This window comes from Hesperophylax consimilis, chromosome 21 (genome assembly GCF_061612785.1).
Source record: "Hesperophylax consimilis isolate HC1 chromosome 21, BYU_Hcon_1.0, whole genome shotgun sequence".
Taxonomy (NCBI): Eukaryota; Metazoa; Arthropoda; class Insecta; order Trichoptera; family Limnephilidae; genus Hesperophylax; species Hesperophylax consimilis.
In genome coordinates this window covers 29,246,424-30,394,909 of record NC_142856.1, presented here as the reverse complement: position 1 = coordinate 30,394,909, position 1,148,486 = coordinate 29,246,424, and the positions used below count along the sequence as shown (strand labels likewise).

At 34.1% G+C, this 1,148,486-nt stretch overlaps 7 protein-coding genes and 2 long non-coding RNA genes across 12 annotated transcripts; 6 read left to right on the top strand and 3 right to left on the bottom strand.

Annotated features, from left to right (window-relative positions):
* Positions 1-127,283: 127,283 nt before the first annotated feature.
* Positions 127,284-154,045, top strand: LOC149413837 (T-complex protein 11-like protein 1). The gene is made up of 9 exons (XM_089644815.1): positions 127,284-127,775; positions 129,522-129,707; positions 133,681-133,801; positions 144,515-144,721; positions 146,649-146,799; positions 147,172-147,335; positions 149,187-149,371; positions 150,743-150,909; positions 151,643-154,045. The coding sequence occupies exons 1-9, from the start codon at positions 127,627-127,629 to the stop codon at positions 151,837-151,839; spliced, it is 1,527 nt and encodes a 508-aa protein (XP_089500941.1). The 5' UTR covers positions 127,284-127,626; the 3' UTR covers positions 151,840-154,045.
* Positions 154,046-156,178: 2,133 nt separating this feature from the next.
* Tmem131 (Transmembrane protein 131) lies at positions 156,179-238,308 on the top strand. Its single transcript, XM_089644474.1, has 30 exons — positions 156,179-156,376; positions 187,457-187,503; positions 187,840-188,049; positions 188,759-188,872; positions 189,981-190,103; positions 194,275-194,435; positions 195,801-195,933; positions 200,832-201,012; positions 202,783-202,918; positions 207,402-207,522; positions 207,607-207,777; positions 220,850-221,059; positions 226,677-226,868; positions 227,117-227,345; positions 227,489-227,637; positions 228,573-228,775; positions 228,844-228,984; positions 229,053-229,193; positions 229,262-229,402; positions 229,471-229,611; positions 229,680-229,820; positions 229,889-230,029; positions 230,098-230,238; positions 230,307-230,447; positions 230,492-230,656; positions 231,241-231,612; positions 231,700-234,494; positions 235,355-235,522; positions 237,407-237,576; positions 237,708-238,308. The coding sequence occupies exons 1-30, from the start codon at positions 156,235-156,237 to the stop codon at positions 237,951-237,953; spliced, it is 7,566 nt and encodes a 2,521-aa protein (XP_089500600.1). The 5' UTR covers positions 156,179-156,234; the 3' UTR covers positions 237,954-238,308.
* A 9,209-nt stretch (positions 238,309-247,517) lies between these two features.
* On the top strand, positions 247,518-250,534 carry Dim1 (thioredoxin-like protein Dim1). Its single transcript, XM_089644823.1, has 3 exons — positions 247,518-247,669; positions 247,843-247,979; positions 249,062-250,534. The coding sequence occupies exons 1-3, from the start codon at positions 247,592-247,594 to the stop codon at positions 249,273-249,275; spliced, it is 429 nt and encodes a 142-aa protein (XP_089500949.1). The 5' UTR covers positions 247,518-247,591; the 3' UTR covers positions 249,276-250,534.
* A 6,156-nt stretch (positions 250,535-256,690) lies between these two features.
* Positions 256,691-341,994, top strand: LOC149413834 (uncharacterized). Its single transcript, XM_089644816.1, has 3 exons — positions 256,691-257,123; positions 338,683-338,799; positions 341,429-341,994. Exons 2-3 carry the CDS (start codon positions 338,683-338,685, stop codon positions 341,708-341,710), a joined length of 399 nt encoding a protein of 132 aa, XP_089500942.1. The 5' UTR covers positions 256,691-257,123; the 3' UTR covers positions 341,711-341,994.
* An 8,146-nt stretch (positions 341,995-350,140) lies between these two features.
* rk (G-protein coupled receptor rickets) lies at positions 350,141-915,053 on the bottom strand. Its single transcript, XM_089644727.1, has 18 exons — positions 914,679-915,053; positions 913,991-914,077; positions 801,582-802,400; positions 459,738-459,809; positions 423,341-423,484; positions 388,675-388,746; positions 383,477-383,548; positions 374,736-374,804; positions 373,305-373,448; positions 370,809-370,949; positions 366,672-366,737; positions 364,379-364,522; positions 362,122-362,193; positions 360,573-360,699; positions 359,394-359,574; positions 354,250-354,426; positions 352,715-352,909; positions 350,141-352,127 (listed from the first exon to the last, which is right to left on the bottom strand). Exons 3-18 carry the CDS (start codon positions 802,109-802,111, stop codon positions 350,476-350,478), a joined length of 3,858 nt encoding a protein of 1,285 aa, XP_089500853.1. The 5' UTR covers positions 802,112-802,400; positions 913,991-914,077; positions 914,679-915,053; the 3' UTR covers positions 350,141-350,475.
* On the top strand, positions 684,826-686,664 carry LOC149413833 (uncharacterized). Its single transcript, XR_016304198.1, has 3 exons — positions 684,826-684,957; positions 686,119-686,265; positions 686,450-686,664. It is a non-coding gene; the product is annotated as an uncharacterized LOC149413833 (long non-coding RNA).
* Positions 915,054-937,185: 22,132 nt separating the features above from the next.
* On the bottom strand, positions 937,186-960,325 carry LOC149413831 (uncharacterized). The gene is made up of 8 exons (XM_089644616.1): positions 960,221-960,325; positions 956,667-956,894; positions 955,044-955,192; positions 945,195-945,360; positions 944,070-944,200; positions 939,871-940,008; positions 939,088-939,265; positions 937,186-938,569 (listed from the first exon to the last, which is right to left on the bottom strand). The coding sequence occupies exons 2-8, from the start codon at positions 956,760-956,762 to the stop codon at positions 938,429-938,431; spliced, it is 999 nt and encodes a 332-aa protein (XP_089500742.1). The 5' UTR covers positions 956,763-956,894; positions 960,221-960,325; the 3' UTR covers positions 937,186-938,428.
* An 11,145-nt stretch (positions 960,326-971,470) lies between these two features.
* On the top strand, positions 971,471-975,400 carry LOC149413830 (uncharacterized). 4 transcript variants are annotated; one of them, XR_016304194.1, is made up of 6 exons: positions 971,471-971,728; positions 971,805-971,903; positions 972,544-972,701; positions 972,939-973,132; positions 973,785-973,883; positions 974,867-975,400. It is a non-coding gene; the product is annotated as an uncharacterized LOC149413830 (long non-coding RNA). The 4 variants fall into 4 exon arrangements; XR_016304193.1 differs by having other exon boundaries at positions 971,476-971,728; XR_016304196.1 differs by lacking the exons at positions 973,785-973,883; positions 974,867-975,400 and adding an exon at positions 973,623-973,663 and having other exon boundaries at positions 971,479-971,728.
* Positions 975,401-1,016,089: 40,689 nt separating this feature from the next.
* Positions 1,016,090-1,021,793, bottom strand: LOC149413829 (uncharacterized). Its single transcript, XM_089644588.1, has 2 exons — positions 1,021,585-1,021,793; positions 1,016,090-1,019,522 (listed from the first exon to the last, which is right to left on the bottom strand). Exon 2 carries the CDS (start codon positions 1,019,483-1,019,485, stop codon positions 1,016,720-1,016,722), a length of 2,766 nt encoding a protein of 921 aa, XP_089500714.1. The 5' UTR covers positions 1,019,486-1,019,522; positions 1,021,585-1,021,793; the 3' UTR covers positions 1,016,090-1,016,719.
* Positions 1,021,794-1,148,486: the final 126,693 nt, after the last annotated feature.

The window sequence follows — 1,148,486 nt, the reverse complement described above, 5'->3', positions numbered from 1 at the left end:
AACTATACAAGAAAATAACTGATATAAATCATTGCCATATACTACAGTCAAATATTAGTAAGTTTAGAGATTGGTGCGTTCAAAATAATTTATTTTTAAATGTAGTAAAGTGCAAAACCTTGACTTTCTTCAGAAACAAAAATCCTGTTTTATTCGAATATTCCATCAATAACATAGCTTTAGAAAGAGTCACGGAAATGAGAGATCTTGGAATTATTTTGGATGAAAAACTAAGTTTCACCAATCATATCCATCAAATTGTGAACAAAGGTATGAAAACACTAGGCTTCGTATTAAGAACAACTAAAAACTTTAATTCTTTGCAAGCCATTAAACTATTATACGTATCTCTAGTAAGAAGTCTAATTGAATATAACTCAGTAGTTTGGTCTCCATCTTATAAAATTCACATTAACAACATTGAGCGAATACAAAAAAAAATTTCTACGTTTTATAAATTTTAAATTAAATATCCCTGTCGAAGACTTAAAATACAATTTCTTACTAAATACTCTAAAAATACATACATTAGAAGATAGACGTAAAATAAACGATTTAACGTTCTTATTCAAAATACTTAACTCTAAATTCGACTGTTGTGAACTCCTGCAACTTATAAACATACATACACCTACAGTAACAACACGACAAAATACAATATTCTACAGCAGCACACATAAGCGTAACTACATTGCCCACTCTCCGATACAACGACTTCACACCATGGGAAATCATTACTTGGGTGATGTTGACATATTCAATACCAACTTGGCAAGTTTTGTGGATCATTTAAAACATTTATTTCAACAATACTCCTAAACACATCATGTAAACCAACAAATAGCTGTAATTTTCTGTTTTTGTTTCTTGTGTTTGTATGACTTGTTGCATAGCTTTTATCAAATGTAATTTTATTCTTATTTTTTATGTTTGAAAGTATTTGTCAAATTAAAATTATACTACCAACCATGTAAAAGCCCTCTGGGCGTTAAATAAATAAATTTTTAAATTTTTAAAGTTAGTTGCAGCTTTAGATAGATGTCAATTAAGCATAAGGGATTCTGTCTATATTCTTCATGCTGTAGTAGAAGCGCTAGACCTTAGCTGTGATGATTTTCCGATAAACAAATAGTCCATTCAACGCATTCGCACACAGAGTAGAAAAGATAGAGCGGAATCTATAAAATCAGATTTTCAGGATAATATGCCTGAAATGGTGACCGTTCACTGGGATGGGAAATTATTACCTGGACTGGACGTGAGAAGTTCTAAAGAAGAACGCCTGCCAATTCTTATTTCATTTGGAGAAAAGGAACAACTGCTGGCTGTACCCAAACTGGAGAGCTCTTCCGGCCAGGATCAAGCTAAAGCGCACTTCATGACTGGAACATCGATGACAAAGTTCAAATAATGTGTTGTGACACAACTGCGTCTAATACAGGGCGATTGAAAGGAGTCTGTGTACTTTTGGAACAAAGACTAGACAGGGAATTACTACTCTTTGCTTGCCGCCATCACGTTTACGAACTGGTTTTGAAATGTGTGTTTGAAACAAAAATCCAACAAGTTACTAGTAGCCCTGATATTCCAATGTTCAAAAAGTTTAGAGACAACTGAAAAACTATTAATCCTGCTGCTATTGAAACATACACCGATATCGTCACACAACATTTTTGTAATACAACAATAGAAGAACTGTTGACATTTTATAATCAAGAACTGCAAAAAACCATTGTACGTGACGATTATCGTGAGCTGATTGAACTATCTATTATTTTCTTAGGAGGAGATAATGAGAAAAAAATTAATATCAGACCTCCTGGAGCGATGCATCAAGCAAGGTGGATGGCTAGAGCTATTTACTCTTTAAAGATATGTTTGTTGCAATCCCAGTTCAAAATTAGCGTCAAGGATAAACGAGCACTTCAAGACGTTTGTTTATTCATTGCGGTTATATATGTGAAACCATGGCTTGGATGTAGTCTGGCGGTAAAGGCACCAAATCAAGATTTGTGCTTTTTAAAGAGGCTTAAGGAATATGAAACTGTTGACAAATTGATCTCCAAAGCAGCCCTGAGCAAGTTTAGTCAACATCTTTGGTACTTGTCAGAAGAAATTGCCGTTTTGTCACTCTTTGATGATGAAGTTAATACACAAACCAAGGAAAACATTGTAGTGAACTTACAAAGAGAGAGTTTGTATGATTCTGGGAAGAGATACATTCCATCGAAAGAAGATATGTCTGATTTTTTGTATGGTAAGTAGGAATACATAGTTTTATTTTTTATACTGTTTTCACTAAACTGATAATAAAACTTATTTATTATTGCAGGAAAATTATTAAGTGATTTTGTGTCTGTCAAAAGCACAAATTTATTTTCTCGATTAAAAATTGATGAGAACTTCCTCCAGAGACCCGTTTCTACGTGGGACGAAGATGTTGCCTATATAGAGGCAAAACGAAAAGTTTTTTCTTCAAGGGCAGTTAATGATACAGCTGAAAGAGCTGTAAAACTTATGCAAGATTTCCATGGTTTGATCACTGCAAATGAAGAACAAAAGCAATGCAACTACGCTGGCTGTGTGCAAGAGAATAGAAATCTGTATCCAGATTGTAAAAAAGAGACCCTCAAAGGAAAATATCCTGCCTGATCTGTAATTTTATCTTCTTTTAATAAATATTCTTTTAAATACAAATATTTAAACTGCTTACTCTGTACTGTTCATGATTTATTCCTTCTGTGTACTCCCTGTGTGTAATAAAAGTTTATTATTATTATCATTATTTCAATTGATTTCAATACATAACGGAAAGGGTTAAAAACAGCAATTTTCTAAATCTTCAGAGCTCTGTCGGCACGGGTTAATGTTGACGTAGGAAGATAAAATTTTGTATTTAAGTAAGTCTGGGTAGTTCAAAAAGAAATAGTGGGTATGCATTTTTATATCAAAAAAATTTTTTTTTTCAACCATTTAAGGGACGCCCTAATATATATATATATATATATATATATATATATATATATATATATATATATATATTTAAGTTTCTTTATTTAATGAAATTATTAGTTACATGTATTGAGGAATTTTTCGACCACCATGCTAGGCACATGCCCGTATTACATATGTATTAATGAACCACATTGTAAACTGTTAATTTCCCTAAAGTAAAATAGATACATAAAAAAGAATATAAAAAGTATGTTGTTATAAAATATATAAAATTAAACATAGTACTATAGAGTAAGCAAATAAGAAAGGATTATTTTTATTATGGAAATCTATATGTGCTTGATTAAACTGGTAGGTACATTATTTTGCAGCAATTTTGTACAAATAAATCAAAGTTAGAATTCATGTTTCAAGTCCGGCGAATCACACTGAACACTGGAGTCAATTTTTTATTGTTACGGTGGTTTACTCAGCTGGTAGCTAAGGTGGCACAGTAGGTACATGGAACTTGTATGCCGAACAGTGGTGCCAAACAGTTTTAAGTATTTTATGTAAAAAGTTTTTAAACTTTCGGCTATTAATATTATAGTAATTTTAAACAGTTCTTTACAAACAAAAACTTTTGTTGGTGGTATAACCTACGTTCTTTAAAGAAATTCTTTAAAGAAATGTCGACCCCTTCCGGATATCCATTTTTGGACACCGGTTGCAAAGTGAGTAAGTGTACTGGATCTTTTGATGTCGTTATCTAGTGCATTGTATATTTTTGGTGCGATGTATGTGTATTGTCTTTGTGAGAAAGTGGTTTTTGTTATGGGGATTGTGCATTTTCCATGCGTTGAGTAGCGTGTATGTATATCTTTTTGAGTAGTATTTCAAACCATTTTTCCAGATATGGATGAGAACTATCTTAATATATAGTTGGCGAATGTCCAAGACTGCTTGTTTCTTGAAGAGTGGCTCTGATGGGTAAGAACGGGAAAATTTGAAGATGATCCTTAACAAAAGTTTTGGAACAGTCACTAGAGGGTAGAGAATGGATGCAGCACAACCTCCCCATCATATAATGCCGTACGTAGCTATAGATTGGAATAGAGCAAAATAAACACTTTTGAGTGTTTTTATATCAAGGATCGATCGAAGAGAATAAAAAATATAGCATAACTTACGGAGTCTTTTTGTTATGGAGTTGATTTGGGCCTCCCAGCGTAAATGGTTATCTATAATGACACCTAGGTATTTTATTTCAGTTGACGGTTTAATAATTGGGCATGAACAGCTTGTAGTAAGAGATAGTGGGGGAGTGTCTAGATTTATTTATTGATGTCCCGCTTTAGTTCGCTATGCGGGAACATGAGAAATCTACACGTCCGCGGTTGTATTTTGATTTAGACCATCGATACCTACGACCGCATAGCTGTGTGTGTGGTAGCCACCAGCCACTCGGTCGCGGACCGTCGTTAGATGTGGACCAGCATCTGCCTATGGTTTTTTCTAGCTCCTAATATAGTCACGGCTCCCTAAAGGCTTCAACTTTCTATTATTCTATTATTTTATCATTTTATTCTATTTTATTCTCAATTTATTCTGTTTTCTTTTCTTTGGTTTTCTGTTCTATCTTTTTGTTTTTGATTATATATTTTATTGTATCTCTATATGGAATGTGTGGGACTGCACTAACCTCCCCACATACCGGAATAAACACTTTATTATTATTATTATTATTATTATTTTCATGTCTTCAGCAATTAAATTACAATTATTAGGTATCACATTTGATAGAAAATATAATAAACATAAGCAATTAGCTATGAATATTCATACTTTTCGATATTAAATCGCTTATTTTGAGATGTGTATTGACTACACAGCACCGGAACGCGTGGATTTTTTTAGCACAGTAAGGGAAAGGTTAAAATTAAGTATTTTCCTGCAAAACATGTTAAAATAAAATACTTTACACAAGATTGAACCTCAAAATCAGAAAATGTTAAATAGATTATGAACAATCGTCTTTGCAAAATTTTCACTCCTCAACCCTATCCAACTAAAGTGACGAACTACACTGCGTTTCGTAAAAAAATATCAGTCACAAACAAAATGGCAATTGCAAAAGTTTCAAAGGGATGTTAGAACCTCGTAAAATAAATGGAAGCTTTACCAAACTTGATGTTAGAACTACGTCCTACATGTATTTATAGAAATACAATACCGATGGCTCTAAAAGTTAATTTGGTTATAGAAATGAGAAAAGAAATAGTTTTGCATTCAAAGGTCATTGTAGAAAAACAATTTAATTAGACCCTTGTCCAACTGAGGTGACGATTTGGAGTTAATTTGAGCTTTCGATTTTTAGTAAATTGGGTCCCAAGTTGGAATTATTTAGTTCAAATTTGAAGAAATCGTTCGATAAAAGCTGCTTAGCTTGTCTTAGATGAGAGATATAACCTCTTTTATGTAATATTCCCAATGAATAAATAGGAATGTATTGCAACCAATCATTTTTATCCTTTTTTTCTATACCGAGGTACATATTTTTTCGTATTTAACAAATAAAGAACACCGAAAGCAAAACATTATATTACGTAAATAAAAACAATAAATGTGCTGGTGTCAATACCACCATTCAGAATTGAAACGTTACTTGAAATGACCAGACTCACCTTCCCCTTTCCCATCTCCTTACTCCCCCACAACCTTTAGGATGCAGAATTTTCACTGGCTCCAGACAGTCGGGAATCTTGTGCGGTGTTCAGATAAAAGACAAGGAAGAGATAAGGAAGAGAAAATTGGGGAAGTACTTACCTGGCTATTAAAATCTGGTCACCAAACACGGCTAAAGCCATATCGAGCAATATGTTGATTATAAATGCGGTATTTCACCAGAGCGATACTGAGAGTATCTACCACGCAATGACGTTGCGAAATAAAAATAGTAAAATCATGAACTCTAGACAGAAAAAACTACTTAAAATTTCAAAGCTCACCGTTCGAGTGTTTCTGCTGATTTACTGTTTGATAGGGCATTTACGATGGGTAATTGGGACCGGTCACTAGCTGAGTTGGCATCACGCTTCGGTCCAAACCAAGGCGTCGTGCGTTCAATTCCGCGGCTGGCTTAGTCCTTCATCACGACGCAAGCAATGTTTTCTGCTTTCTGTGGTGGTAGTGGGATATTTTCAAATATTTTCGGGATTTTCGTAACCCTTTTGTCTTTCTTTAAAAAAAATACATAGGCTGTGACTTGTGTTACATATTTAATTTGCTAATTTTCGAAAGGCAATTAATTTTAATACTATTCGATAATAATAATTAACTTCAATATTTTTCTTCTTGTTCTTATCAAAAAAATCTTGGCCTTTATAATATTACATACCTTACGACACACATGTTCTAAGTTTTTTTTATATTATTATCATTTGCATTTACGTATAAACACACTTTCTTTTGAAAGTTATACTTTGTTTTATTAATTAAAATCAATTTATAATTTGTATTAGTTTTATTATATTTAATTAAGTGATGCTACGCTATGTGAAATAAATCTAAATTAATCCTTTTATATGTGTTATACTTTCACCCTGTAACTAAATAAATGTAAAATTTCTTTTAACAGGGCGTTTATAAATAAATAAATAAATTAGGATTACTCAATAATACAAATCGCTAATGTAAGTACAAATGTCTCAATTATTTACAATTCCACTGTATGGTATCAATCCAAATAACATGCATTCATAGTAACAGTTATATCCGATAACTTTATACTAACATAGGCATAATTTATAATGATCCAGACAAAGGTTTCCATTTCGTATCGAAACGTTACATTGAAGCTATCCTCTGCGTTGCAAGAGTATTAGATTATACTGTAAATGTCGAGAAATGCTAAAATTGATGAAATTGCTACATTCCTTGTATTGAATTCTTTAATATCTTGCAGTCATGATATATCATTGAAGAGAGAATAATAAACTAACTAACCATCACGCCGTTTCCGCGCAGGGGTAGGCAGAGAGGACGGACCGCCAAACAACTCGGTCCTGGCACACACTTCTGGCCTCATTCACATTCATACATCATCTCATACATACTCTTCTATTATTCTGACTCTTGACATGGCCTGACTCGAGTATCTGATTCACTTGATCGTGCCATGTCTTCCTCGGGCGTCCCCAACTTCTGCTACCATTCGCATTTGCATCATATATCCTCCTTACACTCTTTTTTTCGCTCACTCTCTCTACAAACGATCTAAGCGTCCCTTTCTTAATCTTACTCACTAAACTTACATCAGCCTTGCACGCTTTGTGGATTACCACATTTCTCACACGATCATATATGTTTTTACCACACATTCGCCTCAGGGATCTCATCTGAGAGAGAGAAAAAACTTATTAGCATCGTATAATTGCACGTTTATCTTGAAATCGCCCATCGCTTGTTAGAGAGACCAGAATAGTTTTAACGCCTATGTTATTTTGTTTAAACAACATTCTAATATTTCTATCATTTGTCCAGGATTACGTGTGACGCCATTGTTGATAGTCCATTTTTTTTAACTGTCAGTCGGCTAATTATAAAATATTAGCTTTAAAACAATATTAAGTTTATTAAATAAACATTCAAGATGCCGTGTAAGTGTTCAGCTAGTGAGTATAAAAGTTTTTCGAATAAAAATAACGGCAGGAATATCATTTCACAGATGAGAGAGGAAACAATTCCCGTCAAACATTTTTAAATTTTATTTAACCACTCTGACATTTTTGGCGTGCGATATTTAAGTATGTTGTTAGTTAGGGTTGTATTCACCGAGGAGTGAATTCTTTATAACAATTTGGGGATTTGACAAGGGGACGAATGAAAGAGATTGTGAAAGTGGAGTAGCGAGAGATGATGACTCCGGACCGATGCTGACGCAGTTGGTGGTTGTTGTCGACAGTAAATTCCCCGGGCCGAAGATCGACACCGCTTCGGTGGATGTTGTCATCGGCGATCCTCCATTTCAATGATCGACACCAGATGTAAGCGGAGATGTTGGCGGTAGAGTGGTCGAGGCGGTTGCTGGAGAACAGACTTAACGATGTGTTTGGCACTGAGGATGGCGTTGACTCTTCCTGGTTCTTCAGTGTGAAGTAAGATAGCCGAAGGTATAATTGTCCTGGTCGGCAGATGCGCGGGAAATTCAGGCCGGCGAAGATATCGCAGGGCCAAGGCGCAAACCAGAGCCGGGCACGTGACGGTCGCCTTATTCAGTTTATGGCAGGCGCTCGCGGCGGGTACTCACTTTTTTTTTTTTTTTCCATTATTTCTGGCTTTCACCCTTCAAGGGTGTTCTTGGCCATCATTTAAAATTATTGAGAAATGTGTATTGAAAGGTGAATTTAAATATTAATTTTATTTAAATAGGCAAATTTCAAAATTATAATGAAAATTGGAGTCGAGTTCAGACTTAAAAGAGATGAAATGTTGAATGGAGGGGAGGCAATTTTAGTTAAGGCTTGATAGAAGAGAGGATATTTGTTTAGAGAGGGACAACCAAAAAATATGTGATCTAAAGTTCCCACTTCTAGACCACAGAATGTACAATCTGGGGAGTCAAGGACGTGAATTTTAAAAAGATGGGAAGGAACGGAACAATGACCGATCCTCATTCGAATGAGTGAAGAAATTTCTTTTTTGGAAAAATGAGGGAATTGCTGAAACCACGGTTTTGATGGTATAGTCCTTTGTATTGAGGCATAGCAGGCTCCCTTGGATTGACTAGCAATGTGCCAATACTCTGACCAAACATTGCGGGATCTTTCTTTGATGATGGAAAAAATGTCAGATAAGGGAATGTGGTTTACGAGGGTAACAACAGGGTTGGACGCTCCTTGTTTTGCCAAGGCATCCGCAATATCATTACCCATGATACCAACATGTCCAGGAATCCAAATCAGAGTTACAGATTTACCAGAGCTTTGAATGGATGCTATCATCTCTCGAATAAGGCATACAAAATGATCATCAGGATGAAGAAGAGGACTGGATTTAAGTTTTTGGAGGGAACTGAGAGAGTCAGAGAGAACGAGGGAATGTTCAAAATTATTTTTGATTATATATTTGAGAGATTCTATTATTGCAATGCACTCAGCTGAAAATATTGAAAATTGATTTGAAATTGAATGAAATATTCTATCATTAGAATTATTGTGGTAAACGTTAATATCTATACCACAGTTAGGAGAGTCGGGAGATTTGGATCCATCAGTAAATAAAAGAGAAAAGTTGGGCCATTTAGATAAAATAGTGTCATTGAACATATTATTGACAGTTCGGGCCGGGAGATTGGAATGACTTTTAAAGATTCCGATCCCTTCTAATATTGTTGGGGATAGGGTGACGTGACTATATTTTAGTTTGTATAAGGGAAGTAGATCATTTTGGATGATGTGGAGCTCTGAGAGAGACTTAAAATTTTTACAGATGTCAGGAATAGGTTTAGTTGAAGCTCTGATTGTATATGAATGGTTTGAGTCAATGAACAACGAGACGCTGGGGATAACCTGATGACATTTAGAATTTAAACATTTAAGAACAAATTTGTCAGCAAATAGTTGACGCCTTAAATAAAGAGGAGGATCAGAACATTCTACTTGAAGGGAATTGATGGGTGACGATTGCATCGCTCCAGTTATTATTCGCAAAGATTTAGATTGAATTTTGTCTAATTTATTAAGTACATTTTTTGAGGCAGTACTAAAAAGTGGGCAGGCATAGTCGAGATGGCTTCGAATAAGTGCATTGTAAAGCAACTTAATGCAAGTAGGGTGAGCTCCCCACCAAACGCCAGATAATGATCTGATGATATTTAAATTTTTTTCGCATTTAGTAACTAAATTATTAATATGGGAAGACCATTTAAGTTTCCTATCAAATGTTACTCCCAAAAATTTTACTTCAGAAGCGTTGGAGATTGGAGAATTTTTAAATAAAATTTGAACGGGGGGGTTTTTATGGCGGTTTGAGAAGGTGACACACTGAGTCTTTTGGATTGAAAGTTCAAGACCATGTAACGTGAGCCATGTGCAAAGGGCATTCATGGTTTCGTTAAGATATTTGACGGCAAGAGGGATGATTTTGGATGATAAGAAGAAAGCTATGTCATCTGCGAACTCGATAATTTTTATTTGTGGGGGAATAGTGACATGCATATCATATGTGTATATATTATACAGTAAGGGGGACAATACATCGCCTTGTGATAAACCCTTCCAAATAGACCTACTTTGAGGAGAAATATCTGGAAGTTCAATGAAAATTTTTCTATCTAGAAATAGATTAATAATTGATTGGACAAACATGGGGGGAAGGCCAAGGCCTAGAAGTTTTTTTTTCAGGATTGGGATGGAAACATTGTCAAAGGCGCCTTCTATATCTATAAAGACGGCAAGACAAACTTCCTGTTTAGAAATCGATAAATTAATATCAGTGCTGATGATGGCAAGGTTATCCTGAGTGGATTTTTTTTTCCTAAATCCAAATTGAGATGGAGAGAGAAGCTGTTTACTCTCGACAAAAAATTCTAATCGGTTTTTAATTAATTTTTCATTAAGTTTACTGAGGGTGGATGAAAGAGCGATTGGCCTGTAGTTGGATCCAAAATTTGGAGATTTGTTTGTTTTTAAAATAGGGATGATTATTTGAGAACTCCAGTCATCAGGCATTATACCAGTCTGGAAGATTTTATTTAAGATGCTTAAGAAGTGGTTTAGAACATTATCATTACTATTTTTGATTATGCTGTAAGGTATACCATCTCTGCCTGGAGATGAGTCCTTGACTGTTGATAAACAATTTTTTAGCTCAATTAAGGTGAATGGAGAGTCTAGCCAATGATTAGACATGGGAGTATTATAGATGGGCGTTATTTCATCTAAGTTAGGAACAGAAGGGGGGGCAATTTTGTCCAAGAATTCATCTATCCATTTAGAATGGGACGCTCGAGGAGATGGTGAACTGAAGGAGGATCGAAATCTTCGGATCATAGACCAAACTTCCGAAATTGGAGTGTTCGGAGATACTGAACTGCAAAAGTTGTACCACCCGGATCTTTTTTTTGACCTCAATACCCTTTTGGCATTGGATTCAGCGTTTTTGTATATAAGATAGTTCTCCATAGTCATATTGTAACGATAGGAAAGAGATTTAGCTTTCCGAATTCTTACTACTTTGGAACATTCCTCATCCCACCAGGGAGTTGGAGGGAGTTTTTTGAGAGATTTAGTTTTAGGGGGAGGATTTGATTTATTTATTGCAGTTATGAGCATTGATTTGAAGTTATTATAATCATCTTTGACGGAAAATATATCGGTGGCGGGTGAATTTAGTAGGAACTTGTCCATATGAGAGTTAAATTCATCCCATTTGGTGTGTTTCGTTTTAATCTTTGTCGAAATATGAGACTTGTCCGATTGGAAAGAAGTTTGATAAGTAATGATGATCGGGAAATGATCACTGGAGCAAGGGTCGGGGGACACCACCCACGAGGAGAGAGAAGCCAGACTAGTAGAACATATCGATAGATCCACTGCACTGGGGTTTGTGCTGGGGCGTGAGATCCTAGTAGGAGATCCGTCATTCAAAAGGAAAAGGTTGGATTGATCTAGGAAATCCATCACACTTCGACCATCTCGGTCGGAGAAAGCAGAACCCCAGACGGGGGAATGGGCATTAAAATCGCCTAATATAAAGAAAGGAGGGCTTAGTTGACTTACAATTTGCAACCAAGTTTGTTTATTGAAGTGGGCTGTTGGGGGAAGATAGACTGAAATAAAGGATGTGTCCTTTATTTTAGCTGCAACCATTTGGAAGTCAGCATTGGGGGGTTTGATATTATTTATTGGGGAAAATGATATGGATTTTTTAATAAAAAGGGCAGCACCGCCGCCCGAACCTTCCGGGCGATCGTCGCGGAGACAGGAATACCCTCCCACATTAAAGTGGGTGGATGGAGTAAACCAAGTCTCCGAGATAGCAGCCAAAGAAATAAAGTTGGAATTTAATAGGTTAAGGAGATCAGATTTGTTAGAAATAGCACTTCGGCTATTCCACTGAAGTATTCTGACATCCTGAAGAGCCATTTTGAATAAATGATTTTAATGTGGAAATAATAGTAGCAGCGTTGGACGGTAGATTAGTTTGAGAAGAAATAAGGTCAATTAGAAGCATAATAAGAGTTTGGATAAATGAAGAATTGTCTTGGGAGAGTTTTTCAGAAAGTTTAAGAGAGTTCATTGAGGACGGATTATAATTATTTGCACACCCATTTGTGGCATTTGAAAGAGTTGAACCATTGGGATTTAAGAGCAGTGAGTTGTGTTGTTGCTGATCGTATCCAGGAGCCGGTTTAGAGATAGCGTTTTTGTATGAGAATTTAGTTGAACGAGAAGAAGTTGTTGTAGTGGAGGGAAGAGGGTTGGATGAGGAGTTACTGGATAAAGCCTCAGCAAATGATTTTTCGATAGGCGGGAATAATTTAGAAGCCTGCAGAAAAGACAAGTTCTGAGAGGCCATTGAAATTTTAATATTTTTTTGGCGAGATTGTTCTGGGCAAGATGTGTTGATAGCTGTATGTGAGCCTGAGCAGTTAAAACATTTAGGTGAGGAGGAAGAAGGACATTGGTCAGCTGCGTGGTTTTCTCCACATTTAAAACATCTGGGTTGAGATCTGCATGCAGCTTTGGTATGACCAAAACGGCAGCAATTGAAACATTGAGTGGTGGGATATGTATACATTTCAACTGGTAATGAGTTGAAGAATAAATATATATGGGAGGGAAGAGATTGACCTTCAAAGGTGATAACAACAGATTGGGAGGGCTTCCAGGTAATTATACCCTCAGAGGAGTCCTTGTAATTTAGCCTCCTGGCTTTTATGGGATTGCCAATGTGTTGGGGGGTTGAAAGTGAAGACAGAATTTCTTCGATGGACAGATCGGTCGAGATACCTCTGACCAGGCCCATGCGAGTGACATTGAAAGTAGGGATATATGCCTTGAACTTTGAATTAGATGAAATGAAGATATTTTTGATGAAACTGTTGGCAGCTGGCCCTGAGAGGAATTCGACGGAGATTCGGAAGCGACCCTCGGCTTTTACACCTCCAGGTTTGATTGAAAGATTCTTGCTATTTGATAGGAATTTGCCAAATTCAAGAGGGTGGATGGTTTTTCCTTGCTCAGTTTTTTGGGCGTATGCTATGAATGGGCCACGGGAATGAGGAGAATAAAAGTTTGTTGGAGGAAGTTGAGAAAGTGCTGGTGGGGACAGTGAAGTCGAAGGCGAGTCAAGTTTTATTGGGGAAGAAGGAGTAAATTTCCTTTTTTTGGTAGAAGTCAAGATGACAGAATCACTGTCAGAAATTTCTACATTTTCCCCGTCTGGGGGGTCTGGAGAGGGATCTGGGGGCTTTGTAGGGGGTCCAGGAGGGAAATCTTCCTCCATTATTCACAACAGTAAACAACTACAATAATAGTATGAAAAATGACAGAAGTAAAAAAGTTTATAAATATCTGGAAATCAGCAGCGAAAAGTGACTCCTGGAAGATCAGGAGGGAGAAGAAACCTCAAGGCACAACACACTACACTTTTTTTTTGGCCAGAAAACAAAAAAGAATGGTAAAAAATTAATTTTAGATAGAGCAAAACAAAACAACTGATGACAGCCAAATGTTATTGTTGCCCGGGTACTCACTTGTAACTGCTAATTATTGACTCACTGAAGTGCTTTACCGTGGCCGGTTTTATATTATATCAATGATAATATTTATTATGACAATATGATATTTTCGGGAGGCGGGTATGGGTACCGCCGCCCCTGGAACCATGTATTGTATAACAAACACCTATGCTGTAAGTCACCCTAAGTGGTCGAGCGCCCGGGTTTGCCCAGGTCTTGGCGACAGACGCATCTGGCCGCAAGCGGGCCGGATCGTGAGAGACTTAAACATGTACAGTAAATTAACATGTACACATTAATTTTATCACTTATAAACTAAAACGAGTCTTGCACCTAATAAAATCCATCAATAACATTTTTCCACTAACAATACTCAGATCAATATATTTTGAACTGTGTCAATCCATTGCCACTTATGGAATATTAGCTTGGGGAAGTGCTACAAACACAAAAATTTACCCAATTCAAAAAGTTCAAAAGGCAATAATAAAACTCATACTGCAAGTACCATTCTACACAGACTCAAACAAAATCTTCAAAACACTAGACGTCATGTCAATAAGACAACTTTACGCCAAAACTGCTCTCCTACATCTCATCCATAATAATCTTCATATTACAAATCAACCAAAAGCCATAGTAAAAAACCAGGTCATCAACAGATAAAACACTGAACATTCCGATAACACACACCACACACGGACAAAGACACTTTCAATACTACGCAACCAAACTTTTTAACAGTATGCCCATTACTTTGAAACAACTAATGACTACAAATACATCTACAAACTTTCTCAAAAAACTTATCGTAGCCCGGATAAAAAATCAAGATATTCACTTTATTCAAAAGATTTTAATTCCAAACCAAACATAACCAAAATATGATAAGTAAAATTAAATATTATACACGTTCTCCAAGAATTATCCAAAAATACATACACGCACATATAAATGTGTGTTTTCATGTATCAATATATGTCTGTGAAAAAAAAAATTACTTTCTACTACAACACATAAATACCTGTCACACTTAATCACAAACACGTTAACACCTCAGCACAGGTTCTCCTAGTGAGGTGTTCACGTAACATACAATATCACCGACACACAGTTTTACCTAAATCAACCTATGTTCTTTATTTTTTATACCTTTTTTCTGTACTTTTTTCTCTGTACTACAATATAAACCACTGTAATAATTTGTAAAATGTGTATTCAAGAATAGACATATATAAATAATGAAAATTTACATAAAATTTTGATACAAATGTTTTTATAAAAAATGTGATTTAAGTTTAAAATTGTTCGAAGTCACTGCATTTTACAATATACAATAAAACTTAATATATAATCGCCTTGATAAAAAAACTACCACTAGGAGTATCAGACCGTAAATTATGTAATTAACTCAACACGTAAAAAATCTCTATACGTGTGGATTATTTTGATTTCAAATGAGACTGATTTGACGTAAGAGATTTTGACTCCTACGCCCCAGAGACCAACGAAATTGATCTGCTCAAGGAAGGACATATTTCAATATTTAAAGTTCAATATTTATATAGCGCCGTTTTCGTGAAAAAATCACCTTAAGGGCGTTTAACAACTTAATGTATGCATTTAATCTAATCTTATCTCTTAGACTTATAACTATGTTTGACAGCTAGTGAGTGATAAATAGTGACTTATATCCCATTTTTAACTGGATTACCAATAATTCGTCTCAGTATTTTTTTGTGTACGTACCTCATTAACTATATTTTTGTGTACGTAAAGTTATTAACATGTTTTTGTGTACGTAACCTAATTAACAATGTTTTGTACACGTAACCTAATTAACTATGTTTTTGTGCACGTAACCTAATTAACTATGTTTTTGTGTACGTAACCTAATTAACTATGTTTTTGTGCACTTAACCTAATTAACCATGTTTTTGTTTCATCGCTTTTCTTAACTATAAAGATATAAATCACCTTTTAGAGGTGCATTGAATTGTCATTATGTTGAGTTTTTTGGTAACCAATATATTTTTACAAAGAAGAGTGTCTTTGGGGGGCGGCCGGCTAGGATATGATTTTATGCAAAGACTTTGTGGTATTTTTTTTCACATTTAATTTATTTATTTATTTATTTACGCCCTAATGGGCTTTTACAAAAGAAGTTAACAAGTAATACAGTTGTGTTACATAGTTTACAATATATTATGATTTTTGATTAAATTAAGATAAATTCAAATTAATAGTGTGGATTACGGAAAGCTAAATATGTATTAAGGAACATATACATATAAAAACAAAAGTGTATTCACTACGGAGTTGTGAATTCATACATCTCACTAAAATGATTAAACAGATTTCGTTTTATAACTAATACGGAATCTTTAAGCATGTCTACAATATTCCCAAATTTATTGCCAAAATGATTTAGTCTATTTATAGGTGTATGAGCTTCATAGTTGGTTTTAAAATTGTCACAGAAAAATGTAGCACTTTGCCTCGTATTTCTAATCGGTATCTAAAATTTTATTTTGGCGAGAATTTCAGGGTTGTCAATGGAATTATTAATAATTTTATTTAAAAGTACAAGGTCAGAGATGATCCGCCTATCTGATAGCGTCATTAAGTTTAGTTATTTCATCAAAAGAAAATAATTAATATTTTGAATTGGAATATTCAGTTTAAAGTTAATAAATCTTATAAATTTGTGCTGTACCCTTTCAATATTGTCAGAATGCGTTTTATACAATGGGGACCAAATAGGCGAATTATACTCTACCTGGCTTCTCACTAAAGAAGTGTACAATGTTTTCAAACATTCAAGTGACTTGAAATCACTCGCCGTTCTGCATATGAAATCAAGCATTTTTATAGCTCTCTTTGTTATATCATTTACATGCAATGTTAGATAGATATACCTATTAACTTGCGTTCGAACCATTCTTTCAACCTATTCCGTTTCTCTATTACGAATTTTATGTTAGAAATTAAACTTTTATAAATAATATTTTCAATGTTGGTGAAACGGTGTAACTTGTAACTTATCCTCGGGGCATTTATTTCATCATCGAATATCTAGAAGACGTAGAAAGAGAAAGAGATGAAAGAGTTCTTTATTTCTGTTGATCGTAAATGGACCGCACCGAGCTTCAGGTTCAGCGGCGCTCAGTGCGCTCAGTTCGCTCAGTTCTCCACCAAAGCCAGTGTTTTACAAACATCTTCGTTTCAGCAATTCTCGCCGGTGTTGTCAATCACAGAAACGCGGACCGGTAATTGCACCTTACTTACAAAATAAAATAATTGAGAATTCTTTATCTAGCAGATACGAGGACGCACCATCAAACAACCCGGTCTTGACACACACTCCTTACCATTCATAAATAGTGTCATTGATAACCATGTGTTTCTGTGTAACCATGTATTCTGACTCTTGACAAGACCCCACTCAAGTATCTGTCTTCCTCGGGCGTCCCTGACTACTTCAACCAATCGCATTCACCTCCGTCGTCGAGGAGTAAGGCTTTCGATTAGCAATCCGAAGGTTGCGGCCTTAATTCCCGGTGTGCGCAAGTAAAATTCTATTTTATGAATTTGTGTAATTATACAGTTTTCTTTCAGAATTTTGTCTAATTACATACTTCCTCTGCCAGTTCCATGCCTTACTGCTATACATCAGGGTAGCCACCAGCACTCCATTGTGAACTGCTTGCTTCGCTTCGATTGTAATAACTTAACACGTACTTACTCTACATCCGCTTTTTCCAATTAAATTCTGAGAATTCATTATGAAAAGGTTTTCTCAAACGGATAAAAGGAACGCATAAAATATCTTAAAAAACAATAAGAGTAATTTTCTGAACACAACGTGAATGTAAAGTAAGAAGTTGATTTACATAGCGTTGGAGTGAGACGACAATAGATGAAAGTTAATATACAGTATCTCGATCAGGTTCTTTCTAGTATACCACCCATCATCCAAGTTAGAATGATACGACAATAGGTTAGAGTTCATATACAGTATTTCGATCAGCCTCTTTCTATTACACCAGCTATCATCCAAATTAGACTTTAGTGTGCCGTACTATAACTTACCTTAAGGCGATGCACTACGTAGTAATGCAAAATCATGTGTTTTTATTTTGAAAATTTGGTCGCCTAGAAATGTTTCAGATGCTTTAATTAAATACTGCGAGTAGAATACATCTTGGCCTTTGAAATAATCGAGCATTTTTTAGATATTTTTTTTTATAAGCCCAGAAAAAAATCATGTATAAAGCCTATGAAAACTGCTTTAATGTTCAAAATCTCCTACTTACGAACCCATTTTCGGTTATAATTTTATTGTATAATGTGGCAAATTAAGTAATTTATAAAATTATCGGAAAAAAATTAAATATTTATCCCTGAACATCCACAAAATATAATAAAAGGCACTTTTTGGCCATGTTTTTTTCTTGCATAAATCAAAACAGGCGGGAATTTAAACCTTATCGCCATCTACGTAAGGGGTGTTATTGATAGCGGCTCTATTTAAAATATTACACGACGTAGTGCATCGCCTTAAATCGCTATTATTTATTTATTAAAATCCTTTTAAATTTAACTAACGTTTTCATTCGCTGCAGTGAATTATTTTAGCAATCTGTCAGTTTTAATTCCACGTTTTAGAAAAAACGCAAAAATATCTATACTTTCTTATAATTTTTTTTAATATTACACTTTTTTTCTATTTTGAGGGAGCTAATCCCACTGGTTTCGCGACGCTTGGGGTTTGTATGATCATATCTGAAAGGCTGTTATTTATGAATACCTAACTAAAATTCAACGGCAGGAATCAAAAAAATTTCCACTAAATAATTAGCCCCTTTCCACTGTATGTGATTGAATACCCGTTAATCAATTTATTATTTTATTATTTAAAAGCTTGACTACGCCATGCTCTACGGCTTGGCGTAGACTTTCAGATCTCCGTAATAGTCGAGAAATTGGCCTCGTTACAGAATTCCGTAGCCGTTCTAACGGATTGTATCGGCCGTTAGACGGCACAGTTGCACACTACAGGGAACAGTGCCTGTCTACGCCGTAGCTGTAGCCGTAACTAACTACGCCGAAAGAATATGTATTTCTATTCGCAACAATAATTATCATAAATACATTACAGCACAAAATATATTAACTAGGTTCTCAAATTAAACAGTAATTACCCACCCCATACTTAATTGATTTAAGGAGTTTATTTTATTTTAAAAAAAGGAAACATTGCCAGACTACGAATAACCTGATACCTAACCTGCCACCGGTCAGTAGGTGAGTTGTCAATATTTATTGCGTAGTGTTTGTCTGACAATAAATACATGTTGTTTCACAAAATTTGAACAATTCATCAAAATTCAAATTCTGTGAAAGTTCTATAAGTTCTGTTATTTTTTCATCATGGGTCGGTTGCTTCACAGTACATGGAAAATAATAAAACATGAATAGAAAATTAACAAAAATTGAATTTTAACATTGAAATTTGACAAATTGTTCAAATTCTTCGAAACAAGTGTCTGACAATCATGTCCAACAGTCGGTTTGACATTGCCTTTGAAAATCGAAACAGCTATCACACAAAGCAACAACTAAAAATAGTTATTTTTTATAATGATAAAATAATGTTTATAAGACAAAGTTTTATGCATAGCATGAAGGATAACAAATAATTTTAAGTAATAATTAGTCGCCTGAAATATCAAAATAATTCACCAAAAAATGTAGATAAAATATCTCTCGACGCCATCTAGTGGGAAATTTAGCACTAACAAAGCCTTTCCTACAAAAACAAAGTAGATTTTTTTACATGGGAGATATTTTCAATTTGTATTGATATTTCAGGCGACTATAATTAGTGTTTTTTTTTTTATAATTATTTGTTTAACTAATAATAGTTTATAACACTTAAAAATATTAATTAATTTAGATTTTTTTAAATACTTTTTCAAATAAATTCTTGTATCGTTCCAAAACCATGGATTCCCTCTCAAATTTGAGTGCATACTTTTAAACACCTTAAGTTACCACTATTTGTATCTATCGCTTTAACTGTATCAAGTACCCACATCTGTACCACAAGTTATTTGGGTCATTCGGACACCAGTCAGTCGAACTTTTCAAAATAGTTTCATGATGCTGTATTAGTCTGCATACCCTTGCAGTAACTAATACGTAGGATATGAGGTTATTAGAAGATGGATAGATTAAGATGTAATATAGTGTTGGTTTAAATTATTGAAGTAGGTAGCGATCGTATCCGAGAATATTATCGCCGTATCGTAAAGTGGTCGTAACAAGGAGGACGCCGGTAATATAGTTTTGAGACGTTGAGAATAGGGTTTTAGTGCTCCGAAATTGTGCCGAGGTGTTTCAGAGAAAATAAATATAATCATTATTGAATAGCTTTGTGAATTGTGGACTATTTTCAAAGGAAGAATCTCAAAGAAATGTTCGATTTCATGTTATTTCGATAGTGTTGGAATTTTCTGAAATTAAATTACACGAGTGGAATGTTTAAACAATACTTAAAAAACATCTACAAGGAAATTTAAATGACTGAACGTAGCACGTCTATCTGTAAATTTGTTTGTACATTCCGTTTCCGGTTCAAGATAGTGATCATTTTAATGGCTCAGTTTAAATTATTTTTCAAATAAAAAAATCGTCATGTTTCTTGGACTTTCTTATTGAATTTAAAAAATATATTTTGGTACCTACTTACCTGAAGAAACTTTGAAAAAAGAATTGAGAAATTGACGTTTAAACAAATTGTATAATTCCTTACTTTAAAAAATTTAAAGAAGGAAGGTATTTAAGTACTTTTTTACATTATCTCCATACAGGAGGCCCTATGGATAATAATTTCACTCAGTGGCAAAAGAGGAGAAAATTTAAATATTTAAGACAAAATTTTATAACAATACTATCAGCACGTTATAAACAGCGCGCCATATTCTGCCGGTTGAAGTGCAACCCAATGTTCTTATTTTTTGGTGCGTTATTGAATCAGCGCAAAATACTTAATAAATAACTAAAAAAATCAAAACAACACAATCACAGCCCTGACGCGGCGGTGTTATCGCAAATCTGAGGCAAATTAAGACTAGCCTTGTGCGCCGCGAATCGACCTCGGTTTTTGCACAATATGGATGCAATATTATGTTACGGATATTTAACTCACTAATTTAGTTGAAGTAAATTTTCTTGTTTCTGCATTTCTCCAACATTTGCTTAAATGTTGGAGAAATGCAGAAACAAGAATGAAATTGAATTGAATCTACTAGTAAAATGAACAGATTTCAATGTATCTATGTTTGTCGTATTTAAAATTCAATTCTTCTCTAGATAAGAAGCTATATTTCTCAGTTACTTTTAAGTAAGTTTCGGAAAATGCCGTATTATTTAAGTCGCTAGCAATATATTGTGTTAAGCTTTCTACAGTATTGTTTAGGATTTGAAATGAAAGCAGTTGCGTTTATTGTTATAACTGTGTGCGTTTGTTGTCATAACTGTATTCACAATGACGAAATATCGTGTTGTGTATATAAAAAAATATTTTTATTTGAAACCGCACAAGAGTTCCAACTGCTCCAAACCGTCTGGAGACAGTGATAATATGGCATCTCCAATTGGGGTATTTTGTGAAGCTGAAGGTAGAAAGGGGAAGGAGATGGGTGATACTGAGAGTATCTTCCACTCTGGAACGTGCCGCAAATTTATAATACATTAGTTTTAATTAATAATTTGTGAAATAACACAAATTAATCAACTAAATTTTAATTTCGCACGCCGGGACTCGAACCTCCGAACTTTAGCTTGCTAATCGAGAGCCATACCCCTCGAGTACGGTAGCTTGTCTTATGTTTATAAAAGTATTAAAAAAAATTGTTTTCTTTGATCATCATGGAATAATCACCACCTTAAGTTTTGCGGTATGAGCGAACAGTATATATGACATTAATTCATAGACAAAAAATCAAAATATTAAATTTTTCCAATCACTTCCGATCTTTTATTAATCGGACCGTTTTCCGTAAGTTTTTTTCACTTTCGTTATACAGAAGTGCAGACTTATCTTGGATAATTATTATTTTGCTTTCTTTCGTCGCCTCTTGCTGCCTTGCTTGCTTTTTGCTTTCCTTGGTATCCATTCTCCAATACAGACCACTCGCAATCGCCATCGAAAGTACATATATTGGTCGACATTCTTATTCTTGAGTCTCGTCGAAGGTAACACTTTCATACGTCAAAAGTCATTTCACTCGAACAACGAGTGGGTTGAACCACTTGTTCGAGTGGAACGACTTCGTCGAGAATCGAGGCCATGGACTCCTAGCTACCTGGTTACTTAGCTACTTGGCTACCTGACTTTTGCGTGTCAGGGTCGGACTGTTCGATGGAATACCGAATTTTTCGATAAGTCGACTAACAAGAATCAAACGTTTATAGTGTTTAATGTAATAATTCTTCATTATTATTATTTTTGAATTAGTTTTTATGGCAAATTTTGTACATGATGTGAGTATAAACCATAATATAAGTATAAATTCAAAGTTTTCAGTCATTCTTTCTTGGGTTTCCTGGTCATGGGGTCTTGCACAGTGAAATCGATAAAGTTCAATATCGGATCGATAGGCGTAACTACCGATGATTTTATACCGATTTCCGGAGTGCTTTTATTTTTATTAGTTATGTGACACATCACAAGAGTGCCCCTGTCTGCACAGTGTAAAGGCAGGGGAGCTATGTCGCCACCCGGTTGGGCAGCTTTGTGAGGCGGGTGAAGGTAGGGGCTGTATAAAATGATTCAATAATACGGGTCTTGAAGTGGCCCGGATTATATGAAGGATAAAAAACAGATACCGGTAACTCGTTCCACATACGAGCCGTCTTACACAAAAACGAGTCGAAGAAGCGGCCCGTTCTCACGAGGTCAATATCAACTGTGAACGGGTTACATACTCTTTGAATTTTCATTCCTTAACGTTAGACGGCTAGGTATAAGTTAAAAATACTAATAAATTGGCAATTTCGAATTGAAATCTTTACTGTAAGTAACTTTTGTCTACCGACTGTTGGAATCACATTCTATATCGCATCTGACCGTAGATGATGGATTTCGCGTGAAACCGCACAAGAGTCCCAACTGCTCCCAACGATCTGGAGCCAGTAAGACTATGGCATCCCCAATTGTTAGTAGTCAATTAGCTGTATATTATTTTAAATAGGGAAATTGTGATTGGTGAAAAGGAACCCACCCCTGCACTAAATAATATTAGAAAGATGTTCCGTTTTAGGTGAGGAACAAGGTTTCTATTTAAAAAACCACGCGGTATCAAAAAAATCACGATTCAATTAAAAACCATTTTGCCCCTGCTTTGTAGGCTGGCTACCTTTGTGTGTTCACTGCGAGGCTAGGAATATAATGCTTTGTTATTGAAGGCCTGAGAAAACAGTGCAACGGTGTTTGTTGCAAGCGTTGGAGAGCATTTCGAGTACAAATAACACAAAGAGTGTGCACAAAGTGTAATATGTTTCCTGCAGGACGATTGGACTATGGTTTATGTAGGCAGCTTTACTTCAAGAAATAACAACTCATAAAACTGTTGTTTTTTAAAACCTTTTCAAATCGTGCGAATATTACTACAAATCATTTGTGAATTTAATTTATACCGAGTGTTGAGTTGAATGCAAACCTTACAGAGGCTGCTTTCATTTTCCGACTTCTTGCCAACTCCCTTTGTCCTTCTTTTATGCATGAGTTTTTTCACTGTTATGAATGCGTTAAGTTGCTAATAAGGTCCATTTCATTTTCAGTCAACTCCAGTCTATTTTTTTATCAATGACCTACTAACTATTTTTTTATCTGATAGTATTAATACTTCAGCGTCTGGACGGTGTAGGCCCTCTCATTGGTCAAATTTAAATTGTCTGTTTCGGTTAAATTCCGCCAACTTGAAAATGACACGATTTCATACTAAAATAGGATCGCCTCATAATAATACGAGATTTCTTCAAAAGCATCGTTTCTCCTCATATAATTTTTGGATAATATCAAAGAAAATATATTTTAGAAAGTTCATAATCCATTGGATTAATTACATTACAGTGAAAATTATCCACAGTTACGTAATTATGTTTGACGTTTATAAAAAAATCACGCGATCCTTCAATGGCCGATACGCACGGCTTTAGATTAGATCGCCGACAGAGCGCACCTCTGGCGGTCTAAAAACGAACCAAATGAATGGCGCGAATATTTAAATATGCAGCTCACAATATTTGAGTACTTACGATTAACAAGCAGATTTCTTCTGGAAGTTTATCACTTTGTAATGGCATTTTTCATTATTATTTATATTTTTTTTGTTTATTAATTATATCTGATTTTATATTGACATGTTTTCTAATTTCAAAATTATTTATTTGCGATGCTTTATATCCTGAGTGAAGTATTTTAAGACCTGAATTTTTTATCGAAAGTGTGATCATTATTCAAAAGATGATTTGCAAACTCAGATTCACTATTTCCATTTAGAGCCGTGCGATATTCTTTAGTTCTGACTTCAAAATTTCTATTGGTTCTACCTTTGTAAAAGAAATTACAATCATCCCAGTTGAGTTTTTAAACTCCTGATTTTTTTGTTCAACTGTCATTCTTATTAAGAATATATTTCTTCATTGTTATTAGTGTAAAACGCCAATTGAATAGTATCAGGATTGTTTTTATATATAATTTTAGAAGTATCGTTATCCACAAACAGAATTCTACGCCATTGTTTATTTCTATCTTTAGAAATACCGTTTGAAGAGAATATGTTTAATTTTTTTATTTAGTATTTCAACTATCAATTTATTAGAATAACCGTTATTAAATGCTATTTGTCTTATGGATATATTGTTTTAAGGTTGTATGCTATTTGTTTTTTTCAGGTCTTAAAATACTTCACTATAAATAATATATAAATTTTGGAAACGAGGAAACATGTTAATATAAAAGCAGATATAATTAACAAGAATTTTTTTATAAACTCTCTTTTAAATATTTTCCCACTCAACTGGTCTTTCCCGTCTAACGATATTGTAATTCCTAATTATTATAAACCCAGCCTACTCTTACCCCTCCCCCCTCCCTCCTTCCACTTCTTCTTTCCCAATTGCAATCTATATTTAATTTTTGACTTCGGTGTATACACAATAAAATGTAAACATTATATTTATTTATTTATTGGACAATTTGCATAGCGCCGCTTTTGTGAGATATCACCTCAGGGGCGCTATATTGTAATAATCTACCTTTATATATAGATTTTTACTCTCCTGATGATGTTGTATATATAATCTAACTTTAAACTTTATTAGATACAGTAACAGTTGTAGGTAAAGAATTACCACCAGTTGTAGTAAAATTAACACCTTTTAATTAAACCGACTTCTAATCTCATCGCACAATTACCCTCCTTTTATTCATAAACACGGGTACAATTAATCAATATGTAATAATCTATTATTTAAGTCAACTTTGTTATAACTATCTTTAATTGTGACAAACTAAACGATATTGATTCAACTTATAGACATTGACGGTTGTAACACATATTTAAGCACTGCAAGTCTCCTATGAGCTAATTATATTAGGTACCTAAGATAACAGTTAATATCAGTTGTAGACATGTAGTCAATAATAGTGTTTCATTTGAAATAATCCATCACAAATACGTAAAATTTAATTTATTCAAACAACTGTCATTCTTATTATGCGTAAATTTAGCATGTTATTATTAATTAACTCCTTTCTGTTCCGTGTTTTAACAATATGTATACTCACCCTCTCTCTGTGAACGTCCTAATATCTATCTATTAAATGTAACTGTTGTTAATATCACTTAAAATGGGCGAAGCCCAACGAAGAGCCGCCCGCAGGGCCTAGCAGAAAAAAACCCGCGGAGCGGGTTTTTAACTGCTAGTTATTATTTATTCTTAAATAAATTAGTATTACAAAGGTTTATTACATTGTCCTCCACGCTAGGAGTTCACCTGTGTTTTGGAGGACTTTTTCAATTGTATAATTATATAATAGTAAACAATACAGTGGAAATTAGTTACACAGAGAAACAATAAAAATTAAAATATAATATCGATTTTTACATAGTTTTAACACAAACAAATGCGAAATATAACAAAATTAAATATTTAAAATGATTGTAGCCAGTTCCATATGTTTTTTTTGTATTCTGTAAGATTAGATGTTTTATATTGTGTTGGAAGTGAATTGTATAGTTTTATAGCCTGGAATCTGTAGTGTTTTTGTCCAAAGAATGTATTGGTTTTTGGTTTTAGTAGTTGGTGTGCATATCTTGTTCTAGTATTGCTAGAAAGTTTTAAATGTGTTTAGGTTCTTGTAAAGGAAAGTAAGTATTGGTTTTGAATATAATTTTTGAATCTTCATCACTGGGAATTTTTTGAATATGGTTGATGTGGGTGTTAGTGTAGGTACTTTGAGTATTACTTTTATAATAAAAGTTTTCTGAGCTTAATACAGAGTGTCTATGTATTTTTTACTGGCATAGCCCCAGGCAATAATGCCGTATTCCATTGTGTAGTTTGTTAAAATTAGTTTTAATAGTTAAAATAATTTTCAAAGTTTTCATTTTCCGGGTTTCCCAAAGTCCCACCCAATCTATACCATTTACCAGTCTCAAAAAAGTTACGTTTTTTTTAAAGCGGTGCTTTATTTTGCATGGGGGTCCAGATGTTTTTTATTCAAGACTATCCGCTTTTAAGAAAAGAACGTTCCTGCATTGCTTCTGTGCATTAGAGATGGCGGTCGGTCTGTTAACGATGGATTGTCAATCAAACGAACTGTTCTCCTTTGCACAGAATCAAATAGGTTTATCAACTATGATAAACATATTAGTGATAATCTGGCTTATAAGCCACACAGACCATCAAGGAATAATTAATTCCCTATGAAAAAAATGGGTTGATTACAAAATTCACTCTGCAGGAGACGTACCAAATCATCCAGTCACCAACTACATAAAAACAGAGAACTCACCGAATATATCACTTGCATTGAGATTGCAAGGATTCCTTAATCTCCAAATCCGGCAGCGGACAGCAATCAGCACAATAACACTTGTATTCGCACCATGAAATTATGATCTGTCTCGACCAGCTCTCAAGAGAGTAGAATTTAGAATAATTTAAATTACCACATTGTAATTCTAAAGTACTATCACTATTCTTGTGACAAAAATATTTTAAATCAGAAGATGACAATCAAGACTAGTGGTGCCCTCTCATGTCAAACAATATCTCTTGTCAAATAATCTAGATCTACAGAAAGCGTTTGACTCAATTTCACAAAAAATTCTATTAAGGAAATTAGAAATGATGGGTGTGCGAGGCATCCCACTCGCATGGTTTGATGACTACCTCTCGGAAAGAACTCAATTGGTAAAGAACGATGGAAAATTAAGCAACACGGAAAAAAAATAATTCGGAGTACCCCAGGGCAGTACCCTTGGACCAATACTTTTTCTTGCGTATATAAACGAACTATGCAAAATAGACCTAGAAAATGGGAAAATAATATCATTTGCCGATGATACAGTTTTACTTTTCAAAGGAGAGACATGGGAGGAGATAAAATCAAAATCTGAAACAGGTCTAGTAAAAGTATCAAAATGGCTAGAATGCAACCTTTTGACATTAAATGTCGAAATAACAAATTCAATGTTTTTTTCTATGAACAAAAGAGGCAAACCTAACAGTGACATAAATATAAAAGTACATTTAAATGACACCTGTGTACCCCAGGAACACAAATATCTCACCCATGCGCATGTCAAGACCTTGAAAAGGTGCAATTAGTCAAATATCTGAGTATTTTAATAGATGACTCTTTGACCTGGAGAGCGCATATTAAAAATACGGACAAACGAATAAGAAAATTAATTTTCTTCTTGAAAGATATACGCAACATTGTTGATAAGAAAACCATTAAAATTGTGTACAATGCTTTGTGCCATTCAATTATCAGGTATGGCATACTAAGCTGGGGCGGAGCAGCCAAGACTATACTAGATCCGTTAGCCAAGGAACAAAAAGCTGTAATAAGAGTGATGGATAAAAAACCTTTTATGTATCCATCGACACCCTTATTTAAGGAAACAAAATTATTAGATGTAAGACAGATTTATATACATGCACTCATAATGTACTATACAAACAATCCCAAGCTTCATAGTCTTGTTGATCACAGCTACACAACAAGACTAAGATCAGAACAAAGGATGATAGTACCAAAAATGAACACATCGTTTGGACAACGTTTCCATGTATTTCTGGCTCCTAAGGTGTATGATGGGTTCAAGCAGCAATGCAGTAAGATTAAAACAGGCCCTCTTCAAAAGAAAATAACCGTATGGCTCATAGAATGTGGCAGAATGAAATCAGAAAGCTTCCTGAATGAAAGTATTGTCTGACTGAAGAAAGACCATTAAGTGAATTCATTCCGACTTTATCCATATTATCGCATATATATTTATTATTTTTGTTTTTGTTTTACCATTTGTATAACGATATATGGACAACATTGTATAATTGTGTTTATATTTTATTTTATATGTTTTTTATATTTTCTTATGATTTCTTTTTTTATATTTTCTTATTTATTACCACCATAATACGGGCATTTGCCTAGTTTGGGGTATTAATAAAAAAAATTAAAAAAAAAAAAATATATATATAATTCGGATGAATCCAGTTGCTTAATGCATAGATGCGTGTTATTCATTATCACTTACCTGCAGAACAAAATCTATACAAAACTGACCAGAGATGTCTATTCTGTCCACTATTTTTAATTTTAATTTTCAAATTTGATTTCAAACTAACTTTAAGTGTACTGCTTCTCCACATATATAAGTATGATTCTGTGATTCATCAAGTAGGTTTACTTACAAGTAGGTTACTTGATAAACCTACTTGATTCTGTGTCTCCCAAAGGTGGATTACAAATTCAATTGTTGGGCGTAATTGAGATTCAGGTATGGTTAGAATCTGTTTATATATATTCATTCAATTTTACATCGATATTTTATTCTCACCGTGTTTTATTTTAATATAAATCAAGCTAATATAGTTTTTCAAATAACGTATGATTTTTTGTTGTGAGCAGCAACGTTTTAGGACATGCAAATCCCCAGTGAAAAAAATTGCCACAAATTTTGTTCTTTTGCGAGTACATTAAAAATTTAAAAGTTTGCTTGTAAATTTTCACGTGAAAAATATTCTGTACTTGTACGGTCTTTACGTTTCCTCTATTTTCTTCTGCAAGCGTTCGCTAACTGCTCCGGAGGCGAGCAGAGTTTGAAAAGATTACATCAATACGCGGTGAATGTGGGAAAAATCTACGTGAATGCTGCGACGGAAAATCTGAAAATGTGGTCAAACTTGCCGCAGTTTCATTCACAGGAAATTTTATTTACTTTTTGGTAGTTAATCTCGGTTATGTTGTGGGTTATGGGGTTCATTTCAAAAATAAAAATAATGTACAATTTATATTCCAATTGGTAGAGTAATTTGTTATTATTATTTTTTTATTATATTGAGTATTTGTGAATCTGCTAGAGAGGTTTGTGGAATAAGTACGCAAGGTAGGAAGAAAGGTGATGCAAGGTGGGATGATGAGATTAAAGCACTGGTCTCAGAGAAGAATAAAGCATGGTTATGTCTGATTGCGGCTGGCAGTGCTTCCAGCGAAGAGAAAGATCGAGCAAAAGAAGTGTGGAGGAAACTTTACTTCGTGTGGTGTCGAAGATACTTACGAATCTTTCAGGAAGGATCATGTGTTCAGAGATGAAATCAAAAGTTCCTCGCACATTTAATAATTTATTGAATTTTACATACGAAATGTACAGGTTACATTTAGGTGAGATCGCGGTAGGTAAAAACTTGGGAATGCGAAATAGCTTAATTTTACGCCACGTGTTCTCGGCTCGAAAGTCACAACTGGAATGAAGTCCGTCAGGTTTCTCCGAACGGGGTTCACTCTAGTCGGAAATGGTGACATCACCAATGTTGCCAATGTGGACAAACGAATCAGTTAATTTATTAATTATTTTATAGTCAAGTGCTTAATCGCATTTCCATAGAAGTATATAAGGAATGTAAGAAAAAAGTAAGAGTTAGAGTGAAAGAACGAAAGAAACGCCTGGAAGAGGAAGAAGGAATGAAAATGACAAACCATTTCCAAGAAAACATTAAGTTGTTTTGGAAGGAAGTCAAAAGGTCCTGGTGTAGCCCAGAAACCGGAAGCATGAAAGTGATAAAATCTAAAGATGGAAAAATGTTGACGAATGAGGAAAAAATAAAAGAGAGATGGATGAAGTATTTCGAGGAAGTCTTTGAAAGCGAAGTGAGTGACAGTGATTCCAGCGGCGATTCAGATATGAATGACGATGGACTGAATGTTACCGAAATTAGCATGGATGAGATAGAAAGATCAATTAAGTGTATTAAGAATGATAAGGCTATCGGTTTTGACAATATTGCTGCAGAATATTTTAAAGGAGGTAGCCGTATAATTCTCACATGGTTGTGCAATCTTTTTAACCAATGTTTAAAGGAAGGTTACACGCCTTTAGATTGGAGAAAGGCAGTGATCATGCCATTATACAAAGTTAAAGGGTCACGTATGGAATGTGGGAATCATAGGGCTATTAGCTTAATAAGTTCAATTGGCAAGCTGTATGGTAGAATTTTGATTGAAAGGGTAAGAAAGGAAACAAAGGATAAAATATGGGATAAGGTGCTTTTATGAGTAGAAGGGGGTGCATGGACCAGATCTTGTAAGTAAGTCTAAAGTAATGGTGTTTGAAAGAGAGAGTACGAAAACAGTGTGCGATATAGCTGTGAATGAGGAATACTTGGAGCAGGTGGATGAATTTGTGTATTTAGGAAGCATGCTTACGAGAGATGGGAAGGCTGACAGAGATATTGAAAGAAGAGTAAATGCAGGTAACTCCATTAATGGAGGACTGAACGCAGTTGGCGCTAACAAAAAATTGTCCAAAGAAGCGAAGTTAGCAGTCTACAATGGAGTGCTGGTACCTACCCTGATGTATGGAAGTGAGGCATGGAACTGGCAAAGAAAGGATGAAAGTAGATTGAATGCTGTTGAAATGAGATCCCTGAGGCGTATGTGTGATAAAACCATGTGATCGTGTGAGGAATGTGGATATCCGCAAAGAGTGCAAGGCTGATGTAAGCGTAATGAGTAAGATCAAGAAAGGGACGCTTAGAAGGTTTGGACATGTAGAGCGAATGAGCGAAGAAAGGAGTGTAAGGAGAATATACGATGCAAATGTGAATGGTAGCAGAAGTCGGGGACGCCCGAGGAAGACATGGCACGACCAAGTGAATCAGATACTTGAGTCGGGCCATGTCACGAGTCAGAACAATAGAAGAGTATGTATGAGACGATGTATGAATGTGAATGAGGCAAGGAGTGTGTGCCAAGACCGAGTTGTTTCCGTTGTCCGTCCTCTCTGCCTACCCCTGCGGGGAAACGGCGTGATGGTAAGTTAGTTAGTTAGTTAGTCTTATTATAATTCTTGCACAGACATGTTTAACTAATGATCATATCTTGATAAACGAATTGCAATCTTCAAAGCACAGGCGCAGTCAAGTATGTACTTGTTCTACCGGTATTACAATGGAAGACGCTCCGAAGAACTAGCGTCATTGATCCCTTCAGCATCGGTGCATAGTTGCAAAATACATATGTACACGGCTGACATTTGTCACATGAGAAAAATAAGTATTGCTGATTTATTAAAATCCTGTTAAAAACGGGCAGCAGGCCGTTTTCTAATAAATTTTTAGTATATCGGAAAACGTGTTCATGCACCTGCATTTACCCTGTTAATATATAATGACGAAATATCAGAGTATAATGACTTTTATGAACACGTGTTCCGACATCGCGATAAAACATTTATTTTTTACAAAAGCTTAACATGAAGCCATATCAATTCATTCGTTAAGGGCTTTCAGTCTCATTTTTGACAAGATTACGAATAATTTAAGAAATTCTTCATAATTTTGCAATATTTTATATCAGTAGTGTTACATGAGTGGCCATATTCATATTCAACCAAGAATCTGGAAGATTTAACATAATTACATTGCGAACTCCCCAATACAACGGTTTCACACTATGGGAAACCAATACTTAGGTGATGTCGATATATTTAATGTTAACTTTGCGAATTCTGTGGATTACGTAAAAGACTTATTTAAACACTATTCTTAAATGGAAGTTATATTTTTGTAAGCCAGTCAAATCGCTGTATTTTTTTAATTTATGTTCTTGTTATTTTTAATATTTCTTTCTCATGTTTCAAAACTGTCATTAAAATTGTACCACTTACATGTAAAAGCCCTCTGGGCGTTAAATAAATGAATAAATAAATAAATAAATTATAAATAGTTTCTTTAACCAAAATATGTTTTAGAATGTACCGCCACGAAGCTTTGTGTTGGGCCAATTCCAGTGGCACGGATTTTTTGTGTTCTTTCTACAAATTTGATGCTGTTAAAAAGAACTAAAAAGTATTTGAGTGATGGAAAATGATGATAACTGTTTTATACTCATAAAAAATTACATCACGTATAAAGTAGGTGGGATGATTAATTCTTAAAGTACATAACTTTAAGAATCAATTTGTGAGCAACATTAATTAGTTGCTCTACATTGGACTCGGACAATGAAGATGTAAGTAGTAAATAATATTATAGTAGTCCTAGAAAATAATATATTAGGTATAAGATGTAAAATTTTATAACTAAATAAAATATACAAAAAAAAAGACGTGATCCCCGACGTACTGATTAGACACTAGGCAGTCGAGATTAGACTAAGACAAAATAGACAGTTTTAAATTAATGTTTTCAGTTTGTAATTCTTGCAACAATTTGACAACAGGGAATTATTGTCTTATCACAACAGCATATCGCCTTCATGGTCTCTAATAAAAAAAAATTATAGAAAATTGAATATACTTTCGAAAATTTGTGCTACAAGAAAAAATATCTGAAACTTTCATGGTATCAAAATAGCCATTGTATGATTGTACTCCCTTGGCTACAATATCTTAGCATTCGAGACATTTCAATTATAATAAAGAGCATAGGAAAACAGTTGTGGGTTTCTATGGCCAAGTAGACGGACGCATTAGGTGAATTGGACATGATTTATTCATCGGGCGCAACACTGGAGGGCAGTATTATAGAAGGTGCTGGGGTAGATTGGGGTAGATTGGAGTAGGGGGAGTATCAGTGGGTAGGGGGACGGAAAATGGGAAGGACTAGGATCGACAGAGAGCAGTTAATGGACAGAGAAAGGATTAAACCAAGGACTGTTCACAAAACTTGGGGTCGCTCTTATTTATTGGATTTAAAAAGAAACTGGTTTTATTTGGTACCTACCCTATTTTGCCTGTGATGATTTTTTTCAAACAAACTTACTGTCATATTCTTGATATGAATATAAGAACTCACCCATAGATGGCACTCATGGCAGTATTTTGTCCTACTCATAAATGACGTAAGCTGTCGAGAATAGTAACAGTAGAATGGAAAGATGAGGCCACCTCCGTGAACTCTTCCCTTGTGGGGACTTCATGGAACCAAAGGGCAATGGAAAGGAGAGTTGAGGCTCTCTTCCCTTGTGGGGCCTTCGGGGAGCCAAAAGGGATTGGAGAGGAGAGATGAGACTTGGGAAGACACGTTGTGGAACCAGAAAATATAGCCACATGTCCAAAGATATTAGAAGAACGAGATATGCTATGTTGGCCGCCGGACCGTAGCCGGAGTACTACCTAATTAGGGTACTTTGAACGGTATCGGGACGTGTACGCACAGAAATCTGTTCTATGTATTAGTGCGGATACTTTAGCGATGCCTTAGCGTAAGCGAAGGTGTGCAGTAGTATTGGTGAACAAAACCGGCGACACTCGGCAAAACAATTCCACTCAGTACGAACTGCGCATAGCACATCTCGTTCTTCTAATATCTTTGCACATGTCCAATGACACCCCTAGTGAACTTTATAAAAGGAACCGGGTGACTGTGAACCCTTACAGCCCCAGTGTTAATTCAAATTAACATGAACTTTGTCAATTTTTTTACCGTAACAGTAGCAATTTAGAAAATCCTTGTTTTTACTTTCTTATAGCTTAAAGTCTTTTCTGTGGCGTCTATTTTTTCCGATCGGTTGAAATTCTTAATCCCGCCACAACAACGATAAATATATTGACATTTGCTGATTGTGAAATTCATCGAATTTTTGCTGTCATTGATTACTAAATTTAAGGTGAGATATCAATATTTTCTTATCGAATTACAAATATTTTAACGCATTAAGATGTGTTCTATAATAATAACATCAGTTCAATTCAATGTTCACAGTCATTTGCCAGAATATTGTAAATGAATTTCAATGTTTCAAATTAACAATGGTAGTGACGGAGATGTTTTCTACTAGTATAGCGAATTTTTAAAGATTTATTATCCTAGATTATTTCTTTATTTCTGAATGAATTTTAGTTAAAATGTTATTTGTTTGTACCTTAGAGATTATCACTACATTGTAAATTAGCATTTTTGACATGAAACAGTTATTTGTATTACTTTTGTGTTAGGTTTATTTTACCTACTATTTAAAAAATACCCTCTGACATCCAATGTTAATCCAAATTAACATAGAATAATTTCTAAAAAAAAAAAAATTATTTGTCAAAAATTTTCAAATAATTTTCTGAGGTTATTAAGCATTACATATTTTATATATGTGGAAACAATAATGCGGGTGTGAAAGGGTTAAGGGAATGAGGTAAAATGAGATAGAACAATGGGCCTATGGTCTGAGTGCTCACGGAAACTACGTGAAAACCGTCTCCGCTCTGTAAATAAATAAATAAACAATAGTAGTAGTAGTATAACAGTAGTATAATAGTAGTAATAGTAATAGTAGAATAGTAAGATGGCAACCTCAAGGTCGGGGTCCAGGTTATTCCAACTGCCTGCTAATAAACATATCAGATCCATTGTCAATCTATTACCATAAAAGTCCATGTGTTTTTTGAAGCCGGTGTTTTATTTATTCAGAGAGTTTGTGAGAAATCCTCAAAGATCCAAAACTAATGTTTTAATGCATTATCACATTTAAAATAAATTGAGTAAAACATTTTAAATAAATTAAATCTATTGTACTATCACATTTAAATTGAGATAATTCAAATTCAGTAAGCATCAAATAATAAAAAAGTTAAATCCAATTCAGCTATAAAATAGTTGAAGTCCAAAGAAGTATCTCAATAAAAAATACTTCAAACCCAGTGCAGTATCACTTTTCAAATAAGTTTAATCAAATGTAGTACCTCATTTTAAATAAGTTAAATTCCTTCTAGTGATACTACAGTTAAATCAGTTAAATCCAATGCAGTGATAGTAGAATAAGTTAAATTCAATACAGTTTTTCAATTTAAATAAAATAAAATTTATTATATTTCAAAATCCCATTATGTCAAATTTCAAATAAATTAATAGACCCTACACACGATACGACTGGCAGGACCTGACATGCTAAACCGCTAACCGAATTATTATTAATTGAATTAGAAAAAACAAAAGGGAAAAATAACAGTTTTGCCGGCACACTGCCTGACTTTCAGAAACCCAAAAAATTGGATTCTGCAAGTCTGATGGAGGGCCTATAAATCCAATGCAGTATCTCAAGAATACGAATTAGTTAAATCCAATGCAATATCGCATAAAATAAATCACAAGTTAAATCCAATAAAGTATCACATCATAATAAGAAATTCACTGCATCATCATTTTTGTTTATTTTTGGATCATTTCTCTAAAAATCAGTCTTTAAAAAAATGTTTTATTCACATAATTATTTACAAATCTATTGTATAATTAATGTGTATATTATATATATGGGATTGCACGAACCTCCCACATCCTGAAATAAAAAAAAAATTATAAATATAATTATTATGAAAATAAGTTAGATTCAGTGCAGTAACACATTTAATATTTTAAAACCATTGCTGTATCGCATTATTTATAATAAGTTATCTAGCTATCTATTGCAGCATCATATTATGTTAATTCCAATGCAGTATCACAATTAAATTAGGTTAAATCCGGTACACCCAATGTTGAGAAGCACCAGTAAATAATTGCTCTTTGTACTCGTACATCCCGGTCTAGTCGTGTAAAGTGTTTGTATTCTGATACTAATCTGATTACACTCATTAATGGAATTCAAACCCAGATTCCCGGATTTGTTTTAAATGCTCATTGCTAGCAAATTACCATGTACAAACATGTATGTACATATAAGATTGACCAACTAACAACAAACTCACTAAAATCTTCGTAACTTGTTTATTTCAGAAAGAAAATATTAGAAATCGATGAATATTTATATATTCTTGAAGAAGAAAATAACACTAATAAATCTAATCGAAACTTAAAACAGAACAAGACACGGAGAAATAAAAAGATAACGGTCACAACTAGGAATTGAAGCACAAACAAACACTTGACTTATTATTTATAGTCATATTTTTCGATATCATATTTCAAATTCAGAATTAACAATATCATTTCAAAACTAATTTTTCCCATATTTTTGGCTACCTTTTTAAATGGAAACAAAGTTTCTAGTGACATTGGTTTGTAATTTAGATAGTGTCTTGGATAAGCATATCCGATTTTTATTTATGTTTTGCTTAGATTAAATAAGTTAAAAACAAAAAGTTTTTCTTGAATTAATATATTCAGCTAGTATAATAATAAAATGCAACAATACTTGCTGACGTGCACTCGGCGTAACTCAGGGTCATGAACGGTTTGGAATAAAGCTTCTATTGTGTATACTTGCTGATGCGCACTCGGCGTAACTCGGGGTCATGAACGGTTTGGAATAAAGCTTCTATTATGTTTACTTGCTGACGTGCACTCGGCGTAATCCGGAGTCATGATCGGTTTAGAATAAAGCTTCAATTATGTATACTTGTTGATGCGCACTCGGCGTATCTCGGGTCATGAACGATTTGGAATAAAGCTTCTATTATGTATACTTGCTGATGCGCACTCGGCGTATCTCGAGGTCATGATCGGTTTGGAATAAAGCTTCTATTATGTAAACTTGCTGACGTGCACTCGGCGTAACTCGGGTTCATGAACAAAGCTTCTATTATGTAAACTTGCTGACGTGCACTCGGCGTAACTCGGGATCATGAACAGTTTAGAATAAAGCTTCTATTATGTATACTTGCTGACGTGCACTCGGCATAACTCGGGATCATGAACAGTTTAGAATAAAGCTTCTATTAGGTATACTTGCTGACGTGCACTCGGCGTAACTCGGGATCATGAACAGTTTAGAATAAAGCTTCTATTATGTATATTTGCTGACGTGCACTCGGCGTAACTCGGGTTCATGAACAGTTTAGAATAAAAATTCTATTATGTATACTTGCTGACGTGCACTTGGCGTAATTCGGGTCATGAACGGTTTAGAATAAAGCTTCAATTATGTATACTTGCTGACGTGCACTCGGCATATCTCGGGGTCATGAACGGTTTGGAATAAAGCTTCTATTATGTATACTTGCTTATGCGCACTCGGCGTATCTCGAGGTCATGAACGGTTTGGAATAAAGCTTCTATTATGTTAACTTACTGACGTGCACTCGGCGTAACTCAGGATCATGAACAGTTTAGAATAAAACTTCTATTATGTATACTTGCTGACGTGCACTCGGCGTAACTCGGGGTCATGAACAGTTTAGAATAAAGCTTCTATTATGTATACTTGCTGACGTGCACTCAGCGTAACTCGGGTTCATGAACAGTTTAGAATAAAACTTCTATTATGTATACTTGCTGACGTGCACTCGGCGTAACTCGGGGTCATGAACAGTTTAGAATAAAGCTTCTATTATGTATACTTGCTGACGTGCACTCGGCGTAACTCGGGATCATGAACAGTTTAGAATAAAGCTTCTATTATGTATACTTGCTGACGTGCACTCGGCGTAACTCGGGTTCATGAACAGTTTAGAATAAAACTTCTATTATGTATACTTGCTGACGTGCACTCGGCGTAACTCGGGGTCATGAACGGTTTAGAATAAAGCTTCTATTATACTTGCGATTTCTTATGTACCTGAAAACTGAGTGCATTTTTAATGTTTAAATAATATTGTTTTATAGAGTTGAAAAATTGAATTTTTTTGTAGTATTAGTATCCTCGACTTTTTAACCATTTACTTTCACCTCATACATTCTCCTTACAAACCCTTTCTTCATTCTTCACGTACGCCATATTTAACCACACATATAAGTATTTGATTCATTTGATCGTGTAACATTTTCTTCGGGCGCCCCCAACTTCTTGTACCTTTCTCTTCCACATCATAAATTCTTCTTATAACCCTTTCTTCGTTCATCACGTATGTCACATTTTAACACACATAATAATTTATTTCCCTTGATCGTGTCACGTCTTCCTCGAGAGTCACTTAATTCATCTTCCTTACACTTCTTTATTTCTTAATCACGTTCTCCTCATTTTATCACACAAGTGTTTGTTTCATTTGATCGTGCCATGTCTTCCTCGTGGGTCTCCGACTGTCTCTAGCATTCACTACTGTATACTACATTGTTACAATTAAAAAAGGTAAAACTCTGTTTTGGAGTAAATACGATATTGTAGATGATGATGATGATGACTGTTAAGAGTTTAATAAAAATATTATTTTTTTTTATGATTTACTAATATTTATAAGACAAGGTTTTTTTTATGCATATCACAAAGGAAAACCAATTATTATAAGCAATATAATAATTTGACACCTTCTGATGTCCAGTCAGGTGTTCTGGACCACTGAGCTACGTCGGCAACAAGTTAAACCCTTCTTATAAACGTCAGTTTATCATTAAAATAATAATAATATTTGACAAGTCAATTGATTGATTTGAAAAGTCAGCGGCATTTATTTTTACTCGGGAGATATTTTCAATTTGTACGGATATTTCAGGCAATAATAATTGCTTACAATAATTTGTTAAAAATATATCTATTTCATAGAATTTTAGCTATGATTAGATATTTGTTATTACGATGAGTTGTTTCAGAGAATTTGATAATTCTTCAAATTTCAAAGTTTTCAAGTTTTGTGGAAGTACTTTTTAAGTTCTGTTTTTATTTCAGTTCTTTCATGTAACTGGCCTATAGTGATATAATAACAGAACATGAAAAGGAAATTCACAGAACTCGCAAATTAACGTTGAAATTTGATGAATTGTTCAAATTCTACGAAACAACCTATCCAAAGAGTTAATGTTTTATTATATATATATAGTAATATAGTTAATTGTACATTTTAGCATAAATACAATTAATATGCTTTTGGGCTAATCTGGTTTTGCAATAGGGTAATGTACATATACACAAGTGCCATGACTTTGGCCAGAACGCTTTTTATGTCTTACATCATTACCTCGTGGTCTTACATCAGGGCGATATTATATTATCTTCCCTTAATAGATATTATTATAAATGAATAAATTTAGAAATAACACAATTTAGTCAAATAAAATTTACTTGCGCCCGCCGGGATTTCAACCCGGAACCTTCGACTTGCTAGTCACAAAGGTCGTTACAATGGACTTCAATAAATACCTCTACTAGGTCTTTCATCATTGTACATCAACATTTTTCGATTAGCATAATAACACAAATTCTCTAAATAAAATTTACTTGCAAACTTTTAATTTTAAAATATTTTAATATAACGATAACTTTAATCCCACATTTAAAAAAATTTCAACTCGTTAGCAAAGATTTCTTATTTATTTCTTTGCATTTGTGAGGAAATTACCACGTAAATAATGCATATTATAAATTCTTTCGACAAAGATTTGTTTTCTCGATTTATTTGCCGCTAAGCTACCAAATTACTACGCAAATGTTCTTACCCCCCTGTACTTAGCAACAGGGTGTGTCAAGATAATTTGCGCTGTATTTTTCATATAAATCTGTTTAACGTGCTGTGTAACAAACTGTAAAAATTTGAAACGGGAAAAATAAATTACTGTACGCTTTTTGTATTATTTTCTGCTGGCCTCCGTGGTTGAGTGGTCACGATCCTTGGCTACGAATCCAAAGGTTGCGGGCTTAAATCCCGGCGTGCACAATTAAATCATATTTGATTAATTTGTGTTAACAATTTATTATTTAAAAATTATAACAGAAATCTCTAATAAGGGCTTAAAAATGTTGCTTAGTTGGCATTTATAACTAGGCTAACCAGAAATTTAAACAATATACTCGTAAAGTGTATTAAATTGTTATATTATGCCTATTTAAATTTTAAAATGGGTATTCTTGCAATTATGTTGAACTGCAACACAATTGAATATGCCCAAATTGTCAGACAGTAGAATTTAAACTGACTTGGTATTTCTATATAAAATTCTAAATGATTTAGTTGACAGTCTGGTATTGCTAGAATTGATAAGCTTCCGGATTCCAAAACGTAATACTAGAAGACAGGATTTATTTCAGTGCCGAAATTATGGGATTAACTACCATGTGTATTCCTCTTGCCCAGAATACTGATGGGGGAAACAACTTTACCAAGTCAGTGGACATCTTCAATTTATCTTTCAACAAATATAAAATTTTGTTAATGAAGCAATTCAGTTATGAACAATGGCGTTAATTAATAAATAATAATATTATATACTGTAGTTTTAATTATTATTTGGTTGTAGTTTCGATACCGCCCATCAGATGTCGGTAGGGTGTGTAGCTCAAAATTTAAAAGGTTTTCTGTTGATAGCGGAACTTACACCATTCGACAGAGATACCGTGTCGGTCGTACCCGAATGCTCACGAGTACAGCCGATGCTAGCCGATCCCTAGGTAAGGGGCTCACTTCCAGTTACTTTCCTAGTTGGAATAACGCATAGTCTCTGACAGAACGGACGTATGTCCTGAAAGACATTAATTGCTATTATTTATACGCGTAATCTTTGATGGACCAAAGCATTTATTGAGTACACCCAATCACACGTGTATTCCATACCAAGAAGATAATTATACGCTTTACCAGTACATTACAATATACTATATTTGCGGCACGTTCCAGGAGGTAGATACTTAGAATACGTAGAATGGAAACATTGCTTAAAGTGGTTCTAGTTATGTTGGGTGACTAGATTTGAGACGATTGGGGATGCCATAATCTTATAAAAAACTAACAACAAAACTATTAATCTGGAATCTAAAAAACTGCTCGCTTAGTGGCTGTGTTGACAAATGTTTCGGGTACCCACCTAGGCGTAGCGTCAATAAATTCCTCTACTAGGTAAGTCCTTCATCACTTCACAAGCAATATTTTACGATTGTCATCATGTAGTGGGAAATTTTCAAATTATTTCAGGATATTCATAAACCAATAATATTTGATTTTTTAATGTAAGGATACATCTACAAAGAAGTAAAAAAAACTTTACAATGAATAGATTTAAATGATGGGGGTGGTACGAGAATTTATAATAATTATTATTTATTCAATACGGTAATGTGGGGAGGTTTGTGCAACCTCACACACCCCATAAGATATATAGATAAAGAGAACGTAGAAATAAAACAACAAAACTATAAAATAGGTATGTGGCATAAAAAAAACATTAATTGTCTGTAGTTTGATGGGGTCAACAATTTTCTCCACTGTTCTTCGATGCTGAAATCTGAACAATCTTGTATATCCTATCCCTTAATCCTGCCATCCGGGTTTTTTTATGAGAGCTGCGAAACCAGGAACTCGTCTCTCCGTCAGCATGTTGGAAGCACTGCAGTATATGGGAAGGCCGAACATTATGCGGTAAGAGTTGTTATACTGCACGCGAGTCTTTCCATGCTGCTCGTCTTAAAGTTGGTCCAAAACGAATAAAAGAATGTACAGAACGTAAGTAATAATCTGATATTTACTAAAGCTGCAAAGTCGAAGCCTGTAAAAATAATAATAATTATAAAAACTTAAAATAAAATCTAGTTGGCCAAAAAACATCCTCATACTTATAATTTGTTTAATCATTAAAAAAAACTCTTTCGGCTTTCATAAATAATGTCAAATCGTACATAAAGTTGAAAATTAAAAATAGCTTTGCGAAAACCCATCTACCATGTATAGGGTGTTTGCCTAGTCATTTTTTTTTTAAATAATCTGATTCCATTTTCAAGCAGCCTATTGTAGCTTGATATGTCAGACAACCATGGATAATAGAAACAAAAGAGATAGGCCATGAACCCTCATTAGTGTGGATTTTACAAAAAATATATCTAATTGGACAAAAATAATTTACTATTCAGAACATTTTGAAATAATTTATTATTGATAATATTTAAAAATATATCTTTTATTATTTTTATTTCTTGCAGGAGCAATACCAATGTTTTATAAAATTCATTGTAGACGGGTGGAACTTACAATACATCATGGGTGGGAGTTAATAGGCACAATTTCACATTGGTATTTTGACAACAAAATTATAAGTTTCGCATAAAAAACAGTAGAAAAGTAGAAAAAGGTAGTTAAATAGAACAAACAAGAAAAAACGAAAAGAAAATAAGCAGGGATATACACATAAACACAAAGCCAGGTAGGAATTTACAAAAAGGTAATTATCCACTAATACTAGTTAGGTAAAAATAGATTTGCACGATTACAAATACAGGGGATGGAAAAGGAGAGAAAAAGAAACAAGACAAGACATTTTAGTTCCTTTGATGTTTTGTCTCATTAATGTTGTGCGTTGTCTCACTCTTTATTATTTTTTATTCCAAGAATTTATCTCCGTCACTGTTTCTATACCTTCTTTATACTAGTCTCCCTCTTTGCCTATAATATAAGGGAACCACTCTCTTATATGTATTTTTATTATTTTTAATATAACTGTAATATGTATAACTATTGAATAAAGACGAAAACAAGATGTGCCTTCCATCAAAAAATGAATGGAAACAAATTCCATTTAGCCAACTAGACTAGCAATCTGTCTCACTTCTGCAGGCTTGACATCGTGGATCTCCATCCCATTTCAATTCGATTTGATAAACCTCGATACGGCAAATTTTTGGATCACAAAACATGTCCATAAGGCACTTCTTGGGTCGCATCATTATCAATTTATAATGACAGTCTTCCAGGGGTGTTCATTGATCTACGACCTACACTAGAATTAGACTGGGTGTAGTTTTCAAGTTCGGGTGTGAATTACTGTGCATTGAATTGTTGAAAATAGCAATTACAATATTTACATCTAATAAAAAGGGTAAATTTTTCATATTGAAATCAGTTATTAATGTAGAACAATTGTGAAATTATACTATATTTATACGAACATATATTTTATTTTGGAAACATATATATGATGACATATATATGGACATATACATGGAAACATATATTTTATTTTCTGAAAGGGTTTGGTTTTCTTAGGTTTTTCAGCCTTTATCAAATGCACACCACTGTCATTTCCAGAGCGTTTTTCTTGCTTTTCTTTAAATTCTCAGGCCTCTGGCATATTGACCGTTATATTTCCTAAAGATGCTGTCAGAAAGTCAGAGAATTTGTGTGTATTTCCGCATCGTAATAAAATCCAAATAAATGTATATGAAAACTTTTTTAAAAAGGTGATAAAATACGCTTTAAAATTTTATTATTTTAAAGAAACTTATCAGTTTTGAAATAATAAATTTTTTAAATCAAATATTAAAATTTAAAAAATTGCTCACTTTAAATTTTCTCGCCTGAACACTAAACTAAAATTACTAACAACGAACAAAATGCATTTTTTACTAGACATATGTTTTATAAACATTATTGAATTTTCACTTCTTTATGGTTACAAATTGTTACAAATGTTACAAATGTATCAAGATGGCTAAAAATAAATAAGCTTAAATTAAATACAAAAAAAACAAAATGTATGGTAATTGGTTATAAGAAGACATCCAGTGAAAGCAAAATCAAAATTGATGGTGAAATTATTGAAAATGTTATCAATATAAAATACTTGGGAGTTATAATAGATTCCAAACTGAACTTTAACAAACATGCGGAATATACCCAAAAGAAAATTGGTAAAAAAATATCTTTTTTGGGAAGAATTCGCCAAAAACTGTCCGAAAAAACTGCAATCATCATTTATAACTCCATTATTGCTCCACATTTTAATTACTGCTCAACTATCCTTTTCCTATGTAACGACCGAGAGCAAAATAAATTTCAAATTCTCCAAAATAGAGCAATGAGAACAATACTCAGACGAAATAGGTATTCAAAAGTAAATAAAATGTTAAACGAACTAAATTGGCTAACGGTGAAACAGATGTTGACCTTGAACACGATGATATTTTTACACAAAATTGTAAACAACCTGCTACCCAAATATTTTTCGAATAAAATTGTATACAACAAGGACATACACAAACATAAAACTAGGACGTACAATCAAATTAGGCTACCAAAGAAGGACAAAGCGAATACCCAGAATAGTATATTATATAAAGGGATGAAATACTATAACGCACTGCCGGAAAACCTTAAGTCTGCCCCAATTGAAAAGTTCAAGATGTTGTGTAGGAGCCACATCAAGCAAGAAAAAAAAACATAGTATATTTGTATGTAATAATTAATTAGTCATTTGTAAACTTAAATGTACAAATTACTAAAATAAAAACAATAAATAAAATAAAAAAAATTGTGTTCATACAAATAGGTCTCTAACTTGTCGTGGAAGGAGTTAATAATTAAAAGATTTTTTTAGATTAATCAGGGATTTACTTAATACTCCGCGTAATATAATGGTGACTCAGTAGTCGACCTAACTAGTAGCTGGCTATTTGGAATCTGAAACAGTGAGTTTCTCTGGGAGCCTTCCCACTGGCCCTGGCGATTACTGGCCACTGGCTCCATCTTGCGGACTTCCACGCAAGCTCTATGCACTGCCATCTGTGCATGCATCTATAAAGCTCTTACTTCCCAACACATATAAAAATAATTAATACAATATTCAAAAAGTTTCCTTTATTTTTCTCAATTTGCGGTCGAAACCTTTGGTTTCGTAGATGTGTAAATTTTAATTCTTCTGTAGTTAAATTCTTGATATTAGTTTAAAGCGCGTTGTTTTCTCTTTCTTATTTGATATTTTCCACCAAGACAGTAAAGCAGATATGATTTGTTCCGATAAGCGAATTGAATCCACGGGTAATATCTCTATATTTGCGAAATCGAACATAGTCTGAGGTGTTAACATTTTTTTTAAACACGTCAAAACATAATCACTTATTAGTGAAAATGGTTCTTTTTTTAGTATGTAGGCATTTCACCCTGTATATTATTTCAACAGTGCATTAAAAAGCCATTACCGCCCTCGGTATGATATAAATACAAGGTACAAGGGTAGAATCTAGTGCCTGTTTACGGAGGGCGGCTTACATGGGGTATTTAATACAAGGCGGCGGTATAGTAATGGGAAAATAGAAAATTAGCTTTGGCAAACAAGAGGTAGGTGGCGACACCGTCGCTGTGACGTCATAATAGCTTCTGTGTGATGTTGACTCGAGGAACGGGGAAAACTGTTTGATTTGAGAAGATTGATTTGTAAATCATAAGATCAATTTTGTTAGCAAATTATTATAAGCAATAATTAGTCGCTTGAAATAACCATACAAATTGGAAATATCTAAGCGTAATTTTTCTTAACTATCTGTATAAAACAATATTTAATTTTTAAAAATTTCAATAAATTATTCGTAAATGTATATGAATATAGACAGTATGCCTTTTCTCAGTTTTTTGTATTAAATAATTTTCTTATGTATTTTTCCCCTTTTAATTTAAGTTCAAAAATATTTGTTAAAATAATTTATTTTTTTTACTTTTGAAGGTTATTTCCGTCAATGTAATACGTCATTGAAGAAGATGATAATATTAACAAATCTAAAAGAAAGATGAAATAGAACAAGACACAGAAAATAAAAAAGATAACGGTCCCGACTAGGAATTTGAAATATGAGTTCGAGGTTAATAATTAGGTCCTAATGGTCGAGTCGTTTAAGTCGCTGTCCCGGTAAGACAGAAATCCTGGGTTATTTTCCTTCTTGGGACCGTTACCTTTTTATTTTCTGTGTCTTGTCTTATTTCGTGTTTCATTGCGATGTATTAGTAATTTTGTCTTCTTCAGTGATAAATTTAATTTTAACTTTATATGTTTGTTTATTATTAAAAATACAAAAGGAATATAAACATACTTACCAATTTACCATTCAAATTAATATTATGTTATGTTTAGTTTTCTTTAAAGCTATAATGCAATTTTACAATTTAGCAATAAAGAGATGTAAAAAAATGTAGTGTATACGCACAGTAATATGAATAATGTAGTACATACACGCAGTAATAAAGAGAGAGAGAATAATATGGTATATAAGCTTAGTAATATAGATATAGAATAATAAATATACACACAGTAATAAAGAGGTAGAATAATGTAGTATATACGAACAGTAATAAAGAGATAGAATTATAAAGAATATGGGCACATCAAAATTAATAATGTTGTATCTACACACAGTAATAAAGACATATACTAATTTAGTATATAAGCACAGTAATAAATAAATATACTAATTTAGTATATACGCACAGTAATAAAGAGATAAAATAATGTAGGATATACGTACAGTAATAAAGAGAAAGAATAATGTAGTAGGTATATACGTACAGTAATAAAGAGATAGAATAAAGTACTGTATTTATATTGGACAGAACCCAACTCACTAGGTGAACCTGTATGGAGGCGGAATTGTTAGCAAAATTAATTAATCTGTGTGAAATAGATGAGCAGGCAAATTCTCCAGTTCATGTTTTGTACTGTCTTATTAATTGAATCATGTATCCCAGTTTTCTCCTTAAATATTTTATTTTTTGTTTAAAATATTGCGGATCTCGGAGGTAAAATGTACGGAAAATAAATCGTTAATGAAAGCTTTACATGAGATAATATAAATATTATTAAACTTCGGATTATGTGTTTTTGGATTATTTTATTCTTCCCATATCAAACCAACATCGAGGTAAAATCAACTGTATTATTGCGACAACTCCAACACGGAATCACAATAGTATAATCCCGTTCGCTCCATACTGAATTTGGGTAGTGATTATTTTTCCTGTTGTCGTGCTCATTAAAATGTCAATAAGAGTTTAAAATCCCAGTTGTGCGTGAAAAATCGCACTAAATTACATAAATAATCTGCATAATAAAAGAAACCCCTCCCCCTCCTGGAGTTATTCCGGATGCAATTTTCAAAGCTCACATTTTTTAATTTTTTAGAAGGATTCAAAAACCTTCCAACCCTTACTGTGAACATTTTTCTGATCGGCCATAAGCAATTAATTTATTTCATTAATAAATATTTTATTATTTCTTAATCTCAACAACCTACTTATATTCATTTATTTTTTAAAGCTCGATCTGTAAACCAGTATAGAAATCAGGTTATAAATAAATTTACGTCGAAATTTCCGGTTAATATTCCACTTGCGAACGATCGAATCGAGGTTTGCTGACTGTACGCTATTCGCCAGCTGTACTCTTTTGGAATATTGAAAAACATACACGGGAGTGAAGCGGAGTAGTATAAGTCGGGGATTACAACTTGCAACGACTACAAATAATATGGGCGAGGGTTCGAAGCTCCAACTCGCTCAGCGAACAACGTTCATATTTTGTATAGTACTTTTACTAGATTGGTCTCTTTAAAATTTCTGATACATACTTTGAACTTGCTGAATAACTGTTTGGTTGAAGTGATATATTTTATGTAAATAGATACCGAACTAAAAGAAGTCAACACCCATTGGTATAACGTCATCCCCAATTAGGGTATTTTTTAAAGTTGAAATAGGAGTGAAGAAGAATAGAATATATGATTAAAACTTTGCTTTGGAACCTGGCTCTTCAGAAATTCTCATCGAACAGGGATAAAGATGGTCTCCTTGGTCGTAGGCTCGTGGAAAGTCTCCCGAAAAGCAAGCAAGAGGTCACTGGTTCAACTCTTTCACTTGATTAATTTGTTTTATTTCACAAATTACTAATTAAAATTTAGGTAAGTTCCAGTGTGGAAGATACTCTCCATATCGTCTATGTGTAAGACCACCATTCAGAATTATACGATGTTTGAAATGACTTTGGCCGTATTTGGTGACCACATCTGAATAGCCAGGTACATCCCCACTTTCCTCTTTCCTACCTCATTCCCCTCCCCAAAGCCTCACAACATACCCCAATTGGGGATGCCATAGTCTCACTAGCTCCAAATGCTGTTTCACATTAATAAAAAATTAAAAAAATAGCATCAAGAAAAAAGACATTTCAGGTAGCTTTTCGATTCTTCACCAAGGCGATACTCAGAGTATCTGTAAGGCAAAACTGTACTGCTTTGTATTCAATACCTTACTAAAAAAAATCACATCGTTCTGAAAGAAAATACTGTATATCTGTTAAATAAGTTTATAATTAATAGATGTCATTATTTTATTTGTTATGTTGGGAAGTAAGAGCTTCATAGATCCAGTCACAGATGGCAGTGCATAGAACTTGCGTGGAAGTCCGCAAGATGGAGCCAGTGGCCAGTAGTCGCCAGGGCCAGTTGTAAAGCTCTCAGAGAAACTTACTGTTTCAAATTCCAATTAGCCAGCTACTAGTTAGGTCGACTGTCAAGTTACCTTTATAATACGCGGGAGTATTAATAAACCCCTAATTAGTCTAAAAGAACCATTTAATTATCAACTCCTTCCAAGACGAGTTGGAGACCTGTTTGCACGAACACAACAGTAACCAAGAAAAACTTGAGATGGATTCTTTTGTAAAACTAAATTCCATCGATTGTTCAAAAAGGGTTTATCTAATGAAATTCGTATCAATTGGCAAATTTTTTTCGGTACGTCGATAATCCCTTTGCATGAAATATTGAAAAAAATTGAAAACGTCCAAACTACATAGTTTTTTCACGTAGATTAAAGATACGACAGTTTTTCAATATTTCATCGGAAACATTTGGAGCTCTCAGGGAGTCACACAAATAGTTTTAATACACAGAAATTGTTTTTACTGTCAGTGGATTTTCAAAGCTGATTTTGATTAAATATTTTTAAATATGAAACAATATGGCGTCTTGCTATATTCGTTAATTTTTTCAATCCTCCTGAATTGAATTGATGTCGCGTACTGAACTAATTGTGTTCACCTATGAATTCAAAGCTAAAAGCGCGACGTTTCCCATCAAAATGTAACTGGATTCAAAAACAATTCTTAGGTAAACTGGATAATGCATACATTTTTTTGTTTCCAAAAGATATGATTTTATTTAGAATTACTTATAACAAACATTTTAACTGACTAAAAGCTATTGTGATCAACCCTTTACCTTCTTGCTGAACATGAGCTTATAGAGTTTAACATCATCATCACTTTTGGCTCTACAACCCCTGGTGGGTCTTGGCCTCCTCAAGAGTCTTCCTCCACTCATCTCGGTCCCGCGCCAGCTCTCTCCAGTTTCGAAGCTCCAAGGCAGACAAATCTTTGAGGACGTTGTCGCTCCATCTTAACCTTGGCCTTCCCAGGCTCCTTCTCCCTATCGGTCTTGAGCTCAGCAGGGACTTTGGTTCTTGATGCTCGGTCATTCTCTCCACATGACCTAGCCACCGAAGTCTTCCCAGTTTTATGAACTTTGTGACGTTTAGCTCCTTAAACAGAGTATAGAGCTCATTGTTATAACATTGTTATAGAGTTTATACACATCATCTTAATAATCTTTTTAGTATTGTGTGGGTCGCATGGCAGGTAAGGGCACCGCGCTCTGAGATCCATTCATTAGACAACCAATATATCTGCAGTAGGTCACCTTAAGTTTGATGGTTTTACCTGTTTGGGTGCCCGGGTTCGTAAGGTGAGTGTTGTCCAGGTCTTGGTGTGAATGCGTCACCTCTTCAGGAGGACTCTCAAGATATACATACGACACACTGACCTTCAGATTCCTTCACACCCCTCGTACATTTTCCTTTCAAGATCTTCTTCTACTTCCTTTCCTTATAACAATCTACAAACAGTATCTCCAAAGTTGACATAGGCCGGGAGCAGCGGCTTTTGGTGGTCTTTTTAACTGGTGATTCAAAAATTCATGAGAAGTTATATTTGATCAAAATGTACTATTATTGTTCTTTCAATGAATATTGTCAATCCAATGAAGGACAATAACAGTACATTTGATATTCAATATTCGACGATGCAATCATCAATTTAAGTTATTATTTTGTTAATGTAATAAGAAGATTTTTTAAAGAAAGACAAACATTCCCAGGTTACGAATATCCTGACATTATTTGAAAATCTCCTACTACCACCACAGTAAACGGAAAATGTAGCTTGTGTTGTGATGAAGGACTTAGTCAGCCGAGGATTTGAACACACGATGCCTGGATAGGACCCAAATCCGATGCCCACTCAGCCACTGACCCGTCTAAAGAACAAAAAGAATATTTTCCAATCAAAAAATATCTTAAAAAAATTAAAAATACATACATTTTTCTTTTTCTTAGATTATCGTAAACACCCCTTAAGATTTCACGGTATAAGCGTAAATTATTGTTAAATAAAAACATTCAATTCGAATAAACGTAGGCAAGCATCTAGTTACCAACTGGTAAATATAGAACACTTCATGTCAGTTGACAGACGCGAGCTTACCCGACAGCACTTAGCGCTACATTTCTCCCTCCATACATTTTTCACAAAACATATTTCCATGTAAAATGCCAAAAAAATCGCATTCAAACGAAAGCGTCTCGTGCCTTTCTCTGTTGGCATTGGTATTCATATTGGGTGTAAATAAACATCATTACTCTGGGCGTGAAAATCTCCAATAAGGGAGACCGTGTGAACGAAAAAGGGTAAGTTTAGGCAAGAGGTGAACTGGTAACAAAATAAGCCCAATGCCATATCTGAGTTTTTCACAGGAAGAAAGTAAATTATTAATGCAATCGACTTTTTGACGAAGTATTCTCAACCCAACTGAGCGATGGTCCAAACAGCGTCTAGCTGTCGCAATGTGTGTATCATACCTTTGTACATCCCTGATTTGGAAACATTAACCCTATTTTCACTTCTCAGCCTGGAAAATATGACATCTAGTGATAGCACTAGATTATTCTATCACGCTACCCATATATGGCGTTAGCTGACGAGAATAAAACGTAAGGTGAATGAAAACCCACTTGAGGTCGGGATTCATAATTTAGGAACTGTGCGTAAATAATGTTAAGTCTGATAAAGTCAATTTTTTTGGGGAAGCTATAAGTAACTTTTTCAATATACATTTCCAATCCTCCTTTGAATTCCCCACCCCGTGCACCTCGTCTACCACTCGAGTATATAATCCAAACACCTCAGTACTCAATCTTAGTAATGTTAATATGGACGCTGAATTAGTTTGTAAATATCTTAAATCATTAGACCCTACCAAAGGCAGTGGGCCTGATGGTATACACCCAGTGTTTTTAAAGAATTGCGCTAGTGTTTTATGTTATCCGCTAAGTCAAATATTTAAAACCTCACTGTCTTCTGGCAATTTTCCGCAGCAATCGAAAAGCTCATATGTTGTACCTATATTAAAAAAGGAGACAAACACAATATTGAAAATTACAGACCGATCTCTAAACTAAATGTAATGGGTAAGCTTTTTGAAAAAATTGTTTATGATAATATTTTTCCTTGTATACGGCCACACATTATTCCGAATCAACACGGCTTCATGACCAAAAAATCAACAGAAACTAACCTTTGTGAGTTTGTTGACACAGTCCTTGTTGCTATGGATAACGGATATCAAATAGATGTAGTCTACACAGACTATTCCAAAGCCTTTGATAAAATCCCACACAGCATTTTAATTGAGAAAGTCGAAGCAATGGGGATACACGGTGACCTCCTTCGTTGGTAGCCTCTTACCTCTACAATCGTACACAAGTTGTAACTGTTCAAGGGTTTTGCTCTAGTTTCGTGCCCGTAACCTCAGGAGTACCCCAGGGATCTCACCTTGGCCCCCTTTTATTTAATATTTTTATGAATGACGTTAGCAAAATTATCCGTAATTCTCAGCTTTACTTATATGCTGATGACAAAAAGATATTCAAAATCATAAAGTCTGAGATGGATTGCATAGAACTCCAGCATGACCTTGACTCTCTGGTGAATGAATATTGTTTAAAAAATCACCTTCTTTTGAATGCAGACAAATGCAGCGTCATATCTTACTCTCGAAAGAAACACACAATATTATATCCCTACAAAATTAAAAACAAACTCTTAAACAGGGTAAATTTGATTAGAGATCTTGGAGTCCTAATGGACAGTAAGCTTCTTTTTCAATCTCATATCGAACATATTACGTCGAAGGCTTTGAAAATGCTGGGATTTATACTTAGAGTATGTTCAGTTTTCAAAAATCCACAAACATTTAAGATTCTCTACATATCTTACGTCCGAAGCCACCTAGAGTATGCATCAACCGTGTGGAACCCTCATAGTTCTACATATAAATCAAACATAGAAAGAGTTCAGAAAAAGTTTTTGAAATATGTCTCTTATCGCATGCGAAATGATGAAAACAATGTGTCCATGAACCTTAAAACTCTTGATCAACGCCGAGATATCAGAGACCTAGTAATGCTGTATAAGATAATCCACTATTTTATTGATATCCCATACCTTTTACAAAATATTCATTTCAGATGTCCATTAAGGGGGGGCTAGGGTTTTAAAATTGTATTTTTTCCATTTTTTTATTTTTTTTAATAAATGCTTAATATGTTAAGAATATTGTGTTCAAATTTCAAGTTGATTGGAGCAAAATTGACGAAGTTACGAGTATTTTTATACCTGTCGGATTTTAACCCCTACCCGACCATACGTATAAGCCGAGCAGAGCAGGAAGCTGAGAGACAAACTAAAGAAGGCAGGATTCGTCGTAGACAGGAACATAAAGGTGCTTTAGACATCATGGATGATAGCAACATCCTTTATGGACCTGGCATTGATGATTCAGTGTGAGGTAAGCCGATAAAATTTGCTTATAAACGTTTAATACAAGATTTTTTAGTGTTCAAAACTTTAAAGCGTTTTTCCCACAACTCACGTTTTCAAAGTCGGTGCCCGTCATAACTTCAAAAGTACTGCACCGATCCTTTTGAAATTTTGTAAACTATTTCTGTACATAATTTACAAGGTAACGCTGGAGAGTTTTTTTCAAATTTATTAATAATTATTATTTTACAATAACAAATTAGCCGATTTTTTTCACTAAAAATAGCGTTTTTTCCTTCAAAGTGTTCCAAAAAAGTGAAAAATTAAAATTTCGAAAAACCCTCCCAGCGTTACCTGGGAAAAACTATTATCTAACGAATAAACTTTATTTTTTTGATTTCAGATGACTCAGCACCGAGTTATGAGGGGCACCGCCATTCTACTTTTTTTTGAGACACGTCCGAATAATTGCTGCCATTGCCGTATTTTTTAATATTTCTCCGTGAAAAATTTATACAACATTTTTAAAATGTCATACTTTACTGTTCTATTAGATTTAATAAAGAGATTTTAACTGTGTTGTCACAAAAAAATCACAAAAAATGCCTTTTTTCGTACGAATTAACCCTAGCCCCCCCTTAAGAGTAACTCGATCTCCGGACACATTTTATATTCCCAAGAGCAATACTAATTATCTTGAAAATGTATTTATAAGAAGAAGCTGTAGCACCTTTAATAGATTATGCACAAATAGCGATGTGTTCAATACGAGCCTCGGAGGATTCATAGCATTCCTAAGAGAGTAGCGTTCGATCGTTGCGGGAAACTTAGTAGTGTTAATGTGTGTATTGTTTTTGTATGGGTTGAATCTGTAGTTTTTTTATTTTAACTTTTTTGGAGATTTTTCTTTTCTACTAGTTAGTATTTATATTGTATTGTATTATTTATATTCATATGTTTTTCTACCTATATATAAAATGAATTTTCTGTGGAAACTTTACTGGTTTATGCAACTTGGTAAAAATGATTTGTATTAAAATATATTTGTATAACTGTTTGTTTCCCAAATAAAATAAAATAAAATAAAAAACACCAAAACGATTCCAGAAGCTATTGCGGCGGATTTTGGAAACTCAATCCCATTTGAGTATCAGCCCGCTGTAAACGAGTACACCCGTCCCATATCCGTGTGTTTAAAAAAAGGTTATGTATTGAATGATAGTCCATACTTCATTGATGTTTTTAACACCTGCGTTGAGGCAAGGCGCAGTATTCCACGTATTGAATGATAGTCCATACTTCATTGATGTTCACAATCCGCGACCCCTTTTACACCTGCGTTGAGGAAAGGCGCAGTATTCCATGTATTGAATGATAGTCCATACTTCATTGATGTTTTTAACACCTGCGTTGAGGCAAGGCGCAGTATTCCATGTATTGAATGATAGTCCATACTTCATCGATGTTTTTAACACCTGCGTTGAGGCAAGGCGCAGTATTCCATATATTGAATGATAGTCCATACTTCATTGATGTTTTTAACACCTGCGTTGAGGCAAGGCGCAGTATTCCATATATTGAATGATAGTCCATACTTCATTGATCTTCACAATCCGTGACCCTTTTTGCACCTCCGTTTAGGCAGGGCGTAGTATTAATAAAATATAATAAATAATGTTAAAATATTATTCCAACCACCTGCAAATGAAGACATTGTAGCCATTGTCAATCACAATAAAAGCCAACGTGTTTTTTTTGAAAGCGGAGATTTATTGATTATGACAGATAGTGGAAAACCCCGGAATAAACAATGATTCTCGCGATCTTTAAAATTATGTTTTTAGCAGCCTTTTTTTTATTTTCACTGAAAATAAGATTGGGCTTATCAAAATGTTGATTGCCAATACGACCCTGTCTTCTATGTAAACAAGAAGGGGTGGATATGGATGAAGAAAGCGCCTTTAAAGAACGCAGAAGGGTGGGAGAAGCGCTGAAGAGAGGGTAGTAAGACTTTTTTGACATGTTATTGGAATTTTTATCACGATGATGAGCACTATTTGAAGCCAAATCCCGAGGTTTAAAACGTTTCATCTTTCTTAACGCACGCGGTTAACATTTCCTTTATACGAGGTACATACTGGATTGAGAAATTAAAAGTTAATTATAAGTTTTAAACTTATATTTTTTTCTCAAATATAAATGGTTGAAATAGTTTAAAATCGTATGTAAACACGGAAAAAAAATCTTCTTCTTTTTGTGTCCTTTCCTATTGGAGGTTTACTTTCATTAGGACAGTTTTAAACTAAGCGGAACTTGCCCACCCACCAGGCAAGTTTGGTTTGAAGCCACCGGCAGAGTGACGTCTTTTTTTTACATACATTGTTTTCAACCATTAGTCATTTGGATCATCAGTTCAATTTCCGCCCATTATTTGATCAAACTGTTGAGATTTTTTTTTAAATACGTAGTTTATTTTTGCAAAGAATCATAATATAAAGAATATCTTTCTTAGGATAATCCATTACAATCATTCACCAATATTTTCATAGTTGAACATAAATGTACATGCTTCTACTCTGCTACTTTAAATAGAGACCATTTTTTCAAGTGAGAGGTAGTTTTTTAAATAATGACCACATTTTATTTTATATCCTCCACCGTGCACTTGTTTGATTGCCTTTAACGCCGCCTGACTATCGCCTCAGCAGACGCGCACAGTGGCACATCTCCTCCGAAAATGCGAACATTTTAATCCACCAGCTTCTCAAAGGGGTAAATGGAACGTAGCAATGAAGGAGCAAATATGACCGAATCGCTTATGCTCTACGACTCGCCGGCATTGGCAAAACGCTCTGAATATTTTATTTTATTTTATTTTATTTTATTTACATTTCTCGAGAGTCTTCAGATAGATAGCATAGAGGAAAGGGAGTCATAGAATGGTGGAAGTCATAGAAATCACCACTTCATATGAGTATGATTAAAAACGTGATGGCAAGTCATTTCCTAGTAAAATATTATTACATTCAGAATATATCGGAACACGTGTTTGTGCAACTGCACTATTCCTGATAAATATGATGACTAAATGCAAAAATATTTGAATTTTAATGAACACGTTTTCCGTCATCCTCATCCATTCGTGTTTTACTGATACTTTGCTAGGAAACCTATCTTTAAAGGCCTGCAGTCACGTTTTAATAGGAATACGAATAATATCACCAGATTTTTAATAAATTAGCAATATTTCACTACGTTTTCGTACGTTTGATTTACATGGACAAACAAGATTTAATGAATTAAGGCGAAGCTATCAGTGAAATCACTCTTTTGAATAATCTTTACTAAGGATGGGTTTACATTAAAAATTCTATAAATTATGCTTTAGTTAAATTGAAACTTTTCCTACTATTTCGATTAAATAAAATATAATAACATTGTTTACTACGTTATAGAAAATTATTTTTTTATTTGTTTTAATTCTAAAATTAAAAAAACAGCATAAACTAAAATCTATTCAATGGTTAAGATTATTAATGACAGTTCCATGGCTTATCTTTTTTTAATTATTTTATAATTGTACAAAAAATAAATAAAAACCACTTTTGCCCTTACGTTAAATATCGCTTGCCCGAGTGATTTTTAAGCTTTTTATCCATATTCGTTGTGATATAAGACAAATTAAAAGAATAAACACATTTTATTCATAGATACATTCCTTCCTTTAAGAGTGTTTTAGTATCAGCTGTATTTCTCGGTAATATCTTCGATTTGATCGTATAGACTTATATAAAAGTTCAAGCTATTCAAAGGCACCAGCAGTAAAAAGCAGGGGATTGTAAATTAAGCCATCGACACATCTAAACACATTATTTATTTATTTAAAATCGAATTTGTTTTTGTATATTTTACATATTATATTCATTTCCTGAACACACACACATACACCGTATAATTGTTTGTTTCGAGATGCTCATGCTAAAAAGTTTAATATATTTAGTCATGAAATGACAAAAATATTTTTACATTTATTTATATATTTTATATAAATTATACATATTTGTATAAATAAATATACATATACACATTTCTATAATTTATGTAAATAAATATACAATTTATAAATAAAGATTTTTATATGAATTGACCGTAGATTAATATACAGTTGACTTATCTTCAAAACATCTTACATAGGATTGTCGATCAAAACGTTTACTGTCACAATTAGTGGGAAGAAATAATTTTAAATAACATTTAATTATTATTATTTTATTTAACCGGAAAATATTTGAAAATCTCCTACTACCACCACAGTAAGCGGAAAATGTTGCTTGTGTTGTGATAGAGGACTTAGCCAATCTTAGAATTAGAACACACTACTACGCCTGGGTGTGACCCAAACGCGATGCCAACTCAGCCAACGACCGGTCGAAATGAAAGCCAAATAAAAATTGCAAAGTGTTAGACGTAGTACTAGTTATTCAGGTCCCGTTGCAAAATCGATTATCAAATACTGAATCGATACCGAATACTATTTCTACTATATATTTGATCTACGCTTCGTTCTGATGCGTAGGTTGTATTTTCAAAAAGTTTAGTTATCTAAAACATCTAGATTTTTCAGTGTTCTGTGGCAAAGGCACATTCTGTTTACATTATTATGAAGGGATGAGTACTGTCATAAAGGAGGGAATTCACATGAACGTCAAATGGTTCAGTTGAAGGTAAACTTCAAAATCGCTTCAGCCTGATCAGAAAATATCCCATATTTGAAAATATTAAATTTAATATCTACGCGTTTGCAAGTGTAGATTATTTTTGAAGTACCTAACTTCAATATTATAATATATTTGAAGAAATGATTTTCGGCAGTTATAAGAAACATTTCAGGAACACTTGAAGGAATGCAATAAACTTTTTTACACTTCAATAATCAGTTGGCTCCAACTTTTATTTATTATTTTTCGTTCGCTTTCCAATGATGTATATTTTTTATCCTAAATTCTTCAATACTGAGAGTTCCAGTTTATTTTTATTACGTAAAGTACGTATTAAATTTTAGAGTTTTTTTTTACTTTAACAATAATTTGATAAACGAGCAACCTAGATAATATTATCATAATTTATTACTTCTTATAATTAAGGCTTTATTTCGCTTTCTACCTACACAATTATTAAATCTGCGTGACTATGCAGATTTCAGTGTTGGGAACACTTATTAAAAGTAAAAATTTCTTCTTATAATTTTGTTTATTTACGTTACAGTTAATAGGACTGGATTTAGCTACACTGTTCATTACCCGAGGGTTGGTAATTCTCTCGTTCGAGAAGCTTGTTCCCTTTCAGTATCATCTCACAAGTACTTGTTACACTCTAGCGACATCTGACGGACTCTGGAGTAAGCTTTATGACTAGCGCCATCTATCGCTTAAATACTCAACCTTATTACCATACATCACAATAATTCAATTATATTATCATAAATTAAAAAAGGGTGTCCGTAGGTAAAGTGCGCTAACTTGCGGGAGGTGATTCTTCATGATGGTAGAAATAAAAAACAAAACGTTTTTTGAAATTCCAAATAATTATAAATGTTTTCCACACAAATAATATTTTTTCATAAATGAACATTTATTTTCCCATTCAAGTAATTAAACTTTTTCCCTCAAAATACTTAAAAACTTTGGGATTTCGAAAAAAGTATTTTTTACTTCTACTATCATTTAGAATCACCCCTCTGAAATTAATGACCCTCGGACACTCTGAATAAAATTATTCTTCTCTCAGTTATATTAGGTACTAATAATATTCCAAATTTCGGTACATTATAATTTTTTTAACTTATCTCAAGACTGAACAGTGTCTCTTTAAATTTGTTAATTCTGTTCTCCGTTTCGAGGCATCGATAAGCAGGTTGCAAATGTGTACACCCTTATGGTCTATACTTTTTTTACCACTTTCAGTCTTTATTGTATTAGTGTATAATTTATTATGATGTCTTGTTTAGTGCTCGCGTATTTTTTATAAATATTGTTTTCGTGTGTCCATTTGTCCATTTTTCATTTTCTAGACTAAGAGGCGAATGATATTTTCGCATATTCTTTTAATTTTCAATAATTTCATTTCTTGATATAGTTTTTCGTGTGGGTAACGAATATCTTGATGATTTTTGTCGGTCGAGAGTAGTTTTCTTTATTTATATAACTGTTACTATTGTTTACCATTATTTTGTTACTTTTCCTACTAAATATAAGGGGTTTTTTCCAAAATTTATTTAAAAATTAACTGTATCTTTCAAAAAATCTTGTTACGAATTGACGCCCAATGTAGGGCTGTTACAAAAACTTTTATGATTTTTCTTTAGTTTAGTGACTATTCGGAATATCCAGGCTCTCTCGATCTTCGATAAACCTTATTCTTTCCCTCCTTTCAATGTATCAACAATTAAAACAAATTAACTGTACATTTTATTCGTTCAAACCACCTAGAAACAACGTTTTAGTTTTGTCAACCGGACTTTAACGTGTAAAATACCTTGTATATTTGTGTTGGTTTTCAACGAATGAGTTCTACTTGAGTAGGAAAGAAACCATCAGTTTTTTATAAATATTAAATCAAATCTATTTACCAACAAAAATGAAGTACGTAGGTGGTGGAAAGAAGGTATTTTCTTTTGTTGAAACCTTTATTACGATTTTCCCGCAAAAATGCCTTCAAACTTTTTCATTTACGTACCGGAAATCGTGCGCTACCGATACCGGCGCGCGCCGTCGGTTGGCAGAACTTCCGGCGACGTTTTTGGCGCCAAAAGCCATTTTGGCGGGAGCGGCCATCTTGCGAGATCCATCGATAGAGCCTAATGGCGTGCGGAACTTTCAAAACATGTTTCTGCCTCTCATCGCGTCATTAAAGCTTAGAAAAAATCCTCCAAAATCGTATTTTCTATCTATGTTTAAACATTAAGCAAAAAATATACCTCATATAGATTTTTTACAGGATTGAGTCAATACTTGGGTAGCTGTATTATAAAACAGTGCGTAACTGAATGCAACATAACATGAAAAGTAAAAGGTTAGTTAAGATTTGATAACGGTATGTTAGGTAGGTTTGTTTATATATTTAAATATTACATCAAAATTATATTTCTTAGCTAAATACGAGAAACAGAAAATATAAATAAAATAAATGAGTAAAATAGCTAATCTGCAAATATCCACCAAATATACTTGAACATGAATAAAAATTAAGCCGTGTATAAAAAGTTCTTTTAATATTTTATTTATTTTTAAATGTCTTTTAAAATATAAAAAAGAGTGGTTTTACTCAAGATTGAACCTTCCTTCCCAGAAAATGGAGTCCACAACTCTAACAACCTGGGTAGGACCAACATTTATTTCGTATGTCAACTGCTGTAATGTCGTCCGATTTCAGAGAAATGCTTATATGTCTGCTTGTGTGTATGCGATTGCCATTAAAATTTGATAGAATACATTGTCACCGTCAACGAGTCTATCTGCTGAGTTTCAGCTTGATCGGATGTCGCGAGGTGAGTTAATTTCCACTTCCAAGATTTAATTTAATTCATTCCTGAAAAGAAAAAAAGAAATTCAACTACATGCATTTAAAAATATAAAAATGAACGAAAAATTTGTAGAAACAATTTATAAACTAGCTAGAAGTGATGTTTGATTTTTACTTTTCTAAACTTTTTGCATTGTTCTGTTTTGTCATGGAACCGATTAAAACACACTTATTTTAATATTTTAGATCGAAAAGTGAATAATTTGTTACAATTTTATTTTATATTATAGAAACAAACAGTACATGATTTACAGGGATGAAACAATATACAGGAATAATATACTTCATGATATGGTACCTATGATATGTTTCCTTATCATTTCGGCTAAGTGGTATGTTTATTCCGTAATTACCAGGTGACTTGTGTAGTTCTTAGGTGTGTAATGTATGTGTGAGTGTTTGTGTGTGTCTGTCTGTATGTATGCGCATTGAATAGTTTAAATTATTGACATGATGCCTCGTTTGAATTTGGGCAGTGAATCCGAAAAAATTTCAATGTTAGAGTTTAGACAAATATTATTTATATTTTGTGGAATATCATTGTATGTCGTGTGCGTCTCAAAGGTATGTTAAAGTTACGTGACAGAAGTTCAGTACAGTCAATTTCATTGTTTAAAATTCTGTGTAAAAATATTGAGTCAGCTACTGCTCGTCTTAGCAGCAAAGTTTCAAATGTACACTCAAAGTTATACTATCTATGTAAAGTTTATATTGTGGATTTCAAATAGGAGATGCATATTCCAATGTACGAGGCATATCCAGAAAGTAAGTGTACTGAGGCTTTCACGACCGAATGAATTATATTTTCGATATGTTGGCTACACTTACGTGTAGCCTGACTCTTCCCCTCCGCAATGAGACCTGTTTAAGGTCATTACGTTAAGAAGTGTCAACCCGACAACACGTTTCGTGAAATGTCAATCCAATCTCCCGCCAAATGCGAAATACGCGGCTCATCCGTTATCTCGTTTGGAAGGAAAAACCTCCGTTTGAGGTTTATAATGAGGTTAAAACTGCATATGTTGATAAAACTATGAATTGTACGAGTGTGTACAAGTGGTATCGCGAGTTTAAAAACGGTTCTCACCTCTTCACCCTCCACCGAAAAGTTCAAAACCACAATTTCAGCCAAGAAAATCGTGGCATCCGTGTTTTGGGACTGTCAAGGCATAATTTTGATTGAATATCTGCCTCAAGTGGAAACCATCAACTCTGCAAGATACTGTGAGACCCTAAAAAAATTGCGGAAGGCGATTCATAACAAGAGGAGAGGCATGCTGACAAAGGGAGTCAGCCTGCTGCACGACAATGCCAGACCACACACGGCCAACGCCACGAAGGAACTGCTTGCTTCGTTTAAATGGGATATGCTGAACCACCCCGCGCATTCCCTTAACCTAGCACCTTCAGATTATTATCTCTTTACCTCCCTGAAGCTGTACATGGATGGAAAAAGGTTTTTAACTGACGAGGAGCTAAAGGAGGAGGTGGAAAAGTGGACGAAGGTGTTGGCGGGAAACTACTTCGAGGAAGGCATCAAAAAGTTGATCCCCCGCTTCACCACCTGCATTGAGAGGAATGGCGACTATGTCGAAAAATAGCTTACATATGTACTACGGTAACCATGTAATTTTTTTATTCATTAAAAAGATTTGTAACCTACAAAAATTCAGTACACTTACTTTCTGGATACGCCTCGTACTTCTGACTAATGCGAAATATAACATTACAATTGTACGCGGATTACTGAATACTTTACTTATACGAAGCACGAAACCAAGCATTTTATACGACCTATTAACGATTGAGTCAATGTGCTTATTAAATATAAGTTTGGTGTTATAAGGTAAACGCCGAGGTCTTTATATTCCGTTTAAGAGATGACAGGTTCATTTTTGAGTGAATAGAAGTACTTATTTACCTGTTTATTTATGGTGAAATAGGTACAATTTTAGGTTGTTTCAATTCTCCCTACTATAACTACTATTTTCGAATCGTAGAATTTATCCCAAGCATCTCTCAACTTTAAAAATAATGCAACTCAGTGTGATGCATTTGTGCATCCTTTGACTTGGCCAAACACTCATTGACTTGCTGATGCAATCCGTTTGATGGTAAATCTACTCCTCGTTTTTCTTTTGTAGGTTGACTTCGCTACACAAATTTACATATAAGCACAGTTTGATAACGTGTTCGGTAACGGGCTTTAGTATCAGAATGCTTAAGTAATTGATAGTTGTAAAATAACCTATGCACGACGCCGTGTAACATTTGGAATCGGGCCGTTAACAATAACACTCCTTAATGAAGAGGCGATAGAGTTTACATTGCCGCTTAACACCAGCCGCCTGCTTTGATTTGTGCAAGAAAAAACATCGCCAAAAACTATGTGTTTTATTTTAATTTGCGAATTTCCGGAACAAATATTTAAATATTTTACAATCATTTTTTAAATAACTTAATTTTCCACATAAGTAGGAAATTTAGAACTTTAAAGAAGTTTTTGTAAGCCTGATTCTTTATTTTTTCTGGGCTTGTAAAAACACTTCATAAAAATATATATATGCTAGATTATTTTAAAGACTAAAATGTCTTTTTTTGCACTACACAGGAGGCCACGAAGAAAATTATTTCCCTCAGGGCCTATGCCATCTTTTGGCATGCTGTGTGGAGGGTCTTTTTAGGGAAAGAAAGGAGAGAAAGTTCTGGGAGTAAAAAATGTATTAGGGGTGGGTAGGAATCTATGGAATCTCTCAGTTTGTCCAGGAGTGACGGACTTATGAATCCATCCCTTCCACTGAAGCGCAAGGCGAAGGACAAGTTGGAGAGGTCAAAGGGTCTCCCCAAATTAGCCTCTCCCGATCTTTCGATAAACACACCTCGCACGATTAACCTGAGCACCCCTACTAAATTATCAAAAATTTTCGCTACTTGGGGTGACCTATGGCAGAAGTGTTGATTATCCAATAAAAGGTTACCGGGGCGGCGGTAAACAAAACCGCCTCCTAAATTTAATTGTTCTACTAGCAGTACTTAATTAAAGCATCTTATATATTTCTATGCTATCAAATTTCCAAACACGTGTTTTTGCATTACTACGTTTTGACCACGTACATTACTAGTAAACTCAATGCAAGATAATAAAACTTTTGGCGTAATTACATACTTTTAGTGTAATACTTACAATAATGAAAAAAAAAATTTAAAAACATTATGAAATCTATTTTTCAATGCCTTAAGCCGATCCACCTCGACGTGTCACATTCAGAATTGGGTGAAATCATGCAGAATTCACAGATGGCGATAAAGTTCAAATTCCTGCATCACATCGGCCGGCTGTTTTGATTAATTAAAAAAAACATCGCATCATTTTTCTTATTTAATTCGCTGAAGTTCAGGCATAAATATCAAATATATTTACGAAAAATAAAAAGTATGAGATTTTGCACTTCAATAGGCCTAAACCTATTTTTTTCTAGGCTTATAAAAAGACTTACCAAAAGTGTTGGACCATGGCAAAGGCCAAGATGTGTTCTAATCGAAGAATTTATTTAAAGAACATGCTAAACGGGTTCCAAACATCTGTACAGTATACATGATTGACATTTAAGACGAGACAATACCCTAGAATAAAGCCAGAATCTTAACGACGTAAGTGAAGCAGTCGTGCACAAAAATATGCGATGCGCTGCCCTGGTGTATTAGACAGACCTGCGGTTGAATTTGCCCTATCAAATCTCTAAAATAATGTTGAATAATAACGACATAAGTGATGAAGTCGAGTAAAAACAATATTCGGCGCGGCCCGGCGTAATGTACAGACTAACGGTCGACTTTTCCCCGGCAGGCCTAGAAAATCGATATTTCCGTTGGGTTTATTTTAACGTATTGATAAATTCTTAATTTTTTTCTAGAGGGATCCCTCGGAAAGTTACTAATTCATCGTCTATAAAATTAAATTTGGTTTTTATTGCTAATTTTAAAGCTGAAAACCGTTTTATAAAATTTTCAAACCGTTTTACATAAAATATTTCAATGGTAAGGTCCTGTTTTTATTAATCTTAAATATAAATAACTTATATCCGCAGATATCCCTCTAGAAAAAATTGAGATTTTAGTAATATATTTATCAGAAATAATTAAAATGTGAGCGTCGAGCAAACCCCCGTTATTAGAGTCTTATGTCACCTTAACACGTTTTCTCGACTTGTGCTAACAAACTAAATTATAGTCGAGCAGTTCTCGACCTCGATTACGAAACCCAATATCCCGAATCGAAGACAGGCGTGCGCAACGAAATGTTACTAATTAAAATATATTTATTCAGATATAAATAATATAAAATAACATAAAATAGGAGGTATACTTATGAAATGTTCCAGAAGGATAAGTCGATTAAAGGGATAGGTCGATTCAGGCAGTTGCTGACGGTTTCACCTCATCCTCACACTATAATACTTTGATGTAATATTAATTTTCTTATAATTAAATTAAACATAATATGTAAATGAAATCCTCAGTACGGGAGATCCCAGTGAGGATATCATTATATCTATTTGTTACACAAAAAAAAAAGATAATAAAACACTTATTATTATTATTATATAAATGCTGGCGTCCCTCAGGGATCGGTTCTGTCTCCGACTTTGTTTTTGTTGCACATCAATGACCTTTTGACATGTGCACCGATTCATTGCTACGCGGATGACAGTACAGTTCATGATAGCTTTTTGTTTGACAAGCCCCCAAAGGGCACACAAACTCCAACGGCTCGGAGGGCTTTGAAGCAGAGAATGGACGGTTATCTCGAGAGTATTTCCTCGTGGGGTAAAAATAATCTCGTCGAATTTAATGTTTCAAAGACCCAATCCTGTCTGATTACGTCTAAAAGGGATCTAAATGATAATCTAGTCTCCTTCAACGGAAGCAATCTTCCGAACAGGCCTTCCATTGATATGCTTGGTGGAACTATAAGTGACCAGCTCAGGTATGGGGGCTCCATCGAAGCCAGAGTAAAGCTGGCCTCTCAGAAGCTGGGCGCGCTGTACAGGGCCCGCAGATACTTTAATAGTACACAACTGCTGACCCTGTACAAATCGCAAGTGCGCCCTACTGTCGAATTTGGCAGCCATCTCTGGTCCGGAGCCCCTAAATACCTGAAAAAAACCCTTGCTGCAAAAATGGGCAGTCCGTTTGATAGATTCCCCAATCTTAACAAACGGATTGCAATCTTTAGAGCACAGGCGTCAGGTAGGTATGCTGTCCTTGTTCTATCGGTATTACAATGGAAGATGCTCTGAGGAACTAGCGTCATTGATCCCTTCGGCACCGGTGCGTAGTCGGGATACACGCCAAACGCGCGCCCAACATTTGTACACGGTTGACATTTGTCACATGAGAACGGGTCGCTTCTACGATTCGTTCTTAAGTTCAACAGCTCGGCTGTGGAACGAACTGCCGGCCTCTGTGTTTCCTCCCTCCTACAACATGGGACTCTTCAAGACCCATGTTCACTCCTTCCTCTTCACAAAAATACCCTCCACACAGCATCCCCAAAGATGACATAGGCCCTGAGGGAAATTATTTTCTTCAGGGCCTCCTGTGTGGAGTTAATATAAAAAAAAATTAAAAAAGAGTAGTAGTAGAATCAAAACGTTGACTGCTTTGGTGACCAGAACTGAAGAGCCGGGAACTCCTCTCCCCACTATTTCACCTCACAACATACCCCTATAATTGGTGATGCAAGAAAAATTATTATTTTAAAATGGCAGCTATTTCTCTTTTCCCTCACCAACTACATTAAAGAATAATTTTTGAATGAACACTGAAATCTGCCGGCAAAAGGGGGCGAATATTTCACAGTAAGAATTGCAGTCGGTAGAACAAAAGCGTGTTTAAAAAGGTTCCAAGAAAATTATTTCTTCCTTGAAAATAAAAAGCAAAAAATTATCACCGGTCCCTGTTACAAGAGCTCTGTCTTTGTTCAGTAAATATGTATATTATTTCAAAGGTTTATTTTTCTTACTCGGTGCATTTTCAAGCTGTGTTTCTCAAACAGCCTTTTTAATATAGTTTAATAAATAATATAGGTGCTAACTAAAAAAAAAAGTTGAATATTTCTTTAAGGGTAATTGTAATGTTCGTTACAATCTATGCATCTTGCTTTAAAATTGTAAGCCGTTTATTTGTTTGCATACATTACATACCCGATTTGAATATGAATAAATAGTTTAGTCTTTATAAAATCTCAATTATTTCAAGAAACGCATACGAATACAATATTGTATCTGTGATTCAATCCAATATTGTATCCATATTCCTTTCTTGAAAGATTTCAGTTTTTATACGAACTATAACTAAAACTATATATTCATATTGCGTATATGCAGGCGTAAACAAATGATTCGTCTTAATATTTTAAATAAAAACTTGCTAAAATAATTATATATTCCTCCCGCTGCGGCTAAATGTGATGGGTCAAGACGTCAATAGAGACCAGTTATAGAGGTTAAAGGATCTTCCCAGACCAGCCTCTCCCGATCCGGAACGCCACACTGGTGGGCAGGCAAATCTTGAACACATCTCACCCAATATACCTGGGCACCCCTGCTAAATCCCCAAACGTAGTCAACCAAAAGCTGAAACTGACTAAAAATCTGCGTTCAACGGTACATTTTAAATATCTAAAATTGTGGCACAAATCGTCTATTTGATAGTCATCAAACGTGGTGAGGGTTTGAAACAACCCAATCTTCGTCTCTCAATACCATAGCGGAGTAGAAAATGATTGAAATAAACTTTAACAACAGTTTTACAGGGGATGTTATTTAAGCCCCTGCATTACCAATTTCTTCCGATTTACAACATATCTCTCTTTAACACTTGGATGTTTTTAAGTTCCTAAAAAAATATGTGTATATTTATAAATTTAAAATTTCTAAACGGTAATTATACGAAATTCCCTCGATAGAATTTTTTTTTTATCATATGCTAAAAAAAATATTAAAAACACGTTTTGTTTTGTTATTCAAAATGTTATAGGTATTTAAAAAATCACTGTGGATCTTCAAATGCAACTTAAGCATTTATATATAGATTTTGTTTTATTTCAAACGAGTCGTGTTTTATTAAATAATTTTAACATTTTCGCCTAATTTTTATCTTTTTTTAATATTAGCAAGCATTCGTATTTACATATCTCCCTTTCAAACCATCTTTGAACGCTTACTACGAAGCTTTAAGAAAAATAAATAAAGCTCTGATAAATAAGCAACCTTCGATAAATAAGAACACTAAGAAAAGAAAAAAAAAAGATGCTCGTCAGAACTGGAAAAGGCTTTCACCAGAATCTTGACTGTTTCAACCAACTTTACCTTACCTAAAAGGCGGATTAATGAATTATTCAAGTTAATTGAAGGTTTGATGACATTTATTTATCGGATAGATTATTTACCTGATTTAATAACATTGCATTACGCTGATTGATTACACGCATAAACCACTGCGTAATAATGGATTATTTCTGTCAAACTGAGCAATAAATTTTCATATCTTGACATTGAATTAAGTGATATAATTTATAATGGAACATCAATATAAGTACACATATTAACTCATTTCAGATGATTTTCACATATAAGTCCAACAAAATACTATTTTTTTAAATAAAGTCGAACATTCCCGCATTGCAAAAATCCTGACCATAGTTTTATTCCTCCTATCATTATAAACGGAAGATGTTGCTCGTTCAATAATGAAGGACTTAGCTAGGTGGGTTGAATTAACTAAATGCTGTGAATGTTCACTCCCTGACATTTTTGTGACAATTATTTTGACTCCTTTCTTTTATCCGGAATGAAAAGAATTAAGCAAAAGTTTCAAATTTAGAGTCCTTCAAAATAAGAATGCTTTAAGGGTAGGACATATAGCAAGATGGCCATAACGGGAATGGGATGGGAATAATAGATTTCTCTTTTGATCGAAAGATTGACGCATAAGGATGCCTAAGGAAGCACGGGAAATTAAAGGAATACAGGTGACAAGAGAAAGGAGACAAGAGACGAAAAACGAGACAAGAGACAAGAGACAAGAGACAAGAGACAAGAGACAAGAGACAAGAGACAAGAGACAAGAGACAAGAGACAGGAGACAGGAGACAGGAGACAGGAGACAGGAGACATGAGACAGGAGACAGGAGACAGGAGACAGGAGACAGGAGACAGGAGACAGGAGACAGGAGACAGGAGACAGGAGACAGGAGACAGGAGACAGGAGACAGGAGACGAGACACTAGAGACGAGAGACGAGAGACGAGAGACGAGAGACGAGAGACGAGAGACGAGAGACGAGAGACGAGAGACGAGAGACGAGAGACGAGAGACGAGAGACGAGAGACGAGAGACGAGAGACCTACAAGAGTGGAGACATGTCGATAAAGATTTTAACGCTGTTACTAAATCATTATTTTTGCAATGAACTTTTTCGTCTCGGATTTTCAAGTCCATACAATTACTTTCTTTTTTAATGTTTTTTACAAAACTCGATTCTGTGTAATCTTTGGGATTCTGTGTGGCGAGGTGATTTTATCGAACAAAAGGAGAGTAGACTAAAAAAATCCAACGAAATTTAATACGTATTACCTCGCGTAAAAAAGCGTTTTCTTCCTTCTATGTGGCCACGGAGAGCAATAAGTTTTGCTAATTTATTAAAAATATCATCAATCGGTAATCGGTAATCTGGTTAAAAACAGGATTGCAGGCAGTTGCCTGATAAACTTTTTGTAAATTCTTAAAATATCGGGACATGTGGTCATGCACCTGCATTTGAATTTAAAATATACAATGACGACATATTATAATTTCATGGATGTATTAACATTCGAATTTTATCAACAGTTTAGAAAACCTATCAATTCATTAGTTATTGTCTTGCAATCCCGTTTTTAACCAGATTACGAATAATTCGAAGAGATTCTTAATAAATTAGCATTATAATATTTTTTAAATATTGAAGACAATATAAGTGATTTCTAAACGAAAATCTGAAACAGAAAAATCAGAAAAGGAAACGGTCACATCTTGGACTCGAACCCAGGACCCTTGTCTTTCCGGGACAGTGCTCTACCAAAGAGCTGTACCACTGTCCAGGAATAGGGTCCCATTAGCGCAGTTGGTAGAGCACTGTCCCGGAAAGACAAGGGTCCTGGGTTCGAGTCCCAGATGTGACCGTTTCCTTTTCTGATTTTTTTGTTTCAGATTTTCGTTTAGAAATCACTTATATTGTCTTCAATATTTAAATATTATAATTTGAGGTTTTACTCAATATAAAGTTATTCCGAAAAATAAATATTATAATATTTATTTATTATACGATTAGAAAGTTCATAAAATATTTTGGTCAGTGGAGGTAAAATATTCTATAAATTGGACATTATTATTCACGAGTAGGTGCCTAAAAATAATAATTATTCTTAATTAAAAGTTTAAGATCCGCGACCATTTCCAGGTTCCGCATTATTTTTATTATTTCACAACTTTATTCTGAGAAACGAATTCAGAAAAACATGTTGCCATCTTTGAAGCCGGTTATTATGTTTATTTGCCGTTCTTTATTTTTGTCAAGTTTAAAGGGGAGAAGTTATTAAGAGAACTAACTGAAAGTCAGGGGTGCACCCACCCTCCCTCATAAGCCACCCCGTAGAAGTCTGTCAGGGGTAATCAAGAGTGGTTTGGGACACAACTGAACCGGTATTACAGTCTAACTTTTTAAACAATAATAAGAAAAAAAATGAGTACTGCTAATTTATTAAGAATCTCTTCAAATTATTTTGGTAATCCGGTTAAAAACGGAATTGCAGGCTGTTAACTCGTATTTTTTTAGCTAACCTGCATTTTCTAATAATTAACGAAATTTGGTAATATTGTGATTTTTATGAACACGTGTTCCGACATCGTAATAAAACGTTCGTATTTTACTAAAAAAAATATTAGGAAACCTAGCAATTTCTTCATATTATTGAATAGTTCCGCGGTTTTCTTTATACAAAACTTAAATTTTGATTTGGGGCCAAAATACTTGTGACCAAACTGAATAATATTTTTTTAATCAAAAGTTATAGCAAATATCTAGTACGGATATACGTTTTTTATTTGTGTTTTAAATTATAAATAATAGGTCATTAAGGAATTCAATATTTCTCGAGTTTAGAAGCATTTTTTTGCTACTTAATAATAATTATTTAAAAAATATTCTCTCATTATACTCTGTAAATAGAAAAAAAATACGTTTTTTTAGCAGAAAACTTCTGCTTAATTTGTTCCCTCCCCCGCCCTCTCTCCCCCATTCATTATCCTACTATATATTTAATTCTATATTTGTAATTTTAATTTAAGTAAATTTAAGTAAACATTTCAGTTGCATTTAAATAATAAAAATGTTTAAAACTAAGTGATAATTGTTTTAAGTTTAATATTAATTGATAGTTATAATTGGAGCTTGCTATGTATAAGTAACACGCTATATTCGTAAGTAAGGTAAAGTGTTAGTTAGCTGGAAGGTATACATTGAATTAATTAGTGGCTAATTTTAGGTTAGGCATATGTTGGTGTACACCTTGTTTAGGAATTGAATTGGAAAATACAAAATATTTTACAAAAATGTTATCGACACCTGATTCCAGTCTTAAGGTATACTTTTAGTTAAGCCAAGGTATTCGGAAAAAAACCAGGTCCCGCCAAGAAAATCTATGAAGACGGAAAATTATTTCCATTTCGCGATGAGTTTTTGTATTTACAGTTGTAACTAGATTTTACTAAAGTTTGTGTATTAATACACAGGAGAATGGGCAGAATATAGTGATGACGGTATAAACATATAATAAGTATGAAAGAGATGGCTCATTCCGGGTGTACTCTTCTGTCTAAGATTGACTATCATCGGGGCAATTATCCCAGGTACAACTCAGGAAGGATATGCGCATTGCTACACATTTCTTCAGACTGATTCGTGGATGGTTTTAAAACGCGGTCATTATGGAGAGCATTCATTTCTATGTTCCCGATGGTTATCTCCGTCACCGACAACATAGACTATTCTATCTCCTGGCCTGCAGGACTAACTTGCCAATGGTCATGCCATTGGGGAGAGCAATCTTGCTATTGAACAGAATCAATTCGGATATCGATATTTTTAGCATCAATGAAGCTGTCTTTAAAAGGCAAGCTCTATTTTACTGGAATAGTGTTGATATACCCACTGTTTATATTACTGTTGGAATTTTGCTGTTTTTAAAATGAATAAACTGAATTGAATTCAAGTCAGTCAAGTAAAAATGTTGGGTGGAATAAAAGAAACCTAAAGATAGTTGCCAATAAAAATGTTGGGTGGAAAAAATGAAGACAATGTTGGTAGTTCTTATTCGAAGTATGATACAGTTAAATGACCGAGGGGGATAGGGTCCCATTAGCTCAGTGGTAGAGCGGTGTTCCGGCAAGACAAGGTTCCTGGGTTCGAGTCCTAGATGTGACCGTATCGTTTTCTGATTTTTCTGTTTCAGATTTTCGTTTAGAAATCGCTAATATTGTCTTCAATAATTAATTGAATTGAAACTCAGCAGAGCTACATGGGTACAAAGTAGGTGACGAAACTATCAGAGCCAGCGTTTTCCTTTTTACGTCTTCCCGTGAAGTATCAGTTGGGTAGTCATATATCGCTCCTTGTTTGATCGTGATTCGAGTACGTGAAATTTCGCATTTCGGAGAACTTTTGAATTACATCAAACCATCTACGAGTATGTATGTCGTACGAGTATGAGTATGAGTGTGTCGTTTATTAAGAGAATGCGCCGATGTAACTAAATTTCAAATGCTTTTATCTTTCATGAATGTAAAAAGGGCAGGAAATTGAATTACACGACGTCTTTCCGATCCTTCCATTGCGGTTCGTCTCATATTGTCGCTAACCTCCGTGTATGCATCAATATTTTCTCCCAAGTTAATAAAACTGAAGTAACAAGAAAACAGATGACCGAAGAGGTTCCTTTTTAACAAATACAAAAAAAATGAGAATGCACGGTCACACGCAGATACAGGATAATTGTAGTGTTTATAGCTGAAATAGAGGTTACGGCAAGGCTTCTATATTATATTATATTCTACTCTCAAACGATGAACAGGTGCTCCGTGATATCTGCAATCTGCATCTCCTTACTGAAACGCTGCGCAACGGTAGAATGTCCTCGAAGAAACGTTAGGTCCTAGAATGTTCCGCTTGCAGCTTACTGCTAGTGAAATAATATTATGAAAAGTCATTAATTTTAAAGTTTCCCGCCTTCTTTCGCCCGACCTTCTTGAAATGGTAAAGCAACGAAGCACAGAACGGTAAAAAACCTAGAAGAGGATTGAAAACCTCGATGATAAGAAATTAATATGATACTTACGCAATCGTGATTGAAGCATTAACACTTGTTGTTTGGAACCTTCTAAAAAAATTATACCCGTAAGAAATAGCACTGAATAAATATCTAACATGCTTAACACCATGTCGATTTAGCAACTCATCTAAAATAATGATACCTGTGTGGGACTACTTTAACTCATCCCACATATGACAACATTAAAATAATTACTCCGCCACCTGAAGCCCCGAGAGAGCTAGGTACGGACGGGAACGCAACTCTCTGGCATTCCACTTTCAACTTTCGACCAGACCACCCACCACTACCACCGTCTCTGCGTTCGCATAACGTGTAAATTCATTCTCGCAAATAAATTCAACAAAGATCGCAGACCTTTATTTTTCATATCATCCGAATTCCTTGAACACTAATTTACGATACCGGCAGCCATCGTAAATTACACACCACACTGCCATACTGGTGACCCCTGTTCACGCTGCCAAACTGGTGACCCTCGACATTTCTGGTGATAATAATATTTAGTGGACACGGTAGGTCGATCGTTGAAGCTGGAATCCTGGACAATCAAGTAAGGAAACCACTTCAAAACCCCTACGAAGGACCTTTCGAAGTCAAAGAACGTGACGATAAAACTTATGTTATCATGGTCAACGGTAAACCAAAAAGAGTCTCAATAGATCGACTGAAACCTGCATTCTTTCAAAGCACAGAAGAAATCCCATCAAGAGGAACCGTCACACAGCCTCTAATAACAAAAATGACAACTCGATCCGGAAGACATGTTCACTTCCCGGACAGATATCAAGCGCAGTAATAATTTGGCAATATCATAAGGCACAGTAATTAGCAAAAAAAACTAACCAGAAACCTTAGATTGACGTATCCATAAATTTCATAAATTAATTGTAACTATCATATCGCAAATGTCAGACAATCTAATAAATTACTGTTACTAAAACAAACAAAAAAACAATAAAATTTACTATCAATAATACGCATATATAAGCATCCTACAATAAAATCTTTATCATGTAAATATTCACAATACTATGTACTACGTCAAAAGTGCATTAATAAAAACAACAATAGAACTGTCATAACAAGCTATTTTAAATCATCGTAAACAATCATAGTATACACAGGTAGCTCACTACTACGCTAAGTACATTGCGACTAGCGCTCGCCGTTTATCAACAATTATGTTTACCTGTATATCATTTATGTACCTATTTACTACGGCGAATAAAAATTTGTACGGCCACAGTTACTATGCAACGGCGGCATGGAGCCACTATTATTATTACTTTCCTGTCGCTAACCGAGCGCAATATTATCACAACATTATGTACCTTAGATTATAAATGGACTTGTGTTTTTGTAAATTATTATTGACATTGTAAAATATTCATTGTTGTTATTATGTACTATATGTTACTATTGTATCGCGTAGAGACGCTGGGGGGGAGGTATGTGGGACTACTTTAACTCATCCCACATATGACAACATTAAAATAATTACTCCGCCACCTGAAGCCCCGAGAGAGCTAGGTACGGACGGGAACGCAACTCTCTGGCATTCCACTTTCAACTTTCGACCAGACCACCCACCACTACCACCGTCTCTGCGTTCGCATAACGTGTAAATTCATTCTCGCAAATAAATTCAACAAAGATCGCAGACCTTTATTTTTCATATCATCCGAATTCCTTGAACACTAATTTACGATACCGGCAGCCATCGTAAATTACACACCACACTGCCATACTGGTGACCCCTGTTCACGCTGCCAAACCTGTAAGAACTAGCACTGAGGAAATCTATCATAAGCCTAAAACCTAGTCAATTAAACAATTCTATTTTAAAACAATTATACCTATAAGAACTAGCACTGACGAAATCATTAACAAGCTTAACACCATGTCCATTAAAAAACTCTATTTTAAAACAATAGTCCTTATTTTTCAAAAGTACAACAGACAAGAAATAATAATTCACATGTATATTAGAAACAATAGATCTCTGGATCAAAACATGTCCATTGTCCAACGAGTAATCAAAACATGTCCAACCATGAATACAACATTATTTATACTATAGTACTAAACTCAATCCCACTCTCATTCAAAAATCACAATTGTACTATAACACATAAATCTCATAGAAAAAGCTGGATACAAAACACAGGGAGATCAGAAATAGAAAATATACTGACACCAAATACAGACTGAAACCGAAACCACCCAACTGCATTAAAAAAACACCATTATGTAATATATTCATAGTACAACATTTTAATAATATGAAAATGAAAACCTAACACGCTAGATTGGTTACAAAATAAGGAAGATAATAAAAAAATATTATTGTTGTGTTTTGCAGTAGCAAAACCTCTAACAGATGTAATACAGAGGAGAATATTGTAGTAGTACTAATGAGGCTTGTACAACTAGTTTTAGCTCGCTACATCGTTTATTTTATGAGCTGAGGAGATCTATTGTATCTTTGAAAACATTAGACAAAATCATTTAATCTCAATTTATTGCTCAGTAAAATAAAGATATCTAATAAAAAGTGCTTGAACCAATAAGAGATAATCATTTTAGTTAATAGGAGTTAATAATTTAAATTAATGGAGTTGAGACCGGTGGCCGTGATAGATGCATTTTAGATCTATGGTCATCGGGAAAGCAGCAAATGAAAGAGGGTCAGGTGATGAAACTGCAATAAAACCAAAGGCGACAGATATATTTTATTACTTCTTCTGAAAGTTCTACCAATTCCCCCTCTTTGAAACCAAATTAGAAAGGTATCTATCTAATACTTTTTTTTCGAATTCGATAAGGTTGTACGTCGATGCATTTTTAGCGTTAAATAGAATCTTTTATTGGAAAACGTTTTACCTCCACTTAAAGCAAATGTTATTCCATTTTGAAAACTTCAATAAATGATTTTTTTTAAATAACTTAGCAAGGTTAGCATGGTACATTTTTTACAGTTTGTGTAGTCGAATATAGGTAGTAAAAAAATTTAGTTTTGATTTGATCAAAAATATTTGATCGGTACCTGAATTGGGGATAACATGTAAAAAATTTCGCCTACGGCGCTTTTCCGTGTCTTTGTGAAAGTTATAACAAATTTTCACCTCCTTTCGCTCTCGTCACTTCTCTACTCTAGTAGGGAATGCTTTAGTTGCACATGTTCCTAGATTATTGAGGAATGAAACTAATGTACGGTATTCGCAATTAAAAATAAACAACATTTTTGAATTTTTCTTCCCTTTCCAAATGTTAAATATAATGTTATACCACAATTCCAAATAATAATAACACTATTTTTAAATTTGAACTTTTAAAACCCTTCAATAAAATTAAATAGACATTTTAGGGCTTTCAAAATGTGCCCCTAAATTTAGTGTGCTCGTAAGTATTTTGTCCTCAAATCCTAAATTAAGTTTTATATGAAAAAAGCCCCCTTCCCCACTAAGGGCACATTGGTTACGTTTGCTGATTGCCTTTTGAGTCTTACATCTGCCCCTGGTCATGAGTTGGCCAATTAGCCATCCAGAGGATAACGCTGACTTTTGGGATGACAGCGATGGTAGCGATGCTACGAGGTTTATCTAGAACACTCCAGACGCAATGCGAAACGTTCCTGCGTTCCTACCTACGGCCTACGAGTACTTGCCGCTGAAAGAACTACCTACGTCAACACGTTGCGAGTTTGACCAGGCATATTTCGCGCATTCGCTAGAAGGATCTATACCAGTGGTTCTTAACCTGGGTTCGATCGAACCCTAGGGGTTCAGTGAGTCAGTCTCGCGGGTTCGGCGGATGTCAAGACATACCCCCGACTCATATGATATCTTAGCAGCTCTCAATCATCTCAATAAACAGATGCAGTGCTGTGGAGTTGACATTATCGAATCAGAAGAAAGCCTGAAGGCTTTTCAAAAAGCTACCGTTATGAAAACGACGAACAGAGAACGATAACTTCGCAAACTTTCCCCTGCTAGACGACTGTGTAAGTAAGATCAAATATGTATTTTGAATCGGAGACATATCAGTACCCGCGGAACTGAAGCAAGCATTGCCACGTACTTAGACGAGCTTGCAAAACCTCTCGATGGATACTTCCCAACAAGAGAGTTATATCCAGCATGAGTGAGACAGCCGTTCACTTTTAGTGCCGAGACAACAGATGTCAATGATGAATACCTCGATGAAATCATTAAAATTCAGCAGAGCCAGGTTCAATAGCAATTCTTCAGAACAACAATGTTCTCAACGTTTTAGTGTCAACAAATGGTAACGTACCCTGTTATTTCTAAGAAATCTCTGGAGATTTTCATACCGTTTGTTACAACATATTTTTGCGAGCAATCCTTTTCGAGGATGTTGGACATAAAAACGAAGAAATGGAACAAATTTTTTTGCGAAACAACATGAGAGTTGCACTTGCCAAGGTAAAGCCGAGCATTTCTGAACTGGTCTCTGAAAGACAACAGCAGAAGTCACACTAAATAAATATTCATTATTATGTTTATGTTTTTGTGTGAAAATCATGTTTTAATGGTTTTGTTCATTTTGTGCACCTATATATTTTCCAATTAAGAAGGGTTCGGTGAATGCGCATATGAAACGGGTGGGGTTCAGTACCTCCAACAAGGTTAAGAACCACTGGTGTAGACAATCACCTAGGCATAATTCCAGCCTATATAAATAGGCCCGACGCAGCAAGCAGTCAGTTAGTCATCAGTCGTTCAACAATTTGCAAGTCTCGCGAGTGACAACCTGCGCACCTCCGCTGCGCACAGGACGATCCACCCGGCTTTGCACGATTCATCCATGAACTCCAACGGGATGATTACTGCGCCCTGGTTTCAGCACACCTGACCAGCGCAACATCCACGCACCTAGACCCCGCGGCATTCTCGCTGGTCTATGCATCTCCCGCACAACCGCCGACCAGGTCCACCGCACCTTCGGCTACCCTGTTCAGCACTGCAGCACCCGGAAGACCCATGGTCTTCACCAGTACCTGACACCTCCACGAGTCCGGTCACCAGCAGCGGCGTCGACTCAAAGGCCCGCACATTGACCAACACCTCACCGTCTGCATCAGGAGTCTTCATCATCGGTCCTGAAGTCAACTCATATACGACAACCTGACTCAATAAAAACACTGTGACCTTCTCAACCTCTTTTATTGCGTGTCTTCTCATCAGATCCCCAAACGCTGTATATAATAATAAGTATATAGTATGAACATCACTTGTTTTAAGTGTATATAACTGGCTACCCAAAGTAATCCAGAGCAGACTATCAGGGAAAATAGGATAGGAATAAGTTAAGATTGCTGGTCACCTAACTTGTAAGATTCCAAGAACCACCATGAATTATGTTATAAAAATGTAAAGAGGATTTTTTCACTATCATTCACCTGATGTCATCGTAATGTTCCATAATTCATGAAATTTTGAACACATTTAAAAGAATTTACTGAGAAGTTTCACTCGCAGATTCTCCATTTCGAATGGGTCCTCGAAAACCAATGTTACATAGGGCAGTAAATCTAATACAATTGTTTTATTAATATTTTTACTGTACTGTTTTGCATATTGTCTAACTGTAAATTTGTTTGTGCGTTCCATTTCGGTTAATTAATGGTATGGTAAAGATTATTTTTTTAAATATGAAATTTTCGCGTTTATTTTGACTTTATTATTCGCATTTTTTCAATATTATGGTACGTCCCTTGGTTACATAAAATATGTGGTTTCTAGTATAAAGTATTTAAGTACGTTTTCAAAAATCTTTTGATATCAAAGGATATTTTGGTTTTGATTAATGAGAGATAATAATAACTAGAAACATATTGATGCATATTACAATAAGGTGATTTTAGGAACACCAAAATTTTGTCTCAAATATTTTTAAGAAAAAATCTCCAGTAAGATTTAGAACAGTAAAACTTACATAATGATTTGTCATTAAAGTCGTTCAACATATTTTCCAATACCTTTATTTCTTTAACAGTAACATCCATGGTCATGTTAGATTTGGTTATGTTCCTTGGTTCAGGGAATAGTAGGATCAATTTGAGCCACATTGTAAATGCATTATTCCATTTTTTTTTTTTTAAATAAATTGCTATAAATATGTCTTTTTAGATTTGGGAGGCGGGTTTACGTATCGCCACCCCGAGAACCGTTTATTGGATAACCAACACCTCTGCCATAGTTCACCCCTATGCCATAGGTGCCTGGGTTTATCGGTGAGGTGTGCTCACGATGCGCCTGCCCACCAGCTATGTGGCATGAAGATCGAGAGAGGTTAGTTTGGGGAAACCTTGCATCGCAGTGAGAGGGATATATTCAGATATCCGTCAATCCTGGACACACTGATCCTACCCAACCCTCATACCTTTTACCTTCACAAAAGTTCCTCTCTTTCCTCGCCTTAAGAAGGTCCTTCCACACAGCATCCCCAAAGATGACATAGGTCTTAACAGAAATTATTTTCCTCAGAGTCCCCTGTAAGGAGTTTAAATATGTAGTTGAATCATAAATGTCCGAGTAAATTATGTACACGGAGAAAAATGAGTATTGCTGATCAATCATAATTATTGTAATCGGGTTTCTTGATAAATTTTCAGTTATTTCGTAATGATATCGGAATATGTGTTAATGCACCTGCGTTTGTCCTGATTCGAAAATGTACGTTTTGTATGTTTTTTTATGAACACGTGTACCGACACCATGACAATACATTGGTAGTTTACTTTATTGGTAAGTTTATCAGGAAACCTATTAATTCATTCGTTAAGGGCTGCAATCCCGTTTTTCACACAATTTGAAGAGATTCTTAATAAATTAGCAATATTTTTTATCAGTAAGTTTTCTCCGTGTACTTTCATTAATTATTTAAAAAATTCGAAGGATACAACTTCAACATAACAGAAAAAGTCTAATTATGCCAAAAATTTTACAATATTTTTCTCGAATAAAATTTGTAACCAGATTATTATGTTGCTATTGTATTCATTGGCTGTTGAGATTTTTTATTTCTCTATATAATAATACCAAAATATAATATTACCAAAATATAATATTACCAAAATATAATATTACCAAAATATAATATTACAAAAATATAATATTACCAAAATATAATATTACCAATATAATATTACCAATTTAATATTACCAAAATATAATATTTCTTAAATATAATATTACCAAAATATAATATTACCAAAATATAATATTACTTAAATATAATATTACCAATTTAATATTACCAAAATATATTATTACTAAAATATAATATTACTTAAATATAATATTTCCAATATAATATTACCAAAATATTATGTAACTATAATATAATATAGGCTTTATTATTTTAAAATGAACGCATAGGTTGGCCCGTAAATTTAAGACGCTTCATAACTCCCACTGAAAGGTGTATAAAAAGACGCTGAAAACTGAAAGTTTCTCGGAATAAAGTATTTAACTGGAGTTTCAAGGCGCCCTCTGAAAAGGTAATAATTACACAACTTGAGATATTTAAAAGTTTTCATTTCGCCCTAATGAAAATACTGCCGAATTACAGGCGGCTACAGAAATACAACTCTGATTGGATAAGGTGTAAGGTATTTTATATGGAGACTTTTATTACGTTAACCCTATCGAGTGAATAAGAGTTTAAAAAAGTTACATCAGTCATTTCACTAGGTCTGTATCAAGATGAGAAGTTGAGTATACGCACGAATTTATTTTATTTTATAATAAACTGAAATAATATTTTCACATAAAAAATTGTAAAAATATATTTTAAACATCGAATTTATTATATTAAAAATGTCGATATCATAAAAAATGTAGGCGAGGAACTGGCAAGTTTGCTACTTAATTTTTTTTTTGTGAACGGTTACATTAAAATAGGAATAAGAGATACTTTGGGGACAAAATTTAAAGTGAACCACGGTTGGTATATACGATAGCTTCCCATTTGGAAGCTAGGTGGCACTGGAACCCGCTATCACCGTATGAATCTGCACGAATATTTTAAGCTAAATCAATAATATAATAATATTGCAGCATATTTTTGGGAGATCATTGACCAAATGAACCCCCACAGAAGAGCCGCCACTGAGGTCGAGTAATGTCAATTACAACTTTTCTATGAATCTATCTTCCCGTAGTGGCAAATCTGCATTTCATTAATGTGTTTATTGTTTTCAAGTTTACTTTGTAGTTTCGACTTTATTTTTATTTTTAATTAAAATTTGATTTTTACTTTTGTTTTAGAATCTTAGAATATTAGCCCACTTCCGACATCTGATTGAGCTGGAACTCGGCAAACAGACTCGTTGTTGATAACAACTTTTTGTTTTTTCATTCAACTTTTGGTGGCATTTCTGCATACACACGTGGACATACGTATTTTTTTTTAAATTGTAAATTTCAGTCCTACCCTATCGGCAATTGGCGAGTATGTTAGACTGGTTGACTCTAGTCCCTGGGAAGGAAGCTACAATTCTCAGTCAAACCAAAAAACAGCTGTCACGAGTGTCATAATTACACAGCAGAACTTATAGATACATAATGAAACTTTTTGTAAATTTAATTTTGACATTATTCAATAGATAAAAAATAAATTTAAATCAAAATGTATCGCTATTTTAGATAACATCCATTGCCAGCTAAAACAACGTACTTAAAAGTCAATTTTCTATAAGTTAGCTTACCCAGTCACCTCGAGATGGTTTATCTATCGTTTCTTAACATTAGCACTAGCACCATACTATTTCAAAGAGCTGTAAATTGCACGTTTATTTAAAAGTGCATTTCTCAGTTGTACTTAATATTTCCTGCACAAATTCGGGGGTGAGATCCACCCAAACCCCACCGCGAGGGTTTTAACACGTAATATGAAGTTTCGTTCCCAGAAAGTTGTTGCTCCGTGCCTAGATTTTAATCAGTGATTAAGCCAGGTTTCATTTCCTTTGCCTTTGTGGTTTTTCAAAGTTCCAGACCTGATAATAAATTATATCGGACTCTTATACAGGGACAACTGGCGCCATCTGCCGGCGGGGTGCGAAACCGATAAGATTTATCGTATTCCTGTTGGCAAAGTTAACCTATAATACTGCCAACCACCGCGAGAAGATCCTTATGTTTCAATATGCTGGAATAACTAAATAATAACGTGTTTAATTTATTTTCTATCAATATGTATTGGCCACACATCCCAGTGGAATTGCCTGTAGATTCCGGCTTCATCTTGATGGTACTGTGACAGTTCCGAATTGTTGCATTATATTTCCTGTGCTAGTATCACCACGTCAGCACACCCGCTGTCTGCAGACCTGGCTTCTTTGCATATGTTTCCAGTCGCCGCCCGGGCGCGTATTTCCTTTTCCATGTTCAATGGGAGGCTGTGTTTCTGATATCAATTTATAACCACCTAAGCCACCTTTAGTGACAATTCCTAAATAGCCAATGTATTTGTTTTTATTTTTTAATCAAATAAAACACTTTGTTTATTAACCACGACTTTTTTATTATTACATCTACCGGTTTCGCTACAGTCGAGCTTCATCAGGATGTGAAATATAACTAAAAACTAAGACAGAGGTCATGCATATTTATAAGAAAGTAGAGGGAGACAGAATATAACACATTATAAAAGTGGAAGGAGTCAAATATTACATAGGCATATTGAATTAAAGATATATAATAACAAAGTACAAAAAAGCAATTTTACATGAATTATACATATAATATTACATTTTAAAGACATAAGAAAAAACATAAACATATTATTAAGGAGTGGAATGGATTGTGGGAAACAAGTTTAATATAGGACTATAGAATGTGTTTTTTTGATTAGATAAATTAATTTGTGTATTTAATAAATGGTCTGACAAGTTACTGTTTATAAATTTCCTGATTTCTAGTGATTCTAAATTGTCTAACCTAATGCCTATACTATTTTTATGTAAGAGGCTAGTACCTGTTATTTTATTAAATCTATGGTCTGCTGATATTAAATGGTTGGCGAGTTCCGAAAAACCTTTACCATTTAAGCACCGTACATGTTCCTTCACTCTGGTGTTTACATTGCGCGATGTTTTACCTATGTAAAAGGCGGGACAATCACTACAGTTGAGTTTATAAATACCCGAATGGCTTAGTATGTCATCATTTTCCTAAGTATTAATCAAAAATTTTCCTAGGGTATTGTTTGTATAAAAGGCAGGTTTAATATCTAAAGGAAGGTTCCTAACGCTTTGATTTGAAAAATCATTTATAAATAAAATCCTACGCCAATGGTAAATAGGGGTGTTGATATTAATTGACGGAATACTGCTATATAGAAATTTGTTTGTGGAAATATGTTTTTGTTTTTTATTAAGAATTTTATCAATTAAGGCCGAATCATAGCCATTATTTGATGCTATTTGTTTTATTATTGATAATTCATTTGTGAAATTATTGGTAGATAAAGGGACGGAAATTAACCTATGTATCATTGAATGGAACGCTGCATGTTTTTGGGAGATGGGATGATTGAAAGTATTGTGGATAGTTATGTCTGTGTAGGTCGGTTTTCGGTATATGTTAAATTCAATTCTATTATTTATCAGAGTGAGCGTGAGGTCTAGAAAATTTAGAGAATCATTGACACCTACTTCTAGGGTAAACTGAATTTGGGTATGGAAAGAATTTAAAAGCTGAAGGAAGATATTTAACTGTCGATCCGTACCTGACCAAATACAAAATATGTCATCAACATATCTTTTCCAAATTAGCACATTTTTTAGGAGAGGAGATTTACAAGAAAAATTTTTATTTTCTAAATTATCCATAAATATATCAGCGATCAAGGGTGAAGTTGGAGAACCCATCGCCAATCCGGTAGTCTGATTATAGATGATGTTATTAAATTAAAAATAATTTTGGTTTAAGCAGACATTAAACAAACGAGAGAGGTCATTACTAAAGTCACATGGCAATTTAGAATTATTCAGTAATTTACTAATTAAAGATTTACATTCTGTTGTTGGGATATTAGGGAACAAGTTCACTACATCAAAAGAAATGAGTTTACTGTTACTAGGAATAATTAGGTCTTTTAAGTCGTTAATTAGATTGCAACAATAACATTTGGCTGTCATCAGTTGTTTTGTTTTGCTCTATCTAAAATTAATTTTTTACCATTCTTTTTTGTTTTCTGGCAAAAAAAAAGTGTAGTGTGTTGTGCCTTGAGGTTTCTTCTCCCTCCTGATCTTCCAGGAGTCATTTTTCGCTGTTGATTTCCAGATATTTATAAACTTTTTTACTTCTGTCATTTTTCATACTATTATTGTAGTTGTTTACTGTTGTGAATAATGGAGGAAGATTTCCCTCCTGGACCCCCTACAAAGCCCCCAGATCCCTCTCCAGACCCCCCAGACGGGGAAAATGTAGAAATTTCTGACAGTGATTCTGTCATCTTGACTTCTACCAAAAAAAGGAAATTTACTCCTTCTTCCCCAATAAAACTTGACTCGCCTTCGACTTCACTGTCCCCACCAGCACTTTCTCAACTTCCTCCAACAAACTTTTATTCTCCTCATTCCCGTGGCCCATTCATGGCATACGCCCAAAAAACTGAGCAAGGAAAAACCATCCACCCTCTTGAATTTGGCAAATTCCTATCAAATAGCAAGAATCTTTCAATCAAACCTGGAGGTGTAAAAGCCGAGGGTCGCTTCCGAATCTCCGTCGAATTCCTCTCAGGGCCAGCTGCCAACAGTTTCATCAAAAATATCTTCATTTCATCTAATTCAAAGTTCAAGGCATATATCCCTACTTTCAATGTCACTCGCATGGGCCTGGTCAGAGGTATCTCGACCGATCTGTCCATCGAAGAAATTCTGTCTTCACTTTCAACCCCCCAACACATTGGCAATCCCATAAAAGCCAGGAGGCTAAATTACAAGGACTCCTCTGAGGGTATAATTACCTGGAAGCCCTCCCAATCTGTTGTTATCACCTTTGAAGGTCAATCTCTTCCCTCCCATATATATTTATTCTTCAACTCATTACCAGTTGAAATTTATACATATCCCACCACTCAATGTTTCAATTGCTGCCGTTTTGGTCATACCAAAGCTGCATGCAGATCTCAACCCAGATGTTTTAAATGTGGAGAAAACCACGCAGCTGACCAATGTCCTTCTTCCTCCTCACCTAAATGTTTTAACTGCTCAGGCTCACATACAGCTATCAACACATCTTGCCCAGAACAATCTCGCCAAAAGAATATTAAAATTTCTATGGCCTCTCAGAACTTGTCTTTTCTGCAGGCTTCTAAATTATTCCCGCCTGTCAAAAAATCATTTGCTGAGGCTTTATCCAGCAACTCCTCATCCAACCCTCTTCCCTCCACTACAACAACTTCTTCTCGTTCAACTAAATTCACATACAAAAACGCTATCTCTAAACCGGCTCCTGGATACGATCAGCAACAACACAACTCACTGCTCTTAAATCCCAATGGTTCACCTCTTTCAAATGCCACAAATGGGTGTGCAAATAATTATAATCCGTCCTCAATGAACTCTCTTAAACTTTCTGAAAAACTCTCCCAAGACAATTCTTCATTTATCCAAACTCTTATTATTCTTCTAATTGACCTTATTTCTTCTCAAACTAATCTACCGTCCAACGCTGCTACTATTATTTCCACATTAAAATCATTCATTCAAAATGGCTCTTCAGGATGTCAGAATACTTCAGTGGAATAGCCGAAGTGCTATTTCTAACAAATCTGATCTCCTTAACCTATTAAATTCCAACTTTATTTCTTTGGCTGCTATCTCGGAGACTTGGTTTACTCCATCCACCCACTTTAATGTGGGAGGGTATTCCTGTCTCCGCGACGATCGCCCGGAAGGTTCGGGCGGCGGTGCTGCCCTTTTTATTAAAAAATCCATATCATTTTCCCCAATAAATAATATCAAACCCCCCAATGCTGACTTCCAAATGGTTGCAGCTAAAATAAAGGACACATCCTTTATTTCAGTCTATCTTCCCCCAACAGCCCACTTCAATAAACAAACTTGGTTGCAAATTGTAAGTCAACTAAGCCCTCCTTTCTTTATATTAGGTGATTTTAATGCCCATTCCCCCGTCTGGGGTTCTGCTTTCTCCGACCGAGATGGTCGAAGTGTGATGGATTTCCTAGATCAATCCAACCTTTTCCTTTTGAATGACGGATCTCCTACTAGGATCTCACGCCCCAGCACAAACCCCAGTGCAGTGGATCTCTCGATATGTTCTACTAGTCTGGCTTCTCTCTCCTCGTGGGTGGTGTCCCCCGACCCTTGCTCCAGTGATCATTTCCCGATCATCATTACTTATCAAACTTCTTTCCAATCGGACAAGTCTCATATTTCGACAAAGATTAAAACGAAACACACCAAATGGGATGAATTTAACTCTCATATGGACAAGTTCCTACTAAATTCACCCGCCACCGATATATTTTCCGTCAAAGATGATTATAATAACTTCAAATCAATGCTCATAACTGCAATAAATAAATCAAATCCTCCCCCTAAAACTAAATCTCTCAAAAAACTCCCTCCAACTCCCTGGTGGGATGAGGAATGTTCCAAAGTAGTAAGAATTCGGAAAGCTAAATCTCTTTCCTATCGTTACAATATGACTATGGAGAACTATCTTATATACAAAAACGCTGAATCCAATGCCAAAAGGGTATTGAGGTCAAAAAAAAGATCCGGGTGGTACAACTTTTGCAGTTCAGTATCTCCGAACACTCCAATTTCGGAAGTTTGGTCTATGATCCGAAGATTTCGATCCTCCTTCAGTTCACCATCTCCTCGAGCGTCCCATTCTAAATGGATAGATGAATTCTTGGACAAAATTGCCCCCCCTTCTGTTCCTAACTTAGATGAAATAACGCCCATCTATAATACTCCCATGTCTAATCATTGGCTAGACTCTCCGTTCACCTTAATTGAGCTAAAAAATGGTTTATCAACAGTCAAGGACTCATCTCCAGGCAGAGATGGTATACCTTACAGCATAATCAAAAATAGTAATGATAATGTTCTAAACCACTTCTTAAGCATCTTAAATAAAATCTTCCAGACTGGTATAATGCCTGATGACTGGAGTTCTCAAATAATCATCCCTATTTTAAAAACAAACAAATCTCCAAATTTTGGATCCAACTACAGGCCAATCGCTCTTTCATCCACCCTCAGTAAACTTTATGAAAAATTAATTAAAAACCGATTAGAATTTTTTGTCGAGAGTAAACAGCTTCTCTCTCCATCTCAATTTGGATTTAGGAAAAAAAAATCCACTCAGGATAACCTTGCCATCATCAGCACTGATATTAATTTATCAATTTCTAAACAGGAAGTTTGTCTTGCCGTCTTTATAGATATAGAAGGCGCCTTTGACAATGTTTCCATCCCAATCCTGAAAAAAAAACTTCTAGGCCTTGGCCTTCCCCCCATGTTTGTCCAATCAATTATTAATCTATTTCTAGATAGAAAAATTTTCATTGAACTTCCAGATATTTCTCCTCAAAGTAGGTCTATTTGGAAGGGTTTACCACAAGGCGATGTATTGTCCCCCTTACTGTATAATATATACACATATGATATGCATGTCACTATTCCCCCACAAATAAAAATTATCGAGTTCGCAGATGACATAGCTTTCTTCTTATCATCCAAAATCATCCCTCTTGCCGTCAAATATCTTAACGAAGCCATGAATGCCCTTTGCACATGGCTCACGTTACATGGTCTTGAACTTTCAATCCAAAAGACTCAGTGTGTCACCTTCTCAAACCGCCATAAAAACCCCCCCGTTCAAATTTTATTTAAAAATTCTCCAATCTCCAACGCTTCTGAAGTAAAATTTTTGGGAGTAACATTTGATAGGAAACTTAAATGGTCTTCCCATATTAATAATTTAGTTACTAAATGCGAAAAAAATTTAAATATCATCAGATCATTATCTGGCGTTTGGTGGGGAGCTCACCCTACTTGCATTAAGTTGCTTTACAATGCACTTATTCGAAGCCATCTCGACTATGCCTGCCCACTTTTTAGTACTGCCTCAAAAAATGTACTTAATAAATTAGACAAAATTCAATCTAAATCTTTGCGAATAATAACTGGAGCGATGCAATCGTCACCCATCAATTCCCTTCAAGTAGAATGTTCTGATCCTCCTCTTTATTTAAGGCGTCAACTATTTGCTGACAAATTTGTTCTTAAATGTTTAAATTCTAAATGTCATCAGGTTATCCCCAGCGTCTCGTTGTTCATTGACTCAAACCATTCATCTACAATCAGAGCTTCAACTAAACCTATTCCTGACATCTGTAAAAAATTTAAGTCTCTCTCAGAGCTCCACATCATCCAAAATGATCTACTTCCCTTATACAAACTAAAATATAGTCACGTCACCCTATCCCCAACAATATTAGAAGGGATCGGAATCTTTAAAAGTCATTCCAATCTCCCGGCCCGAACTGTCAATAATATGTTCAATGACATTATTTTATCTAAATGGCCCAACTTTTCTCTTTTATTTACTGATGGATCCAAATCTCCCGACTCTCCTAACTGTGGTATAGGTATTAACGTTTACCACAATAATTCTAATGATAGAATATTTCATTCAATTTCAAATCAATTTTCAATATTTTCAGCTGAGTGCATTGCAATAATAGAATCTCTCAAATATATAATCAAAAATAATTTTGAACATTCCCTCGTTCTCTCTGACTCTCTCAGTTCCCTCCAAAAACTTAAATCCAGTCCTCTTCTTCATCCTGATGATCATTTTGTATGCCTTATTCGAGTGATGATAGCATCCATTCAAAGCTCTGGTAAATCTGTAACTCTGATTTGGATTCCTGGACATGTTGGTATCATGGGTAATGATATTGCGGATGCCTTGGCAAAACAAGGAGCGTCCAACCCTGTTGTTACCCTCGTAAACCACATTCCCTTATCTGACATTTTTTCCATCATCAAAGAAAGATCCCGCAATGTTTGGTCAGAGTATTGGCACATTGCTAGTCAATCCAAGGGAGCCTGCTATGCCTCAATACAAAGGACTATACCATCAAAACCGTGGTTTCAGCAATTCCCTCATTTTTCCAAAAAAGAAATTTCTTCACTCATTCGAATGAGGATCGGTCATTGTTCCGTTCCTTCCCATCTTTTTAAAATTCACGTCCTTGACTCCCCAGATTGTACATTCTGTGGTCTAGAAGTGGGAACTTTAGATCACATATTTTTTGGTTGTCCCTCTCTAAACAAATATCCTCTCTTCTATCAAGCCTTAACTAAAATTGCCTCCCCTCCATTCAACATTTCATCTCTTTTAAGTCTGAACTCGACTCCAATTTTCATTATAATTTTGAAATTTGCCTATTTAAATAAAATTAATATTTAAATTCACCTTTCAATACACCTTTCTCAATAATTTTAAATGATGGCCAAGAACACCCTTGAAGGGTGAAAGCCAGAAATAATGGAAAAAAAAAAAAAAAAAAGTCGTTAATTAGTTCTAGTGAATTTTTAATAGTATGTTTTGGGGAAAACACTTTGGAATTATTGAATACATTAGTGATAAATGATGCTAATTTAAAATTTGGTGACTCACAGGAAGAAACCACAGGTCTAATAGGGGTGTTAGCTTTATGTTTTTATTTTGTCAACTATTTGAGTTATTTCCACTGTGTGACTATAAACTGGTAATCGACTATAACTAACATTTTGGCAGAGAACGTATTGACCGGTGACATTTTTGAAGGAAACATTTTAACAGGGAACATTATTACCGGCTGCGGTTTATAACCATCCAACATAACCATGAAAATATACACATGAATATAACACAAAATACCACTATTCGACTTAGGTTTTTCATTGCTTCTGTTAGAACACAAAATCACAGAACACGTTTTTTCACTCGGTAGAACAAAATACAGAAGACAATTTAAGCACCCTATCGTGAACACAAATTGCAAGCGAATGTTTGTTGTGCAAATTTTTAGTGTGCAATGTTTTATGTTTTGGTTGTGCAAGTTTTTACCCTCAAAATTTCTAAAGTTCGGATTTTTGACCCTGGTATGGTCTAAATTGGACTTAAAGCTATACATACGACATACACACTTCCATGAATATATTCCATATAAAATGAACTCCTTATTTATAGTGTTGTCTTCAAAAGCATTTTTTCCATCTAGCTCTGGACTAATGTCTAAATGTCATCAATTTTATGATTCTCAACAAGGAACTGAAAACATCTGCCACTCTTTGACAAGCTGCAACAACTCTGCATTATTTGTCTTGAATTATGACACGGAGTTTATCGGGTATTGCATACATACTTCAAACCAGATTTTTGGCTTTGTTAAAACCCATAAAAACGATTTCACATCTATAGTGAGGAATGTTAAATTAATTAGGTAACTATTTGCAATCAAAATTATCTCTAGGATAGAATATGTTGGCACCCATGATAAGGCAGGTAGGAGTAGTTAATGAATGTCCCCAAGAGTAAAATTTGAAAAGTTTAAATGACGCCCCTAGAAAGCGTAAGGGTGGTTTCAAGAATAGGGTAATCGAAATGCTGAAATATATGTTAAGGTTGTGTTACATTTAATACAAGGAAAACTACTTTGCCAAACCACATATATGATAAAAGGTCAACGTGAGATCGCTAAAACACACAATAAATGCCTTGGGACAAAGATATAATAATAATATGTTTAATTTAAATATTGAAGACAATATTAGTGATTTCTAAATGAAAATCTGAAACAGAAAAATCAGAAAACGATACGGTCACATCTAGGACTCGAACCCAGGACCCTTGTCTTTCCGGGACACTGCTCTACCAACTGAGCTAATGGGACCCTATCCCCCTCGGTCACTTTTAACTGTATCATACCCGTATCCGTATCCCCCCCCCCCCCCGACATTTGGCCCCCTGGCAGTTGTTCCCCGGGTCAGTTGACCTCTCAGACAGTTGGTCCCTCTGCCGATTGATTAATTGTGGTGCACGTCATCATTGGTAAAATAAGTATACAAATAGGATATATCCGGCCAATCCGTTCTTTAAATGGAAATGTATATTCTCTCTGTTATACTTACTTTACCAAAGATGATTACTCAAGTGTGCGAGGGATCAACTGTCTGGGAGATCAACTGTCCGGCGGGTATACTGTCCAGGGGAACAACTGTCGGGAATCAACTTTCGGGGGTCCAACTGTCGTCGGGTCACCATTAAAACGTGCAATTAAAGATGCGAACCAATACATAATTGAAATTAAATTATTCACATCACAAAGTATCTGCTCACACGATCAAAAATAAATGATTAGGGTACTACATCTGCATCCCTGATTTAAAGAGTATGAGAGTCGGGGTAGGAGTTCCGAAGGCTGTTCTGAAAGTGCCAGGAGGCTTTGATGCATTCCATGCAAGGCGCAGGTTTGCAGGTGCTTTTAATGCAATTATACGACTGGTTAACTTTCCGACGGAAGTAATTAAAGTTTATGAATTATTATTCAGGCTGCGTGGAGCCAATCCCCAAAGGAAAAAATACTTCCCCTCCTATTTGTAATTATTGCGTGTGATTGTGATTTGCATTTTTATGTCGTTTTCTTTACAATAATTTATACTTTGTTTGATTGCACAATGAATTAATTCTATCATTAAGGCATTGAAAAATTATCATATTTTTTATTTAATATTTAATATTAAAAATAATCTGTGCATACGCGTTTAATGTGAATACCGTACAAGAGTCCTAATCCCAATTGGGGGCATGTTGTGTGGCTGAAGGTAGCGGGGAGGGAAAGGAAATGGGAAGGGGAGGTTAGAAAGGTCCTAGCTATTCAGATCTGATCATAAAACGTTTCGATTCTGAATGGTTGTCTTTTACCAGGGCGATAATAATTCGTATATATAATGAGATACCACTCTGAAAACTGCTGTAAGTTTGCTTTCGATAATGTCGTTCATCATCGTGTGATAAATTAACAGACCTTAAGGCGATGCACTACGTCGTGTAATATTTTAAATTGAGCCGCTATCAATAACAACCCTTACGTAGATGGCGATAAGGTTTAAATTCCCGCTTAACACCATCTGCCTGTTTTGATTTATGCAAGAAAAAAACACGGCCAAAAAGTGCCTTTTATTTTATTTTACCTTGTTCAGGCATAATTTTTTTTTTCCTTTTATTTTATAAATAACTTAATTTGCCACATTATACAATAAAATCATAACCGAAAATGGGTTCGTAAGTAGGAAATTTTGAACTTTAAAGCAGTTTTCATAGGCCTACACATTATTTTTTTCTGGGCTTATAAAAATACTTATATAAAAAATACTCGGTTATTTCAAAGGTCTAGGCTATGTATTCTACTCGCAGTATTTAATTAAAGCATCTGAAACATTTCTAGGCTACCAAATTTTCAAACCAAAAACACACGATTTTGCATTACTACTTATGGCATCGCCTTAATAATAAAATATTATTTTAAGAATGTTTTTTTATAGACTTTAGAAAGAAAAAACGTCATGACAACATTATGTACGCACAACATTTGATTACTTTTTTGATTATGTGAATATCAGACAAGACTCCCAGCTTCTCCCAACCGAAGCTAAAGGTATCGGGGAGGGGAAGGAGATAGGGAATAGGAAGGTGGGGAAGTATCTGGCTTTTCAGATCTGGTCACCAAACACGGCCAGAGCCATTTCAAGCAACGTCTCAATTCTGAATGTTAGTCTTACACCGGGGCGATACTGATAGTATCTTCCACTCTGGAATGTGCAGCAAATGTTTTATATATTATTTAAATGATTCATTTGTGAAATAATACAGACATTTGAACCCGCCACCTCCAGCTTGCTAGTCAAGAGCCTTACTCCTCGACTACGGAGGTCTGATTCTGCGTCTTGCAAGGACTGATAATGTAATGCGGTTAATCCCGTTTTGAACCGGAATTACCAATAATTTGAAGAGAATTCTTATATTACCAATACATTTTTCTCTCTGTACACTAGCCAACTCCAAAATTTTGTTAGACCTATGCATAAAAAATAGGACATCGCATTTTGATTCAGGTAGTATGTTATATTCCTGATAAATAAAATTGGTAGTAAGCGGGTAAATATTAATTATTTTCAATCTGATCTGCTGCCGAATTGATCGCGTCATGCATTATGCCCAAGTAACTACTTAGTGCATTATTTCCTTCGCCCCATCCTTCCACCCCACTTTACCTAGCCCACCTTTGTTTGTCTACTTCGAGAACTTAATTAAAAGTTCCGCAGAAGTTGTGAGCACCTCGGCGGGATATGCTCATGCGAAACCAACTAACCATCATTCTGTTTGTCCCACTTTCTCTCCTGGATCTCTCGACAGATCTGCCCATCTACTTTATAGTTTCAATGCAAATGTACGTCTTAACTTGGAAACTATTTAAGTAGGTTCTTCTGGGAATTCAAACTTTCATTAAGTAGTGTTATTATAATATTTATAGATTTTAAATCAAAAAGTTCTTTATTGTTTTCGTGAAAGATTCATTCTTGTGTTCCGTTGTAGTTTTCAAATTTTAAATTCAGAATGCTTTCAGAATGTTTTCAGAGAAGAATCAACAATATTTTACTTTGTGTAATTTAATGTAATGGATTTACATATGCAGTAAAAAAGAATTTCGATAGTTTAAGATGTTTAACTAAGAAATTCGGTGGACAGTCAGCGGACCTCGCGTCCAAAAAGTATGTTTCTAATAACATCTTATTTAATAAGTCAAAACCAACATTTTCTCTGAAATCATAAGATTTGTAGTTGTGCAGGTACTTAAATAGCCGCCTACTTCATTATAAATATATAAACCATAGAGTTTTTAATGTCAAATAAGGTTTTTTCCATTTTTTCCAAAGAAACGTCACTATACAATTAATTTGAACTTTCTTTAAGAAAGTATCTTATCAAATATTTAAAAAAAAAACGCAAATTAGAAAGTTCAAATAAACACGACGATTTCATATGTCAAAAAAGAATCATTACAACGGCCACCATCTTGAAACGGAAACGGAACGTACAAATCTTCCTAAACACAAGTAATTCTCAACTAGGAGGTATTAATTAACATCAAGAAACATATATTATATATTTACCCTTATTTAAAAAAACCAATCATTGTACTATTATGTAAAAATATGTTAACAATTAAATAAATTATGTATATTTTTTTTGAAACACAAAAATAAAAATAAACAAATAAACTCACAGACGAAATGCAAAACGGTCGAGTTATAACAGGACTTCGCTGCGCTCGGTAAATTAATTTATTTTCCCTGATGTAAGATAAGAATAGACTTACTTAAGAATAGATTAACTTCTCAGAAATTTTATCAGGAAACGGCCTTCAATCCCGTTTTTAACCGGAATACTCATTTTTGGAGTCAGTGGGACCTATGGCATCCCCGATTGGAGAATTTTGTAATGCTGAAAGTAGTGGGAAGGGGAATGAAATGGAATGAAGGAAGGTGAGAAACTATCTTTCTAGAGTGGAAAATACTCTCAGTATCGCCATGGTGAAAGACCACAATTCAGATGGATGAAAGAATGATTTTAGCTATGTTTGGTGACCAGATTTGAATAGCCAGGTACTTCCCCACCTTCCTCTACCTTCCACACTACCTTCAGCCTCACAATATATACCAATTTGATTACCCCAAAGTATCACTATAATGCGAATGTTTTACGAGTACGGTGAAATACGTTTTCATAAAAATACGGAATAAATTCGGTTTAGGGAAGTCACTCGAATAACCGAAATTGAACTTGATTTAGACTAATTTAGGGCTGGGGAATCCGAATCTGTAAAAATATGTATATATCTGTTCACCAAACACGGCTAAAGCCATTTCAAGCAACAACGTTTCAATTCTGAATTGCAGTCATTTACCTGGACGATACTGAGAGTATGTCTATGATTGTCACTGAAAGCAATTTTCCACTGTCATATTTTTCTTCATCTGACAGCTCCGTGTCAAACGTATTCTGATAAAATCAGTATTGCCAGTAAGCCACGGCTTTACTATAATAATCACATAGCCAGGTACCTGCGCACCGCATTAACAAGTCAAGTGCTTACCCGTTTCTTGTCTAATCTAGAACTTAAATGGCCTAATATATGGGACAATCAACACGCCATTAATGGCACAAAAAGAGTGATAGAAAATGAAAATTTCACAACTGGAAATTTGATATAAAACTTTTTCAATGAATAGTTAGATTTATCGAAGATTTTCTTCTCCTGTTAATTATTTTCTTCTTCATTGCTCATACTTTAAAACCTTTTTAAATAAATGATGTTTTTTGTACATTTTATTATTTTCGCATTTTATACTTGTTCCTTTATACTTTTCATTGAGTCGTTGTACTTTTACATTTTATACTTTTCTTTGAGTTGTTGTACATTTACATTTTATACTTTTCTTCTAGTTGTTGTACTATTACATTTTATACTTTTCTTTCAGTTGTTGTACTTTTACACTTTATACTTTTCTTTGAGGTTTTTTACTTTTACATTTTATAGTTTTACTTTTATTTGAGTTGTTGTAATTTTCCATTTTATACTTGTTACTTTAGATATACCTTTCTTTGAGTTGTTGAACTTTTACATTTTTTACTTGTTACTTTATACTTTTCTTTGAGTTGTTGTACTTTTACATTTCATACTTTTACTTTTATTTGAGTTGTTGTACTTTTCCATTTTATACTTGTTACTTTGTACCTTTTTTTGAGTTGTTGTCCTTTTACATTTTATAGTTTAACTTTTATTTGAGTTGTTGTACTTTTACATTTTATACTTGTTACTTTATACCTTTCTTTGAGTTGTTGAACTTTTGCATTTTATGCTTATTACTGAATACTTTTGTTTGAGTTTTTGTACTTTCACTATTCTTACCTTTGTTGATGGTAAAGTCATGCCGTATATATGAAAAAATAAAATAAAATAAAATCTGATGGGGACGAAATTGCCTTTAAAATTCACCTGCATTATTTCACAATAGAATATTATTAAATCGTGGCGACTTTCGGCTAATTAACGGTTTGAAACGTTGGCAATAAATAATTTTTAATTGCAGGCAATTTATTAAGATTTTCGCACCCTTAATGGCCGAATTAATAAGGGTTGTCATTTAGCTAAGACCTTCCTACAATACTAATTACCCCCTAAAGGAAAAGAGGCCGAGTTCTGTGAAATTATCTTATGTAAGTTTTAAAGTAAGTCGAAAAAATATATTTTTTAAATTTATTTACGTTGTACTGATAAGTGAGATTCGATAAGAATGCAAGTTTTTTATTTTTATTTTATTTATTTACATTTAAACCCGCTAAACTACTTATGTAGTTTGTCAGCAGGGACATAGAGACAACATTTATACATTCATAAGATACAATTTGAACGGTACATAATTACATAAATTGGTTACATTGCAGAAAAGTTTAAATATCAGCATAAAAGCTTATATAATAAGCAAGTAAAAATAAATGTATGAACAAATTAGTATTATCAACATAAAACATAAAAGCCTTATAAAATAAGCAAGTAAAAATAAATGTATGAACAAATTAGTATTATCAACAAGTACATCAATAGTTTCATAAATAGAGGTAGGTAGTCAGGTATTACAAAATAATTGTTTTTCCATTTTCTAAGAATATGAATTCCATTTCAGGGGCATCAGTATAGATCATTATTATCCAATAACCATTTCCTTAGATTATATTTAACATTAGCAGTATACATGTTATTATTTTTAATTGTCATTGGTAATAAGTTAAACATTTTGGGTACTATATAGTTTAAAGTTCTTTCACCATATTTATTAGTACATTTCGGAACTACCAGTCCTTCATTTTGAGTGAATCTTGTGTTATGTTTATGGCAAACTCTTTCCCTATACAATGAATCAGACAATATAATATGTTGACTTACAATATTATAAAACAATAATCCTCTGACAGGTAAAATATTCAGAGACTTGTATATTAATTTAATGTTACTTCTGTGTTGATTGTCATATTTATGGATTAACAATTTTATAATGGAGTTTTGTAATGTTTGTATATAGCTTATATTAGTTTTACAAGAATGTCCCCAAGAAGTAATTCCATAACGTATAGTGGATTCAGCCAGAGATAAGTAGATTAACTTTAAAGTACTTATAGGCACGAAATATTTTATTTTATAAATCCTACCCACAATAGATCGGAGACGTTTACAAACATTAGCAATTTGTACATCCCATTTCATGTAGCAATCAATAGTAACACCCAAATATACATAACTTTTGACAAAATCAATGGTTTCACATGAACAGGGCTGTGCAAAATTTTTATGTATGCAGTCAAATGTGTGTGTATATAATGAAGGAATTACATTACATCTGGCGTGTGGAGATCTGATGTGCATAATTTTAGTTTTTTTGGCGTTTATAAAGAGGCCTGCATCATGCGACCATTTCAGTAGGGCAATAAAATCATGTTGCATAAGGTTCATTGCAGTAACCAGATCTTCGTGCGATATTACGAGCGCCGTATCGTCTGCATATACAAAATGTTTAGCAAATGAAAACAATTTTCTCATAATTGAGACATAAATAATATAAAGGGTTGGCCCTAGAATTGACCCCTGTGCAACACCTGTTGAGATATATTTTCTTTTGCTAATTTTTTTAAGAATTTTTACTCTTATTTGTCGATCAGTTAGTAATTTTTTTAATAAAACTAGCAGCTTTCCTCTAATTCCTATTGCCTCCAGTGTTTCTAATAGTTTATTTGTATCAATGGTATCAAATGCCTTAGAGTTATCTATGAATAAAACCAAAACTTGTTTTTTTAGATTTAATTCATAATTTATGTGATTTGAAAATTCCTGAAGCAGCATTTCCGTACTTTTTTTCTTTTGAAATCCATATCAACACAGGCTTGTCCTAGTGAGGTTAAAAATTATAACTTAAAAAAAAAGATACAATGTAAAGAAACGATAAATAAATAAATAAATAAATATTGGTTGGGATCCAACAAAGAGAAAGATTCTAGATATTTATTAAGTTTTATGGAAATGTATTTTTCAAGTATTTTTTCTAGGGCTGGCAATATGCTTATTGGCCTATAATTTTGAATATCTGAATGTTTGCCCCCTTTGTAAATTGGCCTAGTGATGCTACTTTTTAGTTCATCTGGTATTACTGCTTGCGATAAAATTAAATTGATAAAGTGTGTTATAACAGGCCCTAAAATATTAATATGTGTCTTAATGTCAAACATTCGAATGTTGTCAATCCCTGGTGACTTTGAATTGTTTAATTTGCTAACAATAATATTGATTTCTTGGCAGGTAGCTCTGGGTAGGTACATACTATGTTGCACTTCATTCGGCCTGACGGTCGATGCTAAATAATCACATTTATGTATCATAGAGCTAACACTATTTGTAAAATATTCAACAAACTTATCTGCTACGGTTTCTTCATTATTCGTATTTAACATATATTTCGAGATTATTTCGTCACAACTACTTTTGGACTTGCGTCCTAATAATTTATTTATTTCATCCCAAGTTTTTTTTGTATTTCCAAAATAATTTTTGAATTTATTGTTAAAAAAGGTAGACTTACATTTAATAATTTCTTTTGTCACCTTATTTCTGAAAGTTTTATATTCCAATTCAAAGAATTGATTGCTAGGAAAATTCTTCCACCTTCTGTACAATGAATCTTTTTTTTTAATGTTTTCTAAGATATTAGAAGTTATCCAAGGTTTTATTGACAGAGGTCTTTTTTGGGGTTTATAATTCATAACGATTTTACTCTGTTCATACAAATTCTTAAAGTTGTTTTTAATTTTACTATATAGTATATTGCAATCTTGTTCCTCAAGCAAGGAGTGCCACTTAAAATTATGAATGTTTTTGTCGATTTTGTTTTGCGATAAAAACGAAATTCTTTCCCCGTGTTCTGGGGCTTCTTTCCTTGCACTATATTTAATATTAACTGCAGTTAAAAAGTGATCCGCTATAGTAATATTATTACATACACATGAGGAAAGAGAATCGCTTTGTTTACATCCACTGTTAAATCGGACAAATATGTGGTCTAAACAAGTACGAGTAACTTTTCCTGCTAAAACTGCTTCTCTAGTTACGTCACAAATACATTTGATTAAATAATTATCCGACATTATATTTTCATATGCCATAATAATAGGGTTTTGACAATTTAACAAGTCTAGATTAATATCTCCTATAAGTAAAACATTTTCTTTGGGGCTTATAGTATGCAGAATGGCAGATATTTCATTAAGAAATTGTGGTTGGCTAGAGTTGGGGGGGCGGTATATTGCTATGATGTTTAAAATACTCTTGTTTGGAAGTGTCATAGAGCCAAGCACACATTCAAAATGATTTGTTTCTATTGTTTTCTGTTGAAATGTGAATTCATTTCGAACATATAGCAATATACCTCCTCCAGATTTTTTAGTTCGGCAATAGTTGTAACAATTAAATCCAGGAATATTATACAGACAGACAAGATTCGGTGTTATAGCCGTTTCACATAACATTAACACATGAATATGCTTCCAACAAGTATTTAAGTAGACATTCAAAGTATCCCAGTATTTATAAATCGATCTAACATTCAACTGAACAGTATTAATATTTTCCATATTGTAGTTGCTATGAAACTTTAGCCAATCACAGAAATTATGAGTATTTTCGTAATCTACCTCGTCATCTTCTTCAATGTAATTAGACGCCATAATCAATGGTTGCAAAGTCCTTGGCAAGGGCAGCCTTGTAGGCCGGGCAGGAGTCCTTGTCTCCAGTCGGATGTGCAGCGGGCTTCCCAAATCTTGTACAGGTGGCGCAGACAGGCTCGGCGGCGGCTTTTGGGCAGTTTATCCGGGCGTGACCTTCGCCTGCGCAGTGTCCACATCTTTGCTGGTCCTTGCAAAACTTGAAGGAATGTCCGATCATTTGGCACTTGGAGCACACTGTAAGTCCAATGAAGTCACGAACACGGCACACATTCCAGTCCACAAAGACTTTCCCCTGCTCCACCAGCACGTGACGAATGTGGGCAGGAACCTCTAAGACCCGGTGGCAAGTTGATCCAGTTCGAGCGCCAGCAAGGTGACTTAGCTTGCAACTTTTTACTGCGAAATCTAGGCCTGCTTTGTCCTGGGCTCCTGCTAAGGCATTTTTTAGGAAGCACTCGTCCGTTAGGTCACGAGGAACGTTGAAGAAAATCACCCTTGGAAGCCGTTTTGTTGGTAATCGAGCGCTTAGAGTGTCCGAGTTTGCTAGACATGGGGTTTTCAGTATTTTATCCTGATCTTCTTGTGTTGCAGTATGGATTACAACGCCTTTGTTTCGGATACTCCTAATGCCCGTCACACGGATTCCAAGTTCTGATGGTCGTAATGTATCTTTTAGTAGCTGTTTCGTATCGTCGCTATCTTTTGTAGAATCCAGCTTTGGGAAGATGCATACAGCAGGTTTGGGAGTCCCAACGTTAAGTCCTGAGCGGTTGATTGATGGTATCATCTTCTGTGAGCCATTTTTCACAATATCGGCAAACGATAGGCTTGCTTCCGTGGCATCGGCTACTCTACGCATCACTGGTCCTAGATCTGACTCCAACTGCAATATTTTTTCTAACCTGTGTTGGTTTTCTGCTTTTTCAATCGCGATCTCTCCCTTTGCCACTATTAATTTGGCATTGACTGTTGCCAGATCAGCTTTGAAGCCCTCTCGTTCCAATAACAGCTGTGAAACTGATCTGAATACAGCGGATACATATGCGCTTATCCGCAGTTGTTGATCCTTTGAGACTCTTGACTGCTTTTCAGCAAGGACATCTTGGAGTGCTCTTAGACTTGCTTCAGTGTCGTTCAGTATCTGGACTGAGGACACTGGGATTTCACTCTCATTTTCAGACACGTCGGAATAGTCCGATGCTCCGTCAGATTCCTCATCTTCAACCACTGGAGAAATCATTTCCGAGGCCTTTTTTGTGATGGGGACGTCATCTTATCCAGCATTCTTTTTTTACGCCGATGGCAGCATTCATCAGGCATCGGTGGGATGGACATTTCAATGAGAACAAACACACAATCTTAGGTTGTTTTAAAACTTTCGATAAAAATGTTTAGAATCCGCTAGAATAGTATTATTTTATTACTGTTTTATCAAATAAACTTTTTTGGCACTTAAATTTTCCATATAAATACTGTTTGCACACGAATTCGGAGGTTTTTTTTAGTTTTTTTGCAAGAACAAAGTGTAAACACGAACTGCTGTCACTGCGATTATTGTTACAATGATTGATATTGTTACAAGGTTAGTAATAATAAGCGCAATGGATTAGATTAAGAAAGGGACACGTAGGTGGTTGGGGCATATATAGAACGGATGTGCAAGAAAGTAATAAATCACCACAGTACACGGAGAAAATAAGAATTGTTAATTAATTAAGAATATCTTCAGTTTATGGCCTTATGAATGAATTAACAGGTTTCCTGGTAAACCTTTAGTAAACTGCGAATATATTAGAACAATGTCGGAATACGTGTTCGCGAAAGTCCGAATATTTTCACATTTCATGATGTAATATCAAGCCAAATGCACGTGTTCCGCTATCAGAAAATAGATTCTTTCCCTTTCATAGTTTTATATTGGGAATTTCAGAAGTTTTAAACTACTAAACTAAATTTTTATCGAAGTTTAAAACTACTATTTCATCTAAAACGCTTAAATTGTCTGTCGGAAGGATTGGCACTGACTTGGTGTTTCTATATAATATTCTAAGTGATGCATTAAATTGTCGGTCGGGAGAATTGGTACTGACTTGGTGTTTCTATATAATATTCTAAGTGATGCATTAAATTGTCGGTCGGGAGAATTGGTACTGACTTGGTGTTTCTATATAATATTCTAAGTGATGCATTAAATTGTCGATCGGGAGAATTGGTACTGACTTGGTGTTTCTATATAATATTCTAAGTGATGCATTAAATTGTCGGTCGGGAGAATTGGTACTGACTTGGTGTTTCTATATAATATTCTAAGTGATGCATTAAGTTGTCGGTCGGGAGGCTTGGCACTGACTTGGTGTTTCTATATAATATTCTAAGTGATGCATTAAATTGTCGGTCGGGAGAATTGGTACTGACTTGGTGTTTCTATACAATATTCTAAGTGATGCATTAAATTGTCGGTCGGGAGAATTGGTACTGACTTGGTGTTTCTATATAATATTCTAAGTGATGCATTAAATTGTCGGTCGGGAGAATTGGTACTGACTTGGTGTTTCTATATAATATTCTAAGTGATGCATTAAATTGTCGATCGGGAGAATTGGTACTGACTTGGTGTTTCTATATAATATTCTAAGTGATGCATTAAATTGTCGGTCGGGAGAATTGGTACTGACTTGGTGTTTCTATATAATATTCTAAGTGATGCATTAAGTTGTCGGTCGGGAGGCTTGGCACTGACTTGGTGTTTCTATATAATATTCTAAGTGATGCATTAAATTGTCGGTCGGGAGAATTGGTACTGACTTGGTGTTTCTATATAATATTCTAAGTGATGCATTAAATTGTCGGTCGGGAGAATTGGTACTGACTTGGTGTTTCTATATAATATTCTAAGTGATGCATTAAGTTGTCGGTCGGGAGGCTTGGCACTGACTTGGTGTTTCTATATAATATTCTAAGTGATGCATTAAATTGTCGGTCGGGAGAATTGGTACTGACTTGGTGTTTCTATATAATAGTCTAAGTGATGCATTAAATTGTCGGTCGGGAGAATTGGTACTGACTTGGTGTTTCTATATAATATTCTAAGTGATGCATTAAATTGTCGGTCGGGAGAATTGGTACTGACTTGGTGTTTCTATACAATATTCTAAGTGATGCATTAAATTGTCGGTCGGGAGGATTGGCGCTATCACTTAACAAATACAAAAGATTGTTACTGAAGCGGTTTAGTTATGTATAATAAATACTGTATAATTTTTACAATTCGTATTTAAAAACCCCTAAAATGGTCGTTGATAAATAAATAAATTATTATCAAATACAAATATTACCAATTAGTAGAGGATTTCGTGGGTATTAGGGCCGAGACATAAATTACTTACAAACGGTTAAACTACTAAATAAAAACACTGAATAAGTACGCTGAGAAAATGAGTATTGCTAATTTATTAAGAATCTGAAAAACGGGATTTCAGGCCGATTCCTGATAAACTTTAAGTAAATTCTAAACGTATCGAAAACACGTGTTCATGCACCTTCATTTGCCATGATAATATACAATGACGAAATGCGGAAACATTATGATTTTTGACACTTGTTTCGACATCGTGATAATACGCATTTTACAAAAAGTTTATTAGAAACCCAATCAATTTAATCGAGACGAATCGGATTACGAATAATTTGAAGGGATTCTTAATAAATTAGCGATATTCAATATAAGTAAGTTAACTTTCAAATTTCTTTCAGATTTTTTTCAAATCGGTGTAGATCAGACTTCTATTGATTTTTAGGGCCCTTAGGCGATGGATATTGTGAGCTGTTTTGTGAAAATGTTTTCGAAATAGCAATAAAAAATTATATTCCTCGTACTAGGTAATCATTATTTAATCCTCTGTATTCAAGAGTTTCAAAATTCTCCTTGTTCGCCAGGGGCGTAGCAGGGAAACATGGCCCCTTAAAAGCCATTGTTAAGGAAGAACATGGGCAAGTGGCTGGTTTCTAGGAAAACCATCCTCTCTCTTCTATTTAGCTCACATTTCAGTAAAAATCATTACCAGGCTTGATGAAACCTGGAGTTAACTATCTACAAACAAGATACTAATTATTAATTTCATACGTAGCAAAATACGCATTGTTTTAACCGACAATTAATCCATTGATATCGCCGCCCAGGGAACCATTTATTGGATATCCAACACCTTTGCCATAGGTCACCCCAAGTGGTTCGCTAACTTTGGTGACTAAGCAGGGGTGCCAGGTGAGGTGTGTTCAGGACGCGCCTGCCCGCCAGCTGCGTGGCGTGCCAGATCGGGAGAGGCTGGTTTGGTAGCTCCAACTGGTATTTCGATCCATTGTGCCGCATTGGGAGGGATATTTTTTCCTTAAATAAATATCATAAATAATATAGAAAAATAAAAAAGATGACATAGACGCTGAGGGATATAATTTTCCTCGGGCCTCCTGGTGAGGTTAATGTTAAAAAAAAAATTTAAAAAAAAAGTATATATATGAGGAAGGGGGAGGGGTAAAAGTAGGGAACGTTTGTTAGAATTGGGAATTTTTATAATTATTAACAATCTTTCTAGTATTTCCACCGACATAAAAGTAAATACAATCATTACAATTATTGAGTTTATGTAGATTGTTTACGTACAGGGAGAGTTGAGAGCGAACATATGCTAACTTACGGATAAATAACAAAGGTTTAGTAAGTTAATATAATTATTTTATTAATACTTCATTTCCTATGAACTTTAGCATAAGAAACTTCTGTGGCTTGACTTCAGTTCACTTGTATATTTATTATTGTATATTATTAAAAGCTGTTTGTTTCTTACAAATAAATAAATAAATTTTATATATTTGGCCTCTAGACCTTAAATTCCCAACACAATTGACAAACTCAAATAATATGTACTTCAAACACGTCTAAAATCAGTTAAAATAATATTTCTTGCACATATATAATTACACATCAATGGAAAAAATGAGAAAAATGAAGATGCTTACCTAACTTATCTCTTATATTGTACACATATAAGTAATTTCCACAATGTTATGAATTTAACGTTGTATAAAAATTAATCTCTCCAATGATATGAATTAATTGTTATATATTTGTGTTGAGGTGCGTGTATATTTGCGAACCAAAACGCGAACCGTTCCACGAATTACGGGAAAGGAACGCGCCATTTGCGGTTGCTTTGTTTCTTTCCCCTAAGTTGAGGTTCAGTTCGGCAGTTCGGCTCGCTGATGTATACGTAGCATTACATGACCTATTCCATATGAACTAAACCTATCAATTTGATTCTCATGAAACGAGATTGTCCTTCCCAGTTGGATAGTCAAAGATTCATTATTCTCTAATTGTATTTTGTAGTATTTTTTGTAGTAGTTGTAACAAATTTTCAAACGATTTAAAATGTGCCCTTTTCGATTTGCCGCCTAAACGAAATGACTGTTTTTAACCAGCCAACGTTGGCGCCAACTTTGGCCCAATGCATTGGGTGTACAGTTGGCAGAAACTAAGTTATTTGTCTTTGAATTAAAAAAATGTAGTAACCAGGTTTAATAATCAATAGTTAATAGCGTTAATTAATTCCTCTTTTTGTTAGTCTACAGCTTGACATACTGTACTTTTTATTCGGTGGTTCAGAGTGAAAAAATGTGTCAGGTTCCCATTTAGGCGTCACGGTTTCAATCCCCTGCTCATTAAAATTTTAAAAAAATCAGCATCAATAATACAGATGTAAAACTTTTAAGAAAGAAAAAGAAAAAGGACAAATCAAAGAAAGACTAAAATACATTATTAGAAGAGGCCAATTCGACATCCCGACAGTAAAAGGCTTCGTTATATAGAAGCTACGAATTCATACACACCACCGAGCGATATATTATTTTCTTACGCCATTCGATTCGTTATGAATTCAGCGAAATATTTGAGGAAGAGCGCATCAAAAAATATTCATGGCGGAAATACAACAGGAAATTTCTATGGACTCGCACAAAAGAATAATATTTATTAAGCGGCCGCGGGATTTCAATGGCGGAAGGTAAAAATACCAAACTGAAAACAATGCGGTGCATCTGTTTTTGATTTTATTGTTTTTATTTTCCATTATGTGGCTGACATAGCCAACCGTAACGGGCCAGCTCTTTATTCAAACACATTATTTAGGTATCTACTCATCTGCTTTCTGTGCTTGAACCCCTTTATCTCTTTTTTCTTGAATCGCTTTTTTTTACATTCGTCTATCTATGACTTATCTATGACGTTTCTGAACTATTTATAGCTTGATACACCCGACTTTGAATTTGGAAAAAGAAGGAAAAATGAACAAAAAGCAATTCTTAGATTTAGAAACCTACCTGTGACGGTCTGTGACTTTTTATAAAGGGGTGTTGAAGTAGGTACCCACCTACTATCAAATATACAAATCTATTCCACGAACAAGACGCAATTACTGACATAAAACGTTTATCATATTAGCTCTATACATTACTTTACAACTTTAAATCCAGATTCAAAATTAAATTAATTAAATAAGTAATCAAACGATATTCAATGCTTCAAACACATCAGTTATTCAACCCAAACTTTTAAAAATGGTCCGACAAAAGAATTTTTAACCATATTAAGCAAATCCATTCGCTTTGGAAATAAGGGTTCTGTGAAACATCTAAATAAATAAACAATCTATCCATATAAATAAAAATGTAAATGTTCTTTCGTTCATAATCTTAAATCTTCGAAAGTTTTTTACCGATTGCTTTGACACAACGTTGAATTCGAATATTTGTGTGTGTTTTTATATACCTATTTCGTATATATGTGACAGCGCCATCTGTTGGACGTAAAACAAGCACACTCTATTGTTTCTCAATCTGCACAGATAGACTGAGCCACAGCAATGTTTGATGGGATACAGCTAGTTCTGAATAAATAAATAACTATGCCTATAAACATTAAGTGGTTTTTGTGCTTAGGATGCTCTTGATAAATACGTATTCGGCCGAGGCAGAACTAAGCAGGCGGGACTGAATACGCATACGTCAATATCAAACTCGTCGTGGATCCGGACCTAAACAGAGATTTCACTCCGCACTGTTGCTGGTGTCTGTGTGTTTACGTTATGAATTCGACATTCGAGCATTGAGAATGTATTACATTGTGTATTTCAACCATGCTATTTTCTTATGTACAGCCTAAAAATTATAACTTTATAATTGGCTTTTACAAATGGTCTGTATGTGCGTCTATATGGCTTAAGCTGGGCTCTCAGATGATGTACTCTATGATCATCTATTTCATAGAACGAACCTGCTACATTTCTATTATATGTCAATGAGCTTGGATACTGCCTTTTTATTTGAATAACCACAGATATTACTGTACCGTGCTGCCTTCGCTTAAGCCGGAATCACACATTGTATGATGTATTTCATAGAATAATCAGTGAGATTATTCTTTTCCGTGGAATTCAAACCCAGAGTTGAATGGATTTCAACTTTCATTCTAAAAATTGATCATATTATATTCTTACAGAATAGATCAGGTCTGAATGCAGCATTTGCAATTGCCGTTCATACGGTTCAATTATATGGTCGATTATATATAGAATAGGACTGATATTAAAATTTATTCAATATTAGGTTTCTATTTCAATAAAATTTCATGAAGTTATGAAAAGACTGTTCTCACTGATTCATTCGATATATTCCATATACATTCTATGAAAAAGATAGTGGATAGATGAGGTGGGAGCGCACAAACTTACTACGAACGAATGGCAATTTTAAATCGTTTTTTCATCTCGATAAATCAAGTTACATCGCATGATTTTTCACACGTAAGTAACAAGTAGTTTTGAGATAATTTGTATCATTATTTAATGTCGTGCTCGAAACGGCGTCAACTCCCGAGCGTAGTGGATGTTTCGTGTCTCCGTTTGACACGAAGAATAATTAATTCATTACGTTCATCCGTCATTAGTTATTAATTTGCTGAAATGGCCATTCAAAGTAATTTGCCGGCAATTGTCACCAATAATTATTACTGTCAGTCGGCCATGTTTAATTGTGAAAATGACAGCGCGGGAAAACGCATTCAGCGATTGGCAGAGCCGCCGTCCGCCTCGGAAAACAAAAACCGCGGGAACAATGGACCAGTAATCGGTTACAATGACGCTGCGTATTCAATAAAGTGACTCTGGTAAACGATGGCATAAATTGTTGCCATTTTATATTTTAAAAACAGTGCGAAAATTTTAAAACATTAACCGACCGCTTGGTGAGTGGAAAAATGTGTGCTGCAATAAGTGAACCTACAACATAAAATGAATCAATAGACTTCCACCAAAACCTGCATTGACCGCATAGTGGCAAAAACAAAAAAAAATCTACAATCACACATCAATCCACCATAACTGATCATTACACTTTAATCCTTAACATTCATTCAAAGAACAAGTGTCCATCAACTCAAAATCAATCAAATAAAGAAAAAATATTTGAGTTATATATATCGACTGGTTTCGGTTGCACTCGACTTTCTTCAGAACAAATAAAATATAAAGTAAATTAAATACAGAGGACAATTACAATGTAAAAAGAAGGGAAAAAAAAGCATTTGTGATAGGGAGAGAGGATCACAGACAGGCAGGTAGAGGGTTAGGTAGAGGTAATCATTTATTTAAACTATCTCTGTCCTAGAGTATGCTGACTGCTATCGTACAACGGGGGTCTGAGATTTTCGGAAATCCTCTCTTCAATTTTAATGGTACATGTTATAAAGGCCTTCCATCCTAGCGACCAAATCCAGTTTTGGTCAATATACGATTCAATAGTAGATTTGTACGTTACAAATCGCAAAAATATAGAAAATATTACTTTTTACATCAACACAAATACATAATTCTATCGAATTCCATGTTCCGATGTCTAATTTATATTGGCAAAATAAATACATTACCAACTAGACACCTTAAAAATTCGTATTTACCATAGCGATTTTTTTGGCGGAATTTGTAATTTTCATCAAAACAATACGAAATTCGCCATTTTCTTTAGAATAATGCGGATTTTCGTATTGTTTGCGCGATTTTCTGGTAGGTACGAGGCGTATCCAGAAAGTAAGTGTACTGAATTTTTGTAGGTTACAAATCTTTTTATTGAAACAAAAAAATTACATGGTTACCGTAGTACATATGTAAGCTATTTTTCGACATAGTCGCCATTCCTCTCAATGCAGGTGGTGAAGCGGGGGATCAACTTTTTGATGCCTTCCTCGAAGTAGTTTCCCGCCAACACCTTCGTCCACTTTTCCACCTCCTCCTTTACCTCCTCGTCGGTTAAAAACCTTTTTCTACCCATGTACAGCTTCAGGGAGGTAAAGAGATAATAATCTGAAGGTGCTAGGTTAAGGGAATGCGCGGGGTGGTTCAGGATATCCCATTTAAACGAAGCAAGCAGTTCCTTCGTGGCGTTGGCCGTGTGTGGTCTGGCATTGTCGTGCAGCAGGCTGACTCCCTTTGTCAGCATGCCTCTCCTCTTGTTATGAATCGCCTTCCGCAATTTTTTTAGGGTCTCACAGTATCTTGCAGAGTTGATGGTCTCCACTTGAGGCAGATATTCAATCAAAATTATGCCTTGACAGCCCCAAAACACGGATGCCACGATTTTCTTGGCTGAAATTGTGGTTTTGAACTTTTTGGTGGAGGGTGAAGAGGTGAGAACCGTTTTTAAACTCGCGATACCACTTGTACAATTCATAGCTTTATCACCATATGCAGTTTTAACCTCATTATAAACCTCAAACGGAGGTTTTTCCTTCCAAACGAGATAACGGATGACGCCGCGTATTTCGCATTTGGCGGGAGATTGGATTGACATTTTTCACGAAACGTGTTGTCGCGTTGACACTTCTCATTGTACTGACCTTGAACAGGTCTCGTTGCGGAGGGGAAGAGTCAGGCTACACGTAAATGTAGCCAACATATCGAAAATAAAATTCATTCGGTCGTGAGAACCTCAGTACACTTACTTTCTGGATATGACTCGAACATATTTTAAATAAATAAGAAAGTGATATGTACCTACGTATTCTATATATTTCCTGTTTAATGGTTTTGTCATGTTTAACTGGTCAGAAGAAATATTTTTTAGAGACCTTGGTTGTGTAGTTGTGTACTGGGTGGATCAAAAAAATATTGTTTAGGAAGCTCAAGAATGAAAAAATAACATAAAAACAAAAAAGGAATTGACAAACTACGAACTTTGGGCAAGTGTTGTTCAAATTAGTTATCACTCTTACACTAACACTATCGGTGTGCACAAATGTAATCGTTAATAATTCTTGATTTTAAGAGATTAGTTTTTTTTCTTAAGTTAGTTTTGAAAAGTTCATGAACTTCTTACTATTGAGATGAAAATTGATTTATGAGAAATTATGTAGGTACCGTGTGTGTTGAGTTTGAAGAAATGTAATGTAACATTCGACTGTGTAAGTATTTCCCCCATTTTTTTCTTCTTTCTTTCTATATTTTTATTCGATACCCAAGCGCCCTCTTTCCAGCTATAATGTGTGTATTTATTAATGGCGAGCTGTCCACTGGCCAGTACATTCGTCTATTCCGGGAATATCCCGTATTATGCAGCCATTGTGGCTAAATGGTGATGCAATCAGTGAAGTTAGCTTTTGTTATAATTTGTAACAAAACACGGCCAACATTATCTAAAACCTGCCAACAAAAGGTCCATCTAGACGTGTTAATTATTCCCGTTGAATAGAAACCTTTTGAATTTGTTATCTGTTAATATTATTGGAAGGTAGGTCCTATTTATTATTTTATTGATCCCTTTCAACCGTTGACGACCACTGTGATACAAACATGAAATATTATTTGCCCTTACCGGGTTACGAATGCCTACCGTAAAAATAAGCGTAAAATATTGCTTGTATTGAGGAATTATCTATCAGATAAATATAACCCAACACGCGACGCCTCAGTATTGTGGGAATCAGACGCATTTATCGACTCCACTACTAATCGGTCAATAATATTCTAAATATATACACTAGGCATCACAAAAATCGCACAACTTCGAAAATAAGTTTCAAGCGTAAGTTTCCCCCAACCCCGAAACAAGAGGTACATCTAACCTAGAGGTTCCCAAACTTTTTTGCCCCGTACACCACTTGCCAAATATTTTTTTTCCGTGCCTGCCGAATATTGAATTTTCCTAAAACCATTAACGTCCTATGTGATAATCATTTATTGTTTTCGTAAAAAGATTCCCTTCCCTTGCCTGCCCTACAACCGGGTGGCGATATAGTTCCTCTGTTTTTGCATTGTGCAGACAGGGGTGCCCTTGTGAGGTATTACACCAAATGAAATTGGACCAGGATAAGCAACGGGAATTTTTATCTGTAGCTGGCCCTACAGAACTGCCCCTTAAGTTCTTTGTTAGCGCTTATTCCGATCAGTCCTTCTTATCATATGATATCCGATTCTTTAACATTCCATTTCCACAGTCAAAATGTCCTCAAACTTAGTTTTGAAGTCTGTCTGAAGTACATCTAAATGTTGAACGTCATTATTACCCTGGACGTTTTTCAAAATCAAGATGGGGAACTAGGAAAATTCGCGGCTTCCAATGTGCTGCAATATTTTGGTTCAATATATTAATTCTGACAAGAAAAGGAACGTAGACTCTGTTTATATACCTCAATAAACAACTTTACGATATATAAATATACAAATATCAAGTAAGTAATTTCTCAGTCGATTATTAGTATTACGTAAACTGTGTTATTTGTGTTAGGTGTATTGTGTCATTTACGGAACTTCTAAATATTTAGTTGAGGTAAATGGGAGTCCGCTTGTATGTACCCCCATTTTTTTGTTTTTTTATTTTTATTTATTAATATTTAATAAATGTTTTCATGTTACATTTTTCGAAATTTTTTTAACTACCATACTAGGCTAATGCCCGTGTTGTGGTAGTTATAAATCTGGTGAATCCCCAATAGAGACCCCCAGCAAGCCGATATCGACCCTTGGGGGTCCATATAGACCACTTTGGGAACCTCTGATCTAACCCAAACAATATTGATATCAATTAGTACATTTAACCACCTCTTACCAAACTAAAGTTTCATTTCATAAACGATGTTACATAAAGGATTCGTAACAAGGCGTATGGCTCTTTCTAATCGATTAATATCTGTGGTTTCGATGTGTTTCACCTCCACTACTAAATATCTACCGTAATTCTTAAAAATACATCGAAATTTAAAAAAAAACGAATTCATAAACAATTTTTTTTTCCGAAATTCACATTGTGGGGAATTATTTCTTCCCGAAATTCTCTATCCATTCCCCCCCCCCCCCCATGGTCTGGAAAATATTGTGGGAAATTTTTCCTTACCGAAATTCCCTAGCTACCTCCCCCATGGATTTGAAAAGATGTGGGGAATTATTCTCGTCTGAAATTCGCTAACCACCCATCCGGTGTATTTAAAAATATTTGTGGATAGTTATTCGTCTCTCCTGATATCTCCCCCCCACCCATCATGGATTTGAAAATTTTGGGATTATCATCGCTGATCGTGCACCTGTTAATATTTTGACTTATATTAACAGGTGCACGATCAGCGATGATATTCCCAAAAAAATTTAAATCGCCTATAATCTACCGATTTTCTTCACCCAAACTGCCGATTTTCATTTTCGCTGTATGGCGTCACTAAAGCCGAGAGCATTGGTTCACCTCTGGACTGACGGACGACGAATACCTGAGACTGGTGACTGGACTGGAACCATGATTAACTTCTCACTCTGGAAGTCACTCCATTTTTTGGAAATTCAGGCGAATAGCATTGCTGCCAGCCATGCTGTTCATCAACTAAGCAAGCCCTTTGGCCAGACAGTTTAATCTTAGGATGCCTTTATTTATTTTTCTAATCATAACATTATTTCTGGTGTAAAAAACGCAATCCGTTTTCAGAACAGTAGTGAATATTTTAATAGTTGACAAACTAATACCGTGGTAACGATACTAATTTCTTACAATTACAATTGAACAATCCCTTTAAATGGAAACCATTACAATATATGTATTTGTATTTCAGAGATCGAGTTCCTTTAGCGTCTTTTTTATTTCATATATTTTTTAACGAAATATAAACAACAATTCTCTGTGTAGGCGATGTCAGATCTCTAGAGTCACTGAACAGAATATACACAGAAGTGTGATTTATACCGATTTTAAAGAAAATTGATGTTGCAAATTTACATAAAGCCTTTTGACTCTTATATACCTGACAGGCCAATGCAATTTAGTATCCGTTCAATAAATAATTTCTAGTAGTACTAGAGTAATTTAATTATATGACAATGAAATTCTTTGTATATACATACCACTTTTAATTAATAATAATCTACACATTTCAAAGCCACTATTTGAAACATGTAGATTATTAATTTAATTAAATTATTTCAATTTTAATTATCATGACCATTGGCTTTGAAACATGTAGATTATTATTGTTATTAATGTAATTTGAATGATTACAAATCATGAATAAAAATCTGGCTGGAAGAGATTAATGAAAAAAACATTAAAAACGATATATAAAACCAATAAAACAGAAATGAATAACTTTAGTCCGCCTCGGCACAAGTCACCCTAGTGAGGAGGACTATGAAATATAATTTACTATACATATGTATTGTTCCGTAACGCCAATTGCTTTTGACAGGCCGTGTACTAACCAATCGTATCGTCAGAATTTGAACTGTGTACTACTGTGTAGTTTAAGTTCGCACAAGTCAGCTAAAACGACGGAAAGCCGTGAGCCGAGCCAGTTGCACAAAAACGGTTCGTCCTGTCAAATATCGATCCCCGGTTGTGTTATCGGAATAATCATAATACATATTTATTATCGCAATTTAATCTAAAATAACGAGTGATAATGAACGACAATCCCGTTCCAGTGTTGACAGATGAGGCTTATGCAGATTTCACCATCATTTCACCGGTAAGTTGATTGTGAAGTAACGTTACGCATTGTGTTTCCGCATTCGCCTGTCAAAGCCATATAATTAATTTATACTTTATCTGTGTGGAATAGCCCTGTAAAAGGCGGCTATTCCAACCCCTGTTCGTTCTTCGAACATTTTTGGTGCCGAAACTAGGGAACTTTAAGATTATAATCTATCTATGCCAAAACGGATAGTGCTGTGGAATGTTTCTTAAATTTTGAATAATAATCAATTCGAACAGTAATTAGGTAGGTACCTAGCTCTTGAGTATTTACGACCTACCGCGCATATAATTATAATAGATTATATTATTATTATTTATTTTCGTTTCGTTTTGGGTACGTTTCTAATCGTGTTTATTCAACATGGCCCCAGCAATTCAAATATTGCGCCGGAAACGGACATTAGCGAATAATAGATTACTCAAGACACATGAAATAGCAAAAAGCGCTTTGCACGATGCAACTAAGTGCAACTTACTGTTAGCGCATTATACTACTCTGGAAAAGATAGTTCTTGAATTTGAAACGTCTCACGCGGAAATATTAGCTTTAGATGACACAAACGAAATTGATGAGGATAAAATTCGCAAAACCTTTGACGAGATGTATTATCAAATTGTCGAAATTTACCAGGAGTTAAGAGGGTAGCAGAGATAACGATTTTGTCGAAATTTACTAAAATAGTTAAAAAATTGGTCGACTGTGTCGCCTTCGTCGTATTTTGTAGACAATTCCGCCAAAAGCTACTGAACAAGTGGTTAGATCGTACTATCCCGGCATAAACACCCGAGGTCTCCCGATCGACAACAACGAACATTCCCGATGACAAATTAAAAATAGCGTGTTTTATCTTGGCTGTTTATGTAGTAGCTGGCTTTCAATTTTTCCCTACAATGTGGGAATTTTCCCTTGAGATTCCCTAATGTGTTGATAAACATTATATGAACGGCTTTTTAAAAACTGGCGGATATCCACGATTAAAATAACTTGATTTTATAAGTAAACTATGAGCTTTTTACTGGGTTTAACCACTATTATTTATGCTTATTTTAGTTTCCAAATACATAAATGTCGAAAGAGATCTCCAAGTTTTATGTAAATCTGCATCTTCTCCATATGAAATAATTATTAGAGAGGTATTGATTTAATTAACATGTAAACTAAAATTCCCTATAAAATTGTAAGAATTTAGGAAAAAATATTTTTTCCCCAAATATTGGATATATTTCATTTCGATGAAAACACTCGCCAGCGGCCGACTTGCGACTGCTGCTAGGGCTGTTACAACATTGAAATATAAAACACCGTTGAGAATACTTTTATTTATTTAAAAGTTTAGGTTTTTACAGTGAGTAGGCTGTCACAACATTGAAATATAAAACAAAGTTGAGAATACATTTATTTAATTAAAAGTTTTGGTTTTTACAGTGAGAAGGCATATAAAAAAACAGTGTTGTTTGCTTTATCTGGTGTTTCTGATGTGGGAGATTAATTTAAAGGATATGTACAGATTGGAATATTCCAAATAATAGAACTTTTGTGCTATTCTTTTTTTGCCTAGATCGTAATAGTGAAAAAGTCTGTCAGTAAAATGATTTACGAATTTTTGACAATATTTATGTATTTTTATATATGTATTTTTATAACGTCCCGAGAAAACCAATTTTTGGCAGATTGACTAACGGGTCCTTTTTTAAAAAATTCTGATATTAATATTCCATAGATTGTACTACATAAATATATAAAATAAAACATAAAAACAACAATAAAACATTACATAAAGTAGTATTTCAGAACTTAAACCAATACAAACAATTTCTTTCAGCTAGCATGTCTCCAACAATTATGTTGATTCCGTTTATAATTTCAGTAGGTAAAATATTTAAAGAACTAGAAATCTTGTAATTGAATGTTCTTTATTCACATTTATGTGTATGCTGAATTGCTAAGGTACAAGTGATTTGAGCTCTTTCGTGTATTGAATTAATTCGTGTTATTTCACAAATAGATACACGCATTTTTCATATGAACATAAAACTCAGTTCAGTAGTACATTTACCGTACTTTCCACAGTGAAATGTACTTTCCACCAAAAAAAACGATACTTAAAATTGCTTTAGCCATGTTTGATGAACTGATGTAAATAGCTAAGTAATTCCCCACTTTACTCAATAAAATAATACTATACGATAAGATGCATGAATGTAAGTGAAGCTCTCAAGATATGAAATAAACTGTGTACAGTTATTGTAGGGTTTTCCAATTTCAATAGAAACAACAGTTTTTTTCATAAGGAACATAATACAACATAATTTACAGAATGATGATATACCCCATGATGCATACGGTTGTAACTGGTGGCGACAAGTTGAAGAATTTTGTTTTTTTATTTGAAAACATGTCAGCGGGTGGCAAAATGAAAACTACATTTTTAACGTAAAATAATCTCAAGAATTTCTGGGTAAAGTCTTAGGTCTTGATATGGTATTTATTAATAACAGTAGTCTTAATATATTTAAAGTAGTTATATTATAAAGATATTAAAAAAATCATACTTTTTCTTCTTTCTGTTGAGCTGACGGAAAGTTTTGGAATGCCATTTGTTTCCCATATTTATACACTGAAAAAAAAAATAGTAAGCTAATTTTCATTTCTTCAAAAATGGCAAATTCTAAATTAAATTAACAAATATATTCAAAGAATAACTAGGGTTAGATATAATTTAACAATATTTTTCACCTCTAATTAATTTTTCAAGAGAACTTAATTTAACTAAGCAAATCATAAATAATAATAATGGTTATAGACAAAAAATTATTGTCAACACTTAAAACAGTCATATATTTACCCTTTACAAAAAAATATATACATATATTATATTATATAATTATATTTTATTTTCATTTGTTCAATTCACGAAGAGCCAAATTAAATAATCAAATTATTATTATAATTAAACATATATTTGCACAGCCCTATAACACTAGTCACATGAAATACGATACGTCTGTTCTTCTATACTGATGGAAGCAATTATAATACTGCTGTCTCGTTCGTACATATCCACAGCGGGCGCTGGCAAAGATGAGATGAGTTACAATAACTAAGACCTGCTACATATTGTTCAGCTGGAAGGTAGTATATGATAAGGTACAATCATCTCAACAACGTTCGCCTCCACGCTATTCACATTCCTGTTCACCTTTGACACGCTCCCTTCCAATTACATGGACAAATTCTACGTTTTGATTTTATGTCTTCAATATATACGTATATCGAAAATTAACTAATACACTTACGTTTTTTAATACTACTTCACAGAAAACAGCGTCGCGAGACAACCTCTTGTGGCGAACGATGTTCGCGTTATGATTGAATATGTAAAATGCCATCGTTTATATGTGTTTGGGTTTAAATGAATATAGAATATTACCAATTAAATCCTTAAATTAATTTATCAATTAAGATAGTATAAATACTGCTTAATTATACGGTATTTTTTTTTTGTTCAAATTGCTGTTTTTTAATACATAAAATTGACTTCAAAGTAAGTTGATTTACATAGTTTTTCCAAATAATATCACACAGTTATTTAGCTATTATATAAAAATATAAAAATTGGGTCCTATGGGTTGAGATATGTTCTATTACAAAATATTTTTTATATATTTTTGTCATGTTGTATGTAGTAGCAGATGAAAGTAATCTTGAGGTCGATTGGCGATTTATTGAAAACTACTATTTTATAAACTGCTGTAAAGTAAGAAAAATATTTTTTTAGATTATTTATTTTTGACGGGTTGTATATAACATACATGTATCTAAAAAACATACACGATAAATATTTTTTTGAATATGCTGTTACGGACACAAGTGACTTCGAAAATACGAAAAAAACCGCAAAAATAGAAAAAGCCCTCTTGGACTGTTAACCAGTCAGCCTCTCGATTGTAAGACCGCGAATGCGTGCACAAACGTTAAATTACCAAAAATAAACATTCCAATATTTTCTGGAAATGTCAAGCAATGGCCCGAATTTTACGACATGTTTAACGCTCTGATTCATGAAAACAAATCTTTATCCAACATCGAACGCATGCAGTATTTGTTCTCATGTTTATCTGGAGAAGCTTTAGGGTTAATTCGGACATTTCCAGTACAAGGAGCTCACTACGTTGAAGCATATCAAAGATTAATCGCGCGCTATCGTAACGCGCGTGAACTCGCATTTACGTGTTGGCGGGAAATGCTAAATTTAAATTTTCCGCTCAACGATCCTTTTGAATTCCGTCGCGTGTTCGATGTATTTAATGAGGATTTAACAATTTTAAAAGAATTGGATCTCCCAACAGATAATTGGGACTTCGTGCTTTGTTATTTAATTCTGTCGAAATTAGATTCACCTACAAGATGCGCATTCGAACAACTTCAGTCTCCTACCAAGCTGCCTTCATATTTGAAACTCAAAGAGTTTCTTTATAACAAATGCGAAGCTCTTGTACGAGACTTACATTTTTCGACTCGCGATAGCAGTACTATTGACAAACCTCTTGAACGGAACTTTAATCAGGCTGCCAAAAAACTCACCTCAACGCTTCTTTGCGATCTTAAGAAAGGACAGCCTAAAACAAATAGGTCCTCGAACTCCACCACTTATCTGAAATGCTCCTGTTGCGGGGAAGACCACTCCATTTCCAAGTGCAAGGTATTTGCACTCAAGTCAGTTCAAGATCGCCTACAGTTTGTTCAATCACACCGTTGGTGTTTCAATTGTCTTCATTCTTCTCATTATCTTAAAGATTGTAAATCTTTGTTTACATGTCAAAAATGTCAGCAAAAACATCATACTTTGCTCCATCGAGACGAAAACGCTTCTTTGGAAGATCAGTATCAACACTCCACGACGTCTACGGACCAGGAGCCTTCTTCCGACTCTAAAATTCAGGTCCTCACCAACTTAGGAGATAAGTCCATAGTACTATTGTCAACCGCCAATGTTGGCATTCGCGATTCATCCGGCCGTTTCCAAACCTTTCGCGCATTGATCGATTCGGGCAGTCAAGCTCACTTCATCACCGATCGTGCTGCGGAGCTCGTAGGCATCCCTCGTCAAGCCAGTTCTCAGAGAGTTAGCGGCTTAGGCCAATCTTCCGCAACCACGTCAGGAGTCATTCAATTAGAGAACGGTGTTAAGGGACGGGTTCTCTTCAACATCAAGGCACTTACGCTGCCTAGTATCTGTGGCAACATGCCAACTGTTCGTCTAGATAAGTCATCGTGGAATCAGTTGAGAGACTTGCCTCTTGCCGATCCTGACTGTCACAAACCGGGACCGATTGATCTTTTTCTGGGTGCTGAGGTTTTCTCTTCTCTTCTGAGACCTGGTAATGTGAATGGTGGTCCACGTCAGCCATCAGCTTTCAATTCTGCATTCGGTTGGCTTCTTCTAGGTTCAGTTGGTTCGGACACTGCTCACGAAACGAAATCTTTCATCGTTACTAACGAGGACCGGCTCCACGAAGAGGTCCAGCGACTGTGGGATTTAGACACCATTCCCCAGTCTTCACACCTCACTCCTGAGGAACAACTTTGTGAACAAATGTACTGCACTGACCACTCACGGGACGGATCTTCGGGAAGATACATCGTATCCTTGCCTTTCCGAGAAAGGGGAAGGGATATCTCTTTCCCAGGGTCGCATGAGATCGTTTTACGTAGATTCCATTCCCTCGAGCGCGAACTCATAGCAAATCCAACCTTACGTGAACAATATTCTGCTTTCATGACTGATTATTTACACATTGGTCCCATGACTCGTGTCCCTGGAAAAGATTTGCACAAGGGAAAGTATCACATACCTCATCATTGCACTCTTCGTCCAAGCAGCGCTAGCACTAAGTTAAGAGTGGTTTTCGACGCCTCAGCGACGGATGTGGACGGATCCTCGTTAAATGATACCTTGCTTATCGGTCCAAAGCTTCAAAAGAACCTGCTGGAGCATTTGCTAAAATTCCGTATACCATCGGTAGTGTTTACTGCTGATGTACGACGAATGTATCGCCAAATATTGGTTCAAGAACCAGATCGTGCTTTCCAAAGAATATTTTGGCGTTTTCATTCGTCGGAACCCATCCAAGAGTACCAACTAAACACTGTAACCTATGGTGTCTCCTCCGCTCCATTTTTAGCCTGTCGTACTTTCAAACAGTTGACCAAATATGAAGGTTATGATTTACTGCTAGCGCGTCGTGTGCTAACTTCGGATATTTACATAGATGACATCGTCACCGGTTGTAACAGCTTGGAACAAGCTCAACAAACGAAAACCGAAGTTATCGAGATGTTCAAACGAGGTCAATTCGAATTGCGGAAGTGGGCTAGTAACAAACCAGAATTACTCGCCGATCTGCCTCCGGAATACTGCCTCAATTACTTGGTGTCCATGGATGTTGACAACTCTCACATTCTCAAGGTATTGGGATTAAAGTGGGAGGCACGACATGATACATTTTCATTCGAAGTCCTGTGCCTCGATCGCGAGTGCACTAAACGCACTATCCTCAGTGAAGTCGCTCGGGTTTTTGACCCTCTCGTTTTTCTATGCCCTTTGACATTTTTCGCTAAATCCCTAGTACCAAAGTTGTGGGTTCTAAAGGTTGGGTGGGATGACACCCCTCCTGTTAAAATTGTTCGTCAATGGGATCGTTATACTAAACAATTACCGCTCTTGAAGTCGTTCGAAATCCCTCGATGGGTGTCATTCCCTCACATGGAGTCGTGTCAACTTCATGGCTTCTCAGATAGTTCGGAACTTGGATATGGCGCGGTAGTTTACTTGCGAATCATGGATGTTAACGATAAAGTCCAAATATATTTGGTTTGCGCCAAGTCTCGAGTCGCCCCCACAAAAAAGATTTCATTGCCTCGCCTTGAACTGTGTGCGGCAGTTCTTCTAGCAGATCTATTAAAATTCGTCAAAGATTTATACGTACCATTGCTTCCGATCTCCAATACCTTTGCGTGGTCGGATTCAACCATCGTGCTCGCCTGGTTACGTTCTCTTTCGTGTCGCTGGAAGACTTTCGTGGCTAACCGTGTCAGTCACATTCAAGATGCCCTCGAAGGGACTTCCTGGCATCACGTGTCATCTGGAGATAATCCAGCGGATGTCGCTTCTCGTGGTCAATCTCCAGCCGATCTGATCGATAACACGTTATGGTGGGCGGGGCCTTCGTGGCTGATCCAGTCATCCGATTCTTGGCCGTTGTTCGATGGCAATTTCGACGAAATTGAACTTCACTCTGAGGAACGAGTTCGATCTTTATTTGTCCAACAGGACGAAAATCTGGTGGACCTATTACTAGTTAAATTTTCTTCGATTCGGAAGATCCAACGCATTCTCGGTTACTGTCTTAGATTCATATACAACCTACAGAATAAAGAATCTCGTCGTTTGTATCTTCCATTAAACCGTGCCGAAATTCACACTTCACTTTTGACAGTAGTTAAACGCACTCGATGATATCACACGCTTGAAAGAGGGCAACCTTATGTCCAAACAAATGCGGAAGCTTAATCCCTTCATTGACGACCACGGTGTGCTCAGGGTGGGTGGCAGGTTATCTCAATCTGGGCTCGAATTCGAGTATAAACATCCTGCCCTATTTCCTCGCGAATCTAAGCTTACTTCTCTTGTGATAGACGCTCTACATCGAGAACATTGTCATCCAGGCCCCGACGGCGTTGTTCGTATCGCTACGGTTCGTACATCGAATGGTTCTCTTCTCACGAGACCATTAACCAAATTATGTCCATTGCCTAGTCAATGTGACTAATCATCTTCGCTTCCGCGGCGCATTCTTTCTTATCATTTTCATTATTATTATTAATATTTTTTTTTTCTTCTCTCTTTTCACTGTTTCTTCGTTCACGCAACGTTCCACAGCATTGCCCGTTTTGTTTCTAAATTTTCTTTAAAATACACGTTGTTGTATTTTGGTGGGCGGAATGTTCCGTAACGCCAATTGCTTTTGACAGGCCGTGTACTAACCAATCGTATCGTCAGAATTTGAACTGTGTAGTTTAAGTTCGCACAAGTCAGCTAAAACGACGGAAAGCCGTGAGCCGAGCCAGTTGCACAAAAACGGTTCGTCCTGTCAAATATCGATCCCCGGTTGTGTTATCGGAATAATCATAATACGTATTTATTATCGCAATTTAATCTTAAATAACGAGTGATAATGAACGACAATCCCGTTCCAGTGTTGACAGATGAGGCTTATGCAGATTTCACCATCATTTCACCGGTAAGTTGATTGTGAAGTAACGTTACGCATTGTGTTTCCGCATTCGCCTGTCAAAGCCATATAATTAATTTATACTTTATCTGTGTGGAATAGCCCTGTAAAGGGCGGCTATTCCAACCCCTGTTCGTTCTTCGAACATGTATTTAATATCATATTTTGTATGTACCATGTTTAAATACAAGGTTTTCCAATAAGAGGTGTTATTTTGATATTCAATCGTAAAAGATCAATGATTTTGTTGCTTGTGTGGCACGTAGCGCCGTCTTGTTGAAATTAAACGTTGTCTAGATCAATATTATCCAATTTCGGCCATAAGAAATTATTAATCATCTCTAGATAGCGCAATCCATTCACCGTAACTGTTGCTCCAGCCTCATTTTCAAAAAAGTAAGGTCCAATGACTCCGTCGGACAATAAACCGCACCAAACAGTCCACGTTGAGGATAAAGAGGCTTTTTAACAATAACTCTTGGATTTTCCGAGCCCCAGATGCGACAATTTTGCTTGTTGACGAAGCCAACGAGGTGGAAATGGGCCTTATCACTCAAGATGATTTGCATTTGATTCACTCAAGTGAATTTTAATAATTTGAATGCGTTGTTGAAGCATGTATCGTTCCATTTGTATTAATGACATAGTTTCTACTTGTCATATGTCAAAAAATGACAGCTTCAAAAGTAACATATACCGAAATAGTGGGCTATTCAAAATAACACCTCTTATTGGAAAACCCTGTAGTTATAATAATAAAAATAAATAATGAATTTTCTTCTTTGTCTGTACTACAGAAGAGTCCCAACTGCTCCCAATCGTCTGGAGCCAGTGAGACTATGGCATCACCAGTTGAGGTATGTGTCAGATGTATTTTCGGTATAATCAGAGCTGGTGACCAAATAGTATTTTGTTTATTAATTTTAAAGTATACAATACATAGCAATATGCATTGAAAACCCAACTCATTGTAAGACAGCAGTGCAGTACGTCTAAGAACATTTCGATTAATGTTTCCATTCTGAATAGCTATCTTTCACCAGGGCAAAACTAAAAGTATCTAAAACTCTTTTTATTTAAAATTAATAAATAACACAAATTAATAAAAATACAATTTACCTACTTGTGCACGCCTGGATTTGAAACTGCGACCTCCGAGTTCGTAGCCAATGATCGTAACCACTCAACCACGAGGGTTGTCAGTGAGGAAGTGAAAACAAAATTACATTATTTCCGGCACACAAACACGCCCACAATCCGTTCTTTATCTTCAGTTTATCTGTTCGGTGTTACACGAGCATAATTGGGAAGGTAGGTACCTACCTATTATCGCTTCGGGCAGATAAATATTTAAGAAAATTTTAGGAGTAGAGATAGATCTACATTGGACCATAAATCAGTGACCTAAAGATATGGATTTCTGAAAATTTCTTATCGTTGAGATCTATTTTTACCTGAAGCTTTAATGGGTTTTGTACATTGGGGGAATCGGATGATAAAAAGCATTTTAAATTTTACACAACTGATAGAAAGCAATTGATTATTTGTTTATTCACTCATTGAAGGCACATGTATGGTTTGTTATATTATGTAAGTTGTTCAAGAGTACAATAATAAGTGTATAAAACATTATATAATATACTGAGTCTGAACGATATACAGGTACAACACAAGTTATCATAGAGAGTTCTGTTGTACAAAGGAGTTCAATAATTGTATTGGCTAACAAGAGAACAAAATAATATATGTACTATGAAAGTAGTTACAGAGTAATGTGTAGTAGCTTTGAAAGTACGTTCAATATATTATTCTAAAAGTACGAATTCACACTCTCTCCATGAGGTGTGTTTAAGACCTTGCGTAAATCGAAACTAGCACATAATCGAGTTTTTTTTCCTAAAAGAGCCAAAAGTGATTTTTTACATTCAACTTTGTCAGCTAAAGGGTGTTTATAAACTTTAAATATAATTTATCATTTATATATTTATAATTTTCACATAAGAAACACTTGTCATTTTTTGGAAAATTAAATTTGTTTGTATTTTGTTTACGAAAAACACGTGGACTAGAGATATTCTCAGTCTTTTCCTCTTCAGGCAAAAATGTTTTGTCCTGAAACTCGTAAATCTACATCACATAGAGAATAAAAAAACTTTTTTTTAATGAACGCCTTGAAGCATTTTAAAGGACATTAAAAATTTGATATTAACCCCCAGCGACCTTTCAAATTTAACATAAAGAAATTCCAACTTCGGACTCAATTTTCTCGAAAACTAAACTTCAAATAAATTAAAATATTCAACGGTGTATTCAAGGTGTTCGGATACTGCGAGTATCCGAACACCTTGTTTTTATCTCTAAACAGTATAAAATAAAATCGCTATCCGCGTATGTCTGTCTGTGCGCTTAGTTCTTCTTAACCACGCAAAGGATTTTGATAGGATAATTCATTATAATTTAGAGAATTTCTTCCGGAAGGTTTACATATACGTGGTACCTCGACGTACGAGTTTAATTCGTTTCGCAACCTTGCTTGTATTTTGAATTACTCGTATATCGATGCAGATTTCCCCATACAAAACAATTAGACTACCATTAATCCGTTCCAACCCCCAAAATGTCACCCCAGTTATTTTTGTTACGTGGTTTTGAATAATAAAAACGTATTTATAAATGACAAATATTTATTGTACAAAAACAAAAAGGAGAATGTAAATAAATAAATTAGATATCCTTACTGGTCTTTGCAATAAAATAAAATAAAATTTGCTGTCTTGTCAATAAAAAAACGAATATCGTCAAATTGCCACTTACGATCTTCTGCAAGAAAAGGCTCGCATATGCGTCACATGCTAACTAACTAACTATATAAACATCACGCCGTTTCCCTGCAGGGGTCGGCAGAGAGGACGGACTGCCAAATAACTCCTTGTCTCATTCACACTCATACATCGTCTCAAACATACTCTTCTATTATTCTGACTCTTGACATGGCCCGACTCAAGTATCTGATTCACTTGGTCGTGCCATGTCTTCCTCGGGCGTCGTGACGCACCTAATTATTGTTATAGTATTTGTTTTACTGGAGTCAGTGCAAAAATCATTAAACTTATGACTAACTACCTAACCGTTGAAAACACACTGTTTTCACAAACAGACTGTTTTATCAATTATTAATCTCATCGAAATTCCTCATCGCTCCATGAATCATCAAAGTTCGTACTGATAAAATTAGGAAATGGTAAATTTCGGCGAGACATTTTAATTATCTTTTATTATTGAAATGTGACATGGTATCGCTACTAGCGCTGCAGCGTCTAAAGGGGAACTATACTCGTCGTCACGAAAATCGCACATCTTCGAAAATGAGTTTCAAGCGTGAGTTTCCCCGAGCCAATCATAAAGATGAGCCAACACATACACTTAACCCAAACAATATTGATATCAATTGAAAGTACATTTAACGACCTCTTTTCAGGCATTATTTTCATTTCATAAACCATACAAAATTTCCGAGTACGGGGCGTAAAAAAAATGTTGGGCATATACTTTTTACAGGTGTCACAACTTGTGTCATCTTCCTGGTCTATGAAAGGAGCAGTTAAGTCAAATGTAGATCATTCACCAACCGAACCTTGAAGAGGACACACGTGAATAATTGGCGGTAGAAAACAACCCCTCAAAATGGATACCACTTCCGACGAAGGCGCTCAAGTGGTGGCACTACTGCAATCAGGGATGCGACAGTGTGATGTTACTCGGCAACTAGACTGCAAGTCGTTTGGCCGTTCGACGGGTTTTCCAAAGGTTTCAAAAGACTGGTGGCTTCATCCGTAAGCGTTGATCAGGGTGACGATGCTGCACATCCGAAAGACGCGATCGCTTTCAAATCACTATTTTCGATTGATCTTATACAACGCATTGGTTTACATTATAAATATCAAAAATATGCTTTCGTGACGATATAAGATATACCAAGAATATAGACATTTTTAGCTTGTAGCTTCCTCTTAAACGGCCGAACTAGCCCGCTTAAATTTTAGTGAAGATTCACTTACTCAGCGAGTATAGGCCCGGTAGGTTTTTAAGACTCGTTCTTTAGTTCAACAGCTCGGCTATAGAACGATTTGCTGGTCTCTGTGTTTCCTCTGTCCTACACTATGGGTTTCTCTGTTCACACTTTCAAAAGGGAGTGTATGTTCTTACTTTATCCCATTTCTATTTTCAAACTGAGTCTGATTTCGTAATTAGTTATAAGTGTGCAAAATTAATGGCACCGCCCCTTTTAGGGGCGTTTTAACATGAGAACAATTTATAATATTGTAAATAATAACATTACTATTGGACAGTTTTATTAAAATATTGTTTGTATATAACTGAACTGCCCCAGCTACGATCTTATGTATTCATGATGTGACGAATTGATTGCCCTCCATTAGTACTCGGGAAAAAAAGATAAATAAATAAATTATAATTATTATTACAGTTAGTCCCAGAATGTCTGCACTGCATAAAATTCCTACTTCTAGTAATGTATTGGTGGAAACTTAATAAAGCGTAAAAGCAACAGAATGGAAATAATAAAAAAATGTATCCACTTTGGCGAAAATGCCCACCTACCAATTTGAAGTTAGTCATCGCGTCATCGTGTCATCGTTGGTAACCGTCGGTCACCGTCGAACCATCGTCAAACGAAGGTTCTGGTCATGAATAATAATATTACTAGTGGTTCTGGTAGGCTGTAGGTTCCAGAAGATTCTATTAGAGCGGAATCTAGCGTCAGAGCTGAGAACTAAAATCATTGCCACAAAAGAGGAGATGAAAAATGAAGCTATCAAATTTCCCAAAAACATAAATCTGTGAATACTATTACTAACGCCATCTATTGTATTGAATGATTATATATGAACATTTACTCCAAAAATGAATTAAATATACTTATAATAACGTAGTTCTCAACCAAACCGCAAAATATAGCTATTGAATTGAATTGTTTATTATTGAGCATAGCTTCTCATATTATTTAACCCCTCCATTTATTTAGGCATAGTAATGAACAGCTGATTTTAGAATCTGACATTTGTCCTGCCTTGCATTTGTTTTAATACGTTAAATTCTAGTTCAGAAGAAACCGCATTTCCAGTGTACTCCGACAAAACTGTTACTCGCGTTATAATTCATATAATATTAAAATAAAGTTCACGTTAGAAGGCTTTTTTTACATTTACGTGCTGTGTTTTATGGTGGTTAGGTTATGTGTTATGTTTATTGTGTATTTCAAAGCGGACGACCCTAAACAAAGGATTCGCTTCGAATAACCTTCAAATATTACCAAATAAGGGTTAGCTAATGGTCGGGGTCATATACAAGTCGATACTGCTTTGTTGTCTGGTTTTCTATCGTTTAAAATGAGTGAACAAAGCCAAAATAGTTCTAACGAAGAGAATGGAAAACCCGTTGAGAACATGGAAACTGATCAAAATACTCCACAATCTTCCGGTTCTAGTTCAGCAGGACCATTCATGACGGCTTCAATACCTTTGCCAATTACCAGCAGGTAAATATTTTCTTTGTTTATCACATAATAGGAGGCTATTATATTATGGATACCTTCTAATTTATACATGAGTAAAAGTGTGTAGGATTGTGCAAGCCTTTGTTATTTGCGAATCTGCGTCATGCGAGAGATTATGAAGTTTATTGTTTTCATAATATTGGCTTAACAAATTATGGCCAATTTATATTAATTATGTACACCAAATGAGTAGGCATTTCCAGCCTATTTTTATTTATGTGGTAAAAAAATACTCAATAATTGTTATCTACATAGGTAGATACCCACCTTTTCCCCCAGGAAGACAGCAGGGTACATGCATGGGTAGAGAGTTTTCTTCGGTAAAATTTCTGTACTATTTAATATGCGCAAAATAGGTTATTAAGATCTTAGTTTCGGTTATCTAAATAATTTCTGTTTATTTACGTTGAAGGGGAATCTTTCGGCAAAGGTCACATTCATCATACTAACAAGATTGAACATGGCGTCGAAACAAAGGAAAAATTGCGTAGATGTATTAATTTGAACTATTTAAATTGGAACCAAACATCTTTTTCAAACTTTATTGTTAGTATTTATTTATTTATATATTATATGCCCAAATAGGCCTTTACAAACATGCACATGATAACTCAGTGGAAGAGTAATCAAAATTTAAATAATATAGAACCTATGCAGAAGAAAAGTATTATGGTAACCTTAATTGTAATTATTACTGAGATGTGCTATTATAGCCTTCTTGTAAGTATATTCCGTGCAGTTGCATACATCTGCAATTAATTATCCACTGACGTCAGAAGAGGTAGACTTACCCTAAGACAAACCACGTTACCATATTTTTGACACCGTAATGGTTTGAAAATGCTCTGAATAATCTACTACGTCAGTTGTACATTGTACGCCGAAGAGCACACATTAAAATAACAAGACCCTGCGCAGAAAAGTATAGTTTGCTAAAGTAAGACACCTGTTTGCAGGGCAGTCCATTGTAGGACTTTTCTACACAGGATCTGAATGTTTGTTCTTAACCCTTGAGACGTTGTTGATTTGCACGGATCGAACCTTCTACAAGCTTCCATTTTTTCAAAGACAAGCACTATTTCGTGACATAAAAGAAATAATTAATTTTTAGATGAGAGGAAGAGAGATATATGCATTTTAATAATGTGCGGTCGTTCTGGGACAAATATGGTCTTAGGAGAGTATAATGCGCGCACGGCATTTGGGACTGTTTGGGTCTTAGAAGGTCCCAAGGGTTAAATGAATCGTATTGACTAAAATTGAGACGGCGGGTAAAATATAACCTTTTTAAAAGTGTCCATCTAAATGTTATAACAAAATATTAAACTTTGGAAACAAGCCCGAACTTTTGTTTTCACGATTTGGGATAATGCAGTAAGGTTTTTTACATAGCCAGCAATTTGCGCACCATTGTAAAAAGAACTAAGCAGATTTAATTTTCGCACACTAAATGGTGATATTACAATGCGAGGTGCCTGTATACTGTCAGATTCCTTTATTAAAAGTCACTGACGCACGCCCACACCACTCCTCCTGCTCCCTGCCGCTTGGTTTGTTCCCCCTCGCCTTTATGGGCAGCTCTGTCTAATCCTTACTCTATGGTATTATGAAGTGTAATTTACTTCATACGTGTCACTACTTTGCAGTTTGAAATATAGAGTTACGTAATTAAGTCTATGGAATAACCCTGTATAATAACATTGACAATTTTGTTTTTATTATTTCCAGGGGCCGGCCCGAAAACATCCAGTTCCGAGTGCGGGGTTCGGACATAACGGCCGCCTCCCCGCCCAAGTTTATCTCGCTGGCAGAGATCATGAAGGCGGCGCACGGAGTCCAGGACATGGCGCTGGCTCACGAGATCGCCATCGATCAGGAGTTCAGGCTTCAGCCTTTTGAGCCACCAGATAACAGGTAATATACAGTGAAACTATCTTATAAGGTTTTCCAAGGAACCATATAAAAAAAAAAAATTTGAAGCATGCAAACTTCTTATGAGTGAACTTTATAATCGGGTTTCACTAGACAAGGAAAAAGTTAATATGAATGGTAGAAGTCGGGGACGGCCGCGAAAGATTGACATGACCATTCGAGGATCCCACCACTTACCCGCCCCGGTATAGGTAACTTATGGTTACCCCTTCAGGGCACTAGCATGGACTCTAATTTTTTTTTCATGAACGACTCTACATTTAAAGAACGAAGCTAAACCTCGAATGTCCCCGCATACGTTGTTAGCAAGCAGTATGCAAGTGCTTGGTTATGTACAGGTTAGTATAGTGTTAGTAAATGCTTACCTTTTGATTAGTGGATATAGGGATGAATAATATTGACGTGACCAAGTGAATTGTATACTAGAGAGATATACTGCTTGGCGATGGATCGGGAGAGTCCAGCTGGAGAGATCAAAAGGTGTCCTTCGACAGGCCTCTCCCGATACGTGCTGGTGGGCACCGAGCTGGTGGGCAGACGCACCCGCCGTCAAGGCCTGGACAAACCTTACGCCATAATACTAACTCCGGGATTCCCCAGGGATTGAATCTAGGACCCCTCCTCTTTCTTTTATTCATTAATGATATAGGCAAGACCATTAACCGCTCAAAATATCTCCTCTTTGCTGACGTATCAAACTTTTCATAGCTATCAAAAGTTGTATCGATTCCATTCTTCTGCAGAATGATTATTGATTCTCTTGTCAAATGGTCGGAATTAAATAAATTACCCTTCAGCATCCAGAAATGCAGTGTAGTTACATTTACAAGATCCAAAGATACATTTCTATTCCCATATCACATTAATAAAAATATATTAACACGCAAAAACGAGATTCGTGACCTTGGGGTGATCTTCGAAGCAAATCTCTCTTTCAAATCCCACATATATGACATTGTCTCCCGCGCCAACAAAATGCTTGGATTTGTTCTTCGTAATGCGAGATCATTTACTAATGGAATTGCAATACGGAGAACATATGAAGCACTTGTCCGCAGCATCCTGGAATACAGCTCCATTATTTGGGCCCCTTCTGAACAAAACCATATCTTAGAAATAGAAAAAGTACAAAAAAGGTTTATGCGTTACCTGTATATGAGGGAATATACATACTATCCATTCCTGTATCCATCCTTGTTCTTAACAGGAATGCTCGATTTCAATACATTAGAAGCCCGCAGAAAAATCTTTTTATGCAAACACTTTTTTATGTTAATCTCTGGTACAATACACAATCCGCCTATGTTGAAAGAGGTTAACTTTTATGTCCCTAACAAATATACTCGAGGGAGATCCCATGCACTCTTATATGCTCCGAAAGCGAGGACTTCTGCCTATTAGAACGCACCAATAAACAGAGCGACTCAACTGCTTAACGATTCTGCATTAGCCATAGACATTTTCAATGTCACCTACAGACAATTCAGTAACTATCTTTTAATACATGTCACAAAATAGTAAAACTGCCTCTGTAAACTTTTTAATTTGTAATCTTCTCCATGATATATTGGTGTATAACCGTTATATGGAGAAAATATGATTTAAGATTTTCACGGCCAAAAGTATTTTTGTTATTTGTTTTTGGGGTGTTATGCCGTGTTGCGCTAACTCCTTCTTTAGCCAACGTTTCGGACAGCATTGCAGTGTCCATCATCAGGGCAGATGTGTTATTAATAACAGCATTGCAGTGTCCATCATCAGGGCAGATGTGTTATTAATAACAGCATTGCAGTGTCCATCATCAGGGCAGATGTGTTATTAATAACAGCATTGCAGTGTCCATCATCAGGGCAGATGTGTTATTAATAACACATCTGCCCTGATGATGGACACTGCAATGCTGTCCGAAACGTTGGCTAAAGAAGGAGTTAGCGCAACACGGCATAACACCCCAAAAACAAATAACAAAAAAAAGTTATATGGAGAACATGAAAAAATAAACCCGGCTACCCACGGGACAAAACTTAGTTGCCACTTGGGGTGACCTATGGCAGATGTTGTCTAATGATTGGTAGTACCTATACAACACACGCCTCCCGTATGAAAGTATGTGTATGTGTGAGACGATTCATGAATGTGAATGGAGTAAGAAATTTGTTTTGAAATGAAGACAGGATTGTGTGACGGTCAATCCTCTCAATGCCTACCCATTCACAGAAACGGACGGCAGTTAAGTGACGGCCTCTATGGTCGAGAGGTAAGGCTCTCTAACCTAAATGTTATTTAATTATTCCACAATTTACTAATTAAAAATAATATACAGGTTGTATCGGCACTAACCCGACAAACTTTAACCAGCTATTCCTTAGCACATTTGGAGTAAAAAATGTTATGGGCACTTTGCTGTCCGATAGCATTTTTTTTTTCAATTAAAAACAAAAAAATTTAAAATTTCCACACTACATCACTGTCATTGGCATTGCTTTTCGTGTTCAACAGCTGTTATAAGCAAGTATGTCGAAAAGCGTCTTCGCTCTTTCGCACACACTAAATAATAATAGTTAAAAATGAGACGAATGGTGCCGTGCCATTTCGTTGTGATTGTAAAAGTGCGCCAATATAGGTACACACGTACATTATTCAACGGAATTCGAATAAAATATTGCCAGATGGGTTTTCAAACTTTGACAAAGGATAAAACAGTGGTGAAAATATGAATAGTAAATTTTTTATTAAAAAAAAAACGTTACCGGACAGCAAAGTGCACATAAGATTTTTTACTCCGAATATGCTAAGGAATAGCTGGTTAAAGTTTGTCGGGTACGCGCCGATACACCCTGTATAGTATATTTGCGACACGTTCCAGCGTCGAAGATACTCCCAGTATCGCCCTGGTGTAAGACCACCATTCAGAATTGAATTGTTGCTTGAAATGGCTTTGGCCGTGTTTGGTGACCAATAGCTAATAGACCGAATAGCTAGATTCTTTCCCACCTTCCTCTTCCCCATCTCCTTCCCTTCCCCACTACCTTCAGCCTCACAATATACCCCAATCGGGGATGCCATAGTCTCACTGGCTCCAGACTGCTGGAAAGGAGCAGTTGGGACTCTTGTGCAGTTTTAGACAAGCTGTTAGTAAACCTTTTAGCTTCATTAACTTGCTTAGTTTTTTTTAATACCCCAACGCGTAGTATTATCTATTCTGAGTTCTTGCTGTACCAAATGTTGATACTATGACCGGTAAAAGTTTAACAATAAAAATATTAAAATCTGAGGGAGCAATATCAGGATAATAAGGCAAATTTAAGATATTCTCCCACTGAACTCTTGATAAGTCGCTTTCATATTGTTAACAGTCCAACGCCAGAACCGTTTAACTTAATACAGGGTTTTCCAATAAGAGGTGTTATTTTGAATAGCCTGCTATTTCGGTAGATGTTACTTTTGAAGCTGTCATTTTTTGACATTTGACAAGTAGAAACTACGCCATTAATAAAAATGGAACGATACACGCTTCAACAACGCATTGAAATTATTAAAATTCACTTGAGTGAATCAAATGCAAATCATCTTGAGTGATGAGGCCCATTTCCACCTTGGTGGCTTCGTCAACAAGCAAAATTGTCGCATCTGGGGCTCGGAAAACCCAAGAGTTATTGTTGAAAAGCCTCTCTATCCTCAATGTGTGACTGTTTGGTGCGGTTTATGGTCCGGCGGAGTCATTGGACCTTACTTTTTCGAAAATGAGGCTGGAGCAACAGTTACGGTGAATGGATTGATTAATGATTTTTTATTGCTGGAATTGGATGGTATTGATCTGGACAACGTTTACTTTCAACAAGACGGCGCTACGTGCCACACAAGCAACGAAACCATTGATCTTTTACGATTGAATATCAAAATAACACCTCTTATTGGAAAACCCTGTACAATACCATTTTGTTTATGTTTTCAGCTACCAAAAGCTAGTGAAAGACACAATGACGAGAGCTTTCTTCGACATGCTCCGGGCTGAACTCAACTCGGATCCTCCCGTCTACAGACAGGCACTAGTTCTGCTAGAAGACGTTAAAGAGGTATGTTTAAACTAGCTGACTTGTATATGTAAACCTTCCGGAAGAAATTCTCTAAATGCTAGTGAAAACCCTATCAAACTCCGTTGCATAGTTCAGAAGAACTAGGCTCACAAATAGACAGACGCGGATAGTGTCTTTGTTTTATACTATTTAGAGATATACCGTGTCTGGAAATTCATAATACAAGAGAGAATCTGGTGAAGTTACATCACAATATATAGAACCCAAAAAAACATATTTTTTCAATCTGAGTAAAAAATAATTATTTTTATATTTACTGTGAAAAACAGTGAATCCAATTACATTTCTCAAAATTCTCATTACATAATAACGCACATACGTTAATTAATCTTTAATCTTAATATATAAAAATTCAGCTTACGTATGTTTGCGCTTGCTTGATACCTTTTACCTTACCTTTATCGCTGAAATTTTTTTTGAATAGTTTGTTCTTATTAGTGCCAGGAGTGTTTAGAGACGAGTTTGAATGGTAGAATAATAAACGCCCTAGGAATACTTAACGCAATATCTATGCACTGGAGTGAGATATGGAGTCGAATTAAAGTAATGTAATGTAGTTTTTTTAATAGTAACACTGCTTGGTATACAGTAGTGAATACAGTATTGTACAGTATTACAGAGTCCACTAGTTACATATATTAATAACATCAGTTGAAACGCAGCCTTGTGTTCAAAAAAGTATTTATTGCATTTTGAAGTCGCTGAAGCTTAACTCTTTGCACGCGGCCGTATCAACTGTTGTTACGGCAAAAAGTCTATACTCACACGCGGCTGTATCAAGAGTTGACACAGAAACTTTGACGGTCGATATTCCAGCGCTCTTTCGTCATAAATGTATTTCTTGCTCACTTGGACATTCGTAGAACTATCACGATGCTGACATCTACAAGCTGACATCCACATCCACATATTGTGTTCGCGCTTAGAAGCTGCAGACACGCATCTATGTAAGCTCCCAGATTTAAATTCTCCTGAAAGGGCAGTTCTTATACTAGTGTTCTTAAAGTGTGTCCTTATAAGTGAAATATGCCAAATTATGTGTTTTTTATGTTAAAATAATTGTATAGTGTAAATTCTGATAGATATGACATTTTCAAATATTGAATGTAAAAGTTTTATTCAAAAACTTTTTAGCAGACATAGTTTGTTGAATGGTGCAGTGCGAGTTCACAGATGCATGCCACATGTTTTCTGCTGGGACGGTGCGATGACCGATATAAGGGTACGTTGTATTTTTTGTGTGAACTTTCGAAATGGGTCGTAAGGGTCATAAATCATGATAAGATATACTTTGGACGAATTGTGTGCTTTACGACCCTTGCCAGTTAAAAACAATATTAATAGTGATAATGGCAGTGATAATGACAAAAACCATAGTAATAATGATAATAACAATAGTGTACTATTTTCCCGACGTAAGGGAAGAAAACGAGGGTGTAGAGCCGGGAGGAAAGTTAAGCTAGTTAAAATCTTGCGTTTAGCACAAACCAGGAATGCTCGTCCGCCTAAGTTTTTAACCGTTGCCGCCTGGAATGCGCGATCCATTGGAAACAAACACGATGATATTGTGGATCTGATACGTGACAAAGGTATTCACATTTTGGCGCTATCGGAGACTTGGCACGAAAATGCAGACTCACTTTCAATCAAAAACCTTCGATCAAACGGGTTCTCGGTTTATGAAGCTGCAAGGCCCATTAAAGATGATACAACGAACATTAATTTTACAAATCATGGGGGAGTTGCAATTGTAGCGCAAAGTGGTATTCGTTTAGACAGTATAGGGATACGTCAGATTTATACTACTTTCGAGTTCGTCAGTTGCAAGGCTTCTGCCAATGGTGCATCCCTCGTCATAATCTCCATCTACCGTCCCGGGTCGTGCGCACCGACTGCAAATTTTTTTAATGAATTCAGGTCTCTCCTAGAATGCACCTCCAACTACAACTGTGATGTTATCATTTTAGGAGATGTAAATATTCACCTAGAAAAGAAAACTGATCTCATGTCCAAAAAATTCACCAAAATCCTGTGTGACTTCGGCTGCGAGCAGTGGGTAAACTCAGCTACTCATGATGCAGGAGGTACACTTGATGTAATCATTTCCCGAGTTGGGTCTCCCCCGAATAGAACTCACGTGACTGACATTGGACTATCGGATCATCGTCTCGTCACATCCGTGTTTGCCTTCGATCCTCCAAAATTGGAGTTTAAATCCGTTATCTCTAGAAATTGGAGAGAATTCGACTTCGAGGCATTTTGCAATGAACTGAAAATCTCACCGCTCTGTGATAAGGAAAAGTTTTGTAAATACCAGGTAGAAGAGTTAGTAATTCTTTATAATTCTACTCTACTAGCATTACTTGACAAAAATGCGCCTTTCACAGAGAAGGTCTGCCGCATTCGAAATGGCTGCAAATGGTTCGATGCTGAATGTCTCAAGAAGAAAAGGGAAATGCGAAAATTCGAGAGGTTGTACAGACGAAACCCGACTTTCAGCAATCGGCAACTTTGGATTGCGAAACAAAATGCTTACAAGGAAGAAGTAACGCAGAAAAAATCCAACTTTTGGTGTGAACAAATTGAGGCAGAAAAGGACCCTCGAAAACTGTGGCAAAATATAAAAACTTTATGTGGAGAGAGCAACATCAAGATTGATTCCTCTCTTGAAGCGGATAGTCTTGCGACATATTTTAGGAGTAAAGTCGAAAAAATTCGGGCTCTCGGTGGGGTAGGATTGCCTTCTGTCGCAGCAACAACTCCGCTCACTGGTAACTTCACTACTTTTGCAGCAGTAACTGAAGAAGATGTCGTACGTGCTGTGAAGTCTTGCCCAAACAAGCAATGCGCTCAAGACCCCATACCGACCTGGCTCTTAAAGAAATGTCTCCCGGATATAGCACCTGTAATTACCGAAATTATCCGGAAGTCTCTTGTAAATTCACTTGTACCGGGATCACTTAAAAAATCAATTATAACTCCAATACTAAAAAAACAAAATCTTAATACTGATAATACAGATAATTACAGGCCAATATCCAACCTACCATTCCTATCAAAACTGCTTGAGAAAATCGTTGCCAAACAATTAGTGGGGTACTTGAACTCCGCTGGTCTGTTTGCCAAAAATCAATCCGCTTATCGACGGTTTCATTCAACGGAAACTGTTCTTTTGCGGGTTGTTTCAGACTTGATCATCGGGATGGAAGCAGGTAAGTTGGGTTTGATATCTGTTCTTGACATGAGTGCGGCATTTGACACAGTAGATCATAGTATTTTACTAAATGTGCTTGAAACCGAATTTGGCGTTCGAGGTGATGCACTCCAATGGATGACATCGTACCTGTCTGGACGAGTAGCCTCAGTCACTTTCAATAAATGTACATCACCTGAAACTCCCATAGAATTTGGAGTTCCCCAGGGTTCTGTCCTAGGCCCCATTCTCTTCATTCTCTATACGAATCGTCTTGAACGACTAATTCACTCAGCTGGCTTTGAATCACAAGGCTACGCAGATGATCGTTTGATTTTCAAGTTTTGTTCTCCGGACGAAAAAGACGTCCTTAAAAACCAGGTGGTTAGCCTCATTAACACAATCTCAAGTTGGATGTCTGTCAATAAACTTAAACTAAATCCCACAAAGACAGAATTTATGTGGATAGCTTCCCCTGGAAGGCAAGCTCTCCTTGACTTCAGTCCAATCCGTATTCAGGATACGGATATAATCCCTTCTGCAGAAATAAAATTTCTAGGTTTCACTATGGACAATATTCTTTCTCTTGAATCGCAAATTTCAAAAGCTGTGAGTTCTGGTTTTTTCCATTTAAGGCAGATAAAATCAATCAGGAGATGCCTTCCCTCTGATGGAGCAAAGTCACTCATAAATTCGTTCGTCGTCTCACGTATGGACTATTGCAATAGTGCATATGCCGGCCTACCTCAGAAACAAATCAGTAGAATCCAGTCAGTTTTTAATGCTGCGGCAAGAATGATTTTTGGTGAATCTAAGTATTGCCGTATAACCCCACTTCTAAGGGATCGCCTTCACTGGCTTCGATGCCCTGAAAGAATAGAGTTTAAGATCTGCTTAATGACCTTCAAAGCATTGCAAGGAATGGCGCCAGCATATATATCGGAACTATGTATCCGACAAAACTTAAGCAATAGACAGCTTACTCTAAGGTCAGCAGATCTAGATATTAGTAATCGTCTAATCGAACTTTCTAGGTCAAATCGAGCTGTTTACTATGATCGTTCTTTTAGTGTAACAGGCCCTCTCATCTGGAATAGACTTCCCTCAGCTCTTACTAATCTCCAGAATTTGGCTGAATTTAAACGAGCTTTAAAAACAAAATTATTTGAAAAATCTTACCATTTATAAATTTTAACTTCTTTTCAATATTTATAATAAGCCATATTCTAAAACTTCCGGTAATTGTTTGGTTTCGGTTGTCTCCTTATTGTACCTTTTTAGTGTCTGCTCAGAAAATTCTCATTTCTGAGCAAAAACTGCCTCCTGTTTTATGTTATGTTTTAGTTTTAATATTCGTGTTTTGTCCTGTCCTACTGTTATTGTTATTCTAAGTTTTGTCATCACTTTGTATAAACAGTGTATTTAGTGTTATAATATTAGATCTGTATTGGGTAAGGCACACTGTAGGAATAATTTTAAGAACTATTAACACTGAATTACCATTTTTTTAAAGTTTGTTATACGAGTAGTTAAGCGCACTTGAAGTGAAATGACACTAAACTGCGCTATATAAATTCCATTATTATTATTATTATTACAAGAATTTCTCAAAAATAAAATTGTATTTCATAAAAAAAGATCGATAATCAAGTTTAGTCCTTTAGTTTACATTTTTGTCAACGGATGGCGTTAGTACTAGTATGTCATTCACAACTTTTCATAACTAAAAATGATAAGTGATCATGGTGTCCCACTTGTGTCTATCACCTAAGTACACACACGCCGAGTGAATGGCCACATGTGACCACATTCAAAAGATACGGTACGTCTTTGTATGAAATTTTATGTTTTTGTTTTTATAAACATCTAAGAGTGTTGACACACAAGGATTTGTTTTCATATTGTGGAGAATAATCTGTTCTGTCTATATAGTCCAATAAATCATGCCAGAATGCTATAATTTGACATTTAATTGCGTGCATAGGTATTTGAAAATATGTACCGCGTACGGGTATAGATAAAACGGAGCAAATTAACGCGTTCAAAAGGTTAACTGAAAAATGTCTATCTCAGTAGAAAGACAGTCTAAGAGCGTAGTCATTCTTCCCAATGGCATGATCATTGGTAGGTTGGTCCTGCCTTTTGGAAAAATAGATGTTATCAGGGACATAAAGCATAACACGTTCCGGAACATCAGGATTGCAAATGTGCCCATTGAGCAGCTTATGTGCTACTAAACACCATAGCGATTTTTCTCCAGATTTAGTCCTAGCATTTCAGCGAGAAAGTCCGAGGAATACAACAGAGGGTTGTACCCAAACTTTCGTATATAAAGGTAACACTTTCACTTTTTTGCACCTTTTCTACATCATTTGAGTACAGGATATCTTCGGGTCCCCATATTACCGATCCACTCTCGAGAATGCTGCGAACCAGAGTTAAGTAAAACATTTTATTGCCGTATTAGAAAAAGATTTTGCATTGCAGATTACAAAGCATGGCAGAGTTGCACTCCAAATCGATATGAGAATAAAAAGTCAAGCGCGTAAAAGCAGACCTAATTACGGCTCAGTGGATTGTTTTTAATATGTGTTTGTGTGTCAGTTTGTCTGAATTATTGGAACAATGAATATCTTTCGATTAGCTCTTTAATTGATTTCATTTTGGATCCGTAATATTGATATTGCAGAGTGTAAAGAATTTATAGAGTTAATTTAAAATACATAATATTTTTGTCAGTAATTGCATCTTTTTCGTGGGCTAGTGTATAGATTTGTATATTTATAATTTGGTATAATATACATATATTAATACTCAGTTTCTTTGTTTTTTTTTTCGTGGGGCCAATTAGGCGAAAAGCGACCGCTCTCCCCCTCAATTCGATACGACTCGAGGTTCGTTTTGGCGTGCCAGAAAAAAAGTCCCATTCAATTGTTTTTTTGTCGATTTCCTGGCGAGCGAAAAGCGACCGCCGCTCTCACGGAGCCGCTTCGACTCGAGGTTCATTATGGCGGGACACGTTTTGGGCGAAATTCAGTAAGAGTTTGTATGAAAATGTTTACTAATATATTCGTTCGGGATAAAATGTCGACACAAATTTGAGTAGCATCTGGCGGCGGAAACTGGAAGCGCTCGCGGCGCGCCATATGAAAGTGCGCAGTACTCTTTCCGGCCGCCAGGATTGTCTAACACTAAAGTTGATTTGCGGCAGTTTAATTGGCACAGCTTCAAATCGACGATTCCCCGCGAGTGTTGCCTAACGCAGTGTTCCGCAAAAAAAAGTGCTAACTCTGTTTCAGAAAATTTTAATTTTAGTGTCCGATCAGTTTTAAGCTCCATGAATTCTTCCTGCTCGTTTATTGGTAAATGTCCAAGGGAAATGCTTTCCGAAAATGGATTTCTTACCCAGTCCATAGGTTGCAGGTCACACTTAGGAAAATATGAGTTCATTTTTTCTGCTAACGGCTCCAAGTGTTTCACTATCAAAGCCTGCACTTTTTTTCTGAATCGGCAGCCATGACATTTGGAAACATTTCGTTACTACCATTGGTAGCGTGGCTGATCCATAGCACCAACTTAGCGCGAAAGCTTTCAATCTTGTCTGAAGACGTTAAAATGTTACAATTTCTTCCTTGCATTTTTTTGTTCAGCTCATTTAATTGAGCGAATATGTCCGCCAGATATGCAAGTTTTGCTACCCATTCTTCTTTTTTAAATAGAGAAGCAAAGTCTGAACCCTGGGTTTCTATAAATGTCTGGGTCTCATTTTTCAGCTCGTAAATCCGAGAAAGCACTTTTCCGCGAGAAAGCCATCGTACTTCTGTATGAAACAGAAGTGACTGATGATTTGCTCCCATTTCCTGACACAATGCATTAAACAGACGAGAGTTCAGCGGTCGCGACTTGATTTAATTGACAATTTTGACGACTTCTTGTAAGACAGAAAACAATTCATCAGGCAGAGACTTCATCATCAGTGCCTCTATGTGTAAAAAGCAATGTAAATTTTTGATATTAGGATTTTTTTCAGAAGCCCTGGTTATAAATCCCCTAATTTTTCCTGTCATAGCTGCTGCTCTGTCTGTGCAAATGCTTAAGCAGTTGCGCCATTCCAAATTATGTTCACTGAAGTACTGATTTGTTACTCTGAATATTTCTTCTCCGGTGGTATAACCAGGTAGTGGCAGACAAAATAAAAACTCCTCTTTTATTTCATATCCATCCGTGTACCTCACATTTGTGATGAGATGCGCGTGACCACTGATATCAGTAGACTCGTCGACTTGTAGCGCGAAAACTCCACTTATTTTTCAATTATCGTTGATTGAATGTCGGTGGATATTTCATTAATGCGACGTGAGATCGTATCTGCTGACGCAGGTATTTTTTCGATTTCCTTAGCGGCTTCTTGGCTAATCATAATTTTGACAATTTCTTTGCAGACAGGTAAAATTAAAGTTTCAGCGAGAGAATGAGGTTTCTTCGATTTAACCAGCATATTAGCGATCACGTAGCTTGCTTTTTGCGCTTTGCTTGATGTATTGAAAGACGAAGTCATGAGAGTTACCTGTTTCTTAGACTGGTCTTTCATACGTTGAAAGAAGGCTTTATCTTTGTGAGCCACCGATGGGTGTTTAGTTGTTAAATGTCGTGAAAGTTTACTGGGCACGATTCGTCACCGCAATATATAAAGCCATAACGCACATAGCTCTCATCGTATTTCCGATCAAAAAGCTTAGGTTTTTTCTTTGTTGACTCTGCTTCTTCTTGGGAATCATTAGTTTCACTTGACAAACTTGCGTTACGTTTAACGAATTTATCCATTATATACACGTAATATGGGATATTTTTTTGCAATTAAAAAAGTCAATTAAATTCGCGACGACACAACCAAACACTAGCATTAACGAATGACTACTAAACAAGCGGGCGCAACGTCGCCGTCGTAATTCGTAATGTTATGTTGTCACGCGCATGCACCCCGATAGCTCGTGCGCAATCACGTGATAATGTAGCAATAGCACCCCACTTATGTAGTGTAGCACACGTGATAATGTAGCGTAGCGGCGTAGCACACGGCCACTTCGCAGCGATCGAGTCCCACCCACGCTACCTCCGGCCGCCGCGCCGGACAGAAAAGTAAAGACCGATTTACAGAGCACTTTGTGAGAAGTGACGCGGGACTCGCGGCACACTTACAAATGGCCACGGCACACCAGTGTGCCGCGGAGCACACTTTGCGGAACACTGGCCTAACGCACGGTTTCGAAACGGCCAAATTTTGGTGCATTTTCTCAATGTTTCGTTTTCATCGATCACCATCGATCTGTAAAACTTTTTTTCCTTCACCGTTTATATTTTTATTCAATTTCGAACGCACCCCGAACGCAAAATGATTGACAATTTTTTTTTCGTGCGCCTCTGTCGCTCGAAAATTTTGTGTTTTTCGCATTACTCTAACGTAAATTAAAAACACGATTGATTTTGATCGAGGGTCATGTCTGATTTAATCAGGTATCGTTGATTTTTTTTTTAAATTTCACGAAAAAAAAAATTTAATTTCACGATAAATATTACGAATTTCCTCATTTATCGGGAAAGATTTTTAATTTAAGTGGAAATGTTTTTCTTTGCATAATGGTATCATTGGAAAAAAATTAGTCACGTGGTCACCACGAAACCACGTGGTACGATTTTTTTATAAAATCTACACGGTCAACCTAATGATAGAATTCCGTCAAAAAGGCGCAGTCTACGGTTAAAATTATCGAAAAAATTCATCCTCCGAAGGTTTAGGAACGTTAATCGGCCGTCCTACATATGGCGCTCGGTTCAAAATGTCTCACAATAACCGGCTAAAGTTTTGACATTTGAGATTTGAACCGAAAAATGCCATTTTTAATCAGTCGGGCTTTTGGCCAATTAGAAATAATAGCAATCATAGACAAGCACCGAAGTGATGTGCTTTTATTTTAGGGATGTGAATTCAAAGAAACGATAAAATCTGTGTAGGTACTTACTTTGGTGGCTTATCTTTTGAAAATCGATAATGCTTTTGAACGAAATATTTTTTTTTAATTATTAATGAAATAAAGTTGGGGAAAAATAATATGGCACGGGTACCGTCGCCCCGTAGTGAAAAACTACATCAATAGCGCCATGCAAATTTATAATTTGTACCAGGAGCGCAGAAATTATATAGGGTGAAGCGGTGTTAATTGTTTTGTAAAATAAACATTTTTTAATCAAAAATTTTTCCAGTTTGAGTGTTTGTAATAAATTTGAGAGGCGGGCATGGGTACCGTCGCCCCGGGAGCCATTCATATTTTAAGTTTTTATCTCTTTATTTTTTAACGAGTAGGTACCTAATTGCGTTATGAATATATTTTTTTGGTAATTTTTTTTTTTAAATATATTAATTTTGAAGATTTTTTTTTTATATAATTTTTTCCAATAAAAGTTTTTACATTTTACATGTTTGTAGAGCGATGTTTTTTCCAAAATAAAACTCGCTGGGACTTTTGAAGAATGTCGGTGACAAAAACCGTACATCGGATATGGGTATCAAATTACGCATCTCGACTTACAGAATCCGAACGGCTCGGTGAAAAAATGATCAGTAAGCTCCTTGGCTCTTTTTTTTCTCAAAATATTAATTTCTTTCTAAACAAACATATATTTTAATACATTAGTGGTCACACATTCATTACTTCATTCACATGCAAACATACATATTACATTATTAAAAGATTTAAATTTTGCGTGTTAATTGAGCGATTCTTTTTCCAAAATAACAACTTTTGAAGAATGTCGGTGACAAAAAACCGTACATACGATATGGGTATCAAATTACGCGTCTCGAACTACACAACCCGAACGGCTCGGTGAAAAAATGATCAGTAAGCTCCTTGGCTCTTTTTTTTCTCAAAATATTCATTTCTTTCTAAACAAAAATATATTTTAATACATTTGTGGTCACACATTCATTGCTTCATTCACATGCAAACATACATATTACATTTTTAAAAGTTTTTAAATGTTGCGTGTTAATTGAGCAATTCTTTTTCCAAAATGACAACTTTTGAAGAATGTCGGTGACAAAAACCGTACACACGATATGGGTATCAGATTACGCGACTCGACCTACACACTCCGAACGGCTCGGTGAAAAAATGATCAGTAAGCTCCTTGGCACCTTTTTTTTTCCAAATACACATTTCTTTTTTTAAATTTTGTAGTCCCACACCCTCGCCTCATCGACATTCAAATACTACACCACGCAACATATTTTTACCCATTAGTTGCCTGCAACGGGCAAAAAGCTAGTACTTACTTATTGTCCAGCATCCCTTCTACAAATAGCCACCGACCGTCCCTGGTCGCCGGTGATGCTACAGGTTATTGAGTAATCTTGACTCTGGCCAAGTGTGGTTACAAGTCACCCAGTTCTTTATTTCAGTTCAGTTTTCAATATATATAATTTTTATTTTATATTGCAGGGTCTATTCTCCATCTTGATGCCCCGCCACGTCAAGATTCGTGAGATGATCGAAGAGGTGCTGGACCAGTCCTTCATCCGTCAGCAGGCTGAGAGCGGCTCCATCGACTTCAATAAGTATGCCGCTTTTGTCATTGACATGATGGCCAAATTGGCCGCACCCATCAGGGATGAGATGATTCAGGATATCACCAAGTTGGAAGATACTGTAAGCAAATACATTCATTTTAATTTCTTATGTTACAGCAGTTTTGTTTAAGCTACATCTAGTTATCTGACTGCTGAGGTTAAACTCAACTCCCTTTTCGACGTCCTCCATGGGAGTATTTCACATTTATTTCCTGTCAGTGGCTGAGTTGGCATCGCGTCTGGGTCCCACCCAGCCTTAGTGAGTTCAATTCCTCAGCAGCACCTCCTAACGTAGTCTCTGGAGTTGTTTCTCTCAAATTTGCCTGGGGCATCCAGGGCGTCAATCATATACATGTTTACTGTAGTTCGATCAAAAGACCGTTCCCTAGCTTCGTCCAGAATGAAGCACGGTGCTGGAGGTAGATGCGGCGTGGCAAGCCCTTTCCACGCAAGATACTGGCGTCCGTGCAACTTCTTTTGCTTGCGATCTAGCTATCCTTATCAGAAGTACATTAACCCCTAGGGATATTTTGGGAGATATTTCTTCCAGATGTCAAACACCTGTAGTTGTTTGGGAAATATTTCTCCCGGATGTGAAACGCCTGTAGAGTCTTTTTGAGAGACATTTCTCCCATCATGACACAGTCTCATAAAAGTCATGCTATCTCATTTTGTATTACCTTGCGATATATGATTTAAAGTGTTTTTTTTTAAAGTTTTATTTCAGATAAAAATAAATTACATTTTCACTTGTTTAACTATGATAATATAATCATAATAAATATCTTTATTTAAGAAAGTTTGCACATTACAACTAAAAATGCATATTAAGATGTATATTGTACATTGATTTATAACATTTTCAGCTTACTGTGGTGGTAGTAGGAGATTTTCAAATATTGTCAGGTTATTCGTAACCCGGGAATATTTGTCATTCTTTTAAAAAAATAATTTAATTTAATAACATTTTTTTATTTAGGTTATAAAATTAACAGAAAAATACAAAAATAATATGATGAAGGTAAAAAAGAAAATAAAAGTGTTTCTCAAATACCGCCTCACTAGGCTAGCCTGTGTTGAGGCAGAATTTTTCAAGTTACTTCGTATTACCTTTAAACATATCTATACTTGTACATATTAAGATGTATTCGCTCAATACTGTGGTTATTTCAATAACTGCGAATTTGGGTGAATGCACCGGTAATGGCTCTATTTTTATTTATGATCCAAGTTTTTACATTGTCTTTGAAAGTTTTTTGTGAATCACATTGTTTTATATTGTCTAGAAGAATGTTGTAGAGTCTTGTCACAAAGTATTTAAAGTTTCGTTGACCAAAAGTAGTATGCATTATCGGTATTTGTATGTAGTAAGTTTTTGTTGTTGCTTCGAGTACATCGTGGAACTTTTTTCGTAGTAATTATATATACTTCTGTACAGATGAGTTAGGATAGTTTTTGTTTAGATGTGTGAGGGGCTCGTGTATATCAGTTCCATCATTGTTGACATAAAACAATACGGAGATCCTTTCTTTCGATCCTTTTCCACCGTGACAGGACTCACCCTTTAACATCAATTTGACTTTCTAGTTTTCAAAGATTTTCCACACGGTAAAAAGATTGCATGCGCACTGTCGTATATGACGCCGCAACGACATAACGATAACTATAATGTAAACAATTTTGATCGTTCCACTCCTTGTTTATGAGCACCGTTCATTAAATAATAGAAGAACAATCGATACAATCTATTTTTGCGAGTTTTGTATGAAATTAATTTCTGGACTGGAAGAAATAAACGATTATTCAGGGAACGATCGATCGAGAATTCACTAATCATTCCGATATTTTTGTAATGCGTAAATATTTCATACGCACACTGCATTTTGATAGTTTAGATAGATAGAGAAATACATTGTTAAATATAGAGACTCTAGGCTTGACAATTGCAAAAATGATGTGAAAAAAAATGCAAATAACAGAAGATAATCGTAAGGTTTATGTGGCAGGTGGACATCTTCCGATCCATCCTGGAGGCCCTGGAGGTGCTGAAGCTGGACTTGGCCAACACGCTGATCACCATGTATCGGCCGCACGTCCAGGCGCAGAGCGTGCAGTATGAGCAGGACAAGTTCAAGGAGTTCCTGGGGGTTCTGGAGGGTACGTTATTTCGTACATTTAAATGGCAGGTTGACAGAGAGACTTTACTTTAGAGATCCCGGATTCTCGTAATACTGTACAACGCATTGGTTAGGAGCAGGCTTGAGAGTGGGTCAGTCGTACCGAGGAACAAAGGTTTCAACAAACTCGCCTGAAATATCCATACAAATTGATAATATCTCCTGATTAAAAATTAATGCCGCCGACGGGAATTGAACCCGCACCTTCTGATGTCCGTCCGGGGGTGCTCGGGACCACTAAGCTAAGTCGGCTTATTCCCAACACGCCAAATAATTCAATATGCACTAGTGCAGAGCTATCCAAAATCCCGCTATTCCGTATAATATTTACAAATAATGTTTTTTTGTACAGATGGCTTAGAGCATACGCGCACTTGGTTAGTTGGGCACATTGACAAATCCTTGCCCAAACCTGAGGAGTCTGATGGCCTCTTCCTGAGGAATACAACATCGCAGTGCTTGGCCAAAGCTTACATGGAACTCTTAGACTGGGACCTCAACAGGACTTATCCAGAGGTGAGACTTTTTATGTAATGTACTAAGGGGCGATTTCACTGACTCTCAATAATACTGTTGAACAACCACTTGTTCAATAACTTTAAACTGGCAATCGTTTCACTACCGGATTATTTACAGGAAATGTAAATTGTATCGAATGATTTTCACTCTTAACCTCTGGAACGCCGAGCTTCCTTAGTTTAATACGTCTGTGGTGCGCCAACCCAATCGCCGAGCGCCAGTTGGTACTGTTTTACCAATAACTTACTTGCATAATGATGTTTTTGTATATTGTACTGTCTTACCAGATAATGTGTTTATATATTTATAAAAATAGTATTTAATCTACCATGAGTAGTTTCCCCAGAATAGCTACTTACAATCAGAGATATGTTTTTTTTCTTTCGCTTGTTTTGAAAAATATTTAGTAAAGAAATACGAAAATATTCTTAAGTTTTTATATATTTTTTATAAAGCTAAATAAGTTTTTTCTTAATAAAAAATAAAGAAAACACAACAAACTCCACGAAATGCGCGTTAGGTGGGCACTTTGAAGAATGACGCAGTAATATTTTTTATTATTTTTATATGGCTGTTCTTTATGAAGCAAAAAGCAATACATTTTATCTCAAGATTTGTTTTGATAGCCTTCGTGGCCGAGTGGTAAGGCTCTCGACTAGCAATCCGAAGGTCGCAATTTCAAATCCTGGCACGCGCAAGTAAATTCTACTGGATGAATTTGTGTTATTTCTCAATTTATTAATTTAAATCATATATAGTAAACTTGCAGCACGTTCCAGAGTGGTAGATACTGTTAGTATCGCCCTGGTGAAGACCACCATTTAGAATTGAAACATTGCTAGAAACGACTTGAGCCGTGTTTGGTGACCAGAACTGAATAGCCAGGCGCACCCCCACCTTCCTCTTCCCTCCCCAATACCTTCAGCTTTATATCATGCCCCAATTGGGGATGCCATAGTCTTACTGGGTCCAGACAGTTGGGAGCAGTTGGAACTCTTGTGCAGTATGCACATTAAAAATTTAAAGAACGTTTTAACATTTTTTATGATACAAAAACTGATGAAAAGAAAGGATGTTTTGAACGATCCAAGGATTTGTCAACTTTCAACAGGAACAAGAGGTGTTATTTTGAATAGCCCGCTATTTCGGTAGATGTTACTTTTGAAGCTGTCATTTTTTGGCATTTGACAAGTAGAAACTACGCCATTAATAAAAATGGAACGATACACGCTTCAACAACGCATTGAAATTATTAAAATTCACTTGAGTGAATCAAATGCAAATCATCTTGAGTGATGAGGCCCATTTCCACCTCGGTGGCTTCGTCAACAAGCAAAATTGTCGCATCTGGGGCTCGGAAAACCCATGAGTTGCTGTTGAAAAGCCTCTCTATCCTCAACGTGTGACTGTTTGGTTGCGGTTTATGGTCCGGCGGAGTCATTGGACCTTACTTTTTCGAAAATGAGGCTGGAGCAACAGTTATGGTGAATGGATTGCGCTATCGAGAGATGATTAATGATTTTTTATGGCCGGATTTGGATGGTATTGATCTGGACAACGTTTACTTTCAACAAGATGGCGCTACGTGCCACACAAGCAACGAAACCATTGATCTTTTACGATTGAATATCAAAATAACACCTCTTATTGGAAAACCCTGTATATGCTGGAAAACAAACTGTTAAGGAGTTCTGTTTTTTCCCTTGAAGATCGAAATTTAAAAATTGCCCAATTCATCCCACATGAAAAGTTTTTTTTTCTTGGCCTTTAGAAAACCTTATAAGAGAGTTTCACTGTATTCACATCAATTCCATAAAAACACTTAACAACTTGTATTGTATCTTTCAGACTATAATGATGGATGTATCCCGCTTTGCTGATCTAGGACATTCCATGTACCGCCTTATAGCATCTGCCTGCGTACTGTTGCTGAGTCCTTCATGCAGTGCCGCCAATGATGCGGCGGCACTTCAGTTCAAGGTGGACTTGAAGAATAAGATTGTGATACTGCTGAAGGACGTTAAAAATGATGTGTAAGTTAAATATAAAAAGGTTTGCAGTAAAACTATCTTTCACTGTTTTAACCATAGAATAAAGATGAAAAGTAGATGTGCTTTCCAAACAAATTTGAATGGAAACAAATGTTCCATTTAACCCAATATCCCAGCGCTCTGTCTAACTCACACCCGCCTGACATTGTAGATCTCCATCCCATTTGAATTTTGTAAACACAGTTTTGTATAATAGAAATTTAAGCCACGGTTGTGATCAGGAAACACGCCCTCAAGGTATTTCTTGTGTTATTTTATGGTTTTAAATTTTTTAATTTTACAATGCTGGCCTTTTCAACGCAATCTCTCCCATCACGTGGCACATTTTGACACAATGTATGTATGTGTTTTAGTGCCATTTCATGTATCACGTGGAGCCAGAAATTTTGCATTCTTTTTTGTTCAAATTCGCTTTATTATTTATGAAATTTGCGTTATTTTTGAAAAAGTAGTTTACATTATGCAACAAAAGTGATGTAAAAAAGTGGTGTAAATAAAAAAAATTTAAATCGAAAAAGAATGACAGATCGCGGCGTTTTGGACGTGAAGTTAGCTACGTTTCGTTTTACTGGTATTCAAGCATATCAAAACCATAGATAATGTGTGACACGTTTAATATTGCTTTCTTTTCACATACCAGAATAAATTTTCTTTATTTCACCCGATAATCGGGAATTTCGCTTCATTTGCATGAAAATGTTAAAATTTTAATTTTTCACTAAACAAAGATAAATTTTGCATTATCGCAAATATGAGAATTTCAAGTGGACTAGGTTTATAAATGTTGATTTATTTTTGGATGATTAATGGTAATAAGTGGAGTATTTAAGCGATAGATGGCGCTAGTCATAAAGCTTACTCCAGAGTCTGTCAGATGTCGTTAGAGTGTAACAGATGCTTGTGAGGTTATAGTGACAGGGAACAAGCTTCTCGAACCAGAGAATTACCAACCCTCGGGTAATGAACGGTGTAGCTAAATCCAGACCTATTATATGTAACGTAAATAAACACAATTATAAGTAGAACCTTTTACTTTTAACAAAGAGTTCCCAACACTTAAATCTGCAAAGTAAGACAGATATAACAGGTATTTTGCCGTATTGCTCTACCTCCTTCTTTAACCATATTAGGGCATATGTGTAATGGATGATGGACACTGTAATGCTGTCCGAAACGTTGGCTAAAGAAGGGGGTAGCGCAACACGACATAATACGCCAAAAATATATAACTATAATACTTTTGGCGGTGAAAATCTTAAATCATTCCCAGGTTTATGAAGTTTGGAAGTCACGATTATTCAAAATAAGGCTTACTGTTGATGGAACTAACAATTTTGATGTTTTTATTTTCAGTGATTTGGAGAAGGTCCTGCCTTCGCTGGCCGACCAAGTGATTTCAGATACGGAAAAGCTGCTGTCGGAATTGAAACAGGACCCCCTCACCGATCAAGTCAAGGAAGTAATCACGGGGCAGATCGTGGCACTCAAAGATCCTGACCACAAAGTTAGAGTGTTAGTCCGTGAGTATACATTTTTATTTAAATACAGTTTCTTTGAAAGTAATACTTCTATATTACTCCATTTCCAACACCAACTATAAAAGTATTACCTGAAATTCAGGCGTGTTTTGTAAAAACGTACTATTTTATTATGTCACTTGGTGTCTGAATTCTTGATTCTTTACAAATCACATCCAATTTTAATAATAAACTGCTATGGGTAGGTACTTTATCACTTGTCAGAATTCTTCACACAAGCGATTCCCATTTTTTTTTAAATGACACTTAAATTCAAAGCAAATTTCAGTAGTGCCTTTCCTGTCATCAACCCGAACATGGCTCAACAAATCATTTACTAATCATGTATTTTTAATTTATTATTGTGTTTTTGAAATTCCTGGATTAAGATTATTAACCTGTGAAAAAAGTGCTGGTCGATGATCACACACATGTGACATCCACAACACAGTCATATACGTGTGCGTCAGTCGTGGTTAAAATATTAAGGTAGGACCGCTGTAAAAGGTTGACCAACAAAGTGTTGTACTAGTCGCAACAAGAGATTGTATATGACACCATCGTTCTTGTATGTTCTGTCCTTTTCGTTTTCAAACAAGACGCGATAGAAGAGGATGAACATTGATGACATCCTCGTTGGGATTAGTTTAATCATGAAATCTTACAAGTGGGTTTCACTGTACATATACAGTTTACGATAAATACAACTGTTAACTTGTTCTTTATTATTTCTCAGGTCAGCGAGTGACAGAGTTCCTAAAAGAGATCCTGGTCTGCGGTGGAGGCTCTAAGCAGATACCCGTCGGAATGTCGGCCTTCAGCAAGGAGCTGTCAAACCTCGCAGGCACTCTTCTGCGACTAGTCATGCACAACAAGGCCGTCTTCAGCCAGTACTACGCCGAGATTGTCGCTGCCGAACTCGACAAGAAATAATAATAAAATATACTCAATTTATTGAACAGTTCTTTTTAATATAGACAGACTTGTATTAATAATGTGTAACAATTATTAATCTTCCATTTTTATATACATACACACCATCACAATGAATGGGTTATATAGCAGCTTAAAATAACGGCAAAATCTCAAACAAATACATACTCCTATTTATATTTTGACACCGAGAATCCGTTCCACCGAATACCAATACCGTGTAAAAAAACCTGGATAAAAAAATACTGTATAGAAATATGGAACGACCTTTGAATCGGAGGGTGACTTTGATCATCGTGGATATCTGCATGATTTTTATTACCACACTTGCTTATTTTTTGGATTAGTTGGTTTCTAGTTATATTCAAATATATTTTGACAGAATAAATTCCTCGACAATTACAATAGTCTCGTGTCGTTTACATTGTAAAATATATCAATGCCTATCGATATATATATAGCTTCTTGAATTTTCGTATTTTCTTTTATAAGTTTTTTTGGGATTGGCGTATAATTTAAATAAGTTTAAAAATTGTATATCAAAGTAGCCCCACACCAAAAGGTGACTTTGATTTTCTTTTTTACTCCCCAAACATTTATACTGTGATAGTACAATAAATATAACATGTGCAATAAATATAATATAAAATTTTCAGACACTAATATTTTTATGAAAGGGTTATTTAGTTTCAAAGTTAAAAATTGATAAAGTCACCCCTATTTTACGGTATTACGGAAATGGGAGATATTATGTTCCATTGTATGAAAATCTCACCAGGATGTAAATCAATAAAACACATTAATGTTTATTCCTAGAAACATATGGTGTTACTTTAAAATCCTGTATAAAAATCTGTAATAACAGAATTTACCGTAGAGTGCAGCCCTCTTAAAAGGTTTTTCAGGGATATAAATTTAGGGATAACTAAAAAAAGAACACTAACTTGCATGACAATTTCTTATGTGGTAACCTTATAAGAGGGTTTTACTGTACTTAAAACAAGTTTATGATTTGGGGTTTTGCCTAAAAATATTGTTCATTGTGCTGCCTCTAATTATTTTAGAAAAGTTTTCTGCATTATTGCATAATATGTATTAATTTGCAAATATATATATCGCTTAATCTGAAGGCATAAAATACATCATCACAATGTTCTAATTAATGTTATGAAATTGTATTGATTTGAAATTAATATTGACCAATTTAACATTACCTCCCTTTATTTTAGATTTATTTATTTATTAACCTTAGTGCTTGGATATAAGTATTAACTATTTACTTATTTGGTCGAGGAAACTTCATGTACAGTAAAACCCTCTTATAAGGTTATACAACCTTGTAAGGAGTTTCTACTGTAAAGGCAAAAAACTTTAAAATGGACTTCTTATATACTTTTCATCAGTTCACAAATCTTTTTCTTAATATTTTATTATTAAAATGAATTCCATATTTTAGTACAAACTCTACATAAAGTATCAGTATTATTTACTGACATTTTCATGCATAAAATTTGACCAAATTTTCATTATTGACTACTTACACAGTATCATTGTACATGTTTTAAATTTGAGATACATAATTTATGTACTGAAAGTGTGATGCGTATTATATGTAGCAATGTTCCTTGTAAAATTCCCATCATATACCACAAATAATGTATTATGCTATTCTACTTGGTTTTAAAAAAAAACGTTGTAGAACACACTTTTATAATTCCAGTTTGAAATAAATAAACCATACAAATTATTATTATCATTGATCTGTGATGCATGGATGTGCAATTTATACTTTTAAAAATCATTTCAAACTTTAGTGACATCTTTTGATATTCAATAGAAACTTAATCAAGCTAGCAACTAAAAAAAGTTATGCTCAAAAAAAATTAATTTTAATTCATAAAAAGTTTGTATCTACAACTACCCAAAATTGGGGTAGCTGTCTATCAAGGGCATTAGTGGTATTATCCAAATTTAGATAGCTATCGCTCGAGTGGCGATATCGATACTAAACACCGTTGTTTCTGTCAAAAATTTTATTCTTTAGCTAAATCTTTTTTTATACTATTATTTCTAGCGACAACAATCTAACAACTAAACTTGTTTTGTTATTAACTAACTATGACATTTTTTGTGCCTTTTTATGTACAAAATAATTTGAGTTTTTTGTATGACGATTAACATAAACAAAGTGTTTTTATGTGATGCATTTTGAGTATTTTTATTTCTACTTATAAACAGAAAAATAAATAATGGCAGTCTGAATACATTTAAACTATCTTATAAGGTTTACTGAGTGACCGAAAAAACAAAACTTCAGCACGGGTCTCAGTATTATTTTTTTTTATTTATAGTTTTCCGACTTTATGTCCTGGTTAAATCTTCCCCATAGGAAAAACTAAACCCTTCCACACACTTTTCCACAAATGATCATCTAGTGATCTAGTCAATCAACATTATGCAAGTGCATTATATAAGTAAAATAAATACAAAACAATACAAGAACAACAACACGTCAACTCACCAGAGATCAAATGGGAAAATAATTCACCAACTCCAGATATTTTCATATCAGAGGGTTCGGCTCGGTAGAACTTCTAACAGGGCCTATAAATCCTACTGATCCCTCAACATAAATATTAAAAATATCTTTCGTTATCCTACATGTATTTAAAATGACCGACTTTTGCATCTTTATATATAAATTTTTTGATAGATCTAATACGCCTAAATTTTTAATGAGAGAGCTAGGTATAATGCCAGTAGCCGAAATAACGAATGGTAATATTTTTATAGTCTGAGAATGCCAAATTCTTTTTATTTCATTTCCTAAATCTGTGTATTTTCTTATTTTTTCATTAACAGATTTTTGGATTTTTGAATATTACAGGAATTTGGAATAGCGACATCAATGATATAAGTTATTATTTATGACACATTATTATTCTAGTACCAACCCTGATGTTAAGGAGGATCAAGGAGGTTATAGAGGAGAATAATGAGATCTGTGAGGCTTGTTAGTGGAAAAATACCGAGAATGAGGTGATAAAAAGAATATAGAAAGTTATATAAAAATGAAACACTTTGTATACACCACTTTTAAATACTTCTAGTGAAGAAATGTAGATAGTGGTCGTCCTGTTAGCCCGTTACGGGTGCATTGCATTATGGGGCGCAAATCAACGCACAGAAAAAGGACAAGTTTTGAAAATCTTGGTCCCAAGGGTTAATCATAATCTTGTGTTGGATCATGTCAAGTAACGGTACCGTAGAGTTGTACAAATGTGTAAAGCAGAGTGTGTACTAAGACATCAATGGTATGGCATTTCATCCGCTCTGCCTACCCTTTCAGGGAAATTGCCTGAAAGGTAATGGGAGTGAAAGGTAAAATGTCATGTTTAATTGAGATATACACATATCTACAGTTTTATTCACAAAATGAAATTTTGCATGCCTTACCTTCAAAATAAGAGAGAGGTCACTGTCTACATTTCGGGGACTTCAGCTAGTATTGTTATAAAATAAAGGAGTCTTCTATACGCAAAAAGGTAAAGACAAAATTCTCACCATCAAAAGTAAATAATTGCCCTATTCACAAATGCAAAGTTTCAAGTATTTTGCCTTTGCATTCACTTTAAATTTCCAGATAAAAGAAAATCCTAAATTATTCTCCAAAAAATTTAAATCTAGACCAAGGTGAACCCATCGGCATACCTGCCGCCATAATTGGGGGGCTGCACTTTTTTCGCATCGGCATATTGCCCGCCCCACATACTTAGATAGTTCACAATAAAATTATAATCTATTTAAAAGCATAAAAAGTGTTTAATTTGGGGAAATATGGGGTGCAATACTGCACAGTAATAATCCATCTCAAGTATGCACAAATGTCATAAATAAAAATTAGTATGCTAGTATATTATTAGTATGTTAGCTAGTATATTATTAAAAAATCCACCTTTCGTGAAATGTCTTCGGAACAAAAATATTGTGCTAGTAATATTTTCACCAGGAAGAAAGTAATTAGATAATATTTATTACAATTAAAAAAATGTTTATTTTACGATAATATATTTTTTTTAGTTTATTGAGGTTTTAATTCGCTATTTTTCTTTTATTGAACTACGTAACCATTCACGATTTTAAGAAATTTTAAACATGAAAAAAATTGTCATGAAAATAGTCCGAAAACCCCACAAAAATGGCGGTAAAAGTAGTTACCCAGAGAATCGATATTTCGATTTTTTTGCGATCGCCACAGCGCGTCCGACCGCACGGCCCATTTTCGTTCCGTGAGGTTTGCGCCATTGTTAATGTCATTTGTTTTTTTCGCAAAGCAATGTGAGCAAGATTTGTGAACGGAAGGTTTGTGAAGTGTTATGTTTAAAAATGAGATAAATGCCGATATATTTTAGTGAAATGTTAACAGTGAAGTGTCACAAAATCAACATGAATCGGCAAATAGTGTGGTGCTATCTGTTTATGTTGACGTTGATGGAAGTCGTAAAAACCAAAGTGACAGAGCAAGGAAATAGTCATGGTAAGAAATCGATTTTATTTTGGTTTCTCGACTCCTAAAATAAATGCATATCTTTGATATTTCTTTTTTTAATTGTATTGCGTTACGTAGAAATGTTTTTAACTCGAATGGAAGACCTATTTCACCTGTTGTTTTATTTCTGGTTTTCATAAAAATAATATTATTAAGATTGTGGAACATGTATACATGGATTGTCGTAATGTGAAAATATTTTCAGTTTTATGTAATAATAGTGTAATTAACCAACGTATTGATCAATAAATAAACGATTCAAATTATTTTTACGATTTGTTCCCCTCGCATTTACGCATATTTAAAAAAAAATAATATGAACACTTTTAGGTCAAATAAAATGTCCATATGATCTTTGAAATCAATCTCAAGGGCTTTTTAAGTATGAATTGATTGTTTTAAAAAATGAAGAAAAACGTGTTACCACCTGAACTATTCATTGCCAATAATCAAACAATAAATAATAATTTGATTATATTATAATATAATTCCTACCTGTAAAACAACCATCGATAACCATAAAGGTGTATGCCATTGTTTATTTTTAGTTTGATGTTATCATAATATTGACTTAATAATTGAGTATAAATTCAATATTGATTTTTTTGCTTGTGTCAATCATATCAAATTCTTAGTCATGAAACCATTCCTACCTACAAGGGTAGGACAAAATTAAATATGTAACCAATGCCGCATGCGTCAATATGTCCTATGTTAAATTGGGAGCATGTATGTTTCACCCCTGTTAAAAATATTCTACTGGGTTTGGGTATAATGGCCCTCCTGCTCAGCTTCCCTTGACAAAACAAACTACGTCGTGCCAATAACAATCGTTCCATAAAAACTTAAAAATAATCTTTTTCGTAGTCCACACAGACATTACAAAATATCTAGACCCGTCACTGCCCCACAAAATTAAAACAAAAAACGTGGCAAGTAACAAATACACTGACGTTTCCAGTAAATTATTAATTCGGTAAATTTGTTGAATTCCGCTGCACGCGGAATTGATTTCAACATAAATATCTAATGGAGACAATTATTTCAGTCGGAGGTTTAAGAAAACTTGCACAAAATAGGCTTTTAGGTTGTTAGCTTGGGTTATTTCAATAATTTATGCGTAATTCTCAACTTTCAAACTTAACTTTGATGAAAAAATGGAACTTTAATGCATGTTTTACCATCTCCCACGACCTAAATAGGTATTTCTAATGGTAATTGTTGAAATTAAGTGTTATTCATAATTTTTTTGCATGTTAAGCGTGCACCGGAATTCAACAAGTTTATCCGTAATTCAACCGTTGTTCATGTACGACAAAGATATTAAAAAAATATGGTGTGTGTGAACGAAATAGATTTAGGCGTTTTGATGTTTAAGGGTTGCGTCGCAGAGTACATCCTACATCACGGGTGTGAATGAGATGACCCTGCACATACTCGCTTATACTAAGACAAATTGACTTAATTTACGCTCATTTACTTAATTTAATTAATTTGACGTGTGACATTTTATTAGTATATCGACATGATCGAAAGTACGACAATTAGCGTACCTTTCGCTTGACACTTTTGAGATCTCTACAACATGCCTATCTATAGTTTGTAATGGCATTGAGTAGTTGCCCAGAAACAGTCACACGGAGATAGGAATAAGACTGAGGGCAATTAGTCCGACGGCTGGGATGAAGCAGGACGGCAAACAAGCCGAATACTTCTTCGGACAGCTGTTTAAAGTGACGTACCCCACAAGGGAGGAATGGGACACGGTCCCAGGTCCAAACTCCAAACAGGAACTAATCTGGTTCACAGACGGGTCCAAGATGGAGGAAGGAACAGGGGCCGGGGTCTGTCTACAGGGATCTAAGAGGGAACTCAGTATACCTCTAGGAATGCACTGCACTGTGTTTCAAGCTGAGATGAAAGCCATCTTAGTCTGCGCACAGGAGAATATGAGTATCGGGTACAGAAATAAGAACATAAACATATGTTCTGATAGCCAGGCGGCCTTAATGGCACTGGAAAGTAACCGATGCGACTCCAGACTGGTGATGGAATGCAGGACTATCCTAATAGAACTGGCGACCATCAATAAAGTAACCCTGCTCTGGGTACCAGGACATAAAGGTATTGAGGGCAACGAGCGGGCTGACGAACTAGCAAGGAAAGGGGCGAAAGCACCACTTGTGGGATCTGAGCCGGCCGTAGGAGTAGCAGCTTGCCACACCAAACTACATATCAAGAGGTGGGTCAAATCCCAACACTGGAAGGAATGGAAGAAGGCACCCGGAATGAGGCAATCTAAAGTACTCATAAACGGACCGGACCCTAACCGAACCAGGCAACTACTCGATATGGACAGAAACCCACTGAGGGAACTGGTAGGACTATTAACGGGACACTGCCATCTCAGGAGACACATGCAACTGTTGGGAGTGGAAAACACCAACATCTGTAGGAAATGTGAAGAGGAGGAAGAGACTCCAATTCACCTATGGTGCCAATGCCCCGCTCTGCTGGGAATAAGGCTCAGATACCTGGGAAGACACAGTGTGGAACCAGAAGACATCGCCACATATCCAATGACAGCCCTGGTGAACTTCATAAAAGGGACCGGGTTACTGGCAAGGGAATGAGGTAAAATGGGAGATAGTACAATGGGCCTATGGCCTAAGTGCTCGCGGGGAACGTAAGTAAACCGCCTCCGACTATAAAAAAAAAAAAAAAAAAAAAATGGCATTGAGTGCACATAAGTTTTTGGTGATCCTGTTTCATGGCATGGAGTGAAATATACAATAACTCAAGTTGTTTTAAGATCTGCATACAGACAATGTTAACCCTCTGTGATGACGGTATCAGTCAACGGAAGTCATCTACACCTAATGACCTTTTTTTACTTAGGCAAATGAATAGTGTAAGGGCATTAGGTGTACCTGGTTTTATCTGATACCATAACAGCGCATTCTGATATTATGTTTACGTAGATCCTTACTCTATAATTCGGTATAACGCCTCGTTAGTTTAGTGGTATGCATACTTCACTTGGAGCCAAACAAGTTGGAGGTTCAATATTAGTCGCAATCTCCTACGACAAAGTAGTCTTTGGCCTACGCTGACGAATTATTAAAAGCCGTTTAACACGCAATGAACACTACTAACTAACGGGTTAATGTTACATAATGCTTTCATTGTAGCCCGGATGTTGCGGAATTTATTTTGAATATAATTTATATTTTCTATAAAATAGCTTAATAGTGTGATAAAATTATACATTTAGTATTATTTTTTAAAATGCCCAGTTAACATCTACACAATACTCGTAAGTAGGTAGTTTACCATATTTGTTACTTTGTTACAAAAATACAATTCCTTGTTTATTTATTAAACTAAGTTCATCTGTTCTGATAAAATAAATGTTTCACATTGACAGACAATATGTTTACTAACTGTAATCTAATTTATTATTATTATTGAATTTGTCAGTTAAATATTATCAATGATTAAAGAATTATTGGAAATGTTACATATATACCATTCTAAGACATTTTTTGCTAGGTTCTTGTAATTTTACACTGCAAAAATATACTATAATATTATGTTAAAATATGTTAGGAGATTTATTATAAATAAGCGGTAGGTATATGATCACAGTGAATAAATTTATAATAATCCGTTTCTTTATTTTTATATTCTGCATTGTACAAACGGATTCAGTTAATTTCCCGAAAATAAATAAGGATTGATTTCATACCAAAAAACACCTTTTATATTTTGAACAAAAGCTTAGAGCCATTTGGTCTATGGCACCCCCATAATAAGAAAAATGCTTGAGAGAGAAGAAAAAAGAATAAAATATTTATGGAGTCATTTGGATGGCGGGAATGGATACCTCCGCCCTGGGTACCATTTATTGGATAATCAACACCTCTGTCATAGGTCACCCCAAATTGTTATCTATGTTTGGTGACTTAGCAGGGTTGTCCAAGTTCATGGGGTGAGGTTGTCAGGATCGGGCAGGAATGGATTATTACGTCCGTCACTCCTGGACCCACTGACCCACAGATTCCTACCCACCCCCCATACCCTTTTCCTTTCCAGAATTTCGTCTCCTTACTTTTCTTAAAACCCTCCACACAGCATCCCCAAAGATGACATAGGCCCTGAGGCTAATTATTTTCTTCAGGACCCCCTGTGTGGAACTAATGTAACTTTTTTTTTAAATAACTTGGCCTTTCAGATCTAGTTACTAAACACTTATTTCATGCAACGCTTCAATCTTGAATGTTGGGCACTCATCAGAACTTAGAGAAACGAATTTTTTCTCTGTGAACAGATTTATAATGAAAAAAACACATAAAAATCTGTTTAATATACAATCATGCATGAATGCAAATGAAGAAAAGAATTCATGAAATGAAATAAGTGCGTCATTCTCTGTTTTACCCTGCGGAGAAACTACATTACGTTTATCTATTCAGACAAATTTTTAATTTGATTCGCACTCACCATGAAGTAATAATTTTGGTTATCTACATAATTTCATAGTTGTATTGCAATTCTTCAAAGTTATATAATCTAGCTATCTAGTGAGATATCATAAATAATTATTTCAGAGTTAACTGTTATCTCTATCTTTTGCCAAGTATTATCTTATCATGTGCTAAAAGTTGTCTTGAATCAAATTCCAATAAGTAAATGATGTACAAATAAAAAAAATCTATATATGTACTCTCATTGATTTTTTTTTTTGATTGCGAAGGTCGCCACTTAATATTTTAATTTTATATTCGATATTGTATTACTAGACTTACAGTCTATTACTCTAAACCATGTTGCTGACTGTCTTCGGGATCGTTGGTTCATGACTCATTACTTCGATCAGGCGTTACCGGTTTTTGCTTATGCCTCGGTCCATTGCAGCCCCAATCTCTCCTTGCATAGCTTCCTGTTTATATTTTCTTCAGCTTTATCTCGAGAGACTAACTAAACTTCTTACATTTGAATTTAATCTTTTTATGCTGTAGATCCCATTGAGTTGTATATAAATAGAGTCTACATTTTTTGCAATATCAGTATGAAATATTGTTTCCGTGCGGGAAGTAGGTAGGGGGGTGTGGCGGCTGTCAATGTCGCTCGAATCCTTACAGTCAATTTACACGACTACTGATTATGGTAAAACCCTACTTACCGAAAGGTTATACCATTGTTTTCTTGAATGACATTTTGAAGTTATCGCCAGAGACCTGTGCCCAGCGAGTGCTTGTAACCGACTGCTGCCCGTGATATCTCACTTCGGACAATGATCCAATATGCGTGGCCCATACTTCGAACGCCATACCTGGCTCTATCTATATATCTCAATGGTAGCTCCAAGTATAATGCAGTCTTCCCGATGGCATTCTTCCTTCTGGTCTTCAGTTTATCAGGGTGGTGCCCCAAATGTCTTTTTTGTTCTTGCAGCATGGCCTGCCCATTCTTGTTGTTTATCAATTATTGTCATGGGAACGATCTCTCATCTTTGTCACTATGTAGGTACATCCCAGGTGGGATCTTCAGAATTGAAACGTTGCTTGAAATGGCCAGTGAGTCGGGTTTGGTGATCAGAACTGAATAGATAGGTACACCCCACCTTCCTCTTCTCCATGTTCTTCCCCTACCTACTACCTTCAGCCTCACAACATACCACAATTGGGGATGCCGTAGTCTCACTGGCTCCAGATGGTTGGGAGCAGTAGCAGCAGGACCATTGTGCGGTCAGTGTTGCTAAGATGCACTTACTATCAGAGTCCTTGATGACGTCCTTGTCTGCTTATAAAACGATTCTCTTTTGAGTAATGTTCGTATTATATCCTGCAAGATTGTGTATACCAGTTGGTTTTACTACAATATTATTGCAATGTATATCTACTTGTCGCTAAAGTGTATATTATTTAGTTTCAAGATTGATGTATTTCCATTACCATGGAAAGGTCTGCGTAATACATAACAGAACATAAAATGGTATGCAAACTACATTATTATAACAATAAACACCTTGTTTGGTATGCATAACAGGGACAGTGATGCAACATTTCTTTCTTTTACGTGTATTGGATAAAAAACATCACTATCATTCCTGATAAAATGCTTTCAAATGTCAATTTTCTTACATTTTAGGCATTATTAATTACCTACCTAGAAACTTGCTTAACCCTTTCAATCCATGCATATATTTGAAAATACGTAGAATTAAATTTGTTTTCCTTACGATGAAAATTGACAGTTTTCATTTTCCAATTTCGTCTAAATATTTTCATAATTGCAAAAAAATTATAAAATTTTATATTTTACGCATAGAGTATATGATTTTTATTGAAATTTATTATTATTTTATGTGAAACACATTCTCTGAGACCTAAACTATTGAAAGAAAAACAGTACCACAAATAACTCACAATTGTTATCAAGCATCATATATGTTCTACCACTGCCAGTTTTAATTCAGGTCTGAAAGGGTTCAATGTGTTCATTAAATCAGTGTACATAGCTAAGTATATTATATAGATTAAAGAAAAACCAATACAGCATTGGTAGCAGTTGGTATTGGAAAATGGTATTCCCCCTGTCCTGGGAAATGATTATTCCCCTGTTTCTTTCATGAATATGGAATTTTATTATCAATGATGAAATCGATACAAAACCACACAACCCAACCATAACAATACAAGTTATCATAGAACTCGCTATGATAACTTGTATTGTTACCTGCTTATATCGTTCATACTCAGTTTAGTATGTAATGTACTATACACTTATTCAGAGATGTGCTTTATTTCAAATAAATCCATTTCAAATGGAAATGCAAAATGCAAAATAGGTATTTTCCATTTTGCATTTTAAATGCTTTTCTAAAAACCATTTTGCATTTTGCATTTTAAATGCTTTTCTCAATGCATTTTCCATTTTAAATGCTTTTTTGCAACATTCTTCCTACTATCTCCACTCATATTTTTTTCAAAAGCCCCAAATATCAGTCGTTCCTCAGCCTCGCTATGAGAGATAATTTACATTTGTCAAGTTGCTCCCTGGTAGGAGCCCTGGCAATTGAGTGATACCATTACAAAAAATACTAATTATTATTTTTTTAGTAAACTAATGTTTAAGACAAGATTTTTTATGCATAGCACAGAGGGTAACAATTATTTTATAAGCAATAATTATTAGCCTGAAACACTCATCCACATTGAAAAATCTACTGATAAAAGATACATGACGCCAACTATAATAAAGCCAAACCAAAATAAAGTTAATAAAATAAAATACTTTTTTGTTTTAAAACCACGATATTTATTAATTTAAGAACCGACCGGTTTCGCTTTACTTAAGCATCATCAGGGTACAAATTAATACTAAACAAGAAGTACATAATGTGTGTATATATATAACAAAATATAGAGGGAGACAACATGATACAAATATAAGCAACACAAAGACGGTCATAAAATACATTAACATAAGTGCACAAGTAATGGAAAAACCGCTAGATAATTATGTAGACTAATGGGTTATATCAATGGGTTATAGTATTAATTTGTACCCTGATGATGCTTAAGTAAAGCGAAACCGGTCGGTTCTTAAATTAATAAATATCGTGGTTTTAAAACAAAAAAGTATTTTATTTTATTAAATATGTCAAACCACAAAGTGATTGCTTTCTACAATAATACAAAATAAAGTTGGTTGATTAATTTTTTTTTTTTTTTTTTAATAAATTTAAAATAAATCAAATTTAATAATTTTATAATAATTATTAAGTTCTGCAAGTATTTCTGTTATTTTTACAGTTTTTAATGTGACAGCTGTTTCGGCTTTTTGATACAGTTTGATAATGGCCTCAAAAGCCGAAACAGCTGTCACATTAAAAACTGTAAAAATAACAGAAATACTTGCAGAACTTAATAATTATTATAACATTATTAAATTTGATTTATTTTAAATTTATTTAAAAAATTAAATGGAGTTCTACGAATTAAACACCAAAACAATAAATAAAATTGGTTGTTTCAGGTGAAAAAATGTAACAAGCAGTAATTGTTGAATGAAACACTAGTATATATTGAATTATTTCGCGGACAAGAGATAAGCCGCCATAGCTCAGTGGTCAGAGCTGTCGACCGGAAATCGAAAGGACACGGGTTCAAGTCCCGTTGGCGTCATGTATCTTTTATCAGGAGATTTTTCAATGTGGATGAGTGTTTCAGGCTAATAAATATTGCTTATAAAATAATTGTTATAAAAAATACTGATTCAAATACTGAACATGGGGCCATGACGCTGTAATATTAAATGTTAGATGGCAGTTTCTATGTTTTTACGTTGCCAACATTAGTCCCGCGCAAATTTTTTGTGGTTTCATAATCCGTAGTCGTGGTGTTTTTGGATTTACCATCATGTAATATGTTTGTTCTACATTGATGTCCATTATTAAATGACGAAATTGTTTAAAAATTCTATAATTAATTTGATTGTTTGACCTGAGAAACCATTTTGCATTTTCAATGCATTTTGAAAATAGGTATTTTGCATTTTGCATTTTAAATGCTTTTCTAAAAACCATTTTGCATTTTGCATTTTCAATTGGAAAAGTTTTGACCCATTTCCATTTTGCATTTCAAATGGTTTTGGGTACCCATTTTGCACATCTCTGCACTTATTGTTATTGAACTCCTGAACATCTTACTTATAACAATTTATACATGTAAAAGCCTTCAAGGCATGAATAAATAAATAAATAATATTAACACATCTGAATAGCCAGGTACTTCCCCACCTTGCTCTACCCCCATCTGCTCCTCCTCCTTACTCCATTCAGCATCTCAACATACCCCAATTGGGATTATTGTGCATTATTTATAGACAGTGTGTAGGTGAACATTTCATCTTTGGGCGCAAGGAACTGGAGGAAAACAGCACGAAGACTGGTAGGACTCTTAGAGGGTTGTAGAATTGATGATGTTGAAATAAAACTCATTAAAAGACTTTATTACGTATGCATTCTGAAAATATAATTTGGTCTTTGATAATTGTACAGATTGTCGACATTTAAGGTGACCTAAGATTTGCGTAAATTGCCGTTGCAATGCATTGAAATTATAATCTTTGTATCACCAGTGTAATAAGTATTATTAATTTATATTTGCACCGTGGGCGTGAAACTATAATAAATCATTTATAAATATGGATTCACGCAATATGTCTTTGGACACAGTTTTATTACTGATAACGGAATTAGAAAGGTTTATATTATTGCAAAATGTAGGAGTAATTTACTTTATAACTGTTTTGTTAGATTGTGTTTGTTCTTGAGGCCATATAATTTTTTTTTTTTTTTTTTTTTTTATATTTACTCCACACAGGAGGCCCTGAAGAAAATAATTTCCCTCAGGGCCTATGTCATCTTTGGGGATGCTGTGTGGAGGGTCTTTTTGTGGAGAGGAAGGAGTGAACATGGGTCTTGAAGAGTCCCATGTTGTAGGAGGGAGGAAACACAGAGGCCGGCAGTTCGTTCCACAGCCGAGCTGTTGAACTTAAGAACGAATCGTAGAAGCGACCCGTTCTCATGTGACAAGTGTCAACTGTGTACAAATGTTGGGCGCGCGTTTGGCGTGTATCCCGACTACGCACCGGTGCCGAAGGGATCAATGACGCTAGTTCTTCAGAGCATCTTCCATTGTAATACCGATAGAACAAGGACAGCATACCTACCTGACGCCTGTGCTCTAAAGATTGCAGTCCGTTTGTTAAGATTGGGGAATCTATCAAACGGACCGCCCGTTTCTGCACAGAGTCAAGGGTTTTTTTCAGGTATTTTGGGGCTCCAGACCAGAGATGGCTGCCAAATTCGACAGTAGGGCGCACTTGCGATTTGTACAAGGTGAGCAGTTGTGTACTACTAAAGTATCTGCGGGCCCTGTACAGTACGCCCAGCTTCTGAGAGGCCAACTTTACTCTAGCTTCGATGGAGCCCCCGTACCTGAGCTGGTCACTTATAGTTACACCAAGCATATCAATGGAAGGCCTGTTCGGAAGATTGCTTCCGTTGAAGGAGACTAGATTATCATTTGGATCCCTTTTAGACGTAATCAGACAGGATTGGGTCTTTGAAACATTAAATTCGACGAGATTATTTTTACCCCAGGAGGAAATACTCTCGAGATAACCGTCCATTCTCTGCTTCAAAGCCCTCCGAGCCGTTGGAGTTTGTGTGCCCTTTGGGGGCTTGTCAAACAAAAAGCTATCATGAACTGTACTGTCATCCGCGTAACAATGAATCGGTGCACATGTCAAAAGGTCATTGATGTGCAACAAAAACAAAGTTGGAGACAGAACCGATCCCTGTGGGACGCCAGCATTTATGGAGTGCGAGGAAGAGGTGAAACCGTCAGCAACCGCCTGAATCGACCTATCCCTTAAAAAGTCAGCAATCCACGTACACAGGGATGCGGGAAGTCCGTAAGAATGCAATTTGTTGACAAGTCCTCGGTGCCAGACCCGGTCAAAGGCCTTGGATATGTCTAGTGCGACCGTTTGGGTCTCACCGTGACGTTCCAGGCACCGCCCCCAAACATGCGTCACATACGCGAGAAGATCACCGCACGAGCGGTTCCGCCGGAATCCGTATTGACGGTCGTTGATAATTTTGTTCTTCTCGAGGTATGTGAGCAGTTTGTCGTTGATCACACGTTCCATCACTTTGGACAGAACTGATGTGATCGCTATGGGGCGGTAGTTGGCCGGGTTGGAGCGGTCACCTTTCTTGGGAATAGGGTGAATTACCGCTTTTTTCCAACCAGAGGGCACAGTGCCACACTTCAGGGACATTTTGAAGAGCTTTGTCAAAACTGGAACTATTTCCGCAGCACACCTCTGCAATACCAGGGCAGGTATTCCATCAGGTCCACTAGCTTTGTTAACATCGAGCCCCCGTATGACGTGGAGTACATCCCGATGCCGGATCCTCAGCTTTTTCATATAGAAGCCGCAGTGAGGAACCGACGGCGGAACAGCACCCCCGTCGTCGAGGGTCGAGTTTTCCGCAAACATTTTCCCTAAAAGGTTTGCCTTTTCGGTGGCGGTGTTTGCTAGTGAGCCGTCAGGTCTGGTAAGAGGTGGCAAACTGGGTTTGCAAAAATTTCGACCTATTGAGCCCGCAAGCGACCAGAATGCTCTGCTGCCATGCGGGCAGGCAGCCAGCTTTTTGCTGATCTGCAGGTCGTGTTCGAATTTTGACCTATTGATGATTCTCTTGCATTCCTTTGCCGATTTGTTGTATGCTGATCTGCTTTCGGGCGTTCGAGATGTGTTGTAGGCTCGGTAAGCCGCGTTTTTTCGTCGAACTGCTTCGGAGCATTGTCGACTGAACCACGGCTTTGAGCCCACACCAGTTTCTTTAGTAGTCGATTGTATGAAGCCATCCATCGCCGAATTGATGACTTCACCAATCTCCTGGGCACATCTTGAAGGGTCCGAAGTCCGAAAACAAACAGCTGACCACGGAAAAGCATTGAAATGGGCCCGCATACCGAACCAATCTGTTGACCTATAGTGCCACACTTTTCTCCTCAGCCTCTCATTGGTTGGTCTGAGGCTAACGGGGATTGATGTCGTCACTAGGCAGTGGTCAGATGATCCCAGAGGCGCTGTGACGTCAATCTTATAACCGTGTGGCACAGTAGTTAAGAATAGGTCTAACAGATTGGAGCGGTGAGTCTGGACATCAGGAACCCTTGTAGGCTCCTGAACCAATTGCTCTAATCCGTAGCAAATGGCAAAGGATTCCGCCTGTCGGCCAGCCGAGTCCGTTGGGCCTGAGAACTTCAACCATGGTTCGTTATGAACGTTGAAGTCCCCCAGAACAACAAACTCGGCCGAAGGGTAGCGGGGCAAGAGATCATCAATAGTATCGCTCAAATGTTTGAAGAGCTCGGAAGTGTCTGATTCGCTATGGTTCGGTGAGCGGTATAGACATGCGTAGAATCTTGCCGTACTGGCAAGATTGACGCGCACCCACATTACGTCGAATCTGGAGTTTTCCAGACTCAATAGTCGCACACAGTTGACGTCAGCTCGACTATAGAGGCAGACTCCTCCTTTCAGTCGGAATTTGCTTGCGAGGGTAAAGCCCGGGCAGTCCAGATAAGAGGAGTCTGGCGGCTCGGCTATCTGAGTTTCGGATAGGAAAAGAAGGTTGGGACGTTGGGACAAAAGATGGTGATGGATGGAATTTAAATTTGTGTGCAGGCCGCGAATGTTGGCAAAATTTACCAACAGTTTTGGCCCGCACCGGGGACGCCTGCTACTCGCCGCTGTAAAGATGTTAAGTTTGTTTTTATGTATATTCATGATTTTAATTTTTTCTTTTTTTTTTTTTTTTTTTTTTTTTTTTAAGGGTATGAAGTGAAAGGAAGGTCTGGAATGGAAAGGTATGAGGGGTGGGTAGGAATATGGGGTTCAGGCTGTCCAGGAGTGATGAGCGTTTGGTTCCAGCCCACCCACTGCGGTGCTAGGCGATAGGCTGGGAGAGTCCGGCTGGAGAGGGCATCCAATGTGCCCCAAACGCTGCTGCGTTTAATTGATTTAAATGATGGTAGGATGAATTTCAAACTAATTAGCATATAGATAATAAAGTTCTTAATGTTTGATGTATGGATGAATTGTGAACAAAGATAGCTAAAGGGTAGGTAAAGGAAGATGATGAAACTGCACAATCGTTGATTATCCAAACCACGATTAACCAAACCCCAATATGCGGTTTGTACAAGACAAATAATTTTCATCAAGAAAAATAGCAGATTGAAAACAGATACTTTATTTTATTTTTATTTTATTTTTTATTTAAGTACATAAAACAGGCATGGTGCCCAAAAAATTACATACATTGATGTTTAAATACACTTCAAAAGAGACGAGAAGCGTACAGCAATTTTTATACCAAATTTTCTTTTTTAAGCAATTTGGTCAATTTGAACACCGAAGAAGTTCAAAATAGTGCTAGTATGTTAGTAACAATATATTCTAGTGATTTAGAAAAGTGCTTTGTTGATGAATGTATCCATCTACGTTCTTATTTAAAAACGATAGCTCGAGATGGAGATCTGCCCCGAACAACCAAAGCGATTTTACAGGTTCTAAGAAAAAAGAACTTGAAACAATTTATCCAAACATTGACATAGCCTTAAGAATGTGCGTATCGACGGCAGTCAGCAATTGCAGTGGCGAGCGGAGTTTTTCCTGTCTAAAGAGAGTGAAAAATTATCTTCGCTCAACCATGACAGACAGGAGATTAAATTCGTTAGCCATACTTAACATTGAATCCAAATTACTGCTCTCTTTAAACTATGACGATGTTATTGACAACTTCGCAAAACAAAAATGTAGACGCAGAGATGTTTAATTTTTTTTGTGATTAGTATATACCAATTTTTAAATTTAATTCCCGTAATTAACCTGCTTGAAATTTAAATGCAAATGCATATTTAACTTGTGACCAACCTTTGTTTCCGTATGTTTCACAAAAAAATGTTTTCCATATTGCTCATCGTGCGTTTAATGTACATTTTATTAACATACGAGTGTACCAATCTAGTACATATGTTGGGCGCGCGTTTGGTGTGTTTCCAGACTATGCACCGGTGCCGAGGGGATCAATGATGCTAGTTCCTTGGAGCATCTTCCATTGAAATACCGGTTAATAAATATTTTCCGTGTTTGATGTTTTTTCTTTAGAGAATTCTGAATTTTAGTAAAAACGTCCGTAGTTGTTATGGCGGTGTGTTTTCTTGCAAGTTTCAAATCATCAGGAATATCAAATAAATGTTCATCGGGTGACTCGATTGAAGTTATGCAGTTCACACCGGTTTTTCCACCCAATGCTGCTAACACTGTAAATGTGAATCGTAACTTTTCCATTTTTCTTCACTAAAAATATCGTTTTATAAGACAAATAAAACAATGCGTTGCTCTGAAGTACAAAGAAACGACATTTAAAGTTTATTTGTCGTCCTTTTTTATATTAAAAAATTACATTATTTTTATTAGTCACTCAGTCAGCCACATAACGAGTACACAATGCTGTTCATAAATAAATGCTGTTTAAGTGTAACCAAGACAACACATAAGTGACATTTGAAAAGTGCATAAAATAAAATTCGTAATTTAAACACAAAGGGATCCTAGGCATTTCTAGGTAGGTACTTATTAGTGAGTACTTATTCCTTTACATAAATAATTGATCATTTAAATTTTTTATGTTTTATTAATTATCCCTATTAATATTATAACTGCGAAAGTGTATATGTGTGTGTTTGTATAGGTATATGTTACTTCTTCATGCAAAAAAACTACTGAACCGATTGTGATGAAACTTGGTATGTAAAAAAAAGATAGCTGGCAGTGTTGCCAACGAGGGCGATATATCGCCATTTAGGCTACTCAGAACGAGAATCGGCGCTGAAAAAATCTAAAAGGCGACTGGTCGGGCTACTTCAGAGTCAAGTTAAAAACATAATTTTCACGTAAAAACATCAATTTTAAACAATTCTCTAGCCACCCCCCCCCCCATGAATTTTTTTTTTCGGGACAAATTTTATTTTCTTGAAATTCTCTAGCCACCCCCCCCCCCCCCCCTCCCTCGAAATTTTTATTTTCACGTAAAACCCACCTAACTACAAATTCGGCTACTTTAGGTACTTGTTAAAATTTATAATATGTGGTCGCTAGAGGGGCGCCGATGAGGTGCTTGCCTAGGGCGCTCTCAACAGTTAATCCGCCTCTGCAGATAAGCCATATTTTGTTTAAAGTTTTTGTTTTTATTTTCTGTTTTTGTTTATGTATTTTGTTACAGATGACACCCATAAACTTCACTTTGACTTTGGTTCAAGATTTTGCTTATGATAGCCTGCGATAAGCGAGCCCTAAGGGTCTGAGACAGAGGTGTGAAATCGTCGGATCACGACAATAGAAAGAATTTTTTTTTTTTTTTTTTTTTGCTGGATTTTATTTAGGTATTGGAGCCAGGAAGGAGTCTGAAAGGGTCGAGAGGATGCACTAGGTGGCATGAAAGGCTGGGAGGTGACTGGAGAGACTAAGGTAGACTAGGATGAGGTGATTTTGCACAGCGGTGCTGCCAAGGTCTGTTATCTATGTGAGGATGTTGTGTCGGCGCTCTTTATTGGCAGCAGACACATGTCAGCGCTATATTAGCGGCGGACACATGCCTGAACGGATGACGAGCCTCATGCTGGCACAGTTGGTGGACGGGGTAGTCTCTCTCCCTGCAGCAGCTGGTACAGTTCCTTCGCTACCTAGGACTCTTGCAGCAGAGTCTCCATCTTCTGTCTTCGTCGAGCGTCACAGCGGTGCTGCCAAGGTTTGTTGTCTATGTGAGGATGTTGTGTCGGCGCTCTTTATTGGCAGCAGACACATGTCAGCGCTATATTGGCGGCAGACACATGCCTGAACGGATGACGAACCTCGTGCTGGCACAGTTGGTCTAAATAACAAATGTAAATCCTATGAAATAAATTGTACAGCGCCCTTGAGGTGATTTTTCACAAAAACGGCGCTCTACAAATTATCCAATTATTATTATTATTATTATTATAATAATAACAAAATGATAATAACAAAAATAGTAACAAAATGAAAATGTAAGGTATAGTCAAAATAACTTCTTTGAAACATAATCAGGTAGAAATGCTAAGAACTTTTTTCCATAGGAAAGCTCATAGCTCAGAAATGCACAAAATAATTTGCAAGGCAGATAGAAATATTACACCTTTAAATTTATACGATGAGAATGCCAACATTTTTATAAATCCCAACCAGGAATTATTAGATTCCTGGTCAAATAAAATTTTACACGCAAAACACTTCAATTATCTCAACCAAACGTATGTTGACAAAATTAAGTCAAACAAATGGTTGAGTATTGGAGAGTTGAGCGCAGAAATAGAAGGATTTATGCTTGCAATTCAGGATAGAGTCATTAATACTAAAAATTATAGAAAGCATATAATCAAAGATACAAATCAAATTGATGATTTGTGTAGAAAATGTTTGGCTTTTCCGGAAACTATAGAACATATTATATCGGGATGTTCTATATTAGCACCGTCCGAGTATACATTTAGGCACAATCAAGTTTTAAAAATAATTCACCAAAATTTGGTAATTAAACATAACTTGATTGACTGCCGTAATGTAGTACCATATTATGAATACGAACCAAATTCATTTTTAGAAAACGAATTTTATAAAATATATTATGATAAAACTATACTAACAGACCGAGCGATTAGTCATAATAGACCCGATATAGTTTTACATGACAAAATTAAAAAAATAACTTATATCATTGATGTTGCTATTCCAAATTCCTGTAATATTCAAAAATCTGTTAGTGAAAAAATAAGAAAATACACAGATTTAGGAAATGAAATAAAAAGAATTTGGCATTCTCAGACTATAAAAATATTACCATTCGTTATTTCGGCTACTGGCATTATACCTAGCTCTCTAATTAAAAATTTAGGCGTATTAGATCTATCAAAAAATTTATATATAAAGATGCAAAAGTCGGTCATTTTGAATACATGTAGGATAACAAAAGATTTTTTAAATATTTATGTTGAGGGATCAGTAGGATTTATAGGCCCTGTTAGAAGTTCTACCGAGCCGAACCCTCTGATATGAAAATATCTGGAGACGGTGAATTTTTTTTTCCCATTTGATATCTGGTGATTTGACGTGTTGTTGTTCTTGTATTGTTTTGTATTTATTTTACTTATATAATGCACTTACATAGTGTTGATTGACTAGCTGATCATTTGTGGAAAAGTGAGTGGAAGGGTTAAGTTTTTCCTTTGGGGAAGACTTAACCCGGACAACTAAATCGGAAGTTTAAAAAATAAATTATGTAAGTAATATTAATATTAATATTAATCTATTATAATAATATGTAAGCTAAATATGCAAGTAAATAACAAATGAGAATGGGTAAAAGGTAAATACAAATATGTTCATAAACGATTTGTTATTGTCACACCTTTACTGGTGAGACACTGATTAGGTAGGTACAATGCTGCTTCTCTTTAAATAAAGGGATACATATTGAACATAATTAATTAATCTGACGATAAGGAAATGGGTAGACCACTATGTTATGTAGGCTAAGAGTGAAGAGGCGGTGGCACTAGCAAGCGCCGCAGCCCATCTCCAATATACACAACTTCTCCCAATCTCTTGTGTGAATCTGTCGACTACGTAACATCTACTGTAGTGGCAAGATTCTGGACATATTTAGCGACAGCCCTCAGAATTTCTTGAATCTCTTGTTATAACTTGAATGAACTTTTTGTCTCTTGTTTTGTTTACTTTTTTATTGTTGTTTACACACTTATTGCTTTATGTACGCACAGTGTTATACACTGTTATTGAAAGGTTGGTATTCATTCTTTGTTATTTCTTCATAATTGTTTTTATTGCTAACCCTCTATCTGTTGTGTATATTGATAAAATAAAATATAATGACAATACCGCTGTGATAGCTATACAATGCAAAAAAAAACAGACCAATATCTAAAATGAGAGACAAGCGTGCAGAAAAAAAAGGCTTTTAATATTTTAATTGACTTGGCATTGGCTGAGTTGGCATCGTTCAATTCCTCGGCTGGCTAAGTCCTCCATCACGACACAAGCAACTTTTCCCATTTACTGTGATGGTAGTAGGAGATTTTCGAATATTGTCAGGTTATTCGTAATCCGGAAATGTTTGCATTACAACTCTTACCAGTAAAGGATTACAAATGCTTGGATTTATTTTCAGAATCGCTAAAGACTTTAATAACCTAAAAACCATAAAATTATTATACACATCTCTGGTTAAAAGCCAAGTAGAATATAATTAATTTATTTGGTCTCCTCTTTTTAACTCTCATTGCTCACAAATCGAAAAAATAATTTAAAATAATTTTTTACACTTAATTAATGTTAAAATTGATATTCCTATTAATGGAATTAATTATGTAAATTTACGAAAAAACTAAATTTATCTAAATTATCAGAAAGGCGAAAAATATTTGATATCCTTTTTTTGTATAAAATTATTAATTCAATGTTTGACAGCCCTGACATTATAAGTTTATTGTCACTACATGAACCTCCCAAACATACTATATGGAATATTTTATTTCACAACAATAACTTTGTATTCAATTCTGTTATGAAGAGGGTACATAGGCTGGGCAATGAGTTTATGGATGTTGCTGATATTTTTGTTCTAAATCTAGACCCGTACGAATCCAAATTAGTTCAGCAATTTTTAGATCATGTAAATAACGAATAGGTTATCATAATTAGCATAATATGCTTAATTAACTATTCACAATATCTTTTATAATTTATTTTTATTTTTTATTACACATATATAAATTTAGTTTTTAGAGTTTTTTTTAAAGTAAGTGTGATAATAAATTGACAAGTTTACTGTATTTTATGCTTTGCATGGTCGAGGGGTAAGGCTCTCGACTATCAAGCTGGAGGTTGCAGGTTCAAGTCCCCGCAGGCGCATATCAATTTTATTTGAATAATTTGTGTTATTTCAAAATTTTTCTCAATTAAAATAATATATAGTTTGCGGAAGATTCCAGAGTGGAAGATACTCTCAGTATCGCCTTGGTGTAAGATTACCACCATTCAGAATTGAAATGTTGCTTGAAATGGCTTTGGACGTATTTGGTGAACAGATCTGAATAACCAGGTACTTCCCCACCTTTCTCTTACCCATCTCCTTCTCTTAGGCTTCAGCCTCACTTCATACCCCGATTGAGGATGCCATTGTCTCACCGACTCCAGACGGTTGGCAGCAGTCTTGTGCTACGTATAGAATGTCTCCTATAATAATATTTGACTAATTTATATAGCGCCGTTTTTGTGAGAAATCACCTCAAGGACGCTGTACAAATATATTTCTTAAATAATTAACACTAGAACTACTGACTTAAAACTAGTGACTTACGTCTGAGACTTATATCTAGAGACTTACGACTAAGGCCTATAACTACTATCTTAAATGACACATATGAATGTTAATATAGATCCGTAAGATTTTTAGGAAATCGGTGCGGCCAAACTGAAATTTCGTGATAATCCTTACAAAAAATTGAATTTTCAAAAAAAAAATACCATTTGGTCTAAAGAACATCAATAATGTAGAATTTTTCAAACCTTGCACTATTTCACGCTCAAAATTCGCAAGCTGCCACTGATCCTTACAAAAAGGTTTAACAGCTGGTTATTATTATTTTTTTAATAAATGACCCAGGCCAATGTCCAGGGATTGAATTATCAACATTCCAGGAGCTCAGCAAATGAAGTAGGTGTTCAATAATGATAAATTTCATATCAGTTTTTTCATATTCTGCTACTAGATTTGTTTATCTCTGTTTATTCGGTTAATTGTGGTAAACCTCAGTGTTTTCGTTTTATTAATTATATGTTATTGTTTGTTGTTTATTTGTTCGTGATGTAATAAAAACCACTTAGAAAAATACTTGCTGAATGAAAAATTTTAGTAACTGCAATTTGTGATTCTTCTAAAATCAATGTTTATTTAACGAGGTATGTAGCAAAAAAAAATCACAAAAATTCAATTAACCCTTACTTACCATGAATTGCTTTGAATATTTCGATTAGTAGGGTTATTGCTTTAAAATGCGATATTTGGAGTCAGTGAAATTTAAAGTTCATATGGAGGCTAGGTAGGTACAACTAGATATACTCCCTTACGACTATATATGACTTACTCCCTTTTAAATGTGATCCATCAGAAGCAGCTAAATTTTCACAGCTCGTGGCTAAATTTTCCAGCAGTGTATTTAACCTTTAAAACATAGTATTTTGTACAGCTGTAACACATTATTTAATGGGATTATGTAATGCAATTCATTAACTTCGGTAAGTTCTGTAAAACAATTGAATAAATAATACTGCTCCGTTAGCGTTGGCAAATTCATCTCAAGAGTAATTAATGGATACGCAATTCATCCCTGAAAATCTTGCAAAACCTTTTAAACTCACTGCGCACCGTGTGTAGAAGTTGTAGCGCTAACATTGTAAGTTAGTATTCCTAAACTAAATTAGTGCAAAATACACTTGTCTCCAAGGCGCTTCGCGCATGCGTCGATGGTACACGTGACGAGTTATACATCTGGACTGCTCTAACATGTGTTTGCCGTTATCAGCGTAATCTGTCTCGCCTCTGTCACTATTTCGGCAGACCAAGCAGTCTCGATACTGCCTGATGCTTTCTCCGTAGTATGGCAAAATGAAGTTTTATGCACATTGGAATATGCACGACTCGTTTACGCTTGAGCGGGAGGTCTTGTACTAGATTACTAGAATATAGCTCAAATACCCGCCAAGTCATTGGCGGGTATTTCGATAATTTCGTAAATCGATGACTGGGGCACAGATGTCGTTGTAATTTATGTGAAGACTGGAACTGCCGCTGTAGATGGGATGGTTTTGATTTTACCCGTGAAAAACTTTGATGATTGTTATAATAATTTTGTTAAAGGAACAAAATTAACAAAAAAACAGGAAGTATATTGAGATTTCTAAAAGTGTCTCGATTCGAAATATTCCTTTGTTCAACTTATGGAGCTTCTATTCCCAATTAAAAATACACATTGTTTTAAATCAGTTTGTATTATAAAAAAAAATCATTCATTGTCTTGATCATCGATTGAGGGTGGAAGGCACATATATATATATAAGGACATAGAGAATTTATTAATCAATTTCTGCTACGGCGATACCATTCTGTACGACCATAATACCATAATTTAATCATGTTATTATTTTATCTTCTTCGTGAGGCATTCAGCTTTTTCATTTAAGAAAAAACATTCCTAGTTTACAAATAACATGACAATATTTGAAAAAACTCATACTACCATCATTATAAGCGTTTGTACATAGGCCTTCGTTAAATGCTTTCAGTTTTCAGTAGATTCTTGGTGGTTACCATCCATTCGAAGCCGGCAGTTGTCTTTGGGTCGTCAGCTCATCTCACCCGTAAATAACCTCTGTTTTATCCTAATAAAGTACGCCATCGGATTATAATTATTACAGTCATTTATTAGTTTTGCTAAACGCCCGGCACAGTCACGCTTGAGTGGAGATTTGTGATGGTAATATCTGCAACCTCTGTCTTGCTGCTAATACTCTCATTTGTCTTTCTATCTTACAAAGAATTACCTTTCCCAGTGTAGTGGGGAGGGGGAGAGATTGGAAGAGGAAGGTGGGGAAGCACCAGTGGAGTATTCAGATCTGGTCACCAAACACAACTAAAGCCCTTTCAAGCGAAGTTTCACTCCTGAATTGTGGTCTTTCACCAGAGTATCTTTCACTGGAACGTGCCACAAATATAATACATTTTTTTTACAGTTAATAAATTTAGAAATAACACAATTAAATTGCAAAATAACACAAATTAATCAAATAAAATTTACTTGTGCGCTGGGATTCGAACCCTCAACCTCCTGTGGATCATAACCACGGAAACTGTTAATTTTTTGGTTAAATTTTTAAAAATATTTCACATACTAAACACTGGTCTGAGGCAGTCAACTCTAAGATCAGCAACATCAGCAGCTGTAGGCAGACTGATGGAACCTAAGCGCAAGCCTAATACCAAGTTTGGTGATCGCGCTTTCGAAGTATTTGGGCCGAAAGCTTGCAATAAACTCCCTCCGAAACTAAGATCCATAACAAGTCCAACAGAATTCAGGTCTAAACTAAAAACTCACATTTTTAAGCTGTCATACCCTTAAATTAAATATACAATTCCTGAGATAAAGTCCAGTTATATCCAATTTTCCAATTACTTCCTAAATCCCGTATCTAAATTTCGCTAATAAACAATTGGTTAGTGTTAATGAAGTTTTAATCTCAAGTGACCTACCAGGTAAGTATTGTACTGTATATTATCTCCATATATAGTTAGTAATAACATAGATCATTGTAGAAATGTATTATATATCTGTACAGCGCCCTTGAGGTATTTTGCACAAAAACGGCGCTATACAAATCATCCAAATGTTATTATTATTATACCCTCGAATATGAGATACTTGATGGATGACGGATTGAATGTATTTAAACCTTCTTTAAATACGTCAATTCTTTTTAAAAGATGGTGTTTCATTTTGCAACACAAGATAACGGAGATAGGTCATACGATGTTAGGTATAACCCAATCATGGCCATCACTGATGATGGCAATAGATTATTCAATCAATATGCATGTAATTATTATTATAATTTGTATTTTTATTCACTATAATTCCACCAAATGGAACACTAGGGTGATATAAAAAAATGTTTAATGCAATATATATAATTTACAGCTTTCAATGCCGTTTTTAATATGAGCTAAGTTAAAATTCCCTTTGATAACAACGATTAGACATTTTCATGTATTACAAATTTAATCAACGATTTATTTTCTATACATGACTGAGCGTAGTGAAGTCCTATTTTAACTCAACCATTTGGTATGTCATCTGTCTGTAAATTTCTTTGTTACATTCCGGTTCCGGTTCAAGATGGTGGACAAGTTAGATTCTACGTTTTTATCTTGCCAGAGTTGACATGATCGTGGTTCCTACTATAACCTACCGGCCTGAAGAAAAATTGAAAAAAGAATTGTCATGGCGTTGGTGAAAAATTGTTACGTAAAATATTATATGGTTTATAATTAAGCAGGTTGGTATTTAAGTACCAACTTAAAAATTTACACTTTGAATTATTAAATAAGATAAAAGTAAAAACATAGATATTTGGACCAGAGGTCTACTGTTTACAGAACTACTGGTTTACAATAGAAGGATATTGCAGGTAGGTACTTAATTATATAAATTACTTTCTAAAAAAAGAGTGAAAGAGTCAACTTACTTATTTCTTTTGCACAAAGTGAAACTTTCACATCAGCAACGAATGACCTAGAAAAACCAAATGTTACTTTTGGCTGCTTTTTTGAAATTGAAACATATGTTTCGGGGAATATGAGAATTTATTTGAAATTAATAAAAAATATTTTTATCGAAGGAAGCAAACACTTTGTGATGTGACATTATATATTAAACGAAAAAAATACATTTTGTAAAACAGTGATAAAAGTGGTGTTTTACAAAGTGTATTTTTTTCATTTAATAACTAAAAATTAATATTTTTTTTTTTACATTAACTCCACACAGAGGCCCCGAGGAAAATAATTTCCCTTGGTCCCTCTGTCGTACTACTGTACAGTCATAGTGTTGTACAATACAGGCTAACTTGATTCTGGCTTCGATGAAGCCACCATGCCTGAACTGGTCCCTCACAGTTGAGTAACACCAAGCACATCAATGGAAGGCATCTTGGAAAGAATGCTTCCGTTGAAGGAGACAGGATTATCATATAATCGGACATGATTGTGTCTTTGACACATTCAATTTGACTAGGTTATTCTTACTCCAAGAGGAAACCTTCTGGAGGTAACCGTCCATTCTCTGCTTCAAAGCCCTTAGGGCTGTTGGAGTTTGTGTAGGGGGCTTGTTAAACAAAAAGCCGCCATGTACTGTATTGTCAGAATCGAATGGTTGCTTGAAGTGGTTTCATTCGTGTTTGGTGACCAGATCGGAGTAGCCTGGCACTTTCCCTTCTTTCTCCTCTCCATCTCCTTCCCATCCCCGCTACCTCCAGCCTCACAACATACTCCAATTGGAGATGCTATAGTCTCACCAGATGGTTAGGAGCAGTTGGGACTCTTGTATTCACATAGTAGAAAGGATAATAAATCCTGAAACTTGTGCCACTGGAGGTGCGGAACATTATTTTTACTACTAAATTCAGCAGAAGAAATTTCATGTTCGTATTTTTAGAATGTGCTTAATTTTAATTGACTAATCTATTTGATGTTTTTAGAATCTAATCATTTGAAAAATTTTAGTGTTGCATAATTTCGATAAAAATTAATATCGCTTTGAAGGCTATTAATAAGGTAATAAGTGTGCATTGCATATTGATGTCAAAATGAATTATGTACTTTTGCATTTGGGTACTAACCAGGTTCAAGTTGCATTGACAATTAGCACATTATCCATTACTTTAAGTTGTGATAAGAACGCATTTTATGTATGATGTCGCATCGATATCCTAGATTCCACAGAGGGTATAACAATATGCGACAATACATACTTCTGTACCCTTTACAAAAGTGAAATTGGCACAAGACTTTTGTATGGATGCAAAATACATTAAAAAATAACTATTTATTCTGTGAATAGTAGACCTCTCCTCCAAAAAAGTATGTTTTTATTTTCTCTTATTTAATTAATTTATTTATTATTAAGAGAAAATAATATTATTATTATTATTACACGCCCTAATGGGCTTTTACACACTACAAAGTTTAATAGTAGAGTATCACAGTTATTATAAATTCTACAAAATTAAAACAATAAAGGAAACATAATACAACGAAAAAAGAAAAATTATTAAATGTTACAACAAAAGCATATAATAAAATAAGATACATTAGTAAAAATGATAAGAAGTCTCACATAAATAGATATTCAAAATAAAAATAAAAATATATATATTGCGGTAATTATAGATATCTATTTGTGTCTCGATATATAAAAGAATTGAAATAAACAATATTTATATTGATTGTTTTTAAGATGAAATATATCTCCCAGATCAGAGTATTTATTTCCGAGACTGTGAAGTCTTGGAATCGAGGAATTTTGATAAGAATTAATTAATTAATCAATTAATTAATCAAAACCAAAATTTCCTCTGAAATCATAAGACTTGTAATTAGGTAAATACTTACCTACTTAATATTGTAAATCATTATTTTATGTAGCAATTTTTTAATTTCAAATAAAGAATTTTACAATTTGTCTAAAGAAATCTCAACTCTCAATGACAATTCTTTTTTCAAACATTCTTCAGGTACATAGGTACCAATAGTATTGAAAAAAATGTGAATGAGGAAGTCCAAATAAACTTGACGATTTCACATTTGAAAAAAGAATTTTTACTGAATTATTAAAATGGCCACCACCTTGAACCGGAAATGGAACAAACAAACAAATTCACAAACAGACGAAATGCAAAATGGTCTAGTTAAACCAGCTACGCTCAGTCAAAAAAGCTCCTCTTAACCTAACCCAACCCAACAGCACAGCTCTTTTTTTTACTGCCCTGTTTTGGCTGATCCCCACATTTTTAATGTGTCGGGTTAGGTTAGATCAGTTTTCAAGTTTTTCATTTTTATGTGAATACCCCAAAATACTACCTAATAGTAGGTCTCAACTCCCTGGAGCCAGTGGGACTAAGCCATCTCCAATTGGATAATTTGTGAAGCCTAAAGGAGCAGGGAAGGAGATGGAGAAGAGGAAGGTGGGGAAGTAAAGCCATTTCAAGCAACATTTCGATTCTGAGTGTTGGTCTTTCACCAGTGATGGCTCATGATTTTTGAGTGCGATAGAGTGAGTGCTAAATATGAAAATTTCGACATTATTGAAATTGTGTCCAAAATGTTTTGTTTTTTCGAAAATTAGGTTTATTGTTAGAGATTTTCAGGAAATTTTAGTCCGATAACGAATTTTCGAATAAAAAAACTAATGTTTTCGGCTACAACAACATCAATAATGCCATTTTTTTAAAAATATTAGCACTCCAGCACACCCAAAAGTCACGAGCCGCCACTGGTATCCACCACTATACCAAGTAAATCATTTGAATTTAATAAGTGTACTAAAAATTTAGTAGAAGTTGTTAACCTATTCGACAAAAAGATTGTTTACTTAAACACGTATACGCACTATGCTAAATTATCACGAAAGTGTAAAAGAAAACCTCAAATAATTTGTTAATTTTTCAATTTGGTAACTTTTCAATTTCTAATGTCAGAATATCCCAAGAAATGCAATACATAATCAATGTAATTTTTTTAATAGTCTCTTGCCAGTTTTGAAGCAATGACCTTGCAACATCAACCTCCGACGCAATGCTCTGACTAGCTAATCAATAATCCTAAAGCTGAATTAAATTAACATGTTTATAAGTGCCTACTTATGTACATAGTTGTTTCATTCCTAAGATCATCAAGATGTAGAAGCAGAATTCTTTGTTTAAAAACCACTTTATTTGATTTATACATGCCGACCGGTTTCGGTTGATCTCAACCTTATCAGGACAATAAACACATAAACTAATTTTCAGTACAGAGGAAGACTATAAGGTAAACAAAATATGAAGAGAAAGCATATAAGAGAAGGAGAGAGCATCAAAGACAGGCTGGTAGAGGGGTAGAGGAAGGGTAGGGGTTACATAAGGAGAAAGGGAACAACTTTAAGATAAATTAGTTGACAAGTTTTTTCAGTATTATGCCGTGTTGTGCTTCCTCCTTGTTTATCCAGAGTTTCAGACAGCTCTGCAGTGTCCATCATCAGGGCAGGTGCACAGTGATGATGGACACTGCGAGGCTGATTTGAATAATGCCTCAAAAGTCAATCAAGATAATACTTTTGGCTGTGAGAATTTCAAATGAATTATTGCCAAGTTTAACATTGTCCTTGCACCGGTAATATCTGTTTAATGACACTTAATTGTTCAAGAGTTCAGTTTATCTTGCAAATAACAGATATTAATTGTATCAACTCATAATGTAATATACTTACTTTGAATTTCCTTTTGTCGTCAATTCAGATTGTTTCTATCACATTACAGAAATTATTACCAAACGAATTTATCAACCTTTTTTCCCGCCAGAAACAGTGTTCATTTGATAGGAGTGTGTAGTACTCAGTTAATGGAGAACTGAAGGCGAAGCAAGGCTAGCAGTCCACATTGAAATTTTGATACCAACCCTAATTGGAACTGGCAGAGGGAGCACAAAAGTTTACTTCAAAATGAGAACCTGAAGGGTACATGGTTAAAACCGTATATTGTCAATTAAGAGCGATTAGTTGCCAACTAACATTTTAGCCAAATTGTGTTTGTAATAATGAAGCGTTCTTTACTAAGTCCTTAATCATTGAAAAAAAAATGGATTTGTGATAATGGACATTGTAAAGAACGCCACTCGGGCCCACTTCTCTTCATTGTATTTATAAATGATTTATGTTTGTCTATCGATAATGTCAAATTCGTTCTATTTGCAGATGAAAGAAGAGAAAGGGGTGACTTGATCGAGACTTTCAAAATTTTATCTAGACATACTTCTGGCATTAAAGAAATTTCACCACATATAACACCTTTTTCATCCAATCCTAGGAAACACTTCCTTGCAAATAGAGTAGTGGATGCATGGAACACACTTCCACAACATGCCATCGATTCTACTAATATATGTATAGCTCAATTGGATTTTTATTTGGCGAGAAGAAAGGATTAACTTATTTTAAATTTTAAAAACTCAATTACTGTTAAACTTGTTGAGAAATCAGACAAGAGTGCATCAGCAGAATGCTGCTTGATCATTAAATAATATTAATAAGGATGAAGGAGTGTGACTAGAAAGAGTTGTGTGGCATTATATTGTCCCCGGCCTACTCTTGTGAAGAAATACAGTTTTTTTTTTAAGAATGTCGGCCAGAGAAATTTGTTGAATTTGTGACAAAACCTCTCTATTTTTCCAATCATTGTGAAATTCTGATGATAAATCTGTTTAACTATAAGGATGAAGGACACATCACTTGTTTCCTGTGTAGATTAGACACATTATAAATAATATAAAACTACCAAATTTACACTATGTGAATTCTATCACTGTTTACTTATTTGTAAAAGTGTCCGTGTTTTAGAACTAGGGTTCCAAATTCATCCCATCTTTCATTGCAATCGACTTCTAATGAGTTTCTTATAATTAATTTTGTTGATTTTTTTAATGAATGATCGCTGTCAAATGATACCAATAAAAAGTGTCCCTTATTTTGATTATCAAACTGCTTCATTAACCACTCAGAACATTAGAACGTCAAAAGACGTAAATATGATAATAGCGGTCAAGACATTAGAACGTCTTTTCACGTGAACGCGCAAGATTTTACAAAAATCGATTTATTTCCATCACTAGTATACGGATTGCCATGATTTAAAAAACAGAGTATCGATAATGAATAACGCTACGCGTCTGTATTCAAGAATATATATGGAATGTAGAGGTGCATTATCTAAGCCGATTGGATCTGTCATCTTGTTCGTTCATAATTTATTGCGTTTCTAAATAATTTATTAAAAATATTTTAGTTTGGACGGTTAATATTTTGAGGTGACTAATAGTTTTTAATTATATTTCTTCAATATATAAAATGTTATTTCTTTATGATACTCAGAAAAAAGTACATTTTTCTCGGCTTTGAAATAATGGTAAGCGATTTTTACATATTTTTGATGTTTTCATAAAATGTATATTTAGAAACGCAAATATTTACGTATAACAACACAATGCGATAGTGGATTTCATAATCTTTCCAAAACATTTTTTAGAATGAGGCTACGTTTCCCAAAACGTGAGTTATGAAGCTTTTAGCAAAACTCGTAAATAACACAAAAATTATCACGTTTTGACAGTTCGCAAAGGAACACATAGTAAATAAAAGTCTTTGTCTGAGAGGTTAACAGTTAAACATGAATCTAACAAACCCAATAGAGTACCTACTGTCACACTAATCCACCACCTCAAAAACTGGACAAGTGTCCAATCGCGAAAGGGGCAGATTGTATTATATACAAATATGTTAAAAATTAAAACAGGATTTGTAAAAACAAACAAACACCGCTCTCCATCTTTCATAAAACTCCATCCATTTTTTTGTCTATATTTAACTCTACAGGCGTCTGCCACATTGACGGTTATATTTCTTAAAGACGCAGTCAGAAGGTCGGAGAATTTGAGTGTATTTCCTCTTTGCAATAAAATCCAAATAACTGGAATATTTCTGATTGTATCCGAAAACTTCCAACTTGAGGTTGGAACCCTTGGTTTCATAGAGGTGCACGTTTTAATTATTCTTTGATTTAAATATAAAGCATAGTGTTTTCTTTGTTTAGATCATATTTATCACTATGGCAGTAAGGGACACAACGATTTTTATGAAACCATTTGAGTTCTCAAAAGCGAACAAATTGACTCCACGGGTGATATCTGTTTGTTCGGAAAACTGAACAAATTAGCCTGAGGAGAGGTGTCATGCTTATGCTTGCGAGAAGACTCCATTTTGTAAACTTCTTCAAACAAAAAACGCATGCAGCGGACGTTAGTTGGCGGAACTAGTTGTCGGAGAGTACTGTATGTCCTATGACCAGGATATTATTTTGTGCTTTCAAGTAGTAAACATAACGGCGGATTATACTAGTTGTCGGAGAGTACTGTATGTCCTGTGACCAGGATATTATTTTGTGCTTTCAAGTAGTAAACATAACGGCGGATTATACTAGTTGTCGGAGAGTACTGTATGTCCTGTGACCAGGACATTATTTTGTGCTTTCAAGTAGTAAAGATAACGGCGGATTATACTAGTTGTCGGAGAGTACTGTATGTCCTATGACCAGGATATTATTTTTGTTCGTAATTAAAATTTGAAATCATTATAATTTTCTAATTTAACAATTGTAATTCGGATTAATCCATTGCTTCGCGATTGACCAGTCGATTGCGAACCCTTGTTTTAGAATGTGTGTGGACTCAAATAACTTTCTCAATAATTATTTATTTATCTTGGAGAAATGGAAAGTTTAAATCTTAGATTATTCTGATGTAATTGAAGGTGTCATTGGAGACAAATTCTTAAATCTCCTAAAGTTCTTCACTGATTGCCTTGAAATTTTGGCACAAAGTTACTTAATACGAATACGCAAGTGTTTTTATATACCTATATTATATAGATGTATCCTGTGACACTTAAAAACATGTTTTTTTCTCTGTTCCCCAGCTGGGACAAACATGCTTTTTTTTTTTTAAAGTTCCATATGTTGGACATAAAAGCAACAGGCGCTATTGTTTCTATATCTGCAAGGACAGACTGAGCCACAGCAATGCTTGGCAGGGTACAGCTAGTATTTTAATCAATATAAGACGAGATATAACATATAGTTTACTAGTGGATCTTTCGCAATGCTTTGCCATTGCTAAGGTCTTTCTCAGGCGTCTCCGACATCTTCCACCATTCACTACTGTATACCAAAATGTTACTGTTAAAAATTACATTACATCGACTTTTAATTCGACTCCGTACCTCATTACGATGCAGAGATATTGCGTTAAGTATTCCTCGAGCGTCAAGAAGAAACTAGTTAGAATTTGACTCAACCATTTGGAATGCATTTTATAATATAAGACGTTGTCTTACCACAGACCGCCTTCTATGTAGGGAAGTCAAAATTTGTGGTTATATGTATTTTTGGATGAGAAATTAAAAAACAAAAAAAAATTACCTGAAAATTGATTTTTTTTAGGGTCTATAGGGTCCAAAACTATCCTATATTTTAAGTTGGAACCAACCATATACATTCACAAAATTTCATCGAAATCGGTTGTGCGGTTTTGGAGATTAGCGTGTACGAACATTGGCAATTCATAAGAATTATGTTCAATTCAAAATTATTAAAAATTAAAACAAAAACTCGCTCATAATGATAATAATTCAGAAAGACATTTTTCTTTTATCAATGTGGCATATCTATAGTCACCGTTGTCATTTATTGGTAACCATAAGAAGATAGGATGCACACAAACCAAATTTAATTCATAACAGAATTATAAATATAAACAACAGTAAAGTTAACATACTCGTGAAGTATAAGAGAAATACTCTTATGTTGTTGTAATTATTACATAGTCTCTAAAAAAAGAATTTTGTTTTTATGTAGTTTGTTTTGCATTGATTTTCTTTGAACAGGAAAGAAGGGCGTGTGGAGCACACCCAGGTACATTAAACTAATGTATAATATTTAAAAAAATATAACTTGTTGCAGGTGGAATCCAAGATTCACTTTTGGATGGAGTGTCAGTTACTTATCAGGTAAATTATCCCTTTTCTACTGTTTTGGTAAGATTCTTCTAGAAATCCCTATTTTACACCGATTTTGTGATTCATTATCAGCTTCAGATCTTAGGATCATCGTCTTATCAGTGGTTAAGATAGATAACCTTTGAGAATACATTAACGTGCAGTTACATTGCAATTGTTTTCCCTCATTTTAAACTCTGTACATTATTACAATTTTCTTATGAACTTACATTCTTCCCTTGTTGTTAGTGCAAATAAAAGCACCGGACACTGGCTGTGAGAACCTAATTAAAATGAATTATTTAAATATCGATTTGTTGACCTAACTTTAATGAATTTAATTTCCAGGAGTTTGCCACGGCCCCCGATCTGGGTTCGGAGGCGCCGGGTGAGGGGGCGTTGGCGTTTTCCCCGCCACGCCTGCAGTTTGGCCACCGGCAGCTGGGCGTACCGCACGGCGAGCGCGTCACGGTCACCAACCGCGCCAACCGCACCCTGCGTCTCACTTCCATCTCGGGCAACACCATGCATTTCCACAGCTCCTTCTTCGAGGACAAGGTCAGATTATAATCTATTACCTGTAATCCAAGCCCATGGGATGATTGAGAACCAGTTATAATTTTTTTCTTTCATTTTAGGCGATGCACCGCTCCGTATGGAACATTCGGGATTGGAGGAAATTAACACAGTCCTTATAAAGATTCCCACTTAACCCACAAAGCCGCCTATTAAAAAATGTCTCACAGAAAAGCATGTTTTGTTTTATTTTATTTTGTGAAGTTCAGGCACACATATTAAAATGTTATTTTCTTAAAAACTTAATTTGCCACATCATACATTAAAACTATATTCGAAAAGGGGATCGTAAGTAGGTGATTTTGCACCTTAAAACAGGTTTTTATAGGCGTGATTAAAATAATTTCTGGACTTAAAAAAGACTTATCAAGAAAATGAATGATTATTTCAGAGGCCAAGATTTATTCTGCTCGCAGTATTTCATTGAAGCATCTATAATATTTCTAAGATCAAGGTTTCAAAACAAGAGCACTTGTTTTGCATTATTTAGTAGTGCTTCGCCTTAAGTCAGCTTTTTTGGTTCATTAAACTAAACCAGAGATTCTTAAACTAATTAACTTAGTTTCCAGTTTACGTAGCCCTGAAATGTTTTTCTTTTAAATCATTTACTTTAATTGCTGGGCTGTGCGTGCTGTGTAATTAATTCAATATGTATTACAATTGGTTGTAACTTTCTTTTGTTTGTGTTTAGGTGATCCCTCCGAATGGCAACACATCTTTCAATGTGGTGTTTCTAGGGAGAGAGAGAGGGCACGTTGAAGCCAATCTCTTCATACACACATCGGATGGAGTGCACAAGTATATGGTAAGTTACAAAAAAAGTATATTGAAATTCAGGCAAGATTTTTGTGACTACTTGATGACCAAACGCTCCCAGGAGCACATAGATCAGTCGGTTCGCAGGGATCAGTACGTAAGAATCGTTGACTTGTATGATGCCTGTGTATTCTTCTCCGAGCGTTTGCAAGTCTCGCAGTGTTGTTTTGCACAAGTATATGGTATGTTACAAAAACAGTATATTGAAATTCAGTCAAAGCTGGGTATTGACTCCTATGTAGTAACCTTCACATTTTTAACGGATGAGATTTATACAGTTACGGATATTTTTCGTTATTACATAGTTTTAGTACCTATTACGCATGTCCATAAAATATCATTATGTAATTTCGCCTGAGATTGTTCTGAAAACTAATAATTTAAGTTAAAATCAATGAGTTTAAGTTAACATTTATGTATGAGTAGGTAATAGTTATAAAAGGAAGAAAGTGTATGTATATCTGAACTTCAAAAGCAGTTAGCTTTAATCATGTTTTAAAGAAAGCCCATTTTATGGCATTAAATATCGAAACCAATTTTTTATTCCTATGTTCTTGTAATTAACCAACAGGATATTTTGAGATTTTGTCATGAAGTCACTTTAAATGACCTGTGAGATTCAAGATTTATTTTGAAATATTCCCAGTTGACATTCGTTTTCAAATAGATTTGCTGTTTAACGCATCCCAATACGAAATTCTGTTTTTGAAAGCAGATGAAAAACTTTTTCAGATACAAATGGACATATGCAATTAAAAATATTAAAATAATGATTTTAAAAATAGATTAATATTTTTAATACTTTTTGTAAAATATATTAAGGTTATTTGAAAGTGTCTATGGCAAACTTTAAATGAAAATACCAAGCATGATATTGCTTCTTTCTAACACTGCTTAAATATATATCTCGCAAAGGAGTAAGTAATAAAAACAACTTTTATGGGTCCCTTTCAGTATGTGCCGTAAAGGGCACAAAAAACTACTGCTATCGAAGTACTCTGTACTAAAAGGCGTAAAGATACCCGAGGAGTTAAAAGTATCAGGATAAATTTTCAGAGTTTAGATTGTAAATATGCATTAATTTGTTGTGTTTTCAGATGTCTGGAACCAGTACGCCTAGTCTATACCGATTACAGCCCTTTGTGGGAATTCGGTTACCGCAGAACGCGTCTTTTTCTCCACTCATTTACATACACAACCCTCATGATTATCTATTACAGGTATGATTTTCAATCTTTCTTACCACTAATAAAGTTTAATAATATGAGAAGTGTGGTTATATAATAATGGGTTGGTGCATACACTCATAGCATTTTTGACTTGAAAGGCAACTTTGAACTGAAAAGTTTTTTTTCTCGTCATAATTATGTCAATGTCATTTTAATTCCATAGTATTATTTGATGTAATTATAACCAAGTGGGTGTCCCAGCAGAAGCGACCCAGAGATGATCCAAGAAAGAGATGGATGAACTGGGTGGAAGGGGATTGGAGTAGGACGGGAAGGAAGGAATGGTGAAGGACCGGCAGCCAGTAGATAGCATTTGTAGCACCATGATGATGTGATTTGAGATTTTCACGGCCAAAAGTATTATCATGATGAATTTTTCGGTTATTATTCTTTGTTGCTCTTCCTCCTTTTAATGTCATTTGAGCGATAAAGATTTCCCGGTATTTGTTTTTGGATTTGACTGCGAACTTTCCAAAAATCATACCTTTGAATGTTAATATGGAAACATAAACTGCTTTTTGTGGTTTAAAGCCAATGATTCCTCCTTTATTTCACCGTTTATCCCATAGCCAATGAATCCTCCTTTATTTCACCGCTTATCCCATAGCCAATGAATCCTTCTTTATTTCACTGCTTATCCCATAGCCAATGAATCCTCCCTTATTTCACCGTTTATCCCATAGCCAATGAATCCTCATTTATTTCACCATTTATCCCATATTTTTAGGTTGTATAAAAAATTATTTAATTCTGTATTTTAAGTTACCGAAATTGTTCCAACTTGTGCTTATTTGGTGCAATATTGTATATTATAACACTTTGATCGGGTTATTTTTTCGCCGGCTGACCGCTGAAAACGGGCGAAAATAAAGGTCCCGCACGAATTTCTTTAATTTGTTTTAAATCGCTATATCTTCGAAAATAATGGAAATATTTCAATAAAATTTTCTACATACTAATTCAGCATACCCAAGCTATAAAATTTCTAGCCGAAAACCAAGTATTATTTCTAATGCAACATAATAAATCGAAAACAAAGTCATTGTTGAGTAATTAGGGCTCAATTTTTTAAGTATAAACTAGGTTTCAATTTTATAAAATTACAAATTATTATATTTTCACCAAGCCCAAATCATTATAAAAACAAAAATAATTGCCACTTCTCTAGTATCGTCAGAGTAACACATTATTACCCATTGAAATACCACGTGTGCAATTGCTCCTCGCACGGTACAGCGGACCAAAACCATCGGAACGTGCTAATAATATTGGTTATTTTTTCAAATGAAATTTAAAATAATCACTTACGGTAGAATGCTTCTCGTATTGCTCACGTAATATTGTTTATTGTTTTTCACCATACACTATTAGGTTTTAGTTTCTAACCACTTTTATGTAATCAGTTTCAGTTCACGTCTAAAAATTGTTCATCTAATATTTGGATACAGTGTGATACTTAGTGAAACATTCCCCCCTATGAAGAGGGACGTCGCAAAATTGACACATATAACTCGTCAGACCTTTCGTTTTGTGCGCAGAACACACGCGACATTGTCTCTGGGGATATTTCTTTTTACCGCCGGTGACAATTTTTATCGCTTTATGTTTTTTTGTGTCCATTGATAATCTCCCTGGAGGATCTTTTTTCAAGACTTTCCTTTGTAATTGTGATGTGGATGGTCTCGGTTCCTCAAAATTTGCATCAGTTCCAGAAATCTCGGTCATTATCCAATATTTGGCAACATTGAGTAAAAATTGTTTATAAGTCAGTCTTTTGGTTGCATTCAAGGCCTTGTAAACTTTGTAGGAATTAAACAGAGCACAATTCAATAAATACATCACAGCTCTTAGTCCATTTTTTGGTTCTTCTTATTATTGAGTAATACGAAAGATACTGATCTGCACGATCAACTCCTTTCATATATTTGTTATACTCAATAATACTCTGTGGTTTCCAGATTCGTAGTTTCGTCTTCCAATCGATATTGCCGCTTTCAAGTATGATCGAAGAATGTATAGTTGAAATCATCCTCTCATCCGTCCCTCTTAGATTTCCAAATTTGCAATAACACATCATTTTTTCGACGGAAAATACTTTGGCCTGGATTGAGCTTTACGTTTTTAAGGCATTCGGGAAAACCTCGATTAATTCGCATTGTTCCGCACGTTCTTATTTTATGTTTCAACAACACTTCACTAGTTTTAACGCTATTATAGTAATTGTCCATATATACATGATGCCACAAATTTAGGTATGGATTAAGCAATGTTTCAACTGTATCTATTAGTCGCTTTCCTTGCCCACAGTATATTTCCAAATTGCAAATGTATCCCGTAGGGGCTTCACTAACCATTCGCACGAGAATACCATATCTAATTATTTTTGACGCATTGTATACTTTAAATGCTAGCCTTCCCCGCCACGGTATGATGCTTTCATCTAGAGAAAGCTCCCTTTGAGGCTTGTAAACAGAATTAAATTTTGGGATGAGATATGTCAAAACGGGTCGAATTTTTTCAAGGCGGTCGCTGGAATCGGTAATGTTTTGGTTATTTGAAAAGTGCCAAGATCTCCAAATTTGATTGAAACGATCACGGCTCATTGTTTTTGAAAATATGGGCGTCTCGATACATTGGTCTGAAGACCAATAATCTTGTCTCGTAGTTTTTTGCACTTGACCCATAAGCAGAATCAATCCAAACATTTTTTTCATATCTGGAATATTTATAGGCTTCCACTTGATGGATTTGTTCGTTTGTTTGAATCTTGATTCATTTTGAGCATGGTAACGATTGCTTTCTTCTACCATCATTTCAAACAAATCATTTCCAATAAATAGTTCAACTACTTGCATAATACTTTTGGAATCAGCTGGTGTTACGCAAACACCAGGATGACCTAAAAATGATTCGATATTTGGCGGATTATCTATTCGAGACCACTCTTCTCCTTCTTCCTCCATATCACTTTCTTCAGAATCACTGAACTGTAATGGCATCACTGACATTCTTCTCCTACAAGAAATTTCTTCACTTTCACTAGATTCTTCACTTTCACTATCGAATTCAGGCAAATAATTACTAGAACAGGCAGATAAATTATCTGCAACGATTTCGTCATCACTTTCGTAATTTTCAGAATCCATTTTGAAAGGTTTGAAAAAGCTAATATAAATATTATCTCCTCAGAACACAACCGTACGACAATTTGCGTTTTAAAAACTGCCATGCACTTGTAAATATTTATTATGGTCCGCCTAACTGTGTTTGCCGATGCCTGCTTTTGTTAGACGCGTCAGACACTCTGCGCTCGCTCGCACCTAGGAGTTGAGTGGGTGCGGAACAGAGATAGAGGGATTTGTTTCGGGTTTCATGGTCATAAAAACCCTCATTCCAAGAATTGAATTATTAGAATAACAGAATATGTTATCTAAATTACTTATTTCGTTGATCTTCAAAGCAATACCTATCAAGTGTCAGGTTTTCATAAAATATAGGTCATTTTAGTTGAAATATCGATGTACACAAAAGACTCCAAGATAAATACTAAATAAAGACTTGCATTACAATTTGATAATTATGTACGTATAGTTGGGACCTTTACAAAGAGATTGGTATATAATATTCATATAAAAACATCGGATAATTTCTTCTTTTCTGCCATTGAAATGAGGCGGGCGCAGAAGGTAGAACTACCCTTCCCGACGTTAAGCATCAATCGACCGAACGGGTAGAACTACTCTTCCCGATTAAAGTGTGTTAATATTTCAGTATGTTGTCTATGGTCTACTGGAAACGTCTGCAGTCACAGACATTAAAAAATGCCATGTTTAACATGAAAAACAGAAAACAATTTTAAAAAGCACGTACACGCAGACCACACATACACAACGTTATCTGGAATATTCCATGAAAGGAATATTAGTGACGTCTTTTGAACCTATTGAAACATGTTAGCTGATTGCTAGAAGTTCAAAATAAATCAATTTTGAATCATAAAAATCACTTACCGACAGCTACCCAAACATGGGTAGATATCGCTCAAAAGCATTAGCGATGTTACCCAAATTTAGGTAGCTATCCCTCGAGTGTTTAAAATGAAAATTTATTTAGGTTGTCCTTTATTGAATTATGAGTTGACGTTGAGTTTGGGGTATTACAGATCACAGAGGTGTACTCTTCGGGTGGCGGGGTGGAGCTGGAGCTGCCAGACGGGTGGAGCGAGGCGCCAGGCTCACTGTGGATGTTGCCCCCGCACTCCACTCGGCCCGTCGTGGCGGTGAGGTACCGGCCGCATCCCTCTCAGCACATGGCCTATGTCAGGTGAGCTGGATCAATGATCACATCACATCTTAACCTAACCTAACTCATATAAGCCAACAGCATTCCTGTACCTTTTTAAAATTCATTTTCCTATTTCACTTGACAGGCACGCACACGCAAAAGATTTGGAAAGTCAAGTCCACTGAGTGGCTGTCATGTACGTCTGATTGACCGCACACGATTCAAATCAAAACTTCGCAGAATGCGTTGGTCAATCAATTCTCCATCCAGAAATGTGAAAAAACATAAAATGTTTTTGTACTATTTTACTCTATTTCAATTCAATTCATTTTAAAAATATTACAAAATTGTTAATTTTAATGCGTTTTTAAAATACATTTGGTAATAAAAATTCTTAAATTAATAGAAACAGTGAGTATAACAACTATACTAGTAATAATAGATCTTGCCTTTTAAAGACAGCTTCATTGATGCTAAAAATGTCGATATCCGAATTGATTCTGTTCAACAGCAAGATTGCTCTCCCCACCGGTATGACCATTGGCAAGTTAGTTCTGCAGGCCGGGAGATAAAATAGTCTATGTTGTCGGTGGCAGAGATAACCATCGGGAACATAGAAATGAATGCTCTCCATGATGAGCGAGTTTTCAATGTTCAAGTTGTTGAGGCGCACATCCCTCCTGACCCGTAGATAGTTCATTACGAGCATACCCAAAAGAAATTCAGTGGGATAGAGCCACGGGTAGTAGCCATACTCCCTCATGTAGAGAAATTCTACTAAACTCTCTCCAACATGAGAGAATACTTTACCTGGTGTGGACTCCAAATTATTGACCCACTTTCAAGTCTACTCCTTAATAAGGAATTAAATAAAACTATAAGCACCCGGTTATCTCTAAAATTCCTTGCAGTGCGTAGAAATTTGCAAAGCCCAGCATTCTCAGTGAAGTGCTACATGACGTCTCAATAAGAGGATGAAATTTCAGTCTACTATCAAACATGATATATCATTAGCGGCGGTCACTTCTGCTATTAGTTGTTAGTTGTTCAAACACAGCGGTGTGCGAGACCTTAATGATTAAAAGTTGTCAAGCAAGTTGCAAAAATTTCCACTGAAAAATGCTTTGATGTATTTATTATTCATGAGTTAGGGATCGTAGCATTATTATTTAAACAAATATAGATATGAATGTAGCTTTTTTCTATATTTCCGCATCCATTGTTTTCCCGCTTTCTTAGTTTATTTCAATAGGACACTTGAAAAACGATAGATAGAGGTTCCACTTTAATCCGTAAAATTTCAAAATCGACCACCTCAGGTTAGATTTTTGACCTGATTTGTTGAGCAGTGTACGGGTTAATTTAATCAAAATTAATAGATTTTAATTTACTTTTTATTTCCAGAATAAAAGTGGATGGCATACAAACAGTGCTGGTGGTTGCAGTAGAGGTCATGCTTTCATCGGAGACGGGTCCTTACGCCATACCCCACGTGATGGACTTTGGTTACGGGGGTACTAAGGATCCCCCTAAGCAGGTAAAAGCATTATCATCTGCCACATTCGTATGTCTTTATAAAATTCACTATACGGGATGGTGGAATAATAGTAGCGGGTCTGAAGTATGTCGGCTTAAAAATGAAAAATGGACATACAGGTGACATGTGGGTTTCAAAATTTAAATGCTTATCCCTCTAGAGATAATAAAGCATTCATTTCGTAGTTTTGGCAATAATACGTGGGTTTAGTTTGTCCCTGATAATTACAAATTAAGTTTTGTTAGCGATCGGCTTCAAAGTGATTCTTTCAAAATGTCAAGTGGTTCTGGCATCGTTAATCTTGCTAGATAATTAAAATTTTCGTTATACGTATATTAAATATGTAAATAAAAATTATGCCAATAATATTGACCAACTTAGTTGTTAACATAGTAAAAAAAAAAATAATAAATTTTTTTGTATCCACATTTACTCAAATTATTATAATTTTTTAAATCCACATTTACTCAAATTATTATAGTTTTTTAAATCCACATTTACTCAATTTATAATATTTTTTTAAATCCACATTTACTCAAATTATTATAATTTTTTAAATCCACATTTTCTCAAATTATTATATTTTTTTTTTTAGACTCAATATATTTTTTACATAAGTTATCCAGTATAGAAGTAAATTTAAATAAATCATAACCTTTAAACATTGGGTTTCAAAGTTATATTAAATTTAGTACACCACTGCGGATTTCAAAATTTTGGTACAAAATTAATTCAGAGGTGAGGACCAATTTTTTAGCTCGACAATTCGGATGCTAATGAGTTAAAGCTGGTTTCCGTACACTGTATAACATGTGGAGTGCCAAATATAACATAAATCCAACGGCAGATGGCTTTCGACTCGCAAGGGATAAGCAAAAACTCCCGGTGTCACTCAGCACACTTTACATTTAAACGAAAAGAAAGTGCTCATTTTGAAAACACCAAAATATCACGATGGTACGCGGACAATCAATCTTAACAACAAGGATTGCCCAAAAATTAAAAAGCAAGTCAATCACTCTGATTATCTGACATAATCTAATCCTTTTCGTTTCCCTCACACAGCGAGAATTCCTTAAGTGACGTTACCGGTGGGGACGGTGCCAAAATTCACCAAAAAATGTTGGCAGTCAAATTCAAGCTTGTGAATCAATTCCTTCACTGGCCAGGTAGAATTCAGGAAAATAATTATTTTCGACAATAGGAATTATTTTCGTGACAACGGCTCTACCCAAATTATTTCGAACATCATTTTTTCAAGTGGAGCTGTGAAATTAATAAATGTCAGGTTGATTCCAGCGACAAAGACAGTAATATTGTTCTTCTTTAAATTTACAATCACAAAAAAACAATCGAAAAGGAGATTTTGGGTTCACCCGTAAAATGAAATATATGTTTTGTTATATGTAAAGATATGTTTTATTTATCTATAAAATTTTATGTCTAGTGTATATCTATCCTAAAACTACTACATTAATATTCTATTACATACATACTAATATTTGGACTTTAAGGGGAGTTTATTGAACATTTTAAAACTTTTATAGTGATTTATTTTTGGGGTATTATGGCGTGTTGTGCTATCCTCTTCTATAGCCAACATTTCGGACAGCATTACAATGTCAGCACTATAATAGATAGTATTATTAGCAGCGTACAGCTGACTTCAAACCCCTAGTCCATAGTGTACGAACACTAGCAAAATAGTAGGGCGGATACTCACGAGCGGCGTATATATATACTCGTCGCTTGTAAGTATCTCCCTGTATGAATGGTCTAACAGGTGATGAGGAAGAGACATTGGACATCCGTTCTCACTGTTTTGTAGTCCTTCTCACTCTCTCACGCAGTCTCTTTCGTACCTCTCAAAATTTAAGACAATCACTGTAGACATTAGAGGTGGGTCCTATTAGTACTTTTTGTTACTGAGTACAATTAGTACAGGTACAAAGAAATACCTGGTAAAAATACCGGTGCCAAAATACTCAAAAGTATTTGATACCGACCTGAGGATTGATTCAGAAGTCCAGAATTCTGCCCACATATTCCCCACAAATTTTTCTACGTTGATTCACCCATTACTTATTCGAAATCCATGGGGGGGGGTTGTTACAGAACTTCAGTGAAACAATTTCCTCGCAAACAAAAATTCATATGTGATTCCCCACAATCATTGTTCCAAAATGGGGGGGAGGGGGTAGCTACGAAATTTCCTGTCGGAAAATTCCCCACATTTTTCCGATCACAAAAAACCATGATAAAAATACCCACCAAAAATACCTCGTAAAAGTACCTATTAAAAATATTTAGTCCCGGTATAAAATACTTGTGGGTATTTTGGAGATTTGTCACAAGTGCAAAGTATCGCATGAAAATACCCGGTACTTTTACTGGGTACGTAGCTCTAGTAGGCATTATAATATTGTCTTGTTTTATTTTTTTTTTACTAATCACTGCTCTTTCCTGTCAGGCTTAATTTTTTTCTGTTACATTTGACTCGACATGTCATGTTAATATTCAACTTGTCAAGTGATAATGATTGTATGAAGCAAATAGTTTTTTTACACAATGACATCCTTATTACATGAATGTAAACATGTGTAATAATTGAGCTTGTTGTGCTATTTCTGGCAAACCTAGAATTAAAATTGTCACTCGTATCCATACATTTATTTAATTTAATGACCCTGTACAAATCACAAGTGCGCCCTACTGTCGAATTTGGCAGCCATCTCTGGTCCGGAGCCCCTAAATACCTGAAAAAAACCCTTGACTCTGTGCAAAAACGGGCGGTCCGTTTGATAGATTCCCCAATCTTAACAAACGGACTGCAATCTTTAGAGCACAGGCGTCAGGTAGGTATGCTGTCCTTGTTCTATCGGTATTACAATGGAAGATGCTCTGAGGAACTAGCGTCATTGATCCCTACGGCACCGGTGCATAGTCGGGATACACGCCAAACGCGCGCCCAACATTTGTACACGGTTGACATTTGTCACATGAGAACGGGTCGCTTCTACGATTCGTTCTTAAGTTCAACAGCTCGGCTGTGGAACGAACTGCCGGCCTCTGTGTTTCCTCCCTCCTACAACATGGGACTCTTCAGGACCCATGTTCACTCCTTCCTCTCCACAAAAAGACCCTCCACACAGCATCCCCAAAGATGACATTGGCCCTGAGGGAAATTATTTTCTTCAGGGCCAAAGTGTGGAGTTAATATTAAAAAAAAAGTAATGACTGCTGTGCAGAAAAGGTCATAGATTGAAGTACGTTTTGTAGATTCCCGTATCTTAACAAACTAATTGCAAACTTTAGAGCAGTCATACTCAACCTGCGGCCCGCCGAGCTATTTTGTGCGGCCCTCCATACATTTACTATCAGGAACATGATTTACAAAATCTGGCATTCTATATCACGTTAATTTGAGATTAATTGCGACTTACAAAAATTTGACAGACAAACATGCGCGCAAATAATTTTGTCCGTGGCAACACATAAAATTTTGACAGTTCTAAAGTTAAATGGTTACCAGTGTTACTACTAACGAAGGCTATAATATAATATGATATAACATTTTTCGCGGCCGGAAATTTTCGAAAATGGAATTCCGTAGCTACCCCCCCCCCCCCCCATGGATTTCAAACATTGTGGGGAGCACTCATTTTGAATTTTTGTGTGGGGAATTATTATGTTTTACAGAAATTCTCTAACAACCCCCCCCCCCCCATGGATTTCGAATAATAAAAGGGGGAATCAAGCTCACACCGTTGGCAACACTGACCAGTATAGTGTTGCGGCCCGCGTAGCTTTACAAACATATGAATGTAGCCCGCAGAAGAAAAAGGTTGAGTATCACTGCTTTAGAGCAAAGACGACACGTAGGAATGCTGTCCTTATACCGTTATACCAGTATTTTGATGGAAAATGCTACGAGGAACCAGCGTCATTGATCCCTTCGGCACGGTGTCACAGGAGAATAGGCCGCTTCGCGTGGAATGATTGGTTGTCCTCTGTGTTTCCTCCCTCCTATAAAAGGTTCACTCCTTCCTTTTCTCACAAAAAGTCCCCCACACAGTATCCTCAAAGATAACACTGGAAAATTATTTTCTTCAAGGCATCCTTTGTAGAATTACTGATGATGAATGTATCTTAGAAAATGCTGTAGGGAAACAGTTGATAGCCTATTTCGAAAGCCTAGCTCTTCAGAATGGACAGATTAGCAGTGTGTCTAACTCCTTGAAATCTCATATTGTTGTATTAGGTTCTTAACCTGTTGAAAGCCGTAGCAGAAAATCCTCAGAATACACTTGAGCTGCGTGAAAATTACCTTGAGTAGTTTTAATCAAATAGCGGAATAAAAATTACAACTTTTTGCTTCTGCTTACCTCATAATATATTTTTTTTATTTTCATGTTTATATCGTAAGACTTTCCCCAGAATTGTAATCTTAAACTAAAAAAATCTCTTACCTGGGATATTATGTAAACTGGTTTTATTTTGTATATACCAGAATAAATACCCGTCACGAAAAAAATAGTGAAAAAGGTGTTTTCATAGAAATATTGACCTTGATAAATCCTTTGAAAATTCAAATTGGGATGCCATTGAGTAAAAAATACTTTTGACATACACAGATAAAACGTTTTCTAAACAGTCAGACAGGCATGAAATATAAAATAGGATCTTCAGTATTATTAGAGCAAGCGATTCTGATTTTTCCCTCTGTACAGTTTTCTAAGCATAGAGGTTAATATCTGGATCACGGATATGTATTAGAATAGTCTGCATTGACCTATCAGCAATTTCAATTGTATGTAAAAAAATTCTCCGGAGCGCGATCAGCTTTCGATTCGTAATTTTTTGTTTTTGTTTGTAATTTGTGGTTGTTTCACTTACAGTTGCACATCTACATGGGCAACACGTCGCCACGGCCGGTGCGTATCACTTCGGTGTCAGTGCGGCCGGACGGCGGGGCGGCCACAGCGAGTGCCGTCCGGGCCACCGCAGCTGGGGCCTGGCCGGTCACGCTGCCGCCGTCCTCGCTGCCGCACACGCACGTCGCTACGCTGGCCATGCACTGTGAGTTGTCGTTTCTTTCAACTGTGCCTTTCTTGGCCCTAATACCCACGAAATCCCTGACTAATTGGTAATATTTGCATTTGATAATAATTGGATTTTTATTAACGCCTTCAGGGGTTTTTCAATACGAATAATAAAAATTGTACAGTATTTATTATACATAACTAAACTGCTTCAGTAACAATCTTTTGTATTTGTTAAGTTATAAATCCACTGACTCTGTATAATTATTTCCCTCAATAAGTATACTGGGTAATGAGGAATACTTATGGTAGTTAGTCCTAGAATTTTGCACTGAAATAAATCCTGACTTCTAGTATTACATAGTGAAATCTGAAAGCTTATCAATGCAAGCACTTCTGGATTATCAAATGCATCATTTAGAATTTTATATTGAAATACCAAGTCTGTGAAAATCCTTATTGTATGTACAGTAGAACCTCGTTAATTCGAAATCCACGGGACATCAAAAATCAAATTTCGAATTAACAAATTCCCACCTAATTCGAAATTTTATGAATAAAAAAATACGCCGAAAATCGAGTTTCTCGGTCGCCCCTTCAAATCCTGGTAGTATCTTAGGAGTAAATTCGTATTAATACGAATTATTCCTTTATTTTCGCGGCCGATTACCGTCGCGGCCGGCCCTTTATTTCGAATATCTGAATTTAAATTTGTAAAAATACGATATATTTCCGCGTAAATCGAAAATTCGCGACCGGCTCTTTAAACTCAGATATTCTAAATAAATTCGTAAAAATACCATAGATTTCCGCGTAAATCGAGATTTCGAGGCTGATTTCCGTCGCGGCGGGCCATTTGAAATTCAAATATTTACCCTTTATTCAGATATTTGGTGTAAATTCGTAAAACTACGACATATTTCCGCGTAAAACGTATTTTCTCGGCCCTTCAAATTCAGATATTCGAAATAAATTGGAAAATATACGACAACCCAGTGTAAATCGATTCAGATTACAAAATAATAATACTAATTAGGACGATGTATAGCAACGTAAATATACATTTTTCGGCGTTTTACCGTCTCGGCTGTTTTTTAGATTCAGATTTACGAAATTTTATGATTTATTTTCACAAAAATCGATTTTTTTCGAATTACACAATAAATTACAAAATAAATTTCGAATTACGAATTAACGAATTTCGAATTAAAAAACCATTTTGTGCGAAAATTTCGAATTACGCATTTTTACGAATTATCTGGGTTCGAATTGACGGGGTTCTTCTGTACTTACGCTCAGTTGCGGCTCATGACTTTTGAGTGACCTGAAGTGGTAAGAATTCAAAATTTGACTTTATACGCTTTGTAGCTTGTAGCTGAAATTGATTTTTGTATTATCAAAAAAAAAAAAAAATTGTATAAAGATTTTCAGAATTATTTCCTTTAATTTCGAAAAACAAAAGTATTTTCGGCTATAACAATATCAATAATGTTGTATTTTTCAATCTTACTACTCCAGATCACTGAAAAGTCACGGGTCGCCAACGCTTACGATTGCATTTATCAATATTCATGTTAATCTGCTCTTTGGTAAGTGATTAATAATGACTTTAATTAAAAGTGTTAGCATTTGTTTAATTTGATAATTTACATTTCCACTGTTTAGATCTGAAAACCAGTGTTTCTTAACCTCATTATTATTTTATACACGGCAATATTGCCTTTTTTCTATTATCTATGGGTTTTAAAAAAGTGGTTTCTCTGTCTGATGGCACACGGTTAATGTTTTATTTTGTATCAATTTTCAGGGCAAGAGGCGTTTGAGTCGGGCCAGTGCTGTGGCAAGATCATCATACGAACAAAGCAGGGCCAGCACAAGATAGTGCTGCCGTATATCTCCCATGTGCTGAGCGGGGGATTGACATTTAATGAGGATAGTACAAGGTAATTGATAACAAGTTATTAACGTTATAATTCATGACAAATAATTTAGTTAGCACTATAATTATTGATAAGAAGTTATTAACGTTATAATTCATGACAAATAATTTAGTTAGCACTATAATTATTGATAAGAAGTTATAAAATGTTCATTATAATTAAAGAAAAGTAATTAACATTTCAATATAATTGATAAAAAGTAATTAACTGTTCATTATAATTGATAACTAGTAATTAACTGTTCAATATAATTGATAACAAGCCACTAACTGTTCATTGTATGTGGTTAATACCAAGTTATTAAGTTTTTTTATAATTGATAACAAGTAATAAACTGTTTCTTATAACTAACGACAATTAAAAACCTTTACCAGCTTGATATCATTGAGTAATTATTGTTGAACGTTTATTTATTTAAAGTCTCCTAGCTCAGACGGATTGATAATGTCTCTAACTTGTTAGCGTTCCCGAGCACAACTGCAGCCAACAAACAAACGACTACAGTAGAACCTCGTTAATTCGAAATCCACGGGACATCAAATTTCGAATTAACGAATTCCCACGTAATTCGAAACGATTTTCTCGGCCGCCTCTTCAAATCCGGGTTGTATTTTAGGAGTAAATTCGTATTAATACCAATTATTTCTTTATTTTCGCGGCCGATTACCGTAGCGGTCGGCCCTTTAAATTCAGATATTCGCAATAAATTCGTAAAAATGCTATATATTTACGCGTAAATGAAAATTTCGTGGCCGAGTTTCGTCACGGCCGACCCTTTAAATTCAGATATTTGGTGTTAATTGGTAAAACTACGACATATATCCGTGTAAAACGTATTTTCTCGGCCCTTCAAACTCGGAATAATATTCGAAATGAATTTGAAATATACGACATTGCAGTGTAAATCGATTGAGATTTACAAAATAATAATACTAACTGGACGATAAATAACCGCGTAAAAATACATTTTTCGGCGTTTTACCGCCACGGCTAACTTTTAGATTCAGATTTACGAAATATTATGATTTATTTTCGCAAAAATTGAATTTTTTCGAATTATACGAACAAATTTTCGTGCGCAGACAAGAATAAATTTCGAATTACGAATTAACGAATTTCGAATTAAAAAACCATTTTGTATGAAAAAAATTTTGGGCGGAAATTTTTTTGGCGAAAATTTCTAATTACGCGTTTTTTTTAGAATTATCGGGGTTCGAATTAACGGGGTTCTACTGTATTCACTTCAACTAAATTAAGCTTATTTTTAGACAATGTGGACTGTTTATTCGTCGTGATTTGTTTTTGGGGTATTATGCTGTATACATTTCATACAGTTGTGGATGTGTAGATGGATATAGATGTGTGGCAGGGCAGACACATCTGTCCTGATGATGGACACTGCAATGCTGTCCGAAACGTTGGCTAAAGAAGGAGGTAGCACAACACGGCATAATACCCCAAAAACAAATCACTATAATACTTTTGGCCATGAAAATCTCAAATCATACCTGTTTGTTCATCGGCCATCTTTATTTTCTTCTTTTACATTAACCACTCAGAACATTAGAACGTCAAAAGACGTAAATATGATAATAGCGGTCAAGACATTAGAACGTCTTTTCACGTAAACGCGCAAGATTTTACAAAAATCGATTTATTTCCATCACTAGTATACGGATTGCCATGATTTAAAAAACAGAGTATAGATAATGAATAACGCTACGCGTCTGTATTCAACAATATCTATGGAACGTAGAAGTGCATTATCTAAGCCGATTGAATCTGTCATCTTGTTCGTTCATAATTTATTGCGTTTCTAAATAATTTATTAAAAATATTTTAGTTTGGACAGTTAATATTTTGAGGTGACTAATAGTTTTTAATTATATTTCTTCAATATATAAAGTGTTATTTCTTTGATACTCAGAAAAAAGTACATTTTTCACGGCTTTGAAATAATGGTAAGCGATTTTTACATATTTTTGACGTTTTCATAAAATGTATATTTAGAAACGCAAATATTTACGTATAACAACACAATGCGATAGTGGATTTAATAATCTTTCCAAAACATTTTTTAGAATGAGGCTACGTTTCCCAAAACGTGAGTTATGATGCTTTTAGCAAAACTCGTAAATAACACAAAAATTATCACGTTTTGACAGTTCTCAAAGGAACACATAGTATATAAATGTCTTTGTTTGAGAGGTTAACTCTAAAAAATTCATGGGGCCTATGTCATCTTTAGGGATGTTATGTGGAAGTTCTGCAGTCATAATCGGGAAATATAACAAGTTATCAACATTATTGATCAAATTTTTTTCGATGTGTATGGCACAATCAAGTGAAATTGATTTTCTTTCATCTTATTGTATTATAATATTTCCATGACCGAGACCGTAGACCGCATTTTATATAGACCTCATTTTATGTAGACCGCCTTTTATCTGGTGGGTCCGTTGAAGGATATGTTATGCATTTGACATACATAGAATACATGCGCAAGTCACATGCATCGTAGATGTTGTTCTGATGTTTCATTTGATATTGATTATTGTTCACTGAGAAAATAAGTAAAAATGCTACCGGCACTGTTCTATACTCTTTAAACTGCCTTGAAGTATATATCTTTGACAGTGTGATAGATTGCCTTTGAATTCAATACGATCCATAGAAAACAATTATTTTTTCTCCACTGTACATTTTTTATTTAATTTTTTTTTCATCTCATATTAAAGTGTAATAAATGAAATGAAAATATTGATAATGGATAAAAATTAAATGTTATAATTAAGGTAAATGTATGTTGATTCTTAAGTCAAAACAATATTGTTGTTTTAAACCCACAAGTAAGCAAGCGTATATTTGGCCATGGGGGAAACATGGAGTCCAGGCCACAAATGGACATTATCTGCCCTTGTGATTTGTTGATTGTCATTGTGAATGCCAAACGAATCTGAAATTTAATTCGTTTGAATAGGATTGTAGTCTCCGACGTTATCATTGGGAAACGTTGCAACAGAACGATTTCTCCCGTAAACTTTCTGTTCAAAATGTTTGCTTCAATAACATTTCCGGTGATCCGTTTGATGATCAAACGTGTGCATTTGCTTAATCTGGGTGTGTTTAAATTACGAAGCAGAATTATCGGCAAACCAATCTTCAATCGAAGATTGTGTGGACAGTTTGATAATTTACTGCTTCTCTTTCATAAACGACAGTGTCGATTGATTTGAAAGACATCAGTTCGCCTGTATGTTTCTGAAAGTTTATTTCGTCAACATCAATATTTTTCGCTGCCATAATAGCATGTTCACTGAGCCAATTATTTAGTATAGCTGGGAAGACACTTTCAATTAATTCATGTTTTGAATTAACAAGTTTGTCTGGCAATTTGATGCATTGTGTGTTTGGATGCAGTTCTATTTTACTGCTGCCCATATCCAGCAATTGTTCAGAAAATATTTGTGCTGACGGATCATTTTGCAATTGCACTCGCATGTTGATGGCCATCTCATCGGCATAAGTAGACCGTGGAATGTCTGGCAATATCTGTCAGAAATCAACGGATAGTAATAGGAGACCACCACCGAGAAGTTCTATGCAATGCTTCGAGTGAATGTTTATGAGCCCATAGTACATTCATCCCAGATAATGATCAAACTCCTTTGTAACACTGCAGCCATTCTGCTTTTTTTTAATGCTACACATTGCGTTCGGTTTGTTATTAATATCCAATGGCAGCTTGAGTGCTGAATGTGCAAACGTTTAAATCATCACTGAAAATGAAACAATGTGGTTTTTTCTCTATATGCATAATATAGATGACAATAGATTTGTTCACACCGCCATCTATTGAAAGCTTACACTCTTAAAAATGAATTGCGACCCTTTTTTCCCATAAAAAAATCCTTATAATCGCATTAAAAATATTGAGGGGGGGGATTACATTTTTGGTTGTACATATTTATTTTTTGAAGAGATATATGAAGAAAATTTTTTTTCGACAAGAGTTTAAAAAAAATAATTTTTAAATTTTTTTTAGACCACCTATCGGGTCCAAAACCATCTTATCTTTTAAGTTGGAACCAATTTTGAAGTTCAAGTGTGCAAAATTTCATCAAGCTATAATAAAAAATTTAAATGTTCATAATCAAACCTTCGAAAGTTCTTCACCAATATTTTTGACATAACTTTGCATTCAAATACGCATTTTTTTTTATATACCTAGGTCACCTGTGACAGGTAAAAACCGAACCATCTGTTAGATGTAAAAGCAACACGCGCTATTGTTTCTCTATCTGCACAGACAGACTGAGCCACAGCAACGCGTGGCGGGGTACAGGGCTTGGAATAAAACTGTAGATTTGTATAAAAATTAAATCCACACCGCCCGCCTGATGTCCGCCCACCCGCACAGACAATCCTTTGTATAAATAAATTATACTTGTTTAATAAGTTTAAAATGTATATATTTTTATTTTAGGTACCTAACCTGTGAGGGGGGCCTTACTGCAGTCAGAAATGTGATGGTAAAAAATGAATACAAAGTACCTGTGTTCCTAACCGATATTGTTATTGGGGAGGGTATCGACAAATATTTTGAGGTTTGGAAACTTTTTATATTACACATTAGTTTTGTCTTGAATTACTTTATCTTTTTAAAAATAATAATTATTTCTGTCTTCCAGATTAAAGATTTCTGGGCGCAAAACTTAAACCCTGACGAGTCAACGGAAGTGTTCAAGATAAGACTGAAGAGTTGGACGGAATCCTTGAAGTTTGAGTCGAGGATTACCCTCAACACCAACATCTCCACACTGGAGATACCGGTGTTTATCTATAACGGGAAACTGGACATTGTAAGTCATTGTTGTTGAATACAACCCGTTCGGATTATGGTCCGTCAAGAAAACTTAGGAAAAAATGGAGGACGCCGTGATAGTTTAAAAATTTTTTTTAACCACTCAATACATTAGAACGTCAAAAGACGTAAATATTATAATAGCGGTCAAGACATTAGAACGTCTTTTCACGTAAATGCGCGAGATTTTACAAAAATCGATTTATTTCCATCACTAGTATACGGATTGTCATGATTTAAAAAACAGAGTATCGATAATGAATAACGCTACGCGTCTGTATTCAAGAATATCTATGGAACGTAGAGGTGCATTATCTAAGCCGATTGAATCTGTCATCTTGTTCGTTCATAATTTATTGAGTTTCTAAATAATTTATTAAAAATATTTTAGTTTGGACGGTTAATATTTTGAGGTGACTAATAGTTTTTAATTATATTTCTTCAATATATAAAGTGTTATTTCTTTATGATACTCAGAAAAAAGTACATTTTTCACGGCTTTGAAATAATGGTAAGCGATTCTTACATATTTTTGACGTTTTCATAAAATGTATATTTAGAAATGCAAATATTTACGTATAACAACACAATGCGATAGTGGATTTCATAATCTTTCCAAAACATTTTTTTAGAATGAGGCTACGTTTCCCAAAACGTGAGTTATGAAGCTTTTAGCAAAACTCGTAAATAACACAAAAATTATCACGTTTCGACAGTTCTCAAAGGAACACATAGTAAATAAAAGTCTTTGTCTGAGAGTTTAATGTCAACACCAAGATCAATGGGAAAAAAATGTAATTTTAAAAAATCACAAGCGTCTCGTCACTTCAATATTATTCAGAAATTAGTGTTATTACAAGATATAAATGTTAAATATATATATATATTGTTATTTTTTCTGTTTAATATCTTGTTGTGTGTGGAAGATCAGGTAGTTTTCAATAAGTACTCGGAGATAGAGATTATTACATTTATTAGACCGAGTACAGGATTGCGCAAACAAAACAGCGGTATATAGTTGCCTCCCGATTCGATCCGGAAACAACTACCGATGAAATAATGGGTTATTGATATCCCACAAAATACACTGTAAAATAGATAAATTTCTGGCAAAATCAGGCGAGTTTGCCACTTTTAAAATTGGAATAAACAGCGTGAATTTCTCAGAAATTATCAAGGACGAAATTTGGCCACCAGGTATTACAGTCCGAAACTTTATTTAAAAAAAACGATCTCCACGCTGAACAGAGAACATATCACTTCTAAAAAAGGATCCACATGAAAATAAAAAATTTCTACGATTTGTATCTCAGAACTGTATGTCTATTCGGCGGACAAAGCATTTTATATAAGATTTATGCGAAACTAATGACATAATACTGCTACAGGAAACATGTGGGTTCTACCAACAGAAATAAACATATTTTCAAAAATTCATCCTCAATTTTCAGGATATAGAACTTCAGCCGTAAATCTAGCTGATAGCCCTCTAATTGGACGACCTTATGGTCGCAATCCTGTGGCGAGATACTATTTCTGTCGACATGCTCTGAGCTAAGACTGGCGGCAATACAAGTAAACTGTAAACAGTGGCAAAATATTAAGTTTTTTAATTTATGTGCCGACAAATAAACCCGAAAATCTTGAGGAATTTGCAAACTGCATGAACAAAGTAAACGCAACAATCAGTGAAAGGAATTCGTCGAGTGCAATTATTTTAGGCGATTTCAATGCAGATACCAAAAGTCTGTGTGGCCGAGAACTAGAAAATTTTTGCAAAGAGTTTTGCTACATTTGTGCCAATATCAAGTTGATGAACTGTGATACTTTTACATATGTGAGTGATGCGAATAGTACCACAAGCCGGCTGTGATCTAGCTATAGCTAGCGTAGATGTCCAATATGATGCAGTGTGGTCTGAACACTTGCCAGTGATAATAAATCTCAACCTTCAATTTCCACCAGCCTTTGTGGAATCGTGTATTAATAATATGATTGATCCTTCTAGATGGAATCCAAAATCTAATGTTGTAATAGTAAAATATACTGACTAGATGGACAAAATCTAATGTTGTAATAATAAAATATACTGAAACTATTAACAGCAAACTTCTAAACATAATTCAATATTTCGACCGATCAGAACTTGATATAAAATCAGCGGCAAAATCACATGAAAATCATACATATACCCTGTATAAAAATGTTTTAGTCGCAATGCGAAGTGCTGCCTCTACCAAATTTATTAACACAAAATGAAAAAATAGAAACATTCCAGGATAGATTCAGCTGGTTGCAGCCAAATATGCAGAATGGAGACGCGCCTTTCTTTCATGGCTCGAGGCCGGAAAACCACTCTAAAGGCCGGCTGCCGAAGACAGGAAGAAGTACCAAACGGTTTTCAAAGTAACAGATGCCAACAAAGAGAAATTCAACAGCAAATGGACGGTATTGCCACCTCACTAATAAATGAAGATTTCTATAAATTTTGGCAAAAACCCTCTCCAGAATTGAAAACTAGTATTAAAACTCCTTTCTGTGTGATTGGAGTAAGAGGAAGAGAAAGTATCGCCAATGAATTTCATAACTTCCTTTCCATGGCGGGCGAAAAAGTAGCAGAAAAATCTCTGAATGTAAATTTTAGTTTCAAAACCGAAGGTAATATTACCACTAACAGCATTACTCCACATATGGTAGAAAGAGTTGTAAGAGAAATGGCAACAGGAAAAGCCACTGGACATGACTCAATAGCTCTTGAGCACATCAAGTATGCTGGGCCAGCGATTCATATTATCCTAGCAAAACTATTTTCAAATATTATGCGCTTTAGGTACATCCCGAATGAAATGACGAAGACGGTAATTATTCCCATAATTAAACCAACAAAGCTTGATCTATCTGCGATCAATAACTACCGACCAATTTCACTCTAGACCGCCCTGGCAAGATTATTTTTAAAAAAAATTGTCGACGGTCGTAATAGACCATCTAAAGACAGAGGATAAACAGTTCGGATTTAAATCTGTACTGTCAACATCCATGGCAATATATATATACAGTGAAACTCTCTTAAGAAGTTTTCCAAGGGACCGGGGAAAAAAAACTTCTTAAGTGGGAAAACTTCTTAAGAGTGGGTTATAGGGCAGAATGGTGATTTGCTGGAAAACGGCTCTCTAAAACGGCTTAATACTACCTTTCGTATGTCATTCTCAGACTTCATATTCTTTGTTACCAATTAATGGACTATTATTTTTCAGTCTGCCTATTTTTTTTTGTAGTTGTTGTAGGCATTCGACCATAAAAAATAAAAACATTGATACACCATACAACCCACTTTTAAAACTTGGATGTATGATTATCGCGTTAATAACGGCTTTACACTATATTTTTAATTTAAAATATGTATATAATACACACATCTGTAGAAGTACGGCCTCTAATTATCGTTATGCTATCTGTGGATATTAACAATTAAATAAATACTTCATCTTGCACCAAATTTTCAACGCATTTCACAGTTTTTTACTTATTCCGGGATGGAAGCCCCCGGTGATGGCGGTGAAGCTATAGGCTCCCTGTTTTACGGCGTATATATTTCGAAAATGCCATCAAGATGTTTCATTAATGGGTCTAAAAGTAGAATACCGACTCACTTAAAGAATTGCAATAATCTTATGAAGCTACAAAAACAGTAAATACTCACAAATTCTCTTTTTTCATGTAAATTTGACGTATTGTATTTTTTCAAGTGTCATATTTTTTAAAAGTTGTAAAATTCAACATTTAACATGCGTTCCTTTTCCTAACGGTTAGCACTAACGTCATGTTGTTTACTGGCGGCATCTTTATGCAAGTGTGTGTGAGAGAATTCATTGTCTTTACGCGCTCTGACTAAGTGGGAGAGTGATCGTTTTTTCATAGGGCACGTTTGGTAATTGAACCAAAAATTACCAATATTATTTTTCTCTTTGTAGATCAATATTATGATTTATCCATGGCAGCCGGAAAAAATACTCCAAACAAGGTATGCTTCAAGTAACGAATAAATGAAAAAAGATTATTGTTTAGTTGTACTAAATGACACAGAATAATTTAACAAATATATAAATAAAAAAATAAAATTTCTTTAATTTCTCGAGGTCAATTTATTAATGATGTTATTAATATGTATAGATATTCTATCAAATATAAAATTAAGAAATTTACCAAATAAATCCACCTTCGATTTTCTCGAAAACGAAAGCTCAAATAAAAAAGTCATAACCCAAAATTGACAATAAATGAATAACTGCTTTGATAATTTTATAGAGAAACTGACCAGGACGCGATTTTCGTAAATTTACTCAACATGTGAGAACTTTGGGCGGTTGGTTCGATTCAAGACCTCTGTGCGTTACCTCAGAATGATTACAACCCAAGGGCTTATAACTTGTAAACATAAAGAAATATAAACCATAATGTTGCAGGTTTCAAAACTATCCGTTTTTAGCTTATGACCTATAAAGGGTTTTACCGTTTATACCACGAGTTTCCGAACACCGTGTAAAACAAACTATATGTATCGGAAATGTTCCTCAACACTAATGACAACAGCAAGTGAATGATGAAACATTTATAAAAAATGTCAAATTAAATGCTTTACCAAAATAGTAGGTTCTGCAAATAAGTCATACTTTTTTACTAAGTTGTTTGTTTTACTTAATATTTCACATTCATATTATACGTTCATTGCTTTGCGACAAACGCACATGTGATGTTATATTTTAACAAGTTCATTAATGTACAACTACCGCCCTCTAGTGACATAAAAATGAAGACATTTTGACAGTTTGCGAAATTTCGCTATCATATAACAAGCGCTTAAGTGGGATTCAATTTTAGCCATTTAATAACTCGAGTCCGGGGCATACGTCATTCCTATGTCTACCTACGTTAAATTGTCGTGAAAACAAGCTCATATGATCCAAGCGGTCAAACAAAAAAAAAAATATATATATACAGTCAAACTTGGTTATAACGAGCACGAGGGGACCGACTAAATTTGCTCCTTATAGCCATTACTCGTTATATCCAAAATAGGTTTATAAGAATTTATATACATAAACCTACATAGTATAAAGCTCTCACAAAACATACACATGCATTATAAATCAAACGCGTTAATTTTTTTTAAATATATGTAATATAGGTACTTACCCTAATATACAACGATTAAACTTACAACTACACTAATTATTATATGTAATAAATTGTACAAACACTTAACATTAAACAAAAGTTTTTATTTTACTCTAAATCGTATTAAAAAAATTCACTATCGAGGATTGTTTTAATGTTTTCACTTTAATGTTTCTTATTTTCCCCCTCAAAACACTTAACGCATTAAAAGTTTCATCATCTGGTTCACTGCTACCGAAAAAACTCACTAATTTATCCATCATATCACTAGCTTCCCCTATTGTAATTTGTTCCGGTTCTGTACTCATATTATCATCGTCGCTGCTTTCATCACCTTCATTGTCTTTATGCAACACAGACTCTACGATATCACTATCCGTTGGAAGTCCACATGTCGATAAACCCTCATCAACACGCACAAAGTCTGCGATATTGTCATTATTAAAATCATTAATATTATTCGTTCTTAGCCACTCTGATAATGGCATGTTGTCTTCTTCGTCGTATTCTTCATGCACATCATCAATTCTAGTTTTCAATGAAGATTTTATAAAGCAATTGGCAACTGTACTCAGTGATACATTAGTCCACGCATCATTTAAAAGAATGATCGCATCCAATATTGTTAAATTCTCATTCAACTTTTTCTCCCTCTGGCCAATAAGATGAAGTACCGCAAACCTCTGATAAAATTTTTTCAGACTGTTTATTACACCCATGTCCATTGGCTGTAATATGGATGTTGTATTCGGCGGCAGAAAAACAAGTTTTATATTGGATAAATTTTCTATTTTTGGATGCGCAGGACAGTTATCCACTACAAGAAGAATGCTTCTCTTCTTCTTAAAAAGCTCCCTGTTCCAGTCGGAAATATATTTGCGGAAAATCTCAGAAGTCATCCATGCTTTGTTATTAGCTGTGTACTCAACAGGCAATTTTTTGTTCTTAAAACATCGCGGTTTTAGTGATTTCCCAATAACAAACAGTTTTCGTTTATCCGTTCCGGTCATATTGGCGCACACAAGCACTGTCAAACGAACTTTTGACTTTTTCCCGCCAATGCATTTATCACCTTTAAATTTAAAGGTGTTAGTGGGTGTTAAGTTATAAAAAAATCCTGTCTCATCCGCATTATAAATGTCCTGGTCACGGAAATCCTTTCTCAACTCTGGCCAAACACTCTGAACCCACGCACTTGATATTACAGGATCCACAGATGCAGCTTCACCGTTAATTTTTGAATAAACAATGTTATGCCGATTTTTAAAACGATCAAGCCAACCGTTATTACATTTAAAATTGTCATTTCCGAATTGGTTCGCGAATTTTTCCGCTTGCGCCTTCAAAATCGGCCCATCAATAGCAAATCCAGCACTTCTTTGCACACTAAACCACTTTAGTAACGCTTCGTCAACGTCAGGAACCACGCACTTTCTAAATTTTTTAGTTTCTGTGATGTTATTCTCCAACGCAGATAAATAAACATCCTTATTTTTCCACAATGTTGAAACCGTTGAAGATGACAAAGAAAATTTTTTACACACTTCGACATTTTTTGCGCCGCGTTCCAATTCCCGAATAATATGGACTTTATCGCGAATTGAGAGACATTTCCTCTTGTTAGACATGGTTGTAATCGAAGGGTTTACTTCTGACTGACTAATCACTAAAGATATGATTTTAATAAACTGTGTACGTAGGTACCTACTCATCCTACATAACATTAAATTTATTGATTTTCGAACGAAATTGGGAAAACCGGACACAAATTTAAAATGAGTAGCAAAACGAAAGAAGTTGTAAAAAGGGAACCAAATTGGAAGCCCCAATATTCGTATGACTTAGGTTTTATATGACCCTTTTTACATAGTTGGCGATAGTACCTACCGAATAGAAATGTTTCGTAGAGCGGCAACTCAGGCTAAATGTCATAAAAGCTTGGGATAATCCGTCCCTAATGGTATTTTAAGGGAAGTCCGAGATCATCCTTTTGTCTTGTTTATGACTGGTTTCGAGAATCGGGTTTTTTTTTCAAACTCAATTATGTATTTACCTATTTAGAAATCGTGTTGACAAAAATATTTGGACGTTACATCAATTATGAAACCTCGTTATAACAGCATACGATTGTATGAAAACAAGCACGAATTAAAATATCATTTTATAATTGCTCATTATAACCATGACCTCGCTATTTCCGTGATCGTTATAACCAAGTTTGACTGTATATGTATATACATCTTCTAGTTATCATGCGTTTCAATCTACATTTTAAATTTATGCATATGTATTTCCTAACCTTCAAACTTAATTTACGACAAATGTCAGATGAAACATGATGCACGGCAATTTTTGATGTTTGAATGAAAAAAACGTAATTATAATGCATATTTTACCATCTCCCCCGCCATATAATCATGTTGTTATGTATTTAAAGGTGAAATATTCCGTATTAACCGTGATCCGATAGATTATCAAAAGTTTTTCGTGTTTTACAAATTCGATGGAATAAAAATTTTATACAATAATATTACGAAACTATGTTCATTATCAAAGGGAAGATTATTGAAGGAGGCGTCAAATGTATGCAAATGTAGATCTAGCCCACGTTGTCATTAAGGTTGAGTTTAATATAATCTTTCATGTTATTTCGGCCTTAAAGACGCTTGCATATTTGTTACATAATTCCGCATTGTTTATTCGTTCCATTGCTATTTTACCTAGTTAGGGGATTAGGAGACGGGGTATTTGGTTTATTTATTGGTTACGACAGGTTACGGCTTACGGCCCGGCGGCCGACAAAGGGTTTTATGGTCTCAGGTACTAGGTGTGGGTTTCAGTCAACGTCTTTCAATTTATGACTTGGAAAAAGGTTCATTTTAGATATTTTGCGACACAATATTTCGTTTGTGTTGATTTTACCGCCGGATTTCTAAAACCTCTTAAGCGGGAAGCAGTCTTAGCTCTAAAACTTCTTATGTGGGAAAAAATCGTGTTTTTTGTATGGAATTTTCAAGGGACCAAAAATCAAAACTTCTTAAGCGTGAAAACTTCTTAAGTGGGAACTTCTTAAGCGAGTTTTACTGTATATATATATATATATATTTTTTTTTTAAATTATTTTAATATACATCATATGGGTTACATTAATACATACATATTTTGCAAAATATAATATTAAGGTTCATAATTGGTCATGTATACCTTATCAGAAAAGAGGAGCTCTTGTGCCTGATAAGGGAGCCACGATTCTTACTATTCTATATTCCTTAAAAGAAACCATCAGCTATTATAAACTAAGGAAAACGCCAATCTATACCTGCTTTCTAAATCTTAGCCAAGGGTGGCCCGCGCATATGCACACATTTTTTTCTTTTAGTATAAATAAAACCACCAAAAAAACTATCAGTATTGCGCGTCTTGCGAGTATTCCGCGTTTTGCGAGTATTGCAAGTCTTGGACGCTGAGATGAGCGTTCCTCTAACCGAAATACGAATTATCCGCAAAGCAAATGCACCAGAGAACATAAAAAAATGTGGGGAATTTTTCGACAGGGAACTCTCTAGCTACCCCCCATGGATTTTTCAAAAATCATTGGGGGGAATCATACATCGGAAATGCATTCAGAAATTTTTGTGGGGAATTACATTTATTAGAAATTCTCTTGTATTGGAAAAATTATTGTGGGGAATCCAGCACCGAGTGAGCAATACCCATACTATTATTTGTAAAAGTGCGAAATACTAGGGAACGGGTATTTATTCATATTTGTACCAGTTGTTCCAAGTATCAAGACGAGCTAGTACGACTCGCCTCTAGTACGGCCCGGTAGGAAATCTCATTTCTAAAATATGGCCCGGCTGCTGAAAAGATTGGCACCCATGATCCAAGCAAAGCGTTTGATCGTGTTTTTCACAATAAACTGTCGGAAAAACTTAATAAAAGAGCAGTTTCGGAAGATATAATAGCGATTCTTTCAATTTGGCACACGCAGCTAGAAAATGTGGTGAAATGGTCTGGCGAGTTTTCCCACCCATTTTATTTGAAAAGTGGCGTAAGGCAAGGAGGAAGCTCGCCTCCAGCACTCTTCAATATATACACTGATGAACTAATTCAAAAACTTAACACAAAAGTAGGTTGCCATGTTCAAGGAGTATGTGTAAATAATATTAATTACGCAGATGATATGGTTCATCTAGCATCGTCGCTTAGCGCACTAATGAAATTACTCAATATATGTGAAGATTTTGCCAAAAATCATAACCTTGTATATAATACGTCCAAATCAATTGTTATGATTTTCAAATGTAAAACCTTCAGTATGGCTAGACTGAAGGAAAATGGATGTTAGTCGTAGCCTCAAATACCTGACCTGAAAGACATCGAGGATATGGAAAGACAAAGAAAAGCGATATCCTTTAGAGGAGGTATGCTGTCTATTTGTATGCAGTATATTTACTTTGGCAGTACAAATGTCATATGGATACTATTCAACGCATTCTGAACTTCACTGTACACGTCAGAACTGTGGGTAGATAGCACTGCATCCCAATGGCATAAGCTAAAAGTCCCTTAAAGTAATGCTTATCGCCAACTATTCTGCCTACCGAGATACTGCAGCGCTACGGAAATGTTCCTTGAGGGACGAGTGCATTCTTTCAGAGGACTTTATTGAAATGTCAATATTATCAAAGAAGGCATTGAAGGAAAAAACGGACACTTTTAGTATTAAAAAAAACTATCATCGGAAATTGAGTTAAATATCGTACTGTAAACCTCACATTTGAATTTACTGCAATTTGTTCTAGAAGCGATGTTTCTAGGTGTTGCCATAGTAATTTTTTTTTTTTTTTTTTTTTTTTTTTTAATTGTACAACAGAACATTCGTTCCAGTTACAGTACAATTTTACAAACAGTATAATTTTACATCATATCAGCATTTGGGTAAGTGACTCTTCAATAATTGTTTTAGGTCGTTTAAAGAACAGTCATTTACATCCAAATTCTTTGCTAGTTCGTTCAACAGCACCACTCCCCTCGTCATGCTATGCTTTGCCAGGACGTCGGTTTTGCCTTTTGGTACTCTAAATAAGTCATGGTATCGACTTCGGCTGTAGTGGTCTGGTACATATAAATCATAGCATCCCAAGAGGAATGGGCTATCAATAAAATTGTTCCAAATTTTGAAAGATATAGTGGCTAGGCTTGCTTTCCGCCTAGTTTCCAGACTCACAGAATTGGTTTCCTCAAGTAAGTCGATATGGTGCATGAATCTGGGATAGGTTCCATGCGTCCGCATATAGACATACCTGAGGAATTTCTTCTGGATTTGCTCTATCATTTCAATGTACTTCTGGTGATACGGTGCCCAAACATCGCTCGCATACTCCAGCTTGCTTCTCAGTATGCCATCGAACAATGCTAACATAGCATCTTGGTTATTGAACTGCTTGCATGTCCTAATGACGAACCCAAGAAGTTTGTAGCAAGACTGAGTGAGCTGCGATATATGGCCAGAGAATTTCAGTTCGGGATCAAAGACGACACCGAGATCCTTTACGGAATTTACACGTGATAGTGTTTCGCCCTTTATCTTATAATCGTAAAGTATAGTGTTCAAAGAGCGAGTGTAAGACATAGTGACACATTTTTTTGTATTGAAATCTAATTTGTTTATCAACGACCATTCAGATAGTGCATCCAGATCAGCTTGCATTTTAAGACAGTCTTGTTGGGAGCTTATTTCCATTAGAATTTTAAGGTCATCTGCAAACAGTAGACATTTACTATTCTTAACATAGTTTTGGATGTCATTTATTAGTATTAGAAACAACAGCGGTCCGAGGTTAGACCCTTGAGGAATTCCAGATTTCGCTGAGAATTTTTTTGAATTATGTCCATTTACCGAAACAAATTGTTTTCTGGATTTTAAATATGATGAGAAAAAGTTTAGTGTTGGTAGGTCGAAGCCTAGTTTAAACATTTTCCTCAGTAAGATATCATGGTTAACACGGTCAAATGCTTTGGCAAAGTCGGTGTAAACTACATCTGTTTGGTGCCTTGAGTCTAAACCGGTGGCTACCAATCTCGAGAAAGTAAGCAGATTTGTTGATTTCTTTGGAAGGAAACCGTGTTGATTTTCTCCAATGAATGGCATAATCTGGAGACTTAATTTGTCACAAATCATTTTTTCAAATAGTTTTGGTAGCACTGATAATACGGCTACCGGTCTGTAGTTTTTGACGTCTGTCTTGTCACCAGCCTTGAAAATGGGACTGACTCGGGTCAGTTTCCATATCTGGGGGAAAGTAGAAGTCAAAATACTGGTATTAAATATATGACAAAGAGCTTCACTTATCATTGGCGCTATGCTAATGATAGTACTGGAAGGTATTCCATCCGGCCCTGTAGCCTTGTCAGTCTTCAGTTTACGGATATAAGCTTCTACCTCTGTCGGGCTCGTTAATCTTAGGGAAATGTTACCTACGTTCCATGGGACCTCTGTTCGCGTAAAATCTGTACTAAGATTAGGGGTTTCACTATCATACACAGATTGAAAGTAGTCTGCAAATTTCTGACAGATAAATTCTGAGTCCGTTATAAATTTGTCTCCACTATTCAGGCCGTTATGTGACCTGGAGTTAGCTTTCTGTGATTTTATAAAATCCCAGAAGCATTTGACATTGTCTTTAATCCCGTCCTGAATTCTGTTTAAATATTGTCGTTTAGTTATGACAATATCTTTTTTGAGCTCGGATCGCATCGCAGAAAACAATAAGTAGTCTGATTGCTTTTTGTGTACTCTATATTTTCTGCTATGCGCTTCCTTGATTTTTATTTTGTCAATAATTGATTTTGTGAACCATACCGGGTAGGTTGCACTCACATTTATTGACTTCTTAATTGGAACACATAAATCAAAAACACTTGTTAAAACATTATAAAAATACTCTACCGCAACATCAACAGAATGTATACTTTTAAGAAATTTCCAGTCAAAATGTGACAGAATGTTTTGACACAGTTCTATATTAGCACGTTTAAAGTTATATTGCGAGTAGCAGTTGATATTGTGTGTAGACGAGGCGGGGCGGGCGCGGGCGCGGTGATGTTTGTGGCCGTTGCTATGTGATGGTGCGGCTCGCGTTAGACGCGCCGCGACGGCCAGTGTTGGATGATGATGGTCTTCCTTGACTAGCGGCTCTTCGCTTCTAGTCACTTCACACAGGGACAAGTTACTTAGGACGAGGTCCAGGATATTGTCATAACGGTTTAATACTTCACTGTGCTGAGTTAATCCATTTGAACCACAAAAATATTTTAAGTCGTTTAACACGTCCTCAGGTTTATTATGTAGGTTAAAATCACCCAGTGTAATAATATTTTTATTCAATATTAAATTGGATTTAGTATCTAGATGCTCATAGAAGTTGCGTCTAATTTCAGTATCGTCTGAGCAATAAAAATACGTAACACATATGACTACGGTAAAGTTAGATTTAACTACCTTTACGCATAGATGCTCGCCGTCTGTTTCTAGTTCCTTTAAGCGCATCGATGCAAGTGGTTTGCGGACAGCAAGAAGTACCCCTCCCCCTCGCTGCCCGTCTCGATCCCGCCGATGTACTGTATACTGATCGGTAAACAGTTCCTTGTCAAAAACAGAGGTTTGCAACCATGTTTCTGTCAAAGCAATTACTTCTGAATTTTGTGAGATAACGTTTCTTGAAAATTCATCTATTTTCGTGTTTAGGCCACGAACATTTTGATATTTTATGTAATGAAAAATGTTAGTTCCATTTTATTCAATTTGTTGATGGACTGTAATCAATTGGTCCACCATATTTTATTTGTGTCATCCAATGTCTATTTATAACCATCTTTCTTTCCAGGAGCTCTCCATAAAACCCCACGCGACCAGCCCCACCACGCTCAATCTGGGTCTGGTGGGCGCGTCCAGCACCAGTGGCGCCACGGTGTCGCTGCGGAACCCCAATCCGGCAGCGGTGTGCTTGCGGCGGAGCGGCGTGGATATGGCGGGCGCTGTAGTGCGCCTGATGGGCTGCGAGCACCATCATGCAAACCAGAACCTGACTGCCTGCGTGAGTAGAATACTCGCGTCTGACAATGTGTTGGTGTTGCAAAAACACAGTTCGAATTCTTATTATTCTCTTCAATCGACTTATCATGAGCCCCGAACCTTGAAGCTTGATTTCTTAAACCACGATCCACGATACTTGATCCACAATAATTGATCCTTGATCCCTGACCCTTGATCCTTGATCCTTCATACTCGGTCCTTGATCCTTGATACTTGATGTTTGTTATTGAACCTTGGTCATTGATCCTTCATACTTGATCTTTGATTCTTAATTTTCTTGATCCACAATAGTTGATCCTTTTCCATGATCCTTGATCCCTGACCCTTGATCCTTCATACTCGGTCCTTGGTACTTGATGTTTGTTATTGATCCATGATCATTGATCCTTCATACTTATTCTTTGATTCTAGATTTTTGTAATTCCCTACCAAAATTTCACATGGTTGCCGGAGCAGTATTGGAGATAAAATCAGATTATCAACATTTTATTTCCCCTTTGGAATCGAGGAGGTCGACATCCGTATTTATGGAACTTTGCATGTGAAACTCGCTAAATGTATTTGCCTTACCAAAAAGCGAAATAAAATGAACTACATTTAATAATTTACTGTACTCAAGTGAGTCACGGGGAGAATTTAGCGACTATCTGCAGAAAAGCATCCCAGTCCCCTTTATTTCCTGTTCTAATGAAGATTCTAGACTTTGCAGATCAACGACAACCATATTCCTAATTTATTATTATTATTGAGCAGACAGCATTCTGTTGATACGCTCAAATTTGAGCGCATGTGGCTCAGTCTATCTGTGAAAATAGACAAACAATAGCATGTGTTGCTTTTAAGCCCAACAGATGGCTTTTGATGTTTTCAAAAAAAGCATGTTTGTCCTACAGATGGCGCTGTTTTTTAAAAAAAAGGCATGTTTTTTTTTTTTTTTTTTTTTTTTTTTTTTTTTTTTTTTTTTTTTTTTTTTTTTTTTTTTTTTTTTTTTTTTTTTTTTTTTTTTTTTTTTTTTTTACAATATGCAGACTTATAAATAATTTGTTCATTATTATTCTATTTCTCCATAAGTTGAGCTCCAGGAGCTCGTGTTTATGGGAGGAGTCTTTACATTTAGTTCTAATGATATAACATAGGTACACAAATTAGAAAATTGTTTTTTTAAAGATAATTAAAATAATTCATCTTTTTACAGATTAAGTAAGCGTGAGGAAATTAAGGGTACAATATATCAAGAAAAATTTAGAAAAGTAGTTTTTTTTAAAGACAATCAAATTAATATATATTTTTTACAGATTGAGTAAGTGTAAGAAAATTAGGGGTACAATATATCATTATCCAATTTTAGGGACTTAATTAACTTTTTGAATTGTTCATAATTCACAGTTTCGGTTACACTAATTTTATTTTTGGACAATAATATATTGTACCATCTCACACCTAAATACGAATAGTGGTGCTGAGCCGTGGTCGTTCTAAGCATAGGAATGGCTATTAAGCCATTTGTTTTGAATCTATTGCTTATGCTATCTGAGGGGTGAATTTTATAAATAAAATATTCTTTATAAATTTGATATAAGGCGATTCTCTTATACAATTCTGTTATAGATGGTACATTAAATTCCTGAAATATCTCTAAAGTAGGGGAGTCATATGGTTTTCTAAGGATGATTTTTATAATTATTCTTTGAATTGTAATTATGGGCTGTAAAGAAGCCTTAAAAGCCCCTCCCCACCCAATAATCCCGTACTGCAATAAGGACTGAATTAATGCATAATAGACAATTTTGATAGTTTTCTTATTTAAAATATTTCCTATATTATAGAAAATATAGATAAGTTTTCTTATTCTTTCAACAGTGAGATTAATATGGTCTTTCCATTTAACATTTTTATCTATTAAGATACCAAGATATTTTATATTGGATTTATGATTTAGTTTCGCGCAGTCCGTATTACATGTACCGTCATTTACACAGTTTTTAGAATGAATTGTTATGTTAATTAGGTTATTTGGCACATCTTCTTGTAGAGTGAAAGGAATACAATATGTTTTTTCTGTGTTAAGTGATAATAAATTGCCATCGAACCAATTTTTTATAACCTTCATATCTTGATTCGCTGCATTGGTAATTTCGTTCCATGTCTTTTTTTCGATAATTATTGCAGTGTCGTCAGCAAAGGATATAAGTTTACCATTAAGTGATAATTTAAACATATGGTTAACGTAAATTATAAATAAAATTGGTCCAATAACAGTCCCTTGGGGAATTCCAAATTCTAAAGTTTCATCTACGCTAAGTGAGTTATTAAGTTTTACTTTTTGGTTTCTTTGAGTTAGATAGCTTTGCAGCCAATACCTTACCTTACCAATAATCCCGATATCATTTAATTTATTAATTAGTTTTGTATGGGAGATACTATCAAAAGCCTTACGTAAATCAATGAAAATGCCAAGGCATTTATTTTTTTTATCTAATGCACGGTATATAGTTGAAGTTAGTTCTGCAATGGCATCATGAGTGCCTAGTTTCTCTCTAAATCCAAATTGGCTAGGACTAATTATTTTATTATTTTCAATATAGTATAAAAGTTGCTTTTTTACGATCTTTTCGAAAATTTTTGCAATGTTTGAGACAACAGATATGGGTCGATAGTTTGATATTTCTTCAGGGCTGCCAGATTTAAAAACGGGTGTTACAATAGATTTTTTATAAACGGAGGGGAATATTCCACTATTTAAACTAATATTTATAATGTGTGTAATTGGAATTAATAATTCATTATAATTTTTCAACATTTCTACTGTGACTCCATCAAACCCTGGTGCAGATGCACCTTTTAATTCACTTATAATATTTTTTATGTCATCTGTTGTTACCGGTTTGAAAACTGACAGATTATTTTGTTTGTGAGAGTCCTTTTCGAAATTATCTATTTTATAATTTTCATCAATCCGTGTAGCTAAATTTTGTCCGACGTTAGCGAAATATTTATTGAAGGCATTAGCACATTTTGTCGGTTCCATTAGGGCATTAATAGAATTTTTTCCGATATTAATTTTTTTAATTTGAGTTTTTTTGTTTTTTCTACTATTTATTTCATTTATTGTTTTCCATATATGTTTTACATTTTGTTTAGCCACATCAATTTCATTTTTGTAAAAGTTTTCTTTAGTTGTTTTTAGTAAACAGGTTAATTTGTTCCTAAATTTTTTATAATCTGTGTATATTTTTTTATCTAAGGGAAATTTCTTTGTCAAGCGATATAACTCTTCTTTTTTTCTAATAGACACGATTAAGCCATGTGAAATCCATGGTTTTATTTTTTTGAATTTTGATTTAATTTTTATGGTTTTAATATCTGTTGATGCTGTAATATAATTGCATAGTATATTATCAAAAATATTTGCGCATGTTTCAGCACATGTTGATTCTAATACGGAACGCCATGTTTCTGTTTTTATTTTTAGGCTTAATTTATGATGGTTTAGTGAAGTTTTTGTAAAAGTATTGCATTTTGAATCAATATAATTATTAATATTAAGTTTTTGTATATAGATGCAAGTGTGATGATCAGTAATATTATTTTTTAATATTATCGTGTGTAATTTGTCGGTATCTTTAGTGTTACTCCATATGTGGTCGATACAAGATGGACGTTGACCCGTAATTTCTCTAGTATATTTATTTATACACAATATGAAATTCATTTCCGTCATATAATTGATAAATTCAGTTTTTATTCTGTTACTATTTTCGTTTGAAACATCTATGTTGAAATCGCCGATTATTGTTATGTTCTGTTTATTTTTTTTTGATAAGATAATGCTTCTCAATTCATCCATAAATGTGTACTCGTTTGATCCGTGTGTTCGGTAAATTGCAATAATATTAAAACACATTTTATTTACATTTAGATTAATATCTAAGCAATTAACTCGCTGCATAGGTACTTCTTCCACTGCGATGTTTGAATAGCAAGATTTAACAAATACAACAATACCACTATTTCTATTAATAGCACAAGATGTTGCGAAGTAGGTATATTCTGGTATGCAAAATTTATTGTATACGTTGGTGAATGCTTCCGTTAAAACTATAACGTCCGGTTTATGATTTAGTAAATTAATTGAGAGTAAAAATTCATTGAAATTTTGTTTCATTGATCTGATATTTAAATGGAGTACAGAGAATGAATTTGTTATTTTATCCACGATTTTATTACAATCTTTTAAAGTATGACAAATATATTCTGAAATATTAAGCGTTTTATCTAATTCCTCAGTGAAGAAATTATTCATTTTAAAAGAAATAAGGAAATAATATTGTTATAACTTATTGTCAAAAATGAATTTGATTTTGATGACAAACTATAAATTAGCAGCATATGTTCACGGATAATATCAAGGTTGACTTGAAATAGTTTTGGTGACAATATTGAACAACTTAGCATTATATTACTAGTGATGATATTATGAAGATGATACATACTATGTAGTATATTAATTTTGTTTTGTATAAATAATATTTTACAAACATTAACACTTTGAGAGTAGGCTAATATTTTAATGTTGTGTTTTTGTCTTAAAATTTTACAGAAATAGTTAATTAAATATTTTTTGGATATTACTGATAAATCGTTATCTATATATAATATAGGTATAGAAAAACACACGTATTCAAATGCAAAGTTGTGTCAAAATTTCAAAGCAATTGATGAAGAACTTTCGGAGATTTAAGATTTTGAACAAACGAACATCTACATTTTTATTTAAATACATAGATAGATAGTGAGAAGATAAGTAAATCCTTTTTTCTCTCCAAATAAGAATCCAATCGAGCTAATTGGTTCATATTAGCCTAATATGTTGTGGGTTTTTTCCATGCATCCACTACTCTATATGCAAGGAAGTGTTTTCTAGGGTTGGATGAAAAAGGTGTTTTATTTATTTTTTGAGTGTATATTTATTTATTTTTCGGTGGTGACGATTTTGGAAAATATGGACTCCATCTTCGGAAGGCATGTTCCAGGAGAGGTCATATGTTTTATATATTTTTAACATCAAGTCCGGTGTTAGATCAAGGGAGGCTTTCCTGATTAAATATGTTATGGAATTTGCTCTTTTGACAATCCCAGTGATATGCGGTTCTCACTTGTAGAGGTGTTCTGTTAAGTTTGTACGCAAGCTTAGGGTTAGTTTTGCCAATGTGTAGGACAGTGTATCTTTTAACATTGAGCCTTTGTCCATTGATATACTTCATTTTAGTCGTTTTGCAGGTGGTCGGGTTGACAAAAAATTTTGTATCATCTGTGAAACAGTTGGAATCTGATTTTATTATTTAATACAGATCTGTAATGTACAAAATAAAAGAACTGGACCCAGAACTGATGCTTGAGGGACACCATTGGTCACATTTCCTTCAGTTGTCAGCTGGTTGCCAATTTGTACTTTTAATTTTCTCTCAGTGAGGAAGGATTTGATCCATTCGAGAAGTCATCTTCTTACGCCTAGAAATTTAAGTTTAGCCAACAGTCTATTGGTTGGAACAGTATTGAAGGCTTGGAATTTGGTTTTTATTGAAGGCTGAGAATTTGGTTTATAAATCTCTTTCCAGACGTGCATCCCGCCTGATTGGCGTGCCGTCTACTCCGTATCTGTGGTGGCGCCCGCTCGAGAAGTCCTGCTCAAGGGGGAGCTGTGGATCCAGACGGCGCACGAGCGCATCGCGGTGCCCATGGAGCTCACGGCAGCTAATGGGGGACGCTTGCAGCAGGCAGAACCCACGCACATGCCGGACTGCTTTCCCGTGAGTAGTGAATGTTATTGCAGTGGCAAAGTGAACCATGGGAGAAACAGAGGGGATCTTATAATGGTTTCGTATTACAACAACATAACTCACAACACACCCCAATTGGGAATGCTGGAATTGAGAGGGCTCGCTGGCTCTATACTGTCGGGAGCAACTGGTACTCTTGTGAGGTATTCATTAGCGGTTATTTATTTTTATAATAAATGTCACATTTATATAATATGTGACTATCTTAACCTTTCCAGGGCACTGAGTGCTCCCTGCCGCTGAGGATCCGCTCATCCTTCCCCGTGGAGATGGCCGTCACCTCTGTGGAGGCGGCCCCCGCCCTGCGCAGCCTACGTCACGACTGGGCGGAGGGGGGCACACCCGTGCTGGCGGCGCGCGCCCTGAGCCGTGCGGGCACGCTCCGTCTGCTACCCCACAAGGCCTGCCAGCAGGACTGCTATGCCGGCCTGCACCTGAACACTACAGGTCTGTCATTGTACTACAGGATTAACCCTGGCTAAAATGATGAACCCCCCCTCTTAAATCTCCTTGTTCTAATTCACACTTACCTGTTTAAAATATTTCTCAGCAAGTTCCTTTTATAAATGATGTTATTTGTCTGTTTGCAGTTGGCCAGCAATGGCTATCGCGCATGTCCTTGCCATCAGACACTCTGGAGCTGGATACAAATCTAGTCAATTCCCGATATAGTCTCTACCTGAATCTCACGTCCAAGACGCCCTATACCAATTTGTCCATTAGACTGGACACTACCCAGGTAAGGCACATTGATCTTTATTATGCACCACTTTTCCGTAAATTATTAAAGCGTCTATTTAAGTTACATACATGAATGACCATCCGAATTTAGGAGGTAGGTTTCAATTTGGGAGGCAGGTTTGGGTAACACCGCCCCGGGAACCATTTATTGGATAACCAACACCTCTGCCGTAGGATGGATATATTCATATTGTCCGTCACTCCTGGACACACTGATCCCCAGATTCCTACCCAACCCTCATACCTTTCACCTTCCCAGAACTTCCTCACCTTCCTTTCCTTAAAAAAGACCCTCTATACAGCATCCGAAAAGATGACGAAAAAAGACTCCTGTGTGGGGGGTCAATGTAAAAAAAAAGGATTGTTTGCAAATTACCAAACTCATAATTTGGACTGATATTTTGAGAGAATTTCAGAGAAACAAAACCCCAGCAACACTAACATGGTCAGCTTGATTGGGTTCATTTTAAAAATGAACTTATGACTTAAAGCAGATGACTTCAATTTAGAACCATTAGTCGGTTCATTTTCTGTGAAGATCGGTAAATTTTTTGCTGAATTCCATAGATTTTCAAAAATGTTTAAATTAGATTTATAGATTTCCGAAATTTCGGTAGATTTTCTATGAATATCGTTAGATTTTAGCTAGAGTATCTACTGAAATTTTGGTAGGGATAGCATCACTGCGTACAAGGAATGGCGCGAGCTTCCCAAGATTTCGACTGCTATGCTCGGTGGCGAGTTCGCAGGTTTGACAACCACTGCAACCTAAAATAATCCAGTTTTGGCAATATGGTCATCACAATGGTAATTTTTCAATGATAGGAGAACCACACACCGAAGACATAGATAAAAATACATCTAAAAGATCCACACACTATGTTACTAAACCCTCTATGTAACAAACATTTGACATCTTTCTTTTGATTTAAGGTGCGTAACCACATGCTGTCGATGCGCGTGTCGTATTCCTGGCCGCGCCTCGCCACCGCCAGCCTCCTGGAGGCCCCTCTGGCGCAGGTGGGCAGGGCCACCCGGCTGCTGCTGCGCCTCACCAACCCGTCCACGCTGCGGCCCGTGCTCGCCCAGCTGGTAGTGGACTGGATGGTGCAGGGAGACACCCAGCTGGACAGCAGGTCAGTTTCCGGCCATTCTCTCCATTTAGGATGTAAACGTATTCCTGGCCGCGCCTCGCCACCGCCAGCCTCCTGGAGGCCCCTCTGGCGCAGGTGGGCAGGGCCACCCGGCTGCTGCTGCGCCTCACCAACCCGTCCACGCTGCGGCCCGTGCTCGCCCAGCTGGTAGTGGACTGGATGGTGCAGGGAGACACCCAGCTGGACAGCAGGTCAGTTTCCGGCCATTCTCTCCATTTAGGATGTAAACGTATTCCTGGCCGCGCCTCGCCACCGCCAGCCTCCTGGAGGCCCCTCTGGCGCAGGTGGGCAGGGCCACCCGGCTGCTGCTGCGCCTCACCAACCCGTCCACGCTGCGGCCCGTGCTCGCCCAGCTGGTAGTGGACTGGATGGTGCAGGGAGACACCCAGCTGGACAGCAGGTCAGTTTCCGGCCATTCTCTCCATTTAGGATGTAAACGTATTCCTGGCCGCGCCTCGCCACCGCCAGCCTCCTGGAGGCCCCTCTGGCGCAGGTGGGCAGGGCCACCCGGCTGCTGCTGCGCCTCACCAACCCGTCCACGCTGCGGCCCGTGCTCGCCCAGCTGGTAGTGGACTGGATGGTGCAGGGAGACACCCAGCTGGACAGCAGGTCAGTTTCCGGCCATTCTCTCCATTTAGGATGTAAACGTATTCCTGGCCGCGCCTCGCCACCGCCAGCCTCCTGGAGGCCCCTCTGGCGCAGGTGGGCAGGGCCACCCGGCTGCTGCTGCGCCTCACCAACCCGTCCACGCTGCGGCCCGTGCTCGCCCAGCTGGTAGTGGACTGGATGGTGCAGGGAGACACCCAGCTGGACAGCAGGTCAGTTTCCGGCCATTCTCTCCATTTAGGATGTAAACGTATTCCTGGCCGCGCCTCGCCACCGCCAGCCTCCTGGAGGCCCCTCTGGCGCAGGTGGGCAGGGCCACCCGGCTGCTGCTGCGCCTCACCAACCCGTCCACGCTGCGGCCCGTGCTCGCCCAGCTGGTAGTGGACTGGATGGTGCAGGGAGACACCCAGCTGGACAGCAGGTCAGTTTCCGGCCATTCTCTCCATTTAGGATGTAAACGTATTCCTGGCCGCGCCTCGCCACCGCCAGCCTCCTGGAGGCCCCTCTGGCGCAGGTGGGCAGGGCCACCCGGCTGCTGCTGCGCCTCACCAACCCGTCCACGCTGCGGCCCGTGCTCGCCCAGCTGGTAGTGGACTGGATGGTGCAGGGAGACACCCAGCTGGACAGCAGGTCAGTTTCCGGCCATTCTCTCCATTTAGGATGTAAACGTATTCCTGGCCGCGCCTCGCCACCGCCAGCCTCCTGGAGGCCCCTCTGGCGCAGGTGGGCAGGGCCACCCGGCTGCTGCTGCGCCTCACCAACCCGTCCACGCTGCGGCCCGTGCTCGCCCAGCTGGTAGTGGACTGGATGGTGCAGGGAGACACCCAGCTGGACAGCAGGTCAGTTTCCGGCCATTCTCTCCATTTAGGATGTAAACGTATTCCTGGCCGCGCCTCGCCACCGCCAGCCTCCTGGAGGCCCCTCTGGCGCAGGTGGGCAGGGCCACCCGGCTGCTGCTGCGCCTCACCAACCCGTCCACGCTGCGGCCCGTGCTCGCCCAGCTGGTAGTGGACTGGATGGTGCAGGGAGACACCCAGCTGGACAGCAGGTCAGTTTCCGGCCATTCTCTCCATTTAGGATGTAAACGTATTCCTGGCCGCGCCTCGCCACCGCCAGCCTCCTGGAGGCCCCTCTGGCGCAGGTGGGCAGGGCCACCCGGCTGCTGCTGCGCCTCACCAACCCGTCCACGCTGCGGCCCGTGCTCGCCCAGCTGGTAGTGGACTGGATGGTGCAGGGAGACACCCAGCTGGACAGCAGGTCAGTTTCCGGCCATTCTCTCCATTTCGGATGTAAACGTAGCTTAAAATCTGCCTGGTGATTTCCATAAGCACTTTGCCTTTTGTCTAGTGACACTTTACATTAAGGTTTTACTGCAATATTGGGATGGTGGAATAATAGTCAATTGACTGCAACACAGTGGATTATATCGGAAGATACGTGATAATGAAGAGAGACCAGATACATATTCTCTATATACCTTCCTACGGCTGTCTCGTTGTCATGTAGTCTCTCTCATACAAGACTTCAGTCGCACAATCATTGCACTTTCTAACCTTCCCTTTCCCATTTCCTTTCTCTCCTCACATCACTTTATTTGACCAAATTTGACTACATTGGGCATATTTTACTATTGGTGATCATTCCTGAAATGGGGATGCCGTTAAAACCCAAATGTTACTGTCACGACTTGGAGAGACTCTAGGACCCTCCGCTAACCGTGCAACTTCTTAGCCCTTTCTTCCACGTTTTAATTTTTCCAAGGTCTTATCGAAATATTTCATCATTTTGACCTGTTGTTTATTCCAGTAAATGTATTGCTAACTTATCAATTCACTTTCCAGGCTACTACCAGAAGACTGTCCTCTGCATAAACCCTGTGCACGCGTGCTAGACCGCGTGTTCCACTTTCCGCACGATGCGAACCCGTGCCGCATCTGCAGCCACTGCCTCACTTCAGACTGCTCCGCTACCAGCGACACTGTCTGCCTCAGTAACAATAACGCCAATGCCAGCCCTAGCAGCGACGAGGAGGGCTGCGATAATGATGTTAATGGTCACGTGGACAGTAGTTGGGGGGGAGCTTGGCTGCCTGTTCACACAGCAGTTCATCCGGAGACGTGTGCATTCTTGTTGCCGCCCGGCGGAGAGAGGAATGTGACGATTGAATTCTACGCAAACTATTCGGCCAGAGTGTCGAGTTTGCTTTATATAAGGTAATTTTTATTTTCATAATTTCTTAAATATCCCACTTTGGAATTATATTTTTAATATGAATTTAATTTGCATATTCTTCTTTCCAGAAATAACCTCACAATTTTGGAAGTACTAAGATTGACAGGACAGGGCGTTGTTCCCAGCCTGAAATTCGGCAACAGAAAGCCCGGATCGACAACCCCGCTACTGTTTGATCTGACGGAGAAACATTTGAAGGATTGTGATAAAGAAAAGGTTAAGAAAACCTCGGCGCCCCCAAACCTGACGGTCAAAAGGACATTTGTTGCGAGAAACACGGGAGAGATACCCATCACTTTTAATAAGTTCTTTATTAACAGTATTGAGTGCGAAGGGTACGGTTTCAAAGTGTTAAATTGTGAACCTTTTAGATTATTCCCCAACGGAACTTATAAAGTGGATATCGCATTCACACCTGATTTCACTCTGACTAAGGTAGAGAGAATGCTCATTATTGAGACTTCTCTCAATACTGCCGTAAACTATTCATTGATCTCTTCAATACCTGCAACTCTGGCTGGGAGGTGCGCCACAGTCTTGAGAAGACCCCCGTGGGAACCCTCGCTGAGGAGCGCCGCCCTCTCACTATTAACTTGCATCGGAGTCTGTGTTCTCATAGCGGGTTTCTATGACTCTGATAGAATTCTCAAGGTCGCTACAATGGCTTTGTCCAGAGAATCGAGAGCTGTGGTTCTTCCACCATTTAATCTTAACGAAATCGCAATGGATGTCAATAAAAAGGTAGAAGCCTGGGATTGTAGTCCTAGCCCTACTTCTGAAAAGAAACAAAGAGAACCACCCAGCTTCAAAGTCTCCAGTTGGAACTTCGAAGAACGGAACGACTTCCTCATGGAAGACTCAAAAGCTAATATAAGCCAGAGTCAAAAGTATGAAGAGTTCACTCAAGGCTTCAGTAAAGGTCGGAAAAAATTAGGAAAACGAAATTCAAATCCTTCCGATGGTACTGGCCTAGATTTGGCTGCAGATACAGAGTTATCACAAGCCAAAGACAGAAAAGCCGGTTCGATCAAAGAACAACAGACAAATAACCACGCGGCGTGGAAAAATGTCTTTGGTCGAAACAGCATCATCGGAATCAAAAGTCCGGTCAAACAAGCATCGCCGGGTAATTCAAGCGATTCAAGTGATACCGTAAAGCTCGTTCCAAGCACCCAAGAAGTGCCACATGACAAAAGAAATAAACTGCTAGAAGTACCAAAAAAATTGACCAGTATGTATAACGGCTCTACAACCGATAATCAAACACATACCAATAATGCACAAACACATCACGTTGGCAACAATAAGAAACATGCTAAGACCAAGTGTTTAACTCACGTGCATCAGTCACATAACAGTTGTGAAGAGGATACTTCTTCAACAACCACCGAAAGTTCAAACAATGATGAAGCCGATAAGGAGAATGATAATTCTACATCTTCTTCTATTAAATCAGTTAGCGGAGCATGCAACAGCAAGAAGGTTCCTCCTCCTGTAGTTGCAAAGAAAACTAAAATCGCTGTACAGTACAAGGATAGTTACGAAGGAGACGGGGAAGATGAGGAATATGATCACAAATCACACGTGCCGAGCACAACACAGATTGAACCCAATCAGCGGTGGACCAAAAATAGAGAAAATGTGAATACTTCGCCACAAGTCAAAGCTGCAACAGAAAAAACTACAGACATAGCTGAGAAACAGAAGCTTATCGATATCACTAAAAACAGTGTCAATATCGTTAGCACACATGAAATTGTATTGCCCCCGAAACAAAATAAAAAAGAAAGCCACAAGGTGAATAATAAGAAGGAAAAACAAATTCTTTCAAAGAAAAGATCTCTGGATAAGAGTTTCATATTCGGCACAAAGAGTAATAATGATCACAGTACTGGCGCTGCGGGAGTTCACGCTTTGGCCGGATTTAACATGGCCAGGAGTTCTCCCAGCACCCCGCCAGCTATTCCCACGGTTTGGGAGAACAAGGCTTCATTCAGTGACGTTGTGGCCAGAACGGACAACTCTCTCTTTGCCCACGGATTTACCGGACATGTCAAGGAACCAGAAATGAAAAAACCAGAACAAAAATTACAGAGTATCTCCCAAGGATCCAGCGGTGGCATAACACAAACACACTCTGCGATATTGTATCCACCGCCAGAGAAAAAGAAACAAGACATTAAAACAAGCACAGATTTGGGACCTATTGGATCTAACTTCTACGCTAAGAAATCCCCAACTAACTGGATGGAATCCATGGTAGATAAAGCTCCCAGAAAATATGCACTGAATAATACAGCGCCGATTCCTCAACCGATTAAAAAACCACAACCGCAGAAGTTATCCGATGATATGGCCTTGATAAATAATAACAACAGTTTCTTCTTACCTCATTCTTACTTCAGTGGAACTCTTCCCGATATGGTTCCAAACAACAGTCATATTGCAATGCCCGACATAAATACTAATAATTATAGCAGCGTTGCGGCAAGCACCAAAAACAATGGCTTAAATCCCATTGGTTCATCACTCGGAATTCAGAACAAGCCCATTCTTCAGAACACCTTGTTGAACAAACGCATTGATGGCTTCAATTCAATGCAAAATGTTAATTCTTTGGAGGCTGGAAACTACAGTTCTTTGGGTGCGTCCGGTTTATCGGGGAATCTTTTGGACTTGGCTTCGAATCAGGGCCTCCTGGACTTGAATGCGGCTGTTACGGGGATCGAGGAGTTGACGGGAATGGAAGCGTTCGATTCTCCAATGCCTTGGGATGGGCCAGCCGAAGGGAATATCGGATTGATGGGAAATGGTACGGAAAGCATGTTTGATATGCCATATGGAACACGGGACTTTTATCCAGGTTTGTTTTTTTTTTAATTCTATTATTTTCTGTAGAATTTGTGCTAATAAATTCCCTATTCAACAACTGCTAAATCCAAACAAAAAAAAACTGAATTCTTTGGACAATATTAGTTAGTACGCACTCGCTCTCACAGAGTGACCTGTGTGGGTTACAATGTCTTCAAAATAGATTTGCTACAATTTATGTACTTCATAGACATACAAATTGATAGACTCGCCTATCAGGAAAGGGGAACAAACCAAGTTCACGGAGCGTGGAGGGGGCGTGACCGTCTCCCTTTCTGTAATTTGTCAATAAATGAATCTGACAGTATACGGGCAACTCGCATTGTGATATCTCTTATTTATTCCGTGAAAATAAAATCTGCTTATGATTTACTAGTGCTTTTTACAATGGTGCCCAAATCGCTCGCTGCATAAAAAACTTTACTACAAATCCCAAATCGGATAAACAAAAGTTCAGGCTTGTTTCCAAAATTGAATATTTAGTTACAATATTTTATTTGACAAATGTGTTGTAATTTACCCACCCACCTCACTCATTTTTAGTGTTGCTACGCAAAGCCGTTCAGTTAAAAACTAAGATTCAGATCCTGCACAGAAAAGTCCCACAATGGTCAGTCCGGCAAACATTAGCCTTACTTTAGCAAACTTTACTTTTCTGTGCAGGGTCTGATGTCGTAGTTTATTCAAAGCATTCTCAAACCCTCCTGGTTTGCCTCCAGCTCATTGTAATAATACCAAGATTTAGTGTTAGGACAAGCCTATTAATTTGGATGTCTATGATGTACTTGTATTTATCAAAACCTTTTCATAACAGTTAGAGCCAACAGGCTAACTTTTGAACATTTTTGTCAGACCCCAAGGCCTCCGCCTCCGCCTCTGCCTCAGCCTGGAGTGGTACGAGCCTATGGGATCAGTCAGGAAGGTCGTCAGGACTACAGGCCTCCAATAACTTGAACCCGCACGATGTCCTAATGCGAAGTAACACTTCTCCACTTCTGGCCAGTAGCAGTGGTAGTCTAAGTGAGTTGCTTAGTATGTTATAATACAGTAGAACCTTGTTAATTCCAAATCCACCGGACATCAAAAATCAAATTTAGAATTAACGAATTCCCACTTAATTTGAAATTTTATGAAAAGAAAAAAAAAAATACGCTAAAATCGAATTCCTCGGCCGCCCATTCATATTCAGGTAGCATCTAGTAAATTCGTAATAATACGAATTATTCTCGTGTAAATCGAATTTTCGCAGCCGATTACTGGATGTAATGAAACAACGGATGTAAACATTCTATATAAATACATTCTGTAGTAATTGGCAGTTTTGTCTGATTCAAGATAAAACTTTAATATTTACAGCTAATTTAATTAAATAAGGTCGCTAAATCGGAAAGCTGTACAAAAAAAAATGTATTTTTACAAATTGTTGCTAAACAAACTTTTTGGAACTCGATTCAAAGTCAATGTCAAAGCGGCAAAAAATGGATTGGATCAAAGATATATAATATCTTTGAATCAGATAGTACATGTCTCTAAATCGCTCAGACAATTATGTCGCCACATTACTACAGTGCACCCGTGCGAATCCGGGCGCGTCGCTAGTTCGAAATAAATTCGTAAAAATATGATTTATTTACGTAAGTTTTTAACACCCCAAAAACAAACAACAAAAATGATTTATTTACGCGTAAATCGTAAATTCGCGGCAGACCCTTTAAATTAAGATTTTTGATGTAAATTCGTAAAAATTCAACATATTTCCGTGTAAAATGAATTTTCTCGGCCGTTCAAACTCTGATCTTTTAAATAAATTCTACAAAATACAACATTCCAGTGTAAATCGATTCAGATTTACAAAATAATAATACTAATTAGGACGATGTATAACCACGTAAAATACATTTTTCGACGTTTTATTGCCACGGCTGTCTTTTAGATTCAGATTTACAAAATTTTATGATTTATTTTCATAATCATCTAATTTTTTCGATTTGCACCAACAAATTTTCGTGCATGGATAAAAATAAATTTCGAATTACGAATTAACGAATTTCTAATTAAAAAACCATCTTGTATGAAATTTTATCTGGGGATATTTTTTTGGTGAAAATTTTGAATTATTCATTTTTTCGAATTATCAGGGTTTGAATTAACATTCTTCTGTATGTATGAGTTGTTAAGTTTGATATACCTGCCAACCAGTCAATCCTCTAAAAGTTTTGTGCTATTCAAGTTCTACTCCATAAATTGAAAATGCGGTTCTGCCACCCTAACATCTATCAATTTCCATATTTTATGAACCTAAAATGAACATCTTTACTGACTGAAGTAGGAAAATATTAACCGTGGAATACGCAATTCTTTTACAAGAATTTGGTTAACTAGTGCTAATACGGAAGGTCGTTAGATTTTAAATTTTTATCTTTATTATATATCACACACTTTACAAATATAAGGCAAAAAAGTCCCGATAAACTGCTTTTTTGCAGTTTGTCTAACGGGTTCTTTACATTATAAATCTTATTATAGTGAGTTTACAGTTACATTTTTACAATTATATGTATAAAACAAAAAATTAAAATTTTACAGAAATATAGCAAAAGAAAATTATGAAAAACATAGTTAACAATTTTAAAAGTCTTTAGAATAATATATCATTCTTAGCTAATATACAAATGAATTCTTTCAGTAAGTTCACCAATTGTTTGTTTTGGGCACAGTTTTTAATTTCAGCGGGTAACATTAAAACAACTGGGAATCATATAGTTTTACGTTCTTTGTCCATATTTATTTGTATGCTTAGGTACAATAAGTTCTTCATTAAAGTTAAAACGACTATTATGATTATATAAACTATTGATGAAAATTACAACTCTTCACCAATATTTAACAAATTCTTGTTTCCAGCAGGTACGGACCGCAGCCAGGCCGAGTGGCTGTGGGGCTACCCTGGCGAGGGGGGCTCCAGCGCCCGGGGGCTCGGGGCCATCGGGAGCGTCCCGTCGCGCCCTCCACCCGGACTTCCTCCCCCGCGTCTGCACCAACAGCCACAGTACCAGCAGGCCCAGCAACCTCAGGTTGGTCAACTTGCCGCAATGTATGCCCCGAGTCTATCAAATTGTTATTTTTGCTGGTACACAACCTAGAGGAAACAGATTATCATGTAGTTAAGTTTGAATATTGCGTTAATTAATATCAACTATTTCAGGTGGCACGTCCTTTCGATCCTTTTCACTCTCTATCGTCAATCTGGTCTCCTGGCTCGCCTCTAGATCGCTGGGCCACCAACCAGCAGCAGAGCAACCAGAACAACCAGAACATCCATAGCAATCAGAACATTCAGAGCAACCAGAACATCACCGGTAACCATAACATCGGCGGTGTCAATTCTCAGGATTCTGCTCAGGGCGGAAGCGAGAATGGTATTCGACATCCAGGGCCGCAATACCATTAAACCAATCAATTTGACTGTTTAACCAACCGAATCGAATGTTATACCGAGTGATTGATTGTTAAACTGACCGAATCGATCAATCTTATCAACTGTTAAAACTACTGATTCATTGTTAAACCAATCAAATTGACTGTTAATCCAACCAATTCAATTATTGAACCGACTGATTTGACAGTTAAACAAACCGAATTGACTATTTAACCAACCGATTCAAATGCTTAACCAACCGAATCGAATGTTAAACCAACTGATGTGACTGTTAAACCAATTGATATGACTAAGCAGTGAATGTCTTAGAATATTGTTGTACTGATTAAATTTTAATTTTAACCTCGTCCATTGCAACTACCATGAAGTGTAAAGTTATGGTTTTTTTTTTTTTTGTCGTATTTTTCACTGGAGTACCTTATTAATGCTTTATCTTAGGTGTCTTTACACAATTTCTTTATAAATTATGAGTTTTCATACAAAAGCTGATTAGGTAGCAATTGTAATTTCATATCCAATCAGATAACATCAATTTCTTCTAAGGGTTTTACTGTTTTGATTCAAAACTCGCTTTTACTACCAAATAAGCCATGAATGTAACCAGTCATTTAAACTTTTTACTCACAGTAAAGTTTAATAGTTAAAGTGTAATAATAACTTTGTTCAAATTCAGAGGGTTGTTTGATATTTTTAATTTGAAACTAATGAAAAGAGCAATACCAAAACCTGTTATGATCAATAAAATAAAATATAAGTTATGGGTATGTAATAAATTCAATGGAAGGAATCAAAATGATTGGTGAGTAGACTGCCTAAGTTAAAAAGTGTGTGTGGAATGAAATATAAATAGTGTAAATGGTTTTATGTTAGAAAAGCTCAATTTAGTCAGGGCGGGTTAAATGATCAAATTTTGACTTGTATTTTTTATAACAAAACGGGTCAATAGTGATATTATGAAGATGATGAATGTTTTCTGATGAAAAAAAGACATAAGTGGTTGGAATTTGTATAGTTTTATTTTTCAGGTCTGTTTTGCGAATATCTCTTTAAACGCGTTACGTTTCGATGCCAGGTGTCCCCTGTATGCGGCACTTTTTCATTCACGTGTTCGCAAGTCAACTGTTGTGACGTAAATGGGGCACCGGTGCTGGAAACCCTACTTTTGTGTGGTCCAAGTAAAATGGGCTTAATAAATTATTTATTTTAATATCAACGGTATAAAATATACCATTATACAGTAAATTATAAACAGTGACATCAGAAAATATACAATTAACAGAAACTCTAGATGGATATAAAAAGTTAGAGATACAATTATGCTGTGGTTTTGCTTGACTTGTGAAAAATAAAGAAATGTATAATGTGTTGAGAACAGAATTGATTGCAATTTGAATAGATTAAATAGGATGAAAATATAAGAATGGCACTAGAAAAGAATTTAGAGATTTTGACAGCTTTCCCTCTTTTTTTGTTTTTTAGATGTACATACTAATGTTAATAATAAAACTGGTACATAAAATATGTAACCAATAATAATTCACGCCGTGGGATTTGAACTCGAATTGGCGATTCTATGAAAATTTGAAACCAAAAAAATCAGAAAAAGATACAGTCTACAACTGTTTTGCCATTTAGCTTGTCTAACTTTTTTTTTTTTCATGGTTTATTTTGTTGTATAGGTGACTTTTGAAACTATATCCTACGTATGGTATCCTCAACAACTTAGTAGTGTTTAAAACTTCTACATATCCTCGAAATTGAAAATAAGTCTTAACTCACCGAGTTAATGAACAAAACAAAGCAAGTGCCAAAATATATTCTGGTTTTATTTATTAAAATATTCTCTCAAATTTCATCACTTTACCTTTCCAACTTATCTTCCTGAATCTCAAAACCAAAAAATAATCATCATTATTTATTTATTTCTTTTATAACATTTTTTAGATCATTTTTTCAACATTTGTTTTTTTTTTATCAACTTATTTTTATTCAATTATAAATGATCTCAGATTTCACAATTTATAACTTATTTATTTAATTAATTGAGACAACGAATATTGTTAACTTTTTTAAAAAATGTTTTCTTTCCCCCTGTCCAAGTTATATCTTGTTCTGTGGGGGAAATAAATTGGTACCTGCTGTGAGATTTGAACCCAACCTGCGAAAATGCTAGCCTAGTACTCTATCCACTGGGCTAACACACCCCTTCAAATGAATTTAATTAATAAACTAAGACCTAATATTTTTAAATGAAATTATTTAAATTGTTTAAATTCAATGTAGTAATTGAAAAACACTCGAGGTTTTGACTTTAATACATTTGTAGTGAATTGATTAATATTACTTTTTAATCTTGAGACAGAATTATATGATTAATACATACATCACGTTAAAACCATATACGATTCGTAATCAACACAAGTTTTTAAGGCGCTTAGCAATTTGGTAGTTATTTCTCCTTTCTATTTAAATTTAATTTTTATCCAAAAAAAAAATTCAGTTTACGTCTTGGTTTGTAGCATTGCTACTTATTACGAAGAAACATTTAAACACATGTACATACGAATCTGTAAATTTGAATTGTGTTAATGTTGATATTGTGGATACAAAAATCTATCGATTGATAAATTTGTTTTCCTCTTTTGGTCGCCTGCTCAGAGAAGTGTCCATGCACACTTTGTTTTCAGACTAATTATTATAAATAATCATTGTTTTTATGCAAACTTGTCAGAAAAAATAACTTACCCTATTGTACATACAGTGAAACTCTCTTATAAGGTTCCCTCATAAGAAGTTTTCATGCTTAAAAAGTTTTTTTTCCGGTCCCTTTGAAAAACCTTATAAGTGAATTTCACTGTAGCTCTACAATTTGATTTTGCGTATGGATTGTAATTTTGAGGCAAGTACCTAATTGATGCACTATTGTCATTCCAATGAATGCATCAGAGAACTGCGAGAGTTGTCAGAGATGAAATAAAGTAGTATTTTATCTCGTAAACCACGGATATGACCTTTGGCTACTACACGTGAACCTATTTAAGGGTTTTTGAGCTATGTTAGATGTTGATGTGTTGACCTGTGAGTCACATACGACATGACCTACATAGTTACGACCACATAAAAACAGTGTCTGTAGCTTTTGTATATAAAACTTAACTTTGTTTATTTATTGTGTATTTATTACAAGAGAGCCGACTGAAATGGCCCCTTGTAATTACCATTCTGAAGGTTTTTATTACTCTGGGGAAGGACCACTCAAATATTTTTTGTTTTGTATTGTGTCTTTTTATATTATTTTAACTGTCTTTTGAGTTTGTGTTAGGAGTTGGCCCCATAATTGGGCGGTTGTTTAATTTATTTTTCATACCAGTAGTTTTAAATTTTTCAGATTCCTAGACATCACACAAAAGAGTTATTTGCCTCACAAAACTATTATTTGCCAAATACATACATAGTCAGTAATCTTACTGTAACATTTTATTTTAAAAAATTTCATAAGTTTGCATCCTAAAGTAACAAACAATTAAAAGTTCCTACTAATAATTAACACCTATCCTTTTTTTATTAACACTTTTCAAAAAAATATTTTTTTAAAATACAGTATACTCTCAGTGATCTGCCGCTTGATTATCAGACAACTCCTATAATCCGCCGTTATTTGTATTAGCCGAAAGCACAAAATCAAGCACCATTTTGTATGTCAAATTCAATAGTCTGTCGCGTGCCTTGACTCGAGCACCAAGCTTTGTACACCAACAAGTTGGGTTATCTTATTTACACACTTACCATCTTACCAATTAGATTCTTACACGCCCATTCTACGTTGGTGTGGTAAAGCCGGCCTCGAGCCTGATTTATGACCGTTTTAACCAAACAAACGGCTGGTAACAAGTCAAATTTTTCACTGTTCTGACCTTACACGCCGCATAATATTTATTTACACCGCGTCTTTTGGTAAAACTGTTGGTTACTACACTTACCGCCGTCTAGCTTGCTGTAGCTGACCATTTTACCAACCACTAGGTTTAATTATTGTCATTTTAGGACATTTCGAATAGTCCTCTTTGATTTTTAGCATCTTTCGCATGCATTTCTGTTCTTTTCGTTTTGTAATGTTTTTTGTTTGAACAAGTTTACAAAATGGTGCCTTCTCGCGAGCTTAAACTTGACACCTTTACCTTAAACAAAGAAAAGTTAACTATACAAAAGATCGATAACAGTTTTTGTTTAGCATATTTTGTATTTATGCACTATCATCTGCCGTTTTCACTAATTAGACACTTGCCCGGTCTTTGGGGTGGCAGAATAGCGAGAGAGTACTGTATTTAAAATTAAAAAAACGGTTGTTTAAAATATATTGTCCATTAGTGCTCTAACTCTTTGAAATTCATTGCAGAATTAATAATTTATTTTATTTGCGAATCTGCTTTTTAAAAAGGCTAAAAACCAATCTATAATTCGATTTTTTTTCTACTATCTAAATCTCGGTTCTCGTGGTTGAAGATGGTGGTCTGCGGACAATCCCCCAAATAGTGTTTCTAGACATTCATAGGGCTTCTGCTAATGGGGATACCTGTAATATCTATAGTGTCCCTTCGCAAAACCTCTATACTCATTCACATTATATTATTTAGTTCTTTTGGATAATTGGGAACATAATTTGTGTAGATAATATATATGATATATTGTCCCTTTAAAATATCAGTTACATAATATGTAATTATTTGTAACTGATCTTCCTCTTATAAAATATCATCACATTACCAAAATTAAAACTGAATTAGATTTAAGATATTTTTTTTCAGGTGACAACACAATGTCATCTATGATTTTTTTTAAATATTAACTCTTTGTAGTTTCTTTATATTTGTTTGAGTGCGACTTCCACAGAGATATTTGGAGAGTAATAATTTATATTTGACTTTTAAGGTTGTGTGTTCATTAAGAAGTAATCATATTGATTTTCAAATGTGGACTTATAATATTCATGATCACAATTTGACTTCGCTCGATTTATATGGACATGATTTTCTAATTTAATGTGTATCCTTATCCAAAAGGCATTTGTCGGAGAGGATTTATTTGAATGTCAAAGTACTTCTTACAGTGACATGGATACTATTTATCCAGTCATATCTGGTTGTAGAAAAAAATAAGAATGATGAATCGAACAAACTAATTGTTTCATTTCCCTTGTGTCCCTTTTCGTTTTCAGGATTGCTGCAGATCAATAAAACTAAGAATTCATTAAACTGCGAATTATCAGGATATTAAGTTATATGGGAAATTTTATGATAGTTTCCAATCCATTTTGCCATTTCTTATACTATATATATATACTGCAAAATCAAGCACAAAAATGGAAACCCATTTTTAAAGTTGCTTAAACAGAATCTAAAGCCGGGTACTAATTACCAAGTTGTAACTGTAACATCACAGACACAGTAATAAGGTTCAAGTGTGTAAGAGATGGTAATGACCGTGGTAACTGTATCGGGGAGCCGGTATACCCGCAGTCGTCGTTCCATTAGAGTCATTAATACTAAAAATTATAGGAAGCATATAATCAAAGATACAAATCAAATGTTTGGCTTTTCCGGAAACTATAAAACATATTATATCGGGGTGTTCTATATTAGCGCCGTCCGAGTATACATTTAGGCATAATTAAGTTTTAAAAATAATTCACCAAAGTTTGGTAATTAAACATAACTTAAGTGACTGCCGTAATGTAGTACCATATTATGAATACGAACCAAATTCATCTTTAGAAAATGAATTTTACAAAATATATTATGAGACTGTTATACGTGGTGGAATTATATAGTATTAAAATAGAAAATAAAACATTTTTTAACTTAATTCCACTTGTTTATTTTACCAGTACCGGTTTCGTCCTATTATGGACATCTTCCCAGCCTGAAGATGTCCATAATAGGACGAAACCGGTACTGGTAAAATAAACAAGTGGAATTAAGTTAAAAAATGTTTTATTTTCTATTTTAAAATATATTATGATAAAACTATACTAACAGACTGAACGATTAGTCGATATAGTTTAATATGACAAAATTAGAAAAAATAACTTACATCATTGATGTCGCTATTCCAAATTCCTGTAATATTCAAAAATCTGTTTATGAAAAAATAAGAAAATACACAGATTTAGGAAATGAGATTAAAAGAATTTGGCATTCTCAGACTACAAGAGTATTACCATTCGTTATTTCGGCTACTGGCATAATACCTAGCTCTCACATTCAAAATTTAGGCGTATTAGATCTGTCAAAAGAATTTATATGCAAAAATCAGTTATTTTAAATACATGTAGGATTACAAAAGATTTTTAAAAAATTTATATTGAGGGATAAGCAGGATTTATAGGTCCAGTTAAGAGTTTTACCGAGCCGAACCCTCTGATTGACTAGATCAGAGGCTCCCAAACTTTTTTGCCCCGTAGACCACTTGCCAAAAATTTTTTTTTTCCGTAGACCCCCTGCCTGCCGAATATTGAATTTTTTTAAAACTATTAACGTCCCATGTGATAATCGTTTATTTTTTCGTAAAAAGATTCCCTTCCCTTGCCTGTCCAACAACTGGGTGGCGGTATAGTTCCTCTGTATTTGCATTGTGCAGACAGGGGCGCCCTTGTGAAGTATTACACCAAATAAAAATGAAGCAGGATGAACAACGGGAATTTTTTTCTGAAGCTAGCACTACAGAACTGCCCCTTAAATTCTTTGTCAGTGCTTATTCCGGTCATTTCTTGTCACATGATTTCCGATTCTTCGACGTTCCATTTCCATAGTCAAAATGTCCTCAAACTTAGTTTTGAAGTCTGTGTGAAGTACATTTAAATGTTGATAAACGTTACCCTGGACGTTTTTCAAAAACAAGTTGGGATCTAGGAAAATTCGCGGCTTCCGATGTGCAATGTTTTGCTTCAATATATTAATTCTGAGGAGAATAGGAACATATAACTCAATAAACAACTTTACGAAATATAAAATTACAAATATCAAATAAGTAATTTCTCTGTCTATTATTAGTATCACGTAAACTGTGTTATTTGTGTTAGGTGTATTGTGTCGTTTACGGAACTCCTAAATGTTGACTTGAGGTAAATGGGGGTGGGCTTGTATGTACCCCCATTTGAATCTTGTGAACCCCTAAATTTTTTTCTCGCTGACATAGACTCCCAACAAGCCGATATCGACTCCTGGGGGTCCATATAGACCACTTTGGGAACCTCTGGACTAGATGATCATTTGTAGAAGGGCTTAGTTTTTCCTGTGGGGAAGATTTAACCTGGACATAAAGTCGGAGAAAATCACATACAAGTCGCAACTGCACGGAGCCCGAGTGGGTCTATCGCAGTAATTGAGGTCATAAATAAACAGAGATGTGCTTTATTTCAAATAAATCCATTTCAAATGGAAATGCAAAATGGGTATTTTGCATTTTGCATTTTAAATGCTTTTCTAAAAACCATTTTGCATTTTGCATTTTAAATGCTTTTCTCAATGCATTTTCCATTTTAAATGCTTTTTTGCAACATTCTTCCTGTTATCTCCACTCATCTTTTTATCATAGGCCCCGTATATCAGTCGGTCCTCAACCTCGCTATGAGAGATAATTTACGTCTGTCAAGTTGCTACTTGGTAGGAGCCCTGGCAATTAAGTGATACCATTAAAAAAAATACAGATTCAAATAGTGAACACGGGGCCATGATGCTGTAATATAAAATTTTAGATAACAGTTTCTATTTTTTACGTTGCCAATATTAGTCCCGAGCAAATTTTTTACTCTACTGTTAGGCACATGTTCATCAAATGCAATACTTGTCTTCCGAGTTCAGCACCAGTTGAATTTCTCTTTTCAAAAGGAGGTATAATCATGAGACCTCATAGAAGAAAGATGAGTGATGATGTTTTTGAGAAGCTCGTTCTTCTAAAATCTAATAATGGCTAAGGCTACATAATACCTACATAATATAGACTATATATTGGTTTTCTCAAAGTTGTATTATTTTATCTGTGGGTTTTCTAGTGCGCCTGCTTGGAGTTTTTTGTGACAATCTATGGTCAAATAATGGGTGCGCACTAGAAAACAACATTTTATATTGTCTGATTGTCTCACTGTCCTGTATTTCTTTATTGTTCACTGGTGGATGTCCCCTCACTAGAGAGTTACTACACAAATGATGATGGCCTTAAGAAAAAATCATTAAAAATGACAATATTTAGTTAATAATAGATTCTATTATATTCCACTCAAATACAATTGTTTTTTACACAGGACATATCAGTATGTATGATTTGTTATTCCACAAGTTGTTCTACATTGATGTCCATTATTAAATGACAAAGTTGTTTAAAAATTCAATAATTATTTTGAACCTGAGAAACCATTTTGCATTTTCAATGCATTTTGAAAATAGGTATTTTGCATTTTGCATTTGAAATGCTTTTCTAAAAACCATTTTGCATTTTGCATTTTCAAATGGAAAAGTTATGACCCATTTCCATTTTGCATTTCAAATGGTTTTGGGTACCCATTTTGCACATCTCTGTAAATAAACCACCCGCATTGGAGAATTGGGGTCATCTGGGAATGTTATTTACTGAGGAGATAGATAACTTAAGAAGTAGATGACTAATCAAATCTGGTCAAAAAGCTTTATAATTTTATCTTAACCTTTCCTTATCTGTGGTGTGTATTTACTACACATTGCTTCTAATAACTTTAATAACTCTATAAATATAATAAATTCTGGGTTCAGATTTTAGGTATTCCTCCGTTATACATATTTATGCACTGAATTAAAAAATAATATATTAAGTACATAGTTTTCAAATTCAATTAAAAATCACAGATTTTAGTTAAAAATCGGAAACAAATACACCAACACAATCAATCGTGTGTCACCGCTACGCGAAGAGTGTGCAAGGAAATGACACGCTATTGATGTCCCGCTTTAGTTCGCTATGCGGGAACATGAGAAATCCGCACGTCCACAGTTGTATTTTGATTTAGACCATCGATACCTACAACCACATAGCTGTGTGTGTGTGCCAGCCGCCAGACAGTCGGTCGCGGACCGTCGTTATATGTGGACCCCTCGCACGTTTTTTTTTTATCATTTTCCGATTGTTTTTTCATGTTTTCAGCAATTATTTTACAATTATTATCACTTTTGATATAAAATATAATAAACATAAGCGATTAGCTATGAATATTCATATTTTTCTGATATTAAATCGCTTATTTTGAGATGTGTATTGACTACACAGCACCGGAACGCGTTGATTTTTTTAGCACAGTAAGGGAAAGGTTAACATAGAAGAACTTGAGGGAAATTAAAGTCTCGCCATAACTTTCTCATCCGATTACCATGTTATATTAAATCTTAAGAAAATAAATATTTAATTCCGCCCTAGTTACAAATAAATATTAAAAACAACACGCCCCAGTTCTGGCTAGTGGAAATCTGGAAACTTGGCAACATTGGGTAGTCGAGATTGAGGTTTTGCTCAAAACATAAAAATGGTAAATGGTTTATCTATGCATAAAAACTTTGACGTCTGTCACGAAACGTTTGTTGTCGTTTAGAAAGTTATCTCAAAGTGAATATAAATAAACATTCAAAATGTCGTATATGCTTGGGCACTTACACAATGGCTGGCAGGTTGACCAAGCAATCCTTTCGGAAGAAGACAGAGTTGTGGTAAGGGGAAATATAATACAGAATATTATTGTAGGTTAAATATTTACAACATTTTGATATCAGTGATAAGTGTTACAAAATTTGGTTTTGAATGCCAAAGACCATTATTTTTGGAAGTTTTAAAATTTTAATAATAAAGAAATGCATTTTGAATGTTATTATAATAATTTCAGGTAATACGATTTGGACACGATTGGGACCCGACTTGTATGAAAATGGATGAAGTGCTTTATAGCATTGCAGAGAAAGTGAAGAATTTTGCTGTTATTTATTTAGTAGACATCACAGAAGTACCCGATTTCAACAAAATGTAGGCATAAATTCAATGTTCTGTAATATTATTATATATTTACTGGTTAATTTTTAATATTATGAAACAACAAAAATTAGTAGGTACTAACCCAACTATGGCGAGAATGATTCTCAGAATGCCTATTTTATTCACATATTACTGTGAATTTAACATCTATTTATATTTTAACTCAACTTAGGGGGTATTTCACTATCTCTGATTATGTTCTGACTAAGCACTAATCCGCGGATTAGTCATTTTTTCGTTTTCACTATATCTGAATAACGCTAACGCTCGGGTTAAAGTTCGATTTGACTAATCAGTGCTCGAACCTCACGTTAGGCGCTATTCCTCGAATCAAAGATGGCGTCAAAACATTCCGAGTTTGACAGCGGAGAAGTGAGTCGAATTTTGTTGCGAATTATTATGGATACCGAGGTTTTTGATTTACAGAAGCAGGTGAAAGGGCGGCGATGCGAAGGCCGCGAGTTTTAAGAGCTCGAATGAATTTGAATGCTTGTATGATCCATCCTGAATTATTTAATTGTGTTCAAAATAAGAAACAATGTATTAATTCGACACGAATCTATCTAAAATGACCTGATAATCAACATAACATAACCAAAAAAATGCATACTTTGCGGTGTGCGGACTGTGGCGGGAAACTTGTCAATTGGCGTTGACGCTAGCATTCCATAGACATTGCGGCAAAACATGACAGGCGTTGTAGTAGATTGGGTAACTGCAAACATTTTGCGATGTTGCCAGACTATTTCGAGTGTTATCTATCCGGAAGCTCGGCAACAATGGTGAAACGGTCGCCGTTGAATAACGAAGTTATTCTGATCTTTAAAGCCAGCCAACGGCTAGCTAGTCAGATATTTAGCCCGACATAGTGAAATACCCCCTTAATATTTTTATGAAAGCAGTGTCAGTAGTAATAATAATTACTCAATGTCTTTTTTTCCTATTTGCCGCCATCTTTGTATAATCCATTCTAATAATTATTTCAAATCCATTTCTAAGCATTTTCCTATAAACAATGTTGACAACAGTTAAAAAATGTTTCCATTCATATAATGTTTTTTATTTCTCCTTAGGTACGAATTGTACGACCCCTGCACCGTAATGTTTTTCTTCCGGAACAAACACATCATGATTGATTTGGGAACTGGCAACAATAACAAAATAAACTGGACACTGGAAGACAAGCAGGAGATGATTGATATTGTTGAGACAGTTTACCGGGGCGCCAGGAAAGGCAGAGGTCTTGTTGTTTCACCCAAAGACTACTCCACGAAATACAGATATTAATTTTACACAATAATGATAGTGCAAACATTACTTGTGTGATTTGACAAACATTGGGTTTTAAATTGAACATTGAAGTTGGATTGAACATTGACTCAGTTTATTAATAAGTATGAAATGTGATGTACCTATGACCCAGTATATCAGTTGATTTTCTCGGCTTGGTTGAAATGTCGAGCTTAGTGTATTTTGGAACATGATCCGTATGTACATCGCAAGCCTAGACATCACCAATATTATATGTATTATCTATGATTTTAATAGTGGCACGTGTTTATTTCTTCTATGTAAAAAAAACTACTGTCTACGTGAGTTGTATATCTATGCTTTATACTGTCATTGCGAGCTTTCAAAATATCAACAACAGCAGTTTATTTGATGTTGAGTTGATTTTTGATAAAGATGCCCACTTCAATCAGCAAGAAACTATATGCGTGGATACTAATTTTAAATAGTCCTTGTTTTGCTGGAGTCTTGAAATTATGACTGACTAACCGCTGAAAACAAACTGTCCTGATGTTGAAACATCTAAATTATGACTAACTAACCGCTGAAAACAAACTGTCCTGATGTTAAAACATCTAAATTATGACTAACTAACCGCTGAAAACAAATTGTCCTGATGTTAAAACATCTAAATTATGACTAACTAACCGCTGAAAACAAACTGTCCTGATGTTAAAACATCTAAATTATGACTAACTAACCGCTGAAAACAAACTGTCCTGATGTTGAAACTTCTAAAATCCCTTAGTAAACTATTAAAGATTGAATATCAATTAATAACATTGACATTCCTCATCACTCGATGAATATAATAGTCCATACTGATAAAATTAGGCAATTTATGTAAATTTCAGTGAGTTTGACATGTGACTGCCATCGCCTCAGCGTCTAAAAAAATAACTATTTAGCCCGCTTAAATTAGAGAGGTGGTTATGATGGAAACAAATAATAAATTGCCTTATTTTATCAGTATGGAATATTATATTCATCAAGTGATGAGGAATGTCAAAGTTCTTAATTGATAATCAATCTAAAATAGTCTGGTATATCATTCTTTAGACTCTTTGCAGCACTTTATAAGTGGAAATCAAAGAAACGGTGGCCACAGAATGACTAATTTTCAAAATAATACTGTATTACCTTGATAGGTCACACATCAAAAGCATACTATAAAATCATTTGGTCATCTGTTTAATGTAATATGTAGTTGATGTAATCCTGCAACAATTGTATGATACGGTTATAATAAATTAAAATAATTTGTGTATTATTGTTTTTTTATTTATTTTATAAGTGATACGGGCATTTTCGTCAAAGTTTGTACGTAAAGTATGTCGCACGATTTTGATTGGATTTTTCATAGTTATGTATTGGAGAATATTGGAAACTTATATATTTTTAACATGCAAATATATTAATTTACTTTATTTTGAACCCAGGGCTAGCGGCAAATGGAGCAGTCTGATACGGGTGCTGAATTGCCAAGGCATTGATAACACCTAACAGACCTAACATATCACCCTTGAGATTATTTTCCATAAAAACGGTGCTACACAAAAATACAAATCATCCGAATATTATCACCTACCTAGACGTCTACTGATTTTGACAAGGGGCGCTTAAATTTTACTTGCGCCAGGCGCCTTTTGGCTCAGGGCCGGTCCTGGTCGAACCTGCATATATTTTTTAATTAGTTATGTAGATTAAAAGGTAGTGTGTGTTTACCATGTTCCATCTCTACTTTCAATGAAACAATGACTGACTTTCAGATGCATAAGATTAATTTTGTGGTGTCTTAAATAGCTTGCATAATATACCTATTTTATTGGAAAATATACAGTACATTTGGGTCAACATTGAAAAAAAACACATTTAACATTTCTGGTATAGAATCCATTAGTTCCATTCCGTGACTACATATATATCATTGAAGAAGGAGATAAAACTAATAAATCTAAACAAAACATGAAACAGACCAAGATACGGAAAAATAAAAAGATAACGGTCACAACTAGGAATTGAACCCAGGATCTCTTGTTTTACCGGGACAGGTGTCTTAAACCACTCGACCATCGGGAACTATTTATTAAGCGTCATATTTGCCAATATCATAAATTCAGAATTAACAATACTATAAGTGTCATGTAAAAGCCGAAAACATATCATCTTGCAACTAACTTTTTCATATTTTTGACATCTACCTTTTTTAAATGGAAACAAAGTTTCTAATGAAATTGGTTTGTAACCTAGATAGTGTCTGGGATAAAATAAAAATATATTTATAAATACTTTTGACGCCGTTTTCTTAGGCTTTTGCGCAGGAATAGTTGATAAAATTATTCAAAAATATATTTCTTGTAAAATTATTTACTTTTAAATTATATTTTTGCACATAAATGAATTGCCTGAGAAACAATCTGTTGTATTTTTAAGTGATAAATTAAAGATGTCTACTGAAGAATCTTAGTATTCTGGGCAGTGAGGACTACATTAAATTAAGGTAGTGAGTATCAGAATTGACAAAATATCCCAAAAAATTCTGCACTGACTTATCCCGACGTCTAGTAATTATTTATTGGTGAAAACTTAAAAATAAAACGTAAAAGTAATAGAATAGAAAGCATCAAAATTATAATGCATACTAACTTTGGCAAAAATGACCATTTTACTTATATGTACCAACAAACCTTACCAGCTGAAGGGACTTGACACCAAGTAGAACCAGCATAATATAACTAAGGTATTAAAGTCATAGGATTCAGGATTCAAAGATTATATGGAAGTACATACCTATTTCCATTGGTATAAATTCAAAGAACTTTTTTTGATAATAACAAATACATATTTCAGCATTGTCTAACTTTTTTCATTCGTCCTTCAATACTCTTGGTCTTCCACATTATAATTTTATTTCCAATTTTTTTTAAAGAAATACAATCATTCCCGGGTTACGAATAACCTGACAATATTTGAAAATCTTTTACCACCACCACAGTAACCAGAAACTGTTGCTTGTGTCGTTATGGAGGAATTAGTCAGTCCTAAGTCCAGGGTGGCACCCAGACTCGATGCCAACTCAGCTACTGACCGAGTAATTAAAATGTTCAATTAGATAATTTCTTTAATCACCTCTTCCTTAAATATCTTTAAAAAATGTGAACACTGCGCAAAACTGCGCAAACTGCGCCCAACTGTCCAGGGCCAGTGGGGCTATTGGAAGTATCTTGTATGGCTGAAATGGGAGTGGGAAAAGTTATGAGATAGGGAAAAGGAAAGTTGTGAAGTAGGTTAGTAGAGGTTTCATGCATGTACCAACGACATTGCGATAAAATGAAGAAAACAAGAAATTATGTTTTCATATCCAGTCAAAATTCAATTCAAAATTCAAATTCAAAAAAATATTTATTGCACAAAAAGAGTACAAAGGGTATAACTTATAGGTTACATCCTATTTCTTCCAGCTAACCCAACAAATACACATTATATCACATAACTCAACAATTACATGTTAATAAATAAATAAAAATAAATAACAGTAAATAAAAAAACGGAGGTATTTAATTCATGTAAGTTATTCATTCAAGGTGTAGTGACATTTGTTTAAAAGAAATGTTTTTAGGGTTAATAAATTGTGTGTCAGTTATTTGTTTGATGCTACGTGGAAGGTTGTTATATATTTTAATGGCCATGTAGTGTGGTCCTTTTTGAAAAATAGTTTTGTTTGCTTTTGGGCAGGTAATATTATTGGCATGCAATTATAATAATATTTTCGAAATAATATATAAACGACTAGTATGCGTACATAAGGTAGGTAGGTATTTTAGTTAATAATGTAGCAAAGAGGTTTAAAACTTTGCTATCCCTGGTTTCAAACCTTCGTAGTCACAGACCGAGTACCTGCAATATATTTTTTATTTTCATTAAATATACTGTATTAGTGGAATACTGTACGTGTGGACAATCACGGGATATTTTAATAATTGTGGAATTTGTGAAGCTGAAAGTATTCATAAAATATTTGCTTCAACATTCAAGCCTTTCAAAAACAAATATTGCCAGACCCTCGAAATGCCACGAAATCTGACCAGACAGAGTAATGAACTTGTCATAATGAACCCTAAGAAATTTAAATAAAAATAATACACATTTCAAATGCAGAATAGAAAATAAAATAATTTTCTCGTGAAAAATACTTCATTTTTTAAGATTGAATTCTTGATACATTCAGTTACAACTTTCGAAAATAAATTTTTAAATCAAATTTTAGTTCTTTGAACAAGATTTCACCCGGGACTAACACATAAACATCCGAAATTAGTATTTTTGATGAATATATATGATATTTATTTAGGACTAGACAATTTACATAATATTCTTTTTTAGAAAGGATTTTCCTCAAAAATTTTAAATGATAATCGTCTATTTTTTTTAAACTTTCTGAATGCAGATCAATTACTCGTATCGCAAAAGCAAGGGTTCGCCTAAAGACACATAACATTAAACGAAAATTTTAAATTAGTATATCTACCATAATATTTGACCTAAATAATTAGGGCGAGTTGTTTCACAGAATTTAAAAAATTCATCAAATTTAATTTCATAGATAAATTAATACAGATATAAATCGTGCATACGAAGAAGTATAAAGGATATAATGATATATGGAAAATTGCACCATGGAGTTTGATAATTGTACGTTATTTAAAAAACCAAGTTAAAATAAGTTTGTTAACGTAATTATAAAAATAATTATCTTCCAAGTTTTGTGGAAAAACCGGATTATGATGAAATAATAACAAAACTTGAATTTTACTTTGAAATTTTGATGAATTGTTCAAAATTTTAAGTTACAACTCTTAAATAACACAACAGCTCAGCTAAAAGGTCTGCACTGTATTTTCTAGGTGGGCATGTAAAGTAGCTTTAAAAAACAATAACATAAAGGCTGAGTACAGGTTGTTTCGCATAATTTGAACAATTCATCAAATTAAAAGTTGTTTTTAAAGTTCTGTGGAGGTTCTATTCAAGTACTGTTATTATTGCAGTTTTGTCAAGCAACTGGCCAATAATGATATAATAATAGAACTTCCACAGAATTTGTAAATCAACTTTTAAATTTGTGATTTGTTCAAATTCTGTGAAACAACGTGTTTCTCAATTACGAATTCTCTAACTAACTAACTTCTTACGAACTATAAAATATATTTAAGGCGATGCACTACGTCGTGTAATATTTTAAATTGAGCCGCTATCAATAACAACCCTTACGTAGATGGCGATAAGGTTTAAATTCCCGCTTAACACCATCCGCCTGTTTTGATTTATGCAAGAAAAAAACATGGCCAAAAAGTGCCTTATATTTTTTTTGTGGATGTCCAGGCATAAATATTGAATTTTTTTCATAATTTTATAAATGATTTTATTATAATTTTGACGGCCGGCGTGGTCTAGTGGTATACGCTTTTGACTACAGATCCGAAGGTCGCGGGTTCGAACCCGGCGTGCGCAAATAAATTTTATTTGATTAATTTGTGTTATTTCACAATTAATTAATTTAAAAATAATATATAGTATATTTGCGGCACGTTCCAGAGTGGAAGATACTCTCAGTATCGCCCTGGTGTAAGACCACCATTCAGAATTGAAACGTTGCTTGAAATGGCTTTAGCCGTGTTTGGTGACCAGATCTGAATAGCCAGGTACTTCCCCACCTTCCTCTTCCCCATCTCCCTCCCCTCCCCAATACCCTCAGCCTCACATCATACCCCAATTGGGGATGCCATAGTCTCACTGGCTCCAGACGGGAGCAGTTGGGACTCTTGTGCGGTAATACTGTAAAAAAAAAAAAAAAAATAACTTATAAAATAAATTTAATAATAATAATAACTTATACAATACATTTTATAAATAACTTTCACATTATACAATAAAATTATAACCGAAAATGGGTTCGTAAGTAGGAGATATTGAACTTTAAAGCAGTTTTCAAAAAAAAAAAAAATTTTTTTTTATAAACAAAACTATTAAAATTAAGAAAATTATATGAATATAATACATGTCTTCTTATTTACAAAATAAATAATAAACTCATACATACAAATACAGAACTCATTAAAACGTCCCAAGTACACACACACTTTACACGGCAACACGATAAAATACATTTAAACACCATACATTACTCATTATGGCAAGCAATCCATTGGTTACGAGGGAAGCAACATATACAATTGCCTCCCAGACGAAATTAAAAATGAAAAAAGTATAGGTACATTTAAAAAAAAATTGCTCAGTTTTATGCTCAATCAACAAAACAATGAAAGTGAATAATATCAGTGTATAATATATTTATGTGTAATATATATGTTATTTATAGTTAAATAAGTGAAAAATGTAATTTTCTTTTATCTAGAATAAAAAAAATAAAAAATAAAAAAAAAATTATCTAAAAAATACTCGATTATTTCAAAGGCCAAGATGTATTCTACTCGCAGTATTTAATTAAAGCATCTGAAACATTTCTAGGCGACAAAATTTTCAAACCAAAAGCACATGATTTTGCATTACAACCTATGGCATCGCCTTAAAAGCATTCTCCTTCGGCGTGGAGACCCTGCTTTTGTGATACGGATCCGAATCTCTACAAACTATATTGTTTCAACTACTCTTTAAATTAACTACCGATCTAGTAAATGAACCCTGTACTGGACACCTACGCCAGTGACATTGACTGTAAATGCCGGTTTCCTCTGGGGGTACCTTGGGTAAGGATTTTAAAAGAAACACAACTTGCGAAAGTCGTCGGACAACTGACTGGTTGAGCCAGTTGTTGGCGTATTTATTGGGTTCAAATTCAATAATTTCTACACGTGTTAATGTGGAGCAATTATTTTTAAATCTAAACATATACTAAGGTCCCACGGTTTGTCGTGCGACTAATTCATCCTTGAACTGGCGATATGACACGTGTGCAGTGATTAAAAATCTTATCATCGTACGAGACAAGCCTCAAAGGAGTCGGCATCGTAAAATGTGTGACATGAGACAAACATTTATTTTCTTGGTTATTCAATAATTATTTAGGTATATCCATCTGCTGTCTGGTACAAACCCTAAAAAATAAATAAATATGATAAATAATAAATGTCATAATAGCTATAGATAAAAAAAGTTGCCGATTTTAAAACGCCGGAACTTATTGTCCTTGATTTCTGATGCTAAATCTATAAGTTGCAAAAGTACGATGAAAATCCCAAGAAATAACAATTATGTTTCACAATGTCTCATGCTATAAAGCAGAACTTTCATCAACGAAAGTACATTAGAATATTTTTAAGTCTAGTTCCGAATTTCCCCGCTGGGTTTTTAGCGATCACCAACGTTATTCAGCTGATCAGTTTTTGAACGTCAGTTCCGAAGAACGGTTGTCTCCACGCGGCCGCTCTCAAATTTTCTTCTCAAAACTAGTTATAAATCTCTGATTAAATAAAAATAATCTAGTCTCCAGAAACTTGTACAACTTTTAAATATTATTTTGGTGTTTTTTACGACATTTTTGCCGTGTTTCGAGGCGTCGAGAGCAGCTGGAAAATTGCACCGTAACTGTTTTTCATGCGATTTTCAATTTAGTTTTATTTTTCTTGTGTTTTTGTCCGAAATAGACGCTGTGCACCTAAAACGGTGACTCAGTTATACGAGGAACGCTTGAATGGATTGTAATTGGTTCCCATTTAGTTTTTCAACGTAGAAAGTGAATGTTTGAAGGTTTACCTTCGCCCAGTCTAGTGTTGAGTTCGAAGTAATTTAATTTCGAAAGAGAAGCAGAGAGAAAAGTTCTAACAAACCGTGAGTCTATGTTTTAACTTTCACAATTTCAACGAGTGTTTTGTTCTGTCTATTTTGGTAATAATGCATTTCAGACATAATCGAATCGACAAGATATCGAATTGTTTCGATCAACATTTGTGATAGACAAATATTTATCATGCTTGAAAGAATAATTAGTGAAAATATTTAATAAAGCGTTTGAAAATAGAAGAAATTAAAACTGTACTTAATTTATTAGACCGTGGAATGTATATTGTTAATCTATTTTACCGGCAAAATTGTAAAAATGCTTACGTGATTCGTTTTTGTATCTATATAATATTGAACACTTATAGGAGGTTCAAATGAGGCTAATGCATAAATGAGATTCCTTAGGAGAACGTGTGGTAAAATTTAATATTTAAGGATGTTTTACGAATGTGGAGAATCGAAAATATTGTGTAATATAATTTTAATAAAATTATTATATTTTAATATAATTTTACTATCCCGAACATGAATTAAAAAAAATATATTGACAGTCTTCAATCTTATCTTATTTTTTCACAGACTTTTCTAACCAAGTTCTCAATCATCCCAAAAGCAAAAAAATACGCTTACATGATGGTAGAATAAGGAATTCAAATACAGGGTTTTCCAATAAGAGGTGTTATTTCGATATTCATTGAAACTTTTCCCTTAAAATATCAATGGTTTCGTTGCTTGTGTGGCACGTAGCGCCGTCTCGTTGAAAGTAAACGTTGTCCAGATCAATACTATCCAATTCCGGCCATAAAAAATCATCAATCATCTCTCGATAGCGCAAACCATTCACCGTAACTGTTGCTCCAGCCTCATTTTTGAAAAAGTAAGGTCCAATGACTCCGCCGGACCATAAACCGCACCAAACAGTCACACGTTGAGGATAGAGAGGCTTTTCAACAATAACTCATGGGTTTTCCGAGCCCAAGATGCGACAATTTGCTTGTTGACGAAGCCACCGAGGTGGAAATGGGCCTCATCACTCAAGATGATTTTTCGATGGAATTCTAATAATTAATAATAGTGAATTTTAATAATTTCAATGCGTTGTTGAAGCTTGTATCGTTCCATTTTTATTAATGGCGTAGTTTTTACTTGTCAAATGTCGTAAAATTACAGCTTTAAAAGTAACATCTACCGAAATAGTGGGCTGTTTAAAATAACACCTCTTATTGGAAATCCCTATATTTTTAGGTTATTCATATTACATGAATGTTTGCCTTTTTTAAAAGCAAGATAAGTCTCCGCCGCCCCGGGAACCATTTATTGGATAACCAACACATCTGCTATAGGTCACCCCAAGTGGTTTACTACGTTTGGTGACTTAGCAGGGGTTCCCGGGTTCATGGGGGTGAGGTTTGTCTATGTCTTGGCGGCGGATGTATTTACCAAGCTACTGCGTGGCGGGCCGGATCGGGAGAGACTGGTTGAGGGAGAACTTTTAACCTCTCCAGCGAGACTCTTTCGACCCATCGCCTTGCAGTGAGAGGGATGGATTCATACGTCTGTCACTTCTGAATACATTGTCCCCATATTCCAACCCACCTTATATACTTTTTTTTTCCTTCCCAGAACTTCCGCTTTTCTTTTTCCCTAAAAAAAACCTCCCAAACAGCTTCCCAAAATATAACACAGGCCCTGAGAAAAATGACAGAAAATGCTACGCATATTATATAGAGCTCAACATTCAAAAGTATTTTTTTGATTATGATAAACAGAATTCATGCATCATAAGATTTTCATTTTTTAATCTAATAAACTGTCAGTCTGTTCTTTCAAACTTATACGTTGGTCTAATTCACACAAAGGAGCGTTGTTATTCATTTTTCAATAACAGGAACGACGTTCCGGTTGAATTATAGCTGTATATTCTCTTATTTGTATTCTATGGAGCATCATGTTCAATCATACAAGGTCCTTTTTTTCTTATTTCTGCATTGCATACAAAAACAATGCGATGTGGGCGTGTTTTGTGATTCAAAAGTCTCTCAAATCAGGCATTCAATTTCAAATAAAGAACTGATTATCATCATAAATATTATAAAATTTTCATTTCGATCAAATAAGATTACTATATACGTTGTCGGGTAAGTGTAAAAGAGACGTAGTGTGTGTCAAATGGATTAGAACAAAAGGGAAAGTCAGTGGCGACGTTAATTTTCGTTCAAATCTACACGGAAGGCATTTCTAGTTTGTATCATCTGTTCGGTGACATGCTGGTATTCTTTATATTCATTTCAATTATTATATTATTGATAATCGCGTAAAATACTTCTTTACGGAAGTTTCTCAAAGAATTTTCATCAAAGTTTTTCCATAGAAGGCTATAGTGGTATCTTCTTCTGCAAATACTTAAAACTTCAATGAATAAAAAACAATACTAACAAATATAAACGAATCATGAAATAGAACACGACACAGAAAAATAAAAACGCACAATTAGAAAAATAGTTGCAACCGTTATCTTTTTTATTTTTCTGTGTCTTGTTCTGTTTCATGTTTCTTTTAGATTTATTTGTATTATCTTTTTCTTCAATGATTTATTACAACCTTCAAAATAATTTAAAAAGAAAAAGTTATTACTTAGAACCTCGTTAATGTAATGCAATAATTAAGCGTTGCGATTTTTTTAAACTCTTCATTAAATTCTCTCAGGGCTTATGTCATATTTGGGGATGTTGGGTAGTGTCTGTAGTGGATTTTTATCAAATTATATAAAATTTTGAAGAGCCGAGACGTTCAGCATGAGAATTAGTAGTAAAAACGACCCGTTCTCATGGGAAACATTTTTACTGTGTTCACATTTTGGGCACGCTTTTGATATCCCCCAAATCGTGCACTGATACGGAAGGGATATTGATCATTAGATTGATCACTTGTTCTTCGGAGCACCTTCCATTGAAATACCGGTAGAACCGGCACAGCACTCCCAAACATAAGATTCAGATATCTTACATATAGGGGCTTTAGAACAGAGGTGGTGTAACCTTGAGTCTTATTGCCTCGAAGATTTCTCGGAAAAGCTTACTTAAGACGATTCTAGATTTTTTTTAGAAGTTTCATATTTGCTGGAAATTTATGAAAGCAATATTTCAAGTAAGAAGATTGCGAGTCATTTTCCAATTTAATGCTCCTACGCATAATTGAGAAAAATGGCCACGAGAACGACTGGAAAATTCTACGAAATTTCGCTTTCATTGTAACTAGTATCTACGTATTTGGTGTTCGGTGTGGAGAGACCGAAATACAACGGGACTGAAAAATGAAAATGATATAGCATTTGATACATGTTCGATAGCCCGGTAGACACTCGGCTAGCAGCCGGGCGAACCGAGTTCGATAATCACGGCTGGTAACCGATTTAATCCCATTTCAACACAATTTACTTTTAGTGATAATTTATTTACGTAATTCTTTGACTTGTTGAAATGTCAATTCAACACACATTTAAAAAGTAATTTAATGACTTTATATCAATTTTTAAAGGAGTGTTGAATTGTCATTCCGTCGAGTTATCATGTGTGTTGAATTGTCATTACGTCGAGTTATCATGTGTGTTGAATTGTCATTACGCCGAGTTATCACGTGTGTTGAATTGTCATTACGTCGAGTTATCATGTGTGTTGAATTTTAATTACGTTGAGTTATCAAAAAAAAAATCGTAAAAAAGGGAAAATAAGTTTTTTAAGTTTTCTATGTGATGGAGAATCCATAGAGACATTCTGCACTAGAAAGGTCTTTTTATTCTTGTAATAAATATAGACTGCATAATTACGTACTACTTTCCTTTCCCCTATTCTTCGGATTCCTTTAAGATCTGGGGTCGCGAATCATTTCCAAAGATGACATAGGCCGTAAGGGAAGTCCCGGGGCTTCTAAAGTGAAGTTGATATAAAAAAACCGTTTAAAACACGAAATAAAGTAGAAATAATTTGATTATTAGCTCTTCATGGATGGTCTAAAAGTTGCCTTTAGTGAGAGGTAATGGTAAATGATAAAGGTAAGGTAAGGCAATGACCCCTTTCCTCGTGTAATTTTGTAATTCGCGTAATCAAAATTGTTTAAATACCAATATTTAAATAGCAGCATGTTGCGATATGCGTGATGGCTTGTCTCACAGATTTGGTCCATTTTTTAAATCATCATTTTTTAATGTTATTTTTATATCCTAAATCGGCCAAATATTGTAAAACATAAAAATGTCAAACAAATCATTATTTTCTCGTAAAAATTCGCGAAATTTGGCAGAAGAGTCATTACTGACGATTTCTATTCTCTAAATAGGATACAAATAATGAAATCATTGGAATAAATTCGTGCCGCCGATAAATGAATTGTAAAGTCGCCCCCTTCTTCTAGAATCGAATAGAACGAGATGTTAAAGGGAACGCTGCGCGACCCTTTTCGTATAAAAATTGAATTTGGCTTTAAGGCCAAAATGCTTAACCAAACTGAATAGTTATTTTTTAAATCAAAAGATTTAGCAAATATCTACGAGGCGTATCCAGAAAGTAAGTGTATTGAATTTTTGTAGGTTACAAATCTTTTTTATTGAATCAAAAAAATTACATGATTACCGTAGTACATATGTAAGCTATTTTTAGATATAGTCGCCATTCCTCTCAATGCAGGTGGTGAAGCGGGGTATCAATTTTTGATGCCTTCCTCGAAGAAGTTTCCCGCCAACCCCTTCGTCCACTTCTCCACCTCCTCCTTTACCTCCTCGTCGGTTGAAAACCTTTTTCCACCCATGTACAGCTTCAGGGAGGTAAAGAGATAATAATCTGAAGGTGCTAGGTTAAGGGAATGCGCGGGGTGGTTCAGGATATCCCATTTAAACGAAGCAAGCAGTTCCTTCGTGGCGTTGGCCGTGTGTGGTCTGGCATTGTCGTGCAGCAGGCTGACTCCCTTTGTCAGCATGCCTCTCCTCTTGTTATGAATCGCCTTCCGCAATTTTTTTAGGGTCTCACAGTATCTTGCAGAGTTGATGGTCTCCACTTGAGGCAGATATTTAATCAAAATTATGCCTTGACAGTCCCAAAACACGGATGCCACGATTTTCTCGGCTGAAATTGTGGTTTTGAACTTTTTGGTGGAGGGTGAAGAGGTGAGAACCGTTTTTAAACTCGCGATACCACTTGTACACACTCGTACAATTCATAGCTTTATCACCATATGCAGTTTTAACCTCATTATAAACCTCAAACGGAGGTTTTTCCTTCCAAACGAGATAATGGATGACGCCGCGTATTTCGCATTTGGCGGGAGATTAGATTGACATTTTTCACGAAACGTGTTGTCGCGTTGACACTTCTCAACGTACTGACCTTGAACAGGTCTCGTTGCGGAGGGGAAGAGTCAGGCTACACGTAAGTGTAGCCAACATATCGAAAATAAAATTCATTCGGTCGTGAGAGCCTCAGTACACTTACTTTCTGGATATGCCGGATATATAGTACGGATAAGATCTACTTTATTTATTTATTTTTTAAATTATAAAACATAGGACATTAAAGAAATCAATTTTTCTTTTGGCATTTTGACCGATTTACATTGGAACACAAATTTGTCGTATGTAAGTTAATTTTTCATTATGCTGACACAGTAGATAAAGCAAGATTATTTTTTTATTACTCACAATTAAATCACAAAAAATTCCAATGCTGCCTCTAAAATCATGCAAAATTGATTTATTTAATGGCCTCCCCATCATAATTTAAAATTCAAATAATTAGTTTTAGTTTTTAATGAAAAAGGCTGCGCAGGCGTTCTCTTTAATAAGAAAAACTTGGTAGCAAGACGTTGAAAGTGAAAGACGTTGACAATAAAAGATGTTGACAGTGGAAGGATGTTGACAGTGAAGTTAGTTGACAGTGAAGGACGTTGTCAGTAAAGGACTTGGAAAATAAAGGACTTTGTTAGTGAAGGACATTGAAAGTGAAGGAAGTTGACAGTGAAGAATGTTGACAGTGTAGGAAGTTGAGACTGAGGGATGTTGACAGTGAAAAATGTTGACGGAGATGGATATTGGCATGGTAAAGATTGTACCGATGATAGCTAACCTCCGATATGAGAGGGGACCCAGAGAAGAAGAAATCAAAGACAATCGTAGATACCAATTTATAATTAATTTAATGAAAATTAATAACAGTTGATCTCACTGTCCAATCTTTTTGTTAGTATTTGAAACATTAGATCAAATATATATATATATATATATATATATATATATATATATATATATATATATATATATATATATATATTTTTTTTTTAAAAGAAAGACAAACATTCCCGGGTTACGAATAACCTGACAATATTTGAAAATCTCCTACTACCACCACAGTAAGCTGAATATGTTGCTTGTGTTGTGATGGAGGACTTAGCCGGCCGAGGAATTGAACACACTACGCCTGAGTGGGACCCAAGCGCGATGTCAACTCGGCCACCGACCGGTCAAAGTAGTTTGTAAAGTCATTTCCATCATGTCCAGAGTCTAAATACTATCAATGTTGAATTAAATACCTTTTGTTTCATGTTATTTAAAATATCTAAAAACATATATTTTAAAAAGTCTGATAGTAATCCCTAAAATTATTCCACTAAAGCACTCTTACTATTATACACGGACCAGATATTTCATTATTGAAAAATCCTTGCATTTTATTTTTGCCTCGATTTTTGCCCCCTTTGGGTTAGCGCCCGGGGCACTGCCCTCGCGGCCCCACCCTGCTCCGGTCCTGCCCCCGTCTAGACTGTCATAGGCAAGGTTCATGAGTCTGTGGCATCTTGAAAGTACCAAGACGTCGTTTCTGAACTAGTCCCCAGAGGAAGTTTGCTACTTTGAGAAATAATATTAGCTGTGTAAGTGATAAAAGTATTTTTATTATTTCAATCTTGTAATAATAAGTACGCCTTTAATGCTGTAACTTTGTTTTAACAGCACTATCTTTGTGTAATAGAGTATGGTAGATACTCTCGGTATTTAGAGACTATATCTGAATAGCCAGGAACGTCCTGTGCCCACCTCCTTCCCTTTCCAACTTCGTTCAGTCTAAAGTAGTTGGTACTATTCTGTGGTATTCACATAAACAATTGAATTGTTTGATCTGCGCAAGAAAGAATGTTTAATAAATTTTAACAGAAGTGAGGAATAATATAGCTTACTTCTGGCAAACATATATTCCCACAAAACACGTATCTAGGCTTTCTTCTCCAGTACGTAGGATAAAACTTATAACACTGTTTAAACATACAATTTATATAAACACTTATAACAGTGTTTAAACATACAATTTATATAAACACTTATAACAGTGTTTAAACATACAATTTATATAAAATGTTATAACAGTGTTTAAACATACAATTTATATAAACACTTATAACAGTGTTTAAACATACAATTTATATAAAATCTTATAACAGTGTTTAAACATACAATTTATATAAAATCTTATAACAGTGTTTAAACATACAATTTATATTAAAAAAATGCCTTCTATTGGATAACCACTGCGAGGGTTATTTAAGGAAATGAAGGAGAGGAGGTTCATTGAAGGAAAGATGTATGTAGGGTCAATGTGTCCAATCCATCCCTCCCACTGCGATAGCGATGGTTCTAGAGAGACCGGCTGGAGAGATCAAAGGGTCCCCTTCAACCGGCCTCTCCCTACCTGGCCCGCCACGCAGTTGGTGGGAAGACGTAAAACAAAACATGAACACCCTTTTTTATATTAACTCCACACAGGAGGCCCTGAAGAAAATTATTTCCCTCAGGGCCTATGTCATCTTTGGGGATGCTGTGTATAGGGTCTTTTTGTGGAGAGGAAGGAGTGAACATGGGTCTTGAAGAGTCCCATGTTGTAGGAGGGAGGAAACACAGAGGCCGGCAGTTCGTTCCACAGCCGAGCTGTTGAACTTAAGAACGAATCGTAGAAGCGACCCGTTCTCATGTGACAAATGTCAACCGTGTATAAATGTTGGGCGCGCGTTTGGCGTGTATCCCGACTATGCACCGGTGCCGAAGGGATCAATGACGCTAGTTCCTCAGAGCATCTTCCATTGTAATACCGATAGAACAAGGGCAGCATACCTACCTGACGCCTGTGCTCTAAAGATTGCAAGATTGCCCTTGCTAAGTCGCCAAACGTAGTTAACCACATGTAGTGATGGCAGAGGTGTTGGTTATCCAATTAACGGTTTCGGGGGCGGCGGTAAACATCCGTAATTTATCAATTGGGATCGCAGAATTTTGTCAAAGTTTACAGTCAATTGTAACAGTAATAGGCGTTTTAATTGAATTTTGGGCCTCTTTCTAGTATTATTATCTCTTTCTAACAACGTTTAGGTCATATTTCTCACTATGGCAGCAAGGGAGGCACAACGATTTCTATGAGACCATATGAACTGTTCTGAAAAGCCAACAAATTGACTCTAAGGGTAATAGCTATTTGTTCGCAATACCGAACAAATTACCTTGACGGGTTAACATAGAGTTTTGGCCCGCGACGTGTTTTTTGGCCCGACCGCTCAACAGTTATATCGTGTTGTGGTAATATAATTTACCACTTAAAGCGCACTACCAACAATCATAATCACTCTTGGGCAAAAACCAGATTATCACTTCCTTTGCTTGTTTTTCATACAGCTCTTCGTAGTACCATTGGGGTAAATATTGTTGTTTTATAGACAACAAACACTGTTCGTGTCCACTGAAGACATAAATCGACAAAATTGTCTATGGCTCAGGAGACGGTTTCGGTGCATGCGTGATGTGAAACACTCCTATGTATTCATGCGTAACGCGTAAAATTATTCGATATTCAAAGTAAGTATGCAAATTATTTTACTAATTAATAATTGTTTATTTGAAATGTGTATTTGTTTTATTTAAATATCAAAAAGATGCGTTGAAAATCTGGAAATCAGAAAAGTTCCATATCAAACTGCGCTGCTGACAGTTCCCTTCCTATAACGAACTTAATTTTCTGCGCAGGGCCTTGCAGCATTCAGTTTATGTCGATTGCTTACTGACTTGTGGGCGACGGGCTTAATTAGGTTAGGTTGGGTAGAGACGACATTATTTATCAATATGATAAATAAATAAGTGTATTATTTTTAACCCCGCTCGTCCATTTCCGGTTAAAACCGTAAGTTTATTCGTTTGCACGTTCTCCGACCGCATTGCCCGTCGATAGATCGATCCCCCACCCTCAGGCCGCAGACCATAGACCAGCAAATTGATCTATTCCGTGGTGAGCATAACTAAACCATAAATGTATCCACTACATTGTCTGTGGAGTTAAGAGTCGACGGGAACTCATCGATGGAACGATTATTAGCCGTCTCACTGTGAGTGGTTTATTTATGGTGTCACTGCAGGCGGGACTAGGCTTTATGGCGTCTAGGGGGAATATTATTAATTTTAAAAAATGACTTCAATAGATATATTTATTCCTGAAGAATGCGGGTACAAAAATGACAACGCTTTAATTAAAATGTAATCATAAGGCTAATTTATTTTTCAACTCTTTTTGAATAAGATACGAAATGGAGATATTGTTTATTAATTAATTAAGGCGATGCCATACGTAGTACCTAATGCAAAATCATGTGTTTTTGGTTTGAAAATTTGGTCGCTCAAAGATGTTTCAGATGCTTTAATTAAATACTGCGAGTAAAATACATCTCGGCCTTTGAAATAAGTATTTTTATAAGCCCAGAAAAAAATATGTAAAGACCCATGAAAAGTGCTTTAAAGTTCAAAATGTCCTACTTATGAACTCATTTTCGGTTATGATTTTACTGTATAATGTGGCAAATTAAGTTATTTATAAAATGAACGAAAAAAACTGAACATCCACAAAATAAAATAAAAGGCACTTTTTGGCCATGTTTTTTTCTTGCATAAATCAAAACAGGCGGATGGTGTTAAGAGGGGATTTTAAACCTTATCGCCATCTACGTAAGGGCTGTTATTGATAGCGGCTCCATTTAAAATATTACACGACGTAGTGCATCGCCTTAAAGCAATAACTACTCTCCAATAAGTTTGTTTGTGTTTGGTATTGAGTCGAAATTATTTTTTTAAATGTGAATGCCGCACAAAAGTCCCAACTGCTCCCGTCTGGAGCCAGTGGGTCTGTGGCGTCCCCAATACTCGGGATATGTTTGTGGCTGTATGTAGGGGAAGGAAATGCGGGAGAGGAAGGTGGGGATTTACCTGGTTATTCAAATCTGGTCACCAAACACGGCTAAAGCCATTTCAAGCACCGCTTCAATTCTGAATGGTGGTACCAGGGTGATACCGAGAATATATATTCCAATCTGGAACAAGCCGCTGAAATACTACATAATATGTATTATTTTTAATGGATTAATAATTATTGTAAAACAACACATATTAATTATTAACCCGCGACCTACTGATTCATAGTCGAGAGCTTTACCTCTTGAACACGGAGGCCGTCTTTGAAATATAACGATGCTATGTTAGACACGTAGATAATGGAGACAAGGAAAGTGGGCTAAGAACTGTGATAAGTATGAAAATCCAAACGGTACAGGCCTTATTATGGCACAAAATATTGATTCAGCATATATCTGAACCCTGGAATACAACGTGCCCAAAATATTCAACATGTTACCAAGCAATATAAAAAAATGCGAATTACCTCAGAGATTCAGATATATGCTGAAAACATGGCTACTAAGCAGAGATACTCTGTATTAATAATACTTTTGATTATGGCAGTGGTTGGTGATAAATATGATGTATAAGTTGTATTGTAATAAGTAATAATATTATGAAAATATGTTATATTGTAATTGAACATGAACATCCTGTTGACAAACTGCTTTTGATGGGATTGTACTTTGAAGATCAATAAAATAACAACAGTGTAAGTCGCCAACATGGTTCACCCATATATACTGCAAATCGCGTCGACCTACAGATATAATAAAGAATAATTTTGCCTAATCGAGGCTTAAATTTCTAGATGATCTAAAAAGATCCACGATGTCTTGCGAGTGTAATTGAGACGGAGCGCTGGGCTATTGGACTAGAGGGAACATTTATTTCCGTTCAATTTTTATAGAATGCACTTCTAGTGTTATTCTTTATTCTTCTAGTGTTATATTATCTATGCTAGGTACGAGTGCTATTCCAGATTATCCAGGCTGTAGTCTGCAGGATACATATTGCTCTGATGATATTCAACCTTCAACAAGAGAGGGCACTAGAAGAAGAAAAATAAAGATTCATTCATAGAATTACTGATTTCTAAAAAATCTTATGTTTTGGGATTCACTAATTAGCTACTATCAAAACCAGTCGAGACCTGTAAATTCCGTAAAAACTTTTTGCATAAATCATTAGTCTACGGTAGTTCGCTCAAAGCGTAATTTTATCAACTTAATTGAACCATCGCAGTTTTTAACTTTATATACAAAGTTGTGTTATTTTCGTTGTTTTTAACGATTACTTTGTTATATGTTCGATTAACCAAATTTTTTATGCCAACCTTTAGTTGAAGACGAAACAACGGTATTTTAAATATGAAATTTTAGCATTATAAACACGGAGAAAACTTATTGATATGAAATACTGTTAATTTATTAAAAAATTGGTCATATTATTCGTTTTCCTGTTAAAAAATGGAACTGCAGGCCTATAACGAATAAATCGAAAGAGCTCCTAACATAATATCAGTCAAAAGCGAATGTTTTATGAGGACGGTGGAAAGGTGTTCATACAAATACAAATATTGATATTGATATACTCATATTGTGGCATTCCGTCATGATATATATTAGGAAAATAACACGTCTTCTCGATATATTCTAGACAGCTAATATTTTACCAGGAAGTTGGCATGCTGTCACTTTTTAACAGGATCATTTTTCTCCGTGTAGCTCTGTCAGTTTGATCATAGCGTAATTTTTATAAATTATCATAATCTACACAATTTTCTATCGATTAATTCGTGAGAAAATCTCAACGGCTTCTGAACAATGAAATCGTTAAATCGTTCGGCTAACCAATTGTTTATGACAACCGCTAGCAAACTAGACGAAACTGTGTTGCGTTAATATGGTCTAGGAATCATTGCGATTCGGTTCTTCCAGTCATTCATTGGAATCTAGGAATCTCGGATCCTCTGCCATCGGTGCCAACTAATGTTGGAAACGGTATGCGATTATAAATTGCGCTAGACTGAACGAAATTTTCTCAGAATTTGAAGTCGGAAATATGAATTACAATTATAATGCGAGGTGGGGAAAAAGTACTGTCATAATGTGAATGTGCTATAATTTTTGTAAATGGCGTCGAATGTCACTGTGTTTGACATTTATGTTGTAGACAGATAGAGAATTAGTTGACAACAAGCACTTGAACGATACACACCTGAAGAATGCAGAATTATTGTTACTGCTTATTTGACCAATTTCCGGGCTATTGTTTTAACGCAACGTGAATTTTGTCGTTGTTTTCCTCGTCGTCCTGCACCATGCGCACGAAAAATTAAGTACTTGATTGAGCGTCTCGTGCAAATAAACTTACCGCGAAAACAGAGCCCATTTTTTTAATTTCTAACAAAATGGCAATCAATTCACATTATGACATTACTTTTCCCCACCTGCGTTAAAACAACAGACCGGAAATTGGTCAAATGAGCAGTAAAATAATTCTGCCTTCTTCAGGCGTGTATCGCTTCATTGCTTATTGTCAACTTATTCTGTCTACGACATACATTTCAAACTTCAATGACATTTGACGCCATTAGAAAAAATTATGGCACATTCACATTATGACATTACTATTGGCCCAGTTTGTATGTGATGACTGAGAGAAATTTTTTGGAGGGCTTTTGCTGGATAACGTAAATCGTATAATTAACATTTTACGCGATACGCCTGACAACATAAGTCTTTGCCTTTTGTTTAAGCCCCAGCATACCCAAATTCTACCGATTTATAACACTTTTCACGTTAACTCTTTAAGTTAAGTTCCAGAAAAAAATATATGTTATATTTGAAGACACAAAAACATCTCTAAATTTGTTATGCCGAAATGTTAATTATATGAAATTCCCTCGATAGAAAAAAATCGCATAAGCTCCGAAAATTATTTAAAACACGCTTTGTTCTGTTATTTAATATGTTACAGGCATGAAAAAATTCACAGTGTATCATTAAATGCAACTAAAGAATTTGTCGAGAGAATTCTGGTGTAATTTAAGCGAGTCGTGTTTTATTAAATATTTTCACCATTTCCGCTTAATTATTTTCGTTATTTTAATATTAGCACCCTCCCTATAACATATTTACGTATCTCCCTTTCAGACCATCTTTGAACGCTTACTACGGGGCCTTAATGGCGTTTTGAATTTAAGATTTTTCTGCGACATTGGTATGGCGAAATAAAAGTTAATGAACTATACTTAACTTAATATGTTTTCTCGGAAGACAGATGATAATGAAGAGACACTGGACAACCTTTCATCTTATGTATCTATATTGTTGTCTCGCTTTCATGCTGTCTCTCTCATACAGAACGTCAGTAGTATATTGTTACAATGATTTCTACTGGAAAAATATTGTAACAGTGTTGACCAAAGATGGAATTAATTAAAAAAAATATTGTGAGTTCTAAACCTCTATTATTGGGAAAAATGATGATGTGCAAGTAATATAAATAGATACATAACAACATTTGTAGATATACACTAGTTGCTTCATCCACATTCAAACATCAATATCTCTTGCTACTTTTGGCAATTTATTTATTAAAAAAATAGTTTTTAACGTAAAAAAACATAATCTGCACATCTCACTAGGGCATTCCTGTATCAAGATTTGCAGTTAATTACATGCAACGGACGAAAAGCTAGTACATAATTTTTCACTCAAGACCACGCCCTACATAATCATTCTTAATTGCTTATTTTTTGATTTTATTGTATCTCTTAAAGTTCATTGTATCACGTAATTATTTTTAATTTTTATATTCTCTTGTATGTTTAAACTTTGCTTTGTTCACATAATTACTGTTTAATTTATTTAATTTTCAGAATTACTTGTATTTCTTAATAAAAAACTCATTATATTTATTAATTCTCTTATATGGGACGTGTGGGATTGCTCTTACCTCCCCACATCCTTATACAATCAATATGTATATCTATATGGGACGTGTGGGATTACACTAACCTCCCCACATCTTTATTCAATCAATAGGGATATCTAAATGGGACGTGTGGGATTAAACTAACCTCCTCACATCCTTATACAATCAAAATGTATATCTATATGGGACGTGTGGGATTACACTAACCTCCCCACATCTTTATACAATCAATAGGGATATCTATATGGGACGTGTGGGATTACACTAACCTCCTCACATCCTTATACAATCAAAATGTATATCTATATGGGACGTGTGGGATTACACTAACCTCCCCACATCTTTATACAATCAATAGGGATATCTATATGGGACGTGTGGGATTACACTAACCTCCTCACATCCTTATACAATCAAAATGTATATCTATATGGGACGTGTGGGATTACACTAACCTCCCCACATCTTTATACAATCAATAGGGATATCTATATGGGACGTGTGGGATTACACTAACCTCCTCACATCCTTATACAATCAAAATGTATATCTATATGGGACGTGTGGGATTACACTAACCTCCCCACATCTTTATACAATCAATAGGGATATCTAAATGGGACGTGTGGGATTACACTAACCTCCTCACATCCTTATACAATCAATATGTATATCTATATGGGACGTGTGGGATTACACTAACCTCCCCACATCTTTATACAATCAATAGGGATATCTATATGGGACGTGTGGGATTACACTAACCTCCTCACATCCTTATACAATCAAAATGTATATCTATATGGGACGTGTGGGATTACACTAACCTCCCCACATCTTTATACAATCAATAGGGATATCTAAATGGGACGTGTGGGATTACACTAACCTCCTCACATCCTTATACAATCAATATGTATATCTATATGGGACGTGTGGGATTACACTAACCTCCCCACATCTTTATACAATCAATAGGGATATCTATATGGGACGTGTGGGATTACACTAACCTCCTCACATCCTTATACAATCAAAATGTATATCTATATGGGACGTGTGGGATTACACTAACCTCCCCACATCTTTATACAATCAATAGGGATATCTATATGGGACGTGTGGGATTACACTAACCTCCTCACATCCTTATACAATCAAAATGTATATCTATATGGGACGTGTGGGATTACACTAACCTCCCCACATCTTTATACAATCAATAGGGATATCTAAATGGGACGTGTGGGATTACACTAACCTCCTCACATCCTTATACAATCAAAATATATATCTATATGGGACGTGTGGGATTACACTAACCTCCTCACATCCTTATACAATCAAAATGTATATCTATATGGGACGTGTGGAATTACACTAACCTCCCCACATCTTTATACAATCAATAGGGATATCTATATGGGACGTGTGGGATTACACTAACCTCCTCACATCCTTATACAATCAAAATGTATATCTATATGGGACGTGTGGGATTACACTAACCTCCCCACATCTTTATACAATCAATAGGGATATCTATATGGGACGCGTGGGATTACACTAACCTCCTCACATCCTTATACAATCAAAATGTATATCTATATGGGACGTGTGGGATTACACTAACCTCCCCACATCTTTATACAATCAATAGGGATATCTATATGGGACGTGTGGGATTACACTAACCTCCTCACATCCTTATACAATCAAAATGTATATCTATATGGGACGTGTGGGATTACACTAACCTCCCCACATCTTTATACAATCAATAGGGATATCTATATGGGACGCGTGGGATTACACTAACCTCCTCACATCCTTATACAATCAAAATGTATATCTATATGGGACGTGTGGGATTACACTAACCTCCCCACATCTTTATACAATCAATAGGGATATCTATATGGGACGTGTGGGATTACACTAACCTCCTCACATCCTTATACAATCAAAATGTATATCTATATGGGACGTGTGGGATTACACTAACCTCCCCACATCTTTATACAATCAATAGGGATATCTATATGGGACGTGTGGGATTACAATAACGTCCTCACATCCTTATACAATCAGAATGTATATCTATATGGGACGTGTGGGATTACACTAACCTCCCCACATCTTTATACAATCAATAGGGATATCTATATGGGACGTGTGGGATTACACTAACCTCCCCACATCTTTATACAATCAAAATGTATATCTATATGGGACGTGTGGGATTACACTAACCTCCTCACATCCTTATACAATCAAAATGTATATCTATATGGGACGTGTGGGATTACACTAACCTCCTCACATCCTTATACAATCAAAATGTATATCTATATGGGACGTGTGGGATTACACTAACCTCCTCACATCCTTATACAATCAAAATGTATATCTATATGGGACGTGTGGGATTACACTAACCTCCCCACATCTTTATACAATCAATAGGGATATCTAAATGGGACGTGTGGGTTTGCACTAACCCACATTATTATTATTATCTGATAAATTATTGGTTTAATTTCAAATAAAGAAAGTGTGCGATATTTCGTATTCAATCCCAATTATATTTTCCTCGATCACTTTACGTCATTTCTCACAAACGGGTTTGAAACGTAAACAGAATGCGAGTAGAATTTCTCAAATCTTTCCCCAAATCTGTTTGGTACAAAGCATTGTTTTGCAGCGTGTAAACATTGCGCTCCGTTCGCTGGAGTTAATGTTTAAATAACTCCGTTTGAAGAAGCGTGTCTATATTTGTCATTTGATGCAGAATACCCTAGATTAGCTCTCTGGTATTGGGTGTGAAACTTATATTAAGTCATTATGAGTGAATTTTGATGAAATTTCTCCAACTTTACTGCTTATGCCCTAATTCCTGTTGCAGTTTGAAGATAGTCAAGGAGCAAAAACGAACAAATTAGCAAATACTGACCTTAAAAACTCCCCTTGCTACTGGAGTTATCTGACATACATCCCGAACACAGAGCCACCAACCATATTAAAATAGAAAATTTCCACAGTTGAGCAAGCCATAAAAACATTTTGTTGAACCTGCTTCTTCTCTTCATAGAATGGATGCAGATGAGGTGGTGAACTAGACAAAATATTAAATAAGAGATTTTCTCAAATCTTGAGAAAAGATTAAATAATGGCTGCAGTTCCAGAAGCAAGACGCCTGTATATTAGCTAATATCTCCAAAAAGGTAGTTTTGAGAGAAATGTAGTCACGTACATCAAAAATTAGCTTTGTGGAGATACAGAATGTTGATACATCACGCGACGCGCACACGTGTCATGTATAGCTTCTGGTACGTAAGGCCAATACGCTGTAACTCGATCCTGTCTACTGCATGGGAACGGCGTTGTCCTGGCAAAATACTATATTTTATGTTGCAATGTTCAGCCTTTACAGAATTGTTTTTTTTGCAGTAACAGAATTCTTCCATTGTCAATTCCTTGGGAAGTAACCACAATAAACAAATTAAAATGATGTAACTCGACAAATAAAATTGATTGAGCACTGTAAAGTATTTTATAAAACGGGCGATGACGTCCAGTGGGCCTTTAAATTAAATGGGCCTTAAATTTGGGTGAAGAAAGCCCAAAATTCCAGAATCTCCCAGAACCCCAGAATCTCCCAGAACCCCAGATGCTGTGTGAGGAGAGGCTGGACCTGCAAAGCACGGAGGCCCCCAAACTAGCGCAGAGTATAGACGCCTGGAGGCACCATGTCTAAGCGACAGGTCCCCGAATCGAACAGGACAAGGGAAAGAATATAAAATGAATTGAGAAATTACTATCCATTGTGCTAAAACATGTGGTTGTCTGGCTTCCAAACATGACAAATAGATTAATGGCAATTTTTGTATTCGCTGAAGCCAATGTTGTGAAAAATACATGTAAATTAATGAAACAATGCACTAATTTACCTCCTTGCAATTTGAAAGGTTTCTCAATACCATTATAGTTTTCCGTAGTGGCCAATAGTCTTGGCAGCTATATAATGGTTATTTAGAAATACTCGCAACTATGCTAGTGACGGCTTGGTTATTAAATTATGACGGTTGTGGTGGTTATTGGTGGTTATGGGTATTTCATTGGATAATCGAACTAAACAACTTCATCGCTGCTACTCGCAACTCACATCATGCGAACCTTCAAAACCGTTCGGATCACGACAAAAGGGCTCCACGGGATGCATGTATATATCTTTCTTTTTTTTCATTATTGAGGCGGAACGAGATAGACCTATGTTGTAGCAAAATCAACCCGATACCCGATACCGACACCCACTCCCACTGACAAAACCATAACTTGCGATAACCGCATAACCATAATAACTACTGATAACTAATAACTAGAGAAATAGCTAGTACCAACTATAGCCGAAGCGCGAAGGTATCATATTTATAACGAAATAAATAAAAAAATAACCACGTTTTTTAACCAGTTATTTAGATGATCAAAACCAGTTGGTTAAGTTATTGAAATTCTGGCCAGTTACCCAAGGTGGTCAAAAGCAGAAACGACTACTACTGATGTTCCAACTGCACCGATAAGTTTTGGGTTTATTAAGCTGCAAATCCACTCATCTGCCAATTGTAACTGTAATCGCCGCAGACACAGGCTCTATTATGTAAGCGATGTCCACACCACTGTAACCGTAATGGCGAGCGGGAGTGCCTTTGATTCGCGGTAAAAACCGACAATGTGCCACTAGAAATTTATTTGTGCATTCTAAACACAAGACTGGTTTTAACGCACCATAAGGCCTCGCACATTCCCACATTTCCCCACCCCTGTTCTAAAATAATATAGTCATAATTCGTAATAACGTCTGTTAGGCGCCCATTTGATAAAATCACCCTGATATTATCAAAACTGTATTCATATTAAATCGATAAAAAACGAAATGTGATATTATAGTCTAGTCAGTCTAGTGTGTATGCTCGCAAGACTTTATCATGTCGGTATCATCTTGGTCCGCCAATCCTTGATATACTGTGTCGATGGTATTCTGTATAGATGAGCCAGTATGAAGTTGGCAGAGTGCCGGGGAGTGCCGGCGCAATGTAAACAAACAAATTAACATTTTCCACCCAAAGCAGGGGTTGTCAAACTGTACAGAACTGCGACTTAAGTTTAGAGTTATGGAGATAATTTTTACGACCCGTCTAGCTATCTAAATAAAACTAAATGTCTGTAAAAATTGCCTGCTTGAGAAATCTGTACATAAATAAATGATATGCTGTGAAAATATGAAAAAATCAATATTTTACGTTAACAGCTTTACTAAAAAAACGCGGTGTAACTATTATTTAACGTGTTTTACATGAAAATATCTTCACCGATAAAACCGTCGCTTCTCAGCATAGTATTTTGCATGAAAATTTCTTGACGAATAAGCTGTCGATTCCCAGCATGGTATTGTGCATGAAAATGCCTTGACGAATAAGCAATCGCTTTCCAGCATGGTGTTTTACATGAAAATGTCTTGACGAATAACTGTTGGTCTCCAGCGTGGTGTTTTACATGAAATTGTCTTGACGAATAAGCTGTCGCTTCCCAGCATTGTGTTTTACATGAAAATGTCGTGACGAATAAGTTGTCTCTTCCCAGCGGTGTTTTGTATGAAAAATAGTATATATTGATAGAATTTGTTACTATTATATGTATTTAAAATAGTCACAATTTATAATATGTTTAAAAAGCAACGTTGTCCAAAGCCATGGTTTATTTTCCTGAATAAAGTCCTAGCATTGCATATTATATAGATTGCATCAGGACAAAATACCAGATAAACTTTAACTAGTGATTCCTGGGTTTATTTGGAGAAAAAATGTAGATGGCATTTTCATGTTTCCAACTTTTTAAATATATCTATTCGAATTTAGATTTTGTTTTCGTGAATAAATGAATGCAAATCTTCGAAGTGGAAACTAACTCACTTTCCGACAACCGTTCGAGTTGAAACTCATCAGGCGACAATAAATTCTATTGACTTTTGGTGGAAAGCATATCTCGGAAATTGGATAACATTACAGCAGTTAATTTACGAAATAAATGTCAGTCATACCCAATCGGGATTTGGCTTAGTTGCTAGGGCGGTTAACTCCAGTCCTTGGGGAGAAAGGTTCAATTTTAGTTTTAAAAGACATTTTAAAAGTTCACATCATTAAAGATTCAGTCTCTGGGGAAGAAGGTTTAATCCCCAGGAAAAAATGTGTTAAAAAGTATTGAATTAATAATAATTGATTTGTTATAGTTAAAAAAATCCTGTTTTTAACGGTTGATTTTTTTCGTTATTTTTTTTTGTTTTTACCTAAACAATAAGAAATCTGTAGGCATCAATAGTATCGGCGGTTAATTGGCTGAGAAATCTTCTACTAAAACAAATGGATAGTAAAATATCATACTATGTGAAAGAATTAAAATTATGGCTTAATGATTTTGATGTTGAAACACTGTTCATAGAAATTCTTAGCAAACCTTAACGTTTCACCATTCACTTCAGCATTACCATAACTCCAAAATTAACACTATTTATATGCATACTTCTTATTGTATTAAAAAAATTATAAATAAATACTAAAATTTAAACCATGAAAATTTATATTTCACTTTTTCACAAAAATATTAAATTACCATACCGTAACACTAAAATTTACCCAACAACTTGCCTGATGTTGAGTTTTATTATTTTATTTTGTTTAATATATTTTTTAATTCTTATTTTTTTTTATATTACCCACGCACAGGCAGTGCCTTTAACGGTTCCCCTTACATTTAAAAAAAAATACTTTTGTAATTTTTTATTCTAAAAATGTGTAAAAATAACCAACAAGTGAAAGATATTTTGTTGTTGTTTGTATTGGAAAACAAATACAATCTGCATTTATACTCCAAATAGGATTTGGAAACATTGGTTAAAGTTTTTCGGGTATGTCTTGACACACCCTGTATACTGCAGTGCACTGTGATGCATGGCAAATAATAATAATAAACTGTATTAGTGCATTTTTTTAATCTCATTTCTTGAATTACTACTTATATTCCCGACCCACCACTTTGAGAACCCCTGACAATAGAATTCGTGTAGCTTTTAGTAATGCGAATATACCTTCCAGACTCGTGACTGAGAGTGTGATATGCCCACCAGCTTTAAATATTATATACATACATTAACTAGCTTACATACCCGTGATCACAATTACGAAAATCTTTTAAATAGTCGGTGAAAAAAATGATTGTTCTTGTGGATAAAATACAAAAAACAATCTTTTTAAAATGGCTATTGGAAAAAATCTGAGGGGATGCTGTGTTGAATTTTTAAGGGAGAGGAATGAGTAGTCCTGCGTGTTGAATCATACATCTTGTAGGTTTTAGGAGTGAAGAAATACAATACTAAAGTTAATGGAAGACCCAAAACACATCGTGCACGCATGCTTACGGAGGCAATTGAAATCCATACACAACTCCATTAATATCAACTAAGCTATATATTTCGTGGTATACCGTACTTTTTTAATGTGAATACAGCACATTAGTCCCAACTGTTCCCAATCGACTGGAGCAAGGTGGGGGAGTATCTAGCTATTCAGATCTGGACACCAAACACGGCTAAAGCCATTTCAAGCAATGAGCCTTGACGCAGCGAGTACTTGACGGCTTCACCAAAACTAAACGCTGAAAACCACACGAATATAACTAATTATTACACTGAAATACTTTTCCCAAGAGGGTTAACGCTTGCGACATGGTATAACTTCTGCATACATACACACACAAACACACACAAACACAGATGCACAGTCTAAGCTTCTGCCCTGATAATGGACACTGTGACGCAGTGAAGTGTACTAAACGTTGGCTAAAGAATTAGTAATTGTCCTTATTTAAAATAAATGTTTTTAACACATAGCTATTATTGATTCACATTCAATTTTATTAGTCTTACGCATCTTCCCCTACGATGGACACTGTAATGCTGTCCGAGACGTTGGCTAAAGAAGGAGGAAATGGAGCACGCCATAGTAACCCAAAATTTTATCGCAATACAAAAGTTGTTTAGCAGTCGAACGAAGCGTTGTCGGTTAATGTCAACCGCATAAAAAAGCTGGGCAAGCGTTTGAATGTAATTCTGTCTGTGCAACATTTGTCGAAAGGTTCAAAAGTTAGTTCTCAGAAGCCACAACATTCCCAGCTGCTGTCACGGCGTCGTCTGCATTTCAAAAAATGTAATACATCCATCAAGATTAAGAAAAATATTAGACTGTTTGCGAGCTACGCGTCTGCGATACGATATTGCCCATTTTGACTGTATCACTAGTTGATGTTGGTGGGAAGAGAAGTTCAATTCCGTTATCTTGGTGGCAATTCAAACAACAAGGACATTACGGCTGTGAACTTACAATTAAATCTTTTATGTGCTACGTACATACGTTTTATGTAATATATTACGCTGTTTTCCGAAAATGGCTTTATTAACTATACTGGGTATTTAATAGATATTTTTAGCTTAACCCTTGTAATATAAATCTGTTCTCGTCAGAAGTATTTTCATCGGACAACACGTAAACAATTCTATATTAGTAGCCTCCTTCGTTTCGACGAATTTACAGGTAGCTAATATTTTAAAATTACGCTTTAGGTATCTTTTAACAAATTTAATTTTCTACCTTCTATGGAAAGATCAGTGGTTGAATGATAATCGGATCCTTGTGAATCAATCGAATGAATGAATCGATTCAGTATCGCCCTAACAAAATACCTCTATTCAAAATTGATACATCGCTCTAAATGGCTTTTGGTGACCAGGTCTGAATAGGTAAGTACTTCCCCACTTTCCTCTTTCCCATCCCCACTACTTTAAGCCTTATAACATATCTCATAATCTCACTAGCTGGAGCCATCTGGAGACGGTTCTGAGCAGTTGGGACACTTTAGCCGAACTTACATAAAAACATGTAAATGATAACTATTCGTCGTAATTGGTGTTAGTCATTATGTCTGCCATACTATAATCTTCTATTTAGTTTTGCACTACGTATTTAAGTATTGTTCCTGTGACTACGAGTATATTACATTGACCAGTACAAAACCATTTACAAAATTACTAATTGAGATACCATCCACAACAAAACTTATATAAAGATGTATAAAGTTGTATAAATATGTATAAAGTTGTATACATATGTATAAAGTAGTATCAAGAAGGTTAAATCAGTCCGGACTACGCACGAATGAGCCATATGACTGAAATTGGTTTATGTTCACAAAAATAAGCCTTTGTTGCGTAAACCCATCGGCGTTTTAAAATATTCCTATTACGTCATACTTCCCAGTACTTAGACACTCAATTTTTCTGAGTTTTCTGCCTATTTATAAAATATGTTAAACATTTTTCATTAAATGGAATTTGGAATCAAGGAGTAATCAATAGCTACTCCACAGAGAGAACTAAATATGGTGCAAATTGTATCGATTGTAAAATAAAGATCAACACAAGAAATGCCATGTTGGCGTGTTCGTAATTCAAAAGTCTGAATTGTGTTCCACCATTTTAAAATTCAAATGGAATGGCGATATACGGACAAATATAAGAGAGACAGAGTCAGAGAGACTAATTAAGCGACACCCTAAAATAAAGTCGTAATCTTAACGACGTAAGTGAAGAAGGCGTGCACAAAAATATTCGACGAACGACTTAGGCGTATTGGACGGATCTTCGTTCTAATTTGCACTGTATGTCAGGCCTAAAAAATAGAATTTTCCGCGGGGTATTTTTTAATTAATTCTAACTAAACTAACTAACTAACCATTACGCCGTTTCCTGCAGGGGTGCAGGGGTAGGTAGAGAGGACGGACCGTCAAACAATTCGGTCTTGGCACACACTCCTTGCCTCATTCACATTCATACATCGTCTCATACATACCCTTCTATTATTCTGACTCTTGACATGGCCCGACTCAAGTATCTGATTCACTTGGTCGCGCCATGTCTTCCTCTGGCTTCCCCGACTTCTGCTAGCAATCACATATACATCGTATATTCTCCTTACACTCCTTTCTTCGCTCATTCGCTCTACATTTCCAAATCATCAAAGCGTCCCTTTCTTATTCATTACTCACACGATCATACATGGTTTTACCACACATACGCCTCAAGGATCTCATTGCTACAGCATTCAGTCTACTTAATTAATTCTGATAAACGTATTACTAAAATTTCATAGAATCCCTCGCGAAGTTACAAATTCATCGTCTAGAAAAATAAAATTTTGTGCTTACCACTAAATTTATAGTTTAAAAAATTTTGTACAATTTTCTAACCATGTACCTTTAAATATTTTAAATATAAATAACTTACATCCGTGTGTATCGGTCTAAATAAAAGATATTTTAGTTACAAATTCATCTGAATTGATTGAAACGTGAGCATCGATCAAGCCCTCGTTGAAAAAAAATCCGAAATCTATCTATTTTCAAATATATTAAATCGATTCTATATTATCGCTTGTTCTTGGATGGTAATGAATATAATTACACACTTACATTTGAGTTATAAAATTACTTTATTGCCCTTTATATACCTTAATAACAAATTGTTAAAACAAAAAAAATCTTCATATTTATACGCACGTTTTACCGTTGCTTGTCAAATTAATACCATGCTACCGTTTGGATAAATTTAAATATTAATTCTGGTACTTAAAAAATAAATTGCTGACTCACAAGTTAGGTTCGTATAAAAATATAATTAGTCAGTAATAATACCTACCTTGAAGGTTTCTAAGAATTGTGATAATGATTGAGACAACATGTTCATTAAAATGTTTTTCTAATTTGTAAGTTGCTACCGGGTAAGTATTTTTCAACTACTTCAACAAATATTCTTCCCCACCGAATCATGTCCCTAACCGTTCCTCTTCATTTATCGTAACCGCTTCATTCTACTTAATTTGCAATTTTTAACTCACCAAATGCTTGTTTACATTTAAACGCTTGATGAAATCATATACAAATTCATACGAAATCGAAGTATCCGCTTTTTCCATCAGCCCTAAGAAATAGAATTTTCCGGAAAATCCATAAACTTTTAATTTACAAGTTTTAACCTATCATTTTTTTAATGTACCTAAAATTTCATAAGGGCGCTCCTGTCTGCACTGTGTTAAGAAAGGGGAACTATATATCGCCATCCGGTTGGCAACGTTGTGAGGATTTATTAACGCCGGTCTCAAAGCGGCCCTGATTACAAGAGGGAGGAAAAAGAGATGCTGGTAGCTCGTTCCATTCTCCAGCCGCCGACTTATGAAACGACTTGGTCTCATGAAGCCTGTGAACGGGTATTCCGCTCGTGTCGTGCACCAGTGCATAGCACCAGATCAAAGCTGCTAGCTCCGTTGAGCAGGCTCCATTGACATTCCCGTATCGCAGACTCAGCTTGTCTGAATTGCGTCTGTGCATTAGATGTGGTAATCGGTCTGTTAATCATGGATTGGATCAAGGTTCAAAAGGTTAATTAGGTATTTTGTGGTTCCAGCCCAGAGCTGGCTCCCAAATTCGATAGTTTATTAATTTGAATTCTTTTTAACTGTATTGTTTGGTCCTGTAATGTATATTTTACGCGAGTGCTATTTAAAACAAATTAAGTCGCTAGGTACTGCGTCAAGTTTTCGGCTGAATAAATATATCTATTGATCAATAGTGTCTTTGAAATATAATAAAAGTGTTGTTCGCAAACTTTTTATATTTAATGGGAAGAGTGCCAATAAAGCATCGTATCGACGCAAAAACGTATTTTATACCTATAGTAAATGTAAAGGCGTATTTATTTGTTGTTTTTCTTGTAATCCGCGCAAGTCCTATCTGCTCTCAAATGTCTGAAGTTGTGGGACTCTGGTATTCCCAGTATTTATGTTGTGAGTCTGATGGGAGTTGAGAAAGGAATAAGGTAAGGTATCGCAATATGACCGTGAAATAAATTTTTATATATTAATTATTTATTTGTATAAAATCTTCAACGCTACTTCTACGAGAAATTCTAACAGATTGAATCCTGGAAATGATTTAATATTTCCTCAAGTCACTAAATCACAGACGCACGCACCCTCTCACGTATACAACTTATTTTCCCTTCGAGAATTCTTTCCAAATTTGAGATGTTCCGGAAAATTGTATCCACTCATCTAATATGTATTTTCATTTTGATAATATGGAGTACATTTCTTGTTTCGTGAGATGTATCAATCCATATTTTGCATTACGACAGGTTTGATACGATTGAAGCGCATTATATTTCTTGTTTCGTGAGATGTATCAATCTATCCTTTGCATTACCACAGGTTTGATATGATTGTAGCGCATTATATTTCTTGTTTCGTGAGATGTATCAATCCATCCTTTCCATTAAGACAGATTTGATATGATCGTAGCGCATTATATTTCTTGTTTCGTGAGATGTATCAATCCATCCTTTCCATTAAGACAGATTTGATATGATCGTAGCGCATTATATTTCTTGTTTCGTGAGATGTATCAATCCATCCTTTGCATTAAGACAGATTTGATATGATCGTAGCGCATTATATTTATTGTTTCTTGAGATGTATCAATCCATCCTTTGCATTACGACAGGTTTGATATGATTGTAGTTTGATCTTTTATTATAAAAATAATTTGACGAGGTTGGTAGAGTTGTCAACTCCAGTTCCTGGGTAGGTTCAATCCCTAGACAAACCGATTCAAAGACATTTCAAAATAGATGTATTATAGTAAAATAGTTTTATTATAGTAAAATAGATGTATTGTAGTAAAGTAGATGTATTATAGTAAAATAGATGTTTTATAGTAAAATATGTGTATTATAGTAAAATAGATGTATTATACTAAAATAGATATATTATAGTAAAATAGATGTGTTGTAAAGTGAGGTTCTTTTTTACGGGTTGATTCATTGTTTGATTATATATTTAAAAAAAATAAGTTGTCATTACATCTTTTTTGTTGTGTTTTGAATTCTTAACACTATATAATCAATAAATCTTATCTATTCTGATAACGTTATTTTTTTATTAAATATGCAAACACATAACAAAAATTTACCAATATGAATTTTGCCAAGAATTGCGAAAAAAAAATTTTTTTTTAACGAAACCGCCCAACTCAATTAAGAAATTATTTCTCGTGTTTGAATTGGGGAATGGCGTCATTATGGTTTATAAGGTTTAAAATTTCATTAATTGAGGTAAGTACAAAATAATTAACACATAGTTATAAACCTAGATGATAAATAAATATAACATAATATGTTGTTGAATATGTACAAAAACACGATAGAAATATAATAAACTTCAGTGGATGACATATTAGTGGCAAAAAGAGATAATTACAAAATATAAATTTAAAAAAACTTAAATAAATAACTTAATACGAATATCACTAGAAGAAAGATAATTACAAAATTAAAAATTTAAAAAATATGTATAACTTAAAAAATAATATTAATTGTTATTAAACTTAGAAAAAAAAACATTCAAATACAAATAAAAATAAATGTAGGTACTTATTAGGTAGGTAACAAAAAAGGTAGGTACATAGCTGGTTGTAAATTGATTAAAAAAAAATAATCCTATTACTAACATCATGTCAATATCTATATAATTGAAAGAAATGAAAACTTTTTTTTATTTTGTATTGGCAAAGCATTTTTTCAGATAAAGATTACCAAAGAGAATTATTTAAGTAATCAGTTAAATCCAGAACCTAGGTAAAACTGAGCCTATTAAAAGAAACTGTTAAGATGGTTTGTTTCATAGAATTTGAACAATTCATCAAATTTTAACGTTAATTTGCGAGTTCTGTGAATATCCTTTCACAGAACCTGAAAATTAACATTGACATTTGAAAAATTGTTCAAATTCTCTGAAACAAACCGTCCTTAAATAGTGGTGCCTCTGAAACCGATCAACGGTTTAAAAATATATTTACTAAAAATAACATCGTGCTGTTGAAGTGGTCTGGGAAAGGAAACTATGAAGGGAATTAGGCAAGAGTTGGTTAAATAAAATAGATAATCAGACGTCATTTACAATTAACGTTTGAAATTACAGAAGATTTTCCCTACAATTAAATGCGCGTAGCCTGCGGGGTTCCCTTAAGAAAGTTTCCACAAAGTTATCTAAAATATCTGTCTGATATTTTGACTTTCAGCGAAATGTTTTTGAAAGGATGGGAGGAATGAACTTGAGACATTAAGAGATCCAAGATGAAATTTGATGAAGGAAACACAGGAGCGGATTTTCTTATTTCAACTATTGTTTGGAAGTTGTACGGTTTATCGTTTGTTGTAATGCGCTGTTTCTCAAAAGTTGGTTTTCAATTTTTTAATTTTTTAATTATTGAATAAAAGAAATAAAGGTTCCTGGATTACAAATTGACTTACCCGACAAGTTATGAATTTACCGTACACAAAACACATTGAATGGAGGACGTAGCTCTCAAAGGATTGTCTGGGTGCAAACCTGACGCTTTAGACCACTCGGCTAGTGGTTGAACTTATTTCTTGTTACGTAATTGCTTTAGTAGGTACGAGTCAAACAAATAGATCCGCACTAAGTTTAATCCGGTCTAAGACCTAGGCAAGTTGATTGTTCTGTACTGACAAAATTTATGTGATTGCTAAACGCTTTTTAAAGAAGCCTTATTATGCTTTTTATTTTTACTGTCAAATTTCCATTATAAGCTATGGAACTATGAAATATAAATTTAATTATAAAAAAATAACACATGACGCCATAATGTTTGTTCCAATTTTTAATGTTTAATTAGAGTGCACCTGTAAAATCAACGTCTCTAAAGGGGCGGGCACAAGTTGTGTTTCTTGTTCTTCTTCTTCAGCTTGTCGTTCTAACTGTTCTTATTGTTGTTCTTGTTCTTCTTCATCTTGTTGTTCTTCCTGTTTTTCTTAATCTTTTCGTTCTTCTTGTTTTTTTTTTTGTTTTTGTTCTTTTTAATCTAATCGTTCTTCTTGTTCTTCTTATTGTTCTTGCACTTTTTCATCATGTCGTTCCTTTTGTTCTTGTTGTTGTTCCTGTTCTTCTTCATACTGTCGTTTTTCTTGTTCTTTTTGTGGTTCCTGTTCTTCTTTTCTGTGGTATCATCTCTTATCGGGAAATGGCTGTTATTAAGGAAATTTTCACGTCGTCTGCTGCTAGTTCGGAACAACTCAACAGAACTGCACTCGTATCTACTTAGTCAACCTCCTCACATCCTTATACAATCAAAATGTATATCTATATGGGACGTGTGGGATTACACTAACCTCCCCACATCTTTATACAATCAATAGGGATATCTATATGGGACGCGTGGGATTACACTAACCTCCTCACATCCTTATACAATCAAAATGTATATCTATATGGGACGTGTGGGATTACACTAACCTCCCCACATCTTTATACAATCAATAGGGATATCTATATGGGACGTGTGGGATTACACTAACCTCCTCACATCCTTATACAATCAAAATGTATATCTATATGGGACGTGTGGGATTACACTAACCTCCCCACATCTTTATACAATCAATAGGGATATCTATATGGGACGCGTGGGATTACACTAACCTCCTCACATCCTTATACAATCAAAATGTATATCTATATGGGACGTGTGGGATTACACTAACCTCCCCACATCTTTATACAATCAATAGGGATATCTATATGGGACGTGTGGGATTACACTAACCTCCTCACATCCTTATACAATCAAAATGTATATCTATATGGGACGTGTGGGATTACACTAACCTCCCCACATCTTTATACAATCAATAGGGATATCTATATGGGACGTGTGGGATTACAATAACGTCCTCACATCCTTATACAATCAGAATGTATATCTATATGGGACGTGTGGGATTACACTAACCTCCCCACATCTTTATACAATCAATAGGGATATCTATATGGGACGTGTGGGATTACACTAACCTCCCCACATCTTTATACAATCAAAATGTATATCTATATGGGACGTGTGGGATTACACTAACCTCCTCACATCCTTATACAATCAAAATGTATATCTATATGGGACGTGTGGGATTACACTAACCTCCTCACATCCTTATACAATCAAAATGTATATCTATATGGGACGTGTGGGATTACACTAACCTCCTCACATCCTTATACAATCAAAATGTATATCTATATGGGACGTGTGGGATTACACTAACCTCCCCACATCTTTATACAATCAATAGGGATATCTAAATGGGACGTGTGGGTTTGCACTAACCCACATTATTATTATTATCTGATAAATTATTGGTTTAATTTCAAATAAAGAAAGTGTGCGATATTTCGTATTCAATCCCAATTATATTTTCCTCGATCACTTTACGTCATTTCTCACAAACGGGTTTGAAACGTAAACAGAATGCGAGTAGAATTTCTCAAATCTTTCCCCAAATCTGTTTGGTACAAAGCATTGTTTTGCAGCGTGTAAACATTGCGCTCCGTTCGCTGGAGTTAATGTTTAAATAACTCCGTTTGAAGAAGCGTGTCTATATTTGTCATTTGATGCAGAATACCCTAGATTAGCTCTCTGGTATTGGGTGTGAAACTTATATTAAGTCATTATGAGTGAATTTTGATGAAATTTCTCCAACTTTACTGCTTATGCCCTAATTCCTGTTGCAGTTTGAAGATAGTCAAGGAGCAAAAACGAACAAATTAGCAAATACTGACCTTAAAAACTCCCCTTGCTACTGGAGTTATCTGACATACATCCCGAACACAGAGCCACCAACCATATTAAAATAGAAAATTTCCACAGTTGAGCAAGCCATAAAAACATTTTGTTGAACCTGCTTCTTCTCTTCATAGAATGGATGCAGATGAGGTGGTGAACTAGACAAAATATTAAATAAGAGATTTTCTCAAATCTTGAGAAAAGATTAAATAATGGCTGCAGTTCCAGAAGCAAGACGCCTGTATATTAGCTAATATCTCCAAAAAGGTAGTTTTGAGAGAAATGTAGTCACGTACATCAAAAATTAGCTTTGTGGAGATACAGAATGTTGATACATCACGCGACGCGCACACGTGTCATGTATAGCTTCTGGTACGTAAGGCCAATACGCTGTAACTCGATCCTGTCTACTGCATGGGAACGGCGTTGTCCTGGCAAAATACTATATTTTATGTTGCAATGTTCAGCCTTTACAGAATTGTTTTTTTTGCAGTAACAGAATTCTTCCATTGTCAATTCCTTGGGAAGTAACCACAATAAACAAATTAAAATGATGTAACTCGACAAATAAAATTGATTGAGCACTGTAAAGTATTTTATAAAACGGGCGATGACGTCCAGTGGGCCTTTAAATTAAATGGGCCTTAAATTTGGGTGAAGAAAGCCCAAAATTCCAGAATCTCCCAGAACCCCAGAATCTCCCAGAACCCCAGATGCTGTGTGAGGAGAGGCTGGACCTGCAAAGCACGGAGGCCCCCAAACTAGCGCAGAGTATAGACGCCTGGAGGCACCATGTCTAAGCGACAGGTCCCCGAATCGAACAGGACAAGGGAAAGAATATAAAATGAATTGAGAAATTACTATCCATTGTGCTAAAACATGTGGTTGTCTGGCTTCCAAACATGACAAATAGATTAATGGCAATTTTTGTATTCGCTGAAGCCAATGTTGTGAAAAATACATGTAAATTAATGAAACAATGCACTAATTTACCTCCTTGCAATTTGAAAGGTTTCTCAATACCATTATAGTTTTCCGTAGTGGCCAATAGTCTTGGCAGCTATATAATGGTTATTTAGAAATACTCGCAACTATGCTAGTGACGGCTTGGTTATTAAATTATGACGGTTGTGGTGGTTATTGGTGGTTATGGGTATTTCATTGGATAATCGAACTAAACAACTTCATCGCTGCTACTCGCAACTCACATCATGCGAACCTTCAAAACCGTTCGGATCACGACAAAAGGGCTCCACGGGATGCATGTATATATCTTTCTTTTTTTTCATTATTGAGGCGGAACGAGATAGACCTATGTTGTAGCAAAATCAACCCGATACCCGATACCGACACCCACTCCCACTGACAAAACCATAACTTGCGATAACCGCATAACCATAATAACTACTGATAACTAATAACTAGAGAAATAGCTAGTACCAACTATAGCCGAAGCGCGAAGGTATCATATTTATAACGAAATAAATAAAAAAATAACCACGTTTTTTAACCAGTTATTTAGATGATCAAAACCAGTTGGTTAAGTTATTGAAATTCTGGCCAGTTACCCAAGGTGGTCAAAAGCAGAAACGACTACTACTGATGTTCCAACTGCACCGATAAGTTTTGGGTTTATTAAGCTGCAAATCCACTCATCTGCCAATTGTAACTGTAATCGCCGCAGACACAGGCTCTATTATGTAAGCGATGTCCACACCACTGTAACCGTAATGGCGAGCGGGAGTGCCTTTGATTCGCGGTAAAAACCGACAATGTGCCACTAGAAATTTATTTGTGCATTCTAAACACAAGACTGGTTTTAACGCACCATAAGGCCTCGCACATTCCCACATTTCCCCACCCCTGTTCTAAAATAATATAGTCATAATTCGTAATAACGTCTGTTAGGCGCCCATTTGATAAAATCACCCTGATATTATCAAAACTGTATTCATATTAAATCGATAAAAAACGAAATGTGATATTATAGTCTAGTCAGTCTAGTGTGTATGCTCGCAAGACTTTATCATGTCGGTATCATCTTGGTCCGCCAATCCTTGATATACTGTGTCGATGGTATTCTGTATAGATGAGCCAGTATGAAGTTGGCAGAGTGCCGGGGAGTGCCGGCGCAATGTAAACAAACAAATTAACATTTTCCACCCAAAGCAGGGGTTGTCAAACTGTACAGAACTGCGACTTAAGTTTAGAGTTATGGAGATAATTTTTACGACCCGTCTAGCTATCTAAATAAAACTAAATGTCTGTAAAAATTGCCTGCTTGAGAAATCTGTACATAAATAAATGATATGCTGTGAAAATATGAAAAAATCAATATTTTACGTTAACAGCTTTACTAAAAAAACGCGGTGTAACTATTATTTAACGTGTTTTACATGAAAATATCTTCACCGATAAAACCGTCGCTTCTCAGCATAGTATTTTGCATGAAAATTTCTTGACGAATAAGCTGTCGATTCCCAGCATGGTATTGTGCATGAAAATGCCTTGACGAATAAGCAATCGCTTTCCAGCATGGTGTTTTACATGAAAATGTCTTGACGAATAACTGTTGGTCTCCAGCGTGGTGTTTTACATGAAATTGTCTTGACGAATAAGCTGTCGCTTCCCAGCATTGTGTTTTACATGAAAATGTCGTGACGAATAAGTTGTCTCTTCCCAGCGGTGTTTTGTATGAAAAATAGTATATATTGATAGAATTTGTTACTATTATATGTATTTAAAATAGTCACAATTTATAATATGTTTAAAAAGCAACGTTGTCCAAAGCCATGGTTTATTTTCCTGAATAAAGTCCTAGCATTGCATATTATATAGATTGCATCAGGACAAAATACCAGATAAACTTTAACTAGTGATTCCTGGGTTTATTTGGAGAAAAAATGTAGATGGCATTTTCATGTTTCCAACTTTTTAAATATATCTATTCGAATTTAGATTTTGTTTTCGTGAATAAATGAATGCAAATCTTCGAAGTGGAAACTAACTCACTTTCCGACAACCGTTCGAGTTGAAACTCATCAGGCGACAATAAATTCTATTGACTTTTGGTGGAAAGCATATCTCGGAAATTGGATAACATTACAGCAGTTAATTTACGAAATAAATGTCAGTCATACCCAATCGGGATTTGGCTTAGTTGCTAGGGCGGTTAACTCCAGTCCTTGGGGAGAAAGGTTCAATTTTAGTTTTAAAAGACATTTTAAAAGTTCACATCATTAAAGATTCAGTCTCTGGGGAAGAAGGTTTAATCCCCAGGAAAAAATGTGTTAAAAAGTATTGAATTAATAATAATTGATTTGTTATAGTTAAAAAAATCCTGTTTTTAACGGTTGATTTTTTTCGTTATTTTTTTTTGTTTTTACCTAAACAATAAGAAATCTGTAGGCATCAATAGTATCGGCGGTTAATTGGCTGAGAAATCTTCTACTAAAACAAATGGATAGTAAAATATCATACTATGTGAAAGAATTAAAATTATGGCTTAATGATTTTGATGTTGAAACACTGTTCATAGAAATTCTTAGCAAACCTTAACGTTTCACCATTCACTTCAGCATTACCATAACTCCAAAATTAACACTATTTATATGCATACTTCTTATTGTATTAAAAAAATTATAAATAAATACTAAAATTTAAACCATGAAAATTTATATTTCACTTTTTCACAAAAATATTAAATTACCATACCGTAACACTAAAATTTACCCAACAACTTGCCTGATGTTGAGTTTTATTATTTTATTTTGTTTAATATATTTTTTAATTCTTATTTTTTTTTATATTACCCACGCACAGGCAGTGCCTTTAACGGTTCCCCTTACATTTAAAAAAAAATACTTTTGTAATTTTTTATTCTAAAAATGTGTAAAAATAACCAACAAGTGAAAGATATTTTGTTGTTGTTTGTATTGGAAAACAAATACAATCTGCATTTATACTCCAAATAGGATTTGGAAACATTGGTTAAAGTTTTTCGGGTATGTCTTGACACACCCTGTATACTGCAGTGCACTGTGATGCATGGCAAATAATAATAATAAACTGTATTAGTGCATTTTTTTAATCTCATTTCTTGAATTACTACTTATATTCCCGACCCACCACTTTGAGAACCCCTGACAATAGAATTCGTGTAGCTTTTAGTAATGCGAATATACCTTCCAGACTCGTGACTGAGAGTGTGATATGCCCACCAGCTTTAAATATTATATACATACATTAACTAGCTTACATACCCGTGATCACAATTACGAAAATCTTTTAAATAGTCGGTGAAAAAAATGATTGTTCTTGTGGATAAAATACAAAAAACAATCTTTTTAAAATGGCTATTGGAAAAAATCTGAGGGGATGCTGTGTTGAATTTTTAAGGGAGAGGAATGAGTAGTCCTGCGTGTTGAATCATACATCTTGTAGGTTTTAGGAGTGAAGAAATACAATACTAAAGTTAATGGAAGACCCAAAACACATCGTGCACGCATGCTTACGGAGGCAATTGAAATCCATACACAACTCCATTAATATCAACTAAGCTATATATTTCGTGGTATACCGTACTTTTTTAATGTGAATACAGCACATTAGTCCCAACTGTTCCCAATCGACTGGAGCAAGGTGGGGGAGTATCTAGCTATTCAGATCTGGACACCAAACACGGCTAAAGCCATTTCAAGCAATGAGCCTTGACGCAGCGAGTACTTGACGGCTTCACCAAAACTAAACGCTGAAAACCACACGAATATAACTAATTATTACACTGAAATACTTTTCCCAAGAGGGTTAACGCTTGCGACATGGTATAACTTCTGCATACATACACACACAAACACACACAAACACAGATGCACAGTCTAAGCTTCTGCCCTGATAATGGACACTGTGACGCAGTGAAGTGTACTAAACGTTGGCTAAAGAATTAGTAATTGTCCTTATTTAAAATAAATGTTTTTAACACATAGCTATTATTGATTCACATTCAATTTTATTAGTCTTACGCATCTTCCCCTACGATGGACACTGTAATGCTGTCCGAGACGTTGGCTAAAGAAGGAGGAAATGGAGCACGCCATAGTAACCCAAAATTTTATCGCAATACAAAAGTTGTTTAGCAGTCGAACGAAGCGTTGTCGGTTAATGTCAACCGCATAAAAAAGCTGGGCAAGCGTTTGAATGTAATTCTGTCTGTGCAACATTTGTCGAAAGGTTCAAAAGTTAGTTCTCAGAAGCCACAACATTCCCAGCTGCTGTCACGGCGTCGTCTGCATTTCAAAAAATGTAATACATCCATCAAGATTAAGAAAAATATTAGACTGTTTGCGAGCTACGCGTCTGCGATACGATATTGCCCATTTTGACTGTATCACTAGTTGATGTTGGTGGGAAGAGAAGTTCAATTCCGTTATCTTGGTGGCAATTCAAACAACAAGGACATTACGGCTGTGAACTTACAATTAAATCTTTTATGTGCTACGTACATACGTTTTATGTAATATATTACGCTGTTTTCCGAAAATGGCTTTATTAACTATACTGGGTATTTAATAGATATTTTTAGCTTAACCCTTGTAATATAAATCTGTTCTCGTCAGAAGTATTTTCATCGGACAACACGTAAACAATTCTATATTAGTAGCCTCCTTCGTTTCGACGAATTTACAGGTAGCTAATATTTTAAAATTACGCTTTAGGTATCTTTTAACAAATTTAATTTTCTACCTTCTATGGAAAGATCAGTGGTTGAATGATAATCGGATCCTTGTGAATCAATCGAATGAATGAATCGATTCAGTATCGCCCTAACAAAATACCTCTATTCAAAATTGATACATCGCTCTAAATGGCTTTTGGTGACCAGGTCTGAATAGGTAAGTACTTCCCCACTTTCCTCTTTCCCATCCCCACTACTTTAAGCCTTATAACATATCTCATAATCTCACTAGCTGGAGCCATCTGGAGACGGTTCTGAGCAGTTGGGACACTTTAGCCGAACTTACATAAAAACATGTAAATGATAACTATTCGTCGTAATTGGTGTTAGTCATTATGTCTGCCATACTATAATCTTCTATTTAGTTTTGCACTACGTATTTAAGTATTGTTCCTGTGACTACGAGTATATTACATTGACCAGTACAAAACCATTTACAAAATTACTAATTGAGATACCATCCACAACAAAACTTATATAAAGATGTATAAAGTTGTATAAATATGTATAAAGTTGTATACATATGTATAAAGTAGTATCAAGAAGGTTAAATCAGTCCGGACTACGCACGAATGAGCCATATGACTGAAATTGGTTTATGTTCACAAAAATAAGCCTTTGTTGCGTAAACCCATCGGCGTTTTAAAATATTCCTATTACGTCATACTTCCCAGTACTTAGACACTCAATTTTTCTGAGTTTTCTGCCTATTTATAAAATATGTTAAACATTTTTCATTAAATGGAATTTGGAATCAAGGAGTAATCAATAGCTACTCCACAGAGAGAACTAAATATGGTGCAAATTGTATCGATTGTAAAATAAAGATCAACACAAGAAATGCCATGTTGGCGTGTTCGTAATTCAAAAGTCTGAATTGTGTTCCACCATTTTAAAATTCAAATGGAATGGCGATATACGGACAAATATAAGAGAGACAGAGTCAGAGAGACTAATTAAGCGACACCCTAAAATAAAGTCGTAATCTTAACGACGTAAGTGAAGAAGGCGTGCACAAAAATATTCGACGAACGACTTAGGCGTATTGGACGGATCTTCGTTCTAATTTGCACTGTATGTCAGGCCTAAAAAATAGAATTTTCCGCGGGGTATTTTTTAATTAATTCTAACTAAACTAACTAACTAACCATTACGCCGTTTCCTGCAGGGGTGCAGGGGTAGGTAGAGAGGACGGACCGTCAAACAATTCGGTCTTGGCACACACTCCTTGCCTCATTCACATTCATACATCGTCTCATACATACCCTTCTATTATTCTGACTCTTGACATGGCCCGACTCAAGTATCTGATTCACTTGGTCGCGCCATGTCTTCCTCTGGCTTCCCCGACTTCTGCTAGCAATCACATATACATCGTATATTCTCCTTACACTCCTTTCTTCGCTCATTCGCTCTACATTTCCAAATCATCAAAGCGTCCCTTTCTTATTCATTACTCACACGATCATACATGGTTTTACCACACATACGCCTCAAGGATCTCATTGCTACAGCATTCAGTCTACTTAATTAATTCTGATAAACGTATTACTAAAATTTCATAGAATCCCTCGCGAAGTTACAAATTCATCGTCTAGAAAAATAAAATTTTGTGCTTACCACTAAATTTATAGTTTAAAAAATTTTGTACAATTTTCTAACCATGTACCTTTAAATATTTTAAATATAAATAACTTACATCCGTGTGTATCGGTCTAAATAAAAGATATTTTAGTTACAAATTCATCTGAATTGATTGAAACGTGAGCATCGATCAAGCCCTCGTTGAAAAAAAATCCGAAATCTATCTATTTTCAAATATATTAAATCGATTCTATATTATCGCTTGTTCTTGGATGGTAATGAATATAATTACACACTTACATTTGAGTTATAAAATTACTTTATTGCCCTTTATATACCTTAATAACAAATTGTTAAAACAAAAAAAATCTTCATATTTATACGCACGTTTTACCGTTGCTTGTCAAATTAATACCATGCTACCGTTTGGATAAATTTAAATATTAATTCTGGTACTTAAAAAATAAATTGCTGACTCACAAGTTAGGTTCGTATAAAAATATAATTAGTCAGTAATAATACCTACCTTGAAGGTTTCTAAGAATTGTGATAATGATTGAGACAACATGTTCATTAAAATGTTTTTCTAATTTGTAAGTTGCTACCGGGTAAGTATTTTTCAACTACTTCAACAAATATTCTTCCCCACCGAATCATGTCCCTAACCGTTCCTCTTCATTTATCGTAACCGCTTCATTCTACTTAATTTGCAATTTTTAACTCACCAAATGCTTGTTTACATTTAAACGCTTGATGAAATCATATACAAATTCATACGAAATCGAAGTATCCGCTTTTTCCATCAGCCCTAAGAAATAGAATTTTCCGGAAAATCCATAAACTTTTAATTTACAAGTTTTAACCTATCATTTTTTTAATGTACCTAAAATTTCATAAGGGCGCTCCTGTCTGCACTGTGTTAAGAAAGGGGAACTATATATCGCCATCCGGTTGGCAACGTTGTGAGGATTTATTAACGCCGGTCTCAAAGCGGCCCTGATTACAAGAGGGAGGAAAAAGAGATGCTGGTAGCTCGTTCCATTCTCCAGCCGCCGACTTATGAAACGACTTGGTCTCATGAAGCCTGTGAACGGGTATTCCGCTCGTGTCGTGCACCAGTGCATAGCACCAGATCAAAGCTGCTAGCTCCGTTGAGCAGGCTCCATTGACATTCCCGTATCGCAGACTCAGCTTGTCTGAATTGCGTCTGTGCATTAGATGTGGTAATCGGTCTGTTAATCATGGATTGGATCAAGGTTCAAAAGGTTAATTAGGTATTTTGTGGTTCCAGCCCAGAGCTGGCTCCCAAATTCGATAGTTTATTAATTTGAATTCTTTTTAACTGTATTGTTTGGTCCTGTAATGTATATTTTACGCGAGTGCTATTTAAAACAAATTAAGTCGCTAGGTACTGCGTCAAGTTTTCGGCTGAATAAATATATCTATTGATCAATAGTGTCTTTGAAATATAATAAAAGTGTTGTTCGCAAACTTTTTATATTTAATGGGAAGAGTGCCAATAAAGCATCGTATCGACGCAAAAACGTATTTTATACCTATAGTAAATGTAAAGGCGTATTTATTTGTTGTTTTTCTTGTAATCCGCGCAAGTCCTATCTGCTCTCAAATGTCTGAAGTTGTGGGACTCTGGTATTCCCAGTATTTATGTTGTGAGTCTGATGGGAGTTGAGAAAGGAATAAGGTAAGGTATCGCAATATGACCGTGAAATAAATTTTTATATATTAATTATTTATTTGTATAAAATCTTCAACGCTACTTCTACGAGAAATTCTAACAGATTGAATCCTGGAAATGATTTAATATTTCCTCAAGTCACTAAATCACAGACGCACGCACCCTCTCACGTATACAACTTATTTTCCCTTCGAGAATTCTTTCCAAATTTGAGATGTTCCGGAAAATTGTATCCACTCATCTAATATGTATTTTCATTTTGATAATATGGAGTACATTTCTTGTTTCGTGAGATGTATCAATCCATATTTTGCATTACGACAGGTTTGATACGATTGAAGCGCATTATATTTCTTGTTTCGTGAGATGTATCAATCTATCCTTTGCATTACCACAGGTTTGATATGATTGTAGCGCATTATATTTCTTGTTTCGTGAGATGTATCAATCCATCCTTTCCATTAAGACAGATTTGATATGATCGTAGCGCATTATATTTCTTGTTTCGTGAGATGTATCAATCCATCCTTTCCATTAAGACAGATTTGATATGATCGTAGCGCATTATATTTCTTGTTTCGTGAGATGTATCAATCCATCCTTTGCATTAAGACAGATTTGATATGATCGTAGCGCATTATATTTATTGTTTCTTGAGATGTATCAATCCATCCTTTGCATTACGACAGGTTTGATATGATTGTAGTTTGATCTTTTATTATAAAAATAATTTGACGAGGTTGGTAGAGTTGTCAACTCCAGTTCCTGGGTAGGTTCAATCCCTAGACAAACCGATTCAAAGACATTTCAAAATAGATGTATTATAGTAAAATAGTTTTATTATAGTAAAATAGATGTATTGTAGTAAAGTAGATGTATTATAGTAAAATAGATGTTTTATAGTAAAATATGTGTATTATAGTAAAATAGATGTATTATACTAAAATAGATATATTATAGTAAAATAGATGTGTTGTAAAGTGAGGTTCTTTTTTACGGGTTGATTCATTGTTTGATTATATATTTAAAAAAAATAAGTTGTCATTACATCTTTTTTGTTGTGTTTTGAATTCTTAACACTATATAATCAATAAATCTTATCTATTCTGATAACGTTATTTTTTTATTAAATATGCAAACACATAACAAAAATTTACCAATATGAATTTTGCCAAGAATTGCGAAAAAAAAATTTTTTTTTAACGAAACCGCCCAACTCAATTAAGAAATTATTTCTCGTGTTTGAATTGGGGAATGGCGTCATTATGGTTTATAAGGTTTAAAATTTCATTAATTGAGGTAAGTACAAAATAATTAACACATAGTTATAAACCTAGATGATAAATAAATATAACATAATATGTTGTTGAATATGTACAAAAACACGATAGAAATATAATAAACTTCAGTGGATGACATATTAGTGGCAAAAAGAGATAATTACAAAATATAAATTTAAAAAAACTTAAATAAATAACTTAATACGAATATCACTAGAAGAAAGATAATTACAAAATTAAAAATTTAAAAAATATGTATAACTTAAAAAATAATATTAATTGTTATTAAACTTAGAAAAAAAAACATTCAAATACAAATAAAAATAAATGTAGGTACTTATTAGGTAGGTAACAAAAAAGGTAGGTACATAGCTGGTTGTAAATTGATTAAAAAAAAATAATCCTATTACTAACATCATGTCAATATCTATATAATTGAAAGAAATGAAAACTTTTTTTTATTTTGTATTGGCAAAGCATTTTTTCAGATAAAGATTACCAAAGAGAATTATTTAAGTAATCAGTTAAATCCAGAACCTAGGTAAAACTGAGCCTATTAAAAGAAACTGTTAAGATGGTTTGTTTCATAGAATTTGAACAATTCATCAAATTTTAACGTTAATTTGCGAGTTCTGTGAATATCCTTTCACAGAACCTGAAAATTAACATTGACATTTGAAAAATTGTTCAAATTCTCTGAAACAAACCGTCCTTAAATAGTGGTGCCTCTGAAACCGATCAACGGTTTAAAAATATATTTACTAAAAATAACATCGTGCTGTTGAAGTGGTCTGGGAAAGGAAACTATGAAGGGAATTAGGCAAGAGTTGGTTAAATAAAATAGATAATCAGACGTCATTTACAATTAACGTTTGAAATTACAGAAGATTTTCCCTACAATTAAATGCGCGTAGCCTGCGGGGTTCCCTTAAGAAAGTTTCCACAAAGTTATCTAAAATATCTGTCTGATATTTTGACTTTCAGCGAAATGTTTTTGAAAGGATGGGAGGAATGAACTTGAGACATTAAGAGATCCAAGATGAAATTTGATGAAGGAAACACAGGAGCGGATTTTCTTATTTCAACTATTGTTTGGAAGTTGTACGGTTTATCGTTTGTTGTAATGCGCTGTTTCTCAAAAGTTGGTTTTCAATTTTTTAATTTTTTAATTATTGAATAAAAGAAATAAAGGTTCCTGGATTACAAATTGACTTACCCGACAAGTTATGAATTTACCGTACACAAAACACATTGAATGGAGGACGTAGCTCTCAAAGGATTGTCTGGGTGCAAACCTGACGCTTTAGACCACTCGGCTAGTGGTTGAACTTATTTCTTGTTACGTAATTGCTTTAGTAGGTACGAGTCAAACAAATAGATCCGCACTAAGTTTAATCCGGTCTAAGACCTAGGCAAGTTGATTGTTCTGTACTGACAAAATTTATGTGATTGCTAAACGCTTTTTAAAGAAGCCTTATTATGCTTTTTATTTTTACTGTCAAATTTCCATTATAAGCTATGGAACTATGAAATATAAATTTAATTATAAAAAAATAACACATGACGCCATAATGTTTGTTCCAATTTTTAATGTTTAATTAGAGTGCACCTGTAAAATCAACGTCTCTAAAGGGGCGGGCACAAGTTGTGTTTCTTGTTCTTCTTCTTCAGCTTGTCGTTCTAACTGTTCTTATTGTTGTTCTTGTTCTTCTTCATCTTGTTGTTCTTCCTGTTTTTCTTAATCTTTTCGTTCTTCTTGTTTTTTTTTTTGTTTTTGTTCTTTTTAATCTAATCGTTCTTCTTGTTCTTCTTATTGTTCTTGCACTTTTTCATCATGTCGTTCCTTTTGTTCTTGTTGTTGTTCCTGTTCTTCTTCATACTGTCGTTTTTCTTGTTCTTTTTGTGGTTCCTGTTCTTCTTTTCTGTGGTATCATCTCTTATCGGGAAATGGCTGTTATTAAGGAAATTTTCACGTCGTCTGCTGCTAGTTCGGAACAACTCAACAGAACTGCACTCGTATCTACTTAGTCAGGCAGATTTTGAGACCATGCTGCGTTGTACGTTTAGGAAACACTGGCTCAAATAAAAGAGGTTACATCACAGACTCGTCGTACTTTAGCAATGTCGCATGGTGGGTTAGAAAATAGGGTGGTGGCACTGTGGAGAATGGTATTTTTACCTCCAGGACGCAAACCCTCGAATTCAGTGTACATCCGCCCTTTCTGTAACTTTGAGACGTCCCTCAGAGGTCGCCTTTCAATTCATTACCCCTTGAGGTCGTGAAAACCTATTTTAGGGGTGAAATCCACAAATCCACGAGGGGGTAGATGCGTTAGTGTCCCGGGGAAGAAGAGAGGATTTCAGATGTTTCAGAAGGACTACTGAAGATTTTTCACCTTTAGAAAACTGTTCCAAGTAGTTAGGTACCAACCTAAAAATAATATATTTAGTAAGCGGTTAAGATATTGTATTTTGTTGAGTACGATAAATAAAGATGGAATACAATACACACAGAACAAATGCATTTTTGGAACTCGGATTTGTTTTGAATTTAAATGTAATTTTAAAAATTGGAACTGATGTGCCAAGAATTCAGACTATCCCGTGTTTTTTGGGTCTGCGCTAGTACTAAGAACTAAGCCCACGAACAGACAGACGCGGATAGTGACATTGTTGTATACTATTTAGAGACACCAATGTATTGTCACTATTATGAATTAACTAAAAAATTATCAGGAAAGGGCCTGTAATCCCGTTTTTAGTTCAATATAATCTAGGATTTTCCGGGATGTTCCCAAACGTTCCAAACTATTCCCGAACATTCCACAACATTCTAGAATTGTCCAGAATGTTGTGGAATGCTCTCGAATACTCTCAAATATTCTGGACTGTTCTATAAATTTCTAGAGGGTGAAACTTCCAGTCCTTATATCTTCAAAAGCACGCTTTTCTGGTAAAAACGGGAACCGTCTTCGTGGATGGGGGATAGAGGGCTACCACACCATAAAACTACCTCGATCGTACCAGGACTCGTTTCTGAGTTTTAGCGGCACGCACATTGTGCACTTACATTTTTAATATTTAATTATTATTTTAAGTTAATTACTTTATTTTGTCTAAATATTTCATTTAAATTTGATCCAATTTAATACAGGGTTTTCCAATAAGAGGTGTAATTTTGAATAGCCCGCTATTTCGGTAGATGTTACTTTTGAAGCTGTCATTTTTTGACATTTGACAAGTAGAAACTACGTCATTAATAAAAATGGAAGGATACACGCTTCAACAACGCATTGAAATCATTAAAATTCACTTGAGTGAATCAAATGCAAATCATCTTGAGTGATGAGGCCCATTTCCACCTCGGTGGCTTCGACAACAAGCAAAATTGTCGCATCTGGGGCTCGGAAAACCCAAGAGTTATTGTTAAAAAGCCTCTTTATCCTCAACGTGTGACTGTTTGGTGCGGTTTATGGTCCGGCGGAGTCAATAGAACTTACTTTTTCGAAAATAAAGCTGGAGCAACAGTTACGGTGAATAGATTGCGCTATCGAGAGATGATTAATGATTTTTTATGACTGGAATTGGATGGTATTGATTTGGACAACGTTTACTTTCAACAAGACGGCGCTACGTGCCACACAAGCAACGAAACCATTGATCTTTTACGATTGAATATCAAAATAACACCTCTTATTGGAAAACCCTGTATAATATCATTTTATGTACATTCAATTTGTCACATACAATTTTAAAATGGAGGCCTCAGCACGGTAAAGAACCCAGTGAGGCTCACATTACCAAATAATATTTTATAAAAAAAAATACTTCTAGTGTATCAATAAAAAATCATTCTTAAACATTTTACAGAATTCCTATCAATATAAACTATTTTATCAACCTGCGGAGTTATTGATTTGATTAAAATAGACCAAAGATCAAAAATGATGTCTTGAAAACTTCAATTATTATTTAATGACTACACAAAGAAGTGAAATTTAATTGGTTTGTTTAAATATGTAATGTCTTTTATTATTTTAGTCCAGCAGCATATCACAAAGTACGGCCACATGTTCAAATATTTAACGTGGCTGACTTTGTTTAAAATAGAAATGCTTTACGTTCAACACACAATGTTATAAAAGTGGGAGAATTCAAAACATTGGTAAACGTATGAAAGAAATTGGAATACAGCTGAAAATACCACGAGAAAGATGGCCCGAAAAGAAAAAAATTAAATTATTTAAATATTGATGTAGCATATTAATTTTATTGTCGATGCATGTAATTATAATTGTGTCCCCGCGTAACACATACAATTATTCAAGTTCAATGACTTTTAATTTAAAAAACTGGGACTGATATTTATAAATCATGTTATACAAGCGATAGCGTAGATGGCAAAATTATTTAATTAATTACTAATTCTTTATTTGAAATGAGTTTTTCTTTTGTTTATTTCAATTGACAGATGTCGTAATTTTTCAAGTTTACTAACATCCGAAACGCAATTTTTTTTTGAAAGGCAGTGATCCTGAGGCCAACAAATATTTTTATTTTTTTAATCCTTTCCAGTTTTACAAATCCCTAACTATAATATTCTGTTATTTACGAAAACAATTTACTTTTGACAAACTCAGTGGGTCAGTTTGTTATTAAAAATATAAAATATATTATTTGACATTTTCTTATTTTAATGAAAAATGCATTATTGTATTATGATCTAAGATCCTGAAATTGCAATATTATTTAGAAAAGGTAAGGTCAAAGGTCGTAGAAGCTTTTTCTAGATAATTTATGGTTATATTAATATTCAGTTTCGTGTGAACAATTATTCTGAAAATCTACAATTATTTTATTTATATTAATAATCTCCTTACACAGATATTCACAATTGTCCAAAGAGGGTAAAACGAAATATTAATTCAAGACGAATAATCAAAGAACATAAATTAGAGTATATAAATATATTAGCATAAAAGTATAACGTTTGGGGCTGTACGAGTATATCTTATTGTTATGATGTATTGTTTGATTAGTAAAATTTATGCTTTCAGCAAACCTTCATTTCTTCAAACCCAATCTCCATATTCCCTTACAGTTATCCAGTTCTTCTACAAACTAACTAAAAACCAGGCCGTTTCCCGCAGGGATAAGCAGAAAGAATGGACCGCCAAAAAACTCGGTATTGGCAAACATTGCTTGCCTCATTCACATTCATATAGATTCTCATACACACTCTTCTATTATTTTGGCTCTTGACATGGCCCGACTCAAGTATCTGTTTCACTTGATCGTGCCATGTCCATCCCTTTTTCTACCATTCACATTTGCATAATTTATTAACCTTACACTCCTTTCTTCGTTCATTCGCTCTACATGCTGAAAACATCTGAGCGTCCCTTTTTTAATCTTACTTATTACGCTTACATCAGCTTTGCATTTTTTTTATCTCCACATTTCTCACACATGGTTTATGATACACGGTTTTACCACAATTACTCCTCAGAGACCTCCTAAAGATTTGACCTAGTGTACCAAGATCAAAGGTGGTTTTTAAACTACGAGCTAATCAAGAACAAAAATAAAATTAAAAAACTAAAAAAGGCAACCCTGTTAATCAAAAATATTCATCAATGATTTTCCTTGTAAAAATGTAATCAAACTTTGGCCTATGTTTGCAAGCGCCAACGTGAAACATCGGTTGACCAAATTATACGCTTCTCATTTCCTCTCCCTTATCCTCTTCTCTTCTTCTACCCTCCCTAATATCATTACCTCCAGCATCTACTATCGCTTCTCCACGAAGCATGGGATACTCCGTATTACTTTCGCGAGACGAGATGGTTTCTTACGAACGATGCCTTTATGAAATCAAATTACTTTGTAAAATACTAAGTGGACTGTAGTGATGTGCGATACATATTTCAAAAATATAAAAAAAATAATCCAAATATATCGATTATGAAGATAAATATTTTTATCGTTTCATCTAAATATTTCTAAAGATGTTTTGTTTTTGGAAAATCTAACCTAAAATATTTTCCCATCTATAACATATCCAGGAGGAAGAATGAAAACAGTTGTTAAAGAATTGGCTGAGTTGGCATCGCTTTTGGCACCTAGGTGTGTTGTGTTCCTAAGCAGGCTAAGCCTTCCATCACAACGTAAGCAACATTTTCCGCTTACTGTGATGGAGATTTTAAAATATTGTCAGCTTTTTCGTAACAAGTGAGTGTTTGTCTTTCTTAAAAAAAATCACACTAAGAACTTCGCAAAACTAGAATATGAACTTTGAAATTTGATGAATTATTCAAATTCTATGAAACAACTTGTCCTTAGAGTTAAAAGCATCTATGTTTTGGTTATTGTTAAAAATACAACATATATTTTTTAACTAATTATTTAAAGAATATCCGTTCGTACGGAGATATAACGTAAGTCTTTAGTCGGTATCTTTGTACAATGGATCGAAACGTCGTTCGATTATTAATGTTTCAGGTCCGTCACTAGAAGATTGTATATTGCACGAAAAACGTGATGAGATTCAATTATTGGTTCAAAGCCTATTTATCAATCTTGTTGATATAAAGTCGCTAAATATTTTCATTCAATCTATACATCAACGACTTTTGAATGAAATAAAATGACAGTTTTATTTAATTTATTTTCTTCGTGTGTGCTATGAATTTTTCTTAGAAATTCAATTGAAGAATGGCCATTAATTATTTTGTAGATAAAAAATAAAGTTTTTAAGTACATAGTTCATTCAAATGACAACATATTTCTTATATCTATTTTCTTCAGTATAATTATCACAACTCTATTTTGTGTGAATAGTCATTTACTCCATTAATCCAGTATAGTAAAATGAATGCGTTGTATTAATATTTATTGGAGACTATTTAGGAATCTCCCTATTCGTCCCAACAGTGATTTTGTTAAGAATTTTTCTATATAGTTTTATATATATAGTTTTTTTTTGTTTTGAGATTATTATTTGAGTTATTTTGGAGTTCAGTATTAGTCCCAAATATGTCATTTCAAATACTTCTTTCTCATAGCTTCACCGTCTATCAATACTTCTCTTTTGGTTGGTGTTAATCATTTTTAAATGTTCATAAATATTGTTTTATTTTCAATACTAATATTCGGATAATTTGTATAGCGCCGTTTTCATGAAAAATTACCCCAAGGTCTTTCAGTTTATTTTTCTTCAGTCATATTGATCTTCATTTATTAGATTCATTATGAGTTCATAATATTCTCCTGTTATGTATATCAACGCATCGTTTGCCAATAAACTTATGTTAGAATATTTCAATTCTTTTACCATATCATTAATGCATATTATAAAATGAATAGGTCCGAGAACAGATCCTTGTGGTACTCCCAAAGTAAAATTCACTGGTTCGGAGACTATCTCACCCACTTTTGTGGTTTGGTATCTATTATTTAATAAATATTTGAACCACTTCAATGCTATTTCTTTTGTTCCATTTTTTAATAACTATATCTCCGTCTATAGTTTCGAAAGCTCTTTTAAAGTCCAGGAAAACCGCAGTCACATATTATTTTTTATTGCAATCTTCTTGCCAGTCCCCCAAAACTAGATTGAGAGCCATTAAACATGATTGGTTATTTCTCAATCCACATTGTTCTTTATATAATACGTCCCACCTTTATATGAAATCATAAAGCTTTTTTTATTACTTGCTCAAGTATCTGTTCATACTTAGAGAGCTTGTTTTCTGGTCTATATTCGTCACATATTTTTTCATTTTCAATTTTAAGTATTGTGATGACTTTCAATATTTTCCATGACTAGGGAAACTTTCCTGACATGATTGATTAATTTATAATAATTAATGAGTAAAACTCGATAATTATTGAATTGCTAATTCCCGATAGGGTCTTGATAACATTTGATTTAGAATTACTTTTAATTCCTCTTTGTTATTTTTTAAATTTCAATTTTGTACTACTTTCTTCCTTTTCTTCGTAAATATTATGGAAAATTTTAGGAATAATCTTGGTAATATCTTCAATGCTTTTCGTAAAATAATTGTTGAATTTATTAGCTATATTTGAGTAATCTGTTCCAGGGCGGAATATTATTTTTTCATATAGTATACTGTTTGTTTTGCTTTTCAGTGTGGATTTTATTGTTTTCCAAATCTCCCCCTTTTTCATCTGTTTTAGTTAAGTAGTAATATTTTTTCGGTTTTTTAATTGAATGGTGTATCTGTTCCTATAAAATTTGAAGTTTAATGTATTCAGCATTGGGACTGGCATTGATCTACCGGCTCCGAGCAATTGAATATGCGGCATCACTAAAATCAACCAAAACAATATTTACATGTCTATAAAAGCACGTAGTTGATATTTATAATATAAACAGATTATGTGAAAGATAGGATTACCCAAAAACATATATTTTTTAAACTTTTGAATATAGCTATAAGCTTTGTTGTTATCATTATAAAGAAATAGAATAATGTTATATTGTTTGAACTACTATATTTTACTTCATACACGCCGATCGGTTTCGGAACAACCGTTCCTTCCCCTGGACACAATAAAGTAATATTGCTTTATTTATTCATATTATTTTTAATTATTTCTCCGTAGTGAGCTTTCAAAAAATTCGATATATGTGTAAATGCGAATGTCAGAGGGAGCGCGCTAATATAAAATATGAAATAAAAATAAAACGATTATAGTCAATACATGTAAGCGAAAAAACTAAATAAAGCATATTATTTAAAACAACAAAAATCTCTCGACTAGTGTCTTGTAGTATAGAAACACGGTGAATTTTTTCTTATCAATAACAAGCCAAATAATGGAGCCAAGTGTGTATTTTATAGTATTCGGAGAGTACTTTGCGATTTTTTTCTATCGTGGGATTTCATATGATTACTTTTTCAACTCGGCAAATGTACAGAAATTATCTTAAAAAATAACATATATTTTATAAAATCTAAGTATTCAAGGTAAGTATGTTATAAATCGGTGGAAATTCGGAATGCGGGGTCTTAAATATTCCAAAAAAAAATATATGTAATTGTACGACGTATAAAGGTTTCAATCTAGAATATGATTAGTTAAAACAATGTGATTAGTCCAAGTTTAAGTTAAACGTCACATCAGTTGTACACCCGGAGTTTGTAATATTCATCCACATTTTTTTATTCTCAATGCTACCATTGCGACCCTACAATAAATTGATTTCATTCGTATTTTCCCGTACGCCGTAAACCAAGTAAATCGGCCAATAAACGAGTCGGATCGCTTTCGCAAACAACACCGTTGTTTGTTATTTGTTTTTACACTCGGAAACATAACTTCGCATCAAGAAGTCGCAGTCGAGGGCACATTACGTGAGCTTTTCTTGCTGGGTCCGGTTAGGCTGTTCGGTCGGGCGCCGTTAGTGACGTCACAGCAGCGTCGCGACGTCTCTGAGGAGCGTCGGGTAACTGGCGCTCTTATTTTGATACTGTAGATATGTGAAGTGGAATCTATAAACAGTATCTAAATGATTAAATGGCTACATTTTAAGATACGAGTACAACCGAAATAACAATAACGAATATTACGATTGCAAAACTTTCTATGAAGGTTAGGTAAAGTCTCAAAACTCCTAGGCCCCAGACAAGTCAACAAAAATATGATTATTTTATATTAAGCACGTTTTGGGTTCAAAATAATTTTTCACAGAACGAAAAATAAACTTTAGGTAAGAGACTACATATTTAATAAGATGAAATGATATTTCTTCAGTTATTTTTAAGGGCAGATTCCTTGGAGACAATTCCTTCAGGATAAAAAGCTGTAAGTAAGAAATCAATCAATCAGTGAGATGACAGGGCGTCTTTTCTTCAATTTTTTTTTAAATTCAGATAGCAGTTCAGTAGACTGGAGGTTAAACCCCACAGTATCAGTTAAGTTTTATACTTTTTGAAAAGGGATAAAAACATTTTTTTAACAATCGATATTCAAAAGTAATTTGTCCATCTATTTATGTAAAGAAGAATGTCTGTGGCGGCCAGAAACAAAAGAAAGATAATTAGACATTTAATATTATAATAATTGATAAGTAATTAAGCAATAAAAAGGTAATATAACGGGTATGGAATCAATTGTACTAATGGCCTTCCCATTTATTGGGGATTGGGGGCGGTTTAGGCTTAGGAGAAGCAACTAATCGATATTTGAAAAAAAATAATTCTAATTTAATTACTGTTTTAAAGCAGAGTCGGGGACTCATTGATATAAGAAGATATCTATATATTTATCAACAAAATAAAATAAAATACTTTTTGTTTTAAAACCACGAGTTTTTAATATTTTTTAGAACTGACCGGTTTCGCTTTACTCAAGCATCTTCAGGGTACAAATTATTACTAGTTTATTTTTATTATATTATTAAATATGTCAAACCACAAAGTGATTGCTTTCTACAATAATATATATTTATCCCCAAAGAAATAATATTTCGATGTAAACGATTTTTTTCTATCTTTTGTTGGTAAGTAGGAGATTTCCAAAAATATTAATACATGGCTCCCGTGGACACAAACAAAATCAATTTCAATCAACCTCGACCAAGAAATCCTCAAATTTTCCATATTCCTTTCCAAAGAACCAACTTTACCTTCTCTATGAATCTTCTCCCGAGCGAATGTGTCGACTATATAACATTCACTGTAGTGGCAATATTCCGGACATTTTTAGCGATAGCTCCAAAACTTTACTAAACTTCTCTAATTTTGAATGTACTTGACCCAAACATTGTTGTCTCATTGTTTTGTTATTGTTTTACAAAAGTACTCAATGTTTTATTCCAATATTTTGTTGTACACCCTTATTGGACGGTTGGTTTTTATTATTTGTATTTATTTGTGTTAACCACTGTCTGTTGTGTACATTATTAATATAAAAAAAATAATAATATACTATACTGACTCTTGACTTGAGTCGGGCTATGTCAAGAGTCAGAAAACTAGAAGACTGAACCGTGAGACGATGTATGAATATGAATGAAGCACCAATGTGGCTTTGCTACAAAAATCACAAACCATTGTTAGGTATAAAGAGTTTAAATATCAGATATTCAAGTGAAGTAGGGCGTCTTTTGTAAGCAAATTTTCAAGTAAAGTAAGGCGTCTTTTGTAAGCAAACGTCCAGGTAAAGTAAGGCGTCTTTTGTAAGCAAATATTCAGGTGAAGTAGAGCATCTTTTGAAATTAAATGTTTAGGTGAAGTAGAGCATGTTTTATAGGCAAATGTTCAGATGAAGTAGAGCGTCTTTTGAAGGCAAATGTTTAGGTGAAGTAGAATGTGTTTCGTAGGCAGGCGAAAGAGCGCTTTTTTAGAGCTTTTGTAAGCAAATTCGAATATGATACTTAAAACATTGAAATGAAGTCTAAATTTCATTTGAAACAAGAAATTAATTGATACACCAACCTTCAGTACTAATAACGTCTTAGGATAGGCTTACCCCTAATTTATAAAAAGATTTACTGGGAAAATGATTTACGTAATATATCCAATTTCATCTGGAATCAGTGGAGTGCCGTACTTTTTTTGGTGTTTATGATTTTGCGAAAGAAAGGGATTCTGATTGTATTTGGACACTAAATCTTAGATGCTCATTAGCTACTCAACATTATCTTCCTGTCGATGTAATTAGAACACACTTTGCATAATTTATTTGTATTTTTTTGACAGTTACATGGATGTTTAAAAAATCCGAATCTCTCCAAAAAAGTTTTGCATTTTTCGTAACGCCAAAGGTAATTTTCGACAGTTTTTGCGGCTTTACACTTACCCCTTTAGGTTTCAAAAACATTTCTAAATACTTTGATGAATAAATTGTGTGTAATCGAAGAAGCCTTGATTATGAAAGTTTGTATATGAATGAACACTGCATGAAGAGGAAGCTAGAAACCAAAAATGTGTATATTCTTGGCATACCTTATATCGTAGGTAATAGGCATTAAAATCGCTTGACAAACGGAGTCTAGAAACATTCGATTTCAAGCAAAAAACTGATTTTTATTTATTTTGTAAATAATTTTATAAAAAAGCAAAAAAGTTAATCAAGTGAAACTGTCACAGATAATCTTAGCTATAATACTGTATTTTTTAAAAGTTGTTTCCTTTATAACATTTCTATTGAAAAAAAAAAATTTTAACCAAGGTTAAAGAAGGAGTTAGCGCAACACGGCATAACATCCCAAAAACAAACAACAAAAATGCTTTTGGCCGTGAGAATCTAAAAACTTACAAATTTACAAACATTTCGTGAAGAATGATCAAAAAGGTGGCTGTAACGTACAAGCAACATGCATGTTTTGATCTTTTTGATTTTTTTGACAACAAAAATTTTGACAACAAACATGCTTGTTTTGATCTTTTTGACAACAAAAATTCCCATGGCTTGTTAACGTATGTACATTGCTTTTAACACTGTACATAATTTGCACACCTATAAACAGTATCCACCGTTTATTATAGCACACTTCTCGTCCTTCTCGTGTTACAAAGCTAACACCGATTCCATGTTTTATTTTAAACCATTTAATTTATTTGAAATATTCCGCTACTAGTTTGCAGCCACCGAAGGGATGTGTGTTGTAGTTGTGTTTGAGTACCCGAAGTAAGGTCAATTTATTATTCAATTTTATTTTTATTTGAGTTAAATTTTCCAACCATTTACAAGTACCAAAATTCTTAGTTGAACAAGTAATCACTTCCTTTGGCTTGTCTGAATCCTATTACAGCAGTATAACTAGCACACGTTCAGTATAACCACCATATATCACTTATTTACCTGTAAATTGTATGTACGATTATAGAAACAAATAGTGATTATTTTTACAGCGCCTTTGAGGTTATTTTTCACAAAAAACGGGGCATTAGGCATTATCCAAATATAATTATAACACAGTCGAAAGGTTTCAAGTACATTTTAAATAAACTATTTTCCATCACATCAGTATACTCGCTTAAGTGGTAGATGGTACCTGGTAAAAAGCCACCATTGTTTGGAGGCCACATCTGAATAGTCAGGCACTTCCCAATCTTCCTCTTATCCCCCCATCTCACTTCAGCCTCATAACCCCATGTAATCGCATTATGTGAATCAAGAGTGGACTGTAAAATATTAATTGTAAACTTTGAAGTTGACACAACTATGATTGGAGATGGTAAACATGGAGTAGGGAAGGAATTCGACTTACCCCTTTGATGTTCTTCAAAGATGATGATGGTATGATTTCACTCACAGGAGATTGATTTCACCCATAATATCCAGGTTGGATACGAAACACACTGAGGGAACCGAATATGTTCACTACACAGGCCTTCTACCCTGAGTTGATATTAATAACAGCACTGATAACAATAGATGTTCATCAAACAAGCTCCATCAATAAAACTGGTTTGACAGTCACTTTTATTGTTGTAAAATGTCACACACACGCGTGGGTATAGTCAGATAATGATAGGTACTTGTAGGTAAAAATAGGATGGGAAAAATGCAAGGACAATGTTAAAGGAAGATTAATAGTTGCGTCAACACCCGATTTGGGGATGCCGTAGTCTCACTGGCTCCGGACAGTCAGGGGCAGTTTAAATAAAAAATACTGGCTGCATATTGATTTAATTATAATATTAAATAATATTCGTAAATATTTTTATATCCCTGATATATTAATGTTGATGAACTTTCATGTTCCTGTCGTTAGATCAAGGTTCCATAGTTTGTATTATTGTAACAATCACAATACGACTTCAGGCTACAATATTGTTACAAATAGATTCCACACCATTGGTAACTCTTATGCTATGTTAGCTGATGTTTTGAATATGCCTCTAGTATAAAGCTAATATTTAAATATTTACGCACGGCATATATTAGCGAGATCACTGCTTAACAGGTTTTATGTATTTGTATCGTCTTCATTTCTTTTACTAACTTTGTGCCAATTTATATCCTTTTTTTCTTGTGCACTTTTATAAATTTAATCTTATAAATTTTCATTTATTTCTTGTTTCTATATTGTACTATGATGTTTAATAACTATCATGTATAATTGGTACTTGTACCGTGAATTCTAAATAAATAATTACACTTCTATTTATATTCCGTTCAGTGCTTGTACCCTTATTTGACATATTATTCAGTTGAAATTCCCGCGGCGGGGGTGATTCATATTTATTTTTACGATGTAACCAACTGAGGGTAGGGGAGTTTCGGTCAATTAATTAAACGCTTTAACTCTCCTCGAAATCGATATTTTATGACAAATTGCCCAATCGTTAAATGGGTATCTTTTTCTCATAAAATGAAACCTATTAATTATTTTACAGAGCGGTAAGTTCACTGAGTCCCAAACCAAAGGTTACGAGTTCTAAACCCGGCATGCGCAAATAAAAAATAATTTTATTTAAATGAGTTTTTCACAAATTTAGGGTGTTAAGAAACATACCAGACTTAATTTATCTAGTGAATAATGAAATTTTATTCTACGGTGACATTTTTTAATGTTTATTTTTTTCAAAACAAACAAAAAAAAACCTTTCACCTGCTCACTCCTCCGAGTAACCGCCCAAATCCCCTCCCCTACCCTAACAACTGTCCAATACTGATGATGTCAGTGAGAGATCACCATTTGGAATCAAAACAAGGCTGAATTCAATAATGCTAAGTCACTAGATCTGAATAATCAGGTACTTTCCATAGCTTCCATTCTTCAATTTTTAGAAATGCCATAGTTCCTACTGGCTCCGGCAGATAGATGTATTTTATGTAGAGGACGAATAATATTAATTTGAAAAATTTTTCGGGTGAATTATGTCGATTAAATTATAAACATGATAAAATTAATGAGAGATTTCTGAAAATTTAGACAAACTATTCCAAGGTATCTATCATTAGAAATGTGCCATATTAGATTTGCCGCCAAAACCACATGTTCGTTTTTATTTGTGAAATCGGCGGTGTTGACATCATTCCGGGCGACGTTGGTGACAGCTGTCTTACCAGTCATTGTCGTTTTCCATGTCATAATGACGTTGTAGCCAGTTGGAACCATTGCGGAATGTAGTGTTTTAAATCGTTTTTGAATTCAATATCTATGAATGATTATAAAATACGAAAATCATAATCAGAAAAATAAACTTGATATCTTTCACACACTTTTAAAGGTTTTCATAGTTTGTGAAAATACCCCATCAAATTTTTTACGGTTTCGGTAGATATTCTAAGATGGATTCTAGTCAGAGTAAATTAAAATCTTTAAAGATACAGGGTTTTCCAATAAGAGGTGTTATTTTGATATTCAATCGTAAAAGATCAATGGTTTCGTTGCTTGTGTGGCACGTAGCGCCGTCTTGTTGAGTAAACGTTGTCCAGATCAATACCATCCAATTCCGGCCATAAAAATTCATGAATCATCTCTCGAAAACGCAATCCATTCATCGTAACTGTTGCTCCAGCCTCATTTTCGAAAAAGTAAGGCCCAATTACTCCGCCGGACCATAAACCGCACCAAACAGTCACACGTTGAGGATAGAGAGGCTTTTCAACAATAACTCTTGGTTTTTCCGAGCCCCAGAATCGACAATTTTGCTTGTTGACGAAGTCACCGCGGTGAAAATGGGCCTCATCACTCAAGATGATTTGCATTTGATTCACTCAAGTGAATTTTAATAATTTCAATGCGTTGTTGAAACGTGTATCGTTCCATTTTTATTAATGGCGTAGTTTCTACTTGTCAAATGTCAAAAAATAATAGCTTCAAAAGTAACATAAACCTAAATAGCGGGCTATTCAAAATAACACCTCTTATTGGAAAACCCTGTATTTTTTTAATAAATGATAACAAGAACACATTATGTTTTAGGCTCATTACACGATAATTAGGAAATAAATATTTATTCTATAATTTTATTGACATCAAATGTCTGTTTCGCTGAAAAAAATATTGTAAATCTTAGACGAATCGGTGTTTACGAAATTATTATTCATCAATATTTAAAAAAAAATTACACAGATTATTTATCATTATTTGTGATTGCCACCGGAGCTTAATTGCAAAAATATTGGCGATTCAATTCATTTGCAGTTACGATACAAATCAAACGAAAGCAAATAATAAATAAGATAAAGCAATACCCAATTATTATTTATCTGTTCGTTGATAAGTTCAATTAATTTTGATTAATTACTCTCTGAATAAATTTAGTGATGGTCATAAATTATTATGAATATCTTTTTCATTGTGGTTAAATGTTCTTAACGATAATTTTCGAATCTAGATATAATCGATTACGACTCTTTTAACGTTCATTTTCGGGTTATTTGAATGTCCTATTCAAGTTCTGTTATTATATCATTATGGGTCAGTTACTTGACAGAACTGAAATAATAACAGAACTTGAAGAGAACTTTCACAGAACTTTGTAATTTGAAGAATTGTTCAAATTCTCTGAAACAAGCCGTCCTGAATATGCATTTTGTATTTATTTGAATAAATAATCGATTCCTAAACTAATTACTCGAAATGACCGATTATTCACCGGAGTAAATCAGAATTTAAAGTAATCGGGTCATAATTTGATCATTTAAACTTGCTTTTGTTACTTGTATATGTTTTGATACAAATATGATGTCAGGCAGTGTAAGAGAGACAGAGAAAACAAGTTTTTATTTAAAATCCCAACTGTTCCCAACCGTCTGGAGTCAGTGAGACTATGGTGCATTGTGAGGCAGGAGGTAGTGGGGAGGAAAAGGAGATGGGGAAGAGGAAAATGGGAAAGTACCTGGCTATTCAGATCTGGTCATCAAACAAGGCTAAATAAAGCCATTTCAAGCAACGTTTGATTTCAGTTTTAATAGTTGATTCGTTTTTATGGTCAAAAGGCAGGTGAGTGGTGATATTGTTTTCCATTCAAATCTACATTTTTTTTTATAGTGAATACCTCACAAGAGTCCCAACTGCTCCCGTCTGGAGCCAGTGAGACTATGGCATCCCCAATTGGGGGATGTTGTGAGGCTGAAGGTAAGGGGGAAGGTAAAGAGGAAGGTGGGGAAGTACCTGGCTATTCAGATCTAGTCACTAAACACGGCTAAAGCCATTTGGAGCAACGTTTCAATTCTGAATGGTGGTCTTACACCAGGGCGATACTGGTAGTATCTTCCACTCTGGAACGTGCCGCAAATATACTATATATTATTTTAATTAATTAATTGTGAAATAACACAAATTAATCAAATAAAATTTATTTGCGCACGCCGGGTTCGAACCCGCGACCTTCGGAATGGCAGTCCAATGCGTTACCACTGGACTATGCCGGCCGTCATAGTCCAGTGGAGGTACATGAAGGTTATTTCTATTTAGAGGTGTGTATATATAATCTATTTAGTGGTTTTCATTTTATTTTCTATTTAAGGCGGGGCAATCGAGAATGCATATTCTGTTCAATTCGTACATATAATATTCAGGGTTTTTTTTATTATTTATTTATTAACGCCCTTTTTAGGGACTTTTATCATAAAAATATATAGTAATTATACACAGTTAAAAGTTATACGAAGTTATTATACATAACTGAACTGCCCCAGTAATTACATTTTGTATTTATTTAGTGATATATAATTATTTCCCCTTATTAGTATTTCTGGCAGACGAGAATACATATGCCAGCGAGTCTCAGAATTTCACAACAGAAATAAATCCCAATTTATAACGTAGTAGAATCCGAAAGCTTATCAATGCAAACAATTATCGGCCATCAAGTACATGACTTAGAATTTTATTTAAAAATACCAAGCCGGTGAAAATCCTTCTGTCTAACAATTTTAAGCATTTTCATATCATTCAAAAGATTGTTGTGGTTTAACAAATTTGTTGGAATATCATTTCATATCATTCAAAAGATTGTTGTGGTTCAGAAAATTTGTTGGAATATCCATTTTAATACCTAGAAATCGTAAGACTTTATTTCCTATTCGTTCAATAGCTTGTACATGAATTTTATAACGTGTAATAATAAGAATATAACACAGAGATAAGCAAAGAGGTAAGTGTTTTACTAACTTTTTTGTCTGTGCCAATGCTCTATTTTAACTCATTGACTATTTATTGTCCATCAGCAACAAGTCATTCTTTAGTTTATAATGTAGTTTTTGGGATTTGTCTTATATGTAGTATTTTTCTAGTTTCTATATTATTTTGTGCTACTGTTACACGTCTACTCTTTCATATCCAGTTCGTCAGTTTACTCTTATATAATAATTTAAAATTTTGTTGTATTATCTTGTTAGCTCACTAGGTATATTCTGTTTTTAAAATCCATGTGAAAGCTCGGCTTGGCGTTTGTTCTTATTAGTAACATGATAGAAGAAGTCAGGGACTCCCGAGGAAGACTTAACGCATTATTTCTACCCTGGAATGAGGTATTGAGTCGAGTTAAAGTCAGTTTTTAACAGTAAAAAATTAGATTTCATGATTCTACACGACGTGAAGGGTATAAAAATTCGCGGACGCCCTAGGAAAACGTGAATCACATAATTTTTTGTAGTAAAATGAGACACAAGTGATGAATGAAGGAAGACGTGTAAGGAGACTGTATGACTTGGAAGTGAATGGTTGAAGAAGTAGAGAACGCTTATGGAACACATGATCAAGTAAAACAAATACTTATTAATATAGACACCCATTATTAGCCTTAATTTTTAAGAAATGTAGCATTAATTACTGAAAAAATAGCTTTTATAGCTTTAATTTTGCGTTTTAATAGCGTTTATAGCTAAATAGGATAACGTCAAGGAATGGGAGTCGGCAAGAGGGGAAAAACAATTAAATTAGCAAAATCACTTGAAACATGTTTATTTTATTATCGATTGAAACTCAACATGGCACATGTTTCTACAGTAGAGTGTGTCATGTTCGTTCTACGATCTTTCAATACAAGATTATAGCGACTAAAAAATCTTTTTTAATATCGCTAAAAACACCATTTATCGCTTTAATTCGCGGAAATATGGTTAATGCTATGAATGGGTGTTTCTACTTATTACTTTACAATAATATTATTTTTAATTTTAAAATGTACACAGTTAACCCCAGACCATTCATAAGTCCCTGAGGAACGCCGGATACACGTCAGATAGTAAAATATAAACATAATGTGTCTAGTGAAAACACCTCTTCATAAAACGAAGAGAATTCAATCTAACCATAGATCTATAGCATCTATATTTGCCTTTCTCAGCATTGCGGCACTTTTTATCTGTCAAATACTAAAAAACATGGAAAGAGTTGAATATGAACTTAAAATTGATATTTTATGACTGAATCTGAGGTCGCAATATCGAAATGAAAACTCGTACTTTAACTTTGCATTCGACAATCTTGCGATATTTAGTTTGCCGTTTAACTTTTAATTTTTTTGCACGCTAATTTTGCAAAAGTTCGTGACATTTAAAGTGCTCAAAGAAGTATTTAATTTGAAAGAATAAATGTCATAGTATTTTAATTTATTTTTAGACTCTTTATTTTAAATTAAGAGATATTTGTTTGTTGACAAGTGGAAACAATGAAATATTTCCGATATTTCCAAGAGTTTGGTGAAGTTTGAACCGATAATTTAAGTGTGGCAGATACATTCAATATCACCCTGGTAAACGACAACCATTCAGTAACGAAACGTTGCTTGAAGTGGCTTTAGCTGCTTTTGGTGATCACATATGAATAATCGAGTACTTTTCAACGTTGCTCGTCTTTTTTTTTTTTTATTGGCAATGTTTTGATACATACAGGTACATATATAATTATACAAAACATAAGAGAGTAACAAAAAAATCCCACAAAGGCAAAGCCTGTGCGTGGGCATTAAAAGTTATGTATTCAAAACAGTGGTGGTTAAATAAAGAAAAAAAATGGTTCTTATAGTTAGATTAATTTGATTTTACTGGAGTTTTTGCGTATTTCATAAAAAAAAGAGTTAAAGTTGAAGTTAAATCTGTCTGTATCGCCTTCTGATCTCCACTACCTTCAACCTTATAACATACCCCTATTCGGAACGCCATAATCCCGTGCAGTCGTTCTGCCTTAACAGTAGCAAATAGTTAGGACTCATGTACGATTTTTACAATTTTTTATGTTATGCCTTATATGCTCCCAACCATCTGGAGCCAGTAAGACTACGACCTCCCCATTTGGGATATATTGTGAGGCTGAAGGTAATGAAGAGGAGAAGAAGATGGGGAAGAGGAAAGTGGGGAGTACCCGGCTATTCAGATCTGGTCACCAAATACGGCTAAATCTATTTCAAACATCGTTTCAATTCTGAATGGTGGTCTTATACCAGGGCGATACTGAAAGTATCACCTAATCTGGAATGTGCCGCAAGTTTATTATATATTGTTTTATGATATAAACATAAAAAAAAGTTGCAGTTCGATATAACCATTTTGTTGTGTCGTTAAGGGATTTCTAACATTACAAAAGCGGCTATTTAAGAGCTCAGTTGGAAAGTATTTCCACATCTGCCCATGCTCCTGATCTAACTCCTAGAGATTATCATATTTTCCTTTCTCCGTTCATAATTTTATAATGATTATTAAATGCGTTTGTAGATGAAAAGTACAGAGAATTATAGACTCCGAAACGATAAGTATATACCTATATAATATTTAAATGTCAACTGGTAACAGTAAAAATGGAAGATAGTGAAGTAAAAAATAGAACTGGCTTGTTATGCCATACGTTCGTGTCGTACATTCATCAGAGACTTACGTTCACTAATATTCCTGTTTCTACTCTCGTGGCACCAGAACAGCCAATGGTGGGCCGGAATCAATTTATTTTTATATAAATCCCGTAGCTGAAATATCTGTGAACTCCAAAACCACTGAGTCAAACTAAAGATCTAACTTCCTTAGTCTGTAAGTACTTCTATGCCTATTTGCTCTATTATACTCCCCTGTGCTCTTCCAAGATCACAGACTCAGATAAAGGTTCAATTTTCCCATAATCTATAGGTATTCCACTACCTATCACTTCTCACCGAATACTCTCATATTAAAGATGTAACTTCCCTTGATCTATAGGTATTCAACTACCTATCACTTCTCCCAGACTACTCTCAGCTTAAGAGTCAAATTTCCCTTGGTCTATAGGTATTCAACTACCTACCATTTCTCTCAGACTACACTCAGATTAAGGGTCTAATTTCCCTTGATCTACGGGTATTCAACTACTCTCAACTTCTCACAGATTACACTCAGATCGGGGGTCTAATTTCCCTTAATCTACAGGTATTCAACTACCTACTACTTCTCCCAGACTACATTCAGATTAAAGGTCCAATTACCCTTGATCTATAGGTATTACACTATCTACCACTTCTCCCAGATTACTCTAGATACTAGGGATTTCTGAACTTTCAAACTAAAAAATACAAAATACAAAAAATGATATAAAAATTAACAAAGTTGACCTTCGGAGGACCATTTTCTCCCACGCTTTGCCTGGCGCGTAAAACTTAATAATATAAAATAAAAATAAATAAACTAAAAGGACATGACATAAGAATATATTTACATTGTATCCTAGGAATTCATTAGAATTTTTTTTTTTAAATTACGGGTTTCCTTGGTCAAAACCATCCTTGCAATTATTACACCCCCAATGGGCCATAAAGCCGGACACTTGTTTTACAGCTGAATGCTATAAATTTTTGAAAGATTTTAAAAATGGACAAATAATCACCAAGGGCTTCGGAAATTAGTTAAGAGGATTGGTCAATTCAAATGAACCAAAACATAAACATACATTTTACAATGAGAAATAATTTTTATTCCTAGAATTGGTGACATCGTTGGGGGAATTGTGTTTATAAAATAGATAAAAGGCTGTAGGATAAATTACTCTTAAGAATTGAACCTTGTTTGCAGGTGTGAAGGAAAAATATGTTAAAAATAGAAATGTTGGGAAAATAAATCTTTTGTCTAAATTATTTGCAATGGGTATTGTCGCATTCATTCTGGAATGAACAATTCCATAGTCTCCTACGTTCATTAAATAAATAAAAACGCTATCCGCCAAATTTCTTGTGGCGTCAAAGTGAAAAATTGCTCAAAAGTTGAAGGCAACGGGAACAACACTGGTTCATTGATTAGTATTTGTATTTTATTTGTCCAGACAGTGAAGGTGGGACAGATAGGTCTCATTTTCCTGCAAAAGAAGGAATTTCCTTCCAGATCCTGTAAGGTTTCTTCAGCAGGATGAGGAAACCTGGTAAGTTCACTAGAATAATTTTGAAGATATCGCTTTCCTTTTGGGCTTAAAAAAATAAGTTGTATTGCTTAATTAGTTAATTTCTGATGAAATATTAGTTACTAGTAAATGAAAATCATCGTAAATAAACGCAATACTTTATCAAATTTTATAACTACCGAGTTTTGACATAGTAATTTCTTCTTCAGGGCATTATAACGACTAAATGAAACGAATAGATAATATTCTATTAAATTTCACTAAAAGTATTTTGCTTTGCACAATTGTTTTTCATAAATATTTACCACCGTTTTCCGTATATATATTTCAGCAATCATTCATTTGGTAAACTGTTTACTATAAAATTTTGTCCATTTGAACAAGATTTTTCAATGTGGACAATTTTCGAACATTTAGACTATATTTTTAATAATTTATTCCATTATATTTTAACCATAAACGTTTCAAGCGCAATGAGTAAGATTAAGAAAGGGACGCTTAGATGGTTTGGGCATGTAGAGCGAATAAGCGAAGAAAGGAGTGTAAGGAGGATATTTATTTATTTTTTATTTATTTATTTATTTATTTATATATAATTTGTACATTTATTTATAACAATTACAGGTAATAAAGCCTAAGACGTTATAATTGTACCATTTATGCAGTGTATATGCAATGCCAAAAATCTCGCAAATGCGCTATAGGACACAAAAAATAAATCTAATTTCTTATCTACCGCATTCAAAAAGCACGTAGCTCTCCCCACAGGTGAGTTCATTAATAAATTAGTGCGGCTTGCTCTACTATATAGAAGATTGTGATGACGTCCTCGAGAGTGAGACTCTGGTACAAAAAAATTTAATTGGGCCAGTATCTCATTATTAGATAAGTGACCGTTTATTAGTTGGAAAAAATATTTAAGCAAAGCAATACCTCTACGTGTCTCTAGGGAGTGGTAATTGGTCATGCCTAATATATAAATCGATGGGTAAAGCCAAGGGTAACGTCCATAGAGCCGCGAGAATAAAAACCTTAAAAATTTTTTATGGACTCTTTCAATGCGTAAAGTGTATGTTAATTCATGTGGAGCCCAGATGATCGAGTTTGATTCAAGTACACTTAGGACTAGTGTGTTATATAATAACGTCAGTGTTTTTGTGTTACGAAACGGATATGAGTTTCTAATTACGAAGCCGAGAAGCCTGTATCCTCTGCTTATTAAATCATCGATGTGTTGGTGAAAGGATAGTTTGCTGTCGTAAATAACTCCTAGATCTTTGATTTGATTTAGGTGTTGGAGAATAATTTCATTGATTGTATATTCAAATACATGCGGTTTCTTTGATCTTGTATACGAGACGATATTGCACTTGGGTGTACTGAAGTTCAAGCCATTTATTTTGGCCCAGTTTGAGACGCAGTCAATGTCACGTTGAAGGAGAATACAGTCAAGATGGTTTTTTATTGAACGATATAGTTTCAAGTCATCTGCAAATAGTAAATACAGCGAATGTGTGATGACTGAACCAATATCGTTGATAAAAATCAGAAACAGAAGTGGTCCAAGGATAGACCCCTGAGGAACTCCAGAAAAAACTGTGAATTCCAAAGAACTGGAACCCTTATAATAAACAAACTGTCTACGATTTCGAAAATATGAAGCAAAAAAACAGAGTAGTCTTTTGGAAAAACCAAATGAAGCTAACTTATTTAGAAGAGATATATGATGCAAATGCAAATGGTAGCAGAAGTCTGGGACACCCGAGGAAGTCCGACGATCAAGTGAATCAGATACGCGAGTCGTTCCATGTCAAGAGTCTGAATAATAGGAGAGTATGTATGAATGTGAATGATGCAAGAAGTGTGTGCCAATACCAAAAGTTTGGCGGTCCGTCCTCTCTGCCTACCCCTGCGAGGAACAGCGTGATGGTTAGTTAGTTAGTTATATTTCAACCGTGATCTACCATTACTTTCCAGTAGAACAAATAAGTCTTTGTTGTTTTAGAATTTTTGAAAATAATATTAATGAAGTTTATCAAATTACACTGCGCCTCAATCTTCTGAAATAAATAATAATAATAATTTTATTATTGTAGAAAGCAATCACTTTGTGGTTTGACATATTTAAAATGAAATAAAATAATTTTTGTTTTAAAACCACGAGTTTTTAATAATTTTTTGAACCGACCGGTTGAGCTTTACTCAAACATCTTTAGGGTAAAAATTATTACAAATTATCCTTGTAATAATTTGTATCCTGAAGATGCTTGAGTAAAGCGAAACCGGTCGATTCAAAAAATTATTAAATACTCGTGGTTTTAAAACAAAAAGTATTTTATTTCATTTTAAATAATAATTTTATTATTCTTACTGATATGCAATAATCAAATATGCTCACAGGTCCGCCTAAACGGTCTCGCGGACCGAAGGTTTCCTGCTCCTGCTTTGGACAAGAAACTTTTGTCGAACAACGTCCTATTCATTTCTCTTCCATGTTGTTTGTTGTCTTGATTCATCTTTCAAAAATAAAGTTGTCTCGGTCTTCACAATTCCCCAGAACAAACAATAAGCCCTAATCATAATAATAAATTCCAGGAAAAACCTCATTGTAAATGCTCTACCGCTCGCAATTTTTTTGATTAAATGTCATAACTTACAATCTACTTCAGTACGGTATTATGAAATTTGTCTTATTTTAGTTTCACAAATCAAGAACGTCAACAGAAAAAAATTACAAGTCTTATATTTCCATCTAATAGTAAAAATCAGTAATAATTGATTTCTCGTCTCGCAAACATTTGCTAATGAAAGAAACCTTCACAATATCGTTGGAGGTTTTTATTTTTCTAATTGAATTCGGCTTTCACCCTTTAATGGTATTCTTTTCCATCCGTTCAAATTTCGAAGGCGATTTTTCTTTTTTGTTTTGATAATGATTTTTTGGTATTTAGTAGGTAAATTAAAGAAGAAAATGCGCATTGAAGGTACAATAAACACAACATCTGAATTAATTTATTTTATTTTGATAATGAAAGCAAATGCGATGAATAGAAAATAACTGCTGACCGTGTATAATCGCAAGTGCACCCAACGGTAGATTTTGGCAGCCACCTCTGTTCTGGAGCCCCAATATACCCATCGTGCGAAAACGGGCGGTCCGTTTGATAGATTCACATCTCTTAACAAACCGATTGCAATCCTTAGAACACAGACGTCAGGTAGGTATGCCATCCTTGTTCTTCCGGTATTACAATGGATGATGCTCCGAGGAAGTAGCGCCATTGATACTGGTGTATACGCGGTTGACATTTGTCACATAAGAACGGGTCGCTTCTACGATTCGTTCTTGAGTTCGGCCTCTATGTTTCCTCCCACCTACACTACACTGCCTCGTTTCTCTCCTCAGAAAGGCGCTCCACACAGCATCCCCAAAAAAGACATAGGCATTGAGGGAAATTATTTTCCTCAGGGCCTGCTGTGTGAAGTTAGTGTAAAAAAGAGATGGCGATTGTGAAAATGTACGCAATATTTTCCCAGATAAATTCAAATGTCAGTACCTTGGGTTTGAAATTTCATTTTTTATGGGCTAGATTTTGATGTAACATTTAACTTGTTGTTTTAGACTTCCTTTGGAATACTAAAAAGAACAGTCTAATATAGAACAACATAATTTACCCTCTACATTTATCATCTGATAGTTTACTGGTAGAGATAGAAGTAGGCATTCTAATATTTTTTTCATTAATTTTCTTGTATAAATTTGACTTTAAGTCAGCATATTTGGTTCCTGAAAACAAAGGTTAAATTTATATTCCAAATGAACAAGGAATAAATCAATTAAGTAGCGTCAAGAATTAAGATCGTCAAAATTGCTCTTAGAATTACAATTTCTTGGCATTATTCTGAATAATTTCGGCTTACGTTCGCTTCATAATAATTTTGCCTTCATTGTCGATTATTCAAAAGGCATTATTTTCCTAGTAAACCAATATTGAAGGTATTATAATAGATTTTCTTAGAAAGCATTCAGTAATCTGACTGAGTTGATAAACAGTCTTATTTGATACATTATTAATCCCACACTTTATTCTTCTCCCCTAATTCTAGTAATTATTTAACCACAATTTTTGACCTGCGACCGCAATTAATTGACCCAAAATTTTGGACCATCATTCTTTGACCGAAATTCATGATCCTCGATTTTTCGACCACAATTATTCACCATAAGTAATTGATCACAATTATTAGCACTCAATTCATCGCTCACAATTCTCATAATTTTTTTCTCACGTTTCTTTTAACACAATTCATCGCTCACAATTCTCGTAATTCTTTTCTCACGTTTCTTTGAACACAAAATAAGCATTCAATTCATCACTCATAATTCTCACAATTCTTTTCTCACGCTTTTTTGAACTCAATTATTAGCACTAAATTCATCGCTCACAATTCTCAATTCTTTTCTCACGATTTTTTTAATACAATTATAAGCACTAAATTCATCGCTTACAACTCTCATAATTCTTTTCTCGCGCTTTTTTGATCACAATTATTTGTCGACTCATCTTGTCGAATTCTTCAACCACAATTCGTCTTCCATAATTCAACAATCACAACTCTGAGCACAATTTTTTGCCCCTAATTCTTCGACAACAATTGTCATACTCAATTCTTTGCAGTACAATACTAACCACAAACGTTTCTTCATCATTTATTATTCTGACCACCATATATGATTAAGATTCCCTGATTACAGTTCTTCGATTACAGCTTCTCATCCCTAATTCTTCGAACACAATATCTACGTGACCACAATTCAACAGCAACAATTTAACATTCAATTACAACAGTAAATATAGTTCGTTACTTAGAGAATAGTTGTAAACGAAAATATATCAGTAAATGATTGTATTCCAAAAATATTGGGTGGATATGACTGAAATATAGGCAGTGCTTCAACAACAAAAAATACTAAAAGCGTCCTTGAACGTGTTTTATTATACATACAAGCACACAAAGTATATTGAATTACTGGTAATCATTTTACAATGGGAAATATTTCCTTTGTAATATATTAGATAATAATAAATCTATTAAAAATCACCGTTTCAAAACTTAGGTGAGGTTGCTAACAAATTGAGTTAATCTTGAGAGCTTCTTTCACGTTTAATATACCTAAAGGAAAAGCCTTTCAACTCAGTTTACTGTATTTTCAAGGATAATAACATTAGTAATAATGTAACCCATAAAAACCATGGTTTCTGCTTTCTCAGCTCATTTTACGGAAAATTTATACGGATGTGGAAGGATAAAGAAGTCATGACAGATCACGTAGAACCTTTCAGAAAGAGTAAACAGGTTAGCTTCTTTGTTAGATAAATGAAATAAAGACGATGTGATGGATGAGTGCTTATAAAAGCAGATTTTATGTTTTAACTGTAGCAGACTTGTGAAAAATCACGCGATACGAAATAAAATAAAAATACTACCGGATTTCAATTGTCATAACAGCAAAGTATTTTTTTTTCTTCATTGCCATTAGTTATTATCGTGGGTACGTAAAAAACAGTCCATTAAACTAGAGATAAAAATTAATAAATAATTAAAACAATTCCTCCAGGACTAAAAATTCCTTTAGCCATAAAACCTTGTTTTTTTAACTTTAGCTCCACAAAATCTTATGCCATCTTTAGGGACGCTGTGCGGAGATTTAATTTAGGGAAAGGAAGGATATGAAGTTCTGGTAAGGAAAAAGTGTGCAATGGAGGTATGAATCAATCTCTCCCATTGCAGTGCAAGGCGATGTGTCGAAAGAGAGTCCGGCTGGAGAGGTCAAACGGTCTCACTAAACCTGTCTCTACGATCCGATCCGCCACGCGATAGGTGTTTGCCCACCTATCTACATCCACAGTCAAGACCTAGACAAACCTCACCCCAACCTGCTAACCTGGAACACCCCTGCTAAGTCACCAAACGTAGCGAACCACTTAGAATGACCTATGGCAGGGGTGTAGGTTATCCAATAAATGTTTCCCTTGGCGGCGGTACCCATATACGTCTCCCAAATTGAAAAATATAGTAGCATTTAAATCGATTAAAAGTTCGTAGAAAATGCAATTCGTTGGATTTAGAGAGAAACATCAAAGAAATAATATAGAGTTATTATTATGAACTATTTATTGCCATTAAATCTAGCAGCTTTTTGCATTACAAGTTCTGTGTCACGTCGGTAACTCAAACTAGTTTACTCGTTTATTTATGTCAGCAGTCATTAACAGAAATAGACCATTCTTTTGGTTTTATAAGCTTTGTCTAAAATGAACTTATACATTTGAATTGAACTCACTAAAAGCTCATGCCATAGCTAAAAATATTTATTTATGTATACGCCTAAAAGGATTTTACATAAAAGTTATACATAATGCAGTGGAGATAGGAGAATATCTGTATTATATAGGAAATAATAACAGTATGTATACTTAATCTATTATAAAGTAGGTAAAAAATAGATTTATTTAACTAACTAACTAATTAACCATCACGCTGTTTCTCCGCAGGGGTAGGCAGAGAGGACGGGCCGCTAAACAACTCGGTCTTGGCACACACTTCTTGCCTCATTCACATTCATACCTCGTCTCATACATACTCTTCTATTATCCTGACTCTTGACATGGCCCGACTGATTGGTATCTGATTCACTTGATCGTGCCATATCTTCCTCGGGCGTCCCCGACTTCTGCTACCATTCGCATTTGCATCATATATCCTCCTTACACTCCTATCTTCGCTCATTTGCTCTACATGCCCAAACCATCTAAGCGTCCCTTTCTTGGTCTTACTCATTACGCTTACATCAGCCTTGCACTCTTTGCGGATCTCCACATTCCTCATACGATCAAAGATGGTTTTACCACACATACACCTCAGGGATCTCATTTCAACAGCATTCAATCTACTTTCATACTTTCTTTGCCAGTTCCATGCCTCACTTCCATACATCAGGGTAGGTACCAGCACTCCGTTGTGGACTGCTAACTTCGCTTCTTTGGACAATTTTTTGTTAGCGCCAACTGCGCCCAGTACTTTATTAACGGAATTACCTGCATTTACCCTTCTTTCAATATCTCTGTCAGCCTTCCCATCTCTCGTAAACATACTTTCTAAATATAGAAACTCATCCACCTGCTCCAAGTATTCCTCAAAATATAAAATAAGTAAAATGAGAATACTTAAAAAAAAAGTATAATTTGCACTTGAGTGAATCAAATGCAAATCATCTTGAGTGATGAGGCCCATTTCCACCTCTGTGGCTTCGTCAACAAGCAAAATTGTCGCATCTGGGGCTCGAAAAACCCAAGAGTTATTGTTGAATAGCCTCTCTATCCTCAACGTGTGACTGTTTGGTGCGGTTTATGGTCCGGCGGAGTCATTGGACCTTACTTTATCGAAAATGACGCTGGAGCAACAGTGACGGTGAATCGATTGTGCCGTCGTGAGAAGATTAATGCTTTTTTATGGCCGGGATTAGATGGTATTGATCTGGACAACGTTTACTTTCAAACAAAACGGCGCTACGTGCCACACGAGCAACCAAACCATTGATATTTTACGATTGAATATCAAAATAACACCTCTTATTGGAAAACCCTGTATATAATACCAATCGCTCGAGAGGATTCTTCAACATATTTCATTAATCTTGCATCTTAAATTAATATTTATTTTGGTTAACCTTAGGTCGAAAAAAACGTGATTTGAAATTTGTAGTGTCTCGATAAATTATTCTTTAAGGTTGGTGAGACTATGGCATCACCAATAATCGAGATAGATTTGTTTGAAGCTGAAGATAGTAGGCAGGGAAAGGAAATGGGGAAGTCTTAACCCTTAAAATGAAAATCTTTTTCTGAAGGAGCAAAAATAATGAAACGATGAGCCCTGGCGTCCTGAAATTCGCACAGCTGTATTGTTTGCAATTTATTGTTTAGTGCCACTTTTCTTCATCATTACTATTAATTTAATTGTATAAAAAAAAAACAATTTTTCTATTAGAAATAGATGTAAAAAACTAGGATATTACGTTAGCTGGTATAAAACAAGCATTCTAGGTTAGACGGTGGAGCTGTCAAAGCGTCAAGTTCACACCCATATATTGTGGGTTCAAGCCTCTGCCTAGCCAAGTCCTCCATCATATGAGTTCAATTCACTTTCACGTTTCTACCAAACGATCATACAACGGTTTCAGACTAAAATTCTGTTTTAAATAGATTACAAACAACTGGTAACTCTTATGCTATGTTAGCTGATGTTTTTGCTGTGCGTCTATTGAAATATAAGACTGTATTAATTAAACATTTTAACGATGTCACTGATTAACTATTTTTTTTGTTTCTTCTACATTTATTTCATTAACTTTGTACTAATGTATATTATTTTTTCTTTTGTCTTGTTTGCATAATCTTTTAATTTTTTTCTTCTTTCTATATTGTTCTACAACTGTCACTTACTATGCATGAAAATGACACTTGTGCCGTTAATTATTAATACATAAATAGCGAAGCCAATATTTTACGCTTCTGATAATGATATTAAAAGTTGATTTCAGGTTATTCAAGATAGTCTTAAAAAATCTATTTAATTAAGCCATTTTCAATCAAATCATATTTCTCTGGCAAGATTTTTAAAGATTCGCCGGTAAAATGGTGATTTAATTAAATTGAGAAACAATTATTTAACCAAATTTATTTTTTTTCGTAATATGTTAACTCAGGAGAAAATAATTTTGCAATAGTGTTATCTTAAGTTTGGTAACGGATATAACATTGTCGTAAACACAATAACACAACTCCAATATTGATCGTGTAACATAAAACTTTTACCAATCATAATATCTACATCACAACGAGCTTTAAGGCGATATTCTTTCACGTAAGTGATGGAAATACAAAAGTTGGTAAAAGAAACGACGAGTTATTGATGAGGGGAAGTATGGATGCTTCCCTTGTAGCGTTGTTCAAATGCTAAAAATAAATAGTTATCTTAAGGGATAAACTTCCTCGTTTATACACCTTTGTTATTCCGACTCTCGAGAAGTAATCGATTAATTTGATCGTGCGTTTTTGTCTCTGAAGCATTCCTAACTAATTCTTTAAGTCGTCGACTTGCAAAACCCGCTCTGAAAATATCTGTTGGTGTTGATACATTCATAATAAGTGCTTAGAGTAAACTGAAAATAAATAAATTATTAATATTTTTCATCCACCATACATTAACGGTTGTTTAACAGTTGTGTAAAATTTAAAACACTTATAAATGTAAGGCCCTAAAAGACTAATGTTTAATTATGTTGATATTTAGCATCAATTGTATATTCAAAGTGTTCTAAACAGTTTTTCGTGACATCTACAGATTTATGAAAAATTTCAGAGGGGTTTTTGAAAGTCGACGACTCCTTTCATTGATTTGAACATTTTTGTGTTGTTTTTAAGCTTCTTTATTTCTAGTAGGTACCGATCTAGTCAAATTAATGATGAAAATTTAATATCCTCTCGATCTATATTATTTTTTTCATTCCATTCGTCGTGCTGTTAATTGGGCAAATGCTCTTAATTGGGCAAATTTTGCACCGTTTGTCGCTTTGTAGTATTCCGTTCGTTTTATTGTAGTTCAATGACATTGTTTTGCTTTTTGGCGTCAATACGGTATTTGATTGAGAAAAACGCATTCAAAGAATGATCCAAATTTGAAATATTATTTTAGAAAAGTCTTAGGTTTCTTATACTTTCAAGTAACTTTGTAATACGGAAGTTTACCCAAGAAAAACAAACATATGTCCCAAAATCATTTTCTAGGTAGATGTACTTGTGTCACATTTGCATTAAATATTCTAAATAATCTTTTTGAAAAGAAAGACAAACACTCCCAGATTCAAAATTAATTTAAATTTCATCTTCCATCTTTAATTCTTCTGTCCCGACGATGGACACCGTAACGCCTTCTGAAACATTGGCGAAAGGAGGAAGATAATAATTATTAATTATAATAAGATAATAATTGTAATTTAAATAACAATTCGAATATGATTTTAAGTCCCTATAAATGCTGATTAATTTCAATCCATTTATTTTTCTAAGTAAGTAAAAAAAGAAAAAAAAAACTGTTCTCCATAATGGTATTCTGTATTATTTGTAAAACATTTATGTACTACAGATATAATAACTATTTTATTTATATTTATTTATATATGTACGTAAACTTTTCAATGTCACATAGTTAATGTAATAACACTAATAACAATGTATGTAAAAGCCCAATGGGCGTTTAAATAAATAAATAAATAAATAAATTAATGACCACACTTACTTACTTTTGAAATGGCTATGGAAATCTCAAATCATATGTAATCTTAAATAGGTTTAAATGGGCATTCAAGTTTGGTTATTGGCACGTAAGATATATATGATTTTCGTGTTCTAGGTCCAGGATTGTCGTGTATTGCCTATTCACGTTGGCGGATTGCTGGTCGTTCGTTGTCTTGACGGCGAGTTTGCTCGGCTACCGATATTAGGGCAATATTGCCGGCACAAATCTAATTCCCTTTCGCTCAGTTAAATATTGTGCGCATCTATGCTTGCCACATACCCACTACCAAAACTATCACATTATTTCGTACCACACATAATGCGATTATTAAACAATTGCGCATTTTTTTTTCAAGTTTATGTAAGTTAGGTGGAGTTAAGAGAAATGGTATTTTACATACAAAATTTAAATTTGGATTTGAAGCCAAAATACTTGACCAAACTAAATACTTATTTTTTAATCAAAAGGTACAGTAAATATCTAGTATTGCTAGTATGTGCTACTTTATTAAAGATTTTGCAGTAGCAGGCCCAACAGCTTGGAACAAACTCCCTTCATATTTGCGAAAGATCGACAACTCATCTGAGTTCAGAGCAATATTAAAGACTCACCTTTTCAACTTGTCGTATCCAGAATGATGACCTTTTTTTATTTATTTTTCGGAATAACTTTATTGAGTAAAACCTCAAATTGTAATATTTAAATATTGAAGACAATATTAGTGATTTCTAAACGAAAATCTGAAACAGAAAAATCAGAAAAGGAAACGGTCACATCTGGGACTCGAACCCAGGACCCTTGTCTTTCCGGGACAGTGCTCTACCAACTGAGCTAATGGGACCCTATTCCCCTCGGTCATTTTTAACTGTATCATACTTCGAATAAGAACTACTAACATTGTCTTCATTTTTTCACCGCACATTTTTACTGGCAACTATCTTTATGTATGATCGCAAGATTCAACCGGAACTAAATGCAATCCAGACAGCGTCTTTTTAGATAAACCTTATTTTTTATTTTTCCACGGAATAATATTATTTTCTGAATACAAACAATTTAAAATTTTGTTCCTGAAAACTACCTTAAAACGTTGAAATTTCGAAAAGAGTAATTTTGCCTTTTTACTTGAACAATCATGTGAAATCACCTCCCGAAGTTTGTGCACCTTATCCCACCCTGTATAATATGTGAACAGCAATCTTGACGAGACACGGTAATATTGACGTGCAGCACCCTTGCCCTGCAGCACTATTGACGGCCAAGGCCAACAAGAGTCAAATTATCTTTCTCGTTTACCTGCACCTAAACTTTATTTCTACTTTCACAAATATCCTGTAAAAAAGTTCCGCACAGAAGGCCCTGAGCTATTTTCCTCAGGGTCTATGTCATCTTAGGGGAAGCCGTGTCGTGGTTTTATTCAAAGAAATAAAGAGGAGAAAGTTTCAGGAAGGAAAACGGTACTAGGCGTGGGTAGGAACTGGGTGTAAATGTGTCCAGGAGTGAAAGATATATAAATCCATTACTCCAACTGCGGTTCAAGGCGATGGGTCGAGAGAGTCCGACTGGAGAAGTAAAAAGACCATCCGCAACCAATCTCTCGATCTCCGCCATGCAGTAGTTGGGCAGATGTATCCGCCGCCAAGACCCTGACAAATCTTACCTCATGAACACAGGCACAACTGCTAAGTCACCAGACATAGCGAACTACTTGGGGTACCCATACCCGCCTCCCATATTGAACATGCATTATAGGTAAGTCCCTATAATAGCTTGTCTAATCTTGAAAAGATTCTCTTTTAAATTTGATTATTTAATAAAGACATCCATCAGTTCCAATTGAAAATAAATTCTTGTTTAATTTGAAGACTAATGTTGCCATCCCAAGGTGTTTAATGGAAAACCTTCCACCGGCATTTAGTAAGACGTATGACGTCAAGCTCGCACTAAAATACACTCTAGCGATGAAGCAACACTTATGATCGGGATTATTTATTATTTTTCTCAGACGCTATTCCTGTTCGAATTTTTTAAATCCCAGAGTGGAAGGAAAATTTATTTGAATGTCGAGCCTCTATTGTTTTTTACCAGCATGTGAATTTTGAATTAACGGGTGTTCGAATACAAGTTTTCCTTATAGCTCGACTTAATAGTTCCATTTGGAGGCGGCCAAAAGCGAATCTGAAAAAGTCACGTTATTTGCAGTTTTTTGATCAAGATATGACATTAGTTTTGTTCAACGGTCACAGCTAGGAATTGAATCCGAAATTTGGGTTAAAAAATAACCTTAAATAAGAAACGGTTGTTCTTGAATATTCATTCAGCCTTTTGTTGTGTTTAAGATTAAACAAACATATGAAAATTGGTGCTTGAAACATTATTTTCAATGTTTTGGCATGATGGAACTAAATGGAGTTCTCTCAACTACGAATCCGGAGGTCGCGGGTACAAATCAGAGTAATTACGGTTTCAGAGTAACAGATATTCTCAAAATAGGCCTGGGGAAAGACCACCATTAAAAAATGAATTATTTCTTTAAATGGATTTAGTCGTGTTTGGTGACCAGATCTGGATAGCCAGGTACCTTCCTCTTCCCCATCTCTTTCCCCTCCCCACTAATTTCAGCATCACAACATACTTCAATTGTGGATGCTATAGTCTCACTGTCTCAAGACGGTTGGGAGCAATTGGAACTCTTGTGCGATATTCACATAAAAAAAAAACAATATTTAAAAGGTACCGCCCATTTAAGTTGTGTTGTCAACTAGGCAGGAAAAGTCCTGTGAAAATAGTTAATTTAGTTTAAAGGATTAATGTATGTTATTTATTTTTACATTTATGCTGTAACCATTAATTGGATAACCAACACCTCAGGATGTGCCTCCCCAAAAGCTGCGTGGTATACCAGATCGGGAGAGGCGGGTTTTGAAACTTTTGACTTCTCTAACTGGTCTCCCGATCCATCGTTTTGCTCCGCAGCGGGAGGGATATATTTATACGACACTCCTGTATACACTAATTCCTAGATTCCTACCCACCCCTCATTCCTTTTTCCTTCCCAGAATTTCCTCTCCTTTCTCCCCTTAACCCTCCACTCATCATCTTCAAAGATGACATAGGTCCTGAGGGAAATTTTTTTCTTCTGGGTCTACTGTGTGGGATTAATGTAAAGAAATCAGATAAAAACGCGCAAATTCCCGTTCTTAATAATTAATAATTTCTTCCAGAAAAATGGGAAAAAATTGTTCGGATAATTTGTCTGAAAATTGATCCGGAAATTGAGTAATATTACTTGAAACACACAAATTCCGAGTTTAGTAAATTTTCTTCACTTACATAATTAACATTTTCTCATTGGGGATGCTGTTTAAAAACTTCAACTGTTCTTTTAAAAAATAATAAATTCCATTTGCAATAACATTAAACTGAACAGTTATTAAGATAATAATACAGATATCAGATTATTATTTTGATGACTTCATTTAAATAGGATTATTTGGATAGTAACGATTTGTTACAAAGGGGGCTTATTCATCTGACAAGTTGTACGCCTATTAGAGAGATAAACGTATTCCATGCGCTTACGAAGAGGCAGATATATTTTCTTTGATTTCCTTGAAAATTCTATTCAATCATTGTAGGTTAAAAACCATCTGTTTCACTTCTAGTCCATCAGAAAACAATTGATACGCCCTCGTTATGTCCTTCAAATCTAAGATAATACGCTGCCAATAATTCTGCTTTCTTCCGTCAATTTATCAAATCATTAATCTTTAGTTGGAACTGAAATGTGGCATGGATCTTTATACATCTATGATATTAAATTTTCCCCAAATTTATGGCGTAAATCAGGACTATTTGTATCCCTATTACACGGAGAAAAATAAGTTTCGATAATTAGTACTCCCTAGAAATGGGATTGCAGGCCATTAACGAAAAAATTGAGAGGTTTACTGATAAACTAATGCAATAATGTATTCAAAATGTACAGAAAGGTAATCAGGAAACCTGTCAATACATTTGTTAAGGGCCTGCAATGCCGTTTTTAAAGTGATTACCAATAACACCACTAGCTAAACAATTACAAAATATACGTATTTGAATACTTATTCCTACATCGTGATGTATTCGAAATGTACTAGAGTATCTGGAAACCTGTTAATTAATTCGTTAAAGGTCTGCAGTCTCGATTTTAACCGAATTACCAATAATTTGAAGAGATTCTTAATAAAATTTAAAATGTGCCATATTCGATTTACCGCCAAAATGACACGTTCGTTTTTATTTATGAAAATGTTTGACGTTGACCAGAAAGTGGCGCTTTCTACGTCATAATGACGTTGTATTAAGTTGAAACCGTTTCGGAATGAGCGGTTTTAGATCGTTTTTGAAATCAATAACCATAAATGAATATCTATTTTTAATAGATAATCATGATCACAAGAATAAACTTTAAATTTCCCACAGAGTTTTAACGGTATTCATAGTTTGTGAAAATATCCGATTGTAATTTCACCAAGGTTTATAATATAATCAAACGTTTTCATAAACTGAAATTTGATGGATGTCATAAACGTTGCTTCACGTCTGTCTAGAAGGACATGAATAAATAAAGCTGTCGAACAGATTAGGAGGTTTATTTATGTGATTTGGAAGATGTACCAAGCGTGTTCAATATTAAATTGCGTATGTAATCCAATTTCCATGTATATTTTTGTATCCGATAATTACATAAACAATTAAATTGATTGATTTACGTACTGGCCTCCTTAAGAATTATGTTACTCTGGTAGAATCCTATTTATAACACGGTGAGATCTGATATTAAACACAACATTACTAATATTCTCATTATAATGTTACCTTCTTTTAGTAATTCTTCTTTGTGAAATTAAAATGTTGTGAAATTAATTGAAAGTTAACATCGATACAAAGTGATTTATGACATTATCTAAAATGTATTTTATGCCATAGACTTCCAAATTAATAGAAGAGCCTCTCAGGGAAAGATGAACAAACCAAGCGGGGAACTGGAGGCGGCGTGACAGTCCCACTTTCGGCTATTTGTTAATTATGTGTCTGACAGTAAACAGGCAACTCGCATTGTAATATGACTATTTGGTTCTAATCTAAATAAAACCTGCTTACGAATTTCTAGTCCTTTTTACAATGGCGCGCAAATTGCAAACTACATAATCCCAAATCGGTTAAACAAAAGTTCGGACTTGTTTCCAAAATTTCATAATTTTTACACTATTTAGTTAGAACTTTTACAAATATGTTAAAATTAAGCCACCTCAATCAATTTAAATTCGTTCAAGAACGAACATTCAGATCCTGCGTAGAAAAGTCCCACAATTAACAACGCTGGAAGCCTTTGCATTACTTTAACGAACTTTACTTTTCTGCGCATGATCTGGTTATTTCAATGTGCGCTCTTCAATGGTAAATGTACTTACTTAATATACAATGACTGATGTCATATTTTGTTCAAAGCATTCTTGAAACCTCCTGTTGTCAAAAATATGGTCACGTGGTTTGTCTCCAGCTCGTCATTATAACCAGATTTCACATTAGAGCAAGCCTATTAATTTGGAGGTCTATGATTTTATGCAGTGGATTTTTATTCACTACTCTTGTTGGATGATATAGAAAAAAATGGTTTAGTTATATAAATTTAATAAAAATAATAATGTTTGTAAAATTTAATATCATCATAATTAAAAAATATATATAAATTCACCTATGACTAAGTATTCTTAGGACGAGTTGTTCTGTTATTATTTCAGTTTTGTGAAAAAACTGAACATAATAGAACATGAATAGAACCTTCACAGAACTTGAAAATCAACTTTTGAATTTGATGAATTGATCAAATTCTGAAAAAACCTGTCCTTAATGCTTGAAAAAAGATTGATAATGTACCTCTTCAGATCTTGATATATGTTTTAGTAGTGGAATGAAAGTGGGAGTAGAAAGAGATAGTAATTAAAGATTTATGGTATTCTGACTATTCTCTAAGTAGATAAACGCACTAAATATATAGGTACCAAACGTACATTTCGTATACTTACTGCATTCAGTAAGTATACAAAATGTACTAAATATGCTAAATATACCAAACACATTAAATGCACTAAAAGTACGAAATGTATTTAATGTACTAAATTTACTAAATGTACTAAATATGCATGATCGTGTGAGAAATGTGGAGATTCGAAAAGAATGCAAAGCTGATGTAAGCGTAATGAGTAAGATTAAGAATGTTTGGGCATGTAGAGCGGATGAACGAAGAAGGGAGTGTAATGGTAGAAGAAATCGGGGACTCCCGAGGAAGACATGGCAGGATCAAGTGAACCAAATACTTGAGTCGGGGAATGTCAAGAGTCGGAATAACAGAGGAGTATGTATTCTATGATGTATGAATGTGAATGAGGCAGGGTGTGTCTGCCAAGACCGAGTTCTCTCCGTCCTCTCTGCCCCACCCCTTGATAGTAAGTTAGTAGTTAGTTACTGACGATTAATGTTAATAAACTATTCACCTTTAATCAATGTTTTCATTCGCCGCAATAATAATTATTTAATGTTATTAAATATATATTTTTGAGAGCATATATCACTAAGCCTATCCGAGCGCCAATTTTCTGAATGCTGCTTTATCTTTATGATCTCTTTGGCAGGTCTTAATGAAATCATTCAGAATATACCGCTGTACCGAAAATGTTAAGAATGTATCATTAAATTGCATGTTTCTAAAAAAATTGTACATATAATACGTTTACATGATTTGACGACCTCGGTGGTCGAGGGGTAATGCTCTCGACTAGCAAGCTGGAGGTCGCGGGTTCAAATCCCAGCGTGTGCCAGTAAATTTTATTTGATCATTTTGTGTTATTTCACAAATTACTAATTTAAAAATATGTAGTTTATTTGCGGCACGTTCCAGAGTGCAAGATATCGTCTTGATGTAAGACAACCATTCAGAATTGAAACGATGCTTGAAATGGATTTGGCCGTGTTTGATGACCAGATCTGAAAATATAGGTACTTCCTCACTTTCTTCTTTCCCATGTCCTTCCCCTCCCCACTACCCTTAGCCGCTGTCTCTGTCATCAACATACTCTGTCTCTGTCTCAACAGATGGTTGGTAACAGTTGGGAATCTTTTTTTGTTTCACATAATTTTTTTTTTACAATCGTATTTTGAAAATAAACCCAACAGTATACTAACTGAATATCTTATTTTTTTAAATGTTTTTTTTTATGACCCGATGAGTGAAAACAATGATGATATTTAATTAATTGTGTTATCTGCATTTTTTTTCATTTTTATAAATATTTTTGTGCCCTTTACTTCTTCAATCGTAGTATTTTTTTCATCATAACTATTTTTTATTATTTTTATTATTAATACCCGCTTAAATGCCAAAGCAGTTTGTCAGTTTGTAAATCAATTCAAATTTGAATGCTGTTATTTAGCGAACAGCACGAAAAGCTTGCTGATAATCTAATTTTCAGTTAAATTGCTAAAACTTCTAAAATTTTCAATGTTCCTCACATGAGAAATGCAGATGTGAGTTTCCAGTTCGATATAACGTTGAAGAACTAGGCCAAATATTACAAAAATACAATTCAGTGACCAAAATAGATCCACATAATAATAATTTCATATTGGTGTTCAACAGATGGACACTGTTTATCCTGAGCCAACTTCTCTGCTTTACCGACGGCCCGTGAGGAAGAAGCTTCGGGGAAATTCCGCCAGGCATCGCACGCAGCCCGTCACTTTCGCAGAAATCCAGGTTTGGTGGTGAACTTTGATAAAATATTTTTGTTGAAAATTGGGAAAGTTCGCAGTGAGCTTTTCAATTTTAGTTTACTATTTTGTTCATAGAGTGAAATTGCAACCTATCTTTGAAGAAAATCTATCTTTGAAAAAGGTGTAATTTATATTTTCATTTATTATTTGTTTCATATCCACCATTCATAACAATACTGGTGTAAGATTTTTTCGTCGATTTCTCTGCAAAAAATGATTTTTTCAAGGTGAAAATCAAAAACATTAATGGTAAAAATAAATCTTTCGACTTTTTAGTATTTTTGAAGGCTTCTATCGTCGCCAAATTTTAATAATGCCAAATATCAATAAATAAAGTCAACCGAAAACAAAAAGTATACAGTTAGGTTTATTATTTTCATTTGAAAAAAGTCCCAGATTGCATGAAAACTTGCAATTTAAAGTGTATGTTAAGATAGTAAAAATGCAAAATCATGTTGTGAAAAATGCATAATATGACAAGTAAATATGTGTTGCCATTATTTATTTATTTAGGTGTAAAGTAAATTTTACGAGATAAGATTTTAAGCAAAGCACAAAGGATAACAAATTATTATAAGCAATAATTATTAGCCTGAAACACAAATATAAATTGAAAAAAAACTTCCAAGAAAAAACATCAAAAAACAATAATTATTAATTGAAATACTAGTATTTATTGAATTATTTGGCGGTTAAACATATGCCGATGTAACACAGTGGTTCCGTGCACCTGAAGGTGTGAGTTCAATTCCCGTCGGCGGTATTTATGTTTTTTCGGAAGATTTTTTCAATTTATATTTTTTGTTTCAGGCAAATATTTATTACCTTTAATAATATTTATTTATAATTAACGGCAAAAGTGCCATTTACGTAAATGATAGACATTGACGTCCATCATACAATATAGAAAGAAGAAAAAAATAAACAAAACAAAAGATAAAAAATATAAACTAATAAAAAAATATAAACTAACCATAGACATATGAATATTAGTAGACCTGCCCTAAGTGATTAAAAGCGTATTATCCCCACTCCCCATACCGGTTCCATTGGAACCGGCTGGGCTGGCGTATGGCCTCAAGTGAAATTTGAAAACGTGACGTCATCATTCTTGTGCGAACTATGGTCGAGGCATCATCGGTTCATTTTACGAAATAACACGGCAAAATGTTGACTTGTACTATGAAAACTTGTAAAAATAGATGTGAAAAAGAGAATAAACCCAATTGTCGTATTACATTCCATATATAAGCATTATTTTACTTTATTTTAAGCATATTCACATCGTATAATATAGATCAGTTTTAGAAACACATCATATCGAGAAACGTCTGGACGCGAAACACAAAGCTGGTTGGTTGCTGGGAAGTAAATTATGAACATTTATAAAAGTGTCTTAACTAAATACTTAAACAAAATATTCGACTCTGAAAATACAACCGAATTTTTTTGCCGAATTTGGACTTCGCAAATTTGTTCATAACGTGGCGAGTAATTTGCGCTCCCATGTAAAAATGTCTATTCATTCCAAAGCAGATTTTACTTTTAAGAAGTAAATGGTGATATTATAATGCGAGATGCCTATTTACTGTCAGATTGATTTATTGACGAATCACAGTCAGCCTTACGCCCTTCGTTCTTCAACAGTTGATTTTACCCCTCGCCATTATCTTCTCGTCTATTAATTCCTATGTCTGTGAAACTAACAAAGTTAATAAAGGAAATGAATAAGATACAAAAACAAACAGTACAGCTTTTTACTACAATAAAGGCATTAAAAAATATCAGCTAACATGGCATAAGAATTACCAATGATGTGTAATCTATTTATACAGAAGTATAGCCTGAAACCATAGTGTAATTATCACATAAATACACAATAGGGAACATTGATCTAATGTTATCAGAGCTATTATATTAATTTATTATCAATTAAAATGTTGATTGCATCTGGTAGTAAGAACCATCGGCATTATTCAGCAGTGTCGCTGACTGAAATGGTTTTATTTTGAATTTTACCATTTCTGTTGGAAGATAATACCCAAATAACCATTAATATGTAAAGCTAAAAATATTTTTTTGTGATATCAAGCTTGACTCGCGAGTAATCTTTTTTCATTTAGGAGGCGGGTATGGGAAACCCTTTATTGGATAACCAACACCACTGCCGTAGGTCTCCCTAAGTGGTTCGCTGCGTTTGGCGACTTAGAAGGGGTGCCCGGGTTCATGGGTGAGGTTTTTCTAGATCTTGGTGGCGGATGCGTCTGACCATATACTGCGTGAGGGGCCGGATTGTCCAGGGCTATCGGTTGGACAATGGTTGAGAGAGACTATTTTACCTCTCCAGCAAGATTTTCTGGACCCAATCGTTTTGTACCGCAGTGGAAAGGATGGATATGTCCGTCACTCCTCGACCCACTGACTCCCAAATTCCTACCCACCTATCATACATTTTTCTTCCCTGAACTTCATCTCCTTTCTTTTTTTTGAAAAGACTCTCCACATAACATCCTAAAATATGGCATAGGCCCCGAGGGAAGCTACTTTAAATAAATTCTATCGCTAGACTTGAGTTCTAATCAAAATTGATTGAAACCTTTTAATTTTTCCAGGAGGTGGACGAAGAAAATCTAGATGACATCCCCGAAGGAACTAAGATCAACTCCTGCAGAAACAAGTCTGACGCCGATCTGAACCGCAAATTCGACGAGTTCAGGCAGCTGCGGGACAAGAAGTTCAGCAAGTCCGCCGAAGGGGAGTGTCCTAGCGATGAGACCACCCCTACTCTAGACCCCATCCCTAGTGGCTGTCATCCCCTGGACGCTGTCACCAATAGTAGTAGTAATAAAAGCCTCGTCGCACCGCCAAAACTAATTCAGAGACCATCAATTTAGCATAATGTTGATGACTCTTCAATGTTGAGTTGATTGTATTAGTGGCATCTAACAATGTGATTCCTCATTGATGTAGAAATGATTTCGCAATCACAAAGAATGTTAAAACTTAAATAGTTTATTCATCTTATTGGAATAACCTTTTAAAGATTAATCCATCAACACACCAATGCAATTTAATAATTTTGGGAAGAATATAATAACATTAATGTTATGTCTCTGCTTTACTTGCAGATTTCTGTGTTGGGAACTCTTTGATAAAGTATAAAGTTCTTTTACTATAATTGTGTTTATTTACGTAACAATTAATAAGTCTGGATTTAGCTACACTGTTCATTACCCGAGGGTTGGTGATTCTCTGATTCTAGAAGCTTGTTGTCTTTCAATGATATCCCACAGGAAATTGCTACACTCTAGCTACATCTGTCGGACTCTGGAGTAAGCTTTATGACTAGTGCCATCTATCGCTTGAATACCCAACTTATTACTATTCTTCACAATTGATAAATCTAACTAGTGTATAAATTTGTAATGAGATCGACAAAAACGACAGAAAATAATCACTTATCAATGGATAAGCGGTAAGAGCGTTGTCCTGGTACGAAAGAGGATCTGAGTTCGATCCTTACTTGCAGATATATTAAATATATTATATATCCCTACTTACTGTGTACATGTTCTTATTGGCGACAATATTAGCGATTTTTAAACGAAAATTTGAAACAGAAAAATCAGAATTAGGTTATTCCAAAAATAAATATACGCTCTAGACTTGTAGAAAAGTCAATAGATGTCGCACACTAAAATAAAAATGGGACATGTTTATCTAAGACACCATCTACAATGCATTTAGCTCGAGATGAATCTCGCCATCGTTCATAAAGATAGCAGCCAATAAAAAATGTGCGGTGAGAAAATGAAGATGATGTTGGTAGTTCTTATTCGAAGAATGATACAGTTAAACATTACCGAAGGAGATAGGGCACCATTAGCTCAGTTGTTAGATCAGTGTCCCGGTAAGGCGAAGGTCCTGGGTTCTAGTAATAGATGCTACGGTATTTTTTTTCTATTCAAATTTTCGTTTGAAAATGGTTAATAATTTCTTCAATAATTAAATATTATAATTTGATGTTTTACTTATTAAGTTATTCCAAAATTATTTTCTTTCTGTATCTTGGTCTGTTTCACGTTTTGTTTAGATTTAATAATGTTATATTCTTCTCAAATAAAACTATTTTAATTTAATTCCTGTAATTAACAACTAACGAACTCTTTAAACGTGTAAGGTATCCTTGCCAAAAAAAAACAAAATAGTTTAAAACAAAATTACCGTAGAATGGGACACTTGTCACTGTTAGAGAAATAGATTTGTAAGATTTTTAGAATCCTGTTACATTTGTAATTAACAATAAATTGAGATGACTGTTACATTACATTCAGTTTATTTACAATAAACTGAGATGACTGTTACATTACATCCAGTTGTGTTTACAATAATTCGAGACGATTGTTACGTTACATCCAGTTGTGTTTACAATAAATTGAGACGACTGTTACATTACATCCAGTTTTGTTTACAATACATTGAGATCGCTGTTACATTACGACCATTTGTGTTTACAATAAATTGAAATGACTTTACTAGCGAAAAATTGTAAGTCTTCTGCCGACGGATGAAAACCTGCGTATTTATTTTGTCACCTGTAAGGATACCTTGATTCATGTTAAATGATTTACTACTGTCAGATGCTATTCGGATATATAGGGTGTCTGTGGGTTAAGTGGACAAACTTCGGGAGGTGAATCTACATAATGGTAGAAGTAAAAAATATCAATAACTTTTTTAGAAATTCTGTTTCAATTCTATTGTCTTTTTTCCCATACAAAAAATTTTTTTAAGGAAGATTATTTTTTTTTACATGCAAACAATTCAACCTTTGTAGCTGAAAACTACCCTAGTACTTGAAATTTCAAAATAATTCGTTTTTATCTTTTTTACTTGTACTGTAATGTAGAATCACCTATCGAAATTGTGCACGTTTTTCTCGGACAACCTGTATTATATCTATTAATAAGTCCTCTTACACGTGACGTTACCGTGGGTACGTATTACGGTCATTTTATAACCAGATACTTCTTTTCAATCGTCACGCGCCACGAGTAAAATCACTCTCAAATTTATGTAAACTTTACACGAATTAAATTTACTTTCAGCATTTAGCACTTTAGTATTTCTACATCAATGAGTTAAATTGATCAATTCAAATGCAAACATTAAAATATTGGAAAAAAAAAATTGGGGCAAAGCATTTTTATTTTTATTGCGAAATTTTGGGAATTCCAAATGAGAATACCGTCGCTCTATTTAAATGATATTTATCGTAGAAATGCTTCATTCCTCTAATATTAAAAAAATATGTTTTGTACTTAAATATATCATGGAATACGTACACCCTTTCACTACATTCTCGTGATGATGAAATATATCATGAATTACCTACACCCTTTCACTTCATTCTCCTGATGATGAAATATATCATGGGATACCTACACCCTTTCACTCCATTCTCCTGATGATGAAATATATCACGAAATACCTACACCCTTCACTCCATTCTCCTGATGATGAAATATATCATGGAATACCTACACCCTTTCACTCCATTCTCCTGATGATGAAAAATGATTTCGAACATTTGTAATACCTATTTTTATAGAATACAACAGTAATAACAAATCTTGTATCAGTACGTACAGGTAAAACACATATATATTTTATATTTTTCTTGACAAAATTCCAAAGTGTGTTTAAAACAGTATTTTCTCAACAACAAAAACCACAAACTTGTGCCAATAAATAAATAAAAATTTATAAGTAAGAAATATCCAAAGATCTTTGTATTTAGAAAAGTTAAATTTTTCAACATTTTTAGAAAAACGTTATGTTCTTACCAACTGGTTTATTTTGTTTCTGTGCAAAATATTCATTTTGAGCATTTTATTGTTTGTGCATTTATTGTATTTTTCAGCATAGCGTGTCATACGAAAATAGTTCTGGTAATGCCATGTAACTTTTGACAGATAACTTAAAAACACGTAAAAAAGTGTAGATTTTTTTTATATGTTATATAATTTCCTATGTAAAATACTCATAAAGCTTTCATGCAAATACCTACGTAGTCTAATGATTTTGAATTCTGTTACTTTTAATATAACACCTACAGTAATGAAAAATAAATAATCATATTTTATAAATACGTAATGATTTGTTTTACTTCCCTGTTTTGTATTAACAGCTTCCACGTTGCTAGAAAATAGATTTTTTAACATTAATTCCACACAGGAGGCCCTGAGGAAAATAATTTCCCTCGGGGCCTGTGTCATCTCTGGGAATGCTTTTTGAGGTGAGGAAGGAGTGAACATGGTTTTTGAAGATACCTATGTTGCAGGAGGGATGAAACACATGATGAACAATAAATCGTTCTACAGCCGAACTGTTGAACTTTATACGAGTCGTAGAAGCGACCCGATCTCACATGACAAATAACAACCGTGTACATATGTTGGGCGCGCGTTTGGCGTGTTTCCCGATTATGCACCGGTGCCGGAGGGAGCAATTTCTATTGTAATACCGATAGAAGGACATACTTACCTTACGCCTGTGCTCTAAATATTGCAATCTGCATGTTAAGACAGGGTAATCTATCAAACGGACAGCCTGTTTCCGCATAGAGTAAAGATTTTTTCAGGTATTTTGGTGCTCCAGACCAGAGGTGGCTGCCAAATTCAACAATTGGGCGCATTTGAGTACTATTAAATTACCTGCGGCCCGTGTACAGTACATCCAGCTACTGAGAGACTAATTTAACTGGATTCGATTTAGCCTCCGTGCTTATACTAGGTGTTTAAATAAAAAAGTCAACATCACAACGATTTTCAATTTATTTTAATTACATCCATCAACAGCAAATAATGTTCTTGCAGTTACGAATTAAAAAAATAAAAATCCGTCTGCAATGTGAACAGTAAAGTATTTAATTAATTAGTTCATTGTTAAAAGGTAAATTTAAATACTATTTATCACACTTCATAATTGCTTAGCCTAATATTAAACAGTAGTTAATTATTTTGAGTATTATTATTGTACGAACTATATTTAATATTTACAGACAACATATATAAATAAAAATGCAGTAAAAAATATTAACTATTTAGTTTTTAGTTAAAGTTGCAAACATACTTCATTTTACATTGAAAATGGTTTTAAAATACTGCAACAATTCGATAACATTATTATTCATTTTTTTATATGCCTATAACCAAATAATGAAGATTTTTCAATTTTTTTAAAACCATCTACTAAATGAAAAGTTTAGATTTACTAAACGTTATTTTTCTTAAAGAAGATATCTTTATTTTCAGCATAAATTTATTATTAAACTGATGTTCTGGATGTTTTAGCTAACATCAGAATCGTGGTAAGTAATTATTATTTGTTAATTACGTGTAATAATTAATTATTATTGGATAATTAGGTAAAATCTCATCCTGAATCACAATGGTGATGGTTATTGTAAGTATATTATCAATTGATGGCGAAAAATAGTCAAGAGACTGAAATAACAGGTGATGAAGAAGAGATATTGGACAACCGTTCATACTGTTTTATAGTCCTTTCTTGTCGCTCTCTCGTGTTGTCACTTTCATACTAAACGTCAGCCACACTGAAGTTGTAAAATTCATTTGAAAAATTTCAAATTAAAAATATCTAACTTCTGAGATGCAGCTTTCAGAGAAAAGATTGTACTGATGATAGTCAACTTCCATGAAGAGGAAACAACAGTTTGTTGAAGACGATTAGTTTTATACAACAACATTTTTACATGTACTATCAACAAGTATTAAGTTAATTTAAAATTCCATATTAACAGATATTCATTTTGAAAATATCAAACATTTCGTTAAATTATTGTCATGCCATTTTTAAGATTATTCCTAAAATCATTCTTCCTTTTTATTTTACAAATCACTCCATTTTATTTTAAATTACGAGTTATGATTTTAATCGATAGTCTTACGTAACCTTCGATTAATGTTTGTAGGTTTGATGTTCAGCAACAAATGCTATTTTTAATCGACCAGACACACAACAGGGATGCTTTATCGAAGCTATTAGCCCCCTAATTAATTAATAATGTAAAAGATACAGAATAATTAAATAATTTAATGCTCTGTAGCTCATAATGGAAATGATGTTGTGAGCTAGAAAAAATGGCATTGGCCTAGAAAATCTCTGATAATTTCTCGATGCCTAATGAATATTAGACATCGATTAACGACTACCTACATGAAGATAAGATAGGCGATCAAATTAATTGAAATGTAAAGCGTATATATATATATATATATATATATTTTTTTTTTTTAATTGTGTTTTAAATTTAAATTAAATATTTTAGTTTTAACTATCCACAATCAATTTATCATACAATCTTTCATTCAAATTTAATTATTTATATTATTTAAAAAATATTTACAATAATTATATAAATATCATAGAACAGTGGGAATACAATTAATTTTAGTACGAAACTAGGTACAGTATAAAATTTGGCTTTGTATTATTTTATTATAAAATGTACGAAAATTATAAAACTATTCTTAAGACACATTTTTAAGTTTATAAAATCTTCGAAGACTAAATCTGTAAGTAAAATATATACTTTGTTTTAAAAAATTATCGTTGAAAACTATGTTTGTCTACAAATCTACAAATTAATATTCTTTTAAATATTTTAAATTTACAAAATGGTATGAAAAAGAATATTATTATTTTTTTAAATCAAAGGTAACATCAAGTTGTTGACATGTCAGAAACCCGTAATTATATATTTTTTTTCATTTTTTTATTTACATAAATTCAAAGTCGCAAAATTGTGGAAAATAATGTTGAAAATATTTTTTTATGTCAAATTAATATTCATTATAACCAACAGTTGTACAAATTGTACCTTCTTGCAGCAGGTTTTTGTCCCTATGTCCTGGGTCCTGTAGGAGGCTTCTATTTTCGTCTGACAGAAGTGATGTGACAGTTGATATTGACAAAATTTAACAAAATACACAGTTTTAAGGCGACATAAGACTAATAACGGGGGTTTACTTGACGCTCACATTGTAATTATTTCTGATGAACGTATTACTAAAACCTCAAATGTTTGTAGAAGGATCCCTACGGATGTAAGATATTCATATTTAAGATTAATAAAAATAGGACTATAACATCAAACTATTTTATGTAAAACTGTTTGAAAATTTTATACAACGTTTTTTAACTATAAAATTAGCGGTAAGTACCATATTTTATTTTTCTAGACGATGAATTTGTAATTTACCAAGAGATCCCTCTAGAAAAAAATGAGATTTTAGTAATATGTTCATCAGAAATAATTAAAATAAACCCCACGGAAAGATCGATTTGCTAGGACTGCCAGGGCATATTTGACTGTATGTCCGTCCATTGAGCCGGGCCGCGCGCCGAATTTTATTTTTACGCAACTGCATCACTTATGTTGTGAGGATTCTCACTTTATGAGATTTGATGTGTCAAATTCAACCGTAAGTCTGTCCAACATACCAGGGCCGCGCGTTGCATATTTTTGTGCACGGCTTCTTTACTTACGTCTTTAAGATTCTGTCCCAATTTTAGGGTATTTTTCTCGTCTTAAGTGAGAACTTTACATATCATAGCGTTTCTCCACGCCATCTATCTATTTAAAAGGGACTTATTTTTTAAAAATATTAATTTCAGAACCGGGTCACTATTTTGAAGTCGTATAACCTCCGTGCGTTTTCCGTAAAAAATGTTTACTTAGCACTGTTCCATAGATAGATAGATATTTATTTTCCTTGGCTCGAAACAAATTATCAATTTTTTAGCTGTCCATCTTACACACTCTGTCATCTATATAAAAAAATAATTTATAATGAAAAAAGAAATAAGTTATATTAAATCTCAAATTTGACTTTTGTCGTAAAAAGTGCAGAAGATTTTTTTAAATTAATTTATTTAGTTAACCTACTACAAGTGTATGTACGGACCAAATATATTTTTTTGCAATTCACCAATCATGGCACCTTTCGAACACGGAGAAGCAATAATTTTTGGAAATTTTGGTTGTTTTATTGATTATTGGCATATCATAAAGATTTAGTTGGTAAATATACTGGAATATTATGATAATACAGGATTTTCCAATTAAAGGTGTTATTTTGATATTCAATCGTAAAATTTCAATGGTTTCGTTGCTTGTGTGGCACGTAGCGCCATCTTGTTGAAAGTAAACGCTGTCCAGATCAATACCATCCAATTCCGGCCATAAAAAATCATTAATCATCTCTCGATAGCGCAATCCATTCACCGTAATTTTTGCACCGTTGCTCCAGCCTCATTTTCGAAAAATTAAGGTCCAATGACTTCGCCGGACCATAAACAGCACCAAACAGTCACACTTTGAGGATAGAGAGGCTTTTCAACAATAATTATTGGGTTTTTCGAGCCCCAGATGCGACAATTTTGCTTGTTGACGAAGCCACCAAGGTGGAAATGGGCCTCATCACCAAGATGATTTGCATTTAATTCACTCAAGTGAATTTTAATAATTTCAATGCGTTGTTGAAGCATGTATCGTTCCATTTTTATTAATGGCGTAGTTTCTACTTGTCAAATGTTAAAAAATGACAACTTAAAAAGTAACATCTACCAAAATAGCGGGCTATTTAAAATAACACCTCTTATTGGAAAACCCTATACAAACGTACATAAATACAAACATGCTTATAAATTTTATTGAAATTGATTAGAAACATAATACGTATTAAATTAGAATTTTATTTTTCTTTATCAACTTAAGATAAGTTTATGCAACTTTGTATAATAAATATAAAGCTTTAAGGAACTTTAGGTTTTAACAAATGAGATAGGCATGTTAATTGACTGTATATTAAATAAAACTCCAGAGTTTAAAATGGATAAAGCATGAATTGTATAAAATTAATAAAATTCTTGTAGCAAATTAATTCTACTTAAAATTAAACTGATTATAATTTATTGTCATAGATGGACGGAAAATGAGACACCTTAATAAACGAAGAATCAAATGACATCTAGCGATACTTTACAGAAATAAGCTAAAAAATCAGGCCTTAAAAATAAACTTATTAATTTGCTTTTGGCAGACCAGCTGCATTGTTTAATTTTAGTACCTACCTAATCTTTAAAGTACATAAAAATACTTAGTTGTTTTCATATTGTTCTTAACAAATATTATAAATTATTAATACATAGGTACGGATATTTATTATTATTAAAATTACAAGGTACACAAATATTTAAAATTATTTAAAGAACTTGTTAAAAAAATACGGCAGTGAGAGCATTCAAATATGTGCGTACAATAATCAACATAAATATTAGAATATAAACAAATAATTAAACTTTCATGATTTACTCGTACATAATATAGCGCGAGTAAAAAAACAAAAACAAAAAAATTCACTTTACTGTTGTTACGATACATTGAGCAAGTTGTCTAGAAAAACTATTTTATTGGATTGTTCATTGAAATGACAAAAATATTGTGAATTTTTGTAATTTTTCGTATAAATTACTATGTAGTAATTAATCAGTAAATGTCCTTATAGAATACAATTTGACGTATTTGAATAAGCATCATTTTATAAAATGAACACTATCTCTTTATTAAATCTCAGGTGGGGTCAGGATCCAAACCCAAAGTCTTCTCAGCGTCTAAGGGTAGTTCTCTTGCAGGGTGAAGGGTTGTTAGGGGTGATCCGGAATTAGCATGTGAAACTGCGTACAAAGGTTCTGGGGTCTTCATTTCATAGGTCTCGTCTGGTTTAATAGGTGGTTGAGAATCTGTTTGAGGTTCAACCGTTTCTCCCTGAGGTCGGGAGGGACTTGGAGGCTCTTCATCCATTTGCATGGAGGTTTCTGCTGCTGATGGAATCGTTGTAAGGAATCTCACTGTCAATCTTCCCGGTGAGCCAGGCGGTTCTCCCAATTCATCTCTAATCGCGTGTTGTCTGGTTAAGCGGGGCTTTGTTCGCGCGCGGGAAGGTTCGCTCGATCCACTGGATCTGGACATGCGCCAAGTACTTGTGCTTGCTGTTGTGGCAGATCCTGATGAATCATTCCTGGAGCTGGAAAGGTTGGAATCTTGTGATGTTTTCCTGGTGACCAGCCAAGATGACGTGCGACGTTTCGGATCCAACAGACGCAATGGGATCCCACAGTGATGGTTGTGCCTCCATGAATCTGACCTAGAAGAACTAAAGTTCTCGCTTGAGGAAACTGAGCTCGCACGCTTATGTTGCTTTTGTTGTATCTCTGCAATTTGATAGGCATACTGATCAGATCGCGTACGATGACGATTATCTGGATTTCGGTGCAGACAGTTGAAGAAGTTCCTCGCTTGACCAATGAACCAGTTTTTGGTTGGAGTGCTTCTTGCGTTTCTGTTATTGGCACCGGGAACGGCGCCTCCGCTTTCACTGAGAAGCTTAGCACTGCAACTGCACGCTGTAGGATGATGAGGTTGGTTTTCTCTGGAAGACCTATCCACCAAGCTGTTGGTATTAGCTGGAGTCTGCCTGTTGCTGAAGTTAGAACTATGCCTGCACCTTCCGATCCCACGAGTTACTCTAGACTCTTCAATTGCCTTACAAATAAGCACGCAGTCCTTCTTGAATTGTTTTGTTAAAATTGCGTAGAGGAACGGATTACAGCAAGAATTCAGCGGAAGAACAAACACAGTGAAAACTTTGGCTTGTTCAAGCGAAATCAATTGCAAACCAAAAGCGGCGGTCAGTGAGAAGAACGCAATCGGCGACCAGCAAATAAAATCAGTGAAAACCAAAAGAGCCATTCTTTTAGCAATTCTTGAATCATTTGAATTCCAAGCTTGCGATCCCCTGATTGCGCAATACATTTTCAAATAACATCCCATTAAAATCAAGAATGCGACTCCATTTATAAGCATTAGGAAGACTACATACGCAAGACTTCCTGGTCCTTTGGTTGTTTCAAAAGGCAGGCATACTGCAAATTTTCGATAATCTGAGATGCCAAATAGGGGCAAAACAGCCATAGAGATGGAGAAGGTCCAACCAATAAGCATGATGTAACCAGCGTGCTTGAGAGAGAGTCTCTTGTTGAGATGCATAGCGTGTGTGATGGCGTAGTTTCTCTCCAGGGTGATAACGGCGAGAGTGAATACTGACAGCTCAGAGCTGAGGACCCCGAGGAAGCCAGCTAGTTGGCAGCCTGCAGACATCTGCCAGGGGATGGCGTACATCCGGAATTCTCCGAGGGTTGAGGCATCAACCACAGCTAGAAATCCTGAAAAAGAAATAGTTTTCATAATACTATCGAACTGAAAAATAGAAAGAAACAGTTCATAAGAAGGACTACAGAGCATGGTAGAGTGATAATTTAAATAGATGTCAGGCTAAATATGTATAAGCACGAATTTCTATATTTATTAGCATGCACGATAATGTGAGCTAACTCAAGAATAAAAGAATAAAAGCTAAATAATAAAATACATCTCGGGAGGCCCCGCTCCAAAATAGGAAAATTTTGAAAGGACCGGAAGAAGGAGGTTTATGAATAATAATAACTTGAGGAATCAATTTAAAAAAGTTTTTTGCTAGTGTTCACTAGCGAAAATTCTACATTGAAATTGCGATGGATCAGCGAGTTTAAACGGCAAGCTTTGTTGCTGCTCTTCTTTCCTTATGTATCTTTAAAAACGAATTGAAATTGTATTTTTTAATATTTTTAAATTAATAAAATGCTTGAATTGAAATGAATTCTTAACATTAGTTTACTGTTAGAAAAAATACATTTTTAAATTTGAATTTATCTGAGGTATTGAGGAAACTTGTTACGTTTTAAGGAACTTGCTACGTTTAGTATGTAATTACCAAGATAAACGCCCATGAAGAAGTCGGCAGCCGCCAGGTTACAGACCAGAAAGCGCGGCACGTCCATTTTACTCCTGCTGAAGATGAGCACAAAAACCACGGTGCCGTTACCCAGCATGGCCAACAGGAACACCACCCACACCCCGCAGCGTAGGGTCCACCAGTCGAACAGGTCCTCGCAAGGGAGGAAGGGCCCTGGAATAGAAACAAACAAATTATTAAGTATGAATTATATACTTTTGTGGTTTAAGATTTAATGAAAAAATTCCATCTTGCGTTACTTTTCTTTTATTTCATAAAATATAATAAGCTTTTGATGAATGCGGTACGCCTCCATCTGTCCTGTGAAAATAAATACAAACATGAAGCGTTTATGAAAGCATTTCTTAAAATATTCAATTAATTAAATTTTACAGAAATCCTAAATCGAAACGGAATTGTTGTAACTCTGTATTTTTTTTTTAAACTTTTAAAAATTAAATTAAATTTGATATTATTTATAATTTATGAATAAAACGTATTTTTTTGCAAAGCGCTACAAAACGGTAAAACATAATTAAATTAGTCCCAAGCAAAGCTTGAAGTAGTGTTCAAAATTTATATTTAATAATACCTACATGGAGTCCAAAAACTGGTGGGAAATGTGGTGAAACTTTTTTTTTGATTTAAGCTTCTATTTGGAGTAAATTGAGTCCGAAGTTTGAAATTTGTAGGTTAAATTTGAAAAAAATGGACGGTAGGGGATTAACATCAGCTTTTAATTTTTATTTTATTGTTTTGGTGTTTAATTCGTAGAACTCCATATAATTTTTTTAAATAAATTTAAAATAAATCAAATTTAATAATGTAATAATAATTATTAAGTTCTGCAAGTATTTATGTTATTTTTACAGTTTTTAATGTGACAGCTGTTTCGGCTTTTGAGGCCATTATCAAACTGTGGATATGTCCACACGGCGACGACTTATTTATATGATTTTATTTATCCCCACCCATTTAAATTTCTATAATGTTCAAAAATAGAAATATAATAAAACAGAAATACTTGCAGAACTTAATAATTATTATAACATTATTAAATTTGATTTATTTTAAATTTATTTAAAAAAAACAGCTTTTAAAATGAGTTGAAGCGTAGAACCGGTTGCAAAGGTTTTTTTTAAACTCTTAATTTGCCAAAAGAGGAAAAAAAATGTAAACAATCGTAATCCTCAGATCAAAAAAACTCTTGTACTACGAGTTTCCGTACACCGTGTATATGTAGTACATGATCATGGTGATTCTGGATATTGCTGCAAAAGCTCAGTAGTTACTTCAAAATATTCAGGCGTTAAAAATACGTTTGTGGTAATATTAATCCCTTTTCCAGGAATACTAAATTACAGGAATACAATTTTATGATTAAAAAACATAGTTCACTAGAATGAGATTTTTATGAGGCATGCACTACAACTAATATGTATTCCTTCAACAAAAAAATCTCTGAATGGCAACTGGGAAAAGATCAAAAGTCAATAAATTGAAAGTCTTGTCACCTGGTAAGGGAAGACACTTGGCTCTCCTCTGCTGGTCGCCCATCTGCTGTTTGAAGAGGCTGTCCTCCTCGAAGTACTCGTCAGCGTAGGTGGGCAGGTTCCCAGGGTACGTGAAGTCGGAGCCGAAGTTCTCCCACAACTCCTTCATCTGGGATCCGAACTTCTTACTTAGGTTTTCTGGAAACAGCACAAGTAGAACATTTTATAAAAGTGGTAGCAATTCCAGAGGAGAGACTCGAGTTGTCCATTCTCCACAGATGTATCTATAGACGAAAGTTTTCCACAATATTCTCGAGGTGGCTTGGAGTTGTATTCAGAATGCCAGAAGATGAAAGACTGGACCTGCAATTGCTGAACTAGTCCCATACAAAAATGCAAAATGTCCCACCACCTCATAAAATATATTTGTCCCACCACTTTTTATTTGTATTATTACTACAAATGTTTTGATGGGTTGAGGTATATATGTATTGGCACTACATTACTATTTTTCAAGTTTGCGATATATTCGAGCCGTACAGCATGGGTCCTTACAATATATGAGACATTTGTAGTGCATCTTGAATGAGAGACTCAACACTACCTCAAACACCTCATCCAAACGTTATTGTACTCCTAAACAATACCAATCTACAGTGGCGTAGCTAAACCAAGCACATTGGGGGTTTATTTGATGGGGGGAGGGAATGAAGGGGGATGTTATGACCAAACCCATTCTGAAATCGTATCCTTAACTAACACTACGCTGAAGTGGCACAGCCCGACGAGATAATCTGATTGTGCGCTAATTTATTTATTTTTATTTATTTATTCATTAAGACATACACAGTACAATAAGATACAGTTAAGGATATTTTTCGTTGTTACATAGTTGTAGTACCTATTACGTATGTCCAAAAAATATCATTACTTAATTTCACCTGAGATTGTTATAAAAGGAAGGAAGAGTGTGGATAGATAATAAATGAATTGAAATCAAGAATTATAATATGCTCACGAATTGTCTAATAAAAGGGAATAAAATTGGTTTTATTGTAATTCATTAAAACAATAGAATTCCACAATGTAATTATTAACAGTTGAAATATAGACATTATTTAAAAAAAAACTTTTATTTTTTGGCGGCTTTTAGAGCGCAACAGAGCATGTAACATGTAATTTACCTCATATGAGAATTTCTATACTGTGACATGGAAACTTGTAATATTCACAATATTCAAAGTTCAAAACACCACGTCCCTATTTGATAGTTTTCACACCTCATTAGGGGCAAGTTGTTAAGCCGGCCTACCCTACTTCAGGGAAGCTACTCGCCTGCTTGCCACAGTACGAGAAATATCTAGAAGTGTGATCTATACCGAACGGAAAGAAAACGGTTGTCTTAAATTAACACAAGACCTTTCGACTGCTGGGCTTCACTATTTCACTGCTTATGAAATTTAGTGCGCAAGAAAGAATTTCGGTCTTGTTTCGAACGATTTCATCAGAAGTTATTTAAAATTGAGTATACTTTAGGCACACAGATACACCCACATACACATCCACACATTTTATACTACATGCGAACAAATATATATTAAATTGTGTAATGATTATATGTTATACCATATAATACATTAAATAGGTGAAAAGATTACAAACTTTGGAGGTGATTCTATATGATAGTACAAATAAAAAAGACAGTATATATTTTTTTCAAAATTTTAACTTTTTACGATAGTTTTCAGGTAAAAAAATTGCATTTTTGTATGGAGAACAAATAATATTCTTCGATGGAAAAATATTATGGAAAAAAACGGAATTTTCTGAAAGTTCTACAATTTTTTTGCTTGTGCACTTCACCCTAGGACACCCTGTATATATATATATATATATATTTCCCTCTCTATTTCTATAATTTGATCTTAATTATATTATAGTGATTTGTTTTTGGGGTATTATGCCGTGTTGCGCTACCTCTTTCTTTAGCCAATGTTTTGTACAGCATTGCAGTGTACATCATCAGGGCAGATGTGTAATCGTCATCACATCATCATCACATCATCATTGCATCAACACGGCATAATACCCCAAAAACAAATCACTATAATACTTTTGGCCGTGAAAATCTCAAAACATACCCGATCTTAATAAATAATATCTGTGTAATTAATATGAACATTTGAATTTTGCATACAACTTTAGAAGATAATTTAATCGTTTGGTAAGAAAGTAATTTGTTTGGAATCTAGCTAACGCAGTTCATTTTTTTTACATCGAATTTGTCTTTAATTGCTTTTACTAGGCATTTATCGTTTTGACTAAATTGTTCTGATGTTTTCCGGCAGGCTGTTGAATTATTTTTCCCTAGATATGTGCATTGTGGTTCCATGATAACTCAACACAGTGAAAATTCAACACACCTTTAAAAAGTGATATAAAGTCATTAGAAACGACAATTTTTTTTAAACCTAACCAAATCCAACTTAACCTAACCTACTTAACCCAGTTAATAAAGTTTTTGTTTCATCACTTTTTAAGACTTTATAAAAAGTGATGAAACAATTTATATAAATTCATAAAAAGTGATGAAACAAAAACTTTATTAACTGGGTTGAGTAGGTTAGGTTAGGTTGGATTAGGTTCCCTTTTTATGACTTTATATAACTTTTTAAAGATGTGATGAATTATCATTGTGATGATTTATCCGGTCACCGTGCATTGTATACATATACTATCTGAATCCCCGGCGTTGTTCGGGCTTTATGTTTTGTTAAATCTAATGGAGACAGTTACTGATTTCTTGATTTGAAGGTCGAGTGTGCGAAATTTCATCAAAATCTGTAGATTTGTATAAAAATGACGCGGCAGCTACAGATTTTAGTTTTTCGCGGGCAATCGCACTATCGTAACTTCGTTTTATGAAAATAAAATGAATGAATACGAAATGCGTGTTACTGTAACGCTTTTTGAATCGTTGGCTAAAGAAGGAGGAACCTCGAAACGGCATAATAACCAAAAAATAAATAACTTTAACAATTCTATCGGTTTATCTCTTCAGTGTTACTTTCCCATATTGTGGACAAAGAAGTGGGACAAATACGTTGGCAAAACTAAAGTACTGAAGCATTTAACTTTGTCGCAATTCAAGTTGGTTTTATTAACAATAATAATAATTGGTCGTGGTTTCGAGTTCAAATCTCGCGTGACTTACATTCATTGAATTAATAATCCTTATTTTAATATTACGTACTCGTAGCTGTAGTAATTGTTATGGCCGCAGTTAAATTTTTTTCATTTTTATACAACGTAAATAAACATATTACGTTGAAAAGCTTATACATTTTTTAAATGGTATGACAACTGACAAGTATACTGTATCGTAATTTTTATTCGAAATTTAGACGTAGAAGACTGTAAGGTCAAATCACAATAACGAAAAATATTCCACGTCATAAAACCACATTTGGACAAAGAAATTATATTTATTTTTCGACGAAACTACACAACAGCGAATAGAAAATTTTAATGATTACAAATCAAGAATAAAAATCTGGGTGAAAGAGATTAATAAAAAAAATATGTTAAAAACATTAAAAACAGCATAGAAAACTAATAAAACAGAAATGAATAACTTTAGTTCTTTCCTAGTGAGGAAGACTAAGAAATACAATTTACTGTACATATATTTATTATCATATTTTGTACGAACAATGTTTAAATATTCGCTTTAATAAAAAAAAAAAATATTTTTTTTAATACATAAATATGGCTGTGTGAACTTTTTCACATAAAAATTTAATTTCGATTTGAGGGCAAAATACCCCACAAACAAATAATAAAATATAGGCAGCTAAAAAATTGATTTCCCGTGATTTAAGAGGTAAGTTGTGAGTTAATCGCAATTATTTAAAAAATAACGGCGCTCTATTTATAATTCAAATTAAATGAAATATAAAATAAAAATGATAAAAAAAGGATTTTAATTAAATTTTACTTTAAATTACAAATGACCGATTTACGTTGGAACACAAATTTGTCGGAGATTTCTACCCAAATAAAAGCTTTTCTACGATGTTTATATTTTTATCATTATAAAGTAGGTAATTAGTAATTACAGTTAGCTCAAAAAAATAAATTAGTTTGTAAATTGAGATTACTGTGAATTGTATTGTGTATTATATCACGCACCTGAGTTTGTCTTTAAAATATAAAATGACGAAATGCGAAAATGTTAGGATTTTTATGAACACGTGTTACGACATCATCACAAGGTATGTTGTGGTAACATTGGTATTTTACTATTTTTTTCCAGGAAACCTATCAATTCATTTGTTAAGGGCTTGCAATCCCGTTTTTAACCGGGATTAATTTGAAAATTTCTTAATAAATTAATAACGTTTACTTGAAAGCTCAATATCGTGTATTATAAACTGTATATTATTATACTGATTTCGACCGGTCGGTGGCCGAGTTGACATCGCGTTTGGGTCCCACTCTGGCGTAGAGTGTTCAATTCCTCGGCTGGCTAAGTCCTCCATCACAACACAAGCAACATTTTCAGCTTTCCGTGGTGGTAGTAGGAGATTTTCAAATATTGTCAGGTTATTCGTAACCCAGGAATGTTTGTCTTTCTTTTTTTTTAAAAAAAAGAAAAAGATATTATGTATTACTTGCATCTCTATTTGTTTCTCTTGTTTCTCTATTTGTGTCTCTTGTTTCTCTATTTGCATCTCTTACTTTTGTTGAACTATTTGTCATTCGAGTGAGCTTTCACATAATTTTATAATTTTGTATTTTTGTTTTTATTTGATATAGATGTATAAAAAATAATGTTTGCGTCCGAGTAGATTTTTTAAATAGTTCTCACGTAAGAGATTTCTTCTGTAAAAACCCAGTATAAATACATGGGGGCACACATGAGGTAAAATAACACTGCATCAGAGTCTGTAACATAAAACCAATATGACATAATATGTCCTATTGGTTATATACTAACACGACAGTGAAATAGTGATTCACATAAATTGAGTCTCTTCTCTGGGGGCTGTGCCTCACGGAGTTGCCTCGAGGGTAGCAGGTGAGTCTTGAAAGCAGTTATGGGGTGCGAGTGCTACAAGAAGGCGGCTGTAAAAACATACAAGAAAGATTCTTTATTTACTTACCATACTGAGGCCATATATCAGTCCTATTGTCGTTCCACAGGCTGGTGTCAAAGTCAGTGCCTGAAGGGAAGATGACCTCCTCCTGCGGGGGAATAAAGTTGTCATCGGTAGCATCATGACCCGTACCCTCCACTAGGGGAAGGAAAGCACAGCAATGGTAGGCGTAGGAAAGGACCAACGTCTGTAAAACAAAACAAAACAAAACAAATCACATTTTAGATGGTAGACACACAAGCAGCCCTGATTTAATTAGTGTAATTATCTACCAACTAGAACTACCCGATCCAAAATTATTTTTCATTGTAATAATAATAAATATCAGGAGTCATTTAGACACTCGCTTGTACCTCGGATACATGCAGTGGGCAATACTTTCACAAAAATGTAATATGTGTACAACTGCACGTAATGTAGTTACAAGAAGGCTATAATAGCATTCCTCTAAGATATTATTCTTTTATAGTATTGGTATCACAAATTGTATTAGATAAATTTACTCCACAATTTAATTACAACATGAATTTAAATAAAATATCGTAAGAATGTAAAAGCCATTACGGGCATATAATAATGAATACATATATTGACTTCACTGAACCTTTTAGATAAGGTATATCAAATTCCTGAAACTTTGAAACACAAGAATAAGCAAGTATCCGATACTCATGTAGTGTACTCATGTCGCAAATAAATTGTCGCGCGCAGCCCGTGTACGCCTGTTACTGAAATTACGATACCCGCATCGCCACTTTAATCTTTGTTGAATTCTCGAAACGTCAAATCCAGAATGATTTTATAACCTTACTTTTAACCAAACAGTTGATGCAGCCGTCAATTTATATAGTCATTCATTGTTTTTGTTTCTAACATTTTTACAATTTTCTGACACATGTGACGCCATGTTGGTCTAGACGATGTCAGCGGCGACAACCTCGCCCGGCTGGTTGCCGGAGACTGGAGTCGCCGACGAGTTTACAAAATAACGGCAACTTGTGTCTCTGTCCGAACCTCCGAACTGACGCAATGGCGGTAGTCGCCAAGATACCTGAATTGTCGAGTATCGGATACTAGCATATCCTTGTGGTAAAAAGGTCTATAATTGCCAACTCGACAACTTGAGCTATTTTACTGTCCTAATAATATTTAGGCCAGTGTAAATAAAAACATAACTCTCCATACCTGTACTCTGGGAAACGTTTCAGGCTGATGAAATTCCTTTAGAAAGGGATTGTTGAAAGTCTTCAGATGAAGAAGATGCTGTAAGCCACTCGGTGGAAGGTGAGGGAAGATATTGTTTCCCAGGTTCCTGAGAGATAAAAATAATGCTTACCATTAATATTGTACGAACCTAAGCTTGTGCCAGATGGCAAGTTCATTCAAACGTTCAATTTAATTTTATTTGAGATAATTCACTAGTATTTCATCATTCTCTTGATATCGTTGATTTCAGTTTACTAAATGCATATTGGAGAAAGTTAAATTAAATTGTTAATTACGTTCCCTCTCCCCCTGTTGTGTGTAAGATATCTCAGTTATTTTCATTAGGTTGTTTTTTATGGTTTTCTCTTAAATTATGTTTTTTATATTAATTTTATGTAGAAACTTCACAGGATAATTGCAACATGTAAAATGTAACTATTTATATAGTATTGTAAAATTGTTTGTTTCCCCAATACATTAACATAAAATAAAAAGCTTGTCAAACAAATACAGCTATCTAATTGGCCGTGATCTTCATACCTTCAATAATATTTGTCTAAATTCTAACATCGATATTCTTCGGATTCACTGCCAATATTTAAAAGGAGCACCATGTCATTGATATAAACTGTTCAATGCCCACACATATACATACACATACTCACACTTACACACATATACACGTTATGCGGTAATTACTAAATATACATACCACATTAAGACGTTACAAGGAAACGTATCATACCTTGAAATATTTTATATCTATAAATTGTTTCATCGCTGTAACCAATGTATTATTTGTTTCTATAAAATAAAATAAATGAATATGTCCTGTGGATAAGTCATCAAGAGAATGGAAAAATACACCCTTAATAATTTTCACTTACACTTAAAAGACACCATTCAAATTGTGATTCGGTAAATTAATCAGCATAACTAATTCGTTTGTCTGTTCTGTGCGTTAGTCTTTGTTGAATGAACACAATTTTGATTTTTCTAAATTGAAACTGATTTGTTAAGAATTCAGACTATCACGGTGATAATTTATCTTGACATTATGGTTTAAAAATTAGATATAAGATTACCAGTTACTTGCTTCTTATGAACGCATACAAAATAGATATATGTTAGTATCGAAAGATTAGAAACGTGAGATGATTTACTGATAGACCCTTCAAATTTTTGCAACAAGCAAAGAAATGAAACTGAAGATTTTGCAGATATTATAAGGGTGGTCTAATATTATCATGAAAATATTCAGTGCCCAACGGAACGTAGCGAAGAAAATCATTTTACGTTACCATATTAAAAAAGTCGATTAAGATGCATAAACACGCCATCCGCATACGGACAACATCCGGAAGATTCAGGACTTCCGGCGTCTAGATTTCGTAAGATGAAAAAACATCTTCTCGGTGTTGAAGCGAAGCCCTTTTCGGAGAATATCGTTGCTGTTTTTATGAAGTTACCTAATATTTTTGGCATTTTACAAACTGAAATGTAGATATTATGAATTTCTTTTACTTACAGGTCTTCAATTTTGGAAATGGGTAGAAAAGCATCCGGATGAATTATGGCAATTTGATTGTCTTCCATGTCTCTGAAAAATCAAAGAACAACAAATTTTCAGTAAATTTAAGCAGATTTACAAATATAAACTAACATATTTTTGCACAGTTGTAAAAAACAGTTACTTTGTAGCTTGCCAAAAATATCTTAATTTAAACAAGGACGTGAAAATAGTTAATTATAACACAAAAATATCAATTAAAATATGAAACAAAAAATAAGTCCGTCACTCCTGGACACACTGATCCCCAGATTCCTATCCAGCCCTCATACCCTTTTACTTACCAGATCTTCCTCTTTTTTTTTGTCTTAAAAAAAAACACCACACAGCATCCTCAAAGATGACAAAGGCCGCGAGGAAAATTATTTTCTTCAGGGCCTCCTGTTCCGTCACGCCGTTTGCTTTGACAGCTTTGACGTGTGCTAACCAATCGTATGGTCAGAATTTGAACTGTGTAGTTTAAATTCACACATGTCAGCTTTAACCACGGAGGGCCGTGAGCCGAACATTCGCACAAAACCGTTCATCCTGTCAAAACACCATCGCCGGTTATTTATCTGAATAATCACTTAATACGTATTTTATCGCAATTTAATTTAAAATAACGAGTGCTAACGAACCACGATCACCGTCCCAGTGCTGACAGATGAGTCTCACCATGCAGATTTCATTCGCCACCCGGTAAGTTGATTGTGAATTAACCTTACGAATTGTGTTTTCGCATTCGCCTGTCACAAGCCATACACTTCATTTATGCTTTATCTCTGTAGCCCTTTAAAGTACGGCTATCCCAACCCTTGTTCGTTCCTCGAACACCTCCATATTAAAAAAAATTGCACCGTCGCTACTGGGACTTGATCACAGAACTCTAGTGTCTCCTGGACTGACGTTTGATTTTACAATTACTCATCTCTATCATTTTTATTTTTTAATAGAAGTATTGTATTCGTCTTAATATTTGAAAGCATAACTTTCAACAAGTGTATTTTCATAAAATAATTAAATTAAGGCCATCTTTCAATAGATTATAACGTACGTTACGTTTATCATCAATGGAAAAACATGTAAACTCAAATGTATATATGACACCATAAAGTGAATTTGAAATTATCGAAGAAGTAAAAATATATCAACATTAAGATTTGTGATGTTATTATCTTCTAGAAAGTAAATGAATATCTTTGTTATTTAATTCAAATAGTATTGTACAGCTAACATGAAGTAGGTAATATAAATCATTTCCCCTAAGTTCAGGCCTCCATACATCACTTCCGCTAAAGTGCTGTACACACAATATGGCTGTCCTTTCTTCGGTCATTGACTTCCGGTCCAATATCCGGCGATCCGTTACCAGCCTAGTGCCAGTACAGCCTGCCGGATATCCGATATGCCGATTAATGGGATCCAAAGTATATTTCACTAAATTTATTTTGTTTGGTTATTTTGGATTGTTTGAAAGATCTCTGAATGTAAGATTCAATACGAAAAATAATATTTAATGGTTATTTTACTTGACATTTTTTCTACAAAATAACTTATATCTTCGAGCATTTTAAATATGTTAAAAATATATCTTTTCGAATTCGGTTTTACTTCTTGATTGAATGAATGAATGAAGTGGAATTTTCGAAGTGGAAATCAATCCTCTTCTCGGCTTCCGATCGAGCTGAAATTCGGCAGAAAGACTCGTTGTCGATGACAATGCATTCTATCAACTACAATAAAGACACATTTTTCAGAAATTCAATGACATTATATTTTAAAATCTACAGCGAGTAATATACTAAATAAACGTCGGTAAAGTACCGATTATTTGAATAGCCAATTGGGATTTGGTTTAATCCTCAGTAAAAAAAAATATATACATATATTTTAATTTAATTTTTACATTCTTACGCAACGAAAATTTTTATACCAAATGTAAATGCAAATGTATGGTGAATTATATACCTAGAACTTGATAAGTACTAATACTTCAATAAATTGGTGTTCAACGGCTTTTAACTCAGACCCGTCGACTTCTAGATTCCAAAAGGCAAAACGAACGAAAGAACGAAATTAATTATCTGAAGATTTTCGATTTCAATTTTAGACGAAGATAAAATTTACCCGACTTCGAGCATGTTGACACGCACTTCTATAGTTATATATCTTCAGTTATTTAACTAGACTAGTAATTTTGTATTTCTTCTATAATTATAATGCAAATACTCACAAAACTTGTAGTTTGTGTAAACCCTGAAAAGCCTCCCTGGTAATCATTTGTATGGCGTTGTGAGGCAGCAGGAGGTCATGTAGGTGGTTAAGGGTCTTGAAAGGACTGTCGTCAATTGAGGTAATTCTGTTGGAAGTCAGGTCCCTGAAAAAACAACACATTGTAAGTTTCAGCCGATTTTAAAGCATTTTTCGGATTCGATTCCGTTGATCTAGGACGATTATTATATATTCATCAGATGTCTTAATTATTTTAGTAGTTATTATTAAAAAAAATGCTTTTTATCATTAACGAAATTTATATTATGATTATAAACTAAAGCAAAGTAGAAGAAATAAAAATGTTCACATATTTTGTAAAATATTTAAATTTATAGATTTTGAAAATAAATTAAATTAAATTTAATTTCAATTTTACACATTACATTCAAATTTATAGATTTTAAAAATAAATTAAAATTAATTTTAATTTAACATATGACATTCAAATTTAAAGATTTTGAAAATAAATTAAGCTCTTTTCCTTGTTTTTAGTACATACTTTAGACCATTCTTATTCAAAAGGGTTGCCAATCAACAGAGCAACTCAACCACTCGGTGCTGCATAAGCATAATAAATACAAATAGACCATATATTCAATAATATTGTTGTTGTGTTTTTATAAAAATTATTATCAAACTCTTTCAGTGCCTGCCTTTAGAAAGAAATGCTTTCAGAGGGCGAAACAGCTGTCACGCGTAATAATAATTACACAGCAGAATTTGTTTAAAAATAAACTGATTTTATAAACCCAATAACAATATTATTGAATATATAAAAAAATAAAATTAAAATGGAGTTCTACAAATTAAACTTAATAACAATAAACAAATAGACCATTTACATATTCGACAATTTAGCAACTATCTTTTGACACATGTCACAAAATAGTAAAACTGGCCTATTACCATTTTATACTTATTCCTAGCTCTACGTCATCTCTTGCATGTATATTTGACATTGTTTTCTTCAGTATTTTTAAATCTTCAATAAAATAATATATTTTTTTTAATAAAGACAAACATTCCCGGGTTACGAATACCCTGACAATATATGAAAATCTACAAATACCATCACAGTCAGTGGAAAATGTTGCTTGTGTCGATATGGATTAGGACTAAACACATGTTATCTATTACTTTTTCAATTTTTTTTTCATCTTTTTAAACCATATATCATTTACAGTACCTTAATGTGTTCAAAATTAGTAATATTGTTTTTTATTTGTTTTTGGGGTGTTATGCCGTGTTGCGCTAACTCCTTCTTTAGCCAAAGTTTCGGACAACGTTACAGTGTCCAGTTGTCCGAAACGTTGGCTTAAGAAGGAGTTCACGGCATAACACCCCAAAAACAAATAACAAAAATACTTTTGGCCGTGAAAATCTTAAATCATAGTAATATTATTGTCTGTTTTATGGAAACCAAAAGCAAGGCAAGACATGGCACGATCGAGTGAATAAAATACTTGAGATTCAGAACAACAGAGGACTAACAAATAATTATAAGCAATAATTGGTCATCCGAAATACTAATACAAATTGAAAATATCTCTCGAGTAAAAATAAATGCCGCCAAAGGGAATTGAACCTTATTATTTGCGGCTTATTTCCAACACGACAAATGATTCAATATGTACTAGTACCTCAATCAACAATTACTGGTTAATATAATTTTTCACCTAAAAACAACCAACTTTATTTTTGTAGGAAAGGCTTTGTTAGTGCTAAATTTCTCTCTAGATGGCGTCGAGACATATGATATCTTCATTTATTGGTGAAATGTTTGAAATATTTGAAATATTGTGAAATAAGTACATATTGAATCATTTGGCGGGTTGGAAATAAGCCGACACAGCTCAGTGGATACAGAGCACCTGACCGGACATCAGAAGGCACGGGTTCAATTCCCTTTAGCGGCATTTATTTTTACTCGGGAGATATTTTCAATTTGTATTAGTATTTCGTATGACCAATTATTGCTTATAATTATTTGTTATCCTTTGTGCTATGCATAAAACCTTGTCGTATAAACATTAGTTTATCATTAAAAAAAATAACAGAGGACTATGTATGAGACGATATGAATGAATGTAGCGATGAGTGTGTGCCAGGACACAGTTGTGTTGTGGTATATCCTCTCAGCATAAAACCGCAGAAAACGGCGTGAGGGTTAGTTAGTTACTTACCAAGGCATATTTTCACTTTTTTAGAGAATTTCACTCAACATTTACTAATTTAATTTGTATTTCACTTACAGAACACGAAGATCTCTGCAATGCGTAAGTTCTGGTACCTTAGTAAGACGATTGGATTTTAGGTCACTGCAAAGAAACAAATATATTATTTACCATTTAAATACAGTTAGAGAAAAAATAATACTTTTTAATTTCCAGACTTTGAGAATGATCGTTAACTCCAACCTACGACTTTTTATATCTAAGATAGAAACGTTTGTTTTATTTTGATATAAATCTCTTAAGCCAATGTAGATTTTATCTTTAATCCTTTTGCATCAGCAGTATGATAAAATATATTATGGGTACTTTGTCAAAATCTGACAGATTAATTAATTGCGTAGACAAATCAATCAAAGCGCGAGATAAATTCTTTGATTGCGAGGAATGATGTACTGCAGGAATGCCGATTAATTGCATTCCTGTTTGTCGTTAGTTTAAAACTCTTGGAAATTTCAGAAATAAAAATACCCAAAAAATCTTCCGTAAATCATTTTTTTTATAGATTTAAAATAAAAAAATCCCTTTAAACTAACATAAGACCCCGTAGTAAGCGTTCAAATATGGTTTGATAGGGAGATATGTAAATGCGAATGTTGGAGGGAGCGCGCTAACATTAAAAAACGATAATAATTAAGCGGAAATGGTAAAAATATTAAATATACACATTAATTTTTTTTTATTCCTGTAACATATTAAATAACGGAAAAACGTGTTTTTAATAGCTGGGGGAGTTTACTTGCGATTTTTTTCTACCGGGGGAATTTCATATAATTAACGTTTCGGCATAACAAATATATAGATATTATCTTCAAACATAACATATTTTTTTAGAACTTAAAGAGTTAAAGAGAAACTTGTTATAAATAGTGAGAAAATGGGTATGCGGGGGTTTAATTATAGCACGCTGACTGGTTTCGGTCTTCGTCTTTATAATATAGGTAAATTACCCATACACATATATTTACGCAAGTTTCATAAATGTGTAACGTATATTATTTTTTTTTTCGAAGAAAACTTCTTCTAACTGCTTTTCACTTTGTGATGGCATTATTTATTTTTTATTAAAACACAAATAACTTGTGCTCACTTGTGCTTGTATACTTGTGCTCCTGATGAAGTGAACTTGGTTCATGAAACATGTTGAGGTTTTGTTACGAAATAAAGTGATGTAAACAAAGTTATTTGTGTTTTAATAAAAAGTATATTATATTTTATAATATTATAATATATTTAATACAAACTTACCTGAGGTGGAAACCAAATACAACATCTTATGTTGAAGCAACCCAAATACAAAACCGTTACATAACACCTTATGTTGAAACAACCCTAATACAAAACCATTATACAGCACCTTATATTGAAACAACCCAAATACAAAATCATTATATTTAGCAACTAATGAAATGCTGCATCAATGACCAATCAGAAATAACGATGAAATTAAACAATATAAAAAAAAGTTTGTCAATAAAAGCAAAAGTAGTTTTACTATGTACCAAGCAAAGTAAGAGGCACAAGAGCTCCTCTTTTCCGATAAGGTATGGATATACCTGATCAGTATTATGCCTATAAATAAAGTATTTTTTAGAGCTGGGACAGGACACCATTGTATTGTCTTCTACATTGTTCTCGTGTGATCCCGGCATAAGACAAGAAACCTTTTGGCTTGATGTTATAAAAAGGAAATGGTTAAGTTATAGCAATTTTTTTTGCATCTCTTCTGTCTGTTTGTGGACCAAAAAAATTTGGTGGTTCCTATTTCGACGGCTTTTAAAGATAAGTATATCGATCTGTAATACGATGTTCCAAAAACTACAGTGTTTTAAACATTATCTCGCATCAGTAAGTCAACAATTCCTTTCTCGGAACTCTAAAACGGTCAAATATTTAGAACTTCTTCAATAGTTGTAACTTTACTTTGTGATGTAATTTTTATTATATATAAATTAAATACTTTGTTTCCACCACTTTTTAATCAATAATAATCTAAATGTTTTAAAGCCAATGGCTTCTTCGCCAGGATAATGAAAATTATGAATAATAATAATAAACAATAAAAGATAATAATAATAATAATACAGATTTAGGAAATGAAATAAAAAAATTGGCATTCTCAGACCATAAAAATATTACCATTTGTTATTTCGGCTACTGGCATTATACCTAGCTATCTCATTCAAAAATTTAGCGTATTAGATTTATCAAAAAATGTATACATGAAAATGCAACAATCAGTCATTTTAAATATACGTTGGATTACGAAAGATTTTTATAATGTTTATATTGAGGGATCAGTAGGATTTATGGGTCCAATTAGAAGTTCTACCGAGCCAAACCCTCTGATATGAAAATATCTGGAGTCGGTAAATTATTTTCCCATTTGATCTCTGGTGATTTGATATTATTTTGTATTTATTATGCTTATATAATGCACTTGCATAGTGTGGATTGACTAGATGATCATTTGTGGAAAAGTGTGTGGAAGGCTTTAGTTTTTTTTTCTGTGGGGAAGATTTAACCCGTACATAAAGTGGGGAAAAAAAGTGTTGTTTTTGTAATGTTTTGTATTTATTATGCTTATATAATACACTTACATAGTGTGGATTGTTTATTTTTCGGAATAACTTTATTGAGTAAAACCTCAAATTGTAATATCTTTAATTATTGAAGACAATATTAGTGATTTCTAAACGAAAATCTGAAACAGAAAAATCAGAAAAGGATACGGTCACATCTAGGACTCGAACCCAGGACCCTTGTCTTGCCGGTTCACCGCTCTACCACTGAGCTAATGGGACCCTATCCCCCTCGGTCACTTTTAAATGTATCATACTTCGAATAAGAACTACCAACATTGTCTTCATTTTTTCACCGCGGATTGATTAGATGATCATTTGTGGAAATTGTGTGGAAGGGTTTAGTTTTTCCTGTAGGGAAGATTTAACCCGGACATAAAGTCGGAAAAAATTATAAATCAATAATAAAGCAATAATAAACAATGAATATTATAAATTAAAAACTTTTATAATTTTATGTAAAATAATCAAGGAGTAACTGAGATGTGTAAATAACAAACAATAAAATACAAAATTAAAAATATTATCAATATTAGTATCAATCAATATCAGCGAGGTAAAATTCTAACGTAAAAAAGATACAATGTAAAGAAACAGTAAAAAAATTAGCAATAAAATATTTTGTTAATTCTAATTTCAAAAATTTCATAGTTATCTAATTGTAAACCCTTGTATTCGTAGGTATGTAACATTTTTAATCCTTTATTTATATCAAAAAAATGATTTGTTTCCAAAATGTGTTTGGCAAATTCAGAATTATCATGTTTGGAATTGTAAATGAAATTAGGCATAAAAGGCCTTTGACCGAGTTGGAAAACTATTAAACTAATTTTCAAACCAAACCATAAAGCCATATTTTTCATGGCTTGTTGGAAATAACAATTTATAACTTGGGAGGCACGGTATGTTTTATGATTTTAATTTTCAAAATAAGATAACATTTCGACGGGATTTATAATTTTTTTAATAAAGTTAAAACTAACCTAACCTAAAAATATTGTTAAAAAAGAATCTATCTACTAACCCATCGATCAAGAATAGACGTTTATAAATGCAATGCAGTTGATTGATGAGTATGATAATATTGTATGCAATCAAAGCAATATTTATATTGCACCCAGTAATGCGTCATGGTGAAATGAAAATCACTTATTTCGATTAATCTTTAGTACAAATCGTTTTACATTATAAATACCAAAAAACATCCTCTAAATAAATTGAAGCTTTTCTATCGTTTGCTTTAATAGAATTATAATACAGTTGTTAATTACTGTATCAAAAATATAACAGTGAAAATACTATCCTCTTAATTAGAAAATTGAAAACGATTGTAAGAAACAACTTTAAAAAATGTATTATGGCAAAGATTATTTTTGATAGTTTCCCTTGATAAACTTTTTTCTTCCTTATAAAATTATTAAAAAAATAAATAAAAACCACTTTTGCGCTTACTCCGAGCATGTCTAGACTTGACAAGCGATTTTTATGATTATTACCTGTACCAGTGGTGATGTAAGACACACTAAGAACAGAATAATATATTTGGATTGTGCAATCCTCCGAATGCTTAACTTACAGAGCCTTGAGTTTCGGACAGGTCATGCAGAGAGTATGGGGCACAGCTTCAATGGATGCCCTGTCCAGTCTCAAAGTTTCCAGGGCTCCCGTGCCGTTGAGACTGGGGAATATGGTGAGGTCTCGGGCATCTGATAAGGTCCTGGAAAAAAGGAGACTCTTTGAAATATTTTTCCTGGAAAAAGACTAAAAAAACATTTCTGTATTGGAGTTCTACGGCCTAGGGGGTGTGATACTACGTCTTCATCGTTCACAAATTTTGTGAAGTGGAAGAAAGTATTTTTTTAATGTGAACAACACACAAGAGTCCCAACTGCTACCAACCGTATGGGGTAAGTGAGACAATGGCATTTCAATTTGGGTTCTGTTGTGAGGCTAAGGTAGTTTTGAGAGGAAGGAGATGGGAAGAGGAAGGTGGGGGAGTATGTAGAAATTAGGATATGGTCACCAAACATGGCTAAAGCCATTTCAAGTAACGTTTCGGATTAGAATAGTGGTTTTACACCACGGCAATACTGAGAGTATCTTCTACCCTGGAACGTGATGCAAATATAATATATTATTATAAATGCCTAAATTGTGACACAAACACAAATTAATCAAATAAAATTTACCAAGCACGGGTTCGAACCGCCAATCCCCAAATTGCTAGACTTACACACCTTACCTCTCGACTTACGGAAATTTGACAACGTAAAGGAAAGTAGGCAGAAGGACATTGAAAAGAACATGTCATCACTATTTTGCAATAGTGTTAAGTGACGTGTCATTTTTCACAGGGATACGCAAGTATCCGACACTCGACGATTCAAACATTTTAATCTTATTAAAAACTAGAAGAGACTCCGCAGATATAATATATCTCCATCAAATTATCAATGGCTTTATTGATTATTCGCCCCTTTTGTCTGAGATCAATTTTAGAGTCCCAAGCTCGAAAACTAGAGATAAATCAATTTTTCATCTTTATAAACGATCTACTAATAACAGATAAAACGCTTTTATAATCAGAGTGTGTAACTTATCCAATAAATTTTTAATGATATTGACATATGTTTGTGTAATTCAAAAACATATATCCTAGCTAACAGTGTATAATTTATTATTTTTAAAAACATACTGCAAGTAATCAAGTTGTTGCTATGAATCCTGTTCAGTTGCATACCAGCCATTTTATAAACTTTTGTTCAGTTTAGTCGAAGGTGATATATTTGTGATTATTGCTGTTGGTAGTGTATTGAGAATAAATTATATTTATATATTTTCATTTATTTGTGTTCTAATATCTAATTTTATTATTTATCTAATATTTACAATTTTGAATTTTTGTAAATATTTTAGCCTGCGAGTACTGGACCCTTAGTTTTAGTACTGTTTATAAGTTTATTATTTATAGATGTAAAAAAATCTGTTGGTTTTTCTAAAGAAATAAATAAAAATTAAATCTTGGCGTTAATACATCTGCGCAGAGGTTTGTACGCAGGCACACATTGCTGAAATGTTGTCAACTAGTTGGCGACGCTATGTGTCTTTCAGACTTTATACATGGCGCCACTAGTGTCAGACATTTTTTAATAATGGGTATGCTTTAGAATAACGCTAGGAACAAAACAGTCAACATAATAATAATAGTGGCGACAGGGTTCTCGTGATTTCAGCAGCAAAGTATACAAACTGTGCGTGACAAGTTGCTTGCGACGAAAGTATCCAACATGAGTATCGGATACCTGCTTACACCTGTGAAAGAAGGGCCTAATAACTTTATGGCTTGAAAAGTGTTTTCAGATATTCCTTAATATAAAAATTCTGTCACACGAAAAAACGTTATAACACACTGTTTGCCACGGCTTTCAAGAACTAGAAGACATTTTAAGAATTACCAAAATGATATTTTACTTAGATTCAAAATATTATTTTGTTACACTTTTAGAACGTCTAGACGTTAGGAGAAATATTGCAATGGTGTTAGTGGCGCACAAGCTGCTAAATGGGCACATTTGCAATCCAGATATCCTGGAACGAATTTCTTTTTATGTCCCTGATAATTTCATCAGAGCTAGACAGCACAGATTATTTATTTTTCCAAGGGGCAGGACCAACCTACCAATGATCATGCCTTTGGGGAGAATAACTATTTTGTTAAATCACATTTCTTCTGTGATTGACATTTTCAATTTGAACCAAAGAGAATTTAAGACGGCAATAAGCATACTATTTAACAAATCTGGTTAATCAGATAGTATTGATGTACTTACCCACGCAAATAAATGTATGTACTTACTTCTTATAAACTGTAATTTATAATTAGTTATTTGTGAAATGTAAATGGATTATACTGTTTTTCACAATAAATCAATAAAATTTAAAAAAAATAAAAGGTTACATAGGTTGTAGGTATTTGAATTAAGATTGAGATAAATTATGTCTTTTATATGTAATATAAATAATGGTTTTTGTGTTTACACATTATTTTAACTTTAAAAAAATATTTACTTACAGTGTCCTTAATTTAGGAAGGAAACTAAAGGCATGCGGGTCCACTCCAACCAGAGGATTTCCTTTTAGCTCGAGGAGGACTATTTCTGGAGACATCTGCAAAACGCCGTACGCTATGTATTTTATACGGTTACCGGATACAGATCTGCAACAAAAATATCATTAAATTAACGCAAGGAATACTTTAAAATCGATATTAACACATTACAATTGTTCAGAAATACGGCTATAAAATGAATGTTCAGGAATGGAACGTTATACCAAATGATTTTTTATTAATATTATTTTTGAGACTTGTGCTAATTTAATTTATTAATTTGTTTAGGTTTTCAAAGCCATTAATGAATTTATAATTTTTTTTTAAATTATCCTGACACATGAGACCCTAGGGAAAAAATTCCCTTGTGGCCTTTGTCATCTTTGGGGATGCTGTGTATACTGAACACACCTCTTGAGGTGACCTATGGCAGAGGTGTTGGTAATCCAATAAATGGTTCCCGGGGCAACGGTACCAAACCCGCCACCCAAATTGAATTAAAATTGATTTATGAAAAATATAATAAATACTGAGACTATATGCCCAAAATCTTTATAGCCAAAAGTTGTTTCGACTACAAATGTTTACGTTTTAAAATAAAAACGAAAATTGCAATAATTTTTTTCACGTTTGTTTTTCGTTGATCCCTTATCATTATTATTATTAGCAGGTACTAGTGGTAGTCGATATCACCGTGAGTAGGACGTTAGGCAAGTAGTTGTCAGGATTGAGTTCAACACTAACAGTGGTTACCAACTTAATCCCTTTTCAACATGAGCTATGTTTGGTTAAAAGGTTTGCACTATAAATCCTCATTTTGGAAATGAGCCACGTCTGTACACGGAGAATACTACTCACTGATACAAAATCTCTTCAATATATTTGTGAACCTGTTAAAAGTGGAACTGCAGGCCATTATTCATATTCCTGTTAAAAACGGGACTACAGACCTTTAACGAATGTTTTGACAGATTTCCACACAACAGTGTTATGGTGATGTCGGAACAAAGGTACATGAAATTTCTAATATTTTCGCATTTCGTCATCATATAATAACAAGATATTTGCTGTCATATTTTTAACAAAATTTTAATAAATCAGCATTGATCTCCATGTATGTACGTACGTACGCACATGAATATCTTATTTAAAAGCTAACTAGACCCGTGAAATATCACGATGTAAAATAAATAAATTAAGCATTTTTGACTGACCATTGTACCACTAACTACTGTAAGAACAGTTGCATAAATTCATTACCCATGTGTATTGAAAATAATATGAGTTGTTATGTTCTTTTAATTGTTACATAGATCACATTGTTTAATAAAACTATTGTCAAGAATAGATGTATAAAACCACTCTTTAAAGATACATTTTGTTTTGTTTACTTACAATTCTCTTAGTTTTGGCAGTTGATGAATAGCAGATGGAATATCTCCTAGAAGATTGTCATCGAGTTCCCTGAAAATAAAACACAAAATTTGAGAAAGAACGAAAGTGAATGTTGACTCCGACGTATATTTAAATTTTAAAATTTGTCTCAGAGGTGAAAACACCCTTCGTGTACGTGACAAAAATCTAGTATTTTTTTCCAACGTTTACACAACAATGTTCCGTATGACTTAATAAAAAAACACGTGCAGTGATTTTCGTTGATTGATTGACTGATAAAGTTTAGGAAGGCTTACGCAATGATAAAGCTGTCAATTAAATTGATAAAAAATAATGCTAATAAAAGGGAAGGATTTTTGCGAGTATCAGGTATAATTTGCAAAGCTTTGAGATAAAAGACATGGAATAAATAATAAGCACCAAAACAGTGACATGACAAATATCTTATCTTCAGATAAAATTTAAATGAATATATGAGTCTCTATAATTTGCCATATCATGAACAAAATATAAATAAAATATCACTTATTTAAAAAAAACTCAATTCCACGCCTTACTGCCATTAGAAAAAATATAATTAATGTCTCAGGCTAATTTGTTCGATTAAGCGCTATTACACATAGAGTCAGTTTGTTCGCTTTTAGGAACAGCTCACATGGTCTCATACAAATCATTGTTTCTCCCTTACTCATGGTGAGAAATATGATCTAAAATTCAAAACGGTATTAGAAAGAAATATAAAAAAACACCACGCTTTATATCCAAATCTAGAAGTTAACAAGACAACAATTAAAATGTTTACTTCCATGAAACCAAATGTTCTTGAATTCTGAAATGAAACTTTGTGATTTTTTAAATAATTATTGTTATATCAAAAGACAACAGTGAGGTGAAAAAATATGGGTTTTTTCAATTTCAGTAATTTTATAACTTTTTAATGTTTGCATCAAAAAATTAAACATAAAAAAAAATCTGTTAAAAAATTTGAAAACGTAGTTAATTACATTTCAAAAACAGTTTTGAATTTTTGAATTCTTTCGAAAATAAACCTTATTTTTGGATTTTATTGTGATTTAATATTTTGATAGATGAATTTTTGAAAAAAATTCGGTCAATATGCAACAGGCGTGAGGGGTTAACAAAAATCGTAGATAATAAAACTCTTTTTTGGAAAATTAATATTTCAAAGCTCCATAGCTCACGATGAACATTTTGCTAAATATAGTGGCGTAGAATTAGACATTCTAGTGATATAAAGCTGTGCCAAATTTTATCGCCACTGCTCACCACTTGATAGGTTTTGATCCTGTTTGGTTTAACTTTACTACTAATAATTATTATTCTATTGTACCTACACTTAAATGTTAGCAATACAAAATCAACAGGAAACAAACATCGGCATAACCTTCTTATCGTTACGTCCTTAGCCTAAAACATCCCATATTATTTTTATCAGTGTTGAGTGTTACTATTATGTTTGTTGAGTTTGTTTGCACATATCAATATTCTACCTCCGCTGATACTATTTTTGTAATTGGCTACTGTTTATATTATGTAAACATCCGTTACATTAAAAAAATTAAGATAACTCGATTACATATTTTTGCAAATCAGAAAAATTGTTTGGATTGGTACTGCCCATTTTCCTGTGTATTTCAGAAATGTTTGTTTATTTTGCTAACACTGAATGGTAAAAATAGAACTGTATTTTTTGTTAACCTGCCAATTGCCATCTTTGCAAGCCTACAACTTATGGATTGAATATTTGATAACATCCTTGACCGAGCGAAAATCTCCTTGTGTATGGAGGCAACTATTACTGGTATAAAATCACTTTAATAAAATATTGCTGGTGTAAAACCCCTTTATTCAAATATTACTTGTACAAAAACCCTTTATTCAAATATTACTGGTACAAAAACCGTTTATTCTATTTTACTGATAGAAAACTACTTTATTCAAATATTACTGTAACAAAACCTCTTTTTTAAAATACTACTGGTACAAAATTTATTTATCCAAATCATATATTACTGGTACAAAACCTATTTATTCAAATATTACCGGTAAAAAACTAATTTGCTCAAATTTAATTGGAACAAAACTCATTTATTCAAATATTACTGGTACAAACCCTTTTTTAAAATACTTCTGCTACAAAAACTCTTTATTCAAATAATATGTTACAGGTAAACAACCTCTTCATTCAAATATTACTGGTGCAAACCTTCTTTATTAAAATATTACTGGTACAAAACTCTTTTTTTTTAAATATTGCTGGTACAAAACTCTTTTTTTTAAATATTACTGGTACAAAACTCTTTTTTTTAATATTACTTGTACAAAACTCTTTTTTTTTAAAAATATTAATGGTACAAAAGTTCTTTATTCGAATACTGCTGGGCCAAAGAGTTTTACGAGCACCTTGTTTTTCGTATTATTTGCACCTCGTTCAGATTGTGCGTTACTTCGACTATCTCCCTGAATCCATTCACCTTTCAGAATCAAACAGTTGCTGAAATGGCTTTAACTATGTTAAGTGATCCAAATAGCGATTTTCCTTCAGAGCCTTTTTCGTTTCCCACGCCTCTAACATGTTCCAAATTGGAATGCAATTAGGATATTTATAGATAGCCAAAGAATCTGGAAACTACTGAGCACTTTAGGAGAAATCACAAAACTGCGCTATAAAAATACTTCAATATTTTAGAAGTATTAACTAAAACTCTGGAATCTTAATGGAGGTGTTGGAGTAAATGTAACTGAACAAAGATATCTTTGCGAGATTATTATTATATGCCGTTGAATTATGACGACTTCATTCCGCGAAAACCTTCCAACGCAGAAGCAATGTTGTTTATTCGGTTTGATGAAAGCAGTGATCCGGGAATTCAGGATAAAATCAACTACTAAAAGCTGGGATAGCTTTATTTTGGCTCAGTGAAACGGTAAAGGAACTAAAGATCGTGTGTTGCATTGGTTATTTATCACTTTAGATAAACTGTTTCATGAAGACAATATTTCGAAGTGGTCATAAATATTTTTGTTCGATGTCGTAAAACAATAGGAAATTTAAAGCTATGGTCAATGTTACTACAGCAGAAGATAACATCATACCGTAAATACAAGACTTAGAAGCTCACAGAAAAGTTGTTCATATGCGGGTATACTTTATATCAAACTTTTTACAAAATATTGAATGATTTGTATTTGAAAATATGACAGGGGAAAAAATTAGAGAACAGGGCTAAAGTCTTTATTATAATTTTTTTCTTTGGCGGGGGTCATATGGCATTATTAAAATATCATACTTTTACATATTGATAGGTGGGTTAAATCCCAGAATGAAAAAGGGCACCTGGAATGAGACAATCCAAAGTACTCATAAAAGAACCAGACCCTAGACGAACCAAGAAACTACTCGATATGGACAGAAACTCGCTGAGGAAACTGGTAGGACTACTAACGGGACACTGCCATCTCAAGAGACACATGCAGATATTGGGAGTGTAAAACACCAATAGATGCAGTAAATGTGAATAGAATGAAGAAACTCCAATTCACTTCTGGTGCCAATGTCTTTTTTGTCAATTTTTGCGCCCTTGAGGTGATTAGTGATTTTTTCACGAAAACGGCGCTATATAAATAATAAAATCATTATTATAATGCCTGCCCTGGTGGGAACTAGGCTCAGATACCTGGGGAGACATACAGTAGAACCAGAAGACATAGCGACATACCCAATGACAACCCTGGTGAACTTTATTAAAGGGACTGGGTTGTTGTTAAAGGAATGAAGTAAAATGGGTGATAGCACAATGGGCCTATGGCCTAAGTGCTCACGGGAACTACGTGTAAACTATCTCCGCCCTTTAAAAAAAAAGTTATTCGTTAAAAGTCTTAGTTGTAAATCACTTGACCTTAATCTTAGTTATAAGTCACTAGTGTTAAGTGTCTAGCTATGAAACTTAGTTATAAGTCACTAGTGTTAAGTGTCTAGCTATGAAACTTAGTTATAAGCCACTAGTGTTGAGTGTCTAGCTATGAAACTTAGTTATAAACCAAGAGTAATTGAGTAGTAAGTTGTTAAGCGCCATTGAAGTGATTTTCTTACGAAAACGGCGCTATACAAATAATCCTATCATCATTATTATTATTATTATTAGTAAAATAAGGTTTTAAAACGTTGGTATTGTTTAAATAATATAATTAACTTTGTATAAACCACTATTTCATAAAAAAAAGGATCGACATATTTCAAAACCAATGATTTCTTCTTCAGGATCAGGGCCGGCCCTGGGCGAAACGACACATGGCGCGCGTAAGATTCTGACGCCCTTTGTCGAAACCAGTAGACGCCTGATTAGGTGATCACTGTAATCATAATATTCAGATGATTTGTAGATTTGTGTAATCTCGAGGGCGATGTGTTATGACGGTTAGTTGTTAGGTTCTATCAGCGCTTTAACGCCTTGACTATCCGGCGCCCAGAGCGGATTGCTCCAATTGCGCCCGAATAGGTCCGGCCCTGGTCAGGATAAAAGTATAGTGAAAACTAACAAACTTAAGAATAGACGAACAAGTAAAGACAAAAATATTACAATAAGGGGTGATTAATTACTTCCACTGGAGCGAACATGTCGAATAATTCGACTTTTTTTTTCTTCTAATATTGAGCATGTCGAATGATTCGACGTTTATTATGTACCACTCGTAAAAATTAAATGTAATATTATTTAAACCAGTCCCTGGCCAATAATTTATTTCGTTGTAAAGCTGGTAAAATTGGCTTCATCTATGGCAACACCGATTATCCATAGATGCTTCTGGAAGAAATATTTGGCGGTTTAAATATGACAGTTTATTCCAAAAATTTTACCTTCGAGGCAAAACTGTTTTGAGAAATCGGTTATATTTACACATCTTTTAAAATGCCGTAAGTGATTGTGTTTTTGCGTTTTAACGCCATAATATATATTAGTGTAATCGTGATTCAATTATTAATGTGTTTTCAACTCCTTGATTTAAAAAAACGGTTTTTTTTTTAGCATATTTTCGATACAAAAAACTAGCTGTCATCTCGTATTTTCCCAAACAAAATGGCAGAATTCCACAGGATTTTATCAAATTATAAAGTATATCCTGAAAGATTGGCAAAGCTTATTGCTATGATATGGGTTTTTTTTAAATTTTTGATTCTTGTTCTATCACGAAACACAAAAACATGGATAAAATCTCCAGTTCTCAGTCACAATTATTTAAAAAGCAGCACTCTGATTTTGACATCGTGAAATATCTAGCTATCTGTATAAAACGATCAAATGACTTAAATAAAGCAAGTAGGGCAGTTATTCTTATTGGTAATTGTAAACAGTTAATGTATCTTCCTAATGTAGTACCACTTCTTTGTGGTAAATGTATAAAATATCATAATTTAGTTCATTCAAATTTAACAGGTTCACGTACCAAATAACACAAAATAATTTTCACGCATTATTTTTATCTTGATGTCAGCATATAAAAAAATGATTTTCTAGTATATATTTGGATCTGTGGTTGTAGAACAGGTCATAGAAAACATAAAACGTAGAAAATATTCAATGTGAATATTCAAAATATCCACTGGCGGCAATTTCAAATATACTCACGCACAAAATTCGCGCATTTACAAAGTTTACGATTTTTTTATAATTTTTCTATCAATTATACAAATACAAAATAATTAATAAAATATAGGTGAGTTTATTGGCTACATAGCAGTATATATTTTTTTATATGTTTACATATACAAATATGGAGTAATGATTTTTTTAATGTGGTCGGAAATTTTTCCAAATTAACTTTCAAAGGTGGCGAGCAAGTGAAGCTATTTTTCATTATTCTCTCTGTCGCTCCAGTGGTTATTTTTATATAAAAATAATAATTTCACAATTCAATTAATTTATCATAAAATTAGGTAATTATTGCATAAAAAAAATTTGAGTAATGTTTCTTTGATATGTCAAAATAGCAAAAAAATATAAATTATTATCAATAAAGGCATCAATTGGAAAATAAATTTGAGAAATTGCTTTAAAAAAATAGGTTAATAATAATATTTAATGGACTGTCAAAACTTTGTCCAATTTCAAAGTTATCTCACTGTAAACCCATTATATTTGTATCAAAATAATGATTTGTTTCCAAAATGTGGTTTGCAAATTCAGAATGTTTTATTATTATTTCAAACCTTGTATGCTCCTTAACTCTAGTATTAAAATTTCTAAAAGTCATCAGTAACTGTGTGTAAGATAGTTTTACCCGTATAATTTGTTGTGCCGATATCAGTAACTGTTGTAAGATAGTTATTGTACCCGTATTATTTGTTGTGCCGATATCAGTAACTAGGTGTAAGATGGTTTTTATACCTGTATTATTTGTAGTGCCGATATCAGTAACTGTTGTAAGATAGTTTTTATACCTATATTATTTGTTGTGCTGAAATCGATAACTGTTGTAAGATAGTTTTTATACCTGTATTATTTGTTGTGCCGAAATCAGAAACTGTTGTAAGATAGTTTTTATACCTGTATTATTTGTTGTGCCGATATCAGCAACTGTTGTTAGATAGTTTTTTATACCTGTATTATTTGTTGTGCCCATATCAGCAACTGTTGTTAGATAGTTTTTATACCTGTATTATTTGTTGTGCCGAAATCAGTAACTGTTGTAAGATAGTTTTTATACCTGTATTATTTGTTGTGCCGAAATCAGTAACTGTTGTAAGATAGTTTTTATACCTGTATTATTTGTTGTGCCGAAATCAGAAACTGTTGTAAGATAGTTTTTATACCTGTATTATTTGTTGTGCCGAAATCAGTAACTGTTGTAAGATAGTTTTTATACCTGTATTATTTGTTGTGCCGAAATCAGTAACTGTTGTAATATAGTTTTTCAATGTGATTTCATTTTTGTACTGCATCCGTGGTTTTATTTTGTAATCTTATGTCCACGGAAGCAAATGGAATAAGTAGGTTAAAGTGAAGAGGAGTGGTGTGAAGTTTTATAGGCGACAGGAAATCAAAGACGAAGTCAAAAGAATCAATAAATCGAAAATGTACGCCGGAAGTTTGTATTTTGTGGAATAAATGCATGAAATGTTGTGGGAAGTGCAAAAATAATGGAAATACGAAACCAGAAAATCGACGCTGTGATGCAAGTGTGAAATTTTATGTGTTTCGTTATTATTTATGTCACAGTTTCTTGATTTTCAATAATACATCTTTAACGGAAATACGATGAATCATATGAAGGTTTCTGACGTGTCCTTGATTATATTTAAAATATTTTGTGAAGTTTTCTAAGTAACCAGTATATCAAGTATAAACCGAGGGAGAAATAAATTTTACACGACTGTTTCCCGACAAAAAACCCCTGGCTCATTTCAGATATTTAAACCTAAACACAATCGTCATAGTTTTCAGTACTATAGATATTTATACCTACATATACCAGTGACAATTTTCAGACGTTAAAGATATTTACAGAAAATTTTATATCTACATATTTAAGTATAAACATTAAAAACACGAAAATTATTACGAGTATTTAATTTTCATACCTACATATATTACTATTTGTCATAATTTGCAGACATATTTATTCCTACTTAATATAAACGTAATAATTTTCAGATATTACGCTTACTAGTCACATTTTTCAGATATTAAAAATATTTACATTACATTTTATACCTATATATGAACGGAATCAATTGATCGCGTCTTGGATGTCCAAGACGCGATCAATTGATAAGTCCATGGATATGATTTCTTTCAATTCTAAGCGCTTAGATGGTTCACCTGCCCCCACTCAAACAGTTATTTTGCATAATGAACGACAATATTCAAAATATATACATATTAAGAGCTTATCCGACACCTAGGAGGCCGCGCAAAAAGCATCGGATTTTGTCTACCGACTGTCGGAATCTTTTGACAGTGATCACAATTATCACTAACTGACCATAGATGACGGATTTCGTCAATATCGTATTGACGTAGAGCTTTAAGGAGCACCCTTGCCAGACGTCCTGAACAGACATTTAAAAAAGAAGAAGATAGAAATTCCTTGAATTGAAAAGAATGCCAAAGAAATGACGAATAACCTCGTACGAGTATTAATTCTAGTTTGAGATGAGAAATTCAAATCATTCAATACAGTTTCAGTTTTAATCATTGGAGTTTGTTTTCAAGACAGTTCGATGGACAATAATTTTAAAACCATTAACTTGTCTAGGACAGAGATATTCAAATAAAAAATATTTGTTATGCTAGGTTTTCTACACTTGACATTTTTTTCGAAATTTATTTTAGGAAATAAAGAAAACATTATTGAAAGTAGTTTTTCCAGAATGTATCTTTTTTTACATTGAAAAGATTTTTTGCCAAATATTGTTTCCCGATAAATAAATGTGTGAGTGATATTAACTCGACCTACGTTTAAAGTACGTTATTTGACAGAAACTCCGAAAATATCTGATTTTTTAACTTATTAGATTTTTTTTAAACTTGTAGATAAGTAAAGAGACCTTTTTGAAGTTGATTAAAAGCATATGTACCTACCCGATAGATGACAATCTGTAAACGATTTTTCTGTAGAATTTAAAAAAAAAGAAAGAAGTATTAAAGAGCAATTTTAGGTAGTCTATCTTAAAAGATTCATAATTAAGTGAAGGGTTAAGAGAATAACAATATACTTACAATATTGTCAACGAAGTGAGGTTTGTGAAAGCTCTTTCGTCGATACTCGATATTCTGTTCCTTTTCAACAACCTGAAACAAACAATAAAATTTTTAATTTAATAACACAGTTTTATAAAAGGCTATCAGCAATAACAAGTGTAAAATCCCCTAAATCATCCTAAAATGAGGTATTGCGTCAGTAAAACGAGCGATAGAAATTTGAACATTTATAATAATAGCGTGAAACTTATCTCCCATCAATGATTCCAAAATATCGTTTTATTTGCGAACGTTGTTTTAGATTATAAAAGATTTTCAAAGCTGCAAACGGTATATGCACAAAAAATTAGATATATTTTGGCAGTTACATTTTTTTGGTACAATAAAAAAGAAGAAAGATCTAAACCCAAAAATTAAAAGCTAAGAAAAATGGCGTAATTCAGTTGTCACGTTTTGAATTTCTTAATTAATAATACAACATAAATATTTATTCGATATCTTAAAAGTTGGAACCATTCAACATTAATTTCTAAGGACGGGTTGTTTCAGAGAATTTGAACAATTATTAAAATTTCAACGTTAATTTTCAAGTTCTGTGAAAGATTTTTCCATTTTCTGTTATTATTTCAGTTCTGTCAAGCAGCTAGCCTCTGATGATATAATAACAGAACTTGAATAGGACTTTCACAGAACTCGAAAAATGAACTTTGAAATTTTATTAATTGTTCAAATTCTCCGAAACAACCCGTCCTAAGATAAATTGATCCTGGATAAACAATCCACTGTTAACCCTTAAATGCATACTGTTGCAAAACTGCAACATACCGTTCAAACCACCTTTAACTCTTTGGTGTATACTTAAGGCATGCCGTTTTAGAATTATCAAGTTCACGGTAATATATTTTATCGAGTGGCATCACCTTTTTTTTCTTTCGCGAATGTCAAATGTCACTTTTTCTTTAACAAAGTGAAGATTCTCGAAAATTGGTTGGAGGTTAGAATTACAGTTTTATTTTGCTGTTATTATTTTGATTTTCTTATGTAAGTAGATACAATAATATAATACTTATAATATGTAATAACTCGTATTTTTCCGGTACACTTATTAGTTTTGAGATTTTTTTTAGGTTTTTTATTTTTTTTTCATACGTAAATTGTTCATATTAATTTTTATTAAATACATGGTGTTGTAAACCTGCAAAAAAAATTTTTTAATCAAATATCATTAAAAAATTACAAAAGAATAAAATTTTTTATATTTCCTTGCACATGTATGTAAATATCTACAAAATATATTTTTTTCCTGAAAAATAAATAAATCATGCATTTAAGGGTTAACTAATTGGTTACTCTGATGCACGCAAAAAAATAGTTATATTAAACATAGATATTCTAAACATAAATATGCTAAACATAGCTATGCTAAAAATAGATATGCTGAACTTAGATATGCTAAAAATAAATATGCTAAACATAGATATGCTAAACATGTTTCACAAAATTCCTAACATCTCAATGGAGTACGCTGGAGGAATGGCAAATTTTTTGTATCTCTGCTCACAGATGTACCAGAGAGAATTGTGCTGAATTACTGCACATTTCAACATTTTTCATTTAAAATTCATACGATTACATCAACACAGGCTAGTCTTGACGGCCTAAGTGGTCAAGGAGTAAATTGGTTCTCTACTAGCGAGTTGTAGATCGCGGGATCCAATATCGGCGTGCGCAAGTAAATTTTAATTTATTAATTTGTGTTATTTCACAAATTACTCATTAAATAAAATAATAAACTGCCACAAGGCGGGTTCTTCCATTTTTCTAATTCAATAAACATGACACATAATAATTTTCTTTGTTAATTTAGTTCAATTTAATTTTATGACAATGTGTCTATAATTCTAACGAATCATCAAAAATACTGATTTCGGCTTTTAGTTCCTGTGTAACTCAGATTCAATGAACTCTAGTATTCGGATTTGCCTTAAATTGTAGAGTCATTTTCAAAATTGGATCTGATTTTAATATGGCGATAAATACCAAAAATATTATTTTTTAAGGTTTATTTGATTTAAAGTTCTCTAGAAATTTTTCGTATCACTTATAAAGTACCTGACTATCTCAATATTTAACCAGAAAATTATTTAAATAACATATATATTTTTTTATAGTAACTAAGTAAAGTAAGATTTCGTTATTTTTCAATGGTCTGCCCCTTTTAGCTGACTGACAATAAATTATTAATTATTATCATTCCTACATTGCGATGTTCCAGTTATTAATAATAATTTTCATGACGAGTCTACATAAAACTTGAATCCTGTGAGATATGAAAGCCGAGCAAACAAACAAGTCAGAGTTTGAGCAAACAAGCTTTGCAATCAAACAACTCTATTTTGAGGTTGCGGTCAAAGGAATTAGCCTTTCAAAGCTCTGCGGTATTTCGATGAAAATAATATGAATATATATTTACGCTTAACTTATTTAAGCAAAATTATTTTTTTATAAACAAGAATATTATTTTTTGATACTTGAGAGATTACTAGGGTTTTGTAATAATCTAGACCCCGACATTAAAGTTACCACCTAATTTATTGACCTATTATTCTCGACAGCTAACGCAATCTACAATTAACCTAATAGATTATACTTGCCATCTACAGGTGAGCTCATGTACAAATATCAAGAGTAATACAGATTTTTTTAAATTTTGTTGATCGATCCCAAGCCAATAAATATACTGCCTCAAGAACAAATGTTTTATTGTTGCATAGTACTTTTTATATGTAGATATTATATCGTCCGATAAATAACATATTTCATCATAACAAACTTTTTGGTACAGTACGTCTTTATATATTTTTTCTTGTTTATTCCAGATCTCAGGTAGGGGTGTGCAAAGAAAATAAAAAAAATAATTAAATACCCACAGAAAAAAAAATCATCTACGACATCAGGATTGGCCCAATGGGATCCTGCCAGAAATGGGGGTGCTGCAATCACAAGAGCGTTTTCGCTTGTCGCTAGTCGCTTTCTGTAGCTGGTGATCCGTTTTCTGATTAGGACTCAGAATCCGAATATATCAATCAACAGGTTTGTAACAGTAATTTATTTTTATGTTTCCTATCATTTTCGCACTCTGCATCAAAAGTTAGTTTACAAATATACATTTATGTATTGTGTAGTACCATTGCACTCAACAGTTTGAAGCCAGTGCGACTATGGCAACTGCAATCGGAGTATGTTGTGAGGCTGAAGGTAGTGGGGATTGGGAAGGAGGTACCTGGCTATTCAGATCTGGTAACCAAGTACGGCTAAAGCCATTTCAAGCAATGGTTCAGTTCTGAATGGTGGTCTTGCACCAGGGCGAAACTGATAATATTTTCCACTAGTGCCGCATATATACTATATATATATATATAGTATATTTGAAATAAACTAAAGTCTAAACTCAAACATTGACATTTTTTCGGATTCACTGCCCAAATTAAAACGTGGCATCATGTCAATAATATAAACTGTTCTATTCGCATACATACACACACACAAACACTCATACATACATTACACACACACACACACACACTATATAATACACACGTCACCCGGTAATTAAGGAAATAATATACCACGTAGCAGACATTACATGGAAACATATCATAGGTACTTAATATGAAATATCTAATTACTGTACATTGTTTCATCACTGTATATTATTAACTGTTTGTTTCTGTAATATAAAATAAATAAATAAGTGAATAAAGTGTGAAATAACACAAATAATCGAATGAAATTTGCTTGCCACCTCTGGATTACACTTCAACCTTACACCGGCCTTAAACTTCGACCACGGAGGCCGTCAAATTAATTCGCCACATTATGATATAATTACACAAGATAAATAAAAAACATAGTCAATTTTGCCGAATTTAGGGAGCAATTATAAAGTTTTATGGGTACTGACGATCATTAGGGAAATTATAAATGTACCTGTTCCATATTGTTTATTAAGGATAACAGGAAGCATTATAATTATGTTATTACGGTGTGTAAAATTTTAATTATTATTACTGCCGTGCGAATGAACTTGGCTTGCGTGTAGTGTTTTGTTTGTTAAGGCGACACAAGACTCTAATAACGGGGTTCGCTCGACGATTACATTTTAATTACTTATGATGAACGTAAGGATGTAAGTTTTTTGTATTTCAGATTAATTATTATTTTTTTGGTAAACTTATGTTTTAAGACAAGATTTTTTATGCATAGCACAAAGGGTAACAATTATTTTACAAGCAATAATTATTCGCCTGAAACACTCATCCACATTGAAAAATCTCCTGATAAAAGATACATGACGCCAACGGGACTCGAACCCGTGTCCCTTCGATTTCCGGTCGACAGCTCTGACCACTGAGCTATGGCGGCTTATCTCTTGTCCGCGAAATAATTCAATATATACTAGTGTTTCATTCAACAATTACTGCTTGTTACATTTTTTTACCTGAAAACAACCAACTTTATTTTATGGCGTCACGTATCTTTTATCAGGAGATTTTTCAATGTGGATGAGTGTTTCAGGCGAATATGTAATTATTGCTTGTAAAATAATTATTTAAGATTAATAAAAAAAGGATCTTACCATTAATGTACTATAAACGAAATCAAGTACTTAGGTGTTATTATAGATGATCAACTGCGCTGGAAGGCACATATCAATTCTATTACAAAAAGTATGCTACATTTTCAGATCTCTCAGATCTATCCTTAAACTTAAAACATTAAAATGTGTCTATTTTGCACTCTTTCAAGCAATTGCTACATATGGGATTGTGTGATGGGGAGGTTGTGCATCTTCAATTCTCCGTCCCATGATTTTAACTGAAAAACTATTGCTAAGGATAATATTCAAATGTCACCCGTCACACCCATCACACTTTTCAAAAAATTTATAATCCTAGATATTCGTCAATTATACATTGAGACTATTTTTATATTCAATTGAAAAAAAATATCACCAAAAAAACAAAACAAAATATTCATACGCGTTACTCGTCACACCTAAAATGTGTAATTCCTCCAACAAAAACAGCATTTGCCCAGCGACTATTTTCCTATATTGCTCCCAAGATATTCAATTCACTCACTACTAAAAAATAATAACTTAACACATTCATAAATCTGTAACACATCATAAATTTTAATAAGTAAGTACTTACAGAAAAACTAGTTGGGGCATTTTCGAGAATGCTGAGAATGGTATGTCTATCAGCTTATTGTAGGCCAAATTTCTGAAACAAACAAAATAATATTATTAGAATACATAAGTATTCGTTTTTCGTTAAGGCATACAATTAGTAGTAGTAGCAAACTGGAAACTCCTATAGTAAAATAAGTAATATTCCCACATCTGCGCTGATGATTGATACTGTAACGTTGGCCAAATAAGGAGTTGGCGCTAGACCGCAAATATTCTCCGAAAAATATCACGATAAGGTCCACCGCTGTTTTCATCGCACACGGATATGAGAGCGGAGCCGTTATCTATTCGTAACATGGCGGGCGTAACAAGACGGCGAGTGATTACTGTAGCTACTGCGGTGGAAAATGGACGAATGTATTCGGTACTTATATTCACCGCTATTGCGGCCGTCATATAAAGTGACGTTCTGCTAACAAGCAACGCTTTGTTAGATATTTTGCAGTGGCTTATTGCACATATTATCAATTTAGAAGGCGGGAATGGGTACCGCCGCCAAGGAAAACCATTTATTGGGTATCCAAAACCTCTTGCATAGGTCATCCTAAGTGGTACGCCACGTTTGAGGACTTAGCAGGGGTGCCCGGGTATATGGGGGGTGAGGTTTGTTTAGGACTTGACGGCGAATGCATCTGCCCACCAACTGCGTGATGGGGGAATCGGGTGAGGCCGTTTGAGAGAGAGACTTTCTTGACCCATTGACTTGATTGCAGTGGGAGGGATGGATTTATACATTAGTCCTTGACACACTGACCCCCAGATTTTTACCCACCCCTCATACCCTTTTCCTTCCCAGAACTTCCTATCCTTCCTTACCTTAAAAAGAACCTCCACACAACATACCCAAAGATGACTGTTGTGTTCGCACAAACAGGTCTCCAACTCGTCTTGGAGGAGTTTAATTATAAATGGTTCTTTTATATCAATCAGGGATTTATTAATACTCCACGTATTATAATGGTGACTCGATAGTCGACCTAACTAGAGGCTGGCTAATTGGAATCTGGGCCAGTGAGTTTCTCTGAGAGCCTTCGCACTGGTCCTGGCGACTACTGGCTACTGGCTCCATCTTGCGGACTTCCACGCAAGCTCTACGCACTGCCATCTGTGCGTGCATCTACAAAGCTTCCTAACAATGACATAGGCCCTGAGGAACATAATTTCTTAATTTAACTAATTTAGGGTTAATGTAAAATATATATTTGTCACGTACTGAGGTTTCGTTTTGGAAAACATTTACATAGTTTGCTGTGGAAATTTTTGTTGTTATAAGTTTATGTTGAAATAGTTTTTTGTGGATACTTTTCTGGAGTGAGATCATACGCAGTGTTACTCGGTTCACATAGGGAGTAAGCTCTTGACTGTTATTTATCCTATCACAACCCGCAACATCGAGGCAAAAACATCACGACAGAATTACCCGGCGAGAACTCCCGTGTGAACACTCTTTTCAGATTACGTACAAAAACGGGATCGAAATATTTACATTACGCTAAAACCGGCTCATTGTGAAAAGAATATCGTACATTGTTCAGAACTAATGGCATGTTTTCAAAAAAGCTAGTTTTGGCGGACATTTATTTAAATTTGGGTTGAAAACAAATCAATTTCTTAATAAACAACTTTTAGTAAATTCCTAATAATATCGTAACAAGTGTTCGTGCACCTGCGTTTGTCTCAATAATATATATCAAGATGAAATGCGAAAATGATTTTGAACACGCGTTCCGAAATCACGACGATTTACTAATAATTTATCAGGAAACCTATCAATTCATTCGTTATGGGCCTGAAATTTCGTTTTTTACCGAATACCAAATAATTTGAAGAGATTCTTAAGAAAAAAGCAATATTTTTTTATCAGTAAGTTTTCTCCGTGTGGTTTTCGGTGTAACTATGGAATTCTCGTTTTTGTGTAATTTCACAAGACCGATTAAATTAAGGAAGACGAAAAAGAAGATGAATGTTAAGAATACCTAGCTATCCAGATCTAGTCACTAAAGAGATAATAAAGCCAATAATATCAACCTTTACTTATTTCAAAAAGCTGTTAATTGGTAAACATAGCACATTTTGTTCACTATTTCACAAATTGCACAAAAGCACACATTAACTTTGCTACAAAAATCACATGTTTCGGTAAGACCGCCTGCCCAAGGGAAGCACATTGAACACCTTTCCGCAAACAGATATCCACAGGTAGGTATGTTTCAATTGATTCCAAATATTTGAAAATGGAACAAAAATGGGTTTAGAGCAAACGCTGATACCGCTCAGGGGCGTGTGATACGTTTTAAGCAATAACATAAACGAAAACATCGTTCTTTTTAAATTTTGTTAAATCTAGCACAGAAAAACGAAATCAAAAACGAATGGGCAAAGAAGCTATTAAAAAATTAGATTTTAAAAATGTTCAAAAAACACACGACAACACCTACCTAGCTAAAAATCTAAACTTTTATCTTCTGTTCTTTACTTACAGTACTTCAAGTTGATTTAGGTGTTCAAATGATTTGGTCGGTAGAGCTGATAGTCTGTTTCCATCCAACCGAAGACTCCTAAGAGACGATGGAAACTGGTGAAACGCCAGCTCTTCAAGGATGCTGATGAAGTTGTAGGCCAGGTTTCTGCATCAGCAAAAGTTCGAATGATGTCGAATCATACATAAAAAAATAAAGTATAAATGTCCCAAATATACGAAAACGAAAAATGTTTCACCACTTCACTGAATATATTTTTCTCCTCTGAAATTCTCTCGCCACCCTCAGAATATGAAAATAATCATTTCACACCTCACACCTCACACCTCACACCTCACACCTCACACCTCACACCTCACACCTCACACCTCACACCTCACACCTCACACCTCACACCTCACACCTCACACCTCACACCTCACACCTCACACCTCACACCTCACACCTCACACCTCACACCTCACACCTCACACCTCACACCTCACACCTCACACCTCACACCTCACACCTCACACCTCACACCTCACACCTCACACCTCACACCTCACACCTCACACCACACACCTCACACCTCACACCTCAAACCTCACACCTCACACCTCACACCTCACACCTCACACCTCACACCTCACACCTCACACCTCACACCTCACACCTCACACCTCACACCTCACACCTCACACCTCACACCTCACACGTCACATCTAATACCTCATACCTCACACCTCGCACCTCGCACCTCACACATCACACCTCACACCTCACACCTCACACCTCACACCTCACACCTCACACCTCACACCTCACACCTCACACCTCACACCTCACACCTCACACCTCACACCTCACACCTCACACCTCACACCTCACACCTCACACCTCACACCTCACACCTCACACCTCACACCTCACACCTCACACCTCACACCTCACACCTCACACCTCAAACCTCACACCTCAAACCTCACACCTCACACCTCACACCTCACACCTCACACCTCACACCTCACACCTCACACCTCACACCTCACACCTCACACCTCACACCTCACACCTCACACCTCACACCTCACACCTCACACCTCACACCTCACACCTCACACCTCACACCTCACACCTCACACCTCACACCTCACACCTCACACCTCACACCTCACACGTCACATCTAATACCTCATACCTCACACCTCGCACCTCGCACCTCACACATCACACCTCACACCTCACACCTCACACCTCACACCTCACACCTCACACCTCACACCTCACACCTCACACCTCACACCTCACACCTCACACCTCACACCTCACACCTCACACCTCACACCTCACACCTCACACCTCACACCTCACACCTCACACCTCACACCTCACACCTCACACCTCACACCTCACACCTCACACCTTGCACCTCGCACCCCACACCTCACACCTCGCACCTCACACGTCACATCTAATACCTCATACCTCACACCTCGCACCTCACACATCACACATCATACCTCACACCTCACACATCACACCTCATACCTCCCACCTCACACCTCACCTCATTAGAAACGGGACACCCCAACACCTAGTTTCAGTATTTGGGTACCTCATAAAAATTAATTTTGAAATCGTAGACCTACAACTGAAGTAATATTGAAAAAATATATTTAATTATTTAGATTAGTACTTTTTCAGGTGTTAACTAAAGAGACCGTGTGATAATCTTTGGGGATGCTGTGTGGTGCCTCTTTTAGGAAAATGAAAGGAGAGAACCTTTTGTAGAAGAAATAGATTTTTTTATGCAGTAAATAATGTCAATATTGTACTGATGTTGGGAATCCATTCGGGGTATCTCCGGCTATGCGTAGTGAAAAGATCAATGACGCTATCTCTTCGGGGAACCGTCCATTGAAATATCGGTAGAGCAAACTCAGCATTTACAGCATCTTACATCTAAGTTATCTATGTGAATGTTTAAATAAGGCAAAATTGTAAAGCGTACGACATATTTTTAAATGACAAAATATTTAAAATATAATTTTCTGGAAATTAAACATACAAACTCCACGAATGTGGTCATACGTTGTTTTATTTCAATAACGCAAGCCCCACTAAGTTTACCCATTAACGGTTTTCATAAAACAAGGCATTATAATAATGTATTCGTTTTATGACATAATTCCGTTTATTATTATTATGTGTTTTAATTACGATCATAACACGAATGTAGGCTTACCGCTGATGCAGCCATTACAAACTCTGAGCACGATGTTGCTTCACACACGTCTTTTCTCTGCGAATATTTATGGTTTTATTCAAATTATTTGAAATAAAAATGGTACTCGTATAAGCTAAAAAAAAGTCTGAACTTCATCAGTTTAGTTACTTCCCAACCTTCTTTTCCCCATATCATTCTCCTTCTCCACTGCCTTTAGAACACCCTTATTGCTGAATGCCATAGTCCTACCGGATCCGGACAGTTGGAAGCAGTAATGACTCGTATGTTTGCAGGATAACGGTTATTTTCAATCGGTAACCAGTTTCGAGAGTCTCTAAAGTTTCTCATTCAAGTGATCATGCCTTGTCTTATAACTAGGGAAAACACCGTCTATTTTTCCACCCACTTTGCAAATCATTTCTTCTACTGACACTCATCTCTCCTTTCGTCATTTGCTCTGCGTATTTTAACCAATGACTTAACAATGCATCTAGACTTGTTATTGTCTGACAAAATTAAGATGAAATGTGGCAAGTAAGAAACAAAATAAACGATAGAATCGTGTGGCGTTTTCAATCGTGTGGCCTCGGAGTTTGAGGTGTAAAGTGACCAATTGAGTGCAGTGCCATAATAGAGCAACGACAATTTGTTTGTTGTTTTATTGCAAGCACTAAATAAACAGAGTGATTAGACTACTATAAACCGCGAAGTTTACTTAGAGACAGCAGACCTTTACTCTAGTCGGTTTAATTTTCTCTAACAAAGCGTAGAGTCTTCGGGCATAAAACAATCGTATTATTTATAATTATCGATAATATGATGATTTTTGGCTCGTGTTAGTAATATAATGTTATGGTAATTAAATACTTTTTCAATACACACAAGGGCATTTTGGCACCTTTTTTTTACTGCGTGGTAGAGAACACGACCTTACGCGACGCGTGACAATTTAGTACCAAAACTACGAAATCGAAAGCACTACAATTGACCTACTTTTTGCTAGTCACTTTAAGATTTCTGCAGTGCATCTATATATATATATATATGACAAAACAATATTTATATATTTATATATATAAATATTGTTTTGTCATTGATTTTAACTATATTATTGTTTATTTCATAATCCTATTAATATAAAAATGCATATTCATTGCATTTTTGCAGGATCTCCTCAATCGTATTAATGTAATTTGTGAATAATGAATTGAACTCATAATTCACAAATTACACCGATTTCAACTCCCTTCAAACACGACTTGTAATTTTTCTTCAAATCTTATTATTTAAAATTCTGAATAATGGCCTGGACTTGCCTGAGCTTATCAATTTTATGGAAATTTACCTACCGTTAAGATCAACTCAACAAACCGATATTTTTTATTTGCCAACATGCAAAACCAACGTCAGAAAAAAACAGTCTAATAGAATGTTTTGTAAAGTAGAAGTAACCCGAACGGTCATAAATGTATGCATGAATATATAATGTATCAGGAGCATCTCCTATCCTTATCTTATATTCCTCTTCCTCTACCCTTTACGGACTTGTTAGTTTTAAGACATAAAAAACTCCTATCTCTAAGCAATTTCATCAAAAGAAACTTTTTTGCTAGCTTTCAATATGTGTGTGGGTAACGGTAGGTAAGACAATGGAAGACAATATTGGTGTATGTATCATGTTGTGATGCATTTCAGCAAGGTCACATTATATGGGGATGTGGATCTGTGTTCAGTGATATTATGGTCATCTGGTGGTGAAGATCACGGATCTTTCTTGTCTTCTAGTGAGATGCTCGATACCGTGGATGGTGGAGATAGACGGTGGTGAATTCCGGAGTGTGATCGCAGCAATGGGTTGGTCACTCAGTCAGAGGGCTGTCAACACGAGTGTCTCTGGTCGTAAGTCTATCGACTGCTAATCTCGCTTCCAATGACGATTTATTTTTATATTATGCTTATAATTAACACCTTTATCAAAAAAAAATCTTTAACTCACAAACCAATCCATTAACAGCAAAACAAATAATGATTTTGTAGATTAAGAGGTTAAGCAAATAACCATAACCGGTCTTTGTTAACATTTAATTTGTGCAGATAACCGTTTAACCGGTTCGTGCTCCCTACTTCTTATGTACTAAGTGCTTTGTTATGTTACGTTAATTATTCATGATAAGGTATGACAGCTGCAAAAAGGAAAACTGAGATAATATTTTTTCGCTCTTTCACCTTTTGCAGCAGAATAATTATGCGTGGGTGTAAATTATCGCAATACATTGCGACTGAGTTATCACTATCATTAGGCCAGCGCCACACTTGACGGAAATTCCGTCGCGGATCTTTCGCGACGGAACGCCAATACATGTAATTGCATATAAATTACAAATAGCGGGCACACTACGCGGAAGATCGGTCGTTCCGTCGCGGACGATCGGTCGCTCCGTGGCGGACCGCCGACACTCGCGTCTGCTCCGTCCTCCGCGCACCGATCTTCCGGCGGCGGAAGATCGGCAACGTCGCATTCCAAGTATTTGTATGCATCGCGCCACATTCGGCGGATAACACGCGGCGACGACGAACGCACAGGATGTTCGACACTGAACGATTTATTATCGAAGTGCAAAATAGAGTTTGCCTTTGGGTCTCTATAGATATAGCCGTTCTAAGTTTTGTATTTTGCTTGGTAATATAGTCCTTCGTTAAATTCAGCAATACATCAAATTATTGTATGGACATTCGATAATATTCAAATGCTTTATCTGGATAATGTCTTAGTTGCATATACAAGGTATGAAATTGCCCAATTTCTAGTCGAAAAGTATTTATGGGATGAACCCAATATTTACGCTTTCTTTTTCTATCTTCTTCTAATGCCTCATAGATAGCTATCACTTCTATCGGATACATTGCGATCACACCGTATAAGCGTTGGCAGTCGACTGATAATCCGCCACTGAATATTCAGTGTGGCTGCAACGTATGGTAACGGATTGACTCCCGCGGAAGTTACGCGACGGAATTTCCGTCAAGTGTGGCGCTGGCCTTAGACTCCAATAACGAGGGTTTTCTCGACACTCTCATTTGAATTATTTCTAATGAACGTGTTACTAAAACCTTTATGTTTCTAGAGGGATCCCTACCGATGTAAATGATTTATATTTAAGATGAATAAAACAGGACTTCAAAAATTAAACTATTTCATGTAAAAGGATTTGAAAATTTTATAAAACGTTTTTCAACTATGAAATTCGGTAAGCACCAGATTTTATTTCTCCAGAAAAAATTGAGATTTTAGTAATGCGTTCATCAAAAAAATTAAAAATGAACCCCACGGAATGATCGATTTTCTAGGCCTGTTAGGGCAAAGTCGACCGTAGGTATTGTTTTTTATTATTATGTTATTATATTTATGTAGGTATTGTTTTTATTGGCTGCTTGACTTACGTCTTTAAAATTCTGGCCCTATTTTAGTATATTGTATCGTCTTAATATGAATCTAATTATAAGCATTTTCAATTTAGCAGGTCAGTCAAAAATCACTTTTTAAAAATAAAAGCTTTTTTTAATTTAAATCAAATCCCGATCAACTGCTTAAAATGCTGACCATTACACCACAAACTATTTGGAGAATAGGATGCAGGCTGGATAAATTCATCGAATTTACTTTTGAATAAGAATAATATATATTTTTTAATATAAGAATAACGCATATTTAAGAATGGTACTTACGCACTACCGAAATCATACGGTTTAACAAATAGCAGGAGTCCGTGAAAAATCAGGTGATAGTCTGATTTATTCACAAATCAGTCCCAATTTTGAAAAACCATTGAAAACCATTTAAAATCATTTTCTTTTAGAAATATTTTATATTAAATGTAGACAAATGTATGACGGCCGGCATAGTCCAGTGGTAACGCATTGGACTGCCATTCCGAAGGTCGCGGGTTCGAACCCGGCGTGCGCAAATAAATTTTATTTGATTAATTTGTGTTATTTCACAATTAATTAATTAAAATAATATATAGTATATTTGCGGCACGTTCCAGAGTGGAAGATACTACCAGTATCGCCCTGGTGTAAGACCACCATTCAGAATTGAAACGTTGCTCCAAATGGCTTTAGCCGTGTTTAGTGACTAGATCTGAATAGCCAGGTACTTCCCCACCTTCCTCTTTCCCTTCCCCACTTACCTTCAGCCTCACAACATCCCCCAATTGGGGATGCCATAGTCTCACTGGCTCCAGACGGGAGCAGTTGGGACTCTTGTGAGGTATTCACTGTAAAAAAAAAAAAAAGACATTTATCGCTCGTTTGACTTCTTTACACAGTTAGTTCCAATTTTGAAAACTACATTTATATATTTTTTAATTTTTTTTTATTATTGTACAAAAGAATATTTATTCCAATTACAGTAAATGGTCATATCAGCATTTAGCTAGGTGAATCTTCAATAATTAGAGTTATTTAGAGAACAGCAACTTACATCCAAATTCTTTGCATGTTCGTTTAACAGCACCACTCTCCTCGTCATGCTATGCTTTGCCAGGACGTCGGTTTTACTTTTTGGTACTCTGAACAGGTCACGGTATCGACTTCGGCTGTAGTGGTCTGGTAAATATAAATCATAGCATCCCAATAGGAATGGACTATCGATAAAATCGTTCCAAATTTTGAAAGACATAATAGCTAGACTTGCTTTCCGCCTAGTTTCCAAACTCACAGAATTAGTTTCCTCAAGTATATCGATATGGTACATGAACCTAGGACAGGTTCCATGCGTCCGCATATAGACATACCTGACTAATTTCTTCTAGATTTGCTCTAACATATTAATCTACTTCTGGTGGTACGGTGCCCAAACATCGCTCGCATACTCCAGCTTGATTCTCAGTATGCCATCGAACAATGCTAACATAGCATCTTGTATATTGAACTGTTTACGTATCCTAATGACGAACCCAAGGAGTTTGTAGCAAGACTGAGTGAGCTGCGATAAATGGTCAGAGAATTTCAGTTCGGGATCAAAGACGACACCAAGATCCTTTACGGAATTTACACAAATTAATTCAAAGCAAATCCGAGTACCACAGTTACGTATTACATTAGAAATTAGTACATTTGATGATAATTCATAAAGCAATTGCAAAATCAGCTATTACATCAAAAAAGGACAAGATTGCTTAACACATTTAAAAAATTACATTATTTTGCAAAGAAAATAAAACCTAAAACTTTGAAAACCCATTGCTGTAGTACAAATTTTTACTCCACCCTGCTTACGAATTTTTTCAAACATTCTAGGAAGAATCATTTTCTAGTAAGGTTTTACTGAAATTGAAACAAAACTAGCCTTAGATCAACGGTATTTTTTTGCCACTAACAAATAAAAATAACGTACACTTACCAAAACTACCCTTACAGTAGGATTTTTTTTATTCTTTTGTAAATGGAACGTGAATTACTGCTGGTGTTATCTAGCGACCAATTGAGGAAACATACGAGGCATCTCCATAGGCGGAATTCTGAGCATTTTCTTTTGTTTGGAAAATAGTTAAATTTTATTCGTTTTCGGAATTAGAGGAGTCCAATTCGCTTAATGCTAGATGTGGATGTTTGGGATATGTAGTACTGGTTGCCATGGAGGCTAGTAAAAAAAAAAACAGAAAACTGTATCGGTGACTATAAACGAATGATGTGATACATAAAAGAAGAATTAAAATAATATGTATTCGATGATTAAATATTATAATTTGATGTTTTACAAATTAAGTTTTTCCACTAGAAAAATAGTCATCCTAGACTTCGTTAAGACAATCCTTTAAGAGTCGTTAATATTGTCTTCATTGATTGATTTTAACGATTTCATCAAGATATTATCTATAAGATGAGAAATCATATTTTAGGACGGTACTAAAGTGTGAAGGAGAGGCAATATAAAAATATTGCTACTTATTTATTTTATTTTTATGTGAATACCGCACAAGAGTCCCAACCGTCTGAAGCCAGCTAGACAACGGCATCCCCAATTGTGGTATGTTGTGAGGTTGAAGGTAGTGGAGAGAGGAAGGAGATGGGAGAGAGGAAGGTAGGGGAGTACCTGGCTATTCAGATTTGGTCGCCAAACAAGGCTAAAGCCATTTAATTTTTGAGCGATATAGTATGGATGATATTTATATATACTCTGGAATGTGCCTCAAGTATACTAACAATGCAGTTCGATTATCCAACAACTTTTCTTGGATCACCTTAATTATAGAGTATGTGATAAAATGCACAAAAACCTCGTTCGGGGTAAGTGTATTACCCCACACGTAAAGGGAGTGTTAAGTTTTGTCAGTATCTACCTACATGAACATATTACAACATACGAATACCATTCGATTATCGAATAGCTTTTCTAATATCACATAAATTATAGAATATGTGACAAAATGCACAAAAACTTCGTTTGGGGTAAGTGTATTACCCCACACGTAAAGGGAGTGTTGAGTTTTGTCAGTATCTACGTACATGATTACAACATACGTATATTTTTTTTATTGCTGCATCCTTTTTCTAAGTAGAACCACTCTCTCATCATGATCTAATGTGGCCGAACATTTAAAGCAAGGATTTCCGTTTGGTTATGTGAATAATATATATTAATTAATGAGATGTTTTCGAAAACAGAGTAACGGAAGATTTACTATTACGTCTTTGTCGTACAGCGTACGCAATGTGAAGTAATGTGAATGGTACTTAACCTTATTGTTTCGCATTTAATGGGAGAATGAAATTATATCGATAGTAGCACGACCAGTGAACCATGAGATACGTAATAAATATGTAGTTTAATAGAATCAATTGATATAAATAAATATGTTGTTTAATGGAATCAATTGATATGAATTTATTTTTTATTTATTTCTATATAATATTTACAGTGGTCACATAATTATGTTTTTTTATGAATGTTTGCGGATGTATTTGCAGTTAGTAGTTGCTTCAGAGTAATGGGCATACAATTAAACAGTTTAGTAGCGTAATATTGAAAGTGTCTTTGTCCGTGTGTGGTGTGTGTTATCGGTATGTTTAGTCTTTTATTTGTTAAGGATCTGGTTTTTATCGAGGTTTTTGGTTGAATTGGAATATAGAGCTTGTATTGGAGGAGGTGTAGTAATGCAGATTTGGCATAAAGTTGTCATATTGACAAGACTTCTGATGTTTTGAAAATTTCGCTTGATTCTGTGTCGAATGGTACTTTTAGGATCATTTTAATTATCGCATTTTGATTTTTTTGAATTGAGTCAATTGTCATTCTTGTAGCACTTCCCCAAGCTAGTATTCCATATGTGGCAATGGATTGACACAGTGCAAAATATATGGATCTACGAATATATATATATATGAATACGTAGGCTGCAGCATTTGCAGTATTCCCGAAGAAGTGCTGAACTAATTTGATTTTCGATGTGTAAAAATTTAAAACGGAAATATACGAGACTTCTATGAATTCATCGCCAAGTCTATATGCGTTCTCTCTGTAACGGAAATGAATATGAACTTATTGATGTGAAATAATAAATTTATTTAGTAGTAGTAGGGCGAAATCATTTCTTTAAATAAGTATCATTGACTCACAAATAATTTCGAAAGTTGCCTCTAAAAACGGGAAAAAAACTATTTCTTTAATGTCCTATATTTTATAATTTGAAAACCAAATAAATATAATGCCAGCTATCCACACTAGATGTTTTTTAAACCTTTTAAACAAAAATATTTTTTTTCTGTTTGGTTAAGTATTTTCGCCTCAAATCCAATTTCGCCTCAAATCAAAAACAAAAATGAAAAACGGTGCAAATGAATTATTTTTATTGTCTTTTTCAAAAATGCAAATTTAACATTCCTTGATTTTTCACGGATCTGTGCTAGTTTTATAAATAATTACACTTTCCAAATAACTTCTTTCCACTTTTCTCCTCTCCCACTCATTATAAATAAATTCTTGTTCATGAAAATTAGTTAGCAAACAAAATAAAAGCAAAGCTGAATCAGATTTTTCGATAAAAAATTCAACGAAGTCAACCGATAATGCAGAAAATGTTACGTACATAAATTAAGCTAAACGGTGAACTCAGCACTAAGTACACAGGCGTAATAGTTTTGCTTCAGCAGGAAATTTCAGAAGTTTCCTGAAAATTCCCCTGGTCCAACTTCTTCCATTCCCTTGGGATTAAAACTTCACCGGGCTCGGGCTAACGTTACTGAAAGGATCCTTTGTTATTGGCTGGTTTTGATAATTAGGACTAACGTTCCCGCGGAATAAGGGATCGGGGGGTTATACGATATTTTCATATTTAATATCAACCACTTTTTTTATTGAAACAGTCACTATAAAAATTCAATGGAATCTGACTTTGACCACATACTCGTAACGTTATCTTATAAACGTTAGTGTTATTTTTAATTATTATTGTATTATATTGTTTTGTATAGAATTAGTTCAAATAACACTACAGGTGTATAAAATGTTCTATGAAGTCCTATATAAGTGTACTATGACTGTCCTAAAACGGGAATCCTTCCTAGTTGGACAGTCAAAAGCATAAAATGTAATCAATAATATAAAAAAATAAATAAAATAAAATAAAATAAATGAACTATATGTTCACGGTTATATTTCGTTATTTATAAAATTTTATTTATGCAGTAAGCATATTTTTTGAATACCTTCATTATTCCTTCAATCTTCAAATTGTCAGGCATATCATCATACATCTTAAATACTTTATACATTTAGCAATTATGTGATTTTGTTTTTCTTATATGGGGCAATCTAATTCTATTAACATTTCTGGTTTCATAATAATGTATATTTCTATTAAAAAAAAACTATTTCATTCTTAAAGTATTTAGGCATTTGGTAATTCATAAGTTTATGTATAAAAATTAACACACTATATAAGTAAGTCAGTACGGTTGTCAGTCGGTTGTACAGCACCCTTGGGGTGATTTTTCACGAAAACGGCGCTATATAAATTAGCCAAATATTTCCGACTTTATTTTTTTTATTAATGTTTTTTTTTTTAAAAGAAAGACAAACATTCCCGGGTTACGAATAACCTGACAATATTTGAAAATATCCTACTACCACAACAGTAAGCTGAAAATATTGCTTGTGTTGTGATGGAGGATTTAGCTAGCCGAGGAATTGAACACACTACGCCCGAGTGCGATCCAAGCGCGATGTCAACTCGGCCACCGACTAATTATTATTTTTACTATTTATGTCCGGGTTAAATCTTCCCCATTGGAAAAACTAAACCCTTCCACACACTTTTCCACAAATGATCATCTAGTCAACCAACACTATGCAAGTGCATTATATAAGCAAAATAAATACAAAAAATACAAGAACAACCCGTCAACTCACCAGAGATCAAATGGGAAAATAATTCATCGACTCCAGATATTTTCATATCAGAGGGTTTGGCTCGGTAGAACTCCCAATATTTAAAAATCTTTCGTTATCCTACATGTATTTAAAATGACTGATTTTTGCATTTTTATATACAATTTTTTTGATAGATCTAATACGCCTAAATTTTTAATGAGAGAGCTAGGTATAATGCCAGTAGCCGAAATAACAAATGGTAATATTTTTATAGTCTGAGAATGCCAAATTCTTTTTATCGCATTAAAATATTTATTATTATTATTATGACTATAGCGGTCTCTTTTTTCTTGGAGAACAATACAGCTCTTCTCTCAATTGATTAATTTTTGCATATTTGCCTTTCCATAGTGTACATCTCAATGCTCTTTTCTTAACAATTTTTAGTTTGTTTGGGGTGGTTTAGGCATCCCATATGTTGTAGGGGTAAGGGTAGTGGTGAAGGGATAGAGATGTAGAAGAGTAAGATGAGGACGTATCAAACTATTCAGATTTGCTATGAAACTTGACTAAAGTCATTTCAATCGAGGTTTCAATTCTAAACGGTGGTCTTTCACCAGGGTAATACTGAGAGTATCTTCCTCTCTGGAACATGCTCAAAATAAACTATAAACACATCCAATAACACAAATTAAATTAATATGTATACAGTGTACGGAGGCATCACAAGGATGCACTATTCCTGTATAAAGTAGTTAACAATAATATTCAATGCCCAGAGTTGCTAAACAAGATTCCATTCAATGTACCTGCGCGTTCAACACGCTCTTATGTCCTGTTCAGGTTTGATCAAAGCAAAACGAACTATAAGCAGAATTCTTGCCTGAACAGACTGTGTAATAATTACAATAGCGTTTTATCCAAAGTTGATATTTTTAGTTGCGAACTTACCAAATACAAAAGGTCCTTAAAAGAATATTTCTTTTGATGGTTTGTGAATAATGTTTATGTCTCTATTATGATTTGATTTATGCCTACAACCTCTCTCCATGGCTATAAATGAATAGTTTTGTAAATTTTTCGTTTTATATAACCTTTTGTTTTATATAATTTTTTTAATTCATATTCCTTTCTCACAAATTTAAATAACTTATTCCATATTATGCTGTCTCAATTAAAGTCACAAGGAGGAAATCCATAATTGGTTTTATTTTACTATATAATACTTATGTACAAACTGATTAAATGAAAACTGTCGATTTCCCGAAAAAGAATAAATAAATAAATATAATTTATTTGCGCAAGTCAAGATTTGGACCAGCGATCTCTGCATTCGTTATCGATGACCTTACCATTACTAACGATCACACAATTGAACACGACTGTTACTATATTATGTACTTTTATATATTTCTGTGTGCAACCCACAATGTATTACTACCTTCCCTCTATTCATTGATCATAATGTTACAGATTCCATAATTGTCATCAAAAACTTAATGTATTTTATCTTCATTGGGTAGCCGCAACAACACATTCATTTGAAAATTGAGCATTTGCATTTATTTTAGTCGGAGTACCAATGTTATTGAAATTTTTATGTTTAATTTAATTTAAATAATGTGGTCAAAACATTGAAAGCGTTCACCATACATTTTTAAGGAACATAAATTTAATTATTTATTCCATTATACTGATTGCTACATACAATTGATTAAACCACCCGAATTGTCGTCACAGAGGAGAAAAAACTGTGATTTTTTATTATTATTTAGAGTCCTGACCTGGCGAATATGATTCATTATCGTGTACCTAATAAATAAAACAAACGACTCCGTGCTTCATTTGATGTAGTTGCTTCTCGCACCAATTTTATGCACAGTTCTTGTTCTCATCATGAATATTGCCCTGTCTACAGATTTGAATATAAGAACATTACTTCCCTTAAAAAGCATAAATAAGTAGAGATATGTAGTTATCCATAATTGTATTAGTTTGTAATTATATTTAAAAGATTATTATAACAATTATTTACTTGAAAAATTGTAACTATGTATGTAAAAGCCCAACGGACGTTTAAATAAATAAAAAATGTTAGGTGACTTTAAAATACATACATGTATGTTGCTGAGCATAATATGTAATAAGAGGGTAACTTTTTACAACTGTTTCAGACAAATTTTACCTTCTGCCGTAAAGAAGTCATAAAAACAATTTCAAACACATTTACTATCCCTGCTATGTTTTCAGAATACGATTATGGTAATTTGGAGGCCATAAAATACTGGAAACCTCTTTCAAGCGTTTAGACAAGAAAACCTTAAATCTCACGAATGTAAATATATGACAGAGTATATTCTTACCGAGTGTAGGTTGACTACACGTCTACAAGGAGTGGTGAAAACCCAGTACATTTGTGGGCCTTGACAAATAAAAGTAAATCTTGTCATGTGGCTAATTTGATGATTTGTGCCAAACGCTTTCTTCGTCATTTAAACATAAAACGTCTGATCTAAGGTTAGAGAAAGAAAATATTATTCTGTGACTCACGATATCGAAAATAAAAAAAACCCAAAGAGCTGACTCATTCCACATAAAATAATAAACCAAGTCACTAGACTTCGGAATTAATATGAAATTCCGCATCACAAGTTCTAAATGTATACTGGGTTCCAAACATTCGCATGTCGTATATTTAAACGATAAGATGCTCGATTTGCGATCTTTAACGGCCGACCGTAAATTAATAAAAATTTCCACGGCGGAACGATAGATGGCACCCTGTCTTCCTGCGGTCGTACTCACGGTACTTGTGACGTCACTTAGTACCAGCTTCACGGCCCCGGAGAAACCGCGGCTTAGGTCGTAACTGCAGGATTGTGTGCAATAAAAGGATTAATAAACTTACAAACGTACAGGCACAAACTAGGAATAAATATTGACAGTTGGCATTTAACCGTCAGTCCATAAAATTATGTTTCCGTCACAGCAACGTAACAATTTTTATATCGCAACAATAATTCTACCATGAACCACGTACATAAATAAATATTTTTCTTTTAATTCAACTTTTGAAGGTTGTATCCATCAATGTTATATTTAGAATTATTATTGAGAATTATTGAGAGGAACATAAAATTAATAAATTTAAATGAAATGTGAAATGGAAAAAGGCACCAAAAATTAAAAAAAAATCTGGTCGTAACTGGGGATCGAACCCAGGACCTCCGTCTTACAGGAACAAAACTCTTACCACTGAGTTATTATTTATATTTAATTTATTCGGTAAAACGGGTTCAATGGGCTCGATCTTCATTTGCCATTCTTACATTTTTATATTTTGTCTCCTGTTCTGTTTCATGTTTCGTTTAGATTTTCAGGTGGGGGTACCATTCATTGGATTTCTGCCATAGGTCACTCCATTTGGTTCAGGCGGGGGTACCATTCATTGGATTTCTGCCATAGGTCACTCTATTTGGTTCAGGCGGGGGTACCATTCACTGGATTTCTGCCATAGGTCACTCCATTTGGTTCAGGCGGGGGTACCATTCATTGGATTTCTGCCATAGGTCACTCCATTTTGTTCAGGCGGGGGTACCATTCATTGGATTTCTGCCATAGGTCACTCCATTTGTTTCGCAGTTTGGTGACTTAGCAAGGGTACCTGGGTTCATGTGGTGAGGATTGTCTAGGTCTTGGCGGGATGTGTCTACTAACTACCGTACGGTGCGCTGAATTTGAAGAGAAACTCTCCAGCAAGACTGACTCCATCGCCTTGCATCGCAGTGGGAGGGATGAATTCAAACGTCCATCACTCCTGGGAACAGTTACCCCCAGATCACTACCCTCCCCTCAAACCCTTTTCTTCCCGGATCTTTCTCCAACTCCTTTACTTAAAAACCAGCACTCCCAAAGATGACATAATTTGAAATAATAAATATTATTTATAAAGGAGTTTTGAAACTAGTGGAAGTTTTTTTTTATCTTTTATGTTTTACAGTCTAGGAATATTATTTTTAATTTGTTTTTTAGTACAGTTTCACGTGGAAAGAATATTATAACTATATATTACCATATTTTTCCGCTCGTTATTCAAAATATTATGCTAGTGATATTTTCCACAAATTATGTTAAAACCACGTAACCAAAATTAATAAGCCACATGCTATATTTTCGTATTTAAAACAAAATACATATCTTAGTAGATACTTTTGTTGAACTCTATCTTCACTGCATGGCTGGATTGTTTTATTTAATCGATGGCTGGATTAAAACAAAAATGAAAAAAAAAATCGTAAAATTTTAACAATGTTATTATGAAACTTTTCCGCGTAATTAAAATCAACATCGAGGCAATATCCCCCGTATTATTGTGACAACTCCAACACGGAATCACAATTGAGTACACCCGTTCGCCGCATACAGAATTTGGGCAAAGATTATAAGGATATTGTTGAAATATTTAACGCATCGATCACTAAATTTAAACAGGCGTTATTAGAATTTATATCGACAAGCAGAACATCAAATCTAATTGAACAAACTGCATAGTCAATTTTATTTATTGTACTATTCCTAGCATACATTTTTCGTTTAGTGATTTTATTCTCATTTAGATTTTCTTTGTGTTAAAGACATAAACACGTGAAAGTCCAGCTGGGCAAGAAACATAAAATGAATAAATAAATGATTCCCAATCAACCCCTTTCAAGTTTGCTCTCCGAGATGATACTCCGCGGCCATAACTGAATGTTATTAGAGACTAGAAAGGTAATAAGGGCAAATTTAAGTTTACGAGGTGTTAAGAATTTTACCAAGCTAAATAAGTTAATATCAGTCACAATTTAGGTTGCTTTCATAACTTATCAAATGGGTTTAAACTTGTCCCGAGTTTCTTAAATACCAAAAAAATACGACTCTCAAAACCTCTGTCAACATCTTTCGAAAAAGTGAACACGTTTTTCAATTTAATCTTATCAACTTTAGAATATCAATAATTCGTCCAGCTCCAGGAAAATATTGACAGTGTTTACTTGTATTGGCTTACAGCTAGATGAGCTAGTGTAGTTTTTTTATAGTGAATACCTCACAACAGTCCCAACTGCTCCCGTCTGGAGCCAGTGACACTATGGCATCCCCAATTGGGGGATGTTGTGAGGCTGAAGGTAAGTGGAGAAGGGAGAGAGGAAGGTGGGGAAGTACCTGGCTATTCAGATCTAGTCACTAAACACGGCTAGAGCCATTTGGAGCAACGTTTCAATTCTGAATGGTGGTCTTACACCAGGGCGATACTGGTAGTATCTTCCACTCTGGAACGTGCCGCAAATATACTATATATTATTTTAATTAATTAATTGTGATATAACACAAATTAATCAAATAAAATTTATTTGCGCACGCCGGGTTTGAACCCGCGACCTTCGGAATGGCAGTCCAATGCGTTACCACTGGACTATGCCGGCCGTCAATGCCATAATCGTGCGTTAAATCCATTAAAATGCACGAAAGTAAACCAAGCCTCACAAATCGTTCTGCTAGGAGACGTTCATGTATCACAGTGCCATCAGAATGTATGGGATTTATCAGAAATTGGAGATATTATATCTATTCGACAGCATTTTCTCATAAACAGCAATATTTAATAGACGATCGTTAAATGTCGTAGAAAGATGTGAAGAATTTAGAAGATAATATACCCACGTGGATTATTCTTGCTCAGCACAGTTGAAAGAATGACACTTCTTCAAATAGTGTGTTTTGAGAAACGCCGTCATAAAGTTTTTTATAACGTGAGAACATTGTTTAGTGAAATTGAAGTAACCCTTATTCAGTTGTGTGAAATTTGGAGATGTATTTTAATGACTTTTTCCTGGAATAAGTAAATGTTAGGCTTTCTTTTAGGGTGTCTAATTTGTTTAAGAAAAAATCCAGGTAACGAATATTTCCAGGTAAAGAATATTTCCAGGTGAGGAATATTTCCGGGTAACGAATATTTCCAGGTTAAGAATATTATTAGGTAACGAATATTTCCAGGTACCGAATAAACTGATAATATTAATTTGAATTCCCCCTTCTACCATCATGCCTGACGCAAAATCTTACTTGTGAAATATTAAAAATATAACATAATATTTAAAGTGATTTGAGATTTTCACGGCCAAAAGTATTATAGTTATTTATTTTTGGGGTATTATGCGGCTTCTTTTTCAGAATTACACTGTCCAACATCAGTCCCGTTGGCGTCATGTTTCTTTTATCAGGAAATTTTTCAATGTGGATGAGTGTTTCAGGTTAATAATTATTGCTTGTAAAATAATTGTTATCAGAGCAGATGTATAAATATTGTGGTGAAGTGTGTGCTTATGAATGTAGATGTGATATCGTGTTGCCAACTGTATAAGGTTACAGAAGAGGTAGTACAGTACAATTTCATTTTTAAAGAAAGAAAAGCATTTCTGGGTTACGAATAACCTGACAATATTTGAAAATCTCCTACTACCACCACAGTAAGCGGAAAATGTTGCTTGTGTTGTGATGAAGGACTAAACCAGCCAAGGAACTGGTTGGGACCTAAACGCGACGTCAACTCAGCCACTATACTCGATTACAAATACACGGGATATAAAAGGAGAAAAAAGGAAAGAAGTCAAAACACACCACGACAAAAATTACGTACTTTCGTTTTTTTATTTACTTAAAAAATATTATTTTAAAGCATTACTGGGCTTTTTTGTATGGTGGCAGTTTTTATACATTTCTGGAGTTATAGATCGTGTAGGCATTACGATTTTATCCCATATTTTGTAGTGTGTGTTATATAAATGCGGATGTTATTGTTATAACGAGTATTGTGGTCGTGCATGTCTGGATTATAAAGTGGCTTGATGTTAGTGTGGGTTGATTGTTGGGTAATTTGTAGGATGGTGCTCGTGATTTCATATTTAGGAAGGACTGAGATTAGAGGAATACTGGAAACTGGATAATAAATTCAATACAATAATATATTCCATCGATCGTTTCTTAGAACTTTCAACAAAACACATATTTTACAATATTTAAAATCCCAAGAAATATTTATTTTCTGATAAAATCGAGATAAACATCTCTCAATACAAACCGCTTTCTTCATAAGTATTTCCTCAGTATACGTTTCCTCGAATATTTATTATGAGGTATGAAAAATCTCCATATGTTCATGTTTAAACATTTCGTTTGTGGAATAAGTTTTCTGTTGTGTACAAAGACATTTTCCTTTGATTCTACCAAAGCCTTGAATGTTTTCAAGGAAGGCGGTGCATCAATGTTCTTTGTGAAAATCTGTTCAGGAAATATAATGTCGTAAGAGCGTACTTTTCAAAAAAGAATCATTTTATTTCATTCAAACCTTCATTGCAAGTTATTAGGGAAAAAAATCCATGTATTTGTGGCAGAGATGCTGCGAGTAACTATACATTGATTACTTGTATTTGAGTGTACCAGACCTACGTACACGGAGAAAAATGACTATTGCTAATTTATTGAGAATCTCTTCAAATAATTGGTAATTTTGGTTAAAAACGGGATTGCAGGCCTTACGATGAATTAACAGGTTTCCCAATAAACTTTTTGTAAACTACGAATACATTGTCATGATTTTTGAACAAATGTACATGAAAATCCGAAAATTCTTTGTATCGAAATGATATACTATCGATTAAAACTAAATTCTTAAAGTGATGGTTTTTTATAATAAGGTCTGTTAATTTACCCTGAGGGCGAAAATCGATTTCTTTTTATATATACACTCCCGAAACTGATGTTTTGCGAAACGTCACTGAGAAACTGCCTTTTGTCTGGGTTACCCTGACATATTTTTACTAGCGAAAAAGGGACAGCTAGTAAATACGTTATTCGAAAGTTTTACGCCGTATTCTTTTTATCGTATTTAAAATTAACGTTTCTTCACTGTCACCGGAGTTGCATTTTCTAAAGTCAAATAACAAGCTTGAAACATGATGTATGCAAGCAATGCATACTTCCATTGTACATATTCGTTTGTACTTATTTTGCACTTTATTGCATTATCTAGATATACAACTACGCATGGAGAAACTTTAAATTATTTGAAAACGAGATGAAAAATATATTCGAAATTTTTAAAATTATTCAAGTCAAAGCGATTACTAAAGTTTGTTAATTTGTCTGTCTTTAAAAATTACGATATTTTTTTAAATTAATTCCATTATTTTTCTACAAAGATAATCTTTACCTTGTTACTGTTGATTCTACTAAGCTTTCATTGAAAATGGCGACTTTAGCCAAAGCTTTTACCGTGTAGATCGTTAAAAGTCTAGACGAGACAATCATCTCATGAAATGCTATAAAGCATTAGATAACTAAGTATATTATCTATCTTTATCTTGCTAGAATATGGCGAGATTTTATTTTGATCGACGATGTGCACTCAATATAATCTAATACATTTTAATCTGAACATGGATCATTTCAAGTTTTACAAGACGTCTCTGATTGGATAAGCTTACAATTGCGAGACATTCGTTTAAAATTAACTCTCATTAATTGTATGATAAATACGTCCAGATATTAAGAGTTTTTATTCAGAAGTTAATGAGACACTTTTCTCATCCTGATGAAAGGCTGGTTGATCCAGCAGATAAAAGCCTCAACAATCTAGGTTGTTGCTACCCGAGATCAAGAATATACGTTCAAATAAAACTATATCAAATAAATCTGAATTAATGATAGAACAACGGATTGATTGTCCGTTATTTAAGAATAACAGATAATCAATTGGCAATGGATAAGTCCACTGTTCAATCTATCAATACGATTAAAATTTGTTGGCATTGTTTTTAATACGTGGAGATTAAAAATTTAAACGAAACCTGAAACAGAAAAATTAAAAGATAACGGTCTCATCTGTAAATCACATACAGGATCTCTGTCTTATCGGGACAACGTCTTTAACCACTCGACCATTGGGATCCAATTACTATTCATGTTGTTGTTCTGATTCTCGTTCTGTTTCATGCTTTGTTTTGATTAATTGTATTATTGTCGTCTTCGATGATATGTTACATTGATGAGTATGACCTTTGAAAATTATTGAAGAAAAGTTTTTCCAATAAAATATTAGATGTTTTGATCAAATTAATCAATCTATTCATTGTAAGTAACATCGTAACTTCTAGAGTGATAGATTACATCGCCCCTGTGAAATGATTTAGTCGTGTTTAGTGACCAGATATTTTTAACCAGTTAATTCTCTACCTTCCCTTCTCATCTCCTAACGTTCCTCACTTCATTCAGTCTCAGATGTCATACTGCCGTGGTAACTAAAAGCACAATGTTTTCTTTGAGACTCTCAAGCATGTCACTGTGATTTTAGTTACCACGGCAGTATTCGTTACTCTGACTCTGGATAGTAGGAGCACTTGGAAAACTTTTAAAAAATTAACTCCGCACGGTAGGCACTGAGGAAAATATTTTCCCTTAGGACCCATATCATCTTTGGGGATGCTGAAGGTCTTTTTGTGGACAGGATCCATGTTGTAGGAAAGAGGAAACACAGAGGCCGGCAAGCAATCCACAGACGAGCTGTTGAACTCAAGAACGAGTCGTAAAAACGACCCGCTATCGCGTGACAAATCTCGACTGCGCGCGAATAACACTAGTTTCTCGGAGCACCTTTCCTTGAAATACCCGTAAATCAATGACAGAATTCCCACTTGACTGACGCCTGTGCTCTAAAAATTGCAATCCGTTTGTTAAGATTGGCAAATCCATCAAATGGATCGCCCGTTTCGCCCAGAGAAAAGAGTTTTTCAGGAAGTTTGGGGCTACAGTGGAGCGCACTTTTGGGGCGATTTATTCAGGGTTAGCAGTTAGAAGTTATATACTATTAATGTATATTCAGGCGCTGTACAACCCGCTCAGCTTCCGGAAGGCTAACCTCCGTACCTGAGCTGGTTACTCGGTCACTTGTGCGGTATGCACATAAAAAGAAATGCAAATAAAATACTTCCTTTTCTTATTTAAAATGCTCTCTAAATCCCCTATCGAATGTTGTAGAGGATTGTGCCTATTTCTCTGAAGTTTTCAGAAAATATCTCCCATTATCTGGGTCACCTGGATAGCACCATAAAGGAACAATGATCCAATACCTTTGTTTCATTGTCCCAGTTATGTTACTCGGGCAATAATACCATTGACAGTTTTCAAAGCCCAGAAGATCCAAGAATATATGGAGCAAAACTTTTATTCCTTGCAACTTTCCCGTCTTTCTATAAAGTGATGGTGTGACGTACAATTTTTTTTTAAATCATCAAGTAAGTTATTAACTATAAACATATATTTTCAATTTTCGAACTAGTTGCGCCATATCTTGGACTGGCTAGTAGCCAATTTCTTTTTGAAGATTTTTTTTTATTGTTTATTGTTTATTGTTGTTGTTATACGCCCATAGGGGCTTTTACATAGATTATAAATAAGTTTTACATAAGTTATCGAGTTAGAATTTATACTAAGAGTTATAAAAGTGAAGAATTTTAAAAAAATATACAAGTAGTTTTTGAAGAATATGGCGTAAAGAAACATTTTAAACAACATAATATTTAACAATAACAAAGAACAAAATATAATATAAAACATTACAATAACATATCTAATCCTTAAATCTATTACAATAATTTGTATGATTCCACAAAGTGTTGGTTTAATTTGAATTTAAGATTATAAAAGGAATCATGGAATATATCTATAATACCACCAAACTTGTTGCCCAAATCATGCATCCTATTGGTAAGTGAGTTTGACTGATAGTTGGTTTTATATGTGTCGCAAAAGAATGTTGTATTTTGTCTAGTATTTCTTGTCGGTACATAGAGTTTAATAGCAGCAACGATGGCAGGGCTGTCAATAAGGTTGTTCATGACTCTGTATAATAAAATTAGGTCTGAAATGGTTCTTCTGTCAGACAGCGTAATTAAATTAAGTCCATTCATCAAATTTACATAATTAATGTTTTCTATTGGAATTTTAAGCTTGAAATTTAAGTACCTAAGAAATTTGTGTTGAACCCGTTCTAATTTGTTAGAGTGTACTTTATAGAAAGGAGACCAAATAGGTGAATTATATTCCACTTGGCTTCTAACTAGTGAAATGTAGAGTGTTTTCATGCAATCCAATGACTTAAAATCAGTTAGGGTTCTACAAAGGAAGCCAAGAATCTTTAAAGCCTTATTAGTTATATCATCTATATGCGCTGTGAATGTTAAGTTTGATTCGAATATAACTCCCAAGTCACGAATTTGTGATACTGGTGTTAATTTAACATTATTTAAATTATATTCATGTAAGATATGAGAATGAGTTCTGGAAAATCGTATTACTTGACATTTCTCAATGTTCAAAAATAACATATTTTGTTCGCACCATTTAAAAAATTTATCTAAATTAGCTTGTAAAATTAGGCAATCATATATATTTCGTATTCTTTTAAACAATTTTAGATCATCTGCAAAAAGTAGGACTTGTACATCTTTAAATATGTTTACAATGTCATTAATGAATATTAAGAATAATATTGGGCCAAGGTGGGACCCTTGCGGGACACCACTTGTGGCCTCGAATACATAGGATTCTATAAAATTAATCCTGACACAAAGAACTCTATTACTGAGGTAACTAATAATCCATGTCAATAAACTACCTTTGATGCCTAACAGTCGGAGTTTGGATATAAGAATATGATGTCGAACCTTATCAAATGCTTTACTGAAATCGGTGTATATAGAATCCACTTGTTGTTTCAGACTGAGCGATTCAGATATGTAATTATTGTAGATAGTTAAATTACTTAAGGTAGATCGACCTCTGATAAAGCCATGTTGGTTAGGAACAATAATATTGTTGATAGGTTTTACAATGGTATCTAATACTAATGACTCGAAAAGTTTGGGTAAAGCAGACATAATACAAATAGGTCTGTAGTTAGATATATCGCTTTTATCGCCTTTTTTATGAATGGGCGTTAAATAACTCTTTTTCCACAGAGCCGGAAAACAGCCAGACGCTAAGGATTTGTTAAAAAGTTTATGTAAGGGATATATCAAACTATCAATGCAAGTTATTAAAAATATGGGAGGAATACCATCCGGTCCAGCAGATTTATTACTATCTAGTGCTTTTATGCTTCTTTCTATGGAATCTAATTTTATGAAACATTGACTTAGGTTTAATGACTCTTCCACTGACGTACTGGAGACTGCTTTGATGGGAATATCTTTGTCGTAGACACTTTTAAATGAGTCAGCAAAAAGATTAACTATACCCTCAATACTGTCGGCACATTTTTCTTTAAAGAACATGCTATTAGGATATCCACAGTTGTCTTTTCGTTGAGATTTAGTAAAATTCCAGAATTTTTTCACATTGTGATGATGTACCTCATTTTCAATTACGTTAACATAGTCACTATAGCACTTTATTGATAATTCTTTACATTGTTTTCGTAGTTTAGTAAATGCTATATAATCGTTAGAATTTCTGGTATGTTTATATTTTCTGTGGATACATTTTTTTTTATTAATTAAATTAGTTAGTTCCCTTGTAAACCATTTCGGATAATTAGATGATGTAAAGCTAACCTTGGGAACAAATTGTTCTATAGAGGTATTTAAAATCGAGTAAAAGTATTCTAATTGATCATTTATATTATTTTCCTCATCTAAAAAGGACCAATCTGTTTGGGCAAGGTACTCCGTAATATGATGGTATTCAGCTTTGGAAAAGTTATACGATGGGACACTTGTTTTTTTTGAAGATGTTAAAGGCCTATTTGTTATGATAATGTCCAACGGTGGGTGGTGTTGATCTAATGGTAATAATAATTCGTCGGATAGCTCAACCACTATTTTCGAATCACTTGAAAACACTAAATCCAACATTCGATTGTTAAAGTTGAAAATCTTGTTTGATTGAGTTAGTCCCAAAAATAAAGACATATCACGAATTTCACTACATTTAGCACACTGTAAATCGGCTTGGTTTGTAGCAGGTCCGTTGTCATCTTGGCTGGTCCAGTTAGGAAGGTTATAATCACCAGCAATAATGAATTTTGCTTTAGGATATTTGAATTTGAGTACTTCTATGTCCTCATTGTGATTTTTATACGTTTGCAAATCCGATGCAGGTGGGATATAGACACAGCCAATAATAATTTTTCCATTAGGTATATTGAGCAATACAAAAATTTGTTCAACACTTTTGTGTTTTACCGGTAATTTAGTAGATGATATATTCTTGGATACGCACAGCATCACACCTCCTCCGTTAGACTTTTTGCTCGTAATAGAATTTCGATCAGAACGATATGTGGTATATTGATGTAGGCCTAATTCTGACGAGCTGATATCAGCATTTAACCATGTTTCAGTTAAAAACAGAATATCGTGTGAGAAGATTGGGGAGTTAGTTTTAAGTTGGTGCAATTTTGTACGCATTCCCCGTACATTTTGATAATATCCTGTAAGTCTAGAAAATCTGTTCTGTTTGTTTTTTAGTTTTTTGCTTGGTTTTTGATGATTTTGGGAATTCCGTTGAAATGTTTGATTCGTAAATCGACTTCGCCCTTTTCTTTCCTCTCTTCTAATTCCTTCCAGAGGTCAGTTAAGTGATTTCTTTGTTGTAGTGTCCTGTCAGGTTTGATTATAATTCCATTGGACAGAGTAGTTTTGTTAAAGAGTATTAGTTTCGCCTGTTTGACTTCATCAAATTCTAATTTAATTGGCCTGGTTTTGTTTGGAATTTTACTTCCGAGCCTGTAAATTTTCACATCTTCTAGATTGAACTCGCTATTAATTTCACTAATAGCTGCTAATACCTTTTTTCCATCCTCCAAGACGCTCACTGTAGTTGAGTTCGAATTACACTCGGGGACGTTGAGTAAAATTATGTTCTTCGAGCGGGTCTTGCGTTCCTCTATCTCAGCGAGCACCTCACAAATTGGCGTTGTTTCCTGTGGTAATACTTTCTTTTCAATGATTTTTTCGAATGTCATAACTTTTCCTTCAAGAACTCCAACAGTTACTCCTAGGTCTTGCATAGTTCCAGATAGATTAGAAAGTTTACTGAGTATTTTTGCCATTTGGTCTTTTGTTATTTTTAAGACAGGATCGGTAATGGCATTGTGGATGCTATTAATCTCCTCCTTAGCTTTGTTTAGGAAAGCAATTGCTTCATTATTATTCATTTCGAAAGTTAAATTTAAATTTTTTTTTTTATAAGAAAATAATATGAGTGACAACCCTGCTCGCAATGTACAGGTAATTAACTCAAGTAGGTAGCGGGAGCGTCCACAAGTGTTATCCAGTAAGTGCGAGGGAGAGAATACCTTATCCTGTTACTTGTTAGAGCGAGACGTAGGGAACACTGTGCACAATTGATTATTAAACAAATTGATTTATAAATTTTATAATAATGGTGAATATTTACGATGATTTCGAAATGATTATTAATAAATAAACGTAGTGCACTAAATTATGTTGCAGTATACTGAAACTTGTTTAAAAACACTGTTTTTTTTTGTTCTATTTATAAGTTTCTAGTAAGACACAGAAAAAACTCGACAGCTGTCAGTGATATTTATTGTTGTATTTTTAGTTGACTGAGGATTGAACCATCCTCCCAAGAGACTGGAGTGAACCACGCTAAATCTAAATTGGGTGGGACCAACATTTATTTCGTATAATAGGTACTATCATTCAGAGAAATGCGTATATGTCAGCGTGTTTATGCGTGATTGCTACCAAAAGTTGATATAATGCATTGTTATCGACAACGAGTCTATCTACCGGAAGTGGGTTAATGTTCACCTCTCATTCATTGATTCACGAAATCAAAAGTGTAATTTATTATCTTAAATACATCTATTTAGATGTATTTAAGAAATGAGTGAAATTTAAATAGATGTATTTAAGAATTGAGTGAAATTTAAATAGATGTATTTAAGAATTGAGTGAAATTCAAATAATGTTTTTAAGAATTGAGTGAAATTTAAATAGATGTTTTTAAGAATTGAGTGAAATTCAAATAGATGTGTTTAAGAATTGAGTGAAATTTAAATATGTGTATTTAAAAATTGAGTGAAATTCAAATAGATGTATTTAAGAATTGAGTGAAATTTAAATAGATGTATTTAAGAATTGAGTGATATTCAAATAGATGTATTGGAGAATTGAGTGAATTCTTACACAAAATCTGTTATCTGTAAATATTCCAATATGTTAAATTTATTAGGTAATGTAACTATTGTTTATTCATATTAATACCGTATAAAAGAACCAACCGCTCTCGACTACTTGGAACCAGTAGAAAATCAGCATCCCCAGTTGGGTCTGGTCACCAAACACGGCTAAAATAATTTCAAACAACGTTTCTATTCTAAATTGTGATTTTTCACCAGGCAACAGTCAACGTGCCGCAAATATAACTACAAAACATTATAATATATTAATTAAATGTGAAAATAATATTTTATGAAATTAAATTTATTTATTAACCTTGTCATCAGATGGATTTGTAGAAGACGATCTTAATAATATGGTTTTTTAATTAGGTAGTTTTGGTTGTTAATATTATTTATTAAATTGTAGATTTTTTGAAGATACAAGCAAAATATTATCACTTTGTAAAAATTTAATCACACTCAATTGCACCCGATATATTCAATGATCTTTTATTTTATGTCACAAATGTAATAAAGAAGTAAAAACCAAAGTCAATAATCCGTGGAAACCATTCATTTCATGTGCATGGCTAAATTCCCTCCACAATTCCACTCTTTCAACCTTTTGCCATCGATCTAGAAAATATTGGGTGATATATTTATATATTTGTGATAATATCTGGAAACCGCAGATTGGATGGTTCAATACACATTGGATTTAAAAAAAAAAAAACTTAATAATACCATATATCAAATTATAACATTATGCAAAATAATATTTTTTTTTCCTAATTATTCTACTACACCATAAGGTGAGCCCCAGAAGCTCATGTTTATAGGAGGATTAAGTAAATAAAAAAATAATGTAACGCTTGAAAGGTCATGTGTAAATAATATTTAAAGTCTTATTAAATAACTACAAATGTAATTCAACATACAAATTAACATAGTTTAATCTTCAAATTACTACACGCATAATTCAATATTAACAATTTCTGAAAATTAGTATTATAACAGTGGGCAAAGATTTTTAAATGATACGTAGTATAGATTAAGTATGTCTTAAAATTTTTGTAATCTTTCTCGTCTTTGAGGCCAGTCTAGCAATACTTCTATCAATGCCAACCACCCTTTGAAACTTCCTCCCCTGGCGTGATCGTAAATAAAGCCTTTCATAGAATTACATTAGCAGACAAATAAAAAATCTAACAGAAAGGGGAATTCAGGAGTCTCCTGTTTAATGTAGCCTGCTTCGGACGCGATTGCCGAAAGTAAAAGCAAATATCCAATAACAAAACACGAAAACATCTCAATCAATCATAACATTACAGTTTTTGGTAAGCGCTACCTCTCTTTGTGTTTGGAGGCTGGGAATATATTTTTCTTAAAATCCTTAAAATAATGTAGGTTGTTCTGAAAAAAGATCCCATTTTTTGTAAAAATAGCTCGTGTCGTGTCTATTTTCAGTTTTTTTTAAAACTAAACGTTGTTACTTATTAATACTTTTTTGATATAGGGATGTTCTTGTAAATAATACTGTCAGGCTTAATTTAAATTTTTAAATACCTTTCTAACTCATTTCACTGTTTCAGCCACTCGAGAGAGTGCCCACAGTGAGAACGTAACATCATGTGACGTCACGTCTTCGGCATTTCGAAATATGCACGATGCTTTTGTGTGCATGCGTGGGTGTCTAGTACCGCGTTGCAAAGGTTTAAATGATATAGTGGGAATCCTTCATGAGTAAGGAACCTATTATATATATTTTTTTACTATAAAGAATAATTTTTTGTTGTTTATGTGACCTACGTAACTCTGGTTCAATAAACTCTAGATTACGAATTTACTGTGAATTTAAGGGTAATTTTCAAAAGTTTAACTATTTGTTTGAAGAGTTAAGACAAGCGATAATATAATATTTGTAAAAGAAATTTATTTTAATTGCCATTTTGAAAATTTGAAGTGATTTGTCGTTAATTCAGACTAATTATTTTGTATTTTTAAAGAATGAAACTCTTATATTTTTGAGCAATCGTAATTTTCTTCAGGTGTTGGGATTTAAACAAATGACCTCTAAATTCGTAGTGTGGATCGTAACCGTTCGATCACGGAAAAATTCGAGGTCTGAAAACAATAAAAGATTCCTCATAAATATTTAAAAAAATAATAAATATCATAATTATCTTCTGTACTTTAAAATTTCCGGAGATACATAATAATAAGTATTTATAGAAAAAAAAAACGTATTTATTTCAACTCATTCTGCCGATGAGGTCCCTCGTGGATGATAAAATGATATTACCGATAAGATTGTCACTCGGGCCACATAGTGCTGTATTTGGCACGATACATCAAAAATCATAAAGTCACGTTGTGCCATATCTGTCACCAACTTTCATTTGATATAAAAATTCACCCTGCGTATGTTTGTGCTGACAAAACTCCAAAGGAGTCCACCGATTTCGATTGAAAATTTCAAATTTTGTTCTTATAAGCGCCAGGAGTGTAGATATAGATAGATGATGATGATGTTTGAGTATTAGAAGTCGGGGACACCCGACGAATACTTACGGAATATCTCTGTACCGTAATGAGATACCGAATCCAAAGAAAGTCGATGTAATGTAATTTTTTAACTGTAACATTGTGGTATACAGTAGTGAATGGTAAAAAAAAGTCGGAGACATCAACGATGGTCTACAAGTGTTTTCATAAAACTCGTTCTGTCTTCTTTTATCTTATGGCCAGACATAATATTATTATATGAACAGTTTTAAAACGGAAGAATACCAAGCTTTGTCTTAACATTTGAAAGTTTACCATATTTGTAAATTCAATATCTAGAAATTGAATGTCGGGCAAAAATATTTCAAAATAAATCTGAGAGATTTCGTAACCAGAATAATATTATTGATGGCTTTGCGCACACATGTGTTAAGTGCAGTTTTAAGTAAATTAATTACGTAGTTTGTAAAGCATTTATCACTATACATTATTAGACATGCTGTGTAAATATATGTTTCGTGGCAAATTTACATTACCGATTTCATTTAAAATAGTTTAAAAGCACTAATTATTCACATTAATTTTGTTGCTTTAAATCAAATGATTAACCTGGAGCATTCTTATGAATTGAATTTTAAAATTGTGCTAAACCACTAAAGTAATTTTCGGTATATTATGCCGAGTTTCCAGAAAGTCTTGAGTGATTGTACGCCATAATATACCATTTATGACTCGCGGACTTCGCACATTTACGATTTTTTAATATTTTTTTTATAAATCCTAGAAATATAGGATAAACAATAAAATATAGGTGAATTTATTCGCAATATAGAACTATTTTCAATTTTTATGTTTCCTTATTAAAATTCGAGGTACGATTTTTTAAAATGAAGTCGAGAAATTTCCAACTCGAAAGCCAATCACTCAACTCAGATTCTAGTTATTGACGCGATCGAGTGGTTTACACGGCAAACTCGAGTGGTTAGCTAGACCATCATTGTAGTGTCTAAACCCAATGGGGCTAAACAATTTAAGCGTTTTATATCCATAAAGATTATACTTAAAGAATCAAATAGTGTATTATTTAAATAAAATTTTTACATCGTGGTCTGATATGATGACAATCAAGATTTATTTTTTAAGAGTAATCATTAAAGTGTGACGCTTAAAATATGGGGGCTTATTATTTTAGTATCTTTAAATTACGACCGAAGGTTTATTTATTATTTTTATTATTATGAGTATTAAGATCTTAGGTTTTTATAATACGAGTAAGCCTCGTTTATGAGAAGCAGTAAAAACTTGTTTTTACTGTCAATTAAAACAAAATGATCCAGAATAAGTGGTGAAATAACTCATACATATTATAATTAGGAAAGTACCTACTAAAAATAAGGTATCTTTTAAAAAAATTATCGCAAAAAATATGATTATACTTTAGAAAATTTTAGGACACCGTGTAGAGATGCATACGATACAATTTTGTTGCGCACAGTCCAATATAATCATTCAAAGACCCAATCACGTACGATAAAAGGGATAGAAATGAAAATCCTGTCTCCTTCAACAGAAGCAATCTTCCCAACATGTTTTCCATTGATATGCTTGGTGTAACTCTAAGTGACCAGCTCAAGAACGTATTCTCCATTGAAAACTTTTTTTTTTTTTTAATATTAACTCCACACAGGAGGCCCTGAAGAAAATAATTTTCCTCAGGGCCTATGTCATCTTTGGGGATGCTGTGTGGAGGGTCTTTTTGTTGCGAGGAAGGAGTGAACATGGGTCTTGAAGAGTCCTATGTTGTAGGAGGGAGGAAACACAGAGGCCGGCAGTTCGTTCCACAGCCGAGCTGTTGAACTTAAGAACAAATCGTAGAAGCGACCCGTTCTCATGTGACAAGTATCAACTGTGTACAAATGTTGGGCGCGAGTTTGGCGTGTATCCCGACTACGCACCGGTGCCGAAGGGATCAATGACGCTAGTTCCTCAGAGCATCTTCCATTGTAATACCGATAGAACAAAGATAGCATACCTACCTGACGCCTGTGCTCTAAAGATTGCAGTCCGTTTGTTAAGATTGGGAAATCTATCAAACGGACCGCCCTTTTTTGCACAGAGTCAAGGGTTTTTTTCAGGTATTTAGGGGCTCCGGACCAGAGATGGCTGACAAATTCGACAGTAGGGCGCACTTGCGATTTGTACAGGGTCAGCAGTTGTGTATTATTAAAGTATCTGCGGGCCCTGTACAGTACGCCCAGCGTACACTACAGGGATAACTTACACATAACTAATACATGTGATAACTAACTCTAACAGACAGCAATATTTAGGATACTCGCGTCAGGTAAGTATGCTGTACTGGTTTTACCGGTGTTATAATGGAAGATGCTCCGAGGAACTAGCGTCCTAGGAAAAAGACATAGTATGTAAAATATGACATAGGCCAAAGGGAAATTATTTTTCTCAGGGCCTCTTGTGTGGATCCAATGAAAAAAAGCGTTGTTACAAAATGTCCGACACAAATGTCGATGTGTTTAAAGACTTCGTGGGAACAACCTCGCCCGGCTGGTTGTAGGAGACTGATAAGAATGACAGTGTTGCTGACAAGTTGACAAAATGTCGGCAACGTATGCCTATGTACAAACCTCGCCAAGATACTTGAATCGTTGAGTATCGGATATTTGCGTATCCCCCGGAAAACGTCTTGAATATCAAACCCGATTAATTGATTTATAAACCATCGACATTGCAACGTCATCAGCAATATCGTTCGCCAATTATTGATGGTAAAAAAATGCAAAAAAATATATGTAAACAAAAAGTGTTACTTACAAGTGAGTTAATTTGGTCAGGGGTCTTAAAGCTTCCACCGGGATGGATGTGAGGCCGCAATTGTACAGAAGGAGTCTCTTCAGATGCGTCAACGTGTTGAAAACACCTGGCTGGATGGTTCCAAGCTTATTATCCGAAAGGACGCTGAAATAAACAAACATTTATTAATTATTTCGTAATCATAAAATTATAATAAAATAACGACAAAAATATAGAAATATGGTTTGTGTGCCTACAGTCTACACTATGCATTTCAGTATGAATACGTTGTTGTGTGTATCATGAATTATGAAAGTCATTAATTGTTTTTTGTTTAATTCGCAAAATTCCATTTAATTTTTATAAAAATGTAAACCAAATTTAATAATTATTTTTTAATGATAAATTAATATTTATAAGACAAGATTTTTATGCATTGCAAAAGGATAACAAATTATTAAAATCATTAATTAGTCGCCTGAAATATCCATTCAAATAGAAAATATCTCCCGAGTAAAAATAAATGCCGCACCTTCTGATGTCCGGTCAGGTGCTCTGGACCACTGAGCCTATTACTTGGGAGATATTTTCAATTCGTATGAATATTTCAGGCGAGTAATTAATGCTTATAATAATTTGTCAAATTTAATAATGTTTTTATAAAGTTCTGCAAATGTTTTAGTTTTTTATTATTGTGACAGCTGTTTCAGCGTTCAAGGCCATTTTCAAACGGCCTAAGCCAAGCTGAGACGACTTATTTATATGATTCTATTTCAATTTTTAGGATGTCTTAAACGATTTATTATTTATTAAAAGTATTTTTGACAGTAGATTTTCTATTCCGTGAGGTATTTTGAAGCCTGTTTGCCCCACATTAAATGGCAATGTTTTCTTAGTTGTTTAATAATGACGCGACTGATATTTTAAAAAAAGAAGAATTAAGTCATCATTATAACAAAAAAATAAGTTAAGTTTAGTCAACACGTTTTTGCAATATTTATGTAATAAAACCACACTACTCAGAAACACAAAAAATCTCGGACAAAAATACAAGTCACCAATGCCAATATGCAAAAAAAACAACAAATACCTACACGAAGATATATTACTTATTAAAAAACTCTTCAAATCATTCGTAATACGGTTACTAACGGGATTGGAGGCCCTAACGAATGAATTCATAGGTTTCCTGATAACTTTTCCTTATTTTATATTATCAAGACAAACGCAGGTGCATAAACACGTATTCCGATATTAATACGAAGTTTATCAGGAAACGGTCTGTGAAACTCGTTTTTAACCGGAATATAAATTTTTTTGAGATTTTAAATAATTTAGCAATATTCATTTTTCTCCGAGTTGGAATAAAATTCTTTAAAAAAATACCTGAAAAGATAAAATTCGTTAGTTAAGACTTCATGGAATTCGAAACACCTTCATAATAGGTTCCATTGTTTCAAAGTTCATGATAATGTTACAAATCGTGTTTTACTTATTTAAAAACTGTCTTGTACTTGATGTTAAATTTTGTACAAAAATACGTTACTCCTGTTCAAATAAATTACCATAATGCAAATGTTCTCAACATGACGAGAAGATAAAATGTCAAATACATTTGACTAACAAGAAACAACCCTGTTTTGTCCATGTTAAAATTTAAATGTAAAAAAAACCTTATTGGATTGTTAATGAAACTCACGTACGCTTAAAAACTTAATTTAAATACAATAAAATAGACATGAAATGTTCTCTATTTATAAATTAAATATATAAATTACTTTGATTGTGTTAACAGTCATCATCCATAAGATTTTTGAGATTATTACGAAAATTAGTAAAAATCAGTCAACAGGGGACTAAAAACAGTAGTAACCAATAAATTTATAATCAGATGAAATGAAACTAACGGGACACGATTAGCTTCTGATACCAACCCTAATGTACGGCAGAGAGGCATATTAACTGGTAGAGTCAGAATGATATACACTAAGTATAAAATGTAATAGTTATATAATGTATAAAACATACATATTATAGGATATTCTCATATATATATATACTCCGTTTCGGGTGAAAATCACGCCAAGGGGGATTAACGACTTAATTTATTTAACCCATAACTAATTACTTAGATTAATAATTAATATTTTTTTGTGTCTTGTTCTATTTCCTGTTTTGTTTAGATTTATGAGTAGGTATTATCTTCTTCTTTAATGGTGTATTACATTGATGGACATAACCTTAAAAATAATTTAAAAGAAAAAAATTGGAATACCTATTGACTTTTATACAAAATCAATAGGCATTCCATATAAAAATCTAGGTTACAAACCAATTTCCTTAGAAACTTTGGAATTATTTAAAAGGTAGCAGCCAAAAATATGGGAAAATTTAGTTGTTAGATGATATTTTTAAGTCTGAATTTTAAATATGATATCGACAAATAAGACTTTGATAAATAAGTCTGAATGAACGAGTAGTTTAAGACGCCTGTCCCGTTAATATCCTGGGTTTGATTCCTAGTTGTGACCGTTAATTTTTTATTGTTCTGTGTCTTTATCTATTTAATTTTTCATTTGAATTTATTAGTATTATCTTCTTCTTCAATGATATATAATTAATAACTCACAGCTAAGATTTGGTGTTAATAGGAATCGCTCCCAATTAAAATTTATTTACTACCAAAACTCTACCTAGCTACTATATACTGAGCCATATAACTAGTCATTTACATCTAAGACATCAATAGCTAGTGATTTACAACAAAGACTTATAACAATTGATTTTACCAAAAATTTTCATGTCTTTTAGATCTGATGGAAAAAACGGGTATGCCTTGGGAAAACATACAGCAGTCAAGATAATCCAATACTTGAATTGGGACGTTTGGGAATTTCTCGTCGAGACGTGTTCCACCATTAGAACGCTATAATCGATGCCGGTAGACAAGATTTTATCATTTCCTGTCGTTCGGCGTTAGAGTTTTGAAGGACAAATCATTTTTTTTATTTTTATTTCCGATTTTATGTCCGGGTTAAATCTTCCCCATAGGAAAAACTAAACCCTTCCACAAATGATCATCTAGTCAATCCACATTATGCAAGGGCATTATATAAGCAAAATAAATACAAAACAATACAAGAACAACACGTCAACCCACCAGAGATCAAATGGGAAAATAATTCACCGACTCCAGATATTTTCATATCAGAGGGTTCGGCTCGGTAGAACTCTTAACAGGGCCTATAAATCCTACTGATCCCTCAACATAAATAATCAAAAAAATCTTTCGTAATCCTACATGTATTTAAAATGACTGATTTTTGCATTTTTATATATAAATTTTTTGATAGATTTAATACGCCTAAATTTTTAATGAGAGAACTAGGTACATTATCATTATTTAAAAAAAAAATTATTTTATTTTAATATTACTTTTAATTACAATACTGACGTATTGCCCAACCTTACTAGGTGTGTAACGCCTGTGTTGAGATGACAATTTACATACTGGTTGTTAACTAGGTTTTAGTTTACACAATATTGTGAAAATGCCAAATAAAATAAAATCGGTATTATTTTTAAAATTATACAATTCAAGAATGAATGTAAAAGATGAAGTGCGAATAATTTTAAGTAATTAATTAATAAAATTTCAGTTTGACCAAAAAGCATATTATACATATATATACACGGTAGGCACAATTTTTTAATATGTTATGAAATACTTCTAATGTATGTTTTTATTGGAGGTAATCAATGATTTTAATTTTAAAGAAAGTTTTGGTTTGTGTGTTTCTAATGTCAATAGGTAGAAAATTGAATAGCTTAATATCATTGTATTTAAAGATTTTTTTGCATTTTACATCCGAATGTCTCAAGGCTCTAGTGCTTATTCGTTCTTCATACATATGGGCATTTTTAAATTGATGAAGCAGGATATTTTTTTAATATAATTTTTTCAGGTTTGGAACATTAGGGACCGGTTGTTTCGGAGAATTTGAACAATTCATCAAATTTCAACGCTCATTTTCAAGTTCGGTGAAAGATTTTTTCAAGAAGTGTTTTATTTTGGTTCTGTCAAGCAACTAGTCTATAATGATACATGTAATAACAGAACTTGAATAGGACTTTCACAGAACCCAAAAATGAACGTTGAAATTTGATGAATTGTTCAAATTCTCCGAAACAACCCGTCCTTAGTGTCTTAAAAATAAAATCAGTATTCGTTCTTAATGGGACTTTTAGAATAACCTTCAGAATTATTTTTTAATCTTTACTAATTACTCCAGGCAAGTATATGTGGCACTACCCCAAGTGATAATACCATATTCAAGAGACGATTGAACAAGAGCACAGTAAACTTGTTTCAGTTGTTTTCTATTTAAAATATCCCTAACATTTTTAAAGAAATAGATGAGTTTCCTCAGTTTTGTCGTTAGGTTGGCAACATGTACATTCCACTTAAGAAGATCGTCTGTTTGAATACCAAGACATTCAATAGTATCAACTCTACTTATAGAAGGACAAATACATGGGATTATTACGGGGTTGCAGTTGTGCAGTTTGAGGCTTTGTTGAGACGGTAAGAGCTTAACCCATTATTTTGTTTCATGTCTCATCTAAATACAGGGTGTCCGGAAACTCGTAGTACAAGCGGGAAACTGGTGAATCTACATCACATTTGGAGTCGATTTTGTAGTATTTTTTTTTATTTGAGCTTTCGTTATCAAGTAAATCGAGTTAGAAGTTGATTTTTTTTTTTAATCAAATTCTTATAAATTATTACTGAAGATCAAAGTACCCAACTAATTAAAACTATTTGAAAGTAAAACAAATGAAGAAACTCGGATTTGAAGCATTATTTTGAAATCACCCTTCATTTAATCCGGTTTAATCATAAAATATTTCTGCTCTGCAGGGTTAAAACATCTGTTGTTCAACCCTAAACACCAGAAAAAACTTTAACCCTAAAATAGCCTAAAAATATATTTTTTTGTTTTTTGTGAAAATGCTCAAATCAAAAAACTTTATGTTTATTTGGGTTCCCCATGTGGTGTAGATTCTCCAGTTTCCCGCTTGTACTACGAGTTTCCGGACACCGTGTATAATACATATCAAGAGACGTTTCTTATAAGTATATCTACTTGAGACGATGTTTTTCATAAATGCTAGCGAATCAGGTGGTCCAGTACAGTCAAATCAATAACTTAACAATATCGGATCGATTGGTGATGATTTTATACCAATTTCCCGAGCACGGTTGCGCTGTTGATAGCCAGACCAATATTAAAACTAAAATAAATTAGAAGTCTACATTCGTTGGCAACACTGGAGGTATTTTTTATGAATTGACATTCCTAAACGTCAGACGACTACGTTAAAGATATAAATTGACAAAGTCGAATTGAACAAAATAACTTTATGGCAGTTTGCATGTGCTTTTTGACACTAAAAGGGAGTGATTTTACGAGGTATTTAGTAATAGCGAACATCTTTTGTTTCTTCAAACTAGAAGGGAAATAATTGAAGGCGTCATCTTTAAATTAAATAAATCTATGGATAATGTATACCTACGATTTCTTTCAATTCTACGAGTTTAGTTCACATGCATTCATTATTATACCAGTTATTTTGCATAACTAACGACATTTTCCAAAAATGTATGCACATTGACAGTTTATCCGACACCTTGCAGCAGCGACTTTTGTCTAGCGACTGTCGGAATCACATTCTAGCCGTGCTCGTAAATATCGCTAACTGACCATAGACGACATAGGGTTTTATCGATCGTCTATGCTAGACCTTCAGGTGGATTGAAAATGCGTAAATACAATGGATTACCTATACGTGATCAATACCGCTTTGATGATTGTAATTTATTCCAGCTATACAAATAAATTATGTTAAATATAATACATAGAAAAGAAATAACGTAATCATAACTACGGTGAGTCCTTTCCGATCCACAATCCAATCTTGTTGAATTCACGTCAAAGGCAAAATAAAATAATATTTTTCTCTCACAAATAAAAATGACATTCGATTTGCACGAACAAATAATTTAGCATGGGTCTGAAAAACAGCGGAATCTCAGATATTTTAAAATTTATCATTTTTCAAGTGAACTCTTAATTTTCCAGTACGATATGTATTTTAACGAACCGGAAAAATCTTAATTCTTGACAACTTAGTAAAATTCCATACCTACTCTTGTGCGAGCCCGAGAAGGCTTTTGATTATATAACTACAGAAGTGTCAGCAAAATTATGAAACCACAAAAATCGAAAAAAAGGTGGCGGCACAGTAAAATAAATTTAATTAACACACATTCGGAGTTGATAGCGATGGTGAAATGATTTTTTTTCAGTTTTTAAGGTTTGAATATAAAATAATAATTATTTCTCCCTTTTAAGCTTTTTGGGGTTAAGCTTTGAACATAGGGCTAAAATTGACTCAATCTTGATACTGAAGAGATACCGATTGTTCATTACTTTGGGCGAATTGTTAAAATGAGTTTATTTTTAATATTGTCGTGACGTAGAATATGGATATAAATATATATATTTTTAATTTATTCATTTATTTATCACCAAAAATATATAAGAAATATAAAGATACAAACTATTCGAGGTAACAAATGGCACAGTAATACATATACAGGGTTTTCCAATAAGAGGTGTTATTTTGATATTCAATCGTAAAATATCAATGGTTTCGTTGCTTGTGTGGCATGTAGCGCCGTCTTGTTGAAAGTAAACGTTGTCCAAATCAATACCATCTAATTTCTGCCATAAAAATATTAATCATCTCTCGATAGCGCAATCCATTCACCGTAACTGTTGCTCCAGCATCATTTTAAAAAAGTAAGGTCCAATGACTCCGCCGGACCATAAACTGCACCAAACAGTCACACGTTGAGGATGGAAAGGCTTTTCAACAATAACTCTTCGGTTTTTCGAGCCCCAGATGCGACTATTTTGCTTGTTGACGAAACCACCGAGGTGGAAATGGGCCTCATCACTCAAGATGATTTGCATTTGATTCACTCAAGTGAATTTTAATAATTTCAATGCGTTGTTGAAGCGTGTATCGTTCCATTTTTATTAATGGCGTAGTTTTTACTTGTCAAATGTCAAAAAATGACAGCTTCAAAAGAAACATCTACCGAAATAGCGGGCTATTCAAAATAACACCTCTTATTGGAAAACCTGTACATAACATGTCATAATCATATTTCGTAATTTATTTATTTTTATTTTTATTTATTTATTTATTTTAGCAAAATTATGTAATGAAAGACAAATGTTCCATAGCAACAAAAGACCTGACTTAAAATCTTCCTATACCATCATTAAATGGGAAAATGTTGCTTGTTAAATGAGAAATATTGAATGATGAATTAAGACTACATAAGATACCCTAATATAAAGTGGTAATCTTAACAACATAAATTAAGAAAACACCGCATACGATTGAATATGAATTAAGACTACATAAGATACCCCAACATAAAGTTGTAATTATTAAAAGCATAAATTAAGAAAACGCCGCATACGATAGAATATGAATTAAGACTACATAAGATACCCTAACAGAAAGTTGTAATTATTAAAAACATAAATTAAGAAAACGCCGCATACGATAGAATATGAATTAAGACTACATAAGATACCCTAACAGAAAGTTGTAATCTTAACAACATAATTTAAGAAAACGCCGCAAACGATAGAATATTTCCTAGCAAATAATCAATTAAGTGAAGAAGGCATTTACAAAACTATTAGGCGCGCAGCGCTTATCGAAAAAATTCAGAATATTCAAAATCAGCAAAATTTATTTATTATTTTAATTAATTCTGATAATTTATAAAATCACGATGTTTCTAGGGGGATCCTTGGGAAGTTATTAATTCATCGCATAGAAAAATAAAATCTGGTGCGCACCGCATTTATTTATTAGTTGAAAAACCTTTTATGAATTTTTCAAAGCGTTTTTTAGTAAAATATTTTATTTGTAAGGTAACTTCCATGTATTTTGGCTATAAGATAAAAAAAAATATGTGTCAAAAGTATCAAAAATAATGAAGACAGAATTTTTCAATACACTTTGAACCTACAAACGTTACAACTACGGTGAAGTACAAAGGCCAATTGTACTTTAATAAAAAAACAAGTATGGCAATATTGCAAGTATAGCAAGTATACATATTATTTTGAAACAAAAATTTTAGGATGAAAAAATTTTTTTATATTTATTGTTTTGGTGTTTAATTCGTAGAACTCCATTTAATTTTTTTAAATAAATTTTAAATAAATCAAATTTAATAATGTTATAATGATTATTAAGTTCTGCAAGTATTTATGTTATTTTTACAGTTTTTAATGTGACAGCTGTTTCGGCTTTTGAGGCCATTATCAAACTGTGGATATGTCCACACGGCGACGACTTATTTATATGATTTTATTTATCCCCACCCATTTAAATTTCTATAATGTTCAAAAACGATTCATTAAGAATTGGAATAACCAAAATATTTGGGAATCCAGCAGTGTTTGCACACCTGTTAAAATAAATGACCTAAGGGTTTTCTTAATTGTTGGTACGTGGGTGATTATGTTAAGGAATTATATTTTTTGGGTTTTTTGAAAATAACAATTTTTTTTCGTAAAATTGAATCGTTGTGAAATTCTTCTATTGTTTTTTAATCTGAAGCTAAGACACAATCTTAGGTAATTTATTTTATTAGTCCAGACCGAAGTGGGTCAGGCGCTTATTTGTGGATAAAAAACATAAATCTCCAGTAATTTATACGTAAAATCCCATACAAAATAAATCCCTTGCCAGAACCACGCAAAAAACATGCTAATAGAAGATATATCCCATTGTTGCAAATGGATGTATGGCAATTTTGGCGAGAGAGAAAAGAAAAAGAAATATACACAATAGGCAATAAATGAATTTATTTTCTTGTCTATGATCTACCCAATACTAGAAGAGAGTGTTATATCGCCTTTGTCAGCTAGCACCAAGATTCAAACGTTGCTTCAATCAGATACTTCAGTGCTTCGTACATGCTCACGGAAGGGCGGTACCAGGTTTTGTAGTCCTCATAAGAGCCCGGGTAGCAGGATTAAGGGAGAGGACAAACGACTCTAAAAATTTCCTCATGCAATCCCGCCAGTCTCCAGATTAAAGCAACCTACCGTATTGGAGAAAGTTGTAGCCTTTTTGTTTTTTTTTGTTCTACGCTTTATTTTATAATATTATTGTATATTACTGCACTATTATTGTATAGTATACGATTTATATAATTATTTTTTTTATATTAACCACACACAGGAAACCTCAACGAAAATAATTTCGTAATTGTAAAAAGCATTCACTTTGTGGCTCATCATAATTTATAATAAAAACACATAAATTTGTTTTTGACCACGATAGTTTTATTTTCACTCTACCGGTTTCGGAAGATCCCGTCCTTCGTCAGGAGAATATTTAAAACTGTAAAATATTCTGTTTAAAATATTGTTTTAAATATTCTCCTGACGAAGGAAGGGATCTTCCGAAACCGGTAGAGTGAAAATAAACCTATCGTGGTCAAAAACAAATTTATGTGTTTTTATTATGAAAATAATTTCCGTCACGCCCTCGTCCATGTCATCTTTGGGAATGCTGCGTTGAGGGTTTTTTAAGGAAATGAAGGAGAGGAAGTTCTGGCAAGGAAAAAGGTATGAGGGGTGAGAAGGAATCTTGGGATCAGTGTATACAGGAGTGACGGACATATGAATCTATCCCTCCCGCTGCGGCGCAAGGCAATGGGTCGAGAGAGTCCAGTTGGAGAAGTTAAAGGGTCTCTCCCTGTCTAGCAAGTCACCAAACGTAATTAACCACTTGGGGTAACCTACGGCAGAGGTTTCGGTTATCTTATAAATGGATGTCGGGGTGGCGATACCAAAACCGGCCTCCCAAATTGCATGGAATTGCACAATTAAATACAATTCTCCCTACTCCCTACATCACGGAATGAAAACACGATTATGTTTATTATTATTGCGATAGCAGTGTTTATTGACTAAATCTGAACAGCCAGGTTGTAATGATCTGCCCTTTCTACTTCAAATTTTTCCTTCACTTCTTTCTACGATAATTTTCCTTAAGTCCCGTAGGTAACTTTTCCATAAGGCTTTGGTTATATATATATATCCGGGGAGGGAAGGTCCTCCCTGCCGTCTTTTCTTTATTACACACCCCTTCAAGAGTGTACATCCTAGTTTGTCTACGTGACGTACGACCTTGAACGTACTCATTTCACGTGACGGTTCAGTATAAAAAGGCTTCACCGAACGTTGTGTTGGGTTTTTGTTTCTCGGTTTAGAAACCTAGTTATTTATGTATGTGTGGTATCCCTTGGTTCTTTTGAGATAGAGTGAGTTGAATCCTTTACCGCTGTGTTTCAAAACCATTTTATAAACCTTATCTTCTAAGTCGCCTGCTCCCCCCTCACTAGCTACTCGATTCTACCTATCGTAGGGTAATGTGAATATAATAAAGTGTTAGATTTTATATATGTGATATACATACGATAAGTTTATGGTGTTAGTTGTCGGCGCCATCCATGTATATATTTTGGGAGGGGAAGGAGAGGAAAGGAAATGAATTTTTTTCAAGCTAAGATTGACTCCTCCTCTTACCAAACAAAACTGATGGATGATAATTTGAGCAAGGCGATCGATATCTGCGTGTCTGGATATCACAACCGGCCGGGTCTCCCCTTGTTCCAAATCGGCAACCTTCACGCCAGAATAAAGAAAACCAGGTCTCATCACCAATTTCAGAATTGCCCCAATCTCAAACACCTCCAGGAAAATCTACTGTACTGAGTGTAGAAGGGGAAAACCATGACATCCCTTGTCACGAATCTAGTCGCGAAAATGTGACACGCAAGGTCCTAAGTTACGTGCCACCTCCAGAAAACGTTGTAACTCCCACGCCGTCGGGGATTTACATCCCTTTCTAGGTCAATACATAGGTAACACACGACGATCTTGTCGACATTTTGCCTGCTTATTAACGATAGGTTGTGTGCCTACCCATTCAGCCAATTATCATGTGAGATATATGTAAGGTCTACTCGAAATGCCAAATTTGGGATGAGGACTGTCTGTATTTTAATATTTGGTTCCAGTATTTATTTTATGAGGTTACTAGCATCCTCGTGTATTAGGTATGGGTAACTTCTACTGAATACCTATCCTCTCAGGTAAGGTATAAACGGATAATTGGTTTGATTTTTTGCATTTAATTTAAAGAGGCTGCCTACCTCTCGAAAGATACCTGTTGAGAAAAGTTGTTCGGTTGGTAGTTTTATTTCGGAGATTACCATCTCCCTCTTTCGACTTTAGATTTGTTTTTGTGCATCCCAATTCGTAACTTAGAAAGTCAAATAATAGATGAAAAGTATTAAATTAGAAAGTCAAATAACAGAAGAAAAGTTTTCATTTCGTTCCGTCTGGTTGCATCCGATCGCTTTCAATTTGGGACGGCATACGCTAGCAAAACTTCCCCCTTTGACTGACTGTACCTGCGTCTTGTCCTATATATGAAAAGGTCGTTGACTCGTCTCTCGCTCACAGCTGATTGACAATGCGTCTAGCGTATCCCTTCTCATGGGAAGATTATTTGGGTTGCAGGCGTTGCAAACTCGGTTCCTGTACCTCGGTTGTATCCTATTATTAAAAGGGTCCTCTGAAATTTAATAAATAATATAAAAAAACTCACCCTGTTAGTCACCTCCAAATCCTCGTGTGAAACTTACCTGGTTACACTATATAGCTAAATCACTTTAATTTTCGACCTCCTCCCTACGCTTATAAAAGGGTAATTAAATATTCCTGTAAATAAAATTGTACCTCCCTAATCTGTTAGGATTCGAACCCACAGTTAATAATCTATTTGATTCTCTGGTTTTCGGTCTCCGTGGATAGAATGCCATCTCGCCAAATCAATAACTTAGCCCGATTAAACACTTCCTGCCTTTAAGTACATTCACTCTATTTTAAAAACGCAATCATTATTTTTATTATTTTCATGTTTTTAAGACAAGCAATCTAGTTCGAACTGTATACGAAATCACGTTTAAATCAACACAACTTTATAACACAATCGCGATTGCACAACACCTGGCGCCCCTGAGGTGGGTTTTTACAAAACGGCGCTCTACAAATTATCCAATTATTATTATTGTCATTATTATTAATTGTTTTCCCACTGAGTCGAACCACTTTCACTTCACACAAACACCGGATCAATAATCTTTCACTTTAATTCAATATTCCGCAATATTCTCTAATACCATTTGAATTCAATAATTAACTGCAATTTCAAACAACACTTCTGATTTGTATCCCTTTCTCGGGGCTGTCAATCCACCCAAGTTCAAAACTCGACTGTCACTCCGGTCTCTCCTTTCCCGTGGGAATCTGTTTACTCCAGGCCTGTCTGTCAATAAATCTTCCGTCGTTGTTTAAACAAAATTTTTTTGAGCACGTTCGTTTATTATTTATCGTTTATTTTTGTAGATATTCAAAACATCACAAGGTACATTACAACTTCATTTCTACTCATTTTCAGAAACATTATAAATGCCCTCCATGGTGAATTAAATGGAATTAAACCAATGTTGCTACCAACCAAACACCTTTTGGTTCTAGCCTATTTAACACTCCCGTACCGGACGGGGGGAACACACTTACACTAACGAGAGTTTTATGCTATATCTAAGTTGTTTTTTACACCACATACTCTGTAATTTAGTTAATCCTAAAAAAACTATTTGGTTATCGATCTGCATTTAAAAAATATATATTTTATTTCTAGTTTCTTAGATATTAAATAATTTGTACAATATTCCGGCAAAATTCTTGTCCCCTGCCCCGCACCTCAGCTTCGTAGCATCGGCTAAAATTCCCCCGTCCCCATCCCCACTATCCGCTCACCACTGAGAACGATCCAGCGAGCTACGAACTGGACCGTAAAAGTTGCATTTTATGGAAAGGGCTAACTCCCGGTCGCGTACACTGCACTACTGGTATTTCCTTTTGCGATGCTAAAATGTTCACTTGCCGGACAAAGATCGGCCTGTCTAGCTTGCATCAGGTAAATGTTTCATGTTTAGAGACAACATTAAAATTATATCTGTCTCTGTTTCTCACATGGAAAAGAAATCGGTCAGAAAGAGACACATATTTTGTATACATTTTTAAGTAATTTGAAGGAACTTGAATAAAAACAGAGTACTATATGGTTAAAAAGTCTATCGCAAACGTCTGTTAAATTTTATATTGGGTTATAGTTGCTAATTCTCTTAATTTTCGTGGTAAATAATTCTCTGCAAAACCGGACTAGTTTCGCCCTGCTATGGGCATCTTCAGACTGGTAAGTAGTTCATTCACACCTACTTATGAAATGGTGTTTATAAATTAATATCTATTTCAGGATTGTAAAATATTTATTCTGTACTTTTAATATTAGAATTTATGTAATCAGTCGGCATGTATTTATTGCAGTTTCTTACGGCATATTTACCAATGTTTTAAATTAGATCATAAAATTCTATGGTTTTAATTAATTTGTGTGAAAGCCGCACAAGAGCCTCAACAGTCCTATCCAGTGGAACTATGGCATCCCCAATTGGGGTATTTTGTGAGGCTGAAGATAGTGGGGATGGCGAGGGGGAGGATATGGGTAAGACAAAGGTGGAAGTACATGCATATTCACATCTAGTTACCATATAGGCTTAAGTCATTTCAAGCAACGTTTGGATTCTACATGGTGGTCTTTCACTAGGGCGATACTGAAAGCATCTACCGCCCTGCAACTTGATATTATATATTTTTTCTTTCATAAATATTACAGCATCCGTTGTCGAAGGGTAAGGCTCTAGACTAGTAAACCGGAGGTCGCGGGTTCAAATCCCGATGTGCGCAAGTAAATTTTAATCTTTGTGATATTTCACAATTTACTGACTAGAATTCATTTAGGTTGTTGCTTGAAATAACTTTGACCTTGTTTGGTGACCAGTACTGAATAGCCAGCTATTTCCCCAACTTCCTCTTCTCCATCTTCTTCCCCTCCCCACTACCTTTAGCCTTACAAAATACCAGTACCGGCTCGTGACTTTTGGGTCTACTATTAATTGTAATATTATCACTCTTCCAAATTTTATTTGATTGATTTGTGTTATTTCACAATTAATTAATTAAAATAATATATAGTCTATTTGCGGCACGTTCCAGAGTGGAAGATACTATCAGTATAGCCCTGGTGTAAGACCACCATTCAGAATTGAAACGTTGCTCCAAATGGCTTTAGCCGTGTTTAGTGACTAGATCTGAATAGCCAGGTACTTCCTCACCTTCCTCTTTCCCTTCCCCACTTACCTTCAGCCTCACAACATCCCCCAATTGGGGATGCCATAGTCTCACTGGCTCCAGACGGGAGCAGTTGGGACTCTTGTGAGGTATTCACTATAAAAAATAAATAAAAAATGTATCGCCCTGGTGTAAGACCACCATTCAGAATTGAAACGTTGCTCCAAATGGCTTTAGCCGTGTTAAGTGACTAGATCTGAATAGCCAGGTACTTCCCCACCTTCCTCTTTCCCTTCCCCACTTACCTTCAACCTCACAACATCCCCCAATTGGGGATGCCATAGTCTCACTGGCTCCAGACGGGAGCAGTTGGGACTCTTGTGAGGTATTCACTATAAAAAAAATAAAAAAAAACTCTAGTACACCTAAAAGTTCCGAGCCGCCACTCCAACATACCCCATTTGGGAATGCCATAGTCTCACTGGTTCCAGAGGATTGGATAGGAGCAGTTGGGACTGTTGTGGTGTTTTATATAGAAAAATCAAAAACAGGAATATCTGAAGTTACAGTAAAATATAATTTACTCCACGTTTAAGTTCTAAAAATACCTTTTTTTTCACTATATTCGAAAAATTCGTTGTATTTCGAACCCCTCGACATACAAACGAACCCATTATTTATGGTAAGGCAAACACTACGATTTGACCCTAAATATAAATATACTACATAATATCATAAATTAGGAATTATAACCTTCACTAACATCTAAATATTCCATAATATTCGAAATAACATCCGTACCTAGTTTAGTAGTGGTAGGTTTTTAAAACTTAAAAATATGTATTTATAAATAGATCCATCATTTACGGACCACCCTGTACAACAAACTAGCTACGCTGTAATCGCCAATCGCCAGTCGACATTCAGAATCGAGGAGTTATACTCGTTATCGGCCCGCCTTCCCTGTTTTGTATGGAAAAAGGCGCATTATTATCTAAATTCATTAGAATATTAACTACGACTTTATTTATGAAAATATTTTGATAATGACTTCTGAAACACTTCGAATATACTCCCCCCTAATTATTACTAAAACAAATTACACAATATTATGCCATTAACATCCTTTAATAAGCAAAACAAATTGGGGTCTCTAGTGACCCCCCTTCGGATCTTATGTGATTTTTTTCTCTCCGGGACGAAAAGGTTAATACGAGATCTGTCGCTATCATACTTACCTGATATCCTATACCGCCATCCCATTTGATTTTCATAAATAAAGAAACACAGTTTTGTATTGGAAATTTAAGACATTGAATTCTTGTGTTCTTCCTTATTCTATGCTGACAAAATTAATTTATTTATCCATGTTCTCCATACAGCGGCTATACACTGACATATTACGGAGAAAATCAGAAATTTAAGGTACATGTAAGTATAAAAAGTTGTGGGGGCAGTTTTACTATTTTATAACATACATCAAAAGATAGTTGCTGAACTGTATGCAAGTGATGTTGAAAATAACGATAGTTAATGCAGAATCGTTAAGCAGATGATTAGCGAGTTCTGAAAGGCAGAAGTCCTCGCTTTCCGAGTATGGAAAAGTGCATGGGATCTCCCACGAGTATACATGTTAGGCATAAATAAGATAACCTCTTCCAATATAATTGGATTAAGTATAGTTTTCAGTTGCGTGCTTCTATTGTGTTGAAATCGAGCATTCCTGTTAAGAACAAGGATGGAAATAGAAATTTATAGTTCGTATATTCTCTCATATATGTAATATGATATAATTGTTGTTATGACTTATAGTCCTTCACAAAATCCGCTATTCTGCCAGTATAGAATGAATGGTGAAGTACTAACACGCGTAAACATCATCAAGGACCTTGGGGTGATCTTTGAGCCCAAGCTGATATTTTAAACCCACATAGTGCAGCTTACCTCTGCTTGCTCCAAAACTTTTGGTTTTGTAATTAGAACTTGCAAACAATTCAATAACATAGAAGCAATGACCGCCATGTTCAACGGAGTGGTCAGAAGCAAGCTGCAGTACGCAGGTACTGTCTGGATACCTTATCAAATTAAATACATAAATATGATTGAACAAATTAAAAAAAAAAATCCTAAGGTATGTTTACATTCGTTCATACGGAATATATCCGAAATTCATGCATCTCGTGGAACTGCTAAAGGAGACAAATTACCAAAGCCTGGAGACCAGGCGTAATGCCAGACTCATGGTATTTGAATTAAAGTTACTAAAAAACCTTATCGATTGTCCATATCTCCTGTCATGCTGTGGCTTATTGGTTCCCGATAAATACTGTCGAAATCGTAGCCACGACCTATTCTGTATACCGCAGGGTCGGACAGATGTCATTGCCCAACATAGCATGACAAGAGGTATGACCTTGCTAAATGCCCTACCAGCGGATATAGATGTGTTTAATATCACTATACCATGTTTAAAAAAAATTATGTACATGTATTGTTAGTTATAATAAAATTGTACCATAATTGGACTAACTTGTCTGTCGTACAATAAATAAATAAATAAATAAATATATATATATATATATACAGAACTCTTTTGTACTTTTTCCATTTCTAGGTAAATGGGTAGCCATAGTACCACTGGCTCCGAACAATGGGAAGCAGCTGGGGTTGCGGTTTTCTCGAAAAAGGATATGCACCAAGATTTAATACGATATATTTATCAATAATTTATTTTTATTTCTTGCTAGAGCAATTCCGATGATTTGCAAAACTCTTTGTATGACGGTATGACGGGAGTTAATAGGTACAATTATACATTGATATTTTGATATAAAAATTATGAGTTTCACATACAAAACAGTACATACATAGTGTTAACTTTCATCCTCCATTGTTACTTACAGTTTTTTCACGAATTTTAAAACTTTCAACTATCTGAATCAATGACAATTTATATAATGTAATTTATACAATTTATTATAATGACAAACGTTAGGAAAGAGTGTAGGATTACAAAAAGGGGAAAACGGAAATTAAAACAACACTTGGATATGTCTAATTTGGTTTCATTAAAAATAAATTACATCACGACCATAGCTTAATATATTCACATTATTTTTCCTTGTTCATCCGAAAACATGTTTTTCACTGGGCTGGAAAATGGGGATAGTTTTTTACACTAAACTCAAAGCCATGATTTCTATACGATCAATAAAAGAAATAACATTACATGAATAATTCAGGAGAATATTCGGATAGTGTTAAAATATGTGCTTTATTGTTTTTTTCTGAAACATCTTTGAAATACCTCCCGGTTCATACATAAAATATTCTTTATAATGCCAAAAAAGTACGAAAAGCCTTAATGCATATATGAACGAAATATTACATATTTTTATATAACGCACGGTACTATTATTGTAATTCTTTGTGAATTATTGACGTAATCTTGGCTGGCGTTTTGGTATTTTTTCTCATTGAAATGTAATATACAAGATTGGCATTTGAGAGTTTTATTTATTTACGGTACAAGTATATTCAAATATACAAAAGAAACTATTTCTATATAAAAAGATTACAAGACAATACAGATTTTACTTTGTACAGGATATGATTAAAATTAACAATGGGGCTATAGAAAATTCAATGTTAACTATTCACTGTTTTAAAAAATAGGTGAAATATTTTTGCGTTAAAATTTTATTGTTTTGTGTTCTTTAGGTGTTAAAAATATCAGTAACTTCTGAATTTTAGTAACCTATTTACACAATTCATCCCTCGTTTACACTTATATACAAAACCGCTGTAATTGAAGATAATATTGCTGTAATTTCTTTATTCATACACAAACATTCTCAATCCACGGTCCTTCGATTAAACATAAATTACACTAAAATTTATACGTCAGACATTGCTGTTGCAGCGAAAGATGTTTTTAGTTCGCGTGACTGTATAAGGAACATGAATTGAAATCAATTACAATAAATGAACCAATAGTATTAAGGCGATGCACTACGTAGTAATGCAAAATCATGTGTTTTTGGTTTGAAAATTTGGTCGCCTTGAAATGTTTCAGATGCTTTTATTAAATATCATAATACATCTTGGCCTTTGAAATAATCGAGTATTTTTTAGATAAGTCTTTTTATAAGCCCAGAAGAAAACTGCTTAGTTCAAAATCTCCTACTTGCAAACCCATTTTCGGTTATGATTTTATTGTATACTGTGGATAATTAAGTTATTTATAAAATTATCGAAAAACATTTAAATATTTGTGCCTGAACATCCACAAAATAAAATAAAACGCACTTTTTGGCTATGTTTTTTTCTTGCATAAATCAAAACAGATGGATGGTGTTAAGCGGGAATTTAAGCCTTATCGCCATCTACGTAAGGTGTATTATTGATAGCGGCTCGATTCAAAATATTACACGACGTAGTGCATCGCCTTAAGTATAACTAGTACTTGAGTGGACTTGTGTGGCAATTTTTTAAAATTTTTTTATATTTCAAATTTGGAATATAATAAGAAAACTAAAGCTACTAAATGTTTATTGTAGTAATAAGCTTTAAAATTTTCATATTAATAATTAATGTTATTGACAAATTTGCTTTTGAAGGCCAGTGACCTGGGAAAGGTTTTTTTTTTCATATTATTTACACAATATCATGGGTTATAAAAAATAATAAAATAGAATTAAACCACGAATTTTCTTTTTTTGAAAATAGAAATAAAAATTGTCAGAAGAGTAATATCTAGATTTATTTAAATCACTGCATTTAACTATTGGCAGAAAATTTTCCTTTCTAAGCTGAATATCTTATTGGATATGAAAACTGTCATAAAATCTAGCAAAATGTTTATTATATCTCGTGTAGAAAGCGTATCCATATTTAGTAAATTATTAATAAGTACTTGTAGGTATATGTTATATCTTCAGAATATTAGGAAACAAGGAACTTTACGACTTGCTCATAAAATTAATTTTATGAACGGTGTAATAAATGGTTTATTGTTATATGCAGACAATAAATAATAATGGTCCTTAGAAAGGGGTTCACAATGAGTAATGCATTCGTAAGAAGAAACAATATTAAAAAATGAATTCGGAATCTTAACGACGTAAGTGAAGAAAGCGTGTATTAAAATATTTGGCGCCAGGTCCCAGCGTCTTCGAAGGACCTATGGTCGAATTTGCCTTATCAGACCTGGAAAATGGTTCTTTCCACGGGGAATATTTTATTTAATTCTGGTAAATGTATTACTAAAATTTAAATCTCTAGGGAAGTTACTAATACATTGTATAGAATAATAAAATCTGTTACTTACCGCCAATTTTGTTTTTCAGTTGATTCAATTGAAATTTTCAAATAGTTTCAATAAAATAATTTTTAATATTGAAGTACTGTTTTTTATTAATCTTTTATGTAAATAATAAATAATGCAGGCATGCGCATGAAAAAAGATAGAATGTACTATCTTAACAATTATTAATCAAAAAGCTATTCAAAATACAATAAAAAAATCAGCCAACTAGATATTTTTAATTATATATTTAATTTTTTATTAACTCCCCATTGGGCATTACAATAAGATCATAAATTAAATTAAAAACAACAGTAAGCTAAACTTAAACTTATGATAAAACAAGTTCTCAGATTAATAAGTATTTCAATTTAATGCAAGATTAATGTTGACGAAACTATATGCCTCTCCCTTTAACATATGTTCCTGATTCCTTCACCCTGTCCCTGTATGACAATATGGAGTACCGAGTACCTATATTCAATGAAATCGCAACAATTTATTTATTCATTACCAGTCTATTAAGAAAACCGGCAGTGAACATGTTTCTTAAGTGTGTTTAATTCGAGTTTTTTGCGGAAGCTTGTTCAGTAATAAATAGCATTATCTTTCGAGGCCTTTTAATATCGATCGAAAATACTAAGGGCACGTCAGAATCCTTTTTGAAGTCTAACTGTTAACTTCAGTTACACCATAGTTCTGTCCACAGTTAACCACAAACTGATTCACACTCATTATTGCGACTCCAATTAAATTTAGTTAATTTCTTAAAACTTTCAATTCTGAAAGCACATTTTTGAACTTTGAAACAAACACAGGCTGACAAAATCAATGTAGGCTGACAAGATAAAAGTTCACTAAGATCAAGTTTACAAATTTTCCTTGAAGTTTTTCATCAAATTATTTATTAATCTGCTGTAATTAACCCTCAAAACCTCAGAAACATTCCGGAAAAATTTTGTGCTTCATTTATAATTCCGTGAAAACTCCTTAATTTCAGGAATACAAAACAGTGCTTAATTAAATACTCTTCAGTCATTTGGTTTTGTTTTATGATTCAACACTTTATCTAAATTTAAAGCATTTTACAATATAAGTGAATCCAATATTCAATCCTTTGAATATTGTTTTATGAATAAACGATTAAGAAAATGAAATATTTAAAGGATGATATGTCTAAAGAGAAGTAATATTGCTCAGTTTTTGATCATGTAAAAGAAATATATAATACTTTTTCGTAATCTGTTTTTTTTTTACGTGACTACCGCACAATAGTCTCGACTGCTTCCAAAATGTCTGAAGTCAGTGGGACTTCTGCCACTCCAATTAGGATATTTTGAGAGGCTGAAGGGAGTAGTAAGGAATTGAGATGGGCAGATGAAGGTACCTGACTATTCATTATTATATATACATATATAAAGGCTGTATGTTAAGGCCAAAATATATATGCAATCAATCAGAAAAATGGTAAACAATCCGTTAAGACAACTTATTTGTTTGCGCCCGTACATAAGCAATATGAATATGAATAAATAAGTTTGTCAGTATACAAACTCAATTCTTTCGAGAAATTAATGCAAATACATAATTAGATTGAATGACCGGTACAATATTGTAATTGTATGTGTTAAGAAGTGAGTTAGTTAAGAGCTTCACAGATGCACTCATAGAGGGCAGTGCAAAGAGCTTGCTTGGAAGTCCGTAAGATGGCAGCTAGTGGCCAGTAGTCGCCAGGGCCAGTGAAAATGCTCCCAGACAAACTTACTGTTCCCAGATCTCATTTAGCCAGCTTCTAGTTAGGTCAACTATCGAGTCACCATTGTAATACGCGAAGTAATAATAAATCACGGATTTATCACAAATAACCAATTATTCATAATCTCCTTCCACGAAGAGTTGGAGAACTGTTTGTGGGAACACAACAGTATGCTTCATTGGAAGAATTATTTATTTATTTTATTTATTTGTTATTCATTAACGCCCTATCGGGCTTTTACAGAGGTAAACTTTACTTTACGTCTTAATATTTTAAAGCGTTACTTGCTAAAAGTGTATTTAAATAAAATTGTTGAATTAACGCCATCTGTGAACGTGTAGATAAAAACTTATGTTGCGTTTAACCTTAATGTTTTAAAGCATAATTTTAAAGAAGTCTATTTTAATAAAATAATGCCACCTACAAACGGGTAGATTATAAGTGCGTTGCAAATTATAGAAGGACCGATAAAAATTCTCAAAATTAAAAGTAAATATTTATAATACCGTGGTTTATTGTTTGTTTTTGTGTTGCGTTCGGGAAAGGCTTCGAATTGCAAGTTTTGTTCCGTTTATTAGTCCTTGTTGGTTCTGTTTTGAATTTCATTTCAGCAATTTGTAAAATGTTTAAATACTTGACACCATTTGGAAGTTTATGGAAAAAATGTAGATCACTCTGTTTTAAACGTTCTAACGCTTTTTATAGCAATTTTATTTATAACAGAGGGAAGGGTGAACATCTCGGAAAAAAAGCGTGAATATGTGAATACCGGCCAAGAGTCCTAACTGCTCTCCATCGTCCGGAGCCTGTCTGTCTATTAACAGAGTTGGGAAGGAAATGCTAAAGAAAAGTACCTTTAGGGCGTGATCGGAGAGTAAGGCTCTCTACTTGCAATCCGGAGGTTGCAGGCTCAAATACCGGCGTGCGCAAGTAAATTTTATGTGATTGATTTTTGTTATTTCAGTATTCTTTCAGTATGTTTGCGGAACTTTCCAGAGAAGAATATACTCTCAGTATCACCCTGGTGTAAGACCACCATTCAGAATTGAAACGTGGCTTGAAATAAGTTTTACAGCGTTAGGCATCAGATCTGAATATCAAGGTACTTTCTCACCTTCCTCTTCTTATATTTTTTCTCTTCCCACTACCTTCAGCTCCAGCTCAATATACTCTAGGTCCTCCTTTTGCAAAATGGCGCATGGCGCTAGTAAAAAACCACATGGGTTCTGTATAATCATCGCCTTAGCTTGATTAGGTATTATCATCGCATCAGCTCCTTGACTTCTTGGCGCCTTGGCAAGTCAGCGCCAGGAGCGGACCGTTCCGATTGCGCCCGCACAGGCCCGGACCTGAACATTCCCCTATTGGTGATATCATTGTCCCACTGGCATTGAGTGTTGGGGACAGTTGAGAATCTTGTGCTGTATTTAATGAAAGGGGGATATAAAATTGACCGAGAGTATCAAATGAAATTTGAAAAATAACATAATACCTACTATTAAATCTAAACTCTAAACAAAACAATGAAACAAAAAAGACACATCAAAATAAAAAGGTAATGGTCTGAAATGAGATTTGAACCAAGGATTTCTGTGTTAACGGGACAACGTTTCTAACCACTCGGCCATCGGAACCTAATTATTATAAGTCATTTTTGTCTATCTCACATTCAGAATTAACACTATTATCTTGTAACAAATTTCAGCGATATTTTTGGCAACTATCTTTGTTTGTAATCCAGTTCGTGTTTCGGATAAATATATGCGATTATTATTTATATGGGATACCTATTGATTTTATAAAAAAGTCTGTCGTGATAATTTTTATTCGAATAACCTTCAAAGTTATTAAAATAAAAATTGAAATGTTTTTCTTTTAAATTAACATTGGTATGCGGAAATGTGTGATTCTCACAGCGTTTTACCAAAAACCGTACGATTTACTAAATTGGGATGTTCCGAACATAATTGAAACGATAAAACAATTGAAACAAATGGAACGTGTGATTGAAGGCTTTTAACCACCCTGTTCATTGGCGTTTTCCACTTCGCGTCAGAAAAAACGCACGAAAATAAATTGAGAGACGCAAGAGAAGGAGATAAGCATCTCTCATATTTGAAGGTTGTTTGTATTTGCATAAAATTACCCCAGAAAATGTCACTTGGCAGAAGAGGATCGAAATACGGGGCTACGATATTCGCAAAAAACTGGGGTGGAAAATCACCACCTTGGGGTTCAAAATATTATGTTTTTAATAATGTGGAAAAATTTTGTGCATGAAGAAAATTGGCTAAAAAAATGAAATGAAAAAGAAAAAAAAATTATCTTCCCCAAAAAGTGTGCGAGTCTTTTTTCTATGTTTTATGCGAAACCGCGTAAGACTCCCAACTGTCTGGAGCCAGTGAGACTATGGTATCCCCAATTAGTGTATGTTGCGCGGCTGAATGTAGTAGGGATGAGAAAGAGATCGCCAAGAGGTAGGTGGAAAAGTACCTTATCTGCCAATTCTACTCAAGAGCTGGTAACCAAACACGGCCAAAGCCATTTCAAGCAACGTTTCAATTCTATAAGGTGGTCTTACACTACGGCGATACTGAACGTATATTTTACTCCGGAAGTATGGCCGAAACTTTGGTGAGTAACTGTCAAAAAATGCACAGCTATATTCACTAGCTTTTATTGACGAGTACCGCCATCTTTGCGTTGAGGTCGGAAACTTTTCAGACCACCCTCGTACTGTATATTATTTTTAATGAATAAGTTTTGAAATTACACTAATTAATCAATCAAAATTATTTGTGCAAATCTTACCCCTCGACCACTGATACCTTCCCTTAAAAATACTCAAGGGCTTAGTATTTCTGCAGTACCAATACACTTTTATGGATTTTATTTTACTAGATATTTCTGGCGTTTTACTCAATATGTCTACAAGTTACACTCTTATATCTACAGAGTTTTTACGTCACACGTAGTCTGGTTATCTAGTATTGTCGATATGTGGATAACTTGTCATCATTCGCTAACGTATGAACAATAGTTCAAGTCAAATAAATGAATTACCATTAGTCATTGTGAACTGTTGTTTATTCGTTGGCGATATGAAACCATGCTAAAAAACGATGATAAGTTACCGATGTTATTTATTGATAAAACGTCTATTGATCGACCTTGCTTGATACCCTGATAGATTCTTCGCAAAAAATGCATCAATAATTAATAACAAATTCAGGCGTAAAGAGAAATGAATGATTCATAAATAATTTCTGAGAGAAGATGATTAGTTGTGCCAGAAGATGCTCAATTGAAACAATGGGATCGTAACCTGACTAGCGACAGATCAAAATGACCAATGTGACCAGATTTTAAGAAGAAAATGGTTAAGTTAATCTAGTTGATGCGATAATCCAGGATCCCAAATGCATCTTAAAATAGCTTTAACAATGTTCAACAATCATTTCTAAAAACAAAAGTATTTTCTTATCTTCCTATTTCACTTCTCTTATTCATTGCATGACCGATAGCCTTAAAACTTACAACATTCTAGAAAGCTTATGAAAATATCATGTCCCAGTATGACAGTATTCTGTATGGCATGGACAGTTGAAAACTAAACCAAACATTGACACCCATGATTGGTTCTTTAGATATGTGGATCGATAGACTTATCTTCAAAATGCTATTAACCTGGATACATACAATATTAAATAATATTCAATGAATGCTTAAAACCTAAACATGAATTATCATTAAAAATAAGAGAATAAGATTTTCACGGCCAAAAGTTTTAAAGTGATTTATTTTTGGGGTATTCTGTCGTGTTGTCTCCTACTTTAGTCGATGTTTCAGACAGCATTACAGTGCCCATCACCAGGGCAGTATGTAATGTGTGTGCTTAAGTATGTATGTAGATGCCACGATGTACACGGAGTAAAATGAGTATCGCCGATTTATTGAAATCCTTCTAGAAACGTGATGGCAAGCCATTTTCTAATTCAAATATTAGGCCATTCAGAATATATTGAAACACATGTTCATGCAGAATGCATTAATGACGAAATGCGACAATATTAACACATTCTTGTTTTACGGATAGTTTTTTTAGGAAATCTGTCAATTCATTATTTAATTGCCTGCAGTTCCATTTTAAACAGAAATAAGAGTTATTTGACCAGATCACTAAGTTTTCTGACATAACTGACCAAAAATAAATCATAATCTTTAAGTTTAATTAATTGGTCACAGAATGAAGGGCAACAATAGAAGTATAATTTGTTTTAGACGTACGGATTAAGATATTCCTGAATACGTTTCATTACTTCAATAACCTATACATTTGCTTTTCGAGTTGTTCTGAGGTGCAGTGTGCAATTTATGGTGAATATTGTCACGATGATATCTAACAACTGATAGATAGCAAAGAACGAAAGAAAAATATGAATATACAGAAAATTGATATTTTCGTGAGGTAATCACATGAAAAAGTTAATTTATGTTTGACGAAAAAGGTTTTTCTTTTCAGAAATTTACACCTTATTTTTATATTTTGTATTTTATGTTGTTGAGCCCTGTTTTCCAAGGGCACGTTGACTGTCGGAGGGGGCGAAGGGTCATCTCTGCAGAAAATGGGTCAATTCTGTTTGTGGCAAGGATCTGAAATTCCTATTTTTGTAACGCGGAACGAACGAGATATTTTTATACCAAACACGCCCTTAACCCGCTAACGGGAAGAAACGTGCTTAGAGGTATTTGTTGGAATCATTGACCTAATCTAGAAGGATTGATGTTTTATTGGAAATAGAAATTCATTGAACCGATAATAAATGCATTTGTTTTTTTGTTTTATTTTTAAGTAAATCACTGTTCATAATGGAATCATTACAATCATTTAAATTTACATCATTTTACAATCATTTTTCAATAAATTTTTCATTATATTTGTTTTATAATAATAATAATAATAATACCTAGATGACTTTTATAGCGCCGTTTTTGTGCAAAAACACCTCAAGGGCGCTGTACAAACTTATAATACATTTCCACAGTGTTATTACTTAACTATTTATGGAGAAAATATACAGTTCAATACTTACCTGGTAGGTCACTTGAGATTAACACTTAATTAACATTAGCTAATTGTTTATTGGCGAAATTTAGATACAGGGTTTAGGACTTAATTGAGAAATTGAATATAACTGGACTTTCTCTTAGGATTGGTACATTTAATTTAAGAGTACGACAACTTAAAAAGGTAAGTTTTTAGTTTAGACCTGAATTCTGTTGGACTTGTTATGGATCTTAGTTCCGGAGGGAGTTTATTCCAAGCCTTCGGCCCAGATACTCCGAAAGCGCGATCACCAAACTTAGTATTTGGCTTGCGCATAGGTTCTATCAGTCTGCCTACAGCTGCTGATGTTGCTGATCTAAGCGTTGACTGCCTCAGACCAGTGTTTTCCGGGAAGCATAGTTCAGAGATGTAGGGTGGGGCCATTTCATTGATGGATTTAAACACCATCCAGCACAGTTTGTACTGGATTCTTTCAGGGCACTTGAGCCAGTGAAGGTTACGAAGGTGTTCTGAAATGTGCGAATATTTTGAAACCCCGGTTATGAGCCGTGCTGCTGCATTAAACACTGATTGAAGTTTGTCAATTTGATATTTTGGAAGGCTGGCATAAATGCCGTTGCAGTAATCGAGACGTGAGACTACGTAAGAGTTGATAAGTAGTTTTGTTGCTTCTGAATGAAGGTTTCTTCGGACAGACTTGAGTTGTCTTAGGTGAAAAAAACCGGTGCTTACAGTCCCATTTATTTGACTTTTAAACGAAAAGTCTGAATCTAAATTGACACCGAGAAGTTTGACTGTTGTTTTTGGGATGATATCGCTGCCGGAAATAGTAATAGGTGAATTGTCTATGAAATGTTGACGTTTGTTTGTGGCTACCCAGAGGAACTCAGTCTTAGATGGATTGAGCTTCAGCTTGTTTGAAGACATCCAACGAGTTATTGCTTCTAGACATTCAGTTATACGGATCTTGAACAAATGATACCATATGATACCATAAATATACCATATGATACCATAAATGGATATAATGATATCCTAACTGGGATCTCATATACCATATGATATATGGTATATGGTATATGAGATATATATGAGATGGTATATGAGATATGATATATGGTATATGAGATACCATATATATGATATGATACCATAAATATACCATATGATACCATAAATGGATATAATAATATCCTAACTGGGATCTCCCGTGCTGCGGATTTCATTTACATATGATTCAAATTTAGAAGTATGCATAATATATAGTGTTTATATATATTTTCAGTGTTTTTTTCTGAAATAATTATAAATATAAGGGGTTTTTTGTTGTTCAGTTGAGTGGTTTCGATTTCAGTCGGTAATTGGTGTCAGTATATTGTCTATTTCTGATCTCCCTATGTTTTGTATCCAGATTTTTATTTGTGATTTAAATTTTAAACTATTGTTGTAAGTTTTTAATGAGAGTGGGATTTTGCTGTAGAGTTTGATACCATAGTATAGCAAGATTTTTTACCAAAAGTTTGTGCCTGAAGTTGCTTGTTGGAAACGTTTTTGACCCTGGGATCTAGAGTTTCTAATGTATGTATATGTTAGTTGTTAGTTCTTGTGTTTTGTATTTATGAATGTAAGGGAGTATTGTTTTTGAATGAACTTGTTGAAGTGACATGATGTTTGTTAAAGATTTTGTCAGTGCTAGTTCTTACACGAACTTTCAGAAATTTAACTGATTTTAGGATATTGTCATTTGCACTTCCCCATCCGGGATGAAGTTTCAAAATACTAAATGGCATATTAGAAATGACATATTGAAGATAGTAGCTGAGAAAAAAATCAAAAATAAATATTGGGTTCAATTTCTATTCTGGCTAAGTCCCTCATATTTGCATAAATAAAAAAAATATCTCTTGTTCTGACGGTGGTAAGAAAAACATTCTCATACTTTCTATTTTCAGAATCCGGGAATGAATGACTTGAACGTAAGTAAGTTAATACATAAGTTAAGTAAAATATCGTGATATTCCTAACCATATCGGAGACTTTAAAAGTAAAGGAAATATAATTTTATTGTTATGTGTAAAAATAACTACATAACACTGACCCACTTACTTAATACAACTGTACTTATCCGCTTGGAAAAATCTTTATAATTAATAAATAAATTTTACTACTTCTCCATCAGTGTAAAAAATCTTATTAAGCTAGTTAAAAGCTCGTCTATAGTCAAACAATGAAATTTTATTCCCCAAACTAAGTTAAAATTCTACAGGTATTTTAATGGAGCCTACCCTAAGGCGTAAGCAGCATTGATCCCCAGTACACCGATGGCGGCAATAACTGAGTGGTGCCATAGTTACCCAGCTTTTACACTTGACAGGCAGGGCACTCTTGTGAGGTGTCACTTAAAAAAGGGTATATTATTTTCCATTTATTGCTTCAGTTTCACGTAAAACATTCGTCTGAAATCAGACCAATAAAGCTAAGTCACCTAAGGTAGCGAACCTACGACTTGAATTAACAGAAACAAGTATAATGAGAGGAACAAGCGTCATTGATCCCTTTCAGCACTGGTGAATAGTCAGGAAACATACCAAATGCGTGCCCAACATCGGTACACGATTGACATTTGTAAAATTTACGACTTTTACGTAGTAGGCCGTTTTTAAGACTCGTTCGACTTGAGTTCAACGGCTTGGCTGTGAAACTGTTTACCGATCTCTGGAATTGCTTCCTCCTACAACATGAGAAAACCACTTGTTTCTGTCTTTAAAAAGACCCTCTACACAGCATTACCAAAAATCACAAAGAGAAGGGTAAACAAATTGATTTAAAAAGAAGGTTAATGTTAAAACAGTATATAATTTACGATTTTTTGTTTCAGACACTTACAGAGAACCTATTAATCTGAACTTCTGTGTTTAACTTCAGTTTAAATGGTAGAAATTTGTGTTCTGTATACAAAAGGACATAAAAACTTTCTTCATTACCAGCGTGAATGATGTTAGATTAACTCAACTTAATTGGTTTTATTGCAAAGGAAATTAATGGGGAGCTACACATTTTTTTAAAGCATATATAATTTTCCCACAACATAAACATCAATATCAATAAAAAAAAACACCAGATCCCAGTATAAATTTCGTGACTTTGAGTCTGGAAAAAAACAATTTAAGGCTCTGTGGCAATCTAAGGTGCTGGTTTAATTAATTTAACGTTCTTCGCAGCGGGAACAACAGGTTGCTTAATGGTCGCCATATTTAACAGGCGCCGGAAGTGGGGGTGATAATAAATTAATTAAAACACTCCGCACTTCCAGAAACTAATGGCGTCTTCATATTTAGATTAGTTGATGTAACAGTGTATTACTGTTATAACTCGTGGGACTTAAAGCGCTTAATGTTTTACTTTTATTAATAAACAATTGAACATTCTTAATCAAGCGATGAGACATTTCGTCTTAATTTTTGACAGTTAGAAAGATATTATGTCAACAATATAATATATTATCTTAGTATATATCTTATATTTTTATACAAAATTATAAATTATCAGTTGGATAGCCCTGACATATTAATGTTGATTCAATTTCATGTACCTACCATTAGATCAAGGTCCTCTAGTAAGTATTATTGTGACAATTATACCACAGTCTCAGGATATAACTCAGTTATACATAGATTGCACACACATGGGAACTTTTAGGCTAAATTCGCAGATACTTTTAATATTCCCCTTATAAAGTATAAAGCTGGACTAATAACACATTTTAACGCCACTTATTTTAATGAGGTCACTACATAACAGGCTATTGTCATTGCTTCTTTCTTTACTGTTATGTTTTAACTTAATTTAATTCTTTAATTTTTCTCATCAAAATTTAATCCTGCACTATGTATATGTAAAAAAATAAAATAAAAACTTTGTATGTAAATGGCACTTATGTCGTAAATACTAAATAAATAAATAAAGATAAAAATCTATGATGAATTTTATGACGCCAGAGGTCACCTTTAGAGAGTTTAAAGTGTCAGATGACACGAATATTCTGTTTTTTATTTCGTTTTGGGCCGCCCTAGGAACGATATATTGGATAACCAACACCTCTGCCATAGGTCACCCTAAGTAGTTAATTACGTTTGTTGACTGAGCAGGGGTGCCCAGGTTTATTGGGTGAGGTTTGTCAAGGTCTTGGGGGTGGATGCGTCTGCTCGTCAGCTGTGTGGTAGGCCAGATTGGAAGAGGCTGGTCGAGGGAGACATTTTCATCTCTCATGCCGGATTAGCTCGACCTATCGCCTTGCACTTCAGTGGGAGGGATAGATTCATACATCTGTCGCTCCTAGACTCCTGACACCCAGATTCCCACACACTTCTTATCCCCTTTTCCTTCCCAGATCCTCCTCTCCTGCATTTCTCCAAAGATGGCATAAGCCCCGAGGGAAACTATTTTCCTCAGGGCCTCCTGTGTTGACCAAATGTCATTTTCTTATCAAATACTAGTGGACCCCGCATTGCATCGCTATTGCTAATGTCTTTCTCGGGCATCACCGACTTTTTACACCATTCACTACTATATACCACAATGTTACTACTAAAAAACTACATTACGTCGACTTTAATTTGACACTGTATCTCAATCCGGTGCAGTTAAAATCCTCGGGCGTCCCCGAATTCTTCTACCATTAAAATCACTCTCTAAACACTGCTGGCACTAATAAAAACAAACTTTCAAATTTTTATCGAAATCGGTCAACTGCTTTTCGATTTTTTTTTTTACAAACATTCTCAGGCTGAATTTTTATAAACACATTTAGTTCTATCGCAGAGCGTGACAGATTTTAAACCTTTAATCTACAATACCATAGTGGATTACGTAAAAATATCCTACACATATATGTAGTGAAACTTGTGGGTTCTTTCAGCACTGATCAGTTCAATAAACTACGGGGATCTTTTTAACGTGAAACTGTTTTTCAGAATCCTGTTGGCATTCTATAGAGGTTTCGCATATTATTCATCAGATGCTACCTGCTAATCCGATTACGTAAGACAGTTGATTTTGGTAGACACCTTTGGGATGAAGCCCCAAAATACTTGATTAACCTTCTTGACTCAAGGGAGGATGGTATATCAGATAATCAACAGACCGTGATAATTTATGCATTCACAAAACGTGAGCGTGCTTGGGTTGGGCTTATTCAAATTGTCATCAGCTGTCAAACATAACGGTCGTGTGGTTATGCACGTCATATTATCACAAATTAATCAAAAATTGAAACGGGTCAAGAATCGGCGGTTAACGAGGACTATTTAATAAGAAAATCAACATCTTGCTTAGCATCGATTGGATGGTTCTAGACAAGCCTCAAGTTTTAAGCAATAATAATAATAATTTTTATATTTGGCTAATTTATATAGCGCCGTTTTAGTGAAAAATCACCTGAATGGCGCTTTACACATATATCTATTAAATAATTAATACTATAACTGCTGACAACTAGTGACTTACATCTAAGACTTATATCTAGTGACTTACGACTAGGGCCAATAACTACTATCTTAATGACTTATATATTTACATATGTAGAAGCATACAACTAATATTAACATTAAAAATTTAATTTTACTAGCGCCAGAAGAAGAAGAAAGTTCTATGATATTAGGGTGTTTTTATTATTAATTTTAGAACACGGGTGCAAAATGAAAAGAATAAATGAAAATTATCATCGATTTATTTTATTAATTTTTATTTAAATTTTATTTAGGGAAACTTTACTGGGGTAGTAACCATTAATAATTTTTAACATTTTACTCAGAAATCAATTAAGAAACCAGTAATTGAAATTAAAATACCTATCTACAGATAATATAAATGTATCGTCTGTAAGTGGGCTACCCACAGTTTGATAATGCCTTCAGAGGGCGAAACAGCTGTCGCGCGTAATAATAATTACACAGCAGAACTTGTTTAAAAATAAACTGTTTTAATAAACCCAATAACAATATTATTGAATATATAAAAAATTAAAATGTAGTTCTACAAATTAAACTTAATAACAATAAATTAATCATCAATCTTTACCGCATTTAGATGAATTCATCTGCCAACAATTAAACCGATTATCGTATTCTGTTCCCACTGATATTGTCCATTGTCCATTGGTAGGCAAGTCAATAGCATTTTGAATTTATCATCTCGTAGTTGAACGTAATCGCTAGAGAATTTATATGTTTGCATCAACAATTAAATACGTATAACAAAATAGCTGTCCACTAATAGAAATGTCCAAATATATTATTATAGTCACAAATGATTCAACACACTGTTTTGCCCTCTAATTATTTAATCATTCAAGAATAACGGGACACAGAACATATAAATGTAACGGTGGCAAATGGGAATCTAGCCCAGGATATTTGTTTTACTGGGGTAACGCCTGTAACTACTCAGCCATTTTGGCGTGATTTTTTGAGTCATTTATTTGTGACACCTGTTGCTTTTTTATTGCTATTGCCCTATAATAATTATAGAAGGCTTTAAGGCTATGAGTAGTGGGTGGGAACTGAGGGTCAACGTGTCCAGGAATGACAGAAGTTTCACCTGCTGATTTGCTTAAGTGGTTCATTTGCAGCAAGTTTGTTATCATTAAACTTCGATTCTTCAATTAACAATCAATTCGTTTTGTTGCTCGCTCAATCAGGCAACAGTATACTCTATTGGTTATGTAAGAGTACAAATAGAGTTTCCTATCGATAAATCACTTGACGATAAAATGAAGATTATTTGTGCAATGGCATATCCTGTCACCTGGATATTTTCCCACATTCCCAGCCTATTGCAGTCCGCGGGACTTCAGTATCTTGTAATGTCTTTACGCTCAGTTAAATACGTTCGTTCGAGTTCGTGGTTCGTTTCGCATTTAACTCTTTCATTTTATGTAATTTAATTTCTATGTTATAATCTTGAAACTAAAGGAAGATATTTTGTGAAACATGAATATAAAATATATATTGAAAATTTTTTTATACCTCCTCACGAGGAGATCCTGTGTTTAGATATTGGATTTTGAAATATTATTAATTTATTAAAAATCTGGTCAAATTATTTGTTTTCCTGTTCAAAATGGGACTGGAGACCTATAACGAATGATTTGATAAATTACATAAAAAATATCAGTAAAGGACGAATATGTTATAAGGAAGTCGGACCACGCGTTCTACAAAATATTAATAGTTTCTAGTCTTGCAAGAGCACCTGTGTGAACAAGTGTTCAGATTGATTCTGAATGACTAATATTTTACTGGGAAATGTTCATTCAGCCACATTTTTAACAGTATCTTGATAAAAAAGCAGTACCTATTTTTTCCGTATATGGTTTGAGTTCATGGTTTGGGTAAGGTTTTTTCAGTAAAATCTATAACGTTGTTTTTAAAATACTATTCAGTATTTTTTCCGATAATTCCTTAAGCCAAGATTTGATGGATTTTATAGTCAACTTTTACTTGAATTTGTTTAAAACTGGATTGGCGTTTGATATACACATAGGTGTAAATAGGTTGTTTGTTTGCTTTGTTCTAGTTTATGATAATTTTTTTTAACATTAACAGTAAAATAATTTCCCTCAGGTCCTATGTCATGTTTGGGGATGCTGTGTGGGGGGATTTTTCAAGAATAGGAAATGTAGTTCTTGGAAGGAAAAAGGTATGAGGGATGGGTAAGAATCTAGGAATCAGTATGTTAAAGAGTGACGAACGTATGATCTATCCCTCCCGCTACAATGGATATGACAAGTCGATGGGTCAACAGAGATCAGTTGGATGGGTCAAAGGGTCTCCTCAAACCAGTTCTCCCAATCCGGCACGCAACGCAGCTGGTAGCCGTGGGCAGGAACATTCTGAATACACTTCACCTGATGAACCCGGGCACCCCTGCTAAATCACCAAACATAGCAAACCACTCGGAGTGACCTATGGCAGAAGTGTTGGTTATCAAAAATATGGTTTCCAGTGCAGCGGCACCCAAACCCGCTCTCCAAATTGAAAAGATATGTGAGATACTTCCCTCTTTGTCTTTTTTGAGATGATGAAATTTTCGGCAAAGATTATTTGTATAGAAGATTTCTGTTGACGTCCTTACGGAGACCTTTAATATAATATTTATGATGCATTGATTTCTTTTATTTGGGCTCATTTTTCACATCTTTTCTTACACTTCATTTAGCCATACAACTTGGGGATATCAGTCCCAATGGGTCCAGAGAGTTAAGATTGTGGAATTTATATGAAAAAGAGAAATACGCGTAGGGTCCAGAAGTGGAAGGTTAATAGAAAAAACAATGAATATGAAATGTTAATACATATTGCTAATGCATAATGAATATAATATAAAGGCCAATGTATGTTATAAATTTGTCGGTACCCACCTATTCTTAAGCCGGTAGTACAATAATGTTTAATTTAACATGATTTATTTACACATAAAACTAATTGATGTTTCTTTTTTTTTTAAGATCTATTCCCATTAAAAGATTTAATTATAATTTGGATTAACTTTTTACTCAGTCAATTGTTTGTCACAAGACTTTAAAAGTAAACAATAAAAGCAAAAGAACCTACACATTCATTTTATTGCACCCGAAAATCCACTGATAAAAATGATAACTCTAATTTTAACCTTTTTATTTTTCTCTCCTGTAACATAAACTAATTGTTACTTTATTTGAAATACTTTATTTAATAAATATTAAAAATAAATTAATAATCTGGTAATTTGTTAAATCTTTTTTATATTAATAGGATTGCAGCATATTTTGTAAGGTCATTGACCAAAAGACCCGTAGTTGAGCTGCCACTGGTATCAAACGTTTTTTATTATTAGCCAAACTTTACAAAGTATTCGCTTATGGTATTTATAATTAGATGCTTTTCAAACATTTTTCATACGCGGACTTTTACATAAGAACTCATATAATGCATACAGTTTTTGATTCCATACGTTTAATTTTAACTTCGTTCCAAATTAGACAGTGGTAAATTGTAACGTACCATAGCGTACGTTACAAAACACATATTATACGTTAGTACTCCCGGAACTGTTCGGTAATTGCGAAACTTTATTTCCACATGCACTGTTTCAGTGCACTTTTGCGATGTAAACTTCAACTTCTTGTAGATAATGTAGATATACTCGTATCTTGGAAGGTGTTTCCTGAAAACCTACTTATTTTTAAAGCGATCACAAGGAACGATTGTTAGTTGTTTCGGTCTTTTATGGTTGCTTTAGTGGTTTGAAGGATTATTTGGTAATAATTGAAAACGATAGATTTACGAGCACATATTTCTTCAACACTGATTTCGTTTAAACGAAATAGAGGTAAGATATTTAAGCCAAATAGTTCACTTTGGTTGCAATGTTTTAGTTCTACATCGAGTGAGTTTAATGAAGTCTCTTCGGGTACTGTGAGAGAATTCTATTTAGGCATTATATAATAAGGCATCATAGCCGGTTAGAAGTTTAAACCGAGTGGATTGCCATCAGATTACTACTTAAAGATCGCGTAGTACAACTGTTAGATAAATTCTTTATTAGAATTGGCGGTTAAAGTTCCCACCTTATTTATTATCCACTCGGTGTCTACACTACTCGACAAATAACGCTGTCAATGGGTAAGCTAATACACTACTTCTAGTGCAATCTACGGGTGAGTTCTTAATATCAAAGATATTACAGATACAATATTAAGTTAGCATGACAAGAGGAATGATGCTATTGAATGAAATTTCTTAAACAGTGGATATATTTAATTAATCTATAACCTCAAAACTTTATGTATATCTATCTTCATAACTCAGCTATCTTATACTGCAAATGGCATATAATAAATTATTGATAAAAAAATCAAATTTTTCATATGTACTTACAGTTCTTCCAGTTCAGTGACTAATTCGAATGATGACATCTTCAAATCAGTTATGTTATTTCCTCGAAGGTCTCTGAAAATAAATGAGAAAAATCATTATTAGTTCAAATTCTATTTAAAGATAAACTCACACGAATCAATTGGATTGATGACATTCTGGTAAGTCAAACAAAATATTTGTTGAAAATAAAACAATTCTAATTTATCACCTTTATGTTAGTCGAACAAGATTGAGTTGAGAAAAAAACATCAATCACCTTAAGGTTGATTGAGAAGCAAGCTGATCCTATATGTCTTGTTAAGTTGGTAAAATTCGAAAAGATACATGCCACTTCGTTATTGATGATAGTCCAGGAAGACTCAAAGGCAAGAAAACTAATTTTTTGCAGATGAAAATTGGCCATTATTTTACAACCTTCGTATTGACAGCAAAGCATACAAAATGGTATAAATTGTCGGTTAATATTACTACTTCGGTATTAATACGACATCGTTCACAAGCTTGTTCGTGAGAAGTATCCGACTATTCAGATCTGATAACCAAACACGACTAAAGCCATTAATAGCAACGTTTTGATTCTGAGGTTTGATTTTGATTCTGGTCTTTCACGAGGGCTATACTGATAGTATCTAGCAAAGCATACAACATGGTATAAATTGTCGGTTAATATTACTACTTCGATATTAATACGACATCGTTCACAAGCTTGTTCGTGAGAAGTATCCAACTATTCAGATCTGATAACTAAACACGACTAAAGTCATTAATAGCAACGTTTTGATTCTGAGGTTTGATTTTGATTCTGGTCTTTCACGAGGGCTATACTGGAGAGTATCTAGCGTGGTAGATACTCTATTAGAGTATCTAATAGAGTATCTACCACTTGCATTGTCTTCAAAATGTCTTGCTACATCACCCATAGGAGTATTGCTTATTTATGCTCTCGTATAACGAACGCATTGTCTCTTGGACGTACTTGACTTACTTAACCCTTCAGGTCTCGGAAGGACATTATTAGCCACATACATCATATTCCATTATAGCCTCCCAAGGACAGATCTGACCGGGGCGTCAATACATTATAAAAGTTTTTTTTTTTTCTATAGTGCGTAGATGTGTGATGTGTTCGTCATTGGAAAGATAAATAATTATTCTTCACAGTTTTTATCAAATATTGATACATTATTACATGATAAAATTTAAAAAAATTGCAAAGTTGGCGGTTACGAATTGGCGACATTTTTTCATTGAAAGTTGAAAGTTAAAAATTATTTATATTCATTAAATACACAAGAGGAATATGTTTTATAAATATCGAATTCTTCCAAAATTATGGACGTTCCGAGTCAAAATATCCTGGAAAGTTTTTTTGTTAATATTTTCATGTTTGATATTAAAAATTAATTTTTTAGAAAGATCAATGTTTTTGTCAAATGCAAATATTTCAAAGACAATTTAATCTAGTTTCTAAAATGGTATTTCTTTTAACGATAACTTCAAAAATAAGTAATACATAGCACATTTTAGATTCCTCGGAAGCATTCCGAAATTCTCGATGTCGTTGGGACTTGTTGGTAAACATATTTAAAAACCTGAAGGGTTAAACCAGTGATTTCTGAAATTATTTCGGGTAAAAAATGTAAATTAAATTTTGATCTCCGGGGACTTTTATGATTTTTTTGGAAAACAAATCATTCAAATTTATATGGTAACTCAGCCCATTGACCATAATTATTCAATTCTTACTGATTTTCACTGTTTTGTTGAACTAAAAAAATGTCACCGGAGACCAAAATTTCATTTAAATTTTTACTCCAAATAATGTCAGGAATCACTGGTCAAATTAAGTCCAGTACGTTCCTTAACACCCTTATACATTTATGGTAATATTCCGCGAAACCATCTTCTCAAATGCTACTCAATGGATAATTTTAGATTTAATAATCACAACTTTAAAGCTCTTTCTACAAAATTTTGTTCATTAAAAACCAAAGTTGTTGTGAGGGAAATTCTTATCAAACTATTCATGTTTACGGAGAAGCTATTTAAATAATAAACCTCTCGGCAGCGCTGGTAACGCTGGTAACGCTGGTAACTACTGCTAACAACCAAGACTTCTGGAGTTCCGAGGAGGCGAGAGTGTTGTTGTAATTTACTTTGTCAGTGCATTTCATGAATAGAAGTGTTGCAGCCTATCTGGTTCTTTGAAAAACTCTTGCAAAGGAAGAGATTTAATTTAATTCCCGGCTTCCCATTAAAATAGACAAGGGATTGTTAAAGCTTAAAAAATAATCAAATTGAAGATTTTTTAATTTCATTTGACTTTTTGCAATTGAGTGGAAAATTTAAGCCTTCGGACATAGCTAACTTTTTTCCTCAAATTAAAATGACGATTGAGGTGATCTGAATAGTTGCGTCACGGAAAACACTGGTCTGTGGCAGTCAACTCTTAGATCAGCAACATCGTCAGCTGTAGGCAGACTGATGGAACCTAAGCGCAAGCCAAATACTATGTTTGGTGATCGCGCTTTCGGAGTACCTGGGCCGAAGGCTAATAAACTCCCTCCAGAACTAAGATGCATAACAAGTCCAACAGAATTCAGGTCTAAACTAAAAACTTATCTTTTTAAGCTGTCATTCCCTTAAATTAAATATACCATTCCTGATAGAAAGTCCAATTATATCCAATTATGTCCTAAATCCTGTATCTAAATTTCGCTAATAAACAATTAGTTTATGATAATTAGGTGTTATCTCAAGTGACCTACCAGGTAAGTATTGTACTGTACATTATCTCCATATATAGTTGAAATGTATTATATACTTGTAAAGCGCCCTTGAGGTGATTTTGCACAAAAACGGCCCAATAAAAATCATCCAAATATTATTATTATTATTGCAACGCTACTATCATAGTATACTGTGGAGATCTGCAAAATTGAAAATTTTCAACGAAAACTATCTAACGTTCTAAAAAGTTGTCCTATAACCGTCTGGAACTAGTGAGATTATGGCATCCCCAATTGGGGAATGTTGTGAGGCTTCAGGTAAGGAGGAGGGGGGGGGATGGGAGCAAGGTCGGGAAGTACCTAGCTATTCAGATCTTGTCACCAAATACGGCCGTAGTCATTTCAACAACGTAGGTTAGGTTGTAACATACTTTGGTTATCAAATTAATAATTGCATACCATAAAGTTAGCCTTTTTGATACTGAGGTTCTCAAATTAATAATTGTATACCATAAAGGCATTTTATGAAAGATGAAATAGGTGTCTTCATTACAAAAATGTAAAAAAATAATGTACAGCTAAATAGAACCTCTCAAGGCAAAATCATAAATTATAAATTGATTAAATGTCCAGTTTCCTTTGTATAAAATGTCGTTTTGCCAGTGTTTTTTTTATAACATAAAGCTGGGTTGAGTGTATTTCTTTAGAATTTCTCCGCTATATTGTCAATAAATTTTCACTACAAGATAAATAAGAATGACAAACCCATGATAAATGGGGTATTTTTCTAGATTTATAAGTTGTTTATCTTGTTAAGGTTATATTTGGGTAAATAATTTTATTCCAACGTTGTTTTTTTATGACACATAATGGAAGAATAGCTGAAGTATGAACTCTCAAATATTAACGTGGTGCAAACCAATTTACGTCGCAATGACGTCAAACTGTAATGCTGGAGGAGAAATAAAGTATAGTTTTATTATTATTTAGACTTATCTCAAGTTTGTGATTTTCAGACTTAACTATGACACTCGACATATTTTTTTGTGAGATTCTCAATTATTGGATAATTAATAAAACAATAAAAAATTCCGGATCTTTCAACGGGATATCATTTTCATTTTTTGATCACGACAATAAATTTTCAACTAGATTTTTATATTTGAAATTCGAATAGCCAAGTTTTGAACATTATCTATGCAAAAAATGCATCAGTATCAGCAGGTTTGTTGTCTATGTGAGGATGTTGTGTCGGCGCTCTTTATTGGCAGCAGACACATGTCAGCGCTATATTGGCGGCAGACACATGCCTGAACGGATGACGAACCTCGTGCTGGCACAGTTGGTCTAAATAACAAATGTAGATCCTAGGAAATAAACTGTACAGCGCCCTTGAGGTGATTTTTCACAAAAACGGCGCTCTGCAAATTAGCAGCCAATTAAGCCAGCGTTAATTAAGCCAGCGTTAGCAATGTAAGCGCCCGAAAATATTTATTTTTACGACTTGATTAAAAACAATTGACTTTTCTCTACTTTCTAAATATATATTATGCAGAAATTATATACATAAACCTTCCGGAAGAAATTCTCTAAATTAAAGTAAAAATTCTATGAAAATCCGTTGCGTAGTTTAGAAGAACTAAGCGCATAAACAGACAGACTGGATAGAGACTTAAATACTTACAATAATGGCAACCGACGGCTTCCGTGGTTGAAGGATTCGACTCTCGACTAGCAATCCGAAGGTCTAGGGTTCAAATCCCGGCGTGTGGAAGTAAATTTTTAAAAATGAATTTGTGTTAATTAACAATTCATTTATTTTTAAATAATATAAAGTAAACTTGTGGCACGTTACAGAGTGAAATATACTATCAGTATCGCCCTGGTGTAAGGCCGCCATTCAGAATTGAAACGTAGTTTGAAATGGCTTTAACCATATTTGGTGACCAGATCTGAATAGACAGATACTTTTTCACCTCTTCTTCCCATCTACATCCCTTACCTACTACCTTCAACCTCACAACATAGCCCAATGGGGATGCCATAGTCTCACTGGCTCCAGACGGTTGTAAATCTTGTGCGTTACTCACATAAAAAAGCTAATGACATTGAATATGTTCCAATGACAGTTATTTGTTAAAAAAGTGTAAAATTTAGAAGGCATGATTTGAGATTTTCACGGGCAAAAGTATTATCACGATTATTTTTGAGCTATTACGACGTGTTCCCTTTCTTCCTCTGTCAACGCAATCACGTTGATTTTTATATTTTCAAATATTTGCTCATTTTCACGAGAAACAAGGAAAAAAGATCTCTCTGTAGACACACTTACAATCCCACATCAAGCTTTAAGATATGTAAAAAAATTACAGCTTAAACTTTAAAATCCCTAGGCTTTCATTTATGGTTTTCATTGCCCCGTTAGATAGAAATCCTTGAAGAAGATTGCTATTAGAACGAGTAGAGGCTTGACAAATTCTAGAAATAGTCCCGAAAAATAGCAAGTCAATGCCGAGGGCAAGGACCTCAAAGTACCTACGCATAATTTTATTACACATAGCTTTGCCTAAAACATTTTTATTCAATTTATGTCTGTATCTAAAAGCAATTTGTTTAGTCGTTGAGTTGATTTACTCAGCAGTTACTTCTGTAGATTATTAAACAGAAAATTCAGCAATGTTATGAAATATGTTTTAAAAACACCCATGGAAACTACCTGACTCATTTGAGTAAAAATGTTTTTACGTTATTTATGGAATTGATACTTAAGAAAATGTTTATTTTTTATTTAATACCACAAAAGAAAGCTAACTGCTCCCAATCCTCTGGAGCGAGTGTGAGTACGATATACCTAATCGGGGTGTGTTCTGAGGTTGAAGGTAGCGGGATGGGAACCTTGCTATTCAGATATGGTCTCCAAACATGGTTAAAGCGTTTTCAATTTTGAATGCTGGTCCTTCATCAGTATGATACAAAGGATAGCTTCAATTCACGTGACCCAAATAAAATGCTTTTATTAATTATAAAACAACACAAATTAATCAAAGAACTCGCGACCTCAGGGTTTGTAGTCGAGAACTTTACCCCTCGACCACGGAGGCCGTCACGGAAGCTATCACGAAGAAGTAAACATTGTTATGAATTTTCTATTTGCGATACTAACCTTTATGTTTTTCATGGGGGTGAAAAAAAAACTATTATACAATAAACGGAATGAAAAAAGTTGACCGGAAATATTTATTTCGTTGCTCTTTCGTCGTCGGTTAGAGCAAATAATTCCGGGGAAATGAAGTGTTTGGTACTTTATATAACTCAACTGTTGAGGCATAATTCAATAAATAATGCCCTAGGATTGGGTTATCGGAAGTTTATCAAAACTATTGGAAAATTGTGGAAAAACGGCAGTTGAGAAATAGGGAAAAATAGACGGTGGAATATACTTTTAGAGCCAAATAATAAACTGTGATCTTGGGACGATTCAGTTATTTACTTTGGTTTTTATTCATGTATATGTTCATAAGCTGTAGAAAAGTACCGACCAACGATTTTATTACCAATGGGACCTTAATTGAACCTAGATTTGTATAAATATATATTTGAAACAATTTAAAATAGGTATCGTGAAATTGTGGATTTGATCAAACGGTTCATGAAAATATCCAACAAAAAGTCGAATTTTATAAAAAAAGTCTAATTTGTTGACAAAAAGCGAGCATTTGGGTCAAAATTTAGAACCAAATTCATTTCCAATGAAATTTTGGATTTCAGCTAAGAAAGATGGTCTTAGAAGATTCTTTAAAAAACATTTATTAAAATTCTTCAAATTTTTTCATACGTACGCAAGCCTTAAATTCTAAGGCTCGATTCGTCCGAATAGACACAAAATACGCATTTGTACAAATTTTTATGATCAAACGATGTTTACACGGGATTAATTCGGCGGAATGCTGTGAAAATTCAGATTTAAGCTAATATTGACAGCTAAAACACGAGTTCACCCTGCAATGGCAGTCTCAGTACCTTTCTACTACTCTGCAACCGCAGATAAAACAGCCTAAAAATGAAAACTTAATGAAATTCTCACTTGTTTTCGCTTAAATATGAAATGACACATTATATATTTAAAAAAAATTGTTACTTTAAAGTTTTTCTCTGGTAAACTTATCGAGATTTGATCCCAAAATCAAAGCCAGAACTCAAATTCTTACCCCTTGGTACGGCTTTATATCATCGCACAAAACATTATGTTTTTTAGTTAGATGAAGATTAATGAACCGTGTTCTTCTGCGTACTATTTTATACCTTTATACTTTTGACAATTATTTCTCCTTAGGGCTTACTAAATCTACAATGGTAGGTCCACGAGAGTCCGAAATAACATGGTCTGTTATATGACGTGTAATGGGAATAGAGTCTAATCCACGCAGGGCATTGTCTTGTACCGGGTGCCTAGCATACATCAGTGGTGTTACAAGACCAAAGGGTATTATAAATGGGGCTGAATTAACAGAAACAGCCTCTCCCGTGTAAATAAGTAACTTCACTCGACATTTTCCTCACACACTGTATGAGAATTATAACCTTTGGCTGAAAAGTTAGTTTTTCAATGGTAGTTTCGGAATGACTAAAATTATATTGTTAAATATCTTTTCAAGGAAATATCATGTTTCAATGAAATATAAAACAGAAAAGGATGCAAAAAAAATTCTGCGTTCGCAACTGGGCTTTCAAAAGGATCCTCTCTCTTACGAGATAATACTCTCCCATTTGAGCTACGGCGACCGGGTTCTATTAGGTCATTTTTAACAATGTCACATTTGAAGTTAAGAATAGTTAGAATTGCATTTATATCAATATTTTTGAGCCTTATGAAAACAAAATAATTTCTCGAATAGACATTTATATATCTTGTCTTCTTTGGATTTGTTCCTGAAGTCCTGGGAAGACCTAAAGCGAATCAAGTACGCCTAAGTATAGAGGCAATGAAATCCAAAAAAAAACCTAATTAATTTAGATCCTGAAAATACTTGTTGTAAGAGAATTGTCTTGCTTAACACGATATCACTTCTGTTTACATAAACACACTTCACAATAATCTACACCTGTCCTGAAGCTGGATACCGTAATGCGGTCCGAAAAGTGAGCTAAATAAGGAAAACGCGCAACACGTCGTACCTAATACCTCAACAATACCGGCGCAATACCTCACAATAATCACGATGCTATTTTTGGCGTGAAAATATTAAATCATATCAATAGACTCATGGGTTTTTTGTGATGGTCATATAAAATTGCTCTTCAGTAAAAAACCGAGAATATAAAGTACGGATCAATTAAGATATTTGGTGAAGATTGATCACGCAAAAAAAAAATCCGAAACAATACACAAGGATTGTATTAAGACATATTTTATTATTTATTATGTAACTATTTAAAAAGAACAAAAAAATAAAATAATTCACTTCCGAAACAGATTTCGGCTTAATAGTAGGTTATTTTTACTTCTTTAGTATGAGTTCAAGGGGGAAATAATATAGGTCTGCTAGCCAGTCACCTTGTGTACCTCATCAATTGAATGAAGGAAACGAGCATTCGTCGAGTATATTAAAGAAAGTTTTCATGACAATTTTTAAACCTACAATTTCGTATACCGTGATGTAACTATTAATGTAAAAAAGCTATAATTATCATTACTTAATAGACTTAACTGATTTGATAGAGTTATTTCGAAATTTGCAAACAAGTTAGTCCTTTCTTTTCTCCAATTAAAATTTTGTTTAATGGTTTCTATAAAAGATATTGATTTAAATCTTTCTGGGCTGCATAAAATATCTCATGAAATGTATTAAATCTTTTATTTTTATTTATTTAACATAATTTGTCTATCCCTGGTAGCAGCATCCGCACAGCCCTTCGAAAAAAAAGTATGTCAGCTTCGTTGATATTATCTCTGAGTAGATTTATTTGAAACACAAAAACAAAAAGGTTAGAATTAAGTATGGTTGTGGTGATTTATGATTTTTTGTATAAAAATAAGATAATAGCGCATGTTGAAAAAAAGTCCCCAAAAATAAGCTTATTTTGAGTGCTACTTTTATTTTAAAATTACCTTAAATCAAAATGTTCAAATAATTCTACTTCCAGGAATAGCCATATTTTTGGCAAATATGTAGTGATCGGTTTAGTAGTTCGGGACAAAAAAATAACGAAGCACGAAAAAGGTTTTTTTTTTTTTTTTTTTTTTTTTCCATTATTTCAGGCTTTCACCCTTCAAGGGTGTTCTTGGCCATCATTTAAAATTATTGAGAAAGGTGTATTGAAAGGTGAATTTAAATATTAATTTTATTTAAATAGGCAAATTTCAAAATTATAATGAAAATTGGAGTCGAGTTCAGACTTAAAAGAGATGAAATGTTGAATGGAGGGGAGGCAATTTTATTTAAGGCTTGATAGAAGAGAGGATATTTGTTTAGAGAGGGACAACCAAAAAATATGTGATCTAAAGTTCCCACTTCTAGACCACAGAATGTACAATCTGGGGAGTCAAGGACGTGAATTTTAAAAAGATGGGAAGGAACGGAACAATGACCGATCCTCATTCGAATGAGTGAAGAAATTTCTTTTTTGGAAAAATGAGGGAATTGCTGAAACCACGGTTTTGATGGTATAGTCCTTTGTATTGAGGCATAGCAGGCTCCCTTGGATTGACTAGCAATGTGCCAATACTCTGACCAAACATTGCGGGATCTTTCTTTGATGATGGAAAAAATGTCAGATAAGGGAATGTGGTTTACGAGGGTAACAACAGGGTTGGACGCTCCTTGTTTTGCCAAGGCATCCGCAATATCATTACCCATGATACCAACATGTCCAGGAATCCAAATCAGAGTTACAGATTTACCAGAGCTTTGAATGGATGCTATCATCTCTCGAATAAGGCATACAAAATGATCATCAGGATGAAGAAGAGGACTGGATTTAAGTTTTTGGAGGGAACTGAGAGAGTCAGAGAGAACGAGGGAATGTTCAAAATTATTTTTGATTATATATTTGAGAGATTCTATTATTGCAATGCACTCAGCTGAAAATATTGAAAATTGATTTGAAATTGAATGAAAAATTCTATCATTAGAATTATTGTGGTAAACGTTAATACCTATACCACAGTTAGGAGAGTCGGGAGATTTGGATCCATCAGTAAATAAAAGAGAAAAGTTGGGCCATTTAGATAAAATAATGTCATTGAACATATTATTGACAGTTCGGGCCGGGAGATTGGAATGACTTTTAAAGATTCCGATCCCTTCTAATATTGTTGGGGATAGGGTGACGTGACTATATTTTAGTTTGTATAAGGGAAGTAGATCATTTTGGATGATGTGGAGCTCTGAGAGAGACTTAAAATTTTTACAGATGTCAGGAATAGGTTTAGTTGAAGCTCTGATTGTAGATGAATGGTTTGAGTCAATGAACAACGAGACGCTGGGGATAACCTGATGACATTTAGAATTTAAACATTTAAGAACAAATTTGTCAGCAAATAGTTGACGCCTTAAATAAAGAGGAGGATCAGAACATTCTACTTGAAGGGAATTGATGGGTGACGATTGCATCGCTCCAGTTATTATTCGCAAAGATTTAGATTGAATTTTGTCTAATTTATTAAGTACATTTTTTGAGGCAGTACTAAAAAGTGGGCAGGCATAGTCGAGATGGTTTCGAATAAGTGCATTGTAAAGCAACTTAATGCAAGTAGGGTGAGCTCCCCACCAAACGCCAGATAATGATCTGATGATATTTAAATTTTTTTCGCATTTAGTAACTCAATTATTAATATGGGAAGACCATTTAAGTTTCCTATCAAATGTTACTCCCAAAAATTTTACTTCAGAAGCGTTGGAGATTGGAGAATTTTTAAATAAAATTTGAACGGGGGGGTTTTTATGGCGGTTTGAGAAGGTGACACACTGAGTCTTTTGGATTGAAAGTTCAAGACCATGTAACGTGAGCCATGTGCAAAGGGCATTCATGGCTTCGTTAAGATATTTGACGGCAAGAGGGATGATTTTGGATGATAAGAAGAAAGCTATGTCATCTGCGAACTCGATAATTTTTATTTGTGGGGGAATAGTGACATGCATATCATATGTGTATATATTATACAGTAAGGGGGACAATACATCGCCTTGTGGTAAACCCTTCCAAATAGACCTACTTTGAGGAGAAATATCTGGAAGTTCAATGAAAATTTTTCTATCTAGAAATAGATTAATAATTGATTGGACAAACATGGGGGGAAGGCCAAGGCCTAGAAGTTTTTTTTTCAGGATTGGGATGGAAACATTGTCAAAGGCGCCTTCTATATCTATAAAGACGGCAAGACAAACTTCCTGTTTAGAAATTGATAAATTAATATCAGTGCTGATGATGGCAAGGTTATCCTGAGTGGATTTTTTTTTCCTAAATCCAAATTGAGATGGAGAGAGAAGCTGTTTACTCTCGACAAAAAATTCTAATCGGTTTTTAATTAATTTTTCATAAAGTTTACTGAGGGTGGATGAAAGAGCGATTGGCCTGTAGTTGGATCCAAAATTTGGAGATTTGTTTGTTTTTAAAATAGGGATGATTATTTGAGAACTCCAGTCATCAGGCATTATACCAGTCTGGAAGATTTTATTTAAGATGCTTAAGAAGTGGTTTAGAACATTATCATTACTATTTTTGATTATGCTGTAAGGTATACCATCTCTGCCTGAAGATGAGTCCTTGACTGTTGATAAACAATTTTTTAGCTCAATTAAGGTGAATGGAGAGTCTAGCCAATGATTAGACATGGGAGTATTATAGATGGGCGTTATTTCATCTAAGTTAGGAACAGAAGGGGGGGCAATTTTGTCCAAGAATTCATCTATCCATTTAGAATGGGACGCTCGAGGAGATGGTGAACTGAAGGAGGATCGAAATCTTCGGATCATAGACCAAACTTCCGAAATTGGAGTGTTCGGAGATACTGAACTGCAAAAGTTGTACCATCCGGATCTTTTTTTTGACCTCAATACCCTTTTGGCATTGGATTCAGCGTTTTTGTATATAAGATAGTTCTCCATAGTCATATTGTAACGATAGGAAAGAGATTTAGCTTTCCGAATTCTTACTACTTTGGAACATTCCTCATCCCACCAGGGAGTTGGAGGGAGTTTTTTGAGAGATTTAGTTTTAGGGGGAGGATTTGATTTATTTATTGCAGTTATGAGCATTGATTTGAAGTTATTATAATCATCTTTGACGGAAAATATATCGGTGGCGGGTGAATTTAGTAGGAACTTGTCCATATGAGAGTTAAATTCATCCCATTTGGTGTGTTTCGTTTTAATTTTTGTCGAAATATGAGACTTGTCCGATTGGAAAGAAGTTTGATAAGTAATGATGATCGGGAAATGATCACTGGAGCAAGGGTCGGGGGACACCACCCACGAGGAGAGAGAAGCCAGACTAGTAGAACATATCGAGAGATCCACTGCACTGGGGTTTGTGCTGGGGCGTGAGATCCTAGTAGGAGATCCGTCATTCAAAAGGAAAAGGTTGGATTGATCTAGGAAATCCATCACACTTCGACCATCTCGGTCGGAGAAAGCAGAACCCCAGACGGGGGAATGGGCATTAAAATCGCCTAATATAAAGAAAGGAGGGCTTAGTTGACTTACAATTTGCAACCAAGTTTGTTTATTGAAGTGGGCTGTTGGGGGAAGATAGACTGAAATAAAGGATGTGTCCTTTATTTTAGCTGCAACCATTTGGAAGTCAGCATTGGGGGGTTTGATATTATTTATTGGGGAAAATGATATGGATTTTTTAATAAAAAGGGCAGCACCGCCGCCCGAACCTTCCGGGCGATCGTCGCGGAGACAGGAATACCCTCCCACATTAAAATGGGTGGATGGAGTAAACCAAGTCTCCGAGATAGCAGCCAAAGAAATAAAGTTGGAATTTAATAGGTTGAGGAGATCAGATTTGTTAGAAATAGCACTTCGGCTATTCCACTGAAGTATTCTGACATCCTGAAGAGCCATTTTGAATAAATGATTTTAATGTGGAAATAATAGTAGCAGCGTTGGACGGTAGATTACTTTGAGAAGAAATAAGGTCAATTAGAAGCATAATAAGAGTTTGGATAAATGAAGAATTGTCTTGGGAGAGTTTTTCAGAAAGTTTAAGAGAGTTCATTGAGGACGGATTATAATTATTTGCACACCCATTTGTGGCATTTGAAAGAGGTGAACCATTGGGATTTAAGAGCAGTGAGTTGTGTTGTTGCTGATCGTATCCAGGAGCCGGTTTAGAGATAGCCTTTTTGTATGTGAATTTAGTTGAACGAGAAGAAGTTGTTGTAGTGGAGGGAAGAGGGTTGGATGAGGAGTTGCTGGATAAAGCCTCAGCAAATGATTTTTTGACAGGCGGGAATAATTTAGAAGCCTGCAGAAAAGACAAGTTCTGAGAGGCCATTGAAATTTTAATATTTTTTTGGCGAGATTGTTCTGGGCAAGATGTGTTGATAGCTGTATGTGAGCCTGAGCAGTTAAAACATTTAGGTGAGGAGGAAGAAGGACATTGGTCAGCTGCGTGGTTTTCTCCACATTTAAAACATCTGGGTTGAGATCTGCATGCAGCTTTGGTATGACCAAAACGGCAGCAATTGAAACATTGAGTGGAGGGATATGTATACATTTCAACTGGTAATGAGTTGAAGAATAAATATATATGGGAGGGAAGAGATTGACCTTCAAAGGTGATAACAACAGATTGGGAGGGCTTCCAGGTAATTATACCCTCAGAGGAGTCCTTGTAATTTAGCCTCCTGGCTTTTATGGGATTGCCAATGTGTTGGGGGGTTGAAAGTGAAGACAGAATTTCTTCGATGGACAGATCGGTCGAGATACCTCTGACCAAGCCCATGCGAGTGACATTGAAAGTAGGGATATATGCCTTGAACTTTGAATTAGATGAAATGAAGATATTTTTGATGAAACTGTTGGCAGCTGGCCCTGAGAGGAATTCGACGGAGATTCGGAAGCGACCCTCGGCTTTTACACCTCCAGGTTTGATTGAAAGATTCTTGCTATTTGATAGGAATTTGCCAAATTCAAGAGGGTGGATGGTTTTTCCTTGCTCAGTTTTTTGGGCGTATGCTATGAATGGGCCACGGGAATGAGGAGAATAAAAGTTTGTTGGAGGAAGTTGAGAAAGTGCTGGTGGGGACAGTGAAGTCGAAGGCGAGTCAAGTTTTATTGGGGAAGAAGGAGTAAATTTCCTTTTTTTGGTAGAAGTCAATATGACAGAATCACTGTCAGAAATTTCTACATTTTCCCCGTCTGGGGGGTCTGGAGAGGGATCTGGGGGCTTTGTAGGGGGTCCAGGAGGGAAATCTTCCTCCATTATTCACAACAGTAAACAACTACAATAATAGTATGAAAAATGACAGAAGTAAAAAAGTTTATAAATATCTGGAAATCAGCAGCGAAAAGTGACTCCTGGAAGATCAGGAGGGAGAAGAAACCTCAAGGCACAACACACTACACTTTTTTTTGCCAGAAAACAAAAAAGAATGGTAAAAAATTAATTTTAGATAGAGCAAAACAAAACAACTGATGACAGCCAAATGTTATTGTTGCAATCACGAAAAAGGTTGTTTTGAGAAAAAAGCATATAAAGTTTTTTATACTGAATAATCTATCAGCTAATTAGCGATGCCAGCACTATACGGGATGCCTTCCACTTATTCAAACAGTTTATATTCTTCAAGTCTTGCATCTCTTCAGCTCTGGCTGTTTTTGTATATAAAGCCGAGAGTCTTAAGAAGGGGCAGAGCAGCTAGGCTAATGGTTACCTGTTCGCTCAAGTTTAAAATACGCCGGAGAGCGCTCTCAAATAAACTTTCAAATAATACATTGTACTAAGACGCTTAGATCTTTATGAAAATCATGCACAATATTTTTGAAGTGGTCTCTTGTCGAAATCCATCAAACAATTCTGATTTTTGAAGTTGATAATGCGAGATGATACCTTTAAAATTCCTTTAAATTGGTAGAATCAATGACATGTTGTGGAAGTTTGTTCCATGCATCAACTACTTTCTTAGAAGTGTTTCCTAGGATTGGATGCAAATTTGGTTGTTTTGTTAATTTTTGAGTTTCCACGGAAATTAATATTTTTTGCGAAGATTTCTTGGATTCCAGGGCAACTATAATATTCAGATAAAGTTTCAATCAATTAACAATTTCTCTTTTTTCTTTTAAAGTTGATAATCTCTTTGCATTTTTGTATTAACCGCTATCGCAAATTGCTATATTAACTGCTATCGCAAAACCCGACCGCAACCTCTGTTTCCATTCATCTAGTCTAGTCTGTGTAATCTGTTAATGCGTTTATGGCTCGAGGTGGAATCATGGTAATAATGTAATGTAGTTACAGCTTCACATAACTAGCGCCTCGCGTGCTCGCAAGGGATTTCAAGAAGACGTGAACAGACTATATGGAAAATATTACTACATTCGACTTTTGGTCTGTTGCACTAAGAAATTCTTGATAACCTTAAAACAATAAATTGACGTTTCGAATATTATAAATAAAAAATAAAAAAAACCTTAGAGGCTGAAAAAATATGGGGCTTGGCCAAATACCGCCTGGCGCTAGTCAAATTTTGGCGCCATCTTCTACATTTTCTTTGGGCGTTCTTCATACGTTATATGATAATATAAAGATAATAATGTTGGTTTTTGCCGACGATCTAAGGCTCCGTAAACTTGTAAAAACTATAAATCAGTGAATTTACATTCAAATACATTTTAAATAAATTACTTGATCGGTGCAAACCTAACAAACTTTATCTAAACGTTAGTTTAGATTTTTCGATCAACCTTTCAACTATCAATATAAAATAATCACTGTTTCCCTCACCTCTGTCAATAAAATTAACAATCTCTGGCAATATTTTCGATTCTAAATTTAATTTTATTTCTCACATCAACCTTAAAAATCTTATATTCTTTTTTATTCGCAGAAACAGCCTGGAACATGGTGATAAGAAGGCTATAATAACATTTCTTAAAAATATTAATTATCATTAAGGTTAGCTTAATACTATTCTAATTTATTAGCGAAATTGAACCCGCAGCCCTATGATTGCAGGTCAGCGCTAAAACCATCAAGCCACTTCGTTATTTCCAAACCCGCTAAATATTTCAATATTTACTAGTATTTTGTATTCATCTATTAATGTTATTTATATTTTTTCACCGAAAAAAAAAACCAACTTTATTTTTGTAGGAAAGACTTTGTTAGTGCTGAATCTCCCAATAGATGGCGTTGAGACATATTATATCTACATAATATATTAGTGAAATATTTTGACTTGTCAAATGTTATTATTTTTAATGATAATGTTTATTGAACAAGGGTTTTAGGTATGGCAAAAAGAATAACAAATTATTAGAAGCAATAATTATTTGTCTGAAACACCCAGGCATTTATTTTATTCTCAGGAGATTTTTAAAACTGTAATGGGTGTTTTATTGCTTATAATTTTGTATAGTTATCCTTTGTACTATGCGTAAAAACCTTGTCTTTTAAACATTATTTCATCATTTAAAAATATATAATAAAATAATATATACATATAATAAAATAATATGTGGGACCTATATATATATATATAGGTCCCACAACATTTATTGCGTCCGTGCGTAAATCCGTCTTTGGGCGTCCAGCACTTCTACTTCTTTTTTTTCAGTTGAATATATATTATATATATATATACATATATATATATATATATATATATATATAACAGTAGTGGAATGTGGTGAAAATATGAATAGCATATTTTTTATTAAAAAAAAAAGTTATCGAATAGCAAAGTGGCCTTAAGATTTTTTACTCCATATATGCTCAGGAATCGCTGGTTAAAATTTGTAGGGTACGTGCCGATACACCTGTATAAAAGGCCTACACCATTGAAGTTATTCCTTCTTTCACCCATGTTCTTAATACGGGATTGAAGAGCAATTTGGGAGGCGGGTATGGGTACCGCTGCCCCTGGAAACAATAATTGGATAATAACACCCCTGCCATTAGTAATCCAAAGTAGTTGGCAACGTATGGTGACTTAGCAGGGGTGTCCGGGTTCGTGGAGTGAGGTTTGTATAGGTGTTGGCGATGGATGTGTTTGCCTACCAACTGCATGAAGGGCCGAATCGAGAGAGACTAGTTGAGGGAGACCAGTTCCTTCCCAGTACTTTCTCTCCTTCCTTTCCCAAAAAAACCCTCCCCAAAGATGACTTTTGCCCTGAGGGAATTATTGAAGCCCTATTTTGAAGGCTCCTCATTTAAAAACTGATCCGAAAGATAATCATTTCAAATAATGGAATAACATTTTATTTATAATATTCATTTATAAAATATTATCAGTTTGATATTTCTGCAAATATTCTCGTTAATATCAAGCACTTTCAAAAAGGTGGTATTAATTTAAAATTGATAATGACAGGCTAACACATAAAACGGAAAAAACCAAAAAATAATTTTTTTATTTAAAAATAGGTACTTCTCTTTATTCCAACCCTTTCTATTCCGGGAAAACCACCTTTGTGAAAATTGAGTACTTCGGGCTTAATAGGTATCGAGTTTAGCCGAGAATAGCCGTAGCTGTGACGTCACATCCGGTGGGCGCCGGAAGTAACGGCGAAGGAGAGGGGGGGGAGCATGAATGCCACCGGAAATGGGCTGCTATTAAAAAGCTGGCTGCGTGTCGTGGCAAAGTGCAGGCAGTCTTTGTTGAAAGCAAAGTGGTTTAGTATTTCGGATATCTATGATAAGAATTGGTCATCAATCACAAAAATTATTTTTTCATGAAAAATTGTAAAACTTTAAGGGTGATTTCAGATTGAGTGAAAACAAATAAGTCATTTAAATAATGAAATAAGATTTTGTGGGTTTTTCTCTTTATCATTTTTCTGTGTGAATACCGCACAAGAGTCTCAACTACTCCCATCTATCTGGAGCCATTGGGTCTATGACATCCGAAATAAGGGAAGTTATGCGGCTGAATGGTGTGGGGAAGATTTGACTGAAGATTTGAGATTTGAAGAGAATACCTGGCGATTCAGATCTGGTCACCAAACATGGCAAAAGCCATTTCAAGTACTGTTTTGTTTCAGAATGTTGGTCTTTCACCCTGTCGCTTTCATAAAAAAAATAAATTGACTTATTTTTTTAACATTATAACTAGCGTTAGTGTACGGGACGTGTTTGCCTGCACAAGAAAAAACTGTAAAATATAAGCACCGGCACACATTTACCTTTGTCCTGTGTAATGATTCAAATAAAACACTTGAGGTATTTCATTTAAACCATTACAGAGTTATTTAAAATATCATAAAAATGCAGGGAATATCGACTATTGTAATATGTTTGCCTCAATGAATGCGTCTTGAGAAAGACGATATATTCGAAATTTGTAATTTGCTTTTGAAAAGAACGCCTTTATAAAGGCGGTTGTTTTTATTGCGGATAAAACTCCTTGTATTCGTCCAAGGTCAGTCAGTAACGGCTCTGTGACATCGGGGCCAGTGAGCAGGACTGCACGCTGGAGGGAAGGCTCTCCGGGACTGGCTGGCAGGCGGGCTGGCTCAGTCGGCAACGTTCAGTCCCCTCGATCCATGGAATATCGACTCTTGTAATATGTTTGCCTCAATGAATGCGTCTTGAGAAAGACGATATATTCGAAATTTGTAATTTGCTTTTGAAAAGAACGCCTTTATAAAGGCGGTTGTTTTTATTGCGGATAAAACTCCTTGTATTCGTCCAAGGTCAGTCAGTAACGGCTCTGTGACATCGGGGCCAGTGAGCAGGACCGCACGCTGGAGGGAAGGCTCTCCGGGACTGGCTGGCAGGCGGGCTGGCAGGCGGGCTGGCTGTTGGGAAGGCTCAGTGAAGCCCGAGGCAGAGGCGCCGCGACGTCGGGGCGTCGTTGGCTTGTCGGTGAGCAGCGAGCTCAGCAGCAGGCAGTTGCAGTAGACAGCGGAAGTGGAGCGGGGGGGGGAACCGGGTTGAAATCAAACACAGCGTGTTGGTCTCAGGTAGCGAAGCGGGTCAGGCAGAGCGGACAGCGGTAGATGTTGCTCGGTCCAGGGCTTATGGCGGAATGGTAGGGACCGGTTTTTGCGGCGCCTTTATAAGATTCTATAGGACCGCGCCTCCGACCCTTGATTGTATTATGAAATTCCTGTAACGAGCTTGCTTTTTTCTTGCTATGAAGCTCGCCACGTTTGTATGATAAAATCTGTTTATCTCAGAAATATAGGAATATTTTATAATATTAGACCTTATCTGCCTCTGTCGCCCTGCCAAAACCACATCGTCGCAATATTGTTTATTTAGTTATAATAAGACATATTCTACAAGATAAGTGGTCAAATCTCTGTAACATTTTCAGAGTTTCGCTGATTACATAATTATCTTACGTGTAACATATTTTATTTCTATTCGAGCTTATTTAATTAACATATAAGTATCTTTGTATATAATTATTTAGTTAACATTGTTTCCTATTATTACAGGAAGGGCTTGCAAATTTGTATTTTTTTACAAATCTCTTGGATACACGTGGGCCGTTCAAGCAGGTTTTGTGCTTAGCCAATCAGCGGCTGCCTAGCCAGAGTAAGATGGTTGCTTGAGTTGAAGCAAGACAACTGCCTTTTAGGTCCGAGCGATAAAATTTACCGTTAAACGGCAGGGCAGGTTTTTAAACATGAGTTACCTATATGTAAGGCAGGTTTATCAACATTAGTTTTATGGAAGGTTTTACATAGTTTTCGACAGTGGTAAATATGATGGCATTTTGTTGTGTTTTTTATAATTGATGTACATTTTATATTGATGATGCTGATGACGTTCGATACAGTTAGTGTGTTAGTTACAAAGAACAACTTATTTTCTCATAGAAACATTTCGGCTCTCAGTAAATGTAGAATCAATTTTAAATATATATATTTTTTTGTATATCAATTACTAAACGGTTCCATGATAATTTAACACAATAACAATTCAACACACTTTCAAAAAGTGATAAAGTCAATAAAAGCGATTAAAAAAACTAACCTGTTAAATTCACCCACGTAACCTATTTAACCTAGCTTAGTTTAATAACTTTTCATGACTTTTTAAAGGTGTGTTAAATTATCACTTTGTTGTGTTATCCGGTCACCCTCCATAACACAGCAACGCCAGTTTACCGGTGTAATCTGTTGTGTTTATATAATTAATTGACAAATAACTTTTATTTCGAAAAAAAAACCCTGAAGTTAAAATATCCGACATAAAAAATAACATTTTTCATTTCTGAACAAATAAAAAAAACGCTTAAAAAACTCTCTTAGTACCTAAGCACATAAACAATGAAAAGATAATTAATAAAGATGAATAAATAAAAACAAACACATTTTCAAATTTATTTGAACCAAAACCATTTTGTAAATTCGGTTCCCACCTTTGTAATAATTCCAGTATGTAGTTTAATGAAAAAATAATCTAGTGACGTTACTAATATGCCTCCCCGGGAACCATATATTGAATAACCAACACTCCTGCCATAAGTCACCTCAAGTAGTCCGCTACGTTTGGTGCCTTAGCTTGGGTGCCTTGGTTCATGAAGTGAGTTTTGTCTAGGTTTTAGCAGCAGATGCGTTTGCCCACCTACTGCGTGGCGGGTCGGATCGGAGACAGGTTGAGAGAGACCTTTTGACCTCTCCAGCCGAACTCTCTCTCGACCCATCGCATTGCACCGCAGTGGAAGGGTTGCATTCATAAGTCCATCACTCCTGGACACTTTGAAGCCAATATTGAATATACTCCTAGTAATGTTTTCCTTCCCAGAAATTCCTCTCCTAACTTTCGCTAAAAACAACCTCCACACAGGTTCCCCAAAAATGACATTCTCGCGTGGAGTTAATGTAAAAACAAAAGATTATGAAAAATTTATACGAGATATTTTATTATCAGTTTAATGTAAGCCATAAAAAATTTAAGGACTAGAAAAATTCAAAATATCTCAAAATGTCTATGTATGACACTGTAATCAAAAAATTCAATTATTCATATAGAAATTAGTCTGAAACACCGCTAACCCAAACTTGTTCAACTATAACTCATGAAAAGTTAATATTTGGGATTTGGCTAAAATCAGATAAGCCGACAAGAAAAACAAATAAAAATTTTCGTCTTAAATTAATTGGGAAAAATTACGATATTACGAAAATTTATAGGGAAACCAAATTTGTCTGAAAGTATTACTTAGGGTCGCCAGTAATATTATGACATGATATTCACTAAATACAGGGTGAGAAAATAAATGTTACACATAAAGAAAAAACTCATTATTTTTTAAAATTAAAAATATTCATAAATAAAATAATACATTAAATATATAAATAACACTAGCAAGCAATACTCCTTACTTATTATAAACGCGCTGTAAATATTACGCAGATCTAAGTAAGTATTATCAAATACTAAGTTTGGTGATCGCGATTTCGGAGCATCTGGGCCGAAGGCTTTTAAACTTCCTCCGGAACAAGTCCAACAAAACCAAGTCCAAAACCAAATCCAAAACAAGTCCAACAGAATTCAGGTTCAAACTAAAAAGTTACCTTTTTAAGCTGTCATACCCTTAAATAAAATATACCATTCTTCAGAGAAAGTCCAATTATGTATATCCAATTTTCAAATATTTACCCTAAATCTTGTATGTAAATTTTGCTAATAAACAATTAGTTAATGTTGATTTAGTGTTTATCTTAAGTGACCTACAAGGTAAGTATGGTACTATATATTATCTCCAAATATAGTTAGTAATAACATAGATCATTGTAGAAGTGTATTATATATTTGTACAGCGCCCTTGAGGTGATTTTGCACAAAAATGGTGCTATACAAGTTATCCAAATATTATTATTATTATTATGCGGCGCGTCACATGCTTTATTCTCTGTTTTGCAAATTATAATCTCGCTTTGGAGGAAATTCCACCCTGTGTACAGTCCCAGTTCGTCGAGAGCCATATTGCAGGGATTCATGGGAATTCAAGGTAGGCTGTTTCCATCATTCCGCATTTCCCGTGATTTTCAAACCCAAATAAATGTGCTTTATCTTTTCATCCTTGTTGATTTGGTTTACATTCCATTCCGTGTAATAGAATACCAGGCTATATATGGATTTCACGATGACTTTCTTATCTAATCTTCTTTCTTTATAAAATATCCTGAGAAGTATTTTAATTTGCAGGTTTTTTCGCTCAACCCGGTACCCTTCAAGATTGCGTAAAGCCAGGATAGAGAAAACTTTCCAATTAATTTAGTTAAGCAAGTTATATTTTTCGGTGAGATTAGGGATCGCCAATTTATTCGAATAGTATTCATGGAAATCCTCAGCTTGAAGGGATTCTGGCAAACTTATTGAAAATGTCGCTGCCAGAAAAGGGAAAAACTAATTTGATAAGAAAGGCTGCAAAATATGAGTGTAATTTTGATTTTATTTCGGTCTTTCGATCGGATATTGACCCAATTGAGCCAATAGTGGTGAGAAGTTTGATATTTTAAATAAATTATTGATTCCTTTGATTTCATTAATTTATTTGAACGCAGATTTTATTCACGTGTAATCGAATCTTCTGGTTTTCAATTGATTAAAATGTATTATGGTTCTAATACTGTATATTTGAACGTAAGTTTAATTCAAATAATTTATGGTTCTAAAACTGTATATCTAAACATAAGTTTGATTAGAATAATTTATGGTTCTAAAACTGTATATGATTACAGTTAAATTTTCCTTCAACAATTTCAGCGGTTCTTCATACTAAAGTCCCACTACTTTCGGGCAGTAGAATTCATAAAGTATAAGAATTTTTAGTCTCGAAACATTAAATGGAAAAAATATCAAAACTAAAGTACTAACAAGACTTTAAAATTTTATCAAGTGTGTCTTTTCACAAAATAAAGCCAACACACCCCACTACACAGCTACAGAACATATTCCACAAACTTTTCACAACATTACGTATCTGGATTAGTAGCACTGTCTGCTGGAATTACTTTTGCGGGGATCGAAGCAAGACATCGCGGAACTGTGGAACTGCGACAAATGTGTAATACTACCATCATATCTACTACTGTTGGATTAAGTGCAGACGGGTAAGTGCATTTGGAAATTGGCTGATATCTAATAGAATTTTCACACGACGTTTGAAATGCAATATTTATAATTCAATTTCATGTTCTTGCCCCCATTTTGACTGTGTGAGAATTGTTGTAAATTCAGCGCCTATTAGTTGAAGATACTCTGCATTATTTTCTATTGTAACTATGAAATCTAAATCAACCGAACTGGTGTAATCTTTTGTCATAAATATGATCTTCTATCTTATCTATAGTCTTCAGTCCTTGGTATGATCTTTTATCTTGTTTGTAGTCTTCCATTTTCGGTGTGTATTTCTGTCCTTAGCGTGTTCTATTGTCCTTAGTGTGTTATTTGCTCTAGACATTGTCTTCCGCGTTGGTATGTTTTCTGTCCTCGGCGTGGTTTGATTTCCTAGGTGTGGTTTCCGCTTTGATATGATTTTCTGCCCTTGGCATGGTCTAATGTCACTGCGTGTTATTTGTCTTAGGCGCGGTCTTCCGCTTTGGCATGTTTTCTTCTGTCCTCGGCATGGTCTTTTTTTTTTTTTTTTTTTTTTTTTTTTTTTTTTTTTTTATATTTACTCCACACAGGAGGCCCTGAAGAAAATAATTTCCCTCAGGGCCTATGTCATCTTTGGGGATGCTGTGTGGAGGGTCTTTTTGTGGAGAGGAAGGAGTGAACATGGATCTTGAAGAGTCCCATGTTGTAGGAGGGAGGAAACACAGAGGCCGGCAGTTCGTTCCACAGCCGAGCTGTTGAACTTAAGAACGAATCATAGAAGCGACCCGTTCTCATGTGACAAGTGTCAACTGTGTACAAATGTTGGGCGCGCGTTTGGCGTGTATCCCGACTACGCACCGGTGCCGAAGGGATCAATGACGCTAGTTCCTCAGAGCATCTTCCATTGTAATACCGATAGAACAAGGACAGCATACCTACCTGACGCCTGTGCTCTAAAGATTGCAGTCCGTTTGTTAAGATTGGGGAATCTATCAAACGGACCGCCCGTTTCTGCACAGAGTCAAGGGTTTTTTTCAGGTATTTTGGGGCTCCAGACCAGAGATGGCTGCCAAATTCGACAGTAGGGCGCACTTGCGATTTGTACAGGGTGAGCAGTTGTGTACTATTAAAGTATCTGCGGGCCCTGTACAGTACGCCCAGCTTCTGAGAGGCCAACTTTACTCTAGCTTCGATGGAGCTCCCGTACCTGAGCTGGTCACTTATAGTTACACCAAGCATATCAATGGAAGGCCTGTTCGGAAGATTGCTTCCGTTGAAGGAGACTAGATTATCATTTGGATCCCTTTTAGACGTAATCAGACAGGATTGGGTCTTTGAAACATTAAATTCGACGAGATTATTTTTACCCCAGGAGGAAATACTCTCAAGATAACCGTCCATTCTCTGCTTCAAAGCCCTCCGAGCCGTTGGAGTTTGTGTGCCCTTTGGGGGCTTGTCAAACAAAAAGCTATCATGAACTGTACTGTCATCCGCGTAACAATGAATCGGTGCACATGTCAAAAGGTCATTGATGTGCAACAAAAACAAAGTCGGAGACAGAACCGATCCCTGTGGGACGCCAGCATTTATGGAGTGCGAGGAAGAGGTGAAACCGTCAGCAACCGCCTGAATCGACCTATCCCTTAAAAAGTCAGCAATCCACGTACACAGGGATTAATGCTCTTGGTGTGTTTTTTGTCGTAGTCGTGGTAATTTTTGTCTTAGGCTTGGTATTCTGTTCTCGGTGTGGTCTAATGTCCAAGCAAAGCATGTAGCTAAGTTGACAGTCTTCTTCATCTATGAAAACAATACGAGAATCATTAACGTTTGGGAATATTTGTACCGATGTCTACAAATGATTAGTTTTTGGTTACTATTTTTAGTGTTTATCTTTAAAATTGTAAAAAGTTCCGTCATCACACTTGCAATAGAGAAATTGATTTTGCTGTAATTTTACGAACAGATAAAATCAGCGTTTATTATGTTTAAAGATAAATATTTAAAAACCCTCTTCCTAAAATGTCCTAAAAATAAGTAAGTATGATAAATCCAACATTATTTATTGCCGGTAGACACTGCAAAACTGATATCTTTAAAAAAACTTTCTAAGTAATTATTCAAAATTTAAAATAAATTAGTATGTAATACATGCGTGTGTTTAAGTATGTTGTGTGCCTTTAAGTGTATGTGGACTATGTTATATCTATCAATGTTTATATGTTATGGCTTTGTATTGTTTTCGACATGTTATTCTACTTGATCTATTTTCTATATTGTCGATTCTATTTTTATGTGTGTTTTATTCATGTAATTAATATTGTGAAATTGACCTGCTGATTGTTTAGTGGGTGCTTGTAGTAAAGAATAAAAAAAAATTTACCCCAAGTCACTCATTACATACGTCGATGCCACGGATACCTGGAACATGGAACACGGAACACGGAAGTACCGCCACGGTTGTTATGCCAAGTAATGGAGCGACCATAATGTCCGTGACCGGCGCGCGACCCTTTACCTCGTGCTTACCGACTTGTGGAACCCGCTCTGTGGGTTATTCCGTTGAACTGTTACAGTGGAAGTGGCTTCCACTAAACTGTGGAAATGATTACACGGAAATTTAAAAGCGTACGTTTCTGCACGAGAGTAAAACAAGATACTTTGTTTTGAGCTGGCTTGCATGGAAAGGGTGGCTTTGGAAGGGAAGTATATTCACGCTAAAGTTAAAACTTTTTTTGTAATATTTTAAAATAATGTCTCTAAGGGCCCACGTCATCTTTGAGAATGCTGTGTGGAGGATCTTTTCGATGAGAGGAAGCAGTGAATGTGGGCTTCGAAGACATCCATTTTCTAAGAGGGAGGAAACACAGAGGCCAAGACACGTGGTACCAGACCTCATTGTTATAGAGCTTTCCCTGTTTCAGAAAACAGTTTTCTTCTTTATATTGTAGTTAATTGATTTATTAAAGTGAGAAGCTTAATGCAAAAACGACGATCGATATCTCCAATCCCTTCTTTACCTGCCTTGTAAATATTACTCATGTAGGTTTTATACGGTTCCACGATAACTTGACACAGTGACAATTCAACACACTTTTAAAAAGTGATATAAAATCATTAAAAACGATGAAAAAAATTTTTAAACCTAAACTAACCTAACCTTCTTAACCCAGTTAATAAAGTTTTTGTGTCATCACTTTCCATGACTTTATATAAATTTTTAAAGATGTGATGAATTATCATTGTGATGATTTATCCGGTCACCGTTTTATACAGATAAGTTTCAAGTGAATACTAGGCATTTGAAAAAAAAACGTCTTTTACTCAACACTGCAATTTTTATCATAATTTTTTTATTGCACCCAGCACCTCAATTAAAAATGTTTGTTAAGGAAATGGTATAAAGAAAATTCTTGTCTCCTAAATAAACAAAGTAAATTATTCATTTGTTCATTCTGGCTGAAAACGATCTTACAATAAATTGTAGGCTTCAAAGCATTCAATTCGATTATTTATTATCAAACTTGTAAAACAGATAAAGAAATTCTGCTAAGTATAAATGTGTATCGTTGATAATGTGTACACTAAGTATTAAATAAATTTATAAAGTAACTAGTGGAAGGGTGAAAAGTTTACCAAGAAAGTTATTTTATAGGATTCGAATTGAATTTCCCATTAATCATTTTATATTTGGAGTGGGAGGTTACAAATGAAAGTGAAATAAATTGCCTTATAAAAGTTGGCAAGTTGGCTTAAATGGATTATTAATATAAATAACTTTGAATACTTATTATGGATTCGAATTGATCATAATTTGATATTGGACTTTTTATGGGGTATCGAAGTTTTCTCGGAAATTGAAATTGAAAAGGATATTAAATAATTTATTCACAGAAATCATTAAAATATGATGATGGGGAAGACGAAAACAGATGAGATGATATTAAACTTATTTTAGATAATTTTTTTTCGTTAGAAATACCTCATCTCTGTATTTGAAAACAGGATTTTCTGATAATAATAATAATATTTAATTTTAATGTTTTGTATTACGCCTTTTTTTGTGAAAAATGCACTATTTTGTGGGCGATGTACAAATTAATATATTTATGCGAATGATCTGCCTTGTATCACTAACTACAGACTAAACAATTATTGATTGTATCCACCGGTTTATCAAAATCATAAATAGATGTGCAATTTGAAAATTTACAAGAATACGATGTTAAGCAACAAAATTAATGTGAATGTTCACTTTTTATCCATTCTAGATGAAATAAGTAATGTAAATTTCCCACGAAACATCTATTTACATAATAACTAAATCTTGATAAATACTAATCGTTTGAATCGGGCAAAATACTTAATCGTTTTTTCTTAAAACTGCACTTAACACATGTGTGCTCTAGACCTCTAGACCATCGGTATTTTTTATAATGCATTTATATATATAATCTGATCAATGAACAATCAATGATCAGATTATATATAGAACCATTCTTATCTGGCAGGTCACTTGAGGTTAACACTATTTATTAGATGAATGGATCACTGCACAATTGGAGATGCTTTTTTTAATCCTTGTATTTGTTTTAATAATTTGTATTCATCAATGTACCCGCTTACAGCGCGACACAATACAATGATTTAAATAGAATTTATCGTCCAGAAGGTGATTCGTCCCTTGATTAATCATCGAAAAATATTGAATCAATAAGAAGTAGTGTTATAAGTACATACAGGAAACACGAGAAAGGTTAATTTTTCTTTAAAAATTAAAATTAAAATTTAAAAATTTGAACAATTCATCAAATTTCAATGATTATTTTTAAGTTCTGTGAAAGTTATATTAACGTTCTGTTATTATATCATTACGGAGCTCTTATTTTACCAAACTAAAATGATAGCAGAACTTGAATAAGACCATCACACAACTTGATAATCAACTTTGAAATTTCAACAGAAACAAAAATCAACAGAATTTTAACAAATCATCCACTTTGAAATTTGATGAATTGTTCAAATTCTGTGAAACAACCCGTACAGAAAAGGTCCTCATGTCAAGGTGATTGAAATTTTTTTATTGTTGTAATGCTTTGCATAATATTATATGTCTCAACACCTTAAAGATCGTCATTGAATCAATAATAAATAATAACCTAAATGCATTATTATAACCAAATGTTCATTCTTGCCACGTGGAGTTACAAAATACGGAATATCATTAGAATAATTTGCGAAAATTTGTCAGGGCCTGTCGCCACGTAATGTCTACGTGCAAATTCACGTGGTGTAGCTACACATCTGTCGTGTCAAGGTTGTGTATTCATCAAGCGTCATATTTCACAATAAATAACAACGCGTCATCATAATAATCAGTTTGATGTGTCGTGTTTACAAAATTACTTACCGAAAATTATGTCAAAACTATTATACTATTATTACAACAAAGGTTGCTTAGTTTAAAGCTCTATGACATTATTTTACCAAAGATTTTGATATAAAATCTTTGCAGTTTTTTGCAGACTCGAAGGCCCCGTAGTAAGCGTTCGAAGATGGTTTGAAAGGGCGATATATAAATACGTTAGAGTTATGTTAGAGGGAGCGTGCTAATATAAAAAAAAACGATAATAATAAAGCGAAAATGGTGAAAATATTAAATAAAACACAATTTTATTGAAATATAGTAAAAATCTCTCGAAAAATTCTTTAGTTTTATTTAAAGATACCCTGTGAGTTTTGTGCATGCCTATAACTTATTAAAGAACAGAACAAGACATGTTTTTAACAGAAATATAGAATTTTCTGCTAGACCGCGTATCCATCACACTAGATCGAAACAAAAAGGCATAAAAAAAGATTCCAAGTTAAAACCACATTCGGAAAAGAAACTTTGCAACAATACTTCACAACATCCTCTGCCCAGATATAAAACGAATAGAAAAGTTTAATGAGTACAAATCAAGAATTACTGGCTGAAAGCGACTAATGAAAAAACGCTAAGAACGACAAAGAAGACAAATAAAATAGAATTAAATAACTTTAGTGAGAACTAAGAAAAACAATCACTACACTTTAATTCAACATCTTTTGTGTATACAATGTACTGAATTTTATATGGTCGCAGTAAACATTAAAGCACTAGATAATATAATCAAACGCAATTAAGTGAATTATTGTAGAATTATTCGACCAATCCAAAGGAGTTAGAAAAATGATTTTTTTACTATAATTGTAATTGTATGTCCACAAAACTCGAGATAATATGAATTCAGCTAATTAAAAATACAGTTTTTATTCTTTGTAACCACCGCCAAAGGGTTAAGATATCTAAATAAAAAATATTTTTTACAGGAGGGGAATGGGCCTACTTAAAATAATTAGATGGATGATAAGCATCGCACCAAGCATTCTGTTTTAAAATTAAACACGCTATTTTTAAACAGCAAAATTAAATTCCAAATAACATTATCCCTTCAGCTATCGCTTTTCACTATTTCCCCCGAGTAGTCCACTTGGATTCGATATCACGTCACAAAATAAAATAAAATTCAATACATCAATGCCTTTCACTCTTTGTAAAACACAGCCTCTAAAAATAATCATCATCATCAGTCGGTCTTTCTACTGACGGATTAAAAAAAGAAAGCTTTTCTCTTTATTCTGTGATTTATGTTGCCACGAGTTTTCACCGATATCGATTCTAATTCTCATCTAAACACTAGTGTCGAGGGTAAGACTCTCGACTAGCAAATCGGAGGTCGCTGGTTCAAATCTCGGCGTGCGCATGTAAATTTTATTCAATAAATTTGTGTTATTTCAAAAAATTCACAGAGTGGAAGATATTCTCTGTATTGCCCTGGTGTAAGACCACCATTCAGAATTGAAACGGTCCTTGAAATGGCTTTGGCCGTGTTTAGTGACCAGATCTGTTAAACAGGTACTTCCCCATCTTTCTCTTCCCAGTCTTATTTCCCTCCCCGCTACCTTCAGCTTCATAACATACCCCAATTGGGGACGCCATAGTCTCACTGTTGGTATCAGTTGGGGCTCTTGTGCAGTTTAACATTAAAAAAATATTATCAAAAAGTATAAAAGTATTCGCCAAGACTAAATTAGTATTTCATAACACCGTAAAAAAGACTTTTCAATATGTATATTTTAAACTGGTTAATTTTTTTAAGGGTATGCACAGGTTCTCAGTATTTGTGTACTGTACGCCATGGGTTGGGACAATGTTAAGATAAAAAAATATTTTCCCGGCATTGTTTCCGATTTAAATCCACAAAATACAAATTCCACCATTCCATAGAAATTAGACATCCATAGATAATGGAAAAGGTTATTTTACCAGATGATATTTGAAAAATTAATTGGGTGAATTCAAATAATTACTGTTTGAGGCTTACTTGGTGAGAAATTCAAATGTAATAATATGTTGATCTAATGGCCAATCACCACTATTATGTTTTTTTTTGACATTTGAGAGGTCCTCCTTAAACGTCGATTCATAGTGAGTTTCTACTTTCTATCAAATTCTAATAAATTGACAAGCTTAACAACGTGATAATTATCCTTTTCTGACGTTCACAATTTGTTCAAAAGCTGAAACATTCTTAGAATCGGCATTTAACAGGAATCTTTCAACTGTCAAAAAACTAAATGGCGCTGAATGGCCATTTGATGACAATGTTACATTTGAATTTATTTGAAACAATCCAACCATAGAAAATGGGTAATAATAGTATGTCGCAATTATTACCAGAAATATTGATGTGTGGTTTTGGATGCCAAATTTACATTCGTATTTAATGATTGAACGAAATATCCAAACGTGGTTTAAAGCATCAAAGCATTTTACATAATGTCTTACGAATTCAGTTTGATTGTAAGAAATCTCTCATTTTTACAATTTTTCAATAAACAAAGGTATTATCGTTATTTTTTTTAACAATTAACTTTAATTATTCATCATTAGACATGTCTAGAAGGGTAATTGTGGTTAATAGGTTTTTTGAATTCTGTGTTCCAGAATTCATCCAGCGTTAATTGGTAATCTACCCTATTACGTATGGGGAGTACGTTACAGAATAAAAACATTTTTTTTATAATCGCCTTCACATAATTGGATTTTTGGAAACGGAGTTGTATTTGCCCTATTTCATTTAAGGACGTTAATCCATAGTTATTGACTCCTTATCCTATAATTGATTCGGCTAATGCATTATATATACAGTATTATATATTTTCGCCAACAATATTTTTAGGAAGTAAAATATCCCAAATACAGATCTTAATGTATTACAATGTTGTCAATGTGATTTGACCAGTTAAAATTGTCATCTATTTTAAGACTGAGGTATGTATATTGGTACACTTTTTCTATATTTGGGCATTTGCATTGCAAAGATTGGTTTTCTGTATGCCAACAATCGTATGTATTACTTTTTGTACACAATTCCTTGGTACAATACGCAAGAGGTGAAAGAATAAGCATGTATTTAGTTTTATTTGCATTGATAATAATTCCATTGTCGTGGGACCATTTAATTATGTTGTTTACCCACAAGAACAACACGACACATTACTCTATTCTATCGCAGTATGCAAAAGCGCAAGTACATTGCTAATTCTCCGACACGATACATTGACATGCTTGGTGAATTATGTGGATCATGTTCAAAACCTATTCCAATATTCCCTATTCTTGAACCTTTGGTTGTCTGTTGGTTAACCTATCTGATCACTGTATTTAAAAAAGAAATGTTTCTTGAATTTGTATTGGATGTTCGTATTTAAGTCTATTATAATTATATTTTTATTATTGCTATGCGCAATGATTGCTACGCCATTGGGGTACTATTGTGGGGTAGGTAATATACCCGTTGTAGGTAATATAAGGTATGGTGCATAGATGGAATCAATTTGCACAGTGCACAGCTTCATTTCCGATGACGGAAACTTGGACGCCAAACTATGCCAGTGAAGACAAAGTATGCTGAACTGTGTGGTAGAGTCTGAGAATCATCATCAGGGATGGGCACTGTTTTTTACATTACTTAGAGCTTCGGAATCATAATAAATAAAATAGATGTGGATTGATATTAAAGATTTATTAATTAATATACCTGGATTTAAACATATACCTGAGGACCAATTCTACACGTGAGCTATATATCTAGAACCTAACAACACTTGATGAGATGATTCGGATTCCTGGAAACGGAATGGAGACTCCACGGGCCTGAGGAACCCTCCAACTCCCTCCTCATGGCATCAGCGTCTGGTCTGGTAGCTTTTTCCTTCCTCTGGCTAGAGTGCGCGTGGATGCAGACCACCTGGTCCCGGTGACCCTCGACATGAGGTCGGTAGAATCCCCAAATTCCACAAATAAGCGGACACGAAGATATGGTATTGCGATGTGTCGTTTATTCAGCCGCTGTGCAGCTCAAACGTAGTCGGATGACTTTAATATCCAGCGGATATGAATGTTACATGGACGGTATCACCGCCCGCCATTATAACCGGAATTCCGAACTTGAATTTCCAGATAAGACAATTAAATCAGCGTGGTCGTTCCTCGACCGGCTGTAAACTTAACGATCACATAATACTGTTAAATAGCACACCGATTCGTTACACTTTAAATAAATAATCCAAATTATAGTGACCAGTCGGTAACGTGCCGTGGCCTGTCGGCGCGTTCCCAAGAAGTGACCCGAATGACCAATAACCCTCTGTGATTCAAATTTTAAACTACTCCCGGAGAAAAGGAGAAAACCGTTGACAGCCAGTCAATTACAATGAACTGACTGCAATTTACCCGGGGTTATATGAAACATTACCAACTTTAGTTAGGAAAATAATTATTTATAAAACAAAAGTAATTATTTTCATTAATTATTCATCAGGTCAAAATTATACCACATATACTTATGTAACAGCCCTATGGGCGTAAAATGAATTGAAATAAATAAATAAAATACTTAAAAATAGGGGTAGAGGCGTTGAGAATTGTATCCTCACTTACTATCTGATATTAATCTTCTTATTCGTTTGGGGGAGGAGAGTTGGTGGAGGTCAAAGTGGGATGCTGAGGATATTCTGCCAGTCAATGGCATCGAGAGTCACTTGGTTCAGCACAGATGTGGCATAGATAAACTGATAAAGAGGACAGCCATCTACGATATACTGTTTGTCATGCGATGTATGTTGTTCGAATACGTCCATATTCACAAAAATCAGAATGCTTTAGGTCTCATTTATAAATCACACACGCACAACGGCTGTGACTGCACCGGGTGTAGTTTAGTGTGGTACGTGTCTTCCCTAGCAGTTTGAAAATTCTTTACCTTGGTTGGATAAGGTTTTTAGTCATAACTCATCAACAACTTTTGTTTCTCCAAGTTGGAACAGAAACAATCGATCGCATCTCATATGAATGAATTAAGTGTGTGAATCGTGCATAGTGCATACGATTTCGTTCAATTCTTAGAGCTTAGTTAGTTCACCTGACGGATTTTGTCAATATCGTATTGACATAGGGCCTTATCGATAGCAAAATATTCACCTACTGAATAGACCAATTGTAGCTCTTCGTAGGGTATTTGCATTGCAACTCCAGCTAGTTCCGGCTCGATTTTTAAACATATATTATTCAACAAAAATAAGTAAACCTTTCTAAAGAAAATTTATTAAATGTTTCATTTTGTTTAAACAATCAGAATAATCTCTTGGAATATGCAGACTGTAGACCGCAGGGACTGGCAATCATATCAATCTTCCAGCCACTTTTTCCCTATCCCTCGGTAAGAAATAAGGGGTGAGACTGCTCGCTGCCTTTAAATAAAGCCTCGTAAGGTTTGAATAATTAAATGAGAAACTGTCCTTGTTTGGAAGACATGTGGAGAGGGGCTGAATAATTAAGTAATTGATTCTGGTAGTTTAGTTTGGAAAATTGCCTAGAAAACTGTGATAGCCATGAAGATATTTGTTTCAACAAAATATAAATTGAAATATTTTTGGTAATGTGATGCGTAAGACGATTTTGATTTTTTTTTAACAGTCTACATGCAAAATAAGTTTGAATCCTAGACAAAAATTAATGAAATAAACATGAATCATCCGAAATTCTCACGAGCGACCAGCACAAATGTTCCGTAAAATAGAATCGTTAAAACTGATTTTTTCGTAGTTTTTTTTATTATCGTTTTTACAATGAGGTAGATAAATGATTGGAAAATACTTGGCTATTAATATCTGGTCGCTAAAACGGCTGAAGCTATTTCAAGCTCCGTTTTGATTCTGGATAATGGTTTTTCACCAAGGTGTAATTAAGCGAATCTACCAGTCTAGCTTGTTCCATACTATTTGACAATTAAAAGTGAAAATACATATTTTTATGGTTATATATTCTGCATAGTTTTTAAAGTAGCTAAAATCTCAAAATCCTACTTCAAAACGTAAAACGATTTTATGTTGGATTTCGAGATAAAATTTGAGCAAGTGTGAGCGTACCTAACGAAAGAGCAAGAGACAATGAAATCGCCAATAAAATAAGAAAAGTTTCAAAAACTAAACAACCCTTGTTTTTCAATCCAAATCTTGGAAGCTTGGTAAAAAAAAAATCCTTTAACACATCATCAACGTATCATCGTTGGTCGTACATAAGCTCTGTGCCAACAGCAAATTTGTAAATGCAAGATAAAATCAAAAGAAGGATTGCGGTCACTTGGATTAATGTAGGAATAGTAAAAGAATCTTCAATCTGTCCGGATTACCTCTCCATGTGATACAAGCTGCGCAAAGTGTCGTTATTCAACTGGGTGCTGTTCGCCGAACAAGTGCTAGCTTCTGTAGTAAAACCTGCAAGAGGTTAAGAAGTTTTAGAATTAATTATGTAAATAAGTATCTTTGTTTCCTTTGCGAAATTCAGCATTATTAGCCGTGCCTGGTATTCAGGATTTTGGGCTTTTTTTTACCAAGACTGTGATATTCACAACTATAGTTAAACCTATTTTGAATGAGGTTAAATTATTTGTACATGCCTAAGAACTACACTCGTAGGAGATTCGAATCACTTTTTTATGCTCTGAAAGCGAGCACTTCTGCCTATCAGAACTCGCCAATCAACAGAGCGACTCAACTGCTTAACGATTCTGCATTGACCATCGATATTTTGAACCTATAGCAACTATCTTTTGGTAAAACTGCCCCCATAACCTTTTTATACTTCGATGTATCTCAAATTTGTAATCTTTTTCGTAATAATGTTGCATATAAACATTTTATGTTTAGCATTTCTGTAAGTTTCCCAACTGTTCCCAATCGTCTATAGCCAGTGAAACTATGGCATTCCCAATTGGGGAATGTTGTGAGGCTGAAGATAGAGAGTGAAGGAAGGTGGGGAAGTTCCTGGCTATTCAGATCTGTTCACCAAACACGTTAAAGCCATTTCAAGCAACGTTACAATTCTGAAAGGCGGTCGTACGCTAGGGCAATACTGACATTATATTCCAATCCGAAATATGCCGTAAATATGCTTTATATTATTTTAAATCAATAAATTATGCAATAACACAAAGTAATCAAATAAAATTTTCTTAACGCACGCAGGGATTTGAACTCGTATCCCTCGTATTGATAGTCGAGAACCTTACCCCTCGACCACTGAGGCCGTCAAAGGTACCTTAGTTTAGTGTTTCATTATTGTTCATTTTTTTTAATGGTGTCCGTCACCATATTTTTATCCCTATTTTATCACTGGTTTTGGGAGCTTTTGAGAACTGTTTTCACTGTCATAAATATTAAATTTGTCATTTACATGAATCATCATACTTTTAGTGGACAGTTGTTTTCCGTGTAAGTAAAAGAGGAAAATAAGAAAAAAAGGGTCTGCAGAAGAAGATGGGAGAAGATAAACGATGAGAACGGAATGAGAGAATGGAATGGAATTAACTCTTGAGGCTTGAGCTGATTGCAAAAAGTTACAGATTACATTTAACTACACTAGTTTTTGTTTGGCTTTATTTTTATTCTAGAGATAAAGGTGTAATAGCGATGTTCCTAAATAATTTCTGTCTTTTGCAAGGATATGGAATATTTCCACAAACAAACAGAATACATTTCAAAGCCTTTAACTGAGGGATATTTACGTGTCTTGTAATCGCTAAGATAAGCAACTACCACAAAGAAAACAGTAAAACGGTGTTTTCGTTTGTCTTGTAATGTTTCATTAAAATCTTTTTCTTCTCGTTTGGCGTTGTGCATTGAAACAGAACTGGGATTTGCCATCCATACTCCTTACAAATTACTATTACCACTTTAAAATAAGACATTATTTTCAAACGCTTCTGCCCTTCAGAACTGAAAATACATCATAACAAAATCCCAATTGCACTAATACAGCTATATTTAGTTCACGTTTAGATTGAAAGTAAAGATTAATCCGAAAACCTTCTTTGTCTTGATAACAGGTCCACAAATAAATATTATTTTAGTAATAACATTTAAAAAGGACGTATTTTTTTGCTAAAAGAAGTCTATTTTATATTCACTAGGGAACACTGCTCCCGTTTGTCAGTGCAATGAAAACACGTCCAGTATAGGCTAGAAGCGTCCACACTTCCATGGTAGACGTTCAGCTTAATGCCACAATGCTAACCATCAGCCGGACTTTAAAATCTACCCCTCTCCCTTGGTTCTCCATACTTGCAAACATAACATCAGGCATCAGGCGAGAAATTGCAACACTGAGGGAATACAAGAAGGCGCTGCAAAAAAGGGCAATACCTTTGCACCAAGATGTAGTCTCCCACCCGGCATGCCGCTTGAAGTCCCGAAAGCCCTTCTGAGCGGAAGGAGAGAGGCACCTCCGATTACCCCAGAAGATAGGTGGAAACTTGAGTGGCAAACGGCCAACGTGGGAAATGCCCACCTCATACAGGACCCCACCGAGAGACAGCCTGTGTTCTTATTGCCTCGCAAAACTTGGTCCGCCATCAATAGGTTAAGGTGCTCCCATAGCCGCTCTGCCCACATAATGCACAGATGGGGCCTTAAAGAGTGTTGGCAATGTGTGAATGTGGTGCGGTGCAGACCACCGAGCATGTGGTCAATGAATGCCCGCTCCATTCATTCCCCGGCGGGATTGATGAGGTTCACATGGTGACGCCTGAGGCCCTAGACTGGCTCGCAGACCTAGATGTCCCCCTCTGACCCCCCACCATACGAAAGAAGAAGAAGAAGCTGTCAGAGACCGAGTATCTAACTAAACCAGTGTCGGCCAAACTATGTGCCGCAAGAAGTCTCAGGTATGACTCGAAGGAAGAAGCCTCAAAATTTTTATTTTTAAATAATTACTATTCATTAAAAAAATCCAATCTTAAATAAATTCAATTTATACTAAAAGAAATAATTTGGTGTCAAAGGCTGCGGAAAAAAACCATCCACAAGTGTGCCGTGATGTAAAGAAGTTTGACCGACACTGAACTAAACGAAAATTAGGCGAAAGTTTCAGTTTTTCGTGCATATTTACATTTATTGCTACTTTCTACATATCTAGCTAAACGAACATTAGGCAATGGTTAGAGTTTTTTGTGCCTTTTTACATTTGCGGCTACTTTATACTTACGATCTATATAGTCCAGAAAATATATCTTTTCAAAAACTTTGTGCTGTTTACGCGATAAAAAAACTTTAATCATTTAAAAGCGTGCAGAATATACAGAAAGAAGTTGAAAAACGTACCTTTCCTATAAAAATAACACCACGAATTCACCATTGAGGTAAAATCTTGTATCAAAACATACTTTTATCCTCAATTTACTTTAACAAACAAAAATAAAATCAGTTCTCGTCGAGTTTTCTACTTTGTAAATATAAACCTCAACATATGAAAGAACTTAAGAGCTTTCGAGTAACTAAGCTTTCCTTTGAGAAAATACAAACTGAATAAAAAACTTGAAAATAACAACATTTGCTCCACAAAAATAATAATAACATAGCATTTATAGTTACGCGAATTACTATGGAGTTTTTATTGTTATCATGATCATCACACAGCCAACACAACAACAACACAAAAACTAAAATATACATTTTTAATATTATCAAAGAAAGCAAACACTTTGTGGCTTAACATTACGCAAACGAAAACGTTCTTTGTTTTAATTATTTTTTACAGGGTAAACCCATGCGTTCGCTGCTTTGATGCGCCACAGAATAGCCGGGACGAGTCAGCGATACCAGAGATCGGACAACACTCTTGTCCAGGCCGTTGCCCAGTGGCAGGGAGCGCCTCTATACTAGCGAGCTATGGACGACATACACACAAGGCGTCATGAACACACTCTGAGTACAGTACAACCACGCATACAGAGCCCTATTTGGCCTCCCCTGGCGATGCAGCGCTTCACAGATGTTCACCGAAGGAAGGGTGCATGGGTTCGCTGCTTTGATGCGCCACAGAATAGCCGGGACGAGTCAGCGATACCAGAGATCGGACAACACTCTTGTCCAGGCCGTTGCCCAGTGGCAGGGAGCGCCTCTACACTAGCGAGCTATGGACGACATACACACAAGGCGTCATGAACACACTCTGAGTACAGTACAACCACGCATACAGAGCCCTATTTGGCCTCCCCTGGCGATGCAGCGCTTCACAGATGTTCACCGAAGGAAGGGTGCATGGGTTCGCTGCTTTGATGCGCCACAGAATAGCCGGGACGAGTCAGCGCTACCAGAGATCGGACAACACTCTTGTCCAGGCCGTTGCCCAGTGGCAGGGAGCGCCTCTACACTAGCGAGCTATGGACGACATACACACAAGGCGTCATGAACACACTCTGAGTACAGTACAACCACGCATACAGAGCCCTATTTGGCCTCCCCTGGCGATGCAGCGCTTCACAGATGTTCACCGAAGGAAGGGTGCATGGGTTCGCTGCTTTGATGCGCCACAGAATAGCCGGGACGAGTCAGCGCTACCAGAGATCGGACAACACTCTTGTCCAGGCCGTTGCCCAGTGGCAGGGAGCGCCTCTACACTAGCGAGCTATGGACGACATACACACAAGGCGTCATGAACACACTCTGAGTACAGTACAACCACGCATACAGAGCCCTATTTGGCCTCCCCTGGCGATGCAGCGCTTCACAGATGTTCACCGAAGGAAGGGTGCATGGGTTCGCTGCTTTGATGCGCCACAGAATAGCCGGGACGAGTCAGCGCTACCAGAGATCGGACAACACTCTTGTCCAGGCCGTTGCCCAGTGGCAGGGAGCGCCTCTACACTAGCGAGCTATGGACGACATACACACAAGGCGTCATGAACACACTCTGAGTACAGTACAACCACGCATACAGAGCCCTATTTGGCCTCCCCTGGCGATGCAGCGCTTCACAGATGTTCACCGAAGGAAGGGTGCATGGGTTCGCTGCTTTGATGCGCCACAGAATAGCCGGGACGAGTCAGCGCTACCAGAGATCGGACAACACTCTTGTCCAGGCCGTTGCCCAGTGGCAGGGAGCGCCTCTACACTAGCGAGCTATGGACGACATACACACAAGGCGTCATGAACACACTCTGAGTACAGTACAACCACGCATACAGAGCCCTATTTGGCCTCCCCTGGCGATGCAGCGCCTCACAGATGTTCACCGAAGGAAGGGTGCATGGGTTCGCTGCTTTGATGCGCCACAGAATAGCCGGGACGAGTCAGCGCTACCAGAGATCGGACAACACTCTTGTCCAGGCCGTTGCCCAGTGGCAGGGAGCGCCTCTACACTAGCGAGCTATGGACGACATACACACAAGGCGTCATGAACACACTCTGAGTACAGTACAACCACGCATACAGAGCCCTATTTGGCCTCCCCTGGCGATGCAGCGCTTCACAGATGTTCACCGAAGGAAGGGTGCATGGGTTCGCTGCTTTGATGCGCCACAGAATAGCCGGGACGAGTCAGCGCTACCAGAGATCGGACAACACTCTTGTCCAGGCCGTTGCCCAGTGGCAGGGAGCGCCTCTACACTAGCGAGCTATGGACGACATACACACAAGGCGTCATGAACACACTCTGAGTACAGTACAACCACGCATACAGAGCCCTATTTGGCCTCCCCTGGCGATGCAGCGCCTCACAGATGTTCACCGAAGGAAGGGTGCATGGGTTCGCTGCTTTGATGCGCCACAGAATAGCCGGGACGAGTCAGCGCTACCAGAGATCGGACAACACTCTTGTCCAGGCCGTTGCCCAGTGGCAGGGAGCGCCTCTACACCAGAGATGGAGAATTTCACTCAAGCCACCATAAAGTCCTAATGTGTTAATTTTTTAATTATTTCTATATTGATTTTTTATGTATTTTTAAATGAAAACTTTAATGGCAGGCAGAACATTGCACAAACCGCTCTGTCCAGCTGAAATAAACATTATTATTATTATTTAATCCACTTTCTTTGAGTTATACAGGTCGACCGGTTTCGGTTGATATAAACCTTTCTCAGAAAAATAAACATATAAACTATATATTTTAAAATATATTATATATTATGTCCGGAGGACCTGCATAACTCAATTAAAGTAGTTTTAAGCAAATAAATTTTTTCATTTGTGTATTTTTTCATACCTTTGAAAAATAAGAAAACAATACCAATAAGTCTTAACGAAACATGAAACAGAAAAATAAAAAAAAGACTGTACCCAGGATCTAGAGGTAAGACAGAGATCCTGGGTTCGATTCCCAGTTGAGACCGTTACCTTTTTATTTGTATATGTCTTGTTCTGTGTCATGTTTTGTTTAGATTTATTGGTATTATTTTCTTCTTCAATAATACATGACATAGATGAGTGTAATCTTCAAAAGTAATTCCAATAGAAATCATTATTTCTAGTTTTCTCAAAATCCGTTTGAATTGAGCTCATGTCGCTCACAGTTTATAGTTTATTCAAGTGAGTCTTAATTGAAATTCTTCTAAACCATATTTTTATAAAGCAAACAAGAATACTTGAGCGATTTGAATTAAAAATACGCGCATTGAGTCTATGGGGGCGATTCTGGTAACACGCCAACTGGTTTTCAAACAAAAACTTATCAATATTGATTTAAATTTCAAAGGTTTTTTTTCGCTACATACATAAAACATATCAGTTTGGCTTAAAAATCGCTTAAGTAAACGTTTTTAAATTCCAATGTAATGATTGTAGTCTGTAATTTGTTAAGAAAATGGATATCTCTCCCAAATGGCAAGATCAATGGTAGTATATCGGAAGCTTAAACGATAGTATGTGTTTGAAGGGTATACTTTATAAATTTTCTAAAAATAATGACACTTGTGTCTGCTCTTTGGGTACTTTACGCACAAAATGTAGATTTGGTCATGATCTAAGTTGTATGAGTAAACCTATTTTCTTTACAAAAATTTATTGTTACAAATATTATGAGATTTAAAAAAAAATGTGTTTAGAAATAAACGGTTTGAAGATGATTCCGCAAAAAATTCAACAATGTTGAGTTATGTAAAACTTTTAGAATTATAAAGGTAATTATATTGATCAGTTTCTTGGTTTTCTAACTGAACAAAATTATCGGAATATCCTTCCGCGAACATGTTTGTGTTAGGTAAATTTTGGCGAATTTACATTTAAAATCCGTGTCGATTGGGTTGGCGGATTGACAAAGCGCATAAATCCTTCTCGGCTCAAACTGAAAGCCGGAACGTGATGATTGAACACTTCCAACGATAGATCAGATAGGATATGTGTAGAAGATGAAGAAAATTACACCGGGACCGCCCCAGGCGTAAGAGGCCCCGACTCAAGGCACTCGCTCAAGGCTGAAGGTTGAAGATATCTTATTTTACACGAATGGTCTAATGATGTGGTTAACTGTCAATGGTTTAATGTCAATCTCTAATTATAGAAAAATCAAAAAATATAAAATATCTCGGGGTAGTAACTGATAAAATTAAAAAAAACCTTAGGTGGGACCTACATATCAAAGGTATCACGGAAAACCTTGCAAAACATATATATTTCATTAAAAATCTGAGAAATGTCATAAATAAAAAGGGCATGAAAAAAATCTATCACGGTTTATGTCATTCTCATATTGAATATGGAATTATAGAATATGGTATCTATAAGTATATACATAACCTGAACACAATTCAAAAAGGAATCATAAAGACCATGCTGAAAGTACCCATAAGAACGCCTTCGATTGAAATTTTTAATAGTTTTAATGTACGAAATGTACAACAAATATATGATTAAAATATACAATTGAAACTATTCAAAAATAATGAATCTTTTACAATACCGCGTATTCATCAAACTAGGTCAAATCACAATGACATAAAAAATATTCCAGGTCATAAAACCACATTCGGACCACGAAATTATATTTATTTTGCCACAAAACTCCACAACATCCTTCCCCCTGATATAAAGCGAATAGAAAATTTGAATGATTTCTAATCAAGTTTAAAAATCTGGCTAAAAGAGATTAATGAAAAAACTCTGAAAAAAACATCAAAAACAATATAGAAAGCTAATAAAACAGTAATGAATAACTTTAGTTCGCTTCAGGATAGGTCACCCTAGTGTTGAGGACTAAGAAATAAAATTTACTATACATATAATTAATATTATATTTTGTAAGTCCAGTGTTTAAATAGTCGCTATAAAAAAATAAATAATTAAGCGTGTCTAGGTTTTTACATATTGATCTAATATTATATATCAGTTCTTAATATGACAATCCCATTTGGGGGATGTTGTGCTAAATGAAAAAGCAGGGGGAAGGAGATGATAAATTTGGGAAATATCTGACCTTTAAATGCTTAGAGCTAAACAAAAATATTTAACACATGGGTTTATTTTACTGGAAACCGCCATCTTAGCGTGTTTAAATGGAGCAGTACAAACTCTCGGACGGTGAGATCGGGCACTAAGAATTTTAAACTTTTTAAAGATCACAACGTCTTTTGCGACGAAGAAAATATCTCAAGATGAAATATTCGTCTGCTATCTTCTATTTTAAGTCTGCAATTTCTGGGTCACTGCAAATATTTTCTGCTTTCTTTCACCAAACTGAGTTTATAAACTATGAAACATCCGTTGATCTGTAATATAATAAGACAGACGGGAAAATTTTATTGCGCTTTTTTGTCGATTTACGTTTAGGTTTATTAAAAATAAGTTACGAAGAGAATTTTGGATGAAATTGGGCGAAGTTTGTTGTTAAAGTAGTAAAATAGATATTGAAAAAAAAATTGAAATAGAGTTGAAGCTTGATACGTGAATTTTTCGCGTTCCATCCCAGTCCGTCCCTGTACTAAAATTGAAGACATTCTGTAAGATCACACGATGAAGGGTTAAGCTGTAATTTTGTAGAAAAGCTGGAATTTAAAAATTCTAAAAGAACGCATGTCTTTCATTAAAATTTTGTTTGAAATACAATAGAAGTTTTTCGGAAATGTTTTCAAATAATGTTTATTTACAGGAGTTAATACGTCTGTAGTACAATGTGTTTACTGAAGTCGAAATGTTTTGAAAGTATGTTTGGCAAGAATTTCTTTGCTGTTTTAAAGCAAAAAAGATATGTGGAGCAAACATATTTCAAAATAGTTATTTACGCCGTGAAACAATATACAACTTTTTGCAAATTCGTAGCAATATTGGAAAACTAGAGAATCAGAATTTTTTTCTCTTTTGTGTATCAATTCCGGAAGATGAATGCTATATGCATTGATTTAAAAACAAAAGATATGCCTTTGCATGGACAATTATTTTTGGGTTAATGTTGACATGTTATGCAAGCAATGCAACGCTACGAAAATATTTCTTGAGCACACTACATACTACTAATCTCAAATTAAAAATACTAATAATGGCTGCCTAGAAGTAGTCCCTTTGATGGACCTTTGGAAACAGAACCCAAGTGATTTGTTACGTTAGGTGACTAAGCAGGGTGCCCAGGATGAAAGGATAGGGTGTGTTTATGTCTCGGCGGCAGATACGCCTTTCTATTTTATTTTTTTTATTTTATTTTATTTGGGAAACAAACAGTTATACAAATATATTTTTATACAAATCATTTTTACCAAGTTGCATAAACCAGTAAAGTTTCCACAGAAGATTCATTTTATATAAAGGTAGAAAAACATATGAATACAAATAATACAATACAATATAAATACTAACTAGTAGAAAAGGTACATCTCCAAAAAAATAAAAATAAAAAACTACAGATTCAACCCATACAAAAACAATACACACACTAACACTACTAAGTTTCCCGCAACGATCGAACGCTACTCTCTTAGGAATGCTATGAATCCTGCGAGGCTCGTATTGAACACATCCATATTTGTGCATAATCTATTAAAGGTGCTACAGCTTCTTATAAATACATTTTCAAGATAATAAGTATTGCTCTTAGGAATATAAAATGTGTCCGGAGATCGAGTTACTCTTAATGGACATCTGAAATGAATATTTTGTAAAAGGTATGGGCTATCAATAAAATAGTGGATTATCTTATATGGCATTACTAGGTCTCTGATATCTCGGCGTTGATCAAGAGTTTTAAGGTTCATGGACACATTGTTTTCATCATTTCGCATGCGATAAGAGACATATTTCAAAAACTTTTTCTGAACTCTTTCTATGTTTGATTTATATGTAGAACTATGAGGTTTCCACACTGTTGATGCATACTCTAGGTGGCTTCGAACGTAAGATATGTAGAGAATCTTAAATGTTTGTGGATTTTTGAAAACTGAACATACTCTAAGGACGGATTGTTTCGGAGAATTTGAACAATTCTTCAAATTTCAAAGTTTATTTTCAGGTTCTGTGAAAGACTTTTTCAAGATCTGTTTTTATTTCAGTTTTGTCAAGCAACTAGCCTACAATGATATAAAAACAGAACTTGAATAAGTCTTTCACAGAACTTGAAAATGAACGTTGAAATTTGAAGAATTGTTCAAATTCTCCGAAACAACCCGTCCTAAGTATAAATCCCAGCATTTTCAAAGCCTTCGACGTAATATGCTCGATATGAGATTGAAAAAGAAGCTTACTGTCCATTAGGACTCCAAGATCTCTAATCACATTTACCCTGTTTAAGAGTTTGTTTTTAATTTTGTAGGGATATAATATTGTGTGTTTCTTTCGAGAGTAAGATATGACGCTGCATTTGTCTGCATTCAAAAGAAGGTGATTTTTTAAACAATATTTATTCACCAGAGAGTCAAGGTCATGCTGGAGTTCTATGCAATCCATCTCATCTGCATAGTGGGTTGGATCGAGAGAGACCGGTTTGCGGAGACCCTTTGACCTCTCCAATTATTTTCTCTCGACCCATTATTTTGCACCGCAGTTTTGCACACTGACTTCTAAATTCCTTCACACACCTCATAACTTTTTCCTTCCTACAACTTTCTCTCCTTTCTTTCCTTAAAAATAACCTCCACACAGCATAAGCACTAAGGAATTATATTCGTAAAAAAAGATGACCGAAACACATTCGTCAGAATACTTAATAAAATTCATAAATATCCTTTATTATGACACCCTGGAATCAGTGAGACTTGCATCATTCACTATAGTTATTGTTATTAACATTATGTCTAAAGGTATGAAAGAAATATTTGTGCATGAATGAGATAGCATGATTATGCCGAACGTGTAAAAGGGTATGTCTGCTTCGTTAACCGGATAAATCATCACAATGATAATTCATCACATATTTAAACAGTTATATAAAGTCATGGAAAGTGATGAAACAAAAACTTTTTAAACTGGGTAATGTAGGTTAGGTTAGGTTAGGTTTAAAATTTTTTTTTTTATCTTTTCTAATGACTATATCACTTTTTAAAAGTATGTTGAATTATCACTGTGTTGAGTTATCATGGAACCGTCTGCTTCGTATCTAGTTTTTTTACCATTTTATTTCCTGATAGTAACTCGTATCACAGTGCGACAGTAAACAGTATAGTACATATATTAAATAATATTTAATATTTATTCTACCGAAGATTTCATAATTAACTTGGTAATCAAGTTCATCATCAAACAAAAGAAGTATAGACATGAGAAAAAGTTATTAATCGTTTTGAATCGAATATTGGTATTTCACTAATGTTATGGAGATTAAAAGTTATACAAAAATTATTTTGGGTTCTGAACTCCTAAATTATTAACGGCCCTCGCTATTAAATGTTTCTAGCGCGAATTCGAATATCTAACTCGCTGCACCTGCAGCTGGCCGGTGCGTTCCATTCAATACAAGACACGCACAGAGCAAAACAAATTATTATTAATTAAAGATATTGTGATTATGAAAATTATGTTAAAATATATTTTAGAATGTAATGCAATATTACAATAGCTTGATTTATGGAGGAGGTTCTCAGGAACAACATTTAATATAACTTATTTATATATTTTTTTTGATAAATACAATTATAAAGAGTGACAAAAGGCTTCCCTTTGTTCCAGCCTGGTTTTGCAGTGCGGCGGGGCACTTTTAATACTAAATTGTCTATTTTGATGTGAGGTCACGGGTTCAAAAGCCGGCGAGGAGAAAACAAATTTAATTTAATTTATATAAATATATCATATTGTAGAATTAAAATAAATTTAAATAGTTACATATAATGAATCTGTACCTCGTTCAAAAGTGGAAGATACGTTCAGTATCACCCTGGTGAGAGACCATAATTCAGAATTGAAAGTTGCTTGAGAACTGCGTAGATATGTTTAATGACTAGATCTGAATAGCCAGGAACTTTCCAACACTCCTTTTCTCTATCTCTAAAAATGTGGATCACATACATAAGGAATATAAATGAAATTTCTTTTGAAGACACTTGAAAATGAATTAAAATGTTATTGATCTCTTCTTAACAATTCCTTCTTACATGTTTTGGTTTTAGCTGAAACCAATTTTACTTTACTTCTTTTCGGTATTATGCACTTTGAATTACTCAGGATTTCTAATAGGCATGCAGCGATTATGTCCAGGATCAATTAATTCGGGTAGCATGCAAAAATTGTAAAAGCAATTCAGCTTTTCAACCATATTAGTCTGCCGAAATTCGTCATCCCGTAAATTTTTTTCGATTTTTATTCCGAGTTCAGTCCATACAACAAACATACAAATAGCTTTTTTGTTACATGTAATTGGCCCTGAACCTGCTAAAACAAATCGTGAGATTTACCAGAATTTCTCCATTTTTGTTAAGGTAATTTTTTTGGATTTTACTGCTTTATATATGAGCATGCTGCGTGCTGCGAAAGGACATTTAATTTCAATCACTGTGTCTTCAGAAGAAATTCCATCTGGTGTCGCACCCATATACGGATACTCTTCATATATGAAAAGACCACACTTTTCTATGGTAATGCTTTCTAGTTCTGCAAGCTCCTTCAGGACATTGTATTCATGTTTTTGTTCTTGTCGAATTGAAGGAATATTTGATAAGGATTGCTGGTATAGTATATTTTTGACTAGTGGAGCGCAACTGATATTTTGCCGCCGTTTGCACACTTTTCCAAACCACGATGCCGTAATCATATTGCGGTGCATCTCGATCCACTTTCCACTAGATGCTTGAAGTACTGTCGCCTTTTCAATTGCTTGCCTATCTTTGGCTATGGTAAAAAGCCTTTAAAAAAATCATCTTTGGCTGCCTTATACGATGCTTGGTCCATATCAGGTTTTTCTGCATTGGAACCATAATTCTGATCTTTTGCTGGAGCGAGCTGCAGGGTTTTTCTTTTCTTTTTTTTACTTAATACTTGTTGATTATTTTTCTGCAATCTTTTTAATTCTAATTTCTTTATGAGTTTTCCGGGACTATTACCGGTTGCAAATTTATGCAAAGAATAGTGTGGACGATTGGTGTTGAACGCCACTACTGCTGCAGCGCACCTTCCATTGTAGAAACATTTTAGAAAATAGTTGATACGCTTTCCGCCAACAAATTTAGCCACAACATTATTATAACACTCCACATTTTTGCTGTCTACATCATGTATTAAACTTCGAGCATTAGATGCCAAAAGTCGAACGTGCTGCATGATTCTGGACATTATCAAGCTCGAAGTCATATTGGGTACGTAATTAGTGCCGCCAGTATCCCGTTTGCAAAAGTATGCCCGTTCCTTGCATAGTGAGTGGTCTCCAAATACGTGTTTTGGACCATTCAATAAATCCACAACGTTATTTAATGTTATTGCACAACGTACAGCCGTTCTCAGCCGTAAAATACGGCTTGACACAATCTTCCTCAATGCTAAGGGATACTTTGTATATTCTGACAGTGATCTAAGTTTTTTGCAATAATTTCGAAGTAAGTGATTTCGGCATTCGATCTTTTCGACTGAAACATTTTTATACGACGTACTTCTTTTATTTTATTGTAAGTGCTGGAATATTTTATATACTTTTATATTTTAAAAACAACAAATTGTTTATAACTATATTTATTAGAAACCCGAAAAAAAGTTAACAATAAATTGATTCTTAATAATATCAAATTGTTTATTACCTAGAAACCCGAAAAAATGATAACAATATATTAATTCTTAATAATATCAAATTGTTTATTACCTAGAAACCCAAAAAAATGTTAACAATAAATTAATTCTTAATAATACTATTTGACACTACACAGCTTCGACGGAAACGCACAGATGAAACATAAAAAAGGCGACACACTATTATAGTCCCTACGCGCAACGCATAGAGTGGAATATTGTTGAAACGTCAAATGGAAGTGTAATAATTACGCGGAATTTCGAACTTTGAAAAAAGATTGACACGGCGGACCGTAGAAAGCGTGCATTCACGGCCACCTCATAGAGCCGAATGAGTAGGAGAATTCTTAGATGTTCATTATATAGTATTTAACGAAAATAAATTGTTAGTAAAAACATATATCTCGACAGAAAAATGTATTTATGATAGCCTAGCGTGGCTACATTATCGATATTTTGACGATTAATAACTTAGATTGTCGTTTGAATCTGACAATTCATGATTCTCCATACAACGATTGAGATCGCTAGTAAGGAAGGCCCTTAAGCCAGATTCAAAGTTTTCACCATTTCACCATGGTAAGTAGGTACGAATGCACACAAAATCCATTTTACGCATTCTATCAACAGTCATTATTCTCTAAATAGTATAAAATAAATTCACTATCCGCGTCTGTCTGTTTGTGCGCTTAGTTCTTTCAAACTACGCAACGTATTTTGTTAGTGTTTTCATTATCATTTAGAAAATTTCTTCTTGAAGGTTTTTGTATAAAATACAAGCATTTTATATTTATAGAAAGTAGAGAAAAGTGGATGTTTTGTATGAGTCAAAAAAAAATTTGGGCGCCTACATTGTTAACGCTGGCTAAACCTTGTGAGATACATCAAAATAATGTACTACGGAATTGTACATATTAAAAAGGCTTACAGAAAAGTTGGCAATTGTGCATGTCTTCCTCCTAAGGAGAAACTCAATAAAAAAAATTGAGGTTCATCTAGTATGTTATTTTTCATTGGGCTTACAGAGTTCAATGGCTTCTTTATTCTAAGAAAATACAGTTCTTTCAGAGATCTTTAGGGATGTAAAGAAAGGAAAGAAATTGAGAAGATGTTTTATTTAGATTTATAATTTATAGATGATGCGGAACATTAAGGTATTATTTACCATTTAAGAGCAACAATACTAGTGATGATTGCGTTACCTTGAAGGTTTCACAGTTCTCTTAACGTCCCTTCACTTCATTTGCATTCACACATCATCTTGTCACGTGACCCGACTGAAGTTTTTTGGTTGCCTTCCTCGCTCCATGTCTTCCAAAGCAAATGTCCTCCGTTTTTATAATCACAAAAAAGTCTACCAAACTGACAGGTATTATAAAAACTTATATAGAACAAAGAAATTAATAGAATTTACAATTTAAATTTACTTCCTTATAAATTTCCTGCGAGAGTTATTCATTCGTTCGTCAAAAAATTCCATTATTTATAAAGAGTAAATGAAAGAAAACTGTCTTAATTAATTTTTTTCATTAATTTTGAATAATTAACTATTTCAATATATCTTTAAAATAAAATGGATTGAGAATATAACCAAACCGCTCCCAACCGTCTAGAGTCATTGAGGCTATGGCATCTCCAATTGGGCTGTTTTGAGAGGGTGAAATAAGGGAAGAAAATGCGGAAAGGTATACTATATATTTTTGTAAATGAGTAAATTGTGAAACAACACAAATTAATCACATAAAATTTATGATGTCCGGTCAGGTGCTCTGGACCACTGAGCTACGTCGGCTTATTTCCAAGATGCCAAATAATTCAATATGTACTAGTACTTCAATCAACTGATTACTATATTTTTTCACCGTTAAACAACCAACTTTATTTTGTAGGAAATGCTTTTTTAGTAACAAATTAATAATTTCGGGCGACTGATTATTGCTTATATTATTTTTTTATCCTTTGTTCTATGCATAAAAAACCTTATCTTATACACATTAATTTATCATAAAAAAATAATGATATTTGACAAGTAAAAAGATTTCACCACCAAATGCAGATATAATATGTCTCGACGCCATCTAGTGGGAAATTTAGCATTAACAAAGCCTTTCCCACAAAACAAAGTTGGTTGTTTACAGGTGAAAAAATATAATAAGCAGTAATTGTTGTTTGAGGTACTAGTACATACAATTTTCTTGCGCACGCTGTGGCTTCAACCCGCGACCTACATAATCTTGCTAGTCGAGAGCAATAAAAATTATTATGAATTGAAGAAATATCACGATTTTCTGGGAATCGAAGCATTGAAAAATGGTCCGGATCTTTTTTAGAAAATTCTGGAATAAAGATATTTTTATTATTTTTTAAGAAAAGTTAAATGGAACCGGGCGGCCATTCCCGCGCACCCCGCCCCGCATCACAATTGGCTCCCGCATCGAGCTGCAGGTACATATAATAATAATTTAGATTAATTAATTAATTAATTTATTAGATCTATCAAAAAAATTATATATAAAGATGCAAAAGTCGGTCATTTTGAATACATGTAGGATAACAAAAGATTTTTTAAATATTTATGTTGAGGGATCAGTAGGATTTATAGGCCCTGTTAGAAGTTCTACCGAGCCGAACCCTCTGATATAAAAATATCTGGAGTCGGTGAATTATTTTCCCATTTGATCTCTGGTGAGTTGACGTGTTGTTCTTGTATTGTTTTGTATTTATTTTGCTTATATAATGCACTAATAGAACCAATGCAACCAATCGCATCTGCCGACGAGGACCATTGTTCTTTCGAATTACTCACTTCACACTAAGTACCTGGAAGACCCATAGTCTTCACCCGTGCTGAACATGACCTGCAAGTCTAGTCTCTACCCGTAATGACCTAGACCCACAAACTTCATCGTCACGATCATTCCAACACCGTTTATCTTCAATGATTTAGCTTCTTAACTTAACATTTCATTAAATGCTTTGTATGTAAGTATTTAAGCTGATAAGAATGTATATTGTGTGAGAGGGTCTTACACTCTGAATATTATATAATTATGGAAGTATCCATAATACATACTTCAATTCGTTCTAAAAGAGCTTCCGGTAAAAATGCCCAGGGGCTTTAAAGTTTCTTGCAACGCCACAAGATTATGTGCTTATTTGTACCTGATGAGGAAAACGAAGCCAAAAACCTCCTCGGTAAATACATTCTTGTAAAATGCTTTATCAAGTGCTTTTTAATAAAAAGAGCTTAGCTAAGCTCCCCGGTGAAAAACACAAGATGAATGCAGAATTAAATTTCAAGAGAAATGAAGAACAGTAAATTCTTCACCCATCTAAAGAAATAATTTCCTTAGAGGTATTAAGTTTCATCGTTTTCTTTATTTTATTAACAGCTTTGTACGCGGTGGACTGGAAAAGTGCCAAGAAGGAGCCTGTAACCTATTTTTTTGTGAAAATAAACTCCTCCGGCTAATTTGTTCGGTTTTGGGAAGAAACAGCTATTATCCGTTGAGTTAATTGTTCGCTTTTGGAAACAGCTCATTTGTTCTAATTGAAATCGAAAAATGATTTAAACGGTGTTAGAAAAAGAAAAGACCACGCTTTACATTCTAGAAAAAATTTAGAAGCTAACCACAAAATAATTGAAATTTATACCTTTATGAAACCAAAGGTTCCGACAGCAATTTGAGAAAAATTTGTGAAACTTTGTGAATTATTTATTAATTATCTTTAAATTAAACGAAAAAAATGTGAGGAGATGAAAATGTTTATAAAACACACATAAAAAATGTGTTTTATACTATCAGTAATTTTAGTTCAGTGTTTGAACAGTGTTAATGAATTAGATTTTTTTTTGATTTTATGCTAAAAAACTATATGATTATTATCGGCACACTCTTCTTGCCTCATTCACATTTACAAATCGTCTCCTACATATATACTGTTATTCGACTATTGACGTAATAATAATAATAATATTTGGCTAATTTATAGAGCGCCGTTTTCGTGAGAAATCACCTCAAGGGCGCTGTACAAATATATTTCCTAAATAGTTAATACTAGAACTACTAACTTATCTCTAAGACTTATATCTAGTGACTTACAACTAAGGCCTATAACTACTATCTTAACGACATATATACGAGTATTTACATATTTAGCAACTTACAACTAAAATTAATATTAACAATCTAATCTTACTAACGCCAGAAAATGAAGGAAGTTCTATTATATTAGGGTGTTTTTATTGTAAGCTGGATATATATGTTAAATAAATGAAATTAATGAATAAAATCAATCGTCAATCTTAAACGCATCTAGATGATTCATATGCCAACAATTAAACCAATTGACATGTTGTGTTCCCGCTGATATTGTCCATTGTCCATTGGTAGGCAAGTCAATAGCAAAATTGAATGAACGGAATCGCTAGATAATGTAACAATTACGGTATAAAAAAAAGAAATATTTGGATAGAATGACGGATTTATGGAAATGAGTGTCTGAAAAAGTGAGTTTTTAGTTTGGATGTAAATTCTGTTGGGCTGGTTATACATCTCAATTCCATAGGAAGTTTATTCCAAGCCTTAGGGCCGGATACTCCGAATGCACGAACACCAAACTTAGCGTTCGGATTTCGCTTAGGCTCTTTCAACCTCCCAATTGCAGATGATGTCGCTGATCTAAGACTTGACTGCCTTAGACCAGTATTTTCCGGAATGCATAGCTCAGTAATATACGGTGGCGCCATTTCGTTGATAGCTTTAAACACCATCCAGCATAGCTTGTACTGGATCCTTTCAGGACACTTCAGCCAGTGAAGATTTCGGAGGTGTTCCGAAATGTGCGAAAACTTGGGTACCCCAGTGATAAGCCTTGCTGCGGCGTTGAACACTGATTGTAGTTTATCAGTTTCGCATTTAGGAAGATTTGCATAAATGCCGTTGCAATAGTCAAGACGAGATACTACATATGAGTTCACAAGTAATTTAGTTGCCTCTGTTGAAAGGTTCCTACAAACTGACTTATGTTGTCTAAGGTAAAAGAACCCCGTGCTACCCGTTATTTACCTGACTTTTTAAAGAAAGAAAAAAGGAAAAAGGCATAGTCCGACTCAAGTATCTAGTTCACTTGATAGTGCCATATCTTCCTCGGGAGTTTCTTCTACCGTTCACATTCGCGTCATGTATGTATTATCCTTACACTATTTTCTTAATTCATTCTCTCTACATGCCCAAACAATCTAAGCGGTCCTTTCTTAATCTTTCCCATTACGCTTACATCAGCCTTGCATTCTTTTCGAATTTCAACATTTCTCACACGATCATACATGGTTTTACCACACATACGGCTAAAGCTATTACATTATAAACATTTCATTTCTGAATGGTGGTCTTATACCACGGCAATACTGAGAATATCTTCCACTCTGGAACGTGCCCCAAATATGCAAGGATATTATTTTAAATTAATAAATTGTGTAATAAATTAGTAACACAAATTTATTTTTATTAAATTTTTTTTGCGTACGCCTGGATTTGAACCCGCGACTTTCAGAATGCTAGTCGAGAGCCTTACTCCTCAACCACGGAGGCCATCTAATTTTTATTTATTTTTTATTTTTTATTATTGAATATTAATACATTATAGTTAATACATATCAACAAACAAGTTCTGCTAAGCCAATTGAATTGGCTTGTCAACAGGTGCTTAAAGTTTAGTTACATATACATTTTTATAAGTTATAATTTACATCTTATATCTACAGAATCAACAATTTTTTCATACAATTTTTCATACATATTAAAGTAAATATTTTTTTTCCGATAACCAATTTTTCACCATATATTTAACCTTATTCATAGACTTACATTGCTTTATAGTGTCAGGTAATAAATTAAATATCTTCGGTATGTTGTATTCAAACGTTCTCTGTCCGTATTTATTATTAAATTTCGGAACTATTAACCCGTCATTGCGCGTGAGTCTAGTACTGTATTTATGTTTTAAATTTTTTTTATGCTGCGGGGTAAATATATACTGAATTATGATTTTTTGCCATAGAATAGCCTTAACAGGTAAAATTTTGGCACTCTGAAACAGCAAAGGTGTATTATGTCTCTGTTTAAAAATATTAGGGACGACTAGTAATTTTACGATTGCATTTTGTACAACTTGGACTTGTTTCAGATTGGTTATACTAGTATTTCCCCCATATGGTTAATTCATATCTTATAATAGATTCTGCCATTGACATATAAATTATTTTAAGTGTTTCAATTGATAGGAAAAAAAATAATGTGTACTTCTGCCAGCAATTGATCTGAGTCTTTTACAGGTTTTTTAAATATGTTTGTCCCATTTGAAAAAGCAATCTATTTAACTTTCTACAACAAAGCTCGTCAAGAAAATTAAATTACGTAATGATAATATCAGGTTCATTATTCAAATAACATTGTTTTCGAGACAAAAATAGCTTTTGAGTTGGCTGAAAAACACTGAAACAGCGGCTTTAGAAACGGGATGTGGTGGTGATTTCGTTTTACCGGAAACTACGTACATAGATCTGCTCCATTTCACGAGAAAGGTATTGGCATTTGAATACGGCCACAACTCCGAACAGAGCAAAGTTTGGAATATGATTAAAAACATTGAATTCGTATAGAAAAGCGAATGAGTTGTGTTACTGGATTAAAGAGTGCAATTCACTTGATACTATATAAAATAAGCCACTGACATATCTCTGTGGTTCAACTCAATTAACCGCAAAACATACGCCAATTGAAGAATCCACATTTTCACTGCCTTTGGATAGGTGGAAGCTGTTAGGACTCTTGTGAGGGTATTCGCTTTAAAAAAACTATTGATATCTGATATACCATGTCGTTCGCTCATATTTATCAGGGGATTTCTTTAGAAAGTAAAGCAAACGTGCCAAAACAAATCATCATTATTTTTAAAGGAAGAAATAACGAAAAAGATATGGTACCTATTTCCAAGGTTAGAACGGTGAAAGGGAACATGCCTAAGTTGATGGACTGTAGGATGATATTTGATCAATAAACAATATATCAATTAACAAAAAAAATTATACTGGAACACTCACACTCACTCCCCACTCTTCTTTGATCCTTCAAATTGCAAGGCTGGACAAATTTGTTTACCCATCGCCTTGCAACGCAGTGGGAAGAATGGATTCATACTTCCGTCACTCTTAGACACATTAACAACCGGATTCCTACCAACCCGTTATACTTTTTCCTTCCCAGAACTTTCTCTCTTTCCTTTCTCTAAAATATCCTCCGCATAAGATAACATAGTCCCTGAGGGATTTTTTTCCCTCAAGAGCTCTTATGTGGAGCTAAAGTTAAAAAAAGTCTCGCCTACCCCCCCCCACTTCAACACTCAGTAAAATGTTCACCCATTTTGTAATGTTAAGTTTAGTATATTTGGGGAAGGATCGTTTGTTCCAAAACCGATCGGACAATATATATTTCAAAAAAATATACAGTGGTTCAAACAAATTAAAATGGTTTATTTATATTTTTAAGACTCCGTTGTAAGCATTCGGAGAGAAGAAGAAAATGATTTGAAACGGATATATTTATATTATTTATTGTTTTTGTGTTTAATTCGTAGAACTCCATTTAATTTTTTTAATAAATTTAATTTAGATTAAATTTGATAATATTATTATTAAGTTCTGCAAGTGTTTTAGTTTTTTATTATTGTGACAGCTGTTTCGGCTTACAAGGCCATTTTCAAACTGTGGTTAGATTGGTTTAACCAACAATAGATCATGTCATCGGTGTAACCAGTAATAAATCAATGTATGCACCTTCAAAATTTACATTTGAAATAGTATAAAAACGTCGTCTCAATGTGGATATATTTATGTAAATACGAATATTAGAATTAATATTAAAAAACGATTATAATTATTAAGCGCAAGCGAAAATATATTTCGTAATTGTTAAAAGCATTCACTTTGTGGCTCATCATAATTTACAATAAAAACACATAAATTTGTTAAAAAAACTCATAATGAGTGAAAATAAAACAATAGTGGTCAAAAACAAATTTATGTGTTTTTATTGAAAATATATTTAATGAAATAAAAACAGTATTTTTTGTGTTTAAAACCACGGATTTTTATTAATTTTAAGACCGACCGGTTTCGCTACACTCGAGCATCGTCAGGGTACAAAATTAAACAAAAAAAATATATATATATATAAATTTTTTTTTTTTAAAATAGAAAATATATTTGATAAAGCATGACTAATATAAAATAAAGTTAAAATCTATCGATAGATGTCTTAAGTAGCACTTAAAGAAACACAGAATGTTTTCATACCTGAAACATAATTTTTCAATACTTGGTTATTTTTTGTGAAAAGTACACAAATTTATTTTTAAAAAAAAATTGTGCTGAAGGGAAGGTTTTATTTTAAATTTGGAATTGGGTCTGTTTGCAAAGTCACGGAATTGTGAATGTTTGACATTGGTGAACAAGAATTTTGAAGGCTTTATCGTCACTTTAGCAAAAATGATTATTATTTTTTTTTAATTAAAATAAAAAATATTAAGTATAAAAACAGTCATTTATATATTTAGCATAAACAGCAATTATTTACAATATCGACCAATAATGTTCCGTTAATTCTAGTCATTGATTCAATATTTGCACCTACACAATATATTTATAAATGACAAAGAAATATAAAAAAATAAACGTTATAAGGAATTACAAAATTTTATAAAAACAATTAAAAACAGTAAGTAGTAATACAGTTTTCGCACGATTATAATAAAAACAAAAAAAATAAACTAAGATGATTGGATTATTTCAAAAAATTAAGTTATCAGTTTGGTAAGTTGCATTTTATATGTTTTTAAGTTTTTTATTTTTTTATTTAATAAATATTTAGATGATGCAGTACATTTTTTTGGGACTATCACAAGTTACAGTTGAAAATGTTAAAAGAGTTTTGCGCATATTTGGCTTTACAGTGTGGTGTTCTAAATAAGTCGTTCGATCTGGTGTTGTGTTCAAGGCAACGAAATGCAATCTTTTCTAGCAGATATGATGAATCGACAAGATATTATCTTAGAGACCCTTCACTTCTCCATCGTCGCGCCACACCGCACGTCATAACTCCGGGACACACTAACCCCCAGATACCTGTCCACCCCTTACATTTTTATCCTTCCCAGAACCTCCATTCCTTAATTTCCTAAAAAACCCTTCACACAGTATCCCCAAAGATGACTATGGGGTCTCCCATGGGAACCGATATAAAAAAAGATTAAGAAAAAAATTACACCATATCGAACCTTGTGTGCGATCCGTGAAATTGTGTTCCTACCAGGTTTTTTTAACTGATTCGTCGAATAGGAATGTTTACCGTGTAAATTTACCAATGCGTCTATTTCAGAATAATAACATCTACTTTGAAAAGTGCTATATTTCTTCTGCGAATAGCGGTCTTAAATTCCCTGCCGCCTTATCACGTAATGAGAGGTATGCATCGATATAAAACACACAATCGAATTGACTGCAAATATTATTTTTATTTCCAGAGAATAAACAAGAAATTATACTTTGTATTCACGTGAACGTTGATTTCTAGAATTAATATTAGCCTACACATACCTCATAATAATCATTGCTTTCATCGTAAAATATTAACCTAACTTTTCAAAAATGGGAATTTCATATGTCAGTCTGCCAAAATGCGACGTTGCCAGCTCTTTCGCAGGCCAGTTGAAGACATTTTTTATTGGTAAGAATTCAAATCAGAACTTGTATAGTCTTTATTCAACTAAGTAAGTGTTTTTTTTTATTAGTGAAGAAAATGCTTTTTTTTGAACTCTTTCGTTTTTAATCAAGTTTTGATGCATTTTAATGCGCATATTATTGATTTTTTTTCGATCTTTTTATAAGCATATAATTTTTAAACTGGTGCCACATTTACTGAAAAAATGCGGTGGAACGTACTAAACAACGCCCATAATTGAATTCGATCCGTAAATACTGGCAGCGGGCTCACCTAGTGTACGTTATGTATGTTCCCAATATGTATTTCAATGGCGCCAAATGACCGCAATATCGGCAAGGAAATAAAAAAAGTCGATGTACTGCCTGGAACCTATTTTTCCAGAGATAAAAGGTTTTCAGACCGCCATAAATAGACATTCAAATTTGGAACACGATATTCTGAAATCTTTTATCGAGTACTAGCGCAAACAAGCGGAAAATCACGAGATATTATAATGTAAGAATTTGTGAAATTGTTTAAAAATTGCCTATTAAAAAAAGTAATAAGATAAGATCAGAAATTGACCCTCCTCCCTCTCATCTAATTCTTATCTTCTTATTCCTTCCAGCCTCACAACATACCTCAATAGATTTTTCTTGTTATTCACATTGAAAAATACAAAAATATATTGAAATATTCATACCTCTTCGAGTCAACTGTCCAAAACCTTACCTCAGATGAATTTGGAAGCACAGCACAAGTGTGTATCTTTAACTCAAAAGTGAAATCAAAAACATATTTCAGAATGTAAAACCATGTCCATCGAGCCCATTTGTTTTAAAAAATCAACCCGTAAAAAACAAGTTTTGTTTTTACCATAGTACGTATATTTTAATTAACAGATGTATTTAATAATGTATACATTTTTTGGTTTGGTTAAGGGCTCTAAAATATTCATCTACCGCAGGGTCGGACAGATGTCATTGCCCAACATAGCATGACAAGAGGTATGACCTTGCTAAATGCCCTACCAGCGGATATAGATGTGTTTAATATCACTATACCATGTTTTAAAAAAAATATGTACATTTATTGTTAGTTATAATAAAATTGTACCATAATTGGACTAACCTGTCTGTCGTACAATAAAAAAAAAAAAAGTTAAAATAACGCGTGGGGTACCGCAGGGATCGATACTAGGGCCATTGCTTTTTGCCATATATACCGCTGACATGATGCAATATATTAGACACTGTATGTCGCACGTGTATGCAGATGATACACAACTATATTTATGGTTTGAAGTATGTAACGCTCATCTAGCGGTGGAAATGATAAATAGTGATCTACGTAGAAATAGCGCTTGGGCACAAGAGCATGCACTACTTTTCAATCCCCAAAAAACTGTTGCTTTGTTAATGGGAACTAAACAAAAAATATCATGTGTAAGGAATAGAGGACATGATGTAAAAATAGTTGAAACCACTATTCCCTTTGTTGAATCTGCGCGCAACCTTGGAATAATGGTGAATGGTAAGTAGAGGTATGAGGAACATATTAAAAACAAGTCACAGTGGTGCTATTTGAGACTTCGTCTGCTGTATAATATAAGAGAAATTGCTAACAGCTAAGCCAAATCCCGGATGGGTAGGACCTGGATTTATTTCGTTAATTAAATGCTGTACTTATTCATCTTCCTTATCTCATCTCCATCCCCTCCCCGCTAAACTCAGCATCACAACAAACCCCAATTAAAGATGCCATAGTCTCACTTGTTCCAGACGGTTGGAAGCAGTTGGGATTCTTATGTGGTTTCACATAAAAAACCAAAAACAATTTTCCGAGAAAATTGTAAGCGTAATTACTACGAAACCTTGACAGAAAACATTGACGTTGACAACGAGTCAATCTGCTGATTGAATGTCGAGAAGTGGGTTAATTTACACTTCCAAGATTTTTATTCATTCCAAGATGTATTTAAAAATAACACAATTTTTTCACGAATTTTTAGACCAAGTCTGTAAATAAAAGAAGATGCTTTGGTAGGCGTATTTGTTTTCGTACATTATCAATTCTAGTAGATTTTTACTGGCAAAATAGTAATTTTCTTTAGTGGTAGATATTCAATAAGGCATCTGATTCAGGCAGTTTGACATTTGGCATAGGTTCCAAAATTGTTTTGTTCGCTCCGTATTAAACTGGAATAACAACGTAGAAGTAATTGATTTGAATCCATAACGATTATTTTAAATGTTGTCCTTTTTCGTTAGGTTTTTAATTAACTACTGATTTCGAGAATTCGATATGGTATCGATTCAAATAAGACGCTTCTCATAAAGTTGGTTTTATGTCCAATTCCAATGATATGCACGTGGGATTTGATGGCGTAGGTGAGACATAGGACAGACTTCTCAGACACACAATATCTATGGGACCAATGCGTCTGAAAGTCTAACATGAACGTCAATACAATATAATAAGTTGGAAAAGGGGGGAAGAAAACTGGTTTTTACTTAGAGAGTGAGAATTCAACGATTTTAAATGTATGAATATCAATGTTTGGTTTTGAAATGAGAATACGCTTAGTTCCTACCGGGATGTAATTAATCCAGTTCCTACTTATCTCTAACCATCGCCTTGTTGGAAAAGAATTTTAAATTTGGAACAATGGCAAGAATATTGTGCAAATTCTAGTGCATTTATTTTGAAAACAGTAGACGGATTGGGACTTTCTTGAAATAAGCTGTGAGGACGGATTGTTTAACAGAATTTGAAAAGTTAATTAAATTTCATAGGCGATTTTCAAGTTCTGTGTAAGATCTATGCATTTTCTGTTATTATTTCAGTTTTGTGAAATAACTGGCCAATAATAATAAAATTACAAAACATTAATATCTTCACAGAACTTGAAAATGAACTTTGAAATTTGATGAATTTATGTGAAACAACCCATCCTTAGTGTTTTTTGTGTACATAATCTTGAAAAATTGAAAATAAAAAACTTTTACTTAAGAGGTAGCGCAAAACGGCATAACACCCCCAAAATAAATCACTATTATAATTCTGGTCGTGAAAATATTGAATCATATCTACAATTTACTCGCTTAAATTTATATATTTTTTATTTTTAAGTACTACTAAAAATAAATTATCGGAATTCTAATTTACCGAATTGAACTGATTCATTGAATTAGAATAGAAATACACCTTGATAACTTCTGTTATCTTTTCTAAACTTTCTTTATAATTCAAAGCTCATTACATTTGGACTAGTTTTATGGAACATATTTCCTCACATACGACTATAAAAAAATTATTTCCAAATTACTAACGATTGCGTTTATTTTTAGAAAACGTAATTTTTTTTGCATCAACGGATCGCTATCAGTGACATGAAAATCTTCTCATTTTATAAGGGTCGTAGGAATTTAAAAAACAGATACAAAATTTCCTACCCCTTACAGAGATGTGCCAGAGTTAAGCCTAAGGGTTCGAACAGTTACTACAGAAAAACTTACATCCTCCGAGTAAATACACCCTCTGGTGGTAACTCGTAAATCAAATACAAATATCGGTAAACCGAGGGTTTGTTTTCGATGAGAGATAATAAACATTGTTTATGCTTGATTTTATAAGAATACTCTTGGTAATACATTAAATATTAAAGATTTATAAATTGGAAGAATTATTACACATAATAGGATTATTTTCACGTAAGTGAGATCGTCACGTGATTTTTTTCTTTAATTTAATTAATTTTCAAAATTAGAACCATTTATTGGAAACTTAATATACCTATCAGACAAGCGATAAAGTAGGTACCAAAAAAAATTATTCTTTAATAATTCTGTATTCGAATGTCCATTTGTTTGTTCAGATTATTAGAAGAATTAGTGAAGATACGTTTCACTGAATTAGGACAAAAGATACTTTAGCGGCCCATTCAAATACATATTCTTTGAAGGGCTTTCTTTTTCATAAACGGTGCAACATTTTCTGTTCGATTATTATGAATATAACGTGTCTTGTATTTTTACAGTGTCATTGGATAGAAGTTGTTATTTTTACAATGTCATTTGATAGAAGTTGTAATTTTCGGTAGGTAAATTTTTTTCTTCTAAAAAGCAATGATCGTGTTACAAATATTTTTTAAAACTTTCAGATTTTTCACTGCCCTAGAACGCATGAAAATTCTTGGGATATTAATTGACGAACCAAGATGAATATTTCACTGATTATATTACTTATTGAAGAAGAATAATAATACTCATTAAGTTTTCTCGAAATTACTCGATTTTCTCAAAAATTAAGAGCAAACGTTAGTAATTTTGGCTTATATATAATATTATAATATTTAGAATATATACCTTAAAATAAACACTACTTTTGCCCATCAACATTAATCACACGGAAAAATGTTTGTTTAATAAATTACCAAACGAAATCAGAAGCATTTCTGATAAAATACAGTTATTAAAGTCTATCAAAAAATATTTTAGAGAAAATATTAACAGTAAAAGTGCTCCCTCATTTGCATCAGAAAATGAGACAAATAGTCCTATAATGGTTCTATTTATCCTCAATATATTTTTTTTCTTAATTCTAAATACATAAATACGCAGTCTTTTATTTTTGTAATCATGATAACAATGTAACCATAACATCACAAAAAAACTGTGATTTTTTTCATACCTCTATCATATTAAATAACCGAATAAAATATGTTTTTAATAATTTTCGGAGCTTACTTTGCAATTTTTTTTTAATCGCAGGAATTTCATATAATAACCGTTTTGGTTTTACAAATGTATAGACATCATCTTAAAAAATAACATATCTTTAACTAGGAATTTAAAAAAAAACAAGTGTTTGAGAGAAATAATAATATCATAATAATTTTGACCGGTCAGTGGTTGAGTGGGCATAGCGCTTGGGTCTCACCCGAGCGTCGCGTGTTCGATTCCTCGTCTGGCTAAGTCCTCCATCACAACACAAGCAACATTTTCGGCTTTCTGTGGTGGTAGTAGGAGATTTTCAAACATTGTTGGGTTATTCGTAACCCGGGAAAGTTTGTCTTTCTTTTAAAAAAAAAAAAAAAAAAAAATATATATATATATATATATATATTTTAAATCGGTTGAAATTTTGGAATGCGGGGGCTTAACGAATGAATTGATAGATTTCGTGATAAAATTTTACAAAAATTCCAATGTACTCATATTATCCTGATGAACACGTGTTCATAAAAATCCTAATATTTAAGTATTTCGTCATTATAGTGAAGTTATTTGAAGAATCACCTCCCAAAGTTAGACCATTTTAGCTCCGGACAACCTGTATAATATTATTAAGACAAATGCAAGGGCATGAACACGTGTTCCGATATTATTAATTTATTACAAAAAGTTTATCAGGAAACGGCCTGCATTCCAGTTTTTAACTGAATCACCAATAATTGTAAGAGATTCGTAATAAATAGGCAATACTCATTTTTTCCATACATCGAGGAACATTTTTATTCCAATGAGTGAAATTGAGCAAACGCTAAGTAAAAATGTGCACGTAGCTTCAGCTTTTTTAAGCACATAAATCAAATGTATCAATGCAAATTATCATTAAAAAAATCAGAAGAACCTGGCAATACAGATCTGGGAATAAGTTTCGTTCCCGATTTTCATTTGTCCACAAGGGTAAAACTGAGAGAGTCTTTCACTCTGAAACGAGCGCAAAAAAATAATTTTGTTAGCTTTTTGCTAACTAAAATTTCCATGGCAGTAACGATTTCTCACACCGAACTCAAAAACCAATCTCATGTGTTCGTATGTCAACGAACGAATCAAATTTATGGATCTTTCAAAAATTTTGATATTCAAGGTCACCCAATATCATCTATTTTTGATTCTGTCAAGAATATTTCAAATAATAATACGAAGGGAATCTCTGGGGTGGATGCCTCGGTTTTACAGATCGTAAATCATCGCTTCGACAGCGGATTTTGAAGGGCAATCAATCTATCATTGGTGACCCTCTCCTAAGATGATTTATTTTCTCTTTATAAAGTACAAATTGATTTTAATGAGTAGTTTATGTATTTTTCTAAGAACGTTAAATTCTACAATAAAGTTACTTTAAATGACTGGAAAAAGCTTAAAACTGAATTAAATACAAAGCTGGCATCATGATTAAGAGAAACTCATTGAATATGTGATATTTATTTATAAGTTTTATTTTAGCCATTTGTTTATCGAAATTTACAACTGTCAAATTTATTAGTAATTACATACATAATGATATGTTTATTATTTACTATCTGACATGTAGCCGGCGTTGCTTGGGTCGATGAATGGCTTGGAGTAAAGTTTTTAGGTTGTGAATTCTAGTGTACTAATTGGGTCTATTTTAAAGGTAATATTATTTTGAAGAATTAAAAGTATGCTTTTTATAAGTTTTTGTTTTACTTGATCGACGTCTTTCTCAAGCGTACATGACTTCCACCATTCACTTCTGTATATCACATTGTTACTGTTAAAAAACTACATTATTTAGACTTTTATTTGACTCCGTATTTTATTCCAGTGCAAAGATAATGCGAAGTCTTTCCCGGGCGTCCCGATTTCTTTTACCAATCAAAACACTCCTGGCAGTAATAATAACAAACTTTAAAAATTTCATCAAAATCCATGCAGAGTCTATACGGACAAAAATACAAACAAATATTTAAAAATTACAATTTGTTTTATTAAATATGGCTCCTACAATATATATATATATATATATATATATATATATATATATATATATATATATATATATAATAATAATAAATTCTTTATTCTAGGATGTGGGGAGGTTAGTGCAATCCCACACATCCCATAGATGAGATAAGTACAAATAATATTTACATAGAGTAACATAAATAAAATAAATAAAAAGAGATTAAAAAATTAAAAATGAAATTAAGTTAAAGCAGAGAAGCACGGGAATCCATCGGATCTAAGATTGTGGGAGCAAGTATCTTTCTCCAATGGTCTTCAATGCTCGATCCTGAAGTCAGACGGGATTCTATGATAATAGTGTTTCTGGAATGGTTTATCCTTTCCCTCAGTCCTGCAATCCTGGTTCTTAACAGAGCTGTAAATCCTGGAACTCGCCCTTCTGTTAACATCGAGGAGGCACTGCAGTGCCTGGGGAGTCCGAACATCAATCGGTAAGCGTTATTATATTGAACCCGAAGCCTTTCCATTGTTCTTTTCTTGAAATTAGCCCAGAGCTCGCATGTGTACAGGGTGGTGCAAAAGGCTAAGAAGAGCGTCCTTTTCACTCGTAGACTACAGAGCCGGAATCTTCTACTGAGCATGTTACATTTTATACTCAGTACACGCCTCTGCCTGTCAATATCTTCATCATCCGTTAACTTGTTGTTGATGATATGTCCTAGATATTTTGTGGTTTCTACTGTTTTCAGAATCTCACCATTCAAAAAGACTGGGGGAATGTTTTTTGGGCCTTCCCCGTGTTTTATGACCAACAGTGCTGTTTTTTTCGCATTATAGATCATGTTGGTTTCGTGAGCAAATTCCTCACAGATTTTCAGGAGAATTCTTAATCCCCGTATTGACGGTTCCATCAGAACCATATCATCTGCGTAGCTCATATTGTTAACACATAGACCTCCGATGTGGCAGCCCACTCCAGCATTGTTTAACCTGTGGGTTAATTCGTCCATGTATAAGTTGAACAGTACTGGGGACATACATCCACCCTGTCTGACCCCGCTTTTCAAGAAATAGGGTTCTGAGAATCCATCTTTCCACTTTACAAGGTTTTCCTGTTGACTATGCCATGATTCGAGAATTCTAACCACTTTCCATGGTATCCCTCTTTCCTTTAGTTTTTTCCATAGTAGGGGGTGGGAAACTCTGTCGAATGCCTTACTAAGATCCAAAAAGCATGCGTAAGTTGTTGTTTTTCTTTTCCTGTAGTATTCCAGCGTCCGTTTTACGCAGAATATGGCTGAGTCCGTGGAGCATTCTGTTTTGAAACCCATCTGATTGTCTTTCGTTTTCAATTGGGGTCCGACTTGGTCTAAGAGAACTCGTTCAAATATTCTGGCGGTCGCTGTGGCGATGGATATCGGTCTGCAATTTTCCTGTAAAGTTATGTCTGTCAGTTTAGATTTTACTATCGGTATTATGATTGTCTTTGTCATGTCTTTGGGTAGATAACCACCAACAATGTTGCCAGTAGTTTCAGAATCGCTACCCCTGCATGTTTGACGTGTTCGATACTTAAGCCGTCATGTCCTGCTGATGTTCCGGATTTCATGTTTTTATATGATATATATATATATATGATGATATATATGATGATCAAATTTGATTTTAGATTTTCTAGGCCAAAAGTATTTTTGTTATTTGTTTTTGGGGTGTTATGCCGTGTTGCGCTAACTAACCAACTTGATGCCCTGATGATGGACATCTGTCCACACACATCTGCCCTGATGATGGACACTGTAACGTTGTCCAAAACGTTGGCTAAAGAAGAAGTTAGCGCAACACGGCATAACACCCCAAAACAAATAACAACAATAAATGATATTCCTTGACTCAGTGCAGAAATGGGCGGGGTGTTTGATAGATGCCCCTATCCTAAAGTGAGAAAATAACCTCACACAATGCTGTCGTGGGAAATATTCCTTGTTTCATCCACATTCATACATAATATTGTGTTATTTCGATTTTTTATATGCCCTGATTCAAACACACGATTTTTCTTGTTCGTGCCATGTTTCATTAGACTTTGTCTTCCATTTGTGATTTATATTTCCTGGTGACTTTCTCTCATCATCTAAACTACTAAACTCAGTCATCGCTATCTTAGGACGGGTTGTTTCGGAGAATTTTAACAATTCATCAAATTTCAACGTTCCAATATTTATCAGTTCATTTATAACTGTATCTCATCATATTCACTTATTTGAAATGCAGTAGACATCGGCAGCAGGAATCTAATTTCCATTGCAATAATGACTTTCTGAGACGTCACAGACTTCTGCATCACTAAAGTATTGCAATACATTGTTATGATTGCTGGACAAAAATACTGACTAGAAATGTCTTCCATGTAGAATTTATTTTATTTATTTATTTATTTAATACATGTTACATTGTTTTGAAATTTACATAAAGTAGATATAATGAATCACCATACTAGGCGGCTGCCTGTTTCATGATTACCAATTGAGTGTAATTACTTTGTATGAAATATGAAATCTAGTGTAAACATATTAAATTAGTAACTATAGATGAAGCTAAAATTTTGGAAAAATTGTTATAAAAAGTAGAAGATAGAAATTAGAAAGGAGAAATAAAAAAGAATTCAATGGAAACGAGGACTAAAAAAACATCTCAAAAAGTATTGACAAAAAAAAGATTTTTATAAATATGTTAATCAATAGTTTCTTCTTTGGCCGCCCACAAATAGTGTCAAACTGTAGCAATAGTTTGAATCTACCCACTATTATAGTAAAGTATTAAGCCTTTGTAGTATTTCTGAGTATATTTCTTAATTAATTCAGATCATGTAATATTTTGCGACTTCGTGACTTGGGGCTTTATTCCCCAAACTTTTCGTGTTTTCAACCAAGTTATAGTATTATCTGAATCTGTTTTGGTTCATAGTAAAAGTAATTCAAGTCTGTTGCTACAAAAACTGTATTAAATTTATTTCCCATTTCTCTTGTGAATGGCACAATACGTCTGAAAATATTACCTACCCAGTTCTGTACACGTTTCACTTTGACGACGTTATTATCTTGGATTAAAGAACCGTGAAATCAAATATAATAAACACATATTTTTTAGCTAAAACAAATATTCTGTCAAAAGAGCTCACCGAATAGAAATTCCGCAAAATTGAGACCTGGTGTATGTTTTTAAAATCCATGAGAGACGGCAAAAAGGTGTGAAATTGGAAGCTTGTCTGATTTAGACATGTGGAGCGGACGGAATTGTGAAGAGAAAATTTGTGATACTGATTTGAAGGAAAACGGCTATCGTGAAATTACTTATTTATTTAGAATTAAATGCACAAGTGTCATTTGTATACACCATAGTTATTGACAGTCATGGCACAAAATAAAAAAAATAAAAAGTAACGAAAAAAAAATTAATGATTTATTTAATATAATATTTATTAAAATAAAATTTATTTTATATCATGTTTATTAAATACATATATATTAATGATAAAATAAGAAAATACACAGAATTAGGAAATGAGATAAAAAGAATTTGGCATTCTCAGATTATAAAAATATTACCATTCGTTATTTCGGCTACTGGCATTATACCTAGCTATTTCATTAAACAATTATGCGTATTAGATCTATCAAAAAATTTATACATAAAAATGCAAAAATCAGTCATTTTAAATACACGTAGGATAACGAAAGATTTTTTAAATATTTTTGCTGAGGGATCTGTAGGATTTATAGGCCCTGTTAGAAGTTCTACCGAGCCAAACCCTCTGATATGAAAATATCTGGAGTCGGTGAATTATTTTCCCATTTGATCTCTAGTGAGTTGACGTGTTGTTCTTGTATTGTTTTGTATTTATTTTGCTTATATAATGCACTTGCATAATGTTGATTGACTAAATGGTCCATTGTGGAAAAGTGTGTGTGGAAGGGTTTAGTTTTCCTATAGTGAAGATTTAACCAGGACATAAAATAGGAAAAAAAAAAAAAATATTTGACAAGTCAAAATATTTTACTAACAAATGTACATATAATATGTCTCGACGCCATCTAGTGGGAAATTTAGCACTAACAAAGCCTTTCCTATAAAATAAAGTTGGTTGTTTACAGGTGAAAAAATATAATAAGCAGTAATTGTTGATTGAAGTACTAGTACATATTGAATTATTTGGCGTGTTGGGAATAAACCGACGTAGCTCAGTGGTCCAGAGAACCTGAACGGACATCCGAAGGTGCGGGTTCAATTCCCGTCGGCGGCATTTATTTTTACTCGGGAGATAATTTCAATTTGTATGGATATTTCAGGCGACTAATTATTGATTATAATAATTTGAAAAAATATAAGATTATAAAAACAAGCAAGACAAAAGAAATAAAGTAATAAATAAAACTCAAGATTTCTTGAATTTGACTATGAGGAGAGTCGCTCAAAAATAACAAAAGAACATTAGTGAAGAAAATCTAAGAGAGTCTAAGAAAAATAAGTAGGTATTAAATACAACGTTCATATAGCAAAGATTCTCTTTTATTCTTTCTACGTTTTACTTTTCTTATCTTGAAGTAATATTAATAAAATTAAATCTGATACGACCTTACGCCGTATTTTACTAGCGGGCGAAATGGGCCGGTGAAAAAATAACTCAGTTGTCTCTAACAACTTAAATAAGTTTTTACTTTCTCAGTAATTCGGTCACAAAAATAAGAAAATAGTATCAGCAGGAGATATTTCTCTAGACATGCTTGACTTCTCACTTATAATAATATTTCGATCGGCCGGAAGGATTGTTGAGTGAAATTCATTGAAATAAGGGCGCAGTTATATATATATTTTATATTTTTTATATTTTTTTATTTAATTCAAAAAACAGTTTTTACATAAAAAGCATACCTTGCACATCTCACTAGGGCATTCCTGTATCAAGATGTACAGCATATATATGAATTTAGACACAGGATTTCTATTCAATGGAGGACTGAATGCGATCCCTGAGGTGTATGTGTGGTAAAACCATGTGTAGTGGTACGCCACTACTTCATTTGAACGGAATTCCAGAAGTTTTTTTTTTTTTTTTTTTTCATCCATGACCGTGTTAAAAATGTAGAGAATCGAAAAATAATACAAGCGTAGTGAGAAATATTAAGAAAATAACGGTTAGATGGTTTAAGCGGTTCCATGATAACTCAACACAGTGACAATTCAACACACTTTTAAAAAGTGATATAAAGTCATTAGAGACGATGAAAAAATTATTTTTTTAACCTAACCTAACCTAACCTACTTAACCAAGTTAATAAAGTTTTTGTTTCATCACTTTCCGTGACTTTATATAACTTTTTAAAGATGTTATGATTTATCCGGTCACCGGTTTAAGCACGTAGAACGGGTAAACGAAGAAGCAACGAAGAATACATGACGCGGTGTGAATAAAAGAAGAAGCAGGAGATGCCATGGTACGGTCAAGTGAATCCAATTCTTGAGTTGGGCAATTTGAAGAGTCAGAATAACAGAATCTTATATATTAGACGATATGCAAGAATGTAAATGAAGCAACTTTTCCACTTCGGGGAAACGGCGTGATGCTTGATTAGTTAATTAAAGGAATGAAGCCACGAGTTGTGTAAACAAAATTATTACAAAAAACTATGGATAGCCACTAAAACGATGGGGTATTTATAAAATTAGTTGCATTAGAGATTTCCAAGCATTTGGTTTTGGATTTGGCCGCGCTCATTAAAAAAAATCATACCTCCGAATATTAACTCAAAAACATATGGACCGCTTACTGTGGTTTTAAACCAATGAATTGAGCTATATTTCATCGCTTATTCCGTTTTTGTAGGTTTTATAATTGAACTGTTTGCGGGAATTTTGAATAAAATCTAAAAAATCGTCTCCATGCATTTAGGCAGCCATCGCTCAAGGCTTAGAGAGATGAGACCTAAATATGGGTAGTCATCGTTCGACTGGCTAACAATACACAATGTATTTCTGAAACCAATCCTGTTTAAAGTTATGGCATCGACGTATTGAACTGGTAGAGGAAGGAATAAAGTAGAAATTAAATATTTTATAGGACAATATTGCAACACCAACCTAAGCGTAATGAACAATATTAAGATATGAATATATTTGTATGGGAACGTAAAGAACAATATAAAGAGAGTGGTGTGGTTGTTCGGGCACGTAATGAACAATATTAAGACTGGGATGTAGTTGTTTGGGCACGCGATGAACAATATTAAGAAAGGGTTGTAGTTGTTTGGGCACGTAATGAACAATATTCAGATAGGGATGTAGTTGTTTGGGCACGTAATGAACAATATTAAGACAGGGATGTAGTTGTTTGGGCACGCGATGAACAATATTAAGATAGGGTTGTAGTTGTTTGGGCACATAATGAGCAATAATGAGAGAGGGATGTAGTGGTTTGGGCATGTATAATATATTTGCCTCATTTTTATTTAAAAAATAATATTACCGATTTGCTTTCAGGCCACGTAGTAAGAAGCATCAAATAATGGTTTGAAAGGGAGATATGTATATGCGAATGTTAGAGCAAATGCAAATGTGATTTTTTTCATGACTATAACATATTAAAAAACAAAAAAAATATGTTTTTAATAATTTTCATAGCTTACTATGCGATATTTTCTATCGATGGAGTTTCTTCTAACTAACGATTCGACATAATAAATTAATCTTAAAAAATATAATATATTTTTTTGGGATTTAAAAACTGAAATATTTAAGGAGAAACTTTTTATAAATCGGTAGAAATTGAGTATGCCGGGGCTTAAAAAGAATTAGAGAGACGATCAGAAATTTTAACAGTATTTTTAACCATTAATAATCTTGAAAAATCACGAAATATGTCAAAAATTTTACTGTAAGAAATACAAATATCGAAGTAGTAATTGATAAAAATAAAATAATTTTCCGATTACAGGTAGGTAGGTACCAGTGGCGGTTCTTCCCTTAGGTCAATTGGTGTTTGACCCCCCAAAATTATAAGACAACAATAATAATATTCAATTATGTGCATCAAAACAACTGGTCTTATTCTTAATTTATTTAAAATGTACTGCGAAACAGCAAAGCTGCAAGCGGCGGCGGCGGCTAGTGACTAGGAGTGACATTTGTTGTCTCTAATAGAAGCTAGAAGCTTTCATTCACAAGTCCATACGATTCGCTGGGTCAATTTAAAGAATGTCCACTTTCGCATCTTCTGTCCCTATGCGCGCCATAGAATAAACGAGATGGCACTATAATTTTTGTCGAAGTAAAAATTAGGTACCGAAGAAAGCTTAGGGACGCTTAGGTCATGACCGTGAGGGAGACAACACGATGAATATTATATGTTTTACAGAGATGGTGACATAAACACATGTCGGTTTTTCATTTTACACGCTTGTATTGTGTAGAACAATGGTTGTTTTTCAATTGGATAGTTCGGGAAAGGTTTAGAATAATTATTTATGTTGTTATGAAAACAAAAACAAAAAACGTAAAAGATCACTGTCAAATAGAATCAAACTCTTATTTTATTTACTTTAATGTTGTGCAAAACTAAATTAAAACCTAATATATTAAAAATAATTTGCCGTAAGTACATACATGGATTGTGTATTAATTTCCAATTTACTATATTAACAATTTTTTTTTCTTAAAAGAAAGACAAACATTCCCGGGTTACGAGTAACCTGACAATATTTGAAAATCTCCTACTACCACCACAGTAAGCTGAAAATGTTGCTTGTGTTGTGATGGAGGACTTAGCCAGCCGAGGAGTTGAACACACTACGCCTGGGTGGGACCCAAACGCGATGTCAACTCGGCCACCGACCGGTCAAAATATAGATAATAATATATGGACTTTTTTCACAATATAAAATAAAGATTAGTCACACATTTTTTTCAAATGACCTACCACTACTGGATCCTTAGAGCCGCCTCTGGTAGGTACCTGCTTCGTATTGAACTTATCATATAATTTATGAATATATTATCACGATGTCCAAACACGTGTTCATAAAAACTCAAATATTTTTGCTTTTCGTCATTATATATTGTAAGTATTAGTATATTATATCACACGTGTTCATTGTTCATATATATTAAATTTATTAAAAGTGCTTCAGGAAACCGCCTGCAATCCGGTTTTAACCGGATTACTAATAATTTGAAGAGATTCTTAATAAATTAGCCATACTTATTATTCCCTAAGCGCGTTTCAAAATGAAACATAATTTCAAAGCATGTGTGAGTTAATTGACGGTGAAAAAAATTACGCAAGAATAATTCACTTCATGCACAAACAACTAAAATGAGTATTTTTGGTGATGACAACGAACATTCGTTTCGTTTAGTGTTATATATACTTTCATAACGTTTAAAATATCGTTTTCACAATAACCAGCAACTGTTTTTCCCGAAACAGATCATTTATTAAAGAAACTTGCTTTCTTTTATTTATTACAATTTAAAAATAGAATACAATCAAATATCGTACAAAACCAACTGGCAAAGTACCGACCCCAATTTCCGTACAAATGAAATGAGAAACTCGACAATACCAATACCTAAAACACGCCATTAAACTCTGTCCTTTCTCACATATTCTATGACACTTATATTCTATTCCTCCTACAGTCTGGACCATTTTTCTTCGCTTTCATCTTGACTGGCAAACACAACACAAAAGAATCACTTTCAACCCATAAATCTCCATTTAAACCCCCGACTCCCTCGCCTTGTTCTCCGCCAGCGTTCTCTGGTTTCATTTTTAACATTTTTTTTGCTATCTGTTAATTTTTTCATTATGATTTATATCTGACCGCCGTGAGCGGCTTTCGTAATAATCCTCTCCAAAGGAAATAAAATAAACTCTACCTTTTAAATGGGTATAATGGTCCCTAAATGTTAATAATTTATTTTATTATTTAATTTTAACTACAGGAGATGTTTTTTTTTCAAATTAATATTTTGGATATAATATGAGCTATACACAAATTGGAGTCAAATGTTTGGGCTACATTTTCCAATCGTCTGGAGCTAGTGATAGTATGACATCCCTCTTTGGGGAATGTTTTGGCAAGGGGAATGACTAGGGAAGGTGAAAGTGGAGAAGTGTCTGGCTATTCAAATATATCTACCACCAAAAATAGCTAAAAATATGTCAAGCAAAGTTTCAATTCTGATTGTGGTTTTTCGCCAGGTTCATATTGAAAATATCGACCTATCACGCTGGAACGTGCCGCAAATATACAGCATTTCTGTTTAAAATTAACTTGTAAACAACACAAATTATTCACTAAAAATTCACTTGGTTCAACGTATCGTTTGAACCATCGTGAATCAAATACCTCAAGTAAATTCTTACCTCCTTTGATGTTCGTGTAAAAACCGACTCGACGTGGGCCGTACCACGAATCAAAGCGGCGTATCACATCGGTTAGCAACTAACGATCATGATACGCATTTGTGATACGGACAAGATGAAATGATACGGTAAAATTATACATAATGCCCAATAGTGAAATCATTTTGTTATCGAATTTTCAATTAAAAATAATAATTTAGTAAACCTTGAAATTGAAATGTTTAGTGAGAACAAGGGTTAATACATGTAACAAAGTTATTTATTAGATCGGTTGGGTCGATTGTAGTTTAACAAGTGACATTTACAAGAAGAGTTAAATATCATATTGCCAAAATAGAATAGATTGACATAATAACAAACATATCGCAGAAGGTAGGATTCCAACTTTAAAAATATGGCTAAGGTTTTATTTACAGAGTTCCCTACGTGGCCCTCTACATCTACGAGTATCAATGAATTGACAGTGCGTCTTCTAGACGCACAAGGATGCATTTCTAGCATATGCACGGATTTTAACCTAGGCAGACATCGATCTTCCATACCGGCGTAACTACTGACGATTTTATACCAATTTTCTGAACATTATCGTGATGATTGATATGGGGACCAATGTTGATAACGTAATAAATCAGAGTCGATGTATACTGACAACACTGGTGCATCTCTATGAATTCACGTTCTTAAATGTGTTACGTCTACGTAAAAGTAAAAAATACTATTAAATTCACAATGTCCGCGTCCGCGTGTGCTTTTTGAAACTTAAAAAGGAATTAATTAGTTCATGAGGTCATTAACCATAACTAACAAGTCTTGTTATCGAAGCAGGAATGGAATTTATTGATCGCATCTTAGGTGAATCAATTAATTCTATGGATCGCGTATACGATTTCTTTCAGTTCGAAGAGCTTAGTTAGTTCAGCCCAATTGATTAATAAGTCAATTATTTTGCATAACAAATGACATTATCTAAAAAGTCGTGCTTGTTGATAGCTTATCGTCGTAGTACCTAGTAGCGGCTTTTGTCAACCGGCTGTCGGAATCCAGTCGGCAGGCGCATCCCGAACACACCTCACCCGATGAACCAGGGCACCACTGCTAAATCACAAAACGTAGCGAACCATTTGGGGTGACCTATGGCAGAAGTGTTGGTTAGCATATAAATGGTTCCGGACGCTGCGTACCCAAACCCGCCTCCCTAATTGTTGGCTCCTTTGCATAGACTTTGTCTTCCTGTATTTTTTTTAAAGTAAACTTATCTTTATTAATCATTTCATGGCATTTAAAACGAAGTATTTTAATTCAAAAGAAATATGAGATTTCCCATACTACTTTTTTTATCTTTGATAATATATCTATTTGTGTATTTCCATACACAAAAAAATTCTATTTTACTGAATGATACGTAAGTATTTATATGTTAATATATAAGTATGTATGATATACAAGTATTTATATGTCAAGTATGTATCTTTTCTTCTCTAATAAACTAAAGGAAAGTCGCTAACCGCATCTATCTGTTTTTGCGCTTAGTTCTTCTAAACTACGCAACAGATTTTGATAGGATTTTCAATACCAATCAGAAAAATTCTCGCTGAAGATTTATATATACATAATATAAATAAAACATGCGTATTATACTTTTAAAAAGTAGAGAAAAGTCGATCACCGCCAAGTACACGTCGGTTAGTAGATAATATTTTACCAATAATTCTTTTCATTTCTTATCAAAGACAATTAATACCGTACTATTTTTTAATTGATACAATTTTTATTTTATTTTTATATTTACTCCACATAGGAGGCCCTGAAGAAAATAATTTCCCTCAGGGCCTATGTCATCTTTGGGGATGCTGTGTGGAGGGTCTTTTTGTGGAGAGGAAGGAGTGAACATGGGTCTTGAAGAGTCCCATGTTGTAGGAGGGAGGAAACACAGAGGCCGGCAGTTCGTTCCACAGCCGAGCTGTTGAACTTAAGAACGAATCGTAGAAGCGACCCGTTTTCATGTGACAAGTGTCAACTGTGTACAAATGTTGGGCGCGCGTTTGGCGTGTATTCCGACTACGCACCGGTGCCGAAGGGATCAATGACGCTAGTTCCTCAGAGAATCTTCCATTGTAATACCGATAGAACAAGGACAGCATACCTATCTGACGCCTGTGCTCTAAAGATTGCAGTCCGTTTGTTAAGATTGGGGAATCTATCAAACGGACCGCCCGTTTTTGCACAGAGTCAAGGGTTTTTTTCAGGTATTTAGGGGCTCCGGACCAGAGATGACTGCAAAATTCGACAGTAGGGCGCACTTGCGATTTGTACAGGGTCAGCAGTTGTGTATTATTAAAGTATCTGCGGGCCCTGTACAGTACGCCCAGCTTCTGAGAGGCCAACTTTACTCTGGCTTCGATGGAGCCCCCTTACCTGAGCTGGTCACTTATAGTTATATCAATCATATATCAATGGAAGGCCTGTTCGGAAGATTGCTTCCGTTGAAGGAGACTAGATTGTCATTTGGATCCCTTTTAGACGTAATCAGACAGGATTGGGTCTTTGAAACATTAAATTCGACGAGATTATTTTTACCCCAGGAGGAAATACTCTCGAGATAACCGTCCATTCTCTGCTTCAAAGCACTCCGAGCCGTTGGAGTTTGTGTGCCCTTTGGGGGCTTGTCAAACAAAAAGCTATCATGAACTGTACTGTCATCCGCGTAACAATGAATCGGTGCACATGTCAAAAGGTCATTGATGTGCAACAAAAACAAAGTCGGAGACAGAACCGATCCCTGTGGGACGCCAGCATTTATGGAGTGCGAGGAAGAGGTGAAACCGTCAGCAACCGCCTGAATCGACCTATCCCTTAAAAAGTCAGCAATCCACGTACACAGGGATGCGGGAAGTCCGTAAGAAGGCAATTTGTTGACAAGTCCTCGGTGCCAGACCCGGTCGAAGGCCTTGGATATGTCTAGTCCGACCGTTTGGGTCTCACCGTCAGGTCAGCTTTTTCATATAGAAGCCGCAGCGAGGAACCGACGGCGGAACAGCACCTCCGTCGTCGAGGGTCGAGTTTTCCGCAAACATTTTCCCTAATAGGTTTGCCTTTTCGGTGGCGGTGTTTGCTAGTTTTAGTAATTGTTTACTATTACAATTATTTAATTGATATCATTTAAACCATTCTAATTGATACCATTGGTACTAATTGGTACCATTCTTTACACAAAACTTTGTCCATTTAAGTCAAGTTGTATTATGTCCATAATACTGTCATAATATTTTTTTCTTCATTTATTTCTTATCGTAGATAATATCTTTCTGAATTACTATTTTTACGGTTTTCATAATATCTTTAATTTATTTTTTCTCTTGTGTTTGTTTGTAATATATAAACCGCGCAATCGATGGGAACTAAAATGGATTATCTTATGTTAATTCACAGTGTAATTGTTAAGTTATGAAACTGTTTGTTTCCTTAATACAATAAAATAATATTAAAACAGTGACAGAAAATAATTAAAATAAATTAAGTCACTGATACCAACATAAATAAGTTGTAATTACACGTTAAATATCACAGAAAAAACTATTGTTCACCAATAACATATTGGCAGTTGTTATCTTGCAAAAGAGATATTTTCACATGAAAATAGTTTTGCGAGCTAGGAATTCTTGCGTTAGAGGTTCCAAAAAAAAACTGTGCACACGAGAGACAATCGCTGATTCTGAAAACAAAATTTGTAATTTTGTAGTTGTCACGATAGCTCTTGGGGAACTGCAACACTGGCCGCGAAGTTAATTTAATTTCGGGAACCAAACGAAGGATGAAGGATATTCTGAAACGGAAAAAAAGAACGGTAACAGCTGGGAAAATACCGCCAGAATTTGAAATAGGCTTTGGTGGATGTTTTATACTATGCTCTTTACAAAAAATAATTTCACAGAGAATCCGGATTGCTTTGTTTGCTTTGGAATCCTGACCATAATAGAATACCGAGTTTCGTTCAAAACCAATTTTATTTTCATTGACTTTTCTATTTTCATATTCTATGAAGATGGTTAATATTATTTCAATAACGAATGTTAAAATAGAAATAGAATGTTGAGAAAAGCAAGATGAATAAGAATAAATGATACGAATTGTTTGTCGCTAACCGAATAAAACAAAGCAATTTCAAAACAAAATATAATAAAAAATGTTAGGTTGGTTCCTTGTTTTTAATTTGTTTATTATCTGCTCACAGAAGACAGGAGACAGCAGGCCCCGAGGAAAATAATTTATTTCAAATCCTATGTCATCTTGAAAGATGATGTGAGGAACGTCTTTTATAGATAATGGATGGGGGAATCTCACTGTGGAGCTAGGTGATTGGTCAAAGGTCTCCCTACCAATCTCTTCCGATCGAGCCCACCACGAAGCACGTGAGTCAAACGAGCTAACTATTTGGGGATGATCACGCCAGAGGTGTTGGCTGTCTAATAAATGTCTAATAAATCTCGGGTCGGCGGTACCGATACCCTCCTCTCAAATAGTTTGATATTTTTAATTTATTTTCTTCACCCTTTTCAGTGTACTGTTTTGTCACTGATCTGTTTTATCATGTAACACGTTTTGGCACCCTTTGATTCCTATGGCGCATTGCCACAATGTGTTGTATAAATCTGTATGGTGTTTGCAATTTATTTGATATGACTGATTTTAAGGCTTTGGAGGTTGCGCTCGTAAGAATCTGAACCCATTTCCGGTGCCAGGTCTTATTTTTTGGCTTCTTTTATTTTGTTCAACCTTAGCCTCATTTTGGTCCATTTGGTATTCTCATATTTATTTATTTAAAAATCTGTATTTCAATTTTTGTAAATTTGGATGAGATTCCTTCAAACCTCGGGTCTGTGTGTCTGCAAAAAAACCTATATTTATATGTTTTTAATGATTACAAAAAACAATATTTTAATAACGCCAAGCAACTCGACTCAATTTGAAAAGACGGGATATTTTTTTAAAATAATTTGAATAAAATAACTTTGTTTTTAATACGGCTTTATTATATATATATATTTTGAATATAAAAAGCCAACCGGTTCGGTTCACCCTGAACCTTCATCATGGTTATATAAAAAAAACATATTAAATGAATAACAGAGTTACAGTGCATTTATAGGTAAGATAGAAGAGGGAGAGAGAATATTAAGTTTGTTGGGGGGAGATAGGAGTGTAAGGAAGTTATATGATGCAAATGCGAATGGTAGCAGAAGTCGGGGACGCCCGAGGAAGACATGGCACGATCAAGTGAATCAGATACTCGAGTCGGACCATGTCAAGAGTCAGAATAATAGAAGAGTATGTATGAGACGATGTATGAATGTGAATGAGGCAAGAAGTGTGTGCCAAGACCGAGTTGTTTGGCTGTCCGTCCTTTCTGCCTACCCCTGCAGGGAAACGGTGTGATGGTTAGTTAGTTTGTTAGTTAGGGGGTCGAGTAAATGGAGGTGAAGGGAATATGTCTAAAATGGGGCTATTTGACAAGTCTAATTGTTTATTGAGTAAATTGGTTATGTTTATTTTTAGAATAATTTATTTTTTAAATTGGCTTTATTTTACATATATATAATTTTGGCTGGGGGAGATTTTAACTCTGGTTAAATAAACTCAATTGTTTTGATTTTAAGTGTAATTTTCAAAATTGGAAGTTATGTGTCAAGAATTCAGACAAGGTATAAATTATCTACTTATTATATAACATTTGAACAAAAAATATTTTCTTTTCCATTTTAACAATTGGAACTGATGTATCAAAAAAAAATTAATAACTTCCTTAACTAATTTGTTTTTTTTCGTATCACTTTGCAGTAATGATTGTCCAAATGCTGATATGTTTTTTGCTTCAACATTCAGCTTCACAAATCCTACATAATATACCGTGATTTTTTACGGGTCTGCGCTGGTTATATATAAAATGAATTCTAATGGAAATATTATTATCCGATATGTTCCTTAGAAATTTTTAGAAACACGTTTGCCTTGATTTCCTCAAAGAGAGAAAATAATTCTTTACTCAGAAAATAACGTAGATTTTCTTGAGCAGGGCAAACGACTTTTCATTCAAACTAGATAAATTTTTCTTATTATTTTTTTCCAAACAAAAATATGGGATCAAAGGATATTTCAGAAGATTTGTTAATAACTAGGTGTGCTTGACTAGGCTGATAAAACTAAAAAAAAATTATTTTGTATCATAGAAAAGTTTACACCGTTATAGACAAGTGCCTAAAAACACGATATTTTGAGCATATTAAAAGAAGATTAGTTTCAAACGCGAATACCAGCTGAGCTAAATGATTTATTTATAAACAATATTTTATTTTATTTTATATGTTTGTTTTTTCCTTAAATTCCATCTTCATTCTGCACATTGATTCATGAAAATAAACTGATTAGAATTCCTACTACTAGCATCATTATAAGCTGAAGATGTTGTTTATGCAATGAAAGAAGACTTAGATAGCAGAGCAAATCCCTTGATGTGTGATATGTACCGATTTGAAAGAAAACATATTCAAGTAGCCAATAAAAAACTGTAGAAACGCAATGAAAAAAAAAATAAAATAAATTTTGCATTTTTCACGAAACCTATTTACAAAAAAAATTTGGTGTATTTTTCATAATCTTGATAGAGTTTTCGGAGTTCTGATAGATTCCAGTGTAATAATTAGTTCTAAAACAATGTTACTTTTGTCTGGGATCAGATAAAGGAACCGTTTTTCATCCTTTATTATGTTTTGGAGGCGACGCAATCTTCAAAATAATTCTATGAAAAAGCGTGAAATACTTTTAAAACTGTCCGAAAGATGGCGTTCTTTAATTAGAAAAGTTACGCGAGCCCTTTGTCCGAAAAGAAGAAGAGGAAGTTACACAAGTAGAATATGAAAAGGAAAGACCATTTTCTTGAAATAATGAAATCTTGATACATTTAGATTGACTTCATTAAAGAAGATTTGTTACTTCGTTCTGCAAAATTAAGTCAGCATTAAATACTTATTGCTATACAGCATTATTGCGATCGTTGAAATATGTTCACTACCAGAACGCGATGAGCGGTCCACGTAGATCGGATTCCCTACATACCTCATTTATAATACATCAAAGATTAAATACATACACTGAGTTAACATTATGAACACTTATTGATGATCCTTTTATTTGAATGTCTGTAACAGATATATATTTTTTTCATGCGTACCTTTTTAGACGTGGTAATTTAGCTATGTTCTGTAAAACACCCAATCGTGCGTATTATAGGTTTGCTAGATTACAGACATATTGTTTCGTCACGACGTTTGGTCATTCTTGTAGTTACGTCATACCGGTTGGTTCGTTCTGCTCCCGCCAATGTCAAATTACTCTGGCGTTACCAATATATATAAACATAAGTTTACAATATTGGATCGATAGATTGAACTATTGACGAATCTGTAGCGATTTAGCTAGCTCGGCCAAACTATTGATACGCCAATCGATATCGGTAATTAAACGTTGGCAATACTGGCAGCTGGCAAATGAATTAATGTCAGACTCAGTCAAAATACTGTTGGGTAAATTATAGTGAGTTTACATCTCCCGAAAATAACTACAACATTATTTTTACCTACATTCTTGTGGGGCTGGTATCATTGTAAACCTGCGCGCGGTACCTCGCGCGGCAAATAATATTATTCTGTCTCTTCTGACTCTTGTCTCCAGCAGTCTAGCCGTCGGGTTAGCCCTAAATCTCCTCTAGCGTACGCGATCTATTTGTTCATAAAATTATTATAAATGAGTTTTGTAAAAATAGAAAAATAAATTGGAATTATCCAAATTCTCATTATTTCACAGAGAGAGTAATCACGCAACCTTGGATTCTGCGGATTGGAGAACCGCAGAATCATTTAGCCAACAACCCATTTAAACTGACGATGATAACAATCCTCCAATATACTATTAAATTGACAATGTCGAATTTAAATAAAAACTTTAATTATTAAATCATTATTGGCAGTACGCATATACTTTTTGACACTGAAAATGGAGTTAATTAGTTCATGTGATCTTTAGTTATGTTATGACTAACATCTTTTGTTCCTCCAAGTTATCGAGGATCGTCCATGGATCGTGTAACGATTTATTTCAACTTAAGGGCGTAGTTAGTTCACCCCATCATTAATTAGCCAGTTATTTTGCATAACGAACGATATTTTCCAAAAGTCGTGCATATTGACAGCTTGTCCGATGCCTTGGAGGCCTCGATAAAAGCAACGGATTTTGTCTACTGACTGTCGGAATCATTCTCGCGAACATCGCAAACTGACCATAGATGATGAATTTTGTCAATATCGTATTGAAATAGGGCTTTATGGATCGGTATAAAATCACCGGTAGTTACACCTATCGATACGACATTGTAAAGTTCAAATTCACTTTGCTAGACCCCCATTTCAAATATTATTACAAGCCATCTACTGGATACATAAAATGTTCATACAATAAAATGAAAAAATCAATTTAATATTACAATTATTTCGTCAGTAAAGTAGTACTTGTAGATTGATGTAGTAACAGCTGGTAATGATTGCGACATTCACGATTTGTATCGAAAACCAATGCCCTTTTCGTTCAATCGAATCTTCCCATGAAATTTGAACCATCACCACACATCACATTTTTGGGTCAATTAAAGACACAATTTGAAAATTGCTTGTGCGTCGTTTTTTTCAGTATATCAATCGTTGCGGTGCAGTGCTGTGATACTTTTAATACTTCAAGCGTATTTTGGAAAGAGTAGATTGATTCCTTGCAAGAATTTTATAAAATTGAATATTATTTATATATTCTGAGAGTAAGGTAGGCTAGGTGGTGATTCTATAATAATTCTACATTATACAACTATAATTAGAATATATAGAATATTAGAATATAAGAAGTATTGTAATGTATTTATCATGTAAAGGCCTTCAAGGCTTGAATAAATAAATAAAACATATTCGCTATATTAAATACCTAACCTTCCCTAGGATCAATCGTATTTAAAAATGTTAACTTTTTTAAACAAAAACAACAGTTCCATCACTTGGCAGTAACTATAACCAGCCAGCGACACGATTTTCACGTTGAGCTAAGGACCTTTAAAATATAATATAAAATAAACATATTTTTTCATGGAAAACCGCATAAGAATACCCAACTGCTTCCAAACGTTTGGAGCCAGTGAGACTATGGCATCCCAAATTTGTGAGGCTAAAGGTAGGGAGGAGGGGAAGGAGATAGGAAATATGAAGGTGGGGAAGTACCTGGCTATTCAAATCTGGTCACCAAAAACGGCCAAAGCTATATAAAGCAACGGTTCAATTATGAATGGAGGTCTTACACAAGGGCAATACTAACAGTATAATACAAGTACTAATACTCTGAAACGTGCATCAAATATACAGTATGTGAAAAAGCCAAATAATCAAATAAAATTTACTTGTGCAAGCCGGGATTTGAACTTGCGAACACCACATATACAGCTACAAAAAATTGACTATACATTGGTAGACATTTTCGAATTGAACGATAATAATTTAAAAAAATTTATACCGAACTCGGTATTTTTAAGCACGCTATTTTAAAAAGAAAAGGCTTAGAATAACTTCATATTTCAATAATTATTTCACTCTCTCGCTTTCATGAAAAAAAAAACATACAAACTTCGTCAAATGCCAAGAGCGTTATTATTTTTTGTAACGTACATAAGTTAGCCTTTGAAATAAAAATGAGGCTGTTTTGTGAATTATTGTACAAAACGTAAAAAGAAATACGAGAATGCCTAATGATCCTGAGAATTAAAACAATGGAGGAATCTGACAAAGGAATTCCCTGAGAGTGAAAGTTCAAATGGTAATTTCCTCTTGCAAAACTTATTTTCTTTAATGGCCTATTTTTTTTTATAAGCACAACCTTATAAAAAGCGATAAATATTCACGGAATATTTTTTCATGGCCTACAGTAGTTTTTATACAACTGATTAATGTGCTATTAATATTTCAAAAAATGTGCAAATCTCGTAAATATAAAAAGGGCATCATTTATTTTTCACGTTTACTCCACGCAGGAGAACATGAGTAAAATAATTCCCTTCAGGGCATGTCATATTTGGGGACGCTATGTGTAGGTTATTTTTAAGAAAGGATAGGCAGGAAATTCTGGGTAGGAAAAGGGTATGAGGGGTGGGTAAGAATCTGGGTCTCAGTATGTCCAGGAGTGACGATGGGGTAAGAGATCAATGAGACACAGGTGCATGAGCATGAAAACGAGTACCAATGTATTAGGAATTTACTAAAAACTTCAGGAAAGGGCCTGCGTTCCAGTTTTTAACCGGTTTACCAAATTGAAAATGAAGTAGCAATACTCATTTTTTTCTGATCTGAGATACATAGTTAATCGTAAACTCTTATAAATTATAATATATAAATAAAGTATAGAAACAGAAAACAAAAGCAATTAATGGGAACCCAAAAAGGCACTGCCTGTGTATTGGTAATATTATTAAAAACTAACCGCTATAACCACAAAATTAATTTTGAGGTTATAATACTTTAGTTTTAATGTAATTATAATTAGAGGTAATACCTAGATTAAATAATTATACTAGAAGTGCCTTCCATACATATTTGAATGGAAATTTGTAGAGAAGTAAATCTGTCATTCTTAAACTCGCCTGACATCGTGATCTCAATCCCATTTGAATTTCCTAAACACAGTTTTTCATTTCGTCAGTTGGAGGTCAAAAGAACCTAGTTTTTCACTGGACGTGTCTCCTAAATACAATACATCAATGGCAGCCATAATTTTAATTATTTTCTTCAAGGCGTGTAACAGTCATATGAATTTGTTTATGTAGATCATTTTAAATATACGAGGAAATCTCAATTTAGCTTTGTTTTAATCTATATGTGCTTAGTTATATACAATTTTACTGCTTCATTAGAGTCCCATCTACCGGAATTAGTGGGACTATGGTTCCCCGAATTGGGATTTTGTGTGAGACTATAATTGGAATGTTCATATCTGGTAATGTTATAAACTAAAGCATCTTTCAGATAAAATTTCAATTCTGATTAGTGATCTTTCACTATGACAATACTGGGAGTAGTATATAATACTCTGGAACGCGCAAAATACTAATGTGACTAAAGCAATAATTTTAAGAAAAAGCTATAAGCCATAAATGTGTATATTCTTGGTATACCTTATATTGCAGATGAAAGGCATTAAAATTGCTTGACAAACGCAGTCTAGAAACTTTCGATTTCGGCACAAAACTGGTTTTGATTTATTTTGTAAATAATTTTATAAGAAAGCAAAAAAGCTAATAAAGTGAAACTGTCATAGATAATCTTAGCTATAATACTGTATTTTTTAAAAGTTGTTTCTTTTACGCGTTAATACATTTCTATTGAAAAAATATTTTTTTTGTAGCTTACATTTATATTTTTTACTGAGTAGCTTATTTTTTTATTTATATTCTACTCAAGCCAGCTGATAGAAAAACCTTCAATGTATCTAAAGCATATTTTTGGTATGTATAATGTACACCTATTAGATATAAAGATTAATCAAAATAGTGATTTAGCATTAAGCATCGCCTTAAGAAACCTTTCGATGTAGATTCCAAGGTTTTCAGGATATTTAACTAAAACTTGTAGTTATTATATGTTTTATTGCAATCATAAAGTGATAATCAGGCAAGTAACGTTATTATGTTCGATTGAGTCATTAGAGGCAAACTAAGAGCGCGAGTACTCCTTCCCAGAAAATAAATCTTTTGGGCACAACACGTAAATATAATTTTCTATAACAAAATGTCTTCAGGGATTTAACGAAAGTAAATAAAGCTCCTTTATTACTCCTGTAGACTTACATTTTGTGAGCGCCTGACACACTGAATAGAAATTATCTAGACGTGTTAACTATGCATAATTATATTTAATTTTCTTAAAACTTTTCGACTCCTAGTTCCCGGAATTCCAATGAAATTATTCATCAGATCAAGAAATAATTTTGATATTTTAAAAGTTGTGATCTATTTCACTTGAAGTAAAGGAAGATTAACCTTACTTCTGGCATACAAACACGTCCACAACACACATCTATCGATTTATCTATTCAGTGATCAGACGTCATATTTATTAGGACACATATATATTGTTTAAACAATGCTGAATACATCAAAAAGGACTTTGGCAAATTATTTTATACGTGCCTTAAAGCACGTCCTGAAGATCGCAGCGCGTTTGGCAAACATTAAAATAAAACGTATGTAATTTAATACCGTGGCACGTACCATTCGACGTAGGTAGAAATGGATATATTTATGTCTTCTAGTTCACGCCTTTGTTACAAAATCTAACCATTAGTTTTGTTTGTTTTACAAAAATTTATTGGACACTTATTTAAAATTCAGATCCCTATAAATAGAAGCCATTGAATTAAAATGCCTATTCACCGTGTTTTACACACAAATTTAGAAACACAGATTCCTACCTGTTTTTTGTGTACAAATATTATTGTATACCATATTGTTTTACATGCGCATTTACAAATTTTTTCAAACCATTTCGAGACTCAATAAAATAAAATTGATTGATAATTTTTATAAAGATTTGATTTCTATTGTTGAATGTTGAATAAAATGAAGTACCTACCAAAGATTTTATATTTCCTAATTTCATGATTTCTCCGACACAAATGAAAAATAAATTCACCGAATCGTGATAAAATATTGTATGATCTGATTTAACAAAGACATTACCCTTTAAATCGACTGGAAAATTGCCAATAAAGCTTTCCGTTATAATTAAACAGTCCGAAAATCTTTTGTTTTTTATAAATAATGTTTCCAGTAATGAAAACGTAGGGAAAATTAATGCTTATTGCAACATTATATTATTAGTTTAATCAATTACTAGTACCTAAAGTAAGTTATTTTAGTTTAAACAGAACAGGAGATAAAACGAGATGATTTAGTGACCCCTGTGGGATATCTACAAGATGCGTACTTGGTTCCTGTTCCACAAGTCTTGGGTTCAGATTTAAGTACATCTTCGTTTACATGTTGTCCTTTTGTTGGAGTGATCTTAAATATGGGAATGAATCTTTAATATACCTAAGAAAGAATTAAATACAAAAGCTGGTCTTTCTATAAACAAACCGTTAAGATTTTTGATAAACTAATGTTTATAAGACAATGTTTTTAGTCATAGCACAAATGACAACAAATTATTAAAAGCAATAATTACTAGCCTTAAACACCCATATAAATTTAAATAAATCTAAAATCAAAATGCCGCCAAAAAAAATGTAATAAGCAATAATTGTTAAATAAAAATATTATTACATATTGAATTATTTGGCGGGCTTAAAATAAGCCGACGTAGCGAAGTCGTTAGCGCACCTGACCGGAAATCAGAAAGCTGTAAGTTCGATTCTCATCGGCGGCATTTATTTTTTTTCGGAATATTATTTTTACAATTGGGCGTTTCAGCCTAATATTTATTGCTTATAATAATTTGTTTAACTATTAAGAAGTCATAAGATCACCGAAGAGATGTAAAAGCATAAAGATTCAGAAAAACACACATAAAATTGTCGTGGCATAAAATATTTTTTTTGCTTAGGCTTAGCCCTAGGTCCTAGACAACTTCGGAAAGTCAGATACCAAATAATATTTTTGTCAGTAAATCTTCAAGAAATTTTATTTATTTTGAATTTCACGCCCAGCTGGGCTTTTACATGTTTTTTTAATATGAAGGTGATTTAAATGAAGACAACATCACAACCACAAAATACTCCACAATACAAGATGGAAAATGGTAGTTTAGGAATAGTACAATAAATAAATTAATTGTGTCGAAGCAAAGCTAGGCAGTTTGTTCAATTCGATTTGTTGTTCTGCTTGCCGATATAAGTTCTAAGACCTGTTTATATTTAGTGTTTGATGCGTTAAATATATCAAAATCATCCATATCATCATCACCATATTATTCTATTTACGGTAAACGGGAGCATACAAATGTGATTCCTTGCTGGATTTGTCGCAATAATACGGTAGATATCGCCTCGATGTTAATTTGCGAGGTATAATGAAAGAAATCAATGGAAAATGAAACGGATTCCTTTAACTTGCATCAAACTTAGATTTCAACAACAGAGTGCAGAATTATCTGCAGTGTTTATAATTAAGTAAGTGCACAAAATTGTCTGTCGTCCAAAAAAGCACTTAAAACTCACGATTTCCCCACAAGTGACCTAAGTCGCCTATCGAAATTGCCCAGATCGGGAATAAGTAGTATTATTATTAGTAATATTACATAAATAAAAAATGTAAATGTTGTTCAAAATCTTAAGTCTACGAAAGTTTCTCACGGATCGCTTTGAAATTTTGACACAACGTTATTTAGATGTCATCTGTTGAACGTAAAAGCAAAACGTGCTATTGTTTTTCTATCTGCACAGACAGACAGAGTCACAGCAACGTGTGGCGGCAGCAGCGTGTACAGCTATAAAAAAAATAAAAGTTTTTTACGTACGTACTTCCTAAGTATTGTCCACGTTTTTCATTATATCAATTGGTGTTTTCTTTAACTTTCCTTATTTGTCCGATGAATAAATATTTTCAGTGCATAAATATTATTATTTTCTGCCAAGATGTTGGAAGTTTACATTTTGTAGATACAGGAAGCTTCCCGCTGAGAATGATCTACGTAAGTTATGGCAGTTTTTTTGGCGCGAAACGTAGGGGGAAAGCCCGTGAAACTAAGCTCGGGCGGGAAGGCAATGATGAAATATGCGCAGAACGAAAACAGTGGGGTAGTTTGCATAGATGAAGAAAATAGAACAAGAAGAACTATCTTCTATACCTAGACCAAGGAGATTCCATGGAGTAATTGATCGCACACTTGACTTTGAGTCTGAAAGTGATAGATTTACGTTGAAGTGTTACCTAACTTATCTTGTGTATTTTAAAAACAATGGGATTTTGATTCCGATTGTTTTATGTCTTCTTCATTTTTCGTATGGTGGTGGGGTCAGAGGGGGACATCTAGGTCTGCGAGCCAGTCTAGGGCCTCAGGCGTTACCATGTGGACTTCATCAATCCCGCCGGGGAATGAATGGAGCGGGCATTCGTTGACCACATGTGGCCGAGAAATTGTTTTATGTGAAACCCCACAAGAGACCCAACTGTTTGGAGCCAGTGACACCATGACATGCCCAATTGGGGTATGTTTTGGGGTTGAAGGTAGTGGGGAGGTAGAGGAGATGGTGGAGAGGAAGGTGGGGAAGTACATGGCTCTTCATATTCTGGAGGTAGAGGAGATGGGGAAGAGGAGGGTGGGGAAATACATGGCTATTCATATTCTGGATATCCACTTTTGAGAATAACTTTCACTTTGGAACGAGATGGCTCATTGATTAAGATCAGGCTCTAGGATATCGGAAGGTATTTTATCGATTAAGTCCATTCCATGACAACATTTATTTAGTTAACGTCGACAAGTAAAAATGTAATAAAAGCTTACATATATACATCACAGAGTAGTAGTTACTCCCAGTATCGCCCTGGTGAAAGATCGCCATTCTTGAAATGGCTTTAGAGACTGGTGATTGAATAGCCAGGAATTCTCAAACTTCCTCTACCTATCTCCTTCTGTGATCGCAATAGGCGAATCAAGAGTGGACTGTAAAATATCAATTGGGAACTTTGAAGTTGACACAACTATGGTTGGAGATGGTGAATATGGAGTAGGGAAGGAATCCGACTTACCCCTTTGACGTTCTTCAAAGATGATGGTGGTATGATTTCAGTCGCAGGAGATATGATTTCAGGCAAAAGCATCCATAACATTTAGGTTGGATACGAAACACACTTAAGAAACCGAAAACGTTCACTGCACAGGCTTTCTACCCTGAGTCGACATAAATAACAGCACTGATAACAATAGATGTTCATCAAACAGGCTCCATTAATAAAACTGGTTTGACAGTCATCTTTATTGTTTTAAAATGTCACACACACACGTGGGTATAGTCAGATAATGATAGGTACTAGTAGGTAAAAAAAGGATGGAAAAATGCAAGGACAATGTTAGAGGTAGATTAATAGTCGCGTCAACACCTTCCCTTCAGCCTCATAGCACACTCAAAATGGGGGATACCACTGGGTCCGGACTTTTAGAAGAAGTTGCGACTCGGTATTTACAAAAAATATTTAAGCGTACAGGTATGTACCTATAAATACATATTTTTAAAAGTTTTCATTTATGTTTTAATTATATTACTATTAAATATTATATATAAATGCTTCATTTATATTTTCGGTAAAATCCGATTTATTTACCGTTATATAATGGTTGTCCTCACTTTTAATGATGGCAAGTCTGTCTAAATCATTTAGTAATGACGAATGAATGAATACTTATTTAAGTCAATAGCAATTGGCATTGAATAATGGCCTTGAACGCCGAAACATCTGTTACATTAAAATACACTAAAATATTTGCAAATATAATAAAATTATTATGTTTGATTTAATTTAAATAAAAATAAATTAAAATGGAATTCCATGAATTAAATACAACCAATAAAAACATTCCTCGTATTTTAAAATTATACGTGTTGTAAACACCTTAATATATTGTATCTTCAAAGCGATGCTTACAAAGAGAACAAAGTTTAGAGTTTATGAGCCAAATAAAACAATGGGACTCATAACTTAATAATGAATTATGATGAAGATATTCCTTCAAGTTTATTCAACAACATAAATAATAATCATACGTTGTTTCTTGTTGTGTATTAAATATTAATTGTTTAGGTTACTTTTTATGGTTTCTTTACATTGATTTTTTTTTTACGTTAGATTTTTTAACCTCACTAGGACAAGCCTGTGTTGAGGTTAATAATTTTATAAAATAATTAAAATAACACAAATATTATATTGTTACATTCGTTTCTACGAATTGGATACCTATTATTGTTATTTGTTTTTGGGGTGTTATGCCGTGTTGCGCTAACTCTTTCTTTAACCAACGTTTCGGACAACATTGCAGTGTCCATCATCAGGGCAGATTATCAGGTGTTATTGGCAATAATTGTCAACGGCCTAACACCCCAAAAACAAATAACAAGAATACTTTTGGCCGTGAAAATCTTAAATCATATTTGGATACCTATTAATATAATTCCAGCCAATGATTCGCAGTATAATGTAGTGAACATGTAGGGTGACCATGATATACATTGATATATGATGGCAAATAATATATAGTAAACTATTATTTTAAAAAGGAGAGAAGAAAAAAATTACATTACAAAAGGAAAAGGATGAAAAAATAAACGTATAAAAATATTATTAACTTCCTTAATACATTCCTTTATCAAGTTTAAGATCTTCCAAATCACAGAACCAATAGTTAATATTTAATAGTCCAAACGGGTGTGGCAATATTATAATTTTTAATTTCTCATACATACAGTACTGCTCCTAGCTATACGGAGGCAGTGGGACTATGGCATCCTCAATTAGGGTGTGTTGTGAGACTGAAGGCAATGGGGAGGAGAAAGAAATGAAAAATGGAGGTTGGGAAGTACCTGGTTATTCATTTCTGATTAACAAGGCCACGCTAAACAATGTCAATTCAAACAATGTTTCGATTCGTAATTGTGGTATTTCACCAAAGCGATTCTGAGAGTATCTATCACTCTGGACCATGCCGCAGATATTTATAATAAGTTACTAGTGTACCCCGCAATGCTTCACTACTGCTAATGTCATTCTCAGGCGTATCCGACTTCTTCTATCATTCACCACAGCAGTGCTCCGCAACCTTTTCTCACCTACGACACACCAAATTTCTTCCTAGAATTCCGCGGCACACCAAAAGCTAAAATATATAGATATTAAATTGATACACAAATTTTACAATAATTTCTTGTTTTTTATTTGAAAAGTATACATACATACATATAACTATAATATATTTATTTTTATGCAATCTTAATAATTATTATAAACTCGTATAATAATTAATTAATGAGCGATTAATTGTTAAATTAATCTGCGCTTGTTTCAATGAACACAAAAGTTTTATATTCAGCTCTATTTTTGACAGCGCAACCCGAAGTTCTCGAACCTTTTAAGCATGGCTTATCTTTTTTAATTAATACAAGTGTTGAAAAACTTTGCTAACATAAATATGTCGTTGAAAATGGAAGTAGTGTTAAGAATGCTTGCTGGAAATGTGAGGATATTCTTTTTTAACGTAAATCCAGAAAACATCTAATGGATCTTCGGAGAAGTGAAGTTTTAATTTCATGTCATTATTTAAATCTGTAAATTCCACTCGAATTTGCAGAGGCAGTGCTTCCGTAGAATTTATTGCATTGGTTGCAAAAGTATTTCGAATCCAATCGTATTGTTCCGTATTAATGGAGTAAAAATACCGACCAAATTTCTGCTGAAGCATATTTAAATGTTGTTGGGCCAGATCCACAGTTAATTGTTTGTTTTCAATTGTACTATGGTTGATCCTTTGGTACATTTCCAAACATCCTTTTTGCAACTCTTTCTGCCAAAGTTCGTTATAAAGTTCATTCAAATGCTTAAATATATCATCAGCCATGTATGCAAGTTTGGCTATCCAGTAATTATCTTCGAGGTGCTGATATAGTTTGGGCATATTTTGATTTAAAAGAAACTCACACACCTCTTGACGAAGCTCAAACAATCTAGCCAAAACTTTGCCTCGGGATAGCCAACGAATTTCAGTATAAAACAATAAGGATTCATATTCGGCTCCCGTTTCTGGACAGAGTATTCCAAAGATTCGCGAGTTTAAGGCTCTTGATCTAATTATTTTTACAATTTTAATGCATTCATTCATCGTGTTCAAAAGTTCCTCCGGTAAATTTTTGACCATCGATGCTTCTCGATGTATGCAGCAGTGTGTAAATTGCAACGTTGGATTTTTTGTTTTACACAAGAGACAAAACCCTTTTTACTACCCGTCATTGCCGCAGTGCCATCCGTGCAAACAGCAATGCAATTGCTCCATTTAATGTTGTATATTTTGAAGAAATCATCGGTTACTTGAAAAAATTCTTCACCGGTAGGTCGCTCTGGAACCTCCTTACAAATAAATAATGTTCTTTAATAAAGTCCTCGTCAACGAAAAGTACAATAGCTATCAACTATGCTTTATTTTTAATATCGGTTGTTTTGTTGATCTGAAGCGCAAATTTTTCAGCCAATAACAGTTTTCTAATCAGTGTTTCTAATTTATTGTGAATACGTCTTTTAACAGTATTTGCAGACAATGAAAAATAGACAATATTATGAAAAATATTTTGTTATTGTGTATTAAATATATAATGAAATATTGTAAAATGTCAAATACATTGCCTTTGACCGCGGCACACCTGTGTCCGACTCACGGCACACCAGTGTGCCACGGCACACCGGTTGCGGAGCACTGCACCACAGTATACCAAAATGTCACTGTTGAAAAACTACATTACATCAACTTTAATTCGACTACATATATCGTTTAGATGTAGAGATATTAAGTTAAGTATTTATCGGGCGTCCCCGACTTGTTCTACTATTCAAACCTCTATAAACACTCATGGCACAAATAAGAACAAAGTCTGAAATTTTCAGCGATGTCGGTCGATTAATTTTCGAGTTTTACGAGCACAAACAAAGGCTGAATGTTTGTATGTTAAGATGTCACAAATAAATGAGTCGTCGACTTGCAAAACTCGCTCTGGAATTTGTCGGAAATCTGTTAGAAACTCTTTGTTTTCTGTAATGAATATTAAAATTGAAAAGAATATATCTTTTGCTAAATATCAACATGATTATACATTATAATTTTTATATTTCGAGTAAAATATGTATAATTTATTTGTTTACAATTTACGTCAAGCCCTTTTTGTGAATGAAAGGACAGCGCAAATTTTAGACGAAATATAAATTGGCCTTTGAAGAGTAAACAGAATAAAGTACTACAGAATAATACACCTTTTGTTGAAAAGAGTAAAACGAGTTAAAGTTATTAGTGACTTGTCATTTAGGTTGGGATGTTTGAATCCCCGTCACATGTTTGATCGTTTTTCCAGACTGCTAATCTTTTAGATATATCTATAACTTATACATAACTAACCTACTCTTTCGCCATTTATTAATATAATCACTTAAAGGTACAGTAATCAAAAGCTGATCCAGGGCGACGTTAATCATACACATTAATATATATTATTTGTACTGTCCTGCATGTTTAACTTTTACGAAAAACTCTAGTGCCGTTTTTTTTTCGGTGTAGAAATAATACATGTTAGGTACTATTTTGTAATGGTACCATGTTTATTAATGCAACAATATTGTTAATTATATGTATTTTTTTTAAATCAGTAAAATAAAAAATGCAATGATAAAACAAAAATATAACGAAGGTTGAGATAACACAACTTTAGTTTCTCCAGCCTCTTTTGGATAATAAACCGAAGAAAGTTCGATAACCGCAAAATTAAACATGCTTCACTTTGGATTTAGTTTGGTATTGGTAGCTACCTCCGCTAAGTTTCAAATCTAGAAATTCAAGAAAGGTAATTGTAACAATTCCTTTAAGACCTGCCACATAATGCTCTTGCCTTTGGGGACTCCGAACTCTAATCCAAGATTAAAGTAGGCTAAGATTAAGTAAATGATTTACGAATTGCTAGAATTACCGGTTAAGTGCGGTGTTACGAGGTTACATCAACTTGACATTGGCTCCTTTAAGTAAGAGGTTAAGAAGGGTGTTAAATTACAAAACCTTCATTTAGATTCAGACCCTGAAATCCCTCCAAACATTCTTATTTAAGCTTTTATAAAATCTTTATCCACTTCATTAAGTATAAAATAGAATAATATTATTTTTGTTGTTTTTATTGTTTTTGTTGTTTTTGTAGTGTCTTACTGTTTTTGTTGTTTTTATTGTTTTTGTTATTTTTACTGTTTTTGTTATTTTTATTGTTTTCAATGTTTCTAATGCTGTCATTTGTTTGTTGTATTTATTTCGTGTTTTCCACCAGGAAAGTAGATATTTTTAGGGTTCCTAAAACTTATCGGTTTTAACAAACACATTAAATTAATTATGATACTGTAAGCATGTAATAATTTTTGGTTTAAAATAATAATTATTATTTGTAACTCTGTGAAGAGTAGACCTCGTGGCCCAAAATTAATTATTAATAATTTAATAAATCGTTATAAAAATTAACCTCTGAAATAGTGAGATTTGTAAGTAGGTAGTTAAATTCAAACCACTTTATTGAAAATAAAATTAAAATTTTTAATATGGAATTATACAACCTGTTCAAAGAAACTTAAGTAATAACATAACAATTTATTTATCAAAACTTTCTTCAGGCAGGTAATATTGAGAAAAAAAAATATTATTAACGCTATATGGTCGGGCATTTTACCGCCAAATTGGGGGTGAAGCGCGGGTGTTTTTTTTAAATTTTAGCGCCAAAATTAGACTTTCCGCAAAATATTCATATCTTATGATCTATTTGATATTTTTCGATGAAACTTTCAATGTTTTACTTTAAAAAATATTTCTATTTATTTACTCAGCAACGTATGAGTAATTTCTTTTTTTATGAACAAAAACTTTCTACTTTCTTAAAGAAAAATCATATGAAATAACATATCGAAATTGATTCATACAAAATTACAAGATTATTTAGAAAATTTCAATACATATAAAAAAACTATAACCTTATAGTGCTTCAATGTGTGACAGCGTTCGAAACACTTTCCTTTATGCAGGGGCACATTGCAAAACTTGCAAATGTACCGCGTTTCATTGGGTAGTTTGTGAGCGGAACATACGCGACAACGATTTTATTTTTTTGTTGTGTTTCAAACTCATTGTATTGACAGGTAGATCGGGTACCGCCGACAATAGAAAATACATGACCCCGCACCCATTTAGAACCCCTTGTTTACAAGTTTCCCGCTCCTTACCGCTTTGCGCAACAAAACGAGTAAACTCGTCTCCCGCGTCTTACTGTAAAAAGGCTTATGACGAGTTTTCTCGTTTCCCGCAAAGAATATTTTAAGAACATCAAAAATAAAATAAAATATATTCTGACATTTGACATATTTATATCGTAATCAACAATTACATATTGCAACGATAAATTAATATGTAACAGCAAGACGGCGTGACAAACACAGAATCAGTGTCTCAAACCTTCTCTGCTTCAAATATCATCTTAGCAACTTAATGCTGATACTTATTATAAAAAAATATTTTGAATGTTTGAAAACACAACTAATCAATGTAGTTGCCCACCCCTTACGGAAAAGTAAACCAAGTATTGCGCCATTTCTTGCAATAGTTGAAACAACAGCGCCTACAAGGTTAAGTTAACCTCCCTCATGCCACGGCCCTACCGCTGCAGCCTATTTATAACTCAGTGGCAGCTCGTTAATATGGTAATTGGATGAGCGCAATAATTAGAAACTTTCAACATGCAAGTTAAAGCATCCTTGCACGCTTGACATTCAAAGCGACGAGGTCGATTTTCAAGCTTATTCAAGTATAATAAAAGGCAGAAAGTTTATGAATGTCCAAATTTTGTTCGATAGTGCCAAAATTGTTTTAATATTAGCAAAAAATAATCTCAAGCATTTCAATGAGTTTTTTTCCCACGTAAAATAGAATGTTTATAAATATAACGTTTTTTACAGAATTACTAAATCTATTTATTGTTAGAAAATATATATATTTTATATTTATTGATTATAATCTGTTGGACTCCATTTTATTTTATGTTTTTCTTTTATTTGTTCAATTTCTTATATTTAGATTTAATTTATAAAATAAAACCCCTGCCTCTCTATTATATTGTAATATATTTATCCACAAAGTGATTGCTTTTTACACTAATAATAATATTAATAGTTTAAATAATAAAAGAGTTCTACCGCGTAACTATAATTACGCGTGATAACTATTTCAATAGTTACTATTAACTATCCAAAAGACATTATTTAACTGTCTATGAACACAAGGTGACTGTTTGATAATGCATTCGGAAGGCGAAACAACTGTCACGCGTGATAATAATTACACCACAGAAATCGTTTATAAATAAACTGCATTTTATAAATTTAATAATAATATTATTGAATTTATAAAAGAAAAACTTTCAATTATGCTTTGTTGCAAAAACATTAATATTTAACATGTCTTCTGTTATTTAACATTATATTCCTACATAGGTCACAGATTGAAAATGGTCCCGTTTTATCGCAATGTATATCCTATTTTATTGAGTTCTATGGGTAAGATAAAGATATTTAAATATTAAAGAAAAAAATTAAGTGGATACGGCAAGCTTTTTCCCGAAGAATAGATGTGTAGATATTGCGTTTCAACTGCCTATATTTGCGATGAAACATAGAATTAATAATTACTTACCTAAATTTTCCTAGTTTATTTTCACTAATACATTTCAAGGACACCACCCTAGTTTTGAATTTGATTAGTCTAGCCTGTAGGTTAAGCGTCATTTGATTCTGATATGCTGTGTTATAATATCAAGAACTAATTCTAGGCTCACATTCGAAATAATTACAGTATTTGATTTGTGGAATGTGGCTTTCAGACACCGAGTCCTTGACGGTATTATTCAAGGATTATCTAATCTGTTGTAGGGGGAGGTTGTATGTAGTGTGTATAAACGACGACTTTAAACTACCGGATTCTCGACATCGCGCGTCGGCGTCGGTGTGAAACGCTTATAGCTTTATCTTTAATGTGAAGTGTTCTGGCAAGGTTAACCTAAAAGTAATGCGAGAACTTTTAAATTTGAAAATGTAGCTAGGATTTTATTGGAAACTTATTATTTTGGATTAGCGATAAAATACCAACTAACATAATTTCATTAATAAATAATATTTTCTTCGAAATTTCTTTTACTTTTCTGCAAATGCTGATAGTTTCCTAGGTGATTTACATAATATAGTTAAAGATACATCATACATCACCGAGAAAACGCGCGTGGTTTCACTGAAGTCCAATTGACATATTTTAGTGGTCCGTTCAATTAAAAATTTATTGAATGGCTATTCTTTTCACAAGCATTAATTACCCATATTAAGTTATTAATTACCACTAGTAAGTATCTATATCTATTTGTGATATCGAGGCACATTAAACGGTACAGAAGTTAAATAACATTCTAAAATATTTTATAATTTCATCAAATACAAGAAAAAATCATAAGGCCTCAAAAGGTCTACATTAAATCATTCGCAGCTACTAAAAATATCACACTGGTAAAAAACCAACCAATTATACTTATTACTTTTATGTGGAATGAGGTACTGACTTGTTTCTTTTTAATTCTTCTCACAACACAACATAGTTTTAACCTAACTTAGAACACCAATCGACCAGTGTATCCAATATTATATCTGTATCATTTTAAGGCTGTTGAATCTCTTGGAAATTCTTCATGAGCCACGATTATATACACACAACAAATGGATTGCACAATTTATAAGAAAAAAGTTCAATAACCAAATAATAAATCTTTCGTTTACATATTTTTACGCAACAAGATTAAGGCAAGTTAAATTTCCTCTCAATTTTCACTGTTCAATCTGCTGTCTCAGTTGTTTATATTTTTGATTTCAGTCAAAAAGTGGATTAAAGACCAACGATCTCACAAAGCGGATTGGCAGAAAAATATTGTGACAATATTTCAAGGCGTAAGGTTCACAGTAAATTTACAATCACGAAGTCCAAGATTTGGAAGACGAATAGGATCTGCATAGAAAGTGTCCGGATACCACATAGTCACCACGAAAGGGCATGGACAATAGCCGGACTCACGGAAGGGTGAAGAACTGAGCAGGACTGGATGGGCCATGTAACGGCGCGTAAAATGGTCGAAAGCCTGGAGAACCATCGGAGTAGACCAGCCAGAAGAATCTGGTCAAAGGATTGGTGAACCAGGGCAAGGAATACCAAGAGTCATAGCAGAGACTGGAGCAGTTTGTCTTGGGTGAAGTAATTTTTCTGTTTCTTTCACTATTCCTTTTAATCAGATCTGTGAAAGCATGGATTAAAGGATTTTGGAGTCCTTTAGTTTTGCGAAGTGGTAACTGGGAGGATTTTAAAATTCGTCCGAAAATTTTGATCAATGACAATAAATACGCACTAAAAGTGAAATAGGGATCTTCTTTCAATGCTTTGGAAGATGATAGTTTATTTATATTAGTCAACTTATGCATTTCTAAGAAAGTTGCCGATGTAAAATTGGAAAATTTAATTACCTGATCATTTACACAAAACACTTACACTCACTTAACGGTGGCTCACTTAAAGTAACTCACGCATAAAAAATACACTAAAAAACTGACGCACTTTTAATAGGTAGATTAAACAAATTCCTCTTCTTATTAACTTAACCGTTTGAGTGCCAAAAAAATCCATACAGTTGCTTGTAAAATGCCACCAAAAAAACATTATTTTTTATGAAACTATATATTTTTTTAAAACACCATAAATTGTTTGAATTTTCAAGGATTTCGATGATTTTTTCGGTGTTTTATTAAAGAATATTGGTTTAGAATCACGCGGAGGAGGATCCCGAAGTAAAGGCGTTTCGAAAAAATGAGAATTTTACGTACAGACGTACGCGCGAATCAGAACACAACTGACGCAATCGACGGAAATCGACGATCGGCAATCTTCGTTAAAACACGAATTGACGATTGGCACCCAAACGGTTAAATGACTTAATTAACCCAAACTAAGAACCTAATAAACTATTTTGTGCACATAAATAGTTGTTTCTTGTTGAAATTGTTGAAACTACAACTACAACATTGCGACTACAGTATACGTTGACACGTGTAGGTATGTATATTTTGTATAGTTGTGGTAATGTATATAATGATATGGAAAAGTTCCTGTTTAAAAATAAGTTGTTTTAACTACGCTGAGGTTTATTGAGGAAACTGAATCATATTACTACTTTAATTAAATGTTTGAAGTTAATACGCGGAAATGGACACGGCAACTAGGGCAATATTACAGAAAAGATGCGACAAGAAGCGGTCTGTCAAAATCGTCAAAATGAACATCGCGTTGTTTCAGTGTGGCCAACATACCGATGTCAACGTAGGGACGCTTATGTAATAATCGTTATTGCAAAGGTACCTGGCTATACAACTTCAACACTTCAACAATCAACAACCTTTTTTATCCTAAAAATAAACGCGTTGAATCTCTGAATGAGAACAATGTTTTATTATTCTGTGGAGAGAGCGGGAACTAAGTTCGTATAATTTCATACTTTGTCTACCAATTGGCAATAAACCGTAGATGGCTGCGCTCCGCTAAATGAGTATTAGGTACCATTACATTAATTCCACCATTGTTGGAATTCCTTGTCCGTTTACATGACTTCAATTTGAATTGGTGTAGAATTCAATACATGGAAGAAAAAGGTTTTGAATATGGATTTGTGAGTACGAAATTTGAGGGTCTTTCTGTTGTTTGATCGAAGTGAGAACTGAAAATGAAATTTGCTGAATTTCTTACCTTCCTTTTTTTGGATTGAGATATTCTGAGTAAAAAGGAACTGTTTAATAAAAATTTAAAAATATTTTGTGACTTTCTAACAACAATATTCCATGGAACCAGTTCCAAAAATAACCGTTCTTTGTAATCGGGATATTAATATCGACCAACTCTACGTAGAAGTAATTTAGAACTGTTCTGTCGAGGTTTTAGTCACCGTCCTAAATTCAAAAAAGTAAACCAAAAAACATTTTAGTTGCATATTGTCATAAGGGTTGACAGAATTATTTTTAGAGTCTTTGATTTCTAGACGTATTTGTTCGAATAAGATGAAAATGTCACGTTTTCCAAAGTAATGCAAAAGAGAGAAAGAGATAATCAAGATTTCCAATTAACCTCCATCCATACAAAATACCACCGCAGCTTCTTTGAACAAACAAAACTACCATGATAAAACCCTTCGCAGTTTCTCAGTCTCGTTATCACAGATGATTAATCTCCTTATACCGGTCTGATGATGAACTATTTCTCTCCAGTAAGGCCCGCATCTCCGTGACAGAAGACATGATATGGGTAGGATTTGGGGTGTTTCCAGACGTGGTATTAGCATATCCATATCGGGATAAAACACTCAGACATTTCAGAATTTCTATACTGGGTGGCGTGTTTTAAATTTTAAAAGATCTCAGTTGTTTTTATAAATGTAAATAGATGGTCAATTTTATTATTCAACAAAATTAAGTTTTTTTAATGTCCACACTGCACAATAACCCAACTGCTCTCTCTCTTGAGCCTGTTGGACTATGATATCCCAGTGAGATATATTTACAACCGTGAATACCGTTGAAAATGCCTGGAAAACTGTTTTTGTTTCAGATTCTGAACCAACTAAAAATGTATTATTTTTTTATTTTCAAAACACATTCATAAACGGTTCCAACTGGCCACAACTCCAATATGACGTAGAAATCACTATTGGCTTAGCTGGCGTTGACGTTAACAGCGCTATATTCACGAACAAAACGAGCACATTTTTTTGGTGGCAAATAAGAAAATGGAAATTTTTTAACTGTTGTAGAAAATATTTTTGTCATCAACGTTCCGTTTATGAATGGTGAACTTTCTGAAAAGAACTGACAACATTTGAAACAAATACCATAAAAAAGGTACTATTTAACTAAATTGATTCATTTATATTCATTGTGTTTCTCATGTCTGTTTCACTATGAGAAAAATAAATTTTCTCGGTTCGAACATTCCATGATCCGAATAATTGCTCCATCAATTGAAAAAATCCGCCAATCTGTATTCCCGCCAAATTAACGAATAAATCGGCGCCCCTTACGCAAAGTAGGTACTCTATTTACAAATCCGTACCTTACGTCAAAGAACTTTAAAGTTTTTAGTAATTTTCTCGCAAATTTCCTGAAAAATGATCTCTGAAACGAAATTTACAATTTTCTTTAAAAAAAATAATTAGTAATATAAATATAATAAAAAAATATTGATAATATGTTTTTAATAGGTTTTATTATTTTTTTCAAACATTCCCTTTTAAACATTGATGTATTATAGTATTTAGTCTATGTTTTTGAACCACTAAATTTTTAACGTGTAAAGCATACACGCTGAATAAATAATTCTGAAAAGTAAATTATCATTCGACTTTTCGACTCCTAGGCCCCAGACAGTTCTATGCAATTATTTATCTGCTCCTAAAAAAAATTCGATTTTTTAAAACGTCTGTTTAGCAGAATTAAGAAAAAATTAAGTTTGCTTTGGGCATACGGATATGCCCATAAAATATTCTATCAATTTACCTCCATAGGCGGACTCACACAGGAGGCCAATTAGGAATAGGAAAAATAATTTCAATTTTATGTCATCTAACCCTTTATAGGTCAATAGAATCTCAATCATTTCAAGAGCGAAATAATGGTACTCTTTAGCACCTGTCATTATTAATGTTCCTATTATATAATATAATTATTTTTTTAAATTTTGCTTGACTGTTTTTAACATGTTTATATTAAAATTTTATGTATAAGCTGTTTGTCTCTTACTTTTACCAAAGTTATTATAATTAAGCTATTAACTACAAATTGTGAAATGTAATTGGTTATATATGTAAACTGTTTTTCACAATAAAAATAAAAATAAGCTAAAAACAGATAGTTTTGAGACCTGCAACAATAAGGCCTATATTTCTTTGTGTTTACAAGTTATAATCGTTCTTATGGGTTGTAATCATTCTGAGGTAACGCACAGAGGTCTTGAATCGAACCAACCGCCCCGAAGTTCGCACATGTTGAGTAAATTTACGAAAATCTCGTCCTGGTCAGTTTCTCTATAAAATTATCAAAGCAGTTATTCTCCTGTAACGCAAATAAATAAAAGTACATTTTTCCTTACCAACCTGTCTTTTTGTAATAAAATCAAAATTTTACATAATTTTTTTTGTACCTAAATGGACACCGGTCAGAAAAAAGACCGCTGGAAAATCGAAAATTTCAAAAAGACTAAGCAAAAAAAAAATCAGGTTTTTTCTGTTCATCAAAATGAATATAGAATATGTAAATAAAACCATTAGGGGCGTATCGTTAAAAAAAATTGTCCTATATAGGGAAAGACGTAGTGTGGAAGGTCTTTTAAAGAAATTAAGGTGGCGAAGTTATGAAAAGCAAAAACGGTGTGAGAAATAGGTCAGTGTATTTCGAAATGGTGGACGTGTGAATACATACGTCACACTGCGGTGCAAGGTCAAGAGTACAGCTGGAGAGGTCTGCGTTTCTCTCAACCGGCCTCTCTCGATCTGGCTTGTCATACAGCTGGTAAGCATTTCGCCAAGATCTGGACAAACTTCCTCCCCGTGAGCTTGGGCACCCCTGTTGAGTCACCAACCTTAACGAACCACTCAGAGTAAGGCAGAAATGATGGTGATAAATAATAACGTGAAATAATATTATGAAATTATGTTTCCCAGCAAATTGGTAGGCACATAGATATAAAAATATTTACTGTAAGTAAACATTCTGTACAGAATCAATATCATGTACCAATTACAGTTCTGACTACCCTTATCGATTCCACATTTCAAGTAAAGACATGAATATGTATACAGTACGTAATGTAAAAATACGATAGCCACCTAATACAAAGTAATCATGCGGGAGGGCTTACTGTACGGAATACAATACTCTATTCTAGGGAAAATATTTTTCTTATCCCAGAAAAGACATTGCCTAGTGAGGCAGATTACGTGTAGGAAGATAAAAAGAAAGATTTAAATTATAAACAACTTTGTTGCCAGCGATTATACTGTAAGATAAAAAGTCATGTGTTTGACTCCGTCATTGTAGAGCGAGACAGAGATAGTATAATAGTATAAAAGCCCATGTTGTAGATTGATCTCTTTCTAAAATTTCAGCTCACAAGTAGTAAACGGGCATTTATATCCTCCATATTCGGTCAACAATAAACCAAGTAATCTACTGGGTTGCTGTCAATGTTACTTTGGGACAAAACATTCAAGTGTTTGACTCCGCCAGAGTAGAGCGAGACAGAAATTAAAAAAAAGTATATAACCCCATATTAGTAAATAGATCTATCTCTCTCACATCCCAGCTTGTAAGTATTAAACACGTATCCATATTCTTTTAATTCGGTCAATAATAAACCAAAAAATCAATCTCGGAGTATAATTTTAATAATCTTAGAATATTAGTATAATAGTGGTACAGCCTACAAACCATTTTATAATATACACGAAATCTTAAATTTTAAGCCTTATAAAGTATTTTATTTCTCTAATTATTAATTTAAATGATCACTTTTTTGATCACGTACTGGTCAAATACTATAAAACCTATTAGAGAGGTTACATTTGGAAACGTGGACCTTTTTAATTCAAACGTGTTTTATTTGTCTATTTTGTTTAACTACTTGGTTCATTTAGCGCTGCATTTATCAAAATACGTCAGATACACTTATATATATTCTTAAAAAACACTATACACTATGTTTTCTGATAATATATTAAAAGTATTATAGTGATTTAATTTTGGGGTATTATGCCGTGTTGCGGTATATGCCGTGTTGGGGTCTTATGCCGTGTTACCATGCTTTGTCTCTTCTTTTAATACTTCACTATATTCAGGGTGACCGGGGGTAGCGTACGCAAGCTTTGGCTGATTCTGCATGATAGCACAAATAAAAAGGATTCAGAACTTTTTTCGAAATTCCAACATTTTAAGGTAGCTTTAGGTCAAAATATTTCTATGTTGGAAAAAAAAGTTGGAATTTCTAACTTGTTTTTTTTTTCTTCTCTACTTTTACCATCACCTCTCGAAGTTAGCGCACCTCCGGACACCTTGTATACGCTCAAAAATCTGAAATTGAATGTCATGCGAGAATATTTCCAAATAAATCTCTCATAACATTCCCCAATTGGAGATGCCTTAGTCTTACTGGCTCCAGATGGTTGGGAGCAGTTGGGACATTTGTGCTGTTTCACATAAAAATATACCTCAAAATTAAATAAATTCCATGATATTTTCTACACCCGAAGGAGTAAGATGCACAACTTCGATTAAATTTGATTTTTTCATTTGGGTAAGAGTTTTATGTAACCCCTTATAAGATAAATTTTTAAAAATGTTCAAAAAGTTTGAAAAAACTAACTTTATGTGATACCTGATTTCATCATATTTGTTTAATATTCAAAAAGTTTTGCGATTACTCCAAATCCCAATTACTATATAAATTGTCATTTCCTTTTTTCCTCTCTTTCCTTAACGTCTTACCTTGGATGAAATAAGAACTAAAGAAAGAAGACCGATACCAGTGTTATTACATTGTTACCAACACACATAATATGTGGTTTGTTTTTTATTCCTAAGCTCATCGTCGTAGATATTGCATCTTATTTCGCTGATCGGATCATCAATCTCGCTAAAAGGCCATTTTAATAGTGCAAGTTACCGTGTGGTGAATTTAAACAGAGCTGTGTGGTATTGTGTAAGGTGTACACCTATAGACTGTAGTTATATGGAATATTCGAGAAACCGACAAGTCTCAAAAGAAATCAATACCATCATAAGTTAAGACTTTTTATTCAATTATCCTCGTATTCCTAACGGTTGTAAAAAGATAGATTGATTTTCTCTTATTCATTCACATACAGTCTATTTTAAATGACACTTGGGCACCAAGCAATATTAATTAATTTCAACACTTATTTACTACTAAGCAAACATTTTGGAATCTCGTCAATTGTCATCAAATGCAACATTATATTTATTTACGATTAAAATATAATATTCCACATAGATATAATAAAAATTATAAGGATGCACCATTCCTGTATAAAGTAGTTAGCAATAATATTCAATGCCCAGAGTTGCTAAACAAGATTCCATTCGATGTACCTGCGCGTTCAATAGGCTCTTGTGTCTTGTTCAGGGTTGATCAAAGCAAAACGAACTCTAATCAGAATTCTTGCCTGAACAGAGTATGCAATAATTACAACAGCGTTGTTACCAAATACAAGAGGTCCATAAAAGAATATTTCTCTGATGGTTTGTGAATAATGTTTATGTCTCTATTGTTTATATCTCTATTATGATTTGATTTATACCTGCAACCTCTCTCTATGGCTATAAATGTATTGTTTTGTAAATTTTTCGTTTTATATAATCTTTTGTTTTGTGTAATTTTTTTAATTCATATTCCTTTCTCATAAATTTAAATAACTTATTCCATATTAAGCTGTCTCGGTTAAAGTCGCAAGGAGGAAATCCATAATTGGTTTTATTTTACTATATAATACTTATTTACAAACTGATTAAACTGTCTATTTCCAGAAAATGATTAAATAAATAAATAAAATATGTAAAAAAAAGAATCGACGTATTTCTTTTACAGACTATGACAAAAACAGGTTTGCGTATTTTTGACTGGGAACGTAAAGTTCTATTCAAGATTCCAGACAGTATAATTCAAGTACCGTGCAATTTAAATTCGGCATTTCTGAAAACCATCAAGAGATCGGTGTTGAAATATGTGATATTCCACGCAATTGAGAACTTATTACATATAAGATTGACATTTTTGGAGTCTGAAATTCTTTTCCCTTGGGACACTATTTGAATAAAATCGAAATTCAACCGAGTGAGGAAATCAGAGGTTATTTTACATCTTCTTTCTAGGGGTCCCAAATATACTACGTCCACTCGCACATGCAAATAACCGAACCTTATTGAAAACCATTTCATCTGAACATATAAATTTGTTTAAAGGGTCGAAAAACCGTAAAATAAGTGAAGGGTACGCAATTTTTTCAATAAAGAGAAAAACTTCTAAATATAATAATATTTGAATAATTTTGACTAAAAAATAGCTTAAACCAATAGATACAAGGTAGGCAAAGAGCATGGACCACCAAACAACTAAGTCTTGGCACACACTTCTTGCATAATTCACATTCATGAATCATCTCATACACACTCTTCTGTTATTCCGACTCTTGACATGGCCCGACTCAAGTATCTGAATCACATGATCGTGCCATGTCTTCCTCGGGCGTCCCCGACTTCTGCTACCATTCAAATTCAAGATCTTTTCTTAATTTATTTGCTCTACATGCACACACCATCTACGCTTCCCTTTCATATTCTATACAAGGTATCCGGGGGTAAAGAGCACAAACTTTGCGAGGTGATTCTACATTAGAGTACAAGTTAAAAAGATAAAAAACTCTTCGAAACTTCAATTTTTTAAGGTAGATTTCAGGTACAATAGTTGCATTGATTGTATAGAGAAAATAATATTCTTACCTGGAAATATAGTTTTATACGGGAAAAAAAAGTTATGTTTCTTTTTTACTTCTACCATCATGTAGAATCACCTCCCGAAATTTATTCACTTTACCCCCGGACATCCTTCATTAGACATGGCATATAATCTGTCCTATTTATTATTTTTGATATTTTGCTTACTTGGTAACTGCTTGATCGTACGTTTCCTTAGAAATTACGCCACTGATAGCCATCACATATTTGATACCAGTAAAGTATGAATTCATGTTTTTATTGTTTCTGTAATCAAACCTCCACCCCTTACTGGTTGTTTTGTCCACTATGCGAGTTACCCCCACGCCCCCCAATATATCAATAGAATCCAGTCAGTTTTTAATGCTGCGGCGAGAAATATTTTTAGTCAATATAAGTATTGTCGTATAACCCCACTTCCAAGGGATTGCCTTCACTGGCTTCGATGCCATGAAATAACAGAGATTAAGATCTGCTTAATGACCTTCAAAGCATTGCAAGGAATGGCGCCAGCCTATGTATCGGAACTATATGTCCGACACAACTTAAGCAATAGATAGCTTATTTTAAGGTTAGCAGATCTAGATGTAGTCATCGTCTTATCGAATTTTCTAGGTCAAATCGAGCCGTTTACTACGATCGCTCTTTTCGTCTAACAGGCCCGCTCATCTGGAATAGACTTCTCTTAGCTCTTACAGAATTTGGCTGAATAAACGGGATTTAAAAACCAAATTATTTTAAAAATCTTACCATTTATAAATTTTAACTTCTTTTCGATATTTTATAATACGTCATATTCCAAAACTTCCGGTAATTGTTTGATTTCGGTTGCCTCCTTATTGTACATTTTTTAAATGTCTGCTCAGAAGATTCTCATTTCTGAATACAAACTGCCTCCTGTTTTATATTATGTTTTATTTTTAATATTCTTGTTTTGTCCTGTCATGCTGTTATTATTCTAAGTTTTGTCATCATTTTGTTTAACTAGTATATTTAGTGTTATAATATTACATCTACATTGGGTAAGACAAACTGTATGAGTAATTTCAAGAACATGATAACTAATTTATTTATTTATTTCACGCCTATTAAGGCTTTTACATACATATATATAAAAAATATTTACGAAATTATACATGAAAATAGTGCAGGAAACGACTATTAAAACAATTGCAGAAAAATAAATATAAAGTCAAAATATCACTCAACTTGATTTGATCTACACAGAATGCAGGCACAACATATAAAAAATCCAAAATATTTTTTTCTATTTCAGTTGACAAAATTATTATATGTTAGTCAAATCAAATTAAATACCTTTATTCAAATATTCCACTACTCGATGAAAAAAAAAACTTCAATAGGGTATGCTTATATATTGAAATTGATGTACTAAATATATCAACAACATCTGAGTATTTGTTTCCTAGCTGTTGAATCCGTCGCATAGGAGTATGATATTGGGACGTTGACATAGAATTGCTACAATAATATGGTAGGTACTGTCTTGAAACCGACCTGCTTGGAGTATGAAAAGAGATTACATATAATAAATCAGGGGTATCAAACATTGAATTAATGATTTTATACAAACAGGTTAAATCGGAAATAATTCTGCGATCAGATAATTTTATTAAATTTAATGAACAAAGTAAGTTATCGTAATTTAGGTTTTCTCTAGGAATGCCCATTTTGAAATTTACATATCTTAAAAATTTATTTTGGATTCTTTCAATCGCATGTGAATGAACCTCATAATTTGGGGACCAAACCGTGGAATTGTATTCTACATGACTCCTTACTAGTGACATATATAATGTTTTTACAGTATTTACATTATTGAAATCACTAGATACTCTTAAAATAAATCCCAACATTTTCAAAGCTTTATTGGTTATTATTTCAATATGCTTGATAAAGTTAAGTTTCGTGTCAAACCAAATACCTAAGTCATTAATTTCCGAGACAGATACTAACGACATGTTGTTAATGGAATAATCAAAAAATATTGGATACTTTATTCGATGAAACCTCATAATTTGACATTTGCTTATGTTAAGTTTCAAGCGGTTATCACGACACCATATAATTAATCTTGACAAGTTATTTGACAATATATGGCAATCGTTAATGTTTCTGATTGCTTTGAATAATTTCAGGTCGTCTGCAAACATTAACACTTGAACATCATTGAAAATATACAATACATCATTGACAAATAATAAAAACAGGATTGGTCCTAAGTGTGATCCCTGGGGAACACCACTCGTAGCAGTGAATTTGTATGAAAATGTGCCATCAATTTTAACAGCCAGTAATCTGTCGGTCAAGTAACTATTAAACCACTTATATAGTGAACCACCTATACCGAATTTATGGAGTTTATTCAGCAATAACTCATGATTGACTTTATCGAACGCCTTGCTAAAATCGGTATAAATAGAGTCAACTTGACATTTACTAGACATGGAATCAGATATATAGTTTTGATAGGTTAACAAGTTAGTAAGGGTAGATTTTCCAGTAGAGAAACCATGTTGCTTAGGAGAAATGACGTGGTTTAATCGGAAAATAACTTTTTTAAGAAGAATTTTTTCAAAAACTTTAGGAATTGTTGATAAAAGGCACACCGGTCTGTAATTAATCACCTCGTGTTTATCGCCTTTTTTAAAAATAGGCGTAAGAAAGCTGAATTTCCATTTAGTAGGAAAACATCCTGTTCGTAAAGACTGATTAAACAGCAAATATAAAGGATACGCCAGATTGGTAGCACAATTATTCAAAAATACAGGAGGTATTTTATCTGGTCCACCACTTTTGCTTTGATCTAGTAATTTTAGTTCAGTCAATATATCATTATATTCTATGTGGATAAAAGATAAATTAAGATTATGATCAGTAGTAAAATTTGATACTGTACTAGCAGAAACTGGTGTCTCACATTCATAAACGCTTTTAAAAAAATCAGCAAAAAGGTCAGCGATACTTTTAGTGTCTTTGGCCTTTTTACCTGCATATTCCAAGTTGGCGGGTATACCAAAGTTGTTATTTTTCATTGATTTTGCATAGTTCCAAAAATACTTTACATTATGATTTATTGAAGTTTCAACATTATTAATAAAAGAATTGTAGCACATTTTTGATAAGATTTTACAATCTTTTCTAACGTTTTTAAATTTAATATAATTTGATAAAGACCTGTCTTCTTTATATTTCTTATGTAAAACTTTTTTAAGGGCAGTTAATTGAACAAGTTCTTTGTTGAACCATCTCGGATATTTTGATTCTTTAAAATGAATGAGTGGGATGAGATCTGTAATAATTTTATCCAGCAAGTAATAAAAAGATTCAATATTTTGATTAATATCGCCTTCCTTAAGAAATGACCAATCTTCCTTGTGGAGACGATCATTTATGTCCCGATAATTCGCATTTTTGAAGTTATACGTAGGAATTGAATTATTTTGATTGCCTTCTTTAGTACAAGAGATAAGTATTGCTAGTGGGGGATGGTGGTTGTCTATCGGAAGAATAGACTCTAATGATTCATTTATAATAACGTTGCTTTCATTTGACAAAACTAGATCTAGAACACGATTATTAATATTACGTACATGGTTATATTGGGTTAAATTAAAAAGTAAAGACATATCTAGAATTACTCGTTCGCAGGCGGTTGCTGGTATTGAATTAAAATTACTGTCTAAAACGTTGAAATTGCAATTAGGTAAATTATAATCACCGCAAATAATTATTTGATGATTTGGATATTTTGTTTTTACTAACTCAACATCTTCACAGTGTTTTTTATAGATTGATATGTTGGCATTAGGAGGAATATAAACAGTTCCAATAATAGTTTTCTTGAAATCACCACTTAACAATACGAACAATTGTTCCACATCAGTATTTTTGATTTTGAGTGCTTTCGAAGTTATAAAGCTAGCTAATACTAAATTATCGTTTTAAAGTTTGTTATAGTTAAGCGCACTTGAAGTGAAATGATACTAAACTGCGCTATATAAAAGCCATGATATTATTATTATATTCAGTTGTTACAGAATAATATCTACAGATATTAAAAGTGATATAGTACTTAATTTATATCATCCGATGTTTCCTCGCAAACCCAGCCTGTCAATATCGATCGTTATAAAAAGGCAGTGTTTCCCTTTTGAATGGCTGGTTCATTCTATCGGACACATTGATGAATAGCCTGTAAGCCCCAAGGACTCATCCGAGGACGAAGGAGTACTGGGTGTGACAAAGAAGGCCATTTGACTGATATCCCCTTTGGTGTTCGATTTGTTGCGAGAAAAATTGTCCGTGTTAACAATTTGAAAAAAATTCTATTATCATACTAACCATCAAAACATTTTCTGGAAGGTCATACTTATAAATCTGTATTGAGCAGTGGCGGTTCGTGGCTTATCTCACTGGGAATTCAAAGGTAGATTAAAAGAGGAAGTTATCTTGGATGGGTAAATTAATCCACTTCCTGACATCTGATAGAGCTGGAACTCGGCAGATAACAATGAGACTTGTTGTTCATGATAGTGCATTTTATAAACTTTTGGTGGCACTCACGTACGTACAAAATTGGATGACATTATAAAAATTACAAAAGTTAATCTAAAAAATGCATCTCTGTACCATCCAATTAGGATTTGGCTTAAGTGATAGCGGTGTTCACTCATTTTGGTCAATCCCTGGGAAAGAAGGTTCAATCCCTAGTCAAAAAAAAAAAAAAGTTTTAATTTTTAAAGACATTTATAAGTTCACAGCAGTTAGGATCTCTTCCGTGTGGAGAAAAGTTCAACTCTCAGTCAAACAAAAAATGTATTCAATTAATACAAATAGTTGTATGACCGTAAAAAAAGTTTGTAGGGGTTGATTATATTCTTTTTATTATTCTGGATAATATTTATTTTATTTCTGAAAAACAATGTTTTTGCTAGGCTTGTCTCACTGGCAGAAGTTCCCACTCTCCCACTTATCCCGTTATTGGAACTGCTATTCGGTATACCGGTAAAAATAAATACATACCTATTTATTGTATAAAGTAGTCCAATATTTCATTTTAAATAGACAAATATAACTGCTACTACATCAACCGAATATTCTCCAATTCCTCCATTTCCGTTTCGCAAAGTCACCGGAAGCACTGTGCCATTGACCTTGTGCGGGGGATAGGTGGGATGGGGGGGGGGGTGTGAGCCTAACATTTGTCACTGCGGGTATCAGGCTACCAGGGAAGCAGGAGAGATGAGGTGGTGGGAGATAGCGCGGGATGCGGGGAGATTGCGGGGAAGCCTGCTTAGTACAACAACCTACCCTTACGGCGTGCGGCAATTATTACGCGTAGGTACAGCGGCAGAGTTTCACGTAACCTTATACAGTGACAAAGAAAATAATAGATTCCTTTCAATCTGGTCCTATTTTTTTCACATTGTCTATTTTTTAAAGGTATAGGCAGGCTTTTAAAAAGTAATGTTTTGTATTTGTGAATCAATGTTACCCAAGAACATATGTTTTAAAAAAAATGCGGGTTTCGCTGACTATTAACAGTTTCTGATTTTTAGAATGAACTATGAGTACTTGAGCTAAAATAAAAAAGCGGATATTATTTAACAGTACAGTGAAAGCACAACAAGAGCATAATTTAAAGAAATAAATCTACAGCTGTAAGATATCGATAGCGGTTCTGTGGTTCCCCCATAATAACTGAGGATTGTTGTGAGTGGAATAGAACTGAATTGAGTGGGGGGCAGAAATAGATGGGGTAGAGGAAGGATTGGAAGAACTTGTCAGTAACACTATAAGCCTGAATATAATTGCCAGTCGTAAATCAGTTTTCAGCGAACTCTTTCTTTGTAACTGTCAACAAAAGCAGATAATATTTAAATTATGTTTGTTTTGATCAAAACTAATATCGTGTAATAAGTGGTGTAAAATTAGTATTTTTCTAATAATAGAGAAAAACTTATCTAGTATATTCCGTATCAATGACATTTGATTATAACAACTAGTTCTATGATTATTTCAGGAGAAATTTCGGGACGAAAATGAGAATTACCAAATGGGAATCGTACGGCAAATTATTCTTCATTTGAGAAACACGTTTTGGGATAAAATGAAAAGGTCTTCGCCACAGACAATTTGAGATTATACTATTTTGGAAGAGAATTCTATACAGCTCTATTTTTAGTTTTGGTAAAGGAAACTTAATTGTGAATCACGACGTTCTTCTTTTCGATTTCAATGGCTGCGGGTTATTGATGTAAATATAGGATTATTACAAATATCATTATTTTCTCATAAATAATCAAATGTTTTTGTTTCAAGAATTAATTAATCCTAATAAACATCGTAAAATGGATTAAAGATATAATCCAATAAACAAAACAAAAATAGTTGGTAAAAATCGTCAATAAGTATTAAAAATTACACTATATTTAAAAATATTTTTTTTGGTTCGACTGAGCGTTGAAGCTTTCTCCTCATGGACTAGTTCCCAACTGCTGTGAAATTATATTTAAAACTAAAACTTATTTATACACTATATTTTAAAATACTTTTTTTGGTTTGACTGGGGTAAGAACCTTCTTCCCCAGGAATTGACTAAAACGAGTGAACACCGCTATCACTTAAGCCAAATCCTAATTGGATGGTACCGAGATTTATTGTGTTTATTAAATTTTGTAATTTTTTTTGTCTTCCAATTTCGTGTGTACGTGAGTGCCACAAAAAGTTTATAGAATTCACTGTCATTGACAACGAGTCTCATTTTTATCTGACGAGTTCCAGCTCAATCAGATGTCGGGAAGGGGATCAATTTACACATCCAAGATTCATTTTCAAAAATAAATAGGGAACATATTTATATATATATCTCTTTGTAATAATAAAAGTAAAATAATACTAACAGACTGGTTGATACTCTCAGTATCGCCCTGGTAAAAGACTACCATTCATAATAAAAATGTTGCTTGAAATGGCTTAGGCCATGTTTGATACCCAGGGACTCCCCACCTCCCGATTATCCATCTCCTTCCCGTTCCCACTGTCTTCAGCGTCACAACATACCAATTGGAGAAGCCATAGTCTCACTGGGTCCAGACGGTTGAGAGCAGTTGGGTCTCTTGTGGACTAGTATAAAGAATCGAAATTTTACATTATGCTTGAAATGGCTTACACCATGTTTGGTGACCAGATTTGAATATCTAGGTGCTTCCCAGCATTCCTCTTCCCATTTCTTTATCTTTCTCACTCCCTTCAGCCTTTCGACATACATAATTAGGGATGCCATTCCCTTTGGGAACAGTTGTGCGGTAATCACGTAAAAAAACGTTTTTCCAAAAAAAGTTTTTTTTTGTGTAAAATACCAGACAAAACCTAAAACTACACAAATGGTTTCCAAAGAAAATTGAATACTTTCAAACGTTTTAAACTGATTTTTCATAATCCATACCGAAATTTGTAATGAAATCAGCATTACACGACTGGGCGGACGGAGAAGGATTAATTTAAAACACAGGGTTCAGAGTGACATGGACATTGCTTATATCAACAATTATAACAATATTTTTTTTTTAGTTTTTCTTCTATATCGCATTCAAATAATATTATCATTAATTAATAAAAGTTTATTTGTGAAAAAGTTCTGCCGTGCAATTATTACTATTACGCGTGACAGCTGTTTCGCCTTCAGTAGGCATCATAAAACTTCCCGTTTATAAATATCCTCGTATATACATTTTTTAATTGACCAGTAATTATATTGAATATTGAAAAATGGAGAACAAAAAAACTTTATTGAAATAAATACGTTTTTTCTGATGAAGAAACCATTGGTGTTTAAAATGTTATTTATTTTATTTTTAATTAAAATGTCACAACAAAGCGAATTTGCGATTATTGAAGAGGCAAAATTAAATTGTTCGTTTAGATTTGAACTTATTATATACTTATTGAGAAAACTTGTTTTTTGAGAAAATTTTCGGTTTTATAATATTTTAGAAAAGAAACGGAACTTAAAATCTGTTGAAAACGATCTTCAATTGTTGTGACTCTAACCACAAAAAGTGATGCCTTAGAAAAAGCCGCATCTAGTAAATTTCAGTATAAAAGCTCTTTAGTTGCTCAAATTTGTACTTTTATTTATTTAAATTCACTACATTTTTTCCTCTAAATAGATAATACATACTAGAAATGCCTTCTATGTAGATTTGAATGAAAACTGATAATGCCACCGACTTGGTACCTTTTGGTTGAAGCCTATTCAGCACGAACTCCGTCTCTCTCTCACTGCCTAACATCGTATATCGCCATTTAATTTGATCGAAATGAAAATATTATAATGATTATGAAATAAATTTATCGTTCACTTTAGACTTTTGGTTCACAAAACACGCCCCTTTCACATTTTTCGTGTTCTTTAATGTATGGCTTTTACCACTGGCGGCTCGTGACTTTTGGGTGTAATAGAGTGCTAATATTAAAAAAATGACATTATTAGTGTTGTTATAGCTGAAATTGGTATTTATTTTTTGTATGAAGATTTTCACGAAATTTCAGTATCGCCATGCGCCGCACGGATTTCTTGAAAAACTTCATAAAAAAAAGAAATTTTCGAAAACAATAAAAAAACCTCGTTTTAGCTACAACACCATCGATAGTGCCATTTTTTGTAATATTATCACACTAGTACACCAAAAGTAACGAGCCGCCACTGGTTTTTACACTAAAAATAATATTTTTTTTTAATTTTAAAAAGAAAGACAAACATTCCCGGGTCACGAATAACCCAACAATGTTTGAAAATCTCCTACTACCACCACATAAAGCCGAAAATGTTGCTTCTTTTGTGATGGAGGACTTAGCCAGCCGAGGAATAGAACACGCGACGCTCGGGTGAGACCCAAGCGCTATGCCCACTCAACCACTGACCGGTCATTGGTTGAGTGGGGTAAAATGATAAAAAAGTAAAATAATTTCTGTTTTTAGTTCATTGCATAATAGATTCCCTAATATCAGGAAAAATTCAGGTGAAAGACCGCCTTTCAAAATCAATGTTAAATGAAATGTCTGTTCCCAACCTTCAATTTTCATATTATCTTCCATTATAATCGCATGATTATTTTCTGACCAATTGGGACGGTTGTTTATCTTCTTAAATAGCAGCCATTAATTTAAATAAATTCAACGATAATTTGGCATTCCTTTATTGGTCCATTTTTGTCATTCGTCCCGGTTACACATACAATTCTAATTGCCTAGTATTTCCCGGAAACTAGCTTAATTAATTATAAAAATTAGAAGCCTTAAAGTAATTATACTTATTTTTAATGGATTAGATCCAACGGGAAGGACCGGCAATTTCACGACTGCCTATAGAGCCTATACTGCCTACTACCCCATTTATTAAATTACCTACCAACCCCAAGGTCAGTTTGTTTTATTGAAAGTTGTGTGTTCGGAGTTGGGTATGATACTGTTTAATTAGATTTAAGTTTAAAGAATAATTAAGGTTTGTGCGGAGATTATAAAATAAAATAAATGGGGGAGGTAAGATTTTGTTAACTGTTAGGAAAGGCTGCATCAATTTGATATTATTAAAAAGATAAAGAGACAAATATGATTTAAGATTTTCACGGCCAAAAGTTTTTTTGTTATTTGTTTTTAGGGTGATCGACTCTGTAACGTTGTCCGAAACGTTGGCTAAAGAAAGATTTAGCGCACCACAGCATAACACCCCAAAAAAAATAACAAAAAAAGATAAAGAGACGCTTATTTTCAGTCAGATTTCAAATAAAACTGCATCGATAATTATAAAGAATCTGAGCTGTAATTCAAAAATATTTTCTCGAAAACATTTTTTTTTCTTTTAGTTTAAAAAAAATTAATTAATTTTTCTGAATTGAAAAAAAACAGATTTTTTATATTTTAATTAAATACTGATTGTTTAAAACTCTAGTGATGTATTTTTTATTAAATTTTCTAATACCATAATAATTAAATTTCTAAGATTTTTAACATCCAAGTTAGTGTTCGATTTTGGAAGTGAATTAAAGAGCTTAGTGGCCAGGTTTACATGTAGAGAGTCCCCTGAACTATGGACCAAACGAAGTGAAGGGATAGAGAACTTTAAAAAAACCTAAAAACCTGGGGTTTGAACTTTCAAAAACGTGAAAAGAGCTTTATTAGAGAGTGACCACTGAGTTATTCATATATCAACAAAAATTGCAGAAGTTATTTTTAGTTGTGATTCAAATTTCTATAGTACATTTTGTATCCGCTTCTTTAAAATGCTAGGTTTTCTTTTTAAAGAAGTAATTAATTTTACAAAAAAAAACTATATCTATTTTAAAATGCTCTCATTGGATATATAGGTACATCATTTAATAATAATACTAAACACTATGATGACTTTTTTAGATGGCGTACTGGGTGTTTTTTAGAAGACAGAAATTGATGATTAAGAATGAAGTGATTTAGAATTGAACCACACCATATTGGGTCCTTTGGATTTTAAATGACCCCCTCACTGTCACCCAATTTCATTTAATAATAACTTTAGGGACCCCTGTTTGGTAAGTCATTTTGTTCAAAAGTAATTTTTTAAATTATTAAGTATATACTCAATCCAGTTAGCTCTTGTGTTTTGAATTTACGGTTTATTTACATTTAGGATATTTAATTGAATATCCTAAATGTCCTAATAAAACTGACGTCATGTCATGGAAAAATTTATGCTTACCAAGTAATTAAATATCAAATTTTAGTATGCCAGAGTTCTATTCTCAGGTTTTTAGTGGGCCACACGGTGAAATTATGCATGCAGTATCTACTTATAATAATAATAAAATCCATCTATCCACCCAAACACACTTTATAAATGTTCAATTATTTTTTTACATTTTTAAGTTACCCATCGACCTTTAAACTACAAAATATGAATAATTTCATAAAGTTTTTTGAAAGTACTTAAAAATATCAAAATTTCCCCACGAAAAATACAGAAAAAATCGAAAAATCACTGATATTAATGAAATATTCAAATTTTTAAGTAATGTAATTCAATTAAGTCGCAAATTCCGCAGATTTATTCAAAGCAATTATTCGATAATCTGGATATTAACTCCAGCCGTTCTTCTCTTCCTTTTTTTCTTTCGCTTCTTAAGAAATTATGATTTTTTTTAAATTTATTCATGTAAATTCTACCCAAATATTTTCAAGAAGAAAATTTAAAGACGAATTTATAATGAGTAGGTATGACGTCAGTGATATACATAATAAATAATGCGATAGTAGATTGAACATGTATGTGTGCAGACGGTAAAAGAGGAACTGACAAGAATGAACTCTAATGTTTTGCTACACATAGAATGTAGACCCAATATCCACAGTAACCATTCCCCGAATGTTTTGCTACACATAGAATGTAGACCCAATATCCACAGTACCCATTCCTGGAATGTTTTGCTGCACAAAGAATGTAGACCCAATATCCACAGTAACCATTCCCCGAATGTTTTGCTACACAAAGAATGTAGACCCAATATCCACAGTACCCATTCCTGGAATGTTTTGCTGCACATAGAATGTAGACCCAATATCCACAGTAACCATTCCCCGAATGTTTTGCTACACATAGAATGTAGACCCAATATCCACAGTAACCATTCCCCGAATGTTTTGCTACACATAGAATGTAGACCCAATATCCACAGTACCCATTCCTGGAATGTTTTGCTGCACATAGAATGTAGACCCAATATCCACAGTAACCATTCCCCGAATGTTTTGCTACACATAGAATGTAGACCCAATATCCATAGTACCCATTCCTGGAATGTTTTGCTGCACATAGAATGTAGACCCAATATCCACAGTACCCATTCCTGGAATGTTTTGCTACACATAGAATGTAGACCCAATATCCACAGTAACCATTCCCCGAATGTTTTGCTACACATAGAATGTATACCCAATATCCACAGTACCCATTCCTGGAATGTTTTGCTGCACATAGAATGTAGACCCAATATCCACAGTAACCATTCCCCGAATGTTTTGCTACACATAGAATGTAGACCCAATATCCACAGTACCCATTCCTGGAATGTTTTGCTGCACATAGAATGTAGACCCAATATCCACAGTACCCATTCCTGGAATGTTTTGCTACACATAGATTGTAGACCCAATATCCACAGTAACCGACGGCCGGCATAGTCCAGTGGTAACGCATTGGACTGCCATTCCGAAGGTCGCGGGTTCGAACCCGGCGTGCGCAAATAAATTTTATTTGATTAATTTGTGTTATTTCACAATTAATTAATTAAAATAATATATAGTATATTTGCGGCACGTTCCAGAGTGGAAGATACTACCAATATCGCCCTGGTATAAGACAACCATTCAGAATTGAAACGTTGCTCCAAATGGCTTTAGCCGTGTTTAGTGACTAGATCTGAATAGCCAGGTACTTCCCCACCTTCCTCTTTCCCTTCCCCACTTACCTTCAGCCTCACAACAACCCCCAATTGGGGATGCCATAGTCTCACTGGCTCCAGACGGGAGCAGTTGGGACTCTTGTGAAGTATTCACTATAAAAAAAAAAAAAAAAAAAAACCATTCCCTGAATGTTTTGCTACACATAGAATGTAGACCCAATATCCAAGGTACCTTTTCCTGGAATGTTTTGCTACACATAGAATGTAGACCCAATATCCACAGTACCCATTCCTGGAATGTTTTGCTACACATAGAATGTAGAACCAATATCTACAGTAACCATTCCTCGAATGTTTTGCTACACATAGAATGTAGACCCAATATCCACAGTACCCATTCCCCGAATGTTTTGCTACGCGTGGAATGTGGAACCAATATCCACAATACTCATTCTCCGAATGACTAAACACGTAGGTCCATATATTTTGAACTTCGGTAATTTATATTTTTCAATTTGGTAGGCGGGAATGGGTACCGCCGCCCTGGGAACCATTTATTGGATGACCAACACCTCTGCCACAGGTCACCCCAAGTGGTTCGCTACGTTTGGTGACTTAGCAGGGGTGCCCGGGTTCATGGGTTAAGGTTTGCCCAGGTCTTGGTGGCGGGTGCGTCGGCCCACCTTCTGCGTGGCGGGCCGGTTGGGAGATGCTGGTTGAGGGAGACCCTTTACAACCGGTTACCGCTGTCCGGGCCGCTCGATAGTACAGGGGCCCGACCCTCAGGCTCACGACTAAGGGTGAGCTGCCCCATCAGCGAGTGAAAAAACCCCGCCACTGCTGTTGTGCCGGTTCGTGACCGGAGGGGACCCAGCAGCAGCGTTTGGGGCGCATTGGATGCCCTCTCCAGCCGGACTCTCCCAGCCTATCGCCTAGCACCGCAGTGGGTGGGCTGGAACCAAACGCTCATCACTCCTGGACAGCCTGAACCCCATATTCCTACCCACCCCTCATACCTTTCCATTCCAGACCTTCCTCTCACTTCATACCCTTAAAAACAAAAAAAAAACAAAAAAAAAAAAAAAATTAAAATCATGAATATACATAAAAACAAACTTAACATCTTTACAGCGGCGAGTAGCAGGCGTCCCCGGTGCGGGCCAAAACTGTTGGTAAATTTTGCCAACATTCGCGGCCTGCACACAAATTTAAATTCCGTCCATCACCATCTTTTGTCCCAACGTCCCAACCTTCTTTTCCTATCCGAAACACAGATAGCCGAGCCGCCAGACTCCTCCTATCTGGGCTGCCCGGGCTTTACCCTCGCAAGCAAATTCCGACTGAAAGGAGGAGTCTGCCTCTATAGTCGAGCTGACGTCAACTGTGTGCGACTATTGAGTCTGGAAAACTCCAGATTCGACGTAATGTGGGTGCGCGTCAATCTTGCAAGTACGGCAAGATTCTACGCATGTCTATACCGCTCACCGAACCATAGCGAATCAGACACTTCCGAGCTCTTCAAACATTTGAGCGATACTATTGATGATCTCTTGCCCCGCTACCCTTCGGCCGAGTTTGTTGTTCTGGGGGACTTCAACGTTCATAACGAACCATGGTTGAAGTTCTCAGGCCCAACGGACTCGGCTGGCCGACAGGCGGAATCCTTTGCCATTTGCTACGGATTAGAGCAATTGGTTCAGGAGCCTACAAGGGTTCCTGATGTCCAGACTCACCGCTCCAATCTGTTAGACCTATTCTTAACTACTGTGCCACACGGTTATAAGATTGACGTCACAGCGCCTCTGGGATCATCTGACCACTGCCTAGTGACGACATCAATCCCCGTTAGCCTCAGACCAACCAATGAGAGGCTGAGGAGAAAAGTGTGGCACTATAGGTCAGCAGATTGGTTCGGTATGCGGGCCCATTTCAATGCTTTTCCGTGGTCAGCTGTTTGTTTTCGGACTTCGGACCCTTCAAGATGTGCCCAGGAGATTGGTGAAGTCATCAATTCGGCGATGGATGGCTTCATACAATCGACTACTAAAGAAACTGGTGTGGGCTCAAAGCCGTGGTTCAGTCGACAATGCTCCGAAGCAGTTCGACGAAAAAACGCGGCTTACCGAGCCTACAACACATCTCGAACGCCCGAAAGCAGATCAGCATACAACAAATCGGCAAAGGAATACAAGAGAATTATCAATAGGTCAAAATTCGAACACGACCTGCAGATCAGCAAAAAGCTGGCTGCCTGCCCGCATGGTAGCAGAGCATTCTGGTCGCTTGCGGGCTCAATAGGTCGAAATTTTTGCAAACCCAGTTTGCCACCTCTTACCAGACCTGACGGCTCACTAGCAAACACCGCCACCGAAAAGGCAAACCTTTTAGGGAAAATGTTTGCGGAAAACTCGACCCTCGACGACGGGGGTGCTGTTCCGCCGTCGGTTCCTCACTGCGGCTTCTATATGAAAAAGCTGAGGATCCGGCATCGGGATGTACTTCACGTCATACGGGGGCTCGATGTTAACAAAGCTAGTGGACCTGATGGAATACCTGCCCTGGTATTGCAGAGGTGTGCTGCGGAAATAGTTCCAGTTTTGACAAAGCTCTTCAAAATGTCCCTGAAGTGTGGCACTGTGCCCTCTGGTTGGAAAAAAGCGGTAATTCACCCTATTCCCAATAAAGGTGACCGCTCCAACCCGGCCAACTACCGCCCCATAGCGATCACATCAGTTCTGTCCAAAGTGATGGAACGTGTGATCAACGACAAACTGCTCACATACCTCGAGAAGAACAAAATTATCAACGACCGTCAATACGGATTCCGGCGGAACCGCTCGTGCGGTGATCTTCTCGCGTATGTGACGCATGTTTGGGGGCGGTGCCTGGAACGTCACGGTGAGACCCAAACGGTCGCACTAGACATATCCAAGGCCTTTGACCGGGTCTGGCACCGAGGACTTGTCAACAAATTGCATTCTTACGGACTTCCCGCATCCTTGTGTACGTGGATTGCTGACTTTTTAAGGGATAGGTCGATTCAGGCGGTTGCTGACGGTTTCACCTCTTCCTCGCACTCCATAAATGCTGGCGTCCCACAGGGATCGGTTCTGTCTCCAACTTTGTTTTTGTTGCACATCAATGACCTTTTGACATGTGCACCGATTCATTGTTACGCGGATGACAGTACAGTTCATGATAGCTTTTTGTTTGACAAGCCCCCAAAGGGCACACAAACTCCAACGGCTCGGAGGGCTTTGAAGCAGAGAATGGACGGTTATCTCGAGAGTATTTCCTCCTGGGGTAAAAATAATCTCGTCGAATTTAATGTTTCAAAGACCCAATCCTGTCTGATTACGTCTAAAAGGGATCCAAATGATAATCTAGTCTCCTTCAACGGAAGCAATCTTCCGAACAGGCCTTCCATTGATATGCTTGGTGTAACTATAAGTGACCAGCTCAGGTACGGGGGCTCCATCGAAGCTAGACTAAAGTTGGCCTCTCAGAAGCTGGGCGTACTGTATAGGGCCCGCAGATACTTTAATAGTACACAACTGCTCACCCTGTACAAATCGCAAGTGCGCCCTACTGTCGAATTTGGCAGCCATCTCTGGTCTGGAGCCCCAAAATACCTGAAAAAAACCCTTGACTCTGTGCAGAAACGGGCGGTCCGTTTGATAGATTCCCCAATCTTAACAAACGGACTGCAATCTTTAGAGCACAGGCGTCAGGTAGGTATGCTGTCCTTATTCTATCGGTATTACAATGGAAGATGCTCTGAAGAACTAGCGTCATTGATCCCTTCGGCACCGGTGCGTAGTCGGGATACACGCCAAACGCGCGCCCAACATTTGTACACAGTTGACACTTGTCACATGAGAACGGGTCGCTTCTACGATTCGTTCTTAAGTTCAACAGCTCGGCTGTGGAACGAACTGCCGGCCTCTGTGTTTCCTCCCTCCTACAACATGGGACTCTTCAAGACCCATGTTCACTCCTTCCTCTCCACAAAAAGACCCTCCACACAGCATCCCCAAAGATGACATAGGCCCTGAGGGAAATTATTTTCTTCAGGGCCTCCTGTGTGGAGTAAATATAAAAAAAAAAAAAAAAATTAGAAAATTTCAAAATTCCATTTGGAGAATTGTTTCGCAACTGAATGAAGTCGGGAAGGAGATGGCGGAGAGGATGATTAAATCACCGGGCTATTCAGATCTTATCACGAAACTCGGCTTAAGTCATTTCAAGCAATATTTATTTTCTTACTGGTGGATACTGTCTTTCGCCAGGGCGATACTGAGCGTATCCACCACCTTAGAAAACGCCTCAAATATATAATTTAACTTCAGGGGTGATTTTACACGATTTCGAAAGTAAAAAATAAACAACCTTTTAGAAATTTCAATGTTTTAAGGTGGTTTTTTTCCATAAAAAAAGTTTTTTTTTGAAATTGGAAAATAAATATTCTTCGATGGAAAAATATTTTTAGATGGGAAAACAAACATTTGAATTACGAAAAAAGTTATTTTTTTACTTTTACCATCATGTAGAATCACCTCCCGAAGTAAACGCACTCTATCTCGGAAAACCCTGTGTAATGAAAATGTGAAATAGCACAGTAACCATAAAAATATTATAAACAAATCTGAATTTGTTGTTGATCTTAACTACTGCTCGATCACGAAGGATTTCAATTTTATCCCAATTTAATTTCAAGAAAGGATCACATATTTGTTTTGGTCTTTATTTTTACTTATTATTTATTACTTTTATTTACAGATAAATTTTCATGCTGGAATTCCTTTTTAATCTGTTTTTTTTTGTCAACACCAAAAAATCACATAATTCGACAGTATTTCAACTGAAAAACGATATCCTTTGATTAAAAAGTCGGAGCGATTCTGCGTAATGCGCCGAAAACCCTAAATAATCGTAGCTCGGAGCGTTTATACGGGGTCAAAAACTCTATTCCTGCAACTTCGCCGCCTGAATTTACGACCTACCCTTACTGGATTATCCCACCCCATCGGGCCAGGGTAAACAGTCCTACGTTAAGCTAAGGGTACGCTGAAGTTGGAAGGGGTGTTTCCCAACCTTGAACCCTAAATTGATCCAACTCCAGACCCCTTTCGGATCCTTGCGGTACGCTGCTTTTACTCAAAGAATAGGCCATTAAGTTTCTACGGGACGATTTTAATTTAGATTGGAGTTAATTGTTTTATTTCAATTGGTTTCCAATTGATTTAAGAATAATCGAATGAACGTGAATATACCTTTTTATACATGTACTAAATACTGAAAAGGAACATTAAGAACCGTTTGAACTTGTTTGTAACCCATTTAGATTGAAGAATCAAGTTAATTGTTTTTTAAACACACTGCTGTGATTTCCTTGGCTCAGAAAATAGTTAAATATGTTGTCGTTTCGTCGTGTTGAGAAAACCACAATTTTCCCCCGTTATCCAATTGCTTGCCTTTATGATAAATTAACAGGCCTTTTTAATTAAACAACAATTTAAAAATGTTTAATCGCATTCTATTGATAATATATCCTGACAATACAAAGAATTTTCGTTGTAATGCAAATATATTACGATTTTCACAACCACATGTTCCACCAATATGATAACTTATTTTTCAACCGTTCAATTATTAAGGAAAAGAAAGTTGAAATCTGGGGAAAAATATCCTCTAGCAAAACTTGTAATTCTGCAAACAGTACACTTCGCGTCTAAAATTTTTTGTTTCTAATTTTCTCTTTTTATTTTTATTTTTTAATACCTACTTGCTTAATTATAAACTATAAATAGTTTATATAAATTTGTTTTTATTTGAAATACAAAAATTTAAAAAAATTATTCAATTTTTCCAAAGAAACGCTACTATCTCAAGGACAACTTTTTTTTCAAACTTTCTGTCAGGAGGTAGGAAATTATTGGTTATTCCATTTGAGAGTATGTGGTAGGATTTACACTCATGCGAACTCTGGCGAGATAAAAAGGTAGTATCCAACACGGCCACCATCTTAAACCAGAAACAGAACAAACAAACAAGTTTACAGACAGATGAAATGTAAAACGGTCGAGTTGAAACAGGAAATCAAACCATAGTGAGGTAAGTATTTCCTACAATTTTTGTTAATGAGACCGGATTTCATTAAATAATTTGTATTTTCAATACAACCCAAACACATTTCACCACATTTTTCCTCCACGCATCTATTGACTACCCTCACAGTTTTGTTTCAACCATAAAAACAGTTTCGTTATTTGTTCTTCGAGTGATTTATGACCCGTGGTCAGGAATGTAATTATTTCTAGTTAATAACTTCACCGCGTGGTGGCACGCATGTTGGCGTATGGTGTCGGGCGCAGGTTTTAGGGTGTTGGGTTTACGCACCACATAGGTTAAGGACAGTGTTGTTCGCGAGTTAAGGGTGGGAATCAACATAAAAAGGGAACATGGAATGTACGCAAGGAAATGGGAAGACCAAAAATCTATTACGATTTGGGAAAAAACATTTTAGATAATAATTAAATAATAGAATCAATCAGCACTTTGGCATAATAATTATGGTTAGCATTTAAATACTTTTTTACTCAACTTTTCTTATTTAACTACAATAAAAATAATATTTTGTAAATTGATTTCATTTCATGTAAATGTCTCATTTTAAGATGACACGAAAATATCGAAAAGTGAACCTACACAGAGAAATCGATTTTTGCTCTAACGATAAATTAAAATCCATTATTAAAAAAAAAAGACAATTTAAGAAAGTTTTTGATATGCCTATTGCCTTGCCCTGAAGAAACACATTTTTTTTTGTCGTAATGCAAAAATATTTGGAATTTCATGAACACGTGTTCCGACATAACAATAATATGTTCTTAATTTAACAAAAGTTTATCAGAAAACAAGTTCATTAATTCGTAAGGCCTGCAATCCCACTTTTAACCAGAATTTGAAATAATTTGAAGACATTCCAAATAAATTAGCAATAGTTATTGTTCATCTTGTAGTATCTACCTATTTAATTATTTATCTCCTTGTAGTATCTTCCTATTTAATTATTTTTCTCCTTGTTAGTATCTCATATTATAAGCAAAAATTAAACATTGAACGGAAATTGAATTGCGAGATCAATTCCCGTCGGCGGCATTAATTTTTACTCTGGAGATATTTTCAATTTATACGGATATTTCAGGCGACTAATTATTGCTTATAATAATTTTATAATCTTTTGTGCTTTACATAAAAAATCTTGTCTTATAAACATTGGTTTATCATTAAAAATAATTGTTAGTATCTTCATATTTAATTATTTTTCTCCTTGTAGTATCCACCTATTTAATTATTTTTCTCGTTGTTAGTATCTACCAATTTAATTTTTTTCCACCTTGTTGGTATCTACCTATTTAATTATTTTTCTCGTTGTTAGTATCTACCAATTTAATTTTTTTCCACCTTGTTGGTATCTACCTATTTAATTATTTTTCTCGTTGTTAGTATCTACCAATTTAATTTTTTTCCACCTTGTTGGTATCTACCTATTTAATTATTTTTCACCTTGTTAGTATCTAACTATTTTTTTTTCCTTTTAGTATTTTACTATTTAATTATTTATTTTTTGGAGTAAAACCTCAAATTGTAATATTTAATTATTGAAGACAATATTAGCGATTTCTAAACGAAAATCTGAAACAAATAAATCAGAAAAGGATACGGTCACATCTAGGACCGTATCCTTTCCTGATTTTTCTGTTTCAGATTTTTGTTTAGAAATCGATAATATTGTCTTCAATAATTATTTAATTATTTTTACGCCCTCGAGCCTATAAAATTTTCAGATTTCTCTTAAATTGTAAAAAGAATACATTTCATTTTCCGGGGCCTGAGTAAGTCAGAACGTTAAAAGAGAAACCATTAAAGCAAAAAAGCATTTTAAGACAGGTATATTATAAAGAATATTTTCAGTAATTTGAAACATAAAAAAATATGGTATTGTTCTCTTTGAATGTATGAATATAGTTGCATAATATACCTACTTGGTAAGTAGAAAAATAAAACGCTAAAATCATATTTTTGATAACCGTGGCAGCACCGCTTTATAAACATGAATCAACGGTCACCCTCGCGATGCCCTCGTGACCTTGTCGAATTCCCGAGCGATAAAACCAAAAAGCGCGCGAACGCCCGTAAAAAGCGCGCCAAAAACGTATTCGCCGTGAAAAATGTCACGAACAATGGGCACAATGTAGCAAGTGGTAATAATAACTGCCTATTATTGGTTATTTACAACTTTTGTTTTCGGAAAAACATGTCACGATTCGTCCATTTTATATATTTCAACGGCTGCTTTTTTTTGGGAAATAACTTTTTGTGTCGTAATAATAATGTTATTTTGTTGTGAGAAAAGTAAAAAATGTTTAATGATTTTACCTTCTTGTTATTTATGTTTGGTTTTCATTTCGAATATTTGATTTCAAGAAAATATTTCATAAAATCGGCACTTGATATTCTATTTCCTAAATTATTTTTATAATCCAACCGCTGAGAGCTCTGATAAAACCTCTCCTTCCATTTCAGTTCTAAAGATCTCAGTAAAAAAATCACCCTTTCCACTTACAAACAAAAAATGGGAGTGCAAGAGTCATGTTCCCAGGACGTCAGCAAAACGATTACCGAAAAAAAATCATTGAAATTTTTATAGGCAAAATCTCCAGATGGCGGCCAAAAGGAATGCTAGAGAAACCAGATGCAGAGGCTGTAAAGGGTATCATTGGATATGCAATGGCCCAAGGCCGCAGAATTTGAGCAATAAAGGGACCTTATATTATATGCAACGTTTCTCTAAATCGATTAGGACTCCGCAGTAAGTGTTCAAAAAGAACATACTGAAGGTGGTTCGAAAGGGAGATATGTAAATACCAGTGTTAGAGGGAGCGCGCTGATGTTAAAAAAATAATATTATTATTTAATAGTCGTAAGCAACTATTATGGTAATATAAATAAAACAAGACTTTACAACAATTTAACTATACATGACCTGTCTGTTAAGAAAACTCGTGCAGTGAACACGTTAAGTATGACCACGCAATGTCCCAAAAATTCATATTTTCAATAAAAAAAATAGTATGTGAGAATCCTTTCCAATTCTAACTGTAAACCACAGCTATCCCGATAATTGCATGAAATATTGATTACCGTCTAAAATAAAATCACAAACTGATTCGCATACAATATTGCGACTACAACGCTAATGGATGTAGACTATTTAAAAAAATGATATATTTTTATGAGCTTAAAAACTTAATAAGTTCAAATGTGTATATATTCAATGTCTGATGATAGAAATTCTTAAGGGAAAGGGATGAAATTAATAATTTTAATGATCTTACATTATTTAAAATTACATCTGTAATTTCGAACACTGGCTGACACATTAAAAGTCACTTACCTCCATTAGCCCAATTCTTTATGCCATTTTCTTGCAATACTGACGTTCCGAGACGCCTAACATTGCGACATCATTATATGAAGTACAAAAAAAACCTTCCAAAAGGCGCCTAAATTCACTCATTTTTCAGGCCTATTCATAAAAATATCTAGACTGTCTCAGAAGAATGAATACACCGCCCCAAAAACTTTTATTACAAGAAGATAAGAAATTTTATGCGAGGCAAAATGAACAGACGGTATGTAATATATATTTTTAGGATAAGCGCATTTGCTTATGAGTTTAAATAATAAGCAAGTAAATTATTTGGCTTTGTAATGCAAAGCCCATTTTTGTACTTTAGTATTTTTTAACAGCATTTAAAATATGCTTAGTGAAGAAAATACAAAAGAAAATGTGAGCAGTCAAAATTTGCAAAATGTTGTAAAGACAAGTAAGGTATTGTAGGCATGTATATTTAAGATACAGGTTTATTATTTCCCTCCTTGAAAATATTATTTGTGTAATTTGTACAATTTTTTCAAAACGGCACAAATCCTGAAGGAAACCCGAGGACCTCTCTAGCAGTGGAAAATATAAAACAAGTGTATAAAAAAACTCGTCATTCAGGAACATATCATTTTACTAACATAAAGCTCTTTTATTATCAATATTAATCTGAATATGTGGTAATTTCAAAATTGATTATGGAAAAAATCAGACAAGCGATAAAGTAGATCACAAAATGTCTGGATTGCATTTAGTTCGGGTTGAATCTTGCGATCATACATTAAGATAGTTGCCAGTAAAAATGTGCGGTGAAAAATGAAGACAATGTTAGTAGTTCTTATTCGAAGTATGATACAGTTAAAAGTGACCGAGGGGAATAGGGTCCCATTAGCTCAGTTGGTAGAGCACTGTCCCGGAAAGACAAGGGTCCTGGGTTCGAGTCCCAGATGTGACCGTTTCCTTTTCTGATTTTTCGGTTTCAGATTTTCGTTTAGAAATCACTAATATTGTCTTCAATATTTAAATATTACAATTTGAGGTTTTACTCAATAAAGTTATTCCGAAAAATAAAAAATAAACATTTTTTCACAACAAATTAGAAATGTAAATACTAAAAACACTAATTTCCAATCGTCTCTAAAATCAACATCCTGTGAAAAATACTTTTCTACTTAATATCATGAATGATTTTAAATCACTTTGAACAGTGCTTGGACTCAAATTTCACCGATCACAAATTAATTTGCTTTGAGCGACATTTTTGTCATTTTCAAAAATGAAACTGCTTTGGATCTCATATGCTGAGGATTAAATTACATATTATTAAAGTTTTTTAGTACGAAACTCTATCTATCTATATAAATAAAATGTAAGTGTTCGTTTGTTCAAAATCTTAATCTCCGAAAGTTCTTCATGGATTGCTTTGAAATTTTGACACAACTTTGCATTCAAATAGGTTTTTATTTTTATTTAATATTATATGGATATAACTTGTAACAGGTAAAAATATGTCTTTTTGAAAAACAGCGCCATCTGTTGAAAAAATAACTTTTTGAAAAAAAAACAGCGCCATCTGTTGAACGTGAAAGCAATGCGCGCTATTGTAGTAATAATTTTACGATATTGTCCTATGCACTACCCAATCTGATGATACCGTATTCAAAAGTTGATAGGCAAAGAGCAATGTAGGTCGTTTTTTGAAGGAGGAGATTTCTGAAGATTTTGAAAAATTACTTTTAAAGTAGGTATGTACCTTCTATAATACAATATTTGAACAGGTTTTTTATTGTGTTTTTCGAAATTGGGATTATAATTTCCCGCTAGTTTCAAAATAAAAAATGTGGAAATTTTCCATAAACGGAGGAAACTATTTTTATAGGAATGTATACATTTGGCTTTTGTAACGAAGGTTTATGCAGGTTTTAAAATAATTAAATTAGCATATTACATAAAATAAGGCGGAGGTTTAAAATTTAAGTCTCTGAATGGGGCTGGCGATGGCGGGGGTCAATTTTAATTACCAGCGGTCTCTTGTGCGAATGCCTCGTTTTACGGGAAAAGCCAAAGTGATCATAAAGAAGCATTATTATCCTTCAGAGGAAATATTATTCATTGTCCGTCGGGTTGGAATCTGTTCAGTAAATGGTATGCGGTACGAGATGGAAGAGTGAGACAGAGGAATGATTCAAAGGTCTTGATTTAAGGCTGGAATTAGTGCGACGCGTACGTTGGTGACTTGCGGTCATGTTTAGGTGAATGGATGAAGAGCTGTAGTGCCACGCTTTGCATACGAGAACCATTGGTCCAGCTAGTCAGTCGACCGACGATACGCGTGGCACTATTTTCAGTCTAACGCAGTGTCTGTGGTACTGATTACACGTTGATTCCGGTTGATAATAACATTTCTACAAGTAGGTATGTATAAAATGAAGAAATTTCTCCAAAAAGCGATATTTGGAGATGGAAAAAAATTAAAGTAATGATGAAGACTGTCTACATATTGAGTAATGTGTGTATTGTTAAATAATACAAGTATTCTTTATAAAATAAGAAAATTTTGCAACCAAATCCTTGATAAAAAAATCACCCTTTTGCGAACAGTGCTTCAGTTATTTCCTCCCAGTCTTCTGGAATGCTCCATGTATAATGATCCATATTTAACCCTTCAGGATAATTTGTTCGCTTTTGGGAACAATTCAATAGGTCTCATAGACACCGTTATCTCCCTGACTTTGCTGGTAAGTATTATAATCTCAACGTTATTAAAAATAAAAATAATAAAAACACAACGCTTTATAATCAAAACTAAAAGTTAACCACAGAATATTAAGAATGTGCACCTTTATAAAACCAAATGAACCGAAAACAATTAGATTTTTTTTTTATAAAACTCTTGATTTTTCCTTATTATTTTTAAATGAAAGGATAAAAAAGTGAAGAGACGGTAACGTTTGCAATAAATTTGTTTAATAAAATATGTTTTTATATATTTTGTTCGTTATCAGTAATTTTAGTAAGACATTTAAAAAAATAAAATAAAAAAATTTTAGGACATAAAATATTTAATTAAAATATTTGAAAGCGTATTTTATCACCTTTCAATGATAGTTTTTGATATTCGGATATGTTCAGTAATTTTCCATTAATTTGGATTTTACTGCACAATGGAAATACACTAGGCCTGACCAGTTAAAATGATTCTTGCATCTTGGAAAAAACAAATTGATGGAAGTTTTCTGGAAATATTTATCTAGATTATAATATAACCACGTATGTAAGTAAAGAATTTTTAATCAGTTAGATTTAAAGTGGCCCATTTTCTATTCATGAAATGTTTGTTATGTTTGGGTTGATCAAAGCAGATACCAAAAGAAGCAAAGCATTAAATTTTTATTTTTTTTTTCTAAGGAATGTCTCTTAATTATTTGTAGGAAATCTAAATTACTCACACTTAAAACAGAATTAGTGAAAACCACCATAAAATAAACAGAATCGTGGTCTTAAAGTTTATAGACTAGATCTCAATTTAGATTGTCTTTTTCACTTTCAAAGTGTATCTTTTACTCTTTGCAAGCGAAGCAAATAAGCTTCTACGAAATAAAAAAAGCCGTAAAAAATAAATAGGCCTATAAAATAAATTTCACTTCATCCAATTTATTTAAGTTTCAATCATTTTTTCATTCAGGAAAAGCTTTCACTGGGTCTATTTTTTCTGTTTCCTATCTGTAGTGTCAGTGAATCGAAAAGCATCCAGCGTAACAATTCCAATTCTAAGTGTGTCATTCTGAGAAAGGGTTAAGTGAAACATAAAATGGAGAAATAAATTATATAAGTGACAACATTGAGAAAATACTGGAGCTTTGGGAATTGTTTATCACCAATTCATTTTCCAGGAGGCTCTGAGTAAAAAAAAATCCTTCAGGGCCTATGTCAACTTAGGGAATACTGTTATTTCGAAAAAGGTATGAGAGATGAGTAGGAAGCTGGAGGCCAGTCTGTCCATGAGATACGGACTTATGAAGCCATCCTTCCACCTGCGGAGCAAGGCGATGGGTCGAGAAAGTCCGGCTGGAGAGGTCAAAAAGCCTCCGTCAACTAGTCTCCGATCCTGCTGGGCAGACGTATGGCACGTAGTCACCTACGAACCACTTGGGGTGACCTATGGCTTGGGTGTTGATTATCCAATAAATGGTTCGCTGGGTGGCTGCACCCATACCCCCTCACAAATTGAAAACGTTTGGTGTATTGTACAAATAAGTATTTTACGGACAGTACTCGTATATTGACAAGCTGCAAATTCAATTTCCTGAAAACCAACATCCATGTACTCACATTTTTTTATTGTCACTTAAACATAACTTTTGACACAAAACTTGAAGACGATAAGGTGTTTGTTTTGCTGTCGATGAAGTTGCCGTTTTTTAAATGTGAATATATACTACACAAGAGTTTTAACTGCTCTACACTATCCGATGCCAGTGGGACTATGGCAACCAAATTGGAGCATCGTATGAAACTGAAGAGATTGCTAAGGGAGAGTTGTAGGGGAAGATAGAAGATAGAAAGTACGTAGCTAATTAGATATTGTAATCAAGTAGGTACGGCTAAAGCCACTTCAAGCAACATTTCGGTTCTGAATGGTTCTCTTTCACCAGAAATATACTAAGAGATTCAATCAATGTTGTCTATTTTATCTGAAAATTTCATTTTAACATGTTTCAGATATTGTCTGTGACGGACTATTTTATCATTTATCGTAGTTAGAACATTTTTTACTAGTACACTTTATAACCAGACATAAATTGAATGATGGTTGATAAACAATCTACAAAAGCACCAACATAAACTACACCCTAATACGGATCGTCACACAAAAAGGATATATTCATTACACGGTTCCCATAAAAAGGACATAATACGGTTACTCCCAAAAAAGTGTATAAAATCAATTCTTCTCAGAAAACAGACAAGAAGATAAAACAAGACATACCACAAATTATGTTTCACGAATTTTGGATACATTTAAACAGTGGAATTGGGCTATGAAAATGTTCTAATATGTGTTTTTCTTTTTGCACCTGGCGTATCCATTATGTAAGCAATTTATAAAAAAAATTTGAAAGATTATTGTCATTTTGATTTAAATGACTGCCGATGCCGTTAATTAATTTATTAGTAAGAACAACCAAATCTTTGAGTACATGTTTAAGTGTATTCATTATATTAAGAAAGCAAAAAAATAATAAATAACGAATAAGGAACAAATAAAATACAAAAAAAGGATAGAAATTACATTTTATAATAATAATAAGGATGCACTATTTCTGTACAAAGTAGTTAACAATAATATTCAATGCCAGAGTTGCTAAAAAAGATTCAATTCAATGTAACTGCGCGTTCAACACGTTCTTCTGTCATGTTCAGGGTGGATCAATGCAAAAAGAACTTTAAGCAGAATTCTTGCCTGAACAGACTATGTAATAATTACGATAGAGTATTATCCCAGGTGGATACTTTCAGTTGCGAACTTACCAAATACAAGAGGTCCATAAAAGAATATTTTTCTGATGGTTTTTGAATAATGTTGTCTCTATTGTTTATATTTTTATTATGATTTGATTTATATCTACAACCTCTCTCCATGGCTATAAATGTATTGATAATTTTTTTGTTTTGTATATTTTTCGTTTTATATAATCTTTTTTTCTGTATAAATTTTTGAATTCATTTTCTGTCTCGGTGAAATCACAAGGAGGAAAACCATAATTGGTTTTATTTTGGCTATATAATGCTTATGTACAAACTGAAATAAATGGAAACTATCGACTTTCCGAAAATTAATAAATAAATTCCATCTGATTTCTTCCCGCTCTGGAATATGTCAATACGCCCCTGGTCTGGAGTAAGAACAGGGCCGAAATACGAAGGGTAGTTTTTAGGAGACAGATTTAACGATTGACGATCAGGCAAAGTAATTAAAATTTAATTAATGTTAGAATTTAAAGCCGGTACGCTATTTTCTTCAAATCTATTTTAAGGTGATGTTTAGATAATGATTTGTATAATAAATGTCTGCAGGATGACAATAATAAATTATGTTTTTTTAGAGGAACGGAAGAAAACGATAGTATTTCTACATCAATAAACCGATTAAAGAAGCTTTTAATAAGCTTTTTCCATATTTCACTAAAAGTTAGAAAATATTTCGCTAAGAGATAAATCGTTTAAATGTGTTTTTGAACCGAGAAGGAACTAAATAGTAGACGTTATAAATCATAGTTTACTGTACATCAACTTGGCATAATGTTTGAAAATGTTGAAGTGATATAAATCGATTAATTTCAAATGATTTAATCACACGATCGTTAAAAACTTTCACTATTATTTATCGGAACCTATTCTTTCTTGTAGATATTTAGAACATAATATATATTTTATCCGACTAGAACGACTTTTTGTTTTCTAGGAAGCATTGATTTTTTGAGTTAGCACTGATTTTTAAGTTTATGTATTATAACTATGCTTGGAATAAGTTTGCGACTTCTCTTATGTCGGTAAGTAGGTTTTTAGCAACTGCTTTTTTTATAAAACTTTGTCATTTCTATTTTGTCATAAATGGACAAGAAAAACACTAAAATAAGCACGTTTGTTTAATTAACAACACTAAAAATAAAGTACATATAATAATATTTACCAAAACCATTATTTTACAATGAAGATTAAGCCAACTTTTGGCAGTAACCACACAAATTATTTCAATAAAACGTCATCTTTGGGAATGCTGTGAGGAGGGTAATTTGAGGAGATTAATGAATGAACATGGGTATTGAAGAGACCCATGTTTTAGGAATGAAGAAACACAAAGGCTGGCAAATCGTTCCACAACCGAGCTGTTGAACTCAAAAACGAGCCGTAGAAGGCGATCTCTTCTCATGTGACAAATGTCAACCATTAAAAATGTAGCCTCGGAATAACCTCCGGTAGATTAAGGACAGCTTACCTATCTGACGTTTGTGCTCTAAATACTGCAATCTGTCCGTTAAGACAGAATCTACGAAACAAGGGATTTTTCTGGTATTTTGGAGCACCAGACCAGAGGTGGCTACTAAATTCAACAGTGCGGCGCACACATAAAATAATGAATTTTCCATTAAAACAAATCATTATATTTGAAGATGAATCTGGGGGATTGATTCAGGTTAAATTTTATTAATATTCGATAAATAATAAAGCAGTTTCCGTGCCTGAATATTACCAAGGACTACAATAATATAACGAATGTAATAACGTCGTAAATATTTATAATTCATCACAAAGCGTGGAGTAAAAAAGTGCAAACGAAATAAGAACTCGAATCACAATCCCTAACGACATACTTCACCAATATAAGCTATGGGGTTTAAATATTTTATTTCCTTAGCTTTTTCACCACCGCGGAGCTTTTGCAAGTGCCATCATAATGAAAAGATCAATATTTTATTACACTGAACTTTGACGAGATGTATAAAAACAAAATCAGAAAAAAAACAGATTCTAATATAGGGTAAGATTTGAGATTTTCAAGGCCAAAAGTGTTATAGTGATTTTTTTGGGGTATTATGCCGTGTTGCGCTATCTCCTTCTTTAGTCAACGTTTCGGACAATCTGTGATTACACATCTGCCCTGATGATGGACACTGCAATGCTGTGCGAAACGTTAAAAAACTAATTACTATAAGATTCTCATAACTGTTAAATTATTAAAAATTGCAATTTGCGCAGGGTAGACTGGTAAAATTCTCGACTAGCAAGCCAGAGGTCGCGGGTTCAATTCCTGGCATGCGCAAATAAAATATGTTTGATTAATTTGTGTTATCTCACATTTTACTAATTAAATATATTACCTAGTAGATTTACGGCACGTTCCAGAGCGGTAGATACTCTCAGTATCGCCCTGGTGTAGGACCAACATTCAAATTTGAAACGTTATCTTTGACCGTGTTGGATGACCAGTTCTAAATAGCCAGGTACTTCCTCACTTTCCTCTTCAGCGTCTCCTCATCCTCTCCATTACTTTCAGCCTCAGAACATATTACAATTGGGGATGCCATAGTCTCAATGGTTTCAGACGGTTGGGAGCAATTGGGACTCTTGTGCGGTTTCATATAAAAAAGGAAAAAAAATATTACAACTTTCAAAATATTTTCGTTCAAGAAAGATAAACAAAAAAAGTAAAGAGGGTTTAAAGTAAATAATGTCTTCCTAGTAAATTTATGAAATGACTTGCAACTTCTAGTTTCTCCATTATCGGCATCATGGCGCATACTCTAATTGACAGATGCATTACCATGAAAAATTTGTGATGTACAGATCCTCTTGTCTGTTACGAGAACAATTTAATATTTTAAAATAATCTAGGGCAGAAGCGAGAAAAATCACGGATAGAATAATTTGGTTGATTACCTTTGAAACATATTAAATAGGTACCTACTTGAATAATTTATACAAAACCATTTGTGTTTTTTAGTATCGTCGTAATGAAATATTAACATTCAGATTCAAAACGAGACTTAACATGGTTTAAACGTGTTTAGCCAAATACTTACCAACCTTCCCTTTCTCCATCTCCCTTCCTTTCCAACTCCCCTCAGCCTGACAACATACACCAATTTATTTAGGATGCCATAGCCTCACTAGTTCCGGATTGTTGGCAGTACGGAATATGTATAAGAATAGGGAAGATTTTCAGATAAAAAAATGACACTGATTTGTTACGTCTCAAACGGATAAATTCAATAATAAACAAACGTAAATAGTTCTACGATAACTTAATACTTTAAAAACTGATATAGTCATTAAAAGTGATAAATAAACATGTTAACTACGTACCTATTTTATACAGTTTTTGATTAATCAGTTTTCATGACTTTTTAACGGTGTATTAAATTGTCATTTCAACCTTTAAATATAATAGAATATAATTATCATGTTTAAACATTTGATTTAGTGAAATTTATTGAAGCATTGATATTTTCTGAAATACAATTTTTGAAAACCACAATATAAAGTCGTGAAAGTTATATTTCGAGTCGTGCCATATTAGATCCTTACGAAAGGTATCCTTATACCCTTATAATGTCAGTATTTTCCTTAACGCGGCAGCTGTGGCGGTATCGAATCAGCGAGCGACATGTTTGTGTTACTTAAGTTGTGACATGCTGAACTCGCGTGCGCTGTACATAAAATATGCATCAGCAGCATACGCGATTTTGGCTTTATATTAGTGTTAGGGTATTATGTAAGTGCAAAGGGATGAAGTTATCATAGTATCTCAATTTTTGATTTTTAATTTACTAAACAAATATTATAATTACTTGAATGTTATTTAATACAATTATAGGTAGTCCGATGTCTGTAGTTCTACCAAATGAATATTTAATAATATAACATTTCTTTTTGTTACACATTGCATAAAGGCTGCATAATTTCTCTTTCGAATTATTACAAATAAAAAAAAATGTTATTGTAAAAAGCATTCACTTTGTGGCTCATCATAATTTATAATAAAAACACATAAATTTGTTTTTGACCACGATAGTTTTATTTTCACTCTACCGGTTTCGGAAGAACCCTTCCTTCGTCAGGAGAATATTTAAAAATATGAGAATCACGGAACATTTAAGATGTTTAAATAACAATAATTTTTCGGAGTTTGCCAATCATCTTATTTCCACCGATCATACTTTTAGTAAAGATACAGGGGTTAAAATTCTTCACCGTAGTAATAAAGGCAAAAAATTAGATAATTTAGAAGCACTTGAAATCAGAAAATCCCTCAATAATAACTCCAGTATAATAAATAACCAAATTAATCTGTCTTATAGTCCTATTCTTGACATATTTCCAGTTAACCGCTCTGTTCTTCCTGGAATTCCCGTAATTACCCCTCCCACTTTGTCCACATCTCCCTCAAACACTTAACATTTTTATATTTATGTGTCAATATTTTGTGTAGTAGATCAGTTTTAAATATTCTCCTGACGAAGGAAGGGTTCTTCCGAAACCGGTAGAGTGAAAATAAAACTATCGTGGTCAAAAACAAATTTATGTGTTTTTATTATTAAAAAAAATGTGTTTAAATGGCTGCGAAAAAACTGGAAACATGAATTTTGGCAGACTTACGCATGCGCCATGCACGTTAGTTTCCCGGCAAAATGCAAGTTTTGATTTTTGATCTGTGATTCAAATCATGTTTTTTGTTAATAATTTCTATTGAAATGAAAAATTCAAAAGTGTGTTATTTTTTATCAGTTTTAATCCATTAATGTTGTCATGTTGTGAATTTAGTTTCATGTTATCCGAAAAAAAGCGAAATTATTTCGAACATATTACTACGCAAAGAGAAAAGTAACATTAAACTACTTTTTAGTAGTTTGTCAATGGATGCTTTTAACGTTGAGAATAACAAAAACCTATTATTTTAAGGGAAATGTGTACATGAATTTATATATAATTTACATGTAAATGTACATACACATTCTGGAATTTATATAAATATATAATGACGTACACATTTATACACATTATAAAATAATAATAACATTAACACAAAGTTAACAAAAATAAAACATTTTAAATACTAACCACGCGGAGGTCATCACTGACAGTACTAACATTATATTATAACAAAGGTACTTCATTTAACGCAAAACGGGGTTTGTAAGTGTGGTCCAATCCATTTATGTTTATAAGGCTGTTCATGTAGTGAAATTTAATTTTATACCTCAAAATTGCACTTACTGAGAGAATTTTGAGATTCTGATAAAAGTATCGAATATTATGCCTTTGTTCATATAAACTTGTATCAGCTAATAATTTAACTAATGAAAGAGACAACTTCCTTGTAAATTCCTAAAACATATTTATTGATTTTTGAATTCTCTGGAATTTTTTCTAAGAAGTGGAGCTTCTTGACACAACTTTGAAATTCAGTACAAACAAATATTTCAGTAAGTTCCTCACTAATAGGAGTAACATGTCCATTAATATTTTTATACCAATATTTCCGCAGTATTCTCATCAATTTTTTTAATAGTCATCCATCGTCGACAGTTTGTTGTTCACAAAAACGGCGCTCTACAAATTATCCAATTATTATTATTATTATTATTATTATTCGTGCCACATGTTGCCCATCGCTCTGCAAGTTATAACACGGAAAAATCTCATCACCTTTTAACACCACCCTTTTCATTTACTTTCTTATTCAAAGTCGCATCAACAAAGAGAAGTGACATTTTAAACAGTATTCTTACGTAATATTACAAATTTCATTTAGGTAAAGATAGAGAAGATGACAATACATGCTCCATATCTCTGTCCTACACAAAGAAAACTTACTGATATGAGTCGTGTAATTTCTATACCCGCTATATCAACTTTCATTGATTTGGAGAAAACCGCAAAAAACTGTCACATCTCTAGCGTACATAAGTAATTGCATTACAATTTTTTATATAATGAATTGGAGTACCTAATAAAATTTCGAAAAGCATTTATTTTTCTATATATGTCTAGCAATAATTAAGTACTTTCGATAAATAAAATGGATAAAGCGGATTTTGATACTCACTTCGTGATTTTGAAAGTCAACTGAGCCGACATGGCGGGTTTAGAAACACACGCGTAGATCATTTTGACACACGAGCGTGGCGTCAGAGCGGCGGCCATATTGTATTTTGGCAAAATAACTGCTTGTGATTGGTTGAATCCGATATAGCGCGTTTTGATAGTAACTTTCTGTATGATATAGCGGATTTGGTTTCTCACTCGCAGTTTTAACATGGTTTTTGGTCGTGATAAGGAGGGTTTTGAAACTCAATTTTAGGCTCCTCTTGTTGCTCGCAAAAATGTGAACAAGATGTCATACTCAGATCATTTTGTCAAAAAATCGGATATAGCGGGTATAGAAATTATAGGATTCATATGAAATATTGTTAATTTATTAAAAATTTGGTAAAGTTATTCGTTTTCGTGTTCAAAATGGGACTGCGGGCCTATAACGAATGAATTGAGAGAGATCGTAACGAAGTAAATTAATGTACGAGGCGTATCCAGAAAGTAAGTGTACTGAGGCTCTCACGACCGAATGAATTTTATTTTCGATATGTTGGCTACACTTACGTGTAGCCTGACTCTTCCCCTCCGCAACGAGACCGGTTCAAGGTCAGTACGTTGAGAAGTGTCGACGCGACAACACGTTTTGTGAAAAATTTCAATCCAATCTCCCGCCAAGTGCGAAATACGCGGCGTCATCCGTTATCTCGTTTGAAGGGAAAACCTCCGTTTGAGGTTTATAATTTGGTAAAAACTGCATATGGTGATAAAGCTATGAATCGTACGAGTATGCACAAGTGGTATCACGAGTTTTAAAATGGTTCTCACCTCTCCACGCCAAGAAAATTATGGCATCCGTGTTTTGGGACTGTCGAGGCATAATTTTGATTGAATATCTGCCTCAAAGGGAGACCATCAACTCTGCAAGATACTGTGAGACCCTAAAAAAATTGCGGAAGGCGATTCAAAACAAGAGGAGAGGCATGCTGACAAAGGGAGTCAGCATGCTGCACGACAATGCCAGACCACACACGGCCAACGCAACGAAGAAACTGCTTGCTTGTTTAAATGGGATGTCCTAAACCACCCCGCGCATTCCCCTGACCTAGCACCATTAGATTTTTATCTCTTTACCTCCCTGAAGCTGTACATGGGTGGAAAAAGGTTTTCAACCGACGAGGAGGTAAAGGGGGAGGTGGAGAAGTGGACGAAGGGGTTGGCGGGAAACTACTTCGAGGAAGGCATCAAAAAGTTGATCCCCCGCTTCACCACCTGCATTGAGAGGAATGGCGACTATGTCGAAAAATATCTTAAATATGTACTACGGTCACCATGTAATTTTTATGTTGCAATAAAAAAAATTGTAACCTACAAAAATTCAGTACACTTACTTTCTGGATACGCCTCGTATTAGAAAAAAAGCAATTTTTTTATGCGGACGGCGGAACACGTGTTTATACAAATACTGATGTTGATACTGACAAACTTATATTGTAGCATGACGTCATGATAATAATTCATAATCATTCATAATCTATGGAATTGAACTCTGAACATAACAATAAAGTTGTCCTTAAATTATGTTAAAGTGTTGCTATATTGGTGTTTCAAAATAATCAAGCAATATATCGTTTTAAAAAGAAGTGGTAAATGAATGTATTCAAATAATTGGTTTTTCGTTGTCTTGAGTAAACAAGGTGCAATATATCTTTAAAGTTTACATTAAAAGTTTTGACAGAAGAAAACCACAGAAAAACATTAAAATAGACAGGTGATCTGAGATAAACGGACATAAAACTTGATTTTTGCCGTGAATAGTGAAATAAATAAAGTAACTCAAGATGGATCCTAAAAGTTTTATTGATAAAGCCACAGATGCAGTTCTAATTCTACAAAATTGCATTAATGACAGTTCGACAAAACTAAACAAAGAACAAATTAATAAATTAACCCCGAAAACAATTACAATTTTGGGGTTAATAAGCGAAATGGCAGCAAAAATGGCCGATATTTCTGGAGAAAATAGAATACTTAAGGAAATTACGGGTAACAATAAGCGATACCAAAATTTGGGGAAAAAAATTATTATCACTCCGAAAGAAGAGCAGACCACGGAGAAAACCGAAGAGGATATTAAAAAACAAATTGATCCAATTGAAACAGGAGTGATGGGAATAAAAAATGCAAAGGATGGTAAAATAATTGTTACATGTAGAAATAGTCAGCATATTGAAAAACTACAGGAAGACATAAAAATAAAGTTCTGTGAAAAATATACAACAAAGATCCCGGATAAAAGATTCCCATCAATAAAAGTCGTTGGAGTAACACATAAAATGGATGAAAAAGAAATCGTTCAGAACATAAAAATTCAGAACGAGTTTCCAGAAGAACCACAAAAAATGGAAGTAACTGTAATAAAAAACAAGAAATTAAAAACAGGAGAAGAATATATAATATATTTGGAAGTAGATACACAAACACATGGAATAATGTTGCAAATGCAAAAAATAAATATTGGATGGGAAAGGGTCAGAGTATTTGATGCATTTGACATTAAGCGCTGCTATAAATGCTACGGGTTCAACCATAAAGGAAGCGAATGTAAAAAAGACTCCTTTGTATGCCCTAAATGTACAGGTGGTCATAAAAGTGAAGAATGCAAGGCTATTAGAGGAACAGAAAAGTGTAATAATTGTATTAATACTAAAAACAAGTTGAAGATAAACCTAGACTCAAATCATCCAGCGTGGAGCTTCGAATGTCCAGTATACAAAAGGAAATTGGAATTGGAGAAGAAGAAGGTAAATTTTTTATAAAAAGCAACCAACTGCAAGGAATTATATACTTAAATATTCAGAGTCTGATATCGAATAATGAAGAAATCCAGATACTAATTGAACGAAATGATCCTGCACTTGTAATGTTAAGCGAGACTCACATAACATGCGATATTGAAGATAGCGAAGTTACTTTTGAAGGATATACAACAATACGCTGTGATTCCTACAGTAGACATACAGGGGGAGCAATAATAATTATCAAAAAAGACATATTATATGAAGTTATTTCTAACACACAATATGAAAAGAACTGCTGGATACTAGCGATCAGGATAACTTCTGGATATAAGAAAGGAGTATACGGAGTAATTTACCATTCTCCAAATGCAAGTACAAAAGACTTTTTATCATTTATAGAGAACTGGTGCACCCAAAACCTAGAAGAGGAAGAAGATAATATCCTAACTGGTGACTTTAATATAAATTTCAAAAATTTGAATGATACATATACTAAAAGACTTAAAAAAATTATCCAAGCATCGGGAATGAAACAACTTGTTAAAAGTGAGACACGAATAACGGATAAATCCAGGACGTTAATTGACCTTGTCATATCCAACAGATTAGATTTGAATGTAAAAGTTCTAGATAAGCCAAAAATAACCGACCATAACCTTATCCACATTACAGATAACACAAAAAGAACTAATACGAAAACCAGCAAAATAATAAAATACAGAAATTATAAAAAATATAACAGTGAAAGGTTAATTGAACTTCTGGGTGATATGAATGAACTTCATCAAATGGAATTTAATGAAAAGTCTAAATCATTAATAAATAACCTTCAAGAAGTAATCGACCAGTTAATACCAATCCAAACTACTAAAATAAGAGGAACAAATAAATGGTATAACATAGAACTACAATCAATACAATATGAAAGAGATAGACTGTACAAAATTGCAAAAATCTCAAGAAACTCACAAGACTGGAAAGCATTCAAAAATGCAAGAAATAAATACTCAAAACAACTGAAAGTTTGTAAGAACGATTACTTCAAAAATAAAATTATCTGTGAAAAAGGAGACACTAAAAAAATGTGGAAAACCATAAAAGGATTAATGCAAACTGAAGATAAAGGGATGAAACATGACATTGAATTTCCACATCAGATACAGGGTAGCATACAGAACTGCTTCAACAAATATTTTGTAAACAGCATAACGGAATTACATCAGAGTATACCAATACTGAAGGAAGACAACCGCGTGAGAAATGTTACCCTAAACCGAGAAAAACTTGGGTTTAAAGAGATTGATGAAACATATCTTTTACAGATTTTAAACAGCACCAAATCAAAAGAGAGTCCAGATGGAATAAGTTTTACAGTTTTAAGGGATGCAATGCCAGTGATAGGACCTCATCTACTGAACATAATAAATGAATCGTTAAGAAGTGGAAAATTTCCAAACACATGGAAAACATCTATTGTGATCCCGATTCCGAAAGTTGTTAATACCAGAAAATGTGAAGAATTTAGACCTATAAATATGTTACCAAAATACGAACAGGTACTAGAAATTGTAATAAAGAAACAACTCGTTGAGTATTTGGAAAAACATCATATATTATGTGACGAACAATCAGGATTCCGTAATAATAACTCTTGTGAAGCTGCAATAAACATTGTGATTGATACATGGAAGAAAGAAACAGATAATAAAAAAATCACCATTGCAGCATTCTTAGATTTTAAAAGAGCATTCGAAACGATAGAAAGGAAAAAACTTTTGGAAAAATTAGAAGATATAGGTCTTTCTGAAGTAGCTCTAAATCTTTTCAAAGAATATCTCCATGAAAGAAAACAGGTAACAAAAGTGGAAAGCTCAGAATCAGAACCGATAGAAAACAACCTCGGTGTTCCACAAGGGTCGGTATTAGGTCCAATTCTATTCATTATTTACATTAATGATATAATTAAAACCATAAAACATTGCAGAATTAGATTATTTGCAGACGATACATTAATCTATATTTCATGTAAAGAGTACATAGATGCAATCAATAAATTAAATGAAGACCTACAAAATATAGCGAAATGGCTGAAATTAAACAAATTAAAACTGAATGTCAACAAAACAAAATATATGGAAATAGGCAACAAAACGCATAACACAGAGTTAAAATTGACAATTAATGACGAAAAAATTGAAAAAGTAAATGAAATTAAGTACCTAGGTGTGATACTAGATTCAAAACTAACTTTCGCAGCAAATTTTGAATATGTGCTAAAGAAGGTATCTAAAAAAGTCAATTTTCTTAGAAGATTAAGAAATAAACTAAATGGAAACACTACAGAGCTGATTTATAAAACTATAGTTGCTCCACATTTAGATTATTGCTCTACTATGTTGTATTTGGCCAATGAAGGAAACTTGAACAAGATAGATGTTATACAGAATAGAGCTATGAGATGTATACTAGGAAAAGGAAAATACGCAAGCATAGATCAAATGAGAGAACAGCTAAATTGGATTTCTATAAAAAAGAGACTATTATATAATGTGTTAATTTTTGTACATAAAATCATGAACAACCAAATGCCAAAATATTTTAAGGATGAAATTGTTTTTAATAGAGATGTTCATAATTACGAAACCAGAAATGTAAATAGGATTAGATTGCCACATATGAAAAAAACAAAATCACAGAACTGCCTAATGTACAAAGGACTAAAAATGTATGATGAAATGCCTGAAAGTCTGAAGAATGAAGGAAGAATGAATGTATTTAAAAATAAATGTTATATTTACTGTAAAAATATGTAAAATTACAAAATGAAATATAATCTTGTTTATATTAGTTTATATTCAAATGTATAAACTAACTCAATAAATAATAAAAAAAAAAAAAAAAAAATGATATCTCTTCGGAAAAGAACACGTGTTGTCGATATATTCTGAATGACTAATATTTCATCAAGGAACTTGAAGGTTGGCTAAATGAAATGGGGAGAGGACGGAGTTGTAGGAATGTTGGGAAGTAATCGAGGGGTAGGCTCTCGACAAGCAATCCGGAGGTCACGGGTTCAAATCCCGGCGTGCGCAAGAAAATTTTATAGATTGATTTTTGAATTCATAATTTAACCATTCAAGAAAATAAAGTATATTAGGAGCATGTTCCTGAGTGAAGAATACTCTCAATATCGCCCCGGTGTAAATCCACAAATCAAAAATGAAATGTTTGAAAGCAACAACGTTTCGCTCCTGAATTGTGGTATTTTACCAGTTCTGTATGATGGAATCTACTACTTTAGAACGTGGTACATTTTTACATTTTTTATTAATTTATTCGGAGTCAAGGAGTTTAACGTTTAGCTGGCGAGGTTTTGTAGAAATGAAGTCATTTGATTGTGTTATCCTTTTATATCATATTGATTTATTATCCTGTCAATTATTCTTCCAATCTAAATTTAATCAAAAATACTCATTTAGGCTGTCGGTGCGTGAATCGAAATTTTCCTGCGTGATATTATTCACGTAAAATGGGCTCAAATTAGGTGAACAATAAAGGAGATTCCTACCTATAATCAGAAAATTATTTAATTTTAATTAATAATTCTTTATTTGAAATGAGCATTCCTTTCGTTTATAATTTTGACAGATATGGTATTTTTTTAAGTTGGCTAAAGGTAAATTTCTATTTTTCAACAAAAAAATAGTTATATTTTACAGAAAATTGATAATTTAATAATCATTCGGAAAATATTTTATAAATACTTTTCAACTTCATAAATCTAAAATACGGAATCCAGTCAATAAAAAAAACGCATTTATCTTAAAAACCAGAATTTTTTATTTCATTTACAAATGCCGATTTGAATATTAAAATAATTTTCAAATGTCGCATTTTTCATAGCCCGCCAAAACGATCGATTTCTCGAGAGGTCCCCGTGACGTCACACGGACCTCAGTTTAGTTGGTCAATCTCACCTGGGTCTCTATGAGTTCAACAAATTCTATTTAAAATATTTGTAAATTTCCAAAAACACATGAAATCCTTTGAAATAATTTGTATATGGCAGTGGTGAACCGTATGCGAGTCTACGTTGTACAACTTGGCACAAAATTGTCTCCATTCTTTGGAGACAATGACGGCCGGCCGACCCTTGAGGTAGCTGTGTAAGTTCTGTCAGAACCCACCGACCAATCACAGGGCGTTTATTTCTCTCACTGTTTTGATTGTTTTCAATGATGTTTTTCAGTGTAATTATTTTTAATAAAACGTAAAACCAAAATTTAATTTATTTTTAAACCAAAATATTTTTTACTTAAGTTATCACTGTAGGTGACCGGATAAATCATCACAATGATAATTCATTACATCTTAAAGTTTTTGTTTCATCACTTTCCATGACTTTATATAACTTTTTAAAGATTATTTACAAAGTTATATAAAGTCATGGAAAGTGATGCAACAAAAACTTTATTAACTGGGTTAAGTAGGTTATGTTAGGTTACGTTAAGTTATGTTAAAAAAAAATTTCACCGTTTCTAATGACTTTATATCACTTTTTGAAAGTGTGTTGAATTGTCACTCTGTTGAGTTGAGTTATCATGAAATCATTGTTATGTCTGCCTGCACCTTATCTGGTCTAATTCTAATAGTAACTCAAAGTAACTAAACTAAAAATACGCACTAAAAAAAATCAGTAATTATTTTCTTCACCTTGTATAAGGATTATATTTGCCTAGATTGTTCATGTTTTTTCAATGTTTGTTTTAAACGATAGATTGATTTACATTTCTCATTTTAAATGCATTAAATCTACACCTCATAAGTCCTTATATTCATCAATCCTCTGTCTCTCCACCACAAGTGGTAGTTTTCAGAAATCCATTGTTCTGCTGGCCTCATTTCTTTTGACAGCATTTTATTATCAAGTACTGCATCTAGTCCTTTGTTAATTGAATTTCCTGTTTGCACCCTCATGCAAATATCCCTCCGAGCCTTCCCGTTTCTCGTTAATATAATACCAAAGCGCATAAACTCATGCGCTTGCACCAAGAATCCACCGTTCACCATAATAATAGGTTCACAGTGTTTTCGAATCTCCTCTTTCACATTCCACGAATTCGAATTACAAGTACACACATTCATAGTTAAACCACAGGAAACAAATTTTCATCACTCCACACTCCAGAGATTGCTCTGTATTGAAAGTTCTACAAAGCTTTTGAGTGATGACTGCATCATGCACATATAGAATGAAGTAACAATGCCATCTATTGGCACTACTGTGCATCTTAAACATTGCAAAGTTATTTGATCAACTAATATAGATATCAAAAACTATGACGGTTTATTTGATTATTTGTGGTAGGCAAGAATCATGAGGATCCGAGCGCTAATAGACAAAAATAAACTTTTGTTTATTTTTAAAAAGCATGACGACCACCTCCGTAGTCGAGGGGTAAGGCTATCTACTACCAAGCCGATGGTCGCGGGTTTTAACTTTGTGTTATTTCACAATGTACTCATTAAAATAATATAAAGCATACTTGCGGCACGTTCCAGGGTGAAAAATACTCTCAGTATCACCCTGGTGTAAAACCACCGTTCACAATTAAAACGTTGCTTGAAATGGCTTTAGCCGTGTTTGGTGACCAGATCTGAATAGCCAAGTACTACTCAACCTTCCCTTTTCCCATCTCCTTCCCCTCCTCGCTACCTCTAGTCTCATAACATACCCCAATAGGAGATGCCATAGTTTCAATGGCTCCAGACGGTTGGAAGTAGTTGGGACTATTGTGCGGTATTCACATTAAAACCAAATTAACAATTATGCCAGTGACAAAATGGTTTGAAAGCTTTCAAAAGCTTTCAAAAAAATGTTCAAACATTCAATTCCGATTTACGCAAATACATCTTGAATTGAAATCCTCGTTTTCCCTTGTGATGTACGATTATGTTAGCATTTAACTTTTGTTCTGGGCTAAGTAGGCGTGAAACAATCAGGTGTCACTTCAAACATTAGGATTCTTTGAATTTTCGTACTATAATTTAAAATCGCCCCACGCAAGCGTTTAAGCAATCAGCACTCGCATAAACCACCTACTTAACACGTTAAAGATAATTTGTCTTATTTTTAGACTTCCAGTTGTTGTATTCTACAAATGCTTAATTATACATAGATAACAATCATAAATTTATTGTTATTCAAACTTGTTCTAAGAATACGAAAAAAAATAGTGGGACGAAAAATGAAACATAACGTATCGTATTGTGTCATTAGCAAGTTGTCAAATATCAACTTGGGAAGAATTACGCTTATAACACTGAAAAGGATGCACGGAGTTGATGAAAAAATGCAAAAGCCAAAGCCAAGTTATTATGTTTTAATGAACAATTTGGAAAGCGGTAAAGGTATGGCCGCACCGGGAACAATTCATTGGATAACCTACACCTTTACACCCTGACCTATGTGATTCGTTACGTTTGGTGACTTAGCAGGGGTGACCCGAGGTGACTGCTTGAAGGATATCTTTTTGCGTGTCTACCAGGACGCTTTTGACCCATCAACTTGCATTGCACGGAAAGGTATGAATTCAAATGTCCGTCGGATTCCTACTCATAATATGTTTTTTTCCTTCGTTCTCTTCCTCTCCTTCCTTTCCTTAAAAAACCCTCCATACAGCATCCCCAAAGATGACAGGCCCTGAGGAAGCTAATTTAAAAAAAATAACATTAAAAAATTATAAATTTTAAATAAAATCTTTCGTAAATAGGTTTGTTTTATAAAATGTCAGATGAACTATCCATTAGTTAAGCAGCGAAGTGGAAAAAATTCTCTACTAACTTAGTCCTCAGTCATTTCACGTACAAAATTTTAGGCATATTGGTGACAACAGGACTAATTTAAAAGTTGACCGGATCGTCGAATAATCTTTGTTTCTATAATGGAGAGATCTGTAATTTTTTCGTCGTTGGAAAGGAAATAATTTTTTTTTTTTTCAAATTAACTCGAATATTTATACTTGATTGCAGGTATCATATCATAAAATTGGTGTAAATGTATAATTTTTTTCTTGACATTTGAAAGTTACATAAATATTTATACATATTTTTATTATGTGAAATGTCTTTGTTAAATACCGCATCTATCAAAATTATGTACTTTTCAAAATTTGACGAATAAGTTTCATGTTGACATTTTCATGTGTGATATTAAAATATTATTATTTAGAAATATCAATGTTTTTTTAAACACAAACAACTGACTGGTAATTTTATCTTGTTTCTAAAATAGAATTTTATTTTTAGGACGAAATAAAATGTAAGAAAATATTGCATAGGTATTTAAAATCCATCGGAAGCGTTACGAAATTTAAAAGCCTAAAGGAAACCTCGGTAATTCTTCCTTCACTGGAATAAACATACTTTTTTAAATAAATTACATATTAATATGCTTGGCAATACTTAACATAAATTTATGGCTTGACATCGATATTGTCAACCTTATAATTGTATGGAAATTGCGATAAAGTATGAGTGACTGTTCCTGCATTATCAAAATACGTATTTTGAATACTAATTAAAAAATATTACCCATTGTTTGTCAAAGGACAAATGAAAAGAAAGTTTAATTCATGGGATGAATACCAATTTAATATAATTTACTAGTTTTGCTATCCGAATTTCAACACTTTTTTGAAAACAATTTTCTTTAGTAATTTAAAAATTCAGAACAAAAACACATTTACCTTTGATAGCTTCTGACTTAATTTATTGCTATGGTTGTAAGTCACGTAGTTAGAGTTGATCATAGTATAAATCCAATAAATATCCTTTTAAAACGTTACTGAAAAACAGCCTTTTTCTTGTTTACGCATACTTGTTGTTTTTAGCGAAAAAAGGACAGCAAAGTGAATACCTAGGAACAGTAAAATCAGAATAAAGAGATTCTTGCTTATGAACTTATTTACTTTTTCGTAACTACTGCTGATTAAGAGGGGACTGGGGGCGGACTTATGAATGAACTAGTTCAAACCAATTTGATCTTTGCTCGCGATAGTATTGGTTTCACAAATTCATTAAACGTGTGCTTTTTTAAATGATTTGCCTGTAAGTTATTCGAATTCGAAGTCCCAAAGTTTTTTTACAGTTATTAGAAAATTTTTACGGTGTGTTATTCGCTGACTATCGCTGAAATTTTCCGAATTACAAGTTTTAAACATTCTAAACGCAAGCAATTCTTTTGTGACATCTATTCGGTGATGTATTATTATGAATATTTTATATTAGTAAATAGAAACAGAAGTAACTTACAGATGAGATGGGCAAAATTATTTAACAGACTTACCGACTGAATGGAAATAACAAAGTCTTCGGTAAGGTAAGAAAAAAAAACTTACAATTTTACGGCAGCACATTTGGCATGATGAATGATGTGTTGCTTCATCTCATTCAAATGATATTAACTTACCTGCGAAAGAAAAAATAACATTAGAAAAGAAATCATGTTAGAAATATGATGGTTTTATAGTATGTTTATATCAAAATAATATTATTTCGGATATCTGCCCGTCATGCGTCAGTCGATGTAACGTATCGTGTCAGTTTCAAATGCCAAAGAGTTATCTATAACATATGTTTTTATATAGCGCACTTGAGTTAATCTTTTTACAAAAAACGGCGCTATTTATATTATTTCAATTTGCAGGAAACCATTTGGAACCATTTATGGGATAACAAACACCTCTGAAATAGGTCACCCAAAGTGGTTCGTTAAGTCAAGGCATCATCTCTAACAATGTTTCAGTAGTATAAATATAGTATGAATCAACACTCGACTAATTATGCTTATAATTCACAATTGTCCAGAATATGTAGAATGGTTAACTTTTTGGTATAGGTCGGAATATTTTTTGTCGCTCACTATGCAATTGAGGATATTTTGCATCACTTTTGTTTTAGCAATTTCTATTTTCTTATGTTTTCCCTGTTTGTCTCTGCTTTTATATACCATCTTATACTCTTGCATTGTACAGTGTCCTAAATCTCGTGTCGCTTTGTAATATATTGAACATAAGTCCGTTAATTAATTAATAAAAAATAAAAAAATATAATATTCAATGAAGCACCATCTTTAACAATGTTTCACAAGTATAATTTTTTTTTTCTCTTTTTTAAATTTAGTTTTTTTTTTTAAATGCCACTTTTGACATACAAATTGAATTTTGACATACCAAAACTATGAACTTCCTAGATATATTTAGTACGAATATTCTACATATTTTGTACAACAAATAAATGAAATAACAAAAACATTTCATGTTTTTTACTCTTTTCCCCATCTTGTACGTTTGAAGTAAGGCAGGTAATTAACTACGCATAGGTACCCATTTAATTTTTTTGAACGTATGTACGGTAATTTCCTGGATACCTACTCATTTACGACCAGTTTTTAAGGCCATTGACTGTCTTTAAAACCGGTATATCGCGGGATCATTAAAAATACATCAGACGGCCATTGTCTTTGCAAGATTATGACATCCGCTGAATGACAATGTTAAACGTAGGATGTTCTTCAAACTTGTGAGTCATCCTGTATTCCTTACAATATCTTATGAACGGTTCCACGAAGATCAGAGGTAGCTACTACAATTAAAAATACACCTTGCAAATTTGTTCATAGACAGTTTATAATAACAAAATTGAATATTTTAAACGATTTTTATTCCGATTTTTTTATGAAAATAGTATTTAAAGTCGTGTATTTCGACTTCGATTAAATTAGATAATTATCAAATCCAAATTACATTTTTCGATTTTATGATCATCAGAGATAATAAAAAAAGTAGAATATGAATCATTATTAGTATGGCGCAAAAGTGTCGCCAAAATCTTTAACTCATACTACGGCAAATCGCATGTATGTAGAGCGGCGCCCCGCTTTTGTTTCTACGTGAGTGACTTTCATTGGCTCTACGGTTTTAATAGTTCGTGCAGTTTGGCCGTAGCTTAGTGACAGTTGGCACGTTTCCATGCCATATATTTGTCTATTTATTTTATATGTGCCACGAAATGCGATAAGTTTAAAACGTCGCGAACATTTGTTGTTTGATTGACTGGGACAATTATTTTAACATTTTCAAGAAAGGAGGTCTTGTGGAACATATTACCTTCAGGGCCTATGTTATCTTTGGAAATGCTGTATGCAGGGTCTTTTTGAGGAAAGGAAAAAATGTGTATTAAAGATGCCTATATTGAGATATTGATTTCAATATCTTAGAAGCCCGCCTAAAAATATTTTTAGCCAAAACTTTTTGAAGTTAGTCTCTGGTGCTTGTGTAGCACAGATGAGTTAACCTATGTTGAAAAAGGTGCCTAATAAATACATTCATGGGAAATCCCATGCAATTTTGTGCTCCGAAAGCAAGGACTTCTGCCTATCAGAACTCGATAATCAACAGAGCGACTAAAAGATTTTGCATTAACCATTGACATTTTCAACGTCATTTACGGACAGTTTAGCAAATATTTTTGACACATGTCACATATTAGTTAAACTGCACCCATTATCTTTTTCTGCTGTACTCAAATTTGTAATCTTTTCCGTAATATATTGGTGTATAACCATTTTAAAATAAATAAGCTACTGATCAAATTTAAAATTAATAAACAAAGAGGTCATAGAGGCCGACAAATCATTCCAAAGCTGAACTGTTGAACTTTAGAACGAGCTGCAGTAACTTGCGAGTTTCAAACTATTCGTATATAGAAATTTAATCATGAACTAAGACCACAATAATGTTTTTATTGACATTCTCGTAGCATAATAATAATTATGGTGCATTCTCATCGTCACCCATTTACTGTTTGCGGAAGGCATCTTGTAAAGTAGGACAGCGGCAGTGTGATGGTGTTTCTGAATACGAAATAGGGTCGAAGGCTGTATTGAAGCCAGAGATATACGGACTTGGTCTGAGTTAAATATTTGTAATATGATGGATCTCTTAAAACAGGATTTATCTTCTTGTATACGTATTTTAGTGACATAGACACAATTCCTAGTAGCTGGAAGTGTGATCAATGCCAATTTTATGACACTGCATTCCAAATTTCTCCCGATATTTCTTTATTGAATTTTCTAAAACTTTTAAACATTTTTCTACAATGTTTTTAACAATTTAATACCAACAATCAATATTTCATCTAACACTGTATTATAGCAAACGCTGCGATCCGATCTTTAAAGCTCTGTGACTAATTATGAAGATTATTCTAAAACCGCCAATCATAAGCAGTTCGGATGATATCTTTAGGAGAATCTATGTTTTGATTTTATGCAAAAAACATACATTCACACATCTTCAAACACAGAAATATTTTTGACAATATCCACACTGCTCGTGATACTAGAACTAAAGGGCGTAATCTCTTACTCATCCCTGTCTCTAAAACAACTTTTGGTCAAAGAAAATTGAAATATTCTGCAATCAAGCAATACTATGTACTTACACTGGCCATTAGAAAGAAGACACATTATTTTAAATATAAATCAGATAGCATGTCTTGAATTCTCAGCCAGGACAGATCAATCTTTAAAGATTTCATTATGACCTACTTATAAGTACCTATGTATTTCTTTCGTAAGATACTTATTGTTGGTTTTTTTTTAACTTTAATTAAATGTAATACTGTATTATTATTTGAGACAGGAACCATCAACAACGTAAATGTAATGAATAAAAAAAATATATTTCTTAAAATACTAAATATGTACATAAAATATAGTAAAAAGGCGTTGTGACAAAATTGGCCTTCACACACAAGAACCATTTCATATTTTCATTGAAAACATAAAGCGCAGAGCGGTTGTTATTGTTTATTGTGTTTGTGTTTGGTCTAGAACCGAATGGATTAATGAAAAGAAGTGTGAAATGGAACTTTTGATATTTTATCAGCTTTGAGACTTGTTATATGAAGAAGAACTTCGAAGTTTTGTGAATTGTTAGTTTTTGCTTCAGTGAAATCAATAATCTTTTATAAGTGTTGACTTCATTTTTTTTTTAATTCTAGGAAACTATATTTATATGATTTATAGAATTTGGGAACAAAATAACAAATAAAATTAAATACCTGTTTCTAAAATAAGCAGGCGTAGCAAACATTTAGTAGAGATGTGAGTAATTTGACAATTTGTGTTTTATTCTATAAAATATAGGTAATCAAAGAATTCAATTTACAATGATATTTTAGCATTTTTGGCAATCATCTATGTGGGATATGGTTTAAAATTTTCACGGCCAAAAGTGTAATCTCGATTAATTTTTGGAGTATTATACTGTGTCACCATTACTCCTTCGGCCATGGTGTCCATAATCAGGGCAGATTTACACGGATGGACAATGTAACGTTGTCTGAAATAGCATAATATCACGGTAATTATGTGTGTATGTGTTCCTCAGTATCCGTAAACTTTCACGGTGCAAAATTATGTTTTTATGTGAATGCCGCACAACAGTTCCAATTGCTCCCAAGCATCTGGAGTCAGTGAGAATATCATCCCCAATTAGGATACGTTCTGAAGCTGAGGGTAGTAGGGACGGGAAGGAGATAGGAAAAATGAAGGTAGGAGAGTATCTGGCTATTCTGGTCACCAAACACGGCTAAAATCATTTAAAGCAAATTTTAAATTCTGAATTACACCAGGGTGATACTGAGAGAATCTTCCACTATAGATTCATACTATGGATTCATGTAATAAAATTAATTTGCGCACGCCGGAATTTGAAGCCGCGACCTTTGGATTTCTAGAGAACCTCACCCCTTGACCACAGAGGCAGTCAATAAGATTGTTCGAAAATAATAAATAAGTTTAATTTATAAAATAAGGTTCTTTCTAATCTTGAAATTTTATACTATAGCCCCTTTTTATTTTATAGCCCCTTACTAATAAAATGATAAATAATCATTAACCCCACATTCATGGATGTATCAGTTGTGTAAAATTTAAAACACGCTTATTAGAAATGCCCTTTTTATTTAATTATGTTGAAAATCAAATATAACCAGAGTTTCAAGTTTACCCGATATTTAATAAATGACTATCTGGATACGGTCGTTAGAAATGAATAAGGATATTCTTGAATGAAACTCAATAAAAAATATCATACTTTGAAAAATAACCTGAAAGCTCTCAATGACCACCTCTCCTATTCAAAAGCCACCCCAAAGGATGAGTTTAGAATACCAATGCAACTGAGCCAACTGAGTCAGGCTTGCCCACAGCATGCGCTGAATGGATATTGGATGCAAATTTGCCCACAGAGTTTCTGGGAATGGTGGTATGAACACAGAATAGAGTTAGTTGCCATTTATAATGTAGCTCAAGACTCTTAGTTCAAGAATTTCATTTGAATCACTTTGAAATGGGGTTTAAAAGGTGTTCTGTGACACCTCACAAAAATGCATCTAAAAATGCACGAGCAAATCGCCACCCTGTTATTTATTGGATGCAAAACACACATGCAGACAATTACAATTGAATTTGAGAGCCATCTCTGAGCTGGAGCTCCACAATAATTGAATTTGAGAGCCATCTCTGAGCTGGAGCTCCACAATAATTGAATTTGAGAGCCATCTCTGAGCTGGAGCTCCACAATAATTGAATTTGAGAGCCATCTCTGAGCTGGAGCTCCACAATAATTGAATTTGAGAGCCATCTCTGAGCTGGAGCTCCACAATAATTGAATTTGAGAGCCATCTCTGAGCTGGAGCTCCACAATAATTGAATTTGAGAGCCATCTCTGAGCTGGAGCTCCACAATAATTGAATTTGAGAGCCATCTCTGAGCTGGAGCTCCACAATAATTGAATTTGAGAGCCATCTCTGAGCTGGAGCTCCACAATAATTGAATTTGAGAGCCATCTATGAGCTGGAGCTCCACAATAATTGAATTTGAGAGCCATCTCTGAGCTGGAGCTCCACAATAATTGAATTTGAGAGCCATCTCTGAGCTGGAGCTCCACAATAATTGAATTTGAGAGCCATCTCTGAGCTGGAGCTCCACAATAATTGAATTTGAGAGCCATCTCTGAGCTGGAGCTCCACAATAATTGAATTTGAGAGCCATCTCTGAGCTGGAGCTCCACAATAATTGAATTTGAGAGCCATCTCTGAGCTGGAGCTCCACAATAATTGAATTTGAGAGCCATCTCTGAGCTGGAGCTCCACAATAATTGAATTTGAGAGCCATCTCTGAGCTGGAGCTCCACAATAATTGAATTTGAGAGCCATCTCTGAGCTGGAGCTCCACAATAATTGAATTTGAGAGCCATCTATGAGCTGGAGCTCCACAATAATTGAATTTGAGAGCCATCTCTGAGCTGGAGCTCCACAATAATTGATAAACCTACTTGAATTTGGCGGTCGATCTGACTGACAACACATATTTAACAGACCGATTGTTGATTTTTTTTTTTTGCTTCTTGAGAACGAGCCGCTTCTTCGACTCGTGTTTGTGTAAGACTTTTTCTGTATGAAACTAACTACCGGCATCTGTTTTCCTCTTTCATTTGATCCGGGCCTCTACAAGACTTGTATTAATTAATCCCTTCCTACAGCCCTGACCTTAAACCTGCCAACGCTGCTCAATTGGATGGTGACATAGCTTCCCTGTTTTTACACTGTACAGACAGGGGCGCTCTTGGCAGGTGTCACATGAAAAACGATTACAATTATAAAATCAAAACCAACAAAAATTGAATGGAGAATTCGCCTGGATTCTTATCATTCTCGCAGATAATTAAACAATAAAAAAATTAAAGAATTCTCACTTTTCTGTGTACAGCATATTATTGTCTAACAAATAATCTCTACAAATATTTTCGAAGGAAGCAAATACTTAGGGGTGTGACATATTGAATGAAAAAAACATACACTTAGTAAGACACCACTTTATTTATGAATCAATAACGATAGCCAACCAGGTTTCGCTTGTCCCAAGCTTCATCAGGGCTAAATATCAACTGGTATCAGGGCTAAATATCAACAGTTGATATTTAGCCCTGATGAAGCTTGGGACAAGCGAAACCTGGTTGGCTATCGTTATTGATTCAAAAATAAAGTGGTGTCTTACTAAGTGTATGTTTTTTTCATTTACAAATATTTTTTGGAAAAAATATGGGTGAAAAAAATTTATTTTTTTATTTTTTATATATACAATAATATTATTATTGGGTTTATAAAAACAGTTTATTTTTAAACAAGTTCTGCTGTACTGTACTGTAAAAATAAACTGTTTTTATAAACCCAATAATAATATTATTGTATATATAAAAAATAAAAAAAAAAATAAAATGGAGTTCTACAAATTAAACTTAATAACAATAAATAATGAAAAAAATTAATTAAAAAAATGAAGATCATTAATAAACTGTTAAATTGGCATTATTATTATGAGGGTTAAGGTAGGAGCTGTAGGAAGAGATTTGTTAATGAGGGTCTTGAAAAGGTCAGGAGTCAGGGGTAGACATAGACAGATTTATTACAGACACTGTTTATCCAGGGAAACTACATTACCACCCGGTTGGGTTAAGTTAAGTTAGGTTAGGAGGGGGTGGGTTAAGGAAAGGGCTGTAGATTTTGATAATGTGGATCTTAGCAAAGTGGGGATAAAATAATGAAAAAAAGATAAGCGCTTAAAACTCGATGCATGTACGCTTGACTATCTAACCACTAACCATTCGGAGAAACGATTCCTTCTCATGCTACAGGTATCAACATGAATCTGCCGTGGCCGATAATAATGTTTCCTAAAAAAAATATCCCCAGTAAAAATATACACAATTACAATGTTCCCTTCTAAAATGTTCCTAGTTAATGATGGCACAGTGGAAATAACTCAAATAGCAATAAATAAGGTTAGGTTTGGTTAGGTACATAGGTTAGGGTATGAATGTGCTGCTTAAGGTTCAGCTTTTGAGCATATGACATTGGTTACAAACTAAGTTCTTGTGAGGAGTAACAAGGAACGTTCATACTTTGAATAATATTGAAATTGATTGTCACATGGTGAGTCTGCTGACTGATTGTGTTAATATCATGACATTTTACACGTTTCTAATTGGGAACATTTTTGCAAGGAACATTATTACTAGAAACATTTTAACTAGAGATATTTTTACTTGGAAAATTTTGATAGGGAACATTGTTACCAAAATAATTATTACCTAGAACTGATTCTGCAATTGTGTATCTTGAAAAATAACCTATTACACTCAGTCGAAAATAAAAATCCGTTATATTAACATATTAGTCTAACAAATGTATTTCAGGTAGTTTTATTCATATTCTTATTTATGAATATATACACATATACAACAATAACATTGCTTGTAACTACTGTCAAATTTTGCTCTTTCTTTGTTTTTCAATAATATAATAATAAAAAAAAACAATTTTCATATAAAATAACAATGACTACACGTTCAAACTCCAAGTCCACCAGTAACTTTAGTCCGGAACTACTGCAAATTCTGGATAAAAAGTTCGACGACTTTAAAGTTGAATTCCTAGAAAAATCGTTTGCAGACTTTAAAAAAACTATAGTTGAAGTTATAAAAAAGGAGTACAAGGAGGAAATTGAAGAAATTAAGAAGAAAGTAACACAATTGGAAAGAAAAATTGAAAACAGTGATCAATATAATCGCTCAAACAACGTTATAATAAGTGGTATTCCGGAAAACAAAAATGAAAATGTTTATGACATTCTATCTAAAATCGGTGCTACAGCTGGATGCAAAATCACCCGAAATGAAGTAGACTTCGCCAGCAGAATTTCCCCCAGAATAAGTCGTACCGTAACAAATGGAAAACCGAGGAACATTGTTGTAAAATTCACGCGCAGATATCTTAAAGATGAACTATTAGCTGCAATAAGGAAGAGAAAAGGGATGTTTGTTTCAGAATTGCAGCTTCCTGGAGTCAGTAGAATTTACATTAATGACCACTTAACCTCTAAAAACCAACATCTTCTAAAACAATGTCGAGATATAAAAATGAAAAAAAATTCGCTACTGCTGGGTAAAAAACTCCAAAATATTCGTTCGTGTAAGTGATTCAACCCCTATAATTTTAATTGTTGATCAAGATGATGTCAACAGACTTTCCAAATTGAAGACACTTCAACCAGCCTCACAAACGCCGGCCCCTTTAGAAAATTAACCTTACATGTCAAACATAATCTCTGGCAAGGATGGAAATATCTGAAAATTGTACACAATTTGTCATTCGTTGCAACACACGAATTATCACCATTTGTTAAGTACAAAATACTACCAAATACTTCCAGAAATCATTCCAGCTGTCATCCCATACAACGAAAGTGAATTTTCGATTTACGTAATTAAAAATTAAAATGCTAAAATTAAAAATATCCCAAACGCAGTCAGATTCCTTTTATAGTAATTAAGGTAAATCAGAAGGTTTTATTTAAAAATATTTCATATAATCCTTGTCCAGCGATTCCGAATATTTACCTTATTATTTTTAGGGCTTGTTTACAATTCATTAATCATGAGAATATGTCCATAGATATACCTATCAATCTGTCAAAACTAAAGCCTCTTGGAATCATAGACAATATAATTTACCAGAAACAAACACATAATTCGGATGTTCAAAATTACCCCCAGTCACAAAACAAAACAAAACTTTATATTTATAAAATATTTTCCAGCCAATTTCACAAACATAATATATAAAATGCTAAACATATATTTTAAAAATGTGCGAGGTCATCCCACAAAAACTCATAACTTCTTAAATCAGGTCCTTTTGAACAATTTTGATATTTATCTTATATGCGAAACTTGGCTAAAGGAATTTATCCATGAAAATATTTTTTTTGACAATATGTACGAGTATTTAGAAAAGATTGTGATTACTCTTATTTTTCTCACTCTTAGTATACTGACAGATCTTTTAGTTTATAGCAAATACTTAACCGGTTTTTTATCTTTGTATCAGTCTATTGCAATCGCTACAAATGTGTATTATTATTGTAAACACGAAAATGTAATGTTTTGGATTTCTAAACTTAGGATCCCTTTAGAATTTTTAATTTTTTTAATACTATTATACATTTTTCAATACCAACATTTCAATTACCTAGTTCTGTCAAAATCTGATAACATAGACAAAATCATTTACCACAAACAAACAAAAAATTCTCATATTCGAAATTGCCCCTTTTCAAAGCATTCATTTCAATTTTACAAAAAGACATGTTTAATAATGCTTAATATATACTTTCAAAATGCATTCTAGCAAAACGGCAATAACATTTTACTATCAAAATGCTCGTGGTTTGAAAAGAAAATTAAATGATTTGCACTGCGAAGTGCTCAGTTGCAATTATGATTTAATTTGTTTTACTGAAACATGGTTAGACTCCTCAATCTATGACCATGAAATAGTAGATGATCGATATAATATTAACAGACGAGATAGGGACACATCGAGTTCTTTTAAAAAATCAGGTGGTGGAGTTCTAATAGCCATAAAGAAAGAAATGACATCTATCACAGTCCCAACACACAGCTCAAAATTTACAGAAGATTTATGGATTAAATTTAAATTGCATGAAACATCTAGGCAAACCATCAACTTATGTTTGGCGTATTTGCCTCCAGATATACCAATCGAAAATTTCACAGATTTTTTCTTAAAGTGTCAAACAACATATAATAATTTATCATCAGAGGATGTAACAATAATAATGGGTGATTTTAATGTACCATCTATTCAATGCCCACTAAATGTCAACGAAATTCACACCAGACCAGTCATATATAATAGCCAAAAATCAAAATCCCTACTAGACTTTCAAAATTTGACTGGACGTAATCAGTTCACTCATGTCTCTAATAATATATATCGAATTTTAGATTTAGTGTTTTCCAACCGTCACCTGGAAATTCAAATTGCTTCACATGTGCTATCTAAAGTTGACTCCTATCATCCTCCCATTGAGTTCGATTTTCTAATGTCTAAATACAGACCCTTACCCACCAACCCAGATCACATCAAATATAACTTCAAAAAAACGGACTACACTAAATGCAATGAAATGCTATCACTAAATAACTGGAACGATCTTAATACTCTGAATTGTAATGATTCCCTACTACATTTTTACAACTTATTATGGCTACTAATTGAAAAACACACTCCGCGCTTAAGAAACAGCAACAAAAGGTTTCCAATTTGGTTCAGCAGTGCTTTGATCCACCAACTTAGAGAAAAAGAAAAGTTTAGAAAGAAGTGAAAAAAATACAAAAATCAATGTGACTATGACAGTTTTTCCATCTTGAGGGCTAGAGTAAAATTATCCATACGTACCTGCCTTAAAGCCTATGTAGATTCAATAGAAAATTCTCTCCCTAACAGTATCAAAAATCTGTCAACCCTCATTAAATCGAAAAGAGTTTCTAATTCTCTCCCAAAAATCATGCATCTCCATGAAAATTCAGCAACAAATGGCAAAGAAACATGCGAACTCTTTTCTACTTACTTCTCTTCTGTATTTAGCTCACCATCTAATTCTAAAAGTGACTCTAAACTTTCTTTCCCACTCTATCATTATCCACTATCTCATATCAAAATAACCCTAGACGAGGTCAAGGTGAAGTTGAACACTCTCGATATCAATAAGGGTTCCGGTCCAGATGGTATTCCTCCACTATTCATTCGAAATTGTGCAGATCAACTTGCAGCACCTTTACACAAATTATCCGTCAAAAGTCTGAACGAAGGGGTATTTCCAGATCTGTGAAAAGTTGCCCACGTCATTCCGATCCATAAGTCTGGCAGTAAAAACGATGTAAAGAACTACCGTCCTATCAGCCTTTCATCTTGTTTTGGCAAAATATTTGAGTCTATTGTACATAAAGACATATTTAATCACGTAACACACATACTTAGCCCTTTCCAACATGGCTTTGTAGCTAAACGATCCACAAACACTAATTTAATCGAGTATATGGACTTTCTGTGTAAATCAATGAATAAAAAAACACAAGCAGATGCCATATACACCGATTTCAGTAAGGCTTTCGACAAAGTTAGTCACCCTATCTTAATGAATAAACTGGATAAAATCGGCATACACGGAAATCTGCTTCGTTGGTTAGAATCATATTTATCAAATAGAAGTCAATTAGTTACTGTTAACGGTTTTAACTCTTCCCCAATATTAGTTACGTCGGGCGTTCCACAAGGATCACACCTTGGACCCTTGATTTTCCTAATCTTCATCAACGACCTTACATGTAAACTCCACTGTAATTTTTCTCTATACGCTGATGACCTCAAGATATATAAAGCAATTAAATCTATGAAAGATTGTGAACTCTTACAACAAGACCTTAACACATTATCTGCCTGGTGTATTGACAATGAAATGGAATTGAATATGGCTAAGTGCAAAGTTATAAATTTCAACAAGAACACCAACAAAACTCTATACTCATATAGCATATGTGGTCACAATCTGGAATCAGTTGAATCGATCAAAGATTTAGGAATTATATTCGACAACAAACTAACGTTCAACCAACACATAGAATACATTGTAAATAAATCAAATAAAGTACTAGGTTTTATTGTAAGATCAACTAAACTGTTCAAGAACTCTAATAGCCTAATAATTCTATTCAATTCGTTAATCCGTAGTGTTCTTGAGTACGGGTCAACAGTCTGGAATCCACATTACACGACACAGATATCCCGACTTGAATCTGTCCAAAGAAAATTTACACGGATTTTTTCTTATCGATCAGGTGTCTACCATCTTCTAAATGGGTATGAACAAAGACTTACATATTTCAAATTAGAGAGTTTAGTTAAAAGACGAAATATAAATGACCTCTCAATGCTTTACAAAATTGTGAATAATCGTGTTAATAGTAACTTAGTCAATCAAATCACTTTTTACGCCAGGCCCAAATATACTAGAAATATGAACATATTTTGGACCGAAATTTTTGCCAATAACACTGGATATTTTAATCCTATGTCTAGAATGTCTCGATCATACAATGATCTTGCTAAAATACACACTGTCATAGATATTTTTGCAAATAATATAACGTGTTTCAAGAAATATCTCCACGATTTCTGTACTTAAAAAAAAAAAAAAAAATAAATAAAAAACTTGTTTAGTGGTTTAAAATTTTTTTTTAATATGTACTATTTAAATTTTTCTACTTATTATGTGCTTCAATCTTTGTAATTAAGTTTTATGTTTTGTATAATAAATACTGTTATTGTTTTACATGTTTGCTTATGTGAATGTGCAAATGTGATTGCTGCAGATACATTAGTCTAGGGATATTTATAATTGTACTTTTTTATTTTGTAAACCATAATTAATGTTTTTATAAATATCCTGTTTGTGTCTCGAATAAAAAAAAAAAAAAAACAAAACCTTAATTCCAGACTTTAGACTTTCCTAAGTAACAAACTGTGGCCGTTGTAGATAACCTAAATAACAGCACGAAATAATATTTGCTGAAAACAGAATTGGTATTACGAATTCATTCTCGTATATTATAGTGGCAAAGTTTTCAGCTAATTTTTAGGAAACTTTTCCGTTTCGGGATATCAGCTGGAACCACCGACATAATTTGAAGGCTGTGCGTAGGTTTAGCTCGTGGGATTTTCTATATTTCTTCTAAGTGAATATATTATATCTTTCAATATTTTAGTAACGTCGGTAAATTCTGTTTGAAAATTTATAAAGGTTTCCTGGAGCCGTTTTCCTGAATGAATAAATATTAAAGGGTTATTTTTCATTCAGATTAGTAATTTGTTTGCTTTGTCCTGACACACAAAACAAGTATTTAAAAAAAAAATCAATTACGTCAGGACTCTTTATTAACTTTTATTTACGCAACATTATTATTAAAAATGCCTAAGAATTATCAAAATTCTGCTTTGAGGGGTGGTAAAAAGTGATTTTTTCAAATCTCATTTACTCTTGTATTTAAGTGTGCAAAATTTTATCAGTATCTAAATAAAACCGTACATTTGAATACAAATCAATTTTCATTTATATAAAGAAATTTTTATTTTTGGTTTATTGGGTTAACTGTAAAAAAATATGATGTATCCATAAGCTATAACCCTCATACTTTATATTTTATTTCTACAATATAAATTTACATATTTTAATTTTCCATTTAACCATCTAGTACACTATTACACATGGCAGGGTCTCTTCAATATGATTTACTTGTACTAAGCTTAGTTACAAAATCCTCAACTCATTTCCCTAAGAAATCTCTTATCGATGCTTCATTTTCATATTGATTCATCCAGCCTTCTTTCAAGGCTTCTCCGGCATTCTTCTTGCCTACGTGACGTGGCACAACCTTTGGGGATTCCCCTGCGAAGGCTTTGAAATAATAATAATCATTGTCATTATTCGAAGGGTTTTATAGTGACGTGGTCCCAGAAACGTATGCTAATGCGCTAATGTGTTTAATGGGTTTTCCATCTTATGTACCCGGTACTAATTACTTTCAAAATGTTTAATTTTATGTTTCAATTATTTTCTAACAGGGTTGATATCCTTGAATGCTTAAGTAAATACAAGCCCAATTAAAATGTTTGACGAATTCCAAGAATTTGTGAACGTTCATTAAAATACGTCGTCACACTTTTGGGTGACAGTGTACGAGTAAAATATAAGCATATTCTGGTATTACAGCATTTTGTCGATAGGGTTTTACAAGCATAATTTATAACTTGTCGACAGGGTTTTGAAAGCGTAATCTATAATTTGTCGACAGGGTTTTAAACTTAATATTTTCAACAAGCAGCTCAAAATTGAAAAAACTAACATTGACGTAATTATTCAGAATACAATTTTTTGTATAAAATGCTTTCAATCTTGTAACAACTCTTATTGAATTATAGCAAATATTAAAAATAAATATAACTCAACGTGGGTAGCTCTGGTGGACTATGCCAAGTATAGGGATGCTGTGTGTAAGTTTTAGACAAACCTAACCTAACATAATTTTAATTGTAGTCATTATTAGTTATTATTAGTTGTCATTAGAGAAAACTTCAGTATGTAAGTAAAGCCAATTTTTTTTTGATATCATTCATAGTCATAGATACTTTCAGTATATCCCTGGTGAAATAACGCCATGTAGAATCAAAACGTGGCATAAACTCTTCCTCGTCTTTTTCTACTCCCCAACTACCTTCTGCCTCAAAAAACACCCCAATTGGGGATGCCATAGTATCACTTGATCCGGAGGGTTGAAAGCGTCTGAAATTCTTGTGCGATACTCACAGCAAAATAATATATATCCATATATATGTGAGATAAGAAAACAGTTAGCACATTTTTAATTGAAATTTCTTGGTAGACGATAAATCCCAACATTGTATCTAATTTAAAGATTGAAAACATTCGATATGTTTTTAATTAATTCCAATAAGTTAGTTGTCGAAATGTTTTTAAAGATTTAGTAGTTCTCGTTTGGTATACGAAGTTTCTTCAATTGATTCGAATTCGATATGTCTCTCTCCCTGTCTCACACCATCATCCCATCCCTTACCCAAACGATGAAGATTTTAATGAGGGTAGGGGAAATTTTCTTCCGTCATACATTTTCAAAATAATTTCAGCAGCGATCGATTAAATTACATTTTAAAGAATGTTTGTCTATTAAAATCATCACCAAATACAATATTAAGAATAAATGTATCCATTAAGCGTCGTGGAAATCAATCGCGGCAATCACAAAAATGGAATCAGATCTAAAATTGTTAGATAAGATTATGGACACAAACCAGAAGTATATATGATTCCTCTAAACTAACGAGATTCCATCACATTGTAAAAATTACTGAATAATTTAGTAATATTTTTTTTTCTTGAAAAACCAAGAAAGGTTGTTTCTAATCACAAGATCATAGATGTAATTTTTTTTGGATAGTGATCTAATCTACTTAACCAGATTTATTGTTTAAAGTGAATAATTTTTTTAATATTTTTTTTATGTGATTTTTCATAGCAGTAGATGTAAAAAAGAAATTAATTTAGACAAATTGCAGTACTTAGTATAAACCATAAATATAAGGGCAATAGTACGAGCAGGAAATAACAAAAGCTTATTACGTAAAATATAACAAAAGCTCATTACGTAAACTATAACAAAAGCTTATTAGGTAAAATATAAAAAAAGCTCATTACGTTAACTATAACTAAAGCTTATAAGGTAAAATGTAACAAAAGTTTTTTACGTAAAATGTAACATGATCGATGAGAACAGAGATATTGAAACATTCGTGATTATTTTTTTAATGCGAAAAAATACCATCGTTAGAAAAGTTAATAAAAACTTACAATCCAGTTTGTAAAACATTGTTAAAATAACATTTTTCAATGGCGAAACAATAAAAAGGGTTTAACACGATAAAACTAAAAAAAATCATAAGGGATTAAATATTTGACAACTTTTACAAATTCCCGCGCTTTTTAGTTGAGTTTTCTTCTTCCGGACGGAGATTTCTCTTCCGTATCCGGAAGCTGATGTCGCCATGGCAGCCGCCTTCCTGTGACGTCACGCCCCGCCGACCTATCACAGCCGGCGTTTCCTACGCATTAAATTGCCTATATCGTACGTACTCTGTATGCTGATAAGAAACCAAATTAAAAAATGTTTTCGGACTGACAGAAATTGTACAGTAAGCGTTTATGGGACACTTAACGAACGTGTTATTTTGGTTTTTGGTATACATGCAAATGTATACCAAAAACGTGCAAATGGTGATTTCAATATTTATTTGCGTAAATTCCCTCGGTAGAGTATACGGCGTTTATTTGGAGTAAGAGTTTGACAGTAAAACTTAATAGGCAAGCAATTGTTTTTTATATCTAAAGTGTGACGTTTTAAGAGATGGTTGGGTATATACTATTGATTGAACTGTCTTCTTGTTTGACTGGTGATGAAGGGAACCATTATGAAAACCTTGTTTCAAGAGAAAAAATCTTAATATTAATATTTAAAAAATGTTAATATTTTTGTAAAAAAGTTCATCTATGATTATCGAGTACCAGACTAGACACATGCCCGTTGGACAGTAGCACGGTGTGCTTCCATTTTGTAACGATATTGGGTTGACTAAGCCGGTCTTACTAATCTTGGAATTAAGTTAGAATACTATAATATTATAATGTAATGTCTTTTAATTCAAACGCAGATAAATAAATGGCAAATAATTCAAAATAGAGGCATGCGAGCAGTATTGAATTATAGAAGGTATTCTAAGATAATTATTATGCAGAAAAAAACTAGGAATGATAAGGGTGAGACAGCGAATATTTTTAAATACCCCAATATTTATATTTAAGCTAAAAAATAACATGCTCCCGAAATAAATGTTTAAGGATGCAAATTTTAATTTCGTAATACACGGCTACCTCACAAAAAACTGTATAGATTTTAGGTTTCCAAAAACAAATTTGTCGGGAACCTTAATAATCTCCTTTTTAAGGGATTTATTATTTTTAATGAGCTACGGACAGATGTCAACGAAGCTAAAAGCCTTGCTGCTTTTGTGGGTCATGCCTAAATACTATAAATATACGTTTTAGATAAATTGTATTGTTTTTCATAACTAAACAAAACATACAATTTATATATATACAAACAAAGAAGACAATACTAACAAAGACAGAACTGGGAATCGAACTCAGGATTTCCGTCTTACCGGGACAAAACCTCTATCCACTCGACCATTGGGACCTTAATTTAAATAGTATATCTACCTATTGACTTAGATTATCCCATTTCAGAGAAATGCATGTATGTCCTCGTGTGTGTACGTGATTGCCACTAAAATGATAGAATGCATTGTCATCTAATGCAGTCTATTGCCGAGTTTGAGCTTGGTCGGAAGTGGGTTAATTTCCGTTTCCAAGATTTGCATTAATTCATTACCAAAAACAAAAGGGAAAATCAAATAGATGTATTATATTGTTTACACGTCATCTGGCTAGCATAAATTCTTTAATGTTTGTAATACTTTTTTATTACTATAAGCTATGGAGCACAATTTTTAGCAAAAATAAAAAATGAAATAAAAATTCAGTATAAGCTGTTTTGAGGAAAAAATCTGAAAATACAATGCCTACTTAAGAGCCAATCACTATCACAAATACATACGCATTTTTTAAAAACTAAATGTGAACAAAAGTATTTGAACAATTTCTAAAAATATAATCAATTAAATTTACCTTTTGTATAATGATTCTGAAAGTATTGTTCGATTAAATTTTTTGCCTTAAATTGAGTATTATGTTCTCGGTATTCTAAGGTTCTCTATAGATTCAAAATGTACTCTCTGCGCTGTTGATTCTTGATATTATTACGGATATAGTACTTCAATTTTATCTTGTTTGTTATTAATTCTACCATATAAGAAGGTGTTAAGTAGTTAGTTTCAATCTATAAATTTACATAAATTTATGTTTTTTGTTTGTCCCGTACGCGTTTCTATATCATTCATCCAATTTCACTGAAAAATTTGAAGTATTCTTATAAGTGCCAGGAGTTTTTAGAGAGTATGATTGAATATGATTGTAGAAAAAGTCATAACGCATTATCTCTGCATTGGAATTAGCTACGTTGTCAAACTGACTTTTAACCGTAATAATGTGGATTTCACAATACTATATCAGTGAATGGTAGAACAAGTTAGGATACTTGAAGAAGACATGAATCAAATAATTATTTGTGGGAGGAGTAAGAAGAATGTCTGACTTGGAAGTGAATGGCAGAAGAGGTCAAGGATGACCGAGAAAGACACGGCAAGATCAAATGAAATAAATACTTATTACAATACAAACATATTATTTCCACCTAAAAAATGCACCAAGTTGTCAGGTACTCTAGAATTCACAACATCAAAACTTGTCCGAAATCAACAAAGATTTTTCCAATTACCCTTACAAAAGGCTTTAATTGTTCTCGTTTATCTCTACCTCCGTTTTTCCAGTACCGAACGTGGAGAACTTCAATTATGGGAATCACGTTCACCTGATTTAATCCGTCTTGGATTTATTCGACCAGGTATTCATTAAGTCTGAAGTCTGCTAAAGAACATTTGCAGATCTGTCTAATCTTTTAAATCGTATCACTAGTTCTAAAAAAAGAACACTAAAGCACATAATACCCTAAAGAGGGCATTGCTGAGAGTTCCACAACGATATTTTAAATTCATTTTGTTATAGGTAGGTTTATCAAAGTAGAAATCTATAGTTGGCATTTGTTTCCAGTTACCAAATATAATGTTAATTTGGGAAACTAAATTTAAAATTTGTGAAAAAGAAGAAAAATTGTCTATATTTTTTTACATTTTTTTAAATTAATGTATATTATATTTTTCGTTACTTATTTTTGGGATATTACGCTGTGTTTCGCTACCTCTTTCTTTAGCTAACGTTTCCGACAGCGTTACAATATCATACATCAGGGTAGATGCGTAATGATTTATTGATTACCCTTCCGCCTTGATGAACACTTTCAGAGAAGGAGGAAGCGAAACACCGCATGATACCCCAAAAATACATTTGGCCGTGAAAATTTAAAATCACAAAATATATATTGAATTTTTTTTTTAATTACTACGGCTGAGATTCGAACCGCGAGCAACTGCTTGAAAACCAATTATGCTGATTATTACACCATCAACTATTATAAGAAAGGCGGCATAAATTTGTACTAAAACTAGGAATTATGTGTTTATTTTTGGAATAAACTATAAATTGAATTTTAGAATATTATCCGAAATCACAAAGTTTAATTAATAATATTTATAAATCCAGCTGTTTTCGTATTTTTAACGTAATTTTTGTAATCCCATATGTGTTGTAAATAGTTAGACCTTTATAAAATAAAAATAAAAATGAAATAAAATTATTTAATACATTTTGTTTGATACGATTTCAAAGGGCTTAAAAACATTAAATAACGCTTTCATCTCATTCGACAGTCAAAAAGTTTCCGTAAAATGGTTGTTTTGTTTTGTGACCATATCAGAATTACCACGTTTCGTAGGTACTTAAAAAACTTTTTAATTCCCTTTAATTTTCTCTACGTTACCCTCTCCCTACTCTCCTCTTTCCATCTCTCTAACTTTTGTTGGCCTCACACCATCCCCAAATTGAGGACACCATAGTCTCACGAGATCAATGGCGAGTATGGTTATGGCTGCCAATTGAACAATATTTAACAAATGCCTCTGCCATAGGTCACTCCAAGTGGTTCGCTTCGCTTGGTCACTTAGCAGGTGTGCATAGGTTAATGAAGTAAAGTTTAACCTGATCTTGGAGACGAATGCGTCTCCCCTCCAAATGAGTTGGCAAGCCGGATCGGAAGAGGCTGTTGAGGGAAACCCTTTGACCTCTTCAGATGGACTCTCTCGACCACAGTTGCACTTCAGTTAGATCAAACTGACCCTTAGATTTTTACACACCTCTTACAGTGTTTCCTTCCTAACACATCACCTTCTTTCTTTGCTTTAAAAAACCATCTATACAGCATCCCCTGTGTTATAAAGTACCAGAGTGTCAGAAATTTTCTGCTGAATCGTCTAATTTAAAAAAATAAACGTCACGAGATGCCTGGTAAGTTGATTTTATTATAGGAATTGAAAATGTAAGTAAGCAAGTCTTTAAATTTTTGATACTCAACCATTCGTTTTTAATTATTACGATATACACAAAGAAAAATATCATAAATTAAAAATACGACAACATTCCAAATAGTTCCATTGCCAATTCTAGTGACAGTAGAATCAAATCACATCGTCCCGTTTCCGGGCAAGAGCGTCGTCCTGTCATACCACGCTTGCTACGCAAGAGTCGGTTATACCCCCCTAGGTCCGCCAACAGATGTTTCGCATCATAATTGTTTTTTTTAACGACCAATATAAAGTACAATCTATAAAAATCTACCTATGGTGAATACTACAGATCTACTTACTGACCCGGGATATTTTTAACTGCCAACTTTCTACCTCCCTACAAAAATCTCCTTATTGAGGATTCTATAGTCCCACCAGCTCATGGAAGTCGGAACTCTTGAAAAATAAAATCAGAGTAAAATTTAATACCATTAGCGTAGGTCTTGTTCTATTTCTGGCCAACAAGAAAAAAATCCGGTTTGACATCGGACAAGTCTTCTCGAATTTAAAAATGTTAATTATTTTTTTTCCATCTACCAGACTGGCATAAAAGCTCTGGTTAGGTACATATACAGTTATACTGTAAATCTCCCAGTTACACAGAGATAAATCAGTGCTGGGCGGCCGCAAGAATTAAATGCCGACTGAGACGGTAAATAATGTAAATGATTGTGCGATGGTGACAAGGGATTTGTCAGAAGATGCGGGACCTTTATTAACGTATCACTGCTTAATAACATGCATATTCTTAGATCTAACTAAAATTAGTTTGCCTTTTGACGGTGATCACTAAACTGTATTAATTCATATTTTTTGCCGTGCACTGCAATAAGATGGTACGAATGGAATAAAGAACAGTGGAATTTTTAAAAAAAAACATATTCAATCCTTGAATAGTTTATCAATTTATTAAATTTGTTTTATTCAGAAGACGCCACACTGGATTCCACGTGACCGTGATACTGAAGCGGTAAGCAAAAACACAGTTTCTTCCTTGAGAGTTTCAAGGGAGACTCGGTGTTTTTACTTACCGCTGCAGTACAAGTGGCGCAACAGTTGAAGCGAACAACACTTATATACTTATTTATGGTTGAGTGTACCGATGTAGCCTAACCTAACCTAACCTAACCTAACCTAATCTAACATAACCTAATCTAACTGAATAGGCTTTCGGCAGCGATACCCTTCGAAGCAATACTAAGAAACAGTTTTTAGTCTTGTTTAATCTTTCTGTTATAAACAAAAAAGGAAGGTGCGAATACGATCGTCAAAATTGTATATTCCAATATGTAGTAGTAGGAAGTGTCATTCTTATTATATTCAAAAATAACTTTTTTAAATTTCAGTAGGTGTTTTTTTCTGAAGATCAATCCCAAGTTTGAAACATGCTGTATGCAAGAAATGCATCTGTTTTAGTACAGTATTGTAACATTCGCAGAGTTATTTACTTATACTAACGAATCCAAGTGGTTCTGACCTGTAGCACACAGTGCTGATGATGCATCAGTATCATTTTTTTACAGCAAATTTACTGATTTTCAAAATGTTTTAGCATTACTGGAATATAAACTTAGTCATCTCGGGTTTACTTATCATCGACAATCTGATGCTTAAGAGACCAATGATTATTGACCCATGTCACAAAGCCACAACAACGTCTACAGTAGTTTATTTGCACAACAAATTGATAATTAATCTGATAGAACAGAAATAAACCGGTTTACCACTGTAAATAAAACACTAGCGAGTAGAGAATAAAGCGTTCAGTGTTGCTCTAGTTCTGGCTTGAGTGTGTCGGCTATTATTATGAATACATGCAACACTGCTCGTATGATTCTTACATGGCGCGACGTTATGTCACGATGTTAATTTTAATACGATTATCGATTGAAATACATACTTTATTAATAACTAGCAGACGTGTACCCGGCGTTGTTCGGGGTTGTTGAATGATTTGGAGTAAAGTTTTGAGGTGGTGAATTCTAGGAAATACATCAACATTTCTTTACTTTTTATAAATATATTAGGCATGTATTATAAATATAAACATTCAGGAAGAAATTCTCTAAATGGTAGTGATAACGCTATCAAAATTTACTAACAGACAGATAAGGATAGCGAATTTGTTATACTATTTAGAGATTGACAAAGTGTAGCCATTTAAAAATACTGTTTTCCATACAAATAATGGTTGAAAAAGATAAAATAAAAAAGTTTTATCTTTCTTTATTGTAGATTTAAAAGATCCCTCAAGGCCTGTATCTTCTTTGGGGATGCTGTGTGGTGTTTTTTTTGGGGAAATTAAGTTATGGGATGGAAAAAAGGTATGATGGTTGGGTAGGATTTAGGGGACCTGACGGACGTATGAATCCATCACTCCCAGTGGGGTTCTAGGCGATGGGTCCTGATAGTCTGGTTGGAGAAGTTGAAAGGTCTCCCTCGACCAGTCTTTCCCGATCCTGCCCACCATGCAGTAGATGGGCAATAATGCATTAGCCTCCAAGATCTAGACAAACCTCACCCCATGATACCGGTCACCCATAAATTAATCAATACATCAACAAATAACAAATTTGTCTTTATAATACCATTGGAAGACTCAATGGTAGATAGGACTAAATGTCGCAAATCGCTGCCTTAGTTCTTGTATGTTCAATAGACATTTTTTTGCAAAACTGAGTTATGAATGCCAATATGTTCATTAGCCTATTGCGCATTAATGAACCTCAAAAAAACCTTTTTTTTTGTTTTTAAGTGACATTTTAAGCATTTTTCGAGTGCCAATATCCACTCACGGAATAATGTTTCAGTTTTTATTTGTTCATTCGAACATTCAAACACTCAAAGTTATGAATATAATATTTTTTAAGAGTTCATAGATATTTTTTCAACATCCCGCCGAACGTTGAGGTCTTGAATGTTCAATCTCCACTGTCAACCAATCAGGAGCCGGCTAGTTAAAATGTGCGGCCATGTTGATTTTTAGTTGTTTTCTAACAACTAAATTGTTCCACTAAAAATACGTTTAATTGCGAATATATACTGTTATTGAACTAAAAAATGACTTCACCGACTCCAGAATCAATAAACCTTAGAACAGTAGCTCAAATAGAAAGGTAAGTCTTAAAATTATGTCATTTATACGCTTTTTCACCATATTTTACATGTCCTTCTTGAATTTGCTAGGCAAATATACAGGATGCTTAATTTATTATTTATTTATTCAATTATTTATTTACAAACTTAGGACTTTTACCTAAAATGAGTATTAGTAAATTATATTAGTGCAATTAAATTATATTATTTTTATTCAAGAAATACAACAAAAGAGCCAGGACATGGAAATGTGCAAAAAGTTGACTGTCCTCATAGTCTGATTGAAAGACATCTACGACACATATTTAGTCCGTTATTACTGCTGAGATCGCTGATGAAAACGAAGCCCAAATATTACAATTTTTAATTCATTCAATTAAAAGTTTCTGAATTTGTTTTTTTTAGTCACATAAAACACAATAAACATATTCTTATGTAGGAACTACAATAAAACCAACTAGGCAAACGACTAACAACAATAAATGTAGATTATGTTAAATAGCGCACACCCACAACCCAAATCGCGGGATATTATAATTTTAGGATTTTAAGAGCTGAAAGTATTTAAAAAAATAATATTTTAGTCACGATAGTCAACATAAATAATAAACTCACGGCAAATAAGACCTTCCGAAAGAAAAAAAAACTTTCTAAAGTAAGTAAACTTTAAAAATTACATTTATCAAATGTAGGTAACGAAACAATAAAAATAAAACAAATTTTCAACTGAAAATTGAACTTCAATAGTTGTACGCATCACTCGGGATTTTTTTTATGGAATACCGCACACAGTCTCAACTGCTTCCAACCATCTGGAGCCAGTGAGACTATGGAATCCCCAATTGGGGTATATTAGTATATTGTGAGGCTGAAGGTAGTGTGGAGGGGAAGGAGATGGAGAGGAGAAAGAGAGGAAGGAGGATAAAGGAGAAGAGAGATGGTATGTGAGTATCTATTCAGATCTGATCACCAAACACGGCTAAAGCCATTTAAATTCTTATGGTGGTCTTTACACCATATCTTCCTCTCTGGAACATGCCGCAAATAGACTATATGTTATTTTAAATGAATAATTTGTGAAAATAACATAAATGAGTCAAATAAAATTTACTTGCGCACGCCGGGATTTGAATCCGCGACCTCCGGATTTCAAGTCAAGAGTACCCCTAGACCACGGAGGCCGTAATACGTACGATGTAAGAATATTTCACATCACGCATGCACCGACAACCGATAGTAGTATATTAGCGGTAGGTACCTTTGTACTTGTGCATTGTTTTCAAACTTCCAAAATATTGGATGATTTATATAGAGCAGTTTTTGTGAAAAATCTACTCAAGGACTCTGTTTGTATATTTTAAAGTAATACCTTAAGTCAACTACTAACTAAGATAAAAGTAAAGTATTTGAAATCTGAAAATTACCCTGTATATACAATTTACCACTAATTGGCTAATTGAACAAAAAATACCTCAAACTTATGGGAGCCGAATTGTTCAATCTCCAGACGATATGTTCAATATCAAAAAATAATCATTCATCATTTTCAAGCCATGTTCAACTTCCACCTTTAAAGTCATAATATGGGCATATTATAGCTTCAATCTTCAAAAATGATCTTTAATAATTTCCTGTTACACATATGTATTAAACGAAATGACCAAAATCGAGAATTTTTTAGAATTTGCATGTAAAAACAAAAAAAAACGTCTCCTGTAAAATTTGCTAAATGGTCTATTGAACATACAAGAACTAAGGCAGCCAAATTTAACATACATTGCTCATTTATAGGGTGAGAGAACGCTTTTGTCGATCATACATAAAATCTAACATGGCGATCTTTTTAATAAATCAAAAACTTACAACTTAAGTACTAATTCATATTCGACTTAATGTGTTTATTTGAATTTATTAATTCAATGCTGTGTAAATGTCATATTTAATTTATTTTCATGTCCTCGGCAGGACAGATACAAGACAGTATCTATTGTTACCTACGTTATTATTCAACTTTGACGGCGCTTAAGACCTTCATACTCCCACGAGACGGATTAAACATTTGGGAAAAAAAATAGTCCGATTTTGTTGATAAATTTAGTACATCAACTGAAGGTGCAATATTGTGGTTTTGGGGTCGCTGTGATTAACAGTTAGAATTGGAAAGGATTCTGACTTACTCTCGGTCTTTTCGTTCGATATTATGGGCACTGCTTGGTCATCACGACAGAAGCTTTCGTAATAGACTCGAATTAAACGCAGTAAATAAACATGTTCACAGCATCGGTTTTCTTAACAGACTTGTCATATATATTGATAATTTGTTGATGTGTCACTGAATGTAGGTGCTTCATACTGCCAGGCAGGGATAGGTAAGTAGGTAGAGAAATGCAGGTCCATATGTTAAAGGGAGATACATACAGTTGCGAGGGAGGGAAGCGCATATGCGTCAACATCAACATTAAAATATACGTAAACTTTAAAACGGTTTTATTCATCCTCTAGCAGGGTTAATTTATTTGTTGAAACTATTTAACTCTGGGTGTGTAAATGAACATTCATTTGATAGCCGAAAGCCTCAAATTTACTTTTCGTTGTTTATAATACTATGTAGCTATTCATTTTTTTCTTTCTTTTACATTAATTTTAAATATGTTCAATCAGTTGCGATTCACACTTATCTGCTACATAGTTTTATAAATTTTATAAATGATGTATATGTACGAAAGCCTTTAATGGGCTTGATAAATAAATAAATAATTTTGTATAATTGTCATATATATTTTATTAAATTTGGTACAATACATATATTTTAGTACATTATTTGATAATGTGGGCCTCACTGGGTGCTTTACCCGTGCTGAGGCCCCCATTTTAGAGTATAAAAAGTTAATTAATCAAAGGATGATATGAAATGAAATAATAAATTCAAAATAAAATAAAACAACTGAAATAAAATTAAAAAAAAACAAAAACCTGTAATTATGGTACCTTCTATGAAGTACAGTAGTTGTACATATTGTACGTTGCGATGTTTTTGTGTATTATGTAAATATGTTTTATTATTTTACGTTGTGACATTTTTGTAAAGTTGTCTTTTTTGTTTTGTAATTTAATCCAACTTTTTGTTTTGTCTCTGAAAGTTTTTTGTTTTCCTCGTTTTTTATATCTAATGGGAGATCGTTGTATGTTTTTAGTTTCTAGTACTTATGCTGTCTTAATCTAAAGCTTGTGTTTATTGTCGGAGTTTTTGTTATTTTTATACGCTATTCCAATTGATTTATTTATGCTATTTTTTTTTGGTTTTTTTTGCATAATTTGTGTATAATTTTTGTACGTCAAATATGTATAATATCTGGCGTGTGTCAGTCATTCTATATTTTTTATGTACTATCTTTAAAGTGGTTTGTGTGCGACTTCAATCTGACTGATAGCTGAATTTGTTGCTCTTCCCCAAAAACGATTCCATATTCTATTATGGATTGACAAAGTGCGAAGCATTTTTTATTTATTTGTTTCTTATGTTTAGGAAAATGTGAATTATTTTGAGGAGTTTATTTGCGGTTTGTTTGATATGACGTGTCCCAAGACCCAAGTAACCAATAATAAAGCAAAAAACCATGTACACTTTTCTTGACGGAGAGCTTATTTGTGAGGTGACTTATTCAGCTTCCTAAAAGCACTCCGCTTTCATAATTGGTATAACCCGAGGTTTCTATTGCAAAAACCTATATAAATTGAAGTGTTTACCCTCATCAATAAGTGCACGACTAATAGCCATAATAAATTCAGAAATTTGGCCAATTTCACCACTTTCAAAGTCTCTCAAAACAACCCTTAATGTTTATTTGTACGCATGGGGTTGGGAACTTTTGCAGGAGTAAAGAAAAATTAGGATAAGTAACGTAGAAATTATTTCGTAAAAAAATAATTATAGTAATAGTTCATTCCAGAATGTATGCAGCGGTAGTGTAATTTGCAATACATGCCATATTTCGAAATAGTAACATAAAATATATAAAAAATAACAATATTAAATACAAAAATTTTGGCATTTAATCATTTATGGGGGATATTTGACCGTCTATCTTCTCTCATCTCCAGTCTCCCGTCTCCAGAGGGCCATCATGGGGAACTCCATCTATACAACTTGCAGAGATGAAGGTATTTCATTTAATTTGTAAACCTAAAGTTCTAATATTTTAAAATGTATGGTAAAATATGTATAATTATTCAACCAGTAAAATGTTTTCACTGGTGTATCTTAATTTAGTGTATGTTAATTTTAATGTATGTTTTAATTTGGTGTATCTTAATTTATCATTTCCATAGGCATGGAATGGTGGGAGGAATATGTATTTTGTGAATGATATTTATTGATTTAGCATTGAAATTGTGATGTGCTTTGTTAAATACGTAGAATCCACCGTACGAAGTGTTATTCGATTGGAGTCTGCGCCATAAGCGTCCCATATGGTGGCGGAGAAGTGTTCTGAAAAACTGCACTCGTCCCTCCAGTAATATATTTTATTCATTTACTGTTGTTGTATTTCCTTTGAGATGTTAAAATTTAAAATTTCGCTCTCGGGTTATCGTGAAAGTCTTATAATAAATTATTAATTAGTCGACAATCGTCAGTATGCGCGCAATCGGAAAGTCGTTTGACAGCTAACATCAACTTAAAGCTGCTAAGTTTGTGATGTCTTCCGCTCCTAATCACTCAATATATTTGTATAAATTTTGTCGATAAAAATCGTTGCAAAATTTTTATCGGGATGGATAATTGTTGGAAGCCAAATTTATTATTATTCACTTGATCAAACGTTCGATAAAAAAGTATACATTCTTTTCATATTGGGATAGGATAATGCCGTACAAAAAAACCGATTTTTCTTCATTTATATATGATAGTGGAATGAATTTGGGGTATTTTTTTGCTAACTATTTTGTTGTAGCCAAATTTTGACTTAACCTATGGTTCACATTGATTTTTTTCAAATTTTCGCTGTTTCCATAATGGTTGTTTTCTGAAAAGAGACCTCTATCTTTAAGTTAATAGTTTGGTCGTTTTCACCCATCTAAAATACGTATCTTCTTCAATAGAAATCATAACAGTACCTTTCCTACCTATTTATGTTAAGTATCGCCCTGCAACTTTATCAGCAGCGATGTAAACATGGCATTAAGGGCGCGCCGCCTGAAGTCGGTCTAAGTCTGGCATTATCGTCCCATCGGGTGGGACAGAGTTTTATTGCAGTTTTATTCGTCCATACCGGCTTTCAATTTGCTATTTTTACGACAAACAAGAGACGAACTCCGCGAATTTGGCAGGGCTGGGAAATACAATAGTCTTCAATAATAAATTAGTTTCCTATTCTTCCTCTTTTCTATTTCTTCTTTCCGCACTCTCTTCATCCTCACAACATATAAAAATTGGAAAGCTATAGTTCCAGTAGCTCTGTAAAGTTGGAACTCTTATGCAGTTTTAAAAAATTTTAATTGTTAGGTTTTCAACTTTTATCGATGGCATCCTGATGATGTGTGGTTTGAATCGAAACGTGTTACTTATAAAAATCTTCACAATATCGTTTCTATTGAATAGTCATGATATTTTAGAGTTTTCTTTGAAAAAATTACAGTAAATAATTTATTTTTTTTAAATTTCTTTTTGAATAGAAAGACAAAAATTCTTGACTCATTAATAACCCAAAGATCGTAAATTATGCTTCTGTGGTGATGGAAGACTTAGCCAGCTTGCTGAGGAATTAAACTCACGATGCCTGGATGGAAACCCGATGCATTTTTCAATTTAGCCACTGACCGTATTTGGAATGCCAAAATAAGTTATTATTATTGTCATGCAAAAGAAGGCTTTCGTTAGACGGAAAATTTTTAAATATTTCAAATGGAAAATTTTCCTAGTGTGAAAATTGACCGCTCAACAAATGAGTGCAAATAGCCTCCGTTCAAAGCTTTTGAAATGCCGTTACTCTGATTTGATTTCCTGGACATATTTGTATCGTGGGTAACTTCTTGGCAAAACAAGGAACATCCAACCCTATTGCTACCCTCATAATCCGCATTCCCTTATCAGACCTTATAATGTCCCATCCTCAAAGATAGATCCCGCAAAGTTTGGGCAAGAATTGGCACAGTGCTAGTCAATACAAAGGAATATCCCATATCCCATAAAAATTATGATTTCAACAATTCCTCCATTTTTCCAAAAAAAAATTACATCACATTTCCGAATGAGAATTTGACATTGTTCTTAATCTTCTCACCTTTTTTCAAATTCACGTTCTCGACTCTCCGGATTGTACTATATGTGCTCTAAAAGTGGGAACCTTGTAATCACATATATTCCCCCCCTAAACAAATATCCTTTGTTCTATAAAGCCTTATCTAAAATTGCCTTCCTTCCATTCAACCTCATCTCAGGTTGAACTCGACATCAATCTTTCACATAATAATTATTTAATTTTCACATTTAAATTAAATTAATAAATAAATTTAGCTTTCTTCTATCCATGTTATGAAAGGTTGGCCTAAAACACCCTTGAAGAGTGAAAGCCAGAAACAATTAAATAAAAACAAGAAAAAATTAAGTGTAATTGTTTCATTAGATGGTACATAGTTCTACTTAAGTATTCAAATATCTACAGTAAAATTGTCTTTAAAGAGCACTTATTATTTGCATTGCGTCTTCAGTACTTGACAATTCAGTCTAATGTGTCGATTATTATGCTAAAGAGGCAGTCCGACCAATGATTGCACAAATACCATCACGATATAACCATAATGTATGCAAAAAGGTTAACTCGATGGGATGGAGTGATTAGATAAGTGGAACGTGGGGCATCTGACTATCCAGATCTAATCAGTAAACATACTGTGGCCATTATAATATATCATGGACGAATAAACAATTGCCACCCAAGCGATTTTGTTTTGCTTTTTTTTATTTAAAGAGATATCATGTTGAACATTGAATGCGGAATCCCTGTTTTATCTATACAGATATAAACAAATGGATGTCGTTAATGTTATTAAGGTCTTTTGACTCTTAATAATGTGGTTATCTAAAGTGATGTATTGTTGGGGTACTATGCCGTGTTAGCTAACGTTTCGGACACATTACAGTGTCCATCATCAGGGCAGATGTGTAAAAACTTTTTACATTGATGATGGAGGTAGCTCAATATGGCATAATACCCCAAAAATAAATCACTTTAATACTTTTGGCCGTGAAAATCTCAAATCAATTTGTTTATCTGTTCAAGAATTTTTTTTTTCTTGTACATGATGATTTTTCCAAAAATATGATGTGTAGCTAAATTCTGGCACACGTACACGCATTTAATACACTTACATCGGTATTATACATATATATGCAGTTTTTCGTTTGTACTTGTATGCTAAGTTAACATCTTAAAACTTTAGTTCACTTCACGAAATAAGCAAAGTACCTATTTTTAAATTACGAAATTCTGTCTGTTTACATCAATGAAATATGAAATTTGGTTCACGTCACTTCAATATGAAATTCTGTCTGTTATCATTTTTCAAAGTTGTCTTGTCTCGATTCCATATATTATTTTTTTTTTTTTTAAATGTCCCATATAAGAAATAAGCAACGAGTTAGGTACTACTTTTTTAAAAATGACAGGTATCTTTGTCTAATTATTAAAGACAATATAAGCGATTCGTATACGACAATCTGAAACAGAAAAATCAGAAAAAGATTGGGTCATATCTAGGACTCGAACCCAGGACCCTTGCCTTGCCGGGGCACCGCTCTACCAACTGAGCTAATGGGACCCTATCTCCTTCGGTCATATTTAACTGTATATAACTGAATAAGAGCCCAGGAGAAACTTTAGAGTTATTCCAAAAAAAAAAATGGGTATCTTTGTCATTTAAAACGGAGATCAGAAATTTGATTATCTTGACCAATTTTTAATCGTTCGGTTTCGTTTACTCGTCGACAAGATCTTTAACTCCTATTTTAGTCGAATCATTTTTTTATTAAATCGAAATATTTGCAAGTTATGCTCTTAAAAACCCAATCAAAATGTCTTGCACCAAATAAATACCCTGGAAGCACAGACATATGAATATTAGTAGACCTGCCCTAAGTGATTAAAAGCGTATTATTCCCCACTCCCCATACCGGTTCCATTGGAGCCGGCTGGGCTAGCGTATGGCTGCCCGTGAATCTTGAGAATGTGACGTCATCATTCTTGTTCGAACTAGCGTCGAGGTATGGTCGAGGCATTTTATGAAATAACACGGCAAAATAGTGGCTTGTGATATGAAAACTTGTAAAAATAGATGTGAAAAAGAGAATAAACCCAATTGTCGTATTACATTCCATATGTAAGCATCATTTTAAGCTTATTCACGTCGTATAATATGAATCAGTTGTAGAAACATATACTATCACATCGAGCCAACATTGGTCGAATGTAGCGATTCTCAAGTGGGCGCATCGTTGTTACTGGGAAGTAAATTATGAACACTTATAAAAGTGTCTTAACTAAATACGTAAACAAAATATTCGACTCTGAAAATAAAATAATTTTTTTTTGCCGAATTTGGACTTCGCAAATTTGTTCATAATGTGGCGAGTAATTTGCGCTCCCATGTAAAAATGTCTATTCATTCAAAAGCAGATTTTACTTTTAAGAACTAAATGGTGATATTATAATGCGAGATGCCTATATACTGTCAGATTGATTTATGGACTTGTCAGTTGATTTTACCCCTCACCTTTAATTTCTAGTCTATATATTCATATGTCTGTGCCTGGAAGGGTATTAAGCAAACGGGGGTGTAAATTTCTTTACAGCTAACATAGAGAGTTAAATAATAGGTTCAAACATATACGTTAAAAACATGCCCCCTTTTTAATAAAAGTATTTTACTCGGAGTATTTTACAGTAACAAAACGATTGTTTGATTGTGCAAGTCAAAACAATTTTTAGGTACTTATTAGAAATATTTATTTATTCAGATTTTACAAAAAGATTGTAAATTAAATTGAAAACAACAGTGTCGCATAAATAAAAAAGGCAAAATATTTGTTGTTAATGATATGACATAAATATGGTTCTGAATTAAAAAACGTGCTTGGCTAGGCTGACAAAACGTAAGAGGTTTTATTTCATATCATAAATAAGTTTACACCGTTAGAGACAGTATTATAGTATTTTGAAAATATTGTAATATTCGTAACAGTTACTTCGTAATCAGTCTTACTTTGAAGAACCCTTAAAATGTGTAGATTATGAGTAACAAAAATATAAAATTTAAATATTTATTTTGTGGACTCAATTTTCATTACTCGTTATTTACATTAATTAAAAAGTGCTGAACGTATTTAGCTTTGATTGTATCAAGATTTGACTCGACAAATTCAGCGACATCTATAAGCTAACTGCTCAGTCTGTGTAATATTTCCAATACAGAATCGAAAAAGTAGTAATTGTTGTGATATAATTAATAAAATTTTATAGTTGTGAATATAATATTAAAATAAATCCCATCGAAATTTTCACCTAAAAAAATGTTTAAAAAATTTGATTTCGAATGAAATCATAAATGTGTCCGAAAAATGTAGAAAAAAAAATCTATTTTCATATTTAGGATGAATTCCCAATAAAAACTGAAAATCATTCATAAGTCAATTTTAATCTTTCCTGGTAGATCTAACTTTCCGCTATTCTTTTGAAACAAATCTAAAATATTACATTTTCAATTTTTTTATTACAGGCAATGTAAAATATTACTTTTTTTATCGAAAAGATCTAATTTTACGAGCTTCAGATCAAAACTTCCTGTGAACTGGGTTTTAAATAGATTATTTTTAGCTTTAATGTTGCGGATATTTGATGTCTTTTCTCCAAATGTAGCTATTAAGGGAAATGTTCTTTTTTATTATTATTTTTCGGAATAACTTATTGAGTAAAACCTCAAATGATAATATTTAAATATTGAAGACAATATTAGTGATTTTTAAACGCAAATCTGAAACAGAAAAATCAGAAAAGGAAACGGTCACATCTGGGACTCGAACCCAGGACCCTTGTCTTTCCGGGACAATGCTCTACCAACTGCGCTAATGGGACCCTATCCTCATCGGTCACTTTTTAACTGTATCATACTTCGAATAAGAACTACCAAGGTTGTCTTCATTTTTTCACCGCACATTTTTATTGGGTAATTGATTAATGAGTTATTGATTGATTGACCTAAACTTTTGATCGTAGTAGTGCCCCTTTATCATGGCTAGGATTAAAATATAAAGATGTTTCCTTATTTTAAAGCAATACGAAATGAGGTACTAAGAAAATATAAAGCAACATTGGGAAATATTATGTTGTGGAAGAAAATGATTAATGAAAGACGAGGTTCAGAAATTCAGAAATTCCTGACTATTCATATATAATTGAATCATTGGGTCCAATCAACAATTTTTGCGTAAAAACATCTATTTTTCACAAATCCATTTGAGATCAATACTACTTGAAATTAGGTAGTTCCAGAATTTTCTTAAATTATCTTTGAAAGTAAAAACTAGCGTCAGAAAAAGAAGGAAGTTTATAATATTAGGCTGTTTTTACATATAATTTTAGAAGACGGGTACAAAATGCAACCAATTGGTAAGCTGGATTTTTTTCGCATTGAGATGATTCATCTGCCAACAACTAAACCGATTGACATGTTATGTTTCCGCTGATTTTGTCCATTGACCAATGGTAGGTAGGTCAATAGCAGTTTGCCTCTATCATAAGTAGTTGAACGGAATCGCTAGAGAATGTATATGTGTACATCAACTACGGTATAAAAAAAGGAAAAAAGGCAATATTTGGATAGAATGACGGATTTATGAAAATAAGTGTATCTTTACTTTGAATTCTGTTGGATTGGTTATGCATCTCAATTCCATAGGAAGTTTATTTCAAGTCTTAGAGCAGGATACTCCGAATGCACGATCACCAAACTTAGTGTTAGGATTCCGCTTAGGCTCTTTCAACCTTCCAATTGCAAATGATTTCGCCGATCTAAGAGTTGGCTGCCTCAGACTAGTATTTTCCGGAATGCATAGCTCAGAAATATATAGGGTGGCGCCATTACGTTGATAGCTTCTATATACATAAAAAATAACGAACTAAACATCCCCCATACACACAAGCCTAGCTTTATTACGGTGGTATGTCTCACGTATAAAATTAGGTGAAATGATTACTATATCTGTAAATTATGTTCTATCATTTTTTTGGATAACCATTTTAAAAAAAAGGTTTTTTTAACAGACTTAGAAAAAATCGTCAAATTTCATAGTTAATATTCAAGTTTTGTGAAAGTACAATTCGAGTTATTTAATCATTCAAGTAATGGGAAACAACCGACTCATGATAAAATATAAACGAAACTTCACTAGAACTTTGACTTTTGGTAAATTGTTAAAATTTTAAGAAGCAACCCGTACGAAGTCCCGTTTCAAAGATAATATATATGTAAAATTAAGGAGTGTTAGATATAAACGGGATAGAAGTGGAGACACAGAGGTTTAAATGTGTAATTTGTTATTAAGTAGCTAATCTTTAAGACTTAAAAATATAAAAGCACTTTACACAATTTTGGGAGGCGGTTATGGGTACCGCCACCTCGCGAACCGTTTCCGTCACTCCTGGACACACTGATCCCTAGATTCCTAGCCAATCCTCATACCTTTTACCTTCCCAGAACTTCCTCTCCTTCTTTTCCTTAAAAAAAGACCCTCCATGGAGCATCCCAAAATATAGGCCCTGAGGGAAATGATTTCCCTGTGGAGTTATTGTAAAAAAATAGTTTGCTTTAGTTTGATCTAAAGGCTCAGAGTAAAATATTTTGCTACTCCACAAATCTCATCAATAAATGTGTGACTATATCATAACTTAATAATGTTTATATAATAATATAAAATACGACGTGCCCATAACTGTATATTTATCAGCAAGTTTTCCATGAACAGCTGTCCCTCGTTTTTTCTTTTCGCAAATAGCGTGGGACTACTGCGTAAAACTCGTAAATCTAAAATTGATTTCTGTTTAGGGCACAGTAAAACAGGGTTTTTAGTACGGAATGTTTTGAAACGAGTGTTTTTCGACTATTTCCTGAAACGATTCGTTATTTTATGGTTAATGTTATCGAATATTCTACATTTACACACAGTAACATAAGTCCGACCAAACTATAACCTATTAGACATAAATAAACTATTCATAAAGAAGATCATCTACAAAAACTGCAGAAAAATATCACCACACTTCATAACTCACTCGCAAAACACAAGAGCAAACACACACAATCAATTACAAGTACCATATATCAAATCAAATTTTGCAAAAAAACATGAATCTTACTTGGCACCACATATATTCAATAAGTTTGTAGCCCAAACAAAGACCTACGTCGCATCTAATAATTTTAATTGGGTATTCAAAAGATTTTTAAACTGGTTGAATGTCAAAGAAAGAAGAGAGATAAGTAATATTCTTATTATCTAAAATTATATATTTTCTTTTTTCTACTCTGTTTTTAAATTCTGATTTTCCTCTTATTTTATTATTATTATTTTTACTATAATATATATATTTCCTTTTTTTTACCACTTATTTGTTTTTATGTAATTAGAAATTGTTAGTTACCAGCCTCAGAACAGACTTTGTCTAGTGAGGAGGGTAAGGAGAAAAATCATGTATGTACATAACTAATAATAAATAAAAAAAAAACTTAAGCAATAGGCAGCTTACTCTAAGTTCAGCAGATCTAGATGTTAGTAAACGTCTAATCGAACTTTCTAGGTCAAACCAAGCCGTTTACTATGATCGCTCTTTTCGTGTAACAGGCCTGCTCATCTGGAAAAGACTTCCCTCAGCTCTTACTAATCTTTAGAATTTGACTGAATTTAAATGGGTTTTAAAAACAAAATTATTTAAAAATCTTACCATTCATAAATCTTAACTTCTTTTCAATATTTTATAATAAAATATATTTTCAAACTTCCGGTAATTGTTTGATTTCGGTTTCCTCCTTATTGTACCTTTTTTTAAATGTCTGCTCAGAAGATTCTCATTTCTGAGCACAAAAAACTTGCTGTTTTATATTTTTGTGTTTCTTTATTCATAAATATTTAAATGATTACAGTTAATTTGTTTTCTACAGCCACCATACTAGGCACATGCCCGTATTATGGTAGCCATATTTCTTTAGATTACAATGTCAAGATATTAGGATATAGAGAAATAAGAGAGAAAAAAAGATATAAAATAAAAATAAGAAGAAAACATATGAATATAATGGAATAAAAGAGCAGTTAATTTAATTTAATGATACGAGACATTTTTTGCAAAAGTTCCTTCCCTTTACCAATAGCCAATTCTGAATATTTTCTATATAAAGATGTTCAGTTTTTGATTTTCTGGTATCTATGTTGAGTGAATTGAATATCTGGAGAGCAAAATAGGAAAATTGTCGCTGGGCAAATGCTGTTTTTGTTGGAGGAATTACACATTTTAGGTGTGACGAGTAACGCGTATGAATATTTTGTTGTGTTTTTTTTATGATATTTTTTCCATATGTATATAAGAATAGTCTTAAGGCGATGCACTACGTCGTGTAATATTTTAAATTGAGCCGCTACCAATAACAACCCTTACGAAGATGGCGATAAGGTTTAAATTCCCGCTTAACACCATCCACCATGCAAGAAAAAAACATGGCCAAAAAGTGATTTTTATTTTATTTTTGTGGATGTTCAGGAATAACTATTTAATTTTTTTCCGATCATTTTATAAATAACTTAATTTTCCACACTATACAATAAAATCATAACCGAAAATGGGTTCGTAAGTAGGAGATTTTGAACTTTGACCAGTTTGACCAACTTTGAGCAGTTTACATAGGCCTTTACATTATTTTTTTATTGGGATTATAAAAAAACTTATCTAAAAAATACTCGATCATTTCAAAGGCCAAAATGTATTCTACTCGCAGTATTTGATTAAAGCATCTGAAAAAGGCAACCAAATTTATAACCAAAAATACACGATTATGCATTACTACCTATAGCATCGCCTTAAGCCGTTGATTATAACCTCTTCAAAATATATAATAATGGCATCGCCTTAATGTATATTTGACGAATATCTAGGATCATTAATTTTTTTTAAAAGTGGCTCTGATGGGTGTGACGGGTGACATTTGAATATTATATTTTTATTTTAATGTTCTTGTTTTGTCCTGTCCTGCTGTTATTGTTTTTCTAAGTTTTATCATCACTTTGTATGAACGGTATATTTAGTGTTATAATATAAGATCTGTATTGGGTAAGGCACACTAGAAATAATTTTAAGAACATGACCACTAATACTTAATTACCGTTTTTAAATTTATTATACATGATTTTATAGTAAAACGCACTTGAAGTTAAATGACACTAAACTGCGCTATATTATTACAAAATTAATATAATTCCCATCTAAGCCTTCTAGAATAGTAGACCCAATACCTTTTTAATAAGAGTTTTTCAAAACTAGTATTGATAATTTCACCCGAACTTTAATAATTACATAAGTAGCAGGTTTTTTGCTGGTAGTCCCTTCAGGCGGTATTTCGAAGCTGCTTTGTAATTTATACTGGAATGTGACTAGTAACGAAAAATGACAAATTCCATTTATTTCCAATAAATTTCTCTGTGTAATGGAAATAATTTTTTTTCTAATGAAAGTTTTTCGTAAATAGTATTATTAATTTTACGTTAACTTTAATGATTAAATATTTTTTGGATAATAGTATTGGATTTTCATTTTGGTTTGACGATTAAGGGTCAGGTTTTCCACATGGATAATCGGTATTCTTTATCTGTTTCTCCTTATGATAAAATCAACATTGAAGATTTTTTAAGGTTCATATTAAAATGATCATTTTTAATCTGCAAAAGTAAAATACTTCAACGATAAATAAAAATAAATCAATAAAACCAAAATTTTGCAGTAAATAATATTATTATTACCACCGCGTTATTTCAAGCGTGTTTTTAGGATACGCCTATACACGATTTCCGGAAATTGGTGGTATAAGCGGGAAAATGGACTGACTGGAAAACTGCATCAGAAAAAACACTAAATTTAAAAAAAAAATATTCCTTTATTTTCGGTAACTAACGGATTTTTATAAAGTTTTTGGGACGGTTCTAAGCTTTGCCGCATTTTAAAATACATTAAATGGCGGATTTTAACCCCCTAGCGTCAATTTTTTTTCAAATTTGACTAATAAAAATTCCAACTTTGAACTCATTTACTCGCAAACGAAAGATCAAATCTAAAAAAGATGTAAAACAAAAACTACTCAAAATATAATGCCGATTCATCAGTCCCCGCTATACAACGAATTAGAGGTGTAAACGAAGAGTCACTGGTTAACCTTACACGCACTTATGTAACTACAGTGTAGACGTACTCTCGTTACTGCTGTCTCCCTCGTTAAAGACGCCGTTAGAATATCTTAATTTCGAAAACTTCTGTCTTTTGTGATAATGCTTGGTTTATATAAATTAAAATAATGTTCTAAATAATGAGTATAACCTTTAAATGCATGATTTATTAATTTTTCTGGAAAAAAATATATTTTGTAGATATTTACATGCATATGCAAGGAAATATAAAGAATTTAATTTTTTTTGTAATTTTTTAATGATATTTGATAAAAAAAAAATGTTGCAGATTTACAACACCATGTATTTAATAAAAAATAATATGAACAATTTACGTATGAAAAAAAAAAAACCTAAAAAAATTTCTCAAAACTAATAAGTGTACCGGAAAAATACGAGTTATTACATATAAGTATTGTATTATTGTATCTACTTACCTAAGAAAATCAAAATAATAACAGCAAAACCAAACTGTAATTCTAACCTCCAACCAATTTTCGAGAATCTTCACTTTGTTAAAGAAAAAGTGACATTTGACATTCGCGAAAGAAAAAAAAGGTGATGAGACTCGATAAAATATATTACCGTGAACTTAATAATTCTAAAACGGCGTTCATTAAGTAAACACCAAAGAGTTAAAGGTGGTTTGAACGGTATGTTGCAGTTTTGCAACAGTATGCATTTAAGGGTTGGAAAAACAGATTTTCAAAAGTAACTAAAATTTCAAAGGAACTATATTGGTTAACAGTGAAACAGATGCTCAATTTTATTTATGCATAAAATTTAAAAAAAAACAACTAGGACATTTGCAGACATAACACAAGAACATGCAATAAAAATACGCTACCAAAATCAATACATAATGTGCTGCCAGAAATCATAAAGTCTGCACCAGTTGATTCAAAGTTGATTGTAGGTTAATATTAATAAAAAAAATGAAATAAAATAATATAACGATACGCTTCAAATCAAAAGTATTAATAATGTTTGTGTTAATCTTCTCGTAAATGATTTAATGAATCAGGATTATTATTTCTGATAAATAATAACATTCTCTCGCTCAATTTCACAGTAAACCAGCATTGCCAGAACTGAGTATTGGTTTAATTAGTGTCAGCGTGATAATATATATCCTGGAACAAGTTACCTCTAAATAATTGGTAAGTGCCTGTCAGACCGTTGACAGCTTCAGTCAGTGAGCTTATCCAGCAGATAGTCAGCAGGAGGCGGTGTCGGTTGAATTCACCACTCAATTCAGACAAATAGACAAATCTGGATGTTTACGTGAGAGAGGTTAAAAGAAAAATATCGATTTATTGATTATAAATCATTATTTTTAATGATAAACTAATGTTTATAAGACAAGGTTTTATGCATAGCATATAGGATAACAAATAATTATAAGCAATAATTAGTTGCCTGAAATATCAATTAAACAATTCTTATAATTATTTTTTATCCAATATGCTATGCATAAAACCTTGTCTTATAAACATTCGCTTATCATTAAAAAATAATAATATTCGACAAGTGAAAAATATTTCACCAATAAATGAAGATATTATATGTCTCGACGCCATCTAGTGAGAAATTTAGCACTAACAAAGCCTTTCCTACAAAAATAAAGTTGGTTGTTTACAGCTGGAAAAAATATAATAAGCATTAATATTTGATTGATTTACTAGTACATATTGAATCATTTGGCGGGTTGAAAATTAGCCGACATAGCTCAGTGGTTTCAGAGCACCTGACCGGACATCAGAAGGCACGGGTTCAATTGCCGTTGGCGGCATTTATTTTTACTCGGGAGATATTTTCAATTTGTATTGATATTTCAGGCGACTAATTATTGCTTATGATTATAAATCAGCTTGACTTTAATATATATGACTTAGGCATACATTGTTACCTTTATATTGCTAAACTATGTAGTAAAAACCAGTATTTTGTGAAAATTGCACAAGGGATTGTTCTTAATCTTCTGGAGCCGGTGAGATTATGGCATCCCCAATCGGTAGGATGTGTGGCTAAAGGTGACGGGGAAGGAAAGGAGGTAGAGAATAGGACGGTGGAGAAGTAACTGGCTCTTCCGATCTGGTCACCTAACACAAAAGCCATATCAAGCAATGTTTCAATTGTGAATGGTAGTTTTACATAAGAGGTGTACTGAGAGTATCTTTTAGTCTGGAACGTTCCGCAAATATTTAAGTACATTATTTTTAATGAATTTTAATGAATACATAAAATTTAATCACGGAAGACAATATTAACGACTCGCAAACCAAAAAAATGTGAAACAGAAAACACGTAAGTTGGAATGGTCGAAGTAGCTCAGTGGTCAGAGCACTTCTCCGGCAAGGAAGAGGTCCTAGGTTCAATTCCTAGACCCGATCTTTTCACGCTTTTTGTTTGAGAGTCGTTAATATATTGTCTTTCATAATTAAATATTAAAATTTGAGGTTTTACACATTTAGTTATTCCAAAAAACAGAAAAATTATATTTAACTGCCCACACCAGGGTTTAAATCTACGACCTCCGGATTGTTAGTTGAGAGCCTTACCTTTCGACTACTGAGAACAATTTAAATTTATCGTTCATGTCAGCAATAAAAAAAGGTAGAAATGCTATATTTCCAAAAATAATTCTTGTGGGTTGACAGATAGTTCGTCGATAGCTAAATTGATAATTATGGAGTAATTTTAATCAAAAATAATTCCCTTATTTAATGACAATTAAAGTATACATTTTCTAAAAAAGCTGAAAATCTATTACATTCCAACGGATGCATTACTTAGTCACGTTTCACATCGCTTATTGAAATATTCCGAGAAAATACGTATTTACTTTATTTGGTGAATAAATTGTGTTATTTTGTGTACGAATGACTACTGCACGAAGGAGAAAATATGCTGCAAGGAAAAAGGAAAAAGTCTCACCAAAAGCTCTCATGTATTTGGAGCTAAATTCTTTGCTTCTTCCGGTCAATCTTCATTTGCGAAAGCTTGACTTAATGGTTCACTATGTAAATGACACGCGCGGCACTCCTAAAAATGTGAACTTAATTAGGTGTTAGTTAGGTTTTACGTGTATCAGCAGTACCATATAATCTTGAAGAAGAAGGCGAGTGAACTGACAGTGTATGACGGGAGACAATGTACTTTTGACTATAAGGATATTACAACAATATTATCTCAAAGTACAGCGAGTTAAAATTGCGTAGCAAAATTAATTTTCTATGGTAGGTACTCGTTTTCAGTCACTCATCCCAAAATTCTCCCCTCTAAGGAAAATTGCAAAGAAAATCCACTATTAGTCGTTACTTATCCAAACCATTAAAAAGCTCCGACAAAGACAGAAAATCCGTCATAAAAAGGTATTCTTTTGTGATGCAAATTCTGGTGGGATAATTTAATATTTTCGTAAAAATCTGCAAAAAATGATCGTAAAATTGAGACACCCCTACGCAAAGAAATACCATTGAAGGAGGGGAACATTAGCAGCGACCATTATTTTTATGGCTGTGTTATCATCATTGGGGTATAAAAAATTCATGGTTTATTACTGTGACTAAAACAATGACATAGCATTACTACCATTGACCGACTTTGCTATATGAATACTTATATTCATGGTTGAGCGGTAAACGCATTTGTGTTAGGGTCCAGGAGATCTTGCAAATACTATTGCAGAAGTGATTATTTATTTATTTACATTACGAGTACAGTACTTAAAACACAGATATTGAATATTTTTATTAAAAAAAAAACAGTTTAAACATGCAGATATTCTAATTAACTAAAAATAAGGCAATAGAAAACAAAACGTGAACTGACAACTTAAAAAAGTGTAAGTATATATGAAATGCTTTTTGAAGTGAAACTTCTTTACGCGCGTCATGCATTTTGGAGGACCGGAGTAAAACCGACTCATGACCGTCACGAAAAACCGTGATCATTTCGCTATAGGAGCCAAAAGGAGCTAATATTATATACCTAGTTTAGGTCACTCTCCAAACTCAGCTTTGCGGTCTAGAGGCAGAGCGCCCGACTGTCGTCGTGAAGAACCGAGGTTCGATCCCCGCTTTAACTAATTTTTTTTTATTTTTGTGATTTTTTTAATACGAGGAAAAGTGATAAAATGTTCTCATGCTGCGACTTTGTCAGGCATACATATAAGAAGATATCTACATGATTTGTAATAATGTAGTAAAAAAATACATAAATTTGTTAATTTTAACCGAGAGTCTCCCGAAATGTCTAAATCCATTTAGTGAGACTCTAGACCGGCAGGTGTTCACTCGAGTAATTGGCTAAAAGTAATGGTCGGTACCTATATAATATTTTGGTAGAAATATAGCTTACAAATCGAGCCGGTAGAGTCGCTCGGTATTTTGATTAATAAAATAAAATAAAATAATTTTTATTTTGAATCATTAAAATTACTAATCAAGGCCGATAACGCGACTAATAACCCTCGCAGACGTGCGTGACAAGTTTTTTTAGTAAAAAACACAGCCGTAAGTGAGTTTTTCAAAATTTAGAAATGTTTTTCAAATTCAGACTCCATACGGGTATGAGACTGTTAAAACACGATAGATCTTTTCCAAAACGGACAAATATACGGAAATATTTTGAAAAGCAACAGATATGACTTCACACTGCCGATATATCTTCGATTCAACCCTATATAAAGCGTTAACGAGACGTTATGTGATATTATTCATTTGCCGTGTTTGAAAACGAAAATTTGCGCGGGACAAGCCAATTGAGGAGTACACATTGTATACGCGGTTCACGTCGCGCGAGATACCTCTCCTCGCGGTCTAGAGGCAGAGCGTTTGACACTCGTTATGCAGGACCCGGGACCCGTTCGAATCCCATATTTTTATAACTTTTAATTTTTTTTATCACATGCTACTTATAAATATGTCAATATTAGGAATCTAGTTAAACGTTCATTTGTTAACAACACGCCTATAAATAAATTTATGCTTTTTTTTTAATTTTTGGAACTGTACTTATATCGAAATTCATTCATGTATAAGAAAATATTAAAAAGAGAAAATCTATGCTTCGTCGTTGAATTATTTGACCTATAATCTTCAAACTAACGTAAGACAGAAAAAAAGAGAGAATGAAATGAAAAGAGAGAGAGAAGAATACTAAAAGTTTCACTTCCGTCGTGCGTAGGCTTGCCACACACTGTATTTTTTGTAAGTTTTTTCCTGTGCTATTGAATATTTACTGCTTCTGCATATTGGTGTCGAGAGTTTATAGACAAATTGGTACTGAAAATTTTATCTTTGTTTTTTTTTTAATGTTTAACAGCAGTTTTAAGAGTCATCCGGCATCCCCAATCAGGGTATGTTGTGAGGCTGTAGGTAGTGGGAAGGGACCAAAGTTATTTAAAGCAACGGTTTAATTCTGAGCTGTAGTCTTACAAATTTGAACCCCTGACCTTCAGCTTTCTAGCCGACCCCTCGACCACGGAAGCTTTGTTTGCAGTAAAACCTATTTTTAGTTCGTGAATCTGTTAGGAACACGACGTAATAAAATTTATTGCAGAAATGCAGGGTTGTCAATATTGGTTTAAAAATGAAAATACCAATTTTCTGTCAGACAGATTTATTAATTTCAGTTTTTCATTTCAAAATTTGTGCCGTTTTTTTTTCTATGAGTGATGCGGTGACAACTATTATTTTCCATGAAAACCAATAATTAATGTTAAACTATAAATTTTCTATACTGGCAATTTCTAGGATTGCAACACTGCGCGTACCAGCGATCCAGCCAGTGTATTTGGCAAGTTCCGTAGGATTAATATTCTGCCTCGAGCGTCTTGGTTACACTACGACCTCTTGTGTTTTCGTTATGTAATTCGTGTGTTAAATAATGCCAACCTTAAACAAAAATAATCGTTTAATTCAAGAACGCATCCTCAGTAGTAAGTATTAACCACATTATTTCCTATCCGCGATATCATATATTCAAATATATATATTTTTTTAATATCTTTTTATATAAAAAGCATTTATGACTTACTTGGTTGGTTTTACAAAATTCACTGAGGGCTATCTTTGATTCTTTTCTTCACCACGGACGATATCCGGCACTATTGAAATTCATATAACAGTCATATATATTGTAAGTTGTGCTATGTGACTAATGGTTTCACGATAATTCAACACGGTGACAATTCAAAACACCTTTAAAAAATAATAAAACGTCAAAAAGAGCGATGAAAAAAAACTTACCCATATACCTAACCTACGTAATCTTTTTAACCTAGTTTTTGACTCATCCCTTTTCATGATTTTATACGACTTTTTAAAGGTGTGCTTAATCGTCATTATGTTGAGTTATCTGGTTACCGTGACCAGTATAGTTTTAATAGATAAAAGGTATCTAGGTCTAACAGATACAGATTTTATAAATAAATGTCTAGGCATCAATAACTTCATTCACACACAGTCTGTAATTATTAGGTACAATTTTCGTTTGAAATAAACACATAATACAAATGCAATACTGCGATGAAGAAATGATGAAAAATGGTTCAATATTGAAAAAAAAACAAATCAGTATCTTTTTCGAAGCATTTTCATTGGAAATGGGGAAAATTCTTGAAAATAATTTCTAAAAGGAGATTTATCTACAACATCTGAATATCGAGTTACCTACTTCAGAGCCTTAATTTCCCTCCTCATTTCCTTGCCATTTCCATTAGCCTTCCTCAGCCGTAGTTGTTACCACTACTTGTTCAAGATACCACACCTCAGAACAGATTCTAGCACAGCATAACATGACAAAATTTATGGCGCTAACGAATGAAATTTCTAAAATAGCTACATAAATTTAATCACTCTTTGAATAACCGATCTTTCCAAATGTTAACAATGTGAAATAAGAAATATTGTACCATAAATGGATGATTGAAAAAAATATTGATTGTTATAATCCCGTTGGCTCCGGACTCTTATGCAGGTCAAAATAATTTTTTGATAATGAAATGTCTTCATATTTTCTGGTATTTATCTAGCAAAGTCTAAGTCAACGGTCTACAGTTCTACAGTCTTGGATTGCAGGCTTTATTTTCTTTTTTATTTAATCGTCCCAAAGGAAATTTGAATCCGGTAGGAAGATATAAAATGATAACTCCAATAAATAAACCCATTTTATTCAAACGATAAAGTTTGCTGCATTTATTACGTTCCGTTAAAGAGGTTGAAGTGGATTTTATTAAATGAATAAGATAGTTCTGCGTGAAAAGAAAACTTGTTTTATATTTCGAGAAAACTGGATTAAGATTAGGGATACAGTATTGAAAGATTTTAGATTGAGTATCAACCACGGTGCTTCCATTATTTGGAGACATAATTACAGGCATTATCTCTTATTTTAACAATTCGGTTTTGCCTCGTTCACATTCATACATTGTCTCATAATCTTCTATTATTCTGACTCTTGGCATGGCCCGACACAAGAATCTGATTCACTCGATCGTGCCATGTCCTCCTCGGGCGTCCCCGAATTTTTCTACCATTCACATTTGCGTCATATATTCTACTTACACTCCTTTCTTTGTTCATTTGCTCTGCATGAACAAACGATTCCTCGGCTGGCTAAGTCCTCCATCACAACACAAGCAACATTTTCGGCTTTCTGTGGTGGTAGTAGGAGTTTTCAAATATTGTTGGGTTATTCGTAACCTGGGAATGTTTGTCTTTCTTTAAAAAAAAAAAAGAAGTCTGAGCGTCCCTTTCTTAATCTTACTCATTACGCCTACATCAGCCTTGCATTCTTTGCGGATCTCTACATTTCTCACACGATTTACATGGTTTTAAGATATATACGCCTAAGGGATTTAATTTCTACTTTAATCCTTCATCAGAGTAGGTACCAGCACTCCATTGTGGACTGCTATCCTTGCTTCTTTGGATAGTTTTTTGATAGCGCCAGCCTGTTGTTACCTGCATTTACCCTTCCTTTAATATCTCTATCAACCTTCCCATCTATCATAAACATACTTCTCAAATACACAAACTAGTTCTTTGTTCTTTCTTGCTCAAAGTCTTCATCATTCAAAATCATATCCCATACTGTTTTCGTACTCTCTCTCAAACATCATGACTTTATACTAGCCATAGTGTTTTAAGCATCTTTTTTTTGAGTAATACAAACGTAAAATTATTACAGTGCCTGTTTGAATATTAAGAGCACGAAAAAAGCTTTAAAAATCATGAAGCTTGTTGATAAAGAATGGAATCTTTGATCACGTTAAAATTATCTGATTGAATTACTCGGCTCGGATTTCAAATAAATTTAAAAAAAAAACACCAAATTATACCATATTTATTTTTTTTGTCTAAATTTTGACAGTTATAAGTTTATTTTGATGCTGCGTAGCTAATTATGGAAAAAAATGTTATAACCTAAAAAAATTCGGTGACTAAAATATTAAATAAAGAAAAATACTATGTAAATTTCATGATGCCAGAGCTAACCGTTTGAGATAAGATGATTTTCACTTTTGAAATTTGTTTGGTCGGTGAGAGCAAATTTCTATAATTTTTCATTAATAAAATTATAAGGGTAAAACTGAAAAGCACAAGTCATCAACCCATCTTCAATTTCTGTAAAATTTAGATGAAAATTAAGGAGAGAACTATCATTAATAAAGATTAGCCTTAACGTCGTCTGGGTTTAAAGGTTTAATCCTCAAACCTAATCAAATAAAGAGTGTTTTGACGTGATACGTTTCTTAAACCGAGGAAATTAATTACTTTTATGTCTGGACCTTTGAGGTCTGGAGCAGGCATTTAAAAGCATGAATATATCATACTTTCTTTCAACTTTTTTTCTCATGACAGATGTTCACATCGTGGAACAGTGAAAAAAAAATAGTAGACCATTCGGAATATATCGAAAACACGCGTTATTTTCTTAGTAAATATCTTGACGAAATGCGACAACATCAGTATGTCAATATCAATATCAATATGTGTATGAACCACAGACATAGGAATTAATAGACGAGAAGATAATGACAAGGGGTAAAATCAACTGTTGAAGAACGAAGGGAGTGAAGCTGACTGTGACTCGTCAATAAATCAATCTGACAGTAAATAGGCATCTCGCATTATAATATCACCATTTACTTCTTAAAAGTAAAATCTGCTTTTGAATGAATAGACATTTTTACATGGGAGCGCAAATTACTCGCCACGTTATGAACAAATTTGCGAAGTCCAAATTCGGCAAAAAAATTCGGTTCTATTTTCAGAGTCTAATATTTCGTTTAAGTATTTAGTTAAGACACTTTTATAAATGTTCATAATTTACTTCCCAGCAACCAACCAGCTTTGTGTTTCGCGTCCAGACGTTTCTCGATGTGATAGTAACAACTGATTCATATTATACGATGTGAATATGCTTAAAATAAAGTAAAATAATGTTTATATATGGAATGTAATACGACAATTGGGTTTATTCTCTTTTTTACATCTATTTTTACAAGTTTTCATAGTACAAGTCAACATTTTGACGTGTTATTTCGTAAAATGAACCGATGATGCCTCGACCATAGTTCGCACAAGAATGATGACGTCACGTTTTCAAATTTCACTTGAGGCCATACGCGAGCACAGCCGGCTCCAATGGAACCGGTATGGGGAGTGGGGATAATACGCTTTTAATCACTTAGGGCAGGTCTACTAATATTCATATGTCTATGGTATGAACACATGTTTCGTCGTCCTGATAAAACATTAGTTTTTAACTGATACTTCGTTAGGAATTCTGTCAATTCAAGTTAAAGTCCTGCAGTCCCATTTTTAACAGGAAAATGAATAATTTTACCATTTTAAATAAATTAACAGTATTTCATATCAGTAAGTTTTTTTCCGTGTGGTTATGTCATATTTTATACAAATTTTTTAAAATTATGTTTGTTATAAATATACCACCATCTCTTTTGAATTGTGTTGCTAAATTCAATTCAACAGGGTTTAGGTGATGTTTCGTTAGTAAAGTCAGTGGCTCTGGGTTTAACCCTTGATTTACCCGGTAGGTCCCTGAGACTCCATTGAAAACTTTCAGTGCTCATAAAACCGTTCGTTTTTGAAATTACAAATTGTGCGTTCCAGTACTTTCACGCAGTGACGCGCCAAACGTGAGGGAGAGCGGACCTCGATGTGCATGGCTCCGATAGGTGAGTCCGAGTCCGTGGGACTCCACCGGGGTATTGATGTTACAGTTTTAGCCTATTTGTGATATTTTTTATAGTGTATTTTTTGTTATTTTTTTCCCCGGAATGAGAGAAAGTATTGTCACCTGTGTCCACCACGTCTAAAAAGGAAAACTGTACATATTTGCCATAGTTGTTCCAAGCCTGTGTGTCTTAGCAACCGTGACTGGAAAGTCTTGCACGTTTTTTTTTGCTTTTTATAAGAATTGATTATGTTTTTCTTATATTTCTTTAGAAATTAGTTTAAATTTTTTTTTGTTATTCAAATGTTGAGACTAGAAGTTAGGTCTCTTAATTTTGTTACAAAAAGTGCCATATTCTAGAAGTCCCTTAATAAAAGGCCGTGATTCTATAATTTTAAGTAAAAACGTATGCAATTGTAAAACCAAATATATAATAAACAAATGTAACTAGTATTTAATTTAAAAACGTGTTTTATTTCATGTTAAATTAACGATTTTATTTCCGGGAGTCCTGGGGACTCCACCAGGTAAATTGTGTATGTATGAAGTCACTGGGTAAATCAAGGGTTAAAGATGGTTGGTTTAATACTTGGTCAAGGTAATTCAAATGCTAAAATAGTTCAATTATTGATATGACGTTTAATTTTTAGAACTTAAAAATAAAAATAAAAAAAGGTTTGTTTGAGTTTTTTCGCAGATACATTACTTATAATTTGTTCAAAAGTCATACCTAGCACGTTCGTTTGCAGCACCCTCCAGAGTGGAAGACGCTAGCAGTATCGCCCTGGTGTAAGGCAACCGTTCAGAATTAAAACGTTGCTCGAAATGGCGTTAGCCGAGTTTGGTGACTAGATCTAAATAGCCAGATACTTCACAAACTTCTTCTTTCACATCTCCTTACTCTTCCTACTTCTATGCCATATACTTATATATTATATACTATTTACTTATTTTTTCCAATTGACAGTAAGAAGCAGTTTGGACTCTTGTGTGATATTCATTTTTTTTTAAGCTTATTTGTATTCATTACGCCCAGTGGGCTTTTACATGAAGCAAATATAACTAACTAAGCAACCATGCCATTGCCCCGCAAGGGTAGGCAGAGAGGATCGCCAAACAACTCGGTCTTGGCACACGCTCCTTGCCTCATTCACATTCATAGATCGTCTCATACATACTCTTCTATTATTTGGACTCTTGACATGGCCCAACTCGAGTATCAATCAAGCAAATATAAATGTAAGTAATACAGTTGTGTTAACTAGGTATTAGTTGTACATTGTAACAGTGGTAAAGCAATAAAATTACATGGTATTGATTTATAAAATAAATAAAGTTACATCACGTTTAAGTTTAGCATATTTGAAATTATAGAAGACAATAGTTATAATAATAATGGTGTAAATTATAAACAAATATAATTTTTCAAATTGTATTCATATAAATTAAAATTTAAATACAGGGAAAAATATATACGGAGAGGAAAGCTCGTACAATTCGGATTATGAAGATTTTTTTTGTACATTACAGATTGATTCAATGTAATTGTAATTGATTCAATAATACACATGAAATATACAAAGCTTTTAATGAAACATTTTACAATAACCGATATTTTAAAGTTCTTGCCTAAAGTGACTTTTGAAATCTTCAAGGCCAATGTTGAAAATGTAAATAGACCTAGAGGTAATATTTAGCACCACCATACCTTTTGTCATGCTATGCTGGGCCATAACGTCCGTTCTTCCGTTTGGAATACAAGTCGTGGCGTCGACACTGACGGTAGTTGTTCGGTACAAACAATTTATAGCATTCCAAGAGATATGGGCTGTCAATTTAATAGTTCATGATTTTAAAAGCTTAAATTTTCATCACTAATACGGAGTCTTTAAACGTGTTTACAAAATTCCTAAAATTATACAATTGATTTATAGGTGATAATTAGTTTTAAAATTGTCACAGAAAAAGTAACACTCTGTCTCGTATTTCTGGTAGGTATAGATATTTTTATTTTGGCAAGAAATTCAGGGCTGTCAATACAAAAATTAATAATTATATCTAATAGAACAAGGTCAGAAATAATTAAAAAAAATTCTAAAAATGGAACATTAATTCTAAGTCAAGAATAAATATTATAATCGTAATTAGTAATTGGAGCATTGCGTGTATGGTCACTGAGCATTCATTTCGCATTAAAAGCTCCGCTAATTTCGTCTTACGGGTAAAAGCTATTTATTTGTGGTATTCCAGGTAATATGGCATAGATATAGGTAAGGAATGTTTTTCAGGGGATGAGGGCTTCTGGAAACTCTTTGTTCTTATTTTAAAATTCTCGGAAACCTTTTGTTTAATCTCATCAAAAATAAACATTCACTAGCTGGCAGGCAATGTGTTTTTGAATTATTTGTTAAATAATGTTATTAGAATTGTTTTAATTATATGTTGAACCATTGCTTGATGAATTACCATTAATCTTTTGAAAGTAAATTTACAATTTAAATTAAAATAGTGTTATTAAATTTAAAGGTCAGCACTTAAAATTGCGCTAAATCCCACTTAGTAAATTGTTAATATAAGCATTTTTTTTAGTAAGGTAGTAAGGAAAATGTCTAAGTTTTAAAGATTTATTAACTGATCTAATCTCTGTTTTTTTTAATCTAATCTATGAAAATCTTGTTAAAATGTATATTTGTTTATTTTTACTTTTTGTATTTACCATTCAAATCGCAAAACCAACTACGTATTATGTAGTTTGTCAGCGGGTACCCACTTACAACATATTACGTAATAACATGTTACATTTTCAAACGGTTTATATTTATAATAATGATGCTGATAAAATAATAATTAGATCAATAGATTGAATTTACGTAATAGTATATTTAAATAAATATATCAATTATATACCAAACATTAATTATTAAAAAATTATATTATAACAAATGAGTACAAAAGAAAAATCATACTTTCTTAGGTATGGCTGGGTACATGAGGGTAGTAATAATGTGAATTCCAATCAGCAATATCTATAGGGCATCAATAAAAATCATCTGTATCCATTTGCCCTTTTCTTTTATGATTATATTTGATTTTATCAGTAAAATTGGTATTACTTTTAATTGGTAGTTAATTAAATATCTTAACAAGTAAGTTTTTTATTTTTATTTCTGTCATTTTTTTTATCTAGGAATAATTTAGCTATTTATAATCTATATCAGCAGAATTAACGTTGGTATTAAGGACGGGTTGTTTCGGAGAATTTGAACAATTCATCAAATTTCAGCGTTAATTTTCCAGTTCTGTGAAAGATTTTTTCAAGTTCTGTTTCATTTCAGTTTTGTCAAGCAACTAGCCTATAATGAAATAATACAGAACTTGAATAGGACTTTTACAGAACCCGAAAATCAACGTTGAAATTTGATGAATTGTTTAAATTCTCCGAAACAACCCGTCCTAAGTTATTTTAACATTTTAGACTGAATTATATGTGAATTTTTTTTTGGAAGCAACTCATTTTTTGTCGGTATAATTATATACGCGGCTTTGTTCTATCACCTATAGAATAAAAATGATCAGTTAATATTTTAAATGGAATGTAGTAAGGTAGTTGGGAATGGAGCTTTGCAGGTGATAGTAAATAACGTGTTTGAGAGCAATCACATCCATGACAGCATTGTACAGGTGAGACACGGAATAAAACACACATTCAAAACATTTTGTAATTTGTCTATGGTTGGAATTTTAAGCGGAGTAATTTGTCAAGAACGTTTTTATAGCTTGAAATGCTACGAATTGTAGTAATTAATTATTATTTTTTGGAAAGTTAACAGTTAGCGAGGAGAAAAAATCTTTGTCAATTAGTCGTGAATAATTATATGTTGTACCTATTATGTACCCTGAACACATGATTATTTGGCATGGAGTGTTTGTGTTGACTCTGCAAACTGCACGTATGTATCCATTATTCTTCTTCTTCTTTCGTATGGTGTAGGTATCAGAGGGGAACATTGAATATAATAAAAAAGCAATAAAAATGTTGGGTTCCGAAAAAAGATTGAGACATAATCGAGTCTTATAAAAATATAAAACGGGTGTTGACGCAAATATTAATCTTCCATTAACATTGTCCTTGCAATTTTTTCCATCCTAATTTAACCTACAAGTTCCTGTCATTATCTGACTGTACCCACGTTTTTATGTGACATTTTACAACAATAAAAGTAAATGTAAAAGCAGTTTATTGATGGAGCCTGTTTGTTAAACATCTAATTGTTTTCTGTACTGTTATTGATATCAACTCAGGTTAGAAAGCCTGTGCAGTGAATATATTCAGTTCCCTCGGTGTCTTTCGTATCCAACCTGGATGTTATGGAAGCTTGTGCATGAAATAAATCATATCTCATGTGAGTGAAACCAACCATCAACATCTTTGAAGAACATCAAAAGGGTAAGTTGGATTCCTTCCTTACTCCATGTTCACCATCTTTAACCATAGTTGTGTCAACTTCCAAGTTTACAATTAATTTTTACAGTCCACTCTTGTTTCCCCTATTGCGATTACAACGGGCTCTAATAAATTATTAATTTAAAACAGTGAACTTATTACCAGAAAAACTACAATCACTTTATACAACTCCATTACTGCTCCACATTTTAACTACATATCATCGATTGTTTCTTACGTAATGACAAAGAACCTAAGTTGACCAAAAACTCCAAAATAGAGCAACCAGGATAATACCTAGGCAAAATAGATTTTCAAAAGAAAACTAAAATGTTAAATGAACTAAATTTGGCAGACCGTGAAACAAGTGCTGTATTTGAACGCGATGATATTTATACATAAAATAATAAACAACCTTTTATTAAAATTTTTTTTAATAAAATTCTTTGCAACAATGACATTGACAAATACAAGAACAAGCTGTGAAATTAAGCTACCAAAAAAATAACAAAGAAATTAATAGTTTACTATACAAATTAATGTAATATTATAATGCGCTGTCACAAATCATAGTCTGAACCAAAGATATTACAAGAACGAGATATGCTATGTTGGCCGCCGAACCGTAGGCGGAGTACTACCTAATTAGGGTACTTTGAATACTGTCGGGACGTGTACGCACAGAAATCTGTTCTATGTATTAGTGCGGATATCTTAGCGCAATCGAAGGTGTGCAGTAGTATTGGTGAACAAAACCGGCGACACTGGGCAAAACAATTCCACACAATATGAACTGCTCATAGCACACCTCGTTCTTCTAATATCTTTGGTCTGAACCGATCGATAGATTCAAACTGGACTGTAGGAATCACATTAATCAAAAGAAAATGTAAAAAAATAATTAAAATGTAAAAATGTTTGTACGCAATTAATATTAAATTGGACATTTGTCAACTAGATGCACAAATGTTTAAAATAAGATAAAAATATTTTTTTACGCGTTTTATGTGTGGATATTCACGTTATAACTCTTACGATGGGTTGTTTCGCAGAATTTGAACAATCATCAAATTTCAAGTTGATTTTCACGTCTTGTGAACAGTCTATTCAAGTTCTGTTATTATATCAATTTTGGCCAATTATTTCACACAACTGAAAAAAGTGACAACTTGCATAGAACCTTCACAGAACTTGAAAATCAACTTTGAAATTTGATGAACTATTCAAATTCTGTGAAACAAGCCGTCCTAAGTTAAGGTGAGGCGTGCGTTGTGAAAAATCTTCTAAATAATTTGTTCAAAATCTTAATTTTGACACAACTTTGCATTCAAATGCGCGTGTTTTTTTTATGCCCAAATTATATAGATGTCACTTGTAACAGGTAAAAACATTTTATTTTAAAACAGTTTCATATTTTGGAAAAACCACGCCATCTGTTGAACACAAAAGCAAAAGCGTTCTTGTTTCTCTATCTGAACAGACAGACTGAGCCACAGCAACACGAGGCGGGGTACAGCTAGTATTGAAATAAAATATGCAGGGATGAATTCACGTGTAAACTAATAAACACAAAAATAAATCATTACGGCCGATTAACCCTTTTAATGGACACTACTGATTATTACTGGTCTATTTCCTTTTTAGTAAACGAATTAATGTGGAATTTCTTAAGATGACCTCCGCCATCAAGATTGCCGGAAAGCTTTCAAGTATTTCAGTGCTTTCTTTTGCAACTGAAAATTGTGACTTTCTTCTCTGAAATTCTTAACTTTTCCGCTGAATTTCTGAACTGAAACTTCATCAAAACTAGCTAGGAGCTTATGAAAGTGAAAACAGAGCTTTTCCTGCAGATTTCCATCAGTCTGGCTTGTTTTCAAAACTATATGTTTCCCCTTTATCAAATAACTGTACACGATGCTGAAGAACGATAAAAATTACAACGAAATTGAGTTTGCCATCTAAAATTTCTTTTCTTATTGTGACTTGAGATTTGAGACTAAGGTAGTTTTATCGGGTTTATAGGAAGAAGACGGCAGAATGAATTAGAGCCTTACATTGGCCTTCCTCCACAACCGCTCGTCCGTAATAATCCACACTCCTTTCACTTGCAATCACACACGCAAAAACCAGTTAAAAGGAAGCTACAAGCCAAAAATTTGTATATTGTAGGTAATAAGCATTGAAATCGCTTGACAAACGGAGTCTAGAAACGTTCGATTTCGAGCACAAAATTAAATGTTATATATTTTATACGAAATCAAGTGAAACTGTCAGAGATAATCTTAGCTATAATTCGGCATTTTTTTAAAGTTGTTTCCTTTATGAGTTTTTAAAGGAAACAACTTTTATTTTTTTTTAGTAGTTAACATTTTTTTTGAGTAGTTTATTTTTTATTTGTATTCTACTCAAGCGAAACGATAGGAAAATCTTCATCTTATATGAAACATATTTTTTAGTATGAATAATGTACACCAATTCGTTATAAAGATTAATCAAAATAATGATTTAGCACTAAGCTTCACCTTAAAACAAATTATTACAACAATTTTTTTGTTTGCGCCCGTACAAACGCAATATAAAAATGAAAAATAGTTTTGTCCGTATAAAGACTTAATCATTTTAAGAAAAGCATATAAATACAATATTGTATCGGTGATTCCATCCAATATTGTATTTGTATACCTCTTGCAAAAAGTGTATTTAAATAAAAACAGTTAAATTAACACCAACTATTTTAATGCACGTTGCGTTTAGCCTCAATAAAAAAAAATGTATTCTAGACTTCTAGATGATGCTTTTTATATACATATGTGATCGTAGGTCAATATATACAATCATAAATCATAAGTGCAAGTATGATTATTGATGTAGGATTACATATTTTCATATTGTTATAAAAATGTCAACAAATTACTTGTTCATCCGAGCAGACTAGTCAACGAAACTTAAGCATTTGATTGACGTGATGAAAGATTCAATCTTTTCATCTAAGGAAATATCAAAACAACGTGGGTAATACGACAGATCCTCGTTTGTTCCTACGAGATTTCTACAAAATCTTGCTAGATATATGCTCAAGGGGAAAGAGAGACTGCAACCGTTTAGATCTAAGTGAAAATGCTTTGTCAACTGGACAAAAACTATAATATACTTTTTGAAATCACGTCTTGTGCTGCATTATTTAATGGTTCATACCTAGCTGCTTATAAAACTTTTGCTGGAACAATGCAGAAGGGACAGAAGAAAAAAGGAAAAATCTTTTTTAAAAGTGTGAAACGCAGTCTTCTCATCTGTAAAAATCCAGTCCTAAGTCCCGTATCTTGCTATCAAAATACAAAGAGACAGACAGAGAGAAAGAATGTCTCGAGTATGCTTTTCTGTTATTCTGACTCTTGACATTGCCCGACTCAAGTATTTCATTCACTTGATCGTGCCACGTCTTCCTCGAACATTCATATATCACTGCCTCCTGTTTTATATTATGTTTTAGTTTTAATATTCGTGTTTTGTCCTGTCCTGCTGTTATTGTTATTCTAAGTTTTGTCATCACTTTGTATAAACAGTGTATTTAGTGTTATAATATTAGATCTGTATTGGGTAAGGAAAACTGTAGGAATAATTTTAAGAACAACTAATACTGAATTACCATTTTTTTAAAGTTTATTATACGAGTAGTTAAGCGCACTTGAAGTGAAATAACACTAAACTGCGCTATATAAATGCCATGTTATTATTATTATTATTATATATTCTTCTTACACTCCTTTCTTGGTTCATTGTCTCTACATGCCCAATACATTTTAATAAAAGAATTATTTTATTTACGTAAAAAATTATTACAAAAAAAATAATTCCGTTTATCTGTGATATGCGTTTGTTATTCCTGCGCGAAATATAGTTCAATGAACTCAATTTAAGTTGAAATGTAAATTTCCTTTCAAAATTGGATCTGATTTTTTTGTAATATTTTTAGTAAAAAATATTTTAATTGGCATTTCAAAAATTCAGATTATCCCGTTATTTTTACGGTTATGTACTAGTAATACGTAATTCAAATAAAAATTTCTTCCCATTAGATTTTACAATAGCAAAAAGTCCTATAGAGGGTGAAAATAAAATACTATCATTTCTCGTACTAATACTATCAAGTCGTACATTTTGGTTTTCTCTAGTGTTATTTTGAAAATTCAATAACCGTGTTTTCCTCGATATAATCGTATTTGAGGATAGGTTTATACAGATAAAATTTGATGTCGCCAACCTTTCGTAGGATACATTTTTAGATCATCAGGAGCTGAATAGGGCCTCGGTAAATCTTCTCCTCGGATTAGTAGAAAACGCATTGATCCTAAAATATATGAATCCATTTTTGATTTAAGTTAAATTTCCATTTTCCATAGGAACTATTATTTGCAATTTACAATTTTTTATTATTTATTTTCTAGCCCAGCACGATGATTATAACTGCTCCCGAATTTAGTTCGTTAGTCTGTGGGGAAAGGAATGAAAAAGGAAAGAGGAAGATGAGGAAGACCTTGCTAATTAGATCTAGTCACCAAATACGTGGTTTTCTTTCAACAAGGTGATACAGCGCTCTCGTTAATGGTTCCACGACCAAACAGAACACTGAAGAAAAAAGATGAAAAACTTACCTAACCTAATCTCGCATGTAATTTCGACAAGCTCTGTTTTGTCCGGTGTACAGTCAAAACAAATCGCTCGGTAATATGTAGAGAAAATGTGTGGGTATATTTCTGAAATGAAGGACTTCGAATCAAAACAGCTTTATCTCTGTCTTTTCAAGGCATTGATAAATATCAATTGTTTATTTCTTTCATTTGCTCCAAAAACAGATATTTCAATGGTTTTGGCGGGAAAGTGGCAGCCAATAGCAATCAATCATATATTTGAAAACGGACGGGGGATTCCCCGTTGCTAATGATGACAGTAGGATAAAAGAAGAGATTTATCAAAATCATCTCCATTAAAGAATTTGGAGCGGATAGAATGGAAAAAAGCACTTATTTATTTGTTTACCAGTCGAAGAAAAGTTTTATACAATGGGTGCACTGAAAGAAAACATCCATCAATTTATTAGGTCGTTTATTTACATAAAATAATATAAACATACCATTTCTTCGATCATCACAAAATTATCTATAAAAGGGTGAGCAGTAAGGTTACGTGAAAAACCTTAATTGAAGGTATTAAAGGTTCCATCCACTCGATGACTGCACAACGCATTAATTTATTTATTTAACGTCCAGAGGTCTTTTAAATAATACAATACATATTTAACATGAGACACAACAGATGGAAAATCAGAAAATATAATTCTTAAAATGAAATAACAATAGACTGAAAAATACAAGAAATAGAAAAAAAAATGTAATGTTAAGTATTACTGAAAATCTTTTAAACTCTTTTTAGAGATACCTAAAAATATACAAAATGTATAAATGCATACAATATACAAAATTTATAAATGCCTACAATATATAAAATTTATAAATTCCTACAATATATAAAATGTATAAATGCATACAATATACAAAATAAATAAATGCCTACAATATATTAAATGTATAAATGCCTACAAAAATATGTATAAATTATTACCATATTCAAAAAGATAAATATTCAATTACATTTTTTTTCAAAGAAACACAGATTGAACAAATATATCTGCGAGATATCTGAACAACACTAAAATCCCACAATTGAACAAATGTTGCATGTTAAAAATTCCTTTACCTTTATTTAAATAATTTACTAGAACCTAACCTTAAATTTGAAAAAAACTAAAATATTCAAGAATTTCAGCTTAAATTGTTATCATACATTATGATTCATTGTTATAATTTTTCTTTAATTATTATATTTATAACTATAACTTACTTTATACAACTATTTCATATTTTTTACTGCTGCATATTAAAAAAAATTAAAATTGACAGAAAATTCCGAATACACACAATTGATTTCACACACTTTATTTTTCCCTTTTGAAAGCTTAAAAAATTGGTTTTGCTAGTTGAGAGCGGCTCATTGCGTTGTGCATGCGTCGTGTTGACTGAACTAATCACCCGTTTTAAATTCAAATGTCTAGTATTTTTAATTAATACATGAATACCGCACAAGAGTCCCAACTATTTTCATCTCCCTGGAGCTTGAGGAACCATGGAATCCTTAATTGGGATATTTGTGTTGAATCTGACTATTCATAGCTATTAACAAATAGCTAATGCCATTATTTCAACCAACGTTTCGTAGACGTTACCTCACCACGTACGGAGAAATGAGAATTATGAAAATGACGTCCGGTATTTTTGAACTGCAACGCTTTACTTTTTTTATGCCCGAGTGGCATTTAAAATGGATTATATGTAAATGAAAAAGAAATATCAATCGATCTTGTTATAATCACAAAGAAAACGATGAGAAATTTATAGGAAGTGTTGTTAGTTTCTCGGAAATTCCATATAGTTGCAGTTTATAGGTGTACACTTTATACAATCACCATTAATGTTATATTTTCACCACTTTTAGGAAAGGAGAGGAACAAGACATATGACAATTTGAATAGGACATTGGGATGTGGAATAATCACAAAACGTTTCAAAATCAAAATGTATTGGTTGACACCGGCTTACGGCAGTTGAAAGCCTTTTTGCACGGTCCACTAAATTCTAAAATCAACATCACAATAGCAAGGCCTGTGCGCCCGTGAAATGAAATCTGCATGTGAATATATTTTTTTACGCAGCGAGAATAAAAACCGCAAAATTTGACAAAAATTCAAATATGCTGACCAATACGCTACAGGGGCCGCATTTCTATTAAAAGAAATATTGGTTGGTGAAAAAGCTCGTTTTTATTACACTTGATAAATTAATTAATTTACAAAGTAAATTAAAAATAATTGCGTGATGTTTTGTTTAATCCCACTTTTTTAATTTGAATTAGTGATCTTTCTACACTCAGTATTGTGGTTGCAATCCAATCTTTCCAGAGCCTTTTCAGTAAATTAGTGCAACAAAGTCCCCGGAAAGACCATCAAATGATAATTACCCACCCCGACTCAGCGGACCAAATACTTTGCCCTAATTTCCGGCAATAAAAAATAAAACGCATCGAGCGAAGTGACTTGACGCAACATTATTTGTATCACTCTATTCTTAATTACCTCCCTCCGTCCGTAAATTACTCTTTCCGTTGATTCTCTCTGGTAATATATTCAGTATTCAGTTATTCAGGCCTGCCAATTCGCTGAAAGCACTGAAGATAAGTTAAACGAGGGAAGTTGAATATATTGTGGGCGTATCTGTGTGCCTGAATGAAGGTATATAAGTAATAACTCGAATAAAAAATATTATTTTTCCATTCGAGTTATTTTTATGTGAATTCCGCACAAGAGCCCCAGCAGTTCCCAAACGTTTGGAGCCAGTGAGACTATGGCATTCCTCGTGGTAGTGGTAGGGGAAAAGAAAAGGGAAGAAGAAAGTCTGTCTGGGGCCTAGAAGTAAAAAATATATTAGTTTTTTTCGAACCGGGGTGAACAAAAATACGACAAAATCCTATCTGAAATCGTAAGATTTGTAATTGCGTACTATAATACCTACTGACTTATTTGTAATTACGTACTTTAATACATACCGACTACTGGTTTACAAACAAAAACTTAAACTTTACTAAAATTACTTCACTACGCTCAGTCAAAAAAGGACCTATGGGTCGGGCGTCGTAAGATCTCACATAAATTGCCTACATCGGTTTGCTTTCAAATCGGTATAGATCTCACTTCTAGAATTTTTCTGTTCAGTGGCTAAAATCTCGGCATCCCTGTCTTGTAACGACTTGAAGATGCAATCTGAAAGAGATAGAATAATTTGTAGTGGCTTGTAAAACAGTGACGTGCCTAGTCATATTTCGGAATCGTGTAAAAGTTTTCGAGCGTTGAAATTATTATAAGTTTCTTAACCGAAATTATAGCGCCTTCGTTATTCTCGACCTCGCTGAAAGTTTCTTAAATAATTCATATTATGGTTTAAACTTTATCATTATTAGCTATATCTTAAAATGGTGGGAATCTCCATGATGTTCTCTATTAAAATTCATAAATACTTTTCTTATTTTTCTTCTTCACGAGCTTTCTGAAGTTTACAAAATTGATTTTCACACTCATTTTCTACAAATAGTTAGCCCATCTCACCAGTGGGCGACCTTTGCTTCTATTTTCCAACCAAAATGCATCCGATTATGATCTTCGTATTATATTAAGGCGATACACTATGTAGTAATTAAAAAAATGTGTTTTTGGTTTGAAAATTTTGTCGCCTAGAAATGTTTCAGATGATTTAATTAAATACTGTGAGTAAAATACATCCTGACCTTTAAAATAATTGAGTATTTTTTAGATAAGTCTTTTTATAAGCCCAGAAAAAATAATGTATAGCCCTATGAAAAGTGCTTTAAAGTTCAAAATCTTCTACTTACGAACCAATTTTCGGTTATGGTTTTATTATACAATTTGGCAAATTAAGTTATTTATAAAATGATCGACAAACATTCAAATATTTATACCTGAACATCCACAAAATAAAATAAAAGGCACTTTTTGGCCATGTTTTTTTCTTGCATAAATCAAAACAGGTGGATGGTGAGAAGCGAGAATTTATGCCTTATCGCCATCTACGTAAGGTGTGTTATTGATAGCGGCTCAATTAAAAATATTACACAACGTAGTGCATCGCCTTAATACCAGGAAATACAATTTTTTGGGGCAGCAGAGAACTGCGAAATCGATTTATAGCGATTTTTTTAGCTGTTATCATCATATGAATCTTTCGTTATAATGTGCTTGTGTCCGTCGAGTTTCGACTAGAATCTTTCTTTGAAATACCGGTAGAAAAAGAACATCATTCCCACCAGACGCCTGTGCTTTCAAGATGGCAATCCATTTGTTAAGAATCTATCACTGCCCATTATTGTACAAAGACAAGAATTTTTTCAAGTAGGTATTTGTTGGGCTCTAGACCATATGTGGCTGCCAAATTCAACTGTAGAGAGCACTTGCAATTTATAAGAGGAGCCCGTGCTTGAGCCGGTCACTTACTGTCTTACCTATTAGATACTTACACGCCCGTTCAACATTGGCGCCGCACAGTGGGCTGAAAATCGCCTTTCATAGACATAGAGACTTGAATTTTCAAGGGTATTTTTTTTGGCTAGAAATGGATTCTGCTGATCATTACTATGCTATAAAATGTCGTACGAAGAAATTGCGTGAACAAATGAAGGAGTTATAATTTTTTTAAGAAAAATTTGTATGGCGCTGACATTAAAAATGAGGCTATCTCTGGAATCATAAGGTTGGCCGTTCTATCTTTACACACAGATAATACTACTATTTATTTGTATTTTTTTGACATACTTCATATTGTGGCGCAAGGTGCGATTATTTTTTTAATAATCCTCAAAGTTGAAAAAAACCCTTTTTAATGTTGATGATTCATTTTAATGCTTAAATGCTTTTAGGCTTGCAGTGTAAATAAAATATTGTAAACTAGACAAAGCATACTCATATGTAAAGCATTTAAGCATTAAAATGAATCTTCAACATAAAAAAAGTTTTTTTTTCAACTTTGAAGATTTAAAAAAAAAAAATCACAAGTTTCGCCACAGTACAAAGTATGTCAAAAAAATACAAATAAATAGTAGTAATAGTACACGCAATTTCTTCGTACGACATTTTATAGCATAGTAATGATCAGCAGAATCCATTTCTAGCCAAAAAAAATACCCTTGAAAATTCAAGTCTCTATGTCTATGAAAGGCGATTTTCAGCCCACTGTGCGCCGTAAAGCCGGCCTTGAGCCTGATTTAAGACTGTTTTAATCAAACAAACGCCATTGTAATAAATATAGTTTTTTGCTACTCTGATCTTACGCGCAGTGTAATATTTATACCACGCTTTTTAGTAAGGTGTTGAGTATGCCAAGCGTATCAATGGAAATTGGAATATGTAGATATTACAAGTAATTAAATATAGTTATTTTATTTATTGTTTTTGTTTTTAATTTGTAGTAATCTATTTAATTTTTTTAATAGCAGCCACATCATTATTAAAAAATAAAATAAAATTAAAAAATTAATTCTTTAAATGAAATAAGAGCAATAAAGTGTTTTATTTCAGTGTGCTTTAAGAACAATCTGGTTCAAAACAGCAGGTTCCTTACAGAATACGGCTCACTCAAGCTTGTTACAAACTCCTGGAGTTAATCATCAGAACATGTAAGCATTTTAATAATCCAGATGTAATGATCGCCATGTTTGCTGGCGTTTTAAGAAGCAAGCTGGAGAATCCTAGTGGTGTGTGGACTCCGCACCAAATTAAACATGTAAATATGCTAGAAAAAATCCAGAAAAATTCCTCGGATAAGTTTCATGTGCGAACGCATAGAACTTCTCCGAGGTTCATGATGCATATAGACTTACTTGAGACGACACATAGATTAAGCCTAGAAACTAGACGTTTTGCAAATTTTGCAATACTCAGTTTCAGTATAACGCATAACTCCATTGATGGCCCATTCCTCTCGGGATGATATGGCTCGTAGTGCCAGAAAACTTCAGCCGTAGTCGGCGCCATGACTTTTTCAAGATACCACACAGCAGAACAGATATACTTGCACACCATAGCATGACAAAAAGAATGTGCATTTAATTTCTCTGTAAATAGCCTTCAGACTTTTTAGATAAAATAAAATTAAAAAACCAAGAGATTTTTAAGTGACAGCAAATTATAATATAATAAGGAGGTAAGCAACATTGTAAAGTGACATAGATAGAATAAATAAGGATTTATAACAACGACGTCTTAACATATAACGTCTTTTAGCAATAAAACAGAATAGTACTATATAATAAATATTGGCAAAGTGATTTGATTTTGAAATTTTGCATAAAAGAAATTACTCAAATGCCAAATGAAATTGCAAAATTTTCGTGCCGCAATGCCAATGCTGTATTAAGTAGGCACTGATTTCGTAAATCCACTAAATATCTACGCATTCAGAATATCATAATAATTCAAGGACGAGATCAGGTCCAAATCGCCCGGGTTGGTATTCCGGAAACGTGCCGCCACTGGCAATCCCTGAACATGTTCTATAAATCTTTCACAATATTCCAAGCGTCGGATGAGTTATTACCCAGTGGCGTGCGAAGAAGCCACCAATAGGGGCACTACTTTCCGTTTCTAAGACGTTACGATTATAAAACTGAGGGATTCCGCCGAGAATTGCTTTATTTTTTTTCTGTGTTACGTGATAATTGTAATTTTACTGTTTTTTTCTAAATGAAGAGCATGAAGAAAGTGCCACGTTTTAACATGCTAATATACTGAATTTAAAGTGCCAAAAATCAATATAAAAACAACTTCATTTTTATTTTTATTGATGAACTAATGCTTATAAGACAAGGTTTTCATGCACATCACAAAGGATGACAAATTATTATAAAAAAAATATTTGCCTGAAATACCAATACAGATTGAAAAATCTCTGATTGCTGGTCAGCTGCTATAACCATTAAGCTAAGCCGGCTTATTCCCACAGCAATAAATTTGGTTGTTCTCGGGTTAAAAAATGTAATAAGCAATAATTGTTGAATAAAAAGTACTACTAAATATTGTTATCTTTTTACTATTTATGCATATCACAAACGATAACAAATCATAAAGGATGACGATAAATAAAGATTAGTTTATGATTAAAAATAATCGTATTTGACCAACCAAAATATTTCACCAATAAATGTAGATATAACCTCTTGACGCCATCTAGTGGGGAATTTAGCACTAAAAAAGCCTTTCCTACAAAAATAAAGTTTATTGTTCTCAGGTGAAAAAATGTAATGAGCAATAGTCGTTGAAAAAAATACTAGTACATATTGAATTATTTGGCGGGTTTGGATTAAGAAAACGTAGCCTAACGGTCAAAGCAACTAACCGGATTCTAAAAGGCTGTAATCCCGCTGAAGGAATTTATTCTTTCACGGTTGAGATTTTTTTCAACTTGTGTGCACATAATAATTTGTTAACTTAATTTTTGTAAAACTCTACTACGGCAATTCATTCATTAGTATCTAGTAGATATACGAGTATTAGTATTTAGATATTAATAACTATATGTGTATAAAAATGAAGGATAGTTTTATTTATTTTGTGCCATTAGGTACATAATATTTCAACCGTATTGTTTTCCAGTGATATTAAAAGATAACACGATAAAAGCATTATAAATTAATTCAAATAAGTAGATTGCCTTCTATACGGACAAAAGTGATCATGCCAACTTCCTGATAAATTATTAGTCTTTCAGAATGTATCGAAAACACGTGTTTTTTTCACGTGTCTTGCAGTCCTAATAAAAATCGCTTTTGACTGATACTTTGTTAGGAACTCTTTCAATTCATTTGTTAAGACCTGCAGTCCCATTTTTAACCAATTAATTTGACCAGTTTTTTAATAAATTATCAGAATTTCAAATCAGTAAGTTTTCTCTGTATATTATAGGTTTCTATGATGTGCTCGAGAAATTATACTCACTTGAATAATACATAATATACATATAAAAAACCTAAGTACATTATTTGTTAATTTATTTATGACAGAAAATAATACACTTGGCAAATACGTGGAAAATATAAAATGGTAAAAGGAAAACAATCCTTAGCTAATATAATAATCAAAAATTATGTTCCATAAGAATCATGAATTACCGTCGATGCTAAAATATGTTAATTTTTAGTAATTATTTTACACGTAATAATCGAACAAGGATAATAATTCAGCACGTTTATAAATGTTTACTTCAAAACACCACTCTTTTAGGGTGTTTTTAACAGTTTAAACAAAAAACATTTAAAAAGTTGCGAAAATGTTTAAAAAAAAGTTTTTCGCGAAAGTGACGAAGTTTAACTATCTTTTCTTTCCTAGTGTTGACATTTTTGAGTCAACAGCGCAACTAAGCCTCTATATTATTAAATTCGTAACTGTCCCAAATTCAAGGGAACGTGCTTCTTTCTCTGGCCTAGAACATGAAGAAAAAGAGGCATAAATCATTCGTGTTATGTATGTCGTCGCTCTTGCGAGTTGTTCCTCATTTGTTCGATGTCAAAAACAATGTGCGGGTGTCGAAGTACACAAATAATGGAGTTACTATTGCAAATAATGCTAAACATTTGTTATCCGTCGAGGGACTTTGTGTGACGGAATAATAATAATTTTGATCGATTGATTTTTTTTCGGAGCGGGAATGAAATTGTAGTAAGGGAAGTAAGAGCTTTATAGATGCACGCACAGATGGCAGTGCATAAAGCTTGCGTGGAAGTCCGCAAGATGGAGCCAGTGGCCAGTAGTCGCCAGGGCCAGTGGTAAGGCTCTCAGAGAAACTTACTGTTTCAGATTCCAATTAGCCAGCTACTAGTTAGGTCGACTATCGAGTCACCTTTATAATACGCCGAGTATTAATTAAATCACTGAATAATCTGAAAGAACCATTTATAATAAAAAATTTCCAAGACTTTGAGTTGGAGACCTGTTTGTACAAACACAACACTTTTGTGGGTAAGTGTTATTAAAATACAATACCAGAAACATTACAAATAATTATAATAATATACGCACAGTGATAGATACTCCCAGTATCGCCCTGGTTAAAGATAACCATTCATATCATGCTTGATTTCCACGCGTTAGAAGTCCGCCAAGAAAACTTTTAGATAAATATTTTTTCAGTTACTCTCTGAAACTATTATACTTATCCATCTATTTTGAAAAGGTTATAATCAACTGCTTAAGGCGATGCCATACGTAGTAATGCAAAATCATGTGGTTTTGGTTTGAAAATTTGGTCGCCTAGAAATGTTTCAGATGCTTTAATTAAATACTGCGAGTAGAATACATCGTGGCCTTTGAAATAATATTTTTGAGATAAGTCTTTTTATAAGCCATTTTTGATTTTATTTTATAATGTGGCAAATTAAGTTATTTGTAAAACGATCGAAAAAAAAAATATTTATGCCTGAACATCCACAAAATAAAATAAAAGGCACTTTTTGGCTATGTTTTTTTCTTGCATAAATCAAAACAGGCGGATGATTTTAAGTGGGAATTTAAACCTTATCGCCATCTACGTACGGGTTATTATTGATAGCGGCTCAATTTAAAATATTACACGACGTAGTGCATCGCCTTAACGATTCTGCACTGACCACCGACATTTTCAACGCCACTTCAGACAGTCAGCTATTATCTTTTAGCTCATGTTACAAAATAGTATAACTGCCCCCATAACGATATACTTACATGTGTCTCAAATATGTAATAATCTACGTAATATTTTGGTGCATAACCGTCTTATGGAGAACATGAAAAAAAATCTAAGAAATCTCAATGACTGTAATAAACAATGCACTGAATAAAGAAAAAAATACAAAAAATCCTAAAATAGATTTACATAAATATGCTCTCGAAATATAACATCTCCACTCTAACTAACCGTCGAACATAAAATACCTTGACCTCGTATATAGCAATGGTACAATCGACTGTTCTAAATTACTCAAACTAAACTGATTATTATTTTTTGGTAAACTAATGTTTAAGACAAGATTTTTTATGCATAGCACAAAGGGTAACAATTATTTTTATAAGCAATAATTATTAGCCTGAAACACTCATCCACATTGAAAAAGCTCCTGATAAAAGATACATGACGCCAACGGGACCAACGTCCATACGTAATACAACGTCCCGTTGGCGTCATGTATCTTTTATCAGGAGATTTTTCAATGTGGATGAGTGTTTCAGGCTAATAATAATTGCTTATAAAAATAATTTTTAAACTTAATATATAAAAATCCAGCCTGCGTATGTTTGCGATCGCAAAACTTGAAAAGTAGTAGACCGATATCGCTGTAAATTTCAAAGTTTGTTCTTATTAGTGTCAGGAGTGTTTAGAAAGCGGTTTAAACGGCAGAAAAAGTCGGAGACGCCCGAGGAATACTTATTTCAATATCGCTGCACCGGAATAAGATACGGAGTCGAATTAAAGTAGATGTAATGTAGTTTTTTAACAGTATCATTATGGTATAAGCTAGAGAATGGTGGAAGAAGTTAGAGACGACCGAGAAAGACATTAGCAATAGCAAAGCACCCAAATGCCACCCAAAACTTGGTTTTTACGACTTATTCCACATTAGTGAGATTCCACGGATGGAAAAATAAAATAAAAATTGAATAATTTAGTTTGAAATCTATATCAATAAAACTTACGTACTAAAAAGTTATTGATCACAAGCGATTTCAAAGGAAAAATATCCATTGAACGTTCGATGTTGAACAGTAAAACTGCCTACGAATTAACGCCGCTGTAAAGGGATCGTTTCATGCACAGAAGCGTCGTATAGTTTATCGATAGGGCCTGTTTTCGATATGCCCCGGCAGGGCATAAATATTTACGGGGAATCGATAAGTCAGAGCAAAAGTGCCCTCGAATTCCCCATAAAATCAACACTAAATCTGTCCGCTCGAGGGAATTGACGGAACACGAGTTGCGTTCGTAGTTTAATGGCATTTTAATTGTAATAAAAATGGAATGAGAAGCGTCATTTTTTTGGAAATAATTATAAATTTTAATAAAAGTTTTAAAGATATATTGCTAGTCAAATTTTCTCTCAACTTTTGAAAATAATTAACAAAGCTATTGAAAGAATTTTAATCGTAATTATTTTAAGGTAATTATGTCGATCAGGATCCGGAAAATTCTCCACACACATCCTACATTAAGAAGAATGTCTGGACGGCCCTTTTCATACATAACTTACATTTGAATTTGAAGACAAAATTCTGAAAAATTATATTTTTAATCGAAAGGTATAGCAAATATCTAGTACGGATATGTCCTTATTTATTTATTTATGTTTTAAATAATAAAAATAGAGCATTTTAGAACTCAATTTTTCATGTTTTTAGAGGCAATTTTGGCAATTTGATCCCGAAATACATATAAAAGAATGTGAATTTTAATTTCGCAATATATGGCTACACCACGAGAAACTGTGGAAATTTTAGATTTCCAAAAACAAATTAGTCGGGAACCGAAAATAATATCTATTTTAAAGATTTTAAGATTTTTAACTAGCTATCGACAGATCTTAAGGGAGATAAAAGCCTTGCTGCTTTTCGTGGGTTATGGCTATAAAAAATAAAATTTAGATGTATAGTAGTGTGTCCTTAACGTCAAAGAAATAATTTGTTAAAAGGTTTATACTAGATATAAAAATGTATTTTTATAAATAAATTAAAACATAATTATAAAATATTTGTGAATTAAAGGTAATTATTAAAAAAAAACTTTGTTTACTGTACAGATGTGATGAAATAAAAAAAAAATAATAAAATAAAATTATAAAAAAAATTACCAAAGATCGATTATTTTCGTTGTTGTAAATTGTCGTAAATAAACTGAAATTTCTAAAACTATTTTTTAAAGATGTTTTATATTATTTTTAATTGTATTAAAGCAGTTGGGACAACAAGGTTATTTAAAAAAAATTACAATTAACTCACAAAAAATGCCAAACTTGCCTCTAACATCATGTAAAATTTAATTATTTAATGGTCTATATTTAATAATTAAAAACACAAATAAATAAAATAGCAAATACGTGTACTAGGTGTTTTGTTGTACCTTTTGATTTAAAATGTAATTTTTCAGTTAGGTTAAGTATTTTGTTCTCAAATCCAAATTTAAGTTTTGTATGAAAAAGGCCAAACAGCAATTTTTTTAAAGCAAAAATTATACAAATAATAGCAAAGAATGTGGTAAAAATAAATAAAATAACATTTCAGTTAGGTTAGGATAGATTAACTTGTTACTATTAAGCACCATTCAGACACTTTATTTTATCTATTGTGTGTTATGAACTTTTAGCGGTGAATTGTGTACGGTGAATTATACCCGCGGTGAATGTTCCTAGAACCATATCAATCATAATATGTAGTTAGATGACGGTCTTTCGCCGAGACGGTAGTAAGATTTTTACCATACAATATTTATCCCATGCGGTAGAATGTGAGGATAGAACACAAATCTGTGCTGATGGCAACTTCTCACATATTTATTACCCTTTAATTTGCCCATGGGGCTTTAACGTTGGATTATGATCAAAATGTTGTTGAAAAGAGTTATGATTAAACAATGATTTCACATAGTTTACAATTGAATAAATTAAAACAATTATAATAATCTAAACAACTAACTTCAGTCTCTAAGTTTTATGTAAGTTTAGCGCTAGAGTCCCAACTGCCCGCAGCATTGAAATCAAGGCACATTGTTTGTGTTGTGAGGCTGAAAGGAGTAGGGAAAGGAAGAAGATGAGGTAAACTATTATACTGAATCTAAATATACTAAAGACTTACTCTAAACATGACCCGACTCAAGTATTTAACTCACTGGTCAACAACAGGTATTGTTTCAAACCAATGACCGAAACATAGTTTGTGAATTCCCTAAAAAGTTTGCCAAGCAATCCAAAAAAATAATTTAAGCATTATCAATGAATCGAAAATTAAAACCACGTAGAGCTTAGTTTTTAATAGTCCTTTCTCTTCCCACATGACCTACACAGGTCTTAATTAAGCGACCCTTTCGAACGACAAATCTGCTACAACTAGACTTTTCCCAAATCGAATTTTTTTGGCAAGCAATCATATTTTTCTCTTTTAATTTAATGAGAAGAAAAAATGAGAATAATGTTTAATATAATATTTAGAGGGTTTTCTCATTTGATAAAATTCATTCCACAAACACTGTATTCGTCAGAAGAAAGTAATTCACACAAACTTAGTAGTCAAAATAAAATTGAAATTTTTGCGAAAAACAATACAGCCTCTCATTAAATTAATATTTAGGAACGATCTATCGAATAGTAATTACAACGAACCAATTTTCCAAGCCATTAAAATATCAGGCAATTTATGGCTTTTCTTCCCGGAGGCGAGAGCTGTTAATATAGCAACTTTAATTGAAATTTTTATTAATCGTTGCTATTGTTCGAGAAATTGGTTAAATGGGTGAAATATTTTATTTTGTTTCGAGGAGGGAAGTGTGATAAAGCTATTATAATTGTATCCACTTCGGGATATTATTTATCGTACGATTAAGAATGAAAATAGTTTAACGATGCACGTTTATAGTTTCGCAGAAAGGCCATTCGTACACGGTGATACTTACAAGCGACTCGACATTTGTGCGCGTAGCATGCGCGTTGCTCATGAGTATCCGCCATACTATTTTGCTAGTATTCGTACACGACGTGAAACGTCAGTTGCACTGAAAAAAATGAGTTAGCTAAAGTGTTAAGCTAATTGAAGTTGTGTAACCATCGCCTAAACTTCAGTTAGTAGTACCCAAACTACTTTATGTGCAGATACCGTCGTTGTTTAGTAAAATGTGCTTGAGCTATTACAACCAAACTTTAATAATAGTATACTAAAAGTTTACTTACCTAAACAAAATAATCGGTTTGGTTAATTAAGCTAAAGTATTTACTAAACCTATTTCACTTTAGTAACTTAAGTTTATTTGTTACTTCCCAAAGTATTTATCTAAATTTAACTAAACATCCATCTAGTTTGGTTAAATATTTTGTTCAAACAGCCAAATTTAGGTTGGAATATCTAAATTTGGTATTTTTACATAACAATTAGTTGTTTTGCACAAACTTGAGCAAAGTGCGCCAAATACTTTATTTAAATCTCCCGAACTTTGGTAGATATTTTCGTCGTCGCTAGCGGTCCGGCTGTTTATTTATGACGCAGTTGTCAATTTGCCACAGTTCGCACTATACGTGAATTGACGTTCGTTGCGAATTTATTTTATGGTAACCGCTGTTCCTAGTTCCTAGTGATAATGGCAGACAAAACCGTGAAGGATTATTTAATTTCTTGGAATCTGGAAGCTTACATAGAAATATTTAAAGGTGAGTTTTCTTTTTTCATTTTTTTATTGATTTAGAATTTAGATCATGGAACTATGATAATATTCATTCTTTTTTATTTAGAAACTGGCACCTTCATTATTCTATGACTCAAGTAGGCAATAGATTTAGTAGATTTATATTTATTATGTACCTAGTTTGAAGAGTGCATGTGGACGCTACAACCAAGATTGTGTCAGAAGTCATGACACAGGTTACAGAGAGTGGTATATAAAAAATAATAATAATAATTGGATGACTTGTATAGCGCTGTTTTTGTGCAAAATCACCTCAAGGGCGCATTTATTTCTTTGTTCGTTTCCGCCCGTATTATTTTGTATTGAACGAATGTTGTTTGAAACTGCAGTATTACCCTAGCCAGAAACTAGAACCAACCAAACTAGCTTTGAAATCGTACCGATGGATGGTCAATCATAGCAGGTTATGTTTAATTTTAATATGTGTATTGCAATTATTAATTCGGACATAACATTTTGAACATTGAATTTTATTGATTTTTTTTGGGAGGGATATGTTTTTTTAAATACAGGGTGACCACCCATTGTTTATTTTTACATGGGAAATTTTCATATAAATGAAATAATTTCATTATTAAAACTATTTCATCTCCGCTTGATTCATGATACAGGGTGTTCGGTATCTGCTGTTGTATAAATATTAATTTTTTTAATGAATAATTTTCATTCCTTTGAAAAATAAATATTTATTTTCTGATTTGAAAATTTTTGTATTTTCTCGTCGTTTTTTTTCTTTATTTCAGAACAAGCCATAGACTCGAAAACACTCCTGATAATATCTGAAGATGATATTAAAGAATTGATTCCGACTGTAGGGCACCGGGCACTGTTTGCAGCACACATTAAAGCGTTCAAGGATGTTATTAATTCACCTGTCATAAGAGTAAGTTTTTAAAGCAGTAATGATGACATATTGTATACCTAGGCCTTTTTTGGCTCACAATTTGGAAATAGTTGTACCGGACGCGATTTTGATACAAAAATAATATTATTTAAAATAATAATTCCTGTAATTAATGAATAAATTGACTGCCGGGGGGGTCAAGCAATTCCAAAAATATAAAACAAAGCTTGACTCCTTCACCCCTTCTTTCCCCTTTGTGTACAAACCTGCTTTTTGTTTCAGAATGAAGATATACCTTCAACTTCCAAACAAACAACACCCATATATTATCAACACGATGACTTCGTTGAAAATGACATTTCCTTGTGGGAAAATATAAACAAATCACAAAGAATAACGCAAGAAGCTTTTGAAGAGCAAATTTCGAATGTAAGTTAAATAATTTTAGTAAGTTTGAGATACCTTAGTAACTTAGGTTAATTGTTTTATAAATTCCGATTTATGTATTTTAGTAGTGGCAGCGTAGAATAGCCGTCCTGTGACTAATATTATGATGATTATAGAAGTGGTTATTAGTTATGTAATCAATATGCAATTTAATTTTGTTTTCTAGGACTTACGCAATCATCTCCTATCAATCAATGAAGGGCAAGCACTTTTAATGCAGTTTGAGTCAAAGGGTCTGTTGGACAATTCTGCCAGACTGTGCAGTACTATTATAAGTAAGGAATTGCAGGGTAATCCAGATAGATCCATTACAAGCAGGAGATTTTATGAATTTGCTTTTCAAATCACCAAAGTCTTTAATAAAGAAAGCGCAGCTGTATATTTCACCCCATATGTGTGTTTTGGGCCTACCCAAAAAAATGCTGCTAGTAAATTACTAGACACATACAGGTAGCGCCGAAAAGAATTTGCCAAATCAGGACACAAACAACTTTTACTATATTTAAGAAAAATTTATAATAAAAAATGATATTATAAATGTGTGTATGATCAAACGTGTTTTCTTTTTTGAGGCTTTGCTGGTATCTGGAAACAAAATTTTGAGAGACGATTATAAACAAAATAACTTTTATTTGAATGAGGTTTTTAATAAGTACATTCTATTCTTACAAAACATAATATTTATTTATTTAAGTTTCATCTCTCAAAAGGGTTGTAATAAACTACCTGCAACTCAAAGTATTTAACCCATGATTCTGAATTATGGGTACAATCCTTCGAGTTGATGGTGGTTACATTTACACCCTGTATTGTTTTCAGCTAAACTGCAAAGCTGCACTTCCTATTTAATATAGATAATCTAACCAAAAAGCTAAGCTACAGTACCTAAAGCTAGATAGCAGTAGAGAGCTAAAACACCTATATCGGTAGGGCTATTCCAACCGAAGTTTAGTTAATCAACCTAACCATTTTGTAATATTAACTAAATAATAAGGTTACTACATCTAAACACCTATGTTTTTCTAACCAAACACTACAAAATGGTTTAGGTATATAATTTTTAGTTAAGGTAACACAACTAAACACAAAGCTGTCTCAACCGATTAGTTTAGCTAGAATACCTGAATCGTTAAGCTGTCATAAATACAGTTTAGGTAACACAACTAAACACAGACAACTGTCTCAACCGATTAGTTTAGCTAGAATATCTGAATCGTTAAGCTGTCATAAATAAACTGTTGTTTAGCAAACAGTAGTTAAAAGTTCGGCAGTCACCACAGCAACTAAACTGTTCAGTAGATAATTACTGAAAATTTAGTAAATAGTACCTAAACATTTCTTTCAGTGTGCACCCTATTGACAATGTTGGTAGAACGCTACGCGAATTGCGTTCGTATCTACTACTTATATGACAGAAATTACGTCCAAACATGATTTTAATACTAAATTGGTTATGGAGGTGGGGAAATTTCAATGTTTGTAAAATTTTAATTTACCGGGATACGTAAAAAAATTATTTTGCGGAAAAGGCGTGGGTTGAGGTTGTTAAACAAATCAACTTGACATCATTATCATGTATCTTAGTTCTTTGGCGGCGAAGAATGAAATTTTTTTTTTATTTTATTTGTATATTCAAAAAATTATTTTGGAAAGTTTTTTATGCTTATTAAAAGTAAAGAAGAAAAATTAGATTAATGATAAGAAAAATTAAATTAGCTAGAGTTGCTTGACATCGTATCAATTCCACGGCTGCACGTGAAAAAATGATCAAGTTCAGTAAAATTCTAGTAGCGCCGTTTACGGAAAGAGTAGCATATCAGTAGGCGACTTGTGGTTGCATCACAGTCACGTAGCTTATAAGTATATCTGTATACGAAGGGCCTAAGAGTTATGACTTTTTTGCTGCAGATTTTTAATAACGTGCTGTGAATACGTGCTTCAACGACAATGGTTTTGCAAGAAGTCATTAATGGGTACATTTGGCGAAATCGTTGGTGATAAATTCGTGTGAATAATTACATTGAAATACTGCACAAACGTCCCGTCTACCCGGAGCCAGTGGCAACATTCTTATTTTTTGGGAATATTGTGAGGACAGGGAAAGTGAGCAAGGAAGCGAAAGAGGAAGGGAAGTAGGTACTTAACTAACTGGGTATTTCGATCGGGGTATCTAGTACGTTAGATCGATAAAACCTTACATATATCAATATGATATTGATTGACGTCATCTATTATTAGTTAGCAATATTTGAGAGCACGGTCAGAGTATGATTCCGACAGTAGATAGACAAAAGCTGCTAAGCTAACTAAGCTCTTAGAATTGAAAAAAATCGTAGCCTTTTAAGTACCAGAAGTAAATTCGGACTGCCAATGTATGAAAAAAAAATTATTTCAATTCTACATTTTCAATTTTTTAGCATTTTTAGTTTTTATGTAGCCGTGTACCTTTGAGAAATGCCATGTCATAGACAGATGCAAAAGTGTTGCCAGCTTATATCGATTTCTTATTTATTGCATTATCAGTATATGCTATTTACAGCGCCACCATGCTCGGGTCATCGATATACAATCATCGTTAGTCATCGATTTCACTGTGCTAGACGTCCTGGTCACGCATATACCTAGAAATAGAAACGTTTTGATGCTGAATGTTTGTTTCTCACTTTGCGATTCTAAATTTTTTTGGAACAAAAAGTATTTATAACTAAAGATAATGATTTAATAATTGAAGACAATATTTAACCTCTCTTTAAGGAAAAACGTGAAAACCAAAAAAAAACAGAAAAAAATCGGTGACATCTGGCAATTGACCCCCTGACCTTTGCCTTGCTTACCATTTTTCTGACTACTGAGAAAATTCGATCATATCAGCTTGTATCATGCTTCGACTTAGAACTACAACTTACAATATCTTCTTAATTTTCTTTTGGGTTCAATTTCCAGATACGACCGAATGTTTTCTGTCCAATCTGGCTCATATTTTTTCGTTCGTGAGTGGATAATAAACATTGTGTTAGATCAATTACTGATTTATTTGAAGTTTTAATCGATAAGTTATTCCATTGCAAAAAACCAATTGATTATGATTTAGTAAAGTCCTGGGGAAAAATTCAAGTGATTGAGGGGGGTCAAGTTTTGACCAATCTACGGTCCTTCAGGTTAGGTTAGCTTAAGTTGGGTTTTCGGGTCCTTTAGGATCATGATCAAGGTGGCAAATACAGGTTTACCTTGATCTTTCGATGTTGACCTCCTAGAATAAAAATAATCGCGTCCCCATCGCAGGTGAGTAAACCACAAAACATATGTAAAGCCATTGTTGCAAGGAAATTTTTTATATATATATATAGTAGTACGCCACTACTCCAGTCGGACGGTGTAAAGTACTACTTAGTACACAGCGCCAAGGGCTAAGGTACCTCGGACGTCATAGAACATACTGGAAATTTCGGCCGTTGCTCAGCGTTACGGGTGGCAACGTTTGTAGCCATAGCAACTATAGTGTTCGGGAACGTTATAAGGTTCAACTTGAATCGTTTTGATGACTTATATAAGCGACAGCGGGAAGGTACTCAGTCAGTCTACTACGCGCTACGTTTTAACGCGCTAATCAAAATAACTTACTCCTTTCGCGCCGCGATTACTTAAATTATCCTTGCTGTAATAAATCTATTATAAAATATTACATGGTTTTCTTTCCACACATATTTATTAAAGAAAGACGCACATTCGTGGGTTACAAAAAACAAAAATTAAAAAAAAACCTATCATCTTTTTAAGCGGAAAACGTTACTAGATGGAGGACTAAGTTGGCAGAGTTATTCGACCGAAAATGTCTGGGTGGAAAACGCGACGCATTTCGCCACTAGGTAACTAACCGGTAGTAAGTACGAATTACATAATAATATTTTAAGTCTCTAAATATTACTACCGAAATACCTTACGTCTTGTACTAAGCGCATCTCACGATTGACAGTGTAAAAAAACTTCAGGACGAACCAATTCAAAAATTGTTTTAATTTCCTCGTAACTCTCGAATGGGTTAGTTTTAAAACGAGTTTATCTTCCCTACTTATATAATATTCTTAATTCTCTGTTTGTAAGACAAAAAAAATAGAACGGCACAAGGTTATTTTATATTTAGTACTTGTGTGTTCCCGGCGTTGCTTGGGGTTATGAATGGTTTGGAGTAAAGTTTTGAGGTTGTAAATTTTAGCGTACATGTAAACTGGATGTATTTTTAAAGTGGAAATGATAAAATTTGTAAATAATGGAAATAATAAAAATTGAAAAGTTAACTTTTAAAAGTGTTTTTTGTTTCACTTGATCATGCCACGTCTTCTTCAGTCGTGCGCGACTTAGACCATTCACTACTATATACAACATTGCAACTACAAAAAACAACACACGATATCGACTTATATTCTAATCCGTATCTCATTCTAGAGCAGTCTTCCTTGTACGTCCCGGAGGTTTTCTTTGTTATCTTTTTGAATGGTCAAACCAATCTCTTAACACTCCGGACACTAATCAGAATAATATTTCAAATTTTTAGTGAAACCGGTCTAGTTGTTTTTGAGTTTATAGGGAACAAACAAACAAACAAACATTGATTTATTTATTTTTACATTACAACTCAGTCGTCACTCAAAAGACGTCATTAAAGAACAAAATATTATGAACTAAACCTAACGACTTTAATTAAACAGGAACATGGCTACTTCACAACTACATTAACACTTTGTTAATAAGAAAATATCACCAGTGTTAGCGAATGAGCGTAGCAATGTCCTGTTTTTACTCGACCGTTTGGCATTTCTTCTGTCTGGTAATTTGTTTGCTCGTTTTGTTTCCGGTTCAAGATGGTGGCCATTTCAATGGTTCAGTAAAGAGTCTTTTTCTCAATGTTACATCGTCGTGTTTATTTAAACTTACTTATTCGCATTTTTCAAAATATGGTACTTACCTGCCGAAAAAAGTCTCTGAGATAATGTCATCTCTTTGAACAAATTGTATCATTCTTTATTTAAAATAAATAATGTTACTTAAAATATCTGGTTTATAATTATGTGGGAAGGTATTTAAGGCCCCGTAGTAAGCGTTCAAAGATGGTTTTGAAAGGGAGGTAAATACGAATGTTAGAGGGAGCGCGCTAATGTTAAAAAAACGATATCAATTCAGCAAAAATGATGAAAATATTTAATAAAACACCACTCTTTCGAAAGAGAGCGAAAATCTCTCGTTAAATGCTTTAGTTTCATTTAAAGATACACTGTTTTTTATGAACATTTTAAATGAGAGAATTTTTTTTTAAGTTTACGACATTTTACGATCAAATGCCGTAGTTAATTGTGATTTTTGTTAATTTTTTTTTTTTATGTGATTTGATATTCTGCGATATGCAATTATTATGTATGGTATATTTATACTGTGTATATTAAATAAACAAATGACCTTATCTGTGTAGTGACGGAAGCACAATACTAAAGATATTGTATTTAATTTGTAATGATTTCTCTCTTAGCCACCTGCAAATTTAAGTGTGTCTTTCCGTACAGTGATTTTAAACACTAAAAATAAGGTCCAATGTACGTGTATAGTAGTGTAAGCTATCCAAGGTCGTTCGACATATTGTCGGGCCATAAAGCCTAACGTATTACTCCGGAGGATGAATCCTGCGGCGGGATGTTTCCGCTTTCTGTTTTTCGGAGACGGTATCCATTCCTGGAAAATGTGCCGCCCGGATCGGGTGAATGACATTAAGGACATAATGAAATCTGATCCTTTTCACCCTTATTTGGAGAGAAAACTACCCTGGAAATCTCTGCGTAACAACCCCGAAATATGTTTGAGATTTTTCAAAGGGTAATGTATAATCGATGATTGTGTGTATAGAACACTATAGAAACCATACTGAAAACCAGTGACGGCTCGTAACTTTTGGATGTACTAGAGTTCTAACCAAAGGTTTTAACATTACAAATAATGACATTATCGCTGTGCTTGTAGCTGAAAACAATATTTTATTTTTAAAATTTTCGATTTTCAGGAAATTTTCAGGAAACTGAAATTTCCTGCAAATCTTCATATAAAAAAATTAACGAGTCGTCACTGCTGAAAACATGTTTTTTATTTTTTTATTTTTTTTTTATGTGACACCTCACAAGAGTGTCCCTGCCTGTGCAGTGTACAGACAGGGGAAATATGTCACCACCCGGTTGGGCGGCGTTGTGAGGCGGAATAAAGTAGGGGCTGTAGGAAGGGATTTGTTAGTACGGGTCTTGAAGAGGCTCGAATTATAGGAGGGAGGAAAAACAGATGCCGGTAGCTCGTTCCACATACGAGCCGACTTACACAAAAACGAGTCGTAAAAACGGCCCGTTCTCATGAAGCCAACGTCAACCGTGAACGGGTGTTCAGTTCGTGTCCGTCGAGTTTCGCGCACGTGCACCGGTGCATAAGGAATCAATGCTGCTAGCTCCATGGAGCAGGCTCCATTAAAATACCTGTAGAACAGACACAGCATGCCTACATTGCGTCTATGCATTAGAGAAGGCAATCGGTCTGTTAACGACGGAAATGTTAAAAGGATTGTAAAAAGGAATGTTAAAAGGATTCTTTGATATCTTCATTATTATCTACATAAATATAGTTACTGTAAGTATTTAGTTTAGCACGAAACCGAAATCGATATAACCTATTTTTATGATGGATATTTATAATAGAGTAGCTGACGTGTAACCGGCGTAGCTCGGAGTTATGAAGTGTTTGTTTTACTTGATCTTGCCACGTCTTCCTCATGCGTGCCAACTTCCACCATTCACTACTAAATACCACATTAGTACAACTAAAAAAAATACATTTTATCGAATTTAATTCGGCTCCGTGTCTCATTCAAGTGCAGAGATGATGCGTTAAGTCTTCCTCGGGCGTCCCCGTCTTTTTTTACCATGCACACTTCTCTTTAAACACTCATTGTAATAATCAGAACAAACTTTCAAATTTTCAGTGAAATCTTTTCAGTAGTTTTTGAGTCTTCAGGGGACAAATAAACAAACATACGTTTTATTCATTTAAATAGATTCAAGGCTGTAATATACACTACTAATTATTTTATTTACATAAATACAATGCTGTAATATATGTACACTGATAATTACGCAACATGTAATCCGTCTTAAATTATGTGAGTTTGCAGGTTTACAGCATTCAAAATTAAAATTCTATCCGAAATAAACTGGTTTAGATGAGTTTAATGACTAGATCTGGATAGGTCTCCGTGATCGAGGGGTAAGGCTCTCGACTTGTAAGCTGGAGGTCGCGGGTTTAAGTCCTGGCATCGTTTAATTGGTGTTCTTTCACAAATTACTCATTTAAAATAATATATGGTATATTTGCGGCACGTTCCAGAGTGGAAGATACTCTCAGTATCGCTATGGTGTAAGACCACCATTCAAAATTGAAACATTGCTTAAAATGGCTTTGGTCGTGTTTGGTGACCAGATCTGAATAGCCAGGTACTTTCCCACCTTCCTCTTCACCATCATTTTCCCCTCCCCACTATCTTCAGCCTCACAACATACCCCAATTGGAAATGCCATAGTCTCACTGGCTCCAGACTGGGAGCAGTTGGGACTCTTGGACTCCATCCTTCTTCTAACTTTCCTTCCTTTGCCACTTTCTTGAGCTTCTCCAAAATTCACAAATGGGGATGTAAGATTTATTAATTTAATTAATTTTTTACAACAAGCTTGGAGTCTAGGTCCTAATAATTGTACCGTTTAAGCAATGTATTTGCAGTAACAAAAACCTTTTAAGTGCATTCTAGGACAACATGTCAATCTTTTGATCTCCTTAATTTAAGAAGTTCGTGGCTCTTCCCTCGGGTAAATTCATGAAAAAATTGGTGCGGCTCGCTCTACAACAAAGAAGGTTATAGCGACGTCCTTGAGAGTAAGACTCTGGTACAATTATTAATCCCTTTAACTACGGGCACTTAAGACACTTTAATATACACCCCCTCTTTTATAAACTTTTATAAACTAATCTTTTATGCAGCTAGTAATTACTCTACTCACGTTAGTAATTACTTCGTAGACTGTATGCATTTTCTGAACCTCTCTCAATATAACGGTGAACTAAACTCAAGCGGCCATATCCTAGATCTGATTCTGTCAAATCTACTAATCTCCGTCGAATTTAATGAAGACCCGCTAGTTCCCGAAGATGAACATCATAAAGCTCTATCCATTAGTGTGCCATTTCAGGAAACTCCTTCATTGACAAATGCGAAAAGAAAAGTTTTTCTATATAATCGTGGAGACTACGATTCAATTAATTTCGCCCTTGAACAAGCTGACTGGGCTTCCATTTTTTCTACCTCTCAAATAGAACCAGCGCTTGACGGTTTCTTTACGTTTTTGAAATACCTCATAAATCTTCATACTCCTCATAAATTTTCGTGGAACTCGAAATATCCTCCTTGGTACAGTGCTGCCCTTATTAAGGTAACTAAGGAAAAATCAAAATACTTTAGCAAATATAAAAAACACAAGAACCAGGCTGACTATGATGCATTTTCCCTGCTTCGTAAACGGCACAAAGACTTATGTCGGAAAAGCAAATCCCGTTTCTTGAGTAATATTTAAAACAATATTTCCTCAAACCCTAAAAACTTCTGGATCCACGTCAAATCTTCTAACGCATCGCAAGGTGTCCCAAAATATATGTATTTTGGAGAGCTGAAAGCCAATAATGGAACGGAAATTGCAAATTTATTTTCAAAATACTTCAGTTCAGTTTTCAGTAAACCCTTCGATCCACTTACCCTTGATCCAACTGACGTCGGGAACCATACACTCAATATAAGCAATATTGAGGTGACACGAGAAATTGTCTTAAAATACCTTAAGGAAATTGATACTCGCAAAGGTGCCGGTCCTGACGAAATACCTTCAATCTTTATCAAACAATGTGCACACAATCTAGCCTTACCCCTTTCTTTAATTTTCAATCGTTCCCTAACCGATTGCACTGTCCCTGTTATATGGAAATCTGCTTATGTGTCTCCTATTTTCAAAAATGGCAAAAAAACAGACGTTAAAAACTACAGGCCAATCTCCAAACTTTGTATATTTAACAAAATTTTTGAAAAAATAGTCTATGACCAACTTTATTCTGCTCTTAAGCCCAGCCTGAATACGACCCAACACGGTTTCATTAGTGGTAAATCTACAACCACAAATCTTTTAACCTTCACAGAGTACCTGCAGGATAATTTGGATAACAGAATACAAGTGGACACTGTCTATACCGACTATAGTAAGGCGTTTGACAAGGTCGATCACTCAAACTTGTTGAACAAGCTTTTAAAGATTGGTATTCACGGCAATCTTTATCGTTGGCTCTCTTCTTATATCTCCAACCGTAGTCAAATAGTAGTGGTTGCTGGATTTAAATCCGACTCTGTTGCTGTAACATCGGGAGTTCCTTAAGGCAGCCTGTTAGGACCGTTACTATTTAATATCTATATCAATGATATTGGTCACTGCTTTTTACACTCGCAGACCATCCTATATGCAGATGACATGAAAATCTTCTCACCTATAAAATCAATCGAAGACTGTCACAAGCTGCAAAAGGATTTACAACGTTTAAACGCGTATGTTAATGCCCATTGTCTGGAATTAAATATTTCCAAATGCTTCATCGTACGCTTTACTAGAAACAAAAACATATTTATACACGAATACTCAATTAATCATCAACCTTTATCTACCAAATCAAAAATTAAGGACCTTGGGGTTATACTTGATAGTAAACTGAATTTCAATAAACATATTGACCACGTAGTCACTAACGCATCTTCTATGCTGGGTTTCATAATCCGTTCCTGTAAACAATTCAAAGATATTGCTACTTTCAAAACACTGTATTTCTCATACGTTTGTAGTATCCTTGAATACGCATCACAAGTGTGGAACCCAGGCTATGCAATACATAAAAATAGAATTGAAAGTGTTCAAAATAGATTTTTAAGGTACCTTAATTTCCGCTCTTTTCGATCTCATATCAGTAATGAAGACTCTGCAAAGTTCTTCAATATACAGACGTTAACTTTCCGAAGAAATATAGCAGATTCGGTAATGTTATTCAAAATTACACACAATTTAATCGATAGTCCTGATCTTCTTCAACGCCTATTATTCCATGTTCCCAATTGCAACAGCAGACAGTCGCTTACTTTTAATCTCCCTCATTGTAAGACAAATTCCAAACAAAATTCATTTATCTACAGATCCACACACTCTTTTAACTTAAATTATTACCATATTGACATATTTAACTCGACTTTACGCGACATAAAACAAAAACTCAATAATCAACAAAACTCAAACTAGAAGTTCAATTCCTATATATTCCCGTCCTTTGCCTCTTAATCCTTATCCTATATTTCCCCCTCCTCCCCCCCACCGTCCTTTATTTTAATATTTTTAATATTTTCTAACTAAACAAGAAATTAATTTAAGAGAACATCTCTATGCCATTGTACACCATTGTAACACCATTAACTATTCATCAGTGGAAAGTTCATAATTGGCATAATTAATAACATTATTATTGTATCATTATATAATTAAAGATTTGCTGTCAACTTTTCCAAATAAATAAATAAATAAATAAACCAATTTTTTTTTCAGACCACACGTAGAACAAAAACACCCAGCCCTTTGCCAACCTATCTTTTACCAGTTTAAAATATTGCATTCCTTACTCCACAGCTAGAAAAAAAAAAAATAATCCCCTTTCACCTGAATTTTTCACCCATCTCTTACGTGAAACAAATTTTTTATTTATTTATTTATTTTATTTTAATATTACATTTAGTTACATTAGTGACGTATTGCCCATCTCACTAGGTGTGAGATAATTAATAGTACTAAAATTTTTAGAGCATTGTTAACCATTTTCAAAACCACATTCATTAACTTTTCTACACTAAACCACTTCAGAACACTTTGGATATCGGGAAACGCCAGGCACAACCGCTAGTCCATAATGAAGCTAAATTCAAAGGACTAACGCTACGGCGGTGAAAGAGCCTTTTCAATAAACTTTCCTTATTAGTAAAATACCTTCCTCGTGTTAATGTATGGCATTTGTGAATAGAATTAGGATGAGAGAACGATCGATGGACTATAAACTTTATTTATATTTTACGCCTTCACGTGGTGATGAAGGTAATAAAATAAAACAAAGAGAAAAATTGTAAATCTCACCTCTGCTATTTTTATGGACAATAATTATTCATCCTGCTTATTGTACTTTATAGCCACTGCATTCAATTTTTTTCATAATAAATAAAAATCACATGTCACTGAGTTTGTAGACACTTATCTGCGAAACCGCCCAACCGATTTCAATGAAATTTTATGAATGTGTATGGTTGTATAGTTGGTTTCACCTTGAAATATATGATAGTTTTGAACCCGATAAGTGGCGCTGTTGTAGAGATCTAAAAAAAACTTATTTCAACCAACTTTTTTTTCAGATTTCTCATCCAAAAATACATACATCCTCAAATTTTAACTTCCCTATATAGAAGGCGGTCTGTGGCAGCACAACGTCTGCCCGATCCCACTAGTAATGTTATAAAATAGGAAGTTATGTCAACAGAGAGCATATAGTTTTTTACCTACTTACCTACTTTAGATCCTGTCGAGTTACATGGGAATTAATACCCCTAACATAAATCACTATAATATTTTGGCCGTGGAAATCTCAAATCATACCCAACTATCCAATAATTATATGATAACAGAACCTGATAAGAATGTTTAAATAACGTAAAAAATTGACTTCGATATTATTTGAAGAGTTGTTGATATGTTGTTAAGCAAGTCGTCCTTAAAGTACAATTATAAATCTAAAAAGATGTGTTAGCATAATTATGCCACGTTATCTATCCAAAAATTGAACAATAAAGCAATGTTAAAAAACGATTCCGCGTGTTTTTTTTACAAATTGATCAACAAAGTTGTGTGAATATAAGGATACCGTTTCTTTCTCCATAAATTGATCAAGAAAGCTGTGTTGACATAATGATGCCACGTTTTTTAGCCTAAAAAACATCAGATAAACTGACTTTTTTTGTGTTTTTGTATTTACAACAAATAAAAATACAGTTGGCTTTTAATAGTAATAATAGGGGAAAGAAGAAGTATAGTTTTTTTTACAAGGGGTGTTAGGTTGATACATTAAAATCTGCACGATGGAAATAAACGACCACATAATAAACTAAATATTACTTGAACAGTATAAAACAAATTACAAAAGCAGTAAAATGCTTAAATTCGAAATGTTTGTTTTTTTTACCAAACCCTTCAACAGTTCGAAATCCAACGAATTGGTATCCCTAACTCAACAACCGAAAATCCACAAAAGTATACATTATATGTCCCCCAACAGCATACTTTCCACTTCTCGGGGCAACTTATCATGGTAAACAGAATACGTTCCACAGAATAAACTTTCCACATGTTACACGTCAAGGGTTGCTTCTAACTCTTCAAGAAATGATATTGTTATTTTTGCTATTCATCTTCAGGGGTAAGGTAAGGCTTGGAATAAGCGAAAACTAAGAAGAAAAAAGTTTTGGAGACAATGTAAAATATTAGAAGACACCAGAGAAACAGTTTTAGGGTTAAAAATATATATATTACAGTGGTTTGATGCATATATATGAGGTGTTTTTGGATATAATATAATTTGGATATATCTCAAGGATTCTTGCTGCAGAGTCTCCATCTTATATCTTCGTGTCACCTGTTCCTATACTTCATTTTACTTAACTTAACTTTGAAGTAATAAAAGCCTACATAGCTCAGTGGTTCAGAGCACTCGACCGAACATCAGAAGGCACGGGTTCAATTCCCGTTGGTAGCATTTATTTTTACTCGGGAGATATTTTCAATTTGTATTGATATTTCACTTGACTAATTATTGCTTATAATTATTATTTGTCCTTTATGCTATGCATAAAACCTTGTCTTATAAACATTAGTTTATCAATAAAAATAATTGAACTATAATATGCGACAAACTCACATAAATTTCCCATTAAAAGTGGGTCGTCTGCTAAATTAGGTTGACGACTTTTTAACCTTCAAACTACCGGATTAGAATAATAAATGTTTTTAATACTTTGGAGAACGGGTGTATATCAGAAATGCTTTGAACTACGGTTACGTTCCCTGTAGCCTTACCAAACCACCAACTCTCTCGGTCTAGGTTTAATTACAGAAACCACTGCCATAGCAAAACCCTTGTTTTAAGTTTATACTTTTAATAATCTTATATTTGATTTTGAGAAAAAAGTACCGCTGTTCTTTTTTATGTTAGAGGCTATCCCGGACACAACCGGATCAAAATAATTCTGTTGTAAATGTTCCAAATGCAAAACACGTCATTGCCATTTATTACAAATACAAGTAGTATTTATTTATTATTTATTTATGTCTATTCTTGAATACAAATTTTACAAATGATACCAGTGGTTTGTATTGTAGTATAAAGAAAAAACGTATGAAAAATAAAGAACAAAGGTTGATATAAGTAAAACTATGTGTGGGTGATATCGTATGTTACGTGAACACCTCACTAGGAGAACCTGTACTGAGGTGTTTACGTGTTTGTGATTAAGTGTGACAGGTATTTATGTGTTGTAGTAGAAAGTTTTTTTTTTCACAGACATATATTGAAACATGAAAACACACATTTATATGGGAGTGTATATATTTTTGAATAATTCTTGAAGAACGTGTATAATTTTAATTTTACTTATTATATTTTGGTTATGTTTAATTTGGAATTATAATCTTTTGAATAAAGTGAATATCTTGATTTTTTATCCAGGCTACGATATGTTTTTTGAGAAAATTTGTAGATGTATTTGCAGTTAGTAATTTTTTCAAAGTAATGGGCACACTGTTAAAAAGTTTGGTTGCGTAGTATTGAAAGTGTCTTTGTCCGTGTGTGGTGTGTGTTATCGGAATGTTCAGTGTTTTATTTGTTGAGGACCTGGTTTTTATTATGGCTTTTGGTTGATTTGTTTCGTATTTATATATTTATTATTATAGTGTATCGGTGATTCAATCCAACATTTTATTTTTTGTATGCTTTTATTGAAAGACTTGAGTTTACAAAAGGAAAAACAACTATTTATTCATATTGCGTATGTACGAGTGCAAAAAAATAATTGATCTTAATATTTTAAAGTATTACTTGTAAAAAGCAGATTTTCATAAAATAATTAAAATAACGCCATTTATGAACGCGTAGATTATAACGTACGTTAAGTTTACCTTTAAACAAGGCTGTTAGGTTTTATTGCAAAGGCACTTTATTTAACATGGAGTTAAGTATTTTTTGTAAGAAAGTTAAGTAGTTGTTGGTACTACCAAAGTGGCAGTTCTCCAGCGAGGTGAAATTTTATGCACAGATTAGATCGAATTCAAAAAATATGTTCATCATATAAAATATCCCTGCGATTCGAGAGCGTTTTTCGCACTCAAATTTGAATTAAACCGGATGAATGGTTCACCGCCAGTTCAGCGCGTGCCGCAGAGGCAGTTCGGGAGATGAAGGATATAATCGCAGCCTTGGAGGCTTTTAAGGCTTTCAGGATGCCTCGGATCTACCGCCACACGAGTTTCTTAGTTTACGTAGTAACGTATACTGTACTGTACAGTCCGTCAAGAAAGACTAGATATTTAATCAATTAGAACAAGAAGTGTCATCATCAAAACCGATTTTGGAAAAAAAATCTGTTTAATTCGTAGAACTTCCTTTATTTTATTTTTATAATTTAATTAAAATCAAATTTAATAGTATAATTATAAGGTTCTTGTTATTGTTACAGATGTTTTGGCTTTCAAGGCCATTTTAAAACGTGGTTTTAGCCACGTTTAGACGACTTATTTATATAAAAAAAAAGACAATAACTATTTACGAGCTCTCGCTGGGACTAGTTCCTAGCGGTTCGACACTTATGGCAAGGAAGAATGGCATACATTTTTTTACAATATTTCTTTTTGTATATTAATGTTAAATATATAAATATTAATGTGAAAAATATTCAATTAGACCCAAAGTTTTTTTTTTTAAATTAATTTATTTTTCCTCTGAATCAACTTGGTATTGCCATTTAAAACTATTTAAACAAATGCAGCGCCCTTCATTTTTTTCCCGACTTTTTTGACAGACTGTACACGTACACTGTATAGGGTTCCTTGCAGGCTAGTATGTGCTGGTTCCTACCGCTTTTAACTACTTGATAATCGCAAATTTTACCTTGAATAGAAGCAATAAACTACTCCACGTTGAGGAAGATAGGCTTGTTTGGGCTGTTTATTTCGGCTTTCAGCTTGAAACAAGCAGTTACTCAAAAAGTTCATGTTCAGTAACCAGTCTTGTAATATTCTACATATACAGGGTGTCCGGAAACTCATAGTACAAGCGGGAAACTGGTGAATCTACATCACATTTGGAGTCGATTTTGTAGTATATTTTTTTTATTTGAGCTTTCGTTATCGAGTAAATCGAGTTTGAAGTTGATTTTTTTTTTTTTTTTTTTTAATCGAATTCTTATAAATTATTACTGAAGATCAAAGTACCCAACTAATTAAAACTATTTGAAAGTAAAACAAATGAAGAAACTCGGATTTGAAGCATTATTTTGAAATCACCCTTCATTTAACCCGGTGTAATCATAAAATATTTCTGCTCTGTAGGGTTAAAACATCTGTTATTCAACCCTAAACACCAGAAAAAACTTTAACCCTAAAATAGCCGAAAAATATTTTTTTTTGGTTTTTTTTTTTTTTTGAAAATGCTCAAATCAATAACTTTATGTTTTTTTGGGTTCCCCATGTGGTGTAGATTCTCCAGTTTCCCGCTTGTACTACGAGTTTCCGGACGCCGTGTATATAAGTAAGTTAAGTCACGGTGTTTGAAAGAGAGAGCACGAAAACAGTATGCAATATAGTTGTGATTGATGAATACTTGTAGCACGTGGATGAGTTTATGTATTTGGGAAGTATGTTTACGAGAGATGAAAAAGCAGATAGAGATATTGAAAGAAGGGAAACTCCATCAATCGATAACAGAACACGGTTGGCGCTAGCAAAAATTTTCAAATAAACAAACCTAGCAGTCCACAATGGAGCGCTGGAACCTTCCCTGATGTATGGCAGTGATGCGTGGAACTGGCAGAATAAGGGCGAAAGAAGACTAAATGCTGTAGAAATGAGATCTCTGAGGCGTGTGTGTGGTAAAACTATGAATGATCGTGGAAGAAATATGGAATTCGCAAATAATCCAAGCTGATGTTAGCGTAATTAGTAAGATTAAGAAGGGGAAGCTTAGATTTTTTTGTCATGTAGAGTGAATGAATGAAAAAAATAGTGTAAGAATAATACATATATGACGCTCATGTGAATGGTAAAAAATGTCGGGGACGCCCCAGGAAGACGATGGGATGATCAAGTGAATCAGATAATTGAGTCGGAATAACAAATGAATATATTTGAGATGATGTATTCATGTTAATGAGGTAAGGAGTGTGTGTCAAAACCGAGTTATTTAGCGATCTGTTCTATCTGCTTACCCATGCTGAGAAACGGCGTAATGGTTGTTAGTTTTTTTGCAACAAGTTACTATCTGGCTGAGCACGGGTTTTGGCACTATAAGAAAAATATTTTTTTCAATCATTTTAAATACAACGTTATTATTGCACGAAAACATTATAATATTTTTTTAAATTTTTCTGAATCAATTAAAAAATATATAAACTTCCAAGTCATTCATTTTAAACTAGTACTTAGTTTTGTGAACAGGTAATACCTCGCGTCCCAAAAAAATATTCTCTTATTAAAATCAAGACGAAAATTTCCTCTGAAATCAAAAATTCATAAGTAGGTAATTTTATATAAAACTGTTCATTAAACTTCTTCTTCCTAGCACTATCCCAACTCATTGCCTAGGTAGGCTGTTGGGGTCGGCTCTTCTCGTTCTCAGGTTATAGCTTCTTCGGTTCTGAGTGTCGCTTTCATCTGTCGCTTTCATCTTTCATCTCATAAAACTGTTCATTAAACGATAAAATAATTTATGCAACATTTAAAAAAATTCAAATAAGAAATTTTAAAATTCTTCCAAAGACACGTCACTATCTCACTGACAAAACTTTTTTTCAAATTGGCAGGTAGATACCATAATATTGATTATTCCAATTTGACAGCTCGTAGTAGTATACCTACACGCTCACACACTCTGGCGGGATAAAAAGGCAGTATCCAACACGGCCACCATCTTGAACCGGAAACAGAAGTACAAAATGCAGACAGACAAATTGCCAAGCCATCGAGTTAAGGAGAATATTTTTGATGTGCCAATAGTATGTAAGTTATAATATTTTCCCAGATAAATTTGTTCGCCCCACAAAAAATATTTTATTTTTCAATTACAGTTAAGTTTATACTCCAAAGGACCATAAAATAGTCCGTGTTGGAAAAAACTTCCAGAGAAAATAATGTTAGCTTTGAGCGATCAGTGGCTGAGTTGGCATCGCGTTTGGGTCCCACACAGGCGTAGTGTGTTCAATTCCTCGGCTGGCTAAGTCCTCCATCACAACACAAGCAACTTTTACGCATACTGTGCCAGTAGTAGAAGCTTTTCAAAACTTGGATATTCCTTAGAGATATATGTGCAAAATGAATTCATCAGAGCTCATCTCTTGAGAGTTTTCCAAGAGAAAAGAAACGGCTTATTTTCAAACATGAAGTACAATTTTCTCATCGATTTGGCGTCCCTAGTGAGAAGGAAGTCTGAAGAAAATTTTCCACCAATAAATTATTCGTTATCTGCGTGATAACGTGACTCGAAGTCTTTTGGTAAGTAACACTAGACTACGTTATCTACGCCATCTGCCATTAGGCGATTTCGTTGAGTGGAAATTTCTTGTTGAAAACGTTGCTTTTACTTCTATCAGAAGGATAACTTCACTGGTCTTGTTAAATTCACTTATTTTAGGATTTAGTTTGTGTGACTAAGGCGCATCTTGTATCATAACATTACATGTAGTGACCGGGTAACTCCCACAGTGACAAATCAACACACTATTCAAACACACTGTATTAAGTCCTGAAAAGTGATGATTTTTTAAAATTCTTTAACAAGCAGGCAGCATTCTGCTGCTGCGCTCATGTATTTTTTTTCATTAACTCCACACAGGAGGCCCTAAGGAAATTAATTTACCTCAGGGCCTCTGTCATCTACGGGGATGAGGTGTTTAGGGTCTTTTTGTGGATAGGAAGGAGTGAATACGGGTCTTGAAGAGACCGAGCTGTGGAAGCGACCCGTTCTCTTGTGACAAATGTCAACAGTGTACATATGTTGGGAGCGCGTTTGGTGTGTTCCATGATTTGATTTCACAATAAGTAACAATAATTGAGTTGTTTTAAGTCTAAAATAAGTTAATTTTTTCTTTTCTCCAAATAAGAATCCCACCCAGCTTTAAATTCGTTTTTATTAGTAGAATTGATGACATGTTGTGGACATTTGTTCAACGCATACTGTATTTGCAAGAAAGCATTTCCTAGGATTGGATGCAAATGGTGTTTTATTGGTGGTGAAGACTTCTTGAATTCAAGGGCAACTTTAGTGTCCAGATATAATTAGTTTAAACTAAGATAAAAATGTTTTCCTAGATTAGGTTTATAAGTTACTTTTTTCATGGCTTTTAATGACGTTTTTCACTTTTCTAATGTGTGTTAATTTGTCATGGCAAAATTAAATTCCATATAATTAAAATGACGCCACAAAGTAAATTTACGATAGTCGATGAAGGTAAAAGCATTCTAGCGCACAGCTTTGAACAAATGACTCCCTCAAATGTTTCCAGTTTTTTTTTCGTTCTATGCGGCAACTATCCATCTGACGGCAGCAATTATCTTTATACATATTCAAAACATAACAAATTATTATAAAAAATAATTAATCGCACGAAATATCCATACAAAATTGAAAGTATCTCCTGAAAAAAAAATGCCGCCGAAGGGAATTGAACCCATTTATATATATAGTTTCATTTCCAAGATTTGTATTCATTCACGAAAACAAAAGTGAAATTCAAATAGATGTATTTAAAAATAAGCAGTTAATATAAGAAATAAATATCAGTCCTACCCGCTTGGCATTTTGACGCTGACTCCTGTCATTGGAAATGAATTTTCGATGCTCAGTTAAACCAAAAAAAATAAAAGACATTTTAAAATGGAATGTAGTAAAAAAAAATATTTTAGGGGTTGATTTTTTTCTAACAATAATATTAGTCCAGCACTATTATATCATATTTTTTAGCTTAACACAAACTTAATATATTAAATATTTGAATATCTTTCGAATACAGTTTTGCTGTGGAGAATAAAAAAAACGTTACCCTAAAATATTATCATATAAAACGATTCAGTATTACTTTTTGGAGGACCCTGTCTTATGACGTCACTCGGATCCCAGCCTCGAACTTTGACCTATGAAAGTCTCCAGTAGTTGTGGGACCCAAACGTAGTGTGTACCAGGATGTTTCTCCCTCACTTGGTTAGGGGTGTTCTTGGAGGCTTTCCTGAATGGAACTGAATTAGGATGCAGGTCACGTAGTTGTCAACGTAGATGCAATCTTTTTCAAGGCACATACTTTCAATACCTATTCGAACGGATTTTTTTTTTAAATGTCGATTCTTAACAGGTCATTGCAAATGTTTCGTATTTTTACTACGAAACCTTTTATCAACATCTAAATATATATTTGAAATATGAAAAAAATTCTCAATTATCCAAATTAGGAAAAAACAATTAAGTAATCAAAAATAATGACTCTGCAGTCAAAACAAAAACATTTTATTTGTAATAGATAACAATTGGTTAGATTTAAATTACAAAATGGATTAAAGAACAAAAAAGACAATATTACCAAAATGTCATAGCATAAAATAAAAATAAAACCTACACGTAACACACAAAACCAATATAAACACACATCACTCACAAACACACAAGATTATATATCAAATGTATTATTTTATCTTATATTGTAGATTGTATTTAGATTATATTTTCATATTATAAAATGAAGGCCTCAGCACGGGCAAGCCACCCAGTGAGGCCAACATTACTGGAAAACTTTGAAATGTAAAAAATATTTTACCAAATAAAAAAATAAATCATTATTAGCATGTGGTAAAGCTATTTCGATTGCATACTTTATTTTTATTTACACTGTGAACATAATTTAATTATTGTTAAAAATAATTAATACATTAAATTATAAAAAAATAAATAAACAAATTTAATACAAAATTAAGTGACTAAAATTATTGCTAATTTTCTACATTAGGTTAAATCGTAGAAATCAATCAAGCCAAGACAACGGAATCTAAGCTAACATAACCTAACATAACCTGACATAACCTAACCTAACCTTTCAGTTTTGTGCTACTGTCCGCAAAGCAGGAAACATAGATTTAGGACGGGTTATTTCGGAGAATTTGGAAAATTTACCAAATTTCAACGTCAATTTACAAGTTCTGTGAAAGATTTTTTCAAGTTCCGTTTTATTTCAGTTTTTTCAAGCAACTAACCTATAGTGATATAATAACAGAACTTGAATAAGACTTTCACAGTGCCCGAAAATAAAGGTTGAAATTTGATGAATTGTTCAAGTTCTCCGAAACCACCCGCCTTAAGAAAGGTAATAAATCATATTTCATACGATCGAGATTAAAATTTGGTAGAAGACTCGCTATCGAAGACAATGCATTCTATAATTTTGTTGGCAATCAAGCATATACATGCGGACATATACACATTTAAAAACATTGGATTACAGCAGTTGAAATGCAAAATAAGTGTCGGTCCTACCCAATCGCGGTTTGGCGCAGTAGTTAGCGCGGTTGATTCCTGTTCCTGGAGAGGAAGGTCCAATCCTCATTCAAACCAATTTTTTATTTTAGGTTTAAAAGTCATTTTAAAAGTTCGCTATTAACCGGCCCAAGAGATGGAGCAACTAGATCGGAAATTGAAGATAGAAGTACTTTAGTACAAAAAACTGTCTTTTATTGGATGATATTTTTGGTTATTATGAATAATCACTACCCAAAGATTCGCGGTTTTAGCGTGGAAACGGTGTATATTGCTACGGCAAAGAATCAAACACCGATCAACTACTTGGAAGGCAACTATGCTGACCATTATACCACCAAGTATTGTAAAAAGGGAGGCATATATTCATTATGTGTACTGAACAGCCAACATCCGAAGTTATGTTGTTATACTATTAAAATACGTATTTTTATACCCTCCTTGTACAGTATGCGCCAAATAGATTACCTAAATTATAATTTGCGTAACATAATTAGCCTTAATAAATATTTGCTATCAGAATCTTTATTATAAAAATTATTTGTTATTATGTTCATGATATTAAAAAATCTTTTGCATGATGATCTCTGAGCATTGTATTCAAAATCTCATAATGGATAGCTTTCTAGAGGCACCATTTATAATTCTTTCAAATAATGATTGGATCACACCAAATATGGTCTTGCATTACGTAATAAGCGCCGGGAAGCTATTGTGTGGGTTTCTTGCGGCTAATCAAAGGCATTGTTAAGCTTTTGGAAGTGGGTCCATCAACATAATACGAGTTAAAATATATAAGTAGGTTTCCACGTGACATGTATCAATGAATATTTACGCATAAGGAAAGAACTTACTTATATAACCAAATATTTCTACCAGTAAAGGAACTCGATTTAGAAATGGTCAACTATTCTTTTAACGGGCTTTCTTATATTACCTTGACACTAATTATTTTTAAAAGTAATAATATTATGTATTTGTAAGTCTTATTTTATAAACTTTCATGTGTAGCAATAGCTATGTGAGTGTAAATAATTATGATTTGAATAAATTAACCTATTTGGACACCACTTTATTGAGTATATAACATAATTTATAAATCAACTGATTTTGGTTCCGTCGATTGATTCCTTCGGGTTTCAAAATAACATTTAAATACTAACAGTGAATAGCAAACATAGAAGAAGTTGATGGAACATCAAATTTAGAGGAAGGGGGCGAGGGGGAGTCGGGTAAGCAAAAGGGGGTAAGTGGGGGCTATTCGACTAATCCATTTGAGTTTATTTATTTTTAGGGATTCATTAATTTATTTTTAAAGCTTCTTCGGGCGTAGTACTATTGCATTTATATTAGGTACATCTATACCACAAGATTTTTGAAAAGAGTAATTTTCATCAATTAAATGTGTTGCAAATTTTGAAAAAACTACGCTGTTTATGCATCTCATAAGTTCAGTCAATGTCGTTTTAACGTTTCTCGCAGTTTTACCTATGTGAAATGCTGGGCAATCATCACGTCTAAGCTTGTAGATACCAGAATGATTTAAGCTATTTTAAATAATTATATTATACTAGCTGACGTTTACCCGATGTTGCTCGAGGTTATGATTATTTGGAGTAAAGTTTTGAGGTTATGAATTCTAGGATAAGCACCGTCTTTTCTCTACTTTCTATAAATATTAAACGCGTGTATTTTGTATGTAAACGTTCCGGAAGAAATTCTCTAAATGATAGTATAAACCCTATCAAAATCCGTTGCGTAGTTAAAAAGAACAAGAAAGCGACTTTATTTTGTACTTGATCGCACAGCCGCTAAATTTTTAGCCGCAATTTGTTATATGTGTTAGTTCTGATATAGCGGGTCACAATATTCGGGAAATAAATCTCATGCAAGTACTTATGTACATTTGTTATATTCTAGCTATATTTGTTTAATATTCAAGGAAGCTGTATCTTATAATCTTTAATAAAAATACATACAATCTTTCACAATTGCACAAATTGGGCTTATAGTACCTAACACCTAATAGTTTTAACACATCGCCCTTGAGATTATTTTTCATTAAAAAGAGGCTACACGAAAATGCAAATCATCCGAATGTTATTGATTGCAGTGATCACCTACCTAGGCGTGTGATGGTTTTGACAAGGGGCGCCAAAATTTTACTAGCGCCGTGCGCCGTTTGGCTCAGGGCCAGTCCTGCACAGTACATTAATTAATTCAAAGGAACTGACAAACCTTGCAGTCATTAGGCTGCTTTACTTTAGCTTAGTGCGTAGCATTCTCGAGAGTGGATCTCAGGTATGGGGGCCAGAGGACACTGTCTATGTACTAATGGTCGAGAAAATTCAAAAGAAATTTTTACGATACCTCTATATGAGAGAGTTTGGTTTTTACCCATGGCTGTTTCCAACAGCATTTATCTCGGGAATGCTGAATATCTGCAGCCTTAGTTCCAGACGGGACGTCGCATTATTGATGATGGCTTACAAGCTTCTGAATGGTTTAGTATCAATTCCAGACATTCTGTCAAAAATAGGACTTTATGTCCCGGATAATTTCACGAGAGGCCGCCAACACAGGCTTTTAATTCTTCCCAGGTCCAGAACTAACTTACCAATGGTGATGCCCCTGGGAAGACTCACTAGGTTAATTAACTCCCTTCCAGCTAACTTGGATATTTTCCATATGTCCTACAACGACTTTAAGCGCGAAATATTGTATTTGTTTTAACTGTATACTTATGTATAATTTTTTTTCCATATTTTGTTTACCGCTTTTGCATATGTTTTAACTGTATACTTATGTATAAAATTTTCTTCAATCATTTGTTTACCGCTTTTGCAATGTATTGGTTTTTGTACTGTTTTTGCAAATAAATAAAATAAATAAATAAATAAATAAATAAAAAAATTAATTATTTGTGCATAGTTTAACTGATCTATTTTATTCATATAATGTACATGTTTCTTTTTTTTATATAATACGAACTAAGTTCGTAAACTTAACTGTCCTTGTTAAGATTTGTTTGGGCTTGATGAAGTCTTCAATAACAGACGCATGGTTTTTTTGTTTTTACTGCACGAAACTGCATTTTTTACTTTTATTTAATGTTACAAAGAGTTAAATTATTTCCGACCCAGACAAAACACTTTTACTAATGGTTTGTCGACCATAATGACTGCTTGTTACTATTTTATAGGAGAGAAGAAGTGAAAAATCCAGTCGGCGAGGCTTTTCATAATCTAATCAAGTAACACACACTGACAAGCTAATTATCAAAACAAACACTGTCAAAGAAAGCCAATTGATAAGCAAAACATCTGTTTTATCTGTTAGCCCTAGTTTTACCTCTGACCGCTAGGTGCTAGGCAAGAGCCTGTACCGTAACTGGTGGTGAACTTTGCTAATAGTTCGTACATTTTTAACAGTCCTAAAACGGTTATTTCCTGACTGGACAATCAAACTTTTAATGTATTTTAAAATAATGTCTGTACCTACTTCGTAATCAATAAGTAAATTTTAAAACAAAAATTCCGGAACTATGAAAAAAACTCACAACGCAACGTGTTGAAACGACGGAATAATTTTCTAACACTGTGTATGGTTGTCAATGAAGAGAAAATTATTACACGTTCATGTATATTGCGTATTAAAAAAAAATCTACAACAGATGGCGCTTTCTATTTCCCGCCTAACTCGAATCTTTTTCGAATCTCGAGCGGCCATGATTTTATTTATTACCGTTGTTATCTTCCCTGTGTTTCGCCAGATGTCGCCTGCTGCGCACGTTTCGTGTTTTATATTATTTCATTTTATTTTATATAGAAAGCTTTGGGAGGCGCCGTGAAGAACGATATAAAGACCAGGATTATATTTAAAAAAAATCATCTGAATCCATTGAATGAAATGTAGTAATTCCATTATTTTTAAATGAGTGTTCTGAGACGTGCTTGTAAAAGCGTGGTTTTTACTAAGAACTAGTAGTTTCTACTCAGATTTACCCCAATATTTATTTCATACTCAACAAGAGAAAAATATGGCTTCTTGTCTAAACGCCATTTTCAGAGATGAATGCTACAATAATCTATGATTAACGTTGTGAGTTGAAAATTGGTACGTTGACCTTGACAATATGTTGCATAGAAAAACTGTTCGAGAGTTTTGCCACCTCAATGCTATAGATTTTCGTCAATTTTAAGTTTAATTTTTTTTTACAAAATTCGGCTAAAAGAATTGTGTTAAATTGATTCACTCACCAGTGAACCATCTACACTAAAAATAAGTGAAAATAAGTTTGAGAACCGTTAACTTTTAGTTCTGAATGGCGTAAAAGCCAAGGTAAACACAGTTAACATAACGGACGTAATACGCGAAATCTTCTTATAGGCAGAGATCTTAATACATTAAATATTTAGAAAATCTTCAATTCACCTGAAGAATAACGCCGTCGCATAAACCATTACAAATATAAGAAAGAAACCTGGTGAATAATACCTGGGCCTACATATTGACAAACGTCTGACTAACAACACCAAAAAAAAACTAAAAGAAAAATCATTCCACTATTTGGTGTATTTGGCAGAAAAGCTTATCTTCTACCTAAGAGGGTCTTATTCTTTAGCTAATCTAGTCCCACCTAAGTCATCTGATAGAAGTATGGGGAAACACAGACATTAGATACTTAAATGATTAACAAATTATACGAAATTAAGTTATAAAATAAACTCACAAGATACCCCCACGAAAAAAACTATAAAAATTAACTTTTATTACTGGCTTGTATGTATATGATATGAACATGAACATATTGCATGAACCTTGAAAAATCATGAAGACGATGAACGAATGAGGTACGTTACAAACAGATACCATATATACTACCAACTTAGAATAAATGTCGTGATAATCAACTGATTAGTTAGCAACTCAAAAGTGTAGCTAGGAAAGAGTGGATTAAAATGTTTTTTTTTAAAGTTTATTTTTCTTATTAATATTATTTTTTATTGTAATTAGTATCGAAAATAGATACAATCCCATTTCAAAATAGACATAATTCCATTCTATGTAACATTACCCTTTATCTATCCTATCCCTACATTCACACAACCAGGCCCGATTACTGAGGTAACAATATAGTCCTGAACACTGGGACCAGCAGTGCACCTAATGCCTATTGTATTTTCCGACATTCAAAGCGACTCCCATTGGTTCACTACTTATTGGTAATTCGAACTACAGTACTTCAACCACTATGGAGCTATTGAGGGGACGTGTCAAAAGCTTTGTTCTATGGTTGAGAGCAACTTGACCTGGTCTACATTGTGAAAATGTGAAAAATTTAAAAAACATGAAAATTTTTGTGCAAAGTTCTAGATTAGTTTGAATCAAAACTTTGTGGGTGAAATAACTCTTTTTTTAAATTCAGCCTACTTATTAAACATTTATGATCTGCCTCTCAATCACGACTTTAGCCTGAAAAGTCGTGGCAAAGTAGTGGTAAACTTCTGACTTGAAAAATAAGCACCTTGTTGTTGACAAAGCCTTAATTGCCAATGTTCTTTTCCCCTTTTTGTTTGTTTTGTTTTATGTTAATACCTCACAAGAGTCCCAACTGCTTCCAATCATTTAGAGCAAGTGAGAATATCGCATCCCTAATTGGGGTATATTGTGAGGCTGAAGATAGTGGGAAAGGGAAGGAGATGTACCTGGCTATTTAGATCTGGTCATTAAGCACGGCTTAAGCCATTTAAAGCAACGTTTTAATTCTGAATGGTGGACTTGTACCAGGGCGATAATGAGAGTATCTTCCACTCTGTAACGTGCCACTAGTGTACTATATATACGAGTATACGTGTTTAGTATTGAAACAGTTTTGAATAATATCTACCATTTTTCCCATCATATAAATAAAATAAATGTATACCTGATGTCATACCTACTATCCATTTCCTTCCTTAAAACAGCCTTAAGAAGATGATTTGTTGCATTGTAAATTTTCCCAAGTACAACATTCGAATTCGTGTCGTATAGCAAGAAGGTGAAATTGTAGTGTCCTCGTCGTATTATTCACATGCTTTGTGCTCGGTTTGCAAATATCAAAATCACATTAAAGATTATCTCGTTTTGGAGGAAATTTCACCCTGTAAACAGTGCAAGATCGTCGAGCGCCCTATTTCCGGGATTATTGCGATTCAAGGTAGGCTATTCCTTCATTCCACTTTTTCCCGTGATTTTTCAAAACCAGTTGAATGAGTTTTACATTGTCGTTTCTTTGTGGATTTGATTTACAGTTCATTTACGTGTAATAGAACACGTTACAATACGAGTACAAAGACGTGATCTTCAGTAAGCCGTATCCGGTGCAGTCACAACCGTTGTGTGTGTATACTTACATGATACATAAATAAAGCCAAAATGATTCTGAATTATGTGGACGTATTAAAAAAATAAAACATATCGTAGAAGAATGTCCCCTTCATCAGTTCCCCGGAGGCACGTCTATACTGAACCAAGTTACTCCCGATGCCGTTAACTGGCTAAATAACCGGCATCCCACTTTGACCACAACCTGCTATCCTTTACAGAAGATGATAATGGAGCTCTGATACCAACTCCGACGTATGGTAGAGAGGCATTGAAATTGTAGAGAAAAGACTAAATAAGCAATGGTATTTTTTCTCAGTGTTAATCAACATGTGTTTCGAAAAAAGCTAATGTAATAGGACCGTATTATGAATGTGTAGACCTTAAAAACATGCAAATCTGATGTAAGAGAGTAAGGGTAAAGATTGAAAAAATGGCATTAAGTTGGTTTGGACATAAACACGGAAAAATAAGCGAATGAGGAATATATTATGACGATAACGTTATTGGTGGTAGGATACGCACAGGAAAATAATGCATAGCGCGAACGAGTAAAGAAAATACTTGAGTTCACAATTCAAAGTTTTTCTGCGGACCATACCCTTAGTCTATTTAATGGGAACTCTTAATAAAGGGTGTATAGTGTAAATCACTATGGAAAACTATAAATTAATCATGGAGGCGTTAGATTTGAATTAATGATCCTCAGTACACAACAATTAATAATAGTAACCTACTAATTGAAGTGTAACTGCTTGAACAATTTCACGAATTTCCACAAATTATACCCGGGTAGCAGAAAGGCGGAGGTGGTAACCAATAACACAGCCTATTCAACCACTAAATAATACGTGCAAATAGTACACCAGTAGTTCTAAACATTAATCCGAGCGTTCCTTTAATACGTCAATAATTCTCGCAAGCATTAATTTACGACTGACAGAAATTTAATGTTTAATGAATATTTCAATTTCGTAGCAATCAAAACATGTCAAACGTGTTAACCAGCAATTTATTAACGAGTGGGATAATTGTTCCGAGAAATGTGCATTATGAATTACATAATATTGGGTCAGGATCAATAATACTGTTTCCTAACTAATAATAATCGTGGGTCTTAATTAATGAAAAGAAAGACCGTAAGAACCTCTCGTCAAACCGTCTTCGATTTATTTATGTGAAATTGCACAATAGTCCCAACTGCTCCCAACCATCCGAAGCCAGTGAGACTATGGCATCCCCAATTGGGGTATGTTGTGAGGCTGAAGGTAGTGGGGAGGGTGAGGAGATGAGGACAAAGTTGTTAATTTTAATAATAAGGATAATTCTTCTGTCTTCCGCGAAAACTGCAATCGCCGTTAACCTAAAAGTTATTTATAATTTTAAGGTTAATAACGATTCCTTATCTTTAAGTAGAACTAGAATCTCTCCACAGGAAACATTTTGAAAAGCCAAAAGTCTGTTTCTGTCACAACACTCTTCTGAAGAATCATGACAAACTCAATAGCAGACTTAGGACGTTAAAAACAAACTGCATAAGTAATAAAAAATCATTCACACAAAGTATTCGAAATGATGTGTTTTACGAGAGTTTAAAAAAATCTCTATATTTCATCAGAACAATTTGGGAGGCGGGTATGTGTAGTAAAGGTGCGGGAATCATTTATTGGATAACCAATACCACTTCCATAGATCATCAAGTTGTTCGCAACTTTTGATGACTTAGCAGGGGTGACCAGGTTCATGGGGTGATGTTTGTATAGCTCTTCACGTATTACGTGGCGGGTCGGATCAGGAGAGATTGGTTGAGGAAGACTTTTAACCTCTCTAGCCGAGCTCTCGCTTGACCCATCTCCTTGCACCGCAGTGGGAGGGATGGATTCACGCGTTCGTAACTCCTGGACACATTGACTCCCAGATTTCTATCAATTTCCTTCGCACAATTTCGTTCCTCCCCTTTTCTAAAAAGAATCTCCTCACAGCATCTCCAAAGATGACATAGGCCCTCAGGGCCTCCTGTATCGATTTAATGTAAAAAAAAAACAATTCTTGGAATCACCAGTTAAAAAAAATAATTTTTAAACATCTTGCAGAATTATAGTGATTTATTTTTGGGGTGTTATGCCGTGTTCTCCTTCTTTAGCCAACCTTACAAAATCATTCAAAGTCTGCAACTGAAGTCGTTCGCAGAAGGATGTCAGTAAATTATTTCATTGTTACCCAATTTAACCCATCATTTTGTCAAGTACCCATTACAGAATCGTTGTCATATGTCAAAAAAAATATTGATGGATTTCATAATAAAACACCATCTTTGGTTAAAACTTCAAACTACATATTCAGTAGAACAAACAGAGGCGGAGAACAAGTCAGTGGTGATCGGTCTTCCTTCGCCCACAGATTAATTAGTGTGTGGAGATGAAAAATCCAATAAGAAGACAGCGAAGACTCGAACCAACAACATCCATCATTTGGAGATATTATGGGTACATCGTGTACACACAGGACATGGAAGATTTTAATGCTGGTGACCCAGATTATTGTGATTTTCGTCGAGCAGAGTTTTCCAAACATAAAAGCTTTTAATAAATTTTCTTTGACAAGGGGTGATAGGTTTTACACACGGAGAAGACCAAGTTAAGTAAAATATTGCTAATTTATTAAATTCGTATTCTGGTTAAAAACAAGACAGTAAGCCTTATGAATGAATAAATAACGAATGAATCTACAGTTTTCCTAATAAACTAACAGTAAAACAATAATGTGTTATGGCGATGACGGAACACGTGTTCATAAAAATTCGAATATTTTTACATTTCGTCATTATGTATTATCAGGACAAACGCAGTTACATTAACACGTATTCTAATATATTAAGACTTAAAATTAGTTTGGAAACGGCATGTTTCCCGTTTATAATAGCATTTTAATAAATCGGCAATATTTTTTTTCTCCGCGTATTTATATTTTTTTATGCATGTTTTTATAGTGAGCTATATGAATCATTAATTTATTTCTAGCACTGACCAGTGAAAAATCAGGAGATTATCTGAGTTCTTGACACATCAGTTCCAATTTTAGTAAAGACAAAAATCAAATAATTTCATTATAGTGATTTATTTTTGGGGTATTATTTATTTATTTGGACATTCACAGTACATTTCACTACAAGTTATTTGATTCTAAATTAAATTATACATGGTTCATATACCTATTACGTATGTTCTTTAAATGTCTTGTTATTTTTGAAGGCGTGAATAATGAATAACAAAGAATATTACTATACATTGGAAAAGAATCATGACGAATATCCAGGATTAGCATTTTTCGTAGTGTGTATATTTTGTGATTGGTGATTTATTTGCTGCATTAATGTTGTTGGCCCTTGTTATTATGCCGTGTTGAATTACCTCCTTATTTATCATTTTGATGATTTATCCGGTCACCATCTTCATCGCTTGTGAGAATTCTTGACATAGTCAGTTCCGAAAATTCAAAACAAATTCGGGTTCATTAAGCCAGAGTTACAATCACAGAAACAACTGAAATTAGTGTGTTTGTTTCTTGAACCAATAATAAAGAGCCAAAAATTATGTTTATACCATCCTAAATCTTGTTTTACACCCGTCCGGGAATTAACTTCCATGATATTGAATTAAAACAACAAGCACGATGTTTGGACATGCAGAAAGATAATAATATACCCATATGTTCACAAGTACGTACAATATAAAATAAGTATACGTAAATAATTGTTATTGAAGTAGTTAATTTTAGACTTACCAGAACACCAGCTTTAACATTGGATACCAAATGTTCCATGATTCTTTGAAATGAAATCAACTTACCTGAAAAAGAAAAGAAAAACAGAATAAGCCTTGAGCTTGAGTAAATTTGTGGAAAGACAACTACTTACAGGTGTGACTAAAAGCATAACAGGAAAGTAACGTTCAATGATATTAAACAAGCAATGATCATATTATTTGACAGAATTCATGGGATCTTTCATATTTTTCAGTATTTAACTTAAAAGGTAATTTGAAACATCAAGTGAAAGGAATTTAAAAAATAAAGATATTAAAAAAAACAGTAATTTCACTTAAGCAAAGAATAATAATGTAAGTCAATAGATTGCTTGATTGATTGATTGAATGGTTAATCAATCATGAGGCAGCTATGGGTACCGCCGCCTTGGGAACCATTTATTGTATAACCAACACCTCAGCCATGTCACCCCAAGTGGTTAGATTCGTTTGAGGTTGTCCAGGTTTTGGCAGCGGATGCGTCTGCTCACTTAGCGCATGATGGGCCGGATCGTGAGAGACTGGTTGAGGGAGACCATTTGATCTCTCCAGCCGAACTCTCTTTACTCATAGACTTGCACTGCAGTGGAAGGGACGGATTCATACGTACGTCACTCCTAGACGCACATATTCCTACCCATCCCTCATACCTTTTTGCTTCCCATTACTGCTCCTTCCTTTAATTTAAAACACCCCCTACACAGCAACTCCAAAGATGACCTAGGCCCTATGGGAAATTATTTTCTTCAAAGCCTCATGTGTGGAGTAAATGTAAAAAAAAACTAATGCGCTTTTATAATAATAATATTTTGATGATTTTTATAGCGCCGTTTTTGTGCAAAATCACATCAAGGGCACTGGCAGACTGCAGGGGTTCTTTTGTACAGGGTGTGAGACGAACGCGATTTAATTTAACCAGTAACATTTGTAGCAAAAAATGGTAATGAAATACTGAGCTAGGAAGACATTTTTTGTTTTTTTTCCCTTTTTTTATGTGACATTCTTTGGAAATGTAAATACTCTGTATCTTAAACAGATAAGGTTACCAAATTTTCATCTCATTTTGATATAGTACACACGTGAAAAAAGTAGTGTTTACAAAGGCGTTGTTTGGCGGGCTACCCTATCTGCTTAAAATTGCTAGTTAGTTATTAGGTTACGAGAATAATCAAATTTACACCGAAAAATTATCTCATTATTACTCAACGGCCAAGAGTGAAGATGCCTAACTGCCGACCAAATTAGACACGACATCTGGTTGCACTCAAGATCAGCTGATTCAGCGCTCAACGGTTGTAACTAAATTAGACTGCACTGATGCACGCGCATATTAATTTGTAATAATACATTTAATTGAAAGCGAATAAATTTGATGATCGGATGTGAAACGGTTGTAAAATATGATGATTTAAGGTAAAAAAAGACTCATTTAACGTAGTGATGAAGCTGATTTTATGTTGAATATCGTCTGGTTTCGACTTATGGTCATTGAAGGTCATACACATGGGATTTATTTGGGGATAGTAATATTTTTTTAAATAGCAAGGCTGAATAATAACAATTCTAAGTAGATACTCAAGGGCATTCAATGGAGTGTGTTTAATATTGAAACAGTATTGTGATTATTCCACATCACAATATTCTATTCAAATTGTCATTCTTTTCCTTTCATAAAAGCCTTACATTGGAAGAAACATGAACTGAAGACAGAAGACCGACGCCAGTATTATTCATTTGTTATTAACACACATATGTCAGTAATTATTAAAGAGATATTTGTGTACAGCGCCCTTGAGGTGATTTTTCACGTAAACGGCGCTATATAAATTAGCTAAATATTATTATTATTATTTATGTCATTCGTTTAATGATTCAAATTCTCATTGTAGTTGAGAGTATATGTTTTTTCGCTGCTAGTATCAAAAATCTCGCGAAAATTCCATCTAATAGTGCAAAGGTTTGCAACAAACATGAATAATTATTGTATGCATATACGAATGAACAATGTACATACTTACTTTATATTTGAAACTTTGCTTTATTTACAATATCAGGTGATATTATTTGGATTTGATGTTAATCTTAGTATTAGCATTTGATTTTTATTTTTTTTTTGTATATAGTTATGCTTTTATCCATGTTATTATGTTACACTATTTTCCTGTAAAAGCCCGATAGGGCGTTAATGAATAATAAATAAATAAATTTCATCCCAAGTTCAATATTGTCTTGTGGTGAATGTAAACTGAGTTGTTTTGTGACTGTTGCGTACCGAATCGATGGTTCTCGACAAATATACTGTATTTTAAACGGGAATTTAAGATAAAAAAATCGTGTTTATCACAAGGAAAAATAGGAGTGGGAAAGGAGTCCTTTACCTTATGAATGATCTTGCTTCGTTGGAATTTCTGATAATGCGTCGCTCTAGTTCGTTTTAGTACAACAGACCATTTTTGGAGAAATTTAGTCAAGTATGCAGTTGTTCTCCGAAAGCATTTATTTATACGATACAAGCGATTTTTTTTTTTTAAATTATTTTTAATGTATTTTCAAGACGCTGTTTGTCTTAATTCCACCAAAATTAAACAACATTCTGAGCGTGTTTATCCAACACTGTCCCCTACATCCAAATTAAAAACGTTTTTTCTGCGTAATTTTAAACAATTGGAATAAATTTTAATCAAAAATAATAATTTATAAAAAGTGTTTCATTGGAGGTGAATTGTCAAAAAATACGAAACACTGTGCGAAGTTTGGGTTCATCGTCTTTCCCCCCTTTCGGTTGGAGGTAGATACTCATTACCTTTCAGAACGAGCAACTGAATATTGACAACGAAAATTTAACCTATCCATTTGACACAATTTATCAATATTATCGAGGACTTGGACGAGCGATGCAGTGAGCTGAACCAAAAATTGACAAGGTAGTAATGATTCAGAAATCTTGTGAAGACATCTTCAGCTAATTAGAATATTCCGTAAATATTAAGCTTTCAACGTCAATCAAAATTCAATTTAAAAAAAAATTTGACAACTTTAAAACTGGAAAAGTAATCATATCAAGCAAGAAGTGTGTACCAAGGCGTTGTTTGGCGGTTTAACCTGTCTGCTTAACATTGCTAGTTAGTTAGTTAGAGTAGTCATCTGCCATACATCTTGCTCATGGGGTCAGGTTTGTCTAGGTCTTGATGGCAGATGAACCTGCGTGGCGAGAAAGGCTGACTTAGGACCTTTTGACCTCTCCAGCTCTCTCCTCATTGCATTGCATCATTATTAGAGGGATGGATGCATATGACCGCCACTCTGACCTCCAAACCTCTTCTCAAACCCTTTTCCTCTCCGGAACATGCCCTCCTTCCATCCCTTAAAAAACATTCCATTCAGCATCCCCAAAGACGACATAGGCCGTGAGGGAAATTATTTTCCTCAAGGTCTCCTGTGAAGAGTTAATGTAAAAAGGGTGGTAAGTGACGCTTTCGTATTTCCCCACAACTACAGTTAGTGACATTCAGAAAACAGGAAGAGCAGCCGATGGATCATCAATCACGGACCCTCCCCTTTTTCATCCCCCACCCCCCCCCCCCCCCTCCAGACCACCCTGTAACTCTTTACGTCATCATCAGGCCACAGCAGGACTTGTAAACTTCTTGGTAGAAAAATTTTTTGCTCACCCGGTTAAGTGAAGTAATTTATAAGATTGAAAGTTTTTTTTTTTCAATTTCAACGTCAATACGGTTAAGTTGAAGCTACTAGTAAAAATACACGCATAGACTTGAAACATGTATTTTTTTTAACTTAATTTTTATTAATCAAAAATATTTACAACAAGGTGAAAAAAGCGGTGCTAAACGATTGTATTAATTTAGTACCGAAATAATTTACGTAGACTTTGTGGTTTGACCTCTTAATAAAAAATACTTTTTTTTTTTTTTAGTACATAAACCAATTTGAAAGAAAGCTAAGAGGATGTCACTAATTCGGAGAAGAAGGAGGTGGGGAAGAGTATGTTTCGTAGTAAGTGTTTGACTATTCAGACCTGGTCACCAAAGACGTCTTCATCAGAACGATGCTGAAAGTAGGTAAGGTCACAGTATTTTATTGAGTCAGGTTGCCGTATGTGAGATGACTTAGGACCGACGTTGAACACTCCGGATGCAGTCGGTGATGTGCTGGTCAAGCGCGGGTCAGTGAGTCAACGCCGCTGCTGGTGACCGGACTCGTTGACGGTCAATAACTGGTGAATAGCGTGGGTCTTCAGGGTACTCCAGTGCTGACAGGAAAGCCGAAGGTGCGGTGGACCTGGTAGGCGGTTTTACAGGAGGTGCATTGACCAGGGAGGATACCGCGTGGTCTAGGTGCGCGGATGTAGCGCTGGTCAGATATGCTGGAACCAAGGCGCTGTGATCCGGTGTAGCGCTGGCCAGGAACGATGGCCGGGGCCAATGCGCTATGATGATATTCCGATGGAGTCGATGGTTGAATCCGTGCAGAGCCGGGTATATTGTCCTACGCGCGGTGGAGGTGCGCGAATTATCACTCGTTGAGCTTTGTTAATTGTTGGCTGACTGATGACTGACTGATTGCTCGTTTCGTCGGGCCTATTTATACAGACCGGTCAATGGCATCAGTAGGTATGCGAGATCGCAGATAAAATGGAGACACCTCACTCAGTCTGGATACTACTGGAATTTTCGTTGGCGCTGAAATTATGTCTAAGTAACAGGCTAGAACCTTCTTGTGAGTTCGCGTAATGTGCTGGACCAACTCGTAACGTATTGTCGTAGGTAGTTCTAGACGTCGCGAGTAGGTAGTTCACTTGCAAGTAGGTACTTGTAGACAGGTAGGTCGTGTTGTTTACCTTAAGCGAGACAATCTAGATGATTCTACGATCGCTACATATGTATAGTAAATTGTATTTTTAGTCCTCCTCTCTAGGGTGACCTGTGCTGAGGCGAACTAAAGTTATTCATTAAACTGCAACGATTTTAGGTTTCCTGAGACAAATTTATCAGAAACACTAAGCAATATTTGTTTTAAAGGTTTTAAATGTTCAATAAACTCCCTTTAAATGTTAAAGAAGCTAATAAATAGTCTATATTGTGAAGTCCAAATATAAATGCGTAATAGTTTTAAAGTAGATACATACTAGATATAAAATGTTAAAATAATGTAGTAAAATAAAATATACCTACACAAAAGTCTACTTTCAAAGACGTTTCAGATGCTTGAGGTTAGTCAGAAGATGGTATAATAGAAAAATTGATTAAAAATAGATAAAATTTAGTGTTTCAGTACATTTTTTAAGTTGTTTGTCATGAGTGACCTTGAGTTTTAGTAAGTAATATCGACCCTTTGAGTACGGCTCTAGCGTTGTTCGCCACTGAAGTTAAGATCCTTCACCTTTCCATTCTCCGACCGTCCCATACAAAGTACCCCCCGAGCCTTCTTTCGTCTCATCCCCACACATCCCGTCACCTAATATCTCAAACTTTTTCTCCGCCCTGCCTCCTCGGTATCTTGAAGTGACTGCCATAAAAAAGGCGATTTCTCGTCAACGAGCGTTATAATGATATGTTAAATAATATCACAATAAGTAGGCGCCTACAATGTTAAATCGGTTTTGAAAAACAGAAGATTTGTCCACTCAAATGGTAATGGTTTTATGCAGATATCAACAATCCGCCAATAAAAAATTTATTTCCTATACGACTGATTTATTGAGATCCTGTTAAAAACGTGATGGACCGGTCGGTGGCCGAGTTGACATCGCGCTTGGGTCCCACCCAGGCGTAGTGTGTTCAATTCCTCGACTTGCTAAGTCCTCCATCACAACACATGCAAAATTTTCCGCTTACTGTGGTGGTAGTAGGAGATTTTCAAATATTGTCAGGTTATTCGTAACCCGTGAATGTTTGTCTTTCTTTTAAAAATTAAAAAATAAAAAATAAATTTCCTGATAAAACATATATAAGCCCATTCAGAATATATCAGAACATGTTCATAATATGACGAAATACGAGAGTATTATTATTTTTTTGAACACGTGTTCTACCGTCCTCATAGCACATTCGCGTTTTTCTGATACTTTGCTAGGAAATCTTCCAATTCATTCGTTAAAGGCCTTCAGTTCCACTTTTAACATGAATATGAGTAATTTGACCAGATTCTTAATAAATTAACAATATTTTATGTCATCAAATTTTCTCCGTGCATAGCAACAAGAAACTAACCATCAAGCCAATTCCTTAAAGGGGTATACAGATAAGATGGCACGCCACAAAACTATAAACATACATACTGTCATATAACAGATTTTAGGCGCAAAGATCCTACAGTTGCCAACTTGAGTAGCGGGAATTATCAGGCTAGTTGCTGGGTCAAACGTAACGCGCAAAAGATCCGCTACAGTTCCCCCCACCCCCGGCGACCGAGCTCCTCGTTCCTTCTTCTTACGCGCCGACCTCTGACCTAGCTGGACGTGTGTTCGTTTCGGCGCCCGCGTTCCAATTCGCACCGCTCGGTCGAGAAGCCAAATGTACGACAATGTCGCGCTTTGAACATCGACAGGCTGGCACCGTTTGTTTGAAACACGGCGCACAGTCCTGCAATCAACAGGATACCCCGACAACACCACGCTGTGAGTCTCTTACATTTCCTATTACCCTTGAATGTGTCCGCTAATAACCTAAATTCGTCCACGCTGCCTGTCGGTCTAGAGAGCTGTTAATTATTTCCCAGAGAGAGATTAGGGAACCCTTTGATGATAATTCTAGTTAGGATGTAACAACCTGTATTCTATTGTCATTCACCCATGTAATGTCCATTTTGCCGCTCAAATACAATGTTGATTTATAAAAACCTAACCTCTTTCATTTGGGGATAGCGGTTGTATGGGAGTGTTTTGTGTAGACGGTGGGATATGGATTCTTGAGCCTCGCGCTGACCCCGAACCCTGACTATGAGAGAGACGTCTCATGCCCCCGCATCTGAGCTGGCCGAGGGAAAGTCAGGGCCCCCCCAGGTCCGACGCGCGACACTGGCGACCAACTTAGGGCAGAATTTTTTTTTAAACATATCCTTCCCGACTGCACAGAATTGCCTTTACGATTGCCCCCAATTTGAAAGCATGTACTATGCAATTTTGTTGCCAAGCGCATTTTCGCCGCGAGAACTTTTGTTTGTTGTCAAGCGCATTTTGCCGCGAAAAAATAACGGTAGGAATCCTCTCGAACGAATAAAAGAGACGCACGAAATTCCCGCCAAAACGCTGTGATAACGAAAGTTTGAACATAATGTTTCTTCAATAACATAGATTCTGTGTTCTTTGTTTAAACAAAACAAACCCACTGTTTTAATTTCGGCATAAATTGCACCGTAATAATAACAGTCAGGATTTAGAACTGTGAAGCCAATTTTTACACCGGAAGTGATTTTTTTTAAAAAAAAGCACAATACACCCAACGGCCCATCGAAGCTGATTTCTAAAAGTATATCAGCTACAACCTGTAAAACACAAATAATTCTTTATCCCGATTAATTATATAGGTACGGTGTTTGTCCATATTCTTTTTTCAGCATTGACTGTTATAAAAGTGATTTTAAGTGAATTGTTTCAAATTAACTTCAGAAGTGCAGTGTTTTTTTGCAAAGAAGTGCTTTCTCGACGCAATAATAAGAACGTGTGTTCAATCTCACGATTTAGTGCCAGTAAATGAAGCAAATATAAAATCTTTCCATCAAAAGTGTTTTTTCGCTTCTAAAGTGCTGTTTTTGTGCCTTTTTTCGTGCCTTTCCTCGAGTGCAGTGAATATAAGTGCGAATAGTGCCCACAAAATTAAATAATGCAAATCCTAAAGTGTCCCCCTGGCCAAATTTTCTTCAAAAAGACTTAGAAAAATTTCGGAGTTTTTTTTTCCTTTTTTTAAACCATTTTTTAACAATGAATTCCAATCAAATGGCTACATCTTTGGACATGGGTGTCATTCCCAATGTACACAACTTATCCAAAGTGCACCTACAAGCCGTCTTAAAAGACAGAGGAATATCACCACTAAACAAATCAAAGTCAGCATTGAAAGCATACGCTTTGTTATTCAACAAGAAGTTCATCAGGAAAATAAACCTATCCGTTGCAAGTGAAGACAAGGCACCCAATACCCCAGTTTTGGAAATCCCCGTTTCTAACAAAGAAACCAGGACACATGTTACAGTAAAACAAGACAATGCACCCATCACGGCACAAGAAAAAACATACGATCTCACTCCTTGGAAGATCAAATATAACGGTGTTTCTGATGTACTGGATTTCATTGACCGAATCGAAGAAACGGCCTCAATTAAAAATGTTCCATTTGACGTGCTGCAGAAAAACTTTATAGAACTAATATCTCCAGAATTAATCCCGTGGCACCGAATACAAAAATCAAAATGCAAGGACTGGAATAAACTCAGATCAGCCCTGATCACTAGCTTCGGCAAATCAGAGGCCCAACACAGAATTAGATTATCGTTACTATCCATTAAACAATTAGTAAACGAAACTGTGGCAACATTCATAGAGAGGGCCGAATCCATCAACATCAAACTTTCCCACCCTGTCTCGGAAGCCGAATTATTACCAGTTATAACTGATGGCCTCCTACAAAGATATGAAAACATTATCACCTCACAGAAAATTGTGTCGTTGGCCCATTTAAACGAAGTTTGCCTCATTTTGGAATCCCACCAAGACAGGAAAAACAACAAAACCACCACGGACAATATCACTGTACCAAGCCGTCCTTCTGGATTAAAACCAGAATTTGACAACAAAAAAGTTTGCTCCTTTTGCAAAAAAGTAGGTCACCTAGCTACCACTTGTTTCAAGCAGGCCAAATTTCTGGAAGCTAAAGAACCCAGAACCTTAAAGAGACATCGCTCCAGGGATCGTTCTCCTCCACGCGACGAACTGCGTGAAATTTTCAAAAAATCAAGAAATAACATGGAAAGGTTGCAAGACCCTCACTTTGTTAAACCTCAAGTGGATTTCTCTAAACCCCCACCGAATTTTCATGCAAGAAAACCAAAAAACTAAATAATAACCTCTCAGGTATTCATTCTGTACCAAGGTCTAAGGAATGGACTGATTGGTTATCACACATTAAATATTTTAACCAGACCTTAAATGTTTCTTCGGTTTGTTGCAAACAAGCTAAAGATGGAAGACCTTATGCCCTTTTCTCCGTTAACAATGTCCCCTTCTCTGGACTACTAGATAGTGGTGCATCTGTTAGTTGCCTTGGCAACAATGCCCACCTGCCTTTTGTTAACAACGGTTTTAAAGTTTTTTCCAAACCTACACTCGTGACAACTGCGGACAATGCTCCCCAGACAGTCATCGGTACTCTGCAATTACCAATTAAATGTAACAATAACACAGTTACAATTAACTTTCTAATAGTACCCTCTATATCCCAGAATTTCATCCTTGGCGTTGACTTCTGGAAGGCTTTTAACGTTGCTCCACAAGTATTTAATACTCTTGGCCAAAAACCTCCGGTCGCTCAAGTTGGTGAGATTCGCACTATAATTCCTCACGAAAACCTAAGCACTGACCAGGCTCTCCAATTAAAGGAAATGATCAACAAATTTGAATCAATATCTTTCGAAAAATGCGGACTGGGTTTAACTAATTTGGTAAAACACCACATCAAAACCAACGGCCCACCAATCAAGCAACGCTACTACAATTTAGCCCCCCAAAAATTGAAACTTTTAGAAAATGAACTTGATGAAATGTTGAAAATGGGAGTGGTAGTTCCCAGCAGAAGTGCTTGGACCAACCCAACCCTTTTGGTTTCAAAAAAAGACGGCTCTGCACGCTTTTGCCTCGACAGTAGACGATTGAACTCTTGCACTGAAGCCGACGCGTACCCACTGCCTTTCGTTCACGCAACTTTAGACAAATTACGCAATGCCAAATTCATTTCTTCCATTGATCTAAGCAAAGCTTTCTGGCAAATACCTTTAGATGCGGAATCCTGCGAAAAAACTGCTTTTGTTGTACCTGGTAGGGGAATGTTCCACTTTAAAAGGCTACCTTTTGGTCTAAAAAATAGCCCCGCCGAACTACAGAGGCTGATGGACAAACTATTCGGCCCTGAAGTTGACAACAACCTATTCTGCTACCTTGATGATCTCATCATCGTTAGTGACACCTTCGAAAAACACCTGTTAATGCTGGAAAAAGTTTTTCAACAACTTAAATTTGCTGGTTTAACCATCAATTTAAAGAAGTCTGAATTTTGTAAGTCTCGCCTGCGTTATTTGGGATTCATTGTCGACGAAAAAGGTCTGAGAACAGATCCTACTAAGGTGGAAGCAATGGCAAATTTCCCCCGACCCAAAAACGCGAAAGAAGTCAAAGGTTTCCTTGGACTTACAGGTTACTATAGGAGATTCATTAAAGACTTTTCCACTATTTCGGCCCCATTAAACAAAATTACTGGTATCCGTAAAGGTATCAGCAACTTTCGTTGGTCTACTGAAGCCGAAGAAGCTTTTACGACTTTAAAAACTGCTCTTCAAACAGCCCCTGTTCTGAATTGTCCTAATTTTGAACTACCTTTTACCCTCCATACGGATGCTTCTAACGTAGGGATCGGTGGAGTCCTAACTCAGGAATTCCCCGATGGCGAACACCCGGTAGCCTATTTTTCCCGCACCTTGAATAAACACGAGAAAAATTACGGAATCACCGAAAAAGAGTTACTGGCAGTATTGGATTCTGTTCACCATTTTCGCGGTTACATAGACGGTAGCAAATTTACTGTAGTCACAGACCATAGTAGTTTGAAATGGTTGATCTCTCTAAGTAATCCCTCCGGCAGACTCGCTCGCTGGGCTTCTCGTTTGTCCCAATACACTTTCGATGTCATCCACCGTAAAGGTGCGGACAATATTGTCCCAGATGCCCTGTCAAGAATTGAACTTGCCACATTAAACATCGATACAATTGCCTCTACCCCATCCACAAAAGATGAATGGTATCTCAAAATCTATGAAGGATGCAAAAACAATCAACAAAAGTTTCCCAATTTTATTATAAAAGAAGGACAACTATATCGCAATTGTAAGGCCCCACTGTCCATCCTTGAAGATTACTCTTGGAAACTCGTTGTGCCCCTCGAAAAGAGAAAACAAGTAATCATCAACAATCATAGTGCCCCCGACTCTATACACCCAGGAACCTTCAAGACGTATAAAAAGATTTCCTTGAAGTATTACTGGCCTGGTCTTTTCAAGCAAGTTCGCAACTACATCTCCAAATGTGAAACATGTAAAGCTTACAAACATAGTACGGCACCCCCTGCCGGCCTAATGGGAAAACCCAAACGTGCTGATAGACCCCTCCAATCGTTATCTATGGACCTCGTCGGACCTTTTCCCAGGAGTTATTCTGGACACATGCATATACTCAGCATTGTGGATATCTTTACCAAATTTTGTTGGATCTTCCCCTTAAAAAGAGCCAACGCCGCCGCCATTGTCAAACTTGTGGAAAAACACATTTTCATACCCTACGGAACACCCAAAACCGTAATAATTGACAACGGAAAACAGTTTATAGCACAAGAATTTAAAGATTTCCTTGCTAAATACGGGATTAAAGATATTTATTATAATACCTTGTACACTCCCCAAAATAACACTGTCGAAAGGTATAGCCAGACTATTAACACAGCTCTGGCCATTTTGGTTGACAAAGACCAACGTAATTGGTGTAAGAATTTAGATAAAATTCAAGCTGCCATGAATAACACTGTTAACCTAACCACTGGTTACACCCCCTTCTTTTTAAAACACGGTATGGAACAGGTGGTACATGGTTCATTGCACTGGAACACGAATTTCCCCACGTCAACCACCTCCACAAGCAATCCTGCCGTTGATTACGCTCATCGTTTGGAAGAACTTACTGCCATTTATAGTGAAGTTACTGATGCCCTATTGCTGGCCCACCAAAAAAGTGCGGACAGATATAACCTACGTAGGAAACACATCACTTTTAATGTAGGCGATGTTGTCTGGAGAAGGAATAACACCCTCTCTCAAGGAGCCCTCTACTTCTCTGCCAAGCTGGCACCCCGTTTTGTCAAGGCCAAGGTTGTAAGAAAAATATCGGACTTAGTTTACTACCTGTCCGACTCCTCTGGCAAACATACTGGTAATTACCATATTAAGGACATTGTAAAGTCTGGAAGTGAGGAGACAGTTGAAACTGCCCCACCACCCCAGCAACTTTAAACTAACCCATTGTGTATTATCACAAACTATTGTAAGCTTATGAAGTCTTACCATAATTAGGCGTGTAAAGTGTCAACTACATGTCAACCTATTCGTCAAAAACGAGTTTAACCTACCTTTGTAAATAAATGTATATTAACATATTATGACCATGAAGTATTATTCCTGTAATAACGTTCTTTCCCTCACGACAATCGTTTTCTCCCTTTTTACGTTTTATTTTCTCACCTGATCTGAAACTGATCATTTTAGAATAGAGACACGTTTTCGAGTTACAATCGCCGGGAAGTCGCGAACCCGCTTTTGCTTCTCAACTTCTACACTATGCAATGTTTATGTCATGTCACCCCATTTTTCGTTTCATTTTGTTCCCTTCGTCGTGTTAGAAAGAACCACCCCACTTTTGTTTTTGTTCCTTGTAAAATAACGATTGGTAATCACTCATAAGAGTGCCATCCAAAAGAGTTCGGATTTTGTAAATTCCAAAGTGTTAAATACCGACCCTTTTTTTAAAAAAAGAAGAAAACCTGTCAAGTACAGCCATTAATTCTTTCTTGTCCAATTCAACGTTACCTTGAGTATGTAAAACCCTATAGTGGTCTCAAAGGCAAGAACCAAGTAGCAATTAATCACATAATTGTCTTCTTTGTATGTATATAATTTTTTCATTTTTTTTCAATTTTTTCCTTTCAAAAATTGATGGCGTCCTACCCAAGCTCACATTTACCAAAAATCGGATTTTGACACATCCATTTTGGGAAATTGTATTTATAAAAGAAAACCAAATGTCGGTCCTATAAAACCACATACCATAACTGGACTCGCTTCAACTAAAAGTATGTAAAACCCATTAAGGTCTTTTATTGTATGACGAGATCTCGATTTCTTTTCTCTACTGTTACGTCACGTATGTCTCGTACCTCACGTTTCAACTCTACGGGACAGGTTAGTAAAACCTTACGGTTATCCTGATCTTCGAACGCAAATAATTATATCACAACGTAAATCAACAGGACTTTGTTCGATCATCGTTGCATAATATAAACACCCAACCTTTGTCTCACCATTTAACCAAGTGTTTGCAACCCAATTGCACGCTACAATGAACAGTATGTAAAGCCATTATGGGCCTGTTCTCACCCATCGCACGATGTAAGTAGAAATACCTCCTACCATCATCTCGCACCTTGTAACAAATGAAGTAACATTGAAATTGTTTATCTTCTCTATTGTTCCATCGTACGCCTCTCCAGGCTACGGAGTTAGTCAATCTAACAAATCTTTGCAAACAGTATCAAATGATACTGCTAGCTTTTGTTGAATTATATTTAAATGTAAAAATTGTCACGCGATAGGAGAGATCCTTAAAAAATCCACCACTACACGAGAAGTTCGTTACAATTACTTAATACTTATAACCATGTGTTATAATTTGGTCGTGTGACATTAATTTGCCATGAGTACCGCCTTTGTGTATAATTTGGTCGTGTGACATTAATTTGCCATGAGTACCGCCTTTGTGTATAATTTGGTCGTGTGACATTAACTTGCCATGAGTACCGCCTTTGTGTATAATCTGGTCGTGTGTCATTAACATGTCATGAGAACCGCCTTTGTGTATAATTGTGTACAACCCTGTACACGAGACGTGGAGACGTAATAATAATACTTACCGTGATTCGTGTGAACGACATAATATCGACATCGTCATCTCCTTTAAGGAACTGTTTTTACACTCTTTGACTTCTGTCTATAATTGAGTTGTACCTTGCATATACTGCATACTTGTACACTATACGTGAAGACGTTACAATACTCACCATGAATCGTGCGAACGAAATAATATCAAACCTTATATGTGAACTACGTAAGTATTTCACAGAAACCTCTTTGTTCAACGCCAATGCCCGTGGACTTCCTGTTTTTGCTGCTTTCCAAAAAGAAAAGAAGCCCAGGAATATCTACTATCCCAAAAGGACTAGTTTTCAGCTTCACTGTCAATTATGGGGCATAGTGCCGCAGGAGTTAATCGATGGGCACAAAACCACTAAACTCGTCGTCTGGAAACGAATAAGAAAAATCCCAGGTTTGTGAAATTGGAACTAGGGTCTGTCTTTTCTCACAATCATGTAGAAGCTTAAAACGACCCCTAATCTTTTGCCAAATACACGCAAAAGATTAGCCTCTTTAGTACAATGTGTATTCAAATACTGTTTAAAATTAATCCACTTTATTAAAATGTAAAGAGTCAGGAAATCTGCTGGTTGAATATGTTTCACTCTCACATAGAGGTTGAATTGGAAATTAGTCCAGTCTCTAGCAATTTCGTAACTCAATTCCCGTCCTTTTTCCTCCCACTCCCTACCCCCATGCCCTCAGGCATATGTATGAAGTGGAAAATCTGTTGTCAACCATATTTCGCCCTCACTTCGAGTTCGAATCGGTAATTGTTCCGGTCACCAACAGGCTTCCTACCTCACCTTTCACGTATGTTGTCATTTTTTTTCTCTCCTCAACGAAACACATTCATGAATTTTGAATATGTATGATACGCACTTGGCGTATCGTCTGTCTTTTCTGACAACCTTTATTCATGAATTAGTTTCCCTGCTGTTGCCGTGACTCGTTCACGAATTTTTTTGTCTTGTTCTTTGAAATCCTACGAAAATGTTACCACCTGTATGTTAACATAGGCCAAAGAAGGCCGGTTGTTTTTTCAACCAAGACAGTTTGTCATTCGGCAAACGCCAAGTCATCCTAATAGAGGATAATGTTTATGTAATCAAAACTAGTTAGGAATCTCTCTACCTCTCTCTCACACTCTTCGTCACTCTCTGGACCGGCAGTTAAACCTCGTTTGTTTATTTTTTCTGGACACATTTTGTTTCTCTCCAAACTTTTCTTCATTGGTCCCTAGGCAGGTAAACTTCAAGAAATTTGCTTTAATAATAATTCCCCCCAGATTTAAAAAGAAGCCCAGGCGGATGCCATCTCCAACAGCCAAGCTGAGCCTCACCTCCTAGCAGCCTGCGCTGTGGTTACAAAGGCCCCTCGACTACTACTCGCTACACACTTGTTCCATCTTGTTCCATCTTGTTCCTGAAACCACAGACAATACCACTCATATGTATGACGTTTGTCACACCACTGCAAGCCGAGTTGTCCCACTATACTTTATGACACTCTGAACTACCTTTCGGACACGCTAGTCCCGGAGTTCAAATTTCTTGCCCTCAATGCCAATGCCAGTTATACCGTCTCTTGCTCTGTCATGCAGTGACACATACCAGGTCATGGGTGAAACATAATTACCCTTTGCCCCTCCAGTAAACACAAACTGCGCATCTCTAAAAAGTTATCCTGAGCTACATTATGCTCCGATAACCAACACATACGATCCGTGCCCACCATAATAGCACATAGGACTCGTACTGGCATAACTACGGAACCTGGACTACTCTCTCCAATGACCACTGTAACCATAGCCGCAGCCCCGCAAACCACAGCCCCACTTCGCAAACATCAACGCCCACAACGAAGCAAAGTGTTCTTTCCAAGGCCTAAGTGTACTCCTGAGTGTTATCTCAATGGGTCAGATTACAGTGATAATGTAATCTTTTAGAGTCAGTGAAATCTCGTTTCCTTCGCAACTCTTCGAAACCAAAAAACCAACGCAACGCAAACTTAGTTTCCAGACCAATGAAACCCTAGAATCACACCTTAACATTCCGTCTCTTGTTTTTCAATTGTATAATGTTGTCTATTGTTTTTTCAATTGCATAACCATGCCCTTTTGTCTTTCAATTGTATAATTTTGTCTTTTGTCTTTCAATTGCATAACCATGTCTTTTGTTTTCTTATTGCATAATTTTACTTGTTGTTTCCACACCTGCTCTCTCCCCAAAATTATTTGCTCCAAACATGCTATGTACCCTTCCTCATTTCTCCCCACAAATATTGTTACCTAGCCTATGGCATAAGCTAGTCATTATGTTTTAGCTAGGCATCTCTCTGGCCATCCAAGTCTCTCAAACTAAGGGCAACTCTTGTTTTGTCAAAAAACCCCAAGGGAGGCACATAGAGGATCTTTTAACCCTGATGCTCCATTACCACGTCGCCCTTTTTACGAGCGCGGGGGGAGGTGTCATATAACAGATTTTAGGCGCAAAGATCCTACAGTTGCCAACTTGAGTAGCGGGAATTATCAGGCTAGTTGCTGGGTCAAACGTAACGCGCAAAAGATCCGCTACAGTTCCCCCCACCCCCGGCGACCGAGTTCCTCGTTCCTTCTTCTTACGCGCCGACCTCTGACCTAGCTGGACGTGTGTTCGTTTCGGCGCCCGCGTTCCAATTCGCACCGCTCGGTCGAGAAGCCAAATGTACGACAATGTCGCGCTTTGAACATCGACAGGCTGGCACCGTTTGTTTGAAACACGGCGCACAGTCCTGCAATCAACAGGATACCCCGACAACACCACGCTGTGAGTCTCTTACATTTCCTATTACCCTTGAATGTGTCCGCTAATAACCTAAATTCGTCCACGCTGCCTGTCGGTCTAGAGAGCTGTTAATTATTTCCCAGAGAGAGATTAGGGAACCCTTTGATGATAATTCTAGTTAGGATGTAACAACCTGTATTCTATTGTCATTCACCCATGTAATGTCCATTTTGCCGCTCAAATACAATGTTGATTTATAAAAACCTAACCTCTTTCATTTGGGGATAGCGGTTGTATGGGAGTGTTTTGTGTAGACGGTGGGATATGGATTCTTGAGCCTCGCGCTGACCCCGAACCCTGACTATGAGAGAGACGTCTCATGCCCCCGCATCTGAGCTGGCCGAGGGAAAGTCAGGGCCCCCCCAGGTCCGACGCGCGACAATACATACATACATACATACATATAAACACACACTCCTGCTTCATTCTCTTTCACGGAATCTATCTACAAATTTATTTCTACGTTCATTTCCGTTTCAAGATGGTGGTCGTTTTAAGGGTACAGTAAAGATTGTTTTTTAATTCGTCGTGCTTATTTGGACTTTCTAATTTGCGTTTTTCAGAATTATGGTACCTACACGGAAAAAAAGTAGTTATGTTGGTTTATTAAAAATCTCTTGAAATTATTAGTCATCCTGTTAAAAATGGGACTGTAAGTCGCTTCCTGATAAAGTGTTTGTAAATTCGTAATAATATCTGAACATTTGTTCATCCATCTGCGTTGGTCTTAATAATATATCAGGACAAAATGCAAAAATGTTAGGACTTGTATTAACACGTGTTCGGACATCGTGACAAAACAATGGTATTTTTCTCTAAGTTATACTTATCAATTCATTCGTTAATGGTATATAATCCAGTTTTAAACAGAAATACGAAAAATTATTAAACATATTTTAAAACTAACTAACCATCACGCCATTTCTACGCAGGGGTAGGCAAAGAGGACGGACCACCAAACAACTCGGTCTTGGCACACACTCCTTGCCTCATTCACATTCATACATCGTCTCATACATACTCTTCTATTATTCTGACTCTTGACATGGCCCGACTCGAGTATCTGATTCACTTGATCGTGCCATGTCTTCTTCGAGTGTCCCCGACTTCCGCTACCATTCGCATTTGCATCATGTACCCTCCTTACACTCCTTTCTTCGCTCATTAGCTCTACATGCCCAAACCATCTAAGCGTCCCTTTTTTAATCTTTCTCATTATAAAATATATAATAATCTTGATATTTCAGAGGAAATTTTGTTTTCGATTTATTAATATTTTGTAATTGATGCAAATTTGATGGAAGCATCCTCTCCAATAAAGACTCCATTGAAATACTTGGAGTGAGTATATCAGACCGGTTTCAGTATCGGGGTTCTATAGAAGCCCTAGTAAATCTTTCTTTCATGAAAAAATCACTATACGCAATACTTGATAAATCTCCTTGATTATGTTCAAAGGAGACTAGTGCGTCAGATTGATAATTCATTTTAAACAGATTAATTGACATATCTAATGCACAAAGGTAATGTGTGCATGCTGAGTCTGTTATACCGCTATTTTAATGGTACCACTGGAATCTTTTTTTATATACTCTGGGTCTCTTCAAGAGCTGCATTAATAAAGCCCTTCTTATAGCCCCTACCTATTCCCAACTCACAACGCTGCCTAACCGTTAACGAGGGATCTCTCACAAGGTTCACCATCACACAGAGGATGGCATTGGTTAAAACTCAAAATAAAATGTAATTATGTAACAGTGGTAATAAAATAAATCCGTTAAACAAAATTCAAACAACTCAATATCGACTAATAAAAATAACCCTAAATCAATGTCGTAATCAATTTTCAAAATACTTTTACATTTCCGAACCAACTAAACATTTTTCAGATGTTTTCTTTGTTCAGTACCAGTGTATAATGTCCAGACTTTGGTATCGGCGACTTTTTCACAGAATCTTTAATATTAAATAAACTTTGTATGGAGCAATCACAACGATATATTGAATTTGGTTGGAAAACTTATTTTTCTGAGTCGGTTGCTGAAAGAGTCTCATGAGAATCTTTATGGCCTCAGATCCAGTGATATTAACTAATCTAGGTTGGACAGACGCTAAACCATTGAATTACAATGGGCTCAATTACGATTTTTTTTTATAATTGTTTTGCTAACCAATTTTTAAATTAAAAAGTAGTTTCACTACTGCAATCTACAATCACACCTTCAAGAAAACAACAACCAAATGAATTATTTTTAAGCCTGTAGCTTTTATATTTCAAGTTAAATCATTTATTTAATAACCAAAATTTCTGCCATAAGTCAACCCAAGTGATTCGCTACGTTTGGTAACTTAGCAGGGGTGCCCGGGTTCATCGGGTGAGGTGTCTTCAGGATTCGCCTACCTACCAGCAGTATGGCGTGCCAGATCAGGAGAGGCAGGTTTGGGGAGAACCTTTAGCCCAGTCAATGAAGGTTTTGTGTCGGAACTAATTCCCCGGAAGCTGAATTTTTCACAGATGTTAGAAGACCTTTAGACATGTATTTTTACAAAAGTCCCCGACTTTCCCCCTTGTGCTTCCTTCCACACCCCCTCTTGAATATATTTTTCAAAGCCTTTCGAAATACGCTAATATCTCCTTAATGGTTTTATAAAATCAGATTATTTATTTTTTGTTTAGTTTTTTATTAGTTATTCTAAAAAATTATATTCTTTCATTTTTGCGAGAAAAGCTATACAATCTCTACAATTTATTAGTAAAGAAAAAATATCAGTTTTTAAAATAGAATTTCAGAATATATTTGCACATAACTTTTTTCTGAGCCTGTTAACGAAAAAAAATAAATCAACAAAACTTGTAGACAATATTTTTAGCTATAAAATAATGTATATATTGATGGGTTTTAATTTATAATAAGGCACGTAGGCTGTTAATAAGGAGCACGGCGCGCGGCGGCTAGAACGCGGAGCGGTTCGCGGCGCAACGAGAAATTACAAAAACCTAAGGAAAGTAATGATTAATTCATGTGTTTGCTTTTTTATAACAAATTCATTTAACGTTGAAGAGTTTTATTGTTATTTACCAGTTTTAGTTCGGAGGGGAGGGGGTAATATAAATATTTTCCCCTGCCCAATGAAGCGCTTTCATTATCCACCAACCGCCGTGCCCCGGTCTGGCTAAACAGTCATATTATGTTGTATGATTGTTTGTTACTTATTATTTAAATAAAGGTATGTGGGAAATTTATGGAAATCAGTTTACGCGTCCTCAACAGTAACCCACATGCTCCATGGACATGAATATTCACGGGCAAACAGAGCCTACACTTTAACAGCAGCGTCTCTTGTCCACGTAATGAGAGAAGAATACCGAGATATTGATGGGAAATTAAGACAAATAGAAAATATGTATCAAGATTTAGTTACGTGGAAAAAATATATGGAGGAGGTTAATAATGATGACAATCTAAAAGAGACGATTCCATATACTGAAGCAAGTGAAGACAGGATTAAGAAATCATCGAGTAGGACTGCCAAGTTGTGGCTTTACCTTCTACATTGCATGGACCTCATGCTTAAATTTATATTTGCAGAGAAGTCCGGGAATCGGAAAATGCACCTAAATTTCCACACGGCAGGACATTTACCATACGCAAAATCAGCACATATGTACGTTCAAAGTATGTTGCAACTCGAATCAAGAATAACTAAAGAAGAATATAAACTATTCACTGAAAATGGGTACTTTACAATAAGAAGAAGCGACAGATATTGGTCCGGTACGTGGACGGACATGATCATCGAGCAGTGTCTCATGCGACCAATGAAGTCAGTAGAAGGTTTGACACTTGGGCGCGGAATCACTGACAGCGCTTTGTCAAAGTGGAAACTTGGAACCACTTACTACGTGAAAGTGCAATAGAGCAATGAAGAATTCATCGGTATAGAATTTAATTTTACTGAACAGCATGTTGAGCTGCGCGAATCACGGAAGAAAAGGGATGAGCTAGATATAGGAAAATATACATCATGGCTAAAACAGCACAGCCCTTTCACCAAGCTCTCGGGGGAGCTGGTGTCTTTATCTTCAGGGTTTATTTCAGATAATAGAGTCAATTTTGATAACGCTTATGAGGTGGGCCTGGCAGCTATGCAAAAAATGAAAGGATGTCATTTTGGAGATATACGACTGAAAAGGAAAGACATGGTGACCCAGCAATATTCAAATCCGCAACTGTTAGGACGAGACAAGTTGCAGTAAACCCCCAGCAGCTATTTAACAGAATACTGTGCATTACTGATAGTCCTAGCAAGCTTTAGACCTACTTAGGAAATGAATTGGCTTCAAGACCCCTTCTATTTTCGATGAAGTCTCCCTTCGTAAAGGAACAAAATCATGTATGGCGAAAGTATTCATGACGAAGTTGGTTTGGAAAATGCTGCAATAGTCATTGATGGGGGATACCTCCTACACTCTGTTGTTTGGCAAACTTAAACTACTTACGGAGACATCATTAAATCATACTCACGTTTCGTCCATACTAAATTTGGCAAACATTCTATTGTCGTTTTCGATGGATACCCTGAAGAACCAACTGTAAAGTATGAAGAGCAAAGACGAAGGTTGGCTAACAACTCATCCTGTGATTTTGAATTAAACTTCACTGCACGTCGTTTGACTAAGAAGGAAGCTTTCTTATCTAATAAGAAAAACAACAAAAATAATGATTGAAACACTGTGTCATGAATTTAGTGAATCTGGTTTGAAAACAGTCACGGCCGCAGGTGATGCCGATATTGACATTGTACTAACCGGCATCGAACAACTCAACATCTTCTCAAAAGTGATTGTTGTTGGCACGGATAGTGATCTTTTGGTATTACTTGTAAGTCTTGCTCCTGAAGGAAAATCTATTTTTTTCTATAAAGATGTTGGTGGAAAGGCCCCTTCAAGAACGTTTTACATCATAGAGAAATCTATAATGTTACATAAAGATATTCGAAAACACGTGCTATTTACCCATGCCATTACGGGCTGTGATACGACCCCATCTTTATATGGGTTAGGAAAGATAAAAGCTGTTGACATAATGAAAAACAATCCCGAAGCAAAACGCGCAGCTGAGGCATTTCTGGAAAAAGATGCAACTGAAGAGAACTTGTTCAAAATTGAGAAAAATTCGCTCTCGCCATGTATGGTATTGGTAGCTACTCTAATTGAAACGATCCTCGACACTTTAAGTTTACCAGACTAACGACAAAATCAGCTTTTAAATCTAAATTTGACTTGGCAAAACTACCACCGACTTCAGAATTGTGTCATCAACATTTGTTGAGAGTTTATTTGTAAGTACAGTTTTGGTTAGGAAACAAGCTAAACCTTATAAACTGGGGATGGAGGTATGAAAATGTAAATGAAAATGGTGGAAAGAAGAAATTTTTGAAACCATTTGCTCCTGACGACCTTCCTGTGGCTGCAGAATATCTGGATTTACCTGCTCTGCCATGTGCTAAAACCGTAACGGATTATCATGTCTGAACACATATGACGAATAAAAGGAAGACTCTCTTGACTAGAAAATTATTTGAATATTTGCCTAATTTTGATAATATTGATAAGTATATAATATAATTTACAAACCGTTTTGTCAATATAATATTTTTTGAGGTATATTTTAAGAAGCTTGTTTGAAAGTAAACCATTTTAGATCTATGCACTATTTTAATTGATTTGTTGTTTCGGTATTTTATTGTTGATAGGTGCACATAATAAAACAAGTGAGATTTCCACAAAAGATTTTTTAGATCTTCGCCATAACATAAGGTCTGCAATATTTTAATGTTGTGAAAGGGTAGTCCCACGCTGTTGTAGGTATTTTTGGCTTATTTCACATAACTTTCTTTAAATAATAAGTAACAAACAATCATACAACATAATATGACTGTTTAGCCAGACCGAGGCACGGTGGTTCGTGGAAAATGAAAGCGCTTCATTGGGCAGGGGAAAATATTTAAATTACCCCCCTCCACTCCGAACTAAAACTGGCAAATAACAATAAAACTCTTCGACCTTAAATGAATTTGTTAAAAAAAAGCAAACACATGAATTAATCATTACTTTCCTAAGGTTTTTGTAATTTCTCGTTGCGCCGCGAACTGCTGCGCGTTCGAGCCGCCGCGCGCCGTGCTCCTTATTAACATCCTACGTGCCTTATTATAAGTTAAAACCCATCATCATATACATTATTTTATAGCTAAAAATATTGTCTACAAGTTTTGTTGATTTATTTTTTTCGTTAACAGGCTCAGAAAAAAGTTATGTACAAATATATTCTGAAATACTATTTTAAAAACTGATATTTTTCCTTTACTAATAAATTGTAGAGATTGTATAGCTTTTCTCGCAAAAATGAATGCATATAATTTTTTAGAATAACTAATAAAAAACTAAACAAAAAATAAATAATCTGATTTTATAAAACCATTAAGGAGATATTAGCGTATTCCAAAAGGCTTTGAAAAATATATTCAAGAGGGAGTGGGGAAGGAAGCACAAGGGGGAAAGTCGGGGACTTTTGTAAAAATACATGTCTAAAGGTCTTCTAACATCTGTGAAAAATTTAGCTTCCGGGGAATTAGTTCCGACATTGGGTCTTTTTTTCCCTTCATTGACTGGGCTACTTTGACTTCTACAACTGTCTCTCTTGATACGTCGCCTTGCGCCGAAGCGCGGGGGACAGTTCATATATTCATCACTCCTGGATACACTAATCCCTATATTCCTACCTATCCCTCATACTTTTTTCCTTCCCAGAACTTCCTTTCCTTTCCATAAAAAGACCCATCACACAGAATCTCCAAAGATGACATAGGCCCATTCATTTTAGCAGAATTATGTGTGGTTATTGCAAAAAAATAAGAACTTTAATTTAAAATTTATGAAAGAAACAGTATCACACATGATGTCGTGAGAAGAGAATAGTCTACTTCATCAACCAATAATTATAATTTAAACTTAATGTCCGAATTTACCGCCCTGAAATTTTTCTTAGATCTCCTAGTTAGTAGTCTGCTTGAAAATATGGAAAAAATATTATAAATTCTTGTCTTATTTTTTGGCAGAAAAGCTTAAAGATTAAGTTGAAGGTTCATAGAATAAACAAAAATTTCAACCCTCCTTGAAATTTATACCAGGAAGAGCTGAATAAATTTCATGATGGCAGAGATCGGTGTTAATGAGATCGATGATTTACAGAGATGAAACAATAAACAGGAATAAGATACTTCATGTTGGATACCTATGATATGTTATTTTGTAATGTCTGCTAAATGGTATGTTTACTCCTTAATTACCAGGTGACGTGTGTATTATATAGGAGTGTGTGTAATGTATGTGTGAGTGTTTGTGTATGTGTGTGAGACTTATGTATGCGGATTGAACGGTTTAAATTATTGACATGATTCCACGTTTTAATTTGGACAGTGAATCCGAAAAAATGTCAATGTTAGAGTTTAGACAAATATTATTTAGAGAGTGAAGAGCTCTGTTGATCGGCGAATTAGATACAATTTACAAAAGATAGATAGAATATACAAAGATATTACGCCATTCTTGCAAAGCACACTGCACTCAAACATCAATCCAGAATGGCAATAATAAAATTTTTGAAAATTTCAAAATATTGACAAAGATTTTCGAAAGAATTAAAAATAACAATTTCGATAGAATGTCTCGTGTTCGATGACCTCTAGAACTGGAATTTGTTTTGATTTTGAAAATTGTAACGGATTGTCGGAACGATTTAGACAAGCGATAAAGTAGGTACCAAACATATTTTTATTAATTATTAATTCTACGTTTCAAATGTGTATTTCTTTTGTTAAATTTTTTGGCAGGTGTCCTACGTAGTTTACTAATGGCGTTCACTCGAAATTACTCATCGTATTTTGAAAGGAAACAGTTCTGAGGAAAATATATATTTTTTAAATGCTTTCAGCTTCACAAAACCTACAATTATAATATCCCGTAATTTTAAACGAGTCTGCGCTAGTTCAAAATAATAGTATCCGTACAATAACGATACAAAAGTTCCAAAAAATAACAAAATCAGTATTCAAGGATGAATAATGTAAAGTGATACTGTACGAAACAATATACTATCCGTACAATAACTGTAGATACGAAGGTAGCTGGGTACACTATTAGGCGTTTTCAGTCTTGGTAGATGTTGTAGAGCCTTTGTGGTGGATTTTAATGCCACGATCAGAGAGGAATTTATTCCAGATCTGAACTGACGAAAGGAATTTAATACTGGCAAAAACTGAATTTACTACTGAATAAAACACTTGAAAATATTTCTTGAGACTTTTGGAGACTTGGAGATGGTTTCTTCAGGAGAGAGGATTCTCTTTCAGAAGTAGTTGTTGAACTGACTTTGTATGGAATTCGGTTCTCTATTTATAGAACGTTTTCAAATCGAACCCTCTCGGAGGCGTTCTATCCTCTTTCGTGAGGAGTAAAGTGGTTAGGTATTTTTCTTCTCTGCAATTATCTTGTTGAGAGGAAAGTTATATTTTAATATGATACCTTTCACCAAGTCAGTTCAATCTACCAAAACCATCTCCCGCAGTCCCGTTTATTTATTTTATAAATAATTATACAAGTTTTCATATTGGGTTTGAAATTAAATATCTTTGGTTTGAACATTTCCCAAAGGGTAACAAATATAGTTAGATATAATTATTCATGTTATTATATTAGTATATAATCATTTCTTGATGTTGATAAATATTTCGTAGTCATATCTTGCATTTTTTTCCCGTAAATCCAGTCTGATGATATCACAATTAATCACATTTGAATCTGTTATCAGTGTTTGATAAGGAGGTCAAGGTGATATGCTGGGCTGTGATTGGTTGGAAAACGGCGGCCATCATGGAATTCCATCCGGGGAGTAGTGGAGGGGGTCCCACGTAAATACTGCGTAGCCTTCCTAGCTGTGGTCACTTCGTGGGTTGGTGTGTCCGAGGGAGGTAGTGGATGATTATTTTCAGATGTGTTTCAGGTTCTGCTATTATATTGCTATGTAATTATCTTGATTAATCACATATAATACATCATTTGATTGAGTTATTTTGATGTAAAGATTTCCAAATGTGTCGGCGACACGGTATCAAGCGGTTTCGGGGTTGAAGTGCTTTTGTGTTTTTTGGCGTAAAGATAGGATTTTGAGGAGATACATAGAGAGATCGAAGATCGAAGGAGATTGATTGAGAGATCGTTTTTGTGGTTTGTGACACAACCACACAAGCGTTTTTGTCTGGCTTGTGTACTCAGCCAGGCCCCGCTACTTTTGCCGGCCGGAGGAATCCCGCCGGCCCACTGAGCAGGCGCTCGCGCCCCCCAACTGCCTTTCTCAAGGCAACACTTTTCACGCAAAGTATTACTCAACATAAAAATCCACGCTGGCCCCTACAAACCGCCCGCAAGCACCCGAGACGTGCTCTCTTTTTAAGAGGAGACACAGACTTCCGCATGTCAAGATGTTCCCGACGAGGATGCTACCTGAAGACCACGAGGACTCCCCGGTCGTGGTACCGCCCGGCGCTCATCAAATCGCGCTGCGTAAGAAGACCGGGACCGTGCGCTATACGGTCCCCGCACCACAGCCTCGCCCCGAGGACCCAAGGACCCGGAGACCATCCACCACCACGGCTTCCACGACGCCCGACGCCACCGAGATGACGGAGCCCGCAGCAGGCCCCTCTTGGGCAGCAAGACCCAGTTCTGCCCCCACGCGCCCCCCGATAGGCCCAGCGTCGGCCTACGTGGCGCCCCCGAGACCGCAGCAGCCGATGGAGACGGCTGCCCCCCAGGATGGAGGCTGGACGAGGCCGTCCAACCCCGTGAAGAGGCCCATGTCCCCACGGGGACCACAACCGCTCCAGTGTGGCAACCGTTTTGAAGAGTTGCCCGAGGTAAGCGAAGGCGCTGGCGCGCCGCGTATAAAGCGTGCCAATACTAATACATCTTTCTCTCCCGCAGGTACCGGCAGGAGAGACCGCGTTCCCCCGGTTGTGATGACCCTGGGGAACATGACACACGCGCAGATCACAGCTGCGGTGCAAGGACATCTGGGGGCTGGTAAGCTCTTCACTTTCAGATACAACAGGGGCGGCACGGCTAACATCTTCGTGCGCACGATGGAGGACCACCGCGCCCTTACCAACGGGCTGCGAGCGGAGGCTCGCGGCTTCCACACATTCACGGCCGAAGCGGAAAAGATGAAAAAGGCCGTCATCAAGGGCCTGCCGCTCGTTGAAGTGGAAGACATCGCGGCGGATCTGGAATCGCAGGGATTCCCAGCTGTGAAGGTGGTCAAGATGACAGCCTCAATCGAGTATCCCTTATACTTAGCACACTTCAATAAGGAAGTCAACATGGGACAGCTGCGCGCGGCCGTCAAATACCTGTGCCACTGCCGCATTCGCCTCCAGAAGCACAGGAGCAACCATTTACAGCACGGCACCCAGTGCTACAGGTGCCAAGACTTCGGGCATGGGTCCCGAAACTGCTCGCACACAGCAAGGTGCGTAAAATGCTTACTGGAGCATGCTTCGGCAGAATGCCCCAAGAAAACAAGAGATGAGCCCGCCGCATGCTGCAACTGCTCAGGCCCGCATCCCGCCAACTACAGAGGCTGCCCCAAGCGGGTAGCGTACGTCGCCTCAATACAGCAGCGACCTGCCAGAAGGGCCCAACGACCGCCGGCAGAACAGAACCCGAGCAGGCCACCTCCTCAGCCGAGGACGGATGGACGCACATGGGCCAACGTAGCCGGAAGCACCGCCCCCGCCCAAGAGCAGCGCGAGACCGCGCCGCACCCACAGCCACGCCCCCAGCCCCGCCCGCAGCAGGAGCACGCGCGCGCGTCCACCTCTTCAGAAGACAACCTGGACTTGATGGCCCTGCTCCAAGGCCTCCTGAGGATGCGATCACAGCTCGCCCGCTGCGCAACAAGAGCAGACAAGCTCGTCATCCTGATTGAGCTCCTAGACACCCTCGATGCCTAATACCGAGACGGTGAAAGTCCTCGTATGGAACGCATTTAGCGTGCGCAACAAGACAGGCGAACTGCTCGCTTTGGCAAACGAATTACACACCGACATTATTCTCCTATCAGAATCTCACTTGAATCCAAGCGTACCGCTGAGAGTGCAAGGTTTCGAGATTTATCGTGACGACCGACAAGGAAGATCAGGCGGAGGAACCGCAATATTCGTTCGGCAATCTATGACGTCCACAAGAATCCCCACTCCGAAGTTGAAGTACGCCGAAGCCACGATTATCGAAGTCACCATAGAGGGTAGAGCGCACACCATCATCTCCGTATACTGCACCCAACGTAACCTAGTGAGAGAAGATCTCAATAAATTGCTCAATCTGGGACCGATTGTTGTGATGGGAGGCGACTTGAACGCCAAACACAACTATTGGAATAACTACAGAGGAAATGCGAACGGAAATACGCTCTTTACACACATGCAGACAAATACCTATTCGATAATGGCGCCCGACAGACCTACGTACTACTCGCAACGATCTAGATATCCGAGTACACTGGACATAGTACTCGAGAAAAATGTCAAGACAATATCTCCACTGCGCACACTAGACGAACTGTCTTCGGACCACCTGCCCGTGAGCTTTACTATAGGCGGCACAACTTCAAGGACCCCCAGAAAACAGCGCAATTATTAGGATGCGAACTGGGAAGGATTCAAAAAAGAAGTCAACGAACGAATTCATCTCACTTCGGGAACTCTGCGCTCGCCACAAGAAATCGACGCAGCTACAAGCACTCTCACAGAGATTCTTCAAACAGCACAAGATACACACATTCCTCTCAAAGAAATACACCCATACACGATCAAGCTTCCCGAGTACGTTCTATCGCTCATCAAGGAGAAAAATCGCCTGCGACGCATGTTTCACCGCACACGCGACGAATATTTCAAGACAGCGTATAACTGCCTGCAGAGGGAAATCAAGACCGAAATCGTAGAACTCAAGCGCGAACTTTGGGACAAAAAAGTCGCATCACTCACGCCGAAGGATAATTCCCTATGGAAAATGGCAAGCGCGCTGCGACATAAAGACTTCACAATCCCCCCGCTACAGAAATTGAACGGCCCCGGGACGGCGCTTTCGCTACAAGAAAAAGCTGAAACACTCGCCGACGGATTCGAGAGAGCCTACGCCGCTACAGACGGCCTTTCCGCCCGGCTACGGACCGGATCGTAGCTGACTCTCTACGAGACTTGAGGGAAGCGGAGCAGACAAACGCTGAAGATATTCACTTTGCTACGCCAAGCGAGATTGCTGTCACAATCAGGCGATTGAGAACAAACAAGGCGCCGGGAAGCGATCAAATTCACAACATTTTACTCAAACATCTCCCTCAAAAAGCCATCATCTACACAACAAAATTGTTCAATGCCTGCCTCATGACCGGGCATTTCCCCCAGATTTGGAAATCGGCGACCGTGCTGCCTTTCGCAAAGCCGAACAAAGATAGAACGCAGCCGACAAGTTACCGGCCGATTAGCCTATTATCTACGCTGAGCAAGGTATTTGAACAAATTATACTCAACAGGCTTGTACCACACCACGACGACAACAAAACGTTGCCAGACGAGCAGTTCGGCTTCAGAAAGAGGCACTCCACGACCCATCAACTCACCAGAGTAGCGGAATACATCGCAAGAAAATTTAACGAACATCGCTTCACCGCCGCTGCGCTCATCGACCTAGAGAAGGCATTCGACACCGTATGGATAGACGGGCTCGTGCATAAACTGCACCGCACTAACACGCCCATATACCTAACGAGACTGATACAGGAATACCTAAAGAATAGATCGTTCAGAGTGTTCATAAGGAACGTGCTATCTTCAATGCGTGAGATTCCAAAAGGCGTGCCGCAAGGAAGTTTACTTGGACCATTTCTCTTCATTCTGTTTACCTTCGACATCCCCCGAGACGAGAGATGCAATCTGTCTATCTACGCAGATGACGTCAAACTATACGTTTCCTCGCTGAAAGCGAATATGGCCGCTATTTACCTACAGAGGGCGCTCGACGCGCTCGTAGAATACTACAAAAAATGGCGCCTGAAACTGAACGAGGCGAAAACTGAAGCCATCATGTTCACGAGAAAACGTGTAAACAGAACACCTGACTTTAACATCGAAATGGGAGGACACAGCATAGAATGGAAAGATGAAGTGACATATCTGGGCCTGACCATGGACTCCCGCCTCAACTGGAAATCTCACCAAGCGAAGATGCACACGCGCACGCGACAAGCGATCGGCATGATGAAGCCAATTTTCAATAGACGGAGTCCGCTACTTCCCAAAACCAAACTCCTCGTCTACTACTCGCTCATTCGTCCAGTACTCTCGTATGCGATTCCCGTATGGAGCAGCATCTCACACTCAGACCACAAGAATCTACAGACACTTCAAAATCTCTGCATTAAAATCACATACAACACGAGACTCAGAACAAACTTGAAGAGATTACACGAACGAGAACAAATTCCAACTCTATACGAATTCACACACAGACTGACTGAACGCTTTTACAAATCACTCACACTTAGTAAAAATCAACTAATACGAGACATAGGACAATACAATGCTCCGAGCGACCTGACATTCAGATACACACATAGACTACCAAAACACATCCTCATGGACCATGACCACATATGGCACATACCAGAACTAGACGCGGACGAATAGCGAGCAGTAGGTATTTCCTAAACTCCCGACCTTCTTCCCAAATATATAATGTTTATATATCTATTTATATATTTATATAATATTTTATAATTTGTATGTATATGTATGTTTATTTTCTATCTTCCCATAAGTATATATTACCATAAAAACAGACACACACACACACATCTCAAAAATGCAGGACATCATATACCGATGTTACTGAAGGCCGCAAACGTTTCAAGTTGACGTTCGGCCGCTCCTTCCTGGGTAAGGTTTTCTGCGATTTTCCTTACTCCCAACGGCAAATGCGGAAGGACTCCAACAAAAGGGCGCAGCCAAAATTTCCTCCCCATTCCCAACACAACACAAACAGACACGTATGTAGTATATGGCCGCTGTAGGTCGCCGCTGGTGCTGATGCTGGATGATGATACATGCAATTTTAGTAGGGTTTTTAGGTAACAAATTTTTTCCCTACCGAGAAAATACAAGGCCTCTAAGTCTATAAAAGCCAGGTAATATTTGAATAAACCCATATGAGGTAAAAATTGTGAGGCGCATATGACGCCGTTCTATTTGTATAAAGAACATTAACTTTAAATTCAGTAAATTTAAATGATTCACCACTTCATGGAATATAAGAATCTAGAAAATGAAAAAAAAAAAAAAAAAATTTGGCGTAAATATGAATTCTCTTGAAATATTCTGGAGGTCTGGATACGTATGATACAGATACCTTCTTCAAAGGTCTTCAGGAAACGTGGTAGACGGTAAGTGATGTTTTATGCATCGAGGAGTCAAAAAATTTCGTATTAAAATAGACAGTCGTATAAATAGGGCTATTCAACTACTCAATGAAGTTACGTCTACCTTTTGATATTTTTATCTCTATGCGTCTACGTAAGATTATCTACATTTAGAAATATAAGTTTCACGATAATGTCTTGATATTAGATACTGTAATATCCTTGATATTAGTTTATGAACCCACAGATGGCACTTGATAAGTCTATTAGGCTACCCGTAGATGGCGATATCTGTCGAGTATTGTAGAGATCGAATGGTTAATACATAAGGTAAGAATCTCAAGGTTGGGGTCGGAATTATTTCAACTGCCTTCTAATTAAGACATAAGTTTCACGTTGTTCCTAAATGATATCCTTAATATTATTGTACGCGTTCACCCATAGGGTATTGGATAGTCTATTAAGCTACCCATAAATGGCATTAGCTGTCAAGTATTTTAGAAACTGAGGGTATAATAAATAAGGTGGAAACCTCAAGCCTCCTGCTAGTTAACATTATAGATAAAAAAAAGTCTAAGGGCGGCTTGCACCATAAGTTAAATTTAGTTGAAATATCATTTTAAACACATTATTTGATTTAAGTCGACTTGGCGTATTGCACCACAAAATTTACGTCGTTAAATGCGTTTAAAGAACTGTCAAAGTTAAATACCCAAAATGGGGCTGTTTAACCGAGTGAAACGTGTTTAGCCCTACTCATAAAGCAGTAGATACTGTCAATTTTTTCAAGGTTATCCCATCGATTACTGATTGTGGTTAAAATTTATCTCATTTTAATTTGAATTCACAATGAACATTTGGGATTTGTATTCTGACGATGATGAAGAAATTGTAGAGTTTATAAGTAGACTGTTTATAGTCGGAGAAGTAACACAGGAACAAATTTATTTGAAACACTCAGTGCCAAGAAGTTTCAGAGAAGATTTCGTCTCAGTAAAGAAACGACATCATTATTAGTGCAAGAAATTGAACCTCAGTTAAAATTCAACATCAGCGAGGTGTTCGTAACTTGGAGCTAACACGAGGAGTATTATCTAGTTTATTTATTGAGGAGTACTTTGCAAGGTTGTAAACTTCTAATCATACCTACAGCATTTTTATAATACTTTAAAACAATATAATATGTAAAAAAAAAAAAAAAACAAAATTGCTCGGATGATTGTTTTATTTTTAATTCCAACAACACAGGCTCTTTTAGTCTTATTTCATCATTATATCTATTTGCTTTAACTTTTTCTTCATAAAATAAATTAATACATTATTAAACCACACACAATCACAAAATATGTTGACACTTAGTAAAATGAAATATCGTAGCTGTTTTATTGACGCGTTAATGGCGGTAACCACGCGGTAACTGTTTTACCGACGCGTTAATGACGTATAACTAAAATTCAAACACAACTACGTGGTACAGGACGCAACTAAACGCATTTAAGTTAAATGAATTAAGGGTTTGAAATTGGTTTAGTTAAATAAAATTTAAGATAAAATTTGCGATATTTGGTGCAAGCCGCCCTAAATGTTTTGTTGAATGAAGCTGGAGTTTTATTAAAAAAGAGAGTTTTGTGAGAAACGCCGTAGATACAACTTATACATAGTTATTTTAAATGTAAACGTGACTGTCAATTTTAAATTATCAGTAGTTTCTTCAGTCAGATCTTAATCTCAATGACAAATGATTTTTAAAGTTTACTTGATAAGCAATAATTCGGTCGCAAATATTTACAGCTTCACAAATCCTACAATTATTATTGTATTAGTGAATTTGACGCGTCTGCGCTAGTTCTGTAAAAATAACGAAAGCTAATTTTTAATAATCCCGAAAATTAATTACATAAGTTGGTAGGTATGTAAAAGGTGTTAATAATCATACATTTGGATTAGATTAATACCTTGCAGATTGTGTCACATCGTAAGATTGTATAACTGTGAATATGTCACATTAATGTTGCAAGATTAGTAAAATATACTTTTACTGGAAATATTATAATCGTTCATATTATTGTAATTCAAACTAAAAATTAGTAATCTTGCTTGTTCATTTTAGCAAAATTATTATTTGATTGGGCTGTGTTAGAAAGATTGTAAGATGCGATGATTTGTTACAATTTTACTGATTGTTCGTTTCAATACTTAATAAATATAGGATTTTACTAGCTGTGGTAAGTAAGATTGTAGCAAAATGAATAGCGTGCGCTGATTGGTCGGAATATAAGTATTGGATTGGCGCCACGCAAAATCAGCCAATCACTGCAAGCGTTATCTCCCGGCCGTCCCCCGCGCTTTCGTTTAAGTACAATCTTACTAACCATAGTCAGTAAAATAACAATTGTACTAATAACAATCTTTCCATATAACTATTACTTATTAAAGATTACAATAAAATATTAGATCTCGAATGTACTTATAAAATTCTCGATCGTCTCCACATTTTAGTGCAGCTGGACGTACCACTCGATTAACTGTACTATTATTAGAAATATACCAGTAGTTGGATTTATTCCAATGGTTCAAATTATTTATCCGATTGGCTAGTAGGATGCGGACGTGACCAAAGGAATGTCCCACTTTGATCTGATCTCGATGGTGTAGTGTCATTTTCCGTGCGGTAAAGGCCAATCTAGTTAGTTCCGTATCAGAAATAGTCTCATCTTATTTGCAAAACTTTCTTCGAAAAAAAACAGTTAATAAAAAAAAACTTACGTCGGTAGTGAAATGTCCAATCTACTTCATTGCGCAAGGAAAATGTAGTATTTTAAAAATATGGGAATTGAATCTGATTTATGAAATTATATTATTATGTCCATTTACACGAAATAAATTTGAGATGAGTCATCTCCAAATTAGACACATTTGTATCTTGTCTTATTTTACTTTGATAATGGACGTTTTACACGAGGTGTTTTTTGTCGTCCAGTTTGCATGCGGGTTGTCTTTTCATACAGATTCTGGATGAAAAATATGACAATTTAAGATGGCGGACATTATTTTTTTTTAAATGTGAAACCACACAAAAGTCCCAACCGTCTGGAGCCACTGAGACTACGGCATCTCCAGTTGCGGTATGTTGTGAAGCTGAAGGTAGTAGGAAGAGGTCGGGAAGAGGAAGGTGGAGAAGCACCTGGCTATTCATATCTGGTCGCCAAAAACGGCCAAAGCCATTTCAAGCAACCTTTCAATTCTGAATGGTGGTCTTACACCAGTAGGCCAGTGCAATTAGCGATTCGCGATAGAAGTAATTCCGGTAGTCCCAATTTTTTTATATGTTATATAAACTGATCCCCTGATGTAAAATCTGAGTTTCCGACCTTGGCGCACCTGTGCTCGCGCCGCCATTTTGAAAAAACTGGCCGAAATCGGGCCAAAATCCAGTTTTTCCCAAATATCTCATTTTCAATGCAAATTTCGGCGAAAGTAACTTCACAAGTATAATAGAACATAAAATAACCTACAACTTTTGTGAAAACAAATTTCTTCTATCTCTAATAGGTGCCGAGGTAGAAAGTCGTAAAGGTGCGTATATTTTTGAAAAAACAAGTTTTTTGCGCGACTAGGTTTGGATTTTTATAAATACCTCGTTTCCAGTACAATTTTGTGAAAAATTTATTGATAATAATTTTTTAGAAAATAAAATTTCGTTAAAGAAATAGGAATATAATTTATATTTTTTATCTCTATTACGTATCCAAACTCTAATCCACCAAAACCAGGCCAAAAATTGAAACTGAGGTTAGGTGTTTTAAACTTGGCATTTCATGATTTTATTTTTCTTTAACAATTATTGTTCTAAGAACATATACGTTGACAACAATCGTCATGCCTGTGTCAGACATAGCTATAAATATATTAGATAGACTATTTCAGCATATCGGTCGCCATACATTCCCAATGGGAAGACCACTAAAATAGGCCAAGCCACTACATTTGTGCTCGCAGCTTGGTCTGACATGCCTATCAACGTAATCACAACATAAATTTAAGATTATTAATACAATTAAGATGATAAGGTACATAAAAAAGATAAAAAAGTGGGTGTGTCAAGCCTACGCAAGACAGAAGTGAAACTTCTAGTATTCCTCTCTCTCTATTTTCATTTCATCATCTCTATTTTCTCTCTTAGGTTAGTTTGAAAATTAGAGGTTAAATAATTCAACGACGAAGCATGGATTTGCTTTTTCTAATATTTTCTTATAGATGAATGACGTTCGATTAATGTATAGTTCCAAAAATTTTCAATTTATTCACAAGTATACAATATTACATAAATAACAATATTACAATTAAAAATTACAAAGAAATTACAATGACAATTTACCAATCATGTGCCATTTTCATTGTCAATTTCATGAATATCATTTCCTAATGTCGTGATAATTGGGTTATGGTAACTAAAGTGCGAGATATATACATGAGCACTTAAATCCTTAATGAATCGTGCAAAAACTGCATCGATTGTTGTCCCGTGTCGGGAGAGAACGTTCGTGAGCGGCTCCCCCACCTCAACAAGCGCATATGGTGAGAGAGGGACAGTGAACGGTGAGCGGTGGTGGGGGTACCCGCATTTTCGTGTCGATCCTGACTCGGTTTTACTCCGTCCCCGAAAATTCATTACGCGCCTAAAGAAGTTTCACTTCAAAAATTGGTATTTTCGTAAAATTAATATTTATTGACATTTTTTTCTTTATTAGTTAAGTTTTCAGGATAACAAAAAATAAAATTAATGGTAGATCAGTTTAGACAGAAGTACGAGCCCTTGACTATAGTTTCTTACTTCTGGCCCTGAATAGCTTCTTCATCTGTCTTATCACCCAAATTTGTGGCGACTGGGTCATCATATTCCTCGTCATCGTCATCAACGAAGGCTTCTACAGCATTCTCGCAGGAGTTGCCATTGCAATGAATGCAGAGTAGGGAACATTTCAAACCCGACTTTCTGCAGGTGCACTTTCCAGCGCAACCTTTTTTACATTGACATGATATGAAGTTCAGCAAGGCCTGAGGTGCAGCTTCCTTCAACATTGTTAATGGAGTAAGTAACCCAACAGCAGCCTTTTTCCACCCCCATTCAGTCGGATCTTTATCGTTACCAAGCCAAGTCTGCACTTGCAAGTATGTTCTTGAAGCGTGTTGCTGGACTGCATCTTTGGTGGGTGGTACCCTGGATAAATTGAATTTGTTCTTTTTTACTCCTTTGACAAAAATGATGTACCTTAAATTTTCCAAATTTGATTTCTCGTTGCCGCCATACAAAAGTGCAAATAGTTGTTCGGCAGCCAAAGTGATTGTTTCTGTCTTTGCTGTTGGGTCTTGAAATACACGAACAAGTTCATTCACTGAGTGGTTCTTGAGAAGAATATTACAAAATTTGTGTTTGCTTGACCGAACGGAGCTCCAGCTGTATCGCAACCACTTATGGCATGAAGGAATAAAATGTTTTCAACTATTTCAATGTGTTTAAAACATTTGTTGGAGTACAACGCGTTAGGTGATTTGCCTTTTCCAACTTTTTGGTAATATACGTTGGGAGGTAAGAGAGCTGTGAGGAGTACCAGCAGATCAATATCCTGACCAACGATTATGACTACATCATGTTGAGATGACAACGAATTTGAAGTGTTCACTATGAGAACGTCAGCATCCTCTTCAGCTTGTACTGTCGTTATGTGGAATCGTGCAAATGAGGTTCTGAGTAGGGAAATAAAACGAGACTTGTTCTTGTCATTTCCCAGAAACTTTTCCTGTGGCACTTGTGGGTGCATGCTTTCAAAAAACAAAACTTCAGCAGAAGTTGTAACTCTGGCACGCCATGCTCTTTCCACCCCTTTAGTGCTTTTCTTTTCCATAGAATCTGGGTATCCATCGAATACCACTACTGCATTGGATCCATAGTGATTTTGTACATACCTGACATATTGCTGGAAAATTACTGAAAAAGGTTGAGCACGACCACAAACAACTTTGTGCAGTAAATATCCTCCATCAATTACGTGTATTTTACTGCTTCCCAGTTCTGTATTATTTGGTAGAGGGTTTAATGATGAATAAAATATAGACTTCGTTCCTTTGCGCATGCCTTCCTCTGAGAAAAGAGACAATGGTACAGGAGAGAGTTCATATTGAAAATATTATTTAAGTTCACTTTCAGACTTTTTGGCAATACACATACGATGGAATAGCATTAATGAATCTATTGCCATAGTCACACCCTGATTTTTGACACTGCTGGTCACCGCCGCAAGAGAAACTATCGCACCATTACGTTTTAAGTGTAGGTTTCCAAAGTTCTGGTTGATAACTTTAGACATAGCTAATTTCCCCATCTTTTCAGCCATGTGAAAAGTGACTTTGCTATCCCCGATTGTGCCACTGCTAATAGACATAATCAAGTTTGTTTTAGGAAATGGTTCATGGCAAGCAAACCAATCAATGAGAGTTTGAACGTCTCGATCATCCCTCTTAATTCTTGTAGGCCTCATCTCTACATGTTGCTCTGACGTTCCTGATTCAATCCCACAGAATGACTCGATACCCTCACAAATGTTATGCAGATAAACGAATCCAGCAGTCCAACGAAGGATGGAACTGTCTGTGATTCTCCGTCCTTGGGTCAAACCTCCAGATGTTTTCATCGATCTCATCAGAGTTTGTTCGATGGTCATGTCAGACCAAATCCCTGACCAAAATTTATGAGACCGTCGAATCGTAAAGTAGCCCTCTTTTGTAAATCTTTCATACTCGATTGCACTGAATCATTTTGAACTGAACGCTGCTGTGACACTGACGCTGTAAAGGTCCGCTCCAGGCTCAAGACGTGACACGCGGCAACTGAAGGGAACCGGAGGGGAGGAGTAGAAGGGTGGGGGGTAGCCCCCCCATACCGAAGTGCCCTCTAGTAAATTTATAGATGTATGTATTAAAAAATGCAAACAAAAATCTAATAACGTGATAATAAACCGTGATAGATTTTCTGTGCGTACCTACCTAGATTTGTTTATTCTTTATATCGGCAAAAAAAACTATATAAACATAAAAACTGCAACGTTTTTTTTGAAATTTTATGTTCTACATAATTGGTATGAATAAAATTTTCATGAAATTCCACTGGAAACGAGGTATTTATAAAAGTCCAAACCTAGTCGCGCAAAAAACTTGTTTTTTCAAAAATATACGCACCTTTACGACTTTCTACCTCGGTACCTATTAGAGATAGAAGAAATTTGTTTTCACAAAAGTTGTAGGTTATTTTATGTTCTATTATACTTGTGAAGATAATTTAGCCAAAATTTGCATTGGAAATGAGGTATTTGGGAAAAACTAGATTTTGGCCCGATTTCGGCCAGTTTTTTCAAAATGGCGGCGCGAGCACAGGTGCGCCAAGGTCGGAAACTCAGATTTTACATCAGGGGATCAGTTTATATAACATATAAAAAAATTGGGACTACCGGAATTACTTCGATCGCGACCACCTTTTTTGCGCTAATTGCACTGGCCTACAGGGAGATACTGAGAATATCTTCCACTCTGTTACACAAATTACATAATATTTGTCATGACATTATTTTTCATTGATATTGTTTGTCTGTCATTTAACGTACTTTATTATGTGGAAATGTTATATTTACTTTGATAATAAGGACTGTAATATTATGTGATATATTTTTAGAAGTGTTAGTGACCTAGAGAAATAACACATATTATAAAAAAGTGTTAGTGACCTAGAGAAATAACACATATTCTTCTTCTTCTTCTTCTGGCGTTAGTAAGATTAGATTGTTAATATTAATTTTAGTTGTAAGTTGCTAAATATGTAAATACTCCTACATATGTCATTAAGATAGTAGTTATAGGCCTTAGTCGTAAGTCACTAGACATAAGTCTTAGAGATTAGTCAGTAGTTCTAGTATCAACTATTTAAGAAATATATTTGTACAGCGCCCTTTAGGTGATTTCTCACGAAAACGGCGCTATATAAATTAGCCAAATATTATTATTATTATTATTTTAAAAAAGATCTATTTTTCCGTAATTTCTGTATCAAACCACTTGAAGGGCGCTTAAGTTATTTTTTATGATAAAGATAATAGTGTTCATAATTATAGCTTACATTACAAAATAGATGTATTTAGTGCTTGTAATATTTAAATGAAAAAAAAACTTATACAAAAGTATAATAAAATAGTCCTAAGTAAAAGCAGCCACAAAAGTTAGTTGAAAGCAATGTCTTGGGTGAAAAGTAAATTACTTTCTGTTTATATATTAAGGTTTCTCCAAAATCCTGTGTTGAAAATGTTCCTTAAGATGAAAAAGTGCTGCTTAGTATTAAAACTAAAGAGTTTTCTTTACCACGAAACTGACGCCTACTTCCTTCCGGTCGAGTGGAATGATTAAGTGATAACAGGAAGAAGAAGAAAGAGCAAAGAGAAGGAAAGGGTAGAAGATTAGTCGAACAGAAGAATGAAGAACGCCGCAAAGAAAAATCTGCTGATTACCATCTCAACCGGAGGAAATCTGTTTAATTAAACTCAGGATCTATCTATTAGCCAAAAACCTAAGAGTTCTAAAGGGTTATTAGGTGAAATTTATAAACCTTCGCGAGATTAAATCCTAATTATTTCCGAGTGAGATAAGGGACTAAAACAGAGTGATATCGAAGTGGAATATCCTTGTAGTTGATGCTAAAATAATCGAGACCGGATTAGCATTCACCGCAGTCTTTGAAAAGGGTTTACACTACAAAATAAACTTTACAGGGTTAAATATCTATAGGTGGAAATCCTTTTAGGAGTGTAAGTAGAGAGTAATTACATTTTCATTTTTTTCTAATATGTGCAAGTTTTTGGGTTTAATATTATGTCAGAAAAGGTATAGAAAACCCTGTTTTTTTTTTTTAAATTTGGTGTTAATAAAATAATTTGAAATAAAATAAAAATTCTTTAAAATAGAGATTATGTTAGGTTCCCGACAAATTTTTTGGATGTCTAAAATGTTTATAAGCATATCGTGGGGTAGCCATGTATTCCGAAATTAAAATTTGCATTCTTAACCATGTATTTCGGGAGCATCTTATTTTTTAGCTTAAAAATAAATATTAGGCACAGACATAGGAATTAATAGACGAGAAGATAATGGCGAGGGGTAAAATCAACTGTTGAAGAACGAAGGGAGTGAAGCTGACTGTGATTCGTCAATAAATCAATCTGACAGTAAATAGGCATCTCGCATTATAATATCACCATTTACTTCTTAAAAGTAAAATCTGCTTTTGAATGAATAGACATTTTTACATGGGAGCGCAAATTACTCGCCACGTTATGAACAAATTTGCGAAGTCCAAATTCGGCAAAAAAAATCGGTTCTATTTTCAGAGTCGAATATTTCGTTTAAGTATTTAGTTAAGACACTTTTATAAATGTTCATAATTTACTTCCCAGCAACCAACCAGCTTTGTGTTTCGCGTCCAGACGTTTCTCGATGTGATAGTAACAACTGATTCATATTATACGATGTGAATATGCTTAAAATAAAGTAAAATAATGCTTATATATGGAATGTAATACGACAATTGGGTTTATTCTCTTTTTCACATCTATTTTTACAAGTTTTCATAGTACAAGTCAACATTTTGCCGTGTTATTTCGTAAAATGAACCGATGATGCCTCGACCATAGTTCGCACAAGAATGATGACGTAACGTTTTCAAATTTCACTTGAGGCCATACGCGAGCACAGCCGGCTCCAATGGAACCGGTATGGGGAGTGGGGATAATACGCTTTTAATCACTTAGGGCAGGTCTACTAATATTCATATGTCTATGATATTAGGGTATTGTAAATTATTTGCTGTCTCACACTTAACATTCCTAGTTTTTTCTGCATTATAATTATCTTAGAATACCTACTACAATTCAATACTACTCGCATAAAAAATAAAAAAAAGTAAAATAAACGACTTAACTTTTTTATTCAAGATTCTAAACTCTAAATTCGACTGTTGCGAACTTCTGCAACTCATAAACTTACGAATGCCTACAATAACAACACGACAAAATACACTATTCCACTGCAACACACATAAGCGAAATTACATTGCGAACTCCCCAATACAACGGTTTCACACTATGGGAAACCAATACTTAGGTGATGTCGATATATTTAACATTAACTTTGCGAATTTTGTGGATTATGTAAAAGACCTATTTCAATACTATTCCTAAATGGAAGTTATATTTTTGTAAACCAGTCAAATCGCTGTATTTTTTAATTTATGTTCTTGATATTTTTAATTTTGTTTCTCGCATATACTTATGTAATTTTATTTTTATTATTTCTTTCTTTTCTTTCTTATGTTTCAAAACTGTCATTAAATTTGTACCACCCACATGTAAAAGCCCTCTGGGCGTTAAATAAATAAATAAATAAATAAATAACTCTATTTTGAATTATTTGCAATTTCTTTATGTGTTTGATTGCACAAGAAAAAGACACTAGAGCAGTAATTTAAATAAGATGCTACCATACTATTTTTAACAAATTTACGTTATTTATATAAGATGCTACCATACTATTTTTAACAAATTTACGTTATTTAAATGTAATTTATTCCTTATTTTTCTAAAAAAAAACAACTTTTTGCCATTTTCATAGATAATAATTCGATTTAAAAAATAATTTCAGTCCATTGTATATTATAATGCCCAAGTATTTGATTTCCTCTATTTCTTCGTTGTCTATAATATTGTACTAATTCCGTTGAATTTTTTTACCTATTAACATGTATTTAATTTTTGTAATATTAACTTTTAATTTGTTTATCTTTAACCACATAGATATTTGATCCAGGTCGCACTGTATTTTGAGCATAACTTCTACAAAATTAGTTCCCTTTAAATATAAAAGCGTATCATCTGCAAACAGTTTGATTAAACAGTATTTTATTACATAAATAATGGGTCTGTTATTACGTATATTAATATACATCAAAACGGTGTGGTGATAAAATCTCCTCCACTCAAAAAATCATTATATTTATACGGCAAATAAAACAGAGTACACAATCGATACCTATGGTAAGTTTGATAGTATGCAAACGGTCTCTGATTGATTATTCGATTTATATTCCAGATTTACGTCACCTCGTTCCAATTTAAGCAAAGGTCATCGACTTCCAGCGAATTTTTTGAGACCGCAAGAGAAATTCTTCGAGATAAATGAAAAAACAGATCTATAAAAGGAGATAAATCCTCATAAACGTAGTAATCTGATTTTTCCTACGTTACTAAAGTATAAATTACAACAAAGTAGAGTAATACATACCTAAATAAAGACAATCTGGATTTTAATAAAATTGATTAAGGTCAGTGGCTGAGTTGGCATCGCGGTTGGGTCCCACCCAGGCGTAGTGTGTTCAATTCCTTGACATAATATTTTCGATATCTTAAAAACAAGTGAATCTAGAGGTATTTTTGTCTCTCAAAATAAAACATAGAAGGTTCTTTAAGCAAGAGTTAGTCCGTAGGTACTAAGCTTCCTAGACTTGTTTTAAATCAGGGAATCCCCAAACAGCCCTTATATCTTATTAACTTAACAGCCCTCTAGTTTTAGGGTTATTTGCCGAGCAAGTGGATGGCTTTATTTTATAGGCCCTTTTCCGTAAATTACTCCAAGGATTTACACAAACGTTATTAGCTACCGCGTTAATAAGTAGCCTTTTTTTCTTGAGTCAAAACGCTGGAAACTACGACTAAAAAATGCCTATTCACGAAAAACTGCTAATTTTTATATTTTTTTCTAATACCTACCTACTACTCGGATTTGCCTAAGGATCAAAACCATTTTATCATAATTGATTATATATTATATGTGACATTGCGTAATTTTTAAAAAATACAATTTTATAGGTAGGTATATCAATATAGGTATTATGATAAAGGCGCGCTAGGTAAATATTGTGAATATTGTAAAGTGATGGGGACAGAAGATTATTTTGGAGACGAAGCAAGGATGCGATGAATCAGGGAGCGTGAGCCAACACACAGCGTTATAGTTGACTATCCTTTCTGCCTACCATACGGAAAGGATGAAATGTTTAGTCAGTTAGGTTTATCAAAGCATCATGTTATATTTTCTGATAATATCCGACAATATATAAATGCGTTTATCTAGAATTTCTCGTATGAAAAAACTTCGACGATTATCGTTCGAGAGCTTTTTCTGCTTCACATATCAACAATGGAATTTTCAGGCTTCTGTGTTTCCTCCCTCCTACAAAATGGCTCTCTCAAAACCCAGACTCACTTCAAATTTAAAAAAAAAACCTTTCGCACAACATCCCAAAATACCACAAAAATATAATTAAGCTTATTTGGATTGGAAATTGAATTTAATTCGAAGTTGCTTTATTTGCATTAAGTTTTTTATACCTATAAAAAAATGTTTTTTGTCTATTATTTGCCGCATAACACAAATATGTTTTCTTTCGTCCTTTCTGTGATAATATCTAGGTGCTTTATTCTTCTACGGAACATTATGTCGAAACTTAGTCAAATATTGTGTGAGCCTACTGGGTAGGCAATTATTTAGGGTCTTACATAAGCCCCTGATTCTTGATCCCAGAAAATATACGCCACTGTGTAAGCAAGGAAGCCATAATATCTATTATTCCAAACCAATGGGTACCTATTGATTGGACACGAAGATTAACAATTTAAGGTTCAGCTTAATGGTTTGTCTTCGAAGGTCTAAACCCGAGGAAGAGGTCACTAACCTATATGAATTCTTAAATTACGAAATCAATAGAATTGGAAGACTCTGATAAAAAGGTTTTAGCCCTAACCGGGTTGTGATCGTTACATACTTCTCCAATACATACAGTGTTACAACTTTGTTCTAACAGTTTTCTTGCGCCTAACCTTATTTTACCTTCATATTTTATTATATACAACTTTCCGTCACAAACTGCCTCTAAAGTTATAGTTATTTGCTAGGAAACTTTTACAAATCTAAACTGAACGAATAAAATAGATCTGGAGTTTTATGGCCAAAATTAATAACACAATAAAGTTTTCATTGAGCGTTCGCGTAATTTCAAATGATAAATAAAACAATCCTCAAAAAATAGTAATTTTATACAATTTTTCCATGTTTTAAAATGACTTTCATTGCAGATAAATAAAAGGTTTTAGTTGAAAATTCAGTTTAAAGTTAAATTAACCACTTATGACTTTTGTATTTCTTAACCCTCCGGGCCTTTGGCATATTGACTCTTTTTTTCTTAAAGTCGCTGTCAGATGGTCGGAAAAATTGAATGTATTTCCGCTTTACAATAAAATCAAAACAAATGTAATATTTCTTAATGTAAGAGATAAATACATTAAAATTTTTAATGCAGACATAAAGATTGTTGAAAATAGTGTACCTTACATTTTTTCGTCTAAAAACTGAAATAAAATTACAGATAGCATAAAACATTAAAATTTTATAAGACAAATATTTTATGAACACAACTGTTATATTACCTTTTTGTCGTTTCATATAAAAATAATTGATAAAAAATTCTCAAACTTTCATAAATTTTTCACAAATTGCGATCGGAACCTTGGGTTTCATAGAGGTGCATATTTAAATCTTCTGTAGTTTACATAAAGTGTAGTGTTTTTTTTTTCTTTCTAAAATCGTTCATATTTTGGAGAATTGTGATTATCGCCAATTTAAATGGGATGTTGGCTGAATGATTCTGTGGTTCTCCAATCCGCAGAATCCAAGATTGCGTGATTACTCTCGGTGTGTAATAATGAGAATTCGGATATTTCCAATTTATTTTTTATTTTAACAAAACTCACGTTACAATAATTTTATGAACAAAAAGATCGCGTACTCTAGAGGAGATTTAGGGCTAACCCGACGGCTAGACCGCTGGAGACAATACAATATTTTCCGCGGTTTTTTCGGTATCGCGCGCAGGCTTACAGTGATGACAGCCTCACAAGAATGTGGGTAAAAATAATGTTTTGATTATTTTCTGGAGATGTCAACTCCCTATAATTTACCCTACAATATCATATTTCTCACTAAGATAGTAATGGAAACAACGATTTGTAAGATACCATATATTACGAGCTGTTACGAAAAACGAACAAATTGGCTATACTGGTAATATCTGTTTGTTCTTAAAATGGCAAAAATTAGCCTGAAGGGTTGATGAAAAAAGATTTTTCAAAAATTAATCTAATATTTTAGTCAGTAACTTAATGCTTATGTGAAATGGTTGTAGACCAATGGTTAAAGTAAGACCAGGGCAAAAATTAACTATTCCGAATGAATAAGTAACAAATGTTATATTTCACCAAAGTTGTACAGTTATTATGTATACGAGTATATAGACTGGTGTTTGGTTCTGAATACTTGCCTATTGGGATGAGGTCAGTGATTTGTTACACATGTTAATGGCTATGACCCATTTGTTGAGATTGATTTCGGTTTATCCTCTGAATGACATGACACTAGTCGATTTCAACAACATGTGTTAGTTGGTTGACGGTTTAAAACTTCCCCTAGTTCTTAAGTTCTCCATTATTGCAGAAACAATAATTTCCACCTACTGATTCTGTTTTTATTTTTACATTAACCCCACACAGAAGGCCCTAAGGAAAATAATTTCCCTCAGGGCCTAGGTCATCTTAGGAGACATGTGGGGGGGGGGGGTGTTTTTAAGGAGAGAAGTTCTGGGAAGGAAAAAGGTATGAGGGTTGGGTAGGAATCTAGGGATCAGTGTGCCCAGGAATGACGTATACATATTTCCTACCCGCTGCGGCGCAATTCGATGGGTCGAGATACCAGTTGGAGAGGTCAAAGGGTCTCCCTAAACCAGCCTCTCCTGGATGCCTCGAAAAACACACCTCATCCGATAAAACCAGCTTTATGGCAAATATTAGGTTAGTTGTAACCTGGAAATGCTTATAGTCTGTAAAAAAAAATAAAGAAGTTACAACTAGGTCTATGATAATAATATCATCATAATTAAACGTTGTATAAATAAAAGGAACAAAATACTTATAAAAAGTTTGCTTCGCGCTTACTTTAGGTATGTGTTACTTTTCAGTGGGAAGTTTTTTTTCTGAATTTTAAACAAGCATCTTCCCCTGTGAGCAATTGTTTTTTCAATCTCTTTTCTTCTAAAACGTAAGAGAATCTTTTCTTACTTGGTATTTTATTTAATAAACTTTACAATTCACCAACAGAACGCGAGGCTTTCAAAATAGTCTTAAAAGTGACTCTACAAAAAGAAACAAAATTTTTTGATGAACACCTTTTTCTTTTAACTTATTTTGAAGATTATACCTATCAATGTAATTTATCATTGAAGAAGAAAACATATTAATAAATCTGAATAAAATACGAAATAGAACAAGACACAGAAAAAATAAAAAGATAACGGTCACAACTAGGAATCGAACCCAGGATCTCTTGTCTTGCCGGGACAGGAGTCTTGAACCACTTTACCACTGGGACCTATTTTGCAACAATTTTTTCCTATATTTTTGGCAGCTACCTTTTTAAATGATAACAATGTTTCTTATGAAATTGGTTGGTAACCTAGATTGTGTTTTGGAAAAACATATCAGATTTTTATTTAAATGGTATACCTTAAATAAATAAATAAATAATTGTTTATTCCAGAATGTGGGGAGGTTAGTGCAATCCCACACAATCCATAAAATATAACTACAATGTTATATACAGAGATACAATTAAGTACAAATAATTTAAAATGTAAGTTTGATAGAGCAAATAAAATATAAGAAAAAGTAAAAGGAACTATATAGAATGGAGAGTGTTAACATAAAACATTTAAATATCTTGTAAGCTTATCATCGGAGCGATAATTATGGGGGCCAATATTTTTCTCCAATGTTTTTCGATGCTCGATCCTGAGGTCTGGCGGGATTCGATGATGAGGATGTTTCTGGAGTTATTGATCCTTCCCCTCGTTCCGGCTACCCTGGATCTCATTAGGGCAGCAAAGCCGGGAACTCTTCCCTCCATGAACATCGAGGAGGCACTGCAGTGCCTTGGAAGTCCGAACATTATGCGGTAGGCATTATTGTATTGAATCCGAAGCCTTTCCATGGTTCGCTTTTTGAAATTGGCCCACAGCTCGCAAGTATACAAGGTAGTGCAGAAAGCTGAGAATAGCGTCCTTTTCACCTGCGGGCTGCAGAGTCGAAATCTTCGACTGAGCATGTTACTTTTTATGCTCAGTGCTCGCCTCTGCCTATCGATGTCGTCGTCATCCGTTAAGTTGTTGGTGATGATATGCCCTAAATATTTCGTTGTTTCTACTATTATGAGAGGTTCTCCATTTAAAATTTATTGGTATTATTTTTATGTTCAATTATATAAAAAAAAATTATATTTAGATGACTCTATTGCAATGGCCAAAAGTAAACTTGCCTACAATCCGATAACACTAGTTTAAGTTTCAAGTTAATGCAATTTAATTTTAACGATCATCTATGTTCGAGATAGTTCAAAGAAACTTCGCATAATATCTCACTTTTGCTTTTGCTTGAAGCGAAGATATCAGCAAGTCTGCATATTCACATAAAGAGCGGATCTGAATGCATTTTAGTCTTGAAGTTAAGCAATTTCTATCAGACAAATGCGTGTAGAACTTTCTACAAAGTCTTTATTGTAGTTTTTATCGATAATCATTATTTGGGAGTCCCGCAAGGATCTGAAATGGTACCCATTCTCTCTGCTTGAATTTTATTGCTAAAATGATGCACGGTTTCAACTGATTTTATGGAAAGAACGTTTAAAATAGCCGAAATTCAATTTCATGCATCGATTTTTACTCGCGGAACAAAATTGTACTCTTTCACTCTTGATAGAAGGATATTTTTACCAGGTAATAATTGTTAGTGAGCGACTTTGCTTTGTTATTTTAGCTATAACTCGTCGATTTCTCTCAATCTCAAAGGCATTTCCATCTACTTTTTCCAAAGCAGATTTAGAGAAACGCATTACAAAAAATCTATCTAGCCCAAACACTTGATAAGACTTTTTCGTCATAAACAATTATGATGATCGTTTGGCGTAACTTTAACCGATCGTTCTTTAGAGGTAAAGTTACAAGGAGGAAATCCATAATTGGTTTTATTTTAGCTATACAATACTTATGTATAGATTGATTAAATGTAAAATGTCGATCTCCCAAAAATTAATAAATAAATATGTTTCCCTGCAATAGGAGAAGGCACCAGGAAATACGAAAGAAAATTTATTGGAGTAAAACGTTGTAACAATTTTAAGACGTAATAAAAATACTGAGGTCGAGAACTATCCATTCTAATGACAGTCAGTTATACGTTAAATTCAATATTTCTTCGTACTTATTGTGAATGATAATGTGCTCTAGGTACGCCTCAGCCGTTACGTTCTGCCCGGTGCATTAAAGCATCGCAAAAAGAGTTCAGACACGTAGTTCAATAGGAAAATATCTCACAATACTGCTCGGAAAAGCACAGCTCATCTTCAAACCAATTTTCTCCCTGGGACGTGATAAGAATTACTTGTTCCAATTTTAGCCCAGGCGGCCGCTCGAACTCCTGTTTCGAATTCAATCATGCTAACCAGCCTTTTTTCCATATTCCACCGTGTTTTACTTTGACTTGGAAATTTCTTGATTTTATCTCAGGACCGGTGTGAAGTTGTTATTATATAGTTAAACACATCATTTACTATACAAAAACGTGATTACCAATTTCATCACTATATTTGAAGAAGTTAATGATACCTGAAAGTGCAAAGTAAGCGTTACAAGGACCCACCGATGGAGAGTTTATGGAATATCTTAGAAAAATACTGGAATTAAAAGAAATTTTAACATTCTCTTTGTGAATGGGACGCATATAAAAAGTAACACAAGTTTTATTTTATTAACAGTACTAGAATAAAAAGTTGTGTTTATGTTTTTTTTCTCACGTGATCACGAAATATGTTTTCGTGATTTGTTTTTGGGGTATTATGCAGTGTTGCACTACCTCCTTCTTTAGCCAACGTTTCGGACAGCATTGCAGTGAAAATATTAAATCATACCTATGTTTTCGTGATTTGTCCGTATAAAAAGGCCGTTAAAATCATAGACTAAATAAATACAAAGACAGGATTATAGGTTTTACTAATGAAATAAAAAAATATGGTACGTTCTTGTTGTTAAGGAATACAAAGGCAATTCAGAAAAAAATGTTAGTTTAGATGAAATAGCAATACAACGGTGCGCGCGTCTCCCGATGTTAGTATCAAGCGAGAAACGAAACGCATGAGAAAAGGATAGCAATTCTAAGAATGTATGCGTACGGATGAAATAGCTGTATTATAAAAAACCCGCTCCCCGCAAACCGACAGCAAGCAGCGTAGTAGCTTACGACGTACGTCACTATGGTTGTCCTTCCTACACTTATGTGTTTCTGAGTTCCCTATCTCGCTTAATTTTGTTTCGACACACCGATTTTGGGTGGCTGAAAGTCTTGAATAATTATATTTATTTATATTACAAGTGATTTGTGTGTATATTCAAATGGAAAGAAACTTCATCGGATTTGTTTTTTGTTTGAGAAAGATTTATGCACCTCTTAAAAGCACAGGAAGGCATTGTTTCAAAAAAAGATTTCTGAGCGACGTGTATGTGGCAGTTGGTGACAGCTTGTCTGACGAAAAAACTAATGTGCAATACTAAAAGCAGTAAATCTCAAGTATACCTATCCATTAATGGTGTGTGGGTTTAGCCGAAATGAGTTCTTTAACCCAAGTCCTTTGCAGGAAGCGGGTTCCACTCCTGCCTACTACTTTTTCAAATCACCTACTCCCAGAGAACTCAGACCCGGACTCGGAGCCGAATGCATCTCCTTTTATACCCAGCGCTGGCTTCCCGACACCCGCCTCCCCCCGCATTCACGATCCGGACCAGCACCAGCTCTTAGTAAGTGCTGGAAGAGTTTGGGGCTAGAAGCGTGCGTCTAAAGCAGGGTACTCACCAAGAGTGTAGCATGTAATGTATCTGATACTGTATTAATCTGAAAGTGGGTACGGCTCGTCCACGGTAAGCGCGTATCCAGCTACGACCTTCCAGATCCGCCTTTAGTGCTCGCTATGGTGCTCGCAGTGAAACCGTCGTCTGCGGGTCACTGCGAACACACTGCGCTCCACCCGCGAGCGGCTCGCAGTAGGCTCGTGCCTACGTACTCACTTGATACAGTATCAGATACGTTACATGTTACACGGTTAGGTGAGTACCCTGCTATACAGTACATACCCAAGAACTCGGAACCCGTATCCAATCCTAGAACTCGAGTTCTTTTAAAAGGAATCACTCCACGGAGGCCTCTAGTAAAACGCAAAACCTACTCATCTCTGATGTCCATGGACCAAATTCGGTGCAACCTCGCGCGTTGTCTCAGTTACCTATTTTCTCTTTTAATGTATCTAAGGTTGTAATGAACAAATCAAAACTAAATTATATTGAAATAAAAACTTAAGAAATGTTGTAAACCTTTCCCCTTAAAATACTTCACAACTAACAAGTGAATGACACATAAATAACATGCAAAAGATCTCTAAACATTGTCCACACTATGCATATCTCTGAATGCAAAAACTTAATCCAATTATTAAAATGATAGGTGTTTAAAGGAAGTAATTGTGTTAATACTAAATTTGACTAAATATTTATTTTTTATTTTTGTTACACCTCAAAAGACACTCCTGTCAGTACAGGGTAAAGATAGGGGAACAATTTCACCACCAGTAGGGCACCGTTGTGAGGCGGGTTAAGGTAGGGCAGTAGGAAGGGATTTATTAATGTTGACCTTGAAGAGGCATGGATATGAATGAGGAAAAACAGCAGCCGAAGCACAAACAAACGAAGAAACGATCTATTCTCATTAAACCAACATTAACTGTGACCGGGCTCGTAATCCCGGTGATCGGGGGATAAATGCTGCTAGCCCCTTAGAGCAGACTTCATTAAAATACCTGAAAACAGACTCAATCAGCATGCCTACATTACTTTTGTGCATTAGAGATGATAATCGTTCTGTTAACGACGGATTGTGAATCAGATGGACCGTCCTCGTTGGCACAGAATCAAGAAGGTTTATTAAGCATTGTGGTGCTTCAGACCAGATGCGACTCCCAAATTCAATTGTTGGGCGAACGTAAAATTTGCATTTTGTTTCGTAAAATTACAAAAATAAAAAAATAACAGTACGCCACTGTGCATTTGCGTCACACCATTATTACGGTTCATATAACATAAATTATGGTCGTGAATTATGTTTAACGGCGATGCAATCAACCAATTAAAAGTTATCGTTTCGGGGCCCCTTTATCCATAATATTACTAAATTTGCAATTATCTCGCATGCAAACTTCAGTTTAATTTGGCTGGCGCAATAATTTGAGGGTAGCTTGGAACGAGACACTTGGTCAGGGTAGATAGCATGTTTGCAGCCCCGTGTGACGGTAATGCGGGCAAAGCAACCCCTACTATAATACTAAACATACTGATAAACTAATTTGCAGGGCTGCTGTGTCCGAGAAAAGAGAGTTTTGAAAGATCTCAGAAACACATAAATGTAGGAAGGACAACCATAGTGACGTACGTCGTATGCTACTACGCTGCTTGCTTTCGGTTTGCGGGCGGCGGGTTTTTAATAATAATACAGCTATTTCATCCGCACGCATACATTCTTAGAATTGCTATCCTTTTCTCATGCGTTTCTTTTCTTGCTTGATATTAACATGGGTAGACGCGCGCACCGTTGTATTGCTATTTCATTTGAACATTTTTTTTTCTGAATTGCCATCCTATCCGTTCCGTTTTGGCTATGAAAAATAAAACAAGAACGTACCATATTATTTATTTGATTAGTATGACTATAGCCTGTTTTTGTATTTATTTAGTCTATGAGTTTAACGGTCTCTTTATACGGACAAACCACGAAAACATAGGTATGATTTGAGATTTTCACTGCAATGCTTTCCGAAACGTTGGCTAAAGGAGGGGGTAGTGCAACACGACATAATACACGGCATATCAAAGAAAATTAGGTAATCCTATTTTTGCCCAATCTTATCCAACTATATACATAGTGGTAACCGAATAACCTTTAAAATATGATAATATAAAGTCATAAAAAGTGATGAGACAAATATTACATAAAAGAGGTTGCCTAGGTTTGGTTAGTTTGTTTTTTGTTGTTCATGACTTTACAACACTTTTTAAAGATGTGCTGAATTTTCACTGTGTTGAGTTATCATGGAACCGTCCATGTAATGAATGAAGATGCGGTTCATACAATTTGTAAGGTATTTTCTAATAGTTATATTGTTTGTACTTAAAATTATATTATCCAATGCGAAATTATTTATTTTCAAATAACATTTTGACATTTATTTTTAAAAGGACTAATACTCGTACAATACGCTCAACACGAAAGGTAAAGCAAACGATACAGAAAATTAACTGTACCTGCAAGATAACAAACAAATAAAATAATAACATTTTATTAACAAACGTATATTAAATTTAACACAACTGATAAAAACCTTTAATGTATGGTAAATGGTTGTTGTATGAGTTGTGTACATTTTTAAATACTGATATTTGTAAATTTTGAATCTTATTCTAGTCGAAGCCTGAACATCGCTTTGGTGGAGCCCACATCCATTTTATACAGGATGTTCGGGGGTAAAGTGCGCTAACTTCGGGAGGTGATTCTACATGATGGTAGAAGTAAAAAAATACAAATAACTTTTTTCTAAATTCCTACGTTTAAGGGTAGTTTTAAGCTAAAAAAGAATTATTTGTGTGGAAATTAAATATTTTTCCATGAAAAAATATTTTTGTATTTTTGTAAAAAAACAGTGAAATTTAGAAAAACATTGTTTTTGTTTTTATCTCCCAAAGTTTGTGAGCTTAACTCCCGGGTAAATAAAAAATATGTTTCTAAATATGTTTCTAATGTTTCTTTGATTGTCTCCTATAGACTCAAAAACTACAGGACGGATTTCAATGTGTATTATTTAGAGTGTCAGAAGTGTGGTTTGAATGGTAAAAAAAGTCAGGGTCAACCGATGTAGACTTAACGCATTAAATCGCCATCGCCAAAAAGCATGAATTATTTTATTTTATTAAATTCAGGCATTAATATTAAAACAGTTTCCGATAATTTTCTAAAAAACCTAATTTGTCACATTATATAATAAAAAAAATTCCGAAAATTTGTTTTGTCCTTAGAAGCAGTTTTTACAGCCGTGATAATGTATTTTATTTTAATTTTTTATGTGAATACCGCGCAAGAACGTCGTAACTGTTCCCAACCGTCTATAGCCAGTTATACTATGGCATCCCCCATTGGTGTATGTAGTGAGGCCTAAGGTAGTGGTGAGTGGAAAGAGTCGGGAAAAGGAAGGTGGAGAAGAACCTGGCTAGAAAGATCAGGTCACCAAACATGGTCAAAGCCATTTCAAGTAAAGTTTCAATTCTCAATTGTGGCCTTACATCAGGGCGACATTGAGAGTATCTTCCACTCTGGAATGTGCCGCAAATATACTTTATAATACCTATAATTAATAAATTGGTTCACTTCGTACGCTGAGATTTGAACCCGTGACCTCCGGATTTGCTAGTCGAGAGCCTTACCCTTCGACAACAGAGGCCGTTAGGGCTTATAAAAAGATTTATAAAAAAATCGTTGCATTATTTCAAAAGATGAGATATATTCAAATCGCAGCATTTACTTAAAGCACCTTCAATATTTCAAGGCGGTCAAGTTTTAAACCAAAAAGACATGATTTTTTTTTAATTACTTCGAATGAAAAATGATAAAGTAATGAGTATCAGTCAACATGGAGATGCTTGGCGTGAAATCCTCCCCTACCAATACTACCACTCCTACCAGTCCCACCAGTCCTACCACTGCGCTCATGCCATTATTGTAAGTGTGAAATTTTAAATGACATGTTAAAATTTTCAGGTGATTATTTAATCACTATTATCTATCTATATTTTGATTGCACGTGAACGAGACACGGAGTCAAATTAAAGTTAATATAATGTAGTTTTTCTAATTTAACAATGTGGTTTACAGCAGTGGCGGCTCGTGACCTTTGTTTGAGTTACAAGTTTTAATATTAATATAATGGCATTATAGATGTTTTTGTAGCCGTAAACTTTGTTTTTTTTTTACGAAAATTCGGTTTTTTGTATGAATATTACCAGAAAATCGATGCAGTGCACTGCCAAATTGAAATTTCCGGAAAATCTTCATAAAAAATTCTGAATTTAAACATCATCAATAATGTCGAATTTTTCTAACTTGGCATTCTATCACACTAGTCGTCCCGAGCCGCCACTGGTATGCATCAGTGAATGGTAGTACAAATCCAGGACGCTCGAGGAAGGCACGAATCAATTATTATTCTCGGGAAAATGAGGCGTTCCTAGTGAACGAAAGAGGTGCAAGAACAATGTATGACGTGGAAGAGAATGTTAGAAGAATTTGGGTCCGATCAAAATACTTATGTAGGTACTGTAAAATACTTGTGTTTGGTCAAAACACATTAATTCCATCGTTCCACAAAACTTTTTCATAGAATCTTCCTGTATAGAGCCTCTTTTGAATGAACCACCCTTAGCAACTCCAACCCTTAACCCTTACGGAATAGTAATATCGGGTAACACCCCCCTGTAATCTGCGCTCGCTGTGAAAGACAGTACCTGAATAGTGCGTAGCCTGAAAGGGGAGATTGATGAGCAGAGGAAGGTGGGATTGGTCACAGGCCTCCTAAATAATGACACCATTCATTTAAGAGGGTATTCTTAGAATGAGATCCGTGATATGAATAAGAAATGTATTTTAAGAGTAAAATGAGACGAAGACGCACTCAATCATGTTTTTGATTAGTAACTTTGTGGTGGAACATTATAAAACACTGTGTCTTCATGTAAATTGAACACGTATACGCATTTCAAATTCTCACTTGATTAAACGCTAACCTTTACAAGATGTATAGTCGATAGATAAAGATTTTTTAAATAACATTTAGAGTCTCATTCTCTGAATTACCTTCTTTTTTTCTGAGAGTGAAGTTTTTTTAATTTAAGGTTTTGCATTTTCAGAAAAAGCATTTATGAAACTATTCGAGGGACTTGATTTGGCTCGTTTAGAGTTTTCTAATATTTGTAAAATTCTGTTAAATAAATGCACAATTTTAACAGTGAACACAAGTAGTCCTTATTTTGAGTACGAATCTATGACACGTGTTTATAGCAGTTCAATAATAGTAAGACAGTGTAATAAAATTTGACAACTACTTTATAGGTTCACTGAGAAAACGTGTTACACCTGTATCATTCCTCCCAAAGGAAAGTAATATGTTCTTTTAACCCTATTGTTCCATCACGCCGATTTGCTTTTTACAGGCCGTGTGCTGACCGATAGTACGGTCAGATTTTGAACTGTACAGTTTGAAATCACACACGTCAACTATAATCACGGAGAGCCTTGAGCCGAACAATCGCATCGAAACGTTCATATTGTCAAAACCAATGTGTGTACTATCGCCGGTTATTTATCGGAATAATCCCTTAAACGTATTTTATCGCAATTATTGCAATCCAATTCAACATAACGAGTGCTACCGTACAACGATCACCGTTCCAGTGCTGACAGATGATTCTCGAGATGCAGACTTCGTTCGCCACCCGGTAAGCTGACTGTGAATTAACCTTACAAATTGTGTTATCTGTGTGGAATAGCCCTTTAAAATACGGCTATCCCAACCCTTGTTCGTTCCTTGAACACCTATGTTATACAAAAAATTGTATTTTCCTTCTCCAGGTTAGCTGATCTCAAAGTCGACAAAGGGTCGCTGGAGTCAGTCCTGCCAGAGTTAACTGAAGTTGGCTAACTAAGGCTAAATTTCTAGAGCAAAAGATAATCTTTTATCCGTCATCACAGCTATGAAATCCCTTCCCGGGATCACACCTGTAAGCCAAATCAGCGGGGTGAAAACTATCCAATAGCATCCATCGCCCTAATTAGTAAGAGTCGAAGCGATGCGGAAAATGACCATTATAACTATGGTTTATTGTACTATCATTTGAGTACTTTGAGATTTACTTATTTTTTATACACAAAACATATTATGGTGTCGAAGATATTGTGATTAAGTATTTAAATGTCTATTAAGATTAATGTGACGAATGTATTAACACAATGAATGATGTCTTTGAGAAGAAAAAAATATTGAAAACCCAAGATATTGCAGAACAGTTTAATACACTTGAATGGAATCTATGAGTATGGAGATAATATCATCCTTAGAAATTTATTACAACAACGTTGATGTTGTATAGCAAAGCAGTGAATTGTAGCCAATGAACGGGTATTGTAAAGAAGTCAGGGCAAATCCATTTTGCTTTACAAGACATACAGAATATGAAAACAGATATCATGAATGCTAGGTTAACTAAGGCTAACATAATAACTCGTTCATTTCAATGTAACTTACCGTTACCTTACGATAGTACTTACTTACCTACATAATTCAAGGTCCATTTATTAATTTTATTATTTACTACAGGTAATTTAATAATGTTAATGTTTTAGTTATTATTATTGTGACAACTGTTTCGATAAAAGCGTGGCCATTATTTTATGCGAGTCCCAACTGCTGTGAAACGTCTGGAGCCAGTGAGACTATGGCATCCTCAAGGCTCATCCGTCAGGCTGAAGGTAGTTGTGGAAGAGGAAGGTGGGGAAGTATATATCCATTCAGATCTGGTCAACAACCACAGCCAAAGCCTTTTCAAGTAACGTTTCAATTCTGAATTGTGTTCTTACACCAGGGCAATACTGAGAGTATCTTCCACTCTGTTCTAATCTTTCCGATAAATGACGCATAATAATCAATCACAATAATCATTAATGACTTCATTTTTCCATATATGGTACAAACACCGGTCGGTGGCCGATTTGACATCGCGTTTGGGTCCCATACAAGGCGTAGTGTGTTCAATTCCTCGGCTAGCTAAGTCCTCCATCACAAAACAAGCAACATTTTCAGCTTACTGTGGTGGTAGTAGGAGATTTTCAAATATTGTCAGGTTATTCGTAACCCGGGAATGTTTGTCTTTCTTTAAAAAAAAAAATAAAAATGAAAATTGAAAAATTGGTTCCATGATAACTCAACACAGTGACAATTCAACACACCTTTAAAAAGTCATTAGAAACGATGAAAAAAAATTTAAACCTGATCTCACCTAACCTACTTAACCCTGTTAATAAAGTTTTTGTTTCATCACCTTCCATGACTTTATATAACTTTTTAAAGATGTGATGAATTAACATTTTGATGATTTATCCGGTCACCGGTACAAATATCTAACACGTTAATCGGAATTCAGAAGAATCTCTTCTCAGTTGATTTTTATTTATTTTTTAAAATTTATTATCAATTTATAAAGTTTTTACGGGTGTTTTTTCGATGTCTGTTTCACTAGGATATACCTGTGCCGAGACAAACGTATTGGATACATAAATTATTGTTTACATATTAGTTGATACAAATAATATTTCATAACAAAGTGACAATGTGATTATAAGAATCTAATAATAATCAATTATTAACACACACCAATCATTACTTCAATGTGATCATTGACCCGTACGCAATACTCGATTTACCGATGGCCCACTACAAACTATTGTAAAGGTAATATCAATGATTGCAACCACAGACAATATATTGAAATCTTGTCTGGTAGCTAATTAACCTGTTGATCTGTGCTTTGCACAGTATTCACTGGCTGAACAATGAACAGTGGAAAGTGAACTGGTCAGCAGGATGGGACAGAAACTTTTTGCCACTTTGAATATGGTCATCAGATCTCTAGACACTGAAAACGTTAAAATTTTTATTTCTAAATTCGACCCTTAATCAGAGGCTTGAGTTTAAAAATAAATAATAGCCTATACGGGACACCTGAAACTAAAAAAAATATTTTTATTGAACGAAGTAGAAATGAAAGTAAGTCTTTGAATTTTTGATTTTAATTGTATTATTATTATTAAAATAAACATAAACAAATTCAATTATCATTTAGAATAGATCCATTGCCAATTCTAGTGCAAATAGAAGCAAATGAACCGCACAGAGTTTTGGAGGCCAGGCGGAAAGAGCCGACCGGAGCGAAGCTGGCCGAATGAAGGATTATTCCATGCAGGAGAGTCGTCCCGTCTCGCCGCGCATGCTATACCTATTACACATTTGCCCTGATGATGAACACTATAACACTGTTGTAAACGTCGTCTAAATAAGGAGGTCTATAAAATAAATCTCAAATCAACCTATTATTTGTTTCACTCTATTGAACAAGTGCTGAAATGAGAAATTATGCTTTACTTTAAAAAATATTAAATAATTTTCTCTCAATATCACCCTATTGTCTGATATTCCAGCCTCGGCGCAGTGCCAAAAGCACTATTGAATCTAAAAAACACAACTTGATTTTTATCTAAATAATATCTTATAAGTCACTTGTTGTTTTTTGCCTAATTGGATCGGCAAAGTTTAAATGAGGCTTTAATCTAAGTGGTCACACGCAACTTTTGGGACTCCTAAGATAATAGCTTAGGGAAACAAATCTCTTGAAAACAAGAACACTTGATGAATATAAAATAAGAGGTATTACATAAAACCAACACAGATTTCATTATAGCATTCATTCAAAACCATATAGACATGGTGCGGTAAGCAATCCATTCGCTACTAGAAAAAAAATCGGAATTCTGAGACCAAAATATTGAAAAACACAATTTAACAGAATTTTTTTAGGTATCCTGTTTAAGTAAATGAAAAATGAAATTTTCTTTCAGCTGTTTCTAAAAATCTAAATATATATATATGTATATATCATGTATTTTGGTAGAAAAGCGTCACTTTGTGATTCCACATCTTAATTAAGTAAAACATTAATTTGTTTATAACCACGAAGTTTGTATAAAATAGACCTGCCGATTTCGCTTAGCACAAGTATCATAGTAAAAAATACTTTGTGTACGCGTATGTATACATATAGAGTGAGACAAAATATAAAACAGAAAGAAGAAACAGTGATGTAGCATGAAATTAAATATAACAGAGAGACAGAGACTGGGAGAGAATGGGTAACCATATTATACCGAAAGTATGAACTGAAGAAGTGATTTAGGGATAATGTGGATTTTTTTGAGTTTATAAGAAATATATGATAAAGGAAACATATAAGCACATACAATGTGTTTTTTTATTCGTTTAATGGGAATCCTGATGTTGCCTGTGTCAAGCAAAACCGATCGGACTAAATATGTGTATAAAAAAAATTCGTTGTTATAAACAATGTTATTATTTTATTTTAATACAATACCATCTAAAATTTGGGAGGCGTGTATGGGTACCACCGCCCTGGGAACCCTTTTTTGGATAACCAACACTTCTGTGACAGTTCAGCGGATCGCTACGTTTGATGATAGGTGTGCCCGGATGTATAAGGTGAGGTTTTTCTAGGTCTTCTACTAGCTACGTGGCGGGTCGGATCGGGAGAGACTGGTTGAAGGAGACCATTTAACCTCTCCAGCAAGACTCTCCCGACCCATCGCATTGCAGCGCAGTGAGAGGGATGGATTCTTACGTCCGTTACTCCTGAACACACTGAACCTAGATTCCAACCCACCCCACATACTCTCTTCCTTCCCTGAACTGCCTCTCCTACCTTTCATTGAAAACATTTTATAATTTAATAATAATCAATAAAAAAGTAACATGAAATAATAAACTGAAATTAAAATATAGTAAAATTGAAATAAGCGCATTTTGTGAGGTACGATTACATATAACAACGATGTGTGTATTGTTTATTACGTATATACATTTTATTCTTCTATTAAATTTATTTATTTACGCCGCGAAGGCTTTGAAATTTATACAATGTTTAAGGTGAGCTGATTAGAAGTACAATAATGAGTGTATATTACATTCCATAATAGGCCAATATAAGCAGGTATAATACAAGTTATCGTTGATGGTTGTAAATTCCAGTAATAGTTATTCAATAAATAATAAAATACAAAATAGGCACTTAAGTTACTATGAAAGTAGTAGCGGAACAATATTTAATAACATTGTTGATGTTAGTAAAATAAATATGATTTTTTTATTGTTAAGCATGTTAGTATTTAGCAAACCTTTATAAAGCCAGATTGGGTATTATACAGAACATAGCTTAACATTAGTATAGAAATAAACAAGAAAAGTTTGTTGTAAACAAATTTGTAGTCAATAAACATTTATTGTGCCCCATTAGGTGTTTATGGAACAAAGTAAAAAAAAATGTTTAAAGCGATGCACTACGTCGTGTAATATTTTAAATCGAGCCGCTATCAATAACAACCCTTACGAAAATGGCGATAAGGTTTAAATTCCCGCTTAACACCATCCGCCTGTTTTGATTTATGCAAGAAAAAAACATGGCCAAAAAGTGCCTTTTATTTTATTTTGTGGATGTTCTGGCATAAATATATATTTTTTTTTCGATTATTTTATAAATAACTTAATTTGCCACATTATACAATAAAATCATAACCGAAAATGGGTTCGTAAGTAGGAGATTTTGAACTTTAAAGAGGTTTTCATAGGCCTTATACATAATTTTTTTCTGGGCTTATAAAAAGACTTATGATTACGATTATTTCAAAGGCCAAGATGTATTCTACTTGCAGTATTTAATTAAAGCATCTGAAACATTTCTAGGCGACCAAATTTTCAAACCAAAAACACATGATTTTGCATTACTACGTATGGCATCGCCTTAAAGATAAAGTGTGCATGTAAGAAAAAAGATATTTTGCGGATTAGTTTTAAATATTCTAATATTGGGTTGTTAATAATAATTGTTGTTGTAATGTTGCCTTTTTTAAAGGACACCCTAATTGACATGGCTGAACTCCAGGTAATGTAACATAATTGTAAAACGATCATGTGATTTTAATAATTTAATATTGACCTAACTGGTGGCTCGATATTGGATTGATCGCTGAAATGATTCATTGACACCGTACCGTGATTGGAATCAGTAACGTCACTCATACTTAGGGATATCAAATGCACTGGATCGCACTGTACCTAGATACAGCGTGTGCTTAATAATTTTCTACATAGTTTAAAATATTATAATAATTTGCAAGATTGACATAACTCTAAATAAATATATTTAAAAAATATCTGTAAAAAATATTTAAAAAAATTAAAATTCATACAAAAAATACACGTTAATTGAATTACAACTAGTAAAAATATTATTTTCTACATGGTGGGGCAGAAGTAATGACCCGGTTTCGTGAAGTTATAAAAAAAAAGAATAAAATTATAGGCTTAAAACTTTTTTATTATGGTCTGTATGTAATCCCAATTTTTTCTTTAAGTTTAGAATACCACTTCAGCAGCTATACACTTATGAAGTCTATTTTTGAATTTTTGGTCTGTTTTTATTTAAGCAACACTTGCAACAATTGAGAGACGACAATAATCTGGCAGTTCTGTGGTTCCAACAAGACGGGGCTACAACACACACAGCTCGGATTTCTATGGCTAAATTAAGACAAATGTTCCCTTCTCGACTTTTTAGTTTTAAGAATTAAGATTTTTAGATTTTAGCCTTTTGCGGATTTTTTCTTTAGAGTTATTTGAAGTAGAAATTTTTTAAAATAATAATAACACAATTTGTCCAAAGAAAAGACACTATATCAATGACAGTTCTTTTATTCAGGCTGGAAGGTAAAAGAATATTTTTTTTTAAATGCGGACAAGAAAATCAAAACCAGCACCACGATTCCACATTTGAAAAATAATCTTTAATGAACCAATAAAACAGCCACCGTCTTGAAACGAAAACCAAACAAATTTACAGACAGATAAAATGCAAAACGGTCTAGTTAAAACAAGACTTTGCTACGCTCAGTAAATAAAGTTGATTTAATTGAAAAAATATACATAGTAATACATCACTGTTTTGAATTAATAAATGACAGGCAATAAGGTATAGCTTATCTCACGCTTCATCAGAGCTTTTATATTAACTGTTGCTATAATAGCCCTGACGAAGCTAGAGATAAGCTTTTTTTTTTTTTTTTAACTTTATTTATTTTCATTTCTTTACACATATTATACATATTAATAGATAGTATAAAATTACATAATATATAATACCAAATAGTTTACAAAAGAAATGAAAACCCACTAAGGCACTGACTGCCTGAGTGTGGGTAATATAAAACGATTACTATATTTCAAGTACCTAAAGTATAATATACATTAGTAGAAAAAGTTTTTTTTTTGTTTATAGTTATTATAAAAAGTAAAGAGAAAAACATTGTGTACAATAATTTATGAAGTTTCAGCAAGTGAGTTGTAGAAAGGATAAATAAATTTATAGTAAAAGCGTTTCAATATCTGCGTCAATCAGCCATAATTTTACCTCTTTAATATATTCTATTTTTTTATTTATCATTTGAGTTTGTAGTGGTAGAAGGTTAAATGTACGAGGACCAATGAAACTGCTATGCGTCTGCATTAATTTAGTATTGGTTTGGGGGGTGTAAAATATATTATTTGTTCTTTTGCTCATTCTGTTTTCATTTATTTTGAAATTGTTTTTGTTTTTAAATAGATATTTCATAGTTTGTAATATAAATAATTTACGAATGTTAAATAATTTAGATTCCTTGTATAATAGGTCGGTCGAAAATGTTTTATTTTTGTTATATATGACTTTAATTATGTGTTTTTGAATTATTTGTAGAGGCTTAATAAATGTATCAGGTGCACCACCCCATCCTATTATGAAATAAGTGATTGCAGATTGCACCAGGGAGAAGTAGATCATTTTCAATTTTTCAGCGTTTAATATTTCCTTGAGTCTATAAAATATGTAGGTTAGATATCTTAGTTTAGAAGTGGTTTGATTAATATGAGATTTCCAATTAAGATTAATATCTATTGATACTCCTAAATATTTTATATTTTTGACATTAGCGAGTTCGTTGCACAGGAAGCACATTTCTTGATTGGAAGTTGTATTATGGATTCTAATTTTAAGGTTGTCTTTTGGTTTGTTTTTGATGTTTTTATAAAAAGGTAAGTAAAATGTTTTGCTGTAGTTTAAGACAATTTTGTTGTATTTTAACCATTTTGAAACAAGTTGAACAAGCTAAACCTAGTTGGCTGTTATTTATTAATTCAATAACAGTGGTGAATTACAAAGTGTATTTTTTTGGTGACCATATAAATCATCAAAATGATAATTCATCACATCTTTAAAAAATTATATAAAGTCATGGAAAGTGATGAAACAAAAACTTTTTTAACTGGTTTAAGTAGGTTAGGTTAGGTTAGGTTTAAAATAATTTTTTTTCATCGTTTTTAATGTCTTTATACCACTTTTTAAATGTGTGTTGAATAGACATTGTGTTGAGTTATCATGAAACCATTTTTTCATTTAATATATAATATTAAACCCTTAAGTATTTGTTTCCTTCGAAAAAAAAATAGTCCATTTATTTTTATCGTTGGTTATTAAAGATTATAAGTTATTGATATTGCCCGGAAAAACTGAGCTACAGCAAAATTCATTTTTGTTAGTTATCTTTTGTAAAGGGTGTTTTAATAAGAGCGTAATATTTAAAGGCTCAATAAAACATGCTGTTAACAGTGCTGCTAGAGGGGGAGTCCTGTAGTTTCACGCCACTGGTATCGCCTATTGCATTCAAAATATGCCGCTGCCACTACTCAGTCCCGACGGTGCCAGATACTTATTACTGTAGTACCTAGTGCCAAGAGCTAAGATACTACAGTACCTAGGCCGTCCTTGAACCTACTGGATACCCGGATGAGTCGGCCGTTTCCAGAAGGTACCACACATTTCCTGGAGGTGCCACAGCCGAAAAGGCGACGGTTTTATGTTGCAAGCATCGAAATATTTATTGAGTTATATGTATACATTTGGGAATTATGTAAGAAAACAAAAAATCCGGTAAATGGCCGCCACGGCTTCGCTGGTACATGCGTACAAAATGTTGTAGCAAAATATGCAATAACGTTTATACATTTTTGTTCATGTTCTGTTGATAAAGTTATTGAGTCAATTGGACTTTGTAGGCATGGAGATGCAAGACTTTTGTGAAAATACGCTGAAAATTGACTTTTGTAATGTCCAATTCTTGTGCACAATGACGAATCGACGTCCATGGTCTCTCGGCCATCCTCTCGCGAAATGTCGTGATGTTTTGTTCTGAACAACCCATACGAACTCGTGCCGTGTCTTTCGAAACACTAACAGAACCAGTACATTCAAATTTTTCGATAACTCTTTTCACTGTAAATGAATTAGGAACATTGCTTTGACCGATTATTGGATTCAATCAAACTTTAACAATTTTGATAGTAATGTTAAATTTTTTAGGTATCTGCATAGACATATGAATATTTATATTCATATGTCTGTGGTTATCTGCAATATTTTCACAGAACGTAATAAGAGTATTTAATAAGAGAATAATAAGAGTATTTCCGCCTTGCAACAAATGGAAATTTTGAACGTATCCAAAAACTAAAAACTTGTTTTGAAAGGTGATAAAATAAGCTGTCAATTTTTTTTTTATTTATTGCCGGAAACCCGGGCGTTTATTGCAATAACAGATCAATATTACAAATATGAAAGTAACCCGCCTCACTAGAAGATTTCTCTTCTAAGGGGGGTACATATATTTGCTGTTACATATATTTGCTGTTGTACATATATTTGGCGTGTACATATATTGTCATAACTGATTACGAAAAAATATTTAAAAAAACCCACCTATTTTATATTACAAACTAGAGACAAATATATTACAAACTTTATTGTCACCTTCATTTTCTGTGTCGTCTTCTTATGAAAATAATTAGTAAAAAAAATCATGTGGTTTCATAATTTTTTTTCAAATTGCATTTGGAACCTTTGGTTTCATAAAGGTGCACATTTTAATTCTTCTGTGGCTATTTTCTAGATTTTAATATAAAGCGTGGTATTTTTTTTATTTCTGAACTGTTCCCAATAGCGAACAAATTAGTTAGAAAGGTTAACAATGCTCTATGTTTATTTACTTCCATCTTTCTCTTATCGATCTGTCATGTCATAATCCTGTGAAATCTGAACTGGCGCGAAATTTAAATAGTATGCTCTTATTGAAGCACCTTGTCATAAATAACGAAGAGAAAAGGTTCATTCACAAAGAAAAGTGAAATTATATCTCTTTTAGAATGAAAATATAAATTTAACACATCCTGTAATAATATTTAACCTTTGCACGCGGACAATACGTGCGGCTCACAGCGCAGGCGTAACTGTGTCAGGCCAATCGTTGTTGGCTGGTATTAGTACTTACGTATTGCATTTTAACAGTGCAGATTTTTGCGGGTCTAATAGAGCATTTATTGGCCGGGTCACAATAATTATGAACAATCTAGGTGCTGAAAGGGTCACTGGGCAGTTGTTGCACTATAAGATACATGGATTCATGACCATTAGTGAGGTGATCTTTTATTTATTTGAATATTGCATAACAGTCAAAATGCTCCCAACAACCTGAAGGCAGTGAGACTATCACATCCCCAATTATTGGGGTGTGGTGAGGCTGAAGGTGACGGATAGTGAAAAGATATAATACAGAGGAAGGTTACATTTTTTCAATGAAATATAAGATCATGCATACCAAAATACATAAACCTTTCGTAAGTTTAAAAAAAATGATATCCAAAATACAAATACAAATGCGTATACGTATTGCCTTTTTTCCAATTCTAACAATAAATATGCTTTAGCAAGACAAAATGCTGTTTTTCAGAGACTTTTCGCACAGAGATCGTTGTCACAAGTCTACTTATAGGTATAGGTATATACACCAACATTTAGTTGCTGAGTTGAAAATGCATGGGGATCACCAAGGTGTCGTGGATTCAATTCCTCCGTTATTTAGAATAACACTCCTTATCTAGATGACAATAAGGTTTAAATTCCCGCTTAACACCAGCCGCATGTTTTGATTTATGCAAGTAAAATAAATTTTAAAAAGATTGTTTTTTATTTTATTTTGCGAAGTTGAGGCACAAAATTTAAATGTTTTACAATCATTTTCTAAGGAAATAATTTGCCACTTTATACAATGAAACAATAACCTAAAGTGGGTTTGTACGTAGGATTTCGAACTTTAAAGCAGTTTTGATAGGCCCGATCTTATAGAAATACTCGATAATTTCAAAGGGCAAGATGTGTTTTACTCGCAGTATTTCAATGAAGAATCTAAAATATTTCGAAGCGATCAAAATTTCAAACCAAAACACGTGATTTTGTATTACTTCGTTCGTGCTTCGCCTTGCTTAAGTTCTACGATTCACAAACACAAGAACAATACACAAAAAACATTTTTTGCTTATAGTGATGGTAGCAGGAGTTTTTCAAATATGTCGGGGTATTATATAATACATAAATAAAATCAATCCTGCGTACGTATTATTCGCTTCAACTTTTGATGTGCAACCTACATACTCCACAAAGGAAATAATATTACATTCATCGGTAAAGTAAAAATCTCATAGTAAGTAAGGTTGTTCAAAATGGGAAGCCGTAGGACGCATTTTTAATTTACGTACCAATAGGTATACGAATCCTGTCAACTGCATTTTCATGCTGCCGACCTCCTGGAAATGTAAGGATGGAAAATGACTTTTGAATTCACTATATCCATCTCGGCATAATGTTTTTATATTTTGCTCTGCAACCTACTTCCATCACAAGTAAACGGCAATGATCTGTATGTCTGTCGAAAGCAGAAAAATATTTCGATCGGTGAGTTTTGGTATCGTGAAACTTGCAAGTGTCCGTTTGTAGTTTCTAGACTAGCGCAGTTAATTTCAGCTGTGAGAACCATTTTAGCTGTGGAGCTTTTGAATAGTTGTTTGTCAACGTTTGTCCGACATGTTTTTTTTAAATTATTTAAACATCAATGTAGTTTATTTTCAACAGAACGATAGAAAATCTGACCGAGCGCGGAGAAAAAATAATTGTTAAGTCGTGTTCATAGGAACGGTTCGTAAACCGCACATAAATAAGTAATTTATCGTATTATCGAGAGATGGGAAGGCTGACAGAGATATTGAAAGTAGGGTAAATGCAGGAAACTCCATTAATAGAAGACTGGACAAAGTTCGAGCTAACAAAAAAATGTCCAAAGAAGCAAAGTTAGCAGTCCACAATTGAGTGATGGTACCTACCCTCATGTATGGAAGAAAGGCATGGAACTGGCAGAGAAAGGTTGAAAATAAACTGAACCATGTATGATTGTGTGAGAGATGTGGAGATCCGCAAATAGTGCAAGGCTGATGTAAGCGTAATGAGTAAGATTAAGAAATGGGACACTTAGGTCGTTTGGGCGTGTACAGCGAATGAGCGAAGAAAGGAGTGTAAGGAGATTATATGACGCAAATGCTAATGGTAGCAGAAGTCGGGGACGTCCGAGGAAGACATGGTACGATCAAGTGAATCAGATACTCGAGTCGGGCCATGTCAAGAGTCAGAATAATAGAAGAGTATATATGAGACGATGTATAAATGTGAATGTGGCAAGAAGTTTGTGCCAAGACCGAGTTGTTTGGCGGTCCGTCCTCTCTGCGGGGAAACGGCGTGATAGTAAGTTAGTAAGTTTATTTATATGAGCATCAATGAAAAAAAATGTTTACATTTTTATGCAAAGTTTTTCATTGATAAGTATTTATTGTACTGATAAGTGGATACATTTATGGTCTAAGGCTATTTACAAAATATACAAAAAAATTATCAGCTCTACTCATCTCAGTGGAGAAATCAATTATCGTCTTTGAGATGGGGAGTAGTGCAGTTACAGTTTTAGTTTATTTCCTCTGGTTAATTTGTTCGGTTTGGGGAATAAACAGCTAGTACCCGTAGAGTCAATTCATTTGGTCTCGTAGTGTCATAACAATGCAACAATAATAGGGCACGTACATAACAATGCAACAATAATAGGGCTCGTACATAATAATGTAACAATAAAAGTGCATGTAATGTAGGAGATGTCAATTATCGTGTTTGAGATGGGGAGTAGTGCAGTTACAGTTTTAGTTTATTTCCTCTGGTTAATTTGTTCGGTTTGGGGAATAAACAGCTAGTACCCGTAGAGTCAATTCATTTGGTCTCGTAGTGTCATAACAATGCAACAATAATAGGGCACGTACATAACAATGCAACAATAATAGGGCTCGTACATAATAATGTAACAATAAAAGTGCATGTAATGTAGGAGATGTCAATTATCGTGTTTGAGATGGGGAGTAGTGCAGTTACAGTTTTAGTTTATTTCCTCTGGTTAATTTGTTCGGTTTGGGGAATAAACAGCTAGTACCCGTAGAGTCAATTCATTTGGTCTCGTAGTGTCATAACAATGCAACAATAATAGGGCACGTACATAACAATGCAACAATAATAGGGCTCGTACATAATAATGTAACAATAAAAGTGCATGTAATGTAGGAGATGTCAATTATCGTGTTTGAGATGGGGAGTAGTGCAGTTACAGTTTTAGTTTATTTCCTCTGGTTAATTTGTTCGGTTTGGGGAATAAACAGCTAGTACCCGTAGAGTCAATTCATTTGGTCTCGTAGTGTCATAACAATGCAACAATAATAGGGTACGTACATAACAATGCAACAATAATAGGGCTCGTACATAACGATATAACAATAATAGGGCACGTACATAGCGATGTAACAATAAAAGTGCACGTACATAACAACGAAAAAATAATAGGGCACGTACATAACGACGTAACAATAAAAGTGCAGTGCGATAACACTGTGTACAGTATTAAAATATGTCTTGTTGTTCATGCTTTTTTTTCATAACACCAACGACATATTAATGTAGGTGCCACTATCTTTCTAGAAGGTTCTGGATATCTATCCTTCCTTATAGGCTTCTGGGGAAAGTACCATTGTAACAATGATACGACCTAGCGCACCGGATCTACCGTGCCTACTTCCGCTAGCTTCCGGTTCTCCATGTAAAAAAAACTGTTGTCGAGAATCGGCAGGGAAAAATAGCGAAAATATCTTTGATTTATTGACAACTTTATTTATACAATTTTTTCTCTAACGGGATTGTGAGTTTCTTGCTAGGGCGAGGACCTTAAACAACTATTTATTTTATTGGAGAAGAAGATAATACTAACAAATCCAAACGAAACGTGAAAAAGAACAAGACACATAAAAAGGTAACGGTGTCAACTGTGAATCAAACCAAGTATCTTTGTCTTACTGGGACAACACCTCTAACCCCTCGGCCATTGGGATCTAATTATTTTGTGTCATTATTGTCGATCTCATATTTCAAATTCAAAATTAACTTATATTAAACTAATTTTTCCCATATTTTTAGAATTTTTTTTTTTTAATACAAAATTCTAAAGCCTTTTTCTAAAAGTTTAAAAGAATATTCAATTTTTATTGGAATAACTTTTAACTTAAAAATTACATTCAAACGTTATTAAAAGAAAAGTTATTTCAATAAAAAATAACTACTTGTTTTAGAAAAAAAATTACCCATGCAGAAAATTAATGACATTCAAAAAAATATTTTCATAATTACTTTAAAATTATAGAGTTTGAAAGAATACACTATTATATTATTTATATGCATAATAAGTAATCGAAAACTGACTATTGGATGCCAATCGTTAACAATACAGGAGTTTTTTGAGGGTATTTAAAGCATTTGATTGTTTTTTCGCGAACTTTTTCAATATTGCTGATGACGTGCAGGTATAATAAATCATAGGTTCTGTCCACATGATGTCCGCACAAGGCAGTGAGTCGCTCCTAGCAATAGAATAATTATGCAGTCAAAATGGCAGAAAAGAGTGTATGAAATGTATTGCTGTATAGGAACCTATATTAAACATTTATAAAAAACCATAGAAAAAATGCGAGAAATAATTAACTTAAAAAGCTGCCTCAACACAGGTTTGCCTAGTGAGGCAGGTTATGCACAACTTAAAATATAGTATATTACGCCATATCTATATAACACTCTTATATACATATTTACTTTTTCTTCTATTAGAAACTGTTCTATTATTGTAACATTAGTTTTTCAATGTCATTCTTACAAACTTACATATAGTATTTTACTTACTAATGGTATATTATATATTCTGTTATTTTTTTGATTAAATAAATACATTTAAATTTAAAATTATTTATTTCATCAAATGTGACTATAATAGTGTATTCGAGTCTTCCCATCAATATTCAAGTACAGGGTTTTCCAATAAGATGTGTTATTTTTATATTCAATCGTAAAAGATCAATAGTTTCGTTGATTGTGTGGCACGTAGCGCCGTCTTGTTGAAAATAAACGTTGTCCAAATCAATACCATCCAATTCCGGCCATAAAAAATCATTAATCATTTCTCGATAGCGCAATCCATTCACCGTAACTGTTGCTCCAGCCTCATTTTCTAAAAAGTAAGGTCCAATGACTCCGCCGGACTATAAACCGCACCAAACAGTCACATGTTGAGGAAAGAGAGGTTTTTCAACAATAACTCTTGGGTTTTTCGAGCCCCAGATGCGACAATTTTGCTTGTTGGCGAAGCCACCGAGGTGGAAATGGGCCTCATCACTCAAGATGATTTGCATTTGATTCACTCAAGTGAATTTTAATAATTTAAGCGTGTATCGTTCCATTTTTATTAATGGCGTAGTTTCAACTTGTCAAATGTCAAAAAATGACAGCATCAAAAGTAACAACTACCGAAATATCGGGTTATTCAAAATAACACCTCTTATTGGAAAACTCAGTATTTATAAGCTAACTTTCTAGTTGGGAGTTGACAACGCCGTCGTGTAAATGCAATTAAATAAGCCACCCAATTATTGCTTAAATATATGAATAATTAAAAGACTTTATCCAAATAAAGGGTATATTCCCATGTCACCCAACCATGTTGTACAAGAATGAAGAAAAAAGTTTTCATATACAAATTACAAAATAATCTAGACGTAACACAAGAAATATCGTCTATCTAATTTTTTCTAAAAATTGTCTTCATTCTGATAATTCAATTCTTCATATAAACTATAATCAAATACGAAGGCTCTTCCAAGACTGTAAGACTTTCCAAACTTCATTAATGCGTTCAAAAGCCTAGCGAGCTTTCACAGCAAATATTTCGTCCTTCCAGGTAGAGTGTACAACTAAATACAGTTAATTTTGCACTTTATTCGAGAGCATAATTTAATAAAATTATTTTTGGTTCACGTATCTTGAAAAACGTTGAAGAAAACGTAAGTTCATTGAAAATAGCAAAATAACGAACTTTTCTCCAAATTCAAAAACCTTCCTTTTCGATAAAGTCGTTTTTAGACTTTATTACATACTCTGTGGTAAAATACACAGTATGGCTAAACGAAAAAGGTCACAAAGTCGATTGAGCATGATGACAAAAAGTTTTTTCTGTTTTAAATTTACCGAAGCACGTTCAGCTGCGAAAATGTAAATTTCTAATGCAAAATGCAGAATATTCGCTTGTCTTTCGGTTTAAGACTAGAAAAGTTTGACAATCCAAAACTTTGGAATTCGTTTTTATAATAAATCAAATAGAATATATATACATATTTTATTTTCCGTAAAAATACAATTTCCAACAAGTTTTGAAGGGAAGTTGTTTTTATAATGTGTGGGCATCGGTATATTATATATAATTTCAATAAAAAAATAATACCACCTAAGAATCAATTCATAAAACAACTCCCCATCTTGATATAAACTTGTTATACAACCTTTTAAGAACGTATCAGCAAAACCAGCGAAGATCATTCATTTTGTGGTAAAAGTTCTGTGGTAATTTGTTACGAGACGTAGTTTAAAAGCTATTTATGAGGTGTATATATATTTAATATTCATATGGCTGATTAAATTGTTAAGCCCGCGAGAGCGCCTACCTAAAATACTTCTAACTGCTTCAAATTCATATTGAAAAAAGATCTTCACAGCGAGTTGAGCGTTGGGACAAACTTCATGGAAGACAAAATTGCTCTGTGCAGACTAACAAAAGGTAAAAGCGATGCTTCTTTTTGAAAGAAATGTTTTCTTAAACTGAAATATTATTTGTATTTTTAAGGATCACACACCTTGTCTAGATAATACTTATTCGATGTGTTTTTACAATGTTGAGTCAGTAACATATAGGTAAAATAGGTAACGTAATAAACATCAAAGTGGTCCTTCAACAAATAAAACAACATTATTTGATATACGTAGACTATAATTGATGAACAAATCATAATTATTATAACTAGAGCAAGCATCTAAGCTTTTGCCAAAAGCTATTTTGCTGCCAAATTTCGCATATAAAGCTCTGACACCATTGCATGGCCGACCAGAACACGGAGTTGTCCATTATCCTATCTTATTAATAATATCAAACTAGTTAGGTTCTTATGCAAAGAACACCTATACTGAATACTGACTAACGAATACGATTTATAATAATATTTAGGCAGTTAAGCAGTTAACTAAACTAACAACAAAATTAACCTAAAGTACAGACCATCATACAACTCTGTCTTGGTGCACATTACTTGCTTCATTCACATTTACACCCTCCTTGGTTTTTCTGGTTATTAATATTAGGTTCACGATGCGGGTATTTTAAGAATTATAAAAATAAAGGTTTATCATTAGGTAATGATCTGCATGCTGTAGGCACCGGTAAAAGTTTATCACTAAGAAATGATCTGCATGTTGTAGACATCAGTAAAAGTTTATCACTAAGAAATGATCTGCATGCTGTAGGCATCGGTAAAAGTTCATCACCAGGAAATGATCTGCATGCTGTAGGCATCGGTAAAAGTTTATCACTAAGAAATGATCTGCATGCTGTAGACACCAGTAAAAGTTTATCACTAAGAAATGATCTGCATGCTGTAGGCATCGGTAAAAGTTTATCACTAAAAAATGTTCTACATCGGTAGGAATCGGTTAAAGTTATGTGACATACATGATTTTATGATTTTGAGCTAGAATTCCCTCTCCAAACACAAGAGCCTTATTTCTTTATGGCGAGGTAAGGGTACTTTTATTTCATATTTTGTGTAATATGTAAAACAATGTTTTTTTGTAAACAATAAATAAAAATAAAATAACGCCAATTGTAAACAGATCACAAATAAACTATCAAAATTGGTGTGTAAAAAAATATGAATACCCGAAATAAAATATAAAAATAATTTTTTTACTCCATTTGGTAAATTTCACTAAATCTAGTTCTTTTTCCATCTATAATCTAAAATTTAAAAAAAGATCGTATAACAATTTGTCTCGATTTGATTTTTCGAGCTTAAAACAACTTAATTTTGTAAATTTAACTATTTCATGTCAACATTTCATCATCTCGTGGTTTTGTAAACTTTTCTAAAGTTGAATTATTACGTACAATTTTGTAATGATAATCAGGGTTGTTTTCTGAGAAACAAACTGAACTTACAACAATAACGTAGTTATTGCAAGTTATTTCAAAGTCGGTAAAATAACTTGTTGAAGAAGTGTTACTATCTAATTAAAACTTTACCTAGAACCTAGGTATTTATATTTTAATCTAGATGGAGGTCTTATGAATTCTTCGGACTGCCATGACCATGCGCTTAAGATCCTTGGCTCCTAATCTAGTGATGGGTCATCAGTCTTGACTCATTTTAAGCCACGGTCTTAATATTTCAATTGAGAGTAAATTGAACGACTTCTTAATTTAACGGGAGCCGAGAGCTCTTCACTGTTCACGTCTCTGAGTATGTAATAACAATAAATAATCCGATCATTTTAATTGCGCCGTTTTTCTAAAATATCTCCTAATCAAAAAGAGTAACCTTTTAATTGAGCTGTGGTTCGGTTTACCGGGAGTCGTACAAATACGGCACATCATAAAGAGCTAACTCAATCCGCATCACTGGACGACCAGATCCATCGTACCTCCGGCTTTCTATCTTCATGCTGGAGTACCTGGAAGACCCATGGTACTGAACACCACCCACAAGTCCAGTCTTTGCTAACGCGGTGTAGAGCCACTGACTTTATCACCATGTGCACTCGATCACCGTTCATCTCCGTTTCATCTGGTGCTGACCATCGACCTGGAGGATTCAATCTTTGGCCTGGGGAATCCGCCACCGATCACGTCCACTTCAGACTCGAGCATCAGTTCAGTTCAGTCTTCTCTACGACCAAACTGACACAATAAACGCCGTGACACAACACATCATATTTCATTCGTCTCACCTTACCATCCCCAAAAACTAAGTTAACAAAAAATAGAGATAATTCTTCTTGATAATTGTATACAGTAAACGTATTTCTCTAATTTTATAAGAGAAATTTGTGGTAAGCCTATTAAGTGCATTTCATTTTGACAGTTCGCAAACTCAAATTAACCCTAATTCTACTAATTATTTTTTTTCATTCAAATTTTTCGAACAGCTATTTAAAATTAAAAATATCTCTTCTTATATATTTTTTTTTAATACCTGTAATAATCAAGTAGGGTGTACACATAAACAGAAATAAAAAAATACCGCAATTTCAAATGAACTGACAAGCAGATTTTGCATGTTTATAAAGTTAACGATTTTTTAATAGTTTTAATTTTATAAATCCTAAAAGTATGAAATAAAGAGCAACATATAGGTGAACTCATTGGCTATTTAGCATTATAAACAGTTTATATGTCTCAACATTAAAATTCAGAGGTGTGATTTTTTAATGAGGAAGAGTAATTTAACACATATTCCAGGTATAGACGCGATCGCTCGAAAGGATATTCCCACTTGCTCCGGTTCAATAAAAATAAAACTTACCGGATTGGCAATAACAATGCCATGCCAAAACCAAATAGAAAATATTCCGCTTGAAAAGTGTTTCAAGGAATTTTTAACGAAATATAGTCAACAAATATCTTCTCTTCTATAAAGCCTTTTCTAAAAATGGCTTCCGTTCGTTCAAAATCTTATCTCTTTGTCTCTCAGTCTGAACTCGACTCAAATCTTTCGTGTGAATATGAAATTTACCCGTATTAATAAATGCCCAAATGAAATTAATATCTATTATAATTCACCTTTCTTTCTAATGCAAGTAAATTTCATTCAAATTAATTTGTGTTATTTCAGAATTTATTTTTAAATAGTGTATTAGAGTAGGGACTTATACTTGCGGTACGTTTCAAACGTACGTTTTTGGTAAATTCTTTCAGTATCACACTTGTGAAAGACCACCATTCAGAATAAAAATAACAATGACGTTACAATAAATGTATATATAACGACGCATTGTAGAAATCTCAATGTGGCAAGTAAAAAGTACGTCAATTGAAGTTCCTTCAATTTCGTAGATTTAGAACTAAACTTTGACGTATCTTAGTAAAACTTTATTTAAAAATACTAAAATGCCTCCGTGTGTGATGAGGAAGTATTTTAATTTCCCGGCAAACACTAGTAAATGCCAAGGAATAACATTTTATTTGTAAATACAAGCAAGTAACTTTGTATTATCGATTATTATAAATAATTAATTTGTTTCCCGCCAGTTGAGGCCGACTAGAGTACATATCTAGGCTCAAAACTGCCAAATTATGAAGCCACCGCTATTGCTAAGTAAACGTCACAGTTTGAAATAGTCTAATTACTTTGTTTATTTATATGCTTGGAGAAAAACAACATTCAAATCAGCGGTTACAACTATCAACAATAGCCGCCATTTGCAATCTGTCGTTGCTCTATTATGTAACGGTACACTGACTTGATCACTTGACACCTCAAAATTCGTTAGCCCAACAGATCTGTGGTCTATTCAGCCTCAAGGTAGTTAGTATTCGACGCAACTTCGTTTATTTGTTCATACACATATGTATTTTTTAATGTCTATCTGTGTCCTAAATGAACAAAGTTTAAATTAAGAATTTACTGGAAACATTAAAGTGTTTTTTACTTGTACATTTCAACTAAGTTTTGTTAGTCAATAACAAATCTAGATATTTTCAAACATCATTGGAAAATAGCATTCTTTCGTATCAAAACATTACATCCCATTGGTTTTAAAAATAATTTTATCAGTGTTTACATTACTTACTAATAAGCCCAAGGAAATAATAAACAATTCTGGTTACTTAAAATAAATATAATGTTGACTTAGTTTACACGTAACCCTATTCATCGTATCGATATAAAACAGAATTAGCACATCAAATATAAATTTATGGCCAATTCTCTGCCAATTATTATTACGCGTTTAACGCAGCAAAATAAATATTATTTTTCCTATGGAAGTATTTTCATTTATGGTAAAATATCTATGTCGAGTTACCCAATATTTATTATGATCAATACTAGCGCAGACCCGTGAAAAAACACGGGATATTATGTTAAATTTATTTATTATATTACATCGGTGGATGTACGGTGCCTGTTTTCACTAGGAATTCCTGTGTTAAGAACAGGCGTAGGTTAAAAATAAAGTTTTTATCTTAGCTCTTTGTAAATCGAAGATTACAAATGTCTTTATATCTGTCACAGGTTACATCTATATGATAGATAAATCACAAGCGTACTCAACTGTAAAGTTGTTTCAAAATTTTAAAGCAATCGGTGTAGAACTTTGGGATAATTATTAATTTATTTTGAACAAACAAATATTTAGGACGGGTTGTTTCGGAGAATTTGAAGAATTCATAAAATTTCAACGTTCGTTTTCGGGTTCTGTGAAAGTCCTATGCAAGTTCTGTTATTTTAATTATTTAGTAAAGTCTGAAAATCTATTTAATAATGCCACTTAAAAATTTACATGGTAACCTATTAATGGCCCATTTAGTAATTTTATTTATATTAAATTTGGATAAAAAAAAAAATTTAAAAAACCACTTTCATTTTACAGAATAATTTTTTAGCAATTTTAACAGTATTTGGTTCCTTAGAACGGGCAATCTGCCTAGCTAGGGACTAATATCGACACAAAATTCATAATAACACTTGTAATTATTTTTAATATACAGTTGCTGCAATGTTATTATTTTGTCATTTTTGCTAAATACATGTATCTAATGTTATGTTATAAATAAATATGTCATTATAAGCCAATTGCTTGACAGAACTGAAATAATAACAGAACTTGATAAAATTTTCAGAGAACTTGAAAATTAACTTGAAATTATAAATTATAAATTATAAATTATAAATTATAAATTATAAATTATAAATTATAAATTATAAATTATAAATTATAAATTATAAATCATAAATCATAAATCATAAATTATAAATTATAAATTATAAATTATAAATTATAAATTATAAATTATAAATTATAAATTATAAATTATAAATTATAAATTATAAATTATAAATTATAAATTATAAATTATAAATTATAAATTATAAATTATAAATTATAAATTATAAATTATAAATTATAAATTAAAAATTATAAATTATAAATTATAAATTATAAATTATAAATTATAAATTATAAATTATAAATTATAAATTATAAATTATAAATTATAAATTATAAATTATAAATTATAAATTAAAAATTATAAATTATAAATTATAAATTATAAATTATAAATTATAAATTATAAATTATAAATTATAAATTATAAATTATAAATTATAAATTATAAATTATAAATTATAAATTATAAATTATAAATTATAAATTATAAATTATAAATTATAAATTATAAATTATAAATTATAAATTATAAATTATAAATTATAAATTATAAATTATAAATTATAAATTATAAATTATAAATTATAAATTATAAATTATAAAAATTATATAGATGAAATTTGAAGAATCGTTCAAATTCTCCGAAACAACCCGTCATTAGATTTTTGTTTCTAAAGTACATAGTAAGATAGATTGCATTTTATTTTTCCAGTTTGAATCTATCAATTGGTGCAGAATTTATAGTTTCCGACAACGAATTATAATATTGTATTGGATTTGTCCTTTTTTGGTAGCCTATTTTCATTGAACGTTCTTGTATTATGTTTGTGAATGTACTTATCTCTGAATAGTATAAAACAAGTCGCTATCCACGTCTGACTGTTTCTGCGCTTAGTTCTTCTAAACCACACAACCAATTTTGTTAGGGTTTTTATTTTTTTTTAAATACTTTCTTCCTATAAGTTTATATATATATAATACATGCATACATTAAAAAAAATAGAAATAAGTTGATGTTTTCTAATCAAATCTGACGCTGGCTAAAACGTAGAATATCATCATAACCTCAAAACATTACCCCAGAGCATTCATAAGTCCCGGAGCAAAGCCTTCTAAAAGTCAGCTAGTTGTATTTAATTTTCTTTTTAAAAAAATTGGTAATAGGTTGTTTATTATTAAATGTATAAATATCATCGAGTTCAAGATCAGTATCTATTTCACTGTTAGATAATTTAGTTCCTTTAACATTTTAGATCCTTTTGAAAATCTATTTATAAATAACCTAAATAACAAAACAATATTATATTAAACATCACAATACCATTTTCCATTCAAAATATAAGACAATATGCATCGTATCGTTGGAAACAAATATTTACAAACTGGTTTTAATAAGATCGTCGATGTTTGATCTGTCTTGGCTGATGATCCAAGATTTGACGTCTATTTATATTTAGAATAATTTGTGTTCTATGTAATGGCCAGTGGAAGTGCATTCATTGTATAGCTTTGCTGCAAAGTATTTAAAATTTCTTTGGCCAAAAGTTGTTTTAGCGAAAGGGACAAAGTAAATCTAATTTGCTGTTAATGATAGAACGTCCAGCGTCCTGCCAGCAGGACTTTACGTACTACCGGTAGGACGTAAGTTTTTTGTTTATATGCGGCTTTGTAGGCCTGCTAGCAGGATGCCGTTAACTGCATTGCATAGTGCGTCTCTTTCTGATTCAGCGAGTTTTTGAATCGTATTTCTGCGATCAGTCTGGCCAAAATGGCGGCGAGTATAAGACGTGGGGTCCGCGTTCGCGTCAAAGCCACGTATTTCGACGAAAATGATGGCCTAAACACATGGAGTCGCAAACATTTTGGTGATAATTACGACATTAGTTATTGTTGGGGCACTGTAAAAAAGTTAGAAAACAATTATGCAAGGGTATATTGGGAAATTGACAAAAAAATATCAACCGTGCCCGTTGGAGTTCTAATTGCTGAAACCGAAAATGACAATTTAGTGGAAGCAAATACAAATGAAGAACATTGTAAGTACAAACTTTCTTATTTTATTCATAGGCTTACGTTTATAGTAAGCCTAGTATATTCCCATAGAAAAAATAGTACTTGGAGGTTGCTTGTTCGTTTCCATTATTTACGTGATTGACAATTTTTTTTTGACAGGCACAACATAAATTAACTTTGCTAAGTTTGACTTGTATGGGTATGTATGCGTATGTATTTGCGTGTCTGTGTGTGTGGGCGCGTGCTTGCCTGTGTGTCTGTGCCTGGGTGTGTGTGTATTAAAAATATTTTTATTATTTTTTAACTGATAAACTTTATTAATGTTTATAAGACAAGGTTTTTATGCATATCACAAAGGATTACAAATTATTATAAGCAATAATTATTAGCCAGAAACACCCATACAAATTGAAAAAATCTTCCGAGAAGATATAATAACTGCCGACGACGAAAAATAATAATATTTGACAATTCTAAGTATTCACCAATAAAATGTAGACATAATTTGTCGCGACGCTATCTAGTGGGGAATTTAGCAAGTAAAATTGCCTTCCCTACTATAATAAAGTATGTTGTTCTTAGGTGAAATAATAAAATAAGCAATAGTTGTTGAACGAAATATTTCTAATACATATTGAATAATTTGACGGGACAGGAGATAGGCCGGCGTAGCTCAATGGATCGATCACCTGACCGGAAATCAGGAGGGTGTGAGTACCGTCGCGACGCGTCGGCGGTTATTATTTCTTCTCGGAAGATTTTTTCAATTTGTATGGGTGTTTCTGGCTAATAATTATTGCTTATATTTATTTGGAAAATAATTTTAAGTTTAAATATATTGAGTACCTACACCCCTTTGCGTCTGTTGATCACTAATAATGGATTTTTTTTCAGCATCGTCTGAATCGGGTTCTTCTTCTTCGAGCGAAGATGACGAGACAAGTATTTCAGTACATCCGAATTCAAGTACAAGCAACGTAAATTCTGCTCGAAATACAACAGTTGCAAAGGGTGTTACCTGGACTTTTCATGAAGCAATACGTGTCGATCAACGACAACAAGGCTATTTCAAAGCTACCTTGCTAGTACCATTGGGGCCCGCACGAAGTATCAAGGATGCATTTTTCATGATATTTCCGAGAGAGAAGCTTAGTTACATAGTCCATTGCACCAACTATTCGTTTCCAGCAAGACAAAAACTGTTGAACGAGAAGGAATTATTAACTGTTTTTGGCATATTATATGCTATGACTCTTCAAGAACTTCCAGATCGACGATCCTATTGGAATACCACCTCTGATGGAATATATCCCCCTGCAAATTTTGGACAAAGATTTGGTATGAGCCGCCAAAGATTTGAGATCATTCTCATGGCATTGCGCTTCACACAATCCTCAGACCTTGATTTTTCTGATAAATGGCGTAACACTAGAACATTAGTAACGATGGTGAATGATAAACTAAAAGATACCATCCATCCTGGGTCAAAAATAACTGTAGATGAATCCATGTTCGCCTGGTATGGAAGGGGTGCGTACTTCAAAAACGGAATGCCAGCAGTTATGAAGATTAAAAGAAAACCAAAAGGAGTCGGTTGTGAAGTAAAAACAGCGTGTGATAGTGACACAAACATTATGATCAGAATGGAAATTAATGAGGGCAAAGAAGCAATGAGTACGAAGAAATGGCAAAGAGAATTTGGCGCAGGAACTGCAACTACTTTGAGATTGACAGAGCCATGGTATGGTTCTGGCAGAGTTATAGTTGGTGACTCTTGGTTTGCTTCAGTCAAAACAGCTGTGGAGTTATTCAAAGTTGGATTGTATTTTATTGGACTGGTAAAGACAGCACATAGTTTCTATCCTGTGTCTGAGATGGCAGCTCAGTGTCCTACGCATAAGGGGGCATCTGTTGTGAGTACAGCAGAAAAAGACTCTGTGCAGCTCACTGCCTGTGCCTGGAGAGACAAAAAGATTCATACATTTGTAGCCACTTGCGAAACGACACTGCCTGGCCTGCCATCACGCAAAAGAAGGTGGGACGATGAAGGAAATTTATTTTACCGAGAAGTCGATCGGCCTAAATTAGTCCAGCAATATTTTGACGGGGCTGCGGCTATCGATATTCACAATCACATTAGGCAGGATGGATTGGCATTGGAGAAAGCTTGGGGCACACAAAAATGGGAACATAGAATATATGCCTCAGTTCTGGGCATTATAGAAACGAATGCGTATTTGGTTTTTAATAATTTCTTTCGCTCCGAACATGATCAGGTGTCTCACAGGTGGTTTACTACCAACCTGGTATTAGCTCTAACTATTAATGACGATGATAACCTACAAGAGAATGAGCCGCCACCACACGAGAACATCGCTCACAGCGGAGAACACATTCTTGAGGCCCTGTCAAAATCAGATGACAGAAAGAGAGTTCAACGCAAATGTATAGTTTGCTCCAGAGTCAACAAAAAACAGCAGAAGGCGAGCTTTTTTTGCAAGACATGTGGTCCGCGATGTGTTTTATGCTCTCCACAGACAGGAAGAAACTGCTTCACCTACCATATCGCGAATGGAATTCCAGCATAATCCTTTTTTTAATTTTCTCAAAGTAAATACAATTTTCACTTACGTTTTTTTTTCTTCATTTTCTTGTTTATTTTCTACCCTGTTATATTAATAAGCGCCCATGTCTTATTTTATTATACCTTTTTTTAATTTTCTCAAAATAAATACAATTTTCACTTTCGTTTTTTTTTTCATTTTCTTGTTTATTTTCTACCCTGTTATGTTAATAAGCGCCCATATCTAATTTTATTAAATAAAATACAGAAAGTTTGTCACCTCTGCCTATTTTTAACATGCATAAAAGTCGAGTACTGCTAGAAGGACAGCCTCTTATATTCATACAAAAACCGCAAAAAATTGCGTACTGCTGGCAGGACGCACACTCGTCGAATTGTCCTTCCGGAAGCTCCTTCCGGCAGGACAAGGGTTTGGACGTTCTATCATTAAATAATAACGCTTTCTTGAAATGAAAAAACCATAAGAAATTTTAACAAAAGCAACACAAATTTCAAATGTAGAATTAAATAAATTTTATATTGATATAATATCATCTAGGTAGGTACTTTATCGCTTGTCTAAATTCTTGATTCAATCGGTTCTGACTTTGAAATTGAAACATGAATTATAAATAAATACCAGAGTTACAATCACTCATATACACACATAACCGAAATTAGTATTTTTTGTGGTTGTTTTTTACATTAACCACACACTGGAGGCTCTGAAAAAAATAATTTCCCTCAGGACCTATGTCATCTTTAGGGATGCTGTGTGGGGGGTCGTTTTAAGGAAAGGAAGGAGATGAAGTTCTGGGAAGGAAAAGGTATGAGAAAGGGTGGGTAGGAATCTAGGGATCAGTTTTGATATAATATATTATAATGACGGATTGTAAGGCGGGCAAGAGAAACCAGTTGGAGAGGTTAAAGGGTCTCCCCAAAACAGCCTCTTCCGATCTGGCACGCCACGCAGCTGGTGAGCAGGTGCATCCTGAACACACCTCACCCGATGAACTTAAGCACCCCTGCTAAAACACCAAACGCAGCTGACCACTCGGAGTAGCATTTGGCAGAGGTGTTGGCTATCCAATAAATAATTTGATGGATAATTGTCCCCGTGCCTATATTTCTACAGTGATTTAGTTGAAGAAAAACTAACTATCCCGGGTAACGCAACAATTATTATTTCATCTAACTAAACTTATTAAAAAAAAACAATGTATGGCTTGTGTAATGATGGAGTACTGCCAAAGCAGCGCACCCAATAAAAGTTAGGGATTTGATGTGTAGATAGCAACAAAGCGAAGCGCCACTGTGCTTAGATGTAATTTGCAGTACTCGGGAGAAATGGACTTTGCCCTCACGGTAAATTAACAGGTTTTATTAATAAATCGTAAATTTAAAAATGTTTTATCGATATGCCTTGATAATAATCATAATAATACAAAGAATTTTCGTTGTAATGCAAAAATATTCGGATTTTCATTAACACGTACTCTGACATTCTGATAATATATTCGTTATTTACTAAAAGTTTTTCAGGTACCTGTTCATTCAATTAATTTTTAAGGCCTGCAATCTTGTTTATAATTGGAATTTCCATTTCAATTTGAATTTGAAGAGATTCTTAATAAGATAGCAATAGTCATTTTTTTCCTTGTACGATGTTGGTTCCTTGATTCCATTATCTGTGGTTTGTCAAGTTAATCATCTATGAAACGAAATATTGCTTGTAGAATTATTTACTATCTTTAAGAAAAATAAGAAAATACTTACAATTTAGTTAGTGTCGACGGTAGACTGGAAGGCACCTCAAGAAAGCCTGCAGCTTTACAAGTCAACTCCTTTCCATCGGCACTGCACCGACACTTTGACTCGAAACCAGAACAATACGTCTTCACTTCACCAACTTCCAACTTTTTATCAGTAATAACTTTCCCCTTTTGACTAATCTCCATTTTAACTTCGTCCAAATACTCCTCGTGAATTGATTCGGCTAACTTAACACTTTGCACTTTGATCGGAATTATTCTTTCTTTAATTTCACCATCGGCCGGTAAAGCCTCTGAATAGAATTTGGTATCAAAAGTGTTAAACATACCATTTTCGTAATAATCACCATCGTACGCAGGTGTCGTCTTAACACTTTCCTTGATTAGTTTATCACTCGGAAACGCTTTGCAAAATGGTATTAATGCAAAAACAGAACATAGAAGCATGAAGAAGCAAGCTTTTTTCACATTTGAAAGCTTTTTGTTCGCGATTCGAACCGTCGAAACGAGCTTTAAACGCCCGGAAGGGCTCATACTGTATTATTTTTAGGCAAATTTTAAAAAAATTGCAATATCACACTAAATTTCAGCTAAATACACGATTAAGTATGAAAAAAATTGACTCATTTTCTTTAAAATTCTTATTTTTTTGGCTGTCACATTCAAGTACCGCACTCTGGCGGTGGTGTTGGGTGGCAGAATTTAAATTTGAAAATGGAACTGGCGTTCTGTGTCATTATACAATATGTCACTTCATTGGATGCATCCAATTTCGTTGATTACAGGCGATGCACAGTAGTTGAAGCCATGCTGACCGAACAACCTGGGGACAAAATAAAAATAGATTAATATTTTATACAAACACTTGGTGCACTAGAAGCATTTTACGCGAATAACTAGCATGACCAAGAACTTCAGTGCATTCAATATCAAAATTTTAACTAAAATTCTGACACTTGAGTATTACTGTGAGAAAATTTTATGTGTAAAAGTGCAATAATTACCATTATGATAACAATAAATGAGTAATTTGTACAGTGCAGTTTTTTTGTGAAAAATAACCCCAATAGCGCTGAATACCCTTTATTCATAATATAAAAATATTATTCCACATGATACTATGCGGCTGGATGTAATAAGCTTTGAGAAAAAATTGCAAAATCTGCAAATTCTATCTATATGCCAAACACAAATATTAGTAAATATAAACATATTTATAGATGTAATCTGAAAGTATGTTGCCTGTTGTATGCTGATGATGCGGTGCTGATTGCTAACGGTATGAAAGATCTACAGACTCTCGTGTCTAGGATGTATCTATGAAGAATAAGTTTATGATGAATGTAAGTAAGTCTAAAGTCATGGTGTTTGAAAGAGAAAGTACGAAAACAGTGTGCAATAAAGTTGTGAATTAGGAATACTTGGAGCAGGTGAATGAGTTTGTGTATTTAGTTTACGAAAATGGGAAGGCTGACGATATTCGAAAAAGGGTAAATGCAGGTAACTCCATTAATGGAGGACTGAACGCAGTTGGCGCTACCAAAAATTGTCCGAAGAAGCTAAGCTAGCAGTCCGCAATGGAGTGCTGGTGCCTACCCTGATGTATGAAAGTGAGGCATGGAACTGGCAGAGAAAGGTTGAAAGTATACTGAATGCTGTAGAAATGAGATCCCTGAGGCGTATGTGTGGTAAAACCATTTATGATCGTGTAAGAAATGTGAAGATCCGCTAAAAGTGCAACTCTGATGTAAGCGTAATGAGTAAGATCAAGAAAGGGTCGCTTAGATGATTTGGGCATGTAGAGCGAATAAGCGAAGAAAGGAGTGTAAGGAGAATGAATGGTAGCAGAAGTCGGGGATGCCCGAGGAAGACATGGCACGACCAATTGAATCAGATACTTGAGTCGGGCCATGTCAAGAGTCAGAATAATAGAAGAGTATGTATGAGATGATGTATGAATGTAAATGAGGCAAAGAGTGTGTGACAAGACCGAGTTTTTTTGGCGGTCCGTACTCTCTGCCTACCCCTGCGGGGAAACGGCTTTATGGTTAATTAGTTAGTTATAGATGTGTTAAGTACATTAATTATGTATGATATATAAAATATGCATATATGATATAGTATAGATATTTTAGTTAAGTTAAGCATAGAGAACTTACGACTGTAGTCGTCACCACGATATCATACGACATAGCAGACGTTCTAGCACAGCAATGACAGTATGAGAAATAGTATGACAAGAGAAAAAGTACCATCGAATGTTCATATATAATCGGGCTTATATAAGTCGGTACATCATAACTAAAATACTATTATAAATTTTAAAATAATCGTATAAGTAAATTTTTGGTTATATTAACCGCACACACGCCATTACTTTTGTTTCATATTTAATGCGTACCTACCTATATTTTTTTGTTTAAAATTTAAACTGGTGTTAAAACAATGAAAAGAGAATTATTTAGTATTTACTTTTAAATAATACCTAACACCACTGGAGCGTTTTTGGCCATATTTTGGCCAATTTCCAACACCTGCGAGCGTCCGCTTGCTATAATGTGGCCTATTAAAAAATATTTTAAAAAATGTGTTATATTTAATTACCTTTGTTCTTAAATGTTAAGAATGTTGTAATAAGAAATCTGTTAATGGATGATTTATATGTCGTACAATTATAATTTAAAAAAAAAAACAAATATACTTCGATCTGTATTCGTTTGCCAGGGCGATTGAATAAGCTGCTTTCTTACTGTGCAGCAAACACTAAAGAGATAGACCGATATAAGTGTCTTGTGGGAGTGTCCGTATTTCTGAAGAGAGGTGAATATATTTTTACTTCTGGTGAAACTGAACAAACGTTTTCAAATATCTCAAAACTACTTTGAAGAGATAAAAAAACAGTTTTTCTAGGAATTTTAACTGATCAGTGATTGTGAATAACATGTAGAGAGTTTTGTCTGATACTTAAAACATTTCTGGAAACGTAATGGAAGCCTTCGGATGGTGAAATTCCCAAGTGAAAACGAATATAGTATCAACATCACTAAAGTTAATCGAATTATTTACAAAACGTTGGTACATTTTAAAAATATTTAATAATACAACGGCAAATAATGGATACCTGATAGTAGGTACATATTATAATATTTATCAGTAATGTGTTTCGTGTTATAAAGGCGGAATCCTCCAAGGGATTTCCATTTTTTTTTCTATATTAACTTTTAAACCCTGTTAAAATACTTAAACCCTATTAAAACTGTAGTTTGTGAGCGTTTCGTTCTTAAGTTCAACAGCTCAGCTGTGGAACAAGCTGCCGGCCTCTGTGTTTCCTCCCTCCTACAACATGGGACTCTTCAAAACCCATGTTCACCTACCTACAAGGTCAATCTTGACGTATTCGTCAAACTTTAACCAGTTATTTATGGGTTTATTTGAAGTAAAAATGTTGACGGCATGATGGTTTCAGAGGGTTTTTTTTTCATTTAAAAATATAAATAATCAAAAGTATTGAACAGTTAGGGTCACGTCGGAGTATTTTTCACCAGAGCTATACTGCGAGTATTAGCACTCATATACATGTTGCATAGATAGGTACCTTTTTTACATTAAATCCACACAGGAAGCCTCAAGGAAAATTATTTTCCAGGGCCTTTGTCATCTTTGGGGATGCTACACGGATAAAAATGAGTACTGCTTTTTATCAAAATAATGTTAAAAATGACCATTTCCTAATAAAATGGTCATTCAGAATATATCTGAACACATGTTCACGAAAGTGGCCTTGCCCGAAAAAATATAATGGACGAGATTTTTACGAAAATTTAACTGTGCACCCCAGGATTTGAAGCCTCGACATCTGTATTCGTAATCAAGTATAATTACTACTCTACCATAGAGTAGTTTGTAACTGATTTTGAAGAAAAATTTCGATTGTAGGTAATATTGATCTGACGTTTATAATATCTCGTACTTAATCAAAATAATTGAAACTTATTTTAAAACAATCATATCACTTTTCTTTATCCAATTTATGTAACAGGATATTCCATTTAGTAGTAAGTGTTCGAACCAAGGTGACCATTAGCAATTATTTTGATCTCCCTGTTTTATAGCTCAGGAAGCTAGGCCCATGTGTTTTAGTTAGCCAATAGCCGGTCTAGGCGCGTGACGAAGTGATATTACATATCGCGCTGCTAGGCGAGTGAATGAAATAATATAATGTATTGGGTTGACAGGGAACGGAATGGACTTGGAGCGGGTCCGAGTGCTAGTATTTACAAGGCAATACCATGTATGCTTTGTTGATGATAACGTTTGTTGAAATATGTGATTTTATTTCTAATTTCAGGTATTTTGAGGTTTAAACGAAAAAAAAAACTGAAAAAATATAAACGAACATCACTTCAAATTCAGTTTGCAATGTTTTCTGTGAATTTAAAATGAGCTACATACATCTTGTTTCTTAATTTTCCGTAAAAACAAATACTGTTTTAGAAACTAGATAAAATTATTTTTCTTTCCGGTTAACGCATTTAAAATAAACATTCCTTTTTCCAAATAATATTTTTTTTATATCAAACGTTAAAAATGTTGTTAGAAACGCTAACCACATTTTTACTTAATTTTTTCTCCGATCGTAAAAAAATTGAGAGAACACGATATTTCAAAAAGACGTTAGTTTTGTTTGGGGAATTCGTAAGAAAACTGTAATTTCACTTTTATCTCGTTCATTCAATTTTTAAAGTTAAAAAGATTGTTACGATAGCGACGCGAAATATGAATTATTTATTTTGGCTATTTTTAGGATTTTATTAATGGTATCCACTACAAATATTTTAAGAAAATTGGAAAGATTTTTTCTTTCTAATATAAAATTACGTATTTTCGCGTGAAAAAAAAAAGATAAAAAATATTTCACGAAAACAACGGTGAAATTCAAATAGATATATTTAAAAATATATAACACAGAAAACACCCATTTCGTCCAAGTTTTCGATAAAAAAAATTGGTTTGGATTACAAAAGTCAAATCATTCTATGTATATTACAAGCTTATTTAAGAATATATAAAATTTATAATTTTTATCCGCCAAATATTTTTCAGTATTTTTGCAATATTTTTGTATGAAGTCATCGTAGTATCATTGTTTCGTTAGTAGGTACTAACTAATAAGGGTTCCGACAGATGGCACTGATTGTTATATAACACAAACGAGTCATCTCTTGAATGCGCATACATCACACATGTACATATTATGTGTAGCCTAAAGACAATATTAAATAGTCTGACTTGAGTTAAATTTGTCATACTTATTTTCTGCTTTTGACACTTTATAGTATGCTGTCGTTACCGTGTGAGCGGCGCTGCAATGTTTAGCCGTATTTTTAGATGTCAGAATTGATTTCTTGCAATAAGTTCAAAAATTATATATGATGCGAGTAAAGAAGGTGCTTACGCCCATATGTAATGCACACCTCTGCTAATGAACTATACACGTAACATAAATACTAACACGCATGACAATGACAAAATGTGTGTTACTCAATAATGTTTTCATTTTATACTTTAGCCCTCTGGCATGATAAAAATCAACACAATTTAAATTATAATTCCCTTTACTTTGATAATATGGCCTTGGAACTTATTGCCTAGGGGATTTTACCTTAATTGCTCTATTACCTGTTACTCAGATTTCATATAGTTGCTAATTGAAGATATTATCTCCGAACGTACACGTGGTTTTCTATGTGCTCATTTCCCATAAATAATAGACAAAGTGTAGAATCGTGACGTCTTGAAGTGATTCATTATTTTCGGTGCCCTTTTAATCTGATTTTCTCCAGCGACGTGACACCATAGTAAATATTATAAATCAGAGGCGTTACTACAATCAAAAAGACCCGAAGACATTAGAAAAGACAAACAAAATGAAAGCTAGTTTTTATTATATCTTGATGAAGCTTGGTTTATGCGATACCGCTCGATATGCAAAGTAATAAATAAAGTTTGTGGTTATATCCAAAGTATTTGATTCTTTAAAAAAAATAAAATGCCTAACCACAAGGTGATTGCTTCGTATGAAAAAATAAAAGCTCGTTTTGAAACTCATTTTCCTGTCAATTTTTCCCCTAATTCAAAATCACACTTTCTTTGGAACTCTAGACAGGTTCGGTTCCAGTGGAGAATCACTTTAAAAAGACATTCTTACCCTTTTTTACTACACTGGGTCCATGCGGACTCAACCGAAAAATACATTTTTCTCTCCAGTTATCGGTGTACAATGTACATGTACATACCAAACAACAACTGCCCCCGGTATCCTCCTTACTAATCAATGCTGTTTGAAACTGATTGGGAACAGGACACTATTTGTCGTAGTTTTCGAGATATTTAGCAAGTTGGGTCCGCACGAACCAGAGGGGGGTTGATACGTTTGTTTCCTATTTCCTTGACAACGTGGCTTATCATACACGAAAGTCTGCCGAACCGTGGTCTAGATTGTTGTGTATAGCATTATGAAAATATATTTTGAATTGATAAATTCTTTTGTAAATTATAGTACATTTATTGAATACATGGCAATGGTACGAGAAGTGGGATACACCTGTCTTTGAAATTGTTTGCGTACCTCTTGCAAATAATGTCAAACTTATGCAAGTATTAATTTATAAAAAAAATCCACGTTAGAGTTAAGGGTTCCTACACGTTGATTTTCTCGTTATCAGTGTCATTACTTTTTTGTATTTTGTGCTCTACGCTTTCGTAACCGATTTATGTAATTGTGCTTGTACTTTACCCTCGAGTATCGCAAAATTTTAATAAAATCAGCATTATTGCATTTTTTTGAAAATTGCAATTTTTGTTATTTAGGCGTATGTGTGGTAAAACCATGTATGATCGTGTGAGGAATGTGGATATCCGCAAAGAGTGCAAGGCTGATGTAAGTGTAATGAGTAAGATCAAGAAAGGGACGCTTAGATGGTTTGGGCATGTAGAGCGAATGAGCGAAGAAAGGAGTGTAAGGAGAATATACGATGCAAATGTGAATGGTAGCAGAAGTCGGCGACGCCCGAGGAAGACATGGCACGACCAAGTGAATCAGATACTTGAGTCGGGCCATGTCAAGAGTCAGAACAATAGAAGAGTATTTATGAGACGATGTATGAATGTGAATGAGGCAAGGAGTGTGTGCCAGGACCGAGTTGTTTGGCGGTCCGTCCTCTCTGTCTACCCCTGCGGGGAAACGGCGTGATGGTTAGTTAGTTAGTTAGTTAGTTAAATTATTGAAGTTTGAATTTACCTAGCCCTGAATTTAAACTGTCGCTCGATTGGGCGCGATTGCCTCCCAACGATCTATTTTAAAGACGTTTGTACATCAAAGAAATTCAAGTTTTGGCAAATTAACTCTAAACAAAGAAATACATATTTAACATAACACCCTTTATCATAAGGTTGAAGGTTTAGTGGTGAAGTTTGTGTATGGGTTTCAAATTGTCCAGCTATTCGGAAAATAGAACTTCTTGTACCATTGGTCAAAGTTCCAAAGGCCGGGTTGGTACCATCCGGTTCAGACAAGGTTAAATCCCCTAAATCCAGAGTTGATATATTGATAATGAATTTGACTTTTGGGTTCAATGATTTCGTCATCCAATTATGGAACACGATTTCGTTATAAAGTTCTGGGAACTGCGGATATTTTATGTACAATTCAGATTCAATTCAATGTTGGTGAAAACTTCACCTTTTTATTTTTCATTCGCGAAATTTATTAGCTGTCTTATTTAAGATACCACCTTCCGCATCATAATTTTTATGCGTACCCACCAAAAGCAATTCTAGTCAATTTACGACTCAATAAAAACATGAAACATATTTTTCAAATCACACCTAGCATGTTCAATTTATTTAGTTACGCAAAAATGCAATGAATTCAATTTTAAATTTCCCCACTTGAAACATGTCCTTCGCAACGAAAGTGAGCTCCTAGCGTAGAAAACAATATACTTACGTAGTCTTATTTAAATATATAATTGTAAAAATAAAAAATTAAAAAATTAAAAACAGGATAATATAGTATTTACTAGTAGTTCTGTGAACAGTTTGTTGACCTCCTGTCCAAAAACGTACGATTACAAATTTATCTTATTTAATAAATCAAAACCAAAATTTCTTCTGAAATAATAAGATTGGTAATAATAAATGTAATTGATTTAAAAACAATATTTTTTATCTGATACTTTTTTGAAATTCAAATTAAGGAATTATTAATTCTTTTCAAAGAATTATTTTACAAAGTAGGTATTATAATATTGAAAAAAAAGCAAATAAGAAAGTTAAAAAAAAACAAGACAAAGTCACACTTGAAAAAATAATCTTTTCTGAACCATTAGACGGCCACTATCTTGAAACGGAAACCAAACTAATTTACAGACAGAAGAAATGCAAATCGATCGAGTTAAAATAGGACTTCGCTACTCTCAAAAAATGCTGTTGCTTCAAATTAAGGAAAAACCACGCTAGTGAAACAGATGCCTTGCTTGAACACGATGATATTTATACATGAAATAATAAACAACCTTTTACCAAAATACTTTTCAATCAAATTTATATATAACAAGGAAATTCGCAAAGATAATACAAGAATGTGCAATGAAATTGGGATGCCAAAAACGAACAAGGCCAATACACAAAATAGTTAAATGAACCAAGGAATAAAACTATAAAGTCTGTACTAATCGATAGATCCAAGCAGAATTTAGGAGCCGTATTATTTTTTTGAAAATGCAATAAATACTAAAAATGTAATAATGTACGTATGTACTTAATAATAAATTCTACATTTGTAAAGCTCGGTGTACAAATGGCCAAAGTAAAATAAATTAATTAAACATAAAAAACGTGAATTTCGAAATGAAGGCGTAATAATAAAATTCCCGTATTCATAACTAACAAAATGAAAAAACCACAATAACACAACAATTTTCTTATTCGATTGAATTAATGGTTACACGGTAAGTAGGTACTCTACCGTATTGAGCATAAATGTCACTATGTACATTACACATTTTACGCATAGCCCTTAACACATCATGAAATTATAATAGTTATAGCAATCCATCTTTTGATGAATTATTAATGACAGTACTGCCGCAGTAACTAGTCGGTACCTTAATAATGTCTACACTTGCAGGGTCAATTGAGCCCTGACCGCCTTACGTTTCATGCTCGCCTGGTACCTGTACGAGATACGAGACAGATATCAGTGACGATGCCAACTTGAACAAATAAAAACAAAGTTAATCAAAATATTTTTTAGCATCGTGGACATGGGGAGAAGAGTAAAATAGTGAAAAGGAATTTTTGAAATTAACTAAATATTCAGTTTTGGTCACACAAACACATCTAATGCCAATTTTATGTATTGTTTTCAACAACACCTATCCCATAGGTCACCCTAAGTGGTTGGCTAAGTTTGGTGACTGAGTGGTGGCAAAATAACCCGGATTTACGGGATGAGGTGTGTACGTGTGTATGTCTTGACGGACTCCGTGGTTCAAGGGTAGAGCTTGACTAGCAAGCTCGCTGGTTCAAATCCCGGCGTGCGCAAGTTAATTTTATGTGATAGATTTGTGTTATTTTACAATTTATTAGTTATATAGTGTGAGATAATCTCAATATTGCCCAGGTGTAAGACCACAATTCAGAGTTCAAACGTTGCTTGAAATGGCTTGAAAGCATGTTTGGTGAGCAGATCTGACTAGCCAGGTACCCCCACCTTCCTCTTCCCCATCTCCTTCCCTTCCCCAAGAGCATTTGAGACTCTTGTTTGAATTTCACATAAAAATTTATGCGTACCTACAGTCACATCGGTCATTTATTGGTAACAATAAGAAGACGGAATGTACATTAAAAAAATTCAATTCATAACGAAATTATAAATCTACAGAAAGGTTTAATTAAACTAAACTACGTATCTGCGAGACAGTATTACAAATAATGAATTTAACTGCACGTCCCTGGTAGATAGGTTAATATTAGTAGCTTCATTATCACCGGTTCGATCACTTGCTGTTTTTATTGCCCGTGATTCACGCTTCTGATAGCTGCATGTACCTTGTAGTGGTTGCATGCGCTGGAAAATCCCATCTTATATCTATCCTTTTAACCTCCAATAACAAGTCGATATAGTTCAATCAACGAAGAATATGATATTAAAACAACTATTAATGAAACATAAAATAAAAAAGATAGAAAGATAAAAAGGTAACGGTTGCAACTGGAACCTCGAGTATTTTTAACCTGTTTTTCCTGTCCACTGTTCTATTATTTTAGAAAAAGAATTTTAAAAAAAAACAGCAAGTAAACAACTTTTTTATTCTAGGGTCGCTGAAAAAGTCTTTTTTGCTTTTCGAACTCCAAAAAAGTTGTCGACCATAGCTCCAGTTTTACCGTGACCAACACTACCGATTGATCTACTGAGACTCAAGAGGAATATAAAAGCCAAACATATTTTTGTTCTTTCAACTTCCAAAATATTAATCGAGTTGCATACATCGTTAAGATTATCTGTGTTGTCTGCGCGAGGCAAAGAATTTTAAAATAATGAGAGTCGAATTACAGTAGATCCCTGCAATAGGTAGAAAGCACCTGGCAGGATCTCATTATGTTGATCCTGCCGCACGCTTGCTAAAACCCTTTTTAACTAATGTTTTTATATTAATAATCATATAAATATATCGAATAAAAATAACAAGAGCGTTATTAAATTTGTATATATTAATAATGCATAATAACACACTTCAAGCACAAACTCCAATTCGAGTCCGATTCGAGATTTCAATTTTGTTTTAAACAGCTATTTCTTTTAAAATAATACATTTATTTATTGAGATTTTCTATATATTTGTCACCACCTCCAACTTAAAATTTTTTTATCTGAAAATAAAGCCTACTTTTGTAATAATACTCCATAAACTGAAGTTAATGTCAGTGTTTAGCCATTTAGTGATTTTTATTCGTAAAAAATGTATGTATTTTACTATATATTTTCTTTCTTCATTTTCGGACAAATCATTAATCACAAAACAAACAAAAACTTCCAAGGAAGCACGTGTTATCCGTTCTACGGGTTTATATACAGTTTCGTTTTAATAAAATATTCTTCCACACAAAGGACAAAAAGTTGTAGAGTTGCTTCAAATTCTTTAAATACATATACGTATATTTGGAAGTTGGAACCCTTACAAAGAGATTGATATTAGTATAAATTTGTCGGAAAGCCAATTCCTTTTTCTCCATTAGGACCGGCGTAGGAGGTAAAACTACCCTTCCCAAGTGTAAATAGTATTATTTTTTTTAAAGAAAGGCGAAAATTCCCGGATTACAAATAACCTGACAATATTTGAAAATCTAACCAACATTACTTATGAACATTAAAACTTACATGCACTTGATCAAATTTGCGTACTTATATCATTATAATGTCATTTTTAAATGCAGTTTCAAACAACAATTAAAGCAAACAAATCTCAGTACTAGAAATTATCGAGAAACAACTCACAACCATCTCATACGAACTAATAATTCTTCATTCAATCTATCAATTTGTGGATCGACACAAATTAATATATTTTTTTTAAATTTAGGAAAAACTATATAATAAATTAACTCTCACACTCTTCTTTGAGAAAAATTCAATTTACAGTTTTTCTTCTATCTCTAATAGGTACTGAGATTAAGACATAAAAATTCGAACAAGTTAATTGCACGACTAGGTTTGGTTTTTCGTGAATTTCACTGCAATTTAAAAAAAAATACTAAAAAACTTTAGTAGAGCAGTAATTTTTTATGTTTTTTTATCAATGTTGAACTTACGTACCAAAATAAGGTTGAAAATTGAAACGGAGATATGTACGTATAGTGTTTTAAACTTTCTTGGAATTTATTATTATTTATAGAAATTTTATATCTTGAAATTAGTAGTTATTTATTTATTTATTTATTGTTTATTTGCAAAAACAGTATGAACCAGAACATTGCAATATCGATAATTAACATTTACAAAAAAGTGAATAACAAATAGGTACATTTACAAGTGGGACAAAGAAAAAAGTTTCAAATTTAGATTTACAATTTTAAGTATTGAATAATAATATTTCACGTTTAAATACGTTGTAGGACATGTGGAAAATATCCACATTTCCTGCGAGGCAGTTAATTAACCTAGTGATTCTTCCCAAGGGCATCACCATTGGTAAGTTAGTTCTGCACCTAGGAAGAATCAAAAGCCTGTGTTGGCGGCCTCGCGCGAAATTATCCGGGACATAAAATCCTATTTTAGCCAGAATGTCTGGTATTGATACTAAACCGTTTAGTAGCTTATACGCCATCAGGAATAATGCAACATCCCTTCTGGAACTAAGGCTGCATATACCCAGCATTCTCGAGATAAATGCTGTTGGAAACAGCCATGGGTAATAACCAAACTCTCTCATGTAGAGGTATCGTAAAAACTTTTTTTGTATCTTCTCGACCATTAGTACATAGACAGTGTCCTCTGGCCCCCATACCTGAGATCCATTCTCGAGAATGCTACGCACTAAGCTAAAGTAAAGCAGCCTTATTACTGCAAGGTTGGTCAAATCTTTCGAATTGTGTATGACAAAACCCAACATCTTAGTGGCTGATCTTTTCAATATGAGCGTGAAATGTTAAGCGAATGTCGTACACAATTCCCAAGTCCTTGCAAGTCACCATGTGCTTCAGTGACGTATCTTTCATTTTGTAATTAAAATATATGGTCTTGTGTGCCCTTGTAAAGCACATCACTGAACATTTTTGGAAGTTGAACCCAAGTTTGTTATCAATACTCCAGTCAATAATTGCATCGATATCTTCCTGGAGCTTTCTACAGTCTTCTATCGATCTTATTCTCAGAAAGAGTTTGATGTCATCGGCAAAAAGTAGAAAACGGACGAATTTAATCTTTCCCTGAATATTGTTTATAAAAATTAAAAACAATAGGGGTCCTAAATTGGATCCCTGCGGCACACCAGAATTTGTAGGATATGCATTAGAGTTGAACTCACCATAGGACACGAATTGTTCTCTTTCACTCAAATAGTTACAAAAGAGTGAGGGCGCAATAACAATATATAAACAATTTTTGCTAGCTAAATTTCGTCTAGCTAAATAACTAGTAATTGAAAACTAAACAAAACCGTAAATTGGATTACAAACTGCTATAACGCGAGTCCACATTTCCTGAGAATATTTTTTCGTTTTCTTAGCTTGCTTACATTTGGAAATTTGTTTTTTGTTTTTATTCCCCATTTTCATTTATTGACCTATAAACACTCGTCGTTAGTAATTATTAATACGAGGCATATTCAGAAAGTAAGTGTACTGAGGCTCTCACGACCGAATGAATTTTATTTTCGATATTTTGGCTACATTTACGTGTAGCCTGACTCTTCCCCTCCGCAACGAGACCTGTTCAAGGTCAGTACGTTGAGAAGTGTCAACGCGACAACAGGTTTCGTGAAAAATGTCAATCCAATCTCCCGCCAAATGCGAAATACGCGGCGTCATCCGTTATCTCGTTTGGAAGGAAAAACCTCCGTTTGAGGTTTATAATGAGGTTAAAACTGCATATGGTGATAAAGCTATGAATTGTACGAGTGTGTACAAGTGGTATCGCGAGTTTAAAAACGGTTCTCACCTCTTCACCCTCCACCAAAAAGTTCAAAACCACAATTTCAGCCAAGAAAATCGTGGCATCCGTGTTTTGGGACTGTCAAGGCATAATTTTGATTAAATATCTGCCTCAAGTGGAGACCATCAACTCTGCAAGATACTGTGAGACTCTAAAAAAATTGCGGAAGGCGATTCATAACAAGAGGAGAGGCATGCTGACAAAGGGAGTCAGCCTGCTGCACGACAATGCCAGACCACACACGGCCAACGCCACGAAGGAACTGCTTGCTTCGTTTAAATGGAATATCCTGAACCACCCCGCGCATTCCCTTAACCTAGCACCTTCAGATTATTATCTCTTTACCTCCCTGAAGCTGTACATGGGTGGAAAAAGGTTTTCAACCGACGAGGAGGTAAAGGAGGAGGTGGAGAAGTGGACCAAGGGGTTGGCGGGAAACTTCTTCGAGGAAGGCATCAAAAATTGATACCCCACTTCACCACCTGCATTGAGAGGAATGGCGACCATGTCTAAAAATAGCTTACATATGTACTACGGTAATCATGTAATTTTTTTGTTTCAATAAAAAGATTTGTAACCTACAAAAATTCAGTACACTTACTTTCTGGATACGCCTCGTACAAACGGAATTTTTCCATGAGAAATAAATCATTAACTCAGATAAACATGGAATAAAAACATCGATTTACAAGTAGTATTTTTAGATGTAAAAAATGATCTGTAAAAAAAAAGTTTTTTGCAATAAATGCATCTGTTTTTATTAATAAATATAGATTTTACTAAATAATAAATCTTCCTCCCCAGGGACTGGAGTCAAACACGCTAACAAATGAGCCAAATCCCAATTTGGTGGGACCGACATTTATTGCGTATATTAACTGTTGTAATTTCAGATAAATGCGTATACTCGTATGACCACATATGTGACGCCAAAATGCATTATCATCGACAAAGAGTCTATCTGCCGATTTCAGCTCCATTGGATGTTGGGTAGTTCATACATACTTTCAAGAAAACGAAAGTGAATTTCAAATAGATGTTTTGAAAAGGTATAATATTTTGGTCTCGAAAAATAATAATATGAGAAAAATACACAATTTATCCTTACGGTTTGAGAACTAAAAATGCCCCTAGCTAAAATCATGTCACCAAGAAAGAACCCGTTAAAAATACTGGCATAGATGTGACGTCTGTTCGATGCCGCTCTCGGCGGACTTCTGAAGAAATAATAGAATTCCATACAATGTTTCACTGAAACAATTATTACGTGAGCGCCAAATTGGATTTTAATTTTTTGTGAATAATTTAATAAAAACGGAAAAAATTTAATCAAATTAAGTGGTAGCAAATAAACATTGCCATAAAACAGTATTTTTTAAAAATTGTTTCTTATACGAGTTCAGAGTAAACTCTTGAAAAAGAAATCTATTTGGTAGTTTACGCTTATATTTTTCATCACGTAATTAACAATTTTATTTTAATTCTGATCAAGCCAAGCAATTGAACAAGCTTCAATGTATCCATAGTATATTTTTGGTATTGATAACCTATACCGATTCATAGTAAAGATTAATCAAAATAGTGCTTTCACCTATAGCTTCACCTTAATTATATTTTGTCATTTTTATCGATCTAATATTTCAATTTAAAAATTACCAAGGACGTGTGTTTCAGAGACTTTAAACAACTTCAAGAAAAGTTCTTTTCAGGTTCTGGTATTATTTTAGTTCTGTCAGGTAAATGATATAAAAACAGAACTTGAAAAGGACTTTCACGGAACCCGAAAATGAACGTTGAAATTTGTTGAATTGTTTAAATTGTACGAAAAAAACCCATTGTAACGATATTATCCTCAATTTATTCCCCCCTTTTATTGCGACAGTTACTTTTTTTTATTAAATTTTTCATTGGAAGTTGTTATTTAACTGGACATATCCGAATAGAAAAATAATTTTCCCAACCTTTATCTACAACCTCTTACCACTTCATTGAATTGGTAGGTAGGTACTATTATGTTATATTTTTGTAAATAAATAAACGTCAGAAAAATGCTATGAAAACATGAAGTGAACATATTAAGACATCAGCGCTAAGTTTAATAGTACTTGGAATCCAGTACTTGCCGGTTACATCAAAACTTAACACCGAAAACCACATTTATTTCCCTAATATGTATGTAACAATAAGACACGGCGGCTCTAAGATAATTAGCGCGCGCAACTCGGCGTCACTTCAACATACGAAATACATTATCATCTGCCGTGACAATGGACACTGTAATACTATCCGAAAGAAGAAGGAAACGGAACATGGCAAAATAACTAAAAAAATAATCACGATAAAAGATCATGTTGTTTTTATAATAACTTATTGCATGCCTGCACTCTGAAGTGGGTACTTAGGTAGTTACTACACGCATATAAAGCAAGGAGCAATACAACGTGTTGACATTGCATATTGCATGTTGACCTTGCGGCCAAGACTTGCAACAAACTATTTACTGTCCGGCGCGCGCTCTTCGCAGAATACAACCAATTATATTATTCTTCCGCTCAAATCTAGGTAATGTCTAATCTTAATAGTGTAAAAAAAAATCGCTATCCGCATCTGTCAGTTTGTGCGCTTATTTCTTATAAACTACGCAACGGATTTTCATAAAATTTTCACCATAATTTATAAAATTTATTCCAAAAGGTTTATGTATATAATACATTATTATAATATTTGTAAAAAGTAGAGAAAATATATATTTTTGGGCGCTTAAATTGCTAACTCTGGCTAAAACTTATGAGATAAATCAAAACAATGTACTACGAAATTGTATATCTTAAAAAGATTTACAGAAAAATTTGCGATGGCATATGTCTATCTCCCAGAAATGCCGGGTACACGTCAGCCAGTATGAAATAACCGCCTCTGTTTCTGTTGTGGATTTGTCTTATTTATTTTGGAACTAGTTTTGCTACCCGGTCTTACCCAAGATTTCAAACAATGTCTTTTATTTGTGATTTTTTTTTTTCGAGATGGTTTGTTGATGATAATTACACAAGAGTACCTATAGTCAGTAGGAGCCTCAAATAGTACCTTTCTGGATTTTCAGATCAGATCTGCTCAAAAAAACAAGGTCGTTTCGAATAATGTTCTGAAGAGTGTATTTTTCAACAGACCAAAACTAACGGTGCATAACAAGACATTAAAAATTAGGAAGCAAGAAATTCAGTCACTTTTAGTCTCGAGCTCATTCTTAAAAAAACCCTTGACTCTCTGCAGAAACAGTTCCAGGTGGTCCGTGTGATAGATTTCCCTCTATATCGTCATAAACGGAAAGAAATCTTTTGAATATGCTCAGAGGAACTAATGGCATTGATCCCTTTGTTGATATTCGTCACATGAAAACGGGTCGTTTCTACGATTCGTTCTTAAGTTCAACAACTTTCTTCAAGATCCATATTCACTACTTCCTTTCCCAAAACGACCCTCCACACAAGATGACATATGCTCTGTGGGATTTTTTTTTTCTAAAAATCTCAATCTTTGTCTTTGGGGTATTAGGCAGTGTTGGACTCCTTCGTCCTTATCGTGTCAACGTTTCGGACAGGTTCCAAGTGTTCATTATCAGGAAAGATATGGGTGTTTATTTTTGTTCGGTATTCTCATATACATACATATATTAATGTGAATACCGCACAAGAAACCCAACTGCTCCAAACCGTCTGGAGCCAGTGAGACTATGGCGTCCCCAAATTGGGGTGTGTTGTGAGGCTGAATTCATTAGGGAGGGGAAGGAGTTGGAAAAGAGGGAGGTGGGGGAGTGCTTGGTTATTCAGATCTCATCACCAAACACGACTAAATCCATTGAAAGCAACGTTACACCAGAGCGATACTGAGATATTTCCACTTTGGAACGTACCGCAGTACGAATTATTTTAAATGAATAAATTGTAAAATAACACATATTTATCAAATAAAATTTACTTGCGCTATCTTAGGATTGCTAGTTAAGAGCTTTACCCATCGACCACGGAGGCCGTCATGCAATGTTTAAGAACCTTATTTATTATGATTGGATTATTTATATAGCGCCGTTTTCGTGAGAAATCACCTCAAGGGCGCTTAGAAGACTAATATTAAATAGGAACTCGTATGTTTATATTATGTGAAGTGATTACGTATCACAGAAGTAAAACAGTTTAACAAAGAATCAAGTAGTCACTTCTGTTACCAGGGGTGACCGCTTGAGATGACCCTCATCATAGAAATAACGTTGTAAGTTGAACATAGTTGTGTTTAGCCAAAAATCTCAGATTTGACTAAAGAGCAGTGAAATTAGAAACGCTTTTGCTGTTTCAGAAAATAATATATTCCAAGTTATTTTTTCAACATTAAAAACGACGGAGTTCAAGATTCGCTTTTATAAATATTTATTTAATGTTTTCGCGAATATTATTCTCGCCACAACTCATAATAACGTCATAGTTTTTAATTTTCTTTTCAAAAATACAATTTAATGTCTCCACGTTGGTTAATAAATCATAATATCTGGATATAAACTTTCAAGTACTTTGGTATGATTTACAGTTGTTTCTAAGTAGACCACATATTAGTCATATTACGGTTTCAATACAAGTGATGCAAAAAAGCTAAAAATATCGATTTTTCAAATTTCGAACAAGCTGGATTAAAAAAAATAATCGATTAACTTTCACTATTGGCACATTCAAATGAAGCATTAATCATTTTCAATTATTTTTTTGTTTTCGTTGATCAAATAAAATTTAAGTTGAATGATTTTATCGTTTACAGCACTGAATAGATAAATTGTGTAGAAAAGTGTTGTGGTCGTTTTCGTACTCCCAAAGTGAGGCCGATTTTCTGGTGAAATCGATCAAATATTTAAAATTATCGAAATACTTTCATGAATAGATTATCAATTTCATTATATGACCACTCTAGAACGTGGGAAGTAAATTGGGTATTTTAGTGTATACTATTATTACCTCTTCAATAGGTGTTAAATTACTTTGTGGCGTCATTTTGATTATATATAAATGAAACACTTATATTAAACACGTATATTTTTATTTTTATTTCCGCATTGATACCCATATTAAATAAAATTTAAAAAATACAAATTTTTGTTACTAATACATCTTTGTTACTCTTTGATTATTTTACGTCAAATTAAAAAAAGTTTTCGATTAATAATTTTATATTTAAAAATACTATATACGTAAATATAATAATTAACTATTTTATGAATATAATTTATTTTAATTTTATAATAATAACTAATTAATCACAATTCATTATAATATTATTGTGTATTGCACATATTGGTCTAAACTTATCTATTTTTAAATTAGTTAATTTTCATTATCCTGATGAAGAAGCCATTGGCTTTGAAACATTCAGATTTTTATTAAATAAAAGTGGTGTAAACAAAGTGTTTCCTTTAAATGTAATTATTATTTTTCCGTTCAGTAATTGAAAGTTTTTTTTGTGCCAGTAGCAGTAATTCGAAACAACATTTGATTTTTTTAATTTCAAATAATAATCGAATATTTCGAATATTCCTTTGTCCATCTCTAGTTTCAACTACTTTGTCTAAAAGAAATAAATATTTTTTTAAGAATAATAATTTTCACGGCGGTGTAATATTTTTCGGAATTTATGTGAAACTGTAATGTTTTGATAAATGATATGAATAATATTTGAATGACGAAAGATAAAGATATTTTTAAAATCCCATTTTATGAAGAACTTGCAAGGAACGTATGCCACCATCCCAACTTCATCGGTTTCAAAAAATAATATTTTCATTATTTTATAAGGTTTATTTACAAAATCAAGAACACTGCATAGCCAGAAAATAACGTAGAATACAAACTCCAAGAATTAAAAGGAAGGAGAACATATTTAAAATATAAAAAAATATTTTAAATATCAATTAACATTAATGAAGTTTTTAATGTTTGGGTTTATTTTGTGGGTCACGAAATGTTCAAAGTACTTTTACGACATGAATTACAAGAAGATGAAAAGGCTGGAATTAACCCAAATTTTTTTTTAGAAACATAATGATTTCCGGATACGAATAACCTAAGAAAGAGTTTTATATTTTTTAATTTGAAACCGCACAAGAGTCCCAACTACTCCCAACCGTCTGAAGCCAGTGAGACTACGGTATCCCCAATTGGAGGCTGAAGGTAGTGGCGAAGGGAAGGAGATGGGAAGGAGATGGGAAGGAGATGGGAAGGAGATGGGAAGGAGATGGGAAGGAGATGGGAAGGAGGTGGAAAGGAGATGGGAAAGAGATGGGAAGGAGATGGGAAACACGAAAGTGGGAGAGTACCTTGCTATTCAGATTTGGTCACCAAACACGACAAAACCCATTTCAAGCGTCATCTAAAATCGTTTAAATACTGAAGGGCGATACTTACAGTATCGTTCCATATATTATTTAAATGAGAAATTTGTAAAATAACACACATTAATCACATAAAATTTACTTGCGCACGCCAGGATGTGAACCCGCGACCTCCAGCTTACTAGTCGAGAGCCTTACCCCTCGACCACAGAGGCTGTCATGATTTAGAATTGATTCAATTCTGAATGGTGGTCCTTCAACATTCCGATACTGATAGTATCATTCACTATGGAACGTGCCGCAAACCCATTATATATTAATTGAGAAATTCGTGGAATAACACAAATTAATCAAATAAAATGTACTAACGAATGCCAGAATTTTTACCCACGACCTCCAGCTTGCTAGTCGAGAGCCATACCCCTCGACCACGGAGGCTGTTATGATTTAGAATTGTTTGAATCTAAATACAACATTATAAGTGAAAATATAAAGGTACGCTCCCTTTGAGAAGTAACCTTCTTCGACCTTTCCCTACCCTAGAAAACCCACTTCCTGACATGAAAATCTCGGTTCTGTCCATGTGGGGGTATATACTCGTAAATCCACTAAAAAAACTACTCTTGGATAGAACCGAGATATACTCGTAAGTCCACTAAAGCGGTTGTTATTTCACCGCATCAAACTAATCGGGCACCCGAAATAACGGCACTTAGCGACAGAGACACCCACCCGTCAAAACGGACCATATTTCATTTTAATTTTTGGCCGGGGTCAATAAATCAAGCGATGTTATAAATCCCAGTCGGGCACAGGCGCGGGTCCTGCCCTGGCAATAAATCGACCCCGACTCCTTTAATCATCACTCAACGTCTGGGGATGGTCACATTGCGTGGGGATGAGATCTAGCCCGCCCGACGCGCGACGTGGGGCAATCATTTTTAATCGGTACTAAATATATCACAATGTAGAGGGATTATGTTGTTTATTGGCGTAAGTTTAATAAAACTGACTTGTATTTTTTATCTTCATGGATATTATGTAATTTTGCCAGTTTTACAGGTTTTTCAATAGAGTTATCATTGTGATAGGAATGGAGGTAAACTTAATTTATACTAGAATTAGTGTGAAATTTAAAAAATATTTGCAATAGGACACGTAATTGTCAGGCATTATAATAGAAATTTGAAATAGGAAGCTCTGGCATTATGAAATTAGCATGGCATTTTAATTAATGACACAAAATATTTTATACATCGCAATATCGTTTCTATTAAAAAGTAATTTCCACAATGATGGTTATTTATTTTAGACAAAATATGTACTATATTAATAGTTTCTTAATGAAAACCGTTATATTATTCTTGGATATTTTTCGGCGGGCTTCAAAGTGTTGAAATCAAGCAATCCTGTTAAGAATAAGAACGGAGTTTGGAATCGATAATATGAATATTCCCTAATATACAGTTAACGTATATACCTCCACACATTTCCTCATGTTTGCAAAAAGTTTAAAAAAATCCAAATTTTGTTTTAAATATCCTACATTACATATCTACGAGTACCTTTATTATAAATTTTCTGCAATGAGTTGAATTTTGAATACAGCATAAACCTAGGTAATCGTATTTGCAATTAAAGTGTCAGCAAAACTAATAACCGTGCTAATATCTGTCATTGCTGACATTTGCTATACAATAAATCAATCTGGAACTGGAAAGCATGGACGTTAATTTTTTCCGGGATTGTGAGGAAACGGGGTTTTACATCACAATAGACAATATAGTTCAGTAAGTCCTTTTATCCCGCGGTCTTTAAATTTGTCCTTATTTTGAGCACTATCAGTTTAGTATAGCTGTTAACATTTTTTGGCAGTCGTAGAAGCGTTAAATTGTAATGATTTTTTTCGCATTTTTTGTTTTAAAATTACTCTATTATGTCAAGAGGCAGAATAACAGAAGATTGTGTATAAAACGATGTATGAATTTGAATGAATTACTCTATTATATCAAGAGTCAGAAAAACAGAAGAGTATGTATTAAATGATGTATGAATGGAAAAGAATTACTTTGTTATATCAAAAGTCAGAAAAACAGAAGATTGTGTATGAGACGATGTATGAATTTGAATGAATTACTCTATTATATCAAGAGTCAAAAAAACAGAAGAGTTTGTATGAACGTGAATTAATAACTCCATTATTTTTACTAACAGAATAGCGTGTATGAGACGATCAACGAATTCGAATTAATTTCTCTATTATATCAAGAGTCAGAAACGCAAAAGAGTATGTATGAATGCGAATGAATTACTCTACTATGTCAAGAATCACAATAACAGAAGAGTATGTAACAGACAGTGAATGAATGTGAATGAGGCAAGAAGTGAGTTCCAAGATCGAGTTGTTTGGCTATAGTTAGTTAGTTGTTAGTTCTCCGTTATATCCAAGCTATCTACAATAGCAGACTATGTACAATTGAAATGACCGTCTACCAGGTACATACAATGTATAACTGAAACCGCATGACAGCCTATCAGGTACATACAATGTATTACTGAAACCGCATACTATGTACAACTGAAACTGCATAACAGCATAGTGTGTATAACTGAAACCGCATACTATGTAAATACTGCTAACTATGTAACTGCATACCTAATGAAGTCATTAGTTTACAAGTCAGATTGCTAAAACCATTTGTTGTAATTTCCGGGAGAACTCCAACAGATTGCTAACATTACTAAATCGGCTTGATTGGATAGTAAATTCTAATTCCACATACAACATATGCTCTTATCCTTGCTGCAAAACCGATATCTATTTAGGAAACATTTAAATTTAATAAAAACTCTCTTCACAATGGCTAATTGATGCCACGGTTTTATATCATTTTTATCTGAATCCGCACGAGGGTTCCAATTGCTCTCAACCGTCTAGAGCCAGTGACTATGGCAGCTACAATCAGGATATGTTGTGAGGTGGAGGTTGTGGGGAGGAGAAGGAGATGAGTAATAGGAAAGTGAAAAAGTGCCTCTCTATTCTTATCCGGTCACCAAGCACGGCCAAAACCATTTCAAGCAATGTTTCAATCCTGAATTTCTTTCTTACACCAGAAAGATACTGAGAATGTTTTCCACTTTGGAACGTGTCGTAAATAAACTATTATTTAAATAATACAAATAAATTTACTTGCGCACGCCGGGATTTATACCCTCGACCTATGGCTTGCTAGTCGACTTCAGATCTTTTCAGGATGTTTTATAAAAAGCTGCAATGAAATTTAAACCACTTCCTTAGCATTTTGTAATGTTTAAGGCTTATTTCCAAGAGTCTTTTCAAAAGGGAATATCCTATTGTTCTAACTCAGCGTCTTTCTGTTATTGTTTTGACAAAAGATAAAGGAACACGTTTTCACACAGCGTGACAATATTACTTTCTTACTTATGATTCACAATATTATATTGTGCCACTAGTCTGTAAAATACATTTAATATTACTGTATTATAATTGGAGCCCAATTAATACCAATTTGAGAAAAAGCCAAGTCAGCTATTCAATGATTTGAACATTTAGTAAAAGAAAATGTCAAAAAAATTACAGTAATCCATTCTGCTCTTCATATATGTATTGCGTATATCGTGTTATTATTTATTCTGCGGGTATATCAATGGATATAAATCAAAATATTAACAACATATCATTTTTTAATATGAATACAGCGCAAGAGGACCAACTGCTCCAAATCATGTGGAACCAGTAAGACTATGTCACCCCCAATTGAGGAATGTTGTGAGGCTGAAAGTAGTGGAGAAGGGAAGGAGATGGCCTCTTTCCCATAATAAAATAAAAAAAAAAACAGAATAATAAACTACCGGTTATACAAAATAAGGGGATGAGGATGATTCTGAAATGTAATATCTTTACTAGAGTAAAATTATGTTACAAAACTTAAATATGATGACAACTAAACAAAATATAGTATTTAATAGGTTAACAATGATTTATAAGCTTAAAAATAACATGGTCCCTAAATATCTGCAAACTAATATTATGTACCATGAACATGTTCACAATTATCCTTCGAGGAGCTGCCGAGACTTCAGGCTTCCCAAAACTAAACTTACGTGCAAACAGAACAGCGTGTTTTATAAAGGGCAAAAACTTTATAATAACCTACCAAGTGCCATAAAGGAAGCCTCAAGTCTTGAAACTTTCCGTAAAACATGTGTTATATTTATATTTAAAAAAACTACGAATTGTATACACTCACAAATATTATTGTCACCTTAACAGGAGTTAAATGTATTTCTCAATTAATTAAATTAAACGTATATCTCTATTTCTTAAACCGGAGTAACTGTTTTTCTTTTTGTTAAATATTTCTTTTTCTCTATAATTTTATGATTCTATTTGTTATTTTATTTTGTATTTTATATGTTTTTATTACTAGATTAATGAAAAAACATGCTTACATCTAAATAAACAATTAAATCACATAACACATACACAGATGGATCACATCGAATATGGGGCTACTAAGGCGATTCAAGACAGAAGCCACGACATGGGCAATCCAAAATCACCACTCTCAGCCAGTATGGAATTTTTCACAATTTTCTTGAATAGATTAAACGAACCTAAAGTTTTTTATTTTCACCGAGCATGTTATACTGCAACGGAGCTTTATAATAAAAATTCAAATTAATCGAATAAAATTTACTTCTGCACACCGATATCAAAACCCGCGACTTTCCTAATAATTAAATAAAGTTACCGTTTCCATGTCAATATTATTGACCCATATTACTCGTTACTAGTATGGTCAATATACGAATGTCTTACTTTTTCATTACAGAACAATAAGGATTGATTATAATTATCGCATCGATACATTGTATTATATTATATCATGTATCTATACTATCATATATTTCAATAAATACTAATCTAACCTAGTATACCTGTAAATTTTGCATGTACTTGTATCTCTAACTTTTAATTTATTTTTCGGAATAACTTTATTGAGTAAAACCTCAAATTGTAATATTTAAATATTGAATACAATATTAGTGATTTCTAAACGAAAATCTGAAACAGAAAAATCAGAAAAGGAAACGGTCACATCTGGGACTCGAACCCAGGACCCTTGTCTTTCCGGGACAGTGCTCTACCAACTGAGCTAATGGGACCCTATTCCCCTCGGTCACTTTTAACTGTATCATACTTCGAATAAGAACCACTAACATTGTCTTCATTTTTTCACCGCACATTTTTATTGGCAACTATCTTTATGTATGATCGCAAGATTCAACCCGAACTAAATGCAATCCAGACAGCGTCTTTTTAGATAAACCTATCTTATGTTTTATTTTTAATGTACGACATCTGTTGACTTTTTCTGCAAGTCTAGAATGAATATTTATTTTTCGGAATAACTTTATTGAGTAAAACCTCAAATTGTAATATTTAAATATTGAAGACAATATTAGTGATTTCTAAACGAAAATCTGAAACAGAAAAATCAGAAAAGGAAACGGTCACATCTGGGACTCGAACCCAGGACCCTTGTCTTTCCGGGACAGTGCTCTACCAACTGAGCTAATGGGACCCTATTCCCCTCGGTCACTTTTAACTGTATCATACTTCGAATAAGAACCACTAACATTGTCTTCATTTTTTCACAGCACATTTTTATTGGCAACTATCTTTATGGATGATCGCAAGATTCAACCCAAACTAAATGCAATCCAGACAGCGTCTTTTTAGATAAACCTATCTTATGTTTTATTTTTAATGTACGACATCTGTTGACTTTTTCTGCTTTAGTTAATTTTTAATGTACGACATCTGTTGACTTTTTCTGCAAGTCTAGAAGTCGGGTTGAATCTTGCGATCATACATAAAGATAGTTGCCAATAAAAATGTGCGGTGAAAAAATGAAGACAATGTTAGTGGTTCTTATTCGAAGTATGATACAGTTAAAAGTGACCGATGGGAATAGGGTCCCATTAGCTCAGTTGGTAGAGCACTGTCCCGGAAAGACAAGGGTCCTGGGTTCGAGTCCCAGATGTGACCGTTTCCTTTTCTGATTTTTCTATTTCAGATTTTCGTTTAGAAATCACTAATATTGTCTTCAATATTTAAATATTACAATTTGAGGTTTTACTCAATAAAGTTATTCCGAAAAATAAATATTCATTCTAGACTTGCAGAAAAAGTCAAAAGATGTCGTACATTAAAAATAAAACATAAGATAGGTTTATCTAAAAAGACGCTGTCTGGATTGCATTTAGTTCGGGTTGAATCTCGCGATCATACATAAAGATAGTTGCCAATAAAAATGTGCGGTGAAAAAATGAAGACAATGTTAGTGGTTCTTATTCGAAGTATGATACAGTTAAAAGTGACCGAGGGGAATAGGGTCCCATTAGCTCAGTTGGTAGAGCACTGTCCCGGAAAGACAAGGGTCCTGGGTTCGAGTCCCAGATGTGACCGTTTCCTTTTCTGATTTTTCTGTTTCAGATTTTCGTTTAGAAATCACTAATATTGTCTTCAATATTTAAATATTACAATTTGAGGTTTTACTCAATAAAGTTATTCCGAAAAATAAATATTCATTCTAGACTTGCAGAAAGAGTCAACAGATGTCGTACATTAAAAATAAAACATAAGATAGGTTTATCTAAAAAGACGCTGTCTGGATTGCATTTAGTTCGGGTTGAATCTCGCGATCATACATAAAGATAGTTGCCAATAAAAATGTGCGGTGAAAAAATGAAGACAATGTTAGTGGTTCTTATTCGAAGTATGATACAGTTAAAAGTGACCGAGGGGAATAGGGTCCCATTAGCTCAGTTGGTAGAGCACTGTCCCGGAAAGACAAGGGTCCTGGGTTCGAGTCCCAGATGTGACCGTTTCCTTTTCTGATTTTTCTGTTTCAGATTTTCGTTTAGAAATCACTAATATTGTCTTCAATATTTAAATATTACAATTTGAGGTTTTACTCAATAAAGTTATTCCGAAAAATAAATATTCATTCTAGACTTGCAGAAAAAGTCAACAGATGTCGTACATTAAAAATAAAACATAAGATAGGTTTATCTAAAAAGACGCTGTCTGGATTGCATTTAGTTCGGGTTGAATCTTGCGATCATACATAAAGATAGTTGCCAGTAAAAATGTGCGGTGAAAAAATGAAGACAATGTTAGTGGTTCTTATTCGAAGTATGATACAGTTAAAAGTGACCGAGGGGAATAGGGTCCCATTAGCTCAGTTGGTAGAGCACTGTCCCGGAAAGACAAGGGTCCTGGGTTCGAGTCCCAGATGTGACCGTTTCCTTTTCTGATTTTTCTGTTTCAGATTTTCGTTTAGAAATCACTAATATTGTCTTCAATATTTAAATATTACAATTTGAGGTTTTACTCAATAAAGTTATTCCGAAAAATAAATATTCATTCTAGACTTGCAGAAAAAGTCAACAGATGTCGTACATTAAAAATAAAACATAAGATAGGTTTATCTAAAAAGACGCTGTCTGGATTGCATTTAGTTCGGGTTGAATCTTGCGATCATACATAAAGATAGTTGCCAGTAAAAATGTGCGGTGAAAAAATGAAGACAATGTTAGTGGTTCTTATTCGAAGTATGATACAGTTAAAAGTGACCGAGGGGAATAGGGTCCCATTAGCTCAGTTGGTAGAGCAGTGTCCCGGAAAGACAAGGGTCCTGGGTTCGAGTCCCAGATGTGACCGTTTCCTTTTCTGATTTTTCTGTTTCAGATTTTCGTTTAGAAATCACTAATATTGTCTTCAATATCTAACTTTTTATATCCATCTAGAGTTTCTGTGAATTGTATATTTTCTGATGTCACTGTTTATAATTTACTGTATATGGTATATTATTTTATACCGTTGATATTAAAATAAATAAATATTTATGAATACGTGGAAAATATTTCTACTTATTCTGGTTATTTTTCTAATCACGCGCCCGTTTTAAATGAAATTTTCTTTTCGTTGTTGTGTACCTACAGTTTAAACTTTAAAACACATTTTTTTACAGTGGATTAACTTAATACCTAAAATTGTAATATTTAATCATTGAATACAATATTAGCGACTCTCAAACGAAAAACGTGGAACAGAAAAGACAGCCGAAGATTAAGAAGCATCTACGATGCATCTAGATGTAGAAGAATATATTTATCGTAGTCTTGTAGAAAACTAACTCTACGTTATGGTCCCCCTTTTACAATATTCATTCCGATAACATTGAAAAGATTCAACATAATTTCCTGAAGTATATAAACTATAAATTGCATATTCCTGTAGAAAACATTGATTATAACTACTTACTAGATAAATTGTCTCTTAATTACTACTTACTAGATAAATTGTCCCTATTAAAACTTTCTGAAAGAAGAATAAACACAGTTTTAATAGTATTACATAAAATACTTCATTACAAAATTGACTGTCCTGAATTACTCCAATTAATCAGCATCCACATACACAAAAGATCTTGCCGAAATTTACTACCCTTTTTATTTTTACAACACCAGGACACTGTCTTATCGAAATTCCCCGATTCCAAGACTTCACAGTCTCGGAAATAAGTATTCTGATCTGGGAGATATATTTCATCTTAAAAATAATCAATATAAATATTGTTTATTTCAATTCTTTTATATATCGAGACACAAATAGACATCTATAATTTCCGCAATAAATATATTTTTATTTTTTATTTTGAATATCTATTTATGAGACTTGTTATAATTTTTACTAATGTATCTTATTTTGTTATATGCTTTTGTTGTAACATTTAATATTTTTCTTTTTTCGTTGTATTATGTTTCCTTTATTGTTTTAATTTTGTAGAATTTATAATAACTGTGATACTCAACTATTAAACTTTGTGGTGTGTAAAAGCCCATTAGGGCGTGTAATAAATAAATAAATAAATAAAAAAAGTCGATCTTGTAGAGGTATCGACATTAAAATTTAAAAAAATGGATGGATTTATGCAATACAGGCAACTTATACAAATACCGAGGTTCTGCAATGCCTCCACAATGTTCACAGAAGGGAGGGTGCACTCATTCCCCGCCTTACTTCGCCACCGACTAGCCAGCTTCTGGCGCAGGACACGAAACGCAACAAACGTCATCGTCGTGGCTGTTTCCGAGTGGCTCAGCTCTCCACTTAATGTGCGATAGATGCAGACGATGCGGCAACCTCCCTGATGGACGATCATTTATTTTAACTTTAATTTTTCTTATCCATGTAATGCTTTTTATTTTATCATGAGGTATCTACCTACTATGTTTTGTTTCATCTTATTTTTATTTTTCACTGTTCTTATTTCTGAATGTAATATAACTGTGATCGCACTACCCTCTTAGTTCTGCTGGATTAAAAACTAAAATAAAATTAAAATAAATACATTATCTAGATTGCATTTAGTTCGGGTAGAATCTTAAAAGCAGACAAAAAATAAATATAAAAATATCGCAGCCCAAAAAAAATATGCTACTTTTATAGATCTCAGTCGTGATGAGGTGTGATGCAGTTGAACATGACGTAAGTTGATATGGTCGAATTAGCTCAGTGGTGAGAGCAGAGGCGGGTTTCCTGAGTTCAATTCCTAGGTGCGAGTTTTTTTTCTATTTTAATTTTTTTGTTTGAGAGTTTTTAATAATTTCTTCAATGATTAAAGAAAAAATAATTCAAAAAAGCTACAATTTTTTTTTATATATTGCCTTTTCTAATCGTATTATTATGTTATGGTACCAATCTCGTACTTTAAAATTTAGTGAGTTGCTTTTTTGCTTTGTGTATTTCATATATCTCGATAAAGGTTTAGTCCTAGTGAGGTTCATTTTTATGAGAAAAAACGTGATTTATGTATTGTGAGATGCAATAAATAAATTAATACTAAATTTACTTGAAGTATTACAATGACCAAGCCTAACTCTAGCCTGTTTATGATAGGTTCAATTAACCCGATGATGATTACAGATGACTACGGTTTGTGGCATGATTGTGCGGTTTTTAGTAACGAGTCCGTCGAGAATAATGTCTACAATTAACATCTAATATCTCTGTGAGCTGTCGCTCTTTGTTCGAGCAAAACAATTATTAATATCAAAGACATCGTCGTTTGAGAAATGGCCTCCATAAAACAACGACATCTGCTCGACGTTATAATTTAACCATTGTTGAAATTTTGACCAATGGCATTATAAATCTATTCGGATGTAATGATTTTACGTGTTGATAATAAACTGAAAAATTAAAATGCTTTCAAGTTCGCCATCGTTTCGATAAGACGCGACCTAAAATTCGGTCAATTTAAGCTTTGGATGAAATCAAACTAGAGAACTAGAAAAAGTCAAGAACGACTTTAAATACAGCTTAAACAGAAGAATAAAAAGGCTTACTCTAGAAAATACAATCAGATATATCAGATAAAGTACGATGAATTGAGATCTAATTAATTTTTAAACTTTTGGATTCTTTGAATTCGTGAACCTTCAAAAAATGACTAAACAGCTGAAATGGAGGAAATGTAACCAAAATTCTTTTCTCTGAACATATTTAACTAACACAAAATCTTCAATTGAACATAAATATAATTGTCTTCAAGAAAGGACATCATTGCATAGCAATTACTTCCATTACTTCCGCAAAACATCAAAAACCTACTCAATGAAAAACCTAATCAATAAAAAATATTGTTTGATCTTACTATACGTTTTTCATAGTTTCTTCAATAGTTGAAAAATTAATTTTTGCGTCACTTTGTAAACACAACTTTTAATTAATAATTATTTACATGTTTCAAAACCAATGGCTTCTCGTAAGAATAATTAAAATAATGTTTTTGATATTGCCCATTCCTACTAATATATTAAGAAAAGAGGCTGTTTTAAATACGAAAAGCAGACTTCATTAATTTATGAATTATGTACTTATCTACCTAAATATACACGATAAGTACAAAATTAACTTACCTGCCGAAATATACACGGTAAATACAAAAAAAAAATACCTATCAAAATATACACAATGAGTGCAAAATTAAGTTACCTCTAGAAAAATACACGATGAGTACAAAATTAACTTACCTACCGAAATATACACGATAAGTACAAAATTAAGTTACCTCTAGAAAAATACACAATTAGTACAAAATTAACTTACCTACCGAAATATACACGGTAAATACAAAAAATACTTACCTACCGAAATATACACCTTGAGTACAAAATTATGTTACCTCTAGAAAAATACACGATAAGTACAAAATTAACTTACCTACCGAAGCATACACGGTAAGTAAAAAAAAACTTACCTACCGGAATATATATGATAAGTACAATTTCAAATTTGGCATATTTTTTCACGTGCATTGGCTTTGAACTCCATGTAATATGTTACATCTACTTGAAATTGAACTGTGTAAACCTGGTCGAATGAATTTCTGCAAAGGAAAAGTTATTTTTTAAATATTGAAGACAATATTAGTGATTTCTAAACGAAAATCTGAAACAGAAAAATCAGAAAAGGAAACGGTCACATTATTCAGTCACGGGAAAAGTTATTACTTAACTAAGTAACTTAATCACTTAGTTTTGATTCGTGAAAGCGACCAAATGTCGCTCATCGTGTTACAACCTGAATAAAAACTACAAAATTAACAAAATAACCGATGGCGCTCGTCAGCTCTTATTAAAATATTAATTTGAGCGACTGTCAGCAGTCAGCACCCCTTTCATCCCAAGTCGCTGATGGATACGAGAAAGTGTTTCGGAAGCAAAAAAGTTTTGATTGACGTAAAATTTGAAGATTAGAACTACTTCTTGACGAAAAACACTCCTAGGCACTTTGGGACGATATTTTAGGTACCGGAGGATTTACAATGATGGCTCTAATATAATAAATCACAGCGATATGAGCGTGACTTGGAGTTTTTAATTACGTTAAGAGAATTTTTGAAAAAATACCTTTAATTTATTTATTAACAGGACAAAACTTTGATCCTTCAACAAGAGTACTTAATAATAAATTAGCCTATCCAAAGAACATGTTCCTCGATAGATATGACCTTTGACTAAAGGTCCTACGTAATTTCATGCGCACATTTTATGTATAAATTAATGTTTCTATGTTCTGTAAAACATCCAATCGGGAGTAATAAAGGTTTGTTCATAACAAACGTGCTTTAAAATAAACTGTTCATGCTTATTTTAACAATTGTTTTAACAAACTTACTAATTAAATTATGATATTACTATAGTAAAGTCAACAAACCCCATTGTACATCTTTATATGTTTTATACTTCTTCATCTTTACCTATTATCGTTGCATTAATTCAGCTATGTTGCGTAAAACATCAAAACTGGCGTAACAAAGTTTTGCTAAATTCGACATGGTTCACAACAAAAAACTTCCACATGTTCATGTTTGTTTTTAGAAATTAATATCAACAAAGTTACTACACATTGCTATGTAACTACTTTTTATAGTACCTTATTTTGTACGCTTGTTATTATATACAATTATTAAACTCCTTTTAAAACAGAACTAACTTTCCGTGATAACTTGTATTGTATCTGATTTCGTTTATACTCAGTTTATTGTGTTATATACAATACACATATTATTGTACTCCTGAACAACTTACCTGTGAAAATGTACAGGCGTGATTAAATAAATAAATAAAAAATCTCAAATGTATTGGACATGTAAAGCAGGTGAACGTAGAAAGGAGTGCGAGGAGAATATAAGACGCGAAAGTGAATAGTTGAAGTAGTTAGGGACGCCTGAGAAAGACTTGGCTTAATTAGTGAATCGATACTTGTGATGGTCTCTGTCAAGATTCATAATAACAGAAGATTGTGATTGAAGTAAGGAGATGAGCCGTCTCTGCCTCACCCCATGAGCAAACAGCATGATTATCAGTTAGTTACGTTAAGAGATCGCAAGAAAAGAGTATTTGCAAAAAACAATATATTTATTTACAATATGCCGCTCTGAGAACCATTGTATAACCAACACCTCTGCCATAGATCACCTAGGTTTGGTGACATAGCAGTGGTGCCTGTGTTCATATTGTGAGGTCAATGCGGGGCCTGGCAGCGTTGCGCCTGCCCACCTACTGCGTGGCGAGCCGGATCGGGAGAGAATGGTTGAGAGAGACCTTCACCTCTCCAGTAGAACTCTCTTGGAACATAACCTTACACCACCGTTGGTGGGATGGATTCATACGTCCGTCACTCTTGGACACACTGACCCTTAGGGGGTATTTCACTATGTCGGGCTAAATATCTGACTAGCTATCCGTTGGCTGGGTTTAAAGATCAGAATAACTTCGTTATTCAACGGCGACCGTTTCACCATTGTTCCCGAGCTTCCGGATAGATAACACTCGAAATAGTCTGGCAACATCGCAAAATGTTTGCAGTTACCCTATCTACTGCCACGGCTGTCATGCGTCACAGTCCGCACACCGCAAAGTGTGCATTTTTTTGGTTATGTTATGTTGATTATCAGGTCATTTTAGATAGGTTCGTGTACATTGTATCTTATTTTGAACACAATCAAATAATTCAGGATGGATCATACAAGCATTCAAATTCATTCAACAAAATTCAACTCACTTCTCCGATGTCAAACTCGGAATGTTTTGACGCCATCTTTGATTCGAGGAATAGCGCCTAACGGGAGGTTCGAGCACTGATTAGTCAAATCGAACTTTAACCCGAGCGTTAGCGTTATTCAAATATAGTGAAAACGAAAAAATGACTAATTCGCGGATTAGTGCTTAGTCAGAACATAATCAGAGATAGTGAAATACCCCCTAAGATTCTTACCCACCCCTCATACTTTTTTTTTCCCAGAACGTCCTCTCCTTTCTTTCATAAAAATACCCTTCAAACAGCACACCCAAAGATGACAAAAGCCCTTTCCCGGCGATTTTCTCCCGGAAGGTTTACAAATATAAAACGTGCATATTATATTTATAGAAAGTAGAGAATTCGATGTTTTATAATAAAGTCGTAAAAATATATTTTCGGGCACTACATTGCTAAAGTTGTAAACTTTATGAGATGGCAATTATTTTCTTTAAGGCCTGTTGTACGGAGCTAATATTTAAAAAAAGTCACTTTAATGAGTTCTGTAGGTACACTCAGAAATAAATACGAAAATTTACTTACAGTTTTCCTGCAATGAATAGAACTTGCCGAAAACGTTGAAAATTTGTTAATAAACTATTTAAATAAGATGCCACACTTGACAATATGATATCAACCATTTTATGAAAAAAATATATCTACCTATAAATAAACGTAATTTTATAATTTCAATCTATTCCTTCCAAAACGATTTTTAACTCTCGGGGGTCGTTGAGTTTCAGTAAATTTCAGTAAAATTTTGTAATTTTCAGTCGAATTCAACTTTGAGTGAATTATGCTTCTTGTCGCGTGACTCTTATCTCAGTTAAAGTGGAAAACCGGATGGGACACTTTAAAGGAATTGATTTGAAAAAGTCGTGACGTGTTTTTAAAACCTGCCGGGAACTTTAATCTCGTTAATGGAGATAGAGTTACTCAATTTAATTAAAGGTTTTTTTCTGAGGGCAGATACAGTGTTCAATGTACAGTATTTCTATTTTTAAAAAACCTTATATTATTTATGAATTTGATAGAAAAATTTATTTCAAATATCCGGAGCTAGTGGGACTCTATTGTCCTTATTTTGGATAGGTATGGTGTGGGGCTGAAAGGAATTAGAAGAAAAGTGGTAAGAAAAGAAGTATGCGACTATTTTGCGCTGGTTGCTAACTACGGCTAAAAACATTTCAAGTAATTATCGTGATTATTTTTTGGGTTACTATGCCGTCTTGTGCTTCCTCCAACATCACAGTGTTCATCATCAAGGCAGATTTGTATATTGTCGTGAAGTGTGTGTTATGTATGTAGAAGATATACAGTATTGCAAGCGTTAATCCTCTTAATGTGGTTTTCTGCGTTTAGTGTTGGTATAGCCGTCCAATACCAGATACCAAGGTTATTGGTAACCATAAACACTTACTTTACCACAATCTACACAGCATTTCAGGTTATCTAGCATAAAGATTATAAAGACAACATCAATAGCTTGTCATCCTTATTAAGCATGACTGCAGATCGCCAACGAACAAACAACAGTTCTAAACGACAAAGTGTTTTTAATTCATTCCAAGTTTGGAATTTTTTTGTATAATAGCGATCTGCAGTCGGGCTCGAGAACGATGAGACGTTATCAAACATTATCGCTAAATCCGTTATCAAAGGACCGTGACCTAAGTGCAACACGGCATAGTAAGCTAAACATGAATCGCTTTTTGCAGAGAACATCCAAAATCATATTTCCCCTGCAAAGCAAAGTTTCGATTGTTGAATAGTGGTGTATCACATGAGTGAATATATTACTGTGAAACGTAGTGCACACATCCTGTTATAACATATTATTTTTTGAAAAATAACCGTAAAAATTTCAAAACTCTCAAAAGCCACTTGTTCAGATTTTGGATCTACAAAGCTTAACGTTATGCATGTCGTACAAATTGAAAGACGCATTTGAAAAAAAAATACTTCTGGTAATAAACCTTTCGGCTCCGGGCGTCCATGTTTTATAAAAGTATGTTTATCTTTTTTTTTAATTTTACGCAATTAATACATACATAATGGATTTGTATTTTTAATACAAACATCGAAAAGATAATTTTATCTTGTTTTTAAAACAGTATTTATTATTTTGGAAAATTAAAAAAATTATATAATATTTTTTTTATTATATAAGTACATTTTTGTTTATTTGTTACAATATATGATCAAATATTTCAAGACCCCTCTTCCATAGAAGCATTAGTTTGTGGCTGGAAATGGAGTTTACATTGTTTTATTACAGTGTGTAGGTAATTAAAAAAAATGATTTTAAACTTATTTGAGTTTGTATGCACCTTTATTCGAGGACCTTCACAGGCCTTTAGACCCAGAATCCGAGGACTCACACGAATCCGAGGACGTCCTCGGATTCAAAATGCGAAAAACTGAATATGTACCTATAATCTATGCGTTCTGATTGGTCAACTGTCGAAATTTTGGACCGATCGGAGAGAGTCCTCATTTTCGTGGCGAAAAATATCGTGTTTAATTTGGCTAGTGTTTCATTAGTACGGATGTGTGAACACCAGGGCGGCGCTGCTAATGCTGGAAATCACACACAGACCCTAAACCGAGGACTCTCTCAAAGTCCTCGGTTTCGTGTTAAAAGGTGCCGATTGCCGGAATGTGAACACCAGGAGGCGCTGCAAGTTCGAGTGTCAAGAAATCTCACCTACGCCCTAAACCGAGGACCCGTCGTTTGAAATTCCTACGTGCATGTGTATATAATAAGTATTGCACTATTAAGATTGTGCCGACAAGGAATTCAGTTTTTGACTGTTGAAACAAAATTCAATATTGCGTTTAGTTCGTATTGTGAACTATGTTCTGTAATACTGTTTAATTCGATGTACGGTATTGTAATATTTATTAAGTAATTAGGACACCTGATCAAGTATTTGATTAATCCGCGTCATATGTTCTTCTTTCACTCCATTCTTCGTTAATCCGCTCTATGACCCTATTACCTTCACCTCACAAAAACGCCTCTGTCTGAATTAAGGACAAGGGAAGAATATTGCCACCTGGATGGGTGATGTTATCAAGCGGGTTAAGGAGGAGCTGTAGGAAGGGTTTTATTAATGCGGATCTTGAAGAGTCGGAAAAATTACCAAACGCAGAGTAACATTATCATCAAATAAAACATACAAAATCGTTAAAAAAAAAATTATGGTTTTTTAGGTAGTCTGACAAAAAAATTAAGACAACAAAGTCGTTTATAATTAAAATTATTGAACCAATATAATAATGATTTAAAACAAATATATGCCAAGAATATTCTTATACATCATTTTAAACACAGAAAATCTCCCAATGAAACTCGGATACATGACACAAGAGCCTCAAAAAGGATTTTTTTTTTTATTAGTAAAAAAAGATACACGAATTACATAATATAACAATTACATAATATAATTACACAATATAGTACAGTTATTAATTACATAATATTAGTATTTGATGTACCCCCATAAATAAGCAGGGCTTGTGTGTATCGGGTGTTGTTATATTGGTTTATATTTGGTACGATTCAGTTCAACTGTTCGGAATACTTTTTAAGGTTTCTTTTGAATTCGTTTATATTTGCATTCATGTTTCTCATTTTTTCTGGTAATGAGTTAAAAAATTTAACTCCGAGATATTCATGGTTGAACTGTCCTATTGTTTTTTTACATTTAGGAGTAGGAAGTATTGACGTTTGTCTAAGATTTCTGTTATTTTAAAGGGTGCAATTTTATTTTGAATATAGTTTTTATAAATTTGTAATGTTGCATGGTAGAAGTTGTATCTTCCAGAATGCGACTATTATATATTGCTCAATAAAATTTAACCTTCAGGCCAGTTCTCCCAGTTCGTATTTTTAAAGTTAGTGTAGCTTCCCACATTTGCACATTCGACCCTACAATAAAACAATTCATTGGCCTGGTATTTTTATAAACATATTGTCTTGTTGTATCATTTATGATTTAAGAATTCATTTTATTTCACGCAGCGGCAGCTTTCAAATAGGGCTGTTCGCCTTATATTTTATGATCACCCTAGTTAAACCATTATGCCTAAAAATATTTGCCAATACCTTTCCCACCCCTGTCCCATAGTAATAAAAACCCCAAATAAAGTTTCATCTCCCTTAAAATAATTCCTTTAAAATATTTGTATTGTTTAAGTCACGTTTGTATCATTAAGAATAGTTAAGTGCATTTTATTTATGTTAAGAATGTTGTTTGCCAACGAGCGGGTGGAACATCTTTATTTTGGTAAAATGTCCTTCAGAATTTAGTTTAAATACAGATACCTCCCAGAAAAAGGACAGTATTAGAGGACAGTATTAGAGTGTTGCTATAACTGGTAGGTACAGACGTACCTACGCAGTCAGTCGTGAGATAATTACTAGGTTTATGTAAACCTAGGGAAAACTGAAGAATAAAGGAAACTAGACCTTTATTTCTTTCAGTTTAAGTTTGAGCTGAGGAAAATAAGATCCTCTGCAATTATATTGTGAATTAATAAATTTATATGTCAAGAAGAAGAAGTGTTTTCCTGCATTCCATCTGACGGCGTGTTCTCGAACCACGATAGCAGAAACATATGGTCCTTCGAGCCGGATCGGGAACAGCAGCATCATGGAAGCGGGACAACACTCAAAGACGTCATTTGTCTGCGGCAGCAAGGCGGGAACCAGCAGCAGCTGGATGGAGGCTCAAATAAAAGCTTCAGCAACCAAGGTGCACATCACGAGACAAAAGGCCCGCCTACTTACGGAGATGGCTGAAGCAAAGATGGCCGCGGAAGCAAAGGCTTCCGAAGCAAAGATGGCTGCAGCAATGTCAGTCTTGGAAGCAGAGGAGCAACATGCGGCGCTCGTTTTAGAAGCTGCATCAAGGACTTCGCAACGGACTCTCGAGGATAGAGTCAATGACTGGGTGGACCAGTCACATCACAGTTCATCATCAGAACTTGGAAATCACGATGAACAGCCTCTTCGAGATCAAATGGAGCAGCAACAGGAACTGCTCCATGATGGGCGGTTATCACTACAACCGCCCACAAGAACTGCACAGCAACAGCCCTTGGCAGGGCAGACTCTCCCGTCGCAAATGGAGCCTCGGGTAGAGCAGGCTCATCCGCTGCAATTGGAACAGCGGTTGGAGCAGAACAAGGGTGGGCGGTACACATTACTCCCATCAAAAGGATCCTCAGAGCAGCAGCCCTTGGCCAGGCAGACTCTCCTGTCGCAAATGGAGCCTCGGGTAGAGCAGGCTCATCCGCTGCAATTGGAACAGCGGTTGGAGCAGAACAAGGGTGGGCGGTACACATTTTTTTTTTTTTTAATATTTTTATTCTAGATAAAAGAAAATTACATTTTCACTTATTTAACTAGAAATAACATATATATTACACATAAATATAAATATATTACACACCGATATTATTCACTTTCATTGTTTTGTTGATTGAGCATGAAACTGAGCAATTTTTTTTTAAATATACCTATACTTTTTTCATTTTTAATTTCGTCTGGGAGGCAATTATATATGTTGCTTCCCTCGTAACCAATGGATTGCTTGCCATAATGAGTATGTATCGTGTTTAAATGTATTTTATTGTGTTGCCGTGTAAAGTGTGTGTGTACTTGGGACGTTTTAATGAGTTCTGTATTTGTATGTATGAGTTTATTATTTATTTTGTAAATAAGGAGACATGTATTATATTCATATAATTTTCTTAATTTTGATAGTTTTGTTTCTATATATAATTTTTTTGTTGATGTTCTAGGTTTGAAGTGAAATAGTTTTTTGATTACTTTGTTTTGTGTTACCTGTAGTTCGTTTATATATGTTTCACACGTATTTCCCCAGATTTCAACCAAGTAGTTTAAATGTGAGTGTACGAGGCTATAATATAGACCTTTTTTAATTTTATTTGGTAACAGAAATGATATCCGGCTGAATACGCTAATTAAGGGGGTGATTTTATCTTTAATATCTTGAATATGCTGTTTAAAAGTTAGGTGTTTATCAATGCACAGTCCAAGATATTTCTCCTGTATCAGGATTTGCAGATTGTTATTTTCAATTTTTAAGGGTACATGAGGAGGAATTATTTTACGAGTTGAGCTTAAAATCATGTATCCTGTTTTTTTAACATTCATTGTTAATATATTTGATTGGAGCCAACTGTTAATTTTGTCTAAGTCACTCTGTGCATTTTTTAGTAAGATGTTTAAATCTTTACCCCAGTAGAAAATTGCAGTATCATCTGCATATAAAAAAATATCACCGTTTAAATCTAATTGGGAGATATCATTAATATAAATTTGGAACAGAAGTGGTCCTAATATGGATCCTTGCGGAACTCCGTAGTTTATTGGTAGGTGGTTGCTATTTTGATTATTGATGCTAACGAATTGCTTTCTGTTGCTAAGATATGATTTGAAAAGATTAAGAGCAGGACCAACTACACCAATTTTCTCGAGTTTCTTGAGAAGTATGTCATGGCTTACTGTATCGAAGGCTTTTTGAAGGTCAATTAGTATGGATAAAATATAATTTCCACCATCAATGCTGCTTCTAAGTTTACTGATTAAGTCATTTATTGCCGCAAGTGTGTTTGATTTTTTCCTAAAGCCATATTGTTTTTTATATAAGAATGATTTTTTTGATAGAAAGTTGTTTAATCTATCGTAGATTACACGTTCAAAGATTTTAGATAAGATTGGTAAGATAGAAATGGGTCTGTAATTTGAGGTATCCGTTTTGGACCCACCTTTGTGAATTGGTATTACCTTAGCAATTTTGCAACTATCTGGAAAAGTTCCCTCTTTAAGACACTGATTAATTAACTTTGATAAAATAGGAACCAATTCTGTGGAGAGACTTAGAACTGTTTTACATTTGAGTGTATCATAACCAGCGCTTGCATTTTGTTTTAAGGATTTTATTATTTTACTTATTTCTAATTCCGTGGTAGGTTGAAGATATAGTGATTCCATGCTATCATGCACTAATGTTATTTCATTGGCTAGATTGTGTGTCATTTTGTTGTGTATATTATTAGCTAAGGAGGAGCCAATGTTACAAAAGAAATTGTTAAAGTGGTCGCATATCTCTACGTTGTTTGTGACTGTTTCGTTGTTAATGATTAATTTATTACAAAAAGTATTCAAAGTATTCGATTGGTTCTGTATGATGTTGTTTATTAACTTCCAGGTTTTTTTACTGTTATTTTCGCATTTTTTAAAAAGATCACCGTAGTGTTTTTGTTTTAAGTTTCTTTTTTTCTTAGTAATATTATTTCTTACTACTAGGAATTCTGTTTTCAATAACGTGTTGTTTGGTTGTTTTTTTAGTTTCAGGTGTAATCTGTTTCTTTTGTTGATTAATTTTATAAGCTCTTTGGTTATCCAGTCTGGGTTATTTATGTTTTTTGTGTTAATTTTAGTGATGCTATTATAATTAATTTTATTTGTGAGGTAGTTTACAAGATTGTCATAGTTTAATACCGAGTCGTCATTCATGTTAAGATGAAAGGGATTTTGGATGATATCATTCTTTAGATTATCAAAATCAATATGTGTATATTTTCGGGACGACTTTATAGATGTGTTTTTAGTATATGTGTGAATTACATCAAGGAGTAAAATATTGTGGTCGGATATTGAATTATCACAGTTCGTTAATGAGTATTCTAGTTTTATGTCGGTGAGTATATGATCAATGATTGTGTTTGTATTTTCTGTGATGCGTGTTGCGTGTTTTTTGTTTATTTTGTTCAAAATGATATAATTATTTAAACTAATTGTATTTGTGTATTTACGAGTGTGTGTATTAGTTGGATCAAGTAGATTTATGTTAAAGTCTCCAAATATAATACCTCTTTTATATGTTTCTAGCTGAGAGGAAAGTGTCTCTAAGAAGTCTTTGAAAACAGTATTTGGTTTTTTATATACTAATCCTATTTTAAGATTGAGCTTGCTTACATGAATCCATAGAAAGTTGTTATCAGAGTCGCACGTGTTATCAATCACATTGTATTCTAAAGAATTTTGTAGAAAAATAGAGAGTCCGCCACCAAGTCCAGCTCCCTGCGGCCGGCAGGATGCTTCGTGTTTGTATCCTTCTAAGTTGAAGTACTTCAGGTCCGCTTCTTTAAGCCAAGTCTCACACAAGAGGATGATGTTGAAGTTCGAGTTAGTGGATTTCAGTAAGCATTTGATGTCATCTAGTTTACCTCTCAGGCTTCTGACATTTAGGTACATAAAAGAGAGTAGGGTTTTTCCTTTAGATGTACTTGGATGTGTATGGCACGAAATTTTTTTAATTCTGATGTGTTTTTTTAGTTTTTCTGAACTTTTAGTTTTACTTAACATAACCATTTGTGGCTTTCTCTCCTCCAATAATATTTGGTGCTCTTCATGGTGTGATATAAAGCTTTGTATGTTTAGGTATAAGATCTGTTAATATACATTACTCCCACCAAAAGGATCCTCAGAGCATCAGCCATTGGCAGGGCAGACTCTCCCATCGCAATTGGAGCCTCGGACAGAGCAGGCTCTTCCGCTGCACTTGGGACAGCGGTTGGAGCAGCAGCAGCAGGGCGGGCGGTACGAGCTACTCCCACCCAGAGGAACATCGCATCAGCAGCCCTTAGTAGGGCAATCTCTTCAGCTGCAGTCGACGCAGCATCAGCAGCCAAGCAGTAGCTGCTGGGAGCTGCCTACATCAGAGCAGCCATTCAACTTAGCAGAGCAACACGACGGACAACAGTTGCCAGAGTCGCAGGGCCGATTCCAGGGACCAACACCTGCTATAACTGAAGACCGTCTCGCGGAATCAATTGGTAAGGCAATGTCTTTATATAATACCAGGCCCAAAGTCAATGATCTTCCCACATTTAACGGCAATCCAATTGAATGGATTGCGTTCAAATCAATATACCATCATACCACAGACTTCTTAAAAGTATCTGACAGCGAAAATTTATATAGATTACAAAAAGCGTTAAAAGGAGAGGCGCGTGACGCGGTTTCTTCCCTTCTATTATCTCCTTGCAATGTCAAGGAAATAATAAATACGTTAGAAAATATTTTTGGCAACACGGATCACATCATACAAAAAACTATTGGTGAGATCCGAAATTTAAGTAAATTAGATGAAAATACCAGTTCAGACGCCATAATTCGATTTTCTTGTAAAGTAAAAAATTTAATTTCTATGTTAAAATCATTTAAAAATATCGGACATTTGCACAATCCAGATTTGTTGTCGACATTAATCGGTAAACTGCCTAGTACACTACGAACGTTGTGGCTTACAGACAAAGATAGGCGGAACACAACACAGCCAATTCTCTGCTATTTATCACTTTGGCTGGAAGAAATCGTCATTAATTCACGTGACTCAGGAATAAGTTTTAATTCTAAAATCAGTAACGAAACTAAATTCGCTTCCAATAACCATTTTAAGCAGTATAGTAATAATTATCATCCACGGCAAGCTAATCAACATCAAAATAAACAAAATTTTAATAGGCCTTATGCATCCAAAAATAATCATTTCGAACGTCCGTACGATACGTCAAAAAAATTCCTTTATCACACCACTAATAATGGAAAACCACCGTGCTGTGTTTGCAAAGGAGAACACCAGATTTGGCAATGTGAGAAATTTAAAAATGTCCCAATAACGCAAAGATGGGAAATTGCTAAATATAATAATGTTTGTTACAAGTGCTTAGGGTACGGACATTCCCGTTTTAATTGTAAAGTAAATTTAAAATCACCAAACAAAAAATTTCATGATTTATTGGTTAATCACAATCGGGTGGAAACCGATGAAGTTGTCACAAACACGTGGGAAAGTAATCAAGTACTTTTAAAAATTATTCCGATTACGGTATACGGGCCACTCGGAAGCCGAGATATTCATGCGCTGTTAGACGATGGGTCAACCGTCACATTGTTAGACCAAGAAGTAGCCAAACAAATCGGTTTGTCTGGACCAGTTAGTGACCTCTCATTACATGGAGTCAATGAAATGAGCTCCAACAACGCGGATTCTATGTCAATAAATGTAACAATAAAAGGTAAAAACGAAGTAGAACCGTACATAGCTAGTGCTCGAACCGTTCGGGATTTAAAGATACCAGCTCAAATGGCGCTATCTAATTCTTACATTTCGAGTAATAAACACTTAAAGAACGCTCCTCGCTTTGAAAAGAATGTAAAACCCCAAATGTTAATTGGGCAAAACAACTGGGAATTAATTATTTCCAGAAAAATAGTTCAGGGAGATAAAAATAAAGTATCATTATCTTATACAAAGCTTGGTTGGGTCGCGCTCGGCCATATTTCAAATAAAACGGGAAATAGTGTAGAATTCAATTTTCATGTTCAGGAAAACGAAAATAGCGAATTGCATGAAATTATCAAAGAGAGTTTTAAGAAAGACGAGATGGGAGTAGTGAGCCCGAAAATATGCAAAGATGATAAACGTGCATATTGCCTGTTAGAAAGTACCACAAAACGCGCTAGTCAGGGGTGTCATTGGGAGACGGATTTGCTGTGGAAGGAAGAAGAAAGATATTTTCCTGATAGTCTTCAGGTTGCGGAAAATAGATTAAAAACTTTAGAAAAGAGAATGGATAAAGACCCTGAATTTGCGGAAGCCTACTGCAACAAAATACAACGTTATTTAGATAAAGGATATGCAAAAAAATTCAATGTCAGTGGTAAGTATCCGGATAGCTCGGATAAATTTTATTTACCACATTTTGCTGTTTACAACCCAAATAAGCCAGGAAAGCTTCGCGTTGTATTTGATGCGGCGGCAAAATCAAAGGAAATTTCTTTGAATGATAGGCTTTTAAGCGGGCCCGATCTATATAATTCTCTGCTAGGAATGCTTTATAAATTTAGGCAAAATAAAATTGCATTCACCGCCGATATCCAAGAAATGTTTTTACAAATTAAAATTATTGATGAAGATACACCGTTTCAGTTGTTTTTATGGAGAGGAAAAGATCGTAAGGTAGCCCCGTCTGTATACGTTATGAATTCAATGATTTTTGGCGCAAGATCATCACCTTGTTCGGCGCAATTCATAAAAAATAAAAACGCGGATCAATTTTTATCTCAGTATCCCCAGGCCGTCGCGCGATGCAATAAAAACAAAACTTTACATGGACGACTATTTAGATAGTGTAAATTCAGTAGAAAGTGCGAAGAAATTAATACAAGATATTACATACATACATGCTCAAGGCGGGTTTAAAGGGGGAGGTGAATGCGAAATTACCTACTACAACTATTTTTTATTTTATTTATTTATTTATTTATAATGTATTACAAAAAACATGGTAAGTAACACATTATTCCCAATGAGTTGAGATAAAACTCATTACGGGAAGTACAGACACATAAAATACATTTTACAAGGATATTACACTTTTAAAAAAATACAACATATTGAAAAGGAAAAGAAAAATAAATAAAAAAGGAAAAATACATTGTTAAGAATAGAGATTTTAGAAATACTGAGAGACATCTATACACATGAAACATAGTAAACCAACATATGAAAGCGAGCGAAAATTCACTGGTTTAAAAACATTTTCAGGAAATAATCTTTAAGCGTTTTAACTAATATTTTTTTGTTAGTTACTGATTGCTTTATTTCATTAGGTAATGCATTGTATTGTCTATATGCAATATATTGTAATGAGTTAATACCAAATTTTGTTGTGTGGGTAGACGATGCTAGGTGTATTAGATTTTGGGACCATGTTTTGTGCTGGTGTATGTCTGAATTAAATGCTGGTTTGATGTTAGTGTGTGAGGATCTATGTATGATTTGTAATATTGTACAAGTGATATTGTATTTAGGTAGAACCGTAAAAGGAAGTATGTTTGTCTTTAAATATATATCTTTGATATGTATATCCCACGGTAGACGGTAGATATTCCTTATTGCTCGATTTTGAATCACTTGTATTTCTGATATTTGTTTTTTAGTAATAGTGCCCCAGATACTAACTAAATAACTCAGATGGGAGTGAATCATCGCATAGTATGTGGCCCTTAGTAGAGATGTAGAGAAAAGACCTTGGAGTCGGTACAGTACGCCGGTTATTGGGGATATTTTAGATTTCACATGCTCAACATGGGAATTCCACGAAAGTTTAGAGTCTATTAATAGCCCTAAATATTTCGTGACTTCTATATTTTGGAGCTTCTCAGTTCCAAGTGTGATATTTATGGGCACATAATCCTTATTACCGAAAGTTAGGTAGTGCGTTTTTTTTATATTGAGGCTCAATTTATTAATACGCAGCCAATTAGCTAGAATTGAGACATCTACATTCATTTGAGACTCCAGGTCACTCAGGCTTGTACGGTGATAATAGATTACAGTGTCATCCGCATAAAGTTGGAGGTTTCCAGAGATACCACATTTAGTTATGTCATTGACATATAGCAAGAAAAGCAGAGGCCCAAGAATTGATCCCTGTGGCACTCCACATGTGATTTTACCTAAGCCACTCGAGACACCTTTGACTTCAACAAGACAAAATCTATTTAGTCATAAGATATACATTTTTACGGGATTTCTAGTTTTAATACATTACCTACTACACAATTTTTAGTCATAAGATTTACATTTTTTACGGAATTTCTAGTTTTAAGACATTACCTACTACACAATTATTAGTCATAAGATTTACATTTTTTACGGAATTTCTAGTTTTAAGACATTACCTACTACACAATTTTTAGTCATAAGATTTACATATTCCACGGAATTTCTAGTTTTAAGAGTAGCATAAATATTTGTATTTCAGATATTTTAATAAATTTAACTGGTAATTTTCGTAGACATGCAGTAGGTACCTAATAAAGATAACAGTCGCATTCTTTGCCTATTTTGTGAAGTATCTTCACGGGAGGAGGTATGTATCTTCCAGAATGCGACTATTATATATTGCTCAATAAAATTTAACCTTCAGGCCAGTTCTCCCAGTTCGTATTTTTAAAGTTAGTGTAGCTTCCCACATTTGCACATTCGACCCTACAATAAAACAATTCATTGGCCTGGTATTTTTATAAACATATTGTCTTGTTGTATCATTTATGATTTAAGAATTCATTTTATTTCACGCAGCGGCAGCTTTCAAATAGGGCTGTTCGCCTTATATTTTATGATCACCCTAGTTAAACCATTATGCCTAAAAATATTTGCCAATACCTTTCCCACCCCTGTCCCATAGTAATAAAAACCCCAAATAAAGTTTCATCTCCCTTAAAATAATTCCTTTAAAATATTTGTATTGTTTAAGTCACGTTTGTATCATTAAGAATAGTTAAGTGCATTTTATTTATGTTAAGAATGTTGTTTGCCAACGAGCGGGTGGAACATCTATATTTTGGTAAAATGTCCTTCAGAATTTAGTTTAAATACAGATACCTCCCAGAAAAAGGACAGTATTAGAGGACAGTATTAGAGTGTTGCTATAACTGGTAGGTACAGACGTACTTACGCAGTCAGTCGTGAGATAATTACTAGGTTTATGTAAACCTAGGGAAAACTGAAGAATAAAGGAAACTAGACCTTTATTTCTTTCAGTTTAAGTTTGAGCAGAGGAAAATAAGATCCTCTGCAATTATATTGTGAATTAATAAATTTATATGTCAAGAAGAAGAAGTGTTTTCCTGCATTCCATCTGACGACGTGTTCTCGTACCACGATAGCAGAAACAGAAGTATAATGCACTTAATTTTCTGACCTTAAATTGTTCGAATAAAAGTTCGGACGAATATGAATAGGGTTTTTTTAATATGGTTTTTATTATTAGTTTTTGTGATATGTAAATTGTTTGAGTTTGATTTTTATATGTACCGCCCCAGCCTATAATGCCGTATTGTATAATTGATTGACAGAAAGCAAAGTATGTGGTTCTAAGTAATTTTTCGTTTAAAATATCTCTTAAACATCTAAATATATATGTTAGTTTCCTTATTCTGTTGTTCAGAATATTTATATGTGGGGACCATTTTAAACGCTGGTCTATTGTTATGCCTAGGTACTTAATATCGGTCTTGCTTTCTATGTTTGTGCATAACATATTGCATTTGTGGTTTTCTGTATTTTTCACAGAGTGAATAATTATCTTTATTTCTTTAGGTGTTTCTTGTTTTTTAATGAAAAATGGTAAATAATAAGTTTTTTTAGAATTTAAAATCAACAGGTTTTCATCAAACCATAATTTTAGTTCATTGATATCTGTATTTGCCATGTTATTTAATTCTGACCAGGTGTTTGCTTTTAGTGGTAGGACTGTATCCATATTTGGAAATATTGAATATATCATTGACATATATAATAAATAACAATGGTCCCAAAACCGTGCCTTGGGGTATTGAAAAGTCGCTATATTTTGAATCGCTGACTTGATTGAGTAATTTTACTTGTTGAGGTCTTTTATGTAAATAACTAGTTATCCATGCTAAGACTTTTCCACTAATTCCTACTGATTTTAATTTATTTATTAATTTTTTATGTGATATGCTGTCGAAAGCTTTTTTGAGGTCTATAAATATGTCAAGATATTTTTTATCGGAATCTAGGGCCGTATATAAATAGTTGGTTATTTTTGCTATCGCGTCGTGAGTACTTGTATTTTTTTTGAATCCGAATTGGTTATAATTAATTATTTTATTTTCTTCTAAGAATGTCCAAATTTGTTTTTTTACAATTTTTTCATACATTTTTGATATATTCGAGAGAAGTGAAATCGGGCTATATCGATATACGAGATGTTCCAAAATTCAAGACAAGTTTTGGCCAAAGAAACCACATATATCTGGCAACCAAACTCTACAACATCCTCCATCCAAGTTTGAAAAAGATAGAAAAGATAAATAAGTTTAAGGAAAAAATCAAAACATGAGTAGAAATTAATACAGACATACTATAGAATGTATTAAAAACATAAACCTACCAGTCCGCCTCAGCACAGGACCACCTAGTGAGGAGGACTAAGAACAAACAGATGAAACATTTATATTTATATACACTATCATATCTTGTAATTCTCATCAAACCTGTAATTAAATAGTCACTAATAAAAAAAAAATTAAAAATTAAAAAATTTATTAAATGAAGACAATGTAAGCGAAACTCAATCAAAAATCTGAAAACAGAAAAATCAGAAAAAGATATTGGCACCTCTAGGACTCGAACCCAGGACCTCTCGCTCTTCCGGGCGAACGCGCTAACCACTGCGCCAAGGTGTCGATATCAAATTCGTAGTTGTTTGTCCTGGGCTCGAGTCCTAGAGGTGCCAATATCTTTTTCTGATTTTTCTGTTTCCAGATTTTCGATTGAGTTTCGCTTACATTGTCTTCATTTAATTAAATGTTACAATTTGAGGTTTTACTCATAAAGTTAAAATAAAAATTTAAAAAAATTATAATTCTTTCCTTCCAGGCATGATTCTTTATATTTTATTTCTTGGCGTTCTTTTGTATGATGTTGTGCACATAAAATTTAATGTTTTTCCATGTTCTCTGTCTTAAATCTGGTTCATTGGTCAAACATTCTTCGCACTCTTTTTTGTTAATAATTTTTTTTTTATCCAGAAGACAGCCATTTGCCTTGATACGGCATCCTTCTCAGCAGAAGTCCACATTTTCCTTGCTGTTATTTTCTTTTTCCTTGTGACATGTGCATTTATTGTTAGAATCTCATCCGTACCTACTCCGTGGTCATCTGAATCCCAATCTTAATTTTCCACGTTTGTACCATTAGGAATCGGAGGAATGGATACCGAAGACGGTAATATTGTCGCGGACACGGATTTTTCTTGAAGGTCAATAGTATTTAGATTTCTGCCTTTATTTTCGGCCAACTTTCCGCCATCCATGGCCAGCAAGAGTTTACTCACCTTGCTCAATTGTATGGTACTTTCAGGAAGACGGTAAAACTCTCTATGAACCCGAATGTCATGGCCCATGTATGTTGCCAGTTGGTCCATTTCGTTGTTTTTGAGGTTCAATAGCTGAGATGCAGTTGCCACTTGCTTCCGTAATTTTGTGGATGTCAGAGCTTTGGGATCTTTAGCACCACATTCCAAAGCGAATTGTCGTAATGATGTGTCTGATCTCAAGAACATAAGCGAATTTATTTTAGCAAATAGGTATACGTTTCTGTCTAAAATTCCCAAAGACGACCTCTTTTCAATAAAATATTTAGCAATACGATGAGGCGTATATTTTTGTTGCCTGTTCACCGAACGAGCGAACGTTAGGACGAGCCGCGACGCTTCCAAGATACGTGTAAGAAATTCGTTCCACACTATTTCGAGGACCCAAGACCTCCAAAAACTATAGACCACTAAATCGAGGACCTTCCGAGATCCGTGTATTTTACGTATGTGTAATCCTGAATACGTGGACAGGCCTCGGATATGGGAAGTCCTCAGTTACCGGCTGTGTATTCCGGTTTTTTGAGGACCGTTTTCTAGGTGCTTACCGGGTGTATGATGAAACCGAATAGACAGCAACGATCACGATTAACTCGAGTTTACGTATAAGTGTAGAATACATGTCTACTTTATATAATATAACAGGACCTCGAATTCGGGTAGCCAGTTGAAGTCCTCGAAATCGGGATTGGACAAACAAGGGTGAAGAATGGAATGTTACTTAAGGAAACTAATTGAGATGAGTTATTCTTAGTAATAATTCAATTGGAAACATTTTTATTTTTTGTAAGTTTGTCTTTAAAATATTTTTTCACAGTGTTTATTATTTGGATGTTATCATTAATGTTTCTAATTTCTAAAGGTAGTCGATTGAAAAAAATTCTTGCCCGGTGAGTGTAATAATTTTGAGCAAAGGAAGTGTTTAATTTTGGGCATGGAAAAATATATTTAAGTCGAGTACGGTTTTCAGTTAGAAATTGATACTTGTCTTTTTCTTTTATGATTTGAATTAATGCATTTTTAGTATAAAGATCTTTAAATGAAGGCACTTGAAATTCTTCGAATAATCGATCCGTTGGGTAATCGGAAGGTTTTCTTAATATTATTTTAATTATTAACCTTTGTACCACTTCTATTGGAGTAAGGTTAGTTTTGTATGTGGATCCCCAACTAATGATACCACATTGTAGAGTTGATTGGACTAAGGCATAATATATTAAATAAAGGTTTTTTAAAGACAAAAAATTTCTGATTCTTAAAAATACATATATCAATTTTCCGATTTTTTTATACAATTTGACATATTTGTTCCTTCCAATTCAAATTTTTGTCGATAATTACTCCTAGATATTTGATTGAGTTTGTGTTTTTTAGTATTGTACAGTTTTAGAGACAGTAATTTTTATTATGTATTTTGGAATTGTCATGAATGATAATGTCAAAATTTTTAGGGATGTCTTTTGTGTGTATTGCAAATGGAATTACATATGTTTTATCATAACATATTTTTACATAACACATTTGAAATACATAGGAAACATTGCAAGGTGAATCTTATCTTGTTTCTAAAACAGTATTTATTCTTATGGAAAATTTTTAAAAAAATGTATAAGATGTACAGAACACATTTGAAATACATAGAAAACATTGCAAGCTGGACAAAAATGTTGAAAGAACTGAAGGGGTTTTAATGTTCAAGAATTCACGCATGTTCGGGTTTTTACCTGCTAGTTAACTAATTAACCAACTAACCATCACACCGTTTCGTCGAAGGGGTAGACAGAGAGAACAGACCGCCAAACAACTCGGTCTTGACACATACTCCTTGCTTTATTCAAATTCGTACATCGTCTCATACAAACGTTTCTATTATTCTGACTCTTGACATGGCACCACTCAAGTATCTGATTCACTTGATCGTGCAAATGTCTTCCTCAAGCATCCTCGACTTCTGCTACCTACTGCCTGTTAGTTAATATACATAATCAAACAATATTCTTTCCCAACCACTTTGCCTTGGAAACCAAAAACGAACATTTGAAGCAAGGCTCTTTTGGAGTGGACGATGGATGCGGCACTCAGTTGTACAATGGCAAATGTCCATCGTCAAATCGTAGTTGCACAGGAAACTTCAATTTAATGAGCATCGCTTTGTTTGCTGTAGTAATTGTACTTCTAGAGTTCAAAAGTTCGAAAGATTTGCCAAAAAAGAGGAACTCCGATATTTTTCATACTGTATACCTACAAAAGTTTTCACAAACTAACTAAATAGTATAAAATAATGTCGCTATCCGCGTCTGTCTGTTTGTGTGCTTATTTCTTCTAAACCAAGAACTTGATTTTAATAAGGTTTTCATTACGATTTGGAAATTTCTTCCGGAAGGTTTACATATATAAAAATGAGTCCCAGATGTGACCGTTTCCTTTTCTGATTTTTCTGTTTCAGATTTTCGTTTAGAAATCACTAATATTGTCTTAAATATTTAAATATTACAATTTGAGGTTTTACTCAATAAAGTTATTCCGAAAAATAAATATTCATTCTAGACTTGCAGAAAAGTCAACAGATGTCGCACATTAAAAATAAAAAATAAGATAGGTTTATCTAAAAAGACGCTGTCTGGATTGCATTTAGTTCGGGTTGAATCTTGCGATCATACATAAAGATAGTTGCCAATAAAAATGTGCGGTGAAAAAATGAAGACAATGTTAGTAGTTCTTATTCGAAGTATAATACAGTTAAAAGTGACCGAGGGGAATAGGGTTCCATTAGCTCAGTCGGTAGAGCACTGTCCCTCAAAGACAAGGGTCCTGGGTTCGAGTCCCAGATGTGACCGTTTCCTTTTCTGATTTTTCTGTTTCAGATTTTCGTTTAGAAATCACTAATATTGTCTTGAATATTTAAAAAATTTAAAATTAATAAATTTAAATTTAATATTAATAAAATAAAATAAAATATAAAATACGTGCATATTATATTTATAGAAAGTAGAGAAAAGTCGATGTTTTATAATATAGTTATAAAAATATATTTTCGGGCACTGCATTGCTAAAGCTGTCTAAACCTTATGAGATACATGAAACTAATTTACTATGGAATTGTATATGTCCGAAGGATAACTCCTAGCAACGCCGGGTACCCGTCTGCTAGTATAGGGTTTTCCAATAAGAGGTGTTATTTTGATATTCAATCGTAAAAGATCAATGGTTTCGTTGCTTGTGTGGCACGTAGCGCCGTCTTGTTGAAAGTAAACGTTGTCCAGATCAATACCATCCAATTTCGGCCATGAAAAATCATTAATCATCTCTAAAAACCGGTGTGTAGTCGGGATACACGCCAAACACGCGCCCAACATTTATACTCGGTTGACTTTTGTCACATGAGAACGGGTCGCTTCTACGATTTGTTCTTAAGTTCAACAGCTCGGCTGTGGAACGAACTGCCGGCCTCTGTGTTTCCTCCCTCCTACAACATGGGACTCTTCAAGACCCGTGTTCTCTCCTTCCTCTCCACAAAAAGACCCTCCACACAGCATCCCCAAAGATGACATAGGCCCTGAGGGAAATTATTTTCTTCAGGGCCTCCTGTGTGGAGTTAATATAAAAAATATAAAAAAATAGCGCAATCTAACTAATCTAATAATTTAATCTAATCTAATCTAACAAATTCACCGTAACAGTTGCTCCAGCCTCATTTTCAAAAAAGTAAGGTCCAATGACTCCGCCGGACCATAAACCGCACCAAACAGTCACTCGTTGAGGATAGAGAGGCTTTTCAACAATAACTCCTGGGTTTTTTGAGACCCAGATGCGACAATTTTGCTTGTTGATGAGCCACCGAGGTGGAAATGGGCCTCATCACTCAAGATGATTTGCATTTGATTCACTCAAGTGTATTTTAATAATTTCAATGCGTTGTTGAAGCATATATCGTTCCATTTTTATTGATGGCGTAGTTTCTACTTATCAAATGTCAAAAAATGACAGCTTCAAAAGTAACATCTACCGAAATAGCGGGCTATTCAAAATAATACCTTTTACTGGAAAACCCTGTATATACATAAAATATCAGCCTTCGTATGTTCGTATATTCAGCCCTGCTCCCAAAACTCGAAAAGTAGTCCACTGATTTCGATGAAAATTTCAAAGTTTGTTCTTATTAGTTCCAGCAGTGTTTATTGACTAGTTTAAATTGTAGAAGAAGTCAAGGACACCCGAGGAATACTTATAGCAATATGTCTGTACCGCAATGAGAGTCGAATTTAAATCGAAGGAAAGTAGTTTTTTAACAGTAACATTGTGGTACACAGTAGTGAATGCTATAAGAAAATGAAATGAATGAAAAAGACATCAGCATTAGCGAAACATTGCAGGGTACACTAGTATATGATAGTGAAAAAACTTTGGTTTAAAATGAACAGCAAGGTCATTATCAACAGTCATCAGGTCATCAGTGTGAGATATAATTCAGCAAAAACCAATAAAAATATAATTTAGTACCTACTTGTTACGTTGAATAATTGGCTTCTGCAAGGGACTAGCGTGCCTGCGTAAAACGTGATGCAGCGTTTCAAAGGAATTTACGATTAATTTTGTTCACTGCTCATCTAAATGCATTCTTACGAACCTACATTTTTTGTTAGCTATGCGCTTTTAGACGCACACTCTAATATGTTCATATGTTTATTAGCTACCCATATTGGTAAAATAATTTAAAAAATCAACATTGTTTTTTGGTAATTTATAAAAACTTTTTGTTGTTGTTTTGTTTTTACTCTAATACTCGAATGTTTTATAATTTATCGCCCTTTTTTGTAAGAATATTTTTTTTGTATAATAATGATACACTTATTGTATATAAATACATGACTATTCAAATATTGTACACAACGTATTATTATACTTATGTTCATGAACAAGAAAATAACTATTCAGTAAGTTATTAATTTTATTCAAATTTAATAATGTCAAGGACAGGTTGTTTCACAGAATCTAAATAAATGAAGTTCTGTGAAAGTTCAATTCAAGTTCTGTGAATTTTAAATTCAAGTTCTGTTGTTATTTCAGTTTTGTGAAACAATTGGCCAATAATTACGTAAAAACAAAACTTGAATAGAACCTTCACAGAGCTTGAAAATCAACAAACGTAATGAATTGTTCAAATTCTGTGAAACAAAACAATGTAGAATTTTTTTTAAAATTCAAAATACATTAACAATAAATAAATTACGTAGGTTCTTTCAATATACTAAAGTGTCTGGAGATAAAGTGAGTTAACTTAGGGGGTGATTCTACGTGATTTTAGAAACTTACATGTTTGATTTAACATGATGGTTGAAGTAAAAAAGATAAATAACTTTTTTCAAAATTCCAATGTTTTAAGCTAGTTTTTAATAAATATTCTTCTACGGAATAATATTTTAGTAAAGGAAAATATACATTGGAATTTCGAAAAAAGTTTTGTACCTTTTTTACTTCAACTATCATGTAAAATCACATCCCGAAGTTAGCGAACTTTAACGATGTATAACGAAAGCTTTTTCAAAACACTAATAATTAACATTTTTAGCACAATCTTTAGAATATAAATTATAATATAAAGCCATTGAGTTGTCGTTATCGTTTTTTTTCTGTAATTATATAATATTACAAAATTATTCAGCTTACAAAGGTTAAATTAATCTTTTCACTTAAATAACTTCAGAACTTATTTTCACAATTTTCTAATATTTCTCGTCTAAAGCTTGTATAAAAATATAGTACATATTATATCCCAGCCAGTGCTGTTAACATAAATTGACGTCAGAAGTTATAACATTTAATGTCATAGCATTTAATTATGTCAGACTAAATAATTATGTCTACAATTTCTTAACATAAAAAAATTGGTAAGTATGTACCAACAAAAAAAATTTGAAAACTATTTTTTGTGTTTCTAATAAATATATTTTACATAACATAATATGTTAACTACTCTAATGGTGATTTTTTGTACTTAATAAAAGTCAGGGCGTAGCCACATCATGTTAAATCAAGTACGTTTGTACTTTTTTTAGCGGAATTATTTGACATTTTACTAAATATACGCCTCTTATATTTAATGTTTTAGTATAAAGCACCTCACTATTTCATTCATACCAGTGAACCAGTGGACGGACGCCGACGCTTTATTAATAGACGATGATAGAATATTATTACGTACGAATCAAATGCTTTTTCGTCTGAGAGCTCCAATGACAAAAACTAAACTAGATGAGGAATACAAAATACAAGAACTTTTCCGTCCGGATCCAAATTTTTGTGTTTCATTTTAACTGACCTTTTGTCACAATTTCTCGGCACCGGAGAAAAGTTGAAGTGACCCACAGCTTTACTACCCTTGTAATAAATAACAAATGGTTACTCCTTCGAGGCGCAGTGCGCACGAAAAGGAATCTTTTTAAAATGACAGAATACCCTAAAATAAAGTCGCAATCTTAGCAACGTAAGTAAAAAGCCATGTACAAAAATATCTGATGGCCGACCCTGGTGTATTGAACAAACCCATGGTCGATTTTGGCCTAGATAATACTCTAAAATAAAGTGCGAATCTTAATGCTGTAAGGGATGAAATAGTGTGAAAAATATTCATCACGCGGACCGCCGTATTGGACGGACCAAGGGTTGAATTTTAAAACAAACTTAATTTATATGAAAAGGACTTCTTTAAAGACCCTCACTTGTCCGTGGCAGTAATGATATGATAAGTACAAAAAAGGAATCAATATTCTGTAAATAGAAAAGGAAAAATAACGATGAACAAATGACGCCTGTGTTGGAACAGGAGCAAGAACAGGGACAACCCCCTTGAACAATCACAGAACGAGAATGCGCGTGATGAATTTATGTAGGTACCTACCGTTTTCTAATTGAGTAATATCGCGGTGCTTTTTACAGTAAGATGCGCGCACATCTTTGTCGTTACTTATCGCAGCTTCAAGCTGCCCATCATCAAAATATATATAGACCGTAGACCGACCGAGTAGTTCGTTTTTTACCCATTCTTGATAAAGATTTCTTGATAAAAAACTAGATCTTTTGATGTTACATAAAGAATAAAATAAAATAAATCGCCGTATAAATAGAAATCTCTAAATATTCGCTGTCTAAGAACAGTGCTTCCTAACGTAGATAAATAGACGAACACATTTTATGAATCCTTACTGTACACTATGTCCAACGTACTGGCAAAGAGAAGTCTTTTTAAAGAGAAGACGTTTGAATTATTGGTACACACCGATAGTATCAAAAATTTTTAAAAAGTTTGGAACATCCACCCACATTTCCCTCTTACCCCGCAAATGTCGAAAGATCTAAAAGTGCTTAACGACATTTTTCAATTACATTTAATTTAAGACATTCAATTGTTTCAGTGGTTTTTAGGCCAGTCAATGAGCATTTGGGATTCCAAAGAATGCAAAATCCATGAAAGTATTAGATACGGACGCTTAGAAATACGCGTACACAACGTAAAACGTAAACATAATATAAAGACGTGTCTGGTTAATATATCACGTGCAAGTAGATGAGAGCGAATGGCGTCGTGATGCCCCGGGAAGCATGAAATGATAACATGAATCATTTAGTAGGATCATGTCAAGAGTAAGCATAAAAGACGAAAAGGGGTGGCAAGATATTTGAATGCGGGTGTGGTTTAGGGCTTAATCCTTTCTACCCACCCACAAAAGGACTAACCTACCAATGATCAATATCGATAATGCCGTTGGGAAGAATGACTACGTCTTAAAATCGCCTTCTTCTCAGGTAGATATTTTGCAATTAAACTTTTAAAAGATTGCAATACAATCAAGGATGCGTTTTAACTGATGCAATAAATTGTATGTAATTAATTGTACAGTTTTTGAACAGTAATTGATTCAATGTTTTTCTTAGAATAAAGAGATTTAGTTTACTAGTTGAGGATTACGTATTGGCGGAGGGGTTACCTAGTTGATTTCACAAAATAATATTTCGTGGTACAAGTGGATTCGTAATAGTACAAAAAATGAGTTTTTTGCAAACGTTAGTCTTTTTTTACAAATACATTAACAATTTAAAGCATTTTTATATATACAGGGTGTTAAGGGACGTACTTGATTTTCTTTAACCAGTGATTACTGACATTATTTGTAGTAAAAAAATGAAATTAAATTTTGTGACTCCGGAGACATTTTGAATTTGTTTTTTTTTTTTAACTTAAAACATTAATAAATCAGTAGATAATTGGATTGTTGTCGGGATAAGGGTTTGGCGTATACTCGAATGAGGTGCGAGTGGAAACACGAGGAAAAATTCTTTGGGGAAAATGTTTAGACAGTTTTAAAGGTTGTAGATACTCTCTAAGTATCGTTCTGATGAAAAACCAGTGTAGTTACATTTAGAATCGAAACGTTGCTTGAAATGACTCTAGCCATGTTTGATGACCAGAATTTAATAGCAATGTAGGCACTTTCCAAACCGTTATCTTCCGGATCTCCTTCCCTTACCTATTTCCGTCAGCCTAACAATATATCCCAATTGCGATATATGGGATATCATAATCTCACTGACTCCGAAAAGTTGTAAATCTTGAGTGCTTAAAAAAATGAAGTTTTGTTTTTAGTCACCCTATATCTAAATCAATACAAGAAAGTGATTATTATTATTATCAAATCTCACAGGAATGCTTAGATTTCGCACGTTTATTTTTTGCCGAATTCTTCGCAAACGCGCCTACGTGTTTGCTCTACGAAAATAAATCAATGTTTAAAATGATCCCAAATGATAAAACGCGATAAATTCCCCTTAATATCTCACAAATTATCATCTTTATGTCTAAATGGCGGTTTAGTTCTGGGAATACATAAGATAAATATTCTTTAAAGAAATGGCTAAAATATGTTTCAATTGAAGAAGTTGAAAAAACGCTTTCGCAAACCAGAAGCCCTCATAATGAAGAAAAATGAACGTGATGTTAATTTAACGGACGATTCATGGTAGCATGTGATAAAAGAAAATTAAATAAGGAAAGCTTTTTGGTGGGTGTATAAATAGTACGGTGTATTCTACATTACACCTACCAGTGGCTATTGGTTCATATGTTTTGGAGGCAGGTATGTGTACCGCAGTACCGGGAATCATTTATTAATTTATTATTGGATAATTTGTATAGCGCCGCTTTTGTGAGATATTACCTCAGGGGCGCTTTACAGTTGATGCAGGTATTACAAAAGAATATAAATATTACAAAAATAAATTGAAATTAAGTTAAATAAAATGAAGTACAGAAACAGACACGAAGATGGAGACTCTGCAGAAAGAATCCTAGATGGTGAGGAAACTGGACCAACTGCTGCAGCGAGAGTGTGCACCGTGTCCTCCAACAGTTCCAGCACGAGGTTCGTCATCCGTTCAGGTATTTGTCTGCTGCTAATAGAGCACTGAAACAATATCCTCTCATAGATACTAGACCTTGGCAGCACCGCTGTGACATTCGACGAAGATAGAAGATCGAGACTCTGCAGCAAGAATCCTAGGTGGTGAGGAATCTGGACAAGCTGCTGCAGCAAGAGAGTGCACCGCGTCCACCAACAGTGCCAGCACGAGGTTCGTCATCCGTCCAGGCATGTGTTTGCTGCTAATTAAGCGCTGCCACAATATCCTCACATAGATAAAAACCGACCTTGGCAGCACCGCTGTGACGTTCGGCCAGTCCATAATTCATCTCCATGTATTCTTGTTCCTGGTGATTTTGTAAGTGGTTCTGGTAATAAAAGGCGACGGTCTGGATAATAAATTACCCTGGGCACTTGTTCAGAGTTTCTAAGAATTTCATTGGATAACCAACTCTGCCTAGTTCACCAAAAGTAGTTCGCTACTTTTGGTGTCTTAGACGTTGTGCCCGGGTTCATGGGTGAGGATTATCCAGGTCTTGGCGGTTTTGTCTACCCACCTACTGCATGGCGGGCCGTATTTGGAGAGACTGGTTGAAGGAGATTGGTTTTAAATTATTGTTGATGTATTATTAGCACTGTATTATTATAATAAGATAAATAATTATAATTGTAATACAAGAAATTCGACAAAGGCTTACATTTAAGACAAAATTGACAAAACTCTTCATACAAATAGTAGATCTCGCATAGAAAAGTATGTTACAAATTTCTTTTTTTTTTTATAAATCAAAACCAAAATTCCCTTTAACATCTAGTTAAGTGCAAACCATTTGTCAGTACCATAATATTAAATAAATGCAAATCAGAAAATCCGAATAAACACGACGATTTCATATTTCAAAAAATATTTACTGAAACATTAAAACGGCCAGCATCTTGAAACGAAATCGGAACGTACAAATATTTTTTTTCGCTTCGCTATGCTCAGTATATAATATGTAAATATATATTTTTTTTTCGGAACTTAAATGAGTAAAACCACAAATGGTAACATTTAATCGTTGAATACAATATAAGCGATACTCAAACGAAAATTTGAAACAGACAAATCAGGAAAAGATACGGTCGCATCTAGAAATTGAACCCAGGATATCAGCCCTGCTGGGCTCTGCTCTACCACTGATCTAAGCTAACCCTTTTTCCTTCGGTCATATTTAACTGTGTCATACTTATAAAAGTATGTTTATAAAACTATTAGCACACACGAAGATGTGAGCTAACTTAAGATTAATAAATAAAATAAAAATAAATAAAATAAATACTTCGACTAAGAATCGCCAACATTATCTTTAATTTCTTAAGGCATTTTCTATTGGCTGCTATCTTTATGTATGAAAGCAAGATTCTTCCCGAACTAAATTCAATTTAGATAGTGTCAAACCTAAAATTATAATAATTAATCATTGAATACAATAAGACCAATTCTGCGGGTCGGATTAGTTCAGCGGTAAAGCAGAGCCCCGGCTAAGGTCTTGGGTTCAATTCCTATTTGCGACCATATCATTTCCAGATTTTTCAGTTTCAAAATTTCGTTTAAGAATCGCTAGGTTTTCAATTATTAAATTAAAATAATATAATCGTCCTTTTTACATGGTATTAACTTTTCTATCCAATGGAAACATGCTAGTATGAATAAATAATTAGAATAATGGTGTCTCTAAATTACATAAAAGAGACAATCGGGTACAGCAGAACAGCGGAAAATCTATGCACCGCTGCATTCAGGAAAGATACACAAATATAACGAGGGACAATAGAACAACGTCAAACAGTCACATGAGCCGGGCTCGTTAGGACTATCACATCCACAATGTACAATGGCACATTATTTACTAGGAGGTGCTTTCAATAATGATTCTTCACAAAGGCTTCAGCGAATAAACCTAGTTAGCTTACGTTGAACTACGCCTAGGCTTATTTTATTTATTTAGAATTAAAGGCACGAAGATCATAGTACAAAATGGAGGGAAAAGAACATTTATAGGATAATGTGGTGAACGTATCTCTTTCGGTATGAAAGAGACAGGCATATCTGAGTGAGTCAGCATGACTAAGACGTATAAAAAGGCATGTCTGTTGTAACTCGTCCTCTTTTGAATAGCAAGCTCTTGTATTGTCCATTGTATCAATACTTGCAGCTACCTGAATAAAACCGAATAGTAACAGAGTACCCACATTTTTTGATTACAAAGAAATCTGGATGATCGGCACGGAAGATCAACACATGAATTAACAAGAAAAAATAATATTGATTATTGCAAAGTAGTTAAAATAAATAAAGAAGAAACAAAAAACAGTTATGCATTGATCTCAATATAATTTGCAATGCTAAAATGTTTAATCAGCACAGGTTTGTATGATAGAAGTCGATAGAGGCATCTTAGAAACATCAGCTTACGTTGAATACCAGTGGTGTCTAATCTATATATATAAAAGAATTGTAACCTAAAAACCGTAGTATGATTTTTACAATAATACATACCAGAAAATCCTGATCAAATGGTAGAAACATGAAAGTGAGTGAAGAATATTTATTTTCCCATAAAAAATTAAAACTAACTTTTAACTAAAAACTACCTTACAACAGATTTTCTAAAATTATTTTTTACTTCTAAAATCATGTAGAATGATCCCCGAAGTTACCCGCATTTTATCCCGGACAACCTGTATAGTTTAGTAGTAGAAATGTTATATTTCACTGTTAAAAAGTTTTTTCAAACAGGGAATAATCAGTGTAATTTAGTTTATTGCCATAGTTAAGTATTCATGTTGGCCAGCGGAGTATTCAGATACGTTTTTTACCTATTTGTGATTGACACAAAGCACAGTATACTTTTTCAATGTCGTTTATGTTAAGGATATTTCTAAAAGAAGTAGGTACATGTACCTTTTTTTATCTAGGTAAAGACTATAAATCAATTATTATTTATCTAGGTAAAGACTATTAATCAATTATTATAAACACACTTCACTCACAAACACACAAGATTATTTTCATTATATTATTTTTTAATTTTGAATGTATTATTATGTATTTCTTATTTTTAATTTAAAACGTATTATTTTCTTTTTAACTGTATTATTTTATTTTTAAATGTATTATTTTTTCTTTAAATAATATGTAGATTATATTTTCATATTATAAAATGAAGGCCTCAGCACGGGCAAGCCACCCAGTGAGGCCTACATTACTGGAAAACATAAATTGTAAAAAATAATATACCAAATAAAAAAAAAAATATATTATCTAGGTAATATATTATCTAGGTAAAGACTATTAATCAATTATTATTTATCTAGATAAATACTATTAATCAATAAATATTTATCTAGGTAAAGACTTTAAATCAATTATTATTTATCCAGGTAAAGAAAATTGATCAATTATTATTCATCTAGGAAAAGACTATTAATGAATTTTTATTTTTCTTGGTTAAGATTATTAATCAATTATTATTTATCTAGGTAAAGACTATCAATCAATTATATTATTCATCTAAGATAATACAAATATTCCCACCTGACATTTGAATTACTTTAATTGCCATCATACGAAATGCCCGGAAAACTTTCACCCGTGCAATGGTAGAGCACTTAGAAGTGTCTATTGTGTTGCACTAACAACTATTGTATTGATATTTTATACCAATGTATTAGGTTCCATGATGACTCAACACAGTGACAATTCAACAAACTTTTAAAAAGTGATATAAAGTCATTAGAAACGACGAAAAAAAAATTAAACATAACCTAACCTAACCTACTTAACCAGTTAATAAAGTTTTTATTTCATCACTTTCCATGACTTTATATAACTTTTTAAAGATGTGATGAATTATCATTGTGATGATTTATCCGGTCACCATTTAATACAACCCGATCCTTTGAGCCGCCCGACCAACTACCACTGATTAAATTATTTTAAACATATATAAGTTCCAAAGGTGTTCAGATTTGTAGAAATATTTTTTTGGTCAGTTTAGCCTAACAATTAACAACAAATAAAAATGAACACTTTTGCAGTGTGGGGAATCAAATCCGCAACCTCCTAAACGTATCCCAAATCAAATGCGTAAACTAATATGCTATTATGTAGGTGACGTAATCATTGCTTCATATATTGTATTTATAATATATTTTTCAATGGGTGAATATATTTAAAGATGCTTATAAGTTAAGGATGATTTTCTTTAAATACATTGACACCCCAAAATTCGTAATTACCAACTTTCGCGAACTTTAAAAACTTTTCGAAACTTCGATAAATTTTTCCTTAGATCGTTTTTATTTAACACCCGGTCATCCTTAACCTCAATAATGATTTATTAATTAATCTTTGTAATTTTACCACATTCATAATAAATCTAAAAATTTCAGTTGGCAATGATGTGCGTTATTCCTACGTGAAATTATTCACGTTCAAAGAATCCAAATTTGCTGTGAATTTAAGTGTCATTATCACTATCAAATAGGAACTGATTGTGTGAAGAATAATTCAGTCAAGCGAAAAAGACTTGGAAGGTACCTGCCTATTTATTTTTATTCATCAATATAAACACCCGCAAAACTGCCAAACTAATTTTTCAAAGTAATACAGAGTAAAATATGTTAACAGAAAATTAATCTATTTTTTTTTAAAGAAAATGTTCTGTGATTTTTTTAAGGGACCGTGCTAGTATAATAACTAAATATTCAACTTCTAAATCAGGCACGGTCCGTTCATACATGCTGTGGATGCTCCGCATCCCTTACATTTTAGAGTAAAAAGATTTGGACTTCTAGCCATTCGTCAACTTTATACGAAATTTATGACAGCATCCAACGTACAAAAAACTTATTTAATGCTAATATGTATAATGCACAGAATCGCATACTCTATTAATAATCCATTTTATTGTTCTTAGTGTGTGTATATGCGCGCACTGCTTTGACAGTTTGCTTTGAGCGTGAATAATGAAGTCGAATTTTTATTGAACATTACGAAAAACACATTTCAGATATTTTGTATCTATAATTATTGAGTTATGGAGCTTAATGGATTTATGGAGATAATTTTAGAAGGTACCTAATTGAATCTTATTCGTGGGCTAGCTTCTAGATGTGCATATTTGATATCAAGTACGTAGTAAGTACGAGTATAAACATTTGATGTCCAGCATCCCTTCTAGAAAAAAAGTTACCGCCCGCGACTGTTCTAAATAGGATACAACTTAGGATGTTACAATCCCTTAACACACGTAGAGCTAAAGAAAACATCTAATTCTTCTTCTTCTAGGCTCGTAGGAAAGGAACTTGCAACCTCTCCACTCAAAATGAGTATCTCATAACGACAGAGTTCATCAAATATTATTCACAGTATCGTAATGTTTAAATACGAGTACATGAAAATACAAATAAAATTCCACTTTTTTCTGAAACAAAGTGCCATGCTGGTGATACACAACGCGTGTTGTGACACTTTTTCACGCATAGATTTTAGTCCCCTGTCAGTGTCAATTTGTTCAGCTTTGACATTTGCGCTGTCAAAACATGTAGAACTGTCAACAACTGTCACTAATAATGTAATATATTTCAGCTTAAATGCGTGGAATTTTTCACAATGTCGGTTCTAATGGATACCGATCATTGTTTGTCAATTAATTTCACAAAATCTCGTAATATTTGTAAGAAACATCTTTTTTTGTTTTTATTTCTTCAATTCAGTTTACAAATCATCGTAACTATCTATTCAACCAATAACTAAACTCCTAGTTTCAATTTTATTGATTTATCTAGTACGTGAATAAGATAGGTATTGGCAATTGCATAAGTTGATCTTTTTAAATATAGACTTTACCTACGGTTCATGGCATTTCGACCAACAAAGACAGAGCTACACATGCGTTAGATTAATTTGGGAAGCGAGTTTGGGAACCGCCGCCCCGAGAACCATATATTGGATAACCAACACCGAGCTATGTCATAGATCACCCCAAGTGGTTGGCAAAGTTTGGTGATTTAGTAGGGGTACCCTGGTTCATAGGGAGAGGCTTGTTTGGGGAGACCCTTTGAACTCTCCAACTGGTCTCTCGACCCATCGCCTTGCGCCGCAGCGAGAGGTACTTATATTAATTCATCCGTTCACTCCTGGACACGCTGATCCCTAGATTCCTACCCACCCGTCATACCTTGTTCCTTCTCAAAACTTCCCCTCCTTACCTTCCACACAGCATCCCCAAAGAAGGCAGAGGTTGTGATGGAAAGTGATCTCCTCAGGTCCTCCTGTGTGCGGATAATGTTATAAAAAAGGAAAACTATAACTCACCCATATTCAACTAATTCAATATAAATTAACGTAATGTGTATTATTTTTTATAATACATACAAGAGTCGTATCAAATATTAACAACTCCCAATAAAATATAAATTTACCTATTAGTATCTTGCGGTAAAATAAATTATTGGTCGTGCAGTGGGTTAAATTAAAAAAAATAATTATCTTCAAGTTTTCAGGTAATAGTCAATGTACTAAAACGTTTCATTATATAGTAATTGGTAATAATCCTTGTAAAAACAAAAAAAATCCTGTAAACTCTTTACTACTTATTTTAATTATGTACTGAGTGTTTCTTAAACACAACAAAATATTGTATTAAACGTGCAGCGCCTACGATAGCGATATCATTATGTAACTGTATTTGAACCTTCAGGAATTAATTGGCACGGACCTTCCATTACCAGCTACTTGTCAAGTACCTAACTAATCAATGATTTACCCACACGGCCGCCAAGTGCATTATGTCAACAAGACCTAGCATTGACTACAATTTGTGACAATAAAATGTTCATCTATATTTATAACCTTGGCAGGAACCCGAGCGTTGATGTTAAATATTATTGCATGTCAATAGAAATATTCCGATTAAAAAATACTATTGGTATTTAACGGATGCCTCAACTCTCCCATTATTTTTTTTTTTATTGCTGCTGGGCACGAACTTTAAAGTCTATGTTAAAACTATGACGCTTGAACCGAGAAAAAAAATTGTTTAATAAAGTTTAATAGCTTTAAGTTTTAGAGTGCCACAATGCGGACTATCCGCGGACTTTAAAATCTAATCCTTTTCCTTGGCACCCCGTACTCGCAAACATGACCCTGCCAAATATCAGGCGAGAGATCGCAACAGTGAAGGTAATAATTTTGGTGGTGTGTCCCTGTGTCTGTGCATAAATCCGATTAAGTGAACCCAAGAACTGAGATTTTCTTTGATTTTCAAAATTGCATCTGATTGTAGGAACAATTCAGATAAAACATAAAATAGCAAATACAAAAATGATTTATTTAATTTATAATTCGATATTTGAAATTTGTTTTTTTTCCCTTTTAAAATAAAACAATAACTTAATAAACACCACATTTTTTTTTTCTTAATTCTGACCGGATTTTGCGTTCAACCGTAGTTTCTTCAGGGCTAAATTCAAATCTAAAATCTACAAGTAACATTTTTTATCAATATATTATGCTTATAAAAAGGGGTACAAAAAATGGGATGAGTTTCAGTGTAAGAGTAAGAAGAAGTAAGTAGTTGGTTGGGAAGAGGGTGGTCTTATTAGGCATAAAAATAAAAGCTAATGTCACAACACAAATTATCTGCTTCATATGGATATTTTTTTTCTTTTGTTTAAATTTTTGACAGATATCGTAATTTTTCAAGTTTATAAATGATATTCATGTGATAGGTAAATTTCTGATTGTCTCTTACACTTACAATTTTTGTTTGTGAGTTTTAGTAAAGATCTTGAAGTAAACATTATTTTATAAATACTTGCAGCTCCACAAATCCTACAATTATAATATCCCATTTTTTACGGGTCTGTGCAAATAACTAACAACAATAGAGAACATTTAAAGCAACTCTTCTTGTAAGGACGCAAGGAAAAAAATATGAGTTTTGCCAATTTATTTTCAAACAATTGGTAATTCCGGTTAAAAAACAGGCTTGCAGGGCTAATAAGTGAATTAAATGATCTTGTTTATTTATCATAATGCATAAATATTCGGATTTTCATGAGCACGTGTTCCGACTATATATATTATATATATTCGTAGTTAACTAAAAGTTTACCGGGAAACCTGTTAATTCATTTGTAAGACCTGCAAGAATAGATTCGTATATCGTATTGTAACAAAATATTATTCAGTGCCAGGGGACATTTCTCTCTCTTCCTGCGTCAACTGGTGGTAGAGGTGCGTAAATGAGGAGATAAGATTTTCTACCCGGCTGCTTTTTGCCACTGTAGGCTTTGTTGAAGGAATTTTTATTATTATTCTTAAGGTTAAACGCAACGCTCGTTGTATTCTACGTGTTCACAGATGGCGTTAGTTAATTAATTTTGTTTAAATACGCTTTTGCGAGGTATTGCTTTACAGTATTAAGACAAATTATTTGTTTGCGCCCTCATATACGCAATATGAATATGAATAAATAGTTTTGTCCATATAAAAACTCAATTCTTTCGAAAAAGGCATACAAATACAATATTGAATTGAATCATCGGTAAAATATTGTATTTGTGTGCCTTTCTCGAAAGAATTGAGTTTTTATATGGACAAAACTATTTATTCATATTTATATTGCGTATATGAGGGCGCAAACAAATAATTTGTCTTAATACTGTAAAGCAATAGGTACCTTGCAAAAGCGTATTTAAACAAAATATTGCGTATATACGGGCGCAAACAAATGATTTGTCTTTATATCGTAAAGCAATACCTTGCAAAAGCGTATTTAAACAAAATTAATTAATTAACGCCATCTGTGAACACGTAGAATACAACGAGCGTTGCGTTTAACCTTAAGATTATTATTCGAGCGACATTAGTTCCGGGCTAGGTAGATTGCCTGTTCTAAGAAACCAATTGCTCCAGTTACGCGTTCATTATAAATATGATACAATATAATATTCTTATTAGGTACACATGTTATTGGTAGGTACAAGCCTGTATTACGTCAGTGGTAAAATCTTTTATCACGACAAAATATTAAATTTTAATTGTGCGTATCAATTTCAAGAGAAGTAGACAAAAATAATTAACGTCATTTCACTTCTGACAAGTTTCAATATCCATTAATAATTCTGGTAATTAAATGTGTTACAATTAACCACCTCTGTTAATCTGATTGCCACTAATTCGTTATAACTGTTCTCCAATCACCGCCCTGCTGTCATAAAGTAACATGAAACACTTACGAAATAAATAAATAAAAAACACTTAAACTAAAGATCTACGTAATCATTATATACGAATTGTAATGTTTTGTTAACATACTATTTTCTAATTAGAAGTTCTAAACAATCATGAATAGGTACCTAATTAGTAAAAGTAATGTTTGTAATTAAATTGCAAACGCAGATGTTTTTTAAAACACAGAGTTGTAAAGAAATTTGAAAAAGTATTATGTATTTTGTATAGCACCGTTTTTTAAATGAAAATCACCTTACAGGCGATGTTTAATTATGTATTATGTAGATATCTTGGGAGCAGAAATCAACGCACTTTCCAACATCCGATTGAGCTGAAACTCGGCTGATAGACTCATTGTCGATGACAATGCAATATTTTGGTGGCAATCTAGTGCACACTCGCGGACATAAACGCATTTTTCTGAAATCGGATGACATTAAAGCAGTTAATATACGAAATAAATTTCAGTCCTAACCGATCGACTGTAGTTATCGACTCAAGTTCCTGAAGAAAGGTTCAATATTCAGTCAGACCAAAAAAAAACTTTAAAAAAAATTGTTTGTTTTTTCTTTTTTTAACCAACCATTATTTTATATAATAATTACAAGAGTTGTATCAAATATTAACAACTACCAAAAAATATAAATGTGCCTATTGTGTAACTCATTATTATTTTATTTAGATATTACGTGTATGAAATATTAGCCACTAATAATAAAACATTTGACGTTTCGTGACTTCTAATAATGATTTAATTCTCACTTACATATGAATAAAATCTGATTGATTTTTTTAGTGTGAGCCGTATGTGTAATGTGTGATTCTTATTAGTCGTGTGATAAAACTGGAAAATCTAGTTAATATGTAATTAAATTTTATTAAATCTTCAATCAAATTCGAAGACAGATTATTTCCTTTAACATTCTAATAAGAAGAGAGGAAATGAAATAGCTTATGAGCTATAAATAGCTTATTAAAATTTAAAAAAGGATTAATTAATAAAAATATAAAAGATACAAAAAATTGTTAGTTAAAGGAAATTTAGTTGTAGAATATAATTTTAATATATCACGTGTCGTGCAAAGGAATAGAGGGCATACATTTTTTTAACGACCAGGGGGATCTTACTTTCATTTCAATACATTGATTAGAAAATCCCTAGAAGCATGATCTAAACCGACTTGAAAGAAAACTGATGTTTGCAATTTACGTAATACCTTTCGACTCCTAAGCGAGGAAATGCGTTCTGTATTTAAAAAGTTTTTTGGCCACTCTTGATCACATTCGTATTATAGTAGTCACAGAGACATGTCGTAAGTATGTTTGAATATGCATTTATATGCTTCCTTCTCACACGTCTTGTATGAAAACGAAAAAGGCAGAAGATACTAGAACGATGACTTCACGTACGACCTCTCTCTGGGACTATTTTAAACATGAAATAGCGGAAAATCGTCCCGGACGCGACCATTAAAAACAATGATATTCGCGACTCTCGAATTGGACGGGCCGCATCTCTTCACCTTCTCGCTCATTAGAGTATCGTTTATCTAATATCCCGATCAATTGTTAGATGTAATATTTGTATTATAATAAACCGTATACGGACTTAAGTAAACTCATATTGTTTAATTTAAAAAAAAAATTGGTTTGAGCAAAATAACAAATATGAAATCAAAATATGCTCAGTAATACTAAACTATTTATCAATTGAGTGATGTTGGTAGATAACTGTTTTACATTTTACGCTATAGAATAAAGTTTAAAAATTTGATCGGTTTTACCAAATAAGTCAAAATGGCGTCCCCAAAGTATGGTATTACTTCAGCTACAACATACGTAACACACTTCCATATATTTATCTCTTAGGATAGGCAAGAAGAAGGGCCAGAAGGAACTACTACAGCCACGAATAGGCAAGAAAGCCACGACGAGGCAAGATCCATGAACCAAAAAGAAACAGAACGTAGTAAAAAGAAGCAAGAAGAAACCCGAAGAACCAAGAATATTCAAGAAGAAGCAAGAAGACGCATGAAGGTGCAAGAAAAGGCGAGAAGACACAAAAATAGTTCAGAAATTTCCAAGAAAAGACGAGAAGAAGAAAGGCGAAGCAAGAAGAGACCAGAAAATTGCCTGAAAATGACAGAAGCTCGATTCAAGAATAAACGTGTGATGGACTCGCCCTGGGATAAATTTTTTTTATTGTTGATTTATTATGGTGGGAAAGGAATTTTTCAGTTGATCTCACGAGATGGAGACTTCCAGATGTTGGCCTTAAAGCTGTTTTAGAAACAAGTGTTTAGATTTATTAGGGTAGAGAAAAAAAATGGGAACGTGCACTGTATCGTCAGAGACCTCCGGGATGTGGTTTGAATTCTTAGATTTTATTCAGTGGAGAGCGAATTTGGGCTGGAAACTGGATCTAGGGGGGTCGTGTTTCATTCTTTTGCAAAGAATTGGATATTTTACTCGAGGAGTAACAATTTATTGGTTTTCAAACGATTTAAATTAATGTGACAGGTTCTAGGGCCATAATTGATGTGTTCCTTTAGTGCATTTCTGTCTTTTGAAAACAAAAAGCATTCAGAATTCAAAAGAACATAAATTAGAAATCGCATATGGTGATTTGGGGGGTTGGTTTGAGAAGGGGGAGTCTGGATTTGAAAGCGCGGGGAGACGGTCGGGACAGTTAGCGTTGAAGGTCGGAAGAAGCAAGTCGATAGTCGTGGTTAAGGAGCGCGGGCGGGTAGTCAGTTTTTGGGAGTCTGGATTTGAAAGCGCGGGGAGACGGTCGGGACAGTCAGCGTTGAAGGTCGGAAGAAGCAAGACGATAGTCGTGGTTAAGGAGCGCGGGCGGGTAGTCAGTTTTTGGGAGTCTGGATTTGAAAGCGCGGGGAGACGGTCGGGACAGTTAGCGTTGAAGATCGGAAGGAGGAAGTCGATAGTCGTGGTTAATGAGACGGTCGAGACAGTTAGCGTTGAAGATCGGAAGGAGGAAGTCGATAGTCGTGGTTAGAAAAAGCGGTTCAAGACAGTTAGCGTTGAAGATCGGAAGGAGGAAGTCGATAGTCGTGGTTAGAAAAAGCGGTTCAAGACAGTTAGCGTTGAAGGTCGGAAGAAGCAAGTCGATAGTCGTGGTTAATGAGCCCGGGCGGGGAGACGGTCAGCGTTGAAGAACGGGGGAAGGAAGTCGATAGTCGGTGGTTAGAAAAAGCGGTTCAAGATAGTCAGTTTGAAAACGTTGGGAGGCGGGAAATAAAGTCAAGGGGGTCAGAGTTTCAAGGTCTGGGAGGCGGTCAGGAATAATCAGGATCGGTCAGCGTTTTAAGATAGTCGAGTTAGTAAAAAACTAGGAAGCGCGTCAACAAGAATTAATCGTCGTGACGCGAACACGGCTAAAATCATTTAGTGTAGAAGGTGCGGTTTTCTAACAGCATGAGTTTTCTGCATGTGACTGTGTTTGTTTTTTTTATAATTATTTGGATTGTTGACACTAAGATGTATCGGTAAGTCTATTATAATCTAATTATTAACACTTATTTCCTTAATGTAAACCAAATAATCCAATTGTATTTTGAAGTAAGGGTATTCAACTTGAGCACTATAGGTACCCGTTAGCGAAGGAGGTCATAAATTACGAGACCTGGCCATTAAAAAAAAAGGGACGAAGAACGGTTACCCTGAAACCGCTTTAGATCATCCAACAATAGACATTGTTTATGAGTTTAAAATGATTTAATAATTCTCTAGTAGTTATATTTAGCGCCAAAATTTATAGAACACAAACCATTGTATTTATGCAGTGTTTTTATAGTAACGGATAGAACGGTAAATTAAATGCTTCAATGCCTGTTATTTGAAAATGAGTTGTCGTATCCTCCTTGGGAATTCAACTTATTCTATACGGAATTCATAAAATATATTTAATTAAATATAATTTATTCAAACATCGCTCTTTTAATTCATTTTTGAATCGGAATAACGCAGCGGATCGAGGCTAGTCGCCGAGAGAGTGCATCTGTCTGGCATTCCTATTCTATCAAGCGAGATTTTAATTTTTCATGAAGGTGTTGGCGGACCAGCCTTAGATAGTCACCCGGAATAGACCTCTGTTTCGAGTATCTTCAGCTGGTGAGAGGACGCTTTCACTGAGTTCAGATCGAAGGGAACGAAAATTGCTAATGGGCTTTCCTACTTGAGTTAGCTGGTAGACGAAGGAACAAAGCGGATAAGGGCTATGCTATTCTTGTCTGGCGTATGGTGAGGATTTTCTCGCTGACAGAACGAAGGGATCGTGACGAATATGAAGTTGTCTCGGCGATTTCTGACGTCCTTCCTGTCAAATTCAATAAGTACTTACCCCACTATAGGAGGAGAAGTCATCCAGAATTAGGTTGGAAATTGACTCCGACTGAAACCGTTTGAGCTGACGGAGATCGGATGATTTCAGATTCACGACCTGATGATTCCAGTATCCCTGATCCTTAGCGCCGGAAGTCGAGGATATCAATTTCTACCATTCTTTGATATTTGAAGCGAACGGAGGGTAACAAACGATAGAGCGAATGACCATGACTTTGAAGTGGGGTAAAATCTCCCGTCTAGGGAACATTCGTTATGTCGGATGGACGCCCTCATCCAAATTAAATATTGACATGACTATTTTGAGTGTGGACGAAAGACTTGAAGTATGTTCTGTATTGTACATATGATAAATATGTGTCATTACCTCTACTGGAACGAGAAGCTGTATAGACTGGAGCCAGGAGCTATTTGGAGTAGCGTGACTGCAGAGGCGAAGTCGAACAAACTGAAGCTGAATTCATCATTATCCTTACGAGCGTAAACCAGAGGGGTGTTCACGGGACTCCCGAACTCCTGACGTTGCTGATGCAAACCACTTCAGTATATGTTTATGTTTGAGGTTAGTAGAGTGGACTCCTAATTTTCGGCATGCTGGCGAAGCTCAACTCATCATCGATTTGGGGGAGGTTGACGCGACCTAAACCTCGCGCTACCCACGTGGCCCAAATGGTTCCTGACACCAGGCTATCATGCCACCGGACCAGAGCAGCTCCTTGTACCTAACGGTATAAGATGAATCTTCATCATTCATCATCAACATCAATATCAACAGCTACCACCAAGGACCCACATTCCACCTTCATCACCCTCCGGCAGGAGGCAAAACATGTCATTATCTCATCTGTCGCTGAGCGATATTCAATTCATTTCTGGAGGTGTTGGGATTGGACCATCAACTTGGCTGCTCTCGAGCTGGTCACGTTGATGGGTGGGATTTGGACGGAGACCAATCGAAAGCAACACATGTTTTGTCTCTAGCTATTCCCGAAAATACCTACTCATAGAAATAACTCACAAAACTAACAATCCATAGTCAAATCATTAACTTAGAATCTTGTGCATCTTGAATTGAATTGTCTATAGTGAATTTTATGTACTTAATTTGTAATTAATTGTCTCATTATATTAGCACATTATCAACTGCAGCAACCGGAAACGTTTGGGCGAGCAAACAAGGTAGGAAAAGGTAGTTAAAATCAGGGTAGTCGGTCATTGTCTTATTTTCAAACCATACAGAATGTAACACGCCTCATCTAAAAAGAACCAAAGTTACCACAACCAATTAACAGGATCCTTCAATGAATTAATCCCTGTCGAAACAAAAAAATTGACACAACGTGACATATTAATTCGTTAAGATTGAAGGGTTGATAAACCGCGGGAAGTTGTAAATCAAACGAGCAAAATATTAATCCGTTAAGAAGATCTATCTGGCTTCTTTCCTTTGGTTTTGACCAAGAGAGGGTGAAAACATTACAAACGTGAACAAAAAGATGCGAGGGATCAACGCTCAATCAAATTACTTATTCCTACCCATCCAAAATTCCAGTATTGGCTTATTAAGTTGCCATGCACACTAGTCGATTAAACTGCAACCTCGTTCCCATCCGCGTAGCATGTTTTCCAAGTACTAACAAAACAGAGCTCCCTAATGTAGGTACCGGTCGCACCACGACAGGAATGCTGCCGGCCGAGGTGGTATATTCGTATCGGATCATTTTGTATGAGAGTACCTACTTATACTACATCGATAAACACTATCTTTGCAATGTCCGTATCTGTTTTCCATCTGCTTGTGGTTTGGCATAAACGTCAAACTACAAAACAGTGAGTTTTAAATTTACAATTCCAACGTTTCCGACATAAATTTGTTATGAATGAAGATCATTCAAATTCGGATATCAGTTTATACTATTTATTTGTGTATTAAAACTTCAAACAAGATTCAATTAACTCCGATTTATACTTCAAATTTGACACTTATCTCTGCAGGTAGCCAAACATTTTTTAAAGAACAATAAAAATGATTTTGAGATATTATATTATATCAAAAATGGCTCAGTTCAATATCAAAATACTGCTGTACCCTCTTTCTACATAATAGCGAAAGCAATGGTAGAAATAAGTAAATACTGCTGTACCTTGTACCTACATAGTAGTTCCCTTGAGGTGATTTCGCACGAAAAGGGCGCTTTATAAATTATCCAAATATTATTATTACTAGCGAAAGTAATGGTAGAGATAATTAAATACTGCTGTACCCTGTACCTACATAATAGCGAAAGCAATGATAAAAATAAGTAAATACTGCTGTGCCCTGTACCTACATAATAGCGAAAGCAATGGTAGAAATAAGTAAATACTGCCGTACCCTATACCTAAATAAAAGCGCAAGCAATAATAGGAATAATCAAATACTTCTGTACCCTGTACCTACATACTACCGAAAGAAATGATAGAAATAAGTTAATACTGCCGTGCCCTGTACCTAAATAAAAGCGAAAGCAATGATAGGAATAAATAAATACTTCTGTACCCTGTACCCACATAATAACGAAAACAATGGTAGAAATAAGCGAATATTGCTGTACTCTGTACCTAAATAATAACGAAAGCAATGGTAAAAATAGAAAATATCAATAACTTTCAATCTAAATTAGTAAATACTGCTATACCCTGTACATAAAAGCAATTGTAGAAATAGATATATAAAATTAATTGTAGCCTCAGTTCCTCTGGTTCCCACAATATTACTGGGACTGTTGTTGACATTGTCTTTTTTAATTATTATATTTAATAGTTTGTAAAATGAGCCTTAATAAAAACCTAACGTTTTTTATTAAAAAAAATACGATAGGTATGTAACTTTTGTAAAACAATACGAATTATCAATTTGCAGGTACCTACTTCGATAGGGTCCAGAAAAATTGATTTAGGAAAAAACTGTAAAACTAAATAGTTCATAAGAACACTGTAGTAGTAACAACAATCTTTCTTGTGGAATACAATTATAATTATATACAGAAACAATTTTAACTCTAATAATTGGGTGCATACCATTAAAGTAAGAAAATTGTAATAAAATCATTGTATACTGTCCCTGTGAACCCCCACCCCCTTCTCCAAATGTTTTGTACAAAAAACTTAGTTTAAAGAATAATAATTGTACCAGTCCGAAGATGGCTTTAATAAGCTAAAACTGTATAAAAATAAAATAAGTGGAAAAAAGTTCAAAATTGTTTTAAATATTATCCTTAATCATTATTCAGACTATATCTAACAAAATGAGTACCTACTCAGTTAGTTATCAAAATAATTACCTACTCAGTTAATTATCAAAATAAATGACTTCTCAGTTAGTTTTCAAAATAAGTACCTACTCAGTCAGTTATCAAAGTTTTTTTTTGCATGAAGTGCTTTTTTTAAATGCCTTTTGCACCTATCAATGAATGTCTTATTAATTTTAATAGATTAAAATCACTGGGTTATCTCTCTTATAAATAAACTAATTTGATAATTTAAACACAGCAATTAATATTTAGATTTCCGATTGCATCAAGAATTCGAGATAAATAACGTCGCTTCGTAAGAACATGAAAAGTAGGGCATTCGACAAGCGATAGTATAATCATGAAGCCCCACTTTGGTAGAAAACAATAAATTACTCATAAATAGTTGATCTAATTAACTATATTGTTATTTATAGCCAGCAATGTGACGGCAGTTATAGAATTCTATAATAATTATTGTGAAATTGAAATTTATGATTATCTCCGTGGCAAAGGTGTTAACCCGATGGCTTTCGACTCAGCGTTTTCAAAACCCGGCGCGAATAAAATATATATTTTTTTAAGCCCGTAACCCACCAATCGTATATCATCCGTAAACATTATATTGTTTACGAGTAAAATTACACACCTATTTGAACCGAATTTCAGCAAAAAAGAGGTTATTTTATTGCCCTGGAAGAGACAAAGCCGTGTCTTCCGTCTTTCCGTAGCCAAAATCTATGAAATTATTGTATTTCAAATACAATTTTAAAAAGCGACTTCATAGTTGTATTCATACAAAACTTGTAAACACATAATCTTCCACGAAAACATAAACCTAAGTACTAGATTATAACAGATTAAAAAAAAAAACTTTCTTAAAAATTCATTGCCACAAATAATATTTCTTGCTTGTCGGAATTAATCCACAATTGTTTTCATTATTCACTGGCAAAGTGAATAGTGAAAAGTCACTTGTGGGCACTAATACCAGATCTGCACAAGGTGGTAATGTAATCTACGTTCATCGCCGCTCGTTGTCTGTGGCAAGTCATTACCAGCCCTGCTGGTGGCCGAAGGCCACGTTTTTTGACGAATGAAGGGTGTTTTTTTATAAAATTTTCTATATTATGAAATTATTTCAAATACACGCATTAAATATGTAAGCCGTTAGAATAATTCGCAATAAAATTTATGAATCAATGAAAAAATGGCATTCAAACGATAAAATGCTCAGGGTATCTGAGTCACCTGTCATGGCAACCCAAGTTTTTTTTTGCATCTTGGCAAGCTGAAGGTTAAGCGATTAGATCTGAGTATCCAATCATTTCTCAAGCCTTCTTGCTCCTATCTCCTTTCCCTCGTACTTCTTCTTGGACTTCTTTCAATTTTACAGCATTAGTATAATTGGGGTTATATATAGTTGAACATAGTTGAACTGGATCCGTCCAGCTGACATAATATTTTATATGATTCGAAAAATCGCATTGAAAATAACAATAAAATGAATAAAATTAACTTACCTCGCTTATTTGTATTTTTGGGAGAGTTGTGTTTCTGGTTAACAAAATTTTTCACTCTTCCGACATAAATAATAATAGGGCTTCTTATTTTAATGACCGTGTAACGATTTAGAGCAACAAGCTCTGACTCCTGTTTTTCTAACTAATTATTAACTGTTCCACACGTCCGATACTTTCAGCAGTTCGCGGAAAACTGCCATTAGTGTCGTTACAGAAAATCTATGAAATCTAATCGAAAAAAACGGTTATCAAACATGACTCGCGACTGTAGAGGAAAATAATGTTTGTATGAAATAAAGTATTTCTCACAGATCCTTTAATCAGGTTGTATTTCCTAAGGATCCTTTAACCCCTCAGGTTTTTGGTAAATTGACCGTTACATTTCTTAAAACGAGTCAATACCCTAAAATAAACCCAGAATCATAACGATGTAAGTGAAGCAGCCGTGCACAAAAATATTGCGCGGCCCTGGTGTATTGGACAGACCTGCGGTTGAATTTGCCCTGGAAAATCCCTGAATAAAGTAGTAATCTTAACAAAATAAATTATGAAGTCGTGTAAAAACAATATTTAGCGCGTGGCAAGGCGTAATGGACGGACCTTCGGTCGATTTTGCCCTGGCAATCCTAGAAAATCGATCATTCCGTGGGGTCTATTTTAATTATTTCTGATAAACGTATTACCAAAATCTCAAATGTTTGTAGGGGTTACTAATTCATCGTCTAGAAAAATAATATCTGGGGCTTACCGCTGATTTTAAAGCTGAAAAAATGATTAAAAAATTTTTAATGGTTAGGTCCTGTTTTTATAAATCTTTCATATAAATAACTTACATCAACATTTCTTCCTTGAGGGCAATCTAATTTATTTTGCATTTCTCGTCCCATGTGTACAATAGATTTCAAAGGTCACATCACTTTTTTGTCGGTGAAAAAAAAAAGTTCAAATTGCGGTCGGAACCTTTGTGATGTATGGTAAAAAGTTGGGTATTCAAGCGATAGATGGCACCAGTCATAAAGCTTACTCCAGAGTCCGACAGATGTCGCTAGAGTGTAGAAATTGCCTGTGGGGTATCCTTGTCAGACTTCAAGCTTCTAGAAACAGAAAATTACCAACCCTCGGGTAATGAACAGTTTAGCTAAATCCAGACTTAGTTATTGTAACTTAAATAAAACGAAATTATAGTAAAAAACCTTTTACTTCTTCACAAGAGTTCCCAACACACTAAATCTGCAAGTAAAGGCAGAGATATAACAATAAAGATGTGGTAAATTTCTTCATTTTAATATGAAGCGTGGTGTTTTCTCTTTTCATATCCATTTCGATCATATTTCTAACCATGATAATAAGGGAAGCAGCGATGTCTATGAGAACGTATGAGTTGTTCCCAAAATTGAATAAATTGACTCCCCAGGAAAAAGCATACAATCTGGCTAATTTTTTCCTGAAAACCGAACAAATTACCCGTTGGGGTTGATGTAAGAAGTTCATCACGACACTCAGACTGAAAATTAAAAGTTAATTGCATTCAAAACCGAAATAATTGCGTTTCATTATTGTCAATTATCCATCTCTTACCCTTCCCCACTTCCTGCACAACACACCCTAAAATAGGTCATGCCTATTTGGGACGTTAAATAAAATTGTTAGCCTCAGTTGTTTAGATCAGCAGCCTGATTTCTGAAAAATCTGAGCATTTAAATACCAGGACAGCAACCCTTCTTTACTAATGATGTTCCAATACGCTCAGTATCATATTAATTTTTAATACGTTTTTTTCCAACGTCCCTCTGTCAAGTAGTCAATCATCCCGTTTGCATGGTTTGATAGCATTATCAACCCCTTCGTCTATCCCTTACGTCAGGTATCAACATAACGTCGTCCTACCCCTTCTGACTCCTCGTCAGTACAGTCGTTAGTGAGGTAACGCGTTGTTGACTTCTGCCATCCAGAAGAATTTTCCGCCCCTCTGAACTAAAAAGGGTGGCAAATCGAACTACGAATAAACAGGCCTTTAATATTTGGAAATATTTTTGAATATACATTCATTATGTAAGTTCGTTATTCGTTTACTCGCTCTCACAATTATGAAACAAAAGATTAAGGCCTCATCGCACTAGGGGCATGTCGATATAGCAGCTTAAAAATATATAACTTCTATCTATTTATGTAAAGAAAATGAAGAACTAAAGGAGTGAGGATGTACGACTCAAACATGAATGGTAGAAGAAGTTGGGGACGCCCAAGGAAGACATGGCACGATCAAGTGAAGACTTGATTCGGGCCATGTCAGGAGTCAGAATAATAGAAGAGTATTTATGATACGATATATGAAGACCGAGTTTGTTTGGCGGTCCGTCTACTCTGCCTACCCCTGCAGACACGGTGTGATGGTTAGTTAGTTCTTCTGTTGCGGATACTGGGTGAATTTGTTTTTTACAAATATACAGCTTTATTCACAGACTAATTAAATTTTACGACCTCCAAAATAAGACGAAGTAACTGCTTACATAAGTTTTCGAAAAAATCTATACAGAGTCCCGGCAACGCCGGTGACTTCGGGTAGTGCAATAATAAAACTAGATTATTACAACTCGTCTCAGAAAAAACATCGGCTAGTTAGGTGGGTAACATACATGCCAGTATAGGTATTTAAATTAATACTTATGTAATGGACTTATGTTTAAGCGTATGAAAGAGACATTCGTGTATAAAAGAGATAGCGTGTTTATATCGACGTTTAAATGGGTAAGTCTGCTTTCGTGTTCGGTCTTTTTACCAGTAAGCTTCCTTCAGTATATTGTACAATTAGTGCTACAATAAACAGGGTAAATAGTGTACCCATACTCGGTTGTTATTAAGAACCTATCCTGAATATTACTCTAAGATCACTCACCAAATATCTACGAGAAGAACCACACTTAAGTACTACAAACTGTAACCAGTTCACCACAAATTGGTGCAGTCGAGATCACAACAGTTAATAATGTCGGGTGACCGACAATAACATGAGCATTAAGGATAAAGATTTGAAAAAATTAATTACATTTTATTAAGTACTTGATAAAATTAAGATTTTTCAGCTGATAGCCGATGCCACTATCGTCACAGTCAATGTGTAAAATAAGAATTATTATTTAAAAATTTATGTCTGTTATTTTAGCCAAAGTTTTACTTCCCAAAAGCGTTAGAAAACTGTTGTGAAGTCATTAATAGACGATCTATTGAGTATAACGGATGAGTGTTGGAATCAAAAATTTATCTAATGATGTTCTTGTCATGGAAGAGAATCAATGAATTTGTCCACGCATTGGATGGGCTAAATAATCAAAGAAGAAATCCACCCAAAGGTTTAACTGGAGTCAGTCAAAAGAGGCCCATAATGAAAGTCGTCCTGGAGACTTCTGATCATATGGCAAAAATAACAGGTAATATTAACTCTTTTTAACCTATACGGATGCTGCCAGTCAGTACTGTTTTGAAGGTGATTATAAAGAATTATTAACATTACGTAAATAGATTTATACACCTAAATTAAGGAAGCGAATAAACAAGTTCTTTGCAGGGAAACATTCAGAATAAAATACCGTAGGATGGATAAACGTTCTATGAATTAACATGACGTAGAAATGTCGTCAGAAATAATACAAATCCGATACAAGCTCACCATTTGAGAGAGTAAATAAAATACCACTAAGTGCATTCGGCAATAAAATTTTAGTTATGTTAAACCATACAATGGATGATGTATTTTATGTGATATATTCGTTACGCCTTGTTGCCAATCTTTTGTGAATTTCCGAAAATCTCGGTCAAAATTCGACTAATTGCTTAACCTCTCTGGCCCCTGGCATATTGACCGTATATTTCTTAAAGACGCTGTCCGAAGATCGGAGACTTTGTGTGTATTGCAAAAAATTCAAATAAAAGGAATATTATGAACGTATCTGAAAACTAAATACTGTTTTTTAAAAGTGATGAAATAAGCTTTCTAATTGTATTGTTAGAAATTAACACATAATTTTGTTATATACAAAATTTGAATGCAATCATTCAAGTTTTAAAATTGGCGAACATCACGTTTTTCGTCTTCACATTGATCTTACTGATAGCGAAAAAAATGCCCGTTTTTAAGAAAAATGTATCATAAAATAATAGTTACCTCACTTATTATCGTTTCAAAAAACAATAATTATTCAAAAAAATTACAAAGTTTTATAAATTTTTCTCAAATTAGGTTCGGAACTTTTGGTTTTATAGAGGTGTACATTTGAATTATTCTATGGTTAACTTCTATATTTGAATATAAATGGGACACAATGATTTCTATGAGAACACAGCCGTTCCTAAAAGCAAAAGAAGACTCTACGGGTAATTATTGTCTGTCCCCAAAACCGAACAAATCGGACTTGGGAGTTAAAAAAATGTTTTCATGCCACAATGAATTTTTTCCTTTGTTCAAAGTTTTTTCTACATTTCTATGGTAAACGTGATACAGTAGATTTCAAAAACAAAAATAAATATATGTTTTTTTTATTTACTTGCTCTTTGCAAATGGGACTTTTATATTGAGAACATGAAATGATTACAACTTTTTATACAGGGGTTACTTTGCCGATGGGACTTTTACATTGATAACATGAAATGGTTACAACTTTTTATACAGGGGTTATGTTACTAATAAAAAATAGTTGCTTAAGATAATTATTGTTTACATTACAATGGTGTAGAATTAGACATTAAAAAGAGAAATATTATTTTAGTACGGAAAACTTGATTAAGTGTATTAGTTATGTTTAAAATGTCGATATCACTTGTAAATTTGTTTGTCAAACTATGGAGGCGTGGTAATTTGTTTGTGACAGTGACATTGATATAGGTCCTTGTGAGTGATGTATCGAGTTGGTACTCTTATGTTGATTAGACTCAGAACTTCGACAGTCGAGCCCTTTTTGCAGCTGAAAAGGTTCTTTAAATGAATTACCACATTTTTATGAAAACCTTAATTTCGAAAGGCTTTTAAAATGCAAAGGACTAGAGGCAACTTTATGAGCAACAATGTACCACCCGAAAACTCTTGTTCTGTAAAGTCAGTCAGTGACCATCTCTTTTAGATGTCTACGTGTACAAACATATACTTTAATCAAAGTTAGTACCTATCAATCGTTATCTCAGTTAGACAGGGTTCTAACTTCACTTTACCTTGTTCTGAGATATGAGGTGTCAAAGATTCCAAAGACAATTTCTCATCATCTATTTACCGATTTCTGATGTTAAGGTTGAATATTGTGTGAAATTAATTTTATTTTAAAGCAAAAATACAAAAATAGGTCGTATACTTACAATTGCAGAAAATTCCTAAACGCGCAGATAAAACCATATTTAAACAGCTAGGGTATACTAATTAATTGCATAAGGTTCTAACTACATTTCCTCAATGCCATTCCAAGATAAGGCCACGTTCTAATCAAATATTTTTTCTTTAAAATATTCTAAAATAAAATTATTTTCACAAGATTAAACCTCAAAGTAAGAAAATGTTTAATAGATTATGAGAAACCGTCTTTGCAAACCTTAACTTGGTAACAAACATGGTAAATTTAGAACCATATACAACTCAAGTGACGAACTAAACTGCGCCTCGTAAAAACGATCAATTGTCAGCTGCAAAAAAAATGGCAATTGCAAAATGTTCAAAGTGATGTTAGAACCTTGTAAAATAAATGGAAGCTTTTAAAACTTGATGTTAGAACTTCGTCATACTAGTATCTACAGAAATACAACACTGTTTGCGCTGAAAGTTTTTTTGGTTCGAGAAATGAGCTAAATAATTGGTTTTGCATTCAAAGGTTATTATTTTTTGAAATGTCGGTTAGAACGTTACCCAACTGAGGTGATGCAATGTGTTATCAATTGATAACCAATTTCATTCATAAATAGTTATCATTTTATCTTATGACCATCGAATCAGTAGCGTACTAAATATAAAGGTTATTATTAATGACGCACAAGTACCGGTCACGGTGGGACGTGATGTAAAATAATACTTTAAGTAGCGTACTGAACTAACTGTTTAAAAGGGCAGAGGTAATAAGGTTACAATAACAGCAAATAAATTCAATAACCTTACTTTATTCAATGACCAATGCCATATTCATGATTTAATCTTTATTTTCTAAGTGGAAAAAACAACTAAGGTAAAAGAATACTTGTGGTGAAAACCACTAAAGTGAAAGAATATTAAGAAAAAAGACTGATGAAGTGAAAACCACTGAAGTGAAAGTCAATGAAGTGTAAACCACTTAAGTGAAAACCATTACATGAAAACCTCTAAATCTCAAAAGTAAAAAGCACTTAAGTGAAATTCACTTTACTAAAATCACGTAAAGTGAAAACCACTAAAGTAAAATTCACTACACTGAAAACCACTAAAGTAAAAATCACAAAACTGAAAACTACTAAAGTAAAAATTACTATACTGAAAACCTTAACTAAAAACCAGTACAGTGAAAACTACAAAAGTAAAAACCACTAAATTAAAGACCATAAACTGAAAACCACTAAAGTAAAATTATTTTGTTTTCATTCAACTTATTTTTAATTTGTATTATTATACTTAACATAAAATTGACCACTACAACACGAGCATGTGCCTAGTGTGGTGGCCAAAAATTTACCCGTTTACTGTAATGTATAAACTTTACTGAATAAAGAACATTAAAAAAAAAAAAAAAAAAAACCACCAAAGTATAAACCACTTAAGTAAAAACCACTAATGTAAAAACCATAAACTGAAAACCACTAAAGTAAAAAGCACTAAGGTGAAAGACCGCTAACGTGGATGACCACTATTATGATGAGATTTACCAAAAACACTAGTGAGCTTAGTAATTTAGTGATGGTGATGTACCATATAGATGAAAAAATACGCGAAAAAACCACTTAACTAAAAACCAGTACAGTTAAAACCACTGAAGTAAAAACCACTGAATTAAAAGCACCAAGGACCATTAACGGGAATGACCTAAATATTACGAGATTTACCGAAAACACACCATGTAAGTTACCTTTTTCATTGAGTTTAGTAATTTAATTGTGGTGATATACCATATAGATGAAAAACAATAGGGGAAAAAACAACTTAGATCATTGTGAAAATAACAATAAAAAAGAAAACTATATTTTGAAAACGTGAAAAAACTGTGGAATAGTTTTCGACCTTTCAGTTGCAACGTTTATGCATTATACCTACCTTCTGCTGCATTTATTATGTAGATGCGCACAACAAGTGGTAATCAACTGTGGAATAGTTTTCGACCTCTCAGTTGTAACGTTTATGCATTATACCTTTCTACTGCTGCATTTATTATGTAGATGCGCACAACAAGTGATAATCAATGCGTAGATACGATATGACCGGCACGTTCGGTCAAGGTAATATAATTATGGCTTTAAGTGATAATTAACACTGAACACCTCTTAATAGAAATCGTTGGAATATTATATAGTTGATTGAAATACTAAATTACTGACACCGATGAATGTAAATTTTGAAGTAGCTAAAATTTCTCACGTTTGATTTGAATGTGGAAATGTGAAAATAACCCTTCAATAATTTAACTTTTTTTGTATCTGGAAAAAATATTGGAAGTTTATGATTTCCCATCATTTCGCTCTTCATCTTCATCCCTTGAACATTCCCAACTGCCTCACAACATAACTAAATTGGAGATGCCATAGTCCTATTGGCTCAGAGCATTTGGGATTTATTTGCGGTATTTGACACAAGCAACATATTCCGATTACTGTGGCAGTAATATGAGATTTTTTAATATTGCCAGGTTCTTTATAACCCGGGAATGGTTGTCTTTCTTAAAAACAAAATAGTAATAAGAATAGCTACTCGTAGTGCAACAAACGTAAAAAAGAGTTTTTACACTATTTTTTGGTAACTTTTCTACTATATTGTATAACAGTCCATATTTCTACTATATTGTATAACCGTCCATATTTCTACTATATTTTATAACCGTCCATATTTCTACTTTATTTTATAACCGTCCATATTTCTACTGTAGTGTATAACCGTCCATATTTCTACTATATTGTATAACCGTCAATAGTTCTACTATATTTTATAACCGTCCATATCTCTATTATATTGTATAACCGTCCATATTTCTACTATATTTTATAACCGTCCATATTTCTACTATATTTTATAACCGTCCATATTTCTACTATATTTTATAACCGTCCATATTTCTACTATATTTTATAACCGTCCATATTTCTACTTTATTTTATAACCGTCCATATTTCTACTGTAGTGTATAACCGTCCATATTTCTACTATATTGTATAACCGTCAATAGTTCTACTATATTTTATAACCGTCCATATCTCTATTATATTGTATAACCGTCCATATTTCTACTATATTTTATAACCGTCCATATTTCTACTATATTTTATAACAGTCCATAGGTATTTCTACTTTATTGCATAACCATACATATTTCTACTATATTGTATAACCGTCCATATTTCTACTTTATTTTATAACCGTCCATATTTCTACTATATTGTATTACCGTCCATATTTCTACTATATTGTATTACCATCCACATTTCTACTATATTTTATAACCGTCCATATTCTACTATATTGGATAACCATCCATATTTCACCTTTTTATGCGTCTCGCCAATATTTAGCTTCGAATACAAAAAATTACATTTTGCACATTCACATAACTACATGTACCTAACGTATAAAAAACCCTGGTACAAGATTACATGTATTTCAACAATAACAGAAAAAACGTACAAATGCTACAAAAACTAAAATCGCAAATGCATTTCAACGAAAATGTACAAAAGTAATCGTGGTGTTGACATTTGATTTTTTTGGTAAAAATAAATGACAATTTTGGACTTTCAGTCCTAACCGAGGAAATTCCTGGTAGCCTACAGGCTGTTCGTGTTTGTGTCACCTGTCCTTCACCATGCTTATCAACTACAAAAATGTCAACGCCATTTTTTCCGCTGAAAATTACTTATTTATGTTTGGAAATAGCGGCTACCAGCTCCATAGGACGGATCTATAAATACATAAAACGCGAACCGATTTTCTTGGCGACCATGAAAATAGTATAATTTATAAAGCGGAAAGAGGAAACATCGTAGTATCAACGTAAAACGCCAGGAAGTTCTGTTGGTCAGTCTATTTTTTTGATTTCTAGGTTAAAACGAGAAATACTTTGTGCACTGAATAAATGAAATAATTTATAACGATTTTTTTATAAACCCATGCGCATTCATAATATATTATTAAAATGAACTGGTTTTAATGTTGATAGCATCAACATTTCGTATTTTAGTAATGTTTCTGCAAATAAAAACTAATTTATTCGTAAAATTTTCTTTTTACTGAAGTCAGGTCAACCAACATACAAGTATATTGATACCTATTGTAGAATTCACGGGATCCCTGGCGGATACGAAACGACGAAATTGATTTTTTGGAATGAAGTAAAAACGAAAGTTAACAAGTCTTAATATATTTTAAACAATTATTTTTAAAATATACACAAATAAATATATCGTGGGGTTATTGCCAATAGTTGGTAACTACATTTTTTTGTTTTTTGAGTTAGTGATAATTTTAATGTTTATCTATTACAATCTATATTTGGAATAAGTTCTGGTCCCTTCTTATGTCGTTAAGTAGTTTTTTAGCTATTTCTGTTTTGTTTTTATAAAACTTTGTAACTTAATTTTTTTTTGTAATTAATAGACAAGAAAAATCACAAAATCACCATGTTTGTTTAAGAAACAACATTCTAATTATTTTTTGAAAATTAACATTATTAACATTATTTCCCAAAACCCTGACTTTATATGACAATAAAAGTTTAAAATTGAATATGCACCAAAACATGTTTTTTTAGTTACTAGCTTTTGGTAGAAACGCCACGATATTACAAATTTAAAAAATCATCGAAAATTAGAATAGATCCATTGCCAATTTTAGTGAGAATAGAAGAAAGTACACCGCACAGAGTTTTGGAGGCCAGGCGGAAAGTATCTGGCCGATTGAAGCGTCATCCCGTTTCCGCGCAAGTGCGTTGCTCCGTATTGGCGCCGCCAAAAAATTTTCTACATAAAAATTCCACTTAATCAGTTGCTTAAAACACCTACATTGGTGATTTTGAAATGGACTAAATTTGTTAACAACATTTTTAGGTTTAAAATACTGATTGTTTTTATTCACTAACTAACAATCACGCAGGGGTAGGCAAAAAGGAGGGACCGCCAAAGAATCTGTCTTGGCACACACCCCTTGCCTCATTCACATTCATACATACTTCTCTTTTATTCTGACTCTCGACGTGGCCCGACTCAAGTATCTGATTCACTTGATCGTGCCATGTCCTTATTTTTTCATAATACATCATATTTTATTTTTTTGGCTTCCCTTGATTGTCATAATATTTTATGATTTTTATATTTCGTTAAAATTATTTGTTCTTTGTAATTTTGATTTAACATCAATTATACGTGCAAATCATAGCAACTACACTAGTTTTGAAAATGTAAAGTGTTATTTTTTAAATTTATTTGATTATTAAAAAATTGTTTTATTTTTTGTCACGGCTAGTAGTAATATTTTTGTCATCAGTATTGTCAGCTCGCAAAGTCATTTCCATCATGGAATGTGAACAGTGGCTTTAATAGTTTTGACATGAGACTAGCCGCGGCAATGCTTATTTTACTTATTTGGGATGGTTTAATTAGACAAACAAATCAACAGAGTGCGAGTGACAACTTCTAATTTTATATATAACATTGTGATAAAATAATGTTAGTGACACAATGGTATTTAATGCTTATTAGCAGTAAAAATATAGAAAATACCCGGTGTAACCTAACCTAAACTAACCTAACCTAATGCCGACGCGATGCAACCAACACAATAAATTGCCAATCATGGTGCAGTGATATGCATTTCGAGAACCAATTTTACAGTTAAACCGTTACTTCACATAGACCAGTCGATAAAATAACAAAATTATTTAAGTATAAACATAGGATAAAGAAGGTGTTATTCTTTATTATATGGGTATAAACAAAATTATTATGACTTGCATTAATTTGTTTTTAAGCTAAAAGAACACGCTTCGTAATTCAACAATCAATGGATTTTTATTTATTTATTCACTCTTACATTATACGTTACATGTATACGTTATTATAGGTAAGTTGTTCAGGATTACAATACGAGTAGAATAAGAGACAATACGAGTACACTTGGAGTACAATTTTGTAATAGATTAAAAAAAAATAGGTGCATAGTACACAACATAATCAACTGAGAATGAACGATACAAGCAGGTAAAATACAAGTTATCATAAAAAGTCGTACAGAAGAAGGGTTCAAAAGATGTATATAACAACAAAGGAAGTTATTAATTTGGAAGGCGGGTGGGTACCGCCGCCCCGGGAATAATTAATTGGATAGCCAACACCTCCGCCATAGGTCACACAAATTGGTTTGCTACGTTTGGTGACTTAGCAGAGGCGCCCGGGTTCATCGGGTGAGGTGTGTTCAGCGGGCCGGATCGGAAGAGGCTGGTTTGGGGAGACCCTTTGACCTATCCAGCTGGTCTCTCTCGACCCATCGTCATGCACCGCAGCGGGAGTGATGGATTCATATGTCACTCCTGGATATACTGATCCCTAGATTCTTACCAGCCCTCATACCCTTTACCTTCCCAGAACTCTCCTTTCTTTCCTTGAAAAAAAAACCTTCACAGCATCCTAAAAGATCACATAGGCCCTGAGGGAGATTATTTGCTTCCCATGTGGAGTTAATGTAAAAAAAAGTACTAGAGTAATGTGCTGAACTGAAAATAAAATAAATATTTGTTTTTGACCACGATTTCTTTTTAAAAGTTTATTTCTCAATGATTTCGTTTAGTGCTAGAATCTTTATGGTATAAAATGTTCCCTGAATATGATATCATGGCATAAAGTATTACAAATTATTATAAGCAATAATTATTCGCCTGGAATGACCGACAACTGACCGGCAATCAGAAAGGTGCGGGTTCAATTCCCGTCGGCGACATTTATTTTTACTTGGGAGATATTTTCAATTTGTATGGGTATTTGAGGTGAACAATTAAGGCTTATAATAATGTGTTACACGTTGTGCTATGCATAAAAAATCTTGTCTTATAAACATTAGATTATCATAAAAAAATAAAAAGTTTAAAATATATCTTGATATTTATATATAAACACAAATGATACCTTGAATCGTGTCAGTATAAGAAATCGATTCAAAAGAAGATCATACAACTACCAGAAAGCGCGAAATACTTCGTATATCGATCATTTGTCATTTTAGTACTTATTCCAATCTTTTCCCAGGAATTAATTATGTCAATAAGGAACAGTTGAACCACCAACGTCGTATCCTCGGGGTATTACTGTAAATCATTTTATGTAAGCTGTGTTTTCATTAGATTCACCGAATTATTCAAACCATCGTGTTATGCCATCTTGGTGGTTCAACCATGACAGCTAGTTATAGTTCCTGAAAAACGATTGGAATGCTAAAATGACAAGTGATCAATATCTTTTGTGTTTTCTTATAGTTATGTTTATGTTTTTGTAGTCGTGTTTGATCTGCATTGGAATCAATTTCTTGTACTCAAACAATTCAAGGTAGGTATTCAGTTAACATTCTTTATTATAAAAAAATATCTATACTTACTCCATAGATAACAGGGGCAAGGGACTTGCACTAATATTAGTATGAAACCCATACTAGTTCTGCCATTTTATGGTCAATGCAGTTTGATCGTAGATCGGTGACAGTCGTCACGCTTTCCTCTCATATCTTCCTTTGTTTCTATAATTTTTGACTCACTATAGCTCATCTTAACTTTTTGATTATTATATAATAATAAGAATTTATTCCAGAATGTATGCAGGGGTAGTGCAATGCAATATATTCCATATTTGAAATGATATACATAATAAATAATAAAAAATAATAATAAGGTAGGTAATAACATAGGTGATTCCGACAGGCACAAAAAGCAGAATTTAAGTGAAAAAATATAAAATATAAACAGAAAAATGAGCCGTTTATGGGGGATATTTGCACATCTCCGGTCTTCAAAGGGCCATCAGAGGGGACTCCATCTAACCAGTATCTCGGTAGGCGGAATAGTTGGCGATAAACATTATTGTATGCGACTTTTAGCTTATGCCATTGGGATGCAATGTAATCCACATACAGTTCCGACATGTACAACGAAGTGCAAAATGCGTTGAGAAGTATCTTATTCAACCTCAAGTGAACAGACAATCATTTCAAAACCTTAAATTACTCCAACTGACCTCGTGATTGTTCGTTTTTATTTAATCATCTTGTTGAAGTTCTGCATTTTATAACAAGTATTTCTGTAAACATAGGGGCGAATCTAATGGTCAGCATTTCAGCAAATTCTGACTGGACCCCTCCCCCCCTACTAGACCCACACGACGCTAATTAAAATCGAAATATCTAATTCTATGACCTAATGTATGACTTATTACAGTTAGCCAGTTCGCATTAAAACAACGACTTGCTCTTGCGGATCGTAGATTGCTTGATAGACGGATAAATTAATTTTGTAGGTCAGCCACTGGCCGCCAATATATCAGTGGTAATATAGATACATGGTAACAAATTTATAATATATCCTTTATATTACCGAGAAGTGTACACTGTTCACAAGTGTGAGATCATAATCACACACGTAATAATTTTATTGTTATTATTATCACGCATGCGAACATCGATGCACTAGGACTGGCTAATACGGTGGGTTTATTGACAAGCAGTTTTTATTCCACACATGTAACTCGGAGCGATACCTGGTAAAGTAAATGTAGGCCTTTTGAGCTATTTTCAAGGTCTTGCTTTGGTTACTTTTGCAAATGCGCATTCAAAATAATTTAAAATAAATTTTAAGCACTGACAATCTATAAAAATTTAACAGTAAAAAAAGTGATATTTTTTTATGTGATCAAGTTTAATTTTATAGAACTCAATTTAATATATAATCATCATGCATTTATAGTATTATTAATCTCTCAAAAGTTTATTCATAAGCAAGTTCTGCTGTATAACTATTAATACTATTTATATTTTTTTCTGTACAGGACTATATATTACCTACTTATAAAGAAAATAAAATTGCTTTTATTTTCATAACCACAAAAGATTTCCTAGGAAATTTTCTGAAATTATAAATGGTTATTTATTGTATTGTGTAAATTTGATAAAAGTTTGCTTTAGATGAGACAATACCCTAAAACAAACCCAGAATTTTAACGACGTAAGTGCAGCAGTCGTGCACAAAAATTATACGATGCGTGGCCCTGTGTATTGGACAGACTTTTGGTTGAATTTGCCTTATCAAGTTTCTAAAATAAAGTGGGAATCTTAACGACATAAGTGATGAACTCGTATAAAAATAATATTCGACGCGCGGCCCGGTGTAATTGACGGACCTACGGTTGACGTTGCCGTTGATAGGCCTGGAAAATCGATCTTTTCGTGGAGTTTATTTAAACCATTTCTGATGAACGTAATACTAAAATCTCAAATTTTTTCAGAGGGATTCTTTGTGAAGTTACTAATTCATCGTCTAGAAAAATAAAATCTGTTTCTAACCGCTGATTATATAATGAAAAATGTTTTATAAAATTTTCAAATCGTTTTACATAAAATATTTTAGTGGCAAGGTCCTGTTTTTATTAATATTAAATATAAATAACTTGCAACCGTGGGGATCCCTATAGAAACATTTGAGATTTTAATAATACGTTCAACAGAAATAATTAAAATGTGAACCTTGAGCAAACCCCGTTATTATCTTATGTCGCCTTAAGTAAGATGTTTCTAAAATAATAGTTTAAACGACGTAGCGTTTTTTTTCTACATATTTTTATACTAACTTATACCGTCTATAATTGAACTCAGGTAAAACATATTTAGGAGTGTGCTTCGTGCCATTTGCTTCCAGTTTGCCGATGGTTTCTCTTAAGGCAATATTCTTTGGCTGTATCTGACCAATCTATCCTTAGAGTTGAGCTTCTAAAATAGTCTCCGTCTTCCTAACATTTCAGAATATGCTCTCAACGTGTTGTTCGCCAAGCTGAAAACTGGATCCTGAAGAACCTGGCGAAGCAGGAGAAGCCGGAGAAGCTGTCACAGGCGTCTGGAACGTCCGGAACGTTTCTCAGGACCGAGAGGAGTGAACGCGCCTGGTTCATCAGTATAGGGCAATAGTAGGTAATCTGGAAAGATCGAAGCAGATGGCGCTAGTGTGGAATGCGGTTATTTGCATGACATGACTTCGCATGACATGAATTCGCATGACATGACGTCGCATGACATGACTTCGCATTACATGACTTCGCATGACATGACTTCGCATGGCATGACTTCGCAGGGCATGACTTCGCATGACATGTCTTCGCATGGCATGAATTCGCATGCATGACTTCGCATGACATGACTTTGCATGACATGATTTTGCATGACATGACTTTGCATGACATGACTTTGTATGTCATGACATTACTTCGCATGACATGTCTTCGCATGGCATGACTTCGAATGGCATGACTTCGCATGACATGACTTTGCATGACATGACTTTGCATGACATGACTTTGCATGACATGACTTTGCATGTCATGACTTTGCATGACGTGGCTTTGCATGTTTTAAGGATTTACAGGTATTTAAACAAATGATTATAGAATGTCAAGAAGTTTATTTTTTTATTCATTTCCACTATCCTAACGAAGAAGCTGTTGGCTTTGAAACAAGTAGATTAATATTAATTAAAAGTGGTGTATACAAAGTATTTCATTTTCATATAGTTAAAAAATCAATGAGAAACAGAAATACAAAAATAATTGGGAAGAGGTACTACTTAGCAAGATGTTTATAACCTCAACTAATTTCAGAATGTTTTGCCGCTAACATATGTATCTCAAATAAGTTTTGATGTTAAATTTCAGATTGGTGAAAGTTTTCTGTTGAATTTTAGATTGGTGGCGTATGACAGATATAACAATATTAAAATAAGTTTTTTTGTTGAATTTCAGATTGGTGGCGTGCGACGGAAATAGCAATTTTCAGATGGTATTCTCAGAGGCAGAAAGTTGAAAAATAAGGATTACTCCAGTTCTTTTAAAGTGGTGAACTCGTATTTATTTATATTTTACTATTAATGTTTGTATCAAATTAGACTGTATTTACGATTGTAACACATTCCAGAGGTACAATCTGATGGAACAGCATGTTTAATGCAAATACGAGAGTTTGTATCGGTTTAGCACATTCCACGTTTTTATTAACTATTCATCACTTTGAAACCTATGTCCAGACGTTTGCGAAGAGCAAAAAGTTACAATACTACTATGAGACATTTATATTATACATTACAATTATTTAAAAAAAAATTACTTCGTCAATGCGTTGGAATAAACAAAGGTTGACAGCTTGCATGATCGCCAGCGCCAACGGAAGATTCGAGCATTCCAAATTACTTGCCATTTTAGTGGTCATGATTCTCAACATTGAGTGAACAACTCAAGAAAGTGCACTGGAAATCTTTAAATCTTCTTCGTTTGGCTAGAGTGAGCGTACTGATTGCTGACTGATGACCAAAACCCCTTTTGTCGCCTTCCTCTAGGTCACTCGTCTGCCTTGTTCCCTTTTTACTTCACGTCGTACTACAGTTTCCTTCTGATCATTAACTTATTTGATTGACTCGAGTTCTAACACACGGCCACTCCTATATTGGGGAGGCAGTTTGTGCAAAAACTGATAAGTGGCAAACTTCCGATACTACAGATTGGATGACTTGTTTGTTTCTAACTATAAAACATTATTTTGTATTTCTATTTTAAATTCAATTCAGTGCCTATAAATCGGCGTTTATTGATTCTTTTTCAGTGTCATACAAAAAAAAACAATAATGGAAGTACGTACCATAATTTATTTTCTATATAATTTAATTTGAATGGTTTAACTTACTTACCTAACAAAGTGTAACCGGTTCTGAAGTAGGTGACAAGAATGTACAATAAAAAATATTTATTTACAGACTAAGTATTGTTAAATATGATATGGAGACTATATAAGGAGATGAATTTATAGAAGAAGAACTAAAGTAGTAAATTTTTAGAAATATGGTTTAAAAGATGACGATCAGATAATAAATACAGAGATAAAATAATATACAGTGAAAATGCAGAACAGACTCTTACTAATGCATATAAAATAACAAGTTTTATTTCATAAATTCTTCAATTTTCTCTGATTTGCCTTTCAGTAATGTTTTTGTATGGAATACATATTAGTTATTGTACTGGAAGTTTGCTGTATGCGTGAGGCGCTATATACAAATGGTGTATTTGAGCAAAGGTTGTCGTATATTTCGGTACCAAAAGCCTCCCTTGTATTTTTTCTGTTGTGTCATTACTATGGGTAATATATCTATACAAAGAAAAAAATGATGCTGTTAAAAAAGTGATCATATGTAAAAGTGGCATGCTAAGTACCTACCTGATGAAATATTAATCATTCAGAATATATCCAGAACTCGTGTTCTTTTCCGAATAGATATCACGACGCCATCGGTATTTGTATGAACACGTGTTCCGCTTGCTTTTGACTGATACATTGTTTCGAATTTTTTTAAATTATAAGCCCGCAGTCCCCTTTTTAACAGGAAACCGACTAATTTGACCAGATTTTTAATAAATAAATATTATTTCATATAGGTAAGTTTTCTCCGTGTATATTGTTGGTTTTTATTCATGTATTATTTTTAGAGTTACCTTCAGGTATGTTTGCTTGACATTGAGAATTCTGAAGGCTCGCACTAAGGCAGAAGTCGAGTCAAATAGTCGGTTCTCTAGGACTGGAATAGTAATTCTTATCTTTCCAGATTTTACCATTTAGTCTTAGCTCTAAATGATAGAAGTATATTTAAGATTCTGTTCATATTCTGTAATGTGATATCACACAACAGTCTCTATAACCCGGAACGAATGAACAATAGCATTCCCATTTTGGGAACTGAAGCTAAAGAGCTATTTGACTTTTTTATTTAACTTCCGATTTTGTTGTCCGGGTTAAATCTTCCCCAAAGGAAAAACTTAACCCTTCCACACACTTTTCCACAAATGATCATCTAGTCAATCAACATTATGTAAGTGCATTATATAAGCAAAATAAATACAAAACAATACAAGAACAACACGTCAACTCACTTGAGATCAAATGGGAAAATAATTCACCGACTCCAGATATTTTCATATCAGAGGGTTCGGCTCGGTAGAACTTCTAACAGGGCCTATAAATCCTACTGATCCCACAACATAAATATTTAAAAAATCTTTTGTTATCCTACATGTATTCAAAATGACCGACTTTTGCATCTTTATTCATAATTTTTTTGATAGATCTAATACGCCTAAATTTTTAATTAGAGAGCTAGGTATAATGCCAGTAGCCGAAATAACGAATGGTAATATTTTTATAGTCTTAGAATGCCAAATTCTTTTTATTTCATTTCCTAAATCTGTGTATTTTCTTATTTTTTCACTAACAGATTTTTGAATTAATAATGTTTTAATTATTATTATTAACGTATCCATTAATTGGTCATTTTCTATATACCCTTTCTATTATTATAATACTTCCGATATTTCCGTTAAATTTATGAAATGGATCGCTTCCGAAGTCATTTTCGTAGTTTGATTTCGACTTCGGGAGACGAAAAACGTTCAGAATTCTTTAAATAATGAGGTGTGTTAAAAAAAATTGTAATAAATACAGATTCAAAAATAAACCTTCATAAAAATATGCATCTGCAAAAATGTTTTTTTTTATTCTTGAAAATATTATGATAATAAATGCATTTTCATTTAATTTTCACGTTGACGCATACATTTTCTATCGATGTGTTTGCCAAAACATTTTCGTTTTGTTCGTGAATATGGCTTTATAGACGCCACACTGGCCAACACTGGTGACATCCATTTACCACCCAGTAGCGTTCAACGTCATAACGACGTTGTAGCCAGTTGGAAGGTGGGGTTTTAGATAATTTTAGAAGATCGGATTTCAAATCAATAATTATGGATGAAAATACTTAAATTACACATTTTTAGAACGATGTTCAGAAAAGAAAATTAAATATTATTCATAGTTTGTAAAAAATACTCCATTCACATATAGGAATGACTAAAAAATACCCCATTCACATACAGGAATGACTAAAAATGCCCAATTCACATATAGGAATAATTAAAGATACCCAATTTACACTTAGGAATGACTAAAGATACCCAATTTACATTTAGGAATGACTAAAGATACCCAATTCACACATAGGAATCACTAAAAATACCCCATTCACATACAGGAATGACTAAAAATAACCTATTCACATATAGAAATGACTAAAAATATCGCTGCCACATTTTTGGGCGGCTTCGAGCGCGCAGAATATAATAGTACCTACCTACATACCGAAGCTATTCTATTCGATTACATACAAAACCAGTTCATGCATCATAGACGAGCCTATTTCGCCTATCAAAGCCTAAGTACAGAGTTAGTATCTAACCGGTTTATTCTAAATGTAGAGCAAAGCAATGTTAGTATTTATGTTGAAAGTATCTATTTTAAATACCTTTTTGCCCATAGAATATTTGCCATTGTATAAGGAAACTTAAAAATGACTTTAGTGGCATAGTGGCAAAATACTGAGCTTTGGATCCAGAAATAACAATTGCCACAACGATATCAGGGCTAAGTAGTTTAGATATTCGCTTGTACCCAGATTGCATGCAGTTGGCAATACTCTCGCAAAAATAGTAGAAGTGTTCAACTGCACGGAATATAGTTACAAGAAGGATATAATAACATGCCTTAATAATAATTATCATTAAGGTTAGCATAAAACTAATCTTTTGCATGGGTTCTACACAATGTTAATAGTAAATTTTACTTCGTGATTACTGATTCACTAAATTTAATCATAACTAACTAACTAAACTACCTAACTAACTATCACGCCGCCCGTTTCCCCGCAGGAGTAGGCAGAGAGGACGGACCGCCAAACAACTCGGTCTTGGCACACACTTCTTGCCTCATTCACATTCATACATCGGCTCATACATACTCTTCTATTATTCTGACTCTTGACATAGCCCGACTCGAGTATCTGATTCACTTGATCGTGCCATGTCTTCCTCGGGCGTCCCCGACTTCTGCTACTTTTCGCATTTGCATCATATATCCTCCTTACACTCCTATCTTCGCTCATTTGCTCTACATGCCCAAACCATCTTTTAATCATATGTTTGTAAAAGCCCGTTTGGGCGAATAATATAAACATATTAACATGATACATGCATAATTTTTTGAAATAGTATACATTTCTCTCTATTTATTTACAAACAAGTACAGAAACATACTTAGTTGCTTGGGAGGTCACTTCAGATAAATATGTATAGCACACAATATTTATAACTGCACATGTCTAATTAACCACCATGTCGTTTTCCGCAGGGATAAGCAGAGAAGATGGACCGCCAAACAACTCAGTACTAACACGTACTTCTTGCATCATTCACATTTGAACATCGTCTGAGTCTTCTGTGATTCTGACTCTTTGCATTGCCCTACTCAAGTATATGATTGACTTGATCGTATTAATATTTTCCTCTGGTGTCTCTGACTTCTTCTGCCATTTACATTCCCGTCATATAATAACAGCTCTATTTATAGTCTCTAGTCAACACAGATGGGGAATATTAGGATATAGGAGGAATAAAAAGGAGAGGATTTGAAATAAAATTTTTAGCCAATTCAAGAAAATTTTAGAATCTGAATGGTTTTGTCAAGGGCGATACTATGGGTATTTTCAACATCAAATTTAAAAAAAATATTTTTTGGGTCAGTTTTTTTTTTCCTGTAAAATCCCATTACTTGTGCGCTAAGTTACGTCCCTTGATGATGCGGAATATTTTGTGTAAGCACTCAGTGCAGTTAGTAAAAAGTTGAGTTTAGAATAATAAAATTATAAAAAGATTTAAATTGAATTGGGATCTCTGAGGTGTAGGTGTGAGTGCAAAAACATCTATTAGTTAAAAAAAAATGTTGAATGGCTTGGAGAGTGATTTAATTTTTTTATATTAACTCCATGCTATTTTTGGGAATGCTGTGTGAAGGGTGCTTTTATGATCCTGAAAGTGAACCTGTTTATTTAAGATACCTACTATTATCTACCTATTATTAAGATACCAATTACTATCATATTATTATAAGAAAAAAAACATAGAGGCCAGAAATCATTCCACTACCCTTCTGTTACAAACAAGAACGAGATCAATTTTATCAATTTATCAATTGTGTACAAATATCAATCGTGTACAAATATCAACCGTGTATAAATATCAATCGTGAACAAATATCAACTGTGTACAAAAATTCGATTCTTAAAATAAAATACTGTACAAAAAAGAAATATGGATGCTCAAAGAGTTATGTAACATGAAAAAATAAATGTGTGTGGCTGAAGTATGGAGGTTGGACACATCGTCTTGTAAAGTGAAATCAATAAATTTAAAATATTGTATCGATGATTTTATACCGATTTCCCGAGCACGGTCGCGCTGTTGATAGCCAGACCGATATTGATAATGCATTAAAATACAAATTGACACACGCTGACAACAGTACAGATATTTTCTATGAATTTACATTCATGAACGTCAGACGGCTACGTCAAAATTAAAAATACTAAATTAATAGATACACTAAAACTGTATATAAAATTATGAAGTCATTACTAACAACTTTTGTTCCTTCATGTTGAACAATTGAATTGAATTTGAACAATTCATCAAATTTCAAAGTTGATTTTCAAGTTTGTAATGGACCTGTTTGGGGTAAAGGAACGTAAAGAATTTTTTTTTTCATAAATTAAAATACGTTCAGAGAATAGGGAGAAACGAACAGACTATGGACATCTCTGGGACATACTAGAAGCTTTATTATAGAAACCTACGTCGGTAATAGGTGTTAACCACGTAATAATTGAAAAGAGGCGTGATGGAGCTCAACGAATCAGATCATTCCCAAAATCAATTAAATAATTTTTCGCCAATCACGGAGACTAAGGGCGGTCTAAAGACACGAAACACTCTAGGTTGATTTACTGTTGAGCTAACCTTGGGATCCGGTCTCACGATGCGTGTAAGGGCACTTGGAGAACGACGATAAATTTGCATTCTAAGGTAGAAACGAAGCGATACCCAACCAGCGATAACGAAACAGGGGGGTGACGGTTTGGCGAAAGAAGATGGTTTTTTAGAATGTTTTGGTCCAGAAGACATATTACGAGGTGATCCTCATAGAGAGAATTGTTTACGATCGCTGAGGTTCTGAGTGCTATTTCAAGTGTTGACAATGGACACGAATTTTAACTTAAGATGGGATGTTTGGCCGAAATTGCCTAATTATATTAACACGGGGGAGATGCAAGTTGGGTAATTAAGAAAAGACATAAAAGTTAATGGGTCACGAAGTCTTTGATTAACGATCAAAATTTTACGACCTTTTTTTGCGCGTAAACAAAGTTACGAGGATAATATATTGAAATTCCTGGATGGAGCGAGAAAGGGGTATATGGGTTGGGCTAAAACTAGACGCAAAAAAACTGTAAAAACAGGGATGTACTGGGCGTAGATCACCGAAAAGGAAGGACCAGGAATCGAAAAGAAACCCGAAAGGTAGTTTAGCTCATGATGGAAGAGGTGTCACCGACTCGGGTAGTGGACAGCGATGGGTTACGAAAAATTACCAGAAGATATGCGGCGGATATCACGAAAAGAGTCAAAACAGGTAGGCGAAATTACAAAAAACGTGTCGAATCAAATTTTGGAACGAATGCCTACGTATGTCATCACCGAGAGGAAGGTATATGTGTCCTGGGATCACCCACGGATCGTGTAGACACCAATCAAATGCTAGAAGGCAGCACACAAGGGAGGATACTGGATTGCGCAAGCGCTGGACATAATAGGTGAAAAGCTTCCGTTAGTTGGGATAATTTATCGATTATATTATCGATATCAATAGCGAATTTCTCGGAAAGATTTCGAAAACAACGATATAGAAATGAGCTACACCTAGTCTATAGGCCGGAAATCAACCAATATTACGGACACAACACGCGTACGAGAAAAAATAATCAAATAATTTTGCGCAATAATCTACATCGCCGAAAATCATTTACGGGAGGGCGCCCGGAAGTCAGGTCACCGAGTACACGCCTGTACCCGTCTCGGCAGGGGGGTAGGTGTCTACCTCAACTCGGCAGGCGGGGGCCAAAAATCCTGAAACGGGGTTATGCAATTCTAAACTGAACGGGAAGTGAAACCTTGGATTCATAAAGGCGAAAGTCGCACAAATTTTAAGTCGATTTATTCGAAAAAACATGATTAAATAGCGTTGTTCGGAGGAAATCGGGGCTTTTTCGTTTTAACTTGGTTGGAGTCGGGCTTCGATAACTTAACGTCGCGACAGTTTGGTGTGCTATCTTTAAACTAAACTGATAGAGTTTTAAATATAGTGAAGTTGTGGTTTTAATATTAATTGAAATAATTGAAGTGTTTTAAAATTTAATTAGATTCAACCAAAAAAAAGGGTAAACTCATAATTAGACGATACTAAATTCACGGGTTGGAGTCTCTTGGTTCAGACTAATATAAAACGATGAAACTCGACTGCGGTAATGTTTAATAATAACGCGTGTGCCATTAGAGGAGAAAAAAATAGAGAACCATAATAATTATCAAAGGACCAGACGAAAACGGCTAAGTCAAAGTTCTAAATTTATTGTGAAATTGAAGAGACAGCGTACATTGATCAAAAAGAAATAATAATAAAAATCGTGTAGAAACGCGGCGAATGAATTTACTCGGAGAATAGAATTTAATAAGAGCTAAATACATCATTCGTAAATCACATGTGGACCTTCTGGTCAAAATTAATAATAATTAATTTCCAATATATAAAACGTAGGGTAAATTGCTCATTTGAATTGGGGGTATAGACAGTGTTTTCCTTGCGAACACGGGAAGGTTTTAACGGTCTACACGATATAAGAATTGAGTGAAAAAATCGAAGTGAACGTGGCAGATAATATATGAAAGGTTCTAGGGAGGGGAAGGGGGTTCTGGGTAGATCTCGGCAAATACTTACTTAGATACTCTAAAATAGTCGATAGGGAGAGATATCTAGATTAGGTACAGTGGAGGCCAACAGATACCGATGCATGTCAACTATCAATTTACGGTTAGGGAGGAAGAGACCATTCTATTGAAAGAAATGATCCGCTTAAACATTCCGAATTCCAGTATCAGGTAATTTATGTGCTATCTACGGAGCGGCGTATGAAAGTAGAAATTTTAGCTAGAAAAATTAGATACAATATGGTTATAGTTTCTACCGGCGAGTAGACGGGTGACATAGAGAACCGATTTCGAATTTAATACGAACCCTTAACGGCTTAGGGGCTTCTACATCCTACCTACAGCCCCTGGACGTGGATTAATGTACATGTCGTCGATATCCCGACTGGACTGGTAATATAACGATTTTGGGTGAGTGATCTTGCATGAATATATATTTCCAGAACGTTAAAATTGCGACGAAGATGGGGCTGCAACTGATAAAATAGTATCACATTTAGAACTGTTTGCTTGCTTCTAACAGCTGTGTTTAGCACGAGGCCAATGACCTACTTATTTGTAAGCAGTTAGTGGCGACACACGACCAAAAGGAAGAAAGGGGACCCCATAAATCACTCGACGTCCGTGCCTGACGACAAAAGTCGTACACTCTACCGAGTTGGCGGCCGCGCAGAGGCACCTCAAATCAACATGGAAGCGACTAGCTGCAACCAACTCATGCTCAAAACAAATAAAAAAATAAAATTAATAATATTTGTATAACCTTATATGTTCACTAACAAATTCCTACATACCTTTGGCCTCGGCTTAGAACTCACCGTTGGAGTATGTTGTCCGTAAGCTGTCTTGGGAAAGCACACAACTTCCTCGGCTCAGAAGATTTTCTACTTTCCTCATCACGCGATTTCGGGGCGTCAACGTTGTATGGAGAATCACGAAGAGTTCGGAGGGTCATCCCTTTTCGCGGAACCGGGTCGGATGAGAGGACACGAGAAGGCAGTATGAAAATTAATGTCAAGTTGGAATGTTTGGGCCTTGGTTCGCTGCGAAGGCGTTTAATTGAACGGGCTCCAAGTCTTTCAAAATCGCGTGGAGGGGACGTCGGCGTGATGAACGAGGGTTCAAAATCGGAGGACGAACACATACTAAAGCGGGGTTTACCCGGAGGTTGATGCAACTCGACTGGAAAACCCTCGAGATCCTTTGCAGCAACCTTCGTGAGGTGGATAGTAGGCCTGGCGGCTAGTGGACGTTGAAAGCCTCACCAGAACAAACCTATTTGAAACATGCACGCGTTTAGCATCATGATAAGGGACGCAATGAAAATTCCCCTTTTACAGTCAGTAAAGTAGTCCGTCGGAGGAAGCGGGGCGGGGTGATTTGGGATATTCCAACAGGTGCATTATCTCTCCCTCTGACGTGAGCGGTCCGGAGGTGTCAAGGCGACTATAAGAAGAAGTTAGACCAGACCTCGGGGAAAGCCAGACACGTATTGGTTCTTGGGGTTTTGCATTTGGAAGAATAGCGACCATTTCATTTGGGGCAGTGAGGTGCCGACCCAGTTTGCAAAAAAAAAACCTTTTTCTCGTCATTCAATCCGTTCCCATCTCCTTTTCTCTCGTTTCCACTTCCATCCGCAACACCCAAAGTTTACTAACCACAGCTAAATCCATTTATCTAGTTTCAGTACATCGTTACAGAGGCCGACGAGAGAGTCCCAGTACTTATGCGGAAACAACACACTATTCAACGAAGGGTTTAATAGCCCGTACACAAGAGGGGGGGGGGGGGTACGGTTCTATGTCACAATCTAGAATTTATAAACACGGGGACATTAGGTAAGGGCGGGGATACAAGGAAATTCTAAAGATATGATATAAGCTGTTAGGTCGATTAGTAATAGGGTCCAGTATTCGAAAGTTAGGTGAGACACGTACTCATTCCTTGTAGAACTCGCTGAGGGTCGATGGACGTTTTCCCCACGCTTTGGCTAAAAAGAACCGGGAGTTACCACAGAAAGGAGACATTAAATACCTACCACCCCATAGCGGGGGGGCTTCGAATTAACAAATCACACAACGTGAAGTTAAGGGATTTATTGTAGATCAACCCCAAAGCGTAGGCCTTATTTTACTGTGTGCGATACCACAGGGGCGGGGAATATTCAGAGTTAGCTAGGCCCAGCACGATATCGTTTTGCAAAAGCGAAACTGAACGCTGGAGAGAAGGAGGTATAAAAACCTCATTCAAGCGAGTTAGGAACAATTAGGAGGTCGAGTCAACACATTTGGTGCCTTGAGAACCAGGAGCCGAGAGTTTTACAAGTTGGGGTGGCTTCATTGACCTTATAAGCGATAGAGGTACGAGTATGGTGTCTCAAAAAAAAAAAAAACATGTCAGGAGCGAATAGAAAAAAAATAGGTCGAAACGAATGTGGGTCAGTTGTAAAATAGTCTAGACAGGTGAACAAAAATTAAGCTGGACGCACTGTTAGACTCTAGTGTCATTTATGATTTAATTACTTACGATGGAGACGGCGAGGCGCCGGACAATAGTGCAAAAAAAAAAGGTTACCTACTCTTACGTATCTACAGCCGGTGGTAGATTTATCGCTCTGAACACGGCAGGGATGTCGGTCGGCTGTTTGTTGGGACTCGTGTGGCGCCGTTTTGGGTAAAGTCGCCTCAGGCGCGCCGTACAAATGAATAAAGAGAATTAATACACAATACGGTAGTTAGTAATGAATAATATAAATTGAGTACTTTCACGAGACTAATAATAAAAGGGAAAGGTTACACAGTTAAATGGAAAAAAAAAACGTAAGCTGATGTTAATCAACATTTCATGAGAAAAAAAAAGAGAAAATAAATAAATAGACAAGTTAATTACGGAATCTTTATTTGAGTGGAGGTTTGTATTAGTTGATATTGCGAAATGTACGCCAACCTTCGATAAGGAAAAAATATACAAATCAGTTAAATGATCATAATTTGAGAAGGGCTCGCATTTAGATGGTGAAACGTAAAGCATCTGACTAGTATTTTGTAGACCGCTTGAAAAAAAAATAATATGAAATGAATATTATTCAAACATTTTAAATGCCTTACGAAAGTGGGTAAAAACCGTACTAATATCGGTTTGTCGTTTCGAAGAGACCTATCGATGGTCACTTGAAAATTATTGCAAGCTAAAAGGAACTAATAGACCTTTTCATGATTTACAACGGTCGGGTCATAAATCTTAGAAAGAAAAAAATATCCACCGAGCATTTGCGAGACGATTTGTAGTACATAAAAACGGTTTGTTATCTTTGGATAGCGTGATATTAAGGGGAAACCTAACCGGTGAACATTTTGAAGGAAACAGCTTCGAAAATACAAGCTTTCATACAAAAGGGATCCGTCTATCCTCTTAATATAGAGTTAAACTTCGCAATGGGTGGTGATAACAGATAACAGATATTGTATGAGCTTTTGTACGACGTAGTTTGGAAACGTTATGCGTGCAGACATCGGTAGTCTCGGAATGTGTATATTACAAAATGGTCGGTAGATAACGGTTTTTCGATACCTAGCAAGCAATATAAAGAGGGAGAAAGTGTGAGATGGTAATAATAATAATAAGGTAAACCGAAGACTAGTGAGATTTGACTTGGTTACGAATCGGGACAGCCGGGATAGTGAGAGAGGGGAGATAATAATTATTTTGTTATGTTTTCGTAAAGGTTTAAATTAAACGTAGTGAGTACAAGCAGGGATACAATACGTTTGCGTACCACGACGAGTTCATTGAACCTACAGTGAACATTACCGGTGATTACTATCAAATACTTAAGTTCGTTACGTAACGGATGTTTTTCGGTGAAATAAATGCAGTGTTCTTGTGAAGTGAATAGTTACAACCATTGGATATAATCTAACTTAATATTTGAATAAAGTGAAAACAGTGATATTGTGAGAAAAACTACAGCGTGAAATAGTGACTAAATTCTGTGAATAAGAATAAATAAATCCGTTTCAATTAGTTCAACAAGTAAACAAAACACGTTCGGTACAATACGAATATTAAAACAAAAGATAGGTAGTCTCGCAAAGCTACTACTTGGATGACTTAGTCATATATTTGTGCGGAAATTTCGATGAACATCTAGGACACGTAAGTGCAGTTTTAGGGAGGTTGCGTGTCCAATTCAATAAACCAGATTTAATCCAATTCAAGTTTTATCAAGGCTTATTGATAACCGGCCACACATACGGATTATTATTTATTAAAGAAAACGAAAAAATTATAGTCACGCGAGAATTCAAAAAAAAAACAGGAAAAAAAAACCACATGCAAAATAGCTACGCGTTTTAAATAGATTCATGTTGCGTGCATACCATCATGGAAAAAAAAAACATACAACCGAGACTTCAGTCAGGTACCCATAGAACTTTGCTTCGACCCTTTGGGGGTGCAACAAAAACTTAGCCATAAATGTGTAGTTAAGAGGAAACACGTCTACTGACGAAGCGCCTAGAATATAAAGCAAAGTTACGAGTTTTGTGACAAATGAAACCGTGTTTCGTCTTAATGAAATCACGAGTGGTAGGAGGCGGCAGATTTATGAATGGCATTGTGCCTTACGTTTTGTTTAAAGGCATTTGAGTTAAGACACGTACAGGGGCGAACTTCGTGGGAAGCAGATAAGCCAAAAATTAACGGAAGATTGGAAAGAAAAAAAAAGGAAAAGACCCATTCTAGAATTTATTTTGCATTTAGGGAAAATACGAACATCTCCTCTTAGGGAGGTAAGGGGTACGCAACCTTTGGAGTACGAAAAAAAAAATTTGAAAAAGGAAGAAAAATGAGTCAATCTAAACCTATTGTTAGTAATGATTTCACCAAATAAACACCAAAACGTGTTTATCCGCTGTAATCCTTACTAAAGGGAGGCTGTAATGGACCTGTTTGGGGTAAAGGAACGTAAAGAATTTTTTTTTTCATAAATTAAAATACGTTCAGAGAATAGGGAGAAACGAACAGACTATGGACATCTCTGGGACATACTAGAAGCTTTATTATAGAAACCTACGTCGGTAATAGGTGTTAACCACGTAATAATTGAAAAGAGGCGTGATGGAGCTCAACGAATCAGATCATTCCCAAAATCAATTAAATAATTTTTCGCCAATCACGGAGACTAAGGGCGGTCTAAAGACACGAAACACTCTAGGTTGATTTACTGTTGAGCTAACCTTGGGATCCGGTCTCACGATGCGTGTAAGGGCACTTGGAGAACGACGATAAATTTGCATTCTAAGGTAGAAACGAAGCGATACCCAACCAGCGATAACGAAACAGGGGGGTGACGGTTTGGCGAAAGAAGATGGTTTTTTAGAATGTTTTGGTCCAGAAGACATATTACGAGGTGATCCTCATAGAGAGAATTGTTTACGATCGCTGAGGTTCTGAGTGCTATTTCAAGTGTTGACAATGGACACGAATTTTAACTTAAGATGGGATGTTTGGCCGAAATTGCCTAATTATATTAACACGGGGGAGATGCAAGTTGGGTAATTAAGAAAAGACATAAAAGTTAATGGGTCACGAAGTCTTTGATTAACGATCAAAATTTTACGACCTTTTTTTGCGCGTAAACAAAGTTACGAGGATAATATATTGAAATTCCTGGATGGAGCGAGAAAGGGGTATATGGGTTGGGCTAAAACTAGACGCAAAAAAACTGTAAAAACAGGGATGTACTGGGCGTAGATCACCGAAAAGGAAGGACCAGGAATCGAAAAGAAACCCGAAAGGTAGTTTAGCTCATGATGGAAGAGGTGTCACCGACTCGGGTAGTGGACAGCGATGGGTTACGAAAAATTACCAGAAGATATGCGGCGGATATCACGAAAAGAGTCAAAACAGGTAGGCGAAATTACAAAAAACGTGTCGAATCAAATTTTGGAACGAATGCCTACGTATGTCATCACCGAGAGGAAGGTATATGTGTCCTGGGATCACCCACGGATCGTGTAGACACCAATCAAATGCTAGAAGGCAGCACACAAGGGAGGATACTGGATTGCGCAAGCGCTGGACATAATAGGTGAAAAGCTTCCGTTAGTTGGGATAATTTATCGATTATATTATCGATATCAATAGCGAATTTCTCGGAAAGATTTCGAAAACAACGATATAGAAATGAGCTACACCTAGTCTATAGGCCGGAAATCAACCAATATTACGGACACAACACGCGTACGAGAAAAAATAATCAAATAATTTTGCGCAATAATCTACATCGCCGAAAATCATTTACGGGAGGGCGCCCGGAAGTCAGGTCACCGAGTACACGCCTGTACCCGTCTCGGCAGGGGGGTAGGTGTCTACCTCAACTCGGCAGGCGGGGGCCAAAAATCCTGAAACGGGGTTATGCAATTCTAAACTGAACGGGAAGTGAAACCTTGGATTCATAAAGGCGAAAGTCGCACAAATTTTAAGTCGATTTATTCGAAAAAACATGATTAAATAGCGTTGTTCGGAGGAAATCGGGGCTTTTTCGTTTTAACTTGGTTGGAGTCGGGCTTCGATAACTTAACGTCGCGACAGTTTGGTGTGCTATCTTTAAACTAAACTGATAGAGTTTTAAATATAGTGAAGTTGTGGTTTTAATATTAATTGAAATAATTGAAGTGTTTTAAAATTTAATTAGATTCAACCAAAAAAAAGGGTAAACTCATAATTAGACGATACTAAATTCACGGGTTGGAGTCTCTTGGTTCAGACTAATATAAAACGATGAAACTCGACTGCGGTAATGTTTAATAATAACGCGTGTGCCATTAGAGGAGAAAAAAATAGAGAACCATAATAATTATCAAAGGACCAGACGAAAACGGCTAAGTCAAAGTTCTAAATTTATTGTGAAATTGAAGAGACAGCGTACATTGATCAAAAAGAAATAATAATAAAAATCGTGTAGAAACGCGGCGAATGAATTTACTCGGAGAATAGAATTTAATAAGAGCTAAATACATCATTCGTAAATCACATGTGGACCTTCTGGTCAAAATTAATAATAATTAATTTCCAATATATAAAACGTAGGGTAAATTGCTCATTTGAATTGGGGGTATAGACAGTGTTTTCCTTGCGAACACGGGAAGGTTTTAACGGTCTACACGATATAAGAATTGAGTGAAAAAATCGAAGTGAACGTGGCAGATAATATATGAAAGGTTCTAGGGAGGGGAAGGGGGTTCTGGGTAGATCTCGGCAAATACTTACTTAGATACTCTAAAATAGTCGATAGGGAGAGATATCTAGATTAGGTACAGTGGAGGCCAACAGATACCGATGCATGTCAACTATCAATTTACGGTTAGGGAGGAAGAGACCATTCTATTGAAAGAAATGATCCGCTTAAACATTCCGAATTCCAGTATCAGGTAATTTATGTGCTATCTACGGAGCGGCGTATGAAAGTAGAAATTTTAGCTAGAAAAATTAGATACAATATGGTTATAGTTTCTACCGGCGAGTAGACGGGTGACATAGAGAACCGATTTCGAATTTAATACGAACCCTTAACGGCTTAGGGGCTTCTACATCCTACCTACAGCCCCTGGACGTGGATTAATGTACATGTCGTCGATATCCCGACTGGACTGGTAATATAACGATTTTGGGTGAGTGATCTTGCATGAATATATATTTCCAGAACGTTAAAATTGCGACGAAGATGGGGCTGCAACTGATAAAATAGTATCACATTTAGAACTGTTTGCTTGCTTCTAACAGCTGTGTTTAGCACGAGGCCAATGACCTACTTATTTGTAAGCAGTTAGTGGCGACACACGACCAAAAGGAAGAAAGGGGACCCCATAAATCACTCGACGTCCGTGCCTGACGACAAAAGTCGTACACTCTACCGAGTTGGCGGCCGCGCAGAGGCACCTCAAATCAACATGGAAGCGACTAGCTGCAACCAACTCATGCTCAAAACAAATAAAAAAATAAAATTAATAATATTTGTATAACCTTATATGTTCACTAACAAATTCCTACATACCTTTGGCCTCGGCTTAGAACTCACCGTTGGAGTATGTTGTCCGTAAGCTGTCTTGGGAAAGCACACAACTTCCTCGGCTCAGAAGATTTTCTACTTTCCTCATCACGCGATTTCGGGGCGTCAACGTTGTATGGAGAATCACGAAGAGTTCGGAGGGTCATCCCTTTTCGCGGAACCGGGTCGGATGAGAGGACACGAGAAGGCAGTATGAAAATTAATGTCAAGTTGGAATGTTTGGGCCTTGGTTCGCTGCGAAGGCGTTTAATTGAACGGGCTCCAAGTCTTTCAAAATCGCGTGGAGGGGACGTCGGCGTGATGAACGAGGGTTCAAAATCGGAGGACGAACACATACTAAAGCGGGGTTTACCCGGAGGTTGATGCAACTCGACTGGAAAACCCTCGAGATCCTTTGCAGCAACCTTCGTGAGGTGGATAGTAGGCCTGGCGGCTAGTGGACGTTGAAAGCCTCACCAGAACAAACCTATTTGAAACATGCACGCGTTTAGCATCATGATAAGGGACGCAATGAAAATTCCCCTTTTACAGTCAGTAAAGTAGTCCGTCGGAGGAAGCGGGGCGGGGTGATTTGGGATATTCCAACAGGTGCATTATCTCTCCCTCTGACGTGAGCGGTCCGGAGGTGTCAAGGCGACTATAAGAAGAAGTTAGACCAGACCTCGGGGAAAGCCAGACACGTATTGGTTCTTGGGGTTTTGCATTTGGAAGAATAGCGACCATTTCATTTGGGGCAGTGAGGTGCCGACCCAGTTTGCAAAAAAAAAACCTTTTTCTCGTCATTCAATCCGTTCCCATCTCCTTTTCTCTCGTTTCCACTTCCATCCGCAACACCCAAAGTTTACTAACCACAGCTAAATCCATTTATCTAGTTTCAGTACATCGTTACAGAGGCCGACGAGAGAGTCCCAGTACTTATGCGGAAACAACACACTATTCAACGAAGGGTTTAATAGCCCGTACACAAGAGGGGGGGGGGGGGGTACGGTTCTATGTCACAATCTAGAATTTATAAACACGGGGACATTAGGTAAGGGCGGGGATACAAGGAAATTCTAAAGATATGATATAAGCTGTTAGGTCGATTAGTAATAGGGTCCAGTATTCGAAAGTTAGGTGAGACACGTACTCGTTCCTTGTAGAACTCGCTGAGGGTCGATGGACGTTTTCCCCACGCTTTGGCTAAAAAGAACCGGGAGTTACCACAGAAAGGAGACATTAAATACCTACCACCCCATAGCGGGGGGGCTTCGAATTAACAAATCACACAACGTGAAGTTAAGGGATTTATTGTAGATCAACCCCAAAGCGTAGGCCTTATTTTACTGTGTGCGATACCACAGGGGCGGGGAATATTCAGAGTTAGCTAGGCCCAGCACGATATCGTTTTGCAAAAGCGAAACTGAACGCTGGAGAGAAGGAGGTATAAAAACCTCATTCAAGCGAGTTAGGAACAATTAGGAGGTCGAGTCAACACAAGTTTTATTCAATTTTTGTTATCATATCATTTTTGGTCAATTATTTCACAAAACTAAAATAATAATAGGACTTGAATAAAACCTTCCCAGAACTTGAAAATAAACTTTGAAATTTGATGAATTGTTCAAATTCTGTGATGCAACCCGTCTAAGAGCTTAGTTAATTCACCTCCATTGAATTAATAAACCAGTTATTTTGTATAACGAACGATATTATCCAAAAAAATGTGCATATTGACAGCTTATTCAACACACATGCCGCACTAAATGCAGCGGCTTTTGTCTACCGAAAATTCTGACAGTGCTCGCAAATATCGCTAACTTACCATAGTTGACGGATTTCGTTAATATTGTATTGACATAGGGCTTTATCGATTGTCTTTGCTAGACCTCCAGAAGGCACAATATAAAATACGCTAATTTATTCAATTCTTTTTGTGAAAATTCCCACACTATATAAAAATATAATTCAATGATATTTTTGAAAAATCGTACTCACTACAGGTTTTGAACCTCTGACCTGTTAAAGCTAAGGAACCTATCGCTCTGGCTCATTTTTTAAAGTGCCTTATCATAAATATGTTCCATAATAAATAAGGGTTTGGAGGAAAAATAATTGCATCGGTTTGGCCTGTTACCAAAAGATACTTGCACATTCGGATAATTCCAATAATGTATTTCAATAATTTCCCAAAACTTATACCTAGAACGTGCAATTTATATTTGACAACGCGTGTTTCAAAAAATCAAACACATTTCAACATACAAGCCTATTTCAAACCAAATATATCATGCACGTAATTATGCATCAGCAAAAAATATTAAGACGCAACACATATTACGCGAATGGTCAATTCAAAATAATAAAAGGTTATTACCTGACAACTCGCAGGTAACTACCATGAAACCATGACACTAATAGCACTACGTATAATGATTCACTTCACATAAACACGTTTTATTACCTTAAATAAATAAATTATTAACTGTTCAAATTTTAGTTAATTCTGTATTAAATGAGTTAATTTAAACTAATTATAAGATACTAATGGAATTAAATCGTCATTAATTAATTTGATCTAGAAATAGTATTTGATGTAGGTATTACATATTATTCGCTATGCAATCAAATAATTTATAAAGAATCCGGATGATTTTTAAATTGTTTGTTACTACCTATGACGTATCTATTATTTGGTATTTAATATATGTAATAGTAAAAACATATGATAATAAAATTAAGCACTTTGGTTTGATATTTTTAATAACGCTTTTTTCTACGTTGTAAATGAGTTGAATTTTGTAAAAATGATGATTATATTTTAAATTATCGTTATATTCAGTTTTATGAGAAATGTAGGCGTTGAATTGGTTATAAATAATCGTTTAAAACTTTTTATTGTTTTTATTACGTTTTCATCATTTTTGTTTTGTTGTGTTTTAAATGTGTCATTTAATGGACGTTTAAATTGAATGTTTGTTTATTATGTTATAAGATTTTGTTTTTAGTGATATTTATTCATTAATGTTTTGAATGCAAAGTTGTTAAAACAAGATTATATTTACATATTTGCTCTTAACCTAGATCAAGTTTTACATATGCAGCGCATAGATTAAAATTTAAAATGAGAATCACACGTTGGATTTACATATTGTATGTAGTTACGTCGGTTAACCACTCACTTTCACATAAATCTTTCAAGTGCACATGTCATTGGAGCGATTTGCCAAATCTTTTGCCAATTCAGTATCAAAACACATCAGAGAGATGTATCCAATAAAAAATATATTCTTTTAAACGCGTGTTACAACGCTCGTTCCAAATTCAAAACCTGTCACTCGAATAATTATTTAAACTCGCGGCGAATCTCGGTTGTATAGTTTCGGCTGTACGAAAGAGCGGAGGGTATATTTTTAATACGATTTTGCGCAATCCCCCCTACAGACGATCATTCTCCTCCGAAGGCAGGAGGCGACTGAATCATTTTGAACATACTCCGAGGACCGGTCAAAGAGAAGGGAAAATCGCGCGATAAATAAAGCTCCCACACAGAAAAGCACAACCTACACGAATCTGATAAGAATCTATCCCAACGACCAAAAAGAGCTTTTTTAAATTAGCGTTAAAGTAAAATGAAAGTTTTCTTGCATTCGGACTACGTTGATGTCCGAAAAAGCGATGTTAAATTCAGTGTAAGTGAATGGTTTAAATTAAGCTCTGCACAAAAAAGTGAAAACTTTCTGCCTTTCTCTCAAATAATTCTATGAAATGAAATGCTTTTTTATAAACACAAGGTGACTTGATTGAGTTATTGAATCAGTGCGGATGAACCTCTTTGGAGTGAATACAAAGAACTCACCGCTATCTGTTCACTTTGAGAGATGACAATGATAGTGAAAGTTATAAGGCACCACGTAATAGGCGCTCATTATTAACCGCGCAATAGTTCTGATAGTATGCATTGCCTTTGTCCCCCGCTACTAAATGTGGCTGAGTCAGCGAGTTAAGCAAGTTGGTCTGATTCTTTAAAACAGGCTGTTGTAATTACACGTCTTTTACCTTCGGAAGTGAATCTTTGATTGAAAAACTGCGCACGTGGTTCCACGTGATTACTTTTACACGTGCAGAGCTTTTGTAACCAAAAATATGTAACAAGGACGTAATTGTAGATTCAAAGCGTACGGAGATGTAGTTATGAAAATACTGCTCCGCCAGTTGTTCATCCTCTTAATGTAGCATTTTACAAATGACTAACTAGTGTTGGCAATGGATAATAGTTTTGAATGGTAAAACGTGTCGTTACTTTTATCCAAATGTATTCAATAATTGATAGTAGAAGTTGGCAAGAATTGGTTATGGAAATACCTATGACACAAATACAAATTGGACGACTCAAAAATCTACAACCCAGTCGCCGGGTGCTACAGACACAATAAATCTTCAAGATTCCATTGAATTCAAATTGATTCGAATCGATTATTAATAAAATGAAATTTATTTAAAAAAACTGAGCAAATCGAAAAAAATATCCTTTCAAAAAATAAGTCAAGCGCCCTTGTGGAGATATTTATTATACTAAGCCGAGTTATTACTAGAACTTATAACAATAGAAGCTCACGTTCAAAGAAATTTGTTTAGACTTTTCTTTTTTTTACATTAACTCCACACAGGAAGCCTCGAGAAATGTAATTTCCCTTCAGGGCCTATGTCATCTTTGGGGATGCTGTGTGGAGGGTCTTTTTAAGAAGAGGAAGTTCTGGGAAGGAAAAAGGTATGAATTAATTGAATTGGTAGGGATGAATCCGGGCACCCCTGCAAAATCATCAAACGTACCGAATCCCTGCGGGTGACCTATAGCAGAGGTGTTGGTTATCCAATAAATGGTTCCCGGGCCGGCGGTACCCAAAATTGCCTACCAAATTGTGAAAGTTAGTCAAAGTAAAATCTATTCACTAGTAGTTAGGCTTGTTTGAACAATAAAGCAGATGTAGATTGTCGAAACCGGAAAATTGCATCCACTTTAACCATGCAAACAAATTTACATACAGATTAAATGCCAAACGGTCGAGTTAAAACAAGACTTAAGACTTACTTGCTATGCTCATTAAAAAAGTGTCCGATATTTATAATAGCCTCGTCGATAGTTCCAGCCCCTGAAAAATATGATGTTGCAACAGCGCCACGGAAAGAGAATATTAACACACTAAGGTCAATATATATATCAAGAGTTGTCAACGAAGTTGTAACAGCGCCACGGAAAGAGAATATTAACACACTAAGGTCAATATATATATCAAGATTTGTCAACGATGTTGTAACAGCGCCACGGAAAGAGAATATTAACACACTAAGGTCAATATATATATCAAGATTTGTCAACGATGTTGTAACAGCGCCACGGAAAGAGAATATTAACACACTAAGGTCAATATATATATCAAGATTTATCAACGATGTTGCAACAGCACCACGGAAAGTGAATATTAACATACTAAGGTATTAATCGTCACCTTGAGCGAGATAAGGAAAGTGCAAGTAGTGTATTTATGTAATAATTATTGCTTCTTATCTTTATTTGTTTATTAAGTAACTTAATATCACTGGCAAATAATATCAGATAGCGGTGAACTAAATAGTGATCATTGACCTGACAAGATGCAAGGAGAAAAATTAATATTAATTATTAGTAATTCCGTTAACAACGGGAATGCCTAAAATAATCAATTAACAGGTTTCCAGGTAAAGTTTTAGTAAATTACGAATACAGTATGACGATGTCGGATGAAAATCCGAATATTAAGACAAATACATTGCCTGATAATATCATGACGACATTCAAACATATTAGGATTTTCATGGACACGTGGTCGGATATCGTGCTAATGAATTTTCGTATTTTATTAAAAGTTTACCAGGAAACCTGTTAATTCATTTGTTAAGGCGAGGCTTAATGCTAAATCACTATTTTGACGAATCTTTACAACGAATTGGTGTACATTATGAATATCAAAAAATATGCTTTAGATAAATTGAAGGTTTTCCTATCGATTTGCTTGAGTAGAATACAAATAAAAATATAAATTACTCAATAATAAATATAAATGTAATCTACTAAAAAAAATTTTTTTTCTAAGATTATCTGTGACAGTTTTACTAGATTAACTTTTTTGCTTTCTTATAAAATTATTGACAAAATAAATAAACACCAGTTTTATGCTTGAAATCGAACGCTTCTAGACACCGTTTGTCAATCGATTTTAATGTCTAGGTATTACCTACGATATAAGGTATGCCAAGAATACACATATTGGCTTGTGGCTTCCTCTTAAGTCCTGCAATCACCATAATTTGAAGAGATTTTCAATAAATTTGCAATTCTCATTTTTCTCATGTGCGTACGCACCGTAACGCAAATTTTATAATATTTTAAAGTATTTATTTTTATTTCTAATATGGTTTCTATATTAATATGCATTTTTTAAAATTTTTGTTTTACCATAACAAATTCTTTTTCCGTTATGTTTTATTATTGTTATTCTAACATAAATCACGTAAGACTACCATAATACGGACATGAGCCTAGTATGGTAGTTGAGAAAATAAAAATAATTTTAATTTTAAAAATTTAAATAAAAAGTTTTAAAAAAAAATTAAATACACGAAAGGAAGTATCTTCTCGGCTGTCATTTTGTCAATTGATCAGGACTTTGATGATACATTTCCAGTCGTACTGGCAAGTCATCTAACCCTACACAACTAATAATATAAAAAAAATCGTGTTAGTAAAAGTGTAGTATCAATCTATATAGTACTAAATATCTTTATGTATGATTGCAAGATTCAACCCGTTTAAATCAAGCGATCATACATAAAGATAGTTGCCAATAAATATGTGCGGTGAAAAAATGAAGACAATTTTGGTAGTTCTTATACGATGTATGATACAGTTAAGTGTGACCGAAGGGGATAGGGTCCCATTAGCTCAGTGGTAGAGAGGTGCCTCGGCAAGGCAAGGGTCCTTGTTTCGAGTCCTAGATGTGACCGTATTTTTTTCTGATTTTTTATATTTAAAGTTTTCGTTTAGAAATCGCTAATATTGTATTCAATAATTAATATTTTTCTGCTTAGTTTACTGTTTTGAGCACCTCAAAATTTACACTACGACGCACGAATAATTCATGCACCTCTTTCCGTTAAGGAGCAATGACTGATTCTTTGGTCGCACAGAATGAATTTTGAGGCTCTTATTTGATCCCCATCCCTGCTAATGATAACATGTTTTCTTTAGGGAACCTCTATGTATCCTTAAAATATTTTTACAAGCCCTTTCTTAATGCAGTTTGCACGTCGTAGTTTTTGCCAAAACTTTGATTGTAATTTTTATCTTAAAAACGTAAGAGATATCCTTATAAAGCTATAACACGTAAACCTGCACTCTCCACACCATAAGACTAATAATATGACGCGAAACCAAGTTCAAATAAATGGTTAAGTTTTTTTCAAATCTCCCTTTTCGGTTCAGCTATCTTGAAAGTAATTTCTTTGCCGGTAAGATTTTCGAGATTTATGTAAACATCTAGTATAAAATCTTATTTATAAGCGGCAAGGGAGGCAAATAATACTACCCTTGCAATTCGCAGAGATGTGCTGATAGCGAAGGGTGAAATACAACCTTATATAAAGGCATGAGGCGACACCACCGAAATAAAAATGTTCCAGCATTTTTTTCACGTTTTAGGATTTTCTGGAATTGCGGGCAAAAGAGAAACAACTTTTGTAAAGCCAAATAATCCACTGATGAAGTAATTATACACAGTGAAGGCATTAAAAGTGATAGAAAGATATGTTTTTTAAACCCTACGTTCAGAAATCAGAGTCATAACAAAACGTTTCTCATCTTACAGGAGCAAAATATACAAAAAAGCTTTAAAAAAACAAAAAGAAGTTTAAGTATATATTCTATTATATAATTATTTAATTCATTTAAAAAAATCTGTTCTTTATATACAAGTTCTGCTCATTTTAATTTAATTAGCTTAGTTATAAAAAAGCAGCATATATTTCGCCAATTAACTGAGCTCTTCGTACTCTAAATAATATTTGTTTAAACTCTAATATTAACATTTTTTCGGATTTACTGCCCAAATTCAAAAGTGGCATCATGTCAATAATGTAAACTGTTCAATGCGCATAGATACAGACACACACACACACACACACACACACACACACACACAAACACTCACTCACATATACCTATACAACACACGTCACCTGGTAATTAAGGAATAAACACACCACTTAGCAGACATTACAAAGAAACATATCATACCGTATCGGTACCCAACATGAAGTATCTAATTCATGTATATTGTTTCATCACTGTAAATCATGTATTGTTTGTTTCTATAATATATAAAATAAAATAAAATTGAAAACGTAAAAGAAATTTTTAAAGTTAAAATGGAGTTATTTTACTAATGGAGAAAAATAAACTTGATTTGTAATAGTATTACTAGTACCTAGTTACTGTATATTCTTAGCTTTAGCTATAAACATTCATATTATGTGTACGTAATAATTGAAAATCTATTTTCCTGACCATGAATCAGAAAAACTTGTTAAGTGGTTTCTCATGAAATGTGCACATTTTTTTAACGTCCAATTAAAAAAATCTTCGTCTTTGATGAATCCGAGCTGTTAAGCTAGTTTATGATAAAAAAAATTAGGCTAGTAAAAAAGTTCACTCCTCTAAACCAATACATTTTTATATTCACCACGTGACGCAGGGGCGTCAATTTATACGTGAAATTCATTAGAGTGAGTGCAAGGTTAAAGTGACAGGACAGGTGTTATAACATTTGCACCGGGATTAAGTTTTGGTCAAGACACACATGAATGAAAAACAAATATTATGAGGTTGCTGCCAAAATTTTGTGGCAAAATTTTTTGTTTTTTTGAGTCAATGAGGATTTTAATGTACATTTATTATAATCTGTCTGGAATAGATTTGAGTCCCATCTTATATAGTTAAGTAGGTCAGTGGTTGAGTGGGCATAGCGCTTGGGTCTCACCCGAGCGTCGCGTGTTCGATTCCTCGGCTGGCTAAGTCCTCCATCACAACACAAGCAACATTTTCGGCTTTCTGTGGTGGTAGTAGGAGATTTTCAAACATTGTTGGGTTATTCGTAACCCGGGAATGTTTGTCTTTCTTTTAAAATTAAGATTAAGATAAGGTGTTTAGCTACTGCTGTTTTTGTATAAAACATTGACAATTATTTTTTAATAATTTTTATATAATTAATTAATATACAAGAAAAATATTGAAATCTCTTAGAACAATAAGCATTATTTGTTTAAAAAACAAAAATCTAATTATTAAAAAAAATTATTAAATTACTCCAAAACACGTTTTTGTAAATCACCAACTTTTGGCAGTTACTCCAGAATACGTGCTCATTTAAATTAACTAAAACTGGATGAAAAATGTAAAAGTTTATTAAAAAAAGCGAGAACATTTTATTAACAATATTTTTAATTGATTTTTATGTAAGTAATAATTGTGTTGTGAAATTTTAACTTTTAACGAATATTAAAGGAAACATTCATTGCGTGTTTATTGATATAAAAAAAATTAAAACCTTACATTTAAATTATGCCCAACTTTTTATTATGAAAAACAGTTAACTAAGAACGGGTCGTTTCTAACTAACTAACTAACCATCATGCCGTTTCTCCGCAGGGGTAGGCAGAGAGGACCGACCGCCAATTAACTCGGTCTTGGCACACACTTCTTGCCTCATTCACACTCATACATCGTCTCATACATACTCTTATATTATTCTGACTCTTGAAATGGCCCGACTTGAGTATCTGATTCACTTGGTCGTGCCATGTCTTCCTCGGACGTCTCCGACTTCTGCTACCATTCGCATTTGCATCATATATCCGCCTTACAGTCCTTTCTTCGCTCATTCGCTCTACATGCCCAAACCATTAAAGCGTCCCTTTCTTAATCTTACTTATTACGCTTACATCAGCCTTGCACTGTTTGCGGATCTCCACATTCCTCATACGAGCAAACATGGTTTACCAATAATACGCCTCAGGGATCTCATTTCAACAGAATTCAATCTACTTTCATCCTTTCTTTGCCAGTTCCATGCCTCACTTCCATACATCAGGGTAGGTACCAGAACTCCATTGTGGACTGCTAACTTCGCTTCTTTGTACAATTTTCTGGGTCGTTTCAAGTTCTGTAAAAGTTTTTTTCAAGTTCTGTTATTATCTTACTATGGCCAAGTTGCTTCACAGAACTGAAATATAAATTTGAATGCATCATAAAAATTAGCTACTAATTTGACAAATTGTTGAAATTCTGTGGAACAATCCGTCATTAGTGTTTTTTTATAGTTTTATAGGAAAAAAAGTATGCCTCTTGTCAGTTAACATGCGTTAGAAAATTTAAAACTTCAGGTGTGATACAGCGGCGGACAGAGACGGATGGGTACAGAAAGTCGGTCAATTAATCAATTTATCGTAATTATTAGCATTAAATATAGCTTCATCAAGCCACATACCTAAAACGTTATGGAGGATTAACTGAAGATTTTGAAATTTGTTTTTTAAAATTGACTGCATGTTGGAGCTTTGAAATTTTTTTTTTATACAATTAATAAACTAAGCATTTGGGAAAACAAGCTTCCTATACTATGGTCCTAAACTCTACGACAAAATCCCGCCCTCATTGAAAATTCAGAACAATATTATGTCATTTAAATCTCAAATAAAAATCTGGACAACTGACATAGGGAGATCAGAAAACATGTTGACACCAAATGGACTGAAACCGAAACAACTCAACCGCACAAAAATACCATGTAATAAATTTATAAATATTTCAGAAAAAAACAGTACGTTATATGTTTATAATTTCTTCATATTATTTACGGCCGGCATAGTCCAGTGGTAACGCATTGGACTGCCATTCCGAAGGTCGCGGGTTCGAACCCGGCGTGCGCAAATAAATTTTATTTGATTAATTTGTGTTATTTCACAATTAATTAATTAAAATAATAATATATAGTATATTTGCGGCACGTTCCAGAGTGGAAGATACTACCAGTATCGCCCTGGTGTAAGACCACCATTCAGAATTGAAACGTTGCTCCAAATGGCTTTAGCCGTGTTTAGTGACTAGATCTGAATAGCCAGGTACTTTCCCACCTTCCTCTTTCCCTTCCCCACTTACCTTCAGCCTCACAACATCCCCCAATTGGGGATGCCATAGTCTCACTGGATCCAGACGGGAGCAGTTGGGATTCTTGTGAGGTATTCACTATAAAAATAAAAATAAATTTACACAACTAAAATTAAAAAATATGTTTATGAAATCCTCAGCACGGAAGATCAAAGTGACGATATTATCTTCTCTATTTGTTACAAAAAAAGAAAGATAATGAAACATTTATTATTATTTTACGAAAAATTGAAAATATACACAAAAATGCACATTTCATTTTTTCCAGCTTTCGGTTATAACTTATCTAGTTTCTCTGCGAATCGTTGGTGACCCATTTAATAAATATAAATATTTTCTGTCACAAGATTATTGAAGCTTGTTATTAGTGCTTGAATAAACGATGCGGTTGCGCGTGCAACTCCCAAAGCTTTTCCCGCTGTTGGCGCTTGGCAAACGAGACAGTATGCTGAATACTGTATATACAGTATTCTTAAAAGGCAGGTAGTACTATTTTATATCATCATTTCAACGTCTTTTTTCAAGCTTCTTTATTGCATCTAGGGATTATAGGTAATCCTCACCGCACCTGAATGGTAATGATCGTTTTCTTGTGAAATTAAATCAGGGAAGGAGAAGTATCAATAAAACCAATAAAATCATTGCCAGTTCCTATTGAATAGTTTTCATTTCATCGCTCTTTTCTTCTTCTACTCCCTTATTCATTCCATTCAAAATTCCACGAACGCTTTTTATAAAAAAAATCAAAGATAATTGCATTGAATTGCAAATGGTTCTATGACCCGATTCACTATAACGAGGTTTTTATGACTATACATGGTGTCCGGGAAAAATCACAGAAAAGTAAATAAAGTATTTTTTTGATCAGAGCATTTCCATTTTTTTAAACTTTTTTTCGTCAACCAAAGGGCTTAAAAACGCTTTGGAGCAGGGTCTATGCTTCGATAAATTTTAAAAGATGTTAAACAGAAGACTAGCGACCATTTGATATTTTATAAAATCGGACGCGATTTACTCAAACACGAAAGATAAAATAAATAAATAAACTATAGTTTCTCACTTGTGGTACCTAGAAGTTGCCAGACACTATGTACAATATATCTACGTTTTACTAACTTTTTCAAAATACTACTCAACCTTCCCTCTTTTAGCTGGGTGATACTATGTTTTGTAAAATTTTGATCCAGCAAAACTATGCTTTCGTTTGTAATTTATCAAAAAAAAACATGCATCAATAAGAATGTATATATAATACCATGCCGTTTATTTTGAAACCTTATATAAGTAGCTGGAAAAAACAATATGAATAAAAAAAAAATCAAATGATCAGAGTTGGTTACCTATCTCCTAGATCCAAAATAAAGATTTGTTAAACTCTTATTTAGTCATACATTAACAAAGTACATTATATATATGAAATATTTTCAGGTAGGGTTGTTTATAAATATATATTAACCGGTTGAGTATGTTTTATTAGTTCGCTGGCGTCATAATGTCGATGCAAATAATGCGTTTTGCATACGTAGGGAGATACTTTCTCCCCCCCTTTACCAACCCTTGTTTTTATGTTTTTCACTCCATCAGGCTGTAAATTAATACAGAAGGGGAGTGAAAAAAACATTTTTTTCGTATTTATTTTTACACGACTTGTTCTTGCATTTTGAATTAATAATATATATGAATAATGGATGAAATAACATTCTTGTGTGTGTATTCATTGGTCCACCGTCGCAACTCTAACACTCACTTAATTGTGTAAGTAGTATAACGTAGATTTAGTATATATTTAGTTCAAATGATAATAATATTCAGTGTATTTTTTGTGCTCAATTTAATATTATGAATACTGCAGACGCTACTAGGGACATAAACTCATCGTCAACTAATTTTGTAATACAAATCTTTCTTGAAAGTCCTGTTTGTTTCTAACAAATGAATAAATATGCCGTATTCTTGCTTTGTGCTTAACAATTTAGGGTAGGTGAACTGTTTGGTTTTGAAATGAGAATATGTTTAGTTCCTACCGGGATGTAATTTATCCAGTTCCTACCTATCACTAACCATCACCTTGCTGGAAAAGTATTTGAAATTTGGAACAATAGAAAGAACATATAGCAAATTTGAGTGCATTTGTTTTGAAAACATAGGATTACGACTACCTTGTATAAATAAACCACTCACTAGGGCGATAACTTCGCCCTTTTTGTATGAAACAAATTGGTCTTAAAAACATAGATATGTCAATATATAGACAGGAAAGTTTTAATTTTTTTTTTATTTAGTTACTTTTTTAAATAATTAGGTACATTTTTGTATGGCACATGAAATAAAATATATATATATAAAATTAAAACAGATCATTGAAGTCCTCCTCACTAGGAGATCCTGTGCTGAGGGGGACTATATATGTTAGTATACGTTTTCAGCAACTAAGATGATGTTTTAAATATATTAGCTAGTTCTTCTTCCGATATTTCCTTAAGCCAAGATTTGATGTCCTTTATGTAGTTATTTTTCGTTTTCCTTTGTTTGATGTTGAGAAGGAGTTTATTATATAATGTAATTGCTAAAAATTCAGAGTTTCTTTGTCCAAAGGTAAAATTACATTTAGGAATATTTAGCATGTCTGTTTGTTGGGCTCTGGTTTTATGATCGTGAGAGGGGTTTGCCTCTGGTTTATTTTTTAAGTGATGAACTAGAATATTTTTAGCATAGATTTTTTGTAAACTTGGAACATCAAACAGATTAAAAATATCAGTAGTTGGCGTCCTTACGGGGAGCTTTAATATGGTCTTTATGATCCAATTTTGAGTTTTCTTTAGTAGTTTAATATGATTTGATGATGCTGAGCCCCATCCTATTATTCCATATTCCAGTAGAGAGTGGCATAGAGCATAATATACTCTCTTTAGATCTGTAGTTGACAAGATATTTCGTAATTTTTTGAAGAAATAGATGAGTTTTGTTAGCTTTTTTGTGGTTCCTTTGATGTGTGCATCCCAAAATATTTAATTGTTTTAGTTTGGACTATATGCGGGCAAGAACATTGCGGATATTTGTTTAGACATTCATGTAATTTGAGTGTATGCTCATTCGTTGGTTGACCTCTTTTGGTTTTAGAGAAAGTTAGATATTTAGTTTTACTCACATTTAATGTAAGGGAGTTTGCTTTTAACCAGTTTTGGAGTACAGTCAGACCTTGCTCCGCTTTTTTATGTGTGCTTGTCCAATTTTGTTCATAGAATATAATGACAGTGTCATCTGCAAAGCTCATTATGTCTCCTTCAATGGGAAGACTCATAAGGTCATTAATATAAATGAGAAATAGTATTGGACCCAATACGCTTCCTTGAGGGACACCGTACTTGATTGTTAGAGTTTTGCTACTTTTATTACCAATTTGTACATACTGCTCTCTTCCAGTTAAGTAACTTTTAATAAGATTTAGAGTTGTTTGTGTTATTCCATTTTTTTTTTTAATTTAAAAAATAGTACTTCATGGTCAATTGTATCAAAAGCTTTTTGAAGGTCAATAAAAACTGCCAAGCATTTTTTACCTTCATCCAGTTTTTTTATAATTGTATTTGTTACTTTAGCTATAGCATCACCAGTACCCAGGTTTTCCCTAAAACCGTATTGCGTCGTTGATAATATTTTATTTTCATCAAAAAATTTAACCATTTGTTTTTTTATTACTTTTTCCAATATTTTCGATAGTGTAGGTAATAGAATAATTGGTCGATAGTTAGATATATCATTTTTGGGACAGCTTTTGTATATTGGAATAATCGTAGCAACTTTAAGACGTGTGGGAAAAATACCTTTTCTTATTGAAAGATTTACAAAGTACGTCAGTGGGTAGATTAGCTCATTTAGTAGATATTTAATTGCTCTGTTTGATATCAGTTCATTTCCCGATGAGGTATTTGTGTTTAGGGAGGCTATGGTATTTCTTATATCTTCACTTGTTATCTTGACTATGTTAAGGGAGTTTTCTTGATTGACATTTTCATTCCACACTGTTTTTTCGGCAGTAAATGAAGATTTTTTGATTTTATTCGCTAAGTTCGAGCCTATATTGCAAAAATAGTTGTTTGCAAAGTCGAGAATTTTTTCTGGATGTTCTGCAAACGATGTTGGTATCCTGTTAATGTTTAATTAATGTTTAATGTTTTTAACATTGTGCGAGGCTTTAGCGTTTGTAATTTTGTTTATAATCTGCCAGAATTTCCAGGAATCATTATTACATTCCTCGATTTTATTTTTATAGAATGCTTCTTTAGCATAACGGATTACATTTTTACAAATGTTACGATATCTTTTGTAGAAGCGATGTAAATGATAGGGGTGGTTTCGTACTTTTCTGTGGAGTTCGTCTCTTTTCCTGATTGAGTTGATAATGTTCTGACTAATCCAGGGTTTAATATGAATATTTTTATGAGATATCTTTTTTCTGTCGTTATGGTGTTTGATAGAATAATGTTGTGAGTAAAGTCAATAAAATAATTCCAAGCAGCATCAGTATATCATTGCCAAGAAGGTTTGACCAGTCAGCAATTTGTAGCTCGATTTTAACGTTTTCCCAATTTGTTTCAGACTTTGCTATGACAGATTTCTTTTTTGATTTATAGATGTATTTTTATTATTAATAGATAGAAGTATTGTGTAGTGATCAGTCAGTGTAGAAGGGTAAATAATGGTTTGAGTTAATTTATCAGTTTTACTAAAAATATGATCAATGCATGATTTGCTTTCATTGCATACTCGTGTAGGTTCATCAACCAGGCTTTTAAAACCATGATGAGCTAGTGTATGTATATAATCATATTTTTTTGGATTTCCATTTTCCAGGATATCAATATTTATATCTCCGATAATAAAAACATTCTTAGTATTTTTGAGTAAGTTAAGCTCAAAATGTAAGGAGTTTAAGAATGGCTCCAGATTTTTTGTAGAAGGTGATCTATATATTGCGAGAACTGTTACCAATCGATATCCTTAGACAGTTTGCGTTATTAATATTGATCTCTCTGACTTCAACTTCAGTGTCTTCTTTAATGTATGCAATAACACCATCACTCTTTGTATTATTCATTAGTGTGGAGTAAGAGACATATTTATCAATCTGTAGAGGGTAGTGTTTATCAGTTAACCAACATTCAGTAAGGATAATTATGTCCCAGGTTAAATTTAAACTTTTAATTAATTTATGTAGCTCGTCAAAGTTTTTGTTTATGCTTCTAATATTTTGATGCAGTATGTTAAAATTTTTGTTCATTGTTGATAGGTTAGGTAAGTTTGCTCTTTTTGCATTAGGTTCCGTGGTTAATGTAGTGTCAGCCATTTTTAATTTTTGTTAGAGTTGTTATTTTGAGCCATTTTATTTATATGAAGTTTTTCAAATCGTCTATATGTTTAACGTAAATTATTTTTTCGTTTGCATTTCTTCTTGCCATTATTTTTCCCTCTTTGTGCCAGACGTATGCAAAGTTTTTTTCTTTTGAGATTTGTTTGGTTTTTCAAAGAAGTTCCTTATGGTAAGGGCTCAGTTCTTCAGCTATGTATATTGTTTCAGTTGAAATATCTTTGATCGCAGCATAATTGATGTTTTTTCTATTTGTTCATTGATTCGCCTATCAGGTATCTTTTTTACCTCTATAATTTCGCCGTATTTTAGGTCCACTCCTGCCGCCGCTGCCACTTTTTTAACCACTTCAATTTGCTGTTCCCCATTTTTTTGTGGAATGCCTGCTATTTCAATATAATTAGAGCGGGTTTTGTACTCCATATCTGAAATTTTTATTTCTAATTGTTTAATTATAGTATTTTTCTCCTGGTGCTCTTTTTTCAGGTTTATAAATTCATTTTTAATTTTTTTGTTTTGTAGGATTCTTATCTCTAGTTTTTTAATTAAATCATCGTATTGACTACTCATAAACTCCATGATTTTTTGGGTGTCCTGTTGTTGCTTTTCAATTTTTGAAATAAATTCTTTTTTTATAGCATCTAGTTTTTTTTCGAAAATCAGTGTAATTTTTTCGATGCTGAATTTTTCTTCATGTTCAATTATACTTTACGGAGCCTACTTATTATACTTTACACCAAAAGTTTTTTTCCATAGGATTTCAGAGTTTTTCATTGGTGGATATAGTGGCAATCATGTGACGTCACAATATTTCGGTTTTATATTTCGGGTTATACCTTCCTGCTACCTTGGAAGCAAGCTTTTGGTGTTTTTTTGTGTAAATAATCTAGTTGAAAAGTAAAAAAGAAGAACATTGACTATCTTGGAAGTGCATACTATTGTTTAAGTGCTCGCTTTGTTATGTCAATAATTACCTCGAGGTATTGCGTTAAAACTCACTATGTTGTGTTGTGTGCTCCTTTGCAGAAATACAGTGGTAAATGATTGGTCATCCTGTTTTACCTCCTTCCGTGCCTTGATCATTCCTACATATATTATCTATAACGCAATTTCAAAAAAAACAATTTCATTACGTCTCTTGAAATTCATCTTGAGCTGTAATGCGTAAGCAATTTTGGATGCAATATACGCATTCTTAAAAAAAACTGATACGTGTGTTTTCAGTGAAGTAAAATTTCTTTTAAATGCGATCGGTTCATGACATTATGTAACTCTTTGATTCTCATCCATTAGTAGAAATCAATTTAAAAATACAGTGAAGCGAATTTTTTCTTGTTCATAATATATCCGTTTTTTCCAGTCCTTAGGCCTTCCTATTCCGGTCCTTCCAGTTGGTCTACCAATTCTTCAGTCCGTCTCTGAGTCGTCTTCACCGGTTGTGTTTCCCCATAGCCATCGGATTTACAGAGATTCATCTTTAATTTTTTTCAAGATGTCACGGCGTAAATAAAGGTACAACAGTTTTAGGATTAATTCCAGGAAAAATCTTCATTATATCAAACGTTTTCTTTGTACCTAAATTTGAAACGATTTCTCGTAGTAGTGGAGTTTATTTTTCATTTAAAAATGAATTAAATTGAAACGTGAACCTTTGTTTATGACAACTGCCTAAAAATAGCTTACAGAGAGTTCAAAATGATTACTACTTGCAAATCTTATGATTTCAATGGAAATTTTAGTTTTTATTTAAAACGAGAGAAAATCAAAAAGACACGTTTTTACGTGAGGTATATATACTGCTAACAGAAAAAATAGTTTTATATTTAAGGAGCAATAATCACAAGCAACTACAACCCAAAAATGGTAAAAAAATATTGTGTGTTATTTTTTCAGTGAAATGTGAACTTTTCAGTCGCTCTTAAAAATTATTGTGAAATTAGACACGAGCGCTTCAGAAGAATGCTCCCGGATTATTAAATTATAACTGAGATTTTCACGGCTAAAATTATTATAATGTTTAATTTTTGTGTTATTATGCTGTGTTGCGCTTCGTACTTCTTTTTCTTTGAGTTATTAATAAATCCACAAAAACCTCATTGATATCTCGAGGAACGAGGGGACTAAGTATGATAGTTCTTGGTATTCGGTACTTGACGGTTACACCAAAGGCTAAACCACAATTTTTTTTTAAATTTTGATTAAAGAAGTTGGAAGCGAATCACGGCATAATAACCGAAAAATTAATCACGATATGAATTCAACACAATTTAATTATTCTAACGGCCACTTTCTCATTAATTTGTAAGCATCCAAGCGTCACACCAAGGCAATGCACGGTGTTAAGTCCGACCTTGAGATGTTCATTATACCTACCGTAATTAATCACGAGAGCGTACGTTATTTGCGTCGTACCTAGATTTATGTCACGCAATTCTATTATCACATATAAATTGTTCAGAATATCACAGAGAATGGGCAACGTTTACTTGCATTCGCATTCATAGCAAACGTACCGTATGGTATCGTACACGTTTCAGTCAGGCTTGATCCTTGATCGATTGACGATTGATCCATTTGCCGGTTGATCTCTCGGACACTCGATCCCCAAAGGATTATTTCTGTTATACTTCCACTCTTACGTAGTGTTTTTTTAATTAATTATTGAAGACAATATTAGCGATATCTAAACAAAAATCTGAAACTGAAAAATCAGAAAAGGATACGGTCACATCTAGGAATCGAACCCACAACCCTTGCCTTGCCGGGGCACCGCTGTACCACTGAGCTAATGGGACCCTATCCGCTTTGGTCACTTTTAACTGTATCATACTTCGAATAAGAACTACCAACAATGTCTTCATTTTTTCACCGCATATTATTTATTGGCAACTATATTTGTGTATGATCGCAAGATTCAACCCGAACTAAATGCAATCTAGACAGCGTCTTTTAAGATAAACCTATCTTATTTTTTTATTAGGTTGAATCTACATATATCTTCTCTGTATAATTATTTAACAAGCAATAATTATTCGCCTGAAACACTCATCCACATTGAAAAATTTCCTGATAAAAGATACATGACGCCAACGGGACTCGAACCCGTGTCCCTTCGATTTCCGGTCGATAGCTCTGACCACTGAGCTATGGCGGCTTATCCCCTACCCGCGAAATGATTTAATATATACTAGTGTTTCATTCAACAATAATTACTGCTTGTTACATTTTTTCACCTGAAAACAACCAACTTTAATTTATATATACTGGCGACACGACATTATTGATAGCCAAAATATTTGCTGAGCGCATTAAGTACATCGACTATTATTATACGGCCGTGTATCCTCTTTACATACCTTACCATGGAGGAAGTACAAGAGAAGTATCCTTTGGGGGATTAATTGTTCAAAGGATCAAGAGTCGGGGGATTAACGTTTTTTTAATGTAAAAAAGCTTAAGAATCCCAACTGATCCCAACTATCTGGAACCAGTGAAATTATGGCATTCCCAATAGGGGTATATTGTGACTCTAAAGGCAGTAGGAAGGCGAAAATGATGTGGAAGAGGAAGGTGGAAAAGTACCTGGTTATCAATTCAGATTTGTTCACCAAGCATTGCCAAAAACATTTCAAGAAAATGGTGGTCTCACACTAGGGCGGTATTGAGAGCATCTTCGACCATGGAACGTGCCGCAAATATACCATAATATTATTAAAAATGAGTGAATTGTGAAATAACACAAATAAATCAAATAAAAATAAGTTGCTCGCGCCGGGAATTGAACCCGCAACCTCCGGCTTGCAACTCGAAAGCCTTACCTCTCGACTACGGAGGCCATCATTCATAGTCGGAGGATTGGGGTATCAAGATTTGTTTGAAATGTTTACTACGAAGAAAATCTACTACCTACCAAGGCAATAAATTCATAACGTAGCAGATTTCAATAACATTTTCGCGTGTGATGGGTATAGTAAATTTGAAGTTAATATGTAATTTAAAGAAACACGTACTTAGCAAGGTTAATATTGCCAAATTGATTTTGATTTTCTCCTACTGCCATCATTACAAACGGAAAATGAAAAAATGAAAAAAGGGTAAAACCCAAAGTACGTATATTTTTAATTTAGGTATGTCGTTTTAAGTTTCTCTAACTCTAGGCAACGGTAGTAGATATGTATCATCACTTTCTTTGGACATGGTTCAAATTGTTATTTTTTTCAAAAACGACATTTGAATGCAAAACAATTTTTGCACCTAACATAGATGAATGATGAATTAATACAAAGAGTATAAAAATTACTGTCAAATATTTTTAATACTTAATTTGGACGATGAACAATCTATAAGCAACCAACGATATTTAAGAATTTAAATTTTTATTATTATGTCAACATGTTAATACAAACAATTTAAAAGAAACTCGAAAAATAATAAGACACAGGAAAAATTAAACGATAATGGTCTCAACTGGGAATCGAACCCAGGATCTCTGTCTTACGTGGACAATGTCTTAAACCACGTGACCATTGGGACATAATTATTATACGTCATTTTTGTCAATCTAATATTTCAAATTCAGAATTAATAATATTATCTTGCAACAAATTTTTCATATATTTTTGCAGCCATCTCTTTTAATAATTACGAAGTTCTAACGAATTGGTTTGTAACTTAGATAGTGTCTAGGATAAACATATCCAATTTTTGTTGATATGGGATACCTACCTATTATTATGTTTGATTATTATTATCATTTAAATTTATTTATCTAATAAAGATTTTGTAGGCGATACCTATATAAATAAAGGCTGTGCGTAGGTTTTAGTACAGTAAAATTTTTGATGTTTGTATCTTTGATTTTTCTTTCGCCAAGTATTCCGGTACGGATGCTAAACAAAGTGTTCGCTCAGATTTGATTAGTGAAAGCGGTCATCAGTAGGTGCTTAAATAAAAACAAGGATATCATTGAAGAAGAAGATACTACTTACAAATCTAAACGAAACATGAAACAGAACAAGACACAAAAAATAAAAAAAGATAACGGGCTCAACTGGGAATCGAACCCAGAAGCTCTGTCTTACCGGGATAACATCTTTATCCACTCCACCATTAGAACCTGATTATTATACGTAATGTTTCGAATTTAAAATTCACAATCTTATCTTAAAACTAATTAAAAAGATGTTTCAATCAAAATTGAATAAACAAAAGTGTTAAAAGAAAGGTATTATTTTTTCTTGCTTAACCCAGCCAACATTTAGCATGCTTTCAAAATGCGAAAAGGCTGTTACAAATAAAATTATCTTTGAGTACAAGCCAGCAGAATATATTGTTTTAAACAAAAACAAAACTGCCACATTGATATAAACTAAGAAAAAACATCGTAACATGGTTATTTGAATTAGGAACCTACCGAGTTTATGATATCATTATTTGGCAGAAAATGTTTTGAGATCTGTGATAAAACGAACTTCAAAGTAAAAGCGAATCCAAGAGATATGTCGTAACCCACATAATCCTATGTGACCCGATTATGCCCCCCAGGCGCCTAGAAGTGGGGTGGAGAAAATAAATATTTGTCGCCAGAATTAAGCAAAGAAAATATATGAAAAAACTTTTACCCAACTTGTCAATAGGACCTAATGGTATTTTCCATTTTCCACTCTCCCCTAGTGGCAGAAACTTGAACCGCGACTCGGCAATATTTTGTACCTAAATTAATTTTTTTTCTTATAAAGCATAAAAAAACATACTATTGACGCAACTGTGTGCATCTCCCTTTAAAACATGTTCCTACATTCCTCCACCCAATTACCTGTCTCTATCCGACAGTGTGGAGTACCTACATTCAGTTACATTCCAACAATTTATTTATACATCACCAGTCTGTTAAGAAAACCATTGCGGTGAACATGTCCCTTCAGTGCGTTTAATTTGAGTCTATTTCGAAAGCTTGTGCTGTGATAACCAGCATTGTCTCTAAAGGTCATAATATTGTTTGAAAAGACCGAGGGTAATTCAGGATTATCCATTTCTAACTGTCTACCATAGCCACCCAAATAGTTGTGTCAAATATTGATTAAAGTCCAAAATAAAAACATAAACTGATTCGCATACATTATTGCGGCTAAAAATACATTTATATAACGTAAAACGGCATGTACGAGAGTTGAATATTCTCTTGGCGACGTACTTCTGAAAGAATACCGGTTATCATGAAAACCTTGCATGATATTTTTAATGGCTTTAGCCGTGTTCGGTGACCAGATCTGTTTAGCCAAGTAATTTCCCACTTTCCTTCTCACTGGCTCTGACGGTTGGGACCGGTTGAGAATGGGCGGTGTTCATATTAAATATAATTTTAAAATGCAAGAAAATTTAATTTTGTCGTGCGTATAATATTCAAAAAATATTAATTGATAAGTGTCGTGTGTAGGGAAAATTATCATATTATATAAAAAAAAAATTCTCATGTGTATAAAAGTCGTGATGTAGGTAGCTATTTGCAATATATTTTATAAGACGAATATATTTAAGTATTTGAAATGGTTAGGAACAAAACTTCTTAAATTTCATCTCAAGCCTAGTTACATTTTGTAAAATTTCACGGGAAACAACTAATAATATATTTTTGCGGTACTATGCCTTGTTGCGCTACCCCTTACTTTAGCTAACGTTTCGGACAACATTGCAGTGTCCATCATCAGGGTACAGTACAAATCTGCACTGATTACTCCCTTCCTAAACGTTGGTTAAAGAAGGAGCAGATGTTTATTAATGCTACCATTGAAGGAACGAATCAATATATAAATACATCATCAATTAAATTAAAATATTATTACCATTATTATGTAGTTTGTATCGCACAATATTTTGTTTTGCTTTGATGTTTCCTCATATACTATTAAATTACCGTTTTGAGGTAATTACTATTGAACCAGTTATCAGTTTAAAAACCCCATTAACAGCCTCTTTAAAACCGTTTAAAATAAATGCTCAGTTTTATATGATTACTTAAAACCAATCCGCAAGCATGTCGATAAATCAGCAAAATTCTCCCATGAAGAAGTTTATATAATAAACAGATTCCTCGAGAACTTGTTTTAAACATTTTCATCCATTGCTATAGCCTAATTTTGTATATGAGGCCAGACAAGTAAGAAATGTGATGATTTTATGGAGATCCTAAAAATATGTACGGGTGGTGTCAAATTTAAATAGGATGATTAAAGTTACAAATCTCTTAACTAAAATCCTCACTTTAGGCGCTTTCTTCTGATTGGAGGTTGACTTTCATCGATTTGGAAGGAGTACTGCCTGTCAGAGAACTATTTATTGGATAACATAACACCTCTGCCGTTCGCTACGTTTGGTTACTTAGCTGGGGTGCCCGGGTTCATGGGGTGAGGGATCCAGCAGAACTCTCTCAGAACATCGCCTTGCACACCAGGGATGAATCCATAAGTTCGTCACTCCTGGACACACGTACCCCTAGATTCCTACCCAACTCTCGTATCTTTTTCCATCCGATAACCTCCTATTCTCACTTTCCTAAAAAGACCCTCCACACAGCATCCCCAAATATGACGTAGGTCCTGAGGGGAATTATTTAACTCGAGGCCTCCTCTGTGGAGAAAATCATACTAATTCACCAAGCAAACTACGACCTGTAAAAAAATATTATTAAAAAAACATTGTTCTGGAATTCACACAGGCATTCTGGAATTAGTATATTGTCAGTGGCAAGTTGTGTATTACTGCAAATAAACTAAAGATTCGCAGAAACGAAATGAATTGTTACTTTTAAAATGCTTTCGAAGGTACCTTTTACTAAACGGACGAATATACATCAACACAATTTTAGAAAAGGATCTTCAGATCGTTTTCATAGACTTGCAACAAATAATCGTGGATTGTCCACTTTCGGTCATTAAAGATATACATGATAGCGCTATTGGGACCTTTCTTTTACCACGATAAAATGAATATATATATTGAGAAGTTGCTTTTCAGGCACCCTGTTTTAAATATTATATGAGCGACTACTGGCGTACCCTGTATTAATCATTCACCATGTCACCATGGTTGTTCAATCTATACATGGATAATTGTATGCAAGAATTGAAAGAAGTGGGATTGCGCGCGAATTTCAGTAATGTGAAAATATGTTGCCTGTTGTATGCTGATGATGCGGTGCTGATTGCTAATAAAATGGAAGATCTGCAGTCTCTCGTGTCTAGGATGAACGAAGTATGTATGAAGAATGAGTTAATACTGAATGTAAGTAAATCTGTCATGGTGTTTGAAAGAGACTGTACGAAAACAGTGTGCAATATAGTCGTGAATAAGGAATACTTGGAGCAGGTGGATGATTTTGCGTATTTAGGAAATATGTTTACGAGAGATGGGAAGGCTGACAGAGATATTGAAAGAAGGGTAAATGCAGGTAACTGCATTAATGGAGGACTGAAAACGGCGTGATGGTTAGTTAGTCAGTAACTAATCATTTTGATATTGTGTCGGGTATCGCGGAATGAAAAGAACAGTGCTTAGGCATAGTGTTTTATTGCCTTTCGAAAGCTGTTTTATATCAAGAGAACAAAAAAAAAAACTATTTTCAGAATGTTGACTATTTATCTGTCAACGCTTTATATTTCTCAAGACTTCGATGAATTTAAACGGGTTTGTTACCCCTTTCTAACATCAGCATCATGAAAATAACAAATTATCTGTACAGACTTAAGGAAATCCGGTAGATAAATCTGAGGGGATCGATAAATAAACAATCAAAAAGCGATTTTTATTTGATTTATTTTATTTAGAAAACTTATAAATTACGTAAGATGAAAATATTTACATTGTTAGAAAAGCTGTGTTCAACAAAAAAATATAATGTAATGGAACATAATTAATTATTTACAATGTTTTAACATAAATATTACCACTAAACATCTGTTGTAATAATTACGTGTTAATTTTTACGAACTATTAATCATAGCAAATACTTTATTCTAAATTGATAAATTATATACATTTATATGAAAAGGATTTCAGCTAGAACGTGGAAATACTTCATTATTTTTTTTACTGTTAATTTATTTAATTGTCTGTGAAAATTCACGTAAGTAATTTTTCACAAATAATTTTGATCATTTTACAAGAATTTCATCTTTATCCGTATTTTGTGTATTTATCAGGCACAACATTCCTGATCCCAAATTAAATAAGTCTGTCGTTATTAGTACATAATCAATTAAATTGACAAATTATTGTCTACTATAAAATAATTTTAATTTTTACATTATCTATATTATTCCATTTGAAATGTTTGAAGAATAGTATAATCTTTAACTAACTATTCTGTTTAATGCGTTTATTCAGTTAAGGCTACATTATGACAAAGATATTAGATATTTTTTCTAACATATTCACAAAGAGTAAAAACATCTAACAAGCATTCAATTCTCGAACCGATTCTCTAATCAACCATAGAGATCCAAATTGATAGAATTGCCCTGTGATAAAATCTGGGTATCATTTCGACGAGTTGGAGCCAAACCACGTGACCATTTTTTTGGGGCCAGGAGAGTTAAAAAATGCTTTGAATAAACTGCACAAAAAATTAAAGTTGGCAAAAGTTTGCAGCACGATCTATTGTAGGACTTTTCTGTGCCAGACTTGAATGTTCGTTTTTAAACGAATCGTTTGAAAAGTGAGTGAGGAGGGCAAATTATAACAAAAGTATCAAAATAAATAGTGTAACAAAATATAACATTTTGGAAATAAGCCCGAAATTTTGTTTAGCCGATTTGGGATTCATAGTTAAATTGTTTAAATGACCAGAAATTCCTAAGCAAAATTTATTTAGACAGCAGACTGTCACGCCATCTCCCGCGCTCTTCGCACTTCGTTTTTTCCCCTTCTCTGATTGGCTGTTTATCAATTCGAATGTCAATAAAATCAGCTGATTTACTTTAAAAATGAAATATCACAGCATTCACAGAATCTGTCACTTTTACATCCAAGATCAAACGAAATGAAATTAATACTACTCATGACCCAGAACTGCCTTAGTAAGAGGAGCGGAGTATATTTTAGCCTTTATAATACAATTACTTTAAAACGTAAAATAAATCCAGATATTTTAAATTTTACAACTCTGTGAGATACCATCAAAATCTCTTCATATTCTACTTGATGACCAGCATTTTCTTGGGATCTTTGAGCAGACCCAATCCATCGAGATGATTCATCATCAGTTGCAAGTACTCTTCTTTGTGTTGAGTGTAGTGACCTACGTGAGGAGATTCATCCCAGCATTGCCAACTTGTCTAAAGAAGAAAATAAAACGATTTAAATAATTGCATATTTAACCTCAATTAGAGAAAACCTTAGTAAAGCCAACAGAAAACACATAACAGCTAATAATAGCAAGATTAAAGAAGAGGAGTTGAGTGAATCACTGAAATTTGCATTAAGACAAAACAAATATTTTTTCACTTTCATCTTTTCAGTAAAAAATGTTAATTTACACAGGTTTGTCAAATTAGGAGAAGAAAAATAATGACATTTGATTTTTATTTCATTCTTAGTTAGCACAGATGGACCTACTAAACCATGGTAGGTAATGCGTAAAAATATATATATATATATAGACGCGCTATAAAAATTTCAAAGCGGCAAGCCAAAAGCAATCGAGTACAAGTAGTATTTAATATCTAATATAAACTGTATTAATTTACGTTCGAGTCCGTTAAAAAAACTTGCAATATGAATAAAGAATTTTTCTTTTAATTAATGATTTTTTGATTAAAAATTAGATTTTTGGTTGAACAAAATATTGATTTACCTTAATTCCCAAATTCACCCAGCTATCGCGGACAGATTCGCTGATCTTTACGGTTCCAATGAGGTCAGTTTTGCTGAGAAAGAACAGACCCGGAGCACGGGCCAAGTTGATGTGGAAATTGTGGCTTCCTCCTTCATAATGCACCGTCGCTTCATCGTAGAACGTTTTCATGTGGAATCTGGAAATATACAAAATAAAACTTTCTTCCGTAAAGGACACAAAACTACTGCTGTAAATGTACCGCGTACTATAAGGCACCAAAAATCACAGGGGTGGTTTACAAGACAAGTTTTTGACCACAGACCAAGAGCAGCATTTTTCAAAGAAAATGGACCAGCGCATTAAACTCCATGTCCCCAAATTTTTGTACGTAACATTCATACGAGAAGGTTCAACGCTCGAATCAGACTTGGCCGATTGGATAGTAAGACAGGCTTTTACACACGCATATGACAAATTGAAAGAAATTACCTTGACCTTTGGTGACTTATTATACTTACTTTGATAAACTTCTTCAAACAACTTTCATCAAATTTTACTATTACTAACTTCTTGACTTCATTTATATTACTGAATGGATTAGTTAAGATTTTATAGTGACATGCAGTAATCAGTTTCCAGCCTGGTTGAACCATTTCAAATAAATTTTGTGCTATAATTTTTAGAATGCTCAATACTCAAACTTGGCTCTTACGTTATTAATTTAATGAAAATGTCATTTGATTTTCTTTTGAGATATAAAACTGTTTTTATGGTAGCTTCGTTAAATAAATTAGTACTTACTTGATCATGTTTGAAATAGTTTTCTGCATGAATTGGTTGAAAGGAAACATTCCTTTTGCTACTCCAATCGGAATCTGCTCAAGATCTGTTACGCTGTCCCAGATTTGTGCCTTTATTTTGTCCATTACTGGTTGATACCTATAAAAAATAAAATAATGAAACAAATTTCTAAATCGAATCAACTGGGCTGAGATATCATAGTATAAAATGGAACCTCTGATTACTTAGCTAAGATAATAGATAAGCCAAAAGTAATTAGTTTTAAGTCTAAGTGATATGAATAAATTAAATGCATAAATTAAGTTGTTAAGCGCTCTTGAGGTGATTTTCTCACATAAACGGCGCTATACAAATAATCCAATAATAATAATTATTATTATTAGTTTCTAAACAAATTTTGCACAGTTACAAAATAAAGTTTCGAACATCAGAACTTTGAAAAATTTTCCTTTTTTGGTTTTCTAACTCATATAATTTTTTTTTCCATTATTTCTGGCTTTCACCCTTCAAGGGTGTTCTTGGTCATCATTTAAAATTATTGAGAAATGAAAGGTGAATTTAAATATTAATTTTATTTAAATAGGCAAATTTAAAAATTATAATGAAAATCGGAGTCGAGTTCAGACTTAGAAGAGATGAGATGTTGAATGGAGGGGAGGCAATTTTAGATAAGGCTTGATAGAAGAGAGGATATTTGTTTAGAGAGGGATAACCAAAAAATATGTGATCTAAATTTCCCACTTCTAGACCACAGAATGTACAATCTGGGGAGTCAAGGACGTGAATTTTAAAAAGATGGGAAGGAACGGAACAATGTCCGATCCTCATTCAAATAAGTGAAGAAATTTATTTTTTGGAAAAATGAGGGAATTGCTGAAACCACGGTTTTGATGAAATAGTCCTTTGTATTGAGGCATAGCAGGCTCCCTTGGATTGACTAGCAATGTGCCAATACTCCGACCAAACATTGCGGGATCTATCTTTGATGATGGAAAAAATGTCGGATAGGGGAATGTGGTTTCCGAGGGTAACAACAGGGTTGGACGCTCCTTGCTTTGCCAAGGCATCCGCAATATCATTACCCATGACACCAACATGTCCAGGAATCCAAATCAGAGTTACAGTTTTACCAGAGCTTTGAATGGAGGCTATCATCTCTCGAATAAGGCATACAAAGTAATCATCAGGATGAAGAAGAGGACTGGATTTAAGTTTTTGGAGGGAACTGAGAGAGTCAGAGAGAACGAGGGAATGTTCAAAATTATTTTTGATTATATATTTGAGAGATTCTATTATTGCAATGCACTCGGCTGAAAATATTGAAAATTGATTTGAAATTGAATGAAATATTCTGTCATTAGAATTATTGGGGTAAACGTTAATACCTATACCACAGTTAGGAGAGTCAGGAGATTTGGATCCATCAGTAAATAAAAGAGAAAAGTTGGGCCATTTAGACGAAATAATGTCATTGAACATATTATTGACAGTTCGGGCCGGGAGATTCGAATGACTTTGAAGGATTCCGATCCCTTCTAATATTGTTGGAGATAGGGTGACGTGACTATATTTTAATTTGTATAAGGGAAATCGATCATTTTGGATGATGTGAAGCTCTGAGAGAGACTTAAAATTTTTACAGATGTCAGGAAGAGGTTTAGTTGAAGCTCTGATTGTAGATGAATGGGTTGAGTCAATGAATAACAAGACGCTGGGGATAACCTGATGACATTTAGAATTTAAACATTTAAGAACAAATTTGTCAGCAAATAGTTGACGCTTTAAATAAAGAGGAGGATCAGAACATTCTACTTGAAAGGAATTGATGGGTGACGATTGCATCGCTCCAGTTATAATTCGCAAAGATTAAGATTGAATTTTGTCTAATTTATCAAGTACATTTTTTGAGGCAGTACTAAAAAGTGGGCAGGCATAGTCGAGATGGCTTCGAATAAGTGCGTTGTAAAGCAACTTGATGCAAGTAGGATGAGCTCCCCACCAAACGCCAGATAATGATCTGATGATATTTAATTTTTTTTCGCATTTAGTAACTAAATTATTAATATGGGAAGACCATTTAAGTTTCCTATCAAATGTTACTCCCAAAAATTTTACTTCAGAAGCGTTGGGGATTGGAAAATTTTTAAATAAAATTTGAACGGGGGGGTTTTTATGGCGATTTGAGAAGGTGACCCACTGAGTCTTTTGGATTGAAAGTTCAAAACCATTTAACGTGAGCCATGTGCAAAGGGCATTCACGGCTTCGTTAAGATATTTGACGGCGAGAGGGATGATTTTAATAACTTTTACTTTTGGGGGAATAGTGACAGGCATATCATATGTGTATATATTATACAGTAAGGGGGACAATACATCGCCTTGTGGTAAACCCTTCCAAACAGACCTACTTTGAGGAGAAATATCTGGAAGTTCAATGAAATTTTTTTCATCTAAAAATAGATTAATAATATATTGGACAAACATGGGGGGAAGGCCAAGGTCTAGAAGTTTTTTTTTCAGGATTTGGATGGAAACATTGTCAAAGGTGCCTTCTATATCTATAAAGACGGCAAGACAAAATTTCTTTTTAGAAATTGATAAATTAATATCAGCGCTGATGATGGCAAGGTTATCTTGAGTGGATTTTTTTTTTCCTAAATCCAAATTGAGATGGAGAGAGAAGCTGTTTACTCTCAACAAAAAATTCTAATCGGTTTTTAATAAATTTTTCATAAAGTTTACTGAGGGTGGATGAAAGAGCGATTGGCCTGTAGTTGGATCCAGAATTTGGTGATTTATTTGTTTTTAAAATAGGGATGATTATTTGACAATTCCAGTCACCAGGCATTATACCAGTCTGGAAGATTTTATTTAAGATGCTTAAGAAGTGAGTTAGAACATTCTCATTACTATTTTTGATTATGCTATAAGGTATACCATCTCTGCCTGGAGATGAGTCCTTGACTGTTAATAAACAATTTTTAGCTCAATTAAGGTGAATGGAGAGTCTAGCCAATGATTAGACATAGGAGTATTATAGATGGGCGTTATTTAATCTAAGTTAGGTACAGAAGGGGGGGCAAATTTGTCCAAGAATTCATCTATCCATTTAGAATGAGACGCTCGAGGAGATGGTGAACTGAAGGAGGATCGAAATCTTCGGATCATAGACCAAACTTCAGAAATTGGAGTGTTCGGAGATACTGAAATGCAGAAGTTGTACCACCCGGATCTTTTTTTTTGACCTCAATACCCTTTTGGCATTGGATTCAGCGATTTTGTATATTAGATAGTTCTCCATAGTCATATTGTAACGATAGGAAAGAGATTTAGCTTTCCGAATTCTTACTACTTTGGAACATTCCTCATCCCACCAGGGAGTTGGACGGAGTTTTTTGAGAGATTTAGTTTTAGGGGGAGGATTTGATTTATTTATTGCAGTTATGAGCATTGATTTGAAGTTATTATAGTCATCTTTGACGGAAAATATATCGGTGGCGGGTAAATTTAGTAGGAACTTGTCCATATGAGAGTTAAATTCATCCCATTTGGTGTGTTTTGTTTTAATCTTTGTCGAAATATGAGACTTGTCCGATTGGAAAGAAGTTTGGAAGATCAAGAGGGAGAAGAAACCTCAAGGCACAACACACTACACTTTTTTTGCCAGAAAACAAAAAAGAATGGTAAAAAATTAATTTTAGATAGAGCAAAACAAAACAACTGATGACAGCCAAATGTTTTTGTTGCAATCCTCATATGACTTGATCATAATTATTTATACTGCGTTATTTGACGTTTTAGCCACTGATTTGCATTGAGTTTCAATTGAATGAACGTTTGGGGTAGATTTATATTCTCTATACGCATTGAGGCTATCTAAATCGTTGGTTGCAGAGGAGAACTTACCTTTAAAAATATTATATGTGTGGGCTGTAAAACCCAATTCATTCAATTTATTAGAATTGTTTTAGGTTGTTTTTTTTCTTCAAAATATATATTTTTTTTTTCAAAGATTTGTATAATAGGTATATTTTTCTTGGCATAAATTGTATTGAAAAGGGAGGAATCTGGTATGAATATCCACAAGGCCATGGGTTGCACCGCCTTGTTCGTATGTGTGTTTGTGTGATATAACAATATAATATATTTAGAATGTTGTATACTAGTATATTTAATGCAGATTTGAGAGTTTGGCTTACTTGGCAATATCCCTAGAAGCGTGCAGGCACACCTCGCCCCACATGTAGCCTCCAACGGAAAAACCATGCAGGACAATGGGGCTGAATGAGGAGTTGGTTTCTAGGAACTTAAGAAGGTTAAGGGCTACGACCTGGAACGAAAAAAATATTATATTACTTTTTTGTCTAGACACGAATAAACCTACGTAGGTAAATATCTTTTACTTTTTTATTTTTGTATTGAATATTTTAAATAATTTTTGGTTAAAATTATTAACTTTATAAAAAAAATATATATATATTTTTGTTGAAACTTAGTTTTTTTTGCTATTTTTATATTTTTTAACTATTTAAATTGTTACAAATAGCTTGTACATTATAATGTAAAAGAATATTAAGGCGTGTAATAAATAAACTTGAGAGGTCCCCGTTAAACGATGATTCTAGGTGCGTTTCAGTTTTTAATCAAATTATAATAAGCTGATAAGCTTAACAACATGCTAATCATCCTCTTCTGCTCATCACAATTTGTTCAAAAGTTGAAAAGGACTTAGAATCAGTATTTAACGGGAACCTCTCATCTGACAAAAAAACAAAAAGACACTGATTGGTCAGTTTATAACAATGTTACATTTGAATTTCTGCGAAACAACTGGACCAACTGCAAACACTCAATGATTTCCGCTGTTTTTATCTTCTTATGTTTTCAAATCTAACAACATTTCCGATGATATCATTCCCTCCGCAACCAAATAATAGTCGATTTTTTGTCCCTAAATGGTTATATGGTTCTAAATGGTTAACATGAGTAAAATAAAATAAATGAAAAAAATTAACGAAAACTAATAAATACAATTCTGTACAAGAGGTTATAATATCATTATTTTTTAAATACTATACAGAAAGCATTTTTCAGGAAAGAAAGGAGCAAAGCTAGGTTTTGCAGATACCCTTATTTCACAAGGGAAGAAACCGTTCTCATATTGAAAATATCAACTCTGCACAAAATTAGATTTTATTGGTGCTGCAAACAAGCGCTATGTACACTTATTCTTTGAATGTATAATATATTCAATGTTAAAGGCCAGTGCGTAAATATTTCATCAGCAAAAACCAAATTATGGGTTAAAAAATTAGAAAACCTACCTGAGTTCCTTTTACAGGCCACATCACTTGCAACGGGCTGACTCGACAGGTGACCACATCAAATCCTTGCTCCAGGTAGAGTTGAGAGTATTTGTGAATTATTTTCTGTTTGGATCCAATCCAGGGGAGAACAACGCACAGAGGCTTATCTAGCGTTTTGTCTAATCTGTAACATAAAACAATAATCTCTCATGAGCGGGGAATATATTTTTAGAAACATCAAAATATATATTCCAATACACTGAAAATAAAGCAATATTGATATAGTTTCTCTCAGTTAGTTTTGTTGTTGTTTAAAATGGGTTAAACCCAGATTATTTAACCGTCCCATCACCACTTGATTATCATTATTGCCGTCATTTTCATACAGCCTCGTTTAGAGAGGTTCACAAATCTTCTTATAAAATGTGATTTTATTCATCTATGACAGTTTTAGATGATTTGATCATGGCATAATCTCAAGAAAACGAATTTCTGGAGTATAATATTCAGTTTTTCATTACGCTGAGAGCGATTTGATCAAAGAAAACGTTTAGGTTTTAAAATATAAACAAAAAAATTGGTAGCAAACAATATTATTATTATTATTTTCGAGGCCATAGCCTTGCGATTCCAGAATTTACTACGTATTCACCAAGAATTCAAAGAAACACAAATTTAAGTGCAAGCATAATTCAAAGTGAAATTGATTTTTTGGCATGGAGGAATGCCATTACATAAAGAACGTAGGTACTATAAACTGTTCAATTACAGTGTCTAGAACTGTCAAAGAGGTTCAATATCATGCAATGATAAATCCGCTTTACAAATGTAAAGAACAAGCATTCGTCTTCTAGTGTAAGACTGTTGGAGTGCATTAATCACGAGCTGGGCGCAAAACGCAAATTTTGCATTGCAACTCGTGCACTTGTCACTGAAGTTCGCGTGTCTCAGAAACCATTTGATGTATCACTTAGTGCTGCCTAATTCAGTGAAAATCTTCAAAGAATATTTCAAACGTCAGGAGTAGGTAAATCGCAACATATTAAGTTCTTGATTGATTAGTCATCGAACTACGGTAGTGGATAGTCGTGCTCTGTGTTTGACGAATTGCCTACCTGCTGTCGCGGACTTCGTACAGATAAGAAATTATTGTTACATTTTTGTTTTCTATTATTTGTTTGTTATATTTAGGTTTTGATAAATTAGTGTGTACAGTCAATCAAATAGACTGTATTATTTTTTTTTTTTTTGTTAATTAATTAATTATAAATATGGAGGAAGATGAAAATCGCCCTCCTGACCCCGAGTCCATATTTAATATTGGAGATGAGTATGAATCGGATGTTTCTATAATACTCCCTTCCAGAAAACGAAGACCATCGCTCTGTCTTAATGTACCACCCAAAATTAAACCTTCGCAATCCGATGAAACCTCAAACCCTAAGGAAAGTCGTAAGGATACCATATTATCAGAATCTAAAAATACTGATCTAAGTTATTCCCCATCTTCCTCGGCTCCATTCATTGTCAATGTCCAAAGTACTGAACAAGGAAAAATCATTCATCCTCTGGATTTCGGGAAATTCATTTTTAGTTCAAAAAACAGTAACCTTGGCATAGTTAACGGATCTATTAAGCCGGAAGGCCGCTATAAGTTATCCCTAGAATTTAAATCCGCAAACTTTGCAAATGAATTTGTCCAAAAAATAGATACGCTTTCACACCACAAATTTAAATCTTATATTCCAACTTACAACCTTACTAGAATGGGCCGAGTGAGAGGTATACCAACCGATCTCTCAGAATCTGAAATTGTTGATGCACTTAATGATTCTCAAGTGACCCCCAAGGTTTTAAAAGCACGTAGATTAAATTACAAAGATACATCTAATGGAACCACTACATGGAAACCCTCACAATCGGTTGTTATTACTTTTGAAGGCCAAACTTTGCCATCTCGGGTATTTATTTATTACAACGCACTCCCTGTGGAAGTATATAAATTCCCGACGATCCAGTGTTTTAACTGCTGCCGTTTCGGACACTCAAAACCCATATGTCGTTCCCCTCCACGTTGTTTTCATTGCGGAGAAGACCACCCCTTTGATCTTTGCCAAAAATCATCGAATGATCCACGTTGCATTAACTGCAAGGGAAATCATACAGCGGTTAGTGTGGCCTGTCCAGAATTGACCAGACAAAGGAATATTAAACAATCAATGGCTTCAGACAACATTTCATATTTCCAGGCATCAAAATTATTCCCACCTGCAATAAAATCGTTTGCAGAGGTAACATCTACCTCAATTCCTAGCAATCTATCTTACTCTAAATCTCCTCCATCATCTTCTCACAGGGAAACAATTTTTATTCCTCAAAAACCAAAACCAAAATTTATTGCTTCTATTGATAAAAATCAACATAATGATATTTTGTTTAGCCCAAATGGGAATTATAAATCTCAGACACTCAATGGGAGTGCTTTAAATAGTTCCCAATCTTCCACTAATTTAGGGAAAGTGGTGAATGAAAATTCTGCTTTCATTCAGACTTTAATTACCCTCTTAATTTCTATTCTTTCAAACAACAATAATATACCGTCCAACGCTGCCGATTGCATTAAATCATTATTATCCTGTCTTCCTAATGTCTCAGAAACTGAACAGAATTCTTCAGTGGAATATCAGAAGTCTAATCTGTAATAAATTTGAACTTGTAAAATTACTCGATGAACATGAAATTTCAGTTGCCGCTATTTCTGAAACGTGGTTTAAACCCTCGTATCTATTTAAGATTTCTGGATATAATTGTCTTAGACATGATAGACTGGATGGTAAAGGTGGCGCTGCCTTAATCATCCATGACTCTATCCCTTTCAAACCAATCATGTTTCATACTCTCTCCAACAATTTTCAGATAGTAGCAGCTGTTGTATGTGATATTACAATACTATCAATATATGTCCCTCCCTCCACTATTTTTGATGAAAACGAATGGTCATCATTTATGTCTCAGATCCGTCCCCCGTATATGTTACTGGGCGACTTTAACGCTCATTCTACCTCTTGGGGTAGTGAATTAACGAATCGTTCTGGCCGTAATCTTTTAGATTTTATTGATTCCCATAATTTATGTATTTTAAACGACGGATCTCCAACCCGATTCACCCCCCCTCAACAAAGGAAAAGTGTTGTTGATTTATCTCTCTGTTCATCTTCGGTGATACGTAAATGTTCTTGGAACATACTTAAAGACCCCCTTTCCAGTGATCATTTCCCTATTATAATCCTCTTTCACTATCTAACCACCTCGCATTCCTTTACAATTAACAATAATTTTAAATTTAAAACGAAAGATGCGAACTGGAGATTTTTTTCTTCTGTATTAGACTCTCTTGTTCACTCTGTAAAATCTTCTCTTGGGAACATCAGAACACAATGTGAATTATTTCCTAGTATAGTTATAAAAGCAGCAGAAAAATCCATTCCAAAGCGTAAAGTTAACATTAAAACTAAACATTCGACTCCGTGGTGGGACGAAGAATGCACTCGTGCTGTTAACTCTAGAAAATAAGCAGTTTCCATTTACCGCAAATGCATGTCTTTTGAAAATTTCTTATCAGTGAAACGCGTCCAATCAGAAACTAAACGTATTTTGAAAAATAAAAAGCGGTCTGGATGGCGAAAATTTTGTGAAAACTTGTCTCTTGAAACTCCCCAGTCATCTGTTTGGACTAATTTAAAAAAATTCGGTTCGTCATATGCTCCGGAGCGTACCAAACATATTCCGGAGGAAATTATTATGGGTTTTGCTGATAAGATTGCCCCTCCTTCAGTTGCCAGATGTGAAGAAATGCCCTCTTTTATTTCATATCCATCTCACTCTAACTGGCTAGACTCTCCTTTCTTAGTTAGTGAACTAAAACGAGTAATCAAATCTCTTTCTGACTCTTCTCCGGGTCCTGATGGAATATTATATAGCTTCTTTAAAGTATTCTCCGACATGTCGGTTGAATATTTCTTATCCTTAATTAATAACATGTTTGAAACAGGATTTATTCCGGATGTCTGGAAAGTTCAAAAAATCCTCCCGGTTTTAAAACCAGGGAAAAATCCGTCCGAAGTTTCATCCTATCGTCCTATTGCTCTTTCGTCGTGTTTAATTAAAGTAGTGGAACATTTGATAAAGAACAGATTAGAATGGTTTGTTGAAAATCACAGTATTATCCCTCCTAATCAATACGGCTTTCGTAAAAAGAAATCTACTATGGATAATTTAAGTTTGTTAACAACAGATATCCGTATTTCTCAATCCCTTAACTCTTGTACATTGGCCACATTTCTAGATCTTTCTTCAGCTTACGACGATGTATTAATTGATGTTTTGAAGGAAAAATTAATTAAAATAAAAATCCCCATAAAATTAGTTCAATTTATTATCAACTTGCTAACAGACAGAACCATTATTATCCACTCTTCCTCAAACATATTGAAGCGCAAACTTTGGAAAGGGCTACCCCAGGGGTCTGTAATCAGTCCATTATTATTTAATATTTATATGAGTGATTTAGACATTGTAATCCCTTCGTCTATTAAGCGACTTTATTTTGCGGACGATTTTCTCATATATTTATTTCACAAAAATTTATCGCATGCTGCGAAGGAATTAAATTTGGCCTTACATAATATTAAAGTTTGGATGTTGACAAATGGAATGAATTTAGCTACCTCTAAAACCAAGGTAGTGGCTTTTACTCGCAAAAGAAAACTGCCTAACTTTACAGTCTCTTTTGATAATTTCCCCCTTCAAATCGTTAAGCAAATAAAATTTCTTGGCCTGCTTTTGGACCATAAGCTTTCCTGGCTCCCGCATATTCAGAACGTTTCTGCTAAGTGTGAAAAGGGGCTTAATATGATGCGAGCTGTTTCCAGAGTATGGTGGGGATCCCATCCTACTACTCTTAAACTAATGTATAATTCCCTCGTTCGAAGTCACTTGGATTATGGCACATTTCTTTTCGACCCACTTCCTAAATATCTGGATAAAAAACTTGAAAGAATCCAATCAAAAGGGCTTAGAATGATTATTGGGGCAATGAAATCTTCTCCAATTAATGCTCTTCAGATAGAATGTGTAGATCCTCCCTTGTTTTTGAGAAGACAATACCTCGCGGATAGATATATCTTCAAAGCGTTATCTTTATCGCGTCACCCATTGGAACAGAGTCTCGATCGTTTGTTAAGTAATTTAAATAGCAGAAGGAGGGTAATAGATAGAGATCGATTCCCTCTCTTATTAAAAAGTTTTCTATCATTTAAATATCTGTCTTCTTACCTTCAAAATCTACAAGATGATCCAATCCTTCCTATTTACAGTACCCCGTTTAATGCTATTAATTTTATCCCAAACGTAATAATTTCTGACTTCCGGACGAACATTTTATCATCAGCTAATAACTTTCAAAATGTTGAAGAACATTTTAAAAACTTTATATTTTCAAAGTTTCCTGGATTTTCCCTCATATACACAGATGGTTCCAAATCCGACCACAAAGAATGTGGCGCATCGGTATATATTCCTGAATTCAATGTTAATCTGTCTTATAAATTGCCTAAAGAAATTTCCATATTTACTGCAGAATGCTTCGCAATTGAACAAGCTTTAATTCAAATCCAACTCCTCAATATTCGTCGAGCCTTAGTGTGTACTGACTCTCTAAGTGCAGTATTAAAAATTTCCTCTAATATCGTTCGATGTCCAGAAGACTATGTTATTTGTAATATTAAAAAAATCCTCGATTCTTTAAACGAATCTATGTTTGAGACAATACTGGTTTGGGTGCCTGGCCATCTAGGAATTGAGGGTAACGAGAAAGCTGATTCTCTCGCTAAACTTGGAACTGTATCTGGTTCTATTCCTTTAGATTTTAAAATTCCTGTCTCTGACGTCTTCTCTATTCTTAAATCCAACATGTCTCGTTCCTGGGAAGAAAATTGGACAATCACGAAAACTCAAACTGGATCTTTCTATGCTGGAATACAAAATCATATTCCAAGTAAGCCCTGGTTCCACGGCAAAAAAAAGTCCAAAAGATTTATTTCCTGTATCTCGAGAATGAGAATTGGCCACTGCTCTATTGCAACTCATTTGTTTAAAATTCGGGTGCTCGAAAGTTCATTATGCCAGTGTGGTGTGGAGGATGAGACTCTTGACCATGTCTTCTTCAATTGTAAAAACCATTCTTCTTTCAAAGGCATGTATCGATTGCTTATTAAAATCACCCACCAGTCTCCCCTTAGTATTCCATATTTGCTGTCTCTCAACAACTCTCGCGTATATTCTATTCTTTATAAGTTTATAGATTTGAATGACTTTAATATATGATATGTCCAGTCCCCTTATAGATAATTCACATCAGTTTAACCATATATCTTAACCCAATCGGCACAAAGCACTCTCTTTAGGGTGAATTGCCTAATACAAAAAAAAAAAAAAAAAGTTCTTGATTAAGGTTCAAAATTTCATCAAGAATTATCAAATTTCTACTTTAAAGGGTGGAAAAGGGGATAGGTGATTTTTCGAAATCTTATATAGACAGTGACTTTCCTTCGGTTTCGAAGGTCAAGTGTGCAAAACATCAATCTCGATAAATACCTGTAGAGATGAATGCAAAACAAAATATAATGTTGTAGCTGAAGTCCCGGCGTTACCCGGGTTTTACGCATTGTTTTTCATCAGACGTAAAATTTTATTAGTCTCGGAGTAAAACGGAGAGGGATGAAATAGACTGAATGCTGTAGATATGAGATCTCTGAGGCGTGTGTGTTAAAATTTTACATGACCGTGTTAAAAATAACGAGATACAAAAATAATATAACAGTTTAGATTGAGAAACGGACGCTTTAATAGTTTCACCGCGTGGAGAAAGAAAAAAAAGTGTAAGAAGAGTGGAAAACAGTAGAAAAATGTAGAAAAAGTCGAAGTCACCAGAAAAAGACATAATAATAATACCAGAAGAGTATGCAAGGGACTATAATTTGAATGTGAATTAAGTGTGGGGTGCGTCAAATAAATAAATAAAAAAAATCATTGATCAATTATATTTTTTTTACTATTCGAAAAAAGGGGTCGAGGTCACAAAAATCGACACATTTGTGCACAACTCAGGTTTTAAACAAACTTATTAAACGGGTTTTTTAAAACAAACATAACTGTTAAATAAAAGATTATATCTCTTAGCAACTTTAATAAATATCTACATAGTACTAGCTGACGTGTACCGGGCAATGCTCGAGGTATAAATGGCGATTTGTGATTTCTAGTGTTCGAGTGTTTTTAAGGCAAAAATAATATTATTCCAAAAAATCTAAAAAGTTTACGTTTACAATTTTTTGTTCGTGCCATGTCTTCCTCGGGCATCTCCGACATTTTCTTCAATTAAAACCATTCTCTAAAGACTCCTCTCCCTAATAATAACAAACTTTTTTCAGTGAAATCGGTCAGTTTTTTAATCTATATAGAACAAACAAAAAAACATTCATTTTTATGTAAATATATCTATTTATTCGCAATCGTATGAGATTAGCAAGATCACTCATGTTTGAAAAAATCCTAAATAAGTTAAGTTGTTATCAAATCATACTATCGTTACGATCTATGACGCCAGGAAATGTAATAAATGAAAATCAAAACAATCTAATCACTACTACATTGTTAAAATCTATCCTAATTAAGTATTTTGCGTAATAAAAGATATTACTGAGTGATTGTTCAATCACCTTCGCAATGCGTATACTAGAAGAAAATGTTAAATATGTACAATTTTTATTGATAACCCATTATCTTCCCTTTTAAATGAAAAGAGAAGTAATTATATTAAATGTTATATCCCGGTGCGATGAACAGACTTGTTGATCTCTATCTTATAAATATTTATAAGTTCGGGGACTGAGCACTCAACGCGTTTGCTCCGATTTCAAAAGGCCTCAAAACTTAGTCTAACTTTAAAGGCCGTATACTGCTCGGGTTAAAATATTTACTTATGCGTTGGTGTATCGTTGATTTAAATATTCTTCTGATGGCTATTACTGGTTTTTTTTATATTTTCACTGCGCGACCAATGATATTCGTTAACAAATTAAACAATTTATTTATAATCACCTCATTGATAATATTTAATATAATACCTTGATTCTCGATACCTTATTCAGAGAAATATTAATTAAGCACTTTTCAGTGATTTATCACATACCAGTTTTACTATTTAAGACCGTCGTGAAAAGGGTTGACTTTCACAAAGTAACTAGTCTCCTTTTCGTAATATCAAGAAATAACTTTTCTAACTGTTGTAGAAAGTTCCAACTCAGGTAGAGTTACAATTTTTTGTTGTCTAGTACCTTCCATTTCTATAGGTATATGTATAACGTATAACACGTTTGAGATATAAATGCACTTTTCAGGTTTCCAAACGATGTCTGTAGCAGTGAAAAAAGGCACGTCGAAGCTATGTGACCTGAGGGTTGGAAGTCCACCAAGAACTCTTCTGTGTTCACAACATTTTGAAGAACATTTCGACAACAGAACAGTGGATGTAACTTGATGGATAAATCAGTGTCCACAACATTATAAATATGAGTTTTAGGTTGTGGAGTAAAAAACTAAATATTTTGAAAAATTGTGTATCTACCTTATTATTTTTACGATATTTACGTACTACAGAATCTTACGCTTGTCAGAAAAATATTTTTTTCTTAAATATAGAATAACAGCCTATCGATAAATTACTTTTCAAGCTCAGAAAGATTCTGTTACCATTGTTAGGAGAAAATTGGAACTATATTAAAAGTATATGTCTTTTTTCACTCATGTAAATTGTTATTTTTTACTGTCACAGCAGTTGACACATTTTCAAATACCAGTATTTTATTTAGCGTGTTGAAGCTTATCATTAATCTGTTATAATGAAGGATTAATTTAAAACAATTGGATCAATGAACACCGTTATCGTAATTGGCCTTCTGTGATTTAGTTTTTAAATGTACAATGTCCAATGTTCGTTATAATATTATAAACAAATTCAATATAGAGGTATTTTGTTGTTATTGGCATCTCATCAAAGTATGTTCTTACATGCGCCATTAAGTATGAATTTCATGTTCGATATCTACGTACGTAAACAGTAGTTATGGTTGCCTAGCGACTTTATCAAGATTTCTTCTTATTAGTAAGTTAACATTCTATTGTAGCTTATAAGTTTTAGTTAATACAATAAGTTCTGACGAAGCCGAAACCCGGTTGGCTGTCATTATTAATTCAAATAAAAAGTGGTGTATTACAAAGTGTGTTTTTTCATTTAATATAAATCATTTTGGGTTAATACGCCGTTTGGAACTTCCTCCTTCTTACGCCAATGATTCAGACGACGTTACAGTTGAGAGTGTCCATCATAAGGACAGATGTATAGATTTCCGAACAATAAACAGTTAAATTAATGTGGTTTTCGGCGTTTGGTTTAGGTGTAATAGTCAAGTACCGGATACCAAAAACTATTAAGCTTAGCCGCGTCGTCCTTATTGATATTTTGAGGTTTTTGTGAATTTTGACTGCCTCCTTAAATATTCGTGCTCGATGCGTTTTGTGTCTTCCCAGTATTTTAGGAAAAAAAGAAAAAATGCACTTTTCAATTAAGCGCAATGAAGTTGCCGATTTTTCTGGAATACTTGCTTGGAACGAATAGTCACTTATAGTTTTCCTAGTTATTAAATGAAAATTGTTATACACGGATGTAAGAGAATTTATTAAAAACATCATATGGATAACCCGTTCGATTTGTGATATAAACATTATTTAGTAAAGACATGGCCTTACTTCATGGTAACTGGATCCATAATAAGCGGTGCTATTTTCTTGTCTGTGATGAATTCCATGTTCTTGTTGAGAGTCTGGTAGCTGAGATATCGGGCCTGCATATTTGAGAAGGTTATGCAGGATCCTGGTTGCATCAACGATAGTTTGCCCTATAAAATAATTAATTAGTGTTAGTGAAATCATCACATCAAAACACGACGACCGACTTCCGCATAAAATACTAGCGGTAGTTTTAGAGGAAAGACATCCAGTCCGAGGGCTTCCGGAAGATCACGGGACAAAGTGCGATGTCTTTGGTTTCTTGTTTGGTTTGGTTTTTTGGTTAAAAAAATGAGTTCCATAAATTTATTCCAAATCTCTTCAAATTATTGGTTATCCGGTTAAAAACTGGACTGCAGGCCACTTGCTGATAAACTTTTTGTAAATTCTTAATAATATCGCAACACGTGTTCATGCACCTGCGTTTGTCTTAATAATATAAAATGAAAATTATAAAATGTTAGGAACTTTTTAAAAACACGTTTTCCGACCTTATGACAATTCATTTACAAATAGTTTATCAGGAAACCTATCAATTCAATCGTTAAGGTACTGAAATCCAGTTTTTAACCGGATAACGAAAAAATTTGAAGAATTCTTGATAGCATATGATTTTAAGCTACATACTTGAAACACAAATATGAATTGAAAAAAAAATACGAAACAAATAATAAAATACTCGTAGGTAATCATTTAATTATTTGAAGGTTAAAAATAGGCCGACGTAGAACAGAGGCTTGATAAATTAGCAATATGTTTTATTAAAAAGTTTTCTCCGGATTGCCGGATTAATTTCCAAAAAGTTATATTAATGTCACAGTTAGAATCTGTTCAACAAAACTATAGGAAGATCTTATGCTTTGGGTTAAAAACAGTATTTTAAAATGACACATTACAGTGATCTTTCTAATTAAGATTTTTTTTTAAATAATTCTTGAAATATCCTGTTTTAACATTTTATTTTTTTATTTTTTATTGAAACATATAAACAAGGTTACAATTTAATGACAATATAAACACCAATATTTCAATTACTCTCCTAATAAAGCAGCTGCTTGTGTTTAGGAGAGGACAACAAAATATTTTTACATTTGTTTAAATTAAACTAAAAATATTTGTAATTTAACAAAAAATAACAATAAAAGTAATAAAAATATTGGTTAGTTAAAAGATGATTCAAAGAATTGAAAAGGCAAAAACATATTTCTAAACAATAAGTAAAGTTATGAGGTGGTACAAGAGTATTTTAATTTAATTTTTTTGCTTATTTAGTTAGTCTTTGTTATGATTACTAAAGAATCAGTAAACATACCTACAATAGTTAAGTTTATAGAGACCTAAGAAATTGTCTAAGAAGAGAAGAAAAATAGCATTTGTTTGGAAACTTGTATGCATTTCTTGTATGCAAGTTACAAAAAGTTATTAAAAGCTATTAACATGTAGAGTATGCTGTTACTATGGATAAGTTCACCAGCACAATTCTAAAAATCAAAGTATATTATAACAGAAAAAACATAAGATTATGTTTGAGATGGCGTTATGTTCAGTTAGTTTATATAAGGAAATTTGATAAAAAAAACTTACATATTTTGAGTTCACTCCTGATTTTCTAACTGTGGAAATCCCAGTATTTACTGTCCCCTTCACCACAAAGGCGACGGTTAACTTCAGTGCAGACATCTTGAAGTTTCTCTGCTAATTCAATTTAAATTTGAGACAACCTTTGCCTCCACCTTGATCGTCAAGACTAAAGAAAACCGCGATGAGAAGAATGTCTTATTCAACAATCTCTAGTTCCTTATCCCTGGCTATCTGTAACAAAGAGATAATTTAGCAATTAATAAATGGTCTCCTGATGTCATCAAAAAAATCCTCGATACATCAAAATACAATGGAAATATCAAAAATCAATTCAATACAAAAGTTAGGTATTGATTGATCAGGGCATAAATTTGATATATGGCCTGATTAAATCAATCAACATTGATAATTCTTCAATTTAAAATCGATTAACGGTAAGTATTAACTACCATGTTCAAGGTTAGTGCCAGACAAAGTTTTTTGATAGATAGTTACTAAATAATATCAAATCACGCTTTTACTCGTAGACTACACTCGACTAATGATCAGAACTTTAACCGGGGTCCCGCAAGGATCTCTACAAATGCCTATTTTATTAATAATTGCTAGGCACACTTTCTAATATTTCTGACAGATTATAAATTTGTTGTTTCAGAAATAACAGCTGATTTCAATGGTATAACTGGTGGGAATACTCTTGTCTTAGCAAAATCAGGCACTTTTGCATGTACTTGATAAATATTTGTGCTACATTTCTGGCTAAGTCCTTCGTCATAACACAACAAACATTTTTCCGCTTAATTAGTCATTTAATCATATAAAAGCCTTTATAACTTTTTTCATGTCTTACAAACATTTGGAAAAAAGGGAAGTCTTACATTTAAAAGCTATACAGGGTGTTAAGGGACGTGATTTATGTTCCAGGCATCATTTGGAGTAAGAAAATTAATTCAAAAATTGGTTCCCGGTAAATGTTAACTTCTCACATCAACCCTAGCTGTCAAATACCTACTGATTTTATATGTTTTCAGATGAAAAAAGGCACCAAAAATGTCACCTGACACCAAAATTATCATTTTTTCCTCCTAATTATGTCAGGAAACACTGGTTAAAGTAAGTAAAGTAAGTCCTCCAATACCCTGTATTAAAATACTATAATTATTATAAAGTTATGTTGGTATTATATTTATTTTGTTTACAGTTAGTAATGTATCTATGACCCATGTGATTTTTTGCAAAGGATTTGTGTTACAATGCTTCACTGGGACACAGGACCGCATGAACCTTATTTAGACGTTCAATATTATGGCTGACGATTAATTTATCATTTAAAAAGAATAATAGTTACAGAATAGTATATAATTAATATATATTCTTCATAAAATTAATTAACAAAAAAAAAAAATTTCTTCTTTTACCATATTCTCTTGAAATATTATATCAGCATTCGAACCACCAATAGATTATTGGCGCAATTTATTATGTACCTTCGCTTGCAATATTATCAATTCCGTTTACTCCAAATGAACCAAATAACTCCATGAACTTATACCACCTACTACCTACTTATAAATCGAAATATAATAATATTATTTTTATTTAACTTTTATTCTTAAATTAATGTTAAATGTAAATAAATATATTCTTAAATTTATTTACGTTTACTGTGTATCTAATTTAGTAACTGCCCTTGTAGTCTATTTTCGTTATCTATACTTTTGTTATCATGCTATATACATTTTGTTTATTTCTTACTTTTTAAATAAAAAGCTTTCTTTCCTTTTCTTTACCCAATATAATATATTGTAATGGCACTACTCCCCAAATCAAACACGAGAAACGTTTTTCTCTGTTAAATTGGGTAGTTACGTTAAAAAGAAAACATTTTTATTGTAATTAGTTTTTTTAGTATAACATATTTATGTGTTTATATAAAAGATATATATATTTTTAAAGAAAATAAAAAAATAAAAATTAATAAAAGAACGATTTAAAATCCTAGATGCAAAATACAGAATAAATTTACAGTGAATTACAGACTTTTAACAAATGATCAACATTTACAATAACATTTTTCAAATAATAAATTATAATGTTTGACTGTCCTAAAACAGGTAACTCCTAGTTGGACAGCCAAAGATCACTTTAATATGTAATATGTCATGTTTTTTATAAATTAATAAATAATAAAAAAAAAATTTCTAGCCTCCATTTACAGGTGATTTTTGATAATATGGTTTTATAGGTAAGTGTTTCTAATCTGTGGAAATTTATGCCCTAATTCTTCAGGTCAAAGTGAGCGAAAAGAATGACAAGAAAAAAAAGTGTAATATATACAAAGTTTTCCAATAAGAGGTGTTATTTTAAAAAGACTGCTATTTCAGTAGATATTACTTTAGAAGCTGTAATTTTTTGATATTTTACAAGTTGAATCTACGTTATTAATAAAAATGGCACGATACACGCATCAACAACGCATTGAAATTATAAAAATTCACTCGAGTTTCCATTTCCACCTCGGTGGCTTCGTCAACAAGCAAAATTGTCGCATCTGGGGCTCGGAAAACCCAAAAGTTTTTGTTGAAAAGCCTCTTTATTCTCAACGTGTGACTGTTTAGTGCGGTTTATGGTCCGGCGGCATTTGACCTTACTTTTTCTAAAATGAGGCTGGAGCAACAGTTACAGTGAATGGATTGCGCTATTGAGAGATGATTAATGATTTTTTCATGGCCGGAATTGGATGGTATTAATCAGGACAACGTTTATTTTCAACAAGACGGCGCTACGTGCCACACAAGTAAGGAAACCATTGATCTTTTACAATTGAATATCAAAATAACACCTCTTATTGGAAAACCCTGTATAATGCCTGTAGTTACTTCAATGTTTCAGTTAGATTAGAGTGAAAAGTCGAATAATTATTATCAGCAAATAATTTCAATACACACTAACACAAAATATGTATTATTATTTCAGCATTCTTCTGAATTGTTTCAAAAGTTATTAATATCAGACAAACATAATGTCACATAGCACGTAACAAATACGATTATTCCGATAACCTATCACGTCGTTTCAAAAATATGGATTTAGAAAACTCCTGTCCAAAATTATGTGCTTCTTTTTGCGCATATTATTGAAAATCTAAGATGCATATGGATTATTATTATTGTTACTGAATATGTTGCAGATATTTTCATAGATTTGTGGGAGACTTTCAAAAAGCTTTAAAAAAACTACACAACTTGGGCACTAAAAGCACCTCCTCTTTGTAGTAACATTACTGACACACTTTTTTCAATTGCTACCTTTAAAAAAAGTTTCAAGTAGTACGAGAAGCATAACCTTAAGATGTGCCACAGGGCTCCATTTTAAGGCCACTATTATTTATTATTTAAAAGTTTGATACGAAAGTTTAACTGTATTAGATGGCGCAGTTGACAATAAGCAATATTTTTAAACTTTTAACTAACCAATGTTCTCAAAAGTTAAGAAAAAGTTCCATTGAAAACTTTGACAAAAACAACCGAATCTGATGATTTTAAAAATAACCTTACCGATTTTCATAAAATGTCAGAAAACACTTAAAATTAATTCACTTTGTAAACAAATGAGAGTAGACACTTCGACGATCGATTACTGAATCATGATTATATTATATTAAACACCGAAAAATATAGAAAATTTTATCTCTAAACATATAATTATTTAAGATTATCGACCGTGTGCCAAAAGTTTATCATTTTCGTATTTGATTAGATTATTATCAAATATTGCGTATGATTTTCATTCCAATTTGATCAACTGGACGTGATAAAGCATTTTAATTTTGTTATTTTTTTATCTCATATTTTTATCTATTATCTTCTTAGCTCTTTCGTATCAAATACGTAATATTTAAAAATAATCACGCCATTCTCAAAGCGAATGATAATCACGTTTTTACACAAATATTTTGACGATTTTTACGATAAAGTTGTGATAAAAGTTGCTTCATAATATTATTACCCGGTGGATAACCTACGTCTTAATTATGACGTACGAATTACATTGATTTACATGCAGATAAGAATGAAAATATCATTACAAAATTGATTGTGTATTGTTGTTAATTTACGATAAGACAAGACCCATGTGGCAGGTTTGAATGAAGGAAAACAATAGCCGAGTTGTTTGACACAGCTTAGAAAAGACTTAGAAAAAAAAAACTAGCCGTTCTCTTATGGCCAAGTTTAAACAGTGTGAATGCTGGAAACACGTTTGTCATATCTGCTAACTACAAACTGTGCGCCGATACCAAAAGGATCCTTGGCGTTAGTTCCATTTGTTAACAATACTCACTGAATTCACTTTACACGTTCTATGTATTTTAATCAATTCATTTAGAGTGTTGAGTACAATACACGTACAAGACGAAGAATTGCGACATTTTTCATTTTATCCATATTTTCTTCGTTTTACCAAAAACAAATTCCATAAAATTTGAAATCTAACAATTACAGATGTGCTACAATATATTATCAAAGAACACAAAGCAGAGATGAAACTTGATCATCATAATAATGACAAATACGCCAAGTGTCGATTGCACAGACCAACAGTTTCCATGTAATGGCTGACTTGTATTGACAGCGCGTTACCGGCCGTCACTGTAATCTGTTGTTGATATTTTGAAACTACTTTTTATTGTGAATGTAGTTGGATATGTTCATATTATGGCGCATAATTTGAATGGATCTGCACAAATCAGCCTAATTTAATAATATTGTGTTTTTGGAGAGTATAATACTCAGTGGTGTCTTTTAAACTCTACAATGAGTTGGGTCAATTAACGATATCCGTAGAGTTAAAAGTTGTGTACTTATTAACTGCTTACCTATTCGGGTATTACTGGATTGCTTGAGAAGGTGAAGTTAAACGTACCAATTTCGGTTATCTGTAATCCTTGAATTGAAATTTTCAAAATTTGAATTAATGATTGTGTGAATTAATACATGATAAAGATGTTACCTATGTTCAATCAGAAAATTGTTAATTTTATTAATAATCCTACATTTGAAGGTGTGTTTCTTTTGTTTAAATGTTTGATATCTATTAAATTTGTCAATAATTAAAAATATTAAGGCATATGTTTCATAAATATTTTCAGCTTCACATATCCTACATTTATATATTATTTTCCCGTGATTTTTCGCTCCGTCTATTAATATAGGCTGCCAAAAGAGCGCTTATTAGAAACAGTGTATTTTTTATTTTCATAAACCAGTAAAATTTTAAAAGTGATTACTCTAGACAACCTTCTTAAGAAAAAGCCCAGTATAAAATTAAATGATTTCTATTTTATTTTATAATAGCATGTCTTGTTCTTCTTTATTCTTTTTTATTTTCGTTTTCCTGTTTTATATTTTCTATTTCCGATATAATTTTTTGACTGTAATCATTCCTATTTTAAACACGTTTATATATTAAGTTAATATGTTCACACTAGACTTCACATAACTATAAAGGCGACAGGCGGCACTTTGTTAGGCTTCGCCCAGTTTAAGTGATACTAAGTTAACTTATAATAACCCAACCTAACCTAACCTAACCTATCATTTTATTATACATATAAGTACATGTCATATTTAGAGATTTGTTGGCTAATTTTACAGTCAACGAAGCGTTTATAGCTTCCGATTGTGTTTCATGTTTTTTTATTGGGTTGGCAGTGCCTACACTTCCTTTAAACAAAAGCGCATTTTGCGCGAACTTCATATCGTTGTTCTGTTAAAATGGTGCGAAATTATTATTTACGTAAATAATATTAAATATCAATATTTATAAAAATCATAAATGTTGTTGTTTATTGTCACTAAGTTGAATGAAATGTTTGTTTTCTTTTCAAATGCGTATTAAAACGGTAGTTTGAATAGATGAAATTGTACGTATTTGTTATGGATTACTTCAAATGAAATTATTCGCTCTGTCGGCCAATAGGGAAATTACTCCAGTGGCCAGTAAAGGAGGGATTGACATTTTCAAGGAACCTTAGATGAACCTATGTGGAATTTATCCGAAACATACGATTTGAATTCGACCAATCAGAGTGCCTTAACCGTCCTGACGCTTTGTAATAATCAGATGTACCATATATAAAGACATGTTTTAATGTATTATCATGTATAAATAAATAAATAAAATTTATTCAATTTTTCAAACGTTTCAAATTTCTTTAGCATTATCTTAAAAGTTTCAATCGGTTACAACCCTGTTTTTTGTAATTTTAACAGTTCTTTAGTATCATTTATTTATTTATGAATTAACGCACTTTTTCGGGGCTTTTCCATATGAATATTAAGAAATATATATTATTTATTGAACATAATTGAATTTCTTCAAAGCATTTTATATTTGATTAAAGATAAATTGAAAATGTCCACTGAATTTGTATAATTGTTTCCCTCCATTAGTATTCTGGGCAAAGAGGAATACATATGATAGTTCGTCTCAAAATATTATTATTATTATTTCAGATATTTATGAAAATATTTTTTTCATGCACCCCTTGATTTAAAATGTTGTGATTAATATATCATGTTGCCTTCTCATACGAAATAAAAAACATATTTTTAGAGTTTTGAAAAAAATAGAGCATTCCAGAGTTAGAATTTTAGTCTTACAAAACAGCTAACAGAAAGTACCTGAAAGCTTTCACTTATCCACTTAAACAATAAGCCATGCGGTTGATAGCATTTAATAAAATATACAATTAAAACCATTGAGTAATATTTAATTATTTACCTCTAAGTCTGATCAGTGGTTTTTTACTGCACCCATCAATGGCCAATAAATAACTGGTAAAATATTTTTAATCTACTTGGGAACACACTACGCCAATATTTTAGCCAGGGATTAACTATTGGCTGCCAGCAATTGTGGGGATATTTTCAGATTATGATTATGTTTTAGATATGGGTGATAAGATTGAGGTATTAAAAGGTTTTTGTGCATCGTCAGCAGACAAAAAGTCAAGTAGATACGGGAAATTTTAGCTTTTGCTTATTTGTGTGTTTGGACAGCACTACATCAATATTATAATTTGTTTTATGTACCCCACGAAATGATAGTGTTTGTAAATATACTTGTAGTTTTCCTTTGATTACCCATTTGTCTGAGTAGAGTGCTCGGGATAGGAAATATGTTTCAACACGAACGTTTGGCATTTTGTCTGTCTGTAAATTTATTTGTACCTTTCCGTTTCAAGATGGCGACCATTTAAATGATACAGTAAAGATTACCTACTTTGTGAGATCTTGGACATTTATTAGAATTTTATTATAACCATTTTTTAATATTATGCTCCCCACCTGCCTGAAAAAAGTTTGCAAAAAGATTTGTCATTGATATAGTGACGTTTCTTTGAACAAATTTAAGAATTCATCATTTAATTTTTTTTTAAATATATACTTAAAAAAAAATATGTTTTTTTTTATTTCAGAAAGTGGTTATTTGAGTACCTACTTACAGATCTTATTATTTTAAATTATTCTTTGGTTTTAATGTATATAAGAAAAATAGACATATTCTTTTAGGACGCGAGGTCTACCAACTGTTCACAACACTAGTAATTATTTTCTGTAAAATTCCACATGCCCGGCAAAACGACCGCAAAACAATATTCAATTGTAAATTTCACGGAGAAGACATTGTTAGTGGCCTCAGACAAAGCTGGGATAAATGGAAACAGGAACTTTATTATGAGTGAATAATACATCTTTGATAAACCGTGACTACCCGATAAATGGAAGAAAGAATTCTAAGTAACGAAATGTGAAAGAAAAAAATTACAAAGTTTGGGGTTTTGAACAAAACTTGCCAGATAGTCTAGAGATAGTCTTCCATTGAGATTAAAGTGTTTTGATGCTTCATGAAAAATACCAGCTAATCATTATTTATATGATCTCATTTATATTCCTCAAATATTACTCAGTTCCCAAAGGAATGGTTTTAAATATACTAAACAAAATTAAAATACCAACATTTTTTAAAGTTAAGTATTATAATACTAAGTTAAGTATTTAAATATTAAGGTAAGTATAATAATATTAGGTTAAGTATTAAAATATTAAGTTAAGTATTGAAATATAAAGTAAAGTAATAAAATATTAAGTTAAGTATTGAGATCAAAGATATTAGAAGAACTGTGATAGTAAGTTAAGTATTATAATATTAATCTTATGAATTAATAATTACAAAATAAAGTTAAGTTAATAATATGTTAAGTACTATTATATAAATATTATGTATAAATTATTATAATATTAAGTTAAGTCGTAAGTATTTTATTTTAAACAAATACATATTAAAATGACAGTTATCTTACAATCAAAACTGATTTTTCAGTTTTGTAAGATACAATATTGTACATAAAACAATTGTTTAACAACAATTTAAAAAAGAATAATAAATAATTACATAAATTAAATATTTTATACTATGTATATGTATGTATATACCCAGAATACTAATGGAGGGAAATAATTGTACCGAGTTGGTGGACATTTTCATTTTATCACTTTAAATCAGTTCAGTTATGTGCAATAGCAATGTATTATCATTAAAATGTTGAAGACAATATTAGTGATTTCTAAACGAAAATCTGAAACAGAAAAATCAGAAAAGGAAACGGTCACATCTGGGACTCGAACCCAGGACCCTTGTCTTTCCGGGACAGTGCTCTACCGACTGAGCTAATGGGACCCTATTCCCCTCGGTCACTTTTAACTGTATCATACTTCGAATAAGAACTACTAACATTGTCTTCATTTTTTCACCGCACATTTTTATTTGGCAACTATCTTTATGTATGATGTCCCAGATGTGACCGTTTCCTTTTCTGATTTTTCTGTTTCAGATTTTCGTTTAGAAATCACTAATATTGTCTTCAATATTTAAATATTACAATTTGAGGTTTTACTCAATAAAGTTATTCCGAAAAATAAATATTATCATTAATTATGTATATGTATTAACTATGTGTAAATATTAACTATCTATAAGTATTAAATATGTATAAGTATTAAGTAAGTATATATAAGTGTTTTATTTTTATTTATTTATTTATTACATTACATTAGATACATGTATATAGCAAAAATGACAAGATATTGCAACAACTGTATAAGTATATTAAAAATATGTACAAGTGTTATTGTGAATTGTAGGTCAATAAAAGCTAGGCAAATTGCCCGTTTTAAGGAGCCAAATGCTGTTAAAATTGATAAAAATTTATTCTGTACAATCAAAGTTATGTTTCTATAAAATAGTATTTTTTAGTTCTTTTATGTTATTTTTATTATTATTTCATAAATAAATACCACAACACGGGCATTAGCCTAGTATGGTAGTTAAAAAATATCAAAAAACGTAACATGTAAACATTTATTAAATAATAAAAAAATAAGAAAAGTGTTGTTTTTTTATCAAAATTGAATATATATTAAGTTTTTACTAAATGAGTCATTAATAGGTAACCATATAAAATTTTAAGTCACATTATTTAATAGTTTTTCAGAATCCATCCTCCCCATAATATAACTATGTATAATATAACTATGTATAATATTAAGTATGTATAAGTATTAACTATGTATTAGAACTATGTGTAAGTAGGTATTAATAATGTATAAGAATTAACTATTTATAATAACTGTGCAAGATGGATGATTACTATTCATGTGGAAAAGCCCCTAAAAGACTTTAATTAAAAAAAAACAATTATTATGAAACAGGTCAAAGCTAAAAAATATTAGTAATCCGATATTACAATTTATATCCTTAAAAAAACTTTATTAGCTTTAAATAATAATAATAATCAAAAAGAATTATCACTGTAACAACAAAACATGATCACGAGTAAAAATCATGTTCGTTATTAAAAATGCTGCGTTTAATCATTTCATGCAATTTCTTTTCATTATTACGTCAAACATTGCGGGAGTCTAATTGATTGGGTAATAACAGATAACCGGTGAAGGTTAAACGCTTAGTGATAAGATTTCATAAAATCAGGTGTTATTTTATAGAATGCATTTTGGTGACGTTCTTTTTTATTATCGACCTTGAATTTATTTTATTATCATTGATGTTTAGTTAGATAGGTTAGGAAAAGAAACTCCAGAGGCTGTGATTGTGTAAGGAGAATCTGGGACTTCTAGATCGGAGGATAGATAAAAATTGATTCTAGGTATGTCCCAGACAAAGTTTGGAAAATCAACTCCAGAGGCTGTGATTGTGTAAGGAGAATCTGGGACTTCTAGAACGGAGGATGGATAAAAATTGATTCTAATTATGTCCCAGACAAATTTTGGAAAATCAACTCCTGAGGCTGTGATTGCGAAAGGAGAATCTGGGACTTCTAGAACGGTAGATGGATAAAAATTGATATTAGGTAGGTCCCAGACAAAGTTGGGAAAAGCAACTCCAGTGGCTGTAATTGTGCAAGGATAATCTGAGACTTCTAGAACGGAGGATGGATAAAAATTGATGTTAGGTAGGTCCCAGAAAAAATTGGGAAAATCAACTCCAGAGGCTGTGATTGTGCAAGGAGAATCTGGGACTTCTAGAACGGAGGATGGATATATTTATATTTATTACAAGTAGCTTTGAACGGGCTTTACAAAAATCCTTTACAAAGGCTTTACGGGCTTTTTTTACGGGGGTGCCACAAGGATCTGTGCTGTCTCCGACGCTGTTTTGATTGCACATCAACGATCTCGTTGAATGTGCACCAATTCAGTGCTACGCTGATGACAGCACCGTTCACGAGGGTAATTTTTTTGTAAGGCCCTCTTCCACCCATGATGTCTGAACAGCTCGGGAAGTTTTGAAGCAAAAAATTGACCACCATCTCGAGATGGTTCGTGCCTGGGGTAAGGCCAACTTGGTCAGTTTCAACGTCTCAAAAACCCAAGTGTGTCTGATTTCGGCAAAGAGGGAGATCAATGACTGTCTGGTCAATTTGATGGGAGCACTCTCCCTAATAAAGACACCATAGAAATGCTTGAAGTTACTATATCAGACCGGCTCAAGTATCGGGGATCCATAGAAGCCCGAGTAAATCAGGCCTCCAAGAAGTTGGGCGTCTTGTACAGGGCTAGGAGATTCTTCAACAGTGCCAGCTGCTGACCCTGTACAAGTCTCAAGACCGCCCAACTATTGAATTTGGGAGCCACCTTTGGGCTGGTGCCCCAAAATACTTAATAAACCTGCTTGAATCTGTGCAAAGGAGAGCGATCCGTCTGATTGACAATCCGTTGTTAACAGACCGATTGCCTTCTCTAATGCATAGACGCAATGTAGGCATGCGGTGTCTGTTCTACAGGTATTTCAATGGAGTCTCCAAGGAGCTAGCAGCATTGATTCCTGATGCACCGGTACACGCGCGCGAAACTCGACGGACACGAGCTGAACACCCGTTCACGGTTGACGTTGGCTTCTAAGAACGGGCCGTTTTTACGACTCGTTTTTGTGTAAGTCGGCTCGTATGTGGAACGAGCTACCGGCATCTGTTTTTCCTCCCTCCTATAATCCGAGCCTCTTCAAGGCCCGCATTAACAAATCCCTTCTTACAGCCCCTACCTTATTCCGCCTCACAACGCCGCCCAACCGGGTGGTGACATAGTTCCCCTGTCTGTACACTGCACAGGCAGGGACGCTCTTGTGAGGTGTCAAATAAAAAAAAATTTTAAAAAAGTTTTAAGAATCAGATATAGATTTTCTTTTTAACTTTTCAGCAACGTTCTAACGTCAAGTGAGCAAAATTTTGTCAAAAACTATCAATATTCTGCTCTAAACGTTGGGAAAATGGTATGACGTGGCTTTTCTAAATATGCTGTAACCTTCCTCCTGTTTTGAAGGTGACGTGTGCAAAATACATCAATATCGGAATAAAACAGTAGATTTGTATAGTAATCAATTTAATAGTACGTATATAACTATTAGCTTCGTACAAATTACAAGTGCGCCCCAGGGTTGAATATGGCAACCACCTACAGGGAAAATAATTTCCCTTGGGTCTTATGTCGTTTTCATCTTTCGGGATGATTTGTGGAGGGTCATTTTAAGGAAAAAATAAGTGGGATCAGTGTGTCTAGGAGTGACGGAAGAATGATCTATCCTTCCCGCTGCGGTGCAAGGCGATGGGTCAGGAGAGACCAGTTGGAGAGGTCAAAGGGTCTCTCCAAAGTAACTTCTCCCGATCCGGAACTCACAGCTGGTGAGCGCATCATGAGCACACGTCACTCGATGAACCCGGGCACCCCTGCTAAGTCACCAAAGGTAGCGAATCACTTGGGGTGACCTATGGCAGAGACCCATAATTTTAATGACACAAAGGGTGCGGGAAAACAGACAGTGTAGTTTTGAAGGACTATTGAAAACAACGGCGCATTTTAAAGAAAATAGGTACATCATGCTGTTTTATGCATCAAGAAGACATCAGAAAGATGAGGGCACTCTGCTGGGATACATTGATGAAGGCGATTTCTGAAGTTTTCGGTCGCATTTTGGCACATCTCAATTTTTCTCCTGAATTTTTTTTCCTGCCGATTTCCTCCCGAATTCAATCCTTGAGTTCTTCCAAGGTGAGCGGACGATTTTTAAAAATAAATTCCTGTAGGTAACCCTACAAGAAGAAGTCGCAGAAAGTTGAAAGTCGAAAATTGCAGCCGGAAGACCCGCTGGTTGGCGATGAAATAACGGAAATTTTCAAGAAATTCGCGGACGGCGACCGGACCAAATCATGGTACCGACTGAAAACGGCACGACCCTCTTTACACAAAGAGACCCCATTCCAGGTTTCTACCGCTACCATCGCTAACCAAAAAAACGGTCCTTCAAACGGTCCGTCTATTTTACTGCACCCTGTACTACTTTATCTACCTGACCTCTGCAAATCTATTTATCGTTAATAAAATAGTAAATATTTGTCCCGATCTTTCTAATAATCATATTGTGACAAAATTGAAACGACAAAATAATTTAAACAATACATTCATTGTAGTACTATCGACGCGTTGATGTAAACGTCAATGCTGATATCTTTGTCGATATAAAATCAATTATCTTAAAACGGAAAAACCCTGTCTATATCTTCAATCGGTGATCTGTTTTGTGATAATTTTATAATGACTATTGGATTTTTGATTGCCGTACGCAGAATGTGTTACCTCAAGATGTGTATATTTTTAGCTACCTAACCCGAAAAATCAGAACAGTTACAAAACAGAACATAATTAGTTCGTACAACTTTTCTTTAGTTTCGATACTAATTTTTATTGTCCTTCCCCATGACGTACTAAATGCGATTTTTTTTATCTTAGCTAAAAACGTTGTTTTAAAAGTTCTGCAATGTTTGCTTAACATATTATTTCTGATTAGAATTGGAATAAATTAACAATGATTCCAATTTCTTGTTAATATAAAATATAATTTGCAGGAACTTCGACAGCTTGGTACAATTTTAAGACTTAGATAATTGTATTATTCTAGTTTGTAATCATTAAGCCATGCCATGTTATGCAAAAACCATCCAAACCATAAATCGGCATGCCGAGATAATCACATTTGAATGTTAGTGATTCGATTTTGAATATTACAATAAAGAAGCAATGTTTGTTTATTGTGTGTCATATTTTAAATCATGATTATTTTGACAACAAGGTTACATTTTATGGGTTTGATGGTTTTAGCAATATCAAAAAAAAACAAAAAATCCATGCTTTTCTATGGTTTGAATTGTTTGGATCTTTGGTTTGGATGCCGAGAATACCAGCAGAATTTTTCTGCAATATTAAATGTATAACTAGCAGTTAAAAACCCACTCTGCGGGTTTTTTTCTGCTAGGCCCTGCGGCACTTACTTGGGCTTCGCCCATTTTAAGTGATATTAACAACAGTTACATTTAATAGATAGATATTAGGTCATTCACAGAGAGAGGGTGAGTATATATACAGTAATACGCAGTTTCTTTGTTTTATTTGGTCGCTTAAAATTAGGCGAAAATCGACCACTTGAACCCTCAAGTCGCTCACACTCTAGGATCGTTTTCGCATGCTTGAAAAAAGTTGCCTTTCATTTGTTTCGATCTTCAAGCAAAAATCGACCGAGACGCCTCTCTGCGGGAAGAGAATTCAAGTTCAATTTTGCGTGTAAAAACGTGAAATTGGAGTCAGTGATTTTATTTGGAAACTCTACGGCTGGAAAATTAGAGGAACTCTGTCGACAGAAACTGGAAACGTTCGAGGCGCGACATGCTCAAGTACCGAGGTTCACACTCCCGCCGCCAGGACTGCCCCACTATGGCAAAAAAACGATTTGCGTCAGAGCTTCCAAATCTGGGAATCGTACCACGTGGTCTGCCGAATTTTGCAGAAATCCGAGTGTTGCCACGCGCGCGGTTTCGAAACGGCCAAATTTTGGTGCATTTTCGCAACGTTTCGTTTTCATCGATCGGGATTATCTGCAAAACATTTTCTCCTCCACCGTTTATGTTTTTATTCAACATCGAACGCACCCCGAACGCGAAATCATTAAAAAAAATTTTCTTGCGCCTTTTCGCTCGAAAATTTTGCGTTTTTCGCATTACTGGAACGTAAATTAAAAACACGATTGATTTTTATCGAGCGTCGGGTCTGAATTGATCAGGTATCGTTGATTTTGTTTTTTAAATTTTACGAAAGATGTTTTTAAATTTCCCGATTTTTAGGGTAATAGGTTTAATTTATGTCTAAATGTTTTTCTTTTCATAATGGTATCATCGGTAGTCACGTGGCCATTTTTTTTTTCTCAAAATGGCGTCCTCTTTTAACTAAATAACCGCATTTTTTACGCGTCTGTTTGTTTTCTGTGTGTTTCCAAATATTGGAAAGTCCGTCGAAATGGATAATAGATGAGTTGAGATTATTCTCAAGTTCCGTGTGTCTTTGACAAGTTGCCCAATTGGAAATCGAATTTGCACTCATGAACGCGACGAAGAAAACAATGGTGCCTATCTGCAAGCTTTGATCGAAAATGAACTTAAAGTGAGTTTTACCCATAATATAACGTAATAATTTATATTAATAAATGATTATACAAATGCCTAACTGTCATTTGTAGGGTTCTGAAACGTCTAGGCTGTCGAAATATCGTCTCTAACAACGCTTCGACTAGACGTTCTGGACAAAGGACAGCGCAGAATTCTAGCATCTTCTCAAGGTGAATATTATCATGTTATAATTAATTAATTAATGTCATTATTATAACGTAAATAAAAGCCTAACTTTCATCTATTGAAACATCTCTACTGTCAATGTAAAACATCTCTATTGCAATTGACAATGGAGGACATATCCACCAATGATAAAAGAGAAAGCGTTCACTTTTTGCCTAGAATCATGCCGGATATATTCGCAGACACAACGGTTCCTTTAATCTTTACGTGCGCCAGTTTTCAGTATGACATAACTATAACATCTTGCTTTATTCACATTCAAACATTTCATAACACACCACATTTTTACCCATTAGTTTCGGGGAAAAAGCAACGTTTTGACACGCAGTCCGCTTCATTTACACGCAAGCATATGTATTTAATTATAAAATTAGGCAGATGCCTCTCGCATTACTTTCGGGCAAAAAGCAAAAGTGTTGAAACACATTCTTTTTAATCTATTGATTTCTTCACGTGGTAAAATACATACAGTGTGACTTGAACTAATCATTAAATTTGTCAAAACCCATCACTATTTGGGGAAACGAAATGAAATATAGTAGATTCATTAAAAAGAAAACTAACGTCCCTTTCTTAATGATATTCTAAATTATATTTTAATGTTATTACATTCGTTATTTGCAGGATTCTACTGTATGGATACTTTAATGGATACTTTCACGGGACGTTGTGTTCAAGTGGATTTTAAAATCTAAAAAAATGGCGTCTACGCTTTTCCAAATTCGGTTAAAAATACACCTAGGCGATTTCATCGATGGTTTTTGGGAGCGTTTCTTGGACAGGTATGTACACGTATGATAATTGGGAACTTTTCAGAATGTTTTAGCGGCAGTGTTATAAATGATTATTAGTATTATGACATAAGACGACTGCATATTACGTGTAGTTTTTTCTGGCTGCTATTTGACATACATTTTAAAACTTTGACAATTGCCATTATCGCCGAGTCTGTAAATTTTGCAATATATATTAATAAAATGATACAAAATGCCTAACTGTTATTAAAATGTCATTTGCAGGGTTTTGAAAACGTCTTTGCAGTCTGCGTTTTTCAGTATTCGAGAAAGCCGAGTAATGACAGCCGGCGTTACGTTACTTACATACGTTACTGGCGTTGCTTCAGAAATATCGTCAAGTCGTGATGACTGTGCAACGCTTTGACTCGACGTTCTGAACAAAGGACAGCGCAGAATCCTGAATGCACTTTCTCAAGGTGAATATTATCATGTTCATACTATTATTATAACGTAAATAAAAGCCTATCTTTCATCTATTGAAACATCTCTACTGTCTGTTTATTGCAATTGACAATGGAGGAAATCTCCACCGGGCGTCGTGGAACTTCAGAAATATCTAAAAATATAAGTTTGAAATTAAAGTTGTCAGCCGGCTTTAAGCGTTTCTTGAACAGGTATACAATGGCACAAGTATGATGGTTGGGAATTATCAGATAATGTTTTACAAGAAAGTCACGTGAAATGATAAAAGAGAAAGCGTTCATTTTTTGCCTACAATCATGCCGGATATATTCGCAGACACAACGGTTCCTTTAATCTTTACGTGCGCCAGTTTTTAGTTTCAGTATGACATAACTTTTTCTATTATGACGTTTCTTTATCTTTTTGCTGTACCGAGTTGAAAATGAATATAACGTTACATATATATTAATATAATGGCTAACTGTTATCTAATGTAATTTGCAGGATTTAGAAACGTATTCTGCTGTCTGCGTTTTCCAATTGACGTTGACATAACTTTTTCTATTATGACGTTTCTTTATCTTTTTGCTGTACCGAGTTGAAAATGAATATAACGTTACATATATATTAATATAATGGCTAACTGTTATCTAATGTAATTTGCAGGATTTAGAAACGTATTCTGCTGTCTGCGTTTTCCAATTGACGTTCAGCGCTTTGACTCGACATTCTGAACAAAGGACTGCAGAATTCTGGCACTTTCAGGTGAATAGTATCATGTTCATAATATTGCATTCGAACAACATCAAATAGTAAATATGAAATTTGGCACAAACATCTTGCTTCATTCACATTCAAACATTTCATAACACACCACATTTTAACCCGTTAGTTTTGGGCAAAAGGAAAAAGTGTTGACACGCAGTCCGCTACATCTACACGCAAGCATATGTATTTAATTATCAGAGTTGTGCCGTTTAGAAAGCCTCATGCTATTTATAGGAAAGGAACGAAACAACCGCAAATGGCTCGAAACGCCGTTTGCAGTTGTTGCGTTCCTTTTCTGGTTCGGTTCGGAGCTTATAATCACAGGGGCCCAACTACAAAAACTGGTGTTTTGAGTTAAGCTGGGTTTTGGTAATGCCATTATAATATTTATTAGTGACACGAAGCGGACCTTAAAGTTACAAAGTTTGTTTGCATAATTCTATTAGATAGTAAGTTACATCAGGCGTTTCAATTATTGACTATCATTGTAACATTTGAAAGTCAACACAATGCAATAAGATTAAAATACAAGACGCGTTGGACGCCATTGTAATATTTAAAATTCATAGCTATAAAATTCATGTTGAGCGTCAAATTATCATACAAAAGTTAAAACGCTAAACACTTGAGACAAGAAAACATGAGGCGACTCTTTAATTATAATATTCAAATAACATATCTCAAGATCGTGCACTGTGTTCGTAGATGGCTAATTAACCCCTATGTTTAAATATATATGTTTAAACATAGGGTACAAGTAATATCTATTACAAAATGTATGTAATTAGTTCTGGCCCGCTATTTGATATTACATTTGAAACTTTGACAATCGCCATTAATGCCGATTCTGTAAATTTTGCACAATTCTTCTGATCATTTGTCTCTTATTGCAGATTTTTTTGTTGTACCAAGTTAAAAACATTAAAATACTATATATTAATAAATGAATTAACAATATGCATAATTTTTTTCGTTTGCAGGATGTCAAAACCTTTCTCTACTGTCTGCGTTTTCAAGTCCTCGAGAATGAATGAACTTCAGCCGGCGTTACTTTGAACTGGAACTAATTTCACAATCCTCTCTATGTCTTTCCAAAGGCGTGATGAAAATGATGACACTTCAACGCTTTGATATTTTAAAGTTACTAATCATCCATGAATGGTATAATTATGGAACTAATTACATAACTAGCTTGCCAGTTAATATATCTACTTAAATCGGAAACGATCAAGGTTTTTAATTGGACGGCCAATTTGTTCATTTAAAATTTGTTCACAGACCACCATAGGGGGGTCGGTCAGGTACCTACAGCTATTTGATTTAAATGAAAGCATTTACTTTATTTACATTCGAACATCAAATCGTAAATATGAAATTTGGCACAAACATCTTGCTTCATTCACATTCAAACATTACACCACGCACCACATTTTTACCCATTACTTTCGGGCAAAAAGCAAAAGTGTTGAAACACATTCTTTGCTTCTCCATTTTTATCAGAGTTGTGCCGTTTAGAAAGCAGAGTTACAACCCAAAACATTGTTTGCAGGTAAATTTTAGATTAGGTATTGTCGTTTCATATCTATTTAAACCAGTAAATTTAATCTATTTAAGACTAATCTTCCCATTTTAAATTTATTCGCAGGGTTAAATACATACAGTGTGACTTGAACTTATCATTTGATGATAATGCAAACCTAAATTTGTCACTATTTGAGGGAACTGTTGATTTTTATCATTAGGAAAATTTAGTTTCAGATTAAATAGATTCCCAAAAGCATTTTAACTATTTTTATATTCTGTTTAAACTTTAAAAAGTAAAACAAGTTCAAACTCAAAATACTTATATCGAATCAGATTTAAAAAAAATAAATACACTTTAATGAAATTAAAACGTTGTTTGATTTTTACTTATTTCCAAAATCTGTTATTTTATTTTATTTATTTCATTCAAAAAACAGTGTTTTACATAAAAAGCATACTCTGCACATCTCACTAGGGCATTTCAATCGGTAGCTTGACATAGGTAAATAGGTTTGCTCAGCTAGATCAGTGAGCTAAATTAAAATGTATTTATGTAAGGTAAGTTTTTAGATTCTCACGGCCAAAAGCATTTTTGTTGTTTGTTTTTGGGGTGTTATGCCGTGTTGCGCTAACTCCTTCTTTAGCCGACGTTTCGGACAGCGTCGGCTAAAGAAGGAGTTAGTGCAACACGACATAACACCCCAAAAACAAACAACAAAAAAGTATTTATGTAAGTTCAAGTAGTTGTAGGTAGTAAACAATTATATTTTTAACGTCTTACTTTTAAGTAAAGAGAGTGAAATGTGTATATTTTTTTCCTACGGTTTATACTGTGGATTCCAAATTGTCGAGGCATATTCCAGTGTACTTCTGACTCATACAAAAGTTAAAACGCTTTTAACACGCGAGGCAACAAAACACAAGTGTCTTAGCGCGTTGTTCAGTTCAAAGTTTTTACAGCTTTAAAACCACTATTCCATATTATATGTATTGTGAGAAGTGTGCATTAACCCAAAGACGTCACAATTCAAGTGTTGTGTAAATCAGACGTTAAATTTGTCAAATCTAACATGTTTTGCATATTCTTTGTAAACAACAAACTATATCTGTACATTTATATTGAATGTTTTGTTACCCAATAAAAAAATATTTTAAGCATTTATGTTATAACGTGTTTCTTTCCACCACCATTTTCAATATGCATTTCATTATAGGTAAAGACTTCCATTATAGGGGTCGATGTATAAAATGTTTAAGACTTATAAAAGAAAATATACGCTACGTTAACGATATGTAGACAAATCACATCCTGATTGTTTCATTTTCAATTAAATGTATTCATGTCATAACTATGAATATGTTGAATGTGAGGTGTAATCGGATAAACTGTTTTTAATTGAACTGTTAGCAAATAAATTAAGCTGCAAAAAAAACATTCATCAGCTCAAATGTAAACAGAGACGGCAGTGGCTCAAATGTCAAATGTCTTACTAAAACCACAGATAAATTATAGATTGATAGATGGATGCTTTGGAACAACCAGTTTTTATTACAAATATTTAAGGCTAATCAAACTTAAAAACGTATTCCAATAAATTGGGTCCACATACAATGATAAAGATTTTTCATTTAATAATCAAAAATAACATAGGTAATGCTTCATTCACATTCTGATTTTTTTTAAAAGGAATAATTTTTTTGCGTTATAAATATTAAGTAGGTTGAAGTAACGATTTTTTTTTTTATTAAAGGTTTTTGCATTTCGCGATTAATAATAATCATTTAATTTAGGGTGGCGGTCATGAGAACCGTCGCCCCGGGAGCCATTCATACATAGCATGATCCCTTTATTTTTTTAACCAGTAGGTAACATATTTCGTTTTGCATATATATATATTTTTTAATTAAATTAATGATAATTCTTATAAAGCCATTTCTGCGAAAAATTAGCTCGGTGACGCTGTAATCTACCAGGAGCATAGACGTTTGGGAAAGTAATTTACTATTAAAAACGGTTTATTCAATTGTTTTTGTTTTTTTAAATAAACTTTTTTCAGTTAAAAGTTTTTAAATATGGGTACTGTCGCCCCGTAGTGAAAAAATGATCAGTATATTTCTTTCTTTCATTTTGTAGTCCCACACTCTTCGTCTCATCTACACCCAAACATCAAATGGCTTAGTACATTTACCCATTAGTTGCCTGCAACGTGCGAAAAGCTAATTTTAGGCACATACATTCAAACATACATATATTTGAATAAATTTGTGGGCACACACTCAATGCTTCATGCACATGCAAACATACATATTACATTTTTAAAAGTTTTTAAATTTTGCGTATTTTTGAGGTTAGGTTAGGTTATAACATGGAAAATAGGTATTTGAATCAAATCACAAACCATTCTATACAAACCTAGCGTAGCCCACAAACTACTTGAAAACTGGGATATAACTCTAAAGGGGACGCGAGCAGGCGTTATTTAAGGGGCAATTTATGTTAAAGAAAATAACATGGAAAATAGGTTTTAGAATTAAATCACAAACCAGTCTATACAAACCTAGCGTAGCCCACATACTATTTGAAAACTGGGATGTAACTCTAAAGGGGACGCGAGCAGGCGTTATTAAAGGGGCAATTTATGTTACAGAAAATAACATGGAAAATAGGTTTTAGAATTAAATCACAAACCAGTCTATACAAACCTAGCGTAACCCACATACTATTTGAAAACTGGGATGTAACTCTAAAGGGGACGCGAGCAGGCGTTATTAAAGGGGCAATTTTTTGTTACAGAAAATATGTATTAGAATTAAATCACAAACCAGTCTATACAAACCTAGCGTAGCCCACAAACTACTTGAAAACTGGGATATAACTCTAAAGGGGACGCGAGCAGGCGTTATTAAAGGGGCAATTTTTTGTTTCAGAAAATAACATGGAAAATAGGTATTTGAATCAAATCACAAACCAGTCTATACAAACCTAGCGTAGCCCACATACTTTTTGAAAACTGGGATGTAACTCTTAAGGGGACGCGAGCAGGCGTTATTAAAGGGGAAATTTACATTACTTAAAAATCTGCAGTCCCACACCCTCGCCTCATCTACATTCAAATACTACACCGCGCGATTAATTTTTACCCATCAGTTGCCTGCAACGGGCAAAAAGCTAGTACATATATTAATACTCAGTTTCTTTGTTTTATTTGGTCGCTTAAAATTAGGCGAAAATCGACCACTTGAACCTTCAAGTCGCTCACACTCTAGGTTCATTTTCGTGTGCTTGAAAAAAGTTGCCTTTCTTTTGTTTCAGTGTTCAAGGAAAAGTAGACCGAGACGCCTCTCTGTTTGCATAGAATTCAAGTTCAATTTTGCGTGTAAAAACGTGAAACTCGAGTCAGTGTAAGTTTGTATGAAAATGTTTACTAATTTTTTCGTTCGGGATAATTTGTCGACAAAAATTTGAGTAGCATCTAGCGGCGGAAACTGGAAGCGCTCGCGGCGCTTTACGAAAGGGCGCATTTCTCTCTCCGGCCGCCAGGTTCGCCCGACAAGCAAAAAAATGATTTAATCGGGAGAGCTTCGCGAAGTCACGTGGTCTAGCGAAAACTACGCGGTATGCTTTTTTTATAAAATCGACACGCTCAACTTGATGATTGCAATCTGTAGCAAACACGCCGTCCGCCTTTAATATTATCGAAAAAAATCATCCTCCGAAGGTTAAGGAACGTTATTCGGCCGTCCCACAGATGGCGTTCGGTTCAAAATGTGTCACAGTAACCGGCGAAAGTTTTGACATTTGCTATTTTAACAAAAAATGCCAACAATCGGGCTTTTTGTTAATCAGAGATAACAGCAGATCATAGACTAGCAGCGAAATGTTGTGAATTCAAATAAACAATAAAATCTGTGTAGGTACTTACTTTGGCAGTATATTTTTTTGTTAAATCGATAGTGCTTTTGAACGAAATAAAATAAAGTTCGGTAAAAATAATTTGACACGGATACCGTCGCCCCGTAGCGAAAAACTACATCAATAGCGTTAGGCAAATTTTTAATTTCTACCAGGAGCGCAGAAATTGGAAGAGGTTAGCCTGGGAGCAATTCATATTTAAAGTTTTCATGTGTTTATTTTTTAACGAGTAGGTGCCTAATTGCGTTATGTAAATATTTTTTCGGCAAATTTTTAAAAGTAGGTACCTACACAGTGGTACTGGGTAGATGTCCTTGGTAGCCAGGTACTGAGAGCATGTTTTAGCCCAATTCTAGGTTAGGTCCGTTGTGTTGTAATATAACGTATGGATTTAAAATTAAAAAAAAACGACAAAATCTGTGCAGGTACTTACTTTGGTAGTTTATCTTTTGAAAAATCGATAATGCTTTTGAACGAAATAAAATAAATGGTAAGTTTTTAGATTCTCACGGCCAAAAGCATTTTTGTTATTTGTTTTTGGGGTGTTATGCCGTGTTGCGCTAACTCCTTCTTAAGCCGACGTTTCGGACAGCGTTGCAGTGTCCATCATCAGGGCAGATCAAGTAGATCCGAAACGTCGGCTAAAGAAGGAGTTAGCGCAACACGGCATAACACCCCAAAAAAAAACAACAAAAAAAAGAAATAAAATAAAGTTTGGTAAAAATAATTTGACACGGATACCGTCGCCCCGTAGTGAAAAACTACATCGATAGCGTCACGAAAATTTATAAATTGTACCAAGTAGTAGTAGTAGTAGTAGTAGGGTAGTGGTAATGGTATGGTAGTGGTAGTGGTAGTGGTATGGTAGTGGTAGTGGTAGTGGTATGGTAGTGGTAGTGGTAGTGGTAGTGGTATGGTAGTGGTAGTGGTACTGGTAGTGGTACTGGTAGTGTGAGTGGTAGTGGAACTGGTACTGGTAGTGGTATGGTAGTGGTAGTGGTAGTGGTATGGTAGTGGTATGGTAGTGGTAGTGGTAGTGGTAGTGGTAGTGGTAGTGGTAGTGGTAGTGGTAGTGGTAGTGGTATGGTAGTGGTAGTGGTAGTGGTTGTGGTAGTGGTAGTGGTAGTGGTAGTGGTAGTGGTAGTGGTAGTGGTAGTGGTAGTGGTAGTGGTAGTGGTAGTGGTAGTGGTAGTGGTAGTGGTAGTGGTAGTGGTAGTGGTAGTGGTAGTGGTAGTGGTAGTGGTAGTGGTAGTGGTACGGGTAGTGGTAGTGGTAGTGGTATGGTAGTGGTAGTGGTAGTGGTAGTGGTAGTGGTAGTGGTAGTGGTAGTGGTAGTGGTAGTGGTAGTGGTAGTGGTCGTGGTATGGTAGTGGTATGGTAGTGGTAGTGGTATGGTAGTGGTAGTGGTAGTAGTAGTAGCAATATTTTTTTCCAAAATAAAACTCGCTGGGACTTTTGACGAGTGTCGGTGACAAAAACCGTACATACGATATGGGTATCAAATTACGCGTCTCGACTTACAAAATCCGAATGGCTCAGTGAAAAAAGGATCAGAAAGCTCCTTGGCACTTTTTTTTCTCAAAATATCCATTTCTTTCTATCCATACATATATTTTAATATATTTGTGGTCACACACACATACTTTCATTTATATGCCAAAATACATATTACATTTTTAAAAGTTTTTAAATTTTGCATGTTAATTGAGCAATTCTTTTTCCAAAATAACAACTTTTGAAGAATGTCGTTGACAAAAACCGTACATACGATATGGGTATCAAATTACGCGTCTCGACCTACACAACCCGAATAGCTCGGTGAAAAAATGATCAGTAAGCTCCTTGGCTCTTTTTTTTCTCAAAATATTCATTTCTTTTGATAAAATTTTGTAGTCCCACACCCTCGCCTCATCTACATTCAAATACTACACCACGCACCACATTTTTACCCATTAGTTTCGGGCAAAAAGCAAAAGTGTCGAAACACACTCTTTGCTTCATCCACAATCAACACCAAATTACGAATTATTTTTTTATTTTTCACATTCACTTACTCGAATAATTTTTACCCATTAGTTTCGGGCAAAAAGCAAAAGTGTCGAAACACACTCTTCGCTTCATGCACAGCAACACCGAGATACATATAATTTTTATTTTTCACATCCACTTACTCGAATAATTTTTACCCATTAGTTTCGGGCAAAAAGCACAAGTGTCGAAACACACTCTTCGCTTCATCCACATCAACACCAAATTACAAATTATTTTTTATTTTTCACACCCACTGGGTCGATTATTTTTACCCATCAGTTGCCTGCAACGGGCAAAAAGCTAGTACATATATTAATACTCAGTTTCTTTGTTTTATTTGGTCGCTTAAAATTAGGCGAAAATCGACCACTTGACACATCAAGTCGCTCACACTCTAGGTTCGTTTTGGCGTGCGAGAAAAAAGTCCCATTCAATTGTTTTTTGCCGAATTCCTGGCGAGCGAAAATCGACCGCCGCTCTCACTGAGCCGCTTCGACTCGAGGATCACTATGGCGGGACGCGTTTTGGGCAAAATTCAGTATGATTTTCTATGAAAATGTTTACTAAAATATTTGTTCGGTGTAATTTGTCGACACAAATTTTTGTAGCATCTAGCGGCGGAAACTGGAAGCGCTCGCGGCGCTATACGAAAGTGCGCAGTTCTCTCTCCGGCCGCCAGGTTCGCCCGACACGCAAAAAAATGATTTAATCGGGAGAGCTTCGCGAAGTCACGTGATCAAGCAAAACCACGTGGTATGTTTTTTTTATAAAATCTACACGCTCGACTTGATGATTGCAATCCGTAGCAAACACGCCGCCTGCCTTTAATATTATCGCAAAAATTCATCCTCCGAAGGTTTAGGAACGTTTATCTGCCGTCCCACAAATGGCGTTCGGTTCAAAATGTGTCACAGTAACCGGCCAAAGTTTTGACATTTGCTATTTTAACAAAAAATGCCAACAATCGGGCTTTTGGTCAGTCAGAAATCAGCCAATCATAGACACACCGAAGTGATGTGCTTTTATTTTAGGGATGTGAAAGAAACGATAAAATTTGTAGAGGTACTTACTTTGGCAGTTTATTTTTTTTTATATAGATAATGCTTTTGAACGAAATAAAATAAAGTTCGGTAAAAATAATTTGACACGGATACCGTCGCCCCGTAGTGAAAAACTACATCAATAGCGTTACGCAAATTTTTGATTTCTACCAGGAGCGCAGAAATTGGAAAAGGTTAGCCTGGGAGCCATTCATATTTAAAGTTTTCATGTGTTTATTTTTTTACGAGTAGGGGTCTAATTGCGTTATGTAAATATTGTTTCGGTAAATTTTTAATAGTAGGTGCAGGTACCTACACAGATGGAATTCAAAGAAACAATAAAATATGTGTAGGTACTTACTTTGGCAGTATATATTTTTTTAAATCGATAGTGCTTTTGAACGAAATAAAATAAAGTTTGGTAAAAATAATTTGACACGGATACGTCGCCCCGTAGTGAAAAACTACATCAATAGCGTCACGCAAATTTATAAATTGTACCAAGTAGTAGGAGCAGCAGTAGGAGTAGTAGTAGTAGTTGTAGGAGTAGGAGTAGGAGTAGGAGTAGGAGTAGGAGTAGGCGTAGGAGTAGGAGTAGGAGTAGGAGTAGGAGTAGGAGTAGGAGTAGGAGTAGGAGTAGGAGTAGGAGTAGGAGTAGGCGTAGGAGTAGGAGTAGGAGTAGGAGTAGGAGTAGGAGTAGGAGTAGGAGTAGGAGTAGGAGCCGGAGTAGGAGTAGGAGTTGTAGTTGTAGTTGTAGTTGGTACCGTCGCCCCGTAGGGAAAAACTACATCAATAGCGTCACGCAAATTTATAAATTGTACCCAGAGCGCAGAAGTTATATAGGGTGAAGCGATGTTATTGTTTTGTAAAATAAACATTTTTTAATCAAAAAATTTTCCAGTTTGAGTGTTTGTATTAAATTTGAGAGGCGGGCATGGGTACCGTCGCCCCGGGAGCCATTCATATTTTAAGTTTTTGTCTCTTTATTTTTAACGAGTAGGTACCTAATTGCGTTATGAATATATTTTTTTGGTAATTTTTTTTTTAAATATATTAAGTTTGAAGATTTTTTTTTTATATAATTTTTTCCAATAAAAGTTTTACATTTTACATGTTTGTAGAGCGATGTTTTTTTCCAAAATAAAACTCGCTGGGACTTTTGAAGAATGTCGGTGAGAAAAACCGTACATACGATATGGGTATCAAATTACGCGTCTCGACTCACAGAATCCAAATGGCTCGGTGAAAAAATGATCGGTAAGCTCCTTGGCTCTTTTTTTTTCTCAAAATATTCATTTCTTTCTAAACAAAAATATATTTTAATACATTTGTGGTCACACATTCATTGCTTCATTCACATGCAAGCATACATATTTTTCGTGTTAATTGAGCAATTTTTTTTCCAAAATAACAACTTTTGAAGAATGTTGGTGACAAAAACCGTACATACGATATGGATATCAAATTACGCGTCTCGACTCACAGAATCCGAACGGCTCGGTGAAAAAATGATCAGTAAGCTCCTTGGCTCTTTTTTTTCTCAAAATATTCATTTCTTTCTAAACAAACATATATTTCAATACATTTGTGGTCACACATTCATTGCTTCATTCACATGCAAACATACATATTACATTTTTAAAAGTTTATAAATTTTGCGTATTTTTGAGGTTAGGTTAGGTTAGAACATGGAAAATAGGTATTTGAATCAAATCACAAACCAGTCTATACAAACCTAGCGTAGCCCACATACTTTTTGAAAACTGGGATGTAACTCTTAAGGGGACGCGAGCAGGCGTTATTAAAGGGGAAATTTACATTACTTAAAAATTTGCAGTCCCACACCCTCGCATCATCTACATTCAAATACTACACCACGCGATTAATTTTTACCCATCAGTTGCCTGCAACGGGCAAAAAGCTAGTATATTGTTAAAACACGGAACAGGAAGGAGTTAATGAATAATAACATGCTAAATTTACGCATAATAAGAATGACAGTTGTTTGAGTAAATTAAATTTTACGTATTTGTGATGGATTATTTCAAATGAAACACTATTATTGACTATACGTCCACAACTGATAATAACTGTTATCGTACCTAATATAATGTGCTCATAGGAGACTTGCAGTGCTTAAATATGTGTTACAACCGTCAGTGTCTATAAGTTGAATCAATTTCGTATAGTTTGTCACAACAATTAAAGATAGTTATAACAAAGTTGACTGAAATAATAGATTATTACATAGTGATTAATTGTACCCGTGTTTATGAATAAAAGGAGGGTAATTGTGTGATGAGATTAGCAGTCGGTTTAATTAAAAGGCGTTAATTTTACTCCAACTGGTGGTAATTCTTTACCTACAACTGTTACTGTATCTAATAAAGTTTAAAGTTAGATTATATATACACCTTCATCAGGAGATTAAAAATCTATATATAAAGGTAGATTCTTACAACATAGCGCCCCTGAGGTGATATCTCACAAAAGCGGCGCTATGCAAATTGTCCAATAAATAAATAAATGTAATGTTTACATTTTATTGTGTATAAACCGAAGTCAAAAATTAAATATAGATTGCAATTGGAAAGAAGAAGTGGAAGGAGGGGGAAGGGGTGAGAGTAGGCTGGGTTTATAAGAATGAGGAATTACACTATCGTTAGACGGGAAAGACCAGTTAAGTGGGAAAATATTTAAAAGAGAGTTTATAAAAAGAATTCTGTTAATTATATCTGCTTTTATATTAACATGTTTCCTAATTTCTAAAAGTATTTTAAGACCTGAAAAAAACAAATAGCATATAACCATAAAACAATATATTCATAAGACAAATAGTATTTAATAACGGTTATTCTAATAAATTGATAGTTGAAATACTAAATAAAAAAATTAAAAATATTCTCTTCAAACGGTATTTCTAAAGATAGAAATAAACAATGGCGTAGAATTATGTTTGTGGATAACGATACTTCTAAAATTATAAATAAAAACAATCATGGTACTATTTAACTGGCGTTTTACACTAATAACAATGAAGAAACATATTCTTAATAATAAAGATATCAAAAATCAAACAAAAAAATCAGGAGCTTAAAAACTCAATTGGGATGATTGTAATTTCTTTTACAAAGATAGAACCAATAGAAACTTTGAAGTCATAACTAAACAACATCTCAGCGCTCTAAATTGAAATAGTGAATCTGAGTTTGCAAATCATCTTTTGAATAATGATCACACTTTCGATAAAAATTCAGGTCTTTAAATACTTCACTCAGGATATAAAGCATCGAAAATAAATAATTTTGAAATTTTAGAAATTTGAAAACTTGTCAATATAAAATCAGATATAATTAATAAGCAAAAAAATATATAAATAATAATGAAAAATGCCATTGCAAAGTTATAAGCTTCCAGAAGAAATCTTATTATTAAACCCTTGTTAATGGTCAAGTAGTCAAGTATTGTGAGCCGCATATTTAAATATTCGCGCCAGTCATTTGGTTCGTTTTTATACCGCCAGAGGTGCGCTCTGTCCGCCATCTATAGTCGTGCGTATCGGCCATATTGAAGGAACGCGTGATTTTTTTTATAAACGTCAAACATAATCACGTAACTGTGGATAATTTTCACTGTAATGTAATTAATCCAATAGATTATGAACTTTCTAAAACATATTTTTTTCGATATTATCCAAAAATTATATGAGCAGAAACGATGCTTTTGAAGAAATCTCGTATTATTATGAAGCGATCCTATTTTAGTATGAAATCGTGTCTTAATTTTCAAGTTAGCTGAATTTACCCGAAAGAGACAATTTTAATTTGACCAATCAGAGGGCGTACATCGTCCAGACGCTAGGACAATAATACTATCAGATAATGATATTATTATGAAAAATCCTGTAAGCTGTCAACCAAAATAGATGTTTCTAACATTTAACGTTTTGGTTGAGTGTCTTCAGTAAAATAACACACATAAAATATATAATATCAAATTTGTGTATAATTTGTATGGCATAAAATAACGTTAAAATGATAAACTGAATATGAAATCATATCAGTAATATATGTAATAGTAAAATAAATAAAAATTCATTTCTAAATTATACTAGGTACACATAAGACAAATCACTAACAACTCTACTATAATTTGTAGGATTCAACAAAGTGCCCATATAGATACGCTTAATTCTATAAATAGTGTCAGTAAATATATACCGATAGTACCCCCAAACTGGTTGCCCATCCTATTGGTTGGTGAGTGTGTCTGATGGTTGAGTATGTCTGAACATGTTATATTTTATGTTATGTTATGTTTTGTGGCGACGATGGCAGAGCTGTCAATTAAATTATTAATGACTGTGTACCTATTGCAAGCAGCTTTCACATAATTATCCTGTCAGACAGCGTTATTGATCCAATTGATGCGACAAACTGATATTTGAATTGGAATTTTGAGCTTAAAATGTGTGTACCTTAAATATTTGTGCTGTACTTGTCTGTTAACATATCACTATTGATGAAGCACGATTCTCAAAAAAATGCAAATTTTGAAAATTGTTTGACGGTTTATGTATTTATAAAAAAGGGTCACAGAATTCACGAATTCGTTCGAATCTTCTAGTTAAGTATTTTTTTATTATTCCAAAATTTTTAATAAAATTTAAAATTTTTTACGCATAATTAAAAAGTAGCCAAAAAAACACCTAAATGTAAATAAATAAAAGATACATTTTTTGCTGATAAATGTTATCAGATCATACGTAAGAATGATCGCACTTGAAAACTTGACTCGATGAGGATTTTATAATATTTATATTTATATGAGAATGATAACCAGTTTTAATTATTTTTATCGAAGGTATTAATCATGTCCACCTGTTTCATAATCCATTTTAATAATTAAAATTATGAGATAATATCGTCCTGTGTTAAATTTAATGATTGTCACATATTTTTGTGCAATTATTCGAAATTTTACAAAATTTTCATTTAAATGGAATTCGTGTATTTCAGCTTTCAAGTTTCAGTGAATACGTATTTATAGAAACATTTTTATAATGATCAAATAATTTTTTCAATTAAAAAAAAACAAAATCCGCTACACATCATCAATAATTAGTTTTTATGGTGTTTGATTTTTATCGTTTTACAAATATGTGTTTTAGATTATAATTTTGTGGAATTAGTAATGATGAAGTAAAATACGCTATATTCATTACATAGAATTCATAAAATAGGATGCTATTATGTATTATGCTAGCTTTCATTATTATCATAGTGGTATATTATTATATCCTTACTGTAGCTATATTCTGTGCAGTTAAACACCGTTTACTATTTCTGCGAATTCTTTGCCAACTGCATGTAATCTAGGTACAAGCGAGAATCTAAATCTCAATCATCTATGGATTACAAATACGTATACAAGTGCAAAAAAGGTATCCTGCTATTATTTATAATATATATACCAAAAGTGAGTGATTTGTGTGGAAAGGTGTTCGAAACCGTGAGTAAGATTACAAAAAAATCGATTTAATATCCGTAATCCCGGATAACTATAGTGATAACAAAAATAATTGAGAATTAAACTTATAAAACTGTCACTCTATAGTTATCCATAGATAAAAACAAAATTTCTAACTGTCATCATCGGTACTGTACCTCTACTTCAATATCTAAAACCGGGGCAGGTTGTTACATTTAACAGTAAATAATGGCTAACACTAGAGGAAAGGGTGCTATCATTGAACATAAAAAAAATTGAACATGAAGAAAAATTCAAGGTAGAAAAAATTACACTGATTTTCAAAAAAAAATTAGGTGCTATGAAAAAAGAAATTATTTCAAAAATTGAGAAGCAACAACAGGACAACCAAAAAAGCATGGAACTTATGAGTACTCAATACGATGAATTAATTAAAAAAACTAGAGATAACAATCCTACAAAACAAAAAAATTTAAAATGAATTTATAAACCTGAAAAAAGAGCACCATGAGAAAAACACTATAATTAAATAATTATAAATAAAAATTTCAAATAATGAAATAGCAGGCATTCCACAAAAAAATGGGGAACAGCAAATCTAAGTGGTTAAAAAATTGGCAGCGGCGGCTGGAGTGGACCTAAAATACGGTGAAATTATTGAGGTTAAAAGGATACCTGATAGGCGAATCAATGAACGACCTAAAATACTGGTGCAACTTTCAGATAAATTGACCAGAGACAATCTTATCGCAAATAAAAAAAAACTTCAATTATGCTGCGATCAAAGATATTACAACTGAAACAATATACACAGCTGAAAAACTGAGCCCTTACCATAAGGAACTTCTTTGGAAAACCAAACAAATCTTTAAAGAAAAAAAACTATTCATACTTCTGGCACAAAGAGGGAAAAATAATGGCAAGAAGAAATGCAAACGAAAAAATAATTTACGTTAAACATATAGACGATTTGAAAAACATATAAATAAAATGGCTCATAATAACAACTATTGCAAAAAAAAAAAATGGCTGACACTACATTAACCACGGAACCTAGCGCAAAAAGAGCAAATTTACCTAACCTACCAACAATGAACAAAAATTTTAACATACTGCATCAAAATATTAGAAGCATAAAAAAAAACTTTGACGAGCTACATATATTAATTAAAAGTTTAAATTTAACCTGGGACATAATTATCCTTACTGAATGTTGGTTAACTGATAAATACTACCCTCTACAAATTGATAAATATGTCTCTTACTCCACACTAATGAATAATACAAAGAGTGATGGTGTTATTGCATACATTGAAGAAGATACTGAAGTTGAAGTCAGAGAGATCAATATTAATAACCCAAACTTTCAAAGGATATCAATTGGTAAGGATATAACAGTACTTGCAATATATAGATCACCTTCTACAAAAAATCTGGAGCCATTCTTAAACTCCTTATTTTGAGCTTAACTTACTCAAAAATACTAAAAATGTTTTTTTTTATCGGAGATATTAATATTGATATCCTAGAAAACGGACATCCAAAAAAATATGATTACATACATACACTAGCTCACCATGGTTTTAAAAGCGTGGTTGATGAACCTACACGAGTATGCAATGAAAACAAATCATGCATAGATCATATTTTTAGTAAAACTGATAAATTAACTCAAACCATTATTTACCCTTCTACACTGACTGATCACTACACAATACTTCTATCTATTAATAATAAAAATACATCTATAAATCAAAAAAAGAAATCTGTCATAGCAAAGTCTGAAACAAATTGGGAAAACGTTAAAATCGAGCTTCAAATTGCTGACTGGCAAACCTTCTTGGAAAAGATGATACTGATGCTGCTTGGAACTATTTTATTGACTTTAATCAGAATATTATTCTATCAAACACCATAACGACAGAAAAAAAGATCTCTCATAAAAATTTACACATTAAACCCTGGATTAGTCAGAAAATTATCAACTCAATCAGGAAAAGAGACGTACTCCACAGAAAAGTAAGAAACTACCCTTATGATATCCATTTACATTGCTTCTACAAAATATATCGTAACATTTGTAAAAAATTAATCCTTTATGCGAAAGAAGCATTCTATAAAAAGAAAATCGAGGAATGTAATAATGATTCCCGGAAATTCTGGCTCATAAATGAAATTATAAACGCTAAAGCCTCGCACAATGTTAAAAAAATTAAAGAATTAAACATTGACAGGATACCAACATCTTTTGCAGAACATCGGGGAGCTTTAATATGGTCTTGATGATCCAATTTTGAGTTTTCTTTAGTTGTTTAAGATGGTTTGATGATGCTGAGCCCCATCTTATTGTTCCATATTCCAATAGAGAGTGGCATAGCGTATAATATACTCTCTTTAGATCTGTAGTTGACAAGATATTTCGTAATTTTTTGAAGAAATAGTTGAGTTTTGTTAGCTTTTTTGAGGTTCCTTCGATGTGTGCATCTCAATGAAGTTTGTCGTCAATTACAATCCCAAGATATTTAATTGTTTTAGTTTGGGCTATATGCGGGCAAGAACATTGAGGATATTTGTTTAGACATTCATGTAATTTGAGTATATGCTCATTCGTTGGTTGACCTATTTTGTTTTTAGAGAATGTTAGATATTTAGTTTTACTTACATTTAATGTAGGGTGTTTGCTTTTAACCAGTTTTGAAGTACAGTCAGACCTTGCTCCGCTTTTTTATGTGTGCTTGTCCAATTTTGTTCATAGAATATAATGACAGTGTCATCTGTAAAGCTCATTATGTCTCCTTCAATGGGAAGACTCATAAGGTCATTTATATAAATGAGAAATAGTATTGGACCCAATACGCTTCCTTGAGGAACACCGTACTTGTTTGATAGAGTCTTGCTACTTTTTTTTACCAATTTGTACATACTTTCTTCCAGTTAAGTAACTTTTAAGTAGATTTAGAGTTGTTTGTGATATTCCATTTTTTTTTAATTTTAAAAATAGTATTTCATGGTCAATTGTATCAAAAGCTTTTTGAAGGTCACAAAAAGTGCCAAGCATTTTTTACCTTCATCCAGTTTTTTTATAATTGTATTTGTTACTTTAGCTATAGCATCACCAGTACCCAGATTTTCCCTAAAACCGTATTGCGACGTTGGTAATATTTTATTTTCATCCAAAAATTTAACCATATGTTTTTTATTACTTTTTCCATTATTTTCGATAGACTAATTAGATAGATATATAGATAGGTCGATAGTTAGATAAATCATTTTTGGGACCGCTTTTGTATATTGTAATAATCGTAACAATTTTCAGAAGTGTGGGAAATATACCTTTTCTTATTAAAAGATTTACAAGGTACGTCAGTGGGTAGATTAGCTCATTTAGTAGATATTTAATTGCTCTGTTTGATATTAGTTCATTTCCCGATACGGTATTTGTGTTTAGGGAGGCTATGGTTTTTCTTATATCTTCACTTGTTATCTTGACTATGTTAAGGGAGTTTTTTATTGAAATTTTCATTCCACATTGTTTTTTAGGCAGTAAATGAAGATTGTTCGATTTTATTTGCTAAGTTCGAGCCTTTATTGCAAAAATAGTTGCTTGCAAAGTCGAGAATTTTTTCGAATTGCTTAAGCATTTAAAACAGTACAAACATTTTTTTGGCTTTTATCAATCCTAAGCTCAGTTGTTTCGCAGAAATTCAAGTGTGACAAAGACATAAAATGTCCTTTCCATGCCATTTTATCTTGTGTCAATTCAGTTATAGCAAATATCTTTACCAATATTAATACTTCCCTAAAAGCGAACTTGATGTTACATGTGGGTAGAATAATTGTGTGCACCAGTAATAAAAACTCTATTAACAACTTTAACATTTATTATATAAAATTCTGTTACTAGACATATTGCTCTAGGAAGTTAATATGAAGCAAGAGACTCATTATAAAAGGTTTAATTCTTAAGGCGTGTCGAGTTAGATATTCTCGATAGTTGACAAAAATGCAAGTCATGACAGTTGAATTTACGAATGGATAAAATGATGCTATAATGAATTTAATGGGCGCCAGCTCAGAATTACATAATTTTGAACAAATTTATATATTATCAGAGTAATCCCTTAGATACTAAAGTATAAAATATAAATCTCAATTTGGAAGGCATCTTACGTATAATTCTGAGTCCGCCAAGGTCGGAAAGCCTTCACAAACGTCAAATCTGTGTCCCCGAGTATCTTGGCCCTAACTGAAGGAACAAATTCCTAACGATGCACAGCGCTTTTCAAACTAGTAGTTCGCAAATCAAGACGGCAACTTGAGAATGCTGTCAGCCGCTACGGTAGGTACTCAAAAGCAAGACTGCTACAAGGTTTTGTGTTAATCATATTGTTAAGCTTGTCAGCTTATTACAATTTGATAGAAAGCTGAAACGCACCTAGAATTAGAGTTTAACGAAGACCTTTTGTAAATTAAAAAAAAAAGAAATGGCGCTGAAGAATGGTCGTTTGGTAACAATGTTACATTTGAATTTCTGCGAAACAATAGCCATACTACAAACACTAATTGATTACCCCTGTTTTCTAACCTATTTTGTCTAACTGTTATTTCTAACTGTTGTTTTCATATCCAACAACATTTCTGAAGAGAAATCATTCCCTTCATAACCATTATAATGGACATTTTTTGTCCATACATGTTTATATTATGTATAAAATAATATATGAAAAAAACGAGGGTCGTCCCTGGCACAAACGGCGCCTGGCGCAAGTAGAATTAGTTGGCGGCAGGGGACAGGCGGCAGGCAGTAGGCAGTACGTAATAGGTAGTAGGAAGTAGGAAGTATGTAGTAGGTAGTAGATAGTAGGTAGTGGGTAGTGGGTAGTATGTAGTAGGTAGTATGTAGTAGGTAGTAGGAAGTAGAAACTAGAAAGTAGGTAGTAGGTAGTAGGTAGGAGATCACTTGATGATTCGTGTTTTGCCTGTTTCGGCGGTTTTATGTAAAATAATCTCAATGGCGATGTATTTTGTAAAGTATTATCTGACTGCTTCAATTGCGCTCGCAAAGGGCCGGTTCTGAGAAGATTAAAGAAAAAAAACTAACGTTGAAATGTATAAGTAAAAAAAAATTCTTTGTACGTAGTTTTGCCACCAAACCAACTTTGTTCTGCAAATTGTTGTTTTCAAAGCAAAGTTATCTGCAAAGTTTTGCCAACTGAATGAAACCCAGGTAAAAACTAAAAATAAAAATCGCATATTTTTTTGCTTGAATACAAAATAAAAGAAGACACAGTAATAATAAAAATTGAATTTCGAATCTTGAAATCGGAATCACCAATTATGCTACCAAATCTTTTTTAATAAGTAATTTTTATAAGTACAATTTTCTTCAAAATTATCAAAACAATTTTATTCGGTTTCTTTGGTCTGTTTTTTTAAGAGTAAAGTAAACACACCAGATTTACAACTGAACGCGTAATACTAATACTTTCCTAAACAAAATAAATCGTAAACAATATCTCATATCCAAAATCCATAATAAAATTACATTCAAGTGACAGCAGATACAATATTTATTATCTTCCTTCCCCACTTGGAAATGTTAATGAGCTTTTGATATGAAATATATTTATTGTTAGTAAAGGTTTTACCTAGTAATATAGTGGTCGCTGACGTCGTATAAGTATATTTAAATATTATAATTGTTTTGCGTTCTCCATCAGAATAATTTACGCTGCGTTATTCTATTTTTATTTCACCCATTTAAGAAAACAGGAATATAAAACAGATAAAAGATTCATTTCAAATCTTAATTTTATTAATAAAAACTATATATTTTACTTCCCTGTCTATGTAACTTACTAAAATGCACTATATGCGCAATATAAATGGGAATAGATAGGTGTATTTTCGCAGACTTGATGGATGGGTCTTAAAATGTTACTATGACCGGAATAATTGTTGCAAGAAGAAGAAGACGTCAAAACCGTCATACCTTTCAAACTAACAGTATGCTCAGCGTATATTAATACCTCAGACGGAAAGGATTGATGTGTGATATAAAGGTGACCACGGAATATAATTTTGTAAATTTTGCATTTTGAAGCTGGCGTACTTTGTGGTCCTGGCCATGGGTGAGTTATTTTATTCCTATATTCCAATCTGGTCTTATCTTATGCTCCAGAAGTCGAGAGTTTTAATATTGAGGAATACTGACCATCGGTATTAGAGGATGCGTAGAAATTAATTGTTCCATATAATATAATTTCAATTGACATAGGTTTGGGACTGGTCTTTCGAGTGTGTTGCAAAAGGCTTATTCCAGCAGCACCTTCTAACACCAACTTACAGAGTGTAGCCAGAGTTTCGCGACATCAGCTCTATTATACACTAAGCACGTATATATTTTATATATACTTGTACGTATATTTGATATATACTTGTAAGTAGTCATATATTTGATTTAATACATAATTTTAAATAATTGATCGCATCTTAGATGAATTAATTAAGTTTATGGATCTTATATAAAATTTCTTCCAGTTCTAAGAACTTAGTATATTCACATATGTATATTCCATACATTATAAGCAAGTTATTGAATTTTTGTATTTAGAATTAAATGCACAGGTACCATTTACATACTTTGAAGTTATCGACAGTTACTGTGCAATATAGAAAGAAAAGAAAACTTATAAGATTATATAAGTTAACAAGAAAAAAATAATACAGATAAGTGCAAATTTTTTAAAACAAATAAAGAAACAAAAAAACCTGTTATGAAGTGTTCTCATTTAAATATGCACTGCCAAACTGTTTAATTAGTACAGATTTATATTTTAATAAAGGCATATTAATAAAAACATCAGCTAACGTTGCTTACTAGTTACTAGTGGTGTGTATTTATTTATTTTATTTTATTTTTTTATTTAATATTTGCATGTTTTTTACAATAAATATACAATTATACATACTATACAGTGTTATCAAGATAAATAATAATAGCTTTCACGGACGTATATAAGGGGGGGGTCTTGGGGGTCCGGACCCCCCCCATTGCACCGCGCCGATTGTAGAATACGATAGTTTCTTAAGTCCGCCACAGTGCGGGGAGCGGGGGAATGGGCAGTGCCCCCGCCGCGGCGCGCCGCCGCCGCCCGCGTTTCGGCCGCGCGCACCATACCAAGCTAGAATCTAGTTTAGTCTATTTTGTCTCTTCGCGTTGCGCAGTTGTCAGTTGTTTTAATACAGAAAGAAGTGTCGCATTTAAAAAGTATGAAACGATCAAATCAGGTATCTCTTTTGAGTTTTTTTTCTAAGAAAGAGAGACCAAATCCCAATGAACTTTTATCAAAAGACAATGTGGAATCCTGTCATATTGAAGAAGTAGGAATAAATAGAGCGGGGCCATCCACAGATACTGATGACGATGAAGTGAAGAAAGGTAAGTCTCTTGTTTATTTTATTAGGAAGGAACCCAGTTACTAGAATTTTAAAAACTTTTATCCTGCTCTTATTTTTATTCCCAGAGAATTTCTGTAAACAAATGTTTTGCCGTGAGCATAAAATATTTGACAAATGGTAATTTCAGTGTATATGCGACGTGTACCTAAGTGTTATAAAATCATTTCGCCTTTTAACAGAAAGAAATACAATTATATTTAACTAACAACTAACTGGTGCCCGCGACATTGTTCGCGTAGACTTAATTTTTAGTTGAAAATTCTTATTCTTAACATAACTTTTTAGTTTATGAACCGATTGGAATGAAACATAGACTAAAATGTTAAACAAAACCGCATACAAATCGATTAAGCCGTTTCTGAGATTAGCGTGGTCAAACGCACAGACAAACAGACAAAAATTTTAATAACTATTTTATTGACCTCAGTAACATAATTATAGTGCGTATGAATTGTTTTTTTTTTGTAAATATTTATGTACTTACAGAAACGGAACGCTTACGATTTAATTATAGTATGGATTAGAGTATTAGAGTCACAAATTATTATTATTATTCTTACAATTAAATATGACCAAAAAGCTGTTTGAAGATGGGTATGTGCAGTTGTTTTGTTTTAGTCAAATATGTCTTTGTTACAGCCAGGATGGATTTGTGTTCGGCTACGTCCGCAGCCGCAGCCAGGACGGGTTATGATATTGCGCTCTACGTATGTCATCCTCCAAGCAATGACGAGGAAAAGCTGAGAGCATTAAAAGAGCTTTGGACCCCTCCGGATACATTTAAATTTCCAGTCACTATCACTGGTAAAAAGAAACTTTCTTTTCAACGCCATTGGACTACCAGGTACTCATGGCTTGTATATTCAAACGTCATGCAGGGAGCACTTTGCAAAGTATGTGTTTTATTTGGAAAAAAGCATGGCGGTCGTGGTCAGCAAGAACTTGGAGCCTTGGTTAGTAAGCCATTTACTTACTGGAAGAAAGCTTTAGAGAGCTTTGATCACCATGCAGATACTAAGTATCATAAATTTGCTGTTGAGCAGGCAGCAAATTTTGCAAGGATCATGGAAGGAAAAACGTTTGATGTTATAGAGTGCATGAATGCAGAAAACAGTAAAATTGCCGAAGAGAACAGAAAAAGATTGAAAGCCATTGTTGAAACAATTATTCTTTGTGGAAGGCAAAAAATAGCACTAAGAGGAAGTCGTGATTTTGGAGAAATTGGGATAAATGAACCCGAACATAATGATGGTAGTTTTAGAGCACTTCTTCGTTTTCGTGCGCGATCTGGCGATGAAGCACTTAAAAATCATTTACTAACACAAAACATTCACAGTAGAGCCATGTATACGTCACCAGGAATTCAAAATCAAGTGATTGAACTATGTGGTAGTGCTATTCAAGCGCAAGTACTTAATAGGGTCAAAGAGGCTGGTTTTTTTACTGTACTTGCTGATGAAACACAAGACATATCACGGCGAGAACAATTAGCGTTATGTTTACGATACGTACACTGCTCATCTGGGAAATCGGTTATACGGGAAGATTTTTTAGAATTCATCCACGTAGAAGATGTTTCAGCTCAAGCTTTGGCAACGACTATTATATCACATCTCTTATCATATAATTTGGATATGGATAAATGGATTGGTCAAGGCTATGATGGCGCTGCAGTGATGAGCGGCCGGTTACGGGGCGTAAGAACAATAATCGCAGAACAATACCCGAGAGCGCAATTCGTACACTGTGTTGCTCATGTTCTCAACTTAGTTTTAGCGCATTCATGTGAGATACCAATAATACGTAACTGTATCGGAACCATTAAGAGCGTAATAAACTTTTTTCGCCTATCACCGCTTCGCGACGGACTTTTGAAGAAAATTGCGGATCAAATTAATTCATCTCATTCAACGCTTATCTCTCTTTGTGAGACACGATGGACCGAGAAACACGTGGCTGTCGAAAGATTTGCAGAAATGGTTCCCGTTATATGCGAAACACTTGGGGCACTTCAAGATGCTGCTAGTAGCGACGTCGCTACTCAAGCATACCATCTTCAAATCGCTATGGATAACAGCCAGTTTATTGTTTCTTTAGTTATACTGAGAAAAGTTTTTTCATATACAGCAAACCTTAACAAAGCAATGCAGAAAGTCAATGTCGATTTGACCAACATTTGCGAATATACAAAAAATGTAAAAACGACTTTACTAAATGTTCGGAACGAAAGTCAGTTCGCAATTCTTTTTGAGCAAGCACAGCAGATGAGTTCAAGCGATATAGTAATGCCAAGAATAACTGGAAGGCAAACCCTGCGCAATAATATTGCAGCAGAAACTGCCGAAATATACTACCGACGAAATGTGTTTTACCCTTTCATTGATCATGTTATTACAGAACTCGACGCTCGTTTTAAACCACATGAATCGACGATCGAAGGAATTCAAATGCTGCTACCTGAAAAAACCAGTAATGACTCCAGGATAAAAGAAAATCTTAACAAGATTACACAAACATTTCTGGGTGGGGAAAATAAAGGCACAATATTTCTGAGTGAATATGAGATATGGCACAATCACTGGAAATCTGTAGCACAAAAACCTGCAACTGTGATCGACACCATCGATAACTGCGATGATCAGTTTTTCCCTTTAATAAAAAAGCTTCTAATTATTTTAGCCACACTCCCAGTGTCCACTGCAACCCCTGAAAGATCTTTCTCTACATTAAAGAGGTTAAAAACTTACCTAAGAAATAAAATGGGCGACGAAAGACTTACTGGTCTGGCTTTAATGAGCGTACACCGAGATCTGGCGGTGCAACTTGATTCCGAAGAAATTATTAATCAGTTAGCAATTAAACGTAAAAGACTAAATGTATTACTTTAAAGTAGTGTCCGACCGAACTTTCGGTTTCGGTTTCGGCCTAGTTTCGGCCAAAAAACGAGTTTCGGCTTAGTTTCGGTTTCGGCCGCCATCCATCCGAAACTACGGCCGAAACCGAAACTGAATTCGGGAGATTTCGTCCTGCGGTCGGACATGTTCGGTGCACTGAACTGCGAGCCACGAAAACACTTTTTATTTTCATTATATTCAAATAAGTATTATTGCATTAAAAATATTTTGTCATTGTAGGTAGGATGGTACTTTTTAATTTTAATTATATTGTAGTTCATTAAAAAGAGTGCCATACAAAATGACCAGAGTTTAGAGGAAATTATTTTGTTCTTAAAATGAAAGAGTATTTTTTGTTTAGTGTAGGTAGGTACCTAAAGAAATTAGTGCACCTAAAAAAGTAATTTTGTTTTCTACCTTTTATTTTATGTTATTCGTTAATAATGTTCACACAGGTAATACCTAGATACTGTTTATTTTTTTATATTATTTACGAAGAAGTTATAACTTATTTAAAAAAGCACAACCATTTATTTGAAATAAGGAATGATAATTTTTAATTAATAGTAGTTGTAAAACAATGAATCTCGTGTCAGTTTTTTTTGTTTGAGAGAAAACTACATTTATTTTCATGTATAACTTGAATTTACAATATTTTGTTAGTGTTACTGTAGGTAGGTAGGTAATTTTTAATTTTAATTATATTGTAGTTCATTAAAAAGAGTGTCATAATAATACGACCAAAGTTTAAAAGAAATTATTTTGTTCTTAAGATGAAAGCTCTTCATTTAGCTTGAGAGAAAACGCTTATTTTTTTCATACATTAAGTATTATTTGCATTAAAAATATTTTGTTATTGTAGGTAGGATGATACTTTTTGATTTTAATTTTATAATTGTAGTTCATTAAAAAGAGTGCCTTACAATATGACCAAAGTTTAGAATAAATTATTTGGTTATGTGATTAAATAAAAGGTGTTTCAATTTTAAAACAAATTATTTGTTCTTAAGATGAAAGAGTATTTTTGTTTAGTGTACCTTAACAAATTAGGTATAAAAAAAAGTTATTTTGTTTTCCACCTTTTATTTTATGTTATTTCTTTTTTTTATGTTATAAACGAAGCGATTTTATTTAAATAAGGAGCGATAATTATGTTATGTTTATTTTTAGTTCAAATATCAGAGACTGAATGATTTATATATATAATATTTAAAAATAAAGGCTGATTGATTAAGACTGACTATTTTTTTCACGAAAACATGACCTTATATATTTTTTTTTAATTTGCGGACCCCCCCCTTATCAAAGCTATATATACGTCCGTGGGCCTTTTCCTCACCATAAAGAGACGAGGCTCTCGTGTTTGGTGAGTGAATCCTAGCTCAATTATATGGAATCATGTAAGTAATTAAATAATATATTTATAAAAGAATTATAGCCTGAAATCGTAGTATGATTGTTACAATAATACATACCAGGGAACCTTGGTAGGAAGTGAATCCACATTAATATATCAGGGTATCAACTAATATTTTTCAATATTTTAATTATTATTATGGACAGTCTTGATTTATTCAACCTAATTGCCTTCCATATACAGGGTTCCAACTAAACTACCCCATCCATATTATTTTTAAATGCAACAAAAATATCGGGATTGAGTTATTTTTTTATATTTTTTTATTTAGTTACTTTTTTAAATAATTAGGTACATTTTTGTTTGGCACATGAAAACAATTAAGTCATTAGTTTTAGTTTTACAGAGAAAACTTTGTGATAAAAAATATTCCCAATGTATTATAAATCTAAATTTTCCTATTAAGAAAATCTTCAAATTATTCGTATTCCTGTTAAAAGCGGGATTGTAGGCCATTAACGAATGAATTAATAAGTGTTCTTAAAAACGAGTTAAAAAAAATCCTAACATTTTTGCATTTCGTCATGATATATTAATAAGACAAACGCAAGTTGATAAACACGCGTACCGAAATTATTATTAATTTTATCATAAAGCTGATTGCTGTCCCGTTTTTAAAGGATTACCAATCATTTGAAGAAATTTTTAATAAATCAGCGTAACTCTTTTTTCTCCGTGTAGTAAAGAATTTCGGATAACGTACAAGATTCCTGGAAACTACGAACAAAACTGTTCCAGCGGAAAATAACTAAATTTATTTTATAAATCAAGATATGTATTTTCATCCGTACAAAAATGTATTTTAGTCATTAAATGTATTTCAGGCCAAGTGTTAGATTGTAAAAGTGTAGAGCATAAATATTTTAAAAATTTTCTAAAATATATTATTTCATCTGGTCACCGTCCTTGAGCCATTTCTATAATATTCCTTACTAGATTGAAAAAAATAATTTTAAGATAATCTAATCAGTCAGATGGCTGTTATTTATTTAGAAAATCAATGAAATATAATTTAAGCGAATCCTTATTTATGGAATAATGCACACACGACTTTATAAGCGGTTATATTGTATTTATTTGAAACATTGATATAATTTAATGATTAGTTACCGAAATTTACCAGGGGTTTGTGTGAATATTTTTTATCGTGTATGTCATATACACTTTTATACTTCGGGGAGCAAAAATATTTTTATATCGTGAGTGTTTGATATAGAAAAACCTATTTGCATTTTTTTGGGTAAACTGCCACATAAAATTTGTATTATATATTATATACACGAAAAACTGAAAATGATTATTTTGTGGGTTATAAAATAAATATTTGTGAAGAGTCAATATGTACAAATCGGGGGATAGTATTTGAGGTGATGGCCCAAAAATCAAAACCAAATATTTTCTGCAAAGTTCATCAGTAATAATCAACATTAATTTAGTTATGAACATTCTTCAAAATAAATTATATGATGTTTTTTTTTCGTCATTCTTGTAAACGATTTTTTTTTAATTCCGTTTAGATATTCCCAACTCTTTGTCAAATATGAAAAGCATTATATCTGTGTTTGTAACGATTCTCGTTGTCTTTCCTTTACTTTTATTAATTTATTAATGAAAAAGTAGAAACGTATTCTCTATTATTCTTTCCCTTTTAAACTTGACGCACGAATTAATCTGATACTCGCAAAGCAACCACTGTTATAAGATGTGACATTCCATAGATAAAAAGAACACTGGAATCACTTTCGCATTTCACAATAATAATAAAGCAAGTGAAGATGCTGTGCAAGTCAGGATGCTGTGTGGAGGGCATTTTTTAAGGAAACGAAGGAGAAGAAGTTCCGGGAAGGTAAAATGTATGAGGGTTGGGTAGGAATCTAGGGATCAGTGTGTCCAGAAGTGACGGACACATGAACAAATCCCTTTCACTTCGGCGTAAAGCAATGGGTTAAGAGACCAGTGGGAAAAGTCAAAGGATCTCAACAAACCAGCCTCTTTCGATCTGGTACGCCTCGTAGCTTATGGGCAGGCACATCCTGAACACACCTCACCCGATGAAAACGGCAACCCCTCCTAAATCACCAAACGTAGCGAACCACTTGGAGTGACCTAAGGCGGAGGTGTTGGTTATCCAATAAATAGTTACTAGGGCGGCGGTACCCAAAAGTGTCTCCCAAATTGAATCATATTATTATTGTACATTATAAAAAATATTTTATTATCACAAATGGCATTTTTTATTTTATTTCCTCTCATTCAACGATTTTTTTCTTTTTCCTGTTTTTTTGATTTTTCGCTTTAATTTTCATTTTCAATTGCTCTGATGAATATTTTATTATGCCAGGTACTTACTTAAACCGATCCTTCAACAGGATGCCCACTTTAACGTGGGCAGATACAAATAACGCAAAGACAGTTTTATTTCACTATTTATTTTAATGCGACATTTTCTTGTCGTATTCAAGCGACTTATTTGTTTCAGATGATAATATTCATAATGCAGTTGTACTGACGCATTAATTTTTTTATTATTATTTGGTGGTCTACTGGGAAAGATTCAACACTGATTAAAAAACCACAATCATTGTCGTTATTTAATCAATGTTGAATCTCCTATCGTCTAGACATTATGTCTAGACTAAAAATTATATCATTCATCGCAAAAGCAAAAATATTTAGATATCTTTATTACTATTTTATTTTCTTTAATAAAATAAAATATGTGTTTAGCTCTCGACTAGCAAGCCGATGGTTGCGGGTTCAAATGGTCCCCGGCGTGTGCAAGTAATTTTTTTGTTAAATTTGTATTATTTAATAAAATAATATATGGTATACTTACGGTAACAGAACAGTAACGGCAATAGTATACTTGTAGAATAGAAGATACTTTCAGTATCACCCTTGTTTAAAACCATCATTCAGAATTGAAACGTTGCTTGAAATGGCTTCAGCCGTGTTTGATGACCAGATCTGAATAGCCAGGTACTCCCCCACCTTCCTCCTCCCCATCTCCTTTCCTTTCTCACAACATACTCCGATTGGGGATGCCATATTCTCACTGGCTCCAGACTATTAGGGGCAGTTGGGATTCTTGTGTGGTATTCAAATAAGCATCCCAAGCATCGACCGCTATATCTACTATGTCTGTAAAGATTCTTTTTTTTAGGAATTTATTTTTATTTGGGACTAACTGACTTGTACCCGACGTTGCTGTCTTGTATGCCTGAAAACTGGGTATATTTTTTAATTTTAATAATAATTGGGTGACTTGTATAGCGCCGTTTTTGTGCAAAATCACCTTAAAGGCACTGTACACATTTATAATACATTTCTACAGTGATCTATGTTATTACTAACTATTTCCATGAATTTATAAAGTTAATAATAATAATAATAATAATTGGATAATTTTTAGAGCGCCGTTTTTGTGAAAAATCACCTCAAGGGCGCTGTACAATTTATTTCCTAGGATCGTTATATTTCCATTTAAGTACTTGTTTCACTTGGTCGTGTATCCTCGATTTCATTTACCATTCACTTCCACATCATACGATTAATACAAACAAATATGCATAGGTATATGTATTTCAGAAATATTCTGAAATGTCAATATTTTTCTAATTCACGGCCGCCAGAAGAGCCCTTAATATAATCGAAAATATAACTGTCAGGAGAAGAAAGAGAAAAAAAACACTGAAATTTCATCTCGGCAATTTATAAAGTTTTCAAACATTCCTGTCAGTCGTAAGATGTGCCATAACATCTGTTTATTTATTGGTGGGGGGTCATTGTTGAAAAGGGTGGCCATTGTAAATTCCTAGATGATAGTAAGATAAAAACTTATGATCTGAAAGCTGGAAGCAGTTTTACTCCAAAAATCAACCATCCCGTCATCGCCAAAAGATATCGATTATTTTATTTTCAAAAAAGTAGGTACTAAGATTTTATTTCTTGTGAAGGGTAATCACTTACCTACAGGGAGGAAAATGAGTAGATATGGCTGGTTAGTTGAAATCGTGTTGAAAACATGATTTAAATCCAGTTCCCAATAAAATATTAGTATATTAAAAATATACATGTGTTCATGCAAGTGTCCTTTAACTAATAATATTAATAGAACAAAAAGTTACAATATTAGAATTTTTGTGAACACTTGTTCCGACATTCTAATAACATATTCGTGTTTTATACAAAAATTATAAGGAAACCTGTTAATTCATTCGTTAAAATCCTGCAATCACGCCTTCAACAGGAATATAGGTAGGTAGGTATTTATTATTATTTTTTTGGTAAACTAATGTTTAAGACAAGATTTTTTATGCATAGCACAAAGGGTAACAATTATTTTTATAAGCAATAATTATTAGCCTGAAACACTCAACCACATTGAAAAATCTCCTGATAAAAGATACATGACGTTCATGAACTTCCCGTTGGCGTCATGTATCTTTTATCAGGAGATTTTTCAATGTGGTTGAGTGTTTCAGGCTAATAATTATTGCTTATAAAAATAAAGGTAAGTATTTACCTTATATCCTCCTCACCCATCTCCTTCCTTTCTCAACTCTCTTCTCACCTTATAATTTACTGTTGTGTTCCCACAAACAGTTCTCCAACTTGTCGTGGAAGGAGATTATAAATAATTGGTTCCCATGCTTAAATCAGGGATTTATTAATACTTCGCGTATTATAATGGTGACTCGATAGTCGACTTAACTAGAAGCTGGCTAAATGGGATCTGAGAACAGTAAGTTTGTCTGGGAGCATTATTACTAGCCCTGGCGACTACTTGCCATAGCTGCCATCTTACGGACTTCCACCCAAGCTCTATGCACTGCCCTCTATAAGTACATCTGTGAAGCTCTTACTTCCCAACATTTACCCTAATCGGAATAGCCATAGTCCTACTGGCTTCCGGCAGTTTGTACTTTTGTAACACGATAAAAGTGTCATAATTATGTAATATTTCATTTTATGATATTATATTTATGCTCGAAAGTGGGTTCTAATCTCAACATGATAATAATCCGATGGATAAACGGTTTTGAAACACTTTTTACTCGTATATACCCACCATTTTATCATTTTAATTTCTATAGAAGATAAAATAAAATTAACACTTTCTTTTATTTTTCAAGCACTGAATCTCATTTTGTGATTATTTTAAAATAAAATATATCGATAAATTCCTCTCTCTTTGTGCATTTAACTTTTTTATTCAATGTTTCATGGTGACTTTTGACGGATAAACACGTCAATTTGATATTTAATCAAGAAGAAGATGATGTTAATTAATCTAAAAAACATGGAACAGAAAAAGCCGCAGATTATAGAAAAGGTAACTGTCGCAACTGGGGATCGAATCCAGATCGCAGTAGATTTCATTGACAGTGTTTTCCCGGTAAGACAAAGGTAACTGTCGTAATTTGGGATCGAATCCAGGTCTCATTGACAGAGTGATGTCACAGTAAGACAAAAGTAACTGTCGTAATTTGGGATCGAATCCAGGTCTCATTGACAGAGTGATGTCACAGTAAGACAAAGGTAACTGTCGCAACTGGGGATCGAATCCAGGCCTCAGTAGTTCTCATTGACAGAGTGTTGTCCCGGTAAGACAAAGTTAACTGTCGCAATTGGGGATCGAATCCAGGTCTCAGTAAGTCTCATTAACAGAGTATTGTCCCGGTGAGACAAAGTTAACTGTCGCAATTGGGGATCGAATCCAGGTGTCAGTAGGTCTCATTAACAGAGTATTGTCCCGGTAAGACAAAGTTAACTGTCGCAATTGGGGATCGAATCCAGGTCTCAATAGGTCTCATTAACAGAGTATTGTCCCGGTAAGACAAAGGTCCTTGGTTCGATTCTCAGTTGGGACTTTTACCATTTCATTTAATTTCGATTATTTCGTCTAATTCCAAAAAGGGGTTCATCAACATTTTCTATTTTTGAATTTCTCATCTTTGAAATTTGACGACAGTCATCACATAGAAAGTAAAAGTTGCGCCTGCATCACTTCAGCCGTGAGTCTCTGCTTCATCTTTGACAAAGTGATCCGTCAGGAAGATAAATAGATGCGGTGAAAGAGTTAAATGCAAACGGAAGCGGGAGTATCAAAAATAGCCCCCCTCTGAACGAAGACCACTTGACACTTGGGTCTCAGGATTATAGGGGGAAAATTTAATATACAATAATATATTTTATAATATTAGTTATGTAAATAAAAGGTTTTTTTAGGCTGTTTACAATTTAAAGAAAACTTTATGAAAACAATATATTTACCGGTGACCGGATAAATCATCACAACGATAATTCATCACACCTTTGAAAAGTTATATTAATTGATGGAAAGTGGTGAAACAAAAACTTTATTAACTGGGTTAAGTAGGTTAGGTTAGATTAGGTTAGGTTAGGTTAAATAAAAATTCATCGTTTCTAATGAATTTATATCACTTTTTAAAAGTGTGTTGAATTGTCACTGTGTTGAGTTATCATGGAACCCTATTTACCATATACATCAGAACTTCTGCTTAAAGAATTTAAAGTGAGAAAAGTAAATTCAATATACTTATACCATTCCACATTACAAATTCACATAATTGTATTGAATTATTTTAACATAACCCCGAAAGACACAGAAATATAAATACCAATTTAAAATATTTTAAATTTCAACCTATAAAGAAAATACTTTGAAAATGTACTCTAAGGACGGGTTGTTTCGGAGAATCTGAACAATTCATCAAATTTCAACGTTCATTTTCAAGTTCTGTGAAAGATTTGTTCAAGTTCTGTTTTTATTTCAGTTTTGTCAAGCAACTAGCCTACAATGATATAAAAACAGAACTTGAATAAGTCTTTCACAGAACCCGAAAATGAACGTTGAAATTTGATGAATTGTTCAAATTCTCCGAAACAACCCGTCCTTAATATACTATAACTGAAAATTGTAATATATTATACAACTTCGTAGTTCGTTGTTCATCAGATTATATTCAGAACGTCAATTCGAATTCCACTCAACCATACAACTTTTTCGTAATTTTTTACATCAATATGCGATTTTAAATCATACAACCTTAAAAGTAATCTATTTCTACAAAATAGTCTACGCTAAATAATAAATACCAACAAATTTCAAGTTAAGTATTAAAGTAGTTTTCTGGTAAAACAAAATAATATTTTACATACCTTTTTGCTCGTCTGAATTCTTAAAACAATCAGTTCCAGTTTTGAAAATGACACTCAAATTCATTGAACAAAAGTTTCAATCACAGACAGACCCGCATTGAACACTGAACATTTGGTTGAATTAAGTTAGAATAATAGATTGATTACAGTATTTTTTCAGTTACAGAGACGATGTTAGTCCCTTATTAACTTTTCCTGTGTTGATTTAGGTAAGTAAAAACTAACCTGTTTCATTCCCGAACCAACCACAAAACACTCATGTTACAGCTATCTGTTTAAGATGACGTCATAAACCGCGTTGACATGACGTCACACCGTACATCAGAAAATGGGGAACATACACGATGAAGTAAATTATTTTATTTTAAAATCTTTGCGGCGTCTCTCCCCCAAAAAAAATATGAAAAAAACTGGTATTTGATTCTCAAACACATTTTCTACCAGGATGAGGACGGTAGTGAACATGTAATGCGAATTCTCCACTATATTTTATTATTATGGAGAAATATATAGCCAGTAGCTCGTTCTATATGCAAGCCGACTTACATAAAACGGGTCAGAGAAACGACATATTCTCACGAAGCCTGCACCAACTGTGAATAGGTGTCAATAAATGGAAACTTTTATTTTCATGTGCCTTTTATTCATAACATTTCCAGTAATCAGTTGGAGATGAGAAAGATATGAGAAAGAAAAAAGAAAGGAGAAAGAGAAGAGTAAGAGAATAGAAAGATAAGAGAAAGAGAAGAGAAAGATTAGAGGACGACAAGACAAAGAGAAGAGAAAGAGAAGAGAGAATTTATCTTTTTAGTGAATTCCACGACAGTTTTTATACGAAGAAAATTTTGTTTTGGAAATACCTGTATAGATGCTATTTCATGGTTACATATAATTTAATTGTTCAAGCATATTTTTTTATGTCTGTGCAATCTTTAACCTTTACGAATATTTCATCTTTCACTTTAAATTTATTTTTTCATTTGATTTTTTCTAGAGATACGTAAATGGTGAAATGAGTGAAATTCATTGTCTTACTTCTGACTTGCAAAAAGGGCAATTAACGTTCTCATTCGTGTTAGCTCATCAGAGCAAATGTTTTAAGCAAGAAGAATCATAAATTAAAACAGTTCTGAACATAAATGTTATACTGAATACTATCATCGCCGCACCCCACCGCATCAGTACGGGTTTTACTTCTTGGCGCCAGAGACAAGTCACCACAAGTCAGGATGACTTAAGCCGGGAATACACATGCCTGTAGCTGGCACACTTGCATGCAAGCTCCTTGCACATGCCAGCTACTATCATGTGTATACGCTAACTTGCATGCCTGTACCTGCCTTGCAAGTAGATTGCACAACATTTGATTTACTGGCATGCAAGTTGAGGGAGGGGACGAGGGGGGCTATGAAACCGGCATGTGTGAACGTCGCGACAGGTACGGGCATGCCAGTAACTTTTCTCTCATTAAATTAGCCACACATTGTACTGCCAATTGCAATACGATGATATTTAATTCACTTCGAATGTTTTCCATTGCCAAAAAGCTTGAGACTACTCAGTCTCAGAGTGATTTGAGACACGTACTGTCTAGTGACTGGCATGTGTATACGTCTTGCAAATACAGGCATGCAAGGACGCAACTTGCATGCAAGTTTAACTTGCATGTGTATTCTCATTGCGCCAGTAACTTGTACATGCCATTAACATGCATGCAAGCTACTGTTCCATTTTACAGGCATGTGTATCGCCGCCTTTACTCCCGGACTCTTGACCTTCAGAAAGCGGAAAGATACCGTACAATTGCTGTTTTGTCCAGATAGGAAAAAAAATCATTATGATTTAATACACAAACGCAATTAAATAAATCGAATTGCTTAGCTTCGATAAAAAAATATATTTTTATTCAAACAACTTTTCTTTAACTTCTGAGGGTTAACATTGAATAAGAAGATAATATGATTTAAAATTTTCACGGCCAAAAGTATTTTTGTTATTTGTTTTTGGGGTGTTATGCCGTGTTGCGCTAACTCCTTCTTTAGCCAACGTTTCGGACAGCATTGCAGTGTCCATCATCGTTGGTTAAAGTTAAAGAAGGAGTTAGCGCAACACGGCATAACACCCCTAAAACAAATAACAAAAAAAGAAGATAATACTAAAAAATCTAAAATAAGCATGAAATAGAATAAGAAACTTTGAGAATCGAACCAAGAATCTCTGTCTTACCGGGGACTTACTTTTATATTTTCGTTTCGATTTGTGAGTGTTATTTAATATGTATACAATATACATATACATATATATACTTTAGTATTTTCACAATTTATTATTTTAAAATACAAAAGATATAAAAAAATATATAATAATGTTTAAAAAATACATAATGAATGGCATAAGAACAATATAGTGAAAGAATACGTTTTTTAGTATTCTTACACCAATGAAGAGAACTAGCTATAACTATAACTAAGTATAACCTTAAAGATAAAGAATATGTTCCAATAAAAATTGAATTTTCATTTAGTTAATAGGTATCCCAAATAAATAAAAATTGGAAATATTTACCCGAAACATTATCCAGGTGAAATCAAAAAGATAGCTGACAATAATATGGGAAAAAAATATTGCACGATAATATTGTTAATTCTGAATTTGAAATATGATGTTAAATAATTAGGTCCCAATAATGGAGTCCCGGTAAGACAAACTTGGTTCGTTTCCCAGCTGAGACTGTTTGTTTTATTATTTATTATTCTGTCTTCTTCTTTTTCATGTTTCATTAAGATTCTTTTTTTTTTTTTTTTTTTTTTTTTTTTCTTTATTCATGAAATATTAATGTGTACAGTTTTTACATGCTTTTCGACTACCACACTAGACACACGCCCGTATTATGGTAGTCGAAATTTATATACATAGGTTTATATAATTATATAAATGTAATATTTGATAACTTGTTAATCTAAGTATTTTTTTTCTTACATGCAATGTATGTGTATAATATAATAGGTGACACTTTTACTGGTTCCCAGTTCAGTAGATTGCTCAAGTGTACATCAACCGTATTTTAAACTGTTGATATTAATGAGATAAGATGAACACAATCAGCAAATAAATAGGTTACTTTACTTGTTAAAATAATGAAAATAAAGTAGAAATTATGAAAATGAACTTGTTGAAATAATGAAAATAAAGTTTAATTAATTAATTAGTAGTATCATCTTCTTAAGTAAAAAGTATTATCGTTTCATATCAAAAAAATCAATTTTTTTAGCTTAAATAATCGTTGTTCATCCGTTCCGTACATTCGTTTTTCATCAATCTCTCCGACTTGTCAGTTGTGCGGGCTTCGGTTGGAGAGGGGCCAACGTTGTTAGCAAAATGTCTGTTGGGATTTAATACTGCGATAAAGGAGATGATTTAACCCATAGGAACTACTTCAAGACGATCTTATAATGAAGAAGCAAGATGCTATAATGGTCGTTCATCAATAAACATACAAACCCGTAGAAGTGTGCTGTCTTGGGTGCCCGAAGTAAGGTCAAATTTTTCATAGTTCTTATTAATTTGTTGAAACATTTTCTCGTCTCATCTAACAATTGAGCTATTCGGGTTTGGGACCCATCGCATTGACGAGACGCCTCCATTTTTTTTTTCATTTTATAAATTCTTATTTTCCTTGAAATGGTGACTGGTGTAATTTTCTTAGGATTTTCCAATAAGAGGTGTTATTTTGAATAGCGCGCTATTTCGGTAGATGTTACTTTTGAAGCTGTCATTTTTTAACATTTGACAAGTAGAAACTTCGTCATTAATAGAAATGGAACGATGAAAGCTTTAACAATGCATTGAAATTATTAAAATTCACTTGAGTGAATCAAATGCAAATCATCTTGAGTGATGAGGCCCATTTCCACCTCGGTGGCTTCGTCAACAAGCAAAATTGTCGCATCTGGGGCTCGGAAAACCCAAGAGTTATTGTTGAAAAGCCTCTTCATCCTCAACGTGTGACTGTTTGGTGCGGCTTATGGTTCGGCGGAGTCATTGGACCTTACTTTTTCGAAAATGAGGCTGGAGCAACAGTTACTGTGAATGTATTGCGCTATCGAGAGATAATTAATGATTTTTCATGGCCAGAATTGGATGTTTTTGATTTATACAACGTTTACTTTCAACATAATGGCGCTACGTGCCACACAAGCTACGAAACCATTGATATTTTCCGATTGAATATCAAAATAACACCTCTTATTGGAAAACCCGTACAAATAGAACGACGTCATATTCGCATTATAATTTTTAACTCATATGGATTTTTTAAATGTTGCCTATCTATCATAGATTTAAAGGTCTTCAGTTTTAGGGTGCGGATTTTTTTTTCTAAGAAACCACAATCCGCAAGCAAGTGTCTGTCCTGGGTTTCTTCGGCGGTCGTCGTTCATTGCAGATTCAGTTTCTCCTATCACAGCTTCTCGATTTGTTTTCCCCAACCAAGGCCGCCAAGGGTGGGTTCAGGAGGGAATAAATCATCAGGCCACGGGCTTGAGCAATCACAGTACCTAATATTATTTATTTTTTATGTGATTACAAACAAGAGTCCGAACTGCTTCCAACCAACGGCATCCCCAATTGGGGTATGTTGTGAGGCTGATGGTAGTGGGGAGGGGATGGAAATGGGAAATAGGATGGTGGAAAAGTATCCGGTAATTCAGATCTGGTTACAAAACACGGCTAAAGCCATTTCAAGTAACTTTTCAATTCTGAATGGTGGTTTTACACCAGGGCAATTCTGAGAGTATCTGCCACTCTGGAACGTGCTTATATACTATATATTATTTTTAATGAATGAATTGTGAAATAACAAATAAATTAATCAACTAAAATTTATCTTATTTATTTTATTTAATATGCGTCAAAACATAAAATTTCTAAACTGTCCGTAGGTGACTTTAAAATGTCGATGGTCAATGCAAAATCGTTAAGCAGTTGGCGCTCTGTTGATTGGCGAGTTCTGATAGGCAGAAATCCTCGCTTTAAGAGTTTAAAAAAATTCATCTCGCTATACTCAACTCGCTAGGCAACATATAAGTTAACCTCTTTAAGCATTAGTTATTGTATAAAAATATTTGCCTAAAAATGTTTTTCGCCATGCTTCTGAGTTGTTAAAATCGACCATTCCTGTTAAAAATAAGTATTTTTTCATATTAAGGTTTCCCCTGAATCTCTTTTGTACTTTTGAAAATAACGATTGCTAACTTTTTGTGTACGCAGCGTATCCTCTTAGTTCTTCTAACTTTCATTAGTTTATTATCTGTCTTAAATTTAAATTCAATGTACGACTGAAATTTATAACGGCGCCTAGACAAGATAAATACAGGTTTATTTCCAAAACATGTATTTAATTTTGTATTTAATTTTCCAAGAGCTGTACCCCACACATTACAAAGTTTGAATTCATAAATTGTTGGTACATGGAAACTAGAAACCTATATGCTAAATTTAAGGAAGCAGTATCAATGAGGTTGAAATGTATTCCATAAAATCCCAGATTTTTTTTCGATGTATTACTACAGGATGTGAAAGAAAAACGGGTGACTTGAATATGAAAATAAGAAATGAATATGAAAATCAATATTTCAAAAAATTATTGTCCATGGTAAAGAATATATAAAAGGGTTTTTAAAATTATATTCACATTGACATGATTATTAATATTCGTACTTTTACAATAATATAAAAAAATTTCATTTTATTAACTGAAGGAAATAAAAATAGCCATTCCTCACCATAAAGAGATGAAACTTTTGTATTTGGTGAGGAAGATTTAGCTACACAATACGAAATCACGTAAATAAGTCATAATAAAAAAATCGCAAAATTAATCAATAGAGGTTTCAGAGAATTTTTGATTTAAGCTGAAATTCATGAATATTATAGAATTTTCAGATTTGAAGGGAAGTTTTAAATATAAGTTATTCATAGCTAAAAGTAGGTATTTTGAATGTGCTTAATTTAAATACATTTTGTGATACAAATGTTATTCTGATATCTGGCTAATGTATTAAACTGTGAGTAACTTAACTGTTTTCGTTTAAAACAATTGTTGTATTGAATATTGCTAATACACTTTTTTATTGTAGATACATTGAATTTGTAAAATGATTTTAAATGCAAGCACTGTCCAAGCGGGGTCCTAAAATTAATAAAAATATTTTCAACATCAATAACATGTATGCATATCTCTCAAAATTCAAAATAATCATCTAAAAAGTAGGGCAATCTGATTAACCATGATGCTCGGAATCAAGATGAAGTTTGTCAGTTCCGGCAAGAAATGCTGTGTTTTCTTGTGATGATGAATTTCACTAGGCATTTTTTTTCTCAAAAAATTTTGATTTGGTTTCAAAGACCGTTAGAACCCTGTCATCGCAAGGTTGCGTAAAGTGTTTGGATGTAGTTCAGCAAGCTTCCATAATAGCTCGCCCGAAGCGAAACTTTTCATATAACAATAAAAACTGCAGTTGTTGTAGTTAATTCAGAAAACGTACAACACTAGTTCATGGACTACGAATACCTCAAAAGAAAGCAACACACATAATAAAATAACAAAGCCAATGCGCCGTGGAGAACTTTCCGAAACAAACATTTTAATTCTTTTTCTAAATGTGACAGCCCAAAATTTACTGAAAGTGAGATGACCATTTTATATTTAATTTTGGGTCTCTTCTTTGATAAGGAAAAATTGACTGCTACTTTTATGCTACAGTTTTTACAGAATTCCACTTAGTAAGAATATTTCTAACCTTTCGAACCATTTTGCCATTGTCACACACATGTACAAATATTCACAGTAACAAAGTTTAAGGCGATGTCATACGTAGTAATGCAAAATCATGTGTTTTTGGTTTGAAAATTTGGTCGCCTAGAAATGTTTAAGATGCTTTAATTAAATATTGCGAGTAGGATACATCTTGGCCTATGAAATAATCGAGTATTTTTTAGATTAGCCTTTTTATAAGCCCAGAAAAATAATGTACAAGGCCTATGAAAACTGCTTCAAAATCTCCTACTTACGAACCCATTTTCGGTTATGATTTCATTGTATAATGTGGAAAATTAAGTTATTTAGAAATTAATTGAAAAAAAATTAAATATTTATGCCTGAACATCCACAAAATAAAATAAAAAGCACTTTTCGCCATGTTTTTTTCTTGCAAAAATCAAAACAGGCGGAAGGTGTTAAGCGGGAATTTAAACCTTATCGCCATCTACGTAAGGGTTATTATTGATAGCGGCTCAATTTAAAATATTACACGACGTAGTGCATCGCCTTAAGCAAAATTCCTGAACGGTTTGATGAAATAGGTATGCAATAAAATTTGTTAAAACCAGCTGCAGGATTTTCTGAAATATATAATTTAAGCAAAATGTTGATCCGTTAAATAGTTAGCAAGTATCGCATTTGATAGATCCTTCAAAGGTAATTCAAACTTAGGATGGGTTGTTTCATAAAATTTGAACAATTCATCAAATTTCAACGTTCATTTTCAGGTTCCGTGAAAGTGTTATCCAAGTTATATTATTATATCATTATAGGCTAGTTACTTTACAGAACTGAAATAATGACAGAACTTGAAAGGAACTTTCACAGAACTTGAAAATTAGTTTTGAAATTTCAAAAATTGTTCAAATTCTCTGAAACAACCCGTCCTTAGTTTATATGTTTGTTATAAATTTATAAAACAACGTCATTTCCATCAAGGTTTCAAATTTTTTAGTTTCTGAAAATAAGATAAGTGTCTTCATTAAGATTGTTTTAAATGTTTTGTATTAAATATAATATTTCGTGAAAGGAGTGTGGAAAGTCGATCGAAGTCGAGTAGTAAAAAATTGTAATAAATTATTTGAGTGTTGCACGTTGGGATTTCTTCATTACTCAAAATCTGACCATGACTGTAAATATAAAACATTTGTTTCAATCATTTAAAATTGCATTATTACGTTAATTTTTTTCTGTTTTTTAGTAGAAGAGGAAACCAGATTCTGGTTCTAGGATACAGATTTTTGGCGTTTCATTCCATCTGCGTAACCTGAAAAAAATATTGCAGGTAAGTTCCAGAAAAGCAGTAAACAAAATGGTCACCTGTTTATAATTCAAAATGGCAGCGATGCTCACACAATGGGCCACCTTAAATGGCGTCTAGACTATCTAACTGCCAGCGATTTTTAAGGAGATACGTAGAGCAAAAGCCTTCAGTAGTAATAATGGGCTCTGGGACTAGATACTGGAGGTAGGAGCCGGGATAAAAATATATCTGGATGAAGTATAACGATAAAAAATAAAATATATCCAACCGGTCAATGGTTGAGTAGGCATCCCGTCTAGTCAGACGTCATGATTTCAATGACTAGGTGGCTAAAGCCCTTCTTCCACAGGGTACAGAAGTATACGATACTTATGTTTTGTACTCACGACGAAAACAATTTGTTGCGCGCAGACTGCACACGTCACTACAGAAATATCGAAACCATTGTTGAAATCTGTAATATCAAAACTATAATGTTTTTACAACCTCACACACAAACAGTTTCTGTCGCTACAATTTTAGAAATATCCTGTATTTTTTTGTTCCAAGCATTGAACATCGCTTTGTTAGAAAATATTTGACATAAGTGACGTCATTTTTAATGTTTCGACGACGTGAGTGGCGACAACCTCGCCCAGCAGGTCAAGGGAGAAGGTGTCGCTGACGAGTTCACAAAATGTCGGCAAGATACTCGATCGTCGACTATCGGATATTTTCGTATCCCTGTGGAAGAAGGGCCTAAGTCCTCCATCAAGATGCAATCAACATTTTACCTTGCTAGTCGGAGATTTTGAAATATATAGGTTATACGGAAATGCTTTTATTTCTTCTAAAAAAAATAAGGTTTCCCAACATTGTTTTGAGAGAAATATTGTAGGCGTAATTATGCTATCATTTCTCCGTCAAAAAATATCATCATTTTTTTTTAAATATATGAACTGATGTTCATTAATAGCATTGCACTAATCACATGCAAGATAATAAATATAACACGCACGTGAGTAATAATGACAAATGGGATAAATATGTCAAGTCAGATCCTGAATATGGTCATAATAGAGTCTGTTCAGGATCTTGACTTCACTCTCCTGACAGAGCAATCCGGCGTGGTGAGTCACCAGATTCCAAGGAAGTATGACTGGAGTAACTCTTCAATAATAACTCCAGCTCTCGAATAATGGTCTTTATTTTAACAATAAAAAAGACCCGTAGGGCAGCTCATGTAAGGTGAGCCCAATATTGCTATCTCTCTCCGCGGTTTTATTAACCACATGTAAGTGAAAACCTGGCAGCTCCGCCGTTTTGCCAAAACGACCGCCCAAGACGGATGGTAACAAGAGAAGAAAAATTAAATCCGTGGCAATACGAAATTGCCCCGGCAATCGCTAACACAAAATAAATGTTGCCACATCATTAGGGTGACAAGCACCAATATTAATATTTCAGTACCTGAAATCTTAACATATTCCCGCCCCAAAACGAGTATTAAGGAATAGTCGTTTTTCATAAAATAATGTAGGAAGAGATTGCAACATTGGTACTCAGAATTTACCCAACAGGTTCACATACAAAAATAAACAATATTCAATACATGGATATCAAAATAATAACAAAAAACTTAACAACGTATATAACCCTATGTCAGACTTGACATTAAAAAATAAAAGTCTAATAACGTAGAAACTTCTGGTGCGCTGCACCCACTTATGAGAAAATATCTTATCACTTGGCACTGTTGAGCCTGACGGCATTTTGATTCACACATAACATCACTTTTAGTGTTGTAATTTGTTCTTAATCCAGGTTGGAGGAAGGATCCTCCATGGGAAGTAGACAGAGCTGTGTCACGGCTCTTTTGGTGACACCTCTGGCCGTCCTCAAGGAGACGACGCGGACGCGTCCGTCTTGACCAGGGTGGATCTCCGTCACTCGCGCCATCCTCCAGTACTGCGGAGGTAGTTGGTTGTCTTTGATGATGACCATGTCACCAGGCTGTAAACTGCGTTGACGTCCTTCTTGCCATTTGACTCGGTTCTGCAATTCTGCTAGGTATTCCCGGCTCCATCTGTGCCAAAAAGATTGAACAACGGTAGACATCTTTTGGTAAATATTAAGCCTGTTTGTAGGCAGATGATGGATATCAAGCTCAGGCAATGCTAACAGGTTGTCGCCAATAAGGAAGTGTGAAGGAGTGAGTGCGTTTAAATCATTTGGATCTGATGATAATGGAGTCAGAGGACGGGAATTTAAACAAGCCTCAATCTGTATTAGTATGGTATTCATGCCTTCGTATGTCAAAACAGTTGACCGCATTGCCTTTTTTAAATGTAACTTAGTCATTTTAACTGCACTTTCCCAAAGTCCACCGTGATGCGGTGAGCGGGGAGGCAAGAAACTCCAGCTAATATTCTGCTGGGCTAAAAAATTATGGATTTCCTTATCAGATGCCTTCAAAAAATCAAATAGTTCAGTAAGTTCCCTATAACTACCTGTAAAGTTAGTTCCATTATCACTAAAGAGTCGTGAGGGTTTACCCCTCCTAGCTATAAATCTTTTCAATGCATTCATAAATGCCATTGAAGTTAAATTAGTCACTAATTCTAGGTGAATTGCCTTCGTTGAAAAACAAATAAATAAACATATGTAAGATTTTACACTCTTGGCATTTCTGGTTAAACCAGACTTAATTAAAATTGGACCTGCATAATCTATGCCGGTTACATAAAATGGTCTTTGGATTCGGAATCGGTCAGCAGGAAGGTCACCCATGAGCTGGCGACACTCGCGCGGACGGACTCGGAAACATACAATACATTTATGCAGTGCTCGCTTTACTGCGTTTTTACCAAATATTGGCCAAAACCGTAAACGCAGTAATGCGAGCAGAGCATTACATCCTAAATGCAAATTCTCATAATGCAGATGGGTTACTATTAAGTCAGTCAACTTATGATTTTGTGGTAACAAAATTGGATGTTTTTGAGAGACCGAGGTAATATCAGATTGTGATAGTCGACCTCCAACACACAATAACCCATCCTGCATAAAAGGATTTAGTGCCTTTACCTTGCTCCGCCTAGATACAAATCTTCCATTACTTAAAGAAGCTATTTCATCACGAAATGCGAATCGCTGAGCGTTCAAAATCATTACATGCATGGCATGTTCCAGTTCGATTACAGAAAGCTCGTCGACCCGCATCGGTTTTCGTTTAGAACAGTTATGTATGAAACGTAACATATAAGCAACTACGCGCCTCAGTCGTCTTAATGAAGAATAATTATTAAATATTTCCCAATCGACAGGACTACTAGTAACCAAAACTATCCTCGCCGTTTCTGGCAACTCCGTGGGAGTATCAAATGTAGAACGTGGCCACTTATCCTCGTCGGACGTGAGCCATGGTGGTCCTGACCACCATAATGAAGATGATTTCAACTGCTGAGATGTTATTCCTCTGGAAATTATGTCAGCTGGGTTTTCAGTTGAACAAATGTGACGCCATATAGCGCCATCACCTTCACGTTGTATTTCTGATACGCGGTTAGCAACAAAAGTAGTCCAACGATACGGTTCTCCTGCAATCCAAGCCAATGTTATTGACGAATCACACCACAAAGTGGTGTCAACTGTTACTTGGAGAGCTGCCGTCACCCGCTTCATTAATTTAACTAATAATTGTGCTCCACATAACTCAAGACGTGGTAACGATAAATTTTTTAGTGGGGCTACACGAGATTTAGCGCATATTAACTGTGATTGGTGAATGCCGTGTTCATCGGTAGATCTTAAATACAGACAAGCGCCATATGCTACTTGAGATGCATCGCAAAAACCGTGTAAGCTAAAAGATTTTTTATTGAAGCAGAAAATTTTCCTCGGTACCCGAATATGATTTGCTTTACTGAGACTCAGCGTGTAAGTCTGCCAGGCCAATAAAAGGTCATTGGGTAGCTCGTCATCCCAGGATGTTTTTAGCTTCCACAATCTTTGCATAATTATCTTACCGACAATGATTAATGGGCCTACCAGTCCTAAAGGGTCAAAAACTTTTGAAATTAATGATAAAACTTGACGTTTTGTTACTTCTAACTTTGAGTCTATGTTTTCTACCTGATAAGTAAACTCATCAAGTTTGGTGTCCCATATTAATCCTAGAATCTTAGCTTCATTGGATTCATTTGGCAATAATTCCAAATTATCTTTAGAATCATTAATTGAGGGTGCATTAGACCTCCATTTTCTAATCTCCATGCCTGCTGTAGCAAGCGCATTAATGATTTGGGATTTAAGCACGTGACAAGTATCAATGGAATCACTACCAGAAAGAAAATCATCTACATAAAAATTTTCCTTAAGGGATTTACTAGCTAATGGATGAGTAAATGAAACGTCATTACCTAGCTGGAGCAGACAACGTATTGCTAAATAAGGCGAAGGAGCCAAACCATATGTCACCGTGTTTAGCGTATAATGTTTCAAACAATCCTCCGCATCCTTTTTCCATAATATACGTTGGTAATTTCTGTGTTCCGGGTTGATATTAATTTGGCGGTACATCTTTGCAATATCTGCGGTGACTGCATATTGATGTTTTCTGAAAAATACCAAGTGACAAAATATATCATTTTGAATGGTGGGCCCAATCATTAGAGCGCGATTCAAAGAAATCCCTCGAGCGGGTTTAGCCGACCCGTCAAAAACAACACGAATTTTAGTAGTTGTGCTTGCTTCTTTAAATACAGCGTGATGTGGTAAATAATAAGTAATTTCATCGCGTTTTGGAGGTTCACATTCAGTCATGTGACCTAACGCAAGATACTCATCAATAAATTCCGAGTATTGTTCCTTTAAACTAGGTTGTCTTAAGAATTTCCTTCCCATTGACGCTAATCTACCTTTAGCAATACTAAATGAATCTCCTAATTGAGATAGGTTAGATTTAAACGGTAAGTTGACTACAAATCTACCGTTTGCATCGCGTTTATGCGTGCCTTCGAAAATCCTTTCACATTCACTATCTTCCAGAGAGTGATGCTTACTATTTTCGGTTTCTTCAACCTTCCAAAACCTTTCTATTTGGTTCTGCAAAGAATTTAATGAAATATGACAAACTTTAACTGGCCTCGTATTATGACGACTCTGTACAGCTCCTGATATTATCCAGCCTAGCTCCGTTCGATGCAATGTAGGTTTACCCTTTCCTAACTGTATCTGATCCGTACGAAGCACCTGCCAGAAAACCTCTGCTCCGATCAGCATATCAATAGAAGCTGGCTGGTAAAACTGCGGATCAGCTAACCGGACACCGTCTGGAATGTTCAACATTTTTGGGTTAATCACGGTCTGTGGAAGATTGCAAGAAATCTCATCTAATACCAAACAAGATATTTCATCCTCGTATTGAGAACATAATGATTTAAATTTAATGTCAACTGTTTCCTTTACATGAATTAAATTATTATGCAAACCTGAAACAGGTATGTTCAATTTTGTACAATGCAAATTTAATCTCTTACAAGTATCCTTTGTAATAAAATTAGACATTGAACCTGAATCCAAAAGTGCGCGTATTTTGTGTGTTCCACCGTACGCGTCTTCTATTTTTACTATTACGGTAGATAGTAAAATTTCTCGCCCGTTCATGTCGCTATGACACGCTAAATTCACTGGTGCCTCCGACTGACCCTTGCCAGTTGAAGTACCCGCTTGTACATTATCAGTATTGATATGTAACAGAGTGTGATGTTTTCGATCACAAACACTGCATTTTTCCTTCCACCTGCACACCTTTGAAGGGTGCCCCGGCTTTAGGCAGTTATAACATAAATTGCTCTCTGAAACGAACTTTCTTCGTGCCGCTGGTGCTTTGTTAACAAATATTTTACAAGAATAAATGAAATGGCTGTCATTACACAGCATACAATTGACGTTGCTTGACGCTAACGTAACCTTGTTCGTAGAATTCCTTTCCTTAAAATTAAAAAACTTTGGTTTTGTTGCAACTGGTTCCGCTTTCTGTTGCATTCCATCATTATCACCTTGGATAGTTTCCAGGATCTGCGACCTTTGTGAAATAAAATTGCTAAACTGCTCGAACGTAGGATAAATTTTATCGCACTCCATGGATTCCCACAGGCTACGTGTGTGATTATCTAACTTTGAGGTTAGAATATGTATAATTAATGTGTCCCAATGTTCTGTTGGAAGCTTTAAATTATGTAAAGCTCTCAAATGAATGTTTGCTTGATCAATTAAATTTCGCAATTCATGATGATTCTGTCGTTTTAACGGTGTAACATTAAATAAGAAATTCAGATGTCTATTTGCAATAAGTCTGACATTTTCGTATCTTGAAATAAGCATCGTTCAGGCTGCAGTATAATTATCCCCGGTTATTTCTAGAGAACTAATCAAATCAAGTGCGTCTCCGGACACATAACTAATAAGGTAATGAAATTTCTGAACATGATTTAATTTACTGTTATCATGAATTAGGGCAATGAACGAGTTTTTAAAAGTCAACCATTTATGACTATAACCTGAAAAAATTGGTATTGATATTGGTGGTAAATTCACAGATGTATTCGGGACATTTTCAATCTTCTTAAATTTTGATAATATTTCCTGTCCTAATGCAATTAAATTAAAATATGTACCTTCAAAATTATCCCTCGCGTCATGATCTTCTGATTTATTCAATAAATCAATCTCCAGCTGAATTTTGGAGAATTCTATCAGAGAAGGTTTGATGGCATCTAATCTCGACGACAATACGCTGGGCCTAATATCATTTTCGTTGCTTAAATAGGTTTCAAATCTCGTTAATGAACCTTTCAACACCCCGCGCTGTTTAACCAACTTGTCGAGTTCCATTTTTTAGAAACGAATACCACAATAACCTGATTTAAAACAATACACAACTCGAAACGGCAGTTTGACGTTTTGACGTGAATAAAATAATACTATGGATTATAAAGAAACCGATCAAAATACTATGGCATGCAAATTGCAAAGACAAAGTTTGCAAACGCGTGGCTAGATATGTAGGTAAGGCAAAGCAAAGTTATTCGGCAGAATACAACAATAAAAATTATTATCACCAACAATTTTATGCTATTTTGAAAGCATCTGATTATGAACACCCGAATATAATTCGATATAATCAATACGAAATAATGTGGCATCTACACAGATTTTTAGCTTTTTTAAATGGAATTTGAAAGGACAATGAAAGGAAGGCTACAACCTGATTTGCTGTGCATGCGAGCGTCGTGATGAGGCTCGCTTGATCAATCCAATGATGGTGATGAGGACGCCGACTGGACCACTCCCGATGATGATGAGGCCCGACTGGACCACTCCAAATAATGATCTTCCGTCTCAAATGGATCAATCCAAATAATAATCATCCGGCTCTTGAATGACCAATGTTCAGGATCTTGACTTCACTCTCCTGACAGAGCAATCCGGCGTGGTGAGTCACCAGATTCCAAGGAAGTATGACTGGAGTAACTCTTCAATAATAACTCCAGCTCTCGAATAATGGTCTTTATTTTAACAATAAAAAAGACCCGTAGGGCAGCTCATGTAAGGTGAGCCCAATATTGCTATCTCTCTCCGCGGTTTTATTAACCACATGTAAGTGAAAACCTGGCAGCTCCGCCGTTTTGCCAAAACGACCGCCCAAGACGGATGGTAACAAGAGAAGAAAAATTAAATCCGTGGCAATACGAAATTGCCCCGGCAATCGCTAACACAAAATAAATGTTGCCACATCATTAGGGTGACAAGCACCAATATTAATATTTCAGTACCTGAAATCTTAACAGAGTCTTAATTATTACGTTTGTTTGCATACCGACTGACAAAAAATAAAAATAAATTCTCTTGGTGGCAACGGAATTATTTAAATAAACCAAAAGCTACAGTGTAAGTAATTGATCTTATCATGCTATCATTAGATTAATTCTATTTATAACACGCGATATGTTCAGTAAAATGACATCAGTTCATTAGTATGAACTTGAATCGATTATTGAAATAATTATTTTTAAAACGTCTACACGTTTGCAAATCTATAATTGTCGTGTCTACCAGACAAAAGTCGCCTAATCTGCAGACAGAAATATCTGTACCTACATCAGTGACACAGATATGTAGGTACCTACATACATTATGTGACATTGTATATTTTAAAACACGTATTTAATTAACAGGACCGACACGAATACCTGAGGCCCCCATTTTATAATATAAGAATTTATACATTTAAAAATAAAAACAAAAACAACATTAAAATAAAGATAAATTTAAACTAAAAATAAAGATTAAAAATTAAAATATAATTATCACACTAAAAGAAAAATATTAAAAGAGAATGAAAATCGGCATTTATAATTTATTTTTATTTATTTATTTTATTTATTTATTTTATTTATTGTTTGTTTGTAAATATTACATAATACAATTAATGAACTTAAAATGTCCAACTAGGCGATTGCCCGTTTTAGGACATTCCAATATGATAATGTTTTTACATGTAAAATTATAGTAAATTATAGTGTTGACTATTCTGTTGTTAAAAAAAATACATATGTATATTCATATTCTAGAATACTTTCAGTTATATCACGACGTATTTTACTATTGTTTAGCTGACATAATAAACTAAAGAAATATTAATAGATAAAAACAAGAAAATGAATTTGAAAATGAAACTGAATTGAAGAAATTCTGTTGGTAAAGTAATACAAATGTATATTCATAATCTAGTATACTTTCAGTTATACCACGACATTTTTTTATTTTTTATTTTTTTTTTAACTATTGTTTAGCTGATATAATAAACTAAAGAAATATTAAAAGATAAAACAAGGAAATGAAAAATAACAAAAAATAAAAAAATGAAAGTAAAGAAGGAACTTTTCCTTTAAGGAAAAATATCACGAAGAATTGAACAATTTTCGAACTTTCTTTATGTAAAAATACAGTTCCTGTAATGCTAATATAATACCAATATAAGTTTAAATGTAAAGAAGAATGTAAAGAAAACAAAATTTACAATTTAATTAATGTTTTTTAGCATATTCTCGCATTCAGCTCTCCCCAAGACCAGAAGCCAATTGTTTACCTGCATACGCAGAATATTAGTACTCTTTGCCTTCCATGCATCAGGTATGAGATTGAGCAGTTTAGGGCCTAAGTATGAGAATTGTCTCTGTGCTAAAGATGAGGAAGTGGTGGGCGGAACTGTTGGGTTTTTTTTTGCATGTCTTGTATTATGACAGTGGTTTACGGAAGCTAAGTAGTGCCTCTGTTTTTGAGTATGTAATATGATTTTCCTCATATATAATTGTCTTACATCAAGAACACGAAACTCTGCGAACAATGAATCGCTGGGGTACCTGAAAGGTTTTTTCAGTATGACTCTTATAAGCGATTTCTGGGATTTAGCTAAGGGATCGAGTATGATTTTAGCACAACCTCCCCAACCTAAGGAAGCATAGTCTAGTATGGAATTGCACATTGCAAAGTAAATTCGTTTCAAATCATTTAGACATAGAATATTTCTTATTGCTATAAACAGATGTGTAAGTTTCCTGACCTTTGTGGAAGTAAAGGCTATGTGTTTGTCCCATCTCAGAAATTTATCAATGATAATTCCTAGGTATCTTATATTGTCCACACATTCTAAGGTATTGCATTTACATGTAATAGTGTCGTAACAATGGTGTATTCTAATGTTAATAATTTCTTTTGGTTGACCAGCTTGAGTTGAACTGAAGCAGATGAATTTCGTTTTATCCGAGTTTAGAGTGAGGAGATTACTATCTAGCCACTGTTTAACTTTGTTTATGCCAAATTCAGCTTTAATGCAAGACTCATTCCAGGTTTTGCCTTCGAATAAAAGTACTGTATCGTCAGCAAATGTAATAATGTGGTCTGCAAATGAAGTATTACATAAGTCATTTATATAAACATTAAACAATATGGGACCTAGTGTACTTCCTTGCGGTACGCCATATTTAATATTGGCTGGATCACTTAGAGTACCGTTAATATCCACTCTTTGGCTCCTGTTTTCTAGGTAACTAACAAACCACTTGAAAATTTGACCCTGTATCCCAATTCGCTGTAGTTTATTCAGCAGAATTTTGTGCGAGATAGTGTCGAACGCTTTAGCTAGATCTAAAAAAAGTGCAATGCATTTATTACCTTTATCTAGATTATTAGATATGATTTTTGTCAAATTAGCGATGGCGTTTTCAGTGCTTAAACCTTTGCGAAAGCCGAATTGTCTACTAGAAAGGATGTTGTTATTTTTGAGATAAAGGATGAGACGGTTCTTTACAATTTTCTCCATAATTTTAGAGACAGAGTTGAGCAAGGAAACAGGCCGGTAATTATGTATCAGTGATTTGTCCCCACTTTTATGCAGTAAAATGACGATTGACTGCTTTAAATGGTTAGGGAATTTCCCTGATTTAAAGCTTAGATTCGCAATGAACGCAATCGTATGGCTATGTATACTTTAATGATTTTTAGAAGATTTGATGAAATCTTATCGGGACCACATGCTTTTGATGACTTAAGGTCGTCAATTATCTTCATGACTTCGTTAGTTGAAGTTGTGATTGAGTCTATTTTGTGACCGATCCTAGGGATAGTTAAATTGGCGAGAGCGGTTTCTGATTTCTTACAATTATCGAGAATTTTTTTCGCAAGTGTGTCACCCACAGATGAAAAGTAACTGTTTGCAAAGTTTGCCATATCTTTGGGGACTTCAGAGTTTGATGTGTTAATGTATAGCGATTTTATTTCAGAAGATTTATTGATTTTGGATTTGGTTATGTTGCGAAAGGTATCCCAAAAACGTTTTGGATTGCAGTTGTTTTCGTAAATGATTTTTTTATAATAATTTTCTTTCGCCGATGTAATTAATTTCTTACACAAATTCCAATACTTTTTATAATAACATTGTAATATCAAATTCTCAGGATATGTTTTTGCCTTTTCATGAAGATGATTTCTTCTGTGAATCGATTTAACTAGCCCCAGGGTGATCCATGGTGTGAATTTAATTTGTTTATTAGATACGGTTATATTACTTGTGTGTTTTGATATATACTCGTGTAGTTTGATAATAAATTCTTTCATTGCTAAGTCAGTATCTGATTTATCTAGAACATTTAGCCAGTTTTCTGCGCTCAAGTCCTCAATTAACTTGTTGAAATTAGTTTTAGCAACGTATTTAATTTTCGAAGAAGTGGGAGGCTTGTTTTTAAGACAAAGAGATGTTGTATAGTGGTCTGAAATAGTTGAGTGTATAACAAAAGTGTCAATAAAGTTAATATTTTTTACATTGATGTGATCAAGACAGGATTTACTCGAGCCCTGTTCACGAGTAAAGCTGTTAATAGTCTGTGTGAAACCATTTTCCGTGAGTAGACATAGATAATCGATTGATTGACGGTGGTAGTCAGGGATAGTGTTAATGTTTAAATCTCCCATTATAATTTGCTGTTCAAATTTTTTCGCATTGTTTAAAATTGCTTGCAATGAAGAAAGGAAGGGGTCAATATTGATGAAGGAAGGAGATCTGTAAATGGCAAATATGCATATGTTATTATTCAATACTATTTTCATACAGTTTGATTGTGCTAAAGTAATTTCCTCTACATGAGCTTAAATTCCGTCCTTGATGTAGATAACAATTCCACTGGATTTGTTGAGGTTGGTTGTGGTGTGATATTCAGAGTAATTGTGGATTGATTTTACGGTGTAGTATTTATTTAACCAGCATTCGGTTAATATTATAACATCGAAAGATGAATTAAATTGATCCAGAAAAATTGTAAAGTCATCGAGATTTGATATGCTTCTAATATTCTGGTGTATGATTTTTAGACTATATGAGTCCCAGTTATAGTTGTTTAAATTCTCCAGATCTCGAATTATATTCATATTAATGCTAATTACAGAATCATTGTAATTATCCGAAGGTAACTGAAACATAATTATGATTAAATTTACTATGATGTGTGGTGGTGAACCCGTAGTTCTTTTTCGAAAAGTCTGCAAACAAAAAGTTAAAAACGAAAGTGTAAATTACTGTGTTGTTAATCAGTGTTTTATTAATATATTGTATAGTAGATTTTGAGTTCTGATAATTCGAGTATGATGCGTATTTTACTTCGAGATGAAAGTTGATTCCACTAATTATATTAGATATAAAAGATGTTATAAAAGATGATGGTGTTGGTATGTTTCGTATAGAGCAATCTAAGCAGTTGATGATTATGTAGATATCTGTCATGAAGGCTGCAAATACAATAAATATGAAAACAATAAAATCAATAAAATGGCCAAATGTAAAGTATGTGCTGATTCTGTAGAGGAGTTGATGCGAAAAAAAATGCCAAAAAACAATAATTAAATACCATAACATGCGAAAAATGCAAAGAAGAACCAATACTAGGACATATTTATGTAAATTAAGATTTTTTCCAGATTTACATAGATTTGTTGGGAACATAATCTTACAAAGATTCTCGCTGCTTGTGATACGTACATATGAGTTTGATTGAAGCACAGAGAGAGAGAATAGAGAGAGTGCATTATTATGAGATAATGAGAGAACATTATATAACATGAATGATAATGTTGATACATAGTACCTATATGGATAAAATGGATATCGCCAAGTTTGAAGGTATCTTTTTAGTTGCCAGCAAGGGAAGGAAATAAATGTGTGCATTTTTTATATTAATATTCCAGAAGTACGACGTCAGAGGATAGGCCCGCTTCTGAATGGATGGAGGCCGCTGACGTCGCCCAAAACAGGAAAGCCTGGAGGTGCCTTATCGAAGCGATAGGTTCCTAACCTAATAAGGACAAAAGGAAGAAGATGAGTTGAGACATTTTAGTAACGTTTTATAAATGATGCTTAACTAATACTTTCAGAACAAAGGATAACAGTTATTATAAGGAATAATTATTAGCCTGAAACAACAATATAAATTGAAAAAAATCTCCCGAGATAAAATAAATGTCTCCGACTGGAATTTATTTTATCTATCTAGATTTTTTCAATTTGTGTGGGTATTTCGGGATTATAGTTATTGCTCATAATAATTTGTTATCCTTTGTACTGTGTTAGTTGAGCATCATTTATGAAATGTAAAAAAATTCTTTCAGTAAAATAAAATAAATTAAGTAATTGTGAAAAAATGTAATAATCAATACTTGTTGAATGAAAAATTCTAGTATAGTTGAATTATTTGACGGGTTTGGAATAAGCTGACGTAACTTAATGTTTGGAGAAGCTATTCAGAAAATAAAAGGCTGCGAGTTCAATTTCAGTCCGCGGCATTTATTTTATTTTGGGACATTTTTCCAATTTTTGTGGGAGTTTCAATCTAATAATTATTGCTTATATTTGTTATCCTTTTTGCATGAAAACCTTGTCTTATTCTTAATATTAGTTTTTCATTAAAACAATACCTACAGTACAGCTAGAGAATGCTTGTTTTTTAGTATAGTTCTACTAAAATAGAGATTTTATCCAGAGGTAGTATATTCAGAGGGCGTTGGGACAAGAACGACTCAAACCCACGAAGGAGACAATTCTCTAATCTGTGTTCGATCCACATTTTGGATTGAGCAAGGTTCTGCCTCAGCGAAAAATTCGCCAAGTAAACTTTTATTATTGTTTATAGTGGTAACTATTTTACCAAGTGAGTATTTTGTTGTTTATTTTACCACATTTTAAAATTTTGTTTGATTTACTAAACACAGAATGGCGCCGAATGGCAGTTAAAATGAACTTGTTGATAACTTGTTTTTTAAAATTTCCATCGCATGGATAACGTAAAGTTTACAACAAATGAAAAACATTCTTTTCACGAGAATAACTATCCGAATAACGAGATAAGATGCATCATCAAAGATATTACGAAAAAAAACAATAAAATACGTGTATTAATAACAATTGAATATCACTGTATTCTTTCTTCCGTTCGTGTTTCTTCCCAGGCAAGACTTTTAAAAAGGAGAGTAAACAAAAGAAATGACCATTTGTACAGGACATTGGTATGTGGAAAATTTCAAATCTGTTTCAATGTTAAACAAAAACAGTTATTAAAATATAATACAAATCCAAAGTATCTCCTGAATTGCTAGAAAACACTTCATAAAATAAATATTTTAATTTATTTATGTTGGTTGTCAGCTGTCAGTTGTCGGCCTAGAGTCTAGAGTATTTATGCTAACAAATTCCTTAAAACAATTTTATTTCGTTGATTGCTATGTTTAATGAATGGTTTTCTTTAGTTATCGTTAAGAACACCAATAAATAAACTGACAATACAATGATTCAATATGTCAAAATAAAATAATATGGAATACGTCTAAGAAGTATACATAAACATCTAAAGGAATCAGCTACATTCGTATGCAATCAATTAGTCAACATATCTTAATATCTTTAAGAGCTTACGTAAATTAATTGTTTCAATGATCTCTGCGAGCTGTTATCCTAGTCAGTTAACAAATTATTTACATAAGACATTCTTAATTAGGCCAGACGCTAAATGAAAGGCATAGTTACATAATTGATTTACAGTTTCCACTCCTGACATTGAGTAAAAACAGGGTACTCCTACTAACCGACAATATTTCAAATATGGTTAATAATAACTGTTATGCTGAAAAAATAAGAAAATACACAGATTTAGGAAATGAAATTCTCAGACTATAAAAATATAAAATATAAATACCTAGCTATCTCATTCAATATTTAGGCGTATTAGATCTGTCAAAGAGTGTCATTTTAAATATATGTAGGATTACAAAAGATTTTTTAAATATTTATATTGTGGGATCAGTAGGATTTATCGGTCCAATTAAAAGTTCTACCGAGCCGAACCCTCTGATATGAAAATATCTGGAATCGGTGAATTATTTTCACATTTGATCTCTTGTGATTTGACGTGTTGTTTTTTGTATTATTTTGCATTTATAATGCTTATATAATGCACTTGCATAATGTGTATTGACTAGATTATCATTTGCGGAAAAGTGTGTGGAAGGGTTTAACGGTTTGTGGGGAAGATTTAACCCGGACATAATGTCGGAAAAAAAAAATTAAAATGGTATTGAAAATATTGGATTACAATAAATTTTCAATTTGGGAGGCCGGTTTGGGTTCCGCTGCGCCGAGAATCATTTATTGAATAAGCAAAACCTCTGCCATAGGTCACTCCAAGTGGTTCGCTACGTTTGGTGGTTTAGCAGGGGTGCCCGGGTTCATCGGTTGAGATATTTAGGATGCGCTTTCAGACGAGCTGCGTGGCGTGCCAAATCGGAGAGGCTGGTTTGGGGACACCATTTGACCTCTCCAACTGGTCTCTGGACCCATCGCCTTGCGCCGCAGTGGGAGGAATATATTCTAATATCCGTCACTCCTGGACACACCGATTCCCAGATTCCTATCTAAACCTCATAATTTTACCTTCCCAGAACTTCATCCCCTTCCTTTCCTTAAAAAATACCCTCCAGACACTATTCCAAAAGGTTACATAGGCCCTGAGGAAAATAATTTCCCTATTATAATATTTTCGATTTAATTGCTTGCGCCTGATTATATACAATATCGAAAATATAATAAGTAAAATTAAATATTATACACGTTTTTCAAGAATTATCCAAAAATACATACACTCACGTACAAATGTGTGTTTCCATGTTTCAATATGTGTGTGAAAAAAAAATTAACTTTCTACCACAACACATAAATACTATTTTATTATTTATTGTTATTAAGTTTAATTTGTAGAACTCCATTTTATTTTTTTATTTTTTATATATACAATAATATTATTATTGGGTTTATAAAAACAGTTTATTTTTAAACAAGTTCTGCTGTGTAATTATTATTACGCGTGACAGCTGTTTCGCCCTCTGAAGGCATTATCAAACTGTGGGTAGCCCACTTACAGACGATAAATTTATATTATTTCTAGGTAGGTATTTTAATTTCATTTACTGATTTCTTAATTGATTTCTAAGTAAAATATCAAAAATTATTAATGGTTATTACCCCAGCAAAGTTTCCCCAATTAGTGTAATGTTTAAATTTGACTGAATGTCTTTATGTTAGTTATTCCCAAACGATGACTCATAGGGTTATTTTAATAGCATAATTAAGTACTTCATAGTGCACTCATATTTGAGTGCAAATATAATGCAAATATGAGTGCACTATGAAGTACTTAATTATGCTATTAAAATAACCCTATGAGTCATCGTTTGGGAATAACTAACATAAAGACATTCAGTCAAATTTAAACATTACACTAATTGGGGAAACTTTGCTGGGGTAATAACCATTAATAATTTTTGATATTTTACTTAGAAATCAATTAAGAAATCAGTAAATGAAATTAAAATACCTACCTAGAAATAATATAAATTTATCGTCTGTAAGTGGGCTACCCACAGTTTGATAATGCCTTCAGAGGGCGAAACAGCTGTCACGCGTAATAATAATTACACAGCAGAACTTGTTTAAAAATAAACTGTTTTTATAAACCCAATAATAATATTATTGTATATATAAAAAATAAAAAAAAATAAAAAAAAAAAAAAAAAAAAAAAAAAAAAAAAAACATAAATACTTGTCACACTTAATCACAAACACGTTTACACCTCAGCTCAGGTGTTAGTCTCCTAGTGAGGTGTTCACGTAACATACAATATCACCCACACAAAGTTTTACCTATATCAACCTATGTTCTTTATTTTTTATACCTTTTTTCTGTACTTTTTTCTATGTACTACAATATAAACCACTGTAATCATTTGTAAATGGGTATTCAAGAATAGACATAAATAAATAAAAATAAAATGAATATACAGTTTTGTCCGTATAAAAACTCAATTCCTTCAAGAAAGACATACAAATACAATATTGTATCGGTGATTCAATCCAATATTGTATTTGTATGCCTCTATGAAGGAATTGTTTTTATACGGACAAAACTATTTATTCATATTCGTATTGCGTATGTACGAGCGCAAACAGATAATTCGTCTTAATATTATTTGACATAACGTGCAAAAAGCCTATTTTAATCAAATCATTAAATTAACCCCATCTATGAACATGCAGATTATAACGAACGTCGCGTTTAACTTTAATAAAATGAAGATAATATTGGTAGCTCTTAGTCGAAGCGTGATACAGTTAAATATGACCGAAGTTGATTTGGTCTAATTAGCTCAGTGATAGAGCAAATCTCCCCAATACTGATATCCAGAGCCCAATTCCTAGACAGGAGCGTATCTTTTTATGTTTCACATTTTTCGTTTGAGGGTTGTTAATATTATCTTCAATGGTTAAATATAATAAATACGATTAAGAACGGGACTCTTAGATGAACTAGGATATGTAAGTCAGATTAGTTACTTATTTTTTTTTTATCTAGCGCAGCTTGTAGCCACTGTTTGGAACGATTTTGGAGTTCATAAGTAATTTCTTAGTAGAATTTCTTTTGAATATTATGTTCCGTTTCTGAAGTGCGCTAAATAAATTGCATGTAGCTGATTATGACAGGTGAATAAGTGGCGGGAAATTTCTATTTAGGAGGGAAAACTATTAGGGAAACAGACTGTGCCAGAGGAAGGTTGTAGAAAATTTAAAGTGCCTTTAGAGTAATGTGCAATACAAACACGACATTCCGTAATTTGAGGAAGGAGATTAGTTTCACGGAATTTTACCACTAACACCAATTACAAAGTGCCGTCGATATGGTAAGATAATGGAAAAATGAATTAAATAAATAAATGAAATAACGAGCATTTTTAGAATTTAAATTCGGTTGAGAATACTGTGTATATTCTCATAGCAGTTGGGACTCTTGGGTTCTTATCACACAGAACAACAGTATGAACTCTGGCACAATTAACACATTGCAGATGGAATTATTGGGTTCTCATCACATATAACAGCAGTAGGAACTCTGTCACGGTTACCACGTGGCAGATGGACCTCTTGGGTTCTCATCACATAGAACAACAGTAGGAACTCTGTCGCGGTTACCACGTGGCAGATGGACCTCTTGGGTTCTCATCACATAGAACAACAGTAGGAACTCTATCGCGGTTACCACATGGCAGATAGACCTCTTGAGTTTTCCTCACATTTCTATGTGATGAGAATCCAAGAGGTAGGTAGCAGTAGGAACTCTGGCGCGGTAACCACATGGCAGATGGACGTCTCGGGTTCTCATCACGTAGGAACTCTGGTGCGGTGTTACCACAACAGATAGGAGTAAATTATTTGGTCATTATTACATGGGACTATCGTAAGGAACTCATATCGTTATAACGTGGCATATATGGAAGTATGGAACTCTTCTATTGTGGTTATCAAAGTATCTTTATCATATTATTATTTTTCGGAATAACTTATTGAGTAAAACCTCAAATTATAATATTTAAATATTGAAGACAATATTAGTGATTCTTAAACGCAAATCTGAAACAGAAAAATCAGAAAAGGAAACGGTCACATCTGGGACAGATGTGACCGTTGGTGACATTGTGGTGACGTTGTGACAGATGGTCCCAGATGTGACCGTTTCCTTTTCTGATTTTTCTGTTTCAGATTTTCGTTTAAGAATCACTAATATTGTCTTCAATATTTTTTATCTTTATCATACTTCTGGGCGAAACTAAAATGATTTCGCCCAACTTGTAAGCTAAGCAATCTATCATTTGGGGTTGTGTTCGTAAGAGGATTCTCTGACAATATTTATTCTGTAATTCAAACCGTTCCAATACACTTATTTAGGGAATCCATTGTATGGATTAATTTATAATGTAGCGAGTAGCGAGTCCAAGTTCCCCACAAAAAGCCTTTTGTATTGAAATGACGACGGTTCCACTTATAAGATTAAGTTCCATTGTAAACATTGTTCTCAGTAGGGCGGTCCTGAAAATCTTGGTCTTACAAAAGGGTGTATTAAATGGATACCATTGCTTTTGTGAAATGCTAAAGGACTCCTAACATTAAGTCCGCTAACTGGTGCCATGAATTCCAAAGTTGAAAAATTGTTCAGTCAATTTTAAAAACAATCTTGTAAAAGTAGCTTACTGTCATACCAGTAAAATTTATGTTCGGTATTCGAGTCGAAAAACAATACACATTATTTTTATAAGCAATAATTATTAGCCTGAAGCACTCATACGAATTATAAAATTCTTCGCAGATAAAACAAATGCCGCCGAGGGAAATCGAACCCGCAGCCTTCTAACTGCCGGTTAGCTGCTCTAAACATTAAGCTACGTCGGCTTATTCCAAAACCGCCAAATAATTCAATATGTCTAATAATTGTATGTTTGGTGACCAGATCTGAATAGCCAGGCACTCCTTGACCTTCCTCTTTCCTATCTCTTTCCCCTCCCCACTATCTACAGCCTCACAACATACCCCTATCGGTGATGCCATTGTCTCACTGGCTCCAGAGGGTCAGGAGCAGTTGGGACTTGTGTGCAACATTCACATAAAAAGAAAATACTCTATCCCGGGAGGTTTTTTCAATTTGAATGAGTATCAGTCTAATAATTATTGCTTATCATAATTTGTTATCCTTTGTTCTATGCATAAAAACCTTGTCTTGTAAACATCAGTTTATAATTACAAATAATAAACATTATACTTACTCAATAGACTAATCTATTAAGCCAGTAGACTAATATAGTGCCATCTATGGATGAGCTCATACACTAATATCAAGGATATTACAATAATAAAATTGAATGCTTACGACAAAATCGTTCATAGGTACTTCCACAAACATTATTTTTTTATGAAGTTTTTTCCCCATTCTTAAAAGACATCATTGAAAATTATCGTTTCAAAAGTCCAATAAATATTATTTTAACTGCTGAAATCCCGCAAGTTTTGAGACATCGTGTATTCTTATATTATTATAGTGGTTGGGGTGGGCAATATTTCTATTTCCAAAGGGCAATTCACCCCCTGAAATGCAATATCCTTAAGTAGGAACCTACTCGCAGCGCTATGGAAGAAATGCATTAAAACTGTCACAAAGTTATGTTATAGGACCCGAGTTTTTGTTTGCAAAGCCGTTTCGGAAATTTCGGGAAGGATTAGCGAAAAAATAATGTCCATAATTCCAATAGTCTTGAACTTTTAAAGGAGGTTCATTTATCAAGTTTCATATTACATTAATGTATATTCAATTTCTTGTATAAATATAAAACTATAAATTTTAACAGAATGATACCTTTAACCTTTTTGTGGATTTTATTATTTAATTTTTTTAAATCAACTCGTAAATTTTGTTTTTCAAATAATGTCTTACAAAATTATCATTTTTTTGGTTTGACTGAGGATTGAAAATTTCTACCCATGAGTCGACAACCAACCTCGCCAAATGCCTACCGAGTAGGAACAAAATTTATTGCTTATATTAACTGTTTTAAATTCATCAGATTTTAGAGAAATTTGTATATTTCCGCGTGTGTGTTTGATTTCTACCAAAAGTTTATTGGATGCATTTTCATCGACAACGAGTCTATATGCCGAGTTTCAGCTCGATCGGATGTCAGGAAGTGAGTTAATTTCCGTTTCCAGATTTGCATTCTCTCATTACCGAAAAAAAAGTGTATTAAACAAAGAGATAAATTATACAAAGAGATGTTAAATTATCAAAAAGCCTGTCAAAAAAATAACACAAGAATTATGCCTTTCATGAAAACGAAATATTTAATGTATAGAAATTTACTAAATAGGTTAATAAGAAATTGCAAAAAGAAGTATTATTGTGAACAAATTGACAGTGCAAAAAATGATACCAAAAAAACGTGGAATATTATTAACGAAATCACGAACAAAAAAAAAAGTATCAACCGATGTCAATGAGATTATAATAAATGAAAATATTATAATTGACAAATCGGCCATTGCAGAAAACTTTAACAACTTTTTTACAAATGTAGTAGATCAAGTACTTGAATCTTCTAGTCAACTTGATAATACAATACCCGTAGACTCACATTTACACTTAGACTCAACTAACGATTCAATTAACTCCTTAGAATATTTTTCACCCATCACAACAGATGAAATTGATAAACACATTGACGGTCTAAAATCAACAAATTCTACAGGAATTGATGGTTTATCAGGTAACACACTAAAAAAAATAAAACATTACATTTTAACTCCATTGCTACATATTTTTAATATATCTTTAAAAGAGGGAAATTTTCCCGAACAATTAAAAACCTCTATCATAATACCAATCCACAAATCGGGAGAAACGCACATATTAGACAACTACAGACCCATTTCCTTGGTCTCAAACCTCTCAAAAATATTTGAAAAATGTATCAAAAATAGAATAATGAATTACCTAGAACAAAACAAAATTCTGTCCCAAAATCAATATGGCTTCAGAACAAAACTAAGCACTGAAGATGCAATATTCGATCTGACTAAAAAATTATACACATCTGTTGATCAAAATAAAAAGAGTTTAGCTATATTTCTAGAAAAGAAGCTTTTGATACGGTAAATCACAATCTACTTATAAAAAAAATGAATCAAATAGGTTTAAAAAATGATACACTAAAAATTCTTACTACCTACCTCAAAAACAGAAAAAAAAGGGAATTTTTATAGTACTGAAACAGGAATAAAAAATGGAGTACCACAGGGAACTGTGCTTGGCCCAATTCTCTTTCTAATATACATAAACGATTTGTGTGATGTTATAATCCCTGGTAAAATTGTATCTTACGCTGATGATACAGTAATAATAGTAAATGGAAAATCCTGGCCTGAAACTTTTTTGAAGGCAACAAAATGTATTACATATGTCTCATCATGGCTAAAAAGTAATAGACTCTTCTTAAACTATGATAAAACATTTTACCTAACCTTTTCTAAAAATAGTAAAAATAAATCCCCCAATAACCTTAAAATTCGAATACATAACGTTAACTGTAATCAAGAAATATGCTCATCTTGCTTTGAACTCGGAAAAGTTGAAAAGATTAAATATTTAGGTATTGTTATTGATACAAAATTAAATTGGCAGTCACAAATTAATAATACCGTCTGTAAATTAAGATATCTTACATACACATTTTACAGACTAAAAGAAGTGCTCAATGTTGAAAAACTGAAAATTATTTATTTTTCTTTGGTGCAATCTTCACTCATATACGGAATAATAGGATGGGGCGGTGCGCTTCATACACATATCAAACCTTTACAAATAATTCAAAATTATATCATCAAAGTTATGTATAGTCGGAAAAGAACATTTTCAACAGATGAGTTATACAAAGAATCTAAAATATTCTGTCTCCGTAAACTATTTATTTTGCAAACTATGAAATACATCTTTAAAAACAAAAATAAATTCGAAATAAATGAAAACAGAACCAACATTAGAAATAATAATGTATTTTATACCCCCCAAACGAACACGAAACAAATGCAAACACACTTCAGTTTCATTATATAAAAATACTTTATATTTTTCCCCATAACACATACGAAAAAAGAATATTTTTAATTTTTAATTTTATAACAATAAAATCCGCATTCCTCAAACACACACTACAAAACATGGAATAAAATCTTTAACTACATTGCCTACACACTTTATAATTCGCTTCCAGAAATGTACAAAACCATGGAGAAAAATAAAAAAAACTCACAATGATGGTTTAAAGAAATATTTAAAAAAATGAAAATCAGTAAATACATATTTGTATATCTTTGATTGTTCCTTTATTTGTTTACTCTTATTTATTTTTTTGTTCAACTAAACCTGTGTTTTAAAAATTATTATATAGTGTTGTATTTTTGATGTTTTGATGCCAATGTAAAATTGTATGTACTGACTTCTGTATGTATTCTTCTTTTGCATTCTTTTCAGACTTATGTATTGTAATTTCCTCCCGTCCTAAAATGAGTTTTGTAACTCATCGGGATTGCAAGAAATAAAAAAAGAAGAGAACGCTCGGGTGCGTTAATTAACACATCACAATTTATGAGCAAAACCTATCCAAGAGAAACGACTCCTGGACAGAAATTACATTTCAAATTGTACACTTTTGCTGATATCGTAAAAAATAAATTGCTAGGTACAAATATCTCTTATTGCTTAGTTTTTGTTGATGTGCGTATTTAGTTTCAAGGGCGTGCCGAGACTTTTTAACGTATGAAACCAACCGAAAACTTGCTTTTGTGAACGTCGTGAAAAATCACAAGAAAAGTCTATGCACGCCGCTGATGGTTTTGCACGTTTGGCGAAAATCTAAACGTTTCGCTAAAAAATAAACAAAGTGTGCAAAAACAGTTGTCAGTTTTATTATACTGCTATTGAAATTTATGGCCAAACTGTGCGTTTCTATTTTCCTGAAAATATTACATACTTAGGGTTGTTCAAAGAGTTATCAGACTCTTTTCACAGAATGTAATTTATTTTTTTCCCGGGATAAAAAAATATTTCCATAATTATTTTTTTTAAATGTGTTCATATTATTCGAATTCTCCATAGACATTCAAATTATGTCTGTAGTATTCTCCGTAGTTAACAAAGAACAGATAACCACAAGAAGTATGATCAATATATCAAAGATAACTGACATAGTCAAATTATTATTGTTTTATTATTTTTATTAAAGCGACTTTTTAAACATAGTACATACAAAATATGATATTAAATATATGTATAGTAAATTGTATTCCTTAGTCCTCCTCACTAGGAAGACCTGTGCTGAGACAAACTAAAGTTATTAATTTCTGATGTAAATGTTTTCTATATATTTTTTAAGTTTTTTCATTAATCTCTTTCAGCCAGATTTTTATTCTTGATATGTAATCATTAAAATATTTTATCCGCTTTATAGTGGGGGAAGGATGTTGTGGGGTTTCGTCGCAAAATAAATATAATTTCTTTGTCCGAATGTGGTGATTTGACCTTGTTTGATGAATACGCGGGATTGTAGAAAATACAGTATTTTTGAATAGTTTCAAGAAAATTTTTAGCATATATTTGTTGCACATTTGGTACATAAAAACTATTGAAAATTTCAATCGAAGGCGTTCTTATGGATACTTTCAGTGTGGTCTTTATGATTCCCTTTTGAATTGTGTTCAGGTTATGTATATACTTAGATACAGTAGATTCCGATTCTATAATTCCATATTCAATACGAGAATGTCATAAAGCGTAATAGATTTTTTTTATGTCCTTTTTATTTACCACATTTATTGAGTTTTAAAGAAATTTATAAATTTTTAAGTTTTTCCTTGATACCTCTGATATGTAGGTCCCATCTAAGATTTTCATCAATTACTACCCCGAGATATTTTATGCTTTGTAATTTTTTTGTAATTGTGCATTGGCATTGAACATTGTTTCTATGGCATTCGCTTAATTTTAGTTCGAGTGATTTTACTGGTTGGCCCCTTGAGTTCATTGAAAATGTTATATATTTAGTTTTGCTTATAATAAGGGTAAATGAGTTCATTTTCAGCCAATTTTGTGTACTAAGCCCATAAAATGTTCAATGTTCAGCCACATAAAATGTATCCGTCCAGTTTTATTCTTGAAACAATATAAGTTGATACATTAACAAGTATTTAACTGCTCAAGAAAGAAATACGATTTTTGGAAGTGATCTCATGCAAAGTTAGGTAAATTCTGTTTTTTTCGGGCACAACAGACACGGCCACAACTCACCTCTTCCGGTTTTTTTCTTCAGTCGCAGTTACCCTACTACTTCCTCTTTAATGGTATCTACCTATCTAACTATATATCTATCGATAATGCCTTCAGAGGGCGAAACAGCTGTCACGCGTAATAATAATTACACAGCAGAACTTGTTTAAAAATAAACTGTTTTTATAAACCCAATAACAATATTATTGAATATATATTATAAAACAAAAAATAAAAAAGGTATCTACCATTTTTTTTGTTTACGGAGTGGGATTCTCTTCTTCTGGTACACATTATTTTTTAAATAAAATAAAAGTGTTTAAAAAATGATCACTGTGCTGATACCGAGTGGGGAAGTTGAAATATTTCATTATTTATGCATGTTCTCCTTAAAACGCATATCAGAATATTACAAAAAATTGAGGTAAATGCAAGTACAAAAGGTTTTGGGCACAGTTTTACTATTTTGTGAAATGCGTCGAAAGATATACAAACTATATTTGTAATTAGTTAGAATTAGGTTAAAATCCTTCTGCGAAGGATAAATCACCTGTAAATGTAAAACTAGTTTCCCGGGAAAATAATTATCCCGGGAACAGAATCATATTTTCCGGGATAATAATTTTATCCCGGCGTGCGTAAAATAAATAGAATGATAAAAACACGGCGTACGATACGCAAATGTTACCGAATATATGTGTACAGGATGTTTTGTAATATCACGGTTTTACTTATGACATCCAGCCTCACACGCGTACGCATCGAAATTAGTATCCCTAAATCACTTTAATGTATGTAGTTTTATTTAAACGGGTTGAATAAGATGCAAAACATTTTTCAAAACCCGATATAGGTACAAACGATGAAAAAAATTTCGAGTTCAGTTTTATTAATTTTTCATAATGCCTCGGTGTTTCACTGCCATATTTTGGTTAGAAAGCCCAGTACGTGACACTCAACATCTTCGTTATTACGGCGCCATAATAACGCAGGTTGAGATAGTAAATACGGCTTCCTGTACAAATGATTTAAAATTATCACGGCCAAAAGAATCAAACTGATTTATTTATTTATTAACGCCCCTTTTACGGACTTTTACACACGAGTACGAAGAGGAAAAATTACATATTAATATTACATAATATTATATTAAACTAAACTGTCTCAGTAGCAATATTTTGAATTTGTCAAGTGATAAATTAAAGATGTCCACTGACTCTGTATAATTACATATTTTCTTCCATAAGTATTCTGGGCAATGAGGAATGCATATGGTAGTTAGTAGCAGAACTTCGACACTGAAATAAATCCAGACTTATGAAATGTATCAATTAGAATTATATATAGAAATACTAATTCAGTGAAAATCCTTCCGTCAGACAATTTAAGCACATTCATGTCATTTAAAAGAGTCAGGATGACCGAGTTTGCAAGATCCAAAGTGTTCCGAAATCCTTTTGAATACACCTTGCACATCTGGAGCAGCCGAGTTTGTAAATTCATCTGTCTCAAGAGGAGATTTGGTTTCTGTAGGCCTCAGAAAGACTTTGATTTTGACTGTCGTCCTTTCACAAATTCTCTCCATCGCATCGATTCCATTTTCTCGCTATTCTTCTCCAGTCAATTTGGAAGGCAGGTTGGGTATCGTTGCCCCGGGAATCATTTAATGGATAACCAACATTTCTGCCATCGGTTTCCCCAAGTGGTTCGCTACGTTTGGTGGTTTAGTATGGGTGCCCTGGTTGATCGGGTAAGGTGTGTTGAGGATGCGCCTACCCACCAGCTGCGTGGAGTGCCAGATCCATAGAGGCTGGTTTGGGGAGACCCTTTGACCTCTCTAACTGGTCTCTCGGCCTTGCGCCACATTGGGAGGGATATATTCATATGGCCGTCACTCCTTGACACACTGTCCTCTAGACCTCTTCCCATCCCTCGGACATTTTACTTTCCCAGAACTTCCTCTCCTTCCTTTCCTTAAAAAAGACCCTCCACACAGCATCCCAAAAGACAACATATGCCCTGAATGAAATTAGGTAGGGATTGTTTTTACGCTCAGGTATTTATAATTTCAAGTTTGTGGCTATTTTCAAATCTCTTATGGAAAAGCAAACGATATTCTGATGCCCTTGACTATTGAAGGTAGGATATAATAAGAACAATCATCACCTGCTTTTGACTATGTATTTTTACCAGGTAACGTATTCCATCACTTTGAAGAGAGTTTAGAAGAAATTACTGAAATTTCTCTACCTGAAAGAGAATTGCTATAGGCACCCTTAGTTCTAAATTTTTTTTGGGTATGCTCGGAATGAACCATCTACTCATCAGAAGGGATGTGCGCATTGCTACACATTACTTCAGACTGATATCTCTGATGGTTTGTAAAGTCCTGCTTTCATGGATAGCATACATTTCTATGTTCCCGAAGATTATTTCCATCACCGACAGCATAGACTGTTTTATCTGCCAGCCTGTTGGACTATCTTGCAATGGTCATGTCGGTGGGGAAAGCAGTCTCGCTGTCGAACAGAATCTATTCGAACAACAACATATTTAGTATTCAGCATCAACGAAGCACCCTTTAAGAGGTTAGTTTTATTGCTACTGGTAGCAATAAAATAAACTAAAATATTAACACTATCATCACTGTCATGGTTGTCTGGGTGGAGTCCCTAAAGATAGACTTCTGCAGACGGAAAGTGTTCATATATCCTCCATAAACGCCTGCACACATTTTTGTGTTTAACTTTTTCCAGTTATATTCCGCATTTTTTTGCTTATCTCTGTATTCTTATTATTTTTCTGTTATTTCAAAATATTGAATGTATTGCATTGCACTACCCCTGCAGACACACTGGAATAAACTCTTTTTATTATTAATATAGAGAAACTGGCGAAGAGGACATTTATCCACGACGTTTTCTCTCATGTACAATAACTCATTGCATATATTTACGTAGGTATATCTATACTACAGTAATCATTTTCACTTGCTCATCTAGAAGTTACATTTCTTTATGTCGTCAACTCTATGATCAAACACTGGACCTAAGAGTTACGGATGATACAAAGTAGTTCCTATTAATCCAAATAAATAATATTATATTCCAGAATACAAATCGCAGCGCTACGCGCACGGTCCATTAAGATGACAGACGACCAGGAGGAATTCTGCCTCATTTTTCATGAACGCAAAACTATTTGCCGAACATTCCTTCGTAATATCAACACAGTTACAAAATGGTACTCCCAGTTTTTGTATGATGACTCAGCGTCGTGTACTGACATTTCATAAAATTAAGATAGATATATAACATGAATAATATCGTAAAAAACTACAATATTCTGACGTTTTAAAACATTATTATTTTTTTGGTAAACAAATGTTTAAGACAAGATTTTTTATGCATAGCACGAAGGGTAACAATTATTTTAATAAGCAATAATTATTAGCCTGAAACACTCATCCACATTGAAAAATCTCCTGATAGATACATGACGCCAACGGGAATTGAACCCGTGTCCTTTCGATTTGTGCTATGCATAAAAAAATCTTGTCTTGAACATTAGTTTACCAAAAAAATAATATTTAATTTTTGACAAGTTCTAGTATCTTCACCAAAAAATGTAGACAATTTGTCTCGACTCCATCTAGTGAGAGAGTTAGCACTTACAATGCCTTTCTCATATAAAATAAAGTTGGTTGTTTTCAGGTGAAAAAATGTAATTTTAAAATTTATAATAATGTAATAAGCAGTAATTGTCGAATGAAACACTAGTATATATTGAATTATTTCGTGGATAAGAGATAAGCCGCCATAGCTCAGTGGTCAGAGCTGTCGACCGGAAATCGAAAGGACACGGGTTCAATTCCCGTTGACATCATGTATCTTTTATCAGGAGATTTTTCAATGTGGATGAGTGTTTCAGTCTAATAACTATTGCTTATAAAAATAATTGTTTTAAAACATGTTTTAAGGGTGAGAAACAATTCAAAAATTACAATTTATTAAAAGCTTACTTCTTATGGGTGAAAGGTGCTGAGTCAGCGGCCAGGCTGGCTGCCGACTCATCAACTCGAGGAGTAAAAAAAAAAAGATGTCTCAGCCGCAACAGGAGCAAAACCGTTTATTTAAATTATTTTTCACTAGAATTTAATAATAACTTAATGCAAAACCCAAAACGAAAGAGCAATGGTGATTATTTGAAAAGAGGATATGTCAAAAATATTTGAAAAAAAAAAAGAATTTGTTTGTTTCAAAATTTTCAATCGTCAAACGTCTGTAAAACGTGTTTAGAAAATTTATAGTAGACCTATATATAAATCTAGCAACCTTGTCGAAAAGTTGGGTTTTAAGGTTTGACTTAAAATAATTAATATTCTGCTCGTGCATCGATGGCGACAATTTAATTATTTTATGAAAAACACTTTTTGCAAGTCATGCTTTAAAATTTTAATTATTATTTGTTTGCGCCCGCACATACGCAATATGAATATTAATAAATAGTTTTGTACGTATAAAAACTCAATTCTTTCAAGAAAGGCATGCAAATAAAATATTGTGTCGGTGATTCAATTCAACACTGTATTTGTATGCCTTTCTAGGAAAAAAAAGTTTTTATAAAGTAAATACCGCTCAAGAGTCCCAACTGCTCTCAACCGTATGGAGCCAGTGATAATATAGCATCCCCAATTGCGGAAAGAGATGGGGAATAGAAATACGGGGAAGTACCTGGCTACTCAGATCTGGTCATTAAAAAGCCATTTCAAGCAACGTTTCAATTCTAAATGGTGGTCTTACACCAGGGCGATACTGACAGTATCTTCCACTCTGGAACGTGCCTCAAGTATAATACATATTATTTTTAATTAGTATATTGTGAAATAAATATTAATCAAATAAAATTTTCTTGCGCACTCCGGGATTTGAATCCAGCTTGCTAGTCGAGAATCTTACCCCTCGACTACAAAGGCCGTCATATATAAGCTAGCTTCTAGCGAAAACATTTTGATTTCCGTCTATAAAAACATATTTTATTTTTAATCTAAACAATATTGTTTAGTTCCATATAATATGTTAAACACGAATACATTTGCGTGTATTTCATAAGCACAAGTGTTTTCGTTTTTTATAAGTGTTTTTGTTTTCGTTTTTAATTTTACATGTTTTTGGAGGACTGAACGCAATTGGCGCTAAAAAAAATTGTCCAAAGAAGCGAAGTTAGTTGGTACCTACCCTGATGTATGTAAGTGAAGCATGGAACTGGCAAAGAAAGGCTGAAAGTAGATTGAATGCTGTTGAAATGAGATCCATGAGGCGTATGTGTGGTAAAACCATGTATGATCATGTGAGGAATGTGGAGATCCGCAAAGAGCGAGGCAAGGCTGATATAAGCGTAATGAGTAAGATCAAGAAAGGGACGCTTAGATGGTTGGGGTATGTAGAGCGAATGAACGAAGAAAGGAGTGTAAGGAGAATATACGATGCAAATGTGAATGTTAGGAGAAGTCGGGGACGCCCGAGGAAGACATGGCACGACCAAGTGAATCAGATACTTGAGTCGGGTCATGTCAAGAGTCAGAATAATAGAAGAGTATGTATGAGACGATGTATGAATTTGAATGAGGCAAGGAGTGTGTGCCAAGACCGAGTTGTTTGGCGGTCCGTCCCCTCTTCCTACCCCTCCGAAAACGGCGTGATGGTTAGTTAGTTAGTTGAAACCGAGTTTTCTTGTAGAATTATTTCACACAATCGCGACTATTTTTTGTGCACCTTTTTTAATTAAACAATAATGCATGAGTAAGAATTTTTAATGAACTTTCACAAAGGTAAAAATATCATGTTGGTATACTGTATTATTATTTTTTGTTTGGAAAAAAAAATCTTGCAATAAAATTATTTTATAACTTTTTGCAAGTTTGAGACATCTAGCGCAATGCAGTGTCTCTAAAGTAATTTTTCAAAGCAGGTAACTTCAGGTTTGCGGTTTCAATTGGCTTAGTCCAGTCCAGGCTAGCGGAGTTTTCAACCTTCGTGGTTGATACCAGCTCTGCTGAAGATGTCGGCTAAAAATCACAGATAGCAGTGCACAATTACTGGGTTACACAAATGATTCCGAAGTTATTGAAGATTAGAAAAATAAAACATTTGTTTAATTTGAATAAAATATTTTGTGAAATAACAAAATATTTCGAAATGGTAGTATGTACGTATTTCAGAAGGTGTGTTGAAATTTATCCGAACTAATTCAGTGGATTTTAATGTCAAACTCTAACGATAGATGTCGGTATTATTTTTATTTTATTAGAAATGTCTCGCGATGGTGTCACTAGAGCTGTGTGTTGTACAGCTTTGTACTTAATACCAGGCTACATGACAAATTTACACAGGAGTGAATTCGAATCCTATCTTGCTAAAATTATTATTATATGTATAATTACGCTGCTAGAATTACACACATGGACGTAATTACCTAAACATTAAGATAGAATTACAGAAAAGCTTCTTTTTTTACATTGGATGATACATTTTGAATGTTATTTCAACCACCATGCTAGGGGTGTAGGGATGTAAGGATGCCTTGTGTTATGGCGGGTGAAGCTTACAGTTTGAGGTTTTTAAAATATACACAATAGTTAGTAAATATACAATTATGCAAATTATACAATTCCGATTTAGTTCATATTTTATATGATAAATAATAAGTTAAAAATTAATCAAACACTGAAAGGTTTTTTGTACTTCATATGAATTAAGTCAATTGAGGAATGTGAAAGATGTGTGTTGGGATATTAGGGGGTTAAAGTGTAAAATGTATGGATGTTATAATCGAAATGTATTGCAGATGTAAGGATCCATAGAGTTATTTGTGTTTTGAAAGTATGGAGTCGAGTTTCGGTTTTTAGGATATCCGGGAGAAGCTTGAAGATTTTCGGAATTAGGTAGGTGAACTGTCTTTGTGCTGATGTAGTACTTGATAGAACAAGTAATAAGTTTTTTTCTAAATTTCAAAATTTTAAGATAGTTTTCAGGTACAAAAGTAGAATAATTGTTTGTATGGAGAAAAGAATACTACCATGGAAAAAAAAATTTTGTGTGTGTTAAAAAAGACGGAAATTCTAAAATTTTTTTTTAGTTCTACCATCATGTAGAATAATATCCCAAAGTTTGTGCAATGTATGTGTACTCACATTATACCTATTGAACATACAAACCCAAAAAACAACCTAAACAAAGGCAACTATTGTTTTCTTTTTTTCTAAAATGAATTTATTTAACGTAAACGTAAGTAACACTCATTTTATAAGTGCAATTCCTGTTTAAAAAAGGATTCGATGTATGAATTTCACAACTGTGTAATTTATTCCTGATATCCTGATACCCTATTCTACCTACCAACCCTCCTTTAGTCCTTCTTTTCGTAACCTCCTTACTTACAATTCCAGTGTCGTAGGTAGTGAGAAACCAACCATCAGTTCGAAACGTTGTCAGAAATAGCCTTAACCGTTTCCGAACAAGGACATCTGCTTGAACATGTCTTAAGATATATTCTGAATGACTAATATTTTTTTATGAAATTGTATTCAGTCACATTTTTAACAGAATCTTGATTAAAAACTACTCATTTTTCTCCGTGCAACATGGCCACAATCTTTTCCAGACAGATGAAATGCCAAATGTCCGCGCAGTCAATTGTAAAATTATGTGAAAAATGAGTACTCTTCAAATTATTGGTAATCCGGTTAAAAACGAAACTGTAGGCCACTTCTCGATATACTTTTAGTAAATTCGTAATAATATCGGAACATGTATTCATGCACCTGAGTTTGTCTTAATAATATGAAATGTGAAAATGTTTTTATGAACACGTGTTCCAATATCGTGACAAAACATTTTTTTTATCAGAAAACCTTTCAATTCATTCGTTAATGGCCTGCAATCCCGGTTTTAACCGGATTACAAATAATTTGAAGAGATTCTTAATAAATTTGCAATAAATAAAAAGGAAGATTTTTTGTGTGTTGTGAATGGGATGGAACGACAGGGATAGAGATTAGTTCATTACATGTAAGAATGTAAGTTTAGTGTCATTTCTGCGCTTGTAAGCTCTTTTAAATTATTCAATTTTTCTATTCAATTTGTTCATCGGAGTGCAATGAAATTTGCCGCCGAACTGCAGAACTCTCGAGGAATTCCACAGTCAAATGGTTTGAGGCGGTTTATCAAGTCGAACACATTTCCACAGCTCGAAGTTAGGAATTTATATGGCGATCACGTTTTCATTATCTCGCCAGCTTTTCATCAACTTGCTTTCGGAGAATGCTGAAAAACACCACAGAGGATTGATTGCTTATTTTAATAAAGGTTGAGTTGTCGCCCTCTTTTTTTTATTTTTATATTAACTTCACACAGGAGGCCATGAAGAAAATAATTCCCCTCAGGGCCTATGTCATCTTTGGGGATGCTGTGTGGAGGGTCTTTTTGTGGAGAGGAAGGAGTGAACATGGGTCTTGAAGAGTCCCATGTTGTAGGAGGGAGGAAACACAGAGGCCGGCAGTTCGTTCCACAGCCGAGCTGTTGAACTTAAGAACGAATCGTAGAAGCGACCCATTTTCATGTGACAAATGTCAACCGTGTACAAATGTTGGGCGTGCGTTTGGCGTGTATCCCGACTACGCACCGGTGCCAAAGTGATCAATGACGCTAGTTCCTCAGAGCATCTTCCATTGTAATACCGATAGAACAAGGACAGCATACCTACCTGACGCCTGTGCTCTAAAGATTGCAGTCCGTTTGTTAAGATTGGGGAATCTATCAAACGGACCGCCCGTATTTGCACAGAGTCAAGGGTTTTTTTCAGGTATTTAGGGGCTCCGGACCAGAGATGGCTGCCAAATTCGACAGTGGGCCGCACTTGCGATTTGTACAGGGTCAGCAGTTGTGTACTATTAAAGTATCTGCGGGCCCTGTACAGTACGCCCAGCTTCTGAGAGGCCAGCTTTACTCTGGCTTCGATGGAGCCCCCATACCTGAGCTGGTCACTTATAGTTACACCAAGCATATCAATGGAAGGCTTGTTCGGAAGATTGCTTCCGTTGAAGGAGACTAGATTATCATTTAGATCCCTTTAGACGTAATCAGACAGGATTGGGTCTTTGAAACATTAAATTCGACGAGATTATTTTTACCCCAGGAGGAAATACTCTCGAGATAACCGTCCATTCTCTGATTCAAAGCCCTCCGAGCCGTTGGAGTTTGTGTGCCCTTTGGGGGCTTGTCAAACAAAAAGCTATCATGAACTGTACTGTCATCCGCGTAACAATGAATCGGTGCACATGTTAAAAGGTCATTGATGTGCAACAAAAACAAAGTCGGAGACAGAACCGATCCCTGTGGGACGCCAGCATTTATGGAGTGCGAGGAAGAGGTGAAACCGTCAACAACCGCCTGAATCTATCTATCCCTTAAAAAGTCAGCAATCCACGTACACAGGGATGCGGGAAGTCCGTATGAAGTCAATTTGTTGACAAGTCCTCGGTGCCAGACCCGGTCAAAGGCCTTGGATATGTCTAGTGCGACCGTTTGGGTCTCACCGTGACGTTCCAGGCACCGCCCCCAAACATGCGTCACATACGCGAGAAGATCACCGCACGAGCGGTTCCGCCGTAATCCGTATTGACGGTCGTTGATAATTTTGTTCTTCTCGAGGTATGTGAGCAGTTTGTCGTTGATCACACGTTCCATCACTTTGGACAGAACTGATGTGATCGCTATGGGGCGGTAGTTGGCCGGGTTGGAGCGGTCACCTTTCTTGGGAATAGGGTTAATGACCGCTTTTTTCCAACCAGAGGGCACAGTGCCACACTTCAGGGACATTTTGAATAGCTTTGTCAAAACTGAAACTATTTCCGCAGCACACCTCTGCAATACCAGGGCAGGTATTCCATCAGGTCCACTAGCTTTGTTAACATCGAGCCCCCGTATAACGTGGAGTACATTCCGATGCCGGAGCCTCAGCTTTTTCATATAGAAGCCGCAGTGAGGAACCGACGGCGGAACAGCACCTCCGTCGTCGAGGGTCGAGTTTTTCGCAAACATTTTCCCTAATAGGTTGGCCTCTAACTTAAAATCAATAAATAGTTATTTATTACATTTCTTTACATACTATGATGTAATAATAACGCAGTACAAAGCATATAATACTGAACTGAAAAACAGTAGCAATGAACAAAGAGAATTGTATGTTCGTGGCTAAAAATTATTCATAATTAACTACAACATAATAAAGCAATGACAGTAATAATATTGAAATCATATTTCATTACCTTCAAAAACAATAATCAGTTATCGGATACGTTTAGAAATATTCAGAAATAAATAATATACCCTAAAATAAATCCAGAATCTTAAAGATATGAAAAGAAAAAAATGCGATGAGTTGCTCTATGTATTGGACAGACCTGCGATTGAATTTGCCCCATCAAACCTCTAAAATAATGTGAGTATCTTAACGGCATAAGTGATGAACTCATGTAAAACCAATATTCAGCGCACGGCCAGGCGTATTCGATGGATTTACGGTCAACTTTGCCCTGGCAGGCATTGAAAATCGATCTTTCCGTGGGGATTTTTAAAATTATTTCTTATGAACGTATTACTAAAATCTCAACTGTTTCCAGAGGAATCCTTCGTGAAGTTAGATACTAATTAATTGTTTAGAAAAATAAAATCTGATACTTACCGCTAATTTCATAGTTGAAAAACGTTTTATAAATTTTTGATAATATATTTGAATGGTTTTTTTTATTATTATTATTAAATTTAAATAACTTGCATCCGTAGGGATCCCTCTAGAAAAACTTTAGAATTTAGTAATACGTTCATCAGAAATAATTAAAATGTGAGCGTCGCGCAAACAAACACACATCACTCACAAACACACAAGATTATATTTTTAATGTTTTTTTTTTCTCTTTAAATGTATTATGTAGATTATATTTTCATATTATAAAATGAAGGCCTCAGCACTGGCAAGTCACCCAGTGAGGCCAACATTACTGGAAAACTTTGAAATGTAAAAAATATTGTACCAAATAAAAAAAAAAATTAAAAAAACCCGTTATAAGAGTCTTACGTCGCCTTAAACATATTGTTATTCATGTCTCTAAATACCTATAATTTCTTAGTATTCGATGTACCTGAGCGTTCAACACTTTTTTGTGTCCTGTTCAGGGTTGATCAAAGCAAGACGAACTCTAAGCAGAATTCTTGCCTGAACAGACTATGCAATAATTACAATAGCGTATTATCCAAGGATGACATTTTCAGTTGCGAACTTAACAAATACTAGAGGTCCATAAAATAATATTTCTCTCATGGTTTGTTAATAATGTTTATGTCTCTATTGTTTATATCTCTATTATGATTTGATTTATACCTACAACCTCTCTCCATGTCCATAAATGTATTGTTTTGTAAATTTTTCGTTTTATACATATAATCTTTTGTTTTGTATAATTTTTTAAATTCATATTCCTTTCTCACAGATGTAAATAACTTATTTCATGTTATGCTCTCTCAGTTAAAGTCACAAGGAGGAAATCCATAATTGGTTTTATTTTACTATATAAAACTTATATACAAACTGATTTAATGTTAACTGTTAATTTCCCGAAAATGAATATATAAATAAATTAATAAATAATGTGTGGCTACTAGGTGCTTTATGCACGCTGGTGCGCCCTTTGTACAGTGGTTTAAAATAATTATATTGTTCCATGACCATCTATTTACTTTCTTTATTTTTAATTACTCAATATTTTTAATAACGTATAAACAAAAATTATAACCTTGAAGGAATAATAAACGGTATACCATTCCATTGGAAAAAGGTCCGATTTGGATTTGAAATGAAAATGAGGTATACAGTTCGAATTCAGAATAAATTACTAACAATTAAAATTTACGATAAAGTTAATATTATTCATTTACTAGTATCATTTACACCTTTTGGCTTTTATACTAACTGTAACTTGTTGATCCTTGTTGTTTTGAAATGCGAAAATATTAGAATTGGTTTCCTTAAAATTTACATTAGAACATTTCATTATTTTTTCTCAGTTCACCTTATGACCGGGTTGGTTTCAGTTTTATACATTCACCGCGGTGCTGCATCCCACAGTTATATTATCTTAGGTTTCAGCTGCACAAATAAAAAAGATTAAATAACGGAAGAACGTTTGACGGCGACAAAAATACAGAATTCGTATGATACAGTAGCTCCAACATACGTGCTTGCTTTCATTTCAAGCCTACCACGAAGTATTATTTGACGTAAGTTTGTTGGAAAAACTTTTCACCAAGATACGAGTATACAGTATATTAACTATTTATAACGTGTATCAGGGCCGTATTTGGGTTTTACAGACCCCGAGACTAAACGTTTGGCGTGGGCCTTACCGGGGGTAATCCATAACCCCCATTAAAATGGGGGTGCGCCCATGGTAATTTTTATATGTACAATGTTTTATATGGACAATAAAATTTTCAAAATGTTGGAATTCTGTGATCATACATGTAGGTATGAAATAGAGAAAAAGGGAGATCAATCACTCACCACGAAACAGCGCACAGCACAATATAGTAAGTTCAAGCAAAACACAATCACATGAGTTCCACCGCGTTACCTCCATGTAATAATTGTGGCCACAACACAATGAATGTATAAGCACTTTAAATATAGTTTAATTCCTTCTTTATGATTATACACACGATAAACATCAAAGACTTGCTTACAATAGTTCAATTCTTGTTCTGATCTTTTCTAAACAAATGCACTCGAAATTTGCAAAGTGTTCTTGTCATTGTTCTAAATTTCAAATCCTTTTCCAGCAAGGTGATGGTTGGAGATAGATGGGTATTGGATAAATAACATTCCAGCAGGAACTATGCATATTTGTCGTTTCAAAACCAAACACCGTAAATTTCAGACCAAAAATTTTATTTGCTTAAAAAGATTGGAAGATTTTTTGTATTTCTTGGGCATTAACTATGTAACAATATCTAGACATTTTGTTCTGAGTTTAATTTATTTATTTGCTACCAGCTTCAACCCTTCCGTGTCATTCACTAGCAATCTTAAAACTAACTTATAAATTATGCAAGTATAGAATGATTAAATTTAATTAAGTGAGGGTGGAGGGAAAGGTAATTTCGGGGGTGGGGGAAAGGAGGAAATGTAGGATGAGTCAACATAACAGGACTCACAGGGTGCCATTATTTTAGTAACAATTTTTGTTGTTGTTAATTTCTAAAGTTTCTAAAGAACACACATTAAAATGTGTATTGATACTTGATTGTTTAAATTTGGTTTTGTTCTTTGTTGAAACAATAGCCTGTCCCTTTTTTGTTGAAGCAATGGCCTGTCTCTATACTTTGTTGAAGCTATGGCCTGTCTCTATACTTTGTTGAAGCTATGGCCTGTCTCTATACTTTGTTGAAGCAATGGCCTGTCTCTATACTTTGTTGAAGCTATGACCTGTCTCTATACTTTGTTGAAGCTATGGCCTGTCTCTATACTTCGTTGAAGCTATGGTCTGTCTCTATACTTTGTTGAAGCTATGGCTTGTCTCTATACTTCGTTGAAGCTATGGCCTGTCTGTATTCTTTGTTGAAGCTATGGCCTGTCTCTATTCTTTGTTGAAACTATCGCTTGTTTGTATTCATTGTTGAAGCTATGGCCTTTTTGTATTCTTTGTTGAATCAATGGCCTGTCTCTATATTCAAATTTTAACCAACTCAGAATAGTTATTATTTCGTAAACAGAGTTCATGTTCACTGTTTCTAGTTATAAAATTTCTAATATTCATACCTACATATTGTGTGTCACATTCTTCAGTGTATATCCTATTTTTTCAAATTAGAAATATTCTTATTATTAATTTAAATGCTTAAAAGACATTTGATCTTGTAAAATGCGGGATATTTTTAAATATAAATCGCCTGTATAAAGATTTTTTTTAAATATGTTAGATTGTTACGAGATTGGCTGTTATTATTTCCACCATAAATGTACTTTTCAGTACAATTTTTGGCTTGTTTCTTTTTCATTAAGTGGTTAATTATTTCTGGTTTACATCCGGTGTTCAGGGCTATTTGTTTTTATAATGTTAATTTCAATATTACAATTCACATTTTCACAATTCTTTGTTTAAAAGAACATTAAAAGGCCGATGTACTATTGAGTTGAAGGAAGCGAGTTTATGGGACAATGAATGAAGTGAAGTGGATGGAATAAAAAAGTGTGAGTAGATTGTCTATAAATGTTGAAACCACATTTATTATTGTACTGTTATCATTAGATTCCAGTATAAATTTTATATTTTGATAAAGATTATTAATGAAAGCAAGAAAGTTGTTTAATTTTCTGTTGCTACCTGATCAAATTTCAAAACTGTCATCAACATATCTATACCAAACAAGGCATTATATAATAGGGAAGTATTAGATAATAGGGAAGGTAAAGCATCTTTATTGACAATATAACCCTATTATGTTGATTTCTCTCACTTTTCTCCTCCCCCCCTTCAGGAAATATAATAAAATTTAATAAATTACCTCAGTAAGCGAACCAAGTTATATATCTTTTTTAAATTGTCGGCAACCTGGGCGTTTATTGAAATAACCTTATCATATACAAACAAGTAAGTAACCCGCATCACTGGAAGATTTCTGTACATGTATTTCTATATGTGTATTTCTTACACATACATACGTACGCATTTACTTATATATCGGTATACATGCCTATTAATCAATATATACACATACATTCAAACCCATACATAAACATATATGTACATATAAGTACACACAAACAATCACATACGTATACTCATGCACGCACATAATCATAAAAACATAAATATAAAAAGTTTAAATAAAATGATTGGAAAGTGTTATAAAGTAATCATAAATCCAAAAATCTAAAAAAAAATAAAATAAATATTGGTAATTGCCAAAAGTTTAACATGGAGTTTAACATAGTGTCGTAAAACCAAAGATCTAGGAAGAATTATTGGTAGTTGCTAAATATAAAGAGGTTATTATGGAATGTAAATATTGTCATAAAACCAAATATCTAAAAGAATAATTGGAAATTGTTACAAGGTTATCATTGAATGTACATAGTAATCATAAAACCAAAAATCTAAAAAGAATTATTGGAAGTTGTTTAAAGGTTTTCATGGAATGTATATAGTTACGTAAAAACAGGAATAACGTAGGAACTTTAAATTCACATAAATGCTAGCGTCTAAATCTAAAAATAGTAACATTTCAATTTTTTTTTTCGTAAAGTTAAGAAAACGAACCATTAAAAAGGAGACCAATTATTAAAACCAAAAAATCGGTAAATGACTATTAGAAAAGTTACTGCCCATGAGCAGACGTAAAATATTTACGTATCTACTTGAATATTGTCTCCAACGAACATCTCCAGATATTCCTGAACGCCAAACAGCCGAACATGTAAAACATTAAAATACTAATAAATTGACAATTTTGAATTTAAATATAAACTTCAATATACATTGGCCATCCTCGTGTACTTTTGACGTTAAAAGGGAGTTAATTAGTTGTTGAAGTTATTAATCATAATTCATAACTGTGATATTTGAATCACTTTATTGTCTCCAAGCTGAAACGGAAACATTCTATCATTTCTAAGAGCTTTGCTAGTTCATCTCCGATCGTTAAAGCGAGTTATTATTTTACTATAACTAACGAAATTATTCAAAAAGTTTTACATGTAGACTATTAACCATGGTGGTGGCTTTCGTCTACCGACTGTAAAAATCCTAATATGTTGACCGTACTCGCAAATATCACTAAATGACCGTAGATGATAGATTTATATAGGGTTTTATCGATCAACCGTGCACCAGGCGTTACTAAGCATCTACATATAAGGCACACGGAGAAAAATGATCGTATTAAAAAAGTGATAGCATGCCAATTTACTGATAAAATATTAGTCATTCAGAATATATCGTGAATTTTTTTCAGTATTTGTATGAACACATGTTCCATCGTCCTCATAAAACAATTGTTTTTAACTGATATTTTGTTAGGAACTCCGTCAATTCATTATTTAAAGGCCTACCCTCCCGTTTTTAACAATATTTTATATCAGTAAGATTTCTCCGCGCACAGCTTGTGGATCCGTTTAAATTAACACGCAGTTTCGCAAAATGTTAAAATATTTTTTTTCTCAAATAATGCGTTAACATTAATAAAACTTACATTTTGTTAAAAACAATCACTTTTTCTTAACCAAAAACTACACGAATTTATTGCATCTTCTCGTTGCATTGAATATTTAAAGTTTTAGATTTGAATCGAACTTGAAATTCGTTCTGTGAAATTCAATCTAGAAAAATCCCTGGTCTGTTATTATAGCCGTGAACGTAAAATGTAGGAAAGAAGGGCAAACTTTAAGTGTAGATCTCGGAAATAGTTGAAGTAATTTGTGGAAAAGTTTTTGACACGTCAAGGCATTCCGAGTTCCGGGCGCTTTGCATGCAAAAGTGATTCATAGTAATTTGTAAGGTTTCAGAATAACTTTTTCAATTTGATCATGGTACAATATTGTCTAATATGAATGTCGTAGAGCTGAAAGTATTGGGTTAGAAAGAATGAATAATTTCAAATAGTGTAGTAATGGCATTGTATTCGGAAAAATCTCATTAAGTGCTTTCACCTGGTACGAGCTTTGAAATAAAAGTTACCAGCTATTTGAGATTTTACCACAAATAATCTTTTGAAATTCAGACAAGCGTTAAAATAATATGCTTAATATTTGTTATTGAGGACATTTACAAAAAAATAATCTTTTTTGAAGTGGCTAATATTTTTGGTTCTTTGGATTAAAAAAAAACTCGAATGTTATCTTGGCAAGTCAAGTTAAATACATCCTGTAATTTTTCACCAATAGTTATTCGATAGTAATAATAATTCTAACCTATATTAAGATAATTTTCACGATTCTTCATTTTCGTACAGATGTCATACAAGTCATCTTTTCACGTGGATTCAGGGCTTTTTTCTACCGATTTTTGTCAAGAATAACAAAATATCAATATCATTCAATAAAAAATACAATAAGATCTAGGATCGTTCAAAAAATAATAACACAAGATCAACATGATTCAATTTACAATTACACAAAATCAACATGATTCAATAAAGAATAACAAAAGATCAATATAATTATAAAAAAGAATAACATAAGATCAACATCATTCAATAAATAATAACACAAGATCAACATGATTCATTGAAGAATAAAGTAAGATTAACATCGTTCAATAAAGAATAACATATGTTTATTAGAACATAAGGACAATTTCAGAGCGTGCTTAATTGTCTAGAACCAAAAGTTACCAAGCCAATGGCACACTTTTTTCCGTTCAATTTTGTATGGAAGACAGATATTTGACAACTGTCGCTGTTTTGCGTAACTATTATTTTAGATACTGTGTGAAAATGTTGCTTTTTAATTTCTGAATAAACAAAATTGTTAAAAAGATTAATAACGGTAAAGACGACTTCGTTTATTAATGATTGTGAAAGCCAGTTTCTATACCGTATTGTGAATTTTGAGATATTTTTTGTAAATTAATTTTTTTTTTTAACTTTTTGTGACGGATTCTTCACTAATTTAGTATCTATGGTTATGTTAAGTGTTGAAATTTTCCGGTATTTTTAAGTACCGTCTAATACTCAAAAAACATAAACTAACCGACACAGACCAAATATTTAAAAGCTGTGACGTACTTGATATACGCCAATTATATGTTAAAACACTACTAAACTACATTTTCGACCAAAAAAACAAACCCCAACAAACACAAAATATCACTAATAGACCGGTCAGACAAGCGTACAAAGAAAACATTAAAACTCCGACGGTAAACACTACCTTTGGACAAAGACACCATAAATACCACGCTATTAAAGCATTCAACAGTCTTCCACTTGAAACAAAAATTGAGGAAAATAAAAATAAATTCAAACACAAAATAAAAAAATGGATTAAAGAACAAAAAGACATTATTACCAAAATACTATAACATAAAAGAATAAAACATATACACGCAACACAAAAAAAATATAAAACACACAACACACACAAACACATATATCATTATAAATGCCGATTTACATTCTCTTTTGATATTTTTCTTTTAGTGTTATAATTATATTTTAATTTTTAATCTTTATTTTTTATTTTAAATTTATTTTTATTTTAATGTTGTTTTTCTTTTCTTTTATTTTTTTTAAATGTATAAATTCTTAAATTATAACATGGGGGCCTCAGCACGGGTAAACAACCCAGTGAGGCCAACATTACTAAATTGAAATATAAAATATTGTAAAAAAAATGTATCAATAATAATAATAATAATAATACTGCAAATCTGTATGAAATCGTGGGTATTAATAACTATCTTGATATGTAAAAACAACAAAAAAAACTTTAGATTATTTAATTTTTCAAAATCTTCACGTGGTATCAAAATAAATAAAACAATCTCAAAAATACAAATGGCATTTGATTCTTAATCACCCAATAAAAGTTAAATTTTTTATAATTTTCGTCTCGTGAAATTTGTTGTTTTTGACTTCTACACTGTATGCTCAACATGATAGATATATTGATCGTGTAAAGTAAAGATTTTCGGTATGGGTTCCGATATGGTTTCCGCATTGAGAGCGGTGCGGAAAGAAGGATCGCGTAAAGCTAGCTTAACCTAAATTATTAACACTGCCTTATGAAATTACGGTGGTAGCGAAACCTGATCGGCATTACGTGCAATAAAAGTGATGTAAAACAAATGAATTATTTTGCTTAAAAATGTTTTTAAACGATATTATTTTACCGGTAAAGCAATGATAAATTATGAGTGCGAAACAAAAAACAACACAATAGGGAAAATAAAGATGCCTATACACGAATTTCGAGCATGAGTGGATCTTACGTGCATTTTTTGTTTGTTTAAGCATTGATACTGGTTTACAGCATCAATCATATTCAAAAATATTATTTTGTTAGTAAATAATATTGTATCGGTTGTCGAGGTTCACTTTGTTTGGAGACGCCTTACAAAAACATGGACTATTGATCTTATTGTTGATATTTTGTGGTACTCGACGAACCGTGTTTGAAGACCTTTTTTCCCTCATGTTATGGATCAACGCGGGCACTCGAATTCATAGTAGTTTTTACAATATGTTATCGGTGAGATACATACAAGTACAGTCCGTTAAGATGACACAATACTCTGAAATAAATTCGAAATCATAACGACGTAAGTGAAGAAGGCGTGTGGCCCGGCCCCCAACACCGGCCAAAAAAATGGATCTTTTCGAAGGGAATACTTAAATTAATTCTGATGATCGCATTACTCAAATGTCAAGTGTTTTAGACGGAAAACTTCGGGAAGTTATTAATTAATCGTTTAGAGAAATTAATTCCGCTGACTAAGCGAATTTTTTACTAAACATCTGCCCTGATGATCGACAGTGTAATGCCGTCTGAAACGCTGTCTAGAGAAAAAAGAAATACCACGAAAATAAACACTATAACACTTTTGGCCGTGAAAATCTCAAATCATATCAATACTAATTTAGAACAAAATATGGAAGAATGAAATAATGTGAGGTTAAGTTTGACTTTCGATACTGACAGATTGACGATTGGCAGAAAAAATGGAAAACGTTTTTTATCCTGAAAGTACGTGGTAAAATATGAAAACTTCAAAAATACAAATAAGTGTAGATTAGCAAGATCTAACATTAAATTTCAAATGTGATTTTTTAATAAGTACTAACTACTCATTTCTGAATGCCGTATGATGTTATTACAAAAATATTCACTTGGATTATGGTGCTTTGAATATACACCACAAATAAACCACTCACATATACATTGTCATTTTTGATTTAAGCCATCTTGGTGTTGTCTTGTAAAACTACATGAACGATCGCAGCGCCCTCAAATTTTTCTGGACTGTACTTGAGTAATTGTATTTTTGCTGGATTGTGGGTGGGAGACATACGACATACTCCATACCACCGGGAAAACTTCAAACTCAATAACGACTCTCCTCGGTACTTTGAAAATATTCTAGAAACCGCGTATCATGGATATAAAAAAAAAACGTAACGGCTCTTCAGGAAAAGGGTACACGATGGATGTGAACGGAAATCTGGAGATAGTTAGTTGATTAAAAAAAATGTTAATTATGATTTTTTTTTTTAGTACTTATTTAAGTACTAAGATAGTGTTATGATAATATATTTTACCACAATGTTATGATACTTACTTAGCCCAATGTTGTGTGAATAGGCTGGGTTAAGAAAGGTTTTTAAGTACATTATTGACTGTTATGATGATTGAAAAGTGGGTGGCCAAGTTTGACTTTGTTGGTCTTAGAAAGCCTTAAAACGCGCCAGAGTCCCTTCCAGTAGTTGAACTGGAAAAGAACTCGCCAAACCGACCAACCACCGGTAGATCATAATTCTCCATTCAGGACGGGGAAAATATATCCCATCTACATGATGTTTGAAAGGAAGTTGCAAGGTTATAGAAAGAAAGTAATCTGGTTAAACTTTGGACTGGCCGTAACAAGTTATATTTCGATAAATTTCACAGAGAAATACAAAAAGGTGAAAACTTACCCCCATCGACCAGAACGTAGAATCTATCTACCCTGTTTAAAATAATATGAACGTATTTAGTTATGAGGAACGAACACTGAGTGCCGCGCATGGCGGACTAGATGAATCAGCCAAGTAGCTAGAGGACCACGGCTTCAGATGTGACTGGTATCGGCCCAGTGAGTACCAGCCAAGAGGAGTAGACGACAGCATCAAGATGTGGCTGGCCAACGGCCCAGTGTGGTCCAGCCAAGAGGAGTAGACGACAGCATCAAGATGTGGCTGCCCAACGGCCCAGTGTGGTCCAGCCAAGTACCGGTTCCACGGTTAATCCGTAAGTTGCCCTTCCATGAGGCAAGGTGGGACTTAATAATGCTCCGAATCAAAATGCACACGGCGAAAACAGTCTTTCGGCAGAAATAACCACCGATCACTTGGATAAACTCTGATTACCTCCATGGCCACACATGGCGAAATACGTTTTCATTATCCACGCCACCCGGGGCGAATTCCACTCGCGGGAAATATTATAAGACTTCTAAACTTGAAGCACAAACTGAACATTTCGGTATTAATCACAAATCCATGAAATATCTTTCGATCAGATCCTCAGACCCCCAGAAATAATAATTGACCCCCGACCGGACACCCTCACTACTCTCTCCGGCCGGGAAGTGATGCTATCTTGAATTTTTTGTCACTTCCTGTTAGAGTTCCTTGTTGCCAGAGCATAAACAATAGACCAGATAAATCACAGATTTGACAGGTTCTTACTTAGTGTAATAATCGTATGTTATTTTCATAACATTACCCCGGTCGCCCCCAACGTGTTTGCCCTCAAACACAAGGAGAACAAAATAAAAGCCTGAGCTAAGAGATACCCTAACTTGGTCTGATGGGTTCCTAAAACATACATGATATAATAACATAAAAAAATGAGTTATATAGCAGAAATGTACTAAAAGTAATAGTATGCTTGCAAATGGGTGTGTCACAAAATCAGTTGCGCCCATCATGCGAAAGACATGATGGATGAGTTTGCGGCGCATCCAATTGAAGTTCAGAATATTTAGATATAACAAAATCAGAACTTAGAATTAAAGACCTTAAATTGTACACAATTAGCAGTAAGAAAATACGTGGACGGGGCCCGTAATCACCCGCAGCATGTACGACGCTGGGTGATGTATTCTGACTCTCGTCTGGGACTACCGTAGACGTAGCATCTATAACAGAATAGAACTTAAAATTAGTATACAAATATTATCACTAAAGCATGACATCAATATACATCAAAACATTAAATATGCACAAAGCATCACTGTTCAGATCCACTTTTTAAATAAGCCAAAGTAGGCTTATTTAAAAATCTTATTTATTTGGTAGGCGGGAATGGGTACCGCCGCCCTGGGAACCATTTATTGGATGACCAACACCTCTGCCACAGGTCACCCCAAGTGGTTCGCTACGTTTGGTGACTTAGCAGGGGTGCCCGGGTTCATGGGTTAAGGTTTGCCCAGGTCTTGGTGGCGGGTGTGTCGGCCCACCTTCTGCGTGGCGGGCCGGTTGGGAGATGCTGGTTTTGGGAGACCCTTTACAACCGGTTACTGCTGTCCGGGCCGCTCGATAGTACAGGGGCCCGACCCTCAGGCTCACGACTAAGGGTGGGCTGCCCCATCAGCGAGTGAAAAAACCCTGCCACTGCTGTTGTACCGGTTCGTGACCGGAGGGGACCCAGCAGCAGCGTTTGGGGCGCATTGGATGCCCTCTCCAGCCGGACTCTCCCAGCCTATCGCCTAGCACCGCAGTGAGTGGGCTGGTACCAAACGCTCATCACTCCTGGACAGCCTGAACCCCATATTCCTACCCACCCCTCATACCTTCCATTCCAGACCTTCCTTTCACGTCATACCCTTAAAAAAAAAAAAAAATTAAAATCATGAATATACATAAAAACATACATAACATCATTACAGCGGCGAGTAGCAGGCATCCCCGGTGCGGGCCAAAACTGTTGGTAAATTTTGCCAACATTCGCGGTCTGCACACTAATTTAAATTCAGTTCATCACCATCTTTTGTCCCAACGTCCCAACCTTCTTTTCCTATCCGAAACTCAGATAGCCGAGCCGCCAGACTCCTCCTATCTGGACTGCCCGGGCTTTACCCTCGCAAGCAAGTTCCGACTCAAAGGAGGAGTCTGCCTCTATAGTCGAGCTGACGTCAACTGTGTACGACTATTGAGTCTGGAAAACTCCAGATTCGACGTAATGTGGGTGCGCGTCAATCTTGCCAGTACGGCAAGATTCTACGCTTGTCTATACCGCTCACCGAACCATAGCGAATCAGACACTTCCGAGCTCTTCAAACATTTGAGAGATACTATTGATGATCTCTTGCCCCGCTACCCTTCGGCCGAGTTTATTGTTCTGGGGGACTTCAATGTTCATAACGAACCATGGTTGAAGTTCTCTGGCCCAACGGACTCGGCTGGCTGACAGGCAGAATCCTTTGCCATTTGCTACGGATTAGAGCAACTGGTTCAGGAGCCTACAAGGGTTCCTGATGTCCAGACTCACCGTTCCAATCTGTTAGACCTATTCCTAACTACTGTGCCACACAGTTATAAGATTGACGTCACAGCGCCTCTGGGATCATCTGACCACTGCCTAGTGACGACATCAATCCCCGTTAGCCTCAGACCAACCAATGAGAGGCTGAAGAGAAAAGTGTGGCACTATAGGTCAGCAGATTGGTTCGGTATGCGGGCCCATTTCAACGCTTTTCCGTGGTCAGCTGTTTGTTTTCGGACTTCGGACCCTTCAAGATGTGCCCAGGAGATTGGTGAAGTCATCAAATCGGCGATGGATGGCTTCACACAATCGACTACTAAAGAAACTGGTGTGGGCTCAAAGCCGTGGTTCAGTCGACAATGCTCCGAAGCAGTTCGACGAAAAAACGCGGCTTACCGAGCCTACAACACATCTCGAACGCCCGAAAGCAGATCAGCATACAAAAAATCGGCAAAGAAATGCAAAAGAATCATTAATAGGTCAAAATTCGAACACGACCTGCAGATCAGCAAAAAGCTGGCTGCCTGCCCGCATGGCAGCAGAGCATTCTGGTCCCTTGCGGGCTCAATAGGTCGGACTTTTTGCAAACCCAGTTTGCCACCTCTTACCAGACCTGACGGCTCACTAGCAAACACCGCCACTGAAAAGGCTAACTTATTAGGAAAAATGTTTGCGGAAAACTCGACCCTCGATGACGGAGGTGCTGTTCCGCCGTCGGTTCCTCACTGAGGCTTCTATATGAAAAAGCTGAGGATCCGGCATCGGGATGTACTCCACGTTATACGGGGGCTCGATGTTAACAAAGCTAGTGGACCTGATGGAATACCTGCCCTGGTATTGCAGAGGTGTGCTGCAGAAATAGTTCCAGTTTTGACAAAGCTCTTCAAAATGTCCCTGAAGTGTGGCACTGTGCCCTCTGGTTGGAAAAAAGCGGTCATTCACCCTATTCCCAAGAAAGGTGACCGCTCCAACCCGGCCAACTACCGCCCCATAGCGATCACATCAGTTCTGTCCAAAGTGATGGAACGTGTGATCAACGACAAACTGCTCACATACCTCGAGAAGAACAAAATTATCAACGACCGTCAATACGGATTCCGGCGAAACCGCTCGTGCGGTGATCTTCTCGCGTATGTGTTGCATGTTTGGGGGCGGTGCCTGGAACGTCACGGTGAGACCTAAACGGTCGCACTAGACATATCCAAGGCCTTTGACCGGGTCTGGCACCGAGGACTTGTCAACAAATTGCCTTCTTACGGACTTCCCGCATCCCTGTGTACGTGGATTGCTGACTTTTTAAGGGATAGGTCGATTCAGGCGGTTGCTGACGGTTTCACCTCTTCTTCGCACTCTATAAATGCTGGCGTCCCACAGGGATCGGTTCTGTCTCCGACTTTGTTTTTGTTGCACATCAATGACCTTTTGACATGTGCACCGATACATTGCTACGCGGATATACAGTTCATGATAGCTTTTTGTTTGACAGGCCCCCAAAGGGCACACAAACTCCAACGGCTCGGAGGGCTTTGAAGCAGAGAATGGACGGTTATCTCGAGAGTATTTCCTCCTGGGGTAAAAATAATCTCGTCGAATTTAATGTTTCAAAGACCCAATCCTGTCTGATTACGTCTAAAAGGTATCTAAATAATAATCTAGTCTCCTTCAATGGAAGCAATCTTCCGAACAGGCCTTCCATTGATATGCTTGGTGTAACTATAAGTGACCAGCTCAGGTATGGGGGCTCCATCGAAGCCAGAGTAAAGCTGGCCTCTCAGAAGCTGGGCGTACTGTACAGGGCCCGCAGATACTTTAATAATACACAACTGCTGACCCTGTACAAATCGCAAGTGCGGCCCACTGTCGAATTTGGCAGCCATCTCTGGTCCGGAGCCCCTAAATACCTGAAAAAAACCCTTGACTCTGTGCAAAAACGGGCGGTCCGTTTGATAGATTCCCCAATCTTAACAAACGGACTGCAATCTTTAGAGCACAGGCGTCAGGTAGGTATGCTGTCCTTGTTCTATCGGTATTACAATGGAAGATGCTCTGAGGAACTAGCGTCATTGATCCCTTCGGCACCGGTGCGTAGTCGGGATACACGCCAAACGCGTGCCCAACATTTGTACATGGTTGACATTTGTCACACGAGAACGGGTCGCTTCTACGATTCGTTCTTAAGTTCAACAGCTCGGCTGTGGAACGAACTGCCGGCCTCTGTGTTTCCTCCCTCCTACAACATGGGACTCTTCAAGACCCATGTTCACTCCTTCCTCTCCACAAAAAGACCCTCCACACAGCATCCCCAAAGATGACATAGGCCCTGAGGGAAATTATTTTCCTCAGGGCCTCCTGTGTGGAGTTGATATATAAAAAAAAACACACGTAGATGGTGTACCATTTGCACTTTATCACTGATTCTAAATCCATTTTGGAAAAGAAGAGTTCCTCTATAGAAGAGTATTCCTATCTAATTCCTTAAACTGGTCTCGTGGGTTTAGTTTTCTGACAGTTATACAATAGAAAACAACATATTAGTTTATTTTACCATTGGTATATGAAATACAGGATATAACCAATCATTGTAAATGATTGGTGTTAAGAATAGTCTTACAATCATTGCAAGAATGATGCCAAATTATTTAGTAAACAACCATCGTTAAAAATGGTGCCAATAGAATAGTTAGCGACCATCGTAAATAAATGGTGCTATAAATAGTCAACAACCATCGTTCAAATGGTGCCAATCAATTGAGTATTCGCTTTTTGTCCCCGAGGGTACAATTTTTAAATTGTAGTATTAGTGTAACTCATTACTGAGGTTCTCACAGGAACCAATCAATCACTAACTTATAATTTAGGATTGATTTTAATTCTTCACATGATGAAGTTTTAATATTATATAAATTTTTTAAATCTTTAATTTTTTGTCACTTCCTGTTAGAGTTCCTCGTTGCCAGAGCATAAACAATAGACAAGATAAATCACAGATTTGACAGGTTCTTACTTAGTGTAATAATCGTATGTTATTTTCATAACAATAAAAAAAAAATAAAAGGGTTGATTATATTATGTTAAATTTTTTTTTAATCTTCCTAAAGGCTATTTTATACTTAAGAGAGATAAGGATCTAAAGTCACTGTATTTCAATTTTAAAAATGGTTATTTTTGTTCCTAATACTTGATCTTTGTTGTTGTTATTATATAAATTTAAATTTTCGAATCTTTTACGCGGTTTTATTTTGATTACTGTATAATAATGACTAGCCATTTAATAAATAAAGATTCGAAATTTTAAAATTGGAAATTCATATGGTCTAGTAGTGGGTTATTACTAGACCATATGAATCACCTAAGAAATTCTAAAAATATAGTACTATAGGATTCATATGTCTTATACTGATTTATAAATGTGGAAATTCTAACTATACAATTGTAAATGTTCTCCAAAATGCCCTGGAAAGAATCTCAGACTTGTGATTTCCGAAAGAAACCATTCATCTGTTCTGAATGCAATTAATAATGTTATCCAAATTGACCCTGATAATTAATTACATCTTTGCGATTCTTTCAAGGATAAAGAAAACATCCTCTCACTTCGAATGCAATGAACAATGTTCTCAAAATTTGTTTTGATAGCATCGCCATTCCATTGTAAGAATATTATGTACTAAATACACAATTTAGCTGTCCTGAAACGGGAATCCTTCCCAGTTGGACAGACAAAGGTTCATTTTGTTTATAATTTATATATATATATAAAATAAATAAATAATAAAAGTTGTGAAAAACTGTTTGGAACTCCAAATACAGGAACACACTGAATACAGGAACACACTCTTACAAGAACACACTGAATACAGAAAAACCCTAAATACAGGAACACACTGAATACAGGAACACACTGAATATAAGAACACACTAAATACAGGAACACACTGAATACAGGAACACACTGAATACAAGAACTCACTGAATACAGGAACACTCTAAATACAGGAATACACTGAATATAGGAACACACTGAATACAGAAACACACTGAATGCAAAAATAATAATAATAATTGTGAATATAATTTTTTTTTTTTTTCTTTTTTCTTCATATGAAGCGGTTACTTTGTGATGTGACATTATAATTTAAAATTAAACAATAACTTTGTAAACATCAATAAGTGATGTTTACAAAGTTATTGTTTAATTTTAAAATAAAAATAATTGATTGTTTGGACCTGTCAAATTTTAACCCTTCAGTACTTTCAACACTTTTGTTCAGGTAATATATTCTGTGTATTTCAAATACAATTTGTTTTTATTTTTTATTAATAACAAAAATATACACGAATTACAAATAAATACAATACAGTTGTTAATTACATTATAAATGTATTTGGTGTAACCCCATAAATAAACAGGGCTTAGGTGTATTGGGGGGTGGAATCGACATTTATATAAACCTTATTTTTTAATTTTCCGTAAAAATAATACTGTTTTATAGACTAGATCAAATTACCTTTCCGGCGTATGTACGAGTATTTAAAATAAACCTTATAAATAATACAATTTTAATATCAAACGGGAAAAATGCTGTCGAAAACGCTAACCACATTTTTACTCCAATCGTAGAAAAATTGAGATAACTCGATATTTCGGAAACTCATTTGTTTTGCTTGGGAAATTTGTAAGATAACGGTAACTTCACTTTTATCTCGTTCATATAATTAAAAAAGTAAGAAATAATTTTTAAAGTTGAACCAATTGTTACGATATCGCCACGAAATATGCATTATTCATTTTAGCTATTTTTAGGATTTTATTAATGAAATCCAGTGTTAATATCGGAGGTAAACTGGAAAAAATTAATGTTTCTCTTTCTATCGTCAAAAAAATTACGTAATCATATCAACGATTTCATTATAACCTAATTATATGTATATATGTATTTCTACGATGAGATGCTGATTGTCTTTTGTTTAAATGTAATCTTGTGTTGTTATTTTTACATTTGTTGTAAACTGTTTATATTCTAAACATGATATTTACTCCTGTGTAATTTCATCCTGAAACCCTTTAACCCCTTCATCCTTCCCTGCAAAGCTGTTTTGCTTTGTTATGCATATGAATTTGAAGTGAAACATGAAACGGTGATGGTACCTAATCCATTACTTGGCGGCATTTGGATGACATTGACACAGTCCGGGTTGTAGGGAGCTATGGCCTTTGTTCTGCGTCATGCATGTTGCCTCATAGTATGTTGTGCAAATATTGACATCTTTCAGACGTTTCATGATAAATGCGGGAACGAACATTTGTGCTGCCTTAGACAATATTTGTATTTGAAATACGTATTTGTATTTGAAATATTTTGTTTAATAATTTGTAAGAATGAGAAGAAACAAATTAAAATCTGCATTTATTGAAATCTCTTTAACCACCTTTCCGGGTGCCCTAGACACCTACATAAAACTCTCATCTCTTTACTCAAACTAACTAACTAATCATCGAACCGCTTCTTGAAGGGGTCCCAGAGAGGACGGACCGCCAAAAAATTCTGTCTTGGCACACACTCCTTGATTCATTTACATTCATACATCGAGTCATACGTACCCCTCTGACTCCTGTGCAAGTATTTACTTCACTTGATCGTGCAATGTCATCCTCGGGCGTCGCCGATTTCTACAATTCACATTCGCGTCATACATTCTTCTTACACTTCTTTCTTCCTCCATTCGCTCCACTTGTCTAAACCTTCTAAGGGTCCACGGAGAAAAATGATCCTGTTTAGTAAGCGAAAGAATGCAAATTTCCTGATAAAATATTATTTATTCAGAATATATCGAGAACACGTGTTCTGTTTCTAATAAATATCATGACAGAATGCGACAATATATGTCAATATCAATATTTGTATGAACACGTGTTCCGCCGTCCCCATAAAAGATTTGCTTTTAACTAATACTTGTCCAGGAACTCAGCCAATTCATTCTTGGGCAATTTCAATTCAGGCCTGCAGTCCCGTTTAAATAATAAATATAACAAATTAAAGGAATAATTTGACCAAATTTCTAATAAATGAACTTTTATCCAGTATTTAGGAATTTGGTTATTCATAATTTTATGTACAAAAATTAATCAGTTTTACAGCAGTCTCTTTTTAATTGGATTCCAATTTAGCTCCTCTCTCATTTGATTAACTTTGCATATTTGCCTTTCCTGTACATCTTGTTGCTCTATTTTGAATAACTTCCAGCCTGTTCAGGATTTCTTCTTTGGCCAAATATAATATCGTGGAGCAGTAATCAATATTTGGAGCAACTATTGTTTGAAAAATGGAGGTTTTTACTAAATTTATTTCTGAGACTTTTTTGCTACTTTCTTCAGCACATATTAATATTTTGCTGTGAAATTTAGTTTAGAATCCAATATTATATTTTTTACCCCAAATAATGATATAGAACTTGAGTCTCCTCTGCTGCGCTCCTCTGTTAATGTTAAATATATTATAAAAAATCAACAGGTAAAAAACTTTTATTTTTTTAAATATAATACATCTATTATTGGAAAGGGAATTGAACCTGTTCCCGACTCTTGACTGCTGTGAACTTTTAACCGTCTTTAAAAAAAATGTGACAATTCCCGATTGGGTCGGAGCGACATTTATTTTGTATATTAACTGCTGTAATGACATCCAATTTAAGAGAAATGCGTATATGTACGTGATTGACATCAAAAGTTGATTGAATGCATTGTCATCGACAATGATTCTATCTGCCTAGTTTCAGTTCGACGAGATGTTGAGAAGAAGGGTTAATTTCCTCATATTTACATTATATGAAAATTTTATAGCATGTTCACTCGAAAAAAAACCCAAGTCGACTCAATATATACAGACTTTGTAAAAGCGTTTGACAAAGTTAACCATAAAATTCTTCTTAATAAACTTAGTCAAATCGGAATTGAGGGTAAACTATTGGAATGGATAAAAAGCTACTTAACAAATAGAAATCTACAAGTAAAAAATAATTCTAACCTTTCACACAAATTCATAGCTACTAGCGGTGTACCCCAAGGGTCACATTTAGGCCCAATACTGTTTCTCCTTTTCATAAACGATATTGTTACTGTATTTGATAAAAATGTTGAAGTGCTACTTTTTGCCGATGACCTTAAACTATTTAAAATTATAAAAACAATAAATGACTGTATTCAAATTCAATTAAATTTAAATAAACTTCAAGATTGGTGCAAAACTAACAAACTTTATCTCAATATTAGTAAATGCCACATTATAAGATTTTTTAGAACAACACAACCCCTTAACTATCAATACAAAATTAATAATATTTCTCTCGCCTCTGTAAGTGAAATTAACGATCTCGGCATTATTTTCGATTCAAAATTTAACTTTCTTTCACATGTAGAAACAGTCACCAACAAAGGACTAAAAATGCTCGGCTTCATTCTCCGAAATGGTAGAGACTTTAAAAATATTTCAACACTAAAAATCTTATATTCCTCACTTGTTCGAAGTCAAATCGAATATAATTCTCCTATTTGGTGTCCTTACTTTAAAATCCACTCCGACTCTATTGAAAAAATTCAGCATAAATTCCTAAGATACATTAATTATAAACTCGGTCTACCTATAGAATCAATAAATTACAATCACTTGATGAAAGAATTAAACTTACTTAAACTCTCAGATAGAACACTTATTTCCGATTTGACTTTTATTTTTAAAATTGTCAATGGTATTATAGACAGCCCTGATATATTAAGCCTAATTACCTTCCATATACCCACTAGAACCACTCGATCCAAAATTCTTTTTAATTTCAATAACAATATCAGGACTGAGTCATTTAGAAACTCGCTTATACCTAGATTGCATGCAGTTGGCAATGCTTTCTCAGAAGTAGTAGATGTGTTCAACTGCACGGAATATAGTTATAAGAAGGCTATAATAACATACCTCTGTCGTAATTATCAAAGTTATTAGGCATAATACCATTCTATTCATAAGTTATCACAGAACCTAAACTATGCACTTACATCAGATATCAGACAGAAGAGTGTTATCTAATAATTTTATATACTTAATCAAAACTATAATTTTTCCCAAAATTGTTATGAGATGTCTTACTGACAGCCCTGTTTCAATAGAGCTAACTCTTAGTTCTCAGCAAATTCAACCAAATCCAATATTGAAGGTAACAATAACCTCAATACTAAACTACTGTACGGATTGAAAATAAAAATGCTATTGTACCTATGTATACCAGATGTTATTCTTGTTTAATTTTCAACATAATTTCTCAGTAATTATTCTGTTTAACATAATACTGTTTCGCTCCTGTGAACCACTGTAAACATAACTCATGTATATTGTAAAAGCCTTTTACGGCGTCTAAATAAATAAATAAAAATAAAATAAAAATAATAAATTGCATTTATTCATTACCGAAAACAGAAATAAAATTTAAATAGATGTTTTTAAATATGCAGTATCGCTTTTGAGAAGACATATTTCCCAGAAAAGTGATCTTAACCGATTTTCTAACTTACAAAGAAAACCTTTAGATCCTGGCGCTAAATGGGTAAAATTAATTGTTAATTGAAAATGTTTGACCATTTACAGCAGAAGTTAAGCAAATGTGACCTTATTTTGGGCACACTGACACGCCCGTAATACACTTCTACTAGATTACCCCTTCAGTGCACAAAATATTAACAATAATTACAACTACAACAGGCGGGTATGGGTACCGCCACTCAAGGAACCATTTATTGGATCACTCCAAGTGGTTTGCTACGTTTGGTTACTTAGCAACGGTACCCGGTTTCGTGGGGTGAGGTTTGTCTAGGTCTTGGCTTTTGTTTGCCAGCCGGACTCTCTCAACCGATCACCTTACGCCGTAGTGGGAGGGATGGATTCAAACATACGTCACTCCTGGAAACATTGAACTACCCCTCATACCTTTTTACTTCTCAGAACTTCATCTCATTAATTTTCCTAAATATTCCCTCCACACAGCATCCTCAAAGAAGACATAGGCCCTGTGGGAATATTTTTTCCACAAGACCTCCTGTGTAGAGCTAGTGAACAAAAAAATTAACGGTTGCAGTTTGAATTTGAAATAGCAAAAACAAAATTTGAGCAACGGTCGAAGTTGATTGAAAAATTAAATGATTTAAACTTTTTTAGTGTAGGTCTGCTTCTTATCAAAATGTTTATGCAATAAAAGAATTATTTTCACTGACTTTGACTGACTGCGATTTTGTGTAAAAAATGGAAAAAAATCAAAAAAATGATTACGCGAGTTGGAAAGTGTATCTAGGTAACAGGAATATCAAAGACATCCTGAGTATATTTATGTTTGTGGGCAATTAACAATTTGTATTCAAAACAATCTCTAAACTAGTGAAAATAGTTTATGCTTTCATGAAGCAGCAAATTGTTGATAAACTTATCGATGCGTTGGGTTGATGTGCTTTCATTATTGGAAGCGCTTTGTCAACACAAAAGCAATGGTTAAAGTTTTTTTTTAATTGTGTTTTTTTAATTGGTATAAGTCACACACGGAGTTGAGACCACCAACTCATACTTAGTATTGTGGTTATTGATGGGTATACTGCATATTATGTGTAAACTTTGACAGTTGTTTGCAAAACGTCACTGAGAAATAGCATTTTCTTAGCTTAAAAAAGGGACATCAAGTGTACCCTTCAAATGTAACATTTATTTTTTGCAGGAATTCAAAAACATTTACATACAGAGTATACAATATCTGATGGTTGACGAAACCGTTTAACATCTGGACGGTTTTGGCCCTCTGATTGGTCGAATTCAAATCTTATGTTTCGGGTAAATTCCGCATAGCGTTCGCGCAAAATATCACGCATTCGTTCCTTGAAAATGTCAATCCCTCCTTTACCGGCCGCTGGAGTAGTTTCCCTATTGGCCGAAAGAGCGAATAATTTCATTTGAAATAATCCATAACAAATACGTATAATTTCATCTATTCAAACTACCAAACTACCGTTTTAATACGCATTTAAAAAGAAAACAAACATTTGATTCAACTTAATGACAATAAACAACAACCCTTTGCATTTACGATTTAAAAAAATATTGATATTTAATATTATTTACGTAAATAATAATTTCCCACCATTTCGACAGAATGTTTGTTTGTAGGAAGTGTAGGCACTGCCAAACCAATAAAAAAACATGAAACACTATCGGAAGCTAGAAACGCTTCGTAGATTGTAAAATTAGCCAACAAATCTCTAATCTGACATAATAATAATAATAATTGGATAATTTGTAGAGCGCCGTTTTTGTGAAAAATCACCTCAAGGGCGATGTACTTATATTTATAATAAAATGTACATGTTCTTATGACATGTACTTATAAAATGTATAATAAAATGATAGGTTAGGTTAGGTTAGGGTGGGTTATTATAGGTTAACTGTTGTTAGTATCACTTAAACTGGGCGAAGCCCAACTACGTGCCGCCCGCAGGGCCTAGTAGCAAAAAATCGGCGGAGCGGAGCAGGTTTTTAACTGCTAGCTGCTAACTACTAACTGTATAAATATATTGCGTTAAATTTTTTTTCCGTTTCACTGGAATATACTTTTATAAATTGGAATGCGAAATTTGAAATATGCTGTGTGTAAGTAATGCATTTGTATGAGTAGATACTGTGTTCATATCGATTCTGGTTGTTGTACCATCTTCTTTACTATCCTGTCTTAGGTTTTTATTTTATTTTATATATTTAATAATATTATTAATTAATTTACAAAAAAGTATATTTATAAATAAGTTCTGTTGTATATTTATAATTATTACCCGTGACAGATTTTCGCCTTTTGAAAGCATTATTAAACTGTGATAATAAACGAAATATTTATATTATTATGATTTTTTTTTTAAATTTTATTGCATGTGCCCTTATTGATTTACAAGTAAAATGTCTGAAATTATTAATGTTTATTCATTACCCTTTAAAACAACCCTTAAATACCATTTTTAGGAACGTATACCTTCAAACTACAGCAGCTGAAAACACTATTGTCTGTATTTTGTTAATCCATAATAGAATATTGAATCATTGTTTTACTCAGCTATCGGTCTAATTGAAAACGCACAGAAAACTATCATTGAGACACGATCGGTTCGCTATTTTCTGGGGATCTTAGTCACCCCCCAATCGGATCGTACCTAATGTTTTCCTTCAGATACTTATTCTGCTGTCTTTATTTGTTAGTCAAGACCTGGTAATTACTGAAAATTGTATACTTCGGATCCTACTGTGCAGCTAGAATTGTATTTATTGACTTACAGATGCCTGTTGCCAGCAATTTTGAATGAATGTAAATCCATAATAAAAATATTCGCCAAAACTCCCAAAATAAATTTACTTGTATTTATATACACCTACCTTTAGTTATGATGTTGGTGTTTTCAATATTCCGAAAAAGAAATCTGGAAAAACTACACAATGTACGGTGGTAAAGAGCAGTCAACCTCGAGAATAATATAGTGTGTAGAAAAGTTGACGCTCTGTGTCAAAAATGAAGATATTTTGACAAGTCAGAAGAATAACAGATTTCTGTTGAATGAAAAAGAGACTTGATAATATTGAACGTAATACCTACTAAGCTAATTATTACAACAACATTATTGTTAAGCTAGTAGTTCCGTTAACAGTAGACCTCGCGTCCAAAACAGTATGTTTCTAATAGTAAAAATATAATTATTATAGTGATGTGATACAAATTTCGTAGGCCGTGAAATGCTTCAGATAATTAGTAGAAAAAATTAGACATTAAAGATTCAAGTTCACATCAATGCGGAAAAACCAGACTGGCTTATAGTTACAGCGTTCGTAGAAAAAGGAATGTTTTTAATTTCGGTATTTTTTAATACAACTTTTAGAAGAGATGAGTTTCCTCGGAATTCCATTATTCGTTTTAGTTAATGTTCAGTTCGAAAGCACGATCTCCGTAAAAATGTTGGAACCTTATATGTGGAAAATAATTAAATTCAATAATGGTTTATAATATTTCACTTATTCGTATACTTCTAGCATCCTTCAAAGCTATTCTAAACCCCTTGGTTGAATGGCTTATTATGCGTTTATCTCAGAGGAAAATCTTGTCAAAACTGCAATATTTCTACTTCACTTCTTCTTCCAAAATATTCGAATTTTCCTTAAAAAAATATTAAATTTTCTTTTCAATATGAAATAAGGTCTGAAGAAGCTGTATTTTCCTACCCAATAAAGCTTTCATCTCTCGTGGTGTTCTTATATCTCGGTCTAACGCAATTTACATAGAAAAATCTTAAAATGAAATCTTTCAGACGATATTAAAAACGTAATGCATGTTTTTCTACACCGCAGCTTTTAAAATAAATATTCTCTATTTAGAAAGGGCAGTTGCCTGCAGACTGGAACCAAAATCATTATTAAAAGTTCCTGAGGCTTACTCAGGTAAAACAATTCTTGGGTAAAACTATGCCAAAAAAAATATAAATAAAGCGCCTAACGAAAAAAAACGACTCAAAGGAACGGTGTACTTTGGTTCAAATTATTTGGAGTGGATTAGGAAAAAAATACCTTTGTGCCACAGCAATCCAGTAAAAATATCACCGATCGGTCAGTGGCTGAGTGGACATTGCGTTTGGGTCCTACCCAGGCGTCGTATGTTCAATTATCTTGGCTGGCTCCATCCCACAACGAGCAACATTTTTCGCTTTCTGTGATAGTAGTAGGAGATTTTCAATATTGTCCGTTTATATCCCAACTTGCGAATGTTTGTTTTTCTCTTAAAAAAATAATATTAAAATAATTTAATTCTTTGCTTCTTTTCTTGACGGTGACATTTTTCACTTAGTTCGTACAACAATAATTTTTTGGAAAAATTGATATAATAAAACATACATTTTCAATACGCGTAATGTGTTAGGCTCTCAAAGTTTGGATCAAGAACTACATTAAACTATGATGACAATGTGAAAATTTTCTTGAATAAACGTTATTTTAATGAAATGAAAATAATTAACTGTGTATTCACAACTATTAAATTAAATTTTGATATTTTTTTAGTTACTTCACATATTAGTTACTCTTTGACTCTGGTGTGTGTTAATAATTAAAAGTTTTTAAATGAAAATAAATGCAATAATTATCTTTTTTATTATTGCATATCTCACATGGTTGTGCAAACTTTTTAACCAATGCTTAAAGAAGGGTTATACGCCTTTAGATTTGAGAAAGCTGTAATCATGGCGTTATACAAAGGTAAAGGGTCACGTATGGAATGTGGGAATCACAGGGCTATTAGACTGCTAAGCTCAGTTGGCAAGATGTATGGTAGAATTTTGATTGAAAGGGTAAGAAAGGAAACAAAAGATAAAATGGTTCAATGATAACTCAACACAGTGACTATTTAACACACCTTTAAAAAGTAATATAAAGTCATTAAAAACGATGAAAAAAAATTAAACCTTACCTAACCTAACCTAATCTACTTATAGTCCAGTCAGTGGGGAGTTTTACCTTGCAAAAGGTTAGGTAGTAGCGATTTTGATATATGTTGTTAAGATTGGGACTCTAAGGAAAAAAAAAGTTTTCGACCTTGGGAGGGTCGAGCTCGACCCGCCATCTTGGATTGAAGGTGCCAAAATTAGTTTTTTTCAAAATAATTGTGAAGTGGTCGTTTTTACAACCAAATTGTAAAAAGGCAAACTTAAAGACAACTAAATTACCTACATTTTTTGTGAAAAAGTTTTTTTTTGTAAGTCTAATAGGTAACGAGTTACAGTGGCGGAAATGTGAATATTTTTCTAAAAAATGATGAAATTCCCAACTTTGTAATTTTTTCGGGTTATTCATTATATAATTATAATAATTTTGCTAACTCATTTCTACACCACCATGATGTAGAGAACATAGCGCATTTTTTTATTGTGGTATCCCCAGTAGGTCTACTCCAAAGATATACTAGCGATGGTAGATTTCGAAATTATGTTACATTACTATGAATTATGTTACTATAAATTATGTTACTTAATAACAGTTTTCGTCATCAATGTCATCATCTAACTCATTGCCTGTGATACTGAGATTCTGGGCTTCCATTGACAAAATCTTTTCTTCTTCGTCCTCGACATCGATGTGAACCTCTGGCGAATTTCGGCATGTTTGACCATTACAGCACCCACATACAATAGAACACTTCAATCCAGCTTTCCTGCAGCTACATGCAACGCCGCATCCTTTTTTACAATTGCATGAAATAAATAAGTCTCGGGTGCAGGTTTCTTTGTCATTTTTACTGGAACAAGCCCGTTGGTGTCACGTTTCCAGCCCCAGTTTTCTGGATTTTTTTGGATTCCATACCATTTTTGGACTTGATGGTACGTTCTAAATGCATGGTATCATGCAGCGTCGTTCGTTGGTGGCAAAGAGGCAAGATTGAATTTGCTTTTTGTTGTCGACTTTGCGAAACGTTTGTAGCGGACTTCTTCCAAGGTTTCCTTATCCATGTCACCCCCGTACAAAGCAACAAGAAAGCGTGTTCCTGCAACTGCTGCTATGTCTTCTGGTATTGCATCATATTAATTATTTTATTTTTTTGGTAAACTAATGTTTTTAAGACAAGATTTTTTATGCGTAGCACAAAGGGTAACAATTATTTTACAAGCGATAATTGTTCGCCTGAAACAGGTGAAAACTTTCAGGTGAAAAATGTAACAAGCAGTAATTGTTGAATGAAACACTAGTATATATTGAATAATTTCGCGGGTAAGAGATAAGCCGCCATAGCTCAGTGATCAGAGCTGTCGACCGGAAATCGAAGGGACACGGGTTCGAGTCCCGTTGGCGTCATGTATCTTTTATCAGGAGATTTTTCAATGTGGATGAGTGTTTCAGGCGAAAAATTATCGCTTGTAAAATAATTGCATCATATTATTTGAAGATTCCTATCATGGCATTGAGTCTTGTGTCGTTTTGCACAAGCGAACAAAATTTTGTTTTTCCTTGGTTGAAGAAGGACGATGTTGTATCGCAGCCGCTAAAGGCATGAAGAAACAGAATATTCTCAGCCGCCTCTTTGTATTTCACACTATTCGCGGAATACAGTCTTTCAAAAGTTTTGCCTCTCCCGGGTTTGCGAAGATATATACTACTTTTGGGTGGTGCTAATGCTGTCAGCAGAACTAGGAGATCAACGTCTTCGCCAATAATGAAAACAGCGTCATATGATGAACACAAGGAAATCGCAGTATTGACAATCAACTCATCAGCATCTTCTTCAGCCTGCTTAACTATAAAATCATCCTGTATAAATTGCTTTGTAAGCATCGAAATCAGACGGACTTTGTTATTTTCATTGGCTAAAAATCGTTCTTGTGAAACTTGAAATGGGATTGTTTCATCGAAAAGAACATCTGCAGACATGTGCTTCTTCGATCGGCGAAGTCTTTCTGCGGTTTTCGTATTTTTTTCACCATCATCAAGCGGATATCCATCGAAAACAATGACTGCATGTGATCCATAGTGATTTCTTACATAGTGAACGTACTTCTCGCAAATTGACCCAAAATAATCCTTCCGATTCCATACAACTTTATGTAAAAGATATCCTCCATCCACAACATTAATTTTGCTACCTTCAAGTTGCACGCCTTCTGGAAGTTGTTCGAAAACACCATAAAATGATGATTTCGTACCTTTGCGCATTCCTTCTTCAGTGAAAAGCGACAAAGGAAATGGGGCGAGTTCGAATTTAAGGAAATCCTTCAATTCTTCGTCGGATTTCTTCACAATACACATTCTTTGGAACAACATTAGCGGGTTGATGGAAATAGTTGTTTCGCCGACCTTTGCTGCTGTTGACTGCTACTAATGGAATAACTTTGTCCTTACGTTTAAATTTTATAGATTCAAAATTTTCAGACGTGGTAACCATGTTCGACATCCTCTCGGTACCTATTTCTCTGGATAAATTACAATTAATCTTTTCACCCCCGACAATTCCAGTACTGATAGAAAGAAGTGAATTGATTTCGGGGAAGGGACAATGCTGAGAAAACCAATCCAACAGCTTTTTATCAACAAAATTTATCAAGAAAACTGGAGTTTTACAATTTTTTGTCGAAATTTTCTTCTTTCAACCGCTGTAACTCGTTACCTATTAGACTTACAAAAAAAACTTTCCCTAAAAAATGTAGGTAATTTAGTTGTCTTTAAGTTTGTGTTAAACAATTTGGTTGTAAAATCAACCACTTTATAATTATTTTGAAAAAACCAAATTTTGGCACCTTCAATTCAAGATGGCGGGTCGAGCTCGACTCCCCCAAGGTCGAAAACTTTGTTTTTCTTTAGAGTCCCAATCTTAACAACATATGTGAAAATCACTACTACCTAACCTTTTGCAAGGTGGAGCCCTTTTTTATCCCCCACTGACTGGACTATTAACCCAGTTAATTAACCCAATTAATTTTTTTGTTTCATCACTTTCTATGACTTTATATAACTTTTTAAAGATGTTATGAATTATCATTTTGATGATTTATCCGGTCACCATGAATGGTAGCAGAAGTCGGACAAGATCAAGTGAATCAGATACTTGAGTCGTGCCATGTCAAGATTAAATAATAGAAGAGGTCGTATGAATATAAATGAGGCAAGGCTTGTGTATCAAGACCGAGTTGTTTTGCGGTCCGTCCTCTCTGCCTACCCCTGCGAGGAAAAGGCGTGATGGTTAGTCAATTATATTTATTTTATTTAATTAATTAAATTGTTTCTCATAAAAAAATATAATTATCATCGCTCGTTGTTGCATTTTTGTGTATAGGCACTTATTTGTCTATACTTGTTTATCTATTGTTATAATTTTTTATTTTTCATTATAAGTTTATCGTGAAGAAGAAACCACTGGTTTCGAAATATGTCAATTATTTTCATTTAATAGTGGGGCATTAAAAGTATTTTTTTCTGATAAAAAGCGATGACTTTGTGGAAAGGCATTATATTTTTAAATAAAAAACGCTTTTAAGCCTTACAAAAAAAACGTGTTGAAAATTTCACTCAATATAAACGACCGTAAGTGAAAACATTACTAAAGTAGAAAATGTCGTAAAATTGTTGATTGAAAGATATAAACATTGTATACACAGCCATATAGGGTTTATCTGTTGTATAAATTTGAAATATCTCATCGAATTTCGAAATATTTCCAAAGTATTTTAAACGAGATTTATATTCTTCATTTTGTCCAAATTCCATTTTTAAAATCTGGAAAAAATTACCTTTTGAAATTTTAACTTGAAATATACCTTGATTTCAAAATTGGAATATTATAATTTCAATACGAAAAAAATTGAAAAACAACACCCATTATTTTACTCCAAACGTCGAAAAATAGTAGAGAATGTGAAACTTAAAAAAAAACATTCCTTTTATTTAAGAAATGTGCAAGAAAACTGTCAATTCGCTTTTTATCTCGTTTATAAAAAAAAAATTTAAAAAAAAATCAGAGATCAGCAAGAAAGGGTTTTTTGATTTCATTGTTGGCTCAGTATATACGTTGATATTTATCTGCGCAGCACATATAAAACATTTATACTCGTATTATTAAAAACACTGCTTTTATAGAATTCTTATTAAATTGAAATGGTAACAGTAAAAAAATAATATATCTGAAATAACCTCACTTTTTCAAGACGAGAATTTCACATGTCAGTCTGCTGAAATGCGACGTTGCCAGTTATTTTGGAGCCCAGTTAAAGATATTTATTATTAGTACCTACTCGTGAGTAAACTTTAACAGTTTTTCCGATCGGATTGACTTAATCACGAAACAAGCCAACGTCGCTTTTCTTGTGTTCTTCTTTTTTAAATGGGTCAAACCATCCCTTAAAATCTACCTGTTTGCAGTTTGGCATACTCTCTCCAAAATTGAACAATGTAGGTACAGCGTATGTTCATTTAATGTTAGCTTACTTAGTACTATTTGTTTAAAGCATTAAACTCAAAGTGTCGACTCATGTGTGCCTTGTCGGTAGTTACTTGGGTTTCGAGTTAAAGTTATAAACCCTTAAAATAACTGACGAAAGTTATATTTACATACCCCAGATATTATTTAACATTTCGGCGTTTGCATTTATACACGGGGAAAACCAAAGATATTAGAAGAACGAGATGTGCTATGAGCAGTTCATACTGTGTGGAATTGTTTTGCCCAGTGTCGCCGGCTTTGTTCACCAATACTACTGCACACCTCCGCTTACGCTAAGGTATCCGCACTAATACATAAAACAGATTTCTGTGCGTACACGTCCCGATAGTATTCAAAGTACCCTAATTAGGTAGTACTTCGCCTACGGTTCGGCGGCCAACAAAGCATATCTCGTTCTTCTTATATCTTTGGGGAAAACGTACTGATATGGTATATTGAAAATTTATTAACATCTGGTCAAATTGCCCGTATTCCTGTTAAAAACAGGACTAGGGGCCTATAACGAATGATTAAGAGGGCTAGGGGCCTATAACGAATGATTAAAATCATCAAAATGATAATTCATCACATCTTTAAAAAGTTATATAAAGTCATGAAAAGTGATGAAACAAAAACTTTATTAAATGGGTTAGTTAGGTTATGTTAGGTTAGGTTAAGTTAAAAAAATAATTTTTTCATCGTTTTTAATGACTTTTTATCACTTTTTAAAAGTGTGTTGAATAGTCACTGTGTTTATTTAGCATGGAACCGTTTGTTTGAATTGCATATAAAAAAGTTATACCGATTAAATATCTGCAATGTAAGTTTGAACTTACGGAATTAATACGCCGAGCGTAAAAAGTGGCGACTTCACTCATCTTATTTAATTATTTATTTTTATTGTACGATGAATTTACAAGATTTCTTATTTTGATATTCTTAACGTTTAGGGAAATAGACAATTTAGTAATCGACCGGTCAGTGGCTGATTTGGCATCGCTTCTCAGGCGTCGTGAGTTTGATTACTCGTCTGGTACTCTATAACGAAACTAGCAACATTTTCCGCTTACTGTGGTGATAGCAGTAGAGTTATTAGATTGTTGTGAGGTTATCCGTAACCGCGGAATATATGACTGTCTTTAAAAAAAATGAAATATTATATTACCTACTGTATTAAAAATGTAATTCAATACCCCCACATATATGTACCATTTCTCTTGTCATGCTATGCTGTGCTAGAATATCTGTTTTGCTATGTGGTATCTTTAAAAGGCGATGACTACTAATCCTTTGACGACTGCTTTGACGTTAAAAATAAGTTAACAAAGTTAAAATTTTTAATGTTTAAAATGTGATATTTATATATTTCATGTAATGAATCAATTTACCCCCGGCTTTTATACAGAGTAAATATTTCGGCAAATAAAAAATTGTTTCTGAAATAATTTGGCCATGACTTCATTGATTTCTAAAAAAATGAAAATCTGCAACACAAACACACAGGTGAGACAAGGAAAAGAAATTAAAGACCACCCTAAAAAAACGAGGGTAAAAAGTCCTTGCTGTACGGAGAAATAATATATTTTGCGAATTACCGAAGGAAATTAGATAAGAAATAAATATAAATAAATCCTAACTTAAATTGCTTAAACATGTGACATACCAGAAATTATAAATTGAATAGTTTTTAATATCCGCCACACAATAATTATTTATCTGCTTCAACATGCCGTTCAATGAAACACGTGTGAACAATTAGGTAATTAATCGCGTTTTATGCTCAAATTAAAAGCAACTCAAATTGTATCTCGCTTCGGGGAAGAGTTTGATTTTGTTTAATGGAATGCTCTGTGAGGGAAAACTTTCTGCACGCTCTCTGTTGCAGTGGCATCCAACCTTTCATTATTAAAATCAAAGGACTTTCGAAGAGTTTTAAAAAACAATGTTCTCTTCCAGAACCATTAATTTTACTGAGTGCTAAACACTCCCAAATGAACCCTGGTGGCAGACCAAGAAACGTCTCGTGGAATGGTATAAGCAGTATTTGGTGGCCATATTATCAAAATGGACAGGTTTTTATAAACCCTCCTCTTCTACACTATCTCCTTCTAACTTTCTTCAGAATCACAACATATTCTAATTTCGGATGCCATGGCGTTATTCCACACTTTTGGGAAAGAAACATAGGCCTTAATGTAGCTTAAGAGGAATCTACGAGCCAAAAATGTGTAAATTCTTGGTATACCTTATTATATTGTAGGTAATAGGCATTAAAATCGCTTGACAAACGGAGTCTAGAAACGTTCGATTTCAAACACAAAACTGGTTTTTATTTATTTTGTTAATAATTTAATAAGAAAGCAAAAAAGTAATCAAGTGAAACTGTCACAGATAATCTTAGCTATAATACTGTATTTTTTAAACGTTGTTTCCTATACGCATTGATATTGAAAAAAAAAAAATTTTAGTAGTTTACATCTATATTTTGTATTGAATAAATTATTTTTTTATTTGTATTCTACTCAAACGAAACGATAGAAAAACCTTCAATTGATCTAATGCATATTTTTTGATATTCATAATGTACACCTATTCGTTATAAAGATTAATCAACATGGTGATTTAGCATTAAGCTTCGCCTTAATGGACTTAAATTTCACAGAAGTTCAAACTACTAGACCTATTTTCGCTTGCCAATAAGTGAGGAATAACACCTTTTTAGGAAGTGTCTTTGTAGTAAGTGTACATTGTAAAACTATTATAAATACAAAACTGACTTGCATACTGATCCTATATTGGGGTTTTTTCAACTCTTTTGAGCATAATGAATATAAAATATATTTTTTGTTTTACTAATTAAAATTAACGGTTGGCAACGACTTTACTATAACAAACGTAAAAATGGTTATACGAACATGGTATTTATTAGTAGGTAGGTACACATAACAGATATAATAGTACAGAGTACATGGGATGCTGGTTTAAAGTAGGGGTGTGGTATGTAGTGTATTTGCAGTAGTTTCCCGACACGTTTCTATCCGCTGATTGCTCTGTGAACTGGGAAATATTCTCCTAACCAGGAATCAGACACGTTTCGAAACAGAATAAATAATATTAGTTCTAACTTTGAGCTAACAATAATTTTTGGTGGGATTACGCAAAGTGTAGAATGTTTTGGTAAACCACGTGAAATTCCCATGATTTCTCTAACAATCGTGTTTATCATAAATACATAAACAGATTTCTTTAATTAAATTTGTACAATTTTTTAACATTACAGATCGGGGTCTAGGTAATTATAATTATATTGTTTATACAATGTATTTGCAATGACAGAAACCTTGTAAGAGCGTTGTAAAAAATGAAAAACATATCGATCTTTTCATCAACTGCGTTAAGGAAATACGTGGCTCTCCCCACAAGTGAGTTCATGAAAAAATTGGTAGGGCTCACTCTACGATATAGGAGACTTAATTTACTGACCGTACATCTAATAGAATTGCCATTTTTAGCCCACTAAATACAATCTAATGGTATATTTTCGCAAATAGTCAAAATATACCCGTTCTTCCTTTTGACCAGTGAAAAGTCATTATTATTTATTTTACAAGCAATAATTATTCGCCTGAAACACTCATCCACATTGAAAAATCTCCTGATAAAAGATACATGACGCCAACGGGACGTGAAAAAATGTAACAAGCAGTAATTGTTGAATGAAACACTAGTATATATTGAATTATTTCGCGGATAAGAGATAAGCCGCCATAGCTCAATGGTCAGAGCTGTCGACCGGAAATCAAAAGGACACTGGTTCAGGTCCTGTTGGCGTCATGTATCTTTTATCAGGAGATTTTTCAATGTGGATGAGTGTTTCAGGCGAATAATTATTGCTTGTAAAATAATTGTTACCCTTTGTGCTATGCATAAAAAATCTTGTCTTAAACATTAGTTTACAAAAAAAATAAATTTATATTATATATTTGATTCCCCTAAAATTTCCCTCTTACTGCCGAGTATCTTCTTATTATTACATTTATAACATTGTTTACAATAATTTTATTACACCTTATCCATTTTTGATGTATCTAGTTGTTGTTAAATAAATAGGTTGTTAAAAATTATATCATGAGATGTTGTTTTTTTTTAAATTATTTTACAATAACTCTACACGGCCTTCATGGTGAAGGAGTAAGGCTCTCGACAAATAAGCTATAGGTCACAATCTTAAATGAAATAAATAAATTAAAATTATACATAATATACTTGAGGCACGTTCCAGAGTGGAAGATACTATAAGCGACGAGATCTGAATACCCAGGTACTTTCTCACCTTCCTCTACCCCATATCCTTCCCCTTCACACTACTTTCCACCTCACAACAATCTTAATTGAGGATGTTATAGTCTCACTGGCTCCAGACGGTTGGAAGAAGTTGTGACTCTTTTGTTGTTTCACTTAAAAAATGTGTCTATCTAGCACAGGAGGCCACGAGGCTAATAGTTTCTGTGTGGAGGGTCTTATCGAGGAGAGGAAAGAGTGAAAATGGGTCTTTAAGAGACACATGATATATGAGGGAGGAAACACGGTAACCGACGGTAGCGCGTCTGACGTGTTTCCCGACTGTATCCGAAGGGATCAAGGACGCTGATTCCTCGGAGCATCTTCCATTGTAACACCGGTACAACAAGGACAGCATACCTACATGACGCCAATAATGTTATTGATGTACATAAATAATATTCTATGAATTACGATAATTTTTTTATCGGTAGGATTGTCGATAAATATAAATTATTATCATTGTGGGTAGGTACTTAAATCAATGAAATCATTATAATTGGTTTATTTCTGTCATAAAATTAGTGTTTAATATTATAAATTTATTAATTATTTTAGCATTAGTACATCAAAGTTTATAAATGTATACTTAAGTATTATTTGAATACATATCTTTTAACATTTCTATTTTTATTAATATGACTTCTGCAATCCAGTTTGAATCTTTCAATTGGTGCAGATCATTGATCTATTTGGTCAATGACTATGGTTTCTGGCAGTTCTACTGTTTGGGAACCTAATTTTTTTTAATACTTTTATATTTTCACATTTTACATATCAATAAGAATAATAGGAACCCACTAAGGCGCAGACTTATTTTTTATTGTGTTACCTGATAAACAATCAAATCCTGTAGAATTTTTTGATTTTAAACCGTCACTGTGTTTTTCAATTTTATTTGTTTTGATGGATGAAAAATATTCTAAGGAGTTAATTGAATCGTTAGTTGAGATTACGTGTAAAGATGAGTGTTGTATTATAAATTTTACTAGAAAATTCAAGTACTTAATCTGCTACATTTGTAAAGAAGTTGTTAAAGTTTGCTGCAATGGCCGATTTGTCAGATATAATATTTTTATTTATTACAATCTCATTGACTAAACTTTGTTAACTTTCGAAAAATTAATATTTTTGTGTACAAGACACCATAATTTCTTTTTTGGTTGGTGATTTTGTTCTTAGTTTCTTTGTTTTGGAATGATGCTACTACGGCTGGATATTTTTTTAAAGGGTTTCTTTTTTTGATTCGATAAATATTTAATATTTTTGATGATTCCGTTTCGCATTTGATGGTTTCCATTATTTTGTTGTCTATTTTTGATAAATTTTTATTTTATTTGAATGGAACTCTTTGTATTTAGATGTTATTTTGTTTTTGAATTTGTTCCAATTTGTTTATTTGCAGTTTTATTTCATTGTTTTCTGATTGCAGTTGTTTGATCAGTGTATCGTTGCACGTTCTTGTATTGTGTTTGTGAATATCCTTGTTTGATAAAATTTTCACTGAAAAGCATTTTGGCAATAGGTTGTTTATCATTTCATGTATAAATACCATCGTTTTGAAGGTTAACATCTTTTTCACTATTAGCCAATTTAGTTCCTTTTAACATTTTATATATGGACACCCATATAAAATTATGCTTAGGTACTAGAATAAGAATAAATCCTCAAGTGCCCTTGCAATAAATTTTCACTTGGATACAGAAGTATAAAAACGTCTTTTCAATATAAATAATAATACCTGCTTACTCCAACATTGAACATAAAAAAATATATTATTTGTAAAAATCAAATCCTTCGTTATTGTTTATTTCTCATGGAACATGGAGCAAATTCAAATATGATCGGAAACATCACATGATTTTAGTAATCCATTACTTGGTGTCATTTGGATGACATTGACTCAGTCCAAGTTGTATGTAGGTGTAGATGAGTAATGGCCTTTGTTCTGCGTCAAGAGTACCATCATACCACCCCTGCAAATATTGACGTTTTCCAAATCCTTCGCCATAAACGTTGGCACCTGCGTTGTTTCTTAGATCATATTATTTGTCCACAATAATAGCGTGTAATCTTTAAAAAAATACAAGTTTGGTGATCTTCGCAACTACCATACTATTTTCATGCCCGTATTATGGTCGCCGTATATAATTTATGTAAGAATAACAAAATAATATTTCGCAAAAAAAAATTAAAATACATATTATTAAATAAACCATTTTATAAATTAAAATAAAGATTAAAGTGATTGATAAAAAGATATTTTAATAAAAAAATAAAAATAAAATTATTAAAAGTAAAATTGAAATACGCAAAATTATATCCAGGTTAACCTTGGTACGCACTTATTTAAAAATGTACCTATTAACGGTGACATTGTCACACTAAACACAGGTTAATCATGGCACGTAATTATCTCGAAACTATATATTTACGGTCATATTTAACACAGATTAATTGTGGTACGTACTTATCTAGAAATGTACCTATTTATGGTCACATCGTCACATTAAACACAAGTTAATTATGGCACGTATTTATATCGAAACTATCTATTTACGGTCACATTTAACACAGGTTAATCGTGGTACGCAATTATCTTGAAATGTACCTATTTAAGGTCACATTGTCACATTTAACATAGCTTAATCATGGTACGTACGTAGAAATTTACCTATTTACGGTCACATTGTCACTTTTGAATTTAGTGATATAAAAAAATGAAAAATAAATGATGGAGTGAAAAGTTTTTTCAAACAGTGTTAGGAACTTTCAAATAGCCAATGTTGAACACGGAGAGTAAAAACGGATATATAATTATTTGACTTCTTATCGGTGTTCAACGCATTGAATATTTAAGGACCGGTAAACCAGAATTGTCGATGAGCGACATAAGTAAGTATGATTTGATATTTTCACGGCCAAAATTATTATGGTGATTTATTTATGGTGTATTTTGCCAAGATTGTGGTAAAGTATGTTCATATTTGTGTAGATGCGGTACCGCTGCCAACTCCGATCCTCTAATTTTATTACTCTGATGGTATTACACTGAATAATTTTATTACTCTGATGGTATTACATTACATAATTTTATTACTCTGATGGTATTAGGTACATTACATCATTTTATTACTCTGATGGTATTACATAACATAATTTTATTATTCTTGTGGTATTACATTACATAATTTTATTACTTTGGTTGTATTACATTACATAATTTTATTACTCTGGTGGTATTCCATTACATAATTTAAAATAGTTTTTTGCGCTTAGTTCTGGGGTAGCCATCAATTACCGTATACCAAGAACTATTGAGCTTGGTCCCGTCGTATTTATTAAAATATTAATGGAATTTTTTTGAATTTCATTAGCCTCTATAATTAGGCGTGGTTTATACGTTTTGAGTCTTCCAAGGACGGTATCGCATCTACATACATAAGCACACAATATACCACTATCTTCGATTACTCATTAATCGATAACTCAGTAATCATAGCAAGTGATTAAAAAACTTAATCATTCGTGAGTTTTGAGTTTCTTGGTGTAGGTACCTACCAAGATGGATGGGTGTCAACTGAAAACGAGAAACTAGGCTTGAATATGTTAATTTTAACCAACTTGGAGGTGTGCAAGGCTTTTTATGATAAGCACGTTGTAGGCTGAGAGTTAATAGCTTGTTTTAAATACCTACCTCTTCTAAAATAAATAGATAGGTGCATGTACAGCACATCTTATACAGAAAATGTTATCGTTTCAAGGCAAACAGCCGAAGCAAACAAACACTTCACACATTAGTTTTAGATTAATTCCTGTCTGTGAACAGCAAAAAAACTTGGAAAAATTCCAATTAAAATGAAAAGCATCCATCGTATCAGATTTTCAGTAGTGACACTTCAATCATTTTTCATGTCCCGCGTACACAATGCGTATATACTCATAACATTAATGTGACAGGTGAAATGTACTCGTAAAAAACTGCCGTGATCGTGTCGTAATAAAGTGGAGTGATTTTATCTGGTTTCTGGCAGAAATGGCAGAGGATGCCATTCAATAGAAGTTGAAAATATAAATATATATTTTTTTAATGATAACCTTATGTTTATAAGACAAGGTTTCGTATGCATAGCACAAAAGATAACAAATTATTATAAACAATAATTAGTCCCCTGAAATATCAATATTGCTTATAATAATTTCTTATCCTTTGCAACACTATGCAAAAAAACCTTGTTTTATAAACATTAGTTTATCATTAAAAAAATAATAATATTTGACAAGTTAATATATTTCACCAATAAATGTAGATATAATATGTCTCGACGCCATCTAGTGAGAAATTTCGCACTAATAAAGCTTTTCCTATAAAAATAAAGTTGGTTGTTTACAGGTGAAAAAATGTAGTAAGCAGTAATTTTTTTTTTGAAGTACTAGTACATATTGAATTATTTGACGTGTTGGAAATAAGCCGACGTAGCTCAATGGTCGAGAGCACCTGACCGGACATCAGAAGGTGCGGGTTCAATTTCCGTCGGCGGCATTTATTTTTACACCGGAGATATTTTCAATTTGTATTGATATTTCAGGCGACTAATTTTTGCTTATAATGAAATACATTTGTAGTACAGCCACTATTTAAAGTGGCATACTTATAATTAACTATCACAGACCCGTGATTTTTCACGGGATATTAGAATTATTGTAGGATTGATAATAAATTGTATGGGTCTGGGAGTATCTCGATATCTGACGATTTAAGATTAAACCTAAAAATGTTTCCGTTATTGCTGGTATCAATTTAAATAAAATGAATATTGAAAATACAATCAAATGTTTTGTAAGGATGAGGTCTTGTTATGAGAATGAAAGAAGTGTTTCAAGACTTTATTGAAAAGTGAAACATCCCAAAAGTGAAAACTGGCTGGCAAAAAGGACTTTTTTAGTTATTAGAATGGCATAATACCGATTGATCCTTTGAAGGGTGGGTAGTTAATGAACAGCTAGTCTGATAGCAATCATTTCAGCTAGAATGGCCTTGTCAATATTGTCTCTAAAGCCCGTGAAAATTCAGGATCAGAAGATGATTTTTGAATATTCACCGTCCAATGACGAAGACTCCAATTTAAAAAAAAAATGATGGTGACATTAGTAAGCGGATTTGTCGGTCTTCAGCCGACAGGGTGACCACTGCTCTGGGCTGTTGATCAAATAATAGCCTGTTGTTCCGTTTGAAACTGTTTTGGTGGTGAGTTCGCAGGTTTGACAACCGCAGCGACCCCAAATCTATGTTTGATGTGCTGGAAGCACCAAACACATAAAACATAGATATAATATATCCACACACCTTGTTAAATCCTTTTGTAGCAAAAATTTAAACAACTAAAATAGAGTTAAAATAAAATTTTAGTAAAAAATATTCCTTTTTTTTATTTTTTATTTTTTTTTATTTTTATTTTTTTAATTTTTTTTTTCATTTCTTTACACATATTAATAGATAGTAGTTAATAACACAATATATAATACCAAATAGTATACACAAGAAATGAAAACCCACTAAGGCACTGCCTGAGTGTGGGTAATATAAAACGATTACTATATTTCAAGTACCTAAAGTATAATATACATTAGTAGAAAAAGTTTTTTTTTTGTTTATAGTTATTATTAAAAGTAAACAGAAAACATTATACAAGATAGGTTATTTTATGGCTTGATCTTATTCATAACACATTAAATTCAATATTACGTTATACGTAGGTTATTTTATAGCATGATCTTATTCATAACACATCAATTCCAATATAAAGTTATAGGTAGGTTATTTTATAGCTTGATCTTATTCATAACTGACAAATAAAATAATTTACTGTTAATATATTGAATTACTTTATCGCTTCTTTGAATTCTTGACACCGTCAGTTCCAATGTTGAAAATAATACTTATATTCTAAACAAATCCAAGCTCATTGAACTAGAGTTAGAATCACTCACAGACAGACCCACAACCGAAAATAGTATGTTTGATTTGTATTTCATAATAGACTGGCCCCCAATAACGAACATATCGATTAACGTTTTAAAACCGGTTCAGGGCCAATCACTCCCATGAGCGGATCAATCACAGGTAATTTTAATGGTTACAAAAGCTTCTGCCAGCATGTGTGTAAAAAATAATGTGTACAATACTTTTTTATTTCTAGTTTTTAAAACCGCAAAGTTTTTTTTAAGAGTTCTAATTGTTCACAACCGTCTGTAGCCAGTGAAATATGGCAACCCCAATTGGGGTACTTTTTGAGGAGAAGGATTTGGGGAATAGGAGGTGGGGAATTCAGATCCTGGCTATTCAGATCTGGTCACCAAACACGGCTAAAGTCATTTAAAGCACGGTTTCAAATCAGAATGGTGGTCTTTCCCAGGGCGATACTGAGAGCATATTTCACTTAAAAATTAATTTAGTAAAATGAAATTGCAAACGTCGGAACTCGATTCCTGGACCTCCGTATTCTTAGTTGCGTGATAGCCTATCTTCTCTACGTACCCCCACAAAGAAATGATGTGATAGTTAACGCCATATTTTACACCTAATTTAAATTAAGTAAAATTGTTTACTTCCCCATAAGCTAAGTGATTTCCACAAATATTGTAACACGACCCGTTCTGGCCAGTGTCAATGTCACACGAATAATTTACCAGAAATCACTTTGCCAACAACAATCCCCATAAGCGTCGGAGAGTATGCAAAGACAGAACACTTATTCGCGGAACAATGTCGACACTTAAAATAATTCACTTGAACTATACCAACTTTGGTTACAAATCTTACATGCGAATGTTCAACAATATGATTATAATATTTAGGAATGAAATAAGGAGAGGGTAAGTATTTTTTTTCATGTTTACTATATTATTCCCTATTTAAACACACTTCACGTTTAAATTCTAGTCTATTTTAATATATACAACGTTTCTAAAAATACAAACAAAATAGTACAGTTTTTAAATGTTAAACAAAAGGCAATTAACTAACTATTACTACTACTTAACTATTCCGCAGCCAAGTAGGGGAGTAGCTAGTACCCAAAATTACCACCCTCCTTATATTAGCTTAAATACTTGACATATCATTTTAGTAATTTACGTATTTCTTCGCAAATATATAAGTTACAATTAATAATTGACTGCATAATTGGGATTTCTATAGTTTAAAAGACCATAGAACAGAAAAATGCATAGAGTCGTCGGAAGATCCACTTGGTTTCAGACGTTTTGTTTGGCATCGGCCTGTCAAGAGTTAAAGAAGGCGTTAAATAAAAGAAATACTAATTAAAAATTCATCATCTTTTACAATTTATTGCCAATTTTAGTGAGAAAGTAATCAACTGTACCGCACAGAGTTTCGAAAGAAAGAGCCGACGAGTAATGAGTTTGGGATTCAGTTTTGGGTACCGCCTCCCCGGGAACCATTTATTTAATAACCAACACCTTTGCCATATGTCATCCCAAGGAGTTCGCTACGTTTGGTGATTTAGCAGGGGTGTCCGGGTACATCGGGTGAGGTGTATTCAGGATACACCTGTCCACCAGTTGCGTGGCGTGCCAGATCGGGGGAGGCTGGTTTTGAGAAGACCCTTTGACCTCTCCAACTGCTCTCTCGACCCACCACCTAGCACTGTAGTGGGAGAGATATATTCATACGTCTGTCATTCTTGTACATACTGATTACTAGAGTCCTACCCAACCCTGTAATGATCTGCCCTTTCTACTTAAAACTTTTCCTTCTCTTCTTTCTACGATAATTTTCCTTAAGTCCCGTAGGTAACTTTTCCATAAGGCTTTGGTTATATATATATCCGGGGAGGGAAGGTCCTCCCTGCCGTCTTTTCTTTATTACACACCCCTTCAAGAGTGTACATCCTAGTTTGTCTACGTGACATACGACCTTGAACGTACTCATTTCACGTGACGGTTCAGTATAAAAAGGCTTCACCGAACGTTGTGTTGGTTTTTTGTTTCTCGGTTTAGAAACCTAGTTATTTATGTATGTGTGGTATCCCTTGGTTCTTTTGAGATAGAGTGAGTTGAATCCATTACCGCTGTGTTTTAAAACCATTTTATAAACCTTATCTTCTAAGTCGCCTGCTCCCCCCCCCCACTAGCTACTCGATTCTACCTATCGTAGGGTAATGTGAATATAATAAAGTGTTAGATTTTATATATGTGATATACATACGATAAATTTATGGTGTTAGTTGTCGGCGCCATCCATGTATATATTTTAGGAGGGGAAGGAGAGGAAAGGAAATGAATTTTTTTTCAAGCTAAGATTGACTCCTCCTCTTACCAAACAAAACTGATGGATGATAATTTGAGCAAGGCGATCGATATCTGCGTGTCTGGATATCACAACCGGCCGGGTCTCCCCTTGTTCCAAATCGGCAACCGTCACGCCAGAATAAAGAAAACCAGGTCTCATCACCAATTTCAGAATTGCCCCAATCTCAAACACCTCCAGGAAAATCTACTTTACTGAGTGTAGAAGGGGAAAGCCATGACATCCCTTGTCACGAATCTAGTCGCGAAAATGTGACACGTAAGGTCCTAAGTTACGAGCCACCTCTAGAAAACATTGTAACTCCCACGCCGTCGGGGATTTACATCCCTTTCTAGGTCAATACATAGATAACACACGACGATCTTGTCGACATTTTAGCCTGCTTTTTAACGATAGGTTGTGTGCCTACCCATTCAGCCAATTATCATGTGAGATATATGTAAGGTCTACTCGAAATGCCAAATTTAGGATGAGGACTGTCTGTATTTTAATATTCGGTTCTAGTAATTATTTTATGAGGTTACTAGCATCCTCGTGTATTAGGTATGGGTAACTCCTACTGAATACCTATCCTCTCAGGTAGGTATAAACGGATAATTGGTTTGATTTTTGCATTTAATTTAAAGAGGCTGCCTACCTCTCGAAAGGTACCTGTTGAGAAAAGTTGTTCGGTTGGTAGTTTTATTTCGGAGATTACCATCTCCCTCTTTCGACTTTAGATTTGTTTTTGTGCATCCCACTTTGTAACTTAGAAAGTCAAACAATAGATGAAAAGTATTAAATTAGAAAGTCAAATAACAGAAGAAAAGTTTTCATTCTGTTTTGTCTGGTTGCATCCGATCGCTTTCTATTTGGGCGGTCATACGCTAGCAAAACTTCCCCTTTGACTGACTGTACCTGCGTCTTGTCCTATATATGAAAAGGTCGTTGACTCGTCTCTCGCTCACAGCTGATTGACGGTTCGCCTAGCACATCCCTGTTAATGATAACATTATTTGGGCGGCAGGTGTCGTAAACTTAGTTCCTGTACCTCGGTTGTATCCGTCTTTTGAAAAGGTCCTCTGAAATTTAATAAATAATATAAAACTCACCCAGTTAGTCACCTCTCATTCTCAGCGTGAAGCTTACCTGGTTACACTATATAGCTAAATCACTTTAATTTTCGACCTCCTCCCTACGCTTATAAAAGGGTAATTAAATATTCCTGTAAATAAAATTGTACCTCCCTAATCTGTCAGGATTCGAACCCACAGTTAATAATCTATTTGATTCTCTGGTTTTCGGTCTCCGTGGATAGAATGCCATCTCGCCAAATCTATAACTTAGCCCGATTAAACACTTCCTGCCTTTATACGTTCACTCTGTTTTAAAAAACGCAATCATTATTTTTATCATTTCCATGGTTTTAAGACAAGTCACTTAGTTTGAACTACATATTTACGAAATCACGTTTAATTTAACACATTTTATATTATAATCGCGATCGCCTAACCCTTAGCGCCCCTGGGGTGATTTTTTACAAAACGGCGCTCTACAAATTATCCAATTATTATTATTGTCATTATTATTAATTGTTTTCTCACTGAGTCGAACCACTTTCACTTCTCACAAACACCGGATCAATAATCTTTCACTTTAATTCAATATTCCACAATATTCTCTAATACCATTTGAATTCAATAATTAACTGTAATTTCAAACAACACTTCTGATTTGTATCCATTTCTCGGGGCTGTCAATGCACCCAAGTTCAAGGCTCGACTGTCCTCCGGTCTCTCCTTTCCCGTGGGAATCTGTTTACTCCAGGCCTGTCTGTCAATAAATCTTCCGTCGTTGTCTAAACAAAAAATTTTTTTGAGCACGTTCGTTTATTATTTATCGTTTATTTTTGTGGATATTCAAAACATCACAACCCTCATACAGTTTACCTTTCCAAGAACTTCCTCTCCTTCTTTTCCTTAAAAAAGAGCCTACACACAGCATCCCGAAAGATGGTATGGGCTGGATAATGTTGGTAGCTCTAAATCAAAGTATGACACAGTTTAACATTACGTAAGGAAGAGCTCAATTCTAAAATTCAACTAAATCTTTGACTGTCTTTTCTGTTTCAAATTTTGCGTTTGAGTGTAGTTGTTGACGTACTATTTGCATCTCCCTCTAACATATGTTCCTGCATTACACCACCTAACCTTCTACCCAGTTACTTGTCCCTGTCTGTCAGTGTGGAATGCCTACATTAGTGACATTTGCAAACTATTTTTTCAAACATTACCAGTCTCTTGAGAAAACGTGTTTAGTGTACACGTTTAGCTCAGTGAATTTAATTCGAGCCGTCAGAAAGATAAGTCAGAATCCTACCCCAATAGTTATGTCAAATATTAATTTTATTGTCCACAGTAAAATAAAAAAAACTGATTTACAAACAATATTGCGACTTCAGTGGTTAATACTGTCTTCAAAGATAACTTGTTATATAATGTCTGCATACAAATAATAATGAAACATGCTATCATCACATTCAGACATATTAGGCGTAAAAACGGTTTTAATATTCATGGAGAGAAATTCAGGAAAAGCAAATGAAAATAAATGAAGTAGGAAGTCGCAAGTGTCCCAACGGTCGTGACCTAATTGAAGGAATTTGGAAAAAAAAACCCAAAAAATTCAAGTTGTATTATATTAAAATACACAGAGTGTTCTTAGATTTTTTTAATTTTGAGTGCCTGCTAAAGCAACATGTCCGGACCAAATGGTGTACCCCTGCATTTATACAATAGGATAAAATTCAAAAGGAAACATGTTTAATGTTGAATCTTGCACTAACTGAATAAATAAGATTGTAGTATTGTTATTGTATACTTTGGTACTCCTCTGCAAATACTTTGCAGGACCGTAAAAAAACAAACAAACCCATGCAAAATTTCCAGCACTGCTATGGTTAATTGTAAAAAAATATTTTTTTATGGCATTTAGCCAGAATTTCCCAAACTTATCTAAATCACCGTTTCCTCCTCAAAATTGTTTTTTTGCGCGACCTCTTGTCACGATGTAACGCGACAAGAGGTCTGTCCATCTAGGTAACTTTTTGTACATTTATTTGACAGAAATCATTAAAACTTCGGAGATAATATTAATTTAAATTAACAAAACTCAGCTCAACTTTATTGTCGTAAGATAAATAGATTTCTTTTCTTCTTCTTCTGATGATCTTTCCTATCGGAGGTTGGCTGACATCATGGCGAGCAATCCTAATATTATCTTTTAAAAAATTTGTAAAATTAAAGGTAAGAAATTTTACGGAATCATAAAATATCATCGCCTTTTAAGCGGAGTTTGTAAACGGAACTACAAACATCATCTAACATTTTTTTTTATTTATTATTCATTAGGAACAAAATAATATTCTCATCATGCTTTTAGTATCAGACTCAAAAATTAATAACATTTAAAATTGCATTATAATGTACAGAAGAAAAGAAAAATAACAGTAACAAGCGCGATATCAAGGACAATACGAAAAATATTTTAAAAGTAAACACGTCATTAAATTTGTTTACATTTTATAGAAGAGTTGGAGAAACATCAATTGATTCAGTCAGTAAAAAATATTATTTAATTATTGAAGACAATATTAGTGGCTCTCAAAGGAAGATTTTAAATATAAAAATTTAAAAAAAGATTTGGTCGCTTCTAAGAATTGAACCCAAGACCTCAGCCTTACCGGGGCTTTGCTCTGTCTTATTATGATGAATATTTGTATTAAATTATTCATGAAATATTTTGGCAATTTTTTACTCTAATTAAAAGTATTTTTTAATGGCCTTACACCCCCTCCCCGGATTTATTTTTCGCGCCCTTTGATGGCGCACACTTTGGAAATCGCTGCAACATTTGCCTTTCTTGGCATTGCACTAAAATTCAAAGGAAATGTTATTTACTTACATGAAATTTCTTTTTGAATCATAGAATTCCATGTTTTTGGTAAAATTGGTTTTCTATGTAAACAGACACCGAGAAATGCACATTTTTAATTTTAAAAGCATCGTAATGTAAATATGCACAGACGATTCTTGGAAAGTCGCAGAAAATATTGTTTTCTTTTAATCTCTTTATAATATAAGGAAAACGTTTTCCGTACCCAACCATAGGTAGGTACACATTATTTCGATTCTCGCATTTAAAAAAGTTTGAATATTTTATATAATTTAATATGAACACCAAAATATCACTAAGATAAAATATAACTACTAATATAACATTTGGATAGAACAAGCTTCTTTTACTGTTGTATTAAACTCTAAAACAAAATCCCACTCTCATTAAAAAACTACAATAATATTTAAATCAAAAATAATATTCTGGATACAAAACATACGAAGATCACAAATAGAAAACATGCTACACCTAATAAATTATTACAAGCAATAATTAGTCGCCTGTAATATCAATACAAATTGGAAATATCTCCCGAGTAAATGCCGCGGACGGGAATTGAACCCGCGCCTTCTGATGTCCGGTCAGACGCTCTGGACTACTGAGACACGTCGGCTTATTTCCAACCCTCCAATTAATTCAACATGTATTAGTAATTCAATCTACAATTACTGCTTATTATATTTTTTCCACCTGTAAATAACCAACTAAAAAAATATATTTTTAATGTAAATGAAAACCACAGCACGGAAGATCGCTGTGAGGATATCATTATCATCTACTTGTAAGACAAACAGGAAGATAATAAAGAATTTACTTAATAAAATGTATATTTTATGAAACACACGCTTGGGTTGGTGGAACTGTATATATTCTAACCATTGCAAAAAACTAGTGATCAGCTTTTTAAACAATTATCATTTGTTAATCGAAATGAATCAATTTGTTTTCAATTAATAATATAATTATCAATTAACAATTTCTAGACAAGGGTCCTGGGTTCGAGTCCTAGATGTGACCGTATCCTTTTCTGATTTTTCTATTTCAGATTTTTGTTTTGAAATCACTAATATTGTCTTCAATATTTAAATATTACAATTTGAGGTTTTACTCAATAAAGTTATTCCGAAAAATAAATATTTTATGAAACACAAGCTTGGGTTGGTGGAACTGTATATATTACCATTGCAAAAAACTAGTTTTCAGCTTTTTAAACAATTATCAGTTGTTAATCGAAATTAAGCAATTTGTTTTCAATTAATAATTATATTATTATTTGATATATTATTCATAAAAGTATGATGAGCTGCAGGTTGAATATTGCTGAGTTGGACGGTCCAAGGTTGGAATAATTGTAAATATTGGAAATGTGAAAATTTTCACTTGTAACCGCAGTGTAAGTACCAGATAATTCCCGATGCCAAGAATAATTTATAAAATTATATTATAAAGTGAATATATCCAAATAAGACCACCGTTCCGAAGAATCTTAGGAGCGGTGCGAGAGGGAGAGGCATGGAGAATCCGCCACAATAAGGAGCTATATGACATCTACCAAGCTCCCAGACTCTCTACTCATTTACGGCTCCAAAGACTAAGATGGGCCGGACATGTGCACCGAATGCCAAGCACACGTGTACCAAAGAAGGTTCTAACAGGACACCCAAACGAAAGGCGGGCAGACCTAGGCTGAGATGGGAAGACGATGTCAGGAAAGATGCCAGAGGACTACTCCATGTTGCAGATTGGAAGACGACGGCCGAGGACAGAGGGCGGTGGAGGCTCATGTTAAAGGAGGCCAAGCCTCGAAATGGGCTGTAGCGCCATTGAAGAAGAAGAAGATATTCAAATAATAATAAAAAACTATGACAATCGCACCTTGGTTAATTATTGTATAAAATATACTCCTACTTAGGACCGTAGAAATAATCGTCAATATAAACCGGCCATGGCACTTAGTTCTAGTAATTAATTTAAAAACTTCGTTCCCCGTTAGTCTAAACCCATCTTTTAAGAATAAACGAATTGGGAAACTATGAATAATGTCATTAAATCGTTTGGGAAATTGGCTTGTTGGTTTAGGTCTCAGGCGAATGTGTGGAGAATAATAACGGGAATTTTGTTAATTGAAAAACAAGGGAGAAGTCTGTATTCGAAGGATTAGGACTTAAAACAGATTTGCAGAGTAAGCATTCTAATATTGGCATTATTACATGGATTTAACTCGTTCAGAATTGTGGGTGAGTGTGTCATGTAATATTTGAATTAAATAACTTAGCCGTAGGAATAGACAGAACCTAATGACATGACACAGACGAATATTCAACATTTTTGATAAACTAGAATTACATCTTACAGTGATTTGTTTTTGGGGTATTATGCCGTGTTGCGGTACTTCTTTATTTAACCAACGTTTTGGACAGCATTGCAGTGTCCATCATCAGGGCAGATTTGTAATCTGATATTACGAATTGAAAAATTACGTCAATTATACACAACTTAACTACATTTTTGACCAAAAAACAAATATCAACAAACTATTATCAATAGAACAACGGTAGTAAACAACGGTTTACATTTGAATAAGAGCAAAAAAAATATAAAAACACAGACGAAAACACAAGCTTTGGACAAAGACATCACAAATATAATGCAATGAAACTCTTCAACAATCTTTCACTCGGTATAAAAAGTGAGGGAAACAAAAAACATGTCAGATACAAAATTAAAATATGGATTAAAGAACAAAAAAGGCAAAATAACGAAAAAATAATAACTAAAGAGTAAAACATTACAATACTCATCATTATTATATTAATATTATTATAACCATACCTCGTGGAAGGTCCTATAATTACCATATTTTTTTTCATTACCACCTTTATTATTGTATTTTATTTTATTTCACAGTGAGGCCCACATTATCAAATAATAGACATAGCACTCTTTCTAGGGTGAATTGCCTAATTCAAAAAAAAAATCAAAAAATATTTTAAAATACGTTTTTAAGTTATTTTTTAAGAAAAACTTCTTCCAATATCCTTACAGTAATGATGACGGCATCATTTCAAAGTAATGAATAATAATTTGGCATGGATCTTATTATAACTCTGAAAATAATGAAGAGTTTCGCAATAATGATGAAAGTGTCATTTGAAAGGTAGAGAATTTGAGGAGATATGTTGTAATAATACGTCAATGTAACTTGTCAATTTGTTTTGATGAATTGTAATCTTCCGACCGATGACGGAACTACGAATGGTGAATATTTTATGTATGAATAAAGTGCAAAATATTCACTGATTTGATTCAAATTCTTCCCAACTACTTCACTGGTTTTGGCAGTATTTTTATTGAAAAATCTTGTTTTTTAAGGGAGATGGGGTTTTATCCAAGCTACGTTCATATCTCATGATTTACGACATTGCTCGATGAAAATATACAAGAAATAAGTTTATCCTACCATAAAACGCTTCAGTTACAACAATGACTGAAATTTTGCACGCTTGACGTCCAAAATACGAGAAAAAATGACGGTCTACATCTGATTTTGGAAAACTCTGCACAAAGCACGGTAAGCCAGGGACATTAGTTATATATTATCTATTAAAACCTGTACATACGTAAGAAGTGTCCCGATTAATTTGATGAATGGATGAAATTTTGCACACTTGACCTTTAAAATAAGGGGAAGATTAGTTTATACATAAAATTTGTAAAAGGTACTCCCTTCCTCTTTGTCCATCCCTTAAAACAGAATTTTGATAATACTTGATGAGATTTTGCCCACTTGACGTTCAAAATAAGAGGAATATTACTGCCTGCATCTGATTTCAAAAAAACTGGATGGGCATTGGGCAACGCCGGGGATATCAGCTATTTATACGTTTATATAGGAATGTTCCAGTGTGGCCTTTTTTTAATGCAAATCTACAGTTCAATTTTCTTCTAATGATGAAACTTTGCACTCTTGACGCTCAGAATAAAAGTTCTGCGCTATTTTAATTTTTGAAAAACTCTGCATGAAGACCATGCTACGGGGGGGACATAAAACATTCTCTAACACTCTTGACAAACTTAAAGACCAAAAGCTTTATGGTCAACAAAGCTCGGAACTCAAAGCCAAAAGCTCAATGCTCAAAGCTAAAAGGCCGAATCTCGAAGCTCAATTCTCAAGCCTTGAAGCAAAAAGCTTAAACTCAAAGCTCACAGCTCAAAAAAGCTATAATCTCTAAGCTAAAAAAAGCCCAAGCGAAACATCAACCAATGGGTGATGACACCCCGAGGAACGATCCGTTAATTGAGGGGTGTTTTCACAAAGATAAATATAATAATATAATTTATGGTCTTAAAATATTTTTTTTATTCTTATTTTCCACGTAGGTGTCTACCGAATGGTTAATAAGAATTAAAAAATGATTAATTTACCTGCTTTATGGCATGTGTAATATAAAAAGACAAATTTTCACAAAATTAAACATCTGCGTAGCAACATATAAAAAAAAGTGAAATAACAAAGTGGATATATAATTTAAAAGAACAATTATTAACTTTTTTCAATTTCTTTTTGCCCACTAAAAATTATGCCTATAACTTATGTACTTTTTGTGTGGACGTATCGAAGGTACGTATTGAAGACGTTTGTATCGGTTGAATTTTTCTTTTTTTTTAAATTAGATACTTTGATAGATAAAGCAAACAAAAATTTTGTTTTTATAAAACATTAATTTTATTGTGGATTTAAAATGTCCTGATATTGTGTTTTGCGAAAAAAATTTGTCCAAATGCGTAGATTTTTTCTATTTTGCACAAATTCACAATTTTCAACAAATTTTTTATTTGATTTTCAAAGATTATAATGAAATATTAACCAGAGTAAATATTCGCTTAAAACTCGACCACGAAGATAAATATTTTTTGTAGATATTTTTCCTTGCAAAATGCTCCTAAATTATAATTAAATGTGTTTGGATTTGTAATATTTCATTATTTTTTCATTGTCTTTTTCGTTATTTTTTCTTGTAATGAAATTTTGCGTAATTTTTAGAGTGATATATGACAGACTGGTTTGCACCGTCCGTATAGCTGATAAGGATATTAAATTATTAAATGGAAGTGGATGGTGGAGAAGGTTCTGGACGCCCTAGGAAGATATGGCACTATCAAGTGAATCAAATATATGTGGTAAAATGAAGCGTATGTGATGAACCAAAAAATGTGTGTAAACATAATGTATGTTGAGGAAGTGAATGTTAGAAGAAGGCAAGGTCAGTCGACGAAGACGTGAAACAAATAAGTACTTTATTTTTATTTCCACCTTGAAACTACACCCAGTTTATTAGAATTCACCACCCCGAAACTTTACTACAAACCATTAATAACCCCGAGCTACGCCGGAAGAAGATTGTTTTGCGGCGGCCGTTGCGGTGTTTGATTTGTGTACCTACCAAGTCTGATTTTCAAAAACGCAGGGAATGCAGCTAGTTTGAAATTAATCCATGAAACTTTCAATATATATTTATTAACCAAAAACGTTACGTGATTATGTGTAGCCTTCAGAGAAGGTTTGCTTAATTAAATGTGTTTTTTATTTCGTAAACGTGGCAAATACAGTTTACTACAAAACACTATCCGTGAGCGATTTTAAAAACTTTAGCTATGTTTGCGTTCAAATTTTAAATATAAGTAATTGCATAATTTCTATGAACGTCTTTTGCCAGCTTTCAAAAACAGTATTTCATTTTGAGATGCGTTCAAAAAGAGCAAAGTTATTTGAAAACGAATGACAAACGGGAATATTTGATAACGTGTTATTATTCTGCCTAAGAGCAAACCAACCAATTAAATATATTATTTCGCCTATTTTAATATATTTCTCAAAATCCTCCGTTACTTACAGAAACAAGTGATTTAACAACCCAGTAAACAAGTGATTCAACGAAAATAAATCCCATTATCTTCCCCTATCATTTATTCCTAATTACAAATTTCCTCTTTCGACCAACTATCGTTTGAAGGCAAAATGCGTAAGTCAACCCCCTAGGTTTCCATCAGATTAAATTTTATCGACCCAAATAAACGGTACGAGATAGTTGACCAATTTAAATAAATGGCCATAGAAAAATTCGTAGGCCACTCGTTGGGGATTATAAACAGACCCTTTTTTGTTATTTTATTTTTGTATTTTATAAACCTACAATGTTTTTAGGCACACAAAGATAATTGAGGTTTAATGGTTTGATCAAATAGTAATTATTGTAAGCCTGTCACTTTGAAATAATGAATCGATTGTTGTTTTAGTAATGTATAGTAACAACAACTTTATTAATAACGTTTGTTTTGATACATTTACTTACAATTAATAATTAATTGAAAAAATGTACATTTGTACGTATTTTAAGATCACCGAACTTGAACAAAGACCGTGTAGTGTAAATTGTTGACTAATTTTTTAAAAACTTTAAAAAATCTTGGAAGCCGAAATTAACCCATCCGATCAATAAAAAAGCATTCTTTCAACTTTTGGTTGCTTTTCTCTGAAATCCGAGGACAAAACAGCAGTTAGTGATTATTATAAGTTAATTATTAATTACTCGCCTGAAATATCGATACAAATTGAAAAAATCTCCCGAGTAAAAATAAATGCCGCCGACGGGAATTGAACCCACACCTTCTGATGTCCGGTCAGGTGCTCTGGACAAACTGGACTGAAAAATTCAATATGTACCAGTACTTCAATTGATAATTAGAAACATTTGAGATTTTAGTAATATGTTAATCACAAATAATTAAAATATGAGCGTCGAGCAAACCTTCCGTTATTAGAGTCGTAGGTATGTCGCCTTATTATCTGCTTTTTTAATATACTTCTCGGGAAGCCTCGAGTTCTCGTCTGCATGAACATTTCATGCCATGAGAAGATTTATAGCTCCAGAATGATGCACACTGCGGCAGAAATTTTCTTATCTAATCAACGTATGATGTTGCGGGATTCTGAGATAAAAATACATTTATCTAGCAGAGTTATTATTACTTTTGTGCGGCGCGCCGGACTTAACGAACATAATAACAATTCCACGAACAGGCTCAGGAAACTGTGCACCTCCATTATTATAATTTTTATTAATTATAATTAATAGTTGACGAAATGCAATAATAAATACAATTTTTATCCATTATTATTTTGTGGCCTTTATTTTGAAGGTAATCGTAAAAGCAATAAATTTATATCAAAATGATTGATTGATTTATTGTAGGTCATGTCAGAGCATTTTATTCCATCAGACTTTATTAAAGTAAGAAGGAAAGTTTTTATGGGTAACGATAAAATATAAAACGCTGTTGAAGCAGGACTTGTCCTGAATGAAGAAGACGTCGATCAAGTCGAGCAATTATTTGGGTCAAGGATTAATGAATGAAGTAAGGGTAGTAGATATTTTTAGTATCACCCTGGTGAAAGACTACCACACGAGAGAAAAATGAGTACGACGTTTTTTTATCAAGGTACTGTTAAACATGTGACTGCCTGATCTTTTCCCAATAGAATATTAGACATTCTTAATATATCTGAATACGTGTCTGAGTCACGCAGGTGGCCTTGTCCGAATAGATGTAACGTACGAGATGCAAAAGTATTATTATTTTTCTAAACACGTGTTCTGACTTCCTCATAACATATTAGCGCAATACAGATTGTTTGTTATAAAATTTTTCAAATCATGCGTTAGTCCTTTTTTGACAGGAAAACGAACAATTTGACTAGACTTTTAATAAATTAACAATATTTCATATCAGTAAGTTTTCTCCGTGCATTAAGAATTGAAACTTTGCTTAAATGGCTTTATCCATGTTTAACGACTAGATATGAGTAGCCAGTTACTTTCCCACCTTCCTCTTACTAATCTCCTTCCACTTCCCACTATATTCAGCCTCACAATATGCCACCATTGGGGCCCAATGTCATAGTCTCACTGGTTACAGAAGGTAGGGATTAGTTGTGACTCTAGCGCGGTACTCATATAAAAACAGGATAGTCAACCAGCCCTGCCTACCCCAACGGGGAAATGGCATGAATTTTAGGTATTTAGCTCTGCACGAAAAGGGATTTCGAGATTTCTTTTCAATCAAAAGTTGGGCGGCGTCAAAATAGATAGAATAATTATTTTCATTAAACAAAATAGAGCTTTTGCTGAAGCAAAGCCTTGAACGGTGAGCTTTGTCACCACGAAATACTCACAATTTGGTATAGGATTTTGTAGATATGTTTTTACCACAACTCTTATCGTAAATTATTGAGTTTAGAAATTTACAAATAACTATGAAAAAATAAATGCTCCACTAAATCATTTGCTCATTCCAAATATTTGTACATATATATTGTATTTTTAAATTTATTTATTTACTAAAACATGTAGCATAATTGTTTAAATTAACGACTAACGACTAAAAATAATAACCAAAAAAGTAATAACTACTAGTTAAAAATAAGACTCGGCTATAATATAAGGCGAATTTTAAAGAGATAACTGGTTCAGTGAAGTGAAGTGTCTATTATTTCCTTTGAAATATGAATCTAATTAATATGAAACCTTTTTGCTCTGAACTTATTACAGAGCTTAATTAAAATGGAAAGAAAAACATTGGTATACGTTAGCCATCTCAGGTACCCACTTATTGCCTTTTTCCCAATCAATCTCTTTGAATTTTGATCAGTTTGATCTTTTTTGAGTATAGTAAGACACGTTATTTTAGCGATAATTTTGGGGTGTTATGCCGTGGTGCGCTAGCTTCTTACTAAGACAAGTTTCCGGACAGCATTACAGTTTCCACCATCATCGCAGATGGCAAGACACATTATCTTGAATTACGCCCCTACATAATACCAACAAAATTTTGCTTTTCTTAAAATACTTAGAGACATATGTTCTGAAGTGCTTGTTGGACAAGTTGCCCGTCAAACTGAGAACTAGAGAAATTCATAGTCACTGGCAAAGTGGAATATAGGAGAAGCAGATGGAGATGGCCGATGCGTTGGAATGATGTATAACTGATGATTAATGCACGGGTTGTCTTATACCAGAGTCCAAAGATCGCCTATGTGTTGGAGTAGTGTACAACTGATGATTAATGCACGGGTTGTCTTATACCAGAGTCCAAAGATCGCCTATGTGTTGGAGTAGTGTACAACTGATGATTAATGCACGGGTTGTCTTATACCAGAGTCCAAAGATCGCCTATGTGTTGGAGTAGTGTACAACTGATGATTAATGCACGGGTTGTCTTATACCAGAGTCCGAAGATCGCCGATGTGTCGGAGTGATGTATACTTGGTGATTAATGCAGATGTCATCTTATACCTGAGTCCGAAGATCGCCTATGCGTTGGAGTAAAACAAAAAGTAATATGTATATTGAAAGAACAATATTGTTGCATAAATAATGGTACCTACTAAGCCGATGGAACACATTTCAATAAAGTAGTAAACACGTTTGGTGACCATGTGAAATAATATATTTTTATAATAATTTAAAAGAATAAAGATGAAATGTAGAAGAAAAAAATTATATCTAATATGTGATTAATTTAGGACAAGGGTAGGGAAAAACATATACAATATATTTTAACATAACTACTAGTAACAACTCTTCACACTCATTTTTCAAACATTGATTTTTTTTATTTTGTAAGCGATTATTATAAGCCTGAAACACTCATCCACATTGAAAAATCTCCTGATAAAAGATACATGACGCCAACGGGACTTGAACCCGTGTCCTTTCGATTTCCGGTCGACAGCTCTGACCACTGAGCTATGGCGGCTTATCTCTTATCCGCGAAATAATTCAATATATTCTAGTGTTTCATTCAACACTTACTGCTTGTTACATTTGGATAAGAGATAAGCCGCCATAGCTCAGTGGTCAGAGCTGTCGACCGGAAATCGAAAGGACACGGGTTCAAGTCCCGTTGGCGTCATGTATCTTTTTTCAGAAGATTTTTCAATGTGGATGAGTGTTTCAGGCTAATAATTATCGCTTATAAAATAATTGTTACCCTTTGTGCTATGCATAAAAAATCTTGTCTCAAACATTAGTTTACCAAAAAAAAATAATAATTAAAAATTTTTTATTAAAAGCTGAATTACCATTTTGTGATGACAGGACTTCCATGATTCCTCCTTTAATTTGATCTTGATTATGATCTGTTGATTCTTGTGGTTTAAATAATGATTTTCATAATATGATCGATATAGCTTGAAATGGTAGTAGAAACTCTTGTTGGTGAAATTATGATTGTCTTCAATGGTTATAAAAAGCCAAAAGTGAAATATATTTTTTAGTTTTCATATTACTTAAAGCAAAGTTTTAATATTTATTTCCCCACATAAAATAACTTCCTTATATTGTATAGATGTGGAGTAAAGCAGTGCAATTAGTGATTTAAGGAAATTATCTGTTTGAGTCTGGAACGAAGGTTTATATGTATTAAAAAAAAATTAACTCCCAAGTTAAGAAAACTTTGCAAGTTATTGAATCTTTAATAGTGGAATTAGGTTCTGCATTATCTTCCAAATCGATATACACTTTAAATGGTGTAAATAATTTGCCACTAGCACAATTTTCAGAAGAAGTCCAGCAAACCTCTAATGAGGAGATTTAAGGTAAACTTCAGTATGCAAATATCAAAATCAAATAACTTACTAACAAACACCAAATTTTTTTTTCCACAGGGGTAGGCAGAGAGTACAGACTTCCAAACAATTCGGTCTTGACACATACTCCTTGCCTCTTTCACATTCGTACATCGTCTCATACATACCTACTCTTGAATCTGATTTACTCGATCGTGCCATGTTCCTCAAGCCTCTCCAACTACTGCTACCATCCACATTTGCATCATATATTCTCCTTACCCTCCTTTCTTTTATTTCAATCATCAAATACACAAAGAAATTAATTCACCGAATTAAATTTTTTAAATATCGTCGGATCTAGTTGTTTTCTAGCAAATAACTACCTTTACGACAGTGTGAATGGTGATGAATCTAATATTTTACATGAATAAATTAACAATATTAATTTATACTGGGTTTTTTCACACTATTTTACGGGAGAACAATCCATTTATTAAAAAAACTCAGTTTGTACACAAATAGGCACAACAATTACAAATATCTACTCCGACATATGATACATTAATTTTCATACATCAAAATAAGTTTAAAATATAAAATGAATAAAATAAAAATACAAAATTTTATGAAAACTCACTCACTCAGATAGTCCGAAAAAGTAAAATATAAAAGAGACACAAATAGAGACGCAAGTAATACATAATATAATCGGCGCAACATATATTTAGCAGTAGTTTATAATTTTTTTTCTGAATCCGTATAAATTTTCGAGGAAAATGTCTATTTCAGCACACTCTATTTTATAATACAGTTATTTTCCTTGAAAAGACAGAGAAATGTTGAATCACATAAAAAAGCCATACCTACTATAATGAAAAAACATTAAAAATAATAAAGTTGAGCTAGATACTAGAAATTACTCACTGTGCGTCGGTGTCCTTGGCGAAGAGTGGAGGATCTCTGTCCACAAGGTAAATTGGAGTGGGGTCACGAAACTCATAAAGAAAAAGTAGTTCTTTTATTAAAACGATAAACAATCTTCCTTCCTGACCGATTCATAAATTTGACATCGGCGCTTCTAGCATTAAGCCCCAGATTTAGGGTCGATACATAACCTTTTGATTTTGAATTATTGTGTGTTCATAGACAGAATACATGTCTTGTATGATAGAGACAGCAAAATTAGAACACAAAATATAGACAACAATATAGATAGGTATGTAACAGCGTGCAAAGTTTTCCTGTGTTTCTTTGTTATCTACTGTTATCCAAGATAATATGTTATCATTTTGTAAATTACAATCTGTTTATTGACCATCCTAATACCACAGCATAAGGCCATTATGCAAAAGACACAAACACATGTTGAGAAAGAACATCGTATTTTTAGGTCAAAAGAAACAAAGGGGACACAACAAGAGACTGGCTTAACTATACTTACACTTTTCCAAGAGACTTGGGAAGAGAGGGCAGTTATACCGATGACAATGATGGTTAAGAAATATTCGAGCACTACTTCCTTTGTCGCTCTTCTCACCACACGATATTCCCCAATATATAAGGCATGTTAAAAAAGAATAAAAACACATTATACTCACATTAGGGGGTATCAGAAACATTAAGCCCTTCCACGCCATTAATTCATTTCCAAATCTCGGAGCTGGGTTCAAATCCATTTGACCCAGAAAAGCGCTCAACGAAGATGAAAAATGATAAATGAGAACAAGAAAGATGCAATTTTTGCGTATTCTCATGGGAAATCTTTTATTAGACAAAGAATCAGAACATTAATTTATTGACAAACAATGACATCCATTTTTCAAAAACGACGAATATATCAATAAATTATTTCCTTTCCTAACATTATTTTTGATTGAAGTCCGACTTATTTCAACAAAGCCTTGAAAATTATGCTTCACCTCAAAGGATATTGTCGAATTTACCAAAATCATTTTGAAAAGATTAAGGGAGGTTAATTTAACGGTGTTCAGCAAACATTAACATAAAACTAAACCATTGAACCGAACCTAAGCTTTTCAGAATGATTCCACGTTGAACATTTAAACATTCTAATTACACAGCCAAATATCTTCTGCCTAAAAAGTTTTATCTATGTACGTATATTCGGGTTGACAATGAAAATTTTAAATAAAGATAGCGTGGAGAATTGAGCCTTCAGCGAGACTGTGCATAAAACAGCATCCAAAAACGAGTAAGGTTTTTTTTTTGTTTTCTAGATGACCTTTATAAAATATATAAATGTTAGCATCTACGTATCAGTTTTTTTAATGTAAATATCAATTGTCTTTAATATTATGACGCTAGCGTCTGCCGTACACACTCACTCAGCTACAAACAGAAGTGCTGCCATCGAGTGTCGATTGTTACAAACAATACTAAACAAGTTTTTTTTAGATTATTTATTATTTGTATGGCCAGAGATTGTGGAATTGATTCCCGCGGAATACCAACAATGTACTGCATTGTATTAATTAATATACATTTTTAATTAATATGCTGTTCTGCCATTTTGTTGCGATAAATCATTTTAAAGTTCAATGAAATTACAAAAAAAATAACAGCTCTTCCATTCTTCACGACCTTGCGAAATATTGAAAAGAAATCAAAAGGCAACTTTAATGTTTTCTTTTTACAAAATTTAAGACTAGCTTCAATAAAAGGGTGTTTAAACCAATGTTTGAAATGTGGGTTTCGGAAAAAAGAGAATAAAATATATTTTGAAATTCAATGGCAGTTTCGTTTCCCTCGGCGCTTACTCTTTCTATTCAATTTCGGTCCATTTGTAGAGCGAGCAGCTTCCGGGAGGCTTTTTCTCTCGTAGTAGAGCTTTAGATACTGTGTGGTCATGTGTAGAAAGCTTAGAGGCAGATCTTTGGGTTTATAAAACGAATTAATCTGAATGCTGACGCTTAACCCTTAAAGCTAATTTGTTTGCTCTTGGAAACAACTCACAAATCTATTCAGTTCATTCAAGATAACCACATAAGAATTAAAACTTACACCTCTGTGAAAAAAAGATTCCCACAGCAATTTTATGAAAATTTATGAAACCTTGTTCATTTTTTATTAATTATTCGTTGTATGAAATTTTTGAAAGAAAAATTTAGGTGGCTATAATGTTTTTTACGTCTCAGTAATTTTAATTCAGTGTTTAGACGTAAAAAGTAATATGAGCATTTAAAAAAAAAAATATGATTGATTACAAAAATGTTAATTTAAAAAATATATCATTTCTTATAACAACATGTGCTTATTTCATAACTTTTCATAAACAGTTTTTAGTTTTCAGATACGTTCAAAAAGTTCCCATTTATTTGGATTTTAATGAGAAGTGGAAATGCACACAAATTCTTCATCTTTCTGACAGCATCTTCAAGATATACAATGGTCTGTATGCCAGAGGCCTGAATGGTTTATGTATTTTACATTTATTGAAAATAGCTGACGGCCTCCATGGTCGAGGGGTAAGGCTCTCGACTAGTAAGCAGGAGGTCGCGGGTTCAAATCCCGACGTGCGCAAGAATTTTTTTTTTGATTAACATGTTATTTCACAATTTACTCATTTAAAATAATATATGGTATATTTGCGGCACGTTCCAGAGTGGAAGATATTCTCAGTATCGCCCTTGTGTAAGACCATCGTTCAGAATTGAAACGTTGCTTGAATTGGCTTTGGCCGTGTTTGGTGACCAGATTTCCCTCCTTCCTCTACCCCATCTTCTTTCCCTCCTTCCCTTCAGCCTCGCAACATATATCAGTGGCTCCAGACGGTTAGGAGAAGTTGGGACTCTTGTGCGGTTTCATATTAACAAAATAAACTATCAGGGGACTGTACAACAAACTTTTACCGCCATATCTCTTTAGTGCAGGTAGAAAACTAATTAAAAAAAATATTTTTTATTCACAAATTCCATTTTGGTTATCTCTTACGTTTAAATCGGGAGGCCATCTACGCGCTCTTACATAAAGTATGTTTACCATAGAGCGATCAGAAGGATTATGTTCTTCATACATTATTTTTACTACTAATTAAACTGTCGAAGCAATTCGGGTCAATGGCAAGAAGTAAGCGAATTAATTGCCGCCCAGAGATGGCGCCAGTATTTCTGGGTAATTAATCGACCTAGAACACTCGAATTGCCGTAATTCGATTTGTAATTAGAGCGTTTAACAAGGCCGTTATCTCTGGGTGATTTTTAGGAACCTATTTTCAGAAGATATATGAATAGAGTTTTCCGCGTTATATTTACACAGTTTATGTCAATTTTTACACCGACAGGTTTTTACAGGACAATGATTTACCCTGTCTATGTCGATTTTTACGCAAACAGTTTTTTACAGGACAATGATTTACACTGTCTATGTCGATTTTTTGACCAAGGTTTTTTACAGGACAATGATTTACACTGTCTCTATTGATTTTTATAACAACAGTTTTTTACAGGACAATGATTTACACTGTCTATGTCGATTTTTAAACAAACATTTTGTTACAGGATAATGATTTGAATATTTAACTTAACTCTCAGTAGTTGTGAACAGATACTACCTTACTAGACACAGATAAGCACAAAAATTTATTGCAAATAAATCAAAAAGCCTATTACTTATAAACGCGGTGTAAATAATGGAACAGTGAAAAATCTGACTTATCACCTAGGCGCTAGTTTGGTATTATAAAGCAGGCCTTAATCCAGGATTTCTTGACTTAATCCATGCAGGCCTGCTTTGCCATACCAATGTTGAACAGGTGTACAAGAATCTAATTAGTAAGAGGTAAATGTATACAGAGATAGAACAAAGTGGCACAAAATTCCTAAATTGCTTAGTGCATTACCTAAAGACATAAAAAAGACATCTATTTCGAAAAAAATGAGGTCATTCTACCTCCGTTGAAAATTAACACAAATCCCTATATTTCTATGTACCTACATTAGGTCAACTGTCTTACACTTTTACAGCTACAAGCGGCGTGCCCCAGGGGTCACATCTAGGACCTATTCTTTTCAACATATTTATAAATGACGTTACAAATGTATTTAAACGTGTCTTTATTTTGATGTTCGCAGATGATATGAAAATTTACCGAATTATTGACAATATTAATGACTGCTTATTATTACAATCAAATCTCATTAGCTTTTGTGATTGGTGTATCCTAAATAAATTAACCCTTAATGTAAAAAAGTGTCAAGTCATGAAATTTTATAGGAAGAAAAACCCATTGATTTTCACATACTGTATGAATAATGATCTGTACCCGAAATAAAAGACCTGGGGATAATATTTGACACCAAATTAACATTTATCTCCCACATTAACAATATAACCACTAAAGCGATGCAAATGTTGGGTTTCATATTAAGAACTTCAAAAGATTTCAAAAATTTAAAAACTTTAAAAATATTGTATTCATCCATTGTCAGAAGCCATTTAGAATTCAACTCAACCATTTGGAATCCATTTTACAATATTCATGAAAAATCTATCGAGCGAATCCAACATAAATTTTTACGAAACATAAATTATAGATTAGGTATTCCTATTGAAAACATTAACTACACCTCACTGTTGAAAGTCATGGGCCTTGCCACATTAAAAGAAAGAAGAATATGTTCGGATCTATTTTTTCTTTATAAAATTGTTAATAACATGTTTGACTCCCCTGAACTCCTTAGGTTGATCGACTTTCATGTGCCTAGTAGAACGGTTCGTCAGAAGGTACATTACCATTGTAACATTGCAGGTACCAAAGCAGAAATAAATTCAGTAATGAACCGACTACACAGTGCAGGAAATAAATATTGCGTGAACACTAACGGTACTGAATGTCTATCAGCCTATAAACACATTATTATTAAATCTGTATGTCAAATATGAACTTGACAAACATTAAACGGGGTATGTGCGAACTATTTCTACTACTCTGCAAACTATTTTTATACTTTCCTATAATCATTACCATTGATTTGGAGGATTTTGGCAGATTCTCTATTTTTAATCTCAATTATTTGTACCTATATTTTGTTAACTCGGATATTTTTTGTATATTATTTTGTATAACATATATTTATCATATAAGATATAAGATCTGTATAATTAAAAAAATATATAAATAAATAAAGATGTACATTATTATCTGTAAAAGCCCTATGGGCGTTTAAATAAATAAATAAATAAATAAATAAATGCAATATGCATATAAATGTTAGAAATAATTCTGATTTTAATATTCTACTATTTTTTATTACTCATTATAACAAATATATTAAAAGGAAACTTTTTTTACAATGAAGGTGAATCGTACTAATTTTCGTTAGACTTTCAAAAAGTAATTATAAAAATAAAAACAGCGAAGTAAAATTTTTTTTTTAAATAAACCATTGAAATTGATGTCAATTTTTCCTAGTTTCTCGTGATGTGACTAAACATTTCTTTTTTCAAATATCGAATTTCTTTATATAAAAGAGTTTTTATTTGTATAGACCTGTATACGGCTTACAATACACGTAGAAAAATGAGCATTGCAAATTTATCTAGAATCTCTTAAAAAATTATTAAGAGGTCAATAGATCATATAAAAATTGGCAATAACATATCTATATGAATTCATACTGCTTATGATTGTCTGTCCAGTTGTTAGAATGTAACAACTCGTTGCTATGTGAAACATTGTTCGTATCATAGACATATGAATATTAGTAGACCTGCCCTAAGTGATTAAAAGCGTATTATCCCCACTCCCCATACCGGTTCCATTGGAGCCGGCTGTGCTCGCGTATGGCCTCAAGTGAAATTTGAAAACGTGACGTCATCATTCTTGTGCGAACTATGGTCGAGGCATCATCGGTTCATTTTACGAAATAACACTGCAAAATGTTGACTTGTGATATGAAAACTTGTAAAAATAGATGTGAAAAAGAGAACAAACCCAATTGTCGTATTACATTCCATAAGTAAGCATTACTTTACTTTATTTTAAGCTTATTCACACCGTTTTATATGGATCAGTTTTAGAAACATATACTATCACATCACAATGTAGCGATTCTCAAGTGTGCTCATCGTTGTTTACTGGGGTAAGTAAATTATGAAACATTTGTAAAAGTGTCTTAACTAAATACTCTGAAACTAACTACGACTCTGCAAACAGAAGAAATTTACTTTGCCGAATTTGGACTTCGCAAATTAGTTCATAACGTGGCGAGTAATTTGCGCTCCCATGTAAAAATGTCTATTCATTCAAAAGCAGATTTTACTTGAACTAAATGGTGATATTATAATGCGAGATGCCTATTTACTGTCAGATTGATTTATTGACGAATCACAGTCAGCCTTACCCCCTTCGTTCTTCAACAGTTGATTTTACCCCTCGCCATTATCTTCTCATCTATTAATTCCTATGTCTGTGGTTCGTATCATATATAAATAGAACACTCTGTTTACGCCACTTTTAATTAATAATAATCCACATATTTTAACTATCCCGACGAAGATGCCAATGGCTTTAAAACATATAGATTATCATTAATCAAAAGTGTAAAAAAACAATGTGTAATTTAACAACTACTATACAAGAAATTGTTCATATTATTTGGGAAACTTCAGAAAGATTCATTAGAGATATTTTCTTTGTCTGCTTTAAAATCCTTTGATTTTCGTCGAGTCCTTCTGTTAGATCGAATACATTATTAAATAAGGGTTGAATTAACAGCATTGAATTGACCATCACGGGTTAATAATTCTATTGTTACAGCCAACCGTTCAGCATAAAAACGATTTAAGGGTTGTAAGATACGTAAAATATATTTTCCGATTATTAAGAGAGTGCTTTCACGAGATTTTCACGGCCAAAAGTATTTATTTTACAACCTCCTTTTTTAGCTATCTGACACGTTATCTAAAGAAGTAGGTTGCGCAATACTGCATAGTACCCCAAATATAAATCACTATAAACATTTATGTTCGTGTTATATATCTAGTTTAAATTTTTAATTATGATTTAGCTATATTATGTTTGAAACTACGTTCATAAAATAATGCCCGCCAATAGAAATAAAAATGTTTTACTGTTTATTAACAGCGTAACAAAAATCCCCACGCAACAGTAAAAAGGGTGTTTTTGTTACACATTTTATAAAGACTGTAAAAGTTTAGATTCGAGTTGGTACTAATAAAAAAAATTGTCTCTTTTTTTTAAATCCGACAACATTGGATTTTGCATCTAGCAACGACTCTACGCATGCGCTTTATGAGATCATTTTACCGCCGATATCGATCATGGCAGTTATTTATACGATAATTGCATGTTTCAAAATGTGCTTTCATTTGATGTGTAAGGCTATGGTGGTACTGAAAAATAATTAATTAAAATCTCCAGCCACAGTGAAAGTTTGTATGCAGTTTGGCGATTTCAGCTATTCCTTAACCGCTGCGATTAATCGTTATTACCAATAAAATAAATGAATTTTACAGTCTTAATTTTTGATTTTTTCATTAGAGTGATATTTTTGATAGCGTAAATGCCTATTATTAAATTCACGTCGTAACAATTTAAAAATAATATATGAAACGTTACCTCACATTTTACATAAAATTAAACTAAATTTACATAATATTATTATTTTACTAAAACTGACGAAAAATAACACAAATACGAAGTAAATATTTGGAATTATTCTAATTTCATAGTGAATTTGCCATAATAATAATATTCGAATAGAAATTATGAAGAAAACACGATTTACGAAGAAACGAATCAAAACTGTCATTCTGGATGTTGCCAGTTCCTTCAAAGCATAGTTAAACATTTTTTATTGGTAAAAATTCAAAACTGAGCTGATACATTCTTTATTCAATGTGTAACTAAAATACCGTTTAACGGTTGTTTTTTTAGTAGCATGGTCTTATCATATTAAACCTAATTTAATATTTAAAAAAAGCAGCGGCGGATGGCGGGTGACATACGTAGATGTGTTACTAATAGTTAATACTTAAAAAAACTTTTTAAATTGTTTCCAGTACCAAATATTGATGATATATTTAAGCAAACTTCCATTATAAAAATGTGTAAAGAAAAAAATAACACAGAATATCAAGAATTTTACAAACTGATGAGAAATGGAAATCAATTTATTACGCCAATCTTTAAAACAACTCCAATGCAAAACCATTATATTTACCAAGCCATAAAAAACTTCGATAATCTCCCTTCCGAATTGCGCTGTATTACGAACCAACAAGAACAAATAAATATCACCTGCAAGTTTTAGGAACTAGCAGCTACAAGTTTTATCGATTAGCAGCTACAAGTTTTATCAACTAGCAGCTACAAATTTTATCAACTAGCTGCTGGAAGTTTTATCAAGTAGCAGCTACAAATTTTATAAATAAAAATCGGTCAAAACGTGTTGAAAGTAGCGAATATTTATGACTATTACTTGTAACATGAATATTTATTTTATTGTTTGATGACACGCGCACACTTCTTTATAACTTTATAACCAAATTAGTACCATAAGCGTGAAATACAACGTAATGTTTTTTTGATGACTCAATAAGAAAAATATGCGCATTAGAAATATAATGAGGAACGCGGCTACAGGTTTCGTGTTCAATATTTTTACTAGTCATTGACATGAACCGTAATTTCTAAAATGTAGAATAATATTTATAGAAAAATTCGTTTGAAAATCAATTATTAAATCGGTCTTATTTATATAATTATTTATATACTCTTTTTTTGCGTCCATGGGGCTTTTACATTAGGTACATGAAATATTTACAATTTTTTACACACGAATTAGTAATAAATAATGGTTGCATAAAATAATTTATTACATTAGATCAAATAAATAAATGTCAGTATCTAAATTTGTCGGAAATAATATTTTAACAAAAGATTTTTTTTTCGGTATATATAACGTTACACTGAAATAGGTCCTTTTATGATTCTGTTGTATCGAGTTGGTACTCTTATATTGACTAGACTCAGGAGTTTGAGTAAACAGTCGAGCTATGAATTTTCAATTTAAAAAAAGGAGCAAGGGTCGCTCATCCTTGCGTATTTTAAATGCCTATTGGGAATATTTCTAAAAACTTAAATCTGAGTTATACAATTTTTTGCAGGATTAATAAATAGATAAATAATAATGAAATAGAACTTGTACGCAATACAAAATTGTGATAGTTCTGACCTAAGTAACTTAACTGCTTAGCAAGCTGCGAGAATCGTGGATTTTTCTTAAAATGAGAATAAAAGTTTTTCAATAAACGGTTCAAGACGTAATGTTAGAAAAATAAGACCATACGGTTACTTCATACTAAACGAGAAAAGATTTCTGAAGTACGGATAAGTTTTCATTGTAGATGATGTTTTCAGTATTGCCCTAGACTTTCATCTACAGAATTGTTTCCTAAGTTATCTCAAAATCTTTTTGAATATTTGAACCAACCCCCTAAGATATGATATGTTTAGCTAGAATTAGTTATTTGTAGACGTTACAGCTGTTTCGTCTTTCGAATGTACTGTCTTACTTTAGTAAAACCACGACAACCTTTTAAAACTTCAAACCATACCAATGAAAAGACAAATTTCACTTTCTTGACTACAATAATAAAATATTGAAAAATAATTACCACTTTGCCATACCATGGGTACAATCGACGAATCATCGATGATTTACTCGATTTTTTTGACCATCGAAATATTTTGATTCATTGTCATTGACAAATCGATTCTGTCAAAAATCTTTCTAAATCACAGTCCGAAACAATCGTTTTGAAACGCCATCGAACAAGGGATCGATTCTATCAAAAATAATTCGAAACCACAGCTGTTAAACCATTGGTCAGAACTAATCGACATAAAAGCAGTGACATCATTAGTCAGAATTGATAGATACATTCCCAATCCGAGATACGTTAAAAATATCTAGGATTGCTTGGCAAACCAGATATTATTCCCGCGGGTGCATTGTGTTACTTACTACTTAATATGATTTGATATACGTTTGGAATTACGCAAATATTGTTAGGTAATTGTGTTATTTTGGTACTGTAAGGTATAAGATATGAGCTTTTTAATTGTGATATTTTCTAGAAACCGAAGAAGCTACGAGTATATGAACAATACAATCATTTTTAAGTTGGGATTTTACGACGCCCGTATATTTAGTTTGTCTAAAAAATGCATTCTGACTTATAATAAGGTCGGAAGGTTATTAATAAAAATAAATTGATGGTTTTTGTGTCGCCATTTTTGTAATAAACTTAAAAAAATATATCAATAATGTAGGGTTGACATGTATTTTAAGGTTATGTATGTAATTGTTGTGAAAACCCGAATCGACTCGATAAACTCGTTTAAATTTTATATTTGGTTTTTGGTTAGTGTCCAGATTTTTATGTCAGTGGGGTTGAAATATTGTATTATTTCTTCTATCGTAGAATGACTCCACGGATGTATAAGCATTCAATTTAAGAAAATAAGCAATAAATATATCCATTGCCAGTATGAAAATATTCGTTTTGACATTTATTTCAAAATAATGAAGTACTTACCTACCAATATGTAGCCATACAAATGTACCATATTATTTCCCTTAGTGCTTAATTGTCTAAACGACCAATTAGCAAATTGTTAGACCTCCATTTTAAAACTAAAAATAAAATCCCGAATACGATAAATAGTCACTTTACTGAGAATCACTTAAGCTAACGTAATCTTTACCTTTACGAAAATAGCTTCATTTTAAATACCTACTTACATTGTTTCATTTAAATAAAAAAAAAAAGAAAACTTCCTCTTCTGTAAAGCTTACCAATTGGACATTTGAAAAAGTAGCACTAAAGCGACGAATTGTGTTCTTGTAAGGGGTCTTTTGTGAAAAAACATTTGAAGAAAATGACTCATTTAGCTATAATCGAATGAATCATTGCAGAAGAAGCCTGATTGAAGAAAGAAAGAAGTGAAAAAAATAAAAGAAACATACAAAGAAACTAACACAAAGTGACTTATGATGAAATAGCCGGCATTGACCACCATTGCGAGCAATAAAAATGTTTATAGCGAAAATTGAAGAGAAATGATGAATGGTTTCAAGAATATACAAAAAATCCCGGCAATCGCACATTTTTCTGCTTTTTGTTCAACGAGAAGATTTATTTTCCTTGCGAATTTTCTTTTTTTTTTCATAAATAGACAAATATAAAACCATGTAATATGTTTATCCAATTTTATTTTACACACCTGTTAAATAATTTTGGACTTCAATGGAAATCGTTAAGTTGTGTTGTAAGGTCAACGGAAATAGCTCGTTATTGTGATTGTTTATCGCAATTAACCTTTTTCCTTGTATTTTTTTCCTAAATGTGTTAGATCTGATTTTATGGTTTTTTTAGTGTTTCAAAAATGTGTTTTGAATTATTAAGAAGTTATTTTTTAAAAAATCATTTAAAATCTTATATGGCATATCAGAAAGAACACAATGTGGGCAGAAATTACCGGGACCACCCAACAAGGATTTGATCATATCAAATCCATTGTATTATTGTTCGGCCTTCCCAGATACTGCAGCGCTTCCAACATATTAACGAAGTGTTCCTGGTTTTTTCCTGGCAGGATTAAGGTTAAGGCTACACAATTCCGGAAATATCTTCATTGTGGAATCCTTCCAGAGTCGAGATTTCAGCATCGAAGAAGCGGTGGAGAAAGTTTAACGTTTTTTTTCTTCCATAAAGACAAACATACATTTTTGTTGTTTTTAATTTTGATTGTACTTTCTCACCTTTATGGTATTTGTGGGATCGCACTAATTGCTCTATATTCCTGAAAAAATAAATCATTTTTATTAAATACTGCGTGCATTGGAAAAAGACAAAAAGGGTAGGTTATCCCTGTAGGTAAATACATAGAACAGACGTCCGAATAATGGAAGGTCCTGAGTCAAAACCACGGTACCAATAAAACGGTAACTGGATAAATCATCACAATGATAATTCATCACATCTTATATAAGTTATATAAAGTCATGGAAAGTGATGAAACAAAAACTTTATTAACTGGGTTATGTAGGTTAGGTTAGGCTAGGTTAAAAAAAACAAAATTTTATCGTTTTTAATGACTTATATCACTTTTTAAAAGTGTGTTGAATTGTTACTGTAAGAAAGGTTTTTGGTGGTACGCCTGCTTGTTGAATGCGTAAGAGCGAGATGACTGATAGGGGTATAAAAGATGACGGATGCATCTGCTCGCTCTTTACCAAACCGACAGCTCAGAGATAAGACGTAGACAATCCGCACTTAATTGTTAATAAATCATTATATTGGAACACGCGTTCTATTATTGTGTTCCCACCAAGTCTGTAAATAACAATCTTACAGTTATTTAACAGTGGCCCCGCCTACGGAAATTGTAAAACAACGATTAAAAGAATCGACGCGCAAGATTTCGCAAGGAAAAATATACGCGATATTGTCGAAAAAGTTCGGATTGCAACATATTATTCGGGTCGGTAAAAAAGGCCGGACCGAAATTATTCTTCACTGAAAGGAGTGAAGAAGACGAAGCCACTGGAGCCAGCCAGCTTCTCGGAAGGGGGAAGCACGGAAGGTCCAGGGCGTCAAGCGGCAGCATCTCCAAGGGTCAAAGGATCGGAGGGGTCCGGGCCACAAGAGTGGTCTGGGGGCAGCCATCAGCAGCACCAGGGTCAAGGATCGGTGTTGCCAGGTCTCAGAGCGGTCTGGGAAGAGCCATCCAGCAACAAGGGTCAAGGAGCGGTTTCCTGAGAGGGTCCAAGGAGCAGATTGGAGAGCGGAGAAATCTTTGGGAAGTTTTTTTTCTGTTTTTCTTTTCTTGTCTTGTGGGTACCTTCTGGGTAGAGGAAGCATGGAGTCAGGATTGGGGTCCTTCAGTTTGCGTGACGGTAACTGGGAGAACTTCAAGGTCCGTCTCGAGCAGTACCTCCTTGTGAATGATGAAAAGTACGCATCGGATGTTAAAAAAAGAGCTATTTTCCTAAATGCTTTGCAAGATGATTGTTTTTCTTTACTGGTAAATTTGTGTATTCCAAAAAAAGTAACAGAGGTTGATTTTAAAGATTTAATATCTAAGCTCAATGAATATTGTTGTACGACAAAATGTTTCTTTGAAGAAAGGTCACAGTTCTATTCAGCTAAACAAAGGAATGACGAATCAGTTCGCGATTTTGCTGTTCGTTTAAAATCTCTTTCTAGCAATTGCAAATTCGGGAATAGTTTATCAGAGAAATTAAGAGATTTCTTTGTATTAGGTTGTAAACCCGGTAAGATTAGAGAAAAATTATTTCTCGATAGTGAATCATATACTTTCGAAAAATGTGTGCAAGTAGCAGAGTGTATTGAACTTGTAGCATCAACCCAATCTCAATCAGCTGATAACAGAGTTTTAGCTAATTTAACAGTCGGCGGAGGTCGTGTCTCACCTAATACGCATGTGAAAAAGAGAGATGAATATAGTTTCAAGCGAAGCAGTAGCTGTAATCGGGCTCGTTCGCCGATTCATCATGTTACAAAGCGTAATTGTACGGTTTGTGGTTATAATAATCACACGGCGGTAGAATTTTGATTCAAAAATTATGTATGTAAAATTTGTGGTACTAAAGGTCATTTAGCAAAACAGTGTAAACAGGTGACAACACGTAAAAACGTGAATATTTTGTTATCGGATGGAATGGTTGGTGATGTACTAAGTATTGAGCCATATTATATAGAAGTTTCACTCGACGGAATAAATAATAAATTCATGGTAGATTCTGGAGCATCTTGTAGCGTAATTCCGGAAGAATGTTATCTCAATAAATTCAGCAGTATTGAGTTATTGCACGAAAACGTGAGCTTACGGAGTTTTGACAATACGCTCATTGGTGTGGTAGGTACTTTCACACCGATACTAGAGTATAATGGACTACAACACCGACTAAAAATTATTGTCGTGCGTAGTTCGTCACTTTCGATTTTAGGACGTGATTTCATGAATCTCTTTAACGTGGAAATAACTGGGATCGTTAATTGTGTAAAACAAAATACATTAAAAGAGCGATTAGTGAAAAAATTTCCAGAAGTTTTTACGGATAAAATAGGAAAGTTTAACAAGTACGAAGTGAATTTAACCTTAAAAGATTGTGCTGTACCGATATTTCGTAATCACAGAATAATGCCGTTTGCTTTGAAGGATAAAGTTGAAAAAGAATTAAGTAATTTACTTTCTAACGGTATTATAGAACAAGTTCAGTATAGTGATTTCGCGAGTCCAATCGTACCTGTGATTAAGAAAGATGGTAGCATTAGATTATGTGGTGATTATAAATCTACAGTGAATAATCAGTTATTAATTGACAAGTATCCGTTACCTAGAATTGAGGAATTATTAACCAAAGTGAATGGAGGCAAGGTTTTTGCTAAAATTGATTTAAAATCCGCATATAATCAGTTTGTTTTGAAAAAGGAGTGTAGACGTTTCACAACAATAAATACCCACTTGGGATTGTTTCAATATAAACGTTTAGTGTTTGGGTTAGCACCAGCGCCAGCAGTTTTTGCTAAAGCAATGGCAAATTGTTTATCAGGATTACGGAACATGACGTTCTACTTGGATGATATTATTGTTATAGGAAAAGATGAAGTCGACTTAGAAAAAAACGTGTGTCTCGTTTTAAATAGGTTAAAAAGTTGTAATTTAACGGTGAATAGTGAAAAGTGTGAATTCAATTTAAAAGTTATTGAATTTTTAGGTTATAAAATAAGTGAGCAAGGAATTCAACCGTGTCAGCGGAATAAAGAAGCCATTTTAAACGCGTCAGCGCCTAGTGATTTAAATAAATTGAGAAGTTTGTTAGGTATGGTTAGTTATTATCGTAATTTTATTCCAAACATGGCAGATATATTGTCACCATTATACGATTTACTTAAAAAAGATGTTAAGTTTCAATGGGATACAGAACAAGAAAACAGTTTTGCGATAATAAAAAAAATATTAACTTCGGATAGGATTTTAACGCATTTCGACGAGAATATTCCTGTGAAACTTGTCACGGATGGAAGTTTGAATGGGATCGGAGCAACGTTAATCCATGTATTTAAAAACGGCGTAGAAAGACCAATAGGGTTCGCAAGCAGAACTTTAAATAAAGCGGAAAAAAATTATTCGATTTTGGATATTGAAGCAACAGCTATAATTTTTGGGATTAAGAAGTTTTATCAATATTTGTATGGCAGAGAATTTATTTTAGCTGTAGATAACCAGCCTTTGGTCAGAATTTTCGGTCAGAATAGAGAAATTCCTAAGATTGCGGCGTCAAGATTACAGCGTTATGCAGTTATGTTAGGATCGTTCAATTTTACGATTGAATACGTAAAGTCGAAAAATAATTGTTCAGACTTTCTGAGCAGGTGTCCAATTGAAAAGGTTAGCTGTGAAGATAATATAGAGTCTGGTTACATTAATTATTTTGAAAATAACGGGTTTAATTTGTCTTTAGACGTGATAAGAAGTGAGACCGAAAAGGACGAAATTTTAAGTCAAGTAAAACAATTTCTTATCGAGGGTTGGCCAGCATCAGTAAAAAAGGCACAAAATGTTAATTTTATTAGAGTTTTTTGGGAAAAAAGGTTGGAATTGTCATTGATAAATGGGTGTATTTTATATCAACATAGAGTTGTTATTCCTGAGTCTTTAAGACAAGAAGTTTTAAAGATGTTACACAGATCTCATTTAGGGGTTTTTAAGACTAAAGGCATTGCGAAAAGCTTTGTCTGGTGGCCAAAAATTAATCTAGATTTGGAGAAAATAACAGAAAATTGTAGTGATTGTTTAGAAATTAAACCAGAATCACAAAAGAGTTCATTAGCAGTATGGCCTTATGAACCTGAAGTATGGTTCAGGGTGCATATTGATCATGGTAGCTTACATAATAAAAACTTTTTAATTGTGATAGACTCTTCTTCGAAGTGGATCGAGTGTCTGGAAGTGAACAGTCTGTCTTCAAAAAAAAATGTTGAAGTACTTCATAGATTATTTTCACAATTTGGTTTTCCAGCAACTTTAGTTAGTGATAATGGTACGTGTTTTTGTTCTGAGGATTTTGAAAATTTTTGTAAGAAAAATGGTATGAAACATATTACTAGTCCAGTTAACCACCCGAGTAGCAATGGGCAAGCTGAGAATGCTGTTAAAACCTGTAAAAATTTTCTTAAAAAAATTTGTAAAAATAATAGATTTCCTTCAGATTATAAAGAAAAGTTAGGTAACTTTTTAACTGACTATAGAAATACCGTTCATGCAACAACAGGGTGTGAACCATCTGTATTATTAATGGGAAGAAAAATTAGAACAGTATTTGACTCTCTGATTCCTAGGAAGGTTGAGGAAAGAACGAATACTTCAAGTTCTACTCGTCAACAAAAAGTAATAAGAAAGGTTATTCAGAGTCAAGTCAATCAGAAAAGACAATATAAGGGTAGAAACAAGTCAGATTTGAATATAGGTCAGAAAGTGATGACTAGAGATTTCAGAGCTCAGGGTAATAGGTTATGGGTCCCTGGGGTTATTGTTGAAAAAAAAGGTAGAAAAATATATATCATAAAAATTAACAAGTCTAATATGGTGTGGAAAAGACATTTAGACCAGATAAAGAAATTACATGTTTCATGGCAGGAGGGAGATAAGCCGGAAGTCGGTACGTCTGACACTAGGGAACTGTCGACGGATGAAGTTAATCTCTCAGGTATGTTACGTAATAGAAGTGACTCTAATACTGTTTCTCCATGTTTCAGGTCTAACCCATGGCAGGGAAGACTTCGGCCAAGATGAGGACCCTCGCAGTCCAGGAGGAGGAGTGGACGGGCGACGAGACAAGAGAAGGGAAGCAGAAAGAAACGCGGCATATGATAGTTAATTTTATTAAAAAAAAAATGTTAATTGTTTAGTAAATGAAATATATAAAATAAAATTGTAAATGAAATATGTAGTAATAGGGTATGATATATATAGATAGGGGCATTCAATTTTAGTAGGGGAGGATGTAAGAAAGGTTTTTGGTGGTACGCCTGCTTGTTGAATGCGTAAGAGCGAGATGACTGATAGGGGTATAAAAGATGACGGATGCATCTGCTCGCTCTTTACCAAACCGACAGCTCAGAGATAAGACGTAGACAATCCGCACTTAATTGTTAATAAATCATTATATTGGAACACGCGTTCTATTATTGTGTTCCCACCAAGTCTGTAAATAACAATCTAACAGTTATTTAACAGTTACTGTGTTGAGTTATCATGGAACCCAATAAAACATCCTTTTTCCGAAATGTTTTAAAAATAAATTTGAATATTAATTACCATACAGTTTCAATATTTAATATTATCATCATTCGCTCTATGTTTAAAATACATTCGTGTAATATTTAATGCAAATATAATATATAATTTCGTAGTCCCAGCATATCATCAGCATCTAGATCTCTTGCGCGCATTTATCTAAAATAATAAATAATACGTTTATGAAGCCGTCTATTTATATCGAGGTGAGTTTTGGCCGTGATACAATAATTAGATTTATTTGGAGCGATGCGATGCTTCAAACGAATAAAATAGTCTAGACCTTGAATATATATATGACATTTGAAACGAAGAAAGTAAGAAGCAAAATAATGTGCTTAGTTTTTGTGCAAAAAATAGTTCAAGGAATTCAGTAAAATTTTTGGGTAAATTAAAAAATATATTTCTTTATTATATTGGCCTAAATTGACGTCAGAATTTAAAGGTGGCCGCAATTCGACCAATTTAAACGCATAAAATAATTCTATCTAAATTTATTCGACTTATTTGAACGAATGTATCGATTAAATTTCGGATGAGTTTAAAATAATAAATGAAATAGAATGAGGATAAAATGAAAATGAAATTTTTATTTTATTAATTAGTGTTTTTCACAATTCATCAATCGAAAATAATAAAAGGTGTACTTGAGGGCACTTGCGTCACGTTCCATAGTTTAAGATACTGTCAATATCACCCTAGTGTAAGACCACCATTCAGAATTGAAGCTTTGCTTGTAATAGTTTGGCCGTGTTTGATGAGGAGATCTGAATTGCCATGCGCTTCCCCACATCCAGCTTCTACATTTCCTTCCCCTCCCCAATAACTTGAGCCTCACAACATACTCCGATTGGGCATGTCGTATTCTCACTGACTCCAGACGGTTGTGGGAGCAGTTGGAATTCTTCTGCGACATTCACATAAAAAAATATAAACATTAACTTTACTTGCCAACCTGCGACCTTTTACTCTACTGAGGTCGTTAGAATATAATTTTTTAACAGTTAATCCGCCAAAAAATATATTTAATTTGTAATATAAATACAATCGTGTTGAAAACTTTGAATTCATATCAAAAATGTTAATATTAAGTATTATGTTATTAATAAATAATGATTGGATAATTTCTAAAGCGCCGTTTTCGTGAGAAAATCACCTTAAAGGCGCTTGAAAACTTAATTTATACATTTAACCTATTCCGTAATATTTTCGCGTACCGAAGATTGTTACTTGCATGGACTGTAATTTAAGATAGAAAGGATCAAGCAATCGTGTTTGTTTAACATAAGGAAAATGAGGAGTGTGGAAAAGGAGACCTTTACCATGTGAATGACTATTGTTTCATTTGAAAGTTCTGGTGGTTTCTGAAAAGTTCCGTAGGCGCCATTATTAGTTCATAAACGTACATCCAGCACCGTTGTTTTCACAACACGAACTGTTTTGTGATCACCACACGAGAATATTTAATGTTTTTAACATGGGGATGATAATTTAAACTTTTTTCACGAGATAAATTGTTAAACATATGCAACTATATGCGACGACGAATATTCAAACACAAAACAAAACAACACATGCTTTGGGCTTCTTTTTTTAAATCTTCATTGTTGCTTTCTTCGAAGGTAAGAATTTTAAGAATGGAACAAAACAAAGAAAAACACAGGTTTTGGCAACAACATTAATTTTGCGATAATCATAAAACTCTTTCAATATTTAACACCTATCACTTAGAATAATAACCTCGATATATTCCAATAGGGTTGAGTGACTTACAACTCTTAGTTTATAACTAAGATCATTAGTTAATGACTTATAATGAAGACTTCTAACTAATGAATTGAAAATATACATTTCTATTATGACCGAGTGGGTATTTAAACAATATTGCTTTAATATGAGTTAAAACTAAGTCTTATAACTAGTGGTTTATAACTAAGATTATTAGCTAGTGACATAATTAAGACTTCCAACTAGTTAATTAAAACTATACTTATTTATATGACCTACCTACTCACACAATACTGCTATAATATTACTTACAGCTATATATAATAAAACTAGAGATTTAAGAGTGACATATTTATTTACTTTTACAAATACATATGTATGTTATGGTTACATAAGATTAAAAAATCACACATATATATATATAAAGACTTCATAACACAAAAATAGGTAGCCATGTTCAAGGAGTATATGTAAATATTATTAATTACGCAAATGATATGGTTCTTCTATCACCTTCGCTTAGCGCACTAATGAAACTACTCCAAATGTGTGAAGATTTTGCAAAAAATCATAACCTTGTACATATATAATACGTCCAAATCAATCGTTATGGTTTTCAAATGTAAAAACGAAATCATGCAAACACCTTCAGTATGGCTAGACGGAAGGAAATGCGTATTAATCGTAGCGTCAAATACCTGGGACATATTATCACAGACGACCTGAAAGACATCGAGGATATTGAAAGACAAAGAAGAGTGATATTTATTAGAGCAGGTATGCCGCCAAGGCGTTTTCACTTTTGCAGTAAAACGTCAAAAGGATACTATTCAACGCATTCTGCACTTCGATGTACACGTCAGAACTGTGGATAAATTACACTGCTACCCAATGGCATAAGCTAAAAGTCGCATACAATAATGTGTATCGCACAACTATTCTGCCTACCGAGATACTGCAGCGCTACGGAAATTTTCTAGTAGGACGAGTGCACTCTTTCAGAGCGCCTTTCGCCATAACATGATGAGCTTATGGCGCAGACTACGCCAATCAAATAACACTATCATCACTGCCATGGTTACCTGGATCGAGTCCCCCCTGTTGGACCCATGGAGACGGTAAATGTTCGAATATCCTCCATAAACGGATTTCTGTGTATTCTAATTATTATATGTTTATTATTTTTAAACATGGAATGTATTGCATTGCACTACCCCTGCATAAATTCTGGAATAAACTCCTATTATTATAACAATTATTTTACAAGCAATAATTATTAGCCTGAAACACTCATCCACATTGAAAAATCTCCTGATAAAAGATAAAAAAAAATAAAAAATAAAAATTTAAAAAAATAAATAAATCTTGAATAAAAAATAAATCTTGAATACATGTAGGATAACAAAAGATTTTTTAAATATTTATGTTGAGGGATCAGTAGGATTTATAGGCCCTGTTAGAAGTTCTACCGAGCCGAACCCTCTGATATGAAAATATCTGGAGTCGGTGAATTATTTTCCCATTTGATCTTTGGCGAGTTGACGTGTTGTTCTTGTATTGTTTTGTATTTATTTTGCTTATATAATGCACTTACATAATGTTGATTGACTAGATGATCATTTGTGGAAAAGTGTGTGGAAGGGTTAAGTTTTTCCTTTGGGGAAGATTTAACCCGGACAACAAAATCGGAAGTTAGAAAAAAAAAATAAATAATAGGTTCATCAGAAATCTCGAACAGTAGTAACGCGTGTGATCATAAATTTCTACGTGAGCGTGAAATTAATCGGGGCGATTCCTATACTTATCCCATATTCCTCTTCCTCCTTCCTACTTATATACAATTAGTTTTATGACTCAATAAAACTTCTATCTTTTAGCACAAATTCTCAAACGCATTCATAAATATAAGAAATTAAGCTGTTTATTTCATACAAATAAATAAAACATATTAAAAATGACAGATTTTGTTGGCCAACAAGTGAAAATTATAACAATTGAAGTATAACATCTTTTGGCACGAATACATTGGCGAGCCGAGCCTCGAAATCTGGCAAAAGAACGAAGAAACAACAAAGCGACGTTCTGCAATATGAACGTTGAAATACAGTGGATGAAATAATACAAAAAATGGTCCTTAAAATATTATCCTGCGTGGAGAAAATAACTAATTAAAGTCTTTGAAAAATTTCGATTGACATTGTAAAGCAAGCGTCTTGGATCTCAAATGATCCAATATCCATTACATTCAAAACCGGAAAGCAAAAATGCCAATGCTTACAAATTGAACATTGCATTTTCCGCCACGCATTTCCCGCTGTTATCACAGTCCGTGGTCTGTGTTGAAGGCGTTGAACGGCGTCCTCAGGCAGTATTCCGTTAGGAACGGCGGCGGAAACACGTCGATCCGGCCTCTAAACCGTAACCGACGCGGCGTCGCGACGCTTAAACTTTTCCGAACTTAAATAATAGAAAAAAGTGAAGATATGCAATATAATACGACGTAATTATACAATGCGAGTGTTGGTTGTTGTTTTTTTTTTGAGTGCGTTGAATTTAAAGTGATTTTCGCGAAGTTGAAAAGTGTGAAACTTAAAAAAATATATATCAGATATTCAAAATTTTATTGTGCGATGGTGTTAACTACAACAAAAATAGTTTAAATGAATTCTCAAGACTTGAATAATTTTATATTATTTTGTTTTGCTCTACAAAGTTGTGCAGTTATTTAGATTGTTGTAAATCTTATTGAATTGTTGGAATCGTGTAGAACCTGCATTATTTTGGTAAGTGACGAAAATCATATTTTGTATCTTTATAAATCTCACTTATGAATTGTTAATATTCGTGTTACGGTCAATCATGTTTACAATTATTTAGTACTTATCGTGATAAAAAATTAAACATAAAACTTGGTAAAATGAATATTTCTACAAATGCAACGCATCAAATAACATTCTTCAATTTAACATATTACAAACATTTTCTTACTCATTACCAAAATAAATTAATTTTAAAATGTATAAATTTAATTAGCCCAGCGGACAGTCTTTACAAACTTATTAGGCCATTTAAAAAATATTTTACCCAATTAAAAATAAAATACCGAAAATGCCAAAACTAAATTGGCTTAAATATTTGCTTAAATCTCAAATTAATCTTAATATAATATCAATCAACAAAGTATCTTAAATAAAACAAATAACAAGTACACACCACTATTTAATCAAAATAATCGAGACGTTCCAAAACCAATGGTGTTTTCGTCAGAATAATGTAAATTTTTATTAAATATTGGTTTACATATAGTTAATTATTTTACTTGACTACTCAGGCTAAAAATTTGTTCGCTTTTGGGAACAACTCATTTTTATGGTCTCATAGAAATCGTCGTGTCTCCCTTACTGCCATGGTGAGAAATGTGATCTGAACGGTGTAAGAAAGAGAAAACACCATGCTTTATATTCAAATAGAAGAATTATAATGTGCACCTTTATGAAACCAAAGGTTGCGACCTCAAATTTTTTTATTCAAACTTTTTGAATTTTTAAATGAAACGACAAAAAATTAGGCCATAATAACATTTTTTTTATACATTTGTCTAACTAAATACAAGTGTTTTAATACATTTTTTCGTTATCAGAAATTTTAGTTACAAAAAGTAAGGTGAGCCATTTTTAATTTTTTGTTCCCTTTCCAAATTGTTCATGTTATGATTCTTTCAAATAATAAATTTTTAAAGCGTATTTGCATTTTAAAAACTGTTTTTAGTTTTTGGATACGTTTAGAAATATTCCATTTATTTGGATTTTATTAACAGAATATGCCAGAGACGTGAGGGGGAATTAAAATTACTCCGCTTCTTCTATATTGAGGGTATTAATGTAAATCACATTAATTTTTCGGAGGGAAAAAAGTTCTGAAAAATCTGGAAAATACGTCAACGATCATACGTTATCGAGTTTCAGTCCCGGGGGCGAGTATTAAAAAAGGTGCAAACTCAATAAAAATAAATCTCTTGGCAAAACCCAATAATGAAGAAGCGGAATAAAAGGCGAAGAAAGTAAATAATACCAAGTCAATAAATAAACTCTTTCGTGAAGTCGTGGTTTACTTGCTAGCATTTTGTGGTAAGGTGGAGAAAACACCCAACTCTCCGAAAGTCGCTAATTTTATAAATTTTAGTTATAAATAATGGAAAAAAATTGTAGTGTTTTATTAAATACTTTTATTAAATTTACAGTTTGTTTTCGAATATTAAATGAATGAATGCAAATTTTAGAAGTGGAAATAAACCCACTTCCCGACATCTGATCGAGTTGAAACTTGACAAAAAGATTTATTTTTGATGACGATGCATTCTTCTATACTTTTAGTGGCAATCACGCACACACACGCCGACATATATGCATTTCTGCGGCACGTTCCGGAGTTGAAGATACTATTAGTATTGCCCTGGTGTAAGACCACCATTTACAATTGAAACATTGCTTGAAATGGCTTTAGCCGTGTTTGATGACCAGATCTGAATAACCAAATACTCCCCTACCTTTCTCTTTTCCACAACCTTCCCCTACCCACCACCTTCAGCCTCACAACAATCTCAGTTTGGAGATGCCATAGTCTCACTGGCTCTAGACTGTTAGGTACAGTTGAGACTCTTGTGTAAGAAAATTGGATGAAATTGGATTTCACAATAAACGGTTCATATGTTGGTCTTACCCGATAGGGATTTGGCTTAGTTGTTAGCGCGGTTGACTCCAGTCCCGGGAGAGGAAGGTTCGACTATCAGTTAAACCTATTTTTTAAAGTTTTAATAAACATTCTAAAGTTTATAAACCTTAAGAGCTATTCCCTGGAGAGGAAGGTTCAAAATAAAAAAAAATGTATTTTTTGAATACATCTATTAATAAAAATTAATTAACTTGTAGTAAAAAAAACTTTATTATAAGCTAAAAATGCTAAAAAAGCTAAAAATCCACCGAAATGAATTATTTACGATACTTCGTGTGCACGAAGAAAAACGATCCTGTTAAAAAAATGATAGCATGCCACTTTCCTTGAAAAACCTTATGAAACATTAGTCATTCAGAGTAAATCGGAATGCGTCAATACCAGTTTTTGAATGAATGCCGCCGTCCTCATAAAACATTTGCTTTTAATTGAAACTTTGTTGGGAACTCTGTCAATTCATTCAATGAATAATTTCACTGGATTTCAAAAAAAAAACATTATTTAGTATCAGTAAGATTTCTACGTGTGGAGAGTGGAAAGGAACCAAGTTACAAAAGGAGTAATTTTAAATAATATTTTCATATTTTATATCTGCCTTATGTCTTTGCTTTCATGTACCTTTGTCTAATCCTGTATTTTTCATTTTACTGTATTCGTGTTATTATTTTGTAATTTGGACGATGTCCGTTAATAAATTATTAATTTACATGAGCAATTAGTTCAAGTTATTTGTTATAGTGATCTTATCACAACCAAAATAGCGAAGTGCCCGTTTGATGGTGATTGGAATTAATTCCTCTTATTTGGAAATCACAAATATTAAAATAATGTAATGGTAAAATTGGTAAAATTGACAAAATCTTTCTTTAGGAGAAACTTTCTGCTTAAAATCACAATGCAGAACCCAAACAGCCATCGTGTCGTTAATTTTGACATTCTTAAGTTTTATGACTGATGAATCATTTTGGTAAATTTTCCCTTGTTCACATTTTTTTATTTATTTATATTTTGCCTGCATTGTCTTCTTAACAATCGCACAGTGGATGGAACGAATAAAAAACACAAATTAATTATTTTTTCGAGTATGTAGTAGTTAATTTACTATATATTTTTTTGTTAATTATAATCATCTCTTCTTTTATATGAATTGAAAACAAAATACAAAAGTACATTTTGAAAATACACAACTATCTCTCAATGCAAGTAATATTAATTTTAAATGTCTATACTTTAATTCATATCTATGAATATAAAAACACAGGAAAGAAGAAGTTACATACCCCATTTATACATCACTAGTTGACGTTTACCCGGCGTTCCTCGCGGACTTATGAATGGTTTGGGGTGAATTTTAATGGTTATGAAGATTTTTAAGATATAAAATTCTTTAGTACATTATTTTGATTTCTCATAAGGTTAAGCTAGTGTTAGCAATGTAAGCGCCAAAAAATATTTTTTTACGGATTGTTTTCAAAAAATCTACTTTTCTCTGCTTTCTATAAATATAATAAGAATGTATGATATATTTATTTATTTATTTTAATATCAACGGTATAAAATAAACCATATACAGTAAATTATAGACAGCGACATCAGAAAATATACAATACACAGAAACTATAGATGGATATAAAAAGTTAGAGATACAAGTACATGCAAAACTTATTTGTAGACTAGGTTAGATTAGTATTGATTGAAATGTATGATAGTATAGATACATGATATAATATATTACAGTAGTAGCTAAAATGTATGCATTTATTTTCAGGTTTTGGTTGAAAGTAGGTAAGTGCCAATCAAGCTGTTGGTTCACCGTATTGAATATTATTACTGACCCAAGTTTCCTCAGTTGCCCCAGGCAGTTCATTTTTTATACATATTTATTTGACTTTTTACGTAAGTATGAGAAGAATTATATTTTATTGGTCATGATTTAAAATATATGATATTAAAGCCTTTTGTACCTAGCTTCTGTGCAATTAAACAGATCCGCTACATCTGCGTACCTATTACTAATTTCATGTAATCTAGGTACAAGCGAGTATTAAAATGTTCAGTCTTAGAATTGTTACAATTAAAGAGGGTTTTAGAAAGAGTATAAATAACGAATATATATAAACCTTTTGGAAAAAAAATCTAAATTATAGTGAAAACTCTATCAAAATCAGTTGCGTAGTTTAGAAGAACTAAGCGCACAAATAGAAAGACGCAGATAGCGACATTGTTTTACAATATTTAGAGATTTGCAAAGATGACATTTAAGAATGTTCTATCGATTATGTTATATCTGATCCCAAAACCTCTTTTTGAACTTCTGACAATCTAGATTAGCCGAATGATAGACTTTGATAGCTTGGAGTTTAACTTCCATAAAATCATCTTGACTGACACAGCTTCTTTTTATTGAAACACTTTTGTTTCGACGTTTTCACGAAATCATAAAACGGAAAGAGAATTTTGGTCTTGGTCAACTTTTACCACAAAATACGCGCTTAAATCTACTTTGGTGAATACGAATTAGGGAGGTTTTTACATTTTTTTTGTATTTATTTGGCATTCACTATGTAAAAATTTCTAGACATTTTTTGTTTTTTAATGAGTTTTATTAATCACAATGTACATTTGTTACTTATAAATTTTATTAATTAGCGACCGGTTTCGACACGTTATGTATATCATGAAAATCTTTACCCATCACCCGCCATAACACAAGGGCAACTCTACATCTCTAGCATTGCGGTTGAAATTACATTAAAAATGTATCATCAAATGTAAATTTTCTAAGAAATAAATATAAATTAAAAATTAAAAAATAGCCCAGAATTTGATTGGGAAGTCCCCAACCCTAGTATAACCTAGCCTATCCTAACCCAAGCTTAGGATAAGAGGAAAATGATAATTATTTTGATGGTAGAATTAATCTAAATATCCAAATCTGGCCACTAAACAGAACTAAAGCCCATTCCATTTAATTTTTTTTTCTTATCTAAATTTTCGGGTAAAAAAATAAAAGAATTTTAAGAAAATGATCTAAGATCATGTGCTACAAACTCGTAGTTTTAATTATTTCCAGGTTAGCAGCAGAAATATGTTTTCGGAGTGTGGAGAAAAGTTGTGCTTTTGTTCTTGTTCAACAAATAGCGGTTCACCTCGTCTAACATCGAGAATATGTTCTCGCATTAAAATGTAAAAACCTTTTTTTGTTTTTTAATGAGTTTTATTAATCACAATGTACATTTGTTACTTATAAATTTTATTAATTAGCGACCGGTTTCGACACGTTCATGTACATTGCGATTAATAAAACTCATTAAAAAACAAAAAAACCGGTTTCGACACGTTCGTGCCATTAACTAGCTAGTTAATGGCACGAACGTGTCGAAACCGGTCGCTAATTAAAAAAATTTATAAGTAACAAATGTACATTGTGATTAATAAAACTCATTAAAAAACAAAAAAAAACGGTTTCGACACGTTCGTGCCATTAACTAGCTAATAGTTAGTAAATTATACAATTCCGATTGAGTTCTTACTTACTTTATTCTAACCACAGTTTTCTAAAGCCCAGTCGGGGTCTTTCAGCTGCACTTCTTCTCTCTGGAATTGCTGCCAGTATTTTATCGTAATTGTTAAGTACACACAAAATTTAACTCCCCAGTCTAATTTGTTGGGTTTAATGAACTAACAGGTATTACCCATAGAGTCAATTTGTTCTCTTTTTGGAACAGCTCATATGGTCTCATACCACTGTCATAGTTGTCAGAAAGAAAAAAAACACCAAGCTTTGTATTTAAATATAGAAGTTAACCAGAGAATAATTAAAATGTACACCTCTATGAAACCAAAGAAAATTAACTATTTTTATATGAAACTACAAAAAAAGTCAGGTGACCATAATTTTTATAAAACGTTTTTCTATGTATGTATATTTTTTTTCAGTAATTTAGTTTAGTCTTTAGATGAAAAAACGTAAGTTGAGCCATTTTTAAAACTTTTTTATTTCAAAATTTTAGTGTGTCAAAAATGATGTATTTGTTTCTAATAATACAATTTTAAAGCGTTTCGTGTCACCTTTCAAAAACAGTTTTAAGTATTTTAATTCTTAATATCCCATTATTTGGATGTTGTTGAGAAGGGGAAATACACAAACACTCTACATATTATATACATCAGTGTGTTAGATAATAAATAAACTTTAACAGGGCGGGTGCAGGACTCCTCCAGTGTAATTTATTACAGTGTCTCAAAAATAATTTTAGCAAGGAAAGCATTAAAAATGAACTGAAGGGTTGTCCCACTTACCTACTGTAAATATTTTGCTGCCGAAGGCCAATCCCATAAATTTACAGTCGAAATGTCCGTGCGAATTAAATTCTGATTACTGTCTCAAAAATCAGGGTTCGAAATTAAGTTGATTTGTAAAGTAAAAACAATGAGGAATTCGAAACATTTAAATTAAATAATTTCCATGCTAACAAACGAACTAACCTAACTTGACGCCGTTTCCACGCAAAGTTAGGCAGAGAGGATGAACCACCAAACAACTTGGCACACATTCCTTGCCTTATTCACATTCATGCATACTCTTCATGGCCCGACTCAAATATCTAGTTCACTTGATCGTGCAATGTGTTCCTTGGGCATCCCCGATTTTTTCTACCACTCACATTTGCGTCATGTATTTTCTACTACTTTCTTCGTTAATTCGATCTACATGCCCGAACCACATAAGCGTCATTTTCTTAATCTTTCTCATTTCTAGATGCGACTCTTTTTCTAATTTTTCTCTTACAAAATTTTTGTTTGAGAGTCGCTTATATTGTCTTCAATTATTTAATATTACAATTTAAGATTAACTCATAAAGTTATTCCAAAAATCAAAATAATAATTATTTTTAATGTTAAGGGCATATCTACCCACTATAAAACTCTTTCTTCTAACAACCATATTATAAATATGTATAAATATAATATACATTTTTTATAACTTTTCCTTGCGATAAGTATTTATTATTTACGATATTGACATTTATGATGCCACTATCGTGTGGTTTATGGTACTCAAACAACGTTTCAGAAATACAATAAAAAGGCCACATTTTACTCGTAATAATTAACTGCTCATAGTAATTCATTGGAAAAGTATAATAGACATTTATAATAATTACATTTGATAACCTTTCGAAATAACCTTCCCAGTTTGACGATTAAAATACTGGACTACAAATTTTGGGGAGGTGGATTAAAAGTCAAAAGTGATTAAATAAAATAAAATAATACGTATGTGTATAAAAATAATAATCTAGCTCTTAATCCTGTTGAAAAGGAGCAGAACACAACCATGAAAATTATTCTCAAACTTCCTCAAACTGCAAATAGTAACTTAATTTTCAACATATTAAGTGTATTCGTAAGAGATCTATGTAAAAACTTTCCTCATGCATATCATTAAAAATAAACACGGGCTTAACGAAAAAAAAATTAACTTGAAATTACGCGTAAATCGAACAAAGACATATTGCAAGTTCCAGCACTTTCTTATACCTTTGGTCAACGTAGCTTTAGATACTTTGCCACTAAAATATTCAACATGCTCCCAGAAAATATTGAACTGAGTCAAACACAGAAAGAGTTTAAAAAAAAAGTTAAAATTTGGATTTATTCTAATGATCGGGCATATACTGGTACCCTCACCCAAGCGAATTGTCATTGACAGTTATTTATTTTTTATTTTTTTATATTAACTCTACACAGGAGGCCCTGAAAAAAATAATTTCCCTCAGGGCCTATGTCATCTTTGGGGATGCTGTGTGGAGGGTCTTTTTGTGGAGAGGAAAGAGTGAACATGGGTCTTGAAGAGTCCCATGTTGTAGGAGGGAGGAAACACAGAGGCCGGCAGTTCGTTCCACAGCCGAGCTGTTGAACTTAAGAACGAATCGTAGAAGCGACCCGTTCTCATGTGACAAATTTCGACCGTGTACAGATGTTGGGCGCTCGTTTGGCGTGTATCCCGACTACGCACCGGTGCCGAAGGGATCAATGACGCTAGTTCCTCAGAGCATCTTCCATTGTAATACCGATAGAAAAAGGACAGCATACCTACCTGACGCCTGTGCTCTAAAGATTGCAGTCCGCTTGACGCGTTTTCAGATTCTACCATTGCGTTCTCCTGGATACATTCCTCACCGCATCTTTGGTCGGTGTTTGTTAGCAATCGTGTAGCTCAGTGCCAAGAGATTGGGGAATCTATCAAACGGACTGCCAAATTCGACAGTATGGCGTACTTGCGATTTGTACAGGGTCATCAGTTGGGTACTATTAAAGTATCTGAGGGCCCTGTACAGTACGCCCAGCTTCTGAGAGGCCAACTTTACTCTGGCTTCGATGGAGCCCCCGTACCTGAGCTGGTCACTTATAGTTATACCAAGCATATCAATAGAAGGCCTGTTCGGAAGATTGCTTCCGTTGAAGGAGACTAGATTATCATTTGGATCCCTTTTAGACGTAATCAGACAGGATTGGCTCTTTGAAACATTAAATTCGACGAGATTATTTTTACCCCAGGAGGAAATACTCTCGAGATAACCGTCCATTCTCTGCTTCAAAGCCCTCCGAGTCGTTAAAATTTGTGTGCCCTTTGGGGGCTTGTCAAAAAAAAGCTATCATGAACTGTACTGTGATCCGCGTAACAATGAATCGGTGCACATGTCAAAAGGTCATTGATATGCTTCAAAACCAAAGTCGGAGACAGAACCGATCCCTTTGGGACGCCAGCATTTATAGAGTGTGAGGATGAGGTGGAACCGTCAGCAACTGCCTGAATCGACCTTTCTCTTAAAAAGAGCAATCCACGTACCCAGGGATGCGGGAAGTCGGCAAGTCGGCAGTCGGAAGAAGGCAATTTGTTGATAAGTCCTCGGTACCAGACCCGGTCAAAGGCCTTGGATATGTCTAGTGCGACCGTTCGGGTCTCACCGTGACGTTCCAGGCACTGCCCCCAAACATGCGTCACATACGCGAGAAGATCACCGCACGAGCGGTTCCGCCGGGATCCGTATTGACCGTCGTTGATAATTTTGTTCTTCTCGAGGTATGTGAGCAGTTTGTCGTTGATCACACGTTACATCACTTTGGACAGAACTGATATGATCGCTATGGGGCGGTAGTTGGCCGGGTTGGAGCGGTCACCTTTCTTGGGAATAGGGTGAATGACCGCTTTTTTCCAACCAGAGGGCACAGTGCCACACTTCAGGGACATTTTGAAGAGCTTTATTTATTTTATTTTATTTATTTATTTTAGCTTTAGTTATTGTATGTATGGTGCTAAAACTTGCTGTATTTGTATTGTGTAAATGCAAAAAATAATGTTACCTAAAATATTTAATTGCTGTATATGAAACAATATTAAACTTTTACAAGTAAACCATAAACAAAATGCGAGAAATAATTAACTAAAAATTCTGCTTTAATATAGGTTCGCTTAGTGAGGCAGGTTATGCACAACTTAAAATCTGAGTATTATTACGCTAGCGTCTGGACGGTTTCGGCACTCAGATGGTGGAATTCAAATCTTATGTTTCAGGTAAATTCTGCATAGCCTCCATAGCAAAATATCACGCATTCTAGGGTCCCATGAAAATGTCAATCCCTCCTTTACCAGCCGCTGGAGTACTTTCCTTATTGGCCGACAGAGCGCACCTATGGCGGTCTAATAGCAAATAATTTGATTTGAAATAATCTTTAACAAATAAGTACAATTTCATCTATTCAAACTAAAATTTAATACGAATTAAATTTCTAATCTGACAAGTACTTATCATCATCATCATCATCACTTTTGGCTCTACAACCCCTGGTGGGTCTTGGCCTCCTCAAGAGTCTTCCTCCACTCATCTCGGTCCCGCGCCAGCTCTCTCCAGTTTCGAAGCTCCAAGGCAGACAAATCTTTGAGGACGTTGTCGCTCCATCTTAACCTTGGCCTTCCCAGGCTCCTTCTCCCTATCGGTCTTGAGCTCAGCAGGGACTTTGGTTCTTGATGCTCGGTCATTCTCTCCACATGACCTAGCCACCGAAGTCTTCCCAGTTTTATGAACTTTGTGACGTTTAGCTCCTTAAACAAAGTAAATGTATAATAAAATGTACATGTACTTATATGTATAATAAAATTATAGGTTAGGTTAGGTTAGGTTGGGTTATTATAGGTTAACTGTTAGTATCACTTAAACTGAGCGAATCCCAGCTTAGTGCCGCCCGCAGACTAGTATAGTATATTATACCATTTCTATATAACACTCTTACATACATATTTACTTTTCCTTCTATTAGAAACTGCTCTATTATTGTAACATTATTCTTTAAAAAATGCCATAGTTATTATCTTACATATAGGTATATAACTTACTAATGATATATTATATACTATGTAATTATTTGAAGAAATAAATAAATAGAAAAATAAAACAAAATCATCAGGGCTGATGTGTAATCGTATGTTGTGTTGTGTGCTTATGTATGTGGATGCGATACAGTGTAGCCATCTCCAATGCGGTATTATTAAATAGTAATTATAACTGCTTTTTGCTTTTAGTTTTGGTGTAGCCGTCAATTAACGGCTATCGAGAAATATTTGTCTTTATTATTATTAATGGAATTTTTGTGAATTCCAATTGCCTTTGTAATTAGGTGTGCTCTACGCGTTTTGGGATCTATGTGATATTTGACAGCTACATCAAAACTAAAAGCAAAAAACCATTTTAAAATGTATCAGCTTTTAAAGGTTGGAAGTGGCAAAATAGTATTTACATACATTAGCACACACTTCACCACAATCTACGATTACACATCTAACCTGATGATGGTCACTGTAATGCTGTCCGAAACTTTGGTTAAATAAGAAGGTAGCACAATACGGCATAATACCCCAAAATTTAACTTTAATGCTTTTAGTCCTGATAATCTCAAATCATATCCTTTATGTATAGTTTATTTGCGGCACGTTACAGAGCTGCAGATACTGTGATTATCGCTCTGGTAAAGAAAGGAAAACAGTAGAAGATTAACTCTTGAGAAGCTCATGTCTCAAGGAGCACTCGCTGAAACGTGCTCCACTACTGAGACGAGTGGCAGTGCGCGGAGACTATTGGAATCCGGACATTCAACATTGTGAACGTTAGAGATCAAATTGGACTAATTGAAGGTTAAAAAAGTGAAATTATTTTTTTCGCTCCGCGTCTCATATAATGAGAATAAGTGAATTATCGACAAATCAGTTCCAATTTTGAAAATGGAAACAAAAATAAGTTTTTGCTATAATTACCATATTATAATGTATTAAGTACCTACTTAACGCTTATGTTAAATCTCTAAAAAAACACCTTCCAAGAAAAAAAGATCTAAAGTTCATTGAAACGTGGACAAAGGCACAACCCGAATTAGTACCTTTAAAAACTATAGTCAGTAAGATTTCTTTCTCAATTACATTCTTTAGTGGCAGATACTTTCAGTAAAGAACCACTATTGTAAACGTTGCTTGAAATGACTTTTAACAAATCATGTGACAAGATCTGAATAGTTATGTACTTTTCAACCTTCCTCCCTCCCCTCTCTTTCCTTTTCCCCAATCTCTTCAGACTCTCAACTGCTCGTGACAATGCTGAGTAACGAAGAAAAAAAATAGATTACACTTTGAAATTAGTAAAAAAATCATTTTCCTATGCGTATTTGTAAAGAACTAGAATGAAATCAATTTGCACATCGTCAGATTTTGAAACTGAAATAATCTCTGGTTCTATTATATAAGCCCGTCCACTTTGTCACAAAGCTCCGGTTGTAATCACCAGCATTCCATGATTCCACCTCTTTTCCAACCTGACCCAATCAATGAGAACGAAATGAAACCGCATATAAAACACGTTGAGCCTCTACGTATCAAAGCTTTGTCATACGTTACAAAGCTTTGCATAAAAACATAGGATTTTTAGACATATTCAAATATCTGTTTTCAATCAATTTTTGACCAATTCTTTTGGAAATATTTTTTACAAAAAAATAATTATCGATTATCTACAAAACGGCCTAAATATAATAAATTTGTTCGATGCTTATAGTAACATTATTAATGGTTCTTTGACTTTGACTCGTGGGTAGTGGGTCATGTGTTGCAACATATTCATGGACTCGTGGGTAGTGGGTCATGGGTTGCAACATATTCATGGACTCGTGGGTCGTGGGTTGCTAGATATTTATGCAGTCGTGGGTTATGGGTCGCGGGTTGCCATATATTCATGCACTCGCGTGTAGTGGGTCGTGGGTTTCTAAATATTCATAAAATCGTGTGTAGTGTGTCGCGGCTTGCCAAATATTCATGAAATCGTGTTTAGTGGGTCGTGGGTTGCTAAATATTCACGATTTAAATTCTTTCCCGGCGTGGGTAATCAAAAATGAAAATAAAGTACATTTTTGTAAAACGGTTTTGTATTTTTGTGTAAAATGGTCCTAGATAAGAAAAGGGATGGTTTAAAATGGATATCCTTAAATTAAATCGTAATAATTTAAAATTTCAAAAAGTTTGAAGCATTTTCGGGATAAATTATTATTTTTAAGTTTGCACTAATATTTTAATTTTAATTTAACTTAAACAAACGTACAAACTTATGTTCTTACTTACGAAGAATAAATAAATAATTCAATTCAGTAACTCAGTTGAATCATCAACCCCTTTAATCGAAATTGAACGTTGAAAAAAAATTTGCGCGGATGAACCGCACTTTTTTCAGATCATTTACACCCACGAAAAATAATTACAAATAAAATTATTTATGATTTAATATCTACCCGATGAAGTATGGATATAAATAAATAAATAAAGATTACTTACTATTTATTTATATTTAGTTAACTCCCATCGTCGTGTGTGCTAATAATTATAGAAACATATATACTTGCATAAAAAAAACAGTGATTGGAAAAACTTATTAATCTTTAAATATTTTAATTTAAGTTTTTTAATTCACAAACAAAACACCAGAATTGGAGGAAGACATACTTTGTTAATTCCTTTTTAAAATTAATCATACTTTCAATCTCTGAAATGTTTTTTTCGTTTCCCACTTTTTTTAATGGATTGAAAGATTGTTGAATGCTCTAATCGCTTTATATTTGGTGTGTCTTTGTCCAAAGCTTGTACGTAACTTCGGAGTTTTTATGTTTTGTATATTATCCTACATGTTTGTTTATAAACTTTGCTTTAAATTAAACTTAAAAATTAATATGATCATTATTTATTTGAACAGAAATAAATTTATTATATAATAAAATTAAATAAAAATTTTGGAATGATAAAAAATTCTATACACGTATAAAGTTTCTTTATTAATGTGAGAAATAATGTAAATTTTATTATTTGGACGCCGTCCTTGATAACAATGAGATGGTAAGGAACCTTTTCACTGTTACTAGTGGTATAAGAACCCACTGTAAGTTCAGTCCAAAAATTTCCCGGATGTGATTTGGTTGACTGCGAGATTTGCAAAGTCGTTTTAAAGAGGAAAGTTACTATTCACAGCCTTTTCCTATTCCCAGAAGGTTGCGCTCTCTCATCTTACAGTGGGAGGCAAAGATATTAGAAGAACGAGATGTGCTATGAGCAGTTTGTACTGTGTGGAATTGTTTTGCCGAGTGTCGCCGGTTTTGTTCACCAATACTACTGCACACCTTCGCTTACGCTAAGGTAACCGCACTAATACATAGAACAGATTTCTGTGCGTACACGTCCCGATACCTTTCAAAGTACCCTAATTAGGTAGTACTCCGCCTACGGTCCGACGGACAACATAGCATATCTCGTTCTTCTAATATCTTTGGTGGGAGGTGAAACATTCGAGAGACCAGTGAGTATTTCACTTAACTTTTGTGTGGAGTTATGGAGCATAAAATTCAGTTACGTAAATCATAGATCTTTGTTGTTTGCATTGAAACTATAGACCTATTGATAAACAAATCATTTTGTAATTTTCCTTCGTGTTAAAGGCGAAAACATAATTTTATTACACGTGCGTCAGGTCACGTTTTACACAGACGGCTACCTGCGTCAACAATATTCACTGTTCACGTTTCAATTAGGTTGCAGCATATAATTGCAACGTGAACTATACCAACTCTAATGGTTATATGGTTTATATTTTCTCTTATTTAATAAGTTAAAACCAAAAGTTCTTCGAAACAGTAAGATCTGCAAGTAGGTTTTCAAATAGCTAGCTTCTAAATTATAAACTATTTTAAAATATTTGATGTTACATTGTAATATTTCTTATTCACAGTCTGTCTGTGCAGATACAATTTTCGGAGATTAAAGATTTTTACCAAACGAACATTAACATTTTTATTTATATCGATAAGTAATTGTACAGCTCAAAGAAACGTCACCATCTCAATGACAATTCTCATTTCAAACTTTTTTCAGATCGGTGGGTACCAAAATATTGAAAAGCTCAGTCAAAATAAAGCTTGCTTAAATAATAAAGTGGATGCAGCAGATTTTCTAAACCGGAAACGAAACGTAAAAAACAATTAACAGACAGATGAAACGCCAAACGATCAAGTAAAAACAAGATTTTCCTATGTTCAGTCAATTATTATTAATTATATATTTAAATTTATTTTTATTTTAAGTCCTGTTTAAGACATCATGAAAACTTAAAGCTAATAGTACGAATATAAAAAAATAGGTTGGTATGTATGTTTAATATTTTACAGCTTATAAAATTCCTCTGCGTCGTTTGGTTCTATGTCGTCATGCACTTGAAATCGAGGTCGATCACTCCATCGGGGCAGTTAAATTAATTGAAGGATTAAGTGCTCGGGTTGCGGCTCCATTTCACGTCAAGACATTATTAATTTCAGCCCTGAATATTTAAGCCGAGAAAATTGTTTGTCATTCGCGTTTATGCAGATATTTTAAAGGCTTCGTTATTTGGATAGCTCGGTAGGTAAAGCAGTCAATCGAAATTGATAGATTCGAGTTTGAGAATCTATAGTAAGTATCAGTTTCGAGACAGTTCGATTGTCAGAGTGGATTTTAATAATTTCCTTATATATAATCAGTTCATTTCCTTCTAGAAGACATATAATATTTATGGTGACCGGATAAATCATCAAAATGATAATTCATCACATCTTTAAAAAGTTATATAAAGTCATGGATAGTGATGAAACAAAAACTTTATTAACTGGGTTAAGTAGGTTAGGTTAGGTTAAAAATGTGACTCCTTCTCCTGTTTGAAAACGACAATGACTGACTTTTTAGAACTGTACAAAAAAATCAGTATTTTTTTATGTGAATACCGCACAAGGGTCCCAACTGCTCCCAAGTGAGCCAGTGAGACTATGGCATCCCGAATTGGGATATGTTGTTAGACTTAAGGTTATAGGGAGGGGAAGGAGATGGAGAGGAGGAAGGTTGAAGAGTACCTGGCTATTCAGATCTGGTCATCACACACGGCGAAAGCCATTTTAAGCAACATTTCTGAATGGTTGTCTTACACCAGGGGGCTGTTAAGAGTATCTTCCACCCTGGAACGTGCCGCAAGTATACCATATATATTTAAAATGAATAAATTGTGAAATAACACACATTGATCACATAATATTTAACTACGCACGCCGTGATTTGAACCCGCGATCATCGACGCTAGTCGAGAGCTTTACCCCTCGACCACTATTTGCATATTTTTGTATAAGTAGGTACTCTCATCACCTTAATCGAAAGTGCCAGCAGTACCATATTATTTACGTAGTTGATAATAATGTCCAAAGATATGGCAACCAATCCGTGAATCGTTGGTCTCAGACAGAAGATCATTTATATAATCATTAAATAGAGTGGGAGACATAGTACCCCCTTGCTTGACACCGCTTTTGACAACGACAATCTACTTAACGATTGCTGTTGGGGCATATCGGCTTATGAACTTTTCCAATAATAAGTGGTGGGAAACAAGTACAAAGGCCAACAAACACTGTAGTGAAATCCCATACACTTACCCGCTTTAGTAATAATATTAGAATATACGTGTTTTAAATTTGACACAACTGATAAACAACCATTCACGACATATTACTGGTTGTTTAACCGTTGTGTAAAATAAGTTAACTTTTCACTTACTGTGCTAAAAAATCCACGCGTTCCGGTGCTGTGTAGTCAATACACATCTCAAAATAAGCGATTTAATATCGGAAAAATATGAATATTCATAGCTAATTGCTTATGTTTATTATATTTAATATCAAAAGTGATAATAATTGTAATTTAATTGCTGAAAACATGAAAAAACCATCGGCAGATGTTAAAAAAACGTGCGAGGGATCCACATTTAACGACGGTCCGCGACCGACTGGCTGGCGGCTGGCACACACACAGCTATGTGTGAGTAAGGTCGTAGATATCGATGTTCTAAATCAAAATACAACTGCGGACGTGTGGATTTCTCATTTTCCCGCATAGGGAACTAAAGCGAGACATCAATAGCGTGTCATTTGCTTGCACACTCTTCGCGTAGCATTGTCACACGGTTGATTGAATTGGTGTATTTGTTTCCGATTTTTAACAAAAATCTCTGATTTTTAATTGAATTTGAAAACTACGAAAAATTTTGTTTTTTAATTCAGTGCATAAATGTATAACGGAGGAATTCCTAAAATCTGAACCCAGAATTAATTCTATTTATAGAGTTATTAAAGTTATTAGAAGCAATGTGTAGTAAATACACACCACAGATAAGGAAAGGTTAAAGGTCCTTGTTGTGTGTTTAGTCCAGCGGTCGGAAACATTTTGGAACTGCGACCTCAGAAGATAAAAAAAAATCGCGAAATTCACCGTTCACACAACGGTTGGTTTAGGTAGATATTCACTTTATACGGGGAAAACAATTGTCCCATTCGAGAAAATGGATTTCGGTTTTAAACAGCTATATCTTTGAAAATAATACATATATTGTAATAAAAAAATTTACATGTTACTCACCACACCCCAACTATAAACTTTTTATCTGAAATTAAGCCTACGTTTGTAATACGACTCAATAATCTGAAGTTGAAGTCAGTGTTTGGCCATTTAGTGATGTTTTATTTCTAAAAAATGTACTTATTTTTTATTAAGTTACATTTTTTTTGCTCAATTTAAAAACAAAAAAAACTTCCGCATTTCCGGTGCAATAAGTGAAAGGATGTGTTATTGTTCTACTGGCTTAAATATTAATTACTTTTGATAAAAAAAAATTCCATACAAAAACAAGGATTTAAAGATATTTGAAGACTTGGTTCACATTTTTAAATACATATACATATAATTGGTACCCTTACTGAAAGAGAATTGTATAAAAAAAATGTATGTAAGATTATCGACAGCACTGCCT

Excerpts from the sequence above, each read along its gene's own strand:
- LOC149413837 (XM_089644815.1), top strand. The coding sequence starts at position 127,627 with ATGAGTGAACAAAGCCAAAATAGTTCTAACGAAGAGAATGGAAAACCC. Across the intron at positions 129,708-133,680 it reads TTTGAGCCACCAGATAACAG|CTACCAAAAGCTAGTGAAAG; the intron begins GTAATATACAGT and ends TTATGTTTTCAG. Across the intron at positions 150,910-151,642 it reads CAAAGTTAGAGTGTTAGTCC|GTCAGCGAGTGACAGAGTTC; the intron begins GTGAGTATACAT and ends ATTATTTCTCAG.
- Tmem131 (XM_089644474.1), top strand. The coding sequence starts at position 156,235 with ATGCCGATATATTTTAGTGAAATGTTAACAGTGAAGTGTCACAAAATC. Across the intron at positions 156,377-187,456 it reads AGAGCAAGGAAATAGTCATG|GTGGAATCCAAGATTCACTT; the intron begins GTAAGAAATCGA and ends AACTTGTTGCAG. Across the intron at positions 228,776-228,843 it reads GACACCCAGCTGGACAGCAG|CCTCCTGGAGGCCCCTCTGG; the intron begins GTCAGTTTCCGG and ends CGCCACCGCCAG.
- Dim1 (XM_089644823.1), top strand. The coding sequence starts at position 247,592 with ATGTCGTATATGCTTGGGCACTTACACAATGGCTGGCAGGTTGACCAA. Across the intron at positions 247,670-247,842 it reads CGGAAGAAGACAGAGTTGTG|GTAATACGATTTGGACACGA; the intron begins GTAAGGGGAAAT and ends TAATAATTTCAG. Across the intron at positions 247,980-249,061 it reads GTACCCGATTTCAACAAAAT|GTACGAATTGTACGACCCCT; the intron begins GTAGGCATAAAT and ends ATTTCTCCTTAG.
- LOC149413834 (XM_089644816.1), top strand. The coding sequence starts at position 338,683 with ATGGACACTGTTTATCCTGAGCCAACTTCTCTGCTTTACCGACGGCCC. Across the intron at positions 338,800-341,428 it reads TCACTTTCGCAGAAATCCAG|GAGGTGGACGAAGAAAATCT; the intron begins GTTTGGTGGTGA and ends TAATTTTTCCAG.
- rk (XM_089644727.1), bottom strand. The coding sequence starts at position 802,111 with ATGAGCCCTTCCGGGCGTTTAAAGCTCGTTTCGACGGTTCGAATCGCG. Across the intron at positions 359,575-360,572 it reads AAACGTTTCCCAGAGTACAG|ACGTTGGTCCTTTCCTACGC; the intron begins GTATGGAGAGTT and ends TTTGTTTTACAG. Across the intron at positions 352,910-354,249 it reads CAAGTGTCTTCCCTTACCAG|GGCCCTTCCTCCCTTGCGAG; the intron begins GTGACAAGACTT and ends TTTCTATTCCAG.
- LOC149413831 (XM_089644616.1), bottom strand. The coding sequence starts at position 956,762 with ATGTCTGCACTGAAGTTAACCGTCGCCTTTGTGGTGAAGGGGACAGTA. Across the intron at positions 945,361-955,043 it reads ATGGATCCAGTTACCATGAA|ATTAGACAAAACGCTAGATA; the intron begins GTAAGGCCATGT and ends TTTATGTTACAG. Across the intron at positions 944,201-945,194 it reads GGCCTGTAAAAGGAACTCAG|GTCGTAGCCCTTAACCTTCT; the intron begins GTAGGTTTTCTA and ends TTTTCGTTCCAG.
- LOC149413829 (XM_089644588.1), bottom strand. The coding sequence starts at position 1,019,485 with ATGTACCGCCAAATTAATATCAACCCGGAACACAGAAATTACCAACGT.